The sequence below is a fragment of the Heterodontus francisci genome, chromosome 14 (assembly GCF_036365525.1).
Source record: "Heterodontus francisci isolate sHetFra1 chromosome 14, sHetFra1.hap1, whole genome shotgun sequence".
Lineage (NCBI taxonomy): Eukaryota > Metazoa > Chordata > Chondrichthyes > Heterodontiformes > Heterodontidae > Heterodontus > Heterodontus francisci.
The window spans coordinates 61,019,130-62,172,562 of NC_090384.1; the positions used below are offsets into that span (position 1 = coordinate 61,019,130).

The window sequence follows — 1,153,433 nt, forward strand, 5'->3', positions numbered from 1 at the left end:
ATTTAACCAGCAGCAGGGGGGGACCGCCATATGGGGAGGTCGTCGAGTAAAACAAGGTGACCTCTCTGTGGATGGGGGGGGGGGACCTTCCTCTCTGGGCAGTCTGTGGCCCATGGAGGGCCCCTGCCAGAAGAAAGACCACCTCCATGAATCATCATCCCCCTGCACTAAACGCCCACCCTCCCTCACCCCCTGGCCAGGGCCTGCTAGTCTGGCCCCAGTGACCCGCCTCACTCACCTTTGGTCCAAGGCCTCTTGCAGTACCAGCAGTGGCCACTGCTCCCGGTAACACTGCAAATACTACTGAGCTGCCAGCCCTCTGATTGGCTGTCAGCTCTTGGCGTGATCCCCGTCTTTAAAAGGATGGGGATCCAGGCACTGGGCACTTTACTGCCTGAGTGCCGGTAGATCACATCAGGGCATGGGTTTTGAAAGACTGAGGTGGGGTTCCCCTTGCCTTTTCAGCCTGGCACTGGGAGCCCCGCCAACATTTCAAAATCTTGCCTTTAGTGTGTAGAAGTATTTCTTGATTTCACTCGTGAAAGACTGACTCTAATTTATAGACTATGCTCCCTAGTTCCAGACTCTGCAACCAGCAGAAATAGTTTATCTCGATCTACCCCATCTGTTCCCCTTAATATTTAGCTATTAATATTGATGATTATACTAAGTAACCAAAGTGTTCACAAAACTCACAAAAACATGCAACAGCAAAACTTTGAAATTAGATTGAATTTTGAAGCAAATTTAGCAGCAAATTGACCAGTAACCTGTCAATTAAAATACCTGCTATGTTTGGGGGAATATCAAAATTATATCCAATGTAATTAACTCTAAAGTAAGTTATACCATTTGAAAGTGAAATTAAGGGCAGGATTAAGCCCAGGCCCCTTGCCATTTTGCCCAGGGCAGGGGGCTTCCACTCCAATTTTGTGGAGGGGCCTGCCATTGCAGACCAGGCGGCCTCCTAGTGGGGTCAGGGGGAGGGTCCCTCCTTAGGGGGCAATCCATGGCCCTTGGATTTCATGCCCCAGTGGCAATATCCACCCCCTCACCCCTGAAGATTCCTCCCACCCTCACTAATACCCCCCCACCCCACCACCCACACTGTCGCCAGGGCCTGCCTGACTCATCCCAGCCACCCTAACCCAACTTTGCTGTCCCAGGGTCTCCGATGTCCTCGGTACTGCAGGCCTGGCAGTAGCCGCCACTCCCGGTACTGCAGAGCTGCCAGCCTTCCGATTGGCCAGCGGCTCTGAGGCGGGAGCTCGTCCCTTAAAGGGACACTGACCTTAATGGTGGGCAATTAATTAGCAGCCTGCCATTTGACTGCAATGGGGTTCGATGAAAGTCCAAGTCGAGTTCTCGCACCCCCCGCCTCACCCCCGGTTGTGACCCCTGTCGTTGGAATAAAATTCAGTCCTAAATTTTTTTTAAGAACTTGATTCAAGGCGCATTTGTAAAGATTTCCACAAAATAATACAGTAATATTATTTTTAATTTCTTACAGCTGTCTGTATGCATTGCTAAAATTAAACTGAGTCACAAGTGAAAAGAGAAGAAAACGAAAATAAAAAAATGTAGTTTGGAAACTTGTTAAATAGTTCTGTAATATTTAATACAAGAAAGACCTAGAGGCTTTAGCAGTCGGGTGTCAAACTCTCCTTTACAGAGATTTATACCCTAGTGGTAAAGTATTGCATCCCTTTCACTGGGATTCATACCCCTACAGATATTGAACTACCATTTTAAGGAATCAGCAGCTCTTGTGGGAGATTATTCATTCCTGTTTAAAGCTATTGATAGCCATAATGTTCAACTCCCATTTAGATAGGTGATTTGTCCTACTGATTGAGTGTTGGACTTCTGTTCACAGCACAGGTACTTATAATAGGCAGTGTCAAATTCGCATTCAGATGGTCTAGGTTTGAATCCAAGGCTTTGAATGACATATAGACAATAGAGTGAATTTTTGACTGAGTCACTTGATCTGAGAGAAGTCATTACATACACTGCATGTGGCTTTCTACATTGTGCACAAAGTCTAATTGATCAACACTCAGTCTGTTTTAGCAGTTTTGGTGTTGTATTAACCAGCTACAGATTTTCCAGCTATTTGATTCGGAAGAGGATGGGCTTCAGCTGAATTAAAAAATAACTGCAATTTCTAAACAAGTAACTAATTCTAAATCTTCACTTGCCATTTACTACAGAGTTACTCATGTGTTGGTTTTTCTACATTTTCCTTCCCCTCACATTCTCCTGGTTATTTTTCCTCCCCAAGGCCGTTTGATTCTGTAAACCTCACTTAGAGATGAAGATGTTACAATCTAAGATGCTGACAATTCTACAACTGCTGCCTCATTATTAGTGGAGAGAAGACCAAACAGTGACCCAGTTCTAGTGCTCCTTTTCTGTTGATGCAGAAGACTGCAGTGTAGCTGGGGAGTGAAATCACTTATTGTTTGGTACGTCGTATTTTGGCAAGCAGCATGAGACCACCGCGAGTCAATCATCTCTTACAGTTCCATTATAATAACACTGGTGTAAAGCCCTCCAACTCAAAAGTGAAGGCCGAAACCTGGGCACGTGTTTTGGAAAAATCAGACTTTTTAAGAAGATGCTCAGGAGGCTGCAGAGGAGGATATTTAGGAAATGAAGGCTTCAATGGAACAAAAATGTGAATAAGTGGGTGGCTGCAGTATGGAATGATGGCAAGCAGTATTGCAAAGGTGAAAGCACACAGTCTTAGTGAGGGATAGGATTTGGGCTTTGACCTTCAGCTCCAGGTTGAACAGGGCACTAGGTTGTATATCATGTCACTCAAACTGAGTGATCAGCAGAGAAGAGGAATAGAGTTGGAAGGAGGTTATACAGAGCTTTTGGAAGAAAACAAATAAGATAACCTTGGTTTTCTTGGTATAATAAATTAAAAGCAAAATACTGCCGATGCTGGAAATCTGAAATAAAAACAAGAAATGCTGGAATCACTCAGCAGGTCTGGCAGCATCTGTGAAAAGAGAAGCAGAGTTAACGTTTCGGGTCAGTGACCCTTCATCGGAACTGACAAATATTAGAAAAGTCACAGGTTATAAGCAAGTGAGGTGGGGTGGGGCAAGAGATAAGAAAGGAGGTCTAGATTGGACCAGGCCACATAGCTGACCAAAAGGTCACGGAGCAAAGGCAAACAATATGTTAATGGTGTGTTGAAAGACAAAGCATTAGTACAGATTAGGTGTTAATACACTGAATATTGAACAGCAGCAAGTGCAAACCTGAAAAAAAACAGTGGGTAAGCAAACTGAACAAACTAAGATGAAATGAAATAAATGCAATAAAAAGATTGTAAAAAATGTAAAAAAGAATGTAAAAAAAAGGAAGAAAAAATAACTAAAAATGAAAGTAAAATGGGGGGCTGTCATGCTCTGAAATTATCGAACTCAATGTTCAGTCCGGCAGGCTGTAGTGTGCCTAATCGGTAGATGAGATGCTGTTCCTCGAGCTTGCGTTGATGTTCACTGGAACACTGCAGCAATCCCAGGACAGAGATGTGAGCATGAGAGCAGGGGGGAGTGTTGAAATGTCAAGCAACCGGAAGCTCAGGGTCCTGCTTGCGGACTGAGCGGAGATGTTCCGCAAAGTGGTCACCCAGTCTGCGCTTGTTCTCCCCAGTGCAGAGGAGACCACACTGTGAGCAGCGAATATAGTATACTACATTGAAAGAAGTACAAGTAAATCGCTGCTTCACCTGAAAGGAGTGTTTGGGGCCTGGGATAGTGAGGAGAGAGGAGGTAAATGGGCAGGTATTACACCTCCTGCGATTGCAGGGGAAGGTGCCATGGGACGGGGACGAGGTGGTGGGGGTAATGGAGGAGTGGACCAGGCTGTCGCGTAGGGAACGATCCCTTTGGAATACTGACAGGGGAAGATGCGACTGGTAGTGGCATCACGCTGGAGGTGGCGGAAATGGCGGAGGATGATTCTTTGGATATGGAGGCTGATGGGGTGAAAAGTGAGGACAAGGAGAACCCTGTCACAGTTCTGGGAGGGAGGGGAAGGGGTAAGGGTAGAGGTGCGGGGAATGGGCCGGACACGGTTGAGGGCCCTGTCAACCACAGTGGGGCATTCAACACACCATTAACGTATTGTTTGCCTTTGCTCCATGACCTTTTGGTCAGCTATGTGGCCTGGTCCAATCTAGACCTCCTTTCTTATCTCTTGCCCCACCCCCACCTCACTTGCTTAAAGCCTGTGACTTTTCTAATATTTGTCAGTTCCGATGAAGGGTCACTGACCCGAAACGTTAACTCTGCTTCTCTTTTCACAGATGCTGCCAGACCTGCTGAGTGGTTCCAGCATTTCTTGTTTTTATTTGGTTTTCTTGGTGTTCAGGGGTTTCCCATTTCCCAGGTACAAATATTGGAAGAAAGGGGGTTGAGATCGACCATATTGAATATCTGCCTCTATTACATTGCACCAGGATTTCCATAGATTCCGCAAGGCATGCAGATGGACCTGGGCCTGAACCTGCAGTGGGTAAAAGCTTGATAATGTACAAATGAGGGGCAGTCCTGTCCTACAGCCTCTTCTGAACGTGTGGCCTTGGGGCATGCAGACGAGGGGTGTTTCAAAACGCTGGAGATGGGTGTGCGTCAAAAATACCCCTCTGACCAGAGCCCTTGGATAGGAGGGTAGGAAGGGGCCCAACTGCAAGCCAAAGAGAGCTTTTAATTTTTTTCTCCACTAAATAGCAGATTTTTAAGCTTCGAAGCTTCTGGTTGCTGCTATCTAGCAGAGAGATGGTGAAGAGGATCAAGGTGCCAAGAAGATGTGAGTGGTACTGGTTCCTAGGCCATGAAATAGAGAATCCTTTAAAAATATCCTAGATAAAGCCACATTCCTATGACGTAATGAAATCTGAAACGAAGGTTTATAAGTATTGTAGTGGTGTCAGACTGCATAAGCATGATATCAAGAAATGACTGAAGGCACTGGATACTGCAAAGGCTATGGGCCCTGACTACATTCTGACAATAGTACTGAAGACCTGTGCTCCAGAACTTGCCACACCCCTAGCCAAGCTGCTCCAGTAAGCTACAACACTGGCATCTATCCGACAGTGTGAAAAATTGCACAGGTACGTCCTGTACACAAAAAGCAGGACAAGTCTAACCTGGCCAATTACCACCCCATCAGTTTACTCTCAATCATCAGTAAAGTGATGGAAGGTGTCATCAACAGTGCCATCAAGTGGCACTTGCTTCGCAATATCTTGCTCAGTGACACTCAGTTTGGGTTCCGCCAGGGCCACTCAGCTCCTGACCTCATTACATCCTTCGTTCAAACATGGACAAAAGAGCTGAACTCAAGAGGAGAGGTGAGAGTGACTGCCCTTGATATCAAGGGAGCATTTGACCGAGTATGGCATCAAGGAGCCCTGGCAAAACTGGAGACAATAGGAATCAGGGGGAAATCGCTTCCCTGGTTGGAGTTAGACCTAGCGCAAAGGAAGATGATTGTGGTTGTTGGAGGTCAATCATCCGAGCTCCAGGACATCACTGCAGGAGTTCCTTAGGGTAGTGTCCTAGGCCCAACCATCTTCACAGCTACTTCATCAATGACCTTCCTTCTAGGTCATTAGGTCAGAAGTGGGGATGTTTGCTGATGACTGTACAATGTTCAGCACCATTCGCGAGTCCTCAGGGACTGAAGCAGTCCATGTAGAAATACAGCAACAAAAACAAGAAATGCTGGAATCAGTCAGCAGGTCTGGCAGCATCTGTGGAAAGAGAAGCAGAGTTAACGTTTCGGGTCAGTGACCCGACACGTTAACTCTGCTTCTCTTTCCACAGATGCTGCCAGACCTGCTGAGTGATTCCAGCATTTCTTGTTTTTGTTTCAAATTTCCAGCATCCGCAGTATTTTGCTTTTAGAAATACAGCAAGACCTGGACAATATCCAGGCTTGGGCTGATAAGTGGCAAGTAACATTCGCACCACACAAGTGCCAGGCAATGACGATCTCCAACAAGAGAGAATCTAACCATCTCCCCTTGACATTCAATGGCATTACAATCGTTGAATCCCCCACTATCAAAATCCTGGGGGTTATCATTGACCAGAAGCTGAACCGGAGAAGACATATAAATACCGTGGCTACAAGAGCAGGTCAGAGGCTAGGAATCCTACGGTGAGTATCTCACTTCCTGACTCCCCGAAGCCTGTCCACCATCTACAAGATACAAGTCAGGAGTGTGGTGGAATACTCTCCACTTGCTTGGATGGGTGCAGCTCCAACAACATTCAAGAAGCTCGACACCATCCAGGACAAAGCAGCCCGCTTGATTGGCACCCAATCCACAAACATTCACTCCCTCCACCACCGATGCACAGTAGCAGCAGTGTGTACCATCTGCAAGATGCATTGCAGCAACGCACCAAGGCTCCTTAGACAGCATCTTCCAAACCCGCGACCTGCACCACCTAGAAGAACAAAGGCAGCAGATGCATGGGAACACCACCACCTGCAGGTTCTTCTCCAAGCCACACACCATCCTGACTTGGAAGTACATCACCGTTCCTTCACTGTCGCAGTGTCAAACTCCTGGAACTCCTAACAGCACTGTTGGTGTACCTATCCTACATGGACTGCAGCGGTTCAAGAAGACAGCTCACTACCACCTTCTCAAGGGCAATTAGGGATGGGCAATATATGTTGGCCTAGCCGGCGATGCCCACATCCCATGAATGAATAAAAAAAAATCCTTTCCTACAAATAACTACTGGTAGGAGAATATTCAAAATTTATGTTACCTCATTCACATTGTTTATTTTAATTGGTAGGGGGAAGCCAAGAGTTGAGGACTTGTCGTGAATATATGCCAGCTCCAAGTGTACTTTCATAACCAAACTCTTGCACTTTACCTTTAGTGCTTCGATGATTCATTGGGTGGAATTTTCAACTTTGGGGGTGCCCATTATAAATCCTGCCTGATCATCCTTTCTGTAGACTTCAATGGAAAGAAAATTTGGGTGGGGTTTGTAATGGGTGGCCAATCCGTTATTGTCCCCATTGACGTCAAAAGTTCAAATGTATGTTGTATTATTTCTCACCCAAATTCCTTATAGACATTCAATTCTTTGATTTTTTTGTGACACATACTTCACTGATGTCTGCCTGATTTTGTTTCCAGTGAAATGTACTGGTTTAATTGGTTTTAATGTCACCTGGAAGATCCACAATGAATGAGTTAAGTGATCCTCCCTCAACCCACTGTTACCTCTGCTTCATATTTAGTAGTCATGATATTTTCTGATAATAAATATGCAATAATCACACAACAATTAATCATATATCAGTGATGTGCAAGACATGGGTTAATCAATATTCAAGAGCCACTTTAAGTCCAAAATTGGACCCAAAACCAAAGAAAGACTGTCCATGGTTATGTAATATATCAAAAAAAAATCCTGGAGTATACTCAAGACTGTAATGTATTCTTGTGGTTGAGATGATGGTTAGAAACAGCTCAAGCTTGATTCATATTGTTTATTGAATGATGCAAACCTTTTTATTAGATTACTGCCTTGCAGTTACTTGCAGGGTATCCATTATTCTCCATATAATTTATGACCACATTCAGCTTATAATTTAGGGGACAATGACACCTTCTGAATTTTGCAGCTTAATATTTGCATCAATGCATACATAAGAGCTTGTCATGGAGCAGTCTGACCAGAACATACTGCAGCAGCAGTAATTGTATGACAAGGATGCATGCAAGATTTGGGATACACCCAAGAAAAAGATATAATTATTTGCACGAAGACTGTGCAGAAAAATGCTTGAAAGCAGCACTTTTTTTGCTTGAAGTTTTAGTTTTAGAGATACAGCACTGAAACAGGTCCTTCAGCCCACCAAGTCTGTGCCGACCATCAACCACCCATTTATACTAATCCTACTCTAATTCCATATTCCTACCACCTACCTATACTAGGGGCAATTTATAATGGTCAATTGACCTATCAACCTGCAAGTCTTTGGCATGTGGGAGGAAACCGGAGCACCCGGAGGAAACCCACACAGACACAGGGAGAACTTGCAAACTCCACACAGGCAGTACCCGGAATTGAACCCGGGTCGCTGGAGTTGTGAGGCTGTGGTGCTAACCACTGCGCCACTGTGCCGCCCAGAGAAAACTAAATCTGATTGTTTACAATTATCAATGCAGAACATTTAGAGGAATGTATTGAATATTCTTCAATTTCTAATTTATTTTAATTAATTGACCAGATGCTACAGCAGGTTTAAATCCACAGAAATGCTGGTCGTACAATTTATGGTAATCCAGCTTCAATTTACAATTCACTCTTTCTGACTCTCTTTATTGTGGGGATTAAGGGTAATATTGTATTGTCCCCCAGAATTAAGGTTGCTGAAATCACTGTTACCAAATGAAAAGAAGATAATACAAACCACACCTGCACACAGTTTGATATTTTTGTGAATTTTGACATTAGCTTCAGGTGCACAGTCCTACTTTGAGTTTTTAACCAATGTTTGAAGAGGCAATGTGTTACAAGGTTGGATTTTTGTGATAAGCGTTCTTCCATACACTGTGGATTTAATTAGTGCCTTTGAAAGGATAAGGTTTGAAAGAATTGCAGACTGTGTGATTGGACAGGAGGGGGAGTGATGTCAAAGGATAGTGTTGTATCTGTGGAAACAGGAATAAATAAGGAAGACAAGCACTATGTTGGCAGAAGGTGTTAGATCCAGTTTCATCTGTTTGATGGGCTGCTCAACAGGGCAGGCAATTTACAAAAGCTGCATTTGTAGTTTAATTGAACAGGGAATTTGTTTGTCGAGGAGGATTTAGTGTAAAATTATTCAATTTCTTCACAAAATAATTCTTATATGCCTCATGAACTCCCCCTCTTAAATACATGGCACAGTCCTTATTTTGTAAGCTCAAACTGAAACAGTTTGTGTGCATCTGATCTCTATTGCTCACTGCAGAGGTATAATCCTGACTGGACCAGTTTCACGTTCCTTCAGTCTCAGGACAGGTATTGCAGTAAAAGGAGCGAGCAGGTTTCGGCAATCGGCTGTGTTTCTCAAAGAATTTCTGGGCTCCATCCGACTTCTCCCCTCCTGCAAGATTTTATTGCATTGTAATTGAGGAGAATGGATGGAGTAAGCAGCAACAGGACCATGTCCTACAGCAGATGGAGTTATGACAGGTACTCTATTTTCTTACATCAAAGTGGTTTTAATATACAGCAGCCCAATCAATCTACCATACCCACGTGTTTAGAATAGCATTACTGGACATAGCAAGCTGGAGCTCTAATCCTTTAGAAGGAAGGCAGCATTTTGTGAATTCTAGTAGATGTAATTCAGAAGTGCAATATCTATCTGTTGGCTTGTGGTGTTCTTTCCTCAGATCTTCCAGAATTGCTAAGAGCTTTGTTTTGAATAGACTGTGTATAGACTTGAATTTCAATTGTAAAATCGTACATATCTTTTTTGATAACTGATATTTAATTAAAATAGTGATATAACTGCATATATGACTGATTAAAAAAATTGGCACTTTACCTTTTACTAATTTGAAGTGCCTTCAGTGCAACAAAAGCAGATGCAAAGTGTTACAGGTGAACGATGACATTGAATAAAAGCTGACCACTAAATGAGAAGTACTTTCACTGCAAAAAAAAAATGTATAAAAACTTCTGAGTTGGTTGATGTTCCTCTTTTTATCTTTTCTAACGGTGCAAGTTTTCCCCTCTTCATTTACAATTTTTTTTAAAGAAATGGCCTGCAGCTTTTCCGGAATATTACCACACCCATTCGAGCACTTGTCCATTTCAGTCAGCTGGCAGCAGTGGCGTCCGCTGGAGTCCCAGTACTGGCTCTCTTTCAGGAGTTTGCTTGTTAGATTCGCAACTCTTTCATTTATGATTACAGTAACACGTTTGTCTGTCGTACATTATCTTTTCCAAGCATGTGCTAAGAGTATTATTAATATGATTGATTATTGCATTATCTAAATAGAAATCATTGACATTTATGTCAACTTTCACCTTTGCTGTCTAGAAAACAGAACTTTAAGGACATAAAAATTGTCTATGTGTCATGATCCACCATGAGCAAATTGTAATCATCAAAACAGAGCCGCGAATGATAAGCTGTGGGGTTCCAATATGGTTCACACTCGACTGCTGTGGTAGTAATTGAAAATAATCATTAACGAACTCAAGACATTTGAGATCAGCTACAGTCACCACCCCCCCCCCCCCCCCCCCACCCGCCGTGAAGCAGGCAGTATATAACCTTGTATTTGTACAGATTATAAATCATTAAGGATTATCTTTTTTATTAAAATGTCCCTTTCTTGCGAGTGCTGTGATCTCTCTGGTAATTGTATTGCAACTACATGGTAACATTGACAATTTCTCTCATTGTTGGTTTTGCTAATTTGTTTATCGAAAGAAATGATGCGATCGTCTGTGCTCATACGGGTAGCTAAGCTTTCCACCTACACCTATTCTGTGATTGAGTGGCTGGCTAAAAGGTTCTTTAATTAAACAGCAATCATAGTGGGAGCAGAATTTGTAGCAAAATCGGTTGGCTTGAAATTGCATCCCAGGGATTGACTTGTGTTGAATTGGATTTAAGCAGCTCCCTGGGGAGTGAGAGGCTGACTTCGGACTGAAGTGTGAAATACCTGAAACAAATATATTCTAACACCAGTACCCCTGGCATTCTTGGGTAGTAGCATATCATGCCATTAACTCTCTGTCAATTGTATATTCTATAGACTTAAATTATGAGAGTTTTGCATTATATATTTAAAAAAATATATTATTTTATTGATTTATAAATAATTAACATTTTAAGAAGAAAATTATCCCATAACCTATTGTGTTAGTGTTGGGATCTGGAGGAGAATATCTGAGCATAAATTCTCATCAAGACCAGTGTTCATGTTTGGCTAAGGCTATTTTGGATGGCGTTTCTGGTCTGTAAACAGTCTGTAATTTAAAGAACAAGGACTTATTACATTCATTTGGAGCATAGTTCCTGGCAGTTTTATGAAGAATCTGAGAAGGGAGGAGAAAATGTAGAGAAAGGATATTACCATTGAATGGCTGACCATCCCTACATATACAGACAATGAAATCTGCACTCTGATATAATGACAAATGAGCAATGACAAAGCAAGAATCCCTCCATTTTATTTTAAATAAATCAGTAATTTGTCTTGAGGTGGTTGTATGCTTTGGGTGGTGTGACTTTAGCATTATGTATCAATAGTGTGAAAATGTTCCTTTTGTTATAATGATGCGATTTTCATCAGATATCAAATTTAATGTGAGCAGTCTTTCTCTTCTTTACACAGGAGGATTTGTAGGTTGGCCTCATTAAAATTGTACACTCTTTTCTGCCTCTTTCCAATGCCCTGTTCCTTTCTTTGACAGGCCCTGTATTTGAAGAAACATGCTTTAAAAGTGCTGAAAAAAAATCTTACATGAGCCATCTCCTACACATACCTGACAGACTGGCAAAATGCTCACTATGCATTTGCTGCTCCTCCCAATCTCCTGCTGAAAATGCCAGCCATTCCCGGCTCTTTAAGAACCTACATCTGCAATTTCCATTCCCTCTGGTGCCAAAGTCCAGTGTTGCACAGTTATTACGGTGGCCAACGTTACAGGATATGCAGAGGATTTTTCATCCTGTCCAGAACAAGGGGACATAACCTTAAAATTAGAGGTGCTCAGGGATGATGTCAGGAAGCACTTCTTCACACAAAGGTTATTGGAAATCAAGAATCCCCTTCCCCCAAAAAGCTGTTGAGGCTGGATCAGTTGAAATTTCAAAACTGAAATTTTACAGATTTTTGTCAAGCAAGGGTATTGAGGGATAGAAAACCGCTGTGGGTAGAAGGAGTTGAGATGCAGCTCATTCATCTAGTTCGGGCATGCCCAACCATTTCACCTGGGGTGGGGGAGGGGGGCGCACATTACAATTTTTGTCTTACAGAGGGAACTGGTGAGAAAATTTTGGAAAGATAAAGGCATTAAAAATTTCTCTTACCATTAATCAAAACAACAAATGTGCATTTTTGTGAAGAAGCTTTAAATGAGGAGACTAATTTATTAACTTAATTTCTCTTCACTATCTTGGCTATGATTTAGTGACATACCTGGCTTTATTCTTGCTTGCATAAGTCGTCAATCACTGCCCGCACACTTGATCCAGCGATGCGGAGGATTCTGGATAGATGTTCATCTGTCAGGAGTGATATTGAACTTTTTCTCTCCCCTCACTGCATCTATCTCTCTTCCCCCCCCCCCCCCCCCCAACCCCTCCGTGTCTCTCTCCCCTCCTGTGTGTGTGTGTGTCTGTGTATGTCTCTCCCTCCCCTTCTCTCCCCCCACCCCATCTCTCTCTTCTCTCCCCCCACCCCGTCTCTCTCTTCTCTCCCCCCACCCCGTCTCTCTCTTCTCTCCATCCCCCCAGTTTCTTTCCCCCCACCCCGTCTCTCTCTTTCCCCCCACCCCGTCTCTCTCATCTCTTCCGCCCCCACCCCGTCTCTCTCTTCTCTTCTGCCCCCACCCCGTCTCTCTCTTTCCCCCCATCCTGTCTCTCCCTTCTCTTCCGCCCCCACCCTGTCTCTCCCTTCTCTTCCGCCCCCACCCCGTCTCTCTCTTCTCTTCCGCCCCCACCCTGTCTCTCTCTTCTCTTTCCCCCCCCCCACCCCGTCTCTCTCTTCTCTTCCGCCCCCACCCTGTCTCTCTTCTCTTCCGCCCCCACCCTGTCTCTCTTCTCTTCCCCACCCCCACCCCGTCTCTCTTTTTCCTCCCACCCCGTCTCTCTCTTTCCCCCCCCACCCCGTCTCTCTCTTCTCTTCCCCCCTCACCCTGTCTCTCTCCTCTCTTTCCCCCCCCCCCACCCCGTCTCTCTCTTTCCCCCCCACCCTGTCTCTCTCTTCCTCCCCCCCCCCACCCCGTCTTTCTCATTTCCCCCCCCCATCTTCCATTTGCTGATGACATAAAATTAGGTGGGAATGTAAGTTTTGAGGAGGTTGCAAGGAGTCTTCAAGGGGACTTGGAGTAGATAAGTGAATGGGCAATATCATGGCAGTTGGAATATAGTGTGAATAAGTGTGAAGTTATCCACTTTGGTAGGGAAAAACCAGAAAGCGAGAGTATTTCTTAAATGGTGAGAGGTTGGCAACTGTTAATATCCAAAGGGACTTGGGTGTCCTTGTTCATGAGTCACTAAAAGCTGGTATGCAGGTGCAGCAAGCAATTAGGAAGTGTTATGACCAGGTGAGGAGGGGGTCTCAGGCACCCCTTCCGTCCCTTCTCTGGTTTGACTGCAACAGGGTTTATTCTTTTAACACAGTGATTTAGCTTCCCACCTCAGTGAGCATTTGCTCCTGTTCCTCAAATATAATTGCAAATGAACTAATCAGACAGGTTTTCTTGAGTTTAAACAAGAAATATGTAAGTTTATTAACCTTTTCACTCTAAACCAGTTAAAATTACTAAAATACACAATGCATCCACACACACACACACACACACACACACACACACACACACACACACACACACACACACACACACACACACACACACACACACACACACTACAGAGGGAAAAAACAGAGTTGGGAGGTTGGAATAGAGTCCCTAATAAAAATGGAATTTAAATACAGCAAAGAATGATTGATAAGGAAGGTAAAATTAGAGTACAAGAGAAAGCTAGCTAGGAATATAAAGACAGATAGCAAGAGTTTCTGTAGATATTTAAAAAAGAAAAGAGTTAACAAAGTGAGCATTGGTCCTCTAGAAAGTGAGTCTGCAGAATTAATAATGGATAATAAGGAGATGGCAGATGAATTGAACAGGTATTTTGCATCGCTCTTCACTACTGAGGATACAAGTAACATCCCAGAATTAGCTGTAAGTCAGGAAATGGAAGGGAGGGAGGAATTCAAGAAAATTACAATCACCAGGGAAGTGGTACTGAACAAATTGTTGGAGCTGGGGGCTGACATGTTCCCGGGTTCTGATGGACTTCATCCTAGGGTGTTAAAAGAAGTGGCTTGTGAGATATTTGATGTGTTAGTTTCAATTTTCCAAAATTCCCTAGATTCGGTGAAGGTTCCTTTAGATTGGAAAATAGCGAATGTAATTCCTTTATTCAAAAAGGGAGGGAGACAGAAAGCAGGAAACTACAGACCAGTTAGCAACATCTGTCTTAGGGAAAATGTTAGACGCTATTATTAAAGACATTATAGCAGGGCAGTTGAAAACTTCAGGCAGAGTCAACATGGTTTTGTGAAAGGGAAAACATGTTTAACAATTTATTTGAGTTCTTTGAGGGAGTTACATGTGCTGTTAATGAAGGGAAACCAGTGGATGTATTGTACTTAGATTTCCAGAAGGCATTTGATCAGGTGCTACATCAAAGGTTATTGCAGAAAATATAAATTCATGGTGTAGGGAGTAACTTTTGGCATGGATAGAAGATTGGCTAGCTAACAAGAAACAGAGTAGACATAAATGGGTAATTTTCTGGTTGGCAAGATGTAACGAGTGGTGTGCCATAGGGGTCTGTGCTGGGGCATCAACTTTTTTCAATTTATATAAATGACTTGGATGAAGGGACCAAAGGTATGGTTGCGAAATTTGCTGATGACACAAAGATAGGTAGGAAAGTAAGTTATGAAGAGGATGTAAGGAGGCTACCAAGGGATATAGATAGGTTAAGTGAGTGGTCAAATACCTGTAAAATGAAGTTTAATGTGGGAACATGTGAAATTGTCCATTTTGGCAGGAAGAATAAAAAAGAAGCATATTATCTAAATGGTGAGAGATTGCAGAGCTCTGAGATGCAGAGGGATCTAAGTGTCCTAGTGCATGAATCGCAAAAGGTTAGTGTGCAGGTACAGCACACAATTAGGAAAGCTAATAGAATGTTATCGTTTATCGTGAGGGGAATTGAATACAAAAGTAGGGAGGTTATGCTTCAACTATACAGGGAATTGGTGAGACCACATCTGGAGTACTGTGTACAGTCCTGGTCTCCTTACTTAAGGAAGGATGCAAATGGGTTGGAGGCAGTACAAAGAAGGTTTACTCGACTAATACCTGGAATGGGCAGGCTGTCTGACGAGGAAAGGCTAGGCTTGTATCCACTGGAATTTAGAAGATTAAGAGGTGACTTGATTGCAACATATAAGATCCTGAGGGTCTTGACAAGGTGGATGTGGAAAGGATGCTTCCCCTTCTGAGAGAGTCTAGAACCAGGGGTCACTGTTTAAAAATAAGGGGCCACCCATTTAAGACAGAGATAAGGAGAATTTTTTTCTCTGAGGGTCGTGAGGTCTTTGGAATTCTTTTCCTCAAAAGGCAGTGGAAGCAGAGTCTTTGAATATTTTTAAGGCAGAGGTAGATGATTCTTGGTAAGCAATGGGGTGATAGGTTATCAGGGGTAGGTGGAAATGTGGAGTAATCAGTTCAGTCATGAACTTATTGAATGGTGGAGTAGACTCAAGGGGCCGAGTGGCCTACTCCTGCTCCTAAATCGTATGCTTGTATACTGAGTCTCAGTGTCTTTAGTCGAGACGAGCACATCTAGCCAAGGGATCAACCCTGGTTCAATCAAGCGTGCAGGAGGGCATGTCTAAAAATGAGGTGTCAACCTGGTGAAGCTACAATACAGGACTACTTGCATGCTAAACAGTGGAAACAGCACGCAATAGACAGAGCTAAGCCATCCTATAACCAACAGATCAGATCAAAGTTCTACAGTCCTGCCAAATCCAGTCGTGAATGCTGGTGGACAATTAAACCACTAACAGGAGGTGGAGGCTTCACAAATATCCCCATCCTCAATGATGGAGGAGCCCAGCACATCAGTGCAAAAGAAAAGGCTGAAGCATTTGCATCCATCTTCAGCCAGAAGTGCCGAGTGAATGATTCACCTTGGCCTCCTCCTGAGGTCCCTAGGATCACAGATGCCAGTCTTCAGCTAATTCGATTCACTCCATGGGATATCAAGAAATGGCTGAAGGTGTTGGATACTGTAAAGGCCCTGGATCCTGACAACATTCCGGCAGTCGTACTGAAGACCTGTGCTCCAGAACTGGCTGTGTTCCCAAGTTGTTCCAGTACAGCTACAACACTGGCATTTACCTGACAATGTGGAAACTTGCCCAGGTATGACCCGTCCACAAAAGGCAAGACAAATCCAATCTGGCCAATTACCACCCCATTCGTCTACTCTCGATCATAAGCAAAGTGATGGTGCTATCGAGCGCTACTTCAGCAACAACCTGTCACTGATGCTCAGTTTTGGTTCTGCCATGGGGTTTAGTGTTGCACTCACCTTGCCAGAGCAAATTAGATCACTGAACCTCTTCCAGTGCTTTACGCAGTTTCTGAAAACCACACTCCATCTGCTCACTGCATTGGTAATCTCAATCCAGGCCTGCTTGGTCTGGAATGGGGCCTCCTCCTGCCACTCTCTGGGAAGAGTACCTCGCTCCTCTCCTTCACTGCCTCGAGGAGGACCTCCAGATCTGTCTTCGCAAAACAAGGGACAGCCCTGCCCCGGGTTCAAGGCCTCTGCCTCTCCTGCTCCATCTTTAATCCTGCAAAGAATGCACTGAAGCGGTTGCCACAGTAATGACTGCTGTGTTGGGTTTAAATCAGGCCTGCACTCTTTCAGTCCCACCTCTGTTCCTACTCCCACGGTTGCTAATTGGATGCCTAACCCTCCCTCTCACCAATTATCAGTCAGCCCACATTAAAAATGGGACCTGTGACTTCCCCCCACCCTTGGGGCAGGCATCGGGACCCAGAAATAGTCCCAACGTCCTTTTCCTCCCCCTGCCAACGTCTGTTTCCTACCCCGTATGTAAAATCAGGCCTATAGAGTAAGTTACTTGGAAAAGGATATTAAATGTATAGTACAAATGAGTTCAGGTAATGACTGGATGCATTTCAGGAGAAAGAAGGGTGAGAAGATAGGGAGGCGGGATGAATGTTAATATAAAAGGGACAGGTTTGTTGGGCCTAATGACTTTTCCTGTTTCTAAGATTTCTTACAATTGGAATTGAAATAAAAAGCACCTCAACATCATTAAAGCATTGACACCAACTGCAGAGACGGTATCTGTGTATGACTGTGTGAAGATGAGTGTGGTGGAGTTCTTCATTGGCATTCACAATGAACGAAGGGATTCCATTAGTGCCAAGTATGGATGTTGAAGGTCTATGATAGAAAACGTTATGCTGTCTGTATATTGGTTGTCTTGTACTTATTAAATTGTGTGATTTCTTTGAATATCAGGATGTGGTAGACAAACAATGTGAAGTGATTCAATAATTAACCACAGAATGTTATGCTGTACAGATACAATATATGTAAAAACAGAAAATGCTGCAAATACTCGTCTGGCAGCATCTGTGGAGGTAGAAACAGAGTTAATGGTTGGGATTTTTATTTAAGTGAGAGGGTAGGAATAAGGGCAGGTGGTTTCTTAAACCTGCCCCTCAGGTTGGTGTGCTGGCTTCCCAACGCGAAACTGACATGCTCAAAGTTTAAAAGGCTCCACCGAGAACGAGAGGAGGCAAACTGCCCGAGATCAATAAATGGCCAGTAAAGCCCCTTAACAAGATCCTCGGATTGTTAAGGGCCAGTTTTGAATTTTCTTTGTAAGGCACGGGATCCACACAGGGTCTCAACCATGACAAGGTGGAGGAGGCGCAAAAAGTGGGGAGGGAGTCAGAACGGCGGAACAGGAGCAAGAGGCACCATTAAAGAGGGAAGGCTCAGAAAAGCCCATCATCCACAGGCAACCAGTTACAACAGTCAGCAGATTTATCTGTAATATCTCTTCACTCTTGACAAGGGCATTTTGTGGGAATGGTTTTGGCGGTGGTGGACCTGTCCCTCTGCCTACTGACCTCATGGGTTCATGAGATAGGGGTTCAGGAAGACTGCACATTCCAGTTGAAAGGAAGGACATCATAGAAAAAGTGATCAAGCTACTCTGAAATAGGATCAACTAGTGATGAGCAGCAGCATCTGCAAAGGCAGAGGCAGACTCCTGGGCAACAGGGGCACAGGGGTAAGGAACAAGGGACAGGAAGGCAACTCAGCCGATACCCTCAGCAGAGGGTCTACCACCAAAGGAGAAGCTACCTGGACATGTCGAAGCGTCAGTGCTGCAGAAGGCTGTGCCTGTCCAGGCAGATGGTTACTGACTTGTGTGCCTTCCCATGGCTGTACAAGTCACAGTTGCCTTGCACTTTTTTGCAAGTGGGTCCTTCCAAGCAGCAGCAGCAGCCGACATTGGTGGCATCTCGCAGGCAGCAGCACATCATTACATCACAGAGGTAACGGATGCTCTGTTCGAGAGGGCTGGGGATTATATTGAATTCAAGGTGGATAGCGGCACTCAAGCTCAAAGGGCAGTGGCATTTATCTCCTTCGCTGGATTTCCTCAGGTGTAGGGGTTTATTGATTGCACCCAAGTGGCCATCAAGGCACTAATGAACCAGCCAGGGAAACTCCTCAACAGGAAGGGATCCCACTCCCTAAATGTTCAGCTGATCTGCAGCCACAGCAAGCACTTTATGCAGGTGTGTGCACACTATCCTGGAAGCAGCCATGACACTTTCATCCTCTGGCAATCACAGCGCCTTAGGTCTTCATAAGGCTTATCCTGTAAGGAGATGGCTGATGACTGCAGTGTGTAACCCTGTCATTGAGACTGAAAGACACAACAACTGATGCCACTCGAGACAACAGTCATCATTGAGCAGGCCATCAGCCTCATCAAGATGAGGTTCCGGTGCCTTGACCAGTTGGGTGGTGCCCTCTAGAACACTCCCTCATGGGTCTCGTGCATTGGGGTGGGAAGTATGGACCTTGAAGAGGGAAAAGTGCTGAAATGGCACAGCTCCTTGGAGGAAGAGGAGGAGGAAGACAAAGACATGGAGGAGGCTGAAGGATAACTGGAGAATGGTTCCCATGCTTTGCAGGGATATCACTGGTAGTCTCAGGAGGCAGAGTGCTTAATCAGATGGCAGGGACGCTAGTACCACTTTGATCCAGACACGTTTTACCTGAACGATGCAGTCTGCAGGACATTTGGAGAGGAGATTCTCCTTCATCTGACTGAGATCAAGGATCCATTACAAACAAAAGACAGCAACCTTTCAATGGCACAAGCACTGCAAGGCTCCAGAGTCTCCACCTGACTCACTCTTCCCCAATACACACCTTTGCACTGCTAACTCTATTTTCCATTCTCCTGCTTTTCGCCATGATGAAATGAAAACACGCAAGTCTGCCTTAGTGCAACATGCCCAGTGCTTTGTCGCATAACATTTTGTCATGTATAACAGAAATCCCCAAGTGACCCACAAAGTGAGATCACCGACGTGGTGGCCTCTGCTCATGGCCACTCCTATATGTTGCTTATCCTGTTGCTGAGAATGAGATGGAGGCAGACTGTTCACTATTGCCTGTCTGGGACTGAGTTGCCCGTGGCAGTCGGCCTTGTTGTGGAGGTGGCGGCGGGGGGGGGGGGGCAGCTCCAAATGCATCAGTGCAGGGGCAGTCTCTGTTGAAGGACGTAACACTACAGATGCTTTGTCTGCCAGAGGAGCCATGGAAACAGATGATGCCAGAGCTCCGTGAGACCCTCTCATCACCATTTGTCGCCATTTCAGCCCTTTTATGGCGCCCTTGATCACTTAAAGGAACCACCAACTAGACTGTAGCTGGCATCCACTCCATGCTCCTTTGTGCCATTTGTGTCACTGACTGTTCAATGCTACAGGCTGTTGCTGCATTCCATGCATGTCAGTGTGCTGTTCCTGCATCCACAATGAGTGATGCCACATATGGCTCTCCAGGAAGAGGCCACTTTGTCAAGGGAGGAGCTGGTGCGCTCAATCCATTGAAATATTGTGGAGCACATGAGATGACTGGACTCCTCCATCCTCATCCAATGATTCTGCAGTGCTTCAGGTAATGGATTGGGAAACGTTACTTAAAGGGATGATGGTGGAAAGACAATGGCAAACATTCACAGAGCACATGGATGAACTGTAGCCATTGTTTATTGCTATCTGGCGCAAAAGTAAAACGAGAAAAGTAGCCAAACCATGGCTTACAAGGGAAATTAGAGATAACATTAGATCCAAGGAAGAGGCATATAAATTTGCCAGAAAAAAAACAACAGCCCTGAGGATTGGGAGCAGTTTAGAATTCAGCAAAGGAGGGCCAAGGGATTGATTAAGAAGGGGAAAATAGAGTACGAGAGTAAGCTTGCGGGGAACATAAAAACTGACTGTAAAAGTTTCTATAGGTATGTGAAGAGAAAAAGATTGGTGAAGACAAATGTAGATCCCTTACAGTCAGAAACAGGGGAATTTATGATGGGGAACAAAGAAATGGCTGACCAACTAAATGCATACTTTGGTTCTGTCTTCACAAAGGAGGAGACAAGTATCGTACGAGAAATATTGGGGACACAGGGTTTAGTGAGAGGGAGGAACTGAAGGAAATCAGTATTAGTAAAGAAATGGTGTTGGGGAAATTGATGGGATTGAAAGCTGATAAATCCCCAGGGCCTGATAATCTACATCCCAGAGTACTTAAGGAATTGGCCCTAGAAGTAGGGGGTGCATTGGTGGTCATCTTCCAAGATTCTATCAACTCTGGAACAGTTCCTACAGATTGGAAGGTAGCTAATGTAACCCCACTATTTAAAAAGGGAGGCAGAGAGAAAACAGGGAATTGTGGACCAGTCAGCCTGACGTCGGTAGTGGGGAAAATTCTAGAGTCCATTATCAAAGATTTTATTGCAGAGCACTTAGGGAACAGTGGTAGAATCGGACAGAGTCAGCATGAATTTACAAAAGGGAAATCGTGCTTGACAAATCTACTAGAATTCTTTGAGAATGTAACTAGTAGAGTTGATGAGGGGGAGCCAGTGGATGTGGTTTATTTGGACTTTCAGAAGGCTTTCGACAAAGTCCCACATAAGAGATTAGCCTGTAAAATTAAAGCGCGTGGGATTGGGGGTAGTGTATTGTGATGGATAGAAAATTGGTTGGCGGACAGGAAACAGTAGGAATAAATGGGTCTTTTTCTGAATGACAGGCAGTGACTAGTGGGGAACCTCAGGGATCAGTGCTAGGACCCCAGCTTTTCACAATATATATTAATGATTTAGATGAGGGACCTAAATGTAATATCTCCAAATTTGCATATGTCACAAAACTGGGTGGGAGGGTGAGTTGTGAGGAGGATGCCGAGAGGCTTCAGGGTGATTTGGACAAGTTGAGTGAGTGGGCAAATGCATGGCAGATGCAGTATAATGTGGATAAATGTGAGGTTATCCACTTTGGTAGCAAAAACAGGAAGGTAGATTATTATCTGAACAGCTATAAACTGAGAGAGGGGAATATGCAACGAGACCTGGGTGTTCTCGTACACCAGTCGCTGAAGGTAAGCATGCAGGCAAAGGCAAATGGTATGTTAGCCTTCAAAGCGAGAGGATTCGAGTACAGAAGCAGGGATGTCTTGCTGTAATTATACAGGGCCTTGTTGAGGCCACACTTGGAATATTGTGTGCAGTTTTGGTCTCCTTATCTGAGGAAGGATGCTCTTGCTATGGAGGGAGTGCAGCGAAGGTTTACCAGACTGATTCCTGGGATGGCGGGACTGACGTATGAGGAGAGATTGAGTCGGTTCGGATTATATTCGCTGGAGTTCAGAAGAGTGAGGGGGGATCTCATAGAAACCTATAAAATTCTAATGGGACTTGACAGGATAGATGCAGGAAGGATGTTCCCGATGATGGGGGAGTCCAGAACCAGGGGTCATAGTCTAAGGATATGGGGTAAACCATTCAGGACTGAGGTGAGGAGAAATTTCTTCACCCAGAGAGTGGTGAGCCTGCTACCACAGAAAGCAGTTGAGGCCAAAACATTGTATGTTTTCAAGAAGGAGTTAGATATAGCTCTTGGGGTGAAAGGGATCAAAGGATATGGGGGGGGGGGGTGGTGGAAATCGGGAACAGGTTACTGAGTTGGATGATCAGCCATGATCATAATGAATGGCGGCGCAGGCTCGAAGGGCCGAATGGCCTACTCCTGCTCCTATTTCCTATGTTTCGATGTTTCACCCCAAAATGCAGGCACACATCTCACGCTGGTTCTCCAAATAGAGCCGCCTGTTTTGTGACTCCTGAGGCTCTGCATCTTTTCCCTGCTGAGCACGGCTCAGTCCCCCCTCCATCCTCCGAGGGGGACTGCCCACAGCCGACTCTGCCTCCCTCATCTTCTCCTGCTCTGAACTGATGTCCGCTTCACCCTGTGCCAATGTCTCTAAATAACGCACGAGGACCCGTTGAGCTGCTAGTATCTGCGCTGGTGGAGCGTGCACAAGAAAGATCTAACAGTGCAGGCTCTGAGGTGTCTTCCTCCTAAACAGGTTGGCAGTGTCTTAACTCCTCCCTCTCTGCAGCTGACCCTGTGGGAAACATAAGAGAAGGTGATCATGAGAAGTTGGAACAACAAATGCGTCTGCTGCCTGAAATAATGAGATGACAGTTTATGCATTGGTAGCTCGTTACATGGAGAGGATTGACATGCATCCCCAAACCTAGGGATGTTAAGATCTTTTCACCCTGTCTATGTTCGACTCCCGTTTCTCCATTTCCAATGTCCAGGTGGCTTACCGCTCTGGCCAGATCAAGGGCCAGCTCCTCAAAATGTGTTAGTGACGTGAGCTGGGGAACCTTATTGTCCAAACAGGCCCTCTTGCTCTCCTTGGTGTCATTCGTCCATTTGGCTTGTGAGGTGAGGAAAGATGCCGTTAGGAAAATGCCTCTCTCCTCACCGCTTTCAGCTATTCATTCGCATCGGATGTTGCAAACTTCACCGTAGCTCAGTGTACAATAGCACTCAGCTAATGAACAATGCTCCTGAACAAACATCTCTTATGGTCAGGAGAACGCCATGTGACCTCAGGATGCCCCTCTCTTTTGACTGTGATTGCACTGGAGAGGGTGCAGAGGAGATTCACCAGAATGTTGCCTGGGCTGGAGCATTTCAGCTATGAAGAGAGACTGTAAAGGCTAGGGTTGTTTTCCTTAGAGCAGAGAAGGCTGAGGGGGGACCTGATTGAGGTATACAAAATTATGAGGGGCATTGATAGGTTAGATAGGAAGAAACTTCTTCCCTTAGCGGAGGGGTCAATAACCAAGGGGTATAGATTTAATGAAAGGGGCAGGAGGTTTAGAGGGGATTTGAGGAAAAACTTTTTTACCCAGAGAGTGGTTGGAATCTGGAACACACTGCCTGAAGAGGTGGTAGAGGCAGGAACCCTCACAACATTTAAGTAGTATTTAGATGAGCACTTGAAATGCCATAGCATACAAGGCTACGGGCCAAGTGCTGGAAAATGGGATTAGAATAGTTATTTGCTTGATGGCTGGCACAAACATGATGGGCTGAAGGGCCTGTTTCTGTGCTGTATAACTTTATGACTCAATGACTCTTTTGCTTTCTGGTGACAGTTGGCCAGGAGATGTGCTATCTGGGTCTATCTTTGGACTCATCTTGCCACACCTAAGCAGGCCATTGAAATGTTTCCTGCACTGGACCCAGTTCATCCTCACCTCTCCTCTTCTGCTGACCTCATGAGCCACCTCCAGCCAGGCCTTCTTCGTCAGCTTTGCTGTCTTTCTCATGTCGCTGGCAGGGTACAGGGTGCTTCTTTGTGCTGTCACCGCCTCCAGCAGCACCTTAAGTCAGGTGGCAGATAAACGGGGATGTGAGGGGTGATGGGGCTGCCCTGGCACAAGGATCCTCCCTACCCAATGCCCTCTGCTCAGCTTCCTCTTCCATCATGGAGACAAACAGCAACCACAGAAATGGCAGCCACTCGCCCTTTAAGTTGGGCCCAATCCTTCCCACATCTGCTGCTGCTAATTGGGTGGTGAATGTGATTGAAAAACCAGTTAATTGGCTCAATTAAAATTGCAACACGTGTACGTTGCCAACATGGCGCGGGGTTGGGACTTGGAAACGAACGCGATGTCGGGGTCCCGACTCCAGAATTGAAATCCCGCTGTGTTTCATCAGAATATAGTGAAGCATTTAGTTTAGTTTGCACATGAAATCTGATCTGGATTCCTGAAGTACCTAATTTGTTGAATGGTGCTTTCAGACTTATTAGTGTTGTTAAATAATATCTTACAGAAAGTGCTCTCTGCAGTCATGAGCTAGGAAGACATTTCAGAATGGAATGGGAAGGGTTGAGATTTTGTTATAAACATAGAAAGTGCTGGAAATACTCAGCAGGTCTGGCAGCAGCTGTGGAGAGAGAAACAGAGCTAACATTTTCAGATCGATGACCTTTCATCAGAACAGATGCTGCCAGACCTGCTGAGTATTTCCAGCACTTTTTGTTTTGATTTCAGATTTCCAGCATCTGCCGCATTTGACTTTTATTTGAGATGTTGTTATATGTTTGATTTTTAATAGGCCTCCATTCTCTTCATCTACAGACACTAGTGGAGGCAAGTGTAGCTACAAACCTGGCTTGCACAACTGTTTAATTTATATTAAAGACACAAACATGATAGTTAAGGTTAATGAAAGGAAACAAGAGTTTGGTCCTTTGCACTTTTGCACTCTTCCCCAAGTTGAAGGTCCAGAATGAGTTTATGTTCTGAGTCCAGGTACAAAGTCCTTACCTAACTGTGTGAGAAAGGAATTTTCATTTATATATTAACCAAATGGTCACTCTTTTTTAAAATAAAAGGACAGTGTAGTGGTTGATTCAAATGAAGCAAATTAACTTACTGAGAAACTTGCACTATATTTTCAAAGTAAAAATAAAGGTTTCTTATGTTAAGAATTGAAAGCAAAGCACTTCAATGTTATATATTGAGGATAACTGCAGAGTTAAACCAAATTAATGGCCCCAGTGATGATTGTTTTATGGCATAATGTCCTCCAGTGGACTGAAAATTGGGAAGAAACTCTGATCTGAAAAAATTCTGTACTTTTTTGCCTCCATTGGAAATCCTGGTAGGTTTGGGGATGGGTCCATAATGAATCCTTCTGCTTGTGGATGTCATATGATGTATTTCCGTCAGTGTTGGAATTGCTGGACACCAGGGACACCTGTGCTGTTGCTCCTTTGATTGTGTTTGAGAGATGACTCTGTCTTCAAAGAAATTGGGAGTGTGATCTGAAAGTTTAAAATGCAAACAACAACACTGGCACAGAGGCCAACACATTTTCTTTGCACAGATCTCTTATGAACTTCTGAGACCACCTGCAGTATCCACCGAGAGTGCATTCTGTTTACCTGTATGTCTGACTTATAATATGGCCGGTCAAATCAGCAAAGGATTGTTCAGAGATCTCCCCCCCCCCCCCACCCCCCCTGACTTGCCCTTCCCCAAACACATAGGAACCTCATACACCATTGCAACCATCAAGGAGTCCACAATACAACGTGCATAGCCCAGCGATAATGCTAAGAAACTGTAAGAGAAGCTTGGGTGAAGTTTTGCTGGATTGTTTTTGTTTCTACCTGGAGAAAGTCTGAAGCTTGAAGAAGGTAATTCAACCCTTTGTGGACTGTTTCTGTGTTTGTATATAGTTATTGGATGGTAGACTATTTGCCTAACTTCATTCGTAGCAGGAATAGTTTTAATTATTTTTATTCATTCATGGAATGTGGCCGTCACTGTCAAGGCCAGCATTTATTGCCCATCCCTCAATACCCTTGAGAAAGTGGTGTCAGCTGCTTCCTTGAACCGCTACAATCTTTGTGGTGAATGTACTCCCACAGTGCTGTTAGGTAGGGAATTCCATGATTTGATTGAGCGACCATGAAGGAATGGTGATATAATTTCAAGTCAGGGTGGTGCGTGATTTGGAGAAGAACTTGGAGGTGGTGGTGTTCTCATGTGCCTGCTGCCCTTGTCCTTCTGGTGATAGAGGTCGAAGGTTTGGGAGGTGCTGTTGAAGAAACCTTGGCGAGTTGTTTATTGGATCTTGTAAATGGTACACACTGCAGCCACTTGAGCCTGTATTAATTTGATCTAGTGTTTGATAATACAGGCCTTTTCAGTTAAGAGATGTAGTGCAAATATTATACAAATTCCAGTGTTACTGCTAATAGAGTACTTGTTCGTTCTGGGCTGTGCAGCCTAAGACATACATTATCTCATCATGAGGGTCATGGCCTGCTCATGAGCATCTTCCTGCAGCTACTGAAAGAGAACGAGGGTGTGAAATTCCACTATGTTTGGCTGTGCAAAAGTGGTGTACCTCTGGTGTAGGTGGCTGGAATTTGGCGTGTAAATCAGACATATAAGGAGACACCATTTTTAAAAAGAAAAACATTCTGGATCCCTATAGAATTGTCAGTTGGCAGAAGATGGTACTGCCCCAAATAAGTGATGTACATGAGTAAGAGGATACTGAGGCCAAAGCTGCTGTCCCAGAAATTCTGCCATTTACATCAGAACTATACCTGACTTAACATAAGCCTGTAGAAGCAGAGATAAGTTACCTGCATGATTGTCAGACCAGGAAGTGCTTGATGTCTCAGGCTTTCATTGTCCCTGAATCCTATCTGAAATATCAGATTTCACAGGAGTGATTAGTTAACTCTTTCCTCAGCTGTGGTATAGAATCATTGAATGAATACAATACAGCAAGAGGCCATTTGGCCCATTGTGTCCATGCTGGCTCTCTGCAAGAATAACACAGCTAATCCCACTCCCCTGCCTTTTCCCTGTGAGCCATGCAATTTTTTTCTGTTCAGGTGCTTATCCAATTCCCTTTTGAAAGCTATGATTGAATCTGTTTCCACACACTCTCAGGCAGTGTATTCCAGATCCTAATCGCTCACTGCATAAAAAAAGTTTTTTCTCACATTATCATTGAATCTTTTGCGATTCACTTTAAATCGGTGTCCTCTGGCTCTCGACCCTTCTGCCAATGGGAATAGTTTCTCTTGATCTACTGTGTCTAGGCCCCTCATGATTTTGAACTTTGCTTTCAAATCTCCTCTCAACCTACCCCAGCTTCTCCAATCTATCCATGTAACTGAATTCCCTTACCTCTGGAGCCACTCTCATAAATCTTCTCTGCATCCTCTTTAAAGTCGTCACATCCTTCCTAAATTTCCATGCTCAGAATTGGACACGGTACTTCAGTTGAGGCCGAACCAGTGTTTAATAAAGCTTCATCATAACTTCCTTGCTTTTGTACTCTGTGCCTCTATTTATAAAGCCAAGGATCCCATATGCTTTTTTAACCACTTTCTTAACCTGCCCTGCCATCTTTAACGATTTGTGCACATATACCCCCAGGTGTCTTTGTTCCTGCACCCCCTTTAGAATTCTATCCTTTATTTTATAATGCCTCTTCTCATTCTTCCTACCAAAATGTATCACTTCACACTTCTCTGCATTAAATTTCATCTGACGTGCATTCGCCCATTCTGCCAGCCTGTCTGTCCTCTTGAAGTCTATCCCTATCCTCTTCACAGTTCACAATACTTAGAAGTTTTGTGTCATTTGCAAATTTTGAAATTGTGCCCTGCACACCGAACTGTAGGTCATTAATATGTATCTAGCAAAGCAAAGATCTGACCCCTGGGGAGCCCTACTGTATACCTTCCTCCAGTCTGAAAAACAACTGTTCACCACTACTCTCTGTTTCTTGTCACTCAGCCAACTTCATATTCATTCTAACACTCCTTTTTATTCCATGGGCTTCAACTTTGCTGGCAAGTCTATTATATGGCACTGTATCAAACACCTTTTGGAAATCCATATAGAGTTCATCAACCCTTTCTGTTACCTCATCAAAGAACTCAATCTAGTCAGTTAAACACAATGATACTATGAAAGGATTCTGCAAACTGGTTTTCAGCAGCTTCAGACAGGGAAATCTTTTTCTTTCCACCCTCTGTCATGGAGTCCTTACATGGGGTACATGTGTGGCTATTCCCATATGTGAAGGCAGCAGAAAAATGAGAGAGGTCGACAAGATAAGACTACACCAATGGAAAAGCCTATCAAGGTGCCCTTTCACCAAAGTGTACAGACCATACCACTGCATCAAGAATGTATCAGAAGGAATATGCTTAAGGAGGAAATGTTTTATTAAGGAGGCACTGATGGATCTCTGTCTCCAGTTGTAAACTGACGGCTAAACATCAGCATAACATAAAAGCAAAATACTGCGGATGCTGGAAATCTGAAACAAAAACAAGAAATGCTGGAATCACTCAGCAGGTCTGGCAGCATCTGTGGAAAGAGAAGCAGAGTTAACATTTCGGGTCAGTGACCCTTCTTCGGAACTGACAAATATTAGAAAAGTCACAGATTATAAGCAAGTGAGGTGGGGGTGGGGCAAGAGATAACAAAGGAGAAGGTGCAGATTGGACCAGGCCACATAGCTGACCAAAAGATCACGGAGCAAAGGTAAACAATATGTTAATGGTGTGTTGAAAGACAAAGCATTAGTACAGATTAGGTGTGAATACACTGAATATTGAACAGCAGCAAGTGCAAACCTGAAAAAAACAGTGGGTAAGCAAACTGAACAAACTAAGATGAAATGAAATAAATGCAAAAAAAGATTGTAAAAAATGTAAAAAAGAATGTAAAAAAAAGGAAGAAAAAATAACTAAAAATGAAAGTAAAATGGGGGGCTGTCATGCTGTGAAATTATTGAACTCAATGTTCAGTATAACATAGGTTGTTTAAAAATATACAAATCAGCAAAAACAAAATGCAGATAACAGTAGTTCTAATACCGGAAACCAATATATTGCAGGATAAGCAAAGATCCTTTGGATTAGATATTACAGCAAGAAATATCTCTTTTGGGAAGGGTAACCAGTATGGGTGAGGGCTTATGCACTATGCAATATTCAGCTCAGATAAATAAGAACATAGTTTTAGATTTAGAGCCGCATGGAAGATGGCAGGATCCCCAAAGACACATTGTACAGCGAGCTCGCCACTGGTATCAGACCCACCGGCCGTCCATGTCTCCGCTTTAAAGACGTCTGCAAACGTGACATGAAGTCCTGCGACATTGATCACAAGTCATGGGAGTCAGTTGCCAGAGTTGGCGGGCAGCCATAAAGGCGGGGCTAAAGTGTGGCGAGTCGAAGAGACTTAGCAGTTGGCAGGAAATAAGACAGAGGCGCAAGGGGAGAGCCAACTGTGTAACAGCCCCGACAAACAAATTTTTCTGCAGCACCTGTGGAAGAGCCTGTCACTCTAGAATTGGCCTTTATAGCCACTCCAGGCACTGCTCCACACACCACTGACCACCTCCAGGCGCTTACCCATTGTCTCTCGAGATAAGGAGGCCAAAGAAGAATTTTAGATTAAAATAATAGTCTCCGTACAGAAGAATTTTACAATTAATTTGGACATAATTGAAAAAGCCTTATGCCTACGTTCATCATTTTAATTGTCACTTTCTTATGAATGCAATTCACTCGAACCAAACGATAATCAGTATCAAGCGCTGTAGTGAGAAACTCTCCAGGGTATCTAATGTTACATAAGGCAATGGCACTCATCCAAAAAATGGAAGATCAGAGTTCTGAACCAATAAGGAGAGTAGATGGGCAAGGAAATGTGCATCACTTTAGCAGTATATGAATCAAAATATCAATATATCTCGAACTACCCGTTGGTGCTTTACTTATGGGTACTGTCATTTAAAATGTCCGCACTGAGATCAGTAATTACAAAAGTATTGAAGTGTGGATGTCAAGATCAATAATTTTAAAAAATTCTTGTGGATTTCGGTATTTTTGTTCCTGGATTGTGAAGAAGTAAGTGATGGCAGGCTGAAATTGTTTGGTTCCTGACACTGAAATTGTGCATTAAGCTACTACAACATCAAACAGATCTCATACCTTGCTCAACACAATAACAGAATATGCAGAAATATCTACATGTTTGACTGAAATTGGCTAGAATTGCAGCAAAGAATCAAGAAATATTTGGGTGGCTAGGCCCTTCTGCCCTGACCAGGATTTTCTTAGCTCTGCCATTGGCTGCTCCTTCCTTATCTACGGCAAATAAAAATGGCAGCGGAGGGTTAGGACAAGTCCCTGGAAGATTCCTCTCTCATCTGCACCACTTATTGATGCTTCCTGGGCTTCCATGAGTAAGATGGCAGTGGTGCCCGTAAAAGTGGTGGTAAGGGTCCTGGATTTCCCTCTGTGGAGGGAATGAACCTTGAGTGGGCTCCTCTTCCTCCTGTCTTGCCCATGATGACTATTTTTTATTCTTTCACGGGATGTGGGTATCAGTGGCAAAGCCAGTACTTGTTGCCCATCTCTAATTGCCCTTGACAACTAAATGGCTTGGTAGGCCATTTCAGAGGGCAGTTAAGAGTCAACCACATTGCTGTGAGTCTGGAGTCACATGTAAGCCAGACCATGTAAGGACAGCAGATTTTACAGAATCACCAAAAGAGGCCATTTGGCTCGTTGTGTCTGTGCTGGCTCTCCAAAAGAGCAACTATCTAGTGTCACTCCCCCACCTTCTCCCCATAGCCCTGAACATTTTTCCTTTTCAGATAACAATCCAATTCCCTCTTGAATGCCTTGATTGAACCTGCCTCCACCGCACTCTCAGGTAGTGCATTCCAGATCCTAACCACTCACTGCATGAAAAAGTTTTTCCTCATGTCACAATTGCTTCTTTTGCCAATTCCTTAAAGGACATTAGTGAACCAGATGGGTACTTGAGGCTGACAAGTCACACTCTGGCACCATTGACATTTCCCTTAGGGCCAATGTTAAACTCCCTCTTGGTGGCATGAGTCCCACATGGGAGCCCACGGTTCATATTTAATGAGCCTCAATTAAAGTAAATGAATCAGGCTGGGACAGAATCAGAGGGCCAGTTGCATCTCTGCTCTGAAGAGGGCCTTAACAATAGGATTAGCATCTTGTATCATGAATGCAGGACTGAAATAGGTTGAATAATGAGATGGTCTACTGCAACTTGTTTCGACTCCGACGACACTATTCAGTGACCTCCGAGAGCATGAAACTGCTATTGCACACATCATTGCCCACATGTTATTCAGCATCCATTTGACTGCTGGGACAAAATGAGACAAAGCGTTGTAGCGGCTGATGTATTTTGATATGAGAAAATATTATCAGTTTTAAATTGTTAGAAAATTTGAGTTAAGCAGTCCATTATAATGTAACGTCCTGCCGTGTTAATACACAGCAAAATAGGAACTTTAGCATAGGAGAATGCCATTCATTCTTCTTTCCAGTACTGAATTTTAACCACTGTTGGAGGCAGATTTTATACAGACCCATTTTCCTGATTTCTCCTGAAATGCTTGAGTGTGTGGGTAAATCTATTAAATTTTTTGATAGGGGCACATTTAGGCAATAAAGCAGGAAGGAAAAAGATATTTTATATTTAGCCAAGGTGGAATATACGAACATAGGAACATAGAAGCAGGAGTAGGTCATTCAGCCCATTGAGCCTGCCCTGCCATTCAATATGATCATGGCTGATCTTTCACTTCAATGCCTTTTTCCCATACTATCCTCGTATCCCCTTATGTCATTTGCATTTAGAAATCTGTCAATCTCAGCTTTAAACATACTCAATGACTGAGCTTCCACAGCCTTCTGGGGTAGAGAATTCCAAAGATTCACAACCCTCTGAGTAAAGAAATTTCTCCTCATCTCAGTCCTAAGTGGCTTCCCCCTTATTTTGAAATTGTGTCCCCTGGTTCTAGACTCCCCAACCAGGGGAAACCTCTTAGCTGCATCTAATCCTGGATCCAAATATGGCTCAGTGACAGGAAACAAAGGGTAGTAGTCGACGTGCGGCACGGTGGCGCAGTGGTTAGCACCGCAGCCTCACAGCTCCAGTGACCCGGGTTCAATTCTGGGTACTGCCTGTGTGGAGTTTGCAAGTTCTCCCTGTGTTTGCGTGGGTTTCCTCTGGGTGCTTTGGTTTCCTCCCACATGCCAAAGACTTGCAGGTTGATAGGTAAATTGGCCATTAGCAATTGCCCCTAGTGTAGGTAGGTGGTAGGGAAATATAGGGACAGGTGGGGATGTGGTAGGAATATGGAATTAGTGTAGGATTAGTATAAATGGGTGGTTGATGGTCGGCACAGACTCGGTGGGCCGAAGGGCCTGTTTCAGTGCTGTATATTTTAAAAAAAAATCTGTCTATCCTTTTAAGTATTTTGTAGGTTTCAATGAGATCACTTCTCATTCTTTGAAACTCTAGAGAATACAGGCCCAGTTTCCCCAGTATCTCTTCATAGGACAGTCCTGCCATCCCGGGAAAAAGTCTGGTGAACCTTTGTTGCACTCCCTCTGTAGCAATAATATCCTCCCTAAGGTAAGGGGACCAAAACTGCACACACTACTCCAGGTGCGGTCTAACCAAGGTTCTATACAATTGAAGCAAGACTTCACTACTCCTGTACTCAAATCCCCTTGCAATAAAGGCTAACATACCATTAGCCTTCTTAATTGCTTGCTGCACCTGCATGTTAGCTTTCAGTGACTTATTGACAAGGGCACCCAGGTCCCTTTGTACATTTACACTTTCTAATCTCTTAACCATTTAAGAAAGACTCTGCACATCTGTTCCGCCTACCAAAGTGGATAACCTCACATTTTTCCGCATTATATTCTATCGGCCACGTTCTTGCCCACTCAGTTTGTCCAAATCCCCTTAAAGCCGCTTTGCATCTTCCTCACAACACACATTCCTACCTAGTTTTGTGTCATCCGTGAACTTGGAAATATTATATTTGGTCCCCACATCCGAATCATTGATACATATTGTGAACAGCTGGGGCGAAAGCACTGATCCCTGCGGCACCCCAATAGTCACAGCCTGCCAATGTGAGCATGACCCATTTATTTCTACTCTCTGCTTTCTGCCTGTTAACCAATCCTTAATCCATGCCAGTATATTGCCTCGTATCCCATGTGCTTTAATTTTGCTAACCAACCTCCTGTGGGGGACATTATCAAAAGCCTTCTGAAAATCCAAGTATACCATGTCCACCAATTCCCCCTTATCAACTCTGTTAGTAACATCCACAAAAAACTCCAACAGGTTCATCAAACATGATTTCCCTTTCATAAATCCATGTTGACTATGCCCAATCAGATCATTATTATCCAAGTGTCCATTTATCACATCCTTTGGAATAGATTCTAGCATTTTCCTAATGACTGATGTAAAGCTCACAGGTCTGTAATTCCATGTTTTCTCTCTCTCTCTCCCTTCTTAAATAGTGGGGTGACATTTGCGACCTTCCAATCTGCAGGAACTGCTCCAAAATCTATAGAATTTTGGAAGATGATCACCAATGCATCCACTATCTCCATAGTTACCTCTTTCAACACTCTGGGATGTAGAATATCAGGTCCTGGGGACTTATTAACCTTCAGCCCTATTAATTTCTCCAGTACAACCTTCTTGCTAATACTAATTTCCTTCAATTTCTCATTCCACTAATCCCTGGGTGAAGACATTTCCAAATACATAATGTTCCTGACAAGGAATCTTTTATTATGCAGTATGATGGGCTTGTAGTTTTGGCTTGAAATCATAAGCTTCCTCAATGAGTGCATCCATGCATTCCAGGAGCATGTCTTGCCAAATTGGGTAAACTGATCAGAGTTCCGATCTTGTGAAGTGTCAAATTCAGCAAACTCAACACTCCACATTGTTTTTGGAGGTCTTCCAGTGCACGTGTGAAAACCTTACTCTAGCTCCTAATTTAAAGCAATTTTATGCAAACTGATCCCAAATTGAAGTCACTGATGTTTTTACCCTTAACGCTGCTCAGTCTTAGCAAACCCCAGCAGTCTGTTTTACTTTAAAGGTGTGTTTGGCTCTTCAGTAATGGTTCTTAAAGTTTTTTGGTTTGCTCTATTTTATGCATTGTTTTTGCTACATTACTTCCTGCTGTTGCATTTTTTTTATCTGTTGTATTGTAAAACAATTTTGCCCATTCCTTTTCCTGTAACAGTTTTCCTGGCAGTTGTTTAAACATTACTGAATTGGCACATGTATGTCATCCGTGATACAAGAACCAAATATGTATCTGGTTGCAGTAACTGCCAGGAATCTCATAAATGTAAAATAGGCCAACATATTGTGAATTAGCTTTCTTCTGAAAACAATTATTTTGCCTTTATGTGGCGAAGTGCAGTAATACAAAAATTTGTCTCGAAATAGTTTTTTTTGTTGCTTTAGGTAGCCAGATAGTTTCTCACCTTGCTGTTGTTTACCTTTATTTTTAGAGGTTCATTACATCACCAATTCTCTCCTATATTTGAAATTAATATGTAGCAGTTTGCAGTATCAGTGCTGAGGACCGCCAAACTATTTAATATGCAAGTTAAGTGTAGATTAAAATTAACCCACCTGAAGTCTAACAATCTACCTAACTGGTGAAACTGTATGTGATGGGCAGCCTGTGTGAAACCTTGTGAAATATTGTGATACAAGGGTAACTCTTGATCCTTGATATCCTATTCATGGTATACGTCAGGATGCTGTATTTGTACCATCAGAGACATTGGTGTGAACATTGAGAGACAGCCCAACTTGTAACAACTCCTTTACTTATATAAATGATTTCATAAGCATGCAAGCCTTGTATGAACTTTATTCTCCATTGCGTTTGCGTTACTGTATCCAGCTCTAACAATTAATCTTTAAATAGAAAATGGGAGGATATGCAAGATGCCCACTATATGCTCCTGTAACCACAGAAGTGGAAAAACCTCATACTGCTAGAGCACATCATACAGGTTAAAACACTGCTCCCTACTTATTTGAAAATAAATAATGCATAAAAACAAAAAAGTTAAAGGTAGAAATACAACACAGTATAATAGTCAAATTCAGCCAACACGAATCAAACTAAGCCAACTGACTTGTCTTTTAAAATGAGTCTTATGTTTGTACTGCTGTTTTTGCCATGCTCCTCAAAACAATATGTTCTTTAGGACTATGGGCAAAAGCTTCTTACTTGCAGAGTTACATCTTTCTCATTCCTGCGGTGGAGTCATGGTGAATAGAGGATATGTGAACACAAGAACATTTCTGGTACTGAGGATAATTTTCCTTTGAAGTTCAAACATGCTTTTTTAATACTGGGCAGGGGATTAAAATGTTGCACCATATTAGTCAACAATGAGAGAATGGCATGCGATAATTCTATTTTTTCACCATTGTTTCAACTGAATTGCATCCACCACAGAAATGACTGGCAGGATTTTCCCACAGGCTTTGGGACCCCGATGTGGGACCAAATGAGGATTCTGTACCTGCATTTTCTGGGAGCCAGACCATCAGAGCTATTTTCCCTGAGGCAGCCTCTGAGCTTGCCGTCCTATTAAGGACGGTGGATAGGCTCCCAGTGCAGGGCCGGCAGCTCTAGAGCCTTGGCAGCCCTACTGGGAGAGGTGGGCACTACTGAGGCAGTGCTGAGAACATAAGGTAACCTCAAAATGGAGGTACCCTCAGAGGCATAAAAATAATTAAATATTATAGAGGGAGAAAGGTGACAGGCCCCTTGGATTGGAGGAGAAACCCCTCTAGTTGGATCATTTCTCCCACGGCCCCCTCTTTGGGGGATGGAGCCTCCGGTTCTGAACGCCCTGGGTTGCTGCAGGGAGGCTGCCTTCTTGGAGCTGGTGGTCTCCCCACAAGTCATGGGAGCCACTCTGCACCGACAAAATGCTGGTGGTGCTGCAAAATCATCCCTACTTGGGCCTTAACGTTTTAAATTGCCTGTCCGCTTCCATTCAGCGGACAGGTGATCCGCTTCCCAGGCTGCCCCTGAGAAACCTCCCCAGTGTCGGGATTGCATTGGGAAGCCATCCCGAAAGGGAGGAGTGAAGACTAAACCAAATACCTGCATCTTAAGTAAATTAGCTGTGGGAGGTAGAGCAAAAATAAAAATTATGCAGAACTGAGTAGAAGATTTTGTGAACAGAAGAACTCATTTATCTCTATTTTGAGCAAGGTTTGTGACGTTTCAGTAAATATTATCATAAACATATGTGAGGCTTATATCTTTCAGTCTTTGTAAACTACATAGTAATATTATCAGTCAGTAATGTATTACCTCAGTAAATTTGCTGCAAACCATGACAAACATCAAAAGCTGCCGAAGGTCTTGACTATCTGTGAGCAATGCGACCAAAAATCTACCAGTTGAATCTAAAGGAGGCTTTGAAAACCGAAAGTTGAAAAGAAACCTGAAGAATGAACAGACTGTGTAACTAAAATTCAGACCAGCCAATGAAGGAGCGGGGTGTAGTTGCTGAGGTAGCCATATGGTTGGGGCATAACTGAAAATTAAATCCATTGAGGAATACTGAACTTGCAGATTTCAAAATAAAAAGCTCAGTGGTTTGGCTTTAATTCATTTCACAAGAAAAGTTGAGCAGAAGAGTTCTGTTCAAGACACGAGACAAATGCTTACAAAACACTATACACTGTACAAAACATACATTACAAATGTCTTTTGAATGTAGAAATGACTGTGGCATTTGCATTCATATGACATGCCTCTGTTTAAAATGGTAAACGGAGGAATTTGCTTTGTTAAAATAAATGGGTTAACAGCACCATTAAAATAAGTGTTTGCTAATGTTGCCATCTTTGGTTTCTTAAGCTTAGTACTGTTACTCATGCTGCTTCTCTACTGCACAGCAATTCTTCGCAGACTGAGCTGTGTGGGTGTGCATGTTTTCATATTTGTCTGGTTGTACATCTTTGCATCCCTAGCTTGGCAGTTGACATCTCATTATTGAACATGTTCATTTTTCTTCCTGTCTAAAATTCTTCTTTTTGTTGGGTTTTCTTTAATATTAATACTCATGACTCCACAGTCCTCCCACATTCATTTTATTTAATTTTGTAATGTTAAGTTTATCTGTTCTAACAGTTTTGCTCTGTGACTCTTTTGTTTATACAAAATATTCTTAGGAGTGGCCAGAAAAAAACTTGAATAGGACTTTCCCCCCCCCAGCACCGCCCCCACCCCAACCAATTGATTCTCTCTATATTTCAAAAAACCTTCATTGTGTAAAACACAGACATTTCACCGTGAAAGGTGCCATATAAATTTGCTAGATTTTTGTGGATTGATTTAAAAGCCAGTACTTATAACAGATTCCTTTAAAAAAGAATATAGTTCATTTGTTAAGTGTTTCTTCTAAGATTTATGGTCAACAAAACGGCGAATGCTTTTCAGAATGCATCCAGTACTGTTCCCTAGATCGGTATGCATCCAGTGCAACAAAAAAGAACCATTACTTGATTTAGTTCTGGGAAATTAACGAGGCAAATAATTTAGGTGTGATTAGGAGAACAATTGGGGAAATAGTGATCACAACATTATTTCGGTTCAATGTAAGTGTTAGTGTCATGGGACTGAAAAGTAACCAACTGCTTTTAAAATTCTGTAAGGTTGTGATTAAATAGGAAAATATTATTTCTTCTGGTTGGGGAGTTAGTGACAAGGTGTCATTAACTTAAAATTGTCATTAAGAGAGGAAGCAGTTAACAAATGTGCAAGTTCCAAAATACATTTAGCACTCAAAAAGGTTAATCTGCACTGTTTCATTTCAGTTATGTGCGCCAGTGGCAAAACACGTGCTTCGGTTGTTTCTTTTTATTGCAGTTTACTTTGAATATTCTCCCTTTTTGTGAATCTTGCAAGGTTAGGAGAAATTCCTTTTTGCAGTGGTTTGTTGGAACAGTGAATGCTTTTTGACAACGGTTCAGGCAGGGAATGCTACATCTTTGAAGAAAATTGCAGCCAATGAAGGTACATAGCCATAGGAAGGCAGCAGGGCATTGGGAATATGGGTAGCTCAAGCAAAGTGCTGGCACAGACACAATGGGTCAAGTGACCTCCTCCTGTGCTGCAAACCTTTATGGTTCTACCTGCGGATATCACAAAAACTGATGTGAAGATGCATGTAGCCAGTGTAGCAGCTGTTTGATGTCCATTCTGCAGCCCAGTGAGGGTCTTTCTAGTGTTCAGAATTCCTTTGCAATCAACAGCAGAAACTTGGAAGCAAACCTGCATCCTACCTCTGTGATATCCAATTTGTTGGAAAATGTTGGTTGTGTGAGAAAAAATAATTAGCCTGCACTTGAATTGAGCTGTGTCCCATCCACTTGATTATTCCTTTTGAAATATTCGTTTTAGTTGTTCATCTCTGAAACAAAATCTCACTTTTTTTCTGTTTTAAAGCCAAACTAAAACTCCAGTGAATTAAATGAATTGCTTTTCTGTTTGAGAAACAGCCTTTACCTAATGGGAACAAAGGGAACCCCTGGGCATTGGTGGTAAGTAGGAATTTATTCATTTTATATAACATTTTAATCTCTGTAATCACAGCTTCTATATGCAAACTCAGTTATTGACATACAGAATTAGCTTTTGACTCAGCAAGTTGTTCATGCTTTTGGGGTGAAATAAAATGTTTCTGAGGGGAGGCCTCTATAATCACAAAAAATCTCTATAATAATACATAGTTAGTTGGTGGTTCTTTTAAAGTGAAGACAACTTTTTAAATTATTACAGAATTTGACAAAATAGATGCATTAAACTGTTCTCTATGATGAACTGTTCAAATACATGAGATACAAATACCTGTGCCTAAACGGTCTGAAATTACATACAGGGAAGAATGTGGGCTTCACGTCAGACACACAAACTCTACTCGTGTGGATTTCTTAGCCGGGCTTGGAGCCTCTTCAACAAGGTGGGGTTAATGAGGTTCCACACAGATACCTGACTAATCAGCAAAAATTAGCATCAGTTATTTACTCATAATATACTATCTGCATTCTTCATGGAACAAAGAGAACCAAGCTGCTCCCCAGTTGAATCTGAAAGGGTCCACTTATCACAGCACCAACATCGGGGCCCAGTCTTGGCTATTTGGAGATACAGTGGCGTGACTGTTTTGAAGTGGAGGCTGAGGAAGGCTGCATAGCTATCTCATTAATGACCTTGAGTCAAAAACTGTTTTTCTTCAACATGTGACTGTTAACACACTATTGGAGGGTTAGGAATCCTCAGGGCAGTTCTGAACATAGATAAATAATCCTTCAGCATGCTCTATCCACAATCCAATAACTTTTACTCCACCATTTGACTAACATTAGCAAATTTGGGATTTCAACCCCTCTGTGTTTTTCTGAGACAGGATTGAGGGACATGGTGAAAAGGCAGGTGAATGAGATTGAGAGCTATCAAATAGGGATGCACTCTTTGGGTCTGATTGCCTTCTGTTGTGTCAAAGAATTCTCATTGCCTTATTGCATAAGATGTCTTGGCAAGTCTGGTGTTCTCATAGATTTTACAATTCAGCTGGAAGTAGAAGAGAAGGGTTCAGCAGAAACAATGGCAAGAATCCACAATCAATCATCTTTTCTAAAGCTGCAAATTTGAAGATAAGTGAGCTGGCACGTGGCTGATTGTGCTGAAAGTGCTGTGCACTCACACAGTGATCGGCCAGGGGTAGAATGGAGACAGTCCTGTATGTTCTGTATTCTGCATGTCATATCCTTGATTCTCAAATTTATTGAAATGTGTGATAAAGAGGAAAATTATTTTGTTTTCTACTTAGTGTCCCCAAGATATTGGCTGTTTGCATGGAACATACTTCATGTAGAATTGTTGACTTCAAACTTCATCAGTGAAATATTCTGAAACTGCCAAATAATACAATTTGTTTTCTTTGATCATAGTTACAGGACAACCTATTCAGCCATGTTAGGGGATCCTGAAACAAAAAATGTGTGTGTTTCACAATAATTGACCTTTTATAAGGTCATGTAAAATGTGGTCAATAAACTTCTTGTGCTGATAGTTTTTTATTTGTTCTTGGGAGGTGGGTGATGCTGGCAAGGCCTGTGTCCTGCATACTCATTTGTTTTCTTTTGTTACATGGAGTGAGCTGAATTGGCTGTGCACTGACATTTGTGATGGTCAGGACCTCATGACAAAGCTGAGTAGAATCGTTCACTCAACTATTTTGGCTGATGATGCTTGCAAACACTACAGCTTTGCCTTTTGCACGCAGATACTGGGCTTGGCCATAATTGAGGACCATTCAGGGACCATTCTCTTCCTATTAGTTGCCTGCTTATCCACTGCTATTCTTGACTGCATGCGATAAGGCTGCAGATTGATCATGGGACCATTTAGCTCGGTCTGTCGCATGCTGCTTTTGCTGTCTGGCATGCAGGTAGGTCTATATGTTAGCTTCATTTAGTATTTAACTCTAAGTTACACTTGGTGCAACTCCTGGAACATTCTTCTACACTTCCCAGATAACTAAGGTTAGTCTCCTAGCTTGATGGTGATGGCAGATTAAGGGATGTGTCAGGCATAAAGTTACAGATTGTGGTGGTCTGCCTTTTCTGTTGCTGGTAATGGCTCACAGTGCTTCATGTTTGCACATTTTTGGATCACTATATTTATTCGTAATCTTTTCCCATTAGCATAGTGAAGGTGCCAGACTGCACAATGGAGGAATTCTTCTCTGGGGAAATGGCACTTTGTCAGCAGAAAGACTTCAAATGGGGGCTAAGCTGAAACTCTGGTCCATGAAACAAAATTAAGTCTCTCCGTGCCCATCTTTCCCAGAACCTCATGTTTGAATCCCTCCAATTAGGTTTCCGTCCTTGCCATCGTACCAAAACAGCTCTTATCAAAGTCACAGATGACATCCTATGCAATTGTAACAAAGGTAAATTATTCCCTTCTCATCCTTCTCAACCTGTCTGCAGCTTTTGATATGGTTGACCACACCATCCTCCTGAAACGCTATTCCACTGTTGTCCACCTGGGTGGGACTATTCTTGCCTGATTCCATTCTTATCTATCTAGTTGTGGCCAGAGTATCACTTGCAATGGTTTCTCTTCCTGCTCCTGCACCACTACCTCTGGTTTCCCACCTCCCCCACCCATCCAAGGATCTATTCTTGTTCTCTTCCTATTTCTCATCTCATACTGCACCTCAGCGACTTCATCCAAAAGCACTAGTTTTCACATGTACATTGACAACACCCAGCTCTACCTCACCACCACCTCTCTCGACTCCTCCACAGTTGCTCAATTATCAGACTGTTTATCCGCCATCCAGTACTGGATGAGCAGAAATTTCCTCCAGTTAATTATTGTCAAGACTGGATCCATTGTTTTTGGTTCTTGCTCCAAACTCTGTTGCCTAGCTACTGACTCCATCCCTCTTCCTGGCAGCTGTCTTGAGAATAAACCAGACTGTTGGCAACCTTGGTGTCATATTTGTCCCTGAGGTGAGCTTCTGACCACATATTTGCGCCATCACTAAGATCGCCTATTTCCACCTCCGTAACGTCACCCTGTCTCAGCTCATCTGTTGCTGAAATCCTCATTCATGCCTCCGTTACCTCTAGATTTGACTATTCCAATGCACTCCTGGCTGTTCTCCCACATTGTACCCACTGTAAACTTGAGGTTATCCAAAACTTTACTGTCTATGTCCTAACTTGCACCAAATCCACTTTGCTCATCACACCTGTACTCACTGACCTACGTTGGCTCCTGGTCAAGCAACACCTTGATTTTAAAATTCTCATCCTTGTTTTCAAATCCCTGCATGGCCTCTCCCCTCCCTGTCTCTGTAATCTCCTCCAGCACCACAGCTTTCTGAGATATCTGTGCTCTTCTAATTCTGGCCTCTTGAGCATCACCGATTTTAATTGCTTCACCATTGGTGGCCGTGCCTTCAGATGCCTAGGCCCTATGCTCTGGAATTCCCTCTCTACCCTCTCTGCCCCTCTACCTTGCTTTCCTCCTTTTTAAGAAGCTTCTTAAAACCTACCTCTTTGACCAAGCTTTTAGTCATGTACCCAGATATCTCCTTACGTGGCTTGGTGTGAAATATTGTTTTATAACGCTCCTGTGAAATGCCTTGAGACATTTTATTATGTTAAATGTGCTATATAAATATAGGTTGTTGTAACAGTATGCTATAGCAGATGGAAGGCTGGAGTGCTGTTATCCTATGTGTGTGTGATGATATGGTGGTGCTGAGTTTCCCTCATGTCTTGGTGCCTATGAATTGTACAGATTGCGAATATTATTCAGTTCATCACAGTATCTGACAGATTGGCCTTCAAAGCAAGTTCTTACTCCACACAGGAAGTATGAGTACAAACAAACAGCATTTTTTTTGTGCGAGGAATTCAGTGAGTTTGTGCATGGGGGATGGGGTAAATTTGGCTCTGTAAAAGGTGATTATGTAATTTGTATAAGGACTGTATTCTTTTTTCAGTAATAATGCAATAATTTCTTTATGAAAAATACTTCTTTACAAGTATTGTTAAGAACTTACAGGGGTTTTCCTGACTGGATTGTTTGATTAACTCTTTATGAATAGTTTCCAGTCTTCTAATACTGTACTGGATTGTGAAATATTACACCAATACTGCTTTGTTTGGTATGTAATTCTATTTGAGTAAAACATTTTTAATATTTTGCCAGTTACAGAAGTGCATCCTGTGGCTAATATCCATCATCTTAAAATGAAATAAGATGTGCAATCCTAAGCACAATACCAATATTTATTTACAATATTTACAATAAAATGTATTAAAATTATTTACAATAAAAGGCAGGATAGTCTGCCCCACAGTTCTGATGAAAGGTCTGAACCTGCAACATTGGCTCCACCGTCCTCTCTTTGCAGATGCTGTTCAACCTGCAGAACGTTTTCAACATCTGCAGTATTTGCTTGCCCTGTGGTGCATCTTATCTCAAATACTATATACATATATACTATATATAATATATAAAGTTACATTTTAAATGTTTAGAGAGCAAGGCTTGCATATGAAGGTTGACTTTTAAGTGTGCTGGAGAATCAGTGTCCAGCATTTCCTCGGCTGAAGAATGGTGCAGAGCCCATCCCCATTCCCATCTGCAGACAATTAGAAAGCTCTCACCTGAATTGTTCTAATTACATTACAATCATTACTCCTTCAGTGTGGACATCATGGCACATCAGTTATGAGTGTCTAGGCTCTTCATGCCCATCACGATGCTTGTAGAAATAAAATAGGAGCTCTGTAAAACTGTGCTCATGACCTCCACCTAAAAATGTTTTAAAAATGCAACAATTGATATCTGACAGTGAACATAAAGTAATAATCTCATTTTGGGATTCAGCTATCATGAATTCCACAGTATATATTGTAGTGTTCAATGGTTTGATTGATCTGGGTTTGATTGTATTAGTCTGTCCATTGATCTGTGTTCACTGTGTTTGATTGTTTAAGCCTAGTTGAAATTGAAACTATAAGACAGGGCTAGAATTTTCTACTAAACAGTGACTGTTCTGAAAGGCATTGTACTGAGACCTTGTAAGTGCTGAGATATTTTAAAGTACTGCAAATAAACCAGTTGGTGATTTAATACAAGTGTGATATCTGCATTGCTCAGCGATAAATCAGAAATATAATATCCAGCAACCTGGCATAAGCATAATAAAAATACATTTATTTTATAAATAAATAGGAAAACACTGACACCCTGGAGTAATCATAAGGCTGCATTCACTGGCTAGCACTGTGGGCTTCTCTTGGTCGCTCATCTCTGGAATCTGGGTGCAAAATTGGCACAGACTGATGAGATGAAAGTTCTTTATCTGTTGGTTGTATGGATCTTTGCTTTTAACTATGGGATCACCTGATGCTAATGCTGGTGCCTGAATTTAGGAAGGTGTTCCATTTCTCATTACTAATGTTATTCTTCTTGGTCAGCACAAAGTTCACTAAATGAATTGTCAATTAGGATATAGATCACTGCTTGAGCTCTAGCCTTGCAATTTTTAATATACACACGCCCCTTGACGAAATTACTGCCTTTGTGATCACTCTTGTATATCTGTTCCTGTCTACATTAAGTCTGTTCCTATTTTATTAATGAGTGAAGAATTTCAAGTATATGTGGGAAAAGATATGGGTAAACATGCCATTTAATGCAGAGTACTTTTGTTCTTTACTAGGAAATGTGAGTATTAAATAGTAATCCTTGGTTGCTTAGCTGTGACAAACAAAAAATTTAAGTGACCTATAATTATCACATTGTTAGATTGTGGTACAGCAGCATTAAATAAAGATACACTACAGGGTGTGAAAATGGTATTAGGCTTGAAGTAGAGAATTAAGAGTTAAATGAAATTAGACAGCTTAATTGCTCCAGCCAAAATAAGACTTCTCATAGTGCAGGACTTGTAGAGTAGACAGTTAAACTACTAGAATAAGAAGGCAGTCAGTGGATGATTTTGCTTTTGCTTGGTAACTAGCTTCCAGGAAGCAGCCATGTCAAATGAGTGATTTCAAAGTTTATTAATGAGACCACATTCTTTGAACGGTGAGCTGAACCCAGGATTCTCCTCGTAAGGATGAGGTCATTGACCTGAAATGTTAACTCTGTTTCTCTCTCCAGCATTTTCTGTTTACTTCCAGTAAGTGTTGGATAGTGAGAATGTACTGTGTCAATTACTCACTGCTTGTTTTTAAAAGTTTATTTTCCAGATTTCTTCCTGAGTCTAGATCACATTTGTGCTGTGGTACTGGCACAGGCCACCCCTGATACCTCACAGTAATGGCCATCTTCATCTGTGAGTGACGGCAGCAAATTTTGCCAGGTTATTGACTGTAGAGAGCATCATAGCCAAGCCCAAAGCTGTCCACACCCAAAGCCCCATATGCTCACGTTAAAGAATAGAAATCCTGACTAATATCCATCCTTTCCCCAACCGAGACTGGCATTTTAAGTCTTTGCTTCCATTCTGAAAATTGTAACTCAAAATGCATTTTAATGTCGAAAATAGGTGTGGAGGAACTTGTATTACATTAAACTTGACTCTAGTGTGAAAGCAAAGCTCCAGTATTTATAACTGGAGACCAAAGATGAGACTGTAGCATAGCTTTACGTTCCCACCACATGATCTAGTTACCACTTCGGCAGCATGATTACATTCTAATTGCCAAGAAATATTTTCATAGGCCGTCCATGTCTCCGTTATAAAGACGTCTGCAAACGCGACATGAAATCGTGTGACATTGATCACAAGTGGTGGGAGTCAGTTGCCAGCATTCGCCAGAGCTGGCGGGCAGCCATAAAGACAGGGCTAAATTGTGGCGAGTCGAAGAGACTTAGTAGTTGGCAGGAAAAAAGACAGAGGCGCAAGGGGAGAGCCAACTGTGCAACAGCCCCAACAAACAAATTTCTCTGCAGCACCTGTGGAAGAGCCTGTCACTCCAGAATTGGCCTTTATAGCCACTCCAGGCGCTGCTTCACAAACCACTGACCACCTCCAGGCGCGTATCCATTGTCTCTCGAGATAAGGAGGCCCAAAAGAAAGAAAGAAAAGAAATTTTCATAATGATGATTGAAAGTTTTATATCTGGTTAGAGACTTTTATACTTAATTGCTGGGATGTTTTAATTTCCTATTTGTTTAACATTTTGGTGATTTTTTTTTATGCTTGTGGAATTGCATAATGTCTGTGCTGGAGAATGAAACATATCAGTATTAGAACTGGTAAGGTGCAGAGTAAAACTTCTGTCTATTGTGCTCCAACAATGCAACATTGCTGCAACCTCAGAGCAAAGTCCCTACATCACCAATGTGATGTTTCCCATTTCTACACCATATATCATTTGAGGTAAGTGAATGAGATTACTAATATATTACCAAATCAAAATTTAGGTCAGGGTCTATGTGAACTATGAACTGGCTTGAAATACATGACATTCGTTGCACTGGTCTGGGCTGGATTTTACCTCTGAGGTGAAAAGGCAGTGTACATGACCATTGCATTACCCAAGCTTTCACAGCTATTGTATCACTGGGGGTGATTCTTACCTTGCTTACTGCCATGGTTTTCAGGTCAGAACTGGGGTGAGCATTTGATACTCCTGCCCAAGAATCTGAAAACTTCACTAATATATACAGTTGAGGTTGGGGAAGGACTCTGCACCATTTCTGAGCCCAGAGGCATGCTGAATACTGATTCTGCAGCACACCAGTGAAGCATGACTGAGACAAGACCTGCAGGTAGGAGAGTATTTAAAACACTTGTATACTTTAAAGATAAGTACAATAGGTCTTTTAAAAGTCCTTTTTTTTGTTTCTAACTGGTACTTAGGCTTTCATAGACCTTTGTGCCAGGTGCAGTTTTTTTTTTAAGTATTCATTTGTGGGATGTGAGGGTCACTGGCAAGGCCAGCATTTATTACCCATCCCTTATTGCCCTTGAGAAACTAATGGTGAGCTGCCTTCTTAAACCGTTGTGATGTAGGTATGCCACAGTGCTGTTAAGGAAGGAGTTCCAGGATTTTGCTCCAGGGATGATGAAGGAATAGTGATATATTTCCAAGTTAGGATGCTGTTGACTTGGAGGGGAACTTGGATTGTTGGTGTTTCCACACACACTGCCCTGGTCCTTCTAGATGGTAGAGATTCCGGCTTTGGAAGGTGCTGTTGAAGAAGCCTTGGCAAGTTGCTGCATGCTGTAGATGGTACATACTGCAGCCACAATGCACTGATGGCAGAAGGAGTGAATGCTTAAGGTGATGGATGGGATGCCGATCAAGTGGGTTGCTTTGTCTTTGATGGTGTTGATCTTAAGTAGTGTTGGAACTGCACTCAGCCAGGCAAGTGGAGAGTATTCCATCACACTCCTTACTTGTGTCTTGTAGATACTGAAAAGGCTTTGGGGAATCAGGAGGTGAGCCATTTACTGCAGAATACCCAACTTCTGATCTTCCCTTGTAGCCATAGTATTTATGTGGCTTGTCCAGTCAAAGTGGTCCAGACAATGGTGACCCCTAGGGTGTTGATTCAGGGGTGGGGAGGAATTTGACTATGGGAATGCCATTGAATGTCAAGAGGAGGTACTTAGACTCTCTTGTTGAAGATGGTCATTGCCTGGCACTTGTGTGGTATAAATGTTACTTGCCACTTCTCAGCCCAATCCTGAATGTCGTCCAGGCCTTGCTGCATACGGGCACAGATTGCTTCATTATCTGAGGAGTTGCGAATGGTACTGAACACTGTGCCATCATCAATGAACATCCCTTCTAACCTTATTTAGTTTAGTTTAGAGTTTAGAGATACAGCACTGAAACAGGGTCTGTGCCGACCATCAACCACCCATTTATACTAATCCTACACTAATCCCATATCCCTACCACATCCCCACCTGTCCCTATATTTCCCAGCACCTACCTATACTAGGGGCAATTTATAATGGCCAATTTACCTATCAACCTGCAAGTCTTTGGCATGTGGGAGGAAACCGGAGCACCAGGAGGAAACCCACGCAGACACAGGGAGAACTTGCAAACTCCACACAGGCAGTACCCAGAATTGAACCCGGGTCGCTGGAGCTGTGAGGCTGCGGTGCTAACCACTGCGCCACTGTGCCGCAATATGATGGAGGGAAGGTTATTGATGAAGCAGCTGAAGATGGTTGGATCTGGGACACTGCCTTGAGGAACTCCTGCAACAATGTCCTAGGGCTGAAGTAATTGGATTCCAATAACCACAACCATTTTCCTTTGTGCTAGGTATGACTCCACTCAGTGGAGAGTTTTCTCCCGATTACCATTGACTTCAATGTTACTAGGGGCTGAATTTTACAGGCCCCTCGATGCTGCGGGTCGCGGCACAGGAGCTGGTAAAATGCTATGGGGAGAGGCCCTTCTCGACCCACGCGTCGAGAAGGGTCCGCCGCATATTACCGGCGGCGGTGGGACTTCGGTGCGGCCCCCACACTGCTAGGCAGTAGGGCCTTCACCTCCATATTAAAATGAGACCTAATGAAATTCAAATCAACCTACCTGCAGGCGGCGGCCATCCCACTCTGATATGGCCACCGTTGGTGCTCCGCCTGCCTGGTGGAGTGTGGGGAGCAATAACATTTTCAGGGTGGGAGGGGTGGAGGAACGGGGATAGCACTTTTAATTGGATGTGGGGATGGTGGGAAGGGGTTGGGGATCAAAGGGAACTAACTTCTGGGGGGGGGGGTAAAGTTCTGGATGCTAATAAAAGTTTATTATGGGGGGAAAGGGCAATTAATGTATAAATTACCCCTGGGGGGGTGGGTGGGAGATGGGATTTAGAGTTGAAATTTAAAATTATTTTAATTTCCCAGAGATCGGGACCTTTAAATTTTAAAATGTTACTGAAGGGCTTGAAGCTCTTTAAAAATGGCACCTGCGTGGTGGTGCCGGAAGCCGTTGCTGGGGACACGACGGCCGCCCCCTTACATCATCGGGCGCGGCCGCTCCGTCCCCTCTATTTAAATGAGCCTCCGTGCGAAATATCACTGGGGCTCCTCGGTGGCTGCTGAATGCGGGCACCACGGCGGACCGTGGCGCCCAAATAATATTCAGCCCAAGGACTCCATGATGCCACACTCAGTCAAATGCTGCCTTGATGTCAAGGGTAATCACTCTCACCTTATCTCTGGAATTCAGCGCTGTTTTGTCCATGTTTGAACCAAGGCTGTAATGAAGTTTGGAGCTGAGCAGTTGTGGCGGAACCCAAACTGTGCATCAGTGAGCATGTTATTAGTGAGCAAGTGCTGCTTAATAGCACTGTCACGACAACTTCCATCAGTTTGCTGATGATTGAGAGTAGACTGTTGGAGCAGTAATTGGCTGAATTGGATTTGTCCTGCTTTTTGTGGACAGGACATACATGGGCAATTTTTCATTTTGTCAGGTAGATTCCAGTGTGGTAGCCATACTAGAATAACTCGGCTAGAAGTCCAGCTAGTTCTGGAGCACAAGTCTTCAGTGCTTGTGGGGACAGATCAAAAGTAAGCTAATCAACTAACAAACTAACTGTGGAGCTGTGGAGCCAATTTATAAAAAATAACAAGCAGAAGCTAACAGGACAGCTGCAGATAACTAAATAGTAGCCTATTGTTTAATAATCAGCCTAACAGTTCAAGGGGAGGAGGGGGGGGGGATGTGAAACTACTGAAATAAAATGCAAAAATAAAATGCTGAGACGAATGAACCAATCATGCACTGCTAACAGAAGTCTGCAAACCACTGGAAACAAGGGGGGGTGGGGGGGTGGGGGGGGGGGGGGGGTGGCGTTACTAGTTTTGTTTGAGTAACTATAAGAAAGGCTTGCTGCAGTGAGCACATGCTCTTTTGTTCTTTGTTTTGCTTTTTGTTCTTTTTGTATCCTTGCAATGTAACAATCATGTACTGCAACAAAGTTTCTACAAGTTACGTTCGGACTTCGTCTCTCTTTGTAACTGATGGGATCCAACAATTTGGCATAGTCGGCAGGATCGCTGGAGGATTAAATACCGAAGCTCTGGACATCGGACCTACATCGGCCCCCGGAGGTAAGGACTCCTTTACTTTAAAATGTCCTCAGCCGTTGTCTAGTTTCGGTACTCCACCACGCGATGCCAAACTCTTCCGAGGCTCGAGACCCCCTTTATAGACGTCTAAATCAGTGGTGTTCGATGGTAATACACCAGCCTGGCTGAAAAGCTCCACGGCATCTGTATAAGAAACCCCATGGCTCGAGACCCCCTCCCCCACACAACATTGGTACAATGACTGACGAAGGAAACCGACAGTTGCCAACCACCGTAAAAGGCGGGCGGGCCCGGCCAGATATTTCCGAAGATGAAATTGTTTGGCAGTTAAAAGGATATATAGAGCAACAGTTTAATTTGGCTAAAACCTGTACTGATATTGAACAGAAATACAGTGCCTCCAAGGGACAGTGGTCCCTGGAAGATACAAAGAGAGTTTGGGGAAAAACGACCCGTTTAAAGGATAAAGAACGGACCCAATGGTCCTTAGCCGTAATGGGCCAGATCCGACAGCGTAATGAAATTGTCCAACGAGCTCAACGTGACCGCGACCGCGACCTGACTAATGCGAAGGACCAACTGAAGGTGGTCTGCGAACAATTGAGAAAGGAAAAGCTTAAATCAGAAAAATTAGAGACTGAAAAACAATCTGAAAAGGAAATGCTGGAGACTGAAATTAAAGAACTTAAAAAAACAATTGCGAGACGGACAGGCGACCCAACCAAAGGGACCGGGACCGCCCTGCGGACCCCGCCGACCACAACCGTCTCGCTTGTACCCGGATCTGGAGTCGTTACTAAAAGAACTACGAGAAATGCAAAGGCGTGAAGCCGGTATAGAGGAGGCTGAGTCCTCCAGCGAAGAAAGTGATACTGATGATGAGTTTCCTTTTGCGCGGCTCGCCCCCCCCTAAACAGAAATGCGTTAAGGTCAAGCAGGAAAAGAAGACGGTAACGAGGTGATCACGTCTGAACACAACACTTATTGGATGCATGTCCCAGCGGATCCTGAGAAAATTGATAAATGGTCCAAAGAATTGCCTGACCCGAAAAAGGGGGGTCAGACAACGTGGGAACAGTTGGAACGTCTGAAGGGAATTTACCACCTCCACCCATGGGACGGGGTACAGATTTTGACTGTGATGGTGCCTGGGCGAGCGGGGCGAAGATTGAATAGAGGTCCAAACTGCTTTGGGCGAGGACGAGCAACAACTAGATGCCGGATGAGCTGCGATTAGTCAGTGGCTGCGAGCGTTCTGTCCCGCAAAGACGGATTGGAATAAAATTACAACCTGTCAGCAAAAAGGTACCGAAGAGGTGCGGGAGTATGAAGAGAGGTTTAGATCTGTTTGGCTGGAACACTCTGGGATAATGGACATTGCTCCAGAGGATCTGGACGATACCCGTTTTGTGCCTTTGAATCTGCCTTTGTTGCGGGGCTAAAACCAGAATTATCCAAGATGCTGAAGGTAACCTTACCAGAGTGGGAGGGCACAGGAGTAACCTATGCACAGTTGATTGATCGATGCAGTCAGCTGGACAGGGACGTGGGAGTAAAGCTCTGAGCTCTGCAGGCGGGTTGGACGCCCAAAGGCCCTGATAGGGTGCAAGATAGGCGACCCGGGGCATGAAACTACTGCGGGAAAGAAGGCCATTGGGCTAAGATGTGCAGAGTGAAGGGACGGGGAAGAGGACGGCAAGGATACAATCCGGCACCAAGACCAGGTCCCTCCCCTGAGGACAATAACCTAGAAAAATTCAAACAGTTGTCACCCCAGCAACGGAAGGAGATACTGGCGTTACTTGGTGCAGCAAAAAACTAGCGGAGCCCTCCCTCGCCCTTTCGGTGCCCCTCCTGGCACTAATAGAACAATGAAGAGATGGATTGTATATAACTGCGAGGGTGGGCGATCAAGATATAGACTGCCTGCAGGATAGTGGGGCCGAATTAACGTGTCTACCTCAACGATACGGGAACTCTATACCGATGGACGGTAAAGTTAAGACCGCCCACGGGGCTGGTGGCCATGGGGTGTTGATCAGGAAAACTCAGCCCATACACATTGGTCTTGGTCCACACGAATTGATAACACCAGTCTGGATAGGTCCGATGGACCAGGCCCTTCTGGGTATGGACGTTTTTACCCAGCTGAGCTCCTCGTTGCATTTTGAAGGCGGCCAGGTAACATGGTCTATCAGAAGTCTGAAGAAGGAGGAGCTGAGGGAGCACCCAATATGGGCTCAGGATAAGAACGATTGTGGGCTACTTCAAATGGAACTGGCAACGTATACGGGATCCTCTCCGCCCTGTACTAAACAATACCCCATTAGTCCAACATCTATTGCAGGAATCTTACCCGTAATTAGACAGTTAGAGGAGCGAGGCATGCTGGTTAAAACACACAGTACCTCCAACAGCCCTGTGTGGCCAGACCGGAAACCAAACGGGACCTGGCGGCTTACTGTTGACTATAGAAATGATAACCAGTGTATTTATCAAACGGCTGCTCTGGTAGCTGCCCCCTCCACTATATTCAATGCCCTGAGGCCGGAACATGATGGTTCTCTGTTATAGACATGGCCAATGGATTTTGGTCGGTGCCACTGGCACCCGAGGTCCAACTGTGATTTTGCCTTTACCGTTCAACAACAACACTACACCTGGACCCGGCTACCACAGGGTTTCCACAACAACCCTATGGTATTTCATATGGTCCTACAAAACCATTTGAGGGAGTTACCTCCCATGCACTCCACGGTCATCCAGTACGTGGACGACATCCTGTTAGCCTCTGAAACGGAAGAACAACACGAACAAGATCTGCGTACCCTGCTGGACCACATCATTGGAGAGGACACAAGGCCAATATTGACAAAGCGCAAATAGCCCAAGAAGAGGTCGTGTACCTGGGACAAAAGATTTCGAAAGGAAAGAGGGAACCTACCCAGAACAGGACCACAGCCATCTGGGCTGCCAAACAGCCCACCACTATCCAGGAGATTAGGTCCTTTTTGGGTTTGTGTAACTTCAACAGAAATTGGATCGACTCCTACACACAACTGGCTCAACCATCTCTTGAAAGGGAAGTGGGCCTCGAAGGAAGCGGTCACCCTTACGAGAGACCAACAAGAGGCCTTCGAGAATTTAAAAAAAGGCCTTGTGTTCGGCACCGGCCCTGGGAATATCCGACAACGGGAAACCGTTTATCCTGTTTGTACATGAAAAAGAGGGATACATGACCACCATATTGACACAGGAGAATGGGGACGAACAGAGACCTATTGGATACTATTCGAGAAAACTGGACACCGTGGCCCTAGGATGGGGCAGTTACCTAAGGGCCATGGAAGCCACATGCCAAGCTCTGATGGCTACTGCAGGTCTGGTATTGGATCAAAAGCTAACAGTCAATTGTCCGCACACCGTCCACACATTGCTGTCCATGAATAGAGTATCCCAAGTGACAGCAGCCAGATGGACCCGATGGACAACGGTCGTCGAGGCCCCCAACCTCCATATAGTCCGAGCCAGCCTGGTAAACCCAGCAAATATGCTCCCGTTGCCTGGCGAGCAAGAGGGGGAAGAGCATAACCTCGTGGAGGCTATGAGAGAGACCGAGGAAGTAACCTTAGCGGCGGAGGAGGCATTGCACAATCCAGATTTAATCCTTTTTACAGACGGCTCCTCCTTTGTTGACAACGGTAACCGGAAAGCAGGATGGGCGGTGACAACCCTACACAAAATTAGGGCGACTCCGAACAGAACTACGGGCCTGAGTCCATTTGAAATAATAACAGGGAGACCCATGTCTCTGCCGGGAACAATTGATTTGCGAAAAGATGATTGTCACCTGATGAGTGACGCTCTACTAGAATATTGTCAGAACCTAACAAATGCTATCAGTTCTGCTTCCTCGCAGGTATCGGCAGCTTGGGGTGACCCACCAGAAGGAGGGCACATGTTCTTTTGGTTTGTTCTTTGTTTTGCTTTTTGTTCTTTTTGTATCCTTGCAATGTAACAATCACGTACTGCAATAAAGTTTCTAAAAGTTACGGTCGGACTTCGTCTCTCTTTGTAACTGATGGATCCAACAGTACTACAGCTGGGATGTTGTCAGGGCCCATAGCCTTTGTTGTATCTGGTGTGCTCACCTGTTTCTTAATTTCACATGGAGTGAATCAAATTTTCTGCTTCTGAAGACTGGTTTCTCTGATGGTGGGGACCTCAGGAGGAGGCCGAGATAGATCATTCAATTGGCACTTCTGGCTGAAGATGGTTGCAAATGCTTCAGCATTATCTTTTGCACTGATGTGCTGGGCTCTGCCATCATTTGGGCTGGGGATGTTTGTGAAGCCTCCTCCTCCCATTAGCTGTTTAATTGTCCACCACCATTCAAGACTGGATGGGATAAGACTGCAGAGCTTTGATCTGATCTGTTGGATGTGTGATCTGCATTTAGCTCAGTACTTTTAAAAATTCTTTCACGGGAGGTGAATGTCGCTAGCAAGGCCAGCATTTGTTGCCCTTCCCTAATTGTCCTTGAGAAGATGGTGGTGAGCTGCTTTCTTTAATGCTGTAGTCCATCTGGTGTCGGTACTCCCACAATGCTATTAGGAAGGGAGTTCCAAGTTTTTGATCCAGCTACAGTGAACGAACGGCGTTACAGATCTAAGTCAGGAGAACTAAGTCAGGGGAACTTGCTGGTGCTGGTGTTCCCATGCGTCTGCTGCCCTTGTCTTTCTAGGTGGAAGAGGTTACGGGTTTGGAAGGTGCTGTTGAAGGAGGCTTGGTGAGTTGCTGCAGAGCACCTTGTATATGGTACACACTGCTGCCACTATGTGCCGGTGTTGGAGGTAGTGAATGATTAAGGTGGTGGATGTGGTGCCAATCAAGCGGATTCCTTTGTCCTGGATGGTGTTGAGCTTCTTGAGTGTTGTCGGAGCTGCACTCATCTGGCATATTCCATCACATCCCTGATTTGCGCCTTGTAGATGGTGGACAGGCTTTGGGGAGTCAGGAGGTGAGTTAAATCGCTTCACAATTCCAAGCTTCTGACCTACTTGTAGCCGCAGTATTTATGTGGCTGGTTCAGTTAAGTTTCTGGTCAATGGTAACACCCAGGATATTGACGGTGGGGAACTCAGTGATGATAATGCCATTGAATGTCAAGAGGCGATGGTCAGATTTCCTTATGTTGGAGGTGGTCATTGCCTGGCACTTGTGTGGTGCGAATGCTACTTGCCAGTTATCAGCCCAAGCCTGAATATTGTCCAGATCTTGCTGCCGGTGAACACGGATTGCTTCAGTATCTGAGGATTCGTGAATGGTGCTGAACATTGGGCTATCATCCGTGAACATCCCCACTTCTGACCTTATGATGAGGGGAAGCTCATTAATGAAGCTACTGGAGATGGTTGGGCCTAGGACACTGCCCAGAGGAACTCCTTCAGTGATGTTCTGGGACTTAGATGTTTTGCCTCCAACAATCACAATCATCTTCCTTTGTGCTCGGTATGACTCCAGCCTGTGGAGGTTTTTAACCCCTGATTCCTATCGACTTCAATTTTGCTAGGGCTCCTTGATGCCACACTCAGTCAAATGCTGCCTTGTTGTCAAGGGCAGTCACTCTCACGTCACCTCACCTCTGGAGTTCAGCTCTTTTGACCATGTTTGGACCAAGGCTGTAATGAGGTCAGGGGTTGAGTGGCCCTGGCAGAACCCAAACTGAGCATCACTGAGCACGTTATTATTGAGTCAGTGCCGTCTGATAGCACTTCCATCACTTTGCTGATGATTTAGAGTAGACTGATGGGGTGGTAATTGCCGATTGGATTTGTCCTGCTTTTTGTGGACAGGACATACTTGGGAAACTTTCCACATTGTCAGGTAGATGCCAGTGTTGTAGCTGTACTGGAACAGTTCGGTTAGAGGTGCAGCTAGTTCTGGAGCATGTCTTCAGTCCTACAGCCAGGTTGTTGTTGGGGCCCATTGGCTTTGCTGTATTCAGTGTCTTCAGCCATTCCTTGATATCATGGGGAGTGAATTGAATTGGCTGAAGACTGGCACCTGTGATGCTGGGGACTTCAGGAGGAGGCCAAGATGGATCATTCACTTGGCACTTCTGGCTGAAGATGGTTGCAAATGCTTCAGCTTTGTCTTTTGCACTGATGTGCTGGGCTCGCCCATCATTGAGGAGGGGAACGTTTTATAGAGCCTTCTTGTCTGATTAGTTTTTTTATTGTCCACCACCATTTACGACTGGATGTGGCAGGACTGCAGAGATTTGATCTGATCTGTTGGTTGTGGAATTGATTAGCTCTGTCTATCAGATGCTGCTTTTGCTGTTTAGCATGCATGAAGTCCTGTGTTGTAGCTTCACCAGGTTGGCACCTCATTTTTAAGTATGCCTGCTGTTGCTTCTGCAATGGGGGAGATAGTGGCATAATGGTAATGTCGCTGAACAAGTAATCCAGAGGCCCTGGGGTCACAGGTTTAAATTCCACCATGGCATAACCTATCATCAATTGTTGTAAAAACACATCTGATTCACTTTAGAGAAGGAATTCTGCCATTCTTACCTGGTCTGGCCTCCATGTGACACCAGGACCACAGCAATGTGGGTGACTCTTAATTACCCTCTGAAATGGCGTCCAAAGCCACTCAATTGACATGGCAATTGGGGATGGGCAACAATTGCTGTGCTTGCCAGCGACGCCCACATCTCGTGAAAGAATGAAAAAAATGCTCTGCTACACACTGTTTATTGAACCAATGTTGGTCTTGCCTGTTATTGAGCATGCATGTGGTCCTGTTGTAGATTCACCAGGTTAGTGCCTCATTTTTAGGTATGCCTGGTGCTGCTTCTGCCATACTCTGCTACATTCCTAATTGAACTAGGGTTGGTCCCTTGGCTTGATGGTATTGGTAGAATGAGTGTTATGCCGGGCCATGATATTACAGATTGTGGTTGAATACAATTCTGCTGCTGCTGGTGGCCCACAGTGCCTCACGGATGCCCTATTTTGAGCTGCTCGATCTGCTCTGTTCTAAATCTATTCAATTTAGTTTCTTTGCTGTGTTTGAATATGATGCTGGGTGATAAAATAAAATAATAATAATAAAAAAGGCCAGTCATGCTCTGAAATTGTTGAACTCAATGTTGAGTCCGGAAGGCTGTAGGGTGCCTAATTGCAAGATAAGGTGCTGTTCCTTGAGCTTGCATTGATGTTATTTTGTTATTTTCTTAACCATGTGCCTGCTTTAAACTTGGTTTGTGCTTTTGGGAAGTGCTGTTCATTATTCTGCCATTAATATTCTGTCTGGACTAATGCTTTGTCTTTCACCACAGCCATTAGCACTCCCTTTGCCTTAGTCCCATGACATCTGTGTCATTTAATCTCTCCTGCCTTCTGCCCGATCACACACCTTCCCTTTTGTTCTCTTCTACCCTCCTCCATGTGCTTAAAACCTATTACATTTCTAACCTTTGCCAGTTCTGATGAAAGGTCACAGACCTGAAACGTTAAACACTGCTTCTCTCTCCACAGATAATGACAGACCTGTTGAGTATTTCCAGCACTTTTTGTTTTTATTTCAGATTTACAGCATCCACAGCATTTTGCTTTTATTTTAGTCTTTAAACTGATGTGTTTGGAGGAAAAAGAGAACCAGCAGTCAGATGACAGGTGTGACAGGATGTATGAGGGACACTCTGGGTTCACCTGCACCTGCGCCCCAACATCTACAGCAAAAAGTAGGAAATCTCACTTTGGCAGATGTTGTTGATCAAGGCACCACTTCCTGATGACGACTCTGCAACTTGACTTCCCAGTGGCGTCACAATGAGGTGTGAATGTGTGACTCACAATGTGATGTGAATGTCTGACTGAGAGCTGTATGCAACAATCTGACTCATAATGAGGTTAGAATGTCTGACTCACAATGAGGTGGGAAGTCTGATTAACTGTTATGCTGGATGTCTTTGGAAGCATCCCAATTACAACTGGTCATCATTTACATGGTATTGCTTGAATGAAATAATGCCAGTGTGATCAGGACCTAGTATTTTTTCTTTGACCACAGCAGTCAAGATGCCACCAAACTGTTTAGTGTGCCCTGGCAAATCCACCTGGGAAGACTGTGGTAACTTGCTTTCTTAGAATATGGATCAGAAAAGAAGATGCTGAGCTCTGCTATCAGTGGCTACCATGCAGCATAGAGCTTCCACATGTGCAGGGACAATAGTGCTCGCTGTGGCCTGTAACTTGTCTGCACCTTTTTTGCAGGCAGATTGCAGTGCTGACCTATAGGATGGTGCTATAGAATGGCAAAAACAATATCTTACTTTACAAGTATCTCCTGCAGCAGCACCTAAAATTCAGCAGTCATCAAGTTGTGGGCTACACCATCACTTGCATGCGGATTCATGCCTGATGTTTACAGGCCCTTTTCCCTCTATCATGATCATGTTGCTTCTTATTCCCATACTTTTCAGCCTTTGCAAAGGTTGCTAATAGTCGAGATGTCTTCTAATGATTTTTAGAAGCCTTCTAATTTTTTTTCTAAGTTTTCCCCTTCAATTGTACCCATCCCTTTTAAATTCGACTTACACATTTTTTCTCTCCGACCAGTGTCATCTCCAGATCCAGTGCACTTTGCACCCAGAGTTGTGAATTATTATGCAAATAAGATTAGACAATTTTTGATTGATATTAGCACTTGGGATTCTGGTGAATCTGATTATAATACAAACTAGAACAGAACTGTTGTACCTCTGAAGATGAGAATCACCCAATGTCTCAGTAAGTGGGTGATCTACCAAATGATCCTGACAACTGCTGAAAAGTGTGAAGATCAGTTGTAAACATTTTTGTGAAAACTTATTTCTGTTTGATTGAAGTAAAACAAATGGTGACTTTTAAAAATCTAGTTGGAATACAGTTTCTCTTTGGGGCAGAGGGTGATATGAAATATGCCATTGCTAGCAGGCTTAGAACCAACAGGAATTATACCTTCAATAATTTTTTGAAGAAACTGTTACAAGGCATTGTGATCAAGATATAATTGGGCCAGACATTCTGTTTGTTGCACTTGCTCATAGAGTTTCTCTGCACTTTGCACTGTATGTTCCTGTCAGTCAACTATCCAAAAAGTGCAGCATCCTCCACAGAGCCTCTGAGACCTGTGTGAACAGGGTAAGAAATTGTGTATATCCTTAAACATTCAGATTGAAGAATTGTTAATAAATCTGAACCAGGAAGTGACTCCAGGATGGTATGTGTGCTTCCCTAGTTAGGGTCAAGGATGTAACTGAATGGCTGCACAACAGTCAGGAGGAAGGCGAACCAGAGGTCATGGACCATATTGATACCAATGACACAAGTAAAAAGGGGGATGAGGTCCTGTAGGCAGATTTTGAGCAGCTTAGAAATAAATTAAAAAGTAGGACATCAAAGTAGTAATCCCTGGATTACTCTCGATTCCAAATGCTAGTGAATACAGGAATAGGAGGATAGTGCGGATGAATGTGTGGCATGAGGGAGGGCTTTAGATTCTTGGGGCATGGGCACCAGTTTTGGGGGAGTTGGGACTGGTAAAAGTCAGATGGGTTGCACCTCAACAGGACTAGGACCAATATCATGGCGGGGAGGTTTGCCAGTGCTTTTGGTGAGGATTTGAACTTGCTTGACAGGGGGATGGGGACCTGAGCCTAGATTCAGAAGGGAGAGAAATAAAACTGGAAATCAAAGGCAGAAAATTAGTAAGCGAACATGGAAGACAGAGAAAACGACGACTAGAAAATAGACAAAGCAGTTGTTCAGTGATTAGTGGTACATACGTCAATATGTGAATAAGGCAGATGGGCTGAGGGCACAGATAAACACTTGAAAGTAAGATATCACAGTTATTATTGAAACATGGGTTAAAGAAGAGCAGGAATGGTAGCTCAACATTCCTGGTTACAAGGTTCAACTGACAGGATAGAGGGGGGATAAAAAAGGGGGCAGAGGTCACAATATTAGTTCAAGAAGCAATCACAGTTGTGAGAAGGGATGATATGCTAGAAGGATCATCAAATGAGGCCATTATGGGGTGAACTGAGGAACAAAAAAGGGGGCAATCACATTGGAAGTATACGAAGAACGGACAGGAGGCATTCTGAAGGGGGAGGGTAAACAGCCAGAGGTTGTGGTACACATCGGTACCAACGACATAGGCAGGAAGAGTGATGAGGTCCTGCAGGGGGAGTTTAGGGAGTTAGGTAGAAAGTTAAAAGACAGGACCTCTAGGGTTGTATTCTCGGGATTACTCTCTGTGCCACGTGCCAGTGAGGCTAGAAATAGGAAGTTAGTGCGGCTAAACACATGGCTGAACAGCTGGAGTAGAAGGGAGGGTTTCAGATATCTGGACCATTGGGATCTCTTCAGGGACAGATGGGACCTGTACAAGAAGGACGGGTTGCATCTAAACTGGAGGGGCACAAATATCCTGGCTGCGAGGTTTGCTAGCATCACTCGGGAGGGTTTAAACTAGTGTGGCAGGGGGGTGGGAACCAGAGCAGTAGGACAGCAAGTGAAATAAATGAGGGGGAACTATTAAATAAGGCCAGTAACACTAAGAGGAAGAGCAGGCAGGGAGATGTTGCGGAGCACAGCAGGACTGGTGGTCTGAAGTGCATTTGTTTCAATGCAAGAAGTATAACAGGTAAGGCAGATGAATTTAGAGCTTGGATTAGTACTTGGAACTATGATGGTGTTGCTATTACAGAGACTTGGTTGAGGGAAGGACAGGATTGGCAGCTGAATGTTCCAGGATTTAGAAGCTTCAGGTGGGATAGAGGGGGATGTAAAAGGGGTGGGGGAGTTGCATTACTGGTTAAGGAGAATATCACAGCTGTACTGCGGGAGGACACCTCAGTGGAGCTCAGGAATAGGAACGGTGCAGTCACGGTGTTGGGGGTTTACTACAGGCCTCCCAACAGCCAGCGGGAGGTAGAGGAGCAGATATGTAGACAGATTTTGGAAAGATGTAAAGGTAACAGGGTTGTAGTGGTGGGTGATTTTAACTTCCCCTATATTGACTGGGACTCACTTAGTGCTCGGGGCTTGGATGGGGCAGAATTTGTAAGGAGCATCCAGGAGGGCTTCTTGAAACAATACGTAGATGGTGCAACTAGGGATGGGGCCGTACTGGACCTGGTATTGGTGAATGAGCCCGGCCAGGTGGTTGAAGTTTCAGTAGGGGAGCATTTCGGGAGCAGTGACCATAATTCTATAAGTTATAAGGTACTTGTGGATAAGGATAAGAGTAGTCCTCGGGTGAAGGTGCTAAATTGGGGGGAAGACTAATTATAACAATATTAGGCAGGAACTGAAGAATTTAGATTGGGGGCGGCTGTTTGAGGGTAAATCAACATCTGACATGTGGGAGTCTTTCAAACGTCAGTTGATTAGAATCCAGGACCAGCATGTTCCTGTGAGGAAGAAGGATAAGTTTGACAAGTTTCGGGAACCTTGGATAACGCGGGATATTGTGAGCCTCGTCAAAAAGAAAAAGGAAGCATTCGTAAGGGCTGGAAGGCTAGGAACAGACGAATCCCTTGAGGAATATAAAGACAGTAGGAAGGAACTTAAGCAAAGAGTCAGGAGGGCTAAAAGGGGTTATGAGAAGTCATTGGCAAACAAGATTAAGGAAAATCACAAGGCTTTTTATACGTATATAAAAAGCAAGAGGGTAACCAGAGAAAGGGTTGGCCCACTCAAGGACAGAGAAGGAAATCTATGTGTGGAGCCAGAGGAAATGGGCGAGGTACTAAATGAGTACTTTTCATCAGTATTCACCAAGGAGAAGGACTTGGTGGATGATGAGCCTAGGGAAGGGAGTGTAGATAGTCTCAGCCATCTCATTATCAAAAAGGAGGAGGTGTTGGGTGTCTTGCAAAGCATTAAGGTAGATAAGTCCCCAGGGCCTGATGGGATCTACCCCAGAATACTGAGGGAGGCAAGGGAAGAAATTGCTGGGGCCTTGACAGAAATCTTTGCATCCTCATTAGCTACAGGTGAGGTCCCAGAGGACTGGAGAATAGCCAATATTGTTCCTTTGTTTAAGAAGGGTAGCAAGGATAATCCAGGAAATTATAGGCCGGTGAGCCTTACGTCAGTGGTAGGGAAATTATTAGAGAGGATTCTTCGGGACAGGATTTACTCCCATTTGGAAACAAATGGACTTATTAGCGAGAGGCAGCATGGTTTTGTGAAGGGGAGGTCGTGTCTCACTAATTTGATTGAGTTTTTTGAGGAAGTGACGAAGATGATTGATGAAGGAAGGGCAGTGGATGTTATCTATATGGACCAGTAAAGCCTTTGACAAGGTCCCTCATGGCAGACGGATACAAAAGGTGAAGTCACATGGGATCAGAGGGGAGCTGGCAAGATGGATACAGAACTGGCTCTGTCATAGAAGACAGAGGGTAGCAGTGGAAGGGTGCTTTTCTGAATGGAGGGATGTGACTAGTGGTATTCCGCAGGGATCAGTGCTGGGACCTTTGCTGTTTGTAGTATATATAAATGATTTGGAGGAAAATGTAGCTGGTCTGATTAGAAAGTTTGCGGACGACACAAAGGTTGGTGGAGTTGCGGACAGTGATGAGGATTGTCAGAGGATACAGCAGGATATAGCTCGGTTGGAGACTTGGGCAGAGAAATGACAGATGGAGTTTAATCCGGACAAATGTGAGGTAATGCATTTTGGAAGGTCTGATGCAGGTGGGAAGTATACAGTAAATGGCAGAACCCTTGGGAGTATTGACAGGCAGAGAGATCTGGGCGTACAGGTCCACAGGTCACTGAAAGTGGCAACGCAGGTGGATAAGGTAGTCAAGAAGGCATACGGCATGCTTGCCTTCATTGGTCGGGGCATAGAGTATAAAAATAGGCAAGTCATGCTGCAGCTGTACAGAACTTTAGTTAGGCCACACTTAGAATATTGCGTGCAATTCTGATCGCCACACTACCAGAAGGACGTGGAGGCTTTGGAGAGGGTACAGAAGAGGTTTACCAGGATGTTGCCTAGTCTGGAGGGCATTAGCTATGAGGAGAGGTTGGATAAACTCTGATTGTTTTCACTGGAATGATGGAGGTGGAGGGGCGACATGATAGAGGTTTACAAAGTTATAAGCGGCATGGACAGAGTGGATAGTTAGAAGCTTTTTCCCAGGGTGGAAGAGTCAGTTACTAGGGGCCATAGGTTTAAGGTGCGAGGGGCAAAGTTTAGAGGGGATGTGCGAGGCAAGTTCTTTACACAGAGGGTGGTGAGTGCCTGGAACTTGTTGCCGGGGGAGGTGGTGGAAGCAGGTACCATAGAGACGCTTAAGAGGCATCTTGACATACATGAATAGGATGGAAATAGAGGGATACGGACCCCGGAAGTGCAGAAGGTTTTAGTTTAGGCAGGCATCAAGATCGGCGCAGGCTTGGAGGGCCGGATAGCCTGTTCCTGTGCTGTACTGTTCTTTGTTCTTTGATAGACCCTCCGCCCCCACCCCCCCCAAACAGACAGATGAAGATTTCTGAGCAAATTTATGAGAAGTACAGAAACAATGGGACAGGAATAGGGGATTTCAGCTGCCCTAATATTAACTGAGATAAAATAAGTGTAAAAGATAGAGGGCTGAAAATTCTTACAATGCATTCAGAAGAACTTTTTTAGTACATAGCAAGCCCAACAAGAGAAGAGGCAGTCCTGGATCTAGTTTTAGGAAATGAAGCTGAGTAGGTGGAAGGGAAATCAGTGTGAGAGCGTTTCGGTGGTAGTGATTCAGGTTAGTTGACAAAGATAGACCAGAAGTAAAATTTTTTAGTTGGGGAGAGGCCAATTTTACTAAGCTGAGATGTGATTTTGCAAAAGTAGGCTGGATGTAGCTATTTGAAGGTAAATCAATGCTTGGCATTCAAGGAGGAGATAGAGAGGGTACAGAATAAATATTTTCCCACAAAGAAAAAGGGTAGGACTCCAAAATCTCTAGCCCCCAGATGTCAAAGAGCATACAGAGTAGGAGAAGCCAAGGGCGGCACAGTGGCGCAGTGGTTAGCACCGCAGCCTCACAGCTCCAGGGACCTGGGTTCGATTCTGGGTACTGCCTGTGTGGAGTTTGCAAGTTCTCCCTGTGTCTGCGTGGGTTTTCTCCGGGTCCTCCGGTTTCCTCCCACAAGCCAAAAGACTTGCAGGTTGATAGGTAAATTGGCCATTATAAATTGTCACTAGTATAGGTAGGTGGTAGGGAAATATAGGGACAGGTGGGGATGTTTGGTAGGAATATGGGATTAGTGTAGGATTAGTATAAATGGGTGGTTGATGTTCGGCACAGACTCGGTGGGCCGAAGGGCCTGTTTCAGTGCTGTATCTCTAATCATAATCATCAAATCAGGTACTGAAAACAAAATGGGGGGGGGGAAGAAAGATTGGATTGAGAGAGAGAAATAAAACATACTGAAAGTAAAAGAATTTTGTTTTTAAAAAAATCTCCAGCAATAATTAAAATTTGAAAGAATGAGACTCCACACTTGTAAAAGTAAGTTTTCAGTGCCAGAAAAGTTGCTTGGCAGTAATTAAGACTTAACATGCCATTAAGAGGGTACTTACAGTGGAACGGACAGCTTTTTAATAGCAAGCTTACTTTGTATAACTCTGGTAATTACAGCAACTTCACTTAGTTATTGTGCAGCCTTTAGAGGAGCAGAACATCTCAGACAGCAAGTTCCTGATTTCTGCTTTTAACTGCATGTGCGGTTGCGAGAATTTGCTCTCCAATTTGCGCACAAATAATGGCGAGTGCTGTTAGCCTTACCATCTAGCAAAATCTAGCCCAATATTCTTTTTTTTTAATAGCTTTTAAATACTTTTGTTACAATAGCAAAGTAATGGAGGCATTCATTGGTTGAGTTACATAGACGAAATAGAACGACCTATATAAATACATGCAATTCAAACAGCAAAAACCCTGGAAAAAACATGATGTTATAATGTCCAGCACACTCTAAGGCTCAGCAATTATTCCCAGTCAGCAGTATTTAATATTTAAACAAAAATATTCAAGGTAATCTTAACAAATCAAAACCCACAATGGGACTTTGAAGTTTGTAATTTTTAATTTGAATAGTGATTCTGATAGCAAAATATTCTCTTTATGTTTACATAAGTAATTGTCACCTGAAGAAGCATGGATTAATAAAGGACAGCCAGCATATATTTGTTAAAGATAAATTGAGTCTCACGAACCTGATTGAAGGTATTTGAAGTACAGAGATAGAGATGAAGGTAGTGCAGTCAATGTATATATGGACTTTCAAAAGGCATTTGATAAAATACCTCATAATAGAACAAAGAACAAAGAAAATTACAGCACAGGAACAGGCCCTTCGGCCCTCCAAGCCTGCGCCGATCCAGATCCTCTATCTAAACATGTCGCCTATTTTCTAAGGGTCTGTATCTCTTTGCTTCCTGCCCATTCATGTATCTGTCGAGATACATCTTAAAAGACGCTATCGTGCCCGCGTCTACCACCTCCGCTGGCAATACGTTCCAGGCACCCACCACCCTCTGCGTATAGAACTTTCCACGCATATCCCCCCTAAACTTTTCCCCTCTCACTTTGAACTCGTGACCCCTAGTAATTGAATCCCCCACTCTGGGAAAAAGCTTCTTGCTATCCAACCTGTCTATACCTCTCATGATTTTGTACACCTCAATCAGGTCCCCCCTCAACCTCCGTCTTTCTAATGAAAATAATCCAAATCTACTCAACCTCTCTTCATAGCTAGCGCCCTCCATACCAGGCAACATCCTGGTGAACCTCCTCTGCACCCTCTCCAAAGCATCTACATCCTTTTGGCAATGTGGCGACCAGAACTGTACGCAGTATTCCAAATGTGGCTGAACCAAAGTCCTATACAATTGTAACATGACCTGCCAACTCTTGTACTCAATAACCTGTCCGATGAAGGAAAGCATGCCGTATGCCTTCTTGACCACTCTATTGACCTGCGTTGCCACCTTCAGGGAACAATGGACCTGAACACCCAAATCTCTCTGTGCATCAATTTCCCCCAGGACTTTTCCATTTACTGTATAGTTCACTCTTGAATTGGATCTTCCAAAATGCATCACCTCGCATTTGCCCTGATTGAACTCCATCTGCCATTTCTCTGCCCAACTCTCCAATCTATCTATATTCTGCTGTATTCTCTGACAGTCCCCTTCACTATCTGCTACTCCACCAATCTTAGTGTCGTCTGCAAACTTGCTAATCAGACCACCTATACTTTCCTCCAAATCATTTATGTATATCACAAACGGGTGGCGCAGTGGTTAGCACCACAGCCTCACAGCTCCAGCGACCCGGGTTCAATTCTGGGTACTGCCTGTGTGGAGTTTGCAAGTTCTCCCTGTGTCTGCGTGGGTTTCCTCCGGGTGCTCCGGTTTCCTCCCACATGCCAAAGACTTGCAGGTTGATAGGTAAATTGGCCATTAGCAATTGCCCCTAGTATAGGTAGGTGGTAGGGAAATATAGGGACGTGGGGATGTGGTAGGAATATCAAATTAGTGTAGGATTAGTATAAATGGGTGGTTGATGGTCGGCACAGACTCGGTGGGCCGAAGGGCCTGTTTCAGTGCTGTATCTCTAAACTAAACTAAACAAACAACAGTGGTCCCAGCACGGATCCCTGTGGAACACCACTGGTCACACGTCTCCATTTTGAGAAACTCCCTTCCACTGCTACTCTCTGTCTCCTGTTGCCCAGCCAGTTCTTTATCCACCTAGCTAGTACACCCTGAACCCCATGCGACTTCACTTTCTCCATCAGCCTACCATGGGGAACCTTATCAAACGCCTTACTGAAGTCCATGTATATGACATCTACAGCCCTTCCCTCATCAATCAACTTTGTCACTTCCTCAAAGAATTCTATTAAGTTGGTAAGACATGACCTTCCCTGCACAAAACCATATTGCCTATCACTGATAAGCCCATTTTCTTCCAAATGGGAATAGATCTTATCCCTCAGTATCTTCTCCAGCAGCTTCCCTACCACTGATGTCAGGCTCACCGGTCTATAATTAGCTGGATTATCCCTGCTACCCTTGTTAAACAAGGGGACAACATTAGCAATTCTCCAGTCCTCCGGGACCTCACCCGTGTTTAAGGATGCTGCAAAGATATCTGTTAAGGCCCCAGCTATTTCCTCTCTCGCTTCCCTCAGTAACCTGGGATAGATCCCATCCGGACCTGGGGACTTGTCCACCTTAATGCCTTTTAGAATACCCAACACTTCCTCCCTCCTTATGCCGACTTGACCTAGAATAATCAAACATCTATCCCTAACCTCAACATCCGTCATGTCCCTCTCCTCGGTGAATACCGATGCAAAGTACTCATTTAGAATCTCACCCATTTTCTCTGACTCCACGCATAATTTTCCTCCTTTGTCCTTGAGTGGGCCAATCCTTTCTCTAGTTAGCCTCTTGCTCCTTATATATGAATAAAAGGCTTTGGGATTTTCCTTAACCCTGTTTGTTGAAGATATTTCATGACCCCTTTTAGCCCTCTTAATTCCTCGTTTCAGATTGGTCCTACATTCCCGATATTCTTTCAAAGCTTCGGCTTTCTTCAGCCTCCTAGACCTTATGTATGCTTCCTTTTTCCTCTTAGCTAGTCTCACAATTTCACCTGTCATCCACGGTTCCCTAATCTTGCCATTTCTATCCCTCATTTTCACAGGAACATGTCTCTTCTGCACGCTAATCAACCTCTCTTTAAAAGCCTCCCACATATCAAATGTGGATTTACCTTCAAACAGCTGCTCCCAATCTACATTTCCCAGCTCCTGCCGAATTTTGGTATAGTTGGCCTTCCCCCAATTTAGCACTCTTCCTTTAGGACCACTCTCGTCTTTGTCCATGAGTATTCTAAAACTTACGGAATTGTGATCACTATTCCCAAAGTAGTCCCCTACTGAAACTTCAACCACCTGGCCGGGCTCATTCCCCAACACCAGGTCCAGTATGGCCCCTTCCCGAGTTGGACTATTTACATACTGCTCTAGAAAACCCTCCTGGATGCTCCTTACAAATTCTGCTCCATCTAGACCTCTAACACTAAGTGAATCCCAGTCAATGTTGGGAAAATTAAAATCTCCTATCACCACCACCCTGTTGCGCCTACATCTTTCCATAATCTGTTTACATATTTGTACCTCTATCTCACGCTCGCTGTTGGGAGGCCTGTAGTACAGCCCCACCATTGTTACCGCACCCTTCCTATTTCTGAGTTCTGCCCATATTGCCTCACTGCTCGAGTCCTCCATAGTGCCCTCCTTCAGCACAGCTGTGATATCCTCTTTGACCAGTAATGCAACTCCTCCACCCCTTTTACCTCCCTCTCTATCCCGCCTGAAGCATCGATATCCTGGGATATTTAGTTGCCAATCATGCCCTTCCCTCAACCAAGTCTCAGTAATAGCAATAACATCATACTCCCAGGTACTAATCCAAGCCCTAAGTTCATCTGCCTTACCTACTACACTTCTTGCATTAAAACAAATGCACCTCAGACTACCAGTCCCTTTGCGCTCATCATCTGCTCCCTGTCTACTCTTTCCCTTAGTCACGCTGACTTCATTATCTAGTTCCTTACAGACTTTAGTTACTACCTCCTTACTGTCCACTGACCTCCTCATTTGGTTCCCATCCCCCTGCCACATTAGTTTAAACCCTCCCCAACAGCGTTAGCAAAAGCACCCCCAAGGACATTGGTTCCAGTCCGGCCCAGGTGTAGACTGTCCAATTTGTAATAGTCCCAGCTCCCCCAGAACCGGTCCCAATGTCCCAAAAATCTGAACCCCTCCCTCCTGCACCATCTCTCAAGCCACGCCTTCATCCTGACTATTCTTTCATTTCTACTCTGACTATCACGTGGTACTGGTAGCAATCCTGAGATTACTACCTCTGAGGTCCTACTTTTTAACTTGGCTCCTAACTCCCTAAATTCTGCTTGTAGGACCTCATCCCGTTTTTTACCTATATCATTGGTGCCTATGTGCACAACGACAACTGGCTGTTCACCCTCCCCTTTCAGAATGTTCTGCAGCCGATCTGAGACATCCCTGACCCGTGCACCTGGGAGGCAACATACCATTCGGGAGTCTCGTTTTCGACCACAGAACCGCCTATCTACTCCCCTTACAATCGAATCCCCGATGACTATAGCCCTTCCACTCTTTTTCCCGCCCTTCCGAACAGCAGAGCCAGCCACGGTGCCATGAACCTGGCTATTGCTGCCTTCCCCTGGTGAGCCAACTCCCTCAACAGTATCCAAAACGGTGTACCTGTTTTGGAGGGAAATGACCGCAGGGGACACCTGCGCTGCCTTCCTGCTCTTTCTCTGCCTTTTGGTCATCCATTTCCTTTCTCCCTCAGCAATCCTAATCCGCGGTGTGACCAATTCGCTAAACGTGCTATCCACGACCTCCTCAGCATCGCGGATGCTCCAAAGTGAGTCCATCCGCAGCTCCAGAGCCGTCATGCAGTCTAACAAGAGCTGCAGCTGGACACACTTCCAGCACGTGAAGGAGTCAGGGACATCAGCCGTGTCCCTGAGCTCCCACATTGAGCAAGAGGAGCATAACATGGGTCTGAGATCTCCTGCCATTTTTAATCTTTATTCTGAAAACAGAAGCAAATGGTATTAAACGAACAGTGGTCAATTGGGCATGTAATTGGCTAAGGGATAGTGGTACATGGATGTCCCCCAGGCATGAGTATTAGAACCATTGTTTTTCTTGTTATAAATAACCTGATCTTCGGTATCGAAAGTACAATTTTGAAGTTTGGGGACAATACAAAATTTGGCAATCTAGTAAATAGTTAGCAGGATAGGAGCAGAATTCAGGAGGACATCGACAGATTGGTGAAATGGGTTGACAGATTGTGGATGCATTTGTAAAGTGATGTACTTTGGGAGTAGCAACATGGAGAGGCAGTATAATCTAAATGGCACTAATTTGAGGGGGATGCAGGAGTAGAGGAGCCTGAAGGTGCCAATTCACAAACCTTTGAAGATGGCAGGGCAAGTTGAGAAGGGGGCTAAGAAAGTATATGGTATTGTTACGGCCCGGTGGCAAGGGGTGTAGGTGTTCCCAACTGTTCACCTCCCAATTCACAGCAGCAAGTACTTTTGTTACTAGGGTTTTAACCCCATGTGTTTTATTTGTCAAATAAACAGTGACATGTTTTCTTGTAGGTTTATACAGAAGATTAACTATTTATTGAACAATATTCTGTCCCAAAATGGTGACAACCACACCCATGCATATATTCACTCACACCCACATGTAAATAGAGAGGAAAAGGGTAAGTGGTTTGAAGTGAGGTCGATGTTTGGGGTTCGCGGTAAACCTGTTGAATCTTCTTGGTGGACAGTTTTTTTTTTTACAGTTGCAGGCCTTGGTGTTTGCAGTTTTCTGGTGGTTAAGACTTCAGACTGGAGGCGGTGATCACTTTCAGTTCTCTGCTGGACCAAATTGAAGTGTAGAATTTGTAGCAGGGCTTCATCTTTTGTTTTTGCTGGGGCTTCTTTTCACAGCACTTGGCTCGACTGCTTTTTGGTGTAGTTATGATCTATCTCTCTGTCTCTGTGTGTGTGTGTGTGTCTCTCTCTCTCTCTCCAGAGAGCTACCTTTTAAGGTAAAAATCTCTCATATTAGCCTCTGCTAGATGCATGCCTCCTTCCCGGTTATGACCATACAGTGGCCCAGGATGTGGCTACTTCACACCTTCTTTGCTTCAGAAGAACCCATTCCATTCAGGAATGTCTCTTGATGGTTTCAGGATGGGTGTAATTGACACCTGTTAGCTTGGAATGTATCCTTTCCCCCTGAACAGACAGTGAGACAGTTTGGATACAGGTCAAGTCAGCCTGACCCTCAGCAGCCATTTTGCAGCACATTGTCCACCTTTTTAGAGGAAAAGTCATTTTTTTTACAACTCTTCAGTTTGATTCTGTATTTTCATCATTACAGTTCTTGTGAGTGCGACAATATTATTTAGCTTGTAAATAGGAGCATTGAATACAAAAACAAGGAAGTCATTTGACATATCTCTGGTTGGGCCTCAGCTGGTGTTTTGTGTACATTTTTGAGCACTGCACTTTAGGTAGGATGTCCAGGCCCTGGAGAGGGTACGAAGGAGGTATACAGGGTGATGTCAGGGATGAGGGACTTAAGTGATGTGGAGGGATTGGAGAAGCTGGAATTGTTACCTTGCAACAGAGAAGGGGATACCTGATAGTGGTAGTCAAAATTCTGAGGGAAAATATAGGAAGTATGGCAAAACCATTTCCTCTGGTGAGTGGGTCAGTAACTAGAGGTCATAAATTTAAAATAATTGGCAAATGAACTAAGAGGGAAAATGAGAAATTTCTTCACAGAAGGTGGTTAAGATCTGAAATGGACTATCTGAAAGGGTGGTGAAATCAGATTCCATGGAAACCTTTAAAAGACAATTGGCTATGTACTTGAAGAAGACTAATTTTGTAATGGTAAAAACTGGGGTGTGGGATTAAATTGGACAGCACTTTCAAAGAGCTGGTATACATATGACAGTCCAAATGACTGCCTCCTGTGCTGTAAGTTTTATGAATTATAACGCACTTTACTGGATCAGAGGGAATCAAAGTGGCACTTAAAAAGAAAGACATTCAGGAGTCTTTATCACAATGCAACAGCCTCCTACAAAAGCGTTATTAGTTAAACTTTGTATATCCTATAAAAATGATGACATTTCCAAGTAATTGCTTTCAATGTCCAGCATGGACATTTGGCTTACAGTAACTGTTGATTTAATCCTCATTTCTTGTGTTTTTCTGTGTTAATGCTGATTTTTTTTTAAATAATCAGTTTTGGTAAAATGTTGCAGTAAAAGGTGCAGTAAAGATCTTGACAATGATGTGATAGCTGACGGAGATTTAAGCTTGTCTTCCTGTTACTGTGCATTTTATAAGGTGTGAAGAATGAAGTATTTGTTAGGATTTTTCTGTTATAATGAATTGCTGTTAGAACAGAGTGATCAATTTGGGCTGTTGAGTGGGAATTACTACTGTATAACCAGTTGGAAGTTTCCTGCATATATAAAATGTGATTGATGAAAAGGTTATGTGAAAATTGGTGGGAAAGATGCACATTAATATTTCTGTGGTTTTTTTTGTCAATTTAAATATTGGAGTTTGTAGATGGATTACCTCTTATGGTCAAATACAGCATACTGCCTGCTCTCTGTGTAAAATTGGTAGCTCTTTTTTCCTGTGGTTTTCATTTTACACAAATTTTATGAAAATTATTGGGAATTCAAATAAATTAAACAGCTTGGTTTGTATGAATTAATCAAGTGTAGACTTTCTAATCACTTTCCATTTTAATAGAAACAATATTTAGGTGAGAGGTATCTCCATCATAGTTTTTTTTCAAATGGGAGGGCGTGTGCTGTTGTTTGTGGGATTGTTAACATTGATTTGTACAACAATCTGCCAAATTATGCAAATTTAAAACTATAATTAGATCATCAGTGTGTTTCTATCTACCAACCACTATCATCCATTTCCCAGCCAACTCATGGCAAGAACAATCTTAAAATATTATCAGGCTGTTCCCTTTGAGAAACATTATGGTAAAAGTATTGATGCTGCCTTTTCTATTCTCCATTTTTGTTTCTGATCCTAACGCAGATAGATATTCCAGCAGAGACCAGGTTAGGGGAGGATCCTGAATGGGGGAACCAGGGTAAATTGGAAGTGGGTTTTGTTATGACCGAGGCAGGAGTAATGCACTGTTAATTCAGTCCCACTACTCCACAGGTCACAGCATATTCGTAAAGTTTCCCACCTACCAGAAAAATAGACAAATTAATCACTTTATTTATCCCCAGAATAAAGCACACCAAACCAGGATTCTTTAAACAACAACAAAATTAGATGAATCTATATGTATGAAAAGATTTTATAACTCCTTAATCATCCTAACCGTCATGGCCACACATACATTCAATTACCACCGGTTTACCGGGGAAAATGGTTATATTGATTTTATAACAGTTTCTAAGGTATAATAAAATAACTGGGTTGTAACTCCTGATGGGTTGTTTCCGGATTGGTGAGGTGCCCCAGAGTTAAGTAGTCGTATGCTATTCGAAGTTTCCAGGTGAAATTAATGAACAGTCTGTGGTGGGTAGGCATTTAAGGTAGTTCACCTGCAGCAGGCATCACACAGATTTTTCAGCAAAAGGTTTTAGCAACAGGTCTACTTAAATTTTAAAGTAGCAGTCTAACAGTAGAAACTTTCTTGAGATTTCAGGCACTTCCAAAAATCTATAAGTCAACAGGATTTACTCTCAGCAAAGGAGCCTTTTCCACAGAGCACAGCAACTACAGGACTCGCTCTTCAGGCAGGGATTCTTGACTAGAGGCAACATCAACCTGCCACACTGGAAACACAGGCTCCCTTTCTCCAAAGCGGTGTTTCTCCACAGAGTGTAGCAATTCCTCTTTTCTCTGGGCCTCTTCCTCTCTCTGCAGGTAGGTCAAAACCTCACCTTAAATGTAGCACTTTTTCCCTTGAAATGCAGAGCTTAGTTTCAGAGAGAATAGGTCTTTTTCTCTAGTCTATAAGCAAAGCACAGCACCAGCCACTGCTAGCTGTTCTGATTCCCTCTGCAGAACTGAAACTGAAGTCTTTCCACAGAATTTGTAGGACTGTTGTCAAATCTTCCTGTTGCTTGGATACAATTTGCCCTGTAGCCTGCACTTCAAATACTAAGCCTCTGCAGTTATTCGCAAAAAGTCTTATTTATCAGTCTTAAAGGCACACAGACTTCTTAGTGTTTTAAAGAAAAAGAAAAATTTATGGCACCTCCACCCTTGGTGAAATGAAACACCATTCTTAAATGCGTTTCGTTACAATATAAAACATAAATTTAAAAAAAAAAATCAACATATTTTCGCAATCATGCCCTCATTCACTCTACTAATAGTTAACACATTTTTTCTTTGTACCATGGTTACTCATGTAACTCAACAAGGTTAAACTCGCGACAAGGCATCGGTGATAAAATTATTTTTTCCTGCGCTGTGTACAATTTTCAAGTGATAAGGCTGTAACAATAAACTCCATCTAAATATTCTGGCATTTTGGTTTTAAAATTTTTCCACGAATGTTAATGGATTACGGTCAGTATATGTTAGTGTTTCTTTGTAGTCTTGGCAGGCATATACTTCGAAATGTTTAAGTGCCAGCAAAAGTCCTAATGTTTCTTTTTCTAAGGTAGAATACTCCTTTTGGTGATGATTCAATTTTTTTGAGAAGTACCCTACTGTTTTTTGATGCCCGATTCGTCATCCTGCAATAAAACTGCACTAACTCCCAGGTCACCATCATCAATTGTTAGAGAACTTCCAAGCCTGTTGGTGAAGAAGGCACTGAGATCAGGAAGCCTAGGTAGAGACTGTTTATTGCTTGCTACAGAGCTTACTTATCCACTCCTAACAACCCACTACCAGTGCTGGCTAGCTCTTCTTGATAGATACACATTTGAATACAAATAACTAATTAACATCCAACACCTATTCACCCTATCACCTTGAAATACCAGGTATTTATTATCCATTAACAGAACTTCAGACCCTAACTTCAATCACCACTACCTTGAAGGGTTTAGAAAAATTTGGAGCCACCAGCATTGGTTCATTAGTCAAAATTGCTTTTAGCTTTTCAAAAGCTGCCTGCCATTCACCTGACCCTACTACATTGGGTTTCTTTTTCTGTAGCAAATTGGTTAGTGAAGCAGCTACAGCACTAAAATTTGGAACAACCTTTCTGTAGAAACCACACATCCCCAAAAACCTCATGATTTCACATTTAGTCTTACGGATGGGGATCTCCACTAAGGCTTGTACTTTTGCAGCTCTTGGCAATACTTGTCCTTGCCCTACTATATGTCCGAGGTAGTTTACTCTTGCTTTTCCGAATTCGCTTTTTGTCTGATTTACCACAAAATCAGCAGCTTTTAACTTTTGAAACAGAGTTTCTAACTGTTTTAAATATTCTTTTCAAGTGTTACTGTATATTAGTACATCATCAAGATACACGACACAGTTGGGAACACTAGCTACCACCTGGTTCATTAATCTCTGAAAAGTTGCTGGGTCATTTTTTAGCCCAAATGGCATCTCTCGGCACTGATAAAGACTGTCTGGTTTCTTTAGCTCGAGGTGTCAAAGGAACTTGCCAGTATCCCTTTAACAAATCTATCTTTGTAAGAAACATAGCACTGCCCCTCTGTCAATACAGTCTTCTAAATTAGGTATTGGGTAGGAGTCTGTCTTCATTACTGCATTGACTTTTCTGTAGTCTATGCAAAGTTGAGTTGACCCATCTGATTTCGGTATTAATACTATTGATAAACACCAGCTGCTTTGACTAGGTTCAATTAAGTTGTTTTCCAACATGTATTGAATTTCTGCTTTTACTTGGGCCTGTTTGTTTGGACTTGAGCAGTAAGTATGTTGTTTTAAAGAAACAACATGTGTTGGTCACATCATGTGTGGCTAAGGTTGTACATCTTGGCTTATCCCTACAGACTCTTCTAAATGTTGTGAGAAGCCTTCTTAGGTCTTCACGTTGTCTTGCATCTAAGTACAAAAGCATGTTGTGCAATTTTCCTAGCCATTCTATATTCGCTAACCGGATAGTAGGAAATTAAATCTGAGAATTGTCTAGGCCTCCTTCTGCCTCATCCTCACTGTTCCTTTCCTTCTCAACAGTCCCCATTAGCTGACATACCTGTACTGGCTTCTCCTCCTCCCTGCAAAAATATTGCATGAACATATTGATATGACGCAACCTTCTTCCGGCAATCAGGGGTGTCAATCAAGTAATTTAACTTACCTACTCTTTTTACCACTTTATATGGACGACTGAACCATGCTTTAAATGGTTCACCCTGTCATGGTAACAATTCTAATACTTCATCTGCTGGTTGAAAATTTCGGGTCTTTGCATTCTTGTCTGTTGATTTTTGAGGTGTTCCTGAGCCATTTGGCAAGCTTTTGTGAGTCTTTCCCAGAACACAGATATATAGTCTAGTATCAAAGATTCATTCCTTTGTTGCAAGAATCGCTCTTTAAGTTTTAGAGGACCTCTTACTTTATGTCCATAAACCAATTAGAAAGGACTAAAACCTGTAGACTCATATGGTGAATCTCTGGTGGCAAATAAAAGAAAGTCCAGCCCTTTATCACAATCATGTGGATACTCGTGACGTATGTTCTAATCATTATTTTGAGAGTTTGATGGTACCTCTCTAAAGCTCCCTGTGCCTGTGAGTGATATGTGGAAGATTTTAATTGTCTGATACCCAAATTGTCCATGACTTCTTGCAATATTTTTGACATGAAATTAGAACCTTGATCCGATTGAACTTCAAATGGTAATCCATGTCTTGTAAAGAACTGGGTTAACTTCTCTATTACTACTTTAGCAGTAGGAATGGCCTCTGGAAATCGAGTAGCCATATCCATGATAGTATGTATATTGATGTCCTGCTTTTGTTTTTGGCAAGGGTCCTACACTGTCTACCAATACCTTACTAAATGGTTCCTCAATAACTGGTATGGGAATCAGTGGTGCCGGTTTTATGGTAGGTTGTGGTTTTCCTACCATTTGGCGTGTATGGCATGTCCTACAAAATTGGTTCACATCCGTTGTAAGGCCTGGCCAGTAATAATGTTAACTTTTATATGTGATTTGGTCTTCTGAATCCCCCTATGTACTTACTGCTAGGGGAATGTCATGTGCGAACCTTAATTATTCCTGGCGATATTTTGATTGTACCACTATCTGTCAATCAACCGTCCAGTCTTTGTCTGCAGGTCTATGAGGTGGTCTCCATTTCCTCCTCAAAACCACTTCTTCAATATAATAGCCGTCTGGAACTCCTTTCGCCTCAGCTTCTGTCAGAGCCGACTGTGCTATTCTGTGTAGCTCTGGATCAGCTTGTTGTGCTGCAATAATAGAAGATGTGTTAAACATCTCATCTGGATTATCCAAATCCACAAATAAAGTTTTAGATACTTGGCTATCTGGCTGTGGTGCCAATTTTACCTCCGACAATGGAACCTGTTTAGCTATTGCTCGGGTTACTACACACATAGGAAATATTCCTGGAACTTGTTCCTGTAATTGTTCTGCTTCTTTAACTTCAGTTGGTTTCTCTGTGACTATGGGAAAAACTGATACTTTTGATCCAGCCAAATCATTCCCTAGGAGTAGGTCAATTCCCTTCACTGGCAAACTATTGACAACTCCTACAGTTACCATCCCAGATATTAGGCCACACTCCAGGTGCACTCTATATAAAGGTATGGAAATATACCAACTCCATTAACTAAAACTTAGGCTTTCAGTGCGCTCTCTGGTGGAAATGTTATACCTTTCCCCAGCAAAAGAGTTTGGGTTGCTCCTGCATCCCTAAGTATAACGATAGGTTTTCCTGCCTCACTTTAGGGATATGGAGTTACTTTTCCCTTTGACAAGAATTCATTATAACTTTCAGGTATCTTATTCTTAACCTCTAAACTCACTTTAGTTTTTGTGTCTGGTTTTACAGCTGCCATTAAAGCTATAGCCGAGTCTGCTGTACTTTCTGTACCACCCTGAAGGGGTGGTAGAAGCAGTAACCCTCAAAACATTTAAGAAGTATTTAGATGAGCACTTGAAATACCATAGCAGCAGACAAGGCTACAGGCTAAGTGCTGGAAAATGGGATTAGAATAGTTAGGTGCTTGATGGCCGGCACAGACACGATGTGCCGAAGGGCCTGTTTCTGTGCTGTATAACTCTGACTATGACTTTCAGTCAGAGTGAGAGACTCTTTCTCTGCATTAGCTTTGTGTACCCCAACAAGTCCCATGGGTTTACCTCATAACTTCCAGCATTCTGACCAAAGATGTCCCACCTTGTGGCAATGATAACACTTTAGCTTGCGGGTCTCACTTCTACCTTCAGAACCTTCCTTTCTGGCCTGAGGAAGTGATCCTGGGGCATTCTCGGCTGTTCCTTCTTGGCTACTTGCCTTTCTTTCACTCTCCCACTTTCTGTCCTTCTTGTGTTTGTGGTGGTGACGGACAAAAGGTTTTGGCTTATTCACAAGTTCAAAATCATTAGCAATTTTCCACTGCTTGCCTGGATTTTAAAACTTTCAGGTCATCTACATGAGTTCTCACTACTGGAGGGATTGAATTTTTAAACTCTTCCAAGACAATCAGTTCTCTAAGGTTCTCATATGTGGTTTCCATCTTTATTGCTCATATCCAACAATCAAAGTTACTTTGCTTCACCCTCTCAAATTCTACAAACGTCTGCCCAGCCAAACTCCGTAAGTTCTGGAACTTCTGATGGTAAGCTTCAGGGACTAGCTCATATGCAGTGAGAATAGCCTTTTTTGCCATCTCATAATCTGCAGAAGCCTCTTCAGGAAGCATGGCATAAACTTCATGAGCTCTGCTCATCAAACTGCTTTGCATAAGCAGTGTCCAGCTTTCCTTTGGCCATTTCATTTGTTTGGCTATTTTTTCCTCAAACTTAAGGAGATCTTGTATAAATTTAAACAGCTTTTCGCTGGGTTCTTGGCTGAATTCAGATTCTTCCTGACCAGAATTTTCACTAGAGTCAAGACTACCCCTTTGTTTTAGTTCCATATCTTTTAACATAAATTCCCTCTCTTCTCTGTCACTTTATCTCTGAAGTTCAAGTTTTCTTATTGCTATTTCTTTTTCCTGTTCAAGTTTTTTTCATTTCTAACTGAATTCTAGCCAATTCCACTGCCCCACTCTCTGACCTACTCTCTCCTTGTTCCTCCTCTTCTTCTTTCCATTTTAAATGTTAGACTATTACATCAAATATCTCTGCTTTTTTAGCACCTGATTTCAACTCTCGCCCCAATTTTGCTGCCAACTCTAACAATTTAACCTTGGTTAAACTTTTCAAGTCACTGAGGGACACATTCTCCTTTCCCAGAAAAACTGCTGCATCTGCTAATGCCATTCTGATAAAATAGCCTCTATCCGATTTGTACAAGATTTGTTATTTTGTTTTCAAATTATTACTCCCCTTATAATTCACGTAATTAACTTTGGATTTCAATCCCGCAAGAGTCCCCGATTAATATGTTACGACCGAGGCGGGAGTAATACTTACCTTCTGGGACAACAGCGGAGAGGAGTCCCGGCGCACTGGATTTTGAAAACAAAATGAACAGTGATGTCACAGGAAAGCTAAAAGGTGATTGGTTGGTGAGAAACTGCTGTTAGGGAATAACTCTAAATAGCTGGGTAAGTAACTAAAAGTAAAGGGCAAGGTCTACAGTTTTTTTAATATAGTAGGTAGTGTTTTTGTTTTTAGGGAATCAAGATCCTTGGTGTAAATAATCTAATTTTTGGGTAATTTAAGGGGATAAATTAAGGGTAAGTCATGGCAGGACAGCTCAGCAGCATGGAGTACTTCTCATGTGCAATGTGGGAAGTCAGGGACACTCCAGTGTCCAGGGCGAACACATGTGCAGGAAGTGTCTCCAGCTGCAGCTACTCTAAATCCACATTTCGGATCTGGAGCGGCGGCTGGAAACACTATGGAGCATCTGCAAGGCTGAGATCATCGTGGATAGTACGTACAGGGAGGTGGTCGCTCCGCAGGTAAAGACTGCTCAGGTAGAAAGGGAATGGGTGACCACCAGGCAGAGTAGAAGAACCAGGCAGGTAGTGCAGGAGTCCCCTGGGTCCATCTCCCTATCTAACATATTTTCCACTTTGGATACTGTTGGGGGAGCTGGCTTCTGAGGGGAATGCAGCAAGAGCCAAGTCTGTGGCACCACAACAACAAAGTTAACTATTTATTAATCAACCAAGTTTTAAATGATAATGAGATGAATCTATATGCATCAAAAGATTTTATAACTCCTTAACCTTCCGGACTCTCATGCACAAACATACATTCAATGACTAATGGTTAACTTGGAAAATGGTGAACTTGATTTTATAACATTTTCTTTGGGATAATGAAATAACTGGGTTGTAACTCCTAATAGGTTGTTCCAGATTGGTGAGGTGTCCCAGAGTCAAATAGTCAGATGCTATTCGAAGTCTCCAGGTGAAATTAATGAACAGTCTGTGGTGGGTAGGCATTTAAGGTAATTCACCTGCAGCAGGCATCACACAGATCTTTCAGCAACAGGTCTATTTGAATTTTAAAGTAGCAGTCTAACAGTAGAAACTTTCTTGAGATTTCAGGCACTTCCAAAAATACATAAGTCAACAGGACTTACTCTCAGCAAAGGAACCTTCTCCACAGAGCACAGCAACTACAGAACTCACTCTTCAGGTAGGATTCTTGACTGGAAGCAGCATCAACCTGCCACACCGGAAACATAGGCTTCCTTTCGCCAAAGCAGTGTTTCTCCACAGAGTGTAGCAATTCCTCTTTTCTCTGGATCTCTTCCTCTCTCTTCAGGCAGGTCAAAACCTCACGTTAAATGTAGCACTTTCTCCCTTTAAATGCACAGCTTATTTTCAGCGAGAATAGGTCTTTTTCTCTGGTCTATCAGCAAATCACAGCTCCAGCCACTGCTAGCTGTTCTGTTTCCCTCTGCAGAACTGAAGCTAAAGTCTTTCCACAGAAGTCATAAGACTGTTGTAAAATCTTCCTGTTGCTTGGATACAAATTGGCTTGTAGCCTGCACTTCAAATACTATTCCTCTGCAGTTATTGTTCACAAATAGTCTTATTTATCAGTCTTAAAGGCACACAAACCTCTTAGTTTTTTTTTAAAAGAAAAACAAAACTCTTATGTCAGTTTGAAGTTGATAACTGAGAGCAAGCTCATGTGATAAATGGATTTAGAGGGAGAGAGGACTCAAAGGAATGGATCTGTGCATCATGGAAATATTATCGATGCAGGCAAGTATATAAGGGATGTCCAAAACTGGAGAATTTCAGAGAAAGGGGACACATGGGAGGGTATGGCCTGTTTCAGCTAGTCCACATCATTTTTGAATTCATTAAAAAAAGCCTATAATACATGACAAAAAGCAAGATTGAAGAGAATAGGAACAAAGACAAGGTAAATTAATTTGTGATAGGCTGAAGAGAATCTTGCAGTTTGAAAGTCTGTGGATTGTCAATTGTTTTTGATCATATGCAGGTGGAAGGTATTAATTAGGGTCTTTTTAAAGTATAAATAAGGAGACACTTAATAAAACTGGGTGAAGATTTGAGTGCGGAGCTGTATGTTTGTAATCTTTTTACTTTGTAAAATAAATGCAAGAGTGAGTAAAGATTAGCTCCAGCATAATCATTCAACAACAAGCTTTCTGGCATATAGCATGAGCTACAGGAGGAACAAAAGAGTAAGGGACTACTTAAGTTCCACAATAGTTGGATCTTGAAAGATTAATTTGAATACATTGAGAAAGAACATATAAGATGGTCTATTTGAAACTTAGAATTACAAAAGGATAATTTAAAGGACTGATGACCATAGTAGTTTCAAGAATGTGGCAGAGACAAGTTGGAACCCAGAAATGAGAGTCAAGAAACATACCTATAAGACAGTAAACTACTTCTCATCTCCTGTTTTGGGACATAAATGATTTGCTGTTAAACGCCACTTCCATTTCTGGAGGGATGCTAAGTGTGGGGGAAGATTGTAGACTCTGGAGTGATTTTGTCCACCATTCTTTTCAAGCCTGCTGCATAAACCATCTGAACCCCCAGATTAAATGATTGCTGCATAACTATTCCCACACACTGGTTATTGTTTGTAGACAAAGCTCACATAAGAATGTACATTGAAATTTGCAACTGCTCGGTAGTGTCAGTTGTTCAGCATTAAGTGTTCTGCTGGAACTCCAAATGATGTCAAGTGCAGTTTTTGGAGGTGCATTTTGAGTGAGAAAGAAAAGGTTTATGTTAATTTATGTAGGCAATTTCCACTGGGGCCATTTTTTTGAAAAAAAGTGTGATTCCTCAGCTTTATCCGAAGAAAACATTTCTTGTGCCACATCCAAATGTGCAGAAATAACCAATTTGAGTGCATGCACTACGATAATTGGGAGAAAGTCATTGATAATTTCAGATCTTACCTGATTTTGGTTTGTTACAAATTTATTTACTAATGTTAGCATGTACTATCGGCTCCTTATCTTTCTTTTTTTGAAGTTCTGAATTACAAAAATAAATGTTTTCATGAATGTCCAGTAAATCTTGTCGTGAATGTGCTATGCTGAGTGATGATTTTTAATTCTTTGGTTGGAAACCTAAATTAAACTTTTCAAAAGAAAGCTGGAAACCTAAATTCAACTTCTAAAAAGAAAGCTGCTAAGATGGCCACTGCAATTTGCATCGAAATACCTCACATTCCAAGGTATCGAGGTGGAGACACATGTCTGAATAGCCCTCATCCAGAAAATTGGCTTGAGCAGTTTGAATGAGCTATCTGGTATTGCTTTCATTTGCAAGACATTCAAAGCCATCTTGGAACATTAATACTAGTGGAGACAAACCTCAAAGAGTAAACACTGAAACGATGAGACCTGAGAGAGATTGGAATTCTTCGACTTGGATCTCATTAAAGTGCAAAAGAGAATACACTGGGACAATCATGTGGCAGTCTCTCCATCTGTGTGACAACTTGGAGTTTCTTTTGGACACATTAGACAAGCTTCTGAGTTAACCAGTGCAGGACCCAAGTGGTCTGTCTGTCTTTCCCCAGCCAATGCTGTAAGTTTCAAACCCTGCCTGTTGGCTGCAAAATTTTCAAGTCTATCATTGCTGCAGACAGAGACTCGGGGGGAAAAAAACAATCTACATCACTGTCTCCAAGAAAACCCTGAACCAGGTGGCCACCTATACCAGCCAGAAACTGCAGGACCATGATTTCAGCTGGAAGAGCACTGACTGACCAGACTCCACAGACTCTATATTCTTTTATTTGTTCTGGACTCTAATCCAACCAATCTATCCTTCACTCTGTAACCTATTTGTGTGCGTGTGTGCTTGTGCATATGCGTGTGTGTGTGTGAGAGAGAGAGAAAGTTGGAGCATAGTTTATTAATTTTATTTAGATTGGGTTTTGATTTTAAGTGCAATAAACTAACCTCTTTCTTGTCTAAACTCAAAACCTGTCCAATTGGTTCTTTTAGGATCATAGCACATAAAAGGGTTAAACACTCCCTGAATTGGTAAGCACATCCACTGTTGAAAAGAAATAACCCCTGTTGTGGTCAAACAGGGAGAGGGACAAGAGGGGAGCCTTTCAACCCCTCCTCACCTGATTGTAACAATCTGCATCCAGCTCTTGCTGTCGTTTCTGTGAATTGTAATTTATATGAAGTAGAACTTTGCCATTATTTATTATGTTTCATGGCTATTAAATGGATTGTTTTATATATTTAAAAAATCTATAATGGTTGTAATCTACTGTTAGCGTCTGAATCTTCTTGTACTGTATTAGCTCTGACTGTCGTATTAATGAGCAGTATTTCTCTATAGAACAAATCTTGAATGCTGTAGGTCCAGTACATTTTGAATGAAAATTTTGAATGTGTTTAATTTAAATGCTCACCAAGCCCTAACTTTCCTCTTTCTCCCAAAACTTAATGCTTTTAGGGGCTTGAGTGTTGGGTAATATTTCTTTTAAACTATCTAACATGTGAATTCAATAATGAGTACAATGGGGAGGAACATATTTTTTCCTATTAATGTACCACAAATCAAAAGGATATAATGTATTTTAAACTAGATTAATATTTCAGTACAGCACTGAAAGGATGACTGTGACATTAAATTAAAGTTCCGTCTGCCAGCTCAGGTGGATGTAACTGATCCCATAGCACTATTCCATGAAGAGCAAGAAACTCTCCTGCAGCCCAGATCAATGTTCGTCGTTCAGCCAATCCACAAAAGATAGATTATCTGGTCATCTATTTTGCTGCTTGTGGGACCCTCTACACAAATTGAAAACTGGGTCTGTCTATAAAACAACAGTGACCTCACTTGAAGTAATTCATTGATTGTTAAGCACTTTGAGATCCCCTGAGGACTTGAAAGGCGCTGTATAAAAGCAACTTCTTGGATCTTGCTATAAAAATACAAACCTTAAACAAATGGGCAGTAAAATTAAAAATGTGGAGATTTATTTATTAAGTTATGTGACTGTAGTATGTGAGAGAACAACTTTACTTATTTGCCTCTAGCATGTACATTAAGTACCATGCGCCTGAAATTCTGACAGCGGAACAGGACTGCTGCCTGAAGGTGGTGGAATTGATTCCACCATAAGTTGTGGCATCATCTAATTTTAAACAGGTTGGATATAAACCCTGCTGCTGCTTAAAGGGGCAATGACGGTACTGGAAGAAAAAGCTCACCTGAACAACATGGTAGACATCCGGGTCAAAGGAACAAAATGGCAAGCTTCAGGAAGTGAAATCTGCATGTTCTTAAAATGCAAATACTGAGCAGGAGGGATGGTCTATCTGGGGTTGGAATGAAGACCTGTTAAGAAATTGGTGTGCACTTTGAGGAGGGAGGTAGCTGTGGGAGTGTGGCTGACTGCTTTGAACCACAGGACTTCTTTGATATATAAACAATGGTAGCATTCTTTCCTCTCAGTCAGAAGTTTGTGGATTCAAGCTCCATTCCAAAGACTTAAATCCATAATCTATGTGGTCTCTCCAATGCAATAATGAGGGAGTGCTGCACTGTTGGACGTGATATCTTCTGGATAGATGTTAAACCAAGTGGAGGTAAAATATACTGTGGCAGTACCATGCAGACCTAAGAGAGATGACAACCTGGTGAAGTTACACCACAGGACTACCTGTATGCGAAAGAATGGAAACCGGATTCTATAGTCAGAGCTAAGTGATCCAACAACCAATTTAATTCACTCTCTGTGATATCAAGAAATGGCTGAGTGCATTGAATACAGCAAAGGCTATGGGCCCTGACAATGACTGGCTGGCTGTCGTGCTGAAGTTTTGTGTTCTAGAACTAGTTGTACCTCTAGCCAAGCTGTTCCTTTACCATTACAACTCTGGCATCCACAACAAAGTGGAAAATTACCAGATATGTCCTGACCACAAAAGTAGGGCAAATCCAATCCGGCCAATAACTGCCCCATCAGTTTATTCACAATCATCAGCAAAGTGATGGAAGGTGTCATCATCAATGACAATGCTATCAGAGCACTTACTCACCAATATCCTGCTTTCCGATGTTCTATTTGCATTCAGTCAAGACCACTCGACTCCAGACCACATTGCAGCCATAGAACCATAGAAATATTTTGGCACAAAAGGCCATTCAGCTCATCGTGTCAGTGCCGGCTGAAAAAACTAGCCACCCAATCTAATCCCACCTTCCAGCACTTGGTCCTTAGCCTTGTAGATTACAGCATTTCAGGTGCATGTCCATGTTCCTTTTAAAAGAATTGAGGGTTTCTGCCTCCACCACCATTCCTGGCAGTGAATTCCAGATACTCACCACCCTCTGGGTGAAAAGGTTTTGCCTCATGTCCCCTCTAATCCTTCACCAATCACCTTAAATCTGTGCCCCCTGATAATTGACCTCTCCACTAGGGGAAACAGATCCTTCCTACCTACTCTATCTAGGCCATTCATAACTTTGTATACCTCAGCCTCCTTTTGTTCCAAGGAAAACAACCCTAGCCTGTCCAATCTTTCCTCATAGCTGCAACTTTCAAGCCCTGGCAACATTCTTGTAAATCTCCTCTATACTCTTCCCAGAGCAGTTATGTCCTTCCTGGTCTAACCAGCGTTTTATACAGTTCCAGCATCACATCCCTGCTTTAATATTCTATACCTTGGGCAATAAAGGAAAGCATTCCATATGCCTTCTTCACCACTCTATCTACCTATCCTGCCACCTTCAGGAACCCGTGGAATGCACTCCAAGGTGACTCACCTCTTCTACACTTCTCAGTATCCTCCCGTTTATTGTGTATTCCCTCGCTTTGTTTGCCCTCTCCAAGGGTCCCAACACTAAGCCTTGTGGAACACCAATGGAAACCGCTTTCCATTCACAAAAACATCTTTATTTATTTAGAGATACAGCACTGAAACAGGCCCTTCGGCCCACCGAGTCTGTGCCGACCATCAACCTCCCATTTATACCAATCCTACACTAATCCCATACTCCTACCACATCCCCACCTGTCCCTATATTCCCCTACCACCTACCTATACTAGGGGCAATTTATAATGGCCAATTTACCTATCAACCTGCAAGTCTTTTGCTGGTGGGAGGAAACCGGACCACCCGGAGGAAACCCACACAGACACAGGGAGAACTTGCAAACTCCACACAGGCAGTACCCAGAATTGAACCCGGGTCGCTGGAGCTGTGAGGCTGCGGTGCTAACCACTGCGCCACTGTGCTGCCCGTCGACTACTACCCTTTGTTTCCTGTCACTGAGCCATATTTGGATCCAACCTGCCACGTTCCTCTATATCTCATGGGCTTTCATTTTATTGACCAGTCAGCCATGTGGGACCTTGTCAAATGCCTTACTAAAATCCATGTAACAACATGCACTGCACTACCTTCATCAATCCTTCTTGTTACTTCTTCAAAAAACTCAATCAAGTTAGTAAGACATAACCTTCCCTTAACAAATCCATGCTGACTATCCCTGATTAATCCGTGCCTTTGCAAGTGGCAGTTTATCCTGTCCCTCAGCCTTGGTCCCAACATGCACAAAACAGCTGAATTACAGAGTTGAGATGAGAATGATTTCCCTTGACATCAAAGCAGCATTTGACCAAGTGTGGCATCAAGGAGCCCTAGCAAAATTCAAGTCAATAGGAATTGGGGGAAAACATTCTACTGGCTGGAGTCATACCGAGCACAAAGGAAGATGATAGTTTTTGGAGACCAATCAGCTCCGCCTCAGGACATCAATGTAGGAGTTCCTCAGGGCAGTGTACTAGGCCCAGCCATCTTCAACTGCTTCATCAATGACCTTCCTTCCATCATGAGGTCAGAAGTGGGGATGTTTGTTGATAATTGCACAGTGTTCAGTTCCATTAGCAACTCTTCAGATAATGATGCGGTCTGTGCCCGCATGCAGCAAGTCGGAGTCGGGGAGAGAGAGAGAGGAGCGCAGCCCAAGGAGCGGAGGTTCAAAAACGCATGCCAAACCAGAGTTGGAGAGAGAGGAGCGCAGCGGGAGCAGCAGGAACAGAGCCGGAAAAAAATCAAAAAGTGACATCAGAGTGACGTCGCTTTCGACAGTGAGAGCAGGGAAACAGAGTTCCGCTGGGGTCAGTGTTCGGGTAAGATTTTAATTTAATTTAACTTAAATCAGATATAGAGTAAGACTTGATCGATTTACTAGTATATAAACTAAAAACTAAAGCCGATTAAAACTAAAGAGCAGTCGGAAATTTAAGAAACCAGTTAAAATCTTTTAAAATAAAATAGAGATACAGGGCCACGTGATGTGTTGTACCTGCATGATGTGGGAGCTGGTGGACCCCATTGTGGTTCCTAGTGACCACATCTGTAGCAAGCATTGGTTGCTCGAGGAACTCTGGCTCAGAGATGATGAGCTGGAGTCTAAGCTTCGAACACTGCGACACATCAGTGAGGGGGAAAGTTACCTGGACGCTGTATTTCAGGAGACAGTCACACTGTCAGACAGATTAACTACCTTTAATTCGGCCAAGGACAGAAGGGTGTGACTATGAGTGAGGCAGGTAGAGGGATCCAGGAGGTAGTATTGCAGGAGCCTCAGCCCTTGTCCTCGTCCAACAGGTTTGAGATTCTTGCTCCCTGTGTGGACGAGAGCAGAGACAGTAGGGAGGATGAGCAAACTGACCACAGCACCTTGGTACAGGGAGCCATTCAAGTGGGGGGGGGGGGGAGAAAAGAGAAATGTAGTCGTAATCGGGGATAGTATAGTTAGGGGCATAGACACTGTTCTCTGTGGCCAGGATCGAAAGTCCCGAAGGCTGTGTTGCCTACCTGGTGCCAGGGTTCAGGATATCTCATCTGGGCTGCAGAGGAACTTGGAGTGGGAGGGGAAAGATCCAGTTGTCGTGGTCCACGTAGGTACCAATAATATAGTTAGAATGAGGTTAGAGGTTCTGCTGAGGGAATATGAACAGCTCGGGGCTAAATTAAAAAGCAGAACCAGAAAGGTAATAATCTCTGGATTATTACTTGAGTCACGAGCAAATTGGCACAGGGTCAATAAGATTAAAGAGGTAAATGCGTGGCTCAAAGATTGGTGTGGGAGAAATGGGTTCGAATTCGAGGGACATTGGCACCAGTACTGGGGAAGGAGGGCACTGTTCCGATGGGATAGGCTCCACCTGAATCATGCTGGGACCAGAGTCCTGGCAAATCGCATAACTAGGACTGTAGATAGGGCTTTAAACTAAATAATGGGGGAGGGGGCTGGGGGAGGGGGGAGAGAGTTCAGTTGCATGGAAAATTCGGAGGTCAAAGTTAAAGGAGAAGGTAGGAGTGCAGGTTAGTGATGAGGCTGATTGTTACCAGAAAATAAAAGGAAGGGACAGAACGTGTGAATGTCATATTGCACCAAGGAATCGTACAAGAGTAGGGAAATTTGATAATAGAACAAACTTAAAGGCTTTGTATCTGAATGCACGAAACATTCGGAATAAAATAAATGAGTTAACAGTGCAAAAAGAGACGAATGGGTATGATTTAGTGGCGATTACTGAGACGTGGTTGCAGGGAAACCACGTTTTGGAATTTAATATCCAATGGTACTCAGTATTTCGGAAGGATAGGCAGGAAGGAAAAGGAGGTGGTGTAGCTTTGTTAGTAAAGGAAAAGATCAATGCTGTAGTGAGAAACGATATAGGCACTAGAGATCAAGACGGAGAATCAATCTGGGTAGAAGTAAGAAATAGCAAGGGAAAGAAGTCCCTGGTGGGAGTAATCTATAGGTCCCCAAACAGTAGTTCTGCAGTGGGGCACAGTATAAACCAGGAAATACTAGGGGCTTGTAAGAAAGGTACGGCAATAATCATGGGTGATTTTAAGATGCATATAGACTGGATTAATCAAATTGGCAAGGGTAGCCTCGAGGGAGAGTTCATTGAATGTATTAGGGATTGTTTTTTGGAGCAATATGTTATGGAGCCACTAAGCGCACTGCACTGTTGAACTACAAGAAAGCCCCGAGCAAGTTAACACCCATAGCACTTAAAGTAGCCAGAAGCGCTGCACAAAGAACAGCCAGGCACTGTGCAAATGATTACTGGCAAAACCTATGCAGTCGTATTCAGCTGGCTTCCGACACCAGAAACATCAGAGGAATGTATGAAGGCATTAAGAGAGCTTTTGGGCCAACCATCAAGAAGATCGCCCCCCTCAAGTCTAAATCAGGGGACATGATCACTGACCAATGCAAGCAAATGGACCGCTGGGTGGAGCATTACCTCGAACTGCACTCCAGGGAAAATGTTGTCACTGAGACCGCCCTCAATGCAGCCCAGTCTCTGCCAGTCATGAATGAGCTGGACGAACAGCCAACAAAATTGGAACTCAGTGATGCCATTCATTCTCTAGCCAGTGGAAAAGCCCCTGGAAAGGGCGGCATTATCCTTGAAATAATCAAGAGTGCCAAGTTTGCTATACTCTCAGCACTCCATGAACTGCTTTGCCTGTGCTGGGATGATAGAGCAGTACCACAGGACATGCGCGATGCCAATATCATCACCCTCTATAAGAACAAGGGTGACCGCGGTGACTGCAACAACTACAGTGGAATCTCCCTGCTCAGCATAGTGGGGAAAGTCTTTGCTCGAGTCATTTTAAACAGACTCCAGAAGCTGGCTGAGCGTGTCTACCTTGAGGCACAGTGCCGCTTTCGAGCAGAGAGATCCACCATTGACATGCTGTTCTCCCTTCGCCAGCTACAAGAGATATGCCGCGAACAACATAGATCTCACCAAAGCCTTTGAGCTCGTCAGCAGACGTGGTCTCTTCAGACTACTAGCAAAGATCGGATGTCCTCCAAAGCTACTAAGTATCATCACCTCATTCCATGACAATATGCAAGGCACAATTCAGCATAGGTGTGCCTCATCAGACCCCTTTCCTATCCTGAGTGGCGTGAAACAGGGCTGTGTTCTCGCAGCTACACTGTTTGGGATCTTCTTCTCACTGCTGCTCTCACATGCGTTCAAGTCTTCAGAAGGAATTTTCCTCCACGCAAGATCAGATGGCAGGTTGTTCAACCTTGCCTTAGAGCGAAGACCAAAGTATGGAAGGTCCTCATCAGGGAACTCCTCTTTGCTGACGATGCTGCATTAACATCCCACACAGAAGAGTGTCTGCAGAGACTCATCGACAGGATTGCAGCTGCCTACAACGAAGTTGGCCTAACCATCAGCCTCAAGAAAATGATCACCATGGGACATGACGTCATAAATGATCCATCCATCGATATCGTCGACCACGCTCTGGAAGTGGTTAAAGAGTTCACCTACCTAGCCTCAACTATCACCAGTCACCTGTCTCTCGAATCAGAAATCAACAAGCGCATGGAAAAGACGTCCGCTGCAAAGTCCAGACTGGCCAAGAGGGTGTGGGAAAATGGCGCACTGACACAGAACACAAAAGTCTGAGTGTTTCAAGCCTGTGTCCTCAGTACCTTGCTCTAAGGCAGCGAGGCCTGGGCAATGTATGTCAGCCAAGAGCGACGTCTCAACTCATTCCATCTTCACTGCCTCCGGAGAATCCTTGGCATCAGGTGGCAGGACCGTATCTCCAACACAGAAGTCCTCGAGGTGGCCAACATCCCCAGCATATACACCCTACTGAGCCAGCGGTGCTTGAGATGGCTTGGCCATGTGAGCTGCCTGGAAGATGGCAGGATCCCCAAGGACGCATTGTACAGCGAGCTCATCACTGATATCAGACCCACTGGCCGTCCATGTCTCTGCTTTAAAGACGTCTGCAAACGCGACATGAAGTCCTGTGACATTGACCACAAGTCGTGGGAGTCAGTTGCCAGTGATCACCAGAACTGGCGGACAGCCATAAAGGCAGGGCTAAAGAGTGGCGAGTCGAAGAGACTTAACAGTTGGCAGGAAAAAAGACAGAAGCGCAAGGGGAGAGCCAACTGTGTAACAGCCCCAACAACCAATTTTATCTGCAGCGCCTGTGGAAGAGTCTGTCACTCTAGAATTGGCCTTTATAGCGCTCCAGGCACTGCTTCACAAACCACTGACCACCTCTAGGCGCTTACCCATTGTCTCTCGAGACAAGGAGGCCAAAGAGAGTAAGAGAAATGAGTATGTTGTGGAACCAACCAGGGAGCAGGCTATTCTAGATTTGGTATTGTGTAATGAGGTGGGATTAATTAATCTCATAGTTAAGGATCCTCGAGGGAAGAGTGAGCATATCATACTAGAATTTCAAATTCAGTTTGAGGGTGAGAAACTGGAGTCCCACACTAGCATTCTGGAGTTAAACAAAGGCAATTACAGAGGCATGAGGACAGATTTGGTCCGAGTGGACTGGACAGGAAAACTGAAAGGTAGAACAGTTGATGAGCAGTAGCAGATGTTTAAGGAGATATTCAATTCCTCCCAACTAAAATATATTCCAGAGAGGAAGAAAGATTCTGAGAGGGGGAAAAAAACATCCATGGCTAAGCAAGAAAGTTAAGGATAATGTAAAGACAAAAACTCAGGCATACCATATTGCAAAGGCCAGTGGCAAGCTGGAAGATCGTGAAACTTTTAAAAATCAACAAAGGGTTACTAAAAAGTAATAAAAAGAGCAAAGGCAAATTATAAAAGAAAACTAGCGCAAAATATAAAAACAGATAGCAAAAGCTTCTATAAGTATATAAAAGGGAAGAGAGTAGCTAAAGTGAATGTTGGTCCTTTGGAGGATGAGACTGGGGAGTTAATGGTGGGGAACATAGAAATGGCGGAGACACTAAATCAGTACTTTGCCTCAGTTTTCATGGTGGAGGATACGAGTACCATCCCAATGGTAACAAGTAATGCAGAGGTTATAGGAAGGGAGGAACTTAGAACAATCATCATCACGAGGGAAAAAGTACTGAGCATACTATTGGGATTGAAGGCAGCCAAGTCCCCAGGGGCTGATGGCCGACATCCAAGGGTCTAAAAGGAAGTGGCAGCGGAGATAGTGGATCCATTGGTTATAATATTCCAAAATTCTCTGGATGCGGGAAGGGTTCCAGTGGATTGGAAAAATGCGAACATAACCCCCTTATTCAAAAAAGGAGGGAAGCAGAAAGTAGGAAACTATAGACCAGTTAGTTTAACATCTGTCGTTGTGTAATTGTTAGAATCCATTATTAAGGAAGTAACAACAGAACATTTAGAAAGTCAAAATGCAATCCATCAGAGTCAGCATGGTTTTATGAAAGGTAGATCGTGTTTGACTAATTTGCTCGAGTTCTTCGAAGATGTAACAAGTAAAGTGGATAATGGGGATCCTGTAGATGTAGTATATCTCGGCTTCCAGAAGGGATTTGATAAAGTGCCACATGAAAGGTTAATACATAAGGTAAGATCACATGGGGTTAGGGGCAATTTATTAGCTTGGATAGAGGATTGGCTAACCAACAGAAGAGAGAGAGTCGGGATAAATGGGTCCTTTTCTGGTTGGCAAGATGTAACTAGTGGGGTGCCACAGGGTTTGGTCCTCAGGCCCCAATCTATATTAATGACTTGGATGCAGGGATAGAAGGTACTATCGCTAGATTTACAGATGACACTAAAATAGGTGGCATAGCAAGTTGCAATAAAGAAATAAGAAATTTACAAATGGATATGGATAGGCTAGGTGAATGGGCCAAATTTGACACATGGAGTTTAACGTGGATAAGTGTAAGGTTACCCATTTTGGTCGGAAGAATAGAAAGGCAAATTATTATCTAAATGGACAGAAACTTCAGAGTGCTTCGGTGCAGAGGGATCTGGGTGTCCTCGTGCATGAATTGCAGAAAACTAGTATGCAGGTGCAGCAGTTAATGAGGAAGACAAATGAAATTTTGGCATTTATTGCGAAAGGAATAGAGTATAAAAGTAGGGCAGTGTTGCTGCAACTGTATAAGGCATTAGTGAGACCGCACCTGGAGTATTGCAAACAGTTTTGGTCCCCTTACTTGAGGAGGGATGTAGTTGCATTGGAGGCAGTTCACAGGAGGGTCACTAGACTGATTCCAGAGATGAGGGGTTTGTCTTATGAAGAGAGATTGAGCAGTTTAGGCCTTTACTCTCGAGAGTTTAGAAGAATGAGAGGAGATCTAATTGAGATATATAAGATGATTAAGGGGATTGACAAAGAACAAAGACAGCACAGGAACAGGCCATTCGGCCCTCCCAGCCTGCGCCGATCTTGATGCCTGCCTAAACTAACACCTTCTGCACTTCCGGGGCCCATATCCCTCTGTTCCTTTCCTATTCATATATTTGTCAAGATGTCTCTTAAACGTCGCTATCGTATCTGCTTCCACCACCTCCCCTGGCAGCAAGTTCCAGGCACTCGCCACCCTCTGTGTAAAAAAAACTTGCCTCACACATCCCCTCTAAATTTTGCCCCTCGCACCTTAAACCTATGTCCCCTAGTAACTGACTCTTCCACCCTGGGAAAAAGCTTCTGACTATCCACTCTGTCCATGCCGCTCATAACTTTGTAAACCTCTATCATGTCGCCCCTCCACCTCCGTTGTTCCAGTGAAAACAATCCGAGTTTTTCCAACCTCTCCTCATATCTAATGCCCTCCAGACCAGGCAACATCCTGGTAAACCTCCTCTGTACCCTCTCCAAAGCCTCCACGTCCTTCTGGTCGTGTGGCGACCAGAATTGCACGCAATATTCTAAGTGTGGCCTAACTACAGCTGCAACATGACTTGCCAATTTTTATACTCTATGCCCCGACCGATGAAGGCAAGCATGCCGTATGCCTTCTTGACTACCTTATCCACCTGCGTTGCCACTTTCAGTGACCTGTGGACCTGTACGCCCAGATCTCTCTGCCTGTCAATACTGCTAAGGGTTCTACCATTTACTATATACCTCCCACCTGCATTAGACCTTTCAAAATGCATTACCTCACATTTGTCCGGATTAAACTCCATCTGCCATTTCTCCGCCCAAGTCTCCAACCGATCTATATCCTGCTGTATCCTCTGACAATCCTCATCATTATCCGCAACTCCATCAACCTTTGTGTCGTCTGCAAACTTACTAATCAGACCAGCTACATTTTCCTCCAAATCATTTATATACACTGCAAACAGCAAAGGTCCCAGCACTGATCCCTGCGGAACACCACTAGTTACATCCCTCCATTCAGAAAAACACACATCCACTGATACCCTCTGTATTCTCTGACTGAGCCAGTTCTGTATCCATCTTGCCAGCTCACCTCTGATCCCGTGTGACTTCACCTTTTGTACCAGTCTGCCATGCGGGACCTTGTCAAAGGCTTTACTGAAGTCCATATAGATAACATCCACTGCCCTTCCTTCATCAATCATCTTCGTCACTTCCTCAAAAAACTCAATCAAATTAGTAAGACACGACCTCCCCTTCACAAAACCATGCTGCCTCTCACTAATAAATCCGTTTGTTTCCAAATGGGAGTAAATCCTGTCCCGAATAATCCTCTCTAATAGTTTCCCTACCACTGATGTAAGGCTCACCGGCCTATAATTTCCTGGATTATCCTTGCCATCGTTCTTAAACAAAGGAACAACATTGGCTATTCTCCAGTCCTCTGGGACCTCACCTGTAGCCAATAAGGATGCAAAGATTTCTGTTAAGGCCTCAGCAATTTCTTCCCTTGCCTCCCTCAGTATTCTGGGGTAGATCCCATCAGGCCCTGGGGACTTATCTACCTTAATGCTTTGCAAGACACCCAACACCTCCTTTTTGATAATGAGATGACTGAGACTATCTGCACTCCCTTCCCGAGGGTCATCATCCACCAAGTCCTTCTCTTTGGTGAATACTGATGCAAAGTACTCATTTAGCACCTCGCCCATTTCCTCTGGCTCCACACATAGATTCCCATCTCTGTCCTTGAGTGGGCCAACCCTTTCCCTGGTTACCCTCTTGCTCTTTATATATGAATAAAAAGCCTTGGGATTTTCCTTAATCCTGTTTGCCAATTACTTTTCATGACCCCTTTTAGCCCTCCTAACTCCTTGCTTAAGTTCCTTCCTACTGTCTTTATATTCCTCAAGTGCTTCATCTGTTCCTAGCCTTCCAGCCCTTACAAATGCTTCCTTTTTCTCTTTGACTAGGCTCACAATATCCCGTGTTATCCAAGCTTCGTGAAACTTGCCAAACTTGTCTTTCTTCCTCACAGGAACATGCTGGTCCTGGATTCTAATCAGCTGACGTTTGAAAGACTCCTACATGTCAGATGTTGATTTACCTTCAAACAGCAGCCCCCAATCTAAATTCTTCAGTTCCTGCCTAATATTGTTATAATTAGCCTTCCCCCAAATCAGCACCTTCACCCGAGGACTACTCTTATCCTTATCCACAAGTACCTTAAAACTTATGGAATTATGGTTACTGCTCCTGAAATGCTCCCCCACTGAAACTTCGACCACCTGGCCAGGCTCATTCATCAATACCAGGTCCAGAATGGCCCCATCCCTAGTTGGACTATCTACATACTGTTTCAAGAAGCCCTCCTGGATGCTCCTCACAAATTCTGCCCCATCCAAGTCCCTAGCACTAAGTGAGTCCCAGTCAATATTGGGGAAGTTAAAATCACCCACCACCACAACCCTGTTACCTTTACATCTTTCCAAAATCTGTCTACATATCTGCTCCTCTACCTCCCGCTGGCTGTTGGGAGGCCTGTAGTAATCCCCCAACATCGTGACTGCACCCTTCCTATTCCTGAGCTCCACCCATATTGCCTCGCTGCATGACCCCTCTGAGGTGTCCTCCCGCAGTACAGCTGTGATATTCTCCTTAACCAGTAATGCAACTCCCCCACCCCTTTTACATCCCCCTCTATCCCGCCTGAAGCTTCTAAAGCCTGGAACATTTAGCTGCCAATCCTGCCCTTCCCTCAACCAAGTCTCTGTAATAGCAACAACATCATATTTCCAAGTACTAATCCAAGCTCTAAGTTCATCTGCCTTACCTGTTATACTTCTTGCATTGAAACAAATGCACTTCAGACCACCAGTCCCGCTGTGCTCAGCAACATCTCCCTGCCTGCTCTTCCTCTTAGTCCTACTGGTCTTATTTACTATGTCCTCCTCATTTATTTCACTTGCTGTCCTACTGCTCTGGTTCCCACCCCCCTGCCACACTAGTTTAAACCCTCCCGAGTAACGCTAGCAAACCTCGCAGCCAGGATATTTGTGCCCCTCCAGTTTAGATGCAACCCGTCCTTCTTGTACAGGTCCCATCTGTCCCTGAAGAGATCCCAATGATCCAGATATCTGAAACCCTCCCTCCTACACCAGCTGTTCAGCCACATGTTTAGCTGCACTATCTTCCTATTTCTAGCCTCACTGGCACGTGGCATAGGGAGTAATTACGAGATTACAACCCTAGTCTTTTAACTTTCTACCTAACTCCCTAAACGCCCCCTGCAGGACCTCGTCACTCTTTCTGCCTATGTCGTTGGTACCGATGTGTACCACAACCTCTGGCTGTTCACCATCCCCCTTCAGAATGCCCCCTGTCCGTTCAGAGACATCCTTGACCCTGACACCAGGGAGTCTCTTTGACGTCCACAGAAGCGCCTATCTGTGCCCCTGACTATAAAGTCCCCTATAACTATTGCTCTTCTGCGCTTTGTCCCTCCCTGCTGAACAACAGTGCCAGCCGTGGTGCCACTGCTCTGGATGCTGCTGTTTTCCCCTGATAGGCCATCCCCCCCAACAGTATCCAAAATGGTATACTTGTTAGAGAGGGGGATAGCCACAGGGGATTCCTGCACTGACTGCCTGCCCCTTCTAGCGGTCACCCATCTATCTGCCTGCACCTTGGGTGTAACCACTTCTCTAAAACTCCTGTCTATGACACCTTCTGCCACTTGCATGCTCCTAAGTGCATCCAGTTGCCGCTCCAACCGATCTATGCGGGCGGCACAGTGGCGCAGTGGTTAGCACCGCAGCCTCACAGCTCCAGCGACCCGGGTTCAATTCTGGGTACTGCCTGTGTGGAGTTTGCAAGTTCTCCCTGTGTCTGCGTGGGTTACCTCCGGGTGCTCCAGTTTCCTCCCACATGCCAAAGACTTGCAAGTTGATAGGTAAATTGGCAATTAGCAATTGCCCCTAGTATTGGTAGGGAAATATAGGGACAGGTGGGGATGTGGTAGGAATATGGAAATAGTGTAGGATTAGTATAAATGGGTGGTTGATGGTTGGCACAGACTCGGTGGGCCGAAGGGCCTGTTTCAGTGTTGTATCTCTAAACTAAACTAAAACTAAACATGCGGTCTGTGAGGAGCTGCAACTGGGTACACTTCCTGCAGATGTTGTCGCCCGGAACGCTGGAAGCGGCACTGACCTCCCACATCTCACAGGTGAAGCAGTTCACCCCTCTAACTGTCAATTCTAGCACTAATTAGTTAATTAATATAAAATAAATAAATACTTATTAAATCCTTACTAAATTATGATACACTTAACAATATGGTCTCTGGTGCTAGATTTCTACAATAAATACTAAATGCTAACTAAATACAGTAATCTCCTCCCTCTGGTTTAGTTACTCTACTTATTAATTAGTTAATTCGTGTTTTAATCAATTTTTATCAGTTTCATTTTCAAATTTGGTACAGATTCCCTACCAGCCAATCAGGTCACAGCTTTCCTGTGACGTCACTTTTTCAGTTTTATTTCCCCACCCGAGGTAACTTACCGCTCTGGAACTCTGCCCTCCCAGTCTGCTCTGAGAATCCCCGAGGTAAGTTTTTTTTATACTTACCGCTCTGGAACTCCGCCCTCCGAGTCTGAGTAGAAGTAGAGAGGGTGCTTCCTGTGGTGGGGAAATCTAGAACGAGAGGACATAGTTTTAGGATAAGGGATAGCAGGTTTAAAACCGAGATGAGGAGAAATTACTTCTCTCAAAGGGTCGTGAATCTGTGGAATTCACTACCCCAGAGTGCGGTGGATGCCGGGACATTGAGTAAATTTAAGGAGGAGATAGACAGATTTTTAATTAGTCATGGGTTGAAGGATTATGGAGAACAGGCAGGAACGTGGAGTTGAGGCCGAGATGAGATCAGCCGTGATTGTATTGAATGGCGGAGCAGGCTCAAGGGGTTGAATTGCCTACTGCTGCTCCTCGTTCTTATGTTTGTCCTAAGCAACATTCAGGCCTGGGATGATACGTGGGAAGTAATATTTGCACCACACAAGTGCCAGGCAATGACCATCTCCAACAAGAGAGTATCTAACCACCTCCTCTTGCCATTCAATGTTATTACCATCATTCCCACCATCAACATCCTGGGGTCACCATTTATCAGTAACGTAACTGGACCAGCCACATAAATACTGCAAGAACAGGTTAAAGCCTGGGTATTCTGCAGCAAGTAACTCATCTCCTTACTCCTGTAAAGCCTGTCCACCATCTACAAGGCACAAGTTTGGAGTGTGATGGAATACTGTCCACTTGCCTGGATGACTGCAGCTCCAACAACACCATCCAGGCGTTGATTGTCACCCCATCCATCACCTCAAACATTTATTCTCTCCTCCACCAGAGCACCATGGCTGCAGTATGTACCATTTACAGGATGCACTGTAGCAACTAATGAAGGCTTCATCAACAGCACCTCCCAAACTTGCAACCTAAACCACCAAGAAGGACAAGGGTAGCAAGCACATGGGAACACCACCATCTGCAAGTTCTCCAACAAGTCACACACCATCCTGACTTGGAAATATATTACTATTTCTTCATCACTGTGTCAAAATCTTAGAACTCCCTTCCTAACAGCACCATGGAAGTACCTTCATCACACGGACTGCAACAGTTCAAGAAGACAGCTCACCACCTCCACCACAAGGACAATGAGAGATGGGCAATAAATGCTGGTCTTGCCAGCAATGTCCACATTCCATGAATGAATTAAAAACAAAACTGCTCAAAGAAGAATGGGAGATTTTCCTGGTATCTGGGCCAATATATGTTCCTCAATAAATAATACTAAAACAGATTATCTCGCTATTGCTGTTTGTGGATCATTCCTCCATGCAAATTAACTAATGCATTTACCTGCACGACAACAGTGATGACACTTTTTAAAAAAAATGCTTCATTTGCTCTGAAGCACTTCTCACTTGCTAAGGTGATGAAAGGCATTACATAAGTGTAAGCTGTTTCTTTCTTTGCAATGCAGGAAAAGTTTAGTTACCTCACCAGACCAAACAAGGCAATCTGCATGCTCCCTGGCTCTTCTTTGTACTCTTTTTATATGTGTGATATTCCATCATTCAATACCATCATAGAGGTTGAGGTGAAAGTAAGGATTTCATAATGGGGAGTGAATGCTTTGCTGAAGTCAGCCTTTACCTGTGCCTTAGCTCTGTGAGGTTATGCTCCAAAAAGAATGCTGGAGGAGCATTGCACTAAATTAGGGCACTGAAGAGCATCTCTGAGGACCTGAGACAGATGATGGAGTCATAGCATAGTTGCATCCTGTCCTCAGAGCAATATCCAAGGATTTGATGCAATGAGGCATTATCTAGAGTGAGTGATGGTACCAGGAACATTTCCATCGGTTCCTGCTAAAAAAAAAAGAGACCACCAGACCAGTCAGTGTATCCAGCAAGGATGCTTTGACCACTTGCCTTCAGGCTTAGGGGATTGTCAGTAGAGGCGGTTTGTGACTTTGAGTAGGCTTCATAAGTCCTGTGAGAGGAGTGGAAACTTGATTGGAGAGATTCAAGTATGAAGTTGTGGGAGAAATAGGCACAGATCTGGGAGGTGATATCATGTTCAAAGACTTTGGAAAGAAAAGGAGGTTTTAGGTGAGGGTGGTAGTTAACAAGAGTGAAGGGGTTGATAGTGATTGTTTTGAAGTTGGAGTGATTTTGCGAGTTATGAAAGGAAAGAGGATAACATCTGAGGAGAGGGACCCACTTACCATATCAATGAGTGCATTAGCTAGTCTTTTTCAGTTCTCCTATTCCATTTTTAACTGATGAATGATTATAGTCAGATACTGTCCAAAGACACTTGTTGATCAAAAAGTTATCTATGCATCCCAACCATTGGATAAAAATGTTTGATTCTAAATCATTTGACAACAGGCTATGCTTGAACTGTTGATTTTGCATGATAAAACTAATATGATCTTGATAGAAAGATGATTGTAAAGTCATTTACAATACTGGTTCATTGAATGAGATAATTGTGAAATTTCTATAAAACACAGCCTGTGCATTAGTTGAAGTGTCTGTGAGTCCACTTTGGTACTCCAGTACTCTCATTCTCAGATGGAAAGCAAAGTAAATCTGTAAATGCAGATTTAGTACTAGCACTTTGCATATTTAACTGTGGATTTATATTCATTTTTAATGGTTCAGACTAAATTAAGGGCTGGCTTTGTGGTCATTATAATTCATTCAGTGGCAGTATACCTCAATTCAGTAATAATATGATAGGCAGAAACCAAGATCTGAATTTTATGCTCCTGTTGAAGGCGGGATTGTTGGCATAGGGCGGGGACGTGGGGGGGGGGTGCCAGAGAATCCTCTCGGAATCCGGCACGATCCAATGAAGTGTTCTCAATTTTGTGTGACATGCGGCATTCAGGTGCCTTCAGTTTCTCGACTTTCAAAAGCTGGGGCCACTGAGGCAAGAGTTCTCGGTGCCTCGAAAGGGAAAGTAACTTCACCGTCGTTTTTTAGGGGAAACGGGATTTGCAGCGGACATTGCGGTTATACTGAATCTGCAAGGGGATTCTGTATGAAGGGAGGGAGCTTTGAAATGTATAGGCTATGCTTGTTGGGGGGTAGGGAGGCACTACAGGATAGCTTAAATGATGTTGGTATGGTTGTGAAGGCTCACACTTTTGGAAAAATTGTCAGACCACAGTAATCCCAACCTTAAAGCCACCGCAGGCATCCTGCAGAGCAAAAATTGACAAACACCAGGGAGGCATCCCTGAACCATGGGGCACCCTTGTTCTGACATCTGACATGGATGCCTTGCTTGTTGATTGAGAGATTTAATTCAAAACACAGAGGTATTGCTTTAATACACTGCTCAATGTTCGGCGAGACTATATGCAGGGCTTATAAAGATGCCGTTCACCTGCTCCAACATCAGGTGACGAGGTGAATGGCATCTCCATTGCCGCCCCCACCATGTGATTGGGGGGGATCGGCCATCTCCATTATGCAAAATGGCCACCTGCCACGTAATCGCAGCGGCACAGCCACTGATGTCACATGCGGGACCTCCGCCCTTCTGCACACCCACCACCGCTCTTAGTGGTGGGATCATAAAGTCCAGCCCCAAGTGTGGGATGTTGCCACAATAATGCAATTCAGTCTGGTACTTGGAAATTTGGAAATTTTGTTATTTGTGATAGTCTGAACAAATGAAGGTGAATAAAATCCATCTAAGTCATCTAAATCATTGTCCTCAAGGTATCAGTGCTTTTTGAAATGTCGGGCAGGATTTTTATCCCTATATGGGGGCAAGTACGGAGGCAGGCGGCCAGTCCACAAATTTGTGCTGCTGGCTGATGTCTCAGTCTGCCATCAACATTCTGTTCCCAGGCCATTTACCTGGAGGCGGAATTGGCAGTGGAGGGGCTACCTACCCGCAAATGGAGGGTAGCCAATTAAGGGCAGTTAATGGCCTATTATCAGAGACCGACTGGAATTTCCAGTTGGCCTAAAGGCCCCCCAAGATATCAGGAACTAGGCCTTCCCAGAGGCAGACTGGGGGGGGGTGCCAACGCTCCAGGCAGGCTTTAAGGCCCTCCTTGTCTGTTCGTTTACAGATGCGGCAGCAGGCCACCCTGTGGAGAGGTTCCCCCTCCACAATGGTTCCCTGGCTGCTGACGCCATCTGTTAATTAAAATTTTTTTAAAGTTGTAGAGAGGGTGCTTCAAGGTGGAGGCGCTCCTTCTTTCACTTGCCTGAACTGGAGTCTGCTGCTGCTACTTCTGTGTTGGAGGGCTTCCTATTGGCCCTCCAGCTTTGAGAGCTTGCTCACCATCCTTAATTGGACAGAGAGTCTGCCCTCTGGCCAATAATTGGCCAATTCAGGGAAAATCACTGCCAGGTGATTGTTCCCCACACAATTGGGGTCATGACCCCCTTTTGACCCTGACTACTTGCATGACATAATGAAGCAATTTTTAAAAATTAAAAATGCATAGGAATGTTATGAATTTCAATTCTTTTAACAATGGTTTGATCAACTCCTGAGAAAGCTGGATGGATTCATTTATGCTGAAAAGGAACTTTAAAATACTACTGAAATATGAATATGCATAATTTATAGTAGAAATGAACCAAGCTTAAGCTTAAACCCATGTTGCAAACTTTGAAATGGTTGTGTGTGGAAATTATGTGGCCTTTTTCATGCAGTTACTTAACAGAATACTTCATTTAAGTGTAAGCTGTTCTCAGTTTAACTATATTGTTACGACCAGATGAGGCAGGGGTCTAGGGCACCCCTATCAGCCTTTTCTTGGTTTGGCCGTAACAGGGTTTAACTTCTAAAACACCGTGTTTTAGCTTCCATCTCAGTGCATCCTGGCTCACTGCTCTCTAATTGTAATGGCAAAGAAATCAACCAGACAGGTTTTCTCAGATTTAAACAAGAAAGATGTAAGTTTATTAACCCTTAAACTCTAACTCAGTTAAAACTACTAAGAATACGCAACACGACCATGCTAGCATGCATATGCGATAAACACACTTGCAAATAGAGACAGAGGAAGAGAAAGAAGGGGAAAGGTTTGAAGTAATACCTGGAGTTCAGTTACTGGTTTTGGCTTGGATGTAAAGTCTTTGGTTGAAGTTAAGTCTTGTAGTTCTCATTGGGGCCCAGTGCACACTTTCAAACTTGTTTCGCTGGTTTTCTGTCTTGAGGCTTGAGTTACTTCCGTGGGTCCCTGGAACTTTGCATGAGAACGAGAGAGACAGTCAGGGAGACACCTTACTTCTCTTTTGTCTTAAAATGCAGTCTGCCTTTCTGTGTGACACAATTCAAACAACCCCCAGGTTGGCCAACAGGTTAGTCATGTGACTAGCTTTTACTTGGAACAGTCTCTCCTGTGAAGTTTGTGGATTTCTTCAAGCCGATCAGCCACTTTCAGTGGCCGGGTTGGTGGGGGGTGGGGGGGGGGGGGGGCGGGGGTGGTGATGAGTTGCAGGTGGAATGCTGGCTCTTACACATTCAATGTCTCTTGATCAAAATCAATCTGGCTAATTCAATCAGGGAGGCACTCCCATGGTCTTCTTCATTTTAGAATGCAAATGTGTAGCCATGTTTTCAGGCACTGTTGTGGACTTTTTAAACAAGTTATTTCAAGTCCAGTAACAGTTCAAAAATAATGTTCTACATGACAAAATTGATATGTCTCATTTTGGCAGGTGTGGTTTTCTCACAATATATTTCTTTTAAGTGGATGACCAAATCATTTACCTGGTACAACTGCTTCTTAGCTCTCAAGGTCCAGGTTCCGATTTTGTGAAAATTAATGGGAAGAAATATAATTATCCTTTGACAATTTCAAAGACCTCTAAAGGGGCTTATGTACCAGCTCAGTTTGTTGCCATCCTGAGTCTCAGGCTTAGACTTGAGGTTCAAAATATTATGTGACAATACACAAAGAGCTGAGCATTAAGTGCTGAATGAAACTATCTATCTGATCGCTTAGTGCCACTGAACACAAATAGAAAAAGGTTGCATCCTCAGTAAAAGCATTTCACAGTAATGCTGGAGTTCCACTGCATGATAGCTTTTGTGGAGTGAAGTGAACATGTAGCTATGGCTAAGCTGCTCATTCACATTAACATTGAATAGGGAGATGCAGCAGGTTTCCTCACATGTATACTGAATTACATGAACAGTCCCCTGCTCACTTGACCTTTAACTGCTGGTGAGACATTTTTCCTGACTGGTATCTGTTGATACAGTAGAAAGGCTCTTTTAGTTCTTAAAAATAGCATGACATCATAGGAATTTTGTTTTCTTTATTGTCAGGATAGGCCCCCACCTGCCAAGAATGAGGCACATCAATTTTATCACGAACATTGATTTTTAACTGTTGTTGGAGCGTGGAAATGACTTGTTAAACAGATCCACCATGATCGGAAAAAAGCATTTACATACTAACAGACATCAAAGGTGAGGAAACGCATTCCAGGGCCTGCTAAGGAGGATTACAATCCACAAGGGCCAGGACTGGTTAGACAAGCTGGTCACATGACTGCCTGGCTGTTCCAGGATTTTCTTTTGAACTGGCCACAGAGAGTTTGAAGGCAGAGTGTCTGTTTGCGCCTGGACTAAGAAGATCTCTCCTGCCTGCTCCCATCTCTTTCTCGCAAGGCTCTGAATCCACTGAAGACACATGAACCCAAAGAGAGAAAGGTCTCCTACAGCGAACAAGGTTTAAGAAGAATACTGGGCCCCAACGAAAATCAAGATCTGCCTACAAAGATGAACTGTACAGTGAGCTTGAAGAACCATAACAACAGCTCTTCAGATATTGCCTCAAGCTTTTCCACTTTATTTATCATCTTTTTTCTGTCTCTATTTGCATGTGTGTATCGCATATGCATGCTAGCATGGGGCACGTCATGTATCCATAGGCGTTAACTGAGTTAAAGTTTAAGTTTAATAAATTTCAACTTTTCTTCTTTAAACTTAAGAAAGTCTGTTTATGCTGGTTTCTTTGCCTTATATTTGGAAAGCGGTGAACAAGGTTTCACCAAAGGGGAGCTAAAACACGTTGTGTTTAAAATTAAACCCTGTTACAGCAGGACTAGGTGAACGCTAAAAGGGAACTCTAGACCTCTTTCTCACCTGTTCATAATACATTCATGGGATGTGAATGTCACTGTGTGCCTATCCCTAATTGCCCTTAACTGTGTGGCTTGCTGGGCTATTTCAGAGGGTGGTTAAGAAGTCAATCCCATTGCTGTTGGTTTGGAATAATATATAGGCCAGACTGGGTCAGGACAGCAGATTTTCTTCCCTGAAGGACATCAGTGAAACAGATGGGTTTTCACGACAATCTGATAGTTACATAGTCACTGTTACTGATGCTTGATTTTTATTCCAGATTTATTTATTCACTGAATTTTAAATTCCCCAGCTGCTATGGGGGGGTGGGGGGGTGGGGATTTGAACGCTGGTCTCTAGATGATTAGTCTAGGTCTCTGGATTACTAGTCCAGTAATATACCCACTATGGTACCATTCCTTTCAAGTTTAAATTACTTTAATTTACATCAAAGAAGATATTTAAAAGCAATCTTTGCATTAATGTGAGGTAGACTAACATTGGCAGTGTCACACTGCACTTCTAGTCAACTGAAACACTCTGTTACACTCCTGCGAAGCATATTTTTTTTCTAATTCCTCAATAAAGTAGCCATTTTCAATTAGGACATCAGTTGCTTGCTTAAAATGAGAGTCTCAGAACATTTTTCATGACTGAACATTTTGTTAATTTTAGAAGTGATAGTTTTTCCCCTTCAAATAAGTCCTTGGTAAGACATTGTGTTGATTGTTTTTAAATTGTTTAAAATCAGCAACTTTACAATGGATCCATGAAGCTTCAGCCCTATGAAAATATGTTGTTAATTAGTTGAAATTCAGTTTGCCCAAGACGGGCCTTTTATAACTGGAACCTACTTATTTAAAAAAAAAACAGTTAAGGCCATGGTACATCGATGCAGAAAGTGGGCAGTGAAATGAATGAAATTATGTATAAATTTTGCAGAACGAAAATTTGATTTAAATTTTAAATCCAGGGTATCTTCAGAGCAGATGTAGTGTGTGGATGATGGCTAAGAATTCCGCAAGCATGTTTTTGAGTTTTCCAAACTTAAATTTCAAATAATTGGCAAATAAAATATTGTTTTCCCCTTTCACAACCCTTAAAAATCCAAAACTGTTGTTCTTGTTTGCAACCATATGTTAACAGCATAAGTAACTCCCAAAATACGAACATACGAATTAGGAGCAGGAGAAGGCCACTCGGCCCTTCGAACCTGCTCCGCCATTCAATAAGTTCATGGCTGAACTGATTACTCCACATTTCCACATACCCACGATAACCTTCCACCCACTTGCTTATCAAGAATCTATCTACCTCTGCCTTAAAAATATTCAAAGTCTTTGCTTCCACCGCCTTTTGAGGAAGAGAGTTCCAAAGACTCACGACCCTCAGAGAAAAAAATTCTCCTCATCTCTGTTATAATGGGCAATCCCTATTTTTAAACAGTGACCCCTAGTTCTAAATTCTCCCACAAGGGGAAACATCCTTTCCACATCCACCCTGTCAAGACACCTCAGGATCTTATATGTTTCAATCAAGTCGCTTCTTACTCTTCTAAACTCCAGCGGATACAAGCCTAGCCTGTCCAATTTTTCCTCATAAGACAGCCCACCCATTCCAGGTATCAGTCTGGTAGATCTTCTCTGTACTGCCTCCAACACATTTACATCCTTCCTTAAAGAAGGAGACCAGTACTGTACACAGTTACTGTCTGGAAAAGGTTTTGGGGGTGACTTTGTTGGTATTCCTTGATATGAGCACAGAGAAATCATTGGCCAGGGATTTCTGCTTCTGCCCTTGGAAAGCCATGACTTTCCTCCTATTCACTTCAATGAATGGAAGATCATAGGCTGATCACAGAAGTAGAAATGCCTGGCTGATGTTTGTTAGAATATCTGGTCAGCGAAGCATTGCGACTGCTATGTGGATTCAAATGACAGTGGAACTGTTTAATAGGAATGAGGATAGTGCTGGGATATGCAAAGAAGCCCTTAACTGCAGATGGCTAAATCAACCAGACTGAGGAGTTCTTGAGGAGTTTCATGATTGAAGGCATTTTCAGTGAAAGTGTGGAAACACTGGAAAATGCCTCAAATAATTGACCGAAGTTTTCACGTTGTTATTGAGTTTAAGGAGAGAATCCATGTCACGTATTTAGCATAATATTCGTGCTGTTTTGTAAATGTGGTGCTGACTTTTGAACATAGAACTGCCAATACATTGTTACTTTTCACTGAATTGGTAGAACTTGGATACCTTAATAAATTGGTGATTTCATATTATAACATTGTGCTGGATGTAGTAGTCATAATGCACAGGTGCAGAGAGAATAGGATGTAGAAATGGACAGTTTCAAAACCTGCCCAAAACTGCTTACAGTCTGCTCAGTTCAGCTGCTGCTTGGAGTTTTGTAGTTCAAGGAAATTCTGTTTAGTGTTGTTGCATTGGAGATGGCATACTTGGCTCAAGTTCTAGCTTTCCTAGCTAGGAAGATCTGCTTTTGAGCCTGTAAGCTAGGTTGTTACTCTGATGCAATTTCAGATGTGCTGTTCGTTAAATGAGATCTGAAACCGTAACACCATTTGTAGTGATTTAGGTAGATATTATAAATCCCTGGTCATCATTCAAAGGAGAACAGAGAGTTCTCCCAGTTTCCTGGCTAACATTCGTTCTCCATTCTCCAATTGGTAACAATCACAAAAACAAATATATTCTTTGAGAGATCTTGCTATGTACAAAATGGCTGCTGTGTTTGCCAGCCTAACAATAATCACTGCCCTTCAATGTAATTAATTATATGTGAAATTCTTTAAGATGTTTTTGAGAGCTAAGGCACTAAATAAATTTGAGTCTGTCTTTCTTTAATAGGCGCAGGGAGCTTTGAGAAGCATGTTGGTCCCCAAGCCAATAAAACTGCTTCTGATGACGTGACCACTGTCACCAGAACAGTACCTGCCCTTAAGTATAATAAAGCATCAAATTGGACCAGGTTGAAGTTTGAAAGGCTTGGCTGGAACTCGATCAGATGAATCCATGCTGAACAGAGCCAGTGTTCTTGAATTGCTAGTTAATCTCAAATACTTATGACTACTGCTGAATACAAAGTGAAAAATATTATACTCTTGAACACTGACATTTTACACTTTAATGAGTATGAAAAGGCTGTCATTAGACTATCTTCTCACTGCATGAGGGACATGTTGCCTTAGGAACAGAGCAGATAGCTCTGAGCATATGGGTTAGATTAGTCAGTCTTATTTGGAATGCAAAAGATGTTGGGACAGAAACTGCCTTGGAAATCTTCCTTTTGTTTTTGGAAACCTCCTGTTACAATGATCTAGGGACATTTCTAAGTGCTGTGTTAGGTTAATACAAAAAATATCTATTCTATTTCCTGGGGAGGAAGGGACTCTCCACTGATTATTGTATACAATTGTGCTCTGCACCTGAAAGCAGAATACAGTAGATTAATAAAATTGTCATATACCAGATCTAATTCAGTAGCAAACTGAGGTTTTAAATCAATGTCAAAAATTTAGTAAACGACTACTTGTACGTTAAGGTTTTTTGTTTTCAAACACAAAAATACTTTTGAGAAATATAGATGAAACCTTCTAGTTTCACCTTTGACTTATTTTTATAATATTTGCATAAGATTTGCATTAACCTATTGATTTTTGCTCATCAAATAATATTCAGCTGATTTTATTGGTGTCAAACTGTCAGACCGAGGTGCATTGTGCAGTATTGTTTTCTTTCCCAATTATAATTTTCCATATTTACAAATGGCCTTTTTAACATCTCATGCTGACAAATCCTACATTCTGCAGTATTTTGCCCTGTATCTGAAATGAGCATGTACACTTACAGATGAATGGTTTCTGTAATATTTGTTGGGATTCACAAAACTCATTTTGAAGTGGATAGTGGAATCCCTGGAGTGAGGAGACATGTATTTCCCGATTCTGCCTATGAATTGTGTTTGCATATTTTAAAGGCCTGCATAATTGGAAGGTACTTTGTGAACTTGGTTTCAGACACACTTCTGATTGACATATTGATAGCCATATCACACGTTAATGCACCTTTGGATGGAGGTTCCTTTACCTTTACTTTGCATATTTTGATATTTTCTTTTGTTGAACTGAGGGGGCAGGGGAGGTTGTCCCACCAGGCATACCTCCACCAATACTCACTGGGTTCTTCCTGAGGTCCTGGGATATGGGAACACCTAGTATTGAGAGTGCCTGATCTTGGCTGATCCCTCTCCTATAAGTTTGGTCTTGGAAAGAGCAGAAAGAGGCTCCGCCTTTACAAGGTCCTGTGGAATTTGCAACATTAGTTTGAGGCCTTGCATATCTAGGACCGACCTGAGGGGTGGAAGGTAACTCATGTGGAGCATGAACACATGGGATTGGACCAGTTGGGCTGAATGGCCTGTTTCTTTGCTATACATTCTATGTAATTCTATGTAAGTTCTGGTTCTTCCCACTCTTACTGCCAGAGTTACAACAGGAAGGTAGGATTTAATGGGGCCAGTGGGGCTCCAGGTGCTGGTCTGAAAAGGTGGTGGGAGCCCTGCCTTGACCATTTGGAGGCCCCACAGGCTCTATTTAATGATGCCAGGCCAATTAACAGCCTGGCATCAGGATCCCCGTCCCTTGAAAGGCTGGGATCCCACCTCCAAGAGCTGCCAGCCAATCATAGGGCTGGCAGCTCAATAGTATTAGCAGTGCCACTGGTGGTCACTGCCGGTACTACAAGAGCCCTTGGCACCAGGCCCAGCACTGGCACCCAGACCCAAGTCTGGCAGGCCTCACAATGGTGGAGGGGGTGGGGGGGCATTGAGTGCAGGGGGAAGGGGGTTCAGAGAGATGGGTGGTTTTCTGTCGGGGGCCCTCTGTGGGCCACAGATTGCCCATGGAGGAGGGTCCCACCCAATGTCTACAGGGAGGTTGCCTTGTTTTACTGGGTGACCTTCTCGCACGGTGGAGTACCCCTGCCCCCTCCCCCCCCCCCCCCCCCCCCCCCCCCCACTGCTGCTGGCTTAATTCCAGTGGTGACGGGAAGTGGCTCTAAAAGGCCTCAATTGGCCTCTGGGCAAGAAGGCTGTCATTCGCCTATCCTGCCCCCAACTAAATTGTGGTATGATGGACCCCCTGCCTCCCGTCGCAATCCTATGAGCCCCCATGCTTCCTAGCCCATCTCCGGGGAGCCCATTAAATTCAGCCTGGAGTGTGCAGTAAGGGCTAAAGATTTTTGGCTTCAAGATTATTAAAATGTAAAGAAGTATTTCATTTTCCAACATGGATGACATCCCCTGCTGCCCAATTCATAAATGGTCAGGTGCACATAAGCACAATGGAGTGTTCCAATGCATTGTTTTAAAGCAGGACAAGATAGGCCTCATTAGAGCCCAAGAGATCCATAGAAGCAGTGGCAGCACTCCTGAAAAATACTGTTACTTTGCAGGAGACTGCTGTAGAAGCCTCTTAAATTGTCACACTTTTTATAGTGGACTTCAGTTCTAATAAGGCATTGTGTACAACTGCACAGATGTAGCCAGTGGACATAGGTACCCCAAAACCTTCAAAGACTGCTTTAGACAGACCCAAATAACTGGAGCTAGCAATTGTGCCCATATATGCAGGTTATATGAGATTTGAATCCCAGAGTTCTGCAGTTGAGAAACGCGATGAATTGATTCTCCAGCTAGCAGATTTGTGTTTCACCACTGCCACTATCACATGCCCACGACACTTGGATTAACCTAGGGCTCCCTCCTTAAAGTGCCTGGAAAGGATGTGCATATGACTAATGCTAATGAATAATATTGGAAGTTGTGAAGTGCTTTCTTCTTCAAAGCTACTGGGGGTTTGATTACTTCTTGGAAGATTCATGTACAAACAGAAAAGGAACATCAGTTGGAATGTTGACTGAAAAAAACCCTTTAAATCATACTTCCATCATACTGCATTGTGCTTGAGTGTATGCATGTGTGAATGAGCGAGCGAGTAGGGCAAGAATGACAGGATAAAAAGAGTGTAAGCCATGAGCCTTGAGAATGCCTCTGTCCTCAACTTCACCCAACTCCATTAAGTTATCAAACTAAAGATTTTGACAGTGGCCTCTGCAAATTGGATTTAAGGACTGAACGTTTCTGGGCCCTCCTCCCATGCAGGTGTGCTCTGCTTGCCAGAGCTGATTATGTGAGTCTGGCAAAAGAAAATAGGCGCAGTCATTTGATGCTCAAGTTTCTAGCTTGAAGTAGTCCTCTGCTGTCAGAGGGTTCCTCAATGGGGCCAGCAGTCATAGGTACAGAACTATCATATCACCTCCATGTTTTGTCTACTTCCAAAAATGTAGGCATGGTTTACTGCCAGTTTTTGCCATGTGTGATGGTGTTCATATTTAAATGTCCACCAAGCTGACTTTAGTCTTGACAGTGATCGTTATTCTTGTATACTACTTGTATTGTGAAGAGGACAGAAATGCATCTGAGTGGTCAAGAAGGGGGGAGCTGATACTTAAGAATTATTCAAAGCTATATCATCATGTCTGCTTCCTGGTTATTGGCTAATGCCATGTATACCAATGTTTCTGTGGTCAGATACCACCTGATCATTAATTGAGTGTATTCCCTTGCTGCTTAAATAGACCATAGAGTTGATAGGGGAAGTCCTGTAATGATTTGTGCTTGAGCAAACTCTGCTACAGGTTAAGTCACTGCGTCCTTTTTGAGTTAATGCCTCCTTTGCACAATGTAAATGATTGAAGTGTTGCCCCATTACCCAGAGCCCTGAAAATTGAAAAAAAGTTTCTATTTCAATTTCTATATCCAAGTCCCTTTTGTTAGTTACTATTGACACTGCTTTAATCACCCTTTCAAGCTGTGCCTTTCAGAAGGTAACTCACTGTGTAAAGAAAATTCCATACATCTCCCCTCTCGTATAATTGTAGGCAGCAGAATTTCCTGTATCCTGTACAGGCTAATGTTTGCATGTGTATATATCGAATAATTTCTTATAGGCATAAGTATTTTTCAGTTGATTGGACTGTAACTGATATGTTTTTATTCAGATTGCTGTCTTTTTTACTTTGAGTGTTACATTGATAAGCATTATCTGTTTGCCTGGCAATCCCTCCATAAACATCTACAAGCATCTCCTTACTGTTGAGGTAGCATGTGTCATTGTTTGTTTGTCTTTGCACAACAAGGAACATTATTGAGTTTTCTCAGAAGAGATGCCTTGCTTGGGCACTGAACTGATTAAAAGCTGCAAAGTTTCTCAGTTCAGGATTCCATTCTGAATTCTGATATTCGGTCCAGAACAGTATGAACTGTGAAGCCGACATTACATGCAATTCAATTCCAACTGAACAATGAAAGCAGATGAACTGCTGACGGAAATTGCCACTGCAGAGACTTTAAGATCCAATGGCATTTTCCAAAAAAGGGTAAATAACCCTTTATGGATCTTGGTCATTATAATTATTCTTAATATTTGTCTGTGTAGTGCTGTGGCTTGTCCTGTGGACACAAATTTGAGTCATTCTTGTTTGCAATTATTTTATTAAAGGGGAAAAATAGTAGTTAAGAAGTAGAATGTATTGCTTGGTTCAATAGTTGAGATATGAATGCAGAGAATATTCTGGAATTTAGTTTAGTTTAGTTTAGAGATACAGCACTGAAACAGGCCCTTCGGCCCACTGAGTCTGTGCCGACCATCAACCACCCATTTATACTAATCCTACACTACTTCCATATTCTTACCACGTCCCCACATGTCCCTATATTTCCCTACCACCTACCTACACTAGTGGCAATTTATAATGGCCAATTAACCTATCAGCAGCAAGTCTTTGGGCATGTGGGAGGAAACCGGAGCACCCGGAGGAAACCCACGCAGACACAGGGAGAACTTGCAAACTCCACACAGGCAGTACCCAGAATTGAACCCGGGTCGCTGGAGCTGTGAGGCTGCTGTGCTAACCACTGCACCACTGTGCCACCCCTTTTGAGGATCCATGAGTGTTTATGCAGAACCCTTCTTCAGGAGAATAAATGGGTGGGGTGAGTCGATGATCAGGTAAACCTGTTGGGCTAAATGGTCATTTCTCTATTAACATTTGTTATTAGATGATAAACATGATGTAATTGGTTCATCGTGTCTATGTTGAATTGTTCATTCTCTTTGGTTGGGTCTCACAGGAAATGTATCTTCCTTGAAATTAGTTGCCAGATCTTCATAAAGGTGGCAGCTAATTATTAATCATATGAGAATATACCCATTAATTGGACAGTAACCGCTCTTTGTTGGAAGGTTTTAAAAAAAAATACATAAATAACCATCTGCTGCTTTACTCCATTCATTATATGAGTTGATTTTGGCTGCAGCTGTGGAATCATATTACTGAGCATAGGCACCATTTGCATATTTTAGTAGTGATTTTGAGCAGAACTGTTCATCTTTGAAACTATCAGTAATAGGAGTTTTACATCTGCAGTGAAAGGAGGGAAAGACCTACTGGGATCATGGAATCAAACTGAAAGAGAATTATTGCATTTCTAACTTACAGAGTACACAAACGGCAGAATTTGCTTTTCATTCAAAGATGGGGAAATGCTCAACTCTATCAGGTAAATTCCCATCTCCAATATAAACTTAATAAAAGATTCAACATTATTCTCCAAGGTCTCAGTATGCATTGTATTGAAATATCATAAGTTTATTAAAGGAGTTACCAAGTAAAGTTTGCGGACATGAAGAGTTTAGTTTCAAAACATCTACTGCTCCACCCCCATTTCTACTTTTGTTTTGCCAATTATAAATTTTGGAGGGAATTCTATGCAGTCTGCCACAGCAGATCTGGTGGCGTGTGAGGTGATATAATTAGGCAGGAGGTGTTTATTCAGTTATCTGACGGTGGGATATTTTAGAGGAATTAAGTCATTGGTGCGTTTGTGGAGTTATGAGGGTCCCCCAATGCAGTGGTGGATTGCAGCTTTGCATTCATTTAAGTAACATGAATACTCATTACCATATGCATCGTTACAATTTAGTCTTGCCTGCCAGATTAAGTGAACGGCGAGCGATATTCCCGTGCCACCCGGTTCACAAATGTTTCAAAGTGGCTTGCAGCAGTCAGATTTATGCAATTGAATCTCAGGTCTGTGCTGTTCTCTCTTTAACTCATCCGTTAAACTAACACCAGTGTTGGAATGGGTATTTGCCTCCTGGCTCGGCACCAACAAGGGTGAATCATTTCGGGAAGATGGCGAAGGCATGCATGGGGGCTACATGGAGGAGCAGAGGAGGGTAGTCAGGGAGGGAAGAGTGGGGTTGATAGTTGCATTGAGGAGCAAGGGAGGGTGGAGTACAGCGTCCAGGTTGCTGAATTTTTAAAAATTCTTTCATGGGATGTGGGCGTCACTGGCAGGCCAGCTTTTGTTGCCCATCCCTAGTTGCCTTTGAACTGAGTGGCTGACTAGGCCATTTCAGAGGGCAGTTTAGAGTCAACCACATTGCTGTGGCTCTGCAGTCAAATGTTGGCCACACCAGGTAATGATGGCAGGTTTCCTTCCCTAAAGGACATTAGTGAACCAGATGAGTTTTTACAACAATCGATGATACTTTCATGGCACCATTACTGAGATTAGTTTCAATTCCAGAGTTGTTTTTTGTTATGTAAATGTATTAATTGAATTTAAATTCCATCAGCTGCCATGTGGGATCTGAAACCAGGGCATTAGCCTGAGCCTCTGAATTACTATTTCAATGAAATTACCACTATGCCACTGTCTCCCCCAACTGAGAGAAATGGCAGAGAGGTAGAACTGGAAGTCATCAGGTAACATGTGGAAGCTGACCCCATGTCTTTGGAAGATGTTGCTAAGGGACAGCATGTAGATGAGGAAGAGCAGGGGACAAGGACAGATCCCTGGTGGACTACAAAGAGTTGGAACAGAAGCCATTGTTGGAGTTGTTCTGGCTACAACTGAATAGGTACAATTGAAACCAAGTGAGAGCAGTCCTGCAGTGCTGGACAACAGAGGTGAGTCGTTGGATGAGGATGATGTGGTCGATGGTATCAAAGATTGCAGCGAGGTTAAGGAAAAATAATGCACTATGGATGTAGGAACAGAGAACATGACTGGTTAAGGCTGTTTTGGTATGTGAGGGGCAGACTTTTGATGAGAGCGAATCAAACAGGGAGTTGCAAGAAACCTGTTGAAGTATTTTGGATGCAATAACATGTCCAGAACTTGAGAGAAATGGGAGGTTGGAGATGGAGGTTGAGGGTTGCATTTTTGAGGGTGGATGTATTCAAAATCATGAGGGGTCTGGACAGAGTAGATAGGGAGAAACTGTCCCCACTCATGAAAGGATCGAGAACGAGAGGGCACAAATTAAAAGTAATTGGTAAAATAAGCAAAAACGACTTGAGGAAAAACATTTTCATGCAGCAAGTGGTTAAGGTCTGGAATGCGCTGCCTGAGAGTGTGGTGGAGGCAGGTTCAATTGAAGCATTCAAAAGGGAATTAGACTGTTATATGAAAAGGAAGAATGTGCAGGGTTACGGGGAGAAAGCGAGGGAGTGGCACAAGGTAAAATGCTCATTAGGAGAGTTGGTGCAGACACAATGGGGAAAATGACCTCCTTCTGTATTGTAACAATTCTGTGATTGGTTGTAATCTTTCAAAATTCCTGAGATTCTGGAAAGGTCCCAGCAGATTGGAAAACTGCAAAGGTAACATCTCTATTCAAGAAAGGAGGGAGACAGAAAGCAGGAAACTATAGGCCAGTTAGCCTAACATCTGTCATAGTGAAAATGTTGCAATCCATTATTAAGGAAGTAGTAGCAGGATATTTAGAAAATCATAATACAATCAGGCAGAGTCAACATGATTTTATGGAAGGGAAACAGTCTTTGGCAAATTTCTTAGAGTTCTTTGAGGATGAAACAAACAGGGTAGATAAAGAGGAACCAGTAAATGTAGTGTATTTGGATTTCAAAAAGGCATTCTAAAAGGTGCCACATAAAAGATTACTAGACAAGATAAGAGCTTATGGTATTATGGGGAATATATTAGCATGGATGGAGGATTGGCTAACTAAGAAAACAGAGAGTTGGGATAAATGGGGAATTTTCAAGTTGGCAGATTGTAATTAGTGGAGTGCCACAGGGATCAGTGCTGGGGCATCATTATTTACAATCTATATCAATTACTTGGATGAAGGGACTGAGTATATTGTAGCCAAATTTGCTGACGATACAAAGATAGGTAGGAAAGCAAGTTGTGAGGAGGATGCAAAGAGTTTGCAAAGGCATATCGGTAGGTTAAGTGAGTGGGCAAAAATTTGACAGACAGAGGATAATGTAGGAAAATGTGGGTTGTCCACTATGGTGGGAAGAATAGAAAAGCAGATTATTTAAACAGAGACTGCAGAACTCTACGTTACAGAGGGATCTGGGCGTCCTCATACATGAAAAAAGTTAGCATGCAAGTATAGCAAGTAATTATGAAGGCAAATGGAATGTTGGGCTTAATTGCAAGCTGGGGCTGGGAATGAAGTGTAAATGTAGGAAATCTTGCTATAACTGTGCAGGGTGTTGATGAGACCACACCTAGAGCATTGCATACAGTTTTGGTCTCCTAATTTAAGGAGGGATATATTTGCATTGGAGGCAGTTCAGAGAAGGTTCACTGGGTTGATTCCTGGGATGAAGGGGGTTGCCTTATGAGGAAAGGTTGAGTCTATACTCATTGAAGTTTAGAAGAATTACAGGTGATCTAACTGAAACATACACAATCCTGAAAGGGCTTAATAGGGTAGATGCTGAGAGGATGTTTCTCCTCTGGGGGAATCTAGAAATAGGAGGCACAGTTTCAAAATAAGGGGCCTTCCATTTAAGACAGAGATGAGGAGGAATTTCTTCCCATGAGAGTATTCTTTAGAATTCTCTACCCTAGAGAGCAATGGAGGCTAGGTCCTTGAATATATTCAATGCTGAGCTAGACAAATTTTTGAATGTTGATGGTGAAGATGCATGTTGTCGGCTGTGGGGTGGTGGGTTGATTATTGTACAGTATGATGATATTTGGCAAAGGCCTAAAGGGAGGTATGAGTGCTGTCAATGTTGGGGAGCTGTAGGGCAAATTGAGGATACAAGCTGACATCTGACTCACTTCGGCTGCAGGTAAATTAAATGATGTGAAGTTGGTGGTGACTTTCACAAAATAAGGGAGCCAAAAACATTTTGATTTAAGTAAAAGCTTCAATTTAAGATAGTCTGAAGATATTTACATGAAAGGAAGACTGCTGATCCTTGAGGCTGCAAGCACAGAATGGTTTATATCTGTGGCATTCATGGTTCTTGGGGTAGTGAAGCAGGTTCCATCAATGAAAGGCTGCTCTCACCGCATGATCCCACATGTTCTCGTGCCCATCGCGTATGGCTGATTTAGATACAAAATCGCATGGGAAACAAGATTTGTGGCAGAAGCGGAAGTTAATGACAACTTCCGGTCCCGCCGTCGGGAACGCCATGGCACTCATAAGATTCCACCCCTTGTGTGACAAGGATTTGGTGAGTCTTGAATAAAACCAGATTGGACTGAGCCAGGCTTGCTTAAAAGATGACCAACAGATCTCTATAAGAAACAGACATCATTAATTAGTTCAGCCATCTTTTAGAAAATAAAGAGAAGAAAGACTTGTATTTGTCTTGGTGCAGGACTCGATTTCGTGGGCTTCTAACTGAAGATGAGTGTTGCCAGCTCACCAAGCTGAGGCCTAAATACTTATCCTTTTGAGGGACCTACATTGTGTTTTCTATGCTGTCAAAGTCTGTTTATTATTTCAGGATCGTAAATTTATATTCATCCATGCATGTAGTCATAAGGAGCCTATTAATAAAGTAACAGAGAAAATTAGCATATACTTCAAAATTCAATGTTTAAGGTACAGATGTAAACATATTACTAAGGTGTCAGCCTTGCTCAGTGTTTGCACTCTTGCCTCTGACTCAGAAGGTCCTGGGTTCTAGCTCCATCACAGTAACATAATCTAGGCTGATACTTCAGTGCAGTATTGAAGGAGTGCTGCAATGTTAGATATTAAACCATTTGCATTCCTCAACAAATGTAAAAGATCTGACAGCACTGATTAAAAAAAAGCAGGCAAGTTCTCCTGGTTGAAATTTATTCCTCAACCAGCACCTAAAATAAAGATGCTTTGGCCACTTGCTGTTGTGGGAACTTACTGTGCACAAATTGTCTATTGCATTTCCTACATTACAACAGTAATTACTCTTCAAATTTATTTAATTGGCTGCAAAGTGCTTTGGGAAGCCATGATGTCAAGAAGTTGTGAAATGTGCTATATAAATTAAGAGTCTATTCTATCTGCAGTTATTGGTTGACATTTTATAATCTGTACTGGGTAGCTGTTGAATCATTTGTTCTTGATTCTACAGTACTTGACGAGGTAACATGCAGCTTCAGGCAAAATATATTATCAGCTTTGTTATCCAATTATCTATTTTATACCATCTATACCATCCAATCATATCCAAAAAGTGTACAGCTAATAGTTTAAAAAATCAGTACAAATGATACATATACAATAGCAAATAGCCTGCAGCAAATATGAGGTTATAATTCAATCTCCAAGTCTGCTGATATTCATAATATGCTTAAAATTTGCTTTCATAGTCTATATTATCAGTAGCTCTTGACTGAATTGCAGCACTGTAAATTGCTGCAGGCTATCTATTATACATGAGTGTATTCATCTTTTTGATGTAGGAAGGGCTAACCTTTTCTTGAAAAATCTTTGTAGATTTGAAAGCCAATTTATTTTCATTGTAACTGAGCTTTACAGTTGAGCAGTGGCAAATATGAAACAGAGTTTTTTTTTTACCAAATGGGGTTTAACAATCAGAATATGTTATAAAAGCAAAATATTGCAGATGTTGGAAATCTAAAATAAAAACAGAAAATGCTGGAAATACTCAACAGGTCTGGCAGCATCTGTGGTGAGAAACCAAGTTTGCAGTTCAGGTCTATGATCTTTTGGCAGTTTTGACGAAAGATAGTCAACTGAAACGTTAACCCTATTTCTCTCTCCACAGATGTTGCCAGACCTGCTGAATATTTCCAGCATTTTCAGTAATGTGTTATTTATGTTGGTCAATGTTATGACCAGGTGACGAAGGGGTCTCAGGTTCCCCTCTTGCCTCTTTCCTGGTTTGGCCATAACAGGGTTTATCTTTTAAAACAGAGATTTTAGCTCACCACCTCAGTGAGCCCTTTGCCCACTGCACTCCAATTGTAATTGTAAATGAGCCAATCAGACAGATTTTCTTCGGTTTAAACAAGAAAGATGTAAGTTTATTAGCCTTATCTCTCTAACTCGGTTAAAATTACTGAAATACGTGACACAACCATGCTCGCATGCACACGAGAGAAGCACACACACAAATAGATACAGAGGGGGAGGAAGAATGGGGGTGGGGGGGGTTTGAAGTAGAGTTTGTAGTAAATAGAATTTAGTTACTAGATGGTAATGTCCTCTATTGAAGTTAAGGTCTTGGAGTTCCCGCTGGGGCCCAGTGCACAATTCCAGATTTGCTTCTCTGGTACCAGAAGACCGAAGAGAGGTTTCAGTTGTCTTCTTGGTGGTTGCCTGTAAAGTTCAGTAGTCTTGAGGCTTACGCTGCCACCGTGGTTTCCCTTGAGACTTTGCTGGAGAGAGAGACAGAGAGAGAAGTCTTCTCCTTGGTGTTTAAAAGTGCAGTCTGGCCTTTCTGAGTGGCACAATTCAAAAAGACCCCAGTCTGACCAGCATTTAGGTCATGTGACCCTCTCTTTGTGTGAAACAGCAGCTTCTGGGAGCGTTGTTAATTTCAAAGCTTTCCAGACTCACTCGGTGGGGGATGGAGTTCTGGCTCTTATACAGACAAAGGTTGTTGGTCATCACTATTGCCCAAACCAATCTTGTTTATTGAATCAGTGAGCACTCCCATTGTCTCTCTATTCAACTGTCTCTCAGAATGCAAATGTGCAACCATGTTTTCAGCTGTTCAGCTCTGTTGTTTTTTTAAACAAGTTATGCGCAATGTCCAGTAAAAAAGGTTCAAGTAATGTCCCATATGACAAAATTAATATGTTTCCATTTTGGCAGGTGTGATTTCCGTCAGTCAATAATTTCACATTATGTAATGTCGCTCAAAATAGGACCATCCAGTAAACAATTGAGAAGGAGCAACATGACTGATTTTTGTTGTTGTTTTATGCACTACTATTGTATTAAATGTATATACAGTAGTGCCTGTAAAAGAGAAGCAAAGTTGGATAATCTAGTTTAGGATTTTAAAATATTCACTTGTAAAGATCAGCTATGGTCAAAGAGAGATGTAAGACTTCAGACTGCAGCAATTACCTTGATATTCAGATGCGCTCATATCTAAACTTACTGGAAATTTTGCAATGAAGTTTAGGCATGAAATACTGAATTTGAGAACTCTACATAGGCCCCAGAAGAATACATTTAGGGACTTTGGGGCTGATTTGGAGTTTTTGTTAGCTTTTCAGAGTGCAGACCTCAGGCTCTATTTCATTATGGAACTGAGAGATTAGCTAAGCAGTTCCATATGATGGGAGCCGAGTGACTACAATATTAGAACTTCTGTTAATATAAGGCATTGCTACTTTGCCAGATTTTTAATGGCTTTTTTACAATTTAATTGCAGAAAAGAAATTAAAGCAGATTGGTCTTGGTACCTGGTTGCCTCATTACTTGATTGTAGCCAGCAGAGCTGGGTAGTTTTGCTTCAACTGGCAAGGAGGTTGCTGTCTTAATATAGTGTATAGTACACATAGTTAGAATGTATTTTATATTGTTTTCTTACATTAAATGCTGTCAGCAATTATTTAGCGATATGGTAACATTTGCTAAAGTACCACATTTTAGGATTGTTAGTAAAATTGAAACCCATGGGATAAAAGGGGCAGTCAAAGCATAGTTACAAAATTGGTTAATGGATAGAAAATAGAGAGTTGTGGTTAATGGCTGTTTTTTGAACTGGAGCCAGGTTATAGTGTGGTGTTCGCCAGAGTTGAGTACTAAGACCAGTGTTCCCTTTAGTTTCTCTTTGCTGTGTATGGCTGTTATTGTGCTGCACAGTTCCTTTAAGATTGCTGTGCTGCCACGCATGCGCGCATCTTAAAGGGAACGTTGGTTATGCACAGCCTCTTTGTTCCCAGTGTGATATGTTCTGAATTGCTGTGCAACTGTGTAGCTTAGCGGAAACGTTGGCTCGGACCATTTCTGTTTTTGATATATGTTAATGACTTGGATTTGAGGTTACAGGACACAATTTTGAAATTTGCAGATGATCCAAAATTTGGAAGTGGAGTAAATAGTGAGGAAGATAGAAATGGACTTCAAAAGGATATAGACAGGCTAGTGGAATCGGTGGACACATCGCACATGCAATTTAGCGCAGTAAAGTGTGAGGTGATATGTTTTGGTAGGAAGAATGAGGAGAGGCAATATATGCTAAATTGTACAATTTTAAAGGGATGCAAGAAGAAAGAGAGCTGGGGGTGTTTGTGCACAAATCTTTGACAGTGGCAGCACAGGTTAAGCGAGAGTTAAAGCATGTGGGATCCTTGTCTTAATAAATATTGGCAAAAAGTACAAAAGCCAGGAAGCTATGCTAAACCTTACTAATTCCACCCCAACTGGAACATTGTCTCCAATTCTGGGTACCACACTTTCGAAAAGATGTGTAGGCTTTAGTGAGGGTGAAGAAGAGATTGACTAGAATGGCTCAAGGTTGAGGGATTACAATTAGGTGGATAGACTGGAGAAGCTGAGATTGTTCTTGTTAGAGCTGAGAAAGCTAAGTGGAGATTCAATAGAGGTGTTTAAAAACATGAATGGTTTAGGTAGAGTAAATAAAGAGAAACTTTTCAATGGCTGGAGGTGCGATAACAAAAAAAACAGACGACATGAGGAAAAGATTTTTTACACAACAAATGGTTAAGATTTGGTATACACTGCCTGATAGGTTGGTGGATACAGGTTCAATAATATCTTTCAAAAGGGAATTGGATAAATACCTGAAGGAAAAATAGAGGGACATGGGGAAAGAGTGTGGAAATGGGACTAACTGGCCTGCTCTTCAAAAGAGTTGGCATAGTCTTGATGGGCCAAATGAACTCCTTCACTGTACTATTTTATAATTAAAGAATGGTTATTGCCTGGTGTAGCCTTAGGGTGTACACATCATAAGCGTCCAGGTTCTGTTCACAGTCTATGATGAGTTAGAAGATCTTAGCCAATGCAGCAGTTGTGGTGCTACAATTGTCCGAAGGAAGGAAAAAAAATCAACCACAGTTCCTATCCAGTGACCAATATTAGAAAGTGTACATATGTGGACTGGGATTAATTGTGATGCCCTCCAACATCAATGTACAGGCTCACATATGTTGAATTACCATTTGGACAAGGTATGGACGGTTGCTGGTAGCTGTAGAATCAGCCAAAACCTTCAGGAGAGGAGCAGAGAATATTGACAATTATACTGATGATGAACAATATTTGAAAGACTTTCATCTAAAGTTCTGGGAGAACCAAATAACAGAATTAATCACCAATAGTCACTAAGCTAGTTAAAAGTTGTTGACAATTCTCTGGATGATTGCAAATCTAAATCGTAAGTTCTATAACAAAGCTAAATCATCAACACATGAGCACCTCGTCATTGCTAGTTTGACAAGACTGCTAGGTACAGGTTTAAAAGTAATATTTTATTCCAAAGTTTCTTGACAGCTATTGGTTTGTTGGAATATAAATGTGAGAGTGTGTGTCAATCCCAAGCTCTGAAATGGAGAAGTAAGCAGCAGTTGGAAACCAACAGGAAGATTAAAGGTTTTTTTTTTGTTTGTGCCTGAGTGAAGGAATACTTTGGGCTGGATTTCCCTCTGGGGTGGTTTGCCGTTGGTGTTGGGTCAGTGCAGTGGGCAGAAATCGCCTTGACCCAGTTTCTTGAGATAGGGGTCATTAAAAATGTAGGTCAAACTCTGAGTGGTAATTTGACTACAGAGAAGGAGCCCAGGAGCAAAATATGGCACTAGGACTGGAGAAAGCAGCTTTAAAGAGAGCAGAAACATCTCCATTTAAAAAACAAACAAACAAGGAAAAGGCTTTGAATGAGCAATAGACTCTTCCAGACCAGGTGTGGAGCATAAGAAAGAGAAAGCTGGCCACAGATTGGTTCCCTCGCCTTCAACAGGGCCTGCAGCGAGCTTCCTGTTGATCTCCCATCAGGTGCTGCCCTCCCTTTTCTGCCTATAACTAGGGCTGGTGTATGTCGGCCAGAAAGCAGGGACATTGACCAGTTTCCCTGCCTCCATCTCCCCACTCCCACTGCAATTGGTCTGCAGCGGGGAGGTCAAGGGTTGGGTAGCCGGGTTCCCTGCTGAGGTAAAATTCCTGGGGGTGAGGCCAGGAGTGGGGATCCAATTATAGCCATTTTGTCCCCTTTTCCTGCTTTCTCAGCTATTAGACTACTCCCTTTTCAGGCAGTGTGGCAGTATAACCCTTATATTGTGGGTCCAGAGCCATCACAACACGGAAGGAAAGGGGAGAAAATTACATAGTGGGGGTGTCGGGGGGAGGAAATACAGTTAATGAGTTCAGTTACTGCCATCAACAAGTAAAAAAAAAATGGCATCTGATTGCTAACATGAGCCTTTGAAAAAAGTCTGTACAATTACACATTATTTCTTACAGTTCCCTTGTCACAGATACTTAATAAGGTGGTAGAACTTTCAGCTCAAAAACTAGTTGCATACAAAGCATGGATTTTGCTTTGGTTCAGGAAAGGCCCAAGAAATAAGTAAGCTGAAGTTGATTCCTGATTAATGGTAACCTCTTGGGTCACATAGCATAGCATCATAACAGATTACATTAATGATGACTGTTCAGGTTATTAAATGCTGGCTGGGACATCATGGATGAGAAAATCTCACTTTCGGAGTCCTTTCAAAAACCAGACCACTGTGTTTTCACATCCCTTTGTTTAACAGTTTAACTGTTGTTGCTTCTATCAAGGAAAATGGCTTGGAGAAATGTGAGCCCAGTGATGTGAAAGAACTGAATTAATATCCACATAGCAGAAGTAGAAGTACTTTTGGCTGATCATGGTTTCCAATGAAATGAATTCAGTTTCCTTGCACTGAATAAGTTAATAGATCTTGACTCCTTTTCCCAATCCAGGACTTGCTGATAATCAAGAAAGTGAACAGGCATTAAATTAAAGACAAATGAGTGAGTTTACTTGCATTCACAGTGAAAGGTTTGTTTCCAGAATAAAATTGGATCTTTTATGGTTCAAAACATATGTTCTTGAATGTGCCAGATAGCATGTTTAGGTTTAACAAGTAACTACTTATTGTCGTATTAGCACTTTGCAATCTATCTTGGAGTGTGTGACAATCTCTAGGATGCTCAGCCAGGCCCTCACACCACAACACTGGGTTGCCAGCCTTTGTAGCTTTAATGGAAGCTCAAATGGCTACCATCCAGACTCTGCACCAATGTGTTTGACCTGGAGAGATTGGAGACTGTGTGCATAGAGGCTTTTAAGGCCTCTCTCATCTGCTTTTTCTCAGAGAATTTGAAGTGATGTCTCCTCCACCCCACTGGAGCAGTACTGGTACAATAGGAGCAACATATGTTGCCCTCTCTCAGGATTTTAGAACACCTGCTCCTTTGCCACCCCTCAAGCAATAACGCATGACGGTGCCAGTAAGATAGCCTGCAGCTGGCCCTGCACTGACTTGCACTCCCAGAAGACTCCAGCCACAAACATCTCAATGGTTCCAACATGAGCAACAGCAGTCTTCCACCGGCTTGGCTGAAGCTATTGGTGGAATATCTCAGGAATGTTCGAGTTGGTGGACCTTCTTTTATGAAAGGTAGTATGGCTTGACACTTGGGAGAGAAATGAATTCAAGTCAATTATTGTGTTTGGTATTAAATTAATAACCTTTATCATCTTTGGGACTTTGATCTGCAAAATCTTTTCATAGCAGCTTCTTAATTTATTTAGAGATACAGCACTGAAACAGGCCCTTCGGCCCACTGAGTCTGTGCCGACCAACAGCCACCCATTTATACTAACCCTACAGTAATCCCATATTCCCTACCTACACTAGGGGCAATTTACAATGGCCAATTTACCTATCACCTGCAAGTCTTTGGCTGTGGGAGGAAACCAGAGCATCCAGCGAAAACCCACACGGTCACAGGGAGAACTTGCAAACTCCGCACAGGCAGCACCCAGAATTGAACCTGGGTCCCCGGAGCTGTGAGGCTGCGGTGCTAACCACTGCACCACTGTGCCGCTTCTGAGTCTATAACATCAGTATGTCATTCATATAAAAATTGGCTGAATGCTTTCATTGCTTTAGAATGTAGGATTAAGGGAGAGCTGAATGAGGTAACAGAGATGGTTAATGCAGATGGCCCTTTTGTAACTTTTAGGGTAGGGGAATGAGCAGGTCATCGGAAGTGCTGTGCTATCAACTGATCTCTGGCTGCAAAGCACTGTGCTCGGTCTTCTGTTTCTATCTCGCCTTCACCAGAGTTTTCCTCATTTGACAATGACAATTGCTCTGCCACCTCCAAATGCAGCCCTCTCTGAAACACACTACAAAGATGTGAGAGATTCTGTCTGGAGAATATTGTGTTCTGCCCCCCCATGCCCCCTGCCCACCCCCCCCAACCAGCCCATAACTTACCAGGTATTTGAATTTTGCTTCAAAAGTTCTGTGCTTTGCTCAATGATGTCCTTATGCTCTCATGGCTGTGGTTGTACCTGAGCTATTCAGGCATGGTGGGATTGCAGAGGAGGACACACTTAATTACAACCATCTGGTCTGCATAAGAGGCTTGTTCATAAAATTACTTAGATCTCAGCAGATAAACATCTGTTAAAACTAATTATTTACTTTTGTCTTTTAAGCAACCTCCTGTATTATGACCTTTAGAAATTTACCCAGTAGTGAATAACCTTGGTACTCAACTTGAAATATACGAACATACGAATTAGGAGCAGAAGTTGGCCATTCGGCCCTTTGAGCCTACCCCGCCATTCAATAAGATCATGGTTGATCTGTTAGTGTTTCAAATTCCACACTCCCGTCTACCCTGATAACCCTTAATTCCCTTGCCAAACAAGAATCTACCCCGCCTTAAAAATATTCAATGACCCCGCCTCCACCACCTTCTGAGGCAGAGAGTTCCAAAGTTGTACAACACTGAGAGAAAAAAAATTCTCCTCATCTCTGTTCCAAAAGGGCGACCCTTAATTTTAAAACAATGCTGCCTAGTTCTGGACTCACCCACAAGAAGAATCATCTTCTCCACATCCACCTTGTCAAGACCGTTCAGGATCTTATAAACTTCAATCAAGTCTCCCCTCACTCTTCTAAACTCCAGTGAAAACTAACCCAGTCTGTCCAACCTTTCCTCATTCCAGGTATCAATCTAGTAAACCTCCTCTGAACCGCCTCCAACGTATTTACATCCTTCCTTAAATAAGGAGACCAAAACTGCACACAGAAACACATGGATTTATTAAGAATAGCCAGGATGAATTTGTAAAAGGCAAATCATGCCTGACAAATTTAATAGGACTCTTTTGAGGAAATAACAATGCGGTGAAAAAGGAAATGCAGTGGATATGGTGGAAGTTGATTTTTAATAGGTGTTTGATAATGTGTTACTCATGTATCTTATTGATAAAATTATAGCATGTGATGTTAAACTGAGTGTGACATTGTGGATAGGAAGTTGATTAAAGAACAAAAAATAGAGGAGACTATTTACATTACTTCAGTCTTGTAATGTAGTCCTATATTTTCAGCATGCCCAATGTGTAATGATGTCATTAAACATGTGATCTGGCCTTGGTATCTGTCTTTCTTTTACAATTTTCTCCCAATATGTAACAGATTTTGGCAATGAAATGGAATTAAAGTGCAAAACCTTTTGCAACAAACAGCAGTAGAGACTGTGATGAGCAAAATAAGCTAACTACCTGTGACCTATCTGCTAGGATGGTGAAGATTTTCGACTAGATTGTGTTGCACCTCATTTTCCGGAAAACATAGAAACATAGAAAATAGGAGCAGGAGTAGGCCATTCGGCCCATTTGGGCCTGCTCCACCATTCAAAAAAGATCATGGCTGATCGTCCAATTCAGTATCCCGTTCCCACTTTCTCCCCATATCCCTTGATCCCTTTTGCATTAAGAAATATATCTATTTCCTTGAATATATTTAATGACTTGGCCTCGACTGCCTTCTGCGGTAGAGAATTCCATAGGTTCACCACCCTCTGAGTGAAGAAATTTCTCCTCATCTCGGTTCTAAATGGCAAACCATGTATCCTGAGACTGTGACATGTAACATGTGGCTGCACTCAGTTGAATGGATTCTGCAGGGTCCTAGTGTCCATCTGATTCAAATATTAACTACACTGGCTTTGTTAAATTTGTTCTGATTAGGCCGACTGAGCTTCTGTATTACTGACAGCCACGGTAAATTGTTTACTGGGTCACTGTTACATTTGAAAATGGGGAAAAAATGGCTGCACTCATGGGGTACATCAGAAGGCTAGAAATGTATGAAAGAGCTTGAGAACTATTCAGTTCATACATTGAAAGAATGGACATGCTCTTCAGAGCTCATGATATATTAGAACTCAAAGGTGAAAGTGAAGAAGCCCAGACTCAGAATAAGCCAATTCTTGAGCACAAGAAAGGAATTTTGCTAACAGAAATTGTCCCAGAAGCATATGGAATACTAATAAGCCTTCTTGATCCCAACAAGGCAAAACATAAGTAAAACATAAAATAATTATCAGCAAGCTGGAGGAACATTTTAATCCTAAGCCACCACAGCTATCAGAAAGCTACAAATCTGGAACCAGAGAAGTAGTGAAGCAGTTGGCAAGTATATTGTGGCACTGAAGAATTTATCATTACATTGCAACTTTGGTGCATTCTTAGACTGTGCATTACAAGACAGATTTGTGTGTAGATTGGTGGATGAAAGAATCCAGTCAAAGTTACTAAACACACAAAATCTGACGTTTGAGCTAGCGTGTAAGATTGTTTCTACCATTGAGGTGGCATCAAAGAATGCTGGAGAATTTCATGCTATACAAGTGACTAGCACAGCTTTTGTCAACTGTCAGAAGGCTCCTGTCAAATCTAAAGCAGGGAGACCTGATCGGCAGAGTGCTGTTGACAAATGTTTAGTCACTTGTTATCGCTGTAATGGCAACCACACTGCACAGGCATGTCGTACCAAAATGCCAAATGCTTTAAATGCCAAAAGATAGGCCACATTGTAACTACACTGACCAAAGGCTAATGTAGGAAAGATAAGTCTTTCTAGTAGCAATGGAAAGCAATGGTGTAAAAAAGTTGGTGTTCACGATATTGAAGTGAATCCAGAGTGCGTAAGCAAAGAGGAGTTAGGGTTGTATGGCATTTATTCCACTAGCAATCACACAAATGATGAGACTTTGTACAAAGGTGTTGACAAATCAATAGTACGTCAACATGCGCATCAATACAGCTGCAGATTGCACCATTATGAGTAGAGACATGTATGAGAGCAAATTCAGTGATATACCTCAAACTGAGAGCACAGTTCAATTGAAAACTTACTCTGGTGAGGTGTTAGAAAGGTGTGGACAGGTGGAGTGCAATGACTAATAAAAGGGCAAGTCCCTCAAGTTACCCATTGATGTAGCAAAATATGCTAACAAACCAATGTTACTGGGCAAAGACTGGCTTCGTAAACTGAATTCAGACTGGAAGCATGTTTTCCAAGTTGAGACGACTCAGAAATTTGATCAGCTATTGAATAGTTACAGGAACATATTCGAGGATAGTTATGAAGGTATAATCGGTGTGAAAGCGCACATCTGAATTAGGCCTGATGCAAAACCAGTATATTGCAAAGTTAGGCCAGTACCTTATGCTCTCGAAACCAAGGTTGAAGAGGAACTAAAGAAGCTAGAGAGGAATGGTGTGCTCGTGAAAACTGATCACAGTGATTGGGAAACCCCAATTGCAGTAGTGCCCAAGTTAGACAAAACTATAAGTCTATGCGCGGACTACAAAGTCGCAGTCAATCAAGCAGTGAACGATGAGCAGTATCCCCACTACTGACTTCTCAAGATTTTTATGCAGAGTTATGGGATCCAAGCTATTCACGGAGTTGGATTTAGCCCATGCTTATGCACAGCTGAACGTGGATCGAGAGAATCAGCAGTATCTCATGATAAACACACATATGGGGTTATGCTCCTTTTCGAAGCTGTCCTATGGTGCGACATCTTCTCCAAAAATCTTCCAAACTACAATGGATAAGATTTAAGAACAGAAGAACATAAGAAATAGAAGCAGGAGTAGACCATATGGTCCACTGAGTTTGCCCCCCCATTCAATATGACCGTGGCTGATCTTGGGCTTCAATTCCACTTTCCTGCCCACTCCCTATATCTTTGATTCCCTGAGAGACCAAAAATCTGTCTATCCCAGCCTGAAATATATTCAACAATGGAGCATCCATTACCCTCTGGGGTAGAGAATTCCAAAATTCACAACCCTTTGAGTGAAGAAATTTCTCCTCATCTCAGTCCTAAATGATTGTTCCCTTATCCCAAGACTGTGCCCCTGTGTTTTAGATTCCCCAGCCAGCAGAAACAACCTCTGTGTCCACCCTATCCAGCCCCTTCAGAATCTTGTAAATTTCAATGAGATCACCTCCCGTTCTTCTAAACTGCAGAGAATTTATGCCCAATTTACTCAGTCTCCAACTATAGAACAACCATCCAGCCCAGGGACCAATCTAGTGAACCTTCGCAGTACTGCCTCCAATGCAAGTATGTTCTTAAATATGGAGACCAAAGTTACACACAGTACTCCAGATGTGGTCTCCCCAAAACCCTGTACAATTGCAGCAAGACTTATTTATTCTTGTACTCCAATCCCCTTGCAATAAAGGCCAACATGCCATTTGCCTTCCTAATTGTTTGCTGTACCTGCATGCTAACTTTGCGTTCCTTGTACGAGTACGCCCCAGTCTCTCTCAACATCAACATTTACAAGTTTCACACCTTTTAAAAAAAATGTTCTGCTCTTCTATTCTTATGACCACACACTTCCCCGCATTTTACTCCATCTGCCATCTTGTAGCCCACTCACTTAACCTGTCTATATCTCTTTGCAGCCTCTCTATGTATTCCTCACAGCTTGCATTTCCATCTACCTTTGTATCATCAGCAAACTTAGATACATTATTCTCTGTCTCTTCATCTAAGTCATTAATATAGATAATAGCTGAGGCCCCAGCGCTGATTCATGTGGCACTCCACTAGTCACAGCCTGGCAGCTTTAAAATGCTCCATTTATGCCTACTCTTTGCGTTAATCAATTCTTTATCTGGGCTAATACATTATCCCCAATTCCATGAGCCCTTTTTTGCAAAGAATGCCGCATTACTTGTAGAATCAGGATGCTGTGTTGATTGCGACCACAACTGAGGAACAGAATCTTCAAGAGTTGAATGAAATGTTAAAAAGGCTCAATGATTGCAATGTGAAGTTGTAAAGGAGCAAGTGTGCTTTTGTGCAATTTGAGGTAGTGTACCTTGGCCTGAAAATCAGTGAAGAAGTACTACAGTCAGTGAAAGAAAAGAGAGGGGCATTAGTTAATGCCCCAAAGTCAGAAGCTGTGTTTGAGCTCAGATCTTTTCTAGACATGGTCCAATACTACACCACGATTTCTGTCTGAGTTTGCAACAGTGTTCGCTCCACTACATGAGTTGTTGAAGAAGGATGTAAGCGGGAATGGTCTAAAGCACAACAAAGTCCTTATTATGCATGTAAGAGAAGCTTGACCAGTGATGCATTACTCGTTTATTGCGATATAAATCATGACTTGAAGCTAGTACGTGATGCTTCAAACTATGGTGTTGGAGCAGTGATCAGTCATGTCTAGGAAACCCATAGCATTCGTGCCGCATACCCTGACCAAGAGTGAGCACAACTACCTGCAGAAAGAAAAGGAAGAACTTGGAATCATCTTTGGAATCAAAATGTTTCCACAGTTTTTGTTGGGTCAAAATTTTATGCGAGTTACAGATCATAAACCCCTCATAGCTATTCTAGGTCCAAAGTCTGCAATACCGAGAATGGCAGCATCAAGGATGCAGTGGTGGGCTGTACTTCTCTCTCAATATGACTAGAACATCGAATATCATAGTTCAAAAGAAAGTGCTATAGCTGGTGAATCAACTGTGGCTAACAAAAGAAGTTAAAAATTGCATTAGGTCAAAGGAAGTGGCTTATAAGGTCACCAGAAAAATGATAAGCCTGAGGATTGGGAGCAATTTAGAATTCAATAAAGGAGGAATAAGAAACAGATAAAGAAAGGGAAAAGAGATTATGAATGCAAGCTAGCTAGAAACATAAAGTCGGACAGTAAAAGCTTCTTTAGGTATATGGAAAGGAAAAGATTAGTTAGGACGAATGTGCGTCCATTGCAGGCAGAGACAGGAGAGTTTGAGGTGGAGAATGAGGAAATAGTGGAGAGACTGAAGAATTACTTTGTGTCTGTCTTCACAGAGGAAGACACAGAAAATCTCTCAGAAATACTAGGGAACCAAGGGACTTGTAAAAATGAGGAACTGAAAGAAATTAGTATCAATAAAGAGGTAATAATCAAAAAATTAATTGGATTGAAAGTTGATAGATCCCCTGAACCAGATGAGCTACATCCAAAGTATTGAAGGAAGTGGCTATAGAGGTAGTGGATGGATTGGTGGTTATCTTTCAAAATTCTATAGATTCTGGAAGGGTCCCTGAAGACTGGAAAGTAGCAAATGTAACCCCACTATTTAAGAAGGGGGTGAGAGAGAAAACTGAGAACTACAGACCTGTTAGTTTGACATCAGTAGTAGAGAAAATGTTCGAATCTATTATAAAGGATGAGATAACTGGACACTTGGAAAATTATGATATGATTGAGCAGAGTCAACATGGATTTGTGAAAGGGAAATCATGTTTGACAAACCTGTTGGCGTTTTTTGAAGATGTGACTTGTAGCATAGATAAAGGAAAACCAATTGATGTGGTGTATTTGGATGTTCAGAAGGTTTTTCAGAAGGTGCAGTTCCAACAACACTCAAGATGCTCGATACCATCTAGGACAAAGCAGCCCACTTGATTGGCGCCTCATTCACAACATTCACTCCCTCCACCAGCAACGCACAGTGGCAGCTGTGTGTACCATCTACAATATGCCTGCAGCAACGCACCAAGGCTTCTTAAATAGTACCTTCCAAACCCGTGACCTCTACCACCTAGAAGGATAAGGGCAGCAGATGCATAGGAGCACCACCACCTGCATGTTCCCCTCCAAGCCACACACCATCCTGACTTGGAACTGTATCGCTGTTCCTTCACTGTTGCTGGGTCAAAATCCTGGAACTCTCTTCTTAACAGAACTGTGGGTGTACTTGCCCCACATGGACTGCAGCAGTTCAAGAAGGTGGCTCGCCAACACCTTCTCAAGGGCAATTAGTGATGGGCAATAAATGTTGGCCTAACCAGTGGCATCTACATCCCATGAATGAATGAAAAAAACGAACTTCATGCTGAACACTTGGGTATAGTTAGCACGAAATCCATAGCCAGAAGTTTTGTTGATTGGCTTGGTTTAGATGCTGATTTAGAATCATTGGTTAGTAAATGTACCATTTGTCAAAACTGCAGGAATAAGGTGCCTAAAACTCCTTTACAACCATGGTCATGGGCAACTTGTCCATTTCAAAGAGTCCGTGTCGATCACATGATCCCAGCTAGGGGTGATCCAAAACTTGAGCGTGACCTACTTGACAGTGAGCTTTTGCCGGCGTATCTAAATTATGAAAGGTTTTAATAAAATAAATCAGGGGAAACTATTTCCACTGGCCAATGGATGTGTAACTAGAGGATGTAAAGTCAACAGTATCACCAAAAAAAGGGACAAGTTTGGAGAATTTTCTTGTTATGCAGTGTGTAATTGAGACGTGGAAGGTCTTACAAGAAGATATGGTGGAAACAGCATCCATAATGCCTTTTGAAAGGGAAGTGGATGAATATTTGAAAAGGAGAGCTTTAAAGTCCGATAGTGAGAGAGAAGGGTCAGGAGAACTGGACTGTGAATATCTGTCATGTTTTATGATTCTATGCTTTCAGTTGCTGAAAGGGGCTTTAAAAAGAGGATGAACTCATATAGATTCGTTATCTGTATTCTGACCAATTAATGAGTCATCTTGAGAGAAAGACAGTTAATGTCTCATGTTTAACACCCAGGAAAGGATTCTTTTCGTATAACGATATTGCATTACCTGTCATCCTCAGTTTCGTTTGATTCTAAAGAGATGACTGGACTCTGAGCATGAATATTATCTTACACATGTATAAATATCATCCCATGACACATAGATAAGTCTGGTACATCCATAGTCTGTGAGGAATACATTCTAAAGTTATTTTTTCAAGTCTTCTGAGATGATTTGAATCTTTGTTGATGTCTTAAGCTTTGTATGGCTCGTTTTTTGTTTTATTCCTTTGCTCTTGTGTAGTAATTGCTCTTACACATAAGTATGATTACCAGTTTTAACCTGCATGGCCCCATCTGCCAGGATCTTTTTTTTTTACAGGAAGACATACTGTAAGGGCAGTCTGTACAATTTCCAGTGCCAAGTATGGCGGTGACAGGTAATTGTTAATCCTGTCATATAAATCCCTTTCACAATGTACACAAATGCTGGTTTTGGACTTTAGAAGATGTGGAAATAATTCTGTTATGTTGAATTGGGAGAGGCACTAAACTGTGATAGTAGAGCTTATTTTGGAAAGATATACTGTTACGAAAGTGCCTCTGTGTTTTGTTAAATATATTTTTTGAGGATTCATTTTGGAAAGTTTGAAGAAATGTTTAACTTTGGGGTTTTAAAAGGGGGCCATGTAAAGGCCACTTGATTTTGAAAAACAGTACCTGGAAATGTTTTTTAAAAGAGGCACTGAGAGGTCTTGTGAAGAAAACAAGCCTTTCTTGGAAAGCACCTGACTTCCAGCAACAACAACAAGCCTTTCTGGGAAACCACCTGACTTCTAGCTCAATAAACAACAGAGAAATTTGGACACCTGGAGAAGTTGTTTACAAAAAAGTGACAGGTCAAGATTGATGGAGGTCAAAAAGTTGACCTCCTGTTGTCGGTTTTGCTTTTCAATTGTTTTGAGTTAGGGTTGAACTGTATAAAAAGGGAGAGAACTTCCAAGGAAATGACAGAACTTCCAAGGAGAGAAGAAAATTCCCAAAGGAGAGAAGACCACAACCCAGCTCAGCTTTCCAGCATCTCTCTAAAAGACCCTGAGAAGTCCACTGTCAACTCATCTTATCTCCTGTCTTTGAAGAAAACACCTGTTAAATTAATTCTCAATGCCGCCTGAAAAGAACTGTTCTAAAAGATCCCTGTGACCCGTCTATGTGTACTCAGAGGCCAGACTGTATGCCAGTTTTGGAACACAACATATCTCATCTGCTAAAATAAAAGCAAAATACTGCAGATGCTGGAAATCTGAAACAAAAACAAAAAGTGCTGGAAATACTCAGCAGGCGAGGCAGCATCTGTGGAGAGAGAAGCAGAGTTAACCTTTCAGGTCTGTGACCTTTCATCAGAACTGGCAAAGGTTAGAAAAGAATTAGGTTTTAAGCAAGTGAAGGGGGTGTTGGTGGGGAAGGGAACACAAGGGAAGGTGTGTGATAGGGCAGAGGGCAGGAGAGATTAAATAACAAAGCTGTCCTGGGACAAAGGCAAAGAGTGTGTTAATGCTTGGGTGAAAGACAAAGCAGTAGTCCAGAGGGAGTGTTAATAGCAGAATAATGAGCAGCTCTGTATACATGAAAAACAGGCACATGGCTAAAAAATAAAATAAAATAAGAAATATAAAAATATTTTAAAAATGCCAGTCATGCTTTGAAGTTGTTGAACTCGATGTTCAGTCCGCAAGGCTGAAGAGAGCCTAATCAAAAGATCGGGTGCTGCTCCTCGAGCTAGCGTTGATGTTCACTGGAGCACTGCAGCAGGCCCAGGACAGAAATCTTGGCGTGAGAGCAGAGGAGGGTGTTGAAATGGCAAGCGACTGGAAGCTTGGAGTCATGCTTTCGAACTGTGCGGAGGTGTTCTGCAAAGCGGTCACCCAATCTACGTTTGGTCTCCCCAGTATAGAGGCGACTGCATTGTGAGCAGGGAATACAGTATACTAAATTGAAGGAAGTACAAGTAAATCGCTGCTTCACCTGGGGCCTTGGATGGTGAGGAGAGAGGAGGTAAAAGGGCAGGTACTACAATCCTGTGATTGCATGGGAAGAGGACGAGGTGTCGGGGGTGATGGAAGAGTGGACCAGGTATCGCGGAGGGAACGATCCCTTTGGAATGCTGACATGAGAGGGAAAGGGAAGATGTGTTTGGAGGTGGCAGAAATGGTGGAGGATGATCCTTTGGACGTGGAGGCTGGTGGGGGGAAAGTGAGGACAAGGGGAACCCTGACGTGGTTCTGGGAGGGCAGAAGTGCAGGAAATGGATTCGACACAGTTAAGGACCCTGTCAACCACAGTGGGGGGGATTCCTTGGTTGAGGAAAAAGGAAGACATGTCAGAAGCGCTGTTGTGGAAGGTTGCATCATCAGAACAGTGCGCCAGAGACAGAGAAACTGGAAGATTGGTATGGAGTCCTGACAGGAAACAAGGTGTGAGGAAGTGTAATCAAGCTAGCCGTGGGAGTTGGTGGGCTTATAATGAATAATAGTGGACAGTCTATCCCCAGAGATGGAGACTGAGAAGTCAAGGAAGAGAAGGAAAGTATCCGAAATATATCATGTAAAAGTGAGAAAAGGGTGGAAATTGGAAACAAAATTGATGAAGTTCTCCAGTTTGGGGTGAGAGCAGGAAGCGGCACTGATACAATCATCAATGTACTGGAAAAAGAGGTGAGGGAGGGGGCCTGAGTAGGACTGGAACAAGGAACATTCGACATATCCCACAAAAAGACAGGCATAACTAGGGCCCATACGGGTACCCATAGCAACACCTTTTATTTGAAGGAAATGAGTGGAGTTGAAGGAGAAGTTGTTCAATATAAGAACAAGTTCAGCCAGGCGGAGGAGGGTGGTGGTGGATGGGGACCGGTTGGACCTCTGTTTAAGGAAGAAGCGGAGAGCCCTCAGACTGTCCTGGTGGGGGATGGAGGTGTAGAGAGATAGGACGTCCATAGTGAACTCCTACATGGGTCATATTCAAATAGTTGTTACTTTCTCTTAATAAAATGTGGCATGAATTTTTTTATGCTCTGATGTAAAGAAAATTCCTTTTATGTTTTCCAGCAAATACATCACTGTGAACTGTATATCAGCAAATCTAAACATTTCTCTGGGGTTTAGAAATTTTCATGCCTCCTGCCCATTGTCCTCCTTGTACCTGGCATGCCACATATCTATTGTTCTCCCCTCAGGTCAATATTCACCATCCATTCTCCATGGAAATCAAGCTAACAAGACGTTTCCTTGCACTTGGTTTCTCTTGTCTATTTTGCAATTGTATATGAATGTGCAAGCACATTTGTAAATTACTCAAATGCCTGTTATGTATACATTTATAACAGCGTTTATTTTTCTGAGTATACTGGCAATGTTTACATGAATGATTGCCGGCGCATTCAAAAAAATGGACATGGTTGTATGAGTACATAAAACCAAATCATTTACAGCAAGATAAAGGGGTAAAATTGATCCATAATTATGTTAATATCTTAAAAACATTACTGTGAAACCGCAGAAATTAGTTTCAAGATGCATCTGCTCTGTTAAGCCCAATGCCTTTATATTTTGCAGTCAAGATGAATGATTAATGGCTTTCTGACATATCTTGTTTCTTTGCTATTAATGTACCTATATTGAATTTTTTCTCTGTTTAATTTCTATAGCCTTTATTGATTATAGTTTCTTTCCATCCAGTGGTCTTGAGTCCTCCTTACTGGGAAATTAGCAACGTCCCTTTGACTATCTTGACTGGCTCAAGATTCATTTTGGCCTAATATCTCCAAAATAACTACACTCAAAAGATCTTGTAAATCATCTCTGACTATACTGTCTGGTTTCCACTTGCCACTACTCACTAACCAATCCATTTCACCTTACAAGGTATGGAATTACTAACAATGCCTTTATTGCAGACTGTCTCATCACAGTCATGGTCCAAACATGAACACAAGAGCTGAATTCCAAAGGTGATTTGAGTGTGACGGTCATTGAGATGAGAGTAACTACCCCTGACTCCAAGGCAGCATTTGACAGAGTGTGGCATCACGGACCAAGTACCACGCCATCTGTTTACTCTTAAACATTAGCAAAATGGAGGAAGGCGTTATTGACGGTGCTATCAAGCAACACTTACTCACCAATAACCTGCTCACTGATGCTCTGTTTGGGTTCTGCCAGGATGATTCAGCTCCAGACCTCAATACAACCTTGGTACAAAACTGTACAAAAGTGCTGAATTTCAGAGGTGAGGTGAGAGTGACTGCCCTTGACATCAAGGCAGCATTTGACTGAGTGTGACATCAAGGAGCCCTAGTAAAATTAAAGTCAATGGGAATCAGGGGGAAAACTCTCCACTGGCTGGAGTCATACCTAGCTCAGAGGAAGATGGTTGTGGTCGTTGGAGGCAAAACATCTAAGCCCAGGACAGCACTACAAGAGTTCCTCAGGGTAGTGTCCTAGGTCCAACCATCTTCAGCTGCTTCATTAATGACCTTCCCTCCATCATAAAGTCAGTCTGTGTTCACATGCAGCAAGACCTGGATGATATTCAGGCTTCAGTTTATAAGTGCTCTGCAAGTAACATTCGCACCACACCAATGCCAGGCAATGACCATCTCCAACAAAAGGGAAACCAACCATCTCCCCTTGACATTCAATGGCATTACCATCGCTGAATCCCCCACCGTCAACATCCTAGGGCTTACCATTGACCATAAACTTAACTGAACTAGCCATATAAATACTGTGGCTACAGGGGCAGGTCAGAGGCTGAGAATTCTGTGGTGAGCAACTCACCTCCAGACTCTCTGGGGTGGCACAGTGGTTAGCACCGCAGCCTTACAGCTCCAGCGACACAGGTTCGGTTCTGGGTACTGCCTGTGCGGAGTTTGCAAGTTCTCCCTGTGACCGTGTGGGTTTCCGCTGGGTGCTCTGGTTTCCTCCCACAGCCAAAGACTTGCAGGTTGATAGGTAAATTGGCCATTGTAAATTGCCCCTACTGTAGGTGGTGGTAGGTGAATTGAGGGAAGGTGGGAATGTGGTAGGGAATATGGGATTAATGTAGGATTAGTATAAATGGGTCGTTGATGGTCGGCACAGACTCAGTGGGCCGAAGGGCCTGTTTCAGTGCTGTATCACTCTATGACTCTCCATTAGCCTGTCCACCATCTACAAGACACAAGTCAGGAGTGTACTGGAATACTCTCCACTTGCCTGGATGGATGCAGTTCCATTACTCAAGAAGCTGGACAACATCCAGGACAAAGCAACCCACTTGATCAGCATCCCATCCACCACCTTAAATAGTCTCTCTCTTCACCATCGGCGCATAGTGGCAGCAGTGTGTACCATCTACAAGATGCACTGCAGCAACTCGCCAATCCTCCTTCAACAGCACCTTCCAAATCCGCAACGTCTGCCACCTAGAAGGAGAAGGGAAGCAGATGCATGAGAACACCAACACCTGCAGGTACCCCTCCAAGTCACACATTATCCTGACTTGGAACTATAGTGCTGTTCCTTTGCTGCCGCTGCGTTAAAGAGCAGGAACTCCCTTCCTAACAGCACTGTCGGTATACCTACACCAGATGCACTGCAGCGGTTCAAGAAGGCAGCTCGCCACCACCGTCTCAAGGGAAATTAGGGATGGTCAATAAATGCTGCCCTTGCCAGTGATGCTTACATCCCATGAAAGAATAAAAACAAGATTTAATTGATCTTCTGTGGAGCTTTGGCATATTGAGTAATTGTGCTTTTCCAAGAAAATATTCTATTTGGTCTCTGGTGGTCCTGAATTAAATCATGCAATAATAATTCTAATCTGCACCAATATTGCTTTTTGCATGGAATTTAAATGTGAAGATTCCAAATTATCACTCAGAGCAGAACTATAGTACACATTTTCCCAAACCCAAACCAAATAATTAAAATTTTAAGTAAACAAGTAATCTCCAACCCATGATAATCAAATTTTTCACCAAAAAATTAAAATGTTCTCATGCCTCTAATAATCATTGAAATAATTGTAAATGATTTCCTCAACCACCAGCATGACTACATATTTAGATTTCCCATATTTAATACTTTTTTTTATTCGTTCGTGGGATGTGGGCGTCACTGGCTAGGAGGGGAGAGAACGACGGACACAGAGAGGGAAGGAGAGAGAGACGGACACGGGGGTGGGGGGGAGAGAGAGAGACGGACACGGGGGGGGGAGAGAGAGAGACGGACACGGGGGGGATGGTGGGGGAGAAAGAGACGGACAGAGAGGGAGAGAGAGAGAGACGGTCACGGGGTGGGGGAGAGAGAGACGGACAGAGAGAGGGACACGGGAGAGAGAGAGAGAGAGACTGACACAGGGGGGGAAGAGAGAGACAGACAGAGAGGGAGAGAGAGAGACGGACACAGAGGGGGGAGAGAGAGAGAGACGGACACGGGGGGTGGTAGAGAGCGATGGACACAGAGAGTGGGGGAGAGAGAGACGGACAGAGAGAGTGGGGGAGAGAGAGAGACGGACACGGGGGTGGAGTGGAGAGAGAGACGGACAGAGAGGGAGAGAGAGAGATGGACACAGAGAGGGGGAAAGAGAGCGAGACGGACAGAGGGAGAGAGAGAGACGGACACAGAGAGGGCAAGAGAGAGCGATCATGATCACTCCTGATAGATGGACATCTATATAGAATACTCTGCATCGCTACATCAAGTGTGTGGGCAGACATTGTGTACTTCTACAAGCACAAACAAAGCCGGGTATCTCACCAAATCAGTGTTCAACATAGTAAATTAATAAATGAATTTTCTCATTTAAAGCTTGTTCACAAAAATGCACATTTTTTTGTTGTTTTGATTAATAGTAAAATAAATTTCTAATGCTTTTATCCTTACGAAATTTGCTCACCAGTCCCCTATGTAGGACAAAATTTGTAATGTGGCCCCTCACACGAAAAGGTTGGACACCCCTGTTCTAGACTAATACAAACAAAGTTGAAGGCCATGCATAAATGTTTAGAATGCAGAGCTTGAATGGAGACTTGCTGTTACTCAGCTTACAGGAGCTAACAGACTGTGCAAAAGAACTGAATCATGATATTGCATCACTTCCTGGGATGACATACATATTAGCATAAACATATATTTAAATGATTATATTTAACATACTAACAAATGCACCATCAGAACTGGCCCCACTTCTGGTCTCCTGTTCTTGCAGTCTGAAGCTGCCTGGCTAAGCTTAGAGGTAGGCAACTGCCACTGAAGCTGCGCATCTCTAATTGTTAGTATAACACTGTACCTGCTGCAGTCCAGAGAGTAGCAATAATGCACTCATAGGGCTGAACTTAGTTAACCCATCGCAGGTTCCGGCATTGGACCTGGAAATGGGTGCCATCACCGCTCCTCATTTGTGCGGCAGGCCCACTGCAATCACGCAGTGGGCGGCCAATTATAATGGAGGTGTGGGGCCTGTTCAATTACGCAGTGGGGGTCGGGGGGGGGGGGTGCTTTGAGGTGCTGATTACATGTCAGATGACTCCGGAGCAGATGCTGGCACCATATTAAAAGCCCTGCCAGCCATGCTTTCACTGCTGCCTTTGAGTCATTTGCTGTTTGCTGTTCACTGCTGAACGCAGTGTCGGACTGACTCCTGGACCACCCCACCCCGACCCGGCCCTGGCAAAGGATGCTGCACTATGGCAGAGGCAAGACGCCAGGTGGCCCCACAGTTTAGTGATGCCTCCCTGGAGATTCTCCTCCAGGCTGCCAGGGAAAGGTGGGAAGTCCTCTTCTCCAGGGATGGCAAGAAGAGGTCTTCCCACCTGATTAAGCAAGCCTGGATGGAGATCGCAGAGAAGGACAGCAGCCATTGGGTCAACCCTCGAACATGGGTGCAGTGCAGGAAGAGAGTCATCAATCTCCTTCGTTCTGCCAAGGTGACCTCTCTCCTCTTTGGGGCTTGCACGTGGCTACGCAGGAGGCACCACAAAGGCACTGGCTAAGGGAGTTAGGCATCATCACATCCTGCCAGACGCATGGCTGCATCTCCGCCACAGACCACCATCTTTCAAAGCTCACCCTCCTTACCACCCCTGAGTGCGGATGTGGGGATGCCATGTAGGAAATCCCAGCAGGTGATGAGGGGCTGCCACTAGCAGAACTGTTCTCTCACTCTTCCTGTGATGTCTTACAATTTCCCTCTTTCCACTTGCAGGACAAGCGGGCCCATAACAACAGGCAAACCAAAAGGTCTAGTGGCCTCTCTTGGCTGACGAGGAGGCACTAGAGTTAGCCGGGACCCAGGGCAGCTACTCAATAGCGGATGGTGAAACTGGAGTCACCACACGAGAGTGAGGATTGTCTTCAAACGACATCCGACACACTTCTGGAGATCCACATCATGCATGGTTGGCATGTCGAGATCTGCACAGCCTAACCCACACATGTTTGTGTGCTCTCATGAAGGTCGGTGTCTGCAGGAGACTCCAACAGAAAGGGGATAGCAATCAAACTCAGAGGAAGAACTGCAGTCAGAGTATGCACCATCCCAAGACTCTCCTGCACCTTCCACCAGCGTAGATACTTTCACCTCGGTGGGTTTATGCTTGGCTTTAGAATCAGGGTCACAAGCTGATGAGAGCACTTCACATGCACCCAAGCAGTTCGCTGAGGCTGAGACAGCCGAAACCTCTGACAGCCAGAGGACTGTGGATGTCCAGGCCCATGCTGAGCCCCAGACTGATGACGAGCCTGTGGTCTCAGTAGCACAGGGCATTCTGGAGTTGCAGAGACAGGTAAGGCAACATCTGGTGGAGATGCCAGAGGCCTTGCGCAGCCATGAGGGGACTATGGAGGAGTCCATTCAAGCCATGAATGCTGTCATGTCTCAGGCATCTGAGTGCATGGCTTCCTCCATTGACAGGTTGGCAACCCTCATGGAGAGCCAGATTCCACAGATGCGCACAGACCTGCACACCATCGCCTTGGCCATGAGCTCAACACAGTAGTGGCAAGGTGAGAGAAGGACGAGGCACCTGGAGTCTTTTCCTGGTCCCCGTCCTTCTTTGGTGAGTAGGGAGGTTCAAGTGAGCCTTGAAAGGGAGGAGGAGAGGCTGACTTCCACAGCTAGGGGCTCCCCTCAGCGCACTCTGAGTGTGGATAGCGGCTCCTCCCTCCCTCTGCCAGTGAGCCCAGCTCCAGTAGCCGCAACGCCTGAGGAGAGTCTTGCACTGGTGCAGGAAACCCTCAGGCAGCCGGGGCCCTCCAGGCCTCAGACAGCTAGAGGACGCCCACTGAAGTCATCCCAGGCCCAGGGGCAGCCAGATCAGCAGCCTGCCTCCAGCCTAGCTGCTAGTGCAGATGGTCACACCACCTAGAAGCACATGAAATTGTATAAAGAAAACCACTTAGACACACTTGGGGTTTCACGGGTGTTTGACATTTGACATACTTTTGTGTTATAAAGTTTTTTCATTATTGAAATTAACATTCATCGCGGAAAATGCTTATTCTTTCATGCATTACTTGTGATTTACTGACTTCACTCTTCTCCCTTAGTGGGCTGCCAGTGTAGGCACTGCCCTCCTATGGTAAGTGTCTCAGATGTGCTAGAGTGTGTGGTTAAGCCGGGCGCTAGGCATGGAATTCAAATAAAAAGGAGGCGACAGACTGAATGCATTGAGGTGAGTTTTTATTGATTTAACTTTGAGAGGCCATCATAGTGGTGGGAAGCAGGTAAGTATGAAATTGTCTCTTGCCTCCCTGGCCTGTCGCTTAATGTACCTCCAGCGCAAGGAGTTCTAGATCCAGTGCAGCCTGCTCATTCGCCTCCTCCATGTCCTCCATTGAGGACTGGTGATCGATCACGTCCTGTCATGCAAGGCCTCCTTCCTATACAGTGCTAGATTGTGCAGCGCTCAGCAAACCACCATGATGTATGATACCCTCGTCGTGGCATACTGCAGGGCTCCACTGGATCGATCTAGGCAATGGAATCTAACCTTCAGCAGCCCAATGTTGTCCCTTTCCTTTTCTGCATTGTGAGGGTTCCTCACAGTCGTGAAAAGCCATGTCTTTAACGGATAGCCCTTGTCCCTGAGAATCTATCCCTGAAGGTGATAGGGGGTGCTGAAATGCTGCACCAGGGATTGTCGAAATATGTAGGCGTCGCAGCTGCTTACCGGGAAGTGGGCACACACCAGCAGGAAAGGTGGTTGCAGACCAGTTGAATGTTGAAGGAATGAAAGCCCTTCCTGTTGATGAAGTTAGCTGGCTGATCCATTGGAGCCTTGATGGATCATGTGTACAGTCTATCACACCTTGCTCCTGGGGGAATCCAGCGATGGCCTGAATCAGATGGCCCTCTTGGCCTGACTGTCAGGGTTGGTCTGGTAGCGCACATAGTCGCCGGTCATCACCTCCTTGATGCAGTAGTGGGCCGCTGCCTGGGAGACCCCACACATCTCCAATGGATCCCTGGAATTATCCAGATGCTTAAAGGTTAAGTGCCACGGTGATTTTCAAGGCCACTGGCATAGGGTGACCACTGAATCCCACAGATCGCAACTCATCCTGCAGCATAGCGCACAAGTAGGTGACCACCTCCCTTGTGAGTCGCAGTCTTCGCTGACAATGCCGCTCTGACATTTGGAGGTAGCTGATTTGAGTCCGGCATGCTCTATGGCACAGGTGGGCCCTTCTTGCCATGGTCTGTTGCTTTCCTCCTGGAGCTACATGGGCAGGCACAGCTACCTCCTGGCTCTCTCTCTGGAGGCACTGCATCACCCCATGGGGGTCCACAAAGATAAGATGTATGAGACCCATGCCAGCTGATCAGTAGGCCTTCAGAGTGCTGTCCTTACAGAGACGACGTTGCCTTGGCACATTTGCCTTTGCTACTCCTCACGGCTTATGCACTAATAGCCCTCAGTGGCCACCCTTACTGAGAGTCAATCTTCTCACCGGATAGTATGGCCACCCATACAGATCACCCAGCAGTATGGCCGCCTGGTACTGTCACGCAAGACCATGCCCACTGGTACTGCCACCCAGCACCAAGCCCACCAGTGCTAACAATGACCTCTGCACCCCTTCTTCCCCTATGCAATACTCATCATGGCTGTCTTCCTGTTGCGGCACCAAAGCCTCGCCTCGGTGCTGCCAGCTTTCAATGGCCAGGAATCCGAAGGCACGTGAAGGTCGCCCGTTGTCCACTTAATTCCAAGCCCCCCATTGAATTGCTTTCAATTGCATGCAAACGTATTTAAACTATCTGTTCAGCAATTCAAATTGCAGCCCCATCACTTGGTGATGCCACCTTGGAGCTTTCCTGCCGCTGCCTAAATCTGGAACTGACATCTGGCCAGATGCGTCCGACGCTATTCTCTGTCCCCCCTCCCCCGCCATTCTCCGATTCCCTCTCCAAGCGCCCTCACTAAATTGAGCCCATACATTTGATGGTGTGCTGTGCTACTTATCAGGCCACTTGTAAGTAGTTCCTGGTTCCTGCTGTCTACCAAATGAGACCTCAGATTAAGATTTGCTCCAGGCCTGGCAACACAGTGAAACAGGCTCAAGAACCAAGCTGCTATGGTAGGGAAGCCCCATTTCCAGTTTCCTCTGCATTTGGCACCCCCGAGGCCAGGCGCATGCATGCGCGTGACCGATCATGTACGGTGCAGTCCCAAATGGGGTGTGCCATGCAGAAGGACCAATGCGCTTGGCAAGTAATGACTCTGAGAATTGCATTCCACCACAATCTGTGACTTCATGGCCCAGCATATCCCTCACTCAACCATTACCATCAAGCCAGGGGAACAATCCTGATTTAATGAGGAGTATAGGAAAGCATACCTAAAAATGGGGAACCAATCTGGCGAAGCTGTAACAGAGGACTACATGCATGCTAAACAGTGGAAGCACCATGCCATAGACAGAGCTAAGAAATCCCACAACCATTGAATCAGATCAAAGCTCTGCATTCCTGTCACATCAAGTCATGAGTTATGGTGGACAATTAAATAACTTAAGGGAGGAGGAGGCTCCATGAACAATCCATCCTCATTGATAATGGAGCCCAGCACGAGTGCAAAAGACAAGGCAGAAACATTTTAACCATCATCAGCCAGACGTGCCAAGTGGATGATCCATCTTGGCCTCTTCCTGAGGTCCCCTGCATCAGAGATGCCAGTCTTCAGCCAATTCGATTCATTCCATGTGATGTCAAGAAATGGCTGAGTGCATTGGATACAGCAAAGGTTATGCTATTGTGCTGAATACTTGTACTCCAGAACTAGCTGCACCTCTAGCCACGTTGTTTCAGTACAACTACAACAAGGGCATCTACCCGACAATGTGAAAAATTGCTGAGTTAATGTCCAGTCAACAAAAATGCAATCTGGCCAATTACTGGCCCATCAGTCTACTCTCAATTATCAGCAAAGTGATAGAAAGTGTCGTTGACAGTGCTAGCAAGTAGCACTTACTCACCAATAATCTGCTCACCAATACTCAGTTTGGGTTCTGCAAGGAACACATAGCTCCAGCCATAGGAACAGGAGTAGGCCATTTACCCTCTTGCGTCTGTTCCACCATTCATTGAGATCTTGGCTGATCTGTGACCAATGCACACCAATGCTCCATCTCTCTTTAGTTAACAAAAATCTATTAACCTCAGATTTAAGATTAACAATTGACCTCCGATCAATTGCCATTTCTGGAAGAGTGTTCCAAGCTTTTACCATACTTTGCATGTAGAAGTGTTTCTTAATTTCACGTCTGAAAGGTCTGGCTGTAAAATCTTGACTATGCTCCCTAGTCCTAGACTCCAAACCAGTGGAAATTACTTCCCTCTATCTACCCTATCTGTTTCTCTTAATATCTTGAAAACTTAGATCAAATCACCCCTTGACCTAAATTCCAAGGGATGCAAACCTAGCTTGTGCAATCTCTCTTTGCAATTTAACCCTTGGAGTTCAGGTATCATGCTAGTAAATCTATGTTGCACTCCCTCCAAGGCCAATATATCCTTCCTAAGTTGTGATGCCCTGAATTACTCATAAGACTCCAGATGTGGTCTATCCAGAGCTTTGGATAGCTGGGACTTTTTATAATTATTATGTAGTTGTAGTAGTCATCTGGATAAAATGGCTAGCATTCTATTAGCTTTTTTGATTATTTTTTGTACCTGTTGATAACATTTAATGATCTATGTACCTTGACCTCCTAGTATCTTTGGGCCGCCACTGTTTCTAGCTTTTCACCAGTTAGATGAAGTTCAATGCAGATAAATGTGAAGTGATTCATTTTGGTAGGAAGAACATGGGGATACAATAGAAAATAAAGTGTACAATTCTAAAGGGGATGCAGGAGCAGAGGAACCTGGGTGTATATGTGCATAAGTCATTGAAGAGTGCGGTTAATAAAGCATACAGCATCCTGGGCTTTGTTAATAGGGACATAGAATACAAGAGCAAGGAGTTATGTTGAACTTCTATAAGACACTTGTTCAGCTTCAGCTGGAGTATTGTACTCAGTTCTGGGTGCCACACTTTAGGAAAGATGTGAGGGCATTGGAAAGAGTACAGAAAAGATTCACGTGAATGGTTCCAGATATGAAGAACTTCAGATATGAAGATAGATTGGAGAAGTTAGGACTATTTTCCTTGGAGAAGAGAAGGCTGAGAGGTGATTTGATAGAGGTATTCAAAATCATGAGGCGTCTGGTCAGAGTAGATAGAGAGAAACTGTTCCTACTCGTGAAAGGGTTGAGAACAAGAGGGCACAGATTTAAAGTAATTGTTAAAAGAAGCAAAAGCGACATTAGGAAAAACTTTTTCACTTAGCGAGTGGTTAAGGTTGGAATGCGCTGCCTGAGAGTGTGGTGGAGGCAAGTTCAATTGAAGCATTCGAAAGGGAATTAGATTGTTATATGAAAAGGAAGAATGTGCAGAGTTATGGGAAGAAGGCGGGGAAATGGCACTAAGTGAATTGCTCTTTTGGAGAGCCGGTGCGGACATGATGGGCCGAATGGCCTCCTTCTGCACTGTAACAATTCTGTGATTCTGTGATAGAAAGTACCCTGTTCTAGCCTTTTTAGGTCCGAAGTGTACAACCTTATATTTGCTTACATTGAAATCCATTCACTTAATCAATCAATATCTCTGTAATTTTATGCTTCCAATTACACTGTTTACAAGGCTGCCTATCTTTGTGTCATTTGTAAATTTGGCTATGTGTCTTTCTATCCCATTATCTAAGTTATTAATAAATACAGTGAATAGCTGAAGGCCCAACACAGATCCTTGCAGTACACCACTATTCAAATCCTGCCAATTGAGTACCTGCCCATTATCTCTACTCTGTCTTCTGCCACTAAGTCAATTTCCTAACCAGGTCAACATTTGCCTTCAGCGTTAGCTCACTGTCTCTTATGAGGAACTTTATCAAATGCCTTTTGGAAGTCCATATAAATACCATCCAGAGATATTCCCTGATCCACTACTTTAGTCATCTCTTCAAAAAATTCAATCAGGTTCCTCAGGCATGACTTACTATTTACAAATCCATTCTAGCTCTCTGATCAGCTGAAAATTTTCAAGAGGTTCAGTCACCCTATGCTTAATTATAGACTCTTGCAATTTCGCTGACAACAGATGTTAGGCGAGCTGTCTGTAATTCCTTGGATACCCTCTCTCACCTTTCTTAAATAGGGGAGTGACATGTGACGTTTTCCAATCTAACGACCTCATTAAAACCTTGGTTCAAACCTGGACAAAAGAGCTGAATTCTACAGGTGGGGAGAGAATGACTGCCCTCGATGTCAAGGCAGCATTTATCTGAGTGTAGCTTCAAGGAGCCCCACTAAAATTGTATTCAATGGGAATTGGGAGGGAAATCTCTCCACTGGCTGGAGTCATGCCTAGCACAAAGAAAAATGGTTGTGGTCATTGCAGGTCCATCATCTCAACCCCAGGACATCACTGCAGAAGTTCCTCAGGGCAGTGACTTTGGTCCAACCATTTTCAGCTGCTTCATCAATGACCTTCCCTCTATCATAAAGTCAGAAGTGGGATGGTCACTGATGATTATACTGTGTTCAGTTCCATGCGCAACTCCCTGATAATGATGCAGTCCATGCCCACATGCAGCAAGACCTGGACAAAATTCAAACTTGGACTGATAAATGGCAAATGCCAGGCAATAACCATCTTCAACAAGAGGGAAGCTGTCCCCTTGATGGTATTACCATTGCTTAACCCATGCCATCGACATCCTGGGGGTCACCATTGACCAGAAACTTAACTGGACCAGCCATATAATATACAATAACAGATCAGAGGCTGGGAATTCTGTAGCGAGTGACTCACCTCCTGACTCCCCAAAGCCTTTCCACCACTGACAAGGCACAAGTCAGACTGTGATGGAATACTTTCCACTTTCTTGGATGAGTGCAACTCCCAAAAGCACAAGAAGCTTGCCACCATCCAGGAAAAAGATCTCCACTTGATTGGTATCCCTTCCACCACCTAAACATTCACTCCCTTTACCACCCGTGCACCATGGCTGCAGTTTGTACCATCAAGATGCACTGCAGCAACTCATCAAAGCTTCTTTGGAAGCACCTTTCAAACCCGCGACCTCTACCACCTAGAAGGACAAGGGCAGCAGATGCATGGGAACACCACCTGCAAGTTCCCTCCAAATCACCCAACATTCTGACTAGGAACTATATTGCTATTCCTTCACTGTCGCCAGGTCAAAATTCTGGAACTCCCTCCCCAACACCACTCTGAGTGTACCTATACCACACAGACTGCAGCGTTTCAAGAACGTGGCTCACTACAACTTGTCAAGGGCAATTCGGGATAGGCAATAAATGCTGAAACCTGTTTTAGATAAAGAAATACTTACATCAGGAATTTCCTCCAGGCTTCTCCTGTCCAGTCACTATCGTTACAGTGGAAATCCCATTATGGTGCACAAATGGGGTTCCATTCAACTCACAGCAATGGTGTGGAGGAAGTCCCAAGGAAATTTCAATGTCTGTAACATCACATTTTGTACGTTAAAAGCAAGGTCTACCATTTCTTTCAGGTAATTTATGAGGATATGAACCCCCAAAATGGCACTCACAGTCTAGTTGCTGCCATTATCAGAATTGCTGGGGTGCAAATTTAATTAGAAATTAAAGGAGGACAAAGTGAGTTATTGCCATTTCTTAAATCAGCTCTTTGCAAAACAGATTATTTCTCCAAGGATCTCTCCCTGTTTTTAATACATTTTACAATGAGATTGCGGCAACATTTGCATAACACCACAATTTAATACATTCATATCCATGCACATCAGTTCATAAATCAGCCTCGCTTAATCTTTGGTTTCCATGGCAGCTCTCCAGATATTTAGATGAAAAGATAATTTGTGTTTTATTTTGTAGATGGAGAGCCAAAGGGCTAAACATTCAGCAGAAGCTTCTAATGTAATACACTCAGAGTGTCTTCAGCTATCTAGGCCCTTAAGCTCAGTAATTCCCTCTCTAAACCCCTCCACTTCCCTACCTCTCTTCCTTTCAAATGCTCCTTAAAACCTACCTCTTTGATCAAGTTATTGTTCACTGGTCCGAATATCATCTTATGTGGCTCACTGTCAAATTTGGTTTGATAACCTTCCTATGAAGTGCCTTGGAATGTTTTGCTATGTTAAAGGTGCAATATAAATGCAAGTTGTTCCTGTAAGTAAGTTTTTTTTCTTTATCCAGTAACTTCTATTAAGCAACACACAAAGGTAGAAAAAAAGTGTTTGCGTCAGACTTCAAGCAGTTCTACATTGACTACGTCGATTCCTTGGGGGAAGACAGCAGGTTTCTTCAGTGGTATCAATGCGGAATGCCATGAAGGTTGTGCGTGCAGTGGCCTGCCTGACCCCAAGGAATTGATGTTCGTCTGTGTCGTGGCGTTACTATTCTTCCGCCATAGTAATCAACAAAATGAATTGGTGTCTGAATAAATGGTAGCCAAAAACAAATCATTGTTAAAAGCTCTTAACAAGTGTCAGCTTGGTTCAGTTTGTGGCCTCTGCGTCAGAAGGTTGTGACTCCATACTTCACTTCATGATATGTGAACATAACCTGCACTAACTAACTCTGTGGTGCAACGGTGAAGCTGAATCCTCACATCCAATCCATCAACATACTGCCTATTTCCACCTCCAAAACATTGTCTATCTCCGTCCTTACCTTACTGCTAGAATCATGGAAACTCTCTACAGCTAGACTTGACTTTTCCAATGCCTCCTTACTAGTCTCTTGAGCTATTCAAACGACAACTGTGCCACCTGCACAATATCCCGTGTTGACAAAATCCCACTCATCCGTCGCTCCAATCGGTTGTGACCTCTGTTAGCTCCCCATCCATCAGTTTCCAAATCCTCACCCTCGGCTTCAAATCCTTCCATTGCCTTGCTTTTCCTGACTTCATTAACATCCTCCAGCCTTACATCCCATATCTCATGCTCTGCTCTTCCAATTCCAGTCTATAGCATGTAATTGCAAACAGATACTTATAAATGTTATTGTTACATTTTATTAACTGTCCTGCATGGTAGGCTGGTCCAGAAGGTTCGAACACATGGGATCAAGGGTGAGCTAGCAAATTGGATACAAAATTGGCTTGGTGATAGGAGGCAGAGGGTGGTAGTGGAGGGTTGTTTTTCAGATTGGAGGCCAGTGACCAGTGTGTGCTGCAGGGATCAGTGCTGGGCCCTCTGTTGTTTGTCATATATATTAATGACTTGGATGTGAATGTAAGGGGCATGATTAGTAAGTTTGCAGATGACACCAAAATTGGTGGTATAGTGGGCAGTGAAGAAGGTTGTCTAAGGTTACAACAGGATATAGCTCAACTGGGAAAGTGAGCAAGGGAGTGGCAAATGGAATTTAATGCAGACAAGTGTGAAGTGATGCATTTTGGGAAGTTAAACCAGGGCAGGACATATACAGTGAATTGCAGGGCCCTGGGGAGTGTTCTTGAGCAGAGAGACCTTGGACTGCAAGTACATAGTTCCCTGAAAGTGGCAACACAGGTGGACAGGGTGGTAACGAAGGTGTATGGCATGCTTGCCTTCATCGGCCGAGGCATTGAATACAAGATTTGGCAAGTCATGTTACAGTTGTACATAACGTTGGTTAGGCCGCATGTGGAGTACTGTGTGCAGTTCTGGTCGCCGCACTACAGGAAAGATGTGATTAAGCTAGACAGGGTGCAGAAAAGATTCACAAGGATGTTGCCTGGTTTGGAGGGCTTGAGTTATAAAGAGAGATTGGATAGGCTGCGTCTGTTTTCCCTGGAGCGAAGGAGGCTGAGAGGGGACATGATAGAGGTATATAAAATTATGAGAGGCATAGCTAGGGTAGATAGCCAGAGTCTGTTTCCCATGGTCGGGGTGACTAAAACTAGAGGGCATAGATTTAAGGTGAGAGGGAGGAGGTTTAAAGGGGATCAAAGGGGTAAATTTTTCACAAAGAATAGTGGGTATCTGGAATGAGCTGCCTGAGGAGGTGGTGGAGGCAGGAACAGTAGCGACATTTAAGAGGCATCTGGACAGGTACTTGAATGAGCAAGGCATAGAGGGATATGGAATTAATGCAGGCAGGTGGGATTCGTATAGATAGGCATTATGGTCGGCATGGACACGGTGAGCCGAAGGGCCTGTTTCTATGCTGTACGACTCTATGACTCTATGATAGTAATATAGCATGGGAACTGATATAAATGATTAACTAACTACACATAGAAAACACGGAAGACCCAGCTTTAACTAGTCAGTTCAGATAAGTAGTGTCAGTTAAGCACTGAGTTTGGTGAAATGGCAACATATTTTTACTGAATCTGATTTTGAATGTGAACCAAGTTTAAGTTGATGTTGGCTAGACATATCCATGTATATGTGCCTTGTTTACTTGGGTTTGATTTTAACTGTTTTTTCTCACTAACATTTTCAACCCTTGCGTTGCAATGAGGCAGGCAAGAAATCCTTAAAATCTCTTGAATTACCCAGAAATGAGATGCAGAAAAATTCAACAGATGAGCATGTTGCCCATAGAATTACAAAAGCAAACAGGGAGACTGATAACTTGTGTTAAATTGCAGTTGTGCAGCATCGCTATAATAGGTCAGTTTGGATGAGTGTACAACACAATTGCACTTTCTTACCTCTTTCGTCACAGTACCTGGTAGGAAATTTTGAAAACAAGAAGGAAAGAATTGGGCTTATAATACTTATTGTTCAAGCACCACCATTGCTCAATTTTCCTGGTTAAGTAGATATGTAAGCAGTCAATCTCAATCTACCATCACCTACTTGTACTCGTGCCTTGGATTGACAACCAAATGGGTATACTGATTCACTGAAAGTCTTGGAGATGCTATGGGGTTAGATGACAGTTTAATAAGGCAGCTGCACATTGATCACTGTATACTACTAGAATTCTCCCACCTTAGCATGTGAAATGAGATAAAGTTATATAAGCTAAGATATGCAGGTTTACATATGGTTTACAACACATATAGCACAGCTTCACGGGGCTTAACAAGTGGATGGCAATGAACATCTAAAACAGAAATACCAGTGTTCTTGTCTGTAAGATCTTTTCTCATCCATGTTCATAGCACTATTAATTGTCTACACTGAGATACTAAATGAGAAAAATATCAATTCTTCCATTTTTCAACAGCAGCACTGAAATCATATATTAAAGATATATGCAATATATTAGAGTTCAGCAAATGTTAATATTTTCAATTTATTTTAATACATGCCCTAATAATTTTGGCCATTATATGTGCCTTTTGATTTTTGGATAACAATTATATCTTAAATTAACTTTGGTTCAGTGTTCAAATTCAAATTAGTTTCAAATTGAGCCAAACTGCAGAAAATCAACTTTAGTGCAACACACAGTTAGTTCTCATGTTCTTTCTCTCATTTTAACTCCATTCTGATGATTATTAAGTATTTAATATGTTTAAATTAGTCAACAAGATTTTAAATGAAATATTTACAACAAATCTATTATATTAAAAATGGTAGATGGGTCACAACATTCCATTTCAACTGGACTTGAAAACTCCCAAGTCAATTGATCCACTGGAAAATCCCATTCTGAATGTGTGCACATATATATATACCTGCGATACCTGATATGCTTGTAGAAGGTTCTGTGAAGAGGGTTTTCAAGGTACGTCATAATAGCTTAAACAGCTTGTCGGATGATGAATAAATATCTCTATATACTTTAATATTTTTGGAAAGGAAGCTGGCAATTACTTTAAATTATGTTTACTGCTGGAGTCAGTAGTCAACTCAAAATAATGTTATCCAAAAATCAAAAAGAAGGTGAGATACATGGTTTTCATATTCAATTGAATATCCACTACAACACTCTACTGGATGAAGTAGTTATGCAATCACATTGCATTGAGCCATCCTTCACTTTCCTAAGCTGCTTTTAATCCCCATGTTACAATTACAGTTTTATTTATTTGTCTAACTGGGATGTGAAAGGAAAATAAAACATCATTATCTACCCACAGTGCAAAAGGAAAACACTATTTTCCAGGAACCAATCATACACACTTCTTTAATTGTCTTTTGGAGCTCAGGGGTGCTTCCTTAAAACTGATGTAACTTCTGTTGGAAATATCAGGGGAAATTTGCTTGTGCGTGTTTTTTAAAAATAAAAATCCACTCTTCAATACTGGCCACAGCCCATTGCTCTCATATTAGAGTGCTAGCATCTCCGAAATGACGGGAGAGCCACAAAATATTTAGTACTTAATAATCTCTTTCCTCTATTTTGTGAAAATATATTTTGAGCTGTGATGGAATAACAAGTTATTGTTAATAGCCAGGTAAAGCTTGGAAATAGTATAAAGCAGTTCTGTGACAAGGCGAACAAGGTACTTAGTAACTGTCAAATATATAGTAGCATAAACAAATTGCCCTCTGGATAATGCACATGTTGCCTGAACATTTAATATTGCAAATAGCTTACATAGTGTGATCTTATAGAGGCTCCTTTTATGATGATTGATTTCGCAATTTAAACAGATCATTACTAGTAGGTTAACAGAGCATTTGCAATTCTATAGTCAGATTGGATACTGCTGTTGCTATGGGTGATCTTGTAGACCATGTTAATATAGTCCCACAATCACTGCCATTGTCGTTTGATGGCTGTACCTTCATAATAATAGAAGGTATAGAACCATAGAATAATAGAAAAATTACTGCATAGAAGGAGGCTATTCAGCCTGTTATGTCCGCACGACCGGGAAAACTAGCCGCCCAATCTCTAATCCCAACTTCTGGCACCTGTTCCAAAGACTTGTAGGTTGTAGCACTTCAGGTGCATACCTTTTAAAAGAAATGAGGGTCTCTACCTCCACCACCATTCCTGGCAGTGAATTCCAGACATCCACCACCCTCTGGGTGAAGATGTTTTTCCTCATGTCCCCTCTAATCCTTCTACCAATCACCTTAAATCTGTGCCCCCTGATAATTGACCTCTCCGTGAGGTGAAACAGGTCCTTCCTATCTACTCCATCCAGGCTCCTCATAATTTTGTACACCTCAATCAAGCCACCCCTCAGCCTCCTCTGTTCGAAGGAAAACAACTCTAGCCTATCCAATCTTTCCTCATTGTTGCAAATTTCAAGCCCTGGCAACATTCTTGTAAATCTCCTCTGTCCTCTCTCCAGAGCAATTATGTCCTTCCTGTAATGTGGTGACCAGAACTGTACGCAATACTCCAGCTGTGGCCTAATCAGCGTTTTATACAGTTCCAGCATTATATCTCTGCTTTTGTATTCTATGCCTCGGCCAATAAAAGAAAGCATTCCATATGCCTTCTTCACTCTATCTACCTGTCCTTTCACCTTCAGGGACCTGTGGACATGTACTCCAAGGTCTCTCACTTCTTCTACCCCTCTCAATATCCTCCTGTTTATTGTGTGTTCACTTTATTTGCCCTCCCCAAATGCATTACCTAACACTTCTCTGGATTGAATTCCATTTGCCACTTTTCCACCCACTCAACCAAACCATTGATATCATTCTGGAGTCTACGGCTCTCCGCTTCACTATCAACTACACGGCCAGTTTTTGTGTCATCAGCAAATTTCCCAATCATGCCTCCCACATTTAAGTCCAAATCATTAATATATACCACAAACAGCAAGGGACCCAACACTGAACCCTGTGGAACGCCACCGGAAACTAAAGGCCGTCTACCCGACCTGAACCCAATGGGACCCGACGATATGTGTCGGGTTCGGGTCAGGTTGCACTTCCGGGTCCAGCATTCTGACTCTACCACGCTCTACCACAGGTAAGTGGCTCCAATGTTAATTTAATTTTTGGACTAGAAAGGTTTTGTTACAGTTATCTTAAGCTTGTGCAGATCAGCAACAAAGTGAAAAATGGAAGGTAAGTTAACTGATGGTCGGGTCGGGCTGGACACGGGAAAAAATGAAAGGACTCGGGCCATGTCAGGCTCGAGTCGGAGATGGTTCTGCCGGGCTCGAGTCACGACAGTTTCATTCCCATATTGCTGTAGATCTGCTTGATAAAAGACTATAGGAGATCCATAACCTGATCAAAACCCTTATCCCTTTGATTTCCCACTCCCACTGCCTCCCACCCCCCACTCTCCCCAGTTTGTCCATGCTCAGCCTGGACAGCCTTTCTAGGCTGGAGAAGACATTGGAGGACAAAGCTGGTTTGGCAACAGTTTGACCTTTGGTAAAGCCTGCCATCGCTTATGACAAAGGCTCTCGCTTTGTTAACTGCACTCCATTTTCACAACACAGAAAGGAAGAGTTTGCATTTATATAGCAGTCATGCCTGAGCCAGAATGCCACATATGCCGAAGGAGGACTCCTCCATAATCTCATCTATTCCTTTCCCAATGCATCCACTGTTTAGTGCATTGCCAAGATCTTCCTCTTGAAGACCAGAGCCCTGAACCCTATGTCTCCACCTTTTTTAGCATAGACCTGGGCTCATCTTCTGGTCAGCCGTGTCCTCTTCTATCTTTTGCACCACTGCCAGCTGACAGGACCTACTTTAGAAGAGGAAAAATAATTAGCAAGTAACTGTTGTCCCTTTTTTTCAGACAGCAGGTGCTGGTGATGATTCTGCTGTTGTCATTTACAGCTCCTCTAGACATCTTTTGTTTTTTTTAGTTGTCATATTACCACCTCTTTTGCCTTGCACCATCATCCTTTTGTCATTTAATCACTCCTGCCTGGCACATTATCACAGACCTACTATTGTGTTCTTTTCTCCCAGCCACCCACATGCATACCCACCCGCCCCAACCCCTTGCAACCTATTCCCTGCCTCCGTATTGGCTGAAAACGGTTAAATCTCCAACATCTTCCAGTTCTGACCAAAGGTCATCAGAGCATTTGACAAAGTACTACATAAAAGGCTAAACTACCTAAATTGAAGCTCATGGAATAGGAGGGTCAGTGTCAGCTCAGATAAAAAATTGGCTTAAGGACGGAAAACAGCAAGTCATAGTAAATGGTTGTTTTTCAGACTGGAGGATGGTAGACAGTGGTGTTCCCCAAGGTCAGTGCTCAGACCACTGCTTTTTTGATTTTTATAAATTACTTGGATATTAGAATACAGAGAAAAATTTCAAAATTTACTGATAATACCAAACTTGGAAGGGTGGCAGGCAGTGAAGATGATACCAATCAACTGTAACAGGACAGGTTAGGCTAGCAGAATGGGCTGACAAGTGGCAGATGGAATTTAATACAGAGAGTCATCAGGTGATGCATTTTGGCAGAAGAGATAGGGAAAGGCAATGTAGACTTAATGGCACTGTCATGAACACATGCAATGCCGAATGATGATTTTTTAAATCCATTGGTTAACCTGAATTAAACTTTAAAAACAAGCAGAAGACAAAAAAAACTGATAAAAGGATCACTGCTAGCAGCTAAAAGGGCCACCGCAATTTGTATCTAAATACCTTACATTCCAAGGTATCGAGGTGGAGATGAATGTCTGGTTAATCTCCATTCAGAACAATGGTAAGAATTTTGAATAGATTACCTGGTCCTGTCTTCATTAACAAGACATCCAAAGCCATCTTTGAACATTAAAACTGGTGGAGACGAACCCCTCAAAGAGTAAACACTGAAACAATGGGACCCGAGAGAGATTGGAATTCTTAGACTTGATCTAATTAGTGTAAAAGAGAGAATACACTGGGACATCATGTGACAGACCCTCCATCTGGGTGAAACTTGCAGTTTCTTCTCTCTACAGCAGACAAGCACCTGAGTTTGACCAGTGCAGGACCCAAGTGGGGTCTGTCTGCCTGTCTCTCCAAACCACACACTAAGTTCAAACCCTGCCTGCTGGTTGCAAAACATCCAGCATTGCTGCAGACAGAGCCCCCAGGAAGCAAAACCATCTGCATCACTGTCTCCAAGAAAACCCTGACCTAGTTGGCACCTTTACCAGCCTGAAACTTTAGGACCGTGAGTTCAGCCGGAGGACATCTAAATTAACAGACTCCATAGACTGTATATTCTTTTTTATCGCTATGGTCTCTAATCCAACCAATATATTCTTCACTCTGCAACCTATTTATCTGTCTTTGATTCTTGTGTGTGTGTGTGAAAGTTGGAGCATAGTTTATTATTTAGTTAGACCGGGTTTTGATTTTATGTATAATAAACTAACCTCTTTCTTGTTTAAACTCAAGAAGACCTGTCCAATTGGTTCTTTTATTATCATAGCACATAAAAGGTTCAACACTCACTGAATTGGTAAGCACATCCACTGTTTAAAAGAAATAAACCCTGTTGTGGTCAAACAAGGAGAGGGACAAGAGGGGACCCTTTTGACCCCTCCTCAACTGATCATAATAGAACAGTTCTGAAGAGTGTGCAGGAACAGAAGAACCTGGGGGTTCATGTGCATAGATCTTTGAAGGTGGGAGGACATATTGAGAAAGTAGTTAGCAAAGTGTATGGGATCTTGGTCTTCATATATAGAGCATAGAGTACAAAAGCAGGGAAGTTATGCCGAACCTTTATAAAGTTCTAGTTAGGCCACAACTAGAGCATTGTATCCTCTTCTGGTCACCAGACTTTAGGAAGGATGTGAGGGTCTTTGAGAGGGTACAGAGGAGATTTACCAGAATGGTTCCAGGGATGAGGGATTTTAGCTACAATGTTAGGTTGGAGAAGCTGGAGTTTTTCTCCCTGGAGCAAAGGGATTGAAGGAAGATTTAATAAAGGTGTACATGTTAGGGTTAGGGTTTAGATAAGGTAGACAAAGAAAAGATATTCTCATTAGCTGCTGGTACAACGAATAGGGGACACAGATTTAAGGCTTTGGGTAAGAGATGCGGGGGGATCCGAGGAAGAACTTTTTTACGCAGTGAGTGGTAATGACCTGGAACTTGCTACGAGGGTGGTGGAAGCAGAGACGATGAATGATTTCAAAAGGAAATTGTATGGTCGTTTGAGAGAAATAAACTTGCAGGGCTATGGGGATAGAGGTGGGTAATGAGACTGATTGGATTTCTCTACAGAGAGCTGGGCCAAATGGACTCGATGGGCCAAATGACTTCCTCTGTGCTGTAATGATTCTATGACTCTCTGATTCCTGAATTGTTGGGCTGAATTTTACCTTGGGCCATTGGGCCAAAAAGTGGGTACAGAGCATTGGGACCGGCTCGGCAATTTTAGGCATGCAGTCTCCTTATTGGCTGCCTGTGGGCTCGTCATCCAATTGAGGACGGTGGGCAGGCTCTTGATGCTGCCTGCCCAATCAGTGGGCCAGCAGCTGTGGAGCCTTAGGAGCGTCATCTGGGGAGGTGGGCGCTGCTGAGGCAGGTCAAGGATTGAGAGGGCACCTCAACATAGAGATGCCCTCGGACAGGTATGTAAAAATTAAAATTTAGGGGGCTGAGGGTGGTAAGCTGCAGGGGAAAACCCTCCAGGGATCACTGGGACTGTGGGGGCTGCCTTTCATGCCTGTGACCACCTCTTTGGGCCATGGAACCTCCGGCTCAGATGGCCCTCTAATTCTGCTGTAGGAAAGTCCCCTCTATGATGCTGGCAGCCTCCTGACGCAGTGGGCAGCCGCTTTGCCGTTGGCAAAATGCCAGCAACCCCGCAAAATGCCCCGTAATTGGAGCTTTAATTACGCAAATCAGCTGCTTGCCTCCATGGACGCCGGTTCAATGACGGGGAGCTGTGTCATGGTGGCTCCCTGTTGTTTTATCTGCCCCCCACCTCCATTCCCACCAGCCGGGGGCCAGTAAAATTCAGGCCTTTAACTCTGGTTCTCTCTCCACAGATGCTGCCTGACCTTCTGAGTATTTCCAGAATTTTCTTTTTTGAACTTTTTATTTCAGATTTCCAACAGCCATTTTAGCAAGTAGTGGGCAGGTTAGACAGCCTCAGATGTGTGGAGGGTTGTGGCATCAACAGTTTGGCCAGCTGTCTGAAAGAGCTGCACACTGAGATCAGATTAAAAAAAAAGAGAAAAACACAGAGACCCTGCTGTTGCATTCCTCTCACTTCTCTAATGCTGTAAGGCAGACCAGTGCTCAGAATCTCCTGGGCTTCCTGCTCTTGGATGCAAGGACCTGAAGGGAAGCTGGTACTTCTCCTGTTCTCATCCTCTCACAGCCATTGTACCACATCTTGTCCTGCAAATAGAAGGGGAATATGTGGCTGCATCAAAGGCATGTGAATTAGTGTGAGCCATGCTGAAGTGTGCACGATGACGGTAACATGCAACAAGCAGTGCACTGGTTGGGGAATTGTCATAGAGCTGTAAATTGGCAGGAGTGTGACATTTACTGCTAAGTACAAAAAAAAACATAGGTTTCGCTGAGCAACCATGTGACAACAAAATGCCACATGTGCTTGGTGTGAGGGCAATAGCAGCTGCTGATAGAGCAGCTGGAGCAAGAAAGAGGACAGGCTTCGTTCTCATTGCAAATTAGAGTATAAGCAGGTGGAGAAGGGCATGGGAGTGTTTGGGGTGATGTGGGGAGGATGGGAAGTGCTATGGCAAGATGGCCTCTCCAAGCCACACACTATCATGACTTGGAACTATATCATCGTTCTTTCACTGTCGCTGGGTCAAAATCCTGGAACTCCCTTCCTAATAGCACTGTGGGTGTACCCACCCCACATGGACTGCAGCGGTTTAAGAAGGCAGCTCACCACCACCTTCTCAAGGGCAATTCAGGATGGGCAATAAGTGCTGGCCTGGCCAGCGATGCCCACATCCCATGAAATGAATGAAAAAGAAATATGATGCTGGCTACATGACATTGCAAGAAGTAAATCTTACCTTGACTGTGTGTTTCAGACCATGAAACTTTTTTCTACATTGTAGCCATATTCTGAGGATGAGGCTGGCTTTGCTAACATGTTCAGCTCCCACCCTCCTTCCAGACCTGCAACGTGTTTGCTTTGGTATGCTAGTCCCACTGGAAGGGTAGAGGATGTTTCTGCACATCCTCAATATTTTCATCAAAAATTCTCGTCACCCTTGTTTGCACAGTATCAATTCTTTAATATGTGCTCTGACTTTGTGTCAAGAAGGAAGTCCTTACTTCAAGAGGTTGCATCTCACTTTAAGAGATGCAACTCTCTTTGTACGCACTGGGCTCACTTGAAATCCTGCCCCCATCACATTTTTCAGTGGATAATGTTGCATGTACATCTTTAAGAGAAGTGGCTACATTATCATGCCAGCAGTGTAAGAGCTGTGATGTAACACACCAGGTGACTTCTTGTGGGGGCAGTCTTAAGTAGCTGTACAGTGAAGACCTGTGTGTGCATGCAGAACCATTCTTAAATAAAAAATCCACGTAACAGTGTTATTGATCCCATCTTGAGCGATCAGTGCTTGTGTATAGGATCAGCTAATGCAGAGGCTAAGAGAACACGCAACAAATAATGGCTCCATCACACCACCCATCGTGCGCCATTTGGGCTCCCCAAGTGCAAATCTATCCTAATAATTTTAATTCTTGTGTAGGAACTTCTTCATTCTGCTAATTCCTTTTGAAACAGACTCCCTTTTACCATAATGGAACTACAAAACCTACTGTCTAAGCTGAGTTGTGAGCAGATTTTGAAATGGGTGCGGGATCTTTACAGAGTTCAAAACATTTGTACTTTCTCAATCCACAAGTGTTACCATAGCGCCAAAGTTGTCTGACCACTCCATTTCCCCTTTTAACACTGCCGTGAGTGGCATCAGAACTATGCAAGATTAATGGGAGGAAAGCATAGGTTTCATGGGAAGCTATTCTGAGTTGCCAGCCTGAGTGAACTGAAAATGGAGAAAGATGAAGAATCCAACTGTGCTACAAGAAAATCAGGTGTTACTAGTTGCATTATAACAAAACTCATTACTTGGATTACCTTCAAATAAGATTAGTTAGGTTTGTATGTCTCCTGTGGGATTGCATTATCAAGGGTATTTGGTTGTGTAAGTTGAGCAAAATGACTTTGCAGGCTAGACAGTACATGTTAACTTGTTTAAACTATGTTGGGTAGCTGGCTTTTATTACTGATTTCTGAAGTCATTAATCAGGCTTTACTGCAAGCTGCTCCATGCAGATTTTCTCGCAGAGGAAGCCTATGCTTTATCTGCCAAAATGTAACAGAGCCTCAGGACTCCCGCTTGCAAAGAGAAAAGCTGGTTTTCTGGTTTGAAGAAGGAGCAGGCAAAATTCTATGAGTACTACACCATAGTGCAAGGAAGTTTAATGATTGATTCATGGAGAAAATGATTAATGATTTGTATTAATGATCTGTCTGGACTCTATACTGTAATCAACACCAGGGTTTATTTAATGTGATTCCTATATCGCTAATGTGATTCCTACATTTAAAAAGGGAGATAGAACAATAATAGATGAGTTAGCTTAATGTTGATAGTGGGGAAGATAATGGAATCCTTACAGAAAAACATCTAGAAACTGAAAATATAATAGAGTAGTCAGATTTCAAAAGTGAAGGTCATATTTCATCACCCTTATTGAATTCTTTGAAGAAATAACAGAAAGGGTAGACCTGGATAATGTAGTAAATGCAATATATTTGGATTTTTAAAAGGCCTTTCGATAAGATACCCCATGGTCGACTCACAATTAAGGACAGGACATGTGGAGTCAGGGGACGAGTAGCAGAATGGATAGCAAGCTGGCTACAAAACAGAAAACAGAGAGTGGAGATTAAATGTAGTTACTCAGACTGGCAATTGGTGGGAAGTAGTGTTCCAGAAGGATGGGTGCCGGGGCCATGTTTATCATTTACATAAACAATCTGAACTCTGGCAATTGGAAGAGCAGTTTCAAAATTTGCAGACAACACCAAATTGGAGGTTGTAGTTAATACAGAGGAAGACTGCAGTAAAATACAGGAAGGCTTTATAATAAGCTTACAGAATGGTTGTGTAATTGCCAAATAAACTTCAATATAGATAAGTGTGAGGTCGTATATTTCGATAGGGAGAATAAGGAGGCAAAATACACCTGGAAAATGTGTTCCAAGAGGGTAGAGGAGCAGAGGGATCTGGGAGTACAGATACACAAATCACTAAAAGTAGTGATACAGATTAATAAGGCCATTAGAAAAAATTGAGGTTCATTTCTAGAGGAATAGAATTGAAAAGCAGCGAAGTTATGTTAAACTAAATTGTCAGACTGCTTGTGTGGCAACCAGTACTGGATGAGCAGAAATTTCTTCCAACTAAATATTGAGAAAACCAAAGCCATTGTCTTCAGTCCCCACCACCAACCCAAAACCATCGACCCCAACTCGCTCCCTAGAAACAGTCTGAGGAACCAAACCTTTCACAACCTTTGCGTCATATTTGATCTTGGGATGAGCTTCTGGCCACATATCTGTGTCATCCCTAAGACTGCATATTTCCACCTCCATAGCATTGGTCAACTCCGCCCATCCCTCAACTTATCTGACACTGCAACTCTCATCCATGCCTTCGTTACCGCTAGACTTGACTATTCCAATGCAAGCCTGGCCTGCCTTCCATCTTCCACCCTCCATAAATTTAAACTCAGCCAAAACTCTGCTGCCTGTATCCTAACTTGAACCAAGTTCTGTTCACCCATCATCCCTGTGCTCACTGATCTGTGTTGGCTGCTGGTTAAACAATTCTTCAATTTTAAAATTCTCATCCTTCTTTTCAAATTCCCTATGGCCTCGCCCCTCCTTCTCCCTGCACCCAATGTTCCCTCTAAGCTATGCCGCAGCCAGCTAAAAGTTGCTGTGCATGCCACGCCCAAATTTTCCTCTTCACGTTACCATGCATGCACAGCCATGCAAAATTATGTAAAAGGGCCCGAGACCTTAAACAAATCTCCCACACACTGCAAAAGTAATGAGAGTACGTTGCCTACAACCCTCCAAGATCTCTGTGCTTCTCCAATTCTGGACTCTTGTGTATCCCTGATTTTAATTGCTCCATCATTGGCAACTGCTTGGGCCTAAGCTCCCTGAATCTCTCTGCTACTCTACCTCTCTTTCCTTCTTTATGACAGGCCTTAAAACCTGTAGTATAAGGATGTAAAGGATTAATCCTGAAGATAGCGAGAGGCCCCTCCCAGTGTATGAGCGATGATATAACAGGCACATGAGATAGGCTTGAAAGAGAAGAAGGTATAGCAGCACGAAGGATGTTAGCTTAGATGGCTTGCTGAGAATATACATAATAACTGTAAATAATAGAGTTGTTAGTTAACCTTTATGGGAAGCTAAGACTTTCTCTAGAACTTCCTACAACGCTACTAATATAAATCCTACAATGCAACAAAACCTACATCTTTGACCAAGCTTTTTATCACCTTATCTATTATCTCCTTATGTAGTTTGGTGTCAAATTTTGTTTGATACCACGCGTGAAGTGCCTTGGGACAATTTACTATGTTAAAGGTGCTACATAAATGTGAGTTGTTGTTGTTTATAGAACATTGGTAAGACCACACTTGGAGTGCCTTGAACAGTTCTGGCCTCCACATTATAAAAGAAATATAGAGGGACTGGGAAAGGTGCAAGAAAGAATTACTAGAATGATACCAGAACTGAGGTACCTATCAGGAAAGATTGAACAGGTTGGGTTCTTTTCTCTAGAAAAGAGTGACCTGATAGAGGTCTTTAAGATTATGAAAGGTTTTGTTAGGGTGGACATAGAGATGTTTCCATGTGTGGGGGAGACCAAAATTAGGGGTCATAAATAGACGATAGTCAGTGATAAATCCAATAGGGAATTCAGGAGAACTTTCTTTACCCTGCGAGTGGTTAGAATGTGGAACTTGCTAACACAAGGAGTAGTTGAGGTGAGTAGCATAAACGCATTTAAGGGGAAGCTAGATAATCACATAAAGGGAGAAAAGAATAGAAGGATACTTTCTTATAGTCAGTTGAAGAAGGGTAGAAGGAGGTTTATGTGGAGCATAACCACTGGCATAGGCCTGTTGGGGCATATTACCTGTTTGTGTGCTGTAAGTGCTTTGTAATACTATGTAGGATGTATTACAAAGACTTTGTTTCTTTTAAATCCCAATGATTCGAGTGCTTTCAATCTCTAAGTGACTAAAATTTGAAAATGTAACTATTTCTATTTGATCCATTGTATATGGACCAGTTAACTAAAGCACCCCAGTTGTAGTTTCCAAAAAAGTGCATATAAAGGGAGCTGATTGACTGTTGATTACCTTTTTGTATTTCTCTTTAATTGTACAGCTTTCATTGAATATAACGATTCCCTAAAAAAAGAATTGGTTTGGCAAAAATATTACATGGTTTCTCAGATATTTTGATAGTTTTATTGTAGCAAGAAATTTTATCTCAAATGTTAGCTTGCATCAGTTGGTTGATCTTTAATTCAGCAGATTACATGTACAAATCCTACTCCAAGATATCAAGACAGAATCTGAGCTGCTGTACTGGGGAAATGCTACATTGTTGGAGGTGCAATTCTTCAGATGTGATGTTAAAATGAGGCCTTAACTGCCTGTTGAGATGGATGTAAAATACCTCATGGCATTATTGAAAGAAGAGTGGGGAGCTGTCCTGGCCAATATTCCTCCCTCAACCAGTGTCAGTTCAAACAAAACAAATTTAAAATACCATTTCCATTTATGCAAATTGGCTGTTGTATGTACTCATATAACAAAGGCATTTTAAAAAGTAATTCATTGAATGTGAAACACTTTGTGATATCCTGAGGGATGTGTTAAGGTATTACATTTGTGCAAGTTTGTCTTTAAAATGTTTGAGCATATTCACAGTAGACAGGTGTCTATGGAACAAAGATTAAAACAGTAAAGGGTGATTGTCTAATGGTAAAGAATATTCCAGTAACTATTTTTGGACAGTGACCATATTATTCTAATCACAGGCTTGGAAAATAAATGGAAGTTGATTTTCTGCTATAATGTAATTTGAAGGAAAGATCTGTTTAAATGTAATTTCTAGAATGCAATTCTCTGCTGGTTAATAACGAAATCTGCTAAGTACCATTGAATGATCTTCATTGCCTGAAGGACCCAGTCAGTCGCTGCTCCTTCCTGGTTACATTCTGGGTGGGATAGGTAGCTCGTTCTGCATTAATTTACACAGAATTGAGCTTCATCATTTTTTTTATCAACTAATTTTCTATGGGAAAAATGCAGAACACAAAATTTGTTGTAAAATATTGAAGCTGTAATTTAAAAACAAGGACAGGATTGGTTAGTGAGCAGGTTAGGATATGAACAACCATTTTAGATGAGCTGGACTTTATGGAAAGTGAATGAGAAGTAGCAAGGAGAATATTGGAATAACAGAGTACATAGTGAATGTCTGCAAGGTATCTGCATGAGGGCTTTAATGAATGAACACTCCCTTTCACCTTCTACCTTTACAAAAGGAGTTGCTGGATAATGATCGTGTGAAATTTGGCTGATTTTTCCAGTTTAATAGGTAATAGCACACTCAAGGATTCAAATAGTTTGGAACAAAATTTAAACATGAGGCTAACAGTGCTCACTGTTAATTATGCATGAAATTGGACAGCAGCTTCAGGCAAGCACAGTTGAGCAGCTAAATGTGAAAAACTGGAAATTGCTGTCCGAGATGTGCCACTCCTCTGTAAGCTGCGTGAAAACATCATCTCACTGTCTGGCTTCCCATTCAAATATGAAGTTCCTGTACTTGCATCACAGATTTTTTTTTTATTCGTTTATGGGATGTGAGTGTCACTGGAAAGGCCAGCATTTATGCTCGCACTCAATCAAATCTTTCATTCCCTCTCTTTATTTTGCTTTCTGTACCTGGTTTGAGATTGCATTTACTCTTCTCAGTGACACTTCTTAGTTCAGACTCTGTGCTGTTCATTAATAATTATTTGTCCACAAAAAGCAGGACAAATCTATTCCGGCCAATTACTGCCCCATCAGTCCACTCTCAATCATCAGCAAAGTGATAGAAGGTCTCATTGACAATCCTGTCAAGTGTCACTTACTCAGCAACAACCTTGTCACCAATACTCAGTTTGTGTTCTGCCAGGGCCATTTAGTTCTAGAACTTATTACAGCCTTGGTCCAAACATGGGCAAAAGAACTGAATTCAAGAGGTGAGGTGAGAGTGACTGCCCTTGACATCAAGGCAGCAGTTGACGAAGTGTGGCATCAAGGAGCCCAAGCAAAATTGAAGTCAGTGGGAATCGGGGGAAAACACTCCACTAGTTGGAGTCATACCTAGCAAAAAGGAAAATAGTTGTGGTTATTGGAGACCAATCATTTCAGCCCCAGGACATCATTGCAGGAGCTGCTCAGGGTAGTGTCTTAGGCCCAATTATCTTCAGCTGCTTCATCAATGACCTTCCTACCAACATAAGTCAGAAATGGGGATGTTCGCTGATGATTGCACAATGTTCAGTACTATTTGCAACTCCTCAGATAATGAAGCAGTCCGTGCCCGCATACAGAAAGACTTGGACAGCATTCAGGTTTGAGCTGACAAGTGACAAGTAACATTCGTGCTACAAAACAGCTAGGCAATGACCATCTCCAATAAGTGAGAATCTAACCATCTCCCCTTGACAATCAATGGCACTACCATAGCTGAATTCCCCATCAACAACATCCTGGGGGTTACCGTTGATCAGAAACTTAACTGGACCAGCCATATAAATACTGTGACTACAAGAGCAGGTCAGAGGTTGGGATTTCTGCTGTGAGTAACTCACCTCCTGACTCCCTATAGCCTGTCCACCATCTACAAGGCCCAAGACAGAAGTATGATGGAATACCGTCCACTTATATGGATGATTGTAGCTCCAACAACACTCAAGAATCTCGACACCATCCAGGACAAAGCAGCCCAATTGATCGGCACATTATCCACCCCCTTAAATATTCACTCCCTTCACCACCGGTGCACTGTGGCAGCAGTGTGGACCATCTACAAGATGTACTGCAGCAATGCACCAAGGCTCCTTCAACAGCACCTTCCAAACCCGTGACCTATACCATCTAGAAGGATAGGGACAGCAGTCACAGGGGAATATCAGCACCTGCAAATTCCCCTCCAAGCCACTGACTTGGAAATATATCACCGTTCCTGCACTGTTGCTGGATCAAAATTTTGGAACTCCCTCCCTAATAGCACTGTGGGTGTACCTACACCACATGGACTGCAGCAGTTCAAGAAGGCAGCTCCACCACCAGCTTCTCAAGGGCTATTAGGGATGCGCAATAAATGCTGGATTTGCCAGCAACATTCACATCCCAAGAATGAATTTAAAAAATCTGATTTGTTAAGCAGACATACAGTGGGCTCAATTTTAATCCTGTCTAGGTGGATGGGTTTTGAGTGAGTTAAAATCTTGCTCATACTTGTCCTGTTTACACAGGTCTTAGATGTCCTGTAGAGAGCACTGCACCATTTAGATCTCTAACTTACAGCAATTTGCCATGCAAAAGGTTCCAAAAATTAAATGGGCAAGGACAAGTCTCGACTGTTCATTCACCAGCAATGCCAAACTCTGGCTCAATGGTTTGGGCCATAAACTGAAAATACTCTTTGATGCTCTGGTAGTCTTGGTGACAAAATAGCAATTGAAAACATTACAGGAAATAAAAACTGATTGGTCAAAGATCCCTGTCTTTAGGATCTTGCCTTATGTGTTTCTGTCAGGTATGGCGGTGCTAGTCACTGCCATAAGAAGCCTTAGCATCTTAACTTCAGACATTTAGAGATGTGTCCATACTGCCAAATCAAACAAATAGCATGGCCTAGGGTGTAACAATAGTATTACCTTTTAATCTAAGATAGATTGTTATGTTTTTTCCATGTGTCCCTCCAATCCTTTCAAAGTCAAACTGCAAGAAATATCTGGTGAGATGAGGCCAATTACAAATCATTATGCTGCTTTATTTCATAGCAAGTGAACATACACAACAACAGTTATGCTAATACTCACTTATTTCAATCATTACAACTTGACTTTGTGTAATAATAGAGGTAATGGGCACACTACACCTGCCACATCAGTGGGTCATCTTGCTTAACATGGAAAATAACTCCTCACTGTCCTTCCGCATTCTCCTCTGAGTCTTGCATTACCACTTTCTGTTATAAAAAACTGATAGCTCATGTTTTTGTATGTTTATCACTATGTGCTAACAGCCAGAAGGGAAGACCAGCCAGATTACCCTTGCTGAGCATTCACGATCACACACTTCCCAACATGGCATGAGGTATTTACTGAGACTTGCTAATGAATTACTTATCATTTACCGTCTTTGGGGGAAGCAATGTCAAAGCCTAGCTCATTAGTATTTAAAACCCAACATTTGAAAGTAATCCTTTTTCTGCAAAACCTTTCATTGAAAAGTGTTTTAAAAAATCCAAAGTGTTGAAGTTTCATTGGTAAATCATAAATGTCAGTTTAGTTTATGTGTTGTGTAACAATCAGGTGAGGAGGGGTCAAAGGGCTTCCCTGTTTTCCCTCTCCTTGTTTGACCGCTTCAGGGCTTTTTTCTTTTTTTAAAGTGAATGTGCTTGCCAATTCAGTGAGTGTTTTAACTATTTATGTGCTATGATCATAAAAGAACCAATCAGACAGATTTTCTTGAGTTTAACACAGAAAGAGGTTAGCTTTATTGTATTTAAACCAATCTAAGTAAAATAATAAACTAAGCTCCAACTTTCACAAATGCACACATGCGAGGTTCACACACACACACACACAAATAGGTTACAGAGTGGGGAAGGATAGATTGGTTGGGTTAGAGTCCAGAGCAATAAGAAGGGGTATACAGTCTGTGGAGTTTGGTGACTTGGTTGGCTTCTGGATGAACTCGATGGTCCTGAGGCTTCCAGCTTAAGGTTCAGTGGTCCTCCTGGAAAACAGTAATGTGGATGAGTTCCTTTACGGGGTCTCTGTCTGCCACAGTGATGGACTTAGATGTATGCAGCCAGCAGGCAGGGTTTGAAACTTGCCAGGTGGACTGGGGAGAGAGAAGGAAAGGGAGAGGGAGGGACCTCACTTGGGTCCCTTCAGATCAGTGTCTAGTTGCTTGTCTGCTGCAGGGAGAGAAAAACCCCAGCTTAAACACACACTGATGGTGGACCTGTCACATGATGGCTCAGTGTGTATTTCCTCTTGCAAATTAATTAGTTAATGTCTAGGAATTCCCTTCTCTCAATCAGAGTCCATTGTTTAAAACGATTACCTTTGAGTGGCTCGTCTTCATCAGTTTAATGTCCCAAGTGTTTTCCTTTAAATGTCTTGTTAATGGGGACTGGCCAGGTAATGCACTCCAACTTCTCAAGTCATTGTTCTGGAGGGGACTGGTCAGACAATTTGACTCCCTCTTGATGCATTGGAATGCAGGGGATTTTGATGCAAATTTTGGTGGCCATTTTTGCTGTTAGCAATCACCTTGTTTAAAATTTAATTCGGGTTTCCAGCTGATGGAATAAAAAATCATCATTCGGCATAGCACATGTACAGTGACATCTGGGGAGACCACCTAGACCAGTTAGAAGCATAGACCTCAAACTGCTTGAGAACCAGTAACAGTCCCAGAGCTTCCTTTTCGACAGTGGAGTATCTCTTTTGGTGTCAGCTTAACTTTTTTGAGAAATACCCAACTGATCTCTCAGTGCCTGGCTCATCATCTTGGAACAGGACGGCACCTATCCCAACTGCCACTTTAAATGTTTTATTAAAGTCTGAAGCTGCCAGAACTGGTTCGTTGGTTAAAATGGCTTTCATCCTCTCAAAAGCTGTTTAGCACCTCCCTGACCACACTACCTTTGATCTTTTCTGTAGTAAGTCTGTCAGTGGGGCAGCTATAGTGCTGAAATTTGGGACAACCTTGCAGTAAATCCCACATATCCCCAAAAATTGTAGTATTTCCCATTTGGTCGTGGGGATGGGAAAATCCATCAATGCCAGTGCCTGCGCTGCTCTGGGCAGTTCTTGCCCTTGACCCACAATATGCCCTAGGTAGGTTACCTGAGCTTTAGCAAACTCACTTTGCAAGATTTACCACTAGTTCAGCTGAGTGTAACCTTCGGAAGAGAGCTTTTAACTGGTCTAGGTGGTCCCCTCAGGTGTAACTGTACACTAACAGATCATCCAGATACACTACACAGTTGAGCAGTCCAGCCACTACCTAGTTCATCAGCCTTTGGAAGGTGGCTGGGGCATTTCTTAATCCAAAGGGCATCTCCCGGCACTGGAATAAGCCATCTGGGTGACAAAAGCTGAGATCTCTTTAGCTCGGGTGGTCAAGAGAACCTGCCAGTATCCTTTGGTTATGTAGCCTTCCAGGTGGGGAATAGGGTAGGAGTCAGCTCTGGTCACTGCATTAACCTTCCTGTAATCAATGCAGAGCCTTGTTGAGCCATTGGGCTTGGGCATGTGCACAACTGGGGAACTTCAGCTGGTCTGTCTGGGCTCAATCAGCTTGTGCTCCAGCATATACTGAATTTCCTCCTGAACCAGGGTCAGTTTCCTGGTACCTAGGTGATAGGGGTTTTGTTTTATGGGAGAGATCTCTCCTACATCCACATTGCGTAGCGTTAGGGTTGTGCATCCTAGTTTGTCCATGCAGATCTCTTTAAATGTTGTGAGCAGCCTTCTTAGGGCTCCTCTCTGTTCTGCATTTAAATAGGAGAGTACAGTGTCTAATTTCCCTAACATTTCAGTGTTAGCTAACCGCATAGTCGGGGGTTCGATTTGAGAATCCTCCAGACCTCCTTCTAACTCGTCCTCACTGTCCCTTTCGGCCTCCTCCCTCCTGACAGTCCTGTGCTTGTTTGTTCCCTTCCCAGCTGTGATACTGCTTTAACATATTGCTGTGACACAGTCTTTGCTTTTTCCCACGGTCTGGGGTGTCAATTAAATAATTCACCCTGCCAATCGTCTTTATTACTCTGTATGGGCCACTGAACCGGGCTTTCAATCATTCATCCTGTATTGGTGATAGTATTAACACATGGTCTCCAGGCTGAAAATTTCTGGCCTTGGCATGTTTATCTGCCTGCCTTTTCATAGCTGTCTGGGACGTTTTTAGGTGTTCCTGAGCCACTGCACAGGCTCTCGTGAGCTGCTCCCAGAGCATGGAGATGTAGTCCAACATGGAAGGCACATCCCTGTGTCCCAAAAACCTCTCCTTGATTAGTTTAAGAGGATCTCTCAACTCATGTCCATAAACTAGCTCAAAGGGCCTAAAGCCAGTGGACTCATTGGGTGAGTCCCTGGTGGTAAACAGGAGAAATCCCACCCCTTTGTCCCAGTCATGTGGGTACTCATAGCAGTATGCCCTGATCATTGTCTTTAAGGTCAGGTGGTAACGTTCTAAAGCCCCCTATGACTGTGGGTGGTAGGCTGAGGACTTTAGCTGGGTTATGCCCAGATTACTCATGACCTTTTGAAAGATACCAGACATGAATTTCGTGTCCTGATCCGCCTGGATCTCAGCAGGCAGCCCACATCGGGTGAAGAATTGGGTTAGCCCCTCCACCACTTTCTTGGCAGAGATAGTTCTTGGGGGATGGCCTTTGGGAATTAGGTAGCCACATCCATAATGGTGAGAAGATACTGGTGGCTCCCTTTTGTTTTCGGCAGGGGTCCCACACAATCCACCATATTGCCGGGATTGATGCCAGTATTGTACATGTACTGGAACAGCTTGGCTAGGGGCGCAGCAAGTTCTGGAGCGCAGGCCTTCAGTACTATTGCCGGAATGTTGCCAGGGCCTGTAGCCTTTGCAGTGTCCAGTGCCTTCAGTCATTTCTTGATATCATGTGGAGTGAATCTAATTGGCTGAAGACTGGCATCTGTTATGCTTGGGACTTCAGGAGGAGGTCAAGATGGATCATCAACTTGGCACTTCTGGGTGAAGATTGTTGCAAATGTTTCAGCCTTATCTTTTGCACTGATGTGCTGGGCTCCCCATCATTGAGGATGGGGATATTTGTGGAGCCACCTTCTCCAGTTAGTTGTTTAATTGTCTGGCACCATTCACAACTGATGTGGCAGGACTGCAGAGCTTAGATCTGATCCGTTGCTTATGGGATCGCTTAGCTCTGTCTATCGCATGCTGCTTACGCTGTTTGGCATGCAAGTAGCCCTGTGTTGTAGCTTCACCAGGTTGACACCTCATTTTGAGGTATGCCTGGTGCTGCTCCTGGCATGCCCTCCTACCCTTTCCATTGAACCAGGGTTGGACTCCTGGCTTGATGGTAATGGTAGAGTGAGGGATATGCCGGGCCATGAGGTTACAGATTGTGGTTGAGTACAATTCTGCTGCTGCTGATGGTCCATAGCGCCTCATGGATGCCCAGTTTTGCATTGCTAGATCTGTTTGAAATCTATCCCCTTTAGCACAGTGGTAGTGCCACACATCACAAAGGAAGGTATCCTCAATGTGAAGGCCGGACTTCGCCTCCACAAGGACTGTGCTGTGGTCACTCCTACCTACAGATGCATCTGCAGCAGGCAGATTGGTGAGGACGAGGTCAAGTATATTTTTCCCCCTATTGTTGATTCTCTCAACCCCTGCCGCAAGCCCAGTCTAGCAGCTATGTCCTTTTGGACTCGGCCAGCTCAGTTAGGTGATGGACATTGAAGTCCCCCACCCAGAGTACATTCTGCACTCTTGCTACCCTCAGTGCTTCCTCCAAGTGGTGTTCATACGTAGAACATAGGAGCAGGAATAGGCCATTCGGCCCTTTGAGTCTGCTCCGCCATTCATCCAACTCAGTAGGCTGTTCCCGCTTTTGCCCCATACCCTTTGATCCCTTTAGACCCAAGAGCTATATCTAACTCCTTCTTGAAAACATACAATGTTCTGGCCTCAACTGCTTTCTGTGGTAGCGAATTCCATAGGCTCACCACTCTCTGGGTGAAGAAATTTCTCCTCATCTCAGTCCTGAAAGGTTTACCCCGTATCCTTAGACTATGACCCCTGGTTCTGGACTCCCCCACCATCGGGAACATCCTTCCTGCATCTACCCTGTCAAGTCCTGTTAGAATTTTATAGGTTTCTATGAGATCACCCCTATTTCTGACTGTAAGGGACTTACATTTGTCTTCACCAATCTTTTTCTCTTCACATACCGATAGTAACTTTTACAGTCAGTTTTTATTTTCCCCGCAAGCTTGCTCTCGTACTCTATTTTCCCCTTCTTAATCAATTCCTTGGTCCTCCTTTGTTGAATTCTAAACTGCTCCCAATCATCAGGTCTGTTGTTTTTTCTGGCAAATTTATATGCCTCTTCCTTGGATCTAAGGCTATCTCTAATTTCCCTTGTAAGCCATGATTTGGCTACCTTTCCTGTTTTACTTTTGCGCCAGACAGGGATAAACAATTGTTGCAGTTCATCCATGCGCTCTTTAAATGTTTGCCATTGCCTATCCACCGTAATCCCTTTAAGTAACGTTTCCCAATCCGTCATGGCCAACTCGCACCTCATACCTTCGTAGTTTCCTTTACTAAGATTCAGGACCCTTGTCTCAGAATCAACTACATCACTCTCCATCTTGATGAAGAATTCTATCATATTATGGTCGCTCATCCCCAAGGGGTTTCGCACCACTAGATTGTCAATTATTCCTCTCTCATTACACAATGCCCAGTCTAGGATGGCCTGTTCTCTCGTTGGTTCCTCAACATATTGGTCCAGACAACCATCCCCTATACACTACAAGAATTCCTCCTCTATGGTATTGTGACTAATTTGATTTGCCCAATCTATATGTAGATTAAACTCACCCATAATTCCAGATGTTCCTTTATCGCATGCGTCTCTAATTTCCAGTTTAATGCCATTCCCAACATCACCACTACAGTTTGGGGGTATATATACGACCCCACTAATGTTTTTTTCCCCTTAGTGTTTCTCAGCACCACCCATATAGATTCCACATCGTCAGAGCTAATATCTTTCCTCACTATTGCATAATTTTCCTCTTTAACCAGCAATGCAACTCCATCGCCTTTTGCATTTTGTCTGTCCTTCCTAAATACTGAATATCCCTGGATGTTCATTTCCCTTCCCTGGTCACCTTGCAGCCATGTCTCTGTAATCCCGACTATATCATACCCGTTTACATCTATTTGCACAATTAATTCATCCACTTTATTGCTCATGCGCAGCACATTAAGGCACAAAGCCTTAAGGCTTGTCTTTTTAACATTGCTTGTCCCCTTCCCACTATTTTTCACTGTGGCCCTGTTTGATTCTGGCCCTTGATTTCTCTGCCCATCACTTTTCTTATTCCCCTTACTGTCTTTTGTTCTTGTCTTTGATCCCCCCCTCCTCTGACTCCTTGCAAAGGTTCCCATTCCCCTGCCATTTTAGTTTAAACCCTCCCCAATCACTCTAGCAAATACTCCCCCTAGGACATCAGTCCAGGTCTTGCCCAGGTGTAACCCATCTAGTTTATACTGGTCCCACCTCCCCCAGAACTGGTCCCAATGCCCCAGGAATCTAAAACCCTCCCGCTCACACCATCTCTTCAGCCACATATTCATCTGATAAATCCTGCTATTTCTACTCTGACTAGCACGTGGCACTGGTAGTAATTTACTTCCTAGCTCCCTATATTCTGCTTTTAGGACCTCATCCGTTTTTTTAACCTATGTTGTTTGTACCAATGTGTACCACGACCACTGGCTGTTCTCCCTCCCCCTTCAGAATGTCCTGTAACCACTCTGAGACATCCTTGACCCTAGCACCAGGGAGGCAACATACCATCCTGGAGTCTCTTTTGCAGCCACAGAAACGCCTATCTATTCCCCTTACAATTGAATCCCCTCTAACTATTGCATTCCCACACTTTTTAATCCTACCCTGTGCAGCAGAGCCAACATTGGTGCAACGAATTGGGCTGATGCTGCTTTCCCCTGAAAGGCCATTCCCCCCAACAGTATCCAAAGCAGTATCCTGTTTTGCAGGGGAATAGCCATAGGAGATTCCTGAACTGCCTACCTCATCCTCTTGCTCTGCCTGGTGGTCACCCATTCCCCTCCTACCTGTGGGGTCTGAGCCTGCGATGTGACCACTTCTCCAAACATGCTATCCACGATACTCTCCACCTCGTGGATGCTCCACAGTGTTCCCAGCTGCCGGTCCAGCTCCGAAACCCGGGCTTCCAGGAGCTGCAGCTGGATATATTTCCTGCATACATGCTGGCCCCGGGCACTGGAAATGTTCCCAGCTTCCGACACGGAGAACGAGGAGTACACCATGGCTTTGAGCTCTCCTGCCATGACTTAACCCTTTAAAATAAATTAAACCTTCTGGAAGATCTTAATGTCCAATAATATCAGTTACTCTAGGGCCCTTCTTCCCTGGTCCCCGTTACTACAGAACTCCCTTAAAAAAACACCACTTAATATATTTGAAATAAAGTTTAAACTTTTAAACTTTTCTTACCTAAGATACTTACCCAGCTATTTAGAGCTATTCCCTAACAGTAGTGACTCATCAACCAATCACCTTGCAGCTCTCCTGTGATGTCACTGTTGGCTTCTTTTTTTCAAAACTCAGGCACGCTGCCGCTGCACTTTTAAACTCTGCTGGTCTCACTCAGTCTCGCTCCTTCCCGCTGCACTTTTAAACTCTGCTGGTCTCACTCAGTCTCGCTCCTTTCTGCTGCACTTTTAAACTCTGCTGGTCTCACTCAGTCTCGCTCTTTCCCACTGCACTTTTAAACTCTGAAGGTCTCACTCAGTCTCGCTCCTTCCCGCTGCACTTTTAAACTCTGCTGGTCTCACTCAGTCTCGCTCTTTCCCACTGCACTTTTAAACTCTGAAGGTCTCATTCAGTCTCGCTCCTTCCCGCTGCACTTTTAAACTCTGCTGGTCTCACTCAGTCTCGCTCCTTCCTGCTGCACTTTTAAACTCTGCTGGTCTCACTCAGTCTCGCTCTTTCCCACTGCACTTTTAAACTCTGAAGGTCTCACTCAGTCTCGCTCCTTCCCGCTGCACTTTTAAACTCTGCCGGTCTCACTCAGTCTCCAGTTCAACATGGAGAAGCACTGATTCAACAGCTGAGTTTGGGGGGTGGCGGGGGGGGGGGGGGTGGCGGTGGGTGAGCGGTAGGTGGTAATCAGCAGAAGGTTTCCTTGCCCATGTTTGACGGGATGCCATGAAACTTCATGGGGTCTGGAGTCGATGTTGAGGACTCCCAGGGCAACTCCCTCCTGACTGTATACCACTGTGTTGCCACCTCTGGTGGGTCTGTCCTGCCGGCGGGACAGGACGTACCCAGGGATGGTGATGGCGGTGTAAGGGACTTCCTATGCTCCTTGTCCTACCGTCACTTACCTTTCAGATAGTGTTCTGGATTCACCTTGTCTAATCCTGTTTATAATCTTGTACAGCTGTTTGAGGTTGTTATGCAATCACTTCATTCAGCAGTAATTATTCCAGTTTTTTCTCATTGAATCCTCTGATACTAGGGATTGCTTGCAGTTATTAATTTTTATGATCAAACACCAGAAAATAACAATGAAAGGTTGGTTTCTCTGTTTTAAATATAATCATCAGCATTCATGTATGACAAATAGGGCAGGTTACACAACAAGGGAAATCAAAGGGGGAGGTAAGTCTATTTAATGGGTTGCCATGCGCAAACCACATTATATTCCCTCTGTATTCTGAGGGTTGGCAACTATTAAAATTAAAAGTTCTTTTAGCCAGAGGACATATTTAACCACAGGGATCAGCACAATAAATTTAATTTTCATTCCCTAAAGATATTGATATATTTATGTATATATAATGGAAATAAAAAACTTCAACTTTTCAATTTAGAGTAAATTCTGCAACTAGACCAGCTTAAAGTTAATCTCAGGAGAATTTGTGGGGAGTATATGTGTATGACTGCGATTGAAATTTATGTCCTTCAAATCACATTCTTGTTTCAATGTACGAGACAAATTACGGTATTATAGTAAATGCCCTTTAGAAGCCTTGAAATGTGGGTTCTGCCCAATTGTACCAATTTAGATTGCCATCTCAAATGATAAATCTAATGTCGGGTTACTCATTGTCTTTTACCAAGAGTCTCTATTACTGTCCTTTTGTCTTTTCCTCTCCTGTCTCTGTTTCTTTTTCTGTGCAGACAGACTGAAAGGTAGCTCTGAGATACGTAGAGAAGCTTCAATGTCTCGCAGATCAAAGAGTTATGGGTCAAAAGTGAATTCAGGGATGTACTATGAGTATCATTAATGCAATTTCTGTGGTAATAATCACCTCCCTCCCATCCCATTGATGTATTACTGATTAATTCATGGGGCAATACAATAAGATTTATGATGTGTGAAGATTGATTTCAATTACAGGTATTTGAAGACATACATACATTAAAGTAAACATGCCTTCCACTGCACACCAGAAAAGTTCCAGTATAGTACAAATATCTGAAGTAAATCATGCAGGGCACTAATTGAAAGTTTGTACCATTAAGAGGGGCATTTCTAGGAAACCTTCTTTGAAAATGGTGGTAAAATTGCACAAACTACCTTCAATACCAGGGAAGAATTAAACTGTAATGAAATATAATCCACATAAACAATGCCAACAGCAGGAGGAGGAGAACTGAAGGGATTCAGCAGGGAATAGCTCTTCTAATGCGATTAGGGGATGTCACGTAGTTCTTACCTGAAAAACCTTTTAAAGGCCAGCTGTCAATTATTTTTTTATAGCTGACTTTTCATTTGAGAGCTACTTTTAGAAAATGCACAGAATGCACTATAATTAAGATGTCAAACCTACTGGTGTAACAAAACATTACCCGCCCACAGGCTCTTTCTTTCAAATTTGCTGTTGGTTATTTCTAACATCCCCATCAGAGCCGCTTACTGGAAATACAAGCACTTCCAGTAAATCTGTACATTCACTTTATTCTGATAGACAACTGCATTGTCTTGGAGTTAATTAAAAATCTTGTTTGAGATTTATTTATTCATATAAATGTTTCACAGAATGGATTAACCAATTTCATTGAAAGTGACAGCTCCATTATATCCATAAAGTAAGATGTTAGCATTGACCAACAGGTATCAGCAACGGCTATACTGTACTGCACTGCTTTTTGCTGCTTAACCTAATTTGATGCCATCTGCCATTTTCAATGTCATCCACATTCAGTGTTTCACTAACACAGCATTACAACCATATTTTTGACTTTCTTTTTTGACCTTCCTGTAATGTGTGTGAATTATTTTCCTGAATCACATTCCATTTCCTGACCAAGCAGGTGTCCCAGTACTTCCATGACTCTGCTCGATGCTAGGCACAACGGCAGTCTGGTGACAATTGGATAACCTCTCTGCTCTGTGGGAAGCAAAACCACTTTGTCATGCACCTCCATACTTTTTTTTTATTTCCAAAATATACTTTATTCATAAAAATCTGTAAAAAAAAAATACATTACTAAACAGTTCCAAACAGCACCAAGTCAAACAATACAAAGAGTGCAAAGGTGATCAGTTTCCTTCAATACAGGAGTGAGTTGCCTCACAACCCTTCCATTTCATTTTTCATGCCATATACATTTTACAGCAAACAAAAATTTTCCATATACAGTTCGAGGGGTTTTCCATGGATCCAGCCCCTCAGTTCAGCTTGGTGGGGGGGACCTTACACAGTGGTCTTTCCCCATTGAGACTTTGCTGCGGCTGCCCCAAGCTTTAGTGTGTCACTTAGCACGTAGTCCTGGACCTTGGAATGTGCCTGTCTGCAACATTCGGTGGTGGACAACTCTTTGCGCTGGAAGACCAGCAGGTTTTGGGCAGACCAAAGGGCGTCTTTCACCGAATTGATAGTCCTCCAGCAGCAGTTGATGTTTATCTTGGTGTGCGTCCCTGGGAACAGCCCGTAGAGCACAGACTCCTGTGTTACAGAGCTGCTTGGGATGAACCTTGACAAAAACCACTGCATCTCTTTCCACACCTGCTTTGCAAAGACACGTTCCAGAAGGAGGTGGGCAACCATCTGTTCCACACCACAGCCACCTCGAGGGCATTGTGCGGAGGGGGTGAGACTTCGGCCTGCAGGAAGGATCTGACAGGGAGGGCTCTTCTCACCACCAGTCAAGCTACATCTTGGTGCTTGTTTGAACGTTCTGGGATGAGGCATTCCGCCAAATGACTTTGGCAGTCTTCTCGGGGAACCATCCGACAGGATCCACCATCTCCTTTTCCCGTAGGGCCTTGAGGACATTCCGTGCAGAGCACTGCCTGATGTATTGATGGTCAAAGGTGTTTTTCCGCAGAAACTTTTCCACGAGGGATAGGTGGTATGGCATGGTCCAACTGGATGGAGCGTTCCCCTGCAAAGTGACCAGGCCCATCCTTCTCAACACCGGGGACAGATAGAACCTCAGCACGTAGTGACACTTGGAATTTGCATACATACATCTCTACATTACCAGGCCAAGATGAGGAATTGGCTGCATGAAGAAATGTGGCTGCAAGCCCATTTCCTCTGTGGCACAGCTGAGTGGTGGTGTACAGTTGCTCGAAAAACATCACAAAGTGTATAATATTTGTGTCTAGAAAGGTTAAATTATTTTTTTAACTTAGTTTAAAGGTCAAACTGTGTTTTTGATCAAAATTGAAATTAGTTGTTTTTCTTGATATGTTTAGCAGCCTTGTTTTAATGTGAAAGAACAGGTTTGCTCCACTGTATAGATCTTTATGGTGTTCCAACCTAGGTGGGAGGAGTGCACTGTCTTTCTCTAGTTCCACTTCTGCACAGGTCAGAACATATATTTAAATATTTACCCGGTTACTGATATGGCCAATTATATACTCTATTTTTATTTCAGAATAAAATTCACCAACCAGGTTTCTTTAATAAACAACACATTATTAATTTATTATAAAACAATATTTATTCAGTAAAGATGCAAAGTATTAACACACAGATTGAAATATGTAAGTTCCCTTCTAAAATTAGCCCAACACACACAGAAAAAAATAAAGACATTTTCTCTGCAGAGATCTCTTTACAAAAAAAGACCAAAAAAAACCTTTGGCCAAATACTTGTTGATACTTGAAGGAAAAGGATAAGATTTGGAATGATATCAGTTGTCCCTTTTCTGGCATCCCAAATATGCGTTGATGGCTGTCACTGGGATATTTTTGGAGAAGTTCTCTTCAGGTGACAGGCTTTCCAGGAGAAATGTGGCATCAGGGGTTTTAGTTGTCACACTGGATTCTGGAGAATGGATGAGCTGGTGTCTTCTCTCTTCACAGGCTGACCTCCAATTGACTCAAAAAAATCCAAAACGAAACCAACTCTTGATCACCATAAATCTTGACATGTCACTTCTCTGTAAACACTCCCTAGTCACCAAGGTGCCTATTGTTTATTTAGCTTAAGACATGTGACATCCAGTAAGGGTTGTTTTTAAACAGAAAGCTCAAATCCTTCCAGTGGCCTTTTTTTAACAAGAAGTCCAGTATCTATGGAATCACTCAGTCATCCAAATGAATCCACCTCCACAATCTTCAAACATGAGTCCTCAAAAAATATTAAAAAATGGAAGCACTTTCATAACAATGGTTGACTCAGTCATGCAAGGTATTCCTATCCTTTGAGATGTTCAACATGGCATTTCACAAGATAATTATGGCCGAGGAAAGCCATTCAGCCCATCTTAGTTTAACCACCCAGAATGACCCTAAAGACAATTGCCTGTAATCCTGTGGTGGTTCTCCAGATCTTTGTCATAACTTTGACAGATACCTTGGAGAAATAGCTACTCACCCTATTTCTGAAGGTGTTCTGCTGGTCTTCTGCTGAAGTTACTGTGGGAGATTGGGAGACCTTGGTGAAAATTCTACCCCAATATGTTATGGATCTGGTGCATTCTTAAAGAAACATTATCAACATGCTAACAAAGAATAGGAAATTTGAAACATAAACAAGAGTTAAGTGGGCCCTTGGTTTAAATATATATTTAATGGAGTACAGTGGCAAGGGTTTGCTTTGAGCCCTGGGTGTCATAAAGGCAACCTTTGGTTTGTGATAGATATAAAGCCCATTTTTGGGAGTACTTGAAGACAATTATATCTTTTTGTTCCTCCCCAACCCTTTGTCCAATTCAAGGATGCCCATCCTTTTGGAGCTGTAGGCTAGATACATGTGTCAAAATCAATGAGTGCGTCACATGATCATGCAGTAATGCAAACCTCATATGCAAAAAAGGCAAGAACCCCAGAAAACCAAATGCAACAGCCTCCATTTTAGGAGGATTTTATTGTCTTCACGAATATTACAACTATTTTCCCTGCACCATCAAGTAGCAGCCCCGACTTTTTCAGTTTAGGAATTTGATCATTCTTGATTGAAACCAATTCTGTTTCTCCCACTTCTAACCAATTTTTCACCTGTTGGGTAGAGTTTCCTTGAAAAAGATTCTGCTTTTTTCTACTTATAGTAGAATCTTGAGCAACTGGGTGGGGTGGTGGTGGTGGGGACATAGATTGGTGGGCAAGGGTTTTCTCAATGCAAGATAAAAATGAGCACTGGGGTTGCATTTATCAGCACAGGGTATGACATGGCTGGTGCAGAGTCAGTCCAGACATATGTACTTCCAGAACTTTTAATTTTTATTTCAGATTTATAGCTTCTTTGTATTTGTACCATGCAATATTAAGCACTTCCTATACATTGCTGCATTACAGCCACAGGTAGTTGGCCTATAACAAACACATTCTAATTGACTAATTGTCTCTCTAATGATTTAAATTATGGTAATTGTCTTTTTCGCTACTTAATTGACAAAAAATTGTCTTTCTAATGACAGCTTGAGACAGATTCATTTATCCCAGTGGACAAACAAAATGCAGGCCTTCAGCTGTGACAATAACCCACAAATGAAACCCCAGCTGGAAAAACACCTATTTTCAATCTCAGGTTGCAAATCAATTTGGCAAAAAAAATTCATGAGGCAGCAAGCAATGGGTCTACACACCTATGGTGATATATGCATTAAAAAAGCTGCAAATAATGGAAATCTCAACCGAAAACAGAAAGTGGTGGAAAAACAAAGCAGGTCTTACAGCATCTGAAACAAGCACTCATTAGCTCCCTCTGTGACAGGAATCAGCATTCTTGACGTGACTCTACCTGACACTTTGTTTAGTCCTGATCGAGTAGTGTTCTCCAATGCATTAGTCACATGTGGCTAATTATGAATCCAGACGTGGTGAATTCAATTTTTGATAGGTAAGTTTAAAAAAATGAATAATGGATACCATTGGGCAGAGTGTGCAAGTGCTTTTTTGATATTTGACATTTGTGTTTCTTTGCGTCCTTTGATACTGAATGGTTGTAGATGTTTGCAAAATAAAAATACCTGTCAAGTAAATTTACTTAGATTGTTTGAGTATATGTAAGGTATTTCTATTAAAATTAGTGCATGTGGCGAAAACAACAGCGTTGCAGGCATGCCTGTGAATGGACAACAATTTCTATTGGGCAATGCTGCTATAGAGAAGCGTGCTTATTTTCCAATATTCAGTTTTGATGAAAGATCTATAGCCAGAATGTTAACTTGTCTCTTCTTTTTAGATGCTGTTGACAAAGTTTTAGTTTATAATAAACATAAAGAGAATAGAGGCAGCCAGACAGAGTTTTTAAAGAGAAAGCTGCAAAGGGCATGCTTGTACCAGACCAAGAGGGTGATTAGAAATTATTTTGTTTAGTTTAAGCAAGACAAGCTATTGATGCATGGAATATTATGTGTTGATCTTTTTTGTGTTATTAAACAAAGACAAGTTCTTTCTGATTAAATGAGGTGTGTCGCATCACACTCTAGCTAAGTTGCTGTGAAATAAAGCAGCTCAAAAATTCATATCTGGATTCCAAGTTCCGAAGAAGGGTCACTGACCCGAAACGTTAACTCTGCTTCTCTTTCCACAGATGCTGCCAGACCTGCTGAGTGATTCCAGCATTTCTTGTTTTTGTTTTAGATTTCCAGCATCCGCAGTATTTTGCTTTTATTCCAAGTTCTTTTCTTGGTCTCTTTGAAATTAGTGTAGCTCAGCCGTACCAGCAATGCCATCAATTGTTACAAGGTTAGGATTTTGCTTTAGATATACCATGGAGTACAACAGTGCTTATCACTCCTGTAAATGGTCTGAATGTCTTGTGTTTAGGGCTGTATCCATACTGCCCATTATTTAACTACACTGTAGTGAAAGCCAGATATGTAACAAGTACCTCTTTGTGATCAGAACTAGATATTCACATCTCTTGTTAGGATAAGTATCAAGTGATTAAGTGACTTACAGCATACGGGGCAGTCAGAAAATTAGGTGAGGTTGCAGAGATACTGTCCCTTGGTTGATGAAGCACTGGATTCCAATTTCATGGTCCATGTTGAAAAGGAGAATGTTAAAGAACATCACATCTATGCACAAATGCTAGGAATCTTTCTCCAGAAGTACAACAGATGACTTGCCTGTGGTGGGATCCATTGTTCCAGGGTGTGCCAGTGCTTCCTCTTCATTGGAAGCCATAATGCAGGACAAGAGAGCTGAACAATAAGTGCTTCAGAAAGCCCTTCATTTAAGCCTTTAGGCACTTTGGACAGGCTCGCAGGAGACAATCTCTTGCCGCTCTTACGATTGGGTGTTGATAGTGGCACCAGTGGCCATCGTTGGAATTAACTAACATGAGGCTGCTGGTTCAAAGGATACCAGCACATGCCAGGCCTTTGACCAAACTCTTCAGAAGCCCATTCAAGGGCAGACTAATTGTGCAGGTGTGCAAGGGTTGCAGCCTGCAGTGGGTCCTTCCCAGGACTCAGCTGTCATGAGACAAGGGCCACCTCAATTCTATGAATCTCTTGTACTATATCAACAGTGAACTAGCTCTCAAACACTGGCTCTTAGGTTGCACCTACATGGACCCCAGAGTAGGTAATAGAAAACCAGGTTTAGGGCCCAAGGGAAGCAACATGATAAGAATTAAGGATGAAAACCGTAATGCCCAATACATGTTGCACTTTGATTTGGCTGTGTTGTTTGGTGAGATCTGGTTTGATGACACAGGGTTTAAGTTTATGTTTATGGGGGCCTGAAAGATAGTAGTCCAGATATGGAATAATTAGGGATGGCAAGTCAGCAGCTAAGATGTAGATTTCAAAGGGGAAATTTAATTTGAGGGGAGCGCATAACTGTTGATCTTCCTAAGAATTCCCATGGTAGCTAATATGGAAAAGTTCTTTGAGTACTTATTCTGATGAGGCTGGACATCAGCGAGGAAGCCAGCCAATTTCCCGCCCTCCCAGAAAGCAAGTTGCAGTGGGTGTCTGCATGGTGTCCACAACTTGTCAAGGCTGCAAAATAGCCCTGGCTTCATGCTGGCACCAACAGATGATCTGGAGTCTATTTTGGATATGAATTGAAAATCAGTCCCCTGCAGATTTTTGAGTTCTCAGCTCCAACTATTGAACATTTACCAGTCTTCCTGCCCTGCCTATCTCAGCACTGACTTGCAACTTCAGCCCCAACTCTTTAAAAACTCGATCTATTCTCAAAAGTTTCCAAACCTGAGTCAGCCTGACTCTATCAAGACATTGCTGCACTAAGCTTACCATCTACAGCCTGAACATTTAATATTTTGAATTTAGCTCTCAACTCAAGGGCTTGATTTCTTTTAAATTTTATTTCCGCCCAGTCCTATCCCCTATCTTTGAAAACTTTTCTTTGGGCACCTATTTTCCCATTAGAGTAGATCATGATCATTTCTCCATCGAATGTTGGTTATTTATGTAAGATTTACATTTATTTACAACAACAACTTGCATTTATATAATGCCTTTAAAATAGTGAATGGTCCCAAGGCACTTCATAGGAGCATTATCAAACAAATTTGACACTGAGCCACATTGGAAATATTAGGACAGGAGAAAGAGGTCGGTTTTCCCTTTTCTCTTTACCCCCCTCCCTCTCCACCCCCCCCACCCCCCCCCACCCCCAGGCTATCATACCTCCTTTCTTTTCCCTGCCTCTTGTAATCTACCCTCACAAACCCCATTTCTTGTGTACTCGTCGTCTTTCCTATTCTCATGCTGCCATCCCAGGCTTGACTCCCTCTTAAATAATTTTACAGCTTCCCTCTGTGCCTCTCTTATCCTCAGAAAGGCCACTGAGGCACTCATCGCTACTTCCTAATGAGCAACAATTCCAATTGCCTCATCCTATTCTCTCCCTGCCCTTCCCAACCTGCGCACGTGCCAGGTGCAATTCTCGCCAACCTCCTTCCTATCCCTCTCATCACTCCCAGCTCTGACCCTGTGAGCTCTGTCATGAGATCGCTTTCATTGACCGCCTCCAGAATGTATGCACACTTGCGAATAAAGCCCTTGCCATCCATGAGCTTATTGCAAATGACCACATTGACATTATGGCCTTGATAGAGACATGGCTGAGGGGTGATGACACCTTTCCCCTTAATAAATCTTCCCCGCCTGGCTATACCTACCTCAGTTGCCCTGCTCAAATCATCACAATGGCGGTGTAGCACTTATCTCTAAACTATACTTAGTCTGTCTCCCTGCTGCTCTAGCAAGTTTTCCTCTTTTGAGTATCTCGCCTTGTTCCACCCTTCACTCCTTTGAGTTAAAATCCTTGTTCTGTACCGCCTATTCAAATATCACTCTAAGTTTTGCAGTGTTATCTTCTCTGCTTTCTTCCCTCAGCCTCTCTGCTGAGCAACTTCTCATTCTTAGTGATTTCAACCTCCATCTCAACTCTTCTTGTTCTCCTTGTCATGATTGTATGTGTGGGCTTGTGTATTAGAGACTGTATGGTACTTGGAAAATACCTGACCTGGGGGTTGTTGTAAGGTCAGATAGGCATAAGCTGCAGCAGTGAACAGAAGACTTTATTAAAGCTTTTTCATCTGTTAAAGTTTAATCTGTGACTTCAAGTGTAATTCTTTGAGCCTGAAGTGTGGCATTGACAATGAGGATATAAGGACAAACAATACAGAGGTAAATTTGGAGATATTTAGGATTGTATCATGGCATTTTCTGGAGCTGATGGGCTGAATGCAGCGCGCTTTGAAGTCACCATCGCTGAGCCCCCACGATGTTTTGTGCGGGAGCTTATTTAAATGGAGGAGCCAGAACAGCCACCCCCGATGAAGTAGAGGGTGCGGCTGCTCCACCCTGGCAGCGGTGTCTGCCATTTTTAAAGGGCTTTAAGCCCTTAGGAACAAATTGAATTTTTAAAGGTACATTTCTGTGCATCTTTAAAAAATTAATTACAAGATGGAGGCCCTTTCCCAACTGCACCCCCCCCACCCCCAATGGTTTTTTTATTGGCCTATAAAAATTGTTTTTCCCGCTCCCCCCGCCCCTCTCACCTGATAATTTCACTCCTCCCCCTTCCCCACCAGTGTCTTGCCTTGAATTCCCAAATGGGGTTTGGAAGGAGTGGGACTTCCGGCCACCGGCCGCAATATTGTGTGAGGTGGCCATCCGGTCCAGGTAAGTTAATTAACATTTATTTGCATAAGTTTGAGTAGGCAAATGCAGGCCCCACCGCTTGGCGGCGGGGGTTGGGGGGGGGTGGCTGCACTGTGGCCTCGCCGCCGGCGGTAAAACGAGATCGAGCCTACTTGGCGTCAGGGGTTGTGGCAGGCCTCTCCCGAAAGAATTTTCCAGACCCCGATGGGTGATGCCAGTACCGCCAGTGTGAAATGCCTGGAGGAGTTTGAAGTGTATGCTGACAGTCGGGGTTTTTCGACAGGGCAACGCAGGTGTAGAAAGCACAGCGACGGGCTTTATTAATGTTCAATGCAGTTGCTTCGGTGAGGGAAACTTTCAATATGTTGCCTGACATGGGAGAAAAGGCGGATTATGAACGTGCAGTGAAAGCTTTGAAGGACCATTATATGGTGACGCCAAATTGCACATTCCAAAGGCATGTTTTCTGTCAAATGAGACAGAAAGAGGGGGAAACAGTAGCCCAATTTGTGACTCGTTTGAGGCAGGCATCAGATTGATGCAATTATGTTGCGACAGATCTGAATAACCAGATAATGGATTAGGTGGTCCAACTTTGCAAGTCGGATAAGTTGAGGCATAGGCTGCTGGAAAGACGAGGTGATTTAACGTTGGATGACATTTTGAAAATAACGGCTGCATTAGAAGCAGTGGATGGACAAGTTCACAGCATGAAATTTAGATCAATTTCCGCCACCGGCACAAGAAAATCTGAGGTTAATCGAGTGACACAATGGAATCCAGGTACGCGTAAATGTAAACAGCGAAAGTCTGAGAGATTGTGTTTCAGATGTGGCAACTTGGGGCACAATGGAAGAGATGATTGCTGCCCTGCCAAGGGAAAGATAAAGGGCTGGATTTTACGTCAGGCAGACAGGAGCTGGCCACGGACGTAAAAGTTGGTGGCAAACCCGCTTCTGCCCAGCCCGGGGATCCGTCCCGCATTTTATGGGTCTCTGGGCTTTAATTGTTCTGAGGCGGTACTTCCACCCACTTGTGGGAGGAAGTCCTGCCTAATTGAGCTGCAGGCCGGCAGCTCTTAGTCCCAGCAGCGACCACCAGGAGTGGTGGCCACTGCTGGGATTGCAGCCCAGCCGAGGACATGAAGCCAGGACTACAGGTAGGTTAGGGTTGCCTCGGCGGGGTGTTTGGTCGTGCCCCAGGGAGGCAAGGGTGGTCATGTGGGGGGAGGGGGTGTCTTGGGTCCTGGGGGTGGTTGGGGAAGCGGTGGCTAAAGGCCGGCTTAGGTCTGCAAATGAAACCCTACCCAAGCCCAAGAGAACCACATCCGACCCGAGCCCAACCCGGCCCAAGTCCTTTCATTTTTTCCCACGCCCGTCCCGACCCGACCATCAGTTAACCTAGCTTCTGTTTTTCACTTTGTTGCTTATCTGCGTAAGCTTAAAAAAACTGTAACTAAACAACCTTTCAAGTCCAAAAAGTACATTAACATTGGAGCCACGTACCGTAGGTGGTGATAGAGTGTGTCCGACCTGGCCCTACCAGACCCAAGCCCAAATGCCGGCACCAGAAGGGCAGCCCAACCCGACCGAACCCGACACATGTCATCGGGTCCCGTCAGGTTCAGGTTGGGTAGCCATGCTCTAGTGGAGGCAGCCCTCAATCTGCACCCTGTTCCCATTTGTCAGGGCCCACCCCCGGAGCGCTGAGAGGCCGTCAGCTTTCACTGGCCGGTCTTTCACGTCTCCCAGACGCCAGTTTGCCAAAGCTAAAATCCCTGTGGAAGCGGGCAAAGACCCTGAAGTGGCCGTTAAGTGGCCATTTAAGGGCCTTGATTGGTCTGGGGTAGGTGGCCCGTTTCTTGCCCCCCACTGGCCCACGTAAAGTGGTGCGGAGGCAGTAGTGGGTCGGGAAGACCTCCCGGAGCCTCCTGCTCAATTTTACGCACCCCCCCTCACCACCATCTGGCTCGCTGGGGTGGCGTAAATTTCCGGCCAAACAGAAAATGTGGGGGCAGTGACCGTTTTGCCAAGAAGTGCAGAAGCAAAGCTGAACAGAGTGGGAAGCCTGGCAAACCATGTAAAGGAAAGAGAGATGGAAGTAGTACAACTGTGTGATGAGTTGGAGAAGATGCAGAGAGTGAGGACATGAATGGCAATCGTGGATACACATTTTCTGTCAATGGAAGCAACATTGAGAACGTTCCTGTGATTGTTGGGTGTGTTGAATTGAGCGTTATTGTAGATTCAGGCAGTGAATGGTTGTGAATGGATAGAAACAGTGGAAAGGGAACAGAGCTTGTGGCAGGGACCAAAGACAATGGCTTCAGTCTTCCCAATATTTATTTGGAGGAAATTTCTGCTCATCCAATAATGGATTTCAGACAAATAGTGTGGCAAATCAGAGACAGTTGAGGAGTCCAAGGACGTGGTGGTGAGATAGAGCTCAGTGATATTGGCATAGATGTGGAACCTGATGTGTTCTCAGATGATATCGCAGAGGGATAACAAGAGGATGAAAAATAGAAGGGGGGCCGAGAATAGATCCTTGGGGATTATGAAGTGACAATGGGAAAAGAAGCCACTGCAGATGATTCTCTATCTACAATTAGATAGACTAGAACGGAATCAAACTAAGGCAGTTCCAGTCACCTGGATGACCGAGGTGAGGAGTTGGAGGAGGATGGTGTGATCAACTGTATCAAAAGTTGCAGACTGATCCAAAAGGATGAAAAGGGTTAGTTTTTCTTGTTCACAGACACAAAGAATGTCATCTGCGGCTTTAACAAGGGCCGTTTCAGAATTGTGGCCGGGTGGGAAACCTGATTGGAGGGATTGAAACATGAAATTGTGGGAAAGGTGGGCGAGGATTTGTAAAGTGAAAACAAATGCAAGGACTTTGGAGAGGAAAGGGAGGTTAGAAGTGGGGTGGTGGTTTATAGGTACAGAGGCATCAAGAACGAGTAGATTTTTTTGCGGAGCAGATTTGAAATGAATAATATCAGCTTCTGTCCCTGGTAACTGTCATAAGCTAGACCATTCACAACCTGTCATCAGCAGAGCACTGTGGGAGGAACTGAAGACAAAGAGAATCAAACACATCTTGAAAATGTGTCAAAAGCTTTATCCTTACACATCTAAAATCCCACTTCAAACTGTTAGATGTTCACTTTGAGTGTGAAAGCTGGAGATCGGAGTGTAGAGGCAGAATTTGTAGTGATTGAGGAGGATGGTGAGCCTCTTCTGAGTAGAGAAACTGGCGAAGCCCTGGAGGTGCTACACGTTGGATTGAAAGTTAATTCTGTGAATTCCTATGCAGAGCCTCTAGAGGAGTTTGGGCCAGTGTTTCAAGGAATTGGGAAGTTGCACAACTGCCACGTGAGATTAACAATTGACGAGAATGTGAAGCCTGTAGCTCAGCCTTTACGCAGAACACCTTTTGGTCTGAGAGGAAAAGTTGAGGCAAAGATCAATGAACTGGTTGACCAAAACATCATAGAGCCAGTTGAAGGACCAACACCATGGGTGAGCCCTGTTCTGGTAGTCCCTAAACTAAATGGTGATAGGTAAATGAAATGGTAGTGAGAGAGAGAACCCAATTCCCACAGTGGATGAAATCTTTCAAGAGTTGTCAACAAGCAAGGTATTCTCCAAATTAGATTTAAAATGTGGATATCATCATTTAGAGCTTCATCCTGATTCAAAGAAGGTGGCAACTTTTGTCATTCATTGTGGGCTTTACCCGATACAAGAGATTGCTATTTGGCATCAATGTGGCACCAGAGATTGACCAACATGAAATCCATAAGGTGATACAAGGGATCTCGGGAACAGCCAATATCTCAGATGACATAATTATTCTTGGAGCCAATAGAGAGGAACATAATGAGAGGCTGAGTTTAGTATTGGCTAGATTGCAGTCAACAGGACTTACGGCAAATGCAGACAACTGCTTGCTGGGTGTGACAGAGCTAGAGTTCATGGGACATAAACTCATGAGCAGTGAAATTAATCTTGCCAAAGACAAGATAGAAGCAATATCAGAGGCACATGAACCAAAAAATGTCAGCGACTGTGCAGATTCCAGAAGAAGTACTGTATGACAGAAATTCTTCAAGCGTTAAAAAGTATCATCGTAACAAAGACACAACAGCAGATGAACCAGATGTCGGAGCTGAGGCGAAGCTGACATCTAGCAATTTAGAATTCCAAGCCAGTGATGCTGTTGGCAGGCAGACAGTTTTCTATCCAGAGGGAGAAACATCAGTTCCAGAAGGACCGGCGACATTTCCTAATCCTGATGTGGTGACCAGAATTCCTGAGACAACAGGAAGACCACAGCACGAGAGGAAACCACGAAAGTGATATGAAGATTTTGTGTTGTGATTACATTTAAAACAAAAAGGGTGTACACCAAATGCTGCCCTTGAAAGCAAATGTAATTGAAGAAATTCATTTACCTCAGTGAGTTAGGAAAATAATGATTTGTTAAGTTTGGTTACAAAATTTATTACAGTATGTTTGGTAAGAGATAGAATTTAAGCTTCATACGCCAAGCAGGAAAATCATGGACATCTTTTAGTCTGATAAGGGAGGAATGTCATGATTGTATGTGTGGGCTTGAGTATAAGAGACTATATGGTACTTGGAAGAGAAACTGAAAGTAGCTTTGTGTTTTGGGGAAAACACCTGACCTAGGGGTTGTTGTAAGGTCAGATAGGCATATGCTGCAGCATGAACAGAAGTCTTTATTGAAGCTTGTTAAATCTTTGTTAATGTTAAATCTGTGACTTCAAGTGTGATTCTTTGAGCCTGAGATGTGACACTCCCTTCTGTGACTTTATTGCCCTCCTTTCTTCTCTAAACTCTCCCTGCATATAAGCCTTCCTTCCTACCTGCATATATGGGTACCCCCTCAATCTTGTCTCATGCGGCCTTGCTACCCATATCACTACCATCGCTAATAAGAAAATCCCTGATTATTTCCTTGTATTGCTCTCTACCTACATTTTGCTTTCCCCTTCCCAAGCTCATTTCCTTTTCTGTCTGTCACTGGAAAAAAACCCTTCCTCAAGTCAATAGCCACTGCATTTTCAAATTCTAACTCACTACCCTTGGCCTTTAATTCATCATGATACCTTGACAGCTGCTGATTTGCTAAATTACATCCTCTCCACCACCTTTACTGCCCTCATCCCAATTGAACTATTACTCTTTCTCACCCAAATTGTTCCCCTGGTACCTCTCATCTCCTCTTACTTAAATCTGAGGGATGCAGACTTGAATGTCTTTGGCGAGCAACTAGCAATTGGTTTAACCATTCATCGCCACTTAAAGCATGATGGGGAAATTCTGTTCATCACTAAAACTATTTAATACTCAAAGATCATCCAGAAATGCAAAGATAATCCCTGACTTCTCTTCTGTACCACAAACTATCTTCTTAATCACCCTCCCCTTCCTCTTCTACCTTACCAGCAACAGTAAGTGCAAGGAGCTCATGGACTTCTTAGTTACAAAGATAAAGACCATCCGTTCAGCTGCCATTGCTGCTAATGACTCTTGCCCTAACCCTTTGGGACTAACTTCTTCAAAAATACCCTGCTTCCCTAGACCTGAACTCAAGTCTTTCTCTAGATTCCATCCCATCTCCTGCAATACTCTCTCCGACCTTATCCTGTCTATGAAATCTACTTCCTGTTCCCTCAATCCTATTCCAATCAAACTGTTGACCAATCAACCTCCCTTATTTGGCCCTTATTGTTAGCTGATATTATTCATTTCAAAACTGCTCCGCAAAAAAATCTACTCGTTCTTGATGCCTCTGTACCAATAAACCACCACCCCACTTCTAACCTCCCTTTCCTCTCCAAAGTCCTTGCACGTGTTTTCACTTTACAAATCCTTGCCCACCTTTCCCACAATTTCATGTTTCAATCCCTCCAATCAGGTTTCTCGCCCGGCCACAATTCTGAAACGGCCCTTGTTAAAGTCGCAGATGACATTCTTTGTGTCTGTGAACAAGAAAAACTAACCCTTTTCATCCTTTTGGATCAGTCTGCAACTTTTGATACAGTTGATCACACAATCCTCCTCCAACTCCTCACCTCTGTCATCCAGGTGGCTGGAACTGCCTTAGCTTGATTCCGTTCCAGTCTATCTAATTGTAGATAGAGAATCATCTGCAGTGGCTTCTTTTCCCATTGTCACTTCATAATCCCCAAGGATCTATTCTCGGCCCCCCTTCTATTTTTCATCCTCTTGTTATCCCTCTGCGATATCATCTGAGAACACATCAGGTTCCACATCTATGCCAATATCACTGAGTTCTATCTCACCACCACGTCCTTGGACTCCTCAACTGTCTCTTATTTGGCACACTATTTGTCTGAAATCCAATATTGAATGAGCAGAAATTTCCTCCAAATAAATATTGGGAAGACTGAAGCCATTGTCTTTGGTCCCTGCCACAAGCTCTGTTCCCTGTCCATTATTTCTATCCTGGTAGTTGTCATAAACTGAGCTAGACCATTCACAACCTTGGTGTTGTGTGTCCCCAGGTTGAGCTTCAGACCACAAATCCACACTATCATTAAGACTACCTATTTCCACCTCTGTTTCAAATCTGGGCTCCAACATACAGTCAGCTGATTTTCTTCTGAAACCCTCATCCATGCTGTTATTTCTAGCTTTGACTATTTCAATGCTCTCCTGTCTGGCCTCGCATCTTCTGCCCTACCTACATAAGCTTCTGCTCAACCAGAACTCTACTGCCTGTATCTTAACTCACTCCAATTATGATTCACCCATCACTCCTGTGCTTGTTGACCTTCCCTAGCTCCCCATCCAACAATGCCTCAACTTTAAAATCCTCATCCTTGTTTTTAAATCCCTCCATGGTCTTTCCCCTCCCAATTTGTGTAGCCTCCTCCAGCCCTACAAGCCTTTAAGATATCAGCACTCCTCCAATTCTGGCCTCCTACACATCCCTGATTTTAATCACTCCACCACCTGGCTCTGCTTTCAGTTGTATAGGCCCTAAGCTATGGAATTCCCTCCATAAACCCTTTTGCCTTTCTACCTCTCTCCTCTTAAAATGCTCCTAAAAATCTACCTCTGATCAAGTTTTTGTTCATCTTTCCTAATCTCTCCTTCTATGGCTTGGTGTCAATAAATACCAAAAATCTTTTTATTGCTATTGCTCTTGTTAAGTGTCTTGGGCCATTTAACTACATTAAATGTACAATAAAGTTGTTGTTTTAAGGTACATCTTAAAAGCGGAGAAGGAGGTAGGTAGAGAAGCAAAATGGTTTCAGAAGGGAATTCCAGAGCTTAGGAATAATTAGCTGAAGGCATGGTCACCAATGGTGGAGCGATGAGAATTGGAGGAGCACAGAGATCTTGGAGGGTTCTCGGGCTGGAGAAGTTACAACAAAATTTACATTTATATAGTGCCTTTAACCTATTATACTTGTCAAGGGAGCAAAATAATGTTCCCTGCATATGGCATTGCTCTGTTGGAAGGTCATTTTGCTTTTAGAACAAAGAACAGTACAGCACAGGAACAGGCCATTCGGCCCTCCAAGCCTGCGCCGATCTTGATGCCTGCCTAAACTAAAACCTTCCGCACTTCCGGGGACTGTATCCCTCTATTCCCATCCTATTCATGTATTTGTCAAGATGCCTCTTAAACGTCGCTATCGTACCTGCTTCCACCACCTTCCCCGGCAGCAAGTTCCAGGCACTCACCACCCTCTGTGTAAAGAACTTGCCTCGCACATCCCCTCTAAACTTTGCCCCTCTCACCTTAAACCTATGTCACCTAATAACTGACTCTTCCACCCTGGGAAAAAGCTTCTGACTATCCACTCTGTCCATGCCGCTCATAACTTTGTAAACCTCTATCATGTCGCCTCTCCACCTCCGTCATTCCAGTGAAAACAATCCGAGTTTATCCAACCTCTCCTCATAGCTAATGCCCTCCAGACCAGGCAACATCCTGGTAAACCTCTTCAAGGTAAACTTTGTCAAGGAAAAGAAAATTATGAAGATTATCTCACTATACTGCCACATAAAAACCTGCAAATCAATTCCCTTATTACCTCCTTCTGTTAATCATGTGGCATTTTTTTTGCCTGCAGTGTTGATATTTCCATTGCCTCTATCTGTAATCAGTGTAATTTCAATGGCACATTTAATTATCATCATAGCTTTCATTTTGCTCTTAGCATTTTTGTAGTTGGCACAGAGAAGAAGGTTATAATTTAATCGATCATTCATTTCAGATAATGTCTACTTGAGCTCCAAGTGCTTATCCCCTACAGTAAATTATAGCCTTATTGCTTGGATTCAATTTCAATTATAAATATATAACGTGAACAGTATTTTTAGTGTTTTTCATGTTTTTGAGGTTGCGTTACTTTTGTATTCAATTGTGGGTGCTGAGTTTCCATAACATCCTGTTGTCCTTTAGAGAGAAGCCTGCTGGAGACCCTTAGCCCAATCTCTGCTTGGTACATTCAAATATCTGTGTGGGGCTGAAAATGGGAACTCAACAGAATGGGGTCTTGCTCTTAATGTCCCAATACTCTGCTGCTTTGCCTGTTAGTGCTCCAATATGCTTTACTATTAATGTTACTAATATGTGTTCCCAGACAAATAGGAGCATCATGTTGAGGGTAGCACTGGCAAGGTTGCATTTATTGTCTATCCTTAGTTAGCCTGAGAAGATGATATTGTTCTTGTGTTGATTGTGGTTTTCATGATAGTATCAGGTAGGGAAGTCCAAATTTTGACCCAGAAATCATGTAGGAATGGCATTCAATGTCCAAACCAGAATGGTTTTTGATTTGAAGGTTAACTTAGAGGTGATTGTATTCCCATGAACATTATGGTTTTTGTCCTTTTAGGTGGTATTTATCAGAGGCTGGTTGGTGTATCTAGTAGTAACGTGCCGCTGAGTAATCAGCACTGACTTCAAACAATTTATTGTGTCAAGGGCTTGTTTTTTATTTCTGTTTTGGATGAGGGAGCTCCATTTGCCATTTTAGCCCTTGCATAATTGATGTCAATATATGTTGTGCTGGTCTTCACTGTATAATATTAGGACCCAGTATGCAGACTTACAAGTTTCTTCCATGTTTATTTTACTAGAACAGCCCACATTAACCCAGTGGCAGAACTGTAGATCTACAATGCTGGTAGTTCCTTGGAGTATAGCAGATGGATGAAGAAACCTGCATCTGTTGCCAAGCTGTACGTTGTTAATTAATACATTTTACTTCAGTTTGAAAATTGGAGGAGCAGACAGAGGTAGGGCAAATGAGAGGTCAGTAAGGAATTTAAAGATTAGAATTTTAAATTGGAAGTGTTGAGGGACCTTGAGCCAATGTAGGTAAGCGACTACAGGAGTGGTGGATAAGCAGGACTTGATATGAATAGAATGTAGGCACCAGACATTTGGATGAGTTAAAATTTACAGAGCATGGCAGATGGGAGGCCAGCCAGGAGAGCATTGGAATAGTCAAATCTAGAGGTGACAAAGGTATGGATGAGGGTTTCAGCAGCAGATGGCTTAAGAGTGGGGTGGAAGGAGGCAATGCTACAAAGGTGAAAGTAGACGATCTCTATAATGGAGAGATTATGGGAATGGAAGCTCAGTTCAGCTCAGGTCAAAAAGAATGTCAAGGTTGCCAACGATGTGGTTCAGTCTGAGACAGTGACCGGGGATGAAGATGGAATTGGTCGCAACTGTGTATGAAGTTATTGGCAGAGGCCAAAGATGATGGCTTCAGTCTTCTGAATTGTTAACTGTAAAGAATTGTGACTCATCCACAACCGGATGGTGGACAAGCAGCATGACAAATAAGAGGAAATGGAGGCATCAAAAGAGGTGATGGAGAGTGTTATGAGCCCCGTGGAGACCACCAACAAACCAAAAGAAATCAAATCCACCGACTGACCCGAATTTAGGAAACAAAACACAAATGGATAAGATTTCACTTTTATAAATTTTACTTTAACACTCAAACCAAAACCACATAAATTAAACATGAACTAACAGTTAACTCACAGTTGATTTATATTTCTTAAAGGGTGCACATTAATTAGCAGAAGCATCAAAGATAGTCCTTACAGATCTTCAGAATAGTCTTATCAGCAAGGTGGTGCTGAACAGTCCCACAGTACAACAAAATCAGGATCTTCCTCAGGTAGTTTTTCAAGTTCTATCCTCCAGGATGCAGATACGGAAGTAATGAGGTCCCTTCAATAGAGAGTGATGCAATCTTATCTTTAATGGTTTGGTTTTGTCACCTCTTGAGCAACCTTGGTATTGCCCACTACCGTCTTGATGCCATGGTTCCACTGATAACTTTTCAGTTGCCGAAAACAACTGCTGTAAGTCATTCACCAATGGTCAGTCCTCAGTCCAGGCTCCTTTGCCTGCAGTTAAACTGCTTCAATCAGCTGCTTTGTAGTCTGATTCTCTAGAAGCCCAGAACTTGCAGCTCTCAACCTGCCTCTTCACATCTCCCCAAAATTCTTCTTTTTACAAAACACACACAGCCTTTAGCTGGCTTAATACTCTGTAGAGCTTTCTTGGCAAACTGAAACTAAAACCTCCAGTGACATGTCCTTCATAAAAAAAAACTGCTTGTTTGTTCTCAATCACAGGACTGTTTGTTTGTTTATCCTGGGTTTGACTCCCAGCATCTGGAAACACACAGCCTCTAATCAGGGACCATCTCAAAAACACACTGTACAGAACACAGTTTACACACAAAGGGCTGAATTTTACAAACCCTCCGATGTCAGAGGTCGTGGCAGGGGTCCTGTAAAATTCTTCCGGGAGAGGCCCATCTCGACCCCCAATACTGGGAAGGCCTCGCCATATTTTATCAGCGGTGGCGGAGCCTTCATCTGCATATTAAAATTCATTCAAATTCATGTTAGTTAACTTATCTGGACTGGGCAGCCGTCCCACGTTGATATTCCAGCCGGTGGCCGGAAGTCCCGTGCCTTCGGATCCCTGTTTGGGGATCTGAGGCGAGACACTGATGGTGAGGGGGGAGCAAAGAGATTTTCTGGGCAGGACAAGGTGGGGGCAGCAGGAAAAATACTTTGTATTAGCTGAAGGGATAGTGGGAAGGGGTTTAAGGGCAAAGGTAACGAAGTTGGGGGGAAAATTCGGGTTGGGAATAAAGTTTATTTTGGTTCAGTGGCCCTCAAACAAACATTGGGCGGGTAGGGGGGGCGGGGGGGGGGGGTGGGGGGGTGGGGTGGCGGTGTTGTGGGAGGGCCTCCAGCTTTTATTTAATTTTTTAAAGACCATTTACAATAATGTACCTTTAAAAGTTTAAATTTGTTCTAAGGGCTTGAAGCCCTTTAAAATTGGCGCGGCGCCAGCGCAATGGCACCAGATGCCATTGCCTGGGATGGAGCGGCCGTCCCCTCTACGTCATCGGGGGTGGCCATTCCGCCAGGGCTCAGTGACGGCCACTCCGCGTGGGCAGACCGCCAACTTCAAAGTGCGCCGCCGCGATTTGCAGCGCTCTAGTAAAAGTCAGGCGAAGGACTCCATAACAGGTGTTAGAGCTGAGTTTCATCAGCGTACATATGGAAGTTGACCTGATATCTGTGATGTTGCCCATAGCAACATGTAGACATGGAAGAGGAGAGGCCAAGCACAGATCCTAGGAGGACTCCAGAAGTAGGTGTACGACTGGGAAGAGAAGCTATTATTGGATGCATTTCAATTGGATAGGTGAGAGTGGAACCTGACAATGGCAGTAACATGGAGTGGCGCAGTGAAGGAAAGGAATTAAAATATGCAGATTGGTTTTGGTGTAGTGTGCGGTTCTGTCAGAGCAGAGTGAGGCTCAATAGTGCTCAATGTGGTCCAGCCACATATACACAAGAGTGTAACCCTTACACCTCAGGAGTGAAGGTGGGACCAAAGCATGGGAACTACCAGGATGTGAGTGTGAGACAAGGCCATCAAAAGGCCACCGATGAGAGTGTGGTTGAGCAGATTGATAGCTACAGAAGTATTGTGGTAAATGAAGGACCAAAGGTTAGGCTGTTGGTAGCTTGAAAGTGCAATTGTAAATGACTTACTTGGAGCAGAGATTTTCCAGGGGTGTTGCAGAAGCAGGTGGGATTTGAAGGAACCACAGGGATGTGGGTGGTGAAGGATATAAGGAAGTGGTTGGAGATGGCCTTGTCTGTGATTGTAGCACAGGAGTCAAAACGTACATGAAATAGCAAGATCAAGGAGGTGGCTATGAATGAGTTGCAGAGTTTATAATAAGGGTGAGATTTAGGGAGCACAGGAGAACAGTGAGATCAGAGCAGGGCAGACAATGTGACTTGAGGTGGAGATTGAAATCACTAAGATCAGGAGTTGCACAGCTGAAGGAGTATATCTTGTGCAGATGGTAGAGAATGAGGAAAAGTGAGGTGGAGCAAGTTGAGGTGCTTGAAGGAAACAAAGAGACAAAAGAGGTAGAGGAAGAAATCAAGGTGTGATTTGGTGATAAGGGTCACACTGCAGTGTTTTGGGTAGAGTAGACGGTGCAAGACAGTTTGGTTTGAGTAAGGGTCCTCTCAGGTGGATATAAAAGTTTCCACAGTACTATTTGAAGCAGAGCAGGAAATTCTCTCAAGAGTGCAGACTAACATTTATCCCTCAACAATCACCACTAAAACAGTTAAATTAACTGTTTCTCATTGCTGTCTGAGGGACCTTGCTGTGCACAAATTGGCTGCCAGGTTTCTCTACAACTGTGTACAACAGTACAATAATGACTAGTCTTCAAAAGTACTTAATAGGCTGTAAAGTGCTTTGGGATGTCCTGAAAGGCACCAACCATATCAATGCAAGATCTTTCTTTTCTTCAGAAACCTAAAATTGTGTGCCTTTGTTGCCTCATTATCTTCATTACAAAAATAGCTGATTGTTGTCTCTGACTTGACAAGAGAGAATGGTTTTTATGGTTTCATAAGCCTACCACAGTTTCATTAACTTAGAAATTGGGAAAAGTTCATTATGAGCTTATTAGTATAGAAAGTGAAGAGTGTTCAGATCTTATTAGTTTGGAGACTGAGCAAGGCCCATTATTGTAAAATTCACTTGGCAACAACCTTTTATTAGGTTTCATATTACTCTTATTTTAACTCCCTAACTGTAGAGTAACAAAGTTGCCAACCTTAAAATTATTTCCTATACTTCAAATTTGACTTAATGGATGAACTAACTGATTTGGCACGACTAGAAATCAGAACATTTAGGTTGTAATTCAGTTGGCTTGGACAGCAACCAGGCTTATTAACTTTGTGAATAAAGGACTGCAGCACCCACCCACAAAACGCCTTCACTTTTTCCACTGATATTTTGCCATGGCAACTGTTTCCACGTTACCAACACAGAACATTATGTGACAAGAAAGAATAGATTATAATGTTTCATCTGAATACTAAGGAGAATTTTATATTTAGCTGAAAATCAGATTCCAGCATTAGCTCAAACAGTGAAATATTCTGATAGTGAATAAAGGTCAAATTTGTTCCTCAGTAGCTCATCTTTTGATCAGAATATTGACTCTTCTGATGAAGATTATTAAACTGTGCTCCTTTGTGGATCCTACTCTTTAAATAAGCTGAAGGATAAAGATTCAAGATCCATGAGAGACATTAAGCAAAAGTGACTTTGATTTTTCATGTAGTGATAATTATGGAGAAATTTCAAGTAAAATAGCAGAATACGGGAAAACTGAGGTTGCCACATAATGGCAAATAAAGAAAAAAAAATTCAAGCCCAAACTCCTAGCTCAATTTCTTTGTGTGGGACAAGAGGTGTTTCTGTCCAATAAACCTTATGATGATTAATCCTTATATTCTAAGTTTAGCTGTGCATGTGCTACTTTGAAAATAACCTAAAACTCAGAGTTACTGACTCCATCCCTCCTGCTAACAACCGTTTGAGGTTGAACCTGACTATTTGCAACCTTGGTGTCATATATAACCCTGAGATGAGCCTCCGACCACATATCTGCGCCATCACTAAGACTGCCTATTTCCACCTCTGTAACATCACTTGACTCCGTCTCTGCCTCATCTCATCTGCTGCTGAGATCCTCATCCATGCCTTTGTTACTTCTGGACTTGACTATTCCAATGCACTCCTGGCCGGCATTCATTCTACCCTTTGTAAACTTAAGGTCATACAAAACTCTGCCACCTGTGCCCTTACTCGCACTGAGTTCCGTTCACCCATCACTCTATGCTTGCTGATCTACACTGGTTCTCTGTCAAGCAACACCTCAATTTAAAATTGTCGTCCTTGTTTTCAAGCCCCTCCATGGTCTTGCCCCTCCCATTCTCTGTAATCTCCTCCAACCCCAAAACCTCTGAGATATCAGTGCTTATCTAATTCTGGCCTCTTGAGCATCCCTGATTTTAACTGCTCCACAATTGATGGCTGTGCCTTCAGCTGCCTAAGCCTTAAGCTTTGGAATTCCCTCCCTAAACTGCTCCGGCTCCCTACCTCTCTTTCCTCCTCTGAAATACTCCTTAAAACCTACCTCTTTGATCAAGCTTTCAGCCATCTGTCCTAATATCACCTTATGTGGCTTGGTGCCAAATTTTGCTCTGTAATGTTCCTGTGAAGTGCCTTGGGACATTTTATTACATTAGAGGTGCTATATAAATACAAGTTGTTGTTGCGCCTCCAATACAACTGGAATTAGACAATATCTTGGCAATGAATTCATCTTTGGCTGCCATTGAGACTGGGTACCAGTAATTGGCAACTATAAAAAAGTCAGAAAACTAACATGCAGGCACAGCAAGCAATTAGGAAGGCAAATTGTATGTTAGCCTTTATTGCAAGAGGCTTGGAGTATAAGAGTAAGGAAGATTTCTGCAATTATATAGGGCCTTGGTGAGATCACACCTGGAGTACTGTGCCCAGTTTTGGTCTCCTTACCTAAGGAAGGATATACTTGTCTTAGAGAGGGTGCAGTGAAGGTTCACTAGATCGATTCCTGTGATGAGGGGATTGTCCTATGAGATTGAATAGAATGAGCCTATATTCTCTGGAATTTAGAAGAATAATAGGTGATCTCATTGAAACTTATAAAATTCCGAGAGGGCTTAACAGGGTAGATGCTGGGAGGCTTTTTGCCCAGTTGGAGAGTCTAGAACTAGAGGTCATAGTCTCAGGATAAGGGATCAACCATTTTGGACTGAGATGAGGAGAAACTTCTTCACTCAGAGGGTTATGAGTATTTGGAATTCGCTAACCCAGAGGATTGTGAATGCTCAGTTGATGAGTGTATTCTAGACTGAGATCAATAGCTTTTAGGATACTAAGGGAATCAAGGGGTATGGGCTTAGGGTGGGACAATAAAGTTCATGTCGAAAGTTAGCCATGATCTTATCAAATCTTAGAGCAGGTTGAGGGGCAGGATGGCCTACTCCTGCTCCCATTTTTTTATGCACTAAGAACTTATGTTCTACAATTCAGATCATCTTCGTGGGGTGACTGAAACTGGACTAGTCATGGGGTAAGCTGATCAGAGTAGGATGCCTATGAATTTAGCCTGTAGTTCAGTGTACTTTACATTACATTCTTTACACATGAACCAAACTGATTTATATCTTCAACACATAGGCATTGATCATGTCCTGTACAGAACTTGCCTGATTTTCACCCATTAATTTCAATGTGATCTGTCCCACCAGGCCTCTGATGACAACAATATGCCCCACAGTGCCACACATATATAATTTCCTTGGACAATGCCATTGCCATTCATCCAGTAATTTAATTTGCTTTCAGTGGACATAAGACAAATTATACAACTTATTCGGGCCAATTTTATTCTGTTCTGCTGACAAATTGTGCCTCAAAAGATGGTGCAATGTGGAGGAAAAATCCTTTGGTCCAATTTTACTCCTGAACGGGACTAGCTCTGAACTCCCTCTATGCTTTTCCGGTGTCACCAGCAATGCAAATTTCTTGCAAATGAATAGCGAAGGGCTTTGCAACCATATTTATTGAAATGGCACGAGCAAACAGACTCCTGAACTGTTAGTTCAGCACTATTGGTTTTAAGGGACAGGCAGGTCTTGTTAAGGAGAATCTCTCTTTTGGTTTTTTGAATATGAAATAGTTTTGCTGCATCTGCACTTTTGTAGAATGCTGTTAGTCCTTTACATTTTGTGACATAGACCATATTCAATGCTGTGCTAACTTCTACTCTCTCACTGCACCAACCACCACCCACCCTCCCTCCCCATCACTGCAATACTCTAATTTGGGAATATGGCTGATTTAAATGCAGGTAAAGCTTCCTCATCAACTGCCCCATGTTACTCACCTGGGTCTCTCCTGAACCAGTAGCAATTTTTTCCCAACCATAGGCCAGACCCATCCTCCTTTCCATAACCACACACTTGATCTAGGCCCCGTGTCATAAAAAGAGAATCCTTGCAGTCAAGCCAGCGCCAACCTTCTCTTCCCCTGTCATTATTCTTCATACCCATACGCATTCTCCCCATGCTTTCACCTCCTGCTTGTCACCATGCTGCTGCCCTTTTATCAACTTCCTTCAAGGCACTCTGCAGGCATACCCAGATTTCTGCTTGTATTCTGCTGCCAAACAAGGCTGGTAGAACAGCACAAGCTTATTCACAGGGGAAAGCACAGTAAAATAAGCCAAGGGGCAGAGAAATGCAAATTTTGGCCTTTGGCTAATAAACAATGGAACTCAACACCTCTAACTGTGAAACTGATCAATGAATAGATTGTTGAGTTGCTTCACTTCTATTATTTCAAAAGACAGCATTGTATTTTTATTAACAAGTCAAAAAAAACTCACCACATGCAATCCTGCAGTCTTCAAACTTCCCAGGAATGCCCAGACGTCACTTCTGCCTGCAGCAAGTTGTACATCCCTCCCATGTGCACCTGGTACGGTCTCATATTATTTAAATTACATCTGACAGGAGCTACTGGTGCACTGTGCTCTTGTCCATGTCCGGAAAGGAAGACCAGCCTGTTGTCTAATTTTAGGAGAAGCCAGAGTGAAAATAGAAATTGCATGTCTTTGCAACTAGAGATGCTTTCCTGATCTGCATGATCACAGTCTGGAGCAGTGTCATAGCTGACCTGTGACTATCTAGTATTATCAAGTGTAAAAACCAAAATAATGGTCAATTTTCCCATCTTTATTATCCTCCCAACTGACACAAATTAAAAATGAAAAAAAAAATGAAGCGGGAATTGTTCCAGTTTGAGGTGAGCTTTAATGTGAGATCCAATGCAGTCTTTGGTATAAGTTCCAGAACAGAACTCTTTACTGAGTGGTGTTTTTAGGGGTGCTATCATATCTTTATCCTCCCCTCTTTACCACTACCTGATGATACTAACCAAATAGTAACTGTACATTTCAAACAAGTAATAATATAAAGATTGATGCATGTAGAAATAGTTTAAGAATTTGATTGTATCATGAAATTGAAATTGCACTGAACTCCTGTCGGTCTGTATTGGTGATATGATATAAATTAGAGCCCAGAAGACACCAAAATAATCTCTCAAAGTGGAGACATCTACTCCAGCTGATATTTGTGCAATATGAGAGTTGTGTAGAACAGAATCAGTCATGCTTTGAGATATCACTCACTTATTGAGCTGATTGTTGTACACAGTTAAGGATTATAAATGCAAGCAAATAAAGCATTCCTGCTCTGGCTAGTGTGGTCTCAATTACTCTTAGATCAGGTATTGAAATGGTTTGAGGCAGAATGAAATGTCCTCTGCCATCATCAATGAAGCATTATAACCTCAATCCCGGAACAGCAACCCTTACTACACCATCTAATATTCTATTTCACACACCAATTGTCATTGTGGCCATTTGTAAATAAGATTGCTGTTTATATGAAGGCATGGGCAGCTTTTTTTGCGTAGCTTCTGACTTGAGCTACACATTGTGGAGCAGGAGATGCACCACATTTGTAGAGTTCACCCAGAATGTGCTGATAACAGCCAGGTTATGGGGCTAGTAATTCTTATTCAATGTGAGCTTGTTGAACCTGGCTAAATTGTTTTACTAAACATGGTTATAATTTATAATGTGACTGCAAACCACATCATCACTTCTGCCTTGAGGTTCTGCTAAATTGTCAAAGGATTGTTCATAAAAAAGCTATCAATTATTTGCTTGTGTTGGGAGGAAATTCTTTTATAGTGTATAATGCGATCTCTCCCCTAATCGGCATGCCACTACCCACCAAGGAGTCCAAGAATTGATCGGTTCCATCATTATCCCTGAGCTGGACAGCTAGAAAGCTGAGTCACGTTCAATCCCAATTGATGAAACAATGTCAAACCATCCAATTCCTCAAAACCTTGTTTTTTTCTAAGCAGTTCTGCCTATTCACAGCTAGACGTCAGTACACCCACATGGATGGTTCACATTTAACAGTGCCAAATAACTAAATTTCAAACAGCTAAATTGTCTTGTAATTGAATTCAAGAAATTTATCTGGCATCAGATCATTCTTACCCTGACCCTATGTGACATGTTACATACTAACAGATTTTGGTCAGTAATTTGCACTTTCAATAGTCACAATGGGGGAGTAGTTGTGTTCTCTGCTCACCTTAACTTTGCACCTTTGGATCTCAGGCACTGCCAGCAATAAAGTTCCGAAATAAAGGAAGTTCATCCCATCAGATTGGATTGGGTTAAAATACAGGTCTGAGAGATGATCAGACAGCATACTGATCTAATCCTTCACTCTGCTCCTCCCCCCACCCCTTATATTATTGAAAGTTCTAGTTTCTAGCATCATAAACAAGAGGTATATATAAGGTTGCATTTTGTTACCACTATTCCTGTAAGTATGAGGGCAACTTTCACGCGAATGCTGGTGACACCTATCCCTAACTTTCCATAATTTCCTGTGACTTTCTGAGCATCCCTATTCCTTGAGTCAGACTGACTTAAATTACAGATGAGTTGAAATTTCCTCCAACTGAATATTTGGAAGCCTGACGTTCTTGTTTTTTGATTCAATCATAAACTCCACTTTTTTGCCACTTACTCCAGTTCCCTCCCTCGCTACTTGTTGAAGCTGAACCTGACTGTGGGAACACTTGGTGTCCTTTTCAGCCCAGAGCTGGCCTTCAACTTTCACATACTATCCATCACCAAGATTATTTACTTTCACAGTACTTCATCTTCACTGCTGCTGAAACCAATGTCTACACTTTTGCTATTACTGAACTCAGTTTCATTAATGACTTTCAAGCCAGCTTTCTATTCTCTAACCTCTATAAACTTATTTGTTCAAAGCTCAGCATACCATAACCTGCACTGTCTGCACTGTCCTGCTTGCTCTTCACTTCCATTTGCCCCGACCTATGTTGACTCGCTAACCCTAAATGCATTGGATTTAACATTTTCATCATTGTTATAAAACCCTTCTATACCGTTGTGCAACATATCTTTGCAATCTTCTTAAGTTAAAAGTCTCTTTTTCTGTGCTTTGGTGCTCTGACTCTGGCCTTATGTGCATCCCTCCTCCACCCGTCATCTCATCATAGGTGGCAGCCTTGGCCATACTATTTGGAATCACCTCCCCGGTGAAAGTGTTTGGTAGGGTAGGCATAGAGAAGATGTTTCTGCTCATGGAGGAGATCAAAAGTAGGGGCCATGATTACAAGATGGTTAATAATCAATCAACTTGTTTACTTAGAGTGGATAGAATGTGGACTTCATTACCACTTATTGAGGCAGATAGAATCGATACAATTAAGGGGTAACTAGATAGATTGTGAGGGAGAAAGGAGTGGAAGGATATGCTAATAGGCTTAGATGAAAAGGAGTGGAAGGATATGCTAGTAGGCTTAGATGAAGTAGGGCTAAATTGTGGCGAGTCGAAGAGACTTAGTAGTTGGCAGGAAAAAAGACAGAGGCGCAAGGGGAGAGCCAACTGTGCAACAGCCCCAACAAACAAATTTCTCTGCAGCACCTGTGGAAGAGCCTGTCACTCCAGAATTGGCCTTTATAGCCACTCCAGGCGCTGCTTCACAAACCACTGACCACCTCCAGGCGCGTATCCATTGTCTCTCGAGATAAGGAGGCCCAAAAGAGATAGATTGTGAGGGAGAAAGGAGTGGAAGGATATGCTAATAGGCTTAGATGAAAAGGAGTGGAAGGATATGCTAGTAGGCTTAGATGAAGTAGGGTGGGAGGAGACTTATCTGAAGTATAAACACTGACATGGCCCTGTTGGGCTGAATGCTTTGCTTTATATGTTATATGCTGCATATGTTAGGTAATTCTATGTTATGTAATGTAGTGTAAACCCCTCCAACTCATCACGTTGAAAAACCTTCTTCAAAACATTGAGGTCGATGGTAATATTGCCGCTGGGTGGAAAATGGGAAGCAGTGGGTTGGTTGGCCATTTTACACTCTGCCAATTTTCTAGTCCCTTGGCTTCAATATACTGTAACATGACTATTGTGTCGTTGAAACCAGTACTATTACACAAACTGCTACTGATGGTGCTGACTGAATACTATCTCTGCCCCTTCCTAAGATACTAAGATAGCATGTGAGAGCCAGCCCACACTCTGAAAAAAGAAAAATCAGAGGGCGATCATTCTCAAACCTCTTTCATGCATCATCTAGTGATTGGTGCAGGTCTGTAATTAGGACATGGAGAGAGCAAGGAAGTGTTTGACAAAAAATAAAAGAATTGAAAATCCTCAGGTTTTTGATCTGTTAAGTGCAGAGATTAGTCTGCAAGGAATCTCTACCACTTAAACTGCCAAACTATCTGGAGCTGGAGGGAATTTCCTAATTTGAATATTGCCAGTAGACACCTACACCACGCCAGTCACATCATGTGTGCCCACAGGAAGAGAGGGTCAGAAATGTAGTATTGGCTAGCTGCTTGATCAACTGCCAGCACCACCAGCATAACGCCTTTTAGGGAAGGGATTGGGGTGGTGGGAGGTGGGCGAGTTGTGGGTAGGCAATATTCTTTGAGTTCAGACCAGGTTCCAGGTCTGGATCCCCAAGTAGGTCCCATTATCTCATGCCAGAAGGCCAGTATGTCCATTCTCACTTTCAAATTGCCCTGCCTACAAATTCCCAAGTTGTACCAAGGAAATTCCTGACCTGGATGTCTTCCTTGGCCACGTCCCCACTGATTTAAAAAAAAAATCCTTTCATGGGATGTGGGTGTCGCTGGCAAGGCCAACATTTGTTGCCAATTCTTAATTGCTCTTGAGAAGGTCATGGTGAGCCGCCTTCTTGAACCACTGCAGACCTTGCGGCATAGGTATACCCACAGTGATGTTAGGAAATGAGTTCCAGGATGTTGACCCTACGACAGTGAAGGAATGGCAATAGAGTTCCAAGTCATGGTTGTGTGTGGCTTGGAGGAGAAGTTGCAGGTGGTGGTGTTCCCAGGCATCTGCTGCCCTTGTCCTTCTAGGTGGTAGAGGTCGCGGGACTGAAAGGTGCTGTCTAAGGAGCCTTGGTGCTTTGCTGCAGTGCATCTTGTAGATGGTACACACTGCTGTCACTGTGTGTTGGTGGTGGAGGGAGTGAATGTTGAAGGTTGTGACTGGGGTGCCAATGAAGCAGGCTGTTTTGTGCTGGATGGTGTCGAGTTTCTTGAGTCTTGTTGGAGCTGCACTCATTTAGGCAAATGGAAAGTATTCCATCACACTCCTGACTTGTACCTTATAGATGGTGGACAGACTTTGGGGATTCAGGAGGTGAGTTACTCGCCTCAGAATTCCTAGCCTCTGAGCTGCTTTTGTCGCCACGGTATTTATATAGTTTGTCCAGTTCAGTTTCTGGGCAATGGTAACCCCCAGGATGTTGATAGTGGGGGATTCAGCAATATGGTTCCTCCCCAGATTGATCTCACAGTGGAAGGACTGCAAATTTTCTTGGCCCATCTTTCTGAAACAGGGGCCAACAAAAATAACTAGTGCTGGGATGACAGTGGAAAATGATATTTGCACTGAGAATATGGATAATACAACCCAAATAGAAAGTCAATTTCTGGCATTTTCATACCTTTTATTGTTTTGGTAAAAGCTACTAAATGATGTCTGCAGCATTTGTTGTAGACTTTACTTAGCTCATAATGACATACAATTGGGAATATCTTCATTTTAATGAGTTTTCTTTATTAGAGAATAAAGGCCAAGTTATTATTCTGGGCCTTATTTAATTAGCATGTCTAATTTCTTCAAACGATTATGGATGCTAACTTTTCAGTAATTTATTTTTAGAGCCTCCAAACCCCATGCTTGTATATATGAAAGACTGTTGGTCTCAGAGTGATTAATTTTTCATTCTGCTTTTGATATGGTGATTATTAGCAGTGTGCACCCAAAATCATTTCCATTGTTCATAATGTTAAATAGTGTACAAAGATTAAAATGACTTATAGTGACAGATGTAGAACTTTCACTATTCATATTGATGACCAGTACTTGGGGGTATGCATCGAAGATGCTTGCTGCATCCTTGGCTCCGAGCAATATATTAGACTGGAGGATCTAGTGTCTCATTTAGTAATTGATCTAATTGGTATTGTTGATAATATAAGGGTGGTACTATAGGATAGAAATTCCAATGAAAAAATTAATGTATTTAATATGCTCATGCATCATTCCTCTGTAGCCTATTTGTGCTGGCATCCTTCCATCCACGAAAGAATGTGGACATGCAGCAAACAATCCATTTAGGTCGGGTGTCTTCTCTTGGTGCACCTTTGCTGATGGCTGTGAAGGCCAATCCTTGAGCGGCAGATTCTCCCACAAGTGCCACACGTGAAGCTGCCAAGTAATGCTGTGAGTTGTTGTTTTCTGTGTTGGTGCCTGTTGCCATGCTGCTGTAGCCACTGGTTGGTGTGGTAGTGCATGGCCGTCCACAGGATGTGTCGCCATTTCCCTCTTTTGCCAGCTAGTGACTCCCAAGTGCGATAGTCGGCCGTCAACTTTTAGGGCCTTCATGTCACATTTGCAAGCATCCATGAAGCGGAGTTTTGGGTGCCCCATTGGTCGTCTGGCCCCAGCTACCTCACCATACAGAAGGACCTTGGGTATGCAACCATCTTCCATCCTGTGGACGTGTCCGAACCACCGACGCCGCCTCTGTTTGATTAGTGCCAACACACTTGGGAGCACTGCCTTTGATAGGATTGCTGCATTTGTGATTTTGTCCTGCCAGGATATACCCATAATGCACTGCAGACAGCGAAGATGGAAATTATTGAGCTTCTTTTCCTAGTAGCTGTAACTTGCCCATGTTTCACAGCCATACAAAAACAACATTTAAGAAGTACTTAGATGAGCATTGAAATGCCATAGCATACAAGGCTACGGGCCAAGTGCTGGAAAATGGGATTAGAATAGTTAGGTGATTGATGGCCGGCACAGACACGATGGGCCTAAGGGCCTGTTTCTGTGCTGTATAACTCTATGACTCTATGACTTATACAGCAAGTGCTGGGAACACAGGCCTTATAAACTGTCAGCTTGGTCCTAAGGGTCATCTTGGTGTTATTCCATGTGCATTCCACGAGTCAGCCAAAGGTGGCAGCGGCTTTCCCTATGCATGTATCGAGCTCTGCATCAAGGGACAGATTGTCTGTCACCATGGACCCAAGGTAGCAGAATTTGCTAACCACTTCCAGTGGCGTGTTATTTAGTGTAATCAGGCATGGAGATGCAACACCTTGTCCCATGACCACGGCTTTCTTGAAGCTTATGGTCAAGGAGAACAAGTTACAGGCACAGGAGAGACATTCCATAAGTCTTTGTAGCTGAGTTCCCGTTTGAGTGACTAGAGCAGCATCATCATCAGTGTGGAGGAGTTCTCTGATCAGGACATGATGTGTTTTTGTCTTTGCTTTCAGGCTTGATAGATTGTAGAGCTTGTTGTCTGACCTGGTGTGCAAATAGACTCCTTCCATATCTGCAAGGAAGGCAAAAGTCAGGAGCATGGAGAAGAAGATGCCAAACAGAATGGGTGCTAGGACACAACCCTGCTTCACTCCATTCTTCATTCCGAAACTGTCGGAAGTGGAGCTATCAAATTGTACAGTGCAGTGCATGTTGTCATGGAAGGAGCAGATGAGACTGAGGAGCTTCGGTGGACAGCCAATTTTTCCCAAAATCTTGAAGAGCCCTGCTCTTCTGTCTGTGTCGAATGCCTTAGTGAGAATGTAAGGTAAAGGGATATGTTCTGTTCCCTACACTTCTTGTGTAGCTGGTGTATGGAGACGATCATGTCTACAGTAGATCTGCCGGTGTGGAAACTGCACTGTGCTTCCGGGTACACTTGATCTGCAGGTAAATAGAGTCTTTTTAGTATGACCCTAGCAAAGGCCTTCCTGTGATGCTAAGGAGTGAGATACCCATGTAGTTGTTGCCGTCTCCTCTGTCACCTTTCTTTTTGTATAATGTGATGATTTGGCATCACACATCTCCTGTGGAACAGAGGCTAATTTCCAGCAGAAAAGAAGGTCATAAAGATGCGGCAATGGATGGGACTTTCCGTGCTTGGGCAGTTCGACTGGGTCTCAGCTCCTGACCTCATTATAACCTTGGTCCAAACATGGATAAAAGAGCTGAACTCCAGAGGTGAGGTGAGAGTGACTGCCCTTGACATCACGGCAGCATTTGACGGAGTATGGCATCAAAGAGCCCTAGCAAAACTGGAGTCAATGGGAATCAGGGGGAAAACTCTCCACTGGTTGGAGTCATACCTAGCACAAAGGAAGATGGCTGTAGCTGTTGGAGGCCAATCATCTCAATTCCAAGACATCACTGCAGGAGTTCCTCAGGGTAATGTCCTAGGCCCAACCATCTTCAGCTGCTTCATCTCCATCATAAGGTCATAAGTGGGGATGTTTGCTGATGATTGCATAATGTTCAGCACCATTCACGATTCCTCAGATAATGAAGCAGCCCATGTCTATATGCAGCAAGACCTGGACAGCATTCAGGTTTGGGCTGATAAGTGGCAAGTAACATTCGCGCCACACAAGTGCCAGGCAATGACCATCTCCAACAAGAAAGAATCTAACCATCTCCCCTTGACATTCAATAGCATTACCATCGCTGAATACCCCACTATCAACATCCTGGAGGGGTCACCATTGACCAGAAACTGAACTAGACCAGCCACATAAATGCTGTGGCAACTGGAGCAGGTCAGAAGCTGGGAATTCTGCAGCGAGTAACTCACCTCCTGTCTCCCCACTGCCTGTCCACCATCTAGAAGGCACAAGTCAGGAGTGTTATGGAATACTCTCCTCTGGCCTGGATGAGTGCTGCTCTAACAACAGTCAAGAAGCTTGACACCATCCAGGACAAAGCAGCCTGCTTGATTGGCACCCCATCCACAATCTTAAGCATTCTCTCCCTCCACCACAGACACACAGAGGCAGCAGTTTGTACCATCTGCAAGATGTACTGCAGCAACTCACCAAGGCTCCTTCGACAGCACCTTCCAAACCTGCGACCTCTACCACCTAGAAGGAAAAGGGCAACAGATGCATGGTCAATAAATGCTGGCCTAGCCAATGAAGCCCACATCCCATGACTGAATAAAAAAAAAAATTCCGTCCTTGCCTGGTTCCCTTCTGTTTGCTAGGTGGTCTATGGCCTTCTTAAGCTCCAGTGATGAGGGTTCTTCATCTAACTCATCCATGACAGGAAGTTGCGGGTGTACGTCAAGTGCGGGTTGGGAGTGTCTGACTCACAGGAGTACAGCTCACAGTAAGGTTCAGCCCAGCGGGATATCTGTTTACTTCTGTCGGTGAGTACTTCACCACCTGCCGACTTCAGGGAAGCAACTTTGGTGATGGCACAGCCAAAGTGCCTTTTTGATCCGTTCATACATAGCTCGTAGATTTCCTTTGTCACATGCAGTTTGGATTTCTTGACATAAGTTGATCCAGTGTTTGTTTGCGCTGTATCTCCCTGTCTTTTGCATGGCTGTCTTGGCTACTTTCAGGTTGTGCAGTGTTTTAGCTGTTGGGTTTATGTTGTGCATCATGTAGGGTTTGTATTTTGCATCAATGACAGATATCATCACAGCTGTGTAGGTTTCATACCAGCCCTTGTTGCAGGTTCCACTTTTACCAAATGATGCTTCTACTGCTTCATTGATGATTGAACTTAGTGACTTCCAAGCTTCATTGATGCTAGCATCAGTGCTTCCCATTAAGGCTTTGGTGGGTAGTAAGCATTCTAGAAACAGTGCGAACTGTTGGTATTTGGTATCATTGCTTGTGCAAGGGATATTGATATGTGGCGAGCCATCGTGTTTGGAGCTGTGGAACATTCGGGAATGCACCTTCATTCTAATGCTGATAAGAGAGTGGTCAGTGTCACAATCTGCACTGTGGTAGGTGCCGGGTGTGAAGGACACTGGGCACCTTCCTGCTTCCTCCTGATGACTTGATCTAGTTGGTGTCAATGCCCAGAACTTGGGTGATGCCATGATACCTTGTGATGATATCTGCCTTGGAAGAGGGTGTTGGTGATGCAGAGTTCATTCAGGACACAAAGCTCAAGAAGATATCATCTGTTATCGTTGATCTTGATGATGACCGGGGCAGATCATGCTGAACTAATCTAACTGCATTTTTTGATGAAATAACAGAGAAAGTTGATGAAGGTAATGCAATGGATGTTGTCTATATGGATTTTAAGAGTGCATTTGACAAAATACCACGTAAAAGGCTAGTTAACAAAGTTGATGCTCAGCTTGGATAAAAAACTGGATTAAGGACAGAAACCAGTGAGTGAGTCACAGTAAATGGTTGTTTTTCAGACTGGAGGATGGAAGACAGTGGTATTCTGCAAGGTTCAGTGCGAGGACCACTGCTTTTTTGATATATATATATATATATATATATATATATATATATATATAAATGACTTGGATATTGAAATACAGAGTAAAATTTCAAAATTTGCCAATGATACAAACCATCAGGTATGGCAAACAGTAAGGATGACAGAAATCGACTGCAACAGAACGTAGATTGGCTAGCAGAATGGGCAGACAAGTGGCAGATAGAATTTAATACAGAGGAGTATGAGGTGATACATTTTGGTAGAAGGGATAGTGTGAGGCAATATTGACTAAATGGTACAGTGCTAAACAATGTACAGAGACAGAGGGACCTGAGGATTGATGTGCATAGATCTTTGAAGGTGGCAGGACATATTGAAAGACTATTAGAAAAGCATATGGGATCTTGGGATTCATAAACAAAGGAATTGAGTACAAAAGCAGGAAAGTTATGCTGAAATAAAAGCAAAATACTGCAGATGCTCGAAATCTAGAATAAAAAAAGTTATGCTGATTGTTTATAAAGCTCTGGTTAGGCCACATCCAATTCTGGTCACCACACTTTAGGAAGGATGTGAGGGTCCTTGAGAAGGTGCAGAGGAGATTTACCAGAATGGTTCCATGAATTTGGGATTTTAGCGACAAGGTGAGATTGAAGAAGCTGGAGTTGCTCTCCTTGGAGCAATGGAGATTGAAGGGAGATTTGATAGAGTTGTACAAGATTATGACAGGTTTAGGTAAGGTAGACAAAGAAAAGCTATTCCCATTATCTGACAGTTCAAGGACTAGGTGACAGATTTAAGAGTTTGGGCAAGAGATGCGGGGTGGGTGGGGGTGGGTCGTGAGGAAGAACGTTTTTATGTAGTGAGTGGTGTGACCTTGAACTCGCTGCCTATGAGGGTGGTGGAAGTGGAGAATATGAACAATTTCGAAAGGAAATTGGATGAACCGTTGAGGGAAATAAACTTGCAGGGCTATGGGAAGAGAAAGCAGAAATGGGACTACCTGAATTGTTCTATAGAGAGCCAGTATGGACTCAATGGGCCAAATGGCCCCCTTCTGCGTGGTAATGGCTCTATGACTCATGTTGTTTGGCAGTAAGGGCAGCTTTGAGTGTCTATTGAACTAAAGCAGAAAAGAAATCTGTGGACGGAGGTGATGGTGGGGCTAAATTGGGCTTAACTGATTCCCCTCCCCCACAGTGGCTAACCAGTTGACGCTTGAATAGCCAATCTGGTGAGGCACTGAAGTGTGACTGGTACCATGTAACTGTCATCCTGATCATTAGCGAGAAAGGAATGGGTTCAGGGTTTAGGAAGATAATAGTCCCAAACTACCTTAACTTTAATAAAAAACAGTTACATTGTAATATGATTTTGAATCAACATTCCAAGAATAAAGCCACTGTTTGGTCATGTTCTACTGTGTTCCTCTCCACAGATGCTGCCAGACCTGCTAAGTATTTCCAGCATTTCTTGTTTTTATTTCAGATTTCCAGCATCTGCGGTATTTTGCTTTTATCTACCGTGTTCCTTTCATTATACTCTGCAGAGTTTAAATGCCCAATATTCCCAGTCCAGAAAAATGGATTGAACTGTCCCTTGGTACAGGCTCACCTGCATTGGAAACTCAAGCAGCAGCTGTGGTGAGTTTTCCTTCATTCCCCTAAGTTGAATAGGCTACTGGCACAAGAAAAGCTTGCCCAGTGTATCAGACTTGGCTGAGAAGCAGAAAATCTAGTGAAGCACAGCATTTAAAGAGTTGGAGTTTGCCATTACACAGTAGATTGTAGTGGTGGCAAATAATAATTTGAAATTCTATAGCAGAAATACATGGGCAATGCTGGTACTATTGGTTCTAAGACATTATATGCCTTCCTGCAGGAGGCACACCAAAGGACATTGGCCCTATTTGGTGCAAGCGATATGGAGGGAGGCTCCTAACAAAAGCCAATGTGATCATCCAGGTCCCTCATACCTGGCGAAACATTGGGAAGAAAAACTCACTGGAACAGGAGAAAGGTGAAAATTACTGACTCTGCATTGTGACCACGATAGTTATATTTCAGGATTTTAGAATATGCTGTCATGATGTGACCTTTTAAAAATGATTAATTTTTGGGTTGTTGGCATTGCTGGCAAGGCCAATATTTATTGTCCATTTCTAGATATACTTGAAATGATGATGGTAGACCTTCTTCTTGAACCAATTCAGTCCACGTGATAAAGATGCTGTAATGTAGGAAGTTCCATGATTTTCACCCAATGAGGATGAAGGATTGGTGATTAAATGCCCAAGTTGCCACAAAGTGTAATTTGGAACTTGGAGGTGATTCTACCCTTGTCCTTCTGGATGATGGAGGTCTTGGTTTTGGGAGGTGCTACTGAAGAAGCCTTGGTAAATTGCTGTAGTGCAACCTGTGGATAGTACACACTGCAGCCACAGTGTGCCAATGGCGGAAGCAGTGGATGCTTCAGGTAATGGATGCAGTACCAATCAAGCAGACTGCTTTGTCCTGAACGGTGTCAAATTTCTTGAGAGTTGTTGTAGCTGGACCCATCCAGGCAAGTGGAGTGTATTCCATTATACTGCACTGTGTCTTGTAGGTGGTGGACTTTAGTGAGTCAACAAGTGAGTCACTTGTTGCAAAAAAGCTGCCTCTCATCTGCTCTAGCAGCCATGGAATATATGTGGCTGGTCCAGTTGAGTTTCTGGTTAATGGTCAACTCCCAGAATGTTGATGATGGTAATGCCATTTAATGTCAAGGAGAGGTGTTTAGACTCTCTCTTGTTGGAGGTGGTCATGCCTGACACTTGTGTGACATGAATGTTACTTGCCACTTATCATGCCAAACCTGAATGTTTTCCAGGTCTTGCTACACTCAAGCATGGACTGCTTTATTATCTGAGGAATTGCAAATGGAGCTATCATCAGCAAACATCCCCACTTCATGATGGAGTAAAGGTCATCAATGAAGTAGCTGAAGAAAGTTGAGCTGAGGATACTAGCCTAAGGAACTTCTGTAGTGATATGCTGGGTTAAAATAATCAGCCTCCAACAACCACAATGATCTTCCCTTGTGCCAGGTAGACTCTAGCCTCCACAGAATTTTTCCCCTGACCTCCACTGACTTCAGTTTTATTAGGATTCCTTGGTGCCATGCTTGGTCAAATGTTGCCTCTGAAATTCAGCTCTTGTGTCTAGGTTTGAACCAAGGCTGTAATGCGGTCTAGAGCTGAGTGGCCCTGGTGGACCCAACTGAGCGTTGGTGAGTAATTGCCACTTGATAGCACTGACCACTCCTTCCAGCATTTTGTCGATGATTCAGAGTAGGCTGATAGGGCAGTAATTAGCTGGGTTGGATTTACCCTGCTTTTTGTGGACAGGACATACCTGAGCAACTTTCCACATTGTTGCTTCCATGTCATTGTTCTAGCTTTACTGGAACAGCTACAACACCTTTGTGTAATATATACTATTGTGCTTAAATTCAATGACTATAAGTGCTGACTACTATATATCAGATTTCATATGGGACATTTGATCCAGCGTGATGGCATAATGCAAATTAATTTGATATTTAGGACCAGTGCAAACTCATTGCTGCTGTAACAATCCTACTCATGTGAACTCAGCAGGGGTCATTGTCACGTGCGGCTGTGGATTCTGCTCTTGTGGTAATGATTGTTGGTTTTGACTGAAAGTTGACACTGGAGTCAGAGCTTAAAAAAAATGGAGAAACCTGTAATAGTGGGAGACAGTCAGGCAGTGAATGAACTGCTATGAGAAGGCAAAACAAGAGACTGCAGGGAGAGGAGGTTTCTGCCTTGGGCAGTAGGACAAACTGCACAGGAGTTATATTCTATTTGAGTTAAGTAATATGGCCTCCTGAAGAAGGTAGCACAGCATAGTCATTATTTTTCTGTCGTTATGCAAAGACAAGTGTTACGACCAGGTGAGAAAGGTGCCCAGGGGTCCCTGTTAGCCTTCACCTGGTCTTACTGTAACAGGGTTTTGTTTTACACACACTGTGTTTTGAGCTCCCCCTTGGTGAATCCTTATTCACCACTTTCCAATTATAAGGCAAAGGAATGAGCACAAACAGGCATTCTTATGTTTAAAGAAGAAAAGTGAAATTTATTAAAACTTAAACTTAAATTCAAATTCGGTTAACTCCTACGGATACACGCTGCGCCCCACGCTAGCATGCATATGCGATATGCACATGCAAATAGAGACAGAAAAGAGCAGAAGAAAAATAAAGTAGAGAGGTTTGACGCAATCTCTGAAGGGGGGGTTTGTTACTGTGCTTCAAGCTCACTGTAGAGTCCTTGATTGTAAGTAGTCTTGCTTTCCGTTGGGGCCCAGAATTTTTCTTAAACCTTGTTCACTGTAGGAGACTTTTCTCTCTTGGGGTACATATGGCTTCAGTGGTTCTTCAGTTCCGTGAGAAAGAGATGGAAGCAGACAGGAGTGGCTGCGGCAAGCCAGCCACGAGAGGTCTTTTCAGTCCAGGAGCAAACAGCTTTCTGACTTGAAGCACTGTTTCTCCAATTTAAAACTCCCCTAGTTGGCCAGCAGGTGGTCACGTGACTGACGAGTTTGACCAGGTCTCCTCTGTGTATTGAGAGCATCTTAGCAGTCAACCTGGAATGCTAGCTTCTCCACCTTCAATAGTTGGTAATCAAAACTCCATTCTGGATTAAATTGGGGCAGGGAGTGGCCCCTTTGTCCTTTCCAAGTACTGTCTGTTACTATGCAAATGTCTTTCCAGTCAAGGGTCTGGTGTTTTTTAAAAAAAAGCTAGTTCTTTCTTTACTCCAGTAACAGTTTAAAAATCAATGTTCATGTGGCAAAATTAATGTGCCTCATTCTTGGCAGGTGGGGGCCTGCATGACACAAGCTTTCCTGAATCAATTGAGTGAATCTGGTCATAACTGTTGCTCTGTGCATTCTTCGTATTTGGAACTTAACAATTTGAATCAAGCCTTGCCTCACCTAATGCTAACTGGGTCTGCTTTTGGAGAGTTTGAAGAAATACATGGGTGAAAGACTAAAGGAATGTCTCATGGAATAGGACAGTCAGTGTCAGTTTGGATAAAATATTGGCTTAAGGACAGAAAACAGTGAGTCATGGTAAGTAAAAACAAGAAATGCTGGAACCACTCAGCAGGTCTGGCAGCATCTGTGGAAAGAGAAGCAGAGTTAACGTTTCGGGTCAGTGACCCTTCTTCGGAGCGTTAACTCTGCTTCTCTTTCCACAGATGCTGCTAGACCTCCTGAGTGGTTCCAGCATTTCTTGTTTTTATTTCAGATTTCCAGCATCCGCAGAATTTTGCTTTTATTTTACTGTATTTGCACATGTGCAAGTAGTGCACCATCTAGTGGTTGCATCATCAGGGCCACTCAGCTCTTGATCTCATTACAGCCTTGGTTCAAACATGGACAAAAGAGCTGAACTCAAGAGGTGAGGTGAGAGTGACTGCCTTTGACATCAAGGCAGAATTTGATCGAGTATGGCATCAAGGAGCCCTAGCAAAACGAGTCAATGGGAATCAGGGGGAAAACTCTTCGCAGGTTGGAGTCAGACCTAGCACAAAGGAAGATGGTTGTGGATGTTGGAGGTCAATCATCTGAGCTTCAGGACATCACTGCAGGAGTTTCTCAGGGTAGTGTCCGAGGCCCAACCAACTTCAACTGCTTCATCAATGATTTCCTTCAATCATAAGGTCAGAAGTGGGGATGTTCACTGATGATTGCACAATATTCAGTACCATTCGTGACTCCTCAGATACTGAAGCAGTCCATGTAGAAATGCAACAAGACCTGGACAATATCCAGGCTTGGGCTGATAAGTGGCAAGTAACATTTATGCCACACAAGTGCCAGGCAATGACCATCTCCAACAATAATCTAACCATCTCTCCTTGACATTCAATGGCATTACCATCGCTGAATTCCCCACTATCAACATCCTAGGGGCTACCATTGACCAGAAACTGAACTGGAATAACCATATAAATATCGTGGCTACAAGAGCAGGTCAGATGCTAAGAATCCTTTGGCGAGTAACTCACCTCCTGACTCCCCAAAGCCTGTCCACCATCTACAAGGCACAAGTCAGGAGTGTGATGGAATACTCTCCACTTGCCTGGATGGGTGCAGCTCCAACAACACTCAAGAAGCTCGACACCATCCAGGATAAAGCAGCCCAGTTTATTGGCATATCATCTACAAACATTCACTCCCTCCACCACCGACACACAGTGGCAGCAGTGTGTACCATCTACAAGATGCACTGCAGCAACGCACCAAGGCTCGTTAGACAGCACCTTCCAAATCTGCGACCTCTACGCACTAGAAGGACAAGGGCAACAGATGCCTGGGACCACCTGCAAGTTCCCTTCCAAGTCACAGACCATCCTGTTCCTTCACTGTCGCTGGGTCAAAATCCTGGAACTCCCATCCTAACAGCACTGTGGGTGTACCTATCCCATATGGACTGCAATGGTTCAAGAAGGCAGCTCACCACCACCTTCTCAAAGGCAATTAGGGATGGGCAGTAAATGCTGATCTAGCCAGCGACACCCACATCCCATGAATGAATAAAAAATGGTCTCCTTCTATGATATTATGACTCTATGGCCAGGATTTTATCCCGGCAGTGGGGGTCCCACTGGCAGGCCAATAGGCCTCAGCCCTCTGTCAGACCCCCAGTGGAATTTTGCGGTTAGCAGCCAATTAACTGCGCGTCGTTGGGGACACCGACCCTTTAAGGGTTGAGCTCCCGCCTCCAGAGACACTGGCCAATCGGATGTCCTGCAGCTCTGTAGTACCAGCAATGCCATTGGGAGCAGTGGCCACTGCTGGGATTGCAGAGACCTGCAATGGACAAGATTTTGGTGACCCCGGGACGCAGGTAAATGGGAGGAGGGATGGAATTGGTGAGGATAGGGGCGTGGTTCTTGCCACGGGGTGGCCTTCACTGCTGGGGGGTGGCCTTCTGAGGGCCATGGATCTCCCCCAGAGGAGGGACCACCCCCCAACTCCCCCTGAGCCCACTAGGAGGCTACCAGGTCTCACCTGGTGGTGTTTTCACATGGCAGCAGGCCCCACTGACTTCAGTAAAATGGGAGTGGAGGTGGGAAGCTGCCCTTAAGGGGCCACTTTAAGGGCCTCAATCGGCATGGGGCAGAAAGGCCGTTTTCGGCCTTCCCCGCCCCCGCACAAAATCGCATGGGTCAGGACAACATCGAGCACACCTTTCAACACCACACCTCGCCATTTTGTGTGGTTCCCCTGCCTCTCTTCCCATCTCCAACTTGACTCTATGACTCCAGGTCACAAGGGAATGCTATTGCTATATTCCTGGGTTTTGTCAACGTACAAGTAGATTATAGTTAATTTCTATAAAGGTAAGATGCTTAGACAACTTAAGGGCAGGGCTGACTCACTGAACATGAGAAAGTATCTATGGCAGACCTGAATCTATCAACCATGGTACAATTGGGAAGATATTTTTTAAAAGACCAAAACAAATCCCATTAACTAAAAAGTGTCACCAATCTTTCAGATGCCGAATTAAGCACCCATTCATGGAGTTTAACTGGATGAGCGACATACTACGTATGTGGTTTTCCCTATCATCATGAGATTTGGCTTGGTACTAATTTTGATATCAATGCTATATTACCGATACCTGTTTGTGTTTATAGTGTTACCTACTTTTTCCTGTAAAAATTGCACTCTGGAAAACACAGTGGAGTGAATCCTCTGTGAGCCTGATTGTCCATTGACTACCAGAGAGCCCCACTGCTCTGGTTTAGTCTCAGAAAATCTGAATGTATTCAGGTAGATGTAAAAGATTCTTTGACACTTTATGAAGAAGTGCCGGAAATTTTCCTGATGTTCTGAGCTACTTTCCTCTCTCAACAAACATCACAAAGAAACAGACATTTTTAAAAATTCATTCATGGGCTGTGGGCATCACTGGCTAGGCCAGCATTTATTGCCCATCCTAATTGCCCTTGAGAAAGTGGTGGTGGGCCTCCTTCTTGAACCGCTGCTCCCACAGTGTCATTTGGGAGGGAGTTCCAGGATTTTGAGCCAGTGACAGTGAAAGAACAGCATTATATTTCCAAGTCAGAATGGTGTGTAAATTGGAGGGGAACTTACATGTGATGCTGTTCCAGTGTTTGCTGCCCTTGTTCTTCTAGGCAGTGGAGGTCGTGGGCTTGGAAGGTGGAGTTACAAGTTGCTGCAGTGCATCTTGTAGATGGTACACACTGTAGTCATGGTGCGCTGGTGGTGCAGGGAGTGAATGTTTACGGTGGCAGATGGGGCGCCAATCAAGCGGGCTGCATTGTCCTGGATGGTGTCAAGCTTCTTGAGCGTTGTTGGAGCTGCACTCATCCAGGCAAATGGAGAGTGTTCCATCACACTCTTGGTTTGTGCATTGTAGATGGTGGACAGGCTCTGGGGAGTCAGGAGGTGAGTTAACTCGCCGCAGGATTCCTAGCCTCTGACCTGCTCTTATAGCCACAGTATGTATGTGGCAGGTCCATTAATGTTTCTGGTGAATACTGACCCCCAGGATATTGATGGTGGGGGATGCAACAATGGTAATGCAGTTGAATGTCAGGTAGAATCTCTTTTGTTCGCAATGATGATACATGGTACTTGTGTGTCATGAATACTACTTGTTAATTACCAGCCCTAGCTTGAATGTTGTTCAGGTATTACTATAGGCAAGCATGGACTGCTTCATTTATTTTCATTCATTTGTTGTTTGTCGGGCTTTGCTGTCCATAAATTGTTTGGTAAATTAACCAATATAAAAGCAGTGACAACTTCAAAAGCAATCTACTTGGTGATTTAGGACATCCACAGGATGTGGCAAGGTGCTATATAATTGTAAGTTCTCTATCCTTCCTTTACTTTAAACCGCCTTTCTTCCCTAACACGAGGCCAGGATCCTGACTCCAATAAGGCACGTGTCCAGCTATGTGTTCAGACATCTTTTGTCAGCACTACTAGAAATATTTTTTATTACATTGTGAACACTAATTTTGTCACATGGATTTCCTACTGTCTTTGTGCCACCAGTAGTGCATAATGGGCAGATTGACAGGTTTACTTCCGGCAGACATCTGTTTCTGCTTGTGAAGGGAAAAGTTCAAGATTACTTCATTGCATTTTAATTTCAAATTCAATACTTGTCTGAATCATTTTCATCTTCATCTGCATTGACAGCAAGCTTGTATCATTGTCTTGTTGAATCAGGGATCTTTCTCTTTTGAATGCTTCAACCACTAGCTGGCAGTCTACTCCAGTAACACTTGATGCGAAATACTTAACTCTTCAAATTACATTTAGTCTACTTTACATCCTTTAGTTTTGATCCGTTTTTCCACACAGAGCTTTTTTATACAAAAACAAGAAATGCTGGATTCACTCAGCAGGTCTGGCAGCATCTGTGGAAAGAGAAGCAGAGTTAACGTTTCGGGTCAGTGACCCTTCTTCAGAACTTTTTTATATCCACCTCATGTTTTCCTGCTGGAATCGTCCCTTTTCAATCAGGAACAGATTTGTTACACAGGTTTGTATTCCTATTTCATGGGCTTTAAAAGTGGTGCAATTTTTGTTGCTGTTCTTTGAACACCTTTTGGTGCTTTAACATCTGTTCATAATGACAACAAAGAGTAGTCTAAGTGTGGGGCTGAATTTTGTTCTGCCCTTGGAGGTGGGCACGGAGGCGGGAAGGCCAACAAAATGGCAGGGGACGCTGTTCCCAACGTTTCCTGGGTCCCTGCCATTTTGTCCGGGGCTGTGAAGGCTGAGGATGACCTTCACAGCCCAGGCCTAATGGAGGCCCCTAAGTGGCTTCTTCCTGCCTCCACCTCAATTTTGTGGAAGACGGAGGGGCCCGACACCCTGGGGAGACGCTGCTGGCGGAGTTGGGGGATTGGGGGTGCCTCCTTTGGAGGCAATCTAGGGTCCCTAAAGGCCCCCCCCCCTCCCCGGCGGTGATCACTGTACCCCCACCCGGGAAGATGGCCCCTCCCCACCCCGTTGCCGGAGCCTGCCGAATGGCCCCAGTGACCCTGACCCCACTCACCTTTCCCAGGGTATTCTCCATCTCCATTCTGCAGGGCCTTCTGCAGTACCGGCATTTGTCACTGCTCCTAGTGGACAGTGTCCCTGACAGCAGGCAGTTAATTGCCTGTCCACCATCAAATGGCTTCAGGAGGTCCCCACCTTCTGGCCTGCTGCTGGGACTCCCGTCGCAATAATAAAATGCAGCCCATGGTGTCAACATTGATTTATAGAGTACTGATATCCCTTCCTTATCCTCTATAAATTTATTCTGTTTGGATTTATTATGAACCCTAACATTCTTTTCATCTTGGCCGAATGTTACTGTATAAATCGATGACACTTTTCAGCAGCTAGTCAATAGCATCCAAATCCATCTCCTGATCTACTTTTTGTTTTTAATATACCTTCACTATAAAGTCATAATTGACATTTCTCACACCATCATACATTAACTTCCATTTCTCAATATTGAATTCCATCAACTGCTTTTTTAAAATGGCATTTCACATCTTGGACATGATGCTAGCTTAGACATTCTCATTACAATACTGCTGTTGCCTCTCATTGAATATAATACACAACAATCGTGGGGTGGAGGTTGTGGGGGTGGGTCGGGGTGCGGGGTGACAACAAATCATCATTGTACAATTAGCCATCCTTCCTTGATGACTATCAGTGGTTCCTGTCTTAGCCAATTGATAACTGGGCCCATCTCTGGGCCAACTAATATTATGTCAGCCTGTAGGCTGCAAGCTGCACCGAGACACTTGTTTTGGGTATGCAGCTTGCTGGCGGCTTGCTAGTGCACTCTGGCCCTTGAAAAGAACTCGGTCTCCCGCTTGAAGGAATGGACAACCAGCCAGCCTGAGGGGTGAGGTGGCCCATCTCCCTGTTCTTCCACCCAATAATTAAGATCCATCCTAAGTAATTAAAATCCACTTGAAAAAGGAATTATCAAGCCAGTGGCAATAAAATGTTGTGAGGGGGAAATGCCAGGTTCTTTTGGAAGTGAGCTAGATAGGCTGAATGGTCTCACCAGTACTTGCCTTTGTGAAATGATTCAAAACTGACAAAATATTACCACAGATTCTTAATTTTGTAATCGGTTTATTATAATAAACTTCATGTGTGATGTGAATGGTATGGGTTGCAAATAAGCACTTGAAAACAGATTCACACGGAATGCAAGAATGCCCTCATGTGGTCAATCTACTGCCATGCCTTTTTTGTGCAGAATGCAAATCGTTTAAGTCAAGAATGGATGCAACAACTAAGATAAAATATGAAGGGTTTTATTCTGACAGCCAATCTGATGAATTGAGAAAATTGAGCTTGCAATAGAAATGTACATACAAAAAAAGATTATCATGTCAGTGCCAGTTCTCTGCCTGAGCAAGCCCAAACTAATCTCGCTGCTCTTTCTCCATAGTCCTTTATCTTTCTTTGCTTCAAATATTTATTTTTTTTAACTGAAAAGATGCAATGGTCTCTGCATCAACTGCTCCCTGTGTCAAATCATTCTATGTTCTAACAAATCTCTGTAAGGAAATTTCTCTTGCCTTCCTTCCTTACTCTCTCAGTAACAGTTTTAAATTGCTGATCCCTCATCACTGACTCCCTTCCTAGAGGAACCAGTCTTCCACTAGTCACTCTGTGTCTTCTCTTAAACTTCTTACTTGAGTCGTTCTTCGTAACTTCAGTTTCTTATCTCTAGTATCACCTTGATACGCTCTCTAAGACTTCAAAGACTTGGAAACCACATTGGCATTTTTTTATTTCAAAGTTTCAGCCTTGGCACAGCTTTACTATGCTTACTACGAGGTGGGAAAGCTGTAGATTCAAGCCCCATTCCAGAGTTTTGTGAACAAAATCTAGGCTGATATTTCAGTGTAGTATTGAAGGAGTGCTACACTATCTGATCTCCTGTCTTTTGGATGAGGCATTAAACGGAGCCCGTGTCGGGCGGATGTGTGAAAAATCCCACAGAAGTATTTGAAGAAGAACTGGGGAGTCCTCCTAGTCAACATTTGTCCCTCAATCAACATTACAAATTATTTTTCTTATTACTGTTTGTAGGGTGTTACTGTGCACAATTTGACTGCTGCGTTTTACTACATTACAACATGACTGCACTTTGAATGTATTCCATTGGCTGTGAAGTGCTTTGGGACAGTGTGCTGAAGTTAAAGGTGCTTTATTAAAAGAAAAAAGAAAACTTGCATTTAGATAGCCACCTTTCACAACCACCGGACATCTCAAAGCACTTTACAGCCGATGAAGTACTGTCGCTGTTGTAATGAAGGAAACAGTATGCACACAGCAAACTCCCACAAACTGCAATGTGATAATAAAAAGATAATCTGTTTTTGTGCTGTTGATTGAGGAATAAATATTAGCCAGGATACCAGGGATAATTCCCCGCTCTTCTTTGAAATAGTGCCATGGGATCTTTTACATCCACCCAAACAAGCAGATGGGGCCTCAGTTTAAAGTCTCATCCGAAAGATGGCACCTCCAACAGTGCAGCATTTCCTCAGTGCTGCACTGGAGTGTCAACGTTGATTTTTGTGCTTAAGCCTTGGAGTGGGAGTTGAACTCAGAACCTGGTAACTCAGAGAAAAGAGTGCTACCAACTGAGCTGACACTTGAATAATAAAATTAATGAAAGTTTTCTTTCTACCTTAAACATGCTTTAGAAATGTAAGTTGTTGATTTTAGATCATTGTAATGGCCAGACCATTCGAGAATTATTTGAAATCAATTGAAAAACAATAAGCAGTGGGTGTGGCAGTCAGAGTCGGAAACTGAAAAAGAAAGTGAGGAGCGGAGTAGAAACATGCACCAGAAATTTCCCTGGGACTTCTCCAGTTCTGCTGCATTAACGTCAGTGGAAGCCCCCTTTACACATGTAAACAGATGTTCTGCCAAAATTAAAGCAGTGGAGCAGGAATAGTCACAAGGAAGTTCTGGTGGAGGTTAAAAATGTGGGAAGAAATGTGGCAATGGGGATAGATTTGTGAAAGTAAAACAGAGTTCAGTGACATGGTGAGTGAGGCTGTGCCAGCAATAGTGGAGGGTGGTAGGGGAACAAAAAATGTAGAGACGAGAAAAAGTATAATGGACCTAAAGATCAGGAGTTTCTGCGTGATTGTTCTGAGATTTTCAGTGCAATTCACCCAAATCAGCGCAAAAGATCAACGAATTTTGAATGCTAATTACATCCACCGCAAATCAATGTCTTACACTAGTTTAAAAAGCATTCAGCTAGAAGCCGGGTCCGTCCACAAAACTGGCGGCACCCCTGATCAATCATTGTGAGTTTCCACTAATTGTAGCTGTTCGCAGGCTTTGGAGGAGGCTCTTATAATTTAGTTGTTTTTTTATGCACAAGGACACTAATAGCACCTTTTATAAAAAATTACCAAGAAACTGATGACTACGTTAATGCAACTGGTAAATGGTTCTGAATAGTTTTTTAAAGTTATTTAAAAAAGGATTATACATAGGTGGTGGACCAGACACTGATTAAAATGCTTATTTCAGCTGTATTAATCAACCTGCACCAAGTTACCATTTGTAACTATTTTAATGCCACTTTAAAAAAAAAAATTTTCTGACGCTGCTCAATTGTGCCAGTTCATGACAGAATTTAAGTTTGGTGATATGCAAATGAGTTTGAACGGAAACTTGAGAAAAAAGAACACTTTTCAAAATGAACGCAATTTTCAATGCAATTTACGCTAATTGTACCCAAAGAGGAAACTCCATGCCACAACGTTAAGGACTGTGTTAACCAAAGACCCTAATAAATATTATCAGTGTAACCCCAGATGACAGATTTGCGACTATGGCTAATAAATTTCTAATGGCAGTTCATCAGGTGACTCTTTCTCCTCATATATGGCGATCTCCAAGCTGTTTATTAATCATTATTTGGCTATCATTTTGCACTGTAAATGTTTGTGGTTCTATATTTAATTCTGTTCAAGTATAGAATTAAAAGGTAACTCTTCCCATAGATTTAATTTTTCATTTAACTGAAATTCAACTCTAAAAAGAAAGATTTGCATTTATATAGCACTCTCTACTATCTCAGGACACCACAAAGTACTTCACAGCCAATTGTATACTTCCTTTGAAGTGTAGTCACTACTTTAATGAGTTTTTCTTCATCAGATGCAGTAATTTACATTGATGCAGTGGCTGATCTCTGTTGTAAATACTTCTCGGACTCAGTGGTGCCAATGGCTCCAACGGTCGTCTGAGCATTATACTTTATGACTGTAGATTCACCTTGCTCTACATCTACTTCTATGGTAGCATATCCTGAGAGGTTAACAGTAAGAACCACCCGAACAAGATAATTGTGCCTTTTGCTTATTTCTTCAATTTCTCTGAAGGCAGACCGCATTGGCACGAGATGAGTTTGGTTTGAATCATAACCTGCTTTACTCCTCAGGAAGATGAGGTGTAGAGTAATAGGAATGATTCAAGATACTTATTTCAATCGTACTACTTGGCTTTGCACTCCCCAAGATCCTGAGGCCCCATCTCCGTGCTCACAAATCCTTCAACCACAGTCCCAATATTTCCTGATTCTAGGATTGCCCCCAATGCTCCAAGATTCTGAGACTTCACTCCTTAATTGTCCTAGATCCCAAGACCTGAGATTTACCATAGTGTTCCTCAAATTCCACGCACCTCCCCCCCACTTCCCCACCATCTATGGTTCCACATCCTGAGACCTCGTTCTAGTACTTTCAGCCACTTCTCAGGATCCGCAAATCCATGGTGCACTCCAACGTTAATAAGTTGACATCCCTGATATTACTCCCACAGGCTGCGAGGGGCCTGTCCACCCGCAGCTCCCCGAGGCCGCGATGGGCCTGTCCGCCCCGCAGCTCCCCGAGGCCGCATTGGGCCTGTCCGCCCCGCAGCTCCCCGAGTCTGCGAGGGGCCTGTCTGCCCCGCAGCTCCCCGAGGCCGCGAGGGGCCTGTCCGCCCTGCAGCTCCCCGAGTCCGCGAGGGGCCTGTCTGCCCCGCAGCTCCCCGAGGCCGCGAGGGGCCTGTCCGCCCTGCAGCTCCCCGAGTCCGCGAGGGGCCTGTCCGCCCCGCAGCTCCCCAAGGCCGCGAGGGGCCTGTCCGCCCTGCAGCTCCCCGAGGCCGCATGTAATATCCCTGATATTACTACTTGGCATAACACCTCATTGGTACAAAACCTGAGGTATACTGTGAGCAATGCCAAGAGAGATCTGCTGGTGATACTGTAAGCAGATGGTGTCTGGTTAGACTAACTTATGAAAGTATAAAGTCCACAATTAACCCATGAATAGGGTCATTGGTGTATTTAGTCTGGAGAATATATTAAATTTGACTGTTAAATTTTATCATCTCAATCTCTGTAATCCTTTTCGTAACCTACGTACCTAATTTGTAGTGGATCACAGCTGTGTTTTATTTGTTCTAATTTGGATTTGCTTATAAAATTTAATTTAATTTGTCACACAAGCCCAGGCACACTCATACTCTGGTTAATACCATAAATAAATAGAGATGTGACCTGACGATTTAACACATGAATAATAAAATCACAAGTTTGACAGGTGTACCTGTGGTTTAAAAGTGATAGCATGCCTGGAAACCATGTTATGTTATACTGTATTTATAAACCTAATAAGTAATTTTAGTGTTTCTATAGTTATTAAACATTTATTTTAAATAATTAAGAGATGGAGGACCTAAAAATTATAGGATGGAGAATGTGCTTTTTATATGAATGGAGAGCTTGCAAACTACTTCATTTGAATTTGTTGGCTTTGGCTTTATTACAAGTATAGACTTGCAGGAGAGGGAGAAGGGAAGTAGAGGGTCTGGTACGAAAGGGACAACAGGGTATTGGTTTAATATCTTGGGTATTTACATCCTTATCAACTCATGCAATGTTCTTATTAAAGAACATTGGGCAACTAGAGAACTGGGCAGATGCATAGCCAAAGAAAAAATAGCAATAAAATAATGTTATTAAAACAAAAACATCTCAGTTGGGTTCAAAGGCACAAAAGCCTTTTATGAATAATAGATGCAGTGTATTGAAAAGATGCTTATTGCTATTCTGTCTTTCATTGTTTCTTTCAACAAGGTTGCTGTAGCAATTTTCTAATCAAAGTGCTACTGGTAGTCTGCTACTGGTCTACATGGAATAAGTGTATCTATTTTGCAATGGGAAGATTTTGTTCCTTTATGTAAAAATTTAACCAATAAAATCCAGATGGAATGAGTGAACACTGATTTGAAACTGGGGGCTGGATTTTACTGGCCCCCCAGCAGCGAGGGTCATGGTAGGGGGGCCCAGAAAGTGCCTCCTGGAGAGGCCCGCCACGGGCCTCGACGCTGGGAAGTTCCCGCCCCACATTACTGGCGGTGACGAGGCCTCGTGGCGCCCCCCTCCCCAACCGTCACTCGGCAATGGGAGCAGGATCTAAATATTTAAATGAATGTAAATTAATGAATTAATGACCTATTTGTTCCCGTCGGCTGTCCCACTGCTATATTCAGGTAGGGTACCGGAACTCCTGTGTCTGAGGCGGAACACTGTTTGGGAGGGGGGTGCAGGTAAGTTTTCAGGGTGGGAGGGGAGGAGCAGGATTAAATGTTTTTGATAAGTCTGGGGGTGGTGGGAAGGGGTAAAGTTCATAGTTTATAAACCTTTGGGGGGCAGGTCGGGATTGCAAGGTAAGTTTTTTGGCAGGGAGAGGGCTCGTAATAAATTGCTTAGTCTTGGGAAGGGGCGGTGGGAGAGGGGCATGAATCTTTTATTAAATGTTTTACATTAAATTTATACTGACTGTAACTTTAAAAATTCATATTCAATAGAAGGGCTTGAAGCCCTTTAAAAATGGCATCAGTGCCTGCGCAGTCACCCCAGACACCGTTGCTGGGGACGGAGCCCACCCCTCCACGTCATTTGGGGGGGGGGGGTGGCTAGTAAAATTCAGCCTTTGTTCTACAGAAATGCCATCCCCACCACCTCATAAATCAGGAGAAAAACTTAAAAATCAAGGGATTTGGTATAAAAGATATGAGTTGCACTTTTTCAAATATTAACCATTATCGATTGACAATTGGTTTATAAACCTCATTAGTGACTTAATAAATCTTTAACAGGTCATATGAAGCCACACTTGATCTTGCAGTTTACCTATGGTTATAAAAGCAGGCCCAGAGTGTTGTGTTCAAAGATTCTTGATCTCCACGCACCCCTCTTGCCACTTAATTTTCTTTCTGCTTCCATTAACATTCCTAAAAGGAAAGAAGTAGAGTTCCATGCTTTTACATTTGCTAGTTTTGCAGTTCTGGTCATTGGAGAATGAGCTTTCTGCATTGGCTCCCTAGGTTGACATTGCTAAAACTGTCTCCCATATCCGGTCAGCTGACTTATAAACTCAGATTTCCTTGGATGCACGATGCTGAGGTACAGTAGTAGATTTTGCAATGTAAACACAGGAAGCCAGAATATAGATATGACTGTACTATCACAAGAATTGCAAAAGTACCAAATATAAATGCATGTTTAGTTGTAAATGGAGACCTGTGATGACAGCATCAAGACTCAGGGAAAACTCTATCCCCAGTGCTATTTGGTCTCCAGACTATGGGTCATATATATGAAAATGCCATCAAACCTCCCCATCAATATAAGCCAGATAGAATTAGTTTTCTGTTAGAATGTGTGTATCAGGCTTTACTGGCTGTCTGATCCACTGTAAAATGAGATTATTCCAGCATTAAAATCCACAAACATTTCCACTTAGGTGGATATTCGAGCAGTTAGATCTATAATATTACCACTGTGTTGGGCTAAAACTGAGCATGACACTTATAAGGAACTCCACAAATTATTGTAACTTGTTGAGCACACACTTCATGACTTATTATTCTCCCAGCAAACACGCTTTATCCCTACTCTTTCACTTTCTGCTGCTAATACAGACTGCAACCACCCATTTGCCTGTGATCTCTACTTCCCAATAAGAGTGACCACTGTTGACTCCCTCAGAGCAGAGCATCTACCCCAGCAGCCAAATCTCTTACAATTGGTGGGATAGCTTTAACATGTTCCCTAAATGTTCAATTTAAATTGGTGCCTCCAGAAGTTAAGTAAATATTTTCTGAAAGCAATTATTCATACTTGTGCAAGTAGGAAACATGTTTCCGGAGGAAACCGTGAGACTTAAGAGCTCTCTCATGAAATTGCAAAAGAGGCTTAATTTTACTGACAAATCACATCTCTCGCATATAATCATGTCTCTTGTGATAAAATTGCAAGGTGTGGTGTGTCTCGTTCGACTTGGCGTCTGTTAAGATTAGCAGTCCTCAGCCACAGTGGGCCTGAAGTCTGCCTGTCAGAAAGTAAATCCACCTCAGAATTAGGTTTTGTGGTTGGGTCAGTTTACAGGTACCATGATGTAAATGCTCACCACATATTTGACTCCATCCTAGTCTATTTTTCCTGCCAGATGCAATAATCAGGAATGAAACTTTAAATCGGTACAATGGGCTAGCAAATTATTCTTTCAGTTCTTGGATCAATATTGGCATCTAGTCCAGATCAATGTCATGAAAGTTTTCCCTGTGTCAGTAGTAAGCATTTAATGTGAAATGAATTGAATCAGTCTCAGCCCCTTTATTCCTGGTAGGTGTAGGTTCATAGTACAAACCAGCCCATAAAGTGATACTAATTGGCAATCCCATTTAAAGAGTCCACAAGGATTCATGTCTGAGAATTAGGAAAATACACACTGCTGCAGGAGGAACTGTTCTACTGAGGTTGGGTCATGTTTGTGGCTCACTTAGATTGCATTTCTTCGAGCAGTTAAGGCTGTGGGTTAGTAGGAGCTGTGTTGAGACAACGTTCCACATGAAGCCTTACAATCAGCACAAAGAGTGGATGTTCATCCTGTCCAGCTGGAATCAAGGCCAGATGCCAAAGGTGTAAGACTCATGCTAACCTTCTGTACCTAGCCAATGCGTTTAACACCAACCACTAAGCTCCATCCGAAAAGAAAAGGCTTATTTTGCTGGATATTTATCATGTCTATTATACTGTAGCCCAATGGAAATCTTTATGTTGTCAAAAAAGGGTAAACAACTGGTCTTTTATTATTTGTAATTTAGTAGTCAAGTGTATTATGAAGTGGCTTTTGATTATTGGGTTGCTGTGAATTATGATTTAGCAATGGACAGTCTAAGTTTCTCTGCATGTTGTACTTTGAAATAGTACGGAGGCTGAGGAACACAAGCCTGATGAAATATCACCGACCTGAAACGTTAACTTTGTTTTTCGCTCCACAGATGCTGCCTGACCTGCTGAGTATTTCCAGCATTTTCTGTTTTCGTTTCATAATTAGATAGGATTTAGGCCTTGGATGTGAGTTATAAGTTCCTTGTAAAAACGTAGATTCATAAATGTCTTTTGTCAATTCAATTGATTTTCATTGATTGCAGTCTGGAGTGCCACAACAGCGCTGCCTCTGGAGAATTGTAGAATCACTGACAACAACTTCCGAATTTCCATATTATTCTGCGCATGTGTGGACTTCAAAAATTGCTGTCAGGTTCAGTGGAGTAATGACGGCAAACACTGACTGTTTTGCTATCATTAGAATCATAGAGTCATAGAGAGATACAGCACTGAAACAGGCCCTTTGGCCCCCCGAGTCTGTGCCGACCATCAACCACCCATTTATACTAATCCAACATTAATCCCCCTTTCCCTACCACATCCCCACCTTCCCTCAATTCTCCTACCAAATCTGAGCTAATGTATCTTTCAAGTCAGAAATTTCCTGATGATGTCTGTATTCCATATTCATGATACTCTCTACAAAAGTGCTTCTGTCTAGAATACAAACTTTAATTATTGAACATCTTTTACAAAGAATAGTCTGGAACAAAATCAGAAAATGCTGGTAAATGCAGTAGACCAATCAGCATCTGTTGCCATCTTTCATCAGATACCAAAAATATCCATGTAATTTTCTTGTAGAGGGAGTGTGACATAGGCACAAATGTTTATAAATGGAGATGGCTAATGAGAAATTCATATTCATTAGTTTTATCATTGCTTTTGATTTAGAAGTAACTAAATGCTTCACAAAGGGGATGAAGATGTTTGAGTAGTGTGATTTGATATTTGTGATGTAGTTTCTGCTGATGTGTGTTATCTTGGCAAATAAGCAATAACCCATGATGGCTCTGAAATTGAATGATGGACTAATGCATCATTATATATTGAAATATCAGTATTGTTTTGCATTGTGTGCAACATCTCATGTTCTAGTATTTCTTTGCTTTGGTTGAGAGAACACAGACAAATGTGACAATATGTAGGAAGAGGATTGCACAAAGTGTGGTGTTCTGTTGAAGGATGTGCAAGAGAGAAGGGGATAGAATCATACAGATACAGATTCAAGAAACAGAAGCCATTAAGCCCATCGTGCCTGAGTCGGCTGTTGGAAAGAGCTAACCACATAATCTCGCTCATCTACACTTTCCCTACAACTGTTTCCTTTTCAAGTTTATACTGTATTGCATCTGCTTCTACCACTTTTCAGACAGCGCATTCCAGATCATCATAACTTGCTGCGTAAAAATAATTCTCCTCATCTCCCCTTTGTTTATATTTCCATTGTCTTCCTTGGTGAATCCTTGTTCACCGCTTTCCAATTATAAGGCAAAGAAATGAGCACAACACGTTTTCTTTAGGTTTAAAGAAGAAAAGTGAAATTTATTAAACCTTAAACTTAAACTCTAATATGGTTAACGCCTACGGATATACAACATGCCACACGCGATAAACACATGCAAATAGGTAAAGAAAAGAGCAGAAGAAAAATAAAATGGCGAGGTTTAAGGCAGTCTCTAAAAGGGAGTTTCTTGTTACTGGTTCTATGTTTCCAGCTCGCCGTAGAGTCCTTGATTGTAGACTGCTCTTACTTTTCATTGGGGCCCAGTATTCTTCTTAAACCTTGTTCATTGTAAGAGACTTTTCTCTCTTGGGGTTCATATGTCTTCAATGGTTTCCGAAGCTGGTGAGAGCAAGATGAGAGCAGACAGGAGAGAGATGTTCTCAGTCCAGGAGCTAACGGCCTTCTGAGTTCAAATTGCCTGTTGGAAGTTCAAATTCAAAAAACAGTCAGTCATGTGACTAAACTGGCCCGACTACGTCTGTTTGTGTATTTGGCCATTTTAGTAGTTAACCTGGAATGCTTCAATGTCTGCTAATCAAAAGTCCATTGTGGATTAAATTGGAGCAGGGAATAGCTCCTTTGCCCTTTGAAGTACTTGTCTGTTCGTATGCTAATGTCTCTCCAGCCAAAGTCTCCAACTGTTTTTAAAGCAAGTTCTTTCTTCACCATCAGCAGTTTAAAAACAATGTTCATGTGGCAAAATTAATTTTCCTCATTCTTGGCAGGTGGGGGGGGGGGCTTGCCTGACACCATTCTGGAGAGTCTGTAGAAGATGGCCAGTTTTCCTTTGTCCTGGTCCCACATAATGGATGAAAAATGGATGCAATGCAAAGGAAAAATGAGTGCTAATCCCACTTTGCTCCTGAGTAGCATTGCACCCAAATTACTTCTATGGTTTTTCTGGTGTCTACATCTGAAGAGGGTGCAGCCATGTAAACTTCACGCAAGTGAATATCAGAGGGCTTTTCACCCAGATTTCTTCTGGATACATTTCAGGGCAGACTGCCCTATAAAAACTTGCCACTAATGACTTCTGAGCTGCTGTTTTCTTGGTAACAATCTTAGGGAACAGGCTGCTTTGGGTTTTTAATTTTGACTTTTTGGAAAAAAAACATTGTCAGGACTGGTCGCAGAATGTGTTTAGTATTTTAATTTGGGGGTTATTTTTAACCTAACTTGTCCAGCAGGAAACTGTTCATATCAGATCGGCTATCCATTTGACACTTCCTTGAAGTCAATGGAAACTTAAATTGGGCAGGTTGTATAACAGCCAGCTGATCTCGTCCGGTCAGTTTCCCACCGGTATCATGGCGTGTTGAAATTATTCAGTAAATGACGGAGGCTGTGTTCAGTACTGTGCCACACCCCCTCCTCTTTTTATAATATAGCTTAACTGAAGGTGAACTAGGGAAGACAAAGATAATCCTCCTCCCCATTCCTCACCACGCCCCCCCTCCCCCAGGCTTGAACTACTGCTGATGTTCCTATCTCTGTACCCAATGGAACACCTCCAGCACTGCCCAACATTCGCCCTCTCCATGTAGAAAGACTGGCAGGAAACCTTGTCCCTGCAATTCTTCCTGGGATCAGTGAACCTCTGGAAGTGTACCGGGCCCACAATAATCCTAGTCAGCACTGGGAGAGAAAAACTGGCCCGGTGATTTCTTGCTGGTGGTGAAGAACAGACTTGTAGCTATTTTAAGTGAAGAGAGTTTGGAGATTAAAAACTGTAAATTGCTCCTTCTGCTCCACAAGAGGGAGGCAGTCCTGTTTGCTTTATTCTTCAAGCAAAACATATGTGTTATTGATGGGTATAGTGGATGTGTTGGGTAGTTTTAAAACTTGCATTAAGATATATGGAGTATTTATGACTTCTTAGAAGTTAAACAATTTAGAAAGCTGTTACATTCTTCATAATGCACACATTGTTAACTTTGGCTCAGTGGTGGGAGTGGTAAAGGTTCCCATCATTAGAACTACATTTCCCTACATTTACTACACTTCAAAAGTACTCCATTTCTTTGGCACATCCTGATGCTGTGAAAGGAAAAATAATAATCCTTGTTCTTCTATATTTAGTATGTATGAAGAATGTGGAAATGATGGGCTGGTTTATTTTAATTGGGTTCACCTGTTAATTAATGGTTCCATGAGTATTTAGTCATGGGGTAACTTTCAATTTCAGTGGGAACAGATGTTGGTAGCTTTGCCTTCAGACATCTAGGCTCTAATCACTGGAATTCCCTCACTAAACATCTCTACCTCTCTCTCTTCCATTAGGAGTCTCCTTAAAACTTACTTCGTTGATCAATTTCTTATTTACATTTCTTAATATCTCCTCCTTCACTCCGTTGGCCTGGTGTCAATTTTTGTTTGATTGCACTCCTGTGAAATGCCTTGCGGCATTCTTCTACATTGAAGGCACTAGATAAATGCACCTTGTTGTTATGTCAGAGTAGTCGCCTGTTATAAACCCTGACTGGCTTTCCTTTCTGTGATACCATCAGTTTATTGCCCCCACCGAAGCTGAAAGTTACCCTCATTGTATCTAATCCATACACCAGAGCTGAAAATGCAGAATAGGATGAAATTAAACAAAGCATGATTACTACCAACAGAACCAAATCATTATGATGAGCAGTAAAATGGATGATAGCATTATCAAGCATAGTTATAAAATGCACCAACTTACCTTCAAACGTTTCCAATAAATTTGTTAGTAGTGACCTACCTACCTTCAACCCATGTCAACTTGAATTCATTGCTCTTGCTTTCACTAGATGCGACTGAATTGCTTCCCGTATACCATACTGCAGTACATTACCTCACTAAACATGTCACACTAACAGGCCTACAACTCATGCTATGAAAAGACTGTTGCTCATGGCTGCTCACTGAAGACAATTAAGCATTAAGAGCAGTGCAGAATGAACAAGGTATACATTGTTATAATTCCTGCACACTGCAGAGTGAATGCATTGGATAATATGAAAAATGTCAAGCGTAAAATAAAACGATATCAGCTTCATTTAAAATCACCCACAATGCTGCCCTGGAATTGCCAGCACTTCTCTCAATTATCAGAAACTGAGCCTTTGCTTGGGTAAAGATGGTGAGACAGGGTATTCCCAACTTCCTGTTTCATGTTCTTCTGTGTGTGTTCTTGGGGCAACCAAAGGGGGCGGTACCCCAAATAATTGATAGTAGATCTACTCCCAAGACCTTCTGCAGACTAAAGAGTAAAGCAGGCAGAAGATGAGTTTCTTTTGGAATTGCAGGATGATCTTGAAGGACACAATGCCAGCAGCAATGAGCATAGCTGTCGACCTCCTGGGTTCGCAACGACAATCCTGTTTCCACTCCTCCAGTTCTAGTGCATGGCCCTGCCAAACATATGCCTGTTCCTGGAAGGAACCTGGGTCATGCAAATGGACTGAGCCAGGAAAATGCAATGGACTCCTCTTCTCACAGGAGCAGTACAACTCTGAATACACTGCACCTATCAGGCATCTAGCTGTGCCCTGTTTAAGAAAATAAATCCGAATATCTTCATGAATATTTGTTTCTGAATAATTCTTTCTCAACTCCTGACTCTTTCTTGAGTGATTCATCCCGCCCTTCTGCTCGCATACACGCCAACCTAGAAGTTAGCAAAAGCTGACCAATTGCCCCAGAAATGCTGACTGAAATTACAGCTCTGCGTATATAAAGAAAGAAGAGAGAATACATGCCCTATAATACATGATGATGAGGGGCAGAATCTGAGTAGGTAATAACTGGAGCTGCAGCTGCAGCTGTACCCCAACAATTGATCGTGTTTATTGTCGTGAGGGAATCCGAAACGATGTAAAAGTACATCTAGTGGCAGAGTGAATTTATAAATTACTGGGGGAATGGGTGTCCTGGAGCCTTGTGATATATTTTCTATGAGGTTCTGGGGAAAATTTCCCATCCCCAAAGGTTTTGGTTTTTCACATTATTTTGCACATTTTCCAGCATTTTGGAACCTACTATAATTCTGCCATTGAAACCAAAAATAGTTTCTCCTGGAAGGGATCAGAGATATTTTAAATATAAATGTAGCTGTATGGATTTTAGTGCAACTTTACAGTGTAAGGTTAAAATAAATAGGTTAACACTATCCGACTGAAATAACAAAGAGGATCGTCAAATCAACCCATTGAGCATTTGTCTGCTTTGTCACCATCAATAACCTCTAGCTTATATTTGCCTGCTGAAGCTGTCAAAAAAGTTTATCTTCTTTTTCTTTGAGTTCGCATTCTTTTCTTTCCTCAATTCTCTATGAAATGCATTGGAACATTCTTCTACATTAAAGATGCTATATAAACAGAAGCAGCTATACCAGAAATAAAGATCATTACAAATAGCAATCAGTTAAAAAATATAAAATGCAATTTATATGAATGGGCATGGGGAGATGCACGTGACTAATTCTTCCTATTTCCCCCATGGATGTTGACTGCTCAAATGTAAGTGGTGTCGGCACTCTCCTCAGTTATTCCCCCAGAACATTTAGGCTATAATCCTTATCATTTACCTTAGCACTCTGTTTAAATGACCTCAGGTTCTACAGCATTATTATTTTTAAGCATATGAATCTGCATTTACATCTAATGAAGCAGTTTGAGTGACAGACGTTTCCTGTAATGCTGGATCAATGACATCATCTTCAAAAGTGAAAATAGATGAAAAGTATCCATTTTGTTCATCAGCCATATCTTTATCTTCATGCTTAATCTGTCATAATAAATCCTGCAAAGAGTCAATGTGGTCCTTGATTGTTCTCTTTTTTTACTCTGTGAAAATCTGTCACAATTATCTGCTATACTTTATCCTAATGCCATTTAACATTCTTAATACTGACTTTAGTTATCTCCAGATACTTTTTGAACTTCCCCGAAACATTTATACATAGACAAATATCTTTTAGGTGACAGTCTTTATAAACATCCCTATTTAGTCTTCATTTTATCATGAACCCTCCTTGTTACTTATTTTTATTGATTCTTCGGATGTGGGTGTTGCTGGCAGGCTCCCTCCCTAATTGCCCTTGAGAAGGGCTGCCTTCTTGAACCATTGGGTAGAGCTGAGACACAACTGAATGGCTTGCTCAGTCATTTAAGAAGGCAGTTAAGAGTCAGCCCATGTTGGTGTGGGACTGGTGTCACATATAGACCAGACTGGGTGGCAGCTGGGATCAAGTCACAATCCCACAGCTTCATTGTCACTTTTATTGATACCAACTCTTCATTTTTAAATTAAACCCAAATTCTCAAACTGCCATAGTTTATTAAACTGTCTGGATTATTAGTCCAGGCCTCTGAATTACTAGTCCAGTAACATAACCACTACATTACTGTACCCATGATCTTTAAAATACTGTACTTCATTTTCCTTTATTGCAATAATTTTTCCATTTATCCCTGTTGAAATCAGGTACTAGGATTAAATTATCTGCAACATTGTCACTCAGCAATTGAAATTTAATTCCTATCTATTTTTTTCTCTCAGATAATCATGGGCCTATGGTGCTATTTTAAGCATTTTCTGTTTTTTAATCTGATTTCCAGCATTTGTGGTTTTAATCTTTTTGACTGCCACTCAGTTTGTAATGTACCACATGACACCACTTATTTTTAATTATTAGCATGATGGCCTAGGGGAACTTAACCAAAATGAACTGCCTGGTTCGCCTGGTACTAAGAGTATTGGCCTTTTGTTCTATGAGAACAAGCTCCTGCCTATCCAAAACTAACCCCACATGAAGAGCTGTACAGAAAAATCAGCAACTGTTTATTAAAAGATATCTTTTGGGCCTCCTTATCTCGAGAGACAATGGATACGCGCCTGGAGGTGGTCAGTGGTTTGTGAAGCAGCGCCTGGAGTGGCTATAAAGGCCAATTCTGGAGTGACAGGCTCTTCCACAGGTGCTGCAGAGAAATTTGTTTGTTGGGGCTGTTGCACAGTTGGCTCTCCCCTTGCGCCTCTGTCTTTTTTCCTGCCAACTACTAAGTCTCTTCGACTCGCCACAATTTAGCCCTGTCTTTATGGCTGCCCGCCAGCTCTGGCGAATGCTGGCAACTGACTCCCACGACTTGTGATCAATGTCACACGATTTCATGTCGCGTTTGCAGACGTCTTTATAACGGAGACATGGACGGCCGGTGGGTCTGATACCAGTGGCGAGCTCGCTGTACAATGTGTCTTTGGGGATCCTGCCATCTTCCATGCGGCTCACATGGCCAAGCCATCTCAAGCGCCGCTGACTCAGTAGTGTGTATAAGCTGGGGATGTTGGCCGCTTCAAGGACTTCTGTGTTGGAGATATAGTCCTGCCACCTGATGCCAAGTATTCTCCGAAGGCAGCGAAGATGGAATGAATTGAGACGTCGCTCTTGGCTGGCATACGTTGTCCAGGCCTCGCTGCCGTAGAGCAAGGTACTGAGGACACAGGCCTGATACACTCGGACTTTTGTGTTCCGTGTCAGTGCGCCATTTTCCCACACTCTCTTGGCCAGTCTGAACATAGCAGTGGAAGCCTTACCCATGCGCTTGTTGATTTCTGCATCTAGAGACAGGTTACTGGTGATAGTTGAGCCTAGGTAGGTGAACTCTTGAACCACTTCCAGAGCGTGGTCGCCAATATTGATGGATGGAGCATTTCTGACATCCTGCCCCATGATGTTCGTTTTCTTGAGGCTGATGGTTAGGCCAAATTCATTGCAGGCAGACGCAAACCTGTCGATGAGACTCTGCAGGCATTCTTCAGTGTGAGATGTTAAAGCAGCATCGTCAGCAAAGAGGAGTTCTCTGATGAGGACTTTCCGTACTTTGGACTTCGCTCTTAGACGGGCAAGGTTGAACAACCTGCCCCCTGATCTTGTGTGGAGGAAAATTCCTTCTTCAGAGGATTTGAACGCATGTGAAAGCAGCAGGGAGAAGAAAATCCCAAAAAGTGTGGGTGCGAGAACACAGCCCTGTTTCACACCACTCAGGATAGGAAAAGATAAATTAATGCATAAAAAGCAAAGAAAAAAAACATTTTTTTAAAATTTTGAGGTCATTGGCTCCTCCAATTCAGTGTCACTTATTAACTGGAATGATTACTGCTTTTCCATACACTATAAGAATGACTGTGAATTTTACATTTTTGTGTAAACCACACACTGGGGGCTGAATTTTATTTGGACGCCAAGCTGCGCGGCGGCGCCCTTTCAACTCAGCGGGATGCCTGCATTTAGCAGCCACCGCAGAGCTCCCGCGATATTACGTGCGGGGTCTCATTAGAATCATGGCGCCGAGCCACCCTCCCGATATTACATGGGGAGAGGCGGGACATTCGGCGCAGTAAGACAGTTTTTGACAGTTGTGTAGCAGGTGCTGGGGCCCTATTTTAAGCGCCCCAGCACCTGCTTCCTGACAGCTGTCAAAGAATATTTACCTGACTGCTGAAGAGTGGGGCTGCTGTCAATCTGACAGCAAAGCAGAAAGTGCTGCAGAAATCCAGCAGGTCAGGCGGCATCTGTGGAGAGAGAAGCAGAGTTAACTTGTCCAGACCTGAAAGTTAACTCTGCTTCTCTCTTCACAGATGCTGCCTGACCTGCTGAGTGACCCCAGCACTTTCCGCTTTGCTGCCACATACTTACCCTGCTGTGTCCCAGAGTCCTGTGAAGTTGCGATCCTCTCCTCCCACTCAAGTGTAACATTCCTTCTTGTAGGCGTGCCGCACCTGGGTGAATAATCTTAAATTTGCACATTCCAGGATGTGAGACTTCAATAGACCATAAAACGTATGACAGAGGTTTACAGAGAACACACTGACACAAATGGGAATGCACGGGTGTCACAGCAATGTAAATACGTCTTTCACTAAATGTTCCTCACCAGCATGTGTGTCCTTTGCTCTGTGTGAATGATGTGTGCCAGCATGTAGCGCCAATGTCACATCCCTTTGCACCGTTGGCCCTTCAGGAGAGCCAACGTATGCAATAACATCATTGCCATGCCACCATGACACATGAGTGTCTCCACGGGTGCAGTGACATGGACATTAGCTCAGTCAGCTGCTACCTCTGATGGTTTACACAGGGATGCTGCAGATGTGGACTGGTGCACAGCAGGTGAGTCAGGGTGATGTGTGGCTTGCAGAACTCATGCAGACAACCTTTATCTGATAAGCCACTTCTGTACATCCCTAGCTCACTGCTAACCCTGCATGGAGAGCCTGGGTGCCATCTGCCCTCCCAAGCATCTTTCATGTTGTAGTTCCTCAGTGTCCTCATCATCCGAGGAGGAATCCTGTTGACGTCTCTCCTCATCATGCCAGGCCTATTGGGTGCATAGTTGTGCAGAGCAGCAAAGAAAGGAGCTGGCCTTTCCATACAGGCATTGGAGACGCTCTTTCAGCATGTCGATCTCCTGCTCAATGGTAGCTCAGTGGCTGGCATTGTATCTCTCCTCTGCAGCAGTGGTGGGGCCTCTCACTGTCGGGAGCCATGTCTGCAAAGGATAGCCCTTATCTCCAAGAAGCCACCCCTCCATCTGAGCCAGTTCAGTGAACAGTGGTGGCAGCAGGGACTGGCGCAAGACCCAGGTGTCATGCCTGAGAAGCGGTCACACATTTGCAGCAAGCATCTGCGGTGTTCACATACCAGCTTCACCTAGATTGAGAGGGCTCTTTTAATGGTGATGTCTGCAGGTGGTAGCCTGGTGGGAGGCCTGATGACCACATAAGTGCAGTCTATGAACATTACAACCTATGGTTCTCCGGCAATGGTGCCAGAAATAATGGCCATCTGGGCCTGTCTGTGAGAGTCCATCCTGAAGTGGACATACTCACTGGCCCTCCGGTGCACGGCATTGGTGGCCTCCCTGATGCAGGGGTGCACTGCTGACTGTGTGACCCCACAAAGGTGGGCCCCTAAAAAGCTGCAGGGGCGCAGGTTTGAGAACCGCTGCCACTATGAGGAACAAAGGCATGGGATGTCCACCGGAGCCCATGGGCTGCAGGTCATCTTTGAGCAGGGCACAGAGATGTATCACCACCCTGTCTACATGTGCAATCTCCTCTAACACTGGTGCTCTGACATCCTATGGCCTGTCATGTGGGGCCTGTAGATGCATGGCAGATATAATGGTGAGCTCCCCTTGGGGGCTGCTGCTCATGATCGGGGGCCTCGATGTGGATTGCAGCTGCCTGTTGATATTGCCTCTGGCGCATACAGATCCTCACGAGCAGAGGATAACACAATGTAGGATGAGCCATACCTATTTCCATGTGATAAATAAAGTTGAACCCTTCATGTATTCGAAGATTCCTAACAGGGTATGGATTGGTGTTGACAGGTACATCAGTTGCTTTCCTGGATCAACTATGTGGCGTGCCATGGCATTGCCCATCTTGGCCAACACTGAATGGCACAGCATGAGCACATCAAGTTCCTACCAGCTAAGTCGATTGTCCCCACCATCCATAAAACCTTAATGCTCCTGCCCTTTCTGGTACCCTCCCCACACGAACAAACACAGAGCATACACTGTTAACGGACGGATGGTACACGGTACCTCCCTTCATGCCAGCAGAGCTTTTCCTCCAGTAATCCCAAACCCCGTCCCTTTAAGAATGCAGAGTGAGACCCCTGTAATGCCCCCCTCCCTCCTCCCTTTAGGAATGCAGAGCGAGACCCCTGAAAAAAAACTCACCTTTTGCCATGAAATCTTCTGCCTTTGTGGACCTTCCGGCTTTTCCAATCGTGAGCGGCACGGCACGTGACGGCTGCCGTTCATTGAAAAATCAGGAAGTGTCAAAGGAGAGGTGGCAGGCTGCATAATCAGCAAAGGTAATACCGTTTACCATATGCTGATTGTGGTGCTGCCACCGTGTGGCGGGGAGGCCGCACCGAGGACCCCCGCTGCCGGTAATTTGCGGCAGGCCCTTCTCGATGTCGCGGGTCGAACTGGGCCTCTCTCCGCAGCAATTTACTGGCCCCCGCACCGCGATCTGTGGTGTTGAGGGGCCGGTAAAATTCAGCCCTGGATTTTACACTGTGGGTACATGGCACAAGAGATTTCCCAGTTAACTTTCCCTCCAGTATAATTGATGAGGTGGTACAAGATGCATTTACATGTCACTTATTAGAGACTAGTAATGCCCTGATGCAACCCATAAAATCGCATTTTTGCAGGAAGTTGCATCTTGGAATAAGGTCCCTTTTCATGACAGAATGACACCAAAGCTGTGATAAGTCCCTGCTGTAATAGAAAATAATGGCATAAAATCTGGATTGCTCAACCAGCTATCAGTTCTCCATAAAGTAAAAGCAAAATACTGCGGATGCTGGAAATCTGAAACAAAAACAAGAAATGCTGGAATCACTCAGCAGGTCTGGCAGCATCTGTGGAAAGAGAAGCAGAGTTAACGTTTCGGGTCAGTGACCCTTCTTCGGAACTGACAAATATTAGAAAAGTCACAGATTATAAACAAGTGAGGTGGGGGTTGGGCAAGAGATAACAAAGGAGAAGGTGCAGATTGGACCAGGCCACATAGCTGACCAAAAGGTTACGGAGCAAAGGCAAACAATATGTTAATGGTGTGTTGAAAGACAAAGCATTAGTACAGATTAGGTGTGAATATACTGAATATTGAACAGCAGCAAGTGCAAACCTGAAGAAAAACAACCGAAAAAAACAGTGGGTAAGCAAACTGAACAAATTAAGATGAAATGAAATAAATGCAAAAAAAGATTGTAAAAAATGTAAAAAGGAATGTAAAAAAAAGGAAGAAAAAATAACTAAAAATGACTAAAAATGAAAGTAAAGTGGGGGGCTGTCATGCTCTGAAATTATTGAACTCAATGTTCAGTCCGGCAGGCTGTAGTGTGCCTAATCGGTAGATGAGATGCTGTTCCTCGAGCTTGCGTTGATGTTCACTGGAACACTGCAGCAATCCCAGGACAGAGATGTGAGCATGAGAGCAGGGGGGAGTGTTGAAATGGCAAGCAACCGGAAGCTCAGGGTCCTGCTTGCGGACTGAGCGGAGATGTTCCGCAAAGCGGTCACCCAGTCTGCGCTTGGTCTCCCCAATGTAGAGGAGACCACACTGTGAGCAGCGAATACAGTATACTACATTGAAAGAAGTACAAGTAAATCGCTGCTTCACCTGAAAGGAGTGTTTGGGGCCTGGGATAGTGAGGAGAGAGAAGGTAAATGGGCAGGTATTACACCTCCTGCGATTGCAAGGGAAGGTGCCCTGGGACGGGGACGAAGTGGTGGGGGTAATGGAGGAGTGGACCAGGGTGTCGCGGAGGGAACGATCCCTTCGGAATGCTGACAGGGGAAGGGAGGGGAAGATGCGACTGGTAGTGGCATCACGCTGGAGGTGGCGAAAATGGCGGAGGATGATCCTTTGGATATGGAGGCTGGTGGGATGAAAAGTGAGGACAAGGGGAACCCTGTCACAGTTCTGGGAGGGAGGGGAAGGGGTGAGGGTAGAGGTGCGGGGAATGGGTCGGACACGATTGAGGGCCCTGTCAACCATAGTGGGGGGAAACCCTCGGTTGAGGAAAAAGGAGGTCATATCAGAAGCACCGTCATGGAAGGTAGCATCATCAGAGCAGATGCGTCGGAGACGGAGAAATTGGGAGAATGGAATGGAGTCCTTACAGGAGGTAGGGTGTGAAGAAGTGTAGTCGAGGTAGCTGTGGGAGTCAGTGGGCTTATAATGGATATTGGTAGACAACCTATCCCCAGAGATGGAGACAGAGAAGTCGAGGAAGGGAAGGGAAGTGTCAGAGATGGACCATGTAAAGGTGAGAGAAGGGTGGAAATTGGAAGCAAAGTTGATAAAGTTTTCTAGTTCGGGGCGGGAGCAGGAAACGGCACAGATACAGTCATCAATGTACTGGAAAAAGAGTTGGGGGAGGGGGCCTGAGTAGGACTGGAACAAAGAATGCTCGACATATCCCACAAAAAGACAGGCATAACTAGGACCCATGCGGGTACCCATAGCGACACCTTTTACTTGAAGGAAATGCATGGAGTTGAAGGAGAAGTTGCACTTGCTGCTGTTCAATATTCAGTATATTCACACCTAATCTGTACTAATGCTTTGTCTTTCAACACACCATTAACATATTGTTTGCCTTTGCTCCGTGACCTTTTGGTCAGCTATGTGGCCTGGTCCAATCTGCACCTTCTCCTTTGTTATCTCTTGCCCAACCCCCACCTCACTTGTTTATAATCTGTGACTTTTCTAATATTTGTCAGTTCCGAAGAAGGGTCACTGACCCGAAACGTTAACTCTGCTTCTCTTTCCACAGATGCTGCCAGACCTGCTGAGTGATTCCAGCATTTCTTGTTTTTGTATCAGTTCTCCATAAATAGATTGATAAGTTCAGATCAAATACAATGGAAATTTTCTCTCCCATATAGAAACCAAGGCTTCAAAATTCTGGGGTACCACCTCTCCCTCTGGAAGAACAGTGAAGTGGAATTACTAGACGCCTGTGGCCATCGACGTTGATTCTAACCTAAATCACAGTGATGGGCAACCCATATCTGTGTAGGGGCAACAGAGGCACCACGCTAACTGGAATGTTTGGACTCAAATTTTACCATGTATTAACACAGATATACCTGGACAAAGACAACTGGATATCTACATGCCCTGATCCAAAATCAGACCACAGAGAAAAGTTGTTCTGGCTTGCAATTACAGTTCTTTGTCAGAATGTTTGGGCTTTTCACAGGGTATACCAGTCCTAAGTAACCTGAGGTGCACATTTCTAGAGGCAGAGACATTTCAGAGAGGCAAGTGCCTGCTGCTGTAGCACCAGAACTCCAAGTGGTTAAACTGGATGTGGTGTTGGAATTTTCTGTGCCTCCAAGTGTCAGCAGAATGGTAGTAGCACACTCACAATTTGATTGCAAGTTGTGCAATACACCACTCTACTTGCTGTTTGCATAGTGAAAGCTGAAACCTGTTCTTCTTGTCTAAACACCAGCTAATGATTATCCTGTGTGAGATAAGTGATTTCTTATGAGGTCAAAGTGGCCCAAGATGACAGACTTGGCACTGAAAGTTTGGAATCAAGTTAATCGCTGTGACAGGCTCGGTAATCCAATACCTGAGTTCAGCGGTAAGTCCAGGGAACTGCTAATTATTGACCACCTGGCCTCACCCATTGCTGCGACGTGGAGGGATAGGTTCATCACTGTGGATTGTACTCTTTCCATCCTGCCCCAGATAACTCTGGAAATATGCTACCTGGCAGGACAGTCCTGGCCACACAGGGTTATAGAACATAGAACATAGAACAGTACAGCACAGTACAGGCCCTTCGGCCCACGATGTTGTGCCGAACATTTAACCTACTCTAAGATCAAACTAACTACCTACCCTATCTGGAAGCATTTTGTTGGTAAACTGCATCGTTTTGCCTAGTTAAACTGCAGCAGTATCTCTGTGCATACTTGGGAGTCGCTAAGCTTTGGGTAATGCTGATCTGTGTCTAAGCTGTCTGGATTTGGGTAAGTGTGGTCTGTCCCTACAGGGCAAGATTGTAGGCTTCCTGTCAGATAAGCTTCACCTGCATGGATTTTTCAGTACTTTGGTTTGGACACTCTTCAGCATGGTGATAGATTTTGCCTGAACCAAAATAAAGTACGGAATTGTGAACAGGATGATTCAGGATAAGAAATCAAAATAAAACAAAAACTGAAAATGCTAGAAATACGCTGCAGGTCAGGCAACATCTGTGGAGAGACAAACAGAGTTAACGTTTCAGGCCTGTGTGACCTTTCATCAGAACTGGCTAAAGTTAGAAATGTAATAGGTTTTGAGCAAGTGAAAGGGGGGAGGGGGGGGAAGAAGAGCAAAAGAAAAGGTTTATGATAGGGTGGAGGGCAGGAGAGATTAAATGACAAAAGGTTTCATGGGGCAAAGCCAATGTGGGTAGGCAGTGGCAGAGTGGTATTATCACCGGACTAGTAACCTAGAAACCCAAGGTATTTCTCTGGGGACATGGGTTCGAATCCCACCACAGCAGAAGGTGGAATTTGAATTTAATTAATAAATCTGGAATTAAAAGTTAGTCTAATGATGGCCATGAAACTATTGTCGATTGTTGTAAAAAAAACCATCTGATTCACTATTGTCCTTTAGGGAAGGAAATCTGCTGTCCTTACCTGGACTGGCCTTCATGTGACTCCAGACCCACAGCAATGTGGTTGACTCTCCCATGCCCTCTGAAATGGCCTAGCAAGCCATTCAGTTGTACCTAACCGCTACGAAGTCAATAAAAAGGAATGAAACCGGAAGGACCACCCGGCATCGATCTAGGCACCGGAAACGACAATGACAAACCCAGCCCAGTCGACCCTGCAAAGTCCTCCTTACTAAGATCTGGGGGCTTGTGCCAAAGTTGGGAGAGCTGTCCCACAGACTAGTCCAAGCAACAGCCTGACATAGTCATACTCACGGAATCATACCTGACAATGTCCCAGACACTGCCATCACCATCCCCGGGTATGTCCTGTGCCACCGGCAGGACAGACCTAGCAGAGGTAGTGGCACAGTGGTATACAGTAGGGAGGGAGTTGCCCTGGGAGTCCTCAACATCAACTCCGGATCCCATGATGTCTCATGGCATCAGGTCAAACATGGGCAAGGTAACCTCCTACTGATTACTACCTACCGCCCTCCCTCAGCTGATGACTCAGTACTCCTCCATGTTGATCACCACTTGGAGGAAGCACTGAGGGTGGCAAGGGCACAAAATGTACTCTAGGTCGGGGGACTTCAACGTCCGTCACCAAGAGTGGCTCGGTGGCACCACTACTGACCGAGCTGGCCGAGTCCTAAAGGACATAGCTGCTATACTGGGTCTGCGGCAGGTGGTGGGGGAACCAACACGAGGCAAAAACATACTTGACCATGGATGCTTCTGTCCATGACAGTATTGGTAGGAGTGACCACCGCACAGTCCTTGTGGAGACAAAGTCCCGCCTTCACATTGAGGATACCGGCCATAGTGTTATGTGGCACTATCACCGTGCTAAATGGGATAGATTTCGAACAGATCTAGCAATGCAAAACTGGGCATCCATGAGGCGCTGTGGGGCATCAGCAGCAGCAGAATTGTACTCAACCACAATCTGTAACCTCATGGCCTGGCATATCCCCCACTCTACCATTACCATCAAGCCAGGAGACCAACCCTGGTTCAATGACGAGTGCAGGAGGGCATGCCAGGAGCAGCACCAGGCATACCTCAAAATGAGGTGTCAACCTGGTGAAGTGACAACCCAGGACTACTTGTATGCCAAACTGCGTAAGCAGCATGCAATAGACAGAGCTAAGCGATCCCATAACCAATGGATCAGATATAAGCTCTGCAGTCCTGCCATATCCAGCCGTGAATGGTGGTGGATAATTAAGCAACTAACTGGAGGAGGTGGCTCCACAAATATCCCCATTCTCAATGATGGGGGAGCCCAGCACATCAGTGTGAAAGATAAGGCTGAAGCATTTGTAACAATCTTCAGCCAGAAGTGCTGAGTTGATGATCCATCTCGGCCTCCTCCTGAAGTCCCCAGCATCACAGATGCCAGACTTCAGCCAATTCAATTCACTCCGCGTGATATCAAGAAACGACTGAAGGCACTGGATACTGCAAAAGCTACGGGACCTGACAATATTCCGGCAATAGTACTGAAGACCTGTGCTCCAGAACTTGCCGCCCCCCCTAGCCAAGCTGTTCCAGTCCAGCTACAACACTGGCATCTACCCTGCAATTTGGAAAATAGCCCAGGTATGTCCTGTACACAAAAAGCAGGACAAGTCTAACCCGGCCAATTACTGCCCCATCAGTCTACTCTCAATCATCAGTTAAGTGATGGAAGGTGTCATCAACAGTGCCATCAAGCGGCACTTGCTTAGCAATAACCTTCTCAGTGACGCTCAGTTTGGGTTCCGCCAGGGCCACTCAGCTCCTGACCTCATTACAGCCTTGGTTCAAACATGGACAAAAGAGCTGAACTGAAGAGGTGAGGTGAGAGTGACTGCCCTTGACATCAAGGCAGCATTTGACCGAGTATGGCATCAATGAGCCCTAGCAAAACTGAGGTCAATGGGAATCAGGGGGAAAACCCTCCGCTGGCTGGAGTCATACCTAACACAAAGGAAGATGATTGTGGTTGTTGGGGGTCAATCATCTGAGCTCCAGGACATCACTGCGGGAGTTCCTCAGGGTAGTGTCCTCGGCCCAACCATCTTCGGCTGCTTCATCACTGACCTTCCTCCAATCATAAGGTCAGAAGTGGGGATGTTCGCTGATGATTGCACAATGTTCAGCACCATTCATGTCTCCTCAGATACTGAAACAGTCCATGTAGAAATGCAACAAGACCTGGATAATATCCAGGCTTGGGCTGATAAGTGGCAAGTAACATTCACGCCACACAAGTGCCAGGCAATGACCATCTCCAACAAGAGAGAATCTAACCATCTCCCCTTGACATTCAACGGCATTACCATAGCTGAATCCCCCACTATCAACATCCTAGGGGCTACCATTGACCAGAAACTGAACTGGAGTAGCCATATAAATACCGTGGCTACAAGAGCAGGTCAGAGGCTAGGAATCCTGAGGTGAGTAACTCACCTCCTGACTCTCCAAAGCCTGTCCACAATCTACAAGTCAGGAGTGTGATGGAATACTCTCCACTTGCCTGGATGGGTGCAGCTCCAACAACACTCAAGAAGCTCGACACCATCCAGGACGAAGCAGCCCGCTTGATTGGCACCTACAAACATTCACTCCCTCCACCACCGATGCACAGTGGCAGCAGTGTGTACCATCTACAAGATGCACTGCAGCGATGCACTGCTGCAATGCACCAAGGCTCCTTAGGCAGCACCTTCCAAACCCGCGACCTCTACCACCTAGAAGGCAGCAAATACATGGGAACACCACCACCTGCAATTTCCCCTCCAAGTCACACACCATCCTGACTTGGAACTATATCGCCGTTCCTTCACTGTCGCTGGGCCAACATCCTGGAATTCCCTTCCTAACAGCACTGTGGGTGTACCTACCCCACATGGACTGCAGCGGTTCAAGAAGGCCGCTCATTACCACCTTCTCAAGGGTAATTAAGGATGGGCAATAAATGCTGGCCTGGCCAGTGACGCCCACATCCCATGAATGAATAAAAAAAAATGGGACAAGTGCAGAAACAAAAGATGTGTGTGGATGCGGTATGAATGACAGGATAGCAGCTGTCTGAACACAGAGTAAAGAGATAAAGAAAGAAACAAGGTTGGGGTGGGGTGGTGGTGGAAATGAAGCAGCAAAAAAAAACACTAAAAAAGAAAAAAATGTGGTCTGAGGTTGTGATCTAAAATTATTGAACTCAATGTCGAGTCCAGAAGGTTGACAAGTGCCCTGTCAAAAGATGAGGTGCTGTTCCTCGAGTTTGTGTTGAGCTTCATTAGAACACTGCAGCAGGCCAAAATAAAACAATTATGCATATTCTGACAACAGGAATCGGAAGCAACAAGTTAAAACTAGAAGGGAGCAAATAAAAATCTGTCTAATGTCATTAAATAATCCATTTTTTCTTTACCTGTCTCTTTTTTCTCTAACGTGATCAGTGTTATATACAAAAAGGCCAAATAATTGTTCAACCCATGTAACAGTGCTGTTTTAGGAATTTATGGGGTAAATTCTACAAGTTAGTAGCCCTGTCATGGAGCCTCACTTAATGGGAGAACAGATCAAACAATTGGGCATGGAGATCAGAGCTCCTCATTTCCTAGTTGTTAACTTTAATGACCGGAAAATCAGGAGGGCCACAAATCAGGCCCCATGACCTTTGTAACCAATTGTCCAATCTGCCTCCCATTGACTGAGGTTCTTCAACATGCGTGCTAATTTATAAAATTCAGCCCCATCTTTAAGCTTCAGCAAAGAAATTCAACTCAAGATATATTTGGGTGCATTTCCTTTTCTAAAAATAAAGGTTAAAAATTCCAACTAAGAACATGTATTACATTTCTGTGGGTGCTCTTTTTACACAGGTGTAGAAATAACACACAGGAGTTTAGGATGAGCACATTAAGCTCTTAAAGTTAACATACAGCAATGCAACTACAGCCTTAAAAGAATTGATTGAGGGTGCAGCAAAAGTATTCTGGTTTCGATAAATATAAACTTGAAATATTAACTTATATGTTCTGTGTACAGATGCTGGCTGACCTGCTCTAAGTGTTTGGAGCATTTTCTGTTTTACTTCAGAATTGGCATTAGCAGTTTTTTTCCTTTTTTTCAGCACAAGGATTCCTTTGTTCTTTTCGGCTGCTATTTATGGGTCTCTGAGGTTGGTGATCAGGTAAATGAAAGAGCAGATTTAATTTGATGAATCCAGCAGTTTCTAGCTTGCTCCTGAGAACTGGGCTCTGGCCCGATCTAAATCAATCAGCTGCTTTTTGTGGTCAGCTTTGTAAGTACAAACCAGGATTCTTAAGTGGAAGCTTATTCTTTAAGAATCAATGTAAGGCACACATTTTGTAAAAATATAGCAACAGTGAGATAAGTAGGACACCCTAACTGATTACACCCCTCAATTCTTAGAATTCAACCTTACTTTTAGTATTTTCGTAGAATTATAGACCCGTTACAGACAGAAGGAGGTTATTTGGCCCATTGTGTCCGTGCCTGCTCTTTGCAAGAGCATTTGAGCTAGTCCCACTCCCCTGCCCTTTCTTTGTATCCTTGAAAATTTTTCTCTTCCAGTTCTTATGAAATTCCCTTTTGAAAGCTTGTGATTGAACCAGCCTCCACCATGCTCTCAGGCAGTTCATTCCAGATCTTAACCACTCGCTGTGTAAAAAAGTTTTTCCTCATGTTGGTTTTTTTGCCATTCACCTTGTCTATGCCCTCTGGACTCTCTCGTCCTGCACCGCCTTTATAATTGTGTTTTTTATATTGACTCTCCTCATTCTTCCTCCCAGATTGCTTCACTTTGCGCTTCTCTGCATTATATTTCATCTGCTACGTGTCCGTCCATTCCACCAGCCTGTCTATGTCCTGTTGAAGTCCATCACTATCCTTCTCAATGTTCATAATACTCTCAAGTTTTGTGTCATCTGCAAATTTTGAAATTGTACCCTGCACCCCAAGTCTAGGTCATTAATATAGATCAAGAATAGCAGTGGTATTAGTACTAACCTCAAGGGGATTCCCACTGTATACCTTACTCCAGTCCGAAAAACAACCATTCACAACTAATCTCTGTTTCCTGTCACTCAACCGACTTCGTATCCATGCTGCCACTGTCCTTTTCATTTGGTAATAAATATTGCATACATCCTCTGTAGTTTATATATTTTTGTTATTGTTAAATATTAAATGAGTTTCTATAATACTAAATGCTTTCAGTGAATTTCTGGCAAACTAGGTCCTTTGCCTCTTCCCTCCCGCACCCTCCCCCCGCCCTGACCTATTCTTGGCAGTGTCGACTGTCACAGTTTTGCACTCAGCCTTGAGCCTAATAGTAATGTTTAGAAACTGTTCAGCCTGAATATATCAGGATTAGCCTTCAGTTTACTACGCCTCAGCAAGCAGCAGGAAGCAGAAATCCAGCAGAGAGGGTCATTGTTCCTGCAGTGTCTGGGATTGTGTCCACCTTGTAAACATTTATTGAAATGAGGGAAAGTAAATATCGGTAAGAGTTAATTCAGCTGTCTTTTATACTCCACTTTTTTGTTCCAGTGACTAAGTGCTGTTTGCATTTGTTTATCGTACAGACAAGAAAATACATACTGAATGTGTTTTGTAACAGCTGGGTGCTGTTGACAAGATAGTTGCTTTGTTTCTACTACAGTAATTTTAGTTGTGGACTGTAACAACACTGCATGAGATCAATTTACAAAGAAAATTAGAAAGAGAAACCGTCAGGATAAATTGAAGCTTTAAATGGTTCCAAGTGAGCTTTTGGTGGATTGAATTAGAATATTTCTAGTGCACTGGATTGGAATGGTTCTGGCGGACTGGACTGGAATGCTTCTGGCGGACTGGATTGGAATGGTTCTGGTGGACTGGATTGGAATGGTTCTGGTGCACTGAATTGGAATGGTTCTGGCGGACTGGATTGGAATGGTTCTGGCGGACTGGATTGGAATGGTTCTGGTGGACTGGATTGGAATGGTTCTGGCGGACTGGATTGGAATGGTTCTGGTGCACTGGATTGGAACGTTCTGGTGCACTGAATTGGAATGGTTCTGGCGGACTGGATTGGAATGGTTCTGGTGGACTGGATTGGAATGGTTCTGGTGCACTGGATTGGAATGGTTCTGGCGGACTGGATTGGAATGGTTCTGGCGGACTGGATTGGAATGGTTCTGGTGGACTGGATTGGAATGGTTCTGGTGCACTGGATTGGAATGGTACTGGCGGAATGGATTGGAATGGTTCTGGTGGACTGGATTGGAATGGTTCTGGCGGACTGGATTGGAATGGTTCTGGTGCACTGGATTGGAATGGTTCTGGCGGACTGGATTGGAATGGTTCTGGTGGACTGGATTGGAATGGTTCTGGTGCACTGGATTGGGATGGTTCTGGCGGACTGGATTGGAATGGTTCTGGTGCACTGGATTGGAATGGTTCTGGCGGACTGGATTGGAATGGTTCTGGCGGACTGGATTGGAATGGTTCTGGTGGACTGGATTGGAATGGTTCTGGTGCACTGGATTGGAATGGTTCTGGCGGACTGGATTGGAATGGTTCTGGTGGACTGGATTGGAATGGTTCTGGTGGACTGGATTGGAATGGTTCTGGCGGACTGGATTGGAATGGTTCTGGCGGACTGGATTGGAATGGTTCTGGTGCACTGGATTGGAATGGTTCTGGCGGACTGGATTGGAATGGTTCTGGTGGACTGGATTGGAATGGTTCTGGTGCACTGGATTGGAATGGTTCTGGCGGACTGGATTGGAATGGTTCTGGTGGACTGGATTGGAATGGTTCTGGTGCACTGGATTGGAATGGTTCTGGCGGACTGGATTGGAATGGTTCTGGTGGACTGGATTGGAATGGTTCTGGTGGACTGGATTGGAATGGTTCTGGTGGACTGGATTGGAATGGTTCTGGTGCACTGGATTGGAATGGTTCTGGCGGACTGGATTGGAATGCTTCTGGCGGACTGGATTGGAATGGTTCTGGTGCACTGAATTGGAATGGTTCTGGTGGACTGGATTGGAATGGTTCTGGTGCACTGAATTGGAATGGTTCTGGTGGACTGGATTGGAATGGTTCTGGTGGACTGGATTGGAATGGTTCTGGTGGACTGGATTGGAATGGTTCTGGCGGACTGGATTGGAATGGTTCTGGTGCACTGGATTGGAACGTTCTGGTGCACTGAATTGGAATGGTTCTGGTGGACTGGATTGGAATGGTTCTGGTGGACTGGATTGGAATGGTTCTGGTGGACTGGATTGGAATGGTTCTGGCGGACTGGATTGGAATGGTTCTGGTGGACTGGATTGGAATGGTTCTGGTGCACTGAATTGGAATGGTTCTGGTGGATTGGATTGGAATGGTTCTGGTGGACTGGATTGGAATGGTTCTGGCGGACTGGATTGGAATGGTTCTGGTGCACTGAATTGGAATGGTTCTGGTGGATTGGATTGGAATGGTTCTGGTGGACTGGATTGGAATGGTTCTGGTGGACTGGATTGGAATGGTTCTGGTGGACTGGATTGGAATGGTTCTGGCGGACTGGATTGGAATGGTTCTGGTGGACTGGATTGGAATGGTTCTGGTGGACTGGATTGGAATGGTTCTGGCGGACTGGATTGGAATGGTTCTGATGCACTGGATTGGAATGGTTCTGGCGGACTGGATTGGAATGGTTCTGGTGGACTGGATTGGAATGGTTCTGGCGGACTGGATTGGAATGGTTCTGGCGGACTGGATTGGAATGGTTCTGGCGGACTGGATTGGAATGGTTCTGATGGATTGGATTGGAATGGTTCTGATGCACTGGATTGGAATGGTTCTGGCGGACTGGATTGGAATGGTTCTGGTGGATTGGATTGGAATGGTTCTGATGGATTGGATTGGAATGGTTCTGATGCACTGGATTGGAATGGTTCTGATGCACTGGATTGGAATGGTTCTGATGGATTGGATTGGAATGGTTCTGGTGCACTGGCTTGGACACGGTGGGATGTTTCACTATGTTAAAAGTGCTGTATAAACAGAAGTTGTTGTAGTCAGGGACTGAATTGGACTGGTTCTTGCCCTTGTGAGATGGAGCTGTACCTGTTTTCCATAAAACATATTTGTTTATTTGCTCATTGTGTTGGTGGAGAGGTGGAGTTGGAGGAATTTATAACTTTCGGTGATGGTAAAACTGGTCGGGGATCAGCTTGCTCATTCTTCATTTCTATTGAAATTGGGTAATTAATGGGCAGCTGATATCACCGGTTTTGCAGATCACAGAAAGTAAAATTATCTGCACTGAATCACAGAGACAAATTGGTTTGCCTTGGTTGCTGAATATTGCTCTAATTGTGCTATTAACATAAATCGAAGCTGTTTCCAATGTAATTGTTCTGTTCTGGTGGTCCTGCCAAGTTGTTGTAGTTGAATGGGAAAAATAATAAAAGTCGTGCAGTGCATGCTACAAAAGTAGGGCCAGCCATTCTGTAATTTTAATGCAGTAATGGACACTACCATGGTAACACCCATGTGCTACACACTCTTTTTATCACTAGTATTCACTTATTGTATAATTGGGATGAATGCACCATTATATCCCACAGAGAAGCATCATTGTACTGTAAAAAGAAACTTCAAAGTGGTTCATTTAAGTGGAAGAGCAGCTTCCATTTTCAGAACTTGTATAAAATTGCAGTGGAGTTGCTACTAGTTACTTATTGACTAGAGTCTTCATCAGCATCACATAACACATCCACTGTTAACACACAAGGGACAAAAAACCGTGTAACTCAAACCTATATATTCAGAGCAATTTTGAGTTCTATTCTCAATAAAAGCATATGGATGTAAAATAATTTAATCTCTAATGTTTATACCAAGGGTATTTTTAAAAATAGTTTTTCCTTGATTCCGATTGGAGATGCACTTTTATGTGAAAGGCACTATATAAATGAAAGTTTTTTTCTCCTGGCTACTCGACAGTCCTTTGATCTGAATAGTGACCTCAATAACTTCAGACTTTCACTCATTTATCTTTCAGTTTTTAATGCTGGAAGATTTGAACTGACTAAAGCACAGGAACTTTTGCAGAGTGCTTTCATCCATTTTCATCCCCAGTTTAGAACTTCCCTATTCATTTTATCTGCCTTGTGATTCAATCAGCTCTCAGCAGCTCACCCTCCCATTGAAGGGCTTTGTCCATTCCGCACTCTAGCCTCATATGTCATTTATGGCAGAAAGGCAGCCTGAGCTGAGTACTTTCAATTGTCCAGTCCTCATGTAATGCCCATGTCGGGAAGCTCCAAGCCTGCTCTCTCTTCCCCAACCAAGATCACCAAAATCAACACAGACAAATGATGGAACTGGGACCTTCCTGTTATAAATGCTTCAGTATCACTCCACACTGCACACCACACTAAACTAACAAGAAAATTCCACACATATTGTCTGCAGTGTTAGCCTTTGACAGCCAGTTTGCAACTGGGAGCAGACACAAAGATATCAGAAATAGCACTGAAGTGCCCTCCACCCAACCCAATACAGTAAAATACGCATTCACTATTTCAGATCACACATGAAGACTGGCCACTCAAATGAGTTACAAGTGGTGCACTGGCACCATTTCAGGAGTGGAAGGGGGAAACAAAATGAGGGTTGCGGGGAGTGTGACATTGCAAGTAGGGTAGTATTTTGTGTTAAAAGAGTTGAGTTTGATGTCCAGTATTTTTCTTCAACCATTTCCGATTACCTATTGTTTCAGTGGTAGCAAACTGTGCAAAACACTTTTGAATTTGGAGTATGTGAGCAGGAAACTGCTCGACCATATGTATTCATTGACTTCAAGAAATGAGGTTACGAGTTCTCTCCTCTGAGGTTTTTAGTACAACATTTATGCTGGCAGGATTACAATCCTACAAATGCCACAGTTGAGATCCTACCCTGCAGTTCTGTAATATTGATTAGGAAACTGATAATCACGGCACTGTGACCCAGGAATAGGGTTGCCAATTCTGGGTGGACGTATTCCCAAAGGTTTTTCATCACACGATTTCCTGACTCCAAACTCCTTGCTCTTGCCAGCGGTCATCCAACAAGTTCATCCTCATGGCCCGCCGCCTTCCCAGCCAATCGAAAAGGAAACAGTCTTTTCATTACCCATTTGGATGATTCTTGACAGTCGGTCAAACAGCCTTTTCTCCCTCTCTGATACTTTTTATAACTAATAAACAAAAATGTTCAGCGAGCATTAATATAAAAACACAATTTTTTATTCCTGTTTGATTTTTCTCCTGGATTGTTCACAGTAGCAATTGGGAGATAAGTCTTTAATTTCTAGATACTTCAGGGCAATTCTGGAGGGTTGACAACCCTACCCAAAGAATGCAATAAAATAGAGATGTTGGTTTAAAAACTTTCAATTTAAAGAGCCATTGCAGACCAATCTATTGTTTAAGGGGCAATCTCTACTATGGACTCTGGCTGGCTTCCAAAATCCAGTGATGCATGACATCCAAAAGATTTTACCTGTATGAGGAAGCATCAGAATTCCACTTTACTGGGAAAAAAAAGTGTTTAGTTGCCTCAGGCATGGAAAATGTTATAATTCATTCATGTATTTTTTTGAAAAGTGTCCCCAGGACGTCCTTAACCCAGGCGTGCATTGGAAGAATTTACTCTCATAAATGAGTTCTGAACCTACAAAAGTGTCAGTTCAGCTCATTGAACCTTCTAAGAGTCTAAGGCTTAATGCAGAACAAGATAAACTATCAATGCGAACAATTATATGGAGTCAGTGAGAACCTCAACTGAATGAAATGTTTCCTTTTTGTGCATATATCTGTCTTGAACATGAGATCAACTCTTACTGCAACGGGATTTACTTCATTTTCTTGACAAGTACGTTTCTGGCCCAACAATGAAGGAGACATTCCTGGAACTGGTTCTGGGGAATGAAGTGGGCAAGTGGATGAGTGTCAGGAGGAGAACATTTAGGGAACAATGATTATAGTATCATCAGGTTTAGAATAGCTGTGGAAAAAGACAAGAAGCAATCTAGAGTAAAAATACATCATTGGAAGAAGGCCAATTTCAGTGGGTTGAGAATGGACCTGTCCTGGGTAAATTAGAATAAAAGATTGGCAGATAAAACTGTAAAGGAACAAAGGGCTGTCTTTAAAGAGGAGATGGTTCAGGTGCAGTTGAGGTACATTTCTACGAGGGGGAAAGGTGGAGCAAACAAAGTCAGAAGTCCCTGGATGACAAAAGAGATCAAGAATAAGAAAAAGGGTATGTACGACAGATGTCAGGTTTATAAGACAAGTAAGAACCAAGCTGAGTATAGAAAATTCAGAAGGGAAATGAAAAAGGAAATAAGAGCAGCAAAGAGAGAGTGTGACAAGAGACTGGCAGCTAACGTAAGAGGGAATACGAAGGTCTTCTATAGGCATATAAATAGTAAAAGGGTGGTCAAAGGAGGAGTGGGGCCAATCAAGGCCCAGAAAGGAGATTTACACCTGGAGTCAGGGGACATGGCTGAGGTGCTAAATAAATACTTTGCATCTGTCTTTACCAAGGAAGATGATGCTACCGGAGTTATAGTGAATGAGGAGGTAATTGAGATACTGGATACAATAAATATTGATAATGAGGATGTATTAGGAAGGCTGGGTGTACTTAAAGCTGATAAGTCAGCAGGATCAGATGGGATGCATCCCAGGATGCTGAGGGAAGTTAGAGTGGAAATTGCGGAGATAGAGTCATAGAGTTATACAGCACAGAAACAGGCCCTTTGGCCTATCGTGTCCATGACGGCCATCAAGCACCTATCTATTCAAATCCCATTTTCCAGCACTTGGCCCGTAGCCTTGTATGCTATGGCGTTTCAAGTGCTCACCTAAATACTTCTTAAATGTTGTGAGGGTTCCTGCTTCTACTATCCCTTCAGGCAGGTGTTCCAGATTCTAACCACTCTCTGGGTGAAAAACTTTTCCTCAAATCCCCTCTAAACATCCTGCCCCTTACCTTAAATCTATGCCCCCTGGTTATTGACACTTCCGATAAGGGAAAAAGTATCTTCCTATCTACGCTATCTATGCCCCTCATAATTTTGTATACCTCAATCATGTCCCCCCCGAAGCCTTCTCTGCTCTAAGGAAAACAACCCTAGCCTATACAGTCTCCCTTCATAGCTGAAATGCTCCAGCCCAGGCAACATTCTGGTGAATCTCCTCTGCACCCTCTTCAGTGCAATCACATCCTTCCTATAGTGTGGCGACCAGAACTGTACACAGTATTCCAGCTGTGGCCTAACTAATGTTTGATACAGCTCCATCATAACTTCCCTGCTCTTATATTCTGTGCCTCGGCTAATAAAGGCGTATCCCATATGCCTTCCTAACCACCTTATCTACCTGTGCTGCTGCCTTCAGTGATCTATGGACAAGTACACCAAGGTCCCTCTGACCCTCTGTACTTCTTAGGGTCCTACCATCCCTTGCCTTGTTAGTCCTCCCAAAAAGCAACACCTCACACTTCTCAGGATTAAATTCTATTTGCCACTACTCTGCCCATCTTACCAGCCCATCTATATCATCCTGTAACCTAAGGCTTTCCTCCTTATTATTTACGACACCACCAACTTTCGTGTCATCTGCGAACTTACTGATCATACCTCCTATATTCTCGTCTAAATCATTAATGTATTCTACAAAAAGCAAGGGTCCCAGCACTGATCCCTACAGTATACCATTGGTCACAGGCTTGCAATCGCAAAAACAACCCTCGATCATCAGCCTCTGCCTCCTGCCACTAAGACAATTTGGGATCCAATTTGCCAAATTACCCTGGATCCCATGGGCTCTTATCTTCTTGACCGATCTCCCATGCGGGACCTTATCAAAAGCCTTACTGAAGTCCATGTAGACTACATCAACTGCTTTACCCTCATCTACACATCTAGTCAAAATTCAATCAAGTTTGTTAGACATGATCTCCCCCTGACAAAGCCATGCTGACTATCCTTGATTAATCCCTGCCTCTCCAAGTGGAGATTAATCCTCTCCAAGTGGAGATACTGGCCATAGATTGGTGCCAGAGGACAGCAGAATTGCAAATGTTACACCATTGTTCAAAATGGGTGCAATGATAAACCCAGTAACTATAGGCCAATCAGTTTAACATTGGTGGTGGGAAAGCTTTTACAAATGATAATCCAGAACAAAACTAATAGTCACTTGGACAAGTGCAGATTAATTAAGGAAAGTCAGCACAGAGTTGTTAAAGGCAAATAGTGTTTAACCAACTTGATTGAATTTTTTGATAAGGTATCAGAGAGGGTTGATGAAATTAATTCATTTATTGTGGTCTTTCTGGACTTCCAAAAGACATTTGATAAAGTGCCACATAACAGGCTTGTCAGTAAAGTTTAAGCCCATGAAATATAAGGGACAGTGACAGCATGGATACAAAGTTGGCTGTGTGACAGGAAACAGAGAGTAGTGGTGAACGGTTGTTTTTTCAGACTGGAGGTAGGTATTAAGGGGGGTTCCCCAGGGGTTGATATTAGGGCCACTGCTTTTCTTGACATATACTAATGACTTTGACTTGGGTATACATGGTACAATTTCAAAATTTGCAGATGGAAGTATTGTGAACTGTGAGGAGGATAGTGATAAACTTCAAGAGGGCATAGACAGGCTGGTGGAATGGTTGGACACATGACAGATGAAATGTAATGCAGAGAAGTGTAAAGTGATTCCGTTTAATAGGAAGAATGAGGAGAGGCAATATGAAGTACAGGTTACAATTCTAAAGCGGGTGTAGGAACAGAGAGACCTGGGAGTATATGTGCACAAATCATTGAAGGTGGCAGGGCAGTTTGAGGAAGTGGTTAGAAAATCATACTGGATCCTGGGCTTTATAAATAGAGGCATAAAGTATAAAAGCAAGGAATCTATGATGAACTTTTATAAAACACTGATTCAGCCTCAACTGGAGTATTGTGTCCAATTCTGGGCACCACACTTTCGGAAGAAAGTGAGGTTTTAGAGAGGGTGTAGAAAAGATTTATGAGAATGGTTCCAGGCATGAGGGACTTCAGTTATGTGGATACATTGGAGAAGCAGGGGTTGTTCTCCTTTGAGAAGTGAAGGTTGAGAGGACATTTGATAGAAGTGTTCAGAATCTAGAATAAGATAACAGAGAGAAATTGTTCCAATTGGAAGACACCAATTTAACGTAATTGGCAAGAGAACCAAAGGCGACATGAGGAAACTTTTTTATGCAGCTAGTGGTTGAGGATCTGGAATACACTACCTGAGAATGTGCTGTAGGCAGATTCAATCATGGGTTTCAAAAGAGTATTGGATAAGCACCTGAAGATAAAACAAAATGCAGGGCTATGAGGAAAGGATGAGTTTTTGACATTTGACATTTTTTTTGTGTTATAAAGTTTTTTTGCTATTGTAGTTAACTTTCATTGTGGAAAATACTTATTCTTTCATGCCTTAATTGTGAGATGCTGACTTCACCCTTCTCCCTCATTGGGCTGCCAGTGTAGGCACAGCCCTCATTGGTAAGTGTCTCAGATGTGCTAGGGCACGTGGTTAAGCTGGGCACTATGCATGGAACACAAATCGAAAAAAGGTGACAGAGTGAATGCGTTGAGGTGAGTCTTTATTGATTTTACTCTGCGGGGCCATCATGGTGGCTGGATGCGGGTAAGTATGAGACTGTCACCTTGGCCTGTTGCTCAATGTGCCTGGCCTCCGGTGCAAGGGGTTCAACATCCGGTGCTGTCTGCTCATCACCCTCCTCCACATCCTCCTCGTCTGTAAAGAGTGGCATTCACTCATATCCTCATCATGCAAGGCCTTCCCGCTCTGCAGTGCTAGACTGTGCAGTGCACAGCAGACCACCATGATATGTGAGACCCTCGCTGGGGCATACTGCAGGGCTCCACTGGATATATTCAAGCACCAGGATCTCATCTTCAGCAGCCCAATGGCCTGCTTGATGGGGGTTTGGGCGCAGCCGTGGCAAGAGTTTGTCTCTGCTGCAGTGCAAGAGTTCCTCACAGGTGTCAGTAGCCATGTCTTTAATGGGTGACCCTTGTCCCTGAAAATCCATCCCTGAGGGTGAAGGGGGGCCTGAGAAGCTGCACCTTGGACTGTCGAAGTATGTAGGCATCGTGGCTGCTTCCTGGGAAGCGGGCACACATCTGCAGGAAACGCTTTCGGTGGTCGTATCCCAACTGAACATTGATGGAATGCAAGCCCTTCCAGTTGATGAAGGTGGCTGGCTGGTCCGTTGGAGACTTGATGGCCACATGTGTATACTCTATCACACCTTGAACCTGGGGAAATCCAGTGATGGCCCGAATCCAAGAGCTCTCTCAGCCTGACTGTCAGGGTCGGTCCGGTAATGCACATAGTTGCTGGCCCTCTTGAACAGGGCATTGGTCACCTCTTTGATGCAGCAATGGGCTGCTGCCTGTGAGACATCACACATGTCCCTGGTGGATCCTTGGAATGATCCAGACGCATAAAATTTAAGTGATCTTCATGGCCATGGGCAAAGGGTGACCACCAAATACCATAGGTAGCAGCAACTCGTCCTGTAGCACGGCACATAAGTCGGTGATGGCCTCCCTGGGGAGCCGTAATCTTCACTAACAATGCCGCTTGGACATTTGGAGGTAGCTGACTTGAGTCCGGTACACTGTCTGGCACAGTTGGGCCCTTCTTGGCATGGCAGATTGCTGTTGCTCTTGTCGTAGAGCTTCAAGAGCAGGCACAGCTACCTCCTGCCCTCCCTCCATCACAGATGCTGCATCATAGCATAGCTGTTCAAAAATACAGGGTGTATGAGACCCATGCCAGCTGATCAGTAGGCCTCCAGAGCGCCCTCCTTGCAGAGATGAACCTGTCTTGGCAGCTTTTCCTTTGCTAATCCTCTTGTCTGTCTCGCTAAAGGCCTTCAGTGCCCACCCTTGCTGATAGCCAAGCCTCTCACCCAATAGTATGGCCACCCGACCCTCTCACCGGTGACCAAGCCCCACCCGTGCAGACCAGCTGAGAAGAAGCTGTCTCCTTACTGCCACCGGTGACCGAGCAGAGTTTACAGCACTGTGTAGGCTGACAATGGCCTCTGCTCCCCCTCTTCCCTTATGCAATGCTCGTCTTGGCTGCTTTCCTGTCATGGCACTGAGGCCTTGGTGCTGCCAGCTTTCAATGGCCAGGGATCTGAAGGCATGTCATCTACTTAATTCCAAGCCCCCCATTGAATCGCGATCAATTGCATGCTAATGTATTAAAAATAACTGGACTACAATTTAAATTGCAGTCCTGTTGTGTTGGGGCAGTAACACCACCTTGGTGCTTTCCCGCTGGTGACTAACTCCGGAACCGACATCATGACATCGGATTTCCAGGCGGTTGCATCCGATGCTCTTCTCTGGCTCCCCATTCCTCCATTCCCACTCCAGATTGCCTCACTAAATTCAGTCCAGTGCTTAATTGTAATTATGTCTAATTCAAAAAAACATTTAATCTTACACAACCCACAAATTAGTTGTGGCACATTGATCTCTGCCTCAGAGCGATAGATGCTCCTGGTCTATATGTATTTATATTTTAGACTGGCTATTAACACAAACTGAATGCTAAGGGAAGTAGGAATTGACTTGATATGCGATGATGTACAAGAAAGAAAGAATTTGCATTTACACGATGCCTTTGCACAACCTCCGCATGTCCCATAGTGCTTTGCCATCAATGACGTATTTTTGAAGTGTAGTCACTGCTATAGTGTAGGAAACGTAGCAGTCAATTTGTACATGACCAAGTCCCAGGAACAGCAATGAGATATATGACTACATTACCTGTTTTAGGTATTGATTGTGGGATGAATTTTGTTCATGACATCAGGAGAACTCCCCTGATTTTCTTGTGACAGTGCCATGGGATCTTTTACATCCACCTGAGATGTCAGCTGGGGGCCTTGGTTAATCGTCTCTTCTGAAAGAGGGCACCTCCAACAATATAACACTCCCTCAGTACTGCATTGATGAGCCTCCTTTATTATAAATATAATATCTGTACAGATAAATGGGGAGGGAATGTTGTCTTTGGAAGGGCACATGAGTATATGGAATATACATTTAGCAATCACATACTTCAGTTGAGTCCTGTGATTTCTGGGATTGTCAGCGTAGTTCCTGAATTGACTCATTTTGTCCCAAACTGAAATGGTCATTAAAATCACCGAAACTAAAAATAAAATTGAACAGATTAAGAGACAGACTACAATCCAGAATTATAAAGTCTGAATCATTTGCCAGAATTTTGCAGTGGTGGCAGGAGTCCTGCTGCCTGGGCCAAATGCAGGGCACGACCCCGCTTCGGCGGGCGGTGAGACCTGGGGCCACACTTTGCTGGTGGCAGCCAATTAAGGATGACGGCCGCACCCCCCCCCCCCCCCACCCCCACGCCCCCAAGAGCTGCCAGCCCAACCAAAAGGCCAGCAGCCTCAGCAGTGCCACCAGGAGAGGTGGTTGCTACTGAGGCAGGCAGAAGACCTGGGGTCTACAGCAGGTAGGTGAAGAAAAAAGTTTAACTAATAAAAGGGAAATTGATGGGACCGGGGGGTCTGCCTCCCTGCCCATGTCCGCCTCTTTGTTGCAAAAATCTTCCTCCCCCTCACTCTCAGGTTTCCGCAGGGACGCCACCTCCATTTAGCAGGAGGCCTCCTCATGCGGCAGGTGTCAATCCACCATTAGGAAGATGCCAACGGCACTGTACAATGACTCCTAATTGGGCCTTTAAGAATGGAAATTGGCTGCCCGCCTCCTTGGAGGAGGAAGCCTGTCTGCTTCCAGTCCTGGCGTCAGTAAAATGTCCTGACAGCAGGACCATGTCCGGCAGCCAATCCGACGGGGCTCCCTGCGAGTTTTCAATCTCCTCCCGCACCTCCCAACCTGCTTCCTGGGTCCGGAAAAAATCAGCCCATCATCTGCTGTGCCAATTCATCTTAAAAATCTTTCAAGTCGAAGCGTTTGATAAGGTGCCACATCAAAGATTATTGCAGAAAATAAAAGCTCGTGGTGTAGGGGGTAATATATCGGCATGGAAAGAAGATTGGTTAGCTAACAGGAAATAGAGAGTAGGCATAAATGGGTCATTTTCTGGTTGGCAAGATGTAATGAGTGGTGCCGCAGGGATCTGTGCTGGGGCCTCAACTTTTTACAATTTATATAAATGACTTGGATGAAGGGACTGAAGGTATGGTAGCTAAATTTGCTGATGACACAAAGACAGAGGAAGTTGTGAAGAAGACATAAGGAGGGATATAGATAGGTTAAGTGAGTGGGCAAAGACCTGGCAAATGGAGTATAATGTGGGAAAATGTGAAATTGTCCATTTTGGCAGGAAGAATAAAAAAGAAGCGTATTATCTAAATGGTGAGAGATTGCAGAGCTCTGAGATGCAGAGGTGTCCTAGTGCATGAATCGTAAAAGGTTAGTATGTAGGTACAGCAAGTAATTAGGAAAGCTAATAGAATGTTATCATTTATTGTGAGGGGAATTGAATAATCAGATCAGCCATGATCTTGTTGAATGGCAGAACAGGCTCGAGGGGGTCAAGTGGCCTACTCCTGCTCCCAATTCGTATGTTTGTCAAAATTAATTTTAAATCCTGATATACTTTGGCTGCCTTTGGTTCAGTGATAACATTCTAACCCATTCTAGACGCTTGAGTGCATACTCTAGGCTGATACTTTGATGAGGTACTGAAGGTGTGCTGCACTGTCTTTTAGTCAGATGTTAAACATGGCACTATACGAAGTACAGCAGGGTGTTCGCCCAGTGTATTGGCCAATAATTAACCCTCAAACAATATTATTAAACATAGATTATTTGGCCATTATCTCATTGCTTTTCGTTAACCTTGCTGTATGCAAATTGGCTGCTGTGTTCCTTACATTACAATAGTGACTACACTTTAAAAGTTGACTGTGAAGCATTTTTGGACATCCTGAGATCATGAAAGACACTATTCAAATGCAAGTTCTTTCTTACCTTAAAGAGTTAAATACTTTCCAACATGCACTCTTTAAGACATCCAAGAGAACGTCACAACAATAAGAAACCTGGCTAAAGGGTTCATGCTTTGCATTGATGAAATGTTGATGCAAACTAGGACACAGCCAAGAAGCAGAACATCTCTGCCACAACTCCCCTGACTAAACCCACAGGTGGTGACATCAACCCATTCCGGGGTGAGACATTTATCTGCATTTGTGAAAAACAAACATTATTTTAGGAAGTTGAAGCAATCAGAGAAAATAATTGGAAGCAAACAATGTGTTCTGACTAAGTCTCTGGTATGTGGTGTTGGGCCCTTGTGCAACTCTAGAAATATTCTACTGATTTATTTAACAGCACAGAAGTTCTTAAATATTTTTCTCTGATCAGCTCTTCCACTACTAAATGAGCAAATGTTCTTAGTTAAATCACACCAATAACTTCCTCTGCAGCTTTTCTTATTTAAAAACTGAGACTGTGATAGGTTTTTAACTTTTCTCCTGAGTATGTACATAGAGATTTCTCCCATTTGTATATTATGAAATGTAAAACATAGGTATTGTGTGGCATCAGTCGCACCATCATTTGCACAATTAATGTCAATGGTTCCATGATGCCAGTATTTTAGGAATGGATTTAAGATGAATTAAAAGAAAGACATCAGCAGAGAGTAAAAAAGGGGTGAGAATAAAATAAAATAGAGGCAGTCCATAATATTAGATGGAAGTCAGAAACATGATAAAACTGCTCAAAATGTACAGACAGGAGAGGGCATAAGAGCTACTATAACATTAAATAAAACTTTCTGGATTACTCTATCAGAATCATTTTTTTGATATCAACAATTATTGAAGGAGTCACTGGACTCTGGGGAAGAACCAATAGATTGAAAACGGGCCAACAGTGTGCACAGATACAAAATCAGAAACCAACAACCACAGAATCACCAGCCTTGATTCAATTCCATATAAAATAATGGAATTACCAGATGCATCTGTACAAGAATGACTTAGTAAACAGTAGTCAGCACAGATTCCAAAGGCGACTATCCTGTCTGACCAACCTCTTTGACTTCTTTGAATACGTGACTACCCAAATGCACTGTGCTAAGCCTTAGAACACATTTTGGTAGAAATGTTTGCATTTTAACAAAGCCTACTAATTTAGCACTGCCTCAGCATATGCCCAATTTTTGCAAGCTTTAGTCCCACTGCTAAATTATTGGTACCCATTTTCTAGGTGTCTCAAGCCAGTGACTGAGAATCTTGGAGTAAGTAGGATAGTGTTAGCTGTGGCTCAGGCGGTAGAACTCTTAACTCTGAGTTATAAGGTTTGTGGTTCAAGCCGCACTCCAGGGTTTAAGCACAAAAATCTATGCTGACATTCCAGTCGAGTACTGCATTGTTGGAGTTCCTGTCTTTTGGATGAGACGTTAAACCGAGGTTCTATCTGGCTGCTTAGCTGGATGTAAAAGATCCCATGGTACTATTTTGAAGAAGAGCAGGGGGGTTATCCCCGATTTATGCCTTAATCAGCATCACAAAATGAAAGGTCATCAACCTGAAACATTGGGCTGGTTTTAATGTTGGGCAGAAGGGAGCTGGCCACCGACGTAAAAGTCGGTGACGAACCCGCTTCTGTCCGGCCCAAGGATCCGTCCCACATTTTACGGGTCCCCGGGCTTTGATCGTTCCGAGGCAGGACTTCCACCTGCTTGAGGGAGGAAGTCCTGCCTCATTGAGCTGCCGGCCAAACATCGGGGCTGGGGCTGGTTGGGGAAGCGGGGGGGTGGCCCTCAATTGGGCACCCTGTGGCCATTTGTCTGGACCTCCCCTGGGTGCACTGTGAGGCTGCCAAGTTTTACTGGGCGGCCTTTCACGTCTCCTGAATGCCCGCTTGCCATGGGTAAAATCCCTGTGGAGGCGGGCGAAGGCTCTTAAGTGGCTGTTAAGAGGCCACTTAAGGGCCTTGATTGGCCTGGGCGGGTGGCCCGTTTCTCACCCTCCCCCACCACTCCCCCAGCTCACGTAAAGTGGGGCGGCGGTAGGAACAGGTCGGCAAGGCCTCTCGGAGCCTCTCGCTCAATTTTACGCCAACCCCACCCCACCGCTGCCGCCATCCGGCTCACTGGGGTGGGGTAAAATTCCGGCCGTCAACTCTGTTTCTCTCTTCACTGATGTTGCCAGACCTGCTGAACATTTCCAGCACTTTCTAATATTACTTCAGATTTCCAGCATCCACAGTATTTTGCTTTTAACACAAAAAAACAGATTATCTGATCATTTTCACATTGATGTTTGTGGGAGTTTGCTGTGCTCGAACTCGCTGCTGCATTTCCTACATTACAACAGTGACTACACTTCAAAAGAACTTAAATGGTTGTAAAGCACTTTGAGATGTAGAAAATGCTGCAAAATCAGCCCCACAGTGCAATCAACATATAGAATAAACTCCAGGATAGAGTAGTGGAGGCAAAAGCCTTGGAGTCATTTAAGAACCAATTAGATGCGGCAGTTGTGGGCTTCAGGACCTTCCTAAACAACTTGCATTGATATACCATCTTTCATTTAATACAATGTCCCAAGGCGCTTTACAAGAGCATTATAAAACAAAATTTGACACCGAACCATGTAAGGAGATATTAGGGCAGATGACCAAAAGCTTAATCAAAGTGGTAGGTTATAAGGAACGTCTTAAAGGAGGAAATAGAGTTAAAAAGTGGAGTGATTTAGGGAGGGAATTTCAGAGCTTCGGGCCTTGGCAACTGAAGGCGCATCCACCAATCGTAGGGCAATTAAAATCAGGGATACTCAAGAGGGCAGAACTGGAGGAACACAGAGATCTAGGAGGGTTGTAGGGCTGGAGGAAATTACAGAGATAGGGAGGGGCAAGGCCATGGACAGATCTGAAAACAAGGATAAGAATTTTAAGATTGGACTTGAAGCCAATGTAGGTCAACGAGCACAGGGATGATGGGTGAACTGAACTTGATGCAAGTTAGGATATGGACAGCAGAGGTTTGGATGAGTTCAGGTTTACAGAGTGTGTAAGGTGGGAGGCCTACCAGGAAAACATTGGAATTGCTAAGTCTAGAGGTATTAAAGACATGGATGAGGATTTCAGCAGCGGATGGGCTGTGGTGGAGATGAGCCCATAATTACCTTGTGACTCACAGAATTATGTGCAGCATAGCTTTGTGTCAGCATTGTCAGTTTGGTGCATGTGACAAAAAAAAAATGAAAAGTGACCCTTGCCTGGAATTTCCACGGGGTCTTTCAAAATCACTGCTGAAACTTTGGTGCAATGCCCCTCCCCCTGCAGTTAAAATGCCAGAAACTGCTAAAAAGATCCATTATTGCTGTTTCTTCAGGGTTTCCATGAAAGTTAGTGTTGGCGATCAGGAGAACCCTATGGAAATTCTCCCCCATAAGTGCAAATTTGATGATTAATCTGTGCATAGGGAATACAGGGTAAATTGAATGGCTTGGAAATGTTTCGTGGCAACTAGTATGAACTACAATGTTGAGGTTGCCACCCTTGTGGCAGGAATAGTGTTTTGCTTGTTTTATTGTGCATATTTAGTGTGTAAACAAAGTTTCTGTTGTACTTTTGGAAAAGTTGTAGCGGCAGAATGGGACCAGCTCAAGGGAAAGACGCAGCATTTGTATATGGAAAGTAGTGGAGTATAATGGAATTCATTTGCACTCGGGAGAAAGAAAAGGTTTGTTGCAACTACAGTTCCACTCAGTAAGAATCATTGGTAATTTCAGGAATGAGTTGGCTCTTGATGAGGAAGTTGGGAATTTTCCAGCTGCTAGTTTACATAAGATTTGCATATGAGTGGATTGGACTCAGTAGAGCTCTGTGTCTTCTATCAGGACTTTCTGGGCAGCTTTGCCACTTCCGCAGCCTCTGTAGTTTCACTGTTTTCTATCATTATGTTGTGAAAGCAGCTTAAAGGTTCATTGGAAGATTTCCAGCCCCATCTTGCATTAATGTAGACAAAGTTTTATAAAATAAGATGCATCTTAGTCAAATTGTAGAGAAAAGAAATCCTTGTGAGTTTTGTGACATCATTCAAAGTCATGAATTATTTGCTTCTCAGTCAGAATTGGATATTTGTTCAGCTCTAAATTCTTCAGTAGCGAACAGTTGGAATGAATTATTTATTTGGTTTGAAAATGCCTTTGAGTGTTTGAATGCAATGTTTTTTAAAACCCAATAGTGCAATCCAGAAATTGTGGATAACATGATGGTAATGGGTAGCCTAAACTCGATCCTGGTTATCTCTTAAATTCCAGGATTTCCCTTACTTTCTGTCACAGTTCAGTCCACTCTTGTCATGAATTGTAGCTGACAATAGAAGAAAGGACTTTGGGAGAGAATTCCTGTGCGGTTCTCTAAACATCCTGCTAAATTGTTGTTTTTGGCTATTTATGCTATTTCTCTGGGGTTTCCATTGATCTTCCACGGAATTTACTGCAGTAGTTCAGGAGAATCTTATCAAAATTCCAGGCATTTGTATTTGTAAGAAAAAGGTTTTCCAAATTCAACTTAAAATTCTCTGTGTACAAGCACTCCTTCACCGTGCATGGGAAGATCTGATGACTACGTGAAGTGGAAGCTTTACTAAATATCAGTAAGTAGTGAAATAAGAACATAAGAAATAGGAGCAGGAGTAGGCAATTCAGCCCCTCGAGACTGCCCCGCCATTCAATACGATCATGGCTGATCTCATCTCGGCCTCAACTCCACTTTCCTGCCTGTTTTCCATAACCCTTCAACCCATTACTAATTAAAAATCTGTCTATCTCCTCCTTAAATTTACTCAATGTCGCGGCATCCACCGCACTCTGGGGTAGTGAATTCCACGGACTCGCGATCCTTTGAGAGAAGTAATTTCTCCTCATCTCTGTCTTAAATCTGCTACCCCTTATCCTAAAGCTATGACCTCTCGTTCTAGAAATGTGGAATGGTTCCACACAGTAAGGTCAAACTGTATCATGGTGGCGTGGAGTGTAAGGAAAACCTTTACTTGTCTCCTATCTTTTGAAGGTGTAAACTTGTTCTTGGGTAAGGTTTCACCGGTATTACCAACCCCCAGAACCTAGCCCAAGTGGCCATTCTTCTTGTGTGATCTCAAACAATGAAAGTTACCAAATTATTCAACAGTGACACAAATCTTGCCCAATATCTTCATGGGAGGGGTCATAAAGTGTGGAAACTTTGGGTGCTTTTTCTCTTTCTTGGGTATGGGCAGTGTGGCCAATTGTAGTGGCCGTACTGCTAACCTCAGCTGAGATCAGCTCATTTAATACAAATTGAGAGCAAAGCTGCCTTTCTGATCTGCATATCTCAGTTCCACAGTGGGTGCTCCACTTATTAACTGAACCAGTTCAGTAACAGAAAACATGAGATCTTGAAAAGATGTTAATTAATAATCAAATCTCCATAAATATTAAATACTGTTTCTTCCATGGCAGCTTTTGTGGTATTGGCCATGGGTAGGAGTAGACCCAAAGTACTGGATGCAGACCTGTATGGTTAAGGAATAAGGGAAGTTGGGCCTTGGTGTTGCTTGTGGGCTGGCATATTATACGAAGCTGGTAAGCAATTTGGTTGGGCAGGCCAGGCTTGGAAATAACATGGGCTGATTGGGCCAAAACAGCAAGAATATCAGGCATAACTGCTTCAGGCCAGCCTTGGAAATAATTTGGTGGGTTGAGTAAGTAGCATAGTCCAGATCTATGGAGTACTTTTCTACAGGTACTTAGCTCGGGGAATTTGGTGATTGAGGGAATTTGGTGCAGTGAGGGAAGAGGTGCTGTTCTAGTATTTAAAAAAAAAGGAGCCGTCCGAGAGAGAGCACAGGAGACAGTGAGAATTGAGGTCTGGAGGCATTAATTAGGTGAGCAGGTAGGTGATTAGTTGGTGGGTATTAAGGTTTTGCTTTCTTTTTTCTCTAAACCAGGGCAGTGGTTTGAACTAGGACCATGAAAATATAAGTATTGTATTAAATTTAAAGTTTAGCTAGTTAAACTAAGTACTAAAACTACAAATAATCATTGATTAAAGACGTTAATTAAATAAATAAATTAAGGCTAGTCTAACATGTGGCAGAACAGGTTGTGCGTCTGGACTGCAGAATTTGGGGTTTTGTGGACGGCAAGACTGTCCCAAGTAAACATGTCAGCAAGCGATGTATCCATTTCGAATATCTCCATCTCAGAGTCACTGAGCTGGAGTGTGAGTTGGAGACACTCAGTGAGGAAGAAATATGCATCAAATTAAGCAATTGAGTAAAAAGCAGATGAATAATCATGGGAGAGTTCAACTATCCAGACATGAATTGGATAGAAAAGGTAGGTAAGGAGATAAGGAGTTCCTACAATGTGTATAGGACTCCTTTCTAACCCAATATGTAAAAAAGCCCAGCAAGGGAAGATTTGCTTTTGGATCTAGTAATGGGGAATGAACCAGAGCAGATAAGAGAAGTAAAACTAGGGGGACATCTAGGCAATAGTGACCATAATATAATATGCTTTAAGATGATAATGGAGAAGGACATAAGTATGATGAAAACCAGGTTAATAATTTGGAAGAAAGGCTAATTTTGAGGGGCTGAGAATAGAACTTGAGAAAATAAAATGGGCAAAAATATTGGCAAACAACAATGTAGAAAAACAATGGGAAACATTTAAAACAGTGTTCAACAGAGTGCAGGAAGAATATATTCCACTAAAAGGAAATAACAAGGTAAACACTAGTGAGACTTGATTAATGAATAAAGCCAGGAGGGAGGGAATACAAAGAGATTAGGAAAAAAGTGGAAAGGCAAAGAGGAACTATGTAATTCAATTATCAAGGAACATAAAACAAAATAGGAAAATATTTTACAAGCAAATCAATAAAAAAGGAAGGCTGGGATGGGCTTAGGCCCATTAAGGAATGGACAGGATAATGCCACAGGTAACGATAGAGAGATGGCAAAATTATTAAATAATTATTTTGCTTCAGTATTTACCAAGGAGATAGAGCAGGTGGACGTAACATTGGATTATGAGATGAGCAATGAGATAAGTGCATTTAAAATAAAAAAGGAGATGCATTGAATAAACTAATCAAACTCAGACAGGATAAAGCCCCTTGTCTGGATGGATTGCATCCGCACACGTTAAAAGAATCTAGGGAAGAGATAGCAGAGGCATTACGACAGATATTTAATAATTCATTAGAAAAAAGTGTAGTGCCAGAGAATTGGTGAATTGTTAATATAATAGCTATATTTAAGAAAGGGGATAGATCATGCCCAGGGAATTGCAGATCAGTCAGCTTAATATCAGTGGTAGGAAAATCCCTACTGATGGAGAGAATAGAAGAACATCTAGAAATGAAAAATATAACAAGGAATATTCAGCATGGATTTCAAAAGGGAAAATCTTGCTTGACCAAACTTATTGAATTTTTTGAGGAGGTAACAGAGAGAGGCGACAATGATAATGCAGTAACAAAAACAAGAAATGCTGGATTCACTCAGCAGGTCTGGCAGCATCTGTAGAAAGAGAAGCAGAGTTAACGTTTCGGGTCAGTGACCCTTCTTCGGAACCGACCCGGGTCACTGACCCGAAACGTTAACTCTGCTTCTCTTTCTACAGATGCTGCCAGACCTGCTGAGTGAATCCAGCATTTCTTGTTTTTGTTTCAGATTTCCAGCATCCGCAGTATTTTGCTTTTAATGATAATGCAGTAGATGTAATTTATCTGGATTTTCAAAAGGCATTTGATAAGATGCCCCATAATATATTAATGAATAATATCAGAGAACGTGGGGCTGAATTTTATGTGCCTGTCGCTGATTTTGGCGGCGGGCGAGAAACACGGCGGCCCGCACACGTCGCAGAATTGCCACAATCTTCCGTGCGGCGGTTCATTTAAATAGTTGGGGCAGACCGCAACCCCCCCACCCCCGATCATGTGGAAGGGGCGGGCTGACCATCCCCGGCAACGGCATCAGCTGCCTGTGCACAGGCTGTCAGCCCTACTGGGAAATTTAAATATTTAAAGGGAAATGGAATTGAAATAAATTAATACATATTTTTGCCCCTCTCCCACACACCATAACAATTAACTTAATTATTTTCCCTGCCCCCCCAAAACACTTACCTTTAACATCTGACCTTTTCCCCCAAACTGCACAAACTTTCAACTACAACCCTTCCCACCATCCCCTACACCCATGATGCTAATTTGACCACGTTCCCCTCCCCCGCACTGATAAATTTATTTCCTCCCCTCCCTCCCCACCAGTGTTGCACCTCGTTTCCCCAGATGGGGATCTGAAGGCACAGGAGTGCCAGCTGCCAGGCTGAAAATGGTGGCGCTGTGAGATTAATTAATTAATTAATTTTAATTTATTTAAATATTTAAATTGCGGCCCTGTTGCCGAGCGGCTAGGTGGGGGGGGGGGGGGGGGGTGGGGATGTGCCACGAGGCCTCACCGCTGCCAGTAATATCAGGCCTGGCCTTCCCAGCGTTGGGCTGCGTGGTGACCCTCTCCTGGAGGCATTCTCCAGCCCACTCCCCAGCCACAAAACCCGATGTCAGGGGGTTGGTAAAATCCAGCCGATGGAGTCAGGGAACAAGTGGTGAATGAATTTCTAGATTGCTTCAAGACAGAAAGCAGAGAGTGGGAGTAAAGGGTGGTTATTCAGAGTGGCCGAAGGTGGGAAGTGAAGTTCCACAAGGATCAGTGCTGGGACCACTGCTGTTCACAATTTACATTAACGATTTGGACTTTAGAATCAAAAACACAGTTTCTAAATTTGCGGATGACACCAAATTGGGATAGTCAATACTGAGGAGGACTGCAATAAATTACAGTTGGACATTAATAAACTTGCAAAATGGGCAAATAATTGGCAAATGAAGTTCAACGCAGATAAATATGAGGTAGAACATTTTGGTAGGAATAGGGAGGTCACTTATTACTTGGAAGGTACAAGTCCAGATGGGGTAAAGGAACAAAGGGATCTCAGAGTACAAATACACCAATCACTAAAAGTTGAGCCACAAGTAGCAAGGCCAGAAAAAAACAAACCAAACTAGGCTTTACCTCTGGTGGGATAGACTTGAAAAGTAGGGAAGTTATGCTAAACCTGTATCAAACTTTGGTGAGACTACAGTGCATGCCATTCTGGTTGCCATATTATAAAAGGATGTAGAGGCAGTGGAGAGTGTGCAGAGAAGATTCACAAGGATGATACCAGAAATCCGAGGATATTATCATCTTCTTCTTCGTCTTCTTCTTTGGCCTCCTTATCTCGAGAGACGATGGGTAAGCACCTGGAGGTGGTCAGTGGTTTGCGGAGCAGTGCCTGGAGTGGCTATAAAGGTCAATTCTAGAGTGACAGACTCTTCCACAGGTGCTGCTGATAAAATTGGTTGTCGGGGCTGTTACACAGTTGGCTCTCTCCTTGCACTTCTGTCTTTTTTCCTGCCAACTGCTAAGTCTCTTCGACTCGCCACTCTTTAGCCCTGCCTTTATGGCTGTCCGCCAGCTCTGGCGATCACTGGCAACTGACTCCCAAGACTTGTGGGCAATGTCACAGGACTTCATGTCGCATTTGCAGACGTCTTTAAAGCGGAGACATGGATGGCCAGTGGGTCTGATGCCAGTGATGAGCTCGCTGTACAATGTGTCCTTGGGGTCTTCCCATCTTCTATGCGGCTTACATTGCCAAGCCATCTCAAGCGTTGCTGGCTCAGTAGGGTGTATATGCTGGGGATGTTGGCCACCTCGAGGACTTCTGCATTGGAGATACGGTCCTGCCACCTGATGCCAAGGATTCTCCTGAGGCAGTGAAGATGGAATGAGTTGAGACGTCGCTCTTGGCTGACATACGTTGTCCAGGCCTATACAGATCAGGAAAGGATGAACAGGCTGGTTCTCTTTTCTCTTGGAAAAAGAAGGCTGAGGGGTGACCTAATAGAGGTCTTTAAAATTCTGAAAGGTTTTGACAGAGTGGATGCAGAATGTTTCCACTTGTGGGGAAGAGCACAACTGAAGGCCAACAATATAAGATAGTCACCAAAAAATGCAATGGGGAATTCAGAAAAAAAGCTTATTTACCCAGAGAGTGGTGAGAATGTGGAACTCGTTACCACAAGGAGTGATTGAGGTGAATAGTATAGATGCATTTAAGGAGAGGCTAGACAAGCATATGAGGGAGAAGGGGCACACTGATAGATTTAGACGAGGAACGACAGGAGGAGGCTTGCATGGAGCATAAACACTGGCATGGACTGCTTGGGCCGAATGGCCTGTTTCTGTGCTGTATATTCTATGTACGTAAAAGTTTGTTCAGAATGCGCATAGGCCAGGTTGAACATGATCAGCCTGAACAGGATTGAAAAATAGTGCATTTAGGAAAAAAAGCTGTGAAAGACATAGAAAAGCTAACTGGAAAACTAGCAATGATGGTGGTGGGCAGTGAGGTTGTGGCTATGGAGCCAACAGAAAATGGCATTTGGCAGCATGTAAAACTGGCTGCTGATGCCTGTTTTGTGCTATTCGCCCACCAAAGACTCTGGACAGCATTCTTGGATGCCACCAGGGTTGGGAATGGAGGTGAGTGGGCTTCAAAAATATCTATGCTGGCCAGCGTGCCGGTTTTTTGACACCGTTCCTGGTGCCTGACCAGTTTAGCGGAGGTGGAATCAGGACCAGCTGGGCTACTCGGCCCTACAAGGTGGGTAGCCAATTAAGTTTGTTAAAGGTCCTATTTAAGGCCAATTAAAGGAGGCTGAATGGAATTTTCCAGTCAGACTCCAGTTTCCCGCAACACTGGAAGCCATTTTAGGTGCCTGGAGACGGGTACTTGGCAGCAGGACGGGGTGAGGGGGGCGCGGAGCTGGTGGTGCCAGTGCTCCAGGCAGGCCTAGTGGTCCTCCCTGCCTGCCTGGGCACACATGCAGCCAGATGCCTCCCTGTAGAGGGGCTCATTAATATTAATTTAATGAGCCGCTGCTGCCAGTAACTTTCCCACTGGCAAATTGCACATTTGAAGAACTAAATATTCCAGAGATCAGAGGCAACATGGTGGGGGCAATAGAGGTACCACGGAGAAAGAGAAGCACCCGTGCTCCTCCTGGATCCTCAACAATGTTTTGAAATGACATTTTTTGTCAAAAAAGGGAGCCCTTGGGGCAATCTTCCAAAGACAGCTTTAGAATCCCAACTAAAGAATTTGGCCAAGAGGGCCTGAACCCAGCATTATGTATGGTGCCTAACACCTGTTTTAGCAAGTTGGATATTTTTAGGCTTTGTATGGGGCATGGAACATTGGTCCTCAGAACTGGCCTTCGCTGTGCCACTTTTACATCTCCAATACCAATGGAACAATGTCTAATTTCTATTCCTTGACCTCTTATATTTTAAAGTAACTTTTTTTAAAATTCATTTCATGACAAAGCCAGCATTTGCTGACCATCCCTAATTGCCCTTGAGGAGCTGGTGGTGAGCAGGCTTTTTGAACTCCTGCAGTCCATCTAGTGCTGGTACTCCAGCAGTGCTGGTTCAACTTTTGTACAACTGATGGCTTGCTAAGCCATTTCAGAGAACAGTTAAGAGTCAACCACACTGCAGTGGGTTTCGAGTCACATGTAGGTCAGACAAAGTAAGGACAGCCAATTTCCTTCCCTAAAGGACATTAGTGAACCAGATGGATTTTTAACAACAATCAATGGTAATTTCATGATCACCAGTATAGAGATTAAATTTAAATTCTAGGCTTCTTATGAATTGCATTTATTAATTAAAGCCCACAGCACAGAGACTGAGAACAAGTTATTCTTCCTTCACAGCTGTTGAAAGTATAGTGCACAAAGCTCAATAGATCTTGTGATGAATGGCTTGAAAAAACTGATGCCAGCAGCTGCTATTTTGAATATTACTTCTTTGTTGCAGATATTGATTGCCACCAAGAAAAACCATGAAGAAGGATGGTTGTTCACTGATTGATATTGGGTGAAGTTCCTTGGAGATTCTCTCCTCTTGTGCCATAACTTTAGCAGAAGTTCATCGGAAACCTTATTTATGTGTGTAAATTAGGTTTCTGCTAAAATTACAGCAGTGGAATGGGAGAAGCCCTGAGGGAATTCCCGGTGCATATGATAATAAGGAAGCACTTAATTTATCTCCAGTATTTCAGTTTACCTCTTGCACTACTGTGACTTCTTTCATCTTGATTTTAAGAGAAGAGTGCCTTCCACTGATGGTGGTTTAGAAGAAAGAGGAGGCTTGTATGGAGTATAAACACTGACATATACCAGTTGGGCCAAATGGCCTGTTGCTGTGCTGTAAGTTTTATATAATTCTATGTAATACCTTGTATACCAGCATGCTGCACTGTGAAATGTCCCTTCATGTCCACAAAATAAGGTCCTGATCTAGAAAAGCTTACATAAAGAGGGAGAACACTCTTTATTTTAGAGAGGAACTTTGGTGAAGGATCAAGGCCTGTGGTGCAGGACTTTATCATGGTTGAAAAATAGTAGATGAGAAGAAATGACATGACATATATGATAATGTGGGCCTTTAAAAACAGATGGTAATATTGCAAATGAAAATAATGAAATGGCAGACTTATTGAATAATTACTTTGTGTCAGTTTTCACAGTAAAGGAAGTGGATAATATCCCAGGGAAGTTAATGAATCAAGGACTGAACCTCACTAAAGTTAACTTAAGGAAGAAAAAAACAGTATTAGAAAAAATAATGGCACTGAAGACAGACAAATCCCCCGAACCCGATAGTTTCCACCGCAGGGTTTTAAAGGAAGTAGGTGAGGAAACTGTAGATGCTGTAGCCATAATCTTCTAAAGCTTTTTCAATTCAGCAATTGTACATCTGGACTGGAAAACTGCAAATGTAACTCCATTATTTCAGAAAGTTGAGAGAGAGAGAAACCAGGAAATTATGGACCTATGAGGAGAGAAAGAGAGTTAACATTTCGGGACTGTGACCTTTCTGCTGAAAGTGCACAGACCTGAACTGTTGGGTCGAATTTTCAAATGGCCACAGAGGCAGGACCAGATGCAAATGGGCCACAATTTCCCACCACTGGCCGGCATGTTGGTTTGCTGGCATGGTCCCGCCTTGGGGCCATTTCAAAGAGGCTGGTTGCGGGGGAGATGGGTACCCACCAGCAAGCCGTGGGTTGCAAATTATGCCCCTTAAAGAGCCTATTAAGGTTCATGTGCAGATGCCAATGGCAGTTGGGTGCCCCGCTGAGGCTGAATCTCGGCCGATGAATTGAGGCAGTCTCCTGGTGGCACACTGGGGAGCCATCGCTCCATCTGGCCATCTAGCCTTTTTAACCATCTCCCCCTCCCCAGCTGCGATTGTGAGATAGTTACAGCTATGTGCCCTGTGGCAGCATGTGCCCTGTGGATGGGGCTCTTTTTATTTTTAAGATTATAAAAGGTCTTCAGAGGGTGCCTCCACATTGAGGTGGCTTCTCTGTCCTATCTACCTCAGCAGTGCCCACCTCTGATGGTGGGGCTGCCAATCTTTCAGTGCTGTAAGGCCTCTTATTGGCCCTCCAACCTCAGGAGCCTGTCCACCATCCTTAATTGTAAGGCGAGCACACACACTGGCCCCTAATTGTCCTGCTCTTCAAAAATCGCGCCAGGTTCCAACGCAACCCAGAGTCAGGACCGGAAAATGCACCCAACATTGGGATCCTAATCCCAGAACAAAAATTCAGCCCATTAGCTCTGTTTCTCTCTCCACAGATGCTGCCAGACCTGCTGAGTATTTCCAGCTTTTTTAAATTATAGATCTATTAGTCTAACATCTGTTGTGGGGAAGTTATTGGAATCTACAATTAAGGAGAGAGTAACAGAGCACATGGAGAAATTTGAGCTGATTAGAAAGAGCTAACCTGGATTTATAAAGGGCAGGTCATGTCCAACAAACCTAATTGAATTTTGAGGAAGTAACTAAAAATGAATGTAATTTATATGGACTTCCAGAAGTAAGGTTTGGGAAGGTTCCATGTAAGAGACTGTTAGCTAAAATGAAAGCTGATGGAATTGAACGCAAATTATTGCCCTGGTTAGGTGGTAAAAAACGAAGAGTAGGTATAATGGGCTCAATCATGATTTCATTGAATGGCAAAACAGGCTTGAGGTTAAATGGTCTACTTCTCTTCCTATGTTCCTAATAATTGAGTTTTAAAGTCTGAAGATTGTTGGATAAAGGGAAGACCAAAGATAAGGAGTTCCAGTCGTGTAGTCCTGAATAAAATGACCAATCACCATAGTACTGCAAATAAAATAGAGAGATTAGAGGTTGGATATCACTTGGATCAGCTCGAGGAGTGAGAGAGGGATTGCAGCCTGCTCAGATATGTGAGAAGTAGGTGAGTCACTGCAGCTCACACTTGCAAACGTCCTATTCTCTCCTTGGAAAGATGGTATCGACAATTAATGGCAAAATGCCTTCTCAAGTAACTGGTGATTACCTCCTCTCTGCTCACTGTACAAGGCCCCAAACACTCCTTCCAGGTGAAAGAACAATTTATTTGTACTTCTTTCAATTTAATATTCTGTAACGCACCAAGGTGCCTTAGACAGCACCTTCCAAACCTGCGACCTCTACCACCTAGAAGGACCAGGGCAGCAGATGCATGGAAACACCACCACCTGCAAGTTCCCCTCCAAGCCTCACACCATCCTGACTTGGAACTATATCGCCATTCCTTCACTGTCGCTGGGTCAAAATCCTGGAACTCCCTTCCTAACAGCACTGTTGGTGTACCTGTCCCACACAGACTGCAACAGTTTAAGAAGGCGGCTCACCACACCTTCTCAAGGGCAATTAGGGATGGGCAATAAATGCTGGCCTAGCCAGTGACGCTCACATCCCGTGAATGAATAAAAACAAATTCACTGCTCACAATATGGTCTGCTCTACACTGAGGAGAGGAATGATGACAGCAGATTTAAAACAGAGGGGGACAACACCTGAAGAGAGAGAATTGTTTACAATATCAGCTAACATGGGGACCTGGAGGGTAAGTTGGGTGATCAGCAGTTTAGAGGGAATAGTATCGAAGGAGCAGGAGGGTGGGTCTCATGGACAGGATGAGCTCAGAGAGGGCATGAGGAGATAGGAGAGAAACTGGATACAGATACAAGTTTAGGGCTAGGGCAGCATGGCATATCATTGGAAGTTTGGCCAGGTGGGCTAGTGGAAGGGAAGGACACAGAAGTGGAAACTGATCGGATGGTCTCGGTCTTAGGGACATGAGCTCCTCGAACTTATTGTTGGAAGTGAGGATGGAGGAGACAGGGAAGAGGGGTTTAAGAAGATGGTTTGCAGTAGAGAAAAGAAGCCGGGCTTTACCTTTGCAATCCTGGAATAGTGAGCAGTTTTAGCAGACGAGAGCAGGACACTACAGTGTTTTATGTGGTCTAGCCAGATGTGGCGATGGATGGCTAAACCAGTTGTCTGCCATATTGCTTCAAGTCTGTTGTCCTTGGACTTAAGGGAGAGGAGATGAGGGCTGTGCTGGAGGAACGGCCATGGTGAAAGAAAGTAATGATTTTACTGGGAACTCGGGAACCAAAGGTGGAAGTGAGGGTACGGTTGAGCAAATCAGTAGCTGCAGAAATGTTGTGGCAAACATCCTTAATTGGATTGCGGGCATGGAAGTGGCCAAATAGGAGGCCGCCTCCGGGAAAATCGCCAGTCCCACTGTTGGTAAGTGCGGGCTTGGGACGCCCATTTGGTCCTGACGTCGGGGTCTGAAAGCCTGTGGTAAAGTGCAGCCCGTTAACTCTGTTTCTCTCATCACAGATGCTGTCTGACCTGCTGAGTATTTCCAGCATTTTCTGTTTTTATTGATGATGGTGGTTACTATTTGAATTGTAGGCACAGGCTTGTAGGCACATATGAGAGCTAGTTGGTTCACAGCAAGGTGCCATAAACAGCAAATGAGATAAGCGACCAGTTGTTGTTGAGAGGTAAATATTGGCCAGGAAACCAGGAGAATTCCAATGATCTTCAAATAGTGCCATGGGATCCTTTACTTGAAAGAGGCCTTAGTTTAACATCACAGTGTTCTCTGTCCCTTAGTACTGCACTGAGGTGTCAGCCTGGATTATGTGCTCAATTCTGTACTGATGTTTGAACCTATGACCTTTTCAACAATTGGAATGGTAGTTCAGTGGGGCAGTATGTTAGTGTCCTGGCATGTTGTACCACACAATGATGGGCATGATTACCCATAACTGTTTCTTGTGTGACATCTTTGGAAAAGAAAATCAGAGGTTAGATCTACAACTCCAATTACCACGGACTGGGTGCTTGGTTCATGAGACATAGGCATAGTCATAAGAGTAGGTTGCCTGTGTGCCATCCCAGTCAAAGAATGATGTGTGCACATGCGGGACACAAAAAATAGGAGGGACTGCCCTAAACAATTAAATCATGAGGAAAAGGCAACAAACCTTCCATATTTTTAACAGGACACCTTTGTCAGTAATCCCAGATTAAGATCAGGTTCCTTAAAGCTGATTCCCGTGAATTGCCAGCAGCAGCATGGGGTCCACAGAATCAGTTGGATAGGCCTTAGCATTCTCTGCACTGGACATCTGAATCTGTGGCTATGCTAATAGTGTACACTTGCTTCATTAGTACCTGCAGCAATATACATTTGTATTTTAATTGGCTTCACAGTGAACTCTAAATGCGGTTCTGCAGTGTGGCACCTGATTTGCTGAGATCCCATACAAAATAGGTTCTGGAAGGCCTATAAATTGTTCAAAAAATTAAATGCTTACAACTCAGTTGCCATATTTGTGAGAATTCTACTCAAGTATTTGTTTTTGTCTTGACAAGCTGGACTGCTGCTTGATTCCATGGTTTGCTTGCAGCTGCAAGCACAGTGTTCAGCATAGACATCCCATTGTAGTTAAAGTCAAATCATTGACTGTCTCTTTCTTGCTATGCCTTTGCTGCTGGCTTGCACTGTGGAGGACCAAGGATCTGGGTAGGGCAAGGAGTGTGAAAACTGCCATCAAAATGCTCCCTAGTTGATAGTCTAGCCTCTGCAAGCAAGTAACAGTGCCTTGCAGCAGGACATTTGGGCTGCCTGTCGGTGATTGGTTGAGTGATGGGCATTAATTAGATTGAAATTAGATGCCTTCTTGTCAGGCCATCCTCTTCCAATAAAACCTCTAGGCTTTCTTCTCCAAAAGAACTGTCCTTGTAGCTCCTCTATCCATGTCGAGTCACTTTGCAACTAAAAGCAGCTGCACCTCTTTAAGATATGTGGCAGCCAGTTAAGAGCTGTTGCACTCGTGAATCACCACGATCCCAATGTACCATAGAATTCTCCATGTACGGAGAAAATGTTCAAGCAGCCCATTTAAATTGTTTAAATGAGCCAACAGCACAGGAGTCACTTTACGGCTCATTGCACACTCAGGAGAGTGGGCTATATTTGACCTCAACTCGGAAATTTCCCCTTCAACATCAACTCAAAGAGACAATCAATCATTGGTCACCCTGTGACATAGGTTTTGTAGTTCTCAATCCAACCGCTAGCCTATAATGATTTGTAGCAACAAAACTGCCCTTAATTCAATACTAGTTATAAATCACATTGAGCTGTTGGTATGGGAGGTAAAGGGAGAGAATCATACACATAGAATAAAGTGTTTTGAATTTGGCTCTGTTTTTGATTCTTTATTTGTCGCAGACAAGTACAGAACTGGCAAAGAGTCTACAGTCCATCTGGCAGCTGGGCAATCTCTCTCTCTTACCTCATTTTTCTTCCCTCCCCAGTTCGAAGGCTAGATATCTGTTGCATTAGCCTTGCATTATCTCTGAGAAAATACAAACATACATACGAACATACGAATTAGGAGCAGAAGTAGGCCATTTGGCCCCTCAAGCCTGCTCCACCATTCAATAAGATCTGTTTGTGTTTTGAATTCCACACTCTCATCTACCCCCAATAACCTTTGATTCCCTTGCTTAACAAGAATCTATCTACCTCCGCCTTCAAAATATTCAATGACCCTGCCTCCTTCTGAGGCAGAGAGTTCCAAAGTCGCACAAACCTCTGAGAGAAAAAAATTCTCCTCATCGGGACAATCCCTAATTTTAACACAGTGCCCCCTCGTTCTCCACTCACCCACAAGAGGAATCTTCCTTTCCACATCCACCTTGTCAAGACCGTTCAGGATCTTATATACTTCAATCAAGTCTCCCTCACTCTTGTAAACTCCAGTGAAAACACGCCCAGTCTGTTCAACCTTTCTTCATATGACAACGCGTTCATTCCAGGTATCAATCTAGTAAACCTCCTCTGAACCGCCTCCAACGCATTCACATCCTTCCTTAAATAAGGAGACCAAAACTGCACACAATATTGGAGATGTGGTCTCACCAATGCCCAGTCTAACTGAAGCATCACATCCTTACTTTCATTTTCAGTTCCTCTCGTAATAAAGCATCTATTAGCCTTCTTTATGACCTGCTGTACCTGCATACTAACATTTTGTGATTCATGCACTAGAACAGCTAGATCCCTCTGCATCCTGGAATTCTGCAGTCGTTCTCTATTTAATACTCTGCTTTTTTATTCTTCCTGCCAAAATGAACAACTTCACATTTCCCACATTATACTCCATCTGCCAGATTTTTGCCCACTCACTCAACCCATTTATATCAGTCTGCAACCTCCTTATGTCCGCTTCACAACATACTTTCCTACCTATCGTTGTGTAATCTGTAAATTTAGCTACCATGCCATCGCTCCCTTCATCTAAGTCATTGATATAAATTGTAAAAAGTTGAGGCCCCAGCACAGACCCCTGCAGGGCTCCACTCATTACATCCTGCCAATCAGAAAAGGACCTATTTATGCATACTCTCTGTTTTCTGCCAGCCATCCAATCTTCTATCCATGTTAATATGTTACCCCCTACACCATGATCTCCTACTTGGCGCAATAACCTTTCATGTGGCACCTGGTCAAATGCTTCTGGGAATCCAAGTACAGTACGTCAACAGGCTCCCTTTGTCCACAGCATATGTTACTCCTTCAAAAAATGCATGTCATTCTGGTTATAAATTAACCGAATAAGCTGCAAGATTATATAAGACTCTCTCACTGATTTTTGGTAGCAATTTTATAAGTTTTTGGCCTGGCTGAATTTATTAATTTCTTGCTGCATTTTGAAAATTGGGTGGGGAGAAAGACAGTGAGAAACTTTAGAATAACAGAGTTTGCATGGGAGTTCATCATCTGGTTTGAAGCCCGAGTCCCTGTAGATAGAAGGAAGCAGGTAGAAAAGTTACTTTCTCCCTTATTACCTTGTTCTCCTTTGGCCACTTTTCACTTCAACATTCTTCATTTGTGACACTCATATTCAAGAAAGGGTGTAAGGACTGTCCTAGCAATTACAGGCCAGTTAGTTTAACATCAGTGGTGGGGAAGGTTTTAGAAACAATAATCAGGGAAAATATCAATGGACACTTGGAGAGGTTTGAATTAATTAAGGATAGCCAGCATGGATTTGTAAAAGGGAGATCATGCTTGAGTAATCTAATTGAATTTTTGGATGAAGTAACAGAGAAGGTTGATGAAGGGAGTGCAGTGGATATTGTTTATATGGATTTTAAGAAAGCATTTGATAAAGTACCACATAAAAGGCTGGTTACCAAAACTGAGGCGCATGGAATAGGAGGGTCAGTGTCCAATTGGATAAAAAAATTGGCTTAAGGACAGAAAACAGTGAGTCATAGTAAATGGTTATTTTTCAGACTGGAGGATGGTAGACAGCAGCATTCCCCAAGGGTCAGTGCTGGGACCACTGCTTTTTTTGCTATATATAAATGACCTGGATCATGGAATACAGAGTAGAATCTCAAAATTTGCTGACGACACCAAACCTGGAGGTGCGGCAAACAGTGAGGATGATATAAACCACCTGCAACAGGACATAGATAGGCTGGCAGAATGGGCAGAGAGGTGGCAGATGGAATTTAATACTGACAAGTGTGAGGTGTTGCATTTTGGCAGAAGGAATAGGGAGAGGCAATACATATTTAATGGCACAGTTCTAAAGAGTGTGCAGGAACAAAGGAACTGTGGATGCATTTGCATAGATCTTTGAAGGTGACGGGATATATTGAGAAAGTGGTTAGTAAAGCAAATGGGAATTTGGGCTTCATAAATAGAGGCATTGAGTACAAAAGCAGGGAAGTTATGCTGAGCCTTTATAAAGCTCTGGTTAGGCCCCAACTGGAGTACTGCATCCAGTTCTGGTCACCACACTTGAAGGATATGAGGGTCCTTGAGAGGGTGCAGAGGTGATTTATCAGAATGGTTCCAGGGATGGAGGATTTTAATTACATGGTTAGGTTGGAAAAGATGGGCCTGTTCTCCTTAGAACAAAGGGAATTGAGGGGAGAGTTAATAGAAGTGTACAAGATTATGACAGGCTTAGATAATTTAGACAAGGAAAAACTGTTCCCATTAAGAAATAGTACTAGGTCTAGGGGATACAGATTGGAGGTTTTGGGAAAACGATGCAGGGAGAATATGGGGAAGTGCCTTTTTACACAGAGTGGTAATGACTTGGAACTCGCAGTCCACAAGGGTGGTGGAAGCAGAGACGATCAATGACTTCAAGAGGAAGTTGGATGGCTACCTGAGAGGAATAGATTTACAGGGCTACGGGGATCAAAGCTGGGGAGTGAGACCGAAAGGATAGGTCCATGGAGTGCCGGCATGGACCCAATGGACAGAATGGCCTCCTTCTATGGCGTAAGTGACTCTATGACTCATTTTCTGCTGTCAACTGGCTGCTCAGACATGTATGAGGGGAACCTACCTACCATATGACTGGAATCAAGAGCTCAACGATAGGAAGAATTGGAAGTGCAAATTAACATCTAACTGTTTGATAATGCTAAACACCAGTGTTGCTGCAATTTTTTTCCCCCACTGTTGCATTATTCCCCATATAAATCAAATTCAACTGCTTTTCAAGATTCGTTCATGCTGTTACCTAATTAATGCATTGACTATTAACCAGATAATTTTCATTTCATTTTCATCTTTTAGTTGTCATGCCTGGCTGCAGAATATTTTGGTTTCACAGAATTCTAGTGACTTTACATGGGGTGATTTGTATGCCATGTAGTGGATTATAATCCTGGTCCCTTTCTGGGGCTGTCCCAGATCAGGCGCACTTCTCAGATGATCACTCTCAACTTAAGGTTGAGAAAGACAGATCCCAAAGAAACTTGAATGGTTATGAAGGACTGATCTAACTCTTCCTAAAGAAAAGGAACCGGATGAGAATATTACTGTCCTCCAGATAGCCTTTGTAACAGGTTTCAGCCAGATTATAAAAACCCTGATATTATGAGGGTCTGGGAATCGCTCCTCTGTAATGTACCTCTCCACCAAAGAGTGTAGGGAGACAGGTTCACGACTTCGTGATACAGAAGACTATGTGAGACAATACAAGTTTTAATTTGTATAAAAGTTTATTAAAGAACCAAACATGCAATTCACAGTTGGTGAGACAGTCAATTGCAAAATTAATAGTTCTAGGAAAAAATAGAAATTACAATCTTGTTTCTTGTAGAGAATCCAATTTTTAAATCTAAATATTATTACAGTAAAACATTTAAGTAGGATTTCCATCGATAATTAAGGTAACTTTTACCTTTAATCCCCGAGTAGAAGACTACTGAGTTAGTGGGGTACCTTTGTCCCAGTTTAGAGGAGATTTATCATCACCTCACTCCATTAGTTGTACCTTTACCATGAGAGACTTTGGCGTGAGTCCAACAAATCTAAAAATCCAATGTGTGCTTCCAATATTTATGCTGTTTTTCAAGTTACATAACTCATTTCTTACATATGGGGATGTTACCTCAACTGCAAGTAAGTTTGTCCCCCTGTATTTCCCAAATAAGGCTGTTAATTTTTAGGTAAGGTCTGTCCTCTTTGATTCCTAAGAAAGGTTGTATAACTATTGATTTCTAGGTAACATCCGAGCCTGTTTAATTTCTAAGAAAAGCCAAGTTGTGATGATCAATTATTCATTAGTCATTTAACTATGTTTCAAGATTATAATTCTGTTTTTGGGTTTGGTTAGCTTTGTCAAAAGTTCAGTTGACTGTGGTTTAGGGCTATCAGCAGAAAACCATCTTATCATCTATTACCTGTGGTAGCTTTTGTACCAGTTTGCAAAACTATGTTATCAATGTTTTACCGTGTGGTGAGGTTTGTGACATTAGGGAGCAGATCCCTCTTATCAGAAGCTGTCTTTATGGTTCTGAAATGAGGCCAGCTTTTTAACAAAGAGGCATATCCATTTTTTAATCCTTTATTCATAGGAAATTAACTCTTCTAACCTTATAAAACCTCATTATGGCCAGATTTCGTCACAGCCAAATATATACTAAATTAACTACGAGACTTGTGTAACAGTCACTTAAACTGCATGTTTCATCTGGAAGGTGTTATACACCCTTTTACACTTTTAACAATGCCTGTTCTCTGCAGCAGAATATTTCATTTTTTTATAATGTCTTTCAATAAATAAGTACAGAATACTAAACATTTTCAATAACTTTATGGGAATGGATTTTGGCTGATTCCTGTTCTGACCTTTGGAAGTATCATGATTGAAGTTAAATTAAACCCATATGCTTTCTTGTAGCATGTAGCTGCTTGCTATTGTATTGCTCAGCTGTAAATTTATATAGATATGAGGGATAGTGAAAGGCGACTGCAGTCTGCAGATGTGAAGCTGGAGTCTGTGAGAATAGTTCTGTAAATGAGATCGGTGCTAGCTTGTATCTCGAACCCTTCAGCACATTACATGTATGTTATGACCGACCACTCCAGTCAAATCCCCCAATCAAAATATACGATTCTGATTGTGGTGGGAGAAACGCACTGTTAATTCAATCCCGTCCCTCCACAGATCACCGAACATATCATTTTAAACTTTCCAAATTAAAGAAAGACCCAGTCAAATTGTACCATCTATTAACTCCCGAATGGAGCTAACCAAACCAGGTGTCTTTAAATCAACAAATTAACTGTTTAATTAGAAAAACTAAATTCTTAAACATTACGAAGATATAAACAACATTTAAAATAGAAAACAATTAGATTCCTTGCATATTATGCTCCTGCCGGATGTGGAACAGTCCAAGGTTGCTGGAAGTCCTCACAGCCGATGGGGAAAAAAGGTTCTTCAATAGTAGAACAGCCATAGTCTAATTCAGAAGTCGAATTTGTTGCTCCTTCTCCAGTGATAAATTTTAACAATTAACAACTTGCAAACACTTTTTTTAATGAATCAATTTGACTTTAGAATTTTTGAGGGATAAAAGATTGTCACAGTCTAACTTCCCTTCCTTCCGTTTAAATTATCAGAGATCTTTGTTTTGGCTTGACCTTTTAGAATTTTGAGAGAGAATAATAAATAAACAGACTAAATTCTCTTCCTTCAGTTTAAATGGTCTGTGAGCGCTCCTTTCAGGTGCTAACGCACAGCTGTCTGTTTGTGTCCTCTGTTAGAACAGGCTGTTTTTCCACTATAAGCCAGTTCAAATTTAAATTGTAACACATATATCTCTCGATGCTCAGTGGCTGTATCCAAGGCAACCAGGATGCATCCTTTGAAGCTGGTTGGTTCCCTGTCTGTAATCTTTTGAAGCTGGTTTGTTCCCTCTCTGTATGGTTGTATCCAACGGCAACCAAAATGCAGCTTCTTGGGGTAACTCCTGAGGCTTGCTTGTTCTTGAAGCATTACTGATCCTTTGCTGTCTTAAAGACACACCACATATTTCCTGGAAAGGAAAAAAAACAGGATCATGACAATCGGCACACTTTCCGAATAAACTGTGAAGAATTTCAAAGTAATCAGAGCAAATTGAATGGATGATTTTAGGCAATATTTTACAATTGTTTAAAGTATGTTCTTTATATTGAAGCAGCCTATCCTTAACAAAGTTATTAGATCTTCGAACTTATATATATTTTAAAATAAAATTTGAAAGATCTCAGTAATGTTGCCCCGGTGCATTATACATATCTTGGCAGTATTGGGTAGCAATAGTCTAGGCTGTGCAGCAACTGACAATCTGCACACAGAAAGGATAGTGTTACAACTGTTGGAATGGATAGCAGTCTGTTGTGAGTGGAATTATTAGTTATTTTCTGTTACAGTTATTTATTCTACCACCTGATCTCACCTGATTCTCTTTATCTGTAGAAGGTGGCATAATAATACTCAGCTAGAATAAAAACAAGAAATGCTGGAACCACTCAGCAGGTCTGGCAGCATCTGTGAAAAGAGAAGCAGAGTTAACGTTTCGGGTCAGTGACCCTTCTTCGGAACAGAGAATACTCAGCTAGACTTTGGCTCAGGCTTTAACAGCCAACCATGTTTATTAAACAATAAAAGAATAGGCAAATTGTAGCATTAACACATCAGACATTTTTATGGTAGTTATTAAATATAGTTAGTGCCATGAGTAGTGGAAAGGAATAAACAGATGGACTCTGTGCTCTACTATGATATAACTAATATTCTTACATAATGGTTCCCACCTATGGAGGCTATCTAGCTTTGCAATTTCTCTTCAATGACTTCAGACAGACACCTTGAGGACCCACCTTCTCTACTCCAGGAAGAATAATCTCAGTTTCTCTAGTCTCTCCACATAACTGAAATCCCTCATCCCTGGTACCATTCTTGTAATTCTCCTATGTTCCCTCTCAAAGGCCTGGACATCTTCCCTAAAGTATGGTGCTCCAAGGCGACTTGATTGAAACAGATAAGATCCTGAGAGGTCTTGACAGGATGGATTTGGAAAGGATGTTTCCCCTTGTGGGAGAATCTAGAACTAGGGGTCACTGTTTAAAAATAAGGGGCTGCCCATTTAAGACAGAGATGAGGAGAATTCTTTTCTCTCGGAGGGTCGTGAGTCTTTGGAACTCTCTTCCTCAAAAGGCAGTGGAAGCAGAGTCTTTGAATATTTTTAAGGCAGAGGTAGATAGATTCTTGATAAGCAAGGGGGTGGAAGGTTGTCAGGGGTGGGTGGAAATGTGGAGTAATCAGTTCAGCCATGAACTTATTGAATGGCGGAGCAGGCTTAAAGGGCCAAGTGGCCTACTCCTGCTCCTAATTCGTATGTTCGTATTTCTAAAGTTTGGTATAACTTCTTTGCATTTTTACTCTATGGTTGTGATTTTAATTGCTCCCAACTGGTGGAAACTGGGACGGAGGGGGTGGGGAGGGGGCAATGTGCGCGCACAGTTAAAATGAGAATCACTTACCCTCTCTGATCCTGATTCCTTCCCACTGTGTGCGTGCATTAACCTGCTCACTTGAGCAGGTGAGTAGGCTGCCAGAAGGAAGGAAGCAGGGTCCTAGATATGTAAATTGAGTCTGATGGTGTCATCAGGATCTGATCTGATATTTCAAGTTGAGGCCTGAACGGTGGGAGCGGAGGGAGCCAGAGGAAGCTCAGAAGGTACATTTTAAATTTAATTTTGCCTTTTGGGCCAGGAGGTGCAGGAATGCTCCTTTGGGTCTCACAAGGAAGTCTTGAGCCTCCCTTGATCTGGGCTACTTACCCCCAGATTATGGCTAGTGCTTCCCTTCTCACCCATTTGTGATCAGATCCCCATAAACTGCTAGGACCATTCTCTTGAGTATGTGGCTGTGGGCCCCTGCCTCAAATTTCTGCTCCCACCCACCAGCCAGGTTGTCAATCTGTCTGGTTTTGGTGCGAGATTCTACATTCTTTTAGTTAAATAAGGCCTTACTATTAAGTGCGGCAGGGCTTCCGCATCCCTGACCTTATTAGCTTGATTACCCGCTATCACCCTTTTTCACATCCTCCCCTCTTCCTGCCTGTTAATATTGGGGTCTATGCCGCTATTAATAAAGCCAAGGATCTCAAATACTTTTTTACCAGACTTATCAACTTGTCCTGTTACCTTCAAGGATTCGTATTTGTGAACCTCCAGGTCTCTCTGTTCCTGCACCCCCTTTAAAATTGTACCAATTATTTCATATTGTATCACCTCATAAGTTCACACTTCCCTTCATTCTCAGTCTATACAGAAGATCTTTAAAGAAAACCGAATCTCTAAAGTGTTTCCCACAATGTTAATGTTTTTCATCACAGTGCAATACTGGATCTAACGAAACTGCATTAAGTGCAATGTCCTTTGACAAGTCACTGTTACCACATTGGACACAGTGCAATCACAGTATTTTATGTTTTCCATGATACAAAATGAAAGAAGACATGACAAGAAGATGAGAGAACGCGAAAGATGATTAAGCATGTCAGAATTTTTAACTTTGTGCACTGCTCTCCGTGCAAGTGCACAACAAACTTTTGGGAAATTCTGTGAAGACTTTCCTACAACCTTTCTGTACAATTGCGTGGAGCTCTACAACTACATAAATCTCTGCAAATGTGCACAAAATGCTTTCAAGCATTCTAATTTAGGTGCCTAACATGGTCTTACACAAAGAGGAGACAGTGGCTTCATATCCACCGAATTTACAGGTGCATGGCCTGTCTCCTCCCACAATGCAATTGATTGGAAGATGACTACTTCTGAGCTTCAGGGGGAGGCGGTGGTGTAGCAGTATTATCACTGAACTAGTAACCCAGAGAACCAGGGTATTGATCTGGAGCCAGGGTTCGAATCCCACCACAGCAGAAGGTGGAATTTGAATTTAATTAATAAATCTGGAATAAAAAGCTAGTCTAATGATGGCCATGAAACCATTGACGATTGTTGTAAAAACCCATCTGGTTCACGAATGTCCTTTAGGGAAGGAACTCTGCTGTCCTTACCTGGTCTGGCCTACATGTGACTCCAGACCCACAGCAATGTGGTTAATGCTTACATGCCCTCTGAAATGGCCTAGAAAGCCACTCAGTTGTACCTAACCGCTACGAAGTCAATGAAAAGGAATGAAACCGGACGGACCACCTGACATCGACCTAGGCACCGGAAACGACAATGGCAAACCCAGCCCTGTCAACCCTGCAAAGTCCTCCTTACTAACATCTGGGGGCTTGTGCCAAAGTTGGGAGAGCTGTCCCACAGACTAGTCAAGCAACAGCCTGACATAGTCATACTCACAAAATCATACCTTACAGACAATGTCCCAGAAAATGCCATCACCATCCCTGGGTATGTCCTATCCCACTGGCAGGACAGACCCAGCTGAGGTGGTGGGACAGAGGTCTACAGTAGGGAGGGAGTTGCCCTGGGAGTCCTCAACATTGACTTCAGACCCCATGAATTCTCATGGCATCAGGTCAAACATAGGCAAGGTAACCTCCTACTGATTACCACCTACCTCCCTCCCTCAGCTGATGAGTCAGTACTCTTTCATGTTGAACACCATTTGGAGGAACCACTGAGGGTGGCAAGGGCACAAAATGTACTCTGGGTCAGGGGACTTCAATGTCCATCACCAAGAGTGGCTCGTTAGCACCACTACTGACCGAGCTGGCTGAGTCCTAAAGGACGTAGCTGCTAAACTGGGTCTGCGGCAGGTGGTGGGGGAACCAACACGAGGGAAAAACATACTTGACCTCGTCCTTACCAATCTGCCTGCCACAGATGCTTCTGTCCATGACTATATTGGTAGGAGTGACCATCGCACAATCCTTGTGGAGATGAAGTCCCGCCTTCACATTGAGGATACCGTCCATCGTGTTGTGTGGCACTATCATCGTGCTAAATGGGATAGATTTCGAACAGATCTAGCAATGCAAAACTGGGCATCCATGAAGCGCTGTGGGCCATCAGCAGCAGCAGAACTGTACTCAACCACAATCTGTAACCTCATGGCCCGGCATATCCCTCACTCTACCATTACCATCAAGCCAGGAAACCAACCCTGGTTCAATGAAAAGTGCAGGAGGGCATGCCAGGAGCAGCACCAGGCATACCTCAAAATGAGGTGTCAACCTGGTGAAGCTACAACAGAGGACTACTTGTGTGCCAAACTGCATAAGCATGCAACAGACAGAGCTAAGCGATCCCATAACCAACGGATCAGATCTAAGCTCTGCAGTCCTGCCACATCCAGTCGTGAACGGTGGTGGACAATTAAACAACTAACTGGAGGAGGTGGCTCCACAAATATCCCCAACCTCAATTATGGGGGAGCCCAGCAAATCAGTGCGAAAGATTAGGCAGAAGCATTTGCAACAATCTTCAGCCAGACGTGCCAAGTTGATGATCCATCTCGGCCCCCTCCTGAGGTTCCCAGCATTACAGATGCCAGACTTCAGCCAATTTGATTCACTCCGCGTGATATCAAGAAATGACTGAAGGCACTGGATACTGCAAAGGCTATGTGTCCTGACAATATTCCGGCAATAGTACAGAAGACCTATGCTCCAGAACTTGCCGCACCCCTAGCCAAGCTGTTTCAGTATAGCTACAACACTGGCATCTACCCTGCAATGTGGAAAATTGCCCAGGTATGTCCTGTACACAAAAAGCAGGACAAGTCTAACCCGGCCAATTACCACCCCTTCAGTCTACTCTCAATCATCAGTAAAGTGATGGAAGGTGTCATCAACAGTGCCATCAAGCAGTACTTGCTTAGCAATAACCTGCTCAGTGATGCTCATTTTGGGTTCCGCCAGGGCCACTCAGCTCCTGACCTCATTACAGCCTTGGTTCAAACATGGACAAAAGAGCTGAACTGAAGAGGTGAGGTGAGAGTGACTGCCCTTGACATCAAGGCAGCATTTGACCGAGTGTGGCATCAAGGAGCCCTAGCAAAACTGGAGTCAATGGGAATCAGGGGGAAAACTCTATGCTGGTTGGAGTCAGACCTAGCACAAAGGAAGGTGCTGTGGTTTTTTATTTATTTATTATCTACTTAGAAATACAGCACTGAAACAGGCCCTTTGGCCCACCGAGTCTGTGCCGACCAAGAACCACCCATTTGTACTAACCCTACAGTAATCTCATATTCCCTACCACCTATCTGCACTAGGGGCAATTTACAATGGCCAATTTACCTATCACCTGAAAGTCTTTGGTGGTGGGAGGAAACTGGAGCACCCAGCGAAAACCCGCGCGGTCACAGGGAGAACTTGCAAACTCCGCGCAGGCAGTACCCAGAATTGAACCTGGGTCCCTGGAGTTGTGAGACTGTGGTGCTAACCACATTCACCACTGTGTTGTTGGAGGTCAAGCATCTGAGCTCCAGGACATCACTGCAGGAGTTCCTCAGGGTAGCTTCCTAGGCCCAACCATCTTCAGCTGCTTCATCAATGACCTTCCTTCAATCATAAGGTCAGAAGTGGGGATGTTCGCTGATGATTGCACAATGTACCGCACCATTCGCAACTCCTCAGATACTGAAGCAGTCTGTGTAGAAATGCAGCAAGACCTGGACAATATCCAGGCTTGGGCTGATAAGTGGCAAGTAACATTTGTACCACACAAGTGCCAGGCAATGACCATCTCCAACAAGAGAGAATCTAACCATCTCCCCTTGACATTCAATGGCATTACCATCGCTGAATCCCCCACTATCAACACCCTAGGGGCTACCATTGACCATAAACTGAACTGGCCAAGTCATATAAATACCATGGCTACAAGAGCAGGTCAGAGGCTAGGAATCCTGAGGCGGGTAACTCACCTCCTGACTCCCCAAAGCCTGTCCACCATCTACAGGGCACAAGTCAGGAGTGTGATGGAATACTCTCCGCTTGCCTGGATGGGTACAGCTCCAACAACACTCAAGAAGCTCGACACCATCCAGAACAAAGCAGCCTGCTTGATTGGCACCCCATCCACAAACATTGCCTCCCTCCACCACCGACGCACAGTGGCAGCAGTGTGTACCATCTACAAGATGCACTGCAGCAACGCACCAAGGCTCCTTCGACAGCATCTTCCAAACCCGCGACCTCTACCACCTAGAAGGACAAGGGCAGCAGATGCATGGGAACACCACCAACTGCAAGTTCTCCTCCAAGTCACACACCATCCTGACTTGGAACTATATCGCCGTTCCTTCACTGTCGCTGGGTCAAAATCCTGGAACTCCCTTCCTAACAGCACTGTGGGTGTATCTACCTCACATGGACTGCAGCGGTTCAAGAAGGCAGCTCACCACCACCTTCTCAAGGGCAATTAGGGATGGGCAATAAATGCTGGCATAGCCAGTGATGCCCACATCCCACGAATGAATAAAAAAAATAGTTCTTCAGCTCCTCTTAGCTGTCCCTGCTGAACCTACGTCAGGTCAATCATGCTATGTCAGGATTACCTTTTCTACCTAGGGGCATAGAACAAACTGAGGTCTGGTAAGTTCACCTCAAAATAATGGGGTTGAATCTAGCTGGGCGACACAATTAGAAAAGAATCATCTCAATTCATTAATTAGAGCATTGAAGAACAGATTGAAAACTATTTCATTGTAAAAGATTATTTTATAAAGCTTTCTAAAAAGCAGGTTGGGCAAGCACATGCTGTGAGTTTGTATAACGGATATGCAATGGTGGTCCTGTTGCCCAGCATGTCCCATATAGCCAAAATGAGTCATTGTGGCAGCTGGGTCTGGTACTGCAAAGCTTTACAGGAACCTTGTGAGTGCTGAATGCTCATTCAGAATGTGAGCATTTGGCAACTATTTTAATGATCCAACACTTGGGCATCAGTGTATCCTAACAGAAGTATCCAGAAAATCATCTCTGCCAATCAGATTGTTCTAATTTTATATTTCACAGTGCAACCATATAAACTTTACTAAGGACAGTTCCAGAGTCTGTACAAAAGCAGTAAATGGGAAATTGGAAAGCAGTTTTTTGGAGCAGGCATACCTAAAAATAAAGGAGAGAACTGGAGTTCTTACAGCAGAGGGCAGTGTTGAAAAGTATGTTTTACTCCTCTAAAGCAAACAGTTTATTTTCACTAATTTGCTGTCAGAAGTTGAATGACTTCCTTCTGTGCTGCAAGTTTCTACGTTTTCTGACTGCATCAGCTTCAAGTTTGTCTCTCAGCCTTGAAATAAAAATTTTAATTGATGCTTGCTCTGCTTCTTCCTGACTGGTTCTTCTTCCTAACCACAGCCTAGTGTTCACATTAAAGTCCCAGACACACTCAGAGGGCAGAATATTCCCAGCCCATTGGAGACGGACTGGAAAGTGGGAGGGCTAGCAATATGGTAGGAGAAGGTGTCGGGAGGGGAGCCCGTGCCTTCCCTCTGCCATGGCATATTGCCAGCAGCAGGAACCTTAGCAGTGCAGCTGCCCACTGGGTGGACAATTGAGCCACCTAATAGTCCAATGAAGGACCATTTCCCACCATCGCCAGCATCTTGCCCACATCGGGAGGGCCCGCTGCCGCTTGGGGAGACCGTCAGGTAAACCTTGGTGGTCCCTCAGTGGGTTCCTAGGGGCGAGGGTGGGGCCCTCTTTAATGGGTGCTACATGGCCCACGGAGGGGTCTTCCAGCAGCAATGGCCACCCGTGTGACCAAGGTACCACCACGTAACAACCCCTCCCCCAACCCAATCACCGTGGCCTGCCTGCCTGGCCCCAGCTTCCCAAAAGAAACTGACATATCTTCAAGGGTGCCTTGCCACTGAGGCGCCATCATCCTGGAGCTGCGGTGGTGCTGCTGAGGCATTTTTTATTCTTTCATGGGATATGAGTGTCGCTGGCTAGGCCAGCATTTGTTCCCCACCCCTAATTGCTCTTGAGAAGGTGGTGGTGCTGAACCGGCTTCTTGAACCGCTGCAATCCATGTGGTGCAGGCGCACCCACAGTGCTGTTAGGAAGTGAGTTCCAGCAGCAGTGAAGGAATGGTGATATATTTCCAAGTCAGGCCGGTGTGTGACTTGGAGGAGAACTTGAAGGTGGTGATGTTCCCATGCATCTGCTGCCCTTCTAGGTGGTAGACGTTGCGGATTTGGAAGGTGCTGTTGAAGGAAGCTTGGCAAGTTGCTGCAGTGTATCTTGTAGATGGTACACATTGCTGTCACTGTGCGCTGGTGGTGGAGGGAATGAATGTTGAAGGTGGTGGATCGGGTGCTGATCAAGTGGACTGCTTTGTCCTGGATGGTGTCGTGCTTTTTGAGTGTTGTTGGAGCTGCACCCATCCAGGCAAGTGGAGAGTATTCCATCACACACTTGACTTGTAGATGGTGGACAGGCTTTGGGGGAGTCAGGAGATGATTGGACCGGCAGCTCTTGGGGATGAGTCACCGTCCTCAATTGGATGGTGGTCCAAGCGGCAACCTGTTAATTGGCCGTCACCAGCAAAATGCCGTCCCAGGGTCCTGCCGCCCGCCGGAGCAGGGTTGGCTCTTGCTTTTGCCCTGGCAGCAAGACATTCAGCTCCTCAGTAAAATTCAGCCCACACGTGCAGAAGTCATGCGCAATTCTCTCCCATAGTAATAGCCAAGCCTTTCTCCACCCTCAGCCCAGTTCAGTCCGTCCTGCTTCTGAATGAGTGCCCTCCCTTTAAAGGGATTTTGGTCTCTATCAACACAAATCATTAAAAGCTAGTGAACAAGTAAAAAAATTAATCAGAAAGGCTAGAAGCATGTTGGCCGCTATCTCAAGGGAGTTAGAATACAAAGGGAGGAAGTGATGCTTCAGTTGTAGAGATCCTTGGCCAGACCAATCTGGAATACTGCATTCAGTTTTGGACACTGAACTTTGGGATGGATATATTGGCTTTGCAAGGGGTTCAGCACTGATTCACTAGAATAATATTGAAAACTGTTTTTGTAAATTGCAAACAGTATTGTAAACGGTTCTCTCTCTTCAGGTGTTGTCCCTCTCTCCTTTAAATCTTCCGTCATCACTCCTCTCCTCAAAAAAACTCACCCTTGAGCCCACCGTCCCTGCAAACTACCATCCTGTCTCCAACCTCCCTTTCATCTCCAAAGTCCTTGAACATGTTGTCACTTCCCAAATCTATTTTTATGCGTCATATAGTGTAGTGGTGACTTCACCTTTACAAAACTGTACCTTAAAGAGATCAGGCCACTGATGCAACTGATGACATCATCAGGCACATATGAGGAGGTGACACCATTTTGAGACATTCACTGAGCGAGCACACATACACCAGCAAGGAAAAGACCGATACCTGGATCATGCAATGTAAATAATTAAGACAATAAATAGTGTTTCTGTTGAATTTCTGCCCCTGCCACAGTACCGAAACAACTCTTATCAGGCACAAATGACATCCTATGTGACTATAACAAAGATAAACTTTATCTCCTCGTCCTTCTCAAGCTGCCTGTACCTTTGACCACACCATTGCCCTCCAATGTCCCTCCCCTGTTGTCCATCTTGGTAGGACAGCTGTCACCTGAATCCATTCTTACCTATCTAACCAGAGCCAGAGAATCACTTGAAATGGCTTCTCTTCCTGCTCCCACACCATTACCTCTTGTATCCCCGAAGGTTCTAACCTTGGGCTGCCTCCTATTTTTCACCTACGTACTGCCCGTTGGCGACTTCATCCGAAAGTACAGCATTAGTTTGCACATGTACGCTGATGACACCCAGCTCGGCCTCACCACCACCTCTCTCGACTCCTCCATTGTTGCTAAATTATCAGACTGCTTATCTGACATCTGGTACTGGATGAGCAGAAATTTCCTTCAATTAAATATTGGGAAGATTGAAGCCATTGTTTTCGGTCCCCGCTCCAAACTCTGTTTCCTAGCTACTGACTCCATGGCCCGAATTTTACGCCGCCCCAGCGGGTTGGATGGTGGCGTGGGGGTGGCGTAAAATTGAGCGGCAGGCTCCGGGAGGCCTGCCTGCCCCGCTTCCGCCTGCGGCAGTCAGGCAGCGGGGAGGGTGAGGGGGCCTCGCCCGCCTCCACGGGTATTTTACCCATGGCAAGGGGTGTGCTGGGGACGTGAAAGGCCGCCCAGTGATAGCTGCTGGCCTTTCCACGTCCTGGGGGGTGGGGGGGGTGGGCATGGCAGTCGGGCACAAGGTGCCCAATTGAGGTCCACCCCCGCCTCCCAAACCACCCCCGGGACCCAGGACACCCGCCCTCTCCCCAAACGCCAACTCCAGCCTCACCAGGGAAGGACCAATCCCCCTGGTGAGGCATGCCCCTACTTACATTCCCTCCTTGATCCATGGCGTCAGCTGGGCTGCAGTTCCAGCAGTGGCCACCGCTCCTGGTGGCGCTGCTGGGACTAAGAGCTGCTGGCCTGCTGATTGGCCGGCAGCTCACTGAGGTGGGACCTCCTCCCTCAAGTGGGTGGAAGTCCCGCCTCGAGTCAATTGAAACCCGGGGACCCGTAAAATATGGGACGGATCCCTGGGTCATGCGGAAGCGGGTTCGTCACCGACTTACACGTCGAAGCCCGGCTCCCAGCCCATCCCTCGTCCTGGAAACAGTCTGGGATTAGGCCAGTCTGTTCACAACCTTGGTGTCACATTTGACCCCGAGATGAGCCTTGTGCCATCACTAAGGCCACCCATTTCCACCTCCATAACATCATCCAACTTGGCCCCTGTCTCTGCTGATCTGCTGCTGAAACCCTCATTCATGCCTTTGTTACCTGTAGACTTGACTATTCCAATGCACTCCTGGCTGGTCTCCTGTATTCTACCCTCCATAAAGCTGAGGCCATCCAAAGCCCTGTTGCCTGTGTCTTAACCCGCACCAAGTCCTGTTCCTCTATCACCCCTGTGTTCACTAACCTACATTGGCCCCCGGTCAAGCAACATCTTGATTTTAAAATTCTCATCCTTGTTTTCAAATCCCTCCATACCCTCGACCCTCCCTATCTCTGTAATCGTCTCCAGCCCCACAACCCTCCGAAATATCTGCACTCCTCTAATTCTAGCCTCTTGTGCATGCCCCAATTTTAATCACAGAGCTGAACTCTCGATGTGCGGGGGTGGGGTGGGGGGCAGGGGAGAGGGTACACAGAGCAGAACTCTTGATGTGGGGGAATCACAGGCTGAATTCTCGGTGTGGGGGGGATTCACAGGCTGAACTCTCGGTGTTGGGGGGGGGAATCACAGGCTGAACTCTCGGTGTGGGGGGGATTCACAGGCTGAACTCTCGGTGTGGGGGGGAATTACAGGCTGAACTCTAGGTGTGGGGGGGGGGAATCACAGGCTGAACTCTCGGTGTGGGGGGGAATCACAGGCTGAACTCTCAGTGTGGGGGGGCAGGGAAATCACAGGCTGAATTCTTGGTGTGGGGGGTATCACAGAGCTCAACTGTCGGTGTGGGGGGGAATCACAGAGCAGAACTCTTAGTGTGGGGGAAATCACAGAGATGAACTCTTGGTGTGGTGGTGGGGAAGAATAGCGCTGAACTCCTGGGGCTGGGAAATTACAGAGCTCATTTAACTCCATGGGAGAGTGGTGGGTGGGTGGGAAATCAGAGGTCATTCAATTCCTGAGGCCGGTCACTGAGCTCACTCAACACCTCAAGGTTGAGGACCGGGGTAGTCACAGAGCACATTCAACTCCTGAGGGGAGGTGGGTGCTGGAGAATGGGGGGGGAGGCTGATGATAGAGCTCAACTCTCAATTGTGTAACTGAGACAGAACCATCTCAAATGCTAGGGCTGTCTGGTAGAGTCTTGTAAGGTTTTGAATGAAGCACTTCGGTTCTGTATTCCATATATTGCTATCAGGTTTCTTTGGAAACTGAACAATGCTGAGACACCTTCATCATCTTTCACTATACAGGAGGAAGAGCAAGACTTTAATTGATGGTATTCAGCAAATATTCTTTCTCTGAACTATTGATGGCATTGGTTTTCCATAGTTAGTTTTCCTCCTCCTTTTCATCGTTTGTTTTTTTCTTTCATTGTCTTGTGAATAGTCAATCAGAGTGGATTGTGTAAGAGAGCTCATATCTTGGGGATGGTATGGAATCATCATTGGGACACGAGAAATTTCACAATATCCTGAAACCCAGTTCCTGCCAATGAATAAAAGCATTCTTACCGACTTATGGGGAGCTCAGGGCTGAATTTTACTAACACCTCGATGTCGGGGGTCACGGCGGGGGGTGGGGGGGGCCCATAAAATACTTGTGGGAGAGGCCCGCCATGACCTCCGACGTCAGGAAGGCCCCGCCACATTTTACTGGCGGTGGTGAGGCCTCAGTGCAGCTCCCCCCGCCGCCAAGCAGCACGGCCTTCATTTACCTACTCAAACTTATTCAAAATAATGTTAATTAGCTGACCTGGACTGGGCAGGCGCCTTCCCCGTTTTGGGATTCAAGACGAGACACTGGTGGGGAGGGGAGAGGAGTGAAATTATCAGGGCCAGAGTGGTGGGGTGGGGGTGCGGGAAAAACACTTTTTATTGGCTGTGGGAATGGTGGGAAGGGGTTGAAGGGCAAATGTGACGAGGTTGGGGGGAAAGTGCGGGTTGGGAATACAATAAATTATCGACATATAAAAACCATGGGGAGGGGTTGTTGGGAAAGGGCCTCCAGCTTTTAATTACTTCTTAAAAGATGATTCACAGAAATGTACCTTTAAAAATTCACTTTTTTCTAAGGGCTTGAAGCCCTTTAAAAATGGCACCGGTGCCTGCGCGGTGGCGCCTGAAACTGCTGCCGGGAACGGAGCGGCCGCCTCCCCTACGTCATCGGGGGTCGTTCCATCCCCTCCATTTAAATGAGCCCCCGTGCGAAATATTGTGCGGGCTCAGCGGTAGTGCATCCGCGCCTGAAGGCTGCCGACTTCAAAGCGCACCACCGCAATTTGCAGTGCACTAATAAAGTTCAGCCGTCAATGACAGGGAACCCAATCTTTTATAGATTAAGTGGAATAATATTCAAATTACATCCATGTGATCAAGCTTTATATAATCAAACCTCCAGCAATGCTTCAAGCAGAGTTGGCAACCTAAGTGGTACTGTGCTGATTTCTTGTCTGGAGGGAGGTTTTATTATTGTGTGTTAAAGGGAAGGTTAGAGGCTGCAATTTACAAATTGATCCTTGTAATGAGAATTCATTTTACAACAGATGATTGACATGCATGACCTAAACTGATAATAGTTTTTTTCTTCCTGTCGGTGATCTGCCCATTGCAGATTTACTTTAATGTCATGCTTCAGAAGCATGAGCAGACCAAGACAGCAAGATGCCAGACAAAATTGATTCTGAACCATGTCCAACATTTTCAGCTACTGTTTCGTGCTTTTATAATTTGAAAGAGAAGACCTCCTCTTGTGTCATCAAAGAGTTCTGTTGTGCTGTACCTGCAGAATACAGTGACGACCAATATATATGTTGTACTGAAGAAGGTCAGAGCAAACAAAAAATTTCAGTAAGTTTCAGAATTTTTAACTGTGTCTCATAGTTATTAGATAATTACTAATAACACATCTCTTGAGGCATTGCATATGTTAAACTGCATGATACACTGTTTTGAGGAAGGAACATTATGCCCTATATCAAGGTTCAGTTGTGTTTAATGTCATGTGTCCCTTTTAAGACCTCAGGGTCTAATTGCAGTTACTTCCTGAAGTCAGTTGGAGGTCAATTGCTCTTAGGCAGGTTATGAGGTAATTAGAAGTTGGAAGCAACCAGCAGGAAATTATAAAAGCAAAATACTGTGGATGCTGGAAATCTGAAATAAAAACAGAACCTGCTGGAAATGCCCAGCAGGTCTGGCAGCATCTGTGGAAAGAGAAACAGAGTTAATGTTTCAGGTCTGTGACCTTTCATCAGAACTGGCAAAGGTTTGAAAAATGATAGGCTTTGAGCAATGAAAGGGGGGAGGGGTGAAGAAGAACAAAGGGAAGGTCTATGATAGGATGGAGGGCAGGAGAAATTAAATGACAAAGATGTCATGGAACAAAAGGCAAAGGGAGTAGTAATAGCCATAGTAAAAGGCAAAGCATTTGTCCAGAGAGAGTGCTAATTGCAGAATAATGAACAGTTATGTCCAAAAGCAAAACATGAAAACAAGTTTAAGACTGGCACATGGTAAAAAAAAATCAAAATGGCAGTCATGGTCTGAAGTTGTTGAACTCAATGTTGAGTCAGAGGGCTGTAGAGTGTCTAATCAGATGATGAGGTGCTGTTCCTTGAACTTGCATTGAGCTTCACTGGAACATTGCAGCAGGCCGAGGGCAGATCTGTGGGCGTGAGAGCAGGATGGTGAATTAAAATAGCAAGCGACGAGAAACTCGGGTCATGCTTACGGACTGAGCGGAAGTGTTCCACAAAGCAGAAATTATCCCTTTTTAAAAACATGACACAACTTGCATGTGTAATGGAATGAAAAGTCGCCTGTGATTGATATCTCAAAATCTATTGTTACAATCAGATGAGAAAGGGGTCTAGGGTTTCCTTTCAGCCTTCACCTGGTCTTACTGTAACAGGGTTTAATTTTAAACACACTGTTTTTTTGGCTTCCCCTTGGTAAATCCTTGTTCACTAACTTCCAATTATAAGGCAAAGACACTAGCCAAACGGGCTTTCTTAGGTTTAAAGAAAAAAGGTTGAACTTTATTAAACTTAAACTTTAATCCAGTTAATGCCTATGGATATACGACGCCCCCACACTAGCATGCATACGTGATACACACATGCAGATAGAGACAGAAAAGAGCAGACAAAATAAAATGGAAATGTTTGAGTCAATATCTGAAGATGTTCTTAGAGCTTACTGTAGAGTCCTTGATGGTAGGTCTTGCTTTTCGTTGGGGCCCAGTATTCTTCTTAAACCTTGTTCGATGCAGGAGACTTTTCTCTCTTGAAGTTCATGTGTCCTCAGTGGGTCCAGAGGCTTGTGAGAAAGAGATGGGAGCAGACAGGAGAGGTCTTCTTACTCCAGGAGCAAACAGTCTTTTCAGTTCAAACTCTTTGTACAATTCAGAAAATCCCAGGTTGCCAAGCAGGTTAGTCATGTGACTAGCTGTTCTGACCACGTCTGTTTGTGGATTCTCATGTCTTAGCCGACCCTGGAATGTTCTTCTTGCACACAATAACTGGTGCTCAAAGTCAATTGTGGGTTAAATTGGAGCAGGGAATAGCCCCTTGGTCCCTTCAAGCACTGTCTGTTAGTATGCAAATGTGTTTTTTTCAGCCATGGCTGATCTGTTTAACAAGTCATTTCCTCACTCCAGCAACAGTTTAAAATGACAAAATTAATATGCCTCATTCTTGGCAGGTGGGGGGTCTGCATGACACTTTAGAAAAAAAATTCATATATTAAAAACCATTACATATTGTAGACAATTCTGGTGCTTGCAGAAAAGATTGTGCCATACAATTTCCATCACCCCTGAGTGTTATGCTTACATGCTATGTTCAAGCTGGATATATTTAAATTTCCATACACTTGAATTGTATTTACCTTTCAGTCTTCCCAACTCTGAGATTTATGTTCCCAATGTAGATGGTTCTCTGGTGTTTTGTTTCATAATACCATCTGCTTCGTTTCTTCCTCTGTCACAATTGCTTCCAGTCCCTGCTGCATTCCTTCCCCAAGTGGCACCCGACACCTGCCACCAGAAAATATAGCCTTCAGGCCCAATTCCTGTCAGCTTCCACCTGTAGCTCCAAAAGAATGTGCCATCTGCTAGCCTTCAGCCCTGGCTGCATGCCAAGCATTGTCTGTGTTTCTACTGACTAGTGCCCACGCCTCACACCAAAATAAGGTGGAGAAAGTAAAAGAAAAAAGATAAAGAGGACAGAAAAAGAATCAGAAATGAAGACAAAGTGACAACAGAGAGAGAAAGAGACAGATAGAGACACACAGCCAGAGAGGAAACCAATAACTCAAAGATGACTGAGATAGGGAGACAGAAAATGTATCCTGGAACTTACCATGGGCAATCCCATGAGATGTCCACAAATGATATATTACAGTTCCAATATCGCTTTTCATAATGCCATTTGCCAGACACATTAGAGAAGAAAAAGAAGCAGAAACCCTTTATGCAGGATCTCCACCCTTTGAAGTTACCCCAGGATTTCTGGGCTTCCTGAGAAGGGTAGAGAATTGGTTAAATTGGGAAACCAAGTAGGAGTCAAGGCTAGTTTTCCAGAATAGTTGGGTGGGTAGTGATTCTCCATAGGATTCTGTTCTGGGGCTACTTCTGTTCACTCTATGTATCAATGACTTTGATAGAGGCCTAAAGGGGGCGCAGTCAAAATTTGCACATGACACCAAAATAGGAGGTATTTTGTAGTATTCTTTCAAAATTCAAAAGGAGCTTCTGATGAAAGGTCATCGACCTGAAACATTAACTTTGTTCCTCTTTACCCAGATAATGCCAGACCTGCTGCGTATTTCCAGCAATTTCTGTTTTTATTTCAGATTTCCAGCATCCGCAGTATTTGGCTTTCGTAAATTGTAAAGGAATATTAGTAAGAGGATTAATGGAAGAGCAGAAAGGTTTGGGGGTATAGATTCACAGGAATTTTAAAGGCAGTACATCAGGTTTATAAGGCTATTAAAGGCTGGGTTGTGTTATGAGGTACAAAATATAAAAGGCAAGAGGTAATGATGAACATAGAGTCATAGAGTCGTACAGCATAGAAGAAGGCCCTTCGGCCCACCGCATCCATGCCGACCATAATGCCTATCTATTCTAATCCCACCTGCCTGCATTAATTCCATATCCCTCTATGCCTTTATCATTCAAGTACCTGTCCAGATGCCTCTTAAATGTTGCTACTGTTCCTGCCTCCACCTCCTCAGGCAGCTCATTCCAGATACCCACTATTCTTTGTGTGAAAAATTTACCCCTTTGATCCCCTTTAAACCTCCTCTCTCTCAGCTTAAATCTATGCCCTCTAGCTTTAGTCACCCCCACCATGGGAAACAGACTCTGGCTATCTACCCTATCTATGCCTCTCATAATTTTATATACCGCCATCATGTCCCCTCTCAGCCTCCTTCGCTCCAGGGAAAACAGACGCAGCCTATCCAATCTCTCTTTATAACTCAAGCCTTCCAAACCAGGCAACATCCTTGTGAATCTTTTCTGCACCCTCGCTAGCTGAATCACATCTTTCTTATAGTGCGGCGACCAGAACTGTACACAGTACTCCAAAGGCGGCCTAACCAACGTTATGTACAACTGTAACATGACGTCCCAACTCTTGTACTCAATGCCTCGGCCGATGAAGGCAAGTATGCCATATATATATAGAACTTAATGAGACTTCAGTTAAAGTATTGTGTACAGTATTGGGATAATTGAGGCATCAGAAGGTACAATGCTAGGATACTGACTGGTATGAGGAAATACAAATATGAAGAAAAGCTTGAAAAAAAATGGGGCTTTTTCTAGTCGAACAACCCAAATTACAGGGTGATGTGATAGAAGTGTATAAGATTATGATAGGATGGGAGAGGTTAGATAGAAGCAGATAGATTGTTTGATAATAGATATGGAATTGAGAAAAGAATTCTTTACACACAGATAGTTGTAAGGCTGTGGAATTCACTTCCAGGGCTGATGGTTGAGACAGAAACTATGTCAACATTCAAGATTAGATTGAATAGGTGGATGAAGAAAAGGGAGTTGCAGGATGTGGAAACAGAGTAGGTAAATGAAATTAAGACCATTTGCTCGTGAGGATAAATGTTGACACAGACTGGTTGGGCAAATGGCCCATTTCCATTTTGTGCTTCTTCTGTGTAACAGTTAGTATAATTTGCATTTTCTGTTCCCTGTATTCATCTCTCTTTCTTATCTCCGCAAAACAACCTACCTGTTTGACAATCTTTACAAATTCTTAATTGTCCTATTGATCAAACAATGCTAAGGCTCTCAACTGAAGCGTAAATTGTTAAGTGAACCCACCATTTATTTCAAGTCTTAAAGTGACATACATTTGCATTCTATTTTACATGCCATTTACTTTTCATGCCCTAGAACTAGTACACCTTGGGAATTGCTTTGGTGAAAGGATGAAAATAGGCACTAAATGGGTGCCTGCTTTAAAGTCTGGTTTTAGCATGCAATTTTGGTTCTAATTGCAAAATACCATAATTTGAATTTGCCTGGAGGTGCTAAAACAAAGACACCTGCAGATCTAATAGAACAGACACAATTTTTGTGGAGTAGTATATGTGGATTCCAGTGATTCACTTTCACTGAAGGTGTAGACTGGGCTGACTGACACAAAGTTTCAGGGTGGCTCAGGGACCAATGAGAGAGCACACAGGTTCTCTGACATGGCACTGGAGGCCCTGGTGGAAAACAAGGAGGGATGTCCTATACCTGCAGAGAGGGGAATAGTCCACCTTGCCTTCAGTTTCTCTCTCCTCCAGCAGGCAAATCCCCCTCTGGTGGCAGTGTTTGGGCCACGGATGCAGCCTTTGCTGCCGGCAGCCCCTCTTTGGCGGATGGAACCTCTGGCTCTGATGGATCCCTGGACTGCCGGAGGGAGGCTGCCTCCATGGAAGGTGAAGAAAATGCTCGCGAGCATGAATATATGTCCCTAATTGGGAAGCTTGCCCGGCAGAGGGACTGCATGGGGAGCCGTCATGACGTGGCTCCCCACTATTACCACCCATCCCGGCTCCTAACTTACTGCCTTGGGGCTAGGAAAATTCTGCTCTGTGAATCAGTCTTTGTCCCAGTTTTCTTGTTTCTTGTAGAGCATGAACTATTGCAAAGTTGTAGTAGATCACCTCTGCTCCAAACCTGATGCATACGTTTAATGTCAGAACAGATAATTGTAGCTATGTTTTACATTCAAAGCTACTCTCCAAGGAATTCAGAAAACTTTACCACATGTTACTCAGTCTGTGCGTAATTTAGAAATAGGTGCTGATGTTGATACTGGAGGAAAAAGTGGAAAGTATTCCATTCTGTAATGTTCACAATCCTTACTTTAATGATCCTTGCTTTCACATAACATTCATTTTCAGTATAATTGGTTTTTAGAGATTACAGGTGATAACTTGAACTGATTGATCTGGCATCAAACAGATACTACTTTAATATAAATACAAGGCATAGGTCAGGAGTGTAATGAAATATTCTCCACTTGCTTGGATGAGTGCAGCTCTAACAACACTCAAGAATCTCTGTACCATCCAGGACAAACCAGCCCTCTTGATTGGGACCCCTTACAGCACCTTAAACATTGACTCACTGCACCACCAGTGCACCGTGGCGGCAGTGTGAACCATCTACAAGATGCACTGCGACTTCCTCAGCAGCACCTTCCAAACCTGTGACCTCTACCTCCTAGCAGAACAATGGCAGGAGGCACATGGGAACACCACCACCTACAATTCATCTCCAAGTCTTGCACCATTCTCTTTGAGAAATATATCGCTGTTCCTTCATTGCCAAAATCCTAGAACTCCCTTCCTAACAAGACTACGAGTGTACATACACTACAAGGACTACAGTGTTTCACCATCACCTTCTCAAGGACAGTTATGGATTGGTGATAAATGGTAGCCTTGCCAGTGACGCACACTGTTAATTATATATTAATTGAGTATTTAATTGTATTCAGGTGGTGGGCATTAACTGAGGATTCATTTGTGCTCCATACATAGGAGCAAACTGAAACTGTGATGGTTGGGTTTTAGAGGTGCATGTGTATCTCTGTAAATGAAAGTTTATAAGTGTGTAAAGATTAGGGTCCAGTTCTATCCTTCACCGCAGAATAAAACACCCACATCCCATGAATGAATTAAAAAGAAATGACCATTGCAATCCAGAAGGGTATCTTTGTCCAATAGATTCCAGTGGTAGCTCTGATGTGCAGATGTTTTACAGTCTTGTGGCCATTTGACATCCATAATGTTCAGGTTTCACTTGCTTTTGCTTATTCAATCCTTTTCTTTCAACAAGAATTAGACAGAATCTGTGGATAACAGGGAGTTGGGGAGGACAGTTTTTTTTTGTCAGGCGAGAAGAAGCCATTAGTTATCTGAAACAAGTTGGGAATTTGAATGCTAAAGATTATTACTGAATAAATTAAACAGACCCAATGACCGGAATTTCATGTTAGGCAGGAGGCCCCGCCTACCAGCTCAAAAGTCAGGGGCGAGCCTGCCTCCGCCAGGCCTGGGGAGCCACGCCAGGATTTTACGCTCCCCAGGCCCTTAATTGGACTTGGGCAGGACTTCCACCTCCTTGAGGCAGGAAGTCCCACCTCCAAGAACTGCCGACCAATCAGCGGCCTGGAAGTGCCACTGGGAGTGTTGGCCACTGCTGGGATTGCACCTAGCCAATGGCAGGATCGTGGATGTCGGTCCCCGAAGACAGGTAAGTTGGGGACAATCGGCTGGGCCCCAATGAGGCAAGGAGGGTTCAGTTGGGGAGGGATCTTTATCTCAGTGGGGGCAGTTGGGCTTTGGGGGGCCCACCATGGGGCATAGGGTGCCCGAAGAGGAGGGGCCCCCCCACAGCCCGCAAGGAGGCCACCATTTAAGGGCCTTGATTGGCCTGGGGCAGGCGGGCCGTATCTCACCACCGCCGCCCCTGGTAAAATTGCAGCGAGGGCGGGAAGGCGTTGGGAGTGGCCCCCCTGCCTCCCACTCAATTTTACGCTTCCCCACCACCACCAGCCTGCTCCTGTGGGGTGAAATTCTGCTTCAATTGCAATGCCATTGTTAATATAGTTACATTGTTGAGATTTCAAGATATTGCCCAAATACTGCATGCTGTTCTGTCACCAGACATAGATATCCTGACATACCCCACTCCTCTTAGAGTGGCTAGTCCTCGAAACCACAGTCTATTATATGACCCCTGACTATGCCCTCTTCGTTTAACAGTGATAAGAAAGTGACAAGTTCAAGTAAGCTCCAAAGTGCCCAAATCAACCGCAGAGAAAATCTATCAGAAGATATTACAAACTGTAGTTCGTGGGATTGGCTGTTCTTTTTGTTTCCCTTGGGCCACAGTCGTGGATGAGCTGCTTGCATTTTTTCCATAGTAGCTGCTTCAGTGCTTTTACTGCTAACAAAGCATTGCCTATTGCTTCAGGTCAGGGGTTCAAATGATTTCAGAAGTGATAGGGTCTGACGTGCACAATCCAGCACAGACCTGCTTGAACGAACCATGATTCCCTAGTGAGTTGAAGCTCTAGCTGGTTGATAAACTCGAAACTGAGCACAATGAAGATGACCTAGTGCCCTATCCACATTTCAGATGAAAGCCTTCTGTTTCTGCCTGTCTGTTGCTCTTTTATGTCTCTTCCTATAGTAAGGAAATGAATGGAATAGATGACATACAGGATAATAGATCTCTGCTGAAGAAGAACCAAAATCCATTAATTGTAATAACTCTATCCTATAATATCTTAAAGTTGATGTGGAACATCTGGGCTCTGCTGGGTGGTTTAACATAACAGGACATAAATACAGCTATCATATGGAATGGACTGCTGAGTGGTATATTGAGTTTGCAAAGAGTAGTGGTTAATGGATGTTTTTCAGGCTGGAGGCAGGTTTGTAATGGAGTTCCCCAGGGGTCAGTGTTGGGACCCTTACTTTTCCTGATATATATATTAATGAACTAGACCTTGGTGTACAGGGAACAATTTCAAAGTTTGTGGATGATACGATACTTGGAAGATTTGTGAACTGTGAGGAGGATAGTGTAGAACTACAAAAGGACATAATCAAGTTGGTGGAATGGGCGGATAGGTGGCAGATGAAGTTCAATGCAGAGAAATGTGAAGTGATTCATTTTGGTAGGAAGAACATGGAGAGACAATATAAAATAAAGGGTACAATTCTAAAGGGGGTGCAGAAGCAGAGGAACTCTGGTGTATATGTGCATAAGTCATTGAAGGTGGCAGGACAAGTTGAGAGAGCGGTTAATAAAGTATACAATATCCTGGGCTTTATTAATAGGGGCATAGAGTACAAGAGCAAGGATGTTAGGCTGAACGTATATAAGACACTAGTTCAGCCTCAGCTGTAGTATTGCATCCTGTTCTGGGCGCTGCACTTTAGGAAAGATGTGAGGGCATTGGAGAGAGTGCAGAAAAGATTCATGAGAATGGTTCCAGGGATGAAGAACTTCAGTTATAGATAGATTGGAGAAGTTGGGACTGTTTTCCTTGGAGAAAAGAAGGCTGAGAGGTGATTTGTTAGAGGTATTCAAAATCATGAAGGGTCTGGACAGAGTAGATAGAGAGAAACTGTTCCCACTCGAGAAAGGATTGAGAATGAGAGGGCACAGAATTAAAGTGATGGGTAAGAGAAGCAAAAGCAACATGAGGAAAATCTTTTTCACGCAGAGAGTGGTTAAGGTCTGGAATGCACTGCCTGAGAGTGTGGTGGAGGCAGGTTCAATTGAAGCATTCAAAAGGGAATTAGACTGTTATATGAAAAGGAAGAATGCGCAGGGTTACGGGGAGAAGGCGAGAGAGTGGCACTAAGTGAATTGCTCTGTCGGACAGCCGATGCAGACATGATGGGCCGAATGGCCTTCTGCGCTCTAACAATTCTGTGATTCTGTGATTCTGCATTTGACTGGAGTGGATGTTAATATTGAATATCTCTTTAAAGGTAAGTGTTGGCATGTATCTGGTCAGAAATGGCATTGAGGATTGTAAAGTGAATATAGAACGAGATCATCACATATTCCACGGAACACATGCTTCATGTGACACTAAGGCCAAACAAATGTCAGCTACAGCAGGCTAGGGTTTGAATGCTGGAGATATAAGGATGGATAGATATTCTGGAATTTTGGTTCAAAACCTTTGGCAACCAGGAAGAGGTCATGCAGAACGTTCACTAATAAAAATGATACCAGGGCTTAAAGGGTTAAATTATGAAGACAGTTGACACATGAACTTGCTTTGTATTTCCTTGAGTTTAGAAAGTTAATCTGAATGAGGTATTTAAAGTGATAAAGGAATTCAATAGGGTAGATGCAGAAAAAACAATTTTCTGCGGTGGGGGAATCCAGAACAAGAGGGAATAATCTTCAAATTAGAATTGCATCAGGTGCATGGTTTCATGCAAAGGGTAGTGGAAACCTGAATCTTGCTGCCCAAAAGACCTCTGGACACTGGGCTAATTGATTAAGATCAATAGATTTTTATTGGGTCCAGGTATTAAGTGATTTAGAATAAAGGGGGGTAAATGGAGTTGAGGTAAAGATCAGCCATGATCAAATAGAATAGCAGAACAGGTTTGAGGGGCTGAATGTTCTACATCCTAAGTTCTCCATGAATAGGATAATGTTTCCAACAGTACTCTGAAGTATTGTGTATCAGAGAGAGGGCTACAATATTAGCACCAGTTAACTGACCTAGATTACCTTTGAGTGTTGCTGCCTGCTGAGAGTACATGATAGGATCGATACATGGCCAGTGGAGAGGAAGCTTGATAGGTTGGACATTGCCTCATTCCATGTCTTATCATTTTTTTTTAGAAAGAAACTGCTCCTACCTCTGATTTTAACCGGAAGTCAATGATATAGGCTTGTTGTGGGGGAGAAGCAGAGATGAAAATGGTCTGTGTAAGTCCTGTATGAGGACTTAAGTAACAAAGGGAGCTATGCCAATTGAAATATAATATCTTTTTTTTATTTTATCTGCTCATGGCTTGTGGCCAACACTAAACAGTCAGGGCTAGCATTTCTGCTCGGTTGGGTTGGCTTTTTCCATGCAATTCTCCAAAATAAGTGTAAGCCGTGCAGATTATGTTCAGTTACAGTGATCTTTTGTGCTGGTTTGAACAACACTGTGCCCAGAAGAGATCTTCTTAAACAGATGCAATTCTGGGGCCAGATTGCCAATTGTGCCTAAAGTGGAAACTTTTATTGTCCATCCCTACGTACCCTGATGGTGTTGAGTCAACCACATGCTGTAGTACTGGAATCACATGCCAGCCAGACTAGGTAGGGATAGAAGGTACTTTGCCTGAAGAACATTTCCTTATTGTTGCCTTCTTACATCCTTGTGTTCTAATTGGATATTTCACATCCACCCTGTTAGCTCAATACATGACAGGGTATAATTGGTAGAAAGACTGATGCCGTACTTTATCAAGTCTTTGCTATAAAAGGACAACAGCGCATAGTTTAAGGATTATACTATTTATAGCTGTGGATATAGATGAGACTGGAGCTGATTTTTGTCTTCAGGTCTACGTTACTACTAATTTTCTTAGCACTGCTTTAATACTTACCTGAATCTCAAGTATAAATAACACTAAATTCTCTTGTCTAAGCTTATTAGCATAATTATTCAGTTCTCCAGGTGCAAACTCTGATGTGCCTAGAGATGACACTCATGTTAGGAGTAGAATCACAGTATGTTATGCTTATAAGTGTTGATTTTATAAAATACCTTCTGTCATGTAGTGCCACTTAAATCGAAATACATTGCGATCAGGATGCTTCCAAAGAACCAACCAGCATTACAGTTAGTCAGGTCTTCACATATCATATCGTTATGACTGGGTGAGGAAGGGGTCTCAGGCTTCCCTCTTGCCCCTTCCCTGGTTTGACCATGATAGGGTTTATCTTTTAAAACACAGTGATTTTAGCTTACCCCCTCAGTGAGCCCTTTGCTCACTGAACTCTCATTGTAATTGCAAATAAACCAATCGGACAGGTTTTCTAAGGTTTAAACTAGAAAGATGTAAGTTTATTAGCCTTATCACTCTAACTCAGTTAAAATGACTAAAATATGCGACACAACCACGCTTCTCTGGTACCAGAAGGCTGAAGAATGCTCTGCTTTGAAGCTGAAGCTGCTACTGTGGGTCCCTGGGACTTTGCTGGAGAGAGAGACAGGGAGAGAGAGCTTCCTTCTCTTGGTCTTCAAATTGCAGTCTGAATCTTTTCTATGTGGCACAATTCAAACAGTCCCCAGTTTGGCCAGCAGTTAAGTCATGTGATCATCTCTTTGTCTGAAATAGAAACTTCTTAGAGGGTTGCTGGACTGCAGAGTCTCCCAGACACTCAGTGAGGGGGGTGAGGGGGGTGGGGGGGGGGTGGGGGTGGCGGGGGAGAGGTGGAGTGCTGGCTCTTACACAGACAAGATGTAGATCATCACTGTTACCCAGACCAATCTTGTTAATTGCATCAGTGAGCACTTCCATTGTCTGTCTATTCAACAGTCCCTCAGAATGCAAACGTGCAACCATCTTTACAGCCACTCAGTTCTGTTTTTTTTAAACAAGTTCTGTGCAATGTCCAGTTAAAAAAAAAGTTCAAGTAGTGTCCCATATGACAAAATTAATATGTTTCCATTTGTCAGGTGTGATTTCCATCACCATAGAACATAGAACATAGAACAGTACAGCACAGTACAGGCCCTTCGGCCCACGATGTTGTGCCGAACCTTTAACCTACTCTAAGATCAAACTAACTACCTAACCTTCATTCTACTATCATCCATGTACCTATCCAAGAGTCGCTTAAATGCCCCTAATGTATCTGCTTCTACTACCACCGCTGGCAGTGCATTCCACGCACCCACCACTCTCTGTGTGAAGAACCTACCTCTGACATCTCCCCGAAACCTTCCTCCAATCTCCTTAAAATTATGCCCCCTGGTGATAGCCCTTTCCACCCTGGGAAAAAGTCTCTGACTATCCACTCTATCTATGCCTCTCATCATCTTGTACCCCTCTATCAAGTCACCTCTCATCCTTCTTTGCTCCAATGAGAAAAGCCCTAGCTCCCTCAATCTTTCTTCGTAGGACATGCCCTCCAGTCCAGGCAGCATCCTGGTAAATCTCCTCTGCACCCTCTCTAAAGCTTCCACATCTTTCCTATAATGAGGCGACCAGAACTGAACACAATATTCCAAGTGTGGTCGAACCAGGGCCTTATAGAGCTGCAGCATAACCTCGCGGCTCTTAAACTCAATCCCCCTGTTAATGAAAGCCAACACACCATACGCCTTCTTAACAACCCTATCAACTTGGGTGGCAACTTTGAGCGATCTATGGACATGGACCCCAAGATCCCTCTGTTCCTCCACACTACCAAGAATCCTGTCTTTAAGCCTGTATTCCACATTCAAATTGGACCTTCCAAAATGAATCACTTCACACTTTTCCAGGTTGAACTCCATCTGCCACTTCTCAGCCCAGCTCTGCATCCTGTCAATGTCCCGTTGCAACCTACAACAACCTTCCACACTATCCACAACTCCAGCAACCTTCGTGTCATCGACAAACTTGCTAACCCAGCCTTCCACTTCCTCATCCAAGTCATTTATAAAAATCACAAAGAGCAGAGGTCAGAACAGATCCTTGTGGAACACCACTGGTCACCGAGCTCCATGCTTTCCATCTACTAACACCCTCTGACTTCTATGGGCTAGCCAATTTTGTATCCAGACAGCCAACTTTCCCTGAATCCCATGCCTCCTTACTTTCTGAATGAGCCTACCATGGGGAACCTTATCAAACGCCTTGCTAAAATCCATATACACCACATCCACTGCTCTTCCTTCATCAATGTGTTTTGTCACATCTTCGAAGAATTCAATAAGGCTTGTGAGGCATGACCTGCCCCACACAAAGCCATGCTGACTATCTCTAATCAAACCATGCTTTTCCAAATAATCATAAATCCTGTCTCTCAGAATCCTCTCCAATAATATGCCCACTACCGACGTAAGACTGACTGGTCCATAATTCCCAGGGTTATCCCTATTCCCTTTCTTGAACAAGGGAACAACATTTGCCACCCTCCAATCATCCAGTTTTACTCCAGTGGACAGTGAAGACGCAAAGATCATTGCCAAAGGCGCAGCAATCTCTTCCCTCGCTTCCCGTAATATCCTTGGGTATATCCCGTCTGGCCCCGGGGACTTATCTGTCCTCATATCATTCAAAATTTCCAGCACATCCTCCCTCTTAACCTCAACCTGTTCAAGCATATCAGCCTGTTCCACGCTGTCCTCACAAACGACCAGGTCCCTCTCACTAGTGAATACTGAAGCAAAGTATTCATTTAGGGCCTCCCCTACCTCCTCCGACTCCAGGCACAAGTTCCCTCCACTATCCCTGATCGGCCCTACCCTCACTCTGGTCATCCTCTTGTTCCTCACAATATGGATACCATCAAGTTTTCTATCTCAGCTTCCAACTGGAAAGGAAGTCTCCATTTGCACTAAGCTTCTGACAAATCGATACATATGTACACCTCTCTCTGTAGATGTGGGTGTGAGGATATTGGCAAATGGGCACAAAACATCTCTGGTGCTATCTGTCCTGCCTGGCATCTCTCCACTGGTCTTCTTCAGTTTCCTCCGAAAAAATGGGAGATGGGAACATCCCAGTGAGGAAACCGATTGGTGGGAGCAGGAGAGGTGCAGGAGAAACTGAACAATTGAAACTAAGGGCGGAATCTTGTCTACTTAGTCCCTGCTGGAACAGTGGGACCATTTTTGGGTTGGGATTTTGGATTGGCGGGCTTTACCGAGGCTGTTTCCCAGGGCAACGGCATTAGCATCCCAGTTCTGGGTGCCCCAAACAATTAGAGAGGGTGGCTGGGATGCCGTGTCCATTCTGTCAAAGGAAGGATTTCTAATTAAAGGGACCATGGCATGGGTTACAATGGCTCACCAGCACTTAGATTTTTGAGGCTGTAGCAACCACAAGAATGGAGAGGAGACCTGGGAAGGCTGCTCCACAGGTCTCTCTCACTTACTCAGAGGTCCTGCTGTGGGATCTGAGAGGCTGCAGTGAGGTGAGTTCTCTCAAGTATGGGAGGAAGAGTACAACCTCTCCACTTAATCAGGTGTGGCCCTCCAGTGACAGGCACATTACCGACTACTGACAATGCATGCCCACCTGCTCCACTGGGAAGGAGCTCTTGTGACCTGCCATGAGAGCTTGAGCCCCCTGAGGCACGAGTGCTCAGACATGCCGAGAGAGCTGATCATCTGCCTGTAGACTCTGTGTTGGGGGTCTCGCCTCCTTCCAGCTGGATCTCTGTGTCCATCCCCTCTTTCCTATGAAGGGGTATGTGGCTGAGGAGATGGCAGTGTTGCTGGTGTTGCTCTTGCTGCTGCTGTTTGGCCTTGGTGTTGCTTCTACTCTTGTGCCTCATCAGAGGTGCCAGGTAGATCTGCAAAAGCTGCTCCCATGCTATGGTGAAGGCTGGCAGTAGGGAACTGCAGCTGAAGGTGAATGGTGTGCTAGACAGGTGAAGCACCTTCCAAGAAGTTGACAATCACCTGTCAAGCAGTAATAGCACTCTGAGAGAAGAAGTGCTTTGAACAGCAGCCTCTCATCTGGCCATGGCTGGAGCTCCTCAGCTTCACTGATCAAAGCCTTCCCAGCTTGTCAGTTTCAATGAAGAACCTGTTCCCACTGTGCACTCACCTTGGTGAGGTGCAGACACAGCATGGAAGCCATTTGCTGTTGGGAAAGAAAGAATTCATGGTTAAAAAGGCTCTTAATTGCCTTTTCAATCATCTCAATTGCTTTCCTGTCAGACCAATGGGGGCTCCACACAGGACTTGGAACCTGTTCCAACCAGAGATCATTTTCCAGGACTTTCCCACCTCACATGCACCTGATCTCGCCTCCACCTGGCTGGGAAAATTCTGTCCAAAGTCTCATGAAAACATAAGTGGCAGCAGATAAAAAGCATATAAATGCACAAGTGGTCGTGTGCCTGATCCCTGGATGCTTCCTCTATAGCCTTTAAATAAATTTCTACATACAGCTCATAGCTATCCTTAGTGTCCATTATCTGTGTGGGTGTGAGGTGCATGCAAAATTTTGCATTCATGACTGTCGGGAACCAGCACAAAATGATGTCGCCCTACACCCACTTATTTTAGAATAAAGCTGCTGCCTGTTTCAGGGAGGAGCTACCTCTCCTGCTTACTGGCGAACAAAAATCCGCACACAATGTGCACATTGGGCAGAGATCCAGCTGTACAGATCTCAGGACTGTGACTTCAACATGTGACAGTTTACAGGGTATAATGAAGATGTTTGTATTTTCCTTAGCTGCTTGTTGTCTCTGTTCAATAGTGAGGAGTATAAAAATGATTTAGGCTTCAAATACAGAGTTCTCTTGCTGTCAAACTGCATGCAAATCCAATCCAGGCAGAGCAGAGTCAATTTGAAGCTGTCAAACAATGTGCAATGCACAAATATTTGTATCAGTGTTGCTTAGTTTCTGAAACTAACACAGAGTACTGAAAATCATAAGCCACCGGTTATTTGTAACAGTCAACATGGGGCTCAGATAGTAGGCAGTGTTAGAAGGTCAAACAGAAAGTATTGTTGACTGAGGGCGATCTTCATATATTTAGTGAGAGCCTGCTATGTTTTAGGATTGGCTCAAAAAAGAACAGGATTAAAGAATGGAATCCAGAAAGGGAGGCTGAAGAAACATTTGGAGAGGAGTTAAAGACAGAAAGAAAGAAAGGCCAGTATAATAAAAAAAAAAGAGATGGGCATGGGTGCGAAGGGAAAAAGGAGAGTTCAAGTGTAAGAAACAAAAAGTCCATGAGAGACAGATAGATGGGGAAATAGGGAAATATCACGAGGGAGATAGTGGAGGGAATAATATCCTTTGTACCACTTGCCACTGACCTGTTTGTCCATCTGCTGCCTCCTCCTCCATTGATTCTGTCTGTGGAGGAGGGGTTTCCGGGCACAGGGTAGGTGCTGGGTTGCTGGTTTCAGCTGCCTCCCCTTTCTTCTCCTTCTCAGGTAGAGTTTCCTCGCTGCGGAGAGGGTTGCTTGTCTCCTTTCCAGCACCCAACACATTTATCGTTCCTTCTCCCGGCCTTTTCTTGGATCTTGCTGCCTGAGCATAATGGAGGCAGCGTTTGGGGCAGGTTTTGTCGAGGTGGCCTGCCGCCCCGCACAAGTTGCAACACTTACTCTGCTTACAGTCCTTGGTCTGATCGCCTTCCTTCTTGCAGTTCTTGCAGACGACTGTGCTGCAGTTAGCTGCCACGTGACCAGATTTGCCACAGGTGCGACAAACTCTGGGCTATCCAGCGTAGACCAAGAAGCCTCGACTTCCCTCGATAGCAAAGCTGGAGGGAGGGTGGATGATGGCTCCATTGGCATCGACCTTCAAGGTCAGCTTGACCTGCCGCTTGCTGGTCCAAATCCCAAATGGATCCTTGACATCAGTGCTGCTGCCGGCCACCTCGACGTACCTGATGAGAAAGGTGAGTACATCCACCACCGGAACATGGGGGTTATAGAGGTGAATTGTCACCACCCGGTCACGTTGTGATGGTAGTGTGAAGAGTGGCTCTGCTTTGAGGATGGATAGTGGCGCCAGGTTCCCTTTCTCCTTGAACACCTTCAGGGACTTGATGCATCCCGCCACATTCTTAAACGTCACATCGAAATATCCACTGCTGGGGAAGTCCTGCAGGCAGAAGATGTCTGTTGCTTGGAATCCACAGCAATCGATGAGGATTTTCTTGATGAAGAAGGTACAATCAACCAGTGCATCTCCTTCCTTGTCCTTCACAACCACCCAAACGGTGTTACGCCCTCCTTGGCCTGAAGCTCGAAGATTGGTTATAGCCATTTTATTCAAAACATACCCAGGACAGGATCAAAGGCCACTGATCATAGTTTTTCCCCCCTGCCAAGTAGCTTGGACATTTTAACTATCATTGGGTAAGGGCACTTAACAGGAGCTGAATTGCTTCAGGATTGCCAGTGACTGCTGGCTTGGGGCATTACACATTTCGGTCAAGCTATCTAGCAGACATTTATGTCCCATTTTGTAAAACAGGCTTTACAAAAAAGTCAATGGGCCATTTTGAGTAAACTTAAGCACTTCATAGCTGAGTGAAGGAAATATGCACTGTGGACTGAGTTGAGTATCAATTTAGCTGTTCAAAGCATGTAAAGCAAGCATTATTATACATGTACATCATGATTTGGCTAGATTTTTGGTGATTGTGTTTTTTGAAACTGTGTTGGAAGAAACTACCCAAAGAAAACATGGGAGAACCCTTTGTTTTGATTGATGAGGGAACCTTCTCACTGCCTCCACTGGATGGGAATAGGGCAGTAGTGCGCTAATTATCCCAGCTTTGTTTCTCCTTCCAATTTGCCTATCACCATATCCACCTGATCCTGGAAATGGGCAGACAGAGTACCTGCCCGGAAACAGCAATATGTCTCATTAAGGAATACACAGATGTGCTATGATGTGCACAGGATCCCAATACAATTATCAGTAACCAGGAAGAGCAGACCCAAAGACTGTGGAAAATGAAAATTGGCCTCATGGTCTTTAAATAGACAGAAAAAATATAGAGTGATTTTAGCTCTTTGAAAATAAAAGAAGAAAATGCACCTGTTATCTGAAAGCAGAGTTATGGCATTGTTGCCGTATCCCTCTTGACAATAGTCCCTCATCTTGATTCTAAAAAGACAAGAGTACTGTTGGTAGCACTTACTGTGCCACATGAAAGGGAACTTACTTGTGCTAATACCCTTCATGAAAATATGGGGCTAGATTTTCACAGCGAGGTCAGGAACCTGCCGCTGGATAAATTCTGGTTCCCGAACCCGCACCTCCACTGCATTGCTCATGTGATGCTATATTTAAATGCTAATGCCCTAATTGGGCAGGAGGTGAGTGTGGTGCCCAACTTATGGTGCCGAGCGCCTACAGGAGGTAGGAGCTGCCTGCCTAGCGCCAGCAGCAAAGAGCAGGCAGTTCTTCAGAGGGCCAGCAGCATAAAGGAATAAGACAGAGTAGAAACGGCCAAAACAGAGGTACTGCGGCACTGCACACATTCCACCACAGAATACTGCAGGGCCTAATAATTTTAAACATTAAAAAACTTTTCCTTCACCGAAATCTCCATTAAAAATTGCAGTGCTGACCTGTCTGGTCTGTTAACAAGCTCCTAAAGAAGCTTAATGGGCCAGTAATTCGAGGCAAGCAGGTTCCCCATTCCCTCCAGCACTTTGAATATTGCACACTGTCCTGGAAGCATTGGGATCCTGAGACGACCGCCGGGATCATGAATTTTAAATTGCACCCGCACCAGTTCCTGACCCCACTGGGATTTGAAAATCCGGCAGATGGTGTCAATTTGGGGAATGAGGTGAGATATTGCTGAGGTGATACTCAGTTAAATGTAGTTGCTTCCACATAATAATATTGAGCAGCTATGCAATAACTTCTCACTCCACCATGTCTAGTCATTAAAACTGTCCTCATTCCCAGAAGCTTTCCACTATAACGACAACATATTGTACTTGTATAGTGCCTTTAACATACAAAAATATCCCAAGATGCTTCACTGCATTCTAATCAGAAAAATTGGACACTGCGAGAAAAACGGTAATATGTAGGAGGGGTGAACAAATACTTGGTTGAAGACATGGATTTTAAGGACCGTCTTAAAGGAGGAGAGGGTGATAGAGAAGAGGAGCGATTCAGGGAGGAGGGAGGGGATTCCAGAGAGTGGGGCCTAGATGGCATGGTCATCAGTGACGGGGAGAAGTGGGATACACAGGAGGACAGGGTTATGAGTATGGAGAATTCTGGAGGGGTTGGAGGGCTGGAGACAGTGAAAGAGACAGAGATGGTTGAAACCATAAAAGGATTTAAACATGAGGGAAATAAATCACAGTAGTGCCAGCTTTCTGTTTTCATTTCAGATTTCCAGCATCTACAATATTTTACTTTTATTACAGTAATTACCGTATTTACTCCCCCTGCTGCCCTACCCCCCTTCCCTCCACCAAAAAAATGTCGTAGGTCTTGTTCTTGAGATTGTAATTATATGTACAGACAAGGTTCCCCGCGGAGCTGGCTGTATTGAGACCACAAATAATAATGTCCAAAGCCGTGGCCCCCAGTAACTGAGATCAGAAGGAAAGAGCAAAAGTGACTAATTTCTACCGATGCACTGCATGAAGCCAGGATTTACTTGGAATAATTAAAATGTTATGTTGTTCTCCAGATATGGAATTGCACTATAATCTAATAAAACAGAAGTCCTTGAAGCTCATTCAACAAAATAATATAGAAAAGATTGTAATTGTCTTAGCTCATTTATCTCAGCAACAACACAGTAGAATTCCCTTGATATCAGTACATTTACATTATGAATGCAACTCAGGAGGAAATATAATGGCCACAAAATTTAGCTCTGGAAGGCCCATAGTTTTGGCACTATGGGTGTTGTTTTGGTATCAAAATGGTGCCCCCGCTATGCCATTTTGGCGAGGCTGTTTGTGCAGGCATTTGGAGTGTGTGCCAGAAGTATGCACATTAGGCAGATCGTGTAATGCTGATTTGTTGCCAGTAGTACCAGTACCATTCGCAACCTCGCTGCTCTAGCTAATGCCCTCTCTTAACTTCACACAACTGAATATGCATTCAGCAGCAGGAAGGACTCCCCATCAGTGTTATTTACCACTTTCATGTTAGTTGCTGATAGATTTCTACTGGCTTTTGCTGAGTTTGTAGAAATGCTGTGAGTTTTCTAGTGCTATTGTTGTTGAAGTCTACAGGGAGCGGTGTTGCACGTGATGAAAGTCTTGGTTCTGACTTTAAGGGGTTTGCTCAGACCACTTGCTCCCAGTCATGGGTGCTCTCGTTGCCATCCCCATTGGCCTGTGGCATGACAGGGAGATTGAGCAGAAGCAACATAGAGGAGGACAATCCATTCACAGAGAGAGGGGGAGGAGGGGGAGAAGCACCCTCAGCAGGAGGCCTTATCCATCTTGGATCTTTATGAAGCATTTCTCTTACTTCAACCCAAGCGAAGAAAGTGTGTGTGATGTGTGTGTTTTACAAAGAAGGTGCTTGGACTCGATGCTTCTGCACTACTGCCTGGCCAGGCACCAGTTCTTGGGTACCTAGAAGGAGGCAGGCACAAAGGTAGGGTTACATTGTGGGGGAACAAGACGTACATGCTTACACCAACTGCAGCTTCAAAATCAGACGAGATTGTGGGATGAGGGTCAAGTGAGATGTAAGAAGGTGGATAAGATATGAACAGACATTATCTTCTATGGTTTCAGCCCCACCGCTGACCACAGCCTCTGTTGTGGCCACTCTAATGATGGTGAGCACCATCTCCTCCATCAGGGTCAGGACATGCAGCCAGGCCTGTCACCCACTGGTTAGCTCCTGCTGACTGAGGTTTTGCACCATCATGTCCTGCAAGAGGGAAGGAAGTGTGTCAGTGAGTATGGTGCGATGTGTTTGGGTGATGTTCCTGTCCTAGTCAAAAAGCTGGCAGTGTGTGCAAGCTGTGATATGGCAGTATGAGGCTTGTAGCAGTGCTAAATTTGTGATGATCAGGTGAAGCTATGAATGTTAGGTATGAGCTGTGCTTGATAGGGAATATCGGTGGGTGAGTGAAGAGGGCTGATGAATTGAGCTGTCTGTAAGGCTAGTGGTTCGGTTACATGGATATGACATTTGAAGATGTATTCACTGACCTTGACCATTTGTGTGAAATTATTGAACTTTGTGCTGCATTGCATCCTGGTCCTTGGGGCTAGACTGCTGGTATTAACGGTGATGGCTATCTGCTCCCACTACCTTCTCAGTGGTTGCCTGTAGGGCCTCTTGGCCCCTTGTGGGAAGAGGACCTCGCTTCTCCAGTCCACCTTCTGCACCAAGACCTCCAGTGCTGCATCAGAGAACCTTGGGGTACGCTGTCTGCCCTGTTGCACCAATTTCACTTCGTCTTGTAGGTCAGCCACTCCAGTCGTGTTTGAAGACAACCTGTATCCCTGAGGATGGTTATCTCTTTGCCTGGTGCCTGTGATACAAAAGGAGTCATTTTTCCTTTATGATCCGGTGTCACATTAGCACACATGCTCACCACTTTCATCACTATGGACACTGGCTTGACTGCAGCGCCTCCTGTTGTTTTTTTTCGAGTGCCAGCAATCTGTCTTGATGTGCCCAGATTCCCACACTGAAAACACACCGGGTGTGCCCCTACCAGTTTACCATCTTGGTTCCTTAATTTAAAAGTTGGAGACTGATCTGTTTTCCTTTCCCAACTCTTCTTTTCTCTCGAGCCCATTTCTGCTTCATCGATATCCATCCCATCTCTCCCTAACTTCTAAGAGTTACGTTACCCAAGTTTATTTTGAGTTAGAGGTCTGTGTTTTAATTCATAGCAATGATGGTTGCTTCCTTGGCTTTTGAAACTCTTTGTTCCTTTGGATGAGTTTTAAGACTGAACTCCTCCAAAAGGATTACCTCTCAATCCCTCATAAGTAGGTCAATTTTGAGTGCTCTCACTCACCGCTCGAGGCAAGTTGCTTATTTCTCTAAAATTCGAGAAAGGTTTGAGTGGGCTTTTTGCTAGTGTTTCTAAACCTATGGCGATATGCTTTCAGTACTAACTCATAAGAACTCAGCGTAGCATTTTTTGTTTGCTTGTAGTTTGAGGAGCTCTTGGCCGACAGCAGGGAATAAACCTTTCGGGTTTTTCCTATTTACTGGCCTTTGCAGCAGTGGGTCCAAATTCCTTCAGGCCATTTTAACTGATCTGCAAGCTTCTCAAAAGATATGAAGAAGGCCTCCATATCATCGTCTTAAAATTTGGGTACTAATTGGGAATACTTTAAGAAATCAAAGCTTGTCTCTGGACATTTGAATTATCAGCAGCTTCTCCACTACATAAAGACAATTTTTCCCTAGCCAATTAAATCTGTCTCATTTCACTTTCTTTTTGTGCTTGTAATTCCTTCTCAAACTTTTCCCTCTGGAAGGCTTTCTCTTGAAATTCCAACTGCAACCTCCGTTCTTCTAGGTGAATTTTTGTGAAGGTAACCTGGTCTGTTTCAGGTTCTATATCATCTGCCTGTTCCAGTTCTGGAATGAGGGAAAAATGCTCAGCTAGCACTTTTAGCACCTCGGGCCTATTTGCCCTTTTCCTCACATTATGTTCCACCTGGTCAACTACTGCCATGAGCTGTTCAATGGTTAAGGCAGTTAACTTATGCCAAGTTAAATCCCCCGTTCTACAAATGATTTCATGTTAAAGTCAGCCATTCTATTTTCTACTGTTAATTTTTTTTATTCATTCATAGGATGTGAGCGTCACTGGCCAGGCCAGCATTTATTGCCCATCCCTAATTGCCCTTGAGAAGGTGGTGGTGAGCTGCCTTCTTGAACCGCTGCAGTCCATGTGAGGTAGATACACCCACAGTGCTGTTAGGAAGGGAGTTCCAGTATTTTGACCCAGCGACAGTGAAGGAGCGGCGATATAGTTCCAAGTCAGGATGGTGTGTGACTTGGAGGGGAAACTTGCAGGTGGTGGTGTTCCCATGCATCTGCTGTCCTTGTCTTTCTAGGTGGTAGAGGTCACAGGTTTGGAAGATGCTGTCTAAGGAGCCTTGGTGCGTTGCTGCAGTGCATCTTGTAGATGGTACACACTGCTGCCATTGTGTGTCGGTGGTGGAGGGAGTGAATGTTTGTGGATGGGGTGCCAATCAAGCAGGCTGCTTTGTCCTGGATGGTGTCGAGCTTCTTGTTGTTGGAGCTGCACCCAACCAGGCAAGTGGAGAATATTCCATCACACTCCTGACTTGCGCCTTGTAGATGGTGGACAGGCTTTGGGGAGTCAGGAGGTGAGTTACTCGCTGCAGGATTCGTAGCCTATGACCTGCTCTTGTAGCCACAGTATTTATATGGCTACTCCAGTTCAGTTTCTGGTTCGCTTTAACAAATTACAAGCAAAGGAACAGTTCATAATTCAAGTGATTTGGCTCATCTTGGGGAAAAGACATGTTTTGCAAGCCTGGTGAAGAAGGCGTTTTCACTCTCGAAGTGTAGTTAGGTGGATTTAATAGCCGGAGTTGTATATTGAAGTGGTTGCAGGGTTCTTTTGAAGTGTGGATTTCTCAGCAGGTCATGATGTTAGTTGCTTGCAACCTAGGAAGTTGCTTTTTTTGGACTGGTGGGCCAGAATATTACAACTCCCCAACAAGCGGGCTAGTGGTGGGGGCGGGGTGGGGGGGAGCCGTTCCCGACGCCTTCCCGCCCCCGATACAATTTTACGCGAGACGGTAATGGTGAGAAAACACCAACCAGCCCCAATTAACTGCCACTTAAGGGCCTTCTTCCGCCGCAGCGGGTATTTTACCTGTGGTGGGCGGACGGCAAAGGCCCCAAGAACACCGCCAGGTAAATCCTGGTGGCCATCTTGCAGTCTGAGGAGGGGGAGCCCACATGATCGAGCACACTGTGCCCCACGGGGGGCTTCACCCAAAGCCCCAACTGCCCCCAACGCACAACACTCCCTCACCCCACCCCCGGCAACCCCATAACCAACCCCTCTTGCCTCTCTGGGGCCCGGCCGATTGTCCCTGGCGAGGCCCCAAAAACTTACTGTTGTTCTGGGGTTGTCCTTCCTCTGTCTTCCGGTGGCTGGGTGTAGTCCCAGCAGCGGCCACTGCTCCCGGTGGCACTGCTGGGACTAAGAGCTGATTGGCTGGCAGCTCCATTCGGTGGGACTTCCCGCCTCAAGGAGGTGGAAGTCCCGCCCAAGACCAATTAAGGGCCTGGGGAGCGAAAAATCCCAGCATGCTCCCCAGGCCCAGCAGAGGTGGGCTCGTCCCCGACTTTTCAGCCAGTGGGCGGGGCCTCCCACCCAATGTAAAATTCCGGCCGTGGATTTGAAAAGGAACAGATTCGGAGGTTACAGCCTCCAGTTCTTTTAAGGTATGATGGTACTGCCTTGTCTGCTGCTGCTTTTTCTGTAGTCTATATTTTAAAGATTTTTAAGAAGAGACCAACATGGCTGCCCCACCATATGACTTCTCACAGTTCCTTTTCCAAATATGGTGGGGACCCAGGTTGATTAGCCCCATCCTGGTTTATTGTTCTAAGACATTCAGCCTGAGGAGGGTTAGGACAATCACCTTCGTTGTTTCAGGAGGAAATTATTCAATTCAGGAATGTCTCCTGATGGTTTCAGGCTGGGCATTGATGACACCTCTTAGTCTGCAAGGTATTCTTTTGTCCTTTCAGACAGTGAGCGAGTTCTTGACTACGCAAGCTGAAAGTCAGCTGTCCTTCTGGGGCCATCTTTTCAGCCCATATCTACTTTTAATGTTCATTGTAGTTCATTTAAAACAAAAGGAAAATTCGTTTCCAGAGATGCTATGCTAAATATAGTCCATGTTTAAAGTTATGAATAGGACATGCCTGTAATGGGCATGACAAAACCTTGTTCAAAGAAAAGAGTTCCATGGAGGGTGTTAACAACAGCTTGCATTTAATATAGTGCAATACAATGTAGCAAAAATCCCAAGGCACTTAAGAGCATTATCAATAAAAGATTTTGACACCAAGTCATAGAAGGAGATATCAAGACAGACGACTGAAAGTTGGGTCAAAGCGATAGTTTTTAAGGAGTATCTTAAAGGAGGACAGAGAGGTGGAGAGGTTTAGGGAGGGAATTTCAGAGCTTAGGGCCAAGGCATGGCCACCAGTGGTGGAGTGCTTAAAATCAGGGATGTGTAAGATGCCAGAATTAGAGGTGTACAGATATCTCAGGGGGTTGTGGGGCTGGAGGAGGTTACAGAGGTTGGGAGGGGCGAGCTCATGGAGGGATTTGAAAGCAAGGATGAGGATTTTAAAATTGAGTTGTTGGCAGACTGAAAGCCATTCTAGGTTAGCAAGCAATGGGGTGGTGCCTGATTGGTGATGATTTAGTGCTGTGGGAGTAATGGAAAACTGACTGGAGAGATTCCAGCAAGGAATTGCAGGAAAGGTGTGCAGGGATTTGGGAGGTGACAACATGTTCAAGGCTAGAAAGGCAAAGGGAGAGAGGAGTTTAAGGAGACAATTGGCAGTGAAGAAAGGAAGCCAGGGGTTATCCTTGTTCTCCAGGATGATCCTGGATTAGTGGCCGATTTTGGCAGAAGTCAGTGAGTTGATGTGGTTTAATCAGATGCTCAAGTCTACACATCTTGGAATTGAGGGAAGGAACATTGGGGCATAACAGGGGAGTGACTGGGGTTTTATTTTATTATTTAGAGATACAGCACTGAAACAGGCCTTCGGCCCACCGAGTCTGTGCCGACCAACAGCCACCCATTGATACTAACCCTACAGTAATCCCATATTCCCTACCACCTACCTACACTAGGGGCAATTTACAATGGCCAATTTACCTATCAACCTGCAAGTCTTTGGCTGTGGGAGGAAACCGGAGCACTCGGCGCAAACCCACGCGGTCACAGGGAGAACTTGCAAACTCCGCACAGGCAGTACCCAGAATCGAACCCGGGTCCTTGGAGCTGTGAGGCTGCGGTGCTAACCACTGCACCACTGTGCCGCCTGTATGGCAGAGAAAGTAAAGATTTAGCTGGGGACAAGGGAATAAAAGGTGGAGGTGAGAGTATGGTTGAGCAAATTGACCTTCAGAGTTACCATGGTGAATGGAGGGCCAAAAGTTTGGCAGTTGGGAGTTTGAAAGTGTAGTTGAAAGTGACTTGCGGAGAATTTGTTTGCAGGGCCGGGTGCAATCATAAGTAGGGCTAGAAGAGTTATGTTGGTTGTGAAGTCCAGGGGGTAAATGAGGAGAATTGTTTTTATGCAGTGAGTTGTTATGATCTACAATGAAACATTGGGGGGAGCAGATTCAATAGTAACGCCCAAAAGGGAATTGGATATATCCTTGAAAAGAAACATTTTTAGGACTATGGGAAAAGTGCAGGGGAGTGGAACTAATTGAATAGCTCTTTCAAAGAGATTGCTCTGACATGATGGGCCAAATAGCTTCAGTCTGTCTTGTATGATTCTTTGAGATAGGGCAAGGAGAGCCAAGATGCAGATCGAAATCAAGTCGCTCAGAGCTGAGGTGCAGGTATAAGGGTAACTTGGGAAGAAACTCTGGTTGGGGTTTGGCGGGACAATAAACAACTAGGAATTAAGGGAGAGGTGAGAGGGGTCTGGAACAAAATGTGGTCCTTGAAGGAGGCGAAGGTACAAATGGACTAGGGGAGAGACCAAGTTGTGAAATGGTGGTAATGGTGAAAACTATAGGTAAAATGAAAGTCTTCTATAAGGGGCAAAGTATTACTATCTGTGAGCCAAGTTTCAGTCAAATGCAGCACAGTTTTTTTATTTGTTCATGGGATGTGGGCGTCGCTGGCTAGGCCAGCATTTATTGCCCATCCCTAATTGCCCTTGAGAAGGTTGTGGTGAGCTGCCTTCTTGAACCGCTGCAGTCCTTGGTGTGTAGGAACACTCACAGTGCTGTTGGGAAGGGAGTTCCAGGGTTTTGACCCAACGACAATGAAGGAACAGTGAAATAGTTCCAAGTCAGGATGGTGTGCGGCTTGGAGAGGAACGTGCAGGTGGTGGTGTTCCCGTGCATCTGCTGCTCTTGTCCTTCTAGTTGGTAGAGGTAGCAGGTTTGGAATGTGCTGTCCAAGGGCCTTGGTGAGTTGCTGCAGTGCATCTTGTAGATGGTACTCACTGCTGACACTGCATCGGTGATGAAGGAAGTGAATTTTGAAGTTGGTGGAAGGGGTGCCAATCAAGCTTGCTGTAATTAGCAACCCCAGCAGAGCTGGTGTACCTGTACAAGGCTTTGCATGTTTTTTTGGTGCACTTATTAGAAAAATGCTTTAGAAGAACATACTAATTTCCTTCCTGCTGTGGAACCCTTCCTCCCTTTATTTTAGGAGTGTTGCCAGTCCGGTGCCTATCACAGTGAATCGTAGAGGCATAAAATCTGTGTAATTCTAATGGAATGGAATTAATTTCTCTTCTCTTGAAAGAGTAAATGCCCCCTGTAAGTAATAGTAACTGTATTTTTCTGTTTCGTTTCGTAAAAGCTTATAAAGTATTTTACTGTTCCACTGACAGGAGTGAATCGTTGATCAGTCAGTTCCATATTTTGTTACAATCAGGTGAGGAGGGGTCAAAAGGTTGCCCTCCTGTCCCTCTCCTTGTATGACTGCAACAGGGTTTGCTCCTTTTAAATAGTAGATGCGCTTACCAATTCAGTGAGTGTTTAATCCTTTATGTGCTATGATCATAAAATAACCAATCGGACATGTTTTCTTGAGTTTAAACAAGAAAGAGGTTAGTTTATTGTACTTAATATCCAAGTAAAATAATAAAACTACGCTCCAACTTTCACATATACACACACACAAGAATTACACACATACAAATAGGTTACCAAGTGATGAGGAATAGTTTGGGTTGGATTAGAGTCTAGAACAAATAAAAATAATATACAGAGTGTGGGGTCTGGTAATTCAGTTGTCTTCCGGCAGAATTCGTGGTTCCGAAGTCTGCAACTGGTAGAAGTGCACTTGTAGCTGGTCCACTTGGTTCAGGGTTTTCTTGGAGACAATGACGTAGGTGGTTTTTTCCCCCCGGAATCTCTGTCTGTAGCAATGGTAGACTTGGATGTTCCGCAGCCAGACAGATTTCGAACTTGCAATGTTATCTGGAGAAACAGAGAGACAGCCCCACCAGGGTCTTGCACAGGTTGGCTCCCAAAAGCTTGTCTGCTGTGTAACAAAACTCCAAGTTTTACACAGACTGGGGAGACTCACATGGTTCTCTCAATACCTTTTTTTAAATGAGGTCCAAAGTCTAAAACCCAAATCTCTCTCAGGTTGTATTGTCAGTGTTTACACCCTGGAGCAACGTATGCACTGGTAAATGCTCCAAGATAGCTTTGAATGTCTCATTAACAAGGCTGATACTGGATAATATATTCAGCTATCGAAGCCATTGTCCTGGATGGGAGCCTGGGTAGACATGCGTCTCCCAATTCGATGTCCTGGAATGTGAGGTTTTTCAATGCAAATTGTGCTGGCCATCTTGGCTGCCAGCTTTTTAAAAGTTAAATGCAGGACCCCAGCTTTCCTTTTTCAAAGTTTAATGTAGGTTTCCAACTAATGAATTAAAAAGTCCTCATTCAGCATAGCATGTTTTCTTGACAATTTTCAAAAGAGCACTGATATTGGGTGGCACAGTGGCGCAGTGGTTAGCACCGCAGCCTCACAGCTCCAGGGACCCGGGTTCGATTTCGGGTACTGCCTGTGTGGAGTTTGCAAGTTCTCCCTGTATCTGCGTGGGTTTTCTCTGGGTGCTCCGGTTTCCTCCCACAAGCCAAAAGACTTGCAGGTTGATAGGTAAATTGGCCATTATAAATTGTCACTAGTATAGGTAGGTGGTAGGGAAATATAGGGACAGGTGGGGATGTTTGGTAGGAATATGGGATTAGTGTAGGATTAGTATAAATGGGTGGTTGATGGTCGGCACAGACTCGGTGGGCCGAAGGGCCTGTTTCAGTGCTGTATCACTAAACTTATTGGTAGTGCTGTTTTACAGCTAACAACTATATATTGACTTGGATCAATGTGAGCAAAGTTTCAGGAAAGAAGTATATGCAACTGGGATTTGAAGCCACTGCAACACATAGATATTGTTCCACTGTCATGCATGGAAGCAGCTTGGGGCACGGTTCCAGACCCTGGCTCTGCTTAGGCTTTTTTTGCTGCGGCGCCTTCAATTGCTTTTATGGAATCTGGCTGTGAAAATGATGTTAAAAATTAAATTATTGAAAGGATTCCTAGTCTTGATGGAACAGAAGCCCTGTGTTCAGAAACATTATTGTTAATTTGTGAAAAATTATATAAACAAAGAGCATAAGCATTTACAAAATAAAAAGGGGTAATTTTGAAAAAGTCTGCACCAGCAATAGAGTCTTACAAAATGACCTCATAACAAAAATATTGTAAGCTGCATTGAAATACAATATTGTTTCAATTGATGTGTGTGCCATCTTTATGAAGAATATGATCTACAGTTCATATGTTGTTCACATGAAAGGAAAGGTTTCACAATTTTTATTGAAGTTAGAGCTCTTAAAAAGCAGTTAATAAAATAGCTTAATGGGGGAATGGTCCTGTAGCTAGCAGCATTTAAAATGCCTTTTAAAAAGTCAAATGACAGAGTAGGTTTAATAGACTGAATGACGTAGTCTTGTTTCTATGTTACTGCATATTGCAAAATTGTACCTTTAGTGTCTGTTAGCAGAAATAAAAACAAAATCAACCTGTTTGCAGGGTGGTGCAGTAGATTTTAAATACATATTTCAGATGAGCTTGGTTCTTGTTTAACTTTAGGTACAGATGACACTAATGTAGAAACAATATAAAAGAGCCTTCAGTTATATTTGTGGCTGGTTCATAATCAGTGGACAAAATCTATAGGTAACATGTCATCAGAAAGGTCCTCAAGGGTGAGGAGCTCTAATTAAAGCTACCATATCATTTCCTTTCCAATCTGGATGCCAATTTCAGGTCAATTTCATCCACTCATAATCAACCTGCCTAGAATTTAAATATGAGTTTGAGCTGATTTGAGAAAGCAATCAGCCAACTGACAGATACAATTGATATTGAAATACTTTTTCTGAGCGAGTTGATTGCATTCTATTTGATTGGCAACACTCCCAATCTTTTTCTCACTTTTTAAAGGGAGGCCCATGAAAGTTGGAAAATATAGATGCCTTAACATTCTTCCCTTGTCTTTAGGGATTTTTATGTTTCACAAAGAAAATGTTTGCATTTGGCACAGTAGGTCAGTTTAGCCAAAAACAGACAATCAATAGAGTTTGGGCTTCTGTTAAGCACTAATTTACCATGTCTGTATCATGTAATTAGAAACATGGCACATTTAGATTGCATGCAAGCTGACTCACTTACAGATTGTGCTTGTATATTGAAAAATGTCTTCTCAGTTATCGAGCTGTTCCTGTACATTTCCTTGTGCATTTTCATTAATTGATGCATTGGGAGGGATGTGTGGAAGCGAAGAAGAATCCTCAAAGTTGTACAGAAAACACAGCAAGAACTGAGCTGGATTTCCTCCCATTCTTAATGAACAGGAAATAGATTTAACTATCAGATAGAAATTGGAGGACTTGTACATGTAAAAGGGAAAGAAAATCTCAAAAACCTGCAGGAAAGATCTTTAATAGAGACTGGGCCAGAGTCTGCAAATATAAGCCTAAATATGATTCTGAAACAGTAGCTTCAAATTAAAAGTTACTGTCATGAACACGTGCTGTGCCGAATGATGACTTTTTAATCCATTGGTTGGAAACCTGAATTAAACTTTAAAAAACAGGAGAAAAAGAACTGATAGAAGATGACTGCTAGCAGCTAAAATGGCCACCGCAATTTGCATCAAAATACCCTATATTTCAACAAAGTGATTCCTGACAATGCAGCCGGCCACTGATGTCATCAGGCTGTGCCCCCGTGCGCACATGCGCAGACGGGTTTCTGCTCTCTGCGCATGCGCAGTGTTTCGACTTGCCAGGACCGGTTCGTGCATGCGTCGATGATGTCATCGCGTGACGTGTGCATCTTCGGGCAACGCGCCTGGTCGGTCTCTGCGCATGCGCTTTACGCGTACAGCTATGCAACGCCAACAGGTATTCACACATGCGTCAACCTTCGGATATTCACGCATGCATCAAGCTTCGGCGTGAGCTTCTGAAAGTGGAAGGAGGAGAGGTTTCGTCAGGCATTTTCTGGCATTTTATCATTTTTATTTAGTCGTTTTGGAGATCTCAGCCTGCTTAATTTTTATTAGAAAGAGGAGATTGCTCCAAGGTAAGTTGCTCTGCTGTTGTAATTTGCTCTGAAAACATTTCCATTGTCTGGGACACTGCATGTGCTCCAGTCCACTGCACTGCACTAAAATCCTTTCCATTGTCTGGGGCTGTGTGCAGGCAGTACATGTCCTCCAGTACAGCGAACAGCTTTCCATCTAAACGGTCACTTTCATTTCTGTAAAGTTTCTATGGAGTATGCCCCCCCCCCCCGCCCAAAGGGTCAGTTTAAGTGTCTACAGACTGCCTTCGTTGTGAGTTCCTGGATGGAGCAATGGCTGGTCGACCACCTCTGTGCAACCTCCTCTGCATTGCAAAACAGGTGCGCACCAACATTTGGGACCTTGTCATGGTGCACATGTAAACTGTTGCCAACAACACACCTGAAGATGGCTGACGTTTTGGTGAGGGCACGAGGAACTTGGGCATGCTCATTGAATGTTTGTGTAACTTTTCAGGTATCTCGCCCTGTGAAATTCAATACGAGCAAGAACAATCTGTGTGTCAGCGCCTACCATCTTGGACATACTGGTCATGTTTTAGATCCAGAATGTTTACGCTTCTATGCAAGGAGACAACAACTGAACCAGGGTGAAAGGCAGAAGGTAGAAGAGTTGGTCAAGCTGCAGGCTGGGAACAAACAGCTGAAGGATTATATCGAGTGTTCATTCAACAAGACCGTGACCCTTAGTGACATTAGAAATGTAAAGTCCCGGCTCAAAACAGGGGATGACAACATGGATGCACTGTGTGATACGCTGGAGAAGATTCAGCAAGATGGGGCCACGGTGCGGGTTGGCCTGCAGGGAAGCAACATCCTCTATATTGCCTTCATGACACCAGCTATGAAGGCCCACCTGCAGGCCTTTCCTGAACTGCTGTTCATGGACGGAATGTACAAAGTGAACAAATGCAGCTACCCTCTGCACCAGGTGATGGTGCAGAACAATGTTGATAGGGGCAGGGCTGTGTTCTATGCCATGGTGAGGAATGAGACGGCTCAGATGCTGGATGAGATTGTGGGTGTTTTTGTCGATTTCATGGGATCCAGCGCCTGCCATGTGAGATCAGCGATTGTGGATAAAGACATCAATGCGATCAGGAAGCATCTCCCAGCTGCCACGGTTCTCCTCTGTCAGTTCCATGTGATGCAGAGCATAAGGAGGAAGATCAGCAGCTACCCATTGAACGGTGAACTGAGGGATCAGTTGTTTATGATCTGCAAGGAAATGAAGTGGGAGCGCACATTGGGATGCGCTTGGGGAACATTCACCAAGAATAGACTGAGCTCAGACTCTTGTGACTTTGCCTTCTTCACGTGGACAATACAATAGTGGAATAGAGAGCCAAGCGTTCATTCACCACAAGGCTGTCCAGGAACAATCTCTTTAGTTCTGCGTAGCAGAGACTCGGCCTGTCTGTTTCATGGGAATGTTGGCGACACAACACTCATGTATCCATGCACAGCAGTGCCTTGAATGCTTCACGTGCTTAATAAAATTTCTCAATAATTAAACACGGAATTGTTGAGGTTTTTGATGATATTTTCCCGACTTTGCAACTGCACTTCAGATATTCAACTGTGGTGTGGTCCTTACGGGGTGGTGGGGGTAGAGGGGGGAGGGGTAGGTAGAGGGGTAGGTAGAGGGGGGAGGGGTAGGGAGAGGGGGAGGTAGGGGGAGAGGGGGACGTAGAGGGGTGAGGGGGATGGAGAGGAGGAGGTAGAGGGGAGGTAGAGGGGGGAGGGGGAGGGAGGGGGGAAGAGGGGGAGGCAGAGGGGAGAGGGAGAGAGGTAGGGGGGGTGAAGGGGTGGATGGGGGTGAGGGGGTGGTGGGAGAGAGGGGTGGTGAGGGGCAGAGGGATGGTGATGGGGGAGAGGGGGGGTGGGGGTGTAGTGGGAGGGAGTAAAATTCAGAACTGCCTGAAGAGGGGGATGCAAAAGGCAGGGACCAGACAGCTGCAATGCCTGCAGTACAGTTGAGAAGTAGGGGAGAGAGCGGCTGGAGGGAGTTGCCGGGTGCGAGGACTGGCCAGTCTTTTGCTGTTGCAAGTTTATGGCGCATGCGCAGAAAAACGCATTCCTCCTCCCTCCCCCCTCTCTCCAGGCGCTCCGCTCTTTCTGGCCGCTCCACTCCCCCCCCACTCACTGCTCTCTCTGGCTCCGCTCCCCCATTCCCACCCTGCCCCCCACCTCGTCCCGGGCCGCATGCTCGCTCTCTCCCTCCGGCCATCATTGTGTGCTGTCATGTGTTTAGGTTAGGTTGCCTCCGTGTGATTACTTGAGTAGTGCCATTTTTAGTCCTGGCAGCTGCCTGAAGTCGCAGACTGTGACATTTTAGTGGCACCTGCTGCATTTGCGCATGTGCCACTGCAGCGCCACCTAGCGGTAGCGTTGTCAGCAAATGCAGCCATATTTCAATGTATCGTAAGGTCTGGTCCGAACAATGACCTAAGAATTTTGAATGGGCTACCTCTCCTGCCTTCATTAACAAGACATAAAAGGCGATCTTGGAACATTAACACTGGTGGAGACGGACCACTCAAAGGGTAATCACTGGAATAATGGAATCCTGAGAGAAATTGGAATTCTTAGACATGCAAGAGAGAGAATACATTGGGCCATCACGTGACAGACCCACCTTCTGTGTGAAACTAGCCACTTTTTCTTGCTGTGGATAGACATGCAACTGAGACTGACCAGTAAAGGACCCAAGTGGGGTTCCCTCTCTCTATCTTTCTCTCTCGCTTTCTCTCCAGGCTACCTTGCAAGTGTGAACCCTGCCTGCTGGCTGTAACCATCCAAGTCTATCATTGCTGCACAGAGACCCCGTGAAGAAAAACATCTGCATCACTGTCTCCAAGAAAACCCTGAACCAGTTGGCCATATCTACAAGCCAGAACCCTTAGGATCACAGTTCATTCAGAAGACAACTGAGTTACCAAACTCCACAGACTGTATATTCTTTTTATTGCTCTGGACTCTAATCCAACCAATCTATTCTTCTCTACTCTGCAATCTATTTGTGTGTGTGATTCTTCTGTGTGTGTGTGTGAAAGTTGGAGGACAGTTCATTATTTTACTTAGATCGGTTTTGTTTTTAAGTACAATAAAACGAACCTCTTTCTTGTTTAAACTCAAGAAAACTTGTCTGATTGATTCTTTTATGAACATAGCATGTAATTGGTCACTGAAGCATATCCACTTTTGAAAAGAAATAAACCCTGTTGCGGTCAAACGATGAGAGGGACAAGAGGGGAGCCTTTCGACCCCTCCTCACCTCATTGTAACATTATATATTGTGCCACTAAGTAAGTGATTACATTTTTTTAATACTCCACTCACAGTGCTTTGAATTTCTACAATCCACAAAAGGTTTGGCAGAGCAAAACTGACAAAAGTTCCTGCTCTTGATTACTATAACTGTCACTGGTGGGAGTATGGCTGATTTCCTAGCTCCTCAACCCAGGAATACTCATCAGAAAACAGGGGTGGAGATCTGTGTTGCTAGTCTCCACCCCTTTTATATAACCTTAGGAGTTTCAGGGCATTCCTGGGAATGAGGAGGCAGAGCTAGTCCTGTGAGGGAGCAGAACGAGGCTTGTTCCTGCAGCAAGCGCAGGTCCCCTTTGGAGCAATGCAAATGTTCACATTTCCTGTCACATTTTCCATAACAAGCACTTTCTCGGCATCCAGGTGCAGGATGGAATTGTTTGACTGAGTAAGCTGCAACTCTTCCCAGTGATGTGAGGTGACACAGCAAGAGCTTCTAAATGCAGCCAAAGTGTTAATTGGCAAAGCTGCAGTAATACAGTACAGGAACACTGTGCAAAGGGCCAGATGTCCAAAATGATAACAAAACCTTAGAATCAATATACTCCCTGTGAATAAAAGCAAAATACTGCGGCTGCTGAAAATCTGAAATAAGAACAGAAAGTGCTGGAAATACTCAGCAGGCCTGGCAGCATCTGTGGAGAGAGAAACAGAATTAACAACTGAAATTTTAGCGCCCCCCCCCCCCCTCCCGCCCCACAGGAGCAGGCTGGTGGTGGCTGGGGGTGGGCCGTAAAACCAAGTGGGGGGTGGAGAGTGCCGTTCCCGATGCTTTCCTGCTCCCACTGCAATTTTACCAGAGGCAGTGGTGGCGAGAAACGACCCACCCACTGCAGGCCAATCAAGACCCTTAAGTAACCACTTAACTGCCACTTAAGGGCCTTCTCCCCCTACCGCTGTTATTTTACCAGTGGTCAGCAGTCACCTCAGGCCCCCAGAACTGCACCAGGTAAAACATGGCGGCACAGTGGCGCAGTGGTTAGCACTGCAGCCTCACAGCTGCAGGGACCCGGGTTCGATTCTGGGTACTGCCTGTGTGGAGTTTGCAAGTTCTCCCTGTGTCTGTGTGGGTTTTCTCCGGGTGCTCCGGTTTCCTCCCACAAGCCAAAAGACTTGCAGGTTGGTAGGTAAATTGGCCATTATAAATTGTCACTAGTATAGGTAGGTGGTAGGGAAATATAGGGACAGATGGGGATGTGGTAGGAATATGGGATTAGTGTAGGATTAGTATGAATGGGTGGTTGATGGTCGGCACAGACTCGGTGGGCTGAAGGGCCTGTTTCAGTGCTGTATCTCTAATCAAATCCTTGCAGGATGGGGGTATGCCCTTCTGATCGGGCACCCTGTGCCGCATGGAAGACCCACCCCAAAGCCCCAACCGCTCCCACTGTAATAAAATCCTTCCCCCCACCAACCCCCAACCCCCGCCGCTCCAACCGACTCCCTTGCCTCGCCGGGGCCCGGCCAATTGTCCCCGCCGAGGCCCCAAAAAGGTACCTTTCTTCTGGGGCGGATGTCACGATCCTGTTGTGGCTGGGTGCAGTCTCAGAAGTGGTCACCACTCCCAATGGCGCTGCTGGGACTGAGAGCTGCCAGCCTGTGTATCGGCCAGCAGCTCTTGAAGGCATGACTTCCTGCCTTAGAGAGGTGGAAGTGCAACCCAAGTCCAATTAAGGGCCTGGGCCACATAAAATCCTGGTGTGCCTCCCAGGCTTGATGGAGGTGGGCTCGCCCCGACTTTTTGGCCGGTGAGCAGGACCTCCTGCCCAATGTAAAATTCAGGCCAACGTTTCAGGTCTGTGAACTTGCATTCCTTGAAATCCTGTAAACTGTGATACTGGATGAGTATTTTAATAAGACGGTGCTAACAATATTACAACAGTTTGTAAGACAGAACAACTATAACAAGGATAGATGTTTCATAGGATTGATCCTGGATGTTGACTGCAGGGAGATTTGAAGATATTGTACTTGGGTAGGCAACAAGCTGACGCATGCTCCAATAGCCCTGGATTATTCTTTCTTCCAACCTTAATATTGTTAAGGAGCTATCCAACAGAGATGCCTTATCCTGTGCAATCAGTGCACAACAATAGGGGGCTGCAATATGGCTGTAGCAATGTGCAGTCAAGAAGTTCCTCACCATAACATTTCCCTAACAAAACAAAAAGTGCAGGAAATACTCAGCAGGTCTGGCAGCATCTGTGGAGAGAGAAGCAAAGTTAACGTTTCAGGTCCTGACCTTTCATCAGATGATGAAATTAAATTTGTTTTCCCCACTCCCCTACCCCTCCCACCTTGAAAATGTTATTCCTCCCCCCTCCCCACCAGGTTTTTGCCTCGGAACACTGTGTGGAGTTCCAAAGGTGGCGAAGGCCAAACGGCGGCCGTAAAATCGGCGTGGGACGGCTGCCGCCTGCAGGTAAGTACATTTGCATATAATTATTCTTTGTTTACATATTTACATATTTAGATAAAGGGCCCGCCGCAAAGCAGCGGTGGCGGGGGTGGGGTGAGGCGCACTGAGGTCCCTCACAGCCGGTAATATGCAGCAAGCCCTTCTTGACATCGTGGGTCGAGGCAGTTCTCTCCCCACAGAATTTTACCGGCCGCCATGTCGTGACCCACGGAGTCAAGGGGCTGGTAAAATGCAGCCCTTTGTGTGGCACCTTATTGAATGACTTTTGGAAATTCAAACGTACTAAATCTATTGGCTCCCCTGTACCTACCCTACTAGTTGCATCCTCAAAAAAATGATAATAAGGCAAACTGGCCTGTAGTTCCCTGTTTTCTCTGTCCTTCCTTCCTTTAATAGTGGTGTTACATTTGTTAACTTCCAATCCACTGGGACTATTCTAGAATCTAAGAAATTTTGGAAGATCACAACCAATGCATCCACTATCTCTGCAGCTACCTCTTTTAGAAACCTAGGATGTAGGCTATCATGTCCTGGGGATTTGTTGGCTTTTAGACCGTTGAGTTTCTCTAACACTTTTTCTCTGCAGATATGGCTGCCAATAGTGAAGCAATTAAAATAAGGGATGTGCAAGAGGCCAGAATTGGAGGTGCGCTGAAATCTCGGAGGGCTGTAGAACTGGAGCAGGTTAGAGAGATAGGGAGGGGTGAAGTCATGGAGCGATTTGAAGACAAAGATGAGAATTTTAAAATCTAAATATTTGTGCATGCTTTGAAAAATTCCATTAATATTACCTCTATATTTGGTTACTCAACATGCTTGGTTGACTCACAATTAGCAAATCTGTTTTAATAGGATCATGTGCATATTCACATCTAGCCTATCCAGTGTTGCTAATGAATATAGCACCAAAGGAATAACATGGCAGCATAGCTGTGTCATGAAAAGGTGATTCAACTTCTCCTCTCAGACACTATTCACAATGTAACAGCCGTTCTAATTTCTCAAAATGATCAATTTGAAAATCTAATGGAAGTAGTCATTTATGGGCTCCATCTTTTCAGGTTACACACAGTTCACTGATTATTGAGCACCTTTGCAGTAAACATAAGGAAATCATCAGAATAGGACTTCCCTCCGTCAGCATCATTCTCAGCCAAGGATGATGATTTAACCTGAGCATAACCTGTGCAATCAAGCAGTAAATGAGAATGGACTCTAACAACAACTGAGAATTTGTCACATAATTTTACTTATTTGATCATGATCCAATTAACCTTTTATTTAAACATTTATGTGTGGGGAGTTGTGAATATATGATTGTTTGTCATGGAAAGGGTGCTTGCAGGATTAATATATGGGGGGGGGGGCGGTGTGCATTTATTGTAAGTCATGCTCTATGCTTATCATGTGTCACGAGGGTGCATGTATGATTGTTGTGTGGGTTGGCGTTTTAAGTGGGAGTGAAGATTTTGTGTGACTGTGCAGGACTGGCTTAGATTTATGCTGTCTATGTACCGCATAGGGATTTCACTGCTTGAATCTTCCATTTTTTTTTCTTTCTCATTTCCACAGTGTGAGTTTTTTTGACTCTATTTTCAATGTCCTTGATGCTAGGCCATATGTGGCTGATGCATCTGTTATTTCCATGTCATTCCTCAGGGACTCTCAGTCACCTTGGTAGCAGGGTCTTGAGTTTATCCAGAGAAGAGACTGGTATGGTGTTCCTATTGGTTGGAGTCTGTGCCACTTGCTTTTTGTATATGGAATTAGCTTGTAATAACAACAGTTATTGCATATAAAATGACTATATTTGCATTTGGGACTTTTATATTTTCTGATGAAAGTTGAAGGGAATATATGAAGGTTGAAGGGAATGTTTACATCTGCTGCATGGGGCCTCAAAAAACTGTACAGCTGACCCTGATTGTATGTACTAAACTCTATCCATGAGTGTTTTTCCTCACAGATTGTAGGGGTCATTTTAACTTTCGACGATAGTATAAAATGGCCGATAGAGGATGGACTGCCTGTTACAGGATCATAGGAAATAGGAGCAGGAGTAGGCTATTTGGCTCATTGAGCCTGCTCCGCCATTCAAACAGATCATGGCTTATCATCTACCTCTATGCCATTTTCCCCCACTATCCCCATATCCCTGATGTCATTAGTATCCAGAAATCTATCAATTTCTGTCTTGAACATGCTCAATGATTGAGCTTCCACAGTCCTCTGGAGTAGAGAATTCCACAGATTCACCACTCTCTGAGTAAAGAAATTCCTCCTCATCTCAGTCTTAAATGGCCTTATTCTGAGACTGTGTCCCTGGTTCTAGACTCACCAACCAGAGTAAATTCCTATCTACATCTACCCTATAATGCCCTGTAAGAATTTTGCAAGTTTCATTGAGATCACCTCTAATTCTTTGAAACTCTAGAGAATACAGACCCAGTTTCTGCAGTCTTTCCTCATAAGACAATCCCGTCATCCCAAGGATTAGTTTGGTGTACCTCCATTGCACTCCCTCTCTGGCAAGTATATCCTTCCTTAGATAAGGAGACCAAAACTGTACACATACGAACATATGAATTAGGAGCAGAAGTAGACCATTCGGCCCCTCGAGCCTGCTCTGCCGTTCAATTAGATCATGGCTGATCTGTTTGTGTCTCGAATTCCACACTCCCATCTACCCCTGATAATCTTTGATTCCCTTGCCTAACAAGAATCTATCTACCCCCGCCTTAAAAATATTCAATGACCCCGCCTCCACCACTTTCTGAGGCAGAGAGTTCCAAAGTCGCACAACCCTCTGGACTCAGTCACAAGAGGAATCATCCTTTCTGCATCCACATTGTCAAGACTGTTCAGGATCTTTAATACTTCAATCAAGTCTCCCCTTACTCTTCTAAACTCCATTGAAAATAAGCCCAGTCTGTTCAACCTTTCCTCATAAGACAACCCGCTCATTCCAGGTATCAATCTATTAAACCTCCTCTGAACTGCCTCCAATGCATTTACATCCTTCCTTAAATAAGGAGACCAAAACTGCACACAGTATTCGAGATGTGGTCTCACCAATGCCCTGTATAACTGAAGCATCACATCCTTACTTTCATTTTCAATTCCTCTCGTAATAAAGGATAACATTCCATTAGCCTTCTTTATGATTTGCTATACCTGCATATTAACTTTTTGTGACTCATGCACTAGAACACCTAGATCCCTCTGCACCATGGAATTCTGCAGTCGTTTTCCATTTAGTAATATTCTGCTTTTTTATTCGTCCTGCCAAAGTGAACAACTTCACATTTTCCCACATTATACTCCACCTGCCAGATTTTTGCCCACTCACTCAACCTATTTATATCAGTCTGCAAGCTCCTTATGTCCTCTTCACAACATTCCTTCGTATCTTTGTGTCATCTGCAAATTTAGCTACCATGCCATCGCTCCCCTCATCTAAGTCATTGATATAAATCGTAAAATGTTGAGGACCCAGCACAGACCCCTGTGGGACACCACTCATCACATCCTGCCAATCAGAAAAGGACCCATTTATGCATACTCTCTGTTTCCTGCTAGCCATCCAATCTATCCATGCTAATATGTTACCCCCTACACCATGAGCTCCAACTTTGCGCAATAACCTTTATGTGGCACCTTGTCAAATGCTTTCTGGAAACCCAAGTACAGTACGTCAACGGGCTCCCCTTTAGCCACAGTGCATGTTACTCTTCAAAGAACTCCGATAAATTGGTTAAACATGATTTTCCTTTCACAAAACCATGCTGACTATTCCCGATTACCTTGAGTTTTTCTATGTGCCCAGCTATAGCCTCCTTAATGATCGATTCTAACACCTTCCCCATGACAGACGCCAAGCTAACTGGCCTATAGATACCTGTTTTCTGTCTCCCCCGCTTCTTGAACAGAGGGGTTATATTTGCTACTTTCCAGTCTAAAAGAACCTTTCCAGAATCCACCGAACTTTGAAAAATTAACACCAACACATCTACAACCTCATTAGCCTTTTAAGACCCTAGGATGAAGTCCATCAGGACCAGGGGACTTGTCAGTCTGCAGCTCCATCAGTTTGCTCTGTACCGTTTCCCAGGTGATTGCAATTTCAGCAAGTTCCTCTCTTCCTTCCACCTCCTGATTTACAGCTATTACTGGAAAGATTTTTGTACCCTCTATAGTGAAGTTATATAGAAAGGTCTAGAGGGGAAGTGAAAAAGCAAATAAGAGAAGCAAAGAGAAAGCATGAAAAGAGACTGTTGCTAGCATTAAAGGAAATCCCAAAGTTTTCTATAGGCATATAAATAGTAATATGGTGGTAAAAAGAGGAGTGGGTCCCATTAGGGACCAGAAAGGGGATTTACACATGGAGGCAGAGGGCATAGCTGAGGTATTAAATGAATACTTTGCATCTGTCTTTACCAAGGTAGAAGATGCAACCCAGGCAATGTTGAAAGAGGAAGTAAGTCAGACACTAGAGGGGTTTAAAATTGATAAAGATGATGTATTAGATAGGCTGTCTGTACTTAAAGTGGATAATACACCAGGACCAGATGAGATGCATCCAAGGATACTGAGGAAAGTGAAGGTGGAAATCGAAGAGGCATCGGCCATAATTTTTCAGTCTTCCTTAGACTCGAGGGTGGTGCCAGAGGACTGGATAATTGCAAATGTTACACCCTTGTTCAAAAAAGGATGTAAAGATAAGCCCAGCAACTACAGGCCAGTCAGTTCAACTTCGGTGGTGGGGAAACTGCTAGAAAAAATAATTCGAGACAAAATCAATTGTCACATAGACAAATGTGAGTTAATTAAGGAAAGCCAGCATGGATTTCTTAAGGGAAAATCATGTTTAACTAACTTGCTGGAGTTTTTTGAGGAGGTAACAGAGAGGCTTGATGAGGGCAATGCTATTGATGTGGTGTACATGGACTTTCAAAAGGCGTTTGATACATTGCCACACAACAGGCTTGTGAGCAAACTTGTAGTTCATGGAATAAAAGGGACGGTAGCAACATGGATTCAAAATTGGTTGAGTGACAGGAAGCAAAGAGTAGTGGTTAATGGATGTTTTTCGGGCTAGAGGAAAGTCTGTAGTGGAGTTCCCCAGGGATCAGTGTTGAGATCCTTGCTTTTCCAGATAATAATGACCTAGACCTTGGTGTACAGGGCACAATTTAAAAGTTTGCAGATGATATGAAACTTGGAAGTATTGTGAACTGTGAGGAGGATAGTGTAGAACTCCAAAAGGACATAGACAAGTTGGTGGAATGGGAAGACAGGTGGCAGCTGAAGTTCAATGCAGAGAAATGTGAAGTAATTCATTTTGGTAGGAAGAACATGGAGAGATTTAAAGTAATGGGTAAGAGAAGCAAAAGTGACATGAGGAAAAGCTTTTTCACTTAGCGAGTGGTTAAGGTCTGGAATGCGCTGCCCGAGAATGTGGTGGAGGCAGGTACAATTGAACCATTCAAAAGGGAATTAGACAATAAATATGAAAAGGAAGAATGTGCAGGGTAATGGGGAGAAGGCAGCTGAATGGAACTGAGGGAATTGCTCTTTTGGAGAGCCAGTGCAGACACAATGGGCCGAATGTCCTCCTCCTGTACTGTAGCGATTCTGTAATTCTATGAAGACAGAAGCAAAACATTTGTTCATTTCATCTGCCATTTCCTTATTATCTACCATTAACTCCCCATTCTCACTCTCTAGAGGACCAACACTCACTTTACTTACTCTTTTCCTTTTTAAATACTTTTAGAAACTCTTGCTGTCTGTTTTTACATTTCTAGCTAGCTTCCTCTCATACTCTAATTTCTTTCTCCTGATTAACCTTTTAGTCATTCTCTGCTGCTCTTTATATTCTGACCAATCATCTGACCTGCCCCTCATCTTTGCGTAATTATATGCCTTTTCCTTAAGTTTGATGCTTTCCTTAACTTCTTTAGTTAACCACGGATGGTGGGTCCTCCCCTTAGGATTTTTTGTTATGGTAGGAATATACTTATTCTGAGTATTTTGAAATATCCCCTTAAATGTCTGCCACTGCTTCTCTATTGATCTATCTCCTAGCCTAGTAACCCAGTTCACATCAGCTAGCTCAGCTTTCATGCCCACATAGTTGCCCTTATTTAAGTTTAGAATACTAATCTTAGACACACTCTTCTCTCTTTCAAATTAGATGTAACATTCAATCATATTGTTGTTGCTGCTACCCAGAAGTGCTTTAATCCTGTCACATTACACAAAACCAGGTCTAATATTACCTGCTCTCTGGTTGGTTCCAGAATGTGCTGCTCTAAGAAACTATCTCAAAAGCATTCTATGAACTCCTCATCCAGGTTACTATTGCCAATCTGATTTTTCCAGTTTAAAATCCCCTATGATTATTGCAGTCCCTTTTTCTCAAGCACACAATATTTCTTGGTGTATACTTCGTCCTACATTGTGATTATTGTTAGGGAGCCTGTAGACCATTCCCACTAGTGACTTCTTTTCCCTACTATTCCTCTTCTCCACCCAAACCAATTCCACATCCTGATCTCCTGAACCAAGGCCATCTCTAACTATTGCACCAATGCCATCCTTGATTAACAGTGCTACCCCTCCACCTTTACCTAGCTTCCTATTCTTCTTGAATGTCTTATACCCCTTAATATTCAGCACCCAATCCTTGTCATCCTGCAGCCATGTCTCCATAATGGCTATCAGATCATATTTATTTACTTCAATGTGCTTTATCAGTTCATCTACTTTGTTATGAATTCTACGTGCATTCAGATACTGAACTTTTAGTTTTGTCTTTTAGTTATCTTTGTAACATCTAGTCTTGACTGTTGGTGTAGTCTTAGGTTTGTTCTCTCTGTCCATTCCTGCCATTCTGTGACCTTCATTTCCCATATTACTATTCTGTTCTCCTACCTGGACTCTACCCCTTGATTTGCTACATCTACCCAAATTTGATTCCTCTCCCCCCTTATTTAGTTTAAAGTCCTCTCTACTTCCCAAGTTGTATGGTTTGCCAGAACACTGATCCCGGCATGGTTCAGGTGCAGACTGTCCCAACGGTACAGCCCTCACTTTCCCCTGTATTGGTGCTAGTGCCTGACAAACCAAAACCCACTTCTCCCACACCAGTCTTTGAGCCACGTATTCATTTCACTGATCTTCTGTGCCCTCTGCCAATTGGCATGTGGCTTAGGTAATCAGAGATTATTACCCTTGAGATTCTGCTCTTCAATTTGTTGCCTAGCTCCTCATTCTGACTAAGCGGAACCTCTTTCCTAGTCCTACCTATGTTGTTGGTACCTACATGGACCACGACAACTGGATCCTCCGCCTCCCACTTCAAATTCCTGTCCAGCCTTGAGCAGATGTCCCGAATCCTGGCACTGGGTAGGCAACACAACCTTCTGGACTCACGCTCTTGGCTGCACAGAAGTGTCAATCCTCTTCACTATACTATCCCCTACTCGTACTACATTCCTTTTTGCTCCCCCCACTTGAATGGCTTCCTGTACCACAGAGCCATGGCCAGTCTGCTCATCCACCTTGCAGACCTCGCTTTCGTCCACACAAGTTGAGAGCACCTCAAACCTGTTTGACAATTGCAAAGTCTGAGGCTCCTCCACTACTGTCTGCTCGGTCCCTTTACCTGCCTCACTCATGGTCTCATCCTCATGTCCCTCGCTGCTGTTCTAAGAGGTGTGACCATCTTTTGGAACAAAGTGGTGAGATATTTCTCCCCATCCCTTATGTTGTGCAGTGTTTGCAGTTTGGCTTCCAGATCATTAATCCTGATCTGGAATTCATCTGGCTGCTTGCACTTTCTGCCGACGTGTTTGTCATGGATCGCCTTGGCATCCAAAAGCTCCCACATACCACAGCTGCAACATAACACCTGTCCTGCCATTGTTACTTGTGCTATTAGTTAATTTACTTTAATTATTTTCTTAGTTAACTTAGAATAATTCCTATGTATAGTAGAATTTACTGTGTTTATTATGTGCTAATAACACCTACAACTACTAAAGTTATACTTTTAGATTAGATTAGAGATACAGCACTGAAACAGGCCCTTCGGCCCACCGAGTCTGTGCCGAACATCAACCACCCATTTATACTAATTCTACACTAATCCCATATTCCTACCAAACATCCCCACCTGTTCCTATATTTCCCTACCACCTACCTATACTAGTGACAATTTATAATGGCCAATTTACCTATCAACCTGCAAGTCTTTTGGCTTGTGGGAGGAAACCGGAGCACCCGGAGAAAACCCACGCAGACACAGGGAGAACTTGCAAACTCCACACAGGCAGTACCCGGAATCGAACCCGGGTCCCTGGAGCTGTGAGGCTGCGGTGCTAACCACTGCGCCACTGTGCCGCCCATACAGATATGTAAACCTTTCTACTGGTAATAAACCTTACCAATGCTGATAAAGCTTTGCCAATACTAATAAACCTTACTACTATTAGTAAACCTTACGAATACTGATAAACCCTAATAATATTTAATACAGCTGATGTATTAAATTGTCCTAATTTGAACTACACAATACTCCAGGTGCGATCTCACCAAGGCTTTGTACAATTTCAGCAATACATCTTTACTCCTGTACTCAAATCCCCTTGCAATGAAGGACAACTTGTCATTTGCCTTCTTAATTGCTTGCTGCACCTGAATACTAGCTTTTAGTGACTCATGAACAAGGACACCCAGGTCTCTTTGGACATCAACACTTCCCAACCTCCTACCATTTAAGAAATACTCTGCCATTCTGTTTTTTCTACCAAGGTGGATCACTTCACACTTATTCACATTATATATATTCCATCTGCCATGTTCTTGCCCATTCACTTAGCCTGCCCAAATCCCCTTGAAGCCTGGTATGGAGGGAAGGTCTTACGAGGAAAAGCTGAGGGACTTGAGGTTGTTTTCGTTGGAGAGAAGGAGGAGGAGAGGTGACTTAATAGAGACATATAAGATAATCAGAGGGTTAGATAGGGTGGATAGTGAGAGTCTTTTTCCTCGGATGGTGATGGCAAACACGAGGGGACATAGCTTTAAGTTGAGGGGTGATAGATATAGGACAGATGTCAGAGGTAGTTTCTTTACACAGAGAGTAGTAGGGCCGTGGAGCGCCCTGCCTGCAACAGTAGTAGACTCGCCAACTTTAAGGGCATTTAAGTGGTCATTGGATAGTCATATGGATGAAAATGGAATAGTGTAGGTCAGATGGTTTCACAGGTCGGCGCAACATCGAGGGCTGAAGGGCCTGTACTGCGCTGTAATGTTCTAATTCTAATTCTAAGCCTCATTGCATCCTCCTCAGAACTTACATTCCCACCTAGTTTTGTGTCATCAGCAAATGTGGAAATATTACAATTGGTCCCCATATCCAAATCATTTATATAGATTGTGAACAGCTGTGGCCCCAGCACTGATCCTTGCGGTATTCCACTAGTAGCAGCCTGCCATCCTGAGAACGACCCATTTATTCCTACTCTCTGCTTTCTGTCTGTTAACCAATTCTCCATCCATTGCAGTATATTATCCCCAATCCCATTTTGTATACTAACCTCCTGTGTGGGACCTTCTCAAAAGCCTTCTGAAAATCCAAATACACTACATCCATTGGTTCTCCTTTATCTATGCTGCAAGTAACATCCTCAAAAAACTGCAATAGGTTTGTCAAACACGATTTCCCTTTCACAAATCTACATTGACTCTGCCTAATTATATCATTATTTTCCAACTGTCCAGTTATGTCATCCTTTGTAATAGATTCTAACATTTTGCCTACTACTGATGTCAATCTAACAGGTCTGTAGTTCCCCATTTTCTCTCTCACTCCCTTCTTAAATAGTGGGGTTACATTTGCTACATTCCAATCTGCAGGAACCCATCCAGAATCTATATAATTTTGAAAGATAACCACCAATCCATCCACTATCTCTATAGCCTCCTTCAATACTCAGGATGTAGCTCATCTGGCCCAGGGGATTTATCAACTTTTAATCCAATTAATTTTTCGAGTTCTACCTCTTTATTGATACTAATTTCTTTCAGTTCCTCGCTTTTACAAGTGCCTTAGTTCCCTAGTATTTCTGTGAGATTTTCTGCGTCTTCTTCCGTGAAGACAGACACAAAGTAATTGTTTAGTCTCTCCGCCATTTCCTCATTCTCCACTACAAACTCTCCTGTCTCCGTCTGCACTGGACCCACATTCGTCCAAGCTAATTTTTTCCTTTTCACATACCTAAAGAAGCTTTTACAGTCCACCTTTATGTTTCTAGCTAGCTTGCGTTCATAGGGCTGAATTTTTCCAGCTCGCCGCCGATCTCTTCCAACAGTTGCAAGAGTTTTCCCCGCTCCCCCTCCACCCGCCCTGAAAACTTACCAGCTCCCCCCTCCCAACCAGTGTTCCGCCTTGGATCTCCAAAGGCGTGGGATTTTTGGCAGTGAGCTTCAAAAACAGAGCAGCGCATGCGCAAGAAGTGCGCCGCGGAGCAGCTGCGATAATTAGCGTGGCGGCTCATTTACATAGCCGGGGCAGTCGATCAACCCCCGATGACATGGAGGGGGCAGGCGCTCCGTCTCCGGCAATGGCATCCAGCGCCACTGCGCAGGTGATGGCGCCATTTTTAAAGGGCTTCCTGTCCTTCAGTGTAATTTAAATTTTTAAAGCTACAGCAGTTTAAAAATTAAAGTGAGAAATTTAATAAAAGTTTCAATCCCCTCTCCTACCCCTCCTCAGTTACTTGACAATTTATTAATTGCTCTCTCCCCCCAAAAAACTAACTTTGCAATCCTGACTTTCCCGCCCAAAGTTTATAACCTTTTACCTTCAACCCCTTCCCACCATCCCTTCCACGAATTGCAAGAGTTTTCCCCGCTCCCCCCCACCACCCTGAAAACTTACCTGCTCCCCCCTTCCAACCAGTGTTCCGCCTCGGATCTCAAACAGAGATCCAAAGGTGCGGGAGTTCTGGCAATCAGCTGGAATATCGCAGCAGGACGGCTGTTGCGACGAGTTAATTATTTATTCATTCATTTAAATATATTAACATATGTTAATTATATTCCTGATGCCAAATGGGGTGGGGGGGGGGGGGGTGGAGCTGCCACCAGTAATATGGGGCGGTGCCTTCCCGGCCTCGAGGCCTGAGGTGGGCCTCTCCTGGAGGTATTTTCTGGGCCTCCCCACCATGACCCCCGATGTCAGGGGGCTGGTAAATCCAGCCCATAATCTCTTTTTACTTTCTTTATCAGTTTCTTGGCCCTCCTTTGTTGGACTCTAAATTGCTTCCAATCCTCAGGCTTACCACTTTTTCTGGTCACCTTATAAGCCACTTCCTTTGTCCTAATACTTCCCACCTGATTTTTCTTTCTTTTGAAGTCAAGTCAATAATGGGTGGCCGATCCCATACTGCCCTCTTTAATCTTTGCTGAAATTGAAAATTACTCCATTGTGAACAGATAACAAGCATCTTTGTTTATACTCACTCAAGTTTTGATGTTATTCTAATGTGGAATAGATTGGAATCCAAAGTTCCCAAGGGATTTACAATTTATGAGTACTGCTGATCCTTACAGTAAATGTTTTGCATAATATGAAGTAGAAGTTACTCTGTTACATTGAAAACCAGTTTTATTTAGTGTTTGTTTGTATGCTGTATTTCATTGTCGTTAGGATGTGGGCAACCTGGGAAGATTGCATTTTTTGCCTATCTTTATTTGCCCTGAGAAGGTGATGTTGAAGCTTCTTTTTGTACTGTTGCAGATCTTTTTGTGTTGCTGCTTCCCACAATGATGTTTGATAGGCAATTCCAGGATCCTGACCCAGCAATGATTATGAAAGAATGGTGATATATGTCCAAGTCAGAACTTGGCAATGATAGTCTTCCTGTGACATTTCAGCTCTTGTTCTTCTCAGTGATAGAGGTCACGGTGGAGGGAGGTACGGTTGAGATTACTTCGTTAAAGAACTGCAGTATATCTAAGAGATTTGATCTACTGCAGCTACAGTTCAGTACATCCTCATTAAGGGTGAAAAAATGTTAATTAGGATGGAACTTTTTCTAACTTTTTTGCTCCGAAAAGGGATCATGTTTTAAATTCACTTCCTGATGTGACAGTGAGTTTGTTATAGCTCTGTTTAGCTAGATTGAGAGCAAATGTGAGCTAATATTACTCTTAGTTGTTTTAATTGCTTTTGTTGCTTTTAATTAGTTTGAGATTTTTGTCTGTTTTGTACTTAATTTTAAATTTTTGTAGTTTTCACTTTCTACATCCTATTATGGAAGAAAATTTGAAATTTAGGCACAGGGCCTGCTATTTCTCAACCTTTAAAACAAATGGTTGGAATATCATAGGCAAATACTTGCCTAAATTTCTGCTGTCACTGTGTGAGGCTCCTTGTCAACAGGACAAACCCGTAAAGTTACCCTTCAACTCTGACGCTGTAAGCCAATAGAATTAGTGTTGCCTTGCTCTTGCCCTCAAGGAGCTACACAACAATGTGCAGGTTTACATATTACTGCATATAAGGCACACTGCAGTAACCTTTCCAGAGTTATTTAAAGGCGATCCTTTCAATATTTGTGTGGAATTTATAAATACAATTGTTTCCATTTAACTATATGCGGGTTGCATATAGCCATCAGCATCATCTGATGCAGTTCCCAGGAAGCTAGCAAACTACAGAAAAACAGAGATTAGCGGTGAATAGTTGTTTTTCAGACTGCACAAAGGTATGTGGTGGGATTCCTCACGGGTCAGTGTTCGAACTCCTGCTTTTCTTGATATATATTAATGACATAGACTTGGGGTACAGGCCATAATTTCAGAATTTGTGGATGACACAAAACTTGGAAGTATTGTGAACTGTGAGGAGGATAGCGATAAACATCAAGAGGACATAGACAGGCTGGTGGAATAGGTGGATAAGTGGCAGATGAAATTTAATGCAGAGAAGTGTGAAGTGATTCATATAGCAAGGAAGAATGAGGAGAGGCAATATAAACTAAAGGATACAGTTCTAAAAGGGGTACAGGAGCAGAGGGACCTCGGGGTATATAGGTTGGATTTTACCAAGCCCATGATGTTGGGCTCCGTGGCAGGGTGGTGTGCAGAAGATGGCTCCAGCAGTGGTCTGCCAAGGAGGCCACCGCCGGGAGGGCGCTGTTTCTTTCTCCACAGATGCTGCCTGACCTGGTGAGTATTTCCAGCATTTTCTCTCTTTGTCTCCCCTAATGTTTGATCTGCTGCAATGACAGCTGCTTCCTTCCCACTTAAGGCACCTCTATGACACCTCTGCGCTTCAGCTGCTGGCCCCTCAGCACATGGTGAAGGTGGCTGTGTCCCTACCCATGGGCCGCGCTGAACGGACCTCCTGATGCCGGAACCCGGCCACGGGCCCTAATTGGACAGGGCTCCCGGAGGTGGCTCAAAATGTGGCAGCCCGCACGCACAGGCTGCATGCCAAAGAGCCACCGCAATCTCCCGCATGGCTACTCATTTAAATAGCCAGGGCGGCCTGCGCCCCCAATCATATGGAGGGGTGGGCTGTCCGTCACCTCAATGGCGTCAGCTGCCTGTGCGCAGGCACTCGTGCCATTTTTAAAGGGCAGCCAGCCCTGCTGGCATATTTACATTTTTAAAGATACACCCCCCAAAAAGTTATTAAATAAATTTCTAACACCCCTTTCCCACTCCCCCAATAACAATTACATTAACTATTTGCCCATTCTCACCCACAAAACACAACTTTTAAATCTGACCTTCCCCCCTCCCTCCCCACCAATACTGCATAAAGTTCATAGTTCACCCCTTCCCAACATCCCCTACACCCATTACATTAATTTGACCCCGTTTCCCCCCCTCGCACTGAAAATCGTAACTCCTCCCCACCAGTGCCACGACAGCTTTCCCCGGACAGGGAATTGAAGGCGCGGGAATGCCGGCTGCCATGCCAGAGATCGCGGTGGGCCTGGAAAATTTAAGGTAAATTGATTTAAATTTATGCATGTCAGTAATTTAAATAATTAAATACAGGTCCCATCGCCCAGCGGCGAAGGGGCCACATGTTGGGGAGCTGACCTGATGTGCATCTTTCCAAATTTCCTCATGGCCCCACCCAAAGCCGCCTCTGCACATTAAGTCTCCTGCTGCCGGGGAATCTTGCGGTTAATGAGTCAAGTCGGCTACCCGGCGCATTCAGGCAGGTAGCCCTGTCGCCGCCCCCTGGCCTCCGCAAAAATGGCCCAGAGGCGGGATGGAACTGGTGAACCGGCAAGATACCGGAGGGGCTATTTTTAGCTCCCGCCAGCCTCAGTTCGTGGCCCCGGCGGGGTCTCAAAATCCTGCCTCATAGCTGGTTAGATTGATAATTGTCCTTATCCTATTTAAGGAAACACACTCTTCTTTTGCAGTCCAATAGAGGATTATCAACTACAGTAAGGAGCAAAAAGCATTGTCCAATTATATAATCAGTATTCCCTGAGCCCTGGGGATCCTGGAGAAGGGATGAGTTTGGTCAGAAGAGCAGTGAAATGTCAACTCAATTAAGTAACATGAGGTTTTAAGAAATTATTTTCTTATATTGTCCTGTTTCTGCTCCAGTGACTTTTTATACCTCGTATGCCAAGTTGCCGCCCATGAACACTTTGTGAATTGGGCTTCTGAGCCAGTGGACAAATACAACCTTTGGGTCAACCATTGCTGCAATTTATCCTCAATTTAGCTCCCTCCCCCTTCCCTGTGACTGCACTCTCATCGTAATCAATTTCTGGAACGTTCTGCTGTGACTCAGCATAGGTCTTCCTTGACACAAAGTGACAGTCCATCTCTAGAAGGTAATTGACCTCAGGGATCAGCTGTCTGAATTTTAGTCCTTCGGAAGGCCTGTAACAGAACCTGAGTCTACTGTCGTGCAGGCCTCCACCTGCTAAGAATGAGGCATATTAATATTGCCACATGGACATTACATTTCAAATTGTTGCTGGGAAGAGAAGGCTTGTGACAAGGGCTTGTCAGGTCCCTGGCTGGAAAGACATTTTTGCATGTTAACAGACAGTGTTTGGAACAAAGGAGCTATCCCCTGCTCCAATACAATCCACAAACAGACGTGGTCAAACCAGTTAGTCACATGACTAACCTGCTTGGCAGTCTGGGTTTTTTTCTGAATTGTACAATTTTGAACTGAGTCTGCAGAAAGCAGAATGCTCCTGGACTGAAGAAGACCTCTTGTCTGTCTGTCTGCTACCATCTCTTTCTCACAACCCACTGAAGACACATGAACCCCAAGAGAGAAAAGTCTCCTACAGCGAGCAAGGTTTAAGAAGAATACTGGGCCCCAATGAAAAGCAAGATCTACCTACAATCAAGGACTCTACAGTGAGCTCGAAGAACCGTAACAACAACTCTTCAGATATTGCCTCAAACCTCTCCACTTTATTTTTCTTCTGTTCTTTACTGTCTCTATTTGCATGTGGGTATCGCGTATGCATGCTAGCTTGGGGTGTGGGGTGTATCCGTAGGCGTTAACTGAATTAGAGTTTAAGTTTAATACATTTCAACTTTTCTTCTTTAAACCTAAGAAAGCCTGTTTGTGCTGGTTTCTTTGCCTTATATTGGAAAGTGGTGAACAAGGATTCACCAAGGGGGAGCTGAAAACACGGGTGTTTAAAAATTAAACCCTGTTACAGTAAGACCAGGTGAAGGTTAAAAGGGAACCCTAGACCTCTTTCTCACCTGTTCGTAACACTACTCTCAGCAGTTGCACGTTTTGTTTGGCCTATCTGGTGAATGGATGGGGTGGAATTTCTGGAGGAAGCCCGGGAACACCCCTAACTGCAGCTCTTTGACATGGAGGAAGTGGGCTGAAGATCCACTTATAGCTCCCTCAACAGAATTTAAAGGGTCAATACAAACGGGGCAGAATCCCAGTGTATCTGCATTTTTCCCAAATTCCTGCCCTTGACTGCCACCCACCCCCAGGCATAAATCAGACCTTCTGCCCTCTCTAACCCCAGGATTTTGGAATCTCTGTCTTTAGACTCTCCAATATCTATTTTGCCTTAATACTTTGAGTAAAGCCAGTGCTTGTAGCAGTGTTGTGTGCTTGGTGAGCAATTCAACAACAACAACCTGCATTTAAATTGCACCTTTAATGTACTAAAAAATGTCCCAAGGTGCTTCATAGAACAAATTTTAGAAACTAAGCCACAACAGCAGATATTAGGACAGATGACTAAAACGTGTTCAAAGAGGTAGGTTTTATGGCAGTCTTAAAGGAGAAGAGAGAGAGGTGAAGCGGGTTAGGGAGGGAATTCCAGAGCTTAGGACCAAGGCAGCTGAAAGCACGGCCACCAGTGGTGAAGTGATTAAAACAGAGGATTTTAATCAATACTGAAAGTCCCTAATTATGTGTTGCCTCCCAGGTGCCAGGGTAAGGAGTAGAATGAAGTGGTTACACAATTTTTGAGAGTGAAGAGAAACAGCTAAAAGCCACAGATCATGATGTATTTTATATATATGCTACTGCACTTGCTTTGTTCAGTGACCTTGATCATATCAGACAAGAATTTTGACTGCTTTCCATTCCAAATTGCTGTACCGTTCTGTCATCTAGTCGTATATTTCCATACTATATCTACTATCTATAATTTAATATCATTCTGACTGTAAGTTATTACTTTTTGTCTGTAATTTTCTCTACTATAATCAGCAGCTTTGTTAGGTTGCCTTGTTGCAGCCAGCTTAATGGAAACAGAGAGCCTTGATTTTTGTCCAAATTGATAATGGGCATAGGCAACAAATCAGTTTGAAGTCCACACATCATCATCCTTAGACTTTGATTAGATTTATTTCTGGCCCCTTCATGTCTGTTGCAATTTTAATTTTTTTTTCTGTACCAGATGGCGTAACAACAGGGTGCAACCGGAGACAATTGGATCCAGACAGCTGTCTGATGAATTGATGCTCGTGGTTGGCTAGGGGTGAAATTCCTCTTTTAATGCAAAAAATTCAGAATTCCTGGTTGTCTCTGTGTTTTTTCACCCTATAATAAATCACACTTTCTTACATTACATAATTCCCGTAATTTCATTAACGTGTCATCATTCATAGAAAAAAATGGGAAATCTTTTGTTTTTCATTTAAAAAGGAAACTTGGGCCTTCATAATATCATATAGGCAATTTACTTGGGTAATGATAAGCAAGTCACAGATTCCAATAGCCAAGTGCAGGCTTCAGCAACAGTGAGGCTGATTTTAACTCCTGGCAGGAAACTAGTGTGATCGGGTGGGACTCCGACCCAGGAGTTTGAGTCAGAGCCCTGGCAGATTTTAACTGCTGGGGTTTATTTAGGATGGAGCATGGCAGCTGGTTGACGTCCAGGCAATAAAGATCAGGCAGCGCAGAAGCTGCCACCAGCAAGCTAAGTGGTGGGAGGGGAGATGTTCTGGTCAGCAATCCTCTTCCTGGTCCACTAATGGAAATTTTTCAATTTGCCTTAGGTGGCCTTCCTGGCTTCCCAACAGCTTTATCTGGTGGCTTAAAATGCCATCGGGGACCCAAATACATTATGGTCCGGGACCCAATTTTCATTTATTAATGAGGCTGCTGTCACAGTCCGGCAGGAGCCTCATCCATTGCCAAAATCAGTGATGTTTAAATAGTGAATTTGTGGAAAAGGAGTGGGAAATGAAGCTACTCCACTTGAATTGGTTCCCTGCTCCTTTCCTGCCAACTGGGGAGAGTTAAAATTCCCCTTACAATTCAGCAAGTAATGGTTAACTCCTCGTTTGAATTGCTGCATGCAAAGGAATGGAGGTAGAAGTCAATACATTGTCCAGGAGGAAGATTGTGTGAATTTCTGTCTCTGATATTCTGGTACAGACACCTGGGTTGGTCGGAACACAGAGTTGCATCAACAGCATTTATGCTTCTCACAATCTCACTGTCCTCCAAGCTGGCAGAATGGCCTGGTTCACATGTATCCAACTGGCTGCAGTAATGTTGCTCCTTGGTTATAACTAAAGTAGTACAAACCAGATGGTGTTTGTTTTTTTGTCCATCTAAAGATGAAATGCGTCAACATATTGTGGAACTTCTTGTAATGTCATGGATCACAACTACTAAGACTCATGGGCTTGAGTGTTATGACTTCAGCTTGTGATCTCTGGGTGTGAAATATTGAAAAGTCTAATTTACCAGGCAACAAATTCATTGTCAGTAAATACAACATGAACATTCAAACAAAATTTACCCTTTAATATAAAATTGCCATTTCAAGAATTCACTTGGGAACGATTACTAGTTAATCCAAAAAGTGGTACATTATTCAATTTACTGACAAACTGTTTACCAGTGAGTGGAATATATCTAATAAAGAGTAACAGTAGAGTGACATTTAAATACTCTGGGGGAAGATTTCCCCTGCTTAATACTTGTAACTAAATCATAAATGCATACTTTATGAATGGATTTATCACTTCGTTAAACATAGCACACAAAGGAGGCCTTCACCCTCCAAAGTGCCTTGTAGTTATTTCTCTTAATGGTTGTTTTGACCTGAAGGTTTATTTATAGTCTTTACTTCACCAGGTGTAAATATTCCATATCAATTTGAGTATGTAATTTAGAAATTCTCCTTTAATAATCCTAGTGAGACAAGAATGAATTAGCAACTGGTTTAGGTCAGAGTAGTCCAGCTAGAAGAAGATCCCAAACAGTGTAGGTGCGAGAACACAGCCCTGTTTCACGCCACTCAGGATAGGAAAGGGGTCTGATGAGGCACACCTATGCTGAATTGTGCCTTTCATATTGTCATGGAATGAGGTGATGATACTTAGTAGCTTTGGTGGACATCCAATCTTTTCTAGTAGTCTGAAGAGACCACGTCTGCTGACAAGGTCAAAGGCTTTGGTGAGATCTATGAAAGCAATGTAGAGGGGCATCTGTTGTTCGCAGCATTTCTCCTGTAGCTTGCGAAGGGAGAACAGCATGTCAATGGTGGATTTCTCTGCTCGAAGGCCACACTGTGCCTCAGGGTAGACACGCTCAGCCAGCTTCTGGAGTCTGTTTAAAACGACTCGAGCGAAGACTTTCCCCACTATACTGAGCAGGGAGATTCCACGGTAGTTGTTGCAGTCACCGCGGTCACCCTTGTTCTTGTAGAGGGTGATGATATTGGCATCGCGCATGTCCTGTGGTAGTGCTCCCTCACCCCAGTACAGGCAAAGCAGTTCATGGAGTGCTGAGTGTATAGCAGGCTTGGCACTCTTGATTATTTCAGGGGTAATGCTGTCCTTCCCAGGGGCTTTTCCACTAGCTAGAGAATCAATGGCATCACTGAGTTCCAATTTTGTTGGCTGTTCGTCCAGCTCATCCATGACTGGCAGAGACTGGGCTGCATTGAGGGCGGTCTCAGTGACAACATTTTCCCTGGAGTACAGTTCTAGGTAATGCTCCATCCAGCGGTCCATTTGCTTGTGTTGGTCAGTGATCGTGTCCCCTGATTTAGATTTGAGGGGGGTGGGGTGCGATCTTCTTGATAGTTGGCCCAAAAGCTCTCTTAATGCCATCATACATTCTTCTGATGTTTCCGGTGTCAGAGGCCAGCTGAATACGACTGCATAGGTGTTTCCATTAGTCATTATCACAGTGCCTGGCTGTTCTTTGTGCAGTGCCTCTGGCTACTTTAAGTGCTACGGATGTTAACTCATTGGGGGCTTTCTTGTCGTTCAACAGTGCAATGCGCGTAGCAGCTATGACAGGTTCCAGCTCTTAAAGTGAGATTGCATTCAAGTCTTCAGAAGAAAGAATTTTCCTACACACAAGATCAGATGGCAGGTTCTTCAACCTTGCCCATCTTAGAGCGAAGACCAAAGTACGGAAGGTCCTCATCAGGGAACTCCTCTTCGCTGACGATGCTGCATTAACATCCCACACAGAAGAGTGTCTGCAGAGACTCATCGACAGGATTGCGGCTGCCTGCAATGAATTTGGCCTAACCATCAGCCTCAAGAAAACGAACATCATGGGACAGGACATCAGAAATGCTCCATCCATCAATATTGGCGATCACGCTCTGGAAGTGGTTCAAGAGCTCACCAACCTGGGCTCAACTATCACCAGTAACCTGTCTCTCGATGCAGAAATCAACAAGCGCATGGGAAAGGTGTCTGCTGCTATGTCCAGACTGGCCAAGAGAGTGTGGGAAAATGGCGCACTGATACAGAACACGAAAGTCTGAGTGTATCAAGCCTGTGTCCTCAGTACCTTGCTCTACGGCAGCACGGCCTGGACAATGTATGTCAGCCAAGAGCGACGTCGCAATTCATTCCATCTTCGCTGCCTCCGGAGAATCCTTGGCATCAGGTGGCAGGACCGTATCTCCAATGCAGAAGTCCTCGAGGTGGCCAACATCCCCAGCATATACACCCTACTGAGCCAGTGGCGCTTGAGATGGCTTGGCCATGTGAGCCGCATGGAAGATGGCCGGATCTCCAAGGTCGCGTTGTACAGCGAGCTCGTCACTGGTATCAGACCCACCCATGTCTCCGCTTTAAAGACGTCTGCAAACGCGACATGAACTCCTGTGACATTGATCACAAGTCGTGGGAGTCAGTTGCCAGTGATTGCCAGAGCTGGCGGACAGCCATAAAGGCGGGGCTAAAGTGTGGCGAGTCGAAGAGACTTAGCAGTTGGCAGGAAAAAAGACAGAATTGCAAGGGGCGAGCCAACTGTGTAACAGCCCCGACAACCAACTTTATCTGCAGCACCTGTGGAAGAGCCTGTCACTCTAGACTTGGCCTTTATAGCCACTTCAGGCGCTGCTTCACAAACCACTGACCACCTCCAGGCGCTTATCCATTGTCTCTCGAGATAAGGAGGCCAAAGAAGAAAGAAGAGTCTAGCTAGAGCACTATAAATGAAGTTTGAAAGCAAAGGCTGAGCTGCTGAATACCCTTATATACAATATTGTTTTTAAACATAAAGGAAGATATTCCCTTCAGTTCAATCCTGGATTACAATGAACCACATAAGAAGTTTAAAATAAGAGTGTTATTATAATGAGTTAATTTTCCACCTTCACTAAGAGAACCTACATTGTTTTCTATATTTATTCTCTGGACGTGGATGTCACTGGCAAGGCTGGAGTTTATTGCCCATGCCTAGTTGCCTTTGAGAAGCTGGTAGTGCCTTCTTCTTGAGCCACTGCAGTTCAAGTGGTGAAGGTTCTCGCACAATACATTTGGGTTGGGTGTTCCAGGTTTTTGACCCAGCGACGATGAAGGAACAACAATTATATATCTATGTCAGGATGGTATGTGACTTGAGGTTGAAATTGGAGGTGATGATCCCATGTACCTGCTGCCCTCAGCCTTCTAGGTGGTGGAGGCCATGGGTTTGGGAGGCTGTGAAAAACCTTGGCCAGTTGCTGCAGTGCATGCTGTAGATAGTACACACTGCAGCCGCAGTATGCCAGTGGTGGAGGGAGTGGATGAAGTGCTGATCAAACAGATTGCTTTATTTTGGATGGTGCCAAGCTTCTGAGTGTTGTTGAAGCTGTGCCCATCCAGGCAAGTGGAGACTGTTCCATCTCATTCCTAACTTGTTCTTTGTAAGTAGTGGAGAGGCTTTGTGGAGTCAGGAAAAATTGCTGCAAAGCAGGAAATCGTTATGAACCCTCAAGTGCAGTGACACAAAAACAAGGACACAGAATTGTTCAAGCCTCAGAGAACAGTATTTGAACAATGGCCACCGGTTTGGAAAATTTCAAACCCTTGCTATTCTTTTGAAATAAGTAAACAATGTGTCACTTTTTTGTATTTGAATAAATGCACCAACTGCAGGGCAACAGAGTGAAAGGCTACCATTACTGGGGTGTACTATTTAAAATGTAGTAGAAATGAAATCACTTGAGGGTATTTAGTCCTTTGGGAGCCATTGAAAAGTATGTGAAATATGGGTGAAATATGTTCTTTTGGTGGAGTAGGTTGTCCCTGGAACTCATTACAGCATATCTTCTGATCCTGGATTGCAAGGTTTGTTTTTTAATCATTGACAATATTGTACAATGATAATAATGGTACTTTGCTGCTGCTTTTTACAAATAAAAGACCTAAGATGCAACTGCGGCCAATTAAATTTGTTAAGTGATATTGATTGGAATTTCCTCAGAGCTGTACCCAATCTACTGCCATAACTTTACCAGAAGGGCAGTGGAGCAATAGAACTCTGGGGAAATTTTAGACCATTATTTCTAAGCAATACAGTTTATTTACTTATTGTGTGCTTACTAGTTCTCAACCTCCCCCCCACCCCTCCTCACACCCCACCCGCCCAGTGCTACATGTGAGAAGAAAGTAATGTATTCCTGTTTGTTGCACATGCTGCTGTGAGTTTTGGCCAGGAAACTGATGAGAAAATCCTGGGTGAATCTTCTGATCTTCTCCTCATTATGGAGAATTATCCGCCCTGATGGCATCGCAGACATTCAGACCGCACTATACAGGTAACTGCATACCTGTGTCCCATCACTTCAGGGTCAATTTGGCAGCAACACTCTTTAGTCCCCAGTACAGGAGTGTGTGTATCATGGCAAATATAAGTGTAAGTGAGCAAGTATTTTTTTAAAAATCTGTGAATTTTGTGTTTGTTAAACTGACATGTTAGCACTTGGGAATGAACACTTTATATTTTGGATACTCAACACTTGTGTCAAGCACTCCTAGGTCAGGTATACCATAGATAAATGCAAGAAAATACTTTGTTCTTTAACAAGGGTACCCTTTGACAGCATAGAAATGGGGGAAGGCTTGGTCAGTCAGGTTCAAACAATAAATGATGATAAAGGAAGAAAAGAAAGATTTGCATTTCTGTAGGATGTTATCATAGGCCCCAAACTGGCCCCTCCCTCAGTGCTCTCAATAATATCCACAGCACTGTCCTCTTTGATGTGCCCAATCATGACACATTTTCTTGTACCCAGTGTTTATTTGCTATTTGTCACCCTACAAAGCACTCTAACGTGTCCCTTTGTACAGAATGGCACGAGAGAAATGACAATTGATGTTGTATTCTGTTTTTTGCTGGTGTTGATTGAGGGTGGAATTTTCACCAAAACACTGGGAAAAGTGCCTACACTTCTTGGAATTGTTGCTTGGGATCTTTAACTTACTGAGCAAACACATATAGGACCTCAGTTTTGCATCTCAACCAAAGAACAGCACCTTCAATAATGCAACACTCCCTCAGTACTAGACTGTCAGCCTAGTTTGCATACTAAAATGCTGGAGCAGAGTTGAACCCACATAAAAGAAAGAACTTGCATTTACGTAGGACATTCCATGGTCTCAGGACATCTCAAAATGCTTCATGCAGTCAATTCATTACAATTGAAGTGTAGTTACTTTTATTGTGTAGGCAGACTTATAAGTCAATATGCACTTTGCAAGGCCCCACCAGCAGCAATGAAATAGTTGATCAGTTAATGTATTTTGGTGGTGGTGGTTGAGGGATAATTATTACCCAGGACACTGGGTAGACTTCCCTGCTCTTGGAATAGTCTCATGAGCTCTTTTACATTTCTCTGGCAGGCAGAGGCTCAGTTTAACTTTCCTTCCGAAAAAAGACTCTTGCAGCAATGTTGCATTCCCTCATCACTGCACTGAAGTCTGTTGAAATCCTAGAGTTCAACTTGAACCCGAAATATGCTGACTCAAGGGTGCGTGTGCTACTGAGCCAAGCTGACACTTCAAAGAAAAGTCCAGATACAAAGTGCAGAGACAAACATGAGCAATTTATTCACATACTTCCACCAAGGCCCCCTCTTTAATACTTCAGCACTATCATTTAATACTGCACCAAAGTGCAATCCTAATCCTGTACTTCCTACCACAGCATATTCTCTCTCCACAGATGCTGCCAGACCTGCTGAGTATTTCCAGCATTTTTTGCTTTTATTTCAGATTTCCAGCATCTGCAGTATTCTGCTTTTATTTTAGTATGTCACATCAGCCTTTACCAAGAATAGGTGCAGTCTTCAAGAAAGGGTAACTAGACAGCAAGCAGTTATTTTGTTTTTCTGTTGGATGCTGCTTCCTTCATCCCTCTATCTAACACAGGACTGGTTTTGGTCTACTCAAAGAGATTCTCTCCAGAACCCTCAATGCTATTTCACAAGGGACACTAAACTCTGCCTGCAGCTCTTTTTATATTGTTCAAGTGACTTTAATCGGTTGAATCTTTTCTATGGTGACCACAGAAATACTTGTTAGGTTATTGCATGGAAGATCTCCCATTGTAATATTAATATCCATGCTTGCTTTTTCCAGAGTTCCACCTTGCAATATAGCCCCATCCTGCATCTTACAATTAGATATATTTTGTTTCTGTTTCATCCCATTTTTCTTCAACACTGTGCTATATTTCTACCTTCTCCAGCCAAGCACGCTGCTGAAATACTGTATCTTCCTTATCGATCATTTTGAGTCCCTCCAAGTGATATTGCCATTTAGTGTCAATAAAGGTGAATTATATAACTATGTTGCATGCTGCCTAAATTTAACATGCAAAGAAGCACTATTAGGAGACCTTGAAGGAGGAAGGTTCTCAGGTACAGCAAGGGGACCACCAAGAAGAGCAGGAAGACGCTGAAGTACCTGCAGTGCAGAGCCCTTTGCTGGTTGTGAGAAGTCATCAAATAGGAAACCTCTTAACTTTGCACTGTGGCCACAGCATGAACAGTCCTCTTTGCATTTTCACCCACTATGCTTTAATTTTTCTGCACAATTCACAAATCTTCCATTCCTTTTACCTAACGAAACATGTTCATGCATTTTAGTAGAACAATTTCTGTACACACACGCATAACTTTAGGGCAAAGGGGGGCTGCGGGGGGTGTGTACTGGGAGGTGGATTTTAACTGTGAGTGGGTTTTGAATGGGTGAGGGATGAACGTGGTGAGCATCTAACCTGTCCAACATCATCAATTTGAGGCCTGGAGTATTTTAACTAGCGGAGCTCACATATGTCTTGTTGGCTAGCTGCCCACCTGAAACAAGCAGAAAGATGAAGTTGGCCACCTGCCATTAATGGAAGATTGGGTGGTCTGGGGGCTGCCCGCTGACTCTCAGATAAGTCGTGGCCGGTTTCAGCACTGTCTCATAAAGGGAAGCTGAGGAGCTCGCAGCAGCAGAGACCCAGATATTTCTTGTGAGGCCTGGATAAGCAGTCCACAAAGAAATGTTTATGTTTACCTTATAGGTCCTCTTCTTCCTGTAGACTAGGTTTCACTGAGCATGGTGGGTTCAAATGTGATTCTTCTTCTTTGGCCTCCTTGTCTCGAGAGACAACAGTGCAATGCACATAGCGGCTATGACAGGTTCCAGCTCTTCAAAGTGAGATTGAAACCAGTCTGCATTCTGCTTCTTATGTTTGCCATAGGTGGTCACTGCTGAGTCATAGATGGCGTCTCTGATGTGGGCCCACTTGGTCTCTGCATCCCCTGCAGGTGTGATTTGAAGGGCTTTTTCAAGTGAATTTAGAAACTTGTGTAACAGCTGTGGATAAGAAATTCTGTTAGTGTTGATGCGCGGGCGGCCCTTCTGCTTGGAGTGATGCAGCTTCTTTGGTTTGAGTGTAACCTTATTGCACACCAGGGAGTGGTCGGTGTTGCAGTCCGCACTGTGGAAGCTGCGTGTGATTTTAACGCTGTTTAAAGAGGCTCGCCTTGTGACGATGAGGTCCAGCTGGTGCCAACGACGTGATCTTGGGTGCCTCCATGAAACCTAGTGACAAGGTTTAGTATGAAAGAATGAGTTGGTGATGCAGAGGTTGTGATGGGTACACAACTCAAGCAGTCTCTGTCCATTGTCATTCATCCTTCCAATGCCATAGCACCCAAGGCAGGAGGGCCATGAGTCATGGTTGGCCCCAACCTTGGCATTAAAGTCCCCCAGCAGGAACAAATGTTCGGTATTGGGGATGCTACTAATGATATTATGGAGTTCCTCACAGAACTGGTCTTTAACTTCAGGTGGGGAGCAGACTGTTGGAGCATAGATGCTGAGTAGGTGTACTGGACCAGAGGATGGACAGTATGCGTTCCGAGCCATTTGAAGGTGGCTCTATCATGCTGAGCAAAGAGTTTCTGATGGTGAAGCCCACTCCATGCTGTCTTGGTTCTTCAGGATCCCTACCCTGCCTGAAGAAGGTGTGGTCTTGCTCTCTTAGAGATCCGCTCCCAGGGAGGCGTGTCTCCTGAAGTGCTGCAATGTCCACATTGAGTCTACTGAGCTCGTTGTTAATTATGGCGGTCTTCCGAGAATCGTTGATTTGTGTAAGGTCTTCCGACAGGCCAGGACACATAGTTCTGACGTTCCAGCTTGCAAAACGAAGGGCTGGTACCTTCTTTCCTTTTTTTGTCATGCTGTTTGGTACAGTGTTACAGTCCACTTGTCAGGCAATGACCCTGAGCTCCAAGCACCCTTGAAGCAGATGGACTGTGGTGGGCCAGCACCTTACTGACCGAGGGCTGCCCGGTTTGAGCGGGCAGTAGCTGTCCAGTGAGATGCAATGACCTTTCCCACCGACAAAGGCAACCTGTGGCGCCCAATCTCTACGCCAGTTGAGCTGGACTTATAACCCATAACTGCTGCCTTCCGTGTTGTTTTGGTCGCTGTGAGGCGACTATGGAGTGACCACTCCATGGCGCATGCCTGGGCGGATGTATGGAGGTTGTGAGTTGCCCAAGCGTCAAAACCCCCCTCTCGGCCTTCCTGGTGGGGTCCAAAGGTGCGCAGAGCATGATGTTTGGCCCCGGTATGGCTGCAGGAACTGCCGGAAACATGCCAAAGGTGACACATGACCGCCTTCGGGATTCCGCTCCGGATTTTCTGTTAGGGTTTACTCCCTTAGCCTTGGCCTCTCCCGAGACGCCCACAAGGCAGTGGGGACAATGAGTAAGTGTGATTAGGATCCTAATAACATCATAAGACCCTGAGGAGTTTCCTGCTTGAGCCAGCCTGGTGTCCTGGCCACCTACAAAAGTTCAGATGGCGATGGGCAGAATTCAAGAAAGATGGGGGTAAGTTTTTAGAGATGATTTTTGTTGAGTGAGGTTGGTTAAAACGGCCTTTCAGATCTTTAATGTCAAACCATGTTATAATACAAGTGCCTAGTGTTTTCTCCTTGATGTGAGAGTGTAAAGTATGGACACGTAGCCCTAGCCTTGACTCAATCAGTAGCACTTTCACCTTTGAATCAGAATATTGTAGGTTCAAGCTCCAAACTCCACTCCAGAGATGAGCGCATAATCTAGATTGACATTTCAGCGCAGTTCTGAAGAATTGCTGCAATACTAGATATGCTATCTTTTAGGTGAGATATTAAACTGAGTCTCGGCTGTCCTCTGAAGTGGACGTAAAACTTGGGTGCTACCTGAGTGGCCGGAGAATTTGAGGTGTCTGGCTGCTGATTCTGCATAGAAGACTCTTGTAATTGAGGTGGTCTTTTTGTCCTGGTAGCTGACTCATGAGAGGGACTGGCTGCAGGTTCTGAAACTGCATAGGTAGTCAGGCCTTGCAGACCTTCCAGCACATGCCTTCATTACAGCGGAGTGGCTGGTTGTGTGGACATCCTGAATATATCAACATCTGTTCACTGACCATGCCTGTCTTGCTGAGCCCTGACTCATTACAGCTGGTGGTACCAATGAGATCCATGGAGCCCTGCTGCACGTTTCTCTCCAGCGGTTACCAAGCTATCAAAGTGGGAAGAAGTAGCTCATTTGTTCCTGGAATCTCAGGCTTTTGTGAAAGCAGTCTGTGCACTGAAAGGAGAATCTCTGACTGATGTCAGGGTTTCCCATATAGCAGGAAGGGCAGGGGCATTACTAGAGACTTTTTCTGGAATTGCCACGTACTCAATATGGAAATTCCCGATTGGAAAATCTAAGCTATTGATTTCTGTTGTACTTTAACTCTTTAGTGGCTCCACAAGTTTACTGCACTTATGAAGCCATTATGGACATATTTAAATGGATCAAGTTCTCCTACACTTTAATAAATCAACAAGTATTTTATTGGAATTGTTCCACTCTAATTTTGGGTTGAAAAGTGGATTGGCATGAATGCAATGGCTGATTATTTGGTATGTGCTTTTGGAGGAAATACTCACAATACTCCCTTTTTACATTCCTTCTGTGGAGTGGAATATTGAATCCTACAGAGACTGATCATAAATTAGTGTGTTAAATGTCATTCTAATTTGGCAGCAGTTAGTGCTTTGGTAATATCCATACAATCCACCTGGGCAATCACTTTTAATAAATACACAGACTGTGCTTGCAACTATTAGGAAATAAATTATGCACATTCATGTCACACAGATGTTTATGTGCATTTATCCTCAAAGAAACCTTACTTAGGTTTGTCACTAGCACTGAATAATGAGCAGAATAGAGGTGAGGCAGGGGCTGGTTTCCAAGGTTTGCCTTGCTATTGATGAAAATCTTACAACCCTGTAGAACCCAAATTTCTGCAGATCCAAAGCTGAAACCAAAGACAGCCAAACATCCACTCTTAAAATAAATTCTTAGTCATGTGTTCCCTATTTCCACACCTACTTATTTTCAGCAAAAAAAATGGCATATTTAGTTTAGTTTAGTTTAGAGATACAGCACTGAAACAGGCCCTTCGGCCCACCGAGTCTGTGTCGACCATCAACCACCCATTTATACTAATCCTACACGAATCCCATATTCCAATAACATCCCCACCGGTCCCTATATATTTCCCTACCACCTACCTGTACTAGGGGCAATTTATAATGGCCAATTAACCTACCAACCTGCAAGTCTTTGGCATGTGGGAGGAAACCGGAGCACCCGGAGGAAACCCACGCAGACACAGGGAGAACTTGCAAACTCCGCACAGGCAGTACCCAGAATCGAACCCGGGTCCCTGGAGCTGTGAGGCTGCAGTGCTAACCACTGCGCCACTGTGCATATGTTATGGTCATTTCCAATATTACTCTTCAATCATCAGGGGAGAGACATCTTTGAATTTGGAGAAATGAAATTTCCCTCTCCTATTTTATCCCCTTTCTTGTAAGGCAGAATTCATTGCAAATCTTTCTGATTAAGGAAGGGAGTGTGAGGTTCACTTTCAGGATGAATGCACTTTTTTGAGAAGCAAAAGGCTCACATATTGTGATCTAAAATTATGTAAAAACATTGTGGAGAATATTAAATATTACAGTCTGTATAAAGTATTGAACATTCGGTCTATATGTAAGGTTGTTAGCTCTCCAGTTTGGTACCAGATAGTTGAATGAGTTCCACAGAAATGTCTACAACATAATCTGAACATAAGGGAGGGAAGCATTTATATAGGAACTTATATATCTACAAGTTGTCCTTAAGTGCTTCACAACCAATGAATTTTATTTCACGTGTTGTTGCTGTTGCATTTTAGGCAAAAATGTTTCCCAATTTGTGCATAGGAAGGTCCCATAAACAGGAAATCAGACAGATTAATATGTTTCATGCTGTTTGTTGAGGGCTGACTGTTGGCCAGGACACCAGGAGAATCCCCTGCTCTTCTTGAATATGATATGACATGGGGCCTAGAAATTGGATCATACTGCATCCACTTACAGGCATAAAACAGGTGCCTAAGGGCCCAATATGTTAGGAGGCATGCTTGTACTTATTCTGTAATGGAAGTACATCTGTCACCATATTGGTAAATGCTGCTGCATAGGCATCCAGGGTGTGCGCCTGAAAACAGGCATATGACCCTTTGCAATTAGAGGGCCCAACACCTGTTTGAGATCCATTTCACAAAATTGAATCACTGGATTTTTTCTGGTCTATTTCACACGGACCATCCTAATGACCAGGGGGCACATTCACAGAATAAGGGGTAGGCCACTTAAGACTGAGATGAGGAGGAATTTCTTCACTCAGTTGGTGGTGAATCTTTGGAATCCACCACCCTAGAAGGCTGTGGAAGCTCAATCATTGAGCATGTTCAAGACAGAAATTGATAGGTGTCTGGTTAGCATGGGAAAGTGGCATTGAGGTAGATGATCAGCCATGATCTAGTGGAATGGCAGAGCAGGCTCCACAGGCTGAATGGCCTACTCTTGTTCCTCTATTCCTATGTTCCTATGATCTCAGCTGGCATCTTAGTATCTCCTAAGACTGGCGAGCTCCCGCTGCACTTGGGACTGACACCTGCAGCCTGCTGGTGATAAACAAATGAGGCCAGTGGACCAATTTGCTATGGTTCTGAAGTCACCCTAATTAGACATAGCACACACCAATTTGGGTGCCATGCAATATCTAGGCCAGGATCCTTTTTTTACTTCTATCTGAACAGGCAGACAGAGCCTTGGTTTAATTTCTCATCCAAAAGGTAGTACCAACCCTATTGCAGCATTTTCTCAGTACTACACTGAAGTGTCAGCCTAGATTATGAGCTGGAAGTTTGTAGAGGGGCTTTAACCCATGATTTTCTGACTCAGAGGTGAGAGTGCTACCCACTGAGTCAAATTGATGAATAAATGTTAAGTTTCTTTCCTCCATTTGTTTTCGTGCTTTATGATTCGGGGCCCTTATTTATTAATGCTGCTCAGGTTTTCAGTAAATTTCATCAACAGCAAAGCAAATATCAGGACTCAGTTCATGATCCCATTCTCTGCCCTGTCCTGCCCCTAAACTGCCCTGTGTCCAGTTTAGTTTTGGAGGGGTAAGGCAGATAATCTACATAACTTTGCATAAATATGTACCCGGAGGAAAAAGTAAACATTAGTGATACATAGAGAATTAAAAGTAGCTAACTTCATCACTTTACATCCTTTCCTGTAAGAAACCTTCCATCTGTTACTGTGACTGGGGGCTGTATTCAAAACTCCTGCGCCTACTTAGAACACATCGTCTTTGGCCTCCTTGTCTCGAGAGACAATGGGTAAGCGCCTAGAGTTGGTCAGTGGTTTGTGGAGCAGCACCTGGAATGGTTATAAAGGCCAATTGTAGAGTGACAGACTCTTCCACAGGCGCTGCAGATAAATTTGGTTGTTGGGGCTGTTACACAGTTGGCTCTCTCCTTGCACTTTTGCCTTTTTTCCTGCCAATTGCTAAGTCTCTTCGACTCGCCACTCTTTAACCTCACCTTTATGGCTGTCCGCCAGCTCTGGCGATCACTGGCAACTGACTCCCACGACTTGTGGTCAATGTCACATAACACTTCATTTAAATAGTAAGCCATTGTGACCCTTTTAGCAAAACCCCAGAGTAAAGGTAAAAGTGTATTTTTCCAGTGCCATACTTGGAATATGCAAGTGTTACACAAATTCCCATGACTGGAAATGAGAGTTCCAGGTCCATCGTTCTCCATTGACTACGAGAAAGCTCAAAAGGCCGTACATGAATGCTGGAATGATTTAATCAAGGTAGTTAAAATGATTAAAGAATTGGATAGGGTAGATATTTCCTCTGGTGGGCAAATCCAGACAGGAGGAATTGATCTTAAAACTGGAGGTAGGTCATAGAAGTGAAATCAGGAAATACTATTTCAAACAAAGGGCAGTGGAACTCTGGACTTAATCTCCCAACAGGCTGTGGATGTTGAGCCAATTGAAAATTTCAGAACTGAGGTAGACAGGTTTATGTTAGGTAAAGGTTTCAAGGGATATGGAACCAAGATGGGTAAATTTTTATTGAGGTACTCATCAGCCATGATGTAACTGAATGACTTAAGGGGTGAATTGCCTCCTCCTGCTCCTATGTTCTGCTTAGACATAGCTTAAAAAATTATCGCAGGGCCAGATTATATCCTTGGGGTAAGAAAGAATTGGATCTTTTGAGATGCACCCTTACCTAATGGCCAGATTGACTTCTGATATCTGAATTGTTCCCAGTGATGTAAAGTTGCAAAAAATATATCTTATGTTAAATATGCAAAAACTTTAAAGCACATCCCTGGTACTTTTTTTCAGTTGTTTCCCCAAGTAGTTAGCATTAATAGCAGTTGTGAAGTCTAGTGCACGTCGTTGCACTGTCTAGTCAATAGAGGAAAACTCATACATTTAATTTGTCTTTTACCAGTCTTTTATTTGAATCATAGAAGTTTACAGCACGGCCATTTGGCTCTTTGAGAGCACCGATATTTGTTTAATATCTTAGTTATACCTTCATTTTCCACGACAAGAACCCTCCCTGCACCCACTGCCTCCTTTATCCCTCAGTAGCCCTACCCTCTCTATAATTATTCTTTCATTTTTAATATAAAAGCTCTCACTATTACCTCATATTATTTGATAGCCTTTTATATATTCCCTTTGGGCTCTTCTACTCTTCCTATATTTTTTGTAATTTTGTATGTTATTGTTGGACTTTGTTTTATCATAGGCAATTTTTTTAAAGTTTTGCATCTACATATTTGTAAATCTGGAACTAATCAATAATCCATTGCTTTACAATAGTTTCATCAAATGGATTAGAATCAATACCACAAATGCAATGCAAGTGCTTGGATGATATATTAAGATCTTTAGAGAAAATTTGGTTTTATTTTATTTTCATTTTATTTGAAGTGATCATAACCCTTTTACAATGTGATTTCCCCATGTGTTCTAAACACTGTAAATAAGTAAAAATGAGGTTTTTAAAAAAATTATATCCGTTAGGGATTTTTCCTCAGTTTGTTTCAGTTGGTCTAAAAGCTGTAGTGTCTAATTATTTCAGTGTGGTGACAAGTTAAACAATAGCCATGAATGAGAAATAATTTGGGATGATACAGAGTCACTTTACCCCAGATTATTCCTACCGATAAATATAAACTATCCTTGGAGATCAAAGCTCGTTTATTAATACTATATGTAACTCTCCCAGCTTCCATGCTAATGAATGACACACTTGGAATTAATTAATAATTTGACAAAACAAAGGATTTTTAAAAATTTTCGTTCTGCTTGACAAGGCAGGATTTATCTTAAAAGGTTTTAAACATCAAAGCTAGCTGTGTTTGAATTGGTTACAAAGAAGCCCGTGGTTACCTGTTTGTCACTCAGTGTGTAGATGAGCAGTCGCTTGTGCTGATGGTTTGCTGAGAATAGAGAGGAGAGTGCGAGAGGGGAAGAGTGTGTGTGCTTGTACAGGAGTGTGGAATTGCTGCTGTAGGTGTGGTTTAATGAATCTTTCTCATTATTTGCCTGTGTCTCAGTACCTGGGGTGAGCTAGTAACTTGAAGATTTTGGGTACTGCTGGATAATGCTTAGATTGTGGCAGATGTCCTTCAGGAGTCTGATCTCGGGATCACTCTTTCATGCTGCAGGCCTTTGTGCTGAAAATCAGACAGTTGATGTAAAACATGAGTTCTAAGCATCTCTCTGACTGGATCCCTTACAGGTACTTCTTAGCCATCTTTGTGTTTTCATTCTCTGTGATAGAAAAGAACAGATGTCTGTTAAAATTGTACAATGATATTTGATAAACTGCCTTTGTATTTAAAAGTGTGTCTCGTGCCCTACATTTTAAGCAGTGCAAAAAACAGCTTGAACTTGGTGTTGCTTTGTACTCTGTTAAACAGTGATCTTTACCTGTTCTCTCTCAACCTGCACTGTGTCAACAAAATTAACTAAAAATGCCTTTTGCAGGTTTAACCTGGCTTCTCTTTATAGCAATGAAAGATTCGCCCCTTCAGGAGTGCTTCTGAATTATTATTAAATAAAACAAATTTTATTTTGTTTGGGGTGGGGGGGGTGGGGGGGGCACGAGAAAAACCTGAAGTGTCGTGTGTCATTGTCACATAGTGATGTCATGAATAAGCGACATTACAATGAATTTAGATGTGTCTTTTTGGTCAAGTGTTTTGCCAAATGTTTTGTGAGGTCTAGTTGGTTTATCCATTTGTCACAAATGTCAAGAGGCAGCTTTTTGCTTTACTTCCTGCTTGTACAGTTTAGTAAAAACTTCGTTTTATCTTGTTGGGTGTCTAAGTAAAACTATGGCCCATTAGGGACTATTCTTCAAAAAGGTTTTGTTCTTTTTAGTGCAGTATTCCTGTAATCCTTTATATCTGTGTTGCATAAATACTAAGATCTTTGTAAACTCTATGCTATCATTACTTTTTAAATATTTTTTGCACTTCTAAAAGTACTGATAGTTCCAATCTTTACATCTCTGGGGCAAGCAAAGGAATAGGTAATTTACATTGCTCTGCAATATTATCCTATAATTTTCTAAGAATAGAAAACAATTCCAGTTAATTGTATGCAGTGGGTACGGAATCCTTGCTGTACACTGTTATTGAGAAGGATCTATTTCTGTACTAAGCTTTATCAAACAAAGTCCAGGAGGAGGCATTTAATTTCTTCTCTTCCTTCCCCCCTCCCCCCCAACCCACCACGTCGTACAACGGATCATGATGTATGAGACTGTGTAAGTTAACATTGCAGCTGAACTGCTGCCATGGAGAAAAGCTAATTGCCATGGCAGCACTGCTGCTGCTGTCATTGGTGCTTGGTTGCCATAAGCTGCCTCATTTCTATGCTTATTCTCAATGTGCATGCATCATATGTACGGAGATCCTAACATTTAAATGCAGTTCCAGCCAGTGTGTGTGCACACGTGTGTGCATCTGTGTGTGTGCTGTAAATTCTATTTAATTCTATGTATGTGTATATAATTGTTGATGCCATTGATTTACATTGATTTAGGGAGTCAGAGTTTTGAATGTTACTGTTTTCTGTGCAAACATACTGCTCTCCAAAAGGCTTTGAAGTAAGTGAGCTATTAAAGTCTGCATATATTTAACCAATTATCTATCTTTTGGCATGTGGTATCTGAGGTGTTCGGTTGTTCATATTGAAGCATTAATGTTGTTTATCTCTCCCCCACACACCCCCACTTCACCGCCCCCCTCGCTCAACCTTCTACAACCAGCATCTCTGTAACTTGATTTAGTCTGTTTCCTTTTACAGTGAATGATTATTTTTGATGTGGAGGCTTCATTGCTACTAAAATAGACTTTGAAACAATATTATTTAGTAGCAGTACTCAGCAAAGATCATGTTGCTTAGTTGCATGTGCAGGATACTGAGTCTATGTACATCCAACATTCTATAAGATCGCCAATCAAATCCGCTTGGCCCTTTTGGAGTTTACAGAATATACGCCATCAAATAGCATTTCTCAAATTCCTTGCTGAATGGCATAATTTAAAGCAATGCAAAGAATTGCAGAATACTTTTCATTTGCATTATAAACTCATTTGGAATCTGTAGGCCTGCCTAATAATGTCATGGGAGGGAGATTCCCTTAGTGTGCAATAAGGTACATTTTTACAAATTATGGTTTCTGGCATAGAGCATCATGCAACGGGTGTTTACATCAGAAATTTGTGCACAGTGAATGGTGAGCTGCGCTTTTCCCTCTATTTCATCCATCAAAGTTCCCATTATACATTCCCATCATCAGAATCTTTGTGCCAGATCCTACTTTGTAGAATCTATCCCTGTGACATGGAGTTTTAACCCGGTTCTTTTCAAATGGATTTAGAAGCTTGCTATATTTGGCACACAGAGGAAATCTTTTCTCATTCTTGTTAGTTGAATAAACATTATGACATAAAGTTTCCACTTTGGGCGCAATCAGAGATCTGGGCACAAACTTATTTGCATATTGCCAAATAAAATCTACTGTGAGTTAGTGCAATCGGACAGTATTTTAGAGATTTATTTTGCATTGAAAAATACTCCTCGGTATATTTAAAAATGGTAGTCTGGTGCAGTTTTATCAATCAACTAAATATGGGTTTGTCAGAAAAAAATAAGCATTTTTAATCAGAGTAACTAGTCCACCACCTGTGAGTATCCCAATTTTTAATACCTGAAAAAGACTTAAAAAAATTATACAGAATCATTCATTGGTTTCAATAGTGTACAGTAGTCATTTTCTTCGTAAATTTAAAAAAAATTAAAAGCTTTTTAAAGGTACCTATTAGTGTCCTTGCACCTAAAAAGAAGCCTTTTAAGAACCTCCTTGAAGGTCTGCAAATGGGCATAGTTAGCTGAAACTTGACATAATGATTAATTTGAACTGAGGGCATGGCCAGTATTGTCGACGGGGCCACGATCTCTGGAAGAGATTGTTTCTGGCACCAAGTCACAAGGATCTCCAGGCATCCAACAGCAGTAATACCATCCTGTAAGCAGCCAATAACATTGAAGTATTCCCACAGACAGGAAAACAGGAAGTTAAAAACCACTGAATTTCTTCACTTTTAAATTACATTTTTTACAGGTAATGAAATAAATGCTCAAAACATACAAATGGGATTAAGGTAGAAGTTAAAAATCTAAATCTTCAAAATGTATGTTAAAAATATGTAGAATGTCTATCGTAACAGAGAAATTTAACATTCATATAAATGTAAAATTACTTTTTCAGGGCCACAGCAGTAATTATGAACTTAGTACATCATCCATTACACCTCATTCAACAAGGTGTAATGTTGTCAAGGATTTTTACATCAAGACTAAAGGTGTAAGAGTGGAAGATCTCGTCAGTTCAATGATCTCCAATTGATTGCAGTTTGGGGGTCCTTGGCAGCTTATCCTCTGAAGAAGCATAGAATCACTGACAGCAACTTCTGGATTTTCATGCTTAACTGAGCATCTGTGGACTCACGAAGTTGCTGTCAATTTCAGAGGAGTAATGATGGTGAATACTGACAGTTTTCTGTTATTACTACCACAAAATTCAGGCCAATGTTTTTTAAACTAATGCAAAAGATTAGGGAAACTCAATTTGTGCTGACGTAACTGGCACATGAAATTCCTTGATCTTTTGCACTAGTTTGGTCAATTTCAGGTGAATTGTGTTGAACCAACCAATGCAACTGAGCGGCAACTCCAGACCATATATCCTCAATCATGGGCTTGGGATAGTGATGTAATTTTACCTTGAACAGGTAACAAAAACAAGTTGTAATGGCAACATTCAAGATCTAAAGGAACACCAATTGCTTTGGGAATGGGAATTTAAAATAACAGCCAAAAACACATTACAAGTGAGTAATGTCACTCTCTCTCTCTCTTTCTTTTGACTGATATTGGTATAGAGCAGCTACTATAATTTTATATTCAGGTTCTCAAGCCAGATAATTGTGTCAAGAATAGGGGAGTGTGTTGCTTTGTATTTGTATTTGCATTGTAACCATGTTTCATGGTCCCTTCTAAGTGACCACAGAGTTTTTAATTTTCCATTTGCGTCACTAATTTCACTTAATGAACTGCTTGAGCCAGTGAGACTGTAATATTTTCTGTCTGTAAATCTAAACTTTATCACACCAAAAATAGTAACATTAATCTGATATGATTTAAAAATTGTGACTGCTCTCAGAAGCAAGGTACTTCTACAACAATGGGAATTTCATAACCTTGCTAACTACTTGGACGTAGTAGAAAATATCAATTAATAAATAAAAAGCACTGGAAATATGAAATAAAGCAGAAAATGCTGGAAATATACAGGATCTGTATAAGGAGAATAAATCTTTATTGATGTTTTAGATTATAGTTTCCATCAGAACTAATGAAGAGTGTGTAATATTCTGCATAAAAATCTAGCAGACATCTTCGGCTGAATTTTCACTTTAGGGGTGGGAAACAGGAGTTGGGACTGCTTCAGGGTCCCGAACTCACGCCCTGGGGCAAAATAGTCACTAACCTGGGATTTTAACTTTGGCATCCCCTTAATTGGCATGGAGACCGCTTCCCTGTCCACTTAAGTGTGACAGGCAGGCTCTCGAAGCTGGAGGGCCAATCAGAAGAGTATCCGGCTGCAGTAAATGGTAAAGTTGGTGAGAATGTGTTTCAACATGAAGGTGCCCTCTCACCAACTTCTCACCAATCCCTCTACAGGGTGGCCTTTGGCAGCATCCGCACCCAGACCAGCAGGGAGGGTCTTTATGCTTGTCTGGAACGTTGGTCCCCAGGATGCCTGCCTCCAGGGAGAAATACTGCTCCCATCGCATTGAGAAACTGGAGGCTGACTGGAAAATCCCAGTCGGCCTTCTTTAACTGCCCTTAACAAGGCTCTTAATGAGACTAATTGGTTGCCCACCTCGTGGGGGCTGACAGCCTTGTTGGCCCCGAGCCCACGTTGGCCAAAATAACCAGTGCCGAGAACAAGGTCGGGAAACCGGCACACCAGCCACTCCAGTATTTTCAGGTCCCCTCCACTTCCGTTCCCGACCTTGGCATGGCCCAAAAATTCTTCCCCTTGTCTTACTAACTAATAGGTTCAAGAGTCTAGTGTTAACAATGTCAATACTTTATTAGAAATGCAAAACTAATCTTATATTTATGCATCAAACATAGTAAGCACATACAAAGATGGCGGCAGAAAAAGGCTAGCAGGTCCATCAAGCCAGCCCCACACCGCATAATGGCTGGAGCATCATGATGAGACACCTCCAACCACCCTGTACTCGCCCGCCACTTTTGCAGTGATGTAATGCTTAAGATAGTAATCATTCTCATAGCTCTCATTTGAACCTTTTCAATGGCCATTATATCACCCACCATAAGAGGTGAGGTGAGAGTGGCTGTCCTTGACACCAAGGCAGTATTTGACCGAATATGGCATCAAGGAGCCCGAGCAAAAATGGAGTCAATGGGAATCGGGGGGGAAAATACTCTGCTGGTTGGAGTCATATCTAGCGCAATGAAAGATGGTTGTGGTTGTTAGAGGTCAATCATCTGAGCTCTAGGGTATCACTGCAGGAGTTCCTCAGGGTACTGTTCTCGGTTCAACCATCTTCAGCTGCTTCATCAATGATCTTCCTTCGCTGATAATGGCACAATATTCAACACCATTCGCAACTCCTCAGATACTGAAGCAGTCCATGTAGAAATGAAGCAAGACCTGGACAATATCTAGGCTTGGGCTGATAAGTGGCAAGTAACATTCGCGCCGCACATGCCAGGCAATGACTATCTCAAACAAGAGTATCTAGCCATCTCCCCATGACATTCAATGGCATAATCATCGCTGAATCCCCCACTATCAACATCATGGGAGTTACCATTGACCAGAAACTGAACTGGAGTAGCCATATAAATACCTTGGCTATAAGAGCAGGTCAGAGGCTAGGAATCCTGCGGCGAGTAATTCACCTCCTGACTCCCCAAAGCCTGTCCACCATCTACAAGGCACAAATCAGGAGTGTGTTGGAATACTCTCCACTTGCCTAGATGGGTGCAGCTCCAACAATACTCAAGAAGCTCGATCCCACTTGATTAGTACCCCACTCACAAACATTCACTCCCTCCACCACTGATGCAAAGTGGCAGCAGTGTGTACCATCTACAAGATGCACTGCAGCAACGCATCAAGGCTCCTTAGACAGTACCTTCCGAACCCACGACCTCTGCCACCTAGAAGGACCAGGGCAACAGTTGCATGAGAACACCACCACCTGTAAGTTCCCCTCCAAGTCACACACCATACTGACTTGGAACTATATTGTCGTTCCTTCACTGTCACTGGGTCAAAATCTTGGAACTCCCTTCCTAATAGCACTGTGGATGTACCTACCCCACATGGATTGCAGCAGTTCAAGAAGGCAGCTCACCACCACCTTCTCAAGGGCAATTAGGATGGGCAATAAATGCTGGCGTAGCCAGTGATGCCCACATCCCATGAATGAATTAAAAAATAATAAGAGGGGACCAAAACTGAGTGCAGTTCTCCAGATATGGTCTAACCTGCCATTGTAAAATGACAAAATGATGTATCTTGATTTGTACTGAATGATTCTATTGATACAATTCAATACCCTTTTAGCTTTGGTCAGAGCTTTTCTACATTGGTCACAAACCTTCAGTGACCTGTGTACAATAACTTCTGGATTCCCTTTTTCTCTTAACTTTTCAATATTGTTCCCTGCAAATGACAGGTGTATTTCGGGTTTGCTCTAACAAGCATGACACTCTATTTATCTAAGTTAAATATTTGCCTTTGTGTGGCCCACTCCCATAGAGCATCTAAATCTGGTTGCATTTCATTGCACTCTTCTTCTGTCTTTACAGGATGAAATGTCACTTGCCTGACTTCGATCTCAAGTGTCATAAATCCATGTATTTTTAATTTATTCTCAGGATGTGGACTTAGCTGACCAGGCTGGCATTTATTGCCCATCCCTAGTTTCTTTAAGAAATTGATGATACAATTGAGTGATTTTCTTGGCCACTTCAGTGGGTAGTTAAGAGTCAACCATGTTGGGGTAGACCTAGAGTCACCTATATGCCAGACTGAGTAAGGATGGCAGGTTTTGTTCCCTAAAGGATATTGGTGAACCAGTTGGGTTTTTACGACAATCTAAAAGCTTCATGGTAATTTGTACTGACTGATTTTGAAAAGGTGAACACAAACTGCCACAGTACACAAGAACACAAGAGGTAGGAGCAGGAGTAGGCCATTCAGCGCCTCGAGCCTGCCCCACCATTCAATAAAATCATGGCTGATCTGTCCCAGACCTCAACTCTCTTTCGGGCCTTCTCCGCATAACCCTCAACTCTCCAAGATTTCAAAAATCTATCTACCTCCTCCTTAAATACAGTTAGTGACCTAGCCTCCACAACTCTCTGAGATAGAGAATTCCAGACATTCATCACCCTCTGAGAGAAGAAATTCCTTCACATCTCAGTTTTAAATGTGTGACCCCTTATTCTGTAACTATGTCTCCTAGTTTGAGAATTCCCCACCAATTTAAACATATTCTCAACATCTACCCTGTCAAGCCCCCTTATAATCTTATATGTTTCAATAAGATCACCTCTCATCCTTCTAAACTCCAATGAATAAAGGCCTAACCTGTTTAGCCGTTCTTGATAAGACAACCCTTTCATCCCAGGAATCAGCCAAGTGAACCTTTTCTGAACTGCCTCCAATGCTAGTATATCCTTCCTTAAATACCGGGACCAAAACTGTACGCAGTACTCCAGGTGTGACCTCACCAACACGCTGTACAGTTGTAACAAGACTTCCCTATTTTTAAACTCGAACCCCCTAGCAATAAAGGCCAAAATTCCATTTGCCTTCCTAATTACCTGTTGCACCTGCATGCTGACTTTTTGTGTTTCCTGTACAAGAACACCCAGATCCCTCTGCACTGCAGTATTTTGTAGTCTTTCTCCATCTAAATAAACATCTGCCTTTTTATTCTTCCTACCAAAGTGGATTACCTCACACTTTCCCACATTGAACACCATCTGCCAAGTTTTTGCCCACTCACTTAACCTATCTATATCCTTTTGCAGATTCTTCATCACAACATGCCTTCCTGCCTATTTTTGTATCGTCAGCAAATTTGGATACTCTACACTCTGTCCCTTCCTCCAAGTCATTAATATAGATAGTCCCTAGGACTGATCCTTGTAGCACCCCACTAGTTATGGCTTTCCAACCTGAAAAATACCCATTGATCCTGACTCTCTGCCTTCTGTGTGTTAGCTAATCCTCAATTCATGCCAACACATTACCCCCAATACCCTGAGCTCCTATTTTGTGTAATAACCTTTTATGTGCCACCTCATCGAACACCTTCTGAAAATCCAAATACACTACATCTACCAGTTCCCCTTTATCCACTCTATTTGTTATATCCTCAAAGAACTCTAACAAATTTGTCAAACATGAGTTCCCTTTCATAAAACCATGTTGGCTCTGTTTGATTGCATTATGTTTTTCTAAATGTCCTGCTATTTTTTCCTTAATAATGGACTCTAGCATTATCCCAATGACAGATGTTAAGCTAACTGGTCTATAGTTTCCTGCTTTCTGTCTCCCTCCTTTCTTGAATAGGGGCGTCACGGTTTTCCAATCTGCTGGTACCCTACCGGAATCCAGTGAGTTTTGGTATATTATGACCAAAGCCTCTACTATCTCTGCAGCCACTTCTTTTAAAATCCTTGGGTGCAGGCCATCAGGTCCTAGTGACTTGTCTGCCTTTAGCCCCATCAGTTTGTCCAGCACCTTTTCCCTCGTGATAGAGATTGTTACAAGTTCCTCCTTCCCATTTGCACCTTGCTCATCTATTATTGTCGGGATGTTTATAGTGTCCTCCACTGTGAAGACCGATGCAAAATATTGGTTTAAATTATGTGTCATTTCCCTGTTCCCTGTTATTAATTCCCCAGTCTCATCTTCTAAGGGTCCCACACTTACTTTAGCTACTCTCTTTCTTTTTATATACCCATAGAAGCTCTTACTGTTTGTTTTTATATTTCTTGCCAATTTACTCTCATAATCAATTTTCTCTCTATTTGTTTTTAGTCATCCGCTGCTGGTTTCTAAAAAATTCCCAATCCTCTGGCCTACCACTAACTTTCGCCACTTCATACGCCTTTGTTTTTGATTTGATACTCTCCTTAACTTCCTTTGTTATCCACGGGTGGTTCATTGTTTTCTTCAAGTCCTTCCTTCTGACCTGAATAAATGGTTGCTGAGTGTTATGAAATATCTGCTTAAAAGTTTTCCACTGCTCAAATACTGATTTCCCCTGTAGTCTATTTTTCCAGCCCACTTTAGATAACTCTTTCTTCATACCTCTGTAATTGTCCTTGTTTAAGTTGAAGACACTGGTTTGAGACCCGAGTTGCTCACCCTCAAACTGAATCTGAAATTCTACCATGTTATGATCGCTTCCCCCTAGAGGATCCTTAACTACGAGATCTCTTATTAATCCTACCTCATTACACATTACCAAATCTAAAATAGCCTGTTCCCGGTAGGTTCTGCAACGTATTGTTCTAAGAAATAATCCCTGATGCACTCTACAAATTCGTCTTTCATGCTACCCTTGCCAATTTGATTTGTCCAGTCTATATGCCGATTAAAATCACCCGTGATAATTGCAGTGCCCTTCTTACATGGCTCCATTATTTCCTGATTAATATTTTGTCCTACAGAGAGGCAACTTTTCGGGGGCCGATAGACCACTCCCACCCATGATTTCTTCCCCTTGCTATTCCTTATTTCCACCCAAACTGATACTATATCACGATTTATTACACCTATATCATTACTCACAACTGCACTGATCCCTTCCTTTAATAACAAAGCTACCCCACCTCCTTTTCCTTTCTGCCTATTCTTCCGGAACGTCAAATATCCTTGAACATTGAGATTCCAGTCCTGGTCATCCTGCAACCACGTCTCTGTGCTAGCTATCAAATCATATTCATTTGTTTCTATCTGTGCCGTCAGCTCATCTATCTTGTTACAAATGCTACATGCATTCAGATAAAGAGCCTTAATATTTGACTTATTACCATTTTTACCTACTCTGGTTCTGATTTCTGGTGTACTCTTGTGTTTGTATTCTCTGTCCCTACCTGTCACACTTTGATTAATGTATGCCCCTTCACTACCCTGAACCTCTGCTCTCTCGTTACTTTTCGACTTTTTAAACTGACCTTCAATTGAACCCTCCCCCCCCACTATTTAGTTTAAAGCCTTATCTACAACCCTAATTATGTGATTTGCCAGGACACTAGTCCCAGCATGGTTCAAGTGCAGCCCATCCCAACAGAACAGCTCTCTCTTTCTCCAGTACTGGTGCCAGTGTCCCATGAATTGGAACCCATTTTTCCCACACCTATCTTTGAGCCATGCATTTACCTCTCTAATCTTATTTACCCTATGCCAATTTGCACGTGACTCAGGTAGTAATCCGGAGATTATTAACTTTGTGGTTCTGCTTTTTAATTTAGCCCCGAGCTGTTCATAGTCCCTCAGCAGAACCTCTTTCCTAGTCCTACCGATGTCATTGGTACCTATGTGGGCAACAACTGGATCCTGTCCCTCCCACTCCAAATTCCTCTCTAGATCAGAAAAGATGTCCTTAACCTTGGCACCAGGTAGGCAACACAGCCTTCGGGACTCTCTATCTTTGCTGCAGCCAACAGTATCTATTCCCCTAACTATGCTATCCCCTATTACAACTACATTTCTCTTTTCTCACCCCACTTGAATGGCACTCTGAACCACGGTGCTGTGGTCAGTTTGTTCATCCTCCCTGCAGTCTGTGCCCTCGTCTACATCGGGAGCAAGAACCTCGTACCTATTGGATAAAGGCACTGGCTGAGGCTCCTCCAAAGCTAAATTCTGGATCCCCATACCTGCCTCACTCGCAGTCACACCCTCCTGTCCCTGACGACGGTCCAAATTGGGTGCAATTAATCTAAGGGATGTGACTGTCTCCTAAAATACAGTGTCCAGGTAACTCTCCCCTTCCCTGATGTGTCGCAGTGTCCGCAGCTCGGACTCCAGCTCATCAACTCTGAGCCGAAGTTCCTCGAGCAGCCAACAGTTGCTGCAGATGTGGTCACCGTGGATCACACCGGCGTCCACCAGCTCCCACATACTACAGCTGCAACACATCACCTGCCCAGCCATCTCTATTCTATTTAATTAATTAATTTGGATCTCAGTATTAAAAAAATAATTAGGTGTACTCTTAACCTGTAATGACGTATGCTGATTTAAATCACTTGGCTAAAACAAAAACAAAACAGAGATACGGAAGAAATACCCGCCAATCACTCACCAGCTCTCCTGTAATGCCACACTTTGATTTTTGCTGGTCAGCAGGTCCACTGAACAGAACAGAACAGAGCACGCTCTCCGCAGCCGCTGCTGCTTTTGGTCTCGGGCCTCGGCTCTCTGCTCCTTTTATCGCCTGGCTCCACTCACAACCACCGCTGCCGCTTCTGGTCAACAGTAGGCTTGAAAGAAAAAGTGTACAATTCAGCGAAGAGTAGTGGCAGGTCAGAAGATTGGACAGAATATAAAAAAACATCAAAGAATGAGTAAAAGAATAATGAGAGAGAAATTAGAGTACGAGAGAAAGCTAGCGAGAAATATAAAAACGGTTAATAAGAGTTTCTACAGGTATTTAAAAAGGAAAAGAGTAAGTAAAGTGAGTGTTGGTCCTCTAGAGAGTGAATCTGAAGAGTTAATAATGGAAAATAAGGAAATGGCATAGGAATTGAACAGATTTTTGGCATCTGTCTTCACTGTAGAGGATACAAATAACATCCCAGAAATAATTTTGAATCAAGAGTTGAAAGAGACAGGGGAACTTGGTACAATTACCATCATCAGGGAAAGGGTACTGAGAAAATTATTAGAATTAAAAGCTGACAAGTCCCCAGGTCCTGATGGACTTCATCTTAGGGTCTTAAAAGAAGTGGCTGTTGAGATGGTGGATGCAGTGGTTTTAATTTTCCAAAATTCCCTAGATTCTGGAAAGGTTCCATCAGATTGGAAAATAGCGAACATAACTTTGCTATTCAAGAAAGGGGGAAGACAGAAAACACAGGCCGGTAGCTTAACATCTGTCATAGGGAAAATGCTGAAATCTATTATCAAGAAGGTTATAGCAGGTCATTTAGAAAATCTCAATGCAATCAGGCAGAGTCAACATAGTTTTGTGAAAGGTATATCTAGTTTGACTAATTTATTAGAGTTCTTTGAGGAAGTAACAAGTAACGTGGATAAAGGAGAACTTGTAGATCTGGTGTACTTGGATTTCCAGAAGGCATTTGACAAGGTGCCACGTCGAAGGTTACTAAACAAATTAAGAGCCCATGGTATAGGGGGTAACGTATTAGCATGGATAGAGGATTGGTTAACTAACAGGAAACAGAAAGTAGACATAAATGGGTAATTTTCAGGTTGGCAAGCTCTAACTAGTGGTGTGCCACGGGGATCATTGCTGGAGCCTCAACTATTTACAATCTATATCAATGACTTAGATGAAGGGATAAAATGTATGGTTGCTAAATTTTCTGATGACACAAAGATAAGTAGGAGAGTAAGTTGTTAAGAGGACATAAGGAGTTTGCAAAGAGATATAGATAGGTTAAGTGAGTGGGCAAAGATTTGGCAGATGGAGTATAATGTGGGAAAGTGTAAACTTGTCCACTTTGGTCAGAAAAATAGAAAAGCAACATATTATTTAAATGGAAGGAGATTGCAGAACTCAGATGCAGAGGGATCTGGATGCCCTAGTACATGAAACACAAAAAGTTAGTATGCAGGTACAGCAAGTGATTAAGAAGGCAAATGCAATGCTGTCGTTTATTGCAGAGGAATGGAATGTAAAAGTGGAGATGTTTTGCTACAGTTGTACAGGGCATTGCTGAGACCACATCTAGAGTATTGTAAAAGCAAAATACTGCGGATGCTGGAAATCTGAAATAAAAACAAGAAATGCTGGAATCACTCAGCAGGTCTGGCAGCATCTGTGGAAAGAGAAGCAGAGTTAACGTTTCGGGTCAGTGACCCTTCTTCGGAACTGACAAATATTAGAAAAGTCACAGATTATAAGCAAGTGAGGTGGGGGTGGGGCAAGAGATAACAAAGGAGAAGGTGTAGATTGGACCAGGCCACACAGCTGACCAAAAGGTCACGGAGCAAAGGCAAACAATATGTTAATGGTGTGTTGAAAGACAAAGCATTAGTACAGATTAGGTGTAAAGACACTGAATATTGAACAGCAGCAAGTGCAAACCTGAAAAAAAACAGTGGGTAAGCAAACTGAACAAACTAAGATGAAATGAAATAAATGTAAAAAAAAGATTGTAAAAAATGTAAATTTGTGTACAGTTTTGGTCTCCTTACTTAAAAAATGATATAACTGCATTGGAAACGGTTCAGAGAAGGTTGATTCCTGGGATGAGAGAGTTATCTTATGGGATAAGGATGGACAAGTTGGGTCTGTATTCATTGGAGTTTACAAGGATGAGAGGTGATTTTATTAAAACATATAAGTTCCTGAGTGGACTTGACAGGTAGATGTTGAAAGGATATTTCCCCTTGTGGGAGAGACTAAAACTAGGGGGCACAGTTTAAAAATAAGGGGTCTCCCATTTAAGAGAGAGATGAGGAGAATTTTTTTCTCTCAAAGGGTCATGAGTCTGTGGAACTCTCTTCCCCGGAGAGCGGTGGAGGCAGGTTCATTGATTGTTTTTAAGGCAGAAGTAGACAGATTCTTGATAAATAAGGGAGTCAAAGGGTATCGGGGGTAGGCAGAAAAGTGGAGTTGAGTCCACAAACAGATCAGCCATGATCTTATAGAATGGCGGAGCAGGCTCGAGGGGCCGAATACCCTACTCCTGCTCCTAGTTTGTATGTATATTTTTTTGATTCCTTCATAGGATGTGAGAGTCGCTGGCAAGGCCAGCATTTGTTGCCCATCCCTAATTGTCCTTGAGATGGATGGGAATTCATGTTCTCTTTTATTAATCCAGGCTTTTGAATTAGTAGTCCAGTAACATCAGGCAGAATTTTCACCCTGATATGGGGGTGAGATTGGAGGCAGATGGGTAACCAAATGAGGTGAGTAAAAGGCCAATTATCAGAGGCCAACTGGAATTTCCCAGTCAGCCTGTACGCCTGCTGCGGAGTTAGGAACAGGCCAACAGGCCAGTGGCAGACTGGGCGACCAGTGCTCCAGGCAGGCTTTGCGGCCTTTCCCACCTACCTGATCACAGATGTGGCCTAAGGCCACTCTGTGGAGTGGTTTCCACAAGTGTGTCCATGGCCTGGCAAGTGTGGCCATTTTTTAATTCAAAATATTTTAAAGCTCCTGAGAGGGTGCCTCAAGATGGAGGTGTCCTGTCTCTCTCCCTTACCTGCAATGGCAGGCTGCAGCTCCTTCCATGCTGAAGGGCCTCCGATTGTCTTCCAGCTTTGAGAGCCCACCCATTGCTCTTAATTGGGCAGAGAGCGTGCCTCCTGGCCAATAATTGGCCAATCAGGTAGAATCATTGCTGGGTGACTGCTCATAACACAGGGCAGAGTTGGAATCCCCTTTTGAACTGACATCAGGGTCCCGACCCAAAACACAAAATCCTGCCATAACCACTGGAATTCTCCCATTCGTGTACCTGGTAATGATCCATCTCTGTTAATTGATTTTAATTTGTATCCTAGCCTGCTTCTGGTGGCTAGCTGCAAAAACAGCTGTAATTTTTCTAATTACTGATTTATAAGGGCATGTTCCTTGGTGCCTGGCAATGTTCAGATGCTTTCCTTTAATAATTTTTTTTATTACCCTTAAACTAATTTGCCTACAGTTAATGATATTATGTCTGATAGTTTCACAATCATGGGTATAAACACCCCATTTATAATCTAATTACTCTTGCTGAATCTTATGTTAGAGTTACTGACAAATCAAGTCCTGTTCTTTGCTTATCTCATTCTGTTTTATCTAGCTAGGTCCAAGGAATGCCTTACCAATGTTACCTTGGCAACCTGTCTATGTTTTTAACTTACTAACTTCTCTTTCCCACATCTGATGTCTTATGTTAATTGTTTGTTAGTCAATTTATGTTAATACGTGCTTAAAACCTACTGGGTGCACACCTGAAAGTTTAACCAGTCTTTTCTCCGTACAGAAGCTGATTGGCCTGTTGTGCACTTCCAGCATTTTGAGCATTTCTGTTTTACTATCAGAGATTTCAATTATATTTAATGTCCCATACCGAAGATTTATTATTTAAAAATTATTTTTTTTTCTTATTGCTTATCAAGGTGAGGGATTTTGTTTTATTACTTTACAGACACTATATAAATGCAAGCTGTTGTTGTTCAATGCTGCAGAACGGAACACTCTTCCACTTTTGCCATCTGATGTCCATTTCAAACATGCCCAAGTCAGGTATAATTCAGCCCAATGGAGGAGTAAAGCTCTTTCCACTCTGCCTCATCAATGTAATTAACCCCAATTTCAGGAAAACATCCACAAATTCACTGGTGGTAAATTTTCCAATTGATACACCGGCAATTCTTACAGGGGCTGATAACATGATCTTCAACTATAGCGCTGCTGGCCTTGAGTGCTCAGCCCCCCGCATCAGGGACACTCAGATCTGTGCATGGCACACTAGGATATTTAAGACCCCTAAAAAGATGTTCAATGAAGTCTAGGCCCTATAATACATTCAGAAGGTTTGAACAGTGTGCCCAAACCCTCAGCATCAATGTAAGACATAGAAGACTTCTAACCTCCTTTAGGGTTTTCACTGTCAAGTTGTTCTTGCTAAAGTTGTGTTGTTGATATGGAATTTGCAGGGTTTTTGATGTGTTCTCCATCCACGGTGCACTGTGGAACCGCAGCCTCCCCCATCCTCCCACACAACCCCCTCCATCCCCAGAGCCAGCAATCAGTGAAGTCAATTGATCTGGTGAGAACCTGTCCTTTGCCACTCTCAAATCACTTTTCAAAACCCCATAAAAAGTTAAGCCTTGTTTGATGAGGTATAACTGGTCTTTAACAGTGACCTGACTAATAACTACTGCTGAACAACCAATCTGGCCCTGAAAATATAATTTTATATCTGTGGAATTTTGTTAAATGTCTCTTTTATGATTACTTACTAGATTTATTTAAAACTAGATTTTTTAAAAGTTTGTTCATAACATTTGAGCTTTTACCTTCACCCCATGTGTATGTCCCAATCTTTATTTCGCTTTCTGTAATTTTTTTACAAAGTGGTTTGATTATTAGTGCTTTTCACTTCCTGGTTGGCTATCTGTGAGAATTCTTTATTGTGATTGGCTGCTTGAACAGCTTGATGACATCACTGCAGCTCAATGCGGGGAATCCCCACTAAACTGTGCTTGCATATCAAGAGAGTTAAAGTTCTCGCCACTGAGATCACTATGTCTTTCAAAGCAGCTTTCTTCGAGGTCAATGACGAGTGCCCTTGTTTCACCGCTGACAACAAAATCCATGCAGTTATTTTCTGATTTCTATGTAGCTTTTCATTGTTTACTGTGCCTGTGCCATATTGCTGCTATGGGAGAAAAGAAGTTAGTGAAATTATTGGAACCTTACTCTGAGCTTCTTAAAGCAGCAGCATGTCTACTACCTGTGTCATTACCACAGGGAACAAAGATTTTATGTTGTTTTGAAAGTAGTAATATGTAGGCTCTTAACCATCCCTTTCTGATTGAAGGTTCTAGAAGAGAAGGCCAACAGGACACGTGTCAAACAGGTGCATTTACAGCTTAGGAGACCAACGAGGACTTGTCCTCCTTATACAGCCAGCCATGTTAACTGGTCCAGAATTGTACATGGCCAAGTCAAATTAAATCTGCATTGTGGAAATTAAAATTCCCCAAAGAAAGCATCATTGAATTTTGCACACTTTTGCATCTAGCCCCATATACCATTTCAGCATCCATGAAAGCTTTGTCAAGGCAGCCAATGCAACTGCAGCCTTGAATTGCTATGCCAATGGGTCATTACAGGCAATAGCCGAAATCCCAAACAGTAGTGCACAGTACCATAATCCAGGTGACAGCTGTCTTTTTTGCCCAGGCCTCTCAACTCATCAACTTCAACATTAAAAACCGGCAGCAACGCAAGAGACCATCTGCTTGGATTGCCCAAACTGCAGAGAATTATTGATGACACACATATGACCATATGGGCCTCTACTCAGTGCCAATCCTTTCATGAAATGAAAATGGTTCTCATCCATAAGGGTGCAATTGATCTATGGTAACATGCACATTTTTGCCTGCTAATCTGTCAGTTACCATAGTTCTTCTATTTTACAGCAACCCATGGCTCTACTTGAAGGCCACAAAGACTGGATGAATGGCTGCTGTGAGAACCAAGCCATGGCTGCTCACCACATTTAGGAACCCAAGGGAAAAATGGGAAGAGCAGTATAATGACATTCCTGCTGTTACCAGGGTCAGCCATTGGAATCCTTAAGCAAAAGTTCAGATACCTGGATGATTGGGAGATTGCTGCAATGCACCGTGGCAAAAGTACCCCAAATTTCTCTAGCCTGCTGAATTTTACACTGCTTTGCCCTAGCAGAAAGCAGGCTGCAGAATATCACAGCAACCAAAAAGCCAGAAGAGATGTCTACCAAAATAACTGGATCAATCGCAAGAATATTTAGGGGTTCTTAAATAAAGGATACTTTCAGTTAACTGCACAATAGAGCCAATGTATGACATTCATTTTCAATAATTTACCAAAACAAGTGCTCAATTACAATTACATTTTTCATTCTGTTCTGATGAAATGTCACAGACCTGAAACTTTAACTTTGCTTCTCTCTCCACAGATGCTGCCAGACCTGCTGTGCATTTCCAGTATTTTCTGTTTTTATTTCAGATTTCCAGCATCCGCAGTATTTTGCTTTTACAATTTTCATTAACTGCATTAATCTGCTTCATAGAAAAAGAACTGTCAGCACACATGATAGCATCAGAGAGCCGACATTCTCATGAACTCCTAATGGTGTGTGGTGTAGTTGTGTTTAGAGAGAATGACCCCAATGCTTCAGATTTCTTAATTTAACTTGGGGGAGATGTTGTTGCTGCCATTTCTTCCCCTCTTCATTTGCATGACCATATTAAGCGACCAGCGGCTCTTAAAGAACTACTGCTTCTGAAATCCTACTCCCTGACCCTCCTATGCTAATACCATATAATGCATTAATCTAAAATTATAGCAGAAGTTTAGTTCATTTCGCTGCCAGTGCACAGACTGCCTGAGGAACCACTGTGCTAGGAATGCATTATCAGACCTATAGGCCCTGTGAGTGAGATTTCCTAATTAATGTTGAATTGCGTGTGTCTTTCTGCTGTGGAGTTGCAACGAGTAAGACTTGGTTTGAGGCTGCCTGAAGTGATTTTACTTGATCTGATATAAAAAATGAAGCTGTGGCTGGGATTTTGCCGGTAGGCCTGAGGTTCCACCGCTAGGAACGGAAATAGGCAATGCTCCTGCTTCCATGGTCATCGACCAGGAGGAGGTGATATTGAGTCAGCGGCCATTTAACTGCTGGCAGGCGGGTATGGGGGGAGATGTGAGAGTGGGGGGTAACCAGTCAGGCAACAGAGGCAGGAGCTGAAGCAGCAGACGCGATGTCAAGTGACACCACTAGAGGTGCTGCAGGTATTTAAAGAGCTGCCAGTGCTCTCTCAATGTTGCTGCAGCCCTCCTACTCACTGGTGCCTTTGGAGACACTTTGAACTGCCTTTGAAGACTCCCTGCTCGCTGGTGTCTTTGAACACCCTATGAAGACCCCCTACTCACTGATACCTGAAGTAACCCTGCTGCCTTCAAAGTAGCCTGCTTCCTGGGAAGGCCCTGCTCCCATCTGTGGCAACCCCAGTGAAGGCCTGAAGAAGGAAACGCATCTGAAGGCATGGTGGAAGGAAAATCCCTGATGGCCCCACAGTTCTGTGATGCCTCCCTGCATACTCTCCTCCAGACTGCTGGGGAAAGGCAGAAGGTCCTCTTCCCCAGGGACGGGAGGAGGAGACCGGTCCACCTGACCAAGCAAGCCTGGACAGATGTCGCAGAGGAGGTCAGCAGCTGTGGGGTCATCTGTAGAATCTGGCTATAGTGCTGCAAGCAGGTTAATGACCTTGTTCGTTCAGCCAAGGTTAGTACTCCACACCTTGCTTCCCTTCAGGGCTTACAGGTGGCAATGTCTGAGGGCCAGCTTGGTGGAACAAGAATGCCCATCTATTCGATGGCAACCGTGTCACACAGCAATACATCCTGTCAGAGACATGGCTGCACCCCGGCAATGGGCAGTTTTCTGTCAGTGGTGACTGTGGCAAGGCCACTCCAGAGTGGTCGCATGCAGGAGGCATTGGTGTGCCCCCATCGTGGACAGCAAGGCTGCACCAGCTTAGGCATTGTTGGGTGGCTAACATTGTTCATCTAAATGTCTGCAGGATAAGAGAGCTCGGAGCATCAAGGAAAAGCCCTGATAGGCCGCAGCATTCTCTTTCTGGCCAGCTTAACACCTATGAAGGGGGAAGGGGGAAGCACTGGAATTGGCAGTCTGGCATGCCAGACACTCCATTGTGGATGGTGAGACTAGAGTGCATGCACAAGGGAGTGAGTAGCCTCATGGATGGGCACAAGATAGCCATTGGTTACCATGAGGCATGATGATCCAATGTCCTCGAGTGGACACATGGATCTTCACGGTAGTAGCAGTTGGAAGGACATGGTGGAAAGTACAGCACCCTTTAATCAATCTTCTTTCTTATGCAGGTCATTAACAAGAGCAGAGTGCTGCAGTGCCTGGAGGACAGCCACCCACCTCTGAGGAGGAGGAGGGAACCTTCGAGGTTGCACTGTCAGATCATTCCCCTGCACCGTCCACTAGCATAGATACTCTCACGTCAGTGGGCATCCATTTGCGTTTAGATTCGGGATCACAAGCTGGTGAGGGTACCACAGATGTGCCTGAGCAGCTGATGGAGGCTGTGACAGCCAAGGCCACTGACACTTGGAGGAGTGTGGGAGAGCAGGCCAATGCTGAGCCCCAGGCTGATGGCGAGCCTCTGAAGTCATCAGTAAGGTGGCAGATGCTGGGGGTGCAGCGTGAGATGTTTGAAGATCTGGAGGAGCTTCCAGAAGGAATGCGCATCCTGGCTTGGACAGTGGAGGAGTCCATCCAGGCCATGAGTGCTGCCATTTCCCTCTCATTTGCACGTGTGCCTTCCTGTATTGAGAGATTGATGACTCTGATGCGCAGCCGTATCCAGGAGACTGGTCAGTAGATGCCAGAGATGCGCGCAGACCTGCAAACTATTGCCGAGTCCATGAGCCTGGGCGAGAGGAAGACAAGGTGCCTGGCTTCACCATCAGGCCCTCAGACTACTCAGGTCAGCAGGGAGGTGCAAGTATGTCTTCTGAGGGAGGAGGAGCGGCTGCCTTCTGTACCTGGGGGAGCCTCTCAGGACGCTCCTCGTGTGGACAACGACTCCTCAGCCCCTCTGCCAATGACACACACCAGTGCCTCATGTAGCCGTGATGACAGAGGAGAATCTTGAGCTTGTGCAAGAGTTGCTTAGTATGTCTGGGCCCTCCAGGCCTCAGGCAGCCAAAGAACGGCCGCCAAGGTCATCTGAAGCCACCAGGCAGCAAGGTCAGCAGCCCGCCTTCACTTCAGCTGCAAGTGCAGGGGGCACACCTCGTGGAAGCACACGCAAAAGAATTAAGAGCAGCCACTAGCTGCACTTGGGGTTCACAGGTGAGAACATTGTTAAAACCTTGCTGTTTCAGTCTGTTTTTATGTGCAATAAAGGTCTACTGCGTTCTGCCAATATCTCCTTTCCAACACTGTCGGCCCTCTGGGACTTCAGGTGTACCCGGATTCACCCCAATGCCTAGTTGGGAGGGACCATACCCTGTGTGGTCTTCGATTTCCCTGTGCCGGAGATTGAGGTGACAAATGGCGCCGAGCAATGGGATGGCAAATGAAGGAGATGGTAACAGTGTTAATCTGTTGGTTGTGCATCAATTGTTCAATTAATCAGGTGAAGGGTGTTAATTGGGGTCTTACTTGAGCACTTATAAGCAGACATTTACTGAGACTGGTGAAGGTTTTGAGTGAGGAGCTACGTGTTTGTAATCCTTTTACTCTGTACAATAAATATGAAACTGAGTAAAGATAGGCTCCAGCATCATCCTTCCACAAGAAGCTTCCGAGGATAGTTGCCTAAAACTGAAGGTTAGAAACCTTCCGAAAGTTGAGAATGTTTTAAAGGAAAATAAAGCATTAAAAAAATTAAATCTGGAGAAATATGTACTGAAGTTCCCATCCTTAAGTGACCCAAAGAACATGAAGCTAGTTATTTTTAGTGATGCTTCACATGCTAATCTTCCTGATGGCTATTCGAGTGCAGCTGGTTTCGTAATATTTCTGAGGCATGAAAACAGAAAATGTCCTTTAGCTTGGGAGGCTAAGAAAATAAAATGGATCGTTAAAAGCACTTTAACTGTGGAAACACTCGGTCTTGTGGAAGCAGTGGATATGGGGTTCTATTTGTCAAATATTTTGGGTGAAATTCTGAACAAGGTACATACTGAAGATAGGATACCCATTGAATGCTAAGTAGATAATTGTTCTTTGTGGGACAATGTACACTCTACAAAAAGTGTGAGTCAGAAAAAAAGTATGGTCTAGATTTTGTTCTCAGCCTGACATCGGGTTTTGTGGCAGGGTGGGCCAGAGAATCGGAGCGGCAGTGGCCGCCACAGAACCCGATGCCACGATTTCCAGGCCCGATCTTCCCAGGAGCAGCAGCAGGTGAAAGAAATGCCGTGTGCGTTGCCATGCCACCGCAATCTAGCATGCAGTGGGTCAAGATAATACTCCGATCAGGCCCACCCCACAATCACGTGGTGGAGGCAGGCTCAGCTGCCGCTGCATAGCCGCTGGCACCATTTTTAATGGGCAGCCAGCCCTGTCTCTAAATTTAAATATTTAATGCTGTACCGCCTCCAATCCAGACCAAAAACAATCTCCCCTCCCCCCAATAACACTCAGATATAATAGTTACCCTCTACCTGCACCCACTCCCCGAAAAACACTTACCTGGAAGATTTGACATTCCCCTCCCACCAAACTGTTCAAAGTGCAGAGGTCACTACTTCCCCCCTCCCCTACATTATTAAAGCTGATTGCACCCCATCTCCCTCCCCACTACACTAAAAATTCTAAGTACCTCCCTCTTCCCCACCTCGGTGGCGCCAGCTTTCCCTGGACGGGAAAGTGAAGGTGCATGAGTACCAACCACCACTCACAAGATGCCAGGCAGCTGGTAAGATCGCTGACAATTTTATTTAAATGTATTCATTTTCTTAATTTACATATTCAAAGTCGGGTCCTGTTGCCCAGCGGCGGTGGGGGGTGGGGGGGGGGGGGCCGCCACGGAGCCTCACTGCCACCAGAAAGATTGGGCCCGGCACTCCCGGTGCAAGCTCCGTGGTGGGCTGCTGCCAGTACAATCTTCCGGCATCCCTCCCGCCACGGGACCTCAACAAATTCCAGCCCGCTGTGTGGCACCTTAGCCTTCACTCCTGGCAGTGATATCCAATCCCCGTGCTGCTCTACTGTCCCTTCCAAGGCAGACTAGCTTACCAGATGGCCACTGAGTGAAGTCAGCCCACAGCTCCCACTTGCTGCCATTATCTACCTGGCAGGTCCCTGATGGCCTATGGACTCTGTGCAATTTCGGCAAAATTAAAAAAAAACTGCTTTAAATTGGTGCCATTTGGAAAATTAATTGCTTCAGTTACCTGTTTGAAGTGTTGTGGTGTGCTGCCCTCACACCATGCTGTTCGCCTCTTGGAAAATATGGATCTGATGTCAAGATATCAGACTTCCGTTCCGGTGTCTTCTGTCGCATTATTCCAGCTCCTTCTGCATCCGACTTCGTCCTCAAAGTGCCTGGAAAATCCTGGCCTGTGTTTCTGATCACTCTAAGTAGGAGTAGTATTTCTGTCTGTCTGTAATGGTAAGACTGTAGCATAAACCAGTGGGGTAGTAATGCAGCACTGCTGATCAGTCTTTTCACAGTAATATGTCTCCACTACATGGACTACAGCAGTTCAAGAAGGCAGCTCACCACTACCTTCTCAAGGGCAATTATGGATGGGCAAAAAATGTTGGCCTTGCCAGCGGCACTCACATCCCACGAACAAATTTTTAAAAAGTCAAATTTAAATTTGGGGTGGCATAGTGGCACGGTGGTTAGCACCGCAGCCTCACAGCTCCAGCGACCTGGGTTCGGTTCTGGATACTGCCTGTGCGGAGTTTGCAAATTCTCCCTGTGACCACGTGGGTTTCCGCCGGGTGCTCCAGTTTCCTCCCACAGCCAAAGACTTGCAGGTTGGTAGGTAAATTGGCCATTGTAAATTGCACCTAGTATAGGTAGGTGGTAGGAGAATGGTGGGGACATGGTAGGGAATATGGGATAAATGTAGGATTAGTATAAATGGGTGGTTGTTGGTCGGCACAGACTCGGTGGGCCAAAGGGCCTGTTTCAGTGCTGTATCTCTATGTCTATGACTAATATCTGTGCACTATGGCAAAAATATTAGATATTGGAGCAAAATGAGTCAGAGGTGAAGCCTTTGAATAAAACTCATCAAATAATTAATCAACATTTCCCAATAGGAAAAAATGCATGTCATCATCACATAAATGTTTAGCCCTTTTAAGAATTTTCAATTTTTATATTGATAAATATCTTTTTCCATGAATTTTATTACATATCTAAATTATATTGAATTCTTCATATAGAAAAGAGAAGCTGCATTTATATTATGTCTTTTACATACTCAGGTGATTCCGAAGTGCTGCACAGTCAGTGAATATATATTTGATGTGCAGTCGTTGCTGTTTTGTAGACAAACACGACAGTCAACTTGCACACAGCAACATCTCAGAAACAACAAAAGAGATGGCCATCCCAGAATGGGTATTGTGTGATGGGAGAGGAATAATTGACAATCTAGTGGTGTGTGACCCCATGGGGACGAGCGACCATAATAAGATAGAATTCTTCATCAAGTTGGAGAGTGATGTAGTTGATTCTGAGACAAGCGTCCTGAATCTTAGTAAAGGAAACTACGAAGGTATGAGACACGAGTTGGCCACGACGGATTGAGAATCGTTACTTAAAGGGATGACGGTGGATAGGCAATGGCAAACATTTAAAGAGCGTATGGAAGAACTGCATCAATTGTTTATCCCTGTCTGGTGCAAAAGTAAAACGGGAAAGATAGCCAAACTATGGCTTACAAGGGAAATCAGAGATAGCTTTAGATCCAAGGAAGAGGCATATAAATTTGCCAGGAAAATCAACAGACCTGAGGATTGGGAGCAGTTTAGAATTCAGCAAAGGAGGACCAAGTGATTGATTAAGAAGGGGAAAATAGAGTACGAGAGCAAGCTTGCGGGGAACATAAAAACTGACTGTAAAAGTTTCTATAGGTATATCAAAAGAAAAAGATTGGTGAAGACAAATGTAGGTCCCTAACAGTCAGAAACAGGGAAATTTATTATGGGGAAGAAAGAAATGACTGACCAACTAAATGCATACTTTGGTTCTGTCTTCACGAAGGAGGACACAAATATCATACCAGAAATGTTGGGGAACACAGGGCTTAGTGAGAGAGGAACTGAAAGAAATCAGTATTAGTAGAGAAATGGTGTTGGGGAAATTGATGGGATTGAAGTCCGATAAATCCCTAGGGCCTGATGGTATGCATCCCAGAGTACTTAAGGAAGTGGCCCTGGAGATAGTGGATGCATTGGTGGTCATCTTCCAAGATTCTTTGGACTCTGGAACAGTTCCTACAGATTGGAGGGTAGCTAATGTAACACCACTATTTAAAAAGGGAGGTAGACAGAAAGCAGGGGATTATAGACCAGTCAGCCTGACATTGGTAGTGGGGAAAATTCTAGAGTCCATTATCAAATATTTTATAGCAGAGCACTTAGAGAACAGTGGTAGAATCGGGCAGAGTCAGCATGGATTTACGAAAGGGAAATCATGCTTGACAAATCTACTAGAATTCTTCGAGGATGTAACTAGCAGAATTGATGAGGGGGAGCCAGTGGATGTGGTTTATTTGGACTTTCAGAAGGCTTTCAACAAAGTCCCACGGAAGAGATTAACATGTAAAAATAAAGCACATTGGATTGGGGGTAGTGTATTACGATGGATAGAAAATTGGTTGGCAGACAGGAAACAAAGAGTAGGGATAAATGGGTCTTTTTCTGAATGGCAGGCAGTGACGAGTGGGGTACCGCAGGGATCGGTGCTATGACCCCAGCTATTCACAATATATATTAATGATTTGGATGATGAATTAAATGTAATATCTCCAAATTTGCAGATGACACAAAACTGGGTGGGAGGGTGAGTTGTGAGGAGGATGCAGAGAGGCTTCAGGGTGATTTGGACAAGTTGAGTGAGTGGGCAGATGCAGTAAAATGTGGATAAATGTGAGGTTATCCATTTTGGTAGCAAAAAACAGGAAGGCAAATTATTATCAGAACGGCTATAAACTGAGAGAGGGGACTATGCAGCGAGACCTGTGTGTTCTGTACCACCTGTACACCAGTTGCTGAAGGTAAGCCTGCAGGTGCAACAGGCAATAAAAAAGGCAACGGTATGTTGGCCTTCATAGCGGGAGGATTCAAGTACAAAAGTAGGGATGTCTTGCTGCAGGGCCTTGGTGAGGCCACATCTGGAATATTGTGTGCAGTTTTGGTCTCCATATCTGAGGAAGGATGTTCTTGCTGGAGAGGGAGTGCAGCGAAGGTTTACCAGACTGATTCCTGGGATGGTGGGACTGACGTTGAGGAGAGATTGAGTCGGTTAGGATTATATTCGCTGGAGTTCAGAAGAGTGAGGGGGGATCTCATAGAAACCTATAAAATTCTAACAGGACTTGACAGGGTAGATGCAGGAAGGATGTTCCCGATGGTGGGGGAGTCCAGAACCAGGGGTCATAGTCTAAGGATACGGGGTAAACCTTTCAGGACTGAGATGAGGAGAAATTTCTTCACCCAGAGAGTGGTGAACCTATGGAATTCGTTACCACAGAAATCAGTTGAGGCCAAAACATTGTATGTTTTCAAAAAGGAGTTAGATATTGCTCTTGGGTCTAAAGGGATCAAAGGGTATGGGGCGAAAGCAGGAACAGGCTACTGAGTTGGATGATCAGCCGTGATCATCATGAATGGTGGAGCAGGCTCGAAGGGCCGAATGGCCTACTCCTGCTACTATTTTCTATGTTTCTATGAGTAACTTGTCAATCGTTTTCTGGTTGTATTGGTTGTTTGCCAGGGTTCCAGGAGATAAAAGCCTGCTCCGGTAAGGGGAAAAAAACCTGACCTGAACCCAACAAAACCACATCAGACCCGAGCCCAACCTGACCCGAGCCCCTCCATTTATTCCCGCACCCAAGCCTGACCACGACGCGACCTGACGTGACCTGACCCGACCACCGGAATATTCCTTTTACCTACTTTGCGATTCCGAATCTGCAGGAAGCTGCAGCATGAGCGCATTGACGTCATAGAGACGCTCACTCACTCACTGCGCAGACTCAGAGTTTCCCTCCTTGACATCCCGGACTCCCAGTTCAGGTAGGTTTTTTTACTTTTAACGCTTACCTGCAATATTTACCTTGTGTGTCCGACCCGGACCCAGCCTGACCCGGGCCCGGCCTGACCCGAGCCCGAAGGCCGGACCTGGAAGAGCGACCCGGCCCGAACCCGACACATGTTGTCGGGTCCCGTCGGGTTTGGGTCTAGTAGCAGGCATTTACCGGGGACCTCCCTGTCCTGTAGGAACAATGCCATGGCATCTTTTAATTCCATCGAAACAGACAGAAGCCTAAATTTAACTTCTCATCCAAAAAATGGCACCTCTGACAATGTACCCTCAGAATTCCATTTAGATGTTAGCCTAGATTATGTTTATAAGTCCATCATATCCAATCTTATAAGTCGTGCTGAGAGTGCTACAAACTGAGCCACGCTGCCACTTGACAGAAATTCCAAAAGCTAAGTGATAAAGATTTTAGATTATTCTGAAGATTAGGAATGGTGAATAATGATGGCATAGAATCATAGAACATTGAAGGCACAGAAAGAGGCCAGTTGGCCCATCGTGTCTGTGCCAGCCAAAAAACAATCCACCTATTCTCATCGCACCTTCCAGCATTTGGTCTGTAGCCCTGCAGCTTATGGCACTTGAGGTGCATATTCAGACTCCTTTTGAATGAGTTGAGGGTCTCTGCCTCAACTACCCTTTCAGGCAGTGAGTTCCAGACCATCACCACCCTCTGGGTGAAAACGTTTTTCCTCATCTCCCCTCTAATTTTTCTACCAATCACTTTAAATCTATGCCCCCTCGTCACTGACCTCTCTATTAAGGTGAATAGACCCTTCACCTCCACTCTATCCAGGCCCTTCAAAATTTTGTACATTTCAATCAGATCTCCCCTCAGCCTTCTCAGTTCCAAACAGAACAACCCCAGCCTATCCAATCTTTCCTCATAACTGCATTTTTCCAGTTCTGATAACATCCTCGTAAATCTCCTCTGTACCCTCTCTAATGCAATTACATCCTTTCTGTAATGAGGCAACCAGAACTGCACACAGTACTCAAGTTGTGGCCTAACCAATGAGTTGTACAATTCCAGCCTAATCTCCCTGCTCTTGTATTCTATACCTCGGCTAATAAACGAAAGGATTCCATATGCCTTCTTAACCACCTTACCGATCTGTACTGCTACCTTCAGGGATCTGTGGACATTCACTCCAGGGTCCCTTACTTCCTCTACACTTCTCAGTATTTTTCCATTAATCATGTATTCCTTTGCCTTATTTGACTTCCCTAACTGCATCACCTCACACTTCTCCAAGTTGAATTCCATTTGCCATTTTTCTGCCCATCTGACCAGACCATGAATATCTTCCTACAGCCTACAGCTATCCTCCTTGCTATCTACCACACGGCCAATCTTTGTGCCGTCCGCAAACTTCTTGATCATGCCCCTACATTTACATCCAAATCGTTAATATACACCACAAAAAGCAGAGGACCCAGTACTAAGCCCTGTGGAACATCACTGGAAACAGCCTTCCAGTCGCTAAAACAGCTGTCAACAATTACCCTTTGTTTCCCGCCACTGAGCCAATTTTGTATCCACCTTGCTGCATTTCCCTGGATCCCATGGGCTTTTATTTTTTTCACCAGTCTGCCATATGGGACCTTGTCAAAAGCCTTACTAAAATCCATGTAGACCACATGAACTACACTACCCTCATCTATCTTCCTTGTTACTTCTTCAAAAAATTTGATCAAATTGGTCAAACAAGACCTTTCCTTAACAAATCCATGCTGACTATCCTTGATTAACCTATGCCTTTCTAAGTGACAGTTTATCCTGTCTCTCAGAATAGATTCCAATAATTTGCCCACTACTGAGGTTAGACTGACTGGCCTGTAATTATTCGGTCGATCCTTCGCTCCCTTTTTAAACGGAGGTACAATGTTAGCAATTCTCCAATCCTCCGGCACCACACCTGTATCCAATGAGGACTGGAAAATGATGGTCAGACGTTCTGCTATTTCCTCTCTTACTTCTTTTAACAGCCTTGGATACATTTCATCTGGCCCTGGTGATTTATCAACTTTTAAGGATGCTAATCCCATTAATTCTTCCTCTATCCCTATGTTTATCATATCCAATACTTCACACTGTTCCTCCTTAACTACAATATCTGCATCGTCCCCGTCTTTTGTGAAGACAGCTGCAAAGTATTCATTAAGAATCATACCAATATCTTCCGCTCCTACACATTGGTTACCTTTTGGGTCTTTTATGGGCCCTACTCTCTCCTTAGTTATCCTTTTACTCTTAATGTATTGATAAAACAGCTTTGGGTTCACCTTGATTTTGCTTGCCAATATTCTTTCATGCCGTCTCTTTGCATTCCTAGTTTCCTTTTTGATTTCCCCCCTTCACGTTCTATACTCCTCTCAGCTTTCTGTAGTATTGAGTTCTCGGTGTCGGACATAAGCTTTCCCTTTCTGCTTTGTCTTACCCTGTAGGCTCCTTGACATCCATGAGGCTCTAGATCTGGCTGCCTCACCCTTTTTCTTTGTGGGAACATGTTTACCCTGAGCCCCTTGAATCTCCCCTTTGAATACCTCCCACTGCTCTGACACTGATTTACCTTGAAGTAGCTGTTTCCAGTCCACTTACGCTAAATCACTCCTCAGTTTAGTAAAATTGGCCTTGCCCCAATTGAGAACTCTAACTCCTGTTCTATCTCTGTCCTTTTCCATGATTATGTTAAAACTGACTGAATTATGATCACTACCACCAAAATGCTCTCCCACTATCACACCTTCCACCTGCTCATCTTCATTTCCTAAAACTAAGTCTAAAACTGTGCCCTCTCTTGTTGGACTTGCTACATACTGGGCAAAAAAGTTCTCCTGATTGCACCTCAAGAATTCTGTTCCCTAATTCCTTTCACACACAAAATGAATCCAGTTAATATTGGGGTAATTAAAATCCACTACTATTACTGCCCTATTGTTCTTGCACTTCTCAGAGATTTGCCTACATATCTGCTCTCCTATCTCCCTCTGACTGTTTGGGGGTCTATAGTCTGCTCCCAGCAGTGTGATTGTCCCTTTTTTGTTCCTTAGCTCATTTGATGAACCTCCAACATATCATCCCTCCTCACAGCTGTAATAGTTTCCTTGACCAAAATTGCCACTCCCCCTCCTTTCTTATCCCACGCCCTATCGTGTCTGAAAACCCTGTAACCAGGAATGTTGAGCTGTCATTCCTGTCCCTCCTTAAGCCATGTTTCTGTAATAGCTATGGTATCATACTGCCACGTGTCTATCTGTGCCCTCAGCTCATCTGCTTTATTTGCTATACTCCTTGCATTGAAATAGATACTCTTGAACACTGCCAAGTTCTTTTTTTCATTTGCTAACTCCCGTTTCCTCTGTCTTCCAGACTGATCCATTAATTTTCCACCTTCCATTTTAATTTCTGATTTTGTCCCAGCTGAGTCTACCCTCAGGTCCCCATCCCCCTGCCAAACTAGTTTAAACTCTCCCCAACAGCACTAGCAAAATGTCCCGTAAGGAACTCAGCCCCAGCTCTGTTCAGGTGCAACCCGTCCAGCCTGTACAGGCCCCACTTCCCCCAGAGTTGGTCCCAATGTCAGAGGAATCTGTAGCCCTGCCTCCTGCACCATATTTCCAGCCACGCATTCATCTGTCTTATCCTTCTATTTCTATACGCACTTTCACATGGCACTGGGAGTATTCCAGAGATTACTACTTTTGAGGTCCTGCTTGCCAATTTCTTACCAGCTCCCTAAATTCTGATTGTAAGACCACATTCCTCTTTCTGCCTATGTTGTTGGTTCTGATGTGGACCATAACTGCTGGGTGTTCACCCTTCCCCTTTAGGATGCTCTGCAGCCGCTCAGTGACATCCTTGACCCTGGCACCAGGGAGGCAACATACCATCCTGGATTCACGTCTGTGGCCACAGAAATGCCTGTCTGTTCCCCTGACGATTGAATCACCTATCACTTTGGCTTTTCCTGTTTTCCCTGTACCCCATTGTGCAGCTGAGTCCCCGTGGAGCCATGGACTTGGCTCTGGCTGCACTCCCCAGGTGAAGCATTACTTTCCTCAGTATTCAGAACTGAATACCTGTTGCAGAGTGAGATGCACTCAGGGGTCTCCTAAACTAACTGCCTGATTCTTTTTGAATGCCTGGTGGTCACCCATTCCCTCTCTCCATGCATACTTTTAAGCAGTGCTGTGACCACATCTATAAATATGCTATCCATGTCGCTGTCATCTTCATGAATGCACTGCAGTGTCACCAGCTGCCACTCAAGTTCCAAAACCCGGAGCTCAAGCTACTTCAATTGACGACACTTCCTGCACAAATGGTTCTCCAGAATACGGGAAGCATCCTGGAGCTCCCACAAAGCACAGGAGGTGCACTCTTGAGGTTGAAGCAACCTTGTCATTCCTTTTTCCTAACCCTGCCATTCCTTTATTTATTGGAATGGTGGGGAGAGTTGGTGGATTTCTCTGTCTCTCAGCATTTCAACATTGTAATTTCATTCAAAGGAGCATGTTTACAGTGTCATTGCACACTTGGATCCGAGTAGTTCTTCTCTCAATATGCCTTCCCTTTGAAAAATATCATCATCATGGCAGTGTCCATCTTTGCGATTCACTATGTGGTAAGTTCCTGATCTCATTTAAGTACAGGTAGGTTATTTTCTCACTGAAGTGTTCTGACACACTGCTTAAACCTTCACTGGATGTCTCTCCTTCATGTTCAGGACTATACATTAAGCACCATTTATTGATATGTAGGCCATTTACACATTTATCAATTTGGCAAGTGATTTGGCACATGCAACGACCCTTGAAAATTCCTCTGAATTTCTACACTTTACCATGTGCAATGGGATTTTCTACCAAAGCATTGTAATATTACATGACCAGTCAATAAAAATGCCAATTTCTGTGTACAGCCAAGTGATAACAAATGAGTTATAACTATCAGTATGTTCCCACCTAAAGGCAATTGATTAAAGTCTCACTTTACAGGAACCTAATGATTCAGCATTGTCCAGGTGGCTAGCCATATCTCTGTAAGAAACCAAATCAACATTGTTCAGATTACTCGCACGTCACTGTGAAACATTTTGTTTGCGCACCCATCCATGTTGTTAATGGAAAGCACCAAGCAGAGGCTGGGAACTTGTTGCCCCTCTCTATCTTGGTAACCTCCTCGAGTCTGACAACCCTCCAAGCTATCTATGCTCCTCCAATTCTGGGCACTTGCACATCTTTGATTTTCTTCACTCCACCATTGGTGACCTTGCTTTCAGCTGCCTAGGCCCTAAGCTCTGGAATTCTTTTCCTAAACCTGTCTGCCTCTCTATCTCTTTCTCCTCCTTTAAGATGCTCCTTAAAACCTACTGTTTTGACCAAGCTTTTGGTCACCTGCCTTAACATCTCTTTGTGTAGCTGGGTGCCAAATTTTGTCTGATTACCGTACCTGTAACGTGCCTTGTGATATTTTACAATGTTAAAAACGTTATATAAATGCAAGTTATTGTTGATGAGAGAGGGAGATCATTGGAAGATAAACCTTTGACTGCCATTATCCAGCTTATTGTGACTGGCTGCAAAGTGACATTAGCTGTCACTAATTTTTCCCTTCCCCACTCTACCAGGGAATGGTAAGTCGAGTGAATACTGCAAAAAAGGAAAGGATAAAAATTAGAATTGGAGTTCATGTCAGCATTATTGATTGCTGACCTGAAATATTCCTCCAAAGCAGATGGTACAATAGTTTACAGCCGCGCTATTTTGAGCTGTCATATATCCTGCAATCTAATGCCTGACACTTCTAATCAGTGATGAGTTATGCTATGGATTATAAGAACATTCAAAGGATTCAGCTAGTACACTTTCACTGTGAACTATATCATTTTTTGGCACTCGTTCAATTGGATGAGATTAGTGTCTGGACATGTCTGTTAAAATCTCTGCCAACCTATAAAAATCATAGAATATCTCCAATATGCTCTGTATTTCAAACACTCTCAGTGGTGACTAGTGCATCTGGTTTATGCATCAGATCAATACCTAATTCCAGCTCGGGATTCTAATCTGTGTGTTGAATTCATTATTCAGATTTACAGTGATGATTGAAGAAATCCTAGAAAGATTACCAAAATAAAATTATGGAAGAAATGTCTCTTAAGTCCCAGGAAATTGTCTTTAGATTAAAAATACTTTATGGATAAACATTATTATTAATGTCAAGGGTTATGGTAGAGTTCAAAAATCCGGTTAGGCTCCAACATATATTTGAGAAATTAATTCATGCATAATCAACCTTATATTGTAATTCTAACCATTCTATGAAAATTTGGAGAGATTTTTAAAAAATAGTTAAAATAACATTGTCAGAAGAATTGTGTAACTAAATCAGTAACATTTCTCATTCATAGTTATTCTATTGTACATACTGTTTAACCCTGAAAAGTGCTTATAAGTTGTAGACTGGATGTATCAGTTGATTAGTATACAGTTAGGTCTTCTCTTGGAACTTGGATTTTAATCAGCCCAAATAAAAGTTGCATGTCTGTTTTCTGTATAGATCCTGGCCAGAATTTTACTGCCCCCCAATGAGGGGGCTGGAGCCGGGGGTGTGGTAGGGGGTGGAAAATTGAGTGAGAGGTGGGGGGTGGGGGGGGGGGGGCCCTTCCTGATACCCTCTCGCCTCTGCTGCAATTTTACGTGGGGCAGTAGCAACAAGAAATGACCCGCCCACCCTAGGCCAATCAAGGCCCTTCAGTGGCCAATTAACTGCCACTTAAGGGCCTCCTCCCACCGTCGAGGGTATTTTAATTGCGGTAGCCAGATGGCAAAGGCCCCAAGAACTCCAACTGGTAAAACCAGACGGCCTTCTTGCAGGCTGGGGGGGAGGGCCCTCTGATCGGGCACTCAGTACCCCATGAGGGCTGCCCCTGAAGCCTCAACTGCCCCCAATGCACAACATTCACCCCCGCAAACCGACCCACCTTGCCTCGCCGGGACCCAGCCGCTTGTTCTCAGCAAGATCCCAAAAACTTACCTGCGTTCCAGGGCTGACCTTCCACTTGCTTCTGATGGCTGGATGTAGTCCCAGCAATGGCCACCACTCCTGGTGGTGTTGCTGCGACTAAGAGCTGCCAGCCCACTGATTGGCCAGCAGCTCCATTAGGCAGAACTTCCTGTCTCAAGAAGATGAAAGTCCCGCCCAAAACCAACTAAGGGCCTGGAGAGCAAAAACTCCCAGCATGGCTCCCCAGACCCGGTGGAGGCTCGCCCCCGACGTTGCGGCCGGTGGGGCGGGGCCTCCCGCCCAACTTAAAATTCTGGCCTCTATGTGTAATGAGTTTGTGCAGTTGCCAGCCAGTTTCCAGCAGGCACAAGTGTAGACACAAAAACTAACTATAGATTATCAGTGTCAACATTCTAATTCTGTCGACATTCTAATTCATACTGTTAACAGTATTTGCGGGAAGTGACAGGGTGGTCTTCTGAGTTGATGTTAAAGGACATTGTTAAGGCAGAGTTGAGGGAATTTTACTTTAAACTTGATCCATGATAAACTTAATCTGAGAGTTGATTGGTGTGATTTGTACTACACATGTGATCAGTCTGGTCCATGCTTCACATGATGTGGGGGTGATCAGTCTGATCCGTGCTGCACTTGATCTGGGAGTGATTTGTCTGATTCATGCTGAATTTGATCTGGCAGTGTTAATTGCAGACAGTAGATGCAAAAATTGCTGAAATATCTGCAATCCCTTGCCTTGATCGATGCAAGTAGTATTGGTGAGTTAAATGCTGGAGAGTTATATACCTGGTCATTTATTGGGCAGATTTTTCTCTTCAGCACCTGGGCAGTAATCTGGTGGAGTGCATTTCCTGCTCCTTGTAGAAGCTGCTTGGTTTTGATTCCATTGATTTCTGAAGGCAAAATCTGCTGCTGTATAATTCTAAGACAGCTTTTGCTTTTGAGAGCTACAGTTTGGTCTTTTCGTATCAAACCCACAGTCCTGTACACGGAGAGTTACAGACCTCAGCCATCATGCCATGGACAGGCGCTCAGGAGAAAGGGAAAATCGAATGTAGAGTCATGCTTAACTGCTCTTGTTTACCTCCAGTTGCTAAATTCATTGTAGAATTGATAGAGGCCTTGGAGCAGACCTGAAACATGAATATTTATACCACAGGAGGTCCAAAAAGGAGGCAGCTTCATCCTTGAAAGACAAACAAGTTGTATTGGAACATTTTGTGCCTCATCTTCCTTTTGAAAGCCAACCATACTATAAAATTGTTAATTTCACCAGAGACACACTCAGTCAATTTTCTACCATCAGAAGCTAAGTTCAGACACAACCCACAAGCAGCAAAGACGTTGTCATTAAATCCATTTTAGTCATGCTGATCTCATTAGTCTTTAATATTAATCTCTAACATGCATCATTGAGAAGAAATAGTCAAATTTAATTTTACAGGTTTAACACTCCTGGTATCAACAAGCAGAGGACTGAGATTATGTTTTCTGGTAAATGTTTGAGGTTCCGAGATTTAAAAGATCCATATGTAATGCAGGAGCACTTAGAGTGTCATGAAATGAAAATGAACTGTTTTGCTTTAGCGTTCATGCCAACTGAACTAGAATAAAAGTAGTGCCTGGAGGACGCCTCCAAGGAGCTGCCGGGCTCAGCACTCTGATGTCAGGAAGGTCCCAGCGCCATCATCAACTTGCCCCAATGGGCCCTTAATGGATCTAGTTGGTTGTCTGCCACTGCTGAACGGGTAGCTGCTGCTGTGTTGACCCTGACTCCGCTCAAGATCGCTTGGACATGGGAGCATGTCGGGCAGCCCACCCAACGTGCTGTTTTCTGATTTTGTTTCCTGTCCCACCTCCAACTCTGCCTCCACGGGGCTGGGAAGATTCTGCCTGAAGTTTCAAGCCTAGTGATAGTGGTGGCTGTGCTGTACAGGTGGTGCAGAAATGCAGCTGCACTGGCATTTCTCCTTACAATCATCCTTAATTACAGGATCATAATATCAAGATTGCACAAGAGTCGGCAGTTGGCCAAGTGACTGTGCCACCTCATTTATTTACATTTACTACCCAGTACAAAAGGACAAATGAAGGAAAGGCTTCTTAAACTGGTGTTCATGTTTGTGTTTGTGGCCTTTCCTTCCTAAAGCTATTAGTAGATGAGAAATGTATTAAATCATCATTCGATGCCACATAATTTCATGTTGCTATTTTTTGCAGAGCCCAGAATTGAATAGTGGGCAGGATATTGTGGGGCAGAGAGTAGGATTTTGGCTTCAGTTCTGATGTTTGCTTTTCAGTTGATAGAAATTAATTGAGTACCTCAATAAACATAAAAATGAATATCCTGGTTTACAGAATACAGAAGTGGGAAAGTATAGATCCCTGCTCTCTAATGTTAGTGAGTATGATGTGGTGCTTCCTGCTTTATACTCATGTAAATTTCTGGTCAATCTACTTAAAAATTGGAAATGAAAGTACTGTTAATAAAAGTGAGAGCATGTGGAATTGGAGGCAACTTATTGGCATGGGTAGAGAATTGGTGAGGAGACCAAGAGTAGGGATAATGGGTATGTACCCAAATTGGTAGGATGTGACCAGTGATGTCCCCCGGATATTTTTTATTCTTTTATTTTGTTTAGAGATACAGCACTGAAACAGGCCCTTCGGCCCACCGAGTCTCTGCTGACCATCAACCACCCATTTATACTAATCCTACACTAATCCCATATTCTTACCACATCCCCACCTTCCCCTACCACCTACCTATACTAGGGGCAATTTATAATGGCCAATTTACCTATCAAACTGCAAGTCTTTGGCTGTGGGCGGAATCCAGAGCACCCAGCAAAAACCCACGCAGTCACAGGGAGAACTTGCAAACTCCGCACAGGCAGTACCCAGAATTGAACCCAGGTCGCTGGAGCTGTGAGGCTGCGGTGCTAACCACTGTGCCACAGTGCCGCCCTGTATCTGTGCTGGGGCTTCAGCTGTTCACTATATTTATAAATGACTTAGATGAAAGAATAGAGAGCCGTATACCCAAGTTTGCTGATAATAGATGTGAGCAGAACGTTGCAAAGGGACATTGGTCGATTAAGTGAGTGGGCAAAATTGTGACAGATGAAAGTCAATATGGGAAAGTGTGAAGCCATCCACTTTGGACCTAAGAAAGATAGATTGGTGCATTTTCTAATTGGTGAGAAGCTAGAAACTGGTGGCTCAGAGATTTAAGGGTTCAGGTACAGAAATCACAAAAAGCTAGTGGATGGGTACAAAAACTAATTAAAAAAGCTAATTGAATGTTGGCTTTTACTTCAGGGGGCTAAAATACAAAGAGATGGAAGTTATGTTACAGATATATAAATCTCTGATTAGATCCCATTTGGAGTCCTGCGTTCAATTCTGGACAATGCACCTTAGGAAGGGATATATGGCCCTGGAGGCAATGTAGCACATATTCACCAGAATAATACCTTGACTAAAATGGTTAAATTATTAGGGTAGCTTGCATAGACTAAGCTTGTGTTTCCTTGAGTATAGAAGATTAAGGGATGATTAAGATGATTAAAGGAGTTGATAAGGTAGATAGAGAAAAAAATCTATATCCTCTGATGGGGAAGTTCAGAACAAGCGGGCATAACCTAAAATTAGAGCTAGGCCATTCAGGAATAATGCCAGCAATCACTTCTTCACACAAAGGAGAATAGAAATCTGGAACTCTCTCCACCAAAATGCTGAGGAGATTAGATCAATTGAAAATTTCAAAATTGAGATTGATAATTGTTTTGTGAGACAAGAGTATTAAGGGTTACTGAACCAAGGCAAATAGATAGAGTTAAGATACACATCAGCCATTATCTCATTGAATGGTGGAACAGGCTTGAGAGATTGAATGGCCTACTCCTGTTCCCATTTTTCTAGAAAATGCTGGAATGACTCAGCAGGTTAGGCAACCTATGTGATGAGGGCTGTAGGGTTAACATTTCAGCTGTAATTAAAAATTGGATTCTGTGCTCCACACTGGATGGGTCTAACCATAATTCCATGTTGTGCAGAATAATTACTTTTATAGACATGTGGCCTTAAGTTTTCCATTAACATCAATGATGTCATATTTCCACTGTGTGTAAAATTGTCAACATATTTATAAACAACAATACCCAATAGAGAAATCTTATTCTATTTAGCAATGAGCATCATTACAACATACAAACCTCCTAATAATGTGATAACTCATTTCAAGTCATTTGCAGTGAATCCAAGAGAGTAAATAAAAATAATTGTGTAATTTATGAATACAATTTGAAAGTAATTAAACTGTGAATGGTAACCAGCATAATGAGGAGCTTGTTTCAAATAGCTTTGAGCAGTGTGCAAAAAGTAAAAGCTCAGAACAACTTACTACCTCACTGGAATATTTCGAAGAATGAGGAAAAGTCAATGAATTCAAAGCCATTGCGACAGAAAAATTGTAAATTAATTTGTTAACCCACACCTCAGTAATTCTGACAAGCCTGCAATGCACTGTATATAAAACTACCATAGTGTATGAATGTGAGGCATTAGATTTGCTTTCCGGTGGAGATAAGTGGCACATTTGTCTGTAATAAATTACATTCAAATCTCTTTAATAGATAGATATATATCTATCGCTAAATGCTATCATAAATAAAATGCCGTTCAACAGTTTTCCATTCGACGTGGAGATCTTTGACATGAGGCTCTATTAATTAATTAACATGTCTGTAGCATGGATTGAGTATGGTAATGATTGTTTTGACATAAAGCGAACTGAATCCTTGAACAGTTATTGATGAGGTTAATCCTCCTCCTTATGTCAGTGAAATAGGAGGCATAGCAAATAATTCTGAGCATCATAGGATGCCACAGGGCATATTGATAAAATAGGGAATGGGGTAAGCTGGTTGATGTGGAAGAGCAGAGACGTTTGTTTTTCAGCTTCACAAGACGTTGAAAGCAGCAGCTCAAGTGGTTAAGGCCAGTAGAAAAGCTAATGAGGAACAAAAGCAACAGTCTTCGGCACTGCTAAGTGAATAGGTGGGAGTGGGGAGAGAGAATCCTGGAGCAAGGCAGAGAGGGAGCCACAATTTCCTAGTGGGGCCCAGAACGCTCCTACTTCTCTTGGTCTGCAAGGAAACCTGAAAAAAGGAACTTACCTTGCTGGGCTAGTATAGTACCTGGCGAATTTAGCCTGGCAGAGAAGCCACTACTGCTCTCCCACTCAGGCCTTGAGTTAAAATAGCAGTTCAGGCTCTGGTTACACCATCAGAGCCCTCTGCAGATTTAAAGATTGCTTGGGGTAGGTGTCCATGCAATATTAAATTTTAGTCAATCAGAAAAAGGCAGGAAAGGAGTGGTTAGTCCCTGCTCCATGTTTTGCTACTACTAAGCCTGATGGAAACAGAATAAAAATTCACTAAAAGAAAGGTCAATGTTTCATGTTTATTTTGCCATATACAGAGATACATAAACATACAAGTTGGCATCACATAAAATAAAGATTGCTAGAGCTCTTTGTACAACATTAGCATCAATAAAATGAGTAGCTAAGGTATTGATGGAGCAGAATAATGAAAGCGCATTGAATTAGATTAATTTGATCTTCATCAGCATGACTAGTTTTCCTAAATGTATGTAGCTGCAAAAGAGTAGCTTCCCTGTCTATTACAAAGTGACAAACATTACAATAAAGTGCAGTTGATTGGGAGTGCAGTGGCTTTGATAATTGTTGTGTGCACGTTCAACTGAGGCAGCTCACTAAGAAACCAAGCAATGGAACAAAGACACAACTCCATAATACTCAGTCAGAAGCCCTATGCTCATGAAGAATGGCTTGATAAGGGAATTTTGTTTTTCATTTTGCTTAGTAGTAGCAAAACAAGACAATATAATTTTTTAAGCTTTCACCAAGAGAAGAAGCAAAAGAACAGAAGCAGCTGACTCTTTCCTGTATGATGCAATGATGTGTCTGTCACATGCCCATTGCTGATTGCTCATTTTTTTGACTGATTACAGTTTGGACTTCCATGCACGCCGTTGTCTGCAAACATTCCCTTGCATGTTTTAGAGACATGGGGCTGAATTTAGCGTGGCCATTATGGGTCCCAGAGGTGGACCTAGAAATGTGTGCTGTTCCCACTGGCCATGTACGCAGTCGGCCACTTAACATAATGGAGGTGCTGGGCCCAGCCAATCACGCGGCAGTAGCGGGATGCAAGATGCTGAAGACGGCATCGAATGACTCCAGAGCAGGTGCTGCCGCCATATTCAAACCCCTTCCAGCCCTGCTTGCATTGCTGACTTATACTCATTTGCTGCTTGCTTTTCACTGCTGCGACTGGTGTTGGAATGGCTCCTGGACACCCCCCCCCACCACCCCCACCGCCCCACCCGAACCCCAGAGAAGGGCATTGTAGTATGGCAGAGGCAGGACACAAGACGGCCCCATGGTTTTGGGATGCCTCGCTCGAGATTCTCCTCCAAGCTGCAAGGGAAAGGCAGGAGGTCCTCTTCCCCAGCAATGGCAGGAAGAAGTTTTCCCACCTGGTCAAGCAAGCCTGGATGGAGATTACTGAGGAGATCAGCAGCCATGGGCTCACCTCCCCAGACATGGGTACAGTGCCCCAAGAGTGTCAATGACCTCCTTCGTTCTACCAAGGTGACTGCTCCATACCTCTCCTTTTTAGGGATTGCATGTGGCTACGCAGGAGGAAGCGGGACATGGGGAGGGAGGCACTAAACCTGCGCTGGCAGAGAGCGTTAGGCATCACCTCATCCTGACAGATGCATGGCTGCATCTTGGCCACAGGCCACCTTCTTTCACAGCTCACTCCCCATTAACTCCCCTGAGAGCGAATGGGAGCATGAGCTATATGTGATACTCTAGCGGAGGACAAGGGGCTGGTTCTAGCAGAACTGTCATGTAGGTCACTTTGTTAGGTATGACATCTCCCTCTTTCCACATGCAGGACAAGTGGGCCCATAACAGTAGGGAGACATCATGGACTGGCGAAGACATCCTGGACATCAGGCCTCTCTCCACAGCTGAGAAAGAGGCACTAGAATTAACAAAAACCCAAAGCAACTGCTTCATGTCTAATGGGGAGACTGGAGTCTCTGTGCAAGAGAGTGAGGATTGTCTTCCATCGACATACAGTTCACTTCCAGAGACTCACTTCACACATGGTTGGCATGACGAGAGCTGCACAGCCTAACCCACGCATGTTTGTGATCTCTTATGTAGATCAGCGTGCGCAGGAGACTCCAGCAGAAGGGGGACAGCTGTCAACCTCTGAGGAGGAACCACAGTCAGAGGAAGCACCATCCCATGACTCTCCTGCACCTTCCACCAGTGCAGATACTTTCACCTCAGTGTTCAGTCGGCTGTGGAATCAGGGTCACAAGCTGGTGAGAGAACTGCACACAAGCCCTATCAGCTGGCTGAGGCTGAGACAGCTGAGGCCTCTGATAGTCAAAGGACTGTGGGTGTCCAGGCCCATGCTGCACCCCAGGCTGATGATGAGCTTCTGGTGTCAACAGCACAGGGAATGCTGGAGTTGCAGAGAGAGGTAAGGCAACATCTGGCAGAGATGCCAGAGGCCATGCACAGCCATGAGTGGACGATGGAGGAGTCCATCCATGCCATGAGTGCTACCATGTCTCCTGCATGTGAGCGCATGGCTTCCTTCATCAAGAGATTGTCGACCCTCATGGAGAGCCAGATCCCGCTGGTGCACGCAGACCTGCACACCATCACCTTGGCCATGAGCTCAATGCAGAAATGGCAAGATGAGAGAAGGGAAAGGCACCTGGAGTCTTCTCCAGCTCCTTGTCCTTCTGTCGTCATCAGGGAGGTTCAAGTGAGCCTTGAAAGGGAGGAGGAGAGGCTGACCTCCACAGCTGGGGGCTCCCCTCAGGGCTCTCTGAGTGGGGACAGATGCTCCTCAGCCCCTTCGCCAGTGAGCCCAGCTCCGGTAGTCACGACACTTGAGGAGAGTCCTGCACCTTTGTAGGAAACCCTCAGGCAGTCGGGGCCTTCCAGACCTCAGGCAGCCAGAGGACGGCTGCTGAGTTCATCATAGGTCAGGGGGCCACCTGATCAGCAGCCTGCCTCCAGCCCAGCTGCTAGTGCAGGAGTCGCACCTCGTAGAAGCACTTGTAAACATATAAAGAAAACTACCTAGAGACAATTGGGGTTTCACGGGTATTTGAAATTTGACATTTGCTTCATATAAAGTTCTTTTGTTCTTGAAATTAACCTTCATTGTGTAAAAATGATTATTCTATCATGCATTATTGTAAGCTGCTGACTTCACCCTTCCCCATTATTGGATGCCCATTATAAGCACAGCCCTCATTTGCAAAGGGTCTCCCATGGGCCACAGTGCATGAATCAGCTGGGCGTTAGGCATGGAAGACAAGTAGAAAGGAGGTGACAGACTGCATATATTGAGGTGAGTATTCATTGATTTCACTCTGAGAGGCCATCATGGTGGCTGGAATTGGGTAAGTATGAGACTGTCTCTTGCCATTTGGCCCATCACTCAATCTGCCTGGCCTCCGGTGCAAGGGGTTCAACATCCAGTGCTGCTTGCTCCTCTCCCTTCTACGTACCCTCCTGGTCGGTGGACGAGTGTCGCTCAGTCATGTCCTCCTCATTCAAGGCCTCCCCACTTTGTAGTGCTAGATTGTGCAGAGCACAGCAGACCATGATGCGCGAAACCCTCACCGGGGCATACTGCTGGGCTCTTCTGGATCAATCGAGGCAACAGAATCTCATCTTCAGCAGACCAATGGCTTGCTCGATGGTCGCTCGGGTAGAGCCATGGAAAGTGTTGTACCTCTCCTCTGCTGCAGTGTGAGGGTTCCTCACAAGCATCAGCAGCCATGTCTTCAAAGGGTAGCTCCTGTCCCCAAGAATCAATCCCTGAAGGTGAGCAGGGGGCCCGAAAAGCTGTGGCACCTGGGACTGTCAAAGTATGTAGGCATCATAGCTGTTTCTTGGGAAGCAGGCACATACCTGCAGGAAACGCTTTTGGTGGTCGCAGACCAGTTCAATGTTGATGGAATGGAAACCTGTCCTGCTGATGAAGATGGCTGACTGGTCCATTGGAGACTTGATGGGCGCATGTGCGCAATCTATCACATCTTGCACTCGTGGAAATCCAGTGATGACCCGAATCCAACAGCCCTCTTTGCCTGACTGTCAGTGTCCGTCCTGTAAAACACCAGCCCTCTTGAACAGGGCATTGATCACCTCCTTGATGCAGCAGTGGGCAGCTGCCTGTGAGACCCCACACAAGTCTGCGGTGGATCCTCGTAATGATCTAGAAACATAAAGGTTGAGTGCCACTGTGATCTTCAGGGCCAACTGGCACAGGATGACGACCAATTCCCATAGGTGGCAACTCGTCCTGCAGCATGGCACATAGGTCTGTGACAGTCTCCCTGGAGAGGCATAGTCTACACTAACAATGCTACTTGGACATTTGGAGGTAGCTGAGTTGAGTCCGGTACACTCTCTGTTGCTGGTGGGCCCTGCTTGGTATGGCTGGCTATTGCTGCTCTTGTTGTGGAGCTTCATAGGCAGCTGCCTCCTCGTCCTCCCTCCGTCGGAAGCACTGCATCACGACACGGGGGTCCAAAAAGACAGGGTGAATGAGACCCATGCCAGGTGATCAGTCGGCCTCCAGAGTGCTGTCAATGCAGAGACAACCTTGCCTTGGCAGCTGCGCCTTTGCTACTATTCTCCTGGGAGACTTCTTGATGGTCTTCAGTGCCCACTTTGCTGATAGCTGACTCTCTCATCCAGCAGTATGAACACCCGATACAGCCACCCAAACCCAAACCCCCCACTTGCAGACCAACCGAGACCCTGTTCAGCCAGTATTCCCACCCAAGACCCTGCTCAGCCGGTACTCCTGCCCGAGACCACGCTCCCCCCCCACTTGCAGACCACCCGAGACCAAGCCCCCCCTTGCAGACCACCTGACACCAAGACACCCCATGCAGAGTGCACAACACTGTAGGCTAACAATGGCCTCTGCTCCCCCTCTTCCCCTATGCAGTACTGTTCATGGCTACTCGTCACAGCACTGAGGCTTCGCTAGCTTTCAATTGCCAGGAATCCGAAAGCACGTGAGGGTTGCCTGTTGTCCAATCAATTCCAAGCCCCCCCCATTGAATCGCGATGAATTAGATGCTCGTGTATTATGTTATGACCAGGTGAGAAAGGGATCTAGGGATTTCTTCTTAGCCTTTGCCTGGTTTGGCTGTAACAGGGTCTAACTTTTAAAATATCATGTTTTAAGCTTCTCCTCAGTGATCCCTTGTTCACTGCTCTCTAATTGTAATGGCAAAGAAATCAACCAGACAGGTTTTCTTAGATTTAAACAAGAAAGGTGTAAGTTTATTAACCTTAAAACTCTAATTCGGTTAAAACTGCTAGAAATACGCGACGCGACCACACTAGCATGCATACGCTATGAACACATGCATATAGAGACAGAGGAGGAGAAAGAAGGAGAAGGATTTAAAGTAATAACCAAATTTCAGTTCCTAGCTTTTGGGTTTGATGTAAAGTTTTGGATTGCAGTTGTCTTGCAGTCCTTGTTGGGGCCCAGTGCACACTTACAAACTTGTTTAGCCACTGGAGTCTTCTCTCTTGAGGTTTGGGTGGCTTCAGTGGATCCCCCTGGAACTTTGTGAGAGAGAGAGAGGGAGAGACCTTCCTTCTCTGTTGTCTTCAAATTGAAGACTGTCTTCAAACTGTTCTGTAAGCATAATTCAAAAACTCCAAGTTGGCCAGCAGGTTAATCATGTGACCAACTTCCTATCTGGGACAACCTTTTCTGTGGAAAGTGGATTTCAAAGCTCTTTGTGTAGGGTGGTGGGGGTGGGGGGGGGGGGGGGGGGTGGTGGGGAGGTGTAGTGCTGTCTCCTACACAGACAAGATGTGGATCACTGCTGCCCAGACCAATCTCTGTTAATTGAATCAGTGAGCAGTTCCCATGGTCTCTTTTTTCTCAACAGTCTTTTAGAATGCAAAATGAGCAGTCATGTTTCCAGCCGCTGTGCTTTTAAACCAAGCTATTTTTTCAGTCCAGTAACAGTTTAAAAATTAATATTCCATGTGACAAAATAAATATGTCTCATTTTGGCAGGTGTGGTTTTCATGACAATTAAATTCAGTAATTCAGCAACTTAAATAGCATTCCCATCACATCAGGGTGGCAACATCGCCTTGGTGCTTTCCCACCGCTGACTAAATCTGAAACTGAAGTCATGATGTTGGATTTCCGGCCCCCGTGCCTCCATACCCACTCCAAACAGCCCTGCTAAATTCATCCCATGGGATGCATCCCCAGACAGGATTTGAATATACGATGCTGTTGCTCTCTTACTCTAACGTAACAGTAAATCATATAGGTGTGAGAAAATCAGAGGCTGAGCCAACCAGGATAAGTCTTGTACAACTCTTACTAGCCCATCAATGTGAGATTTAGGGAGGGGTTGATGCCTCTCTCTGAAGTTGGGGCATGGCGTATGCAAATGGAAGGGAATTGAGGGAAGTGAGGGTGGAAATTGCGGGGGCACTGGCCATAATTTTTTAGTCTACCTTAGACTCGTGGGTGGTGCAAGAGGACTGGAGATTTGCATTGTTACACCCTTGTTCAAAAAAGGGTGTAAGGATATAAGCCCAGCAACTACAGGCCAGTCAGTTTAACTTTGGTGGTGGGGAAACTTATGGAAAACATAATTCGGGACAAAATTAATAGTCACATGGACAAATGCAGGTTAATTAAGGAAAGTCAGCATGGATTTCTTAAGGGAAAATTATGTTTAACTAACTTGCTGGAGTTTTTTGAGGAGGTAACAGAGAGGGTTGATGAGGGCAATGCGGTTGATGTGGTGTACATGGACTTTCAGAAGGTGTTTGATACAGTGCCACACAACAGACTTGTGAGCAAACTTATAGCTCATGGAATAAAAGGGACAGTAGCAACATGGATATGGAATTGGCTGAGTGACAGGAAACAAAGTGTAGTGGTTAATGGATGTTTTTTGGGCTGGAGGAAAGTTAGTAGTGGTGTTCTCCAGGGGTCAGTGTTGGGACCCTTGCTCTTCCTGATATCTGGTAATGACCTAGACCTTTGTGGACAGGCACAATTTCAAAGCTTGCAGATGATACTGTCATGCTGGGCCCCCACCTGCCAAGAATGAGACATATTAATTTTGCCATATGGACATTAAATTTCAAATTGTTGCTGGGAAGAAAAGAAGGCCTGTTACAAGGGCTGCCAGACTTGGATGGAGGACATTTGCATACCAATAGGGACAAGAGAGATTACTGCCCTTATCCAGTTCAACTCACGATGGATGTTGATCACCGGACAGTGAGGGGGTGGGGTAGCGCATTCTAGAGCCTGCTGGAGTGATGCAATCCACAGGGACCAGGACTGGTTGGATCTGGTCACATGATTAACTGGCTGTTCCAGGGTTTTTTGAACTAGCCACAGAGAGTTTGAGCAGAGTGCCTGTTTTCTTCTGGATTGAGAAGACCTCTCCTGGCTGGCTCACCATAGCCTCTCCTGTCTCCTCTAATCTCTTTCTCACAAGCCTCTGAATCCACTGAAGACACATGAACCCCAAGAGAGGAAAGTCTCCGACAGCGAACAAAGTTTAAGAAGAATACTGGGCACCAACAAAAAGCAAGATCTACCTACAATCAAGGACTCTACAGTGAGCTTGAAGAACTGCAACAAAAACTCTTCAGATATTGCCTCAAACCTTTTCACTTTATTTCTGTTCATTTCTGTCTCTATTTGCACGTGTGTATCGCATATGCATGCTAGCGTGGGCATGTCATGTATCCGTGGGCGTTAACCGAATTAGAGATTAAGTTCAAGTTTAATACATTTCAACTTTTCTTCTTAAAACCTAAGAAAACCTGTTTGTGCTGGTTTCTTTGCCTTATAATTGGAAAGCGGTGAACATGGATTCACCAAGGGGGAGCTAAAAGCATGGTGTTTTTAAAATAAAACCCTGTTACGGTAAGACCAGGTGAAAGCTGAGAGGGAACCCTGGACACCTTTCTCACCTGGTCGTAACAGTACGAAACTTGGAAGCATTGTGAACTGTGAGGAAGATAGTGTAGAACTCCAAAAGGACATAGATAAGTTGGTAGAATGGGCAGACAGGTGACAGATGAAGTTCAATGCAGAGAAATGTGAAGTGATTCATTTTGGTAGGAAGAACACGGAGAGACAATATAAATTAAATGGTACAATTCTAAAGAGGGTGAAGGAGGAGAGGGACCTGGGTGTATATGTGCATAAGTCATTGAAGATGGCAGGACAGGTTGAGAGAGCGGTTAATATATCATACAATATCCTGGGCTTTATTAATAGGGGCATAGAGTACAAGAGCAAGGAAGTTATTTTTTTAAAAATTCGTTTATAGGATGTGGCTGTAGCTGTCTAGGCCAGAATTTATTGCCCATCCCTAGTTGCCCTTGAGAAGGTGGTGGTGAGCTGCCTTCTTGAACTGCTGCAGTCCATATGAGGTAGGTACTCTCACAGTTCTGTTAGAAAGGGAGTTCCAGGATTTTGGCCCAGTGACAGTGAAGGAATGGTGATATAGTTCCAAGTCAGGATTGTGTGTAGCTTCGAGGGAAACTTGCAGGTGGTGGTGTTCCCATGCATTTGCTGCCCTTGTCCTTCTAGGTGGTAGAAGTCATGGATTTGGAAGGTGCTGTCTAAGGAACCTTGGAGTGTAGCTGCAGTGCATCTTGTAGATGGTACACACTGCTGCCACTGTGTGTCGGTGATGGAGAGAGTGAATGTTAGTGGATGGGCTGCCAATCAAGTGGGCTGCTTTATCCTGGATGGTGTCAAGCTTCTTGAGTGTTGTTGGAGCTGCACCCATCCAGGCAAGTGGAGAGTATTCCATTACACTCCTGACTTGTGCCTTGTAGATGGTGGACAGGCTTTGGAGAGTCAGGAGGTGAGTTACTCGCCACAGGTTTCCTAGCCTCTGACCTGCTCTTGTAGCCACGGTATTTATATGGCTACTCCAGTTCAGTTTCTGGTCAATGGTAACCTCCAGGATGTTGATAGTGGGAGATTCAGCAATTGTAATACCATTGAATTCCAAGTGGAGATGGTCATCGTCTGGCACTTGTGTGGCGCGAATGTTACTTGCCACTTATCAACCCAAGCCTGGATATTGTCCAGGTCTTGCTGCATTTCTACATGGACTGCTTCAGTATCTGATGAACTTGTATAAGACACTAGTTTGGCCTCAGCTGGAGTATTGCGTCCAGTTCTGGGCGATGCACTTTACGAAAGATGTGAAGGCATTGGAGAGAGTACAGAAAAGATTCACAAGAATGGTTCCAGGGATGAGGGATTTCAGTTATGAAGATAGATCGGAGAAGTTAGGACTGTTTTCCTTGGAGAAGAGAAGGCTGAGAGGTGATTTGATAGAGGTATTCAAAATCATGAGGAGTCTGGACAGAGTAGATAGAGAGAAACTGTTCCCACTCATGAAAGGATGGAGAATGAGATGACAGATTTAAAGTATTTGTTAAGAGAAGCAAACGTGACATGAGGAAAAACATTTTCACGCAGAGAGTGGTTAAGGTCTGGAATGCACTCCCTGAGAGTGTAGTGGAGGCAAGTTCAATTGAAGCATTCTAAAGGGAATTAGACAGTTATATGAAAAGGAAGAATGTGCAGGGTTACAGGGAGAAGGTGTGGGAATGGAACTGTGAATTGTTCTTTTGGAGAGCTGGTGCGGATGCGATGGGCCAAATGGCCTCCTTCTGCACTGTAACAGTTCTGTGATTCTGTGAATATAGCTAAAAATGGGATGTCCCCAAATAAACATGCTTTTCTTGTGATATGTGCTTTGTGAACACCAGACTTTGTGTAACTGACTTACAGTACACTCGTCATTCTGTGTTGGTTGCTGTTTACGCATGGCTGAAATTTAGAAATGTAAACAAATTAAAGGTTTTGTAATTTGTAATGAAAGTAATTGCATATGAAAACAGACATACAGCAGAGCACACTCCTGGGCAGTCCCAAAGTTGTAAACTCTTGAGGGTGAGGTACATCATCATGGCAATATTGTTCACCCATACCAGATCTGAACTCAGAACTTGGTGCAACTATTGGGTACAAAATGGAAAATTCTTCAATTCTCCAGCACCAATAGCAAATTGTTCTACAAATGAAAAGGCACTAAGAACACCAACAACAACTTGCATTTATTCTTTTGGGCCTCCTTATCTCGAGAGACAATGGATACGCGCCTGGAGGTGGTCAGTGGTTTGTGAAGCAGCGCCTGGAGTGGCTATAAAGGCCAATTCTGGAGTGACAGGCTCTTCCACAGGTGCTGCAGAGAAATTTGTTTGTTGGGGCTGTTGCACAGTTGGCTCTCCCCTTGCGCCTCTGTCTTTTTTCCTGCCAACTACTAAGTCTCTTCGACTCGCCACAATTTAGCCCTGTCTTTATGGCTGCCCGCCAGCTCTGGCGAATGCTGGCAACTGACTCCCACGACTTGTGATCAATGTCACACGATTTCATGTCGCGTTTGCAGACGTCTTTATAACGGAGACATGGACGGCCGGTGGGTCTGATACCAGTGGCGAGCTCGCTGTACAATGTGTCTTTGGGGATCCTGCCATCTTCCATGCGGCTCACATGGCCAAGCCATCTCAAGCGCCGCTGACTCAGTAGTGTGTATAAGCTGGGGGTGTTGGCCGCTTCAAGGACTTCTGTGTTGGAGATATAGTCCTGCCACCTGATGCCAAGTATTCTCCGAAGGCAGCGAAGATGGAATGAATTGAGACGTCGCTCTTGGCTGGCATACGTTGTCCAGGCCTCGCTGCCGTAGAGCAAGGTACTGAGGACACAGGCCTGATACACTCGGACTTTTGTGTTCCGTGTCAGTGCGCCATTTTCCCACACTCTCTTGGCCAGTCTGGACATAGCAGTGGAAGCCTTACCCATGCGCTTGTTGATTTCTGCATCTAGAGACAGGTTACTGGTGATAGTTGAGCCTAGGTAGGTGAACTCTTGAACCACTTCCAGAGCGTGGTCGCCAATATTGATGGATGGAGCATTTCTGACATCCTGCCCCATGATGTTCGTTTTCTTGAGGCTGATGGTTAGGCCAAATTCATTGCAGGCAGACGCAAACCTGTCGATGAGACTCTGCAGGCATTCTTCAGTGTGAGATGTTAAAGCAGCATCGTCAGCAAAGAGGAGTTCTCTGATGAGGACTTTCCGTACTTTGGACTTCGCTCTTAGACGGGCAAGGTTGAACAACCTGCCCCCAGATCTTGTGTGGAGGAAAATTCCTTCTTCAGAGGATTTGAACGCATGTGAAAGCAGCAGGGAGAAGAAAATCCCAAAAAGTGTGGGTGCGAGAACACAGCCCTGTTTCACACCACTCAGGATAGGAAAGGGCTCTGATGAGGAGCCACCATGTTGAATTGTGCCTTTCATATTGTCATGGAATGAGGTGATGATACTTAGTAGCTTTGGTGGACATCCGATCTTTTCTAGTAGTCTGAAGAGACCACGTCTGCTGACGAGGTCAAAGGCTTTGGTGAGATCAATGAAAGCAATGTAGAGGGGCATCTGTTGTTCACGGCATTTCTCCTGTATCTGACGAAGGGAGAACAACATGTCAATAGTCGATCTCTCTGCACGAAAGCCACACTGTGCCTCAGGGTAGACGCGCTCGGCCAGCTTCTGGAGCCTGTTCAGAGCGACTCGAGCAAAGACAAATTGTTCTACAAATGAAAAGGCACTAAGAACACCAACAACAACTTGCATTTATATAACACCTTTAACTTAGTAAAATGCCCCAAGGTGCTTCACAGGAACATTATCAGACAAAATTTGACACTGAGCCACATAAGGAGATATTAGGGCAGGTGACCAAAAGTTTGGTCAAAGAGGTAGCTTTAAAAAGCATTTTAAAGGAGGAGAGTGAGGCAGAGGGGCAGAGAGATTTAGGGAAGAAATTCCAGAGCTTAGGACTTAGACAGCCAAAAGCATGACTGTCAATGGTGGAGCAAATATGACACCAAGATTGTGTACAGTTTAGTTCAGCCAGGGAGAAGGATAGAGTCAGTGGCTAAGAAACAGAGTTTGTGATGGGTACTGAAGGCAATAGCTTCAGTCTTCCCAATATTTAGTTGGAGGAAATTTCTGCCCATCCAATACTGGATGTTGGTCAAACAACATGACAAATTAGACACAGTGAAGGGGCTAGGAGAGATGGTTGTGAGGTATAGCTAGGTGTTGCAGCATATATGTGGAACCCAATGTGTTTTCAGATGATGTCGCCAAGGAGCAGCATATAGATGAAAAATAGGAAGGGGCCAAGGATAAATCCTTAGGGGACTGCAGAAGTAATGGTGCAGGAATGGGAAGAGAAGCCATTGCAAGTGATTCTCTGGCTATGATTAGATAGATAAGAATGGGACCAGGCGAGGACAGTTCCACCCAGTAGGACGACAGTGGAGAGGCTTTGGAGGAGGATCGTGTGGTCAACCGTGTCAAAGGCTGCAAATAGGTCAAGAAAGATGAGGAGGGATATTTTACAATGGTCACAGTCATATAAGATAAAATTTGTGATTTTTATAAAAAAACATTTCAGTATTATGTGACAGGCACAAACTTAATTGGACAGATTCAAAAGTGGAGTTGTGGGAAAGATGGGCACAGATTTGGGAGGTGACAACTCGTTCAAGGACTTCGGAGAGGAAAAGAAGGTTGGAGATGGGGTGGTAATTTGAAAGGACAGAGGGATCAAGGGTAGATTTTTGAGGAGTGGCAAGAACAGCAGATTTGAAGGGGAGGGGGATAATACCTAAGGAGAGGGAACCGTTAACATTCAGTTTAGATGGGGGCCAGGAAGGGAAGTCGGTAGTTAGCAGTTTGATGGGAACAGGGTCCAGGAACAGGATCTGCGACTCATGGGCAAGTTGAGCTCTGAGAGGGCGTGATGGGGGATAGGAGAGAAACTAGAGAAAGATGCAAGTTCAGGGCTAGAGCTGGAGATTGAACAAACTCCATCCAAATTATTTTAGAATAGACAAGAAAAGCTGATAATCACAGTTATAATTGTGGAATGTTCAATCAAATCAGTGGAACATGCCCAAACTTTAGGATCTTTTACCATCTCCCGCTCTCTCTCTCTCTCTCAAACACACTCTGTCTCTCTGTGCCATAACCTATTTTGAGTATTTTAGCACTCTACTGTATATCACCATAGGTCCACTCAACACGTTCATACCAAATTCTTCACACTTTTTATTCGAGGTACTAACTCATTTATTTTGAATTGGGTTAACATCTCTGTTAAAATATTACAAAAGGGAATTTGATAGGAATGTTTTATAATATTGTTGCACACGGTAAGTTTTTTTTATTTGATCGTGGGATGTTGCCGTCGCTGATTAAGCCAGCATTTACTGCCCATCCCTAATTGCCCTTGAACTGAGTGACTTGCTAGGCCATTTCAGAAGGCAGTTAAGAGTCAACAATATTGCTGTGGGTCTGAAGTCACATTAAGGCCAGACCAGGTAAGGACAGCAGATTACCTTCCCTAAAGGACATTAATGAACCAGATGGGTTTTTACAAAATTCTACAATGGTTACCATTAGACTAGCTTTCTAATTCCAGATTTATTAATTGAATTCAGATTACACCATCTGCCGTGGTGCAATTCGAACCCATGTCCCCAGAACATTAGCCTGGGCCTCTGGATTACTAGTCCCATGACATTACCACTTTGCTCCCACCTCCCCATAATTTCCAGGCACTTTATTTGCTACCATTTTTCCAGTGAGGACCATATATTTTCTATGCTAGGTTCGCTACATCAACAATAACAACAACTTATATTTATATAGTGCCTTTAACATAATAAAACGTCCCAACGAACTTTACAGGAGCTCATTATAAAACAAAGTATGACACTGAGCCACAAAAGGAGATAGTAGGTCAGATGACCAAAAGCTTGGTCAAAGAAGTAGATTTTAAGGAGTGTCTTAAAGGAAGAAAGTGAGGTGGAGCAGCGTAGAGGTGTAGGGAGGGAATTCCAGTGTTTAGGGCCTCGGCAACTGAAGGTGCAACCACCAATGGTGAAGCGATTAAAATCAGGGATGCACAAAAGACCGGAATTAGAGGAGCGCAGATATCTTGGAGAGTTATGGGGCTGGATGTCACGTCAGAAGAAGCTGTAAAATGCAGCTTTCACTATGAAAGACATACACAAATAAACACAGTACAAATTGCCACCTGAACTGCTCATGAAATCTATCTATGTGGTATTGAGTCTGCTTCAACCTACTATTTTATGTGTAATGGTGAATTTCACAGACCAGGGGTGGAATTTTCTGCTTTCCCCTGCAGCAGGTTTGAAGGCAGGGAGAGCATAAAATTGGGTGGGATGGTGATGTGGGTGGGTGGGGGAGGTGAGGGGGGCAGGGGGGTTGCTGCCACCATCCTGCTTCCACTGAAATTTATACACTTCTGACGCCCTACGTCATTTTGACAATTTCCAGTTTCCTGGCTCCAACCGCCTCCTCTTCACTATGGACGTCCAATCTCTCTACACCTCCATCCCCCACCAGGACAGTTTGAGGGCTCTTTGTTTCTTCTTTGAACAGAGGCCCAACCAGTCCCCATCCACCACCACCCTCCTCCACCTGGCTGAACTTGTTCTCACATTGAACAACTTCTCCTTCAACTCCATTCACTTCCTTCAAGTAAAAGGTGTATGGGTACCCGCATGGGTCCTAGTTATGCTTGTCTTTTTGTGGGATATGTCGAACATTCTTTGTTCCAGTCCTACTCAGGCCCCCTCCCCCAACTCTTTTTCCGGTACATTGATGACTGTATCGGTGCCGTTTCCTCCTCCCACCCGGAACCGGAAAACGTTATCAACTTTGCTTCTAATTTCTACCCTTCTCTCACCTTTACATGGTCCATCTCCAATACTTCCCTTCCCTTCCTCGACTTCTCTGTCTCCATCTCTGGGGATAGGCTGTCTACTAATATTCATTATAAGCCCACTGACTCCCACAGCTACCTCGACTACTTTTCTTCACACCTTGCCTCCTGTAAGAACTCCATTCCATTCTCCCAGTTTCTCCGTCTCTGATGCATCTGCTCTGATGATGCAACCTTCCACGACAACGGGTCTGATATGTCTTCCTTTTACCTCAACCAAGGATTCCCCCCACTGTAGTTGACAGGGCCCTCAACCGTGTCTGGTCCATTTCCCGCACCTCTACCCTTACCCCTTCCCCTCCCTCCCAGAACCGCGACAGAGTTCCCCTTGTCCTCACTTTCCACCTCACCAGCCTCCACATCCAAAGGATCATCCTCCGCCATTTCCGCCACCTCCAGCGTGATGCCACTACCAAACGCATCTACCCCTCCCCTCCCCTCTCAGCATTCTGAAGGGATCATTCCTGGTCCACTCCTCCATTACCCCCACCACCTCGTCCCCTTCCCACGGCACCTTCTCCTGCAATCGCAGGAGGTGTAATACCTGCCCATTTACCTCCTCTCTCCTCACTATCCAAGGCACCAGGCACTCCTTTCAGGTGAAGCAACGATTTACTTGTACTTCTTTCAATGTAGTATACTGTATTCGCTATTCACAATGTGGTCTCCTCTACACTGGGGAGACCAAACGCTGATTGGGTGACCGCTTTGCAGAACACCTCCGTTCAGTCCGAAAGCATGACCCCGAGCTTCCGGTTGCTGGCCATTTCAACACTCCCCCCTTGCTCTCAAGCTCACATCTCTGTCCTGGGATTGCTGAAATGTTCCAGTGAACATCAACACAAGCTCAAGGAACAACACCTCATTTACCGATTAGGCACGCTACAGCCTACTGAACTGAACATTGAGTTCAATAATTTCAGAGCATGACAGGCCCTCCTTTTTATTTTTATTTTTAGTTATTTTTTCTTTTTTCTTTTTTATTTGTTTATTTTATTTTAGTTTGTTTCATTTGCTTCTACTGTGCCTACCCACTGTTTTTTTTCATGTTTATTCTTGGGGCCAGGCTATTCATTTTTCAGTCAATTAACACCCCCTCTGCACTAACGCTTTATCTTTCAGCACAACATTAGCATACTGTTTGCTTTTGCTCCATGACCTTCTGGTCAGTAATTCTCTGTGACCTTGTCCTATCAACACCTTGCCTTTGGTTATCTCTTGCCACACCCCCGCTTTACTTGCTTAAAACGTATTACACTTCTAATATTTGCCAGTTCTGATGAAGGGTCACGGACCTGAAATGTTAACTCTGCTTCTCTCTCCACAGATGCTGCCAGACCTGCTGAGTATTTCCAGCATTTCTTGTTTTAATTCCACTGAAATTTAGTTTGGGGTGGGAAGGCCTGTGAATGCCTTTCCCGCCCCACCACAAATTGAGGCCCGTATCTGGGCAATTAACTCCCAATTAAGGGCCTCTTCCTGCCACAGCCGCAATGACCCATGCGGCAGATGGCCCTGTCGCGCAAAGGAAGCACAGTAGGAAAAACCATGCGGGCTGCTTCCTGGCTCTGGGGGCGGTGGACGTGGTGTCCCTCGTTCAAAGTCACTTAGTGCCTGAACGAAGGCCCTGGCATCGGGAAGAGGGGGAACCCGCTGATGCCCTTGCTGCTGACCCCCCTCCCCCGCATCCTCGCCCCATGAGACGCCTCATGCCCTGACCTACCTGAGGCCTGGCTCCAGCAATGCTACTCAGCCTCTAGGATGGTTACCTCCAGCAGCAGCCACGCCTTCTGCGGTGGCACTGTAGCTGCCGGCTAATCAGAGGCCGGCAGCTCTCCAAGGGCAGGACCTCTGGTGACGGAGTCCTAAATCCTATGCAAGGCCTGCCGCTGTCCACTTAACTGCCTGACTGGCACTAAATTTGGCGGGCCTTCCGGAAAAAAGGCAGCATGGGGATCTCGGCGTCGGTTTCTCCCGTGTCAACAGCCCCGCCGCCAGCATAAAATTCCCCCTATATCTCAGCAGAGCAACATGTTATGTTAAAGCTTTCTTCCTCTCATGAGGCAATCTTTTATCTAAAACATGGGGCTTTACTTCTTTGTGAGGATAAAGGTCTAATCGCCATAACTCAGACATTGCAGACAACAGAATTGTATTAAATATACTCTGAGGGGAAGGCATTTGCTCATTCTGAGCTTTCTAGTTGCAACACCATTTACTGGGATCAGAGCACTTCCACAGTCCATAGGTTTACTGTAAAGATGCTGAAGGCAGTGCTTTAATGTACAAGATGTCTCATTAGCCATAGGGGCGCACTGCAGAGCTTACAGAAATCAATAGAAGTTTCTATGCCACTCTTCAATTTACCATGGGCTAACATTCTGTCCACACATAGATAATTGTTTTAACTAGAAGCTGAAATATGTGCCTCCAGTCCTTTTTCTTAAGGTATTAAGAATGTGCTGGCCTTATTCAAAGGTAATAAGTATATAAACAAGATTTGGCAGGTCCAAATTTTTCTATATGAGTTGAGCCAAAATTGCCTGTCGTTGAAGATAATGTCAGTTCTTTGCAGTAAAATGACGAAGTCAAATATACTAGTATAAGGTTTTGATACTGATGTTTCGCTCAGAGACATTAGAGGGCTGTTTTTTGACATGATTTTCTTTACTCTGAAGCTTTCTAGCTCGAGTTTTCCCAGGTCTGGTTACTTTGCTTGCAGGTTTTTGTCCGTTGATGTTGACAGATGGAAAATTGCTGCAAATGTACCTGTGATTTTATGATTAGTCTCCCACTGCATGTGAGCTGCCACCATTGGTGTGGGGCTTTGGAACATTCTGCCCCTTGACTTAACTTTTTGCCTTCAAATGATTTGTGCAGTAGATTCTGCTACAGTCAGGGGTAACGCATACTTGAGTGACCAGATACCAGGAGCTGTCAAGAGTATTTTGCTCTGCTGGTGTGATAAAACACCTTGGCTCGTCACAATCAACCATCCTGCTTCCCTTTCAAGAATTAATCTGAGAGGCGAGTTGGGAGAAAATGCATGTTCCATTGCCATAGTCAAGCTAACATGAAGAAATCCAAAAGCTCAAGAAAATGCAGCACTCTATAATAACATTAAAAATAGGAAGAGATTACCTTATTATTTTGCTGAGGTGAAAATAATGCATGAAATTTGTAGAAAATCCCCCAATTGGATATATACTTAAAAAATTAGAAGTTGCAGGACTGTTGGGAAAGTGCAGGGGAGTGGATTTAATTCGATAGCTCTTTCAAAGAGCCCAGGGCAGTCATGATGAGCCTAAGAGCCTCCTCTGTGCTGTATGATTCTATGATTCTATCGAGATTTCAGGACTGGGACTGGGACTGGGACATATGATGTCAAATTTGAGAAGACACATATTGATTACTTGTACTTGTTTTCCCTCACAGTGTTCTGGATGATGAGGGCAGCAACCTGCGACAACAGAAGCTTGACAGACAGGTAAGGGATTTAAATGCCACACATACTGTAGCTAATAGCTTTTGTTTTCCTTGGGGAGAGATTCTTCTCACTCTATTCAGACTTTGCTGAAACACATTATTTGACTCAGTCAATAGCCAAAGTTGGCCAAACATTCGTTAACTGCCAGAGAATGTCAATTCTTTGAGTGATGTCATGCTTTTAAAAACTACTTGGGGAAACAAAATAGGGAGCAGTGCAAGTGCACAACGTAAGATACTGCAGATACTAGAAAACTGAAATATTAAACAGAAAATACTGGAAATAATCAGTCAATAACCGGGTTAGGCAGCATTTGTACAGAGAACAGCCAGGTTAACATTGCAGATGTGGACCCTACACAAAAACTTGACTGTTTTTTCCACATTTCCACAGATGCCGCCTAAACGACTGAGTGTTTCCAATGTTTTCTGTTTTAAAAGTGCTAATGGCTGTGAAATGCACCTGTGAGAAATTATTGTTTGCAATATTGACATACAAATGTTTACCATACTTAGGATATTCCATTGTCTGCTATTTTAGGCAACGTTTATTTGCAACAAAAGTGGATTAGACCAGATATCTGATTGATCCTCTTGGAGGACAAAACACACCCAACATTTTGTCGGCAATTTGTAATTTGATCCAGTCATTGTCAGACAGGCTCCAAAGCTCATAGAGCTAACACTACAGCTGTCAGAGAACAGACAGGGCTCATGCTCCAGGGTTAGGAGCACTTACAGCATCTGAAACCGCTGAGTTCAGAGAACGTGCAGCACTCACAGTCCCGAGTTCAGATTGGAAGGGATGAGGGATGGAGGGATTTCAACAAGAAAAGAAGCACTTGCATTTATATAGCACTTTCATAACCTTGGGATGTCCCAAGGGGTTTTTCAACCAACGAAGTACTTTTAAGGTGTATATACTGTTGTAATGTAGGAAATGCAACAGCTAATTTGCACACAGCAAGCTCCCACAAACAGCAATGTGATAATGATTGGAAAAACATGAGGAGGACAACTTGCTGGACGGGGAGACAATATAGGTCACAGGGGTGATGGGCGAACAGGACTTGCTGCGAGTTAGGGTACATGCCTCGGAGTTTTAGATGAGATGATGTTCATCAATAGGCCGAATGGCCTCCTTCTATGCTGTAAATGCCTCTGGGAGTCTGACCAGGAGAACATTGAGTCTGGCAAATTACGTATTAATCTAATGTAATGCATGTTGATAGGTCCACAGAATATAAACTAATTTTCTAAAGAGTACAATGCCAGTTTCTCCATTCTATCCATGTAACTGAAATCTTTCATCCTTGATACCATTCTAGTAAATTTCCTGTACACCCCCACTAAGACCTTGGCACCCTTCCTAAAGTGTAATGCCCAGTATTGGCCACTGTGCCCCAGCTAAAGCCTAACCAGTGTTTAGAAAGGTTTAGCATAACATCCTTACTTTTGTACCCTATGCTTCTATTAATAAAGCCAAGGAGCCTGTAAGCTTTTTAATAGCCTTCTCTACTTGCCCTGCCATCTTCAGAGACTTGTTTATGTACACCCACATGTCTCTCTGTTCCTGCACCCCTTTTAAAATTGTATATTGCCTCTCCTCATTCTTCCTACTTTTCCCCCATCGAAGCTTCAGGCCTTCTCTACCCACCACCCCCACTAAACTCTGAGTTCCAGGCCTTCTCTCCACCCCTGCCCCCCGGAGTTCCAAGCTTTCTTACCCAATGCCTGGATTCCAGACCCTCTTCCCCAGCCTTCCTCAGTCAGTTCCATCAGCTAGGCACATGCTTATCTGCGAATGAGGTGGGTATGTTAAAGTAACAAAAACAGAAAGTGCTGGAAATACTCAGCAGGTCAGGCAGCATCTGTGGAGAGAGAAACAGAGTTAACGTTTCAGGTTGTGACCTTACATCAGAACTGAAGACCCTTGAAGAAGTTCTGCTCATCTCTCCGACAGGATTTCTGTTTGTCTCTTCCATCTGCAGTATTTTGCATTAGTAACATGTTAAAGTAGTTCTGTGGATTTTGTTGATGGGATATTTATTAGTCCTCACAAAAGTAAACCTCTCTATTTAAAATTTGGTGTTAATTAATTCTTAAACTTTGTGTAGATCACAGAGGAGAAATTAGTTCATATAAGCGGTGCTGTGCAGACTCATGTTGATTCCCATGGGACAGAGAGGTCTATGGGCCACTACTTGTGAGCTGTTCACTGTTGATATCATTGAAGGATGTTGTGCTGGGGGCAGACAGTGCTGGGGGCAATCGATGCAATCCGCTAGTGGTGCTGCATGAATAAATTTCCCCCCAGCACACGCTGGAATTTACAGGGTCCCTCACGTTGTGCTCCAAGGTGGGGAGGATTGTTAGAAGATCGTTCTAGCAGCAGTCCGCCATGGAGCCCGACGCCAGAAGGGCTGGGCCCAATCCTCACGGCGGTGACGAGGCTCCGTGGCAGCTGGGCGATGGGACCTGCATTTAAATATGTTAATGGATCAAATAAATACAGAAAAATACACTTACCTGCCATCTTATGGTCCCACCACGATTTTCAGAGAGGTGGCTGGTACTCCTGCGCCTTCACTTCTCCATCTGGGGAAAGCAGGCACGACACTGGTGGAGAAGGGGGGAACATAGGATTTTTAGTGTGGGGTAGGGGGAATGGGGTCAAGTTATCGTCATCAGTGTAGGGGATGGTGGGAAGGGATGAATGGTGAACTTTGTAGTCTGTGAAGGGGGACAGTCATATTTCAAAGGTGTGTTTTTGGGGGAAGGAAGGGCAAATATTTAATGCTAATGTTATTGTGGGGTGGGAAAAGGGTGATAGAATTTTTATTGCAACAGTGTGGGGGGGTGGTGGTGGGTATGACTTTAAAAATTTTAATCAACTGGCAGGGCAGGCTGCCCTTTAAAAATGGCGCCAGCTGCCGGCGTCGGAGAGCTGCCCCCTCCACATGATGGGGGGCAGGCCAACCCGGGCATTTAAATGAGCCGCTGAGTGGTAGATCGCGGCAGCTCGGCTGCGCGCAGCCTGCACATGCAGGCTGCCATTTTTTTCGCCCGCCATCCCCAGCCTCACATGCTTCACCAAGGCATGGATTGCTCTGTCAAGACAAAACCTCTTTTATCCTTTACCACTTTTATATCTCATTTTGCTGCCAATTTTCACCTCTTTCCTCCTCTGCTGAAGACATTGGCTACTGTTGGGATATTGTCCAAAGTCACTGGGTACCCACTGATACCTTCATGGGGGAGCCTTGATAGTGAATACCAGCAGTGTGCTCATTGCCAACCCAAGCCTGCCCTCATCTGACATCCACACACACACTCAGTTCTAGCTGTCTCTGCTAGATAATGCTCAGGAGCAGGATCCCTAGCTGACGTTTCTTCACCTTAACCTGGGTTCTGAAGTTAATTATAGTTGACATCAGTTAAGTCAGCACATACTGAGATTGAACCTGGGATTTTCATGGACTGAATTGCTCAGGTACCTACTGCGTAGGTTCACTGACCCACTGGATGGGCAGCACCATGTCATAGAGTAATTTACCATGAAGAAGGAAGCAGTTTGACCTATCGCTATATTTAACAATCTGTAAGTAAAAAAAATTATGTTTTTAAAGTAAAATATTTAAAACTATCTAAATTTATAATTATTAAGCTAAATTGTTTATGGACAGTTTAAGTTGAGAACAGGCCAGTTGCACTAGCTACAAAGGAATATGCAGATTCTATCAATATTACAAACAAGATGTTTCAAGTTTGTGTACTGGGGATTTCCAATACTCAAAACTGGCATAGTTCCGGTTGTAATACAACAATGTGTTTCCGAACCTTTACAGCTTAGGATGTTTTTCTAGAGTAAAATTTAAGGAAAGTATTTGAACATTTCTTTCCTAAACTCTTCATTGTTTCTTTAAGTTCAATTACCAATTCCCCCTCACTTCCTGCAAACATTAATTTCTTGCAGGACTTGGGTTCATCAGGTGTTGTGTGTCATTGACTAACCCCCTACCCCCCACCCCCTCAGTCATTATTACGGTGTGAGTCTTCAGAATTGTGATCAGGTAGCAAAGAATCACTCTCCAGTCTGATCCTGTTTTAATAGAGTGCCTTCTTCTGTGACTAACTTTGAATGAATTTTGTCCCATCTTTGCGTCACATTTAGTTCTTTGATAAAAATGTTTTCTTATATGCTCACAGGCAAGTAAGGAAGCTGTTTTAGTGGTTTGTTTTCCTATGTGCAAACTGATTTTTCTACATTTTCTATGTAAACTTTTGAGATGGAGTCAACACTGCATTTTTAAAGCTTGCACCTTTTGGAGAAATAAAAGGCGAATTTGATGCTCTCCCCCGCGGTGAGTTTGGAGGCAGGGAGAGCATTTAATTTGGTGGGATGGTGGCAGGGTCCCCCCTGCCCTGTCATCAATTGAGGCCCTTAAGTGTGCAATTAATGCCCAATTAAGGGCCTCATCTCGCCTCTGCCGGTATTAGCCCAGTTGTGGGCAAGCCTGTCGCCACACAGGGAGCACACCAAGCAAACCCATGTGGGTTGCTTGCCGGTGACGTGGGCAGGGTCCCTCGTTAGAAGATGCAGTGCCTGATCAAGGGACCCGGCATCGGGAAGGGTAGGGGTGGGGGCTCACTGAGAGCCACACCCCTGCCTTGCTGACAACCCCACCTATAACCCCCCCACCCATCCTGACTCACCTGTGGCCTGGGTCCCTCACCTCTGCTGGGTCCATTACCAGCAGCCGCCACCAACTCTGTGGTGACGCTGCTCAGTAAAAGAGCTGCCGTCCTCTAATTGGTCGGCAGCTCTCTGCAGGTGGGACTTCCGGTGCTGGGGTCCTTAATCATGGGGAAGGCCTGCTGCTGTCCACTGCCTAATTGGCATGTCATGCGGTGGGCCTTCCCCAGAGGAGGCAATGCGGGGCTCTTGCAGGCACTTCAGCCAGTGGCCGAGACCCCCGTCGCCCGGTTAAAAACCCCCAATGAGTAAATCTTACATATCAAAACCTTTTACTTCCCTAACTAAACAATGAGAAGAGCCCATTATATACTTTGAATTTTTCCATATTAAATCCCCATATTCACATTTAGCCCATCTATTGTTAAAGCATCATTTGGGGATTGCTATGTATGTAACTCGAGGTGGTACAGCAACATAAACCAACTTTTGAATCCAGGATTTTAATTTCTCTGAAAGTAGACAATAGTATTAACTCCTTTTGTTTCCTTCTCTCAAACATTCCATGCTCCCAATCCTGTCTTTTCTGTCATTCTGCTTCTAATTCTATCCTTCCACTCAAACCATTTTTACTCCTTATTTGTGTTCCTCTTCTTCATCTGTTGCCTTCCTTCTTTTGCCTGTGCTGTTCTTTCATATATCCAAGTCCCCTTTCCCAGTGCTCTGGCTCCCCAAATTGTTTCTTGAGCTGACCTGAGACCCCTTCCTAATGAATGTACCTGCTACATCCTGGTCACTGTGGCTCCCAAGTACTTCTTCCTGGTAAATTAAGTTACCGGTAACGCAAATAGAGATTCAATATAGTCACAAAAAAAAATTGTACTGATCTTTTCAGAATTGCTCTCAATGTCCATTACTTCTGAGAATTATGATGTACTATCTGACACATGAAAATGATTCCAAGATAAGTGAAAATTGATTTGGCAACCTCAATCCAGTTCTTGTTTCCATACTTAGAACTTCCCTCACAATTCATAACCAGCACAAAAGTCAGTGTAAATGTGCACTCCTCTTATTGTACATGAGGTGTATGGTCTTCACATTCACTATTGTGGAGACTGACTAGTACATCAGTAATGAGAAGGATTGAGTATTTTCTACATAGGAACAGGAGTTGGCCATTCGGCCCCTCGGCCCCTCGAGCCTGCTCCGCCATTCAACAAGATTATGGCTGATCCTCTACCTCAACACCATTTTCCTGCTCTATCTCCATATCCCTTGATATCTTTAATATCTAGGGTAAATACTGGATTCAGCTTAGGAAGACTTCCAAATCTTCTGGCTATAAATGTGAAGGGCATATGTGAGTGAAATGGGAAATATCCATCTTCAGGAAAAGAATCAAGATAATAATGATGATAAGGCGAAAGTCCGAAGCTACTGAGAATAAATAATGACCACCTGCTCTTTGCACTTCTGGTGCTCTTGCCTTCTCTCTCTCTCTCTCTCTCTTGCCCTCCCACCACAGACTTTTCCCCAGAGGCATTTGTGTATCTACTTTCACAATATTAGAAGTGCTTTACAGAGATATAGGGATGAATTTTAACCCCCAAAATGGGAAGGTTGGGATCAGATGAGATGTAAAAATTTTAAAAACCCAAACCCGACTCTAACCTGTCTCCAAGCTACCCTGTTCCGGTTTTAATGGAGGAGGAACAAGGAGTGGGAAACCAATCTGCTCCCACGAGATGGGTTGGCCATTTTAAATATTACAATGAGGCTGGGAGACTTACAATTAACTCCCCTTATAGGTTTAACCCTGGCCAGCTGAGTTTCCCGGGCCTCAGGATACTCAAGCTCAAGGGAGTTGAGAATAGCTTTGGGGGAAAGGTAAGTGCCCTTATATCACTGCCTGTGGGCCAGGAGGAGCAGGAGTGCTAATGGCCCCACAAGGTTACCTGCTTCTCACAGCATTTTCCCATCTGAAACTCTGTGCCCCAGCTTGGGAAAGCAGTCTCTGTTAATATCGGGGCATAGTTTTTGAAGTGCACTCACTGTTGTAGCTTAGGGAAACACAGGAGCCAATTTGCTCATAGCAAGGACCCACAAGCAGCAACGTTTTTGTGATGTCGGTTGAGGGATAAATATTGGCCGGGATACCAGGAGATCTTCTTTGCTGTACTTTGAATAGTGACATGGGTTTTTTTACAGTTTCCCGACAGGTATATGGGACCACGGTTTAATATCTCTCCAAAAAGGTGGCACCTGGGAAAGTGCAGTACTTACTCAGTAATACACTAAAGTATCAGCCTAGATTATGCACTCAAATATCTAGAATGAGGCTTGGATCCACAACCATCTGACTCAGAGACAAGGGTGCAACCCCCTAACATCAATGAAGCATGTGACAGCTTTATTCCAGTCTACAACTCTTCCATCCTCCCCCTCCTCCACCCACTCCCAGGAAACTCTTGCATTTTCCAGCAGCAATCACATCTCACACACTGACCCTTAGTTAGCACATTGATGCAGCAGCAGTATAAGTTTCAGTAAATCAGATCTAGCTAGCCTGGGGAGACAATTCATACCCATATTGTAGATTAAAATGATGCTGTAGTTTGATTTAGATTTGGAACTCTGTGAAATTATGAGTTTTGGGGTGACCTGTTCTTAGAAATATAGAAAATTTATGGCACAGAAGCAGGCCAATTCATCGGGCTGTGCCAGCTGGGAAAGAGCTATCCAATTTAATCTTACCTTCTAGTGCTTGCTCCATAGCCTGTTGGTTATAGCACCTTATGTACATATCCAACTGTTTTTTAAATGCAATGAGAGCTTCTGCTTTTACAACCCTGAGTGAGTTCCAGAACCCCATCACCCTCTGGGTGAACAAAGTACTCATCAATTCTCCTCTACTCCTTCCACCAATTACTTTAAATCTAGGCCCCATGGTTATTGACATCTCTGCTAACGTTAATACGTTCATCCTGTCCACTCTCACTCGGCCCATCATAATATTAGAGTCATAGAGAGATACAGCACCGAAACAGGCCCTTCGGCCCAACGAGTCTGCCCCGACCATCAACCACCCATTTATACTAATCCTACATTAATCCCATTTTTTCCCTCTCACATCCCCACCTTCCCTCAATTCTCCTACCGCCTACCTACACTAGGGGCAATTTTTACAATGGCCAATTTACCTATCAACCCACAAGCCTTTGGCATGTGGGAGGAAACCGGAGCACCCGGAGGAAACCCACACGGTCACAGGGAGAACTTGCAAATTCCGCACAGGCAGCACCCAAAACCGGACCCGGGTCGTTGGAGCTGTGAGGCTGCGGTGCTAGCCACTGTGCCATACAACTCAAGTTTATACAACTCAATTAAATCTCCCCTCAGCCTCCTCTGTTCCAAAGAAAACAACCCTAGCCTATCCTCATAGCTAAAATTCTCCATTCCTGCAACAGCCTCATAAATCTTCTCTATATCCTCTCCAGTGTGTGCAGTACTCTATCTGCAGTTTACAGCTTTCTTCCTATCAACCATATGACCAATTTTTGTATCATTTGCAAACTTCTTAATCATGCCCCCTACATTTAAGTCTAAATCATTTATATATACCACAAGAAGAAAGGGATCTACTACTGAGCCCTGCAGAAACCCACTGGAAACAGTCTTCCAGTCACAAAAACACCCATTGACCATTATACTTTGCTTCCAAATTTGGATCCAACTTTCCACATGACCTTGGATCCCATGGGCATTTGCTTTTCTGACCAGTCTGCTATGTAGACTACATCAAACAAGCTACCCTCATTGACCCCCCTTGTCACCTCCCCTTGTTAATGGGGCCAGTAAAACAAATGTTTACATATGGAATGACTGCAACTGGCAGGAAAGCACAGGAGATGTTGACCTTGAATTTCTATAGATTTTATCTCCATTTCTTGCCATAACTTTGGCAGGAGATTGACTGATCCTTCAGAGAAGTGGTATGAGCAGCCAGCAATGGCTGTTTATGTCATTTCTTTGAGAATTGAACTGAGTTCCCATTCGAAGTTACAACCAGAAATCAGGACAGCATCACTGAAATGCTGCACAAAGTGTAGTGTTTCAATCTTGAGACGAAAGTATTACAAATGATTGCAAATGTCTCAAGCAAATAAGGAAGAGTCCTCTGATTACTGACAACAAATTCTACCAGGCCTCCACGTCCTCTGTCAGAACCACCCATTGTTCCGGAATCATCCTGAATATTGTCCTGGCTTCTTTTCTCCACTACCAAGCATTACCTTAAACCCCTCTCTCCTGCCCCCTTCAGATTCCCTATAATTAGAACCACATTATAAAAGTAATTTCACAGCTCCCACACTTGCAAGAAGGAGTTGTGTTGTAACAGAGCACAGGTTGGAGATTCGGGATTACAGTATAGTAGCACTATTTCCGGCCTGCATTTTTTTTTATGTAGAGTCGCTAATTTATTGTATATATTTAAGACATATTCAGTTATTTTCTAAAATTTTCTCACTAATCTAAAAAAACCTTTTGATTTTAAATATCCTGACAGATTTATGCTAATCAAAGCCTAAATGTGGAGAAACCATTAAGAAGTAGTTACTTTGTAAATTGAGCATGGTCTAAAGTTCACTTAAACCTACGACAAATTGAAAGTATTTTATGTGAGCATGCTCAATGATTAACAGACATTTGTTTCCCGCAGCGTGCTTTACTGGAGCAAAAGCAAAAGAAAAAGCGACAGGAGCCCCTGATGGTCCAGTCAAATGTCGACAGCCGATCACGGACTCGACGAATGAAGCAATCAGAGGAGCAGGCCCCTCTGGTTGAATCCTATCTTAACAGTAACAGCAGTACCATTTATCATGGTAAGTCAGTGCAATCTATGCTGTTTATGTGTATTGTTACGACCAGGTGAGAAAGGGGTCTAGGGGTTCCCTCTCAGCCTTTGCCTGGTTTAACCAAAAGCGGGTTTAATTTTAAAAACACTGTATTTTAGCTCCCCCTCAGTGAATCCTTGTTCACTGTTTTCCAATTGTAAGGCAGAGAAATCAATCAGACAGGTTTTCTTAGATTTAAACAAGAAAGGTGGAAGTTTATTAATCTTAAACTCTAATCCGGTTAACAACTACGAATACGTGTCACGACCATGTTAGCATGCATACGCAATAAACACACACGCAGATAGTGACAGAAAAAGTAGAAAGAATAAAGGGGAAAAGTTTGAGGCAACAGCTGGGTTGTAATTACATTCCTTTGAGTTCAATCTGGAGTCTTTAGTAGCCGGTAAGTCTTGCTGTTTGTTGGGGCCCAGAGCACGCTTGAACTTGTTTCGCTGTAGGAGTCTTTTCTCTCTTGAGATTTAAGCGACTTCAGTGGATCTGGAGGTTTGTGAGAAAGCGAGAGAGAGCCAGCCAGGAAAGAGGCTGTCTTGTTCCAGGTTCAGTTACAATCGGCAGTCTGTCTTCAAACTGTCCTGTGTGTATTTCAAAAATAAAACCTGGGCCAGCAGGTTAGTCATGTGACCAGCTGGTTTAACCACTCCTGCATTAGCAGACACTGGAATGCGGGTTTTCTTACACCTCCAATATCTGGTGATCAAAATCCATTTGGGTTAATTGGACCAGGGAGTAGTTGCTTTGTCTCCCCAGTACTCGCTCTTAGTATCCAAATGTCCTTCAGCCAAATGTCTGGTGATCTCTTTAAACAAGTCATTTCTTCACTCCAGCAACAGTTTAAAATTAATGTTCATATGACGAATTTAATATGCCTCATTCTTGGCAAGTGGGGGTCTTCACGACAGTACTGTATTTCAAAGAATCTGATAATTTAAATTTTTAGCACTAAATTCCACTCTGTTGTGTTATTTACATTGCCTAATTCAAGCTATTGGATAATTAATTCTTTGAGCTTAAAAAATGGACTTTGAACAATCAGAAGTAAACTGTAAAGTTCATCGCATGGCAGCACTCAATCAATGATTCATCTGCTGAGTGGGGAAGAGAAAATTGTATCGCATTTCAGTGTTCTTGTGCAGAAATTACACAATGTATTCTCATATTAAGAATATTCACGTCAAAGGAATTGATCCTGGCAATAGTATGTACAGTCCAACCCAATTATAACAAGCTGAATTGTAAATTTTCCATTGGGTCTTGTAAGAAAGCTCAAATGTCACTGACACGAACTCTTTCAGAAACAGAATCTGTGGAGTCCACTTGAGTTTAAGTCCCACTGTGCAGAAGCATTTCTGAGGTATTAAATATTAGACATTATATTCTAACCTAAACAAACAGAACTGGAAATTCGATCACACTGTATTTGTTTTACAGGCATAATACAGGCAGCTAAGGGTCCAAAATGGTGGTTGGCAAAGTGAAGGTCCATATTTCTTGTGCTATTTTATTTTTATTGTGAGAAAATGTACTTTTTTTTGAGTAAGAATATTCACAATGTGACATTGTTCATTTTTCCTTCTAATATCATCATCAATTGAGCAGCAACATGAAACCATTTTATATGTAAACAGGAGGAAATATTTTCTATTGGTAGTGAAATCCCAGGAACAAATTTATGGTTTTGATACCTCCCCTCCCAAATGTGTCAGGTATGTTTCAATTGCATCCAATTCCTCCCTTACAGTTAACCAACATTCACTGGCTATAGAGTTTGCTGGTGATTAGCTGCAGTTTATTGTGCAGTAAACTTACAATTTTGACATCACAGTCATTAATCCTTCAGTTTCAAGGCCAATACACATCAATGACAAGGAGGAATCTGACGCATCCAGTCAGCAAAAGAAAACTGACCCAAAGTCCAATAATCCTTTCCTCCTATTGTAAAATGAATGTAGTTATAATAATGAAAATAACAACCTGGGATAATTTCACAGCAAGGTTTTGGAGACTGTCATGAACTGTTTTTTGCCATAGGAGAGGATGTCATTCAAACCCATTGATTAAATTACTGTCTCGTAATCAGACTTCCTTATCCATTATTTTCAATTTACATTGACTGTGACAGCCTTTCACTGACCTTTCATAGAGTATTACTTAAACGGAGAATGACTGCAGAATTCCAAAGTGCAGAGGGATCTAGGTGTTCTAGTGCAGGAGTCACAAGAAGTTAGTATGCAGGTACAGCAGGTAATAAAGAAGGCTATCCTTTATTATGAGAGGAATTGAAAATAAAAGTAAGGATGTTATGCTTCACTTATACAGGGCATTGGTGGGACCACATCTCGAATACTGTGTGCAGTTTTGGTCTCCTTGTATAAGTAAGGATGTAACTGCGTTGGAGGTGGTTCAGAGGAGGTTTAATAGATTGATACCTGCAAGGAGCGTGTTGTCTTATGAGGAAAAGTTGGACAGACTGAGCTTGTTTTCACTGGAGTTGAGAATAGTGAAGGGAGTCTTGATTGAAGTTTATAAGATCCTGAACAGTCTAAACAAGATGGATGTGGAAAGGATGATTCCTCTTGTGGGTGAGTCCAGAACTAGGGGGCACTGTTTTAAAATTAGGGGATGCCCTTTTAGGACAGAGATGAGGAGAAATGTTTTCTCTGAGGGTTGTGTGACTTTGGAACTCTCTGCCTCAGAAGGTGGTAAAGGTGGGGTCATTGAATATTTTTAAGGCAGAGATAGATATATTCTTGTTAGGCAAGGGAATCAAGGGTTATTGGGATAGATGGGGGTGTTGAATTCAAGACACAAACAGATCAGCCATATCTTATTGAATGGCGGAGCAGGCTTGAGGGGCCAAATGGCCTACTTCTGCTCCTAATTCGTATGTTCGTATGACCTGTTGTGCCATTCCTTTTTATTCAACAAAAAGCTCAAATTCGGCAATCACAATACTGCAATCCAAACAATATTTGATGACTTCCTCATAAAACTACTGTTTAAAACAGATGTAATCTCATTTATCAAATATATTTTTCCATGTCTTTTCCTAGCTATGTCATCAACAGCTAAATTAAAGTACATTTTGCAATTTCAACTCCACACCTATTCAGCAACTACACCTACCTTTCCTTTTTAAAAGTTATTTAATTCAAGTCTCAATGCTCTGTTCACTCAGATTAGCTTTTCAGCTGAATAGCACTGCTGGTTGAAGCTGAATATTTGACCCCTAACATCAAGTTGACAAGTTGATCACTGAAGAATGAATTTTGCAGCTTTAATAGGTTTCCTAGCTTTAAATGGTAATGCTGATATGCTTTGTGCAGTAGTTCAGGCATTGTCTTTTCATCTCCGAGAATTTGCTTTAAATTCAGCTTGAACTGATGAGATGAGAGCTTTTTGCTTTACTGTCGTAAATAGTGAGGAGGAAAGCCTTAGATTACAGGACGATATAGATGGGCTGGTAAGCTGGGCAGAGCAGTGGCAAATGGAATTCAATCCTGAGAAGTGTGAGGTGATGCATTTTGGGAGGACTAATAAGGCAAGGGAATATACAATGCATGATAGGACCCTAGGAAGCACAGAGGGTCAGAGGGACCTTGGTGTACTTGTCCATAGATCACTGAAGACAGCAGCACAGGTAGATAAGGTGGTTAGGAAGGCATATGGGATACTGGTCTTTATTAGCTGAAGCGTAGAATATAAGAGCAGGGAGCTTATGATGGAGCTGTATAAAACGCTAGTTAGGCCACAGCTGGAGTACTGTGTACAGTTCTGGTCGCCACACTATAGGAAGGATGTGATTGCACTGAAGAGGGTGCAGAGGAGATTCACCAGGATGTTGCCTGGGCTGGAGCATTTCAGCTATGACTGGATAGGCTAGGGTTGTTTTCCTTAGAGCAGAGAAGACTGACGGGGGACCTGATTGAGGTATACAAAATTATGAGGGGCATAGATAGGGGTAAATAGGAAAAGTCTTTCCCTTATCGGAGGTGTCAATAACCAGGGGGCATAGATTTAAGGTAAGGGGCAGGAGGTTTAGAGGGGATTTGAGGAAAACCTTTTCATCCAGAGGGTGGTTGGAATCTGGAACACACTGCCTGAAGGAGTGGTAGAGGCAGGAACCCTCACAACATTTAAGAAGTATTTAGATGAGCACTTGAAACACCATAGCATACAAGGCTACGGGCCAAGTGCTGGAAATTGGGATTAGAATAGATAGGTGCTTGATGGCCTGCACGGACACGATGAGCCAAAGGGCCTGTTTCTGTGCTGTATAACTCAATGACTCTATCTGTAAGGCTCCTATGTGAAATGATTTCATAGAATCATATCATGTAATCATAGAATCGGAGAATACTTGGCATCAGGTGGCAGGACTATATCTCCAACACAGAAGTCCTTGAAGCGGCCAACACCCCCAGCTTATACACACTACTGAGTCAGCGGCGCTTGAGATGGCTTGGCCATGTGAGCCGCATGGAAGATGGCAGGATCCCCAAAGACACATTGTACAGCGAGCTCGCCACTGGTATCAGACCCACCGGCCGTCCATGTCTCCGCTATAAAGACGTCTGCAAACGCGACATGAAATCGTGTGACATTGATCACAAGTCGTGGGAGTCAGTTGCCAGCATTCGCCAGAGCTGGCGGGCAGCCATAAAGACAGGGCTAAATTGTGGCGAGTCGAAGAGACTTAGTAGTTGGCAGGAAATAAGACAGAGGCGCAAGGGGAGAGCCAACTGTGCAACAGCCCCAACAAACAAATTTCTCTGCAGCACCTGTGGAAGAGCCTGTCACTCCAGAATTGGCCTTTATAGCCACTCCAGGCGCTGCTTCACAAACCACTGACCACCTCCAGGCGCGTATCCATTGTCTCTCGAGATAAGGAGGCCCAAAAGAAATCATAGACCACAAAAGGAGGCTATTCGATCCATCATCCCCGCACTGGTTCTTTGTAAGAGCTAGCTAATTAGTCCCATTCCCTCATTCTTTCCTCACAGCCCTCCAAATGTTTCCTTTGCGAGTATACATCTTAATTCCATTTTAAGAGTTACTATTGAATCTGCTCCCACCATCCTTTCATGTAGTGCATTGCAGATCATAGCAATTTATTGGGTTAAAAAAAATTATTCTCCCCTCTGGTTCTTTTACCAATTATCGCAGATCAATGTTCTGTAGTTGCTGACTCACCTGCTAGTGGGATTGGCTTTATCATACTTAACTCTATCAAAACCCCTTATAATTGTGAATACCTCTTTTAAATCGCCACTTAACCTTCTGTGCTATAAGAAGAACAATCCCAAATTCTCTCGTCTCTCCAAATAACTGAAGCCCCACATTCCAGGTACCATTCTAGCAAATTTCCTCTGAACCCTCTCCAAGGCCATGACATTGTTCCTGAAGTGGTACCCAGAATTGGGCACAATCCTCTAGCTGATTTATGAGTATTTACCATAACTTCCTTGCTTTTATACTCTATGCCTCAATTTACAAAGCTAAGGTCCCCTATGCTATTTTAGTAGCTTAATCAATTTGTCCTGCCACCTTCAAAGATTTCTGTTTGTGAACTCCAGGGGCCAGATATTCAATCCCTGCTGAGAGTGGGAACAGCAGCGAGTGTGATTTGTAGATTGCGCTCCCAGAGGCCGGCACTGGTTCCCGCCACCTCTGGAACGTGATCCTATTTTGAAACTTCAGCTGGCCTAATGAGCTCATTGAAGAATTATTTAACAGGCTTGTCAGGATCAGGGAACAATTTTTAAATGCTGGGAATGTGGAAATCACCATGGGGGGAACACACCAGGGTAGTGAGGACCTGAGGATTGTGGAGGGAGATGAGGGCAATGGAATTGCCTGTTTACTTTAAAGCAGAGGCAGCAAATGAAGCTTAGCTGCCTCAGATGTCTCTCACTGAGGATATTGTTGCATATGCAGGAGTTCAATGTTACTTTGGAGATTGATATGAGACCGGATAGGGAAGTGAGTCCGCTGGCATCACTGTGGTAGCTAAGCTTGGCACAGGAATGTTTGGTGAGCATTAAAGGCCCAGCTGATGGAGGTCAGATGGGAACAGGTGACTCTGACATTGGACAGAACAGCTAGGATGATCTGCATCAGATACAACCTCCTGGTGAGCAAAAGGCCACAGGAGCACAGTGGGGGGGCTGCAAGGGGATGAAGGTGCTACCAAGACATTGGGTGCACAGCCCAAGAGTCAGTTACCTGCAAATGACGGTGCGCCAGTGTCATAGGAGGCATGCGCCTATCCAAGCAGGTCTTGGTCCTGTGCTCTGATCCACAATGATCTGAGGCCTCACGGCCCCCATGGCCGTATCCTGCCTGCAGCTGTCAAGGTCTAGGGTGCTCTGAACTTCCAGGCAACAGGGTCGTTCCAGGGATCAACTGTGAATTTAGGTGGCATCTCATTAGGCCATCAGGCAGCTCACAGATGTTCTTCACAGGAGGGCAGGGAATACACCCACTTTGACATAGATGGGCCTATGCTGACGCAGAGGGCATTGGGTTTTGACACCATCGCTGGATTCCTTCAGGTGCAGGGCATCGTCGATTGTACCCATATGGCCATCAAGGCATCCAGCAACCAGCTAATGAACCCATCAACAGGAAGGGCCTCCACTCCCTCAAAAGCCAAATGGTCCGCTACCACAACAAGAGCTTCCTCCATGTTCGCGCTCACTTTCCTGACAGCTGCCATGACCCTTTCATCCTTCGCCAGCCTATGCTGCCTTGGTCCTTCAGTCCATCCCCCAAAGTGTGTGGATGGATCCGAGGTGACAAGGGGAATCTTTTGAAGAGATGGCTACTGACTCCTCTACGGAAGCCCCAGACAGAGGCACAGAGGTGATACAAACAATGCTACCTGCTCAGCAGCATAACTATTGAGCAGGCCATTGGGTTTGTGAAGATGCAATTCTGGTGCCTGGATCAGTTGGGTGGCCCCCTCCAGTACCCTCCTGCAAGTGTCTCTGTCTTCGTGGTGCTCTACTGCACTCTCCATGACATGGCCCTCCAGAGAGATGTGGACCTTGAGGACATTGAAGCCCCGGAAGGAGACAACTCATCGGGGGAGGAGAAGGAGGTAAGAGATGAGGAGGAAGAGGGGCTGGAGGGGGATAACACTGAACAGAGAGGTGCCCATGCTGCATGATGAGGTGGTCTCCTCCTGCCACCCTCTGGGAAGAGTACCTTTCTCCTCTCCCTTCTGGCCCAGGTAGGAATCGATGAAGTGAGTGTTTGCCCTGCCCCTCGTTCCAGGCCTCCAGCTCCCCTGGAACATCTCTTCTCCCTCTGGTGCTGTGGAAGGCAGATCTCTCCCTCAGGACACCCAGCAGCCTCAGTGATGGCTGCTATGGAAGTCTACATGAGCCCCAGACTTGATTTGACCCATTGCCATTTTCAATCCCACTGACTCTAAGAGGACAAGAAACCTTTTAATTGGTCGATGCCAATTAAGGCTTTCCCACTTGAAAATTGCAATCTGAATCAGCTTCCCAGAGGTGGCAGGTTTCAGGCCAAAAACCACACCCAGTACCTGTTTCCCGACACCACTTTGAAAATCCGGCCCCAGGTCTCTCTGATCCTGCTCCCACTTTAAATTGTACCATTTATTTTATATCGTCTCTCCTCACTCTTCCTCCCAAGATTCACCACTTCACACTTCTTACCATTAAATGTCATCTGTCTGCCCATTTCACCAGTTTGCCCATGTCCTCCTGGAGCCTGGTGATATCTTCCTCACCATTTATGTTATTTCCAACTTTTGTATCATCTGCCTACTTTGAAATTGTGCCTTGTTTACCCAAGAACAGGTCATTAATATATATCAATAAGAGCTGTAGTCCTAATAGCGACCCCTGAGTGCACCATTATTTACTTCCCTCCGTATATTCCCTTATATACTAGCTATTTATTAAAAGTCACCAATTTAAATCAAATGAACATCACGTCTCCTCAGTTACGCCTTTTTAAATTCCAGCTGTTGGATAGTTTAGTGTTTTACAAACACACCTTAGTCCAGCTTCTACAGGGCACGGGCTACAGCACAAAACTTTTGGCATTAAATTGGCAAACTAACTCAGAGAGACCACAGGATGGCTAATATAAGAAAAGGTAACATTGCTATTTGGGTGCTTTTCTGATGTTGAGGCTGAGGCACGTTGTTGGGACTAAGCAGAGGAACATGAATTCTGCGTTCATCTATGCTATTCTACCTCTAGGAGAGCTTAATGCTTACTCTCAGGGGTAGAAATTGGATAGGCACAGTGAGGCCCAATTTTCACAACCGATGCCTTCTAACCATATGACACCTGAAGAGCATCCAACTTGAAATTAGGCTGGGCTATTGTGAGGCTTCATAGGACACCACCTAAAACAGGCATTAGGCTCCCTGCACATGTAAATGAGGGGCCTAATGCCTGAATTAGATTCCCTTACAGAAACCAGGCAGCGATGAGTGATGCAGGTATCAAGCCTGTCCTGCTCGGTGTTCTGCTGTGGCCTTAACAGTACCTGCCAACAAAAGTCAAGAATTTTTTAAAACAATTTTTTTTAAAAACCTTCCCTTTAGAATTAAGAGGCTCTCCCCCGACTCCACAGTAAGTTACAGTTGCCCCTCCTTACCATTCTTGTTGCCTTTTGGGTCACTGCCACAATTGAAGTTCTCAGCTACAGTCTCATCAGTGATTTATGGGCATCATTACCAGCTTCTGTAACGATGAAAGAATGATGATCTATGTTCAAATCAAGAGGTTGGGCGACTTGGAGGTGAATTTGGAGGTAAGGGTGTTCCCATCACATTGCTGCTCTTGTTCTTGTCAGTGGTAGAGGCCACAAAGGAGAGAAGTGCTATCAAAGTAACCTTATTGAGTTGCTTCTGTGTATCCTGTAGATTGTACATATTGCAGCCACAGTAGACTAGTGATGAACAGGGTTGATATTAAGTTCAGTGGCAGGGCGCTAATCAAATGAATTGCCATTGAGCTTCTTGAGTGTTGTTGTGGCTGCACTCATCAAGGCGAATGGTGAGTATCCCATCACACACCTAGGGCTGAAATTTATATTCCCGCTGCTGAATTCGGCGGCGGGTGAAAACATCGTGGAGCTGCCACAATCCTAAGCACCTGTTGGGGGCGGGCTGTCCGTCCCCAGTAATGGCGCAGCTGCCTGTGCGCAGATGTTGACGCCATTTTTAAAGGGCTTTGAGCCCTACCATTCAATTTAAATATTTAAAGAAACAGTTAATGAAAAAAATTAAATACATTTATTTTGCTCCTCTCTCAGCCCCCCAATAACCATAAAATTAATTACTTGCCCTCTCCCCCCAAAACACTTACCTTGACCACTTGACCTATCCCCCCCCAAAATGCATAAATCTTAACCTAAAACCCTTCCCACCATCCCCTACACCAATGATGTTTCTTTGACCCCGTTCCACCCCGCCCTCCCACACTGAGAAACTTACCTCCTCCCCACTCCCAACCAGTGTTCCGCCTCGTTTCCCCGGATAGGGATCTGAAGGCGTGGGAGTGCTTGCCAGCGGCATGAAGATTGCACCAGGACAGACAGCGGGATCCAAAGTATAATTAATTCATTGATTTTAATTTATTTAAATATTTAAATGGCAGTCCTGTTGCCGAGCGGCAGGGAGGCTGCCACGAGGCCTTGCCGCCGCCGGCAATATCAGGCCGGGCGCTCCCGGCATCGGGGTGCATGGCGGCCCTCTCCAAGAGGCATTTTCCAGCCACCCCGCCCCACCACAACCCCTGACATCAGGGGGTCTGTAAAATTCAGTCCCTAATTTGCAGTTTTTAGTTGGTGGAGAGACTTTGAGGGATCAGAAAGTCAGCCACGAATTACAGAATACCCAGCCTCTACCCTGCTCTTATAGCCAGCAACTGCCCTACTTCTGGCCTTTTGATGGAGGGATCATTGATGTATCAGCTGAAGATGTTTGCCAAGGATGATTCTCTAAAGAACTCCTGCAGTGATGCCCTGGGATTGTGATAACTGGCCTCAGACAACCACAACCCTAAGGAAAACCATAGCTTCAGATATGACTTCAGCCACTGGACAGTTTTCCTTATAGAATCATGGAATGGTTACGGAGGCCATCTCCATTCACCCGAACAGTACCTAGCTCCCTCCCACCATCCCAGCTTCAATTGCTGCTTCACCCCGCTCAATCCCTGCCACACCCTCAGCCACTCGCTTCCCCCATCTGCTTTCCCCTCCCCCCCCAGCTACTCGTTCCTGCCCCACTGGCCACTCTCCCCCTTTGTGCACTCACTCTAGGCCTCCCTGCTTCCCCCCTCAGCCATTCACTCCCTCCCTCAATGCTTTCTTCCCTCTCTCCCCACCAGCCGCTTCCCACCCTCAACCGCTCGCTTGCCACTGCTTCCCGCCCCTCCCTAGCCAATTGTTCCCCGGTCCTTGCTTCCACCCCTCCCCCACCCCACTCTCCAGCCGCTCACTCATCGCTTACCACCCCACCCCCCACCCCCTCCAGCCACTAGGTCCAGGCCACACCACTTCCCTCCTCTCGGCCATTGGCTCCCAAATTGCCCCTTCACCCATCGCGGCCCACCTTGCTTCTTCAGGTGGTGCAGCGGGGAACGATCGAACCTTGTGTCTGTGCTGGCGGTCTGAAGGAGCAATTCACCTAGTGCCACTCCCCGCCTTCTCCCCGTAGTCCTGTACATTCTTCCTTTTCAGATAATGATCCAATTCCCTCTTGAATGCCTCAACTGAACCTGCCTCCACCATACTGTCAGGCAGTGCATTCCAGATTCTAACCACTCGCTGCGTGAAGAGGTTTTTCCTCATGTCGCCATTGCTTTTTTTGCCAATTACCTTAAATCTGTGCCCTCTGCTTCTTGATCCTTCCACCAATGGGAACAGTTTCTCCCTATCTACTCTGTCCAGAGCCCTCATGATTTTGACATTGACCTCTTTTGCGCATGGACTTTTGATGCAATACTCAGTTGAATGCTCCCTTGATGACGTTAACAGAGACTCTGCTCTGGCATAAGTGCCTGTATCTGTGTTTGGATTAAGGCTGTGAGGAGGTCTGGAGCTGTGTATTTCTGGCAGAACCTGAACTTAACATCATTGAGAACATTATTGATGATTAGGTGTGCTTGCTGGAATTATGGATTATGGATTATTCCTTCTGTCAATTTACTGATGATTGGTAGGAGGCTGATAGGGCAGTAATCGACCTTGTTACGGCCAGGTGCAGCCTTTAATTTATCTTAAGTTTTGTGGATAGGACATACTTGGGCAATCTTTCACATTGTCGAATAGTTGTCAATGTGAGAGCTGTACTAGTACAGCCTGGCTTGGGGAGCAGCTAGATCTGTTGCACGGGTCTTCAGCAATACAGTCAGGATATTGTCAAATAACAGTTCAAACATCAGCTTATCATGCTGAAACTTGCCATTCATATCCCAGGTTGCTGACTGTCTCTAGATATCTTTCAATAACATTCCTATCCTCAGATCTTCCTGCTAACTTGTATAACTTCATATCACCCACTAGCATAGAAGTTCCTCTTATAAAACATTTGTTAAGATCAGAAATAAATATTAGAAACTGAAGGGGACCTGGGACTGGTCTTGGGGGATACCATTGATCATAGATATTCAATTGTACTATCACTATTGATTACCACCTTCTGTTTCCTTCTTTAAAGTCTATTGACATTCCAATTGGTAACTTCATCATGAATCCCATGAGATTTGATTTAAATCATAAATCTTTAATTTAGCTCCTTTTCTGCTCAATTATACAAGATTCAATGTTCTTCTCATTATAAATGTGACATGAGCAGCCTGTAATTTCAAGGATTTCTCATCAAACTTTTAGTAAGATTTGGCATCACATTAGGTTTCTGGCAGGCCTTTAATGCTACACCAATGTTCAGTGAGCTTTACAAAGTTCCTACCATGGAGAAATTGGTGCCCATCAGGCCCATTTTCTAGGCAAGCAACAGGAGTCGCGTGACAAATTTCTGGATCCAATCTCCTGTCCCTGATCCCACTTGGAGTGCCAATTTGATGGCTTCTGTGTGTCTGGGGCATCAAATTTGGCACATGCTCTGTTCCCTTTTTCTGGGTATACACCAGTCTAACCAACAGTCCTTAAAGTGACTGCTGGAGGCTGACAAAGAATGGGTATGTTTTCATTTTTTTTGCCTTAAAGTGGGGCCAAGAAGAGCAGGAGTGCTCCTTCAGGCTTCACAGCAATATTGTGGGTCACTGCTGGCCCATGGTGGCCCCATCCTCATTCGCTTTTGCTTCACCCACTCAGGAATTACTTGCAACCCGGCATGGCTTGGCATTGGAGTTGAATCAATTTTTCAGGGCCCCAACTGGTGAGCTGCATTGGATGCCTAGTTAGCAACTAGTATTATGTAGAAGAGCATCCCTGAAAATTGGGCCTCGGGCCTTCACCTTCGTCTGCATGTTGCAGGTGTGCCACAGACTTCAGGATGGCTTTAGGAGCAAGACAATTGCTTGTCCCATATTATTTACTTTCACACTCAGTTCTTGTATTAGATTTAGTCACAGTCCTTCATAGTCATGTGCCCAGTTTTTTAATGGCTAATTCATTGCCCAGCACTCTTTTCTAAACATTTGCATGTCCTTGCAATTTGGATTGCAGCTTTATTAGTTTCTTCATGAACCATTGTTGACTTTATACATTGGCATGATATCATGGGAAAGGATACATGTGTGAATGTCAGGAGCAACATTATTGACTCATGGGTGTCCAGATTCCAGATTTAACTAAAAATACTTTCAGTGTAGAGGAAAGCAAATTAGTTTGTGCCAAAAATGAGCTGAATACTTAGTCTGGGATTATCCTGTTTGGGATGGAGTCCCAGTGAAGTGGGATTTTTGCCTGCCCCTCTGAACCCGTCCCAACCTGCATCTATTTCCCTGGGTTGGGGATTATTACTGATTGATGCATGACAGGCTCCCAGAGGGATCTTAGCCACCTAGAGGGACCCCACAGGAGGGAAATGCCAATGGCACTGTCTAGGGAGGACAGAGGAGCTGGTGAAGGACCTTAAAGAGGGAGAAGTGTCCAAAGCTCAAACCAGCTGCCTCACTTAAGGCCTCCAGTGGTATAGTGAGAGCCAAAATAAAAACAGAAAATGCTGGAAATGCTCATCAGGTCAGGAAGCATCGATGGAGAGAGAAAAACAGAGTCAATGGGTTGAATTTTGCTATTAATGGAAAAGTCCTGCTGCCGGTGCTGAAATTGGGAGGCGACCCTGCTTCGGCTGGCAGCGGGACCCAGGGTGGCATATTGCCAATTAAGAGGCTGCTGCTGGAGCTGCCATATAATTAAGGATGTGTCCTGCCCCCAAGAGCTGCCGACCCAATCAGAGGACTGGCAGCTCAGCAGCCTCAGCAGCGCCACCTCTAGCAGTGGCCATTGATGAGGCTGCAGCTCCAGGGAGAGGGCACCTCAATGGCCGGGCGCCCTTGAAGACTGGTAAGTTGGTTTGGGGGTTGGGGGTAGGGGGTTGCTGAGTGCCACCGGGGAGCACTCAGTGCCACACAATGGGTGATGGAGTGACCATAAAGGAGGGCATCCCCCCACCCCCCCCCCCCCCCCACTCCGGAACCTTGGCGGTCTCCCCATGCAGCGACGGGCCTCGTAACGCAGGTAAAATGCCCGCAGAGGCGGGAAGTGGCCCATAATTGGCCACTTAAGTGGCTCAATTGGCCTCCCGGCAGGCACCCATGCCACTAACTTTCCTGCCGCTGGCAACATGGCATGACAGTGGGAAGACATCGGGCTCCCTCCCAACTCCTTCCCTTGCCATTTTGCCAGCCCTTCCCCCTTCCAGCCCACCCCAAAAGGCCTGGAAAATTCAGCCCAATATTTCAGGTCAATAACCTTTTGTCAGAAAAGGAGGGGGACTGCTGTAATACTGTCTTATTCCACAGGGATGACCTCAGGTTCATTATTAAAATGAAGGTTGGAGATCAGGAGAACTTATATGCGAATTTTAGGCCTTATAAGAAATGTGTCATGATGACTAGATAACCAGTGCAGTAAACTGTACTTTACACCTTTAACACACACCACACTCATTCTAATGTATGACTTCCACTATAAAGTTAGTGCACCTGGGATCCCAACATTCTGTGTTGTCATGCAACTTCAACAGTGGGCAGGCAATTAATTGCCCACTGTTGGGGATACCATCCTCTTTAAGGACAAGATCTCGCCCCAAGAGCTGCCGGCCAATCAGAGGGCTGACAGCTCAGCAGTCCCAGCAGCGCCATTGGGAGTGGTGGGCACTTCTGGGACTACAAGAGACCCAGAGCAGTGAAGATGGAGGAGGCCCTGGGACCAGGGTAAGTGGGGTCAGGGTCGCCAGTCAGGCAGGCCCCAGCCCCAGGGTGGGAGGCTGGTTGGTGAGGGCAGGGAGGTGTCTTGCTGCAGAGGTGCAACAGCCCTTAATAGGCCATGTAAGTGGCTTAATTGGCCTCCCAGGGGGCTTTCTGATCGCCACAGTGCCTGCCGTGGACAATATAGCATGGGGGCAGCACAATAGTGGGCATGCCACCTGACTTCACCCCACGCCATTTTGTCTGCACCAACCACACCCCCCCCCCCCCCCCCACCCTCCCTCCCCCTTCACCCACCTCCAGCTCATCTCCAAGAGCTGGATAAAATCTGACTCAAAGATTCTAGGATTTAAGTTCATACTCAGTAACATTTAGCTCTGCCTACACCTTATCGATCTTTTGTCACTAGCTCCAAATTAGATGTCTACTTCTATGGTTTCAGCTGTTAATCCACATTATTATGTTTTTCTTATCTGACCACTCTTGTTAGGAAAATAGTCTTTATATTATTTTTGAGGTTACACGCACATTTGACCAAATGATAGAGTTATATAATCAGAATACCTTTTGGTTAAGTTGTTCCAGAGACATGGTTTGCTCAGAGAATCTTTATATTACAGATCCGTAGAGCTAATAGACACACAGACTGAAATTCTTGGGGCGGAAAGCCTGATTCATGCCCGGAGGGGTCAGGAATTTGCAGCGAAACCCTGTTCCACTGGGACTCTCCCTTGTTTCCTATGGCCCTTTGTTTCCAGTGGGGGTGAGGTTACGGGGGCGGGGGAGGGGGGGGGGTGCAGGGTGAGGTGGGGGGAGGTGTGGGGTACATGACCATGGCCATATCAGGTGGATGTGTCTACGGCAAGTTTCCAAGCTTCCCCAGAAAATTTCACCCAATTGGCTTCCTGATAGGCCCAATGGAACCCATACCCACTGATGGCAGCTGTGGATTCCATTACGGAACTGGTGAAGGTTCCAATCTTTTCTAAGTTAAGTCCATCGATCTCTTTCTCAATCATTAACATTTTTCTTCCTTTTTTTCCAGCATCTGGTGTAGCAATTGTGAGCTATCAGTGCTTTCTGCATGGTTTATAGGGGTAGGCCCCACTGATATGCCATTGCACTTGCACTGACAGAGCAGACCCCACAATTTCAGGATCACTTTTTTTTTATTAGGTACAGCATATTCATGAGTAAAGAAACCAAAAAATAAGTTCTTCAGCTTGATTGGGCACTGAGTTGTTCAGCCACGGTCCCTTGATGAACAGGCTGTACAGGAACTGATTTATCATTGGCATAGCTGGGCAGATACTTTCTGTGATAAGGTCATTATCCTGCCTATGAGAATCTCTACATAACCTATATTCAAAATTACCTGAAAGAGAGCAATTTATTTTGCTTTATATCCCATCTCAACTGTTGGTGTGATTGGAAATACAAGCCCACTAAATGACTGGATTACTGTTTATTTTCACTCATTCTACCTCTCTTCTCTGGAATTCTCTTCCAAACCACTTTGCCTTGCTATCTCCCTTGCTTCCTTCCTTCAAAAGCCTCCTAAAAGTCCTTTTTATTCTATCTTCACTCTGCACCCTTTAAATTTCTGCATTTTCACATTTCTACCAAACTCTGTTCCTCTATGAATAAAACCAAGGATCCCATATGCTTTTTTTTAAAACAGCCTTCTCAACTTGGCCTGACATCTTCAAAGATTTGTGTACGTACACCTCAGGTCTCTGTCCCTGTACTTCCTTTAAAATTGTATCCTTTAATTTATATTGCCTTTCCTCTATCACTTCACACTTCTCTATGTTAAATTTCATCTGTCATGTGTCTGTCCATTACATCAGTCTATGTCTTTTTGAAGTCTGTTGTGTGCTAACTTTGAAATTATGCCCTGTATACCCAAGTCCAGGCCACTAATATATATCAAAAAGAGCAGTGGTCTTAATACCTACCCCCCAGGGAACACCTCTGTTTTCAACCCTCCTGTCTGAAAAACAACTATTTTTTTCATCCCTACTCTCTGCTTTCTGTCCCTTAGGTAATTTTGTATCAATGCTGCCACTGTTCTTTTTAATTCTAAGGGCTTTAACTTTGCTAATGAATCTATTATGTGGTACTTTACCTTCTGCAAGTCCATATTCATGTCAGCTGCATTACCTTCATCATCCCTCTCCATTATTTCATAAAAGAACTCAATCAAGTTAGTCAAACACAATTTGCCTTTAACAAATCCATGCTACCTTCCATTTAATGGTCTGCACTTTTCCAAATTCCAATTAAATTTGAACTGATCATTGTCTCTACAAGTTTCCCCACCACTGCCATTAAGCTGACTGGCCAATAGTTGCCAGGTTTATCCTTTTCCTCTTTTTTAAACAGGGCTGTAATATAGGGGTGGCACAATGGTGCAGTGGTTAGCACTGCAGCCTCACAGCTCCAGGGACCTGGGTCCAATTCTGGGTACTGCCTGTGTGGAGTTTGCAAGTTCTCCCTGTGACCGTGTTGAGTTTTCACTGGGTGCTCCGGTTTCCTCCTGCTGCCAAAGACTTGCAGGTGATAGGTAAATTGGTCATTGTAAATTGCCCCTCGTGGTAGGGAATATGGGATTACTGTAGGGTTAGTATAAATGGTTGGTTCTTGGTTGGCACAGACTCGAAGGGCCTGTTTCAGTGCTGTATCTCTAAATAAATAAATTAGCAATCTTCCAGTCCTCTGGCACCTCCCCCATATCCAAGCAAGTTTGTGACCAGAGACTCTACAGTTTGCACCTTTACTTCCCTCAGCAACTGAGGTTCATCCCATCCTGACCTGGTGACTTTTCTGCTTTGAGTACTGCCAGCATTTTAAGTACCTCCTTTTTAAAAAATCTATTTTTATCCTATCCAATATTACTATTGTATCCTCCTTTACCGCTACATTAGCAGCGTCCTCTTCTCTACAGATGCAAAGTATTCATTTCATACCTCAGCCATGCCTTCTACCTTCACAAGCAGATCTCCTTTTGGTCCCTAATTGGCCCCATGCTTCCTTTGATTACTCTTTTTACTATTTATATGTTTGTAAAAGACTTTTGAGTTCCTTTTTATGTTATTTGCTAAACTATTCTCAGACTCTCCCTTTGCCTCGCTTACTTCATTTTTTAGATCTCTTCTGTACTTTCTATATTCAGGTTGGTTGTCTACTGTATTGTGAACTTACATATGTCATCGCCTCTTTTTTTCTGTCTCATTTTAAGCTCTATATTTTTAGTCACCAAGGGAGGTCTAGCTTTGGTTGCCCTTCCCTACCCCTCATGGGAGTGTGTCCACTCTGTAGCCGAACTATCTCCTCTTTGAAGGTCTCCCGTTATTCAATTACTATTTTGCCGACCAGCTTTTGACTCCAACACACCTGGGCCAGATTCCTTTTCAATTCACTGAAGTTAATCTTTAATTAGGTATTTTTACCCTTGATTGTCTCTTTTCCTTTTCCATAACTATTCTAAACCTGATGATTATGATCACTATTTCCCAAATACTCTCTCTTTGAAACATGCTCAATTCGTCCCACTTCATTCCTCAGAACTAGGTCCAGCACAGGTTCGTTGCTCATTGGGCCAGAAATACACTGATCAAGAAAGTTCTCTTGTACATATTTCAGGAATTTCTCTCCATCTTTGCTCTTTACACTTACTATCCCAGTGCACATTAGGATAATTGAAATCCCCCGCATTTTCACTACTCTGTAGTTCTTGCATCTTTCTGTAACTTGTCTGCCAACTTGCTCCTCGATCTTCTTCCTATTATTTGGTGGCCTACAGTTTACACCCAGTAGCGTGATAGCTCCCCTATTGTTCCTTAATTCTAACCAAATAGATTCTGTCTTGATCCCTCACTTACATCATCGCCCTCCAGTGCATAAGTAGGTTATTTGATCAATACGGCCACCCTCCCTCCTTTTTTTTCCTTCCATATCTTTCCTGAATACCCTGTAGCCAGGAATATTAAGTTCCCAAGCCTCATTGTTGAGCCAGGTCTGGTTATAGTCATGATATCACAGTCCCATGTGTCTGCAGCTTGCCAACTTAATTATCATGCTACATGTATCTACATACATGCACTCCAAATTGATCTAAAACTGCTTTGCATTTGTCCCCTGTCTGATCTGTCCTATTTCTGAACTATCCTTTCCCAGTCCTCTATGGGGTGGCACAGTGGCGCAGTGGTTAGCACCGCAGCCTCGCAGCTCCAGCGACCTGGGTTCGGTTCTGGGCACTGCCTGTGCGGAGTTTGCAAGTTCTCTCTGTGACTGTGTGGGTTTCCACTGGGTTCTCTGGTTTCTTCCCACAGCCAAAGACTTGCAGGGTTCATAGGTAAATTGGCCATTGTAAATTGCCCCTAGTGTAGTTAGGTGGTAGGAGAATTGAGAGAAGGTGGGGATGTGATAGGGAATATGGGATTAATGTAAAATTAATATAAATGGGTGGTTGTGGGTTGGCACAGACTTGGTGGGCCGAAGGGCCTGTTTCAGTGCTGTATGACTCTATGCACCTTGTTTCTCTTCTTTAATGCTTTATCCTGGTGCAATCCATTGCCAAATTAGTTTAAACCTGTTCCCTATAGCACTAGTTAACCTCCTTTTGAGGACATTGGTCTCAGTTCTTTGGAATTGCAATCTGTTCACCTTGAACCGGTCCCTCCTACCGCTGAACTGCTCCCGATGCCCCAGGAATCTTAAGTCCTATTTATCTTAAGACTGGCACCATTTCTCCAGCCATGTGATAACCTGTCTTATCCTGCTGTTGCTACACTCACTAACACATGGCACTGGGAACAATTCAGAGATTACTAGCTTCAGGGTCCTAATCTTTAATTTCCTCCCGAGCTCCTGAAATTCTGACTACAGGACCTCAACCCTTTTCCTTCCTACATTAGTTCTCACATGGACCACGACTTCTGCTGTTCCCCTTTGCTCCTCAAAATGTTCTGGACCTGTTCAATGATGCCCTTTACCTTGGCACCAAGGAGACACCACACAGTGTGGTTACAGAGATGCCTGTCTATTCCCTTGACTATTGAAGCCCCTTGACTATTGAATCCCCTATGGCCAGAAGCCACCTTAGGGACTTAAATGAGGCCCCAGAGCTGAGGCCTCATTTCTTGAGCAGTGGATGAGTTTCCAACTCACCTTTCTCCCCAGCCACCCAAAATGTGCTGTGAGTTAAAATTGGGGCCAAGGGGCTCACATTTGTTATATACTGGCAGCTGGTCAGTCATGTGATTGAGTTATGAACAACATTATAATATCATTTTAATTTTCACATTGCATATCTACATTATAGTGGATGGGGAAGGAGTATCAGGTTTTTCAGGATAAATTTGAAACATATTTACACAAATGTTTAAGAATGAAAACGTGTGTTTCGGTTGAAATTTGCTTTTTAGAAATTAATGAATGCGTCCAGCCAGTGAAAACAATAGTCCAGATTTTCTGCTGCATTCTGAGGTCAAACAGTGAGTTGACATAAATGCAGCCGAAACCCAATCACTCAAAGCTATTAAAAATTAATGTAACATATTTCAAACTATAAGTAACACCACTTTTCACCAATATACAAAATAATGCTAAGGATATCTTTGAAATTATCAGAGTTAGTTTAAGTCATGCCCTCATGTAATTCGAACGCTTCTAAACTCAAACCAAGTAGAGCCAGGTTGAAACTTCTTACATGACTATTCTGTAGCCAAACTACAGAACCCCTGCAACATACTGACATGCACGTTGATAAAATAATTTGAAAACAAAAATTAGAAATCACTTACTTCATAAATCTGAACAATTACTCTGTCAACACTTAATGATAATATGTATAATTACGGTAATCTGTAGTCTGTGTTTTCCAAAGTGCAGTCACATAACACAATTGCACTATATCACTCACTCACTCTGAAGTGGCCCCTCGTAAATTGTAGTAAATAACCTGTCTGTGTTAGTGCAGTACAGTAACTTTTCAGTATACAAATATTTGTTGAAATGCTGCAATGAATCACCAAACATTTCTCCATTAGTTTGTGAATTTTAAATGTTCTGTTTGAACAATAGATTTTCCTCTTGTACAGCTAAGGAGAGGGTAAAATGTAGCTGGAATGAGCAGGAAACTCTAATTGGTTGTTCTGAATTCTATTGAGTGTTTTAATTTATTCTCCTTTTATATTCTGTAAACCACTGGTGGATAGAACATAACATAAGAAATAGGAGCAGGAGTAGGCTATTCGGCCCCTGGAGCCTACTCCGCCATTCAATAAGATCATGGCTGATCTTGATTGTGACCTTAACTCCACTTTCCTGCATGCCCCCATAACCCTTGACTCCCTTCTAGATCAAAACTCTGTGAAGCTCAGCCTTGAATATATTCAATGGCCCAGTCTACACTGCTCTCTAGGGTAGAGAATTCCAAAGAATAACAACCCGATATAAAGAAGGAATTCCTTCTCATCTTTGTCATAAATGGAAGACTCCTTATTTTGAAACTGTGCCCCCTAGTTCTTGATTCCCCACGAGGGGAAACATCCTCTCAGCATCTACCCTGTCTAAACCTCTCAGAATCCTGAATGTTTCAGTAAGATCACCTCTCACTCTTCTAAACTCCAATGAGTATAGACCCAACCTGCTCAACCTTTCCTCATAAAGCAATTCCCTCATCCCAGGAATCAACCTAGTGAACCTTCTCTGAACTGTCCCCAATGCAAGTACATCCCTCCTTAAATAAGGAGACCAAAACTGTACGTAGTATTCTAGGTGTGGTCTCACCAATGTCCTGCACAGACGTTCCTACTTTTATACTCCACCAACCTCCCCCCCTTGTAATAAAGGCCAATATTCCATTTGCCGTCCTAATTACTTGCAGTACCTGCAATGCTAACTTTTTGTGATTCATATAAGAGGACACCCAGATCCCTCTGTACCACAGCATTCTGTCATCTCTTCCATTTAAATAATATTCTGCTTTTCTATTTTTCCCACCAAAGTGGACAACCTCACATTTGCCCACATGATAATCCATCTGCAAAATTTTTGCCCACTCACGTAATCAATCTATATCCCTTTGCAGACTCATTGGCCGGAATTTTACCTACCTGAATTGGGTCCGTTCGGAGGAGTCCAGGTGCTAAAATGGCATCTAATGTCGGGTCGGGTCCCCAGCGTCGTCGCGCACTGACGCCATTTTACGATACAGGAAGTTGGGCTTGATTGAGTCGACACTCGCACGCCCAACCGCAAGTTATCTAAAGTCACTTAAATCAATTGAGAAACAAATTGTCTGGAAATTTACATGGCTATTTGATTTTACAGCTGGCAGCTTTAAAAGGGCGGAAGGCAGACAATCAGTGTGGGTGTTGCAAGTAAAGCTTTTGGTGTTGCTTAGCTGTGAGAGTTTCTGTGTTTTATATAACTTGCACACATTTTTAACTTGTGTACAGGCCTCCAAGTGAGTCTGACTCACTGCAGCTCGGGACCTATCTGTTCTCAGTCAGAAGTGAGTGGAAGGAAGGGCGTTGTGTGTGCCTGTCCTGACAGCTGGAACTTAAGAGATTCTGTCATTGAATCTGGTAACCAGTCCAATAATGGGAATTGTGCATTCTGGAGGCAGCTCTTCAGAGGAGGAGGACCATGCCCCAAACAGGGACAGAAGGACAGCTGGGCATGGGCATGCACAATTGGCTGGTCAAGTGCCACCTCGTTATGTGGGAGGGAGAGCAGGTGGCAGAGTCAGGCGAGAGCGACCACATGTCAGGAGACACGCCTACCCAAAAGGCAGGGTATACCGACCACGTCTGAGCTACCTGCACCTGTCAGAACATCAGTGCAGAAGAAGGCTGCGTCTGTCACTTGAGACTGTGACATTTCTATGTGAGATGGTCACAGTAGATGTAGCCTCAAACTGCCCCGGTGGCCAACCAATGCTCGTCGCTCTAAAGGTGACCATCGCCCTTAACTTTCATGCATTAACAATTTAACAATTTCATTAGTTTTAGAACGGACAACACCAGTCAGGCTGAAAGAACAAGAGGATTCAGCGCAATAGCTGGGTTCCCAATGGTTCTGGATATGATAGACTGTATGCATGTGGCAATTAGATCACCAGCAGGTCATTCAGGGGCATTCATTAATTGAAAAGGCTTCCATTCATTGAACATTCAGCTTGCATGCGATCATCAGAAGAGAATCATGCAGGTCTGTGCATGGTACCCAGGGAGTTGCCACGATGTATACATTCTCAGAAACTCTCAGGTGCCTGCTCTTTTCAGTCCCCCGGACAGACTGGAAGGTTGGATACTTGGCGACAGGGGTTATCCTTTGAAGACATGGTTGATGACACCCGTGAGAATCCCAAGGGGTCATGTTGAGGAATGCTTCAGTGAGAGCCATGCGGCCACAAGAGTCACAATCGAACAAACGATTGGCCTGCTCAAAATGAGATTCAGGTGGAGCGCTGCAGTACGTGCCAGCACGGGTATCCAGGATTATTGTCGTTTGCTGTGCCTTGCATAACCTGGCAATGGAAAGGGAAGATGCCATTGAGGAGGTTCAAGGTAACCGTGTGGCGTCATCAGATGGAGTTTCTGACGAGGACGATGAGCAACACTCACATGATGGCAGGGGAGAGGAAGCAGAATGTCCTCTGGAATCAAGTGCACGAGACCCAGGATGCCCTAATAGGCAGGCGTTTCTCTTGAGAGGATCGCTCCATGCAAAATTTCACATTATGGCATGCGATGAGCCATTGTGGGATTGTGAGAGGGGAAAGAGACGCACATCCAAGGGAAGAGATGATCAGATTAAAAACAACATCATGTCATGATGAACCCAACCCGAGTGTGTGACATCTCATATATAACCGCTTCAGCAGTGCAACGATGTCTGATGCTACCTCATGGATGACATTTGCAAAGTTAAATGTTCAAACCACAAATTTATTTAGTGATCTAATGTCCAATTCAAATAAATAATCGGAAAGTAACCCAGTGAACCAGGAGTGATGTTACTGTGATTTCTTAAAACATTTGTGGGTGCTCTTACATGTGGACGATCCCTCACCACCAGACTCACCAGAGGCAGGTGGCTGATCGGGCTGCCGCCCTGCTCTTGATGACTTTGGCGGACATCCTCTGCCTGCTCGCGCTGTGCAGGCCACGGCATATCAGTGTGCTCATAAGAAACATCAGGAGCACCCTCTTACACCCTGGGAGTTTGCGGTTGACATGTCACTAGCAGAGGGAGCAAGGGTCTGCATGGTGCACCAGGAGCGCCCTGAGAGGAGCTCCCATGTGCTATCGGCTGCTGCCCCTGTGTCCTCCTGAGGCTCGACTGACCTCAGAGGGATGAGCAGCCTCGACCTGCCGCATGCGCATTTGAGTTTGTGCTCTGATGGCCTGTTCCAGGGAGGCTACACTCCCCCTGAGATCACGGATGGCTTCCCGTACTGGCCCCTCCAATGCAGCCGCCAATCTGTCAATGGGGGATGCCAGATGGACAAATGCCTGAGAGTTTGCAGATGACATGCCCTGGATGGAAGTTTCCAGAGTATGTGCTATGTCTCGCAGCGTCCCTGACAACTCCGCCAGATGTTTGTACACCGCATGTTGAACCTGCACCATCACCTGCCAAATGAATGTTCTCAGAAGCGCATCATCAGCTTGTGGCTCTGCACTGGCCTAGCCTCCCATACTCCTCCGAGTAGGAGGAGGCATCGGCCAGTTCTGCCTCTGGTGGATAGTCAGGTGACTGTGCTGTGCTAACACCCATAAGTGACATGGTTTCCGCGGAGACAGTAATCCCAACCGTGGTGGAGGTCTCTGCGTTGGTGCTTGGTGAGGTGCGATGATGTGACGGTGCACCCTCTGAGGCGATCTCCTCATCCTCAGAGGTGGACTGTTGAGCCCTCGAGACCCCTCCTGGCCGCTGATGTGTTTCACCTGCAGGGAAAATCAGTTTGATCAGCACCACAGATTGAAGCACATGTCCCTTACTGCAGTTTGCGCACATTTGTGTGCATCACCTTTTATTAGCACACTTCAACTGCACCCCCCCAAACCGCCCCCCCCCCACCTCCTTACACCCTCCCACTGCATTCTGGGTCACTCACTCTGGTGACCAGGGCCACCAACCTCGCCATCTGCCATGGCACATCCTCCGTCCTCCCCTGCCAGCATCAAGGCATCCTCCTCTATACTGGTCAGGTATGCCTGATTGCTATGGCCACCACCGGTCCGGGACCTCTCCCGGGCATTGGGAGCCCTCTTCTCCTATTTAAAGAAGCAAGCCTAGTTGAGACATATGATTTGGTATCTCACACCCTAACCCATTGGGTTTGGTGTTCCATTTCAGCGCTATTGCAATGCAGTGCCCAATTTGAACACTATTGGATCATCATGCATCCCAGACCTGCCCATCCTGCATCCCAATACTGTGCAGCAGGCAAGAACTGCTCATTGCTGGTTTCCACCTTGTATCGTTAGGACAGACTGACCCTTCCCTGACGCCTTCACAATGAGATTAATGAGGAGTACCCCTTACCTGGGCAGAGCAAAGCAGGTCAGTGAGCCGCTTGCGGCACTGGAGCCATGTCCTCCATACCACACAGCGGCTGCTGACCCCCTCGGCGACCTCCAGCCAGGCCCTCTTGGTCACATCTGAAGGCCTTCTTCGACCTTCGGCGTTGAATAATATGTCCCATCTCGCCTCAACCCACCTAGGGGCTCTGGTGAACCTTCTCCCCTCCATCGCTCTGGATTTTGTCTGTAAACGTTGGTCCCTTTCCTGTCCCTGGGCACTGTCGCTGTTGCTTGACTTCTTCATTTTCCAGTCAGCTGGTCACCTCGGCAGGTACACTGACAACTCCTCCTCTGCTCTATTTCCCCGAGCGTCTGCTCCATTGTACTGCTGTCTGACTTTTTAAAGTGCTGTCATTGGCTCTGCCCCCAACTCCACTGAATCAGCCGGCTGCACACGCCCTGTCGAGTGCCGAATACGCCAAGGGGGCCGCTATTTGACAGCCCTGCGTGTGATGCTGGCGGGCGGGTGACACGGAGCGGATTGGAGTTCTCGGCCTCTTCCGACCCAGCCGCCCCAGTTCAGCAGGAGCCGAAAAATTCCGGCCATTGTGTCCTTTTCACAACTTGCTTTTCGATCTATCTTTGTATCGTCAGCAAATTTGGCTACAATACACTCAATCCCTTCATCCAAGTCATTAATATAGATTGTAAATAGTTGAGGCCCCAGCACTAAACCCTGTGGCACCCCACTAGTTACAGTTTGCCAACCTGAAATTGACCCATTTATCCCAAATCTCTATTTCCTGTTAGTTAGCCAATCCTCCATCCATGCTAATATATTAACCCGAATACCATGAGCTCTAATCTTGTGCAGTAACCTTTTATGTGGCACCTTATCGAATGCCTTTTCAAAATCCAAATACACTATTGGTTCCCCTTTATCAACCCTGTTTGTTACATCCTCAAAGAATTCTAACAAATATGTCAAACATGATTTTCCTTTCACAAAACCATGTTGACTCTGCTTGATTGTATTCTGATTTTCTTTATGTCCTGCTACTACTTCGTTAATAATGGATTCCAGCATTTTCCCAATGACAGGTGTTCGGCTAACTGGTCCATAGTTCCCTGCTTTCTGTCTCCCTCCTTTCTTGAATATGGGTGTCACATTTGTGCTTTTACAATCTGATGGGACCTTTCCAGAATCAAGGGAATTTTGGAAGATTACAACCAATACATCTGCTATCCCTGCAGCCACTTCTTTTAAGACCCTAGGATGCAGGCCATCAGGTCCAGGGGACTTGTCAGTCTTTAGCCCCATTAGGTTTCCTAGTACTTTCTCTCATGATAATGATTGTTTTAAGTTCCTCCCTCCCTTTTGCCCCTTGATTTTCGTCAATTCTTGGGATTTTTTTGCGCCTTCTTCCGTGAAGACAGATACAAAATACTTGTTCAAAGTCTTTGCCGTTTCCTTATTTCTCATTATTAATTTTCCAGTCTCACCCTCTAAGGGACTAATGTTTAATTTAGCTACTCTCTTCCTTTTTATATACTTGTAGAAGCTCTTACTGTCTGTTTTTATATTTCTTGCTATTGCACCAGATTTCTTTTCAAATATCTGTTTTATTAATGTTTTAATAATTTAGTTACATTTATTTACATTTTTTAAAATTACATTACTGAAATTTATGCTTAATTTGTGAAAATACGAGAAGAAACCAGCAGTTCTGTCAGGAATCACTAATCTATTATCAAATTATACTTTGAATATTGCTGAAGTATATAACCTATATTCTCCTCTTCAGTGGCATTCTCACTGGAATTATATGTGCCAGAAATTAATACCTCCCTGAGTTACCAGGCACTAACCTCAGCTTCACTCAAATTCAAAGGTAGGCTCCTTTGTGATATTCCCATCTGTGTTAGCAGCTCGCTGCTGGCAAGGGGAGTAGTGGTGGGGTTGGGCGGGGACATGGGGTGGTGGTGGGAATGGGGGCAGTAGTGGGTGAAATGGTAATATTGAAAGCAATTTGGAAGGTCCAGGCATCAGCAGAAATTGTTCTTTTTCACTGAAGGGTAGGAGACCCTCTCTACACTGCTGAGACTCATGGGCTCCACTTTTTAAAGAAGGTTGCATGCATCACTCATACATATACAAACAACAGTCAATGAACCAGGATGTACAGCAGATGGCATGGAAGATGGAAGTTCCAGTTCTCTTATCTGTTGCACCATGATCATTGGCTTCACAGCATTGCAAGCCACCTTGAAGTATGTGATGGCTCCAAACTGATTTGCAGTGGACGTCCCCACCACAGAAGCCCTGAGGATTGTCTTACCTGCTGGCATGGTTGCTCAGAATGCCATAGAGAGCTGCAGTGCCAAATTGGGGAGGGTTCCCTCTATCACTGGCCTTGCAAGGGGCGAAGCTTCCAAATCCCCAAAAAAGGAGGACTGAAATATCTTTTAAATAGTAAAATGTAGCCCCTCACAAATGGATCATGAGGGCAACTTCTACCAGCTTCTGGAGGGGAGGGAGGTGGGGGGCCAGCACTCTCCATCCATGTCATTTTATAGAGGTATGGTGATAGTATTTGCATTCAAAATAATGGATAAGATAAAGCTATGGATTCCATCTAGTCCAAGATCTAGATTCACAAGTCATCGCAGTCTAACAATTGCTGGTAGTGGTAAATATGTACTACCACCCAGTGATGCTAAGAGCACATTATTACACTTCTCATTGGCCTTAAATGTTGTTGTGAGAAGAATTTTTTCGTATGAGTACTAATGGGCATACTGCTTGCAAAGGCCAATTAAACAAATTACATTTAAGTGCCAAGTGTTTTGTATGGCAGCACTAATGCATCATTCATTCAATATGTTCATTTCACTTAAATGAAACAGGAGTTGCTGGAAAGGCTACTGTGAAGTTAAAGTTTCATTTAAAGGTGATGTACTGCAAAATGTTTCCCGTATTTTAATTTTGTACACACTATGAGAATTGCATTCAATGCTCTAATAGCGCTGAACCTGGCAGCAGAAAGCCAGGAAGAGCAGGAACTGGAGGTCCATTTTGTCAAATAGCATGGCAGAAATTCAAGTTTGAACACTCTGTTACATAGCAATCTCCTGTACCAATTGCCTCTTAGTGGCATCAGGGATGTGCTCTAGCAGGCTGAGCTTTAGCATGGAGGCAGTGAGAGCTTAGTCATTATTCAGGAAAGCTGCAGTCAATATATGACATCCATATGGTGCTCCAGGGGCTGTCAAAGTCAACATGGCTCTCAGTTTTCATGATTCAGGCTCTTTCCAGGCTTGCACTGGGAACATTTACATTGTTGTCTGTTGTCCATCCCCAAATATATCAAGGAAGTCATAAATGTATTGTTCAATAGAATCAATGACTTAATCACTTTTACCTGAGAATAACAGCAGCAACAAAATAAGCAATCCTACTGAATGTTTGGTTTTCCCAGAACTCAGAGGGTCAATTGACTGTACCCATGTTCCCATTTAGGCCCCTGTGCAGTGTCCTATATGACCCAAAGGAATTTTGCTTACTTGACATGGTATATGACTACTGGCACAGTATCATGCTGGTTAAAGATAACTTTCACAGAAGCTCTCACTGTGCATTCATGTCACGTTGTCATCTGTTTTATTCTTACTTTTAAGGTGAATGAAGAAATGGTTCCCTCCACAGCAGCCATGGCCATGACACCCATGTGCCAACCACAGGCAGATACAACAGAATTCATGCTCCAGGCAGAATTATTACTGAATTTACCATTTGGATTTCAAAATTTCTGCGCCAATTTCTCTCCCTGCCATCCCCTGCTGATTTTTAAGGGTAATTCTCATCTGCTGCATGTGCCACATCTTTACACTGATGCGAGGCTTCCGCATGCAAGTTGATGATTAAGCTGGCAAAGCCATACCAAGTAAGAGAGTGAATGGGCCAGTAAGCAATTAGCAACAGGACCAACAATGTTGCAAGGGAAACTGCTGCGCAAGGCACTCATTCCATGTACTGTGCAAGAAGCGTCACAGCTTCATCATTTTCATTTTTTGAAAGGACAGGGGACAAACCAAATCTGTAAATTAACATGCTCAAACCACTTTCATGCTGTTTCTTCCAATAACATCCATTGCCATCTTATATTGTGCTACTGCTATACTGTACCCAATGACAAATACATACACAGTACAATGTTCGAATCTCATATTGTGCCATGACTTCCCGCACTGTGTAATGCATTGATGTTTGTATTTTCAACTGGCACAATGCTGCCCCTTGGTGGTTGCGCTTCATTTCAAATACAAACCTATCGTTCTTTCTAAGTGATTGTTTTGTGGGAGGATTAAGTATGCTGGCTGGCAGCAGAGATTCTTCTGGGATTCTGATGCTCCTGGACATGCTAGAGCAGTATTTTGTGAGAACCCTGCATCAAAGTCAGTCATGGGGCTGTGGTGTTGCTTGGTGCACAAAGTGTTTTGCGGGAATGGGATGTGAGTAATGAGTGAACATCCGTGCTTACAACTGATTCGGCTCCTTAAATGTCTGCTAATTAATTTATTAAGTTCTTTTTCCTTTTGATTATCAAGCCTGATGTGCATGAAGTATCACTTGCATTTAAACTTTGAGTGAAAACAGAAAATATTATACAAATGGCCCTGAATAGTGCATGGATAGCTTTTACTAAGCTTAGTATTTCAAAATGACAGTATTTTTAATATGCTGTATCTCACATTGAAATCTATTTGTATGCAATTTGGTCTTGTGATTTCCCGAAATAAGTCATTTTGGCATGTTCATTTGATCTTAATTATAGTTGACATTATTGTGTTCAATTTATCACTTTTGAAGTTCCTAACTATGCCATAATTGGGGGCATGGGGGTGGGGGGGGGAGGGGTTTAGGTGGTGGTGTGTGGGGGTTGATCCATGGTATAATATGTTATAAATGCTACTTTTGAACTAAACTTAATTTTAAAAAGGTTAAATTCACAGCACCGTAGGGCTAAGAGATGCAAATTAATATTTGGACAGAGAGCAGGTGTTTCCGTTAGGTTGTGCTCTTTTTTTCAGTGCAATTTTCCAGAAATTGGCCAAGCCAATGCAAAAAAAATCACAGAATTTTAAGTGCAAATTACATTCAGTACAAATTGAGTTTCCGCGATCTTTTGCTCTTATTTAAAAGACATTGCGCTTGAAGCCTACCCCATTCACAAAACTGACCGAGCCCCCAGATCAAATTAACGACCATTGCAAGTTTACACTATTCGCAAGCTGTTAAAAAGGCTTCAAAATTAAGCTGTTCTTTATTTCCGCAAGGATACTAATAGGCATGTTTGAAAAGCTTTTAAATATGATTTTTTAATTTATGAAGAAATTGAATACTATGCACCAACGTAACTAATAAATGGTCCTGTATAATTTTTTTGAGTCATTTTCAGTTGTTTAAAATTGGGTTACTCAGGTGGTGGACTAGACACCCTAATTAAAAATGCTTTCTTTTGTGATAAACCTCTTTTCATCTGTACTAATAAAATTGCTCCAACTTACACTTCTTAACTACATCAAGGATATTTTTAATCTAATTTTTAAAAAATTATGTTCTAAAACAATGCTTGATTGTGCTAATTCAAGCAGATTTTATTTTCGGTGATATGCAAATGAGTTTGAGTGGAAACTCGAGAAGAAAAACCCTTCTGAAAATTAGCATAATTTTGGTGCAGTTTGTGTCTGGATCACCGATTGCACCCAAAGAGGAAACTCTTAGCAAACCAGAGTGCTTTAGCAATTAGATAGTTTAGCATTATATTGCTGAAACATTATGTTGCTGTTTCCCTCTCTTCCACTTGGCCACCTAGCTAAACCTTCTCCCAGGTTCCCGGCAGCACTAGCTCTGAACCTACATCTTTCTCTAATTTATTCCCTATCTCTCCTTGTGCTCTTTCTGAGCTTGTCTTATCCATAAACCTCACCTCCTGGTCCTTTGACCCAATGCCACTAAACTGCTGACCACCCAAATTTCCTTTCTAGCCTACATGCTAGATGATGTTGTAAATGATTTCCTCTCCTCAAGAACTGTCACCTCAAAAAACCATCCTGAACCCCTCTGTTCTGGTAAACTACTGCCCTATTTCCAAGCTCTCCAAAGTCTTTGAATGTGTTTTTTCTCAAATCTGGCCCCATCTCTCCCACAGTTTCATGTCTGAATCTTTTAGTCCCTGCCATTGCCCTGAAACTGCCCTAGCCAAAGTCACAAATTATGTCCTTTGTGACTGTACCATAGTGTATTATCCCTCCTTATCTTTTCTGTAGCCACGTTTAGCCATACTATTTCCTCCAACAAATTCCTTCCATTTCCCAGCTCAATGTGACTGCCTTGCTTTGTTCCATCTTACTTATCCAATTGTGACTCAGTATTTTGCACAATGGCACCTCATGCCACCCCCACACAGTTACCTCCAGAGTCCTCCAATGATCTATCCTTGGCCCTTCCTCTTAACTACATGCTATCCCCTAGTGGCACCATCAGTCGATATGGAGTCAGCTTCCAAATGTATACGAGTGACATCAAGCTCCACCTGTATGCCACTTTTCCCAACACCTCCACTCCCTCTGTGTTGTCTGACAACATCCAGTCTTGGATGAGCTGCAATTTCCTCCGAGTAACTACTGGGAAGCCTGAATTCATTGTTTTTGGCTGCTTTCACGAAGTCTATACACTTACCACCAATTCCAGCCTCCCTCCTCAGCCATAATCTCAGGCTGGACCAGAATGTTTGCAACCTCGGTGTCCTATTGAACCCAGAGCTGAGCTATTGACCACATAACCTCTCCATCAGAACAACTGCCTACTTCCACCTCCCTAACATCACCTGCCTCTGCCCCTATCTCAGCCTATCTCTTGTTGAAACCCTCATTCATGCCTTTGTCACCTTCAGACTTTACTATTTTAATGTTTTCCTGGCCCGCCTCCCATCCTCTACCCTCTGTAAACGTTATTTCATCCAAAACTCTGCTGCCCCTCACTTATCCTGCCCTGCATCAAGACCACTCATCTATTGCCACTGTCCTTGCTGACCTACATTGGCTTTCAATCCCCTAAAGTTTCCAATCTAAAATTCTCATCCTCACCTTTGTCTATCTTTGTAACCTCACTTAGCCCTACAAACCCCTCCAAGCTCTCTACTCCTCTGTTTCTAACCTCTTCTGCATCCCCCAACCTTTACTCAGCTGTTAGATACCGGGCCTGCCACCTATCCTTCTCACCCTTCAGACCCACCTTAAAGCATTACTCTTTGGCATAGCTTTTGCTCACTCCTGATATCTCCTTCTTTGGTTTGGTATCCATTTTTGTCTGATGAAACCCTTTTGAAGTACCTTGGGAAATTTAACTACATTTTTAAAATGCAAGTTGTTGACTGCTTTCTGACCTATAACATCTGATAAAAATGTTTTAGTATATCTCATCTTGTAGGCAAGGAAGTCATAACAGATTTTATATGGCAGCAAAATTACTCAGTTAGGTGGTTGGAATAAAGGCCAAGTATTGTCCTTAATATTACATCTGGGATAATAAATGCTTTTTGATTAAACTTGTAATTAATCTATAGTTAACAGAATAAATGTACTGCATGACTGGTTTGTGCCTTTTTCAAGATGTTCTTTTACACCCTCCAATTATAAAGGAGGAATATTGTCTGAAAATAGTCACTTGCTTTTTACCTAAAACTTTTTAAAACTGTTCCTCTGTTTTGCTTTTTCTCTGAATGACTTCCCTCTGCTTTATTCTTATCTCTGCTCTTTCTCTCTCTCCTTATCTTTCTCCCTGTTTTGTCCAAATATTTCATGCAGCAGTGCAAGAGGCCGAACATGAGGATGTAAAGGTTGTAACAGATGTGCAAGTTCCAAAGCCTTCTAAAAAATCAAAGTCCTCAGCTTCAGGCTCACAAGCTGCCAGCCTCAAGAAGGAGAAAAGGGGTAAACAGAAAGGTCAGCTTGCTATACTGGCATTAAAATAGAACTGCATGCAGACCACCTGTTTCTACATTAAAAAGCATGCCTGCCTGTGATATGGAAAGATACTACGATGGATTTCCTTTAATTTGATCTTAAATTTGTGATTGAAGGAGTAGGTAATGACTAATAAGTGCCATTAAAGCACTTTAGACTTCCTACAGAATCATCAAAGTCTCAGAGTAGGATCTGTGGAAGAAAATATAAAAGTATGAAACAGAGGGAGGAGTGTAGTTGCATGATGGAATTCATTTGGAGTATGCAAATACATTGTGATTTGTGAAATATGATATATTGTTACAAAATTAACAAGGGAAATGATGCTACAGTGACAAAAAGTTGGGACTCGTCCATACTGTGAGAAAGTTGTTACCTGATTTTGCAATGGTTTTATTTGCGGTCCATTTGGTAAAACCATTTTGCAGATGGGATTCATACTGGAAATGATGGCTTACTGTGTGCAAAATAGGCAGATAGGAGCAAATAAATGTCCCTCTTATTAATACTATTTTATTCAGTATAATAAACATTTGGAATAATTTGCCTGGCAAGGTTATGGAGGCAAAATCATTAACTGCATTCAATATGAAGGCTAGATTTTGTAATGGGACAGTTAGAGTTCTAGAAAAATGAATTTTGATGGACAGAAATGATGTTTTTGCCTTTGACATTTCTCATATTCTTAATAAAATCACTGTGTTAATTATTACCTGGAGTCATGTCCTCTGTGGGACAGGACTTCAGCTATATTTGAACTATGCCAGCTGGGGTCAGGGTGATTGTTACAATTTTTTTATAACTTGGTCCCTAGCTGTGTTATGCTTCACTTCTGCATCAGATGTTTCTCTCTTCAATCAAGGGTATTGTCATCTTTTAGCAAAGAAAATTTGAGATAGCCTCACCAATGGAAAACAACAATAGAAAATAGCTCCTGTGTATTGGTTTACAGTCCTCAGGCACCCTCATCAAAGTCCAACCATGAACATAGTTGCTAATGCCCATCAGTTTCCAGAGCTCATAGGTTTTATAGATGGTTAAATATGAAACTTGAATATTTAAACTAAATGTGTGAATTGACTGCTTATAAAATACAGTCAGATGCAATGAAGTTGATTATACTGCCTTTGCCTGGTGTTAACCAAAATGGGATCCATAAACCATCAACACCTGCAATGCAGCCTTGAGGCCTCAATCCAATGAGCTGTCTTGGGACACACGTTTGGCGCCCTGCAGCTTGCCTGCATATTTTAAATGAGGCCGGAACCTCAAAATCGCTGGCTGCGTGTTCCACTGGTCGCTCACCCAGAAGTCAAAATTTGCCCCATGGTTCTGCAGACATTTTACTTGTTTGTAGAGAGGACTGATGTAGCTTGAGCAGTGCCTTTTATTTTACTTTCACTTCATTCAAAGAACAGTTTATTCATAGAGCTAGGTTTTTCTTCCTTGTTGTTTAGAACTAATGTATTTACCTTCAAACGACAATGCTACTTCTGAATGGTGGATGATTCAATGCTGGCCTTCTGCTCACAGGCTGCCTGAAAGCATGGCATTAGCCCCAATTTTAACCTAACCCAAGATTTGGGTTGGATATGTGTTTTACACTCAACTCAATTTTATTCTCCATTGAAAATAAGGTAGAGTAAAATCGTGGGGGTGGTGTTATAATACAGACAGCCGACCTGAACCCAACCCATTCCCACCAATCGAATTAGGTTAAAATTGGGGCTATTGTTTTAGTGCGTTTTTTTCAATTTTCCACATGGGCCTTTTTGACAGCTCTCGTATTTAAAGAAATGTGGCATAGCAAAGAGTCATAGAACATAGAACATAGAACATACAGCACAGAACAGGCCCTTCGGCCCACAATGTTGTGCCGATCCTTTGTCCTCTGTCAAGGACAATTTAATCTATACCCCATCATTCTCCTTTATCCATATACCTATCCAAAAGCCTTTTGAAAGTCCCTAAAGTTTCTGACTCAACAACTTCCCCGGGCAAGGCATTCCATGCCTCGACCACTCTCTGGGTAAAGAACCTTCCCCTGACATCCCCCTTATATCTCCCACCCTTCACCTTAAATTTATGACCCCTTGTAACGCTTTGCTCCACCCGGGGAAAAAGTTTCTGACTGTCTACCCTATCTATTCCCCTGATCATCTTATAAACCTCTATCATGTCACCCCTCATCCTTCTCCGTTCTAATGAGAAGAGGCCTAGAATGTTCAGCCTTTCCTCGTAAGACTTATTCTCCATTCCAGGCAACATCCTGGTAAATCTCCTCTGCACCCTCTCCAAGGCTTCCACATCCTTCCTAAAATGAGGCGACCAGAACTGCACACAGTACTCCAGATGAGGCCTTACCAAGGTCCTGTACAGCTGCATCATCACCTCACGGCTCTTAAATTCAATCCCTCTGCTAATGAACGCTAACACCCCATATGCCTTCTTCACAGCCCTATCCACTTGAGTTGCAACTTTCAATGATCTATGCACATAGACCCCAAGGTCTCTCTGCTCCTCCACATGCCCAAGAACCCTACCGTTAACCCAGTATTTTGCATTCATGTTTGTCCTTCCAAAATGGACGACCTCACACTTTTCAGGGTTAAACTCCATCTGCCACTTTTCAGCCCAGCACTGCAACCTATCCAAGTCCCTTTGCAGACGACAATAGCCCTCCTCGGTATCCACAACTCCACCAACCTTTGTATCATCTGCAAATTTACTGACCCACCCTTCGACTTCCTCATCCAAGTCGTTAATAAAAATCACAAACAGGAGAGGACCCAGAACTGATCCCTGCGGCACGCCACTGGTAACTGGGCTCCAGGCTGAGTATTTACCATCTAAGACCACTCTCTGCCTTCTATCAGTTAGCCAATTCTTAATCCAACTGGCCACATTCCCCACTATCCCATGCCTCCTGACTTTCTCCATAAGTCTACCATGGGGGACCTTATCAAATGCCTTACTAAAATCCATGTACACCACATCCACTGGTTTACCCTCATCCACTTGCTTGGTCACCTGCTCAAAGAATTCAATCAGGCTTGTGAGGCAAGACCTACCCCTCACAAAACCGTGCTGACTGTCCCGAATCAAGCAGTGTCTTTCCAGATGCTCAGAAATCCTATCCCTCAGCACCTTTTCCATCAACTTGCCTACCACCGAAGTAAGACTAACTGGCCTGTAATTCCCAGGGTTGTTCCTATTCCCTTTCTTGAACAGGGGCACAACATTTGCCACCCTCCAATCACCTGGTACCACCCCCGTCAGCAGAGAAGATGAAAAGATCATTGCCAGCGGCTCTGCAATTTCATCCCTTGCTTCCCATAACATCCTTGGATATACCCCGTCAGGCCCGGGAGACTTGTCTATCTTCAAGTTATTCAAAAACCCCAACACATCTTCCCTCCTAACGAGCACTTCCTCGAGCTTACCAGTCTGCTTCCCACCGTCCTCTTCAGTAATACACCCCTTCTCATTCGTAAATACCGAAGAGAAGTACTCATTCAAAACCTCACTTATCTCTTCCGGCTCAACACACAGTCTCCCGCTATTGTCCTTGACTGGACCTACGGTCCCCCTAGTCATCCTCATATTTCTGACATACGCGTAAAAGGCCTTGGGGTTTTCTTTTATCCTACCCGCCAAGCATTTTTCATGCCCTCTCTTAGCTCTCCTAATCCCTTTCTTCAGATCCTTCCTGGCCATCTTGTATCCCTCCAGAGCTATGCCTGTGCCCTTTTTCCTCAACTTTATATACGCATCCTTCTTCTTCCTAACAAGACTCTCAACCTCTCTTGTCAACCACGGTTCCCTCACATGACCATCCCTTCCCTGTCTGACAGGGACATGCTTATCAATGGCCCCTACTATCTGCTCCTTGAAAAAGTTCCACATTTCGACCGTGCCCTTCCCTGCCAGCATATGCTCCCAACTTATGCTCCTCAGTTCCTGCCTGACAGCATCATATCTACCCTTCCCCCAATTGTAAACCTTGCCCTGTTGCACATACCTATCCCTCTCCATTACCACAGTGAATGCTACAGAATTGTGATCACTATCTCCAAAGTGCTTTGATATCCGTCACTTCCACTAGGTGGGTGTCCATGTGGTATACACCAACATTTTTATCCCTCTCCAAAACTGAATAGGATCAAGACTTCTATATATATATTCTTGTCAATATAATTTTTTTACGAAATGTAAAGGATCAAAGAACTGGGGAGCTTATCAGTAAACATTTGAGTGGTTAGTTGTTAGCAAATAGAAGAAACTGTGTTTAATGTCACCTAAGTAAAGAACATGTTTTTGCCATGGTTTTGGAAAGTAACATCTGACTGATGGTTGTAACCCAATTTTTATTTGGTTGTTAACTATTTTGTCCAATAAAGTTAAAAGTATACAGTGCTACTGCATTTGCCTAATGTAAGGGATGCACAATATTGCTGCATGTCTGTACTGTAAGGAAATAAATAAACAGAAAAAGTAACCAACCCGTATGGCCAGCAGCCAGGGCTGGCTTCCCTTTAATGGTTTTGCGCTGAGCCACATAGAGCAGGCAAGGCCCAGTTTCCACTCAGTATCACCCTGGTTTGTGCTGCATTAGCTGACGTGACTCATGGTGGTGGCTGGGGTTGCTCTGGGGGCCCTTGCAACAGGAGTGACTAGGTTTTGGGCACCAGAGGTATTGTAAACCACCACTGCGAGGAATATGCACAGTATAATTGTATTTCTCTGCTGTACGATCTGTAAGTTCTACTAGCTGGTCTTCCGGCAGTGGAAAACATTAGTTTAGTCATCTGGTGAGGAAGATCCTTCTGACAATTCTGTAGTTGTTTCTTTATTAACAGTTTTAAGAACAATAAAACAAGTGAATTATAATTCGACGTTGGAAACTGATTTCAAAGATAACAACTTACTGGAACGTAAGATCATTTTAAAAATCTGTTATAATGTTACTGATAATAAGTTGTATGCCGCTCTTCAATTAGTTGGTTACCTGCCTTAAAGTGAGCAGAAGCAGATATTTGCAGATATGAGCAAGTCAAGGCTTCAAAACTATGTAGTGATGTCTACTGAAGTCCAGCAGCTCTGTTAGTAAGTTGATTAAAATAGTTTCATGGGACCATACAAAATAAGTCAACATGGCACCGAGCAAATAGGTGAAGCTGTGAATTTTGTCTCATGGTAGGAAGTGCATGGCTCCAATTTCTGTCTAACAGTGGAGAAAAAAACCCTTAAAAATTTTGATAGCCCTGTCCCTAACCCTAATGTGGAAAAGGGAATCTGCATTTAAAACCTGGCAGTCTAAAATTGTATGTGTATTTGTTTTCCACAGCACTATAAGAAGATAAAGGAATATGTTTGTATTCTCCGACAGTTATTTGGATTGGTATTGCTTCTTTGGCTTCATTCCTGAAGTTTTGAAACTCTGAACTGAAATTCTATCTCATGGCTGTACCTGTGAAAGAAAGACTTTCATTTATATGAACACATTAATGCTTGGATTAGGTATAACAAAAATCAAAGGGGATCTAAGGGAAACATCCAAGAAAAAGCAAGCATGACTGTGACCCTTCAGTTATTTTTATTGATCCTTTTTTGCTCTGATCTCAAAAAAAATTAAAGTTACCCTGGTGAAAATCTTAGGTTATTCAGAGAGTTTAGCAAATATACTCACAAATGGCAGGGCAGAGGCATGTTAACATGTCAAATAAGGTTAAAAATAAGTAAAAGTTAACTTTGAGTTTTTTAAAGTATAGAAATTAACAGTAAGGAGAGGGTCTATAAACGAAAAGATAATAATACTTATAAAGCCCCCAACTTGCATATTATTTTTCAAGTGTTAGAAACCGAATGATTTGTGCAAGCAGGTAATGGTAAAATAACGAATAAAAACAGAAAGCGCTGGAAATACTCATCAGGTCTGACAGCATCTGTGGAGAGAGAAGCAGTGTTAACATTTCAGGTGAATGACCTTTCATCAGAACAGACGTGAAACATTAACTCTGCTTCTCTCTCCACAGATGCTGCCAGACCTTCTGAGTATTTCCAGCACATTCTGTTTTTATTTCAGATTTCCAGCATCTGTAGTATTTTGCTTTTATTATGGTAAGATAACATTCTGATCTTGCTTGTGTTGAAAATGGGTGGGGGGAGGATGTAATAGACTGAATTGACTCTAGTCAGTTCATTATCCTCTCCATAACGGCCTTTTCCCTTCCATAATGGACACAGGTGGACAAAACCATTGAAGAGAACTTTAGCACTAATTGACAATGTCACCCTGAGAAGCCCCATGTTGACTGGTATGGGAAGTGGGAATAATGTCACACTGATGCAGTAGACAGTGCTTTTCTGAGGTTGCAGTTGAATCACATTGTTAGGGCAGAGAAGAGCAAACTTATGCCCAATTGAATTGAGTATCATGCCAGTTTTGCTCATATACAGTGGAATTTTCATACAATCCTGATGCAAGCAAATTGCTATCATTGTCCTGTCAAAAATCGCTAATAGTATGTCAATTGACAACAGTGTTGAATAGAAACCAGGCATGAAATTGGAAGTTATAGGGATAAGCATGAACATGAGTGATTAAATACTCTGTAAAACACTTTAGGGAAGAATTGCTGTAGTTGCTTTGTGCAGAAAAAAAATCATAAAAGCATTCGCAAACAACACGCTTACAATTTTGCTACACATGGAATTTAGAACATGCCTTCCTCCCATGGGCCTAGCCTTATTGGAACCATAATTCCTGGAGCATTCCCTTTTAAATTTCCCTGATTTATTTTTGTGGGGTGGGGGGAAAATAACAATTAGACACTGTTTTCTCTTCTTGGATGTTTTTCCTGTGGTCACTGCCTCCCTCAAGAGATTAGTTAGAGGGAAGAATTTATAATGGTGGATGTGGGCATAATACGTTGGAAAGTGTTAATCAGTTGAGTAGTCTCTTCTTGCTGCATCACATCCTTAACTTAATATCATTTACACAGTAAGTTTTGGCATAGCAGTCCTATTATGCGTGGCCTAGTTATATGCAACGTTTTATCCATCTCTGCCTATTGTAAATTAATATATTTACAGTATAGCTACTCCAAACAGCTGTCATTAGTTCAACGCAGTGATAGAAAAAGAAAAATGTGTCCAATCCTCTGTCCCACTAAAGAAAGAAATTACTGCCCAATTTTCACTTTAAATTACTTGCTTTCAAGAAGCTGATTAAGTTTAGAGTGATGTAATTTTCTTGCTTATTGTCCCAACCAAGAGAATTAATTTCATTTTTACCTCACAGGGTTAATCTGCCAAAAGGAAAATGACAGTATTTTAATTAACTTTACACTCTTGCTTGTTTTGACTAGTCCTGGTTTGCAGCTGTTCTCATAAACATTATATAAATCAGAATGGTCACTGTGAGTGAAGTAAAAGAAGCAGATAGAAGCTGTCAGTTAAAGATGTTGATAATATATTGGGAACATTTTTATTTTTGTGTTACAGAATCTGCCAGTCTAGAAAATTTACAAAAGCTGATGAACAGCTCAAAAAAAGTTGGCATAACCCCCAAGAAGCTAGCAACTCAAATGACAGCCAACAACACAGTAAAGGCCTGAAAGTAAACAAGGTCACAGCTTTATAGTAAGAGAATAAGTTAACTGCTGAGCTGTTATGTAGCCTTCATTATTTTCACCAGTGTTTCAGGATCACATTGCACAATTTGAACTCTATTCCCATTTAAAAAAAACTGAATTCTATGCTTAGGATAATAAAATACGTGTTATGCTGAGAATGCAGTTTGGTGTATTTTAGCTGCAGGTATAATCGAAATATGCAACACTTCTACTGCAAGAAAAATTGAAGTACACAAAAATGCATTCTCAGCATAACAACTTATTTTATTATCCTAAGCATAGAATTCAGTAGAATTCAGACTCTCAATGAAATAAATCCTCAATATTTTTCCTTTCATAAATATTTAAATCCCCCAATGCGGAGAATGCCCTTTGGTATATTTAAGCTGCAGGCATAATCGAAATATGCAACACTTCTACTGCAAGAAAAACTGAAGTACACAAAAATGCATTCTCCGCATTGGGGGATTTAAATATTTATGAAAGGAAAAGTATTGAGGGTTTATTTCATTGAGAGTCTGGAACATGCTTCTCCCACAAAAATTTTGATTCTTGGGGGGAGAAATTGGATTAGGCTGGAATATGGGTGTGGGGATTGCGATGTTTGATTATCCTGCACCCTCTCGTAGCGATGCAGGAAGCATGCAAACTTCATGCTGTCTGCTCAATATAATGATAGTGCTGTGCAGTCCATCACTAAGTGCACTGCTGAGTGGTTGCCTGCTCAGCAGGGATCCCAAATTGGTGCACGGCTAGCACCACTTAAAGCCAACCTGCTTAAAGGCAAGGTGCGTTTGGGCTGCAGCATGTGCTGGAACCAGTCGCAGAAGAGTTTCTGATCAGAAAGAAGAGTGGAAATGATACAACAGGCCAGAGAGCATGCTCCAAGGTTCTCTGATGCAGCACTGGAGGCCATGGTGCAGTAGTTAGACAGGAGGAGAGAGGTCCTATTGCCTCAGGAGGCCCTCCAGACAGACACTGAGAAGGCAGCAGGAGCTGATAGCTGTCACTGTCAATGCCAGCAATCTAGCCCCGAAGACCTGGATGCAGTGCAGGAGGAAGTTTAATGACCTCACATGAGGGAGGGCAATCTTCAAATGAACCACTAGCCTCACATATGCTCTCTTCACCACATCCTCTTCGCTCACCTACCAAAAGTCTCTATCAAGCATGATTCAGAGCTCACATTCATAGCCTCACCTCACCCTCACACAGATAGCACTGCTATCAAGACTGACGCCCACATCACACAGCTTGCACACACAGGCAGCTATTGAACTAAGACAGGTGCATCACACAAACACATTGCACCACACTCATAGAATCATAGAATGGTTACAGCATGGAAGGAGACCATTCGGCCTGTCATGTCCATGCCAGCTCTCAGCAAAAGCAACTCAGTTAGTCCCACTCCCCTGCCTTTTCCCAGTAGCTCTGAAAGTTTTTTCTCTTCAGGTGCTTATCCAATTCCTTTTTGAAAGCCACAATTGAATCTGCCTCCACCACACTGTCAGGCAGTGCATTCCAGATCCTAACACACGATGCATAAAAAAAAAGTTTTTCCTCATGTTCCCTTTGATTCTTTTGCCATTCACCCTAAATAGGTGTCCTCTGGTTCTCGATCCTTCCACTATGGGATGATTTCTCTCTATCTACTTTGTCCAGTCCCCTCATGATTTTGAACACCACTATCAAATCTCTTCTCAGCCTTGGAAGCACTATGAACTGTGAGGAAGATAGTGTAGAACTTCAAAAGGACATTGCTAATTGGTGGAATTGGCAGATAGGTGGCAGATGAAGTTCAATGCAGAGAAAGGTGAAGTAATTCATTTTGGTAGGAAGAACATGGAAAGCCAATATTAAATAAAGGGTAAAGGCTACAATTCTAAAGGGGGTGCAGGAGCAGAGGGACCTAGGTGTATATGTGCATAAGTCATTGAAGGTGGCAGGACAGGTTGAGAGAGCAGTTAATAAAGCATACAGTATCCTGGGCTTTATTAATAGGGGCATAGAGTACAAGAGCAAGGAATTTATGTTGAAATTGTATAAGACACTAGTCCGGCCTCAGCTGGATTACTGCGTCCAGTTCTGAGTGCTGCACTTTAGGAAAGATGTGAGGGCATTGTAGAGAGTACAGAAAAGATTCATGAGAATGAGGAATTTCAGTTGTGAAGGTAGATTGGAGAAGTTAAGGCTGTTTTCCTTGGAGAAGAGAAGGCTGAGAGGTGATTTAATAGAGGTATTCAAAATCATGAGGGGTCTGGACAGAGTAGATAGAGAGAAACTGTTCCCACTCGTGAAAGGATTGAGAACGAGAGGGCACAGATTTGAAGTATTTGGTAAGAGAAGCAAAAGTGACATGAGGAAAAACTTTTTCATGCAGCGAGTGGTTAAGGTCTGGAATGCGTTGCCTGAGAACGTGGTGGAGGCAGGTTCAATTGAAACATTCAAAAGGGAATTAGCCAATTTTATGAAAAGGATGAATGTGCAGGATTACGGGGAGAAGGTGGGGGAATGGAACTGAGGGAATTGCTCTTTCAGAGAGCTGGTGTGGACATGATGGGCCGAATGGCTCTTTCTGCACTGTAATGATTCTGTAATTCTTTTCTTCCCTAAAAAGAACAACCACAGCTTCTCCAATCTATCCACGTAATTGCAGTCTCTCATCTCTGGAACCATTCTCATAAATCTTTTCTGCACTCTCTCAAATGCTGTCACATCCTTCCTAAAGTGTGATGGTCAGAATTGGACAAAACTCCAGTTGAGACTGAAGTAGTGCCAAGGCCATGGCACCATGTGTGGCTCAGCAGCACAGGGGGGCACAAAGAAGACTGGAAGAGAAATAGTGATAGGGGATTCAATACTCGGGAACAGATAGGTGTTTCTATGGCCGCAGATGTGAATCCAGGATGGTGTGTTGCCTCCCTGATGCCAGGGTCAAGGGTGTCACTGAGCAGCTGCAGAGCATCCTGAGAGGGGAGGCTGAACAGCCAGCAGTTGTGGTCTACATTGGTACCAATGACATCAGTAGAAAGAGGGATGTGGTCCGACAGAAAGGGTTTACTGAGCTAGGTAAGAAATTAGCAAGCAAGACCTCAAAAATAGTAATCTCCGGATGACTCCCAGTGCCACGCACAGTGAATACAGGAATAGAAGGATAAGACAGATGAATACTTGGTTGGAAAGTTGGTGCAGGAGGGAGGGCTTTAGATTCCTGGGACATTGGGACCGGCTCTGGGGGAGATGGGGCCTGTACAGGCCGGCCGGGTTGCATCTGAACAGAGCCGGGACTGAGTTCCTTGTGGGATGTTTTGCTAGTGCTGTTGGGGACGGTTTAAACTGGTTTGACAGGGGGATGGGGACCTGAGATTAATCTCAGTTCAGACAAAATCAGAAATGGAAGGCAGAAAGTTAGTGGATAAGTCTGCAAGGCAGAGGAAACAATGGTTAGAAAATAAAATGAATTTGTCAGTGCTCAAGGGTATCTCCTTCAATGCAAGCAGTATAGCAAATGAAGCAGATGAGCTGAGGGCACAGATTGACACATGGCAGTATGATATCATAACTGTTACAGAAATATAGCTTAAGGAGGGACAGGAATGGCAACTTAATGTTCTTGGTTACAGGGTTTACAGATGCAATAGGGAGGGGGATAAGAAAGGAGGGGAGTAGCAATTTTGGTCAAAGAAACAATTAAAGTTGTGAAGAGGGCTGGTATGTTGGAAGGTTCATCAAATGAGGCCATATGGATCAAGCTAAGGAACAAAAAAAGAGCAATCACACTGCTGGGAGTGTACTATAGACCCCCAGTCAGAGGGAGATAGAAAAGCAGATATGCAGGCAAATCTCTGAGAAGAGCAAAAATAATAGGGCAGTAATAGTAGGAGGTTTTAACTACCCCAATATTAACTGGGATAATTTCAGTGTGAAAGAAATTGAGGGAGCAGAATTCTTGAGGTGCGTTCAGGAGAACTTTTTGGCCAGTATGTAGCAAGTCCAACAAGAAAGGGCACAGTTTTAGACTTAGTTTTAAGAAATGAAGATGGGCAGGTGGAAGGAGTGGCAGTGGGAGAGCATGTTGGTGACAGTGATCATAATTCAGTCAGTTTTAACATAATTATGGAAAAGGACAAGGATAGAAGAGGAGTTAGAGTTCTCAATTGGGGCAAGGCCAATTTTACTAAGCTGAGGAGTGATTTAGTGAAAGTGGACTGGAAACAGCTACTTAAAGGTAAATCAGTGTCAGAGCAGTGGGAGGCATTCAAAGGGGAGATTCAAGGGGTTCACAATAAACATGTTCCCACAAAGAAAAAGGATGGGATGGCCAAGTTGAGAGCCACATGGATGGCAAGGAGCTTAAAGTTAAGATAAGGCAGAAAGGGAAAGCTCATGTCCGACACCAAGAACTCAATACTACAGAAAGCCGAGAGGAGTATAGGAAGTGGAGGGGTGAAATCAAACAGGAAATTAGGAAAGCTAAGAGAGGGCATGAAAGAATATTGGCAAGCAACATCAAGGTGAACCCAAAGCTGTTTTATCAATACATTAAGAGTAAGAGGATAACGAAGGAGAGAGTAGGGCCCAAAAAGGTAACCTACATGTAGGGGCGGAAGATGTTGGTATTGTTCTCAATGAATACTTTGCGTCTGTCTTCACAAAAGAGGGGGATGATGCAGATATTGTAGTTAAAGAAGAGGGGAGTGAAGTATTGGATGTGATAAACATAGGGAGAGAGGAAGTATTAATGGGATTAGCATCCTTGAAAGTTGTTACATCACCAGGGCCAGGTGAAATGTACCCCAGGCTGTTGAAAGAAGCAAGAGAGGAAATAGTGGAAGGTCTGACCATCATTTTCCAGTCCTCACTGGATACAGGTGTGGTGCTGGAGGATTGGAAAACTGCTAACGTTGTACCTCTGTTTAAAAAGGGACCGAAGGATAGACTGAATAATTACAGGCCAGTCAGTAGTGGGCAAATTATTGGAATCAATTCTGAGAGACAAAATAAACTGTCACTTAGAAGGGCACACATTAATCAAGGATAGTCAGCATGGATTTGTTAAGGGAAGATCTTGTCTGACCAACTTGATCACATTTTTTGAAGAAGTAACAAGGAAGATAGATGAGGGCAGTGCAGTTGATGTGGTCTACATGGATTTTAGCAAGGCTTTTGACAAGGTCCCATATGGCAGACTGGTTAAAAAAAAGCCCATGGGATCCAAAGAAATGCAGCAAGGTGGATATAAAATTGGCTCAGTGGCAGGAAACAAAGGGTAATTGTTGGTGGGTGTTTTTGCAACTGGAGGGTTGTTTCCAGTGGTGTTCCACAGGGCTCAGTACTGGGTCCCCTGCTTTTTGTAGTTTGTATTAACGATTTGGACATAAATGTAGGGGGCATGATCAAGAAGTTTGCAGATGACACAAAGATTGGCTGTGAGGTTGATAGTGAGGAGGATAGCTGTAGGCTGCAGGAAGATATTGATGGACTGGTCAGGTGGGCAGAAAAGTGACAAATGGAATTCAACCTGGAGAAGTGTGAGGTGATGCATTTGGAGAGGGCAAACAAGGCAAAGGAATACATGATTAATGGGAGAATACTGAGAGGTGTAGAGGAAATGAGGGACCTTGGAGTGAATGTCCACATATCCCTGAAGGTAGCAGGATGGGTCAATAAGGTGGTTAAGAAGGCATATGGAATCCTTTCCTTTATTATCTGAGGTATAGAATATAAGAGCAGGGAGGTTATGCTGCAACTGTATAAATCGTTGGTTGGGCCTCAACTTGAGTACTGTGCACAGTTCTGGTCACCTGATTACAGAAAGGATGTAATTGCACTAGAGAGGGTACAGAGGAGATTTACGAGGATGTTGCCGGGACTGGAAAAGTGCAGCTATGAGGAAAGATTGGATAGGCAGGAGTTGTTCTCCTTGGAACAGAGAAGGCTGAGGGGCAATCTGATTGAAATGTACAAAATTGTGAGGGGCCTGGATAGAGTGGATGTGAAGGGTCTATTTACCTTAGCAGAGAGGTCAGTGACTAGGGGGCATAGATTTAAAGTTATTGGTAGACAGATTAGAGGGGAGATGAGGAAAAGATTTTTCACCCAGAGCATGGTGGGGGTCTGGAACTCACTGCCTGAAAGGATAATAGTGGCAGAAACCCTCAACTCATTTAAAAGGAGTCTGGATATGCACCTCAAGTGTCATAACCTGCAGGGCTATGGACCAAATGCTGGAAGGTGGGATTAGCCTGGGCGGCTCATTTTTTTGGCTGGCGCAGACGTGATGGGCCAAGTGGTCTCTTTTTATGCTGTAAACTTTCTATGATTCTATGATATAAAGGTTCACCATGACTTCATTGCTTTTGTACTCCATACCTCTACTGAGAAAGCCCAAGATCCCATATGCTTTATTTACTGCTTTTTTAATCTGTCCTGCCACCTTCAACAATCTGTGAACATATGCTCCCAGGTCCCTCTGCTTCTGCACCCCCTTTAGAATTGTATCCTTTATTTTATATTGCCTCTCCTACCAAAATGTTTCACTTCCCACTTCTCTGCATTAAATTTCATCTGCCACATTTCTGCCCATTCCACCAGCCTCTATATGTCCTCTTGAAGTCTATCACTACCCGCTTCACAGTTCATAACACTTCCAAATTTTGTGTCACCTGCAATTTTGAAATTGTTGCCTGTACACCCAAGTCTAGGTCATTAATATAGATCAAGAAAAGCTGTGGTTCTCATACCAATGCCTGGGGAACTCCACTATATACATTCCTCAAGGCCAATAAAACAATTGTTCACCACTATTTACTGTTTCCTGTCACTCAGCCACTGTCCTTTTTATTCCATGGGCTTTGCTTTGCTGACAACCCTGTTATATCGCACTTTATATTGACAGGCTAGATGCAGGGAGGATGCTCCTGATGGCTGGGGAGTCCAGAACCAGGGGTTACAGGGCTGGATTTTACCTGAAGTGAATGGGAATTTGCCACCGACTTAAAAGTCGGTGGTGAACCCGCTTCCACCTAGCCTGGGGATTCGTCCTGCATTTTACGGGTCCCCGGGCATTAATTGTTCCGAGGCAGGACTTCCACCCACTTGAGAGACGAAGTCCTGCCTCATTGAGCTGCCGGACAATCAGCGGGCCAGCAGCTCTTAGTCCCAGCTGCGCCACTGGGAACGGTGGCCACTGCTGGGACTGCAGCCCAGCTGACGCCATGGATCCAGGAGGGAAGGTAAGTTGGGCTTGCCTCACCAGGCAGATAGGTCCTTCCCTGGTGAGGCTGGAGTGATTGTTTGGGGGGAGGGTGGCGTCTTGGGTCCTGGGGTTGGGTTGGGTTGGGAGGTGGGGCGGCCCTCAATCGGGCACCCTGTGCCCGACTGCCATGGCCCACCCCACCAGTGCGCGGAAAGGCCGGCAGCTATCACTGGGCGGCCTTTCATGTCCCCAGCATGCCTGCTTACCACGGGTAAAATACCCATGGAGGCAGGCGAGGGCCCTTAAGTGGCCACTTAAGGGCCTTGATTGGCCTCGGGCGGGCGGGCTGTTTTCTCCCCTTGCCCGACCGCTGTAAAGTTGACCAGATGCAGGAGCGGGTCGGGTAGACCTCTCAGAGCCTCCCGCTCAATTTTACACTGCCCCCACTCCACCATCCGACCGAGATGAGGAGAAATTTCTTCACTTAGACGGTGGTGAACCTATGGAATTCTCTACCGCAGAAGGCAGTGGAGGCCAAGTCATTAAATATATTCATGAAGGAGATAGATATATTTCTTAATGCCAAAGGGATCGAGGGATATGGGGAGAAAGCGGGAACAGGGTACTGAATTAGACGATCAGCCATGATCTTTTTTGAATGGTGGAATAGGCTCAAAGGGCCGAATGGCCTACTCCTTCTCCTATTTTCTATGTTTCTATATGTTTATCAAATGTCTTTTGGAAGTTCATGTACACCACATTAACGCATTGCCCTCATTAACCTGTTAGCTCAGCAAATAATTCAATCAAGTTAGTTAAACACAATTTGCCTTTAACAAATCCATGCTGACTTTCCTTAATTAATCCACATTTGTCCAAGTGCCTGTTAATTTTGTCCCATGTTATCGCTTCTAAAAACTTTCCACCACTGAGGTTAAAGTAATTGGCCTGTAGTTGCTTTTTTGAACATTTGCAATTCTACAGTTCTCTGGCATCACTCCTGTATCTAAGGAGGATTGGAAGATAATGGCCAGTGCCTATGCAATTTCCACCCTGAATTACTTCCCTCAGTATCCTTGGATGCATCTGATCTGCTGCTGGTGACCTTTCGACTTTCAGTACAACCAGCCTTTCTAATACCTCCTTTTGATCAATTTTAGCCCATCCAGTGTCTCAACTACTTCATCTTTCACTATGACTTTGGCAGCATCTTCTTCCTTGGCAAACACAGATGCAAAGTACTTATTTAGTACCTCAGCCATGCGCTCTGCCTCTATGTGTAAATCCTCTTTTCGGTCACTAATAGTCCCCACTCCTCCTTTTATGACACTTTTACTGTTTATACACCTGTAGAAGACCTTTAGATTCCCTTTTATTTTAGCTGCCAGTCAAATCTCATACTGTTTGCTTCTCTTATTTCTTTTTTCATTTTCCCTCTAAACATTCTATATTCAGTCTGCTTCTCATTTGTATTATCAATCTGACATCTGTTATACACACCCTTTTTCTGCTTCATCTTACTCTCTCTTTTGTCATCCAGGGAATTCTGGCTTTGTTTGTCCTACGCTTCCCCCTCGTGGGAATGTACCTCGACTGTACCTGAAAAATCTCTTTAAAGGCAGCCCATTGTTCCATTGCAATTTTGCCTGCCAATCTTTGATTCCAATTTACCTGGGCCAGATTTGTTCTCACACCACAAAAATTGGCTCTCCCGCAATTAATTATTTTTACTCTGGATTGCTCCTTGTCCTTTTCAGTGGCTAATTTAAACCTTAAAATACCATGATCACTGTCTCCTAAATGTTCCGCCACTGACACTTAATCCACCTCATTCCCCAAAACCATATCAGGCAATGTCTCCTTCCTCATTTACCCTTTGAAGTGAATGTGAAAGTTCCCAGGGTAATATTCGCAGAAGAGAAGTTCTCCCCAGTCTTGGCTAATAGCTATCCCTCAACCAACAACACTGAAACACTATCTGATTAATATCTCATTGTTGATTGCGGGACTTTGCTGTGTGTAAGTTGGCTGCTTCATTTCCTATAGTACAACAGTGACTACACTTCATTGGCTATGAAGTGCTTTGGAATGTCCTGAGATTATGAAAGGCACCACATAAATGCAAGTCCTTTTTTAAATTTTGGATCTGCTGCTTCCTATCCAAGCACCATTTCAAACAATGTACACAACCCATTGGCCTTTTGCACACATACTTTCATTGTACTAAATCTGCATGGCACCCATCTAGAAGGTGGAGTAGACAGCTGAGGAACAGCAAATAGATGTTGAGGTATCCAGGCTGAGTTTCTACAGGGAATCAGCAGCCAGGGATGCAGATAATAGATCTATGAAAGCATTATGGATGCTTCATGGATAGGAACTGGTAGCATTCATAATAATGTTTCTGTGGTCAGTTACCAAAAGGATAATAATTGAACATACACCTTTTCTATTCATGAAGACCATTAGCTTGATGTGAAGACTACAATATCTACACAGGAACCGCTTGAGAGAAAATGGCTACTGGTGAAAGCTGCCTGCTCTGTCCTGCTGAAGGCTTCTTTCCACAAGCAAAGTGATGAAGGTGTTTACCTCTTGCAAACATAGCATTTATCAACTGCTAAGATGCATGTGTGCGCTCCAGGTTACCTGATGTGGCAGATGCCAACTGCAGTGGCTTAGAAGAATCCAATGAAATGAAAGTTTCATGTTGTGGTAACCGTCACTGGGTACCATACCTGATTCAGATGATCTCACAAGAACACAAGAATTAGGAGCGGGAGTAGGCCGTTTGGCCCCTTGCGCCTGCTCTGCCATTCGATAAGATCATGGCTGATCTGATTGTGGCCTCAACTCCATTTTCCTGTCTGCCAACCACCCCCCACCCCCCCATAACCCTTGACTACCTTGTCAATCAAAAATCTATCTAACTCAGCCTTGAATATATTCAATGACCCAGCCTCTACTGCTCTCTAGGGAAGAGAATTCCACAGACTAATGACCCTCTGAGAGAAAGCATTTCTCCTCATCTCTGTCTTAAGTGAGAGACCCTAATTTTTAAACTGTGTCCCTAGTTCTAGGCTCCCGCACAAGGGGAAACATCCTCTCAGCATCCACCCTCAGGATCTTATATGTTTCAATAAGATCACCTGTCATTCTTCTAAACTCAAATCCTTTCTTCCATTTTCATCAGCTTCTCCACCATGAAGCTCTCAAAGTCCTGCAGCGGAGGTTATGCTAAATCTTTATATAATACTGGTTAGTGAAAATGAGAATATGGGAGTGGAAAAAGCAACAGTACCATGGAGAAGTCAGGGAAATCAGTTCTCAGGACCCCTGTCTTCCAAAGCATATTCATCAGGAAGCACAGATCTTATATCTGTAGGTCATTGTGCAGCAGATGGCATGTCTCTACCATCTTATCCTGGGAAACAGAGGCAGTGAAGACAGGTCTCTTCTGACATGTCTAAGTACATGTGGAAGAGTTTCTGGATGTAAGTCCTGGGCTTAGTGATAGGCATGGACCGAATGCCTCAGTGGTCATCGTAACTGCATTTGTTTGTTCGAGGTCCTCCATTTTTTAAAAAAAAGATAATTCTCATGAAGTGCCAAACTAAGATATTTTTGCTGCTCTACTTATGTACATGTTTAAATCTATTTTTGGTGGTGGTTGAGGGAGAATTTGGGCAGTATTCTGGCAGAGTGCCCTGTTCTTACAGAATCATAGAATCATACAGTGCCATAGGAGGCCATTCGGCCCGCCATTTCTGTGAAGGTTAAGGGAAAATTTGGTAGAGGTGTTCAAAATTATGAAGGGTTTTGGTAGGTTATATAAAGAGAAACTCTTTCCAGTGGCAGAAGGGTCAGTAATCAAAGCACAGATATTTAGTTTACTTGACAAGAGAACCAGAGGTGAGATAAGGAAAAAAAAATTCAGTGAGTTGTTATAATCTGGAAGGCACTGCCTGATTTGGTGGTAGAAACAGATTTAATACTAACTTTCAAAAGGGAATAGGTTAGATACTTGAAAGGCTAACATTTTCATAGCTTTGGTGTAAAAGCAGGATAGTGAAACTAATTGTATAGCTCTTTCAAAGAGCCAGGACAGACATGATGGGCCAAATGGCCTCATTCTGTGCTGTATCATTCTATGATTCTATGATAATTGCAGAACACCTTCGAAATTTCTGCAGTCCATCAAAATGTCAGCATCCTTTGCCACTGCAAGACCAAAGCTGTCATAAATAGACAGCTGTTATTTTGAGATGAGCCACATCATTTCTAAAACCTCAAGCTAATCTTACTTGAGAATCTCATGGGTGTTATATATTAGGACTAGCTGGCAGAAAAAGCAGTCTTTGTGTTAAGAAGTAGTCGTAGATAGGAATAATGTATTTTTATTGGTTAAAACAAACATTGCTTGATCACATACAGTTGTGAGTTCATTCCTCGGTATGATTTCAACATTTGGGAGTTAGTCGATGGGAGGGTAAATAGAGACTCATGGCTTATAAAGAACCTTTACAGAAGATTTGGAGAGTGAGGGCTGTTGTGAAGATGTAGAGTGTCATTAACCAGAGGACACAATTTTAAGGTTACTTCAAAAGAACCAGGGGGGAGATCAGGAGAGCTTTTTTTATGCCGCACGTTTTTATGAACTGGAATGCACAACCTGAAAAGGTGGTGGAAGCAAATTTAATAATTTTCAAAAGGGAATTGGATAAATACTTGAAACTGCCTTGATGAAATTTGATCTCACTTTCTCTGGATGTCTACATTTATAAGGGAAACTGCCGATGTAAATTTGTTAATGTAATTGTAATTACATCTTCTTGTGAGTAGTGACTCAGGTTTTGCATATCAAAACTCCTCAACCTCGACTGCAGAGAAACAGCTTATGTTCCAATCAACTGTACTCCTCTATTTCCCAATTGCTGTAAGTTTTCTATTAGACTATAATATAAAATCAAATTATTTTATAAACATAAAAGCAAAATGTATTCCTTTAAAAGTGGGACTGAATATATCCATCTATAGATACATCTTATTAAAAAAATTAAACATCTCTGTGTCCTACTCTAATTATCCTCCGGCGTCTAACTCTGTTTTACCTAAAGATTACATTTATCTTGATTCTCCGGGGGGCGGGGGGGCGTAATTTTAAATTTGCCGATACTGTAAAAAGGGCAATTTTGGATTGGCTGCCTTTTAAACATCTCTTCTAATTGCTTTTCTGTTACCTAATATTCTCGCAGAAATATACTTAAAGATCTTAAAAAGTGCTATCATTGCACCTTTTATCACTGAATGTTAGAGAAAGGTAATTGTTAGATACAGAAAGCATTTAATAATTCAGATTCATGGAAAGCTATATGCAAAGATGATTTATGGTGCTGCGTTGAAAATGAACTTCTGTCAAACTGAGATCGAGGCCTCCTCGCAAAAGTTGACTCGATCGTAAATTTATCCTCAACATCAAAAATAGTGTAGAAAAAATTGAGTTTTTAATTAAAATAAACATTTCTTCCATTTTCATCAAAAAGATATACAAGATCGTTTCCTGGCAGTAGCAGTGAATTTACAAGCATTATCAGACATCAGTAATGGAATCTGGCTAGTCTTAAGAATGAAAAAGTAAGTTACAAACACTACTTAAGTTATGTGTGGAAAGAAATGATTAGGAGTAATTATAAGGCTTTATAAGAAAGCAACGACCATAAGCAAGCAAGCCAACATGAAGTGGCTATTTCCATAAATATAATTAGAACTGCTTTTGACTTTATAATGAGTGAATATTAGGGAAGCTGGATAAAAAAAGCTGGTAAGTTGCAATGGGAGCTGTGTAGAATATTAATAATGCATGGCTAAGTGGAAGCATTTGATTATAATCCTGTTATTATGTTATTATTTTATTGAGAAATATTACTAGAATTTTTTTCTGGAATGAAACCAGATGGAATTCATGTACTTCGTCTGCTCTGGCTCATCAGTATTTTGCCTAAAATACCCTGCTGTGTTGATTGACAGCGGACTGATTAAATTTCTTATTATGTAGCTAATTTCATATTTGATTTACACAGAATTGATCAGATGTATTAAAGAATAATCAAATAACCGAGCAAGGTTCATTTGTATTATTTGTGAAATCCACAATATAGGCCACGACAGCTCAGGCTGTTTTGATGCCACTTCTGTTAATAATACAATGAAAAAGACACAATTGCATAGTATAGTGCATTATCATGTATTTGACAAATGTCTCAAAGTGCTTCACATGCAGTGAACTACTGGACTGCAGTGACTGTAATGAAGGCAAGAGTGGCAGTCATCTGTAATGAACAACTAAAGTGTACTTTGGCTTTTGAAATTTCATAGTTAATGGGCCATAATTTGATGTAGGTGTGGATCTAATGGTGTTCGACTTGCCCTTGCATGTTTACGTTTTAACATTTTTTGCATGGCTAATTGCTAAAAGTGCGAGCTGATAACGATGAAGCATGGAAAACAGCATTTGGTATATGAGTGAACAAGGCAAGCAGCTGTGCAATCACATTGAAGGATTGTGAAACTAACAGTGCAAGGATTGAGAAGGAAGCATAAATTAAATGGTGTGAATTAAATGCTAAATCAGGTATAGAAAGAGAAATAAAGCAAAGAATGATTGGATTAACAGAGAGAAAAGATAGAACAAGTAAACAAAAATTTTTTTACATTATTAATATTTCTAACAAGCATTAAAATCTGAAGAAATGTAACTCTGCACTTGTAATAATTAATTTTCAGTGACAGAGAGGTTGGCTGACAGTAATTAACACTTAGCATATCATTAAAAGGGTAGTGGGACTGAAATGGACAGGATTTAGCTTTCTGTGGTGAGCTTAGTTCATATCTACCATGCAAATGCAACAACTTCACGCCTTAAAGAGTAGCTACAAGCTCTTCTCAAAGTCTTGTGCCAAGTTGGTGCCAGACTCCTCCATGCTCCTTGAAATTGAACAAAGGCTTTCTGGCAGGCTTTCCAGTGCACTAAACATTTGGGTGTGTACAACATTCATCTGTAGCCTGGAACATCTGAGTCATCAACTGAGTCCTCTGCAGCAGTGCGACCTCAGCCTCCCAGGAGCTGGCACCTGTGTTATCTTTTCCTCCTGTCCTGGTTCCTGTGCATGTGTGTCTGGTTTGTCACCAAGTGCAGATCCTTCCTCCATGCTATCCTCTAAATTACATGCACTATCAGTATCAGACCTGGTGGCTGCAACTGTAAAATCAAATGATGATGTGTCTTCATTATCACTGTCTTCCTACTCTTCCTCCACTTCCTGGGTAGGTTACAGTTCTTGGGTAACTGAAAGGAAAAAGGGACAAGGGCAGAGTTGTGGTGAGGGGAGAGGAGAAAGTAAGAAATGCATGCTTACACCTTCAGCAGCTTCTCAGTCAGAAAAGAGTGTGGGATGAAGAAAAAGTGAGATGTGAGAAGGAGGATTAGGTATAAGGATTCCATCATCTTCAATGGCTTCAACCCCACTGCTGGCAACAGCCTCAGCAATGGCCCTTCCAATATTGGCCAGCACTATCTCCTCCATGGGGGTGAGAATATTCATGTGCAGCTCTCCCCGTCCAGTTTGTTCTTGCTACCTCTGGATATATGCCAGTTTGACCTGCAAGAGAGAGGGAAGTGAGCCCATGAGTGTTGTGCATGATGTCCAGGTAATGTGACTGTCATGATTGAATAATTGCCTTTGTGTGAAAGCTGTGAGATGTTAATCTAAGGTGCTAACATTGCTAAGCGTGTGAGGGTGAGGTGAACCATATGAATGTTAGGTATGAGTCCTGATTGCTAGACATTGTTGGTAGCGGAGTGATAGGGATGTGATGAATTGAGCAGTTACTGATGCTAGTGATGTAGTTGGTAGGGTATGGCATTTGAAGATATATGCACTGACCTTGACCTCATGTATGAGATCATTAAACTACTTGTGACACTGCATTCAGGTCCTCAGGTCTAAACACCTGAAATTTACCTCTGCGGTTATCTGTTCTTACTACCTTCTCATTGTGTGCCTGGAAGGCCTCCTGGCCCCATGAGGATACAGGACATCTGTCCTCCTTTTCACCTTCTCCCCCAAGACTTCCAGTGCAGCTTCCAAAAACCTGGTTGCACAGTTTCTCCCATCGTCAGCCTTTTTTCGCTCTTTCCTAGGTTAGATTCAATTGCAGAGCAACTCCCAGCACCTGCTCCAGCCACAATGTACCTCCTCTTTAAGAGGTGCAGGCTAGCTTTAAGTAGTGTAAGTTAGTAACAATATTGGGCCCCTGCTGATGCATACAGCCAATGAACAGTACAGGTGGTGCTGGCTGCGCGCAGAAGTCATTATAATTAGCAGCCAGCACAAAGTTGACATACTGTCTGCATTACACTGAACGGGCGTGGGTTAATGGTGCATCGTGATCCCCGCGCCTGATTCAGGAGTTAACTGAGTTAACCCCCCCCCCCCCCCCCCACCCCGCGGTGTTTATTTATCACCTCTTCTGGGCAAACATGAACCTGGATCTAAATCTGTGCTATTAGCTTTTCCTTTCAGTTCTCTTTGTTGAAGTACTTGGATACATAGCTTTGATCAGCTGAAAGTCACATTCTGCACTTTTCTAGGCTGTTCTATTTGCTTTACAAAATTTTGAGTGCTGAAATGCCTTGAATTGTTCTTAAAGTAGGATGCTAGTGTCAATGCTGTAAACAAAACCCTCTAACTGCATATTACATTGATGGACAACCAGCAATAGCAATTTCAATACATGTGGTAAAAAGTCATTCCAAGCAAGGCAGTCCAGGTCCTATTGGATGCAATACACACTGACAGAAGAAATGGTTTTTGTCCGGGCTTTCAACAATAGCAGCGGCTCAACTGATTACACAAACTAGCTGTTGGAAGTCGAGGTGGCCATGTTTCTTTGCCACCCAAGGGCTGAGCAGCTCAAGTGTTCAAGCTGTCCCTAGATAGGCTAGAAAATAAATGTTGCTGTTAGTTTGGTGTCCACCTCCCACTGCAGCTCCCTGTGAAATAGTTACTGCTTGTGACTTCAAAACAATTGTGCAGTAATAATTTTGGTGCAGATCTGCCGCAATAGGATCTGCTCCACAAAATAAATGGAATTAACATACTTGGCTGTTGTCTCATTTGAAAGTTTATTTTATGAAGATTGATTACAAATCCTTTTCTGTGATGAGGATGTTCCCTGATGTGACTGTACTAACTGGCTTACTTTTGTATTTCTGTCACTGCACCTGGAGAATTACCAGAGTTTGGTAATTCAAAGGATTTATGAAAGAGTTTGCAAAAGTTTACTTAATTACTGTTAACAATTATATACGATTCCCACATTCTGATTGTGCACTACTGTGAGGGATAGTGCAGACTGCTGGCCTGTTTGTTAGTTCTCAGCCCATTTATGCTCTGCAACTTAGAAAGCTGGTTGACTCGTTTTGTGTTAGAGGTAGTTTGTGACTGTATGGTAATCAGGCAGAGAGCTGGCACTATCCACAATACAGCAGATGTGATAAGTGATCATATCCCTTAGCATAGAATAGATTGCAAAGTCCAGACTGAATACAGTCTGATCCACTTATGAGCATAAAATTCAGCTCCTCTATGCCAGTTCCTGTCAACTGTGTTTTGATGCACTTTCATTGTTTTTCTAAATGATTGTAGTGTGTAATTATTGCCGTGTGTAATAATTTTTATTTCCAGCACAAGAAAATAAACCTTTTTGACAGGGTCAAAAGAACAAATGAGCAGCTAGTTTATTTTGAATCGGTCAATGTGATTCAGTCAATTAGTCAAGGAATGTTGTATGAATACAACGGGCATTCAGCCTTACAATCACTAACAATAATTTCAATCTCCATATACTTTAAGGTTTTAAAATCAGAAAATCTTCCAAATACACAGCAGTTTGATTAACATCTAAAAGGTTACTGTTTTGGGATGACGCTTTATCAAAATTCTTTCTTATTTCTCCAGAAGCTACATCTAAGAATAGAAATAGTTAAATCAGCATAATCCAATCAGCAGTTGGATTATTGTAGATGCAAATTATAAAAGATTTCAGTTTGCAAATTGCTATGATATATCTAGGCTTAGGTTCCCAATGAAAGAATCTAGGTTTTAAAAGTTGAATTGAAGAACCTACAACTAATTTTATTTTCATATATAAAGTATCTGTAACCCTTCCAGGATAAATAACTTTACACCCAAAATCAAAATTACAGCAGCTACAAAATGCCAGAAAGTGGCAAATAAAGAGCCAATTGTTTTATTTAAATGGTTGGTGAGAAAGGGAGGGTGGTGGTTGGAGGGAGAAGGCTGAAAGACAGCTCTGGATCTTACTAGAAACGAAATCTGGCACCATCAACACTCACACCCTTATCAATAATTTCTAAATCCACCCCTACTGCAAACTGTGCTTTGTCTACTTTAGAGGGATCTGGGTGTCCTGGAGCATGATTCGCAAAAGGTTAGTATGCAGGTACAGCATGTAATTAGGGAAGATAATAGAATGTTATCATTTGGCACGAAGGGAATTGAATGCAAAAGTAGGGAGGTTATGTTTCAGCTATACAGGGCATTGGTGAGACCACATCTGGAGTACTGTGTACAGTACTAGGCTCCTTATTTAAGGAAGGATGTAAATGTGTTCGAGGCAGTACAGAGAAGGTTTACTAGACTAATACCTGGAATGGGTGGGCTGTCTTACGAGGAAAGATTGGACAGGCTAGGCTTGTATCCGTTGGAATTTAGAAGAGTAGGAGGTGGCTTGATTGAAACATATAAGACCCTGAGGGATCTTGACAGGGTGGATTTGGAAAGGATGTTTCCCTTGTGGCAGAATATAGAACTAAGGGTCACTGTTTAAAAATAAGGGTTCGCCCATTTAAGACAGAGATGAGGAGAAATGTTTTCTCTCAGAGGGTCGTGAGTCTTTGGAATTCTCTTCCTCAAAAGGTGGTGGAAGCAGAGTCTTTGAATATTTTTAAGACAGAGGTAGTACAAGGCAGAGGCTGCACAAAGAACAGCCAGGCGCTGCGCAAATGACTACTGGCAACACCTATGCAGTCATATTCAGCTGGCCTCTGACACCGGAAACATCAGAGGAATGTATGATGGCATTAAGAGAGCTTTTGGGCCAACCATCAGGAAGATCGCCCCCCCCCCCCTCAAGTCCAAACCAGGGGACACAATCACTGACCAACACAAGCAAATGGAGCTGGGTGGAGCACTACCTAGAACTGTACTCCAAGGAAAATGTTGACGCTGAGACCGCCCTCAGTGCAGCCCAGTCTCTGCCAGTCATGGATGAGCCGGACGAACAGCCAACAAAATCAGAACTCAGTGATGCCATTGATTCTCTAACCGGTGGAAAAGCCCCTGGGAAGGACGGCATTACCCCTGAAATAATCAAGAGTGCCAAGCCTGCTATATTTTCAGCGTTCTACGAACTGCTTTGCCTGTGCTGGAAAGAGTGAGCAGTACCACAGGACATGCGCGATGCCAATATCATCACTTTCTATAAGAATTAGGTTGACCACGGTGACTGCAACAACTACTGTGGAATCTCCCTGCTCAGCATAGTGGGGAAAGTATTTGCTCGAGTCATTTTAAACGGGTTCCAGAAGCTGGCTGAGCATGTCTACCTTGAGGCACAGTGTGGCTTTCGAGCAGAGAGATCCACCATTGACATGCTGTTCTCCCTTCGCCAGCTACAGGAGAAATGCCGCGAACAACAGATGCCCCTCTACATTGCTTTCATTCATCTCACCAAAGCCTTTGACCTAGTCAGCAGACATGGTCTCTTTAGACTACTAGCAAAGATCGGATGTTCACCAAAGCTACCAAGTATCATCACCTCATTCCATGACAATATGAAAGGCACAGTTCAGCATAGCGGTGCCTCATCAAAACCCTTTCCTATCCTGAGTGGCGTGAAACAGGGCTGTGTTCTCGCACAGTTTGGGATCTTCTTCTCCCTGCTGCTCTCACATGCGTTCAAGTCTTCAGAAGAAGGGATTTTCCTCCACACAAGATCAGGTGGCAGGTTGTTCAACCTTGCCCGTCTAAGAGCGAAGACCAAAGTACGAAAGTCCTTATCAGGGAACTCCTCTTCGCTGATGATGCTGCTTTAACATCCCACACAGAAGAGTGTCTGCAGAGTCTCATCGACAGGATTGTGGCTGCCTGTGATGAATTTGGCCTAACCATCAGCCTCAAGAAAACGAACATCATGGGACAGGATATCAGAAATGCTCCATCCATCAATATTGGCGACCACGCTATGGAAGTGGTTCAAGAGTTCACCTACCTAGCCTCAACTATCACCAGTAACCTGTCTCTAGATACAGAAATCAACAAGCGCATGGCAAAGGCTTCCACTGCTATGTCCAGTCTGGCCAAGAGAGTGTGGGAAAATGGCGCACTGACACAGAACACAAAAGTCCGAGTGTATCAAGCCTGTGTCCTCAGTACCTTGCTCTACGGCAGCGAGGCCTGGACAACATATGTCCGTCAAGAGCGACGTCTCAACTCATTTCATCTTCGCTGCCTCCGGAGAATCCTTGGCATCAGGTGGCAGGACCGTATCTCCAACACAGAAGTCCTCGAGGTGGCCAACATCCCCAGCATATACACCCTACTGAGCCAGCGGCGCTTGAGATGGCTTGGCCATGTGAGCCGCATGGAAGATGGCAGGATCCCCAAGGACACATTGTACAGCGAGCTCGTCACTGGTATCAGACCCACCGGCCGTCCATGTCTCCGCCTTAATGACGTCTGCAAACGCGACATGAAGTCCTGTGACATTGATCACAAGTCGTGAGAGTCAGTTGCCAGTGATTGCCAGAGCTGGCGGGCAGCCATAAAGACAGGGCTAAAGCACGGCGAGTCGAAGAGACTTAGCAGTTGGCAGGAGAAAGGACAGAAGCGCAAGGGGAGAGCCAACTGTGCAACAGCCCCGACAACCAATTTTATCTGCAGCGCCTGTGGAAGAGTCTGTCACTCTAGAATTGGCCTTTCTAGCAACTCGAGGTGCTGCTTCACAAGCCACTGACCACCTCTAGGTGCTTATCCATTGTCTCTCAAGAGAAGGAGACCAAAGAAGAAGGTAGATAGATTCTTGATAAGCAAGTGGGTGGAAGGTTATCGAGGGTCGGTGGAAATGTGGAGTAATCAGTTCAGCCATGAACTTACTGATTGGCGGAGTAGGCTCGAAGGGCTGAGTGGCCTACTCCTGCTCCTAATTCGTATGTTCGTTTGTATGTTCGTATGTACTTTAGCTCTTTCACCCTTCAGTAAGAATAATGGAATGGTTTGGTGTACCTGCAGCTATGTAAATGAAAGTTCCTTTATTTTTCTTGAAGTATTGCCGATGCCCCATTGCACTTTTAGCCTAAGTTTTTGTTTCCACATGTGCCAGAAGGCTCATATTTAGGGCTATTTTTGATCAGCTTTTTTGGGGGAATGTGTGCATCTTGAACTACTTTCTGGAGTACAGTGATCAATTGGCTGTTATGTCATTAGTAATGTAATTCATGGTGTAAGCTACTTCCTTTATGATTTAACCCAAAACCATGAAAGCTAAGGATGTTCTGATATTAGCACATGGTTGAACTTACAGTTGATATCTTTTGATCCACCAGGGATCGATGGTCCAGCTGCCTTTCAGGATGATGTCCAGGATGTGGGAAGTCAAATTCAGATTCTCACTGTTGGACAGTCCAGCAATGATGATAATATTGATGCAGACACTGCGGCCAGTGCACAGCAAGCAACAAAGCAGGACCTTCGAGTAACGATGCAGAAAAAAGGTGAGATAATTTGTAACTTGTCGAAAGGTATGTATTGAAACCTACAGTATCCTGCAAATAAATAGCCCAATTGAATGATTGTGAGGAAAAAAATTAGGTGGAGTGTAAAAACGGCTAGTGCCTGCTTTGGGCGACTCCAAAGACAAATTATTACCCCCCCCCACCCCCCCCTCCCAGTGTCAGCATTAAATACTCCAAAGTTAGAGATAACATGGCTAGATGCAGAATAAAGTTCCCTCTACTCTACCCCACCAAACCTCCATTGGCCCAACCTACCTAATTAATTCGTACGTTTTTATCATTTCTCACATCACAAGTTCTGCGGCTGCTCTGAGTGAAGGATTGCGGATGAATATTTAATTAATGATTGAATTATGCTAAAGCCCTAAGCCACTAGGAAGTAGGTCAATATTGCTCAAACTCAAAGCATGAAGGATCTTTTCATATAAGAGAAAGACCAGATTTCATCCCATCAGTTGGGTCTGGGTTTAATCCCAGTCCACAGATTTAAAAGTATAGCATTCTAACCCACTAAACCATTCACATTCCCAGCTTTGCTCTTCCATGACAGTTTAAAGTGATCTCTCTAATCATATTTAATCATAGCTACAAACAATATCAAAAGTAAGTACTGAGTAGTCTTGTGTTGTCAGGAACTTGCCTTCCAAGACAGATCCTATTGTCTTCAACATGTCAATTGCTACTGAGTCATGGCAATGTTGTTGACATTTATCTTGATTTCCCTGTTATTTTGGAGTTTTGAAAGTGGAGCCTCAGTCTACATCTGTTCTCTGTTAAACTCTTTTCTTCATACCTTATTAAGAGTAAGTCTCTGCAGGCACATATTGTAAGCTACTACAGCCCACATTTTATGCAGCATTTCAAATTTCTTTAGCTATTGAAGAGTCAATTGAAGCAGACAGGGCAAATACCCGATTGCACAGGAGAAAGAAGCTTTTAAAGATTCTTGAGGCAACACCTTGTGCTTAAACTCATCTCAATACATGTTACAAATTTATGCAAATTAACTTAAATTGATCCCACAACAAATTCTCCATTTTGATTTGCAGCCCAGTTCTTCATTCACTGTATGTTTTTTTTAAATGGTGCTGACAGGTCTGCTAGGTCTTCATTGATGAACTCCATCATTTAAAACTAGATTTACGTATTGGTAAGACTTGCATTTTAATTTAGCTAACTAGGCATTACGATTGCTGAATCCCTCACCATCAACATCCTTGGGGATCACCATTGACCAGAAGCCACATAAATATGGTGGTGACAAGAGCAGGTCAGAGACTGGGAATTCTGCAGCGAGTAACTCACCTCCTTACTCCCCAAAGCCTATCCACCATCTACAAGGCACAAGTCAGGAGTGTGATGGAATACTCTCCACTTACCAGGATGAGTGCAGCTCCAACAACACTCAAGAAGCTAACACCATTCAGGTGTTATGATCCCCATGGAGATCACAAACCAAAAGAATCCAATCTACCGACTGACCCCAATTTAGAAAAAACAGACAAGATTTCACTATTATAAATTTTACTTTTAACACTCAAACAAAAACCAACATAAATTAAATATGAATTGACAGTTAAATCATGGTCAACTTGTGTACACAGCTTAAAGAATATGCGTTAATTATCAGATAAAACAAAGATAGATTTCATAATTTTTCTGAGCTGTCCCCTCAGCAAAGATAGCACCAAGCAGTCACATAGTTCCGCAAAACCATGAACTTCTTCAGGTAGATGTCCAACTCCTGTCCTCCAAGATGCTGAAATGGAAGTAAAAGCTTGTTGTCGATAGTGAGCATTGCAGTCCGCCTTTAAACGTTTTGTTCTTGTCGCCTTTCGAACAACCCCGGTCCTACTCACAACAGTCTTGATGGAGTGGTTTCACTGTAGCTCTTTAGGCCACTGAAAACAGCTGTGACAAATCATATTTGCCAATGGCCAGCTCTCAGAATCAAGTCTTTGTTTTTAAAACAAACAGCTCCCAGCTTGTTTCAATTCAGCAGTCTTGAAAACCTTTTTTTAAACCATACCCTGCTGCTTGCTTCAACAGGCTGCAGAATGATCTTGTAAACTGAAAAACCTGAGCCCCAGTCTCATGTCTCTGGTCACACCTCTGATCAAAGGACTGTTTGTTTTAACTGGTTTCATTCAGTTCTGATTTCCCCAGAACTCTGAAGCTTTCAGCTTCATTTTTCAGTAAATGATCGTCTCAGAAAAAACACAAGCTTTGAACCTCAAAGCCAGTGCCTAGCAGTACATTCAACAGCTCAACTGTTCAGATAGCAATCTGCATACTTGGACACACAGGACAAAGCACCTTGCTTGATTGACACCCCATCTACCACCTTAAACATTCACTCCCTCCACTACTGGTGCACAGTGGCAGCAGCATGTATAATAGCTACAAGGTGCACTGCAGCAGCTCGCCAATGCTTCTTCATTAGCACCTTTCAAACCCACTACCTCTACCACCTAGAAAAACAAGTGCATCAGGCAAATGGGAACACCACCACCTACAAGTTCCCCTCCACACACTATCCTGACTTGGAACTATATCGCTGTTCCTTCACTGTTGCTGGGTCAAAATCCTGGAATTCCCTCCCTAACAGCACTGTGCGTACACCAACATCACATGGCCTGCAGGGGTTCAAGATGGTGGATGAAGGCTGCAGCAGAATGAAACCCCCAATCATCTTGGTTTCCCTGCTATTGGATCAAGATGTCATTCTTCCACGATACGTGTGGAAGCTGGTGTGCAACTGTTTCTCCATGTTAAAAGATGTCATGTACAGGCGTCTTCCACTCCGAGCACATATTCTGTTGAATGGATGTCCTCCAAAATTTGTTACAATCCTTCGCCATCTTCATGATGATATTCTAGCAGTGATCCTCAGCAATGGATCCATTACAGATGCCTTTGAAGTTAAAACAGGAGCCAAAAAAGGTTGTGTGATTGCCCCAACTCTTCTTTCGATCTTGCTAGCTGCCATGCTCCGTCAGATTAGAGACAAGTTCCCTGCTGGAGTGCAACTTATTTATTGAATGGACGATAAACTATTTAATCTCAGACGACTCCAATCAAAAACTAAAACCACCCCGACTTCAGTCATTGAGCTCCAATACACTGATGATGCTGCAGTAAGTGCTGTGGCGGAAACAGGTATTCAGAGAATCATCAATGTGTTTACTGAGGCATATGAGAAGATTGGACTTACACGGAACATTCAGAAGACCAAAGTCCTACATCAGCAAGCTCCAAATGCACACGCCCCAGCACCATTGATTAGGATTCATGATGAGTGCCTGGAAAATGTGAAACACTTACAGTATCTTGGAAGTTATCTTTCATAGAAGGCTGACATTAGCAAAGAAATCCAGCATTGCCTGAAATCTGCTGGTGCAGCCTTTGGCCACCTGAGGAAGCGAGTGTTTGAAGATCACAACATCAAAACTGAAACCAAACTCATGGTCTACCATGTGGTCGTGATCCCTATCTTACAGTACGGGGCTGAAACATGGACAACCTACAGGAGGCACCTCAAAGCACTGGAGTAATTTCATCAATGCTGCCTGTGGAAGATCCTGCATATCAAGTGGGAGGACAGGCGCACCAACATCAGTGTAGCTAACTATTTACAAGTCTTGCCTCTTGGTGCTACAGTTACAGAGTGACCCTGGCATGTAGTCACATGACTGCATCCTGGTACTCAGCTCCTGAGCATACAAAGATCTTAAAGGGACATCACTCTTAAAGGCAATCACACAACAGGCATTTTTTTGACATTCCTACCAGGAGTTCAGGGCAAGCACTGCTGAAGAGCCCTTGCAGGCATGATATGCCCACTCCAAGCAATGCAAATGAACTGGTCCTGCAGTTTGATGTGGCATTTCTTTCTTTGACTATGGTCAGATAGTGGGTCTGCTCTGCTGCACCAGTGGAGCAGGCTCCCAGGAATTTCAGTTGCTACAGCTAATTTTCCTCTCATAGTGCCTAGTCTACTGTCTTGTTTATCCGCTCTCATTGCTGTCTTAGTTTAAACATTCGCCCACTGCTCTAGTTAACTTCGCTATGAAGATACTGCTCCCAGCTTTATTCCAGTGTAGGCCAACCTATTGGTACAGCCAAATTCTGTACCAGAACTGGTCTTAATACCCTGGTACTCGATAACATCTCTCCTATGCTACACCTCTAACCACACAATTTTCTCCCTAATCCAATACTCCTGTACTAGCCAGTGCTGATACTGATAGTAATCCTGGAATTGCAATCTTGAGATCGTACTTTTTACTTTACTCGGATAACTGCTGGACCTAACTTTGCAGGATCGTAATCATATTCTTCCCAATGCTATTGGTTTTGACAAGAACCACAACTTCAAGCTGATCTTCCTCCTGCTGCAAGAGCCTCCAAATTTGCTCTTGTTACTTTGCTTACCCTGACACTTGGGACACATCACACCATTTAAGACTTATGGTTACTAATGTGACTGCCTGCTGCTCTCACTATCAACCCTCTTGCTACCATTGCATTCTCACCTTTCACTCTACCCTCTTGGACAAACCATTTCTGCACTTTTAAAAATAAATAACAGTTCCATAGATTTGATATAATGAATTTGTGCTCCGGGTGTAGAGCTTTAAGCTCCAGACATCCTTGGAGGTAACTGAGCCCCTCAGGATTTTCCAGCTAATAAATTCCATTCCCAAATTCCCATGAAGGATTCTTGATGTATCTGGAGCACAAATTCATAAAACCTACCTGCAGTTGTTTGGGTGGGTGTGTGATCCATTTCACTCATTATGATCTCCCTCCCAACAGTTGATTGGTCTTGTGCAATCTAGGCCAGTTCAACTTTTATAAATATAGATACCAATCCTTAAGCATAGGTCTACTGCACTAATAAGAATATAACCCAGAAAGTTGACTTTAACCGATTATTTTTGCCTCAATAGGTATTTCTAGCAGCATGAACTTTGATGAGGAAGAAGATGAAGATAGCTCCAGCTCTTCCCAATTGAACAGTAACACCAGGCCTGGCTCTGCTTGCAGTAAAAAATCCAATAAGGTGAGCATGGGAAAGAATGTCTTCACATTTGTTCAAAAGAATAGACCAGGGTCCAAATAGCAGTGTTAGAAATCTCTCCTTCTTCAACCTTTATAGTTCCTTTCCATGAATCACTTTTCAGGTTTCTTTTCCCTACCATATTTACTACATCGTGATTTACAAAAACAGCCTTTTCTTAAATCCTTCATTCCAGTTAAAGGTTGGCACAACTATTTTTGGTGAGTGACTATGTCATTTAGTGTTCCTCTATTTTTTGATGGGATGATGTTTCCATCTGTCCATTGAACGTTAGGATCCTGTTTGAAATTAATTTGAATAGCAAAGGCCAACAGCGTGAAACTGCCCATGATTCAGCACAAATAGTGGGCCTCACTCAGAGTGAGATTGCTGCTGTTGAGGATGGAAATGGTACAGTAGTGCAGTAAAGGATGGCATAATTACTTCTGCCACATTTTGTAGCTCTGGACTGGGCATTATATCCATGTGTGTGTCTGCTCTCGTACTGTAGCCTCAGATAACATTGAGTTTTTTCAATGCAAGATTTCTGATTCTGAATTGTATCAACTTTAGAGTGATCACAAATCCAGCTTTTATTAATGTTATGACCGAGGCAGGAGGACTGCACTGTTAATTCAATCCCACTTCTCCACAGGTCACAACATATATTTAAATTTTCCACCTACCGAAATCGTCAATCAGATACTCTATTTTCCCCCCAGAATAAAGCACACCAACCAGGTTTCTTTAATGAACAACAAAACTATCCATTTATTATTAACAACGTTTTAACCAATAATAAAGCAAACATAGGTGCAAATTGAAATATTAAAGCTTTGTATTTATCCTAGCCCTCACGCACATACTCACCTATACAATTGGTAAACCAGGGGAAAAAAGGGATTTTTCTTTGCAGCTGCTACAAAGAAATAGAAGGAATAAAAAAAACACTTACGATTAAAAGAAGGTATGGAAGGAAGTCCTTTGGTGAAGTGTCCCAAACGCGAATAGGTGCCTGTCAATGGAATCTTCCTAGAACAGTTCTTTTCAGGCGATGTTGATGATCAGTCTGGGTAGGCTTCCAAAAAGATGCAGTACAGAAATCTCCAGTCAGGCTTTAGGGCAGGAAGTAGCAACAAGGATCTTCTTAGGTCTTATAGCAGCAACATAGCAGTAAAGTCTTCTTCAAATACAGGAGGAAATAGTAAAACTTGATGCAGGAATTCTTTAAAGATGCATGGATTCTTCAAAGAGAGAAAGATATCAGCTGTCTTCTCCTGGCAGGCACACAGCAACTCCTTCTTTCTGTTTCTCAGGCCAAACACCAACTGGCTTTCTTAAGAGTTCAAATTGAAACTAACTTTTTCTGGAAACAAGTCCTGTGACTACCATAAATCTTGGCTTGTCATTCCTTTGCAAACATCCTTTCAGAGTCACAAGCACAACCTCTGCTGGGTTATTTGCAAACAGATGCTTTTCAGTAAGACTTGCTTACTAGCCAACCTTCTGTTGACCTTCCCGTTTCTTTTTTAAAACACAATGTTCAGCAATCTCCAGATGACTCAATGTCCAGAATTCAACTATAGCTTCTTTAAAACATATTTTACAAAAGAAACGGAAGCAATCTCGTAACATCAAGAATTTGTCCATCAAGGTTAAAGCTAACTATTCCATTTTCTGTGAGTTATCTGACTTTTAAGTTGATGCTTGTTCTGTTACAAGTGTCGGTAGCAGTGAAGATCAAGGTGTGAGATAACAGTTTACAATCAATGTCCTTGGATAATAAACATCTATAGTGTCCATTGGGCAGATTCAAAATGGCTAAAGAGAACTGAAAGTCTGCTTAACGGCTAGGTACAGGTAACGAACTGCAATTGGGCTCCACTGGCACTTACAGAAGAATCTTACTAATAATAAGCAGCCCTTGGCACAGTTGACCACACAATCCTCTTCCAATGCCTTTCTTCCGTTGTCCAGTTGGGTGGGAATGCACTCACATAGTTCCATTCCTATTCACTCATTTGTAGCCAGAGAATCATCTGCAATGACTTCTCTTCCTGTTCTTGGATTGTTTCCTCTGGAGTCTTCCAAGGATCTGTCCTTGACCTCCTATTTCTCATCTATATGCTGTTTCTTGGCAACATCATCTGAAAGCACAATGCTAGGTTCCACATGAACACTGATGACACCCAACTTTACCTCACCCCCACTTCTCTTGACCCCTCCACTGTTGCTAATTTGTTACACTGCTTATCAGACATCCAGTAATGGATGAGCAGAAACTTCCTCCACCTAACCATTGGGAAGTTGGAAGTCATTGCCTTTGTTCTCTGCCACACGCTCTGTTCATTCAACACCGACTCCATCCCTCTTCATGGCAACTGTTTGAGGCTGAACTATAACGAAAGTTCAGACTAAACAAACATGACTCTAAATTGAGTAACAAACAAATTCAAGTGAAATGAAGAGGAAAATTGAGAGAAAGCAAAGGAGGCTCACAGAGATGAATACAAGAAAATGCTGATACATTTTAAAAGGATGGTCAGAGGTGCAGAGACCTAGAAAAAGCCTAGCAGATAAAGCTAAACACAACAGTGAAACATTTTTTTAGTACTGAAAGAGTTAGATATAGTTCTTAGGGCTAAAGGGATCAAGGGATACGGGGAGAAAGCGGGAACAGGGTACTGAGTTTGGATGATCAGCCATGATCATATTGAATGGTGGTGCAGGCTCGAAGGGCCGTATGGCCTACTCCTGCTCCTATTTTACTATGTTTCTATGTACATAACCATAGTGCCATATTTGGCAGTGGGCTTAGCTTCTGATCACATATCCGCTCCATCACCAAGACCTCCATTTCTACCTCCATAACGTCACCCAACTCCACCCCACTTCAGCTCATCTTCTGCTGAAACCCTAATCTATGCCTTTATTACCTCTAGACTTGACTATTCCTATGTTCTCTTGGCTGGCCTCCCATCTTTCACCCTAAGTAAATGAACTCATCCAAAACTTTGCTAACTATGTCCTAAGTGGTACCATAACCCGTTCATCCAGCACCCCTGTGCTCGCTGACCTAAATTCTGGCAACACCTCAAATTCTAAATTGTCATTCTTGTTTTCAAATCCCTACATTGTCTTGGCCCTCTCTACCTCTATAACCTCCACCAGCCCTATAACCCTCCAACATCTTGGCACTGTTCCAAATCTGGCCTCTTGCACATCCCCATTTTAATTGCTCCATCATTGGCAGCTGCACCTTCAGTTTCTTAGGGCCCAAGTTCTGGAATTCCTCCCCTAACCCCTTAAAAAAAATACTCCTTAAAACCTGCCTCTTTGACCAAGCTTTTGGTCATCTGTCCAAATATCTCCTTTTGTGACTCGATGTCAAACATTGTTTGATAACACTCCTGTGAAGATCCTTGGGGCATTTTACTGTGTTTAAATGTGCTATATAAATGCAAGTTGCTGTTGTTCAGTGCAGTACGGAGGGTGTCAGGATTCAAATGGGATGTTTAACTGAGGCCTCGTCTACCCCTCAGGTCATTGTAAAAGATCCCATGACACTATGCAAAGAAGAATAGTTGAGTTCTTCTCAAGTCCCAGTCAACATTTACCCTTCAACAACATCACTAAACAGATTATCTGACCACTTATCCCATTGCTGTTTGTGGGACCTTGCTGTGCATAAACTAATTGCCACATGTCCCTGCATTACAACAGTGACTACACTTCATTGGCACACATTGGATATGAAGTGCTTTGGGATTCCCTGAGAATGTGAAAAGTGCTATATAAATGCAAGTTCTTTCTTATGTTTTTAATATATTGTAGATATATATCTCAAGAACTAAAATGGATCCAGCACTGAGCCCTGGGTTACTGCCAGCCCTTCTCAAATCTGAGCTACAGCTATTAATTGCTTCCCGTCCATCGACTAACTTTCTATCCAACTTTCCTTATCTTATCCAGATCAGCTGGGACCTGGAATTAGCATTTACTCTTGCAGCAATCTACATCCAAGTTTGTTGGACAAGTCACTTTTTGGGGTCGTGCCCTTCTGTATCTCAAATGACAATTTACCTTTACCTCACTTCTCAAAAAAGCACTTATGTTGCTTGGTCATCAAATTTGCCCATTTTCACTCTTTGTCTCAGAATCTTACACAGAAAAAGTTAAGCAAAGCCCCGGCTTGCTCTCAGTATGCAAATACAAGAATTTAAATACCCGCTTCAGTCATTTAGTAATTAAGTAATTAAAGCTGTTCTCCCTTGTTATCAGTATTGACATCAGTTGATCAACACAGTGCACAGGCAGTAGATTGGTTGATTTATACTTGCAGAAAAAAGCAGAATATCTGGGATTAATGAGTGGGTAAAAGCTCTCAGTAGCTCAATTACTATATCAACAATTTACTGGCTATAATTTTCTTTGGGTTAGCTCAATTTCTGACACCTGCAGAAACCCATCACCATGTTTAAGAGTCTCCAAACCAAGCGACTGAGAAAGCCACTTAGGTAGAATTTCTGTTGACCCAACATGGAGGTCCACATCACAGGGATATGTCTCACTTGCCTACGTCCAGAAAACTAAAGTGCAAGTTGGAAAGATGCATTGTAGATAGAAAATCCAGTTATTTTTCAAAGGTATATGAATTCATTATTTTTTTCTGTGGTAGTCTGTTCCATTAATCCATGGTTGTGTGGAAAGGAAAGACGTCTTCATCGCCAGTATGCCTTGATCCTGCTAAATACAAACGTTTGCAAAAAAAACTGTGACAAAGCTAATGTCTGCCTTTTCCTGGTAAATGCAGCCCATGGAGATATTGTCACATTTCCCTATTACAGACCACAATGTATTCCTGTTTTCCAGGAAGCTGCCTCTGTCCCAACCCCTCCAGGAACTGATGCTCTAATAGATGTGGATGACCTTGAAGAGTTTGCTATAAGACCATCTTCACAAGGAATCACTATTAAATGCCGCATCACAAGGGATAAGAAGGGGATGGACCGTGGAATGTATCCAACTTACTACCTCCACCTCGAAAGAGATGATGGGAAGAAGGTTGGTAAAGTACATGCATTTTAGCACATGTTCCAAATAGTATATTCTGAATTCAAGTTATGGAAAGGTAACATAGATTGTTTCATACAGAGTACACTCCTTATTTTTAAAAATTTTTATATATGCATTCTGGCTCACTCTTTCGGTAAATTCAAGAAGGGCCAGAACATGGGTTGAAACCCACATATGTCAGGTCTTTCTGAGGAAATTCCTGTTTAAACTGTTGTCCTTGAAAGGGGATTCCCATTCAACCTAGTAAGAGGTGGAACCTTCACTCAGCCCTTGCTAGACCAGTGTGTAAGCTGGAGCTGGAGCCAAGGACAGGTAATCCCAACTGTTATGACCGACCGCTCCTGTCAAAGCCCCCAATCAAAATATGCGATTCTGATTGTGGTGGGATCAACGCACTGTTAATTCAATCCTGTCGCTCCACAGATTGGTGAACATATCATTTAAAACTTTCCAAATTAAAGAAAGGCCTAGCCAATTGTACCATCTATTAACCCCCGAATGAGGCTAACCAAACCAGGTGTCTTTAAATCAATAAATTAACTCTTTAATTAGAAGAACTAAATTCTTAAACACTATGAAGATATAAACAACATTTCAAACAGAAAAAATTAGAGTCCTTGCAAATTTACAGTCCAATATTGCTTGAAGTCCTCACAGGATGTTGCTCGAAGTTCTCACAGGATGTTGCTTGAAGTCTTCACAAAATGTTGCTTTCTTTCTCCAGCGAAATTCAACAATTAATGACTTGCAAACACTTTCAACAGAATCAATCTGACTTTAGAGTTTTTGAGGGATAAAAGATTGTCACAGTCTAACTTCCCTTTCTTCAATTTAAATCACCAGAGATCTCTGTTTTGACTTGACTTTTTAGAATTTTGAGAGATAATAATTAAACAGACTAAGAATCCTCTTCCTTCAGTTTAAATGATTGAGAGCTTTTTTCAGGTGTCTGAACACCACAGCTGTCTGTGTCTGTCTGTTAGAACAAACTGTCTTCAACTCATAAGCCAGTTCAGAACTGAATTGTAACAAATGTATCGCATCAGACTCACTCCCAGTGGCTATATCTATGGTAACGCAAATGCACCCTGTGAATCGCAGTCTCCAAATGGCTGTTTCTAAGGCAACAAAAATGCACCTTCTTATAACTCCTAAGGCTTGCTGGATCTTAAAGCAATACTGATCCCTTGCAAACCTTAAAGGCTTACCGAATATTCCGAAAAAAAACGACAGGACCATGACACAACTGAGAGAGTTGCTGTGTCGCTGACCCTCGGAGGAATCTGGATCAGCAGCAACACAGTTCGTAAGACCAGACAGACTAGGCGGAATTGGGCTCCACCTATGGGTTCAGGTCAGGATATGGGTCTGGATGGAACCCCCCAAAAAATAGGGTAAATTTAAAAAGCAACTAATTGTGATGTCCTTATAAAAGGGGCTGTTGGAGTCACTTGAAACCAATCTCTGAGGGAACCCTGCAATTGCCCCGCCTTTCAGAAATGGCAAGTAGCACCAGGATTCCTGGCCTCTCCATCTGGCAGGCATCTGAGGTGTGCCACTAATGCTGGGGGCACTCACCAGTGCTATGCTAAATGGAGAATCTCCCTTTGACTCCTTAGCTTTGACAGGGCCATCAGTGGGGAGAGCACATTTCCGTGATTATGCTAAGATGCACATCCATGTGCCCCACTGGTCCCATCCACTGCAGGTTTTCAGTGCCACTGTCTGGTACCAGCTGCTAGATTTTGGCTTCTGCTTTTCTCCATAGTGAAAGTTATGCAGCATTACTACAACTTGCAGGATCCTTGAGCCCTTCTAAGGGAAGAATGAATTTCAATTGTTGTCTCATTTTGACATGAAAGCTCGACCGTAATTTTACTATTTATTAATTTCTTTACTTCGTTTTTTTTATTCTTACCACTTTTCTTTCCTCCTCTCCTGAAAGCATTGATTCTTGCTGGGGTAGTTTGAAGAATACTTATGTCCCACAATTTTTCATCTAAGTGGCCATTATTCATGGGTAGCCCTTGATTGCCAGGCAGGGTGGGATTATGCCTGGAGGGTGGATTTTAGGTGGGCAGGAAGACAAGGCCTAATGTCATCAGTTTGAGGCCCGAGCTATTTTAACTCTCGGACCTCATTTGCCTCCTGCCAGCCAGCTGCGTGCCCAAATAGGTGGAAAGAGACATCTGGCTGGCTTCCTTGCAAGGAACAGACAACACTGGCCCAGAGGCCATCTGATGGCACTGAGGCAAGTCACGGGAAGAGGGAATTCAGGTTGTTTTGCAAGTGGTAAGTGGGAAAATGGAGGTGTAAAGGTCTCGGCTTTGTTGCGAGTCCCAGAGGAGCACTCCTGCTCTTATTAGCCACACTAAGGAAAGTTCCTGATTTAGCTTAGAGGGCATCCTCCTCTTCCCTGCCATGTGTTACTGCTGTTGGGGTGTTAAATGACATCATAGGACCACAATTAACATATATTTATGTGGCTCCCTCCTGAGTCAGGCAGTCACCTCAGCCACTTGAAAAAAGGGCCCAGTAAATATGGCAGCGTGAATTGAGGGAAAATGGGGCCTTAAGTCTTTGCACAGACTATTCCGATCAGACAGGGTATTTAAAATTCCTTCCAGGTACTACGTGGGTGCATCACAGCCAAACTCAATTCTGATGTCCACACGGGAGCACTAACAGGAGGGCTTTCTGGTTAATGATTTGGGTTGGAAACTTTGGCTGATTTTTTTTACCTCAAGGAACAGATAGAACAATTGTAACATTCTTGCTGCTGTCTTGACTGAGATCAGCTAACTCAGCAGGGATCATACGTAAACCTGTCATGATCTTATATGAGTCAGTTACTCGTTGGATAATATTACAAGGGATGGTAATTCTAGGTGGAAGTAGAAAAATTAGCCTGAATCATTTTTTTAAGCAGACATTGAGAGCTTATCTTTAACAAAAATCACAGATGCAAAATTGGGCTCTGTCGCGTCGGTAGTTTCAGTGCCACTGGGGCTTTTTAGTACCAATATGGTGTGCGCGTCATTTCTGTTCACTTTCAGCGTGACTCACGATGAATGCCATCTTGGTGAGGGCATTAGCATGGGCATTAGGAATGTGTACTAGAAGTATGGATAGTAGGCAGAGCGTGGTATCAGTCAGTGCCAAACACTGTTTTGGCATCCATCTGCTGTTTTGGACCTCGCCCCTCTTGTTTACACCCGTTCATAAACGCATACAGCTGAACATGCAATCTGCAGCATGTGGACCACCCACCAATGCTATTTAAAGAGATCATCAACAACCTGCAGGTTAGTTGCTGATTACTTTCTAATGGCTCTGTTTGAGTTTGTGGAAGTGCTGGGTATTTGAAGGAGTTATTAACAGTTGGTAAAGTCTTCAGGGAGTGGTGTTGCATGTGGGGAAGGCATTGCTTCTGACTGCACACCATTTGCAGCCAGTCATGAGACCTATAGTTGCAGTCCCCCTTAGGCTACAACATGAGTGGGAGATGGTATAGTGGCAGCAAAGAAGACAAGCTTCTCTCGAAGATGCTGTGTGGGGAGGAGGGCTCTCAGAAGGAGGCCTTACCCATCTATGGCGGTGAATTTTATCTGGCAACTAACATCGGGGGTAGTGACGGGGGTGGGGGGGGGTGCCCAGAAAATACCTCCAGGAGAGATCTGCCATGGGCCTCGACACTGGGAAGGCACTGCCACATATTAACAGCGGCGACGAGGCCTCGTGGCGGCCCCCCCCCCACCGCTCAGCGATGGAAATATAATTTGTCATGGTCCTGTAGTTTCTTTTTCCGAGAATATGCGGTTTGCCTTTAAGGCTTGCAAAGGATCAGTATTGCTTTAAGAACCAGCAAGGCTCAAGAGTTATAGGAAGTTGCATTTTCGTTGCCTTAGAAACAGCTATTTAGAGACTGCGATTCAAAGTTTGCATTCTCGTTACCATAGATACAGCCACTGGGAGTGAGTAGCAAGTGATACATTTGTTACAATTCAATTTTAAAATGGCTTTTTAGTTGAAGAACGTTTGTTCTAGAAGAACATTTGTTCTAAAAGAACACAGACACAGAGGACACAGACAGCTGTGGTGATTAGCACACCTGAAAAAGAACTCTCAACCATTTAAACTGAAGGAATAGGATTTTAGTCTGTTTAATTATTATCTCTCAAAATTCTAAAAAAGTCAAGCCAAAACAAAGATCTTTGGTAATTTAAATTGAAGAAAGGGAAGTTAGACTGTGACAATCTTTTATCCCTCTAAAACTCTAAAGTCAGCTTGATTCCATTGAAAGAGTTTGCAAGTCATTAATTGTTGAAATTTGCTGGAGAAGGAAAGCATCACCTACTGCTGAAGTTAAACTACGGACTGTTCTACTGTGGAAGAACCTTTTTTCCCCGCATCAGATGACTGTGAGGACTTCAAGCAACATTCTGTGAGGACTTCAAGCAACATTGGACTGTAAATTTGCAAGGACTCTAATGTTTTCTATTTTAAATGTTTATATCTTCATACTGTTTAAGAATTTAGTTCTTTCAATTAAACAGTTAATTTGTTGATTTAAAGACACCTGGTTTGGTTAGCCTCATTCAGGGGTTCATAGATGGTGCAATTTGGCTGGGTCTTTCTTAATTTGGAAAGTTTTAAATGATGTTAGCCGATCTGTGGAGCAACGGGATTGAATTATCAGTGCGTTTCTCCCACCACAATCAGAATCGTATATTTTGATTGGGGGCTTTGACAAGGAGCAGTCGGTCGTAACAAATTAAAATATGTTAATGCATGTAAAATTAGGAATTAATACTTAACTCATCACACCGGCCGTCCCGCTGCCATATTCTGGCTGGTTGCCGGGACTCGGAGATCTGATGCGGCACACTGATTGGGAGGGGGGGTGAGCAGGTAAGTTTTCAGGGCGGTTGCGGGGGGAGTGGGGAAAACTATTGTGATTGGTGGAGGGGATGGTGGGAAGGGGTTGAAGATGGAAGTTAATAAACTACGGGGTGTGGAAAGGTCGGGATCGCAAGGTAAGTTTTTTTGCAGGTGGTGCCAGACGCCATTGCCAGGGATGGAGCGCCCGTCTCCTCCACCTCATCGAGGGGCAGTCCATCCCTTCCATTTAAATGAACCGCCCTGATATTTAGTGCGGCGACTTTGCGGGTTAAACCTCACGCATGCACCCCGCAGTTTTTGAAACTCGCCGCCGATCTCGCCAGTGAGCTGGAAAAACTCAGCCCATGGTCTTCTGGGAGCACTTCTCTTACCTATTGCATGTGGTTCACTAATGTCCTTTAACGAAGGAGGTCTGCCATTTTTGCCCAGTAGGGAACAAATAGGAGCAGGAGTAGGCCATTCGGCCCCTCGAGCCTGCTCCACCATTCAACTCGATCATGGCTGATCTTCTACCTCAACGCCATTTTCCCGCACTATCCCCATATCCCTTTATATCTTTAATATCTAGAAATTTGTCGATCTCTGTCTTGAACATATTTAATGACTGAGCTTCCACAGCCCTCTGGGGTAGATAATTCCAAAGATTCACCACCCTCTGAGTGAAGAAATTCCACCTCATCTCAGTCCTAAATGGCCTACCTCTTATTCTGAGACTGTGTTCTAGACCCCCAGCCAAGGGAAACATCCTTCCTGCATCAACCCTGTCGAGCCCTGTAAGAAGTTTTACACCTCTCATTCTTCTAAACTCTAGAGAACATTGGCCCAGTCTCCTCAATCTCTCCTCATAGGATAATCCCACCATCCCAGGGATCAGTTTGGTGAACCTTCATGGCATTCCCTCTATGGCAAGTATATCCTTCCTCAGGTAGGAGACCAAAACTGTACACTGTACTCCAGGTGCAGCCTCACCAAGGCTCTATACAATCGCAACAAGACTTCTTTACTCCTGTACTCAAATCCTGTTGCAATAAAGACCAACATACCACTTACCTTCCTAATTGCTTGCTGCACCCGCATGTTAGCTTTCTCTGGCTTATGAACAAAGACACCCAGGTCCCTTTGGACATCAATACTTCCCAATGTCTCACCATTTAAGAAATACTCTGCATTTCTGTTTTTCTTACCGAAGTGAATAACTTCACATTTTTCCACATTATATTCCATCTGCCATGTTCTTGCCCATTCACTTAGCCTGTCTAAATGCCCTTGAAGCCTCTTTGCATCTTCCACACAACTCACATTCCCACCTAGTTTTGTGTCATCAGCAAACTTGGAAATATTACATTTGGTCCCCACATCCAAATCATTGATATTAGTTGTGAACAGCTGGGGCCCAAGCACTGATCCTTGTAGTACCCCACTAGTCACAGCCTGCTAACCTGAGAGTGACACGTTTATTCCTACTCTCTGTTTTCTGTCCGTTAACCAATTCTCAGTCCATGCCAGTATATTATCCCCAATCCCATGTGCTCTAATTTTGCTTACTAACCTCTTGTGTGGGACCTTATTGAAAGCCTTCTGAAAATCCAAATACACCATATCCATAGGTTCCCCTTTATTTATTCTGCTAGTTACATCAGAAAACTCCAACAGGTTTGGACTATATGTATCTCCAGACTCACATATGATTGACTCTGAACTGCCCTTTGAAATGGCCTAGCAAACCACTCAGTTGTATTCAAGAAGGCAGCTTACCACCACCTTCTCAAGGGCAATTAGGGATGGGTAATAAATGTTGAACTTACCAGGGATACCCACAGCCTGTGAATAAATAATTTTTAAGAATGCCAAAGACTTGCAGGTTGATAGGTAAATTGACCATTAGCAATTGCCCCTAGTATAGGTAGGTGGTAGGGAAATATAGGGACAGGTGGGGATGTGGTAGGAATATGGAATTAGTGTAGGATTAGTATAAATGGGTGGTTGATGGTCGGCACAGACTCGGTGGGCCGAAGGGCCTATTTCAGTGCTGTATCTCTAAACTAAACTAAACTAAACTAAACTAAAGGGTTCAGCCCTGCGCTGCCAGCCGCAATCATTATAACTAGCAGGAAGCACTAATTTTGCATGCTACCTACATTACTTTGAACTGGAGCGGGGTGATCACGCATCGCGATCTCTGCCCCAGGGGGCGTGTGCGATCTAATTTTGTCCCCTAATATCTATCGTTGCTTTTAATGAAACATTTTGTAAATTAACTACAAATATTGATTTTAGAATAACAAGTATTCAATCTGAGAAGTTTTTTGTAAAATGCGTTATCTCACAATTTCATATCGTCAGAAAGAACCTGTATTTGACCTTTAATGAGTAGCAATTATATATACTTTTAATTGTGTTGTTGAGTTGATGGTTCAACTGAATTTGTGTTTTTCTGCTGGGCAAGGTTTTATAGAAATCTTTTCCTTATCTATATTTTCCTTTGTTCCTTCAACTCTCCAGGTGTTCTTATTGGCAGGAAGAAAACGGAAGAAGAGCAAGACATCAAATTACCTCATCTCTATAGACCCCACTGACCTATCACGTGGTGGAGAGAGTTTTATTGGCAAGCTCAGGTAACCCGTTATTGGGATTAACTGCTTGCTGATTAATTCTGCAGTGATGTTTTAAACAAACTGAAAGAAAGCACTTTATTTAAAAACATAAAATAATGTTGCCTGAAATGTGCAACAATGTCATAACATCTAGGGATTTATTGAATGGTGCATGCAGTGAGATATTGTAATGCAAGTATTAAGAACCAATTGACTTATTTCTATTATTGTTCCACAACAAGGAACCTTTTCAATAAAAGAGCAAAGGAAGGAGCTGGGTAAGTGGTGCTGACACAAACAGGAAGAAACCTGGCTGTGCAGTACATGACAGTGGAGATGCTATCACTGATACCCAGGGTATTATCGACCTCCAGTACCTGGCTTCTGTGCCGCATATAACTCTCCTGGAGTGACTGTCAATATGATTGTACTCCTCTCCAGGGTCAAAAATAGATCAAAGCACTTTTCACACTGCAGGCAGTAAACATAGAAGTGCACGAACACTGGGCATGTAAACAATTTCTGCCACCGAGTCATTAAAGTTGAACTGACTTATCCTTGAATCCACTGGACATCCAGGAGAGGATGTACACAAGTTTGGACAATGACTGGGCAATGTGGCATTTAGTCAAACAGAAAACTTGGGGCTTTATCAATTCAACTCAGTATTGGTATCCAATGCAGGCACAGGAGAATGAAGCCCAAGGCAGGTGGAATAGTGTTTAAGAACCTTGAAATTATATTGCATTGTTTTTACAAGCACAGTTATCCATTGTTCAGAGTCTGAATTTCTTTGATGTGGATTCAAGTTGAATTAAAGTACTGTTACAACAAGTGATTGAACTGAAGTATGAGCAATGATAGGGAATTAAACTCTTTGAAATGTGTCTCGGACTTGTTCTTCTCCTGCTCCATTTTGCCTGTTAAGTTTGCTATTTGTTTCTTTTCTCTCTTCGCTTGTTGCTGTCTTTGGCTGGAATCTTCCAGGCCCCTTGGAGGTGACTTTGGAGGTGGTGGGGGCTGGGAAAGTATTTGAAAGCTGCATCGGAATGGCTCCCTAATGTTGTCCCGCCTCCAGGGTGAATTTCCCAGGGGCGAGCTGCCATGGGAATTGGCAGCCCACTCCATGGAGGCGGACAGCCAATCGATCCAATTAAGGCTCCAATCAAGAACCATTATTCCAGGCCGACTGAGCTTTCCCAGGATTGGAAAGGCCCTCTGCTTAGTCCTGAACTGAATAACTAATTGGAGGCAGCCTCCTGGCAGCAGGTCAGAGGCCGATTGGAGCTTGCTCCCAAACCTCTGATGACCGAGTCGCAAGATTGAAATGGCCACAGCTGCGGCCACAATCATTCCTGTGGAGGGGTTCCCTCTCCACACTGATGGCCCTAATACCTCTAGGCCTTTTTAAAAAAAATGTTTCACAGCCTTCCAAGAGCGCCTCCATTTTGAGGCTCCCACACGCACTCACCTACCTGCCTCACAGCACCCACCTCTCCCGGTGGGGCTGCTGGCCATCCAGTGCTGTGGGCCCTCCCATTGGGCCTCCTGCATCTGTATCCTGCCCGCTATCTTTAATTGGACGGTGAATGCAGACGCAGCCTGTCAATTGGCTGCCTCCACAAGATCGCGGCACTGTGCGAACGTCAGACACCAGCGGGGTTGGGACCCGGAAATGTTCCTAACCCTCAATTATTTTCTATGTCCAGAAGATTCCAACCTTCATTTCCTATTTAGTTCTGTCTATCTGTATTCACTCTGTGTTCATCCTCACAGACTCATTGATCCACAACCTCACAATTGCAATTCTGTACATTGATGGCAGCCCTCACAAAATGTATGTTTAAGAACATTCCTGAAGGGAATTAAACAAAAGCTGTTTCCCTTGTAGTAAAACCTATGTTTGTTGCTCAACAAACTGTTTCAACACAGCAGCCTCCACTACATCATCCACTGCAGCATGCAACAAAAGAATATCCTATTTACCATATCTTGACTGAAAGTGACATACTCAAAGCTTAAATTTTGGCACCTAAAACAAGTTAAGAATAAGCAACGTATTAATCCACTTTTAGTATTGATTAAAATATTTAATGAATTCATACAATGAACTAGCCCAATGCATGAGAGATACTGGGCTAGGAATTTAATGGCACCTTGCCTGCACCATATTGTTGAAGGCAGTTGAAGAGGCCTCCAGGGCCCATGCCTGAACCAGGTGTTAGGCCCTTATGCCTATCTGAGACCTCCTATGCAAAATTTGGCTGCACTCAGTGCAGCCAGTGCGGGGATGGATATGTTGAGGAAAATATGGTCTATATTTAGCCTAACCAGTGGACTTTAAAGGGACCACTGGAGGTTGCTGCCAAAAACCTAAGTTTTGAAAAATTTATTAACCTGAATGGGAAGCCGAGAGGTACAGGGGGACTCCTCCTGGCTGTACTGCAGTGCTGAAAACTATTGCTGACCCCCTGCTCAGCCCACTCCTTTCCTCACAATCGGCTTCCTTCCTCCGTACGTATCATAGTTCCAAACCCCCGCACCCCTGTCCTGGTCACCCCTCCCTTCCCAGTACTTACCCAAGGGCTGGTAACAGTCTGAAATTGAAATCCTTTTTGCTGGCAAGCTTCCTGATGAAGCCCAGCAAGTGTCTGCAGCTCACTAGCCTCATGTAGATGAGCCCAAATATTGGGTGTATCTCAGGCTCTGGTGCAGGGATCGGCCTGCAAGCATGAACCAATTTTTAAGCTTTATGTCTGTGGGTTCAAGCCTCATTATAGACATTAGCTAGGCTGACACTTCAATGCAGTACGGAAGGAGTGCTGCATTATCAAAGGTGTTGTCTTTCAGATCAAACTTCTGTTAAGACCGAGATGGGAGGAGTGCACTGTTTATTCTCGTCCCACTTCTCCACAGGTAACAACATATATTTAAATTTTACCACTTACCGATACAGTCAAACATATACTCTATTTTTCCCCAGAAGAAAACACACCAACCAGGTTTCTTTCATAAACAACAAAATTATCAGTTTATTAAAATTAAGTCTTAACCAATAATGAAGTAAAAGATACACACACAAATTGAAATATTAATTTTATTTATCCTAGCACCTCACACACACACACACACACATACATGCACACTGGTTAACCGGAAAAAGTAAAAGGGATTTTTGTTTATTGCTGTTACAAAAAAAGAGAAGGGAAAAAAATACATTTAGGCTGAAAAGAAAGTATGGAAAGATGTCCTTTGTTTTGGTTTGGCATCCCAAATGTGTCTAGGTGGCCAGATTAGGAACTTCCTAGAACAATTCTTTCCAGGCACTATTGAAGATCAGTTTGGGTAGATTTTCCAAGAGATGCAGCTACAGAGGCTCCAAATAGGTCTTATAGAAGGAATGCAGCAACAAGGTTTCAGTTCCCACACTGTCAATATGCAAAGGTTTCTTCAAATATGCAGGGTTTCTTCAAATACAGGAGGAAATAGGAATCTGACACATTGGATGCAGCATTTGTTTTTGAGAGAGAGAGCTGGACTGATCTTCTTTTGCAGGCAAGACACAACTGTCTGTTGTAACAGTTCAAAATGAAACTAAAAACAGTTCAGAAGTCAAGTTTCTTGACCTCTATAAATCTTGACCTGTGACTTCTTTGTAAACATCTCCCCAAGTCAAAAGCAACCCAGCTGGGTGATTATCCACAGACAGGTGCCTTCCAGTAAGACTTGTTTACAAGCTCAGTCTAGGAACCTTCTGGTAACACCTTTTTTAAAAAAAAAAACAAGTCCAGCCTCTTCAAGATTTCAGATGAATCAGCACCCATAATTCAAATATAAGTCCTTAACATATTTTACAAAAGAAATAGAAGCAATCTCACAACACTTCAAACTGAAATCCTGTCTGCCTAACCAGGCAGATGTTCAGAGGTCCCTCAGACAAGAGCAGGAAGTTATCCTTCAACCAACATCACCAAGATTATCTGGCCATTCATTCATTGGCTGTTAGTGAGTCATTGCTGTGCAGCACCTACCTAAATACCAACAAGGATAGAAATTTATAAGTAATATTTTGGTTGTAAAGTGTTTTGGAACATTCTGAGGATGTGATACATTGTATAAATGTAATTTCTTGTTTTAATTTAGTGTGGCAGTGAATTATTTACATAGACAGATACATAGGAGGGGTCAAATGGCCTACTCCTGCTCCTAATTTGTTTGTTCATATGTTTATATACATATTTGGTAATTCTGTTTGGGTGCTGGGCTATCTCATGCAAAAAACAAACCAATATTCTAGTCAAAAAAATGCAGTGATACCAAAATCCCAGAACAGGTCTACTGATTTCCCGCTGTAAATTTGAGGGTCAGGAGAGAGAGCCTGGGCAAACTTCCGCCTCCATTAAGGGCAGGCAACTGCCCTAGTTTCCTGGCCCATAAGGCAGCTGGACACCTAAGAAACATCCAAGTGATATTCTGCCTGCAAGCCCCATGCAAATCCAATGCCATCCAAATGATCATGCAACCTCCAGCAGACTCGGAGTTGGAGGGCATCAGCGAGCATGATTCTGGTGCAATTGCTAGAATCATTGCCCATGAAATTTTGGAGCCATCATTTTTGCTGTGCAAATGCATGCACGCAGGCAGACACTTCTAATTGAGAAGTTTGTTACTTGTCTGGTTTTGGAACAGACACACTAGCTTTTGAGTGAGTTGTCCAGAAGCTTTTCATTGCAAATTGGACATCTAAGAATTGCTTTTCTAATCAACTATTAATGGAATTTGAGTGCATAGGGATCAGGAAATTGGGTGGCTCATGCTTCCCCCAACCCTGTGCCCCTCAAAGCTTCTGCCCAATCTGTGTCTCTCTGTTCTTCACTCCTGTTCATTTTGAACAGGACCTAATCAAGCATTCATTCAACATACTCACATATGTCCTTGTTTCTCTGATACTGGGAAAAGCAGGCGGCTTCCAATTGTCTTGGGGGTGGGCCCTGCTCATCGGGCACAGGGTTGCCAATGGAGGGCCACCCCTGCTACCCCAACCACCCCCAAGACCCAACACGCTCTCCCTTCCTCCCAAACAACCACCCTTGCCTCGCCGGGGCCTGGCCGATTACCACCGGCGAGGTAACCAAAACTTACCTGCCTTCCTGGCTCCCAGGCATCTTCTATGCACACTGGCACTGCTGGGACTAAGAGCTGCAGGCCCACTGATTGGCCGGCAGCTCAATGAGGCGGGACTTCGTCCCTCAAGCGAGTGCAAGTCCTGCCTCGGAACAATTAAAACCTGGGGAGCCGTAAAATATGGAATGGATTTCCAGGCGAGGCGGAAGCGGGTTCCCCACCGACTTTTACATCAGCGGCCGGCTCCCGTTCGCCCACCGTAAAATTCCAGCATGGTATCATTTTTAAAAAACAGATAGGAATCAGTTTTCCTGTATTTGTTCCAACCGTAACTTCCAGATAATTTTTAGTGTTTTGAAGTATTTTTTCCATCACATGATATTTTGAACTTGGCAGAAAATTGAACCCATTGGTAGGGGGAGGTGGGGGCAGGGGAGGGTGGTGGTGGTCCTGCTGCCTTCTCCAAGAACTCCCAATTGTATAACTAGATGATAAACTATGAATAATTTCCACACCACCATTGCACCAATCCACATTATACTGGGTGGAGAATCCCCTATTTAATGTGAATGAGTTCTATTGAGCACTCAGCCACTGGAAAACACACAATGAGAATGATGCTACTGGCTATAAAATTTACATTGTGTGGAAAAGTACTGAACTTGGATGAGACTAATATGCATGGGACTGAGATAACATATTAAGCAGCGTGTTATTCATTTGCATTGCAGATCAAATCTAATGGGCACCAAGTTTACAGTGTACGATAATGGAGTGAATCCAGAAAAAGGAGGTTCAAGCTTAGATGCATGTAACTTACGTCAAGAGCTAGCAGCCATATGCTACGTGAGTATTTCATTGGAATTGTAATTACTCCGTATGTGACCAGTAACACCCTTTAGTATAAAGAGATCTGCCTGGAAACAGTACATCTCTAGCTGAACCCTGGCCATACCCAAGCAAGAGCAAAACAATACATCATAGACAAAAAAAACACTTTGTTCTTGTCACAGTGGCATTTTTTGATTTATCCACCTCCTTCATCATTTCCAGCATTTAAGCCTGGGTGACTTTAAAGCTGAAGGAGTGGTCATTGTACGAAAGCTTTCCTTCTCTCCAACAGAAAATTGTTTCAGCTTTGTGGACCTGTGTCATGTGACTTTGACAACAATTTCCATATTGAGTAGAGTTAAATTTAATATTTCTTTGACTTTGCCTCATGTCAGTTTGAAGCACAAGGAGTTGGTATAAGTGGGTGCTGCTCAGATTTAAGAATGTGGGAAATGATGTACCCCTGTAGTCAGTACAGGGCCCTCTTTATTATATATATATATATTGATATATTGATATATGTATATAGATAGATATAAATGATTTGGACTTGGTTATAGGGAACATGATGTACAAATGTGCTATTGACACAAAGGTAGGGGATTTGGAAAGCAGCGTGAAAGATTGAAAAGACTTCAGGAGGTGTAGATGGGTTAGTGGAATGGGTAGACAAATGGAATTTAATGTGGATAGGTCTGCGGAAAACCCAGGAGTAGGAGTAACACTTAATGGAAAGACACTGAAGTATGTGAAATAACAGACCTAGTGGTTAAAATATATTATCCCCTAAAATATGAATACAGCCACATAAAGCCATGAACAAGGCTAACTGCATTTTAGGTATTGTAAATAGAGTAAGGTAATAATGATCAATTTACACAAAACATTGGTAAGAGTACAGTGCAGTTTTGGACTTGCCATTCTAAAGGGGACATTAAAGCCACAGACGGGACATGGAATAAATTCATTAGGATGATGCCAGGGATGGGAAACTATAGTTACAAGAAGAGACTTGAGATAGTGGACTCTTTCCATTGGATCATGTTAGCTAAGACAATCAAGGTTCTTAAAATTATTAAAGGTTTTGAGACTGAGTATGGAAAGATGATTTTTAATTCAGATGATGGAGGATCATCAATTTAAAATAGTTACTGAGAAAGTGAGGGGAGAGGTTAGCAGAAATTTCTTTAAGCAGAAAATACTTGGACCATTGCAACTTTTAATGGAAAATTGGTTAATTATTCGAACCGAGAAAGTTAGAGCAATATCAAAACATAGCAGGGCAATTGGGACTAATTTTGGATTGTTCCAGCAAAGGACTGGCACTAACACCATGAGCAGATTGGCTTCTGTCTGTGCGTAGCAGTCTGTAGTTCTTTAAGAACAGACAAGACAACTGAAGTAAGGACAGATTTCTGACAAACTTGAACCTGATAATAAAAGGGCTAGGACAGATTGTACAGAGGCACCAACAGGCAAGTCAAAGATTGCCTCAGCTTTCTTTTTAAATATTTACACCAGGAAGTGAATCATTACACATAATTAGAAATTGAAACGGGGAAAACTGGCAAGCAGTTAACAGTTATGGTGGAGCACAATTTTACATTTTTTTTTTACAAAAAGGAACAATTGTACGTCGTCTTTCACGTTGATTTGGAGGTGATGTATATTCTCAATACAGCATCAACAGGAGAGTATATGGATTGCCTAGTTGTGTGTATATTTATAGTGATCTAGCATCTCAGTGACTCCCCCTGCAGGTTGACCAAGCGCCTCATGACCCTCTGCCTCTCCCTAATGAGGGACCAGTATGTCACTGTCATCAGCGCTTATGCCCCCACCCTAGATGCAACAGTCAAAGACAAAGAAGGATTCTGCTCCGATCTCGAGCAATCCCAAGTCCGAGTCCCATCAGCGGACAAGCTGATTCTCCTTGGTGACTTTAGTGCCAGATTTGGGAAGGACTCGAAACTTTGGAAGGGTCTGATTGCAAGGAAGGAGTAGGGAAAGCAAACTCCGATGGAATCCTTCGCTTGACGAAATGCTTAGAACATGGCCTTGTCATAGCCAACACCCTGTTTTGTCAGAGAGACGAGTTCAAGATCTCGTGGCAACACCCACAATCCAAGCACTGGCACCTATTGACTACATCATTGTCCGAGCAAGTGATCACAGAGATGTCTGTATCACTCATGCATGGCAGGTGCTGACAACTGTTGGACCAATCATCGTCTTCTCCGGTCTATTATCTCCATTTACCTGGCCCCTAAACAGCGGCAGCAACAGAAATGCTGCCGAAATGAAAATTAACAATGAAGATCTCAAGAATCCTGCAAAGACATCCTTCCTCAGCCAGTATATCATTAGCAACCTTGTGAGTTCCAGCCAACATGAGCCGCAATGTGTGCACAATGGCGGGTCCACTCTAAAGTCCACCAATGTCAGCACCTGTGAAGAGGTTCTTGGCTTCTCCACCAGAAAACATAGGGACTGGTTCAATGAGAATGACCAAGAAATTCCAGAGCTAATCAAACAAAGCGTTTGTAGACTGGAAGCACAACCATGTTTCCAGAGAAAAGCAGCTGGCCTATAAATATCTGAAAGCAGCAGGTCAACAAAAAACCTGTGATATAAAGAACAAATGGTGAGTAGAAAGAACGCAGGAGATTCAATAGCTTATGGACAGCCTCAACATGCGTGGATTCTTTAGCGTTGTCAAGTCCTTTGATGGCCCAAACACTCAAACACTCCACTGAGAGCCAAGAACGGAGGAGAGCTCATCAAGGACAGGGAGACAGTCAGTGTCCGCTAGAGGGAACATTTTGAAGAGCTTCTCAACCGAAACTCTGTCTTTGACCCAAGCGTCTTGATTCCATCCCTCAGTACACGACTCGGTTCAGCCTTGGTGCTATCCAGCCCCGAATGAAGTTGGAAAAGCCGTCCATCAGCTGAAAAACAACAAGACCTCTGGAGTAGATGGAATTCCTGCTGGAAGAAGATGGAATTCCTGCCGCAATCCTGAAACATGGCTGTGATATACTCCTAGCGCAATTGCACCACCGCATATACCTTACCTGGGAAGAGGAGGATATGCCAGGGGTTCTCAGGGATGCCATGATTGTGACTATTTTCAATAAAGGAGACAAATCCGATTGTGGTAAATGCAGGGGAGTCGCCCTGCTGTCTGCCAGAGGTAAGATCATCACAAGCATTCTCCTCAACCGCCTCCTTCCAGTGGCTGAAGAACTTCTCCCAATAATGTAGATTTAGTCCACAGATATGATCTTCACTGCATGGCAAATCCAAGAAAAATTTAGGCAGCATCATCAACTGCTGTACATGGCCTTTCTGACCTCACAAAAGCCTTTGACTCTGTCAATCGTGCAGGTTTATGGTGAGTCCTCCTCAAGTTTGTCTGCCTCACGAAATTTGTCACCATCCTTCTCCTACTATATGATGACATGCAAGCTGTAATCCTTACCAATGGGACCACCACAGACCCTGGGCTGCATTTTAAAAGACTGCCGCTGAATTAGTGGGCGGGCGAAAAACATGACGCCCACACACATTGGGCCCACGTCGTGGAGCCACCGCAATTTCAAACGCAACAGCTCATTAGTATGGCCGGGCGGCTGCCTCCAATATTGTGGAGGGGGCAGGCGAGCCATCCCTGGTAACAGTGTCCGATGCCAATGCACAGGCGCTGGTGACATTTTTAAAGGGCTTAGAGCACAAAATGACAAGTGTAATTTTTAAAGGGCCAGTTATTGTACAGTTAATAAAAATGAATAGAAAAGTCTTTCCATGCCCTCTCCCACCCACTCCCCCCAATGACATTAAGCTTCATTCCTGCCCTTTCCCTCCCCACCAACCCCCAGAATACCTACTGTGAATATATGACCTTCTCCACCCCCCAAAGTTCAGAGCCTTTGTCCTTTATCCCTTCTGCTATGACTGCTGCAGGAGCAATGCACTGTCAATTCAGTCCCATCACTTTCCAGGTCACAGCATATTGTTGAGCTTTCACACCCAATCAGAAAACAGCCAAATTAAACACTCTAGTAACCCCAAAATGAAACAGACCAAACTAGGTATCTTTAGACAATAATAAATTAACTATTTTTAAAAAAATAAATCCTAAACACTATTAAGATAAATCTATGTCTAAAGACCTTATAACTTCTTATTTTAACCTAACTCCCACATTCATCCAAATACACTCAAAAACTGTTAACTGGTTTTAAAAGTGGAGTTTTTAAAAATTAGCTGTCTCTTAAGAATAAATAAAACAAGTAAGTTTTTGTAGGTTATGTTTCTGATGGATGAGGTCTTCTAATGTGAAAAATTAATCAAAGGTCACTTGAAGCCTTCACATGGATTTGATGAAAATAGTCCTTCAGTGGATAGGCATTCAACTCTTCGGCTGCAGCAAGCATTAAACAGTTCTTTGAATGATGAGCACAGCAATACAAGCGGTTTCTTGAAAAAGAAGGCCTTTCTTCTTTACTTAGGGAATTAACTCGGCCCTGTAGCTCCCTGTAGAATTTTTGCTGAGTGGAAATAGACAACTTCTTTTTCTTCAGTACGCTTCGCTGGAAAGTCTCTCAGAACTAACTGGTTTTAGCCGGTTTCTGCCAGTTCCACACGCAGCCACGTGGAAACATTACCATGTGACCTCTCTCTCTCTCCTGCTGTTGCCCAGGGTAACAAAAATGCAGCTGTGGCACTCTGTCTCCAGAACCTTCTCTCCCTTAAAGGTGCACTGTTTTTAACAGAGTCTTAGAGGCACATACACTGTTTTTAATCCGAGGAGAAAAATAATTAGCGGTCCATGACATCTCCGCCCTTGGCGAAATGAGACGCCATTCCTGAAATGTGTTTCATTACAATGCGGAAAAAAAATTGAAACTGGGAGATACGCTTACATCTTTTCACATTCATGCACCATTCACTCGACGAATAATTTACAGCATTTTCTTTGTAACGTCACCATCCATATAAGTTAGCATGGTTACATTTGTGACAAAGCTTCGGCAATAACATTATTTTTCCTTAAAATATGTACAATTTTTAGATAAGGCTGTAACAACAAACTCCGTTTAAATATTCTAGCATTTTGGTTTTTAAACCTTTCCATAAACATTAATGGGTTATGGTCTGTGTATATTAGTATTTCTTTATAAGCCCTGGAAGATATGTACTTCAAAATGTTTGAGAGTCAGCAAAAGTCCTAATGTTTCTTATTCCACAGTGGAATACTTTTTTTGATGACAATTTAGTTTTCTTGAGGAGTACCCTATTGACTTCTCTATGCCCAATTCGTCATCCTGCAATAGGACTGCACCAACCCGCAGGTCGCTAGCATTGATTGCTATTTTAAAGGGTTTAGTAAAATTTGGAGCAGCCAACACTGGTTCATTTGTTAAGATTGCTTTTAGCTTTTCAAAAGCTGTCTGGCATTCATCTAACCATACTACTTTGTTTTTCTTTTTTTTGTAGCAAATCGGTTAATGGAGCAGCCACAGTACTAAAATTCCATACAAATGTCCTATAAAAACTGCACATACCTAAAAAATGCATTATTTCCCATTTAGATTTTGGGATAGGGAACTCTACTCAGGCTTGTACCTTTACCATTTTTGGCAATACCCGTCCTGCCCCACTATGTGTCCGAGGTAAGTTACTCTTGCTTTTCCGAATTCGCTTTTTTCCAGATTTATCACTAAGTCCACGACTTTTAAACAGAATTTTTAGCTGGTTTAAGTGTTCTTGCCAAAATGTTACTGTATATTAGTACATCATTGAGATACACTACACAATGGGAACACTGGCTACCACCTGATTCATTAACCTTTGAAAAGTGGCTAGGGCATTTTTTAGCCCGAATGGCATTACCTGGCACAGATATAGACTGTCAGGTGTTACAAAGCTGATATCTCTTTGGCTGAAGGAGTCAAAGGAACTTGTCAATATCCCTTTAACAAGTTGATCTTGGTAAGAAATTTAGCACTGCCCACTCTGTCGATACAGTCTTCTAAATGCAGGATTGGGTAGGAGTCTGCCTTCGTTACCACATTGACTTTTCTGTAGTCTATACAAAACCAGGTGACCCGTCAGGATTAGGTACTAGAACTATCGATGAACTCCAGCTACTTTGACTAGGTTCAACTAAGCTGCCCTCCAATATCCTTTGGATCTCTGCTTTCACTTGGGCCTGTCTGTCTGGACTTAAGCGGCAAGGATGTTGTTTTAAAGGAATGGTTCTCCCTATACCCACATCATGTGTGGCTAAGATTGTACATCTCAGCTTATCCCTACAACTCTTTTAAACGTTGTGAAAAGCCTGGTTAGGTCTTCAAGTTGTTTCACCTCTAAGTGCAAAAGCATGTTGTCCAGTTTTCCTAGCCATTCTGGATTTGCTAATCTGGTAGTTGGAGATTCAATCTGAGAATTTTCTAGGCCTCATCCTCACGATCCTTTTCCTTCTCAACAGTCCCGATTACCTAACATACCAGTACTGGCTTATCCTCTTCCCTGCGATAATATTGCTTTAACGTATTAATGTGACACAACCGGTTCTTCTTCTGGCAATCAGGGGTGTCAATCAAGTAATCTACCTTATCCACTCTTTTGATCACTCTATATGGGCCACTGAATCATGCTTTTAATGGTTCTCCCTGTAACAGTAACAACACCAATACTTCATCCCCTGGTTGAAAATCGCATGCTTTTGCATTCTTGTCTGTCTATTTTCTCACATTGGCTTGGGATACTTTAAGGTGTTCCTGAGCCACACCACAAGCTTTCATGAGCCTTTCCTGTAACACAGATACATAGTCCAGTATCAAAGATTCATTCTTTTGTTCCAAGAATCTGTCTTTTATGTGTTTTAGAGGACCTCTTATTTCATGTCTGTAGACCAATTCGTAAGGGCTGAATCCTATAGACTCATTCGGTGAGTCTCTGATGGCAAATAAAAGAAAGTCTAGTCCTTTATCACAGTCATGCGGATATTCGTGACAGTATGTTCTAATCATTGCTTTGAGAGTTTGGTAGTATCTCCCTAAAGCTCCCTGTGACTGTGGGTGATATGCGGAAGATTTCAAATGTCTAATCCCCAAATTGCCCATGACTTCTTGTAATATCTTAGATATGAAATTAGAACCTTGATCCGATTGAACTTCAAGTGGTAATCCATATCTCGTAAAAAATTGGGTTAACTTTTCTACTACTATTCTAGCAGTAATTGTCCTCAAAGTAATGGCCTCTGGAAATCGAGTAGCTATGTCCATGATAGTAAGTATGTAGTGATCTCCCACTTTTATTTTGGCAAGGGTCCTACACAGTCTGCCAGTACCCTGCTAAATGGTTCCTCAATCATTGGTATGGGAACCAGTGGTGCCGGTTTCATGGTCGGTTGCAGTTTTCCCACCATTTGACACGTATGGCATGTCCTACAAAACTGTCTCACATCCTTTGTAAGACCTGGCCAGTAATAATGTTGGCTTATGTGTGATTTGATCGCCCGAATTCCCCTATGTCCTGCAAAAGGAATGTCATGTGCTAACCTTAATCCCTAGCGATATTTAGGTGGTACCACTATCTGTTCAACAACTGTCCAGTCTTCGTCCGCAGGTCTATGAGACGGTCTCCATTTCCTCCTCAGAACCCCGTTTGCCATTTAATAGCCTTCTGGAACCCCTTTTACCTCAGCTTCTGTCAGAGCCATCTGTGCTATTTGGTCTATCTCTGGATCAGCTTGTTGTGCTGCAATGATAGAAGATCTGTTAAATATCACATTTGGATTATCTAAATCCCCAAATAAGATTTCAGATACTTGGCTAAATGTTTGTGGGCCACATTTACCTCTGACAATGGATCCTGTTTAGCCATTGCTCGGGTGACTACACACGCAGGAAATATTCCTGGAACTTGTTCCTGTAATTGTTCCGTTTCTTTAACTTCACCTGGTTCCTCTGTAATTATAGGAGAAACTGATACTTTTGATCCAGCCAAATAATTTCCTAAATGTAGGTCAATTCCCCCTACTGGCAAACTGTGGACATCTCCTACAGTTACTATCCCAGATATTAAGTAACTCTCTAGGCATACTTCATATAAAGGTACGGCTGTATACTCCCTGCCAATTCCATTAACTAAAACATTAACCTTCAGGGTGCTCTCTGGTGGAAACATTATATATTTCCCCAGCAAGAATGTTTGGGTTGCTCCTGTATCCCTGAGTATAATGATCGATTTTCCTGCCTCACTTACAGGATATGGAGTTACTTTCCCCTTTGACAAAAATTCATAATAACTTTCGCTTATTTTATCCTTAACCTCCACTCATTTTATTTTTTGCATCTGGTTTTACAGCTGCCATTAAAACTATAGCCTGGCCTGCTATACTCTCAGTCAGAGTCTTTTCCTCTGCATTAGCTTTGTGTACTCCAATAAGTCCTATGGCTTTACCTCGCAATTTCCAGCATTCTGAACGAAGATGACCTGTTTTGAGGCAATGATAACACGTGGGCTTGCAAACCTCACTTCTACCCTCAGCACCTTCCTTTCTTGCCTGAGGAGGTGATCCTGGAGCATTCCCATTTGTTCCTTCTTGTCCCCGGCCACTTGCCTTCCTTTCACTCTCCCACTTTCTATCCTTCTCGGGTTTATTGGGGTGATGGACAAAAGGCTTTGGCTTATTCACAAGCTTGAAATTATCAGCAATTTCTGCTGCTTGCCTATCTTTCAAAACTTTCAAGTTATCTACATGAGTTCTTACGACTGAAGGAATGGATTTTTAAAATTCCTCCAAGGCAATCGATTCTCATAGGTTCTCATATGTGGTTTCCATCTTTAATGCCCGTATCCAACAGTCAAAAGTAATTAGCTTCACCCTCTCAAATTGTACATACGTCTGCCCAGCCAATCTCCATAAGTTCCGAAACTTCTGAGGGTAAGCTTCAGGGACTAACTCATACACAGCGAGAATAGCCTTTTTTGCCATCTCGTAATCTGCAGAAGCCTCTTCAGGAAGCATGGCATAAACTTCATGAGCTGTGCCTGCCAATCTGCTTTCCATAAGCAGTGTCTAGCTTTCCTTTGGCCATTTCATCTGCTTGGCTATTTTGTCAAATGATATGAAAAATGCCTCTACGTCCCTTTCCTCAAACTTAGGAAGAGCTTGTATAAATTTAAACAGCTTTTCACTGGGTCCTGGGCTGAATTCAGATTCTTCCTGACCCAAATTTTCCCTGGAGTCAAGACCAGCCCTTTGTCTTAGTTTCATCTCTTTTAAACTAAATTCCCTTTCTTCCCTTTCTTTCTGGAATTCCAGCTTAAGCCTTTCCAATGCTATTGCTGTTTCTTTTTCTTGTTCAAGTTTTCTTCTTGCTATTTCTTTTTCCCTGCTCAAGTTTTTTCATTTCTAACTAAATTCTAGCCAATTCCATTGCATCACTCTTTGACTTATTAGCTACTTCTTCCTCTTCCATTTTGAAATGTTGGACTATTACATCAAATATCTCTGCTTTTTTAGCACCTGATTTCAACTCTAGCCCCAATTTTACCACCAATTCTTTTAGTTTATTCTTCGTTAAAGTTATCAAGACACTGAGGGAAACATACTCCTTTCCCAAAAACTCTTCTGCAACTACTAATGCCATTACAGTGGTATAGATTGTGCCTTATTATACAAGAAACCTGGTTCCTTTTTTTTGTAATTGGCATTAGATTTGGATCCCAATAATCGAGTTTCCAATTAATCCCAGATGTGAGATCAATTAATATGATTCCAGACGCAAGACCCCAGTTTATGTGTTATCCCAGAGATACGTAATTAATATGATTCCAAACACACGCCCCCAATTAATCTGATTCTAATATCGGAACGAGTCGCCCAATTAAATCTGTTACAACCGCGGCAGGAGCAACGCACTGTCAATTCAGTCCCGTCAGTCCACAGGTCGCAGTATATTATTAAGCTTTCATACCCAATCGGAAAACAGGCAAATTAAACACTCTAGTAACTCCAGAATGAAACAGACCAAACCAGGTATCTTTAGACAATAATAAATTAACTATTAAAAAAAACTAAATCTTAAACACTATTAAGATAAACCTATGTCTAAAGACCTTATAACTTCTTATTTTAATGTAACTCCCGCATTCACCCACATATACTCAAAAACAAACAGTTAACCAGTTTTAAAAGTGGAGTTTTAAAAAATTAGCTGTCTCTTAAGAATATATAAAATAAGTAAGTTTTTGTAGGTTATGTTCCTGATGGATGAGGTCTTCTAATGTGAAAAAATAATCAAAGGTCACTTGAAGTCTTCACGTGGCTTTGATGAAAATAGTCCTTCAGTAGATAGGCATTCAGCTCTTCAGCTGCAGCAAGCATTAAACAGTTCTTTGAATGATGAGCACAGCAATACAAACCGTTTCTTGAAAAAGAAAGCCTTTCTTCTTTACTTAGGGAATTAACTCGGCCCTGTAGCTCCCTGTAGAATTTTGACTGAGTGGAAATAGACAACTTCTTTCTCTTCAGTATGCTTCATTGGGAAGTCTCTTAGAACTACCTGGTTTCAGCCAATTTCTGCCAGTTCCACACGCAGCCAAGTGGAAACATTACCATGTGACCTCTCTCTCTCCTGCTGTTTCCCAGTGTAATAAAATGCAGCCGTGGCACTCTGTCTCCAGAATCTTCTCTCCCTTAAAGGTGCACTGTTTTTAACAGAGTCTTAAATGCACACACGCTGTTTTTAATCCCAGGAGAAAAATAATTACAAGTCCATGACACTTCCCATCGCCCTCCACAACCAATCTGAATCATTTGACACCGCGCCCCCCTACCGCACTGAGAAAATCATCTCCTCCCCCAGCCACACAGGGTTTTCACCTCGTTTTTCCGAACAGGATTCAAAGGAGCTGCATTGTCGGCCGCCCGAATGAAGATCGGTGCGGCAAATAAGGACCTTCATTAATTCAGGGAGGTTAATTTATTTAAAGATGGAAATTATGGTCCCATCACCGAGCAGCCGGGGGGGGGGGGGCGGGGGTGCCGCCACAAGGCCTCTCCGCCTCCATTGAGATCGGGACGGGGGCTGCCGGCGTTGGGGTCGGTGGCGGGCCTCATCCGTTGTGGTCTTCATGCCCCACCCCCCGCCCCGCCACTGTTCCCGGCTTCGGAGACCTTTTAAAATCCAGCCCCCTATCTCAGTGAGACTGCCATCAAACAATGCTGTATCATCACACCAACCCTCTTCTCCACCTTCCTCACTGCAATTTTGCACCTCACCCCCAGGAAGCACCCCACAGGATTGGAGATAACCTATAAGGCGGACGGGGAATTATTCGACCTCCGTCGCCTCCACTCCAAAACAAAGGTCATTCCAACTTCAGTCATTGAGATTCAGTATGTGGACAATGCTAGTGTATGTGCTCACTTGAAGGCTGAGCTCCAAGTCATTGTTGACTCCTTCATTGAAGCATACGCGATGGTGGGTCTTACTTTAAACATCCGGAAAACTAAGGTCCTCTTCCAACCCACTCCCACAGCACAACACAACATCATCCTCCGTCGATCAGGATCCACAGCAAGACCCTGGAAAAAGTGGATCATTTCACATATCTCGGGAATCTGCTCTCAATGAAGGCAGATATAAATGACGAAATCCAGCACCAGCTTCGAGGTGCCAGCTCTGCCTTTGGCTGACTGAGCATTTGAGGACCTGGGCCTTAAACTGGGGACTAAGCTCACAGTGCCCTATGCAGCAGTGTTCCCTGTGCTCCTATATGCCTCAGAGACCTAGACAATCTACAGCAGGCCCCTCAAGGCACTGGAGAAATACCATCAACGCTGTCTCCGCCATATCCTTCACATTCGTTGACAGGATAGGCAGTCTAATGTCAGCATCCTCTCCCAAGCCAACAGTCCCAGCATCGAGGTGCTAATCACCCAAAACCAGCATCGCTGTGCGGGTCACATCACTTGCATACCTGTTCCCAAAGCAACTGCTCTACTCTGAGCTTCGTCACGGCAAACGACTCCCAGGGGGACAGAGGAAATGCTTTCAAGGCCTCCATGAAGAAATCCAACATATCCACTGACTCAAGGGATTCACTGTCCCTTGACCGCTCAAAGTGGAGAAGGTGCATTTGGGAAGGTACCGAGCACCTCGTGAGTTTTTGATAGGAGCACACGGAAGCCAAGTTCAGGCAGCGGAAGGAGCACACAGCCCCCCAAGTAACTCGCCTATCCAATGCTTAAAACATCACCTGCCCCACATGTGGTAGAGTCTTAATAGGTGTTCCAGCAACTGCCTGCTCTTGGTTTTAGACCCCTGTTTCTCATACTGATACTATGGTTGAAATCACAAATTTTCTATATGGCACCTCATGGATCCAAACTTGGTTCCACAAATCGGTGGCAAAGACTATAGTGCATGTTCACAAGTTCAAAATAAAGGATTTGAAATGATACTGCCAATAACCTTGCTCTCATCGCCACTGCCTCCATGACCTGCTCTCATGAAGAAAATAGTGGGCTCACTGATTGAAAAGAAATGCCTAAATTTAGGGATTTTCAAGGAGAGCATCAGTTGAATAGGACATTTAATTTGATCACCTTAAATATGCAGTCACAGGAGAGGCTGGCACACACATCCCTTAATAATATTCAATGGTGTGGTACTGTTTACATGGACACAATTCCCATGGCTTGTGCAGGAGACACCTTGGGTGTGGACATGTCATGTTGCGATCAGGTTAAATTCAGCTTCTATTGCCATTTTTTCTGTCACCAAAACTGGATGGTGGGATGGTATAACTCTCTATCAGGTATTGTCATTGACTTGCCATCAATATTGATTGCCTTGACCCATCATTTCCTTGTGTCTTAGCAACAGCTGCCTACCAACATCACTTCCAATTACTACCAGGGTGAATATCACAGCCATCGTCTGCAGTGTTTGCTTGTTCAATGACTGGCTTTAGAAAGTAATTAACCTAATAAAGCATCGTGACCATGGCTTTGTGAAGACCTGGCTTTTTCTGTGTATTAAAATCCAATTGCTGTAACTTGCTAAAATATAAATGGCTCTTTGTTTTCTTCTGCTTAGGAAACAAATGTTCTGGGTTTCAAGGGACCTCGGAAGATGAGTGTAATCATTCCTGGCATGAACATGGATCATGAAAGAGTGTCCATCAGGCCTCGTAATGTAAGTTGCAAGATCTCCACAGTCTCCGTTTGAAAGCCACTATCCTGTGAGACCCTATTTCACAAAAGGAGGGTGGTTCAATAAAAATCTGTTGAATGCATAAGATGCAACTTCATGCAGAGCTTTCATCACTTGCAAAATTAGAAGTGTGACTTACAAGTCCGTATGAATAATGATTTTTCACGCAGTGTTGTTATGTTTTGCCAACTCCAAAACTAGGCCGAAGACACGGCAAGGGTGAAGCAGGGGGTTCGATCATGGTTTGATGGTCTGACAATCATAAGCTTTCACTGCCTCAATCATGAATATAAATACAGAGTGACAGAATGAGACAAAGAAGTAAGTGGAAAAATAGATTTTTATTTTAGGAACAGCAGAAGTTTTGGGTTCGGTTTACATCATAGAAAGTTGCAGACAACTGACGCAAACTCTGTTTGGTTCGTTGGTCTGTGCAGGTTGGTTTTGATGTGTAAAATCCAAGTACAGATCAGCTTTGACTGAGACCCCCAGTTCAGAGTTGCCACCTTCACATGGAACCTGAGTCCAAGGAGATTGGGAGAGAATCGGGCCTGTTAAAGTGCATCAGTTGCGGACCCTGACCGTGCTTAGTGCAAGGAATTGGTCACATAGTTAGATATCACATGATCAAAACTCCAGGAGTACCTTCCACCAGAGTTGACATCCCTACCATGCAGTGTGTGCACTATTTTGTTGTGGTAGTTATTTCTGTAATTATTGTTTTAGCAACTTGGATACAGTGATTTTGTGAAACATTTTAATAAAGGTGTGGATGATAGCATTGAATATCAGCTGGGAGATGTAATTATCTCTGTAACAAGGCCTAGACAAAACTAACACATGGAGCCAAACTGCTTTGTTCACCTGACAGACATTGAGCTGGTGCCCATTACAAGCACTTTTTATCAGCAAACTGTTACTATTAGTACTCGAGAGAAGAAATAAAATGCTTCTGATATGGGAAATTCTAGGCTAATTGTGATAATTAATTTCTTAGCCTGAGGGAAACATTTTTAATTAGTCCGTCAGATCCGTTGGCTATTGAGTCAAGTGGAGATTGTGCTGATCCTGCTGACTAAGTACATGTTACCTCATGGAATTGTTAACCATATTAAGGTCATCAGAAGCGAATTTGTTGTTGTTTACTTTATCTGCTAAGTTGCTTTCTTTAAATAAATTCTTTGAATTATATGGTGTGATTTGATGGAGAAGGTGTCTTCTTTACTATTAAGTCAGCAGGATCAGGCAATGTCTTGATGCTTATCAACACATTTTTAAAAGGGCTCTTGAAAGTTAGTGACATTAAAGGCTGCTGCTAATTTGCTAACCTTGACCAATCATGCAAACTAACCTGTAAGATAACTTGTCAAATTCTATCTGTAATCGACTTTAGCTGTTAGGCTTTCTAATCTTGTGTAAACAGTAAAAGATTGTTTAATTCCAGAACTAGTCAATATTCCAAGATCTATTGGATGAAAATCAGTTTAAGAAAGAAACTGACATCATAGATTTCCTGTAAATAAGACATTACCTATGTTCCAGTCTATTCATAGCAACTACCCTTTCAAATTGTTTATTGCTGTGTTATTTTCTCTTTTATCCTCCTTTTACATCTGGTGCTGGCTACAGGGCGAATGAGCAGGCATTCAGAGTTTTACACGATCTCTATCTTCCCAGTTGAGATAAAGGCCAGGATTTTATGCCTCTCCCAAGGCAGGATTGGAGGCTGGGGGGCACGGAGAATCATGACAGGTGGTGGGGGGGTTGCGGGTGTGGGGGGTGGGGGGGGGGTGGTGGCAGGGTGGAGGGCCTGTCACCCAACGATCTTCCGAGGGTGGGATAGGTCAATGAAAGCCTTCTTGCCCAGAAGCCTATTAATGGCCAGTTAAGGGCCTCTTCCTGCTGCCACTGGGAACGTATCAGTGGCAGGAGGCGCCCTCCCTGCGGGCTTGTTTGGGGGGGTCCATCCTCTGTGGCAATTTGTGGCTCACGGAGGACCCCTACCAGGAACAACTTTAACCTCCACCAGGACCCCCCTCTCCCTGGACTGGACGACCACACCACCCCCCCCCCCCACCCCCACCCCCTACCTCTGTTCCGGGGTTCCCGCTGGGCCTGGGTCTGAGGCTCCTGCAGTACTCAGTACTGGCAGTGGCCACCGCTCCTGGTGGCGTAGCCGATACTGCTGATCTGCTGGCCCTCTCATTGGCCTTTAAAGGGACTGGGATCCCACCTCCTGAAACTTTGAATCAAAAAGACCAAAGGATCACTCTGGGTGGGGGACATGAAAAGGCAGAGGCGGGGGCTCCCCCTGCCTTTTCAGCCCAGTGCAGAGGGTGGAATTTTACTGGCCCTGTGACAATGGGCTCAGAGACGTGGGTGAAGAGGACAATAAAATGGTAAGAGAATGCGTTGGAGAGAATCCCCAATGTCTTCCCGCTACCAGCCAAATTTCCCAGGGTGGGTGGGCAGCAGGATCGGGACCCCGCTGGCCAGTGGTGGGCATTTAATTGAGCATGTTAAGCAGCCAATTGACACAATTTTACACAGGTTTTATCACTTTCCATGGGAAACTCAGGTTCCACAGAGTGTCAGCAGCTCGCCTGTTCAAAGGAGGCGAGAGGTCAGTGGCAGGTGAGTGTTGACTGACAGTAGCAGCTATTTAATTCTGCTGCATTTACAAGCAGGCAGGCTCAGGTCAGAGAAGTGAAGGCTGGGACCTTTAGAGGGATTTCAGAATGCAAGGCCATAGCGGAGGGCTGTTAGCGGAAGGATGTTTTCCAGGTCCTCTAAAGCGAGTGCAGGCAACGCAAGGGGATGTTGGGGCAGTGGTTAGAGCCATTGCGCTGTGAAGGCTTCAAAGCTAAATGGGTTCTCTGCTGTCAGAGTTTGACTCCTCCAGTGAGGAGGAGAGAGGGAGAGAGACACTGCATCAACCACATGGAGTGGGGCAAGAGCAGGCAGAAGAGCACCAGCAGCCTGACGCTGCATTGGAACATGGATGAGCAGGGCACATGGGGCAATAAGGCAGGCTAATGTACGAAGAAGGTGTTTACCCAAATCAAAGAGTCTACAGACAAAGGCTTCATGGAGATGTCAGAGCACCAGTGTCTCCAAAGACTGTGTCTGACAAGACAGGTGGTTGCTGACCTGTGCAGAATGCTGGAGGAGTTGAGGCCACTGAGATGTAGTGGCCACTCATTGCCTCTGGCAGTGAACGTGACTGTGGCGCAACATTTTCACATTTGTGGGATCTCCCAGTCAGCAGCCCATTCCTGCATCAGGCAGGTGACGGATGCTTTGTTCCAGAGGGCAGGGGAATATGTCATCAGGTTTCGCACCGATCAGGCTGAAAGGGCGATTGGATTCGAGGCCATGGCAGGATTCCCTCAGGTCCAGGGGGTTATAGACTGCATGCATGTGACCATCGAGGCTCTCTCAGAGCAGCCAGGCATGTTCATTAATAGGAAGGGTTTCTACTCATTCAATGTTCAAATTATCTGTGACCAGTGCAAAAGGATCCTCCCGGTGTATGCAAGGTTCCCGGGATGCTGCCAGGACTCGTACATCCTGAGACAGTCCCAGGTGCCTCAACTCTTCACTCCACACAAACACCTTCGTGGATAGATCCTGGGTGACAATGGCAGCTTAACCCTGTGCGGAACCCCAACACGGAGGCAGAGGAAAGATACAGCTACAGCCATGTGACTACAAGGGCGACCATCGAACAGGCAATTGGGTTTCTCAAAATGCAGTTCTGATGCTTAGACAGGTCTGAGGGAACCCTGCAATACGCCCCCATCAAGGTTCCCCGAATCATGGTGGTCTGCTGTGCACTGCACAACGTGCTGCTCCAGAAAGGAGTTGCATTGGAGACAGACAATCACATTGAGTGTGCTGCTCCCTCCTCCTCCGAGGAGGATGAGGGGGATGCGCATCGAGACCTGGTGACCAATGGATGTGCAGCTGCAGGGCTGATGGCCATGGCCATTGACATGCATGCAAGAGAGACACGAAACTCCATCTGCACATGATTCTCCTGAGATTCCCTGTGTCTCCCTGTGGTAGCCATGGTGGCCTGTCATGAAGCACCTTAACCATGTCACTTGCCCCATTATGAGACCATTCAAAGTCCTACACTCATCTTCGGCCTACACTCAGCGCCCACTATTTCATGCCCTCCATCTCAATGCCTCAACATCTGGTCATGGTCCACTGGGGTAGAAATAAACTGATTGTTACGACCAAGGTGTGAGTAATGCACTGTTAATTCAATCCCACTACTCCACAGGTCACAGCATATTAGTGAAGTTTCCCACCTACTAGACATTAGCCAAATTAAACACTTTATTTATCCCCCAGAATAAAGCACACCAACCAGATTTCTTTAAACAACAACAAAATTAACTATTTACTAATAAACTAAAATCTTAAACAATAATGGGATAAATTTATATGTATGAAAAGATTTTATAACTTCTTATTCTTCCTAACCCTCATGCACACACATACATTTAAAAATCAACAGTTAACCGATTTTAAAACAAATGTTTTAAATTACAACTGTTTCTTGTGAATAATAAAATAATTAGTTACCACAGTCTGGTAGGATATTTCCAGATCGGTGAGGTGTCCCAGAGTTGAATAGTCAGATACCACTCGAAGTCTCTCCAGGTAAGATTAATGAACAATCTGTGATGGGTTAGCATTCAAGGCAAGTTGACTGCAGCAGGCGTCACACAGATCTTTCAGCAAAAGGTTGCAGCAATAAAGGTTGTAGGGTGGCACAGTGGCGCAGTGGTTAGCACTGCAGCCTCACAGCTCCAGGGACCCGGGTTCAATTCTGGATACTGCCTGTGCGGAGTTTGCAAGTTCTCCCTGTGACGGTATGGGTTTTCGTCGGGTGCTCCAGTTTCCTCCCACAGCCAAAGACTTGTGGGTTGATAGGTAAATTGGCCATTATAAATTGCCCCTAGTGTAGGTAGGTGGTACGGAATATGGGATTACTACAGGGTTAGTATAAATGGGTGGTTGTTGGTCGGCACAGACTTGGTGGGCCGAAGGGCCTGTTTCAGTGCTGTATCTCTAAGTAAGTAAATAAACAGGTCTACTTAAAGTAGCAGTCTAGCAGTAGAAACTTACTTGAGATTTCAGGTTCCTCCAAAAATACAAAAGGCAACAGGACTCACTCTTGAGGCAGGGAATCTTGACTGGAGGCAACAGCAACCTGCCACACCTGAAACACAAGGCTTCCTTTCTCCAAAGTAGTGTTCCTCCACAGTGTGTAGTAACTCCTCTTTTCCTGGGTCTTTTCTCTCTCTACAGAAAGGTCAAAACCACACCTTAAATGTAGTATTTCTTTCTGAGAGATGCAAATCTTATTTTTCAGAGAGAATAGGTCTTTTTTCTGGTCTATCAGCAAATCACAACTCCCAGCCAGCTCACTGGTCTCTGATTTCTTTCACACTGCCAAGACTGAAATTAAAAGCTTTCTACAACAACCAAGTCACAAGACAATCGTAAATCTTTCTGGTTGCTTGGATGCAAGTTTTGCAGCCTGCACTTCAAACATCAAGTGTCAACATTCAGTGCTCACAGAAAATCCCCTTCTACCAGCTTTTAAAGGCACACAGATCTCTTAGTTTTTTTAAACATTCGTGACATGATGAGACGTCTAAGTACACATTTCACCAAATTTTAAGGTACACAAACAATAGCTCAGTGGCAACAAAAACAAGAAATGCTGGATTCACTCAGCAGGTCTGGCAGCATCTGTGGAAAGAGAAGCAGAGTTAACGTTTCGGGTCAGTGACCCTTCTTCGGAACTACATATCACCCAACAACACCCCAAGTGCAACTTGGTGCCTTTTTTGAAAGCTTCTGGGTGTTCCTTGGTTCTGCTCTCCCAGCAGCAGTAGCTGATGTGGAGACAGGCTGCTGGCCTTGCTGCTCCAGCGCAATAGATGCCCACGGCGAATGGCCTCTGGGTGAGGGGCTTGGCACAAGCTGCGCCACCTGCATCTGTGCAGGGCAGCCTCTGTCCTCGGGACTTCATGTCGCATTCGTGTCACCAGTAAAGAGCTAAGGCTCAACTGTCAACGCAAGGAGCATGTTGAGAAGAGCCTTCATTGCCTTCAGGCATCTGCTCCTCAAAGCCCACCTGTACTCCCCTGCTCACCTGGAGTGGTTGAACACCTGACAACAGGTCCATGCCTCCTTTGATGTCTCATGTGGTTCAGATGCTGTCAGCGCACCTCACCCACTACTGGCCCTCAGGGAGAGACAAGAGTGCTGTTAACAATGTCTGCATCCACCCACATCCTCCTGCCGGTCCTTTATCTGGAGCTTCCTGTGGTCAGCAAGGGTCACAGAGGTGCCAATGGTAACACTCGTCAGAAGGTTTGGTGCCTGCGACCATCGCTTTTCTCACTTTCTTTAAGCTCCACACCCATCTCACCCTCTGAGACACGCTGGCCTGCCGCAAACCATCTAATCTCTATCGTTTCCTCCTCCATCTGCATTACTAGAGCAATGAAGGGCACAACACCTCTAGTGCGTCTCTGCTTCCCAGCATTATGAGCCCGTTTCACCTGTAACAGCAGGAATACACAATGTCACACTCGTCTCATGGCCTAGCTGTGCTCGTCAGTCTGTGCCACTTTATATGTCCATTATTGCGTTACTTGGAGGACAGCTGCAGCGAGCACCTCTGACTGAGAGTGGTCCTCCGGTGTGAAACAACTATGCGGCTCACTGCATGATGGTCATTGGTCATTCTCTATCCCTGACTCAGCCATCTCGCCTCACATCTCATGAGCGCCATATAAAAAAGATATGCCACCTTGCCATCATGCATGCCACCCACCTTGCCAGACCTTACAAGGCCATTAAATTGCTTCCGGCACAGCACCTATGTTCCCTTGATCACCGCACGGTTGTTGACTTCCTCCGTCGCCTCCAGCTATGCCTTCTCCTTCCCTTCCCACTGGGAACAGAACCTCTCTCTGTTCCCTTGCCACCTTCAGGAGCACCTCCAGAGAGGCGTCACTGAAATGTAGTGCCACACTTCCTCTCACTGCACCCTTTCCTCTGCCCTCTATGGGCTAGATTTTATGATCCCGCCGCTGGTAGCGGCGATAGGTGTGCAAAATAGTGGAGGTCCCACATGTGACAACAGTGGCTGCGCCGCCACGATTACATGGCGGGCGACCATTTTGCATAATGGAGACAGCCGTTTCACCCACCCCCCCCCCCCCCAATCATGTGACCGGGGTGGTAATGGAGATGCCATTCACGGTGTCACCTGATGTTGGAGCAGGTGCTGGCGCTGTCTTTAAAAGACAGCCCTGCATATAGCCTGTCCGAGCATTGAGCAGCAGTTTATTAAAACAATACATACGTGTTTTGAATTAATTCAACAAGCAAGCCACTGAGCATCATGGTTCAGTGATGCTTGTCAATTTTTACTGTGCAGGATGCCTGCGGTGGCTCTATAGATGGGATTAATGTTGGTCTGACAACTTTTCCAAAAGTGTGAATCTTCACAACCATACCAACATCATTTAAACTACCCTTTAGTGGTCCCGTTATAAAGACGTCTGCAAACGCGACATGAAATCGTGTGACATTGATCACAAGTCGTGGGAGTCAGTTGCCAGCATTCGCCAGAGCTGGCGGGCAGCCATAAAGACAGGGCTAAATTGTGGCGAGTCGAAGAGACTTAGTAGTTGGCAGGAAAAAAGACAGAGGCGCAAGGGGAGAGCCAACTGTGCAACAGCCCCAACAAACAAATTTCTCTGCAGCACCTGTGGAAGAGCCTGTCACTCCAGAATTGGCCTTTATAGCCACTCCAGGCGCTGCTTCACAAACCACTGACCACCTCCAGGCGCGTATCCATTGTCTCTCGAGATAAGGAGGCCCAAAAGAAAAGAAGAATAGTGGTCCCTCTAACAAACACAGTCTATATATTTTCAGAGTTCCCCACTTCACACATCAATGCAGATTCTGCATAGCGGCAATGTCCGCTACAAACTCCATTTCCCCTAAAAAAAACTAAAGTGACGTCTTTAAATGCGCCAAGGACTCTCGCCTCGTGGCAATAGCTTTTGGAAGTCGAGAAACTGAAGGCACGTGAATGCCACACGTCAAACACGAAATTAAGAAACCTTCATTGGATCGCAGTGAATGACATTCAAATACATTTAAATCAGTATGTAAAACATTTAAATGACGATGTTGTCTTGTCGGGGCGTCAGTGCCATCATGGTACTTCCCTGCCTCTGACAAAATCGGAAAAGAGCGTTACGGCGCCGGGATCTGTGGCGGAGGTCTCCGCGGGGATTCTCCAGCCCCCAACACCAATGATCCCGCCTAAAACAGGGGCATAAAATCCAGCCTTCAAACTACCTGCTGGCACTAGCTCTCACCCGCCACCTGTTATTGCCAGGATCCTCCACTGGCCGGACACTAATTGGAAGATCGCTGAGAAAGTCCCACCAGCCGTGCGATCTGCAAATAACATCCAGCCCAAAGAGTTATGAGAAAGTGCTAACTTCAAACTCTCCTGAGAGGACTATTTTGGAAAGCAGGGGTGGGATCTGTGGCAAAAAGTTGCTGTCTTCCCCATACCATAGTTTGGATATCCAAGGTTAATGTTAAATTTGTTCCCATTCAGTCAAGGATCTACATGCACTTGGAAAACTATTTTAATAAATGATATTTTCTCTTTTTGATTAAGGAGCATGAAACTTTGCTGGCAGGATGGCAGAACAAAAATACAGAGAGTGTAATTGAGCTACACAACAAAACTCCAGTATGGAACGACGATACACAATCCTATGTCCTTAATTTCCATGGCCGAGTTACACAGGCGTCTGTGAAGAATTTCCAGATTATTCATGACAACGACCGTAAGTAGTAAGCTCACCACTGCCTGGCAAGTTCTAAAGGTAATTGTAATGAATGACCACTTGAACACGGTACCAGGTAGCACCTGTGGAACTTATACTCCATCATGAAGGATTAAATCTTGCGTTTTCAATCTCAGTCTCAAAGAACAATTTCATTACTACTTTGACCATTTCAATTCTTCAAAGAATATTATTCCCATTCTTTTGGGCAATTGTACAATTTCCTTAACTTCAGAGCTCCTTCATGCTGAGAGCTGAATTTATGGCATAATGGAATCAGACACACATTAAATCCAAGGATGGCAGAACTGTACAAAATTGCACAGCTATTAAAATATTGGAGAAAAAGGTACCATACATCAAATTGGTTTTAACATAAATGTTAAATTTGAGAAAGAACAGAGATGAAAAATTCTTGTCATCACTAATATGGAAAAAGTAATTGGTGGCCCTTTCAGCACACATTTGTCATAAGTTCGGCGGGAGTCCGCCAAAATAGCTATGAAATAGGCCAGAGGCCGGGGTAGGATTGTGAATTTTTATGAGGACCTGGTGAGACCAAGCATACATTGCACTTAGGGGTTCCTGGGCAATCCTCCCAGCCTGGCACTCTTTGACCCTAATTTGCACCTTTTTTGGGGGCAAGCGCGTGAGATGTGTCCTTATTGTGGACACCTGCCACGGAAATGAAGGGACTTTCTCTGACCCCATGAATTTTTCCAGATTTAGGAGCAGAGGTTCCAGAATGTGCATCCACACCACTTCACCCACTCCCACCTAGAGTCTAGATTTGAGTAAATGTGACATGTTTCCAGCATTTTGTTTTATAATCCTTGTTTTTTGCCCCACCATAATAAAGTATATTATCAATCAGAAAGAAATAACTTACATTTATATAGCACCTTTTACATCCTCAGGACACCCCACAGTGTTTCATGGCTAATGATTAGCTTTAGAAGGGTAGTTGCTATTGTAATGTAGGAAAATACATTAATCAATTTGCACACAGCAAAATCCCACAAACAACATTGCAAAATACAATCAGTTAAGCTGTTTTGTTGATGTTGTTTGAGGACTAAGGATTGGCCAGGACAACTCCCCTACTATTTTTATATAGTTCTGTGGTATGTTTTACATCTACCTGAGAGAGCAGGAAGAATTTTTTTTTTTAATGTCTCACATGAAGGTCAGCACCTCTGACAAAGCAATACTCCCTCATTACTGCACTGAAGCAACAGTATATAGTCAGGTCCTGAAGTGGGACTTGAACCCATCGTTTTCTGGTGCAGAGGCAAGGGTGCTACCCACTGGGGCAAGACTCTCACATTGGCAAACATTTAGAATAAGTTAATATTATTGGTAAATAGTTCAATAGAATATATTTTAAAAGATTGATCAGCTCCTCCAGAACCTTTTGCAGATCAATTTTTAAATACTGTGAGCAATTTTGGGTGAATGGGCCAATGTCATCCACCATTTTTCCACAGCACCCAATCACCGTGGTTAACACTTGTAGTTTGGCATTCATTCAACAGGACGAGCCTTTAGTTAATCATAGCTATCAGTACTATTACCAGCTCTAAAGGTCAGCTCCCAGAAACATCTGCCTACACACTGTGCCACAGATTTGATAAAATTAAATTATTTACTCTAATCAGAAAGAAAGTAGTGGATATATTTTCCTCAGGTTCCTCTCTGAGCCAAAAAAAAGTCAGTGCAAGTGGAAAATTTGTTCACTTGTTTATAACATCACCAACAGTTTTTCTAATATTAGCTACCGGAGGAAAATATATCTGTAGGAATATAAATGCCTGTTAATGGGCATCCGATGTCACAGATGAGAGGCCTGAACTATTTTCACACTTCATTGCAGTAATATTGGTGAGTTGCCAGCTCTCTGACTGAGCAGCAAGTCAGCTCGTTAACATGTGGGGATGGCAGGGCAGGTATTTGGTGGCTCCATGGTGGGCATTAATCACGAGGGGGGTGGATGGCAATCCTGGGGGGGGGTTTGGGGGGGTGGTGTACACTCATAAAAGGACTATGACCAGCTGGCATGAAGATTTATGTGGGCTGGGTAGCAAAGCTGGTTCCTTTGACCTTTTTAGAGCAGCCTGCAATAGTCCCTTTATGAACGACTGGTATGGCCACTCAGTACTCAGCCTCACTGAACAGGGCATGTTTGCTCCCTACTGGATGTTTTACATTTTCAGTTGCCTGCCACCCCATTCATGTCAAAGTGGAGCAGTTGATGAAAGTCACCCCCAGTGTGCTTATAATTTTCATAGAAGTACCAATCAGAGGAACTCTTCACAAACACATTTACAACATCATAATAAAAGCAAAATACTGCGGATGCTGGAAATCTGAAATAAAAACAAGAAATGCTGGAGCCACTCAGCAGGTCTGGCAGCATCTGTGGAAAGAGAAGCAGAGTTAACGTTTCGGGTCAGTGACCCTTCTTCGGTTTTTATTACATTTACAACATTGCTGCACGACACAATTAGAACAATTCTTTCACCCAAGTCGCTATAGTATTGGTTCGAATACATGTTGTGATTGTTTTGTTGTTCTAACCTCATGTTGCCTGTGAAATAGAAAAAACTGAAGGAAGCAACATTCTGCTAATCAGTGGTGGAGAGGATTTAAGAGCCTTCAACTGTTCTACAGTCATTGCTGGATAAAGATGTTATTGATCCGCAGATAGAATTCTTATTTAGCAAATCCATTCCCATTCTATTTTGTTATATGGAACTCATGGTTCAGATGTTGCATTTTACACATAATCCTGACGGGAAAAGATTATTTCCAACTGTTCTTATGGTGTACTGCTTCCTACACTCTGGAAAGCAGTGTTACATTCATTAATTCATTATTGTGCTTGTCAGAAGGTATTCTACATCCTTTTGTGATCATCAAAATGCATCAAGGTTTGCACTGTCCATCATCAGCTGAAACAGAATTCAAAACTAAATTAAAACTCGTCAAATAAAGGAAACAGTATAGATTTTGACAGCTAACATGCAGTGAATTCAGGATTGTAAGCTATTGAAGGTTTCATATAACTTTTATAAACTGTTATAGCTTTGCTTTCATGGTTTACAATGCCATCTGAGCTCCGTGATTAGATTATAGTCTTGTAACTCTGCCAGGTATCCATCATTCTCTGCAAGCTTGCTGTCAGCTGATTTGTACAATGACTGGTAGAGGGCCGCAGGACATATGTGAGGTAATGGTGGAGCTTCATGCTGCAAATTGAAAGAAATTTGGTGCTAAAAGAATCAACTATTTGATGTGTTTGTATTTTTTTTTAGCGGATTATATAGTGATGCAGTTTGGCCGGGTGGCTGAAGATGTCTTTACCATGGACTACAACTACCCAATGTGTGCATTGCAAGCATTTGCGATTGCACTCTCAAGCTTCGATAGTAAACTAGCTTGTGAATAAACAGAACAATGGAAGTGTCATGCCGAAGGAGCAACATATGTTTCAAGGACAAATTTGCTTTCTTTGCTTTTACATATTGGTTGCAGATCATAAGGCATAATTCATCCTCGGTATCGTACATTTGTAACTCTACAGGATGACTAAAATTGCATTGGGCTCCTAAATCCAGTGTAGGACCCTCTTTTAAATATTTTAATGAGGCTTGCATCTGTTTTACTTTCTTTTAAAAGCAGGCACAGTTCTTTGCATGGCCCATAAAGGGTCATTTTAAATACTGATGCAGTGATTTTGCGTGGACCTTTGAAACAAAACGTTGTCTTAAAAAGAAAAAGGAAAAAAAAGCTTCTGATCTGAAAATGGCAGCTATAGAATCCCAAAGGTGTTGAGTCAGAACATGAGAGACATTTCTGCACGATAAGCTTTCAAGTACTAACCTTTGTGTTATCTTTTATATATAATCAAGTGGTTCTTTTCAGTTTGGTCAGAAAGTACTTTCCCACAAACGTGCATTGTGTTTGTTCTGCCAATACCTTAGCATATGCAGCATGATAATAATTAAATTGGTGCTGCTGTTGTTTGGTGATATAATCCAGCTTGTAAAGTGTCAGGGAAATTCATTATTCCAAGTGATGCGAAGTGGAATTCGGCATTAGGACCCATTTTAAGAGGCAAACAGTTAAAATTAATTCCAATTAACATTAATTCACTTCTTATTTTATGGATGTTTTATTTTTTTATTTTATGTGGGATGATGTTGTCTAAATGATGACATCATTGGGAATGAGGATATACACTCCTTATATCGAGATTGAGTCATGTTGTTGGGGCAGTGTAGAGAGAGTTTGCATCTAACTTTGCTATTCTTTATGTGTGAATGAATGCTGGTACTGACACTCTAGCCAGGAATTTTATTCCTAGATCCCGATTGCACCATCGGGATGAAATGAGGGTCAGGAACCCACAAATACTGGCACTGGGATCCAGAGGGAGATATTAGAGGAGGTGGCCAAGTGGCCACCCTGAGAGCCCCATCTAATTAAGGTCAGTAGGCATGCTGTCGAGTCTGGAGGGCCAATAGGAGACTGTCTAGCACTGGAAGATTGGCAGTTGCACCATCAGGGGCAGACACTGCTGATGTAGGCTGGAGAATGAGAGGGCTCCTCAAGATGGAGGAGCCCTCCAAATAATTATAACGTTTAAAAATAAAAAGTGGCCTTCTGACAATCACGACTGCAGGGAGGGAGGAGTGAAATTAAATGAGGCATTGATGGCATCAACCGCCCCCCTCCCCAGTCCGCACCGGGAGGCCGCCTCCGTACATCAGCCAGGCTTCTGATTAGTGCCCTTAGTGGGCAATTTAATTTGTTTAATTGTCTACCCGCCGCTGGCTGGCAGGTGGCCAGCATCTGCCCGTCCCCCTTCCCCCCGCACCCCCCTGCCACCCCTCCCCCCATCCCATGCAGCCACCCTCAAAATAATCCGGAGGCGGGTCCATGTTGGCAGACCGACACGCTGGCCTGTAGCGGGAAATTGCCGGCATGCCCGCTTCCGGTCTTGACTCCGCATCTCCACGAAAATTCAGGAAGTGTCCTGTTCCTTGCCATGGACTGCATTTGAATAATCAACACTACAAAAGTAATCATCAATAAAGTAGAAATTTACAAAAGAAAACAATATTAAAGATAACTGCAATTCTACATGAAAAGGAATTACAAATAAGGTTCTGATGACAAGGCACACTTTATAAAGGACCAGTGTTTCAATCAAATAAATTTAAACTTAGGTGCATGAAGATTAATGACAGTTTCCACAAGTTCCTATTTGTGTGCAGGTAAATATAGAGCCAATGTACTGAGCTCCAATGCTGTAAAGAAATGGATATTAATGCACATTATTGGTTAGTGGTTTAAACATGGAACTCACAACCACAAGGATTAGTTGAGGCGACTAGCATAGATACGTTTAAGAAGAACTAGATAACCATATCAGGAGGAAAGGAATAGAAGGTTATGCTGATAGGGTTAGATGAAGAGGGTGGGAGGAGGCTCATGTGGAGCATAAACACCGAAGAAGACCTGTTGGGTCAAATGGCCTGTTTCTTTGTTGTAAATTCTATGTAATTATTACCTCTGGCTCCATGAATAGCAGGACCTTTCACCGTAGGCATGAAATAGTTTCTTTTTTCATGCAGTACTCAAAACTATTAAGGATTCTGAAAATGTCTGAGAAACATCTGATCTCCACATTTCTCCTGGTTCGGCATTAGCAATAAAAATGTTTTGGTTGGAAATAACCAAACATTATTGTGCTGAAGTCAAAGATTGGACTTTTCTGAAGGGTGTGTGTGTGCATGTGCATGCATGTAGATACCATGACTACTCACTGGCATGATTCTCTCTGAAGGAGATACTGGATATTGCTAACGTTAAAATTTGGGACTTCTGCCATTAGTCCATTGAGTTTTGAATTGAGGATTGCTGAGGAAAATTTGGTGTCTTGGGGAGAGGTGGGGTAATGTCTTCATGTGTATACTGGCATCTGTGGGTGGGCAGATATGCATTGTTATATTAATTGATGATCCTTTCAAAGTATCAAGTTATTTGATTAGATTGAACTTGCAAACTGTGTGAGACCACTTTCATAAAAGAAAGTCTTACATTTATATAGCCCCTTATATGGCCACAGGACATCCCAAAGTATTTTGCAGCCAATGAAGTACTTTTTTTGAAGCGTAGTCGCTGGTGCAATGTAAGAAACACAGCAGCTAATTTGCACACAGCAAACTCCCACAAACAGCAATGTGATATTGACCAGATCTGTGTTTTTGTCATGTTGATTGAGGGATAAATATTGTCCAGGACACCAGGGATAACTCCCCTTCTCTTCTTCGAAATAGTACCATGGGATCTTTTATGTCCACCTGAAAAGGCAGATGGGGCCTTCAGTTTAATGTCTCATCCAAAAGACAGCACCTCCAACAGTTTAGTACTTCTTCAGTACTACACTGGAGTGTCAGCCTTGATTTTTTGGCTCAAGTACTGGATTAGAACTCGAACCCACAAACTTCTGACTGAGAGTGCTACCAACTGAGCCACAGCTGACATATCACAAAGCAGTAACTATGATAATGAACCAACTTTGTTTTCTAGCTCAGGGTCACAAGTTAAAAAGACTTTTTAAAGTTAGGGTATTAAAGCTGGACATTGTGCTGTGTGATATTATCACACAATGCTTAATGCGTTCATATTGAATTCCTTGATCTGAAGCATTAAACAATGAATTTTAAAGCTAACACTGCATCTGTTATGATAATGGATAAAACCATTTGATGCAAACATGTTGAGTGCAATAATAATACACTGCATATTTTCCAGGCTGAAATCTTTTGACTGGTGGTGCAGCATTCCAGCTGTTACTGAATACATGTGTCACCACTTATGACTGGGGTGAAATAAAGCAGACCCAATTTTAAACAGCCTGTGTGAAAATCAACATCACTACAAGACAAAGGGTATTACTGGATTATATCAGGTGGCGTTAACTCAGTTATAGTACTAGCCTCCAACCAGCAGGAGTAGGACATAAGGCCCCTGGGGCCTTCTCCACCTTTTAGTAAGTTCATGGCTGATCTTCAACCTCAATTCCACTTTCCTGCCCAATTTCCAATTCCCTTAGAATCTTTTGGACAGCCAGTGCAGACACATCGGGCCGAATGGCCTCCTTCTGCACTATAACAATTCTTTGATTCTGTGATTCAAAAATCTACTGATCTTGAATATACTCAACAACTGATCATCCACAGCTCTCTGGGGTAGAGAATTCTAAAGATTCACAACCCTCTGAATGAAAATATTTCTTGTCATCTCAGTCCTAAATAGCCAACCCCTTATCCTGAAACTGTGCCTCCCAATTCTAGACTCCCCAGGCAGGGGAAAAGCCTGGCAGCATTTACCCTGTCAAGCCCTCTCAGAATTGTATATGTTTCAATGAGATCATCTCTATACTTCTAAACTCCAGGCTCATTTTACTCAATCTCTCCACATAGGACCACCCTCACATTCCAGGAATAAACCTGGTGAACCTTCATTGTACCCTCTCGAAGGCAAGTGTATCCTTCTTTAGGAACGGAAACCAAAACTGCACACAGTACTCCATTGTTGCCTCACCAAAGCCCTGTACAGTGCAAGACTTCTTTACTCTTGTACTCCAACCCCCTTGCAATAAAAGCCAACATTTGACTTTCTAGTTGTTTACTGTACCTGCATGTTAACTTCTCTGTTTCATGTACAAGGATACCAAAATCCCTCTGATCACCAACATTTAATAGTGTCTCATCATTTTAAAATGTTCTGTTTTTCTATTCCTACTAAAGTGAATAACCTCACATTTCCTCACATTATACTCTATCTGCCACCTTCTCACGTAACCTGTCAAGAGCCCTTTGCAGACTATTTGTGTCATCCTCACAGCGTACTTTCCCACCTAGCTTTGTATTATCAGCAAACATGGTTACATTACACTCAGTCCCTTCATGTAAGTTATTAATGTAGATTGTAAATAGCTGAGGCCCCAGCACTGATCCTGGCAGCACCCCACTAGTAACTGCCTGCCAACCTGAAAATGACCCTTTATTCTTACTTTCTGTTTTCTGTCCTTTAACTAGTCCTCTGTCTATGCTAATATATTAATTATTCCAACCCCATAAGCCCTTATCGTGTGGAACAACCTTTTGTGTGGCACCTTAAAGAATGCCTTTTGAAAATCCAAATATACTACATCCACTGGTTCTCCTTTATCTACCCTACTAGTTATATCGAAAAATTCTAATAGATTTGTTAAATGCGATTTCCCTTTCATAAAGCACAGTGCACAGGGCGGCACAGTGGTGCAGTGGTTAGCACCGCAGCCTCACAGCTCCAGGGACCCGGTTCAATTCTGGGTACTGCCTGTGCGGAGTTTGCAAGTTCTCCCTGTGACCGCGTGGGTTTTCGTCAGGAGCTCCGGTTTCCTCCCACAGCCAAAGACTTGCAAGATGATAGGTAAATTGGCCATTGTAAAATTGCCCCGAGTGTAGGTAGGTGGTAGGGAATATGGGATTACTGTAGGGTTAATATAAATGGGTGGTTGTTGGTCGGCACAGACTCGGTGGGCCGAAGGGCCTGTTTCAGTGGTGTATCGCTAAATAAATAAATAAAACTATGCTGGCTGTGTCTATTCTTATTGTGAATTTCTAAGAACCCTGCTACCACTTAAAAATTTTAACACTTACCAAAATGTTCCCAGCATTTTCCTGACGACTGATGTAAGGCTAACTGGCTTGTTTCCTCTCTCCCTCCTTTCTTGAATAGCATTGTTACATTTGCTACCTTCCAATCCACTATCTATGTTCCAGTATCTATGGAATTTTGGAAGACCACAACCAATGCATCCACCATCTCTGCTGCCACCTCTTTTAGAACCCTAGGATGTAGAATGTCAGGTCCAGGGGATTTGTTGGCTTTTAGTCCCATTAATTTCTCCAGTATTTTTCTTTGCTAATATCAATTACTTTAACTTCTTCACTCTCGTTGGACCCTTGGTACCCCATTACTTCTGATGTTTTTGTGTCTTCTACTGTGAGGTCAGATACAAAATATATGTTTTACATCCCTGCCGTTTCTTTATTCCCCATTATAATTTTCCCTGTCTCAGCCTTTAAGGATCCCACATTTACTTAAGCTACTCTCTTCGTTTTTACCTCTTACAGTCTGTTTCTGGCTAGTTTGCTGTTATTCTATTTTCTCCCTCTTTGTCAATTTTTAGACATCTTTTGCTTGTTTCTAAAATTCTCTCAATCCTCAGGTTCTTGGCAACATTCTAAGCCTCTCCTTTTAATCTAATTTGATCCTTAACCTCTTTAGTTAGCCACAGGTGGATCATTTTCCTGTGGAATTTTTATTTTCAATGGAATGTATATTCAATTAAATATGTCCTTAAATGTTTGCCATTGCTCATCTACCATCATACCTTTTCATCTAATTTTCCAATCTATTTTAGCTAGCTTGCCCCTCATACCTATGTATTTGGCTTTATTTAAGTTTAAGACTCTAGTTTCAAACTTAAATACATCATTCTCGAATATAATGTGAAATTCTATCATATGATCACTCTTCCCCAAAGAATTCCTTACTATGAGATTACTAATTAATTTGGTCTCGTTACATGAGGCAAGATATAAAATAGTGCCCTGGTTGGTTTCACAATATATTGTTCTAGGAAACTGTCTCAAATGTATTCCATGAACCTGTCCTCCAAACAATTTTTTTCAATTTGATTTGACCAGTCTATGTGAAGATTAATATCGCCCATGATTATTGCATTACCTTTGATACAAGCTCCTCATATTTCTTAATTAATGCTCTGTCTAATAAGCCAGCTCCTATTAGGGGGCCTATAAACAATTCCCACCAGTGTTTTCTGCCCCTTGTTATTTCTTATCTCTACCCATACTAATTCTACTTATTGATCTTCCAAGCATTGATATTTCCTCACTAGTGTTGTTGTGTTATCCTTTATTATCAGGGTTACCCCCACCCCCTTTTTCCATTTTGTCTGTCTTTTTGAAACGTCATGTACCCAGGCATATTTACTTCCCAACCTTGGTCACCATGCAACCACATCTCTATAATGGCAATTAGATCAATGCCACTTGCACTGATGCCAGGGCTCAATTGTCTGAATTTGTTTATTGGAAACAAATACAAGATTAAAATGTTCTTTTAAGACTTTTTTTATTTCTGCTTATATTTATCCTAAATGTTAAGCATATTTTCCCTCCCCTCCAATTAGATCGTCTTAATGCACAAACTATTCTCCAACAAAGAGGCAGATGATCAGAACTGTGATGGAAATTTTACCCCCCTTCCACTTCTCTAATGTAGTTATGCACATTCATTCTGTGCATTCTATATTAGATGAAGATCAACACTCAAAATTGTTTAAAGAAAATGTGAACTCAAAGCTGAGAAAATTGGTGTAACAAACAGATACTAGGTTATAGTGGAATTGGGGCACATCTCCAGCATGGCGTGACAGGACCTTCACCTGAAATGTAAACACAATGCGCCTCTGAGGCTGACCAATCTTCCACCTTCAGCGTCACTTACAAACTTAGATTAAAATTACCCTCTATTTATGGCTGAAATGGCCGCCAGCCCTAGAAGTATCTGGAACCGCAGACATGGGAAGTTTTAGCAGAATGGGTCAATGCTGCCAGCTGAACTCAGTGAACTATAAAGGATATTCGATAAAAGATGTCAGAATCTGAAGAAATCTGCTAAGGTAAACCAAGAATACTGTTGGGCAAAACAAGCATTTGCCACACATAGCCTTGTAAGTAAATATTCCCTCAAAATTTTAAATGACTCTCAACTGAACCATGCAACCTGTAAGAGGTTAACCAGTGCAGTATAGCATGACAGAACCAAGGAAATAAATTCTTAGCATGAATGGGGATATAGCTATATAAGAAAAATACAAAGAACAAGTGCATATGCTAACTTGTATGGACTGCAACAATTCTGAAGTGGATTCACACAAGGAGTGCTTGTAAATCAGGCTGCTGCTTGTTTAATTTGTATCTAACTGCAAAATGTTTTCAGTACTTCACATAATTACAATGTTTTAATACTCGGTTTATTCTTGATATTTAATCAGAGGTGTCCATGGGTATAGGCGGGACACTAAACAATTCAACAAACATTTGAGGTGGCCACTGCTGACATATTTGGACAGGAAAACATTGAGGCAGTTAGCAATGGTGAAATTGGAGGCTACCCTGACCTCCTAGTGAGTACCATAATGTTCATATTGTCATACTGAGTGACAGTTACTCAGCCACATACTGAACTTCAGTCACATCATATAAAATATCACACAATTAAAGTAATGTTTGAGAGTGGTTAATTACGACATCATTTTGATGTCTTGTTCTTTTTTCTTTTCTCAGAAATAGAGTGAAGGCAAAGCCAATGAAAGAACCTCACAGCTCACAGCAACCTGCATCACAATCACCGCCTCTTCCAAGCACCAGCATAGACACACACACACACACAAATCGGAGTATAGTCAGTGCATAGGTAAGGAGGAGTAAATGGTGTCAAAGCCAGGAAGCTACTGGCTAGAGGCCTAAAATGATTTCTGTTTCTGCTGTACCACATACAGCTGCAGACATCACAGGACCTGCTTTGATACAGAGATTTCTTTCTTGGCAGGATTGTCCATTTGAATAACTTGTCTCCTTGGAACATGCACTGTAAACTCTGTGAGGTATAGTGGAATCTCTTACCTAGATCTACACCAATCTTGAATGAAAATTTATCTGCACTGCAGTTGCAATTGAGTCTTAGCACTACAGGTCGTAGGCACAGTGAAAATATCTCTCATGAATGCTTAGTTATAGAGATCTTGCATTGAAGTTTTAAAAATGCATTCTTGGCAGAATGTGTAATGTCAGGAGATCAGCTACAGAGATTGAGATAGAGATTCATAAATCTCATAGTTGCTCAAGGTTCATTTTTTAGTCATCAGTGCACATAAAGGAGTGATCAACAGGATGTTTGATTTTTGCAATAGCCGCAGGTCAGTGGCTGCCTCCAAGACCCACGGCACATCTAGTCTGTCAAACATTCTTGAACAAATGACAGTAGAATTTTAAAAAAGGAAGCTGAGCAAGCAGCCAGATGTGTTTGGCTTGTGTGTAGGATCAATGCAATGCACACCACAAAGAGGTCTAGAGCTAACAGAATCCAGCAGGCTAGCAGAGAAACCTTGCAGCCAATACATCTACTTTTTCCATAAGGAAATGACTTAGAAACATAGAAAAATAAGAGCAGGAGTTGGCCATTTGGCCATTCGAGCCTGCACCGCCATTCAATACGATCATGGCTAATCATCCAAACTCAGTAACCTGTTCCTGCTTTCTCCCCATCCCTTTAGCCTTAAGAACTATATCTAACTCTTTCTTGAATATATTTAATGATTTGGCCTCAACTGCTTTCTGTGGTAGAGAATTCCACAGGTTCACCACTCTCTGGGTGAAGAAATCTCTCCTCATCTCAGTCCTAAATGGTTTATCCCTTATCCTAAGACTGTGACCCCTGGTCCTGGACTGCCCCACCATCGGGAACATCCTTCTTGCACCTAGTCTGTCCAGTCCTGTCAGAATTTTGTAGGTTACTATGAGATCCTCTCTCATTCTTCTAAACTCTAGTGAATACAAGCCTAATCAACCTAATCTCTCTTCATACGTCAGTCCTGCCATCCCAGGAATCAGTCTGGTGAACCTTCGCTGCACTCCCTCCATAGCAAGAACATCCTTCCTCAGATAAGGAAACCAAAACTGCACACAATACTCCAGATGTGGTCTCACCAAGGCCTTGTATAATTGCAGCAAGATATCCTTGCCCCTGTACTCAAATCCTCTCGCTATAAAGGCCAACATACCATTTGCCTTCTTAACTGCCTGCTGCACCTGCATGCTTACTTTCAGTGACTGGTGCACAGGAAGTATTTGCTTAGCTGCTAAACATCACATACAATCCATCAGCACAAAGCATTATTACAAAAACATGCTATCAACTATCACAAACCACACCATGAATTCAATAAATGCATTACGCCTGCTTTGGATATAGTACTGAGTATCAGCATGCTATTAGCTAGAATAAAGAAACAACACAGCAAAAGAGGGGAATAGTTGGTATTTAAAGAATTGTACATTAACGTGCATGTGAAGGTGGTTTTTGGAAGGGAGAGTTTGTAGATGTAGACTGCAGGTTTAATAATTGGGCAACACTTGCATTCATTAAAAGGCATCTTGAACTAGTGCCTGGTACACCAGTCTTCCTCAGCGCACTAGTGGCTGAACAGCTAATTCCTCATTGCCATTTCATCCTTCTCTTCTACCATAATTTTGTTGTCTTTCCTTCAACTCTCATGGTGAGACATCTTTTCAAGGAGAAGTTATAGAACATGCAGCAGATGTCAGTTGTTTGTGAGCCGTGGAATGAGGGATGAGTTGCCTGAAAGGCGCCCTCTGATCAATCAAGGTATCTGAAGCAATGTTTATTGGCCTGGTTGTAGTATGATCCCCTAAGTACCTGCCCTCTCCTATCTGTGATTGGTACAACAATGTCATGAAAATGGCTGTAGATGTAACTTCACTCTTCCAGAATCATCCTTTCACTCATCCTTCCCCATCAAATAAAACTAGAACAGATGGTTTACTTCACTGAAGGCATAGTGAAAGCTCCTGTAGAAGTATTATTCCATGCTAATGGTTTAGTACCAGCTGGAGATTGAAAGAATAAAGTTCCTCATGGTTCACATATGACACAACTCTGTGTACAGAGATTGAATGACAATGTGGGTGAGATTGAGGAGGGTGGATGGGGTGCATAGTGGGAGGTAGGGAGCATCCTCTGGTTCTGGTTATAACCTGTTGTACACCACTTTGTCCTTTAAACAGACCGGTCATGCTGAGATGTTGCATGTTTGATGAGCACATTGATGAAAACAGCCAATGGCCACCTTGCATCCCAACTAATGTGTGAGTACATGAACAGGGTTAGTCATGTGCCCAGCAACAATGCAGTATCCCTTGAAAACAGCAACTGTAGTCTTTAAAAACTGCAATTGTGTCCTATTTCCCACTCCCCTGCAGACAGTGAGCTCCCATAAACAAGGCCCATTCAGGCCAGGAGCTTGCTATGAAAAGTTAATGAGACTGACCATGGAAGATCCCATTGGTTCAGCAAAGTTTTATATTGCCAAGCACTAAGCTCACTGCGCTGTGGTCTCACCACCTTAATACCCAAATTGGGGGAAAAAACTCACCGAGTGGTGCATGATGTGCTCAAACTGATACCACTTTGCACCATAACAACAAGGAGGGGAATCTTTAATTGCCTCATTTGGAATGAGGTTCAGACCCAGGTCTCAGCTGTTCTAACACAGCACCGACTGAAAACCCTACAGCTTATTATGTTACATAATTTGCAATTATTTAATCTTTCCAATGGATTGTTTCCCCAATTAATGTATCTATGTTGTTACTAACCATGTAACATGGTAATTATGTTTAGCTCACCAGATCTATGCTCCACACAAGCCTCTTTCCACCTTGCTGTTTTTTTAATATTCATTCATATGATGTGATTGTTGCTGGCAAGGCCAACATGTATTTCCCATCCCTAATTGCCTTTGAGAAGGTGGTGGTGGACTGTCTTTTTGAATGCAACTGAGTGGGTGGCTAGGACATTTCAGAAAGTGGTTTAGAATCAACACATTGTGGTGGATCTGGACTCAAATGTATGCCAGAATGGCTAAGGACGACAGATTTCCTTCCCAAAAGGGGATCAGTGAACCAGATGGGTTTTTATGACAATCTGATAGTTTCATAGTCATTATTAGTCTCGATTTATTTATTTAATTGAATTTAAATTCCCCCACTACTGTGGTTGGATTTGAACTCATATTTCCAGATCATTATTCCAATCCTCTACCCCATTAACATAACCACTATGCTACCATATCCCATACTTACCCTATTGACATATCTGAAGATGGGATCTCTGACAGTGCAGCACTTCTGGAGTGTCAGTTTAGATCTTCATACTCAAGTCTCTGGAGTGGAAATTGAACTCAGAACCTTCTGACTTAGAGGCAAGTAATACCCCGAGTCACAGTTGATACCAACATGTTATTTTAGACTCTTGTCATTTCTAGCTGTTTGCACATTATCACATTGTTCATTGCATAGCAATAGTTCAGAGAAGAGCAAAGATCCAGAATGCTATAGACAAGCTTCTGAACCATACTTGTTATACCTTTTCATTTGCTTGTAATCAGCCTATCAGTGCAGTCTTCACAGAAACAAAACCAAGAAAAAATACTGGTTTTGATTGTGGCTTAAGCTTTGTGGAGCTAGATAGCTCATTTGCACAGTGAAAATATATATATGGGAGGGGGGGTTCATAAATAATTAATGGCCTTTTTAAAGTGCAAGGGTATGAAAATAGGATATTGAATATTTTAGTATAAAATGTTGTGATTTTGGTAAATCTGTTTTAATCCACTGGATTGGTTAACACCTCCATGGTTGTGCTACATATCTTACAAATTGTCCACATCAGTCAGCTGACTTTGTTTTGGAAGTTATTCATGTTCAATAATTATAAAACCAAACATGAATGTCTGTTTTGCATGTGCAGCTTCTGCACGGTGAGACATGCGCTGCTACCTGCTAACGTGCATGGAATGTTTACTGCTGTATGCACTGTTTTTTCATATATGGAGCCCATGTATTCAGATGTTTTATTTCCAGTTATAAATATTAAGTAAAATAAATGATTGTACCCCAATAAATTTAATGATATTCTTATGCATCATAACTGTGTACAGTGTGATAAAGCTCTAATGTGAAACAATGCATATAGACAAATGTTCCACTTGAGTGAAGGGCCCCCTGCTTTAGCTTGGTGTGTGTGGCTCATGATTAATTTGTGTGATGGCCTACAAGACATGGCCTGGTTTTTACATCATATTATGTAAAATCCATTGAAAAAAATGCCACGTGTTCCAAATGTGTGATGTATGTTTAAACTTGGCTTCATATTTTATCAGGTCATTTGTAATTTCTCTCATGCTGCTTCTGCTCGCAGTCTGTCTGCAATATCAGAATGGACAGCTGAAGTGTTCTATTTTATTTGCCTAAATAACATGTTGAAAGAATTTAATGACCATTTATTGCAACCATTTTTGTTATTTAATTAAAGACAAGTGACAGTGTTCTATGTCATGTAAAGATCCTACTTGTTGAATGGAATTTTTAAATAAATAACTTTAAAAAATCTTGCTGTTTTAATGTATTGTGTTAAAGTTTATATATAATATACACTAGTCAATTTCCCGTAGCTTTCTCGTGGACCAAAGTAAAGGTAAGAATTTTTTGTAGCGTTATAAAAGACTAAGATTAAACATTGCCAGCCACTATCACATTATAGTCTCATAATGTGCAATGAACTCCTATATTTTTCTAGTTAACTAAAATGTTTTGTTGCCTATTCTTATGCTCAATTTTCTTTCATTCTCTTTAGCATGAAAATAAAACCTTAAGTTGTAGAGGAAAATAAATAGAGTGACCATGTCCAGGTGGGAAGCAGCATTCAATCAAGATGATTTTATACCATCTCATCCATGGATATAATCTGCTCTTATAGTGCTTTCTTTAGTTACAAGTGGGCCTGAGCTTAGGGAGGGAACTACAGATGCTGACTTGGGGGACTGGTAGTGCTTGGAGCAGGTAAGAAGGACAATTAGGAAGTAGGAAGTAGAAAGAGATGGAGGAGAGTGAGGCCTGCAGCCTAGAAGGTGGGATGCTGGTTACAGAGTGCTAGAATCAGAGCCTGGGGGCAGACACAAACATAGCTATTTCTTTTTTTGTAATTCTCATAGATGATCAGCTGATAATAACAATGTGATCGATAAAAACAATGTAATTTCCATTGGCCAATTGCCTTGCTGAAAACTGACAGGTATCGAGGCACATTAGACATTTGTAACACACAATAAAGGAATTATAAAAACTGGCCTTCTACATACAGTGTTTTTATAGCCTTTAAATTTTAAAAAATAATTTATTCAGAAATGTCTTCTAACTTCGTTCAGCTTAAACCAGGTTTGACAACTTTGTTGGAGTCCCCTGAACTTGTCAAGATGTGCTGTGTCCTACCTCAAGAAATGATGAGGAAACAGCATGCCAATGAGCCAGTAAACCATTTATTTAACTTTTGTCTTAATTATTTGACTGCAGTTTCTGAAGAAAACCCAAGGAATTTTAGATATATCTAAATCTTAATCCTAAAATAATGATTGGATTGGCACCCAGGTTATTTAATTTCATTGTACTGATGTGTCTGGTCCCTTTAAGTGGCTATGATTCCTTTGATGTACAGAAGGATCACTGTGTCCAAGATTCAACTAGATTTGAAGGGTGGCACCAGTAAGATCAAATGGGAAATTATGGCCCACTGGTATATGGAAATAACACATCAATTCGTGAGTTATAGCAGAATTGGAAGTTACAAGAAATGCATTGACTAGCATTTTAGGAGTTATAAAAACAGAAAATGCTAGAAATACTCAGCAGGTCTGGCAGCATCTGTGGAAAGAGGAACAGAGTTAATGTTTCAAGTTGATGCCTTTCATCGGGACTTCTGAGTATTGTGAGCATTTTCTGATTTCCAGCATCTGCAGTATTTTGCTTTTGTATTTTAAGAGTTATTTCAGGTTTGTACAAAACATGTTTCATCTGCATTTGATTTCTTCAGCATAATGAGTATAAAATTTGTCTTCTGGCAGCACTATAGCTGATTGATAGCATTTTAAGGGGTAATTTTAACCTAACCTCCTGTTGGAAAACTTGACAGGATTGGGTGCAATGCTGGTTTTTCACCCTGCCTGATTTTACTCCCCTGTGGAGAGGAATATTGGGCAATGTGTAAAACTGGCATTCCACCTGATCCCATGGGATTCCCAGCCAGCCAGTTAGATTAATATTATCCTATTATTATCACTCAGGAGACAGAATGGTGAGTGACAGTAATGCTCTTTGCAATAGAAGATAAGTATAATAAATATTTTAAACCCTTTGACTACATTTTGAAACAATATGAATAATCAAGAATAATCTCTGGTTCATTGCCAAACATAAGCAATTACTGGTAGCAGGTTAATCAAGTAAGAATCCATACAAAAGGAAGATCAACCATGTCACTTTGAAAAGGGTGTTGATGGCCCTCTTTCCACACACAAACAAATGTTACCCAAAAGAAAATCAAACTTGGTGATACTAATGTACTATTTCAATATTGACATTCCGGTTCAGCAATAAAATTATCTATTCCTTTGATGGATTTCCTAATGACAATAACTGGTTTACAGTTGATGTGGCAGCTCCATTTAGATGGCTTAGACGAGGATCAGATGCCCCTTTCTACTTCTAATTAATCCTTCAACTAAAAAGCATTCTTCATGAAATTGTATGCTGACACTGGGAGGTCAAGAGTAATGTAGAGTTAATTTGCTACCCTGCGATAACTACCCTAATTATTACACAATCCCACGCAGATTTAGACATTTCAGCAAAATAAAATTACAGTAAAAAATTACAGTAAATTGTTTTTCTTTACACAATGTAGTGGCTGCAGATTTTTTGCTATGAAGTGTTACAAGTAAGCGAGTAATAATTAATAGTAATTGCAGAAGGACAGATGAGCAGTGAGCTTCTACTGATATACATATCAGTCTGCAGTCTCCACCATGTGGCTGAACCCAGCAATAAAATGTATCGAGGAGCATTTATTCTCTTGTTGGCTAATAACGGTTATGTGAAAACTCTCAGGCACTGCAAAAGGGATAACTTTCAAAAGTTCCAATTAAAGAGCACATCTTTTACTTTTAACACATCTATATTGCTATTTTGAAGGTACATTTCAAATCTATTGCAAAATCTCCATAGACAATATTACTGATAATCTGGATTGTGATTCTTAGCTCTACTGCTATCCATGATCGGTAGAAGGTGAAGCATATTTGTCTTATCATTTTAGTAGCTTCCTTCTTTCTGTCATGATATATATGGGGTTAAAAACAGGTTCACTCAAAGAAAATGGTCCAGCTTGTTTTGACGTGCCAGCTGCAAAATATATTTTCTGACGGAGAAGCCAAGCCCTTCAATTCAGTTCGCGCAGATTTTATTTATATATGTGTTTAGTTGGCAGCTCTTTCTGAATTTGAGACACTGTATTTAACTTTAGTTTGTTTCAGTCATCTCTTGCAAAGTATTCCACAACCTGCCTTGTTAAAAATTCAGCAGTCCATCTGAAGCTATCAGAGAGAGATGGACAGTCCAGAGAGCTTATGTGGCTGATCAACAACAACCCCTTGTATAAAACTTAACATTGAAAAATCGAGGGTCTATTCCAGGTTATATGCAATTTAGCACAGCAGATATGATTATTACATTCCTATCTTCTGCAGAAGGATAATGAAGCCGCTAACTACTGAAAATCTACAGAGACATCATTTGCTTCTGTTAACCTATTAATTTACTGGTTAGTAAATCTGGTAGCTTAGAACCTAAACCATAACAAAAATAATACAAATAAAGTGTTTATTCTGCCACCTTTCGAAGTCTAGGGTGATCACATGATAGCATGCGATATAACTAGCAGCTGAAGATAAAGAAGGTTTTCTGTTTGATCCCTAGGCTTCCTGCGGATCTCACCTACGGGAGTGGTCTGAGACACAACTATTCAGAGTAAATCCAAAAAAGTGCGACGGTCTCAGCTTCTATGAGTTCACAGCATGCTACGTGATTTAATCCTTAAGAAATCGGCTTTAACTGCATTCTATTCTATGCTTATATTTTTTTAAAATACCATCATATATATCATCTGTACACTATCAATGAGAGAAATAACGGCAATGCCTGTTGGTTTTCTGAAATGGGTGGAGCAGGGGTGTTTTGTATTCTAGTCCACCGCCGAGAGTGTCACCTCTTAGTATATGACTGAAGTACTGCCAATTCTTAAGTTGCAGAACCTGCTACTTGTATGGGTTGTTTAGGTTTTAATGTAACTGGGGAACAGAGGGAATTAGAGACAGTAAATTTCCATTTCTTATTTCAGTTATTCGCCTCTTTATTTATACTTACAACCAATCAATATTTCTTATCTAGGTTCTCTCTTACATCACAGAGTGTAGGCGACCTGTTATTTCAAGCTCCCATAGCTGGGTCTGCTCCCCAACACTCAATCAAATCCTGCCATTCGTGCTCAGGATTAACCCTGTTGCCTGTAAACTGTATTTTCTCCCTGGTTTCCTCCTGTTCTTTTCAAGTTTGTTTACGATCAGTTTATCCCCTTATCTGACTTTTAACCATTCTCAAGGTCCTTTTTTGCTTATTAATTTTCAGCAGTTATTTTTTTTATCTTATTGGCGCTGCTATAACCGCCACCCACGCACTTCCTTTGCAAGTTGAAAAATATAGCACGTTATTAGAATTGTTCATTTAACCGATTCTCAATTTTATAATATGGTTTATTATCCTACTTACATAGTAACATTTTGGGATATCCGTTTCACATTACTAGTATGATTTGCGTGTTAGTAGTACACAGAGGTGGTGTTTGTGGATTGGGAATAACCAAATCATTAAAAACATGTCGGACTTTAGCAATTTTCTAATTATCTCTCTCCACAGATGCTGCCAGACCTGCTGAGTATTTCCAGCATTTCTTGTTTTTAAATTTTCTAATTTTTCTGCACGACAATCCCTTCAAGTCTTGACATTCTCCTAAGGATCCGCTGCACATCTTTGCACACTTCATCGGATCCTGCAGTCATAACGTCTGAAAGATTGTCAATATTGTTTCCATTGCGGCGATAGTTTTTAGTGGACTGTGATGGAAATAACATGATGGTAAGTCAACAAATTCAGAAATCTGAACTCCTGATATGTCCTTTCAGCCCTATAAAGTTCAGTGATTCCGGTTTTGTAATCCCTTGTTTTACATCTAATGCACTGAGGAAATCTCCCCGCGATGTTTAAATTCCCCACTAAATAGCCCTTTAATTTTGAAACTATCCAAAACTTGATTATTTCCCTTAAATACAAAAGAACTACCCTTCCTGAAGTCTGTAATTATTTTAAGGACGTATTATGAACAAAACTAAAAGCCTGCCCATAGTTTGAAGGACATTGGAGACACGTGCTTTAAACGAAGATTGAGTTTTATATTTTAACATCTAGAAAACTAATTTGCACGCTTTGAATTGACAAAATTAATAAACCTGTTCGGGCTGAATGATTTAAAAAATAATTGGATGGTTAATTGTCCTCTGAAGACTCTAACTCTGAAACGGTTTGGAAATAGGCTGTCATATGTTCAATGTTAAGATCATATGGACTTATTTTAAATGGAGTATTTTATAGGCAGATGAATGGGGTTGTGTTTATTACAGGATTAGAATTGGAAACTCGGTGGATTTTATGAATCTTTATCTTATCCATCCCCTTCTACTGCTGCTAATGACAGAATGTGCAACAAATCAGAAACGGCTGAAATGTGCAAACACTGTCACAGAAACTAAGAGAATGTAACTGCAGTGTCTGTGCTTGGGCAGATTACATCCTCCCTATCAACAAAGGATCGTAGGGAGGCTAGGTATATCATAAATTAGCATCAGATTTATTTAAAAATAAATGTTGAAATTAGATTTCTAAGAGATAGTAGCAATGGTGTTCAAATAATAAAGGAACACACTCGAAGGGGGAATTTAAACTCCCTATGAGTCACTGAGGGGAGGGGAGAGTTAAATCTTCGAATTCAGGAAACTCACCCCAAACTGGCTGCAAACGCACCTGTTTACATTATAATTGCATCAGTTTCCGGGCGGTCAGAGTAACGCACTCTGGAGACGCGGCTCATCACCATAGTATTTAAATGAGGCAGCTGTGATGAGATTTTGGCAGTAATTTGAAATTAATAGCTCCTGTATGGGTTTCATAGAATCACACAATGATACAGCACAGAAAGAGGTAATTCAGCCTATCATATCTGTGTCGGCTCTTTGGAAAAGCCACTCCCCTGCTCTTCCTTATAACGCTGAAAAATATAATCCTTCGAGTGTTTATCAAATTCCTTTTTAAAAAGTTGCTATTGAATCTGCTTCCACCATCCTTTCAGGCAGTGCATTCCCGATCACAGCAACTTACTGTATAAGAAGTATTTGCCTTATATCACCTCTGGTTATTTTGCCAATCACCTTAAATCTATGTTCTCTGTTTATTGATCCCTTTGCCACTGGAAACAGTTTATCCATATTTACTCTCTGAAAATCATTCATGATTTTGAACTCCTCAATCAAATCTTCCCCAACCTTCTCTGCTGTAAGGAGAACAATCCTAGCTTCTCCAGGCTTTCCATATAACTAAAGTACCTGATCCTTGGTGCCATTCTAATAGATCTCTAAATCCTTGGCATCCTTCTAAAAGTGTAGTGCCCTGAATTTGACACAATACTCCAGCTGAAACCTAATTAGTGTTTAATAAAGGTTTAGAATAACTTATTTACTTTTGTACTCTGTGCCTCAAGGATTCTGTATGCTTTTAACAGCCAGCACATTCAAACACCCCAGGCCTTTCTGTTCCTGCACCCCCTTTAAATTGTACCATTAGCTTACATTTTCTCTACCAAAATGTATCACTTCACACTCCGCATTAAATTTCATCTGCTGTATGTCTGCACAATATGAATAAAGGTTCAATGCTCACATCTGCTTTCTCAGTTGCCTCTGGGAAACAATATAGTGAGATACTTGTATGAAACTTGCTTGTACAGTTTGGAGGTGTTCACACATAGAACGACAGGATGGGTGACATCATAGCTGCTTTTGATTGGACTTCAGATGAGGAAGACAATCAACATTCACAGCAGCAAAGGCATGCTATGAGGGAGCTGCAAATGGACAACAAAGTGGGGAGGAACAGAGGGGCTGAGTTTGAGGAAACATTACCCAAAGAACAGGGTCTACAAAGGCTCAGCTTCCTTGACATCTTGGAAAAGCAGTGCTCCTGAAGGCTGATTGTCGCATCAGGTAGTCTCAGACGTCTGCAAACTTCCACAGGAAGTTGGGCCTGGTGGTCCCCCCATTTCTAGTGGCTGTTGTTACGACTGACCGCTCCAGTCAAAGCCCCCAATCAAAATATACGATTCTGATTGTAGTGGGAGAAACACACTGTTAATTCAATTCCGTCCCTCCACAGATCACCTAACATATCATTTTAAACTTTCCAAATTAAAGAAAGACCCAGCCAAATTGTACCATCTATTAACCCCCGAATGAGGCTAACCAAACCAGGTGCCTTTAAATCAACAACTTAACTGTTTAATTAAAAAAAAATTCTTAAGCACTATGAAAATATAAACAACATTTAAAATAGAAAAAATTAGAGTCGTTGCAAATTTACAGTCCAATGTTGCTTGAAGTCCTCACAGCTGTCCAATGGGGAAAAAAGGTTCTTCCACAGTAGAACGGTCCATAGTCTAATTCCAGCAGTAAGTGATGCTTTCCTTCTCCAGTGAATTTCAACAAGGCTGTGTTTGCTGACAATGCTACTACTAGGTGGCGCTGCAGTGGCACATGAACAAATGCAGCATGTGCCACTAAAACATCACCATCTGCGACTTCAGGCAGCTGCCAGGACTAAAGATGGCGATGGCGCTGCTCAAATAATCACACGAAGGCAACCTAACCTAAACACATGGCAACACACAATGGCCAGAGGGAGAGAGCGAGCGAGCCAGCGGGCCGTAGATTGGGGGGGGGGGGGGGAGCTGGCCGGGGACAGGGGCGAGCGAGTGAGTGGGCCGGGGACGGTGAGGGGGGGGGGGGGGTGAGTGGAGCGGCCAGAGAGAGCAGGGAGGGGGAAGCGGAGCAGGCGAAAGAGCGAGGCGGCCGGAGAGAGCAGCGAGGGGGGAGCGGAGTGGCTGGAGACAGCAGCGAGGGTGGGAGGGGGGAGCAGAGCGGCCAGAAAGAGTGGGGCGGCTGGAGAGAGCAGCGAGGGGGGGAGCGGAGTGGATGGAAAGACCGGAGAGAGCAGCGGAGCTTGACGTATGGGTTAGCATTGCATTGCTGTACGCGTAAAATGCATGCGCAGAGGCCGGCCAGGCACGTTGCCCGAAGATACACACATCATGCGATGATGTCATTGGCGCATGCGCTAATCAGTCCTGGCAAGTTGGAACGCAGCGCACGCGCAGACAGCAGGAGACCATCTGCGCATATGCGCACCTTTGCGCAGCCTGATGTCAGTGGCCAACTGCGTTGTCAGGAATCACTTTGTTTCAACAATTAACAACTTGCAAACACTTTCAATAGAATCAATCTGACTTTAGAGTTTTTGAGGGATAAAAGATTGTCGCAGTCTTACTTCCCATCCTTCAGTTTAAATTACCTGAGATCTCTGTTTTGGCTTGACTTTTTTTTAGAATTTTGAGAGATAATAACTAAACAGACAAAATTCTCTTCCTTCAGTTTAAATGGTAGAGAGCTCTTCTTTCAGGTGCTAACACCAGCTGTCTGTCCGTGTTCTGTTAGAACAGACTGTCCTCAACTAAAAAGCCAGTTCAAAATTGAATTGTACCAAATGTATCGTGTGATGCTCAGTCCAAGTGGCTGTATCCAAGGTAACAAGAATGGACCCTTTGAATCGCAGTCTCCGAATGGTTGTATCCAACGGCAGCCAAAAATGCATTTTCTCTAATTCCTGAGGCTTACTGGTTCTTAAAGCAGTACCGATCCTTTGCAAGCCTTAAAGACACACCACATATTCCTGGGAAAAAAAACTACAGGACCATGACACTGTGAAAGTCATCACAACATGCTTCAGCTAATGAGGATTCCAATGGAGAGAAGGAGGAGGAAGATGAAGATGCAACCCCAATGTCAAACTAACTGATTATATTGCTATGTGGAATGTCAGTGATGCCCTAATAATTTGAAGGTTCAGTTTAGAAACTCACACTGGATCAAAGTAGCTATCACATCCCCTTCCCCCTATCCCTGTTTTTGAATGTCTCCCTTGTGTCTTGAAGACGAGAACTGGACACAGTTTGTTCATGACTTCCTCTGACTTATTCCTACTGTTTTGACTCATAGCTCAATTAGCTTTATTGATTGCTGCTCTGCATTTGTTGGACATTTTGAGTGTCAAGTCGTGTAAGCCATCTATGTATTTTCCGACTTCCTTTTTAGCTATTTCAATGTAGTATATGTTGCTCTTTTATTTCTTTATATTGTGTCATACTTTGTACTTGTCTGTATTACATTTCATCTGCCATTCTACCTACTTACATGTTTTGCCCAATTCACTCTGTAATTTCTGAACCTCCAATTTCACTACTACTCTTATTTTGGTGTCATCAGCAAATATGACCAATCTGTGTTGGTTTCAGTCCAAATTACTGATCTTTATTAGACACAGTAATAGCCTCAGCACTGAACAGCCCAAATTAGTACTCGTGCTAATGCAACAACACTATGGGACGGTCTCAACAGATCAGTTGTTTTTTTCCTCCTGCCCATGATTTTTACATAACATAAAAAATAGGAGCAGGAGTAGGCCATTTGGCCCCTCAAGCCTGCCCCGCCATTCAACAAGATCATGGCTGATCTGCCCCAGACCCCAACTCCTCTTTCGTGCCAGCTCCTCATAGCCCTCAACTCTCCGATATTTCAAAAATCTACCTACCAGCTCTTTAAATACTTTCAGTGATCTAGCCCCCACAACTCTCTGGGGGAGAGAATTCCAGACATTCAGTACCCTCTGAGAGAAGAAATTCCTTTGCATTTCAGTTTTAAATGTGTGTCCCCTTATTCTGTAACTGTGTCCCCTAGTTCGAGATTCCCCCCCCCCCAAGTGGGAACATCTTCTCAACATCAACCCTGTCAAGCCCCCTCAGAATCTTGTACATTTCAATAAGATCACCCCACATTCTTCTAAACTCTAATGAATAAAGGCCTAACCTGTTTAACAGTTCTTGATAAGTCAACCCCTTCATCCCAGGAATCAGCCTAGTGAATCTCTTTTGAACTGCCTCCAAGCCAGTATATCCTTTCTTAAATATAGGGACCAAAACTGGACACAGTATTTCAGGTGCTGCCTCACCAACACCCTATGCAGTTGTAACATGACATCCCTATTTTTAAACGCCAATCCCCTAGCAATAAAGGCCAAAATTCCATTTGCCTTATTAATTACTTGCTGCACCTGCATGCTAACCTTTTGTGTTTCATGCACAAAAACACCCAGATCCCTCCAACTTTTGCACTTTTTTGAAGTCTCTCTCAATTTAAATAATAGTCCACCTATTGATTCTTCCTACCAAAATGCATGACCTCACACTTTCCTACATTAAACTCCATCTGCCAAGTTTTTGCCCACTCACTCAACCCATCTATATACCCTTGCAGATTCCTTATGTCCTCATCACAACATGCCCTCCCACCTATTCAGCAAATTTGGATGTATTATACTCTGCCCCTTCCTCCAAGTCATTAATATAGATAGTAAATAATTGAGGCCTTAGGACTGATCCTTGTGGCACTCCACTAGTTACATCTTTCCAACCTGAAAAAAAGACCCATTTATCCTGGCTCTGTCTTCTATGAGTTAACCAATCCTCAATCCATGCTAATATATTACCCCCAATACTGTGAGCTCCTATCTTGTGCAATAATCTTTTATGTAGCACCTTATTGAATGCTTTCTGGAAATCCAAATACACTACATCTACCAGTTCCCCTTTATCAACTCTGCTTGTTATATCCTCAAAGAACTCTAGCAAATTTGTCAAACATGATTTCCCTTTCACAAAACCATGTTGACTCTGATTGCGTTAAGCTTTTCTAAATGTCCTGCTATTTCTTCCTTAATAATGGACTCTAGCATTTTCCCAACGACCGATGTTAGGCTGACTGGCCTATAGTTTACTGCTTTTTGTCTCTCTCCCTTCTTGAACGGGGGTGTCACATTAACAGTTTTCCAGTCTGTTGGGACCCTTCCGGAATCCAATGAGTTCTGAAATATTTCGACGAATGCCTCCACTACATCTTTTGTATGTTCATATCACTGAAGTGTCTGTAGTTGCCTATCATCATATTTGACTATAGGCACACATTAGCCTGTTTTCAATCTACTGGTACTTTCCCGGTTCCCACTGGCTCCTTCATTCTGATTGTCATAACCTCAGAGATCTCCTGTCTAGTCTCCTTGGGCACTCTGGGAAATGTGTCATCTATCTCTGGGGATGGATTGATTTTTTACCATTATAGTGTGTCTTGGACTTGTACCTCATTTATATCAAAGTCATTAATTTTGCCTGGGTTAACTTTTTCGGGGTGGGGGTGGTGTGTTGAGCGGGGTGCAGGTGCATGTTGCTTATGTCTTCCCTAGTGAATACTTTGTGATGGAAATCACACCTGCCAAATGGAACATATTAATTTTGTCATATGGGACACTATTTGAACCTTTTTTAATGGACATTGCACATAACTTGTTTAAAAAAACAACAAGTGAACAGCTGAAAACATGGTTGCACATTTCCTTTCTGAGAGACAGTTGAATAGAGAGACAATGGGAGTGCTCACTGGTTCAATTAACAAGATTGGTCTAGGCAATAGTGATGACCAACAACCTTTGGCTGTGTAAGAGCCAGAATTGCACCCCCACCGAGTGTATCTGGAAAGCTTTGAAATCAACAACACTCCAGAAGCTGCTATTTCACACAAAGAGAGGGTCACATGACCTACCTGCTGGCCAGACTGGGTCTTTTTGAATTGTGCCACAAGAAAGGAAATAGACTGCCAATTTGAAGACAAAAAGACCTCTCTCTCTGTCTCTCTCTCTCTCCTGCAAAGTCCCAGGAAAACCACGGTGGCAGTTTCTATGCTTCAAGAATACAAACATAGCATATCTTTGGCCTTCTGGTACCAGAGAAGTAAGTCTGAAATTGTGCACTGGGCCCCAGTGAGAACTCCAAGACCTCAACTTCAATCAAGGACATTACATCAAAGACAAAAGGCATTCCATTACTTGCTGACTCTACTTCAACCGCCCTAATTCTTTCTCCCCCTCTGTATCTATTTTGTGTGTGTGTTTCTCTCATATGCATGCGAGCGTGGTTGCGTTGCGTACTTTAGTAGTTTTAACTGGGTTAAATTAATAGGGCTAATAAACTTACATCTTTCTTGTTTAAACCTAGGAAAACCTGTCTGATTGGTTCATTTGCAATTACAATTCGAGAGCAGTGAGCAAAGACTCACTGAGGTGGTAAGCTAAAATCATTGTGTTATTTATTTTATTTAGAGATACAGCACTGAAACAGGCCCTTCGGCCCACCGAGTGTGTGCCGACCATCAATCACCCATTTATACTAATCCTACACTAATCCCATATTCCTACAAAGTCCCCACCTGTCCCTATAATCCTCCACCACCTATCTCTACTAGGGGCAATTTATATTGGCCAATTTACCTATCAGCTGCAAGTCTTTTGGTGGTGGGAGGAAACCGGAGCACCCGGCAAAAACCCACGCAGACACAGGGAGAACTTGCAAACTCAACACAGGCAGTACCCAGAATTGAACCCGGGTCGCTGGAGCTGTGAGGCTGCGGTGTTAACCACTGCGTCACTGTGCCACCCAGAAGATAAACCCTGTTACTACCAAACCAAGATAGGGGCAAGAAACCTTTCTCACCTGGTCGTAACAACTTGGAAAGAATAGTAATTCAGAACACATACTAGCTTACGATGGTTCTCTGTTTTGGGTTATATGTTTTATATATCTTTTATATACCTATACCCTGAGGCACAGTGTGGCTTTCGAGCAGAGAGATCCACCATTGATATGCTGTTCTCCCTTCGCCAGCTACAGGAGAAATGCCATGAACAACAGATGCCCCTCTACATTGCTTTCATTGATCTCACCAAAGGTTTTGACCTCGTCAGCAGACATGGTCTCTTCAGACTACTAGCATAGATCAGATGTCCACCAAAGCTACTAAGTATCGTCACTTCATTCCATGACAATATGAAAGGCACAATTCAGCATAGTGACGCCTCATCAGACCCCTTTCCTATCCTGAGTGGCGTGAAACAGGGCTATGTTCTCGCACCTACACTGTTTGGGATCTTCTTTTCCCTGTTGCTCTCACATGCGTTCAAGTCTTCAGAAGAAGGAATTTTCCTCCACACAAGATCAGGTGGCAGGTTGTTCAATCTTGCCCATCTAAGAGCGAAGACCAAAGTACGGAAAGTCGTTATCAGGGAACTCCTCTTTGTTGACGATGCTGCATTAACATCCCACACAGAACAGTGTCTGCAGAGACTCATCGACAGGATTGCGGCTGCCTGCAACAAACTTGGCCTAACCATCAGCCTCAAGAAAACGAACATCATGGGACAGGACATCAGAAATGCTCCAGCCATCAATATTGGCGACCATGCTCTGGAAGTGGTTCAAGAGTTCACTAGGCTCAACTATCACCAGTAACCTGTCTCTCGATGCAGAAATCATTGAGCATGGGAAAGGCTTCCACTGCTATGTCCAGACTGGCCAAGAGAATGTGGGAAAATGGCGCACTGACAGGGAGCACAAACGTCCGAGTGTATCAAGCCTGTGTCCTCAGTACCTTGCTCTATGGCAGTGAGGCCTGGACAACGTATGTCAGCCAAAGTGATGTCTCAATTCATTCCATATTCGCTGCCTCTGGAGAATCCTTGGCATCAGGTGGCAGGATCGTATCTCCAACGCAGAAGTCCTCGAGACGGCCAACATCCCCAGCATATGTACCCTACTGAGCCAGCAGCGCTTGAGCTGGCTTGGCAATATGAGCCTCATGGAAGATGGCAGGATCCCCAAAGACACATTGTACAGCGAGCTCGTCACTGGTATCAGACTCACCGGCCGTCCACGTCTGCAAACGCGACATGAAGTCCTGTGACATTGATCACAAGTCGTGGGAGTCAGTTGCCAGTGATCGCCAGAGCTGCGGGCAGCCATAAAGGTGGGGCTAAAGCGTGGCGAGTCGAAGAGACTTAGCAGTTGGCAGGAAAAAAGACAGAAGCGCAAGGGGAGAGCCAACTGTGTAACAGCCCCGACAACCAATTTTATCTGCAGCACCTGTGGAAGAATCTGTCACTCTAGAATTGGCCTTTATAGCCACTCCAGGCGCTGCCTCACAAACCACTGATCACCTTCAGGCGCTTAGCCATTGTCTCTCGAGACAAGGAGACCAAAGAAGAATAAGAAGATATATCTTTTATACTGAGGAAAGATATTAGTTCTGACGATGTGGAATCTGTATGGGGAGAGCTGAGAAACTCTAAGGGGCAAAAAACATTAGTGGGGGTTGTAAATAGACCCCCAAACTGTAGTGGTGATGTTGGGAATGACATTAAACAGGAAATTGGAGATGCATGCGATAAAGGAACATCTGCCATTATGGGTGAATTTAATCTGCATATAGATTGGGCAAATCAAATTAGTTACGATACCGTAGAAGAGGAATTCTTGGAGTGTATACGGGATGGTTTTCTGGACCAATACGTTGAGGAACCAACTAGAGAACATGCCATCCTAGACTGGGTGTTGTGTAATGAGAGAGGAATAATTGACAATCTAGTGGTGCGAGACCCCTTGGGGATGAGCGACCATAATATGATAGAATTCTTCATCAAGATGGAGAGTGACGTAGTTGATTCTGAGACAAGGATCCTGGATCTTAGTAAACGATGAAGGTATGAGGCACAAGTTGGCCATGACGGATTGGGAAATGTTACTTAAAGGGATGATGGTGGATAGGCAGTGGCAAACATTTAAAGAGCGCATGGATGAACTGCAGCAATTGTTCATCCCTGTCTGGCGCAGAAGTAAAACAGGAAAGGTAGCCAAACCATGGCTTACAAGGGAAATTAGACATAGCATTAGATCCAAGGAAGAGGCATATAAATTTGCCAGGAAAAACAACAAACCTGAGGGTTGGGAGCAGTTTAGAATTCAGCAAAGGAGGACCAAGGGATTGATTAAGAAGGGGAAAATAGAGTACGAAAGCAAGCTTGCGGGGAACATAAAAACTGACTGTAAAAGTTTCTATAGGTATGTGAAGAGAAAAAGTTTGATAAAGACAAATGTAGGTCCCTTACAGTCCGAAACAGGGGATTTTATTATGGGGAACAACGAAATGACTGACCAACTAAATGCATACTTTGGTTCTGTTTTCACAAAGGAGGACACCATTTTTATTATTCATTCATGGGATGTGGGCGTCGCTGGCTATGCCAGCATTTATTGCCCATCCCTAATTGTCCTTGAGAAGGTGGTGGTGAGCTGCCTTCTTGAACCGCTGCAGTCCATGTGCGGTAGGTACACCCACAGTGATGTTAGGAAGGGAGTTCCAAGATTTTGACCCAGCGACAGTGAAGGAACGGCGATATAGTTCCAAGTCAGGATGGTGTGTGACTTGGATGGGAACTTGCAGATGGTGATATTCCTGTGCATCTGCTACACTTGTCCTTCGAGGTGGTAGAGATCGCGGGTTTGGAAGATACTGTCTACGGAGCCTTGGTGCGCTGCTACAGTGCATCTTGTAGATGGTACACACTGCTGCCACTGTGCGTCGGTGGTGGAGGGAGTGAATGTTTGTGGATGGTGTGCCAATCAAGCGGGCTACTTTGGCTTGGATGTTGTCGAGCTTCTTGAGTGTTGTTGGAGCTGCACCCATCTAGGCAAGTGGAGAGTATTCCATCAAACTCCTGACTTGTGCCTTGTAGATGGTGGACAGGCTTTGGGGAGTCCAGAGGTGAGTTACCCGCTGCAGGATTCCTAGCCTCTGACCTGCTCTTGTAGCCACGGTATTTATATGGTTGCTTCAGTTCAGTTTCTGGTCAATGGTAGCCCCTAGGATATTGATAGTGGGGGATTCAGCGATGGTAATGCCATTGAATGTCAAGGGGAGATGGTTAGAGTCTCTCTTGTTGAATATGGTCATTGCCTGGCACTTGTGTGGCGCAAATGTTACTTGCCACTTATCAGCCCAAGCCTGGATATTGTCCAGGTCTTGCTGCATTTCTACATGGACTGCTTCAGTATTTGAGGAGGCGCGAATGATGCCAAACATTGTGCAATCATCAACGAACATCCCCACTTCTACCTTATGATTGAAGAAAGGTCATTGATGAAACAGCTGAAGATGGTTGGGCCAAGGACACTACCCTGAGGAATTCCTGCAGTGATGTCCTGGAGCTCAGATGATTGACCTCCAACAACCACATATCATACCAGAAATGTTGGGGAACACAGGGCTTAGTGAGAGAGAGGATCTGAAGGAAATCAGTATTAGTAGAGAAATGGTGTTGGGGAAATTGATGGGATTGAAGGCCGATAAATCTCCAGGGCCTGATGGTATGCATCTCAGTGTACTTAAGGAAGTGGCCCAAGAAATAGGGGATGCATTGGTGGTCATTTTCCAAGATTCTATAGACTCTGGAACAGTTCCTACAGGTTGGAGGGTAGCTAATGTAACACCACTATTTAAAAAGAGAGGTAGAGAGAGAGCAGGGAATTATAGACCAGTCAGCCTGATGTCGGTTTGGGGAAAATTCTCGAGTCCATTATCAAAGATTTTATAGCAGAGCACTTAGAGAACAGTGGTCGAATCGGGCAGAGTCATCATGGAATTATGAAAGGGAAATCATACTTGACAAATCTACTAGAATTCTTCAAGGATGTAACTGGTAGAGTTGATGAGGGGGAGCCAATGGATGTGGTTTATTTGGACTTTCAGAAGGCTTTCGACAAAGTCCCACATCAGAGATTAGCATGTAAAATTAAAGTGCATGGGATTGGGGCTAGTGTATTGTGATGGATAGAAAATTGGTTGCCAGACAGGAAACAAAGAGTAGGGATAAATGGGTCTTTTTCCGAATGGCAGGCAGTGACTAGTGGGGTACCGCAGGGATCTGTGCTAGGACCCCAGCTATTCACAATATATATTAATGATTTAGATGAGGGAACTAAATGTAATATCTCCAAATTTGTAGATGACACAAAACTGGGCGGGAGGGTGAGTTGTGAGGAGGATGCAGAGAGGCTTCAGGGTGATTTGGACAAGTTGAGTGAGTGGGCTAATGCATGGCAGTTGAAGTATAATGTGAATAAATGTGAGGCTATCCACTTTGGTAGCAACAACAGGAAGGCAGATTATTATCTGAATGGCTATAACCTGAGAGAGGGGAATATGCAGCGAGACCTGGGTGTTCTCGTACACCAGTCGCTGAAGGTAAGCATGCAGGTGCAACAGGCGGTAAAAAAGGCAAATGGTATGTTGGCCTTCATAGCGAGAGTATTCGAGTACAGGAGCATGGATGTCTTGCTGCAATTATACAGGGCCTTGGTGAGGCCACACCTGGAATATTGTGTGTAGTTTTGGTCTCCTTATCTGAGGAAGGATGTTCTTACTGTAGAGGGAGTGCAGCAAAGGTTTATCTTATTTTATTTAGAGATACAGCACTGAAACAGGCCCTTCGGCCCACCGAGTCTGTGCTGACCATCAACCACCCATTTATACTAATCCTACACTAATCCCATATTCCGACCACATCCCCACCTGTCCTTGTGTTCCCCTACCACCTACCTATACTAGGGGCAATTTATAATGTCCAATTTACCTATCAACCTGCAAGCCTTTGGCTGTGGGAGGAAACCGGAGCACCCGGCGAAAACCCACAGGGAGAACTTGCAAACTCCACACAGGCAGCACCCAGAATTGAACCCAGGTCACTGGAGCTGTGAGGCTGTGGTGCTAACCACTGCGCCACTGTGCCGCGCTGATTCCTGGGATGGCGGGACAGACATATGAGGAGAGGTTGTGTCGGTAGGATTATTTTTGCTGGAGTTCAGAAGAGTGAGGGGGGATCTCATAGAATCCTATAAAATTCTAATAGGACTTGACAGGGTAGATGCAGGAAGGATGTTCCCGATGGTGGGAGAGTCCAGAACCAGGGGTCATAGTCTAAGGAAACGGGGTAAACCTTTCAGGACTGAGATGAGGAGAAATTTCTTCACCCAGAGAGTGGTGAGCCTGTGGAATTGTTGGGACCCATAGCCTTCACTGTATCTAGTGATCTTAGCTGTTTCTTCACATCACATGGAGTGAATCAAATTGGCTGAAGACTGGCTTCTGTGATGCTAGATCGTCCACTCGGCACTTCTGGCTGAAGATGGTTCCAAAATGCTTCAGCCTTGTCTTTTATACTCACATGCTGGGCTCTGCTATCATTGAGGATGGAATATTCGGAGAGCCTCCTCCTCCCATTAGTTGTCCACCACCATTCATGACTGGATGTGGCAGGACTGCAGAGCTTTGATCTGATTCATTGGTTGTGGGATTGCTTAGCTCTGTCTATCACATGGCTTCTGCTGTTTACCAGGTTTGGTCCCCGGGCTTGATGGCAATGAAGGATGAGGGATATGCCGGGCTATGAAGTCACAGATTGTGGTGGAATACAACTCTGCTGCTGCTGATGGCCCACAGCGCCTCATAGATGCCCAGTTTTGTGCTCCTAAATGTTCTGAATCTATCCCATTTAGCACACAAATAGTACTAACATGATGGTGGGTGCCCTTAGTGTCAAGACGGGACTGTGCAGTGGTCACTCCTACCAATACTGTCATGGACAGATGCAACTGTGGCATTTAGATTGGTGAGGACAAGGTGAAGTCGGCTTTTCCCTTATGTTTGTTCTCTCAACCCTGCCGCAAGTCCAGTCTAGCAGATATGTCCTTCAGGACTTGGCCAGCTTGATCAGTGGTGTTTCTGCCAAGTCACTCTTGGTACTAAACATTGTAGTTCCCCACCCAGAGTATACTCTGTGCTCTTGCTACCCTCAGTGCTTCTTCCAAGTGATATTCAATATGGCAAGGTTCTGATTCATCATTTGAGGAAAAGCAGTAGGTGGTAATCAGCAAGCGGTTCCCTTGCCCATGTTTGACCTGCTATAAGGCATCTTAATGTCCAGAATCAATGATGAGAACTTGCAGGGCCACGTCCTCCCAACTGTGTAACACCGTGATGCCACCTCTGGTGGGTCTGTCTTGCCAGTGGGAAAGGATGTACCCAGGGATGATCACAGAATCACAGAATAATACAGTGCAGAAGAGGTCCTTCGGCCCATCGAGTCTGCACCGATGCATTAAAGACACCTGACCTGTCTACCTAATCCCATTTGCCAGCACTTGGCCCATGGCCTTGAATGTTATGACGTGCCAAGTGCTCATCCAGGTACTTTTTAAAGGATGTGAGGCAACCCGCCTCTACCACCCTCCCAGGCAGGGCATTCCAGACTGTCACCACCTCTGGGTAAAAAAGTTCTTCCTCAAATCCCCCTTCAACCTCCCGCCCCTCAACTTAAACTTGTGACCCCTTGTAACTGACCCTTCAACTAAGGGGAACAGCTGCTCCCTATCCACCCTGTCCATGCCTCTCATAATCTTGTACACCTCGATCAGGTCACCCCTCAGTCTTCTCTGCTCCAGCGAAAACAACCCAAGCCTATCCAACCTCTCTTCATAGCTTAAATGTTCCATCCCAGGCAACATCCTGGTGAATCACCTCTGCACCCCCTCCAATGCAATCACATCCTTCCTATAATGTGGTGACCAGAATTGCACACAGTACTCCAGCTGTGGCCTTACCAAAGTTCAAAGTGATGATGGAGGACTCCAGGACATTAACTGAAAGGTATGATGCTGCGAGTATGTCTATATCAGGCTGTTACTTGACTAATCTGTGGGACAGCTATCCCAATTTTGGCATAAGTCCCCAGACATTAGTGAGAAGGAACTTGCAGGGTTGATTGGGTTTGGTGTGCCTTTGTTGTGTCTGAATTCGGTGCCTATGTTGATGACAGGTGGTCCATCCGATTTTATTTTCATTATAGCTTTTTGTAGCAGTTTGGTACAATTGAATGGCTTGCTAGGCCATTTCAGAGGGCAGTTAAGAGTCAACAGGCATAAGATTTGACTTTGTAGTGTTGTTGGTGCCGATGCTACAGAAATGTCAGCCAGACCACTTAGTTTAGTTTAGAGATACAGCACTGAAACAGGCCCTTCGGCCCACCGAGTCTGTGCCGACCATCAACCACCCATTTATACTAATCCTACACTAATCCCATATTCCTACCACATCCCCACCTGTCCCTATATTTCCCTACCACCTACCTATACTAGGGACAATTTATAATGGCCAATTTACCGACCAACCTGCAAGTCTTTTGGCTGTGGGAGGAAACCGGAGCACCCGGAGAAAACCCACGCAGACACAGGGGGAACTTGCAAACTCCACACAGGCAGTACCCAGAACTGAACCCGGGTCGCTGGAGCTGTGAGGCTGCGGTGCTAACCACTGCGCCACTGTGCCGCCCAAGTGGCCCTTCTGTCCACTTGCTGCGCAGCTTGCAGATTGTGACATTAAACAGCATCTAATGGTGATTTGGCGCACGAGCTGCCATTTTGGGCTGCACAGATCCTGTTAACACACTTTCTTAAACACACCCAACTGAACATGTGTTCAGCTGCGTGAGAGTTCTCCCCTCCTATTGGATTCACAAGGGAATGGTACTGGACTTTGAAAGGGAAGTCAGAGGAGTTGGAAGGCCTGTCAGGAGAAAGCCTGTTATCACTAATGGGGGCTATATTTACAGGCCCTCTTGGTCTGCAACATGACAGGGACATTGACCACAGGCAGTAGAGAGAGGAAGTTGTGTGCAGAGGGAGGAGGAGGAGGGCTCTCATTAGAAGGCCATACCCATCAAGGCTTTTCAAGGAGCACTTCACCTACCTCCACCTCAGCCAGCAGCAATGTCTGAAGCGCCTTTGTTTCACCAAGAAGGTGGTCACTGAATTGTGTCACTTCCTACAAATGAACCTACAGCTGCTCAGCAGGGTGCAGTCAGCACTGCCAGTGGCTGTGACCATCATTGTGGCCGTCAATTTCTACACCACCGGATCCTTCCAGGAGGACGGAGGTGACATTGTCAACATTTCACAGTGCAACATGTATTGCTGCATCAGGCAGCTGGCAGTGTCCCTGTACGCCAGGAGAGGGGACGTTATTGTCTTCTCTCTTAACAGAGAGAAGCAGGAGGAATGAGCATGTGGCTTTGCCAGGCTAGTGGGATTCCAAATGGTGCAGCTTGCCATCATAGAGTCATAGAGTTATACAGCACAGAAACAGCCCATTGTGTCTGTGCTGGCCATCAAGCACCTATCTATTCTAATCCCATTTTCCAGCACTTGGCCCATAGCCTTGTATGCTATGGCATTTCAAATGTTCATCTAAATACTTCTTAAATGTTGTGAGGGTTCCTGCCTCTACCATCCCTTCAGGCAGTGTGTTCCAGATTCCAACCACCCTCTGGGTGAAATAGTTTTTCCTCAAATCCCCTTTACACCCATACCTTAAATCTATGCCCCCTGGTTACTGACACCTCTGCTGAGGGAAAAAGTTTCTCCCTATCTATGCCCCTCATAATTTTGTATACCTCAATCAGCGACTGCACATATGTGGCTTTGCAGACTCCACATAATAACGGGGAGATGTACCGCAACTGCAAGGGCTACCACTCCATGAATGTGCTGTTGTTGTGCAACCATGCACAGAGCATTCCGTTGGTGAATGCCTGCTATCCTAGTAGCAGCTTTCATCCCACACCAGTCAGCTGTATCCGCCATCTTTGAATCACCACAATGAACCAGATACTGGCTGCTTGGTGTCAAGGGTGACCTGCTCTATACCTGGCTTATGATTCCCCTCCACCACCTAACCATGTGTGGACAGTGTGCTTACTGCGAGGACCATGCTGTCAGCAGGAACATAGCGGGGTAAACCATCAATGTTCTGAAACACCAGTCCAGCTGCCTGAACCACTCAGGGCAGAGCCCTCCAGTATTCGCCAGAGCATGTCTTCCAATTCATGGTGGTCCTGTGCATCCTCCACAATGTCACCCTCATGAGGGTGTAGCCCTTACCATCAAGTCTATGGAAAAGGAGGAGGAAGAGGAAGGGAGGAGGCATCCAAGACTCCTGTACTCTGGATGGGCTGTCTGTTAGCAGCTACTCAGACTCCAGTTCCCCTGAAATCTCATCCCCACATCACTGCTGCAGCACAATTCCCCACCTTTCCATCACTCTGCTATGGACCATCACAGTGTCCTCTTGGTCAAAATCCTGAAATAAAAGACACCACAAAAAAAAAACATTCCCTAACAGCTTTATCCAACAACATTTCCAATAATACATACCAAACTGAACTCTTCATCTCCGTGCATTCCCTTAGGATCTGTCTTGCAGGTTCCTTGACCTGGCCTATTGCCCCTATGCAGTACCACCTCAGTGGCTGCAGCAGGGCTGGTGGATGGCTGCTGACTTTCAGTAAGGAGGACTGCAGATGGCCTTTCAGGATGCCCTCAGGAGCCTTGAGGGCCCAGCCTAGGCCTGCACCACCTTGACAGTCTGGGCTGGCTGAAAGGCAACGGCAATGGCACTGGCAGAATGGCATTCGTGGGAGCAGAAATACTGGCATCCTGAGAGAGGGGAGCAGGTTCATGCACCACAAGCCACTTCCACTCCCTTGGGCCGGCACCTCAGTAATCTTAGTAATCAGCTGGTGCACAAATTGCCGGTCTGCTGTGAGACCATGTCAGCCCCTTTGAACACCAGAATCCACAGCCATGATGGCAGCAGTCTGAACCTGCATGGCAGCAAGCAGAGTTTGAATGGCAACCATGGAATGGAACCCATGACTCAGTCTGAGCTTTCACTGCAGAGCTGAGTCATTGGGTGGCTTCTGCCTGTACTGCAGGGGAAGATGAGAGATTGGCCATCAGCCGCTGCACCACAACTGTGTCCACACGTTTTGTCATGGAGTTGGCCACCACTTCCACGCTGGAAAGGATGGGCTTCAAATTCCACAATATGCCTTGTGACAAGTTGGAGATGGACTCCTCCATGCTCCTTGACAGTGGCACCAAGCCTCCCTATGTGCATGCCCATCAGTGATCTCCTGTACCCTACCCCATCAAAGTCCTCATCTGAATTCTCTGCAGCAGAACTCATGTGCAATCTCGCCCTGGGTTGAGTTGGCATGTACGTTATCCTTTCCCACTGGCTTTGCTACAACCCACTTGTGCCCGGTGACTCACCATGTGCTGATCCTGACTCAATACTATGCTTTAATATATGCGCAGTGCTAGTATTTGAGCTGGCGGTTGTGAGTGTCAGATCAAGATGTTGCTTCTTCATCAGATATCTGCTGCTGCTCATGCCCTTCCTGGGAAGGTTGCACTGGCTGGTCAGGCAGCAAATTTGGGTATCTGAAAGTGAAAATGCAGAAGGGGAGGGTTGGGGTAAGGGAAGGGGTGTGAGTGGAAAGCAAGAGGTCCATGATAACACCATCTGCAGTTTACATTTCATGCCGGATAGCAGGATGAGGGTGAAGTGGGATTGGAGAGGGTGTTTAAGTCAGGAACATTCCGTTATCCTGAATATTCTCAGCAATGTTGAGTGCAATAACCTCAGTCACTGTCAGCCCTATAGTCCATTGCACCATTTCCTCCAAAGGTCCCAGGAGATGCAGGTATGCCTGTTCCCCGCTGGTTCTCTATTGCTCCCTGCAACCTTGTCCTGCAAGAGAGAGGGAAGAATATCAGTGAGTGTTCTACAATGTGCCTGCCATAGCTCAATAGCTGGAAGTATGTCAAAGCTGCAAGAGATGGGTGTGAGGTTGGTAGTGTTTGAGGGTGAGGTGAAACATTGGAATGTTAGGCATAAGTCCTGATTGTTGCTGGGTGAATGATGGAGCTGTGGTGCATTGAGCAGTGTAAGAAGTTGGTGGAGTGGTGGGTAGAAGATGCCATTTGAAGAAACATTCATTGACCTTGATCACTCATGTGAGGTCATTCAACTTTTTTCCAACACTGCAGCCAGGTCCTTGGGGCCAGACTGCAGGAATTTACCTCTGTGTTGACCTGCTTCCATTCCCTTTGGAGTGAATTCCTTGAGGGTCTCCTGGCCCCCAATGGAAACATCATCTCTCTCCTCTTCTTGACCTCCTGTACTAAGATCTCCAGCACCACATCAGATAACCTGGGAGCCGTTTCTCTGAATTTTTACGCTATTTGCAGACTCCTTCCTTCCCTCAAAGACTTTCTGAGACTGTTCCACTAGCTGCTGTAGTCTGAGTGCACCTCCCCTTGAAGGGATTTGAATTCATTCCTCCAGATTATTAGTCCAGGCCTCTGGATTGCTAGTCCATTAACATAGCCATTCTACTACCTTACCCTGTATTTGACTGAACATATCCCAATCGATGGAAAATGCAGTACATATTCTGTATTTTTAATGACCAGATTTTCCCCCTCAAACTTACTAATACAGGCTGTTAAGAAATCACAAAGGGATACTTAGAATGGCCTGTGGCCTATAAATTGACTTATCTCCATCTACAGTTTAAACCTGGCACCTGATTAATGACTTGAGAATGTCCCATCTTTAACCTTATCAGCCCTCCTTGGGAGGCAAAGGTCTCCTTTAATACGTTTTCAATTAAATTATGGAGTATTGCTAAGTGAACTCGTTAATCCACTTTGAGTTTTAATTAAACCCTAATTTTGAAGAGCTCCCTGTTAATGAAAGCAGAATAATTATGATTTGCAAAGGATAAAGTGACAATAGAACAGCATTTTTCATCTAAGATACAGTTTCAAGATAAACCTGATTGAGTCAGAGTCACCCATTTGATATGGGACTGGAGTCACATATAGGCCACACCAGGTAAGGATGGCAGGTTTTCTTGCCTAAAAGACATTAGTGCATAAATTGGCTCTTAACAATAATCCAACAGCTTCATGGCCACTTTCACTGATGCCAGCTTTTTATTTCCAGATTTTATAAAAACTGAATTTAAATTCTCAAACTGCCATAATGGAATTAAAACTAGGATAGGATTATTAGTTTCCTAGATTATCAGTCCAGACCTAAAGTCATAGACTCATTTACAGCCAGTACTACACTACCAAGCCAAGAAAATATGGCAAATCACAGTGAGGATTATGTGGACAACCATTTTTTGATGACATTTTGAAGTGCTATGCATTCTGGGATTTTTACTGGTGCTTTGGGGGTTGAATTCCATGACATTCTTATTTTGTGAAAACCATAAATGAGTGTTCTTTATTTTCCCACATCAAGTAAAGCTACAACTCATGTGTAATCAACAACAAATTGCATTTATATAGTGACATTAATGGAGTAAGCTGTTCCAATGGACTTCACAGGAGCACTATCAAACAAAACCTGATAATGAGCCACATAAGAAGATATTAGGACAGGTGACCAAAAACTTGGCCTAAAAGGTAGGTTTTAAGGAGCGTCTGAAATGAGGGAAGAGAGGTAGCTAAGCTGGAGGTTAAGAGCTTAGAGCCTCGGCACTGAAGGCATGGCCACCAATGGTGAAGTGAGTAGAATTGGGGATGCACAAGAGGCCAGAATTCGAGAAGAACAGAGATCTCAAGAGGGTTGTAGGACTGTAAAAGCTTACAGAGACAGGAAGGGGCAAGGCCATGCAGGGATTTGAAACAAGAATGAGAGCCAATGTACGTCTGCAAGCACAGTGGGTGATAGGTAAGCAAGTCTTGGTGCCAGTTAGGATACGGGCAGCTGAGTTTTGGATGAGCTTAAGTTTATGTAAATGGAAAATGGAAGGCTGGCCTGGAGGGCATTGGAATAGTCAAGTCTAGTGGTAACAAAGACATGGACAGGGGTTTCAGCAGAAGATGAACTGAGGCTGGGTTGGAGAAGGACAGTGTTATGGAAGTGGAAGTAAGTGGTTTTAGTGTTGGAGCAGATTTGTGGTTGGAAGCTCATCTCAGGTTTAAATAGAATACTAAGATTGCAAATGGTCTGTTTCAGCCTCAGAGGAGCAGCATGCAGATGTGAAATAGGAGGGGGCCCAGGCCAGTACAGCCTTTCATATTTCTCTCTCATTCGCATACACAGCCTCTTTTTTTCCAAAAAAGCAATTTAAACAGAGTCACAGCCAAATGCAAAAATATCAAAACCAAGTTCAGGTTTTTGGGTAAAAATATTAACAAAGGTATGAAAAAATGCAAAAAAATTACAACAGATAAATGCAATAATGTTATTGTGACCTATTTTTAAATTTTATTTACAAATCTTATTTTGGATAATCAAAAATTACAGTTATGGAGAGGGTAGAAAAATTCAGATAATTTTTTTCAAAAGGTCTTTTATAGGAACAGGAGTAGCCCATTCAGCTGCTCGAGCCTTTTGTGTGCAATCACGGCTGATCTGTATCCCAACTCCATCCACCCACATTGGCGCCATATCCCATAATATCCTTGGTTAGCAAAAACCTATCAATCTCAGATTTACCATTATTAATTGAACTAGCACCTACTGCTTTTTGTGGGAGAGTTCCACACTTCTGCTACCCTTTGTGTGAAGGAGTTGCCTAACTTCTCTATTTTTCCATCCCCTCCCTTCCCCTTTCAGTATTCCTAAGGTACTGTTCCCTCCACAACACCCTCGTTCTCTTTTCCATCACTCCCAACACCTGCTCCCCTTCCAACGGCACCTTCCCATGCAAGCACAGGAGATACAACACCTGCCCTTTCACCGTGCCCTTTCCCACCGTCCAGGGCCCCGTGAAAGAACAATTTACTTGTATTTCTTTCAATTTAGTATACTGTATTCATTGCTCATGATGCAGTTTCCTCTGTAATGCGGAGACCAAACTCAGATTGGGTGATTGCTTTGTTGAACACCTCCATTCAGTCCGCAAGTTTGACCCTGAGCTTGCCATTTTAATTCTCCATCTCTCTACCACCTCGGCCTCCTACACTGTTTCCAATCAAGGTCAATGGAAGCTCGAGGAACAGCACTTCATTTTTTGATTTGGCACTTTACAACCTTCTGGACTCAACACTGAGAACAGCAATTTCAAATCATAACCATTGATCCCATTTTTTCAGACAGCCAGTGCTGGTAATGGTTTTGCTGTGCCATTTATAGCTCCTCTAGGTCCAACTTTTCTTTCTTTACCACCCCCTTTTCTCTTGCATCATCATCCCTTTTATCATTTAATCACTCCTGCCTTCCACCCTTTCACAGATCATCCTTGTTGTTCTCACTTCCCCTCCTCTGCCCTGCCTTCTTTCCTTGACTCTATTGTTATGACCTGGTGAGAAAAGGGTCTAGGGTTCCCTCTCAGCCTTCACCTGGTCTTACCGTAACAGGGTTTCATTTTAAACACATCGTGTTTGTAGCTCCCCATTGGTGAATCCTTGTTCACTGTTTTCCAATTATAAGACCAAGAAACCAGCCAAACAGGTTATCTTAGGTTTAAAGAAGAAAGGTTGAACTTTATTAAACTTAAACTCTAATTTGGTTAATTTAGATTTTGATTTAGAGATACAGCACTGAAACAGGCCCTTCGGCCCACCGAGTCTGTGCCGACCATTAAGCACCCATTTATACTAATCCTACACTAATCCCATATTCTTACCACATCCTCACCTGTCCCCTGTCCCTATATTCCCCTACCACCTACCTATACTAGGGGCAATTTATAATGGCCAATTTACCTATCAACCTGCAAGTCTTTTGGCTGTGGGAGGAAACCAGAGCACCCGGAGGAAACCCATCAGACACAGGGAGAACTTGCAAACTCCACACAAGCAGTACCCAGAATTGAACCCAGGTCGCTGGAGCTGTGAGGCTGCGGTGCTAACCACTGCGCCACTGTGCCGCCCATAATGCCTATAGATACGCGATGCACCCACGCTAGCATGCATACATGATACACACATGCAGATAGAGACAAAAAAGAGCAGAGGAAATAGAGTGGAAAAGTTTGAGGCAATATCTGAAGAGGTTTTGGTTACTGTTCTTAGAGCTCACTGTAGAGTCCTTGATTGTAGGTAGGTCTTGCTTTTTGTTGGGGCCCAGTATTCTTCTTAAACCTTGTTTGATGTAGGAGACCTTTCTCTCTTGAGGTTCACGTGTCTTCAATGGGTTTGGAGTTCTGTTAGAAAGAGATGGGAGCAGACAGGAGAGGTCTTCTCAGTCCACGAGCAAAAAATCTCTGAGTTCAAACTTTCTGTGGCTAGTTCAAAAAATCCTGGACCAGCCAGTTAGTCATGTGACCAGCTGGTTTAACCAGTCCTGGCTTTTGTGGATTGTATCACCTTAGCAGTCTCTGGAATGCTCTTTCTTACACCTTCAGTGTCTGGTGATCAAAATCCATTATGGGTTAAGTGCACCAGGGAATAGCCCTTTGTCTCCACAATCACTGTCTGTTAGTATGCAAATGTCCTTCCAGCCAAGTGTCTGGTGATTTTTTAACAAGTCCTTTCTTCACTCCAGCAACAGTTTAAAATCAATGTTCCGATGACAAAATTAATATTTCTCATTCTTGGCAGGTAGGGGCCTGCATGACACTATATTTGCTTAAAAATGGTTTCATTTCTTCTGTAACATCTTCCTGTTCTAAGGAAAGGTCATCAACCTGAAATGTTTCTCTCGCTACAAATGCTGCTGAGTATTTCCAGCATTTTCTGTTTTTGTTTCAGAATTCCAGCATCCGCAGCATTTTGCTTTTGTTCTCTCCTGATCGGCTTGATCTGATATTTTGTTTCTATGCCCTTGTCCTAGACTCTATCAATTGCTTTCAAATCTTAAAAGCCTCAATCAAATTATTCCTTAACCTTCAAGGGTATATAAGACAAGTTAATGTAATCGGTCCTCATAACATAACCCTTGGAGCCCTGTTAACATTCTGGCAAACCTGCGCTGCACTCCTTCCAAGGTATTTCCTTTATCTGGTGAGGTGTGCAAAGCTCCACACTGTGCTCAAGATGTGGTTTAACCAGAGCTTTGTACAACTGTAGCAAAACGTCTTCCCCTTTATCTTCTAGCCTTCTAATTATAAAAGCTACTATTCCATTAGCCTTTTTGATTATTTTTGTGTCTGACTCCAACATTTTACCGAACTTTGTGCATGGACCCCTAAATCTCATTGGACCGCCACTGTTTCTCACTTTTCACCATTTAAAAAATACTTAGGTATATTCTTTTTTAGTCCAAAATTGATGGCTTCACATTTGCCTGTATTGAAATTCATCTGCCACAGTTTTGCCCATTCACTTAATCTATCAATTGATCATTGTAATTTTATGCTCCTGTCTACACTACTTACTATGCCACCAATCATTGTTTCATCAGCAAACTTGGATATATGGCTCTCCATTATGTTATATAAGTCATTAATTAAATATAATGAATAGTTGAGACCCCAGCACAGATCCTGCAGGACACCACTAGTCACTTCCTTCCAATTCGAGTACATACCCAATATCCCTGCACAGTCTCCTATCACCTAACCAATCTCCTAGGTCAATAATTTGCCTTCAATTCCATGACCCTTAATTTTAGCTAACTGCCTCTTGCGTGGAACCTTATCGGATGCCTTCTGGAAGTCCTGAGGAATGAACCAGCGAATGGCTGTCACTTATTTCGTTTAGCTGAAACAGGTGCAATGTGTGTACATGTTCCTTCTGTCTGCAATGCCTTGACCAATCAGAATCAAGCTGCCTGGTTTAAATTTCAAACAAAGCTTGGTAGTTAATGGTCAGTCACCATAAACCAGTGCATTCTCCATGGCAATGCCTCTACCAATCAGAGTCACACTTGCCAACCAATCAGCATTCTCTTCTCATACAGTATAAATTTGTTGTTTCCCTTACATTGGTATTCTTGCGGGTCATCCTGATGAGTGCAAGATGAAAAGCTTTGACAAAATATCTCTATTTTCAGCAATACTAAATTAGGTTTGTTAAACATGACCTTCCCTTTACAAAGCCATGTTGGCTCTCTCTGTGTTTCAATATTTAATCTTAACATGAAAATATTGCCAACAGTTGTGACATAAGAACTATACCACTCCATGTAAAATTCTATATATTTCACAGCTGGAAACTCTGTTGACATAGAATCATAGACTCACGGAATTGTTACAGCGCAGAAGGAGGCCATTTGGCCCATTGTGTCTGCACCGGCTCTCTCCTAATGACCATTTCACCTAGTGCCACTCCCCCGCCTTCTCCCCGTAACCCTGCATATTCTTCCTTTTCATATAACAGTCTAATTCCCTTTTGAATGCTTCATTTGAACCTGCCTCCACCACACTCTTAGGCAGCGCATTCCAGACCTTAACCACTTGCTGCATGAAAAAGAAATTCTCATGTCACTTTTGCTTATTTTACCAATTACTTTAAATCTGTGCCCTCTCATTCTCCATCCTTTCATGATGGAACAGTTTCTCTATATCTACTCTGTCCAGACCCCTTTTGATTTTTAATACCACTATCAAATCTCCTCTCAGCCTTCTTTTCTCCGAAGAAAACAGTCCCAACTTCTCCAATCTATCTTCATAACTGAAGTTCCTCATCCCTGGAACCATTCTCATGAATCTTTTCTGCATCCTTCCTAAAGCGTAGCACCAGAACTGGACGCAATACTCCAACTGAGGCCTTATACAACTTCAATGTAACCTCCTTGCTCTTGTACTCTCTGCCCCTATTAATAAAGCCCAGGATACTGTATGCTTTATTAACCACTCTCTCAACCTGTCCTGCCACCTTCAATGACTTATTCACATATATATCCAGGTCCCTCTGCTCCTGCACCCACTTTAGAATTGTACCCTTTATTTTATATTGTCTCTCCATATTCTTCCTACCAAAATGAATCACTTCACATTTCTCTGCATTGAACTTCATCTGCCACCTATCCGCCCATTCCATCAACTTGTCTATGACCTTTTGAAGTTCTATACTATCCTCCTCACAGTTCACAATGCTTCCAACTTTTGTATCATCCACAAACTTTGAAATTGTGCCCTGTACACCAAGGACTAGGTCATTAATATATATCGGGAAAAGTAAGTGTCCCAACACTGACCTCTGGGGAATTCCTCTACAAACCTTCCTCCAGCCTGAAATACATCCATTAGCCACTACTCTTTGTTTCCTGTCACTCAGACAATTCCGTATCCATGTTGCTCCTGTCCCATTTATTCCATGAGCTATAACTTTGCTCACAAGCCTGTTGTGTGGAACTGTATCAAACGCCTTTTGGATGTCCATGTACACAACATCAACTGTATTGCCCTCATCAACTCTCTCTGTTAGCTCTTCAAAAAACTCCAGCAAGTTAGTTCAACCTGATTTTCCCTTAAAAGTTCCATGATGGCTTTCTTTAATTAGCCCACATTTATCCATGTAACTATTAATTTTGTCCTGAATTATTCTTTCTAGAATTTTCCCCACCACCGAAGTTAAACTGACTGACCTGTAGTTGCTGGGCTTATCTTTACACCCTTTTTGAACAAGGGTATAATGTTTGCCATTCTCCAGTCCTCTGGCACCACCCACCGAGTATAAGAAGACTGAAAATTTGTGGCCAGTGCCTCCACAATTTCCACTCTCGCTTCCCTCTCTCACTTCCCTCAGCATCCTTGGATGCATCTCATCTGGTCCTGGTGCTTTATCCACTTTAGGTACAGACAGCCTATCCAATACCTCCTCCTTATCGATTTTAATCTGTTCTAGTGTCTGAATTACCTCCTCTTTCACCATTGCCTGAGTTGCATCTTATTCCTTAGTAAAGACAGATGCAAAATATTCATATAATACGTCAGCTATGCCCTCTGCCTCCATGCGCAAACCCCCTTTTTGGTCCCGAATTGGCCCCAGTCCTCATTTTACAACTCTTTTACTATTCATATGTCTATGGAAAACATTGGGATTCCCTTTTATGTTAACTGTCAGTCTCTTTTCATACTCTCTCTTTGCTTTTCTTATTTGCTTTTTCACTTCACCTATGAACCTTCTATAGTCAGCCTGGTTCTCAATAGTATTTTCTACCTGGCATCTGTCATAAGCACACTTTTCCTTCTTTATCTTAATCTCTATCTCTTTTGTTATCCAGGAAGCTCTGGCTTTGTTTTCCTACCTTTCCCCTACGAGGGAACATACCTTGGCTGTGCCTAAACTATCTTTTCTTTGAAGGTAGCCCATTGTTCAGCTAGCGTTTTTCCTGCCAATTTATTCATCCCAGATCCGTTCTTACCTCATTGAAGTTGGCTTTCCCCCAGTTAATTATTCTTACTCTGGATCATTCTTTGTTCTTTTCCATAGTCAGCCTAAACCTTATTATACAATGATCACTGTCCCCTAAATGTTCTCCTACTGACACTTGATCCACTTGGCCCATTTCATTCCCAAGAACCAGGTCTAGCAGTGCCTCCTTTCTCGTTGGACTAGCAACATACTGCTGTCGAAAATTTTCCTGAATGCATTCTAGTAACCTTGCCCCTCACTGCCCTTTACACTACTACTATTCCAGTCTATGGTTGGATAATTAAATTAAAGTGTGCAAGCTCAGCGGAAAATCTACCCATGGAGATTCGAGAGTAATGTGCTGTTTGTGTTATTCCTGGTGTGGCCTCATGTGTCAGAGCACAAAGCTCACCACAACTGAAGAAAATATACATGGTTCCATATGATGTTGCATATTTCATACCTTTCCAAACAATAAATGCACGAAGGTTCATCTAAATGTGGCGTTTCACAGAACCAATGGGGATAATTTTAATGTAACTTGCTGGATGGGAAATCCACAGGATTGGCTGGAAAATCAGATTTACACCCAGCCTAATATTACTCTACTAACTTCAATAGTAAGATCAGGCAGAGTGAAAAACCAGCACTGCACCCCGTGGCGCTGTCAATTTTGCATGGGTTAGATTAACATTGGCCCTTTTATTTACAGAATTCAATTGAAGGTGTAGCATTCTTATCATTTGTCTTCATGAGCTGGACTTGCATAGCATCTTCAATTCAAGTTTCTTTTTCAAGAAAATATTTTAGGTATTTAAAATCAATCTGATTGCTTAGAGGAGCGACTATTGTGCATGAATGAAGAATTCAGATGTCTTTCTATAGGTTCACAATCATTGTTTGGAAGCAGCTGAACAGAATTTGAGCCTCTTCCTGGATTACTGGGCAGAAGCCAACAATCCAGCTTTGCAAATTTTTGGTGAGTTTGTTTGAAATTGTTACCTAATTTTCTCTACAGCTTTTCAATTGTCTCATAAACAACTTATCTACAGAATGATAAATAAATTGAAATTTAATGGCAAGAATATGGCTTATGTGATGGAGTCCGCGTGTGTAGAGTTTTATTTGAACAGTTAACTTGTTGAATGTTTGGTGCACTGACTCTGGTTTCAAAGCTTTTTTTTTTAAGATAATCCTTCACTGGAAAATGAAACTAGAAGCTTCAGATTTCTGTGAAAACAGAACTTGCTAGGACCAGCTAAAAATATAGGACACATATGACCAAAGGTGTGACCGGAGCTATTCAAGCTCAGTGCATCTGTCTTCTCGGAGGAAGATACAAAAAATCTCCCAGAAACACTAGAGAACCAAGAGACTAGTGAAAATGGGGAACTGAAAGAAATTAGTATTAGTAAAAAAGTAGTACTGGAGAAATTAACGGGACTGAAAGTTGGTAAATCCCCTGGACCTGATGATCTACATCCGAGAGTGGTAAAAGAGGTGGCTGTAGAGATAATGGATGCATTGGTGGTCATCTTCCAAAATTCTATAGACTCTGGAACAGTTCCTGCAGATTGGAAGGTAGCAAATGTAACCCCATTATTTAAGAAAGGAGGAAGAGAGAAAACGGGGAACTACAGACATTACATCAGTAATAGGGAAAATGCTAGAATCTGATATAAAGGATGTGATAACTGGACACTTAGAAAATAATGGTGGGATTGGGCAGAGTCAACATGGATTTATGAAAGGGAAATCATGTTTGACAAACCTGTTGGAGTTTTTTTCAAGATGTAACTAGCAGAATAGATAAGGGGGAACCAGTAGATGCAGTGTATTTGGATTTTCAAAAGGCTTTTGATACCGTCTCACACAAGAGGTTAGTAAATAAAATTAGAGCACATGGGATTGGGGGTAACATACTGGCATGGATTGAGAATTGGTTAATGGACAGAGAACAGAGAATAGGAATAAACGGGTCATACGAACATACATATGTACATACAAATTAGGAGCAGGAGTAGGCCACTCGGCCCCTCGAACCTGCTCAGGTTGGCAGGCCGTGACTAGCGAGGTACCGCAAGGATCAGTTCTTGGGCCCCAACTATTTATAATCGATATCAATGATTTGGATGTGGGGACCAAATGTAATATTTCCAAGGTTGCTGATGACACAAAACTAGGTGGGAATATGAGTTGTGAGGAGGATGCAAAGAGGCTTTGAGGGGATTTAGACAGGCTAAGTGAGTGGGCAAGAACATGGCAGATGCAATATAATGTGGGAAAATGTAAAGTTATTCACTTTGGCAGGAAAAACAGAAATGCAGAGTATTTCTTAAGTGAGAGATTGTGAAGTGCTGATGTCCAAAGGAACCTGGTGTCCTTGTTCATGAGTCATTGAAAGCTAACATGCAGGTGCAGCAAGCAATTGGGAAAGCAAATAGTATGTTGGCCTTTTTTGCAAGAGGATTTGAATACAGGAGTACAGAAGTCTTGCTCCAATTGTATAGCGCCTTGGTGAGGTTACACCTGATAACTGTGTACAGTTTTGGTCTCCTTATCTAAGGAAGGATATACTTGTCATAGAGGGGGTGCAACGAAGGTTCACCAGACTGATTCCTGGGATGGCGAGATTATGTCTGAGGAGAGATTGAGGAGGCTGGGCCTGTATTCTCTAGAGTTTCGAAGAATGAGAAGTGATCTCATTGAAACATACAAAATTCTTACAGGGCTCAACACAAGGGTAGATACAAGAAGGATGTTTCCCCTGGCCGGGGGCTCTAGAACCAGGGGACACAGTCTCAGAATAAGGGGGAGACCATTTAGAACTGAGATGAGGAGGAATTTCTTCACTCAGAGGGTGGTGAATCTTTGGAATTCTCTACCACAGAGAGCGATGGAGGTTCATTCATTGATTATGTTCAAGACAAAGATCAAAAGATTTCTAGATGTTAAAGCTAACAAGGGATATGGGAATATTGTGGGAAAGTGGCGTGAGGTAGAAGATCAGCCATGATCCAATTAAATGGCAGAGCAGGCTTGAGGGGCCAAATGGCTTACTCCTGCTCCTGTTTCCTATGTTCCTATGTTTACAAGACTGCAGAATTGAAACAAGCAAGCCGTTGGTTTAAAAAACAAAGACAGGGTGTAAAGAGAAAAAACTTAGGGCTAGATTTTGTTTTGGAGGTGGAGCTCCTGCATTGGGCTGAAAAGGTGGGGGGATTCCCCCCTCTGCCTTTTCATGTCCCCTTGGAGCAATCCTCAGGTCTTTTCGATTCAAAGGTGGCCCCTGCCAGTACTGCAGAGGGCTTGGACCCAGGCCCAGCAGTGGAACCCCAGAACAGAGGTAGGTGAGGCGGGGTCGCTGGGACCAGTCTGGAAAGCCTAGGTGAGGGAGTTGGAGGGGGGGGGGTCATTCCATCCAGGGGAGGGAGGGCTCCCAGAGGGTGAAAATGTTCCCAGAAGAGGTCCTCTGTGGGCCACAAACCAACCCAAGTCCACAGGGATGGCGTCTCATTTTACAAGGCATCCTCCCCATGCAGTGGAGGCCCCCCCACTGCTGGTAAGATCCCAGCATTGGTGGGAAGAGGCTCGTGATTGGCCATTAATAGGCCACTTAACGGACTCTGAGTGGGGAGGCCATTGCCGGCCTATCCCACCCTGGGAAAATTGCTGGACGAGGAGGAGGAGATGGGCCATATGCCCCGCTGTTCCTCCCGCCACCCGTCGCAATACTCGGTGCCCTCCTGCCTCCAACCCCACCTCGGGGGAGCCCATAAAATCCTGGCTTTGATTCTGGGAGCTGGCCATTGGCAAATACAATTTGGTGCAGCTGTTTTCGGAGATCTAAAAAGCTATGGGTGGAACCATTCCAACAAGACTGTCATGAGCAGGAGTGGAGTTGTTCATTGCTATAGAAACAGGATTTTGTTTTATTCATTCATTGGAAGTGGGCGTCGCTGGTTAAGCCAGCATTTATTGCCCATCCCTAATTGCCCTTGAGAAGGTGGTGGTGAGCTGCCTTCTTGAACCGCTGCAGTCCATGTGAGGTAGGGACACCCACAGTGCTGTTAGGGAGTTCCAGGATTTTGACCCAGCGACAGGCGATATAGTTCCAAGTCAGGATGGTGTGTGACTTGGAGGGGGACTTGCAGGTGGTGGTGTTCCCATGCATCTGCTGTCCTTGTCTTTCTAGGTGGTAGAGGTCGTGGGTTTGGAAGGCACTGCCTAAGGAGCCTTGGTGCGTTGCTGCAGTACATCTTGTAGATGGTACACACTGCTGCCACTGTGTGTCGGTGGTGGAGGGAGTGAATGTTTGTGGATTTGGTGCCAATCAAGCAGGCTGCTTTGTCCTGGATGGTGTCGAGTTCTTGAATGTTGTTGGACCTCCACCCATCCAGGCAAGTGGAGAGTATTCCATCACACTCCTGACTTGTGCCTTGTAGATGATGGACATACTTTGGGGAGTCAGGAGGTGTGTTACTCGCCGCAGGATTCCTAGCCTCTGACCTGCTCTTGTAGCCACGGTATTTATATGGCTACTCCAGTTCAGTTTATGGTCAATGGTGGCCCCTAGGATGTTGATAGTGGGGGATTCAGCAATGGTAATGCCATTGAATGTCAAGGGGAGATGGATAGATTCTCTCTTGTTGGAGATGGTCATTGCCTGGCACTCGTGTGGCGTGAATGTTACTTGCCACTTATCAGCCCAAGCCTGGATATTGTCCAGGTCTTGCTGCATTTCTACTCGGACTGCTACAGTATCTGAGGAGTCGTGAATGGTGCTGAACATTGTGCAATCATCAGCGAACATCCCCACTTCTGACCTTATGATTGAAGGAAGGTCATTGATGAAGCAGCTGAAGATGGTTGGGCCTAGGACACTACCCTGAAGAACTCCTGCAGTGATGTCCTGGAGCTGAGATGATTGACCTCCAACAACCACAACCATCTTCCTTTGTGCTAGGTATGACTCCAACCAGCAGAGAGTTTTCCCCCGATTCCCAGTCATTCCCATTCAGCTTTGCTAGGGCTCCATGATGCCATACTCGATGAACTGCTGCCTTGATGTCAAGGGCAGTCACTCTCACCTCAACTCTTGAGTTCAGCTCTTTTGACCATATTTGAACCAAAGCTGTAATGAGGTCAGGAGCTGAGTGGCCCTGGCGGAACCCAAACTGAGCATCACTGAGCAGGTTATTGATAAGCAAGTGCCACTTGATGGTACTGTTGATGACACCTTCCATCACTTTACTGATGATTAAAAGTAAACTGATGGGGCGGTAATTGGCCGGGTTGGACCTGTCCTGCTTTTTGTGGACAGGACATACCTGGACAAATTTCCACATTGCTGGGTAGATGCCAGTGTTGAAGTTGTACTGGAACAACTTAGCTAGGGGTGTGGCAAGTTCTGGAGAACAGGTTTTCAGTACTATTGCCAGAATATTGTCAGGGCCCAAAGCCTTTGCAGTATCCAGTGCCATCAGTCATTTCTTGATATCACGTGGAGTGAATCGAATTGACTGAAGTCTGGCATCTGTGATGCTGGGGACTTCAGGAGGAGGCCGAGATGGATCATCAACTCGACACGTCTGGCTGAAGATTGTTGCAAATGCTTCAGCTTTATCTTTCGCACTGATGTGCTGGGCTGCCCCATCATTGAGGATGGGGATATTTGTGGAGCCACCTCCTCCAGTTAGTTGTTTACTTGTCCACCACCATTCACTGCTGGATGTGGCAGGACTGCTGAGCTTAGATCTGATCTGTTGGTTATGGGATTGCTTAGCTCTGTCTATCGCATGTTGCTTATGCAGTTTGGCACGCAAGTCGTCCTGTGTTGTCTGCTCCTGGCATGCCCTCCTGCACTCTTCATTTAACCAAGGTTTGGTCTCCTGACTTGATGGTAATGGTAGAGTGGGGGCTATGCCGGGCCATGAGGTTACAGATTGTGGTTGAGTACAATTCTGCTGCTGCTGATGCCCACAGTGCCTCATGGATGCCCAGTTTTGCATTGCTAGATCTGTTCGAAATCAATCCCATTTAGCACGGAGGTAGCGCCACACAACACGATGGAGGGTATCCTCAATGTGAAAGTGAGACTTCGTCTCCACAAGAACTGTGCGGTGGTCACTCCTACCAATACTGTCATGGACAGATGCATCTGCGGCAGGCAGATTGGTGAGGACGAGGTCAAGTATGTTTTTCCCTCTTGTTGGTTCCCTCACCACCTGCAGCATACCTAGTCTAACAGCTATGTCCTTTAGGACTCGGCCAGCTCGGTCAGTAGTGGTGCCACCAAGCCAATCTTGGTGATGGACATTGAAGTCCCCCACCCAGAGTACATTCTGCACTCTTGCCACCCTCAGTGCTTCCTCCAAGTGGTGTTCAACATGGAAGAGTACTGACTCATCAGCTGAGGGAAGGCAGTAGGTGGTAATCAGAAGGAGGTTTCCTTGCACATGTTTGACCTAATGCCATGAGACTTCATGGGGTCCGGAGTCAATGTTGAGGATTCCCAGGGCAACTCCCTCCTGACTGTATACCACTGTGCCGCCACCTCTGCTGGGTGTGTCCTGCCCGTGGGACAGGACATACCCGGGGATGGTGATGGCAGTGTCTGGGACATTGTCTGTAAGGTATGATTCCATGACTATGACTATATCAGGCTGTTGCTTGACTAGTTTGTGGGACAGTTCTCCCAACTTTGGCACAAGTGCCCATATGTTAGTAAGGAGGACTTTGCAGAGTTGACAGGGCTGGGTTTGCCGTTGCCGTTTCCGGTGCCTAGGCTGATGCTGGGTGGTCCGTCCGGTTTCATTCTTTTTTATTGACTGTGTAGCGGTTAGATACAACTGAGTGGCTTGCTAGGCCATTTCAGAGGGCATGAAAGAATCAACCACATTGTTGTGGGTCTGGAGTCACATGTAGGCCAGAGCTGGTAAGGACAGCAGATTTCCTTCCCTAAAGGACATTAGTGAACCAGATGGGTTTTTACAACAATTGACAATGGTTTCATGGCCATCATTAGACTAACTTTAAATTTGTCTTGGAATTAGATTACTCTTGGAAAACAGATGGGAAACAGGTTGGACACCAATGTTGAAAGTTTGGAACTAGACTAGGCTGTGCTGATTGGGATGCAAACTGCTGGCCTGGTGCACTGCTGAAATATGACTGACAGAACGACTATGATGGATCTATGCTAGTAAAATGCTGAAGAAACCTCATAAGATATTTGCAGAGTATGAGCTAGTTTACTCTGGGACATTGGTATTGATGGTCTGATTAAAAAAGAACACCCCAAACAATAAGGAGTTCTCTTTGGAAAAGAGTCCCTAAAGCAGGAACTCCATAAATGTTCTAAATGTCAAATTTGTTCATTTATTTCTATTAAGCCTAGATGTGAATACATAGAACCAGGGAATCTGGAATTTACTTGGAGTAAATGTCATGCTCAAACATTTTAAGCAATACTGAAGGGCTTTAAACAGTTAGAGTTCTGAAGTTGACAGGGGCATGTGCTGCGTCCTCTAAGGCTGTCCACCATCCAGAAGGCTGAAGTCAGGATCGTGATGGAGCAGTGAGTTTGATGACCTGCAAACCTGATGGAACAATATTCAGCCTTTGTCCCTTAGCTGCTGAAGGTGCTGGGATCAGAGTACAGTAATGTTATTCTCTGTTTTGTAGCATAGGTGAAAACACACTACACCCTCTCATTAAGCAGCCTTACTAAGAACTACAGTTGTGAAGGAAAGAAACAATGTTGATAGAGCAAGATAGGAGGGTTTAAAGACAGAAGGAAGAGTGCCTAGGCAAAGGGGTTATGTCTAGACAAGTAACTATAGGGTAAAATAGATTTTCCTAACAATAATGGAAAATGAAACACTGAAGAAGAGTAGAGTGTATATTAGCAAGTACCTGTCTACTATATATTTAACTCTCTCTGGAAGACCTGATATAGCTTGGATAATATATACCAAAGGGATAGCATCTTTATGATGATGCTTCTAACGAGTTACTCTATCACCATCTTGTTGCGTTTTCGCAGTACACCTTTATCTTCGTATGTGATTATTTGCTGCCGCTCACTGACACAAACGTCCTCGTTACATTCACCTCTGACTTGGTCATCAATATTGCTGAGTTCCTCAAAGCTGATGTCAAAATGCTCTGCTATAACAGCTGGGTCATCGCTTTCATGGTCAAAATACTTGCAGTCTTCACATTGGAGTTCTTCCACTTCAATACTGTCGTTGCGGCTACTCACACCAATCTGTGTGCTTTGCTGATGGTCTGGTGTGTGACATTTTTTGCTTTGCCTTATTTTATCTTCCATTGTTTCACTTGAGGAACTGTCATTTTCTATTGTGTCCATTCTTTCTGCCAACTCCTCTGCAGAAAGCTCATTGGACTCAGAATAGTTGGGGTTGGTGTCATGCTGGCAGCTGCACTCGGATTCACTGTAATACGGGTATGTTTCCTCAGGATAACCTTAGGAAAAGAAATCCAAAATAGTTCACATTAAAACTGTATCAAACTTAAATTACTATTTTATATCGGACAACAAAAGAACACGTTTAAAGCCCAATCTGTTTTCTCTAACATCTTGCCTGAAACAGAAGCGAGTCTGTTAATAAATTTATAAACTGAAGTGATCTACCAAAATAAGTTCTGACTCTACGGAGGCTAAATTAGACGATGAGGTGTCTTCTTTTTTGACGCTATGTTGCCTCCTAAGGCCCTAAAATGGTGCTCAGGAAACATGTGCACACTGGATCATATTGGGTAAAGACAAACAAGAAGTGCCCTTTACTCCTACTTGAAGCAAGCAGGAGGCAATTTGGATATGAAAATAATGGGCCTACCACCTGCTCCTGGTCGCTGCTTCAACTTTGGTTTGCCAACCCTAAGCATCGGCTAAACATAAAAAGTAAGTACTCACCACAATTGCTGGTGCTCCCGGTCTCGGGATCCCCCATGTCCGAGCACAATCTCCTTCCCCTCACCAAACCTAACAATCAGCCCCCCCCCACCCATCTCCCTTCCTCACCCCTCCTGACAACAATCTCTAGCCTCCCTTCCTCCTACCACAAGGGCAAACCCAGGGCTCTCCCAATCTCCTTCCTTGACCCCACCCCCCATATCAACCCAAAGTCCCCTAGCTCCCTCCCTGACAGCAAACCGAAAGTCCCCTATCTCCCTTCCTGAGAGCAAACCCGAGGCACCCAATCTCCCTCCTCGACAACAAACCCAAGGTCCCGATCTCCCTCTGGATAGCAAACCTGAGGCTTCTGATCTCCCTCCAGATAGTAAACCCAAGGCCCCCAAACTCCCTCTGGACAGCAAACCCGAGGCCCCCGATCTCCTTCCCCAACACCAAACCCAAGGCCCCCAAGCTCCTTCTGGACAGCAAACCTGAGGCCCCTGATTTCCCTCCCCAATAACAAACCCATGGCCCCCAATCTCCCTCCGGACAGCAAACTCGAGGCCCCCAATCGCCTTCTGGACAGCAAACATGAGGCCCCTGATTTCCCTCTGGATAGTAAACCCGAGGCCCCCAATCTCCCTCCAGCCAGCAAACCCGAGGCCCCTGATTTCACTCCCCAACAACAAACCCGAGGCCCCCAATCTCCCTCTGGACAGTAAATCTGAGGCCCCTGATCTCACTCCCCAACAACAAACCCGAGGCCCCTGATTTCCCTCTGGATAGTAAACCCGAGGTCCCCAATCTCCCTCCAGCCAGCAAACCCGAGGCCCCTGATTTCACTCCCCAACAACAAACCCGAGGCCCCTGATTTCCCTCTGGATAGTAAACCCGAGGCCCCCAATCTCCCTCCAGCCAGCAAACCAGAGGCCCCTGATTTCACTCCCCAACAACAAACCCGAGGCCCCTGATCTCCCTCTGGATAGTAAACCCGAGGCCCCCAATCTCCCTCCAGCCAGCAAACCCGAGGCCCCTGATTTCACTCCCCAACAACAAACCCGAGGCCCCTGATCTCCCTCTGGGTAGTAAACCCGAGGCCCCCAATCTCCCTCCGGACAACAAACCCGAGGCCCCTGATCTCCCTCCGGACAGCAAACCTGAGGCCCCCGATCTCCCTCCCCAACACCCCCAATAGTAAAGTCATGGCTCTCGATCCACTTTCCCATGGGTTGCTGCTTCAACATGTCCCCACATATGGACACCTACTGTATTAAGTGTTTAGATCACTTTTTAATTCTGGTAGGCAGCTCTTAATGGGCTATCAAGGTGCACGTACCCCTCACCTATAGTAATGTGGCCAAACCAGACAGGCAACTCACATTCCATACCAACTGAAGACCAGTGGGTTTAACCTGATTTGGGCAAACAAAAAACTCGCTGTGCTGCAGTCCTATTGCTGATGCTGTGGGATCAGCATCCTTATATTCCCTGGTAGTGCAAACCTCCCACAAGATGGTTTCAGTGCACATACTCAGAATTAGTTTATTGAACATTTATTCTTTGCTGTACATGTTGTAAATATTTAAAGATTTTGCTCTACCTTCCCAGTCCTCCATGTATGGGGATTCCTCTGCCTCTTTCTCAGGGCTAATGCCTTCAATGAGTTTCCCCTTCTTCATGACCCTGGTGATTTCCTTCAGATGTCTCAGTAACTTTTCTTCCTGTTCAGTAGTAACATTGGTGATCCTTCAACAGATAAAATAAAAATTTAGCATCCTGTCAAATACTGACTCAAGATGTGATCTGGTAACTTATTGTTGGAACATTTCCCCCACCCTCCCCAAATATTCTTTTATTCATTCACACAGGAACGGAATTAAAAGGAAAACTTATTCATTAAACTACTTTGATTTTTGGAGAGGGAATGGGGTTGGAGATGTTGCAAAGTGATGGTGGCTCACAGTTAGGGTGAGAGTGAGCTGAGAGATGTGCAGAATGGAGTGGGAGGTGACAGCTGCATGGATAGTCTCAATCATTGAAATGAAGAAATCCATGAGTTCCTTGCATTTGGTGATTGAAGTAAGGGCTGAGCGGCAAAGGGAAGAGTCTGTGAGGTTTTGTTAATCACAAAGAAAAGGACTTGTGGATTATTGTTGCCTTCTAGGATGATCATGGATCTCTGGAGGATTTGGCTGTGAAGAACAAAACATGATAGCCCCTTGACATAATCCAGCCACATTGAATCTTAGAATTGTAGAACCTTATAAAACAAAAGAAGCTCATTCAGCCCAGCACGCCTGTGCTAGATTTCTGATTGGGCTTACAATTAGACCCATTCCTCTAAACTTCCCTAATATTTTAAAATCATCCTTTTTCCAAACGTGTGTCCACTTCCTTTTTAAAAGTTATGGATTCTGCTTGTCTCTGGTACGGAATTTGAAGTCCTAACAAGAAAGAAAGGCTTGCATTTATAGAGTGCCTTTCATGACCATAGGACATGCCAAAGTCCTTTACAGCCAACAAAGTGCTTTTGAAGTATTGTCCCTGTTGTAATGTAGGAAACATGGCAACCAATTTGTGCACAGAAAGCTCCCACAAATAGCCATGTGATAATGACCAGATAATCTGTGTCTGTGATGTTGATTGAGGGATAAATATTGGCCAGGACACCAGGGATAACTCCCCTGCTTATCTTTGAAATACTGCCATGGGATCTTTTATACCCACCTGAGAGGGCAGATGGAGCCTTGGGTTAACATCTCATCCAAAAGAGTGTACCTCTGGCAATGCAGCACTCCCTCAATACTGCATTGAAGTACCAGCCTTGATTTTTATGCTCAAGTCCAGGAGTGGGACTTAAAACCACAACTTTCTAACTCAGAGGCAAGACTGCAAACAACTTTTTTTTATTCTTTCATGGGATGTGGGCATCGTTGGCAAGGCCAGCATTTGTTTCCCATCCCTAATTGCTCTAGAAAAGGTGGTGGTGAGCTGCCTTCTTGAACCACTGCAGTCCATCTGGTGCGGGTACACCTGCAGTGCTGTTAAGGAGGGAGCTCCAGGATTTTGACCAAGTGACAGTGAAGAAACGGCGATATATTTCCAAGTCAGGATGGTGTGTGATTTCGAGGGGAACTGAGCCACAGCTGCCACTTTCTGTGACTTAAAAAAATCTCTTAGCATCTCACTTTTGGGAATCATTTTAAATGTATGTCTTCTAATTACCAACTCATTGACCAGTGGTAATAGCCTCCCCTTATTGACTTTATTTTATTTTATTTTTATTTTTTTTATTTTTTACTTTTTATTTTAATTTTATTTAGAGATACAGCACTGAAACAGGCCTTTCGGCCCACCGAGTCTGTGCCAACCATCAACCACCCATTTTTACTAATGCTACACTAATCCCATATTCCTACCACATCCCCACCTGTCCCTATATTCCCCTACCACCTACCTATACTAGAGGCAATTTATAATGGCCAATTTACCTATCAACCCGCAAATCTTTGGCTGTGGGAGGAAACCGGAGCACCTGGAGAAAACCCATGCAGTCACAGGGAGAACTTGCAAACTCCGCATCAGAACCCTATATAATTTTGAACTCCTCCGTGAAATTACCTCTTAACCTTCTCCGGCGTAATAAAAAGTCAATAGGGTAGATTTTCATTTTTATTGCCTAGCCATCCAACATCACCTCGGTCAGGCACAGAAAAGAAAATCTGGTGAGGAGCGTTGCATACCGATTATGATTTTCCTTCCACTCATTTCAATGGAATGAACAACAAGTGGATGCTTAATATCCAAGGCATGTGGCCCTCCTCACCAGACATTCCTTTCTGAAGTCCACCCAGGCGATGCTTAATACCAAAAAGTAATCCAGTATTTCTCTAGTCTTTCATCATAATTGAAGCCTTTCAATAACTCTTAATGTTTCTTAAAAGGAAAGTACTTCTCCAAGAGAAGTTTATTTTATATTCATAAAACTTACCTCTCATTTTTAAAGAAAAAAACCCCACCAAAATCTTCCCCTCACTACCTGTGAACTTCAATGTCTTGGGCTGTTTGTGGGATCAGCATATGATCAGTTAAAACAGCTTTCAGCTTTGCTGAACAGTGATGCTTTGTGAAGCTGGCCTATGGCAAGAATAAGGAGCTGAAGGAATGTATGAAGGTCATTCATCCATGTCTTGAAGGTCTGGGGATGCTGTTCTGATCACTGTGTTTATAGTAATAAAATGATTGAAGAGCTTAAGTGGACCATGTATGATTGACATGGGCTAAGTGTATATTTCTGGTTCCGTGTTGATATATCTGATTTCGCATTGAATGTCTTTTGATGTATTGTGATTTAGTGGTAGCATGCATGGAATGTAGTGGTCAAAGGTAGAATTGGTTTATGAGTTTTGAATAAACCACTGTATGCTGTAGTCATACTGGTTTGTGGGATGTGATGTTCCTGAGTTCTTATACTGAATCATGAACTCAATAATAAAGAATCGTGTAATCATACAGGAATCGTGTGGTATGATTTGACTGAGTATTCATGTTGGATTGTGTAACACAATTTCATTAAAGACGTGATTCTATGGTTGTTACAACTGACATCTGAGTACTCTGGAGTTTGAAGTGACAAAACAAAATAGAACAGAAAAGCACTCCCAAATTTGGACAGCTCTGATTGCTTGCATGTTGGTTTGTAGTCATGACAGTCCTTAGTAATGCATTCCGTGGAGTTGTTCTGTGATATGTTTGAGACCATTCTACTAGCCAACAGAATGGAGAACTCATTCTATTTAAAGCCATGAACTGATTAGCCAAAAGAATGGTCTTGTATGTTTTATGCCAACTTTTTGAATGTTTGGTCATCCAGCCTCCAATCTGTGCTTTTCAAAAGCATGGTGGCCATATTAAAATCTAGAACAGGGGCAGGCAGTATCAACAGCCACTAGAGAATTAAGATCAGGAGCAGCATCAGACCAACAGGTACAGAGGCACTGAGTGAGGTGGCAGCAGAACTACTCAGAGATCAGGAGGAGCAGCATCTAGAACAGGAGCAGGAGTAGAGCAGGACTGGGAGCAGCAGAAAATTCCTATGCTAGACAATCTTTCCACTTTAATTAAAATTATCTGCAAGTAATACTTGTTCATACAATAGCACACCACTAGAGGACATTATATACAACACTGAAGGCACTTGATAATGCAAATATTCTGCAAGCTGTATGAATAGATCAGTAGAGGGCACTCCAAATAGAATAGAAATTTCTCGGTTTCATTTTATGGATCTTCCAGTCTTTTTTCATAAAATAAATTGGTCTGTCAAATTTTGTTTGATGATGCTCCTGTGAAGGGACTTTTACTATGTTAAAGGTGCTATATAAATGCAAGTTGTTGTTTTGAACTTTTTAGCGTTACTTGCTTGCTTTTATTTTCAAATATTCTAATGAATGAGTTTTATTTCCTGCTGCTGTCTTTAGTAGTGGGTTTGATAGAGGTGGACCCTTTCATATTTAAAGAATTTTTTGAGGTGAGTAGGGAATTTAAGGGAGTTAAAAAATATTATTTAAAAATAAAGCTTTTGATTCTCGAAAACACATTGGTGAGATGTATATCTTAGCTCTTGCCTTTCCTCTCTCGATGGAGCTGGCTCATGGTAGGACACATGCCTTCTCTGTCCGCGTTCATTTTCCATGTATGAACCTGGACACATTGCTGGACTATCCAACTGTAAGAATCATTGTTCAGTCCTGTTCTCTGCACACCCCAACCCCAAGATGTTGAAGCCAATTGTAGCATCCATGCTGGCTGTGATGATCTAACTCAGCTCAGAAAAATTACATAGAATTTACAACACAAAATAGCCATTTGGCCCAGCTTGTCTATGCTGATGTTTCACTCCACACGAGCCTCCTCCCACTCTACTTCATCTAACCTGTCAATATATCCTTCTACTCCTTTCTCCCTCATCTGATCCCAGAGGATCAGACTTAGGACCTTCCTTGCTCTACATAGCTCAGTGCTGCATCACACAGTATTAGAACTCACTGAACCATCATGGAAGCAAATCTATAACTTCATACATATACTTCTGCAGAAATAACAACACAGGTAACTCTGTTGATAGTTCACTAAGCTTATTCGGTAATCAGGAAGGTTCCAAGTTTGAAACATAGGGCAGGATTTTCGCCCTAATATGGGGGCGGAAACGGAGGTGGGCAGGTGTATAATTTCATGCCACTGGCCATCGTGCCAGTTTCCTGACGCCATTCTGATGGTCAGTGATTTTGCTCAAGACGGGGAAGGCAGGACTTGGCAACCCACCCAATTCGGATCAATGTCCAATTAACCAAGCTTGTTGTCAGTGCGTTAAGGATCTGTTTGCAGTTTTTGTGGGAAGGCACATGATATATGATGAATCTGGAACAGTCCAAGTAGAGGGAGGCGGCAACACAGCAGGGAACCAGTCATGACCGTGCCATTCAATTAGGTGGGTTCATAAAAGGGTGCACAGCTGACAGGGGCACTCAGTCTTTGGCACATAGTTGCCATCAGGTGAGCAGAGTTAGCGGAGCAAGTGGCCTGTGTGTGCTCAGTCAGTTGAGGGTGGTCGTGACTCTTCAGGGATTGTGGGGTCATAAGGGCGGGGGGGGGGGGGGGGGGGAGTGGGAGGTCCAGCATTGTGAGTGAAGGTGACTGCAAGCAAGGCACCAGTTAGACATAGGATTAAGGTACTTTGAGATAGGAACGAGTAGCAAAGAAAATCAGCATCCTCAGCAGCAGATGCAAAGCCCTGGGCATGAGGAGGAGGGAAAAGGAGAGGAACAAGGGGCAGGAAGGCAATGAAGGACATACTCTCAGCACAGAGTATACCACAGAAGAAGGAGCTACCTGGACATGTCAGAGAATCAGCACTGCAGGAGATTGCACCTATCCAGGCAGATGGTAACTGAGATATGTGGCCTAGTTGAGGAAGATCTCAGATCTCGCAGCACTGCTCACCATGATACAGCAAGTAGCCATGAAAGTTACTGTGGCCTTGAACTTCTTCACCTCTGGCTTAATCCAAGGAACAGCAGTGGACCTTAGTGGCATTTCTCAAGTGGCAGCACACCATTGCATCTCACAGGTCCCTGATGCTCTATTTGCGGGAGCTGGGCAGTACATACAATTTCAAACAGATGGGGCCTCACAGGCACAAAGGGCAGTAGGATTTGCCTCCATCACCGGAATGTTGCAGGTGCAAGGTATCATCGATTATAACCCATGTGGCCATCGAGGTGCTGAGTGAGTGGCCAGTGAGATTCATCAACAGGAAGGGATTCCACTCCCTAAGCGTTCAGCTAGTATGCGACCATAACAAGATGTATACATGCATACACTCGCTCGCCTGGCAGCTGCCATGACGCTTTTGTCCTCCTGCAGTCCAGGGTGCCACGGCTCTTCATGTCACCACCGAAACTCCGTGGGTGGCTTCTAGGGGATAAGGGATATCCCTTGAACAGATGGTTACTCACGCTTTTATGTGACCCTGAGACAGAGCACAGAGGCTCTCCAACCAAAGTCATCTGCTCATAAGGACCACCATCGAGCAGGCCATCGGGCTTCTGAAGATGTGGTTCTGGTACCTCGATGCGTCGGGTGGTGCCCTGCAGTACACTCCTGCAAGTGTCTTGTGCATTGTGGTGGTCTGCTGTGCTTTGCATAACATGATCCTCCAGAGAGGTGTGGATCTTGAAGAGTCTGAAGCGCTAGATTGACACTGATCATCATCATCTGCGGAGGAGGAAGATGCAGAGCAGAATGGTGCCCATGCTGTGCAGGGAAGTGCCTGGGGCCATCTCAGGAGTCAAAGCTCTCATAAGGATTATGTGAACTGCAGGACATATCTGATCTATGCACATTTCACCTGAGAGCTACTTCTCCAGCAGGACAGCATGCTCTGACACTCACTTCGATCTGCCTGTGAAAACACATCCATGAAACACACAACCTTGAATAGATCCATTCTTATCGACGATGCATTGTACACATCTCTCCAGCAGTTTCAGTGTCCCCATACAAAGACCATTGCTTCCTTTCACCACTTCATCCCTCTTTTCCAGTCTTGCCATTAAAGAATGGAAGCTAACACGTCTGGGATCATGGCTCAACATCTCCAATGTTATTAATAAATGACAATGTACACACTCAAAAGAGAAGGTACTAGATAGGCTGACTGTACTTAAAGTTGATAAGTCTCCAGGACCAGGTGAGATGCATCCAAGGATACTTAGGAAAGTAAGGGTGGAAATTGCAGAGGCACTGACCATAACCTTCCAATCCTCCTTAGATACAGGTGTGGTGCCAGAGGACTGAAGAATTGCAAATGTTACACCCTTGTTCAAAAAAGGTTACAAGGACAAGCCCAGCAACTACAGGCCAGTCAGTTTCACCTTGGTGGCGGGGAAGCTTTAAAAACGATAATTCAGGACAAAATTAACAGTCACTTAGACAAATGTAGATTAGTTAATGAAAGCCAGCAGGGCTTTTTGAGTTTTGCTTGAGTTTTTTGATGAGGTAACAGAGAGGGTTGGTGAGGGTAATGTGGTTGATGTGGTATAAATGGACTTCCAAAGGCATTTAATAAAGTGCCACATAACAGACTTGTCAGCAAAGATATAGCCCATGGAGTAAAAGGGACAATGGCAACAGGGATACAAAATTGGCTGAGTGACAGGAAACAGAGAGTAGGTGTGAACGGTTGTTTTTTGGACCAGAGGAAGGTATATAGTGGGGTTCCCCAGGGGTCGGTGTTGGGACCCCTGCTTTTCTTGATATATATTAATGACCTAGGCTTGGGTGTACAGGGTACAATTTCAAAATTTGCGGATGACACAAAACTTGGAAGTATTGTGAATTGTGAGGAGGATAGTGACAAACCTCAAGAGAACAAGACAGGTTGGTGGAATGGGCGGACTAGTGGCAGATAAAATTTAATGCAGAAAATGTGAAGTGATTTATTCTGATAGGAAGAACGGGGAGAAGCAGTATAAATTAAAGGATACAATTCTAAATGGGGTGCAGGAACAGAGAGACCTAGGGGTATATGTGCACAAATCATTAGAGGTTGCAGGGCAGGTCGAGAAAGCAGTTAATAAAGCATATGAGATCCTGGGATTTATAAATAGGGGCATAGAGCACAAAAACAAGGAAGTTATGATAAACCAGTAGAAAACACTGGTTTGGCCTCAACTGGAGTATTGTGTCCACTTCTGGGCACCACACTTTAGGAAGGATGTTAAGGCATTCGAGAGGGTGCAGAAAAGATTCATGAGAATAGTTCCAGGGATGAGAAACTTCAGTTGCGTGGATAGAGTCGAGAAGCTTGCGCTGTTCTCCTTGGAGAAGAGATAATTAAGAGGAGATTTGATAGTTTAAAATCCTGAGGGGTTTAGATAGGGTGGATAGGAAGAAACTGTTCCAACTGGCATGAGGAAAAGCTTTTTTACACAGCAAGTGGTTAGGATCAGGAATGTACTGCCTGAGAGTGTGGTGCAGACTGATGCAATCAAGGCCTTCAAAAGAGAACTGGATAATTATCTGAAGACAAAATAATTGCACGGCTACGGGGAAAAGGCATGGGAGTGGTACTAGGTGAGTTGCTCTTGCAGGGAACTGGCACAGACACAACAGACCGATTGGCCTCTTTCTATGCTGTAACCATTCTATGATTCTAAGTGAACCAATCAGTGCAATTACTGACATGGCAGCCTGAGCATGTGTGTCTGCTTGCAGCTGAGACGCCCATGGTGGCCGTTCTCATCATGGAGGTGCCAGTGGTGGCACCTCCAGAGGCTGCTGCACTGGCATCGATGCAGGGGCAGCCTCTGTCACAGATTGCTCCTGCATAGATGGTCAGTCAGAGGGGCTGAGAAGGCTGATGATGATGATGGCAATCCTTGAGGGGTTGCATGCTCATCCTCATTGGTGACTGTCTTAGCCCTTGAATAGCGCTCTGGATTTCTGGAGGGAGCCACCAGCTGGGATGCAACTAGCAAACCCAGCATGAATCTTTGCGCCATCAGCACCACTGACCTGTCAATGCTACAGAGCGTTGCATACATTGTGTGCACGTCAGTGTGCTTTTCCAGCATCCAGAGTGCTACAGCATATGGATCTCTGTGAGGTTGGCCACACTCTCAATAGAGGAGCTCATGTGTTCAAAACCTGAGCCTTGGTGGTGCACATGAGCTGAATGGACCCCTCCATTCTCTGGCCATGGTCCCGCACTGCCTCAGGGAACTCCAACACATCTCTCACTGCTGGTCAAAGTACAGTCACATTTCTTGTAACTCCCAAGGCCTTGCATCTGTACCCAGCTGAGCAGAGCTGTGTCTGTGCTCTATTCCTCCCAGGGGGAATGCGTACAGTTGCCTCTGCCTCTCTTACCTCCTCCTGCTAACTCGTGATGTGCTCCTTACCCAGTGCCATCCTCTCTAATAGCACGCAAGGACCCAACAATGTGAGTGCATCTGCATTGGTGGAGATGCGCATGAAGGAAGTGACAGTGCTGGGTGTGTTGGCTCTGTTTTGTCCGTGGGTTCTGGTGATGCTGCAATGGGACTGGCATGCTCCACAACCACAATTGGCCCTGTGGGAGACCTAAGAAGGAGATCATGAGAAGTCACCTGTGACAGCAGATGCCTCTGAAGAACTGAGGCTTCCCAATGCAACTGATGTTTTGGCATGTGGCCGGGCAGAGAGGAATGGACTCGATCCCCTTCATCTACAGAATTCAATACCTTTTCACCCTCACCTCCAGGTATTCCCATTTTTCCATTGCTCACTTCTTTATGTGGCACCATCCTCGCAATGTCCAATGCTGCCTCCTGCATAGCAGTCAGTATGGCGAGCTGGAGCACTCCTCCCCCTGTGCGCGCCCTCTCCCTGGCATTATGTGTCCTTTTCTGCTTTTAGGACAAAATAGGGAAAGATAAGGCAATGCTGGTCTCTTCGACCAATGCCAGCGGCTTATTTAAATAAGAAGCTGCATGTATCAGTGCTGTCAGCCCCTCAACAGTACTAGGTGCTTTGGGCTTTGCTGACGGGTCAGTGGTCATCCTGGGTACACATTTCTCCCATGTTCAGGAGCACCATGCACCCTCAGAAAAAAAAAGAGAATTCTCCGTAACCATAGGAATATAGATACAAGAGTAGGCCATTCAGCCTCTCAAGCTCTTTCTGCCATTCAGTTAGATCATGGATGATCTGTATCTTAACTCCATCTATTGTATTTAGTTCTGTAACCCTTGTGTCTGCTGGTGGCTGCAGAGCTGGAGGCCTGTCATTTGGGTGTTGCGCTGTACTCATCCTGCCTGAACGAAGAAAGTCATTAAACATCTTGCAGCACTGCACCCAGGTCCTCCTGATGAACTGCAGCTGCTAACATGTTCTGCCACCTCCAGCCAGGCCTGCTTAGTTTGGCTGGGTAGCCTTCTCCTGCCACCCTCCGGGAACAAGACCCCTCGCCTTTCATGTACAGCCAACAACATCACCTCTAGGGCGGCACTGCTAAACCGTGGGGCAGTCCTACCACAGTTGCCTGGCCTCTGCCTCTCCTCCTGCTCACTTCTGCCTTCCATTGATTTGCAAGACGGCTGCCACAATAATGGCTGCTGTCATGCCTTTACATCAGGCTTGCACTTTCAGAGTCCTGCCTCCAGTCTGTCACCACCACCGTTAATTGGCCACCAAACCCGCTCTCCAGCCAATTCGGGATGACCTCAGGGAAAATGGCAGACTGTAACTACTTCCCTTTCGAAGTGGGGTCGGGATCTGGAAATGGTTCTAATGTTGGGGTCCTGGCCCCAAACAGAATATCCTTCCCATAGTCTTTACTGAGCTAGATGATTGTAGCCAGGCAATAGTAGCTAAAATTGACCTCAGCATTCTGTGGTGGGTGAACAATCAGCCAGGGTTCCTGCTACCAATCACTATCCAGCTAAAAGTGCCTGATGTCAGTGTTGGACGAGGACAGGATAAGACTCAGGTGCAAAAGTAAATACAGGTAGAGTTTCTGCTTTGGGTGCTATTGGCAATCTGGGCACTAATTGCGCTCAAAATTGCACCAGTTTTCCAAATTGATTTTATGATACAAGTTTCCACTCAGACATATTTGCATAATCACAAACATAATACCTTTCATAAATCTAACAGCACTGTGGGTGTACCTACCCCACATGGGCTGCAGTGGTTCAAGATGGCAGCTCACCACCAGCTTCTCAAAGGCAATAAGGGATGGGCAATGAATGCTGGCTTACCCAGCGACGCCCGCATCCCATGATGAATAAAAAAAAGTGCAATCAGGCAGCATTTTAGAACATTAATTGTTACTTTTTTTAAGAATTAAAACATATTTCTTGATAAATTTAAGAATGGTAACTTGGTGCAGGTTTATTTATACAGCTGAAAATTGGCATATCACAAAAAACATTTTTAATAAGAATGTCTAGTCCACCACCTGTGAACAACCTGATTATAAATAACTGAAAATAACTTTAAAAACTATACAGAACCATTTACTACTTTCATGTCTGTACAGTAGTCAGTTTCTTAGTAAATTGAATAATTTAAAAGCTTTTAAAAGGTGCCTAATAGTGCCCTTGCAACTAAAAAAGGCTTAATTTTAAGAGCCTCCTCAAAGGCCTGCAAATGGGCACAATTAAGGGACACTCGCATGGTGATTAATTCAATCTGGGGGTGTGGCCAGTTTTATGGGCGAAGCCGTCTTGCAGTACAACCTTTTTTCAACTAATGCAAAAGATCGCGGACACTCGATTTGCGCTGAACTTACCGCACTTGAAATTCCTCGATCTGTTGTGGTGTCTTGGCCAAGTTTGGGTGAATTCTGCTGGAGCCTAGTAGAAATTCTACCCCATTATCTATAGTATCCTCTGATTTACAAAATGAATTACTATAGCTTATACTTTACCAGAGGAGAACTATTGTAGACTTTCATTTTTACAGATTATTTGGGTACATGCCATGGAACCTCATGTGCTACATAGAGGGGTAGAGTTCCTGATTTTGGGCGCAATCCACAAAATGAGTTTGTTACAAAAATGAGCTTTTTAATTAGAGCGTCTAGTCCTTCACCTGTGAGCATCCTGATCTTAAATCACTGAAAACAGCTTAAAAAACTATACAAAACCATTTACTAGTTTCATTCGTGTACATTAGTCAGTTTCTTAGTAAATTAAATATTTTTTTGATATGTAAAATCTTTTAAAACGTGCCTGTGTGCCTAAACAAACCAAGTTCAATTTGAAGAGACTGCTCAAACAGGTGAAATCAGTGAAAACTCACCATGCTCACTATTTCAATCTGGGGCATGAGCAGGGCCAGCTTCCAGTACGATGTTTTTTTAATCCAGCGTTTAAGATCACAGAAACTCAATTTATCCTTGACTTGACATGCAATTAAAACTCTGCAGTCTTTTGCGCCAGTTTGCCTGATTACAGCCAGATTTGCGCTAATAACCGGCCAATTACCACCCCATCAGTTTACTCTCGATCATCAGTAAAGTGAAGGAGGTGTAATTGACAGTGCTAACAAGTCTTCTTCTCTTTGGCCTCCTTGTCTCGAGAGACAAGGGTAAGCGCCTGGAGGTGGTCAGTGGTTAGTGAAGCAGCGCCTGGAGTGGCTGTGAAGGCCAATTCTAGAGTGACAGACTCTTCCACAGGTGCTGCAGATAAAATTGGTTGTTGGGTCTGTTACACAGTTGGCTCTCCCCTTGCGCTTCTGTCTTTTTTCCTGCCAACTGCTAAGTCTCTTCGACTCGCCACACTTTAGCCCCGCCTTTAAGGCTGCCCGCCAGCTCTGAAAAAGGTGGTGTCATTGACAGTGCTATCAAGTGGTATTTGCTTAACAATAACCTGCTCAGTGACGCTCAATTTGGGTTCCGCCAAAGCCACTCAGTTCCTGACCTCATTACAGCCTTGGTTCAAACATGGACAAAAGAGCTGAACTCAAGAGGTGAGGTGAGAGTGAGTGCCCTTGACGCCAAGGCAGCATTTGACTGAGTGTGGCATCAAGGAGCTTTAGCAAAACTGGAATCAATGGGAATCAGGGGGAAAATTTTCTGCTAGTTGGAGTCATACATAGCGCAAAGGAAGATGGTTGTGGTTGTTGGACGTCAATCATCTCAGCTCCAGGACATCACTGCAGGAGTTCCTCCGGGTAGTGTCCTAGGCCCAACCATCTTCATCAATGCTTCATCAATGACCTTCCTTCAATCATAAGCTCAGAAGTGGGGATGTTCGCTGATGATTGCACAATGTTCAGCACCATTTGCGACTCCTCAGATACTGAAGCAGCATGTGTCAGATGCAGCAAGACCTGGACAATATCCAGGTTTGGGCTGATAAGTGGCAAGTAACATTTGCGCCACACAAGTGCCAGGCAATGACCATCTCCAACAAGAGAGAATCTAACCATCTCCCCATGACATTCAATGGCATTATGATCGCTGAATCCCCCACTATCAACATCCTGGGGGTTACCATTGACCAGAAACTGAACTGGAGTAGTCATATAAATACCATGGCTACAAGAGCAGGTCAGAAGCTAGGAATCCTGCGGCGAGTAACTCACCTCCTGACTCTCCAAAACCTGTCCACCATCTACCAAGGCACAAGTCAGGAATGTGATGGAATACTCTCCACTTGCCTGGATGGGTGCAGCTCCAACAACACTCAAGAAGCTCAGCACTATCCAGGACAAAGCAGCCCGCTTGATTGGCACCAAATCCACAAACATTCACTCCATCCACCACCAACACACAGTGGTAGCAGTGTGTATTATCTACAAGATACACTACAGCAACACACCAAGGCTCCTTAGACAGCACCTTCCAAACCCGCGACCTCTACCACCTAGAAGGACAAGGGCAGCAGATGCATGGGAATACCACCACCTGCAAGTTCCCCTCCAAGCCACACATCATCCTGACTTGGAACTATATCGCAGTTCCTTCCCTGCCGCTGGGTCAAAATCCTGGAACTCCCTTCCTAACAGCACTGTGGGTGTACCTACCTCACATGGACTGCAGCAGTTCAAGAAGGCAGCTCATCACCACCTTCTCAAGGGCAATTAGGGATGTGCAATAAGTACTGGCCTAGCCAGCAATGCCTGCATTCCATGAATGAATAGAAAAAATAAAGCCAGCGCAATCTAGCAGAAATTCTAGCCCAGAAAATTAAAATCACTGTTTCCACTAATTTCCTTATATTAAAAGACCCTAACAAATTCAGCTGTTCTAATTTAGGATTTATCTGCCAATGAGACAACAGTGCTAAGGATGGCTCTTTCTAAACCTATAAATCCACAACATTAAATATGAGCAAAACAGCTGCCACATATTTAGACTTGCCCCAAGTATTCCTTTCATGCTCAATGACATGCTCATGCTCTGTGCACTGGGTGGCACAGTGGTTAGCACCGCAGCCTTACAGCTCCAGCGACCCGGTTCGATTCTGGGTACTGCCTGTGCGGAGTTTGCAAGTTCTCCCTGTGACCATGTGGGTTTCCGCCGGGTGCTCTGGTTTCCTCCCACAGCCAAAGACTTGCAGGTTGATAGGTAAATTGGCCATTGTAAATTGCCCCTCGTGTAGGTAGGTGGTAGGAGAATGGTGGGGATGTGGTAGGGAATATGGGATTAATGTAGGATTAGTATAAATGGGTGGTTGTTGGTTGGCACAGACTTGGTGGGCCAAAGGGCCTGTTTCAGTGCTGTATGACTATAACAAAGACTTCATTCCCTACAAACTGGAATGTGACTTTATCTGTACATCTGGTAACGTAATGTTACCCAGTGGTTAAATGGACTTTTTATTACTGTAATTAGCTTACTGAATTCCAAAGTGTGCAAACCTGAGCATACCTGGTGCACAACTGGTTTAGCCATCCATCATCTCTAGTTTGACCCTATGAAGGTCGAGAGGGCCTCAATGTCCTCTGCTAAAACTGCCCAAACATTAGGATCATCCTGGATGGCAAAGATAACCCCAACATCCTATATTCTGCCAACTATTTCTCTCCTCTGCCTCCTTCACACTCACTTCAATAGGTGTGAAGATCTCATTAAATTCTTTAACCGTAAGAGACCGTCTGTTCAAGTGTTTCTGCTGCTTCCTGACTTCCATTTTCCTCTAAATAGAAATGTTTCCAGCCCCCTTCTATGCTAACCTGTTTCTCTACTTTCTCCCCAACTCCCCTCCTTTCCTCTCCACGTTAGTCACTGGAGACATGCCTCCTACTTTCTCAACCCCTATTTTGACTAAACCCCTGATCACTCAACATCCTGTCCTGGCTGACATTGAAAATGGTTTCCTATGCTGCTCTCTGCTTCCCTTTCAAAATCAGCTTCATCAACCTGTCATTTAAAAAAATTCTTTCACTCCTCTGTCCTCACTGAAAACCTCCCATTCCTTCCTAATGTCCTTGAACATGTTTTCATCTCTCAGTTCCATGGCCTTATCTCCCACAACTCCATATTTTAATAGCTTCATACCAGCTTCTAACCCTCCCACAACACCAAAACATCCCAACAATAGTCACATTAACCGTAACTGTGACCAAGATGCATCATCTCTCATCATCCTCCTTGACTTATTTGTAGCCTTCAACATGGTTGACTGCACCAACATCTTCCACTGTCCTGCTTCATAGGACAGTCATCGTTCGGTTCCACATAACCAGAGTTTCTCTAGTGATAGCTTCTATTCATATCTTGAGTCAGCCATAGATCCATTCTTGGCTCCTCCTCTTCTTCACCTACATGCTGCCTCTTGGCAACATTATCTGCAGACATGAGATTAGTTTCTTCATCTAAGCTGATGACATCCAGTTTCAGTGTGTCACCACCTCTCACAATCCCTCAACTGCCACTGTAATATTTGGTTAGTTTTAACAGCTAAACGTTGGAAAGACAAAAACCATTGTCATTAGCCTACATCACATATATGACTCCCTCGCCACTGACATTGTCTCCCCACCCAGACATTGGGCCTTATTTTAAGACAGAAATAACTGTGAGGCTATCAGCGCTCTCAGTTATCAATGTGTAAATTTGAAAGCAACTTTCAAGGACCACACATGAGCAGTTAAATGTGTGAATCATGAAATTGCTGTCTGAGATGCCCTGCTCCTTCAAAAGCTGAGTGATAATTGTAACTCACTGAGACCCGACATTGAGATACATGGAAGGCGTGAGTTGCTGTACTACATGATGTATACCCACTAAACTCACCATAAAAAGTTAGGACTTGTCCATTCCAGTGTAATTAAATTTTTAATGGTGTGATAAGTTGCTTTTGCAGAGAGCCAGCAATGACACAATAGGCTGAATGGCCTCCTTCTGTGCTGTAACTATTCTATGATTCGATAACTCACTCCATCTGCCTTGAAACCCTGAACCACAATCAAATACTCCAATTCTCTCCTTGCCAGCCTTCGCATACTCCCACCTACTGTAAACTCCATCATGTCCAAAGCTCCACTGCTCATTCCCTATTCTACACCAAGTCCTGCTTACCCATCACCCCATGTCCTTACTGATCTATATTAGGACTCAAATGCTTGAGATTTAAAGTTGTTCCTTCCTCTAAATCCCTCCCCATCTCTATATTCTCCTCAGGCCCTACAAGGACCCCTAATTTCTTAGCTCCTCTGACTTTGGAATATTATGCATCCACCCTCTTTTCATTCCACCAATGTCAGCTATTCCTTCAGCCACTTAGGTCCCACTCTCTAAAATGTCCTCCATAAACTCTTCTCTCTCTAATCATCCTTTTCCCCCTTTACTCTCCCTCCTTGCAACCCATTTCTTAGACCAAAATTTCTTTTTTGGCTCAGTGTCCAATTTTGTAATACCTCTGTGCAGCACTTTGGGATGTTACCTATGTTAAAAAAAGCTATTGTTACGATCAGGTGAGGAAGGGTCACAAGGTTCCCCTCTCATCCTTCCTTTTATTTGACCGCAACAGGGTTTATTCCTTTCTAAACAGAGGATGTGCCTACCACTTCAATGAGTTTTTTACCTTTTACCTTTGTTGTGATCATAAGAGAACCAATCAGACAGGTTTTCTTGAGTTTAAACAAGAAAAAGGTGAGTTTATTATACTTAAAAATCTAAATGCGATCTAAAAAAGTAAACACACACACACACCCTCACACGTAGATTACAGAGTGGTGAGGAATAGATTTGTGTTGGATTAGAGTCCAGACAAATAAAAATAATACACAGTTTGTGTTGTCTGGTGACTTTAGTGGTCTTCCGGTTGAATTTGTGGTCCTGAATGTCTTGCTAATGAAAGCAATCTCAGTTGTTCAATCAATAGGGCAAGCCATTTTGTTGGCTAAAAGATAATCAGACAAGCATCTCTCTTTGTGGCCTTGGAATGTGAAATGTGTTTCAAATGAAAATTGAGGTGGCCATCTTGGCTGCCAGTTTTTTAAAGGTTAATTGTAGGATTCCAGCTCATTTTTTTTCATTAAAAGTTTAATGTAGGTTTCCAACAAATGAATTAAAATTCCTCATTTGTTTTCTTGACACCTGCGATGGAATAAAATGTGATGATAGGAACAGGGTTGTAAAAAAAAAATACACATTCATTCTCAAACACTCACTTCTCAAGTTCACACATTAATCTTAGAATTGCTGCAGCTGGCATTGTCTGCAACAGCTATTCTGGTTTAATTTTTCGAAGTTTTGTCTGGGACGGTTCTGCATTGGGTTAAACCCTGGACAATGCATCAGCTATTACATTGTTTTTTCCTGCGGTGTGGGTAATTTTTAAATGGTAGGGTTGTAAGAGCAGGCTCCATTGAAATAGCCTTGCATTTTGATTTTTGAATTTCTCCACAAAAGTTAAAGGATTGTGGGCTGGATAAACCACCACCTGCCTATATCCATTTTGAACACAGATTTCAAAGTGCTGGAGAGATAGCAACATTCCCAGCGTCTCCTTTTCCACAGTGGAATATCTCTTATGGTGTTGGTTTAACCTTTTAGAGAAGTACTCTATTGGTTTCTCAATGCCTGCCTCATCGTCTTGAAGTAGGACAGCACCGACTCCTAGGTCACTAGCATCAACTGCCACTTTAAAGGGTTTATTAAAGTTGGGAGCTGCCAGAATCGATTTGTTTGTTAATATGGCTTTTAACCTCTGAAAGCTGTTTGGCACCTCGCTGACCACATCACCTTTGCTCTTTTCTGCAGTAAGTTTGTCAATGGAGCGGCTATGGTGCTTTCTTGACACTTTTTCTGCTCTTTCTCTCTCTGGAATTCTAATTCCAGTCTCCTCTGTTCTAGTTGTTTTCTTGACACTATATAAATGCAAATTGTTGAATTGACACACACCCTCTCATATTCTTGTCTTCAGATAGTGAAGAATAAGTACTCTATCAACATATGAACTAAAATTCAGGTTTATCAAAAATGAAAAGGAGACATTAGTAGGAAATCGGTACAGTACAGATTTCACTTGATTGCAGAACTTTTAACTATATTGCCTTAGGTACAAAAGATAATTAAAGACACAACATGTCACTAACTGTTAGTAATGCTAAACATGGCTGAGCACTGTAACAAGAAAATACGTGATTTTTCATATAACTCTTAGAAATGTTTTCGCCTCTATCATAACACGTACTGAGGAACTGGAAACAATTCTTTTGAAGTTCAAAACTAACATACAGGACAGGTCTATAGTTGAACAAAGTTTATCTGAACTCTGCTTTGATGTAATATCCATGCTCAATACCTTCAACTGGTTATTTCCAGGACAAAGTAATAGTAAATATTTTCTACTTGCTTTACAATCAAAATGTATTTACAAAGGATTAATGCCGTTGTAGTGATACTTTGAATAACAGACAATGATGATATCTTTTCCAACCTGGAGGGAACCAGTTAGCAAGGAGACACAAGCAACTGGGAGATTTTCTCCCAACATGCAGTAACCATATCACATAAATAGATATTAAGAAAATGTAGGGTGGAATTCTTTCAGCCTATTGGAGGCGAGTTTGGAAATGTGCGGAGCAGCAAAATTATAGATGATGATGTCAGGTCGGGATCCCACACTTTTCCAGCTTTCCAAGGGATGGGTTGGATTTGCAGTGGGGAACCCCCATGGCTGAGGCGGGAAGCCAATTGAAGCATTTAAAAAGGCAATTAGGAGCAATTTTACACCTGGATTCCTCTTTCCCAACAGTGCAGGAGTTCCCCGCTGTGTCTGCAGCCTGGCAGGTTGGAGAAGGTGAGTGCACAGCAGGAAGAAATTCCTCAATGAAACTGACAAGCTGTGAAGGTTTGGATCAGTCACAATGAAGATTCCAGCCATGGCCAGGTGTGAGGCTGCTGCTCAAAGCACTCCTTCGATCAGAGAGTGCTATCACTGCTTGACAGTGATTGCCGACTTCTTGGAAGGCACTTTACCTGTCCAACACTTCGCCCACCTTCAGCTGCACTTCCAGCCATCAGAGCAGCACAGGAACAGCTTATGCAGCTCTGCCTTCCACCTCTGCTGAGGGTCAAGGGCAAGGAGCTCACCACTGCCAACTGCTTCCGCAGCAGCGGACGCAACATCAGCAGCAACACCAGCTGTCTCCTCAGCTGGAAAGAGGCGAGACCACTCAACACAGGGTCTACAAGCAGAGAATCAGCTCTCTCATCTGAGCACAAGTGCCTCAGGCTCTCATGGCAAGTCGCTGCTGACATCTGCAGCTTCATGGAACAAGACCTCCCTCCCAGTGGATGCACGTTGTCAGTGGCTGTCAAGGTACCTGTTACTAGAGGCCCACACCCCCACCTCCCCCCATCTCTGCCTCTCGCCAAGTGTGTGCTCTCATCTCCTGCAAGGAGAGAATGCAGGAAGTTGTGAGTGCTGGTAATGGCTTGTATGTAGAGGAGGGAAGTACACCATTTGTAGTGGGTCACCGTGTGGCATGGGTGCAAAAGGGCAATAGGTGGAGGGTAAGTATGAGTGTTGGCTGCTCAAATGTGGATGTGAGGTGCCTGCAGGGAGAGGAATGAGTGAAGCTGTAAAATGTGTTGACCTGAGGCCTGCTGTGCAGGAGAATGCTGGGAAAATCAAAGTGTGGGGCTTGGCACCTGAAACTGTTACATCACTCACTTGTCATGTCCTTCTGAGGTCCTGAATCCTCAATGCACAGTCTACAGGTTGGAGGGAACCCATTCCAACTGCTGACTTCCTCAGCCACTTTCATCCATGCCTGCTTGGTTACAGAGGCTGTCCTTTTCCGTCCTTCCTTAGGAGAGCTCACCTCACTGCAGCCTCTCAGAGATCCCTTAGCTGGACTCCCAGGTAAGAGTGAGAGACCTGGAGGACATCTATCCTAATTCTCATCTCCATTTCTGTTGGTGCTGCAGCCTCAAAATTCCAAGTGCTGTTGAGCCTTTCTTAAACATGCCATGGTCCCTTTAAGCAAAAAATTCTTCCTCTGACAGAATGGCCGCATCACCCGCCCATCCTTCTTACTTGGTCGGGGAGCTCGGAGGCGGGCTCTTAATTGTTTTGCTCAGTAAAAGAACAAGCAGAAGGCCAGCTAATCAGGAGGTCGGTTCTCGACCCAAAAGTGGTCCCGCCTTTACTCCAGAGACTAGTAAGATTTTGCCCATAGACATTTGAACTATGACAAATCAATCACACTAACAATCCTGCAGATTGGAAGGTAGCAAATGTCACCCCACCATTTAAGAAGGCAGGGAGAGAGAAAAAAGGGAACAACAGACCTGTTAGCCTTACATCAGTAGTAGGGAAAATGTTAGAATCTATTCTAAAGGATGTGATAAATGGATATTTGGATAATAATTATCTGATTGGGCATAGTCAACATGGATTTATGAATGGGAAATCATGTTTGATGAACCTGTTGGAGATTTTTGCGGATGTTACTAATAAAATTGATAAAGGGGATATAGTATACTTGGATTTTCAGAAGGCTTTTGATAAAGTCCCCCACAGGAGGTTGGTTAGCAAAATTAAAACATGGGATAGGAGGTAATATACTGGCATGGATTAAGGTTTGGTTAACAGGCAGAAAACAGAGAGTAGGAATAAACGGGTCATTCTCAGGCTGTGACTAGTGAGATATCGCAGGGATCAGTACTTGGGCCCCAGCTGTTCACAATATGTATCAATGATTTGGATGTGGGGACCAAATGTAATATTCCAAGTTCACAGATGATACAAAACTAGGTGGGAATGTGTGTTGTGAGAAAGATACAAAGCGGCTTCAAGGGGATTTGGACAGACTTACTGAATTGGCAGGAACGTGGCAGATGGAATATAATGTGGAAAAATGTGAGGTTATCCACTTTGGTAGGAGGGAGCAGATGTGCAGAGTGTTACGACCAGGTGAGAAAGAAGTCTAGGGTTCCCTTTCAGCCTTCACCTGGTCTTACTGTAACAGGGTTTAATTTTAAACACAGTTTTTAGCTCTCCCTTGGCGAATCCTTGTTCGCTGCTTTCCAATTATAAGGCAAAAAACCCAGCACAAACAAGCTTTCTTAGGTTTAAAGAAGAAAAGTTGAAATTTATTAAACTTGAACTCGAATTCGATTAACACCTACGGATACAGGACGTGCCCATGCTAGCATGCATACGCAATACAGATAGAGACAGAAAAGAGCAGGAGAAAAATAAAGTGGAGAAGTTTGAGGCAACATTTGAAGAACTTTTGTTACAGTTCTTCGAGCTCACTGTCGAGTCCTTGATTATTTGTAGATCTTGCTTTTCATTGGGGCCCAGTATTCTTCGTAAACCTTGTTCACTGTAGGAGACTTTTCTCTCTTGGAGTTGATGTGTCTTCAGTGGGTTTTGGAGTTCTGTGAGAAAGAGATGGGAGCAGACAGGAGAGGCTGTGGCGCGCAACCCAGGAGAGGTCTTTTGAATCCAAGAGCAAAGCACTTTCTGCAGGCTCTCAGTTCAAACCGTACAATTCAGAAACCCCCAGGTTTCCAAGCAGGTTAGTCATGTGACTGACTCTGTGTATTGTATCATCTTAGCAGGGAATGGAATGCGCTTCCCTGTCTTCAATGTCTGTTAGTATGAAAATGTGTTTTTTCCAGCTAAGGTCTGGCAGTCCTTGTAACAGGCCTTCTCTTCTTCAATACAAATTGAAATTTAATGTCCATGTAGTGAAATTAATATGCCTCATTCTTGGCAGGTGGGAGCCTGCACGACAAGAGTATGTCTTAAAAGATAAGAGATTAGAAAGTGTAGCTGTACAAAGGGACCTGGGTGTTCTTATCAATAAGTCGCTGAAAGCTAACATGCAGGTGCAGCAAGCAATTAAGAAGGCTAATGGTATATTAGCCTTTATCACAAGAGGATTTGAGTACAGGGGTCGTGAAGTCTTGCTTCAAATGTATAGAACCTTGGTTAGACTGCACCTGGAGTACTGTGTGCAATTTTGGTCCCCTTACCTTAGGAAGGATTTTATTGTCAGAGAGGGAGTGCAACAAAGGTTCACCAGACTTGTTCCCAGGATGGCTGGACTGTCCTATGAAGAGAGATTGGGGAAACTGGGCCTGTATTCTCTAGAGTTTCAAAGAATGAGAGGTGATCTCATTGAAACCTACAAAATACTTAAAGGGATAGACAGGGTAGATGCAGGTAAGATGTTTCCCCTGATTGGGGAGTCTAGAACCAGGGGACACAATTTCAAAATAAGTGGGAAGCCACTTAGGACAGAGATGAGGAGAAATTTCTTTACTCAGAGGGTTGTGAATCTCTGGAATTCTCTACCACAGATGGCTGTGGAAGCTCAGTCATTGAGTATGTTTAAAGTAGAGATTGACAGATTTCTGAATACCAAGGACATAAAGGGATATGAGGATAGTGTGGGAAAAAGGCATTGAAGTGGATGATCAGCCATGATCATATTGAATAGCAGAGCAGGCTTGATGGGCTGAATGAACTCCTCCTGCTCCTAGGTTCCTATGAATATAAGCATAAAAGAATTGTATTGCATGGGCTTTATTGACCAGATTTTCAAGGCATGTAGGCTGTATTTCTGATGCCCTTGATCAAGGTCTAGAAGCCCTAGTACATACTTCCAGATGTATTTGCATCTCATTAGTAATGACTGTATTTGAGCAAATACACCTTCATTATTTTAAAGTTACAATAAATAATTCAGTTTTTGAAATGTTACTAAAAGACCACTTTAAGCATATTAAGTAATTATTTCTTACTTGTCTGATTCAGTTCCCATTTTCGATACTAATTTCTCCATGGCCACTTCAGTCTCTTTCAATTTTTCTTGAAGCTGAGCCAGCTCATAATCAGCTGAAAAACATATTATGTGAGAATGTCATTCCTAGCAGATGTGACTAAACTTTATATTTGCAGTTTTGTTACTGGCTGCCATAGTACAAAGCGGACCAGTTCCTTAAAAGACCTAGCCCCTAAATAAATCCTGAACGCACTGTTATTGGCTGTAGCCTATAGCAGATTACATTTGGTATCCTTACTTTTGCTTCTTTAACGAATCCAGGTCTAAAGTTAGAATTAAATGAATACTATATGATCGTTTAGAGCATCTCTGCTATTGGCAATCCAATGATGCTGTTTACACTGAATTTATAGATGTACTATAAACAAAGATGTATCTTAATGTACATAACAAATCAAACAGGAAATGTGATCAGTAATTGTTTTTGTCCGGTTCATGGTAGAAAACTGTGCCTCAATTGGACTGATGCTGAGAATGTTAGCCAATATGTACATACTAATTTTCCGCTTCATGTTCCCAGGTCTGGTGCCCGTACATCTCTTCCTTACTTTAGGACTAGAGGTGCTACCTTTGATTGCGATCTGAAAGATACAAAATTGGAAATAATGCAATATCAAGTGATTCCATTCTCTTGCACAGTTAAAAGCCTCACAATGACCAAAACAACACGAAAGGCAGCAGTTACAGGTTTTAAGTCCAGCTCAATTGGCGTAGAGATTGGGCACCACGGGTTATCTTTGTCAGTGGGAGAGGTCGTCGCATCTCATTGGACAGCTACTGCCCGCCTCAAACCGGGCAGCCCCCGGTCAGAAAGGTTCTGCCCTGCCACAGTCCACCTGCTTCAATGGGTGCTTGGAGCTCAGGGTCATTGCCTGACAAGTGGACTGTAATACCACACCAAACAACACGACAAAAAAAGGAAAGAGGGTACCATCCCTTTGTTTTGCAAGCTGAAACATCAGAACTATGTGTCCTGGCCTGTCGGAAGATCTTACACAAATCAACGGTTCTCGGAAGACCGCCATCATTAACAACGAGTTCAGTTGACTCAATGCGGACATTGCAGCACTTCAGGAGACACACCTTCCTGCGAGCAGATCACTAAGGGAGCAAGACTACACCTTCTACTGGCAGGGTAGGGATCCAGAAGAACCAAGGCAGCATGGAGTGGGCTTTGCCATCAGAAACTCTTTGCGCAGCGTGATAGAGTCACCTACAAATGGCTCAGAACACATACAGTCCATCCGATTGCTCGCCGCCTTGGCTCCAGTATACCTACTCAGCATCTATGCTCCAACACTCTGCTCCCTACCTGAAGTTAAAGACCAGTTCTACGAGGAACTCCATAATATCATTAGTAGCATTCCTAATACTGAACATTTGTTCCTGCTGGGGAACTTTAACGCCAGGGTTGGGACCGACCATGACTCATGGCCCTCCTGCCTCGGGCGCTATGGCACTGGAAGGATGAATGAGAATGGACTGAGACTGCTGGAGTTGTGTACCTACCACAACCTCTGCATCACCAACTCATTCTTTCAAACTAAACCCTGTCACCAGGTTTCATGGAGACACCCAAGATCACGTCGTTGGCACGAGCTGGACCTCATTGTCACAAGGCGAGCCTCCATAAACAGTGTCCAAATCACACGCGCTTCCACAGTGCGGACTGCGACACCGACTACTCCCTGGTGTGAAGCAAAGTTAGACTCAAACCAAAGAAGTTACATCACTCCAAGCAGAATGGCTGCCCGCGCATCAACACTATCAGAATTTCTTACCCAAAGCTGTCACAAATGTTTCTCAATTCGCTTGAAAAAGCCCTTCAAAACACTCCTGCAGGGGATGCAGAGACCAAGTGGGCCCACATCAGAGATGCCATCTATGCCTCAGCAATGACCACCTTTGGCAAACATGAGAAGCAGAATGCAGACTGGTTTCAATCTCACTTTGAAGAGCTGGAACCAGTCATAGCTGCCAAGCGCACTGCACTGTTGAACTACAAGAAAGCCCCCAGTGAGTTAACATCCTTAGCATTAAAGCCACCAAAAGCACCGCACAAAGAACAGCCATGCGCTGTGCAAACGACTACTGGCAACATCTATGCAGTCGTATTCAGCCGGCCTCTGACACCGGAAACATCAGACGAGTGTATGACGGCATTAAGAGAGCTTTTGGGCCAACCATCAAGAAGATCACCTCCCCACCCCTCCTCAAGTCTAAATCAGGGGAAACAATCACTGACCAACGCAAGCAAATGGACCACTGGGTGCAGCACTACCTAGAACTGTACTCCAGGGAAAATGATGTCACTGATACCGCCCTCAATGCAGCCCAGTCTCTGCCAGTCATGGACGAGCTGGACGAACAGCCAACAAAATCGGAGCTCAGTAATGCCATCGATTCTCTAGCCAGTGGAAAAACCCCTGGGAAGGATGGCATTACCCCTGAAATAATCAAGAATGCCAAGCCTGTTATACTCTCAGCAAAACATGAACTGCTTTGCCTGTGCTGGGATGAGGGAGCAGTACCACAGGACATGCGCGATGCCAATATCATCACCCTGTATAAGAACAAGGGTGACCGTGGTGACTGCAACAACTACTGTGGAATCTCCCTGCTCAGCACAGTGGGGAAAGCCTTCGCTCAAGTCGTACTCCAGAAGCTGGCGGAACATGTCTACCCTGAGGCAGAGTGCGGCTATCAAGCAGAGAGATCCACCATTGACATGCTGTTCTCCCTTTGCCAGCTACAGGAGCAATGCCGCGAACAACAGATGCCCCTCTACGTTGCTTTCATAGATCTCACCAAAGCCTTTGACCTCGTCAGCATAACGGTGCATCATCAGACTCCTTTCCCGTCCTGAGTGGTGTGAAACAGGGCTGTGTTCTCACACCCACACTGTTTGGGATCTTCTTCTCACTGCTGCTCTCTCATGTGTTTAAGTCTTCAGAAGAAGGAATTTTCCTCCACACAAGATCAGATGGCAGGTTGGTCAAACTTGCTCGTCTTGGAGCGAGGTCCAAAGTACGGAAAGTCGTCATCAGGGAATTCCTGTTTGCTGACGATACTGCATTAACATCCCACATGGAAGAGTGTCTGCTGAGACACATCGACAGGATTGCGGCTGCCTGCAACGAATTTGGCCGAACCATCAGTTTCAAGAAAATGAACATCATGGGGCAGGACATCAGAAATGCTCCATCCATCAGTATCGGCAACCACACTCTGGAAGTGGTTCAAGAGTTCACCTACCTGGGTTCAACCATTACCAGCAACCTGTCTCTTGATGTAGAAATCAACAAGTGCATGGGTAAGGCGTCCACTGCTATATCCAGACTGGCCAAGAGGGTGTGGGAAAATGGCGCACTGACACGGAACACAAAAGTCTGAGTGTTTCAAGCCTGTGTCCTCAGTACCTTGCTCTAAGGCAGCGAGGCCTGGACAACGTATGTCAGCCAAGAGCAACATCTCAACGCATTCCATCTTCGCTGTCTCCGGAGAATCCTTGGTATCAGGTGGCAGGACCGTATCTCCAACACAGAAGTCCTCGAGGCAGCCAACATCCCCAGCATGTATGCCCCACTGAGACAGCGACGCTTGAGATGACTTGGCCATGTGAGCCACATGGAAGATGGCAGGATCCCCAAGGACGTATTGGACAGCAAGCTCGTCACTGGTATCAGACTCACTGGCCGTCCATGTCCGCGCTTTAAAGACATTTGCAAGAGCGACATGAAGTCTTGTGACATTGATCACAAGTCGTGGGAGCCAGTTGCCAGCGATCGCCAGAGCTGGCAGACAGCTATAAAGGTGGGGCTGAAGAGAGGCGAGTCAAAAAGACTCAGCAGTTGGCAGGAAAGAGACAGCAGTAAGGAGAGAGCCAACTGTGTAACAGCCCCGATAACCAACTTTACCTGCAGCGCCTGTGGAAGAGTCTGTCACTCTAGAACTGGCCTTTATAGCCACTCCAGGCGCTGCTTCACAAACCACTGACAACCATTGTCTCTCGAGACAAGGATGCCAAAAGGAGGGAATATGTCATCATAGGAAATAATGCAATATCACATCAATCCATTCTCTTGCACAGTTAGTATGTGTAAGCTGAAGCAACAAGTCTCCATTAAAGCTCTGCATTCAACCTCTACGCCTGCCCGTCAGCTTTGGCTGTATTAATCTAGAGAGAGATAATACAACAGTGTTCTTATGGGTCTGCTTAAAATCTGATGTTTGATCATTCCATGTGCAACTTTGGTCATCTGTTCAGATAATTAGATTTCCTCTAAATTATTGAAACCAAACATCCAATCTTGATCAGATCTCAGGCTATTCCGTCCATTCATAATCAATGGGCATAAAATGGAGTCTATGAGTTTGGGTGTAGTAGAGAGTAGCTGTCAGGGTTTAGGGAGACAGTGGTGTAGTGATAATGTCACTAAACTAGTATTTCAAAAGCCCAGGTTAATGCTCTGGGGCCATGGGCTCAAATCCCACCACAGCAGCGAGTGAAATTTAAAGTCAATTAATTAATAAATTCAAGTAATTAATAAAAAATCTGGAATTAAAAGCCAGTCTCAGTAATGGTGCCATGAAACTATCAATTGTTGTAAAAACCCATCTGGTTCACTAATGTCCTTTAGGGAAGGAAATCTGCCATCCTTACCTGGTCTGGCCTACATGTGACTCCAGACCCTCAGCAATGTTTTTAACTTTTAACTGCCCTCTGAAATGGTCTAGGAAGCCACTCAGTTGTCAAGTGCAAATAGGGATGGGCAACAAATGCTGGCCTTCCCAGTGATGCCCACATCCCATGAAAGAATTTTTTAAAATGAGCACATGAGAGGTGGATCAGGGATCTGGCAATGGTGGGAAGATGGGGTGGGGATTGGAAATGGTGGGAGGTGACTGCACATGAACGTTGATGAAAATGGAGTCTAGTAGAGAAGCAATAGTGGAAGCTTGAAAAACCGAATGAAACAGCTCATTCACAGTCAAAATACATGCAAAAATTCTGACAGACAGACCTTATGGAGCCAAAATAAAAAGACTACAGGATGCAAGAGAGGGTGCCATAGGGCTGATTACAGTTAGTGGCCAGAAAGTCATGGGTGAAGCAAGCCCCCAGTATCCTGATACACATGGCTGGCATGTGTAGTAGTTTCCCTTCTCTTATTGTGAAATGTAACATTTTGTGTTTTTATATTGATTAAAAGCTTTTTTCAAACATTTAGAAATGTTAAATTAGTGACAAAAATTATGGCAGATAAAAGTACTCGGAAAAGATTTTTTTAAAGTGATTTGATTGACTCGCTCGGCTAGCCACCAACTTTATCAACAAATTAATGAATGATTGCCAGTTAATTAATTTGCATATCAGCTGACCACAAGATGAATATAAATGAAAAAGGATATTGAGTTCATTTTATTTTGTCCACCCAAAAAGACACTACAGTCCCCCACATTGAAGCATCTAATTGTTTTGTAAAGGATTCCAAGGTTTTTGCATTCCAAATGTTAATCACTGATTATGTGAATAAGAATTTCTTGATAAGAGTTCTAAATTTTGCATTTTGCCTGGTTAAACCTGTGTTTGCTTATCCTACTTTCACAATATAAGTTGATGTAATTTTTTGGTTCTACTTTTTCCATAATTTTAATACATTACATACTTTTGCAGTATCACATGAGGATGTTAAAAAAAGTATTCCAATATTTTGATGAAGAGCAGGGGCGTTCTTCCCATTCCCTTGGCCAATATGTCTCCCTCAAACATCATCACTAAAACAGATTATCTGGTTACTATCACATTGCTATTTTTGGGACCTTTCTGTATGCAAATTGGCTGCTTACATTACAACAGTGAATAAATATCAAAACTATTATCAAAAACTATTATCAATAAATATCAAAAATATCAAATTGGTTGCAAACTGCCTTAGATGCCCTGTGATTGTGTAAGGCATTATGTAAATGCAAGATATATTTTCTTTCTTTCTAGACTCACTTTTTAGTCACCTTTTAAAGCTGAAAAGCCCAAAATTGCCCAGTCTTTCTTCATATCTGAGACACTGAGGATCAACCTTGTGGCTTTTCTCCAAAAAGTCTCCAGTGCTTATTTTAATGTCTTCCTTGTCAGTGATCAGAAATGGACATAATACTCAAGGTGTGGCCTGAGCAGAGTACTATACAGTTTACCATAACTTCCTCTGACTAGATGGTTCAGACTTCAATTTGCTTTACTGATTGCTTCTCTGCAGTAGTTGGGCACATTGACAGTTGAGTCTGCAGAACTCCTACGTCTGATTCAAATTCATCTTCAGCTATTTCAACACCATTCGTGAAGAGTGTGTGTTGCTCATTTTGCTTCCTATGTGTAATCGTTGACATTTGTCTGTATTAAATTTCATCTGTCACTGTTCTGTCCACTTGCATGTTGGCTATGGTCATCTGCTCTTTGCACTCACCAGTCTGTTATTTGATGTGAATTCTTTGTAATGAGCACAACAATGTAAGCTGGTGAATGCAGAAGTGAAAACCTCCATCTATTTTGTCCAATTAATTTTGTGTTTCCTGAGCCAATACCTCAGAATCAACTACTTCTCCTATAATAAAAACAAGAAATGCTGGAAATACTCAGCAGGTCTGGCAGCATCTGTGGAGAGAGAAGCAGAGTTAACGTTTCAGGTCAGTGACCCTTTTTCAGAACTGGCAAATATTAGAAATGTAAAAGGTTATAAGCAAGGAGTTCCGAAGAAGGGTGACTGACCCGAAACGTTAACTCTGCTTCTCTTTCCACAGATGCTGCCAGACCTGCTGAGTGATTCCAGCATTTCTTGTTTTTGTTTCAGATTTCCAGCATCCGCAGTATTTTGCTTTTATATAAGCAAGTAAATTTGGGGGTGGGGCAAGAGATAACAAAGGAGAAGGTGTAGATAGAACAAGGTCACAGAATAGCTGACCAGAAGGTCATGGAGCAAAGATATGTTAATGGTGTGTTGAAAGACAAAGCATTAGTACAGAAAGGGTGTTAATGGACTGAAAATTGAACAGCTGCAAGTACAAACATGAAAAAAACAGTGGGTAAGCAAACTGAACAAACTAAGATGAAATAAAATAAAATAAACACAAAAGAATATATAGAAAAAAAGGAAAAAGAAAAAAATAACTAAAAATAAAAGTAAAATGGGGGGCCCGTCATGCTCTGAAATTATTGAACTCAATGTTCAGTCCGGCAGGCTGCAGAGTGCCTAATCGGTAAATGAGATGCTGTTCCTCGAGCTTGCGTTGATGTTCACCGGAACACTGCAGCAAGCCCAGGACAGAGATGTGAGCATGAGAGCAGGGGGGAGTGTTGAAATGGCAGGCAACCGGAAGCTCGGGGTCATGCTTTCGGACTGAGCGGAGGTGTTCCGCAAAACGGTCACCCAGTCTGCGTTTGGTCTCCCCAATGTAGAGGAGACCACATTGTGAGCAGCGAATACAGTATACTACATTGAAAGAAGTACAAGTTATTTGCTGCTTCACCTGAAAGGAATGTTTAGGGCCTGGGATAGTGAGGAGAGAGAAGGTAAATGGGCAGGTATTATACCTCCTGCGATTGCAGGGGAAGGTGCCGTGGGAAGGGGTGGCGGTAATCGAGGAGTGGACCAGGGTGTCATGGAGGGAACGTTCCCTTCAGAATGCTGACAGGGGAAGGGTGGGGAAGATGCATTTGGTAGTGGCATCACGCTGGAGGTGGTGGAAATGGCGGAGGATGATCCTTTGGATATGGAGGCTAATGGGGTGGAAAGTGAGGACAAGGGGAACCCTGTCACGGTTCTGGGAGGGAGGGGAAGGGGTGAAGGTAGAGGTGCGGGAAATGGGCCAGACATGGTTCAGGGCCCTGTCAACCACAGTGGGAGGGATTCCTCAGTTGAGGAAAAAGGAAGACATATAGGAAGCACTGTCATGGAAGGTAGCATCATCAGAGCAGATGCATCGGAGACGGAGCAAATGGGAGAATGGAATGGAGTCCTTACAGGAGGCAGGGTCTGAAGAAGCCTGGCTGAACTTGTTCTCACATTGAACAATTTCTCCTTCAACTCCACTCATTTCCTTCAAGTAAACGGTGTTGCTATAGGTACCCGCATGGGTCCTAGTTATGCCTGTCTTTTTGTGCGATATGTTGAACATTCCTTGTTCCTGTCCTACTCAGGCCCCCTCCCCCAACTCTTTTTCCGGTACATTGATGACTGTATCGATGCCGTTTCCTGCTCCCGCCCCGAACTGGAAAACTTTATCAACTTTGCTTCTAATTTCCACCCTTCTCTGACCTTTACATGGTCCATCTCCGACACTTCCCTTTACTTCCTCGACTTCTCTGTCTCCATCTCTGGGGATAGGCGGTCTACTAATATCCATTATGAACCCACTGACTCCCACAGCTACCTCGACTACACTTCTTCAGACCCTGCCTCCTGTAAGGACTCCATTCCATTCTCCCAGTTTCTCCGTCTCCGACGCATCTGCTCTGATGATGCTACCTTCCATGACGGTGCTTCTGATGTGTCTTCCTTTTTCCTCAGCCAAGGATTTCCTCCCACAGTGGTTGACAGGGCCCTCAACCGTGTCCGGCCCATTTCCCGCACCTCTACCCTCACCCCTTCCCCTCCCTCCCAGAACCGTGACAGGGTTCCCCTTGTCCTCACTTTCCACCCCTTCAGCCTCCATATCCAAAGGATCATCCTCCGCCATTTCCGCCACCTCCAGCGTGATGCCACTACCAAACGCATCTTCCCTTTCCTTCCCCTGTCAGCATTCCGAAGGGAACGTTCCCTCTGTGACACCCTGGTCCAGTCCTCCATCACCGCCACCACCTCATCCCCTTCCCACGGCACCTTCCCCTGCAATCGCAGGAGGTGTAATACCTGCCCATTTACCTCCTCTCTCCTCACTATCCCAGGCCCTAAACACTCCTTTCAGGTGAAGCAGCGATTTACTTGTACTTCTTTCAATGTAATATACTGTATTCGCTGCTCACAACGTGGTCTCCTCTACATTGGGGAGACCAAACGCAGACTGGGTGACCGTTTTGCGGAACACCTCCGCTCAAACCGCAAGCAGGACCCCGAGCTTCCGGTTGCTTGCCATTTCAACACTCCCCCCCTGCTCTCATGCTCACATGCTCACATCTCTGTCCTGGGATTGCTGCAGTGTTCCAGTGAACATCAACGCAAGCTCGAGGAACAGCATCTCATTTACCAATTAGGCACACTACAGCCTGCCGGACTGAACATTGAGTTCAATAACTTCAGAGCATGACGGGCCCCCCATTTTACTTTTATTTTTAGTTATTTTTTTTCTTTTTCCTTTTTTTCTATATATTCTTTTGTGTTTATTTTATTTTATTTCATCTTAGTTTGTTCAGTTTGCTTACCCACTGTTTTTTTTCATGTTTGTACTTGCAGCTGTTCAATTTTCAGTCCATTAACACCCTTTCTGTACTAATGCTTTGTCTTTCAACACACCATTAACATATCTTTGCTCCATGTCGTTCTGGTCAGCTATTCTGTGACCTTGTCCTATCTACACCTTCTCTTTTGTTATCTCTTGCCCCACCCCCACTTTACTTGCTTATAACCTTTTACATTTCTTATATTTGCCAGTTCTGAAGAAGGGTCAGAAACAGAACAAAGAACAAGAACAGTACAGCACAGGAACAGGCCATTCGGCCCTCCAAGTCTGCGCCGATCTTGATGCCTGTTTAAACTAAAACCTTCTGCACTTCCGGAGACCATATCCCATTATTCCCATCCTATTCACATATTTGTCAAGATGCCTCTTAAACGTCGCTATCGGACCTGCTTCCACCACCTCCCCGGCAGCAAGTTCCAGGCACTCACCACCCTCTGTGTAAAAAACTTGCCTCGCACATCCCCTCTAAACTTTGCCCCTTGCACCTTAAACCTATGTCCCCTCATAACTGACTCTTCCACCCTGGGAAAAAGCTTCTGACTATCCATTCTGTCCATGCCACTCATAACTTTGTAAACCTCTATCATGTCGCCCCTCCACCTCCGTCGTTCCTGTGAAAACAATCTGAGTTTAAGCAACCTTTCCTCATAGCTAATGCCCTCCAGACCAGGCAACATCCTGGTAAACCTCTTCTGTACCCTCTCCAAAGCCTCCATGTCCTTCTGGTAGTGTGGCGACCAGAATTGCACGCAATATTCTAAGTGTGGCCTAACTAAAGTTCTGTACAGCTGCAGCATGACTTGACAATTTTTATACTCCATGCCCCGACCGATGAAGGCTAGCATGCCATATGCCTTCTTGACTACCTTATCCACCTGCATTGCCACTTTCAGTGACCTGTGGACCTGTACGCCCAGATCTCTCTGCCTGTCAATACTCCTAAGGGTTCTGCCATTTACTGTATACTTCCCACCTGTATTAGATCTTCCAAAATAAATTACCTCACATTTGTCCGGATTAAACTCCATCTGCCATTTCTCCGCCCAAGTCTCTGCTGTATCCTCTGACAATCCTCATCACTATCCACAACTCTACCAACCTTTGTGTTGTACGCAAACTTACTAATCAGACCAGCTACATTTTCCTGCAAATCATTTATATATACTACAAACAGCAAAGGTCCCAGCACTGATCCCTGCGGAACACCACTATTCACAGCCCTCCATTCAGAAAAGCACCCTTCCACTGCTACCCTCTGTCTTCTATGACCGAGCCAGTTGTGTATCCATCTTGCCAGCTCACCTCTGATACCGTGTGACTTCACCTTTTGTACCAATCTGCCATGAGGGACCTTGTCAAAGGCTTTACTGAAGTCCATATAGACAACATCCACTGCCCTTCCTTCATCAATCATCTTCGTCACTTCCTCAAAAACTCAATCAAGTTAGTGAGACACGACCTCCCCTTCACAAAACCATGCTGCCGCTCACTAATAAGTTCATTTGTTTCCAAATGGGAGTAAATCCTGTCCCGAAGAATCCTCTCTAATAATTTCCCTACCACTGACGTAAGGCTCACCGACCTATAATTTCCTGGATTATCTTTGCTCCCCTTCTTAAACAAAGGAATAACATTGGCTATTCTCCAGTCCTCTGGGATCTCACCTGTAGCCAATGAAGATGCAAAGATTTCTGTCAAGGCCCCAGCAATTTCTTCCCTTGCCTCCCTCAGTATTCTGGGGTAGATCCCATCAGGCCCTGGGGACTTATCTACCTTAATGCTTTGCAAGACGCCCAACACCTCCTCCTTTTTAATAACGACATGACCCAGACTATCTACACTCCCTTCCCTAGACTCATCATCCGCCAAGTACTTCTCTTTGGTGAATACTGATGCAAAGTACTCATTTAGTACCTCACCCATTTCCTCTGGCTCCACACATAGATTCCCTCCTCTGTCCTTGAGTGGGCCAACCCTTTCCCTGGTTACCCTCTTGCTCTTTATATACGTATAAAAAGCTTGGGATTCTCCTTAATCCTGTTTGCCAATGACTTTTCATGACCCCTTTTAGCCCTCCTGACTCCTTGCTTAAGTTCTTTCTGACTGTCTTTATATTCCTCAAGGGCTTCATCTGTTCCCAGCCTTCCAGCCCTTACGAATGCTTCCTTTTTCTTTTTGACTAGGCTCAACAATATCCCTCGTTATCCAAGGTTCCCGAAACTTGCCAAACGTATCCTTCTTTCGCACAGAAACATGCTGGTCCTGGATTCTAATCAACTGACGTTTGAAAGATTCCCACATGTCAGATATTGATTTACCCTCAAACAGCCACCCCCAATCTAAATTCTTCAGTTCCTGCCTAATATTGTTATAATTAGCCTTCCCCCAATTTAGCACCTTCACCCGAGGACTACTCTTATCCTTATCCACAAGTACCTTAAAACTTACGGAATTATGGTCACTGTTCCCGAAATGCTCCCCTACTGAAACTTCGACCACCTGGCCGGGCTCATTCCCCAAAACCAGGTCCAGTACGGCCCCATCCCTAGTTGGACTATCTACATATTGTTTCAAGAAGCCCTCCTGGATGCTCCTTACAAATTCTGCCCCATCCAAGCCCCTAGCACTAAGTGAGTCCCAGTCAATATAGGGGAAGTTAAAATCACCCACCACTACAACCCTGTTACCTTTACATCTTTCCAAAATCTGTCTACATATCTGCTCCTCTACCTCCCGCTGGCTGTTGGGAGGCCTGTAGTAAACCCCCAACATCGTGACTGCACCCTTCCTATTCCTGAGATCCACCCATATTGCCTCACTGCATGACCCCTCCGAGGTGTCCTCCCGCAGTACAGCTGTGATATTTTCCTTAACCAGTAATGCAACTCCCCCACCCCTTTTACATCCCCCTCTATCCCGCCTGAAGCTTCTAAAGCCTGGAACATTAAGCTGCCAATCCTGCCCTTCCCTCAACCAAGTCTCTGTAATAGCAACAACATCATAGTTCCAAGTACTAATCCAAGCTCTAAGTTCATCTGCCTTAACTGTTATACTTCTCGCATTGAAACAAATACACTTCAGACCACCAGTCCCGCTGTGCTCAGCAACATCTCCCTGCCTGCTCTTCCTCTTAGTCTTACTGGCCTTATTTACTTGTTCCCCCTCATTTATTTCACCTGCTGTCCTACTCCTCTGGTTCCCACCCCTCTGCCACACTAGTTTAAACTCTCCCGAGTGACGCTAACAAACCTCGCAGCCAGGATATTTGTGCCCCTCCAGTTTAGATGCAACCCGTCCTTCTTGTACAGGTGCCACCTGTCCCTGAAGAGATCCCAATGATCCAGATATCTGAAACCCTCCCTCCTACACCAGCTGTTCAGCCACGTGTTTAGCTGCACTATCTTCCTATTTCTAGCCTCACTGGCACGTGGCATAGGGAGTAATCACGAGATTACAACCCTCGAGGTCCTGTCTTTTAACTTTCTACCTAACTCCCTAAACTCCCCCTGCAGGACCTCATCACTCTTCCTGCCTATGTCGTCCACAACCTCTGGCTGTTCACCCTCCCCCTTCAGAATGCCCCCTGTCCGTTCAGAGACATCCTTGACCCTGACACCAGGGAGGCAACATACCATCCTGGAGTCTCTTTCACGTCCACAGAAGCGCTTATCTCTGCTTCTCTCTCCACAGATACTGCCAGACCTGCTGCGTATTTCCAGCATTTCTTGTTTTTATTTCAGATTTCCAAAATCCGCAGTATTTTGCTTTTAACTACTTCTCCTAGTTTGGTACCAAATGTAAATTTGCTAATTTGCAAGTCATTTGGTATAAATTAGCAACAGTATTGGTCCCAGAGGATCCACTTTGCACCCCTCCACAACTCTTCCCCCGCATCCTAACACATCTCCACTCACTAATATCTGATGTTTTCTACCCTTCAACTGATTTCTTATCCATTCCTAAGCACTACCCTGAATTTCCACTACAATGAGGTTAGCTAGTGACCTTCCTTTGGAACTTTGTAATGTGCCTTTTCGAGCCATGTTGCATGGTTTTCCACAGCCCCAATGGTGATGTTACTTCCTCAAAAGTCAAGGAGGCAAATCAGGCAGGATCTTTTTTTCTGAATTCATGTTGACTTGTGCATATCAGATGGTTATTCTATAGAGTATAGTCAAATTTACTTCTAATTATCAATTCCATTATTTTACATGGTTCCACGGTATGACTAATGGTTCTGCAGTTGCCTAACTTACACTACCACCCTTTATGCAATTGGACACTAAGTTAGCTGGTTTCCAATGTACTGGTATTTCCTCAGAGTTCAATGCATCTCAAATCTTGCTTCACAACACTCTGGTAAAAATTATTTTCTATCCCCGGGATGTATTTGTTTTGAGTTCTTTAAGCTAATTTAGGACTTGCAACTCATTCATATTGAAGTCATCAGTTTTATTTAGAATTATCACTACTTAGGGAGTGTATAATACTTATTTTTCCGCTTTTGCATTCTTAGATAAAATAATCATTCAGAATATTAGCTATCTCATGAATGTCCGGTAGTTCAGCTATGCTTGCAACATTTTTGCTTTTCACCTTTTCCCCATCTGTCATCTAATCTTTCAAATACTGAAAACAATTCTTCCCATAACAGTTTGCCTCTACAACTACATTTTTTTCAAGTCTTCCTTTTCCTCTTTGACCACTCTTATACACATTCTGCATACTTCACCTTTCCAGGATTCAGAGGTTATCTCTCCTTGTCATTTAAAATCCATTTAGGATCACACCTTTTTAGGCAACCGTTTATTCATCCTGTGTGCTCAGCAATGTGCCTTTAAAAGTATTTTATTTATCTTCTGCTGAAGTGTTGTTGAACACCCCTCCCCAATTAATTTGCTTAAGCTGATATCTCATTTTATTGATGTTAGTTCTTTCAAAATTATGGATCTGACTCCCAGTCCTCAGAAAATTGCAATCCTGGATCTTATTGAACTGAAGCATTCTACAGTTGTTACTGCCCAAAGATGCAATGGCTTCCATTTACTGCATGTTTCACTGATCATTACCAGATCAAGATATGCACTACCTCCTGTGGCTATGAAGCAGTAAAAGGAACATAAGAACATAAGAAATAGGAGCTGGAGTAGACCATATGGCCCCTCGAGCCTGCTCCACCATTCAATATGATCATGACTGATCCTCGGCCTCAACTCCACCTTGTTGTCCACTCTCCATATCCCTTGATTCTCTGACAGACCAAATATCTGTCTAGCTCAGCCTTAAATATACAACCACAACCCTCTGGAGTACAGAATTCCGAAGATTCATAACTATTTGAGTGAGGAGATTTCTCCTCATCTCAGTCCTAAATGATCAGCCCATTATCCTGAGAAGGTGCTGCCATGTTCTAGATTCCCCAGCCAGGGGAAACAAACTCTCAGTGTCAGCCCCTTCAGAATCCTGTATGTTTCAATGAGATCACCTCTCATCCTTCAAACTCTGGAGAGCATGGACCCAATTTACTCAGCATCTTATCGCAGGCCAACCCTCTCATTCCAAAGAACTTTTGCTGTGCTGCCTCCAATGTAAGTATATCCTTCCTTAAATATGGAGACTAAAACTGTGCACAGTACTCCAGGTGTGGTCTCAGCAAAGTCCTATACAACTGTAGCAAGACTTCCTTATTCTTGTACTTCTATTCCCCTTGCAATATAGGCCAACATGCCATTTGCTTTCCTAATTGCTTGCTGTACCTGCATTCTAACTTTCTGTGTTCCTTATATGAGTACACTCATGTTCCTCTGAACATCAACATTTACAAGTTTTATGTGCCCTGCTTTCATTTTGTCTTTTTCATACTAAAGATGTCTAACTGGGATCATTCATTATGTAATAAAACAAGAAATGTTGGAAATACTCAGCAGGTCTGGCAGCATCTGTGGAGAGAGAAGCAGAGTTAACGTTTCAGGTCAGTGACCCTTCTTCAGAACTGGCAAATATTAGAAATGTGAAAGGTTTTAAGCAAGTAAAGTGGGGGTGGGGCAAGAGATAATAAAGGAGAAGGTGTAGATAGGACAAGGTTACAAAGGATAATCAACCAGAAGGTCATGGAGCAAAGGCAAACAATATGTTAATAGTGTGTTGAAAGACAAAGCATTCGTACAGATAGGGTGTTAACGGACTAAAAACTGAACAGCCGCAAGTAGAAATCCCTGGACACAGATGTGCACATGAGAGTGGGGGGAGTGTTGAAATGGCAAGCAACCGGAAGCTTGGGGTCATGCTTTCGGACTGAACGGAGGTGTTCTGCAAAGCGGTCACCCAGTCTGCGTTTGGTCTTCCCAATGTAGAGGAGACCACATTGTGAGTGGCAAATACAGTATACTACATTGCGACGGTGTTCCAGTGAACATCAACGCAAGCTCGAGGAACAGCATCTCATTTACCGATTAGGCACACTACAGCCTGCTGAACTGAACATTGAGTTCAATAATTTCAGAGCAAGATGGGCCTCCCATTTTACTTTTATTTTTAGTTATTTTTTCTTTTTTATATATTTTTTGTGTTTATTTTATTTTATCTTAGTTTGTTCAGTTTGCTTACCCACTGTTTTTTTTCACATTTGTACTTGCGGCTGTTCAATATACAGTCCGTTAACACCCTATCTGTACTAATGCTTTGTCTTTCAACACACCATTAACATACTGTTTGCCTTTGCTCCATGACCTTCTGGTCAGTTATTCTCTGTAACCTTGTCCTATCTACACCTTCTCCTTTGTTATCTCTCGCCCCACCCCCGCTTTACTTGCTTAAAACCTTTCACATTTCTAATATTTGTCAGTTCTGAAGGGTCACTGACCTGAAACGTTAACTCTGCTTCTCTCTCCACAGATGCTGCTAGACCTGCTGAGTATTTCGAGCATTTCTTGTTTTTATTTGATTTGCAGCATCCGCAGTATTTTGCTTTAACTTATTCATTATGTAACTTTCCACTTCCCACAGGATCAACTTTTTTAACCAGCTGGACGAAATCTGGTTTAGGTAGAATATATTTTTCTTTACTCACCTTATAAAGTGCTAGAAGTTTACATGTTTATCATTTGATTATAATTTAAAAATGTGCTGCTAGCAGTACTGAGGAAAACTGGCCTTTATAAGTAATCCCTTTAATATGTTCTCCATTGGTATATAAAACTGACTTTTCTTTATGGAATAAATTGAGTAAGGCTGCAACCTCTTTTTTTAGATTTTGGAAGTAGAAGGGATTGGTCACAGTACTGGGGATATATTATAGCCTGTCAGAGGAAATGAAGGGTGAAAATTGTCGACAAATTAGAGGGGTGTATTAACCAAATTGAGATATAATTATTCACAAATAAACTGGGATAAGAAAAAATGTTTTGTGTTGAGAAAGAAGAGGGTGTTTTTATTGCATGTGATCAGGCCTCTTTTCTCAGTCAATATGTTGCTATTACAGCAAGACAGGAAGCACTATTTGACCTGGTTCTAGGTGAAGAAGTGAAGGAAGTGGGTGACCTAACAGGGAACCTTTGGCGAGCAATACCCACAATATGATTAGGTAGTTAGATTGAGTTTAAGGGACAGTGAGAGATGGTTGCAGGGGAGGAAGGCAAATAAAATCTTTAACAAAACTAAAAGGAATACTCTTGGCCTGGAAAGATGAAGTGAGTGTTGTCTCACAGAGATCCGTGTTGAAGCTACTCTCATTTATCTTCTACATAAATAATCTTCTTCTTTGGCCTCCTTATCTCGAGAGACAATGGGTAAGCACCTGGAGGTGGTCAGTGGTGTGTGGAGCAGCACCTGGAGTGGCTATAAAGGCCAATTCTAGAGTGACAGGCTCTTCCACAGGTGCTGCAGAAAAATTTGATTGTCGGGGCTGTTACACAGTTGGCTCTCCCCTTGCGCCTCTGTCTTTTTTCCTGCCAACTGCTAAGTCTCTTCGACTCGCCACACTTTAGCCCGTATATAAAAATTCAGGGAACATTATCAAAATTTGCTGAGAACACCAAATCGAGGGATATGGCCAATTGTGGCAAGGATTGTGAAAGACGGAGGAAATAGTTAGTCCGACATGACAGGAAGATAAGTGGCAGATGCAGAAAAATGTGAAGTAAGTCATTTTTGAAGCAAGAATAGGGAAAGGAAACATACATAAATTGTAAAATTTCAGTTGGAGTAGAAAATCAGAGGGATGCAGGTGAGCAGATACTGATACCATTGGAGGTGGTAGTGTAAACAACGAGAGCTGTAAAAAAGGAAACTAAATCCTTGGTTTTGTATCTAAAAGGTACAAAAACAATTTGTTAGAACTTGTCAGGCCACAGGTGGAATACTGGGTAGAGTTTTTGGGAACCTATTTATAGAAAGGATATAAAAGCAATAGAAAAGCTGGAGTGTATATTCACTAGGATGTTACCTGGGATGAACAGTTACAGTTAATAAAAAGAGGCTTGAGAATTTAGAACTATTTTCACGAAAGCTGAGAAGATTAAGAGGTAGAGGTTTTCAAGATTACGATGTATGATAAGGTAACTAGTGATCAATTGCTTCCACTTGTCTGTGAGACAGTAACAAGAGGGTACAAATTTAAAATAATCACCGAGAGAATTAAAAGGCATCTTAGAAAAAATATTGTTACATAGAGGATAGAATTTTAAATTAACTACCATAAACCATTACTGAACCATTATCGAAGTAAATAGATTCTTAACTGCCCTCTGAAAAGGCCGAGCAAGCCACTCAGTTGTCCAAGCCGCCACAGAAAAGTTGAAATAGAATAAAAGTGAAAGGAATACCTAGAATTGACCTAGGCACCGGAAATGACATCGGCACACCCTGCCCAGTCAACCCTGCATGTCCTCCTTACTAACATCTGGGGGATTGTGCCAAAATTGGGAGAGCTGTCCCACAGACTAGTCAAGCAACAGCCTGACATAGTCATAATCACAGAATCATACCTTACAGCCAATGTCCCAGACTCCTACATAACCATACCCTGGGTACGTCCTGTCCACCAGCAGGACACACCCACCAGAGGTGGTGGTACAGTGGTATACAGTCGGGAGGGTGTTGCCCTGGGAGTCCTCAACATTGAAGTCTCATGGCATCAGGTCAAACAGGGGCAAGGAAGCCTCCTGCTGATAACCACCTATCACCCTCCCTCAGATGATGAATCATTACTCCTCCATGTTGAGTACCACTTGGAAGAAGCACTGAGGGTAGCAAGGGCACAGAATGTACTCTGGGTGGGAGACTTCAATGCCCATCATCAAAAGTGGTTCGGTAGCACCACTTCAGACCAAATTCTGAAGGATATATCTGACAGAATAGGCCAGCGGCAGTTGGTGAAGTCACCAACACAAGAGAAGAACCTGTTTGACCTCACGCTCACCCATCTACCTCGCAGATGCATCTGTCCATGACAATATTGGTAGCAGTGACCACCGCACAGTCCTTGTGGAGACGAAGTCCCATCTGCACATTGAGGATACCATCCATCATATTGTATGGCACTATCACCGTGCTAAATGGTATAGATTCAGACCAGATTTAGCAGCTGAAAACTGGGCATCCATGAGGCACTGTGGGCCATCAGCAGCAGCAAAACTGTATTCAAGCCCAATCTGTAACCTCATGGCCGGCATATCCCTCACTCTACCATTACCATCAAGCCGGGGGACCCACCTGGGTTCAATGAAGAATGCAGGAGGGCATGCCAGAAGCAGCACCAGGCATACCTAAAAATGAGGTGCCAACCTGGTGAAGTTACAACACAGGACTACATGCATGTTAAACAGTGGAAACAACATGCGATAGATAGAACTAAGCAATCCCACAACCAATGGACAAGATGAAAGCTCTGCAGTCCTGCACATCCAATCATAAATGGTGGTGAACAATTAAACAATTAACTGGAGAAGGAGGCTCCACAAACATCCCCATCCTTAATGATGGGGGCACCCACCACGTCACTGCAAAAGACAAGACTGAAGCATTTGCAACCATCTTCGGCCACAAGTGCCGAGTGGCAGATCCATCTCAGCCTCCTCCTGAGGTCTCCAGCATCACAGATGCCAGTCTTCAGCCAATTCGATTCACATCATGTTCTATCAAGAAACGGCTGAAGGCACTGAATACAGCAAAGGCTTTGGGTCCTGACAACATCCCAGCAGGTGTACTGAAGACATACTCCAGAACTAGCCACGCCCCTAGCCAAGCTGTTCCAGTATAGCTGCAACACTGGCATCTACCCGACAATGTGAAAAATTTCCCAGGTATGTCCTGTCCACAAAAACCAGGTCAAATCCAATCCTGCCAATTACTGCCCCATTGGCCTACTCTCAATCATCAGCAAAGTGATGGAAGGCGTCGTCGACAGTGCTATCAAGCAGCACATATATAGCAATAACCTGCTCACTGATGCTCAATTTGGGTTCCACCAGGGCCACTCAGCTCCTGACCTCATTGTAGCCTTGGTCCAAAGGATAAAAGAGCTAAATTCAAGAGGTGAGGTGAGAGTGACTGCCGTTGACATCAAGGCAGCATTTGACTGAGTGCGACATCAAGGAGCCCTAGCAAAATTGAAGTCAATGGGAATCAGGGGGAAAACTTTCCACTGGCTGAAGTCATACCTAGCACAAAGGAAGATGCTTGTGGTAGTTGGAGGCCAAACATCCAAGCCCCAGGACATCACTACAGAAGTTCCTCTGGGTAGTGTCCAAGGTCCAACCATCTTCAGCTGCTTCATCAATGACCTTTCAGAGGTGGGGATGTTCACTGATGATTGCAATGCTCAGTACCATTCACGATTCCTCAGATACTGAAGCAATCCATGTCCACACGCAGCAAGACCTGGACAACATTCAGGCTTGGGCTGATAAGGCAGCAGCACAGGTAGATAAGGTGGTTAGGAAGGCATATGGGATACATGCCTTTATTAGCCGAGGCAATAGAATATAAGAGCAGGGAGGTTATGATGGAGCTGTATAAAACTCTAGTTAGGCCACAGCTGGAGTACTGTGTACAGTTCTGGGCACCACACTATAGGAAGGATGTGATTGCACTGGAGAGGGTGCAGAGGAGATTCACCACAAGGGTTGTTTTCCTTACAGCAGAGAAGGCTGAAAATTATGAGGGGCATAGATAGGAAGAAATTTTTTTCCCTTAGCAGAGGGGTTAGTAACCAGGAGACATAGATTTAAGGTAAGGGGCAGGAGGTTTAGAGGGGATTTGAGGAAAAACATTTTTTACCCAGAGGGTAGTTGGAAGCTGCAATGTACTGCCTGAAGAGGTGGTAGAGGCAGGAACACTCACAACATTTAAGAAATATTTAGAAGAGCACTTGAAACGCCATAACATACAAGGCTACGGGCCAAGTGCTGGAAAATGGGATTAGAATAGTTAGGTGCTTGATGTCTAGCACAGACACGATGGGCCAAAGGGCCTGTTTCTGTGCTGTAAAGCTCTATGACTCTATGATAAGTGGAAAGTGCCAGTCAACAACCATCTCCAACAAGAGAGAATCTCACCATCTCCATTTGAATTCAACAACATTACCATCGCTGAATCCCCCACCATCAGCAACCTGAGGGTTGTCATTGACCAGAAACTTAACTGGGCCAGCCATATAAATACTATGGCTACAAGTGCAGGTCAGAGGCTGGGAATTCTGTGGCGAGTAACTTGCCTCCTGACTCCCCGAAGCCTTTCCGCCATCAATAAAGCACATGTCAAGAGTGTTATGGAATAGTCATCACTAGCCTGGATGAGTGCAGCTCCATCAACACTCAAGAAGCTTCCAGGACAATGCTGGCCATTTGATTGGCACTCCATCCACAAGCTTAAACATTCACTCCTTCCACCACTGATGCACAGATGCATTGCAGCAATTTGCCAAGCGTCCTTCAACAGCACCTTCCAAACCCACAACCTCTACCGCTTAGAAGAACAAGGACAGCAGATGCATGGAAACACCAAACCTGCAAGTTCCCCTCCAAGTCACACATCCTCCTGACATGGAAACATATCGCCATTCCTTCACTGTTGCTGGGTCAAAAACCTGGAACTCCCTCTCTAACAGCACTGTGGATGTACCTACACCAGATGGACTGCAACGGTTCAAGAAGGCAGCTCACCACCACCTTCTCAAGGGCAATTAGGGATGGGCAACAAATGCTGACCTTGCCAACGATGCTCACATCCCATGAACGAATTTTTAAAACTTTCAAAGGGATTAAAAAGTTATTTGAAAAAGAGTATGGAGGCACATATGGAAGAAAAACACTGGTGTAGACTTGATGGGCAGAAGGCCTATTTCTCTGCTGTAATGTTCTCCAATTCAATGAACAGGCATTCCTTACTGCTATTATAAAAACTAAAATCTGATTGACAGCCAAACATTATTTCAAGTAAGCAGAAATATCCAGACTCAACAGCAATAAACTGTGTCCTCATAGTGTATTATTTCGCCAGTGTTGTATAATTTCCTTAGACTGCAGTAAATAACGGGCACAAAACAATACTGAAATATATCTGAGTGTTGTCCTGTTCACTTCTCAAAGTATTAAATCAAAGGATCACCAAATACATAGGATGTGTTATTACATTTAACATACTTCATTTGCACCAATCATATTTGCTTGTCTCAGCTCTATCTGTTTCTACTATCATGCAAAGGTGAGCATCTCTGAAGTATTAAATACAATCAGTGACATTCCTTCTTCCAGACACAATGCATATTGTTGAAAAGATAGCTTCAATCTGCCTGATTTCTATTTTGGAGAACAATAAATGAGCTATATCAGGCTGTGGCAATTGCACTATTGTACTTAATACAGTTAATCTTCTCCGTTCTTTTATATTTCAGTTCTTTCTCCACACAATTTACACACTTAGGTTTAATTAATATATAATAGGGCCAATTTTTAACTTAAGGTTGGAATCAGGGGTGTGAGGGCTGCAGTGGATAGTGAAAAGTCTGATCTCAACCGTGCATGAGGGATGGCAGCTATTAGCTGCCGGATCTCATTTGTGAGCTCCAATTCTGAGTCTGGCTCAAAATCAGTGGGATTAAAATCGCTGCTGAAGGGTAAGAGCCATATTTGTAAAGGGTTAGACTCCCACCAGGACCCGTGGAAACAGTCCCAGGAAGTTAAGTATTGATTGGAGGGTGGTCAGCAAGGCCACAATTGGTGGGGGGGAGGGGGGAAGCTTGGGGTGGGGGGGGGGGGTGGGGTGGCCAAGGTATTCTTGTCAGGCCAGAATGCACACTTCCCTTCCTCCTAGCCCACAAGGAATCTTTAAAAAGTGTATTTAAGATCACTAACCTGGGCCTGGATGCTTGTTATCACCAGCTTTTTGGCATTTGTATCCCAGTTATATCACTGCCCTTTAAATTAGGCCTCTGCTCATCTGGGGCAGATAGACTTCTTGTGCCTGAATTCAGGCAAGTAAAGACTAATGAAGGACGGGAAATTGTTGGGAATGTCAGCGTACCACTCCCACTAGTGCAGTTTCCCCTGAGCAGGGGAAAATAGGGCGGGGAGGTTAAAATTAGCCCTTATGTTTATGTTCTTGTGTTCCAGTATTCATCTTTCTCTCGTGTGACTGAAGTAATATGTCTGCACCAAGATGCTATTTAGTACTATTACTAAAAAGATATAATGGTCTTTGTGTACGGATGTGGTAGTGTGAGAATATCAAACCTTTTGCAGCTGGAAGCCAATTAAATGTGCTAAAAACAATGAGTACAATTATGTAATAATGCAAGTCCCATACACCTCAAAAATGAGACTATAATATGCTGCCCCACTTTCCTTCCCCCCATTTTCCCTTAATTATTTTGCACCTCCTGGGCTGAATTTTATCGGCCCCTCGACGCTGCGGATCGTGGCGCGGGGGCCAGTAAAATGCTGTGGAGAGAGGCCCACCTCGACCTGCGACATCGGCGTGCCGGATATTTCGTTGAACGGGCAGCCGTCATGTGCCGTCCCGTTCACGATCTGAAAAGCCGGCAGGTCCTCACTCTGCATTACTGAAGGGAGGAGGAAGCGGGTGATACACATTCTTAAAGGGAGAAGGGAGGGTGCATTATGCAGTGGTCTAACTCTGCATTCTGGAAGGAAAGGGGGGAATATGCAGGGGTTTAACTCTGCATTCCTAAAGGGAGGAGGGAGGGGGGGATACACAGGGGTCGCACTCTGCATTCTGAAAGGGAGGAGGGGTTTGGGATTACTGGAGGGAAAGCTGTGCTGGCATGAAGGGAGGTACCGTGTACCATCTCTCCGTTAACAGTGTACGCTCTGTGTTTGTGAGGGGGCAATGGCACACTAGGCACTCTGTGTTTGGGTAGCATGCCAGAAAGGGCAGGAGCACTAAGGTTTTATGGATGATGGGGGCAATCGATTCAGCTGGTAGGATCTTGATGTGGTCATGTTGTGCCACTCTGAGTGTTGGCCAAGATGGGCAATGCCCTGGCACGCCACATAGCTGATCCAGGAAAGCAGCTGATGTACCCGTCAACACCAATCTCTGCTTTAGTAGGAACCTTCGAATATATGTAGGGTTCAACTTTATTTATCGCGTGGAAATAGGTATGGCTCACCCAAATTGTGTGATCCTCTGCACGTGAGGATCCATATGCGCCAGAGGCGATATCAACAGGCAGGTGTGATCCACGTAGAGGCCCCCAATCATGAGCAGCAGCCCCCAAGGGGAGCTCGCCATTACGGGTGCCGTGCATCTACAGGCCCCACATGACGGTGCCATTGGATGTCAAGAGCACCAGTGTCAGAGGAGATTGCACATATAGAGAGGGTGGTGGCAGGTCTCTGTGCCCTGCTCAAGGAGGACCTGCAGCCCATGGGCTTCAGTGGACATCCCATGCCTTTGTTCCTCATAGTGACAGTGGTTCTCAAGCCTGATGCCTCTGCAGCCTTTTAGGGGCCACCAGAGACCTTTGTGGGGTCACACAGTCAGCAGTGCACTGCTGTATCAATGAGGTCACCAATGCCCTGCACCAGAGGGCCAGTGAGGATGCCCACTTCAGGATGGACTCTCACAGCCAGGCCCAGTGGGCCATTGGTTCTGGCACCATGCTAGAGAACCATAGGTTGTAATGTTCTTTGCTGCTCTACACAACTACACACTCAATAGGGGCCAGACCTGGCATGATGAGGAGAGATGTCAACAGGATTCTTCCTTGAACTATGAAGACGCTGAGGACCTACAATATGAAAGATGCATGAGAGGGCAGATGGCACCCAGGCTCTCCACACGGGGCTAGCAGTGAGGTAGGGATGTACAGAAGTGGCTTATCAGACAGAGGCTGTCTGCTCCGTAGGAACCGGCCTGAGCTCTGCAAGCCACACATCACCCTCGCTCACCTACTGTGCATCAGTCCAGCAGCTGACTGAGCCAATGTCCATGTCACTGTATCCGTGGAGATGCTCATGTGTCATGGTGGCATGGCAATGATGTTATTGCACACGTTGTCTCTTCTGAAGGGTCAATGGTGCAAAGGGATGTGACATTGGCGCTACAGGCTGGCACACATCATTTGCACAGAGAAAAGGACACACATGTTGGTGAGAAACATTTAGTGAAAGACGTATTTACATTGCTATGACACCCGTGCATTCCAATTTGTGTCAGTGTGTTCTCTATAAACCTCTGTAATACCTTTTATGGTGTATTTAAGTCTCACTTCCTGGAATGTGCAAATTTAAGATTATTCACCCAGGTGCAGCATGCCTACAAGAAGGAATGTTACACTTGAGTGGGAGAAGAGGATCGCAACTTCACAGGACACTGGGACACAGCAGGGTAAGTATGTGGCAGCAAAGTGGAAAGTGCTGGGGTAACTCAGCAGGTCAGGCAGCATCTGTGGAGGGAGAAGCAGAGGTAACTTTCAGGTCTGTGAACTTGGACAAGTTAACTCTGCTTCTCTCTCCACAGATGCTGCCTGACCTGCTGGATTTCTGCAGCACTTTCTGCTTTGCTACCAGATTTTCAGCAGCTACATTCTTCAGCAGTCAGATAGGTAATCTTTGACAGCTGTCAGGAAGCAGGTGCTGGGGTGCTTAAAATAGGGCCCCAGCAGCTGCTGCACAGCTGTCAAAGGGTTCCTCACTGCGCTGAATGTCCCACATAATATCGGGCGGGAGGTTCAGCGCAGTGATGCTAACGAGCCCCGGCGGGTAATATCGCGGGGGATCTGCGGCGGCCGCTAAATGCGGCTGCCGCGCTGAGTTCAAAAGGCACCGAATTCCCAAACAAATTCAGCCCCCCCTGTGTTTGAACTTTTGTGCCATTTTTTCCTATTTTAAACTCCTGTATGTGTTAATTAATTTTACGAGGGAATAGCTTAATATAATAAGAAAAATGGAAGCCTGATAACACTTGTTTGCTTTGAGCTTGCACCATAAGGCCATCTAGTAAATAATTTTCACAGTACCTTGAAGAGGATGTACAGAACATACATAAATAATCCAAATCCATACACAGGTATGATCTGGGCCATGAAGCTTCTGTTGCCACCTCCACCCTTTGCCTTGGCAATTGATTCTGCCTGGTGAGACCCAGGGAAATTGGGATGAGCTGACCATTGCTGCTTGGGATGTGAGAGCATTGGGCGCTGTGTCATGGGAGAAAGTCGATTGAGGTTGGCTGCAAAATAAAGTAAAAAAAAAGTGAACAGTTTCTATTATTGATTTGCAGTGGTGGATTTCAATTTGTGTAAAGTATTAACTCTGATGTTCTTGAGCCTATTCTAAGAGCAACCAATATCCAGACCTGTCTTTAACAGTTGAATCACTGGTTGCAATGTTATTAGTAACATTTGAGATTCAGTTACATAATTTAAAACTTTGTCATGTTGGAGACCTGAAATCTAGGTTGCTGTGGGTAGAGGTAGTGTTACAACCGAAGCGGGAGGAGTACACTGTTAATTCTAGCTCCACTTCTCCATAGGTCACGACAAATATTTACATTTTTTCTCACTTAACGATACTGTCAATCATTGACTCTATTTTTATCCCAGAATCAAATAACCATGTTTCTTTAATAAACAACAAAATTATCCATTTATTATAAAACAAATCTTAGCCAGTAATGAAGCAAAGCATAAAGACACAGATTGAAATATAAATGTTCCCTTTTTACCTTAGTCCTCACACACACATATACACACACACACACCAGTTAACTGAAAAAATAAAGAGATTTACTGTTTAGAGCTCTAGTACAAAAAAATATTGGCCAAAATACTTGCTAACTCTTGAAGAAAAAAGAGAATATATGAAAAGATGTCAGAAGTTCTTTTTGGTTTGGCGTACCAAGTACATATATATGGTTGTTACTGGGATCTTCCTAGAACAGTTCTTGACAGGTGACGTTGAAGATCAGTTTGGGCGAGTTTTCCAGGAAAAATGCAGTATCAGGGGTTTCAGGCAGTTTCTTCTCAGCTTCTTAAGAGATGGAAAACCGGCAGACTTTTTCAAAGAGCTAGAACAGACTGAGCTGGATGTTGCTCTCTTGGCAAGTTTTCTCCAACCGTCTTTTCAAACCATTGTCCATATCCCAACTCACTGTCCAAAGCGAAACCATAAACAATGTCAGCAGTCAAGCCTCCTGACCCCGATAAATCTTTACCTGTCACTTCTCTACAAACATCTTTCCCCAAATTCAAAACAACCCCTGCTGGGTAATTATTTGAAGACAGGTGACTTCCAGTAACTGTTTACAGTCCAGATGTCTCAGTGGCATTTAAAAAAACATCCATGGACTCCTTTTCAGTTTTAAACCATAAATCTTCAAACTTTAACAAAAAAAGGAAGCACTCGTAACAGTAGAAATTGATTGCAAGAATAAATGGTTCATTGGTAAAGTACAGCAATATCAGTGAGGTGGGAGGAAATTGTTTTTGCGGAATGCAAGCCCTGTTTTTGTTGGGATGCAATAGGTGAAAATCAAGATATGCAGCAAAGATGTGAGAATTGAGAATTTCTTTTGGTAGTTGATAGTGATGATTAAAGCTCTGTGATTAATATGGGTGTTTACAATCAGATAACATAAGTGATGTTACATATGAACATACAAACATATGAATTAGGAGCAGGAGCAGGCCACTCGGCCCCTCGAGCCTGCTCCGCCATTCAATAAGATCATGGCTAATCTGATTGTAACCTCGACTCCACATTCCTACCTTCCCCCGATAACCTTTCAACCACTTGCCTATCAAGAATCTATCTACCCCTGCCTTAAAAATATGTAAAGACTCAGCTTTCACTGCCTTTTGAGGAAAAGAGCTCCAAAGACTTATAACCCTCTGAGAGAAAAAAGTCTCCTCATCTCTGTCTTAAATGGGCGACCCCTTATTTTTAAATAGTGAACACTAGTTCTAGATTCTCCCACAAGGGGAAACATCCTTTCCACATTCACCCTGTCAACACCCCTCAGGATCTTATATGTTTCAACCAAGTCGCCTCTTACTCTTCTAAACTCCAGAGGATACAAGCCTAGCCTGTCCTACCTTTCCTCATAAGACAACCCACTCATTCCAGGTATTAGTCTAGTAAACCTTCTCTGAACTGCTTCCAATGCATTTACATCCTATGTTGCTATAAAAAGCCATAGTTAAACGAAACCTGGAGTACTAGAGCTGTTCTGGGCACCACAACTTGGGAAGGATGTATTGTCCTTGGAAGGAGTGCAACATAGATTTACCAGAATGATATTGGACTCCCAAGGGTTACGTTACGAGGAGAAGTTACACAAACTAGGATTGTATGCCTTGGTATTTAGAAGTTTAAGGGGTAAATTGATATTTTCAAGATATTAAGGGGAACAGATAGGGTAGATAGAGAGAAATTATTTCCACTGTTTGGGGAGTCTAGGACTAAGGGGCCTTGTCTAAAGATTAGAGCCATCAGAACCTTTCAGGAGTGAAATTAGGAAACAGTGGTGGCACAGTGGTTAGCACTGCAGCCTCACAGCTCCAGCGACCCGGGTTCAATTCTGGGTACTGCCCACGTGGAGTTTGCAAGTTCTCCCTGTGTCTGCGTGGGTTTTCACCGGGTGCTCCGGTTTCCTCCCACAAGCCAAAAGACTTGCAGGTTGGTAGGTAAATTGCCCCTAGTATAGGTAGGTGGTAGGGAAATATATAGGGACAGGTGGGGATGTGGTAGGAATATAGGATTAGTATAAATGGGTGGTTGATGGTCAGCACAGACTCGGGGGGCCGAAGGGCCTGTTTCAGTGCTGTATCTCTAAACTGAACTAAAAAGTTCTACAAACAAAAGGTGGCAGAAGTTTGGAACTTGCTTCCGGAAACAGCACTTGATGTTCAATTGCTAATTTTAAATCTGAGATTGATAGACTTTTATTACCCAAAGGTATTAAGGAATATATAGTAAAGGCAGTGTTTTGGCCAAGTGAGGAGGGGATCACAGTCACCCTTCTTGCCCTTCCTCTTAATTGACCACAACAGGGTTTATTCCTTTTAAACAATGGTTGTCCTTACCACCTCTAAGAGCGTTTTACCTTTTGCCTTTACTGTGATCTTGAAAGAACCATTCGGACAGGTTTTCTTGAGTTTAAACAAGAAAGAGGTACGTTTATTATACTTAACACTCTAACCTCTATTTAAAAATAATAAATAAAAACTACACATTCACACACACACAAATAGATTACAAAGTGGAATAGTTTTTTGATTGGATTAAAGTCCAGAATAAATAAAAGTTAAATACACAGTTTGAGGTTGGATGATTTGGTGATTGTCCAGCTAGAGTTGTACTCTTGAAGTCCTTGGTTGGTCAAAGTGCCCTTTCTGGTTGGCCTGCTTTGCTCAGGGCTTTCTTGAAGGCAGAATTGTAATTGGCTCTCCTCCCCTGGTCTCTGACTGTCGCAATCTGTAGGCTTGGAGTGTTCACAGTCCTAGACGGTTTTCAAACTTGATGTTTTCAAGCTTATTAGAATTAGAATTAGAATATTACAGCGCAGTACAGGCCCTTCGGCCCTCGATGTTGCGCCGATCATCTGACCTACACTATTCCATTTACATCCATATGTCTATCCAATGACCACTTAAATGCCCTTAAAGTTGGCGAGTCTACTACTGTTGCAGGCAGGGCGTTCCACGCCCCTACTACTCTCTGCGTAAAGAAACTACCTCTGACATCTGTCCTATATCTTTCACCCCTCAACTTAAAGCTATGTCCCCTCGTGTTTGCCATCCTCATCCGAGGAAAAAGACTCTCACTATCCACCCTATCTAACCCTCTGATTATCTTGTATGTCTCTATTAAGTCACCTCTCCTCCTCCTTCTCTCTAACGAAAACAACCCCAAGTCCCTCAGCCTTTCCTCGTAAGACCTTCCTTCCATACCAGGCAACATCCTAGTAAATCTCCTCTGCACCCTTTCCAAAGCTTCGACATCCTTCCTATAATGCGGTGACCAGAACTGCACGCAATACTCCAGGTGCGGCCTCACCAGAGTTTTGTACAGCTGCATCATGACCCCGTGGCTCTGAAACTCGATCCCCCTACTAATAAAGGCTAACACACCATATGCCTTCTTAACAGCCCTATTAACCTGGGTAGCAACTTTCAGGGATTTATGTACCTGGATACCAAGATCTCTCTGCTCATCTACACTACCAAGAATCTTCCCATTAGCCCAGTACTCTGCATTGCTGTTACTCCTTCCAAAGTGAATCACCTCACACTTCTCCGCATTAAACTCCATTTGCCATCTCTCAGCCCAGCTCTGCAGCCTATCTATGTCCCTCTGTACCCTACAACACCCTTCGACACTATCCACAACTCCACCGACCTTCGTGTCATCCGCAAATTTACTAACCCACCCTTCTACACCCTCATCCAGGTCGTTTATAAAAATGACAAACAGCAGTGGCCCCAAAACAGAACCTTGCGGTACACCACTAGTAACTAAACTCCAGGATGAACATTTGCCATCAACCACCACCCTCTGTCTTCTTTCAGCTAGCCAATTTCTGATCCAAAGCTCTAAATCACCTTCAACCCCATACTTGCGTATTTTCTGCAATAGCCTACCGTGGGGAACCTTATCAAACGCCTTACTGAAATCCATATACACCACATCCACGGCTTTACCCTCATCCACCTGTTTGGTCACCTTCTCGAAAAACTCAATAAGGTTTGTGAGGCACGACCTACCTTTCACAAAACCGTGCTGACTATCGCAAATGAACTTATTCTTTTCAAGATGATTATAAATCCTGTCTCTTATAACCTTTTCCAACATTTTACCCACAACCGAAGTAAGGCTCACAGGTCTATAATTACCAGGGCTGTCTCTACTCCCCTTCTTGAACAAGGGGACAACATTTGCTATCCTCCAGTCCTCCGGCACTACTCCTGTCGACAATGACGACTTAAAGATCAACAACAACGGCTCTGCAATCTCCTCCCTGGCTTCCCAGAGAATCCTAGGATAAATCCCATCTGGCCCAGGGGACTTATCTATTTTCACTCTTTCCAAAATTGCTAACACCTCCTCCTTGTGAATCTCAATCCCATCTAGCCTAGTAGGCTGTATCTCAGTAATCTCCTCGGCAACATTTTCTTTCTCTACTGTAAATACTGACGAAAAATATTCATTTAACGCTTCCCCTATCTCCTCTGATTCCGCACACAACTTCCCACTACTATCCTTGATGTTTTCTGGAGAGAGAGGGAGGCATGCAGCCTCCTCTGCTGCTGCACACTCCGTTAAAGCTTGACTTCTGTGAGTGTAACAAACTCACAGTTTTTCAGAGATGAACAGATGGTGACATGGTTCTCTCAATCCCCTTTGTTTTTAATGAGGTCCAAAGTCTAAAACTCAAAACGTCTCTTAGGTGGGGTTGTCAGTGTTCACCTCCTGGAGGGACATCGCCACTTATGAATGCCTCAGAATGACTTTGAATGTCCCACTAACGAGGCTGATCTGACTAATCTACTCAGTTAGCCAAAATATTGTCCTGGATGGGCTTCTTGTTAGACTTTTGTCTCCAGTTCAATCTCCTGGTATTTCAGATGCAAATTGCAGTGGCCATCTTGGCTGCTAGATTTTTTAGTAGTTAACTGGAGGATTTTTTCCATTTAAAGCATAATGTAAGTTTCCAACCGAAGAAATTAATATTTCTCATTTGCAGTTTTCTTGACAGCTTGTATGTGGAGTTAGACTGCAGACCAGCCATGTTCTCATTGAATGGCAGAACAGGCTCGAGGGGCTAACTATGTGATGTATTCAGCTTCTCAAAGATAAAACTAAATATAAACAAACGCAATGATGTAATTAGCTTCCTCTAATTAACTGAAAATGTTTCAAAATTCAATTTTGTCTTTTAAGAAAAATTCCCATAAATAAGGTTTCTACAATAGTGAACAAAAAAGGGTATTTCAGTATTTAAAGCATGGACTCGATGGGCCGAATGATCTCCTTCTGTGCCGTAAATGACACTATAAGAGGAGATGGTTCGGGTACTGTTGAGGTATGTTCCCATGAGAGGGAAAGGCAAGGTAACCAAAGCCAGAACTCTCTCGATGGTGAAAGTGATAGAAAGTGATATGAAGCAGAAAAAAGGTGCACATGACAGATGTCAGGTTTCTAATATAAATGAGAACCAGGCTGAATATAGGAAGTACAGGGAGGAAGTGAAAAAGAGGTGGCTGGCAGCTAACATAAATGGGAATTCAAAAGTCTTTTATAGGTATATAAAAAGTAAAAAAGTAGTAAGGAGGGGTGGGCCCGATTAGGGGCCAGAAAGGGGATCTAAGAATGGAGGCAGAGGGCATGGCTGAAGTATTACACAAGTCTTTCGCATCTGTCTTTTCCAAGCAGTCAGTGAAAGAAGTAGATGAGATACTGGACGGGTTAAAAATTGATAAAGAGAAGGTATTAGATAGGCTGGCTGTACTTAAAGTTGACAAGTCACCAGGACTGAAATAAAAACAAGAAATGCTGGAACCACTCAACAGGTCTGGCAGCATCTGTGAAAAGAGAAGCAGAGTTAACGTTTCGGGTCAGTGACCCTTCTTCGGAACTCCAGACCCGAAATATTAACTCTGCTTCTCTTTTCACAGATGCTGCCAGACCTGCTGAGTGATTCCAGCATTTCTTGTTTTTATTTCAGATTTCCAGCATCCGCAGTATTTTGCTTTTATTTTAGTCACCAGGACTGAATGGGATGCATTCCAAGCTGCTGAGGGAAACAAGAGTGGAAATTGTGGAGGCACTAGCCACAATCTTCCAATCCTCCTTAGATACAGGGGTGGTGCCAGAGGACTGGAAAATTACAAATGTTATAACCTTATCCAAAGAGGTGTAAGGATAAACCCAGCAACTGCAGGTTAGTCAGTTTAACCTCAGTGATGGAAAAGCTTTTGGAAACAATAACCCAGACAAAATTAACAGTCACTTGGACAAGTGTAAATTAATTAAGGAAAGCCAGCATGAATTTGCCAAATCCAAATCACATTTAACCAGCTTGATTGAGTTCTTAGATGAGGCAACAGAGAGGGTTGATGAGGATAATACGGTTGATGTGGCCTATATAGATTTCTAAAAGGCATTTACTAAAGTGCCACATATCAGGCTTTTCAGCAAATTTAGAGCCTATGGAATAAAAGGGACGATGATAGCATGGATATGAAGCTGGCTGAGTGACGGGGAACAGAGAGTAGTGGTGAACAGTTGCTTCTCAGACTGGAGGAAGGTATACAGTAGGGTTACCCTGGGGTCGGTACTAGGACCACTGCTTTTCTTGACATAAATTAATGACCTAAACTTGGGGGTACAGGGCACAATTTCAAAATTTGCAGATGACACAAAACTTGGAAGTGTTGTGAACTGTGAAGAGGATAATGATAGACTTCAAGAGGGCATAGACAGGCTGATGGAATGGGCAGAGATGTGGCAGATGAAATTGAATGCAGAGAAGTGTGAAGTGATACATTTGATAGGAAGAACAAGGAGAGGCAATATAAATTAAAGGATACAATTCTAAATGGGGTGCAGGAACAGAGGGACCTAGGGATATATGTGCACAAATCACTGAAGGTGTCAGGTCAGGTAGAGAAAGTGATTAGAAAGGCATATGAGATCCTGGGCTTAGTAAATAGAGGCAGTGTACAAAAGCAAGGAAGTTATGATGAACCTTTATAAAACACTAATTTAGCCTTAACTGGAGTATTGTGTCCATTTCTGGGCATCATTCTTTAGGAAGGATGTGAAGGCTTTAGAAGGGTGCAGAAAAGATTTATGAGAATGGTTCCAGGGATGAGGAACTTCTGTTACGTGGATAGATTGGAGAGTTGGGGTTGTACTCCTTAGAAAAGAGAAGGTTGAGAGGAGATTTGCTGGAGGTGTTCAAAATCATGAGGGGTCTAGACTGAGTAGGTAGAGAGCAATTGTTCCCATTGGTGGAATGGTTGAGAACCAGAAGACACTGATTTAAGGTGAATGGCAAAAGAACCAATGGCGATATGAGGAAACCTTTTTTACACAGCGAGTGGTTAGGACCTGCATTGCACTGCCTGAGAGTGTGGTGGAGGCAGATTCCATTGAGGCTTTCAAAAGAGAATTACATAAGAACCTGAAGAGAAAGAACTTGCAGGATTATGGAGAAAGGGTGGGGGAATGGGACTAGATGACTTCCTCTTGCAGAGAGCCGACATAGACACAATGGGCCGAATGGCTTCCTTCTGTGCTGTAACCATTCTAATGATTCTATTACATCAAACACACACGTGTGTGCTTGTGTGTACACATACACACAGAGATACTTTCTACTTAAAGAAACATTCAGTATCAACTTTACATGATTAAAACTATTGCACTATCTATTCTTAAAATAATTTTGGAAAGAAAAGATATTAGAGGGAGGCTGGAATTATTTTCCACTTTGTCTGGCAAAATGATACTAATGTATCTTGGGAAAATGTGTGCATGGCACATGTTGACACTGCAGGATCTGTTTACAATGAATAGTCAAAATTCTAGGCAAAAATATCAGGGGATATTTTAACACCCAAAAACGGGTGGGTTTGGATTGGGTGGGATGTTAAATTGTTCAAAACCTGAATCCCGATTCCAATCCGCCCATTTTTGGTTGTAATGGAGGTGAGACAGAACAGACAACTGACCGGCTGTATTTAAATATTATAATGAGGCTGCATGCCACCATTTTATATTTAACCCTGCAGGCCGAGTTTTCTGGACCTCAGGAAACCCAGCGGCTAAAGGGAGCTGAGTACTGCTGGATCCAGGAGATAAGTGCCTTTCCACTTACCTGCTGGATCCAGTATTTCTGCTTCATCGACTCCCCACGATTGGACACCACCCCAGCCCTTCCAGTCATCTCGATGGGGCCTCTGATCTCCCCTCAATCCTTCCAAGCACCCTCTAGCCCCCAATTGCCCCGACACTGGCCTCTGATGTTGTCTGACTCCATGTCTTAATCTCTCCCTGCTTCAGCCTCCCAATCTTCCTCCTCCCACCAGCCTCCTGATCACCCTATGCTCCAGCCTTCCTCCCCTCTCCCCACAACCCACTCAGCACCCCAGCCTCCTCGATCGTCTCCACTCCCCGGCTGCAGTTTGATGCCAGAGGCCTCCCCACCCGACAGCCAGTCAGCCTTTCAATCTGGGGCAGGACTTTCTAAGGGGAGCCCCCCTTCTCCTCCCTCATCGTAAGGGACCCCTCTCTTCCTCATGCTGCAGAGAAAGTGGCACTGCAATTGCTGCCCCCATATTTATCAAAGCCTATGTAATTCTCTCCGCCTTTCTGTGGTCAGCAGAAACTTTCTCGCCCTTTAGCAACTCACTTGAACAGGGCTCATCTTGCTTGCTAATGCATTTTGTTTCAGGAATGAACAGAAGGGTGTTCCCTGTATGTTCGTGGGCCAATTTTAGTATTTGTGCATTGCATCAACCCATTGACACAATCTTGCCCTTTCAAGCTCTTCGATCCCGTGCGCACCACTCCAGTCACCTGCCACTGTCTGACTCACATGGGAAGTGGCCAGCAGTGACTCCCACCTCATTAACATGGAAGTACGTTTGCGCAGTGCCGCTAGCTGCTTTTGATTCATCTTCCACTTTCTTTTATTGTTAGGTTACTCGATTAGTCGGTCAGTATTGTTTGTGTTGATAAATTCCGACTAATTTTTCATTGATACCTTTCTAGTCATTTTCCTCGCTGCTGGTTCATTTGTCATTAAGTTTTCAGTTCTGATTTGCAGCTGTTTTACTTTCAGCCAATCAACAAAGTGTGCTGGAGAAGATGTGATGCTACAGGAAGTAAGTGCTACACACAGGTTGAGTGCATTGGCACAAGGTTTATATAAAATATATTTAGCAGCAGTTTTGAATTGAGTATTGATTCCCCTGAGAAGAATTACAGAGTAATGTATTATTGGCAGTGACACTGTTTATACAGCTGAGTTGAAAGAAACATTGCAAATTCTAAGTCTTTTGATTTCTTGATTCTATCTTTCCTGGGCCTGATTATTTTAAGACTGCCAATACTGAAAAGGTTTTTTGTGTCAGTCTTTAATTAAAGGCCAAATTCCCTTCTGTTTAGAAAAAGTCAGCAGAGGCTGCTTATTATTGCACACCATTTGTTGGACAGGTTTATGATGTCAAGCAGGATTATAAAAGTCATTTGAAACAAATTTAGAAAGATAATTTGAAAAAGATATCAAATGAGAAAATGAAAAGGGGTGAAATAAAGTGGAAACAAAAGGTCACAGAAATCTTTCAGAGTAGGTTTGATGGAATAAAGTATTAATCCAACAATCTAAACTATTCAAATGCCCATCTATTAATGAAATAATGGAAAATTTACATGGGCTAGGTATGACAACATTTAGCTATGCCAAACTCGTTGATGACATGGATTTTATTATGATACACAACATCATAAATGAAATGGAATGAATAGAACATAGTGGGTGTTTTAAAATTTGGTTATTGGTTATGATATGGGATAGGATAATAAGCAGGTTTTTTTATTTGTTCATGGGATGTGGGCATCACTGGCAAAACCAGTATTTATTGCCCATGCCTAATTGCCCTTGAGAGTCTCACTATGCCTGCTTGATTAGGGTAGTGTTAAATACTGTAGTTTGCAAATATAAAACAGAATGGGTTAATTATTGTTAATCATAGTAATAAAGATTGCAATTTCAGCAATTCTTCAGTGTCGCATTCAAGATTTTTTGATTGTCTTTTTGAATCCTTTGTGATTGATTTGGTAAAGTACCTGTTTTGTCACAATGCCACCTTTGAGCTTTTTTTTTAAAGAGAGGTCTAGTTGAAGAACTGAACTCGTTTTTTTTTAAAAAGCTTCAATCAATTTTATTTTAACATCTTCCATTACTGCAATAAACTGTTTTGTCAATGATGCACAAGAGAATAAATGACTTGTGCTTTAAGTAAATGTCGAGATCTGTGATCTGGACATCTCATCAATACCAGAGTCATTTAATTATCTCTTATTTAAGTTTGAATGTTCTCTTAGCTGTTAACTGAGAACAGTGAAGTGGGATTGAGAATACTTTGATGATATTACAATGCTGGCTTTGAAAAAATGACACTTTGGGATAACCCAATTAAAGTTTGCAAAATTATCAAGGTGATTGACAAAATAGTTCCAGGAAAACTAATAATTCACCCTTGGCATTGCTCACAATAAGTCAAGAGCTGCAATGCTGCATAAGGACAGGAGTGATTTATTGTGTAATGCACAATTAATTATTCAGCTGCTACGTAGGATCGTTGTTAACCTACCCTGAAGCTTTAAGACCCACACTTTTTGGGATTTTCTTCTCCCTGCTGCTTTCACATGCGTTCAAGTCCTCTGAAGAAGGAATTTTCCTCCACACAAGATCAGGGGGCAGGTTGTTCAACCTTGCCCGTCTAAGAGCGGTCCAAAGTACGGAAAGTCCTCATCAGGGAACTCCTCTTTGCTGACGATGCTGCTTTAACATCTCACACTGAAGAGTGCCTGCAGAGTCTCATCGACAGGTTTGCGGCTGCCTGCAATGAATTTGGCCTAACCATCAGCCTCAAGAAAACGAACATCATGGGGCAGGACGTCAGAAATGCTCCATCCATCAATATTGGCGACCACGCTCTGGAAGTGGTTCAAGAGTTCACCTACCTAGGCTCAACTATCACCAGTAACCTGTCTCTAGATGTAGAAATCAACAAGCGCGTGGGAAAGGCTTCCACTGCTATGTCCAGACTGGCCAAGAGACTGTGGGAAAATGGCGCACTGACACGGAACACAAAAGTCCGAGTGTATCAGGCCTGTGTCCTCAGTACCTTGCTCTATGGCAGCGAGGCCTGGACAACGTATGTCAGCCAAGAGCGACGTCTCAATTTATTCCATCTTCGCTGCCTCCGGAGAATACTTGGCCTCAGGTGGCAGGACCGTATCTCCAACACAGAAGTCCTCGAGGCAGCCAACATCCCCAGCTTATACACACTACTGAGTCAGCGGCGCTTGAGATGGCTTGGCCATGTGAGCTGCATGGAAGATGGCAGGATCCCCAAAGACACATTGTACAGCGAGATCGTCACTGGTATCAGACACACCGGCTGTCCATGTCTCCGCTTTAAAGACGTCTGCAAACGCGACATGAAATCCTGTGACATTGATCACAAGTCGTGGGAGTCACTTGCCAGCGTTCGCCAGAGCTGGCGGGCAGCCATAAAGACGGGGCTAAAGTGTGGCGAGTCGAAGAGACTTAGCAGTTGGCAGGAAAAAAGACAGAGGCGCAAGGGGAGAGCCAACTGTGTAACAGCCCCGACAAACAAATTTCTCTGCAGCACCTGTGGAAGAGCCTGTCACTCTAGAATTGGCCTTTATAGCCACTCCAGGCGCTGCTTCACAAACCACTGACCACCTCCAGGCGCTTATCCATTGTCTCTCGAGATAAGGAGGCCAAAGAAGTCTAATTGCTGTAATAGGCACACTGTGAGGTCTGGCTAATAGTTTACTTTCTTGTTCAATCTATCTCTTTTGAGATGGTATTTGCTTATAACTGTTTTATCAGGTGCAAATGTAACAAAGGCTTCATCTGTGATGCTCTGAAGTGTGATGATCCATCATTAAGGCCGCCTATTTCCACCTCCATAACGTCACCCGATTCCATCCCTGCCTCAGCTCATCTGCTGAAACCTTCTTCCATGCCTATGTGACCGTGACAAAGGTAAACAATCCCTCTTCATCCTTTTCGACCTTTCTGTAGCCTTTGACATATTTGACCATACCATCCTCCATTGTCGTTCAGCTGGATGGGACTGCTCTCACCTTATTCCATTCTTATTTATCTAAACATAGCCAGAGAATCTCTTGCAATAGCTTCTCTTCCTGCTCCTGCACTGTTGCTTCTGGTGTCCCCCTATCCTTAGCCTTCCCCTTGGCGACATCATCCAAAAGCACAGCATTAGTTTCCAATGTACGCTGATGATACCCAACTCTACCTCACCACCACCTCTCTCGACTCCTCTCCACTGTTGCTAAACTATCAGACTGCTTATCCGACATCCAGTACTGGATGAGCAGAAATTTTTCCAATTAAACAGTGGGAAGATTGAAGCCATTGTTTTCGGTCCCCGCTCCAAACTCCATTCCTGAGCTACTGAGTCCATCTTTCTCCCTGGCAACAGTCTGAGAATAAACCAGTCTGTTCACAACCTTGGAGTCATATTTGACCCTGAGATGAGCTTCCAACCATACATTCGTACCATCACTAAGTCTGCCTAGTTCCAGCACCGTAACATTGCCCGACTTCGCCCCGTCTCTGCTCATCTGCTGCTGAAACCCTCATTCATGCCTTCGTTACCTCTAGGCTTGACTATTCCAATGCACTCCTGGCTGGTTTCCCACATTCTACTCTCCATAAACAAGAGGTCATTCAAACCTCTGCTGCCCGTGTTTTAGCTCGCACCGTCTCGCTCACCTATTACCCCTGTGCTCGCTGACCTACATTGGCTCCCGGTCAAGCATTGTCTTGATATAAAAATTCTGATCCTAGTTTTCAAATCCCTGCATCACCTCACCCCTCTCAATCTCTGTAATCTCCTCCAGTCCCACAACCCTCCAAGATATTTGCATTCATCGTCTAATTCTGGCCTTTTCAGCATTCCTGCTTTTAATTGCTCCACCATTGGTGGCCATGCCTTCAGTTGCATAGAACCTAAGCTCTGGAATGCCTTCCTTATACCTCTCTGCCGCTCCACCTCGCTTTCCTCCTTTAAGACATTCCTTAAAACCTACCTCTCTGACCAAGCTTTTGGTGATCTGACCTAATATCTCCTTATGTGGCTTGATGTCATATTTGTTTTCAATGCTCCTTTGGATGTTTTATTATGTTAAAGGCTCTATATAAATACAAGCTGTTGTTGATGGACATCCTAGGTGCAAGACTGACTAATATCTATCTATATAATATGAATATCTATGTACAACATATGATTTCATAATTCTTCCGGTGTAGCATTTCATTTTTATGCAACATTTAATCAGGCAAAGATCTAAATTTATCCAATGTATTTTCCATTTGACTGAGATATAAAATGTAATCTACTTCAAGCAAAGTTCTTCCTGTTTATTGGTTGATATAAAATTAATTTGGATCTACCCACATATTAATTTGTTATAAAGGATTGTTAGTAAGGAAAAACCTAGTCAGTACAAATAATCAAACTGCACAAAAAATAATTCCAAAACCTTATTAACACTACAGCTAGAGTATTGAGTGCATTTTTGGGCTCCATGCTTTAGGAAGGATGTTGAGGTAATAAACAGGCAATGGCACAGATTCACTAGGATGCTACCTGGCATGAGGAAATATAAATATATAGAAAAAGTTAAGAGTGAGGCGGTTTTCACTAGAACAGAGAAGATTATAAGGTGATTTGATAAGAGATATTTAAGATTATGCAGGGATGAGACAGAGTAAATAGAAACAAACTGGCCGAGAAATTCTGCGCCTGTTTTTTTGGGCATTACGAGTGCCCTTAGAACTCCCAAATGGCATCCATGGTGTGCGTGCACACGTGTGTGGGAAACTGCGCATTCTGCCATATTGGTGAGGAGTGCAAGCGCAGTAAATGTCTGCTGGAAGTATGCAGACCAAGGAGATCATAATGTCAATCAGCATGCAATGCTGATTTGATGCCAGTGGTGCCATTTTGGAGCTCAACGCTCCAACTAATGCCCTCTCCTAACCTCATACAGCAGAACATGCATTCAGCAGCAGGAAAGACTCCTCACCAGCTATTTAAAGGGATCATCAACTATTTACACATTAGTTGCTGGTTGGTTCCTTCCGGCTGGTGCCATGATTCTACAAGTGTTTGGTGCTTTCTATAGTTGTTTCAATTTGCAAAAGTTTTCAGGGAGGGGTGTGGCGATATTGACGGACTTTTTGCTGATTTCAAGTCTTTTGCACAAATCAGCTGCTCCCAGAAATGGATGCACTAGCTGGCTTTTCCCCTTGGAATACAGTATGAATTGGAGAATGAATAGAGGTCATGCAGAGCAGGACAAGCTGCTGGAAGAGGGACAAGGAGGGGGAGAAGGGCTCTCAGCAGGTGGCCATATCCTAACAAGACCAATTCTCCTCCCTGAATCTCAGCAGCAACAGTGGATGAGACGTCTGCACTTCAGTGAGGACATTCTCACTGACATCTGCCACAACTGCAACCTCAGTGCAGGGCAAATAGCACATTGTCAGTGGCTATGAAAGTTACCTGGTGATAAACCTTTATGCACCTGGCTCTTTCAAGCTGGATGGAGCTGGAGATAATTGCAACATCTCGTAGTTTGCCATCCACTGTTGCATAAGGGAGGTCACTGAGACTCTCTATTAAATAAGAGCTAACTACATTTCATTCTCTCTTGCCAGACACAAGCAGGTGCAGCGACTACGCAGCTTTGCTAGGAGTGCAGGGTTCTCCATGGTGCAGGGTGCCATTGACTGTATGCGCATTGCTTTGTGGACATCGCATGCCAACTCTGCCCTATACTGGAAACAAAAGGGATTCCACTCTGTCGAACTCCAGCTGGTGTGTGACCATACGCAGTGAATCATGCAGGTCAATGCCTGGTATTTTGGCAGCAGTCATGATGCCTTCATTCTGTGGCAGTATGCTGTGCCAACTGTATTTGAGCCACCATGGAAAACCAAAGGGAGTTACTGGGCGCCAAGGGGTATCCATCAATGACATGGCTAATAAGCGATAAGCACAACCCATGCACGGGTACGCACCACGCCTACAATGAAAGCCATGCTGTCACATGAAATGTGATAGAGCAGACCATTGGCGTGCTGAAACAATGCTTCTGCTGCCTGGACTGCTCTGGAGGAGCCTTACAGTACTCAGCAAAGTATGTATCAAGATTTGTGGTGGTCTGCTGCATGCTGCACAACCTCACCTAGACAGCCCCTTTCTGCCCAGGCTCTCTGTGATAGTGCGATACTAGTAACCATAATCCCAATTCCCCATTCGCCAACAGTCCCACACCTTTCCTGCCTTCTGTCACTGACCATCACAGTGTCTGCTTGGCCACAATGCAGAAATAAAAGCCACTGTAAAATAAATATTCCAAACTAAACTTATAAATGAAATCATGCCATATTGCACACAAATGTCAATTAATCACACTGGTATATTCCCTTAATACCTGTCTTCCATGTGCCTTTGCTTGTCCTAGTATTCCTACACAGTGCTGCCGTAGTGGCTGGTAGAAGGCTGCTGATTTCAGTGGAGAAGAGTGCAGATGGCCTTGGAGGATGATCTCGAGCAGCTCTGGGTCTAGAAGGCCTGTCTGTGGACTGCACCATCTCGACATGGGTGGCAGCAGTCTGGGCTAGCTGGCTGACAGACAATGGCAAGGGCACAGGCAAAATGCCAAGGGTGAGAGGAGGATTGCTGTCTTCCTGAGAGAGAACAGCAGGTTTGTGCTCTAGGGAGTCACTGCCACTCCTCTAGGGCAGCACCTCAGCAATCCTAGTAATCTGCTGGAGGGCAGATAGCTCAACTGTTGTGACAACCTGCAAGCCCCTTTCCAGACCATAATCTACAGCTATGATGGCAGTAATCTGAGCTTGCATGACAGCAGTCTGAGTTTCTACTGCAACACTCAGGCATTGGGTGGCTGCTGCTTGTGCTGCAATGGAAACAGTGATATCGACCATCAGATGCTGCATCATGGTTTGGGTCCAAAGTTTGTGAATGGAGTTGGCCATCACTTCCATGGTGGAAAAGATAGGCTTCGAGCTGTGAAAAGTCCAGTTCCCAGTTGGTGCCAGATTCCTCCATGCTCCTTGACATTGACCACAGTCTTTCTGGCAGGTTTTCCAATGCGCCAAGCATTTCATTGTTCATACACATTAGTGTTCTTCTGTAAGCTGACCGATTGAAGTCCTCATCTGAGTTCTCTGCTGTAGAATACATGTGTGACCTCACCATCCTGCGAGCTAGCATCTATGCTATCCTTGCCCAATGCCTTGGCTGCAGTCCACTCATGCCCAGTGTCTCATCATGTGCAGATCCCACCTCTAATCTATCCTCTAAGATATGTGCAGTGTCAGTATCTGAGCTGGTGGCTGACAGCGTGAAATCAAATGAGAGTCCTATGTCTTCATGATCACTCTCTTCTTGGTGTTCCCTGGGTTTTGGTGAGGGACGAAAAGTACATGTTTATACCATTTGCATCTTGTAAATCAAAAGAGAGGGTGGGATGAGGGTGAAGTGGAATGTGAGATGGAGGGTTAGGTACGAAGATACCTTCATCCTCAATAGTTTCAACTCTGCCACTGGCCACCGCCTCAGCAATGGGTGTCCCAATAATGGCCAGCATTGTCTCTCCTACATGTGGGGTTAGAACATGTAGCCGCACTTGGCCTCCTCTTGTTAGCTCCTGCTGTCTCCAGTTGTGCGCCACCTTGTCCTGTAACAAAGAGGGAAGTGAGTCAGTGAGGATCCTGCAATCTGCTTGGATGATATGGCTATCATGGTGGAATAGCTGATAGTTTGTGCAATCTGTGTGATGTGGGTGTGAGGTTTGCAGAACTGATTGATAGAGATTGATGGTAGGTGAGTGATGGGAGTGTGGTCAATTGAACAGTGTCTGAGGCTGGTGGTGCAGTTGGTAAGCTATGATGCGTTTACTGAACTTGACTACTCATGAGGTCATTGAGCTTCTTGCGACACTGCATCACTGCATCCAGAGTCTCGAGGTTTGACTCCTGGTGCTGACTTCCATGGATATCTGCTCCCACTGCCTTTTCAGCCTGCGTCTGTAGGGCCTCTTGGCCTCCTGTGGATATAGGACATCTCTTCTATTTTCCACCTCCTCCACCAAGGCCTCCAGTGCAGCATGTGAAAACCTTAGAGCCCACTCTCCCCCATATTGTGCCATATTTCACTATTTCCCAGGTCAGATTCATTTCCTGCACGACTGCTGATAGCTGCTTCCGCCACAATGCAGCTCCCTTTTAAGAGGCGTAGTCCAGCTTTAAGTGGTGCTAGGAAGTTATGACTTTGGGCCCCTTGCTGAAGCTTGCAGCCAATTAACAGCAAAGTTAGCACTGTCTCAATGCAGCAATCATTCAAATGAGCAGGCAGCACAAGATTGGCATGCTGCCTGGATTACATTGAATAATGTAGGCAAATGTGAGGTCATCCACTTTGGACATAAAAAGGATAGAACACAGTACTTCCTAAATACTGAAAAGCTAGAAATGGTGAAGGTCCAAGAGATTTGGGAGTTCATGTCACTAGCATAGGGTAAATAAGGTTAAAGAGTTAAATGTGTGGCTCAAAGATTGGTGTGGGAGAAGTGGGTTTTGCTATATGGGGCACAGTCCTGGGGAAAGAGGGAGTTGTACCGTTGGGACGTTCTTTACCAGAATTGCGCGGGGACCAGTGTCTTGGTGAGTCGTATAATTCGGGCTGTAGAGAAGGCTTTAAACTATATAGGGGGATGGGGCTTCATGTGAGGAGAGATTTGGAAAGTTAAAGAGAAAGGACAAGGCAATAGTGTAGGGTAGCAATAAGGGTCATGGTAACCAGAGTGTGATAAGAAGGGATGGAGCGTACAAACATAAGAGTGCACCAGCAAATATGGACGGAGTAGGGAATAATGGCTTTAAACTAACAGAGAGGAAGGAGCGTTCAGGTGAAGGGAGATTTAGAAATACAAAGATAAAATTTCAGGCCATCATTTTCCAGTCCTCACTGGATACAGGTGTGGCGCCGGAGGATTGGAAAACTGCTAAAGTTGTACCTCTGTTTAAAAGGGGAACGAAGGATAGACCGAATAATTACAGGCCAGTCAGTCTACCCTCAGTAGTGGGCAAATTATTGGAATCTATTCTGTCATTTAGAAAGGCACAGGTTAATCAAGGATAGTCAGCATGGATTTGTTAAGGGAAGATCTTGTGTGACCAACTTGATCGAATTTTTTGAAGAAGTAACAAGGAAGATAAATGAGGGTAGTGCAGTTGATGTGATCTACATGGATTTTAGCAAGGCTTTTGACAAGGTCCCCCATGGCAGACTGGTTAAAAAAATAAACTCCCATGGGATCCAGGGAAATGCAGCAAGGTGGATACAAAATTGCCTCAGTGGCAGGAAACAAATTGTTGATGGGTGTTTTAGCGACTGGAGGGCTGTTTCTGTCGCATTCTGCAGGGCTCAGTACTGGATCCTCTGCTTTTTGTGGTATATATTAATAATTTGGATGTAAATGTAGGGGGCATGATTAAGAAGTTTGCAGACGGCACAAAGATTGACTGTGTGGTAGATAGCGAGGAGGGTAGCTGTCGGCTGCAGGAAGATATTGATGGTCTGGTCAGACGGGTAGAGAAGTGGCAAATGGAATTCAACCTGGAGAAGTGTGAGGTGATGCATTTGGGGAGGTCAAACAAGACAAAGGAATACACAATAAATGGGAAAATACTGAGAAATGTAGAGGAAGTGAGGAACCTTGGAGTAAATGTCCACAGATCCCTGAAGTTAACTGGACAGGTCAATAAGGTGGTTAAGAAGTCATATGGAATCCTTTCCTTTATTAGCTGAGGTATAGAATATAAAAGCAGGGAGGTCATGCTGGAACTGTATAACTCATTGGTTAGGCCACAACTTGAGTACTGTGTGCAGTTCTGCTCACCTCATTACAGAAAGGATGCCATTGCACTAGAGAAGGTACAGAGGAGATTTACGAGGATGTTGCCAGGACTGGAAAAATGCAGCTATGAGGAAAGACTGGGTAGGCTGGGGTTGTTCTCCTTGGAACAGGGAAGGCTGAGGGGAGATTTGATTGAGATGTACAAAATTTTGAGGGGCCTGGAAAGAGTGGAGGTGAAGGGTCTATTCATCTTAGCAGAGAGGTCAGTGACGGGGGAGCATAGATTTAAAGTAATTGGTAGAAAAATTAGAGGGGAAATGAGGAAAAACCTTTTCACCCAGAGGGTGGTGGGGGTCTGGAACTCACTGCCTGAAAGAGTAGTTGAGACAGAGACCCTCAACTCATTCAAAAGGAGTCTGGTTATGCACCTCAAGTGCCATAATCTGCAGGGCTACAGAACAAATGCTGGAAGATAGGATTAGAATAGGTGGATTGTTTTCGGCCGGCATAGACACGTTGGGCCAAATGGCCTCTTTCTGTGCCTTAAATTTTCTATGATATCAATGTGGGTAAAGACAAGCTGAGTGGGACAGAAAGAGACAGAGAGTTTAACAGTAATAGTGTATCAGAGAGTAAGGTCCATGCAAGGAATAGCTGTGAAAAAATAAATTTGAAATCACTTTATCTGAATGCGTGGAGCATCCGAAATAAGATAGATGAACCAGTGGCACAGATAGAAATAAATGGTTTAGATCTAATCGCCATTACAGAGACATGGTTACAACGTGACCAAGGTTGGGAAATAAATATTTCAGGTTTCACAATATTTCAAATACATAGGCAGAATGGAAAAGGAGGAGGCTTAGCACTGATAATAAAGGATGACATAAGGACTTTAGTGAGAAAGAATCTTGGCTTCGAAAATCAGGAAGTAGAATCCTGGGTGGTGATTAGGAATAGCAAATTGGTGGGAGTAGTTTATAGGCCCCATAACAGTAGTTATACCATTGGACAGAGCATTAAACAAAAAATATCGGCACTTGTAACAAAGGCAATGTAATAGTTGTGGGGTCTTTAATCTTCATATAAACCGGACCAATCAAATTGGCAAAGGTGATCTGGAAGATGAGTCTGTAAAATGCTTTCATGACCATTTCCTGGAACAATATGTTGTGGAACCAACTAGGGATAAAGTTGTTTTAGATCTAGTTGATCATTAGATCAATGAGGCAGGATTAATTAGTAATGTCATAGTAAAAGATCCACTGGCAAACCGTGATCATAATACAATTGAATTCCACATTAAGTGTGAAAACAACATACTCCAATCACAATCAAGAATTTTAAACTTAAACAAAACCAATTACATAAGTATGAGGGAAGAGCTGGCTAAGGTTAATTGGATAAATAGACTAAAAGGTATGGCGGTAAATAAACAGTGGGAAACATTTAAAGAAACCATTCAAAATGTTGAACAAAAATACATTCCAATGAAAAACAAAAACTCAGCACGAAAGATCTATCCATGCTAATTAAGGATTGGTTAAGGATAGTATTAGATTAAAAGACGAGGCTCACAATGTTGCAAAGAATAGCAGTAAGTCTGAGGATTGGCAGTGTTTTAGAAACCAGCAAAGGGCCACCAAAAAGTTGACAAAAAGGGAAAAAATAGAATGAGAGTAAACTAGCCAGGAATATCAAAACAGATTTTAAGAGCTTTTACAAACATAAAAAGGAAGACAGTAGCTAAAGTAAACATTGGTCTCTTCGAAGCAGAAATTATCATGGGGAATGAGGAAATGGCAGAGACATTGAACAGATATTTTGTGTCAGTCTTCACAGTAGATGATACAAGTTACATACCAGAAATACAGGGTAACCTAGGGGCTAATAAGAGTGAGGAAATAACGGTAATTAATATCAGCAGAGAAAAAGTACTGGAGAAAATCAAGGGACTAAAATCTGACAAATCCAGGACCTGATGGCCTACACCTTAGGCTTCTAAAAGAGATAGCTGCAGAGATAGTGGTTACACTGGCTATGATTTTCCAAAATTCCCTAGATTCTGGAACAGTCAAGAAAGTAGGGAGAGAGAAAACAGAGAACTACCGGCCAGTTAGTCTGACATCAGCCATCAGGAAAATGCTGGAATCTATTATTAAGGATGTCCTAACAATGCACTTAGAAAAGCACAGTATGATTAGAACAAGTCAACAGGGTTTTACTAAAGGGAAATTATGTTTGACAAATTTATTAGAGTTTTTTGAGGATGTAACTAGTAGCGTTAAAAAAGGGAAACCAGGAGATGTAGAATACTTGGATTTCCAAAAGGCATTCGAGAAGGTGCCACACAAAAGGCTGATACAAAACATAAGTTGAGGTGATATATTAGCATGGATAGAGGATTGGTTAACGGGCAGGAAGCAGAGAGTAGGGATAATTGGGGCATTTTCAAGTTGGCAGGCTGTGACTAGCGGAATGCTGCAAGGATCAGTGCTGGGGCCTCTGGTATTTACAATCTATATTATTGACTTAGACAAAAAGACAGAGAGTAATGTATCTACGTTTACTGGTGATACAAAGCGAGGTGGGAATGCAAGCTGTGAGGAGGACACAAAGAGGCGGAAAAGAGATATAAACAGGTTAAGTGAGTGGTCAACAAGGTGGCAGATGGAGTATAATGTGGGGAAGTGTGAGGTTATTCACTTTGGTTGTAAGAATAGAAATGAAGAATATTTTTTAAAAGCATGAAACTTGTAAATGTTGATGTTCAGAGAGACTCGGGTGTACTCATACGAGAAACACAAAACGTCAGCATGCAGGTACAGCAAGCAATTAGGAAAGCAAATAGCATGTTGGCCTTTATTGCAAAGGGATTGAAATAGAAGAATAAAGAAGTCTTGCCACAATTGTACAGGGCTTTGGTGAGACCACACCTGGAATACTGTATGCAATTTTGGTCTCCATATTTAAAGACGGATATACTTGCATTGGAGGCAGTACAGCAAAGGTTCACTAGATTGGTCCTTGGGATGAGAGGCTGAGTAAATTGGGTTTATATCTCTGGAGTTTAGAAGAATGAGAGGTGATCTCATTGAAACATTCAAGATTATGAAGGAGCTTGACACAGTTGTGATGGAAATCACATCTGTCAAATGGAAACATATTAATTTCATCATATGGAACACTACTTGAACCTTCTTTACTGGACATTGCACATAACTTGTTTAAAAAAACCACAGACCTGAACAGCTGAAACCATGGTTGCACATTTGCATTCTGAGAGACAGTTGAATAGAGAGACAATGGGAATGCTCCCTGATTCAATTAGTGAGAAGGATTTTGCCAATTGTGATGATCAAAAGACATTGAGAGCCACTGACTTTGTAAGAGACAAACCTCCCCCCCTCACACACACACACTATGTGTCTGGAAGACTCTGAAGTCCAGCAACCCTCTGGGAAGTTGCTATTTCAAACAGAGATGGTCACATGACTTACCTGCTGGCCAGACTGGGGACTGTTTGAATTGTGCCTCACAGAAAGGTAACAGACTGCAAGTTGAGAACCAAGGAGGAAGGTCTTCGCTGTCTCCCTCTCTCCCTCAAGCAAAGTCTTAGGGACCCACGGTAGCAGCTTAAGCCTCAAGACAGAGCACCTCTTGAGTCTTCTGGTACTGGAGAAGCAAGTCAGAAATTGTGCAGCAGGGCCCAGCAGGAACTCCGAGACTGTAACTTCAATTGAGAACACTGTATCAAGGACATGACCATCCAGTAACCGAATTCTATTTATTGCCAACCCTACTTCAACCCCCTAATTCTTTCTTCCTCTCTGTATCTATTTGTGTGTATGTTTCTCTAGTGTGCATGCTAGCATGGTTGTGTTGCATATTTTAATAATTTTTAACTGAGTTAGAGTGATAAGGCTAATAAACTTGCATCTTTCCTGTTTAAACCTGAGAAAACCTGACTGGTTCATTTGCAGTTAAAACTAGAATGCAGTGAGCAAAGAACACACTGGTCGGGGGTGGGGGGAGGTGGGTGGTAAGCTTAAATCACTGTGTTTTAAAAGATAAACCCTGTTACGGCCAAACCAGGAAAGGGGCAAGAGGGGAGCCTGAAACCCCTTCCTCACCTGGTCGTAACAGGGTAGATACTGAGATGTCGTTACCCCTTGCTGGGGAATCTAGAACAAGGAGGCACAGTTTCTGGATAAGGGGCTGATCATTTAGGACTGAGATAAGGAAAAATGTCTTCACTCAAAGGGCTGTGAATCTTTGGAATTGTCTGCCCCATAGGGTTGTGGATGCTCCATCATTGAATATATTTAAGGCTGAGATAGCTAGATCTTTGGTCTCTTGGGGAATAAAGGAATATGGGGAGCAGGTGGGAAAGTGGAGCTAAAATCATAGAAAGTTTATGGCACAGAAAGAGGCCACTTGGCCGATCGTGTCTATGCCAGCCGAAAAATAATTCACCCAGTCTAATCCCATCTTCCAGCATTTGGTCCGAAGTCCTGCAGATTACGGCAGTTGAGGTGCATATCCAGACTCCTTTTGAAAGGATTGAGGGTCTCTGCCTCAATTAGCCTTTCAGGCAGTGAGTTCCAGACCCCCACCACCTCTGGGTGAAAAGGTTTTTACTCATCTCCCCTCTAATCTTTCTACCAATTACTTTAAATCTATGCACCCTAGTCACTGACCTCTGTGCTAAGGTAAATAGGCCCTTCACCTCCACTCTATCCAGGCCCCTCAAAATTTTGTATATTTCAATCAGATGTCCCCTCAGCCTTCTCTGTTCAAAGGAGGACAACCCCAGCCTATCCAATCTTTCCTCAAAGCTGCATTTTTCCAGTCCCGGCAACATCCTCGTAAATTCTCTCTGTCCCCTCTCTAGTGCAATTATATCCTTTCTGTAATAAGGCGAACAGAACTGCACACAATACTCAAGCTGTGGCCTGACCAATGAGTTATACAGTTCCAGCATGACCCGACCCAACCACCGGAATATAATCAACTTTATTGAAGAGGTTGTGCTCTACCTTGGATGGAATCGCTCACTGCAGACTAGTGCAGAGCGTTTCCCGCCTTGACGTCCTGGCTGTCACTGTGTTCGACCCGGCCCGCCCCGAGCCCAAATGCTCGACCCAGCAGAGCGACCCTACCCAAACCCGACACGTCGTCGGGTTCGGGTAGGGTAGCCACGCTCGACCACACTTCCTCTACACTTCTCAGTATTTTGCCATTAATCGTGTATTCCTTTGCCTTGTTTGACCTCCCCAATGCATCACCTCACACTTTTCGGGTTGAATTCCATTTGCCACATGTTTGCCCATCTGACTAGACTATCGATATCGTCCTGCAGCCTACAGCTATCCTCCTCGCTATCTACCACATGGCCAATCTTTGTGTCATCTGCAAACTTCTTGATCATGCCCCCTACATTTATGTCCAAATCGTTAATGTAAACCACAAAAAGCAGAGGACCCAGTACTAAGCCCTGTGGAAGGCCACCGGAAACAGCCCTCCAGTCGCAAAAACATCAGTCAACAATTACCCTTTGTTTTCTGCCACTGAGCCAACTTTGTATCCACCTTGCTGCATTTCCCTGGATCCCATGGGAGTTTATTTTTATGACCAGTCTGCCATGTGGGACCCTGTCAAAAGCCCAAAATCAGCCATGATCATATTGAATGGCAGAGCAGGTTCGACAGGCCATATGGTCTACTCCTGCTCTTATTTCTTATGTTCTTATGTAGCAGAAACAGAAGATTATCAAAAAGGCTGATAGAATGCTGGCCTATATGTGGAGGACTAGAATTCAAGAGGATAGAACTTATGCTACCGCTAAACAAACCCTGGTTAGACCATACCTGGAGTACTGTGAGCAGTTCTGGGCACCATACCCTAGGAAGGATATATTGGCCTTGGACGGAGTACAGCATAGATTAACCAGAATGACACCTAGACTCTAAAGATTAAATTACAAGGAAAGATTACACAAACTAGGGTTGTATTCCCTGGTATTTAGAAGGTTAAGGTGATTTGATAGAAGTGTTCAATACAATATGGGGAGCAGAGAAGGTAGATAGATAGAAACTATTTCCACTGGTAGGGGAATCTAGGAATTGAGGCCATAGTCTAAAACCTAAAGCCAGACATTTCAAGAGTGAAATTAGGAAACATTTTGACATGCAAAGGCTGGTAGAAGTTTGGAAATCTCTTCTGTAAACAGCAATTGATGCTAGGTCAGTTGTTACCTTTAGATCTGAGACTGATAGATTTTTGTTATCCAAAGTATTAAGAGATATGAGGCAAAGGCTGGTACATGGAGTTAGATTGCAGATCAGCCATGATCCCATTGAACAGTAGAACAGCCTCGAGGGCCTAAATGGCCTACTCCTGTTCCTATGTTCTTCTGAACAGGCGTAGGTTAATCGCACATGCGATCCTCAGACTTGTTTGCAGGGGCTATCCAATTTAGCCCCCAGTATTTCCAGTGCTTGAGGAGTCTAGAACAAGGCAATATAGGCATAATTTTAAATGTGAGAGATTTAGGACAGAGAACAGGGGTACATCTTTTACACTTGTGAGACACTAGAATGAACTACTTCATACTTGAATCTCTCCAATCAAGTTTCTATCCCTGCCAAAACACTGAAACAGTCCAAAACAAAGTCACAAATTACACCTCCCATGACTGGGGTGCATTATCCCTCTTTATCCTCCTAGACCTTTTTTTAATCATTCATGGGATGTGGGCATCACTGGCTAGGTCAGTATTTATTGCCCATCCCTAATTGCCTTTGAGAAGGTAGTGGTGAGCTGCCTTCTTGAACCGCTGCAGTCCTTGGGGTGTAAATACTCCCAAAGTGCAGTTAGGAAGGGAGTTGTAGGATTTTGACCCAATGACAGTGAAGGAACAGCAACATAGTTCCAAGTCAGGATGGTGTGTGGCTTGGACGGGAACTTGGTGGTGTACCCATGCACCTGCTGCCCTTGTCCTTCTATGTTGTAAATGTCGCGGGTTCGGAAGGTGCTGTCGAAGGAGCCTTGGTGAGTTGCTGCAGTGCATCTTGTAGATGGTTCACACTGCTGCCACTGTACATCGGTGGTGAAGGGACTGAATGTTGAACGTGGTGGATGAGGTACCCATCAAGCGGTCTGCTTTGTCCTGGACAGTGTTGAGCTTCTTGAGTATTGTTGGAGCTGCACCCATCCAAGCAAGTGGTGAATATTCCATCACATTCCTGACTTGTGCCTTGTAGATGGTGGACAGACAGTGGGAAGTCAGGAGGATTTACTCGCCACAGAATTCCCAGCCTCTGACCTGCTCTTATAGCCACAGTATTTTTGTGACTGGTCCAGTTCAGTTTCTGCACAATGATAACCTCCAGGATGTTGATAGTGGGGGATTCAGCGATTGTAATGCCATTGAACATCAAGGGGAGATGGTTAGATTCTCTCTTGTTTGAGATAGTCATTGCCTGGCACTTGTGTGGCGCGAATATTACTTGCCAGTTATCATCCCAAGCCTGGATGTTGTCCAGATTTTGCTGCATCTGGACACAGACTGCTTCAGTATCTGAGGAGTCATGAATGGTGCTGAACATTGCATAATCATCAGCGAGCATCCCCATTTCTGCCGTTATGATGGTGGGTAGGCCATTGATGAAGCAGCTGAAGATGGTTGGGCCTAGGATACTACCCTGAGGAACTCCTGCAGTGATGCCCTGGGACTGAGATGATTGACCTCCAACAACCACAACCATCTTCCTTTGTGCTAGGTATGACTCCAACCAGTGGAGTGTTTTCCCCGATTCCCATTGACTCCACTTTTGGTAGGGCTCCTTGATGCCATGCTTGGTAAAATGCTGCCTTGATGTCAAGGGCAGTCACTGTCACTTCACCTCTGGAGTTCAGTTCTTTTGTGCATGTTTGAACCAAGGCTATAATGAGGTCAGGAGCTGAGTGGATCTGGTGGAACCCAAACTCAGCATCAGTGAGCAGGTTATTGCTGAGTAAGTGCCACTTGATAGCACTGTTGACAACCCCTTCCATCACTTTGCTAATGATCAAGAGTAGACTGATAGGGCGGTAATTGGCCAGGTTGGATTTGTTCTGCTTTTTGTGTACAGGACATACTTGGGCAATTTTCCACATTACTGGGTAGATGCCAATGTTGTAGCTGTACTGGAACAGCTTGGCTAGGGGCACGGCTAGTTCTGGAGCACAAGTCTTCAGTACTATTGCTGAAATGTTGTCAGGGCCCATAGCCTTTGCAGTATCCAGTGTCTTCAGCCATTTCGTGATATCACGTGGAGTGAATCAGATTAGCTGAAGACTGGCATGTGTGATGCTGGGGACCTCAGGAGGAGGCCGAGATGGATCATTCACTCGGCACTTCTGGCTGAAGATGGATGCAAATGCTTCAGCCTTGTCTTGTGCACTGATGTGCTCAGCTCCCCCATCATTGAGGATGGGAAGGATTTGAGGAGCCTGCTCCTCCTGTTGGTTGTTTAACTTTCCACCACCATTCATGACTGGCTGTGGCAGGACTGCAGAGCTTAGATCTGATTCGTTGGTTGTGGGATCGCTTAACCCTGTCTATCGCATGCTGCTTCCACTGGTTGGCACGCAAGTAGTCCTGTGTTGCAGCTTCACCAGGCTGACACCTCATTTTGAGGTATGCCTGGTGCTGCTCCTGGCATGCCCTCCTGCACTCTTGAGCCAGGGTTGGTCCCCCAGCTTGATGGTAATGATAGATTGGGGATGTGCTGAGCATGAGGTTACAGATTGTGATTGAATACAATTCTGCTGCTGCTGATGGCCCACAGCGCCTCATGGATGCCCAGTTTTGAGTTGCTAAATCTGTTCGAAATCTATGCGATTCAGCACGGTGGTATTGCCACACAATACAATGGTGGGTATCCTCAATCCTCTCTGTGCCTTTTGACATAGTCGACCACACCATCCTCCTCTAACACCTTTCCACCTTTGTGCAGCTCAGTAAGATTGTCATCACTTGGTTCCACTCTTTCATCTCTGATCGGAGCCAGACCTTCTCCAAGAATGGCTTCTCTTCCCATCCCCTCACCATTATTTCTGGAGTCTCCCAAGCATCCATCTTTGGCCCACTCCTTTTCTTCATCAAAATGCCATCCGGTGGCAACAGTAGCCATGCACATGTGGTCAGCTTCCACATGTATACTGATGATGCCCAGCTTTACCTCTCTCACCCCTGCTACTGCCTCAGTGTTGCCAAACTGAATGTCTAACATCCACTTAAGCATTTGGAAGAACAAAGCCATCCTCTTTGACCCCATTAGAAGCTTCAGACCTTTGCAACTGATTCTACCCCTCCTTGCAACAGCATAACCTCTGACTCAACATGACCAATGTCGCAGTGAATCTGCTAATAATAATAAAAATAGAACGATAACCTGCACTTCCTGTCTGCCATAGTATGCTTCCCATATCATGTTTTGGTTATCACAGTTTGGTGTTACATTGTGGCGCCAGACTTTGACTTGCTTGCACTTTGGTTTCACTTTTGAATGCCTCAGGTTTCATACTCTCTGGGCTAGAAATTTGATTATACCATGCCCTAAAAATGCAAGTGCTGGCTGCCCACTTCCTTCTGCTGACTTTCCCAATTTACAACATGAATGGGGCAGTAGGCAGGCGAAAATTACACCAAATGTACCGTATACTTGATGAAAATCATCCAGAGTGTAATTTGTGTTCTTTCAATACCCAATGTTTGAACTCTTTATTCAGGGTCACATGTCTTGTGGATGTTTCTCACTCGGCCTAACATCTAGTGACTGTCCATACTGTATGTATGATGAAAATCATCATTTCTGAACCCTCTGCCCATTTGGCATTTCAAGCAACCCTCAAGTAATCTCAAATGCAACTTTTCATGTGAATTCAGCAAAGAGCTTTTCACGCCAGTTTTTCCTCTCTGCTCCTGAAGACATTGGCTCTATGCTGAGATAATTTCACAGACATTCGTTTCCTTCATCCAAATAACTATTTTCATGCCCAAGTCTTGACGGTCGGTAGGCTATTTGGCCATGCAGGACAACACAGCTGATCTTTCCCATCCTTAGTATGTGAGTAGTGGAAATCCAATCATCCCACGTAACTCAGCACAGAGAGGGAAATTGAACCTGGACTTCCCGCACTCAGCAATTCACTGGTTAAACCAGTCAGCCATGAAGGGATTTAATAAACAATTCCAAACAGCAGTAAGACTAACTACTAAAAGTTACGCAATTTCATGGAAGATTAAAAGTTCCTTGGGTATTGCAGACTGACATATGCTCTCACATCCATGGAGAGTGGCAATATTCAAAAATTTGAACAAAAGAAAAACATTGAAGGGGTGTAGGAGAAGGTAAGGTTTTAGGATGAATGTAAAGTGCTCTTCAACTGAGAAATAGTGAAAATGAAATCCCAAGTGGGGTACCCTAGCTTTGGTTTACTATCCAGGGTGTAAAGGTAAGAAATAATGAAAATAAACAGAAGTTCACTTACACACCTGTTGACTAATCTCAGCATGGTGCTGATGGTGACAGTACAGGGATCTGTGACACAGACTGTCATTGTTTCCTTACACTACAATGATAACTGGTACTTAGCAACAAATTATCAATAAGATCTCTTAAACGTGCAGCCTCAAATTACATTTTGATAGACAACTTTGAAAGAGAACCCTTTTCTCTTCTTTGATCCTCATCCATCTTATGGTTCGTTTTTTTAAAGTGCTAAATATAAATGTTTAACCAAACTCTAAAGAGAAATTGTGTCTCTCTCATGTAGGAAATTAAAACTTTCTGACTTGCATCTTATTTCCCAATTTGTGGTCCTCATGGGGATCTGAGAACTACTTATCTCAACCCCTGCTATTCTGTCTTCGGTTGCTGGGTTACCATTTGTATAAATAACTATTGCAAATGTTAATCTACTATGTCTACTCTTTCATTACCAGATGTGAAGGTATTATAAAATGTCACTCAGTATTCATGGCATTAATCTGCATAAGCACCCAAGAGAGCAGCATTTTAAATAACATAAATTGCATCTGATAAGTTTTCTGCCTTTTTGCTCATCAGCTCTGAATAGGTTAATCATTCTGTACAATTGGCTACATTGCTGCCAACTCTTCCCATCACTGGGGTATTACCCCTCTTGTGGCTGTTAAAATAGGCAATAATTCCACAGTGAAATTTATTCCATTATGTGCAAACAGGTAATTGGAAGTTATTGGTTAGCTGTAAGCTGAATGAGGACTTGACAGTGTTTTTAAAATTGAAAGTCAACAAAAAAAATTCAATGCATTTCAAAGGGCAATATAGCTGTTTGAATGGTTCCATTTACAATTTCCAGTCAATTTCATAAATTTAAACTGAACCAGAAACCTCTATGCACTTGGGTTAATTGTTTCAACAGATTTATCTCTAAACAAATTACCTAGATTTGAAACTTGCTTAACCCTTTGAGGCTTATAGTAATAGCATTTCTGCACAATCTTAAAAAAATAATGCATTATAGATATCAGACTTCTATTTTTTCCTCAGGCCTCTACACCAGTTCATTCTCTTCTTAACTTTGCTCTCATGGTGCTCTATAATATTGTAGATTTTGACATTTTGTCAAACAACAGCTATGAGTGAATGCATTGTGCAAACTGACGTTAAGGTTTTTTTTAAAAACTCTCTAAAACTGAAAGATTCAGCATGCTTGTCCTCTTTTTCCATTCCTCTATCAGTGTATCTTGGCTATAATAATGTCAATCATGGCTCAATTTGTCTTTTAAAAAGACCTTTTGATGAATATGAAACCCAGCTCCCAAATAACAATTAAAAGCCTCATTGCAGGTTGTTTGGGTCAGTGGCTCATATGAATAATTTTCACAACAATTATTCTTTGCTTCCTCTGCAATGCTTGTTTGTTTAAGAGCAGAAGAACGTAACAAGCATGAATTACAGCTCCTCGAGCCTGCTCCACCATTTAATAACAGGGCTCTTATACTCCAACCGTCTTGCAATAAAGTTTAACATATCATTTGCCTTCCTAATTGCTTGCTATTGTTAACCTTCCATGATTTGGGTACTCGGACTCTGTTTCAGACAGGTGGTAAGAGGTGTGGGTGGTTCCCACTGAACACCTCCCAACTGACCACAATCGTGTTGTGTTTAAAATGATGAGCTAGCCCAAGTGTTTATAGGGTCAAATAAACAGACAAATTACAGGTTTTCTCGCAGATTTAAAACAGAAGATGAATTATTTATTGAACAATATTAATTCCCCAAAATGTTTGCAACACCACTCATGCGCACATTTATTCTCATATGCACTCTCAAGAGAAGATAGATAGAAGGTAAAAGGTAAGAGTTTAGGGTGTGGTTAGTGTTCGTGGTTTACAGTAAACCTGTTAAATCTTCTTAGTAGGACAGTCTCTTTTAAAGGTGCAGGCCTGGGGTTGTAGTCTTGAATTTGAGGTGTTGTAGATTTCAGACTGGAGGTGGTGGTCACTTTCAGTTCTCTGCTGAAAGTTGATGTGTAGAATTAGCAACAGGGCTTTTTCTTCTTTAGGCTGGATCTTTCCACAGCCCCTGGCTGGACTGCCTTCTCCGTGATGTTGCTGTAATCTCCCTATTCTCTCCAGAGGATTCCCTTTTAAGGTCAAAATTCCATCAGAGTCTCTGTTAGTTGACACATGGTGTGACAACACAATGGATCAGTGAATTCAAAGACATTTTAATCTTGCCCTGTTCAATGGGTTTCACTTTTCATTACTTCTACATTAATTAATGATTGGATTTTGTGGCCTTAAAGGGATACAACTCCATCTTAGCAGAATAATACGTTGTGCCATACATGGCACTCCCGTCCTTGACAACAGTGGGGTAGAAATTGGACCATGCTGCATTCATTTTCTGGGTGGAAAATGGGGTCAAAATGGATCAATTTTGTGGGGCTATGTCCTGCATCTTAAACATGCCTGAAATACATTTGACCCCATATTGGGTCAGACAATTTTTCAGGTGTCCCTGACAGTCATCTAAAACAGGCAATAAGCTTGTGTTAAACAGGGGTGTAATGCCTGTTTTGGCACTATTCCTGAAGTTGTGCTGTTCTGAGTGCAAAAGGCTCTGCGCCCACTGTGCTTAGGTTTTTCTACCATGGACGCAGCCTCACTTTCATGTGGAATCAAGAGGAGCAGGAGTGCTCCTCCTGGCTCCACTGCACTACTGAGGGCCCTCAACTAGCTGGGATTGCCTGTCCCCATTCCCGCCCCCGCCCCCGCCCCACGCACTCTCCTTCCTCCTTTACCGCCACCCATCCCCACCCTGGGACTTAGCAAGGGCTGCTGCTGGCAAGGCAAATGGTCCAAACATTAACATGCCAACTCTTGCAAATTTATTATGAGAGACATGATTTCTCAGCAAAGTTTAGTCTCTCCTGGTCTGTGAGGAAAAAAACAGCAAGCAGAAAAATCGGGACTCAACATGGGGAAGTTATTCATCGATTCTCTGAAGCATCCCTGAAAGTCATTCCGTGGGCTGTAAGGGCCCATGGAAAAACCCCATTCCCAGCGGATGGGAGGAAGAGGCCAGCCTCTGAAATGAAGCATGCGTGACTGGAAGTGAATCAGGAAGTCAGCAGCAGGAGTGTGGTACCTCACATATGAATACAGTGCCAAATTATGTTCAATGATCTCATCAGGGCAGGAAAGGTGAGTGGCATCCTACATTCAGGTGCCAACCCCCACACTCTGACGTCCCCAGCATTCTCCTGCACAACACTCCTCAGACAAACTTGCAGCTCCACCTTTCCCTCTCTCGCCTCTCGAGGCACCTCCTCACATCCTCATTTGAACAGCCAACATTGACATTCACCTTCATCTTATTGCCATCTCATCCATCCCTCACAGTCACCATTCACAAATGTTGTCATTCCATCCTCTCTAAAATTCAATTTCTCTCATTCACAACTCTCTGCTTTCTCCTTGCAGAAAAGAGTGCAGAACATCAAGGAGAGGCAGAGAACTGAGGGTGGTCCTCCAGTCATAGCCACCTTAACCACTGCAGAGGAAGAGGATATGGAGATCAGCAGAGTTGTGAAGTGCACGGCCTTTGGAGATGGGAGAGTCCCAGATCCCTGGTGACAGAACTAGGTATCATACAGACATAGGGCACACAACACTTACTCATCAGGGCAGGAGTTCCTCAGGGTAGTGTCCTGGGCCCAATCATCTTCAGCTGCTTCATGAATGACCTTCCCTCCAACATAAGGTCGGAAGTGGGGACATTCGCTGATGATTGCACAATGTTCAGCACCATTTGTGACTCCGATATTGAAGCAGCCCATGTCTCGCAGCATGACCTGGACAACAACAAGGCTAGGGCTGATAAGTGGCAAGTAACATTTGCGCCTCACGAGTGCCAGGCAATGAACATCTCAAACAAGACAGAATCTAACCATCTCCCCTTGATGTTCAATGGCATTGTCATCACTGAAACCCCCATTATCAACATCCTGGGGGTTACCATTGAGCAGAAACAGAACTGGACCGGCCACATAAATACTGTGGCTGCAAGAGCAAGTCAGAGGCTGGGAATTCTGCAGCGAGTAACTCACCTCCTGTCTCCCAATGCCTGTCCACCATCTACAAGTCAGGAGTGTGATGGAATACTCTCCACTTGCCTGGATGGGTGCAGCTCCAACAACACACAAGAAGCTCAACACCATCCAGGACAAAGCAGCCTGCTTGATTGGCACCCAATTCACCACCTTCAGCATTCACCACCTTCACCACAGTGGCAGCAGTGTGTACCATCTACAAGATGCACTGCAGCAACTCACCAAGGCTCCTTCCAAACCCACAACCTCTAACACCTAGAAGGACAAGGGCAGCAGACGTATGGGAACACCACCACCTGCAAGTTCCCCTCCAAGCCACACACCATCCTGATTCGAACTATATTGATGTTCCTTCACTGTCGCTGTGTCAAAATCCTGGAACTCCCTAACAGCACTGTAGGTGTACCTGCACCACAAGGACTGCAGCGGTTCAAGAAGGCAGCTCACCACCACCTTCTCAAATGCAATTAGGAATGGATAATAATGCTGGCCTAGCCAGCATGCCCACATCCCATGAATGAATAAAAAAAGTCACCAGTAACTGAAATATGATCAGCTGGACATTGATGTCTTTGACTCCTTTCCCTATGTCATGCCTAATTCATGCCTTTCATTTCCCACTAGTCCGTCGAGCATCCCACTGGAGCTGGTCCGGGAGGAGGCCAAGGAGTTCTCCGAAGAGCGTGCGCACTTGAAGAAGCACCATCACACCACTCATGCACAATTCTGTGCAACAGTTTTTGAAATCCTGCCGATGTCAGTAACAGATCCCTGGAAGGAGCCAGAAACAAAGAAATTCAAGGCTGCCGTGACCTTGACAGCAATGCAAGCCCACTGATACACTTGGAAGGAGGTTGTGGATGTCAGCAATGACTTGCTGAGATAAGTCTGAGTCTCCTGAGACACCGTTGCTCAGGTATGTTAAGGCAGCTTATCCTCTTTCTGTATAGCCTGTGCTGGGGGTATTGCCTCCTTTGGGCTGGCACTCTGTATCCATCCCCTCTATTCTGTGGAGCAGCAGGTTGCTGAAGAGAAAACAGCTGCTGCTACTGGTGATGCTCCTGTTGCTGTTGGTGTTGCTGGTACTGCTCCTCTTGTTCTTTGTCAGAGGTCCAAAGTAGAGCTGCATAAACTGTTGCATGCTGCTATGAAGGCTGACCGTAGGGAAGTTCAATTAAAAGTCAAAAAGTATAAGACAGCAGAATTTACCTCCACAATGTTGGAAATCACCTCCAAAGCACTGAAAGCACACACTCAAAACAATTTCTGTTTGGAAAAGTCTTTTACCTAGGCAAGGAAGCAATTGTCTTGTTTCAGGTTTTAAAGGCTTTCCAGCCTCTCAATTTCACAACCATGTCAATCCCCAAATGGCTCCTGTCTTGTTGACCCAGGTGAGTTTCAGACAGCTGAGGAAACCCTTGTGCTGGCAGTTAAAGCCAGAATGCAGGGTGTTATGACTGAGGTGGGAGGAATGCACTGTCTTTTCTAGTTCCACATTTCCACACGTCACAACATATATTGAAATCTTTACCCAGTTACCGATACAGTAAATCATATACTCCACTCTTTATCCCCAAATAAAATACACCAATCAGGTTTCTTGAATTAACAACAAAACTATTAGTTTATTATAAAACAAGACTTATCCAGTAATCAAGCAAAGCATCAACACACAGATTGAAATCTGAAAATTCCCTTTTTAAATACCGTTCCCCTCCCCCCCACACACACACACATACACACCTGCTAACTGAAAAACTAAAGAGATTTTCTCTGCAGAGCTCTTTAACAAAATAAAAATGAATACTTTAGCCAAATACCTTTGAAGAAAAAAGGATGTGGAAGGATGTCAGTTGTCCCTTTTGGTCTGGTGTCTGGGTATACAGAGACAGATGACTGAGATCTTTTCTGCAGCAGTTCATTTTGGAGATGTTGAGAAGTAGTCTGGTAGGCTTTCCAGGAGAAATGTGGCATCAGGGGTTTTAGCTATCCTACTCTGGATTTGCAGGTTTTTCAAAGAGGTAGAGAAAGAGGAGCTGACACACTGGATTTTTCCAGGTCTCTTAGAGAGGTGCAGGAAAGATGAGCTGGATGTTTCTCCTTTGGTAGGTTGGTCACCAACTGCTTTTCAATACAGTCCATATCCCAACTGAAGCAACACAGTATCTCAAAAGTGAAACACCAAACACCAAGTCAGAACCTCCTGACCATCATAAATCTTGACATGTTGCTTCTCTTGTAAACATCTTCCCCAAGTCAACAAGTTTCTGTTGTTGAGCTTAAAGCATGTGATTTTCAGTAAAGGTTGTTTTCAAACAAGACCTCTCAGTGACCCTTGTAAAAAAACATCCTTGGAGTCTTTTCAGTTTTCTCAAATAAACCAACATCCACAATTCTAACACAGGAATCCTCAAAAAAAATGGAAGCACTTTCATAAGAAGGATTACATTTGCTTTCAATTTCCCAGTTACATATTTAATTCTCTGACACACCATCCCCACAGGGGTTTCATATGTGCTTACAAACGTGCACCAGTTAAATGTGGAAGTTTTTATTATTCTCTCGTGGGATGTGGGCGTTGCTGGCTAAGCCAGCATTTATTGCCCATCCCTAATTGCCCTTGAGAAGGTGGTGTTGAGCTGCTTTCTTGAACTGCTGCAGTCATTGGGATGTAGGTACACCAGCATTGGTGTTAGGGAGTTCCAGGATTTTGACCCAGTGACAGTGAAGGAACAGCAATATAGTTCCAAGTCAGAATGCTGTGTGGCTTGGAGGGGAACTTGCAGGTGGTGGTGTTCCCATGCATCTGCTGCCCTTGTCCTTCTAGGTGTTAGAGGTCGCAGGTTCGGAAGGTGCTGTCGAAGGAGCGTTGGTGAGTAGCTACAGTGTATCTTATAGATGGTACACACTGCTGCCACTGTGTGTCAGTGGTGAAGGTGGTGAATGCTGAAGGTGGTGAATGGGGTGCCAATCAAGTGGGCTGGGCTGCTTTGGCCTGGATGGTGTCGAGCTTCTTGTGTGCTGTTGGAGCTGCACTCATCCAGGCAAGTGGAGAATATTGCATCACACTCCTGACTTTTGCCTTGCTGATGGTGGACAGGCACTGGGGAGAGGTGAGTCACACGCCACAGAATTCCCAGCCTCTGACCTGTTCTTGTAGCCACAGATTTATTTGGCTGGTTCAATCCAATTTCTGGTCAATGGTAAGCCCTAGAATTGTGATAGTGAAGGATTCAAGGGGAGATGGTTAGATTGTCTCATTTGAGATGGTCATTGCCTGGCACTTGTGTGGCATGAATGTTACTTGCCACTTATCAGCCCAAGTGTGGATGTTGTCCAGGTCTTGCTGCATCTGGAAACAGACTGCTTCAGTATCTGAGAAGTCACGAATGGTGCTGAACATTGTGCAATCATCAGTGAACAGCCCCACTTCTGACCTTATGATGGAGGAAGGTCATTGATGAAGCAGGGGAAGATGGTTGGGCCTAGGACACTACCCTGAGGAACTCCCGCAGTGATGTCCTGGGACTGAGATGAGTGACCTCCAACAACCACCTTCCTTTGCGCTAGGTATGACTCCAACCAGCGGAGAGTTTTCCCCCCCGATTCCCATTGACTCCAGTTTTGCTAGTGCTCCTTGATGCCACACTCAGTCAAATGCTGCCTTGATGTCAAGGACAGTCACTCTCACCTCACCTCTGGCATTCAGCTCTTTTGTCCAAGATCATCCCACTGGAGCTGGTCCAGGAGGAGGCCAAGGAGTTCTCCTTGGGTTCCTGACGTGCCAGCATTTTTTGATGTTTTAACCCCCCACATGAACCCACACCCCCCTTGCAAGTTATGATTCTGCCCATTGAGTCTGGAGTGTTCCACTTTTCCTATTTTAGATGTAATTTTGGGGACATAAATCTGCTCAGACACAGAGTTTTTGAAGTGCAAAAAGTGGAGAGCTGGTTTGTGCAATGGGTTAGGCTTTGGTCATTTATCTTTAGAACCTGATCTTTAATCCAGCCTTGATACAATGGCCTTGATGCTGCATAGAAATAGGCATTTTGGCCCAACTGGTTCAATGCAGTGTTTATGCTCCACAAAAACCTCCTCCCACCTTATTTCATCTAGCCCCATCAGCATATCCTTCTATTCATTTTTCTGTCATGAATTACGATCATTATCTGGAATACACTTCTTGAAAGAGTGGTGGAAGCAGATGCAATAGTAACCTTCAAAAGAGAAATGGCTAAATACTTGAAGGGGAAAAATTTTACAAAGCTAGGGGAAAGAGCAGGGAAGTGCAACTAATTGGATATCTCTACCAAAGAGCTGGCACTGGCACAATGGGCCAAATGGCCTCCTTCTGTGCTATATAGCATTCTACTGTGGTGGGAGGGCAGATCCTTCTTTAACATATACAGGTTTAACATATACAAGTAGGAGTTTTCAAAAAGCTTTTGTAAAACATTTTCAGATGCAGTAATATGGTTTTTATAAAGATCTCTGACCAGCTAGAGATTAAATAAGCCACAAATGAGGTTTATAAACCTATCAATCTATATTGGTTTGTTTGAAAATAATGGCAACTCAAGATTTTTATACCAAATCTCTTGATTTTTTAAGAGTTTGGCTCTTGACATTTGAGGTGATGGGTTTGACATGTCTACAATGGAATAGCGGGGAAAAGGCGAGCTGCCTCTGAAGGTGAGGGAGACAGCAGCAGCTTTCACAATTGTCACAATGAGGCCCAAGACCCAGTTTCCAGTGAGCCTCAGGCTTCCCAGTTCTGATCTGTGCTGTGTGTGCACTATTACTTACCCCTGAAAACAGGCCACAACTATCTTTTCCCTCAGTGAATTATCTGATTACTGTATCACCACAGGCGATCTGCTTGTTGTGTCTGAAGTGTTTTATCTTTTCTATGTTTCTGCTAGAGATTGGACTAGCTACCTACCATTACTTGTCCAGTAATTACGTTATAAAATATATTTCCATTTGGTAAAATGCACTGTCACAGTACCACTGCTCTACTTAATGAATTGAGTTATGAACTTCAAATATTAATTTATTTTCTGACTTGAGTAATTTTATAGCTTGTAATGAAATAACAGCTGTATCCCCTTCTATAAATTCTGTTTTATAATCTGAACTGGAAAATCATTTGCACATGTTAGTTGATAGAATATATGTTTTTTTTAAACTTTGACCCTCAGTATGTAAAAATGTTTAGTCACATAATTGTAACAATTCACAATTGAGATAATGCATTTCAAATTTTCCAGCTTTCAATACAAGTCTATATAAAAGGCCCACAAAAGTGGCACTGAATAATTTTACTACTCTTTATAGCTGAATGGTTTGCAACTCCCTAAGGAATACACTTTGCAATTTAATGAGTACAGTATGCTGTGCATTTTCACTCTAGCTATTCGCACAGTATTGTGTCCAATAGGAATCATGTTGAAATAGGGTCAGAGAGATGAGACAGTAGAGGCAGTTACACAAGGTGTGCTGCCCCTCAATACTTGCATATCTTGGGAAACTCCAGACACAAACCTGTCCACTTAAAGATGCTGGAAGAAATGTGGCCTGCAGCTATACTCCGTACCACCAAGATCAGTGCTTTCAGAGCCAGAAGGTCTGGAATGCTTCCAAATATTCGAGGGGCAGGGAGTTTTTAAAAAATCCACTCATCTGCAAAATTTTCATGTGTGATTTTGGGAACCTGACAGGCCCTCCAGTGGAGACCTGTGGCAGCCTTTGTGCCAGCTTTTGGTAGACACCTCTCTGTCAAGATGTACTGGAATAATGAGACAGGAGGCCAGGAACACCTGTTCTCACTGCATTTAAAAACTCAAATTTTCTGCTCTGTGCTTGGGATACACTGGGTTGGTGTGCACCACTTTCCATCATCTCTAACTGTGCAATGCTCTCAGTGGTTGGAGCTTTTGCCATGTTTCATTAATTTATGTCTCTATGACTGGTTTTCATGCCATGATGCTCAATAAGAAACATGGCAACAAATCAGAACTCCTCAGATGAGGCCAGGAAGGGGATATAATTTTCTGGGTTTGAATTCCTTCAAACCTTCAAGCACAAAGCATGAGTTTACTGTTTGTGTGCCATCTAGCTGCAGAGACCACTGCTATGCTCTTTTAACAAGTAAAAACATATTGAAGGATCTACGATGTGAATGCATTAGTCTTTTGATCCTGAGCTTTAGACGGTCTAAGTGCTAGCCATTTTTAAAAAAATGGTCTTTAGCCAATTAAAAATACTTCCTTTAAAAAATCTGCTGCTGGGGTCTGAATGGTGACCCCATTCAACCTGGGTTCTTGGTTGAAATCAAACTGATGAAAAGATAATTTCCTTTGTTTTCATATCCTATCCTGAGAGGTCAATTACCAGGGGGCACAGATTTAAGGTGGTAGAAGGATGAGAGCGGACATGAGAAAAAACTTTTTCACCTAGTGGCGGGTGTCTGGAATTCACTGCCAGGATCGGTGGTGGAGGCAGAAACCCTCAATTCTTTTAAAAGGTACCTGGGCATGCACCTGAAGTGCTGTAATATGCAAGGCTATGGACCAGGTGCTGGAAGGTGGGATTAGATAGTGGCTAGTTTGTTTGGCTGGCACAGACACGACAGGCTGAATGGCCTCCTTCTGTGCTGTAATTTTTCTTTGGTTCTATGATTCTTTTTTTTAAAAATGTGTTCATGGGATGTGGGACTCACTGACAAAGCCAGCATTTATTGCCCATTTTGAACTGCTGCAGTCCATGTGATGTAGATAAACCTACAGTGTTGTTAGGAAGGGAGTTCCAGAATTTTGATCCAGCAACAGTGCTGGAATGGCGATATACTTCCAAGTCAGAATGGTGGGTGATTTGGAGGGGAACTAGCAGGTGGTGATGTAGCTTTATTACTGTAATTGATATTATTTATAGATGATGAGTATAAACACAACTTTTAAAAGTCTAAGGGTTAAGGCGTGAGTTTTACTGTAGCGTTAATTGTTCTTATCTAATATTAATGCTTTTGTATTCACAGGATTCTAATTGGTGTTAATGCCTCTGTAAAAGTAGTGCTCACAGGAATTATATTATGAGCACATTACATGTCAGTACTCAAACTTCACTGATTGGATGTTCTACATTTACTGCTTGACTATCAGCAGATTCCAATATACAATAAATAAAGCTGGTTGATGCAAACATCTGTGAGTGCACATGTATTTTCCTGCTTCTAGCCTGTTTGTTTCCAGATTATTTAAAGCTCGAATCTGACCGAGCCCTTCATTATGATGTTTTACTTCCAGTAGGAGCCTAAATTGTTTCTATACTTACAGTACAGCAATTATTTTTGTATTTTTTTTAAATCTGGCCAGCGAGCAGATATTTTGTGCTGTGAAAGTCCCATGCTTTTACCTGGTATTCTATTTCTTTTGAAAAATGGCTCCAAATTGTCTTATCTAGCAAATACTATAAGGACTAATCATTTCTTTTCACGCTAGCATGTGGGAGGGAAGGACTTTGAGGTAATTAAATGCTCTGCTTTCATTCTGTGCTTCAAGTAACTCTGCTCCTTAGTCCAGCAAGCATCTCATATCAATCAGTGTTGTCATAAGAAATGTGTGGAATCACTACAAAGCCATTTCTCTGGTTCCACTAGGCTTTGAATAAACTGAGAAATTGTAATTGTGTTGCATTTTTTGTTTTTGCTGCAGAACTACTACACCAGACCTCAAAGGTTAAAGGAAGAGTAAGCTGCAGTCAGAGGACATCTGACATTTTTGATGGTTTTTAAATTACTTTATTCAGGCTAACAAATGAAATACTCCACTGGAGATATTACCCATTTATCAAAATCAGACTACAAGCAGATCATCCCTATATGATTTAATTTAGATACACGGTATATTTAACCAGAGTAAGACTACACCATACAATGTTTTGATAAATCAAATTTGTAACTGATTGTTTAAGAGACAGTATTTTTAAAATTGATACTAGATGTTTTTCCACTTGCAGTTCTTAATCCCTCACAATGCTTTATCAGTATTTTAAATTGGATAGTCCTTGATTGATTTACAGGACCCAATTTTTCCCCAATAAATTTGGACCCTTTCATGGACAAATACTGCTCTTTAGGGCTGTTTTTTCTCCATTGGCACTAATTTTGCTGAATCATGGTTTTTTAATAATCTAAAATTAACCAGATTCAGTTGTTTCTCACCTATGAGAAATTTTTAAAAATCTGTGATATGCTGATGGTATTAATTTTGAATAACTGCTACTTTATAGTTACAGTGCATTACCCTGAGATTATACAAACTAGCTACTGGGTTCCTATAAATTGCTCGTAATACTTTCTCAAAATGCTATTGCCCGCCATTTTTTCCTCTAATAACTATAATTTCCAATACCCAAAATAAGGTTGAACAAAATATAAATTCAAAAAAATACATATTTTACAATATCATAATTAAATGTATCCATGGAATTGTTTTTTGAGTATCTTAATGCCACCATTAAAGTTTTTATTTGAAGGTCTGACGATCCCAAAAGCGTGGGTTAGGAGTTGATATTTTCGCCCAGAGCTGTAACTATGTTGAATTTAGATTGCACAATCTGAGCATGAGAGTGCACTCGATTTCCCAGGGTGCATCACTGCTGTTCAGTCCACTGTACGAATAAAATGTGGAATAGTCTCCTTAACTGTCTTGTGCCTTCTGCCCAGCAGTTATTTGATAAATAATTTTTGAAAAATGGGAGGACAATTTTAGAAAGCTTTAGTGAGGTAAAAATTTATATTATGCTTTTTTTTTTAAAACAAAGAATAAGTTAGTATGTAAGAAATGTTCTGATTACACCTCTGCTGTAGTTTTGTTTTGTGTTCTGTAATCATTAAAAAGAATTAAACAAAGGGAAGAACTTGCATTTATATTGTGCCTTTCACAACCTCAGGACATCCCAAAGTGCTTCAAATCCAATTATATATTTTGGAAGTTAATCATAATTGTAGACATGCTCCAAAAGATCCTATGATATTATTGGAAGAGCAGCGGAACTCTCCTGGTGTCCTGATCAACACAGGTCTCTCAATCAGCAACTCCCTATCTCCCTCCATCACCTCTCCCCTCTGCTCCCGATCCCTCTTCCCCTTGTCTCCCTCCTCCTTTTACCTTCTGTCCTTCTACTTCTTTCCCCTCCTCTTCTCGTTTTCCTTCTTTCCCTCCTTCTGCTCATCAATTCTGTCTCTTTTTGTATCACCTCCTCTTTTCGCATCTCCCTTCCTCCTCTCTTATACCCTTTCCCCATCTTTTCTCATTCTTTCTTCCTCCTCTTCTTTGTCCTCCTGCCATCATCACTTCTGTTCTTCAGCCCCCCCCCCCCCCCCCCCTCCCCGGGCCGCCCCAAGATCCAATTATTTCCCTGCCCTCTAAACCTGAAAAACTTGGTCTGGACTCCCTGGGTTACATTTTGACAGTGCAATACTGTGAAACAGGGGATAGCAAATCAGCAACCCATCTTACAACCCTCCCAATTTTTATTTCCACTGAACGTAAAAATTGGGAGAGATGTAAAATGGGCCGTCAATTCGCTATCACCCTTTTTACACTATCGCACTAAGTCAAAATTTACCCCATGTTTGCAGAAAACTGACAATATATTAAACAGCATATATCTGTGCATACTTCCTACAGAGGTTTATTTACTTGTTATGTTTTTATCATACTTTTCTATAACTATTTTCATTATAAATTCTTATGTCCATATCTATAGTTGAAACTGCATATATGAACTTATACACTTGCTTTTGCCTTCATGACTGCCACTGAATAACAAGTATAATTATTTGAGAGAGATGAGAAATAATTTTGAGGAACTCCCTATTCCATTTACTGGCTTGCAGACACCGATTCCTTCCCCCTCATTGAAGCCTCTATAGCTGGCTACAGTCCATCATTTGCCTCATCCAAACCACTGCTGGGGTGGTGTAGCTCTTATTGTCAAATCCCATCTTGGCCACTCCCCTTCTTCTGCCTTCAACTACCACATCCTCTTCCATCCCTCTCACTTCAAATCATTATCACCTGCTGCCCTCCCAAGTTGTACCTTGACTTCATTATTGAGATCTCCTCCTTTAGCCTCTACACTGGACAACTTCATATCCTGGGCAATTTCAACTCACACCTAAACTCCATTTAGCCACCTCTCTTCCAATTTTACTGACCTTCTGTCCTCATTCAGTCTGGTTAGATTCACTTCTTGACCGCCATTTTACGCAGCCACTCTACCTATGAGATTTGAATTGTTGACAAGGCTAACTCTGATACCTTCCAAATCTTCCTTTTCACTCATGTTTTCCCTACCTTCCTATCTCCTAAACCATTACTCTAACCCTCTACCTCTGGAAAAAATCTTTTCCACCATCCTCCAACTCCCTTTCCTCTAGTCCTCCATCAGTCACAACACCTGTGCTGCTGTTGACCTGTTCAACATTTCCCACATCTCTGCTGTCAATGCCTGTGTGTGCTCCAAATTGCTCATCACCTCCCACTGGCACAGTTCCATTCTTTGTCCATTACGTCTCAGGGTCACAAACTCAAACATACCTGGTATGACTGGCCTAGTCATTCATCACCAGATCTTGATCAACCATCTTCACCTCTACCACGTCATACTTTCATCAGCCAAATCTTATTATTCTGGAATTATCTTGGAAGACAAGGATAATCCCTGGCTCCTTTTCTCCTCAATGAATAGCCTCCACAAACTCATTTTTATCCCCCTTCAACACTCACTGCTAACAGCAAATACAAAGAGCACATGGATTTCTTCATTTCTAAGATGCAAAGTTTCTGCTACCACCTCCCCTTCCTAATCCAAGCTCCTGGACATCTCTAGTTCCCACTTACTCTACCCATGATGCCATCATTGTCATTTTTCTATAATCTCCTCTCGTGCCCTCTGGGATTTACATCCTTCTCTCTCAATTCCCTGCCATCCTATCATGATCACTCACTTTTCCTGGCCCTTACATAGCGAACATCACCAATAACACCTCTCCTTGGCACTGCTGTAGTCAACCTCATCATCCTCCTCCATTGCCTTGTCTTTGTTGTCTACCTCTGTGGGACTGCCCTTCCATGATTCCAAATTACCTGTCCCAGCACAACCAATACATCTCCAGCAACAGCTTCTCTTCCCATTGATCACAGAAGTTCCCCAAGGATCTCTTTGGCATCTCCACTTCTCCATGTACATGCTGCACCTCAATGACACAGTGGCGCAGTGGTTAGCGCCGCAGCCTCACAGATCCAGCGACCCGGGTTCAGTTCCGGGTACTGCCTGTGTGGAGTTTGCAAGTTCTCCCTGTGACCGCGTGGGTTTCCGCCAGGTGCTCCGGTTTCCTCCCACAGCCAAAGACTTGCAGGGTTGATAGGTAGATTGGCCATTGTAAATTTCCCCTAGTGTAGGTAGGTGGTAGGAGAATTGTGGGGATGTGGGAGGGAATATGGGATTAATGTAGGATTAGTATAAATGGGTGGTTGTTGGTCAGCACAGACTCGGTGGGCCGAAGGGCCTGTTTCACTATGACACAGGAACAAGAGTAGGCTATTTTGCCACTTGAGTCTGTTCCACTATTCAGAGATCATCGCTGATATGTGACCTAACTCCATATACTAGCCTTTGCCCCTTATCTTTAGATAACAAAACCCTTTAGATAACAAAAATCTATCAATCTATTTAAAATTTAAAATTGATCTAGCATCAATTGCCATTTATGAAAGAGAGTTCCAAATTCTAACACCCTTTGTGTGTAGAAGGGTTTCCTAATTTCACTCTTGAAAGGTCTGGGCTCTAATTTTAAGGCTTTGCCCCCAGTCCTAGACTCTCCAAGCAGTGGAAATAGTTTCTCTCTACCCAATCTGTTCCCCTTAAAACTTCAATCAAATCACCCCTTTAGCCTTCTGAATTCCTAGTTCATGTAATCTCTCCTCATAATTAAACCCTTGGAATCCAGGAATCATTCTAGAAAATCTACATCGCACTCCCTCCAAGGCCAATCTATCCTTCCTAAGGTGTGGTCCCTAGAACTGAATACAGTATTCCAGGTGTGGTCTAACCAGGGCTTGTATTGCTGAAGTATGGCTTCTATCCACTTGTAATCTGGTCCTCTAGATGTAAAGGCCAGTATTCCTTTAGTCTTTTTGATTACTTTCTGTGCCTTTTTGTGATATTTTAATGATCCATGTATCTGGACCCTCAAGTCTCTTTGGACCTCCAATGTTTCTAGCTTTTCACCATTTAGAAAGTACCCTGTTCTGTCCTTTTTAGATCCAATGCGGATGACCTCACATTGGCCTACACTGAAATCCATTTGCCACAGTTTTGCCCAATCTACCAATATCTCTTTCTAATTTTATGTTTTCATGTGCGGTTATAATACCATGTATCTTTGTGTTCTTGGCAAATTTGCATATGCGACTTCCTATCCCTTTGTCCAAGTCATTAATAAACATGGTTAATAGTTGAGGTCCCAACACAGATCCCGGCAGAGCACCATGAGTCAAATCCTGCTTATTATCACTACTTACTATCTCTTGGCGCTCAGCCAATTTCCTAACCAGGTCAACAATTTGCTTTCAATTCCATGGGTTCAACTTTAGATCAAAGTCTCTTATGAAGGACTTTATCAAATGTCTTCTGTAAGTTCATACAAATAACATCCATAGACATATTCCTGTCCCCGTTACCTTAGTCACCTCTTCAAAAAATTCCATCAGGTTCGTCATGCATGACTTACCCTTTACAAATCCATGCTGGTTCTCCATGATCGGCTAAAAATTTAAGGTGTTCAGTCACCCCTAACCTTCATTATACACTGTAGTCATTTCGGCTAACTGGTCTATAATTCTTTGTTTATTCTCTCTCATCTTTCTGAAATAGCAGCATGACATGCACAATTTTCCAATCTAAAGCTTCATGATTTAGGTAAAGGTAAACTTCAATGGGATGAAAGATTGACCACAGCAAACTGGGAAAGTCTGATAATGGGTAAAATGACAGATCATTAGTGGGAGGTGTTCAAAAAAAGAATTTGTGATACAGAACCAGTTTATAACCCCTAACGGGCAAGAGCTCTACTTTCCAAAAAAACAGGCTGAAACAAGAGAAATTTGCAAGATTATAGTTAGGGCATCTGCAATGTTCTCACCTACTTCCTTTAAAAACTGGAATGAAAACCATCTAGTTCCGGGGATTTGTCACTCTTCAGAGCATTATTTTCTTTATTACTTGTTATTTTGCATTTGTTAATTTTGGTGAGTCTCTGCCCTGATTATTAGTTTGTATGGGATTTCCAGCATGCTGACCTCCTACGCTACTGTAAATACTGACACAAAGTTATTCAACAGGTCTACCATTTCCTTATTTTCATTGACAATATCACTATCAGTTTTCAAGGGGTCCTCATTACTCCTGACCCTTTATCCTAATATAATTATAAAATATTTTTGTGTTAATTTTGATATCTATTAAAAGTTTCTTTTCATACTCCTTTTGTGGCTCTTAATCTCAGTTTTGCCACCCTTTGCTGTTCTTTTTTTCCCATTTGCCAGGATCTGTGTTTTTTGCATTTTTGTATACTATTTTTTAGTTTTATGTTGTCTCTTACCTCTTTAGTTGTTCATGGCTGTTTTCTGGTAAGTAGAGCTCTTGCCCCTTCGGGGTTATAAACTGGTTCTGTATCACCTAAGATTCTTTTTTGAACACCTTCCACTGATCATCTGTCGTTTTAACCATTAACAGACTTTCCCAGTTTACTGTGATCAGTTTCTGGTCCATCCCATTGAAATCAGCCTTTCCTAATCTAGAATCTCAGTAGCTGTTTCACTTTTCTTCTTTTCAAACATTACATGGAACTCCATCATATTATGATCACTGTTAGATAAATGTTCAAGCAACTAAATCTGGCTCGTTGCTCATTACTAAATCCAATATGGCATGGATCTTGTTGGTTCTAGGACATATTGTTGCAGCAAATTATCCCTTTCACATTTAAGAAATTCACTACCTTTCTCGCATGTGCTAGTCTGCTTGCCTCTTTTATAACCACTGTGCGATCTACAACCTCACAGCTGCTGCCACGGGGCCTATACACACCTTCCATTAGTCTTAAATCCTTTCCCATTTCTTAATTCTATGCATAAGGTCACCACTGCATGCTTATCAACATTATATCCTCTCTAATCATTGAAATAATTTCATCCCGACATCACCTACAGGCATGAGGTCAGTTTCCATATATCTGTTCTAACAGTCAAATCGACTTCTCTCATTTCCCTCGATCACTGCTCTACTGCCAGGCTGCCTGACTGGCATTAAGTTGTGAATAAGTTAAAATTTGTTGCAATTAAAAATCAGGAATACTAAAGTCATCTTTTCTCAGCCTCTGCCACAGACTCTGGTTCCACTCCACTGAGTCCAGTCCCATGACTGGCCATTCACTCAGACTGTGCAAAACTGTGGAATCCTATTTGACCGAGAATTGAGCTGTAAACTCCACAAACTGTCCATCACCAAAACTACTTACTTCCACATCCGTATGACAACCCATCCCTGCTTGTACCCCACTCCCATTGCCGCCAAAGCCATTATCTCTGCTTTTGTCAACCCTAGGCTAGATTTCTCCAACATCCTTGTGCTGGGCTTCCAGTATTGTCCTTCCACGAACTCTAACTCACTCAAAACACAGCTGGCTATATCCTGTTCTGCACCATCCCACTCTATCATCCTTCATTCTGCACCATATTCCTATGTCTAATGCACTGCATTTAAACTCATCATCCTCAAAGTTTTCTCTGGCTTCACCCTATTTTAATTCTGCAACCTCCTCCAGCATTATGTCTCCCTTCACCTTCAGTTGCTTGGCAATACAATCTGGAAAACTCACCCTAAACCTCTCCCTTCTTTCTACTTTACTCACCCTCCCTAACTTATATTAATTTTCAATTCTTCCCTCAAGTACTTTAGGATGTATTTCCACATTAAAGCTGCGATTTAGGTGCAAGTTATGGTTCTCGTCACCACCTACAGCTATTACCAGTGAATGGCAATTGACAATCACCCTGAAATTACTGCCATGAATCAGCTTTGCAGCCGACTGGCATAATACACCAGGCTCTCAATATTCTCATATAGAGGTGACATTCATCCTGCGTCTGAGCTGCTGCCTGTCAAAATACAGAAAAATTGTCAACATTTTAGGATGCACTATGTTTTGTTTCCCTTTTTCTTGACTTACCCAGTTCAATAAGAGCTGCCCATGTGAACAGTACGCAATAGCTCAAAACCTAATATTATCTGCTGGATTACCTAAACAACCATAGAAGCCCAATTACAAAATTGATTCCTGGTTTACTGGAAATACTTTTCAGAATTGAGCAAGTTATTTTCTAACCCAGCAGTGCTAATTGCAACTGCCGAGGTGGGGGAAAGAGAGACAATATCGTTGAAACACAGATTGCAGACCACAAGGAGGGGGGAACAAGAGGACAAGAAACTACTATGAAAATGCAAACAAAACATGAAGGAGGCATAAATAAACTTTATTGGAGAAGCACAACTCTGGAGGTGATCATGACAGTAAATGAATGGTGTTTGTGAGCAGTGGGCTGGAATCAACAGAAGGAGATAACCCAAGGGAAGAAGAGAGGAAGGGGTGAGGTGAGGCGGGGAGGTAACTGCAGTCTAACTGGGTTGGGCAAGCAGAAGCCAGACTCCTGTTTGTCGCTTCGGTCGCCCCCCAGCCCTATCCTTACCCTCCGGCGGCTGAGGCTTGTCCTTCGTCGCTCGGAAAACGAAAACTTTGGGGAAGAGGACGGAGCAGCAAAGCACGATGCAGGAGATCAAGGCCACCTTCTGAGAGCTGGAGGCCATAGCAGCAGGCTGACAAATCGGGCTCGATAAACAGACAGACCTCCAACCCCGAACTCCAGCCCATGAACAACAGGAAGGGGCAGTGCGTCGCGTTGCGTCACGTGATGTGTTTCCGGTCACCCCGGAAATAAATAGTGCCCCGGAAGTTAAGACCGGCCTCAGACGCTCCCCTCGCGGATGGTGTGGGAAGGAGTGCTTTTCGCTCCAATAGCTACGGTAACTCCGGTTCTCATAAACTTGAGTGCTTTCCAGCGGCTGCATTGACTCTTGCCCGCCACGTACTTTTCCTTCTGGTTTACTTACATTTAATCCCGCCTGACGATGTAAATCGACCTTCGAGTAAAAGGCCTTCCCCAGGACCCGCCCGGTGCTCTCACTCTCTCCCCGGGCCCGCATGGGGCTCCCGCCCGGCCACCCTCTTCCCCCTTCCCTGTTATCAATTAGCGAATACAGTATCCTGGTCTGACTGTTTAAACTTCTCTTTGCTTTTAGATATTTTTCAGATCCCTGGTGGAGATGTGGAAGTTTTTTAAGAGATGGCGCTGCTGGAATGGGGGGGACCAGAGTGAGTTCACCACGTGGCTGAGCGAGTGACTTGACGGCATGAAAGTAAGACTTTTGTAGTGGTCATTCATTTGGGTTTCCTGATTTGGTTTATTCTCCATCTTTTAGCGGGTTTCCAAATCGTTGCTCTTAATTTTTTCTATAACTGGCCCTCTGCAAGTATTCGCAATGTGGCCAATTTCTGAGTGGCCTCTATTATTGTGCGATGGTCTGCAACTGCAGATCTTCAATTTTCAGAAGGGTAATTAGAAATCGTGCAAATTCATATGTCGATCTAAACAGTATGTAAATTGTAATCCCTCTTAAAACTTTATAGTGGTGTACTTTAAAAGCGAAAAGTACCAACAATCTCTAGTGATACTACACCAAAAGTAGCAAAGGAACTGGTAGAATTAACGAACACTGAGCAGAAAATGATGTTCTATATCACGATGGTCTTCATAACCTTTTATGATGAGACTGCCTTAAGGCATTGCTGATTGTTGCTCAGGAGTTCATCAAACTAGCTACTAATGTGTTTTGTATAATTGATTAGCTGGAAAGTTTTTGGATTTTTATGAAGTGCAAATTTAGCTCAACCATCTGAGGCTTTCTGTTACCACCATTTATTTAAAATACAAATGGTTGTTGTACTAATAACCTGTCCCAGTTGAGACTGACCAATTTTGAAAGCTATGATGTTGATCCAAAAATAATTTGGCATATGGCTTAAATCTGAACACTTCTATTCACTTTCACCAGATTGCAACTTCAAGAATGTTTTCAATTTTCATCTGATCATCAATGCTGGGAAAATCATGGAAATGAGGAATCCAGGTGTGTCTTGCAAACGGTGTGAAGTAAACTACGCTTGTGTGGACAGTTCTGATCTCTCTATTACAAAAAATTATAGACAGTGAGTGCAAAAAATTTACTGGAATGATACCAGAACTGAAGCAGGTATCAGACTGAAATGTTAAGTTTCTCTCCACAGTTGCCAGACCTACTGAATATTTCCAGCATTTTTTGTTTTGATTTCCAGCATCTGCCGTATTTTGCTTTTGACAAAAGTAAGATAGTCGCTAATAAATCCAGTAGGGAATTCAGAAAAAAACTTTATTCAGAGTGGGTCGAACTTGAACAAAAGCAATCTCCTCTGAGAAACAATTAACATTTCAGATTGATGGCCTTTCATCTGAAATGGAAAAAGTTAGAGATGCAGTGGCAAGTACAGAGGCAGGGAAGGCAAGAAAGATTAAATGACAAGGGGATGATGGTACAAGACCTTGTTCCATTACCATTTCAAGTAATGCCAAAGATTCACTCCGAAGAAATTCTTTCATCTCTATCTTAAATGGGAGGCCCCTTATTTTGAAATTGCCCTCTAGTTTAGATTCCTCTACAAGTGGAAACCTTTCAGCATCTAACCCCTTGAATCTTGCATCTTTCAAGAAGATCACCTCTTCTAAACTCCAGTGAGTAAGCCCAACCTGCTTAGTCTTTCCTGAAGGCAACCCTTCATCCCAGGAATCAGCCTAGTGAACCTTCTCTGAACTGCTTCCAATACAAGTATACCCCTCCTGTAAGAGACAAAAAACTGTACATCGTACTCTAGGTGCAGTCTCACCTATGACGTTGCAGCAAAACTTCCCTACTTTTATACTCTATCCCTTTGCAATTAATGCCAACATTCCATTTTCCTTCCTAATTACTTGCTGTACCTATATGGTAACCTTTTGTGATTCATGTACAAAGACACCCAGATTCCTCTGCACTGAAGCATTCTGCAGTATCATTCTATTTAAATATTCTGCGCTTCTATTCCTGCCAAAGTGGGCAACCTCACATTTTTCCACATTATAACTCTCCATCTACCAAGTTTTTGCCCACTTGCGTAACCTATCTATATCTCTTTGGAGACTGTCCTTTCAGCTTTTTTATTCCAGATTACTAGTTTTTGAATGAGCTGTGCCAGGTTTGTCTATCCAAAGCAATGCATTCAATGAGGTGTGGAGTTGGATGTTGCAATTTAAGAATTTGCTTGAGTCAATTCTCATGTTAATTGGTATATTGGTTACCTATAGGTTACTGGCAATTGACTTAGTGGTTTTGGTTTATGTAGTCCCAGCCAACTGGCACAAAACCTGACACTTCATCTGTCCAGTCATAACCAGAGAATCTCCTGTTCAGGTACCATTTATTCTGGACTCTCCCAGAGATATATCCTCGGCCCCTTCCTATTTCTCATTCAAAGTGATTCTTGACAACGCAGCTGTGGAGACAGTGGTTGACCTTGGCGGTGGGTGCGCTCTCCTCCTTCTCTTTTTCCCCCATTGCTCTCTCCCCACCATTGTGTGCTGTCATGTGCTTACTTTGTCTGTGATTATTTGAGCAGCGCCATCTTTATTCCTGGCAGCTGCCTGAATGTTGCAGACTGCTGTTTTAGAGGCACAGGCTGTATTTGTGCATGTGCTAGTGCAGTGCCACCTAGTGGTTGTGTTGTCAGCAAATGCAGCCTTTCTCATTTACATGCTGCTGCTCAGTGACATCAAAAACATGAAGTCTGGTTCCACATGTATACTGGTTACACCTGGCTCTATCTTGCCACCTGATTTGCCAAATGTCCAGTACTGAGTGAGCAGAAATTGTCCCCACCTAAAATATTGGGCAAACTGAATTCATTATCCCTGGTCTGTGCCACTCAGTGTTCCCCTCTGGCACCTACCTGCAGCTGAACTAGACTGTTTGCGACCTTACTGTTGTATTTGACTGAAGCGAGCGTCCAACCACACATCTGCTCAATCACCAAGATTTCCTACTTCCACCTCTAACATCACTTGACTGCTGTTTCAGTTGATCTGCTGAAACCCTTGTCCATGCCTTACCTCTAGACTTACTTCCAATGCACTCCTGGCTGGCCGCATCTTGCAGCCTACATTAACTGGATTCATGCAGATCTGCCTGTATTCTAATGTACCAAATCCCATTCACCATCACTTTTGTTCGCTGGTATGTATTGGTTGCTGGTCTAGCAACATCTGTTTTATAACTCATCCTTGTTTTCAAAGCCCTCCTTGGCTCCTTCCCTCACTATTTCTGTCACTCTCTCCAGCCCACTCCGATCTCTCTCACCCAATTTTAATTGTTCTCCCATTGGAGGCTGTGCCAGTTGTCTCGGCCCCTAAGCTCTAGAATTTTCTTCCTGAAATCCTGATTGCTTTTGCCTTTTTAAAAAAAAAAACTTTAAAGCTTTTGTTCATCTCCCTTTGTGGCTGTTATATTTTGTTAATGCTTCTATAAAGCACGTTGGGACATTACATTAGAGATGTTATATAAGTGCAAGATATTGACAGCTGTACATTTGGAGGAATTCTGAGCATAAGTTGTAAATCCAAGAATGTGGATTTATGGCTTTTTAGAATTGTCCAGATTGGTTGGTGTAGTGATTGGTAAACTGCAAAGGAACTTATAAATCTGGAAAACTTGAATTGACTGACCAATGGTGATGTGCTACTCATTAAAGTAAATATAGTCTGACATTGATCACAATTCGTGGGAGTCAGTTGCCAGTGATCACCAGCGCTGGCGGGCAACCATCAAGGCGGGGCTAAAGCGTGGCGAGTCGAAGAGACTTAGCAGTTGGCAGGAAAAAAGACAGAAGTGCAAGGGGAGAGCCAACTGTGTAACAGCCCCGACAACCAATTTTATCTGCAGCACCTGTGGAAGAGTCTGTCACTCTAGAATTGGCCTTTATAGCCACTCCAGGTGCTGCTTCACAAACCACTGACCACCTCTAGGCGCTTACCCATTGTCTCGCAAGACAAGGAGGCTAAAGAAGAAGAAGTCTGACATTGAAAATCATAGTGCTGTTTACATTTCAACGGCTCTTTAGAGTGGCAGATTGAGTCATTGTGTATTTTATGCCTGAGGAATGCTAGCCAGAGTAGCAATTAAGAGCTACAATAGAGAAGTAACTTTCATGTGACATTTCATGAATCCCTGCTCTGCTTTCAGTATCATGTTGGTCTTCTAGTCTTCAATGGTTGTTACACACCCCCATATGATTTAAAGTGCCTCTGAAGTAACTGGAACCTGTATAAATTTAAGTCCTGAAATTTAAGTTGAGATGAACAATAACCTTAAACTGGAATCAAATTTACAATCCAAAATGTTTGGTTTTTTTGCACTTATATAAGGCTGATGCTTGATAGCTGAAATTACTTGTCATAGACTCCAGTTGGCAAGCATGTGGGTGCTTGCCAGTATTCAATTTGTAGTGATAGATGCTATTACATTAAATTAACTATGATAGTGTGGGTTGCTTTTGTAGAATTAAATTATATTCAGTGGTGCTTGTAACCGTTAATGGAAGCTGCTGCATTGTAATTGGTTTATTTGTATATATGGAAAGGAGGTTTTTTTTTTTAAAGAACTTGAATTGAAATTAACATTTAAAATGTGACAAGTGATCAAGTTGTGAATATGCTCCCAGGTGGGTGCTCACAGCTCAACTGCGATCATGCTTGGATGCTATGATTGGAGTGCGGAAAGTTGGTGAGCCTTTTTGGAAGAATGGGTTTATATAGCCTCGTGTATTTATTGTATGAAACTGCCTGACTGAAAATATTTTTCTGAAAATTGATTTTTGTCCTCATTTCAGTTAGACATCTTCAGTGGTCTACAAATGCTTGCTTTTCCATCCATGGATCAAGACTGCAATGTCTGTTCACCAGGTAGGCATGAGTGCAGATGTCCATATTCTATAGTTGCACTATTAAGGTAAGGGTACAGTATGACTTAAGACATTGGTAGCAAGTTGTTCATTGTCTGGGATCTACTGGTGCCAGTAAGTGTAGATTTGGCTTGTCAGCAGTCTTCTAAGCTCATTGATTTGTCAGATTTCAGGTCTGCAGTGCCCTGGTGTGGGGAAAGCAAAAATTGGAACTAAACAGTGAAACAAAGGCTCCAATTCTGTTCTTAGTAATTTTATCAAAGGCTGTGGCATCTGCTTCCGAGGTAGGTGTAGAGAGAGCTATTTGTTCTGTACTATTGCAGTTTTCTGGTTGTGCATATTGAACATATACTCAATGACATTCTCCATACTGAGCTCATCTGGTCCAGAGTTAAAATGATGTTTATACTCACGATGGTCTTCATAATGACTATGATGAAATTGCTTTTTAGCAATGTCTGATTACTCTGGGATGCAGATGAAGCAAATGACTAATTACAGTACATTTAATGTGTTGTGTAAGGTAATGTGCCTGTATTCTTCCCTTGTTAAACCACTTTGAACCCTTGTATTTAGTCACTGGTCATCTTGGCAGTTGTGATACAAGACTTCAATAGCTCAGATTCAAATTGCTGAAGTAGTCGTGTCAGATGTTAGAATAAGTAGATGACTTAAACTTGTATGTGTCTGAGCTGTCATATGCAAGATTTCTTTTGTGGAAACATTGTGTCCAAAGTTCTTGCTTATCTGTGGATAGTCATGCTGTAAGATCAGCTTGTATCAATAGCCCTGTTTGGCTTCACTGTGATTGTGAATGGTGATCTGTCAAAGGCAAAATGGTAGAAGCTATTCTTAAAGATGTTGTAGCAGAACACTTTTTAAAAAAAAAAAAGTCAGGGTAGTCAGACAGTCAGCATGGTTTTATGAAAGGGAAATCATGTTTAACCAATTTATTGGAATTCTTTGAGAGAGTTAAATGTGCTGTGGATAAAGGGGAACTGCTGGATGTACTGTACTTAGATTTCCAGAAGGCAGCTGATAAGGTGCCATATCAAAAGTTATTGTGGAAAATAAAAGCTCATGGTGTAGGAGGTAACATATTGGTGTGGAAAGAAGATTGGCTAACTAATTGGAAACTGTAGCCATAAATGGGTCATTTTCTGGTGGCAAGATGTAACGAGTGGTGTGCAGCAGGGATCAGTGTTGGGGCCTCAACATGTTGCAATTTATATAAATGACTTGAAGGAACCGAAGGTATGTTTGCTAAATTTGCTGATGACTGGTAGGAAAGTAAGTTGTGAAGAGGACATAGATGGGTTGAGTGGGCAAAGATTTGGCACATGGGGTATAATGTGGAAAATATGAAATTGTCCATTTTTGGTAGGAATAAAGAAGCACTCCTAAATGGCGAGATTGCAGAGGGATCAGTGTCCTAGTGCATGAATTGCAAACGGTTAGTATGCAGGTACAGTAAGTAATTAGGAAAGCTAATAGAATGTTTATTGTGAGGGGAATTGAATACAAAAGTAGAAAGGTTATGCTTCAGTTATACAGGGCATTGGTGAGACCACATCTGGAGTACTGTGTACAGTATTGGTCTCTATTTAAGGAAGGATGTAAATGTGTTGGAAGCAGTTCAGAGGTTTACTAGACTAATACCTTGAATGGAGGGTGGTCTTGAGGAAAGGTTAGACAGGCTAGGCTTGTATCGGCTCAAGTGTAAGTGGTGACTTGATTTGAAACATGCAAGGTCCTGAGGGGTCTTGACAGGGTGGATGTTTCCTCTTGTGGGAGAATCTAGATCTAGGGGTCACTGTTTAAAAATAAGGGGTTGCCCATTTAAGATAATTTTTTTTGAGGGTTGAGAGTCTTTTGAACTCTTGCTCAAAAGGTGGTTGGAAAAAAGTCAATATTTTTAAGACAGAAGTAGTTACTTAAGCATGTTAGAGGCCTGCTACCCAACCCCGACGACATTTGTCGGGTTTGGGCCCTTCTTCGGGGTACAGCTTTCTTTCAGGCTGGTCGAGCCAGGCTGGACACACAGTAAGTACTCTAAGTATTGAAATTAAAAAAAATAAAAAAAAAATTCCTGAGCTGGGAGCCCAGGATGAAAGTCTGCGCAGTGAGCGAGTGACCTCAGTATGATGTCATTGAGCATGCGCTGCAGCTTCGTGGCGCTTCCCAATTGGAAGGTAAGTAAAGGATGCTCAGGGCAAAATCTGAAGGACTCTGGTCTGCTGTGGTCCGGTTGGGTTCTCTTTTTCCCGACCTGAGCAGGCCTCTAGTAAGTGGGTGAAACAGTATTGGGGGTAGGTGGGAATGTGGAGTCAAGTTTACAAACCTTGATTTTGTTGAATAGCAGAGCAGGCTCGAGGGGCCTACTCCTGCTCCTAATTTGTATGTTTGTGTGAAAGTGCTGTTTCCTGAAGTTTGGCTCCTTGGGCTAATTACAATAGATTGCTCCTTACAAGAGTCTGTACTGCTTATTAATGCGGCAAACATAAACACTTATGTAATTTTTTTTTTGTGGGCCCTAAAAGATTGAGTGGTTGGCCCAAATTAAGTATTTTGACTCCTGTCTGAAATTAATTTAATCTAGTTTAATTTAACCCACCCATTCAACACTTTTCTGTTCCAGGGATGAATATATTGGTCACGAATGAATTGCGCTTTGAAGAGATATTTTGTTGACTAAGAAGCCCTCAATGAAAGGGCCAGAATGAATTTCCAACACACTTCAAATTTGATCACATTCCCAGCAGAGTATTCCAAAGGCTGGGGAGTCATTTTTGGCTTGTGCATGTCCTCCAAGCACTTCATTTGTGTGCCTTTGTTAAATTCTTATTTAAAGTAATGTAGAATGTATTCAAATAAAGTTTGTAAGAAGTTGCCAGTGTTTCCTTTTTATACAGTTATTCATTGTGTATATTTATTTCTGACTTGCTTTAATGAACACTGACTACTAGTTGCATGTTAACAGGTTTCCTCAATAGATCAGTGAGGAATTCTGAGACCGGAGTAGGCCCTTAGCACCTTGAGCCTGATCTGCCATGCAGTAAAATTGAGGCTGATTTAGGATCTCAATCCTTACACCTGTCTTTGCCTTGCATTCCTTAGTACCTTTTTGCTTTCCTAGGCCCAACCATCTTCTGTTTCATCAGAAGGTTTGAAGTGGGAATGTTCACTGACCTGAGTTGCAAATGCAACAAACTGCAATGGAGCAATCTGACCACAGGCAGTAAGACCTGGACAATATTTAGGCTTGGGCTGATAACTGGTATGCAACATTTGTGCCACACATGTCATGTAATAACCATTGCCAACAAGTCTAACCACCTCCCCTTAGCATTCAATGGCATTGAAATCACTCCCATCAACTTCCTGGGTGTCAACATTGACCAGAAATCTAACTACCAGCCACATAGATACTTTGGTTATAAGAGCAGGTCAGAGGCTGGATATTCTGCGGTGAGTAACTTGCCTCCTGACTCCCCAAGTCTTTCCACTCCTTGTCTGGATGACTGCCTCTCCAACAAACTTTTTTTCACGCCATCCAAGGCACCACATCCACCACTTGCGCACTGTAGCTGCTGTATGTACATTCTGCAGGATGCACTGCAGCAACTTGCCAACAGCATCTAGACTGGAGCTGTTGGCCTTGGAAGAGCCCAGACTTTGCAGCGGTGGGCAGGTTATTGGTAAGTGCAACTTGATAACACTGACCACTGCTCATGATTTGAGTAGACTGATGTGGTGATTGGATTTACCCTTTCTGTTGCCAGGACATACCTGACCACTTCATCTGGTAGATGCTAATATGGCTAGGGGTGCAGCTAGTTCTGAAGTGCAAACCTTCAGCAGTGTTGGGGCTCATAGCCTTGGCTGTATCCAGTGCGCGAAGTGGTTTCTTGATAGCATGTGGAGTGATTTGAGTTGGCTGAAGACTGGCATCTATGGTGCTGGGGCCTTCTGGGGGACGCTGAGATCATTGAAAATGCTTCAGCCTTGTCTTTTGCACTCGTGCTTGTTTCCCCATCATTGAGGTTGGGGATGTTTGGGGAGATTCCTGTTAATTGTTTAGTTGTCCAGCACCACTCACAACTGTAATAAAAGCAAAATACAGCAGATGCTGGAATCTGAAATAAGAAATGCTGGAAATACTCCACAGGTCTGGCAGTATCGAGAGAGAGAGAGAGAAGCAGAGTTAACGTTTCAGGTCAGTGACCATCTGATCTGAAATGTTAACTCTGCTTCTCACTCCTCAGTAGCTGCCAAACCTGAGTGTTTCCAGAATTTCTTTTTATAACACGCACAACTGGCTGATAGGACTGCAGAGCTTTGATTCTAATTTGTTAGTTGTGGGTTTGCTTTGTCTAGCATGTTGCGGTTAAGTATGCATGTAGTCCTGTGTTGTAGCTTCACCAGGTTTAAAACAATTTTTAGATATGCTTGGAGCTACTTCTCATGTGCCCCTCATTGAAGCAGGATTGATTTCCTGGCTTGATTGTAATGAGGGATATGCTGGGCCATATATTTACCAATTTGTGGTGGAGTACCATTTTACTGACATTATGTCATGGGTGCCTAGTTTTGAGCTGCCAGATCTGTTGTGAATCTATCCCATTTAGCACTGTGGCATTGCCACAGATGGATGGTATCCTCAATGGTGTGAAGATGGGATTTTGTCTCCCAGGACTATGTGATGGTCACTCCTACCAATATTGTGGATTGATGCATCTGTAATGGGTAGATTTAAAGATGTGGCCAAGTAAGTTTTTTTTTTTTTTTTTTTTTTTTTTTTTTTTTTTTTTTTTTCCCTCACCACCTGCAGGCCCAGCCTGGCAAATATATCTCGAGTCTGTCAGCATTGGGCCACTGAGCCACTCTTGGTGATGGACATTGAAGTTCCCCACATGGAGTATATTCTGTGCCCCTCCTACCTTCTTCTTCAAAGTGGTTGATAGAAGAGCACTGATCCATCAACTGAGGGAGTGTTTTAGGTGGTAATCAGGTTTCCTTGCCCACGTTTCATCTGATGCAATGAGACGTCATTGGTTCTGGAGTCAATGTTGAGGAATGTTTGCTAATTTCACTCCTGAAGGGTGTAATTCTAAAAGGCTATGCCTCTGTCTCTCCCCTCACCCCGCCTTGCAAGTTCTAGTCTCTCTAGTGGAAATAGTTAATCTCTCAACCCTATCTGTTCCGCTTACTATCTTTAAACATTGATCAAATCACCTGACTTGAGTTCCAGGGAATACAACCATAGTTTAATTTCCTCTTGTAATTTAACCATTGGAGTCCAATTGCTCAAGACCAATATTTCCTTCCTAATGTGTGGTGTCCAGAGCTGCTCACAGTACTCCAGGTGTGGTCTAACAGGGCTTTGTATAGCTGTAGCAAAACTTCTATCCGCTTGTATTCTAGTCCTCCTAAATATGGAATACTTGCCTTTATTAGTCATTTTGATTAAACTGCTGCAAATAGCTGCAGAAAATATTGATCTGCATACCTGGATCTCCATTGTTTCTCACTTTTCACCATTTAAAAGTGATTGTACATTTGCCTACATTGAAATCCACTTACCACAACTTTGCTCATTCACTTAATCTATTAATATCTTTGCCATCAGCAAACTTGGATTTGTGGCATTTTATCCCATGCTAAAGTGAAGAATATAGTGAATAGTTGAGGCCGCACTCCAGATCCTTGTGGGACACCCCTAGTCTAATCCTGCCAGTTAGTACTGGCTCATAATTCCTACTCTGCCTCCTGCCATTCAACCAATTTCCTGCCAACTCAATTTTGCTTTCAATTCCATGAGTTTCCAATGAGCACCCCTGCCCCACTCCACCTGCCCAACCTCCCTGCTGTCACTTCTGAAATTCATGTCCCATGCATGTATTTTTTTGTTGGTGTTCTATAAAGATGCCTATTGCTATGGCGTTATCTTGTGCAAAATGGAATATTACTGTGTACAGTGGCAGGATGATCAGTTAATCCTTAACTACTATTTCACAAATGAACAAATTGCCCAGTTTAATGGGGCCTGGGCAAGTCATGTGCTCTGCACACACTGACCTATTACAGATGAACAGTGCTTCAATTAATCCACTAGTAAGTGATGACTTTGGCTCCTTATGGTTGGCTGACCCTCAAATGTTTAATACAAAGATTCCGTTCTCCAAAACTGGACACGAGGGACTAAGATGCAAGTTGGAATTTTGCTCTATAGGCTGTTTGGTAGCTGTCTGTATTTGTATAGTATACCCTTCACCAATGGGACTTGTTTGCCTGCATCGAATGCTTTATCCATGGTAGTGTCATCAAACTGACCCGATCAAAGGCTTTAAATGAAAAGTAGGTCATGTGCAATATTCTGAATACTAGTACTATAGTCAAATTGAATAAAAGTGGTTTGCCTTAGTTATATTACTGTATGTGACTACTGTGTTTCCCATCTTGTGTGGAAGACAAGCCAGTTTAGTAAGCTGAAGAACTCTAGCAATGGCCAGTTTGGCCGAGCTGAAAATACATTGGTACTGAGGACTCTTGATTTCAGTCGACAGCGTTTTGCCCATGTTAGGGAATTGACAGGTTCTTTTGTCCTGGATTTAAATAGGGCACTTCAGCTCAGGTCTGGGTGATTTTGCCCATTCCAAACCAAGAACAATGCTAGGCTGCAGGAGCCTGCTGGCTAGAAGTATTGCAGGGACCAATTCTCAAGTGGGAGTGGGGAGCTTAAAGCTTTCCTTGTTGGGTCTGGAGGGTCCTGCTCCTGACCATATAAGTAAAAGAAAAACATAGCTTCAGGCCTTGTGTCCCCTTCCTGTTATCTTCGCCTGGCTCCCAAATCTGTGTCTGGTGCTGTTCAGCCAATGACTGAAATGCATAAGAGTCGCCATGAGTTATTTATCCTCCAGTTTGGATTAGATTAGAGATACAGCACTGAAACAGGCCCACCGAGTCTGTGCCGAACATCAACCACCCATTTATACTAATCCTACACTAATCCCATATTCCTACCAAACATCCCCACCTGTCCCTATATTTCCCTACCACCTACCTACACTAGTGACAATTTATAATGGCCAATTTACCTATCAACCTGCAAATCTTTTGGCTTGTGGGAGGAAACCGGAGCACCCGGAGAAAACCCACGCAGACACAGGGAGAACTTGCAAACTCCACACAGGCAGTACCTGGAATCGAACCCAGGTCCCTGGAGCTGTGAGGCTGCGGTGCTAACCACTGTGCCACCCTTGTTTTCCCTTATTTCTGTGGAGGAAACACCTGACCTTTGCTTGTTATCTTCTCTTAATGACAACTGAGATTGATTTCCATGGTAATATCCAATAGTAATGCAATGAGTCAACCTGTCTGAAATAATACTAGTGACCAAATTACTCATATGTTGAAAACACATATTGAAAATGCCAGAAAGACTTCTTGATCAGCGAGTCTTGTTGAGTGCTTAGCCTTTGAAATCCTATCATAAGAGCATTCTAACTTGCGAGCTGCATTTGTGCAGTGTGTAGGATAGTCTCTAGTGGGGCAAGTAATAATCAGTCCAGCAGTTTCTTTGAATTCTTATTTATTATCTCAATTGCCAGTATCATGAAACAAATATCAAAATGGAATTTGCTGCAGGTAATATGGATGTGTTGCCTTACGCTTGCAGACCTCCTTTGTCCATCAATACTTTCAGCGTGGTTTTTGACCCAATTCAATAAGCCGATGTAAGAAAGGAAAGAGGTACAATACTGACAAATTATAAACAGATTTCAATAGCAAGTCCATTTTAATGAGCATTTCCCCATGAAGAGGATATATATGTGTGTGTGTATGTATATGTAATTTTGTGCTACACTATCCTGAATAGTTAAATTAAAAATGACATTCTCCTTAGGGTAGGACAGAGCTGCTTTCTGGGTTATTTCCCTATATAATAATGGCAACTTGCTCCTGACATTTCAAAAATTACCCCTTTGGTTTAAGATGTGTACGTCCCAATGGATAAACCCTGTGATGTTTCTTTTTTTCTGACACATTGTCTGAAATGAAGTGAAGGCATCTCTAAATCCCATGCACAGTTTCCAGTTCTCCAGCCTTTTCGTTTTGTTATGCATCGCCAGAATTTAACGAGTAGACTAAAGAATCCGATCCCTGCATGTTTGTGATAAGCTCTAAATACAGCACTTTCATTGATTGCTGGAATGAAGCATTTTGTATGCAAATGAAGTATGGATTGGCAGAGCAAATGCTGCCAGAATGGAAGAAAGTAAACATTTACTCCCTTGAATACATTGTTTGCATAAACTTCAAGTAACTTTGAACAGGAAAGTGTTTTGCCTAATTATCATGCACAATACAAGTTACAGCCTTATTTTATTTCATAATTATAAATGTTGGGAGAAAGATAAAATATAATGCACTGTTAACGTACCAGTTTTTTCCCCAAATAAAATATAGATCTGACCATTGCTGTGTACAAGCACAGTAAGGTGACATGCACTGCATTGTGATGTGATCATTCCTTAACCCTAGTGTTGGATATTTTTAATGTGTTTCATTAGTTATTCTTCATCCTCCATTTTTTTTTTTTCCCTCTCTCCTAAAGACTCACTCTGGGCTTCAGTTCCACGCTGCTTGTGGGTCCTTATCTTTAAATGGCCATTTTTTGTCTTGTCAGTAGTGTCAGGCCTCTGAGTTAGAAGGTTGTAGGCTCAAGTCTCACTCCAGGCATTTGAACCCATAGTTTAGGTTAACACTTCAGTGTAGTATAAGTAAGTGAGGCAAGTGAATTCAGAGGTACTATCTTATTGAGATGTTAAACCAAAGCTCTGGCTACATGTTCAGGTGATACTATTCAGATTAGATCAATGAAATTCTCTGTGTTGACCAATATCTATCAAGAGGAACCACAGACATGATCTTCACTGTGTGCCAAATGCAAGGAACACCACCAACTGCTGTGCATAGCCTTCTTTGACCTCACAAAAGCCTTTGACTCGGTCGACCATGAAGGTTTAAGGAATATCCTGCTGAAATTTGCTGCCCTCAGAAGTTTCTCACCATCCTCCATGATGACATGCAAGCCAAGATCCTCACCAATGGAACCACCACAGATCCTATCTCCGTCAAGACCAGGGTCAGGCAAGGCTGTGTTATCACACCATCCCTCTTCTCCATTTGCCTTGCTGCAATGCTACACCTCACCTCTGGCAAACTACCCACAGGCATGGAGAAAATCTACAGAACAGACAGGAAACTGTTCAACCTACGCCGCCTTCAATCTAAAACCAAAATCACTATAACCTCAGTCATTGAGCTTCAATATGCAGATGGTGCTTGCATGTGTGCTCAACCTGAAACTGAGCTCCTTTGTCGACTCCTCCTTTGAAGCATATGAGGAAAATGTGTCTTTCTTTAAACACTTGGAAAACTAAGGTCCTATTTCAACCAGCTCCCACAGCAGACCTCCCTCCATCAATGGTGAGATCCTGGAAAATGTGCTCGACTTTTTTTCCATATCTTGGGAGCCTGCTATCAGCAAAGGCAGGCATCGACAGCAAGGTTCATCATCGCCGCCAATGTTCCAGCTCAGCCTTCAGCCAACTGAGGAAGAGAGGATCAGGATCTCAAACCCGAGACTAAGATCGTGGTTTACTGGGCAGCAGTGATCCCTACACTCCTATATCCTTCGAAGACTTGGACAGCTTACAGCAGGCACCTCAAAACACTGGAGAAGTACCACCAGAGGTGACTGCGCAAGGTCCTTGAAATCTGGCTACAAGAAAGGAGGTCAACAGCAGCAACTTTCCCAAGCCAACCTGCCCAGTATCAGGGCACTAATGACCCAAAACCAGCTCCACTGGGCAGGACATGTCGTTCGCATGCCTGACACCAGAACTTGGTCACAGCAGGAAACTCCCAGGAGGACAGTAGAAATGCTTTGGAGATGTCCTCAAAGCATCCCTGAAGTGATCAAACATTCCCGTCGACTTGTGGGAGTTCCTGACTCGTGATGGTCCTAGATGGAAAAATCTCATTAGAGAAGGCATCGTACACCTCGAGGGACTTTGTCAGGAACATGTGGAGGCAAAGTTGAAGCGCTGGAGGGAAGGCCACAAACCTCCAAAGTACTCATTTACCTGACCCTTCAACTGCCACTCGTGGCAGAGTCTGCAGATCATGCATTGGACTTATCAGCCATCTCAAAACCCATTCAACTGGAGTGGAAGCAAGTCCTCCTCGATCCTAAGGGACTGCCTAGAAGATCCCTCTTACAACGCCACAAAAAAGATTGCCTGATCATTCACTCCATTTTCACTTGTGGAACCTCATGCAAAAAAACTGCCATTTTCCTGCATAATAGTGACTATTCTTCGCAATAATACATTAGCTGTGAAGTCCTTTGGAACATAACCAAGCTGCGAAAGGCACTATATAAGTGCAAATTCTGACTACATGTATGTCGACAGTGAATGAATGCTATCAGACTATTGGACAGTAGGATGTATCATATCTGAGTCCACTCTTATCCTTATCTGAGGCCAATATGCATATACTTTCTGCCAGGGTTCACATGATGGTGATCCGGACTGGTTCCCTCTTTTCCGCCCTGGATGCTCGTCCCCCTACCATTGCCCATCTTCAGATCAACAACACTTACTGGTGATTATTTTATACTTGCATTGTAGTCTTTCAGCAATAATGTGTATATATTTTGTTAATCCTATTGTCAAACTCATACTATAATGACAAATTTTGGAAATGTCTTCTGTTGCTCCAACTAATTTAGGTTCTTTTTTTTGTCGACTTTAAGGTGTGGGGTCACTATTGATTCTTATGACTGATTTTTGGTGCATGAACAAATACAATATAATTTATATTTGTCTGGGTGCTTGGTATTCAGTGATGCACTGACTGGTTAAATGAAACATTCGCTTGTGTATGTTATCTTAACCACTGTTAATGAGATACACCTGTCATCTCATTTTGAAATTATAGCAGTGAACAGGTTCAGCACTTCAAACATCTGATTGGCTGCCCACAAGGTAATGCCAAATGCTTTCCCTATTTCTCCTAAAGGCTCATTCTTGGGTTCAGCTTCAAGGACACAGGGTACCATCTGGGCCATTTTCTAATAAGTATTTAGTTTTGCTTCAAATGAAGATGATGATTTGATCGCTTTTGTTATCAGTGTGTTTTTTCACATGGTCCTTCAATGCCTCGTTTTGAAATTCCTTCAAGCAATCTGAGTTCTGATGCGGCTCCGCCCATTTGGTCATGTTGGATGCAGTTATTACAATGCCAAAGTTCATATGTGATTGGTTCATAGTCTCCTCAATCACAGATAAGCTTATAGCGGTGGAGGTTTGTGTTTAAATAGATTACCTCCTGATTTGTATGTTAACTCTCGGGTCAAATTGGTATTCGGCCTCAGAACTTTAAAAATGCAAAAACCTGGAAAGAATAGCATGTAGACCGAACACACCAACAGCCATTAAATAATAGCACTGATGCCGGATGGTAGAACTTACAGGCTAACTGGGGTAAGGAGTTGGAGCTCAGGTTAAATTACAAGATAATGCCCCCTTCACTTTAATCATTTCACGTGCATGTATTAGCTAAGTAGTTGAAGAAAAGCCTGACAGTGGTAGGTGAGTGGCAAAGCAACACTTGTTGAATAATACTGACTACAGATGCAATCTTGAAATGTCTGGCTACCCTGGACTGTGCTGTCTTATTATTGGAACTTGAAGCAGTGATATTCCAGGAAACACTGTATTCCTATTTTGGATCAAACTGCTCACCCTGAATTGAGAGGGGGCCAGAAAAATGCCCTCTTCTATTTCTGGTAGGCTAAACACAACTGACTGTTCCTCTGTGAATATACAGTATGTAAAGTAGAAGGATGTCTGGATCAAACATGACTGCTTGTGCAATGTGAGAACACTAATGGGCAGGACCATGGGCCACAGGTCCAGTGTGAAGATTAGCAACCATTACGTGCAAACTCCTGTGCAGGAGTGGGGATTTTAATAGTATGTTGCTGATTGGCTTGTGAATATTTTTTGTGCTAGATACATTCAGTCAGTGAGGAATGCTTTCTATACCTTGCATACTGTAATTCATTCTATTTGTAGATTTGGGCCAGGTTCAACTGCAAATCCTAAGTTTAAATGGAGAGCCCCTACCCAGCTTGGCTTCGTGACCAGTGCAGACCTAGTATTTAGGCCTACCTCTAACTGTAATCTCTAGGTTTCAACCTCCACCTCCAATCCTGGGGTCCGTTGGACAATTGCAGCCATCTCTTCGCAGCCATGTTCAGTTCAGTATTAGCCCCCAATACTGACATCCTAAACAGAGCAAGAACAACCAGGATTAAGAGCATGCTGCTGAAGATGCAAGCAAGATGTGAGAATATTAAATGAACCATTCTCCAGGAGAATAGTGTACATAAAGCTGAAGGAGCAAAATGCTTCCACTGAGCCCAGAGAAAACAACCAAAAAAAAAAAATCCTGAATCTCCATAGAACACGACTTGAGTTCAAAGTGGCATAGCAATTTGAGGAAACCACACTTTATCAGCATTAGGATGAGGTAAAAACGCCAGAAAAACAATCTTAAAGAGAACTTGGATTCAAGTCTATGTCTGAGAGAACCAACTGATCTCAATGAGGCTTGATGAGTCACTGGTGGCATCATAGACTCGAGACGAACAACCAAGTATCATTATTGACACTGAAACTATCACTATTATGATGTATCTACAAAACTAAAAAGAAAATACAGATGCAACAAAAATTGGGCAATTGCATCATATGACTCCCATCACCTGGTTAGTAGTTGATCAAGTTTATTCAACAGATTTTATTTCAATGCACTTCTAATCAACTAAGAACCGATGCTTATATGTCTAATAAACAGCAACCAGACAAATAGACACTCTGTCAGTAGGCCTAACATTGGTGTCACATTCTGAAAATTTGGCACATTTTGCCAGTCTTCCTTATACTTTAGCTCACTCCAAACATTTAGCAAAGGAACTCTACAGAATTGTCTAAATTGGTGCCTTTTTGTTTTGGTGGCTGATTTAATGCCTCCTTCAGTAACAACATGCCAGATTTGGTTGGCAGGACACTCCCCCTTGAGCTCTATGCCAGGTAGCACGATTACAGAGTCCTACATGAAAGAGTGGAAGAGTTGATGGGTATAAAGAAAAGCAGGACAGAAGAGTGAAGCTAAAATATAAAACGAGGGAAATGTTAAAACAAAAACAGGAGGAGAAAGGATATGTGAAAATAGGCGAGAGTGATAGAGAAAAATAAATAGCGGGAACATTCATCCATAATACTGATTATGAACAAGGTTTCAGATAGCAAATCTAGGGTGACAAAATGATCTATTTTTGACTTGTACAGCAGACTGATAGAGGCACGCTGTAAATATGCTGATTTCACAACATACACACCTAATATTGGGAATCAAAGCAGGTTACAACATCCAGTTTTGGTTGTGAGTGCAGAATTAAGTGTTCTGAACAACAATGAAGAGAAACACCCAGCCCTCAACTTGATATTTGAGACAGCATTGCACTGAAAAGTGATGAGTGAACTATGGAAAAAAGACCATTGACAAAATCAATCACTATCTCATTCTAAATACCATCACTGCAAGAAGAGGAAGAAAAAAAAAATAGTCTTAAAAATCGAACATGAACCACATATCAGTGGCACTAAATGTTCTGGTATCTACTCTGCGCACTCACAGAAAATCACAGCTTGGAGATGCAGACTGTGTGAGGATGATAATCGGGGAACATTGTTCTCAGACATCTGGCCAGTAGATAAGGTACGCCTGTTTACAGATGATAATGAAAGTAGGCATCTGCAGTACTGTGTCTTCGAAAATTTCCCTGAGTTTCTGAAAAGGTTTTATTTAGCCCAATGACCTTAATTGAATATTAATTAACTAATTACAGAAATATTGTTCTTCACAAATCCTGAATAGGTGACTTTTTTTTTTAAATGCCATTTTTTTTATTAATGTTTGCACAGCGTATAATTGAATCTTTGTGGCTGCCAGCAACTGTCAGATACACCTCTCAGCTTCTGCAATAAACCAAATTTAAAAATTTTGCTGGGAGTATGATTCATATCACTGCAGCAGGCTTTTGGTAGTTTTTGTATTTTACATTTTTTGTAAATAAAAAATGTAGTTTTTTTTTCGCTGGTTCACAAATATTAACAAAATGGTATTTAGCTTTCTTCTTAGGCATGTCAAGTGCAGTATAACTTGAGTTGAAGGTGGTCAGAGCACGTCAGCTCCACACAGACTGACTATGTTGTCTGGGCTGTGGTTGGTGTCGCAGCAAATAGTGTTGTGATCACTTGCATAGTGAAAATAGAGTATAAAATGAGAAGGCCTACTAACTTTTCTGTATTCAGCAGGAGACTCCTGGTGAGATAATGATCTCCCATTTGCTTGTCCGAGGATCTCACACTTGCATGTACTGTGCCATTATTTCCAGCATTTTTCTGACTCCCTACAACGGAAAGCACATAAATCCAACAGCCATATGGGCTATAAAGAAAGAAAACAAAATGCAAAAGAAAATACGAGGGTAAGATGATAAAGAGAAGAAATGCCTCTTATCTGCCTTCTGGAACCAATAGGAGATACAGCATGCCTTTTTAGCCATGTTTATGTTTTTATGGTGTGAGTGGACAACTCGGGTATACACCCTTAGAATTTGTCAATGTTGAAAGCTCTGGATAATGGTTGGTTAAACCTGTGACTCTGAGAATGTGATGAATAACATTCACTGAATTGCTAGACAGAGATCCAGTGGCAAAAGGGTTTCCAATGACAATTGCCTGTAAGGGGGAAGGTTAAGCAGTTGAGATCTATAATCCCTTGATTAAATTATTGCCATTATTTCATTAAAGGTAGACATTATTGTTTCTAAAATTCACAATATGGGGAAAATTGTAATCATTTTATTTTTAAAAAATTACAATTTCATTGCACATAACTACTGTATAGGTGCTGCATTTCTGTTGCTGTTGCCATTACATGTTGCTACTTTGTTCCAAAGCAAGGCTGAAGGAATAGCTTAATCATAGTGTAGGGCCTGAAGGAAAAGCTCTGTTATTGTATAAGTCTGAAGTGCTAGCCTAGTTCAATTGGTAGCACTGTCACCTCTGTGTCACAAAATTGTGGATCAAGCCCCACTGTGGGCTTTGGGTGCTCTTTTTATTCATTCATGGGATGAGGGTGTCACTGACCAGGCCAGCATTTGTTGCCCATCCCTAATTGCCCTTGAGAAGGTGGTGGTGACCCGCCTTCTTCAACTGCTGCAGTCCATGTAGTATAGGTACACTCACAGTGCTGTTAGAGAGGGAGTTATCTAGGAGCAGGTCAACCCCATCCACAGGCAAACTAGGGACAATCCCTATGGTCACCGGTCCCAAAAATAGGTCACCCTCCAAGTGCACCCGGTGTAAAGGTACAGGCATACGCTATCCTCCAATACCATTCACCACCATTCTGGTGTTTACTGCACTCTCTGGGGGGAAAGGTCAGGCCTTTTCCCAGTAAAAGGGATCTAGTGGCCCCTGATTGCCTGAGGATTACTATGGGCTTGCTTACCCCACTCGAGGGGTATGGGGTTAGTCTCCCTTCAGACACAAAACCCTGATAATCTTCAGGAATCCTATTAAATTTTCCTGCACCTGCAGCGGTAGACTGCCAGGGTCTCACTCTTACTGTATTTAAAGCTTAGCTTCTTCAGCTCTGCTTTCCGTCAGGGTCCCTTCTTCACTGAGCGGGTGTGCCCTGAGTAACCCTACTGGTTTTCCCTTTAGTTTCCAGCAGTCAGCTATTAAATACCCTGCTTTATTACAATGGAAGCACACGGGTCTCCGGGTCTCACTCCTACCTACAGCACCTTCCTTTTTGGCTGGAGCAGGGCCCCCTGTTTCTCCTGCTTTTCTTCCCCTCCCAGGACTGTTTGGGCTTCTATCACCTTTCTGTCCTTTTCGGATTTGTGCGGGTGATTAGGAAAGGTTTTCTCCTGGGAAACTGACTTCTAAATAAGAGCAAACTCATCGGCCAGGACTACTACCTGCTGGGCTTTATGAGCCTTTTGTTCCTCCACATGTGTCTTTACGGAGAGCGGGAGAGAGTCTTCAAATTCCTCTAACAAAATTACTTCTTTGAGATTCATAGCTGTGCTGCACTTTAAAAGAGCCCTCAGCCGCTGGTCAAAAGCCAGCTGCTTATTTTTCTCAAACTCCAGGTAAGTTTGATCAGCTTGCTTCTTGAGGGTTCTAAACTTTTGGCGATGGGCTTCCAGTACTAACTCATATGCCCCCAGGATAGCATTTTCTGCCAGTTCATAATTTGATGAACTCTCACTTGGCAACATGGAATAAACCTCATGGGCTTTTCCTAATAATTTGCTCTGTAACAACAGAGTCCAAGCCTCAGCTGGCCACTTTAACTGCCTTGCCAGTTTTTCAAAAGACACAAGTAATGCTTCCATGTCTCCCTCATTGAATTTTGGGATCAGTTGGGAAAGTTTTAACAATTCTGTACCCAGCCCTGAATTACGCTCCACCATATTGGCCATGCTTTCATTGGGGTTACTCTGTCGCCCCCTAGTTAACTCAAGCCGCCTTAGCTCTCTCTCTTCGCATTCTTTCTGGAAGGTTCTTTCTCTTTTTCTCTCTCTCTCTCTCTCTTTCACTTTCTCTGTCTTCTAATTCAAGTTTCCTCCGTTCCAATTGTATCTTTGCTGGCAATACCCTGTCAGAGTCCACTTCTAACCCTGTTTCTGCTTCAGATTCAAGGGAAAAATGGTTGGCCACTAGTCTTAGGAGTTCAGACCACCTAGCCTTGCCACGTACAGTGATCCCACACTGCTCAGCCATTTTCCTCAACTCCTCCATTGACAGTGCTTTTAACTTATCCCAAGTTACTTCACCCTGGCTTGGGGAGCTACTAGTTTCAGTCGCAGACATGTTCGTATTCTAGCACACACAACCACAAGAAAACCTGTATTGAAATCTTTTCTCTTTTTTGATTGGGAACAATTTGGCTCCCCACTTCCAATTTCCCATTTGTCTATGGGTAAAATCTCGGATGCTAGCCCCCAAATTTCTGATGCAACCAGGTGAGAGGGGTCTCAAGGGTTCCCTCTCAGCCTTTGCCTGGTTTAACCGTAACAGGGTTTAATTTTAAAACACCGTGTTTTTAGCTCCCCCTTAATCAATCCTTGTTCACTGCTCCAATTGTAAGGCAAAGAAATCAAACAGGTTTCCTTAGATTTAAACAAGAAAGGTAGAAGTTTATTAATCTTAAACTCTAATCTGGTTAACAATTACGAATATGCAACGTGACCATGTTAGCATGCATATACGATAAACACACATGCAGATAGAGCCGGAAAAAGTGGAAGGAATAAAAGGGAAAGGTTTGAGGCAATATCTGGTAGTTACAGTCCTTTAAGTTCAATGTGGAGTCTTCGGTTGCTGGTAAGTCTTGCAACTCGTTGGGGCCCAGTTCACGCTTCAACTTGTTCCGATGTAGGAGTCTTTTCTCTCTTGAGGTTTACGTGTCTTCTGTGGGTCCGGTGGCTTGGGGAGAAATCGAGAGAGAGACCAGCCAGGCGAGAGACTTGCTTGTTTCAGCTTCAGTTGCACACAGCCTTCTGAATTCAAACTGTCCTGTGGCTAGTTCAAAAAATCTGGACTGGCCAGTTAGTCATGTGACCAGCTGGTCTAACCAGCCGTGGCTCTGGATTGTATCATCTTAGCAGAGCCTGGAATGTGCTTCCTTACACCTTCAATGTCAGGTGATCAAAATCCATTTTGGGTTAATTGGAGCAGGGAATAGTCCTTTGTCTCCACAAGCAGCGTCTCTTAGTATGCAAATGTCCTTCCAGCCCAGTGTCTGGTGATCTTCAGACAAGTAATTTCTTCACTCCAGCAATAGTTTAAAATCAATGTTCATATGACAAATTTAATATGCCTCATTCTTAAACTTCTTAAACATTATTGGAGCTGCACTCATCCAGGCAACTGAAGAGTATTCCATCACACTCCTGACTTTGACTTGTCGATGGTGGAAACGCTTTGGGGACTCAGGAGGTGAGCCACCTACCGAACCTCTGACCTCTTATGGCCACCATACTTATGTGGCTGGTCCAGTGAAGTTTTGGTCAATGCTGGCCCTCAGGTGGGAGATTCGGTGATGGTAATGTCATTGACTGTCCAGGGGAGACAGTTAGATTCTCCCTTGTTGGAGTTGGTTATCAATTGCAGTTAACTTAATGTAAGCTGCCACTAGCCTGCAGCAGTGAGGGAGTGTTGCATTGTTGGAGGTTTCAGCATTTGAATGAGCCATTAAACGGAGCCTCTGTCTGCTGTTTCAGGTACGTGGTAAAGATCCGATAACATTATTTGATGAAGAGTCGTGAGTTTTCCCGTTGTCCCAGTTGACGATGGCCAGGATTTTGCAGTCAGCGGCGAAGCTGACTTCGCCATACTTAGCTGATTCATAGGCTGCAGCGAGAACTGCCTCTTCTCACTGGAACATTGCCTAGTGTCAGGAGAAACAGCGAGGTCTTCTTCCAGCCTGGTGCATTGCCCACAAAGCCACACTGCCTAGTGGCATCACAAACTGAAAGACATGCCCAAGAGGACAGTCTTCAGCTCCAGGGCAGGTGAGATATTTTATTCTGATTTTAAATATTTTAAAACTGTTATGACATTTTAAAAAAGACTGTTATAAACTTTTAAATACTCTTGACACTTTTATAACAGTTATTAAAAGTTTATAAACTTGCAAATGCCGAGACAGAGGGCGAAGGGGAGAGAGACTGAAAGGGAGGAGACGGACATGAGAAAGATCTCTGACAATTCTCTCTAGCCCCCATCTGCTGCAATCTGTCCTTTGGATATGAATGCCACCTGGCTCCAATCTTATCCCCAACCCCCAGCTCCTCCTCCTCTGCCTTAGGCTTCGCCGTGATTTTCCCCTCCCATCGAGTGCTGTTGCCGACATGACGGGACTGAGGAGCCTGGGGAGGCGAGTTGCAGGTGGGGGTTAAGAGGAACTGAGGGAGCTGGGTTGAGGGGGGGGTGGGTGAAGTGGGGCTGAGGGAGCCGGGTTGAGGGGGGGGTGAGTGAAGAGGGGATGAGGGAGCCTCGTTTCGGTGGGGAGGGGGGGTGGTGAAGAGGAGCTGAGGGAGCTGGGTTGGGTGGGCGAGGTGTAAGAGGAGGAGCCTGGAGAGCCAGGCTGGGGAAAGAGGAGTGGCAGTAGGGGAGAAGGATCTGCTGGTGGGGCTACGGGAGCCAGACTTTATTTATGACCCTCTTTTCTTCATGGCAGCGAATCGTGAAGAACCGTGCTTTGAATATTGCCAATATTTTCATCTGTACTACCATGCCTGACAGATTATCACCCCTCAAATAAACAAGGCCATTCAAATATTTAAATTTACTTTTCACTAATTTAGTACTCCTTTGCGGATTTAGCCTGTGTTTATCAGCCCTACCGCTTTGCACGTAAAATCCGTGTAGGTAGTGGGCGAATAGGCAAAATTCTCCCACAACAGATCCCTGCTGCTTTAAGCATCGGATTGACTGGACAATCAGTGTGGGCTCCTCTGGAGTCCATTGAGGTGCGGCACAACTTCTGGGTTTCGGCAAAAGTGAGATTGCTAGAGGTTGAAGTGCCAGTGCAGCCCTCAATAGCAGTAAAAGTTTCAGCGTTCGCTGCTATTGGGAAAGGAAAATCCAGGCTGTTGCTCTTTCAAGCAACGCCATCATAAATAGATTAACTGAGAGGTTGTCTGTCAGAATTGCTTTTGTAATATTTCTGAGAGATGTGAAAGTTGCTATATAAATGCAAGTTCTTTCTTGAAGATGGAAATAATTCCATTACAATATGAAAGACCAGTGAAATTGCCAATCTGTGATAACAGTTCTGCTTTTTACGATCCTTTTTTCCTGGTCCATGCTTTTTTTACAGCCTGGGCAGGTGATCTGGCTGTCAGGTGTCAGTCACTGTTGTTCTATGGCATGTCATTAGGATGCCTGTGCGATTGATCTGGGCCTCATACTCACTTTTTCATTCTGATTTCCACCCACACTGCACAGGAAAATACCATGCTTCCATTCATCATCTTACTCATTAGTTTACTACTTTTGTAAGATATCCCAGTGCACTTCGTGACAATTGGCCAGATTGCCCCGGGGTAGAAAGGGGGAAATCATCCAGAGCTGCTGCTCCTGATGGTTTAAATGTGGGTTGTTCTGTAAAGTGTGCATGGGGCCTCATACAGGGAGTCAGTATGGATTGGACTCAGTTGTGATGCCCTGACAATTGAGTAGTCTGTCATTACTCATTAGTTAAGGTTCACGCATGAAAATGGCCACATGGATAAGATAGCTTGAGGTGTCTGATGTACATGGAACCATATCTCAGAAAGAGTGAATTGCTTTCAGAAGAGGAGAGAAAATTAACAAAAAAATAAACATTCTAGCAAATGTTTGAGTCATTTAGTCAGGTTCGGACAATCAGACATCAGGCAAGAGAGTGACTTCTATGCATTAAGAGATGCAGATTTGAAACGTACTTTGGTGATGGAACAAAATTATCATATGACATCTGTTCATGAGTAACCCATAGGAATTGAGGATTATAGAGCTATTTGATGCCAATTTATTTGTCTGAAAGGATTCTGCTCTTGGGAATGGTTATTCATTATTTGGGACGGGAGAATTCATAGGCATGGCTGTGTTGAAAAGGCAAGCAGGACATGGGGAATGGACTGGATTTAAGGGATATCATGGACAGATTAGATAAGCTCACTTTTTGTTTTTACTTTGTTGCAAGAGTGTGAATGGTAATTTCACTGCCCAGTGATGTGATCATATATGGCAGTAAATTATAACTTAATAGTCAAATTCCAGAATGTATTAGAATGAAACCATGAATCACCTTGAGAACAGAGACACAGTAATGTTAATGGTGCATTACTGACATTCTCTGTCATGCCAGAGAGCATCAGAATTCATTTGCACCTGTGACTGATGAATTATGGGCTGCTCTCATTTCTGAGAGCTTCACCCTTCGTTGTGAATTTTCTGTTGGGCTCCATTAAAAGTATCACTGTTGTCTAATACTAATTTACAATTTATTTGTATTTCCCCCCCCTTCCTTCCCGTGTGCCAAACAAAATTTACAATCCAAAACAGCAGAAATGGGATCTGCTTCTAATCGTCTGCGAATGCGGCTCTTGATCCAGAAGGGAGGAGCCACTCAAGTAACCCAGAATAAGCAGTCCAAGGAGCATCTGATTGCTGCCGTTTTCTCCTTTGTTTCCATCTTCCTGCCCTCTGACCGGCACAGTAACTCACTATTTGAGGAATCATTACTGCTCCATGACACAATTCATTGGAGTTAGACCACATTGCCCAGCTCATCCATATGATATGGCTCTCTATTATAATAATGTATCCTTCCTGTTAAGTGAATGAAAGTAGCTGAAATTTGTCTGAAGTGAATATGAATGTTAATTGACAATTAAATGGCTTCAGGATGACCAAAAGAGTTTCTCTATTTTCCTGCCACTTATGTGGTCATTCATATGGTTATTCATATGGGTGCATCACTTGCACTGATAAAATTGATCATCCTATCCTATGCCCCTGACTTTGGAAAGTGGAACAAGAATCTCCCAAGTTAGAAATCTGTTTATCTGATTAAACAAACAGTCACAAAGAGAAACATACAAATTTTGCATCACATGTAAGGTTGTAAAATAAGGATCTAGAGATATGGAGCAAAGGCAATTAAATGGAGTTAAGGTACAGATCAGCCATGATCTAATACAGGGGTTGCTAACACATTGATTGTAGCTACTGGTAGCTCGCTGGCAGTCTTTGAGTAGCTCGCATAAAGCTTTGAGAAAACCGTTGGTCCATTGGGGGTCAAGTGTGTGTCCAGCGGGGCTGTAACTTGCACATACGCAGTATGGGTGTTGGAGCTGGATGGAGACAGTCATGACGGATGCGCAACAGGTGAGAAACCACCGAGTGCAGGAGAGGAATTGAGCTGGCAGGTGGGCGTGAAGGCTTCATAACCACCTGGTGTAGGCCTTAAACACCCCCAATAAGAAGCTACTGGTCCTGCGTTTGCACCGAGCTGGGCGGCAGATGCGGGGCTTCTCCCGTTGACAGGCCCAGGTTAATGGCTGCCAGCTTCCTGGCTCTTTTGGAGGAGCTAAGGATTAATAAACTGTAACATCAAACCCTAAAACTTTAAAGAAAATTTAGCTCTGTTATAAAGGGGATTGGGGGAGAGGAGGGAGGAACCTTTTTGGGACACAATACAGGGCAGGAGTTAGGCACAGCTACTGCTCCCCCTTTTCCTTTTGGGATGTTTTACTGAAGTGGTGTTGGTGAATCTTTCCAAATTCTGTCTTCCTATCCTGGTAATGTAGGTGGATTGTAGGTTGCTGAGAGTGTTGGACTATATTACCTCTCCTCATTCTTCCTCCTTCTCCCACTCTGAGTTCCAGGCTGCAGCCTCCAGCAGCTCGATGTGCCTGAAACATTAACTCTGTTTCTCTCTTCACAGATGCTGCCTGAATTGCTGAATATGTCCCACATTTTCTGCTTTTTATTTCAGATTTCCAGCATCTGCAGTACTTTGCTTTTGTTTTATTGCAGGCAATGCTCACAGAACTGAGTCGAGAAACACAGCCAATTTGTATTGGCCTCCTGTGTAGGTCTTTTTTGTTGCATTAGTTTGAGCTGGAATGCAGATGGAGGAAAAGCTGCTGGGTTTAATCCCGAGTACTTTTGAGTCCAGTTGGGCCCAACAATTTCCAATGTTAGGCTGTCAAGGGAGGTAAATTCCAGGGGAGATGACATTGCTAAACGGACACCAACCACTCAATGAAGCCCTTCTGGACACCGGCAAGTACAGTGATCTCTTGACCAGGCTTGCATGTAGCGCCAAGTATCTCATTGAAATAAAGTTTAGATCAATTTTCCTTCATATTAAATATATTATAATGTAATTATAATAGCTACTGTTCTTGCCACGTGGTGAGGGGTTTGGGTGGTCCTACTGTTCAACTCCCAACTGTGTTTTGTTATTGGGGTTTAACCCCTTTGTGTTTTATTTTTCAAATAAACAGACAGTGACAAGTTTTCTCGTAGGTTTGAAACAGAAATTCAATTATTTATTGATCAATACACCTTATCCCGAAATTATCGCAATCCGCACCCACTCACTCACTCATTCATTCGCGCGCGCACACGCACAAGAATAGACAGATAGAGAGGAAAAGCAGTGAGGTTAGGTTTTGGAAGGGTTACGGTAAACCTGTTGAATTCCCTTGGAAGTCAGGTTCTCATTGGTTACAGGCCTGAGGTGTTTGTAGATTTCTCTTAGTTGAAAGTTCAGTTGAGGACAGTGGATCACTTCTAATTCGCTGCTGTATAAAGTGTAGATGTAGAATTCTACAGCAGGGCTTCTACAAGCTTCTTGGAAGCTGCTTTCTGGGTGTCTATCACTCTCTCTCTCTCTCTAGAGTGCCTTTTATGGTAAAGATGAGTTACATCTCACATCTGCTGGAAGACTGGTATTTTCTTTCCTGGTGGTGATCAACAATGGCCTAGAATATGGCTACTTCACACCACCTTTGGTTCAGAAGAACCCATTCAATTCAAAAGGGTCTCTTGATGGGTTCATATAAGAATAATAGTTATGATGTCTCCACTTCACACCTTCTTTGTTTCAGAAGAAACCATTCAATTCGGGAATATTTCAGGATGGGTGTGGGATGGCTGTATTTGACATCTCTTAGTTTTGAAGAGTATCCCTTTGTCCCTGTCAGACAATTTGAATATACAAAGGCCAAGTCTTTTAACCTTGGGCATTTCGGAGCACATTGTTCACTTTTTAAAAGAAAGGTCAATTTTTTAAAAGAAAAAGTCAATTTTTATAGCTCTTCAGTTTTTGTCCATAATTTTTCATCTTCACACTTTTATGTGTGACACGACATATTTAGTTCACATTTATCTATCCATATTTTTTCAATATATGTTTAAGTGGCTTATGATATATTTTGTTTATCAAAAGTAGCTCTCACTGAAAAGGTTGGTGACCGCTGGTCTAATAGAATGGTGGAACAACTTTGAGGAGCTCCGTGTTCACATAAACTGAATTTAGCATGGGTTGTGCTATATTTTCTGAGCAAAAGGTGCATTAATTAAATATCTTTTCCAATAGCCATTTTGTTTTCAGCAATGAAAAAATGGAATGTTGACCAGCAAGTAACACACTGCACTTTAATGAGAGTAAATGGGAGACATAAGTAATTATAAAAGCAAAATACTGCGGATGCTGGAAATCTGAAACAAAAACAAGAAATGCTGGATTCACTCAGCAGGTCTGGCAGCATCTGTGGAAAGAGAAGCAGAGTTAACGTTTCGGGTCAGTGACCCTTCTTCGGAACTGACAAATATTAGAAAAGTTACAGATTATAAACAAGTGAGGTGGGGGTTGGGCAAGTGATAACAAAGGAGAAGGTGCAGATTGGACCAGGCCACATAGCTGACCAAAAGGAACCTGAAGAAAAACAACCTGAAAAAAACAGTGGGTAAGCAAACTGAACAAACTAAGATGAAATGAAATAAATGCAAAAAATGTAAAAAGGAATGCAAAAAAAAGGAAGAAAAAATAACTAAAAATGAAAGTAAAGTGGGGGGCTGTCATGCTCTGAAATTATTGAACTCAATGTTCAGTCCGGCAGGCTGTAGTGTGCCTAATCAGTAGATGAGATGCTGTTCCTCGAGCTTGCGTTGATGTTCACTGGAACACTGCAGCAATCCCAGGACAGAGATGTGAGCATGAGAGCAGGGGGGAGTGTTGAAATGGCAAGCAACCGGAAGCTCAGGGTCCTGCTTGCGGACTGAGCGGAGATGTTCCGCAAAGCGGTCACCCAGTCTGCGCTTGGTCTCCCCAATGTAGAGGAGACCACACTGTGAGCAGCGAATACAGTATACTACATTGAAATAAGTACAAGTAAATCGCTGCTTCACCTGAAAGGAGTGTTTGGGGCCTGGGATAGTGAGGAGAGAGGAGGTAAATGGGCAGGTATTACACCTCCTGCGATTCCAAGGGAAGGTGCCCTGGGACGGGGACGAGGTGGTGGGGGTAATGGAGGAGTGGACCAGGGTGTCGCGGAGGGAACGATCCCTTCGGAATGCTGACAGGGGAAGGGAGGGGAAGATGCGACTGGTAGTGGCATCACGCTGGAGGTGGCGAAAATGGCGGAGGATGATCCTTTGGATATGGAGGCTGGTGGGATGAAAAGTGAGGACAAGGGGAACCCTGTCACGGTTCTGGGAGGGAGGGGAAGGGGTGAGGGTAGAGGTGCGGGGAATGGGTCGGACACGGTTGAGGGCCCTGTCAACCACAGTGGGGGGAAATCCTCGGTTGAGGAAAAAGGAGGTCATATCAGAAGCACCGTCATGGAAGGTAGCATCATCAGAGCAGATGCGTCGGAGACGGAGAAACTGGGAGAATGGAATGGAGTCCTTATTGGAGGTAGGGTGTGAAGAAGTGTAGTCGAGGTAGCTGTGGGAGTCAGTGGGCTTATAATGGATATTGGTAGACAACCTATCCCCAGAGATGGAGACAGAGAAGTCGAGGAAGGGAAGGGAAGTGTCAGAGATGGACCATGTAAAGGTGAGAGAAGGGTGGAAATTGGAAGCAAAGTTGATAAAGTTTTCGAGTTCGGGGCGGGAGCAGGAAACGGCACCGATACAGTCATCAATGTACCGGAAAAAGAGTTGGGGGAGGGGGCCTGAGTAGGACTGGAACAAAGAATGCTCGACATATCCCACAAAAAGACAGGCATAACTAGGACCCATGCGGGTACCCATAGCGACACCTTTTACTTGAAGGAAGTGCGTGGAGTTGAAGGAGAAGTTGTTCAATGTGAGAACAAGTTCAGCCAGGCGGAGGAGGGTGGTGGTGGATGGGGACTGGTTGGGCCTCTGTTCCAGGAAGAAGCGGAGAGCCCTCAAACCATCCTGGTGGGGGATGGAGGTGTAGAGCGATTGGACGTCCATAGTGAAGAGGAGGCGGTTGGGACCAGGAAACTGGAAATTGTCAAAATGACGTAGGGCGTCAGAAGAGTCACGGATGTAGGTGGGAAGAGACTGGACCAGCGGAGAAAAGATAGAGTCTAGATAGGAAGAAATAAGTTCAGTTGGGCAGGAGCAGGCTGACACAATGGGTCTGCCGGGACAGTCCCGTTTGTGGATTTTGGGAAGGAGATAGAAGCGGGCTGTCCGGGGTTGCGGGACTATGAGGTTGGAAGCTGTAGAGGGAAGATCTCCAGAGGAGATGAGGTCAGTGACAGTCCTTTGGACGGTGGCTTGATGTTCGGTGGTGGGGTCATAAGTAATTATGTTGACTTATGTGGGATATGCTGTGAATTTGCCACTTTGTTCAGTACAGACACCATGTAATACATTGAATGTACAGCACACAAACAGGCCATTCAGCCCAACTATGCCAGTGTTTATGTGGCTCACAAGCCTCCTCCTACTCAGTTTAATTTAACTTTATCAGTATAACCCCCTATTTCTTTCTCCTTCATGTGCTTATCTAGCTTTCCCTTAAATGCATCTATCTATGCCATTTGCCTCAACTACCCCATGTGATTGCGAATTTCACATTCACATTCTAACCACTCTCTGGATAAAGAAGCTTTTGAATTCCCTATTGAATTTATTAGTGACTATTTATATTTATGACCCCTAGTTTGGTCTCACCCACAAGTGGAAACATCTTCTCTACGCCTACCCTATCAAACTCTTTCATAATCTTGAAGACCTTTATCAGATCATCCCTCAGTCTTCTCTTTTTTCAGAGAAAAGAGCCCCAGCCTGTTGAATCTTTCCTGATGGGTATAAACTCTCAGTTCTGGCATTATCCGTGTGAATAAAATACACCCAGCTCCACATATGTATTTGCCAAGCAGAAGTGCCAGTATTCTCCTTTCCCTCCATCACCACTTATTTGTGCAGAACTTGGTTCTGTGTACAAATTAACAGTTTAAGTTGCTGGAGTGATGTTTGTTAAGTGACATTCTTGAAGCAGATATTATGAATATATGGATTCTGCGAAATACAAGTATATGATAGGTGTAAACTACCTCTGCTATTTCTCGGTCCCTGAAATCAACATTCCTGTAAACTGAAATGACAGTGATTGCAACACAATCATTGATGCTTCGGTCACAACATCATTATCATCATCATCATTAACTGCACTAAATGTCACTCACCGCTAAGACAACTAAAATAAGTGCAATGTAACAGTCTGCCTAATTCAAAAATTATATATAAGAAAATAATAGTAGAGTCATCTTTTTACTCAGACAATTGTTACTATGTAAATTGCCTAAGCTTTTGATACCATCTGACATTTGGAGAAAACTATTCCTGGTTTCCCCAGATACTCGCTTGTGTTCTGCTGTGTGCTACATAAAGTTTACAAATTGAAACATTTTCAAACAGAGTTAAACTCCAGTAAAGTAACAGTTCCATTATTCCAAAACCTGCTGGGGCTGAACAGACTATAGAGAAGATTGTCACCTACCTAATTGTAGTCTAACCTTGTTTCTTATTCACCATGACGAATAAGCTGTAGATTGTATGATCAGGGGAAAGCCAGGAGCAGGGGGCTTAAGGGTGAATTAGAGTAACTACCAAAATAAATAAATCCTTTAACTTTAAAACCCTGACTTGGGGCTCCAGCAGCACTACATTTTCATGAGAAGACTGATGCATTTCACTCTGATTTACATTGGCTTTTTTATGTCTCTTAAAGATAACATGGAAATTATAACATGTAACTAGGCCATTCAGCCCAAACAATTTATGCCGGTGTTTATCCACCACAGGAGTACTAGTCCTAATCCTGTGTGTTCCTCTATCTCTTTCTTCCCTTATCCTTCAAACATCTTATCTAACCCATTCATAAATGTTGACATGATCTACACTTCAGTCACCATCTCTGGTAGTACAATCTGCTTCTATCTACTCTTCATAATTTTAAATACTTGTATCAAGTTACCATGTAATCACGTCCATGGTAATGAAAGCAGCCTCAATCTTACAAGTCTTCCTTTGTATTCATATTTCCTCATTGCAGGCAGCATCCTAGTGAATCTATGTTGTTCACTGTCTACTGCTTCAGCATCCTTTCGTAGAACCCAGAACTGCACAGAGTATGCCAACTGAGGACATACTCAGGATTATCTCAATTGACCATTACATCTAGGCTTTTATATTCTATATTTCCAAGTTCCAAAATCCGTTTTCCAGCGCCCAGAGCGTTTAGGCGGCTCCTCAACTTCACACATAACCTCATACATAAAAGCACTCTAATACAACCTAGCTGGTTTAACTTGTCAAAACGACTTTGCTTGGACACTAAAAGAGACTAACAGAAGAGAACAAACCCAAATAATCGGAGGCCTCAGAAATTACAAGCCGTTCAAGAGGAGGCCATCCTGGAACATCTTGTTTTATTACCTGCACCCCCTTCCCGCACCCCCTCCCAGCTCGCCCCCCCCTCTCACCCCCTTCCCAGCTTCCCCCCTCAAACTATCTTCCCCTCGCACCCCCTTCCCTCCACCCTTTCCCACCACACCACCTCCCACTTCCCCTCACCTCCTCCCACCAGCATCCACCTACCCCTGAGCAGGGGCCCTAACAACCCCACTGCCTTGTGGGCATCTCGGGAGAGACCAAGGCTAAGGGAATAAACCCTAACAGAAAATCGGGAGCGGAACCCCGAAGGCGGTCATGTGTCACCTTTGGCATGTTTCCGGCAGTTCCTGCAGCCATACCAGTGCCAAATGTCGTGCTCTGCACTCCTTTGAACCCCACCAGGAAGGCCGAAAGGGGGGTTTTGACACTTGGGCAACTCACAACCTCCATACGTCTGCCCAGGCATGCGCCATGGAGAGGTCACTCCATAGTTGCCTCACAGCGACCAAAACAACACGGAAGGCAGCAGTTACAGGTTATAAGTCAAGCTCAATTGCCGTAGAGATTGGGTTGCCTTTGTCGGTGGGAGAGGTCATTGCATCTCACTGGACAGCTACCGCCCGCCTCAAACCGGGCAGCCCTCGGTCAGTAAGGTTCTGTCCCGCCACAGTCCACCTGCTTCAATGGGTGCTTGGAGCTCAGGGTTATCGCCTGACAAGTGGACTGTAACATCGCACCAACAGCATGACAAAAAAAGGAAAAGGTACCAGCCCTTCGTTTTGAAAGCTGGAACATCAGAACTATGTGTCCTGGCCTGTCGGAAGACCTTACACAAATCAACGATTCTCGGAAGACCGCCATCATTAACAACGAGCTCAGTAGACTCAATGTGGACATTGCAGCACTTCAGGAGACACGCCTCCCTGCGAGCGGATCTCTAAGAGAGCAAGACTACACCTTCTTCTGACAGGGTAGGGATCCTGAAGAACCAAGACAGCATGGAGTGGGCTTCGCCATCAGAAACTCTGCTCAGCATGATAGAGCCTCCCTCAAATGGCTCTGAACGCATACTGTCCATCCGACTGTTCACCGCCTCTGGTCCAGTACACCGACTCAGCATCTATTTTCCAACATTCTGCTCCCCACCTGAAGTTAAAGACCAGTTCTACGAGGAACTCCATAATATCATTAGTAGCATCCCCAATACCGAACACCTGATCTTGCTGGGGGACTTTAATGCCAGGGTTGGGGCCGACCATGACTCATGGCCCTCCTGCCTTGGGCGCTATGGTATTGGAAGGATGAATGAGAATGGACAGAGACTGCTTGAGTTGTGTGCCTATCATAACCTCTGCATCACTAACTCGTTCTTTCACACTAAACCTTGTCACCAGGTTTCATGGAGACACCCAAGATCACGTCGTTGGCACCAGTTGGACCTCATCGTCACAAGGTGAGCCTCTTTAAACAGCGTTCAAATCACACGCAGCTTCCAAAGTGCGGACTGCAACACCAACCAGTCCCTGGTGTGCAGCAAGGTTAGACTCAGACCAAAGAAGCTGCATCACTCCAAGCAGAAGGGCCTCCCGCGCATCAACACTAGCAGAATTTCTCATCCACAGCTGTAACATAAGTTTCAAAATTCACTTGAAAAAGCCCTACAGGGGATGCAGAGACCAAGTGGGCCCACATCAGAGATGCCATCTATGACTCACCAATGACCACCTATGGCAAACATGTGAAGCAGAATGCAGACTGGTTTCAATCTCACTTTGAAGAGCTGGAACCTGTCATAGCCGCTAAGTGCATTGCACTGCTGAACTACAAGAAAGCTCCCAGCGAGTTAACATCCGTCGCACTTAAAGCAGCCAGAAGCGCTGCACAAAGAACAGCCAGGCGCTGCGCAAATGACTACTGGCAACACCTATGCAGTCATATTCAGCTGGCCTCTGACACCGGAAACATCAGAGGAATGTATGATGGCATTAAGAGAGCTTTTGGGCCAACCATCAAGAAGATCGCCCCCCTCAAATCTAAATTAGGGGACACAATCACTGACCAACGCAAGCAAATGGACCTCTGGGTGGAGCACTACCTAGAACTGTACTCCAGGGAAAATGTTGTCACTGAGACTGCCCTCAATGCAGCCCAGTCTCTGCCAGTCATGGATGAGCTGGACGTACAGCCAGCAAAATCGAAACTCAGTGACGCCATTGATTCTCTAGCCAGTGGAAAAGCCCCTGGGAAGGACGGCATTACCCCTGAAATTTCTTATTATAAAATCCAGTATTCCATTAGCTTTTCTAATGGCATTATACACTTAAGTTGCTGCTTTTAATGTCTTGCGAACCTTAACCCACCCCCCAATCCCTTTACTCCCTCACATCATTTGGTTTTCCCCCATTCACAATATAGTGCTTCAAGTCGTTCATTTGCAACTAAATGGCCACCTCCAGTGTTGTTCACATCTATGGTGGCAGCAACTGAGCTTACAGGCATAATATAAAAACAAAATACGGCAGATGTTGGAAATCTGAAATAAAAACAGGAAGTGCTGGAAATACTCAGCAGGTCTGGCAGCATCTGTGGAAAGAGAAGCAGAGTTAATGTTTCAGGTCTGTGACCTTTCATCAGAACTGGCAAAGATTAGAAATGTAATAGGTTTTAAGCAAATGAAGCGGTGGGGGGGAGGGGCGGGGAAGAGAGAGCTGAAGGGAAGGTGTGTGATAGGCAGAGGGCAGGAGAGGCTAAATGACAAGGAGGTCATGGGGCCAAGACAAAGGGTGTGCTAATGGTTCAGTGAAAGACAAAGCATTAGTGCAGAGAGAGTGTTATTGATAGAATAATGAGCAGCTCTGTCCAAAAGCACAATCGTGAAAAACCAAGTTTAAGGCAGGCGCATGGTAAAGAATGATAACATAAAACAAAATAATAAAAAGGGCCAGTCATGCTCTGAAATTATTGAATCAATGTTCAGTCTGGAAGGCTGTAGAGTGCCTAATTGGAAAATGAGGTGCTGTTCCTCAAGCTTGCATAGATGTTCACTGGAACACTGCAGCAGGCCAAGGACAGAAATGTGGGCATGAGAGCAAGGTAGTGAATTGAAATAGCAAGCAACTGGAAGCTCGTGGTCATGCTTGGAGATTGAGCGGAGGTGTTCCGCAAAGTGGTCACCCAATCTGCATTTGGTCATCTCAATGTAGAGGTGACTGTATTGTGAGCAGCGAATACAGTATATTAAATTAAAAGAAGTACAAGTTAATCACTGCTTCACCTGAAAGGAGTGTTTGTGGCCTTGGATGGTAAGGAGAGAGGAGGTAAAAGGGCAGGTATTACACCTCCTGCGATTGCATGGGAAGGTGCTGTGGGAAGAGGATGAGGTGCCAGAGGTAATGGAGGAGTGGACCAGGTTATTGCGGAGGGAATGATCCCTTTGGAATGCTGGGAGGGGAGGGGAAGATGTGTTTGGTGGGGGTTGGGGGGGGGGGCGCACGGAATCTTCAGTTGAGGAAAAAGGAAGACATATCAGAAGCACTGTTCTGGAAGGCTGCATCATCAGAACAGATACGTCGGTTACAGTCACCTGTCTTGACAATCTGGCTGTGTGTAAAGTGGGTAATGGCATTTCATGTAAAGGTGGCAATTGATGGTATGTTATGTGTGTATTGGTTTCCTGGTTTTGTTTTATTCGTTTTGTGGGATGTGGGCATCGCTGGTTCAGCCAGCATTTATTACCTTGAACTGAGTTGCTTGCTCGGCCATTTCAGAGGGCATTTTTAAGAGCAGAATTCCTTAGTGAACCAGATGGGTTTTTACAACAATTGGCAATGGTTTTGTGGTGGACTGGCTTTTTTTTTTTAAATTCCAGACTTATTAATTGAATTCAAATTTCACTATTTGCTGTGGCGGGATTTGAACCCATATCCCCAGAGCATTAGCCTGGGCTCTGGATTACAAGTCCAGTGACATTACCACTACCCACTGCCTCCTGTTGTAAAATGGACTATACTCAGCTTGCAGTAAAAGAGGTCGTGGGAGACCCACTAGTGTATCCTCAGAGGGTGTTTTTGGCTTTTCATTTTTCTGGCCTCCTCGTGAAGGCACTGGATCAGATTGCCATAGTCACCAGCCTCCCTCCAGTATCCCAGCCAAATCTCCATTCTTGTTGTAGCAGCTTAGGCAGGATCTCTGGGATGTGACAGCTGTGTTCAATCCTATCATTAGCCAGAACCCATTGTGACTGCTGATTGGAACAGGAATCCTGGCTTGCCTAGAGGTGCTGAGGGCAAATGTAGCATCCATACTGTCACTCATACTCCCACCTTAACTGCCACCACTCAATTCAGCTCTAATTGGTGCAGTTTCATATTTGGGGAAATTGTCCTGAGAGCTGTATCTGCTTTATAGTATTACAATTATCCTTTAATGCCATTTATTAAAATAATTAATTCACTATGTTTCTCTACAAAATTAGTCAGCCATTTTTCCCATAAAAATAGCAATGTTTCACAGCCCATAATGAGTGAATGTGTTTACCACAGAAGCTGATATGAAAACTCTTTGCATGAATAATTAAAGTTCTGAACAGTAACATCTAAACATTTTAATTACCCTTTGTAAATAATTAAAACATTGCACAGTTACATTCAACATTCAAACACTTTAATTTATGCGCCCTGCTTTTCTGGGAGTGATGCAAAGTGCACAAATAGAGGAACAGTGCTGATCAATTGTGGTATATGGTTTATATCCCGAGTGGCTGATGTGATGACTCACAGGACAGTGTGATTTTATTAATGTGCTTTTCAGTCAGACTCAGGACCTGGAGCAGTCAACAATGGGTTACTCTAAAATTCAAAGACAAGGCTTCCATATAGTTGCTGAGAACAACTTGTGCTACAAGAAGACTCAGCAATTCTCTTTGTTGAGCAATCTAGGCCAGGACCTGTTGTACAGGGCACCATCAATGTTTGGATACACATGGCAAAATTAATGAATGGCCTGCATATGATTATACGAAAATGTGAGCCCCCATACACAAAGGAACAAAGCCTCCCAGCCACACAAAAAGTGAGAGCCAGTCCCCCCATACAGAAAAATTCAAAGCCCCTGTACATTAAAATTCAAATCCACCCTCCTCCTTCACCATGCTCTCCCTTCACCTTTTCCCATCTTTTCTGTACATCTTTCCTCCATCACCCTCCACTCCTTTCCCTGTCTTTCCCCATCCTCCCTTTTTCCCTTGTCATGCCCTCATTCTCTTTTGTTCTTTTCCCTGTCATCCTCTCCCTTTTTTACCCAAACTTTTTCCACCTTTCTTCTCTATGCTCCACTCCCCCTTTTCCCATTCTTCTTTCTGCCAAAGTTTGAAAACTGGGTGGGTTCAGCTGTTTAAAGTTCTCAGATCTGGGGGCCTGAAAAGATTGATTCCTTATTGTTACAGAAAACATACTCCATGATTGATCGAAGTCTATTAGGAAACACCCTTTTCCAGTTCTGTAAGGCCAGAACATTTAAAGATCCATGTCAAGAACATCTAAAAATGAAAAGGGAACCGACAGAGGTTCCATTGATTGAATCAAAGGAGCTCATGAACTGCATTTGGCCTGTGGGCTGTGTTATATATTGTTATATTCCTAAAGGGCTATGAACTAATTGTTATGTGTGAGTGTGTTCCAGGGTGCCACATTCGCTGCACTAAAGTCATGTGACGCATAACACTACGTCAGTCTCAAGCAGTTTTTACCAAGCAGCATGGACAGCTGTATGAAATATACAAAGAGCTCCAGCATTTCTAAGTCTAAAGTGTGATTATTTCTAATTTGTGGGAACCGGAAGATGTAATATGGTGGCAGCAGGTGTCTGTGAGTTAGCCGAAAACATTTTAAATGAATTTAATGCTGAATTAGAGTGAAATATCAACACAAATTAGTGCCAGAGAGGGAAAAAAACGTAGTGAATCTTGTGAAAATGAAATGGCCGCCGCCACAGCAATGAATGCACAGCTATAGCCCATAATGAATTGGGAAGCTGATGATGTCGCAGAAGTTTAAACAAAACTGCAGCTTGACATTCAGTAGTTTTCTAAAAGGCACTGGTGAAGAAGATAGGGACAGCTATATCCTCCTGTGGGCAGGACATAAAGGATTAAATTTGTTTAATAGCTGGGTGCTGATTGAAGAGGACAGCAGAAACCTAGACAAAATTTTTGAACTGTTCAGCATACATCTCCAGCCAAAATGAAATCTGCTGATCTACTGATATGAATTTCAAGGCCTCAGACAGGAATTAGGTGTGCCCATTGACAATTTCATAACAAAATTGAAAAACGCAGCCAGAAAATGTAAATTTAAGGACACAGATGAAAGGCTGATATATCAGCTAATTTGGGGTTCTGCACACCCTGAAGTACTAGAAGATCTAATTGGAAAGGACAAGCTTACAACATTGCAGGTTGTAGACACTGCCAGAGCACATGAAGTTACGAGCAGACAGATGAAGATGCTGACTACCCAAACGGCTAGCCTTCAGTTAAGCTGAGAGAAAGGCAGCAGGGTTGATACAGTGAAACAGCAACAAAAGAATGCATACCAGACAGAGAGAAAGACGTGCAGGAGCTGTGAATGGCCACATGAATTCACAGACAGAAGGAAATCTCCCGCATATGGATCAATCTGCAGAGCTTGTGGAAAGTCCAATCAGTGGGAAAAGATGTGCAGAACAAAGGAAGAAGGTGGTAAACAAGTCACCAGAAACAGAGCAACAGGGTGAATGACTAGGAAAAGAAACCAAAACTCCATACCCAAGTAGACGACGATGAGTTTGAGAACACAATAAACATAGGAACTAATACAACTGCATGAAATGTCTGGATGCAACAGTTTCCAGAGAAAAGAAATTCATACAACCATTCAGATGAAGAGGAGGGTGAGAAATAAGCCCACAACAATAAATTTGAAGGTAAAGCTTGATATCAATATCATTCCACTCAGACTGTACCAGAAGATCTTTCCTGAGAATTTGGAAGAAAATGGTTATCCAAGGAAAGGTACTCTGAAAGCAAATGTCATGCTAATGGCATACGGGGGAACTGAGATTTGACAGCTAGGAACAACCCAAATCAGAGGGACACACAAAGGAAAAAATGTTAACTCTATGTTCTATGTCACTGAAATAGGTGGCCTGCTATCCTGGGGTTGAGCAGTTGCAAAGAGCTGCAGATTATCTCAGTAAACAGAAGTAAAGGAGGTGACACTGAGGGTTGAAGATAGTACACCCATTGAAAAACGCTGTCCGATGAGAAGCAAAGATCTGGTACAAATGTACCGAGAGTGTTTTGATGAGATGGTTGGATGCTTTGAAGATTTTGTGTATCACGTCATTATTGACCTAGTGATGAAACCTGTGATTCATCCCCCATGTAAAATACCAATAGAACTAAAAGGAAAATTTGAAAGAAAGCTCCAAAAGATGGATGAAAAGAAGGCGATCGCCAGAGTCACAGAGCCTACAGATTGGATAAATTCCATTGTGGTGAGAGAGAAGCCAAATGGATGGCTAAGAATTTTCCTGGATCCCAAAGATCTTAATCAAGCAATAAAGAGGAATCACTACCCTATTCTAACACTGGAAGATATCACACCAGCACTGGCAGGGGCAAAAGCTTTCAACAAGCTTGATGCTAGAAATAGCTACTGGAACGTGAAGCTTGACGACGAATCTTCACTGTTGACAACATTCAACACACCCTTAGGATGGTACAAATTCCTGCATCTACCTTTTGGCCTTCAAGTGAGTCAGGATGTGTTCCAGCAGAAAGTAGACGTGACATACAGGGGATGCAAAGGAACAGTTGGCATCGCTGATGATCTTTTTCATCTATACCATAAATCTGGATATCATGAGTACCATCTACATGAAGCCATGGAGAGAACCAGGAAATCTGGGATCAAGCTAAACACAGCCAAATGCATTATGAAGGTGGCAGAATGCCAGTTCTTTGGAATGGTGTACACACCTGATGGAGTCAAGCCTAGTCCTGAAAGAATCTCAGCCAACTCTGGGATGGAAGCCCCAAGAGATAAGAGAGAGTTGAGGTTTCCTTGGCTTGTTCCAATACATGAACTTCTTCATATCGCACATGTCGGAATACACATCAAACCTGCGGGAGCTGATGAAAGAAGATGTAGAGTACCAGTGGTTAGAGTTACACAACAAGAGTTTCAACAAACTCAAAAAGGTAGTATGCAAGGAGACAAGTCTGTCATACTATGACAGAAAGAAACCTGTCACTCTGCAAGTAGATGCTTCCACAAAAGGACTGGGAGCAGCCCTGGTACAAGAGGGGAAGACAATAGCATTTGTGTCCAAAGCTTTACCATCACCTGAGACTAGATAAGCCAACATAGAAAGAGAGCTTTCGGCAGTCATGTATGGATGAGAGAAGTTCCACGCATATCTCTATGGGAGGAAGTTCACAGTGGAGAGTCATCATCGTCCACTGGAGCAGATCTACAAGAAAAATCTATGTAAAGCACCAGCATAACTGCAGAGGTTACTCTTGAGGTTTCAGAGTTACGATTTCGCTCTGAAATACAAGCCAGGAAGAGAAATGGTGCTGGCAGACACCCTATCTCGGTTGTTGCCACAGGAGAAACATAGGTAAAAAATCTAGAAATAAAGATTTATCACCTAGTGAATGTAACACCACCAAAACTGAGTCAAATAAGAGATGAGACCAGCAAAGACGAGGAGTTACAGATGCTATCTCAGCGAGTGATCCAGGCATGGCCTGATGATACAGCAAACACAGCCGGCAATACAGCAGTACTGGTCTATCAGAGATGGCATCTCACTGGAAGATGGTGTTCTACTGGCCGGATCCAGAATAATCGTACCCAAAACAATGCAGGAAGAACTTCTCCAGAAGATATATGAAGGCCACATGGGGATGGAGAAGTGTAAACTCAGAGCCAGATCAGCTGTGTACTGGATAGGCATATACAAAGATATCGGAAATATGGTGTCTACATGCAATGTATGCCAGAAGTACAGAAACACACAGAGAAAAGAGGAGATGATTGCTAATGAAGTACCACCCAGACCATGGCATACTATAGGAGACGATTTATTCACACAGAATCAAGAATGGTACCTTATAGTCGCAGACTACTACTCAAAATTCCCTTTTATCTGGAAGATGGAAGACTTGAGAGCCACAACAATCATCTCAGCAGTATGACTTCTGTTCACTGAGCAGTGGATTCTGAAAGATTAATATGTGACAACGGCACCCAATTTACATTCAGAGAATTTAAGAAATTCACTGAACAGTACGGGTTCAACATCACCTCATCACCACACTACCCACAGGAACATGGTTTTATAGAAAGACACGTCCAAACGGTCAAAAAAATCCCTTACAAAATGCTGAGAGATGAAGGAAGACCCAAACTTGGCCTTATTGTCACTCCAATCTACATCTCTCAAGACTGACATGAAATCACCTGCAGAGCTGTTGAATGGAAGAAAATATAAGACAACTCTGCCAAGCAAAATGCATCCTTCAAGTGACCAGGAGGAAGTGAGACAACAACTCATTCAAGCACAGGTAGAAGGAGGTCAATATTTCAACAAGTGTGCTAAATCCTTACTGACTTGTTGAGAGGATAAACTGAACATGCACAGGATCCAATCATGAAAACTTGGAGCCCAGCAAAAGTTGTTGGTGAAGCTGAGTCTCTGAGGTCATACATCATTGCTACTGAAACCAGTACCCAAATGAGAAGGAACACAGTCGGTAATCGACTTACACCTGAGCTGGAAAAACAGAAAAGACCATCAACATAGAAACATAGAAAATAGGAGCAGGAGTAGGCCATTTGGCCCTTTGAGCCTGCTCCGCCATTCATTATGATCATGGCTGATCATCCAACTCAGGAACCTGTTCCTGCTTTCGCCCCATACCCTTTAATCCCTTAAGACCCAAGAGCTATATTTAACTCCTTCTTGAAAACATACAATGTTTTGGCCTCAACTGCTTTCTGTGGAAGTGAATTCCACAGGCTCACCACTCTCTGGGTGAAGAAATTTCTCCTCATCCCAGTCCTGGAAGGTTTACCCTGTGTCCTGAGACTATGACCCCTGGTTCTGGACTCCCCCACCATCGGGAACATCTTTCCTGCATCTACCCTGTCAAGTCCTGTTAGAATTTTATAGGTTTCTATGAGATTCCCCCTCACTCTTCTGAACTCCAGCAAATATAATCTGAACCGACTCAATCTCTCCTCATAAGTAAGTCCCACCATCCCAGGAATCAGTCTGGTAAACCTTCGCTGCGCTCCCTCTTACAGCAAGAACATCCTTCCTCAGATAAGGAGACCAAAACTGCACACAATATTCCAGGAGTGGCCTCACCAAGGCCCTGTATAATTTCAGCAAGACATCCCTGCTCCTGTACTCGAATACTCTCGCTATGAAGGCCAACATACCATTTGCCTTTTTTACTGCCTGTTGCACCTGCATGGTTACCTTCAGTGACTGGTGTACGAGATCACCCAGGTCTCACTGCATATTCCCCTCTCTCAGTTTATAGCCATTCAGATAATCTGCCTTCATGTTTTTGCTACCAAAGTAGATAACCTCACATTTATCCACATTATACTCCATCTGCCATGCATTTGCCCACTCACTCAACTTGTCCAAATCACCCTGAAGCCTCTCTGCATCCTCCTCACAACTCACCCTCCCACCCAGTTTTGTGTCATCTGCAAATTTGGAGATATTACATTTAGTTCCCTCATCTAAATCATTAATATATATTGTGAATAGCTGAGGTCCTAGCACCGCTCCCTGCGGTACCCCACTAATCACTGCCTGCCATTCAGAAAAAGACCCATTTATCCCTATTCTTTGTTTCCTGTCTGCCAACCAATTTTCTATCCATTGCAATACACTATCCCCAATCCCATGCACTTTAATTTTACACGCTAATCTCATATGTGGGACTTTGTCGAAAGCCTTCTGAAAGTCCAAATAATCCACATCCGCTGGCTCCCCCTCATCAACTCTACTAGTTACATCCTCGAAGAATTCTAGTAGATTTGTCAAGCATGATTTCTCTTTCATAAATCCATGCTGACTCTGTCCGATTCTCTCACTGTTCTCCAAGTGCTCTGCCATAAAATCTTTGAGAATGAACTCGAGAATTTTCCCCACTACCGACGTCAGGCTGACTTGTCTATAATTCCCTGCTTTCTCACTACCTCCCTTTTTAAATAGTGGGGTGACATTAGCTACCCTCCAAGCTGTAGGAACTGTTCCAGAGTCTGTAGAATCTTGGAAGATGACCACCAATGCATCCACTATTTCTAGGGCCACTTCCTTAAGTACTCTGGGTTGCAGACCATCAGGCCCTGGGGTTTTATTGGCCTTCAATTCCATCAATTTCCCCAATACCATATCTCTACTAATACTGATTTCCTTCAGTTCCTCCCTCTCACTAAACCCTATGTCCCAACGTTTCTGGTATAATATTTGTGTCCTCCTTTGTGAAGACAGAACCAAAGTATGCATTTAGTTGGTCAGCCATTCCTTTGTTCCCCATAATAAATTCCCCTGTTTCTGACTGTAAGGGACCTACATTTGTCTTCAATAATCTTTTTCTCTTCACATACCTGTAGAAACTTTTAGTTCGTTTTTATGTTCCCTGAAAGCTTGCTCTCGTACTCTATTTTCCCCATCTTAATCAATCCCTTGGTCCTCATTTGCTGAATTCTAAACTGCTCCCAATCCTCAGGTCTGTTGTTTTTTCTGGCAAATTTATATGCCTCTTCCTTGGATCTAATGCTATCTCTAATTTCCCTTGTAAGCCATCGTTTGGCTACCTTTCCCGTTTTACTTTTGCGCCAGACAGGGATAAACAATTGTTGCAGTTCATCCATGCGCTCTTTAAATGTTTGCCATTGCCGATCCACCATCATTCCTTTAAGTAACGTTTCCCAATCCATCATGGCCAACCTGCGCCTCATACCTTCGTAGTTTCCTTTACTAAGATTCAGGACCCTAGTCTCAGAATCAACTACGTCACTCTCCATCTTGATGAAGAATTCTATCATATTATGGTCACTCATCCCCAAGGGGTCTCGCACCACTAGATTGTCAATTATTCCTCTCTCATTCCACAATACCCAGTCTGGGATGTGCTGTTCTCTAGTTGGTTCCTCAACGTATTGGTCCAGAAAACTATCCTGTATACATTACAAGTATTCCTCCTCTAAGGTATTGTGACGAATTTGATTTGCCCAATCTATATGCAGATTAATGTCACCCATAATTACAGATGTTCCTTTAACGCATGCGTCTCTCATTTCCTGTTTAATGCCATTCCCAACATCACCACTACAGTTTGGGGGTCTATATACAACTCCCACTAACGTTTTTTGCCCCTTAGTGTTTCTCAGCTCTATCCATACAGATTCCACATCGTCAGAGCTAATATCTTTCCTCACTATTGCGTAATTTCCTCTTTAACCAGCAATGCAACTCCACCGCCTTTTGCTTTTTATCTGTCCTTCCTAAATACTGAATAGCCCTGGATGTTCATTTCCCATCCCTGGTCACCTTGCAGCCATGTCTCTGTAATCCCGACTATATCATACCCGTTTACATCTATTTGCGCGATTAATTCATCCACTTTATTGTGAATGCTCCACGCGTTAAAGCACAGAGCCTTAAGGCTTGTCTTTTTAACATTACTTGGCCCCTTCCCACTATTTTTCACTGTGGCCCTGTTTGATTCTGGCCCTTGACGTCTCTGCCTATCATTTTTCTTATTCCCCTTACTGTCTTTTGTTCTTGTCTTTGATTCCCCCCACCCCCCCCCTCCTCTGACTCCTTGCAAAGGTTCCCATCCCCCTGCCATTTTAGTTGAAACCCTCCCCAACCACTCCAGCAAATACTCCCCCGAAGACATCAGTCCCGGTCCTGCCCAGATGTAACCCATGCAGTTTGTACTGGTCCCATCTCGCCCAGAACCGGTCCCAATGTCCCAGGAATCTAAAACCCACCCCTCGCACCATCTCTTCAGCCACGTATTCATCCGCTATCTCCTGCTATTTCTACTCTGACTAGCACGTGGCACTGGGAGTAATCCTGAGATCACTACCTTTGAGGTCCTACTTTTCAACTTTTTTTTAAATTCATTCATGGGATACAGGCATCACTGGCCAGACCAGCATTTATTGCCCATCCCTAATTGCCCTTGAGAAGGTGGTGGTGAGCTGCCTTCTTGAACCGCTGCAGTCCATGTGGGGTAAGTACACCCACAGTGCAGTTAGGAAGGGAGTTCCAGGATTTTGACCCAGCGACAGTGAAGGAACGGCAATATAGTTCCAAGTCAGGATGGCACGTGACTTGGAGGGGAACTTGCAGGTGGTGGTGTTCCCATGCATTTGCTGCCCTTGCCCTTCTAGTTGGTAGAGGTCGTGGGTTTTGGAAGGTGCTGTCTGAGGAGCCTTGGTGCATTGCTGCAGTGCATCTTGTAGATGGTACACACTGCTGCCACTGTGTGTCGGTGGTGGAGGGAGGGAACATTTGTAGATGGGGTGCCAATCAAGCGGGCTGCTTTGTCCTGGATGGTGTAGAGCTTCTTGAGTGTTGTGGAGCTGCACCCATCCAGGCAAGTGGAGAGTATTCCATCACACTCCTGACTTGTGCCTTTTAGATGGTGGACAGGCTTTGGGGAGTCAGGAGGTGAGTTACTCACCTCTGACCTGCTCTTGTAGCCACGGTATTTATATGGCTACTCCAGTTCAGTTTCTGGTCAATGGTAGCCCCTAGGATGTTGATAGTGGGGGATTCAGCGATGGTAATGCCATTGAATGTCAGGGGGAGATGGTTAGATTCTCTCTTGTTGGAGATGGTCATTGCCTGGCACTTGTGTGGCACGAATGTTACTTGCCACTTAACAGCCCAAGCCTGGATATTGTCCAGGTCTTGCTGCATTTCTACATGGACTGCTTCAGTATCTGAGGAGTCACGAATGGTGCTGAACATTGTGCAATCATCAGCGAACATCCCCACTTCTGAGCTTATGATTGAAGGAAGGTCATTGATGAAGCAGCTGAAGATGGTTGGGCCTACCCTGAGGAACTCCTGCATCGATGTCCTGAAGCTCAGATTATTGACCTCCAACAACCACAACCATCTTCCTTTGCGCTAGGTATGACTCCAGCCAGTGGAGGTTTTTCCCCCTGATTCCCATTGACCTCAGTTTTGCTAGGGCTCCTTGATGCCATACTCGGTCAAATGCTGCCTTGATGTCAAGGGCAGTCACTCTCACCGCAGCTCTTGAGTTCAGCTCTTTTGTCCATGTTTGAACCAAGGCTGTAATGAAGTCAGGAGCTGAGTGGCCCTGGCGGAACCCAAACTGAGCATCACTGAGCAGGTTATTGCTAAGCAAGTGCCGCTTGATAGCACTGTTGATGACACCTTCCATCACTTTACTGATGATTGAAAGTAGGCTGATGGGGCGGTAATTGGCCGGGTTGGACTTGTCCTGCTTTTTGTGTACAGTAGATACCTGGGCAATTTTCCACATTGCAGGGTAGATGCCAGTGTTGTAGCTGTACTGGAACAGCTTGGCTAGGGGTGCGGCAAGATCTGGAGCACAGGTCTTCAGTACTATTGCCGGAATATTGTCAGGGCCCATAGCTTTTGCAATATCCAGTGCCTTCAGTCGTTTCTTGATATCATGCGGAGTGAATCGAATTGGCTGAAGTCTGGCATCTGTGATGCTGGGGACTTCAGGAGGAGGCCGAGATGGATCATCAACTCGGCACTTCTGACTGAAGATTGTTGCAAATATTTCAGCCTTATCTTTCGCACTGATGTGCTGGGCTCCCCCATTATTGAGGATGGGGATATTTGTGGAGCCACCTCCTCCAGTTAGTTGTTTAATTGGCCACCACCATTCACTGCTGGATGTGGCGGGACTGCTGAGCTTAGATCTGATCCGTTGGTTATGGGATCGCTTAGCTCTATCTATCACATGCTGCTTACGCAGTTTGGCATGCAAGTAGTCCTCTGTTGTAGCTTCACCAGGTTGACACTTCATTTTGAGGTATGCCTGGTGCTGCTCCTGGCATGCCCTCCTGCACTCTTCATTGAACCAGGGTTGGTCTCCTGCCTTGATGGTAATAGTAGAGTGGGGGATATGCCGGGCCATGAGGTTGCAGATTGTGGTTGAGTACAATTTTGCTGCTGCTGATGGCTCACAGCGCCTCATGGATGCCCAGTTTTGCATTGCTAGATCTGTTCGAAATCTATCCCATTTAGCATGGTGATAGTGCCACACAATACGATGGACGGTATACTCAATGTGAAGGCGGGACTTCGTCTCCACAAGAACTGTGCGGTGGTCACTCCTACCAAAACTGTCATGGACAGAAGCATCTGCGGCAGGCAGATTGGTGAGGACGAGGTCAAGTATGTTTCTCCCTCGTGTTGGTTCCCCCACCACCTGCCGCAGACCCAGTCTAGTAGCTATGTCCTTTAGGACTTGGCCGGCTCGATCAGTAGTGGTGCTACCGAGCCACTCTGAATTCCCCCACCCAGAGTACATTTTGTACCCTTGCCACCCTCAGTGCTTCCTCCAAGTGGTGTTCAACATGGAGGAGTACTGAGTCATCAGCTGAGGGAGGGCGGTAGGTGGTAATCAGTAGGAGGTTACCTTGCCCATGTTTGACCTGATGCCATGAGACTTCATGGGGTCCGGAGTTGATGTTGAGGACTCCCAGGGCAACTCCCTCCCTACTGTATACCACTGTGCCACCACCTCGGATGGGTCGGTCCTGCCAGTGGGACAGGACATACCCGGGGATGGTGATGGCAGTGTCTGGGACATTGTCTGTAAGGTATGATTCCGTGAGTATGACTATGTCAGGCTGTTGCTTGACTAGTCTGTGGGACAACTTTGGCACAAGCCCCCAGATGTTAGTAAGGAGGACTTTGCAGGATCAACAGGGCTGGGTTAGCCGTTGTCATTTCCGGTGCCTAGGTCGATGCCGGGTGGTCCGGTTTCATTCCTTTTTATTGACTTCGTAGCGGTTAGGTCCAACTGAGTGGCTTGCAGGACCATTTCAGAGGACATCTAAGAGATAACCACATTGCTGTGGGTCTGGAGTCACATGTAGACCAGACCAGGTAAAGACAGCATATTTCCTTCCCTAAAGGACATTAGTGAACCAGATGGGTTTTTACAACAATTGACAATAGTTTCATGGCCATAATTAGACTAGCTTTTTAATTCCAGATTTATTAATTAAATTTAAATTCCACCTTCTGCTGTGGTGGGATTCGAACCCTTGTCCCCAGAGAAATACCCTGGGTCTCTGGGTTACTAGTCCAGTGATAATACCATTATGCCACTGCCTACCCTAGCTCCCTAGCTTACTTCCCAGCTCCCTATATTCTGCTTTTAGGACCTCATCCTTTTTTTTTTACCTATGTCGTTTGTACCAATGTGTACCACAACCACTGGCTGTTCACCCTCCCCCTTCAGAAAGTCCTGTAACCGCTCTGAGACATCCTTGACCCTAGCACCAGGGAGGCAACATACCATCCTGGAGTCTCTTTTGCGGCCACAGAAACTCCTATCTATTCCCCTTACAATTGAATCCCCTATAACTATTGCATTCCCACACTTTTTACTCCTCCCCTGTGCAGTAGAGCCAACCGTGATGCAATGAATTGGGCTGTTGCTACTTTCCCCTGAGAGGCCATTCCCCCCAACAGTATCCAAAGCAGTATATTTGTTTTGCAGGGGAATAGCCACAGGAGATTCCTGAACTGCCTGCCTAGTCCTCTTGCTCTGCCTGGTGGTCACCTATTCCCTTCCTGCCTGTAGAGTCTGAGCTTGCGGTTTGATCACCTCTCTATACGTGCTATCCACCATACTCTCCGCCTTGTGGATGCTCCACAGTGTCCCCAGCTGCCGCTCCAGCTCCGAAACCCGGGCTTCCAGGAGCTGCATCTGGAGAGACTGCCTGCACACATGCCGGTCTCGGACACTGGAAATGTTCCCGGCTTTCGACATGGAGCACGAGGAGCACACCACGGCTTTGAGCTCTCCTGCCATGACTTAACCCTTTAAATTAACCTTTTGGAAGATCTGAATGTCCAATACGATCAGTTACTCTAGGGCCCTTCTTCCTGGTCCTCGTTACTGCAGAACTCTCTAAAAAAAACTTACTATATATGAAAATAAACTGTAAACGTTTCTTACCTTAGATACTTACCCAGCTATTTAGAGCTATTCCCTAACAGCAGTGACTCACCAACCAATCACCTTCCAACTTTCCTATGACGTCACTGTTGGCTACTTCACATTACTCCGGCGCGCTGTAAGAGGTCTGACTGTTCTCACACAGGTCCGACTGCTCTCCGCTCCTAAAGGTAAGTGAAGGCCCCGAGCTCCGCGCTGGATTTATCCGCTGCCGGTTCTGGTTGTTTCCACACAGGTCCGACTGCTCTCTGCTCCTGAACACCGGAAACATCACTATCCAGCGAGACATCAACAACGTCACCAGCAAGTGACAACATTAGCAACAGCAAGCATGACTCCTACAACACCAGGAACAACAAACACAACATCGCCTCTGCAGCGTGCCAACTCACTACTGAGAGCAATGAATGCCAAATCTACATGATGAAGGCACGACATCTTTCCACCTAAATGATACTGTGAATAATATTGTTAGAAAAAAAACAAGCTATGAACATTCTAAAAGGGGTTCAGTTTATTTCTAAAAGTCGATTGTTAATCTTCTTTCCTTTAGAAAAAAAGTTAATGATTCGAACAGTTATATTGATATAGAGGCATTAAGTTTTTAAAGAAAGAAGAATGTTATATATTATATTAGTCATAAAGAGCTAGGAACTAGTTGTTATATGTAAGTGTGTTCCAGGGTTCCACATTCACTCTTGCACTAGAGTCATGTGACGCATAACACTACACCTGTCTCGAGCAGTTTTTTACCAAGCAGCAGGGACAGTTATATGAAGTACACATGCTCCAGTATTTCTAAGTCTAAAGTGTGATTATTTCTAACTTATGGGAACCAGAAGGCATAACTGGCTGTGTCTTGGGAACCCTCAAAATAGAACTCATCACGTCACTGCTTGTGGTATTGTACAGCCTTCTATATAAGATACAGTATAGTAAACAATCTCATCCACACATTGTTAGGTGACTAGCTCCTGGTTATTGCACAGCCAGTGAAATCCGTGCATTGTAGTTGTGTTCAGCATTAGATGAACTTTCTAACTTTCCTTCTGATTCTTGTACTTCTCTCCCAAAGGCAATGACAATACCGAGGCTGAGTTTAGGGTTGCTGATTCTGGTTGGACGTTTTCCTGGAGGTTTCATCACATAATCTCATGTCTCCAACCACCCCGTCCCACCATTGTTCACCCAACATGTTCATTCTCATGGAACACTCCTTCCACACCAATTAGAAAGCAGACAGACTCTTCATTACCTGATTCTTGACTCTTTGTCAAATGGCCATTTTCCCCATTTCCAATATTTTTATAACCAATAAGCGAAGGTGTTTTTAAAAAATGAAAAAGAGCAATTGTCTTTAATGCCCTGATGATTTTCTTTCTGGGTTGCTCACAGCAGTGTCCTGGAGATTAATTTCTGGAGACTCCAGCTCAATCCTGAATGCTTGGCAATGCTAGTTGAGCTCAATGGGCAGGATTTGGTGGAGCTGGCAGGGCTCCTAGTGCTGGGCTGAAAGACAGTGGGAAGCCCACCTTGGCCATTCAGAGCCCCCCAGCTCTATTTAATGGTGCCAGCCTAATTAACAGCCTGGAGCCAGGATCCCCGTCCCTTAAAGGACAGGGATCCCGCCTCCAAGTGCTACCGGCCAATAAGAGGGCTAGCAGCTCCGTAATATCAACAGTGCCACTGGGAGCGGTGGCCACTGACGGTACTAAAACAGGCCTTGGAACCTGGCCCAGCGCTGCAGATCCGGACACAAGGTAAGTGAGGTGGAGTCAGTCCAGAAGACACTGGCAATGGGAAAAGGGAGGGTGTGTGTTGAGTGCAGGGGGACGGGATTCAGGTAGAGGGTTGGCTTTCCACCGGGGGCCCTCCATACACTACAGATTGCCCACAGAGGAGGGCCTCACCTCAAGCCCACAGGGAGGTCACCTCATTTTACTGGGTGACCTCCCCATGTGGCGGAAGCCCCCCCCCCACCGCTTGCGTAATTCCAGTAGCAGCAGGATGAGGTCCTTAAGTGACAGATAATAGGCCTTCTAAGGGACTCAATTGGTCTCTGGGCAGGAAGGCCATCTTTGGCCTATCCTACCCCGATTAAATTCCGATGCGACGGGAAGGCAATGGGCCCTCCGTCCCCCACCTCCAGTCACAATTCTATGAGCCCCCCACCGCCTCGTAGCCTGTCTCTATGGGACCCATTAAATTCAGCCCCACGTGTGCAAGCAGCCTTTCACTAACTTGCTCCAGTGATCTTGCATTTATTTTTACTTGCGTGAACCTATACAGTGAGATTCTGTGTGCCATTTAATCATGAGGGCATCACAGCTGTGTCTGATCTATTGTCATTTGACAGCCACATACGTGCACCTGGCAGCAGGAGTTACTGAGCCAAGAAATGAAAAATCCTTTCTGATTTCTTCCTTCCCTATTCCAGGAATGTTAAGGTCAATTCCAGCTCCCTTATGACTATCTTTGCGAAAGGTTAGCTAATTTAGCACAGACCAGAGACTGTACTTGGAAAGTTCCTGCTCTGCATTGCTCATTGTCTCATCACGTAGTGCATTTATCCATCAAGAAACTTTTCTTTTAAAGCTGCTGGGCAAGTAAACAGCTGATTCCACTTTGTAGAAAAGAGTTATAGATTTAATATACATGTTCTTTAAGAACTCCTGACCCCTATGGACCCATGCAGACCTTCAGTCCATTGATCCCCCTTTCAGCTGCAACCCCTTACTTCCTGTATCCCATGTACTTATTCCTGTGACAGTGCCTTGCTTGTTTTTGTAGATATGTTAAAAATGTTTCGGAAGACAACCTTCATTTATCCTACTTATTCAGAACTCTATGTTCATGCTTTGAGAGTTTGCCAAGGTCAGCACCTTGTGTTGCAGGCTCACAGAGGGGTGAAAGGCTGAACTGGTGCCTCTAATGTTTACATTTTATAGCTAAGTGCACTTACTGGCCTTATCTCGATTAACACTAAATCTCCTCCTCTCCTTCCACTTTCCATTTGATTGTTGTGCCACAGTTTTAGATGATTGACAGGAATTTATAACCTAACCCTTGTTGCATTCCCAGAAAAGATTTTCCAAAAATAATAATGTGTTTGATTTGCAAAGGGCATTGTAAATTTCACGCTAAATTGCTCAGTTGGGATGCGTGTTGTTTGACTGAATGAGAATTGGATATGGCAGGTGTGCTCTGCTGTACCTGTTGTTACCATGTTAGACAAAACAGGGTGGCGTTTGCAGGCATTAGGATGTTGGATTCAGAAATAAGTAGAATCAAATCCTGTGTCCTTGTCAAAATGGATTACACTTTTTCTCCATTACATTTGTGAGTTTGTGAAAGGTACTATATAAATGCAAGTCTTTCTTTTCTTTTCTAAAGCTGAGACACAGTTGCTGGTTGTCCTCTGATACCTCTGCAAAGTAGCCATTCTTTATGTGTGAATCTAGACACTGAGAATCAGCAAACTTTTCAACTGTTGTGGGGTATCATAGCTGAGCCTGATCTTCCCTTCACCTAATATTCACCTGCATGTACTTGTAATTTCACTCACTGTGTAGCAATTAAGAGTGGAAACTGTTACGGTGGTGTGAAGTGGGTGGTTGCTGCTGTTCAACTCCCCACCTGACCGCAGCAAGTGTATTTTTATTAGAGTTTTGCCCCTTGGTGTTTTATTTTTCAAATAAACAGACAGCGACAGGTTTTTTTGTAGGTTTTAAAAACAGAAAGTCAATTGTTTATTGATCAATACGCCTTATCCCAAAATTGTCACATCCGCATCTGCTCATGCATTCGCTCACACACACGCGCATGTATACACACACACACACACACACACACAGACAAGAAGAAACAGATAGAGAATGGAAAGAGGCAGGTGTTTTTTTAGTGGGGGGTGGGGGGGAATGTTTACGATAAACCTGTTGAATTCTCTTAAGAATCAAGTCCTGGATGGAGACAGGCCTGAGATGAATGTAGATTTCTCTCCTGATTGAAGGTTCTGTTGAAGATGGTGGGTTACTTCTAGCTTTCTCTGCTGTATACTGTAGATGTCAGATTTGTTTCAGCAGGACATTGTGCTTCCTGGCCTGGCTGGAACTCAAGCTCTTAAAAGTAGCTTCACCTTCTGGGTCTGTCTCTCTCTCTGGCTGCCTTTTTTTTTAAAAGGTAAAGCTATGTCACCCCTCAGCTTCCAGTAGGAGACATTCTCCTCTCTTTCCCATGGTGTTTCAAAATAGCCCAGGATGTGGCTGCTTTACACCTGTGTTTCAGAAGAAGACATTCAATTCTGGAATGTTTTTTAGCTTAGATGGGTTTCATTAACACCTTTTGGCTTTGAAGATTTGTCCTTTGTCTTTGTTAGACTGTTTGATTACATAAAAGGCCAATCCCCTTTTTCTTCGGTGGCCATTTGGAACCATTGTTCACTTTTTAAAATAAAGGTTCATTTTTTTTAATGACAAAGTCTGTTTTTCATAACTCTTCAGAGTTAGTCCATGATTGTTGTATGATTGCACTTCTGGTATGCATGTCAAAGCACTCACCAATTTAACCCTCTCTAACCCAGGAATGCTGAGGCTGAGAGACCCACACCCTCAATCAGATCAGCTAATCTAGTACAGACTGAACATGTGTAACTTCACTCACTGAATTGCAGAGAAAAGTCATAGCATAAGCAAGGAAGCTGGAGCGAGAAGCTTCTTTAATTAAGTAAAAGCAGTCTCACCATAAGTACTTGTCAAACGCTTGTCAAAAGAAGAAACTCAGGAAAAAAATAACTAAAGAGCCATTACCCATTACTTAACCTTTCAGACTGCCTCAGCATTCCTCCAGTGAAAGCTATACGCATCCTAGTATTAAAATCCCCTTTTAAAGGCCATGCTTTGTGCAAAATTTTGCAGCTTGTTGTTACTTGTTTTTTATGATTCATGACGACACAAATCATAATGAATCACACTCCATCACTTGCATATGATGTTATCATGATTCATTCTTCATCTCCCTCCTCAAACATGTAAAAGGTTTGCCACAAATCTTATGCAGACATGACCTGTTTTAAATGCCTTCCTTCAAATTCTAATGAGTTTTTACAACAATCAAGTGGTTCCATGGTCACCATGACTGATTCCAGATTTAATTCCAGCTAAAAAAGCAACAGTGACATGAGGAATAACAGCGAGTGGTTAAGATCTAGAATGCAATACCTGAGAGTGTGGTGGAGATAGATTCAATTGAAGCCTTCAAAAGAGAACTGAATAATTATCTGAAGAGAAAAAATTTGCAGGGCTGGGGGGGAAAGGTAGGGGAGTGGGACTAGATGAGTTGCTAGAGAGCTGGCATGAAAACGATGGGTCAAATGGCCTCCTTCTGTGCTGTAACCATTCTATGATTCTATAATGTATTTGTCCAAAATTCTTGGCATTGTAGTTCATTCAAAATGTTTTTGTAGAATAGAAGCAAAATTTTTTTTTGTGTATTAGAAACATAAACTCAACAGCCTAGATACTGTGCAAAATTTTCATTAGTGTGACAGATATTTAACATATTTGTATGAAACTATTTTGTTTGTTATTTTAAATGAATTAATACCTCTTTAAAATAATCACTTCATTTCATTTGGCTGCCTTAAGCATTTGCAAATATTGCACAGCATCACTTCTAGGTTGGAAGTCTTCAAAAAGGTCTACTTGTTTTAAACTTTTTATTTTTCACTTCCCGGTTCTTCCAAGTATTGGTCTGGCAGTCGAACCTGGACTAAAGAGCTCCATATTGAAATAAGAGTTACAGAGACCTCCTGTCAGCCTTGTGTTCCCAATGTTTGTCAGCAGGAGTGTGTGCAAGGGTGTTTTAAAATAATCTTTACTCACTTAGAAACTTCTTTTGTTGAAGTTTTTCCAAAAACTAGAGCACCTACAATAGAACTAGTATAATGTTTAAATGTTGAATATTCTAGATTTATACCTTACATTTTACTGTTTTCCCTGCCACCCCCTTTCTAAAATGAACTTTTTGCTCCACTTGGCTGCTGACCTATGGCATCATCAATTGAACTGTGTGTTGGCAGGGGCACGGTTGAGATTGATAGTGATCGATGGAATGGGGGAGGGGCAGTTCAACACTAATGCCCTCCACAGGCAATTACAATGGGAATGTTCTGCAGGATTTTAGCCTGACCTATTTTGTTAAAGTTAAAATATTGGCTTTTGGTGAACTTTGTCTATTATGGTGCTCTGATGTGAGGCATGAATCAGCAGCAATCACTGAGTGTGCTCCTTTCAGTTATCCATTAGCTTCTCATACTGCAGCTCAGGAGGGGAGCCACATCAATTTGAAGATTGACTTTTATAGTTTTAATGTTGCCATGTAGAATTTGTAGGCTCTGACTTCAGATTAGTGAATGTGAAAACATTTTGGCTGGTAAGTGAGCAGTACCTTCACTTAGTTATGACATAGTGAATTAAGATGTTATTTTCTGATTCAGTATATGTTAACTTACTGCCAGAGATATATTAAGATATTGAATGGCAGCTTGAGTATTTCCATATTTACCATTTTATCAATTAGATTAGTATAAATCAGCATTGCTTATCATGCTTCAATGACTGAATTGATGTATTTTAATTAAAGCACATTCAAAATGACGGCATTCATCTTTTGAATCCATAGGAAGAAGAATTACAAAACAGGATTGCCCAGCCATGCTTGCAACTAACAACATTTTCAAAATAGTTCCAGGTGCATCTTGAGCTGATGGCCATAACTCACCAGTGACTACACCATGGGTGTTGGACAAACAATCTGACAGCGTGGATCAAGTTGTGGAATTGAGAAAGATGGTGGAGAGGGAGAGCTAGGTGTCTTTGGCATTTCTGTGGACGTTCACCCCATATGTATGGATGATGCCACCGAGGGAAGAATGTACACAAAGCAGAGAAGGGGTCAAAGGACAGTTTCTTGGGGACTCTGGAGGTTGGTGTGGTGAATGAGAAGAGAAACAATTATTGAAGATGCTCTGGCTTTGTTCAAGTAAGTAGGAGTTGAAGCATTCAACAGCGGTCCCAATGATGTGGACAACAGAGGAGAGGTGTTGGAGAGCATCTAGAAAGAGCACATCATGTCAGTATTTCAGGTTCAAAGAATATGTCTTGGAATGTGTTTAATATACTTTTCTGTCAGATGCACAGCTACATGAAGCACTTTAGGCACATGAAATTGGTGGTTAATTTTATTATCATGATGCTTTGAAAGCAAGAAGCCTCTGCATCACAAAACAACAGCTGTTAACAGCAGTGAGTTTATCCAGCTGCTGCTGGGTTTTCCACTGATTTGCATTGATTTAGGTGTGGCAGCTGGAAGTATAATGATTGGCTTTTACACCTATGAGTTAGGGAGGAGATACTTGGTCAGAGGTTCTGTTCTTGGTTGCTATTCAGCACCCCTTACTACATGCTTATGTTTATGGACCTTAACCGAGGACAGGGCAGGCTATGATGCCCCTGTAGTCAAATAACCCACTGATTTTCAGGTGATAATTTTAGTGCAACCTTTAGTGGTTAGCTGATGGGATGGGCTGACTGTTTTACGCCCATACTGACTTTACTTTCCATTGGTTTTGCTGCTACCATCTCACCCCATGTATTTAATGAGACCTTTCTTAGTTATCAGCTGAGGCATCTGAGTGGGCAGAAGTACCAAATTGCCATGAACCCACCAAATGGAGGAGAATCCAGTCTAAGTACTTAATTTGCATTTGCTAGTTTTTTCAGTCTGGGGCCCTTTTGCTGAACATTGTCAGGGGCCATTGATAAATGCTATGAGTTACAGGAGGAATGGTCAGGGAGTCTCTGCTGACCTTTGTGTAGGTTTCAATTTTCTGTTGTGTTGTTTGACCATGTAATTTAGCAGTTGTTGGATGGCAAGAGTTGTGGGTTTGGCTGGAAATGTGCTAAGTTCTTTGTGAGGTATTTAATGAAAATAAAGATATCAGAGGAAGCTGGTGACTGGCATCTTCTTCATGTCATTCTGAAAAAAACTTAAGTAGTTTTATTCAGAAAGATTTGTGATTTATTAAGGCTGAAACTCTCATTGGTTTTGCACAGCTGGAGCTTAATGTAGGTGCTCCTTAATTTTGAGAGTTGGATTTGAGGACAGGACCCGCTTCATTCCAATAAAATTTCCAATCCAGGTGGGAGGAACTGGATCCTCTGACTGTCCCTTCACGAGCATGTATGTTGTGATGAAAACGCCACATGCCAAATGGAAAATATTAATTTCATTGTGTGCGACTTTGCCTGAGAATTTTAATGGAAATTGTTTCAAATAACTTTTAAAACAGAACAGCGAGCAGCTAAGATGGCCACGAACATTTGCATGTGAAAAACACCAAAGGATTAGACTGGAGACAGACATGATTGACTCAGCCTAGCCAGAACAATGGGGTGCTCTCTGATTCAGACATCTGAGATAGCCTTGTCAATGAGGTCGTCAAAAGCCATCGACACCCATTGACTTTGAAAGAGCCAACCCCCACCAAGTATGAATGGGCAGCCTGAGGGGAGAGCCTTGATTTTCAGAGAAAATTCCAGAAGATTCCCATTAAGACACAAAGAGGTGGTCATATCATATGACTGCTTGTGCAACTCTGGGAGTTTGTGAATTGTGACTGAGAAGGCAGATTGTAACTGTAAGTCATCAAGGGAGCTGTAATCTCTCTCCTCTCTCCAGAAAAGACCCGGAGAAGCCTCGGCTGCAACTACTAAGCCTCAAACCTACAGCCCAGCACAGCTAGCAACTAGAGGACAAGGATAAAGCCCCTCTTCTGCCTTCTGGAACCTGAGAAGCAAGCCCGAACTGTGCACATCGCCAAGTGAGGACTTCAGGACTACAATTTCAACTAAGAACTCTGGGACTGAGATTCAGTATTTGAATTCCATTTATTACAGACTCTACTCCAACCTCCCAACTCTGTTTTTCCCTCTGTAAGCTATGTGTGTGTGTGTGTGTGTGTGGCTCTTGTGTGAATGTAGGGTGAGGATGCGTAGCATATTTTAGTAATTTTAATCGGTTTAGAGTGATAAGGTTAATAAACTTACATCTTCCTTGTTTAAACTTAAGAAAACCTGTTTGATTGGTTCATTTGCAATTATATCAGAGAAACAGGAGCAAATGCTCACTGAGGTGGTAAGTTAAGTCACTGTGTTAAAAAAGATAATCCCTGTTGCAGTCAAACCAGAGAAGGGGCGAAAAGGGAGCCTGAGACCCCTTCCTCACCTGGTCGTAACAATGTGCAAATGAAATAGTTGGCATCAGACAGTGGAATTCCCATCATTACTGTCCCCATTAGACATCATTACCGACTGTGTACCTTATCAGCAGTTAATAGAACAGATCTGCCTGGTGAATGTAATCCATTTAAAGTCACTTACTCTCTGGATGTTTCCGAGAATTATTTAAAACATTACTTTGAGGAGCTATAGAGCTGCACTTCAAACTTCCAGAGTGAAGGACTTGCTGATCATCAGCATATCTTCAATCTTCATAGGGCAACATGGGTTTCCCTATGGCTATTCCAGTCTTTGTGAAGGAGGAGGAGAACACGATGATCAGAACCTAGATCAAGAAACCAAACAGCTCTGGTAGTGTCTGTGAAAGCTGGTACTGCTCTGAATTTTTTAATCACACAGTTTTCTTCCAAGCTGCAGTTGGGGACTTCTACCACATCACCCAGGATGCTGTCTGATCCCTGTATATGGCAGATCCTGACAACATCTTCAGAAAAGTTAGATAATTTATTCATTTTTGGATGACTCTTCAGCAGCAGTATAATATGATTATTTGTGTTACTGCTTTCCGCATGCAGCTCCTAATGTAGACGTGTTGAATTTTTGAATAGGAAAGGATTTCCTCAATGTTCAAATTCTTGTGATCAGCTGCAGCAAATCCTACAAGTCAATGTCAAATTTGCATTCACCATGAAGAACTCTCAGCACTATCCATGGAATACAACGAACTGTTGAGATGGCTTCTGGAAGTCATGGCATACCTCTTCCTTCCGTGTCTGGTCACCCTATTTCGACTACCAAATTTACAAGCATAATTACAATAAGGCTCAATCATCATCTAGAATGAGCAATGAGAAGACTTTAGAGGCTCTAAAGGCAAGGTTTAATTGCCTTGATAGATCTGGAGGGGCTCTGCAGTATGCTTCCAGTAAATTTCTCACATTGTAGTTATTGCTCTCCCCTTCAAAACTTTGCTATTCAGAAAAGACTGGAAAGGCAATCTCAGAGGGAGTTGGGTGCAGATGAGGTAACTGAGGAATCTGGAAGTCAGTGCCATGAAAATCAATACTCAGAGGACTCTTCCATGTGAGCTAACATGAAAATTCATAGGAAGATTATTAATAATGCATTCCCTTTGGATTAAAGTTGTGCCCTTAGAAAACGTCTATCACTCCATCTCCCTAGCCTTCCTGCTATTTCCAATCATTCCGTACCTAAATCTCTGCTTTTCTGGCCTTCATAAACATTCATGCCATGTCACCCAACCAGAACTTGCAATACATCATCTGGTAACAAAGGCAATACAAAATGCAATATCAGGTTTATTTTAGAATTGCAGTTATCAAACCTACTTCTTATCACGATGTTTTCCCTGATTACCTAGATGTGCTTTTCTATTACCTATTATGGTGCTCTGTCTAGTGCTGCTTGAGTTCCAGTGTCACACAAGGCTGATGGTTTTGTAAAAGAGATTGGGATTGAGGTGGTTATCATCTCATGACAGAAAACAATATTACCCAAATGGCACAGTAGCCTAGTGCTTATGATACTAGACATGTGAATCAGTGGTCATGAGTTCAAATCTTACCATGTTAAGTTGCGAAATTGGATTCACCTGAAATCATAAAAACTAGCTACCTAATGCCCTTCCTAACTAGTCAAGCTTACAGGTGGTTCTAGTCACACACTCAGGGCAACTAGGGATGGCAATAAAGGAAAAGATACCCAGAGGAAAATAAACTGGGTCATTTAGAGAAATAACTGTCCAATCCTCTCATCTCAACTTTAGATTTAAAGTTTCAGAAGTGATCTGACACTTCTGTGAAGTAAAACTAACACTATTTATACAAACCTGCTGGGAGTAATGACATAAGTTGCCTGACTGAAGCAAAGTCTACATCAACAGTGTGTCTGTGAAACTGCATCAAAAATGGTCAAACACACCCGAGAGAAAATATGTACATGTAAATCACAAACAAAACACAATGTGACTCCATCAAGAGCACAAAGGACTGCTGCAGCCAACCAGAGATAATTCATTACAAAAACAGGTTGCACAATGGAAAATCACTAAATATTGAATTCTCACCAAAATCTACTTAGTTCCCATTAATAATCATCAATTTAATGCACATATTAAAGTAACCTGTTCTTAGACTATAAAGCGTACATATACTTTATTCTTAGTGTCACGCCTACATAATCCGAATTTATGAACTATAAAATGAACTTTTGAAGTAGACCCGAAATGGACGCTTTTCTTGTAAACAAAATGGAGCAAGAGGTCAGGTGACCCTTTCTTTCCTGCCAATACACATAGAACTACAAGAGTTCTGAGCTAATTTTCATGTCCGGATAAGTCTTGGAGAAGTCATTAAAATGCAAATGAACTTTTCTGTGGTGATGGCTGCTTCTCTCCAACTGATTGGGTTAATAATACTGTTGCAGACTTTTTAAATCCAAACTCAAATTCCAAAGAATGGATGTAAAAAGCCCTACTTTATCAACATGAGATAAGGATGAATGACACCCGGACTCCATTGTCTAACAATGGCCTCACCATCAAAAACCATTTATGAGGACAGTGGAAAAAGAAACTATGGTCACATGACAGAAACTAGGGGCTGAATTTTGTTCTCCTCCTGATGTAGGGCTGTGTATTGGGGACACCAGAAGGTCGTCATGGCAATGGCCCGCCATGGAACCTGATGCCGGGATTGCCGGGCCTGATCTTCCCGGTGGCAGGGAAGCTCTGTGGTGGGCCCTCCGCCGCTCTGCGATGGACTTGACTTTACATATTTAAATTACCTGTTTGCCAGAATTAAAATGAAAACCAGAGCAATCTTACCTGCCGTTCCGGATCTACAGTGCGATGGGCAGTACTCACCCCATTCTCTTTCCTGTCCAGGGAAAGCTGGTGCCACCAAGGTGGGGAAGGAGGGATCTCTGCCTTTGTAATGTAGTCGGAGGGGTGGAACGGGGTGAACTCTGCACTTGGTGCAGTTGTGGGGGGGGAGAAGGGGTTAACTCTGCATTGGTAGTGTAGTTGGAGGGGTGACGGGGCAAATATGCATTTTTGGTGCAGTTGGGGGGGACGGGGGCAACTCTGCAGTTTCTTCATAGGGCTGGCAGCCCTTTAAAAATGGCGCCAGTGATTCTGCGGAAACAGTTGACGCGTTTGCAGCGTTGCCGAGACTGAAAAAGGACCTGGGAACCCATTATAACAGGCCTCTGCCTCCTTTAAGTTGTCCCAGGATCCACACTTTGGGGTGGAGGAGGGTCTATGCTGACCTAGAAATGAGTTGGGAATTGGCATTCCTAGCCTTCGATTCTAAATTTCTAATGCTGAGGTTCAGGAGTGCCCAGTTCCAACAGTGTCTCAAAGAACTGAAGATGGGATTGGCATCTGCAGCCCACCCCTTTCAAACTGGATGGTCTGAGGGGGCCAGGCACATATCAAAAATTGTTTTATGTGGATAAATGCAGAGTGATAAAATTGGGGAATGGAAGTAAATGGTGGGAATATATGCCAAATGGTAATAACCTGTCGAACACAAAATGGGAGGAGGATGTGCGGATACTGATGGATCATTGAAACAGCAGAAACAAAGAAAGAAACCTAGGCCCGAATTTTACAACCCCCAAATGAGCGGACTGGTGGTGGGGGGACATGAAATTGAGTAGGAGATAGGTTGGGGGGGGGGGGGGGAGGGGGCTTCCGTTTCCGACCCCCGCTGCAATTTTACGCAGGGTGGAGATGAGAAACAACACGCCCACCCCAGGCCAATCAAGGCCCTAAAGTGGCTAATTAACTGGCACTTAAGGGCCTCCTCCCGCCACCGCGGGTATTTTACCTTCGGTGGCTGTATGGCAAAAACCTCAAGAACCCCACCTGGTAAAACCAGGAGGCCACCTTTCAGGCTAGGGGGGTGGAGGTTACTGATCGGACACCCTGTGCCCCATGGAGGGCTGCCCCCAAAGCTCCAACTGCCCGCAAAGCACAACACTCCCCGTGCCCCCCTAACCGATCCCCCTTACCTCATCGGGGCCAGGCTGATAGTCCCTAAGGCCCTAAAAACTGACCTGTCTACCGGGCCATCCTTCATCTTGTTTGCAATGGCTGTGTGTAATCCCGGTCCCAGTGGCGCTGCTGGGACTAAGAGCTGCCAGCCTGCTGATTGGCCAGCAGCTCCATTAAGCGGGACTTCCTGCCTCAAGGCGGTGGAAGTCCCGCCCAAGGCCAATTAAGGGCCTATAGATCTCAAAATCCCAGCCTGGCTCCCCAGGCCCAGTGGAGGCAGACTTTCCCCTGACTGTTTGGTTGGTGGGTAGGCCCTCCCGCCCAACGAAAAATTACGGCCCTAGATCTTGGCAGTATATTCAGAGACATTGAGTAAAGGCCTTAGGAAATGATACTGAGTTTCTACAGAACAATGGTGCAGGATCACCTACAGTACTGTATAAACGTTTGGTTAGCATACATCTTGGCTTTGGTAAGGATACCCTGGATTAGGCACCTGAAGAGGCTGTATAAATTAGGAATGTTTACCTTTCAGAAGAGAAGGCGCATAGGGAATTTTATCGATTATTCAAGTGATATACACAAACAATCCTAATACTGTGTATTTGTTATACAGCCACAAACTCAGTAAGGAGGAACCCATTCAGGCTGAGAAAAGACATAAATAAAAGTAAAAAGTGCTACAAATACTCAGCAGGTCAGGCAGCATCTGTGGAGAGAGAGATAGAGTTAATGTTTCAGGTCTGTGACCTTTCATCAGAACTGGTGAAAGGTCACAGGCCTGAAACATTGGGCTGAATTTTCCCAATGCCATGGAGGCGGGGAACAGGAAAATAGTGAGAAAATGCATCGGGACGGCTGCCTGGTGTCTTCCCACGATCGGGCAAATTTCCCTGGGATGGCCAGGAAATGGGAACGGGAGCCTGCTCACTGCCCCAGGCACCCAACTGAGGCTATAAAGGGGGTCATTAATGGTGATTTTGCACAGCGAGTTCAATTTTATAGAAGGCGCATGGGTCCCACAGAGCTTTAGCAGCTCACCAGCCCAAATGAAGCGAGAGCACAGTGGGAGATATGGTTACCCATCACTGACAGGCATTCAGTTGTGCAGAGTTTCCAAGCAGGTAGGCTCAGGGCTACCATTGGAAGGGAGCGCTCTTGAAAGGGATTTCTGAATGGAGGGACTGCGCGAAGACCAGTAACTGAAAGGTTTTCTCCCAGGACCTCTGCAGAAAGCTCAGGCAAGGCAAGGGGGTTGACACCCATTGAGGATTGAAGGCTGCAAAGGGAGATGGATCTGTCGGTTCGCCTTCTGCAACCAGTGGGCTCCGCAGGGACAGGAGTGCATCATCGATGTGGAAAAATGGCATTTTAATTTGAGTTTTTGTTTATTTATTCGATTTTAATAAAGTTATTTAAATAAAAATGTATATAAAGGGGGCCTGAGGAATAAAGTCTTCCTCGACAAAAATAAATTTAAAAGGGGCCTGGGGTATAACGGCCACCTTCAAAAAAAAGGGAGATGGGTGCCCTGCACTCAGAGATTGCCTCCTCCAGTCAGGAGGAGAGTGAGAGAGAGGAACTTCAGCAGCCACATGGGGAAGGGCTGCAACGGGCAGAGGAGCACCGTAGCATGCACTTGCACATGGAGGTTGCATAGGGGCAGTAAGGCAGTCAGAAGCTCAAAGAAGGTGCTACCCAGCACACAGGATCTGCAGACAATGGCTCAGCATCATGGACCTTTCGGAGCACTAGTGCCTGAAGACTGCATTTATGAAGGTCAGTGGTCACTGACCGATGCAGCATGCTGGAGGAGGAGTTGAGGTCACTGGGATATGGTGGGCACCCATTGCCTGTGGCAGTGAAGGTGACCACGGTGCTGAACATTTTCCTGACAGGATTGTTCCAGGGCTCAGCTGGGGACATTTGTGGGATCTTGCAATCTGTGGCCCATCATTGCATCAAGCAGGTGCCGGATGCCTTCTTTGCGAGGGCAGAGAAGTACATAAGGTTCCCGACCGATAATGCAAGTCAGACTGAGAGGGCCATGGTTGGATTCCCTCAGGTCCTGGGGAGTAATAGACTGCACGCATGTGGCTATAAAGGCTCCCTCAGAGCAGCTAGGTGCTTTCATCAACAGGAAGGGGTTCTACTCCCTCAATGTGGAAATGGTATGTGTCCACTGCCCAAGGACCCTGGAAGTGTGTGGTAGCTTCCTGGGAAACTGCTATAACTCTTTCATTCTGAGACAGACCCAGGTGCCTCAATTGTTCATTCCATCGGAGAGCCTTAATGGATGGATCCTGAGTGACGAGGGTTATCTGCTGAAGAAATGGCTGCTCACGCCAGCGCGGAACCCCACCACCGAGGCAGGAGAAACATACAACCGCAGCCATCAAAATACAAGGGCAACCATTGAGCAGGATATTGGCCTTCTGAAAATGAGCTTCAGATGTTTAGACCATTCGGGGGTGGGGGGGGGATCCCTCCAATATGGCCCCTCAAGGATCTCCCATATTGTGGTGGAGTGCTGCGCTTTGCACAGCCTGGCACAGCAGAGAGGAGTTGAACTGGCACTGAATGATTCTCTTGAGTGTGCCACCTCCTCTGATGATGAGGATGAGGGGGAAGTGGAGCAAGACCTGGTGGCCAATCGCCATGCATGGGAGGCGCCAATGGCCGGGCCATTGACATGCGTGCAAGGGAAACCCGCAACTCCCTCATCCACACTGTATTCAGCTGAGACACCCAATGCCACCACTGAACCACAGCCAGATTCCTCCCTGTGGATGCCTGCGATGCCATGCCATGATAATGTCACTGACCCTGTGAGAACTCCATCCTAAATCCATCCTAGCCCTGCAGTCACTGCACCCCTTTCATGGGCTCCAGCTCCATGCCACAACATCTGACCACAGCCTCCTGGGGGAGTAAGGATCACATCAGATGTTAAGGTAAGGCATTAAACATATGCTCAGGTGAACAAATCAAAGTTATAGTGCCATACATGAAATAAAGGCAACTCCGTGAGACCCTTTGTGCAGATAAGTGCGTTTTGCGCTCGATTCTGTGTGCTTCTACACTTTGCTCCCCCCTGTGGCTGGAGCTAATGCGGGGTCAGGCTGCTGGCCTTGCTGCTCCAGTGCATTAGATGCCCATGGTGGTCAACCTCTGGGACCAGCACAGGCTGAGCCACCTGCATCTGTGCAAGGGCAGCCACTGTCAATGGGACTGGAAGCAGCATTCATGTCACCTTCAGAGGGGCTAAGGGGCTGCCATCAAAGCTGGAGGTGCCTTCAGCCATCTGTTCTCGACCCTTTCATGGCTCACCTGCACTCCCCTGCTTTCTAGGTACGGACCGCCACCTGGCAATGGGTCCATGCATCTCTGAGACATCACACCAACCCAGTGCTCAACACCGCTCAAGGATGAGGCCACACTGTGGAGGCTGGCGTGTGCCTCCTGCATCCACTCGGTGGCCTCCCACATGCAGCTCTCCATTAAGGTTAACCACTCTCTCAGTGGAGGAGGCCATTCACTCATAAGCCAGAGACGTGGCATCACTCATGACATGGATGGACTCCTCCATCATGCACGCATGGGTGCGAACAGCCTCTGGGAAATATGTCAGATGACCACAAATTTCCCTCTGCTGCTCAATAAGCACCCACATCACTGATGGCCTCCGAGGCTCAGCATCTGGATGGAGTTGAGCATTGCTGGGCCTGTCCTCACTCCTCCGATAGGACTGGCCACAGTTTTAACTGCCTCTGTGACCTGCTGCTGGGTATATGTGCCATGCTCACCATCTCATGCCACCCGTTCTAACTGCACATCATACTCCACCAAAGTGAAAATATCTATGTTGGTGGAGATTGCACTGGACTGATGTGATGGTGTATCCTCAGATGCTGCCTCCTCCTCTGAGGTCTCTGCTGGCTTCGATGCCCTCTGCTGCATGGCCTCCAGCACTGGCTCTGTGGGAAAGACAAGAGTGCAGTTAATGATGTTCCCTATGCTTCTGCCTTCCTCCTGCCTGTACATGCTCCAGAGCTTCATATGATCATCATGGACCACAGAGGCACTACTGAAAAGACAACTGAGAAGGATTCAGGTCTGCAGCCATCACATCTCTCAATCTATCTGGGTTCCACCGCTGTCTCACCCTCTGCGGCAGTCTGGCCTGCTGCCACCCTGCCAATCTCCATCACCTCCTCCATCAGTGTTATCATTGCAAGGAAGAGCACTCCACTGCCCATCCCTCTTCACTCTCTTGCATTATGAGCTCTCTTCAACAATTCAAAGATTGTTCCATAACTCTCCTGCCCCTGCAATGCTCATAAGGCTGCGCTACTTTGAGTGGCGCAGTCCATCAATACTTGGCACTGCAGCCCGTTAACTCTCCACAGATGCCGACAGACCTGTTGAGTATTCCCAGCGTTTTCTGTTTTTTTCAGATTTCCAGCATCCACAGTATTTTCCTAAATTGTTACTGAGAAAAGACAGGTTAGATTCAATTTCTTGACACATTGGATGGTGACGAAACTGCCTGGGAAGGCAGTGGAGAAGGATTATGTTGGTAAATTCAAAAGATAACTGGATGAATCTTTGGTGATGGATGTAATAGAGAGCTATGAAACAGTGTGTGATATTTTACAGACTTCAATGAAAAGGAAAAGACAGACACATTTTGCAACCACTGATGACACATTTACAGTAGAAATTCTCCATTAATAGTTGCTGGTCCTCTTTTCCTCATGTCCGTTTTTCCATTCCTACTCTTATTTTTATTGCTTTCATTTTTTCCCAGCTATCTTTTTGAGAATAGCTTAAATTATTTTTTCGCCTGTTTGTTTCTTCCTCCTGACCCCCATTTTCTATTTTAGAATTGGGAGTGACTACTTTTTCAGCTCAGGTTCTGAATATTGGCATGATTGTATTATAGATGTCACCAGGTTTAATCTCTGGCATATAAAACAGTCAAAGTAGGATAGGTTATTGTCAGTGACAGACCAGAATTGCAACCAAATAGTGTAAGCTCATTGTGGTACGCGAAGGGTTAAAATGATAAATTGTAACAATTTCAATCGACTTTTGATTGGACAGCTTGACTTTTGATACACTATCAGAAAAAGGAACTTTGTGGTAACTGAAGCAAATGCCTCGTTATCAATAAAGTTGTCTTTAATTCGAAAAGTCCAAGAATCAGACCTATGACCATTAACGCAAGGCATTTCAACAATCACACACAAATAATTTCAATTGTGAATATTCAGCACTTTCACACTGATGGACTTTATATAGAAAAAGAACACTAATTATAGAAAAACCGTTATAATTATTTATGCTTGCTTTTTAGAAGGGGGAACAATAATGTGAATATCACTTTAAGGATTCACTGTGTGAAATTCAGACATTTACCTGCACCTTATACACAAGAACACAAGAAATAGGAGCAGGAGTAGGCCCATCGAGGCTGCTCCGCCATTCAATATGATCATGGCTGATCTTAGGCTTCAACTCCACTTTCCCACCGCTCACCATATCCTTTGATTTCCTGAGACCAAAATCTGTCTATCCCAGCCTTAAATGTATTCAACAATAGAGCATTCACAACCCGCTGGGGTAGAGAATTCCAAAGATTCACAACCCTTTGAATTAAGTAATTTCTCCTCGTCTCAATTCTAAATGAGCAGCCCTTTATCCTGAGACTGTGCCCCCGTGTTTTAGAATCCTCAACCAGCAGAAACAATCTCTCAGTGTCGTACGTGTCTACTCTATCCAGCCCCTTCAGAATCTTGTATGTTTTAATGAGATCGCCTCTCATGCTCTAAACTCCAGAGGATATAGGCCCAATTTACTCAGCCTCTCATCATAGGACAACCCCCTCATCCTAGGGACCAATTTAATGAACCTTTGCTGTACAGCCTCCAAGGCAAGTATATTGTTATTGAAGTACTTCCATTTTTTTTATATTTTGTGAGGACTCGTGTTTTAAAATTGTGGAAATGGATTCCTTTGAAGGACTGAAGAGATTACATAGATTCCAGACTTTGTTTTGTTTTTAAAGGTCACTGGAAGGGATTTGGGACTTGAGTTTTCTGTTTAACGATAATCCTTACTGGATGTCACATGTCTTAAGCTAAATAAACAACAGGAACCTTGGTGACTAGGGGGAGTTGCTTACAGAGAAGTGACATGTCAAGATTTATGGTAGTCAAGAGTAGGTTTCATTTTGGATTGTTTTGAGTCAGTTGGGGTCAGCCTGCTAAGAAAGAAGACTAGCTCATACTTTCTCCAACTCTCTGAGAAACCCTGAGAATCCAGTGTAATAGCTGAAAACCCTAATGCCGCATTTCTCCTGGAAAGCCTGCCAGACTAATCCCTGAAGTCGCCTGAAGAGAACTGCTCCAAAAGAAAATCCCAGTGACAGCCATCTATGTGTATTTGGGATGCCAGAATAAAGGGACTACTGATATCATTCCATATCTTCTCCTTTTCCTTCAAGAATTAGCAAGTATTTGGCCAAAGTCTTTTTTGTCTTTTTTGTAAAGTAATCTCTGCAGAGAAAACCTCTATTTTTTTCTTTAACCTGTGTATATGTGTGCATGTGTTTGTGTGTGTTGGGCTAATCTAGAAGGGAACTTTCATATTTCAATCTGTGTGCGAGTGCTTTACATCTTTACCGAATAAGTCTTGTTTTATAATAACTTTGTTGTTTATTAAAGAAACCTGATTGGTGAATTTTATTCTGAAATAAAAATAGGGTATATAATTGGCTGTATCAATAACTGAGTAAACATTTAAATATATTTTGTGACCCATGGAGAGGTGGAACTAGAGAAAGTCAGTGCACTCCTTCCACCTCAGTCGTAACAATACCCTTTCTTAAATGTGGAGACCAAAACTGCACATAGTACTTCAGATGTGGTCTCACCAAAACCCTGTACTCCAATCCCCATGCAATAAAGGCCAACATGCCATTTGCCTTCCTAATTGTTTGCTGTACCTGCATGCTAACTTTCTGTGTTCCTTGTACAAGCACACCCAAGTGTCTTTGAACAGCAACACTTACAAGTGTCACACCTTTTTAAAAAATTCTGCTTTTCTATTCTTATGACTAAAGTGAATAACTTCACACTTCCCTACATTACTTCACTAATGTCCTTTAGGGAAGGAAATCTGCTGTCCTACCTGGTCTGGCCTACATGTGACTCCAGACCCACAGCAATGTGGTTGACTCTTACATGCCCGCTGAAATGGCCTAGCAAGCCACTCAGTTGTATCTAATCGCTACAAAGTCAATAAAAAGGCATGAAACCAGATGGATCACCCGGCATCAACCGAGGCACCGGAAACGACAACGGCAAACCCAGTCCTGTCGACCCTCCAAAGTCCTCCTTACGAACATCTGGGGGCTTGTGCCAAATTTGGGAGAGATCTCCCACAGACTAATAACACAACAGCCTGACGTAGTCATACTCACGGAATCATACCTTACAGACAATGTCCCAGAAATCACCATCCCCGGGTATGGCCTGTCCCACCGGCAGGACAGACCCAGCAGAGGTGGTGGGACAGTGGTATACAGTAGGGAGGGAGTTGCCCTTGGAGTCCTCAACATCGACTCCGGACCCCATGATGTCTCATGGCATCAGGTCAAACATGGGCAAGGAAACCTCCTGCTGATTACCACCTACTGCCTTCCCTCAGCTGGTGAGTCAGTACTCCTCCATGTTGAACATCACTGAGGGTGGCAAGGGGGCAGAATGTACTCTGGGTGGGGGACTTAAATGCCCATCACCAAGAGTGGCTCGGTAGCACCATTGCTGACTGAGCTGGCCGAGTCCTAAAGGACATAGCTGCTAGACTGTGTCTGCGGCAGGTTCTGAGGGAACCAACAAGAGGGGAAAACATACTTGACCTCATCCTCACCAATCTGCCTGCCGCAAATGCAGCTGTCCATGACAGTATTGGTAGGAATGACCAACGCACAGTCCTTGTGGAGACGAAGTCCCGCCTTCACATGGAGGATATCCTCCATCATGTTGTGTGGCACTACCACCGTGCTAAATGGGATAGATTTCGAACAGATCTAGCAATGCAAAACTGGGCATCCATGAGGCGCTGTGGTCCATCAGCAGCAGCAGAACTGTACTCAACCACAATCTGGAACCGTTTTTTTTTTCAGGTTTGCACTTGCTGCTGTTCAATATTCAGTGTATTAACAGCTAATCTGTACTAATGCTTTGTCTTTCAACACACCATTAACATATTGTTTGCCTTTGCTCCGTGACCTTTTGGTCAGCTATGTGGCCTGGTCCAATCTAGACCTCCTTTGTTATCTCTTGCCCCACCCCCACCTCACTTGCTTATAACCTGTGACTTTTCTAATATTTGTCAGTTCCGATGAAGGGTCACTGACCCGAAACGTTAACTCTGCTTCTCTTTCCACAGATGCTGCCAGACCTGCTGAGTGGTTCCAGCATTTCTTGTTTTTATTTCACAGTCTGTAACCGCATGGGCCGGCATATCCCCCGCTCTACCATTACCATCAAGACAGGAGACCAAACCTGGTTCAATGAAGAGTGCAGGAGGGCATGCCAGGAGCAGCACCAGGCATACCTCAAAATGAGGTGTCAACCTGGTGAAGCTACAACAGAGGACTACTTGCGTGCCAAACTGTGTAAGCAGCATGCAATAGACAGAGCTAAGCGATCCCATAACCAACGGATCGGATCTAAGCTCTGCAGTCCTGTCACATCCAGCCGTGAATGGTGGTGGACAATTAAACAACTAACTGGAGGAGGTGGCTCCACAAATATCCCCATCCTCAATGATGGGGGAGCCCAGCACATCAGTGCGAAAGATAAGGCTGAAACATTTGCAACAATCTTCAGTCAGAAGTGCTGTGTTGATGATCCATCTCGGCCTCCTCCTGAAGTCCCCAGCACCACAGATGCCAGATTTCAGCCAATTCGATTCACTCCGCATGATATCAAGAAACAGCTGCAGGCACTGGATACTGCAAAGGCAATGGGTCCTGACAACATTTCGGCAATAGTACTGAAGACCTGTGCTCCAGATCTTGCCGCACCCCTAGCCAAGCTGTTCCAGTACAGCTACAACACTGGCATCTACCCGTCAATGTGGAAAATTGCCCAGGTATCTCCTGTACACTAAAAGCAGGACAAGTCCAACCCAGCCAATTACCGCCCATCAGTCTACTCTCACTCATCAGTAAAGTGATGGAAGGTGTCATCAACAGTGCCATCAAGCAGCACTTGCTTAGCAATAACCTTCTCAGTGATGCTCAGTTTGGGTTCCGCCAGGGCCACTCAGTTCCTGACCTCATCACAGCCTTGGTTCAAACATGCACAAAAGAGCTGAACTCAAGAGCTGCGGTGAGAGTTACTGCCCTTGACATCAAGGCAGCATTTGACCGAGTATGGCATCAAGGAGCCCTAGCAAAACTGAGGTCAATGGGAATCAGGGGGAAAAGCCTCCGCTGGCTGGAGTCATACCTAGCGCAAAGGAAGATGGTTGAGGTTGTTGGAGGTCAATCATCTGAGCTCCAGGACATCACTGCAGGAGTTCCTCAGGGGAGTGTCCTAGGCCCAGCCATCTTCAGCTGCTTCATCAATGACCTTCCTTCAATCATAAGCTCAGAAGTGGGGATGTTCGCTGATGATTGCACAATGTTCAGCACCATTTGCGACCCCTCCGATACTGAAGCAGTCTGTGTAGAAATGCAGCAAGACCTGGACAATATCCAGGCTTGGGCTGATAAGTGGCAAGTAACATTCGTGCCACACAAGTGCCAGGCAATGTCCATCTCCAACAAGAGAGAATCTAACCATCTCCCCTTGACATTCAATTACATTACCATTGCTGAATCCCCCACTATCAACATCTTAGGGGCTACCATTGACCAGAAACTGAATTGGAGTAGCCATATAAATACTGTGGCTATAAGAGCAGGTCAGAGGCTAGGAATCCTAAGGCGAGTAACTCACCTCCTGACTCCCCAAAGTCTGTCCACCATCTACAAGGCACAAGTCAGGAGTGTGATGGAATACTCTCCACTTGCCTGGATCGATGCAGCTCCAACAACACTCAAGAAGCTCAACACCATCCAGGACAAAGCAGCCCGCTTGATTGGCACCCCATCCTCAAACATATCGGGAATGTAGGACCAATCTGAAACGAGGAATTAAGAGGGCTAAAAGGGGTCATGAAATATCTTTAGCAAACAGGGTTAAGGAAAATCCCAAAGCCTTTTATTCATATATAAGGAGAAAGAGGGTAACTAGAGAAAGGATTGGCCCACTAAAGGACAAAGGAGGAATGTTATGCTTGGACTCAGAGAAAATGGGTGAGATTCTAAACGAGTACTTTGCATCGGTATTCACCGAGGAGAGGGACATGACGGATGTTGAGGTTAGGAACAGATGTTTGATTACTCTAGGTCAAGTCGGCATAAGGAGGGAGGAAGTGTTGGGTATTCTAAAGGGCATTAAGGTGGACAAGTCCCCAGGTCCGGATGGGATCTATCCCAGGTTACTGAGGGAAGCGAGAGAGGAAATAGCTGGGGCCTTAACAGATATCTTTGCAGCATCCTTAAACACGGGTGAGGTCCCGGAGGACTGGAAAATTGCTAATGTTGTCCCCTTGTTTAAGAAGGGTAGCAGGGATAATCCAGGTAATTATAGACCGGTGAGCCTGACGTCAGTGGTAGGGAAGCTGCTGGAGAAGATACTGAGGGATAGGATCTATTCCCATTTGGAAGAAAATGGGCTCATCAGTGATAGGCAACATGGTTTTGTGCAGGGAAGGTCATGTCTTACCAACTTAATAGAATTCTTTGAGGAAGTGACAAAGTTGATTGATGAGGGAAGGGCTGTCGATGTCATATACATGGACTTCAGTAAGGCGTTTGATAAGGTTCCCCATGGCAGGCTGATGGAGAAAGTGAAGGCGCTTGGGGTCCAAGGTGTACTAGCTAGATGGATAAAGAACTGGCTGGGCAACAGGAGACAGAGAGTAGCAGTAGAAGGGAGTTTCTCAAAATGGAGACGTGTGACCAGTGGTGTTCCACAGGGATCCGTGCTGGGACCACTGTTGTTTGTGATATACATTAATGATTTGGAGGAAAGTATAGGTGGACTGATTAGCAAATTTGCAGACGACACTAAGATTGGTGGAGTAGCAGATAGTGAAGGGGACTGTCAGAGAATACAGCAGAATATAGATAGATTGGAGAGTTGGGCAGAGAAATGGCAGATGGAGTTCAATCAGGGCAAATGCGAGGTGATGCATTTTGGAAGATCCAATTCAAGAGTGAACTATACAGTAAATGGAAAAGTCCTGGGGAAAATTGATGTCCAGAGAGATTTGGGTGTTCAGGTCCACTGTTCCCTGAAGGTGGCAACGCAGGTAAATAGAGTGGTCAAGAAGGCATACGGCATGCTTTCCTTCATCGGACGGGGCATTGAGTACAAGAGTTGGCAGGTCATGTTACAGTTGTATAGGACTTTGGTTCGGCCACATTTGGAATACTGCGTACAGTTCTGGTCGCCACATTATCAAAAGGATGTGGATGCTTTGGAGAGGGTGCAGAGGAGGTTCACCAGGATGTTGCCTGGTATGGAGGGCGCTAGCTATGAAGAGAGGTTGAGCAGATTAGGATTATTTTCATTAGAAAGACGGAGGTTGAGGGGGGACCTGATTGAGGTGTACAAAATCATGAGAGGTATAGACAGGGTGGATAGCAAGAGGCTTTTTCCCAGAGTGGGGGTTTCAATTACTAGAGGACACGAGTTCAAAGTGAAAGGGGAAAAGTTTAGGGGGGATATGCGTGGAAAGTTCTTTACGCAGAGGGTGGTGGGCACCTGGAACGCATTGCCAGCGGAGGTGGTAGATGCGGGCACGATGGAGTCTTTTAAGATGTGTCTAGACAGATACATGAATGGGCAGGAAGAAAAGAGATACAGAACCTTAGAAAATAGGCGACATGTTTAGAGAGAGGATCTGGATCGGCGCAGGCTTGGAGGGCCGAAGGGCCTGTTCCTGTGCTGTAATTATCTTTGTTCTTTGTTCTTTGTATTCACTCCCTCTACCACTGACGCACAGTGACAGCAATGTGTACCCTCTACAAGATGCACTGCAGCAATGCACCAAGGTTCCTTAGACAGCACCTTCCAAACCCGCGACCTCTACCAACTAGAAGGACAAGGGCTGCAAATGCATGGGAACACCACCACCTGCAAGTTCCCCTGCAAGTCATACACTATCCTGACTTGGAACTATATTGCCGTTCCTTCACTGTCGCTGGGTCAAAATCTTGGAACCCCCCAGTACTGTAGGTGTACCTACCCCACATGGACTGCAGCAGTTCAAGAAGGCAGCTCACCACCACCTTCTCAAGGGCAATTAGGGATGGGCAATAAATGCTGGCCTTGCCAGCGATGCCCACATCCCATGAATGAATTAAAAAAAAATTATACTCCATCTGACATCTTGCTGCCCACTCCCTTAACCTGTCTATATCTCTTTACAGCCTGTCTGTGTCTTCCCCACAGCTTAGCTTTCCACCTACCTTTGTATCATCAGCAAACTTAGATACATTACTCTCTGTCTCTTCATCTAAGTCATTAATATAGATTATAAATAACTGAGGCCCCAGCACTGGAAAATTTTAGCTAACGCATCCACTATCTCTGCAGCTATCTCTTTTAGAACCCTAGGGTGTAGGCCATCAGGTCCTGGGGATTTGTTAGATTTGAGTCCATAAAGTTTCTCCAATACTTTTTCCTCTGCTGATATTAATTTCCTTAATTTCCTCTCTTTTTAGCCCCTAGTTTCTGATTTGAAACTTATGTCTTCTACTGTGAAGATGAACACAAAATATTTGTTCAACGCCTCTGCCATTTCCTCATTCCCCATGATAATTTTTCCTGTCTCTGCTTCTATGGCACCAACATTTACTTTAGCTACTCTCTTCCTTTTTATATACATATAGAAGCTCTTACAATCTGTTTTTGTATTACTGGCTAGTTCACTCTCATTCTATTTTTTCTTTATCAACTTTTTGGTGGCCCTTTGCTGGTTTCTAAAATACTTCCAATCCTCAGACTTGTTACTCTTTTTTGAAACATTGTAAGCCTCTTCTTTTAATCTAATAGTATCATTAACTTCCTGAGTGAGCCACGGATGAATCTTTCTTGCTGAGTTTTTTTTTCAATGGAATGTATTTTTGTTGAATATTCTGAATTGCTTCTTTAAAGGTTTCCCACTGTTCATTTACCGCCATACCTTTTAGTCTATTTACCCAATGAGCCAGTTCTCCCCCCATACCTATATAATTGAGTTTGTTTACATTTAAGATTCTTGTTTGTGATTGGAATACGTCACTTTCAAACTTAACATGGAATTCAGTAGAATTATGATCATTGTTTCCCAGTGGATCTTTTATTATGACATTGATAAGTAGCCCTGCTTCATTACACAATACTAGATCTAAGATAGCTTTATCCCTACTTGGTCCCACAATGTATTATTCGAAGAAACTTTCCTGAAAGCATTCTACAAACTCATCTTCTAGACCACTGTTGCCAATTTCAATTTCCCAGTCTATATGAAGTTTAAAGTCCCCCACAATTATTACATTACCTTTGTTACAAGCTCCAATAATTTCCTGTTTAATACTCTGTCCAATGGTATAACTACTGTTAGGGGGCCCATAAACTACTCCCACCAGTGTTGGTTCCCACGTGGACCACGACAGCTGGATCCACCCCACCCACTGCAAGTTCCTCTCCTGCCCTGAGTATATGTCCCAAACCCTGGTACCAGACAGAAAACGCAGCCTTCTAGACTCTTGCTCTTGGCCACAGAGAACTGTGCTTAACCCCCTGACTATACTGTCCCCTACTACGAATACGTTCTTATTTACTCCCTCCGCTTGAATGGCTTCCTATACCATGGTACCATGGTCAGTTTGCTTATCCATCCTGCAGACCTCGCTCTCATCCATACAAGCCGAAAGAACCTCAGTTATACATAATAGCAATGGCAATAAGAGGGGTTGGCTTTGATTATGAATCTAATCCTTGTATTGCTGATGGCACATTAATCTGTTTGTATCCTGAGGGGGTTGCTGTTAATGTAATCTGAGCAATACATACAGAGCAGTGTTATTACCATAAATTGAGTTTTTATCATAATCTCAATATTATGGGGTTATTATATTAAGATACAATATTGAAGCAATAATGCACAAAAAGTTTCAGACTTATTGCCTCTTTTAGCAAGGCAGGAAATCTGGCAGATTTCATCTCCACAATTTCAATAAACTGAATTCTTTTCATAGCTTCCAGCATGTGAGCATGTATCATCACCTAATATTTTTAATAATACTTTATAAAACCTTAACGCTGACTGTAATATAGAAGAATAGGATTAAAGGGGAAAAACAAATAAAACATTTCTTAGTTTGTGTGTATGTAACTTTTTTGGAAGAAAATTCTAAAACAAAATTCCAAACTTTTTGATGTCTGCTTTCAGGAGCTTTGATTCCATTTTCTTTGTGCTTTGAACTCTTAGTGAAAAGACAGATCAAGTAGTGAGATATGGTGTTTGTGCACACCATTCCCCAGCTGCTGAGTTTTCACCATACAAGACACATCCTCAGGCACATGTGGAGAAGAAAATTGGAGGGAATATCACTTCAGACACTTTTGCTCATTCCAAGTGGGCTCATCTATGGAGATGGTGCTGTGGAGTGGCATAGCAGTAGCCCTTCTTGCAAGCACCTCATGCAGCATCACTTCCACTTCAGCCATCAAACAAGGTACTGCTGCCCCACTTCCCATGGACCTAGAACTTCCAATCACTTCATATTTGACTATCAGTTCTTAGTGCTTTCACTCTTCAGCTTTGGCACAGCTGCTAATGGGCTGGGATACCTGCTGAACCTTTATAAAGTATTTCAGAAGTGTGTCTCCCTGATTGGGCACTCCCCTTTAATTGTTCCCCTCCCTTTAAATTTCATGCCCACGCAATTTTGTAGTCGCACCCAAGTGCTCCCTGCACTCATATAAAAGTTGTATCTGGAGCTATGCAAATAAGCTATCCATTGGGAATTGGGTACAAAAGCACACCTCTACTTGAGTCTATCTTAAACCTACAGATCTAGCCATTTGTGTCATTGTAAAAAAATCTCTGAAAGCTTTTTATAATAGGAGGGTATCACAGGTGAACCCAAACAATGTCCTTGCAAATCATACATACAATTTTCAGCACGGGTAACAATGAAAAGCTAGAACCTGGACCAATTCTCCACTCTGCAGTCTGGGGATATGAAGAGCAACTGTAATACCTTCACACTACTTTGGTTGACATCAATTAACTCAACACAGACAGGGAGAGAATTTGAAGATGTACATGGCTCAGAACTACTCTACATAGGTGCTGTTAGCCACTCAACCTCTGGGAGAGCACAAGCCATACATATTAATAGTTTAATTTGTATTCCTGTTAACTACTTATTCTTGAAACACAGATCTTGGCGGCGAGCTTAAAAAATCCGCACGCCAAAGAGCTGCCACGATCTCCCGCATGGCAGCTCATTTCAATAGCCGGGGCGGCCCGCGCCCCCAATCACGTGGAGGGGGCGGGCTGTCCATCCCCGGCAATGACATCACCATTTTTAAAGGGCAGCCAGCCCTGCCAGTCAGTTTGAATTTTTAAAGCAGTATCCCGCCCCAAAATTTATACAATAAATTTCTAATGCTCCTTTCCCATTCCCCAATAACAATTACATTAACTATTGGCCCTTCCCGCCCAAAACATTTACTTTTTAAATCTGACCAGGCACTCTCCCTGCCCCTCCCCCCACACAAGTCTGAACAAAGTTTAAAGTTTACCCCTTCCCACCATCCCCTACACCTATTATGTTTATTTGACCCCGTCCACCGCCACCGCACCCCCCTCCACCGCCGCACTGAAAATCTTAACTCCTCACCCTCCCCACCAGTGTCACGCCAGCTTTCCCTGGACGGGCAATTGAAAGCGCGTGAGTGCTGGCCACCGTGCTGAAGATCATAGCGGGCCTGGAAGATTTAAGGTAAGTTGATTTAAATGTATCCATGTCAGTAATTTAACTATTTAAATCCAGGTCCTGTCACCCAACAGTGGTGGCGGGGGTATGCTGCTATGGAGCCTTGCCGCCCCTGGGAGGATTAGGCCGTGTCCTCCTGGCGCCGGATTGGGCCTCTGCCAGAACAATCTTCCCCCACCCCACAATGGAAGTGGGCTTGGTAAAATCCAGCGCAGAATTCTGACATTTTACTGCAACCATACAATTCTGTACTAGCTCCACTCATTGCAGAGTTGCTACCGCACACAAACACACACTAGGAGATTAGATGCAGCTCCTGTAAATAAATTTCAACTGTGTGTGAGCCATATTACTAGATTGTCTGATTGATGAGGTGGCATAGTTACCATTCAACATGTTCCGTCAAACCTGTATTTCTCCCACGACCACTGCTACACGTATGTTTGGGTGAGTGGATATAATAATTACTTCAGGAATTGGTCAGGCTTTGCTTTTTATTTTACCTTTGTTAAGTTTGTACATTTATGAATCTCTCTGTCTCATGATCACAATCCAGCTCTTCACTAGATAAGTAATTACCATTGAAACATTTGATTTGTGAAATATTAGCAATTCCTTCCACTGGTAGTATACCTGCTAGTACGAGATACCAGTTCAAAAACAGTATTATGATATTTCCACTAAAAACCTCACCAAAATGCTGATCATCTTCACATTGTAATTTTTTTCAGTTTGCTTGAAGACAGATTAGTATCCATTTGAAAATAGAGAAAAAAAAAATTCTTGCTATGTGCCATGACTTAATCCTGGCAGGATTGCAGTGGCAGGTCTGCACCATAATGAAGAGACTTTGTTGGCTCACGGGGAGGCTTGTCCCATTTAATTTCATGGGCAGTTAGGGATGGGCAATAAATGCTGGCTTTGCCAGCGATGCCCACATCCTGTGAATGAATAAAAATAGGTTTCCCGCCTGCCTGTTGTTGAACCATACAATTTTTGAGGGAGCTATATGGAAAATGTGAAAAATCTAAACACTAGAGGGGCCAATTTTCTAAGTTTGTGCGACAAGTGACTGCCTCATCTACCAGCCATGCACATAGTATGTATTATTTTCCGCAGGTGAGACTCCCTATGGTAGGGCAAAGTCAGAAAATCAGCTCATAAAACACTACTTCTTTCTAACAACTATATATAAAGGAACATAATTCTCTTCTTAATTATAATGCTAGCTCATTTCATGGATTGCTATTCTGTAAAGTGAATTGAGAGCTTAACGGAGTAGAGTGACATTTTTTTTCATGTTACAGAGATTGCTATAACACAGATTGAATTTCTCTGAAAACGGTATTCTGTTCTGTGTTGTATTTTGTGCAAAATAAACCAGTTTCTGTGGTTACAATCAGCCTTGTCCCAGAAATGCATATAGGGGTCCATGCAAGATGTTGTCCAGTATACAAAAGAGGTGTTTTTGTTATGGTCCTCAGGTCATACTACTTTACTGCTTAATACTAGCCTGTAAAAGTAAACTACTGATTGTAGAAGATGTCGGGTCTGTTTAGGTAAGTGTTTTGGGCGGCACAGTGGCGCACTGGTTAGCACTGCAGCCTCACAGCTCCAGCGACCCGGGTTCGATTCTGAGTACTGCCTGTGCAGAGTTTGCAAGTTCTCCCTGTGACTGCGTGGGTTTTCGCCGGGTGCTCCGGTTTCCTCCCACAGCCAAAGACTTGCAGGTGATAGGTAAATTGGCCATTGTAAATTGCCCCTAGTGTAGGTAGGTGGTAGGGAATATGGGATTACTGCAGGGTTAGTATAAATGGGTGGTTGTTAGTTGGCACAGACTCGGTGGGCCGAAGGGCCTGTTTCGGTGCTGTATCTCTAAATAAAATTTAAAACAAAATGCTGAACTCATTAGAGTATCTGCTGCTGAACTAAAATTTGTAACAATTCTGGACTCTGTTTGGGACAAGCGAAGTACTGGAATGTCATCGGTGAGGACATAACTACTTGTGATATCTTAAAATCCATTTAGAAAAATGATCCCTGAAGAAATAGGCCTGAAAATGAGTAATGTTGAAAAGAAGCCCAGCATTGTTGGATCTGAGAGGCTGCCAGTGAAATTCTGTTATTTCATGTTTTAAAGTGCTTTTCTTCTGTGTAAGTTAAGTCTATTTTTGTTATCACAGCTATGTTTGGCACACAATCTGAACTTGCTACTGAAAGAGAATGGTAAGGTTAAGGTAACTGAAACCTGCTTTAGGCAGTAAAAAGTCCTATCTCCTTCCAATTCGAGGTAAGATAAAGGTTCTGCCGTTTTGGGTATAGGTATTAGTAATAAATACCTTTAACTCTCCAACAGGTTAATGAGGCATTAAATTTTCCTTGTTTTCTTTACTGCAGATTTTGCACCCCCCCCCACCCCCCCGCATTCCGCCCCACCACCCTCTGAGCAGATTGACGGGACATTATTAAAGGATATATACAAGTCTATTTTAGCTACAATCAGATTTACTGCTAGCTTGATTTGTAATAGGGTATAATTTTTTTTAATCACTTAAATTGGCTAAGCCACTATGACGTTATGATCCTTTAAAGAAGAATATTTGTGACAAATCCAAAGAAGCAATCTGTAACACTGTCATTAGGCCAGGAGTTGCTTCACTGGCAATATAATTGATGTCTCTTGAAGAGTTATGTGCAATATATTAAATGATAATTCCAGGCTCGCTTTATTACAAAGACTATAACTAATCAAGAAACCAGATTTGCAACATTTCTTCAGGTGTCATTTTTCCCAGTCTGAACTGTGTTCAATGTGTTTTGTACTGTTCCAGTAACTAAGTACCTCTATGATTGCTCTTTCATGTAGGCATCATATACTGGAATCCATTGTTATGTAAGACTAAAAATATCACACCTGGATGAACTCCAGTTGGGAATATCAAGGATTTTAATTTCAAACCCACAGCTGTCTTGTCAAGTGAGATGTACTTAATCAATCATTATTGCTTTCAATTTACATTATTTTTCAATAACTCAAGATAGATTGACCAAGTACCACAGAAGTTCTATGATTTTTGCCTCCAGAGATGTCAAAAGTAACTCACAAGTGGCTTGTTTTATTTTTATTCAGTCAGGGCTTGTGAGAGTTGCTGGCAAGGTTGCCATTTATTACTCATCCCTAGTTTCCCTTCAGAAAGTGGTGGTGAGCTTTCTTCTTGGACCAGTCCATGTGGTGAAGGTACTCTCATAGTCCTGTTATGGAGGGAGTTCCAAGTAGGGATGGCATGTAACTTGGAGGGGAACTTGAAGTTGAGGGTGTCTCCATGCACCTGATGTCTTTGTCAGGCTTGGGAGGTGCCATCAAAGCCTTGGCGAGTTGCTGCAGTGCATACTGTAGCTATGGTGGAGGGAGTGAATATTTAAGGTGTTGGATAAACTGCTGATCAAGTTTTGTCCTAGACATTTATGACATTCAGGTCCATTTGTGAATAGTAAAAATACCAGCTTCCTGTAGTAGACCTCACTCAGTTCACACAATACAGTACTATAATATGCATACTACAGAAATTGGTTTCCTTTTCACATATTCCACCAGAAGGGAAGCAAACATTTTTTCCAAATACCTGTGGATTATGTCATTGTAATATGGGAGATTTGCGACTGTGAGTTACCTGCGTTTGAATCTAGCCCAGGTTGATGGAATTAAAGTTTTCTATCCCTCCTGCCTATATGGGACCTAAGTGAAATGTGTCAGTGTAGCTTCATCCTTATTGCTAGAAAATGCAAATCAACAGCACAAAACTCACAATAATTCAGATTGAATTCATTGGAAATGTTATATTGGTGCAGCAGGTGGTGCTGTTCTGAAGTTGAGGTTAAGTTGCATTGTTGGAGCAGAATAGAGGGAATTTTACTCTGTACCACATTTGTCCTGTACTACACCCAGATGTGCATGATGGTCACAGGTGGAAAAGAATGTATTCCATTTCTTAAGTGGCTAAACACAGAATTTTCAAAACAGTAATAATCCAGCAGCAGGGACAGGAGGGAGCAAAGCAAGAGAAGGAGGTAAATACCACCACATTACTTCACATTTTATAATGTAACATGTTGCAATAAGTCGGATCTCATTAAATTTAAAAATTGCACATAATGGTTTTATTATATGAAAGCAAAAAATAAACTCTACCTCCCTTCTGGACTCAATAAGGACATTAATGCATCCACTCACTGAAATTATTTGCAATTGAGGCATTTACCATTACTTATAAAGACTAAAGTATTGCCACTCATTTGGTAGCAAGTGGTTCATGTCTCTTTTGCTTTCAAACTGTAAGGACAGTATTATGTGGATGTGTAACAAGGTCTGGTAGTTTCTTTTTCAGAGTTTTCAGGAATATAGTGTAGCGAGTCCTGCTGCCTTAACAACTGAGCCAATTAAGATACAATGTACAGAGTTTTAGAGATTAAGGGAATTAAATGTGGTTTTCTTTTGACTAGCAAAACAGTGTCGGGGTGGGTGAAATTGGTCCTTATTCCATCTGCTTTCCAGGTGTAAAACAGGGTAAATGAGAAAGAATTTATTGGAACATCTTCCTTCTCAATCTGAGACTGGGATAAGGGCACTGCCTTATTGGTAAAGGCAGCTTCTCAGGCATTCAGGATGCCTACCTAAAAAAGGCAAATAGGGCCTTTCCATGTGCAAATAAGGGGCCCAACACCTATTTCAAGAGCTTTCCAGTAAAACCTGGCTGTGCAGTGGCCCTTAAAGAGACTGCTGGAGCCTTCACTAAAAACATGTTTTTTGTTTTATACTTGCATGGCTCGTTCAGTTCCACAGCACTACTGAGAGCCTCTGCTGGCCTGTAGATAGTTCCCCTCCCCTCCCGTCTCAGGGTTTGCTTGAGGGATGCTGCTGGCGAGGCGCCTAGCCCAATTTGGATCGTGACAAATGGGTGAATTGCTCACATGAAGTACAACAGGTACCAGAAGCCTGCCACTACAATTGCAATGCTGACCAACGCCCAATTTCTGTCGAGCCCCAGGCCTCCTGGTTTGAGATTGCATTGGAAGTGCATGGTCAGTTATGCATCTGAAAATGGGCCATAATTAATTTTAAGCCATCTGTGCCTTTGCAGCTCGGACACAAGGCATTATTATAGCACTTTATTAGAATTGAGATGATTGAGAAAGGAAACACAGGGACCTAATAGCATCTCTCTTTTCTCTAATTGATTGTAAGTGACCCACAATCTTAAATAAAACTTTGAACATTGATGCATGAATTATGCAGTTTTTTTCATTCATAACACTTTCCAAAGGAGAGACATATGCAGGTCAAACAGTTAACGTTTCAGGCCTGTGACCATTCATCAGTTCTGAAAGGTGATGAAAGTGTCACAGACTTGAAACGTTAACTCTGCTTCTCTCTCCACAGATGCTGCCAGACCAGCTGAGTATTTCCAGCATCCGCAATATTTTGCTTGTACTATTATGCAAGTCAAAGAGGTTGGTCAGACAATTAATACGCAAGGGTTCCAGCTAATACTAGCAGATTGTGGAGAGGCTCCTATTTATCTCCCTGGCCACACAGCTGAAATGCAGGTTTCATGGTCCAGGTGATGATGGAGGAGAGATGTAAAAACAAGATGTAATTCTCTATTTTAAATCAGAGATGCATTTGATGTAGCATTTCAGGCTTGCTGTTGGATTATATGTTGCTGTCATGATACCATAAATTCTTATTTCTTTAAAAAAAAAACCCAGAGCTTCAATTCCAGAAAACTAGCAGGGCAGTCCCTGCAGTGTTTCCTTCTGTTTCCCGCATCCTCAGAATCACTAGTAGGCTGCTGTTTGCTTAGCTCCATTTTCTATTTAATTTACATAGGAAATTCATTTTTGTTCCATGCATGCTCTGGAATCTTTCCAAGGAGAAGAAAACAACATTATAAAAAAAAATGTATTTTTCATGATGTGCATGCATTTTGGAATGCAAGGCCAATATCCCAGAGCATGGGAAAGCAGGGAGCTTGACATGTAACAGTTGTAGAAGGAAGGCATTGCCATTTCTTCGTCCCAGGACTCGATGGACCTTTTAGCAACCCTGGGTTATTATTCCCTGTTGCAATCAATGGAATGTGCAGGCCTTTTGCATATGCAGCAAATTCATACATTCGTATTTCAGCCAATTGAAATTGCTGTTTGAGGACAACTTTTTATAAGAGGCCTGATAAGCACCAGGAAAAAATAAGGAACTGTGAGAGCAATGAAGCAAGGCTCTAGCACTAACTGTTAATACTGGAAAGATGGCCCTGGCTTGTAGTCAAATAGCAATTAAGAAACATGTTCATTGAGTAGTTGAAAACTGCACCCTAACTCTAGCCATAAACCTAACTCTAACTCTAATGTCACAGCAATGAAATGGAAGTAAACAATCTTAATTTCTTGCCTTGTCAATACTGCAGTCATTAAAGCACACAGAAGGCCAGTCCTGTCAATAATCATTGGGGTTTAGTTTGACCTGAAAGAACTTCCTCTCAAAACCACTGTCCATTTGTCTAAAATAAAAACTGAAAGTGCTGAAAATACTCAGCAGGTCTGGCAGCATCTGTGGAGAGAGAAGCAGAGCTAACGTTTCAGGTCAGTGACCTTTCATCAGAGCTGGCAAAGGTTAGAAAAGAATTAGGTTTCAGCAAATTAATTTCATTAGGTATAAGAATTAGATCCACTTGTCTATGTATATATGTGTAATTGAGACTGATAACTGCCAAAATGAAGCTAACCTAAATAGATGACATTTTGTGAAGCCCCAGATCATTAGAAACAGACTCAATTTTAAATTTCAGCAATTTCTACCTATGCAACAGTGAGAAAAAAGTGTCAATAATGTGATATTGTTGATTTGCACTATTTCCCATTATTACAGGTATAACAAGCAAGAAAATATAACACCCGGGTATTGTAACATCACTAGTTTTGTATGAAGGATTGCTTGCTTTTAGGTGCAACAGAAATCAGTCTTCAAATAAAGATTAGTCTCCACTTGTCAAGAGAAAGGTAAGATATGTAGATAGGAAAAATCAGAGGGACTCTTTTCCCTTTAAAAGCTTTCAGAACAGAGATAAAGCTCTTTTCAGCCAAAGAAAACATCTTACGGTTCTGCAAAGTGTTTTATACATGCTCAAATTACCTTTAAAAGGGAAGAAACCTCTCCTGTGTTATAATACGAAGACAACTGTTCAGTATAGCGGTATAATTAATTATTACATTACTTATTAACAGCTGAGTTTATATTAGACAGTAAAAATAAAGAAACTTTTAAAGATTTCTAAGTATTAAAGACTTGAATATACATGTCAGTTCTGTCTCACACTTAACATCCTGCAACATTTTCCTGCCACCCTATTTCCATTGTGCCTTTCCTGTCACAATTAAAATGACCTGTTAAGTTTTGCTTACCTCTGATTGAGTTCTCTGCCACTCATTCTTTGAAGTTGTTGTTCCTTCCCCAGTTGGCTGCAGCGTTTTGAACTTCCCTGACCTGGCAGATTGATTAACCACTGCTCGCTATTAAAAAAAAGCAAAATACTGCAGATGCTGGAAATCTGAAATAAAAACAAGAAATGCTGGAAATACTCAGCAGGTCAGGCAGCATCTGTGGAGAGAGAAGCAGAGTTCACGTTTCAGGTCAGTGACCCTTCATTAGAACCACTGCTCACTGATTGGTAGAAAAAGTTTCAAACTGCCAATAAGGCAGCAGTGTGTTTTTCACTTCCACGTCCACATGAAAAATGCCGCAAACATCAAGGGAAAAATCCGATGAGCACAGTGCACAAACAGAAAATTATTGGCCGAGGTTTAGAGGGCTGGTTAATGGAAGTTCAAGGGTTGGATCTGGCCCATGTTCTGTGTGTTGGACATCCCGTGGCTTAGAGCACGAACATTAAAGCCTGGCTTGAGTATAAAATTAAAACCCGACCCGACCACAGACGACCCGACCCGAGCCCGAGCCCGAGCCCTTTAAATTTTTTTCGCGCCTGACCCAACCTGACATGAATCTCCTTCATCTGTTCTGGCAGCAGGCTATTCCTGCAGCTGGAGTTGTGGGGGATCATGGGTAAGCCTGATCCCTTGACTTCCCGGAAGCAGTGTCCAGCCCTACCTGACCCAAGCCCGAATGCTGGACTCGGAATTTCAACCTGACCCGACCCGAACCCAACACATATAATCGGGTCTAGTTGGGTTCGGGTTAGGGTAGCCAGGCTTTAACAAACATGCCCTTAATTTGGTATTAGTTGGAATTCTCACTTAAGAGAGGCCACTGAATGGATGGAATGTAACATCACTACAACAGGAGTACTCTTCTAAGTTTGGGATTTAAGGCACATTGTTGGAAAGGTGTAGAAAGATCTTACTCTGCAGATAATCATGTTTGCATACCTAAAATCGAAAAGTGCTTCATTTTTCAGCTCTCTAGAATCCCTTGCCTTGATAAGCACACACAGTGTCTGCACAAAGTCTCACCCCTCTGCACCCTAGTTTTTACTGGTATATCCTGAGTATAAGCCAGTAAGGGGAGTAGCCTTGGTATAAATGCACTAACCTACACTGGCATAATGACACCTGATGCAATGTACATCAACACGTCAGGCATTGCCTACACTATTCTCTATGGCTGTTTTAAGATCAGAACTATTTAAAGCTATATATGACTTTCGAGAATCATGGGGTTGTTTTGTCCTTATTTTCATATAATGAACAAACACAAACCCTGATTTTAGACAGGCATTTAAACAAGTTTCTTCTGACAGGCTTTGCAATACACACAACAATGCAGATTACTTTAAAATCTATTTTTTTGCATGCAACCGTTTTAGCTGTTGGGGCTTAGCTTGCTAACCCCCCTGCTGTGTGCTATGGTGTGCATAAGGGCATTTAATGTTATTCCAGTTTGACCCAGAGCAAATGATATTAAAGCAAGCTCCGTGAAAGATACTGTTTTAAGTATGGTACTAATAGTGCAAAGGTAATTGAATCCTATTCTTCCGGCAATCACCTTGCTGTATGTGATTATACTCTTCAGGTAAAACCCTTTTTGTCAGTGAGTTCAAGGTCTGTTGGTGTGGTTACACAATCCAACTCCCTTCATTTTTCACAGCCATAGTTATTGTAGTCTCTCTCCATGTACTGAGACATGTTTTATTTATTTATTTAGAGATACAGCACTGAAGCAGGCCCTTCGGCCCACCGAGTCTGTGCCGACCATCAACCACCCATTTATACTAATCCTACACTAATTCCATATTCCTACCATATCCCCACCTGTCCCTATATTTCCCTACCACCTACCTATACTAGAGGCAATTTATAATGGCCAATTTACCTATCAACTTGCAAGTCTTTGGCTGTGGGAGGAAACCGGAGCACCCGGAGGAAACCCACGCAGACACAGGGAGAACTTGCAAACTCCACACAGGGTCACTGGAGCTGTGAGGCTGCGGTGCTAACCACTGCGCTACTGTGCCGCCCAAACATGTTGAGCATGTTGCATGTTACTCGTCCTTGAGCATTAGACTGCAAATCTCGGTCCTCAATAACCCTAACTCATATTGCACTAGTTCAGAAACTGACTAGCTAGCAAAGTCTTTGCTTCAGCTGAAAGAAAATTAGAACTTTCAGGAAATAGATTGTTGCAATGAAATCGTTATAAACAACTGGAGTGGAGTAGGATCAGAAATTCAAACAAATTCGGGATAATGGGCTCTTATTTGTAATTTTGGATGATAAAGCTTATGAAAGGGGATATCACAAGTTTAATTGAATTCAGTTCAGTTGTAAATAAGTAGCAGGTGCTAGTTCTCTGGAACCCCCTATGGAGTTTTCTGTGGTTCAGCCATTCAGATCAGTTGAGTTAACCCATTCTTTACATTTTTGATATAATTTTGGAATTTAAAAATTGACGTACTTATTCTAAATGATTTGATATGAGAATTCTAGAGATTGCTGAACATTATCTCTCCTGAGGCCAATACCTTTTGTCCTAACTAGTTGCTTGTTGAAAGTGTGTGTGCTAATGAAAAGTAGGATGACACATCAGTGTATTCTCATCTTTTATGAATAGGCTATTTTAGCAAATTCTGAGGCTTTTGTTAAGTGACTACGAGTAATTAATGACTGATTAATAGGGTAGACGACAGGACAAAAGAAACCAAGGTCACCTTAGATCACTGGGAGTGTATTGAATGCTTCCTCTTACAGCAAAAATGTAGTAGCACACAAATGAATGGTAGAAAATCCATACAAGAATTAAAAAAATGCTCTTAACATGACTGATGTCTGTATAGAGACATAATGTGGAGTGAAGGTGAAAGTATGCAGACAAAGACGCAACTATCTTTCTCTAAGTCTAGCAAAATAAGAACAGAAAATGTTGGAAATACACAGCAAGTCCAATAGGATCTTTAAAAGTGAAAGTATAGCTTAACGTTTTTGAGTGAAAAACCCAACATCAGAGCTGAAGGATCCATACACGAAATGTAAATCTGCCCTTTTGCTTCCGATGGTGATGGATCTGTTTGTCATTTCCAGCAATTTCTGTTATATCCATTCCCACCTCCACCACCCCCCCCCCTCCCCCTTGACATCTCCCATGCTTCTCCATCCAAATTGCAACTGAAAATGCTAGAAATACTCAGATCAGGTAGCTTCTGTGGACAGAGAAACAAAACTAATGTTTCAGGTCGATGACCTTTCATCAGGACTGAAAGATGTAACAGGTTTTAAGCAAGTACAGAGGCAGAGGAGGGGGAAAGATGGAAAGAGTAAAAGGGAAGGTCTGTGATGTCTTGGAAGGTAGGAGTGATTAGATGACAAAAGAGATGATGATGCAAGGCTAAAGGGGGTGGTAATGGGATAAATAAAGAAACAAGAATGGGTCTACAGGAGGTGTAATGGGAATAGCAGAATCATTAGCAACAGCTACTGTGAGAAAAAAAATGGGAGCAGTGGTTGTGATCTTAAATTCATACAGTCATAGAATGGTTACAGCACAGGAGGCTATTCAGCCCATCTTGTCTGTGCTGGCTCGCTGTAACAGCAATTCAGCTGGTCCCACTCCCCCACCTTTCCCCATTGCCTTGCAAGTTGTTTTCTCTACAGATGATTATCCAATTCCCTTTTGAAAGCCACAATTGATATTGCCTTCATTGCACTCTCAGCCAGTGCATTCCAGATCCTAATCGTTCGCTGCAAAAAACAACTTCAACTCTGGTTCTTTTCCCAATCACCTTACATCGATGTCCTCTAGTTCTTGCCCCCTCCGCCAATGGGAACAGTTTCTCTCTATCTACTCTCCCAGATCCCTTATGATTTTGTACACCTCTGTCAAATCTCCCCTCAACCTTCTCTTCGCTAAGGAGAACTGTAAGAGATTCCGTTCCTGTTCCCCCTTGAAATAGTTCTTGAACTCCAGGAATTACGTGAACAAAATGCACGCGACACAGGATTTGGCTCAAGCTCAGATTGGTTTGCTTATTGAACTCACAAAATTCCCCCCCAGGATAATCCCCTCTGAGATTTGACTGGAATTCACAACAATACTTCACAGTACAAACCCCTATACAAGTAAGCAAAGAAATTCCTATTGGAGCAGACACATTCACTAACAATATAAATTTACAAAATACCTCAACACAAACCCCTGTATGATTTTGCTGAAACTTACCATCGCCCACACAGCTGGTCATTACTGGTGTTGATTGTAGGCCTGGGTCTGGAGATGACCGATCTCTGTCCTTCTCCTGACTGCAGTGCCCGCACTCTGATGTCGTCCTCTTTTTATGATGATTCATATCACAGACACAGATCCTGTTACCATTCCGCTGAGTCATCCAGTGCTTAGCACCTCTTTACCTTGGTTAACTCCATGCCCTGTCCAGACAGGACTGTACGGACATAGTCAAGTCTTCTGCTGTTTACACAACAGAAAACAATGTGATCCCCTCCCCATAGTGAGGGATAATCTGGCTCCAAGTTTGACTGGGATGTGAATACTCCTTTCATTCCTGGCAGGAACTAATTGTGCTAATGGCAGTTGCCCTGTGCCATTGTCCATGATAATGGCTGTCTCAGTCTCTGGATGAGCCAGAGTTTCAGTTAGCTCACCCCTCTGTTGTGGATTTGCGCTATTTTATATTCTTACAGCTTGGGGTCATGTCCTTCAATTCTCCCCCCTTTAATATCTCTTTTACACTTGAGATATTACCTCCATCAATTCTTCTGCTGCGGTGAGTGCATTGCCAGTTTCAGCCAAATCTTACATTTCAGTTTATACATTTGATTCCATCACCCAAAATCCTCCTTTAAATAATCTTTACAGTTTTTCTCTTTTTGCTTTTCGTTTTAGCTTACATGATAATATAAACAGATACAATACTTCTCCTCAATTGTATTTTTGTTAATACATGCGATGCGATTTGAATCCAAGGAGGAACCTCAATATTGAGCCCGATATCCCACCAAGGTGGGGTAATTATTTCCTTGATCTCATCTCTCATTTCCCAGTTGTAGGGTATAATAATGTTTTTGGGAAAGCTCTACATCCTTCACCAGTTCCATCAAATACTCGGATAGTGGTGGAATATCAGATCCAAAATGGGATATGTATTCCTGAAGGTTCGGTAAAGTATCACTCACTGTGAGACTTATTGGGGTGTGATCTGAGATAGGGATTACCCTTTCCTGTACTACTTGAACATCTATCTGGTGTCTAAAGCAAAAGGTCGAGTCATGAACTGGGCACCTGGTATCATTGTGTACCCTATGTTGGCTCACTTTAGTGGTGACACAGTAGGTTCTGTTACCCTCATATGCAACCTGGGGTGGGACATGGCCCTGAGCCATCACCTTCATAGTACAGTTGATAGGTTGTGCGCTTTCAGATTCAAACCCACATACTGGTCAGTCGAACACGTTCAGGTGATATGGACACAACACTGCATTGTGCATCCCTTCCCTGACACCCCTTCAGATCAGTGCCGGTCATAGAGTTCCCCACTTAACCACATATGGAGGGGCCCCACGATGCTGTACATTTACACCATTTTGAATGACACCAATATTTCCCACCTGATATACTGGAACTGGCCGTTATGACTGACTCATCACTGACATCCTGAGAACTATCCCTATCATAGTTTGTTTATACTGACCACAGTCGATTGGGACTGGGTATGCCAACCGTAGCTGGCACTGGTTCATGAGATTGGCATAAGTACTCATAGCCTTTAGGTGTCTGTTGTCAATCCATGATGGCATGCGATCTTGTTCCAAATCCTTGAGATTACTACACCCCTCATTTAACAACCAGGCACCGTACATAACACACGCATTTTTTTGGGCTGCCCGGACCGATGTGTTCCAGTCGTCCTTTATTAAATTATTTATTGGTCTGGGTGTGATTTTCCAGCTCAGCTATTATTTCTTTTAGGTGAATGGTCATTACCTGGTCTTTCTGTAATTCTTGTCCCTCAATCTCATTACCCTTCCCCAGTATTCTCTTTAACTGATCCCATTTGCAACTGGGCATCATCAATACTATTGACCAGAGACGTCCCTGTATTAAACACCGTGACCACGTCATTGATCAATCCCCTCTTCTGTCTCCTCAAACCGGTGTGACTGTTGTCGACTTGTTTATATAAATCCTCCCGACTTTCGTCCCCATAATTCAGCTCATAGAATTGTCAGAACAATTCCCTGTTTCTCATACAATTTTCCTGTTTCTGCTGGACACACCTGGGCAGCCGTACCTCTGTTAAGTTAAGGACAACAGATGCTACCTCATAATGCACGTCATGGTACAACGCCTCCCCCCCCTCTGTTGGAATCAGACCAACCCATTCTCAGATCCAGGTGTCGTTATGGGGCACTTAACCTCTTTATCCTGGGTCTTTGGGGCTGTTGGTAGGGGCTTCTTTCCGTGTGCTACCAGTGCGGTAGCATTGACTGTAATTGGAGGATCTGGGACCATACTAGGGTCTAAACTCTGAGTCCAGTCCATACCGGATCCAAAGTCTTGCCATTGTCATTTAAAAGCGATAGACACCCACTTCTGGCATTTACGCTCCGACCCACCTACACACACACACACACAAACTCCTCGCTCCTCTTTCCACCACTTGTCTCAACACAATTTCACTCCCTCCTTAGTTCCCATAATCCGCCTGTGTGAGTCATTCCCCAATCTTTCCCAATCTGTGGATTCATTGGCTATAGTCTCGCCCGTCTTCCATAACCACCACCACCAGTCTATGGAGAGACTCCATCGACATTCTATGCAAACTTGTCTTCCTTCTTTTACCCGCACCTTGCTGGCTGTGATATTTAATTTTGGGCAGGGCACCGATGCTTCTCCAAATTTGTAACCAGTGTGATTGGAATACTTAGTGGAATTTGACCCCAACCAACCCAGCACTTTCCCTTATGGAAGTATGTAGCTATCCTGTCAGTGACCCATGTTCTACCCCCTGTGTTTGGTGTGCCTGGCTCCTCCCATACACCCACAAGTAAAAGACATCTCAATGTCACCTTGATCCCTCTGTCCTGCTCCATTCAGGATTATCAGGATTATCACCGTGCTCAGCCACAGAACGCATTTTATCTTGCGTCCTTGCCTCTACTTGCTTCTGCAAAAAAAAAGAAAATAGCGCTGCTCTGTGAGAGGTCTTCCCTCCACAGGTCAAACTTAGGTTATGTACAAATTTACACTGTATGTTACAATTACCGCGCCCCTTTTTCCTTTCCTCCAGGTTGGGATTTCTTGCGGCTCGGGGTTGGTGTGCAAGGAGGCGCCCAGGGCATCCTGGGTCGGGGTGTCCAACTACTCCTTCTTACCGCCCCGCTCTCTGTGTCTTCATCAACATGGGAGGATGACTTACGCTGATTAAACTCATGATGGTTCCCTGGTTCCTGGCCTGTTTTGTCCTCCTCTCCTCGGGGTCATAGATTTTACACTGGTTAATATGGAACCATTTTATCCGTTCTTGCAACGGCACTGCGTATACCATAGGGCTTGCCTTTTCCACTATACTGTACGGCCCCATATACAGTGGTTCAAATGCCCCTACCCTGGCATAATTTCTGACCATGACCTGGTCCCCTACCTTCCATTCCTGCTCTTTCTGTGGTTCTGACAGTATTTTATTCTTCTGGTGCTGGCTTCCCATGTTACTTGCTGCTTCCTAATGCACGTTCCTTAGAGTCTCATATAGATCTCTTACAACCTGAACCCAGTTGATCTCCCTAGTTTGAGCTTCGGCCAGGATCAGTACCAACAAATAGGTTGGGGTCGGGTCCTCATCGCCCTTCCGATCATCAGCTCATGCGGGGAGTATCCTGTGCTTTTGGAGAGGCTGGCCCTAATGTTCATAAGAACTTGTCCTATTTCTTTGGATCCTCCCCTATCTCCTTCCTAAGCCTCTCTTTTATGGTCTGGTTCATTCTTTCCACAATACCCGATGATTGGGGATTGTGGGCCACATGCCATTTTCCCTGTATCAGAAGTATCCCTAGAAGTTTCAGGATGGCCTGCATAACTTGTCCCGTGAAATGGCTCCCCGGATCCGATTCCACTATCTGGGGCAGTCCCCATCGGGAGAACACGTCCTTCATCAGGATCCTAGCGATGGTTAATGCTGTGGCTGTTCTACAAGGGAAGGCCTCCACCCACTTGGAGAAAACATTCACCAACGCCAGACAATATTTGTTGCCTGTTTGTGGTGGGCAGCAGCCCAATCAAGTCTATTTGTATAGATTGCCATGGTCCCTCTACTCTCCGAGTGTGTCCCAATGGAGCCTTTCTGCGTTGGGCGTCTAGATTATTCACACACACATTAGGCAGTTATCACAATACTACTTTACGAGGCTACCAACCCACCTTCTCCACTTTCTTCCAGGTCGTTTCCGGCCCTGGATGTCCGGCTCCCGGAATCCTGTGAGCTAGCTGCATGAATTCTTCTCGGTATTGTATGGGCACCTTTCCCCTTTAAACAGCGTCCCCTCCTTAATCATGACATCTGCTGCTCCAAAAGGACCCTCAATTGGCTCTCCTTCTCCCTTTTTCTTAATCACTGCTTTCAGAGCTACATCTTACGCTTGGATCTGGGTCAGGTCTGGGGGCAAATTTACCTTCTGTGGGCCCTCCTTACCCGTTATGGTTGTGATCTGTCTAGATTGGTAAATGTCCCAAAGTTCTCCCTCCCTGGCCTCCATTTTCACCATCTCATCAGCCTTCTGGTTACCTTCCCATTTAGGTTCTGTTTTTCAATGCGCTTTTAATTTCTGGATATAATAATTCCCTTGGTTGTTACTCATAATGTCCAGGATTGTTTCCAGCAGCAGGGCCGTCACCAATGGTTTCCTGTCTGCGGACTTGAATCCTCACCTAGCCCATATTGCCAGATATTTGGTGCAGGAATTGCAAGTGAATATAGAGTCTGAGCATATGGTGTAGGGCGTTGGGAACTCCTCGGGGTGCGTAACCACATCGGCTACAGCCGCCTGTTCAGCCCTCTCAGTGTGCTGGGGAGTTTTATAGCTTTCTCTATTGTAAGGGGAATAGATAGGTGTTTCTGTGGCTGCAAAAGAGACTCCAGGATGGTATGTTGCCTCCTTGGTGCTAGGATCAAGGATGTCTCAGAGCGGTTACAGGACATTCTGAAGGGGGAGGGTGAACAGCCAGTGGTCGTGGTACACGTTGGTACAAACGACATAGGTAAAAAAAAGGATGAGGTCCTAAAAGCAGAATATAGGGAGCTAGGAAGTAAGTTGAAAAGTAGGACCTCAAAGGTAGTGATCTCAGGATTACTGCCAGTGCCACGTGCTAGTCAGAGTAGAAATAACAGGATATATCGGATGAATACATGGCTGAGGAGATGGTGTGAAGGGGGGGTTTTAGATTTCTGGGGCATTGGGACCGGTTCTGGGGGAGGTGGGACCAGTACAAACTGGACAGGTTACACCTGGGCAGTACCGGGACTCATGTCCTAGGGGGAGTATTTGCTAGAGTGTTTAGCGAGGGTTTAAACTAAAATGGCAAGGGGATAGGAACCTTTGCACGGAGTCAGAGGAGGGGGGATCAAAGACAAGAACAAAAGACAGTAGGAGAATAAGAAAAGTGATAGGCAGAAAAATCAAGGGCCAGAATCAAACAGGGCCACAGTCAAAAATAGTGGGAAGAGGACAAGTAATGTTAAAAAGACAAGCCTTAAGGCTTTGTGCTTTAACGCGCAGAGCATTCACAATAAAGTGGATGAATTAATCGCGCAAATAGATGTAAACGGATATGATATAGCCGGGATTACGGAGACATGGCTGTAAGGTGACCAGGGACGGGAAATGAACATCCAGGGATATTCAATATTTAGGAAGGACAGACAAAAAGCAAAAGGCAGTGGAGTTGCCTTGCTGGTTAAAGAGGAAATTAACACAATAGTGAGGAAAGATATTCGCTCTGACAATGTGGAACCCGTATGGGTAGAGCTGAGAAACGCTAAGGGGCAAAAAACGTTAGTGGGGGTTGTATATAGACCCCCAAACTGTAGTGGTGATGCTGAGAATGGCATTAAACAGGAAATTAGAGATGCATGTGATAAAGGAACATCTGTAATTATGGGTGAATTTAATCTGCATATAGATTGGGCAAATCAAATTAGTCACAATACTGTGGAGGAGGAATTCTTGTAGTGTATATGGGATGGTTTGCTGTACCAGTATGTTGAGGAACCAACTAGAGAACAGGCCATCCTAGACTTGGTATTGTGTAATGAGAGAGGAATAATTGACAATCTAGTGGTGCAAGACCCCTTGGGGACGAGCGACCTTAATATGATAGAATTCTTCATCAAGATGGAGAGTGATGTAGTTGATTCTGAGACAAGGGTCCTGAATCTTAGTAAAGGAAACTACGAAGGTATGAGGTGCAGGTTGGCCATGACAGATTGGGAAACATTACTTAAAGGGATGACGGTGGATAGGCAATGGCAAACATTTAAAGAGCGCAACAATTGTTTATCCCTGTCTGGCGCAAAAGTAAAATGGGAAAGGTAGCCAAACCATGGTTTACAAGGGAAATTAGAGAAAGCATTAGATCCAAGGAAGAGGCATATAAATTTGCCGGGGAAAACAACAGACCTGAGGATTGGGAGCAGTTTAGAATTCAGCAAAGGAGGACCAAGGGATTGATTAAGAAGGGGAAAATAGAGTACGAGAGCAAGCTTGCGGGGAACATAAAAACTGACTGTAAAAGTTTCTATAGGTATATGAAGAGAAAAAGATTGGTGAAGACAAATGTATGTCCCTTACAGTGAGAAACGGGAATTTATTATGGGGAATAAAGAAATGGCTGTCCAACTAAATGTATACTTTGGTTCTGTCTTCACAAAGGAGGACACAAATATCATACCAGAAATGTTGGGGAATACAGGGCTTAGTGAGAGAGAGGAACTGAAAGAAATCAGTATTAGTAGAGAAATGGTGTTGGGCAAATTGATGGGTTTGAAGGCCAATAAATCCCCTGGCCCTGATGGTATGCATCCCAGAGTACTTAAGGAAGTGGCCCTAGAAATAGTGGATGCATTGCTGGTCATCTTCCAAGATTCTATAGACTCTGGAACAGTTCCTGCAGATTGGAGGGTAGCTAATGTCACCCCACTATTTAAAAAGGGAGGTAGAGAGAAAGCAGGGAATTATAGACAAGTCAGCCTGACGTCGGTAGTGGGGAAAATTCTAGAGTCCATTATCAAAGATTTTATAGCAGAGCGCTTAGAGAACAGTGGTAGAATCGGGCAGAGTCAGCATGGATTTATGAAAGGGAAATCACGCCTGACAAATCTACTCGAATTCTTCAAGGATGTAACTAGTAGAGTTGATGAGGGGGAGCCAGTGGATGTGGTTTATTTGGACTTTCAGAAGGCTTTTGACAAAGTCCCACATAAGAGATTAGCATGTAATATTAAAGTGCATGGGATTGGGGGTAGTGCATTGCGATGGATAGAAAATTGGTTGACGGAGAGGAGACAAAGAGTAGGGATAAATGGGTCTTTTTCCGAATAGCAGGCAGTGCTCGGACCCCAGCTATTCACAATATACATTAATGATTTAGATGAGGGAACTAAATGTAATATCTCCAAATTTGCAGATGACACAAAACTGGGTGGGAGGGTGAGTTGTGAGGAGGGTGCAGAGAGGCTTCAAAGTGATTTGGACAAGTTAAGTGAGTGGGCTAACGCATGGCAGATGGAGTATAATGTGGATAAATGTGAGGTTATCCACTTTGGTTGCAAAAACAGGAAGGCAGATTATCTGAACGGCTATAAACAGAGAGGGGAATATGCAGTGAGACCTGGGTGTTCTCGTACACCTCTCGCTGAAGGTAAGCATGCAGGTGCAACAGGCGGTAAAAAAGACAAATGGTATGTTGGCCTTCATAGCGAGAGTATTCGAGTACAGGAGCAGGGATGTCTTGCTGCAATTATACAGGGCCTTGGTGAGGCAACACCTGGAATATTGTGTGCAGTTTTGGTCTCCTTATCTGAGGAAGGATGTTCTTGCTATCGAGGGAGTGCAGCGAAGGTATACCAGACTGATTCCTGGGATGGCGGGACTGAAGCATGAGGAGAGATTGAGTCAGTTAGGATTATATTCACTGGAGTTCAGAAGAGTGAGGAGGGGGGGAGGGGGGGGAATCTCATAGAAACCTATAAAATTCTAATAGGACTTGACAGGGTAGATGCAGGAAGGATGTTCCTGATGGTGAGGGAGTCCAGAAACAGGGGTCATAGTCTAAGAATACGGGGTAAACCATTCAGGACTGAGATGAGGAGAAATTTCTTCACCCAGAGAGTGGTGAGCCTGTGGAATTCACTACCACAGAAAGCAGTTGAGGCCAAAACATTGTGTGTTTTCAAAAAGGAGTTAGATATAGCTCTTGGGTCTAAAGGGATTAAAGGGTATGGGTGAAAGCCAGAACAGGCTACTGAGTTTGATGATCAGCCATGATCATAATGAATGGCGTAGCAATCTCGAAGGCCTACTCCTACTCCTATTTTCTATGTTTCTATGTTATCTCGGTCCCTGGGTTATAAATTCCATACCCTGTTTTACATTCTCTGTTTGCTACTGAGCTGGACCCACCCACATAGATATCTCTCCCTGTCACATGTTCCCTGGCCCAGAACCCCACATCGACATCCTATACCCCTTCTACCGAGGATACCCGGTCTATCCCCGGGTAGATCATAATCAGGGCCAGTTTAGGTTCCGCCAGTCTCTCCACTCTCAGGTTCATCTGGGAGAGCAGCAATGTTCAGCGAGCAATACGATTGCTACTAACTGTCCTCTTACTATCCTACCATCCACTAACATCTGTATCGGGGTGTGGCAGGTTAGTATGGTCACTAAGGATTACCCCGTAAATAATTGGAAGCGTTGGCAGCCCAAGAGGTCGCCAAGAGATGTTCACAATTTGCGTAGTCCTTTTCTACATCCGTCAGAACCCGGGAGGCATAGGCCACTGGCCTCAGCTTGCCATGTCGCTCCTGGAGCAACACTGCACTCAAACTATCCCCAGTAGCTGCTACCTCCAGATATAAATCCTCATTCCCATTTATCGCTCCTAGTGCAGATGCAGTTTGTGGGTTTCCCTTTTGGGGGGTAAACGCCTCCTCGCAACTCTCATCCCATTCCCAGCCTGCTCCTTTCCTGAGGAGTCTGAGCAAAGGGGCTGATGTGGCTGCAATGCCTTCACTGAACTCCCTGTAATACCCGGTTATTTCCAGAAAGGACCTTACCACAGATACATCCTTTTCGGCAGGTAGTTCCTGAACTGCCCTAATCATCAGCCCTAGGAATTGCACCTCCTTCTGCCCAATTTGGGCTTTCTTGGGGCTCACCTTCAAACCTGTCTCCTTCAACAGCTCGTCGAGTAGTGACCAGTGATCTTCTGCACGCCCCAAAAATAACAAGTCTTCTACATATTTATTAACTAGTTGAGCTGACTAAAACTCTTTAAAGCATCGGCCATGCATTGGTGGAAAATTGAGGGACTGTTGTGAAACCCTTGTGGGAGATACGCCCAAGTATACTGTTGCCCCTGCAATGCGAAGGCAAATTTATACTGATCCTCCCGTCTTACCAGGATAGACCAGAACCTGTTGGCTATATCCAGCAGAGTGAACGTCGTTGCCTACCTATTAAATCTGCTACCGCTGCTACAGTGGGCGCACAGGCTGGAATATTTCTATTGAGAACCCGGTAGTTCACCTTGGCTCTCCATGACTGATCGGGCTTCTTAACCTATACTCCCCGTTACCTTACCACAGTCATACCAGTGAATAGCACACACGGCAAGATTATTTTGCACGTACACTCGATACTTTGCCGGGGTGCTGCAGACCAATTGTTCCAAGCCATCGCTTTCGTGTGGTTTCATTGTGCAGGCGCTGGCTATCACCTTTTCATCCTTGGGGACGACTAAGATCTTCTCTGACTTATCCAAATCAACTGTCCCCCATAGACAGTGGTTTTTCATACCCACAATCACATAGTGGGCCAGCATGAAATCGGTCCCGAGGACTCCCGCACTGGGCTGTTCCCACCTCATAAGGACACCTTCCTACTTAGAGGCAAGGGATCCTAACTCTATAGACAAGGGTATAGATACCACCCCAGCCTGCTGGTTACCTGTAAAGCCCACCAACTTAAACAGGACTCTGCTCAACCAGGGAGAAATGGTGGATTTGGTGAGTGGACCACTGTACTGGAGGCCCCGATGTCCACTAGATACTGCCCATCCCCCCCAAAACGGTCTCTACTTTAATCTTTATGCAGGGTCTACCCTATTCATCAAGTGAGCAGGCATAAGTACTCAGGCTGGGTGCAGCCTAGTCACTAGGTCCTTTGCTGCACATAGCAGCATCCATTTTTCCCAGATCCTTGCCCATTACCTGCTGTAACGTGGCCACCAGAAGTTTCACTGGGTCTTCTATCCTCTCTTTTTCCACCTCTACTACCTGCTGCTACAACCAGGTGAGAAAGGTGTCCAGGGGTTTGTTAATGTCTTCACTTGGACTTATTATAACAGGGTTTTATCTTAAAGGGAGAGCTCAAAACAGTGTTTATGAATCCTTGTTCACAGCTTTCCAATTATAAGGCAAAGAAATGAGCATAAACAGTCTTTCTTTGGTTTAAAAAAAGTGAAATTTATTAAACTTACTGAAACTCTAATTCAGTTCACGCCTACAGATATACAATGTGCCCACGCTAACATGCACACGTGCTACACACATGCAAATAGGGACAGAAAAAAGGAAGAAAATATAGTAGAGAGGGGTTTGAGGCAATATCAGAAGAGTTTCTTGTTTACTGTGCTTCAAGTTCACTTGATTGTAGGTAGTCTTGCTGTTCGTCGGGACCCAGTGTTGTTCTTAAACCTTGTTCAAGTAGGAGACTTTTCTCTCTTTGGAGGTTCCCGTGTTTTCACAAGATTTAGTTCCGTGGGAAACACAATAAAAGCAGACAGGAGAGAGGTCTTCTCAAACCAAGAGCTTTGAGTTCAAATCATTTGTTGGAAGTTCAAATCTCAACAGCGAGCTAGTCATGTGACTAAAACTGGTCTGACCACTTCTTCTGTTTGTGGAGTCTGCTATCTTAGCAGTCAACCTGGAATGCAGGCTCCCCCCCACCACCTTCAATGTCTGGTAATCAAAAGGGCATTGTTGGTTGAATGAGTCAGAGCATGGCCCTTTGTCCCTTATTCCAACACTGACCATGCAAATGTCTTTCCAGGCAGGGGCTTGCAATTTTCAGGTTTAATGATCATGTGGCGAAATAATGCATGCCTCAGTCTTGGTAGGTTGGGTGGGGGTGAGAAAAGAGAGCTTGCCTGACACCATGGTTTTGGCACGAGGGACCCCTGTATCCTAGTTTCCCCCTTTCAGGAACCTGCGTTCTCTGCTCAGGTGTCCCATTTTCCCACAATTAAAACATGCCTGGGACCTGGCTGCATTACCCCCCCTCTTGCTTCCAATCCTTTCTACCACCCACATTTCCCTTCTTCTCATGCAGCTTCCCCTTTTGTTTCTTCCCTTTTGCCCCCACCAGTCAGATTTAAAAGCCAGAGTCAGTTTCCTCAACATGCCTGCCTATGTATTTGTCTCATCCTCAGGGTCAAACAGGCCCTTGCCCTGACCCGTGGCAAGCTGTTAGCCACTATGGTCATCAATCAATAATTCCTGGGAGCTTCTATCAAGTTTGCTCAGGCTAGATTTCCCCAGTCACTTTCACATATATGGGCCAAAGTCGATCAGAAAATGTATCTGGCGCCTTGACTGCTAGCTGTCTGGTCTGCTTAACTTACAAAAATGGGCTGCCTTGGTTATGTCCCAGCACCAGTAAAATTTCATCTTTCAAACTGTCCATGGTGTCCCCTCCCTAACTTAGTTACTGCTGACAAACTCAAGTACAGCCTGCTGTCTAGGGAGAACAGCATTAGATTCATTTTGTCCTCGTCAATTATTAATTCCTGCTCTACGTTGGCAAAATGAACAGAGGTGTTCCCTCCAAGCTTCAACGCCAGCACACTGGCCAGCATTACCGGTAATTGGAGGGACGTATAGGGGAGCACGTAATCACTCTGCAATGGTGATGGACCACCTCCTGCCGGGGGTGGACTGAACTTTTGGTGTCGCAGGGGGCACATGGTAGTCTTGGGAGCTGACCGACACTCACTATGCTGGGTCCCATCCTTGGGCTCTTTTCTCTTCTCATCCAGTCTGCCCAGACTTCCCTCAGTACCATAAGACAAGCCAAATAATGCTAGGGTCAGCTAATGGATTTTCTCATTACAGGGCCCGAGATCGGCCTCTTCGTGGACCCTGTATATCACCTTGATATCTTTTAACTGTCCCTCGGTCCTGTCGGCTCATTTCCCAGCACTGCCACCTTTCTGATTGGGAGAACATACTAATCAAGTAAGTGCTCCTAAACATATTTCAGAAATCGCTCCCTCTCCTTACCCTTCATTCTAACTATAATTACCACAATAATCGATTGGGATAAAGTTCTCCAATACCACCACTTGATAGTTCTTGCACGTCTGATTTCCCTGCAGATTTGCTCCTCTCTATTATGAGGCTGATAGAATAGCCCTAGCAGCGTGATCATACCCTTTTTGCTTCTCAATTCTAACCAAATGGATTCTGACCTTGCCCACTCTAGGGCATCCTCTTTCCAACACTACACTGTTTTTCCTAATCAGTACTGCCACCCCACTGCCATTTTTTCTTTTGAAAGGTGAAAAATCATTGACCTGAAATGTTAACTGTTTCGCTCTTCCCAGATACTACTTGTACTACATATTTCCAGCATCTGCAGTATTTTGCTTTCACAACAGTTTGATCTGTGGTAACCAAATTGCAGCTGAATTCAACTATTCAACTAAAAATACCACACAAAATTTGGTCAATACTTAGAGGCCTAGAAATTTGATGCTGCTGCCCCTATTTTGCAGGTGTAAAACTGGTGCCCAAGCACCCAATATGGCAGACAGTATGAGCACGCACATTCTCTGCCAACCATATTGGTATAAACATAAGAAGCATCCAGTGCCCATGCCTGGAACAGACATTAGGCCCTTTTCATATGTAAATATGGTTCCAAATGATTGGAAAAGCTGGCAACAAATTGCTTTGCCCTGAACACAGCCATCAAGCTAGCTGTGTTTAGGAAAACCAAGGCCATACCAGTCCTGAAAGGGACAGCTGCAAGCTACCAACAAAAAGTTAAGTTTAAAAAAAAAAATTACCTGATGTGGAACCAGGAATTACAGGAGTTCTCCATCTAGCAGCACATGAGAACTATAGGCTGCTGCTCACACACCCTTCCCCTCTTGCCTGATTGCAGTCTCCATATCCCCTCTTTTCCCAGTTGCCTCTTTTTCCAGTCACCCACATTTGTTCCAATCCCCACTAATGACACCAACTTCAAATGTGCTTCAGTTTGCCAGTCTGATGTAAATGTGGGCCTGAGGCTCGTTTTAAAAAATACTTAATAAAGCAGCCTAGCTGTATTATTTTCAACAGGTGCCCAGTCTACCCTAGTGTAGCATTGTTATTGTACTACACTATTGTAGCCAATTCCATGCCAAGCATTTCGTCGCTGGTGCCAGCTTGATCTTTTCTGCCTCTGACAGATCAGCTTTACTTAGCGGAAGACTGCCTTAAATTTAGTTTAAAAAAAAGTTGGCTGCTATTCTATTTTCAAACTGATTGAAAAGAGCTGCATGCCCCATCAGCTCTTTTCAATAAGTACAGGAGTCCAGTAAATCACATTTCATATGTGCATACAGCTCTCCCATAGCAACATCTTGCATTTATATAGCACCGTTAGTGTAGTAAAATGTCCCAATGTGCTTCATGGGAGTGTAATCGAAAAGTATAAGCATGCAGCCTGGACACCCAACCCCCACAGCCTCGTCACATAACTATAGTAAGCATTGTGGCATTGTCAGTATAACAGCAGCATTGCGGGAAACAAATTTCATTTCAGTGAGCTTGTATTACACTTTTTTGTTTAAAATGAACTTCCAACTTCTTAAACAAAATGTGTGGGTATTTTCTATTAAAATGCAAATCAAATATCAAAATATCTTTTTCAGCCTCCAAGACAAATGAAGCAGCTAATTTGTTTCATACTTATATAAATGTATTTAGCTTGGCTCTTTTGAGATGATAATGTGTTAAGCATTGCACTCAAGGCTGCAGATAAACAAAAACACACACACAGTTCATGTCCAGTGATCCTTGCTAACTCAAGTGTTTGCAGTATTTTTGATCATAGCAGCCAACACTCACTAACCAGATTAACACATTGAGACTAACAATTTTCCCCCCAACAAATTGCAATGATATATTGCCTTTAAATGTAGAAAAATGTCCAAAGGCACTTCCCACAGGCAAAAATCAGACAAAAATTGATGCCAACTCATTGGGAGGGGTAACCAAAAGCTTGGTGATAAAAGGTGAGTTTTTAATAGCAACTTAAAGAGGGAGGGGGTGAGGGAGATGGAGAGGCAGAAGTATTTAGGCAGGGAGTTCCAGAGCATGGGGCTTAGACATTGCTGCCAATGGTGGAGTAATTGGATGCATGAAAAGGTCATAATTGGGGGGGGGGGTGGGGGGAACAAAATATTTTAGACAGGTGTAGGCTGGGAGAAGGTTCTGGAGATGGAGAGGAATTTAAAAATGATGGGATTTAAAACAAGAGGATAATTTTGAATTTGAGGCATAAAAGGATTGGGATTTAATATAGATTAGTAAGGACAGGATTGATGGGTAAGCAATATTTGATGCACAGTGGTTTTGGATGAGCTGGAGCTTGCAGAGCATGAAGGATGAGGTACCCATCAGGCACACATTTGAATAGTTGAGTCTAGAGGTAACAAAGGCATGGATGAGGATTTCAGCGAGAGATGGGCTGAGGCAAGAGCAATGTTAGAGGTGGAACTTGGCACTCTGATGGAGAATATGGAGTTGGAAGCTCAACCCAGTGTCAAATAGGCAATTAAAGTTATACAGTCTGGTTCAACCGGAGAGATACTGTCTGGGAGGAAGATGGGATCACGAGCAACGGCAGTAAGTGATGATTACTAAACAACCTGTCTAGCCCAGAAAAGATAATTTTACAAGTATGGAATCTCATTCTCTAAATTAATGTAGTAGACGTTTAAAATAAAATTTTTCCCCATTAGTTTTCCCTTTATCTCAGCTGTAGATCCCAAACAATTTCACTTCCTGTGAAATGACAAATGTAATTTACACTGTTATAAAAGCAAAATACTGCAGATGCTAGAAATACTCAGCAGGTCTGGCAGTATCTGGAGAGCAGAGTTAACATTTCAGGTACTTTTTTTTTAAACTTCCTGGTCTGCAGTCTGAGTTGTCAGTGAGAATTTTTCAATCTGATTAGTTGAAGAGCCTCCCTATTGCTTTTCCTGTTCAGATGCCACAGATCTCCTAAAGGGAGCCGCACTGTATTAGATGCAGGATCAGTAGAAATCCCTGCTGACGAACCAGTGAGATGTCTCTGGGCAACTGCACGTGAGGTAAACAGCAAGCACCATTCTTTGGCACTATGAGCAAAAAACTGATTATTAGCTTGAGCCTTTCCAAAATTTAACTGGAGGAAATTGTGGCTCATACAGGATTGATTGCCAGATAAGCAGTCTGGCAACATAGCAGTGGCAGAGTGGGAAGAGTTGAAGTAGAGATGGTTTTGTCACTGTACATATTTAGAGATACAGCACTAAAACAGGCCCTTCGGCCCACCGAGTCTGTGACCAACCATCCATTTATACTAACCCTACAGTAATCCCATATTCCCTATCACTTCCCTATACTAGGGGCAATTTACAAGGGCCAATTTACCTATCACCTGCAAGTCTTTTGGATGTGGGAGGAAACCGGAGCACCCGGCGAAAACCCACACAGACACAGGGAGAACTTGCAAACTCCGCACAGGCAGTACCCAGAATCGAACCCGGGTCCCTGGAGCTGTGAGGCTGCAGTGCTAACCACTGCGCCACCCTAACACTAACTTCATGTTCATTGCAAAGGGACATGCAGATGAGGAAGAGGAGGGACCTGAGCTAATGGCACAGGATGGAAAGTGAAGCCAGTGATGGAGATGCCATCGCTATGATGTGGAACCATTGAACTGAGAAACAGACATTGGAGGAAAAATGGAGCAAAGGCAACGTCAAAGGCCAAGGCCATCTATAAAACCATATTCCAGGATGTCACCTACAGGAGGAAAGGGGTGAGGCAAACAATCTAGAAAGTAAATGAGGAAGGAAACTTGAAAAATGAGTAAATGGATAGTTTGTTCAAATTTAGTGTTACTTTATATTGGTTAATCCACTTAGCATTTCAATTGAGTAACAAGTACAGATTTAGCCTAATACATTGTTAACAGGGATGTTTTGGTTGAGAACATTTATTTGTTCTTAAAAGGAATAGCCTGCAATTTGTATAGGATACAAGGTAATTTTTATAACCTTTTGGGTTAGCAAAAAAAAAAAAATCAAAAGCTCTGCTCTGACCAGATGATTCAGTATCTTGGGATGCGTGAGAGGAAGGGTGGAAATTGAAGAGGCGCTGACCATAATCTTCCAACCCTCCTTGGATACAGGTGTGGTCCAGTTCTCTTGCACAATTGCAAATGTTACACCCTTGTTCAAAAGAAAAGGATGCAAAGGACAAGCCCAGCAACTACAGGCCAGTCAGTTAAACCTCAGCAGTGGGAAAGCTTTTAGAAACATTAATCCAGGACAAAATTACAAGGCGCATGGACAAATGTGGATAAAATTAAGGAAGCTAGCATAGATTTAAGAGCAAATTGATTCCTGTAACTCGTTTGTGTTTTTTGATGAGGTAACAGAGGGTTAAAGGTGATGCATTTGGTGTGGTGTACATGAAATTCCAAAAAACATTTGATCAAATATCATGTAATAGAATTGTCAGCAAAGTTAGAGCCCAAGGGACAGTAGAAAAATAGACACGAAATTGGCTGAGTACAGGAAACTGTGTGAAGTTTTTTTTAATGAAAAGACTGAAGGGCAGGTGTATAGTGGGGTGCCCCAGAGGTCGATATTAGGACGCCTGCTTTTCTTGCTATATATTAATGACTTAGAGTTGGATGTACAGGGCACAATTTCAAAATTTGCAGATGACAAAACTTGGAAGTATTGTGAACGGAGGAGGATAGTGATAAAATTCAAGAGGACAGACAGGCTGGTGGAATGGGTGAACAGGTGGCAAATGAAAGGATTGATTTTGATAGATGAGGAAAGGCAATATAAATTAAAGGGCACAATTCTAAAGGGGGTGCAGGAGCAGAAGGACCTAGGGGTATATGCACACAATGTAAAGGTAGCAGGGGAGATTAAGAAAGTGTTTAATAAAGCATATGGAATCCTGGACTTTATAAATAGGGGCAGAGTACAAAAGCAAGGAAGTTATAATAAACCTGTATACAACACTGGTTCGGCCTCAATTGGGGTATTGTGTCCAGTTCTGATCACATTTTAGGAAGAATACAAAGGCATTAGAGGATGCAGGAAAGATTCACGAGAAATTAGGAACTTCAGTTGCATGGTTAGATTGGAGAAGCTGCAGCAGTTCTCCTTAGAAAATGTTGGAGATTTGACAGGTGTTCAAAATGACAGCGGAGTCTGGACAGTAGAAAGGGAGAAACTGTACCCATTGGCTGAAGGATTGAGAACCAGAGGACATTGATTTAAGGTGATTGGAAAAACCAATGGTAATGAGGGAATTTTTGTTGTTAAATGCAGCGAGTGATTAGCATCTGGAATGCGCTGCGAAAGTGTGATTGAGGCAGATTCAATTGTTGCTTTTAAAAGGGAATTGGATAATTATCTGAAGAGAAAAAAATTTACAGGGCTATGGAGAAATGAGATGAGTTGTTCTTGGAGAGCTGGCACTGACACGATGGGCCGAATGGTTGTGCTTTATGATTCCAAGTACAGTCTTAAAGAAAACTACATCTGAATATGCTGTCATACACAGCCAGTATTACAGTTGACTAATGCAGTGTTTGAGTTTAAATGTAAACAGCTTTGTACTATAGCAGTGCCTTTTTAAAATTCAACTAAATTTGGCATGTATTTCTTCAGCAGGTACAGTGCATTGGGAACTTACAATTTGAAACAACTACACTATTGGAGAGGCACAAGCAAAAAGTAATATGAACCTTAAGAGTCTTCTAAAAGGAATCAGTTCAACTTGTACTTTAAGGGTTTTTGGCTGCTTGCATAATCCCATTGACACCACCTTGGGGAACAAAGTTTGAGACTTTCTAAAAAGAAACGAAAAAGTCATCGTATACAGAAAAAAGGATACAGAATACTAACCAAGAGGTACTTTTGAATATAAATTCAGTGTGTTTATAGTACATTATGGGAAAGGCAGGCTGCTGGGATTTCAATTCTAGTGGGTAGTTTATCAAATTTAGTTCCTTTTTATATTTCCAAAATATACTTTATTCATAAAAATCTAAAAATTACATTCCCAAATTTAGTTCCATCGTAAACTGACTACAATAGCCTTTGTTTTGTCCATATTCCATATAAAACCAATACCTTTTGGTCATTTACAAAGACCCACAAGGTTAATGTGGTTTGTTTATAGATAACTTAGGGTAAATATGCCAATAATGGGTACTTTACTAAAGTATTCTGAAAGATTTAGAGTTTTCTTTTAACCAGTTCTAACAATAAGTTCTATCCAAACACTCCCTTCAGGTGAAGCAGCGATTTACTTGTACTTTCAATTCAGTATGCTTATTCGCTGCTCACAATGTGGTCTCCTCTACAATGGGGAGGCCAAATGCAGACTGGGTGACTGATTTGCAAAACACCTCCGCTCAGCCCGAAAGCATGACCCCGAGCTTCTGGTTGCTGGTCATTTCAACTCTGCAGCATGGAATGTCAGGTTACCATTACACAAGTGTAAATGAATATTTCCACTCCTGGTAGCACCAATGTAAAAGTTGGAGAAGTCGGAATTCTGACAACTATTCCTCAATGCTGCCTATGGGCCTTGCATCTCCATTAATATTTTAATGATTCAAAAGAGCAGGCATCAAGATGTAAATAGTTCAGCAGGCAGCCTTTAAAAAAAATACTTACCATTTTAGGTGAGATTTTGCATCAGTTGCTTTTATACAGCACATACTTACCAATGTAAAACTTTCAGCTGGTCTCAATGCACACACTGTGGAACAAGACTCAATAGTGCAATATAAAAATTCTTTAGTGGGTCTTTTCCTGTTACAAGAGGCAATTTTAAAAAGCAGCGAGCCAGAGAAGGAAGTGAATTACTGGAGATTTTAAATTTTCATGTTGGCCTATTGTCTAGTTAACTGATCATTTTTTTGTCCTGCCCCTTCCAAGCCCATAAGTTGCTGGAGTCACTACCTTTGGAGATTCAGTAGTGCATTAATGTGAAAATGGAGTAGAAAGTGGTATAAATTCAGTTTTCTTGGTTGCCAGATAGATTACTTCGTTCAAAGCCAATTCCAGTATAAAAAGGATTCCAGTTAATACAGTAAACATTTACATAATGGCATCTATGTGGCTGATTTGCAGTAGCATCACAGGCCTCCATGTAACAGAATAGGCAGTAAAACTGCATGCGAGGTTTCGGCAGCTGAAATGTAGCAGTAGCAGTTATTACAAAGATCATGGTGCCATTTAAATCAGTCACTTTAGGTACAGGATTAATTCCTCTGTATATATGCAGGTCGTCTTCCTGCAAAGAGGAATCAGTCCTACATAATTTCAGGTAATGGAAAAGTGCAAGGGAAAAGCAGTTGATTTCTGAAGTGTGGGGGAAAAGCATTAACAATTGAGTACTGAATGTCATTTTTTAAAAAAAGGAGCTAGTATCCTGTATGCCCTATCTACAATGTCTGGGCAAACAATGGCCTTTTGGGCAAAGTCAGGTGATAAATCAGTTTCACGAGATTGCTGCCTAATTTTGATCCACAATTGCAAGATGGGCTTGAGCACCTGCTGTCTGAAGCAAGAGCTTTATGAGAATATGGTGGGCAGGGTAGTACTTCATTTTGTAACCAGTAGTGCTGCATACCAAATACCCATAAAACCTAGTCAGAAGGGTTCCTTGGATGGACTATTTAGGTAGCAGGGCTTTAAGACCCAATACATGAACTATGGAAGGTTTTTAAAAAAAATATTCATTTATGGATGATCCCCAATTGTCCTTAAGGTGGTAGTGAGCTACCTTTTTGAATCACTGCAGTCCATGTGGTGTAAGTGTACCCATAGTGCCATTGGGCAGGGAAGTTCCAGGATTTTGATCCAACAGTGAAGGAGAGAGATATGGTTTGAGGTCAGGATTGTGTGCGATTTGAAGGGGAGGTTTCTCCTGGTCCCCATCCTTCACATCCTAGTGACAGAGACTCTACCTTGCTGTCCAAAACAGTTTTAAAGCCAAAGTACTTTTGGACTGCGGTCACTGCTATAATATAGCAAATGCCAATTTGCATATAGCATGGTTCCACAATGAAAATGCCTAGAATATTGTGGTTTTTAAAGTAATGTTGGTTGAGGGATAAATTTTCCAGGCCACCCTACTCTTGAAGTATCATGGGATCTTCACCCAAGAACAGAAAGAGCCTCAAGAAATCAAGCATTAAGAGCAGGATTACAACATTCAGTTCCTCTAGTCTGCTCTGCCATTTGACAAAGTCATGGCTGATGAGATTGCGGCTTCATCTCCACTTTCTTTCCCTCTCTCTCCTTCCCACCACCCCCCCAAAAAAATAACTCTCAACTCGATCAAAAATAAAATCTAACAGCCTTGAATTATATTCAATGACCCAGCCTCCACTGCTCTGGGGAAGAGAATTCCACAACTAACAACCCTCATTTTTACATCAGTCTTAAATGGGAGGTGCCTAATTTTTTTTTTTTTTTTTAATATAAACTGTCCTAATTCCAGAATCCCCCACAAAGAGAAGCAACCTCAGCATCCACCCTGTCGTCAAGTCCTCAGGATCTTGTTTCAATAAGATCCTCATTCTCCTAAACGCCATTGATTCAATTTTTCCTAAAGAAATCTTCATCCTAGGAATCAGTCGAGTGAAGCTTCTTTGCTTCTAATGCAATTAGATCTTTTGAGACCAAAACTGTACACAGTACTCTAGATGCAATTTAACTAAAGACCCTGTACAGCCAAAGCAACATTACCAAAGGATGGCACCTCCAACAATGCAGTGCTTTCTCAGTATTGCACTGTAGCATCAGCCTGGATTTCATGCTCAAATATCTGGGGATGGAGTCTTGAACTTTCAGACACAGATGAGCATGCTACCACTAAGCCATGGCTGACACTAAGAACCACTGTCTGATTTGCTGCAGCCAACAAGATGTCAGTGATCATTTCTGCAGCCCTCAATGCACTGACCTGCCAAGACTGATTTATCTATTCCATGTCTGGGTACAAGTAAAGCAGAGGGCTGGGATAATGTTGAAGCAGTAGGTTAACTGGCTCCACCTCCTGGAACACATGCTGATCCACTACTGTGAAATGGCACAGGGCCTTCCTCCCCTTGTAAGCATCTTGTGCAGAGAAACAGGCTCTGGTGTGGGCTACTCTTAGCACTTATCTACACAAGCCTGCACTCAGGATTGTCTTTCCTTTGTTTGCCACAGTTTACTCACTTTTGCTGGATTTTGTGTCCCTTGTGACATGCCTTTAACCCCATTCTTTAAATTTTACTTAATTTCCCTTTCCCACAACTTTCAACCCACCTGAGCTGCATCTGGTGTTACAATTATACAAATGAACACAAGACTGGAGAATTGAATGCTCCTTTCACCACTTCTAAACCACTTAAATAGTTAAACTTGAAGACAAAAGTGACCATAAAAGGCAAACTAAAAATCAGTCACCATCTGCAAGTGAACAATTAAATACAGACCATCAGCAGGTCTTGTTTGATATCCTTAACACTTGAGGTCATTATATTAGCTAGTTTTTGAACAGATTTAGTTACAGAAACCCACTTCATCTGTATTTGAAAAAAGATAATTAAAAATGACCAAGAATGAGAAAGGTCATGAGGAACCAATTTGGCAAGTGGTAAAGCCTAGATGCAATGTACATTGGTCATCTAGACTTTCCAAATATTGTAGCTGGGGAATTAGTGAAGTCAAGTTGCTACACTCAACCAAAACTAGACAAGTGGGTGGAGGCAATGAATTATTGCTATTTTATATTTCCACATCACATACAAAAATCAAACTGTAAAAGGTCTACTGAAGTTTACAAGGGCATCATATTAAATGCATAGCTCCTCTCATTTTAACAGCAAGTCTTGAATGGGACAGTAGCTTAATAGTTTTACCAGAAATGGGTTACAAGTAAGATCAGAAAGACTAAAATTGCCAGTTGCTGCATTTGTGCCAAGTTCATTTTTTTTTAATGGAGTACCTGGTTGGTTAAATTTTATTTTGGAAAGGAGAAATGGAAAGATCAAGGTTCGAAAGGATTCAAGATGCATGTTTTTGGGAACAGAAAAAGTCCATTAGCTCACAAATCTTAACCCAAACTGCCATTCTTTACCCCATTCCCCCTCTAATCTGAAGCTGCAGATTAGACTCAATACTCCTTCACTTGTATTGAAGTGTTTGGGGGGTGGGGGTTGGGGGGGGGGGGGGGGGGTGTTGCAGGAAAGGAAGTGCATGAAAGTCAATTGGTTCACAATTATTTTCTTCGGTCCTTCTAGCTTCCCCTCACCACCCCACCTCCTGTAAAAATGGACATTGTAATCTCATTTAGAAACTATTTCAATTTTATTCTCAATTGTTCAGTTTGATAAATCTCCACCTACTCAGTTTCACCATTCCCCTAAAATGCAACGATTTAAAACCCATTTGCACTGTCCATTTCAGTGGCCTTTCCTCAAAGAGGAAATCACAGCGCTCAGTGCTGGATTTAGAAAACAATCACCACAGAAGCACCCCCCAAAAAAATCACTTTACGCCAAGGTGATTTATAACCTAGTGTCCATCATGTGGTATTGACTATTCTATAATAGATGTTAAATCAGATTGCAGAGTTCTCCACTTTATCGCTTCTTAGATTTTCCCCTTCCCTTGATAGTTCAGCTTTTACTTTAAAGATACTGATTTCTGTAATGCTATTGTTTAATTCACACTAAAAACTAATACACACTCAATGTACTTAAGGACCAAGTGTTTAGCTGAAAACTTCCTCCAGCAGCAGGCATGTTATTGGTAATTGTAAAATTACCAAATAGTAAATCCAAATATGGAGGATCTTAAATGTAGCCTCCCTTTGAGAAATCAGATTCAATGGGGAGGTGTGGTTCCACAGGTTGTGAACAGTGCTGCACTGGACAGCACAAGTGTATATTTAACTACAGAAGGTATAAAGCCAGATGAGATCCTTACCCAATTGACTTGCTTGCAAACCTGTCACCAGGGTTCACTAGTGAAACCAAACTTATCACCTAAAATACACCATCTGTTACAGCACCCCTACCACCAGAATGGTGGAAATCCACTCAGCTAAAACAAGCCAGTGATGTTTGTGCTGTATTACTCCATTATAGTGTATTACCATCATGTTGCGAGATGGTCACCATTTTTCTGCATAAAGGATTGCATTTAAGAAGCATATTCTATTCTGACAAGTGGTGGGGGGGGGGGGAGGGGGGGGGTGGTGGTGGCAGCAAGAGGCTCAACCAAGGTAATGAGCTAGCATTCTCGATTCCTCACCCATTGTATTGGAAAGTTTGATTTCATTCTAGAGAAACAGGTATACAGGATGGCAGAAAAGCTTTTTGAATTGGAAGGGTAGTTAGGTTCAGTGGAAAGCTGCAACATTTGCTGAGGCAAGAAGGTTGGAAGATAGTTAGAAGCCATCTTGTGGTGAACAGCATGCTCTTTTGCAGCATGCAACAGTTACACAGATTGAAAGTGAGTGACCATAATGGTAGTTTTGCATGTGGACTAAAGTAGCTCAGGGTACATCTACCCTCTCACTTGAGGTTGTTCATTATGCCTCGAGTTTGAAGTAATACATGCATGGAAAACAGTAATGTCTAGTTCAGGCCACAAGTATTGTGCCACCCTCAAGTTCTATCAACATGTAAATAAGGTAGCAATGTCAACTCCCATAAGACACTACTTACATGAGCAAGTATTCAACAGAACAAGGTACTTACAACAGACCTGAATTTGTAACAACTGAAGGGGAAGTATAAAATGTGATTTGACAAAATATTTGCACACGTAGTGAGGCTCCAGCATTATTTCACAAACTTGACACTTTCTATAGTAGGACTATAACTTGGTTTAATTATGCATCAAACCAAGATCTGTAATGAAACAAAACCAGTTTCAATGAGAAATTCTATAACTGCACATAAGCTACTAGTTTTCAGGACTGGTCAATTTTATATCTTCTGAAGTAGCTGTTCATTCCAATATGCTCAAGCTGAAGTTAAAGAATGTCATGTTCACAAGCAGGAACATTTAATTTTCTTTAATGCACACCAGTAATAAAATTGCATTACATTTATGTAAAATAAATGTTCCAGTTTATATATACAGAAACAGACTGTACATACCCTCCCAAACCCAACATCACAAAACGTACAGGCAAAGCACTGCCCAGCTAAACAGGCACAGCTGTGCATCTAAAATCTTAACTGCTCAGTGTTGGAGAAAGTTACTTTAATCCATCCTGGACTAACAAGCAAGCAAGCTGACAGAAGCTCTCCATTTTCATTTAAGTGTTGAACATCCCACAATGCTTTAGGTGGTTGTGGGCAAGTCACTGAACTTGTGATGAGAAACTTCCATTCATTGCCCCTTCCTCATAGTCCATTTGGCAGAGGATCATGTTATTCTTCAGAAAAAATTTGTCTCCCACACAAAACCTAGAAAGAAGAAATGAGCAAGTTACAAATATACTGGAGAGTTTGCTACCTTCCATTGATGGGCATCTCTAATGACAATGTCATAGGAGTCTGATTCCAAACTAACAGTGGAATTGGTTACTACTTAGCCTCCATAAACATGAAATTTTCAGAATTTATGGTGAATGGCCTCATGCTATTTTTACAAATCCTGCTGACCCAACCAGGGAGATTCTCTTCCAATAGTGCCATGGGTCTTGCTCCCACACAAAGCCAACTGAGGAGCAGGCTGTTCTGTCCAACATTCTTTCCTCTACCAAAAAACTAAAACAGGATTATCCATTCATTTATGGATGGAGATTTTGCCATGTGTAAATTTGCCACCACATTTGTCTATGTGAGGTGACTACAGCTCATAAGTAATCAATTCATTGTGAACAGCTTTAAATACATTTGATGGAGTGTTAACCACTATGCTAGTGTACCCTTTACAGTGCTATCAAAAAGGTTTGGGACCAGAGAAGAGCTCAAATTCATTTTGGCAGCTGAATGTGAAATCAGTTAAACAAAAATTCTAGAGTGAAAAGCTGGTATTGGTAATAGTAATAGCTGATTGTTGAAAAAATCCAAATGGTTCACTGATTTAAGAAAAATCTACCATCTTTACCTGGTCTGGAGAGAGATTCCAGTCCAATACTAAAAACACTGTTGGCTTAGCTGCCCTCCGAAAGGAGGAGAGCGCCCCGCTCAGGTGCATCAAGCCATTCCAAAAAAGTTCCTACATGGACTAGTGATTTAAGACAGCAACTCACCACCTCAAGGGCAGTAGGGACAGATAAATGCTGGCCTTACCAGCAACACCCATATCCAGTGAAAATCGATTTAAAAAAAAAAGTATAGTTTGATTTTTCACCCACTGCATATTTCATTGTGGTAAAGCCTCAAATAAATTATGCATTTCAGCAGTAAGCACTATATGGCAATCAGCAATGAAAACACATTGACTATTTTGTCCAAAAGTGATTTTGAATCAATTCATATTAGGATGAAGTTAAAACAGTTGCCAGGAATACAGATTTGATTCAGGAAAGCCTGTGGTAAGCACCATTCTAGACATCAGCTGAAGACAAGAGGTTCCTTCCAGTAACAGTAAATGTTCACAAGAATTGCTTCACTCATGTAATTTTAGTTACCTGCCAGAAATCCACATTAACTGGCAACCTAACTAGCCAATCCCCAGACAGCTGGGGAAGATCAGAGGTCAAGCCTGGTTTTCGTGTCCAAACAAGGACAGTCTATAAAAAGGTAGAGGGCGAGAACTTCCTTCCCAGATTTACTGCCAACTTTTGGAGAATGGTTAGAAAGAGGATTGAGCCTGCTAGCAGGGATTAATTACTTTTCTATGCCTGATAATTCTGTAAATATTTCTCCTGCAAAATATAATTCTCTTCCCACCCTGAAAAGCAATCTCAAACTCCAATGCACCTTCACCCTATATGAAGGGGCTATAATGCAATGTAGAGTTTGGTACTCACCTGTTTCAGAACTGAAGCAAAAGAAAGTGAGCTCTAATTAGCATATGAATGGTATCCACATTTACCCAAGTAAAGCTTTAAAAGCATTTTCCTGGCATGCTAAATTAGAACCGTATATGAAAGGTCATGCCAGGTGGGTGTATTTAATAGATAAAATTCAGGAAAGTTATACATCTCGGTCGACCAACCAGTGCCTCAAGACTAGAGTTATGCTGGCTTTAAAACAAGCTCAGGAAATTTCATTTGTATAATACTTAAAAGCTTAATAACCTTTGCTATAGGCAATGTATTTCTCCCCTTCAGGCTTACCTCTGATTGCAGAGCTGACAGGCAAAGCAGTCCAAATGGTAGACATTATCACGGGCTCTCATCACCATCTCAAAGGCAGGAATCAGTTTACTGCATGCTGCACAATTCCCTGTGGTACCGAAGAGCCTAGCCAATAAAAACCATAATGATTTTTGATAAGTTCAATACAGGCCATTTGAGCAAAGCAGCACCTTTGAGGCAAATGGATCTGGTAAAATCTTAAAGATGGTACTCCATTTGCAATGCTGTTCAAACTCAAGTCTGTTTGAAAGCCTACAAGAAACAAGACAGAGATAATCCTCATTTTTGAATCACTAGCTTTTGTATTCTAAATAAATTAAATATTCTTGGTGGCCACCGTCAGTAACATTTTCCCTGTGAAATCAGAAGGTTACAGGTTCAAGCCCAGTCAGGGCTTGCACATAATCTAAGTCAATTCAATGCAATAGACAGACCTATAAGTGATACAATCTTTTGAAGTTAAACTGGAGCACCCACATCTGTGTTCAGGTGGACAAAGATCCCATAGCATTTGAACAAATGCAGAAGGTGTCCTAGCTTCTAACAAATCACCCATCCCTCAAAAGATTAAGTGGCTATTCATCTCATTGTAGAACCTCAAAACAAAAAATTGTCCGCCATATTTGCCTACAAGATGGAAAGCAGCTACACTTTAAAAGTAATTCATTAGTTGTGAAGCACTGGGGAAGATACTATTTAAATTCACGTTCTTTTCTTTCAAATGATCTAGTCTACTTGCACTTCCACATGTAATTACATTTCTGCACAATGTCCTTCTGTGCTATTACATTAAAAAGGGGGTGCAGGTTTGTGGTGGTGGTGACTGGTAATGTCACTAGACTAGTAACCCAGAGACCCAGGTTAATGCTCATCGGACATGGGTTGTAATTTGACCATGGCAGATGGTGAATTGGAATTCAATTAATAAATCTGGAATTAAAAGCTAATCTAGTGATGACTATGAAACCATTGTCAATTGCAGTTTAAAAACCCACCTGGTTTTGTCCTTTAGGGAAGGAAATTTGCCTTCTGACTGGACCTGGCCTACATGTAACTGCAGACCCACAGCAATGTGGTTGACTCAACTTCCCTCTGAAAGACTAACTGGCTTACTAGGCCCTAAGGAATAAAATCAGATGGAACACCCAGTATCGACCGAGGCACCAGAAACAAACTTAGCCCCGTTGACCCTGCAAAGTCCTCCTTACTAACATCTGGGGGCATGTGCCAAAATTGGGAGAGCTGTTCCACAGACAAGTCAAAAAACAGCCTGAGTCATACTCACACCCAGACACCATCACCAGCAGGACAGACCCACCAGAGGTGACAGCACAGTATAGTCAGGAGGGAGTTACCCTGGGAGTCCTCAGCATTGACTCTGGACCCCATGAAGTCTCATGGCATCAGGTCAAACATGGGCAAGGAAACCACCTGATTACCACCTGCTATCACCTGCCCCCCACAGCTGATGAATCAGTGTTTTCCCACATTGACCAATTAGAAGCAGCACTGGGGGTAGCAAGGGCACAAAGTGTACTCTGGGTGTGGGACTTCAAAGTCCATCACCAAGAGTGACTCAATAGCACCACTATTGACCAGGCCCTAAAGGACAGACTGGGTCTGCAGCAGGGTGGTGAGGGAGCCAAGGGGGGGAAAAAAAACCTACTTAACTTCATTCTCAGCAATCTACCGGTCACAGATGCATCTGTCCACATCAGTATTGGTAGAGTGACCACTGCACAGTCCTTTGGAAATGAAGTCCTGTCTTCACAGAGTATACCCATTGTGTTGTGCAGCACTACCACCATGCTAAATGGGATAGATTTTGAACAGATCCAGCAACTCAAAAATTGGCATCTATGAGGCACTGTGGGTCATCAGCAGAATTGTATTCAACCACAATCTGTAAACTCATGGCCCAGTCTACCATTACCATCAAGCCAGGGGACCACCCCTGGTTCAAAGAAGAGCACAGGACAGCATGCTAGGAGCAGCACCAGGCATACCTAAAAAATGAGTCAGCCTGGTGAAGCCACAACACAGGACTACTTGCACGTCAAACACCATAAGCAGCATGTGATGGTGCTAAGTAATCCCAGAACCAACCGATCAGATCTAAGCTCTACAGTCCTGCCACATTTAGTTGTGAATGGTGGACAATTAAACTAACAGGAGGAGGCTGCATAAATATCCCCATCCTCAATGATGGGGGAGCCCAGCACATCAGTACAAAAGATAAGGCTGAAACATTTGCAACCATCTTCAGCCAGAAGTGCCGAGTGAATGATCCATCTCAGCCTCCTCCTGATGTCCCCAGCATCAGATGCCAGTCTTCAGCCAACCTGATTCACTCCACATATCAAGAAATGGCTGAAGGCACTGGATACTGCAAAGGCTATGGGCCCTAACATTCTAGAAATTGTATTGAAGACTTGCGCTCCAGAACTAGCCACACCCCCTAGCCAAGCTGTTCCTACAGCTACACAACTGGCATCTACCCAGCAATGTGGAAAATTGTTATGTCCTGTGCACAAAAAGACAAGTCCAACTGCCCCATCAGTCTACTCTATCAAAGTGATGGGAAGTGTCACTGACTGTGCCAACAGCACTTGCTTAGCAATAACCTGCTCACTGATGCTCAGTTCGGGTTCTGCCAGGGCCACCGAGCTCCTGACCTCATTACAGCCTTAGTCCAAACATGGACAAAAATAGCTGAACTTGGGAGGGGAGGAGTGTGACTGCCCTGGACATCAAGGCAGCATTTGACCGAGTGTGCCATCAAGGAGGCCAGCAAAACTGAAGTCAATGGGGATCAGGGAAACTCTCTACTGGTTGGGGTCATACCTAGCGCAAAAGGAAGATGGCAGTGGTTGTTGGAAGTCACCAAAGCTCCTTCGACAGCACCTTCCAAACCCACAAACTGGACCACAAATGCAACAAATGCATGGGACCACCTGCAAGTTCCCCTCCAAGCCACACACCATAACAGGAAGCTGATGTTTGCCAGATTACCATTTTACTGGTACATTAACTTGTTCCATTCCCTTAACTTTTTTTTCAAAAAAACTAAGGCATCAGCCTGAAATGTTAACTTTCTTGAGATGCTGCTGGCCCAGCTATTTCCAGCATTTTGTTTATTTCTTCAGCTTCCCCAAATGTTTTAACATCGGCCTTTAACTATTTATGGTAGAGCATTCCATTCTGTGAAAGATTCAGCTTCCTTTATTCTGATCAATTTATGCCAGTTACCAATTCTGCAAATAGTGGAAACAATTGCTCTTTTCACAACCCTCAACTTTTACATTAGAAAAAAAAAGATTAGATTCTCTTAATGAACAGCTGCCAAAAAAACTCTTTAGTGAACTTTAGCTACATCTTTTCCAACGTCAATGGCTTTCTTTAATGGAGTGTTCACAAGTGCACATAATATTCCAACTTTAACAAACTGTACAATCTCTTCCTTTTATAAGAGTCTTGTTCATTATTCCCTTTGTCAGTCCTCAAAATGTTTATGCATTTGCAGCTGAAGTCAAAACTTCAAGATAACAGGTCATAATTTTACTGCTTCACAATCCATTTAACTGCTTGTGTCACTAACAGCTCACTCTAGCCAGTTATCCTATCTCTTGCGTTCTTTAGTTTGCTAAGCCAAATTTAATGTCAGCAAAATTCAATGCATCATTTTGTGCAATGCATATCAATTTGAAAATGAAGCTAGTCTCAGTACAGATTTCTGGGGCACACCATCCATGTTCCATCAATCCAAAACATCTATTGACTGCTTCGCTTCCCTGGATATCTCAAAGTAATGAGAATTTTAAGGCTCACATGGCACTTCTAAATAGATTTTGGAAATCCACATACACAAACATGAATGCTTTTATCTACATATTTTTTTTTTAAATTTAGTCATGCATGATCTAACCTTTCAATTCACAGACTACCCTGGGGTTGACTACCCCAAGATAGACCATCTCATTGGGGACTAGCTGGCTGAGAATCCTGGCTTATTTTTGAAAAAAGGTGCAACATCTGACAGCACCGGTCCTTTGGCCAAATCCCCAGTTTTAAAATTATCTTTCTTGGTTAAAAACTGATGCTAGTTACTTTAGTATTACAAACATTCCCTCAATTAAATGATCTTTCATCTCCCACTCAGCCATATGCCAACATAAGCCCCGTGTCCGTTGCCTTTGTAGTTTTCACTTTTCATTCAAGTTCTTCCCACTTTGGATGCCTTGTGTGCTGGTTTGTGGCACTTCCATTTTTAAGAGTAATGCAAGTAGTTAATCATATTTGCTATCAGTAACCTCCTCCAGCACTACTAGACAACTTTGCATCCCTCCAATTCTTGTAATCCCAATTTATCTGAATGCTCCAGTGAAGCACTTTAGGATATTTTAATGTGTTAAAGCAAATTGTTGCAGTACTTACTGTGTCTTGATTTGAAGTGGTTAGGTTTAGGAAGCATGCTCAACACTAAAGCAATTCCAGAAAGCAAAATTGGAAGTTGTATTTAGTGCACAGGATGATTTCATGTCCTTTACACAATACTCTTGTTCTACCTAGTGTATGCACTGTTTATAAAGCCCATTTTTCTGATTTTCTCAATACTAATCACAAAAATTGCAAACACTTACAAGTACCGATTTGACTACAAACCTTTATAGCCAAATGGTTATTTTGGTTCAGAAATGTTAACTTACTGAAAGTTAACTTTATGAAAGCAAATTGGATATGTAAAATCAGGCCTGTTAAAGAACAGCCATACAACCAAATTCTATTGCTGTATATATTTTAAAGAAATTAGAAACCAGTGAGTAAAACAAGCAAAAGGCATTGTTTATTTACAGACATACCAACTAAACTGGAACATTAGAAAGGAATGTAAAACTATACAACAGTAAGAGTTTAGTTGAGATACAGCACTGAAACAGACCCTTCGGCCCACCGAGTCTGTGCCGACCATCAACCACCCATTTATACTAATCCTACACTAATCCCATATCCCTACCACATCCCCACCTGTCCCTATATTTCCCTACCACCTACCTATACTAGGGGCAATTTATAATAGCCAATTAACCCATCAACCTGCAAGTCTTTGGCATGTGGGAGGAAACCGGAGCACCCGGAGGAAACCCACGCAGACACAGGGAGAACTTGCAAACTCCACACAGGCAGTACCCAGAATTGAACCCGGGTCGCTGGAGCTGTGAGGCTGCGGTGCTAACCACTGCGCTGCCCAATGTACATTAAGTCATTTCTATTTCCTACAGTCTGATTTCCCGTAGGAATGAACATACATGTGAAAGATACAAGTGTTAAGTTGCTGATGTAGGACAGTATCAGTTCCTGTAATGTAGATCAAGACAATTTCTTCCCTTCCCCTCTGGCACCGACTACACCCACTTTTCCCTCCTCCCATCAGGAAAGAAAAATCAGTCTGCAGGCAGCTTGAAGGATCATTAGTCCTTAAACAACTCTTGAATGAGCCCAAAGTCTCTATCTTTAAACACCCCACTTCAATATTTTTTTTGGGGGGGGGGGGGGGGGGGGGGGTGGCGGAAATGTGAAAAAGGGTGGAAAAGAAAGCCATATACAGTTAATCCTGAAAAACTGGTTCATGTACAAAGCCTACAAGAAAATCTAGTGTTTCTTTGAGGAATTCCCTTCAAAACTTGCCTGACAGATTTAGAATTTTAAAAAGAAACACATTAACCCAGAAAACAAGCAAAACCTGAGCCCCAGGAAAACATTGTGGGCATAAGGGTCTGATAAAAGGTCAAGGGGCAGTATTGAAAGTGTAATGGCAGCATAAGCATGTCATAGCTTTCAAACTATGAAATTACATTAAGGGTTAGATATTTTATGATACCGTTGCACAGATTTTAGCTAGCTTATGGGAACACATTAAATGTGTTTAATAGTCAACTTTAGCTTATTTTGTTCTGTCAATAGTTTTTCAGCAAGAAAACTTATTGCAATTTGAAATCTAAAGTTTTTAATGCAAAGTGCATGGGGAATTGATTTGTGTTCAGTTGCAGCCAGACTTCCTTCAGCCTAAGGTTTGCAATTATACTGAATCTATTGTTGCTCCATATTTCCACAAATCTGTTGACCACTAGTAAATGGCTTGTGCTCTCTGCCCCGTTACTCTATTGTAAAGAAAAAAAGGATTCCAACCATGTCGAAGCAAATTGTAAACAGCTGAATTAAAGAACATAACTACATAAACCAATAGTCCACATTAAAGCAGTATGCTGTAGAACCCCACCATTTCCCAAATCTTGGCAATCCCAATGTAGTGGCAGGAATACAAAGTCATTTTAGTGTATTCAAAATGAAGGAATATCTTCTTTATCCCCAAAGTGCCTGCAACTAACTTGAAGTATTAGGCAAAACAAGGTATACTCCAAAAGGTCATGAAGTAAATAAAGTTAAAAGCCACAATTTAACAGTTTAATTCTGGTGTTTAACTATTCACTAGTTTACCATAGTAACTTTCTGCCTCAGGTTTATGCACAACCAGAAGAGGGGGGAAAAAATGGTTGCAACAGTCTCCTGATCTGGCTGGTTTTGATAATCTCCAATTGTATCTACCAGATGCCTTCCAAAATGGAGGTGATTAGAAGTTACCAATTTAAACAAATAAAGATTGAGCTGACAACTAGCATTTACAAAAGGGTAAAGCACTTCAGTGAATTAAAATTAGTCCTATACAATAAGTGCCGAAAGATTTCTATGGTTGTAGCTAAATAAAAAGCCAGTTAGATCATGCAGAAAACCTTAAAATGTATAGTTAAACTTCAGTGGAAATTATGCTAGCATGACTCAATGGACATTACACAACACTTGGTCTTGTCCAATAAACAGATCAAGGGTACAAAAAAATTGGATTAAAGGAATTGCACAGCTATGGAGAGGTGGTGTCAGTTGGATAGCTGTTGCAAAGTCAGTGTAGATTATAGGCTGAATGATCTATGCTCTAACCTTGGATACCAAATGCATTTTTATAAAATGGGTTAAGCCTAAAGTTCGATGCTTCAAACATAGCATTTTCTAACCAAATAAGCACATCCAGAACAGTTATGGAAAAAGGCTACAACTCAAGGAAACTGTTGGCTCAAACAAATTTGTGGGATTACATTTAGGTTTGAGACCTCTTGCAGGACTTGTACTCAGCATCCCTTTGCACTGACTGGAAAAGTTTCCAACTCAAACAGCTGCTTCATTTGTTGCAGAGGAGCTAAACAATTTAAAGAAAGACAAAGTAATGCTCAACTATTCTAATTGCACTTTGAAAACTAGTCAGCACAAGACTAGAGTTATAAACAGTGCATATGCAGCTAATCCCAGCTGCACACAAGCTTGTGTCATGTAAAGAGTGACTTTAATGCCATTTCCAATGAAGAATATTGCATTTGGTTCAGTTGGTAGCACTCATCTCCCCACTGCAGGATTTGAGCACGCAATATAGGTCAGCAATTCAGTGCAACATTGCCAAATCAAACCCCAGCTGCTTTCTGATCTAAAAACTTATTGAATAGTAAGGAATTCTTAAGCATGTATTCTTACATTCAACCAAAAAATTGCCATTTGAAGGGAACCTGGAGTACAAATGTACAAAGTTTTACATTTAACAAGTGGTTAACCAAAGCATATTGGTAATCTGGAGATGTTGAATGCATACACTTTCAAGCTATGGATCCCAGACTAGGACTGGAAGGGCAGATGAGAATTATATTTGTTGGCTTTTGAATGGGTTACAGCAAGTATGACTTGCTTTGAGTGCATCTCAGCAGAGTGGCACGGTACAAGTAATGGCATCAGTAACTTAAACCATCATTGATACTTCAGCATTATAAGACAGGCCCCCACACTGCCATAAAAAGTTTGCATTTATATAGCACTTTGCAGAATCTCAGGACATCAAAGTGCTTTACAGCCTTTAAAGTGTAGTCAGTCATAACGTAGGAAACATGGCAGCCAATTTGTACAAAGCAAGCTCCACAAACAAATGCGATGAACAGATGTTTGCAATGTTGATTGAGGGGATGAATATTGGCCAGAACACCCATAACTCCCCAGTTCAATATAGGGCCATTGGATCTTTTACATTCACCTGAAGGGGCAGACGGGGCCTCTAATCACATCTGAAAAATGGCACCTCCAATAGTATGGCACTCCCTAGTACTGCACTGGAGTGCAGCTTTGATTCAAGCCCTGGGCTGGACTTTAAGGTTGAGAGAGTGGCTCCGCCCATCAGTTGGAAAACCAGGACAAGCCCACCTCTGCCAGGCCTGGAAGTCACATTGTGTTGCTCAGGCACTTAAGTGCTTGCAGTCATGATTTCTGCCCCAGGCTGGATGTCCCACATCCCAAGAGCTGGCAACTTGTCAGTCCCAGCAGCACCATCAGCAGGAACAGTTGTCACTGCTGTGACTGCAGCCAGTGACAGGAGCCATGATGGATGCCAGCCTCAGAAAAGGTAAATGGAGTTGGGGCTCACTGGGGACAAAAATTGGCCAGGCCCTGGTAAGGGGTGGTTAAATAGGGCATGGGTATAAGGGGCAGGAACCCACACCCCTCATCTGAAAGGAGGCTGCTGGGTATTACTGGCACCCTCACGTGCCAAGTGCCCATCCACTGCTGGTAATATACACCAGTAGCAGCAGAAAGAGGTCCTCAAGTGGTCTAAGGGTGGGTGGGCTGCTGGTTAAATAGCAGGGGCAGGTAGGCAATAGGCATGGCGTCCCTGCCATCTGCACCATTTTCACCCTCCCCCACCACCCTGCTCCCAGGGGTACAAATTCCAACCCTGGAGTGGAACTTGAACCCAATCTTGTAGCCGAGGCGAGTGCTAACTGAGCTCTGGCTGACAACAGCCCAAGTCCACAGCAATTTCTAGGCCTTAAATGTTTTGTTACGAAAACATTCAGGGGCAATATCAAACACACTTTGGGTAGCTGCTACACTTGAAATCTGGAGTTTCAGGAACGTTTGCCAGGAGATCGCCCATACAAGTTGGAAAATGCAATGAAGGCAAACCAGATGTTAATGGGCCACAGTATAAAAAAAAATTACTTCTACTCCAGCTTTTATTTAACAGTTGTGACAAATATGGATTGCATTTTGGCATTCATTAAGGATTTGCCCACACCATTCCAAGTTGTACACAGTATAATCAGGAGCTCTACCCAAGATATGCCAATGACGACACGTAAGCCACTTCTGTAAATGACTAAATATTTTGAAGCAAAAGGTCCCTAGGATATACATCTGAATGCTTCAGGTTGAGTTTAAAGACCAAGTGGAATTGTTGATCCTTGCATTTTACAGTCAAACTACATTAATTGCCTACAAAGGGCAAAAGACAGCAAGAACCAAAGACCAAAAGCTGATTTGTAACTACAAGCCAGTCAAGGAATTTAACACTATTGCAGGAGTGAATTAAAGTACTTCATTTTCCTTAAACCAGATGTATGCACCAATGCATTCATAATGGAGTGTGCTTCAGTACACATGCCTCCACTTTCCAAACTGCACAGCAAACCGAGCTACAATTGTAGCTTGGAGTGTTCCAATACTCAATGGGAATAGAAATCAATGCATAAAGACATCTGCTAGCTATAAGCAGGTCTAAAATCAAAAGGAATAGCATACAACTCATTCCCATTCTCCTCTTCAAGGTAGTTATATAATTCCCATGCCCTAATCAAAGCAATGATCCTAGATCTCACCACTATAATGGAACATGCAGAGATATCTTATGACAAACTGATTGCTTGATGCAAATTTGACTTTACAGCAGCAAAATTGCTGTCAACTACATGGCCAGAAACTCTAGGACAGCAATAGTTAATCCTGCATTTAAGCTTATGTACAGGAAAGGTTTAGGAGCATGGTACGTAGTGCTTTTTTTAAAAAAAAAAACACCTTCCATGCTGTCTTTGGGAATGGAGTTCTGGATTTTTCAAATAGCTCTATCAAATCCTTATTTTAAAACTCAAATCAGAGCATCCTCAACCTTCTAAACTCAAGGGAAGATGATCCAAGTTTGTGCAACCTGCCCTCAATTTAACCCTTCAAGCCCTGGTATTACTAAATCTGCACTGGCCCTTCCAAGGCGAATACATGCTTCTTGGAGGTGCTGTATCCAGAACTAAAGTGCAATTCTCTAGATGTGGTCTGACCAAAGCTTTATACAACAGAAGCATAACTTGGTATTCCAACATTCCATTAATTTTAATCAATTTTGTCTGTTTTTTTTTTATTAAAGTGCCTGGACACTCAAATACCTGAGCTCCAAGTTTAGTTGCTCACCATTTAGAAATATTCTGTCTCATCCTTCTTGGATCCACAGTAGATTACCAACCTCACTTCAGAGGCTGCTAGATAGCTAGTTATGCTGGAGTCTACTTCTGCATGTGGTATAAAGTACTAGTTTCTGTATAATATGAAGCAGCTGTGTAAAGGTAGGCTTTGCTCAATTTGCATTGCAAAAAAGACTAAGTTTATAAATTTGTGAATGGGATTGATAAAATTGATTTTTCTAGATAAAGATGGCAAAATGGCCTGCAAAGATCAGGATATCAATTAAATTTTACATGAGCATCACCTCCCCCTCCAACTCAAAAAAAGCCTTTTTACAAGTGTTGTGGAAAGACCAGTAGCAGACCAGGGATAAAGTGCAGTTGTTTCTTCAACACCCAAGAAACAACCAATAATTTGTAGTACTGAAATCTTGCACCAAGAGGTCTTTACAAATCTGCACCAGCATGCTCAACGTCAAGGCATAGTTCCATTTACAAATGTTAACCAACTTCAAAATGTTTAGTGATTTACTTTCCCTAATTATATTTACCTTAAATAGTCTCTACGACAGAGAATTAAGTTTGCTTTTGTATAGAGTGTTGATCCAACTTCTCCAAGGCGGCAGTCACAACAGGCACATTTTAGACAGTCTTCATGCCAGTATTTGTCCAATGCCTTTAGCAGGTATCGGTCCTTGATCTTGCGGTTGCAGCCAGCACACCCTTTCTGCTTTCCTTTTGGCTGTACAGAAAGCATTGGTACACCTACAATTCAAGAGGAATCTTTAGTTAGAAACATTTGAGTTCTAAAAGCTTCCCCCTCTCCAAGCTTTATCAGACAAGATAATGAAGTTTACTTTAGATACAACTGTAGCAATCAATTCTAGACTAGAATTACCTAGGGATGGCCCTAATTCACTGAACATTTAAATCTACTTAGAGCTACCAAAACAGACAGACAGTCTTAGACTTCCATTTATATAGTGGCTTTCATGACCTTCGGATTTATGATAAAAGTGTGCTTTAATGCCCTGTAAACTTATAAGTTACCATATACCCATATTAAAATACTCCATTCTCACATGGCACATAGAAAGGAAGACTTACATTTATATAGCACTTTAATGACCAGATATCACAAAACCACCACTTATTGGCTGTAATCACCAAAGCAGAAAATGCAACTGTCAATTTGTACACAGCAAGGTCCCACACAAGAACGTGACGATATCCAGATAATCTGCTGGTGTTGATAGAGGGATAAATATTGGCCAAGATCCCAGTGAGGACTCCCTGTTCAGAATAGTGGGATTTTATGTCCACCCGATGGGACACAGGGCCTCATTTTAACGTCTCACCCAAAATATGGAATCTGAGTGCAATGCTACACTGAGGCATCAGTCTAAATTTTATGCTGAAGTCTCAAGTGAGACTTGAGCCCACAACCTTCTGACTCAGGAGAAAACTACTGCTGAGTCACAGCTGACAATACAGTGAGAAGGCGGAGAAGTCCTCAAGTGTAGTAATGCAAGAGTTAGAGCTATGTACCTGACTTTTTGGGATGGGGGTTAGATGAGAAATACTACTTTTGACCTCTGCCAACACTACCAACAAAATCAACATTCAGAAAATGCAAGAGGCAATTGCTCCTCAGTCCAATTTCAGGCACAATTATAGGGATTGTCATGTGCAATCCAAGCACACAAAATTTAAATGTTCATACAATTCTGATGAATTGAAGAATATGCAGTTATAAGTTGATCTTTTGTACAGTAATGTGCAACTTCCAAGGGTCAAAATTAACAGTTAGATTTAGGGAAGTTTCCTGTTGACAATTAATGGGAGTTTTCCAATTGAATATTTTTGGAAGTTAAAATCTGAAGATTTTCTGAAAGTTATTTCCTTCTCTGTAGGCAGAGACAAAGCTCTCCAACTGCTCGTTAGTTTCAGGTTCAGCTGTCCCAGGAGCATAGTACAGCCATTTAGCAGTCAGCTTTGTTGCTGACAGTAAAAATAGAAAAGTTTGAAATTGGATTCTAACTATAAAATGAAGTTGCACACCATACCCATACTGAAAATAGATTGTTTTTTGTAGGGTTTTAAATGATTAATTTGGAAAGGAACTATATAACAGGACTACTTCCACTACATTTAACAGCGGCATGCTTCCACAAGATCAATATTCTTCTGGTTTTCAATGGTATGAACGGGATGGATTTCCATGAACATGAAATTAGTCAGAGTGCCTCACATATAGAGAGAGTTGTTACACTTGTGATATGGTTATGCCCGGTAAAGACATCATATTCCTTACTTTTAAGATACAAAAAGTTCAATGTGGACTCTAAAGGAAAAGTCAATTTCAATGTGCTGAAAGGATGGCCACTGAAGGTCAGATGACATGGCCCGTGTATTCAAAAACTGCCTCAGTCTCAAAGCACAAAAGGTTACATTCCAGACTAAGAGGTGTCAACTACACCCATCCTGGAACCAGCAAGAGACATTCTTGAATTGAACAAGTTTCTTCTGAGACAAAAGGTGATAGTCTTACCACCCTCACCTCCCCCAGGATCAATGTCTTAATAAACCAAGATGCATGGGTAGCAACACAACAGAATAGTACCCAAACATCAATAGATAGCCATAAATTCCACATCCTGGTCCATTGCATGATAACAGGGGAGAAGGTGGTCATGCGTCTAACAAACTGATGGATTTTCACCTAAAAAAGGTAGCCTTCTAGAGTAGATAGATCCAGCCAACATCTTCAGAAAGCAGCCCAGTCAGGGACTGGGAAAGAAATCCAACCAAGGAGGAAGCCCTGCTGCTACTTCTATACTACCTTGCTGTACAGAACTTAGTGACCACCTCTAGTCTGAGGTTTTAACTAGAAAATATACAACAGCTCAACAAGTTCAAGACTACAAACACCCAGGTCTGCACCTTTAAGACAGTCAAGAAAATGCAACAGGTTTACCAGAAACCATAAATACCTACTTCACTTTACATAGAAAATAGAAACCGAAAATAGGAGTAGGCCATTCGGCCCTTCGAGCCTGCTCTGCCATTCATGATCATGGCTGATCATCCAACTCAGTAGCCTGTTCCTGCTTTCATAACCACTTATCCTTTTCTTATTCTTGCACAAGCAAAAGTGAACATGTGATGGGGGAGTGGGGGTCAGGGACAAGGTTGTGACCATTTCAGGAATTGTGTAGCAAGTTTTTTAAAAAACCAGTCATTTGTCAGTTTGACCCTAAACACTCAGACCAACTCCAACAAAAACTAGTGTCACTGGGCATCACCATAACTGTTACGGACAGGTGGTAAAAGGTATGAAAGTACTTTCATTTAATATTGAGTACTGATGTTTGAAGATTACAGAGATAGATTCATTAAGACTGAAGGAATTCTATAGATACTGGATTTTAAAAAGTCACTGGAAGGACTCAAGCTTTATTAAAAGCAACCGTTACTGGATGTCATGTCTTAAGCTAAAGAAACAGGAGCCTTGGTGATTAGGGGGAAGTCATTTACAGAGAAGTGACATGGAGATTTATGGTGGTCAGTTAGTACAGTTTGATATTGTTCAATTCAGTTAAGGGTAAACCTGCTAAGCGAAGCCATCAGCTCATCCTTTTTCCACCTGAGAAACCTAGAATCCAGTCCAATAGCTGAAACCCTTGATGCTGCATTTCTCCTGGATTCGTCTGGCAGGCTTTCCTCCAAATTGCCTGAAAAGAACTGCTCCAAAAAGATCCCAATGACAGCTGTCGGTGTATTTGGGATGCCAGAAAGGGGCAACTGATTGTTCCATGCATTATGTTTCCTTCAAAAATTAGTAAGTATTTGGCCAAAGCTTTTTTCTTTATAAAGAGATCTCTGCAGAGAAAATGTGCATGTGTATTGGGCTAATTTACAAGGGAATTTTCAACTTGTGTTAATGCTTTGCATCTTTACTGATTAAGAAAATTATTTAATTATAAAAAGACTTAAATAAATCTGGTAGGTGGATTTCATCCTGAAATATAATTGGCTGCATCAGTAACTGGGTAAAACATTTAAAATATATGTTGTGACCCATGGAGAAGTGGAACTAGAGTAAGACGGCACTCCTGCCTCAGTTGTAGCAATAGATAAAAGTCCAGGGATGCAACCATAACACCCATGTGTGATCTGAACTGGATATTAGTTTACCTTAAGTGAAGAAAGGTAGATGAAACAAGAAAAACCAGGCAAAGACTTATACAAATTGTTAAGCTGCATGAACTCACAAGCAAGTGAATGGAGCAAGCTCTCAGATTCACTTAGTTCAATTGATGCAATTTATCTTCATATCAAAGATACAAAATAAACATATCATGCTTCCCCACAATGTGTTGTCTTGCTGGATAAAGGCTTCTTGCTATTCTCTAGCAAAAGTATTCCCCAGCCATTCCCTGAAGCCCTCTGCCTCAGCAGCTTCTTCACATTTCATCTCAAGATCAAAAGGGTTTTCCCAACACAGCAAAAAAGTATTCCCCCACCCAATTAATTAGACAAATTGATGAATTGCTCGTCTTCTTTGGGGGTGGGGGGGGAAAAAAAAAAAGAAAAAGGAGGGAGAAAAAGAGAAACTATTTCCATTTATGTAGTGTCTAATTTCTCCTTCCCTTTTATTTGCAAAAATTTATAGCCAAAGTAATACCTTAATCCTATTTTGGATTTCCACAGTACAACCAACTTTATTTTTGTTTCAAGAGACAGGTGCTTTAAATCCATTTCAGGGAGTGGTGGGGGTGAAGGGAATATTAGTGGCAAGTTTTTTGGCACTCATTTTAAAACAAGTTTCTTGAAATTTCAAGGGAATGATATAGTGTACATATTAATAGAGGACATAATGGCCACTTTTTCAAACACGTGCATTTACACTTCCATACATACACACTTTACTCAACCTTTGTTTCATCTTGAAAGATTTTGCAAATTTCCACATTAGCTGTGAAGTTGCTCTTATTATAGAAAAGATTACTAGATGGTTGATTTCCAAGACAAAGGGATACTGTAGATTAATTTTCTTGATCCTTGCACATTCTCTTCTTTTGGGCCTCCTGATCTCGAGAGACAATGGATACGCGCCTGGAGGTGATCAGTGGTTTGTGGAGCAGCGCCTGGAGTGGCTATAAAGGCCAATTCTAGATTTACAGGCTCTTCCACAGGTGCTGCAGAGAAATTTGTTTGTCGGGGCTGTTGCACAGTTGGCTCTCCCCTTGCGCCTCTGTCTTTTTTCCTGCCAACTATTAAGTCTCTTCGACTCGCCACATTTTAGCCCCGTCTTTATGGCTGCCCGCCAGCTCTGACATAACCTCCCCACATTAAGACACAAATCTTCAATAAATCCTGTTCAGCATCTTATAGGAGTACCTTTCAGAAGGCTACACTTCATAAGCAGATGTGAAAACTTAAGAACTTTTTTGCCCTTGTAGAATAGACAGTGATCAGTCCAGCTTACCATAATTTTAGTTTAGCACAGCAAATCCCTTCCTGGTACTGAGCAATTCTACAAAAAAATCTAGAGTCTTAACCTCCTGCTTCATCTCTGCTCCCTGGGAGAAGTGTATTGTTTATTTCCCCATGGAAAAGGAGGCAACAGCACAGAAAGTGCAGTATTTTTTTTTTTTTTTATAAAAAAGGTGGCCTGAAGAGCAGGGCCTCACAGTGTCTGTCTTCAAGGCTCTTAAAAGCCTTGTGACATATATGAATAGGAATAGCTTTCATTGCAGGTGGTGCCAGACCAAAACAAAAATGCAGGTACAACACCCACAATGCCTTCAATTTGCACCAGTTCACAGTACTCATGCTATTTCAAGCAACAGACAGACTGGTTGGATGGTTTAGGGAAGTTAAAGGAAGATAATTAAATAGGAATAAAGCAAATGGATTAAGGCAGATGCCAAGTACTTCCCAAGGCGGCCAGAAGAATGCAGCTTCCTGGAAGTGGTCAAGTTATGCTAGTAAAACAAACAAGTTCAAGCTCTGAATTTTGCATTCTGGTCCAGACAGGTATAGCAGTCCATTTCCATAGGAGTTTAAGGGTGAGTTTCTTTGGAATGAAATGAAAATTGCTTTATAGTACTCAAGCTGTGGAAGCGTACATTTGATTACTGGTTATGTAAAATCATGTACAGCATACAAGATTCAAAACTGACCAGCCTAGAAATTAAATGCAGAGTAATTAATGTAGACTGCAGCTGACAAAGTGCTTCAAGTTAGCGTTCTGGCATTTCTTAAGCCATTGGCACAACTGCAGAATTCCTGACCATTTGTGCAGATATTAGAAGTTCTCCCTTATCAAGGAATCTTCAATAAAATAAGCATTTGCATTATTCTACAGCAACGTGCCTGCATTTCATTCATTAGGCACGGCTTCCTTTACTAGGAAAGCAATGAGTAACAAGTAGAGTGAAGAACTGGCCTAATGAGAAGCTAGATATATTTAAAAACCTATTCATTTCCAAGTGATTACCCAACATCTCCACTTTGCCACGGAAGAATGTGGATCAGTAATTCTGAGAGTTGGCTTCAAGCAAGTAAGCTACACAAGTCAATTGTGTGTCCATTTATGGCAGCATACTTATTTAACTTGCTCCTTTCCCATCCTTAAATACATTATGCTGATCTGCTGACACTTTCCTACTTCAGGAGTGCACCAACTTTAAAAATGCATTGGCACAATTTGAAATTGTTATTGTTAGAATACTACGCTGTATTCAAGTATAGTTTTACTGTAGTTAAGTAGTGACAACTAAGGTTGCAGTCAAGCTGTTAAAACTACACTATTCTGTTCATTTCTACAATCTAAAGTGGAATGATACTTTAAGACAATAGTGTCATGAAGTAGGGGTGATGCATAGTTATGTACAGATGAACTGAGTTACCTGCATCATTGTAAGAGGATTTGTGGAGTAGATAATCTTAACTATCTCTCAGTTACCAACTGATTTGAACAGATTGCCCATCCTTTGTTGGCAAAGTAGAAAGAGGGAGAAAATAACTTGAGGTAGCTGCCTTCAAAATGCCTGCAATTCGGTATTAGAGTTCAAGCTAAAAATCACTCCAACATAACCAGATGCCCAGCAAATTGCATTAAGCTGAATTGTAGGTTGCGCTCCATCAGTAAGGACATATACTGTAACTCATTTCCACCCATCTTGGATATTACAAACTAGTCAAACCATTTAGTCAGTAAGTGGGGACATGACTCAAACCTCCAGTTTTCTTTCCCTGAAATTAAGTCACTGTGGCAGGTGAAATAGCTTATGCCTTGTTCCAAGCTCTGATACCAGATTCATAAATAGGAAATAGAACATTTGGCTCTTTGATCCACCTCAACTCCACCCTTCCCATACTATTGCCATTTCCTTTAGTACCCCAAAATCATTGACCTATCTTGAATATATTCAATGAGCATCCACACCTCTGGGTAGAGAATGCCAAATATTCACAACCCTTTGAGTGAAGAAATTCCTCAATCCTAAAATGGCTGATCCCTTATTCGGTGACCCCATGTTCTCGATTGTCCAGTCAGGGGAACATTTTCTCAGCATCTACCCAGTCACATCCTTAAATCTTGTACATTTCAATTAGATCACCTCATTCTTCTGAACTCCAGGAATGTAGGCTTACTCTACTCCTTGTAGGACAATCTGATCCTAGGAACCAGTCTAGTGATCCTTACCCTGCAGAATGCAATGTCCTTCCTTATGCAAAAGCAAGCCCAAAACTACACAGTACACCAGGTGTGACCTCACCAATGTCCTATATAATAGTAAAACTTCTTAGTCATACTCCAATCTCTTTGCAACAAAAGCAAACATACCATTTACCTTCCTACTTGCTTGTTGACCTTGTACATGAATCGCAAGTTACCAGGTCCCTCAATGCAAACATTTCCCAGTCTCACCATTCCACTATTCTACTTTATTTTTCCTATCCAAAGTGGGTAACTTCACAATTCACCACATTGTATTCAATTTGTCACATCCTTGCCCATGCAACCTGTCCATATCCTTCTGTAACCCCTTTGCATCCTTCTTACCACTTACTTTCCCACCATAAGTTTGCTGACCAAAGTTGATGTTATACAGTCCCCTCATCCAAGTCATATGGATTGTAAATAACTGAGGCCCAAGTATGGATCCTTGCACTATTTGCTAATTACTGCCTACCTATCCTAAAATGTCCCAATAAAATGTTTTCTGTAATAATCCAAAAAACAATCTTCAATCCATGCTATTACATAATTAGGACTCATGGGATTTGGGGTAATAACCTCATGTCACACCTGATCAAAGGCTCTCTGAAAAATCCAAATACACGTTTACACTTTATCTTACTGGCTACGGCCTCAAACCAAATAGAGCAATTTTCCTTGCATAAATCCTGACTGCTTAATCATGCGATTTGTGTGCACCATTACTACATCCCTATTAGATCCTAGTATTTTGCCTACTATTGGTTAGGTTAACTGGCCTATAGTTTCCTCCCATTCTTTTCTTAAAACAGTAGGATTGTATTTGCTACTTTCCAATCCTTGGAAACAGTTCTAGAATTTAAATGAAGTCAGTAAGATCAAAACCAATGCACCCATCATCTCTCCGGCTACCTCTTAAAGCCCAAAGACAGGGGTCTGCAACATGCAGCTCAATAAAGGACTCAAGTGTGACTCTTGACTTTTATCAAACCCATTTTGATGGTAATTAAATGGCTTATTTCTTGAAACTTGACAACAACTTGTTTTCGTAAAAATCTAATGTTGAAATGTGTCCTGTTTTTCATTATTGGCTTTGGAGTAACAGCATTGCAGCTGTGAAGGTATGGAATTTTTGACCAAATTAAAAGCAGCTCTAGGATGCAAGTCATCAGGTCCAGGGGATTTGTTGCCACTTAGACCAATTTCTCCAGTACTATTTTACTAATGTCTTTTCATTCCTCATTCTTGGTCCTGTTAATTTGGGATTTTAAAAATCTACTTTTCCTATTTTACTCATCAGTCTTTAATGGGCTCACAGTTCACTAATCTCTTCCTAACAGTCATACCAATTGTAAGTTTGTCTCTTGCTAGCCAGCTCATTCTCAATTTCTTGGCCCTCCTCTGCTGAATTTTAAAATCCTACCAATCCTCAGACTTACTACTCTTTGGCAACATAATATTTAAGGAGCCTTACAATCTTTAATTCCTCATTAGTGACAGTTGGACCACTTTTTCTGTGGTGATTTTGTGGCTAATATTTATTGGAAGTTACATATTAATTCTTTACATGCTAGCCAGTGCTCGTCTATCATCCTCTTTGTATAGTTTCCTAAATCAACCTCATCACCCCTCACACCTATATAGTTTAAAGATTAAAGACCCTAGTTTTGGACTTAACTAAAATCACTTTCAAAGTCATATTTTACCCTTGTGCAAGGATATTGCACAATACCAGATAGAGCAGGGAATGGGACTGACTGGATTACTTCAGAGCTGGAATGAACTAGATAGGCCAAATAGCCTCCTGTACTGTAATGATGAGTACAAAAAAGTTGGTTGTAACAAGCCAAAACATGACATCCTGTTACTGTTCAAGCCAGATATGCTGGCCTATCACAGGCAGTTATAACCAAATCTACTTAAAATTTTACACTTGATTCCTAGAAACTGTTGCTTGGGTTCGAGAAATCCATTTCCAGAAAGTAAAAAGGGCACTTTACTTTCAAGTGCAAGCCAGAGAAAGATAGTGAATGAACTGATTTAATATTCAAAGATGCTTTTACAAATATTTTCTCTACTACAGCACTTTAGATCAAGATGCTGCATCAACTTTTGAACAAAACTCAAATTACTGCTCACCTAAATATTCAACCAAACTATTCAAACAGAAAAGTGAGGATAGTGAAAGAGGTAACAAGAGGAATTGCATATTTTGTGGATTTTATTTCTGCTTTTAGCTATAAACTTAAGAGCTATTTGATTATATTTAAAACTTAGAGATAAAACTTAAAGACTGCAGATCAGGAGAAGCTTCTCACCTCACCCAATTTTTGATGTGGTTGATGACCTTGATATCAGGGACCATGCACTTTTGTCAGTTTGAATGATTCACAAGAAAGTTGCTGTATTGAGAAAGGTTGCTGTACTTGAACACAAGCTTTTACCTTGTCAAATGCATGTTGATTGGGACATGCTGTTCCCTGCTCGACATCTAAACACTTTTTAAATCAAGCATCATTTTAAAATTTATTCTTGCTCAAATAACTAGCTTAACTATTAGCTCAGGTAGTTTCCATAATGCTCTTACTGCATGTTTGTTACCTACTGCCATAAAAGTTAGATTAAAATAAGGCTTGGTCTGTCTTACTACTTTTAAATATTGCACCCCAGTCCTCAAAGTTCATTTCACTTAATTTTATATTATGCTCAACCCTAAAGTTCCTAATAGAAAATTGGTCACAACTGTACAACAGATTTTGCTAAAACAAAAATCACTATTAACTGATGTAATAGCACATGGGAATGCGGTGTTAAATACCAGAGGATCAAACAGCTTTCAGGGGTTACCATTGACCAGCCATTTAAATACTGCGGCTACAAGAGCAGGTCAGAGGCTGGGAATTCTGTGGCGAGCAACATCTCCCAGCTCTCCAAAGCCTGTCCACCATCTACAAGGCACAAGTCAGGAATGTGATGGAATACTCTCCACTTGCCTGGATGAGTGCAACTTCAACACTCAAGAAGCTCTACACCATCCAGGACAAAGCAGTCTGATTGATCAGCATCCCATCCACCACCGGCACAGTGGCAGCAGTGTGTAACATTTAAGATGCAGCAACTTGCCAAGGCTCCTTCAACAGCACCTTCTAAACCTACAACTGCTACCACCTGGAAGGACAATGGCAGTAGATGCATGGAACACCACCTACAATTTTCCCTCCAAGCCACACACCATCTGGACTTCTGGAAATATAAATTGCCATTCCTACATGGTCACTGGGTCAAAATCCTGAAACTCCCTCCCAACAGCACTGTGGGTACACCTACACTAGATGGACTGCAATGGTTCAAGGTACCACCTTTGAGGGCAATTGGGGATGGGTTAATTGCTTGCATTGCCAGCAACATCCCTTGCATCCCAAGAATAAAAGCTTCCAAGATCACATTCTTTATTGCAGGCAGATTGTGAAGTCATTTAAAAGGTTAGTGACCATTGTCACCAAAAGATGCACCAGTTAGAAGTGTAGTGAACCAACTGAACTTTAAAGTAGCAAGCTACTTTATGGTCCTTCACTAGTTGATAATGCAGTGAAGCCTGAAATAAAAACAAGAAATGTTGGAACCACTCAGCAGGTATGGCAGCATCTGTGGAAAGAGAAGCAGAGTTAACATTTCGGGTCAGTGACCCTTCTTCGGAAGGTTCCTCCAGAAATGCACAAGCTTCCAGTTTGATTTGGCTCCCTACACAACATCTCTGCTCAAACAGTAACAAGCTGAAGGAATACAAGGCAATTGACAAGTTTAACCTGTAGCACAACTGAGGCCAGCTAGTGATAACCATGCAACAAGGTTGGGTTACAATGGTTGCGCATGAGAAGTTCTGAATAGGTCAAGGTTTTAATGCCATTGAAGGCTGTAAGAGCTCATCTCAAACTATAAGTATGCAGTCAGCTGGGATGCAATGGGCAAGATAACTTGTGAATGGTGCTACTGGGTAGTATTACATGGACAGCTTCAAGGTGTGCCATGTTGATTTGTTCATAGCACCACTGGTTGTGCACTTTAGCTGGCCACCTGCTTGAAGACATTCAGCAGTCTTCAAGGCGGCATTGAATGGCAAACATTCTTGTAATCACCTGCAGTAGAATTTCCACTTACCAACCAACAGCAGTCAGGTGCAGCACTGCTCCATAATTTGCCCAAATATTTGATTTGCGTCACTTCTCTACCCTCAATTAAAGTAAACATTCAGACGTTAGAATACAGTTTTTACCCTAATTACATTTATGGAAAAACAGCTTTTTAATGTTGCAGTCAAAAGTACATTCTGAATCAGAAGGAAAATTAAGTAGACAAACAGAAATTTCAAGTAAACACATGGCAGATGAGTCTGCCATATAAACATCAAGGCAAGTTTAAATCTTTGAGAGTGTCCAGCCAGCTACTTCCTTCATCCCCATCAGAAACACAGAATTTTGTATGACATGGTAAAGAGTCTTAAAACCCCTGAAGGGGTGGTAGAGGCAGGAACCCTCACATTTAAGTATTTAGATGAGCCCTTGAAACACCATAGCATACAAGGCTATGGGCCAAGTGCTGGAAAACGGGATTAGAATAGTTAGGTGCTTGATAGCCAGCACAGACACGATGGGCCGAAGAGCCTGTTTATGTGCTGTATAACTATCACCATGACTCCTTTGGAGCAGTTACTAATTTAGTCCCACAATTATAAGGGTTGAAGACTCAAATGCAAATAGGGTGAATGCAGGAAACTGAAATGATGCAGCAGTTAGCAATCACTTTCACCTTGAGTTCCAAACCATCCCAATCTGAAGTGTGCACAGCCACAGTACAGAGTAAATCAGAATATCAATTTAGTGTCATGACAGAGCAAAGTTGCTCTGTATCCATTACTTCCAATACCATTAAACATCATTCAAATGAATTTTAAAAATTACTGGTGTTATATTTTCTCAGCTGAGGGGGACAACTTAGAGCAAAATATAATCCCATTTCTTTCCCTCATGAAAAATTTGTACAAATTGAATCCAAGCCAGCCATGTACAATATTTAAGCACAGGGGTCATATTTACATTTAAAACTGAATACGGTTACTTAAGAGGATAAGTAATTGGAACTGGTTACTGGGATAGGTAGTGAATAAGACACTAAAATGTTTCAAAGAACTATAGATTCATGAACAGATGGGATTCAGTCATTGCAAATGCATGGAATAGATGAACCAAAAGGTCTTGGACATTTTATTACATTAAAGGCATTATATAAATGCAAATTGTTGATGCATATTTCCAAAAATCTAAATGAAAGGATACTGTGTAATCCACTTTCAATAAAGTGATGAAAGCTGACATTTGCAATGATTCAAATGCTCCATCCTGAGGGGGATGGAAAACTAATAAGTGCAGCATCTCAATTTTTTTTCCTAAACAATCCATCTATTGTTCCTCCCTACACAAAGCATTTGTAGAGCGGATGATATAGGGTACCAGCTTCTCCAGGTAAGTTACAAATTAGGAAAGCGTTTTCTTTCTTGAAAATAGCACGTTTAAAGTCTACACAAGATACTTTAATTGGTGCTACTACAGAATGCTGGTTCATTCCAATAAGAATCTTGGAGGGGGCCAGTTAAACAGCCGTCAATACACAAGGCATCTATGCTCACTCATTCTTTACATTATAATGTAGAAAATTGACATCACTATTATGAATTGAGCAAAGTTGAGTCAAACAATTAATCCCATAAACTATTTAATACACTGGCTATGACCTCCACCCACCCCACCAAAAACTAAATAGATATTAGTCAAATGAACTTAAATGGAACTGAAAGGGGAGACAGACACATGATTAATTCACAATGGAATGGCAGCTTCTTCAAGGCATTTAAAATTTCCATATGAGATCTGCACTAGAAAAACAAAATTTACAGCACAGGAGGCCAGTTCATTGTATGCAAGCTGAAATAGGTATATAACCTAATCCCACTTTCCAGCTGTTGGTCCATAACCTTGTTGACAGCACTGAAAGTGCCTATCCAAGAACTTTTAAAAAAACATGCATCAAGGGTTTCTGCTTCTACCACCCTTTGAGAGTTCCAGACCCCCACCACTCAATATATTCCAGTGGGATCACAAAAACAAAGTGCTAGAAAAACTCAGCAGGTCTGGCAGCATCTGTGGAGGGAAGCAGAGTTAACATTTCAGGTCAGTAACCCTTCTTCAGAACTTGCGAGATCACATCCTTTCTGGAATATTGACCAGAACAGTATACTCTAACTGCAGTCTATACAGTTTGAGCATAGTGTCCCCGCTTTTATATTCCATACTTTGGCTAAGTATTGCATATGCCTTCTATACCACTTTATCTACATGTCCTGCTATCTGTAGGGATCTGTGCACATGCACGCCAAAACCTATCTTCCCTCTACACTAAGAATCCTACCATTTATTGTGTACTCCCTTGCCAGGTTTGCCTTCTCCAAGTGCATTACTTCACTTCTGAATTGAATTCCATTTGATACTTTGTCCACCTGACCAGTTCAATGGTATCTTCTTGCAGTCTACAGCTTTCTCCCTCACCTTCAACCATACAACCAATTTTTGGTATCTGCAAATTTCTCAATCATATAGACATTCAAGTCTAAATCATTGACAAAGACAGACCTAGTACAGAGTTCTACAGACCACCACTGGAAAGTCTTCCAGTCACAACACCCAAACATTATCCTTTACTTCCTACTAGAGCCAATTTTGGACCCAGTGCACTACTTTGCTGAGTTTGCCATGTGGGACCTTGTCAAAATCCATGTAGACTACATTAAATGTGCTTTCCCTCAAGCAATTCAACCAAGTTAGTCAGACAAACTTGTTACAAGGTTTTTGTATAAACTTAGAATGCTGGGTTTTAAAAACTGAAAAAGGATTTTTTCAGTTGACATTGACACCTGCAAATAGCTGAAATTTTTGTATGTTTTGAAAGGAAGCCAACTGTGTACAAGGACAGGAAAGCAGGCAATTTCATGGAAAACAGCAAGAGGTTTGACCTCCTCAGAGCAACTCTTTGAATGACAAGGGAGACTACATCTGGATACATGACCTATTCAGGAAGGTTTTTTGCTTTGACTTTGGACCTTTTAAAAAGCCAGCGAGTTGGACAAAGAGCAGGCATTTGAAGTTTGGTTTTTGACCTGCCCAGAGATCAGAAGACCCAGAAAATATTACCCCTTTCTGTAAAGGAATCCTGCATCTGAGAAAAAATAAAACTTTCAAAAAGGTGACAGATTCCTATTGCCTCCTGTCTGAAGAATCCCTACATCAAATGTAGTTCTAGTGGCCTTCTGTTAAGAAATCCTGAAATCTGAAGAAATATTCTGCTATACTGCTGCTGTAAAACCAAAGACTTGTGAAACCTGCTGCTGTTGAATTGCATTGAACACTTACCCATCAGACTGTTCAACCTCATCTGGAGAGGCTCTGTGGCATCTGACTATTCGACTCAGACACTTCACCAAACTGAAGAACTTCCTACCAGGATGTGACAACCCAAGTTATGTTCATTTCATTCTTATGAAACAGCTGTAAATCAAAATATCCTTCCCCCCCCCCCCATTAACCTGCTATTTGAATGCACGCGCATAAGGGCTAGGGAAACAAGGAGCTTTTCATAGAGTTTATCATTGGTTAAGACTGATCATAGTTAATGTTGTTGTGCTTTATTTTGAGGTACAAAGTGTGTAATTGGTTGTTTTTCAGTAGATGGGAAAATTTGATATGCTGTGACCAGTGGAGAAATGGGACTGAACAGTGCACTCCTGCCTCAGTTGTAACACTTACTTTAACAAATCTATGCTGACTGCCCATCCATGCCTTCCTAAAGGACAGTTTATACTGTCCCTCAGCTTTTTCCAAAAATTTGCCCATTATTGAAGTTAGGCTGACTGGGCTGTAATTACTACTCAAATGACCCCTTTAAAAAAAAAAATGAGAATGTGAGCAGTCCTCCAGCACCACACCTGTAGTCAAAGACTGAACATTGGGCAGAGTCTCTATTTCCTCCCTTGCTTAGCAGCCTAGGATGCATTTCATTTGGGCCGGGCAATTTATCCATTTAAGACATTACACCCCTTAATATTTCTTCAATGTTTAAAACATTGAATATCTCACTCCTCTTCCCTAACCACAATGTCTGCATTATTCCTGTGTTTTGTGACCAAGTATTCATTAATAACCATGTCCAAGTTAGCTTTTTTGATCCTTAAGCTTTTAGTTATTCCTTTGCTTTTATGCATTTTTAAAATATCAGGTTTTCCTTGATTTTATTTGCCAATATTTTTCCATGTCCTCGGCTTTCCAATTTCCCCACTTTCTATATTTCTCTAGGCTTTCTGCAGTAGAGATAGATATCTGAATTTAAAAAAGCTATCCTTCTCCATGCTCTGGCATTTGCCGTTCTAGATTTGGTAGCCCCATCCTGTCATTCTGGGACTATTTGTTTGAACTATCTCTACTGCTCAGAGTGTATCTACTGGAGTTTGAGAAACTTGGAATGGAATTTTACGTTGGGCTGGAGGCCCTGCCTACTGGCCAAAAAGTCAGCGCGAGCCCACCTCCACCAAGCCTGGAAGTCACGCTTTGATTGTGTGGTTCAGGCCCTTAATTGGTCTTGGTGAGTCTTCCACTTGAGGCAGGAAATCTCCCCTCAAAGAGCTGCCAACCAATCAGCAGGCTGGTAGCTCAGTCCCAGCAGCATCAGGAGTATTGGCCACTGCTGGGACTGCACCCAGCCATGAGAGCAAGAGGGACGCTGGCCCTGAAATGAAGGCAAGTGTGCAGAGCCTTGCTAGGGACAATTGGCCAGGTTCCGGAAAGGTTGGGGGAGGTGGAGTGGAGGGGGGGGAAATGTAGTGCAGTGGGTGGCCCCTCCATGGGGCACAGGGTGTCCTATCAGGAGGGCCCCCAGGTTTTACTGGGCTGCCTCCTGGGGGTCCTGAACTGCCTGCTGCTAGTAATATACAAGCAGTGAGAGGAGGCCCTCAAGCCCCCAATTAATTGGCCACTCAAGGGCCTTAATTGGCCTGGGGCAGGCAGATCATTTCTCGCCACCACTGCTCATACAATTGCAGTGGGGTCGGAAGGTGATGGAAAAGGTTGGCGAGCAATTTAAAAATGGAACAATGGACTGATTGTTTGGGTACAGTTGAGGCACATTCCCACGAGCAAAATGCCAGAGCTTCCTGGATGATGAGTATGAAGCAAAAACTGTGCATGATAGATGTCAGGTTGATAATACAGGCTGAAAAAAGTTGGGAAGTGGGAAAAAAAGCAAGCAGGCTGGCATCTAACAAGGGAATTCAAATGTTGTCAATGGTAAAAAAGGGTGGTAAAAGGCAAAGTAGGCTGACTAGATACCAGAAAGGAGATTTATGGATGAAGGGGGCATGTCTGGAGGCACTAAATGAGTAATTTGCATCTCAAAAAAAAAATGCTGCCAGATACTGGATGGACTAAAAATTGATAGAGATATTGGAAAGACTGGTTGTACTTAAATTTGATTAAGTCACCAGGACTGGATGACATGCATCCAAGGATACTTGGGGAAGGGTAGAAATTGCAGTAGTACTGTCCATACTGTTCCAATCTTTAGATTGAGGGGTGGTGCCAGAGAACTGGAAAAAAAAACACAAAATGCTACCCTTTTTCTGAAAAAGGGGTATAAAAATAAGTCCAGTAACTACAGGCCAGTTTACTTCAGTGGTCGGAAAGCTTTTAAACATGATAATTTGGGACAAAAAACTGTCACGTGGCCAAATTTGCATTAATTCAGGAAAGCCAATTAGTTATTTTTTAATGTACATGGACTTCCAAAAGGCATTTGATAAAGTGCCACATAACAGGCTTGTCAAAGTTAGAGCCCATGGAATTAAGAGGCAGTGGCAGCATGGATACAAAGTTGGCAGAGTGATGGGAAACTGTAGTGATGACTAGTTGTTTTTCATACTGGAGAAAGGTGTATAGTGGAGAGAGATCAATATTAGGATGACTGCTTTTCTTGATCTATTTAGTGACCTAGAATTGGGTATGCAAGATAGAATTTCAAAACTTAGTAAGTATTGTGAACTGTTGAGAAAATTCAAGAGGACACAAGACAGGATGGTGGAATGTGTAGACACATGGCTGATTAAATTTAATGTAGAGCAGAGAAATGCAAAGTGATATTCTTACCAAAATGTAAGAGGCAATGGAAAATAAAGGATACAATTCTAAAGGGGGTGCAGGAGCAGAGTGGCCTGGGGGTGTATGTGCACAAATTAAAAAGAATACAGGATCCTGGAATTAAGAACAAAGAACAGTACAGGAACAGACCATTCGGCCCTCCAAGCCTGCGCCGATCTTGATGCCTGTCTCAACGAAAACCTTCTGCATTTCTGGGGTCCGTATCCCTCTATTCCCATACTATCCAAGGCCTTGACATCCTTCCTACAGAGAGGCTACTCAATCACATAGGCCATCATTGTCAAGAGGTCTAGAGTACAAGAGAAAGGAAGTTATGGTGAACTTTTATAACACTAGTTTGCCCTCAACTGAGTAATTTGCCCAGTTCTGGGCATCACACCTTAGAAAGAATGTGAAGGCATGAAGGGGTGCAAATAAGACTAGATTGGTCCAAGAGATTGGACACCAGCTACAAGGATGGATTAGAGAAGCTGGGATGAGAGCGTTGCTGGTAAGGCTAGCATTTATTGCCCATCCCCAATTACCCTTGACAAAGTGGTAAGCTGCCTTCTTGAACTGTTGCAGTCCATGTGGTGTAGGTATATCCACAGTGCCATTAGGGAGGGAATTCCAGGATTTTGACCCAGTGAGTGTAGGAACAACATTTCCAAGTCAGGATGGAGAGAAACTTGGAGGGGAACTTGCAGGTGGTGTTTACATGCATCTGCTGCTCTTGTCCTTCTAGATAGGAAAGATTGTAGGTTTGGAGGGTGCTGTTAAGTATCTTGTAAATGGTACACACTGCTGCCACTGCACCAGCAGTGGAGGGAGTGAACATTCAAGGTATTGGAAGGGCTGCTTTATGCTGGATACTGTCAAGCTTCTGGTGTTGTTGGAGCTGCACTTATCCAAGCAAGGAAAGAGTATTCCCCAACACTACTTCTGCCTTGTAGATAGAGGACAGGCTTTGGGGAGTCAGGAGGAGAGTTACTTACCACAGAATTCCCAGCCTCTGATCTGCTCTTGTAGCCATAGTATTTAGGACTTAAGTTTCTCAATGGCAACCCTCCCAGAATATTGATGGTTGGGTGGGGTAGAAGAAACTAAGCAATGATAATGTTGTTTATCAAAGGGAGATGGACAATTCTCTTGGAGATGGTCTGCCTGGCACTAGTACCAAGTTGCCACATATCAGCCCAAGCCTGAATATTATCCAAGTCTTGCTGCATGCAGGCACGGACTGCTTCAGTAAGAGTTGTGGTGAATGGTATGAACACTGCAATAATCAATGTATTCTTATAATCATTATGTAGTCCAATAATTGTGGTCTAATAATCACATACTATTACACTTTTCCTTGCCTACTCAAGCTGCATTCAGAAGTTAGTGGCATGGTTTGAAAGCAACCCCAAATCAAAAGTACTAGTTTGTAAGTAAACCTTGCATAGCTTTTTCTTGCTGCCAACTTGTTGGTTTAAGTAACAAGTATCGATATAGTCCCAAAGTACTTTACAGGGCTGTTAAATAAAAATTTGACACCAAGCCACAGGCTTGGACAAAGGGAGGAAGTTGTCGAGCGAGGGAGCCGTGGTTTACTAAAGAAGTTGAAGCGCTTGTCAAGAGGAAGGCGGCGGCTTATGTTAGGATGAGACGTGAAGGCTCAGTTAGGGCACTTGAGAGTTACAAGCTAGCCAGGAAGGATCTAAAGGGAGAGCTTAGAAGAGCAAGGAGAGAACACGAGAAGTCATTGGCGGATAGGATCAAGGAAAACCCTAAGGCTTTCTATAGGTATATCAGGAATAAAAGAATGACTAGAGTTAGATTAGGGCCAATCAAGGATAGTAGTGGGAAGTTGTGTGTGGAATCAGAGGAGATAGGGGAAGCGTTAAATGAATATTTTTCATCAGTATTTACAGTAGAGAAAGAAAATGTTGTCGAGGAGAATACTGAGATTCAGACTACTAGGCTGGATGGGATTGAGGTTCACAAGGAGGTGTTAGCAATTTTGGAAAGTGTGAAAATAGACAAGTCCCTTGGGCCAGATGGGATTTATCCTAGGATTTTCTGGGAAGCCAGGGAGGAGATTGCAGAGCCTTTGTCCTTGATCTTTATGTCGTCATTGTCGACAGGAATAGTGCCGGAAGACTGGAGGATAGCAAATGTTGTCCCCTTGTTCAAGAAGGGGAGTAGAGACAGCCCTGGTAATTATAGACCTGTGAGCCTTACTTCGGTTGTGGGTAAAATGTTGGAAAAGGTTATAAGAGACAGGATTTATAATCATCTTGAAAAGAATAAGTTCATTAGCGATAGTCAGCACGGTTTTGTGAAGGGTAGGTCGTGCCTCACAAACCTTATTGAGTTTTTCGAGAAGGTGACCAAACAGGTGGATGAGGGTAAAGCAGTGGATGTGGTGTATATGGATTTCAGTAAGGCGTTTGATAAGGTCCCCCACGGTAGGCTATTGCAGAAAATACGGAAGTATGGGGTTGAAGGTGATTTAGAGCTTTGGATCAGAAATTGGCTAGCTGAAAGACAGAGGGTGGTGGTTGATGGCAAATGTTCATCCTGGAGTTTAGTTACTAGTGGTGTACCGCAAGGATCTGTTTTGGGGCCACTGCTGTTTGTCATTTGTATAAATGACCTGGAAGAGGGTGTAGAAGGGTGGGTTAGTAAATTTGCAGATGACACGAAGGTCGGTGGAGGAGTTGTGGATAGTGCCGAAGGATGTTGTAGGGTACAGAGGGACATAGATAGGCTGCAGAGCTGGGCTGAGAGATGGCAAATGGAGTTTAATGTGGAAAAGTGTGAGGTGATTCACTTTGGAAGGAGTAACAGGAATGCAGAGTACTGGGCTAATGGGAAGAATCTTGGTAGTGTAGATGAACAGAGAGATCTTGGTGTCCAGGTACATAAATCCCTGAAAGTTGCTACCCAGGTTAATAGGGCTGTTAAGAAGGCATATGGTGTGTTAGCTTTTATTAGTAGGGGGATTGAGTTTCAGAGCCACGAGGTCATGCTGCAGCTGTACAAAACTCTGGTGAGGCTGCACCTGGAGTATTGCGTGCAGTTCTGGTCACTGCATTATAGGAAAGATGTGGAAGCTTTGGAAAGGGTGCAGAGGAGATTTACTAGGATGTTGCCTGGTATGGAGGGAAGGTCTTACGAGGAAAGGCTGAGGGACTTGAGGTTGTTTTCGTTGGAGAGGAGGAGGAGGAGAGGTGACTTAATAGAGACATAAGATAATCAGAGGGTTAGATAGGGTGGATAGTGAGAGTCTTTTTCCTCGGATGGTGATGGCAAACACGAGGGGACATAGCTTTAAGTTGAGGGGTGATAGATATAGGACAGATGTTAGAGGTAGTTTCTTTACTCAGAGTAGTAGGGGCGTGGAACGCCCTGCCTGCAACAGTAGTAGACTCGCCAACCTTAAGGGCATTTAAGTGGTCATTGGATAGACATATGGATGAAAATGGAATAGTGTAGGTCAGATGGTTTCACAGGTCGGCGCAACATCGAGGGCCGAAGGGCCTGTATTGCGCTGTAATGTTCTACTAAAGATAGGTTTTAAAGGAACACACAAAATTGGGTTGAAGGGTTTAGGGAGTGCATTCAAGCTAAGGGCCTTGTGAGCTGAAGGCATGGCCACTATTCAGAACAATTAAAGTCAGGGATGCTCAGGATAAACAGATATTAGAGGGTTGTAGGGTTGAAAGATAAAATAGGGGAGAGAATTTTAAGAAAAATTCAAGGCACAAGGATTGTAGGTGAACAGGACTTAGAGTGTTGGGACATGGGCAGAGTTTTGGGTGCCCAGATTTATGGAGGGTAGAACATGAGGGGCTGGCCAGGAGAACATTAGAATAAGTCTAAAAGGTAGCAAAAGGAATGGATGAAAGGTTCAACAGACATGAAGAGGCAGGGCTGAAGATAGAGGTGGAATTAGGCAGGAAGATGTGGTTGAAACGCATCTGTCAAAAGCACCAAGGTTGCAAACAGTCCTGTTCAGCCTCTGGCAGTTGCCAGGGAGAGATGGAGTCAATAGCTAGGCTAGTTTTGTGGCAGGGACAAACTTCAATTCTGAAGAAAAAGGGAACAGCATTAGTGCAGTGTAAAGTTCAGAGAAAAAACCACCTCTACGAGTCTACTCAAGGCTGTCAGAATATTTAGTTTCATCTATCCTTTGAACATTAAGTAAACATCCTTTGACATTATATAAAGCAGCAACAGCACAAAACCTACTCCAGCAGATTCTATCATGTTCAAGCTAAACATCATTCTCCCTGTGAAATCTTTCATTGCTATTGCAACAGTGTCACTGATTTGTTACTATTAACAGGTGGTGTTTGCTTAGAGGCCTCACCTGGTCACCACATGCCAGTTTCCAAGAATTTAAGGCACAAGTCTCTGAAGTTGCATTTAAGACCGTGAAGACATCACCTCAGTATGAAGTATTAAAATGTTGATCAAGCAAACCTGGTCTCTTCGCAGATATTTGATTTGGATTTCAACAAGCTAACCCCCTTAAGTTAGCACAAAATTATTCTGCTTATTTGACAAAATCAATTTAGCAACAAAGAAAATGCTGCAGTATTTTGCTTTTGTACTTGTGACCTTGTCTTGCTTCACACAACTCGTTAGATCTAATTCAAGAAAGGCTTGTACATTTGACAAATTTTGAAAAATACTATTAAACTGGTGTTGAATTGGAACTTCACACAATAATCCTTTAATTCTCTTCATGGCAATCTTGATTTTAGAGAACAAGTACTGACAAGCAAATTGGATATTTGCACTAGATTATTTTACATAGTCAACCCAGAAAGAAAACTTGAATTACACAAAATGGAACAATGTCTTTAAAAAAGGTGGTATTCTAGCACTCAAGCCATGGGCTACAGAAGCTGATACACAACAGAAGAGAATTGAGACTTTACTTTTGAAGTCCGGTAGAAAAGGCAGATAACTAGCTGAACCAGTATAAATGGAGATTGGTGTTTATTGGCAGAGTCTAAACTTGCTTCTATAAAGAGAAATTCTAATCAAGAGGGAGGACAATACAAACTATGGGGGTGCAGGGTGAGAATTTGAAAAGCAAATAGTAGCAAAGGAGGGAAAAATGGATATTTAACTTCGAGAAACTCAAGCTAATAAAAAGGTATGCATCCAATTACTAGAGATTAATTTTAAGTCAAGCTGTAGAACTCAATATACATGACAGGATATTAAAAGGACAGTAATGAGAGAGATTGCCATGGAAACTCAAAACAAAAAGCAATTCTTAAATTTCTAAATACAGAAAGCACCCTGAAGCCTAGATTTTATTGCAATGACTGTCAATCTCAAAGTATATTAGCATTTGCAAAGGTTTCAACCATGCACTTTATGAACACTGTGTTGATCAAAGCTAGCTCAAAGAGCAAGATGGGCTCAATTTGTTTTGGACTTTCCTGAAAGGGCTTTTTTTTTGGTGCATTGCACAGATCTCAAACTGTAAGTTTTATGACTAAGGGTAGTACCATTTTGAGATAACATTAACCCTTCGGGACTGAACTGAAATTAAGGGATACCCTACAGTCAATTGAACTGCTCTGATAAATCAGGGTACCAAATGAAGTTCCTGGTCTTTCAGTGACATACAATTCCTACATGCCATTTGCCTTTTGGAAGCCATTACCAGCTGAAGCAGCAAGTTTTACACTAATCAAAATACCCAACTTTAAAAGCAAAATGGAAAGTCCTTTTGCAGATCTCAAAATACTTTTGCCAACATAGAAAAGATTTACAACAATTTAAATTCTAAATGTGAAGAATGCAAGCCTACACAAAGCTTAGTTAACTGCTTTTGGAATCAAATCTCTACTTCAGGGTGCAAAAGATCAATGTAGTCCTCAACAGGGTTACTGAACGGATCAATAAAACATTTTGGTATCGCCCAGGGACCAAGTTTACTTGCAGCCTTTTCAATTAACAGGGATCTGCATTTGCTGCAGATTATGAATTTGGATAACAGTGACACATGCTGTGCTGATTAGGTGCATGTGCTGTATAGTAAAAGGTTGCCATCAATTTCAGAACCAGTTCAGATCACCATCTTGCATATCAAGTGCTCTCAATTTCAGAAGAGTCCACAATTACTTCTCCACTATCAGCTTTTTAAAAAGGTATGTGACAGGTCTTAAAAAAAAACTTTCAAAACAAATAGCAGTTACACTTTAAAGCTAATGCATACTGTATATAACTATCAAGTATTATTCAATCACAATGCAAGCATTCTTTACAGCAGGATTTAAAACAGGACTCATGACTAGTTGCATATACCGTGGGCACGGCTTGCTAAAATGAATTAATGGATGAATGTTGTATAAATTAAAATTTTATACACAACTATGCAATGGCAACTTAAAAGCCCAAAATTGTTCCTCCCAAATATTGCCATATTCAGACTTGAGAAATGCAAACAATTTCAATAACACTGTCCAGGAGTTCTTAAAGCAACTCCAGCAGTTTACTACAACCTTAATCAACAGCGATTTAAGTTTAATAGTTAACAATTTGAAATTTGGATTGACTACTTTTAAACATTCATCTGCAAGCCAGGCAGCCAAAATAATCCAGTTTTTTTTTTTAAACTGGCAAAGTGCTACATTACATTCTTATACTGGTTATCATTGAGTCACCAAAATGACCTCTCAGCATATTTTGGCAAATTAGTCAGGAGGTAATGACTAAGAGGGGAATCAAATGTTTAAAAGTTACTTTTTTTATGGCCGTAATTCACACAGCTTGTTCCACTTTTACGGCAGCCTCAGCATATCCCTAGTTGGTTAGTTCAGACTTTCAAGTGAACGAATGTACATGCCTATTACAGGTCACAAAAGCAGCTTTAAACTATCTATAAATTGAGGAAGGACAGGAATAGTGTCTCCCCCCCTCACCAAAACTTGCAGCTACAAAAAGTGTAAAATCGCAACACATTTTTTAAAGATAAAGTGTAACATCTAGCCTTTACTATCACAACTAAGTTCAACAAGCAGAGAACAGGCTGAAAGAAATTTTCAGCTATTACTCACAATGACTGGTTGAACCCAGCAAGCAAAGGGTGAAGCTTTTAGGCAATAAACAGCAGGTGATCTTGCTCTTGTGGAAGTCCTAATGCTACTAAAAGCCACTCTCAGTGTTCTGTAATTGGGCTTCAGTAGTTAATGTAGTATTGACTGCATTATATGGCCCTGTGTATCCTCTTTTACTAATGCCATTTGTATCGCCTTTGTACATTTACCATATTGCTTAGCCAATATCTGTTAAAAGCAATCCAAATCATGAATCATACACAAAAAACTTTTAGCAAGACAGACTTCCAAAGCAGGAAATTTACAGTTGACTTGGTACAGAGTCCACTTGAGAAACAGAATTTAATCGGACTGACTAAACTGTCATTTTTTGTGCTATGGTTTTCATCAAGAACTACAACTTATCAAAACACAACTGTTCATCCTCCTCATTTTCACCGATTTAACCCTACCAACACCATAGTTGGTGGTGACTTTTCCACAAGGCTTCCAGCGGAATTAGCCTTCGTATGTCATGGAGACAACATGCTCAATGTGGACTATATGTCCTCCGTTATCCTTGTCGGAAACATTTTTTCCTGGGCGGGGCGGCAAGACATTTTTTCATATATTAAGTTCAGTCTTCAAAGAGTTAAAGAGTCGGTCCAGTTCGCTCGTACCGACGCGAGTATAGCAGGAAATCAGACACCAAGTCTCACATTAAACCCAATCATTTCAGCATAGAAGCTTATAATTATGTTTTTGAAGAGAGAGTTTTTTTTTAAATGTACGCGTCAATCAGCATGTAGTCTAAATGTAAAAGGAGCAAAGTATGAAGTTTTTTAAAAAAAAAGGATTGGAAAGTAATGGTGTTAATTGTGTCAATTTCATCTCCGTAGCAACGGGGCAAGCGCCAGCAACTGATCTGGGAAAAAAACACAAGGACAGAGACTGGCTTCAGTCGTTCTTTATGAAGCACGATAGGAAATTAAAAAGCTCGGAAGCATCTCGATATTTAGTAATCCGATTGGTAATATCGGAGCGGCGGCAGCAGCCCGTGAATTCGCAGCTGGAACTTTCATTGAGAGCTAGCGGAACAAAAACAATTACATTTTAAACCCACAACACATACTTTTTTTTTAAAGAAAATACAGGGTTTGCAGCACCGTGGTCGGGGGAAACTGCATAGGACAAGGGACACAGTGTATCAAACCACCATCACAAAGTGAAATAAGAGTGAAGAACGGAGGGGATAGGGAAAACATACAAAGAAATGGAGTTATTTATTTTGTACAAGGACCGGGAAAATAAAAAGCTCCAGAAGCGATTAGAGTTTGAGTCCGATAAGGGAGACACACAATTCAGAACCGAAAAGACGCAATGCTTATACACGGCCGACATAAATACGACAAGGAGCATGTGAAAAGCATGTAGAATACGAGAAAGAATGGCATAAACAAACCCTGAAAGTGATCGCATAAACAGCTTCTACCTTTACTCAACCGCAATTTTTTTTTTTGGCTATTCTTCTATCACGACCCCATAAACAGAGGAAAAAATATTTTCAAAAAAGAAATTCGCGTCTCGCCTTCTTCCTTGTCAAGCACCATCGTCTTCTGGATGCAGCGGAGTCCGGGGACACGGCGCTCCCTCCTCGGCTTCTCCAGCCAACCAGACTCGGTAGCTGAACTGCTTAATTGACTCGCTCGCCTTTGAAAATAGAGAGAAACCACGACCACCGGCCTTTCTCGGTTAATGAAAACTGCAACGATCACCCACCCTCAACGATCGTTACCTAGAAATTACACTAAACCGATCACAAAAGCCAACAAACAGCAACTAGCAGCCTTTTCCTCCAATTTATGTGGTTCTGTACCCTTTAGGGTCCCTGGCTGGCGAATAAATGCACACATTTCCCAGTATTCCTCAGGTTCCCTGGTTAATTAAATCAATTCATTATGCTCATATCTGATTAGCAGCCCCCGAATCAATTATTCAATACACAAACATAATTGCCTGTGCCAGAGGTGTCTAAGTTTTAGCTTATTTAACTCCAAGGACACTAATTACCCCTAGGGCAAGGGAACTTTTCTCATTAATTCTGACAAATACAAAAGCCCATTTAAGGAGTGTGCGTGGTTGGCTCACAAAGGGAACATTCTGTAACACACGTGCATTTAGCAATGGAGATCGCGAGAGAGAGAAGGGTTTTTCTATTAATTAATAAATGGGTAACCTTATTTCTTCCAAAGGTACAATGGCGAACCACCCTCGAATCTTTTATTAAACCTTATTAAACGTGGGATTGGGGGAAGGGGGGCGGGCGAGACATCATTAAACTGTGGATTCATACCGATCTTTTAATAAAATGACAGAACAGCGGTCAGATCCAAGATCGACCACCACCCCCCTCCCTCCTCCCCCCCTTTTAACATTCAATCCAACTTTAATCCCAACTATTAGGAATTAGGCATGCAGAGCTGTCCAGCTACAGTTCTAAATTACAATCAAACGGTTACCAATTACACAAATTATTGACGGCAGATTCTCTTTTCAACTGCAAATTAAGGCTATTAAGAAAGCCTTTTTAATGCAAAAGTGACTAATTAACCAACGGATGGGAAATCTGCAGCCCAGATATCAAAAAAGTGCTCTGTGCACATTGCGGAAACACAAGGGAACCAATTAGTTTAATTATCAAAACAGCTAATTAAAATTGCACAGTTCCTAATTAGTTCTTTGCTTTTTCCTCTAATTGACAGGATGGAGATAAATGGGCAGCCGACGAAAAAAAAGAAGGAAAACAGAGAAAACTCTGGTTGAATATTTATGCTGACTTTATCTCGGTCTGTGTGGCAGCCTTGAAACTAGGAAATTAATGACCTTAATTCCCAAACTCTTTTACTCTAACTGCGCTCCCCTCTGCGTTCCCTAAGCATTCTGATTTTTATGGGTCCAGCCACCCCGCCAACAATTTACACGGGAAATAAAAGCTCTGGGAGGTGGGGAGGATCCAACAATTCAATGACTAATGTGACAGTTCCCAGTTAAAGACACAGGGCCCTCTTTGTACGTTACATTTAATAGCTGCCACAAATCCGATCGTCATTATATTCTCTTTCAATCCCTTTTCTCGTTACGATGTTCGTTGTGACTTTTAATTACGTTAATTAACAGGCGCTTGTCCTCATACCTGGGGAAGGAGAATCGCCACAAGTGATGCGAGAATTTCTTTTGCTAAAAATTCCACTGTTGGATTGCAGAGCTAAATAAACCAAAAATAGTACTAGGTTCTTCTGAATGTAGATTGTCCACCAATGGAGGCTAGTACTGCTATAGGAATCGCTTAAATGGATTGCAACGTTATTTATTATGGCATCAATCTAAATTGTTAACAATATTGAAGTCATGGACACCGTGTTTTTTTCAAGTAATACATTCCCCGTCTTTTAAGAGGTATGTATGAAGTGTACTTTCTGCTTTTACTTTCCTATCCTTTTTGCTTGTTCCCCATCCCATATTAACCCCCATTCCCCCAAAGGAACGACTATGCAAATTGAACTCGTTCTATGGGAATTACAGATGGGGTCTCACGCTACCAATTCCCAAAAGCGTTTTGGAGAAACCAATGGTTTACAGTGATTGAATTAGTAAAATTTCATTTTTATTATGTGGGATTCTAAGGATCTAATTAGTCTTCTGAGATTCACATTTTGTAGTACCATCCATTTTCCGTGAGCACCATAAGTTCCATGCACTGCCCATTGAAGAAATACCCATTGACGGTAATTATGAGTTTTCACATGGAAAATATTTGGCCAACAAATCAGATATTCCTCATGACAAAGCCACTTTCTGTAGTTCACTTCCTAGTAAAATATCTAACTAGTTTGTCAAGGTAATTAGAAATTTGGTGGAGTCAACATTCTAAATTGCTAATAATTAACTGGCATTGACTGACATTTTGGGAGTAGTAGTTTTTCTTTATACAACTGGTATTTTGTTGGAATCTTACAGCATTAGAATATGTTATCACATTATTAGCTAGTATAAGAAATGATCACATCAGCACAACTGCTATTACTTCTCTCTCCACTTGGTAATATAAGTCTCTCATTTCAGGTACTCTCTGGTAATACCACTCAATGGCTACATGGAATTGCAGCAGTAAAACTCTTTGTTTTTCCATGCTGCAGGTTATGGAGATTTTGCAATGTATTCACAATTTTACTTTGTGTTTCATCATGGAGCTAAATATGTTTAAACAACTCACTCATGAAATTAGTAATAGTGGGGTTTGAAATAATCCTGTAAATTCCAACTCCATTCCTTGAACACAATTTTCAGGAGGTGGTTATCACATCTAGAGAAAACAAGGCAGCTAACTGATGGTGACTGAGTATCAAAGTATCTTATATGTTGAAAAATATGCATTAAAAGTAAGGCGATATAAATAAAAATTACTGTAAGGAAAATTATCTCCATCTATGATAAACAAAATGGAGGGGAGATAGGGAACCAGTTCATCATTTTTCAGAAATCACATGAAAACTATTATACATTTTTTTGCTCATTGGTTCTCATTGTTTATCCCTAATTTATGAAAATATTAGTTAAAGCATTGCCACATTTTAGTACACCAGGAAACTCACTGCACCATCTCAATCAAAATGGGGAAAGGCCTTTTGGGCCAAATTGCATATTTATGTTTCTAAAACTTTGTAAGCTTTATGTAGCAACATGACAACTAGGTGTACTCTCTCTGACTGGCCAAAGCATGAATTATACACAAGGTTATTATTACCAGCTTAGTTTAATTGGTAATAGCCTCACCTCTGAGTCAGCAGGTTGTGGGTTTCCATTTTACCCAATCCACGATTTCAGCCATTGTAGTACTGACTGACTGCTGCACTGGTGGAGCTACTGTCCTTAGGACAAGATGCTAAACTAACCATTTCTGCCTGTTCTAGTGGTTAGGCTGGTTTAGATTCATAGCACTATTAGAAGATATCTCTGGAATACTCTAGTTGTCCTGGTCAACATTCCTCCCTCAATCAACACTACCAATTGCAGATTAACTGGTCATCCCATCTAATTTGTTTGAGATTTTGTTATGTGCTGTTTGGCTGCCATTTTTGCCAACATCAGAATGTGCAGGACTGCAAAAGACAATTTTGGGTTCATCTGGCTGTTCTGAATGACATGAACTTAGTACTTCCAAGTAATTCATTATGTGTGAAGTATTGAGAAATGTGATCAGATGCTGTATAAATTCCAGGCTGTACTTTTTTTTTAAAATTGTCTCTGACTGAAATATGCATGACTTGTATACTGGTTGGTTACATATTCAATAGTTTTCAACAGCAAATTTCTAAATGTTTTAGTCTTTGTATGAAGTCACAGTTAAATATTTGCACCAGCTTCATGGTTCATTTCTGACAAAAGTAAAGGTAATGCCTGATCCCAACTAGGTAATTTTTCAATAAGGTGGCCAATCATATCCAAAAAAAATTGTAAGAGTTAATGCAGATGAAATAATCAGGCTGCGATTCTAAATTTATAATCAAATTAAATTGCTAAAATTTATTTCAATTATATCTGACTAAGTAGTTAATCCTTGGTTCTTCCCTATGTGACAAAGGTGTTCATAACACACATTCACCAATTAATTATTCCTACTTTTGCGCGCATGGAATAAACTGCATATTTGACATTGGGTATCCTTTGGTTTATTACTGTCCACTTGCTAAGTGGAATGCAGGCTATGATTATTGCAAAAAAATGGCATTTACAGTTTTAACTGCAGTGAAGCTGCTATGTATCTTTCCACTACCATCAAGACTTGCAGGATTTCCTCAATTTAACAGTTGGGAGACTGGTGAAATGGGGAGATGGTGGCATAGTGGTAATGTCACTGAGCTAGTAATCCAGTGACCCAGGCTAATGCACTGCGGCATGGGTTCAAATCCCACCACAGCAGCTGGTGGATTTTAAATTTAATACATTCAATAAATAAAAATCTGGAATTAAAAGCTTGTCTTAGTAATGGTACCATGGAACTATCATCGATTGTCATTAGAACCCATCTGTTTCACTGATGTCCTTTCAGGATGGAAATCTGCCATCCTTACCTGGGCTGGCCTACATGTAACTTGAGACGCACAGCAATGTGATTGACTCTTAACTGCCCCTCTGAAATAGTCTAGCAAGCCGCTCAGTTGTCAAGGGCAATTAGAGATGGACAACAAATGCTGCAGTGCCACCCACATCCCATGAAAGAATAAAGAAAAACAAAAACACCAGTCACACTGGGATCTTATGAGACTTGAAGATATATGGGAGAGACAAAAGGCATTGTCCTAGAGTCACACAAAGACAGTGTTGTAACATCATATTAACTGAGATAAATCCTATGACCAGTGGAATGTCATTTGCTATTGATACATTACCTGCGTGAGGCTATTTCCCTAGAAATATGGATTACTACTGGATTCATTATGAAACATATCTTGTAATTAACTTTGAACTCCTAGCACTCGAATATGTGATTATCAGAAAAATTGCATTAGAACACAATAACTATATGTGGGTCAGGGATTTTACATAAAGGGAATGAATAGAAAATGATTTGGTGAAATTAAATTCTACAGTTGAATCAGAACCATGTTAGGATCAGGCAAGTGCTTATCTGGAATTGACTGGAGCAAAGTGACTATACAGTAATCAGGCAAATGTTTCGATGACACTCTTTTTAAAATTTATTTTTCAGGATGCCAAAGTATGTTAGGATTCTGCCTCTAACAGTTAGTTGTGCATGTTTCAACTCTGCAGCTAATTGAATTCCCTGGGAACTTAGGGAAATAAAAACTTCATGTCTAGTATCAACTGCAGATAAATATCATATGGTTAAGTGTGTGGTATCCTTTCCACACACAGACTTATTAATTCTAATTCAACTAAATTGGATTCTCTCGACAGTAGAATATAGGAATATTTACAGTTTGGCCAGAAAAAGACGTTTTCTTTAAGGAACATGTAAAATATAGGAAAAATAAAATAGGGATTAAACAGTACAATTAGTACTATTTTATTTTCCTCAAAGGATAGAATGAAGATTGTTGATATGTAGTATTTTCAGCGATAAAGTAGTCATTAGAGGAAGCAAACGGTAGATGTGGTTGACTATTTTTATACTACCCTAACAATTGGCTAAAATCTGGTCTCAGAGCAGCAGCTAACCCTTCCACTTACATCAATGTACCAGTTCTTGCTTTACGTTATAGAATTAATGACTGTTGGGCCAATGTTTGGGTAGCTCTGTGTTACAGGCTCATGTCTGTGGGCAGCTGGATTGAAACTGGCCCAAATCATTTCATTCAGGACACTTAGCTAGTAAAGATAGAAATTTTCTATTGCATCCATCTGGGCTAGATTTGAACCCAGGTCAGAGGAGAGAGAAATGGCCAAGTTCTGACCAGCTGTGATAACCAGCTCCCCTGGAGACAATGTACTACTAGGTTTTAATCGTTGGCGGGGTAAATTTTGGCCCAGACTTGACGATGCTCTTCTGACTCCACAAAAAAGTTTCTTCAGAAAAAAACATTCACTGTCTATCTTTGGTTGGCAATAGATGGTGCTACTGAAGATTTCCTGTCCTGCTCATTGCCAACCAATTTCTGGTTGGGGTCTTTCTACAGGCATTGGGCACCCTTTATACATATATAAGGGGCCTAATGCCTGTTTTAGGTGTCTTCCCGACACGTCTAACAAAAATAAGTCTCATAAGTTTAGCAATGGGATAAACACCTGCACAGATTGATGTAGGCTCTGTCACTGCTAAATTGGTATGCTTTGCGCCAATTTTCTGTTCAAAAATGGGTGTAATACATATCAATTTCTACTCCTATATGTCTTATAGGATCAAGAAAAATATATTATGTCTCTGAATTTGAATTGTTAGGTGAGGAACACATTTAGAGAAAATTACATTTCAAACTGTTTGTTGCTTTAGTAACTACAAAAAATGGTATTTCAGCTGGTCTATTGCATCAGCAACTTATGGCCATTAGTTTATAGAACTGCAATAAAACCATTCTTTCTGTCAGCACAAAAACCACTTTGTTGCACTTCCTTTCTAAAATGTTTTCTTATTTTATCTTATGTTAGTTTAAGCCTTCTTAAGGAATCAGATCAGAATGGGTTTTGACTTGACATTGTGCATGGCAAAATGGTTTATCCGTGGCGAGTTCTATATCTCAGCTTCCAATTGAAAGACACATTACGTTATATGCAACATTCTTCTTTGGAAAGTTTATAGTTTTGATAATCCTTTCCCCTTTTGTGTTGTATTTTGGCCCCTCATTATGGAGGATTGGATGGTCCAGGTCACAAATGCAATTTGGCCTATCCATCATGTGATGTGCTTGAGTGCAGAAATTCATCCTCATCATTTTTCCTCTCTCTGGCTCAGATACTTAGAATTTACAGCACAGAGCCAGGCCATTCAACACACTAATTTGTGCCAGTGTTTATTATGCTCCACATGAGCCTCCTCCCACAATATTTCATCTGCATATGCTTCTATTCCTTTCTCCCTCATGTACTTAGCTTAGCCTCCCCTTAAAGGCATCTATGCAATTTGAGTCAACTACTCCATGTGTAGTTCGACATTTTAACCACTCTGTCTGGGTAAAGAAGATAATCCAACTGAGATTGAAAATCCTAACCCCTGGGGAAGCCCAAATGCAATTTTAGTTCAAATTGGGTTTCAAATTTGGGTCACTTCATTGCGAATCCAATGTTCTGGTCACCTGAGTTAACACTTTGTGTCCTTTACTGAATCAAGAGCACTTAAAATCTTTGACAACTTTTATTAAACTAAAATTTTAATGTAGTTTTGTGCCACAAAATTTGAATCCCTTTCCTCAATTTTATCTGCACATTGTTTCTCAAGTTATTTGTCCACATAGTAGCTCTTTCAACCAGATAGGCAGGGCAGCTAAGAATACTGTCATGCAAGGCCCTGCTCCTCTCTTTCTCACAAGCCTCTGAATCCAATGAAGACACATGAACCCCAAAAGAGAAAAGTCTCCTACAGCGAACAAGGTTTAAGAACAATACTGGGTCCCAACGAAAAGCCCATAGCAATTCTCAGGGACATGGGGGCCACGAGATCCCTTTTACTGGGAATAGGCCTGACCTTTCCCCCAGAGAGTGCAGCGATCACCAGAATGGTGGTGAATGGTATTGGAGGGCAGCGTATGCCTGTACCTTTACCTTTGGGGAAACCCCAACCTGCAGTGAAACCTGCACCCCTAAGTACTGTACTGGTGTTAGGAGGACCCTTCAGCAGAGGGCTGGTGAACTGTGAGGGAGCCCTGCCGAGAACAAAAAAGGACAGGCAGGCACAAGGCTGGCAAAAGGTTAGATAGAGAAAGGGAAAAAGTGAGCAAGAGGGCAGGTTAAAGGAAGTCTGGAGGAATCCCGGATGAAATCCCCTACTGTCCGGCCAGCCAACCCCGAAAAATGTGAAAAGTTAGACCCCACGTCCTCCTACATAAATGCAGACACTGATGGTGTGGGGGGGATTCTTTTCTAACTTCCGCTTTGTCCCAGCGGACACTGCTGCCTGCAGGTATTTGTGCAGACTCTACTGCACTCCCTTGTGGCACTTCGACTAGGTGAGGCATCACCCCACCAGAGTTGCTAACAGCATTTACAGGAACCTGCAGAGACAAAGAAAGACTTCTGGGGCAGAGAAACGTAGGGTAATGCCTCACCTAGTCGAAGTGCCATAGGGGAGTGCAGTAGATTCTGCACAAATACCTTCAGGCAGCAGTGTCCTCTGGGACAAAGGGGAGATTAGCAAAGAATCCTCTCCCACTGTCAGAAAAAAAGCAAACCACCCATCCCCTGAAGTCAAAAGCCTTTGCATTTCCATGAATCAGCAAAGCACTGAAAAAGAGTTCAGGATAGACCCGCCCGTTATTAATTCTTTAAAAAAAAAATTACTTCAACAGGAACAAAGACCCTAGGCAGCCATGGAAATGGGCACATGGAAGAGAAACTTCCCCCCCAAAAAAGAACCACATGTTTACTGGGATGGCAAAAGGGGATCAATTAAAACAGCACTGGCACCAAGAGAAGAGTGTTGCGCCATGGAGAGGTCACTCCAAAATCACTGACCACCTCCAGGCGCGTATCCATTGTCTCTCGAGATAAGGAGGCCCAAAAGAAAGAAGAAGAAGAAGAAGAGAAATGCATGTTTTTTTTCTGTATCATATTTTTCTCTCAGCCCTTTTAATGAAATGCGCTTTTCTCAAATTGCAATTCATTCCGATGGGTGCGGAGTTGTCATGCTAGGCCCCCACCTGCCAAGAATGAGGCACATTAATTTTGTCATGAACATTGATTTTAAACTGTTACTGGAGTGAGGAAGACTTGTTGAACAGATCATCTATGGCTGGAAAATACATTTGCATTATAACAGACGGTGTTTGGAAGGACAAAGCAGCCATTCCCTGACATTCAAACCCACAATGGACTTTTGATCACCAGAAGTTGAAGGTGGGGGAGCTCGCATTCCAGGTTGACTGTTGAGATAGCTGAATACACAAATGGACATGCTCAAACCAGCTAGTCACATGACTAACCTGCTGGGCAACTTCAGTTTTTTGAATTTGTACAAACAGTTTGGGCAGAAAGCAGAATGCTCGTGGACTGAGGAGATCTCTCCTGGCTGGCTCGCCACAGCCTCTCCTGTCTGCCTGCTCCCATCTCTTTCTCACAAGCCTCTGAATCCACTGAAGACACATGAACCCCAAGAGAGAAAAATTGCCTATAGCGAACAAGGTTTAAGAAGAATACTGGGCCCCAATGAAAAGCAAGATCTACCTACAATCAAGGACTCGAAGACCCATAACGGCACAGTGGCGCAGTGGTTAGCACCGCAGCCTCACAGCTCCAGCGACCCAGGTTCAATTCTGGGTACTGCCTGTGTGGAGCTTGCACGTTCTCCCTGTGTCTGCGTGGGTTTTCTCCGGGTGCTCCGGTTTCCTCCCACAAGCCAAAAGACTTGCAGGTTGGTAGGTAAATTGGCCATTATAAATTGCCCCTAGTATAGGTAGGTGGTAGGAAATATAGGGACAGGTGGGGATGTGGTAGGAATGTGGGATTGGTGTAGGATTAGTATATATGGGTGGTTGATGGTCGGCACAGCCTCGGTGGGCCGAAGGGCCTGTTTCAGTGCTGTATCTCTAAAAACTAAAACTAAACAACTCTTCAGATATTACCTCAAATGTTTTCACTTTATTTCTTCTCTTTTCTGTCTCTATCTGCGTGTGTGTATCGCATATACATGCTAGCGTGGGCACGTCGTGTATCCATAGGCATCAACCGAAATTAGAGTTTATGTTTAATAAATTTCAACTTTTCTTCTTTAAACCTAAGCTTGTTTGCGTTGGTTTCTTTGCCTTATAATTGGAAAGCGGTGAACGAGGATTCACCAAGGGGGAGCTAAAAACATGGTGTGTTTAAAATCAAACCCTGTTACAGTAAGACCAGGTGAAGGTGGAAAGGGAACCCTAGTCCTCTTTCTCACCTGGTCGTAACAATACCTAATAGCATTCTGGATTCCATCAATAAAAAGACCACTTGTGAGAGGAAATGTGAAATCAATTTTTTTGTTGCCAAGGTAGAATGCTACAGTTTTGTAAAATGAAACCCATCGACATTTGATTTAAATTTCCATAAGTTTGCCTGGAAGATTCAATTAGGAACATAGGAACAGGAGTAGGCCATTTGGTTGTGGGATTGCTTAGCTCTGTCTTTAGCATGTGGCTTCCACTGTTTAGGATGCATGTAGTCCTGTGTTGTAGTTTCACCAGGTTGGCACTTCATTTTTAAATATGTCTGGTGCTGCTCCTGGCATGTCCTCCTGCACTCTTCATTAAACCGAGGTTGATCACCAGGCTTGATGGTAATGGTAGACTGAGGGATAGACTGGGCCATGAGATTTCACATCACATTGGAATTCAATTCTGCTGGCCCATAGTGTCTCATGGATATCCATTTTTGCATTGCCAGATCTGTTCTGAGTCTATCCCATTTAGAACTGTGGTAGTGCCACACAACATGATAGAGGATATCCTCAGTGTGAAGATGGGACTTTGTTTTCTCAAGGACTATGAGGTGATGTACAGGTAGTTTTGTGAGGATGAGGTCAAGTAGGTTTTTCCCTCTTGTTCATTCCCTCACCACCTGGCACAGGCCCAGTCTGGCAGATATGTCCTTCAGGTCTCAGTCGGGTCGGTCAGTCGTGATGCTACCAAGCCAATCGGTGATGGGCATTGTAATCCCCCACCCAGAGTACATTCTGTGCCCTTGCTACCCCCAGTGCTTCTTCCAAGTAGTGTTCAACATGGAGGAGTACTGATTCATCAGCTGAGGGAGGTGGTAATCAGCAGGAGGTTTTCTTGCCCGTTTGACTTGATACCATGAGACTTCATGGGGTCCGGTGTCAATGTTGAGGACTCCCAAGTCCCCTCCCTCTTGACTGTATACTACTGTACTGTCACCTCTGTTGGGTCTGTCCTGCCACTGGGACAGGACATATGCAGGAATGATGATGGAGGAGTCTGTGACATTGACTAAGATAAGGATGGGCAATAAATGCTGGCCTTGCCAATGATACCCACAACCCAAGAACGAATAAAAAAAAATTAGCCCCTTGAGCCTTTCCGCCATTCAATGAGATGATGGTTTATCAATGCCTAACTCCATATGCCAGCTTTTGCCCCATTTCCCTTAATAAGTTTGGTTCACAAAAATCTGTCACTCAGTTTTAAAATTAACAATCGATCTAGCATCAGTTGTTTGTGGAAGAGTTCCAAACTTCTACCACCCTTTTGTGCGAAGAAGTGTCTCCTAATTTCACTCCTGAAAGGCCTGGCTCTAACTTCTAGACTGTCTCCAGTCCTAGACTCCCCAACTAGTGAAATTGGCATGTGGTCTTGGTATTTGAACCTGTGATGATAGGTTTTAAAGCTGGCAATATTACTGCTCTGCTGGTGGAATAACTAGTACTTTTCGCAGTTAGAAACATTTTAGGAAGGATGCTTTCCTCCCCTACCCCACCACCATTACATTGCCTGAGGGTGCCAACTCTTGCTGGGGATAAGTTCCACAGCTGACAGCAACACTTCACTATCTCAACCAAGAGGTTACTCTACAGGTATTAACCTGGATAGTGTGTGCCAATAAAAACAAAAAGTGCTGGAAATACTCAGGTCAGGCAGCATCTTTTCATCAGAACTGACCTGAAACGTTAACTCTGCTTCTCTGTCTATAGATGCTGCCAGACCCGCTGAGTATTTCTAGCACTTTTTGTTTTTATTTCAGATTTCCAGCATCTGCAATATTTTGCTTTTATTTTAGTGTGTGCCAATTGGCTGTTAACCATGGGGAGCATCACTGGTGCCTCAGTTTGATTCTAGTCTCAACCTATGAGCATTTTCCAGCAAGGAGATCTCATTTATCAGGAGTGGGAGACTTCCTGGGACCATTTGTAATACTCCTACTGGCACTCTGGCCCAGATCTGATAATTCAATGTAGAGTGGGAATTTAAACCTAGCACCTTTTGATCTGAATGTCTCAGTACTCTTGCATTTACCCACTAAGCAAGCCTCAGAAGATTGGTTTTATCTGAAGAAAATAAGAACTCTTTCTTTAAAGGTCCTTCTGAAACACTCAGTAACTTAGGCCAAAGTGCTAATTGGATGATTTTGTCTCCAACTACTTGGTTAATTTAATCAAACTTTTAATTAACCTTTAGAATTGTTCGGACAAAATGTGAAATTTTGAGGATACATTGAAAAAAATAAATCAATACTAAAAAAACTTAGAAATTACTAGAAATTTATCATTTTAATGCAATTCTATGAAGTTGAGAATTTAAAAGTAGATATTTTCATTTAGTAGATGCCTGCATCAGATTATTCCACACATAAAAACCAACCGACATAGAAAGAGATGGTTGTTCAAAAGCTATAATAAACTCTATGCAATCAGTGAGGTCCACCCCATCATCAGATATTTATAAAGATGGAACCTATGAGTTTTAAGTAACTTGAGACCACAAGTTTTCATATTAAATGTCTTGAAAACTCAGTTCTGTAAGGGTCATGCAATTACTGAACCTCGTCAACCAAGGCTGAATTTGTATTGTATGACACTACAGCTGAAGTGTGGAAATTAATTTGAGATGGACAGAGTTCAATAAGTAGCCCACCCATGTAATGGGGAACTTCCAGAGTTCAAGAAATAGCCAGGGATGATTACCAGATTATATTCATTTGTTGTAATACACAGACCTTGCTGTCAATCACCATACAACTTTAATTGAGGGGGAAGAAGCAGGGTTGTTTAGACAGTTGCTTTTTCAGTCTGCCCTCGTAACTACCACAACCAGTGAGTGCATACTAAGCAGCAGGAGCGTATGCAAGCTTTCTGCTGCTGGTTGCCAATTCAATGAATTTCAGCCATTCAAGAATTATTTGATTACTATCCCATACATGAATATTGTGTATTGAATAGATTACAAAAAGTATTTACAATTTATTTAATTTCTGCCGCTTAATTTTTTTGAACCAGCTTCACATTTTTCTGTTTAGGGCTAATATATATGATGTAACATGAGCTAGGGCTACTGTATCATTCAAAAACTTCTACTTCTAATATACTGATTGTATTCTGAAGTCACAAAAATTACACTATAATTTCTGAACAGTACGAGTGCCTGCATGGTATCTAGCTATTGCTTTGTGGCTCAGTGGGTAGTACTCTCACTTCCGAGTCACAAAGCTCTGGGTTCAAGTCCCACTCCAATGCAGTACTGAGGGAGTGTTGCAATATCGGAGATACCGTCTTTCAGGTGGATGCTAAAGATCCCATGGTACTATTTCAAAGAAGCGCAGGGGAGTTATCCCCAGTGTCCTGGCCAATAGTTATCCCTCAATCAGCATCACAAAAACAGATTATCTGGTCATTATCACATTGATGTTTGTGGGAGCTTGCTGTGTGCAAATTGGCTGTCATGTTTCCTACATTACAACAGTGACTACACTTAAAGTACTTCATTGGCAAGTCTTTATTTTATTAGCGTATACCCGTATCACTGTGCATATTAAATCACTTGTTATTCATGGAACTAATTATTGCCTCTGGCCAGAGCAAGTAGCATCTTGACACTGCTCTTAAGAAATGTTTAGACAGTGAGTGTTGTAGCACATTGGAATAATCAGATGCTGCACCATGGCATGCCAGAACTTGGTGAAAGCACTTCCCCAGCAGGCAGGAGGAACACTAAGCAGCCAAGTCACGCCAGGATATCCTCAGACACATCTTATTGAGTGGCTGAAAGAGTAGCTTATGAAAAGGCATGGGGTGATGCTACTTACTCGCCTGCTTGGTTGAAGAATGGCACATAATGGATGCGAAAGGAGATGTAAAGAATGAGTAAAATAAAGAAGTTGACGATGAACAAATCATATTCAGTCAGGGTAAATTGATAAGAGATGAGCAGCCTTTTGGTAATGAAGGATAATAGATGGGATGGCATTGTAAGTACAAAAAAGTAAATCATTTTGCTTTGCTTTATTTTCCAGAATATATTAACCAGTATACATATTGTAAATATGTTATTGTTTACATGAGAGCACAGCATTGCTTAATTATTTAAAACAATCTTGTCAAACTCTTTCACAAGTTCTTCATACACATTAAAAGCAGATTCTGAATAAGCACAAAAATAACTTGCTGCTAACATTAGAATGTCAATCAAAACAACACAGTTAGATGTGTTCAAACGGTGTTCTGTAGATGCAAACATGAGGCATCAGCATAAGAATGGGTCATCTGGAGAAATTGTATTGAAATTTTGACTGCTAATTTCAATATTTGATTGTATAGTCTTTCCTTTAAATGTGAAGCCAAACCTTCCTGGAATAAAAGGACAATACGAATTACATAAAATCATCCACTTTAACTTTTAATGATTAAAAAATAATGCATCTGAGCCTAAGGTGAGCTTGGTTAGTAGAAAGTGGGCTTTATATAATTTATACAGCAGCTGTTGCAACAGTTATCTCTATATGCTTTTCCAGGCCATTTCCTTACTGACTGCGTCTGATGAAATTCTGCTGAGAGAATACTGACTGAGGGAAGGTGCGGGGGGTGGATGCAGAGGTGGTGTGGTGGTGAATTGAAGGTTTTAATCCCACTGACGTTTCTGAATGGAAAGGCATACTGGTGGGAACTTTTAATGGAAGGTCTGTAATCAGAATACACTTGTATTCAGCCCTACAATAATGAATCTCATCAAATGTTAAAGCACAGGCATGTGTGGAAGGATAGAATTTCAAGGTTTTAGACTGTCCCCATTTTAGACACTCCTCCGGGAGTGTGTGATTACTCAGGTTTAGCAGTTTATTGCCTCATCTTTCAATATCCAGTGAAGCACAAAATTCTAATCTAAGTTGTTCTTTCTACTTAAAGAAAAGGCCTCGATATGCTCACAGACTTTTGTTAACATTTTCTTGCAAGCCATTTCTTGCTCTGATTCAAAATGATGTGGGTAAAATGATTTTCTGATGTGAACAGGCAGTCCATTATTGGTGCAGTTAACATTATTTAAAAAGATCAGAGGAACAGGCTGCGCAATCCAAGAATAATTCAGGTCTTTTACTGTTTAAAAAGAACTGTGCAACTGATCAAAAGCTTAGTATCATTATACGGTTTTCATTACAGGATAGACTTGTTAATCTGATTTTACGTTAAAAAGGTCAAAGCACTTTTTTTGTTTGGCAAGTGGATGGCTTTAAAATTGAATGAACGTGACACTCCCTTGTACTCGGGTTTATAAAGCAAAGCATTTCAAATACACTGGGACATAATCAAAAGATGATGGTAAATATTATGAATCCAACATAGGCTGAATGGCCTCATTCTGTGCTGTGATTTCTATGATTCTAGAAGAATGAACCTGCTACCATCATGTTTCTTTAAACTCATGGATACACATACTCAAACACTAGAACTGGTTTAACAGTAAGTGTCAGTATCCATGTCCCAGTGCTCCCCTCTACTTTTCAGTCTGTTTTGTTTATCATATTAAAAAAAAAATCAATCTGTTCCTTACTTAGATGTACGTCTGGCTTTAATAGATTATTGCAATCAAGTTTAAATAGGTTACCAAATTAAAGACATCAGTTCAAGTAATGGCCATTTACTTGTAAATTTCCAGAGCTTTCAATACACAGCCTAGAAAAAATAAAAGCAAACACAGAACCCAAAGAGAGAAATGTTCGACCTTAAGTTATTTTAACTAGATAACCAAGTGTACCAGAATGGAGCACGTCTTTTACGTATAACAGTCTTCCACTTTTTTTTATCCAATTGTGCAATTTTGTGAAAATTAAATTTAATTATCCAATTACTGTGATTATCCTGCAGAAGCTGCCCACAACTGTGCCTTTATTATCCAGTCACAGCTGTTATATAACACAGCAAAGGACTCAGTAATTAGACATTGGCCACTTAAAGAGGATTGTAACAATAGAAGAGCGTTGGAAACATTAGAAAATTCAAAAAGACAATCTCTGAAGTAGAGCGAATGTCACCATCAGAACACCTTTTTAAAAAATAAACAAAACAATTAAAAACTTTAAATTCCTTTTTGGCTTTTTATGCATAATGAATACAGTTGCTGATGTCATCATCAAAACAAGTGGCTGGGGGAGAGGTTACTGAAACTGATAAAAAGACAATGAATCAATGGAGATTCAGTCATTAACCCAGTATTTGAATGACTGCATAATTTTAGCTGTTGATTTAGCTCCGAGTGTCTTCAAGTCATTTCCCTTAAAGATGCCAAAGATGCTACATAAATTCAAGACAAATAAAAAAGGATGTTGATCGCAATTTTTATTTTCAAAAAATCATATTATAGGTTATATAAAATCTTTGAGCAATCATTTTATCTGTATTTCATCTGTTTATAAAAAAAACTAATTTAGCAATCATTATAAAAAGTATTTATTTGCAAGATAAGAAAGCTTTGAATGAAAAAATGCTTTTTGGCCCATCAAGCACAAACCTTCCACAGACTGTACAATCCTACCCATTTAATCTCCCAAGGAAAATGCAGAAATACTCCCTGAACCCCAAAATTTAACATGCAGACTTCAAATATTCAAATCCTAAACCTTCACTGACTTGTTGCCTTTCACATGCAATGAATTTCCTCCCCACCCTTACCCAGATGCACAGGAGCTATTGTCTCCTATGCATTACTTTAGCATCTCAGCCTTTACTGATCTCTCCAACCTCCCAGTCCATTCCCAATCAGATACTTACCCACCTCCTTTTTAAAGAAGGTGATTGATTTAACCTTGACTACTTTTACTGGTAGTCTGTGTCATATATCCACAACTCTGGATAGAACAAAGAAAATTACAGCACAGGAACAGGCCCTTCGGCCCTCCAAGCCTGGGCCGATCCAGATCCTCTATCTAAACATGTCGCCTATTTTCTAAGGGTCTGTATCTCTTTGCTTCCTGCCCATTCATGTATCTGTCTAGATACATCTTAAAAGACGCTATCGTGCCCACATCTACCACCTCCGCTGGCAACGCGTTCCAGGCACCCACCACACTCTGCGTAAAGAACTTTCCACGCATATCCCCCCTAAACAAATCTTAATTTCTAGATTCTCATTTGATACTTGTTAATTTCACACCTGTGCACTCTGCTTCTGAAGTCACAAACTAAGTTAAATAGCCTGCTTACATCTATACCAATTATACCTCTCAGTGCTTTAAAGACCTAGGTCATATCCTCCTTTATCCAGTAAAAATAGTTATACAAGATTCTCTTCACATCTTAGGACGTTAAGATGTAGATTTTAGTTTATTCTCTGAATACTCTGCAATTCATCAATATAATCAATTGCTATGTAGTAATGGGGTAGTGAGAGCTGTGCCTAAGAATGAGGCCTAAAAAGGAAAATAATCTGCTCAAAGTTGCTCCTACAAACTGGCAAATATTTCATTGCAATGCAGAATACATTCTAATGTAACTACCAGGAATTGAGCAAATGTTCCCTTTAACTCAAAATTCACTAACTGGCATATATTGTTTATCCATTTCTTAGAAATAAGTCTGTATTCCATCATATATTGTTTCTAATATAATGCTCTGAACAAAAGAAAAAATACTGAATATTATAGACAATAACAAGAGTAGGCATATGGATCATATCTCAGGTTATATTGAAGTCTAAAAAAATGGACAGTTCTAATCTGTTATTATTGGGAATCTCAGCAGCAATGCGTCCACAGTCCTCAGAGTTGAATGAAGCAATAACAAATGCCTGCATGAGGTCTACCAGGGAATTGATGGTAGGCAAAGCTGATTAAAGGATAGCCTGATGGTCTTCATCCTTTAGTTGATCTGATGTCCTCAGATACCTTATACATTGTTCATTCATTTCCCTACCTTGCCTATCTGCTATATTCTTCATTGAATCAGCCCATCCTCAATTACCAACTGCAATCAGCTATATTCTGTAGTCAATCAGCCAATCTCTAATTACCTATTACATTGACTCATGAATCAGCCAATTATTGGCTGCATTCTCTGATCAGTCCATCAGCAATTAAATTTACCTATTCAAGATGATTGACCAATCTTGATTATTTGTGCCGTTCTCCAGGGCTCAGATTCTGGATATATTCTTCAATCAGCTCATCCTCAATTAAATACATTCTCCTAGATGATCAACTAATTTGGTTATCTGCGATAGAAACATAGAAAATAGGAGCAGGAGTAGGCCCTTTAAGCCTGCTCCACCATTCATTATGATCATTGATGATCATCCAACTCAGTAACCTGTTCTTGCTTTCTCCCCATACCCTTTGATCCCTTTAGACCCAAGAGCTATATCTAACTTCTTCTTGAAAACATACAATGTTTTGGCCTCAACCGCTTTCTGTGGTAATGAATTCCACAGGCTCACCACTTTCTGGGTGAAGAAATTTCTCCTCATCTCAGTCTTGAAAAGTTTACCCCACATCCTTAGACTATGATCCCTGGTTCTGGACTCCCCCACCATCGGGAACATCCTTTCTACATCTACCCTGTCAAGTCCGGTTTACAATTTTATAGGTTTCTATGAGATCCCCTCTCAACCTCACACCAAGTTGCCCCTCTGCTTGCTAAGCTATATTGGCTCCCAGTTAATCAATGCCTCGATATTTAAATCCTCATTCTTGTTTTAAAATCCCTCCACACCTCACCCTTCCCCATCTCTGTAATCTCAAGGCTAGAAATCTCATTGAGGATACCTGGCTTTAATTTCTTCACCATTGGCAGCCATACCTTCAGCTGCCTGGGCCCTAAGTTCTGAAATTCCTTCCATAAACCTCTCCACCTTTCTACTTCTCTTTCCTCCTTTAATATGCTTCTTAAACCTACCTCTTTGGCCATCTGCCCTCATATCTCCTTATGTGGCTCAGTCTCCAATTGTATTTGATGTGCTCTGTGAAGCACCTTGGGATGTTTTGCTACATGAAAGGTGCTATATAAATGCAAGTTGTTGATGTTGTTGTCGTCAATCAGCTTATCCTGATGACTGGGTACATAACTTAGTCAGTCAATCAGCCCATCTTCAATTACTGCATACATGCAGCAATCTACCTATCCTTAATTAATGGATACATTCTCCAATCAGTTCATCGTCAATTACCGAATACATTCTTCAGTCAATCTATCCTCAATTACTGGATACATTCTTTTGTCAATCAGCCTGTCCTCAATTATTAGCTACATTGCCCAATCAATTTACTTGTCTCAATTACCTGCTATATTCTCAAATCAGCCAGTTCTCGATTACTGGCTACATTCTCCATTCAGTCCAGCCTCAGTAGATATACTCTCCAGGAGTAGCCAAATCTCAATGACTGGAGACTTCAGCCAGCCAGTCAATCAACCTATATGTCACTTACCAAGCATTTTCTTCAGTCAGTGATCTTATCCTCACTTTCTGGCTACATTCTCCAATTAGGCTATCCTCAATTATTGGCTAATCACTACTAGGTATATTCTCCAATCAGCCAATCTACAATTACTGTCTACTTTCTGCAATTAGCCTATCTTCAACTACCACTACAGAAGGTACAGTAATATAACATGAAGGCATAGACTTATATCCCAGAGAATGTAAGTTCAAATCTTACTATGGCAGTTTGATATTTGAATTCTGTATTTTTTTAAATCTGGAAATAGAAAAAGCTGATATTAATAAAAGTGACCATGATACATTGTTGTTAAGACCCAACTGGCTCACTAATGTCTTTTTGGGAAGGAAACCTGCTTTAGATGTGACTTCAGTCCCACACCACTGATGTTGAATCCCAACATTCTCTGGAGTAGCCTAACAGGCCACTCAAGGCCAACTATGCCCATATCCCAAGAATGACTAAAAATAAATTTTCCAACTAGCATCTCTTCAATTATCAAAGCATTCTCCAATTAGCTTATCCTCAATTATCACTATATTCTCCAATTAGCCTATCCTCAATTACTGGCTACATTCTCTAATTAGCCTATCCTCAAGTACCAGATGCATTCTCCAGTCAATCCATCCATCCTGAATTGCTGGCCATATTCTCCAATTAGTGTGCCTTCAATTATCAAATACATTTTTAAATTCATCAGTCTAGTCTCAATATCAGCTCCATTCTGCAGTTAATTATTACTAGGTATAGTCTCCAATCAGCCAATCTACAGTTACTGGCTATATTTTCCAATCAACTCACCCTCAATTATCCATACATTCTTCAATGCATCTGCCTGTGCTCAATCACTCCCTACATTCTTCAGTTCATCTGCCTAGTCTTAGTTTCTTAGTACTCCAAGTTATTGCTACTGGCTCACTGACAGAAATCTTTATTTTTGTTCTGCAGAAATCCTGCCAACTTGGTTTTGTTCATGTGCAACATTGATGTCATAGCTACTTAGTGTGTAACACAATTACCATATGAACGTCTTTGTATGAAGGTAACTTCAGTTATTTGTGAAAGTAAATGCTTTATCCACTCAATACTACATTTCACTATGGAACGATCAAATATACAAATGCATAGAGATAATTTTGCAGTGCAAGTGATTGGGCACTTCTTTCAAATGAAACCGCATGTGCACTGCACCTTCGAAGGGATGTATTGGCTTTGGAAGGAGTGCAGATTCACTGGAATGTTATCAGGGCTTAAGGGTTAAACTATAAGGAGAGATTACAAACTGAGCTTGTATTGCCTAGAATATAAAAGGCTAAGGGGTGATTTGATTGAGGTTTTAGAATTTTGAAAGGAATTAATCAAGTAAATAGAAAGAAACATTTGTGTTAGCGGGGAAATCTATGACAAGGGGACGTAAGCTTAAAATCGGAGCCAGGCCTTTCAGGAGAAAAGTTAGAAAAAACTTTTTCAGGCAAAGGATGGTAGAAGTGTGGAACTTTCTCCCACAAAACACAGTAGCTGCTGGCTTGCTTAATAATTTTAACCTTGAGCTTGATAGATTTTTGTTAGCCAAGGGTATGAAAGGAAATGGCGACAAGGCACGTAAATGGAGTTAGGATACAAGATTAGCCATGATCTAATTGAATGGAGGAGCAGGGTTTGTATAGCCTGCACCTGAGTTGGATTGCCAAGATTTATCTTCACTTACACTTAGCTGCAGTGATCAAATGAATAAGGTTGTTTTCAAACTGTACTTTTAGTAATGCTCACTATTACTAGTTATCTGCATGTCTTGGGTGCCCAGATAGTGTTTGCGACCAAATGGAGTACTTGAACCATTTCTTCCCGTTTACACATCCTCCTTGTTTCGCCAGGATGGTGCCTGAGGCACATTCATTAAAAAAAAAACTCAATCCTGTTTTCATTCTCTCATCAAAAGAGACCTTCAGGGAATGCCACTGGGATGTGAAGTTGCCCCAACCTCCTTCATGGATCTTGCATCACAGGAGTGGGTTAGCACAGATTTAGCTTTCGACTGTAAGATTCAGAGCAACAGAATTTCAAAATATTTCACAGAGGCAAAGGGAATGGAGGGGATAGTCTCTATACATGTCAAACCACGTAGTGGTATAACCCAAAGCCTCATCGCACTGCACAACCATCAGGAGCTCACAGTGAAACTGCTATAGATTTCCATAGCACTGTGCAGCCTAGCAACTTCCAAGATGTAGAAAGGAGTAATTTAAATCTCAGACTGCAAGTAATCTCTATGAATAGCTTTAACGGAATGCTTGAACATCTCGATTAAATTACTGTTACGCACTTGCATTCTTATATTATTCAATCAAGCAGGTAGATTGCATGTTCACGTGAAGAGAAACATTGACATTAAGTGTTAGACAAAACTTCATTTTTCATTATCAACAGAATAAAAACAAGAAAAAATGACCAACTGTGGAAAATCTCAATTCTTAACCTTCAAGGTGGGTAGAGTTGATTGTTCAACAGCGTATCATGTTGGATACAAATAGATGATGTCATACAGACACTGAGACATACGCACACACAACAGATGTGCTTATTTTTCATTCCAGTAATCTTAGTTCCAGTGCTAATGTTCTTATTAAACTAATGAGCAATCAGTCAAATTAATCTGAGGGTCACAAAGCTTTCAAGCATAAAGAGAGCACATTGAAAATTAAGTTAAAAGAAAACTTGGACTTGAAAGCAACATAAAAATAAAACTGTTGAGCCAAGTTATGGGACTCTCTGGGGACAGAAATTCAACATACCTTTGTCTGTTTTTTGGACATAAGTATCTTGTGATCTTCCATGGCCAATCTACCCTAGAAGTTCCATGGTTGCCATATTGGATCAAGTGACTTTTAGCTGCTCAGGGCAGCTCCTTGAAAGCAATGGGGACTTCTTGAAAATATTAAAATTAGGGTTATGAGCAGAATATAATTCAATGGGGGTCAGATACTGTCCAATATCGCACCTTAGTGGCCATTATTCATGTGTATTCCTTGACAATGTGTGTCAGTAGGTCATTCCATCCCAGGTTGCATTACAGCTGAACCCACTTTTATTCTCACCACATGTGCATTTCCAGCAGAGGTTAGCTTTGAACTGATTGAATAATTTAAGTCTTTTTTCCCCCTCTCCTCTCCTGAAGGTACTGACTCGAGCTGGGATGTGGTCCAATTCCAAGCAGCTCTTCACCCATAAGCTTGGACAGCAAAGGGGGGGACTTGGGTCGGGTTAGATGTTAAAATGTAAAAAATCTAAAACCTAAAGGAAATCCACCACTCTTGGTTTTAATGGAGATGGGATTGAGGGCGGCTGACCAACCCGCTCCCAGGAGACTGGTTGCACATTTAAATATTTTAATGAAGCTGCATGCCTCAGATTTTGTCTCTCTTCCAGTTTTAATGCTGACTGGCTGAATTTCCCAGACCTCAGGATGCCCAATATGTAAAGGAATGTGGGAACTAGTGCATGGATGAGGTAAGTGCTTTTCCAGCTCAACATGTTGGTCAGGACGTGCAGGAGTACTGCCTCACAGATCTTGAGCTACATTGTTCACCTCCCCAATGATCAGACCTGCCCTGCAAATGAACCCCCACACCATGATCACTGATCCCAGCAAATCAATGAGCAACCTCAAACACCCAGATCTGCCCCAATCTCTCTCCAAACCCACCCCAAACACCAAGGTAAGCCCTGAACATGTAGACATGCTCTACCCAACACCCTCACCTTACGATATCTACCTGGAGCAGCAGGAAACCTACCTGCTGCTGGGCTGCAACCTCTTCTGGACCATTCCCTGCCTGACAGGGAGCCAAGCTTGTCAAACAGGCTTACTTCTGGGCAGAGAACCTAACTCTACAGCAATCTGGGAAACCTGGACTTCTGGGATGACCTAGCCTCCGCTTCCCGCTCCCCCCACCCCAGCAACACCACCGGTTTGGAAGTCCTGCCACAGTAAATATCAGGGCCCTAATGTCTTCTGATCTCAGTCGATCCTAATCCAGTCTTCATCCAACATCCACACATGCACTTTAAGTGGGGCTACTGATTAGCACTTAGGGGTGGGAAACTCAGCTGAAGTTTTTTCTTCCCTTAGCGTAGGGATACTGTGATCAATTGTCATGCCCCTACGCCTGTCCTGGCTGAGATGAGCTAACTAATCACAGGTTCAGGATCTAACCTGGTACTTTCCTGATCCAAATGGATATTATTCTCAGAGTCATCAGGAGTTAATATTTTAATTTAAAAGGAAGTTAGCATTTCCCCTATTCCTACATTGGATCACCCTGCAATCGCTTCTCAATAGTGGAAAGGTCTTTGGAAACAAAGAGCTGTAAAGCAGTAGGATTATACAGTGCTTACCTCATCCTGACAGTTATATCTTTCAACATTAAATTTATAATTTTTTTATAGTACTCCATCCTATCAGCTAAAGAAATCCTTCTTTGTTCCCTTGTTCAATTTAATGGCCTCCCTCCAGTGGTCCGGTCTTCATTTCAGGACCTTTCATTTGTGTTATAAAATTAATCAAACATTTTTTTAAATTACATGTTATTAAACTCTACGGGCACCTTGTGTAAAAGGACACCTAAGGAAGAGACTTGTATGGCACTATGGCTTTAGAATTATGCATATATTGCTGTGGAAATTAAAATTGTTTCAGGAGTAATATAAATGAAACATTATAAAATATATTTTTCACGAATATATTTTCCTTAGATCTGTTACTTACATTTTAGTATTACTTTTCTCATCCTACTTTGGAGTTGGCTCTGCTACGCATCAAACTTTGGCCAAGATGGTAGCGTAGTTCCAAGCCTCTGCCAATGCCATTCTAGGCATTCACCAAAATGAGGGCCACGTAGGTTGACTCTTTGTAGGATCTACCCTCCCTCCCTCCCATGGAGGAGCCTCTGAGTGATGACGTGTTCTGATGAATGATCCAAGGTTGGAAGTAGCTGTGTGGGGGAATATGTGAACAAAGTTTTGTTATCTTTCAACCTGTGTCTCTTTTTTCAACATTTTTAGTTGTGCTATGAACAAATGTTTGAAATAAATTATGAAATGCTTATGTTTGAAACACAATTTCCCTTCCATTCGATATTCTAACCCTAACATATTCATAGAAATAAAGGCTGTATTCCACAGGGAGCTAGTCACCATTCTCTACAAAAGGCAACCCCAACTTTTGTGGAACATACATGTAGATGATAGACCAGCCGATAAAGTAGGTGCCCTAAAGGTAAGTGTCACACATTTTCCCAATTAGAATAAAACTATGGCCAAGCAAAAAAATGTACATGTCCAGTTACATGCAAGTGGGACTGAATAATGAGGCTATACTTTAGAGTAATTGGGCTGGATTTTGTGTAGGAGGTGGGGCTCCTGGTAATGAGCCAAAAAGGCGGGGGAAACCCCGCCTCTGCATTTTCGTGGATCCCCGGCGTGATCCTCCGGTGTTTTCAGTTAAAGGTTCAGGAGCTGGGACCTTCGTCCCTTTAAAGACAGGGATCCTGCCTCCATGAGCTGCCAGCTGATTAGAGAGCCGGCAGCTCAGCAGTATTGGCAGTGCCACTGGCAGCGGTGGCTATGCTGGTACTGCAGAAGCCTCAGTCCCAGGTCTAGCGCTGGAACCCCGGTAAAGAGGTAGACGAGGCGGGGCAGCCGGGGCCAGTCCAGAAGGCCCTGGCGAGGAGGGATGGTTATGAAGTCCAGGGGGAGGGGGATCCCAGGAGGTAATGTTCCTGGTAGGGGTCCTCTGTGGGCCACAAATTGCCCATGGAGGAGGGTCCCTCCCCCCAAACCCGCAGGGACAGCGCCTCATTGTACAAGACGTCCTGGCCACATAGTGGAGGCCCCTCCCTGCTGCTAGTAAGATCCCAGTGGCGGTGAACCAGGCCCTTAATTGGCTATTAATAGGCCACTTAAGGGCCTCAATTGGCCTCTGGATGGGAAGGCCATCATCGGCCTATCCCACCCCCTGAGAAGATTGATTGGCGACGGGCCCTCCGTCCCGTCGCCACCCATAGCGATATTCCTTGCTCCCCTGCACCTCGAGGGCCCATAAAACTCCAGCCATAGTGTCGTTTATGGCACAGAAGAAGGTCATTTGGCCCATTGAGTCCATGCCGACTGTCCACGGAGTTATGTTGTCAGTCCCACTCCTCGGCTTGATCCATAGCCCTGCATTTCTCTCAAGTTGCCATCCAACTTCCTCTTGAAGTCATTGATCGTCTCCAATTCCACCACCCTTGTGGGCGGTGAGTTCCAAGTCATTATCACGGGCTGTATAAAAAAAAGTGCTTCCTCATATTCTCCCTGCATCTTTTGCCCAAAACTTTCAATATGTGTCCCCTAGTCCTTGTAACATTTGTTAATGGGAACAGATTTTCCTTGTCTAACTTATCTAAGCCTTTCAAAATGTTGTACAGTTCTATTAAATCTCCCCTCAATCTCCTTTGTCCTAAGGAGAACAAACACAGCTTTTCCAATCTAACCTTGCAACTAAAATCCTCCATCTCAGGAACCATACTTGTAAATCGCCTCTGTACCTTCTCAAAGGCCCTCACATCCTTCCTAAAGTGCAGTGACCAGAACTAGACGTAATACTCCGGTTGGTGCCTAGCCAGAGCTTTATAAAGGTTCGTCATAACTTCCCTGCTTTTGTACTCAATGATTCCATTTATGAAGCCCAAGATCCCATATTCTTTACTAACCCCTCTCTCAATATGTCCTGCCACCTTCAAAGATCGATGCACATGCACCCCCAGCTCTCTTTCATCCTATACAGCTTTTAGAACTGTGCCATTAAGTATCTAATATAAAAGCAAAATACTGCAGATGCTGGAAATCTGAAATAAAACCAAAAATTGTTGGAAATGCTCAACAGGTCTGGCAGCATCTGTGGCCAGAGAAGCAAAGTTAATGTTTCAGATCAGTGACTTTTCATCGGAACTGGCAAAAAAAGAGTTAACTTTGTTTCTCTCTCCACAGATGCTGACAGACCCATTAAGTATCTATTACCTCTCCCTATTTGTTATGCCAAAATGCATCACATCACATTTATCAGGATTAAATTCCATCTGCCACCTGTCTGCCCATTTTGCTAGCCTATCTATGTCCTGTTGCAGACGGTTCATATCATCCTCGCTGTTTGCCTCACCTCCAGGTTTGGTGTTGTCAGCAAATTTTGAGATTCTGCTCTGTATTCCAAGATCCAAGTCATCTATATATAGCAAAAAAAGCAGTGGTCCCAGCACTGACCCTTGGGGAGCACCACTGTCTACCATCCTCCAGTCTGAAAAACAACCATTTAATATGACTCAAAAACAAGAAATGCTGGAATCACTCAGCAGGTCTGGCAGCATCTGTAAAAGCAAAATACTGCGGATGCTGGAAATCTGAAACAAAAACAAGAAATGCTGGACTCACTGTTTTCTGTCCTTAAGGCATTTTTTTTTGTCCAATTGGACACTGACCCTCCTATAAGCCTCAGTTTTGTTAACCAGCCTTTTATGTGGTACCTTATCAAATGATTTCTTAAAATCCACATAAACAACGTCCACTGCATTTTCTTCATCAACCTTCTCTGTTACTTCAAAGAATTCAATTTGTCAAGCATGATTTACCTTTTACAATCCATGCTGGCTAACGCTAATGAACTCAGACCTTTCCAAGTGTCCATTGATAGTTTCCCTGATTATTGTTTCCAAAACCTTACCCACCACTGATGTTAAACTAACTGGCCTGTAGTTGCTAGGACTGTCCTTACACCCTTTCTTGAATAGGGTGTCACATTTGCCACTCTCCAATCTTCTGGCACCTGCCCCATATCGAGGGAAGTTTGGAAGATAATGGAACGCTCTTTCATTATCTCTATCCCCACTTCATTTAGCAACCTGGAATACAAGCCATCAGGACCAGGTGACTTCAACCCTAAGCATAGCCAGCCTTTTTGGTACCTTCCCTCTCAATTTTTATCCTATCAATTGCCTCTACTCTCTCTGCTTGTCAGTCAGTCTGTTGTCAGACTCCATTTCCTTAGTGAACACTGACACAAAGTACTCATTAAGTATACTAGCCTTGCCCTGTGCCTCAAAGCATATATTACCTTCTCTGTCCTTTATAGGCCCCACTCCTCTTATTACTCACTTACTATTTATATGCCAGTAGAAGATCTTTGGGTTCCCTATTATGTTGACTGCCATTCTATTTTCATATTCTCTCTTTGCCAGTCTTATTTTCCTCTTCACCTCCCCTCTCAACCTATTGTATAAGGCCTGGTTCTCACTTGATGAGTTCACCTGACATGCATCATATACCCTCTTTTTTTGTTTCATCATTTTTATCACCCTGACAACCAAGGAGCCCTGTTCTTGCTTCCCCTACCTTTCAGCCTTGTTGGAATGTTTCTAGCTTGTACCTGAATCATCTCTTCCTTAAAGATAACCCATTGTTCTGACACAACTGTTCCTGACAGTCTTTGGTTCCATTCTACCCTGGCTAGATCCCTTCTCATCGTGTTGAAATTAGCCGCCTTCCAATCTAGACATTCTACCTTATTTTGTTCCTTGTTTTTCTGCATTACCAGTCTAAATCTTATGATACGATGATCACTCTTATCCAAGTGCTCCCCCAAAGACACTTGGTCAACTTGGTCTACCTCATTTCTCAGCACCAGATCCAGAAATGCCTCTTTTCTAGTTGGGCTGAGAACATACTGATCAAGGAAGTTCTCCTGAACACATTTTAGAAATTCCTCTTCCTTTATTCTAAAATTATCCCAATTGATATTTGGGTATTAAAGTCCCCTAATATCACTCCACTATAGTTCTTGCAGATCTATGATTTCCTTGCAGATTTATTGAGGGTGTTTAGGTGACCACACAAACCACAAGAGAAAAGCTTGAGTAGTTTATGGATCTCATTTGAACCCATGGCATTAAATAACTCCCTTACAATTTCTACAATAAATATTAAAGACTTAATAAAATGAAAATAATGCCAGTGACAATTAGAAGCATCCCTGAAATTACATTGATTGAAGACTGTGAGGTTAATGTGATGTCATCATTGCAGAATACTGTCATAGAATATAGTCACATGACTCAAGCCGGAGTAACCAGGAAATGATTTAACAGCTCTGAAGCAAAACTCTACTGCGGCAGGTGATGTTGGCCACCACATAGTCTATCCAGTATACTTGTAATAAGTTTTAACTTGAAGGATGGTTTGATATTAAGTGTTGTAATGTTTGTACCATGTAGGTCTGCTATTACTTTAAATAGCTAACAGCAAAAATCTTCCACTATAATTAGGTGCACTGAAAGTGCTGTTTTATAACACTTGTATGGGGAACAAAAACCCTGTGTTTGATATTCCTATAGCTTTGCTTTCTGATTCTGAAACAACTTTTGTTTGTCCCCTCTTGTGAATGGGTTCAAAATCCACCACGACAGCTGGTGGAATTTAAATTCAATTAATTAACTTAAAAAAAAATCTGGAATTGAAAGCTAGTCTCAGTAATGATGCCATGAAACTATCGGTTGTTGTAAAAACCCATCTGGTTCACTAATGTCTTTTTAGGGAAGGAAATCTGCCTTCCTTACCTGGTCTGGCCTACATGTAACTCCAGACCCACAGCAATGTGTTTGACTCTTAACTGCCCTTTGAAAGAGACTAGCAAGCCACTCAGTACAAGGGCAATTAGGGATGGGCAACAAATGCTGGCCTTGCCAGTGATGTCCACGTCCCATGAAAGAATAAAAAAAATGAGAATGATTCAGTGAAGCAGTAAAGCCGTAATAATCTCTGTGTTCAGTTAGTAGAATTTTCAATTAATAGCATATGTTATTAGTGAAATTTTAATTGTTACTGAAACACATATACACAATGACCAAGAATAACATAATTTTAGAGTTAAGGTTCGGGTAACACCCACAACCCAGTTCATTTTCAAGGCTTATGGTTCCAATGGAAACTCTTCATTAAATTGCAGCCTTATTGCCTGCGCTTAATATTTGTGTTTGTCCTTACAGCTTTATTATTAGGTGTAGATGCATCAGTTACAAATTTGAAGGGTATGTAAACATCCAGGTTCATTTGGGTTTTTATTAAATTCATAAAACAAAATATTTTTCCTATTTGCCACTCATGGTTCGATTCGATTAGTTGTCAAAAATCTTAATTTTCACAAGACTAAAAATTATCAGCCAGCACTAGTGGTCAAAGGCCATAATAATTTGTGCTGTTATTTAAAAAACTCATTTATGCAGACTGACATCCTGACATAACAAAGAATAATAAATCAGAAATACTCCCCTCAAGATTACATTGTAAATGTCAAACTAGACAGTAAATTGCAATTAAAGAAAGGAAATTGCTTCAAAGAAGCACTTGATTTCTAAATGAACAGCGAAGGATTTCTTAAGCATTTAATGATGGTTGAATTTACTCAGCTATTTTTAGGCAGAAGGATGATGATATAATTTTAATGTGCTTTGTAACTATGTTTTATTCCAAAAGAATCATTTCAGAAACTCACCAGCAACTACCTGGGAAAACATCACAACACATCAACAGCTGTTAGAGCTGACTTGAAGGTTAAATATTAGGAATGAATCCAATTTCTCTTGTCTGTTCAGCCCAGCAGTGTGTTATATTACAGTTGGATTGTGCTTATGGAGTGTGGGATATGAAGTAGGCTAATCAATCCCCTCTGCTCCTGTTCTCAAATTCCTCTCATATCAGGTCTGTGCCCTCGGGCATGCTTGTGGTTTCCAAAAGCTAATTCCATAAAAATCAAAATTGCGACCTGCGGCCAAAAAGGGAAGTTACGTTTTCCCCTCATGATTAATCTCCTCTTGGGTGGCTTTCAAAATAAAAATACGCAAGCTGCTGCCTCATGGATGAGAGCTTTCCTCTTCCAATAAACCTTGATCTCTGGAGCCAGATCACCAGAAAGGGTGTATTTCTGATGGTACCTCTTCTTGACATTGGGAACATTAACTAGAGAACGCTGTTAACCAACTTCTGTTGTGCTTAACTTCACATGAAGTTAGTATGTTTTGCAGCTACAACTTAGGACTGTTTAGGGAAGCATCACTATCGTTTATACCAGTAATTGGGAAATGTTTAATGGGAGCATTTTGTTTAATAAGGAGATTTTCTGTGTATTTAAATCAGTTTTAATGTATAAATGGTTTGATTGATGGGATAATCTGATACACAGAGGGTATCCATAAGGGTTTATTCCCTGACAGATTTCAAATGCCTGATGTTAAACGCAATTGAATTGTTTGTGTTAATTTGTAATCTGGTTTATATTTTTATTGTAATGTTTTAATGTTAAATTTAAATATTTTACCGATCAACATACTTGTAACAGAGCATGTCAAATGTCCTACTATTAGAGTTTTATTACAATGAGTGATTGGTGGATCTTTTTGGATTTTAATTTCTGCCTCATAAGAACATAAGAAATAGGAGCAGGAGTAGGCCATTCAGCCCCTCAAGCCTGTCCCGCCATTCAATAAGATCCTGGCTGATCTGCCCCAGACCTCAACTCCCCTCAGAGGCCAATATACACATTCCCAGATCAGGTGGAGCTGGCATGCAAATTGTTCCCTACTAAGCCTTCGAGAATTAGATACATGCCTTTTCTGAACTGTGAATCCCACCCCAACTGTTGCAGAGCAGACACATACCCACCATGAGAGTGTCAGTGATATAAAAGATGGACACTTATTCTCCCCTTCCCTAAATTGTCAACCAGAAAAACTAAATGTGCTATTCATAGTTCCTAATGGATATCAAATGATCACCAGCCAAGCAGGAGATTTGCCTCACAAACTGGCATTGAAGAGGACAAAATTAATCAAAAGTATAAATTTATAAAAACACAAGTGTAAAAGTGGGCAAGGAACATCTTGCTCTTTTGTGTATTTGCCCTGACACAGCAAGACCGAAAATTATTGCATATTGAACTTCGGGCCATTTGGTTCTATTTATGCACAGCATTACTTCATTCAGTTAAAGGCATAGATTCCTCTAAATTTAATGCTCTGACTTTGAGATAAACTTAACTCTCTGTAAAGTCTACAAAATGGGCAATTTTGGATCATCCTAGGTTCTTTACTTAGCTCAGTACTCATCCCTAGTTTATTTGTCTAAAGTATAAGGCTTTTTCCCACATAATTCACTTGGGCATGTGTAATGTAATGTTTTGACCTGCAATCATCCTTAGTATGGGTAATGTGAATTGTCTTTCTCCATATAACCCACCTAGTTTTGCATAATTGTCCAGCGTTTGTCTCCACATATCTCAGTTGGGGATACACAATGGATGGACCTTTCATCTAGTTCATGTGGGTATAGTATAATGGATGAAGTCTTTCAACAGTGTGAACCAGCTTCAGCCAACAGCTAATTAGAATCCCACCCACACACAAGGAGCCTGTTGGTTAGATATGTGCTGAATGTAAATGGACACTCAATACTGTCTAACAACTAACACAAATTAAAATTACTAGCGCCGTGCAGTCACAATCTATGAGACCTCAATAAAAAAAATCACAACAAACTCTCACAATGAACAAAAGGTCAGTTTTATGATGCACTTCACACTCAACACTCTACAGAATTTCCAATGGATAATGACTGCAGGTTTGCACAGGAATACTTAGTGCATCTTCAGATAGAAACATGGACTAGAAGGACAACAGATCAAACCTCTCATACAGCAGCACAGGACCAACAAACACAATGGGCTGGATTTTAAGAGCCTGCCATCAATCGTGGCAGCGAGCTCAGAAAATGGCGGGCTGCATGCTAGAGCCACCGCGTTTCACTTAAATAGACGGGGAGGCCCACCAAACCCCCAAATCTCGTAGAGGGGGCAGGCTGTCCGTCCCTGTCGATGGCGTCTGCTGCCTGTGCAATTTTTAAAGAGCAGCCAGCCCTGCCGCCCAATTTAAATTTTTAAAGTCCTACCCCCAAAATTAAATAAATAAAATTCTAACACCCCTTTCCCACCCCCTCATAACAATTTCAATAACTATTTGCTCTTCCCTCCCACCCCCCCCCCTCCCCCCAAAACACTTATCTTTTACATGTGACCTTCCTCACGACCCGAAACTGCACAAAGGTTCCCACCAACCCCTACACCCATTATGTGTATTTGACCCCATTTTCCCCACCCCACCGCACTGATAAACTTACCTCCTCCCCCACCCCCCCTTTCCCACCAATGTGGTGCCTCGTTTCCCTGGACTGCGTTCTGAAGGCACGAGAGTGCCAGCTGCCATGCCGAAGATTACGGAAGGCCCTCAAGATTGCAGCTAACTCTATTTAAATTTATTCATTTGAATATTTAAATTGTGGTCCCATTGCCGCAGTGGGGGAGGGGGGTGTGGGTGCACTTCCACAGAGCCTCGCCGCCGGAGGGAGGATCGGACCGGGCCCTCACGGCATCGAGGTCTGTGGCAGGCCTCATCTAGAGCCATCTTCAGGCCCCTTCCACCATGGAACCCGATGCCTGGGGGGAGCAAAATCCAGCCCAACATTGCAGGAACAGCAGAAATATACAAGAGGAAAATAGACCAGGAAATTCAATTGAAACAGCTCAGGATGTAGAAGAGGTATTACCACACAAAGTTCAAAGGATCAATGAAGAGAGGTAACTGGGCTCACCAAGAAGTACAGCCGAAAACAAGACCAAGGATGGAAGCCATTCTATTACTAACTCAAAACCTGGAAGCACACAAAAAAGTGACAGGCGAACACAGCAATTTTCTCACAGGAAAACAAAGGTCAATAGTATTAATACCACCTGACCAACTGGACAAAACATTACAAAAATTCATCTTCCCAGTAAAACAGAAAGATGACACAGATTGTGAACCTTGCCTCACCAGGAGCAATACTATGAAGCACAGATATTTGAAAGAGAATCACTAACCATTTGTCATAGTGCCAGACAGAAAATTCACAAAAGTCTAGCAGCAAAGAAAAAATGAAGAGAAGAAACAAAATGAAGCTCAGAGGAAATCACAAGTGACGTAAGTGAACAATTATTTCAGAAAGAATAACTAAGCAACTACACACTAAGACTGCCAATAAATCTCTGAGGATTCATTGCTATGCTCTATTTTGTCACAAGGAGCAATAATACATCGGATGAAGAACATTGAATTAAAAATAGAAAATAGATATTGAACCAAATGAGAGAAAAAGAACAAACCACCAATGCCAGAAATCTAAAATAAAACCCCAAAATGCTGGAAATTCATCGCAGGTCAATCAGCATCTAAGAGAGAAAGATATGTTAATGTTTCGGTAGGTATCTCATCAGAATTGAGATCTGAGTAAGTGCAGAAACAGCAGCAACAGTCATCAACATGACAGAGAAAGAGATCAGGTGAGAAGCCAGGGTAGGAGTGGAGCAAATACCCTATGAAATGGTGTGAGCATCATTGAGTTGCTATAGCAACAACTTTAATCTGGAGAAAATGTGTGCTGTTGTCTGGGGCTGAGTCCCACCCAAATAATTAAATTATCTTCCCTTTAAGTTGCTGAGTGACCTTCTGTGCATTTGCAGCATTTCCTGCATTTATTTCAGTGAAGGAAATGAACATCTTTAACAAAGCAAAAACAAGTGAAAACTCCACAAGAAAATATATAATATAAAAAACATAAGATATACATCCATCCAGAGGAAAAACCATTACAGCATACAAAATTTAGAGACAAATGACTAGCACTGAAGCAACACAAGGACACACTATTTAATCCATCAATCAAATCACAAAACATCCACACCGGATGGGTCTAGTACAAAAAACCCACAGGAGTCATGGGTAGCAAAATGGAGAAGGACAAACCAGCATAAGCACACAAATCACTCAGTATGGAAATGCCTTTTGAAAAAGTCAAAATATAAAGGCAGGCAAAAATAATGCCAGAGATATTTAAAGAATCTGAACCATTAACATTTAGCATCTAAACCAAATCTAATGCAGACACTTAAACATGCTCAGTCACACAAATGTCTTAAGTATGACTTTTTGTATATTTTAAGCACTTGCTGGCATAACAGGGTGCTGCAGAAGGTAACTGTCTAAATAATTTGAACATAGCAGTCGGAAATTGTACCAAAATCCCAATAAAGCCAGCTATAAATTTCCCATAGCTCAATCATGGCCCAACATTAGTTCAGCATACAATAACTGCTGCTACATTTTTACTTTTGCGTTCCAGTTTCACATGTAAAGATATTGTGCGAAGCTGTATTATGAATTAACTTTTGAATTGGTACAGTGTTAAGTACAACTTGGGCAGCTGTTATTCCTGGTGTAAACACAAGCAGCTGTTGTGGCCCTTCTTTGCACTGCAGAGTTCATGAGCAAGAAACGTTTTTTCTGCAGCCTGTCAACCAAAGCTGCAACGATTCATTACTGGGTGTATATAGGTCTTGTAGAACACTGAATTTGCAACAGTGACTAATAGGCCTGAGTTTTCTTGAGGATTTACACTCTTCTATCTGCTTTTTAAAGTATCTTTGCTCCTGGTTTGTCCCATATCATTAGCATCAAATTAACGGATCAAGAAACTGATTACTTTTAATTGTACAAAACATTGTACCTTTATAGAATGTTTGATGGAAGGAGTAGTTGGAAACAATAGAAGAGGTGTGTGTATATGTATTTATAAGAAAAACACAAAATGGATATTTTTTTCTGAAAATGTCCTCGATGTAGGTTATTGAGAATATATCATGTGAGAATGTAGTGCAAAGGAAAAGGGGTCAGGTATGCGATGAGAGGAGGGACCTGGTAGCAAGGGTAGGGAAAGCAGTATGTGAGCCAATGGGAGCGAACAAGTGAGGAGATGCTGAAGTGATTTATGACTTTAATCTCTTATAGAGACTAGACCAAATCAGGAGTACATCCCTATGAATCTCCTTTAATTAAGTTCAAACCAGACAAACTCTTATAGACACTTATTTGGGTCCCAAGAACTAGCTTTCCCTCAAAGAAAGAAAATCAACAGAGAATATTACCATCTTTCAGATTGCCCATTTTTAATAATTATGGCTAAGTCATTATAAGGGTCTGGGAAACTCTCTTCAATACATATCTCTCCACTTAAAGAGACACAGAGGGGGTTCTTGTAGGTGTATATAGAATACTACATGAGATGATTTATTAACTTTTATATATTTAAAGAATTTAACATGCAGTACACTTCTTAAGTGGATAAGTATATCACAATATCAAATATTATTGAGAGATGTAACACATAATCTAATTTGTAACATAGAATCCAAAAGTTTAACCTTGCTAATGTTACAGCAAAATATCTTAGAATATCCATCAAAATTTAGAGCAAACTTTTACCTTAAATCCCCCGAGTAAGGCATGGGGTGAGAAGTATTGTTTGAGGAATTCAGCACTTCTAATTTTCACTTCAGAATCTCTCATGTTTATACTGTTTCTAAGGTGTCATATGACCTCTTAGCATATAGGTGCTACCTTTCTGTGTGTGTTTTTCTTGCTTTCAAAATTAACTAACTCTCCACTTAACGTTTTACTGGAAACCCCCTGGTCTTGAAATTGTGAGCATTTTTCTGGTCAAAATGGTTATAATTGTGTTTACTTGACCTCTTGTTCCTGTAAGTCCATTATAATTGCCTTTTTATGGTACCTTAAAGCAACCTTTTGAGCCGATGTGTCTGCATCAACAAGTCCATAAACTAATTAAATTTATTGCTACCTCTTACTGATGTCACACAGGATATTTCAATATGTGTGTTTATCTTCCATTTCCCTGGCAACAGAAATTCTGTTCTAACAGGGACCTTGAAATATTTAACTCTACCTTCTTAAAGTGGAATTTCAGTGAGTCCTGAAAACTGACCATTTATCTTTAATTCTAAAAGCTATAATATATTAATTATATCTAAACACTACCTAATTAAACCTATTATACCCATATTCCATCACACCTCCCTCTTGACCTGTATAAAGACGAACAACAAAAATAGATTGTTTAAACTAAGTAATGCCTAAAATTTAAAGATTATATAAAATGTCATAACCCATTATGTGAAACAGTGCAATAATACAAAAGACTACATCGACGACAATCATAGTCTATATTTTTACACTGATCATCTAAATTCCCCAAAAATTAATCTTTTAATCCTAGCACAAAGTTCAGAATAAAACTATGCGAAGCGTCCGCGATCTGAGGTCGCAAAATGTTCAATAAGCCGACTGTAGCTTGACATGTCAAACATCAATGATCAATTGATGAAATCATGTGATGAGGTACAGAAGAAAGGATCCATAGCTGCTGCTTGATCTTGAATCGATAAAGTCCTGTTGAGATAAACTAAAATGTGCTTTAGTCCATTTTCAGTAACATTCCAGCCAATGTCCTCATACCAGGAAAGAAATGAAAAGAGCTCAACATCAGGGAATTCTGAGGTCACCTGGATAGAAGTGTGATTCAGAACCTAAGTATCTTTATCACAGGTGTGCTTTCCATCAGAAGCTAACTTGGCGATACAAAGAAAAGCCATTCCACCATGTTCTACTTAGTACCATGGTATTTTTCCAATGGTATGATGAACAAGAACATCACTTGCATTATCTCCTCTCCAAATGTCATGCAGGGCTAATGGAATAAAATGTTTTTTTTCTGCTTCTCTGCAAGAAATTGCATGGCGTGAGGTGTTCAAGCAGTAAGACATCCCTGGCATGTCACAAGCATTGTCTGCAGCCTGAAGACCTGTAACAAAGAATCCTCCAGTCTCTTAATCCTTGCTTTACGTGAGAGCAAGTCTTATCACCGAGAGTCTGCAGTGCTTCATTCCTGTCCCTCAGCGTTTTCTTCCTCTGTCGTTGTTACTTGACTATCGCTCGTTGCACTGAGTGTGGTTCCCTATGAAACCAACCTTTGAAGCACTGCGAGGTCCTACGTGGGGGAGGAACAGTTATTGACGCAGTTGGTTGCAATTTGACTAGTGTTGTTCCCGATGCCATCCTCCAGGCTGGGTCCTGAAAGAAAGTGTATGACTGCACCTTGTACAGTTCCTCCATTCCTGTACCCTTCTGAACACCTCTTCAGGTTGTCTACAGAGACAGTTTTAAACGATTGCTTGCCATTCGGCTGGTTAGCAAATATTTTGACAGTTCTTTCATTAATAACAGAATGTATTTGAACAGATTTCTTCCAATTGGGTCTCAAACCAGGTTTCTGTTCAAACTTTCTCTCCTGAGCCCACTCCCTGGTTACAGGTTGCCAAGCTTTGTTAGTTACCTGTTTTTGTCTTTCTTCTCTCTGATCCTTTGATCAATATCATGAATTTGATCTGTTATTTCTCGTTTCAAATCTAATTGTTGCTGTCGAGTCAAGGAATCAGAAAGCGTAGAGGCAATAAAAAGAACCGCAAGTAAGTGGTGTATGCATTTCAACACCATACATTAAATAATATGGTGTTCTAGGGAATACTGTCCCTGATGTACAGATGGACACATTATTTAGTGATAACTGTACCTCTGGAATGATGGCAGCCCACTTATTTCCTCTGATTCTCAACAGTTTGATCAATAGCTTTGTTACTTCCTGGTTTTTACATTCCACCGGCCCCGTTGACTGCGGATGATGTGGCCTTCTGTGCTCTAACCCAATCCCCCTTTTCACACAATAGTCTTTTAAAACCTTGGAAACAAAGCCTCTGCCTTGATCAGAGTGTAGGATTATGGGTGCACCAGCTATAGTAATAATGTCAGTAATAGCATTGACAAGTGTGTTTTCCGAAATAGTTTTTGTCAGGACCAGCCAGCAGAAAGAAGTGCAACAACACAAATGAGAACATGTTTATACCCCATTGATGGGGGTAGTAGTCCAATGAAATCAACAAAAGATGTCTCCATTGATTTATTAGGCTTCACAGGAGCCAATGGTGGCAGTTTAATAAGTGATGATTTGTTATCAAATTACATGGTTCACAATTTGCCACTTATGTTTAACAGGCTTTAAGTATGCCTAGCTACCAATGTAAAGGAGTCAATTTGCAAAATATTGTTCGGGCATCACTATGTGCCTGACCTATACCCTCGTGAGCTGGGGGTACCTTCTGGTCACCCTTGGGCAACTTAACCAGTACAATACCAGTCGGTGTCTGATGGATATTCTTTTGGATTCTCTTTCGTTGGGTCTAATAGCTGAATCAGTTCCTCATCCTGATTAGTTACCTGTTCTGCCCTAGTGATTACATTAACTATGGCAGGCCCCTCTCGAGGGGATGTCATGCAGACAGAATGTTTTGCTTGTCCATTTGCAAGACAGTTGTCCGATGAATGTACTGAACCAGTGGTAAGCCTGGGTACATGAATTAGCTGACAATTACGTTTCTCCTTTCGCAAATGGAGAATATCTTAGAGTCATAGAGTTATACAGCACAGAAACAGGCCCTTCGGCCCATCATGTCTATGCCAACCATCAAGCACCTAACTATTCTAATCCCATTTTCCAGCACTTGGCCCATAGCCATGTATGCTATGGCGTTTCAAGTGTTCATATAAATACTTCTTAAATGTTGCGAGGGTTCCTGCCTCTACCACCTCTTCAGGCAGTGTGTTCCAGATTCCAACCACCCTCTGGGTGAAAAAAGTTTTCGTCAAATCCCCTCTAAACCTCCTGCCCCTTACCTTAAATCTATGCCCCCTGGTTATTGACCTTTCCGCTAAGGGAAAAAGTTCCTTCCTATCTAACCTATCAATGCCCCTCATAATTTTGTATACCTCAATCAGGTCCCCCCTCAGCCTTCTCTGCTCTAAGGAAAACAACCCTAGCCATTTCAGTCTCTCTTCATAGCTGAAATACTGCAGTCCAGGCAATATCCTGGTGAATCTCCTCTGCACCCTCTCCAGTGCAATCACATCCTTCCTATAGTGTGGTGCCCAGAACTGTACACAGTACTCCAGCTGTGGCCTAACTAGCGTTTTATACAGCTCCATCATAATCCCCTTGCTCTTACATTCTATGCCTTGGCTAATAAAGACAAGTATCCTATATGCCTTCCTAACCACCTTATCTACCTATGCTGCTGCCTTCAGTGATCTATGGACAAGTACACCAAGGTCCCTCTGACCCTCTGTACTTCCTAGGGTCCTACCATCCATTGTATATTCCCTTGCCTTGTTAGTTCTCCCAAAATGCATCACCTCACACTTCTCAGAATTAAATTCCATTTGCCATTGCTCCGCCCATCTTACCAGCCCATCCTGTAATCGAAGGCTTTCCTCCTCACTTTATACAACTCCACCAATTTTCATGTCATCTGCGAACTTACTGATCATACCTCCTATATTCACGTCTAAATCATTAATGTACACTACAAACAGCAAGGGTCGCAGCACCAATCCCTGTGGTACATCACTGGTCACAGGCTTCCACTCGTAAAAACAGCCCTCGACCATCACCCTCTGCCTCCTGCCACTATGCCAATTTTGGATCCAATTTGCCAAATTGGATCCCATGGGCTCTTACTTTCTTAACCAATCTCCCATGCAGGACCTTATCAAAAGCCTTAATGAAGTCCATGTAGACTACATCAACTGCTCTACCCCTATCTACACATCTAGTCACCACCTCGAAAAATTCAATCAAGTTAGTTAGACATGATCTTCCCCTGACAAAGACATTCTGACTATCCCTGATTAATCCCTGCCTCTCCAAGTGTAGATTAATCCTATCCCTCAGAATCTTTTCCAATAGTTTCCCTACCACTGATGTGAGACTCACCGGCCTGTAATTACCTAGTTTATCCCTTGTGTGAGAGCCCCTGCTAGCTCCTCCCTTGCCTCACATAACAGCCTGGGATACATCTCATCTGGGCCTAGGGATTTATCCACTTTTAAGACTGCTAAAAGAGTTAATACTTCCTCCCTTTCAATGCTAATATGTTCAAGTATATCACAATCCCCCTCCCTGATCTCTACACCTACATCGTCCTTCTCCATAGTGAACACAGATGAAAAGTAATCATTAAAAACCTCACCTATGTCCTCTGGCTCCGCACACAGATTGCCACTTTGGTCCCTAATGGGCCCTACTCTTTCCCTAGTTATCCTCTTGCCCTTAATATACTTATAAAATGCCTTATGATTTTCCTTTATCTCTCCTGCCAGTGTTTTTCTTATGTCCCCTCTTTGCTCTCCTAATTACTTTTTTAAGTACCCCCCTACACTTTCTATACTCCTCGAGTGCCTCTGCTATTTTCAGCCTCTGAATCTGCCATTAGTCTCCTTTATTTCCTTATCCAATCCTCTATATCCCTTGACATCCAGGGTTCCCTGGACTTGTTGGTCCTACCCTTCACCCTAACGGGTAGATGTTGGCCCAGAACTCTCACTATTGCCTCTTTGAATGACTCCCACTGCTCTGATGTAGACTTTTCTACAAGTTGCTGCTCCCAGTCCACTTTGGCCAGATCCTGTTTTATCATATTGAAATTGACCTTCCCCCAATTCAGTACCTTTATTTCTGATCCATCTTTGTTCTTTTCCATAACTACCTTAAATCTTACAGAGTTATGGTCACTATCCCCGAAATGCTCCCCCACTGACACTTTTGCCATTTGTCTGGCTTCATTCCCTAGGATTAGGTCCAGTACTGCCCCTTCTCTTGTAGGACTTTCTACATACTAGCTCTCCTGTAAGCATTTTAAGAATTCCGCCCCCTTTAAACCTTTTCCACTAAGACTATCCCAGTTGATATTGGGGAAGTTGAAATCCCCTATTATTACCCTATTATTTTTACACCTCTCTGAGATTTGCCTACATATCTGCTCCTCTATCTCTTCCTGACTGTCTGGAGGCTTGTATCACACTCCCAGCCAAGTGATTGCCCCCCTTTTTTTAAGTTCGACCCATATGGTCTCATTTGAGGAACCTTCTAAGATATCATCCCTCCTTACTGCAGTAATTAACTCCTTGATCAACAGTCTTCCCACAACGACTTGTGTTTTATGAGTTTACCTTTATGATTGGTAAAGCCTGTTTGCTTCCAGAACACAAGGTCTTGGTTGTAAGCCCGTTTACAACAGTCACTATCTGTACAAATTCTTTGGCCTCCTTATCTCAAGAGACAATGGGTAAGCGCCTGGAGGTGGTCAGTGGTGTGTGGAGTAGCGCCTGGAGTGGCTATAAAGGCCAATTCTAGAGTGACAGGCTCTTCCACAGGTGCTGCAGAAAAATTTGATTGTCGGAGCTGTACAAATTAATGCAGGCTTAATAGAGTCTGCCTTTTCTAAAGCATACCATAATGCTGCAGCTTCAGCATACTGTACTGTCCAATGGCCAAGGGGTGTGGACAGCAATTCTTCTAGATAGAAAGAATAAGAATCCCGAAAGGTACCGATTACTATCCCCATCCCAGCTGAGGATTGTTGGGATATCACTTTTTTAATCATCATTGATGACCCATCACAGTAAATAACCTAATGATAATCTGCAAGTGGTTTCAGAGGTGCTTGTTTAATTCCCTCCTCGGTATCATCATCTTCCATAACAGGGAGATGTTCTAAGTCCATGTCTGAGGATAGAAATTTAAAAATGAGTGGAGGATCATTCAAAAAGGAGGCTCATTTGTTGTATCGGATTTGAGTGGCTCTTCTCTCATCAGAGGCCATTCGCAAAACTGATCTCAAATCTGGTATTTCATTAAAAATTGTCATAACCCTTTCCTTTTTATTGTACAGTCTTTCAACACTGGAAAAATTATAAGAATGAAACTGAACCCGCACAATTCTATTTTCATTGTAAAAAATGCAATTGCTACTTAGGAGATGTTTTAACATGAAGATTAAGTGGAACCTGCGAGTCCCTTTACTCCAAATCTATAGCCTTCTGTACATCAGGGCACAGTTGTTGCAATTTCAAGTAATCATCCGAGGAAAAATGAATGGGCCTTTTACTGTCTCGTCTACTCTAGCATACAGAGGTGCTGAGAGCTCAACAAAGGTCGATGTAAATGATGTAGCAAAGTTCAGGAGTCCTAAACTTGTCTGCAGATTTTTCAAAGTTCGGGGATATTGAATTGTATCCAATTTCTCTTTATGATCCTGAATAGACCACTGTTTCCTGGGCTTGTGCCAGTCTGCAGCAAGAGAATGAGGTTCTATATCTACTTTGCCACGCTGATTTGGATGACGCTGTAGATAAGGGTAGTATTTGTTTAGGAGCTGTTCTAAAAGACCCTTATCACCCCCCTCTAGGCAGGTGCGGTCTAGCTGTGCCTGAATATATTTGTCAGTCATCCTGGTCTGGGGATGCCTCCACAGGCCTGGTCGTGATCTTAAGGAAGTATTTAATATTAGGCTGTCCTATAATAAGAGTGCAAATCTCATCGGGTACTAAACCCACCTCCAGGGTGGCTGTAATACCATAAACAGTAACAGGAATTGTATAAAAAGCAATCCATTGTGCCTTACACTGTGTAAATCCCCCTAATGATAACGGATAAAGCGGGCTTCCCAAAGCTGACCACTGATGCTTCATAATTACAGGATCCATGACTGAGTAATCAGCTCCTGTATTAAAGAATGCTTGTACCTGTTCAGCAGTGGGCAGTGTTGCCAGGGCATAGGGGAATTCGAGAGCCTGGCTGGGTGCCAGCCCTTCACTGTGGAGAGTCAGATGCTTCTGAGTCCTGACTATCAGTCCTGCCTTGATTTCTGATGACTTTAACTGAAGTCTGCCCCTCCCTCTTAGGAGTCTCATGCTTTCCCGATCCCCAAGGTGGTCTATCAGAAGGCTTATAGTCACTACTATCGCCCCCTTAGACTCCTTATGGGAGTCTTTCTGATCTCTGCCTCTGTCAGCCCTGGAATCTCCCATTACTCTATGATAGGAACGGCCAGTGTAAAATTCATCCCCATAGGGATCCCAGCTGACCCTGCTATCTCTGCGAGGTGTGATACTAGACCGTTCCCACCATTCTGGCGAAATATGCAACTTGGGCTCCTGGCAAGATGCCGGTGTAGACTGACCAGAGCGCCCGTCCGGGGGCCCAAGGAACGAGTCTGCGGGCGACTGGAACGAGAAGGAGTCCATGTTCTAGTCTGTCCCTGTCTGTGTGAAACAGAGACATTGTCCTATTATTTTTAACCTTCGGATCCGGTTGGACCACAGGCTTAGTTCGAGGCATGGTTCGAGTGGATAATGCATTCAACATTATCCCACCTCTGCTGGTCATCAGGATAAGCAGACAAAGCCCTTTCACAGGCTAGTCTAAGCGCAGAATTCTGATACTGGTTAGCCAGACAATTTCCCAGTTGCCATGTGTAAGGTCCTTACCTAATCGATAGGCGGCTACCAAACATTCAAATTAACAGTATTTTGAAGGATTTCTTTGATTGAGCCCATTAAATGCCCTCCCTGAGTTGGTCAGGAGGTGGGAATATATTTGTATCCAGCTGTTGCACTTATTAATTGGGGGGACAAGATCAGAGTTTATCATCATAGAGAGGAGCTGCTGTAAATGTGCAGCATTCCAGCCTTGACAACAAGTGTCAAGTCTATCAAGATTATTTAAAATCCACCTTGTTTTATCTTGGTTGCATAGACCAGGCTTGCCACACATGACATATATAGAGTTAAGGTTCACATTGTCTAGGGGTGTAATTTGAGACTGCACTAGCTGTCCCACAGACAGAGGAAAGCTTTCAGCACCATCATTAGCAAAAGCCTGGAGAAGTGCCTGTTTCATTTGAAGGTAATGTACCGGTAGCTGTCTATAATCCTCCTGCAAATTCTGATCATGAACCTCGTTGTGAGGAAGCCATCTAATCCGAAACCCATGGCCACCACACATGTAGGGAGACCCAGGACCTACAATTCTACCATGGCTACCCCCACCCTGTCGTGCACCAGTCATTAGGTCACCCAATTGTGCAGACGTGCACAATATCATTGTGGGTCTGGGATATCAGTCTGATTATCCCACTGGATATGTTCTATCCCTTCCTCCTGAGGGTCAGCCACAATAGTACCATGAGCTCCAACTGAACCATTGGCATCAAAATTATCAATCTCAAAGACTACCACCTGATCTGCCTGAGGCAGTGGAATAGAATTCTGTAATCTACTAAATCAAGTTGATGGATTACTCGACGGAAAAAATTAAGCCAATCCCTTCTTCATTAGCCATTATATCGGAACAGAAACTGAACTAGGAATTAAAATACGTCAGGAGCTAATCTCAACTAGGAGTTAAAGTGAAATTTAAAGAACATTTCCAAACCTCAATAGTAGAATGAGGGAGTTCTGATTTAAGATCCACAAACCGTGATCAAGGGTTTGCCATCTCTAGATTCTTAAATTGGGGTCTTAATACCATTGACAGTAAACATTCCTTCCATACTTACAAATCTAAAATAAACACTAGAGACTAACATACAAGTACAGGATTCCGTTACCAAGACCATGCTTTTGGGCACCAACTGAAATGATTTATGACTTTAACTCCTTATCGGGACTAAACAAAATCAGGAGTACATCCATATGAATCTCCTTTAATTCAGTTCAACCCAGACAAACTCTTATAGACACTTATTTGGGTCCAAAGAATTGAACCTGCTTTCCTTCAAAGAAAGGAAACTAACAGAGAATATTACCATCTTTCGGATAGCTTATTTTAATAATTATGGCTAAGTCATAAATATTCCAGATATTATAAGGGTTTGGGAAACTCTCATCAATACGTATCTCTCCACCTAAAGAGAGACAGAGGGGGTTCTTGTAGTTGTATACAGAATACTACATGAGACGATTTATTAACTTTTATATATTTATTAAAGAATTTAACATGCAATACACTTGAGTGGATAAGTATATCACAATATCAAATATTACTGAGAGATGTAACACATAATCTCATTTCTAACATAGAATCCAAAAGTTTAACCTTGCTAATGTTACAGCAAAATATCTTAGAATATCCATCAAAATTTTTAAAGTAAACTTTTACCTTAAATCCCCCGAGTAAGGCATGAGGTGAGAAGTATTGTTTGAGGAATTCAACACTTCTAATTTTCACTTCAGAACCTCTCATGTTTATACTGTTTCTAAGGTGTCATATGACTTCTTAGCATACAAGTGTTACCTTTCCGTGTGTGTTTTTCTTGCTTTCAAAACTAACTAACTCTCCACTTAATGTTTTACTGGAAATCCCCTGTTTCTGTAGTTGTGAGCATTTATCTGGGTCAAAATGTTTATAATTGTGTTTACTTGACCTCTTGTTCCTGTAAGTCTATTCCATTTATTGTTTTATTATCTATAATTGTCTTTTTTATGGTACCTTAAAGCAACCTTTTGAGCCGATTTGTCTGCATCAACAACCCCATAAACTAATTAAGTTTATTGCTACCTCTTACCGATGCCACACAGGATATTTCAATGTGTGTGTTTATCTTCCAGTTCCCTGGCAACAGAAATTCTATTCTAACGTGGACCTTGAAATATTTAACTCTACCTTCTTAAAGTGGAATTTCAGTGAGTCCTGAAAACTGACTATTTAATCTTTAATTCTAAAAGCTATAATATATAAACTATATCTAAATGCTACCTAGTTAAGCATACCCATATTCCATCACAAAGCAACAGGGATGAGGTGAAGCAGTAAAGCTTGTGTAAGAAGTCACTGAGGCCAATGGGAAAATGAGACCGTCGGATCTCATCAGTTCACTTCCCCATCACTTCCAACCTGAATGAAAAGAAGAAATAAAAGTTTCATGTGGATCAGTACAGAGAGAGAAGCAAGAAAAGAAGTGATGAGTAGAGAAGAAAAAGGGAAACAAAAATAGAAGAGAAAACAGTAACACAAACATAACAGACACTGATGAGAGATTGCATCCTCTGAAAACGTATTCAATTTTTTTCCTGAAGATATTCCAGATATAAATGTGGAAAATGTTGATTTCACTTGAGTAAAATATTAAATTCTAGTTAAAAAGCTTAAATGCAAAACCATGCTCTTGTTGAACACAGTTTAAAAAGTTCAGAACTTTACTTTAAAAGAAACACTCTCAGAGAATGCACGAAAAACATACAGCCTCATACCCAGTGGCAATGGACATTGCCAATTACCAGTACATAACAACGTGCACACCTCAATAAAAAGATAAGTGACACAGCTCTTAGGCTCTCACAATAGGGCACCATATCGACAGAATCTTGAAATGGTGTGCTTTACTGAATCTCAGGATAGAACCTTACCAGCTATGTGGAGATGGCATTGGTGACAAAAAGGATGGGAAACTCTGAAAATGGCATGTTGGGACAGTCGCCTGACACATTCAGCCTTTGGCTGATCTTGCCGGAGGTGGACAAAGCAATAGAAGTGGCTATCCGCCCGGCAGCAGAAGTTAGTGCCATTTAACTGGACACTTGGGGACACTGCCAGAATCTTACCTGTGGTGGATGGGCCTTGTGCTGTGGGCGAAACCTAGCAAGTCCCTGCCCTGGAGCCAATTCTGCCAGGGCCACAGCTGTGGCCACAGGCCATCCTGTGGAGGGGGTCACATGAACACATGAAATGGGAGGAGTAGACCATATGGCCCGTTGAACCTGCTCCACCATGCAATATGATCATGGCTGATCTTAGGCTTCAACTTCACTTTTCCACCTGCTCTCCATATTCCTTGATTCTCTGAGACACCAAAAAGTTGTCTAGCCCAGCCTTAAATGTATTCAATGATGGAGCATCTACAACCCTCTGGGGTAGAGAATTTGAAAAATTCCCAAACATTTGAGTGAAATCATTTCTCCCCATCGCAGTGCTAAATGATTGGCCCCTTATCCTGAGACTGTGCCCCCCCGTATTTTAAATTTCCCGACCAGCGGTAACAATCTCAGCATATACCCTCTCCAGCCCCTTATGGGCTTATGGCCGGAATTTTATGCCACCCCAGCGAGCCAGATGGTGGCTGGGGGGCGGTGCGGGGAGTGGAGTAAAATGGAGCGGGAGGCTTCCAGAAGGCCTTCCCGGCATGCTCCTGCCTCTGCCCCACTTTACGTGGGCTGCGGGGGAGAAAAGGGACGCCCGCCCCAGGCCAATTGAGGCCTTTAAGTGGCCACCTAGTGGCCTTTGCCCGCCTCCATGGGTATTTTACCCGTGGCAAGCAGGCGTCCGGTAGACGTGAAACGCCTCTCAGCGATACCTGGCAGTCTTCCAGCGCACTGGCGGAGGACCTGACAGGGTGCCCGATTGAGGGCTGCCCCCCACTTCCCCAACCATCCTCCAGGATCAGAGATGGCCCGCTTCTCCCCAAATGACCACCCAAATGACCAAACCAAACTTACCTCAGTCCCAGCTCCATGTCCTTGACTGGGCTGCAGTCCCAGCAGTGGCCACTGCTCCTCTGCACCTCTGAACAATTATAGCCCGGGGACCCATAAAATGCAGGTTGCTACCCTGGGCTGGGTTGATGTGGGTTTGCCAGCGACTTTTAAGTCGATGGCCAGCTCTCCTCCACCCATCGTAAAATCCAGCCCTATATCTTTCATTGAGATCACCTCTCATTCTTCTAAACTCAATTTACTCAGCTTTCCATCATAGGACAACCCCCTCATCCCAGGATCCAATTTAGTGAACCTTCGCTGTAACGCCTCCAATGCAAGCATATCCTTTCTTAAATGTGGAGACCAAAAACTACACACAGTATTCCAGAATAAAAACAAGAAATTCTGGAAATACCCAGCAGGTCTGGCAGCATCTGTGGACAGAGAAGCAGAGTTAACGTTTCAGGTCAGTGACCCTTCTTCAGAACTGGCAAATATTAGAAATGTCAAAGGTTGTAAGCAAGTAAAGTGGGGGAGGGGCAAGAGATAACAAAGGAGAAGGTGTAGATAAGACAAGGTCACAGAATAGCTGACCAGAAGGTCATAAAGCAAAGGCAAACAATATGTTAATGGTGTGTTGAAAGACAAAGCATTAGTACAGATAGGGTGTTAATGGACTGAAAATTGAACAGCAGCAAGTACAAATATGAAAATAAAACAGTGGGTAAGCAAACTGAACAAACTAAGATGAAATAAAATAAACACACAAAAAAATATAAAAAAGAGAAAATGAAAAATTATTAAAAATAAAAGTAAAATGGGGAGCCCGTTTCAGAGCATGACGGGCCCCCCATTTTACTTTTATTTTTAGAAATTTTTCATTTTTTCTTTTTTATATTTTTTTGTGTGTTTATTTCATCTCGATTTATTCAGTTTGCTTACCCAGTGTTTTTTTTCATGTTTGTACTTGCTGCTGTTCAATTTCAGTCCGTTAACACCCTATCTGTACTAATGCTTTGTCTTTCAACACACCATTAACATATTGTTTGCCTTTGCTCCATAACCTTCTGGTCAGCTATTCTGTGACCTTGTCTTATCTACACCTTCTCCTTTGTTATCTCTTGCCCCACCCCTGCTTTACTTGCTTATAACCTTTGACATTTCTAATATTTGGCAGTTCTGAAGAAGGGTCACTGACCTGAAATGTTAACTCTGCTTCTCTCTCCACAGATGCTGCCAGACCAGCTGGGTATTTACAGCATTTCTTGTTTTTATTTCAGATTTCCAGCATCCACAGTATTTTGCTTTTATCACAGTATTCCAGACATGGTCTCACCGAAACACACCAATTGTAGCAAGACCTCTTTATTCCTGTACTCCAATCCCCTTGCAAAAGACCAACATGCCATTTGCCTTTCTAATTGCTTGCTATACCTCCGTGCTAACATTTTGCGTTCCTTGTACGAGTGCACCCAATTCTCTTTGAACATTAACACTTATAAGTTTCACACCTTTTAAAAAATATTCTGCTTTTCTATTCTTATGACCAAAGTGAATAACTTGACACTTCCCTACATTATACTCCATCTGCCAACTTGTTGCCCACTCACTCACTGTCCCCCTCCACAATGATGGCCTGGCAACTATGGCTACAAATTATAAAATTTTCCTACATCTTCAGAGGGTGCCTCCATCTTGAAGCGCCCTTGTGTTCTCCTGCCTGCCATCCTTAATTGGACGGCGCTCCAAGAGGCGGCCTCTTAATTGGCCGCTTCTGGTAAGAATGAACAGGTGGGCAGCAAGGCATCATGGGTGGCGGGGGGGGGGGGGAAGAGGAGTCGTGACCCGCTTCTGGTTACGACCTCTGAAAATCTTTAAAGGCATTATGATTCTGCCCTCAGATTCCATGATGGTAAGTCACATCACAACTTTAAAAAGTGTTTTATCTCCTGAGAAACCTTTTATAGATTTATTTAAAAGAACAGTGAAAAGCACCACTAGTAAAGGAACATGACTGTACTGCAAGGATAAAAGAAACTATACAATACCAGCTTATGTAACCCACTCTTTCTTCAGAATTATGGCTCAGTATAGCGTAATGGTTTAAGACTTTAGTAAACTCTGCCACTTCCATCGTCTGCTCTTAATGCCACTTCTGTCAATTCTATTATTGTTTCTGTGAGTTACAGGAAAGCAAGACGGTTTTAGGCCAACCATCAGTGCTTTAAGCCAACACTCAGTGTTTCAACCCCTATGTCAATGTCTTAATATTTCACAAGGAAAATCAGCTTTTTCCCATCAGTGCCAAAAGCTGTCAGTATCAACCAATCAGATCGGTTGGAGGGCAAGACTGGAGCCTCTTTTTTGAGATAAGCAGGATGTTCCTGAATGTGAATGTATTAGCTGGTTTTATTTGAGAATTTATGCCTTTGCACTTTCAGAATTATTGGGTTTGGATATTCAATAATGAGTGAGATTGCGGTCATGAAATTGGTCTATGCTAGAAGCATGAATCTGGAGCCTGATATAGTTTTCCGTTAAAGTAAATAGATATGAGCTGCATTTCCATTACAGGTGTCGACCAATTTCATCCCCAATGTTTTACTTTAATATTAAAAAAAATTACACTGCAATTCCTGCATTGATAATTTAACACAGAATACTACTGTGATGTTTGATGTAGGCTGTGTTTGGCTATGGTCTGTAACTTTGAAAACTGTTTCCAGTTGGTTCAAGTACTCGTGGTGGCAGACCCTCTGTTACCATGCACAATCTGGGGGGGAGAGATTGTGTTACCCAACCTCACATATGGTGACCAGTTAAAGATGATGGTTGAAACTAGAGCGTGCTGCAACTTATTTGTTCTCCTTCTCTAGTTGTCTTACCTTGGGGGTATTGCACAAAATTTTATATGTAAATGAACGGTGCGGCGATGGGCACAGGAGACACGTGTGATCATGTGGCAGGGCAGACTATCATTGGTGGAACCTGCCTTCACTCTGTCAAGCACTATGGTCAAACACAAATCATTGTGTTTCAAGCCTCAAGGAGCAGCAGCCTTCATGGTATGCAAGTGCCTTCAGAGTTTCCGCAATTAAACCTTCTATTTCAGAGACCCTCTGTGGCATGTTCTGAAGAGCCCCTCCTGACCGGTCAAGACAACGGAAGCACATTTTCAGCATGCCAAAGGTGTTTGATGATGGCTTTGTTGGATGCGTGAGCAGTATTGTATCTCTCTTCAGTTGTGCTTTGGGGATGCCGCACTGGTGTCAACCATCATGTACAAAGGGGGTAACCCTTGTCACCCAGGATCCAGCCGTTTCCTTCGGCTGGTTCCTCAAAAATTCCTGGCAGCTGTGAGTTTCTCAAAATGTATGAGTTGTGACAGCTCCCTGGGAAACGTGCACAAGCCTGCAGGATTCTTCTCCTGTGGTCACAAACCAGTTGTATGTTCAAAGAGTGGAAGCCTTTGTGACTCAGAAATGCAGCAGACTGGTCCTAGGGAGCTCTAATAGCAACATGAGTGCAGTCAATCACATCGTGCACTCTAGGGAAGCCAGCGATGATGCTGAAGGCCGCAGACCTTGCTGCCTGGTTGTCCTTGTCTACGGGTAAATAGGTGAAATCATTGGCATGACGAAATAGGGCATTGGTCACCTCTTTGATGCACCTATGAGTCGCATACTGTGAGATGCCACATATGTCGCCCATCGATCGCTGGAAGGCACTGCTAGCAAAGAAAATTAAGTGCAGCAGTTACCTTGAGGGCAACTGGCATGGGATTCCCACCAAACCCAAGCAATTGCAGGTTATGCTGCAGGATCCTACAAATTTCTGTGACCATTTCATGTGACATTCTTAGGCATCGCTGCTATTGTCTCACTGACATTTGTAGGTAATTTGTCCTTGTGCTGTGGATGCGATGACATGCCAGCACCTGTCTTCGATCATGCCAATCCTGGATTTTATCATTTTGAGCATCTTCACCTTCCTGTTCTGCCTGTTGCTGGCATTCAGGCATCATGCGTTGAGAGAAAAGAGCCACCCTTAGTCGCTCCCTCTGCTCTCCTTCCCGTGGTAGTAGACAGATTGGGTGCAACAGATACATGTTGCTGTAGCTTTATAAATAATGAAATGAGCAGAACGTTCTAATTCAGCCATCTGTTGCCAGTCAGTTGAACCATCGAGGCAATGAGCTGTTCACTTTTATGTGCCTTAAAATCCCACCCACCATCATCGGTCTCCTTCCACTCGATTTGCAATCCTTGAGTGGCCATGTGGTTTGCATTATCGTTCAAGAAAATGGTGTGTGTACCATTTAGAGTACGTTTCCCCACCTTCCAACCTCTTCCTGACACCTTCCAGCCTGCACCCACCACCCTTGACCCATTCAATGTAACCTTAACCCTTCCCTGTTACCATTGAACCTCCCCCATTACCTTGCAAAGTGTCACAATCAATTTATTCATGCCATCCCTCCCCCCGCCCCCGTTCCTACTCCCGTTACCATCCAAATGCTGACTCTGACCCTTGATCCTCCTCAAATCCACCTTTAATCCACCTCGGGGCGGCACAGTGGCGCCGCGATTAGCACCGCAACCTCAAGTTCCAGTGACCCGGGTTCAATTCTGGGTACTGCCTGTGCGGAGTTTGCAAGTTCTCCCTGTGACCACGTGGGTTTTCGCCGGGTGCTCCGGTTTCCTCCCACAGCCAAAGACTTGCAGGTTGATAGGCAAAATTGGCCATTATAAATTGCCCTTAGTATCGGTAGGTGGTAGGGGAATTGAGGGAAGGTGGGGATGTGGTAGGAATATGGAATTAATGTAGGATTAGTATAAATGGGTGGTTGATGGTCAGCACAGACTCGGTGGGCCGAAGGGCCTGTTTCAGTGCTGTATCTCTAAATAAAATAAAAATTAATGTTAATGCCGAGTCCCGTTCCCCTCCCTATGTTGCCGTAGAATACCCAATCCTAAATCTTGACCTTCGACCCCCCCGCCCTACAGAATCCATTTGCTCCCATTGACTGATCGTTCCCTCTGCCAGCCAGAACCCTGAATTTGCCCCACAGGTCCCCGACGTTGACAGCACCTATCCCTCCCTTTAGGCCACTCATGACCATCTGTTGACTGTAAAGCTCAGATCAATCCACCACCCCCGCAGTCACCCACATCCAGCTTAGCAACAATAACAACCACTACACACCCTGGGCACTCTACTCCTCCCTCCCCTGTTCCTCCATGCACCCAATAGCCCACCCTGTCCTTCCTGAGCACCCTCCCCTGATCCTCCATGTACACGCCTCCATGCCTACACCGCCATCCCGTGAAGAACTGCCCTTGCTGGTGCTGAGCCTGGAGCCAAACATCCATTCCAATGTTGGCCTTTCTTGTGCCGATGAGTTCAGGAAATTAAACCACTGACCTCAGACACAACTGCACAAAAAGCTGACTGGTGTACACCGCGTTTAAATGAACGCGAACTGGGTGGCACGGGAATACCGCTCACTGCTAACTTAATCTGGCAGGTAGGATTTAATTTGAACTACGTGCAGGGTAATGCATATTCATGGTACAGTAATGAATGCAAAGTTGCAATCCGCCACCGTGCCGCTGACTTAATTGTGATAAAAAAACCCCACCGTTGGAAATTCAAAAAAACAACTCGCCGAATTAAATCAAGTCACACACCACAAAGCCTTGCAGGGCCCATAAAATTCCCACTATCCCTATTAGCACAATCAACATTGTTAGCAAAATACGAGGAGTGACATTAATAATCAATATGAGTATAATAGATTGTAAACTCCAGACTGAGAGCAGTCAGTCAGGATCACCTGATGTCACAGCATTCAACTCTTTGTGCCCGTCATATTTTTGCACAGTTTTGTTTTTTTGATGATGAGTGCTTGGTTTTTCCAATACAAGGAAATAAAGCTTTTGGGCAGCAACATTAGAGAGATACAGCACTGCAACAGGTCCTTCAGCCCACCAAGTCTGTGCCGAGAAACAACCACCCATTTATACTATTCCTACATATATTAATCCCATATTCCCTACCACATCCCCACCACCTACCTACACTAGGGGAAATTTACAATGGCCAATTTACCTATCAACCTGCAAGTCTTTGGCTGTGGGAGGAAACCGGAGCACCCGACGGAAACCCACGCGGTCACAGGGAGAACTTGCAAACTCCGCACAGGCAGTACCCAGAACTGAGCCCGGGTTGCTGGAGCTGTGAGGTTGTGGTGCTAACCACTGCGCCACTCATTTCGCAATATAGCAATTAGAATGGAAATATGTGTAATTCCTACACAACATTCATCCATCTGATACATTAATGGGGCGTTAATCCAGCTATTTTAAATGAAAAGTTAATGTTAGGTCTGACCCATTGTCAGAACTCAGTTCTAAAGAAATATATTTGAATTGTGCCTTATTTTGTGCATGTCAAGATCTCAAACAGTAATGAGATGAAATGCCAGTAAATCTGTTTTCGACAGTGTTTTGAAGGAGGAATGTTGGCCGAGACACTGGGAGAACTCTTATTCTTTTAAAATAGTGTTGGGGATTTTGCCCTGGTCACACACTGCTTCAGCACCATGAATGGGGGTGTGGTGGAGGGGGGGCCGGGGAAGGGGAAGATGAGTTAAAGCAGGTTGTGGCTCATTTCCACCAGAGGTGAAGGTGGCTGTTTGAATTGCTTACTGAACTTTGAATGGATGTATTGTAAGGAAGTGGTGATGACATTGTGACATCATTCACCGCATTGTTCATCATTTACCTTTTCTACAATTAATGGCTGTTTAAAAATTTAATCCACCAAGTGCAACAGTAAAGGCAGAAGTGATTTTTTTTTAAAGGGACACAGCGACAAATATTGAAGTCCCTGGCAAACAATTCACTTCATTTTTAATAAACGTTTGGCTACTGACGACTGCTTTAAAATGTACCTTGGGATCTTCTACTGTATTGCTTCTAATTTTTAGCCCTTTACCCATTATACAAGATAAGGTGGCATTTTCTGTGGGAATACCCTGTCTTTGTGTTTCTAGAAGCAAAAGCTGAGAAGGTATAGAAAGGAAACAGGCTGGTCCGGCTGCACAGAAGGCATGTGACAATCACTTACAACTCCAGCCAACAAATTTTAAAGATGCTGGAGCAATGCCTGAAAAGGCTGTGCTTCGCAAGGGAAGCCATTAATGAACGATGCTGCATGCTGCAAACCAGCTCCACCATTGGCACAATAGGCCAGTGGACATTGAGGCCATCACTGCCCTCAATGTTTCTACCACAGGTTAATTTGGGGGATATCAGTAACATCAGCTAGTCAGCCATGCACAAATGCATCAAGCAGGTGCATGGTTTGCTCAAGCAAGCCAATTCATCTGCTTCCTCATAGATAACTGGCTGCAGCATGAGGTGGTTCTATAATTTTACTGAGTGGCAGGATTCCCTAAAATGTCAAATATAATGGATTACAGCTACATGACCCTTCATCAATCTGATCACTTACATCAACAGAATAGGATTCAATCCCTCCATGCCCAGCAATTCCATGTCATGCAAATCGATGCTCACTTTCCTGGCAGTTACAATGATGCTGTTACGTTAAGGCAATCCAGTCTTCCATTACTCTCTCAAAAAGGAAGTTTGAATCCTGGGAGCACAAACTTACTTTCTATAGCTGCTGCTGACAATACATGTACTTTCCCAGGAGACCAACTTAATGCTGGTATGGAAGTCATATTCTTCCACTAGAGTCATCATTTGACATCCAATTGGAAATTTAAGGCTAGGTTCCTTGGTCTGGGCAGAGCGGCTCTGAAATATTACCTGGTTCAAATCGCCAGAATACTGGTGTGTTGCATGTTGCCCATTTTGGTTTGAAATGAGGCCTCATCATGATGGCTTAAGCAGCCAGTAGCATCAGGAACAAATCAATGAGCATCACTAAAGGATTCTGAGGACAACCTGTTGGCAGCTAGTAGAGACATTCAGAACCACATATTCAGCCACTGTCACTTGACTGCCACATCAGCTCACTAAATTAACAGCCCTGTCAACACTTTCCACTTCCAACCCAAAAGATTCCACCATGCGCAGAATATTTTGTGCATGCGACAAAACACACAACACCCATTCATGTCAATGCTCAATATTACCAAAAACATTTCTTTCAACCACATGAACCAAATCCAACATTAATGTTTAACCCTAACCATCATTTAATGCTTTTCTGCACCATGTTTCCCCTTTGTGCCAGTGGATGATATTGTATATCTTGACCATAATCTTTTCATTTTTCTATATGTTGTGTGAGGGACTGGATCACATAAAGCGACTGCTTGATAAAATTCTAAATAAGCCTCTTAGGACTGAGGTGTTCATTGTCTCATAGCAGCAATGTCCTGCGACCAACTGCAAACTGCATCTCTAGTAATAAAGGCTTGGCAACTTGGAATTGCTTTCTTTCTGTCATGTGTGCTGGCATCTGAAGGCACTGGCCAGTGGACTGCATGAATTGCTATCATGAGAAGCAAGGAAAGGGTGAATGCAGGCATGTGTGATACTGATTAACAGGGCCACATGCAAAGGGTCCTTCAACATCTACATCCTTCTCTGCATCTTCTTAATCATGTTTAGAGGATGGGTGAACAAGAGATCAGAATGGGACCCAGAGGAGTTGTGGTCTCTTGAGAACTGCAATAAAAAATAAATAACTGGAGTTTAGCTATGATTGTAAAACTTAAGTGACATACTGTCCTGTAGCGTGAATTGGAAAAGGTCCTTAAGAAAGGCAAAATAAACCTGCAGCTGCTTTCCTGTACATATTCTTGGGCATTTATTCCTGTCTTTGAAGAATTCTGCTAAGATGTCTGGCAGGGCAGCTGCATACTATTTTGTACTTCATCTCCCCCACAATGGCCTGAACCAAACTGGAACATTCAATGGAACAGCTGCAGCATCATTGGGTAGACTCCACCGCAGTGGTTACAACAGAAACTTTTTACTTCAATGTCCACTTGAACAAGAAGATGTGGCCCCAGTTAATTTGTCGTCTGAAGCATAGCAATGCAGAACTCCCTCAGTACTGCACTAGATTGTCACACTAGATTATGTGCTCAAGTTCTGGAGTGGAATTTGAACTTTCAACCTTCTGAGCAGAGGTGAGAATGTCATCATTTGAACTAAGCTGGCCTAGACAAGCTAAGATTTTATTTTGAAGATATTGACTGACTCTTATCCCCACTGAAGCTACTTAAAAATATAAAAAAAGTTAAAACATCTTCAACACAGGTAATTCCCCACCTGCCTTTGAAAGGGGCATGTAGGTGATAGTGAGCCAATTGCTCTTGTAAATGTAGAATATACTGCTGGTTTGGATCACTGTAGGTGCAACTTGTAAAGGTTTCAGGTCACAAATTAACAACAGCAACAGCTTATATTTATATAGCGCCTAGAATGTAGTAAAACATCCCAAGATGCTTCACAGGAGCAATAGCAAGCAGAATTTGACACCAAGCCACATGAGGAGATAGGAGACATGACTGAAAGCTAGGTCAGAGTGGTAGGCTTTAAGGAGTGTCTTAAAGGAACAGAGAGCCAGAGGGGTTTAGGGAGAAAATTCCAGAGCTTAGGGTCTAGGCAGCAGAAGGCACATTGCCAATGGTAGAGCAATTAAATTCAGGGAAGTGAAGAGGCCAGAATTAGAGGAGCGCAGATATCCCCAAAGGTTGTAGGGCTGGAGGAGGTTACAGAGATTGAGAGGGATGAGGCCACGGAGGGATATGCAAACAAGGACGTGAATTTTAAAATTAAGATATTGCTTAACCAGGAGTCAATACAGGTCAGCGAGCACAGGGGTGATGGGTGAATGGAACTGTGAATGAAATTTGGTGCGAGTAAGGAAAAAGGCAGCACGATGTATCTAGAGTTGGATTCCTAATGAAAAGGACTGGACTCAAGTTATGCTGAAGTCCCTACAACTACTTTTATTTTCACATTTCAAATATCTAGAAGCCTTTCAGGAATAAGTTATTTTTAGGTCGAAAGATAGAATTGCAGTAACCTTCAAAATGCTGAATGACACACCAAATAAATGTTACAAAAATTATTGAAGAGAAGGAACACCAGAAAATAAATCTCATCCCTTTTACCCTACTCTCGTACTGTTGAAAACAGAGTCTCTGTGTACTTTAATTTTTTTTTAACCCTTCAGAAAAAGTGATTGAATGTTAAAGTATATTTTCTGGTTGCTATGGCCAATGGTGCAGGAGTGGAACAGGTGTTAGGTGCTGAAAAGTTTAGCTCAGCTCCATACAGCCATATCTGACGCTGAGCATAATCTTCCAGTGGGCTTTTTAGACCAATCTAAAATGATGTCACCAAAATGAGCTGTAACTTCATTTAAATATCAAAATACAAATAAAATGAAAATACGTCACAATGTTTCATCTATTTAGAATGGTTTACACATCTGGAGTGGGCCTAAAGGAAGCTGTGTGTGAGATGGAGCTCTTAAAGGGTATAAGGTTTTTAGGCATTTTGAAAGTTCCAGTTTTATTTATTATACATTATGAAAATTATTATTTTTATTGAAGTTCTTTTTTTAACCTCATAGTACATGCTATTTATGTGGAAGCTAAAATGGTTGAATAGTCGCTTTCAATTCTAACTATAATTGCAGCCTTTACAAACAGAATAGAAAGAACTGAAAAATAAGGGATTTGAAAAGAAGCTCTTATAATGCAAATTTCCAGGGTTCAGGAGCCACTGTTGCAAATATATGAAGAAATCCATTGCAGTTGACAAGCCAAATCAAAATTAATGATAGAGGTTGGTGTTCATGGTTGAAAGGATACAAAATGAAAAAATGCATTCTCAGAAAGATAGCAGTAGGCACCAGAGCATGCCCCCAACCCCCTCACATGGTGGTACCAACCATATCTGTAGAACCCAACACACCTGCCTTGCAATAACCATAGGGGCCTGGTTCTGTAGCTTTTAGGTTAGCACTGAGCCAGCTGTAGAATTGTGCCATCAGTTGCAAGGGTACCTGCAGCCAATCTGATATATGGATGGCCACATCCTCCCTCAAATTCATTGCCTCCATCTTCTCCCAGGTTAGCATAGTGATCAATGCAGTATTAGCCAATGTGCTACCCACATGTATATCAAAAGGTACAGCTTGCACTTTCAACTCCCTTTTCACTTAATAGCAACAGCAGCCCAACCTGGCTGTCTAGTGTTGCTGCATTTTCAATGTTTCAGCTCAGGACCTAATCTTGGCCAACTCAGAGGATCTGAACACATGGCTGAAAAATCACACCTGGGGTCTTGAGCTGAAACGCCAGTTTAACCTACACTTAGTGCAAGGCGCCATTCTTGGTAAAGGAAGTCCACACTAGGAACAACCACCCAGCTTCTCATTAAACAGCTGATGGCCATTTAAAATGTCTGCTAGTGCTCATTAAAGAGGCTGCATATACTTTTAGTGGCGAGTGCTTCAAATAACGTCCTCTCACAGCGACCATCTGTTTTGGAGTAAGCACCACATTGATGTTGATTTCAAGCACCACTTAAAGGGATACTCACCATTTCATTTTTATTGCTGCTGGAGCTGTGAAGAAGACATCTGAAACATATTGGGAAACGTTCTCAGACACCTTTTGTCAAGACTTCATTAACATTCAAGCAACATTTATTCTGAAATTCTCTGAGGACTTCACTGAAAGAGAGTAAATGCTGTGTTACTTCACCTTGTTAAACACTTTATAGGAGTTACCAGCAGAGAGTGCTTTTTCATAGATGTCTTGCTAGGGAACACCCTCGGGCTGGATGAGGAATGGAAGAATGATGTGAAGGCAGGCAGAGCAGCAATAGCTGCCACAGGAGAGAGGGAACAGGAGGGTGAAGTGGGCAAGGTGATATCCTTCCCCCTACAGGTACAGGATAGCCCTTCTCCTGTGGGCATCCTATACCATGTCCAAAAACCTATGCACCCTCTTCCTGAGCCATTCTACAATGGATCACTACATACTAACCAACAAACTCCACATCTTCAGTAGAATGTGGGTGCAAGGAGCCCATATATACTGCTCCACAAAAATTGCATCTAATCAGTACTTAAATGCTAAACCTGTAGGTTTCTGTTTTAGCACCTCCAGGCAAGTTCAAATTATGGTAATTAGCAATTAGGATCAAAATAGTGTGCTAAATCCAAACTTTCAAACAGGTGTATCTTATTAGTATGATACCCATCTAGTTCCTGTTTTCACCCTTAGACCAAAATAACCCCCAACCTGACAGATAATATTGTTTATAAAGTCTAAAATATTTTGAAACCTGTCCATTTTAATTAAAAGTTTTAACTATGTATGGCTAGGACTGATTTACCCTACACAGTAAAGAACTGTGGGAAGTTGGACTCAAGCCAGTTTTTAAAGCATTTTGGGACATTTTGCTACATGACATATACAATACATGTGTAGTCTTAGAACTGTGTCCCCTCTCCAACAAAAGATCGAATCATTGGGCTTTTAATTGAATTTCAAAATTATTTCACTTCATTCTGTGATATGAGATTGTCAATGTCATAATAATATTAAAGGAATCATATTGCATATAATTGGGCTGATAAGCACTAAGAGGGATCCAATGTAGATGACCACAATGGGAGGACACAAGCCTAGACTGTGTGCTTAAAACTAACTGGAACAGTTGGATACTTCCAATTTGGCCTTCCAGCATGGACTTGATGGGCCAAATGGCCTCCTTCTATGCCATAAATGACTCTGACTCTAAGTCTTACCTTCCAGCAGTTATCATCCCAAGATTCAGAGTCGCATCATCAGCTATGTGATGGACATCTGCCTTCAGCATAGGGAAGGACATTCACAGGGCAGCTTGTGATGTGCCAGCTACCTTAATGTTCTAGACATTAAGGCCAGTGTTGTCTACCAGGCTTACTTATCACCAACTATTTTATGCTGGTTTTCACAGAGCAACTTTGTCAAAGAGGTGCATCTCCTGTGAGACCAACCTCTAATCTGGGGTGTTCAGTGACTGATTTCTGCAGGACAGCACCCTCTATCTCCTAAGTCATTTCCTTATTTAGTCACAAATTCACCTTGCCACATGGTCCTGACTGAATATTTGCTTTGTATTCCCACATTTTTCTTCATCTTTGTGAGGGCCAAATAGGTTGAAAGTCTTACAAAAATGGGTGTTTGCCATTCTAAATAACTGCTTGAGTCAAACGCAGGCATAATATCTCACCCACATGAATGAGTCTCGATATGGTTTGGGATCAATATAAATAAAAGTTCAATTGTGATTTTGCTGGAGTTAATTAGAGTGATATTACAGAAATGGTAATGCCAATTATATACATGATCAACAGATAGAATACTGTTAACAGCCATAGCTTCTGACCAAAGGAGCATAGGTGAGTCCTGTGTGTTATGCTTCAGAGTTCAGCTTGGAGTTATCTAACTATATGAAAGTTCACCGAATTAGAAAACAATACGCATGTGTATTATAAATAGTTACTAAACCCTATAGCAAAATAAAATACAGTGTTTATTTGATTTAACTCTCCAATCTTGTTTTGAAAGTTTATAAAATGCCATTGTAGTAATCTATTTCCTGTCGCCATTACTCCTGAATGAGCTGTGAGCACAGAAATAATGATCTGGTTACAGGCAAACCAAGAAAACTGAAAAAGATTGGTTGAAAAACCATAGTGTTGCATTAATAACAAGCAAGGCAAGAATGACTGGATCCAAATACTGCATTGGATACCTCCAGTATTAGGAGGGTTGCAATTCCACGTATCTTTCAGTGAACCTTCCACTACCCACCTCAATCTTGAAAAATTGCATTCAGTTATTGGTGGGTATCAAAAAGCAGCCTCCCTTTTTAAGATTATCTGGCATGTTGAATTCAAATGGAATTGTTTCAGGAAGATCTTAAGTTCAATCGGGGACAGATGACACTTGCAATACAGAGAGCAAATATGTTCATGCCTGATACAGGTTAAGTTCTGATTCAGACATACATAACTGTGTCCCTTTAAATTAAGTGTGTACATATCAGGATTAATCTGTAACAACAAACATTGAGTGGAGCAATGCCTTAGCTCCATGGCCAGTGAGTACTGACAATGTTAAATGTTTATTCCCAGTGACCATAATCCACGCACACTTGCCTGGTTCATTCTACTTGATACGACCAGGTGAGAAAGAGGTCTAGGCTTCCCTTTCAGCCTTCACCTGACCTTACTCTAACAGGGTTTAATTTTAAACACACTGTATTTTGAGCTCCCCCTTGGTGAATCCTTGTTCACTGCTTTCCAATTATAAGGCAAATAAACCAGCACAAACAGGCTTTCTCAGGTTTAAAGAAGAAAAGTCAAAATTTATTAAACTTAACTAATTCGGTTAACGCCTATGGATACAAGATGTGCCCATGCTAGCATGCATACACAATACACGCATGCAAATAGAGACAGAAAAGAGCAGAAGAAAAATAAAGTGGAAAAGTTTGAGGCAATATCTGAAGAGTTGTTGTTACGGTTCTTTGAGCTCACTGTAGAGTCCTTGATTGTAGGTAGATCTTGCTTTTTGTTGGGGCCCAGTGTTCTTCTTAAACCTTGTTCGCTGTAGGAGACTTTTCTCTCTTGGGGTTCATGTGTCTTCAGTGGATTCAGAGGCTTGTGAGAAAGAGAAGGTAGCAGACAGGAGAGGTATCTTCTCAGTCCAGGAGCAAACAGACACTCTGAGTTCAAACTCTCTGTGGCCAGTGCACAAGAAAACCCTGGAACAGCCAGGTAGTCATGTGACCAGCTGGTCTAACCAGTCCTGGCTCTTGTGGATTGAATCCTCCTTTGCAGGTCCTGGAATGAAACTCCTTACCTTCGATGTCTGTTAGTATGTAAATGTTTTTTTCTAGCCACGGCTGATCTGTTTAACAAGTCATTTCCTCGCTCCAACTACAGTTAAAAATCAATGTTCATGACAAAATTGATGTGCCTCATTCTTGGCTTGTGGGGGTCTAGCATAACACACTGAACACAAACCTTCTCACAAGTCTGCTTCATTAATTAATAATTTGATGCCATACTGCCAAAGATACTTGGAATATCTAATTTAAATTATGGGACTTTCAGTGGTTTTAGGCTGCTATTAAATTTCTGCAGTACAATAATGTTGTGAAGTATGTATTTCTGCCCTTCTGTTGGTGTAGGTGTCAGTAATTGTGTAATATAATTGCAGTAATAAACTCACAATAAGTGTTCTCTTGAGATTTAGTGTATAATGTCCACTGGAATGAATTAATTTGTTTTTGCTTCATTAATAGAATCTTTATTAGGGAGAAAGCTATCAAATTCTATTGACATATTGTGGGCGTAGAAACATATTGTTATAAGCATGATTGCTTGAAGACTGTTCTAATTAAATGATACTGAATTAATTTTTTATACACTAAATATAGAAACCACAAAGATGGAAGCTCTGATGTATCTCAATGAGAGCCTCATCAGTGTGGTGAAATGCTAATTAAAATGATAAAGTTTAATCCTACAAAGTTTAACACCATGTTAGGTAATTGCAATTGTGTGAAAATCGTGATCAAACAACACAAATTTTAAATTAAGGTATGACATCCAAATAATTATTTTGAATAGACAATATTTCAGAATGCTGAATTACAAACATAAGTCTCCTATTTTGCAACATTACAGTGTGCACTGATGAGTGTTTTATATTGCAGTCTATCTCAATCATACAATTTAGAAGGAGAGTATCTCAACTTAAAGCTTGAAAAAATGTTATTTGAAAGATCTGTAAAATAATATTGAATAGAGAATTGAATTATGGCATTATCCTTAACGATGAGCACTACAGTCCTTTTGAAACATGGCTGTGAGAAGTTTCAACCATTTGAGTAAAATGAACTAAATCCAGCTTTTGCTAACCCAGTTTGGATTTTGTAAAATGGTGTCCCTTTTCCCTCTTCAATTTTCAACGGGGAATATCTTTTAGTTTCCATCAAATTAACGGGTAAAATCACTGGATAGCAATCATCTGGGTCTTGTTCTTGAATGCCTTGGGGGTCTGTGTTTGTGTAATCAGTGGCTAAATTAGTAGCACTCTTGCCTCTAAGTCACAAGACTCTGAGTTCTAGTCCCACTCCAGGGCTTAAGCACAAAAATCAAGGCTGACACTCCAGTGCAGTACTGAGGAAGTGCTGTACTGTCAAAGATGCCATCTTTTGGATGAGACGTTAAACTGAGGCGCCAGCTGCCTGCTTGGGTGGATGTTAAAGATCACATGGCACTATTTCGAAGAAGAACATGGGAGTTTCCCCCAGTGTTCTGGTGAATATTTATCCCTCAATCAGCATCTGGTCATTATCACATTGCTGTTTGTGGGAGCTTGCTATGTTCAAATTGGCTGCCGTGTTTTCTACATTATAACAGTGACTGCACTTTAAAAAGTACATAATTGGCTGTAAAGGGCTTTGAGATATCCAGTGTTCATGAAAAGTGCTATATAAATGCAAGTCTTTCTTTTTAATAAAGAGGCAGTTTTGTGACTTGTGTCCAGAAGAAAACTCAAACTGGGAGACTAGGGCTGGTGGAGGAAATAACTTCTAGTGAGACTCTGGAAAATGTTAACATCAAATTCAAAACTGATGAAGACACTTTAATGAGCAATAAATACTTTGTTTTAGCGCAACTGCTTGCTGCTTGTTACATATTTGTCAGTTGCGATTGTCCTTTTTTTATTGCGTAGTGTGGAAAAGTGAGGAAAGAAAAGATAATTTATCTGCTTAAATTAGGGTCGTTGAGGTAAAAGAGTCTGGTGCTGTGTAGGGACAGGCGTCAGCCTTGTTTCAATTGAACTTGATTGATTGAGGTGAAGTGAGTGTGAATGTATTAGTCTCATCAACACCAAATATTAGTATTAGTAAAGTTAGTGATTTTTAATCTTTTAATGAAACAATCTAACAGTAAGTTCTAGCTATAAGCCCTGCCAACAGAAAATGAGCACTCATTTTAATTTCAAGAAAGTAGAAGCTGATAGCAATATAGTGGAATATCACCTAAAGAATGGCATTTTATTGGGTACAACAATCACACTGTCTTATAGGTACAGTACCCTTGCTTGTTCCATTCACATATAGCAATTTGGCCAGTAATATTGGCTATATAAATGATAGGATCCTGGAACTTCCTACATAACAGCACTGTGGGTGTACCTACACCATATAGACTGCAGTGTTCAAGAAGACGGCTCACCACTGCTTTATCAAGGGCAATTACAGAGGGGCAATAAATGCTGGCCATGCCAGCGATGCCCACATCCCGAGTGAATAAAAAAAATGCTTGGACACCTCACTAGCAAGCTGTGGAATGCTCTCACCTCTGTGTACTGTTCATTGTTAGATAACTCTACAGGGTGCCTGTATGCGCACTGTGATTAATCTACATTTGGATGCTGATACTCATTAACTAGGTCAGTAACAAGCTCTACTATTATTTTGTTTGAGCAGTGTTCAAATGAATAAAAATTCAGCCAGACGTTTATGTCCTGCTGATGAACAGCTGAAACCTCCATCAATGACTCTATGTAAGGACATCAATACATGGAATGACCCACCTTGTAATGATACCTATCCAGATGCACAGAAACATTGATTCACCTCATACAACCTTGCATTGTTTCTGTTGGATGCAATTGTTGGATTTATATGGGAAGATTTTCTGTGTCCTTGACATGGTGAACAGCTAAACTGTGAGCAGGGATTATGGGCAGTGTGCCCATGATTTTCGGTTTCATGCTAGCAATAGACCAGGTGTCTTGGCCCAGTTGAGAAATCTGAAAATCTTTCCTTTAGAGAACATAACCTTTACCGATTGCTTTGATGTGCACAGAGCCAAACATCCTCACCAGCATAATTAAAAGAAATCAGGATTTTTCCCCTACCAAACAAAAAAAGGCTGTGTCTTGCTTTTGCTTTCACCTTTGGGGCCTACACTTGGATTCATTAGACTCATAAGATGAAAGACTTTCTGCTCTGATGCCTGGAAGCATCCACTTCAACTCCTAGCGGGCAGTGGGCCCACAAAACAGAAACGGACCGTACTATGCCCCTAATTAGCATTAAATTGACAATGTTGTTCAGAGAAACCACAAGGATAGATGATTTGGACAAGTGGATGTCTCCTATGAGGACAGAATGAAGTATGAGATAGTGTAGGGAGAGCTCTTTATTACATTTGACCAATGCAATATCTGACCTAGGAGTTACTATCCTCAGTTCTTTCATCCCTTTTCTTGCTGAATACACATACACAAAATGAACGCACCTAGGTTTGACACATCTGGCAATTTCTGATATACAGCAGGACCCACAATACTAATATATCCCTGCAGACTTCAAAATGGCTGTTTTTGATCTGCTTGAACAATATGATTTATATGCCATTTCCACTTCACTGTGGGATAAAAATCTCTAGCTGTTACCATCAAACATATGAAAATATTCACTTATCATATCAATCCTAAAAAAACTGTTGCTGGTCACATTCAAGGTCACTTTCAAACTCCATATCAGACATTTTAAGCATATTTAAGCATATTTTCCTATCTTACTTGCTGTGAGAACAGGGATATTTTGGAAGTAAAAATGCCCCACAAATGGTTGTAAAATATGGGGAGATTGTCCAAATTGGCATTTTCTCCACTTGTTCAGACTATAAACAAGGATATTTGTAATGACTCATTCTGCAGGTTGCTCTGTGTGCAATCTTCACTAAATCCCCAATTTCCCAAGGCTCAAATGGCAGTGTAGGACCTTGCCAATGTCGGGCATGGGCTTGAAAGTCTAACCCTAACCTTTCCCAATTTACATCAGGTCAAATTTCCAAAGATTGTGTCTTATCAAAAAAATATGATGCCGTGCCAATGACACAAGCAGGCCACATTTAAATATTTTAACTACAACAGCTTTTATTTATATATTTTTTTTATTCATTCATGGGATTTGGGCGTTGCTGGCCAGGCCAGCATTTATTGCCCATCACTAATTGCCCTTGAGAAGGTGGTAGTGAGCTGCCTTCTTGAACCGCTGCAGTCCATTTGGGCGAGAATTAGAGGAGCACAGCTATCTCGGAGGGTTGTAGGGCTGGAGGAGATTACAGAGATAGGGAAGGGCAAGACCCTGGAGGGATTTGAAAACAAGGATAAAGTTGTTAAAATCAAGGCAATGCTTAACTGGGAACAAGGGTGATGGGTGGATGGGATCTGATGTGAGTTAGGTCATGGGCAGTTTTGAATGAGCTTAAGTTTATAGAGGGTGGAGGTTGGGATGGCGGCTAGTTGTGTGCTGGAATAATCAAATCTATCCAATGAATACAGTCACCTTCCACTAGACAGTCTGGACAGTGGCGATAACAAGGACAGACGAGCAAAAAAATGGGCCAGGATGGTAGGCCCGATCACCACACTAGCAAACACATGGAGCAGGTGCAGCCCACAGTGGGGGCAGGGGAAGGAAAATCCAAGTCAGTGTGAGGAAGCTGTGATAGGCCTTCCCACCCAATTTTCCTATCATTTCTAACACTACCCATATAATTTGGGGCAGTTTATCAGAGGGCAACCCAACTCTAAATGTCCCATGATCTGCCTCTGGATGTGTGCTGGGTTGGGGTGTGATCTAAGTACACCCATTGCCAAGGAAGCTGACCTTGTTGAAAATTCCTCAGTCAGCTCATTTATTAATGCTGGGAAGATCTTGGGTGAGAGTCCTAACACCAGTACAGCAAAAGTGACCAATGGAGGTCTGAAAATTCTAGGGGAGGGTTGGTGACAATGTTCAGTTTGGTACTGCCAGGACCTCATCACAGTCATGGTCCAAACATGAACACAAGAGCTGAATTCCAAAGGTGATTTGAGTGTGACTGCCCCTGACTTCAAGGCAGCATTTGACAGAGTGTGGCATCAAGGAGTCCTAGAATTAGGCCAAGCACCACTCCATCTGTTTACTCTTAAACATTAGTAAAATGGTGAAAGGTGTTGTTGACGGTGCTATCAAGCAACACTTACTCACCAATAACCTGCTCACTGACATAAAAGCAAAATACTGCAGAAGGTGCAAATCTGAAACAAAAACAAAAAGTGCTGGAAATACTCAGCAGGTCTGGCAGCATCTGTGGAGAGAGAAGCAAAGTTAAAATTTCAGGTCTGTGACCTTTCATCAGAACTTTCATCAGACCTCCCAACCTAATAGCGCTGTGTGAGCATCTACAGCACACAGATCTTCTCAAGGGGCAACCAGGGGTGAGCAATAAATGCTGGCCTTGCCAGTGATTCCCACATCTTACACTTAAAGGTGTCCTCATACCTCAAATAGACAAGGGGGAAATAAATGGGAGGAAGAGAACAGCAGATGGTTAAAAGACAATAGAGCATCTTTTAAGTGAGATAAGGCTGAGGTTGGATTCACAAGTAGCAGGAGGGAGACTCCAAACTGTACAAATAAGTCTCTCATAACAAGTACTCTTCCCAAGCATCAAAAACAACAATTTGCATTTATATAGTGCCTTTAAAGGCACTTAAAAGGAGTGTTATAAAACAAAATTTGACACTGAGCCAGATATGGTGATATTAGAGCAGATGGCTGAAAGCTTGGTTAAAGAGATAGATTTAAGGACAGTTTTAAAGGAAAAAAGAGAGGTATAGAGTCAGAGGAGGGGAGAGAATTTGAGAGCTTAGGGCCTAGGAGGCTGAAGGCACAGCCACCAATTAAAATCGGGGATGCTCAAAAGGCCAGAATTAGAGGAGCGCAGAGATCTTGGAGGGTTATGGGGCTGGAGGAGATTACAGAGATAGGGAGGGGGCAAGGTCTTGATGGGGTTTGCAAACAAGGATGAGAATTTTAAATTCATTGTGTTGCTTGATCATCCAAAACGACAGCGTCAGTTTCCATATCGCACCCAATTCTGCCTCACCACCACCCCTCTTAACTCCTCCACTTTCTCAGAATTGTCAGACTGTTTGTCCAGCATTGAGTACTGGATGAGCAGAAATTTCCTCTAATTAAATATTGGGAAGACCAAAGCCATTGTCTTAGGTCGCCGCTACAAACTCCATTCCCTTGCCACCAACTCCATCCCTCTCCCTGGCAACTGTCAGAGGCTGAACCAGACTGTTGCAACCTTGGTGACATATTTGATCCCGAGATGAGTTTCCAATCACATATCCATTTCCGCACTAAGACTGCCTATTCCACCTCTGTAACATTGCCCAACTCTGCCCCTTCTCAGCTCATCTGCTGCTGAAACCCTCATCCATACTTTTGTTACCTCTAAGTTTGACTATTCCCACGCAATGCTGGCTGGCTTCCCACATTCTATGCTCCGTAAACTTGAGGTCATTCAAAACGCTGCTGCCTGTGTCCTAACTCGCACCAAGTCCCATTCACCTGTCCAAACTGTGTTCGCTGCCCCCCATTGATGACTGGTTAAGCAACACCATGATTTTAAAATTCTAATGTTTATTTTCAAATCCCTCCATAGCCTTACTCCTCCCAGCCTCTGCAATCTCTTCTGCAGTCCTCTTGAGCGGCCTTGATTTTAATCACTCCACCATTGCCTGCAGCTGCCTGGGTCCTAAACTCTGGAATTCCTTCCTTAAACCTTTCTGTCTCTCTACCTCTTTTTCCTCATTTAAGACGCTCCTTAAAATCTACCTCTTTGACCTAAGATTTCGGTCACCTGCTCTAATATTTCCTTATGTGGATGGGTGTCAAATTTTGCTTTATAACATTCCTGTGAAACACCTTGAGACATTTTGTTACATTCAAGGTGCTATATAAATACACACTGTTGTTGTTGTTGTACTCTTACCAAACCTTTTCCCAGAGGGACCTGAGAAAGCAGCTATGTGCACTGAGCATTTATTAATCTCGGGATTCCTGACCTTTAACTAACCCCATGAAGTGCCACTCAATCTCGCTTCCATTTTAACCTTGAGTTTCTGAAGCCCGAGAAACCTGCGCAGGAGGCATTAAGTTCAAATTGTGGTGAAAATCTCATTAAATCAGCCTAATTTAAATATTAAAATGACTAACCCACCTCTCCATAGAGGGTTACTGACACACTCCCAAACCCAACATGGATAAACAGGAAGTAAGCGTCGTGATGGGTTGGGTTTGAGTTTTACATTTTTGCCAATTTAATACCTACCTCTGACCCTATGCCACTGGTCATGGGGAGGGGGGGGGGGGCTAAAATTCCCCCCCAGTAAGTTCTTTCAGTTCACTGAAAGCTAGTTCATTACTGCTCAGTAAAAAGTAACCAATATTCCCAAATATTAGTTTATATTGTTAATAATACTCTGTTTCATCATTAAAATAACAGGCAAAATTTTTCAGAACAAAATATAGAAAAATGCAATTGTAATAGTAGTGATGTTCTCTGATTTATCATTCATTGCAATCACCATGCAGCTATATGCCACACAATGCAAGCACAGCTGGTCCCCACATTTCCCAAATGCTCATTTTGGTAGCTTGCCTTATCAATCGAAAATCAAGCCTGTCAGTATTTAGTTGAGGTCTCGTTGAGTCGGTAGGCTGAAAATATAATTTATTTGAGTAATAATCGACGGGAATCTTTGTTTGTCTGAAGGGAGTCTCTTGGCATGAGCTGCTCCTTGCTGTGTGGAAACATATACAAGTGCACGTCTTTCAGTTCACTGAATGTTTAGGTACATATGTATTTTTAAAACGCATTTTCTGAATTTGTTTTCCGCTTTGGACTCCAGAGTTACAGTAACTTAGATGCAGAGAAATGAAATGTTCAACACCAAATTGGAACTATGCAACTACTCTTGAGTTTTACAATGATCCAGAAACATTCTTCTTCATTTTTTATTGCAAAAAGATTAACCAGGGGGGAGATTTAACCTAATAAAACTGGCAGATTTGGGTCACATGTGGGGGTTAATGTCTGAGAAATCTGTTTCCCGACCCAAACCCACCTCCAATCCAGCTTTGACCAAGGCTGGAAGGTGACTGTGCAACCAACCTGATCCAGGGAGGCAGGTTAGAACATTAAATATGATAATGAGGCTGCGGGACTCAGTGCCTTTCTGGTTTTCAATGTTAACTGTTGTTGGCCAGGTTTCCCGAGCATTGTGAAATTGTGAAATTCCGAGTATTAATTGAGGCAAGGACTTTGTTGAGTCAGGAGGGTAAGTGTCTTTACACCTACCTCCTGGCTTCAGGTGCCTGTCTGAGGAGCCTCTGTGAACAGAAAACCACAATGACTTTCTCTCCAAGGCCTCCCATCCCACCAGAAGGCCACTGTCCTCCCATCAAGTGACCTCAGATCCTCTCCACAAGCCTCCAGATTCCGATCCCCCTGAAGAGGTTCCGACACCCCACCACTAGGCCTCTGACCTCCCCCCAGGATTGGCAGCCTCCACCGATTGACTACCCTCCTCCACCACCATTCCGGTTGACTCCCCCTTTCTTCCTGATTGACCCTCCTCCGCTTGACACCATCATGAAACCGCCCCCCTTCACAAGGGCTATCCATCTCGACCACCCTCACTTATCACCAGAAAGACACTGAGTCTCGCAGCCTCATTATCATATTTAAAGTTCCTGCACACACGTGGACAGCATGCAGGTAATAAGAGCCATACTGCCACACGACATGTCATTGAGCTGACCATTGAGGTGCTTAAGCTGCTTGGATCGCTGTGGAGGAGACCTGCAGTACTGTCCAGAGGGCGAGTCATGAATAATTGCGGTTTGCCGTATCCTGTAAAACCTTGCTATCATGAGGGCACAGCCCTTTCCATCAGGCATGCAGCAAGCAACATAAGAGGAGGAGGAGGTGTTGTGTTTGATTGCTCTGTGATTGATTGCTCTGTGCTGTGTTTGTAAGACTGCTCACTCTGCTGTCAGTCAACCCTGAGGGCACTGCACTATACTGGTCAGTGTGCTGTTAATATTAAATGAGGATAGTAGAGTTTGGGTCAAAGTAACAAGAGTTATTTACAACGGTCTTATCTCTGAGGCATCTACATTAACTCTGAGCAACACAAGGTTCAGACTCATGACATCACATCCTGTGATGATGCTTAAGGCCTATTTACGTAATCTACCCAGCAACAGCTTATGCACAGTATATTACTTCTACCCACCCCCCCAAGTCTCTGACTTCATTTATCAGGTCTGTAATGCTGTGGGAGTCTCCCAGCTCTGCCATAACGTGTCCTTCTTTCACTTGATTGTAGTATTGAGTCTTTCAGTTCTTCTTCCTCACTTTCTTGCGGGTGAGTGAAATTACTGATTGACTCAGGTTCTCTGCTTTCACTGTCATCTGGGTGATGGTTGTATCACCAGTTCATCAGTGTTCTCTGGCAGCTGATTCTCATGATTTTCCCTGTATATGTTTTTCCTGTGATGTCAATAGCAATGATCTTCTATTTCTCCTTATCCATCCCTGGTCTGTCTGGACCATGTAGGATTGAGGATATGGAGATTTCTCCATCACTTCCCCATATCAACCCTCATCTCTAGTCCAAACCAAATCTCCAGGTTGTATGTCTGTTTGATTTTTGCTGTGTTGCATCTATCATGATTCTTGGTTTGGATTGACCTCTCTTTCTCTTCTCTCACCCTCACCCTTTCCTTGTCTTCTGCACCAATTCATGGATGAAGGGTTCTTGGGAGTGTGGGTAGTTGTGTCCTCAATCTCCTACCCATCAGCAACTCACATGGGACCGACCCGTTCTGGAGTGGTGTTGATTGATAGTTTAACAGTGCCATCTGAAAATCCTCATTCTTTTTCAGTAGCATTTTCATGTTTCGAATGCCTCTCTCCACTTCTCCATTGCCCTGGGGGTACCTCGGTGAACTTGTAACATGGGCAAACCCATATATTTCTGCGAAATCTTTGAAGACTTCATTCACGAACTGTGGACCATTATCGGAGATCACTAGGTCCGGGATGTCATGTGTGGCAAAAATTTCTTTTCGTGATTTGATTACGGCTTCAGAACTCAGGCCATGTATTGGTTTGACTTCAACACATCTGGAGGAATAGTCAATGACAATAAGGAAAATCTTCCATTTATGTTCAAACAGGTCCATTCCCAGTCGCTCCCATGACCTGGACGGAAACGAAGACGACATCAGTGGCTCTCGAGAGTCTTGTCTGTAGTAGTGCATGTGATACACCTGGAAATCATGTCTTCAATCTCCTTGAAAGCACCCAGCCACCATACCGGGTTTCTCACTCTTGCTCTACACTTAGTGATTCCTAAGTGCCTTTGGTGTAGTTTCTCTAGGATGTTTCATTGTAGACTAGTAAGTCTTCTACAATAGTAAGATGGTTTCATTGCTCATGATACTTTTTAAAAAATGGATTATTAGGCATATATTCTGGTCAACCTTCTTGGCAAAACTATTTTACGTTTTTGCAGAATTCGTCCGCTTTCTGTAGGTTTCTAATTTGGCGTAACCTTTGAGCAGTTGCTGGTATATCTTCGGTTATAGCTAAAGCAAAGACTTCCACTTCCTCAGGAATGAGGCATCTCCCACTTCAGATATAACAATTGATGCTGTTGATAATGCGTCAGCTGTTACCTGATGCTTTCCTGGGACATTTTCAGTTGTTGTGTCATATTTCATTAGACATAATTACCCTACCTGGTTAACCATACCAATGAATCGCTGTAAATCTGTTATGTTCTTTGGCTCTGGGAAAGCTTTTATTGCCTTTGTCTACTGTAGATCTATCTTGATGCTAGATCCATCAATTATGTGGCTAAGGAATCTCATTGTCGACTGTGAGAATACACACTTCTCATTTAACATTAGACCGGCCTCCTGTAATCTGTGCCATACAGCTCTTACCTTTGCATTGTATTCTTCTTGGCTTGCTCCATAAATCAGAACATCATCTATATGGCAGATAATACCCTCTAAGCCTTCTAGGATTGTTGACATATTTCGATGGTGCCGCGCAATACCGAATGGCAATCTGTTGAAACAGAATCTACTGAAGGGTGTGATAAAGATAGTCAACAATTTAGACTCCTTGTTCAAAGGCAACTGCCAGAATCTGCTATTTGTGTGTAATTTGGTGAATATGGAGCGTTTTCCCAATTTGGCAAGGTTGTTATTGACTGGTGCCATAGGGTGAGTCTTTCTCTCTATAACTTTATTGAGTTGGGTAAGTTCTACACAAATCCTAAACGACCTGTTTGATTTCCTTACTGAAATCATCCCAGAGCACCACCTTATAGGTTTAGTTACTGCGGAACTATCTCCTTGGTTTAGCATGGCATCGATTTCCTTCTTTACCTTTTCCAGGAGTGGGTGTGGGACCTTTCTCAGTGTGAACAAACCTACCAGTTCTGCCTCTTTGTTGAGAGTAATGTGATATTATGTTTTTAATTTTCCTAAACCTTCAAATAATTTGGGGAATTCAGCTCCAAAATCACTGAGCTTTTTCTTTAGCCCCTTGATCTCTTCCATCTTGCATAACAGCTGTAAGGCTAAACAAGCAACTTTCTTACTGAGTAGTGAACAGGCTTGGTTCTTTATAACATATAGGGTTTCCGGAATGGCGTTATTTCTGTGTGTTAAGGTTATTTGTATTTCTCCTACAACCTTGAATTGAATCCCTCCCAGCCCATATAATTTCTTGTTGCTTTTCCTAAGCCTTTCCTTCCTCAGCATGGTGTTTTGTCAGATCGGACAGAACCTGTTGCTTCTGTATCTAACTTGAAGTTAGATTTAACTTGATCTAACTTGAAGTCCCCACTAAGATTTCTGCTTCCCAGCAATCATCGTTTTTCCCTTGCACTTCCCCAGGGAAAGGGGTATTGATCATTTGTTTCTCTTCTATTTCATCTTTTTTTGCTAATCTGCAGCATTTATTTTCTGCTGCAAAAGACCTGCTGAAAGTGCCCTCTTTTCATGCACCAAAAACATTCAGCTTCCCGTGCTGGGCAAATTTCCTGCCGGTGACTCTCCCTGCCACTCCTACTGCAATTCAGTGCTGCTGCCTGTAGGTGTCTTTCCCGGCTCTTGGGCTTTTTGGCACCATTATTCTTTGCCTTCTCCACAGACGCAAGTGATTTTAGGATTTCTGAAGTTGGACTCACCCAATACCCCCAAACTAGTAGTCAATTAAATTTTCAGGCATCTGCCTGCCTGCTCAAGAGAATTACTTTTTGCAAAGCCAAATCCTCTTTTGACTGAAACTGGTCTGACAATGCTTCGTTTATGACCTGGACTATTAATCTGTCCTGCATCAGTTCCTCTCACAAGCTCCTGCAGTCGCAATCCTCAGCTATTTTATATAGATCAATAATGAATGAATCGATACTTTCACCATCTTTTTGGGTGTGTTTGTTGAATTTTGCACTTTCCACAATAACATTCTTTCTGATCGTAATGTATCCCTCCAAGGCTTTTATTATTTCACCATATGGGGTGTCCACACTGTCTCCCACAGTGTAAAGTAAATCACTGACCTGTTTCCTGCCTGGTCATGCCACTGCACCTGACGCAGAACAGTACTTGTCGAATCTTCGAATCCATCTCGGCCACACCTCGGCCTCGCTGGGCCCAACAGTCTATCGAAGCTCTCCGGTAAGGGTAATGACTTCTCCATGCATTTCTCCGATGTTTTCGATATCTTCTGTCTTTACCCTACAAAAGTTGTTTTTACCACTGCCATCATGTACTATACTGGTCAGTGTGCTGTTAATATTAAATATGGATAGTAGACTTTGGGTCAAAGTAACAAGAGTTTATTTACAGTGTTACGACCGAGGCAGGAGTAATGCACTGTCAATTCAGTCCCATTACTTCACAGATCGCAGCATATTATTAAAGTTTCCCACCTACCGGAAATTAGTCAAATTAAACACTTTATTAATCCCCAGAATAAAACGCATCAAGCCAGATATCTTTAAAAATAACAAATTAGCTATTTATTAACAAACTAAATCTTAAACAATACCGAATAAATCTATGCCAGAAAGGACTATATAACTTCTTATTCCTCCTAACCCTCATACTCATACACACACACACATTCAAAAACCTACAGTTATCTGGTTCTAAAACGATGTTTTAAATTAGAGCTGTTTCTTAGGAATAATAAAATAACTGGGTTGTAAGTGCTGGTTGGTTACTTTCCTGGATTAGTGAGGTGTCCCAGAATTGAATAGTTGGATGCCACTTGAAGTCTCTAGGCGAGTTGATGCCAGATCAAACCGTTTCTAGCCAACCTGTAATGGATAGGCATTCAAGGTACTTCGGCTGCAGCAGGTATCACACAGATCTTTCAACAAGGAATACAGCAACAGGTCTATTTGGATTTTGAATTAGCAGTTTAACAGTAGAAACTTTACTGAGTGTCCGGAACTCCCAGAAACATAAATGTCAATAGAAGGTTACTGCTGAGGCAGAGACTTCTTAGAGATGGGAGTAAAAAGGAATTTGCTATCTTCAATATTGCAAAGATTCTTTTCCAGGGGTCTTTTCCTCTTTAGGCGAAACACAGCCTGTAGATTTTCTGCTGAGAGAAACAAATTCTTCCTGCAGTGGGAGCACGCTTCACTGCTCTGCCAGATCAAACCTTTTCTAGCCAGTCTTTACACACAGCCAAACTGGCACAATACAGCATCTGACCTCTCTCTCTTGCTGTTGCTTAGGAAACAGGCTTGCAGCTCGCACACTGTTCCTAGAAAATATAAAGTCTTCTCTCAGTCACACAGACACCCTTAGTTTTTAACAAAAGGAAAAAAAAATGCTTCCATGATAACAGGGGCCTTATCTCTAAGGCATCTGCATTAACTTTGAGCAACACGGAGTTCATCATCCTGTGACGGTTTATATACATAATCTACCCAGCAACAGCTTATCCACATTATACTACAGGGACGTGGTTCCAAAAGTAAAACTAAGACAGATCCAGGCAGCCATCCAAACAAAGCCTACACACACACAGAAATCCTGAATCTAGTTTTTTCATACTGGGGTACGAAACATATATGGTGACAAAGATGGCGGGTGATTAAAATTTGCCCGCTCCAGCACCTTTCCTGTCATCGCGGGGAGATGGGACAGATGGATTTCTGGATTTGAAACCTATTTACTCGCTACGGGTATAGACAGTATGGATGTAGCAGCAAACCGCAAGAAGGCAAAACCTGTGCATTGCCTTGGAGCAGAGGGCCAGCATATATTCAAGCAGCTAATGAATGACACATCAGTATACAAATATAGTTAATAAATATATGGATGACATGCTCTCGAGAAATACTTTGCTCGAAGAAAAGTGTGATGATTGACCAACACACATTCTGCCAGAGGTGCCAGGGAAATGCTGAGCCCATAAAACAATATGTGGCAACGTTGTGTCTGTTGGCTTTTACATGCAAATTTGGCACAATAATTAATGAACTAATTCGTGACAAACTAATTGAGAAAACTTCAATCCCACAAATTAATGAATGCCTACTCATGGAGGATGATGCTTTGACTTTGGAATAGGCCACGACCTTGGCCGTCCAAACCGAATCTGCCATATTAGATTTGAAAATGCTAGCCAAAAATACAGCCTTAGGCTCAGGGTCGCAGTCACAGCTTGCCCAATCAGCTCATGTGCAAGATCTACAGACAAAGAAAGCTCATCAGCCTCATTAACACTTGCCCTATTACTGTCAGGCACCCTCAAAAATTGCCCAAATTGTGGGGGTACCTATGGATTCAAAACACCATGTCCAACACGAGGGAAAAAGTGAAACTCATGCTCAAAGATGAATCACTTTGCAAAGGTCTGCTGCTCATCCAAGAAGAAGACTTCATCAGTTCGACACATGGAGGAACCTATTCCTGAGAGTGAAAAACAATCCGTGTATACTATCATGAGCAGTAAAGTGCCTGGTCGCATGTACAGGGGTCACTTCAAGGATTGCACAGTCACGGTCGTGGGCATTTCAGTGTCACTCCTCATTGATGTGGTGTGAAGGTATCCATATTGAGCGAAGACCTCGACCGTCCATATTTTTTGCAACTTTCTCTCGCTCCTGTGACAGAAACTCTTCAAGCCTACGATGAGTTAATTATCCTGGTCTTCTGAACGATCACAATTTCAGTGCACTTCAAAAATGTCAACCTAGACAAGTTCACCTGTTCAATAAGCTTGGCTTCAACCTTGCAGACCCCACCAGAGCACACATAATGTGATTGATGATACAGACTATGTACAATGATATCCTTCCTTATTCACCAGATTTGGGGAGATTAAGATCGTGCTACTCGTGCGATAAGTTAATTCTGCCTGTTCGCAAATTTTGAGACAGTTGCTGTTCGTAATCCATGCCGAAGTGTCACAGGAGCTGAAAAGACCGGAAGCAGACAGTATCATTGAGCGAATCAACTCATCCACATGGAGATTAAACCTTGTCATTGCGCGACGCAAAAATGGAGAACTTAAACAATGCGTTGGACATTAGGTCGGTCAACAAAGCACTTATTCCAGACAAGTACCCATTTCCTACTATCCAAGAATTATCGGCATCATTTCATGACTCCACAGTCTTCACATGTGACATGCGACAGAGCTATCTTCAGATACCACTAGCGGAGTGAAGCCGACATCTTACAGCCTTTGTTACACACCGACAGCATGTTTCAGTGCCGTAGAATTCCCTATGGACTAAGTTCAGCACCTAGTGCATTCCAGAAGATTGTCTCTTCAGTCTTGTCAGCCATCAAGTGGACGCTCAATCTTCCCAACCACGTCCTAAGTGATTATCCGCGGTGCTCACTTGACTTGCACAACACAATTTGATATTCAACAAGGACAAATGCACATTTGCGGCATCTGAGATTGACTTTCTTGGGTACAAAGTGACAGCGGCTGGAGTAAAGCCTACGTATGACAATTTCAAAGCCATTCATGCGCTTCTTACTCTGTCTAGCGCAAAAGAGTTGGCATAGTTCCTCAGCAATACCAATTTTTATCACAAATTTGTGCCGCACTATGCAGAGATCATGGATCCTCTTCAAAAGCTACTGCACGGAATGGGCAATCGTACAGCAAACAGCATTTGACACGTTAAAGGCGAAGATAGCATCTTCACCACTCCTTATGCTTGTAACCCACATACGGAAACGTACGTCATAACATATGCGTCAGGAAATGCGATAGGAGCTGTACTCTCACAGTACGTTCCAGGTAGTGAACGACTGATGGCGTATGAGTAACGCTCTTTGTCAGAAACTGAACACAAATACTCCACTGGAGAGTGGGAAGCACTAGCCTGCATCTACGCTTGTGAACATCAGCATATGCATCTCTATGGTAGGAAGTTCACCCTCTGTACTGATCACCAAGTGCTGACTACATTGTTAGCCACATCAGGATCTGGTCACTGGCCTCTACGCATCTACCGATAGTCTGATCATCTTTATCAGTACAACTTGGAGGTCCAGTATCTCGCAGGTTCACGCAACTGAGTAGTTGACATGCTTAGCTGCACTACTATCGCAGACAGCATTAGCAATAGCCAAGCGGCTTGTGGCATTGAAGACTATGTTGTCATGGTTATTTTGCATATGGTGATGCGAGAGGAGTTGAAGGCAGAATCGGCAGCAGACATCATACTTTTTTTTATTCTTTCATGGGATGTGGGCGTTGCTGGCAAGGCCAGCATTTGTTGCCAATCCCTAATTGCCATTGAGAAGGTGGTGGTGAGCTGCTTCTTGAACCGCTGCAGTCCATCTGGTGTAGGTACACCCACAGTGCTGTTAGGGAGGGAATTCCAGGATTTTGATCTGGTGAAGAATCCATACTGCAGAAGGTAATCCAGTCCCTAAAAACCTCATGAAATAGAGGAAGAACTGGTCCCATACTACAGGGTATGTAATAAGCTTGCATTGTTTGATGACACCTGTATCGCACACAGAACTTGAGCGGTTATCCTGAAAGTGCTACAGCAGCAGGTGTTGCATCTTGCCCATGAAGGACATCTGGATGTTATTAAGATGAAATAACGATCCCGTGAAGCAGTCTGGTGGCCAGCAACAGATCGCCACATAGAAGAGCTCATCAAAAACTTGTACACTCAGTGAAAAATCTCTTAAACCATGTCCTGCACCTCTACAACTGACCCCAAGGCCAACAAAACCATGGCAACAACTCCAAATAGATATTTTTGGAGAAGTGCATTCAGCCCCTAACAATGAACATTTTTTGCTTGTTGTTCACGATCTACATAGCAAGTAGCCGGAAATTGCTACAACAAATTCCATTACCATTCTAGACAAGTTGTTTACAAAGTGTGGTTTGCTGGAGACTATCTCTATTTTTTTTTTTATTTCCAAAATATACTTTATTCATAAAAATCTGTAAAAATTACATTGCCAAACAGTTTCCAAACAGCACCAAAAAATACAAACATTGCAAGGGAGATCAGTTTCCTTCAATACTCTCATGAGTTTCTTCCCAACCCTTCCGTTTCACAATTGTCATGTCAATTACAGTTTTACATTTACAGCAATTCAGAATATTAATGATACAGTTCGAGGGGTTTCCCATGGATCCAGCCCCTCAGTCTAGCTTGGTGGGGGAACCTTACACTGTGGTCTTTCCCCATTGAGCCTTTGCTGCGGCTGCCCCAAGCTTTAGTGCGTCCCTCAGCACGTAGTCCTGGGCCTTGGAATGTGCCAGTCTGCAACATTCGTTGGTGGACAACTCTTTGCGCTGGAAGACCAGCAAGTTTCGGGCAGACCAAAGGGCGTCTTTCACCGAATTGATAGTCCTCCAGCAGCAGTTGATGTTTGTCTCGGTGTGCGTCCCTGGGAACAGCCCGTAGAGCACAGACTCCTGTGTTACAGAGCTGCTTGGGATGAACCTTGACAAAAACCACTGCATCTCTTTCCACACCCGCTTTGCAAAGGCACATTCCAGGAGGAGGTGTGCGACCGTCTCTTCCCCACCACAGCCAACGCGGGGGCACTGTGCGGAGGGGGCGAGACTTCGGGTGTGCATGAAGGATCTGACGGGGAGGGCCCTTCTCACCACCAGCCAAGCTACGTCTTGGTGCTTGTTTGAAAGTTCTGGTGATGAGGCATTCCGCCAAATGACTTTGACGGTCTGCTCGGGGAACCATCCGACAGGATCCACCGTTTCCTTTACCCGTAGGGCCTTGAGGACATTCCGTGCAGACCACTGCCTGATGGACCGGTGGTCGAAGGTGTTTTCCCGCAGAAACTGCTCCACGAAGGATAGGTGGTACGGCACGGCCCAACTGCATGGAGCGTTCCGCGGCAATGTGACCAGGCCCATCCTTCGCAACACCGGGGACAGATAGAACCTCAGCACGTAGTGACACTTGGAGTTTGCGTACTGGGGATCTACACACAGCTTGATGCAGCCGCACACGAAGGTGGTCATCAGGATGAGGGCCACGTTGGGTACATTTTTCCCGCCCTTGTCCAGAGATTTGAACATCGTGTCCCTCCGGACCCGGTCCATTTTAGATCCCCAGACGAAGCGGAAAATGGCTCGGGTGACTGCCACAGCGCAGGAGTGGGGTATGGGCCAGACCTGCGCCACATAGAGCAACAACGTGAGCGCCTCGCCCCTGATGACCAGGTTCTTACCCACAATGGAGAGAGATCGCTGCCCCCACATGCCCAACTTTTGTCGTACCTTGGCTACTCGCTCCTCCCATGTTTTGGTGCACGCCCCGGCACTTCCGAACCATATCCCCAGCACCTTCAGGTAATCTGACCTGACGGTGAAGGGGACAAAGGATCGGTCAGCCCAGTTCCCAAAGAACATGGCCTCGCTCTTGCCGTGGTTAACTTTGGCTCCCGAGGCCAGTTCGAACTGGTCGCAGATGCTCATCAGTCTGCGCACGGACAGCGGATCCGAGCAGAAGACGGCGACGTCATCCATGTACAGGGAGGTTGGAGACTATCTCTATGGACAACAGATGGCAATTTGTTTCCAGTCAGTCAGCAAGCTACAGAATTCACCACCATCTGACATCGAGACACAACCCACAATTGAATGGTGGCGTCAAATGTTTCAACAGGGTGAACAAGATCAGTTTGAGAGCTAGCATGTCTGAGGGGAAAATTTTGAACAATCCATTCATACTTTATTTTGCACATATCGATCCACCCCACACTCTCTGACTGGAAAGACAAGGCTGAACTTATGATTAGTTGTAACATTTGCATGCGCTGACCATTCTTCAGCTGTCACTACCATACAAGGCAAAGTAAAATGGTTTTCTGATAAGCAAACACGTGCAAGGAAACCATGATTCGCAGTTGGAGATTGGGTTCTGTTACGATCAGGTGAGAAGGGGTTCCCTTTCAGCCTTTACCTGCTTTAACCGTAACAGGGTTTAATTTTAAAAACACCGTATTTTTAGCTCCCCCTTCAGTGCTCCAATTGTAAGGCAAAGAAATCAATTCAGACAGATTTTCTTAGATTTTAAACAAGAAAGGTCGAAGTTTATTAATCTTAAACTCTAATCCGGTTACCGACTACGAATATGTGACGTGACCACGCAAGCATGCATACACATGCATAAACACACACTCAGATACAGACAGAAAAGCAGAAAAGAATAAAGGGGAAAAGTTTGAGGCAATAGATGGGTTTCTATTTTACTATCCTTTGAGTTTGCTGTGAAATCTTTGGCTGCTGGTCAGACTTGCAATTTGTTGGGGCCCAGTGCACGCTTCAACTTGTTTCGAAGTCGGAGTCTTTTCTCTCTTGAGGTTTATATGTCTTTTGTGGGTCCGGTGTCATGGGAGAAAGCGAGAGAGAGAGAGAGAGAGAGAGAGGCTTCCTTGCTCCAGGTTCCAGTTCAAACAGCCTTCTGCCTTTCTCTCTGTGGCACAATTCAAAAAACCCCAGTTTGTCCAGCAGGTTAGTCATGTGTTTAGCTGGTTTGACCACTTCTGTTTGTGGATTCTGCCATCTTAGCAGTCATCCTGGAATGTGAACTTCCTCACCTTCAATGTCTGGTGATCATAGTCCATTTTGGTTTAAGTGGACCAGGGAATAGTCCTTTGTCTCTCCAAGCACTGTCTGTTAGTCTGGAAATGTTTTTCCTGCCAAGTGTCTGGTGATTTTTTTTAACAAGTCCTTTCCTCACTCCAGCAACACTTTAAAATCAGTGTTCATATGACAAAATTAATATGCCTCATTTTTGGCAGGTGGGGGGTCTGCATGACACTGCCACACCCAGCGGAATGAAATGTGATTTTTTTTTTAAAAAAAGAGCATTTCATTAAAAGGAACTAGAGAGAAGATAAGGACAGGAACACACACACACGCATCTCTCTCATTCATTCAGAACCCGAACAATTGTTACTGTCTGTCTTTTTTTGGTAGCAGTGTTGCTTTAAACTGCTCTTTTTGGCATCCCAATAAACGTGTGGTTTTTGGGGAAGCTTTTTCAATTTGCACATTTCCATGCTAAATGGGTCTTTGTTCTTTGAGGTCTGCAGGGGGCAGGGTTAGGTTTAATTAGCCCTAGGTTGGAGTTCTGTTCAGGGGCAGTGGGCGGTTCTATTCTGAACTCTCAGTACCTTGATGACTCATGCAAGGGCTTTTCACCTCAGGGGATGGCTGGTTCCCTTTTTCTCTGACTGTGGGGGGAGAATTTTTTGCTAATCTTCTCTTTGTCCTCTGGGACTCTCCTGCTTGCAAGTATTTGTCCAGATTCTACTGCACTCCTCTGCGGCACTTCGACTAGGTGAGGCATCACCCCCATGGTTTCTGTATCCTCTTGAGGACTTTCTTTGCCTCTGCAGGTGCCTGTAAATGCTGTTAGCAACTCTGGTGGAGTGCTTCTAGCATTTACATAGGAGGATGTGGGGTCTAATTTTTCAAATATTTCAGGGTTGGCTGACTGGACAGTAGGGGTTTTCATCTGGAATTCTTCCCAGACTTCCTTTAACCTGCCCTCTTGGTCCCTTTTCCCCCATTCCTTTCTAACCTGTTGTCAGCTTTGTGCCTGCCTGTCCCCTTTTGTTCTTGGCAGGGGGTCCCTTACAGTTCACCAGCCCTCTGCTGGAGGGTCCTCCAAACACTGATAGAGGACTTAGGGGTGCATATTTCATTGAAGGTTGGGGTTTCCCCTCAACCTGGCACTTGTGGCAACTCCTACAGTACTCCACCACATCTTTGTGGAGTTTTGGCCAGTCAAATTGCTGTCTTATGCGGGCTTTGGATTTTCGTATACCGGCATGCGTAGCCACTGTAGTCTCATGGACCATTCTTACTATTTCTCTCTGGTACCTCTGCTGCACCACTAACTGGTGAACCATTGTCCACTCCTTGCCCTCAGGTCTGTGAGGAGAACTCCTTTTCCTTATCAGTACCTCATTCTTTAAGTAGGAGCAATCAGGGACTTCCTCTGCTTCACTTTCAGACTGGGCAGCCTGTGCTAACTCTCTCAATACTGGGTCAGCTCGCTGAGCCTCAGCTAGGGAAAATCCATTTAACTCATTCCCTGGGTCTCCTAACTTTTCAAAGAAAGTGTTGGACAGACGGACCTCATGGTCATCTGCCTGCAGTGCCAATTCAGTCTCCTCTGGGGGAGCTGGTTTGATCATGGCTACATTCACTACACATTCAGGGACACTGCAGGGGACCATCTCCTGCCACTGCACTGTCTCTCTGACCTCCTGCAGTCCCTCTGTCACTACTTGGGAAGTTAAACCAGGGCAGGACATATACAGTGAATGGCAGGGCCCTGGGGAGTGTCCTTGAGCAGAGAGACCTTGGGGTGCAAGTACATAGTTCCCTGAAAGTGGCAACACAGGTAGACAGGGTGGTGAAGAAGGCGTATGGCATACTTGCCTTCATCGGCCGAGGCATTGAGTACAAGAGTTGGGACGTCATGTTGCAGTTGTACATAACGTTGGTTAGGCCGCATTTGGAGTACTGTGTGCAGTTCTGGTCGTCGCACTACAGGAAAGATGTGATTAAGCTAGAGAGGGTGCAGAAAAGATTCACAAGGATGTCGCCTGGTGTGGAGGGCTTGAGTTATAAAGAGAGATTGGATAGGATGGGTCTGTTTTCCTTGGAGCGAAGGAGGCTGAGAGGGGACATGATAGAGGTATATAAAATTATGAGAGGCATAGACAGGGTAGATAGCCAGAGTCTGTTTCCCATGGTAGGGGTGACTAAAACTAGAGGGCATAGCTTAAAGGTGAGAGGGAAGAGGTTTAAAGGGGATCAAAGGGGTAAATTTTTCACACAAAGAATAGTGGGTATCTGGAATGAGCTGCCTGAGGAGATGGTGGAGGCAGGAACAGTAGTGACATTTAAGAGGCATCTAGACAGGTACTTGAATGAGCAAGGCATAGAGTGATATGGAATTAATGCAGGCAGGTGGGATTAGTATAGATAGGCATTATGGTCGGCATGGACGCGGTGGGCCGAAGGGTCTGTTTCTATGCTGTATGACTCTATGACTACTACCTTCATCCCCACCAGATCATTACCTCGGAGCAGTTTAACCCCGTCCACAGGCAAAATAGAGACAATGCCAAAGTCACTGCTCCCGAAACTAGGTCGCACTCCAAGTGCACCCGGTGTAAAGGTACAGACATACACTGCCCTCCAATACCATCCACCAGCATTCTGGTGTTCACTGCATTCTTTGGAGGAAAGGGCAGGCCTCTACCCAAAGTCTGAGTGTTGCAGTGGAAGCTCTGACTGCTGTCACGCAATCACAGCTTGCTACCATGGAAGTTCAGACTGCTGCCATCATGGATCTGGATATCAGTGTGTAAAGGGGCTTCTAGGGCATCACACTAGTCCATCAATATTTTCTCCAACAGATCTGTTTCCTAAAGATCCTCTGCCGATATGGCATCCTGTTGAGAGCCCTTCTCCACCTCCTCCTCCTCCCTCTTCTAGCAGCGTGTCCTGCTCTGTGTAACCTCTGCTCATTTTCCCAGTCATGCTTAATGCCAAGAGGAAGCCCTACTTGGCCACCCAAGTCTTGAAGCAACTGTTTTGTGCACAAGCTTTTAAGTAACCAAAAACATACTCAAGCGCCAGCCCAACCACTCGCTGTATATTATCAAAAGTATGAACAAATCACAGCAAACAGCCAGTAGAAATAATCTGGCAACTAACTTGTACGTAGTTGATGCTCTCATTAAATAGCACCAGAGAGGGGAGGTTCTTCAGGCCGTTGAAAGTGTGTTCAACTGTTGGAGATTAAGAGAGGGCACAGGCTGGAGCATGGAGCTCTAAAATGGCAACAACTGGTGTCAAATCATAGTTGCATGTTGATTGACGTCATGATCTGCCTGTTCTGCACAGTTCCAGCCGACGTTAGATTCATGCACAGTAAGCCTTTTACCAATAAGGTGCCTGCTGCATGTCGTGTATTGGAACCTTAAGGGACCACAAAGCACCCAAAAAATGGATGCTACTGAGCCCAATTCCACTGCCTAATAGTTTGGGGTATTTTTCTTCTACTGTTCTTTTTCACAAAAGGGGCGATTTCATACTTCTTTGTTTCGAACCACAGTATACCTTTCCTATCTGCCTATCCTGTAATGTTTTACTTTCTTTTCTCAGTTTGCCAGACCCCTAATTTGGTAGCATCATTCTTTTTGTACCTATATCCAAATTATTTATATAAACATGAAACAAACAAGTCACAGCACAGGTTTCTAGGTACACGAGTATCCTGCCAATCTAAAAAGATCCAACTATGCCTCCTTTTAGCTTTCTGTCCCGTAGCCATTCCTCAATTCATATAGTTCCATTCCCTTAATATCATGGGTCTCCATTTTTGTACTAAGTTCTATGTGGCACCTTTTCAAATGCTTTCTGGAAATCAATATAAACAAAATGCCCGGTCTTCCCTTTATCCGTACATTCTGTGGCTTTCTTTAAAGAAGTCAATTAACTTAGTCAACATAACCTAGCCTTTATAAATCTAAACTGATGATCATGATCAGCACATGTTTCAGTACAATAACACCAACTTGAACTTATATAGCACCTTCAATGGACTGAAACATCCCAAAGTATTTCACAGGAGCATTAGCAAACAAAATTTGACATGGAGCCACATAATGAGGTATTAGGACAGGTGACCAAAAGCTTGGTCAAAGAGATAGGTTTGAAGGAATGGCTTAAAGGAGGGGAGAGAGATAGAGATGAGGAAAGGTTTAGGGTGGGAATTCCAGAACTTAGGGTCTCGGCAGCTGAAGGCACGGCTGCCAATGGTGGTGCGATGGAATTCAGGGAAGTGCAAGAGGCTAATATTGGAGGAGTGCTGAAATCATGGAGAGTTGTCAGGCTGGAAGAGGTTACAGAGATAGGGAGAGACAAGGCCATGGAGTGATCTGAACACAAAGATGTGAATTTTAAATTCAAGGCATTGCCAGATCAGGTGCCAATGTAAGTTAATGAGCATAGGGTTAATGGGTGAACAGGACTTGGTGTGAGTTACGATAAGGGGAGCGGAATTTTGCACGAGCTGGAGTGTACAGAGGGTGGAAGGTGGGAGGCTGGCCAAGAGAGCATTGGAATAATTGAGTCTGGAGGTAACAAAGGCATGGATAATGGTTTTAGCAACTTATGGGCTAAGGGGGGGGGGGGCAGAAATAGCATCATTTTCAATAATTAAGTGTAATATAAAGTAACCAGTTAAAACCTCAGCCATATTTTGGGATTCATCTAAATCTGTATTGCTGAATTCCCCAATAGTCGACAGCCCTTAACAGCTCTCTTCTAACAAAAAAGACATAAGCAATTACACATCCATTAGTAGAAGAAGGAATTTTCCTCCACACAAGATCAGATGGCAGGTTGTTCAACCTTGCCCATCTAAGAGCGAAGACCAAAGTATGGAAGGTCCTCATCAGGGAACTCCTCTTTGCTGACGATACTGCATTAACATCTCACACTGAAGAGTGTCTGCAGAGACTCATTGACAGGATTGTGACTGCCTGCAACGAATTTGGTCTAACCATCAGCCTCAAGAAAACGAACATCATGGGACAGGACGACAGAAATGCTCCATCCATCAATATCGGCAACCAGCCTCTGGAAGTAGTTCAAGAATTCACCTACCTAGGCTCAACTATCACCAGTAACCTATCTCTCGATGCAGAAATCAACAAGCGCATGGGACAGGCATCTGCTGCTATGTCCAAACTGGCCAAGAGAGTGTGGGAAAATGGTGCACTGACACGGAACACAAAAGTCCGAGTGTTTCAAGCCTGTGTCCTCAGTACCTTGCTCTACAGCAGCGAGGCGTGGACAACGTATGTCAGCCAAGAGCGATGTCTCAATCCATTCCATCTTCGCTGCCTCCAGAGAATCCTTGGCATCAGGTGGCAGGACCGTATCTCCAACGCAGAAGTCCTCGATGGGGCCAACATCCCCAGCATAGACACCCTACTGAGCCAGCTCCGCTCGAGATGGCTTGGCCATGTGAGCCGCATGGAAGATGGCAGGATCCCCAAGGACACATTGTACAGCAAGCTCGTCACTGGTATCAGACCCACCGGCCGTCCATGTCTCCGCTTTAAAGACATCTGCAAATGCGACATGAAGTCCTGTGACATTGATCACAAGTCATGGGAGTCAGTTGCCAGTGATCGCCAGAGCTGGCGGACAGCTATAAAGGCAGGGCTAAAGAGTGGCGAGTCGAAGAGACTTAGCTGTTGGCAGGATAAAAGACAGAAGCGCAAGGAGAGAGCCAACTGTGTAACAGCCCCGACAACCAATTATATCTGCAGCACCTGTGGAAGAGTCTGTCACTCTAGAATTGGCCTTTATAGCCACTCCAGGTGCTGCTTCACAAACCACTGACCACCTCCAGGTGCTTACCCATTGTCTTTCGAGACAAGGAGGCCAAAGAAGGAAGGAGTCTTACTTCAATTCGATGCAAAATAATTCTTATCAAGAAAAATTTGACAATTATCTTGACAAAATGAATCTAGTAAACAGTAGTTGAAATGAGTTCAGAAGGGTACGATCCTATCAATTCATCCTCCTTGAAAAAGTGGACCATGGAAAGTCTTATGACACGGTAAGGTAGAAATATTACAGAGATGGAAGTAGGCGACCTTGGTAATGCAGCTGTAAGAGCCTTAATTCCTGTGAGGACTATTTCTGCAAACAACTCAATTCAATTTTCTAAAAGCAAAATACTGTGGATGCTGGAAATCTGAAATAGGACCAGGAAGTGCTAGAAATACATAGCAGGTCTAGCAGCATCTGTGGAGAGAAAAACAGTTAACATTTCAGGTCAGTGACCTTTCATCAGAACTGTCGGATAAGACAAAGGATGAAATGAAACTGTGGGGCAGGGCTGCTTTGAGATAGGGTGAGTTGTGCTGCTGGAGAGATAGGTCGAGTGTGTACATGTGGCAGTGCATGGCACTGAGTGTTGATCTCAGGATGCGGGGCGAGAACAGCAGTCCGAGGAATGTTGTATGTCTTGGAGATATGTGTAATCCAGGGTGGATTTGAAGCATGAAGACTTAAACCTTTGTTGGAATCTGTGTGGAATGATTCAGAGCCAGAGATAGTTGCTGAGGAAGGAGATGTGGCTGTGAAAACAAGTTTTGGTAGACACCTTATCGAACACCAGGAGGGAAATGGAAAACAATGAAGGTGAACGAGGTAAAAGAGACAAATGGAAATCCATTGGAGAGAAGAGCAGAACTTCTTCAAGGTAGGCATGGCCTGGAAGAGAAGTAACAGTGAATTAAAGACTAAAATAAAAGCAAAATACTGCAAATGCTGGAAATCTGAAACAAAAACAGCAAGTGCTGGAAATGCACAGCAGGTCTGGCAGCATCTGTGGAGAGAGAAACAGAGTTAACGTTTCACTCTGTTTCTCTCACCACAGATACTGCCAGACCTGCTGTGCATTTCCAGCACTTTCTGTTTTTACATTCAATTTTATCATCAGCTCTACATGACAACACAGGTAACTCAGCATCATTTTCAATAGTGAAGATTAATATAAAGTAACCAGTTAAAACCTCAGCCATAATTTGGGATTCCATCCAAATTTGTATTGCTGAATCCCCCAATGGTCAACAGCCCTTAACAGCTCTCTTCTAACAAAAAAGACATAAGCAATTACATATCCATTAGTCTTACTTCAATTCAGTGCAAAATAATGGTTATCAAGAAAAACTTGACAATTATCTTGACAAAATTAATCTAGTAAACAGTAGTTGAAATAAGTTCAGAAGGGTGCGATCCTATCAAATCAGCCTCCTTGAAAAAGTGCACCATGGTAGGGTAGAAATTGTGCCTTATTTTCGGACATAATTTAGCAACGTAGGTTTTGTTCCCATTGTCAAATTTGTGTTGCCAATTGTTTAGGTGTTAGGCCCCTTGAGTATGCAAATTAAAGGTATAATGCCTGCAAATAGGTCACTTCGTGGCTGGGATTTAGCGGGACCCGGTGGGAAAGGGAAGGCAGAAGTTAAAGTGGGTGGTGAAGGGCCTCCTGCTCCTACTCCTGTTCCCATAGTAATTTTGCGCTGGCTAGCCAATTAACAGCCGGCAGGCGGGGTGACAGGCCACTCAGTGCCCGAAGGTGGGCTTTCATTCGAGGCCACATTGTCACCTGACACAGAAGGAATTGATGGTGCCATGTTTAAAAGGCCGCTAGCACTTGAGCCTTGATGCAGACAACCGTTCTTGCTGCTGTCATCCCAGCAAACGGTCTCAAAGGAATGCTGCTGGTATCCAGCTGCCAGAGACCCTCCAACATCCAGCATCCAGCTGCCAGAGACCCTCCAGCATCCAGCTGCCAGAGACCCTCCAGCATCCAACACCCAGCTGCCAGAGACCCTCCAGCATCCAACACCCAGCTACCAGAGGGCCCTCTAGCATCCAGCACCCAGCTGCCAGAGACCCTGCAGCATCCAGCATCCAGCTGCCAGAGACCCTCCAGCATCCAGCTGCCAGAGACCCTCCAGCATCCAACACCCAGCTGCCAGAGACCCTCCAGCATCCAGCATCCAGCTGCCAGAGACCCTCCAGCATCCAACACCCAGCTGCCAGAGACCCTCCAGCATCCAACACCCAGCTGCCAGAGACCCTCCAGCATCCAACACCCAGCTACCAGAGGGCCCTCTAGCATCCAGCACCCAGCTGCCAGAGACCCTCCAGCATCCAACACTCAGCTACCAGAGATCCTCCAGCACAGTCCCGATGGACTAAATGGCCTCCTTCTGTGCTGTACTATTCCTTGATTCTATGATTCTGATCCATATTGTAGATGGAGAAAGTTTAATCTTTAGTTGCACTTCTGGTTTGCCAGTTTTGTATTTATGTTCACTAGTCCTCTAATCACAGTTTAATTCAAATAACCAGCCTTTTTCTGCTTAATCTACCACCATTATTTTAAATACCTTTCCTCCAACAAAAAACAAATTATTTTTTTGTTAACCTATCCTCAACACTAATCTCAGGGATTAATTGACGTTATAGACCACTCAAGCTTTGTCCTCATGTTTATGATGTAATTTGAAGTGCTGAAACCTATTCCATTTTTATAATGCATTCTCACCAGAATATTCTGGCATTTTTAGACCAATGAAATAAAGAAGTTAAACTTTATTTCGTGACTTACATTTTACACACTGGAGTTCACTGTTTTTGGTAAGTGTGTGGCAGTGAAGATAGTCATAAACTTATGCAATATTACTATAAACTCAACTGTGTAAATGTCATTCATGAAAGGGAAATTTTCCCAGTGTAGGGATGGAACCACTAGCGCAGATTGTAAATATATTAGATGCTAGCAATTTTCTGATATGCACTGGCTTCCTGCTGCCAGTGGGGCCGCAGTACATGATCCCTATAGTGCACAGAAAGTCAATGGGTGCAGATGCAGAAGGCATTAGTAAACCAACTATCAGTCTGACTTCAAAACCTCCACTATCTTACAGCTAACACAAAACAACAGTGACCAAGACTTCGGGATATAGATAGCAAGTCCCCAGGAAATTAATAATCACACTGACCTTTTTTGTATTTCATAAGGTAACCCAAACCCCCTTAATTCTGTTCTCGTCCTTCCATACTCCTAGCTGGCTGCTCTTTTACGTCCTTACCCACTTTGGTATTGTATGCAATTGTTGGCATCTCAGAAGCTTACAACACAGCTAGGAGCTTGAAAGTTTTGTTTTACAACTTCACTGAGGTTCATGCCTTTTAGTAACACACAGGGGAGAAACAAGGTACACAGCTTTTCAATAACCTGAACAGCAGTCTTCAGTATCCAAAGGGAATTTACAAATGCTGTTTCTTTTTGTCTACTGTGGCATGCCCTAAAGATTTATGCCTGTAGGATAAAGCTTTAAATGCACCTAACAAGTCTGAAATGGAACAGTGAAGTCTATTTGCCCATTGTTTTGTGCCTTCCTTTGGGGAGCTGGTTAGAGACAATAAGTTAAAATTCCCTTAGCAATTGAAGCACGCTTATGCACGAGGACACAGGGTAGCAGGAGAACACTTCAACATCACTTCAAGGGCACTGAAATCAAACTTTCTTTTATTTTCCTTTCACTTATGCAAAAGCATCTATTAAACCTCAAGAAGATCTTATCCATGTAATTGATTGTATGGTAATAACATTGCACAATAATTGGATGGATGATATTGGTGATGGAGTACGTTAAAGGGAGCGACATCAGTTTGGATTGTATCACACGATAGGGGCTAAGGAGAGTTTTCAACACTTTCAGTTAAACAATAACAACCATTTAATAGCAGTGTGCAAGATAATAAACAGCTCTTGTGCTGATTAAGAATTGTGGTCACAGGGAATATGCTTAATCACAGCAAAGAGGCCATCTATTACTTAGAACTTTACTGACAAATGGGGATTATTACTGTAATACCATATTTGACTTAGCACCTGTCAGATACACACTTTTAAAAGGTTAGCTCCATTGCCATTTCATTGGATAGTTAAGTGGCTGCAATCAAAAATAGCAACTGAAGCATTGTTTTTCTTAAATTGATATAATTTGGTGCAGTGTTAGTAATAGGAAGAAAAGAATAAGATTTGATCTTAAAAAAGAAAGTAACTTTGTAAATGCTTATGGGGCCTTGATGAGACACTGAGTTCAACAGTGACTTTTCACCTCTAGGACCAGGATACAAATCCAATCCAGGCTGATGTGTTAAATCTAGTTCTACTTGTCATACCCCAGAACTGGCAGTCCCACTCAGAGGGTTCACAGGTGGACAGTGTTGGAAATGGAAATGACACTTACAGAATAGAGCAATCTTTACCCATTACCAAAGTATACTACATCTGACCTGGGAATGCAGAGATATGCTGGGAACATGGCACAAATTGACATTTATAGTACTTTATCTTCTAACCACTACACTACGGTATGCTCTAACCACTACACGACAGTACGCTCTAACCACTATATTACAGTATGCTCTTACCACTACAGCACTGTGTCCTCTAATCACTAGACTATGATAGAGGGTCTGACATCCTTGAAAGTGTATAAATCGCCAGGGCCGGATGGATTGCATCCCAGGTTGTTAAAGGAAGCCAGGGAGGAAATAGTGGATGTGCTGAGGTTCACCTTCAAATCTTCACTAGATACAGGAGAGGTACCAGATGATTAGAGGTCTGCGAATGTTGCACCATTGTTTAAAAAGGGTGTGAGGGATAGGCCAAATAATTATAGGCCGGTCAGTTTGACCTTGGTGGTCGGTAAATTGTTAGAATCTATTCTGAGGGACAGGATAAACAACCACTTAGAAAGGCACGGCTGTAACCAGCAAGGCTATGGACCAGGTGCTGGAAGGTGGGATTAGATTGGGCGGCTAGTTTTTTTCCAGCCGGCATGGACATGAAGGGCTGAGTGGCCTCCTTCTGTGCCCTAATGTTTCGATGGTTCTATGGTTCTACTGTACAGTCTAACCACTATACTACAGTACCCTCTAACCACGACACTACTGTATCCTCTAACCACTAGACTATGATATGCTCTAACCACGACACTACTGTATCCTCTAACCACTAGACTATGATATGCTCTAACCACTACACTACTGTATCCTCTAACCACTACACTACTGCATCTGCTAACCATTTCACTACTGTAACCTTTAACCACTACACTACTGCATCTGCTAACCATTTCACTACTGTAACCTTTAACCACTACACTACTGCATCTGCTAACCATTTCACTACTGTACCCTCGAACCACTACACTACTGCATTCTTTAACCACAACATTATTGCATCCTCTAACCTATACGCTACTGGATCCTCTAACTGCTACATTATCAGATCCTCCAATCACTACACTACCAAATCTTCTAACCACTACACTATTGTATCCTCTAACCATTACACTACTGGATCCTCTAACCACTACGCTACTGTATCATCTAACCATTAAGGTATTGTACTCTCTAACCACTACACTGCCGTACCTTCTAACCACTACACTACTGGATCCTCTAACCACTACATTACTGTACACTCTAATCACTACTGCCTCCTGTAACCATTACACCATTGCATCCTTTAACCACGACATTACTGTATCCTTTAACCACTACACTACTGGATCCGTAACCACTACACTATTGGATCCTCAAACCACTACATTATCAGATCCTCTAATCACAACACTACTGGATCCTCTAACCACTATACTACCACACCTCTAACCATTACACTACTGGATTCTCTAACCACTATACTACCACACCTCTAACCACTGCACTACTGTATCAACTAACCATTATAGTACTGTACTCTGTAACCACTACAGGACTGTACCTTCTAACCACTACACTACTGGATCCTCTAACTACTTCACTACTGGATCACCTAACCACTATGTTACTGTATCCTCTAACTACTACATCACTGTCTCCTTTAGCCATTACATTACTCAATCCTCTAACCACTACACGACTGTATCCTCTGACCAGTACATTACCAGGAGTGGTCCATTAAAGGAATGAAACCAGATGGACCACTCGGCATCAACCTAGGCGCCGGAAATGACGACAAACCCAGCCCTGTCGATCCTGCAAAGTTCTCCTTACTAACATCTGGGGGCTTGTGTCAAAATTGGGAGAGCTGTCCCACAGACTAGTCAAGCAACAGCCTGATATATTCATATTCACTGAATAATACCTTACAGACAATGTCCCAGACACCACCTTTACCATCCCTGGGTATGTCCTGTCCCACCAGTAGGACAGACACACCAGAGGTGGCGACACAGTAGTATACAGTCAGTAGGGAGCTGTCCTGGGAGTCCTCAACATTGACTCTGGACCCCATGAAGTCTCATGGCATCAGATCAAACATGGACAAGAAAACCTCCTGCTGATTATCACCTACTGCACCCCACCCCCACCATTGGCTGATGAATCAGTGTTTCTCCAAGTTGAACCCTACCATGAGATGGCACAAAATGTGTTCAAATGACTTCAATGTCCATCACCAAGAGTGGCTCAGTAGCACCACTACTGACTGAACTGGCCGAGTCCTAAAGGACATAACTGCTAGACTGGGGCTGTGGCAGGTGGTGAGGGAACCAACAAGAGGGAAAAAAATCTACTTGACCTCATCCTCACCAATCTGCCTGCTGCAGATGCATCTGCCCATGACAGTATTGGTAGGAGTGACCACTGCACAATTGTGTGGATACAAAGTCCCGTCTTTACATTGAGGGTATCCATCATCGTGTTGTGGCACTATCACCATGCTAAATGGGATAGATTTTGAACAGATCTAGCAACTCAAAACTGGACATCATGAGGCGCTGTGTGCTATCAGCAGCAGCAGAATTGTATTCAGCCGCAACCTGTAATCTCATGGACTGGCATATCCCCCACTCTACCATTACCATCAAGCTGGGGGACCAACACTGGTTGAATGAAGAGTGCAGGAGGTCATGCCAGGAGCAGCATCAGGCATACCTACAAATGAGGTGTCAGCCTGGTGAAGCTACAACACAGAGCTACTTGCATGTCAAACAGCGGAAGCAGCATGCAATAAACAGAGCTAAGCGATCCCACAACCAACGGATCAAATCTAAGCTCTGCAGTCCTGTCACATCTGGTCGTGAATGGTGGTGGACAATTAAACAACTGATAGGAGAAAGAGGCTCCACAAACATCCCCATCCTCAACAATGGGGAGCTGAGCACATCAGTGCAAAAGACAAGGCTGAAGCATTTGCATCCATCTTCAGCCAGAAGTGCCGAGTGAATGATCCATCTCGGCCTTCTCCTGAGGTCCCTAGCATCACCGCTGCCAGTCTTCAGCCAATCCGATTCACTCCACGTGATATCAGGAAACGGCTGAAGGCACTGGATACTGCAGAGTCTATGGGCCCTGACAGCATTCCGGCAATAGTAGGAACATAGGAGCAGGAGTAGGCCATTCAGCCCATTGAGCCTGCTCCGCCATTCAATACGATCATGGCTGATCATCCACTTCAATGCCTTTTCCCCGCACTATCCCCATATCCATTTATGTCATTGGTATTTAGAAATCTGTCAATCTCTACTTTAAACATACTCAATGACTAAGTTTCCACAGCCCTCTGGGGTAGAGATTCCAAAGATTCACAACCCTCTGAATAAAGAAATTTCTCCTCATCTCTGTCCTAAGTGGCTTCTCCCTTATTTTGAAATTGTGTCCCCTGGTTCTAGACTCCCCAACCAGGAGAAACATCTTACCTGCATCGACCCTGTCTATCCCTTTAAGTATTTTATAGGTTTCAATGAGATCACCTCTCATTCTTCGAAACTCTAGAGAATACAGACCCAGTTTTCCCAATCTCTCTTCATAGGACAGTCCTGCCATCCCAGGAATAAGTCTGGTGAATTTTTGTTGCACTCCCTCTATGGCAATAATATCCTTCTTAAGGTAAGGTGACCAAAACTGCACACAGGACTCCAGGTGCGGTCTAACCAAGGTTCCATACAATTGAAGCAAGACTCACTACTCCTGTACTCAAATCCTCTTGCGATAAAGGCTAACATACCATTAGCCTTCTTAATTGCTGGCTGCACCTGCATGTTAGCTTTCAGTGACTTATTGACAAGGATGCCCAGGTCCCTTTGTACATCTTTCTAATCTCTTACCATTTAAGAAATACTTTGCACATATGGTTCCCCTACCAAAATGGATACCCTCACATTTTTCCACATTATATTCCATCTGCCATGTTCTTGCCCACTCACTAAGTCTGTCCAAATCCCCTTGAAGCTACTTTGCATCTTCCTCACAACACACATTCCCACCTAGTTTTGTGTCATCTGCGAACTTGGAAATATTACATTTGGTCCCCACATCCAAATCATTGATATATATTGTGAACAGTACTGAAGACTTGTGCACCAGAACTAGCCGTGCCCCAAGCCAAGCTGTTCCAGTACAACTACAACACTGGCATCTACCCGGCAATATGGAAATTTGCCCAGGTATATCCTATGCACAAAAAGCAGGACAAATCCAACCCGGCCAATTGCCGCCCTATCAGTCTACTCCTGATCATCAGCAAAATGATGGAAGGGGCCATCGACAGTGCTATCAAGTGGCATTTGCTTAGCAATAACCTGCTCAGTGACGCTCAGTTTGGGTTCAGCTCCTAACTTCATTACAGCCTTGGTTCAAATATGAACAAAAGAGCTGAACTCCAGAGGTGAGGTGAGAGTGACTGCCCTTGACATCAAGGCAGCATTTACCGATTATGGCATCAAGGAACCCTAGCAAAACTGGAGTCAGGGGGAAAACACTCTGCTGGTTGGAGCTGTACCTAGCCCAAAGAAAGATGGCAGTGGTTGTTGAAGATCAATCAACTCAGTCTCAGGACATCATTGCAGGAGTTACTTAGAGCAATGACCTAGGCCCAACTATCTTCAGTTACTTCATCAATGACCTTCCCTCCATCATAAGGCCAGAAGTGGGGATGTTTGCTGATGATTGCACAATGTTCGGTGCCATTCGCAATTCCTCAGATACTGAAGCAGCCCATGTCCATAAGCAGCAAGACCTGGGCAACATTCAGGCTTGGGCTGATAAGTGGCAAGTAACATGTGTGCCACACAAGTGCCAGGCAATGACCATCTCAAACAAGAGAGAATTCTTCCCTTGATATTCAATGGCATTACCATCACTGAATCCCCCACTATCAACATCCTGGCGGTCACCATTGACCAGAGACTGAACTGGACCAGCCACATAAATGCTATGGCTACAAAATTAGGTCAGAGGCTGGGAATTCTGTGGCGAGTAACTCACCTCCTGACTCCCCAAAGCCTGTCCACCATCGACAAGGCACAAGTCAGGAGTGTGATGGAATACTTTCCACTTGCATGGATGGGTGCAGCTCCAACAACACTCAAGAAGCACAATACCATCCAGGGCAAAGCAGCCCACTTGATTGGCACCCTATCCACCACCTTCAACATTCACTCCCTCCACCACCAACGCACAGTGGCAGCAGTGTGTACCATCTACAAGATGCACTGCAGCAACTCACAAAGGCTCATTCGACAGCACCTTCCCATGACCTCTACCACCTAGAAGGACAAGGGCAGCAGATGCATGGGAACACCACCACCTACAAGTTCCTCTCCAAGCCACACAGCACACACAGCATCCTGACTTGGAACCATATCGCCATTCCTTTATTCGCTGTATCAAAATCCTGGAACTCCCTTCCCAGCAGCACTGTTGGTGCACCTACACCCCAAGGACTGCAGCGGTTCAAGAACAACTCACCACCACCTTCTCAAGGGAAATTAGGGATGAGCAATAAGTGCTGGCCTAGCCAGTGATGCCCACATCCCAGAAATGAATTTAAAAAATATCCTCTAATCACTACACTACTGGATCCTCTAACCACTATATTACCACATCTTCTGAATAGCTGTATGTGAAAAAAGCAGTCATTCAGCAACTTCCTCCTGAAGTTCCATTTTTTTTATTCGTTCATGGGATGTGGGCGTCGCTGGCTAAGCCAGCATTTATTGCCCAAACCTAATTGCTCTTGAGACAATGGTGGTAAACAGCTGCAATCTTTGGGTTGTAGGTACACCCACAGTGCTTTTAGGAGGGGAGAAATTGCGTTTGGACATTTCAGGAATCTGGACTATGAGGGTACTAGGGAGCTGACAATGAGCTGAAAGTGATGTGTACCCTTAAAGTTAGTTTTGCAGTAATTTTTTCTGTCAGCACCCCCTAATAAATGTTCATGTCTTGGTATTCTGGTGGGGCAGGGGGCAATATGTTAGCAAGCAATTACCAATCCCTCTCTCAGCTCTTCTCATTAAAGATAATCCTATACAGGGGAAAGTGAAGGGATAGAAAAGTGAGGTAAGGCTATGAATTAATATATGGTAAATTACCATTAAGTATGGTGCCCATGTGAGTAAAGAAAAAACAACTTTTAAACAAATTGCTAGAGTGCTGCATTGTATAATTGCCTTTCTGTTTCATTTGGTAGAATGTGTTTTATTGTTATTATTGAACAGAGTTTTAAAGTAAATGAAACCATCTAAAATTGCCTGTAATTGTGAGCAATTGGGGAATAGATTATTGTGCTTTTCAAAAGCAAAAAGAAATCATGTTAGACAGAGGAGTGTTATGCATGTCATGGAACCTCTATCTTTCCATTCATATCTTGTTGATGATTTAAGTAGCACTTCAGGGTTAATAATCCATCAAGAATGAAATAATATCTGATCATTAGACTGCTGCATTAACACAGGAGAGAGTTTTACACTTTTAGTTTAATAAAAGTGCCCTTGGCATCTGTATTAGAACAGCTTCTTGGATATTTAACTGGGAGAATTTCATTATTGTTACAGTATGTACGGCTCCTGCTAGGAGAATAACCCTTACTAACAAACCATTATTCACTTATCAAGAGTATTACTTTCACAAAAATTCTTATAGATATAATTGGTGTACAGCAGCAATCCTTGTGCAAATTCTGCTTAATTTAAGCATATACCACTTAAGTGCAGAACATGTTTCTGGATAAAGAGTCTGTTTTTGTAACAACTTACATCCTTTGTCAAAAACACTGTTCAAATAATCTGCACTTCATTCTCTGTCAAAATTATTGCTGTAGTGTTTGCTGCTCCATTTTTGGGTTTCATAGAGTTATCACATCAAAAAATTGCTCATGAAGATGAAAGTAGCCATAGCCAATGATGCCACAATTCCCAGAATGTATTGCACAAAAGATAACTAATGCTGAACTTTTTGGCCATGGAAAAAAAAAGTTATGTTCTAATCTTGATTCCTCCATAATATATTAGCACAGAGCTTAAACAATTGCCAAAGGACTTTACTTCCAAGTGAGACACTGATTTTTATAAAAAATTAAAACTTAGGGCACACCTCTCTGTTAAGAAGTGAAAGCTTGCTGTTTCCAACCCAACATTCTCCATAATTTTATCTCCACCCTGCTCTATGTTCCTGAAGACAATGGCTCCATACTGCACTGCCATTCCACAGCTGCCATCTAGTATCATGCCCAATGTGAAAGCCTTGACAGTGAGCATCATTGAGCTCAGTAACAGCTAGAGGTAAAATAACCTAGCCTGATCCTTTCGTGACCTGATAACCATATAAAGCAGAGGTTGCTGGACATGCAATCAGAAATAGGAACTCTGGTTGATTTTCCCTTCCCTTATCAGTTGAAGCCAATTGTAGAATCTATCTTGTTGCCTAAGCTGAAATCAACTAACTCAACATAGATCACAGGTAGAACCTACTTGGTTTCTTTGACTTAGCTACTCACTACATAATGCAAATGAACTTTACCTAAGTACCTTGCACTGATCTGCCCAGTAGAGCAGACAAAATAAAAGGTACCAGAAGACTGGAGGATAGCTAATGTTGTGCCTTTATTTAAGAAGGGCAGCAGGGATAAGCCAGGGAACTACAGGCCGGTGAGCCTTACATCAGTGGTGGGAAAGTTATTGGAAGGGATTCTGAGAGACAGGATTTATATGCATTTGGAAAGGCATGGTCTGATTAGGGATAGTCAACATGACTTTGTGCATGGGAAATCTTGTCTTACGAATTTGATTGAGTTTTTCGAGGAGGTGACCAAGAGGATTGATGAGGGCAGGGCAATGGACGTTGTCTACATGGGCTTTAGCAAGGAGTTTGACAAGGTCCTGCATGGTAGGCTGGTCCAGAAGGTTCGAACACATGGGATCCAGGGTGAGCTAGCAAATTGGATACAAGATTGGCTTGGTGATAGGAGGCGGAGGGTGGTAGTAGAGGGTTGTTTTTCAGATCGGAGGCCGGTGACCAGTGGTGTGCCGCAGGGATTGGTGCTGGGCTTTCTGTTGTTTGTCATATATAATAACTTGGATGTGAATGTAGGGGGCATGATTAGTAAGTTTGCAGATGACACCAAAATTGGTGGTTTAGTGGACAGTGAAGAAGGTCGTCTAAGGTTACAACAGGATATAGATCAACTGGGGAAGTGGGCAAGGGATTGGCAAATGGAATTTAATGCAGACAAGTGTGAAGTGATGCATTTTGGGAAGTTAAACCAGGGCAGGACATATACAGTGAATGGCAGGGCCCTGGGGAGTGTTCTTGAGCAGAGAGACCTTGGGGTGCAAGTATATAGTTCCCTGAAAGTGGCAACACAGGTAGACAGGGTGGTGAAGAAGGCATATGGCATGCTTGCCTTCATCGGCCAAGGCATTGAGTACAAGAGTTGGGACGTCATGTTGCAGTTGTACATAACGTTGGTTAGGCCGCATTTGGAGTACTGTGTGCAGTTCTGGTCGCCGCACTACAGGAAAGATGTGATTAAGCTAGAGAGGGTGCAGAAAAGATTCACAAGGATGTCGACTTGTTCGGAGGGCTTGAGTTATAAAGAGAGATTGGATAGGATGGGTCTGTTTTCCCTGGAGCGAAGGAGGCTGAGAGGGGACATGATAGAGGTATATAAAATTACGAGAGGCATAGATAGTGTAGATAGCCAGAGTCTGCTTCCCATGGTAGGGGTGACTAAAACTAGAGGGCATAGATTTAAGGTGAGAGGGAGGAGGTTTAAAGGGGATCAAAGGGGTAAATCTTTCACACAAAGAATAGTGGGTATCTGGAATGAGCTGCCTGAGGAGGTGGTGGAGGCAGGAACAGTAGCAACATTTAAGAGGCATCTGGACAGGTACTTGAATGAGCAAGGCATAGAGGGATATGGAATTAATGCAGGCAGGTGGGATTAGTATAGATAGGCATTATGGTCGGCATGGACGCGGTGGGCCAGAGGGACTGTTTCTATGCTGTACGACTCTATGACTCTAACATTTCAAATGCATTTCCTAAGTCTTGCTTGTGTTAATTGTGAAGTATATTTAAAATGGCAGAGCTATTGTTTGGAGACAGGGGGAAAAAATGACTGTGCAAAGAATTAAAACCTGCCACAGATTGGTGCTGTGAGGGCTTCCTCACATTTGCTTGGATGAGGCTCTGATTTCCCAGGAGTGTAGAGACACAACAAAAGTTAAACCTTCTAATTTTTACCAATTGGTGAAAGCACAAATGCTGGTTTACATATCTTTCTGCTGAAATCCAGCTGAGGTAATCAAACGAATGCTTTTCTTTTAATTTTAAAGAGATATATAAGAAATCCAAAACAAAATGGTAAAAGAACTTGAACTAGACCTAAATGTAGGGTTTTCCTGCCTAAACTTAACTCAGGAGTTGATAAGAGTGATCCTCTTGACATTTAGTCCTCTTTTTCTTCAAAATAATGACTCCTTTATTTAGTGCCTTTAATGTTGAATGTCATCCTACAGTTCTTCACAAAAGTGCAATCAGACAAAACTGAACATCAAAGAAGGAGATATTAGGAAGAGCAACTAAAAATTTGGTCAGAGATGGTTTTGAAGAAGAATTTTAAAAAGGAGAAAGGAGATGGAGAGGTAGAGAGTTGTAGGGAGGGAATTCCAGAGATTAGGGCCTTGATTGCTGAAGTCAGAACTGTCCATGGTGGGGCAAAGGGATTTTGGGAGGCCAGAGTTGGAGAAGTGCAGAGTTTCCAGACGTTTGTAGGGCTGAAGAAGATTACAGAGATGGGGAGGGTCAAGGCAGTGAAGGGATTTGAAGACAGGGATGAGAATCTTTCAAACTGAGAACCTAGAGTTAATACAGGTTAGAGGTGATGGGTGAGCTGAGACTTAATGCAGGATAGGATGCGTACAGCAGAATGTTGGATGAGCTCAAGCTTCTCGACGCTGGAGGATGGGACACCAGCAGGAGAGCATTGAAATAGTTGGATATGAAGGTGACAAGGGCTTCTTGCTAGTGTGCTCTATTTCCTGCAACACTTTTATATCCTGTTTTTTTCTATCATGCCTTTCTGGCAGGCTAAATTTACTAGCACACAGCTCTATGTTTTATTCTACAGTTCTATTTGCTACACTTACCTCTGATTGCCACATTCTTGCCATGTGACTGTCTCCCAGGTTGGACCTTTGCTACCCTTGTTCATTTCTCTACTTCAACACAACATCCAGTCCTGCTGACCTACTCAACATTGAGAAGTGTTTTGATAATTTTACAAAAAAATCACTTTCGCATTTTCCTTCATAAAATTCAACAGGGAAAAATATACTCCCATTCTCCATGGCTATACTGCTCCCTCTGATGTTTTGGTGGCCCAGGTTGCATCTGTCCAACTCCCTACTTCAGTAACTTGCTTCAAGCAATCATCATACTCACCTAAACAGGAAACACTGACAAAGAGAGAAAGCAAACAGGGCAGGGGGTATTGTGGAGGAAGAGATAAGCAAGCAACAGTGAGAAGCAGAAAATAAAAATAGAAGAGGTGGAAGAGACAAAAGACAAAGGAGCAGAGAGAAAGAAAAAGAAGGAAGGTTAGGAAGAGAAAGAAGGAGATGAGAGAGAAAGAGGGGAGGAGATGAGAGCAACAGATGGACATAGAGGCACAGAAATGGAGAGGCAGGAAAAGAACATCAAAGAGAGCAGAAACAAGAGTGAATGAAGGAGAGAGAGAAAGAGACAGAGTATTGTTGCTAACTCCTTGGCCCTCTCCCTCCTTCCCCCAGAGCATTCCCAGCTTATTATTACTTTGCTGTCATGTCATCTGGCCCACTCCTGGCTGTAAGCACTTTCTCTCCAACCCACCTCCGACTGTTATCCACTCGCCCAATTCTTCATTTTCCTGTTTCCAATCATCAGGTCCCACCCTCGCATCTATAAAAATCCGGGACTACCAGCACAGATCACAGCCTGAAAGCAAGTCTGATTTTGAAAAGCACTTTAAATATTTTGATTGGCAATGTGTGCCTATAGGAAAATATGGTAAGAGCAGATTTTGCACAAAAACATGTTTGAGGTCAGGGCTCTAGCTGATGACTGGAGTCAGATGAGGGAAAATTGGACCATATTCTCCTGGGACTGTTTTCCCTTATTGCTGTTGTACTCCTGCACACAACTCATATTCCCAGACCCTGGGATTCCTTTTGCAGTACCGATAACTCTGTCCACCCCTTCCCAGTGCAATCAGCATGTCATCCTCATCCCCTGTGAATACAGACCCTAGAGCCCAGTGTCTGCAATACTCCCAGTCACTGGTGCATTCCTCAATGATTGCAGTTTGCCTGTGTTTCCAGACCACAGGACCCCTTGTACCTGGGTCCCTAGTGCTTCCAGAATCAGAGGCCTCCCTCTGTGCGGCTAGCCTCCTGCTCCTTTACCAGTATAGAGCCCAGATCATTCTTCCTTCCCGTGCTTCCATAGTCTGGTCTCCTTCATATCAACATACAAATTAGAAGCAGGAGTAGGCCACTCCACCCCTCGAGCATGCTCCACTATTCAATAAGATCATGGCTGATCTGATTATAATCTTGACTCCACATTCCTGCCTACCCCTGATAACCTTTCATCCCCTTGCTTATCAAGAATCTATCTATCTCTGCCTTAAAAATATTTAAAGACTCTACTTCTACTGCCTTTTGAGGAAGAGAGTTCCAAAGACACACGACCCTCTGAGAGAAAAATTTCTCTTCATCTCTGTCTTAAATGGGCGGCCCCTTATTTTTAAATAGTGATCCCTAGTTCTAAATGCTCCCACAACAGGAAACATCCTTTCCACATCCACCTTGCCAAGACCCCTCAGGATCTTATATGCTTCAATCAAGTCATCTCTTACTCTTCTAAACTCCAGCAGATACAAGCCTAGCCTATCCAACCTTTCCTCATAAGACAACCCGCTCATTCCAGGTATTAGTCTAGTAAACCTTCTCTGAACTGCTTGCAACGCATTTACATCCTTCCTTAAATAAGGAGATCAATACTGTACACAGTACTCCAGATGTGGTCTCACCAATGCCCTGTATAACTGAAGCATAACCTCCCTACTTTTGTATTCAATTCCCCTCGCGATAAATGATAACATTCTTTTAGCTTTCCTAATTACTTGCACCTGCATACTAGCCTTTTCCGATTCATGCACTAGGACACCCAGATCCCTCTGCATCTCAGAGCTTTGCGATCTCTCACCATTTAGATAATATGCTTTTTAAAAATTCTTCCTGCCAAAATGGACAATTTCACATTTTCCCACATTATACTCCATTTGCCAGATATTTGCCCACTCACTTAACCTACCTATTGTATCCCTTTGTAGCTTCCTTATGTCCTCCTCACAACTTACTTTCCTACCTATCTTTGTATCATCAGCAAATTTAGCAACCATACCTTCGGTCCTTTCATCAAAGTCATTTATATAAATTGTAAAAAGTTGAGGCCCCAGAATTGATCCATGTGGCATACCACTCGTTACATCTTGCCAACTAAAAAATTACCCATTTATGCCTACCCTCTGTTTCCTGATAGCTAGCCAATCTTCTATCCATGCCAATGTCTTACCCCGTATACCATGAGCTTTTATTTTCTGCAATAACCTTTGATGTGGCACCTTATCAAATGCCTTCTGGAAATCTAAGTACAGTACATCCATTGGTTCCCCATTATCCACAGCTCATGTAACTCCCTCAAAGAACTCAAATAAATTGATTAAACATGATTTCCCTTTCACAAAACCATGTTGACTCTGCCTGATTACCTTGAATTTTTCTAAGTGCCCTTCTATAATGTCTTTAATAATAGCTTCTAATGTTTTCCCTAAGACAGATGTTAAGTTAACTGGCCTGTGATTTCCTACTTTCTGTCTCCCTCCCTTTTTGAATAAAGGAGTTACATTTGCTATTTTCTAATCTGATGGAACTTTACCCGAATCTAGGGAATTTTGTAAAATTAAAACAAATGCATCAACTATCTTACTAGCCACTTCTTTTAAGACCCTAGGATGAAGTCCATCAGGACCCGGAAACTTATCAGCCACTGCTCCAACAATTTGCTCAGTACCACTTTCCTGGTGATTGTAATTTTCTTGAGGTCCTCCCTCCCTTCTATTTCCTGATTTATGGCTATTTCCGTGATGTTACTTGTATCCTCCATAGTGAAGACTAATAAAAAATACCTGTTCAATTCATCTTCCATCTCCTTATTTTCCCTTATTGATTTCCCAGATTCATTTTCTATAGACCAATGCTCACTTTGTTAACTCTTTCTTTTTTAAGTAGCTATAGAAACTCTCAATATCTGTTTTTATATTTCTAGCTAGCTTTCTCTCATGCTCTAATTTTTCCCTCTTTATCAATCCTTTAGTCATTCTTTGCTTTTTCTTTATATTCTGTCCAATCTTCTGACCTGCCGCCCATTTTTGTGCTGTTATCTGCGTTTTCTTTAAGTTTGATACTATTTTTAATTTTTTTAGTTAACCATGGATAGTAGGTCCTCCCTTTGGAATTTTTCTTTCTCATTGGAATGTATCTATTCTATGTATTCTGAAATAACCCTTTAAATGTCTGCCACTGCATCTCTATTGACCTATCCTTTAACCTAATTTGCCAGTTACACTTTAGCTAGCTCTGCTTTCATGCCCTAATTTAAGTTTAAAATACTAGTCTTGGACCCATTCTTCTCTCTCTCAAACTGAATGTAAAATTCAATCATATTATGATCGCTGCTACCTAGGGGCACCTTCACTTTGAGGTCATCAATTAATCCTGTCTCGTTGCACAATACCATGTCTAGTACAGGCTGCTCTCTGGCTGGCTCCAGAGCGTGCTGTTCTAAGAAACATCCCAAAAACATTCTAGGAACTCTTCATTTAGGCTACCTTTGCCCATCTGATTTTTCCATTCTCTATGTAGATTAAAATCTGCCATGATTATCGGTGTACCTTTCTGACAAGCTCCCATTATTTCTTCCTTTATACTCTGTCCTATCGTGTAGTTACTGTTAGGGGGCCTGTACACCACTCCCACAAATGACTTCTTGACTTTATCATTTCTCATCTCAACCCAAACCACTTCTACATCCTGGTTTCCTGAACTTATGTCATCCCTCTCTATTGTGCTAATAGCATCATTAATTAACAGAGCCACCCCTTCACCTTTTCCTAGCTTCCTGTCCTTCCTCTATGTCATGTACCCTTCAATATTCAGGTCCCAATCTATGTCATCCTGCAGCCATGTCTCTGTAATGGATATCAGATCCTACTTATTTATTTCTATTTGTGCACTCAGTTCACCTGTTTTGTTTTTGATTTACCCCATCTTCCCAAATTTGATCCCTTGCCCCCACTATTTAGTTATGTGGCTTGCTAGAACATCAGCCCCAGCACAGTTCAGGAGTAAACCGTCCCAATGGTACACTCCCCACTTTCCCCAGTACTGGTACCAGTGCCCCACGAACTGGAATCCACTTCTACCACATCAATCTTTGAGCCACGCATTCATTTCTCAAATCTTATTTGTCCTATGCCAATTTGCACGTGACTCAGGTAATAATCCAGAAATTATGACCTTTGAGGTTCTGCTTCTTAATTTGGTGCTTCATACTGACTATGCAGAAACTCCTTCCTTGTTCTGCCTATGTCGTTGGTACCGACATGGACCACGATGATTGGATCCTCCCCCTTCCACTGTAAGTTCCTCTCCAGCCCTGAGCAGATGTCCTGAACCATGGCACTGAACAGGCAACACAGCCTTCCGGACTCTCGCTCTTTGCTGCAGAGAATGGTGTCTATCCCCCTAACTATACTGTCCCCTACTACCACCACATTCCTATTTACTCCCCCTGCTTGAATGGCTTCCTGTATCATGGTGCAATGATCAGTTAGCTCATCCACTCTGCAGTCCCCACTCCCATCCAAACAAGTTGGAAGAACCTCAAACCTGTTGGATAATCACAAAGGCTGAGGCTCCTGCACTCCTGCCCTCTGGTCCCTTACCTGCCTCAGCTGCAGCCGCACTCTCCTGTCCCTGACCACTGACCAAATCAGAATACCCTATCCTAAGGGGTGTGACTGCCTCCTGGTACAAAGTGTCCAGGTAACTTTCCTCCTCCTTGATACATCGCAGTGTCTTTGCTTGGCCTCCAGCTCATTAACTTTGAGTGGAAGCTCCTCGAGTCGCAGATACTTACTGCAGACATGGTTGCCGTGGATCACAATGATGTCCAGGAGCTCCCACATACTGCAGTTGCAATACATCACCTGCCCTGCCATCTTTATTGTGTTTTAAATATTTCTAGCTGACCATAAGAATAAGACATTATCCACCCCTTACCACCACCTCACCAAATGTTAACAAATTTCAGACTTTCCCTCCATGCTACTGGGCATATCTCAGAACTAATCCTCAGTTCTACCAAAGCGCACTAACCTCCCATGTCTGCTGTTAAGCCTCACCCTGTTCCACCCCCACTACTGCTAAAGCCCACATACATACCTCCAATCTTATACATGTTGCCTGCTATTGTCCTCCAATTCTTAGCTTTAAAGCCAAAGATCCTTGGAATTCAATTGCTGAAACACCGATTAAAAATTCTGGCATCCCATATAATTAAGACAACATGTGACTGTAGATGAGTGACCCTGACAATATTATATTGTCTGCTAGTTTTCATAATACTTCTATTGTTATAGTTCAGCATCTTCTGTCACTCACCTTAAGCAACATCTGCTATTATAAAAATAAATGCTAAAAGACATTTTTATTAAAAAGAAATCCTTTCTTCTGCCCTCTCTCTCAATAATCTTTTATTATTTTAAATTTACTTTTATATAATAATTTTGCTAAAGCTACAAGTTATTCCTAAAATCCATTCTAGCTTAGGAAACATAATGCTTAATGACTGAAAAACTCGCTGTCCCTTGCTAATTCAATTTGGCGTTTACAACTGTCCAATTTTTATTTATTATATTCCCTAGCAATATTGCCTGACTTCCAAGGAAGTCAGAATCTCTAGTTTCTGCCAGTACAGAACTGTACTCCAGCTTGTGTGTTCCATTTATTTACTTGTATACGGCAATCAAAATCTGTCACTATTTACATGAACATAAGAACATAAAAACTAGGAGCAGGAGTAGGCAATTCAGCCCCTTGAACCTGCTCTGCCATTCAATGCGATCATGGCTGATCTCATCTCGGCCTCAACTCCACTTTCCTGCCTGTTCTCCATCTCCCTTCAACCCATTACTAATTAAAAGTCTGTCTATCTCCTCCTTAAATTTACTCAATGTCCCGGCATCCACCGCACTCTGGGGTAGTGAATTCCACAGACTCACGATCCTTTGAGAGAAGTAATTTCTCCTCATCTCTGTTTTAAATCTGCTACCCCTTATCCTAAAACTATGACCTCTCGTTCTAGATTGCCTCACCAGTGGAAACATCCTCTCTATGTCTACTTTGTCAATCCTCTTAATCATCCTATAAACCTAAATTTGAGACTCTTCTTTCCACATGTTGAAGCATTTGATGCCAAATACTTAAATGCATGAACAGTCATTCAATGACTAGGATTGCTCACTGTATTCTAAGTCATGTTGTCAAAGAAGTTCAATGAAACAGATTTTCAAGTAATCAGATAGCCCGAAAATTGAAGAGTCAGATTTCGCTATTTTTCACCAATAAACTTATATTCGAAACAGTAACAATGCATAAGTAGAAATCTGTGATCTCTAGAAATTTACTGCTAAACTAGTTTCACTTTATGCAATTGTTCTGAAACATATAATGTAAAGCACACAGGGACTGAAAGTTGCAATGATTCTAATCCATCAGTGCATTCTATTCACTGTTGTGGTGCACAGATGGATTAGAATCCATCCCAAGCCAATGGGTGAACATCTCCTCTCTCAGTTGGCTGCAAGAGCCCTGTGTGAAATGAATTTGGATAGTCTGAATCAAGTTCCAAATGAGCATGGCCTCATACAAAACATTGCCCATAATTTGGCACATTGGCAGTCTTATTCAGAAAGGCTACAGGATAGTTGGAATGGGGAATGGAAAATTTCTCCTCTGTGCCTTTAAGGATAGGTATAAAGCATATTGTTGGGGGAACAAAGAGGAAACTTTAATCTGCATTGCTCTGTGCTGTAACCCAAGTGATTGGCTGGAGAGTCATATTGGTAAAGCTCTTAGGAGGTCTACCTGTCCTCTCAGCCACAGGAAATTTAAGGCCCAGGAATACCCATTCATGGGGAATCATAGAAATAATATAAGTTTTATTTCAGCCAAAAAAACCCAAATATGATCAATATGGTTCTTATTTACAGTCAAAAATGCAATAGAAAGACAAAGCACCAAACTCGATGAGTGACCCAAATGTTAGGCTAATTCGTTAATAATGAAATTTGGCCAGGTTTGGATCACTGTCAGGTGATCTACCTTTTTGTGGTGTCCACTTGGAGTAAGGTAAAATATTTGTATGCATGTACTACCATTTCAGCCATTGTTTTGAGTGGGTGACACATTTCAGTACAGGTCTGGTTAGACGCAATGTAAATCTCCTTGTGCACATTTACAACTGTGTGCCATATTTGTTCACAATTTCCATTTTCCACCCCGTCAGTTTAAAACTAATTAGCATAAACTATAGGCAGTTTGTTCCATGAAGTCCTGTTCATTGGGATCTGTGTCAAGACTGGTGAAACTCATTTTAATAGGGTCCTTCGATCCCGGATAGCCAAAGAAACAAGACTTTTATTCCATTGGTTTGGCTGTGAAAGTTGCTACTATATGATGTCAAGCTTGCTTGTCACAAAATAAAACCGTGAACTTGGACAGACTGCAGGGTCACTGTTAGATAACCCTTATCTGCCCATGCGGAATAATATGTTCACATTTAACTGAAACATATTGGCCGCATATATGGAATAATATATTTTTTAATAAACTGATACCAACATCTACAGGCTGCAATTATTGCACTGCAAAAATCCATTACTATGTAGTTACCACGACAATCCTGAATGTATAATCGAATTGCTCGGCCTTAACAGGAAATGATCAATAATCATACCAATGAGTGTGTTATTATACGCTGTGACGATGGTGGCTAAGCCTTTTTGCCATTAATTTTATCGTAACTCATTTCTTCTGCTTGAACATATCAGAATTTAATGTTCCCATTCCGGCTCCTGTTCTGCATGACAAATTGTTTTAATAAACATATACCAGGTAATAATAAAGTAATAATAATCCATGCAGTCACCTTATATCAATGCTGTTTAATCTCCCACGAGCCAACTGTTTACAGTGACAATTACAATACAGCAAAATTTTAACACACTAAACACAACAGACAGATTTAATATTGTTTTTGCAAATGTGATTAGTGTCCTGTCATGTTATTGTACTCTGGTGTTTACATTTCTCTCAAGGGTCGTAACTGGGTGTGCAGAATGTTTCCATCAGCCTTCTCTACCTATCTTCAATACATAAAGCTACTTAATAAAATAAAACAGCACCAATTGTTAATATTCTATGTATCAATCAACAATTTTAATTTTGAAAACAAATGTTCCATTCGTACAATCCCCCAAACCCCTCCCTTCGATAGAACTCACATAAAAATGTTGAAAGTAATGAATGCCTGTTGTTTACGGCAGTAATTTCATGCTGCATTTCAATTATTGCTTATATTTATTTAAGCTGCTCCAGCTCCCAAGCCTATCCCAGTTGACTTAAAAGAATAGGATCAATTTCCACACCAGTCTTTGATGGGAAACACTGCTCATTCTGATAAACTGCAGAGCTCCCTGATGTTCTATGGCTCAAGTTTATGAAACTTTCATCTTTGCATACATGCAATAAAATTGTTATTAAAAAATATGTCTTTGTTTACAAAATAATTTGAATTACTGAATTAGCCATAAGTAAAATCCAGAGCGTAAAGATTTTTATGGACTGTTAAACTATAACACTCAGAAGATAATGAACTCAAAAGATGCGTATTTTATGTGGATTCAGATTATCACTTGATATAGCTCACAGCATAGTCATTGGAGAAATAGACAGTATTAGAATGAATTTGATGATAGGTGTATACCTCTGAGTTTAATATTGTCATGACCCAACCTAAATTCAGTGATCAGTTAAGAACGGGGCTAAAACTTGAGAGCGCTGGACTTTATTTTTTTCTCCTCTAATTCTCTCCCATTGGGAGTGAAACTGGTTTTGGGCTGCAGTGCAAAGCAGGAGATCGGGAAATGGCAGCCTGCTTTACAACTGGTCTCAGTTTCTTTTCCACTAAAGTCAAATAGGTTGCAGATTTGTTATCACCCATTTGAACTGCTGTCCAAAACCAGTTTCATTCCCCGTTGTCTCCCCTCTTGTAAGTACAGCATCATGCAGGGGGTCCTTTTTGCACGCATACCTGAACATTGAAATTCAGTGGGTTAGCTTCCATGGGTTCATCACAGCCAAGTCGGATACACTTCTTACTCAACTTGGGGAGGGGAAGGGTAAATTTCCTCTGTGTATCATTTGTAGTGAAATTGTAAACACATTTAATAAAGAACGCATTTATAATTTAGCTACAGTCTGAAAACAGAGGAAATCTCATTGTTCCACATCAGCTGGAATGTTAGACAAGATTAAAAGCCTACTCCATCTCTCACTGGCCCATGGGCAAGCTGTGATACAGAGTCAGATGGTAGAGGTACAGGAACAGCGAACAGCACTCCGCTCAGCCCACCCAGATTTAACCTGACACTCCGGCAATGCAGCAAGAGTGTGCCCTCCTTCAAATTATTTTAAGCATTATGGCCCTGAAATTCCACAGGACAACCACCGAAGAAATGGTGTAAACAGTGTTTTCAGTTGTTTATGCTTTTGCTCTCATTTCTGCCAGTTTCCTTTCAGAGTTCCAATGGAAACTCAGTGGTACCCCTGGGGAATTTCAGGACTTACATATTTTTTCTTGCCAATTGGTTGTAGTACAGTCACAATTTAGCAATTTATTTCTTTCTTTTGGGCCTCCTTATCTCTAGAGACAATGGATACGCACCTGGAGGTGGTCAGTGGTTTGTGAAGCAGCGCCTGGAGTGGCTATAAAGGCCAATTCTGGAGTGACAGGCTCTTCCACAGGTGCTGCAGAGAAATTTGTTTGTTGGGGCTGTTGCACAGTTGGCTCTCCCCTTGCGCCTCTGTCTTTTTTCCTGCCAACTACTAAGTCTCTTCGACTCGCCACAATTTAGCCCTGTCTTTATGGCTGCCCGCCAGCTCTGGCGAATGCTGGCAACTGACTCCCACGACTTGTGATCAATGTCACACGATTTCATGTCGCGTTTGCAGACGTCTTTATAACGGAGACATGGACGGCCGGTGGGTCTGATACCAGTGGCGAGCTCGCTGTACAATGTGTCTTTGGGGATCCTGCCATCTTCCATGCGGCTCACATGGCCAAGCCATCTCAAGCGCCGCTGACTCAGTAGTGTGTATAAGCTGGGGGTGTTGGCCGCTTCAAGGACTTCTGTGTTGGAGATATAGTCCTGCCACCTGATGCCAAGTATTCTCCGAAGGCAGCAAAGATGGAATGAATTGAGACGTCGCTCTTGGCTGGCATACGTTGTCCAGGCCTCGCTGCCGTAGAGCAAGGTACTGAGGACACAGGCCTGATACACTCGGACTTTTGTGTTCCGTGTCAGTGCGCCATTTTCCCACACTCTCTTGGCCAGTCTGGACATAGCAGTGGAAGCCTTACCCATGCGCTTGTTGATTTCTGCATCTAGAGACAGGTTACTGGTGATAGTTGAGCCTAGGTAGGTGAACTCTTGAACCACTTCCAGAGCGTGGTCGCCAATATTGATGGATGGAGCATTTCTGACATCCTGCCCCATGATGTTCGTTTTCTTGAGGCTGATGGTTAGGCCAAATTCATTGCAGGCAGACGCAAACCTGTCGATGAGACTCTGCAGGCATTCTTCAGTGTGAGATGTTAAAGCAGCATCGTCAGCAAAGAGGAGTTCTCTGATGAGGACTTTCCGTACTTTGGACTTCGCTCTTAGACGGGCAAGGTTGAACAACCTGCCCCCTGATCTTGTGTGGAGGAAAATTCCTTCTTCAGAGGATTTGAACGCATGTGAAAGCAGCAGGGAGAAGAAAATCCCAAAAAGTGTGGGTGCGAGAACACAGCCCTGTTTCACACCACTCAGGATAGGAAAGGGCTCTGATGAGGAGCCACCATGTTGAATTGTGCCTTTCATATTGTCATGGAATGAGGTGATGATACTTAGTAGCTTTGGTGGACATCCGATCTTTTCTAGTAGTCTGAAGAGACCACGTCTGCTGACGAGGTCAAAGGCTTTGGTGAGATCAATGAAAGCAATGTAGAGGGGCATCTGTTGTTCACGGCATTTCTCCTGTATCTGACGAAGGGAGAACAGCATGTCAATAGTCGATCTCTCTGCACGAAAGCCACACTGTGCCTCAGGGTAGACGCGCTCGGCCAGCTTCTGGAGCCTGTTCAGAGCGACTCGAGCAAAGACTTTCCCCACTATGCTGAGCAGGGAGATTCCACGGTAGTTGTTGCAGTCACCGCGGTCACCTTTGTTTTTATAGAGGGTGATGATGTTGGCATCGCGCATGTCCTGGGGTACTGCTCCCTCGTCCCAGCACAGGCATAGCAGTTCATGTAGTGCTGAGAGTATAGCAGGCTTGGCACTCTTGATTATTTCAGGGGTAATGCTGTCCTTCCCAGGGGCTTTTCCGCTGGCTCGGGAATCAATGGCATCACTGAGTTCCGATTTGGTTGGCTGTATGTCCAGCTCATCCATGACTGGTAGAGGCTGGGCTGCATTGAGGGCAGTCTCAGTGACAGCATTCTCCCTAGAGTACAGTTCTAGGTAGTGCTCAACCCAGCGGTCCATCTGTTTGCGTTGGTCAGTGATTATGTCCCCCGATTTAGATTTGAGGGGGGGGGTGATCTTCTTGATGGTTGGCCCAAGAGCTCTCTTCATGCCATCATACATTCCTCTGATGTTTCCGGTGTCTGAGGCCAGCTGAATATGGCTGCATAGGTGTTGCCAGTAGTCGTTTGCGCAACGCCTAGCTGTTCTTTGTGCAGTACTTCTGGCTGCTTTAAGTGCTGCGGATGTTAAATCGCTGGGGGCTTTCTTGTAGTTCAAAAGTGCAATGCGCTTAGCGGCTATGACAGGTTCCAGCTCTTCATTATGAGATTGAAACCAGTCTGCATTTCTCTTCGCACTTTTGCCGTAGGTGGTCAAAGCTGACTCATAGATGGCGTCTCTGATGTGGGCCCACTTGGTCTCAGCATCCCCTGTGGGAGTGTTTTGAAGGGCTGTTACAAGTGAATTTAGAAATTTTTGTAACAGCTGTGGGTGAGAAATTCTGCTCGTGTTGATGCGCGGGTGGCCCTTCTGCTTGGAATGATGCAACTTCTTTGGTCTGAGTCTAACCTTGCTGCACACCAGGGAGTGGTCGGTGTCGCAGTCCGCACTGTGGAAGCTGCGTGTGATTTGAACACTGTTTAAGGCGGCTCGCCTTGTGACAATGAGGTCTAGCTGGTGCCAACGACGTGATCTTGGGTGCCTCCATGAAACCTGGTGACAGGGTTTAGTGTGAAAGAACGAGTTGGTGATGCAGAGGTTATGATAGGTACACAACTCAAGCAGTCTCTGCCCGTTCTCATTCATCCTTCCAACGCCATAGCGCCCAAGGCAGGAGGGCCATGAGTCATGGTCGGCCCCAACCCTGGCATTAAAGTCCCCCAGCAGGAATAGGTGTTCGGTGTTGGGGATGCTGCTAATGATGTTATGGAGTTGTTCATAGAACTGGTCTTTAGCTTCAGGTGCGGAGCAGAGTGTTGGAGCATAGATGCTGAGTAGGTGTACTGGACCAGAGGTGGTGAGCAGTCGGATGGACAGTATGCGTTCCGAGCCATTTGAGGGAGGCTCTATCATGCTGAGCAAGGAGTTTCTGATGGCGAAGCCCACTCCATGCTGTCTTGGTTCTTCAGGATCCCTGCCCTGCCAGAAGAAGGTGTAGTCTTGCTCTGCTAGAGAGCCACTCGCGGGGAGGCGAGTCTCCTGAAGTGCTGCAATGTCCACATTGAATCTACTGAGCTCGTTGTTAATGATGGCGGTCTTCCGAGAATCGTTGATTTGTGTAAGGTCTTCCGACAGGCCAGGACACATAGTTCTGACGTTCCAGCTTGCAAAGCGAAGGGCTGGTACCTTCTTTCCTTTTTTCATGTTGTTTGGTGCGGTGTATCAGTCCACCTTTCGGGCAATGACCCTGAGCTCCAAGCACCCATTGAAGCAGGCAGACTGTGGCGGGACAGAACCTTATTGACCGGGGGCTGCCCGGTTTGAGGCGGGCGGTAGCTGTCCAGTGAGGTGCAATGACCTCTCCCACCGACAAAGGCAACCCGTGGCGCCCAGTTTCTACGCCAATTTATCTGGACTTATAACCCGTAACTGCTGCCTTCCGTGTTGTTTTAGTCGCTGTGAGGCAACTATGGAGTGACCTCTCCATGGCGCATGCCTGGGCAAATTTATGGAGGTTGAGAGTTGCCCAGTCGTCAAAACCCCCCTCTCGGCCTTTCTGGTGGGGTCCAAAGGAGTGCAGGACACGACGTTTGGCACCAGTATGGCTGCAGGAACTGCCGGAAACATGCCAAAGGTGACACATGACCGCCTACGGGGTTCCGCTCCGGATTTTCTGTTAGGGTTTACTCCCTTAGCCTTGGTCTCTCCCGAGACGCCCACAAGGCAGTGGGGTTGTTGGGGCCCCTACACAGGTGTAGGATGGTGCCGGTGGGAGGAGGGGATGCAAGGGGGAGGGGTAGAGGGAGGGGGTGGGGGGGGGTGCAGGGGAAGGGGGTGCGGGGTGAAGATGGTGCGAGGGGGGGGGGGCGGGCTGGGACGGGGTTGTGAGGGGGTGAGCTGAGAGGGTGGAGCAGGGAAGGGGACGGGGGTGGGGGGGGGGGGGGGTGGAAGGGGTGGAATCTGGTGCAGGTAATAAGCCATTTCCTCAGTGCCCACCATCGACGTCCGGAAAGCTCATCCACGTCCTTCGGGAGGTGAAGCATCATTTGGCAGACTTAGAGGTGATTACATTTGCTAAGGGTTTTTTTTTTGCAGTGGTTTAAATAAAGGCATGCAGCATTGCCGACAGTGCGCTGCAGATGCTCTCCGAGCCATCTCCCGCGGGAGCTTTGAAGTTGCGGCCGGGGGGGCCGTTCGTGGATGTTTTGGGTGTTCGGGGCACCTTTTCACAGGACTTCTCTCGGGTCCCGCAGCTCCTTCTTCACCTCAATGGACTTACCGCATGCCGTGGCTGCAGACACTCTGGACTGTGAAGACAGCAGGATCGGAGATTGAAGTATCGGCAGCTGTGCTCGTCAGTTTCATCCGGATCAATTTCATTGAGAAAACAAAGAGCAGGTGTGGCTGGGGGAGGGCAGTGGGCCCAGGTAACATACACTAAACTAGCTGTTAACTTTTAGATAGGGCTAAAATGAACTGATTTAAAGAGCCAGGGGAATTTAAACAGTTTAAGAGGGCAGATTGGGGGAGAAAACGTTAGGGATGGGAGCAGATGGCCATGGATAGAGTTGAACAGCAAGGGAGCTTCCTAGGGAGCTTCCAGCCCAGGAGCCATCTTGAACATACATTAATACATTATATTAATATTAATACTGATTAAAAACTACAGCTTTCTTATGCAATATAAATTCATTCGGATTTATTCTATCAGGGATGGTTCGACATCTCTCAGTTTAATTGCAATTATATTCAAATATTGATAGCACTCTATCAGGGGGACAGAATGGAATTATTTGATATTTATTTGACTTGGTCAGTTTTGCACCACCCCTCTTGCCCGTCAGTGACCAGATTGGAAATACAAGGTAGGTTTGAGGAAAACAATATGGTTTTCATTATCTTTACCCCAATTTACCCTTTTTGTTTTAGCTCCAAATTGCCTCACAGCATTTGATTTCTGAAAGGATGGGAAGCCAGATGCTGGCAGTCGCCAACAGTATCACACTAACTCCACAGTGCACAGTGCAAGACAGGCTTGTGTAACTTGAATTGCGATTCCCTTTTCCATTGGCAGGCACAAGATCAGGAGCCTATACTGGGAGTGTGCCAGCCTATTTTCATTTTATTGCATCTGAAAAAAATAATGAAAAGGTTGTAAAATGCATGACTTGTGAATCAATGGTGATTGGTTTAAACATAATATATTTATTAGCTTGGCATACACCAGTCCTGATTTTGATCTCTCTTTGATTCCGTTGTAAATTCTGGGCCAAACCCAGCCATATCCACCAGAGCCCAGCACACATTTCTCCATGGCTTCAGCCAAAAATGCCACTGTAATTGTGTATATTTTCCTCCGTGTGTAAAATTAAAGGTGATATTTTTACAAATTGCAGCACACCTGAAAGTCTATCATTGGTTTATAATGATAGTTTAATAAAGATATATTCTTCCACTTTACAAATTAAAGAAATTATATATCACTATTTAATATAATTGGCAAAAAAGTCCCAGGAAAGATGAGGAGAAATATTTTTAAGCAGTGAGTTGTTATCACCTGGAATGCATTGCTTGAAAGGCTAGTGGAAGCAGATTCAATAATAACTTTCAAAAGGGAAGTGGATATATATTTAAAAAGAAAAAAATTGCAGGGCTACAGGGAAAGAGCAGGGGAGTGGGACACATTGAATAGCTCTTTAAAAGAACTGGCATGGATATGATGGGCCAAATGGCCTCCTTCTGTGCTGTATGGTTCTCTATTCCAATGTTTCAAAAAGGTTGGTGAGCGTTGGTGTGTAGGTATATGGAAAGACAGCTAGATGGTTAAACCTACCTCTCAATACAAGAGAGAAATGCTTCACTTGCTAAAAAGATTTGAGTGTCGTACATTGGAGAGAGGGGCAGTGGGACCCTGGGGTGGCATTTTGCTGATGGTGGCCAGGGGCCACTGTCCAATTGAGGATGGCAGTCTGCCCCCAAGAGCTGCTGGCCCAATCAGAGGGCCAGCAGCTTGGCAGCCTCAGCAGCGCCACCACTACCGATGGCCATTGCTGAGGCTGCCTCACCAGGGAGAGGGTGCCTGAAAGGGGGGGGTACCCTCGAAGAGAGTTGAGTCTGATTGGGGGAAGGGACGCCAGGGAAGCAGGACGCGACGATTGGGGGAGGGCGGGGGAGGTGGGTGTCATGGTACACAGACAATGCCATTGTAATGAGGCAGCTATTGCCACTGTAGGGCCCCTTTTTAGGTCATGGAGTGCCCATCAAGGAGGACTGTCTCCCCACCCCCACAGAAACTGCAAAAAGGTCACCAGGGTTTATCTGGTGGTCTCCCTACACAGTGGCGCGCCTTCCTAATGTAGGCAAAATGCCAGTGGGGGCATGAAGTGGTCCTTAATTGGCCACTTATGGGGTTCAATTGGCCGCCTGGTGGACAGCCATGCCCCAAGCTTCCCGCCGCCATGCCATATTTCTAGCGAAGGGAAGACATCGGGCTCCCCTCCCGATGCAGGTGAAAATCCTTTGTTCTCAAACTCATTATTATCTGTTTTACTTATCCCGACTGAAATTTTTAATTTCCTTGCTCTTAGTTTAAACCAATGCCCTAGTTTAGAGAGGAAAAAAAAGAAGAAAAGAAATACTCACTAAACAGTGATTTACCTGCTTTCCTGTAATGCCACACTTGGATTTTTCTTATCCCTGTTTTTCGAACTCTTGATTCGAAAGCTGCCACTGGTTCTCGCACTATTTTTGAATGCTCCGCTCTCCTGCTGTCCTTCGTTGCTCTGTCTGACGCAGTTCATGTTAAACATAAATACTACTGGATACACTGGGGCCTAAATTTGACAATGGGTGCATAATGGTTGGCATACTGAACTTGAGCACCAAAATAAAGACATTAGGACAATCCTCATTGGAATAAACCCGTGCCAACTGGGCACCCCGGCACAGCTTTACTGATAAATGAATTAGTCATTTACAGCATTCTGATGCAAATCTCCTTCTTTGTAGTTCAGATCAAATAAAGGTCAGGCTAAATAACTCTCCATCACATATCTGAGACATCTGTAGAAAAACTATATAAATTCACAATAAACAGAGTCAAACGTTATTGTAGAAAAACCTTTCGCTAGTCTGAGCATGAATAGATATTCATGATATGTGTATGCCTTTAAAATTTTTTTTGCTGAAATGAACCTTAACAGAGGAAAGTATCGATGATTCTCATAAGTTTATGTAATGAGGCATGCAACCCTTTTAACAAGTTGTAGCATGTTTAAAATTCTATCCACTACAGGTCAAAGCAAAAGGACATCTTTCTGGAGCAAAGTCTTCACTTTATTAATATATTTATGATGCAATTACATTAGCTTTTTACTGTCAAACTCTCTGATCCACATAACCTGTAGCATAATACACATTGTTTATGTCTCTTTTCCTAGCAGAGAACAAATGCTCAACACCGTTCCTTGAAATGGCATGCAAAGTAAGTTTTAACAGGCAACATCTGAATTGGCTGAGCTCAACCAGAGTAGCAATTGGAAGACTACTACTGGATTCAGTACCCGTGGGCTAAAGAAGGGGATTTAGTGAGGGTTCCTTCTCCTGATCACTATCCAGTCTTTCCTACTAGAACATATATTTGCTTGTGGACATATGTGATGCAAGAACAGAATCAGCCTTGGTTCCTGTGCCTTCTGTAGTCAAAAAGGTTGTTGACATTCATTGTCCAGACTGACACTTGAAGAATGGGTACTGGTGTGTTACTGGTATCTACGGATCCACAGCCAGCAAGAGTCAAGGAGGAGAGAAGTCTGGAGGCAGTAAAACCTTCCCACCAAAAAATATATGACCCTTGAAAAACCACATTATGCTATTACTTTGCTATGCAAGATATAAATCATGTAAAATACACACTTTGTGACTAATCTTTTATAGCATGATTCCCAAATGAAGCTGCAGGAAGGGTTCTAAATGTTATTCTCCCATCAGTGTACGTAGGTTTGTGGAGCAATATCCAATAGTTGAGTAAGGGGAAATATTGTGATGGAATATATGTATAAGAGCTTAATTAGGTAGACTTTAGATATAGTTAATATATTATACCTTTTAGAATTAAAGATTTAATAAATGGTCAGTTTTCAAGACTCACTGACGTTCCCCTTTAAGAACATAGAGTTAAAAAAATTCAAGGTCCCTGTTATGAACCAGAAACAAATTGGGAAATCCATTTTAGTGTCTCTGTTGCCAGGGGCGTGAAAGATAAACACACACATTGAAATATCCTGTGTGACATCAGTAAGAGGTAGCAATAAACTTAATTAGTTTATTGGGTTTTTGATACAGATAGATCGGCTCAAAAGGTTGCTTTAAGGTACCATAAAAAGGCAATTATAGATAATAAAACAATAAATGGAATGGACTTACTGGAACAAGAGGTCAAATAAACACAATTATAAACATTTTGACCAGAAAAATGCTCACAATTTCAAGAGCAGGGGAATTCCAGTAAAACATTAAGTAGAGAGTTAGTTAATGATACTACCAAATATGGAACTTGAAAGCAAGAAAAACACACACAGAAAGGTAACATCTATATGCTAAAAAGTCAGATAATACCTTAGCAACAGTATAAACATGAGAGGCTCTGAAGCAAAAAATTAGAAGTGCTGAATTCCTCAAACAATACTTCTCACCCCATGCCTTACTTGGGGGATTGAAGGTAAAAGTTTACTTTAAATTTTGATGGATACTCTAAGATATTTTGCTGTAACATTAGCAAGGTTAAACTTTTGGATTCTCTGTTAGAAATAAGATTATGTGTTACAACTCTCAATACTATTTGATATTATGATATATTTATACACTGAGAAATGTATTGCATGTTAAATTCTTTAATAAATATATAAAATTAATAAATCATCTCATGTAGCATTCTGTATACAACTACAAAAAACCCTTCTCTGTGTCTCTTTAGGTGGAAAGATATCTATTGAAGAGAGATTCCCAGACCCTTATAATATCTAGGATATTTATGACAGCCATAATTATTAAAAATAGGCTATCTGAAAGATGGTAATATTCTTTGTTAGTTTTCTTTCCTTGGGTGAATGCCAGTTCAATTCTTTGGACCCAAATAAGTGTCTATAGGAATTTGTCTGATTTGAACTTAATTAAAGGAGATTCATAGGGATATATTCCTGATTTGGTTTAGTCCCCATATGGGGTTAAAGTCATAAATCACTTCAATATCTTAGCACCCATTGAATATAGTATAATTACTCCACATCTGCATTCTTAAAGTTTCATTTTAGTTGCTAATTATAGGTGTTAATAATAATGGTTTTGGCTGTGACCTTGTTCTAAGTCTAACTTTTTTCTCCTCTTATAATTAGATAATGGAGACAATTTGTTGCTCATTACCACCAGCCCTTCTTTCTCAGCACAATCTCACTATGTGAAGCTATCTCACACATCAGCACAACTCTTTTACAGAAGCACATACCAACTCACTCACACTCTTCTTGCAGGAAATGTTGGTGGGCAACAACAGGGAGAGGACCAGAACTAAGGGAGGGCCGGTCAGCATAAAATACCTGTGTCAGACGGAGGTAGCAGCCTTAGTGATCATTGGTGCAGGGAGGTTGCACAGCATCAGAGATAGCAAGAATGAAAATCAAGTGCAGAAGTTGTTTGGCTATTTTAATACTTTTTCTCTTTCCTCAAATAATCACACATAGATGTAACGTTGGCACCTGGTGCTACATTGCACTGTCACCTTTCCTCTACTGTTTACCCTGCCCATTACATGCTGATCTGCGTCCCTCTACCTCTTTTCCAGGCCCAACTGATGACTTAGGATCTGCAACTGTGGAGAAAGAGGAAAACCACTCTCATGAAGATGAAATGTCATTTGCCCCATCTTTCCAATCACCAGCATAGAAAGTGGAGTCCTGGGTGCTATAGATAGTGAGATAGAGGTATCTGTACAGGTAAGCAGTAGCTTGTAATATTGGAAAGGAGAGGTCAGACAATGGCTTCTCCCCTTCCAACTGTTTTCTTCTTTCTCTCCTTCTGTCCTCCTCTACCATCTATCCTTACCTCTATACCTCTTCTCCTCTCCTGTTCCACTCCCTATTCCTCCTATTGCTTCTATCCTCCCTTACTCCCACTTTCCTCTCCTCCTTTGCCTCCCCTTCTCTTGCCAGTTCTCTCCCTCACTAAAGGAAAGGAATTTCCATGGCTCTGGCTTCCATGTCACCCACCGATCAGGAGGAATCTGGTCTACAGGTCACTGAACCAGTAGAAATTCGGCCTTCTAATGTTTCCAGGCTGGAGTCATGGTCTGCCAGAGCATAAACATTCTTTACTCTACTACTTGGATCAGCCAGCCCTGATATAATGGGGGCTGATCTACTTGTCTTTCCACATTTCTGGGGGAAGGCTTCCAGTGGCTCCCCAAGATAGCCAACTGGTGGCAGATATCCTGTAGTGTACACCTATGGCTAGTCCACTTTAATTTCTGAGCAATGTTGACCCCCCAAGATGTTAATGATCGGGGACTTGGCAAAGATAATGGTCACCAGAAATGGCTAGGTGTTTGCTTGCTCTAACTGTTCATTACCTGGCACTTATATGGCTCAATATTATGTGCACAAGTCTGGATATTATCCTGATCCAGCTGTGTGATGGCAAAGGCTTCATTAATGGAGAACTTGTGAATGGACTTGACTATTCTGGGTTCATTAGTGAACATCCCCACACTAGACCTTATGTTGGAGGGAAGGTCATTGGTGAAGCATCTGAAGATGGTTGAACCCAAGATGCTTCCCTGAGGAACTCCTACAGTGAAGTCCTGGGGCTGCTATGACTGGCTTCCATCAACCACGACCATCTTCCTTTGTGTCATGGAATGACACCAGCCACTGGGAGGTCTTTCTTCGTTGACTGACATTGACTTCAAATTTTCTACTCAGTTAAATGCTGTTTAGATGTCGGGGGTAGCTGCTCTCACATCCCCTTTGACATTAATATCTGTATCCATCTCTGGATCAAAACTGTGTGGCGTTCTGGAGCAGAGTGGCTCTGGCAGAACCTAAACTCAGCATCTCTGAGCAAGTTGTTGGTAGTAGATTTCACTTGATGGCATATTGATAACTTTTTCTATCATTTTCTTGATGATTGGAAGAAGGCTGACAGAGTGTTAATGGGCTGTGTGAGATTTATCCTGCTTTTTGTCGATATGACATACTTAAGCAACATTGCTGGGTAGATGTCAGTTCCATAGCTGTACTGAAAAAGTATGGCTAGTGTAGCAGCTAGCTCTGGTGCTCAGGTCTTCAGCACCATAATCAGGATCCTGTCAGGGCCCATAACCTTTGCCGTGCCTTGTGTTTTATGATCTTAATTTAATAAAATATACAGAGGTGTTTACAAATTACTTACCGTTACTACTAAGTATTATCTATTGAATTTTGAAAGTATAGCTTGGATTTTTCTTTAAATCACAGAAACATAGATTTCTATAACCATAGCGGTAATGTATGGCATGCGCTGAACCTGCAGTAGTATTTTAATTCAGAAGCTGGTATATATTAATTTTCATCCATGTTACAGCTTTACTGAAGTTTACCTCTCACATAAGAACTTGCATAACAAATGAAATTAATTTACAAGGGTAAACTATAACTTGGCCAAAGTCCAAAGTAATAAAAAAGAGATAATAATTGACTTTGCTATGCCAAGCAAACAGCCCACAAAAAACATGACATTTGACTTGTCAGAGGGTTATATGCTGACCCATGGAGTTTAGGAATCTGTGATTCAGTGCTACACCAAGGAAAGAATAAACTTACAGCATTCAAGGTGCTGATAATTTCAGAAACGGCACAGTACTTAAAACTACAAAACAGCTAAAAACAGTCACAAATAATGTCATTACAGCACTGAAAACTTCAAATTGATAATAACAGTCAGACAATTCTTTTATTTAGGTTTTATAACTATCATCGGCCCTGAGGGCCTCATTAGGCTTACTCTGGTAATATGCACCTTAGGGTTGATAATGACCATAATGCCCTCCAACATTTTGTTATTGCAACATGAACATTGTCTTTTGTGAACTTTGAGCTCTTCTGAAAAATAGGATAAGCAATAAACCTATTGTAGATAACCATCTTATAAAGGCATTGTTTTTTTAACTACTATCCACTCAATTCTCTTCTTCATTTCCTTTTCTAGGTGGGGGAGGATAGAACTGTTAGGAGCCCTGATTGCTTTTTACTAATTTGAAGTTGTGGCCCCTTGCCCTGAATTTACAGATATAAATATATTATAGATTTACCTTCTGCATGACATTTACTATCTTATATATCTATATAACATCACCTCTCAGTCTCTTCCTTTCAAGAATGAAAAAGTCTAAAGCCTAGATTTTAATGCCCAGCATGTGGATGGAGGTTAAGGCAAGTGGAAAACTATCTGGCCCCCCAATAAGCGAGGCCTGGGAAATTTGAACTCTCACAGGAATCCCACAGGATTAGAGGAGTAAGTCACTGCCCCACTCAGGCAGAGTTAACATCAGGCTTCAGGTTCCCCCAGTATTTCTTCATACGTCATAGAGGATCTGTTTGGGATAGAAATGCAATACTGTACCAATGTGCCTCCTGTAGTCATGTGACCTCTACCATAAGGCACTCTGACTGGGGGCAGCCATTACAAGCAGTTTCAATAAAGACTCAGTTGGTGTCCTGTGAGCTCGTAACATGGTGTTAGAGTGGAGCTGAGACTGTGTGGTGAAAAGCTGTAGAGAAGCACAGCTACAGAACAAAGACCACAGGAATGGTCACAGCTGCTAAGAGCCACAGGAAGTCACAGAAAAGGAACAAGGAAACAGCTGAAAGCACAGGGTAAGACAATGGCTGCAAATTTTCCTCTGTCTGTGCCGGTCAAAATGAAAGGTAATATGAAACAGAACTGGCAGTTTTTCCACATGCAATGGCAAAATTGCGACAGATTTAATTAACAAACCAGAGCAGCTGCAAGCAGCTACACTTTTATCACTGTTGGGGAGAGACTGTTACAAAGTGTATTCCACCCTAAATCTCTCTGAAGAACAAAAGAAAAATGAACAGCAGAAATTTTGAAAGCCTTGAAGGCACACTTTGAACCCTAAATGAACGTAACCTATGAACGGTATGTGTTCAATATTAGGGTCCAAGGTGAAAAAGAGTCCATTGATCAATATGTGACTGCATTAACACAGCTCACAAAATCCTGTGAATTTGCACAACTAAAAGATGATTTGATTAAAGACAGGATTGGATTAGGCATAAGCGATCCTGCAGTGAGCACATGTCTACTGAAAGGGGAGAAACTGACTCTCAGGAAAGTGATCAATGTGTGCAGAAGCGCTGAGGTTGGAAATGGCAGAACAGACCAGGCCTCGCATTATGCTGATTGACATTCCAGGTCGAAAGGGGAGAAAGATCACGGACAAAGGTCAGGACGCAAATACTGCGGAGGACATCATGCACAGGAAAAGAAGGCATGTCCAGCGTGGGGAGAGCAGTGTTCTCACTGCAAGAAGCTGAATCATTTTGCACGCAAGTGCTTGGCCAGAAGGAAGCACAACAAGCAGGTACAGATGGGCATTGGAGAGACATCAGCCGAAGATTCTGACGAATCACTATACAACATACAACGGGTTGCTTCAGACAGGTCGATCGGTGATAAATTGTTTGTGACCATTGGAATGATGACTGCAGAAGGGGAATATCAAGTCAACATAAAGTGCCAGATAGACACCGGTACGTCATGCAGCATTATGACCTTCAAGACCTGTGCGAAGTAGCTCAACATGGCGATCCAAAAATGAAGCCCTCAACAGTCAGGTTGAAGCTATATGATGGACTATACGAGTGCCAAGAGGACAAGTTACTCCGAGAGCCCATTGCAATGACCTGAACAAAGCTCTGGAGTTCCAAATCATAGATGGCAAGCAAAAGCCACTCATCTCAGCAGAAGCATCTCTAAAGCTTGGACTGGTAACATTCAACGTGCAAAAAGAGAAAACACAGGAGATGGCCTACAGGAGCAAGCACTGACACTGGAACGAGAATGCCTTTGCCAGTCGTAAGGTGATGTGAGTCATACAGGAGGCGAGCAAGAGGAAGATCTGGCAGTTGGCTGCTCAGGCGCCCGAGGTGGAGGCCATGGGGAAGGAGTGCTCGGATTCTGCAGAGTGGGCAGACAAAATCAAGGTGAAATGGCAGAAAGCCAAATTTCATTTTGACAAAACTGCTGAACTATTGCTAGAATTGAGCATTGGAGAGCCAGTCAGGGTACAAACCTTCAACGTGTTCAACAAGAGTCAGCCCAAGTGGCAACTTGGGACCTGCATAGAACTGTTGACACCTCGATTGTATGTGGTGGCAGTGAAAGACCAGAGATACTGTCACAACCACAGGCGCACACACACAACTGGAGAAGCTGTTCTGTCACAGCAGGCAGCCGATCAGCAAGATGGGAACTCACCAACTGCACAGACCACAGAACAACCATCAACCCCAGAGGTCCACAGCACCCCAACAACAGAAATGGAACAACAACAGTTACTGTGGCAATAAGTGACAAGCAAACGACACTCGCTGGAGAAGGAAAATCAACCAGATGAGCAACCAATGACAACACACATGCTCACCATGAAGAGACCGGCACGATTTAATAACTGTGTGCAGTGCATGTGCGGAGACTGACAAGAATGACGAACTACTAATACATGAGAACAGTTGTGTGCATAGTGAGTACCTTGAGCAACTCACATGCAATTTTATTTTTGTTTTTTCGTATGAAAAGGGGGATGTTTGGGATAGAAATGCAATCCTGTACCAATGCGCCTCCTGGCTTGCTGTAGTCATGTGACCTCTACCATGAGGCACTCTGACTGGCGGCAGCCATTACAAACAGTTTCAATAAAGACTCAGTATACATCAGACTGGTGACCTGGGAGCTCGTAACAGGATCAACCTGGGGCTCTTCTCTAAACTGCCTGCAGAGCTTCAGTGCCTCATTTTGTGCCTAGCACTGGAATAGGATGCAATACTCAAATGTGGTCTGATTAGTACAGAATATAATTTGAGTTTGGCTTCTTTTAACCTGAACTCTACTTTTAACTGTATAGTTTAACATTATATTTGCTTAGTTGATTGCTGTTCTGAATCACCTGCAAATGAGACCAATTTCTACTGAATTTATGTTGATGTAAAGTAGAAATGGACAATGGTCCCACTATTAATACTTGAGGCACCCCATTAAGTACATCCTTCCCCTCAACTCTGGCATAACTTCTCCAGCAAGTACCTGCAGTTTCCTACCCTACAGACAATATATTATCCATTCCCAAAATTTATCCTGAATTCCCACAGTTTTGAGCTAAAATAATAGTCTTACATGCAGAATTTTGATCACATATGTTTTGGAAGACCAGATATAACGCATCATAGGACTTTCAACAATTCATTTGAGATGTCTTTTGCCCCAAATTCAGGGAGACCTGTCAACCAGGATTTCCCTTTCAGGCCCCCCCATTGACAGCTTTTTACTTTTGCTCCTGAAAATCAATTCCATTATTTTACATGATATTTAAGTAAAGGCATTTTCTACATTTTTCACAATACTTTCAGTCCCACTAGGATACAAGAAATAGGAGCAAGAGCAGACCATTTGACCCATCAAGCTTGCTCCACCAAGCAATACGATCATGGCTGATCTTAGGATTCAACTCCACTTTCCTGCCCGCTTGCCAGATCCCTTGATTTCCTGAGAGACTAAAAATCTGTCTATCCGAGCCTTAAATGTATTCAACGATGGACCATCTCCAATTCTCTGGGGTAGAGAATTCCAAAGATTCACAACCCTTTGAGTGAAGTAATTTCCCCTCCTCGCAATCCTAAATGATCGTCCCCTTATCCTGAGACTATGCCCCCATGTTTTAGATCCCTGACTAGCAGAAACAATTTCTCAGTGCCTACCCTATCCAGCCCCTTCAGAATCCTGCATGTTTCAATGAGATCACCTCTTAATCTTCTAAACTCCAGAGAATATAGGTCCAATTTACTCAGCCTCCTTATTACCTCCTTATTTCAAGGACCAATTTAGTGAATCTTCGCTGTACCGCTTCCAATGCAAGCATATCCTTTCTTAAATGTGGAGACCAAAATTGCATACAGTACTCCAGCTGTGATCTCACCAAAACCCTGCACAATTGCAGCAAGACTTCTTTATTCTTGTACTCCAGTCCCCTTGCAATAAAGGCCAACATGTCATGTGCCTTCCTAATTGCTTGCTGTACTTGCATGCTAACTTTCTCTGTTCCTTGTATGTGCACACCCAAGTCTCTTTGAACATCAACACTTACAAGTTTTACATCTTTGAAAAAATATTCTGCTTGTCTATTCTTACAACCAGAGTGAATAATTTCACACTTTCCTACATTATACTCCATCTGCCATCTTGTTGCCCTCTCCCTTAACTTGTCTATATCTCTTTGCAGCCTCCCTCAATTATTGCATTGCTGTCAGACTACTTATTCAACATCAAGTTTTATTTCAGTCAGAAATTCCTCCAGCTCAACATTGGGAAGGCCAAAGCCATTTTGTTTGGCCTATGCCACTAACTCAGGCACTGATTCTATCTCCCCCACCCAGCCAAACTGTTAAGTTGAACCAGACCATTTACAATCTTGGCATTCTGTCCAATCCTGATCTGATCTTTAAACCCACTCCTATCCATTAGTAAACTGCTCACTTCCATCTCCACAATATTGCTCACCTCCGTCCCTACCTCAACACACCTATCACTGAAACCCTTCATGCATACATTTGACATTTCAAGACTCAACTACTCTAATGCTGTCCTTGGTGGCTTTCCATTACCCATCCTCCAAAAGGTCCAAGTTGTTCTAACTCTGCCACATGTAACAGGTCCTGCACTAAGTACCACTTGTCCATCACCTCCTTCCTAGCTGACCTAAACCAGCTTCCAGTCTTCCAAAGTATTTATTTCAATATCTTTGTTCTTGTCTTTGAACACCTGCATGGCCAATCCAGCTCTTGCAATCTCCTTCTCATATCCCCTCCCAAATATTTAATTCCACTGACTCTAGTCTTCTTTGAAAACCCTTCATCTAAGTCATTTATATAAATTGTCATTATCGGCACTGACATCCTCGGTGGTGGGGGGAGTCCACAGAACGTGCATCATCACATCATACCTCGGCACATTCCACCAGCACAGAGATACTCAACTCGGTTGGGCCACAGATTAGCGGAGAAAGGGGATCACTGGGTGAATCTCACTGCACGTGTGAGCAGGAGGAGGAGGGTGAGGTTGAGTCACCTGTGAGCAGTCCCCCTTGGAGGACAGAGGACAGACACAGAGAAGCTTCACTGGGCCATGATGCTGGACCTCGGGTGTCAAGACAAGGAGGGCATTCCTGGAGAACCAAAGGCAGGTACGTTCCTGTTTGTTGGAATTCCCTGTTGGGCCACCCCTTAGGGTGCACTGGCGCCACCCTTTGGTTCCTCATCCCCTCGACTCAGGAGCCATCTGTGTGCCAGGGCCCTGTGACAAAGGCATCACCTGCCATGATGCAGGCACAGCAGCCTGTCAGAGGGTGCACATGGGCATCTCCAAGATGAGGATGGAAGCTGAAGGCATCTCAGGCAGGGGCAGAGAGTAGGGAGCAGCCTGCCTCCACTCATCCTCTGCCCCAGGGGGAGAACCCTGTAGAGGTGTTTAGGGAGGTGTTTAGGGAGGGGACAGCACTACAGCGCTAATTTCGCTTATTGGGTCAACTGGGTGCTATTGTCTGTCTTTTCATATGCCTCACAAACTAATTTTTTTTTCAACAGTCTTGACAGGTGCATTGTTGATGTCTTCTCTCCAAAAGGGGGTGCGTGGCATTGTGTGGTCGGTGGCAGGGACATGGGGATCTGAGAATGTTATGTGCCCATGCTTTTTGATGTTGGACAATGGTGGATGGAGGAACCCTCCATCTGCATGTTCATGGTTGCCAGTGGGACCTCGTAGTTAAGGGTCATAGCAGAAAAATAGTTCTGTAACAGGAGGAGGTGGCTCCACAAATATCTCCATCCTCAATGATGGGGGAGCCCAGTACATCAGTGCAAAAGATAAGGCTGAAGCATTTGCAACAATCGTTAGCCAGAAGTGCTGAGTGAATAGTCCTTTGTCTTTCCAATCACTATCTGTTAATTATGCAAATGTCTTTTCCAGCCACGGCTGACCTGTTTAACAGGCCCTTTCTTCACTTCAGTAACAGTTTAAAATCAATGTTCATGACAAAATTAATGTCCCTCATTCTTGGCAGGTGAGGGCCGAGCTTGACAACAGTCTTCCGCCAATTCGATTCACTCCATGTGATATCAAGAAATGACTGAAGACACTGGATACTGCAAAGGCTAAGGGCACTGACAACATTCCGGCAATAGTACTGAAGACCTGTGCTCCAGAACTTGCCGTGCCCCTCGCCAAGCTGTTCCAGTACAGCTATAACACTGGCATCGACCCGGCAATGTGTGAAATTGCCCAGGTATGTCCTGTGCACAAAAAGCAGGACAAATCCAACCTGGCCAATTGCTGCCCCATCAATCTACTCCTGATCATCAGTAAAGTGATGGAAGGTGTCATCTACAGTGCTATCAAGTGGCATTTGCTTCCAATAACCTGCTCACTGATGTTCAGTTTGGGTTCCGCCAGGGCCACTCAGTTCCTGACCTCATTACAGCCTTGGTTCAAACATGGACAAAAGAGCTGAAATCAAGAGGTGAGATGAGAGTGACTGCCCTTGACATCAAGGCAGCATTTGACCGAGTCTGGCATCAAGGAGCCTTAGCAAAACTGAAGTCAATGGGAATCAGAGGGAAAACTCTCCACTGGTTGGAGTCATACCTAGCGCAAAGGAAGATCGTTGTGGTTGTCGGAGATCAATCATCTGACCTCCAGGACATCACTGCAGGAGTTCCTCAGGGTAGTGTCCTAGGCCCAACCATCTTCAGCTGCTTCATCAATGACCTTCACTCGATCATAAGGTCAGAAGTGGGGATGTTCGCTGATGATTGCACAATGTTCAGCACCATTCACGACTCCTGAGATACTGAAGGAGTCCGTGTAGAAATGCAGCAAGACCTGGACAATATCCAAGCTTGGGCTGATATGCAGCAAGTAACATTCGCGCCACACAAGTGTCAGGCAATGACTATCTCAACCAAGAGTATCTAACCGTCTCCCCTTGACATTCAATGGTAATGGCACTGAATCCCCCACTATCAACATCCTGGGGGTTACCATTGACCAGAAACTGAACTGGAGTAGCCATATAAATACCTTGGCTACAAGAACAGGTCAGAGGCTAAGAATCCTGCAGCAAGTAACTCACCTCCTGACTCCCCAAGCTTATCTACTATCTACAAGGCACAAGTCAGGAGTGTGATGGAATACTCTCCACTTGCCTGGATGGGTGCAGCTCCAACAACACTCAAGAAGCTCGACACCATCCAGGACAAAGCAGCCCACTTAATCATCACCCCTTCCATGAACATTCACTCCCTCCACCACCAACGCACAGTGGCAGCAGTGTGTACTATCAACAAGATGCACTGCAGCAACTCACCAAGGCTCCTTCGACAGCACCTTCCAAACCCATGACCTCTATCATCTAGAAGGACAAGGGCAGCAGATGCATGGGAACACCACCACCTGCAAGTCACACACCATCCTAACCTGGAACTATATCACTGTTCCTTCACTATCGCTGGCTAAGAATCCTGGAACTCCCTTCTAACAGCACTGTGGGTGTGTCTACCCCACATGGACTCCAGTGGTTCAAGAAGGTGGCTCACCACCACCTTCTCAAGGGCAATTAGGAATGGGCAATAAATGCTGTCCTAGTCAGTGATGCCCACATCCCATGAATGAATAAAAAAGTGAGTTGTGGGTTTATCAGCTGCAAGGGCTTGGGGGAGATCAGGTAAAGCGCTGCTGAATCAGCGTGACCCTTGCTGCCATGCCAGTCTGCAGTTCATTCTGACGCCTGGGACAACGTCACCCGGCGTCCTCCGCTTCATGATTGGCTGCCATCTCAAGTGCGAGCTGCTCCCCCTCCTGTTCCTCCCCTTCTTGCTGTCCCTAGTGCTCCTCTGAGATGCAGCGGGGTTCCAGTTCCTCCTCCTCATCTATCTCCAGATTTCTTTTCAGTGTCATGTTGTGCAGGACGCCGCAGATGACCACAATATGCAAAACTCTGGCAGGCTCATACTGGAGTGCACTACCCAACTGGTCAAGTCAATGGAAGCATGTCTTCAGGAGGCCAATGGTCTCTTCATTGCAGGTCCGTGTTAGGAGATGGCTCAGGTTATAGCATCTCTCTCCTTCCCTGTCGAGATTTCGGATGGGGGTCAGGAGCCCTCATTAGCGAATAACCTTTATCCCCAGAAGCCATCTACAGAGACTGGACGTGGCCCTGAAAAGCTGTGGCACTTGGCACTCTGGCAGGATGAAGCAGTCATGACAGTTGTGTGGGAACTGGGCACAGACCTGCAAGATTTATTTCCTGTGGTCACAGACCAGCTGGACATTCAATAAGTGGTAACCTTCTCTGTTGAGGAATCTGACTGGCTGCTCTGTCAGTGCCTTGGTGGCTACATGGGTGCAAGCGATAACGCCCAGGACCTGTGGGAATCCATCGATGGTGGTAAAGCCCACATTCCTCTGTGCCTCTGCAGGCCCATCTGTGTCAAAGTAGATGTATTTATTTATTTAGAGATACAGCACTGAAACAGGCCCTTCGGCCCACCGAGTCTGTGCCGACCAACAACCACCTATTTATATTAACCCTGCAGTAATCCCATATTCCCTACCACCTACCTACACTAGGGGCAATTTACAATGGCCAATTTACCTATCAACCTGCAAGTCTTTGGCATGTGGGAGGAAACCGGAGCACCCGGCGAAAACCCACGCGGTCACAGGGAGAACTTGCAAACTCCGCACAGGCAGTACCCAGAATTGAACCCGGGTCCCTGGAGCTGTGAGGTTGCGGTGCTAACCACTGCGCCACTGTGCCGCCCTTGCCCCTCTGGTCCCCTGTCCTCTGGAATATGGCATCTGTGACCTGCCTGATGTCATAATGATTTGCCGACTGTGAGATGCAACAGCTGATGTCCACAGCTGATCATTGGAATGACCCAGTTGCAAAGAAATTCAGGGCAACGGTGACCTTAACGGTTGCAGGTAAGGGACTGTCCTGGGGGCCATGAGTCCTTAGGTCACTGAGAATCAAAGCACAAAGATCCATGACCACCTGCCTGGATATGCGCAGCCTCCTATGGCACTGGTGCTCTATCATTTGTACATAACTGACTCTTGGCCAATGTCTTGGATAGTACCTTCTTCCCCTTGCAGTCCCTGCTGATGCTCATCCTGGCTGGTCTGTCCAATGTCAGAGTAGCCTGTTCCCATCTGAACTCCCTTAGCTGGGCTTTTTACGTACACCAGGCCTTCCCCTGCCAATCCCAGCTGCCTCTGTGATGCCAGAGGCCTTATGTCCCTCTCCAGATTCCTGCCACTCACTACTGAGAAAAGCAAGTTTTACAGCCCCTGCAATGGCTATCCTGAGGCACGTCTGAAGCAGCTGAGCTTTATTTTGTGCCTCTGCATTCTGTTCATCAGTCCTTCCCATCGCCTTCATGGCCTTCCACATTGTTCATGTGGTCAGAACCCTGTCTTGTTCCACACATGGTGTCTTCCCCATTCCCAGCTTTTAAAATTGTGCACTGCTGCTGACAAGCCTGTTAATGAGTTCTTCAATGAGCTCAACAGGCACTTAAATGGAGGCATGCGGGGTTGCTGTTCCCTCCCTCCCTGGGGCCCTTTGAAAATACCTTCACATTCCGGAGGCGGGGGACCCAGTGCTGACCTCCAAGAATGCGATCTTCAAATCACACTCACACCCATTCCCAATCCCAACAGGCTTTAAAAATCTGGCCCCTTGTACTTGATCAAATGAAAGCCTTATTGAATTCTTTGAAGATGTGACAAAACACATTGATGAAGGAAGAGCAGTGGATGTGGTGTATATGGATTTTAGCAAGGCGTTTGATAAGGTTCCCCATGGTAGGCTCATTCAGAAAGTAAGGAGGCATGGGATTCAGGGAAAGTTGGCTGTCTGGATACAAAATTGGCTGGCCCATAGAAGACAGAGGGTGGTAGTAGATGGAAAGTATTCAGCATGGAGCTCGGTGACCAGTGGTGTTCCACAAGGATCTGTTCTGGGACCTCTGCTCTTTGTGATTTTTATAGATGACTTGGATGAGGAAGTGGAAGGCTGGGTTAGCAAGTTTGCCAATGACACGAAGGTTGCTGGAGTTGTGGATAGTGTGGAAGGCTGTTGTAGGTTGCAACGGGACATTGACAGGATGCAGAGCTGGGCTGAGAAGTGGCAGATGGAGTTCAACCTGGAAAAGTGTGAAGTGATTCATTTTGGAAGGTCGCATTTGAATGTGGAATACAGGCTTAAAGACAGGATTCTTGGTAGTGTGGTGGAACAGAGGGATCTTGGGGTCCATGTCCATAGATCGCTCAAAGTTGCCACCCAAGTTGATAGGGTTGTTAAGAAGGCGTATGGTGTGTTGGCTTTCATTAACAGGGGGATTGAGTTTAAGAGCCGCGAGGTTATGCTGCAGCTCTATAAGGCCCTGGTTCGACCACACTTGGAATATTGTGTTCAGTTCTGGTCACCTCATTATAGGAAGGATGTGGAAGCTTTAGAGAGGGTGCAGAGGAGATTTACCAGGATGCTGCCTGGACTGGAGGGCATGTCCTATGAAGAAAGATTGAGGGAGCTAGGGCTTTTCTCATTGGAGCGAAGAAGGATGAGAGGTGACTTGATAGAGGGGTACAAGATGATGAGAGGCATAGATAGAGTGGATAGCCAGAGACCTTTTCCCAGGGTGGAAAGGGTTATCACCAGAGGGCATAATTTTAAAGTGATTGGAGGAAGGTTTCGGGGAGATGTCAGAGGTAGGTTCTTTACAGAGAGTGGTGGGTGCATGGAATGCGTTGCCAGCGGTGGCAGTAGAAGCAGATACATTAGGGGCATTTAAGTGACTCTTGGATAGGTACATGGATGATAGTAGAATGAAGGGTAGGTAGTTAGTTTGATCTTAGAGTTGGTTAAAGGTTCGGCACAACATCGTGGGCCGAAGGGCCTGTACTGTGCTGTACTGTTCTATGTTCTATGTTCTATGAAACGTTCCATCTATCTCCCTGCTCAAGGAAGGCATTATGTTGTGATTTGATACAGTGCACTTCGATAGAAAATGTTACAAGAAGATAAATCCGACCAACATTGCCATGCCAGAATATAGCATTGAGTTTGCTGTTTGATCAAGTACTAGAATTCAGAACCTGTTCCAAACTCTAGTATTTAACCACTTAGGTCAAACCCAATACATGCATTGTCATCTTTTGAAAGTGGAACTTTCCAGTCATACACCATTATATTTCAAGTGCACATGCAATTGATAACAGAGAAACCAGTGCCACAAATGCATCCTGACATAAGTTCCGTATGTGTATGTCAAACATGCAAATTCTTACAATGGAAAAAAATATTATTATTCATATCAAAGGAACCAAACTGCTAATTAAATCAAGGAAACTATCCCATTTGATCTTCTGATCAAAGGACATATTCTGATCTTTAAGTGAATGAAACAATCAATTAAAACTTAATTATACATCTCTACAGGGTGATTGTTTGGCCACCAGAATTATTCAGTGCTTGATAACAGCAGGCTATGGACAGGGATTTCACAAACTAATTTCTATTAACCTACAACAGACAAGTGCACTCACACAAGCACATTACCACTCACATACTTGGATGTCCCAAGTAGTTTGAGAGACAAAGGATGTGAAATTGGTCTTTGCTAATAGAACTAGTGATAACAATTGGAAACCAGTTCGAGAACACGCTCCATTTTCCTTTCCTCTGGAGTTAATGATAAAGAAATTCAGACGCATCGTAAAATGGCTGAAGATTTGCTATCGCCCATTTCCCATCACTAGAGAAGCTCAATGACACCTCCGCAGGATTGGCAGTGTACCGATTAGTGGAAGTGTACCGATTAGTACTTATGAAATGGTAATGGCAATATAAAACTGAACTCAGATAACTACCAATTCAAACAGGTATAGATATAGATATAGGATGATCAATAGGTGCTTTCAGCTCAGTGTTTACTTCTCTGCCTCATGATTGTCATAGTTTCTTTCTTGCCTCCTACTTATTCCAATGGAAGCCTGTCCCATCAGATTTGGGGTTAATGTTTACGCTTATGAAAATAAGCAATGTTAGTGCCGGTGACTTTACTGCTTCAAACATCAAGGACTAAATTTTCATATGGGTGCTACTAGTGCAGAGCTATGCATGCTGGGAGTACATAAGAGTGAAACTTACTCCCGAGTCTCAATATCACTCATTCCTGGGACAGGTACTGATTATAACCAGCTACCAAAGAAAGCCCCTTACGCTTGGCCTCAACAACATCAGTTAGCCTCTACCTCAGAAGAGTATCCCTACAGTACCAGTGTGGTACTTCTAGTTCCACATCATCTAACTTTGTGACCTCCATTATTGTGTGATTTCAAATTAGAATTAGAAGCATTGCTAAGGGCCACTATGGGTCTGAATGAACCCTCCCAAGAGCAATTTCATATATTTCAGGCTTCTGCGTGTTGCATACCTCGTTGTCTGGTTACTAAAGTCAGAATTGGTATGGGTTAAAGTTGGAAGGCACATGTTACAGCTTCCTGACCTCTCCTGACAACAAACTTCCTGCCAAAAATATCCATATGAATCTTGCTCTTAGGAATTTTAAGATTTACCTCCAATGGAGATGTTGCTAGCTCTTCTGGACTGCATTGGCACTAGGATACGTGGTAATGTTGCAGAAACAGGGACTCAGTCCCTAGAGAGTCTTGTGGATCACAATCAATGCAAAACAGCATCAAGGAAAAGATAGCTTCCATTGCATAAATGTGCAAATGAAAATGTATTGAAAATTTAATGAAGAAATATTAAACTAGCTGTAAATTCCAATATTGTCACCAAACCAATTGGATAGGATGCTAGCTGGCCACAAATCATCATGGGTGCAAGCTACGTCTGTTGATAAACTTATATAACTGCATCATATGTTTAGGATGAGATGGGATAGACTGGTGTTGGAAAGCAGAATAAGGTAATATTTTGATGATTTTATATCAAGAGGTTTACAATGATACTCGATTATTGTAAATGTTGACTATCTTCAATTTCATCTATCTTTTTTCAAGTTTTATGCTGAATAATTTATACCATTGCTGAATGCCCCATTACTAAATTAGCATCTAGGTAGAAATATTTTTATTAATCAAATCATGATTTGTAAAGTAGCTGGAAAATATGGAAGGCAAGTGTTGTGGTGATTCCTCCTGTTAAAATGATTTTTGTCTGCATTTACAGCTCAAAGCTCCTTTAGAAGGATGCTTTCACTATCTCATAGTATTTCTTTCCATATTTCTGGATTTTATGTTTTATTCATGAGCTACTTCCATTTCATTAAAATTCTAAATATTTATCTTACTTATTCCTTTAATTTTCATTTTTCTGCCGCAATTTTTCTTCCTGTGTTTTATTATATGACCTTTCATCTATCTTCCTTTGCGATTTTTGCTTTCAATTTTTATCCCACTTCATTTGTATATTTTGATTTTGTTTTTTAATATATTTTCTGTCCATAGCAATTCAGCGTTTAAAGCACCACAGCATTTATGGTACTAATCACATTGGATCCAGATCAATCAGCAGATTATGGTATTGTTTCCTCACATGTTATTTCCATTATTTTTTTGATCTGTAACTTTTCCACTTATGCTTGTTTCCATTTAATATTCCTTTCTTCTTGTTTGTGAAATTACCAACTCTACTTTAACAGTACTTTTTTGTGTTGCTATTTTCTGGATATTTTAATGGGCCTATTATAGCGCAGAATTTGTGTGAATGTGACACAGATCTGCAGTGTGACTGTAGCAATTTAGAATCATAGAAAGTTTAAGGCACAGATGCCTGTGGGATTCAGCTCAACAGGAGTGGTGCGAGACCACTTTGAGGACGTAGTATCATACCCATCCAGTTCACACCGGCTGCAGTCATGCTACAACTGCTGCGAAGCAAATACTCAAAAAAATTCTCGTGGTCCAATTTTATTTACCTGTATTTACTTTGCAACGTTTTAATGTTAGCAGATATTCATCTGTCCTACCTGTTTTTCACTGACATGAAAAATATGTTTGCTGCTGAGTGGCGCTGTGTGCTGCATTAAAGTATGAATGTACTGAGCTCTGCTTTTCCTAAATAAGAAGCAGTATTTATGGCACAAAGTCAGCAGTATAGCTCTGATAGTGCTGCTGATTTGCACAGCTTAAACTGAGGTGTTTGTCTCAAATCATTGCCTGCAGCAAAACTGGGCCATTATTGCTTCTTGGCTCCCTAATGTCTTCCTTGTATTTTCTGTTTCTAACTTTGTTAAACAGGTCATTGTTTTACTTGTTCCATTGGATATTTACACTAATAGTTTTGGCTCATTCACACTGTTGCACATCTCCATTATCTATTTATGATTATTGAGGTTGAAAATGGATTGAATTAGGTGGGGACTAGCTAGATGATGGCATCTTCTACATTAGAGCTTCTGAGATGTCGCTTTCCTTAGCTGAAGATTTCTCTCTGCTACAGTAGACTCAACTGAGTCTGTCCAATTTCACGTGCTTCTGCTCTCAACACTTCCCCCTTCACAACTGTGATAGGAGCTCTTTTCCCTCTCCTTCTGGCTTTGCCTTTGCATTTGTCAGATCATCTTCTGCAATTTGTACAACCTCCAGCATAAACCCACCACCAAATGCATCTTCTTTCATTCCTCTCTTATCTCTACTTTCTGATGGAGCCTTTCCCATCACTCCAACTGTTCTTCTTCACCTGGCACTTTTCATGCAAGTGCAGGATAGACAACACCTGTTCATTCATCTCCTCCCACACCATTATCTAGGGTTTTTTTTTATTCATTCATATGATGGGGCTAATCCATTTCAGAGGGTAAAGAATGAACCACGTTGCTGTGGATCTGGAATCACATACAGGCCAGGTGAGGATGTCAGATTTCCTTTGCTAAAGGACATGAGTGAGCCAGATGGATATTTATACTAATCCAATAGTTACATGAGCACCATTACTGAGACTAGCTTTTTATTTCCGATATAGTTACTTACTGAATTAAATTCCCCAGCTGCCATTTTGTTGCATATTCCAGTTGAGGGTCCTGCCAATTTTAGCAGAGAGAAATCTTCAGCTAAGGAATGGGACATCGGAAGGCTCGGGATGTATGAAAGAGCTCGAGAACCATTCAGTTCATACATTGAAAGAACGTACAGGTTCTTCAGAGCTAATAATATGTTAGAACTCAAAGGTGAAAGTGAAGAGGCTGAGACTCAGAATAAGGTAATGCTTGAACACAAGAAAGCAATTTTGCTATCAGAGATTGGCCTGGAAGCATATGGCTTGCTAACAAACCTTCTTGCTCCCAACAAGACAAAAGGTGTGTTATTCAAATTAATTATCACCAGGTTGGAGGAACGTTTCAATCCTAAGCCACTAGAGTTAGCGGAAAGCTACAAATTTGGAACCAGAGACAAAAGAAGTAGCGAAGCAGTTGGTGAGAACATTGTGGCACTGAAGATATTATCATTACATTGCAACTTTGGTACATTATTGGGATGTGCATTACGAGACCGATTCGTGTGTGGATTGGTGGATGGAAGAATCCAGTTGAAGTTACTAAACAGGCAAAATCTTACATTTGAGCAAGTGTGTAAGATTGTTTCTACCATGGAGGTGGCATCAAAGATTAGTCGGGAATTTCATCCTAGTACAGCTTCTGTCTACTGTCAGAAAGCTTCTGCCAAATCTGAAGTGGGGAGATTTGATCAGAAGAGTGCTGTTGATAAATGTTTAGTGACTTGTTATCACTGTAATGGCAACTACTGTGCACAGGCATGTCAGTACAGAAATGCTGACTGCTTTAATTGCCAAAAGATAGGCCACATTGCAATTGCTTGCCAAGCGAAGGCCAGAGTAGGAAAGAGAAGGCTTTCTAGTAGTAATGGAAAGCAATGACATAGCAAGGGTGGAGTTCACAATCTTGAAGTGAATCCAAAGTGCTTAAGCAAAGAGGAGCAAGGGCTGTATGGCATTTCTGCCACTAGCAATCACTCAAATGACAGAGATTTTTATACAAAGGTGTTGATAAATCAATAATACATCAACATGCGCATCGATATGGTTCCATTATGACTAGAGACACGTATGAAAACAAATTCAACAATGTACCTCAAATACACATAAAGGGTGTAGGGGATGATGGGAAGGGTTGAATCTTAAACTTTGTGCAGTTTGGGGGGGGCGGGGGTGAAGTTTAGATGTAAAAGGTAAGTGGTTTTTTGGGGGGAAAGGACAAATAGTTACTGTCATTGTTTTTGGGGGGGTGGGAAAGGGGCATATTTATTTAATTTTGGGGGATCTTTCTTTAAAAATTTAAATTGGGCGGCAGGGCCTGGCTGTCCTTTAAAAATGGCAGCAGCGCCTGTGCACAGGCAACTGACTCCATTGCCGGGGATGGACAACCTGCCCCTCGATGTGCTCGGGGGGAGGGGGCTGGCCACCCCGGCTATTTAAGTGAGACCACTTAAGATTGAGGCGTCTCTTTTGGAGTGCAGCCTGCGTGAGCGGGCGGCAAATATTTGAAGTCGCAGTCGAGATCAGCAGCCCTATGTGTCTGAGCTTGGATCTTTTCTAGATATGGTTCAATACTGCTTGCAATTTCTGCCTGAGTTTGCAACGGTGTTAGCTGCACTACACGAGCTGTTGAAGAAAGATATGAAATGGGAATGGTCTAAAGCATCACAAGATGTTGATGATGCATGTAAGAGAAGCCCGACCATTGATGTATTACTCATTCATTACGACACAAATCACAAACTGAAGCTAGCATGTGATGCTTCAGATTATGGAGTTGGAGCAGTGATCAGTCATGTCATGGATGATGGTCAAGAGAAGCCTAGAGCATTCGTGTGATGTACCCTGACCAAGAGTGAGCGCAACTACCTGCAGTTGGGAAAGGAAGCACTTGGAATCATCTTTGGAATCATAAAGTTTCCACCAGTTTCTGTTGGGTAGAAACTTTACGCTAGTTACAGATCACAAACCCCTAGTAGCTATTCTGGGTCCAAAGTCTGCAATACTTTTTGCAGCGTCTAGGATGCAGTGGTGGACTGCACTTCTCTCACAGTATGACTAGAACATTAAATATCATAGTTCAAAGGAAAATGCTATAGCTGATGCACTGTCGTGCTTTCCCCATGAAGACTCAAAAGTAGGCTGTGAAGGTACAATCTCCACAATAGGTGTTGTGGATGTGAACTTTCCAATCACTGCAACTGAAATTGCAGCTGAAACTCTGAAAGACCGAGTTTTAAAAAGTGTCTCTGATTGGACTTGGACTGGTTGGACAGAGTTTGATTGGTGTACAGACGAGGAACTGAAACTGTTCCACAATCGACGTAATGAGTTGTCACATGAACAGGGATACATTAAGTGGGGTCACAGAGTGGTAGTACCTTGTTCTTTAAGAGACAAGTTTCTGGCAGAACTTCAGACTGAACACACAGGTATAGTTAGTTGAAATCCATAGCCAGAAGTTACTTTTATTGGCCTGGTCTACATGCTGATCTAGAATCATTGATTAGCACATGGATATTCTAAGATAATTTTGCTGTAACATTAGCAAGGTTAAACTTTGGATTCTATGTTAGAAATAAGAATATGTGTTACATCTTTCAGTACTATTTAATATTGTGATATACTTAACCACTTAAGTTTATTGCATGTTAAATTCTTTAATAAATATATAAAGTTAATAAATCGTCTCATGCAGTATTCTGTATACAACTACAAGAACCCCCTCTCTGTGTCTCTTTAAGTGGAGAGATATGTATTGAAGAGAGTTTCCCAGACCCTTATAATATCTGGGATATTTATGACTTAGCCATAAAATATCAGAAATAGGCTATCCGAAAGATGATAAAATTCTCTGTTGGTTTTCTTTCTTTGAGGGAAAGCTACTGCAATTCTTTGGACCCAAATAAGTGTCTGAGAATTTGTCTGGTTTGAACTTTATTAAAGGAGATTCGTGGAGATGTGCTCCTAATTTGGTTTAGTCCCGACAAGGGGTTAAAGTCATAAATCACTTCACTTTATCCATAAAAGTATTTAAATTATGAAAGGATGGAACAAGGTAGATAGAGGTGATTGAGTGGTACAGTAACAAGGCCATAAAAACAAGATTATATGAGTTGTTGATCGACCTTCGAGGTGAAGATGACCATGTCCATCATCTGGGGTGTATGGTAGGGTTTTGGTGGGTTCATAGGTGACTGCTAAGGCTGCTCTGCATCTGGAATTGCTGCTGCAAATAGGGCAGGATACTGCAGACGATTGAGTTTTGGGTGAGCTGCTGGTTCGGGATTTCCTCTCATAGTGTTTTGTCTTTGCCTGTGATATGTGCTTGCTTTCGAAGGAGGCCGCACCCTTTTTTTATTTGGTTGTGCCAAGTGAGCTACTCCTAGGTCTTGGGGTTGATATCAAGATTATGTGTAAAAGATTTCGACCAGAGGGTAGGAGCAACATCTTCACACAGAGAATTGTGAGGCTGTGGAATTCACTTCCATGGTTTGTTGTTGATGCAGAAACTAAGTCAACATTCAAAATTAGATTGAATATTTAAACAGCCTAATGCATGATTCAGGTTGGTGGGCTACTTGGTCATTTACAGGCCTGCCTGAATATTGCATCAGGTGAGCCTTGGGCACCAAAGGGGGCAATAAGGTAGCCCCCTCCCTCCCCCACCCCTACACTCTGATTTACAACCGCTGGCCATCCATTTTCAAGAAATGGAATGTCGAGCTTAAGAAAAGCTGATTGTACATGGTCTGTGAACGGAATAGCTTAATGGTCTGAATGTTTTTTTCCTCGTTCCATGGTTTTCCTTGTTCATAGTTTGAAAGCACTAAAGACTTTTCAGTATTTTAACGAGAAGTCATCCTGGGACCAGGAAGTTGGTTCTATGTTTTCCCAGCTGAGCAGTCACTTTAGGTCCAATTTCTTGTAATGTGGTTTGGTAATTTTGGAACAGTTGATCATGGGGGAAGGTTTCCTCTATGTGCAAAGCAGAAGAAAATGGTGAACACATTTATAAAAAAGTAGTTTACAAATTCACTGCACCAAATACATTTTCCATGTGTGGCAGAGCAAGTCTTTATTTGTGTGTTGCCATCAATTATGCCCTTTGAACAAGCATTGATATTGTGGAACAGAGAAGCAGCACATTCCAAATAGCAAACTATATACATTGCTGTACATGTTGGAACTTTATTACCCCAGGCAGAAGGACACTCTTTAAGGCAGGTCTGGAAAATAGAGTTGGTTAAGTTCTAGGAAGAGTGACAGTAATACCCAATGATGACAAGGACCTGAATGACAGTCCAATCAGTTAAAGAGTTAACACCTAGTTCACAAGATCAGCAGCAAAATCTGCTAAGAACTGATGCTAAAATACAGCAGTTTGCTGGTACTAAGCAGCTTTAGTGTCTCCTACAACAACCGTGCTTTAAAATTCATAAATGCTAATCCGCTCATAATTTACAGTTTAAGCAGCAGTACCACTCACACACCCTGTGGCTAGAGCTCTGTCAGAGTAATTATACAGTGAAGCTGAAGACTGTGACTGCTAACTGCGACTTTAAAGGTGACAGGAAATCCTCCACACCGGCGAACTGCCAAATATGTCCCTCCTAACAAAGATACAGATTATCAAGTACTTTTACAGTTTGATTTAGTTAGAAAGTTACAATTTTGAGTTTTAAACATTCTCGATTGTAGGAAGAGATGACCGAGCAGTTCAGTTGTTTTTCTGTCCCATTATTGTTGATTATATTACTTCCCACACTAAAATTCTCCATTCTACTGCACTTTGCACAGATGGCTCTTCCTTGTTTAATTTGTTGACTTCATTTCAAAAGCACGGATTCATGGCAGGGTGCAGGTGATGTCTATAATGATAAATTAGCTTGAATATAAGCATTTGTAGTTATACCCATAATATCAGTAGGTGTTTATGTTTCACTTTGGGGATGAGAATTTGTAGATGTTCCTTTAATTGTTTGTATTAAGCACACTGGGGAAGAAGTAAACTGAAAGCAAAAAACAAGATGCTGGAAATCTGAAACAAAAACAGAAAATACTGAAAACATTCAGCAGATCAGGCAACATCTGTGGAGAAAACGGGTGAGTTAATATGTTAATATATCAGGCCTAGGCCCTCTACAGATGTTGCCTGACCTGCAGTGTGTTTCCAACATTTTCTTTTTTTGTCTTGGAGAAGTAAGTTATGGTTTCTAAGCACAAACTGAGCTGCTAAGTATAAAGTTAACTATAATCAACTGAATTTTTATTCCTTCAGTATCTCATGCTGCATTATTAAAACACAAAATTTAAAATGTAAGAACAACAAAATAACACAACAGGAGGGGACTCGAGCATTTTGCACAAGTCTTCATTTGTAATGTATGACCCCACAGCACACCACCCCCCCTACATTTTTGTAACCTCTCCCTTCATTTTTTTGGTTTGTTGTTAAATTTATACTTTCTGGTTATAGAGTCACTGACCAGTGAAGATAGATTTCTGTATTTACCTGAGAAAAATCCTTTATACCTTTGAACACCTCAATCAGATCTCATCTTAACCTACTCTGTTCTAATGAAAGCAGCCCAGTTTCTCCACTCTTAACTGTACTATTCTGGTTACTATTCTACTAGTGCAGAATATGTCTAGAGTCTGACAGTTAAAAGTAATGGGAGTTTATTGAACATGACTTATTTCTAAGGTTTCATCTTCAGCTCGACATGAGGATCTGTATACATATTATTATATCACTTCCTGTGATGAGGTACACAGTCTTATTTACATATCTGCCAAGTAACAATCCAAAGTCCACTATATTACATTATACTACAACCCCCCACCCACCTTCTCCCCCCAAGTCTCTGACTCCTCTTTTCACATAGACAATCGCTGTGGCATTTTCACAAGTCTGCCTTAACGAATTCTTCTTTCTTTTGAGGGGGTTGGAAGTTTTGAGTCTTCTAGTTGATCTTTCTGACTCTGATGTACTAGAGTAGAACTAGCAGATGACTCAAGTTCTTCATTCAGGTTGTCCTCTGGATTGGTGGATGAACACGGCATCACTGGTTCATCAGATTTTGGAGATAATTGGTTCCTCTGGATTTGCTGCTTCTTCAGCATAACCACCAATGACCATCTGTTTCTCCATCCCTTGCTCAGTTTGGACAAGGTAGGAGTGTGGATGTGATGTCTGTTTGACCACTTCTCTGTAAAAATTTTGGTCTCAAATCCAAACTGGTTGTCCTGGTTGGGATGTTTGATAAATCTCTTACTCTATGACATGTGTTGTAATTGTCTGATTGACTGAATGATCTCTATCCTCTCTCTCCCTCACTTTTTCCAAGTCTGCTCATACTTGTGGCATGAGCGTATTTATGGGAGTAGGAAGTTGAGTCTTCAGTCTTCTTCCCATTAATAGTTTGCATAGGGTTAGACCATTCTGAAGTGGGGTTGAATGGTAAGTCAGAAGTGCAAGTTGAATATCTTCATTCTTTTCCTATAATGCTTTTACTGTATGCACTCCTTATTCTTCTACACCATTAGCTTGAGGGTATCTTGGTGAACTAGTTATATGAACAAATCCATATTCTTCTGTGAAGTCTTTGGAGTATTCATTTGCAAATTGCGGCCCATTGTCCGATATAGCGATGTCTGGAATCCCATATGTTGCGAAGATCTCCTTCAAGGATGTAATGACTGCTTTAGAACTTTGGCCCTGTAGTTGCTTAATTTCAATCCACCTCGAATAGTAGTCTATCATTATTAGGAATATTTTACATCTCTGTTCAAATAAATCCATTCCAAGACATTCCTATGGTCGTGATGGAAAAGAAGATGACATCAATGGCTCCTTTGTCTCTTGACAATGAATAGCACAAGTAATACATCCCAATATCATCTCTTCTATTGCTTTTGAGATACCTGGCCACCAAAAATATCTATCTCTGGCTCGACATTTTGTAATATCCAAATGCCCTTGGTGCAATCTTTCTAATATGTCTAAACTCAGAAAGTTGAGGTGGACTGCAAGAATGTGAGGCATGAGTCCTGATTGTTAGAGACTGCTGATGGGTGACAGGGGTGTGGAGACTTGAGTAGTGTCTGAGGCTAGTGTACATTTAGAGATGTATTCACTGACCTTGACCACTTGTGAGGTCATTGAACTTCTTGTGGTACCGTACCCAGGTTCTTGCGGCCAGACTCCTGTGATTGACCTCTGTGGCTATCTGCTCCTTCTGCTTTCTGTCTATCAGGAGGGTCTGAGGCCCCCTGTGGTAAGATGACCTCTCTTCATTTCAACCTCCAGCACGAAGGCCTTCAGCGATGCATTTGATCACCTAGGAGCCCTCTCCCTGGCCTGGTTCTCCATTACTCAAGTTTACTCCTGCTCAGAATGCCTTTCCTAGCCATTTCCAGCACCTGCTCCAGCCAGAGTGCACCTCCCCTTTAAAAGGTGCAGGCTGGCTTTAAGAAATGAAGGCCAGTTTTAATTGTTGCTAGCCTTGCAGGAACTTGGCCCCCGTGCTGAACTTGCAGTCACTCAGCCAAGTGTTTAGCACTGGGCTGCATGGCACGATCATGGAGGTAAGTCGGCAACATGAATTCTACATGCTGCCTGCATCACTTCGACCCGGTATGGGGTAATCATGCCTCACAATCCCCGCACCCACTAACGGAATTTTTCCCCCACAGATTCCATCCTTATTTATATATAATATTTTGACAAAGCTTGCAGCTATTTGGCCAAGAGGTAAAATTGGTAACAGCATAGGGGTTCCCTTCCAGTGCATACTGAGGAACTGGGAGATGCACCACTGGTGGGAAGCTATAATTACAGTTTGATTTCATAACGGCAAAAGCAACGAAGGAAGTGTATACAGACAAATACTTTTAATAAATTAGATTTTATATATCCAACCCCAAAGCCCCTATTATCTTGGACTCTTTTTAAAGCTTGGCCATTTAATGTTTATTTCATCTGACACCTACCAGCCTGATCTGCTAACTTATCTACACCCTCCTAGAATCATAGAATGATGCAGCACAGGAGGCCATTTGGCCAATTATGCACATGCTGGCTCTTTGTAAAACCTATACAATTAGTCCCACTCCCCTGCTCTTTCCTCATGGGCATGAGCATTTTTCCACTTTGTGTTTATCCAATTCCCTTTTGAAAGTTATTATTGAATCTGCTTCCACTACCCTTTCAGGCAGTGCATTCCAAATCATAGTTACTCGTTGCATAAATATTTTGTCTTTATGTTGCCTCTGGTTCTTTTGCCAATTACCTTAAATCTATGTCCTCTGGTTACTGACCCTTCTGCCACTGGAAACAGTTTCTCCTTATTTACTCAATCACAACTATCCATAATTTTGAACACCTCTATTATATCTTCCCTTCACCTTCTCTGCTGTAAGGAGAGCAATCCCAATTTCTCTTGTTTCTCCACTTAATTTAATTCTTCCATCCCTGATACCATTCTAGTTAGTCTCCTCTTTACCCTTCTCTAAGGCCTTGACATCCCTCCTAAATTGTGCTGCCCGGAATTGGCCACAGAATCCTGAAGCAGTTCCTTTCGCAATTAACCATGCTCCCTGTTTTTGCATCATCTGCCTCATGTGGTGCCTTAATGAGCAATATAGTCCAAATTTGATCCTTGCTCTGTGCTAAGTTTGCCTCAGCCCTTTCTTTTAAGGATAGGATAATTAGCCGAGCTCACTACTTTAAATGCTGGAAGTGTGTATAATACAGCCTGTAATTAAAGGCAGTTTAGGCTCCACTGTATTGCCTTGCATGGGCTAAATGCTTTGCTGTCTACACTTTAAGAAAAATAGTGCCCAGTTTGTAAAAGGGCTGTTGGTACTTGCACAGTACCCCAGCTTGAATCATTCGGGTATATTTTCCAAATCATGCAGATAATTAATCAGAAAAATGGATAGAGATCTGTTACACCAGTTTCCCACGCCCCATTTCATTTTCCAGTCGTGTTTTCTCTGCTGCCAAAGTTGCTTGCTGGCTTGCAGTTAACTATATTGTAATTACTTTCCTATACCACGTTTGTATAATTTTCCAGTTTTTATAGCTCTTGGTTATCCACCCATCCATATAAATCTGGGCTTTCTAGATTGTGCTGCCGCTGTACATGTGTTTAAGAGCCCTATGATAATACTTGTAGCAGTTTTTGAGGCTGTTTGAGAGCTTTACTTATTGCTTTTTCCCCAGTCTCCACTTAGTTGGTCAAAAGGCTCTGTGCAAAATGTTCAAGCAATGCCATCTATTTGATATGTCCTTGATACAGTATTAGGATATTGGGTTTCAAAATGGACATCCCTTTTTGTTTATGTTGCTTGGAAGCAGAAGAGGAGGAGTAGTGGAGAGATGCCAGGCACATAGGCTGCACTATACACGGCTTGTGTCCACCTGCTAGTACCTTCCCACTCAGATTTTAAAAAGAAACTGGATGTCCCAAAGCACTTTACAGTCTAAGAAGTACTTTTGAAGTGTCATCACTGTTGTAATGTAGGAAACACGGCAGCTAAATTGTGCACAGCAAGCTCCCACAAACTGCAATGTGATAAAAACAAGATAATCTGTTTTAGTGATGTTGATTGATGGATAAATATTGGCCAGGACATCAGGAATAACTTCCCTGCTCTTCTTTGAAATAGTGCCATAAGTTATTTTACAACCACCTGAGAGAGCCTTGGTGCCTTGGTTTCATGGTCCATTTGAAAGATGGGCTGGAATTTTATGCCACCCTGATAAGCGGGATGGTAGTGGTGGTGGCGGGGGGTGGGGGGAGGGGGGATGGTGGTGGCTTAAAATGGAGCGGGAGGCACCGGGAGGCCTTCCCGAACTGCTCCTGCCTCCGCCGCCACTTTATGCAGAGCGGCGGTGGCGGAAAAGGGCCCACCCACCCCAAGCCAATCAAAGACCTTAAGTAGTCACTTAACGGCATTTTACGTGTGGCAAGCATGTGTCCTGGAGCCAGGAGAAGCCACCTAATGAAACCAGGGAGCTTCCGAGCATCCCTGGGTGGCCCTCATGGACAGGCACCCTGTGCTACCCCAACCACTCCCAAGACCCAACACACCCCCCCCCTTCCCTCAAATCGAGAACCCTTGCCTCGTCCGGGCCCGACCGATTACCCGCAGCGAGGCAACCAAAACTTACTTTCCTTCCCGGCTCCCAGGCATCTTCTATTCATGCTGGTTTGCAGGTCCAGCAGTGTCCACCGCTTATGGTGGCGCTACTGGGACTAAGAGCTGCCGACCTGCTGATTGGCCGGCAGCTCTGTTAGGGGGACTTCCTACCTCAAGCGGGTAGAAGTCCCGCCTCACACCAGTTGAAGCTGGGGATCCGCAAAATACGGGTCATATCCGAAGGCAAGGCGGATGCGGGTTCGCCGCCAACTTTTCAGTTGGTGGCCAGTTCCCGTCCGCCTAAGGTAAGATTCCAGCCATGGCATCTTTGACAGTGCAGCACTCCCTCAGTACTGCACTGGAGTGTTAGCCTTGATTTTTGCGCTTAAATCCTGGAGTGGGACTTGAACCCACAAACTTCTGGGTCAATGTGCTACCAACTGAGCCACAGTTGACACAACATTTATAGATAGAGGTGGACCTACCTGATAAAGACAATGATCATATGGTTTCAGGCAAGCCAACTACTAGATGCAGAGCTGTGCAGCCTACTGCAGGGACACTGAGCTAACATATATCATGGGGCTTCCTTACCAGTGATTATAATTGTCAGCCATATCCTCGCGTCCTAATCCTCTGCCACCTTCCATCATAATGCAATGCTATCCTATGGGAAGAATGCCTTAGCATATCATCCTCCTTGCCACAACCTCAGTATGGATGATCTCTACCCCGCCAATCAACAAGTGGCATTGGAGTGTTGCACTGCTCTATCACTTGGCCACTATCATAGGGGGTAATTTTCTCCAGATACTTTAGGCACTAAAGAGCCTCCAAGGTGGCCAAAATGGTATCTTGAGCTGCAATGCTGGCTTAGCTCACGTTTAGTGCAAGATGCCATCTTGGTAAAGGGATTGAAACACGATTGGGAATGTCTTCCCTGAGGATTATTAAGGCTCTTGTTGACAATTAAAATACCTGCTAGGCTCATTAAAGAGGCTGCACAGCATGTTGGTGGCTAGTATTTCAATTAATGATCTCTCCTAACAGTGACCAGCTCTATAGGAATGAATATGTTGTTGCTAAGGATGTCGAGTGCTACTTAAAGCTATGCTCAGCTTTCACTCTTCAATTGCTGCTGAAGATTTGAAGAGCTCTTTTGGCACACATCAGGAGACTTCCTGAGACATTTTGTCAAGATTTCACCAATGCTTTACTAGTATTTATTCAGGAAATTCTATGAGAACTTCACCTAAAGAGAGTGAGTGTTGTGCTACTCTACCTTATTGGACACCTTATAGGAATCACCAGGGGACAGGACTGCCTGGTGATGGAGAACTTGCTAGGGAACCCGCTTTGTCTGAAGGAGGAATGGGAGGAGGCTATGAAGCCAGGCAGAGCATCACCAGCTGCTGCACCATACATGGCTGATTTCCTCCCCTACAGTGGGCACAGGGCATCTCTCCTCCTCTTCCAGACCTCCTGTACTAGGATCTCCAGTGCCACATCTGAGAACCTGTGCATCCATTCCCTTGGTCCTTGAGCGATCCTGTTCCTTTGTGTGTCACCTTGAGGGGAAGTGGGTGCTTGGAGACTACATATGCCACTCCACGAAAATTGTTTCTAAGTAGTGCTTGAGCGCTAAACCTGGTGCTAAATCAGGTGTCTGTTTTAGTGTCTCCAGGCACGTTTAAGTCATGGTAATCATAAATTAGACACAAAATTGCAGGCTAAAACCATACTTTCAAATAGGTGTGTCTTATTAGCATAGCACCCATTTAGTGAATGTTTCTACCCTTTCACCAGAACTTCAAAACAAGTTGAAACAAGTTGGAAATGTTAATTGTCTTAACTGGTCTTTACTGGTCTTAACTGCAGGTAAATGTTGTCTGTTGTCTGGATATTTAACTGGTAACCATTTGGTATTCCCAGTTGCCCAGTGGACTTTAACTGGCACCATTTGGGCTCATCTGGTATGAGATGGCTTGCCGACTGGTTCATCTAGAACCAGTTGGCAGGCAAAGTGGGACCATTTGGAATTAAGTGGAGCCAGTTAACATTTAGTTGCTTCAACTGTAACCAGTTGGCAGGCAGAATCTTTGAACTGGAAAATATTAATGATAATCAATCCAGTTAAATACAAATGATTAACTTAATCAAACCAGTAAGACTGCCTGCAGCTTAAAAAAAAATGCCCTTGTGTCTCTGGACTGAATTTGGAAAGCACGAGCATCAAAAAAGGTGCCGCTCATGCACAACTTGTGTGCTGCTGAGCCTCCATGATATTTTGCGTGGCGGCTCATTTACATTGAGGTGGTAGAATGCCCACCCCCAATGACGTAGAGGGGGCAGCTGCTTTGTTTCACGGCAACGGTGTCCAGACCCACTGCACAGGCACTGGCGCCATTTTTAAAAGGCTTCAAGCCCTTCTGTTGCATTTTAAAGTTTAAAGGTACAGGTTTTCCAACAAATATCATTAAAACTTTATTTACACTTCCAATCCCCTCTTCCAACCCTTACACCCTGCCAATGGATAATAAGTTTATTATTTATCCTTTCCCCTCAGAAAAAGTAAATTTCCGATCATGACCTATCCCCACAAAACTTTCTTAACTTTAACCTTCAACCCCTTGCCACCATCCCCTCAGCCAATCACGTTCATTTTTGCTGCTCCCCCCGCCCTGAAAACTTCACTCCTCTCCCCTCCCAACAGTCTTCTGCCTTAGATTTCCGAAAGTGCGGGACTTCCGGCAACCGGCCAGGATATCAGCATACTCGGCTGTCGCTACAAGGTAAGTCATTATTCATTCATTTAAATTTCATTAACATATTTAAATAAAGTCTCCGTCACCGTGTGGCAGGGAGGCCACCACGAGGCCTCACCGCCACCGGTAAAATAGGGCGGGTCTTCCCACGTCGAGGCCCATTGCGGGCCTCTCACGGAAGGATTTTCCGGGCCCCTCCGCCACAACCCCTGACATCGGGGGCTTATAAAATTCATCCCTCTGTCTCTGTCTGTGTGTTCTTTTGTTCTTTATAGTACCCTGCTTTTTATCCTTTTTTTTCCAGGACTGCCTGCATGATTTCCATTGAATTGGACTGCATTCTGCAATGCTGCATCTCTTTTTCCAAAACAGCTCTGTGAGAAGGTGTTTAAATTTATGTTCTGATTAAAAAGGTGTAATTATATCTAAATTCATGTTTTGATTGGAAAGACTGTAAAATATGTTTAAAGTCATTTAGGAAAATTGAAAGGATTGTTGTATTAATATTTATGCAAGCTCTGCTGCAAGACAGTGCAATTAAGTCTGGGGTGAGACAGGAGAAGTCAATCAGGTTAGGGAAAAAAGTATCAATTGTTATAAGGTCAGGAATGGCAAGTTGCACAGAATTTGTCTTTGGCACATATAGACAGCTCTGAAAAAAAGGTACAAAAATGCAGGGTCCAACCACAGAACAGGCAGAGACACAGCAAGAACCACAGAAGAAGACTCATACAGAGGAGCAGCCAGAGTAGAAGAAGGACTGAATACAACATCACCTGTGTCCAGGTAATTTTGAGGAGTTACTATCTTGTCTTCTATCACCTGCTGTTAAGTATTTTGTTTAAGCATTTATTCTATTAACTTGTTTCACCAAAACTGTTGGCTGTTGCCCTTTTTGTCTTGTCCAAGAACACGGCTAAGGTCAGGGATCTTACAGCTTTGTCTGATATGAAAAGATGATGGAGTAAATTGGAGTTGCGCAAATGGCCTCCCAACTCTGATATATGAAAGATGCCAATTATTTTTCCTCATGTTGCAGCAAGAGAATTGGATATGCCTAGGTGTGACAGTGCACCCCCAGCACAACGCAAGCAAACAGTGTCGGCCATACCTGCACCCCCAGCATCAACCAAGCAAAGTCAGCAAGCCCCAATTCTGATGGAGCATTAAGAGGCCATGCAGTGATCAGTTGTATACTGCAATTGATGGCAAGGTAATTATTCTTATAATTAACTTTCAAAACATTAGATAATCATTGTTGGTTTCAACAGAAGGTGATGGATCATTATGACATTTGGTGCAGTGCTAAACATGCCTCCATAATGACTCAAGTCATTCAGTGAGACTGAACCATTGTAATGTAGAGTCTGTAATTAATTAATTGGTTAATTAAAGTTCAGAATATCACAAATCTCTCTCAACAGGAGCTTGGCAGGGAGGCCTCTTGTTTTGGAAGTCTGTGACTTTATCTTTTTCTCTTATTTACACCATGCTTCACACATCACCTCCAAACCCAGAGGCTGAGTGAGGAATCTGTCAATCACTGAGAAAATACAAGACCTCAATAGAAGATCAAAATCTGGCAAACCACCGAACATTCAAATGTAATTAAGGTTTAAGTTTTGTATTTTGATTACAGCTGTAATTTAATGTTTTTGCACTTTAACTGCTGTGTTCACTTATTTCTTAATTTCTGCACTGTGTTTAATTTGTTTTTGCTATTTAATTTAGTTTTGTGCTTTTCTGCATCACAATGAAATTTGAAACAAACAGCGCCGTCAAGAGTGTTTTTAGCTTCACTGCATGACCACAACACACACCACCTGGGTAATTTTTACTTGTTAGTGGTACTTAACACTTTTTGCAAGTTTATGCTCTGGTCTCAAATGGAACGAGTTGAGCCAGAAACCAGCCTAACTGGTCACAACTGTAAGCAATATAATTTTTACCTTGAACCTGATTCACTGGTTTCATCTGGAGCCAATATAATTAGCAACTGGAACCAGTACAACTGGTCAACTGGAAACAGTACAACTGGCCCGGTTGTTGAAATTTCCATGGTCAACAGGTTCAGATGGACCAGTTACAACTGGATTGGATTTATGGGCACCAGAATAACTCAATTGTTTCCTGCCTCTCTATTTATTGTCAGCCATTTAGTTTTGTTAGATGTTACCCAAACAACTTCTGTCGAGTCTGAAATATACATTTAAAATAATCCCTTAACTTTAATTGCCCACATTTATTTGAATGCACACATCACTCATTGTAAGCAGCCCTTTAAGATTTCCACATTTCTCTGCTCAGCTCCCAACATTGGGCCCACGCAGGCCAGGAGCTTGCCCACACTATGTAAATCAAGCTGAATTTGTAAAATTAGGCATGATCAGCAGGGGAATGGTCAGTCAGATACTAATTACATACAATGCCAGTAATGCCTGATGGAAAATCTGCTGTATTGACTTTAGCAGATAAAGAGGGAAAAATGGGAGAGAAAGGAAAATTAATATTATACAAAGTACAGATTTTTTTTTCTGATTGAGAATCTAAAAATCCCCAAGCACACATAGTCCATGGTACTTCAAGGTTGATAAAATAGTGCAGAAGGCAAGTCAAATCAGGAAGTAGATTATATTTCTTCAAGCTTGGGTTTTAAAAGCCTGAGGAGTGTAGCAGGCGGAAAAGATTGAGGGGAGGTACGTTATTTGGCAATTTTGAAGTCTTGAGAAAGAATGACTTTGGGGAGGGTACAGTGATATGTCTTGATTAGAACTCAGTGGCAATGTAGGAAGGAAGGCTGTGTAGGACAACATAGTTGGAGTTTAGAGGATGTTGCAGTTTGGGGTCTTTTATTACCTTCTTTTGCCTGGATTTTTCATCTCCAATACCTTCAATCACCTCTTGGTGAATTCCAACTCCCTAGGTTTTGAGAGATTTTTTTCCATGACCCTTACTATCTAGTTAAACGTTTGATAATGCGCCTGGGAAGATTAACAGAAAACTCTAGACTGTTAATTATTTTAAACTACTGGAATTATTGCTATCTTCACTGCAATCATCTACAGATGGTAATAAGTAATAAGACATATAGTTCGAGGCAGCTTAAGCAATAAAGAAGAAGTGAAAATTTCACATGATATTAGAGAAAATAGTGAGTTTGTCAGGTCAATAGATGAAGAAGGACTCAGGATGGAGCAATCAAACATAAGAGCTGATAGTTATTGGTTACAATTATGAAAGACATGAAGAAACTGTTTAGGGAATTGAAATAAGCAAGATTTACACTGCCTCATTTAACAATGCAGAGGAAATTGAAATATAATGACTCAGCCTTGCCCTGCAAGAGTACAGGAAGTTGTGAGCACCAAGAAATAAAAATACTCAATACTTTAAAGAGTTTAAAAATAAATACCCTTGCAGCTACCCGAAGCAATGTTCACTAATAAAATAAGGGCTTCATTCTGTAATTTAAAAAAAACATGAATTAACCTGTAATTAGTTCAGTTTATGCAAAGAAATTTATTACTTTACTTCAGAAGGAGCTGTACTGGTAATGCGCAACTCTTTGAGGTCGGAAAAAATCTATACTTCTGATACAGCAGTGAAGTTTATATTGAAGGAAATATTCCAGATGAGTTGACAGGACTGAATTGCAGTGAGCGTTGAACTCATGGTTTTCACCAAGGGCAGCCTTTGAAGTGATTTATGACTTTAATCCCTTATAGGGACTAAACCAAATCAGGAGTACATCCCTATGAATCTCCTTTAATTAAGTTCAAACCAGACAAACTCCTATAGACACTTATTTGGGTCCAAAGAATTGAACTAGTTTTCCCTCAAACAAAGAAAACTAACAGAGAATATTACCATCTTTCAGATAGCCTATTTTTAAAATAATTATGGCTATGTCATAATTATCCCAGATATTATAAGGGTTTGGGAAACTCTCTTCAATATCTATCTCTCCATTTAAAGAGACACAGAGAAGGGGTTGGTTCTTGTAGTTGTATACAGAATACTACATGATTTATTTATTTACATGACGATTTATTAACTTTTATATATTTATTAAAGAATTTAACATGCAATACACTTCTTAAGTGGATAAGTATATCACAATATCAAATATTACTGAGAGATGTAACACATAATCTCATTTCTAACGTAGAATCCAAAAGTTCAACCTTGCTAATGTTACAGCAAAATATCTTAGAATATCCATCAACATTTAAAGTAGTCTTTTACTTTAAATTCCCCGTATTTGAGAAGCATTGTTGAGGATTCAACACTAATAATTTTCACTTCAGAACCTCTCATGTTTATACTGTTTCTAAGGTGTCACATGACCTCTTAGCATATAGGTGCTACCTTTCTGTGTGTGTTTTTCTTGCTTTCAAAATCCATATTTGGTAGTATCAGTAACTAACTACTTACTGTTTTACTGGAAATCCCCCGTTTTTGAAGTTGTGAGCACTTATCTGGTCAAAATGTTTATAATTGTGTTTACTTGACCTCTTGTTCCTGTAAGTCCATTCCATTTATTGTTTTATTATCTATAATTGCCTTTTTATGGTACCTTAAAGCAACCTTTTGAGCCGATCTGTCTGCATCAACAACCCTATAAACTAATTAAGTTTATTGCTACCTCTTACTCATGTCACACAGGATATTTCAATGTGTATGTTTATCTTCCAAGTCCCTGACAATAGAAATTCTATTCTAACAGGGACCTTAAAATGTTTTTAACTCTATGTTCTTAAAGGGTGTTTTGAAAACTGACCATTTATTAAATCTTTTATTCAAAAGGGTATAATATATTAAATATATCTAAATGCTACCTAATTAAGCCTGTAATAACAATATTCCATCACACCTATGTGACCTTCAAATGTTCTCCTAATTAAATATTCAGAGTGAGCTCCTGGTCTGGATTGGGCTTGGTGCTGGGTGCTTGCTTAATGCAGAGGTGGGATTTCCTGTGCATTTTTTAATGTGCTGCTGCTAATATGAAGGCAATTTATTGCTGGGCAGCAACTGGATCTGGTATTTCAATCAATGACTTGTAGAAAAGACTAACAGAAACTGTCCAATTTCCAGCTGTTAACACTCTTGGTGCTGCAGCATTTGCAGGAAAGGAGGGTTGCCCTGTTTGGTGCATAAGGGCACCCCTCCACATAGTAACGCCATCTGTCTACGGGTGCAGAATTGGGTTCAATAGCACAGTTGTTTGAGTGCTATGGGTAGTGTTTGAGGATCAAAATGGTGTCCGATGCACACACGCACACTACTGCCATGAAGTGCACCAGATGTCATTTGGTGAGGGCATTAGCACGGATGCACAGCTAATATCCACCAAAATTATGCAGAGCAGGCAAATCACACCGTCAGTTAGCAGGCAATGCTGATTTGATACCAACAGTGCAATTTTGAAGCTCAGCATTCCAATCAAAGCCCTCTCTTAACCTCACAAAGCTGAACATGCGTTAAGCAGCAGGAAGGACCCCACCCGCGATATTTATAGATTTAATCAACCACTTACTGGTTAGTTGCTGGTTGAGTTCTGCTGGCTGTTGCTACGATTCAACAACTAGTTGGTGCTTTCCATAGTTGCTTCAAGTTGCAAAAGTCTGCAGCGAGTGGTGTGGAACTTTTTGCTGACTTCAGACATTTGCTTAAAACAGTTGATCCCAGGCATTCGCCTTGGAATAAAGCATGACTCGAAGAATAAGTGGAGGGCATGCAGAGCAGGACAATCTGCTAGAAGTGTGAAGAGGAGGAGGGGGAGAAGGGCTCTCACCAGGGTGCAATATCTGCTTGGTTGTTCAGGGAGTAATTTTCCTACCTGAATCTCAGTGAGGAACAATTTGTGATGTCTGTGCTTCAATAACAATGTCTTTACTGAAATCTGCTACCTGTTGCAGCCACAACTGCAACTTCAGAAGATGGCAAGGACGGCATTGCCAGTGGCTATGAAATGATCGTGGTCATGAACTTTTATGATTCTTGCTCCTTCCAGGCTGAAGCTGGAGATATTTGTTGCATTTCCCAGTTTGTCATCCATTGCTATGCAAGGGAAATCACTGAGGCTCTCTTTTCAATGACTGCTAACTACATTTCATTTTCTCTTGCTAGAGACCAGCAGGTAGAGTGGGCAAGCAGCTTTGTTAGGACTGCAGGCTTCCCCATGGAGCAGGGTGCCATTGACTGTATACATATCACTTTGTGGTCGCTGCATGTCAACTCTGCTACTAACCGGAACTGAAAAAGATTCCACTCCCTCAATGTCCACCTGGTGTATGAATCATGTAGACCAATGTCTGGTGTCCTGACAGCACTCATGATGCAGTTCACAGTGCCAGCTGCATTTGAGCCACCATAGCAAACCAAAAGGTGGATATTGGGTGGCAAGACCTATCCACTGATGACATAGCTCATGACTCCAGTGCACAATCCATGTATATGTGTGCAGCATACATACAATGAAAGCCATGCTGCCACTGGAAATGTGTTAGAGCAGACCATTAGCATGCTGAAACAACACTTCTGCTGCCCGGACTGCTCTGAAGGAGTCCTGCAGTACTTGGCTGAGCACATGTCAAGATTTGTAGTGGTCTGTTGCATGCTGCACAACCTCACCATCATGTGGGGTTAGCCCATGCCACCAGTTATACAGCAGGCAGCTAAGGAGCAAGAGCATGAGGAGGAGGAGGAGGATGAGGAGAGGGAAGAAGAGGAAGGAAGGAGGCAACCTTTTCTGAACGAACTGTCCTTGACGAATTCCTCGGAGTGTGATACTAGTAACTGTAACCCCAATTCCCCGTTCACCAACAGTCCCAAACCTTTCATTCCCTCTTGCATTGACTATCACAGTTTTGCTTGGCCACAATGCAAAAATAAAAGGCATCACAAAATCTAGTTTCCAAACACAAATTTATAAATGAAATCATGCCATATTGCATACAAATGTTAGCTAATCACCATTGTGCATTCCCTTAGTGCCTGTCTTCCATGTGCCTTTACCTGTCCTAGTGCCCCTATGCAGTGCTACCTTAGTGGCTGCAGCATGGCTGGTGAAAGGCTGCTGACTATCAGTGGGGGAGTCTGCAAATGGCTTTGCAGGACAACCTTGAACTACTCTGGGCTTTGAGGCCCTGGCTTCGGACTGCACCACCTCGGCACACACAGCAGCAGTCTGGGCTGACTGGCTGGCAGGCAACAGCAAGGACACTGGCTGAGTGGCAGGAGTGGGAGGAAGAATGCTGACGTAGTGTCGTAGTGTTTTGAAATTGCAATTGCATTGCCCATTGTGTACTCTAGAGGCTCCTGTAGGACACAAATGCCAGCAAAGTTAAACAAAACAGACAGAATAAAAGGAGAAACCTTTATGTTCAGCTGCTGTAGTCTTTGTCTCTCAATCTCTGCCTCATACCTTATACTAAACTCAGCTAAACCTTACTCCAGTCCTGAGGACATCACAATGGAGACGTAGTAAACAGCAAAGGATGGAAAAAAAACAGAAACAATGCTTTCAGGTATGAAAATTTTGGAAGGGTTTTGCCTACTTTCACAGACAGCATTTTAACTTGGAGACTGTGTTAATGACACACAGGAAGTTTGTACAGTGTATACAATGATCTCTCCAAAATAACCATCCAATCAAAAAATATAAAATCTCTGATCACTGCAGAGAAGTTTCCTCTGAAAGGAACACGATCCCAGATCCTTTATCACTGCATTGCTGATCAGTATGGTATTGTCTTTGCCCAATCTGCCACCTTTTGATGTGCATTCAGAGCCATCATGTATATCTCCGCGTTGGCAAATGTGGCTGCGACGTTTCAAAGGTACAATGGCAGGTTTTGCAATCACAGATTACACAAGGAAAAAGGACTTACTTCTACAGTATGGAGGTGAAGAACTAGAAGATATCTTTGAGACACTTACGCTTGAGCAAAATGACTACGACTCAGCAAAACATACGCTGACGACCTACTTTGCGCCCATGAGAAACACCATATACAAAACTATTGTCTTCCGACGCACTAAGCAAGAAGCAAATGAGAAAATTGACCAATATTGCTAGTAAACAAATATGACTGCAGCGATGCTTACCATGTTGAACGGGATATCAAAACACAAATAATCGAAAGCTGTCTCTCCAGTCAATTACATCAAAAAGTACTTGAGAAAGACAGAATGCTGCTGGAGTTAGCAAGAGCACTATAGCTCTCAGAGTCCAGAGCTACTGAACTTGAGGCTCAAAGTAACTATCACACTCCAAGTTCAACAGTGTTCACACTGTTCATCGCTCAAGTGCTAGGAAGCCACCAGCAAAGCAACAACAGCCATCTCACAAACAAAGTTGTGACTTATCCAAAGAATGCTTCCATTGTGGCAGTGCTTACCCACGCCAGACAGAGGGTCCTGCTACTGGTAAACAGTATAAAGCCTGTGGAAAACCCAAAAACTTTGCTCATGTTTGTCGCTCATCTGCAAAATCATCTACTAAGGCCAATGCCAGCCCAAGAGTATGCAAACCACAGCAATAAGGTGAGAGGATGTAGCCAAAGTAGAGGCAGATGACCCTGAACATACTTTTGTCATGGAAGACAAAATTTTCAACCAACTTCAGGATTGCCCCGTTCTCTGCAAACCAGGGAATATGAAAATTTTCCCTGACAACACTGACAAACCGCTTAAAATCCTCGGGACCTCTGAAACACCAGTCTCATTCAAAGACACTGGAATGAATGGTCTATTCAATGTCATATCGGGAGAATGTCACAGGCTTATCAGTTTCCACACAGCAACAGGTCTGCACATGATTGCAGTCACATAGGTGATTCCTTAGCATAACACGAACATTTTTGAACTGTATGCTGATCACCTCACCGGTGTCAGAAAACTGAAAGGTGTTACATGCAAACTGCATGTAGGCCCTAATGTGCCCCCAGTTGCGCATCAATGGCGATGAATAACATTTCATGTCAGGAAACAGACAGAGAAGGAACTTCAATGCCTACTTGACTTTGGCATTATTGAGAAAGTTGGAGATGAGCCTACCTCTTGGGTGTCGTCCATACAAGTCATCAAGAAACCCAAGAGTAAGAACCTGATTAGAATCTGCGTTGATATGCGATCACCAAACCAAGCCATACAATGAGAAAGACACTTGACACCGTCAATCGGTGATATCATAGAGAAACTGAATGGTACTAAACACTTTGCTAAACTGCTAGCTTAATGCAAGCTACCGTGAAATCGAACTTTCAGGAGAATCGAGATATCTTACTGTATTCTCTACTCACATTGGTCGTTTCCGATGTAAGAGGCTCAACTTTGGAGTCAGCTCAGCAGCTGAGGTATTTCAGAACATGATTCAGTCTGCACTTCAAGGACTTAAAGGCACACTGAACATCAGTGATGAGATTTTCATCTATGGCTGCACTGAAAAGGAACTCGAGACATGCCTAAGTGCATGCCTACAACATCTCAGAGAATGCAACCTCACCTTGAACAAAGACGTACTTGTTCAATGAACGCAGAATTGAGTTCTTTGGACATGGGTTCAGTGGTGAAGGACTATCACCAGATCCATGGAAAATTGAAACCATTGCAAATGCTGCAGATCCTACAAATGTGCAAGAAATCTGGAGTCTGCTAGGACACATCACGTACTGCAGTCATTTCATTTCTGACCTTGCTACGCTATCTGCCCCCTTACACAATCTGACAAAAGAGATCACCAAGTGTGAATAGACCAAATCGTGCAAGCAGGTGGTACACAAGATCAAATGATGTTTGTCAGCAAGTTGCACAAATGTCTATTTTGTCTGAGAAAACCACCCAGCTAGTTGTGGATGCAAGCCTGGTTGGCTTAGGTATGGTTCTTGTACAGAAAGTCAAGGCAGGGCACCAATCAATCATTGCGATGGTAAGCAGATTATTAATGCCTGCAGAGCAACGCTATTCACAAACAGAGAGAGAAGCATTCTCAATCACATGGAGTATCTTACACTTTCATCTCTACCTATATAGAAGCAAGTTTAAAGTAATGACTGATCATAGACCACGAGTGAGCTTGTTCAACAATCCACATAGCAAACCATCCACTCAAATAGAACGTTGGATACTCAAACTGCAAGAGGATGAGTTCAAAGTTGAGTATCAGCCAGGCAAGCTCAATCTTGCAGACTATCCTTCGTGACATCAGCTGCCAACAGTCGGTCCTACTAGGTGTGGAAAAGGTTGCTGAATAACATCTTAACTATGTAAGGATAAATGCGGTGCCAAAGGCATTTAAACTAGCCAACATCAAAGATGCAAAATAACAAGATGAGGCTTTGCAACAATGTATGAAGGCTATGGAATCACAAAACTGGAAAGATGTGATTGAGAAAGCATCTATAAACGAAATTGCTCAAACACTTCAAGTTCTTCACAATGTGCGAAATGAGCTAATCGTTACAACCACATCTGATCTTGTATTACGCAACAACTGTCATTCAAACACTCATTGAGGGAACATGTCATTGACATAGCACATGAAAGACACCAGGCAATAGTCCAGACTAAACAACTCCTTCGGGAAAAGGTATGGCTCCCAGGAATCGACCGCATGGTAGAGCACAATATCAGTCAATGCTTGCCATGCCAAGCAACCACAATGTTAAATTTCCATGATCTTCTCAAGATGTCTGAATACCTCCAGGACCATGGATTGAAGTTAGCACTGATTTCACAGATATGCCCACAAACAGTTGTCACTCACAACTGCAGCAGATTCCCAATCGTGGAATTAATTATATCAACATTAACAAAAGCATTCATCCCAAAGCTTGGCTAGATCCTCGCTTTGTTTGGAATCCCTCAAATAGTAAGAACTGACAATGGACCCCTGTTCAACAGCGATGGGTTCAGTAAATTCGCAAACTAGGGTTCACTCATAGGAAAATCATACCCTGTTGACCAAGGGCTAATGGTGAAGACGAAAGATTTATGCGTCTGGATATCCAATGCCAATGTACATAATCTGATTGCCCTGCTATCTCTTCCACTTGCCATGATCTATCCCACTCTCCTCTCCAGTCCATGGCTGTGGCCTTCTACTGTAGGTCTTGTAATATTACTTGCCCTTTGGTGTGCGATCTGTTGCTAAGAGTCACAGGACTACAAGTAATATCCAAAATAAATATTATAATTGAAAAGAAACATATATACATAAGTAGTAACTGCACGAGCACTTCTAAATAGGTCTTACTTTCTTGGACTCCACCCGCAACTAACTGGTCATGTGTGACTCGACATCACTTCCTCTGTTGATCTGCACTTGCAGTCCTTAAGGTGGTTTGATCCGAAGGTCATCCCACAATATTCCCTTTATTTCCAAAGATATAAACATATGTATAAGAAACAACTATTCTGTGGTTCAGACTAACTTTACATGATTGAAAACATTATTTACAAATAAACAAATTTAACAGTCTCTAAAGGAGAGGAGTGGAGGTTTGCTTATTCGCCTGGATCTAGTTGTTGTGAATGTCTTCCTGTGTTTGGAAAACTTGGAAAAACGATGACTGGCAATTTGGCAATCACTGGCAATCCACTCCGGGTACTCTCTGCAATGAACTGAAGTCTGAGGAGAGACTCCCAGTCGTACCACCTCTTCATGCCAAGACTGCCAGCCTTTGTATCATCCTGTATGTGGACCGACCCGATACACTTGACCTAGATAGTTTCTGCCTTTTTCAGTGCGTTACTGATGTATTGTGATAATTCATAGACCTCGGCATAGTGGAAGTCCTGCAACAGCTGGTCCAGTTGTGTCTACAATGTGGAATTTTGTGGTAGCCATTCAGAGTTCCCATAGCTGCAGTGTAAGGTTATCATTCCAATGCACTTGACTGGAGAACGATTGTAGGCTGTCAGCCTAGCCATGGTGGGTTGCACCATAGATACCCATTTCCTGGAGTATATGTCCTTCAGTATATACAGATTGGCAGAATATTTGCACTTGCTTCAGTGTCAATTTTAACTTTGAGCTTGTGCCTGCCACTCTTCTGTGAACATATAATCCCGATCATGGTGAATGACTCAGATTACATTAAAGCATTGACATGCTGATCTAAATTGACTATATAGAATGCTTTCTCGCTGTTCATATGAGTGTAACCTTTATCAGTGTCCTCCTGACAATCTGTCTCTCTGCTGACCTGATGTACCTGCTTGAGCTTTTGTTGTGTGTTAGCATACCTCTTGTTGTGTTTGCTATTCTTTCTTGCAGATGTTTTCTCTGTCTGTGATCTGCCACCATTCTTGTCTGCAGTATTTGGGCTCAGCCTTTTGCACAGTCTTGCCCAATGTTCTCACATGCCACAAGTTCTGCACTGGTTCTGGTATGCCGGACAACTACGAATTGAGTGAGTCAGGCCAAATTTTCCACAAGGATCAGCAGACTTCTGAGCCTTGGTTACTATACCAATTGTTGTAGCTGCCCCCAATGCTTGTAACTGTTGGCACTCAGCCATGATGGCTTCAAAGTTCCTTCCATTATTGAGCAGTGCATCTATGGTGGGCCCTTTCTACTTGTCTAGCAGGTCTTTGTGAAAGGCCTCTGGTGGGGTAGATGTGATTACCAGCTCTATAACTCTTTCTGACAATTCGGTGTCAGCGAAGTCACACTATTGAGCTTTGTCTCAGCACCTTGCAACACATTAGTCAATGGACTCATCTTGCCTTTGCCGATTGGTCATAAGCTCAAGCCTACATATGTGAAAATCTAGCTGCTCCAGGAATGTCCAGATCTTACTAGGGTCCTTCAGATCCTCAACTGACAATTCTGAAGTATTGAGCTGTTTCAAACCTTCGTTGCCCAGTGCAATATTAATTTTGGTGGCTTGTTTCACTGGTTCAGTGACTTCCAGGCCTAGGAAACATAGCTCCCTTTGAGGTCAGAATAGTTTAAATGCAGATGCTATGTCCGACACCTTCCAGTTCATAACTGGATATCTGAAAGCCATTGTCATAATGATCTTGTGTTTTTTTATATAAATACAGAACTTTTACACGGCTTTCATTTTCACACGAGCAGTTCTTTTGTTTTCCCTTTTAAGACAGATTCGCTACTTGCCCCTTTTAAGAGTAAAGACTATAGCTTTCAGTATTTGCACCGACAGGCTATTTGTTGACACAGCTGTGTGATTTTTTATTTGCTCAGTGAGTAACTTTTTTCTCAACAGAGCTTTTTTTTAAGAGGGCTGGTAGCTTGCATACTTGCAGCTGCCACAACCAGTTTTTTAACTTCATGCTGGACTTCCCGCACTGCTGTTGAGTCCTTCGTGCTCTTTTGGGCTGAGGCCCCGCTCATGAAGCAGAAAAAAACGGGAAATCTAAAACATTAATGGCTTCAGCTACTGCTTTTAAAGTTTTTGAGCCACTGCCAGATAGGTGAAAGCTCTGAGCTCCTAGAAAATTGCCTGCTGTACTCAGAAAGTTCCAACCTCCTGGGGTCCTAAATGTGCTCTTGGGCTCGCTGCAGTGTTGTGGGGTCTTTTGCTAGCTGCTGTCCTGCTGGATCTTCGGCCACTCAGATGGGCAGCTTTCTGTTCCTTGTTCCCTCTTTTGATGTATTCTTCAGGAAACATCAAAAGTTGCCTGGATGTGATGTGTGGTGGTCTTCAGAAAAAATAAAGCGATCCCACTGCTACCACCATATAATATTACTGGTCCCTTGGTGTGTGATCTGTTTTTAAGAGTCACAGGACCAGAAGTAATATCCAAAATAAATGTAGGGTTTTATTATAACTGAACTGGAACAGATATACATAAATAGTAACTGCACGAGCACATCTAAACAAGTCTTACTATCGCAGGCTCCACCCACAAGTAACTGGTCATGTGTGACTTGCCACCACTTCCTCTGATGATCTTCACTTCAGGGTCCTTAAGGTGGTCCGGTCTTAAGGTCATCCCACAACAGGTCTTTCCACCCAACAGCCAGCCAGCCTGCCTCTCAATCTGGCCAGCTGCCGGGCAGGAAAGATTTTTTTAAAGTAATGTCCTGCTGTTAAATTTGGCAGAAGTTCTGCATTTCCTGTATTTCTGGGTTTCCCAGTCACTAAACGTTGCCTCCACTCCTTCCCTGCCTCTTTGTAATTATCGAGGCCAATATCTCTCGTCTTTCAACTTCCAAAATCTCAAACAGTATTTATCTTTTTGCAAGACAAGATAACACAGAACAGGAAAGAGCAAAAGCCTATGGAAGTAGGGCCTGCAGCTTAAAGCTCTTGAGCAGATCTGCAACAGGAGGCCAAAGAGAGAGTGGAGAATGGAAAATCTAGAGGCCGTCCTCAAGCTTAAAACTAGTACCATTCTTTTTCTATTATTCTTTCTTACTTTACTCACTTGTTGGCACACGTACTCTCACACAAACGTACTGCAGCACACCAGCAAAATATACAGTGTATTGCTATGCAATTTCTGTTTGGATGGATGGCATGCAATCATCAAAATAATGTATGTTCTTCTTCTGTTCCTACAAACATCCCACAAATACCAGCTGCAGTGCCCAGTGCCACAGATTAAGCATTCATAGTACCTTACATCATTCAGTTGCAACTATCAGGAGTTACATCCTTTTTGAGGAATTTAAATAGACCATTTGATAAGGGAGTGCAGGGAGCAACACCAAGCATGTACGAGTAAGAAGGAACAAGTTGAGAACACGTGGAGGAGCAGGGTTTAGCTTGCTGCAAGGCCAGCTCACATCATCCCTACTGAGGACGGGTGAGCACCGCATGGGGCCGGCATGTTGTCACAAACACGTACTATGCCGAATGATGATATTTTTATTCCACCGGCTGGAAATCTGAATTAAATTTAAAAAAAAGAAAAAAAAACAGATAAAAGGTGACTGCTAGCAGCTTAAATGGCCACTGCAATTTGCTTCAAAATACCTTACATTCCAATGCATCGAGGTGGAGATGTAGTGTCTGCTCGTTCTCCAGCCAGAACAATGCCTGCAACAGTAGTAGACTCGCCACCTTTAAGGGCATTTAAGTGGTCATTGGATAGACATATGGATGAAAATGGAATAGTTTAGGTCAGATGGTTTCACAGGTCGGCGCAACATCGAGGGCCGAAGGGCCTGTACTGCGCTGTAATGTTCTATGTTCTATGTTCTAATGACCTGGGAAATTTGAGTGAACTACCTGTCCCATCCCCATTAACAAGACATTAAAGGCAATCATTTGGGACATTAAACTGGTGGAGATGAACCACTCAAAGGCAATCACGTGAACAATGGGACCTTGGTTGAGAGAAGGGAATTCCTATACATGAACTGATTAGGTTGTTAGAGGAAATACACATAGGGTGACGGTCATGTGGCAGTCCCCACCATCTGTGTGTTTCAGCTGGATTGTCTTTCTCTGCAGACCAGACAAGCAACTAGACACTAACCAAAGAAGACCCAAGTGGGGTTTCTCTCTCTCTCCAGTCCACCTTGCAAGTTTCAAAACCTGCCTGCTGGTCCATATAGGCCTATCGCTGCTGCAGGCAGAGATCCCATGAAGGAAACCAACTGCACCAAATCTACTGTCCACGCCTGCAAGCCTGAAGCCTCAGGATCACTGAGTTCAGCCGGAAGACAGCAGAGTCACCAAACTCCATAGACTGTATACACCTTTTTATTGCTCCAGACTCTAATCCGACCGAGCTATCCTTCCCCTCTCTGTAACCTATTTGTGTGCACATGTGTGTGTACCTCGAGTGTGGGCATGTGAAAATTGGAGCATAGTTTATTATTTTACTTAGATCGGTTTAAGAACAATAAAGCTAATCTCTTTCTTTGTTAAATTCAAGAAAACCTGTCTGATTAGTTCTTTTTTTGGTCATAGCATGTAAGTAGTTAAACATTCACTGAATTGTTAAGCATATCCACTTAAAAAAAAAACCCCATTGTGGTCAAACAAGGAGAGGGACAAGAGGGTAGTTCTTTGACCCCTCCTCACCTGCTCGTGACAATGTAAAAGAAAGCTGCTATTGAAGCATTAATGCTTTATGCAGCGATTTGAGGGTATGCAAAGCACCCTGCAATGACTGGTAGAGATCATGGAGGATCTATTTCTCCCATGTATGAAGTGGTACATGCTTATCTGAACAATGGTCCATTGTGGGGTGCATGGCAATTCCAGGATCAACTTCAAAAGAAACATTAGTGATAGATTCAAAGCCATGTTAGAGTATCTCTCATGAATGCTCAGACTACCTTTAGGCCCTGATCTACAAAGGGTTCCCTTGTGCAGTTTTGGCATTCTTGGGACTGACTGGAAAGAATCTTTAAGCAAGGCTTTACTAACATCATTTCTGTCCTCTGGTCTACTTCCTTGCAGATCACTGGGCCTACTAAGGGTACTCTCCACATCAGGGGCACAGTTAGGGTTGGCGTGAATGACACAGCTGTCTGTCAAGGCAATGCCACATTCATTCCACCCAATCACTGGATGTGCAAAAAAGTGGTGAGGGCCAGGCAGCCACCACAGGATTGGAAACCATCATGTGGCACAACACAAAGAATTTATTGGGTCACCTCCATCCCAATTCAGTCAAACAGAACCAAAAACAGTTTAACCTGTCATTATCGTTTTGGAATATTTCCGTGTACCAACTAGACACTGCATTTGCATTTCAAAAGAGACTTGTGTGAAGCACTTTGAGACATTTCTGAGTGATGATAGCTGCAAGTCTATCTGTCTTCTTATGAAGGTGATGCTGGTATATGGCATCACACAGATGTCAGCAGCCCTCAGTCACTTGCCACATATGAACACGGATAGTGAAGCTTAGATTGTCTGAGCAGCACAAATCAGGTGAACCTAATCGGAAAATTTAGTGGTGATCCATAATGGTGCACGTCTACTCAGCTTTCACACTTCATTTCCAAGGCCTGGGAAAATGGGAGCAAACATTGGCTACCCGAAGTGTTGTTAAAATATTTAAAGGAGGCACTGGACATCCAGAATGCTATTTCTCAACATCTGTGCATGCATATTGCTCAATGATGTATACATGCATGAATAATAGGCAACCAGGGTTACTAGAGAATCAACTGTGAGCATCAGTTCACTTCAAGAGTGTAGTACGTAAATTGATTCAGCAGTTTTAAACCATTTCTTGACCATTTTTCCTCTTTTGTTTTTGCTGGCACTTAACTTCTTATGGGCCTTTGTGCCAATTGTCCGAAATGTATTTATTTATTTATTACCATTACTTGAAGAAGAAAAAGGAGAATTTATATTTGTATTGATGTCTTTCATGACCTCAGGACATCCCAACTTCTGTCTGCCATATACGAGCATTATCTTCATAAGAAGACAGACACATCTTTTGAAATGTAGTCACTGTTGGATATCCCAGAGGGAATCTCCCTATCGGAGATATTTGGAAGTAGAGGACAGCTAACAGAGGGATACTAGGCAAGTCTGTGCCCTTCCACAACTGCCCACACACCTGCGTCTGCAGATAAAGGTGAACATACTTTGCAACAGAACTCTCTGGATAGCAGTCAGGAGCAGGAACTCTGCTGATCTTGCTCTTTTCCATCTCCATTATAGCACCCAACTGCTGCCCTGATAGCAATCAACTAACTGAGATTGAATTTAAAATCTTTTACTCTGTATGGCTTAATGCTGCACTGGGATGTACATCTATACCTTTAGAATTCAAAATTCATATTTTTATCTCACTTTAACTTACAACCCTTGAGTTAAATGGCTTATATGTGATGCACAGGAACTATGCTATAACTACAGTACTGAATCTAGGATTAAATGAAATAGCTAAAGTGCATGGGGAATATTCATATCTCACTTGTGTGTTTCTGTTAGATAATTCAATTAAACTATCATTGTACAACTCTTGGTGGTTCTCATATAGCAAAATAGACTTACGAAACTTGCTGCAAAAAGTGGTATATAATGAATAGCATGGGGTGGTGGACAAAAGATGGAACATATATAATGAATAACATGGGGTGGTGGAATAGATACAATATTTTCTGTCTTGGATAGAAATGACAGCTGATGATCCATTCCAGACCTTAATCTTTCCTCATCACCCTGGTCAACTCTACCCAAACATATCCCTGTGCCCTTCTTCAGGCTGCACCCTGGAGGTACAAAACAGCCAAGCATTTGACTTGTCTCTAATTTACATCTATTTTATCTACCTCCTTTTTCCCAATTTCAAGGTTGTGTTAATTCCTTTTCCTTTTCGGTGAGTGAACATGTCTCAAAAACTTGAGTATTTTCTCTCTCCCTCTTTATCCTGTTCTTTCAGTGTTCTGTCCATGTTCCATCTCTGTATGAGAGGGCAATATGTCCTCATGCCTCTGCCAATCCACTCTGAATCAGCCACTGAAATGGAGAAACGTTCACACTTTGATTTTTTTCTGTTTCGGAGGAGCAACTGATATCCACTTAATATGTTGTGATTAAGAACTCAGGATGTAGATGATTGTAGTCATGAGCCTGCATCTTAGCACGACATAGCATAATTTGATGGACTGCAGTATACCCTGCAACCTTTATCAGGTAGGGAGACAAAATGTATGAGTTGACTACTTGAAATGAAGACTACATGGATGATTCTGTACATAAGTTTGACTTTCATTTTTGAGACAATTGTAAGCTGTGATTGTTGGTCAACATCATTGTGGAAATAAAAATCATAAGGAAAGACAAAGGGGAGTACTTCCTAGTCGAAGTACCCTCCCATCTTTGTCTGAAAATATAGGGATAATTATACATGTCGCATATTACAAAATGGCATTGAATTTGTTACCTCCTACAAACCTACCATGTCAGATCTCCTCCCCTTCTTAACTACCCAAGTGACATTAGCTACCAGGAGGAGCTATTTTCATAACAGAAAGAGTCCATTTGCTGCAATAGGAACTAGCATTCTGGTTTTCCCTAAAGGAAAACATGCCACCCGCCTTGGTACTTCAGGCATTCTGGATTCAGTACTGGATATGCTAGAGTTTTCATCCAGTTACCTTCGGGAAATAGTATTAGTATTGCAATTATAAACTTTTTGGCTAGAAATGTTTTCTGTGCTTACTCACTTTTCTTAAGAGATTAAATTAATTGAAAAGAAAACATATGGTACAAATTGTATATGGTCCATTGGAAACCCAATGGTCTGAATGGCCTTCTCATGCATAATACATTCTTCTGAACATTATTTAATTTCTTTCGTGTGAAATCTTCCTTCAGTAGCTGAAGATTGAGTATCATTTCTATCTTGCAGAGGTAAGAATATTATAATAACCTTATTCCATTGAAATTAAGTGCAGCCTGACCTGCCTGATAACTTACACATGCTTGCCTTATAATCATTCATATCATTCATTTATTTTCCATATTTTGTTATTTTTCCTCCTCCAAGTTTCTTTCTCATTTTAAAGCTTATACTCAATAGAAAGAGGTAACAGCCATCCCCCAGGCTTCTTACAATGCTGCATATAACAGTTTGCTCCTAGATGCATAACAACAGGACAGGAAGAGTTTTTGAGAAAGAATATACTACCTGCTTAATCAAAATTAGGGCTTTGCCAGCCAAGAGGCTGCAGATGTAAGCACATTGATTTGGGCATTGATAGGTTAGATAGGAAGAAACTTTTTCCCTTAGCGGAGGGGTCAAGAACCAGGGGGCATAGATTTAGGGTAAAGGGCAGGAGGTTTAGGGGGGATTTGAGGAAAAAACTTTTCACCCAGAGGGTGGTTGGAATCTGGAACGCACTGCCTGAAGAGATGGTGGAGGCAGGGACCCTCACAACATTTAAAAAGTATTTAGATGAGCACTTGAAATGCCATAGCAGACAAGGCTACGGGCCAAGTGCAGGAATATGGGATTAGAATAGTTGGGTGCTGGATAGCCGGCACAAACACAATGGGTCGAAGGTCCTGTTTCTGTGCCGTATGACTCTATGACTCTCTATGATATTTTCCACCATTCTGTGATGGGCATAGAAACCTGTGACACCAACGAGTAGTCCAACAAGCATTTATTTACAACCTTAACTCACACAACTTAATGTGATGCGATTTTGAAAAGTACTATAAAGTCCATGGATTCACTTCGACCTAGATGATTTACCACAGTGGGGTTTCACTCGTATGTAATGGACATTTTCTCAGGTAAACCTTCAAGATGAATCACTACAGACTAACATAGTCACTGCTATTTTTATGTTGTGGAGGCTGATTCTAATGTCCATTTTATTGTGAGCTGTGATCTCTTCCATCTGACTGCTATGACAGCAAAATGTAACAGAGTTTATGTGTTATTTGTAGAGAAAATTGGCAGGAGATGAGAATAAAAAAATAAAGTATTTTTTATTCATTCATGGAATGTGGACATCACCGCCAAGGCCAGCATTTATTGCCAATCCTTAATTGCACTTGACAAGGTGGTGCTGAGCTCCCTTCATGAATCCCTGCAGTCCATGTGGTGAAAGTACACCCCCAGTGCTGTTCGGGAGGGAATTCCAGGATTGTGACCCAGCGACAATGAAGGAATAACAATATATTTTCAGGTCAGGGTGGTGTGTGACTTGGAGCGAAACTTGAAAGTGTTGGTGTTCCAATGCGCCTGCTGCCCAGGTCCTACTAGGTGGTAGAAGTCGCGGGTTTGGGAGGTGCTTTTGAAGGAGCCTTGATGAGTAGCTGCAGTGCATCTTGTAGATGGTACACAACCGCAGCCACGGTACACCAGTGATATTATTATAGGAAATCAAGTGGGTAGCTGTGGTACTACACAAGCAGACATAAACTAGCTCTGACCCCAATCATAAGTGTTCTTTTTCTCTGGTTAGTAGATAAATTAAAAACATGATGCCTCTGAATAATCACTTGGTTACAAACTGTGATTACAATTTCCACGAGATTATTAATGGGGTCATCAGAAGGTCATATAAGCAATGAAGCTTTAAATTGATTGGCCTATTTGCCTACTATGAATTGGCAGTGAAAGAGGTAAATCATTAAGATTGGGTAGTGGAAATGGTGTTTTAAACTCCTTTTAAAGGGACACATATTTCTAGGAAGTCCATGTTTCTCATTAGTTTTGTGAATGAAACCATTATCAATATTATGCTACAATAATAGTAGATTTAATTAACTTAAAGGAAACTTGTGATTACAGATTGCTTCAGCCCAGCCCTGCATGTTCACAAGTGGTGCAGCACATAATTAACCCAAATCAATCACATATCTGTAATGCATTCTCCAAAAATTTGTACTAAAGTTGTCTCTATTAAAGGTGTCAGCCATAGCTTACTGGTAGCACTTTTGCCTCTGCATCAGACACTAGAGTGCATAATCTAGACTGAAAGTCCAGTGATGTACTGAGTGAACGCTATACTGTCAGATGAGATCTTAAACGGAGGCCCTGTCTGCCCTTTCAGGTGAATGTAAAAGATCCATGGCACTCATTGAAGAAGAGCAAGGAGTTCTCCTGGTGTCCTGGCTAACATTTAACCCTGAACTTTGATCCCTAAAACAAATGATTGTATCGGGATTTGTGGGATCATGCTGTGTGCGAATTGGCTACCATTAAAATATTATTAGAAAAATTTTAAGGAAGTGAGAAGGGATCATGTAGAACAATGAGTGTATGACATCCAACTGCAGAGTGATTATCAAGGGCTGTATAAAATGTTAACAGCGAATACATTGTTCTCAAAGATAAAAGTACTGAGTGTGGGCTGTAGAATCACTCAGCTGATAGTCCAAAATGTGAATTCTTAACCTTTGCGTTCCTGAATGGATGTTAAGCTCTTCACAAGTGGGGAGAGGTGAGAGAGAAAAGCTAGAGGATCAGTTTTTTGATGGAAGCTAACCTCTTTTCTCATGCAATCTAAAAATTGTTGTATTATATGTTTTTATATATCTTTATGCTGAACAGAGATGAGGAGAAATTTCTTCACCCAGAGAATGGTGAGCCTGTGGATTTCGCTACCACAGAAAGCAGTTGAGGCCAAAACATTGTATGTTTTCAAGAAGGAGTTAGATATAGCCCTCAGGGCGAAAGGGATCAAAGGGTATGGGGCGAAATCGGAAACAGGTTACTGAGTTGGATGATCAGCCAGGATCATAATGAATGGCGGAGCAGGCCTGAAGGGCCGAATGGCCTACTCCTGCTCCTATTTCGATGCTTTTGAACTAACGGGTTAAAATGGACTCTGCTTTTCTTCACAGGACCAGCATCTGAGAGCAGGGTCCTTAAGAAAACAAAATGGATTATTTGATATAATTACTTAGGTAAGGGGAAAACCATGGTGTATGAAGGGTCAGCAGATGCATTATCTACAGCTGGGTGTCCAACATTTTGGAGCAAGGGGCTAGGTACATTTCACAACCAGTGACAGAACTGCTATACAGAAAATAAATTTAAACCTACTATGCATAAAATATCCAAGCCCATCTACACAAAACATGTTCAGCTCCTGTACTCAAGAAATCCAAGAATCCTGTACACAAATTATCAAACCACTCTTACAGAAGTTGGCTGTCTATATTTCATTAGTCATTTTACTCTTCGTTTTCCTGCTTGGTGTGGTCTGCTCCACTCCAGTACACTGTTCTCCTTCTGCCTGACGTCGTCTGCTTCACTGCCATTCGCGTCTTCCTCAGTTTCTTGATCCCTACTGTAATCTTCTCCACTGCTGTTTCTGTGTCTGCTGCCACCCAAGATTGGAAAATTTGGAAGCTTCAAACTCATCTTTTTGGACTTCCATTTGGGATGGAGAACTGGTAATGGTTGATCCCTGAAAAGGCTTCTTATTTATTGGTCCAAATCCTACAATCAGGGACCAACCTAATCCTAAAGGCCCAAAAATTTTGAAGCACTGAGGCTGAACATTAGTGTTGAATAGAAGCCTAAAAAGGAAGGAAAAATCTGCTTACCTGGATAAAAGGGGCTTGTGGTCTGTCATGTCTTGGACATTTCTGGTCTATAGCATTTAGAAGATCAAGAGTATCGTCTGTGCACAGTCCCCATTGAGCCAAAGTTGATTTGAATATTATCGCAGACAATGTATGTATGAATGCCACTGCAAGGAGACAACCATTATCGAAATCCTGCTGGAAACTAGTTATCTCAAAATCAATACTGTGACATGAAATGTTCTTTTTGTATAAAAGCCTTGAGGCAGCTATTCATCCTCAAATTATATCCTTCAACCAATAAGCAGTGAGATGGAAATCTGACAAAACTACAATTAAAGAACTCTGCAAAAAAAATGACTCAAAAGTTTTGAAACATTTTGTTATGTCAGTCTTTAAAGAATCAAATTTAATTAAGTATAATATCTTAGCTTCGTATTTCTCAGTATTGCTATATAGTTTTAAATTCTACAAAAAATTTTTTTGTAATTTTAACCAATCATATAGAACTGGATAAGTAATCCAAAGGCCTAGACCAATAATTTAGAGAATACAACTTTAAATGCCACTATGGTAGTCCTTTTTAATTCTTTCATGGGATGTGGGCATCGCTGGCAAGGCCAGCTTTTGTTGCCCATCCCTAATTGTCCTTGAGAAGGTAGTGGTGAGCTGCCTTCTTGAATTGCTGCAGTCCATCTGGTGTGCTGTTCAGAAGGGAGTTGCAGCTTTTTGACCAGCAACATTGGTGGATCTGTGGTGGCTGAACACTGACATCTGCAATGCTGGAGACCTCAAGAGGAGGCCGAGATGGATCATCCACTTGGCACTTCTGGCTGAAGATGGTTGCAAATGCTTCAGCTTTGTCTTTTGCACTGATGTGCATCATTGGGGATGGGGATATTTGTGGAGCCTCCTCCTCTGGTTAGTTGTTTAATTATCCACAACCATTCACAACTGGATATGGCAGGACAGCACAGCTTAGATCTGATCAATTGGTTGTGGGATTACTTAGTTCTGTCTATCGCATGCTACTTTCAGTTTTTAACATGCATGCAGTCCTGTGTTGTAGCTTCATCAAGTTTGCACCTCATTTTTGGTGCCGCTCCTGACATGCTCTCCTGCAGTCTTCATTGAACCAGGGTTTATCCCCTGGCTTGATGGTAATGGTAGAGTGAGGGATATGTTGGGCCATGAGGTTACAGACTGTGGTTGAATACAATTCTGCTGCTGCTGGTGGCCCACAGCATCTCATGGGTGCCCAGTTTTGAGCTGCAAATCTGTTCTGAATGTATCCCATTTAGCATGGTGGTAATGCCACACAACATGATGGATGAAATCCTCAATGTGAGGACGGGATTTCGTCTCCACAAGGACTGTGCACTCGAAGCAATACTGTCATGGACAGATGCATCGGCGACAGGTAGATTAGTGAGGATGATGTCAAGTATGTTTTTCCCTCTTGTTGGTTCCCTCACCACCTGCCTCAGTGCTTCTTCCAAGTGGTGTTCAACATAGAGGAGTACTGATTAATCAGCTGAGGGAGGGTGGTAGGTGGTAATCATCAGGAGGTTTCCTTGTCCTGTGTTTGACCTGATGCCATAAGACTTCACTGGGTCCGAAATCAATGTTGAGGACTCCCAGTGCCAATCCCTCCCAACTGTATACCACTGTGCTGCCACCTCTGGTGGGTCTGCCCTGCCAGTGGGACAGGACGTACCCAGGGATGGTGAAAGAGGAGACTGAGACATTGGCTTTAAGGTATGATTCGGTGAGTATGATTATGTCAGGATGTTGCTTGACTAGTCTGTGGGACAGCTCTCCCAATTTTGGCACATATCCCCAGATGTTAGTAAGGAGGATTTTGCAGGGTTGACTGGGCTGGGTGTGCCATTGAAATTTCCAGTGTCTAGGTTGATGCCTGGTGCTCCATCTGGTTTTAATCTTTTTCAACTTTTCTGCAATGGTTTGGCACAACTGAGTGGCTTGCTGGGCCATCTCAGAGGGCAGTTAAGAGTAAAGCACATTGCTGTGGATCTGGAGTCACATGTAGGCCAGACCAGGTAAGGATGGCAGATTTCTGTCCTGAGAATTTGAATTCAAAAGAGCCAGCACAGACATGGCGGGTAGTCGTATACACAGCATAGGAATGGCATTTATCTGATTTCCCTGCCTTTGACCCTGATGAATTATTGGGGGAAGCCTAATTTAAATATTTTTGGTAGTCGCCCAGTCACATTCCCACCCGTGGTGGGAAGTCCAGCAATTGGGGAAGTGGGGTCGGTGGCCAGGGGGGTGGTGGGGGTTGCTGGTTACAGAAAAAGCCAGCTGTTGTAGGGCTCAGATGCTGAAAGAAACTTAAAGGGCTTACCTGTCTCCCTTGAGAAAGAAATCTGGCCACCTTTAAAATGCTCTCAAATTCTACAAGTGTGCTAGAGAACATTGATTGCTGCATGAGTGATTGTGTTTTCCATGGAAGACCATTTAAACTCCAAATACCTCCTGCTGGCCCTAGCATCACTGCACACAAGTATCATGCTGCCATTACTAGCATCCAGTGCTGCTATGGTGGGACAAGTGAACACACTATTTATGATGTCACTCCATCATTACCATTTCATTTCAGCAACCAATAGAAGAATAGCCAGGATTTGCTAACAGCTGTAAAGAGAAACAGGAACCCAAGACAGTGAGTCCCCATCACTTTTTGTGCCTCCATCCACCGCAGGTCAAAATCCATTGCTGGGTCAAAACCCTGGAACTCCCTTCCTAACAGCACTGTGGGTGTACCTACACCACATGGACTGCAACGATTCAAGAAGGCAGCTCACCACCAACTTCTCAAGGGCAATTAGGGATGGACAACAAATGCTGCCCTAGCCAGCAACGCTCACATCCCATGACAGAATTTTTAAAAATCCAACATTAAATCACGGGATATACAATAGAAAATCCTCCCACAGGAAAGGGAAACACAGAGACAGACTGTAAAATTCTGGCTCCTATCAACATTCCATCTCCACATGGGAGATTTTCCAATTAAAATTGTCAAATAGCAAGTGCACAGGAACATAGCAAATAAGAGCAGGAGCAGGCCCGATTAGATCATGACTAATCCTCTACCTCAATGCCATTTTCTCGCACTATCCCCATGTCCTTTGATACCTTTAATATCTAGAAATCTACCGGTGTTTGTTTTGAATATACTCAATGACTGAGCCTCCACAGCCCTCTGGGGTAGAGATTTCCAAAGATTCACCACCCTCTGAGTGAATTCTTCCTCATCTCAGTCGTAAATGGTCTACCTCTTATCCTGAGACTGTGTCCCTGGTTTTAGACCCCCCAACCAGGGTAAACATCCTTCCTGCATCTACCCTGTTGAGTCCTGTAAGAATTTTGTATGCTTCATTGAGATTATTTCTTATTCTTCTAAACTCTAGAGAATATAGGTCCAGTCTCCTCAAACTCTCCTCATCAGACAATCCCACCATCCCAGGAATTAGTCTAGTGAACCTCCATTGCACTCCCTCTATGGCAAGTATATCCTTCCTTCAGTAAGGAGACTAAAACTGTATACAATATTTCAGGTGCAGACTCACCAAGGCTCTATACAATTGCAGCAAGACTTCTTTACTGCTGTACACAAATCCTCTTGCAATAAAGACCAACATACCATTTCCCTTCCTAATTGCTTGCTGGACCTGCATGTTAGCTTTCACTGACTTATGAATAAGGACACCCAGGTCCCTTTGGACATCAACACTTCCCAATCTCTCACCATTTAAGAAATACTCTGCATTTCTGTTTTCCTGCCAAAGTTGTTAATTTCACATTTTTCTACATTATATTCTATCTGCCATGTTCTTGCCCATTCACTTAGCCTATTTAAATCCCTTTGAAGCCTCTTTGCATCCTCTTCACAACTTACATTCCCACCTAGTTTTGTGTCATCAGCAAACTTGGAAATATTACATTTGGTTCACACATCCAAATCATTGATATAGATTATGAACAGCTGGGGCCCAAGCACTAATCCTTACGGTACCCCACTAGTCACAGCCTGCCAACGTGAGAATGACCCGTTTATTCCTACTCTCTTGTTTTCTGTCCGTTAACCAATTCTCAATCCATGCCGCTATATTACCCCAATTCCATGAGCTCTAATTTTGCTCACTAACCTCCTGCGTGGGACCTTATCGAAAGCCTTCTGAAAATCTAAATACACCACATCCACTGGTTCCCCCCTTATCTATTCTGCTACCTACATCCTCAAGAAACTCTAACAGGTTTGTCAAACATGATTTCCCCTTCATAAATCCATGTTGCCTCTGCCCAATCCCACCATTATTTTCTAAGTTTCCAGTTATCACATCCTTTATAATAGATTCTAGCATGTTCCCTACTATTGATGTCTGTAGTTCCCCGTTTTCTTTCTCCTTCCTTTTTTAAATAGTGAAATTACATTTGCTACTTTCCAATCTGCAGCAACCATTCCAGAATCTATAGAATTTTGGAAGGTAACCACTATCTCTACAGCCACCACTTCCAACACTCCGGGATGTAGATCATCAGATCCAGGGGATTTGTTAACTTTCAGTCCCATTATTTTCTCCAGTACTACTTTTTTACTAATACTAATTTATTTCAGTTTCTCACTCTTGCTAGTCCCTTGGTTCTCTAGTATTCCTGGGAGGTTTTTTGTATCATCCTCCGTGAAGACAGACACAAAGTATTTATTTAGTTTCTCTGCCATTTCCTTATTCCCCATTATAAATTCTCCTGTCTCTGCCTGTAATGGGCCCACATTTGTCTTTTCTAATCTTTTCCTTTTTAAAGAATCTTTTACAGTCTATTTTTAGGTTTCTCGCTAGTTTACTTTCAAATTCTATTTATTCTTTCTTTATCAGTTTCTTGATCCTCCTTGGTTCAAGTAGATGATTCTTATTGGAAAAATGAATGGAGCTCCATTATGCCAGATCACTGCCCATTTTCTGAAATGCACAATTTCCAATGAGGAACATTGACATAAGACAGTCACCTAAAACAGTGGGAGCTTCAATTACTTATTAATTTGAAGTATGGACATTTCCCAATGTTTAGATGTGCAGGACATCCATCTAAAATCAGCTTCCAGAGTTGCACAGCAATAGTAAGTCTACAGAAGATGTTGGAAAAGAAACAGTAATATTGAGGTAAGAATATTTTCATCATTTCTTAACTGTTTCTTTGTTTTAGTCTTTTTCTGGTCTGGATGCCAACTGTTCCATTTTTTTTTGTCCCCAGCCATTACTGGTGCCCAGTGGGAATCTCCGTATCTCAGGTGTTTGGAAGAAGAGGAAGGAGAATGGAGGAATGGCAGCCAAGTCAGGCTGCACTAAAAGTATTCTCAGCTGGCCCATTTGCACTGTCATGGACTTGTATTATTTTTCTCCTTGGAAGTGTGCTTTTAAGACTGTTAAAAACAGTGCACCTTTAAGACGGGAGAGAAGTTTTGGATTTCTGTGGGTACAGTGTGCCACAGCTGCACTTGTTACCCTAGGCAACCGCAGGAGAGAGGTGTCACATGGTATAATGTTTTGATTTGACTGTGTGTAAAACTGGCAAAAACCGGTCTGAACGAGACTCACCAGCGAAGCGTACTGAAGAGAAAAGAGCTGTCCATTCACTCTCAGCAGAAATTCTACAAGGAGCTACAGGCTGAATTAATTACCTAAAGAGGAAATACCTCTTTTAAGAGACCATTTTGTATTGCTGAAGGAACTGTTGATGCCTACTGTAGCTGAAGAGTTTGAATGCCTATCAAAAAACAGGCTGCTTCATCAAATGCACATGCAGACATCGAGTAGCCTTTGATTATTTTCACATTAGAATACCTCATCCATCAGGAAAGTAATCCACAAAGACTTAGTTGTTTATTTATTCTTAAGAAACAGTTAATGATTAAAAACACCACTTTTAAAACTTGTTAACTACTGTTAGTTTTGAATGTATGTGTGTGAATGGGGACGTTAGGCTAAAACAAGAAGTTATAAGGTCTTTAGACATAGATTTATCTTAATAGTGTTTAAGATTTAGTTTTAATAAATAGTTAATTTGTTGCTGTCTAAAGATGGTTTGGTCTGTTTTATTCTGGGGGTTATGTGAGTGTTTAATTTGTCTGTTTTCCAATTGGGTGCGAAAACTTGAATAATATGTTGCGACCTGTGGAGTGACGGGACTAAATTGACAGTGTGTTGCTCCCGCCTTGGTGGTAACAGTACCTACAATTTCCACATCGGAACATAACCCACCAAAGTACCATCATACTTATCTGCGGGGCCTGGTGTAATTCTCTGGCAATGACCATCGAAAAATGTTTTCACAGTGTTTGAGCCATCAGAGCACCAAAGGCAGATCAGTTCTAAAGGAAACCATGTAGCATAGGCCTAACATATCCTGTGGCAGTAAAAGGTCAACTAACCCTCTGCTTTGCATAATGCTATGGAATAAGTCCAGTCCACATGAACAGGTACTTAGTTTCTGAACTTCTCATCTCAAAATACAGCACCACTGGCAATCCAGCTGTCCTTAATGCTGCACTGAAATGTCAACCGAGATTGTGAGCTCAATTACTGGATGAGGGCTTGAATCCAATAACCTTCCTCTTCAAAGCAGGAGTGTTCCCAACTGATTAAAGCTGGCACTACAGCTTCTTTAACTTAGATACAGCCCTAATTGCAATTAAACCAAACACATTGGGCTGAATTTTACCAGCCCTCCAATGTCGGGGGTTGTGGTAGGGGGATTGGAATGTTCTTTTGGGAGAGGCCTACCATGACCTTTGACGCTGGATATGTCCTGCCCCATTTTACCGGCGGTGGCAGGACCTTGGTGTGGCCCTTCCGCCACTCGGCGGCAGCACCCCAATTACCATATGTAAAGCGCTACTTACCTTGCCTGATTATGCATCCTGCTGCCTCTCGCTCTACAGTTTGGGCAGCTGTCACATGCCGACCGATTCACGAATGAGAAAAGCCGATGGGGCATCAGAAGTGGGAGCACTCGCTCACAGTGCAGGCAAGTCTGGATATACTGGGGTCTCAATTCTGCATATTGGAAGGGAGGTGGGAGGGGGGATGGAATTATCAGGGTCAGGTCTGCATACTGGAAGGGAAGTGGGAGGGGGGATGGGGTTATCGGGGTCTCAACTCTGCATACTGGAAGAGAGGTTATGGGGGATGGTATTTTGGGGGAACAAGTGCATACTTGAAGGGAGGTGGGGGTGATGGTATTACAGGGGGCAAAAGTCTGCATACTTGAAGGGAGCTACTGCATTTCCACCCTCTGTAAAGGCTGTCCGCTCTGTGCCATTGATTGCCTCTGACAGTGAAGGAGCAATGGCACTTGAGTCACCCTGTATGTGAGGAGAGTGCCAAAAACTGTAGGCATATAAAGGTTATATGGCTGGTGGGCCAATCAACACAGCTTTTACAATCTTTATGTGGTCTTGTGGGTAATGCCATGCCACATAGTTGATGCATGAAAGCACCTGATGTACCAGTCAACATCAATCTCTGCCCTGTTAGGTACCTTCGAAGAATTGAAGGAACTGAGTTTAATGCAACTGTGTGATGGAGATTTTTCACCCTATATTCATTGATGCGCTTCTCGTAAGGATCCATATGCACCACAGGCAAATCCAACAGGCAGTTGCAGCCCACGTAGAGGCCCCCGGTCATGAGCAGCAGCACCCAAGGAGAGCTTGCCACTACAGATCGCCGTGCATCAACAGGTCCCGCATGACGTACCTGCAGATGTCAGAGTGCCAGTGTCAGAGGCAACTGCAGATGTTGAGAGAGGCGGTGATACATCTCTCAACGATGACCTGCAGTCCATGGGCTTCGGGGGACACCCTATGCCTGTGGCCCTCAAAGTGACAGCGGCTCTTAATTTCTATGCCTCTGCATCATTTCATGGGCCCACTGGAGGCCTTTGTGGGGTCACACAGTCAGCGGTGCACCATTGCATCAGGGAGGTCACCCTTGCCCTGTACTGGAGGGCCGGTGACTATATCCACTTCACGACGGACCCTGAAAGCCAGGCCCAGAGGGAGCCAATGCTTTTGGCTCCATCACTGGATTCCCAAGTGGTCATAAATTGCACCCATGTGGCCATCAAGGCTCCCACCTGGCGACCAGCTGAATACATAAACCGTAAGGGCTTCCACTCAATCAATGCGCAGCTCGTATGTGATTACCAGAAATGCTTCATGCAAATCTGTGCCCGCTTTCCAGGCAGCTGCCATGATGTCTTCATCCTGTGCCAGCTCCAGCTGCCATTGTTGTTCACTGAACTGGTTCAGATGGAGGGGTGGCTTCTTGGAGCCAAGGGCTACCCTTTGCAGACATGGCTCCTGACACCTGTGAGACACCCCACCACTGCTGCAGAGGAGAGATACAACGCCAGCATGGAGCTACAAGAGCTACCACTGAGCAGGCGATCGGCATGCTGAAGATGCACTTCCGTTGCTTGGATAGATCGGGTGGTGCCCTGCAGTATGAGCTAGAAAGGGTAGCTCGTATCGTTGCTGTTTGCTGTGCTCTGCACAACTACACACTCAATAGGTGGAAGGCCTTGCAGATGAGGACAGTCATGAGCAGGACTCATCCTCGGACGATGAGGACTTACAGCAGGAAATGCGCATGGGAGGACCACATGCAGGGTGAGCAGTGAGCTAGGGATGCACGGCAGTGCCATAGGAAACACTGTGGGCTCTGCAAGCCACACGGCGCTCTCGTTCACCTGTGGTACAGCAGTCCGCATTTGCAACATCTTTGCGTCCACCATTACTGGCAGCAGAATACTGAGCCATTGTCCATGTTACTGCATCCGTGGAGATGCACATGAGTGATATTGACATGCCAATCATGTTATTCCATACATTGGCAGTTCTGAAAGGCCAATGATGTAATGGGAGGAGACATGATCGGTACATGCTGGAACACTTCATTCACACAGTAAAAGCAACGCACATGTTAGTGAAGAAGATTTTGATTTCGACCTTTCTACATTGTTGTGTTAGCCGTGCAGACCCATTTGTGTCACAGTGTTTGTGGAAACGCTTGCGGATGCTCCTTCGCGGTGCCACCTCTGCGCTAGCAGGCTGACTGGAGGAAGGCTGCTGATCACATTGCCCTTTGGCTGTGGAAGACTTTGGTGGTCGTTCTTTGTGTGCACGAGACCTGGAGAGCCCGGTTGGCTGGAGGAGTCCTGCGTCAGTGCACAACTCTCCTCAGATGTCGTGGCTGCTGGCGCTTGACTCACGGCAGAGTAGCGGAGGGGTTGTTGGCCACATTGGATGCACCTTGAGGGGGGCCCCAGATATGGCACAGGCTCGCCTCGCCAGTTCAAGGCTTGTTTAAATGTCTCTGCCCTCCCGGGAAGGACCAGGGGCAGGGACAGTCTCCTTGCCCTGGTCCCTCTTGCACCTTGCCTCTAATTTGTGGATCTGATGGCCTCAGTGAGGGATTGCAGGTCAGCACGTATTAATGGAATGTGGCTCACCAGGAGGGCCACCGCCGTCTCCATGTATGATGCCATATGTTCAAATGCCTGGAAAACAGCAGCTGTCATAGCCTGGATGGACTCCCCCATCGTCTGCTCAAGGCTGCGCATGGCCTGTGGAATCTCCATCAAATGTTGCTGCGACTGCTGCTGCAGCTCCAGCATGCCCTGTGCTATCGACGACAGAGGGTCATCAGCAGCCTTGGGCTCAGCAAGGGCCTGGCCACTCACAGCCCTCAGACTGTCAGGGGCCTTGGCTGTCTCAGCCTCGGTCAGCTGCTCGGGTACGTATGCAGTGCTCTCACCAGCTTGAGAACACGACTGTAAGTCCGACTGGATTCCCACAGAGGTGACTGTATCTGCGCTGGTGCAAAGTGCGGAAGTGTCATGGAACTCTGCATCCTCTGAGGATATCTCTTCCTCTGAGGTGTAGGAGGTGTCTTGGGCTGCCATTGCCGACTCAGAGCATTGACCTGCAAAATACAATGAAAAGAGTACACTGTTAGTCTTTATGGTGAGGTTGTAACAATTGTGACAGCATTGTGTCAAACATCATTGATCATTGTGTATATCATATGGATGCATGTTTGCCCAGAAGCTCAAGCTTAACGGCATCAAATGCACAGTCCACATGTGTCACAGCCAGTTCTAGGGCCTCCTCCTCAGGTTGTCTCATCGTCTGCATATCTGGCACTCCACCAACAGTCTGACTCGCTTCACAAGCATTGTGGGCTCTCTTTGCCGGGAGAAGCAAGGAGGCAGAGATTAAGCATGGCAAGGCAACAAGACGACACATGTCACAAGAGGGGTGCTGGGATCAAAGGTGGGGAAGGCTCGGTCTGCAGTACTGAGTGAGCCACTCATGTAGGTGCCATGTTGTGAGCTGCAGACAAGAGTGAGTTCTGTCATACTTCCATCCATTCATGTCACATCATTCATCCCTGCCCAACCTCCCTGTCTTTGACATGGCAGTGGCACACATGTGCCACTCTGTGGGGACACCCAGGTTCAGTGGGGCCAAGATACAGAGTGCCACTTACTTTTGCGGTGCGAAGCAGATTGTTCATTCTCTTCCGGTATTGGACCCTTTCACGTTGGATGACCACATGGCTACTTACCTCCTCTGTCACCTCCAGCCAGGCTGCCTTGGTCAGGCGGGAGGGCCTGTTCTTACCATTGCTGGGGAAAAGGATCTCCTGCCTTGCCTGCACAGCCTGGAAGAGAGTGAGCAGGGAGGCTTTGCTGAACTGTGGGGCCACCGTAGAGAGCCCCTCAGCCATCTTTGGCTTTTGCTCTGGTCCTTTAAATACAAAGGTGATTCCACAGTGGAACTGCTCTAACTTCTGGCTGCAAGGTTTATTTTGGTACATGCTTGAAAACTAATGCAGGACTAGTGAGAAAATCTGTGCTGTTGTCTTGATTTTTTATCTATCATAGATCGACACATGATCACGTACACTTTGCTTCTGCAGCAGCTGATCTTAATGATTAATGTGACATTTCTGGTTTGCAATGCAGCTAGAGTATAAACATATTTTCCTGGTTCTTTAAGAAATACTTTTCATTCCAGTTATATGTCTTTTCACATAACAGTTAGCAGAGAAATGAATACAGATTCCAAATGCATATTAGTCTGCAGCTTTTCATGTTCAGGTAATTAAAAGCCAATTGTTACGACCAGGTGAGAAAGGTGTCTAGGAGTCGCTCTCAGCCATCACCTGGTCTTTCTGTAACAGGATTTAATTTTTAAAATACTGTGTTTTTAGCTCCCCCTTGGTGAATCCTTGTTTACCGCTTTCCAATTATAAGGCAAAGAAACCAGCACTAGCAGGCTTTCTTAAGTTTAAAGAAGAAAAGTTGAAATTTATTAAACTTAAACTTATACTCTAATTCGCTTAATGCCTACGGATGCATGACGTGCCCATGCTAGCATACATACATGATACACACAGGCAGATAGAGACAGAAAAGAGCAGAAGAAAAATAAAGTGGAATAGTTTGAGGCAATCTCAAGAGGGTTTAAATTATGGTTCTTCGAGCTCACTATCGAGTCCTTGATTGTAGGTAGATCTTGCTTTTCATTGGGGCCCAGTATTCTTCTTAAACTGTGTTCAATGTAGGAGACTTTTCTCTCTTGGGATTCATGTGTCTTCTGTGGATTTGGAGCTCCATGAGAAAGAGATGGAAGCAGACAGGAGAGGCTGTGGTGAGCCAGCCAGAAGAGGCCTTTTCAGTCCAGGAGCAAACAGACACTCTGAGTTCAAACCGTTTGTACAATTCAGAAAAACCCAGGTTGCCAAGCAGGTTAGTCATATGACTAGCTGGTCTGACCACGTCTGTTTGTGGATTCTCTGGTCTTAGCCGACCCTGGAATGTCTCTTCTTATACATATACCTGTTGCTCAAAGTCCATTGTGGGTTAAATTGGAGCAGGGAATAGCCCCTTTGTCCTTCCAAGCACTGGCTGTTAGTATGCAAAAATGTTTTCCAGCCAAGGGCCTAGTGATTTTTTAAACAAGTCCTTTCTTCACTTCAGCAACAGTTTGAAATTTAATGTCCGTATGGCGAAATTAATATGCCTCATTCTTGGCAGGTGGGGGTCTAGCATGACACCATTGTATGTAAGTACACTGAAATGATACTTTTATTTCTGATAGTGTATTTGCCTTTTATGACACAATTCAGTCTCACGTTCTGGTATGTGAATAATTAAGATTATTCACCCAGGTGCAGCATGCCTATAAGAAGGAGTGCTACACTTGAGTGGAAGAGGATCTCAACTGAACAGGACACTGGGACAAAGCAGAGTAAGTCTTTGGCAGCAAAGCAGAAAGTGCTGGAGAAACAGCAGGTCTGGCAGCATCTGTGGAGAAAGAAGCAGAGTTAACTTGAAAGTTAATTTTCTCTCTCCACAGATGCTGCCGGACCTGCTGAGTTTCTCCAGCACTATCTGCTTTGCTGCCAGACTGCCAGCATCCCCACTCTTCAATAGTGAGGTAAGTATTTATTTGGCAGCTGTCAGGAAGCAGGTTCTGGGGCCCTTTAAATAGAGCCCAAGCACCTGCTACACAGCTGAGCCACGTCCATCATGGCGCTGGATGTCCCGCCTCCCCCCCATGTAATATGGGGGAGGGAGGGTGGGGGCGGCACGTTGCTGTCATGTTAATGAGCCCCCGTACCAAATATTGTGGGGGTTCTGTGACGGTGGCTCCGCGCAAGCGGGCCACTGAGATCGGAGCAGGCCGCCGTGATTTGCAGCACGCTAAGAAAAGTATATTTTAACTGTTTTCTTATTTAAAAGTTCATAAAATTGATGTACAGAGAGATTTGGGTGTTCAGGTCCATTGTTCCCTGAAGGTGGCAACGCAGGTCAATAGAGTGGTCAAGAAGGCATACGGCATGCTTTCCTTCATCGGACGGGGTATTGAGTACAAGGGTTGGCAGGTCATGTTACAGTTGTATAAGACTTTGGTTCGGCCACATTTGGAATACTGTGTGCAGTTCTGGTCGCCACATTACCAAAAGGATGTAGATGCTTTGGAGAGGGTGCAGAGGAGGTTCACCAGGATGTTGCCTGGTATGGAGGGCGCTAGCTATGAAGAGAGGTTGAGTAGATTAGGATTATTTTCATTAGAAAGACGAAGGTTGAGGGGGGACCTGATTGAGGTGTACAAAATCATGAGAGGTATAGACAGGGTGGCTAGCAAGAAGCTTTTTCCCAGAGTGGGGAATTCAATTACTAGGGGTCACGAGTTCAAAGTGAGAGGGGAAAAGTTTAGGGGGACTATGCGTGGAAAGTTCTTTACGCAGAGGGTGGTGGGTGCCTGGAACGCGTTGCCAGCGGAGGTGGTAGACGCGGGCACGATAGCGTCTTTTAAGATGTATCTAGACAGATACATGAATGGGCAGGAGGGCAAAGGGATACAGACCCTTAGAAAATAGGCGACATGTTTAGATAGAGGATCTGGATCGGCGCAGGCTTGGAGGGCCGAAGGGCCTGTTCCTGTGCTGTTATTTTCTTTGTTCTTTGTTCTTTGTATGGGCTTCAGTAAAGTTTTAAGCTTTCCCTGATTGCACCACAGTCTTGAATTTTAACTTTAAAAGCAATAAGACTAAAAGGGAAACCCTTTTATATTGTTTCAATTATTTCAATAAGGGTTTAAATTCTGTAGCTATTTCAAAGAAGACTATAAACAATCCATCCATTATATTGTATCCTTTATTCCCATAGATGCTCAGAAAACTGCAAAGGAAATGAATGCAGAAGCAGTACATAAAGAGATAATGCATTACTTAGAACTATCTAGCGACCCAGACATTAACATTGAAATAAATGTCTCTGTCTACATCACAAAAAACGTGAATTTTTAAATTTACCCATGGATACAACAGGCAATAATCAGTACACATTTTCTGTCTTTTGTTCTGTGTTTTTGCCCACATAAGCTAGACAAACTTGTAAAATGATCAAAGTGAACATTTTTGAATTCTGGTATGTTTCCCAGTTTTTAAATTTTTTTAAAGTTTAACTATCAAGCTATTGCCTCCAGCCATGGCATTTTGCTTCAATTTGCCTCGCCTTCATTTAACATTGTGCTGCAGTTCCTCTGCTTTTATGTTTAGATTGCTGTTCACTATCAAATAATTAGTATAGGCTGAATTCTTGCTTTCAACAATTATAACAGACAATTTCTCTACAAAAAATTTAACGTAATATTTCACCTTAACTTAGTACTTTTGGAAAAAAAATTATTGCGATATGTTTATACAGGTATGATACAGTAGGGATTACGGAGACATGGCTGCAAGGTGACCAGGGATCAGAAATGAACATCCAGGGGTATTCAGTATTTAGGAAGGACAGACCAAAAGTAAAATGTGATGGAGTTGCATTGCTGGTTAAAGGGGAAATTAACGCAATAGTGAGGAAGGATATTACCTTTGACGATATGGAATCTGTATGGGTAGAGCTGAGAAACACGAAGGGGCAAAAAACATTAGTGGGGGTTGTATATAGACCCCCAAACTGTATTAGTGATATTGGGAATGGCATTAAACAGGAAATTAGAGACGCATATGATAACGGAACATCTGTAATTATGGGTGACTTTAATATGCATAGAGATTGGGCAAATCAAATTAGTCACAATACCATAGAGGAGGAGTTCATGGAGTGTATACGGGATGGTTTTCTGGACCAATACATTGAGGAACCAACTAGAGAACAGGCCATCCTGTTGTGTAATGATAGAGGAATAATTGACGATCTAGTTGTGCGAGACCCGTTGGGGATGAGCGACCATAATATGATAGAATTCTTCATCAAGATGGAGAGTGACATAGTTGATTCTGAGACTAGGGTCCTGAATCTTAATAAAGGAAACTATGAAGGTATGAGGCGCAAGTTGGCTATGATAGATTGGGAAACGTTACTTAAAGGGATGATGGTGGATAGGCAATGGCAAACATTCAAAGAGCGCATGGATGAACTGCAACAATTGCTTATTCCTGTCTGGCACAAAATTAAAATGGGAAAGGTAGCCAAACCATGGCTTACAACGGAAATTAGAGATATCATTAGATCCAAGGAAGAGGCATACAAATTTTCCAGAAAAATCAACAGACCTGAGGATTGGCAGCAGTTTAGGATGCAGCAAAGGAGGACCAAGGGATTAATTAAGGAGGGGAAAAGAGAGTACAATAGTAAGCTTGCGGGGAACATGAAAACTGACTGTAAAAGTTTTTATAGGTATGTGAAAAGAAAAAGATTGAAAACAAATGTAGGTCCCTTACAGTCAGAAACAGGAGAATTTATCATGGGGAACAAAGAAATGGCTGACCAACTAAATGCATACTTTGGTTATGTCTTCACAAAGGAGGACACAAATATCATACCAGAAATGTTGGGGAACACAGGGTTTAGTGAGAGGGAGGAACTGAAGGAAATCAGTATTCGTAGAGAAATGGTGTTGGGGAAATTGATGGGATTGAAGGCCAACAAATCCCCAGGGCATGATAATCTACATCCCAGAGTACTTAAGGAAGTGGCCCTAGAAATAGTGGATACATTGGTGGTCATCTTCCAAGATTCTATAGACCCTGGAACAGTTCCTACAGATTGGAGGGTGGCTAATGTAACCCCACTATTTAAAAAGGGAGGTAGAGAGAAAACAAGGAATTGTAGACCAGTCAGCCTGATGTCGGTAGTGGGGAAAATTCTAGAGTCCATTATCAAAGATTTTATGGCAGAGCACTTGGAGAACAGTGGTAGAATCAGACAGAGTCAGCATGGATTTACAAAAGGGAAATCATGCTTGACAAATCTACTAAAATTCTTCGAGGATGTAACTAGTAGAGTTGATGAGGGGGAGCCAGTGGATGTGGTTTATTTGGACTTTCAGAAGGCTTTCGACAAAGTCCCACATAAGAGATTAGCGTGTAAAATTAAAGTGCATGGGATTGGGGGTAGTGCATTTCGATGGATAGAAAATTGGTTGGCAGACAGGAAACAAAGAGTAGGAATAAAAGGGTCTTTTTCCGAATGGTAGGCAGTGACTAGTGGGGTACTGCAGGGATTGGTGCTAGGACCCCAGCTATTCACAATATACATTAATGATTTAGATGAGAGAACTAAATGTAATATCTCCAAATTTGGGTGGGTGGGTGAGTTGTGAGGAGGATACAGAGAGGCTTCAGGGTGATTTGGACAAGTTGAGTGAGTGGTCAAATGCATGACAGATGCAGTATAATGTGGATAAATGTGAGCTTATCCACTTTGGTAGCAACAACAGGAAGTCAGATTATTATCTGAATGGCTATAACCTGAGAGAGGGGAATATGCAACGTGACCTGGGTATTCTCGTACACAAGTCGCTGAAGGTGCAACAGGTGGTAAAAAAGGCAAATGGTATGTTGACCTTCATAGCAAGAGGATTCGAGTACAGAGCAGGGATGTCTTGCTGCATTTATACAGGGCCTTGGTGAGACCACACCTGGAATATTGTGTGCAGTTTTGGGCTCCTTATCTGAGGAAGAATGTTCTTGCTATAGAGGGAGTGCAGCGAAGGTTTACCAGACTGATTCCTGGGATAGCGGGACTGAAGTATGAGGGGAGATTGAGTCGGTTAGGATTATATTCGCTGGAGTTCAGAAGAGTGAGGGGGGATCTCATAGAAACCTATAAAATTCTAACAGGACTTGACAAGGTAGATGCAGGAAGGATGTTGCCGATGGTGGGGGAGTCCAGAACCAGGGGTCATAGTATAAGGATATGGGGTAAACCTTTCAGGACTGAGATGAGGAAAAATTTCTTCACGCAGAGAGTGGTAAGCCTGTGGAATTCACTACCACAGAAAGCAGTTGAGGCCAAAACATTGTATGTTTTCAAGAAGGAGTTAGATATAGCTCTTGGGGCAAAAGGGATCAAAGGATATGGGGGGAAAGCGGGAATAGGTTACTGAGTTGGATGATCAGCCATGATCATAATGAATGGCAGGGAAGACTCAAAGGGCCGAATGGCCTACTCCTGCTCCTATTTTCTATGTTTCTATGTTTTGTGCTGTTTAAAAAAATAACAATGTGATATCAAGGTATTTGCTCTCTAGGAAGGTATGTAATACCTAATGACAAACAAGTACAAAGTAGGGAGGACTAAAATACAGCTAGGTCCTTCTAACAATGACTGCTGAGATGATATTTAAATTTATTTTAAAATAAAACTGCAAGGTTATTTAACATTATTTCAAAGTGCTTCAGGAATGACACAAAAAACAATAGACATCAGGCATTACAATTCCAATAATTGAGGAATGCAGATAGCTACATAGAGATAATGAATACCTGAGCTGACCATGATGCAGTAAATTTATTGGGGCAGCGGGTGGTGGTGGTGTCAGATAGCTTACATTGACTGCATTATAGTAATTCTGTTGACAGCTTTAGATATACACAGAATAATATGGGCCTGGGAGTGAATGTGTTATGTATGGCAGGAATAATGTCACTCTTGCTTCTTTTATTAATGCGTACTTAGTTTATCTCCCAATGTTTAGAATATTTGCAGTTTAGTTGTAAGTGAAATATTAAGGCTGGAAGAGACTATTCCCTCCTGTACTTCGAACCAATGTTCCACAGCAAAACAACTACTCTTCGCTCCCTCAGGAAGGGAGAAGCCATCAGTAAAAAGCTTCGAGGGATGTTCAGCTCCAGGGTTCAGACAGTGGAAATGTTCCATTGACTCAAACTGGTAGTGGTAAGAATCATTTACAATTGGAAGACTCTTTGCAGGGGCAGTGCAGATGGACATTAAAAAAACACCTACATATTTGCAGGCAGTAATATCTGTTGGTTTTACATGCAAAAGCAAATTTGTGTTACATTTATTAACTGGATCTACTGAAAGAAGCTTTTCTCTTTGCTCTTGAGCTTGCATTTCTATCCTGTAGCAAGGCTGAACTGTGTTAGGAAAGGGAATATCAATGTGGTTGTGGGAAATAAAGCACATTCCATTGGTTTTCTAAAACCCACAACTGACTGGTGTTATTTGCTTTGTATCATCTGAAATCAGCACCTTGGGTGAAGTCAGTCCAAACTTTGGCTGGGAAATTCAGCTCCTTAACACCTGGTTTATTGGCGGTATGAGTGCGGATCCGCCTCTAAAATAGTGTCGGTCACACGTGTGCACACTTCGTGCAGGATTTAGTGGAGTCAGCAGGGCTCCCAGCACTGGGCTGTAAAGGCAGTGGGAAACCCACTTCGGCCATTTGGAGCCACCCACCCCCCCCCCCCACTATATTTAGTGGTGTCCAGGCAATTAACGGCCCAGCGTCAGCATCCCTGTCCCTTTAAAGCTGGGGCTCCTGCCTTCAAGAGCTGACGGCCAATCAGAGGGCCGGCAACTCAGCAGTATTGGCAGTGCTACCAGGAGTGGTGGTCACTGTCGGAATTGCAGGAGGTCTTGAGACCAAACCCAGCGCTGGAGACCTGGACCCAAGGTGGTGAGGCGGGGTCACCGGGGCGAATCTGGCAATTGGGGGGAGGGGGGATAGGTGTTGTGTGTAATGGGGGGGAGGTGTTCAGAGAGGTGGGTGGTTTTCCACGGGGACCCTCTGTGGGCCACAGATTGCCCATGGAGGAGGGCCACCCACACCCCCTCCCCCCCACAAGCCTGCAGGGAGGTTGCCTTGTTTTACTGGGCGACCTCCCCGCATGGTGGAGGGCTCCCGCTACTGGCTTAATGCATGGCGGGGGAAGAGGTCATTAAGCGACTAATAATAAGCCTCTTAAGGGCCTCAATTGTCCTCTGAACAGGAACGCCATCGTCGGCCTAACCAGCCCCTGACTAAATTGTGGTGGGATGGGAAGGCGATGGGCCCTCAGCCCCTGCCTCCATCGCAATTCTATGGCTCCCCCCTGCCTCCTAGCCCATCTCCGGGGAACCCATTAAATCCAGCCGTTCTGGTGTGATTACCGTCAGACATCATTTTGATGAAGGCATTAACTCACATGCAGGAAGTGTCTGCCAGAAGTATGCAGAGCAGGTAGATTGCAACGCCAATCAGAATGCAACAATGATTTGACGTCAGTGCTGCCATTTTAAAGCTCAGCACTCCCGCTAGCGCCCTCTCTTAACCTTGCACAGTTGAACTAGCATTCAGCAGCGGGAAGGACCACCAACCAGCACTAATTAAAGGGATCATTGACTATTTTCAGGATAGTTGCTGATTGATTCTTCCTGACTGTTGCTGCGATTGTAGAAGTGTTTAATAGTTTCTAAAATTCTTTAAAGTTGCTAAGGTCTACAGGGAATGGAGTGGCACATGCTGAAAGACCTTATTCTGACTTCAGGATTTCTGCACAAACCACTTACTCCCAGACATGGGTGCAATAGTTTACAGCTCCCTTGGACTACAGCAGGACAGGGCGAATGAGCAGAAGTGACACAGAACAGACAAGCTGCTGGATGAGGGAGGAGGAGGAGGCAGAAGGGGGAAAGAAGGGCTTTTAGCAGGAGGCCATATCCACCCAGGGTGTTCAGAGAGCAATTCTGCTCTCTGAATCTCAGCATGGAACAATGTGTCAGATATCCTCATTGAAATCTGCCACCCGCTGCAGCCATAACTGCAACCACACAGCAGGGCAAGGATGGCATTGCCAGTGGCTGTGAAGGTGACCATGGCAATGAAATTTTATGCGGCAGACTCTTTCCAGGTCAAAACAAATGATATTTCCAACATATCCCACTTTGCTGTCTGCTGTTACATAAGAGAGGTTCCTGAGATTCTACATTCCAGAAAGCTGAATACATTTCATTCTCACTTGCCAGAGAGAGGCAGGCAGAGTGAGAACACAAATTTATGAGGATTGCAAGCTTCCCCCTAGTGCAGGGTGCCATTGATCACAAGCATACTGCTTTGTGGGCACTGCATGTCAACTCTGAGATGCACCTCAACCGAAAGGGATTCCTTTCCCTCAACATCCAGTTGCTGTGACACCATGCACTGTGTATTCTGCAGGTCAATGCCCAATATCTGGCAGCAGTCACATCTTCTTTCTGGCAGTCCTCAGTAGCATCTGAATTTGAACCACTGCGACAAACCAGAGGATGATCCTTTGCCAACACGTCTCAAGACTCTGTGTGCAATCCACACAAATGTGGGCAGCAGGCATACAATGAAAGCCATCTGCTACATGGAGTATGGTAGAGCAGACGTTTGAATTGGATGGCTCTAGAAGAGTTCTGCAGTACTCAGCAGAACATGTGTCAAGATTCTTGATTGTCTGCTGCATGCTGCACAACCTCGCCATCATGAGGGCACAGACCTTGCCATCAACTATAAGGCAACCAGCTATGGGGAAGGAGGAAGAGGAGGAGGAGGAGAAAGAGGAGGGAAAAAGAGAAGGAAGAAGGCAACTAACACGTCCTTTCTGGCTAGGCTGTCCATGATTAACTCATTAGCACCTTACCTCTGTTACTGGCCATTGCAGCATCTACTCAACCACAATGCAAAAATGAAAGCCAACACAAAATAGACACTCTAAACAAAATTTAGAAATCAAAGCATGCCATATTGCATAGAAATGTCAACTAAGCACCCTTGGGCATTTTCTTGGTGCCTGTCTTCCATGTGTCTTTGCCTGCCCCAGTGCTGTTATGCAGCACTACCATAGTGAGCTACCACATAGCTGGTGGAAGGCTGCTGACTTTCACTGGGGGGTACTGCAGATGGATTTGTAGGATGATCTCGAGCAGCCCTGGCCTGAGAAGGCTGGCTTCAGACTGCACAATCCCAGCAGCAATCTGGGCTGGCTGGTTGGCAAGCAGCAGCAAGGGCACTGGCGGAATAGCAGTGGTGGGAGCCACTGCCACTCCACCAGGGCGGTACCTCAGCAATCCTAGTAAACTGCTGGAGGACAGCTTGCTGGACTGCTGCAACACCCTGCAAGTCCCTTTGAACACTAATAACTCCAGCCATGATGGCAGCAGTCTGAGTGCGCATGGCAATAAGATCAGCTTGAATGGCTTCAGTCTGAGCTTCCACTGCAGCACCCATACATTGGGTGGCTTCTGCTTGTGCTGCAGTGGAAGCTGAGACATTGGTCATCAGATACTGTATCATGGTTGGGTCAGCAAGTGTTCTCATGGAATCGGAAACCACTTCCACATTGGAAAGGATGGGCCCCAAGCTCTGTGTAAAGCCAGGTGCCAAGTTGGTGCTGGACCCCTCCATATTCTATGACATTGATCGCAGGCTTTTTGGCATTCCCAATGCACAGGCATTTCATTATACATACCCATCAATCTTCTTCTGTAGAGCGCCCAATTAAAGATTGTCTGAGTACTCTGCAGAAGGACACATGCGCAACCCTGACTTCCAATGAGCTGGCAGCTGCGCTACCCTTGTCCCCTTCTCTGGTTGCAGGCCACTCGTGCCTGGTGTCTCACCACGTGCAGATTACCTTCTAAAGTTATTAGTTATCTTCTAAAGGTTGTGAGGTGCCTGTATCTGAGCTGGTGGCTGCAAGTGATTTTGTTCTTTTCCACATCACTGTCTTCCTGCTCTTCCACCTCTTTCTCTTCCACCACTGCCTGCCCAGGTTGCAGTGCTAGGGGTACTTGAAAGGAGAAAGGCACAAGGGCAGAGTTTAGGTGAGGGGAGGAGGTAAATTGCAAGAGGTGCATGCTTACACCACCTGCAGCTTGTAAATCCGAAGAGATTGTGGGATCAGGGGAAGTGGGATGTGAGAAGAAGAATTAGGTATGAGGATACCATCATCTTCAATCCTTTAGTCCTGCCACTGCCCACGGCCTCAGCGATGGCTACTCCAATGATGGGGTGACCGCCATTTCTCCATAGGGGTAAGGATATGCTGCCATGCCGTTCCTGCACTAGTTAGCTGTTGCTGCCTCCTATTATATACCACCTTGTCCTGCAAGAGAGAGGGAAATGTGTCAGTGAGTGGTGCAATTAGTATGGAGTGAGATGACTGTCATGGTTGGATAGCTGGCAGTTGTACGATGTGAGATGTGGTGTGAGGCTTGCAGCAGTGCTAAGTGTGTGAGGGTGAGGTGAAGCTATGAATGTTAGATATGAGTCATAATTGATAGATTGTTGGTAGGTGAGTGATGGGGTGTGGTGAATTGAGTAACGTGTAAGGCTAGGGGAGGAGTTGGTGGGATAAGGTATTTGAGTGATTTCCATGTCAAAATCTCTTTTGAAATGACTTCCAGCACCTGCTTCAGCTGTAATGCACCTTCCCTTTGAGAGCTGCAGACTGGCTTTAAGTAGTGTAGTCTAGCTTTAACTACTACTGGTTTCTCATGGTTTTTCACCCCTGCTCGGGCATGCAGAAAATCAACAGCACTTTTAGTGCTGGGTGCATGCTGCAATCATTTAAACTAGCAGTATCTTACTAACTGCCTGCATTGCTTTGAATTAATGTTCATTTTCTGAACCAGTGTTGTTGATAAATGTTAAAGAGATGATCTAGAATCATGAGATGTTGGATAAATAATTCATCTAAGTGAGATTTCATAATATATGCTCTTGCTTATATAAACTCCTCAATCCTTTGAATCTTGGTACAGTAGGACATTATCTCCATCATCATCTTCCTATGCTGATGAGGTCCATAAGGCCCTAACCAATCAACACAATCAAATTCCGTCTTGGGTTCTTGACTCCCAGCTCACATTGTTGCAAGTGCACTTCAACCGCACCTGTAATTATTGCATTGTGTAGAGTTCCTATTGATTCATCTCTGGCTCATTTCCTTCACAGCTTTCATCTCCATGTTTGCTTCGAGATCCTTGGACTGAAATTTCATGACATTGGGACCATTTCCAAGTCCTGAGCCTGCATGGGTCAGAGGTGTGCCAACATTTGCAATCTTCTGGGAGGCGGCCAATTCAGAGGCTGCCTCTGCATTCACCGTCCAATTCCCAAGGTGGTAGGCCCAATAGGAGGGCCCGCAGTAATGGATTGACAGCAGCTCAACTGACAGAGGTGGACACTGCTGAAGCAGGTAGGGGAACGCGAGGGCACCTCAAAATGGAGGCGCCCTCAGAAGCCTTCACAATATATTAAAGTGTGGTGTGCCCACAGCTCACAAGGCCATCAGTGTAGATAGGAAACCTCTCCACAGGTAGGGTTATAGCCAAGGATGTGGCCTTTGCACTTTTGTGAACTTTTGTTTTGCGGCACAGTGGCGCAGTGGTTAGCACCGCAGCCTCACAGCTCCAGCGACACGGGTTTAATTCTGGGTACTTCCTGTGCGGAGTTTGCAAGTTCTCCCTGTGACTGTGTGAGTTTCTGCCGGGTGCTCCGGTTTCCTCCCACAGCCAAAGACTTGCAGGTTGATAGGTAAATTGGCCATTATAAATTGCCCCTAGTATAGGTAGGTGGTGTGGGGATGTGGTAGGGAATATGGGATTAATGTAGGATTAGTATAAATGGGTGGTTGATGGTCGGCACAGACTCGGTGGGCCGAAGGGCCTGTTTCAGTGCTGTATCTCTAAATAAATATATCTTCCAATGTATCAAACCTGACTGATAGCTGCAATTTAAATTCTGCATTGAAAACCCAGTCTTTCAGGTGAGCAATCTTGATTTCCTGTGCTCCTTGCTCCTTTTTGTTAGCTTCTTCAATTGGATTTCCATAGTCGCAATGCACAGTTGGAGATGACTGACAGCAACGGTGCCACGAAAAGCTCAAACATTGTGTAAAGATTTGAATTTTTTACAGAGGCAGGAATGATCAATTTGTTTGTTGCTATCTGGTGATGTCCATATTGCCTTACAGGTGCCTTTATGGGTAGAAATCGTGTTCTCCTATAACCAAACAGTTGAGTTGATATAATTCTATGAGTCTTCTTCTAGTTTGATCCACATACCAGTTTCATTTTGCATGAAAAGTGCCCCATGAAAATTCAATGATTCATGCCTCAAAGGCCTCCCAAGATACTTATTAACTGTTGGAAATAATTGACAGGAAAAGGATGTACCATCTGGTACACACATCACTGAGGTTGGCCACATGAATGTGCAAAGGTTAGCCTTTAAAATTATGGTAAATAAAAAAAGCTTTGTTCCTCTCCAGTCAGTTTCTCTTTATCTTTTGTAGAAGTAGTAACAGAAGCAAAGTCTCTCTCCTCATCTTCCTTAGAATCTCAAGTTTCCCATTACAGTCAGGATGTCATGCTGTGGAACACAGCCAATTATGCCCTACAGTACATTGTGAAAGTTGTCTTTATTTTCATCACTGTGTTTGTTTGTAAGTGCCTAGCACAGAACAATAGTAATTTTAAAGTAATGTATCTGGAACTTTGCACGTAGTATTATGCTGTCGAGGGCATTTGACCTGCTTCAACAAAGATGAGTGCAACACATTCCTTGGTATCTTCTTGAGTACAATGGTTTTCTTTAATAATAAAAACAGAAAATGCTGGAAATACTCAGCAGGTCAGGCAGCATCTGTGCAGAGAGAAACAGAGTTAATGATTCAGGTCAATAACTTATCATCAGAACTTTTGCAATCGTCATGGACTCAGCTTCTAGCCCAACATGTTGATTGGGTAGTTATCCATCTCATTGATAAGTTTTGTTAGTTTGCCAGATTGAAGTATAGTTTGCACATTCCAATAATCAATTTGATGCTTTAAGCAAACCTTGAACAGAAGGTTCTTCAGGCACCAGGTTCCTACTGTTGTACACTACAGCCTGCCAGACTGAACAATGAATTCAATAATTTCAGAGCATGATGGGCCCCCCTTTTTAGTTTTAGTTATTTTTTTTCTTTCTTATTAATTATTATTTTTTATTTGTTTATTTTATTTTAGTTTGTTTCATCATTCATTTCTTATCATGTGCCTACCCATTGTTTTTTTTCATGTTGGTGCTTTGGGCCAGGGTTGTTCATTTTTCTGTCAATTAACACCCTCTCTGCACTAACGCTTTGTCTTCCAGCACACCATTAACACATCGTTTGCCTTTGCTCCATGACTGTCTGGTCATTTATTCCCTATGACCCTCTGTCCTATCAACACCTTGCCTTTTGTTATCTCTTGCCCCAGCACCGCTTTATTTGCTTAAAGCCTATTACATTTCTAACATTTGCCAGTTCTGATGAAAGGTCACTGACCTGAAACATTAACTCTGCTTCTCTCTCCACAGATGCTGCCAGACCTGCTCAGTATTTCCAGCATTTCTTGTTTTTACTCCTGCTGTAGCAGGGTTTGATTGTTATTCTTCATACAATCCTCTAGGGAACTCCCAACAATTCTAGGGCTCTGGTTATAAGATTGACTCCTTCCCATTTCTGTTTCAATAACAAGCAGAGCTTTATATGGCCGGGTTACTAGCCTTACACTCAACTGTCCTCTTTAACTAGGTTTGGGATCAGCATTGGAGGTTGTAGTTGATATCACATAGGCAAAGTAAGGTAGCTTAAGTGTTACGAACAGGTACTTACTTTTGAAAACAAATTTCTCCATATTTTCAATAACAAGTCTGTAAGCAGATTGTGATTTACATTTTTTCCTTTTTTCTAGCAAAAAAGGAAAATCCTGATGGTGTATTTCTCCACTCCCTCAGTTTGTGAACCCTGACTTTTAAAGGACCACAACAACACTGTTGTTAAAGTTAAAACAAAGAAGTAGAGTTTATTAACACATACTCTTAAACTCGGGAGGGGGTTAACTTCGCAATGTATGCTCACAAACATACAGGAAAGTTAAAGGCATCAAAAGGGCAAGGACATTTAACAAGTAGAAAATAGCTTAATTACAAACGGACTGGGGTTCCAGTTGAAGCTAGAGTCCATTTTTTAACTAACATAATGTCCAAAGCTGGAATTAACCGACTCGAAATGCTGAGTGGTGTAGGATTTGTAGGGAATCTCTTTTCTTAAATTTTCTTTTCATGCACTTTCGGAGATAAGCTGAGGCAGTTTAGTTTCTGATTTCACCCTTTTCAATGAGAGAGAAACTGGCAGAGAGCAGGGAGATTTTCTTGCTGCTTTGCAGACTGTGGCTTCTTTCCTTCTTCTTGCAGGCAGGCACTGGAGATAGTGAGATGCAGCTTCAAGGCAGCTGTTTTTTCATACGAGCTGTTCTATAATTGAAAGTGTTTCAAAACCAGACAGGCTAAAAAGGGTGGCTTCTAGGTCATGTGACCAGACTCCTTCAAGTAGCTGTCCCACCTCCTGTTGGTGAAGTGATCTGCCTCCTCCATTTTAAACATGTTGAACACAGAAGTAAATCAACTTAAACATGGTGGCACAGTGGCTAGCACTGCAGCCTCACAACTCCAGCGACCCAGGTTCGGTTCTGGGTACTGCCTGTACGGAGTTTGCAAGTTCACCCTTTGACTGTGTGGGTTTCCTCTGGGTGCTCCGGTTTCCTCCCACATGCCAAAGACTTGCGGGTTGATAGGTAAATTGGCCATTGTAAAAAATTGACCCTAGTGTAGATAGGTGGCAGGAGAATTGTGGGAATGTGAGAGGGAAAAATAGGATTAATGTAGGATTAGTATAAATTGATGGTTGGTGCGGACTTGGTGGGCTGAAGGGCCTGTTTCGGTGCTGATTCTCTCTATGAATCTATGATGTGTATAACGACAGCTGATGACAACAACACCCAAGTGCACAAAAATACTATAATTAACAGTTGGCTTCCATTCATTCATGGTATAAGACAATTTCCAAATATTTAAATGAGCAGGCATTGTGACTGAACTTTTTTTTATTCATTCATGGGATTTGGGTGTTGATGGCTAGGCCACCATTTATTGCCCATCCCTACTATCACTCCATGCAGTAGTTATAGGGGATTCAATAGTCAGGAGGATAAACAGGCATTTTTACAACTTCCAACGTGAGTCCCACATGGTGCTCAGGAGGAAACGAAAGAGCAACACCTCAAATATCTGGATTACTCCCAATGCCATGCTCTAGCATGTATAGGCATGGTAGGATAAGACAGGTTAATGTCTGGCAGGAGAAATGGTGCAGGAAGGAGGACTTCAGATTCCTGGGGCATTGGAACTAATTCTGGGGCAGGAAGGACCTGTTCAAGCTGCATGGGTTGCACCTCAACAGAGCTGGAACCAATGTCCTCATGGTAAGGTTAACTAGGAGGGTTTAAATTTATTTGGTGGTGGGGGGAGAGGGGGTAGGCACCAGCACGAAACATTAGAGAGGAGAAACAAGGTGTACAGAGGACTAGGAGAGACAAATAGCACTACAGTAAAGAATAGATCAGAAATAGAAAATAGACATGGGGAAAATGCGGGACAGTCTAAGATGGGTTTTGTGTGCACATGCAGAAATGTACAATGTGGCAGACATCAGTTGCCACGTGGAACTAGGAGGCAGTGGCGATAACAGAAATCTGGCTCAAGGAAGAGGAGGATTAGGAACTTAGTATTCAGGAAAAATGGGTAAGGAAACAATGTGGAAGTGGGGGGTTGGTGGCAGTGTTGATTAAATAACCTATTATAACACTGGAGAGGGACGATGTAGTTGAGGGGTCAAATACAAAATCTATTTGGTTAGAGTTAAGGAACAATAGAGGAGTTATTATTCTGGGTGCATACTATAGGCCACCAGATAGTGGAAAGGAGATAGAGGAGCAAATTTGCAGGTAAGTTACACAAATATATAAGAATTACTGAGTAGTGATAATGGTGTCTTCAATTATCCTAATATAGACTGGGATAGTAACAATGTAAAAGACAAAGAGAGGGGGGACTTCTTGAAATGTGTAGAAGAGAACTTTCTTGATCAGTGTGATTCTAGCCCTATAAGGAAGGCAGCAATGCTGGGTCTAGTTCTGGGAAAGAAGTAGGGAAATTGGAGGATGTTTCAGTGGGAGTGTATTTGGGGAACAGTAATCATAATTGATCAGGTTTAGAATAGTTACGGAACGGGACAAGGAACAATCAAGGGTAAAAACAAACTTTTTAACTAACTAGCTAACTTTAGTGACTTGAAGAGGGACCTGGCCTAGGTGATTGGAATCAAAAAGGAGACCTTCAAAGAAGAGATGGTTTGGGTACAGAGTAGACACATTCCCATGAGGGGGAAAAGAAGGGCATCAAAAGCTTCATTCAGCTCCCTGGATAACAAAGATTACTATGAAACAGAAACAGGAAGCTTATGACAAATCTAAGATTTATATTACAGTAGAGAACCAAGCTAAACATAGAAAGTACAAAGGAGATCTAAAAAAGGAAATAAGGGGGCAAAGAGACAGTATAAGAATAGATTAGCAGCTAACATAAAAGGGAACCCAGAAATCTTTATAAACACGTATTAGAGACCAAAAAGGAGACCTTCTTGAGGAGACAGAGGGCATGGCTAAGGTACTAAAATGAGTATTTGCACCTGTCTTTATGAGAGAAGAGGATGCTGCCATGTAGCAGTAAAGGAGGAGGTAGTAGTGATGTTGGATAGATGAAGGGTCATTCACCTGAAATGTTAACTCTGTTTCTCGCTCCACAGATGCAGCCAGACCTGCTGAATATTTCCAGCATTTTCTGTTTTTATTTCAGATTTCCAGCATCTGCAGTATTTTGCTTTTTGTATTATGTTATCCAAGTATGTTTTTTTCCTGCAAGCCCCAAACTACCTTATGGAAATGGAGGCCGGTTTGGGAGAAACATCAGGAATTGTACACTGGCTGTGCATATTTACAGCAATCCTTATGCAACTTTCCAAAGTTTCAGAGATAAAACATAATTCATATCATTATGAGAATGACAGCAGAATTACAAGTTTTCCTGGATTTTGAGGTCATCAGCAAAATGACAGCACTCACCACTGACCTTGAAGGTAGAAGCCCCCAAAGATCTAATGGTCTCTGTGGCATAGATTTCAACTGTCCTGATCTTAATTTGAATCTGGTGCCAAGTCAAGGGGCTCTCCAGCAACGGGGATGTCATCAAGCAGATTAAACAGCCAATCATATTGAAGACAGACAGCAAACCAGGCAATAAAATGTGCTGATTGTCCTTCAATTTTTATTAATTTTACAGCAAGCGAAATAAAGATTAGGACATTGACATTTTAGAAGCTAAAATATCATGAACTTAAAATTATATGAAGAACCTATGGAATATTTCTCATCATGGAAAAATCTGACATTACACTAATATAAAATTGATTTTCCTGGGCCAAAGAGGTTCTTCAGCAGTAGTTATGACTTAGAAAGTTGTTAAAAAAACTAATTAAAACTCATTAACAAGGTTTAACTTTTTTTTTGATAGCAATAGCATAAAAAGGGAAATTCTCATCAGTTCAGTGATTTCTAATTGATTGCCATCTGTGGGGAATTCAACAGCGCACCTTGTGGAGAAACATGGAATCACTGACGGCAACTTCTGGATTTTCCCATTTAACTGTGCATGTGCAGACTCCAGAAGTTGCTGCCAGTTTCAGAGGAGTAGTGATGGTGACAGTTTCACCATCATTACTACCACAAAATCTGGATCATTGTGTCACATCAATCTTTTTTGCCATCAATAACTGGGAGTTGGAGGAGTTTTACAGTAGGAAACCAATTCTCCAAAATGGCAAACCAGTTTTAAAATAAGTTTGCACATCGAATAATCAGATTTTGTTAACAATTCACTTTTTGATCTCATTTGTGTCGTGGAATCCTCCCTTAAACAGATTCTGAAATACTATCTGGAGACAGGCTCCAAAATTACCTTTGCATTGTTCATTTCGGACCTTTTCAATAAACCAAATTTGCACTTGTTTTACTGTGATCATTAGGGGATTCTGAGACTTTCTATTTAATTCGTTGTGGAGCAGAGACAGTCTTATCAGTGATCAAATTATCTCAGAAAGCAGTTAGCAGAACAGTGAAATGCAAAATAGTTGGCACTAGGTAAGAGCAGAATACAGTTTGTGCAAGTTCTGAGAGCAGCAGCAGTTGATGAGTGTGTGATTATAATCTGAAGGAGGGTTGGTTCAGTCTCCCATTGTGAATGGAAGAGCAGTAGGCAAGGAAGAATTGGGAATGTGCTGGGAGGTGGTGGTGTAGTGGTTGGGGGTGTTGGTGGGAGAGGTGGGGAGTGATTTTATTGTGACATGGCATCATCCTGAGAAAAAAGATAAAGATATCATTCTCACTCTTGCTGTCCAGCTAATGTCAAGGAACATTTTCTTGGAACTGCCCCCGGGTCCATGGAATAATACTACAGACATTCACATTCTCTGCAATTTCCTCTCATAGCTGCAGAAGCGCATGCCCGGGCACCCATCTACCAGATGGATAGAGGACTTTCTTTACCATTACAGCATCAGTACAAAAGGGTGCCCTGGCAGCAGAGATTCTTCTAAGCAGTCTGCAGATTTCACAGCTGAAAAACACCACCAATGAAAGATCACCTCGTTTTAAGAGGTGCAAGCTAGCTTTAAATAGGCCTCAGGTGTTCTGTCTTTTCAGTCAGCCAGCAATAAACTCTGGAAATGCGTGGGCTGCTTTTCTATCTTTCAAGAGCTTCACTCCTCTTGTTGGTGCCATCAGCTGGGTATTCTGATTGCTCTGCCTGATGCCCACCACAAAGTTGCATGTGTCCAAAGTTGTAGTCACAATAGGAGGTAAAGTAAGTTAATCTGAGGATCAAAGAAAGCTGTAAAGGGTTATTGATAAGATCATGGAATAGACAAAAAAGTGGCAGATGAAGTTCAATGGCGTTATGTGAGGTGATGCATTTTGGTATCAAAATAATAATTGTACTTCTAATGGGGATGGTTGGGTAATGTGGGAGAGCAAAGAGATTTGGACATTTAGAGTCACATGACATAAAAGCAGGACTTCAAAAAGGTAAGGCCATAAAAAGCAGCCAATGGAATATTGAGTTTTGTTTCATGAAGTACAGAATATAAAAGTCAAGGCGTAATGGTGAATTGACATAAAACATTAACAAAAGCACAGGAAAGGTACTGTATGCAATTTTGGACTCCTCACTAGAGGAAGGATTTTGAGGCACTAAAAGGGTACTGTCCAGATTCACTAGGGTAAGGAAATATAATGATGAAGAAAGACTTGAAAAGTTGAGTTAGAGTGATTTTAGAGTGAGTTAGAGTAAAGATGTTTAAAATTATGAAGGGATAGGACAGAGTAGATAGAAACAAATGGTTACTAGTGGTTGAGGGGTCGTGAACAAGGGGACATAGATAAAGATTCAATGTAAGAGATTAGGACAGAGAGCAGGAAAAGCTTGTGAGGTTGTAGAATGCAATATCAGAGATAAGAATAAAAGACAATATCAACTTTGAATGGATTAGAAAGATGGTTGAAGGAAAGAGAGAGAAAGGAAAAGGCTTGGAACATGGGATTAAAACTATTGCTTGCGTGGAGGATCAACCCAACATGGACTAGTTGGGTTAAACAATCTGTTTCTGTGTAAATCTATACAAAATACATCATTGTCTAGGACTATGCAATACAAAATAGTACAAGTATCACAAATACATTCATCATGCATAAATATTGAAATATTTGCTAGTAGGAAATTATTGTTTAGTTTATTCCTTGACATTATTTATTTAGCAGCATTAAGAAAAAGGGTATGGTGGGCCCAATTCTTCCCTCTCCTTGAAAACCCCTCAAAATTATTTCAGATAATACAGTGATCAGGGTCATTGGCTTATGGTAACTGAATATTTTTTTATATGGGATTCCATTATTTTTACTGATAGTTTGGGAATAACATGCCAGAATTCTATCCATGTTTCCATGAAAGCAGAAAACCAATGGCTAAAGATATCATATGCAAAGGAGTTGCTATTCCTAAAATTGGGGCTACCATTTTAAATCAAATTCTATTTTTATTTCATGGAATCTGGGATTTTTTTTACTTGCATTCTTGGATCACATTTCATCCATTTTTCTTTGTAAGGTGAAAACCTGTAGCCTTGCAAATGAATGTTGATGCCTACAGTATGGAGATCTGCTCCTGTGACCTGTATCAGAAGTGTAAACTCTATCTTGCCCCACAGTGACACAGACATTTGCTATACTCAATGAAAGAAAGCTGTAACTTTTCAAATATGCCTCAGTTGTCAAAGGAAAACGTGTGAAATCCTCTCTGACCTCTTTGCATCCACTGCTATCTGAAATAGTATTACTTTGGTCAACAAAGTGTTTGCCTTCAGGAAAGTGTCATTTATTCCCTTGCCACAAAGGGAAGGAAATCAGTAAGTCTGGATATGTTCCAATTTAGCAGATTATTCAGAGGTAATGCAATCAAGCATCATTAGGGTTGGCTCTAACCTCCAACCTTGTTATGTGTTTACATCTGCCAAAACACTAACCACAAAAACAAAGAGTGAAGTCCCAAGACAGTACAGGAACACATAGATCAGGGAGCCAATCTATCCAGAGCTCCTTGAACAGATTCCTGTGATTTATATGTCATATTGGCCTGCATTGTATTCTGTATTAAATTTAAAAGTGAAATTCCTTTATTCCATAGCATAGAAGTTTAGACTGACTGCAGTAAAAACAGAAAGTGCTGGAAATACTCAGCAGGTCAGGCAGCATCTGTGGAGAGAGAAGCAGAGTTAACATTTCAGGTCTGTGACCTTTCATCAGAACATGACTCGACAATTCCAATGCTCACCTGGCCAGCCTCCTGCCCTTCACAGGGCACTTCAACTCATCCTAAACTCTGCTGCCTGTATCCTATCCTGCCTATCACTCCTGGTCTTGCTGACCTACAGTGGCTTCCAGTGCACAACAGCCTCCAAGTTAAAATGATCACCCTTTTGTTTAAATCCTTTCAGCACCTTGCTCCTCCTTTTCTCTGTAACCTCCTCCAGTCTGACAACATCCGCCTTTCCCAGAACTCTCCATTCCTCTTGTGCATCCCTACTTCTTTCCCTTCTTCGTTGGTGGCTGTGCTTTCAGCAGTTTAGGTCCAGGAATTTCGTCCCTAATTCTTTTCCTTAAAGACCATCTTATTCTCCTCAAAAACACTTTTTAAAACCCACCCTTATGACCAAGGCTTTTTATCACCCATCCTAATAACTCCTTTTTTTCCTTGGTGTCCATTTTCTTTTTGTTATTCCTCTATGAAGAACCTTTGGATATTTTTCTATGTTAAAGGCACTATATGGGTAGTATTTAATGCAGCAGCTTAAGGTGAGTATGGTGGCGTGGGGGGATGGAGAATTGCACTGGAACCGTCTGCCTGTAAATCCAGCGTGGTGACACTGGTTCCGGATTTTGTCAGTGGCGGGAAAGCACCATGGCAGCATTGATGGCCCAGTGCGATGGGAAGCTATTTTAAATTGCTGAACTGCTTTTTTAAATGCATTTAAATATAATTATTCATGATTTAATGCTTGGCCCTCGATTTTGTGAATGACGGGCAGCACTCACGTGTTTTCAGGTACATAACTATTAAAAGCCGGTGGCACAGAGGCAAGAGGCCACATTGGTGTGATGGGGAGGCAGCCTTGAGCATTGCTGTGTAGGGGAAGAGGGGGGGTTCAAAGGCCATTGTTGGACTGTGTTGTGTGCTCTGCAAGAGGGTTTGGGGTCTCGGGGGTTCAGAGTCTTGGGGGCTCTGCAAGGGGGTTTCAAGGTTACGGGGGCTTTGCTAAGGGTTTCAGGGTCTCAGGGGCACTGTAAAGGGGTCAGGGATCTCGGGGACTTTGCAAGAGTTCAGTGTGGGTTTGGGGGTGGGGTGGGGGGGTGTCTGTATTGGGTTACCAAACTGCTGTGTGATGTGTTTGGTCGCTCACACTACTGGAATAGAGGGTGGGCCATCAGCAAGTTTGTGCTCTGATGTTCATCAGGGACTCTGCCGAGAGAATTGTTAAAAGCTCAGTTGCCAAGGCAGGATTGTCTCTGCATCGACAGTGATCTGCAGGCCCAAAGGTCACCTGGCATGGGTCTCATGCACCCTGTATTTTTGGATCCCTGTGGCATGATGCGGTGCCTTCTATGGAGGCAGCTGTGCCTGTCAGTGAAGCTCCATGACGAGAGCACCAGCAGCTAGCCATGCCAAGAAGGACCCATATGCGCCAGACAGTGTACCGGACTCAGATCAGCTACCTCCAAATGTTCGAGCACCATCGTCAGCAAAGACTATGGCTCTCCTGGGAGGCCGTCACCGACTTATGCGTCCTGCTGCAGGACGAGTTGCGACCTCGGGGATTTGGTGGTCACTCCATGCCAGTGGCCCTGAAGATCACCGTTGCACTAAACCTCTATATATCTGGATCTTTCCAGGGATCTACCAGGGACTTGTATGGGGTCTCCCAGGCAGCAGCCCTCTGCTGCATCAAGGAGGTGACCAATGCCCTATTCAAGCGGGCGGGCAACTATGTGCACTACCGAACCAACCCTGACAGTCTGGCTGAGAGGGCCATCAGCTTTGGGGCCATCGCTTAATTCCCCCAGGTGCAAGGTGTGATAAATTGCACACATGTGGCCATCAAGGCTCCTATGGACTAGCCAGTCGCCTTCATCAACAGGAAGGTTTTCCATTCCATCAACATTCAACTGGTCTGCGGACAATGAAAGCATTGTAAGTAAATAATTCGCGGCATGGCAGGGCTGCTCACACCCAACGAGTGCACTTCCTGTGCCATGTGGGATGCTTCCCGTATCCTGGAGGATCATTTGTGCAGAAAGTGTCGTCAATTGCGTCAGCTTGAGCTCCGGGTTTTGGAACTTGAGAGGCAGCTGGCAACACTGTGTGCATTCATGAGGATGAGAGCTACATGGATAGCACGTTTATAGATGTGGTCACCCCACAGCTTAAGATTATGCAGGAAGAGAGGGAATGGGTGACTGCCAGAAACAGGCAGGTAGTGAAGGAGACCCCTGAGTGCATCTCACTCTCCAACAGGTATTCAGTTCTGAATACTGATGAGAGTGATGGTTCACCTGGGGAGTGCAGCCAGAGCCAAGTCCAGGGCACCACGGGTGGCTCAGCTGCACAGTGGGGTATAGGGAAGACAGGAAGAGGCCTAGTGATAGGTGATTCAATAGTCAGGGGAACAGAAAGGCATTTCTGTGGCCGCAGACGTGAATCCAGGATGGTGTGTTGCCTGCCTGGTGCCAGGATCAAGGACGTCCCTGAGCGGCTGCAGAGAATCCTGAACGGGAGAGTGAACAGCCAGCAGTCATGGTCCACATCGGAACGAAAGACATATGTAGAAAAAGGGATGTGGTCTTACAGTCAGAATTTAGGGAGCTAGGTAGAAATTAACAAGCAGGACCTCAAGTAATCTCCAGATTACTCCCAGTGCCACGTGCAAGTGAGTATAGAAATAGAAGGATAAGACAGATGACTGCATGGTTGGAAAGATGGTGCAGGAGGGAGGGCTTTAGATTCCTGGAACATTGGGACTGGCTCTGGGGGAGATGGGATCTGTACAGGCCGGACGGGTTTAACCTGAACAGAGCCGGGACTGAGTTCCTTGCGGGACGTTTTGCTAGTGCTGTTGGGGAGGGTTTAAACTAGTTTGGCAGGGGGATGGGGACCTGAAGGTAGACTCAGTTGGGACAAAATTAGAAATGAAAATGGAAGGCAGAAAATTAGTCTGAGGATGAGTCTTGAAAATGGAGGAAGCAAAGGTTAGAAAATTAAAAAAAAGTTTGGCAGTGCTCAAGGGTATCTATTCCAATGCAAGGAATTTAGCAAATAAAACAGATGAGCTGAGGGCACAGACAGACACATAGCAGTCTGATATCATACCTATTACAGAAACATGGCTTAAGGAGGGACAGAAATGGCAGCTCAACGTTCCTGGTTACAAGGTTTTCAGACGTGATAGGGAGGAAGATAAGAAAGGAGGGGGAGTGGCAATTTTGGTCAAAGAAACTATTATTGCTGTGAGGAGGGATGATATGTTGGAAAATTCATCAAATGAGACCACATGGATTGAGCTAAGGAACAAAAAAGGGGCAATCACACTGCTGAGAGTGTACTATAGACCCCCAAACAGTCAGAGGGAGATAGAAGAGCAGATACGTAGGCAAATCTCTGAGAAGTGCAAGTTCAATAGGGCAGTAATAGTCGGAGATTTTAACTACCCCAATATTAACTGGGATAGTTTTAGTGTGAAAGGAATTGAGGGTGCAGAATTCTTGAGGTGCATTCAAGAGAACTTTTTGGCCAGTATGTAGCAAGTCCGACAAGAGAGGGCAAAGTTTAGACTTAGTTTTAGGAAATGAAGATGGACAGGTGGTTGAAGTGGCAGTGGGAGAGCTTTTTGGTTGTAGTGATCGTAGTTCAGTCAGTTTTAACATAATTATGGAAAAGGACAGAGATAGAACAGGAGTTCAAGAGTTAGAGTTCCCAATTGGGGCAAAAGTGGACTGGAAACAGCTACTCGAAGGTAAATCGGTGTCAGAGCAGTGTGAGACATTCAAAGGGAGATTCAAAGGGTTCAGAGTAAACATGTTCCCACAAATAAAAAGAATGAGATGGCCAAATCTAGAGCTCAATGGATGTCAAGGAGCTTACGGGGTAGGATAAGGAAGAAAAGGAAAGCTTATGTCCGACACCGAGAACTCAACTACAGAAAGCCAAGAGCAGTATAGAAAGTGGAGGGGTGAAATCAAAAAGGAAATTAGGAAAGCAAAGAGAAGGCATGAAAGAATCTTGGCACGCAAATCAACGTTAACCCAAAGATGTTTGATCAATACATTAAGAGTAAGAGGATAACTAAGGAGAGAGTAGGGCCCATAAAAGACTAAAAAGGTAACCTATGTGTAGGGGCGGAAGATGTTGGTCTTGTTCTTAATGAATACTTTGCGTCTGTCTTCAAAAAAGAGGGGGATGATGCAGATATTGTAGTTAAGGAAGAGAGGTGTGAAGTATTGGATGTGATAAATATGGGGAGAGAGGAAGTATTAATCGGATTAGCATTCTTGAAAGTTGATAAGTCACCAGGGCTGGATGAAATGCACCCCAGGCTATTAAAAGAAGGAAGAGAGGAAGTAGCAGAAGGTCTAACCATCATCTTCCAGTCCTCACTGGATACAGGTGTGGTGCCGGAGGATTAGAGAACTGCTAACATTGTCCCTCTGTGTAAAAAGGGAGCAAGGGATAGACCGAATAATTACAGGCCAGTCAGTCTAATCTCGGTAGTGGGCTAATTATTGGAAACTATTCTGAGAGACAGGATAAACTGTCACTTAGAAAGGTACAGGTTAATGAAGGATAGTCAGCATGAATTTGTGAAGGGAAGATCTTGTTTGACCAACTTGATCGAATAGATAAGGGTACCATGTGGTCTACATGGATTATAGCAAGGCTTTTGACAAAGTCCCACATGGCAGACTGGTTAAAAAATAAAATCGCATGAGATCCAGGAAAATGCAGCAAGGTGGATTCAAAGGGTAATTGTTGACAGGTGTTTTAATGACTGGAGGGCTGTTTCCAGTGGCATTTCGCAGGGCTCAGTACTGGGTCCCCTGCTTTTTGTGGTATAAATTAAAAACTGGCAGGTACCAGCCAGTTCCAAGGCCTCTTACTCGGTGTTGCGAGAGGACGCAGATCAGGGATTTCTCTGCCAGTCCAGGCCATCTCGCCCTGTTGTGAGCCTTGCAAGATGAAGAATGGAGGTAGTAGAGATTGGCAGTGAGATCAGCATGACAGTTCTGCTAGTGTCAGTCCCTCGTCCCCTCCTGGCCGATCTGAATCTCTCATGCTGACACACACTGTCAGGGGAGATAATGGGGGTGAGCTATGAAGGAAGGTGGCCTGTGACCGAGATGCAGTCATGCATATGTCAGGATGAGGTGATAACCTTGCTCCTTTGCCATCGTTGTGGGAGTTCCACGCTCACAATGTCTTGCACCCTCCCATGTAGTCCCTCAGCGCCCACCCTTGCAGAAAGCCACCAGCTGAGACAAAGCCACCCATTTATACTAATCCTACATTCCTACCACATCCCCACCTCCAGCCATAAGGGCTGCAACTCCTCTGCACCCACTCTTACCATGAGGGCAGCATCCCCTCTGTGCCCACCCTTGCTACAAGGGCTGTACCACTGTTGGGCAATGGCAGCCACTCCTCCCAATCCCTTTCTTGCATTCATCCAACACTTCCCATGGCTGCCTTCTCTGGGCAGCACTGAGGCCTCGCCTTGGTATCGCCACCTTTAACCGGGTGGGGATCAGAAGGCACATGAACCCATTTGAGTTGATTAGATTCTAAACCCTTCATAAAATCAGACTGAGGACCCTGCAAATGCAAATACATAGAAAGTACCTGCTCGTCAATTCAAATTGCAGTCCTGCTGCATTGTAGCGGCAATCGCACCATCCCACCATTGACAAAATCCAGAATAAACATTATGACGTAGGGTTTCTGGGCGAGCGCACCCCCTCACAATTTTTCAGCCCCCCAACACCTCCAATACTGTTCCCACTGGCCAGCTGAAATTCAGCCCCTGATGGCTGTAGACCCAAAACCACTGGTGACCAAATCTGTACATTTTTCTTTTTGCCTATATTTTAGTTTAGTTTAGTTTAGTTTAGTTTAGAGATACAGCACTGAAACAGGCCCTTCGGCCCACCGAGTCTGTGCTGACCATCAGCCACCCATTTATACTAATCCTACATTCCTACCACATCCCCACCTGTCCCTATATTTCCCTACCATCTACCTATACTAGGGGCAATTTATAATGGCCAATTTACCTACCTACCTGCAAGTCTTTTGGCTTGTGGGAGGAAACCGGAGCACCCGGAGAAAACCCACGCAGACACAGGGAGAACTTGCAAACTCCACACAGGCAGTACCCAGAATTGAACCCGGGTCGCTGGAGCTGTGAGGCTGCAGTGCTAACCACTGCGCCACTGTGCCGCCCACATTAATTCTCACGTTAATTCTACCAGTTCGCCTTCATCATGAAACATTTGTGGTTAAGGAGCCAAATGGCACTGGCCAACATGCCCATGAGTGCAATGCATTGCTCAAGCAGACTCTGTATTACTTAATCCCAAGGCAAATCTACCATATGATTAGATAAAATCAATATGCCACATTATTGGTATCACATCAGCAATGCTTCTCAACTCTAACTTCTTTTCTTACAAGCAGTAAAACCAATAATGTTGTGTGATTGCCTTTAAGAGTAATGTACCTTTAAGATCTTAGTATGCTGATGAGCCAAGTACCAGAACATAGTCATGTTCTTGCCAGCCTCACACTGTAACTGTAAAATCAAGAGACAAGACCTGTAAATAATTAGCTCTGTACTGTATATAGTTGTGAGCAGTTTAATAAACCTGTTGAGATCTTCAACAACCTGAACTCCATGCAATTCATTTATGTTGCATCAGACAACATAAAGAAGCTTCTCATTTCATGGTGGCAGCTATGGTGAGAAGAAAAAAAATCCAAGTTTGAAGATCACAGGAAAACAGCTTTAAAAGCTACCTACAGCTGGAAGAGGGAAAGTTAAGGAAACATATTGACTCAAACAGGGAAAGAAGAAAACACTCACCTCCAGCTGCAGTGACAGCTCTGACTGACAGGCTGATCACTGTGATCAGGTGAGTCAGTCTGCTGTCTGTAGAGGAACCCCAGTTTTGCAAAAAAAAAGAAAAGCCTTGTAGTCCTTAATAATTGATTTTTCTGTCAGAGCTGCCTGGGTGAGTAAAAAACACAGGGAGACCCAATCCCTTTCTTAAGCTGATCATGGTAGACACCATTACAGGAGGCGCCTGGCATGAAAAGCACAGGAAACTTCCATTCATGTAGCTTGCAGTTACAGCTATAAATAGAAACCCGAACACTGAAGAGTTTTATTTCACTCAACCTGAGTTAAAAAAACCTCATAAAACCACTCATCTGTGAAGAATGGCCTCTTGAATGGCTATATAAATAGACCAGCAGAAAAAAGCACTTGAAATACCTGTTACACAGCTGTGTAAACAAACAGGCTTAATGCTGGAAGCTAGACAAACAGTCAGGCTGCTGCTGTCAATCAAATCATCCAAAAGAGTTTCTTAAAGGCAATACAGTAGTCACAGAAGCAAGTTCTTAAAGCAAAGGATCAGCAGATAAATGGATACAAATTTTCCCAGCATGAACTGGAAAGCCTTGGATATCCTATCTGAGCTCAAATTGTTCCAACAGAAAATCCAATTATGCTTCACAGACCAAGTAATTACAGAACCAGAAAAGCAAGCTGTAAAGATAATGATAGCGATTGGAAATGAGGGATTGTACAGAATCAATACCTCTGGATTATCTGAACAGGACCAAAAAGATCCCGCTAAGATATGGAAAGTGCTAGAAGATCAGCTCAGACTAAGAGTGAATTTTTGAATTCACGGCCTGGAGTTGATGTCCTACAGGCAACAGCCACAGGAATCAATAGACCAGTTTGTCAGCAGATGCCGAAGTAAGGGCAACAAATGCGACTTCTCAGAAGCTGAGTTGTCAGACCAAATAATGGAGCTAGTAATCATTCAACTGTGGAACACACCCTAGGTTTTTCTGTATCCCAATTTGAATTTCAAGGCTCACAAGAAGTATATTTTGGAAGACTCATTGCAACTGTACAGTTCTTTCTGTTACCCTGTACTACAGTTAATGAGGTGGTGGACGCACGAGGATTCCCAGAGGATAGATTTAAATCTCCTATACAAGTTTAGTATCATTCTTCTTCTTCTTCTTTGGCCTCCTTGTCTCGAGAGACAATGGGTAAGCGCCTGGAGGTGGTCAGTGGTTTGTGGAGCAGCGCCTGGAGTGGCTATAAAGGCCAATACTAGAGTGACAGACTCTTTCACAGGTGCTGCAGAGAAAATTGGTTGTCGGGGCTGTTACACAGTTGGCTCTTCCCTTGCGCTTCTGTCTTTTTTCCTGCCAACTGCTAAGTCTCTTCGACTCGCCACACTTTAGCCCCGCCTTTATGGCTGCCCGCCAGCTCTGGCGATCGCTGGCAACTGACTCCCACGACTTGTGATCAATGTTACAGGAATTCATGTCGCGTTTGCAGACGTCTTTAAAGCGGAGACATGGACGGCCGGTAGGTCTGATACCAGTGGCGAGTTCGCTGTACAATATGTCCTTGGGGATCCTGCCATCTTCCATGCGGCTCACATGGCCAAGCCATCTCAAGCGCCGCTGACTCAGTAGGGTGTATAAGCTGGGGACATTGGCCGCCTCGAGGACTTCTGTGTTGGAGATGCGGTCCTGCCACCTGATGCCAAGGATTCTCCGGAGGCAGCGAAGATGGAATGAATTGAGATGTCACTCTTGGCTGACATACGTTGTCCAGGCCTCGCTGCCGTAGAGCAAGTTACTGAGGACACAGGCTTGATACACTCGAACTTTTGTGTTCCGTGTCAGTGCGCCATTTTCCCACACTCTCTTGGCCAGTCTGGACATAGCAGTGGAAGCCTTTCCCATAGTATCATTAGAAGACTTAAAAGTTGTGTCTTTTATATTTTGCATACCTGGGGAGGTGCAAGTTAAAAGTTTTGCAATCAAATGAATCCTGCTGTATGCACTTTCTTCTACTGTTTCATTTTCACATTTAAAAACCTGATTTGTATTTTTAACCAAGTTAGACAACCTGATAGTATATTTATTCTGCAATCCAAAGGCTGGGAGAATGGTTGTGTCAATTCTGGTGAGAAACACACCTGTTCTCAGTTCAACCCCTGATCAATGCTACATTAGCAAACATTGTGTGAATAAGATCACACATGTGTTCATAGGGAGCAATGTCTTGTTTACAAGAATGGTATGTGATGCAATGACAAATGTCAGAGTAGTTATGAGCAATAAACAGTTATATTGATAGATAAGACCTTTCCTCTGACTTTTTTTTGTTGAGTATGATTTGGGATCACCAAAAGATATATGGCACACGATGAGCTAAGCAAGGTTTAAACACCTTAAATGTCCACTTCCAAAGTATAATGACTTCCTCATACTTGTTGAAGAAGTTGAAGGAGAAGAATTTCCCCCAAAAATCGATTAACTTTTTTGATAAATCTTTTGTGCTTGAACAACAATGCATGCCTGCTCTCAAGTCTTCCCCACCATTGGGTTTAAATGGACACAATTTATTGACTTTCTTTCAATCTGTATCAGCTGGGATTTCTGCAGATATAACAAAAAAAACAAGGTACTTATTCCACAGGGAGCAAGTTGGGAGGCAGTGAAGGGACTAAGAAAATCTCTTGAGAGTTACTATGTAATTCCATGTCTTATTGCTTACTAACTTTCCACAGACTGAACATGACCTCCTCCTTAGTTTGCCTCATGTATGAAGGGAAAGTTCTTAATTATTTAAAAGTTACATTTGTGGGTTTGAACAAAATCACTAAATGCAACTGATTGTTTCTTGAAACATTACAGATATACCAGTAAATTAAATATTAACATTGATTCTCTAGCACTGTTTTGGCCATTGATTTTAGTTTATTACTAATGTTGTTAATTAATCGCAGGTAACCTCTGCGATTAATGCCCTACTGTTTTGGGGCGATTGATGCTTTAAACGTATTTATCACAGGAGTTAAAGAAATAATACTGGGTTTCAAAAAAGGGGCTCTGATGTTCAATACTTTGTTTTTAAACACCATCTAATCTTCATCCCATATTTTCAAATTAAAAATATAAATTGATTTCAGTTTAAATGACAATGAATCCTTTAATATCTCCCTTGTCGCTACTGTTAACCAGTCAATGGACCACCTGTGGGGAGAAGTATAGGACCAGTTGATAAGACAGAAAATAGAGGAGGTTGCCGGTCAGGGAGAAAAAGTACTTTCCACATAATGTTGGAGGAAGGGGAGATTATTCCAGGTTGGGTGGTCAGACAAAAAGCAACGCAGAGAACTGTCCTTAAAGAAAAGAGATCTAAAAATAAAAGTAGAGAATAGAGCTGTTAAGCAAATGAAAAAAATAATGACTAATGTGGACAAATATTCAACAAAAAGCAATCGAAAGAATAAAGGTAAACCAAAGCTTTATGGAAAGAAGAACTGAAAGTGAATAACTTTTAAATGGGATTTACTTTTTAAAAACTTTCTGATGGTTCACTAGATAGAAAGACAGTTACTTGTATCTACTGTGAATCTGAGTGCTAGAATTACAGAAGTAAGTCTAAGTCTGCTGTATCACTTGCGTGCTAAACATCTCAAAATACACTTCCTAGCAGTTCTTCTGCTGCAGGCAACAGCAATGCAACAACAAATGAAACCCGTCAATCTTAACAGAGCACTCTTTTAGAAATTTAGAATCGCTGGAAGCACAATCAAGCTAAATACACTGATATAACCTATGCTGCTGCAAAGTGGATAGTGACTAACTGCAGAGCCATTAACATTGTAAGCAATACAGGGCAAAGAGATGTTATTCAAATAACATTTTCCAAGCAGTCGTACACTTTTCCTACCAGACGAACCATTGTATGGACAATTTATATGACAATGAAAAGATTACAATGTCAGCACTACTGAAGAACTGGGGATTACTGGACATCCATAATCAATGGCAGCCATCTTGGAATTACTGCACACCTGATTGAAACTATTTGGATATTAGGGTTTGTCATGCTAATGGTAAAGCAAACTGAAGAAAAATTGAAACATATACAAAGCATTTCTTTGTTGTTGCAAAAGATGGGATATACAAGGCAAAGTAACAATTGGTACTGATCATGCATGCAATATGATAGAAACAGCCAATCTTTTGGTATTTGAATACATACTGTGCATTGCTCACAGTCCTACAGTGATCAATCACAGTAATGCTTAATGCTGCCTGGTTTGAAAACGTACGAGCAAAATTAGAAAAATTGTCCAGCAAATAGTGCAGAGCTATAAACACTTCTGACAACAAATGGTCAGAAACAAGAATTTCTCATATAAGATGTTTCAACTGTTGGAACTCCACATCAGAGATAGTTCAGTGACTGTTTAGAAATAGATTCACTATCCCAGTCACATTGGATCTTCAGAAGCACCATCTAGCAGCGGCCACTTTGTTACGGCTAGGTGAGAGATGATAGAGATGGTTCCCCCTTTTCACCACTTGACTGACCAAAGACAGCACTTTTTAAAGGTTTTTTTTTACGCCTGAGTGCTTTAATTATCAAGTGACAGGTTTTCTCGTAAGTTTAAAAGACAAATGTTTCTTACACAACACCTGAAATATACACAATAACACCCACTCTCACACTCATACAGATACACACACACTCAAGAAAAGAAAGAGATTATAAAGATAACATACATTAGGTCTGACAATTTTTAAAGAGCCCTCTGTTAAACTTGCTTTTTCCCAGGGTGAAGACTTGAAACGGTGCAGGCTTGTAATCTTTTCCCTTGTTCACTGAAGAAAGACTTGGGAGGAGTGCATCCTTACATTACCTTGATAAAGTAGGGCTTTTCACACCCATTCTTTGATGTTGCAGACATTTTGACTCCAAACTCAAAATCAATTGTTAACGTAATCAGTTGGAGAGAAGCAGCCATTTCCACAGAAAATGTTGTTTGCATTTTATTGATTTCTCAAGGATGTGTCCAGAAAGGTCATGGGTATTTTAATGACTTCTCCAAGTCTTGCACAGACATGAAAATTAGCTCAGGATCCTTGTATTTTTGCTGTGAATCGTGTTTACAAGAAAAGCATCCATTTTGGGTCTACTTCATAAGTTCATTTTATAGTTCATAAATTTGGATTGCGGGGACGTGACAACTTCTACTGAATTTGACAAATTCTGAAAGTTGGAAACTCTAACAGAGCCCTGCAGTGTTGTGACCAAGCTCCTTAGTGGAGACATATATGTTTCCTCCACCTTGTCTTTGCCCACATTATGCCATTTATTTCCTGGTATTTCGTGGCTCAGATGATGACCCAGATTATATTGTTTGGATTAAGAACTCTTTCACTGCAGATTTAAAGAAATGCAAAGAAACCACATGGGCTGAATTTTACCAGCCCTCTGAAGATGGGCTGGGAGGCGAGAGGGATGTAAAATGGCAGCGGAAGGTGCCAGAAGAGGAGCCCAATATCTTCCTGCCGCCACGGGATATTGTCAACAGTGGGAATGCCTGCCAGGCTGCCTGCTGACTGGATGTGGACAGCTAATTAAACCAATTAATTGGCTAATTAATGCCCACCTCCCATCCCTTCTGGCATTTTACTGATGTCAGGAGGGGCTGCCGCCATGCGGGGAGACTGCCAGGTAAACCATGATGACCTCCCAACAGCTTCCCGATGGGATGGCCTTCCTTTATGGCTGCTACATGGCCCACAGAGAGCCCCTTGGCGGCTGGCCCCAATACCGCCACTAAAGGGTGCACCTCTCCAATTGTCAGGGCCTGCCTGCCTGGCCCTGGCACAGGAAAAAATTCTCAACATGGAGGTGCCCTCTTCTTCCTGCAGCCCCAGGAGCAGCCATCTCCATTGGTGGCGCTGCCGAGCTGCCAGCCCTCTGATTGGGTCAGCAGCGCTGAGAGTCAGGCCACCTTCTTCAATTGGATGACTGTCCTGGTGGCAACTTCTTAATTGGCTGCCGCCGGTAAACTGCCATCTGGGGTCCCACCATCCGTCTGTGGGAGCTTGGGACCTACTTTCAGTCCCTGTGGTAGGACAATCTGATAAAATTCAGCCCTATACCTCACATGGCTAAACAAAAGACTTGCTTTTATATGGGGCCTTTCTCAACCTCAGGATATCCCAAAGCTTTACTGCTAATGAAGCATTTTTTGAAGTGTAGTCACTGTTTGTAATGCAGGAATCATGGTAGACAATGTGCACAGCAAGCTTCCACAAAGAGCAATCTAATAATGGCCAGATACTCTGTTTTTGTGATATTGATTGAGGGATAAACATTGGCCAGGACACTGGGGCTAATGCACCTGCTCTTCTTCAAAATAGCCATGGGATCTTTGATGTCCACCTGAGTGGGCAGTTTAGCATCTCATCCAAAAGATGGCACCTTCAACAGTGCAGCACTCCTTCAGTACTGCACTGGAGTGACAGCCTAAATTTTGTGCTCAAGTCTCTGGAGTGGGACTTTAATCCACAACCTTCTGACTCAGTGAGAGCAACAGACCTGGACCCAAGGTTTAAGAATCAGAAATGCCTTTCAAACTCAGAGAGGGATGAGATGTGGAAGTTAATTTTTACATTAATATCATCAGAAGTATCACAGGACGAGTAGTGCACAAACTACAGAAGCCAAGCCATCAAAAAGGAGAAGAGCCTCCTCTTAGTTATATCTGATTCAGAGGACAAATACGCAGGAAAAAAGCAAACCAACTGTTATAAAGCAGAATCAGTTATCAAGATTGAAGATAGAGCTCTGAAATGGTGGTTAAAGCATGTTTGTGCCGATGAAAATTTAGCAAAGCTGAATGTAATTATTTAGCAACACTGGCGACAATAGTGCCATGTGAATGACTTTTTGTAAATAAGCAGTGAGCAGCATTATATCCTGAATATGCAAACACTCTTGTCTGTCTAAGCAACTGGTTAAATGACAACAAGAAATAAAACTGAAGTTCTTTTTAGATTCATAGGCTGTGATGCATTTTTCTTTTGCCTGTAGCTATGTAAAGTCCACCAATTTTCCTATTTAATTTACACTTTTGGATATGAAAGTTTATGATCTCTTCACAATAAACAGTCCAGTTGACGAGATTTTCTATATAATTCTGTGTAATTGAATTACTTAATTGTATTACTTAAATATGTGATTAAAACCAAGATAAACTGACATTAAAATGTTTAATTCAGAGATTAATTGAAATTATGTTTTTAATTGTTTGACAGCTCTAATTATTTTAATTTCAAATAAACTGGATGAGTAGTTTTTAGGCTGTATGCAGTGTGGTTCATGTGGATCACCTGGTTCATGGTTTGTACTAATTTTCTAGAGGTAACTTTTAATTTGGGAATTTAATTTTTTTAATGCAAGGCATGTGAAAACACCTGGTTTGGGAAGCTCCAAATAAACCTAGGGTGGTTACAAATCAAAGGGTGGCCCAAGTTTATTTAGTAAGGTCATAATAAAAAGCGTGAAGGCCCTACACTATGGGAACCTCTCTGAACTGCTTGATGAAGACAGTGGCTGGATTTTAAGCACCCGCCGCCAGGTGAAAAATGGCAGCCCGCACGCATGGGCCGTGTGCTGCCATACCGCTGCGATCTCCCCCTTGGTGGCTCATTTAAATACCCCAGTCGCCCCCCCACCCCCCCAATCACGTGGAGGAGTCGGGCTCTCCAATGCTGGCAACGGCATCAGCTGCCAGTGCGCTGGCGCCATTTTTAAAGTGCAGCCAACCCTGCCGGTTAATTTAAATTATGAAAGGGAAACACCACCCCCCACCACTGTTCAAATCAAAATTCTGTTGCCCCTTTCCCACCCCCAATATCAATAAAATTAAGTATTTGCCCTTTCCATCCTCCAAACACTTACCTTACAAATATGACCTTCCCCTCTCAAACTGTACAAAGTTCACAGTTCACACCTTCCCATCATCCCCAACACTTACGACAAGAGTTTGACTCTGTTCCCCACCCTCACCCCGCACTAAAAATCTCACGGCCCTCCCTTCCCCATCACTGCGGCGCCTGCTTTTCCGAGATGGGAAACTGAGGACGTGGGAGGGCCAGTCGCCACTCTGAAGATCGTGGCCTGACCGTAGGATCGCTGCTAAGTTTATTTAAATGTATGCATTGTGCTCATTTCAATGTGGTAAGCCGGATTCCTTCGCCCAGTGGCGGGGGTCCGCCACGAAGCCTCGCTGTCACCCTGAGGTCACCCATCGCTAAATCCCCTTGAGAAACCCCTTGGTGGTGAGCTGCCTTCTTGAACTGCTGCAGTCCATGTGGTGTAGGTACACCCACAGTTCTGTTACAAAGGGAATTACAGGATTTTGACCAAGCAACAGTGAAGGAATGGCGATATAGTTCCAAGTCAGGATGGTGAGTGGCTTGGAGGTGAACTTGCAGGTAGTGGTGAACCCATGCATCTGCTGCACTTGTCCTTCTAGGTGGTAGGGTGGTAGAGGTCGTGGGTTTGGATGGTGCTGTCTAAGTAGCCTTGGTGTGTTGCTGCAGTGCATCTTGTAGATGGTACACACTGCTGCCACTGTGCCTCGATGGTGGAGGGAGTGAATGTTTGTGGATGGGGTGCCAATCAAGTGGGCTGCTTTGTCCTAGATGGTGTAGAGCTTCTTGAGTGTTGTTGGAGCTGCACCCATCCAGGCAAGTAGAGAGTATTTCACTCCTGACTTGTGCTTTGTAGATGGTGGACAGGCTTTGGGGAATTAAGAGGTGAGTTACTCACTGCAGGATTCCTAGCCTCTTGTAGCCATGGTATTTATATGGCTACTCCAGTTCAGTTTCCGGGAGAAGAACAAGTAAATTGCTGCTTCAACTGGAAGGGGAAGGATGAGGAAGATGGTGATGACATCATGATGGAGGTGGTGGAAATGGTGGAGGATGATCCTTTGGATGTGGAGGCTTGTGGGGTGGAAAGGGAGGACAAGGGGAACCCTGTGGTGGTTCTGGGAGGGAGGGGAAGGGGTGAGGGCAGAAGTGCAGGAAATGGATTGGTCACAGTCAAGAGCCATGTCAGCCATAATAGGGGGGGAAATCCTTGGTCGAGGAAAAAGGAAGATATATCAGAAGAGCTGTTGTGGAAGGTTGCATCATCAGAACAGATATGGAGAAACTAGAAAAATGTAATGGACTCCTTACAGGAGGTAGGGTGTGAGGAGGTGTAGTCGAGGTAGCTATGGGAGTTGGTGGGCTTATCATGAATATTAGTGGACAGTGTATCCCATAGATGAACATTGGGAGGTGGAGGAAGGGAAGGGAAGTGTCATAGATGGACCCTGTGAAGTTAAGAGAAGGGTGGAAATCGGAAGCAAAGTTGATGATGTTTTCCAGTTTGGGGCGAGAACAAGATTTCCAACATCTGCAGTTTTTTGCTCTTATTTATTGACCAAGCTGGGGCTCTTTTTCCTAGAAAAGAGAAGACTGAGGGGTAACCTGATTGAGGGATTTAAGATTATGGAAGTGTTTGAACAGGAAGATGTAGAGAAGGTGTTTCCACCTGCAGGGGAGACTAGAACCAGGGGCCATAAATATAAGATAGTCATCAATAAATCTAATAGTGAATTCAAGAGGAACTTCTTCGTGGTTGGAATGTGGAACTCTCTGCATAGGGAGTAGTTGAGAAGACTAGCATTGATGCATCTATCAGGAAGCTAGATAAAAACATAAGGGAGAAAGGAATAGAAGGCTATGTTATTGGGATTAAATGAAGAAGGTTGGGAGGAGGCTTCTGTGGAACATAAACATCAGCATGAAGCTGTTGGGCCAAATGGCCTGTTTCTGTGCTGTAAATACTATGTAATACTATGCAATACTATAATATCTTTAAGGCCACAAAGTGCCAACCAAACAGTGATCATCCTGGCACCAGTTACACTCTGATTGATCAGAGGCTGTGATTACTTCCAGTAATTGTGGTCTTAATAAGATAGGCCCTTTAACAAAAGGTTGCGCTAAAGCAGCAGAATAATACACATGGTATAATGCTCCATTAAAAAAAAAAGCATATGATTGAAATTACAGTGGGTGACACCACAGCAGATTTTGTTGGTTCATTTCTAATTTGTAAGTAGCTTTTATTATTTTGGTCATATTTGTGAAAATTCTGCCAGTCAGATCAAAGATTTTACTTTTCCAATGACATTCCCCCGTGAGCTCCAGATCAGAAAAAAAGACAAAATATTGAGGCTTTATAAAGTGTACAGAGGAGGTCCATTAGACTAAGTTCCAGTTTAAAGCATCTTAATTATCAAGATAATTAAGGCTCTGAGACTTTAGAGAAGTATAAATTTAGTGATGATTTGATAATCTTTATAAGATGATTAAAGTTATAGGTTATGTTTGTGTAGATAGTTTGTTTCAACCAAGTGGGTAAGAGAGGACCAGGAGTTATACAAGACCAGAACCAGATTGGACGTCAGAAGGTTGTTCATTTCCTGGAAAATGGTTGACTCATGTGGTGAATACTGATTTGCTAAATTCCTTCAGATGAGAGCTGGATCTGTTCTTGGCTGGGGCAGAGATCACTTCATACAAAAGGTCTCCTGGGCTTGCCTAAAGGGGTCAGAGAGGAATTTCCCAGAATTCCACACCTCCCCATCACCACCACCAAATTAGCCTGGGTTTTTATCAGGCTTTTGTTTCTCCCGGGAGATCAGATGACTTTCAGGTGGGGTGGGGAGTATATATAACGTGACACACTAGGCATCGCAGTTGTGTCAGACAGGCTTGATAAACCAGAAGATCTTTTCTTGTTCATCATTGTCTGTATAGTCTATTTATGAGACTGCGTTACCTGCTCCAACAGTGATCATCACAGGATTAAAACTGCTAGCTAAGAAAAATACCAGTCAATTCCACCGTCAACATATTTATGTCAAAAACACTTCTTTCAAAATTTGTGGTACTGAAGAAATGCAATATAAGACAAAAAACAAGGGAAAATATCAGAGAACAGTATTACTACAGATTTGATAGCTAGATTGTTTTTGAAAGAGTCTGGCACAATCAAAAGAAAAATATGGAAAAGAAAATACTTTAATTAAAAGCAGTAATGCAGGACCAGTAGGCTGGAATGGATGATAAGCTATTTGATTGAAAGATGAGACCAATAGGTCAAGGTCTTCAATCAAGCAGCCTATACCATTCCAGCCTCATGTATGACCGCAAGTTTATTATTGCTATTCAATCATATTATCTTTAAAAACCTTTGAAAATTGAATGTTCTCTGCAGTTATAGAAGGGGGGTTTCTTTTATTGAAATCTGTTTCTTCTGCTTTCCCATATAGTTAAAGCATTATTCAGTACTCTGCACAATCCTATTGTGTTGTAGTTCAGGAATGTGTGGAATTTCATTTAAAAAAGGATTAGGAGTTTTTTGTGTATTTACTTAACAATTATTACATTCAGATAACTGATTCATTTGAGAGATTAATCAATAAACAGATTTTAATTGTACTGCAGGGGCATTTTACAACTGTCTTCTGTTCTGCATATATGGCAAGAACAGACCCACTTGGAACTTATCCAAGAAGCAATTATTTGTTACTGGGGATGGTATTTTACCCTATGTGGCATTTAATGTTTGTACCACATTTTCTCAATGAGCTCCTTTTTAAAGATCTCCATGCTTTACTCCTGCCTAGACTAAGACAATGACAGCTCAAGTCAATGAAGGCCCAGAAACAATAACAACTTATATTTATATAGCACCTTTAACTTAGTAAAACTGCACAAGGTGCTTCACAGGAGTGTGAGCAAACAACATTTAACACCAAGCCACATAAGGAGATATTGGGCTGAATTTTCTCACCGATGGTCAAGTCTCACTGCCAGAGCCAAAAGAAGGAGCTGAACCCGCTCCAGTTGTGGAAAATTACGAGGCCGCCACAGGAGCTGCCATCATATTGAGGATGGCGGCCCGCCCCCAAGAGATGGCATAGCAACAGAAAGATGCGATCTCTCCTCCCGATGCCTCCCCTGCCACATTGCCAGCCCTCCTGCCTCCCAGCCTCTCCTCAATGAGCCAGGAAAATTCAACTCATTAGAACAGATGGCCAAAAGCTTGGACAAAGAGGTAGGTTTTAAGAAACATTTTAAATGAGGCGAGAGAAGTAGGGGGGTGGAAAGGATTCTGGAGGGAATTCCAGAGCTTCATGCCTAGGCAGCTGAAGCATCCAATGATAGAGCAATTAAAATCTTAGATGCACAAGAGGCCAGAATTGGTGGAGCGCAGAGTTTGCAAAGGCTTATAGAGCTGAATGGGGTTAGAGTTAGAGAGGGGTGAGGCCATGAAGGGCTTTGAAAACAAGGATGAGAATTTTAAAATTGAGTTGTGTTACATTTATGCTGGGTTGCTGGATATATTATGTATATCTGATTTATCTCAGAACAGTGCAGATATCACACTTGTATTAAATCATTTACAGTTTATATACAGAAGTTAAACTATCTCAGCTCTTACTAAATCTCAGAACAATGTCTTCTTACGAACAGTCTGTGTTTAGTAGAACATTAAAACTCTGTCTCTTTTAGTTTCAGTTTCAACCTCTTGAGCTCCACCCATAAGCTTAAACAATCAAACACAGTGAACACAGATAAGTGGACAGGCTAATACAATCAAACCCAGATCTATCAAACACTGCACGTTTTCCCCTGTTGACTAAACACATTGGGCTGAATTTTATGTTTCCGCCACCGATTACCTTAAAAAATGGCGGGACACATGCGTGGGCTTTACACCACGGAGCTGCCGCCATATTAAACGCGAAGACTCATTTACATGGCCGGAGCAGACCACCCCCCCCCACCCCGCCGATGATGTGGAGGGGGAGGGCGGTCCATCCCCGGCAACAGCATCTGGCACCATTGTGCAGGAGCTGACACCATTTTTAAAGGGCTTCAACTGCTCCAGTAGAATTTAAATTTTAAAGGGACATTTTTTGAAAAAAATAAAATTTACTGATCTAGACCCTCTCCCACCCCCATCCCAACAAAAGTACATTTAATTCCTTGTCCTTTCCCCGTGAAAAATACTTACCTTGTGTACCTGACTTCACCCCCACCCCCCCAAAAGTTTATAAACTTTTACCTTCAACCCCTTCCCACTATCCCCTAGCCCAATCAGGTTAGTTTGACCCCGCTCCCCCTACTCCCGCACTGAAATATTTACCTGCTCCCCCCTCCCTACCAGTGCCTTGCATCGGATCTTCAAACGGAGATCCAAAGGTGTGGCAGTGCTTGCCACTGCCACCAATATGGCACCAGAATGGACGGCAGGAGTGGGTAACTGTTTAATTCATTAATTTACCTACATTAGCGTATTTAAATGTTGGTTCCATCGCTGAGGGGCGGGGTCTGCCACGATGCCTCACTGCCACTGCCAATATCGGGCTGGGCCTTCCCAGGAGGCATTTTCCAGCCCCTCCCCCGCCCCTGTTATGACCCCCGACATCGGGGGTGCCTGTAAAATCCAGTCCATTATTTTGAATTGAAGTATTCTAAAGAACGAAGATATATACATCAAGTTATTTCTTAGTGTTCAACTTGTCTGTTTTCTCTAAGTACAGAAATAGTTTTTGAGATAGGAAGGTCTCTTAGGTCTGCGATTAAACTTATGAATTTGAGATTGTGGATCTATTTGATCAGCTTGATGAGGCGGATTATTAACATCACTCAGAGGAAAAGGAAGTTTGTCTTCATAACCACTATCCTCAAAATATCCTGATCTGCTCCCTGTCAAACATCTTGCATTCCACTTGCTGTTGTCATCCAACAGGTAAACATTGATACCGAGCAAACATTTAATCTGCTTTGGACCTGATACTGATGAAGCAAGTTTGTGGTTGCGATTTGGCCATTTGATTTGAACTCAATCTCCAACGTTAAATTGTGATTCCCTTGTGCCTGTACATTTGTCAAAGTATACTTTTGCTTTACCTTGTTGCTTTGCAATTTCATCTGCTTTCGCTCTGACATTCTCGTTAACTGGTAGTGATGGCTTAAGAATGGTCAGTGGCATGTGACATTTACGACCTATCATAAGTTCAGCTGGTGTCTTTCTGGTCAGACAGTCGGTAGGCTTTACTCCAGCTGCTGTCATTCTGTAACCTAGAAAATCAGTCTCCGGTGCCGCAAGTGTGCATTTGTATTTATTTAGCATCAAATTGTATTTTGTGAGTCGAGTGAGCACTGCTGATAATCGTTGATCATATTCAGCTTTGTCCCTTCTGCGGACAACAAAATCATTAAGTAGATTGAGCGTCCCCTCAACATCCGACAAGACTGAAGAATCGATCTTCTGGAATGCACTAGCTGCTGAACTTAGTCCATAGGGCAGTCGACGGTACTGAAACACACCTTCATGAGTAACAAAAGCTGTAAGATATCAACTTTGTTCATCTAGAGGTATCTGAAGCTAACTCTGTCACATATCAAGCTTTGTGAAGACTGTGGAGTCATGAAATGATGCTGACAGTTCTTGAATTGTAGGAAGTGGATACTTGTCTGGTATGATAGCTTTGTTAACTGCCTTTAGATCAATGCATAGTCTAAGTTAGCTATTTTTTCAACATGCAATGACTAGATTTGATATCCACAGCGATGACTCAATTCGCTCAATGAATTGCAAAAAATATCGATGGTAGAGTGTCACTCAAAATAGATACTTTCGCGCCAACATCAGTAAGAAGTGACACTGAGATGCCTGCGATCTCGACTGAGCACTCCTTAAAGTGATCTGGCCCTTTACTTTTTGTGATGGTAAATACATGTTGTACCACACTCTCAGGAAGAGACTCCCCCACGTGTTGAACTGATGGAGTCTTTTCCTTCGACGACCTGCACATCTTTGCAAAATGGTTCCACTTTAAACACTTTTTCCCTCGAGCCGGACATGGCATTGTGACACGATGAGCATTTCCACAATTTGGCCACAGTTTTGAAGGTATCAGGACTTGCTGAGGCACATTTTGATGAGGTTTCTGAGGTCTTCTTGTCCTTAACCCTTGCACTGAAACTGGTTGGGAAAGCTGTATCTGAAACCCTGAGTCTAAGGGTGCATGTGTGTGTAACCTCTTTGATTCTAACATGACAGATTCGATTGGACTGCCAAGGTTATGGCTTTTTCCAAGATTAAATCATCATCCTCCATGAAGAGACGTTCCCTAATTTGTGGAATTGAAGTCTTTTCAATTAATTGGTCAAGAATTAGTTCGTTGGTTAGTGTTCCAAATTTACATGTAGCTGCCAATTGTTGCATTCCTGTCACATATTGTTTAATAACCTCCCATGTCCCTGGGATCTATGGCAGAATGTGCATCACTCTATCATCACCCTTTTCTTTGGTCTGAAGTATTTTTCGACAGCACGTACCGCCGTATCAAACATAGACGTATCTTCTGTGAGCTGTTTGAATATACGCTGGCCTCTGCTCCGAAGCAATATACAAGTATTGCTTTCTTATGGTTTGCTGCTATATCTGAGCTGTTGATCCCCATAGCGAGAAAGTATTTCTTGAACCCTGAATTCCATCGCTCCCAGCACAAGGGAGGATTTCCTGGCAATGAAAGAAATAGTTCTGGAGTGGATAACGTCAAATTTCGTTGGATCATCCTCATCGCCATGTTTTTGTTATGTTTACTCCGGGTTGTTTGGATATATTATGTATATCAGTTTTATCTCAGAGCAATGCAGATATCACACTTAGATTAAATCATCAACTAGTTTATTTACAGCATTTTAAACTATCTCAGCTCTTACAAGATCTCAGCACAATGTCTTCTTCAGAACAGTCTGTGTTTAGTAGAACATTACAGCTCTGTCTCTTTTAGTTTTGGTTTCAACTTCTTGTGCTCCACACATAGGCTTAAGTAATCAAACACAGTGAACACAGATAAGCAGACAGACTAATATAATCAAACCCAGATCAATCAAACACTACAAGTCATTGCTGAACTGGGAGCTAGTGTATGTCAGTAAGCACAGTGGGTGATAAGTGAACAGGATTTGTGTGTTAGGATATAGATAGCAGAGTTTTGGATGAGCTCAAGTATATGTAGGATAGAAGATGGGTGGCAGGCCGGGAGAGCATTGAAAAAATAAAGTCTAGAGGTAACAAAGGCATGGATGAGGATTTCTGCAGCAGATGAACTGAGGCAGGGGCAGAGTTGGGTGATGTTGTGGAGGTGAAAGTACGTGGTTTTAGTGATGAAGGTGGCTATGTGGTTGGAAGCTCATCTCATTGTCAAATACGACACCAAGGTTGGAACAGTCTGGTTTCACCCTACACCACACTTATACGTTACACAGTGTCCTCACAGCTCCAGCGACCTGGGTTCAGTTCTGGGTACTGTCTGTGCGGAGTTTGCAAGTTCTCCCTGTGACCGCGTGGGTTTCCTCTGGGTGCTCCGGTTTCCTCCCACATGTCAAAGGCTTGTGGGTTGATAGGTAAATTGGCCATTGTAAAAATTTCCCCTAGTGTAGGTAGGTGGTAGGAGAATTGAGGGAAGGTGGGTATGTGAGAGGGAAAATGGGATTAATGTAGGATTAGTATAAATGGGTGATTGATGGTCGGTGCAGACTCGGTGGGTCGAAGGGCCTGTTACGGTGCTGTATCCCTCTATGACACTATGAAGCAATATCTTTGCAGTTAAATGTCCCAAACTTCTCCCAGTTGTAATGGGTTGGACCTCCCAGTCCTTCTCAAAGTCAATGTCCTCGTCGCTCACTTCTTCCGAGAACTTTTGACCAGGTCTTCTGTGAATAATTGAGGTTTTTAGGATTTTGAAAGGAATTGATAGGGTAGGTATAGAGAAGCTTTCTCCACCAGAAACTTAAAATTAGAACTTGGCCATTTGGGAGTGAAATCTGGAAGCACGTTTTCGCACAAAGGATAGTGGAACTTACTCCCTCATAAAGGCTGTGGATGTTAGTTAATATATGCTTATAATCAATGCTGTTCTTGAAATGTCAATATTTCTTTTTTTGAAACAAGTTTTGTTATTTTTTTAGATTGGACTGTCTACCACAAACAGATGTTTTGTCCTGTAAGATAATGGAATTCCTATTGATAAGGAAATACATTAACAGTTCATGTGGAAGCATCAATGGCTCAGTTCAATGAAGTCCAAAACAAAAACCACCATGTGGGATATGAACCGGATACTATCAACAAGCAATACACCTCTGTGTATAGGACAGTGGAGTCAATAAACCTCCATTCCAGAGGGGTCCGATGATAATTTTTTTAGTCGATGGTAACCTGTGTTAATTTAGAACATGTTTAAGTTGAATGGAGAAATTCCCCCAACTGCTCAGTAAGAAGCTATGGAGTGAGTAACTGAGTAATACAGATTATAAAGGTCCCAGGTTTGACCCTGGAACTGAGCTTGGCTGAGTTAGCAGATCTCAGCAGGGGTAGTGATAGAAGTGCTACAATTGCCTCATCAGCTAGGTAAGAGAGGGGAACATCTGGACTAGACCTGATTGCCATCTGAAAATCTCAGCTGGAAATGTGTACCTGTATGGACATTGGGTGAAAGTGTGCTTAAGCTTGCCTGTGTTGTTCCTGCAGCTGAATAAAGACTACCAAGGCTCCCCATATGAATCATGGCTACTTGACTGAAGTAATGGAGAAGGTACTAGTGCTATTACTTAGCCCAGCAGCAGTCACCAACTTCAGGACAGGAAGCAAGAAAATTAGTGAGGCAGAGGAAGGAAATCAAATAACAAATTAATTTCATTCACAAATACATCTCAAGCTTTATATTTGTGCTATCTTGTGTCTGTCAGTTTGCCTCCCTGTTGCCCTACAATTACCCAGGTAGGCTGAAATGCAATCTCAAGTGCATCTGCACAGCTTAGAGGGAACATTGATCACAACAAAAAAAAATTGCCATTTAGATTTTTGGTCTTATTGGAGTCTGCATCCATACTTATATACATGTGGTTGAAAAATACTCAATATCTATCTAAGGTCCTTTAGCATTGACTAACTCTCTGAAAAGTGGGCAATTATTACTTATGTACAGCATTGGAAAGTTATATATCAGGTGGTATATATTTGTGGGCATTGATACCAGTAAGTGATGAAAAAACTGTAGAGCTGTCAACATAAAAGAAATTTAGGAGCAAAACTGATAATCACAACTAGTGACAGGTTGAAAACTCATTTAATCAAATGGAGCTGTGCTTATTCTTAAGAGTGACAAACATCAAAATCGGATACATTTTAAGTTAAAGTGAGTGACACTTGATAGATCTACACATAATGTACACCAGCACCAAACAATTTTAAATTAGGCTCCTCGTATTGACAAAGCAATACACTTTGGGGCAACTACAAATCAGGATGTCTTATGAAAAGATCATTGATTTATATGTTAGAGTATTAGAGTAACTTAAGCATGGTAAAGGTGGATTGAATGGAAAGCTGCCAAACCCTACGCATCTAAAAATGCTGCTCTGGCCAATAATCCTAACATAACAATGCTAGTCATCGCTATTAAATGAATAAGCTGTTTGCTGCCACATTTTATGGAGTTATCATTTCACTGTAAAATTTCTGTGACTAAAAGGATTTATATAAAGAGTAATGGAAACCTGGGACTGATTACAAGGCAGTAATCTAATTGAAGGGTTCAGATGACATCATAAACCGCAAGAATGAAGCTTGAGCAGTTTATAACAGTCATCTGAACCTGAAGATTAAATTACTGACTTAAATCACTCCATTTGTATACACAATATGCACAGTGACACGATTCAATAGTTTTATTTGGGTCTGACTTTCATGAGACCAGTGGCTGACATGGATAGCCAGTGATTATCAATTCACTGATGTACAATCATCATAATAGGATTCACATTGAAAAAGAACAACTCTCAATTACTTTCTGAGAAATTCAATGGGTAATATAAATAATTTAAAAAAAACTCTTGACTATCCTATCTTAACTAACTTAACTAATACAGCAGAAGTAAGTTTCAAGGGAGTAAGACCAGGATGGAAGGCCTCTACTTTAATGCCAGGAGTTTTGCAGGTAAAACGGATGAATTAAGGACAATGATTGACAGGTGGAATTGTGATATAGTAGCCATCACGGAGACATGGTTGAGGGAGGGGCAGGATTAGCAGCTCAATATCCCAGGATGTCAAATCTTCATGTGAGACAGAGGAGGGGGTAAAAGAGGAGGGGGCAATATTAGTTAAGGAGTCAGTTACTGCAGTAAGGAGAGATGATATCTTGGAGGGGGCATCAAATGAAGCATCGGCAGTATTTTGCTTTTATTTTAGTGTTTAATTCACTGCCACTTCTCTTCCAGGAATGCCTATCTTGAAGAAGTTCTGCTCTTCCCTCCGACGGGATTATCGTTTGTCTCTTTTACCTTGTTCATCTTCATTGCTTTCTATTTCCCTCCTGGTGTTTGATAAAGTGTCTACCAAAACTCGTTTTCACAGCCACATCTCGTTCCTCAGTGACTGCCTCCGGCTCCGACTTATTCCACGTGGATTCCAACTACAGTTTCCCCCATCATGTTTTGAATCCACCCAGGATTACAGGTATCTGCGAGAAATACAACGTTCCTCGGACTGCTACTCTCGCCGCATCCTGAGATCCACACTCAGTGCTATGAGCCGCCACATGCACACACTGAGCCTCTCTCCAGCAGCACCGTCTCACCTTATCTCAAATCTGTTCTATTCCGCAGTTTCATTTCATCTTTTGTCTCATCTGTCGCATTAACAAAAAACTTTTTTTCTTCCTTTCAGATGTCAAGGAACACAAGCTCCAGCAGCTGATGGGGACAAATGCTCCTCCAGATCCTCCTTCCGCTTCACTTCCCTCTGACCCCACCCCTTCTAATCTGACCCCTTGCCGTGTATTCACTATACCCTCTGACCTTCCCCCTCTCTGATGCTGAACGTTCTGTACTCAGCAAAGGTCTCAGTTTTATTCCCTTATGTCCCCACCTCAATGAATTTCATGCTCGGCATGACGTTGAGCTCTTCTTCCGTCGCCTCCGCCTCCGGGCTCACTTCTTTGACCAGGAGTCCTCCCCCCGACCAGCAGACCCGTTCACCCGTCTCCAGCATTCTCCCTCTACCTGGACCCCTCCCCCTGGCCTCTTACCCACTCTTGATCTCTTCATTGAAAACTGTGGTGAGATATTGGTCATCTCAATTTCTCTGCCCCCCTCACTCACTGTAACCTGTCCCCCTCTGAACTTGAGGCACTCCGTTCTCTCAGGCCTAACCCCGACATGGTCATCAAACCTGCAGACAAGGGTGGTGCTGTTGTTGTATGGCGTACCGACCTCTACCTTGCAGAAGCTCAACGCCAACTCACGGACACTTCTTCCTACCTCCCTCTGGACCATGACCCCACCACCAAACATCAAGCCACTGTCCAAAGGACTGTCACTGACCTCATCTCCTCTGGAGATCTTCCGTCTACAGCTTCCAACCTCATAGTCCCGCAACCCCGGACAGCCCGCTTCTACCTCCTTCCCAAAATCCACAAACGGGACTGTCCCGGCAGACCCATTGTGTGAGCCTGCTCCTGCCCCACTGAACTTATTTCTTCCGATCTTGACTCTATCTTTTCTCCGCTGGTCCAGTCTCTTCCCACCTACATCCGTGACTCTTCTGACGCCCTACCTCATTTGAACAATTTCCAGTTTCCTAGTCCCAACCGTCTCCTCTTCACTATGGACGTCCAATCGCTCTACACCTCCATCCCCCACCAGGATGGTTTAAGGGCTCTCCGCTTCTTCCTTGAACAGAGGCCCAACCAGTCCCCATCCACCACCACCCTCCTCCGCCTGGCTGAACTTGTTCTCACATTGAACAACTTCTCCTTCAACTCCGCTCAAGTCCTTCAAGTAAAAGGTGTTGCTATGGGTACCCGCATGGGTCCTAGTTATGCCTATCTTTTTGTGGGATATGTCGAGCATTCTTTGTTCCAGTCATACTCAGGCCACCTCCCCCAACTCTTTTTCCAGTACATTGAAGACTGTATTGGTGCCGTTTCCTGCTCCCGCCCTGAACTGGAAAACTTTATCAACTTTGCTTCCAATTTCCACCCTTCTCTCAGCTTTACATGGTCCATCTCTGACACTTCCCTTCCCTTCCTCGACTTCTCTGTCTCCAACTCTGGGGATAGGTTGTCTACTACTATCCATTATAAGCCCACCGACTCCCACAGCTACCTGGACGACACTTCTTCACACCCTACCTCCTGTAAGGACTCCATTCCATTCTCCCAGTTTCTCCGTCTCTGACGCATCTGCTCTGATGATATCACCTTCCATGACGGTGCTTCTGATATGACCTCCTTTTTCCTCAACCGAGGATTCCCCCCCCATTGTTGTTGACAGGGCCCTCAACCATGTCCGGCCCATTTCCCGCACCTCTACCCGCACCCTTTCCCCTCCCTCCCAGAACCGTGACAGAGTTTCCCCTGTCCTCACTTTCCACCCCATCAGCCTCCATATCCAAAGGATCATCCTCCGCCATTTCCGCCACCTCCAGTGTGATGCCAATACCAAACGCATCTTCCCCTCCCTTCCCCTGTCAGCATTCCGAAGGGATCATTCCCTCCGCGACACCCTGGTCCACTCCTCCATTACACCCACAACCTCGTCCCCATCCGATGGCACTTTCCCCTGCAATCGCAGGAGGTGTAATACCTGCCCATTTACCTCCTCTCTCCTCACTATCCCAGGCCCCAAACACTCCTTTCAGGTGAAGCAGTGATTTACTTGTACTTCTTTCAATGTCGTATACTGTATTCGCAGCTCACAATGTGGTCTCCTCTACATTGGGGACTGGCAGCATCTGTGAAAAGAGAAGCAGAGTTAACGTTTCGGGTCAGTGACCCTTCTTCAGAGCTAGCAAATGTTAGAAATGTCAAAGGTTATAAGCAAGTGAGCCGGGGGTGGGGCAAGAGATAACAAAGAAGAAGGTGTAGATTGGACAAGGCCACATAGCTGACCAAGAGGTCATGGAGCAAAGGCAAACAATATGTTAATGGTGTGTTGAAAGACAAAGCATTAGTACAGATAGGGTGTTAACGAACTGAGGGGTAATGGAAGAGTGGACCAGGGTGTCGCGGAGGGAATGATCCCTTCGGAATGCTGACAGGGGAAGGGAGGGGAAGATGCGTTTGGTATTGGCATCACACTGGAGGTGGCGGAAATGGCGGAGGATGATCCTTTGGATATGGAGGCAGACTGGGTGACCGCTTTGTGGAACACCTTCGCTCAGTCCTCAAGCAGGACCCTGAGCTTCCGGTTGCTTGCCATTTCAACACTCCCCCCTGCTCTCATGCTCACATCTCTATCTTCGGCTTGCTGCAGTGTTCCACTGAACATCAACGCAAGCTCGAGGAACAGCATTTCATTTTCCGATTAGGCACACTACAGCCTGCCCGACTGTACATTGAGTGCAATAATTTCAGAGCATGACGGGCCCCCCATTTGACTTTTATTTTTAGTTATTTTTTCTTTTTTCTTTTTTACATTTTTTACAATTTTTTTTCTTGTTTATTTCATTTCATTGTAGTTAGTTCAGTTTACTTACCCACTGTTTTTTTTCATGTTTGTACATGCTGCTGTTCAATCTTCAGTTCGTTAACACCCTATCTGTACTAATGCTTTGTCTTTCAACACACAATTAACATATTGTTTGCCTTTGATCCATGACCTCTTGGTCAGCTATGTGGCCTTGTCCAATCTATACCTTCTTCTTTGTTATCTCTTGCCCCACCCCCGGCTCACTTGCTTATAACCTTTGACATTTCTAACATTTGCTAGTTCCGAAGAAGGGTCACTGACCCGAAACGTTAACTCTGCTTCTCTTTTCACAGATGCTGCCAGACTTGCTGAGTGGTTCCAGCGTTTCTTGTTTTTAAATCAAATGAAGCTTTATGGGTCGAGTTTAGTAATAAAAAAGGGACAGCTACATTGCTAGGTGTTTATTATAGACCCCCAGATAGTCAGCGGGAAATTGAGGAGCAAATATGTGCGCAATTTGCAGAGGTGTGTAAAAATAATAGGGTGATTTCAACTTTCCCAACATTAATTGGGATAGTCATTGTGTTAAGGGCTTAGATGGAGTGGAGTTCTTAAAATGTATACAGGAGAACTTTTTATCCCAATATGTAGAGGATCCAACATGGGAGGGTGCAATGCTGGACCTAATTCTGGGGAATGAATCCAGACAGGTGGTTGATGTGTTGGTGGGGGTGCATTTTGGTGATAGTGACCATAACATGGTACAATTTAAGCTAGTTATGGAGAAAGAAATAGACAAGTTGCAAAAAAAGGTTTTGGATTGGGGGAGAGCGAATTTTAGTAAAATAAGGCAGGATCTGGCCAAGGTAGACTGGAAAGAGTTACTTGTCGGGAAATCTACAGAAGAGCAGTGGGGGGCATTCAAAAAGGAAATGGGGAGGGTACAGGCCCAACATGTTCCCTTTAGGGTAATAGGTAGGAGCAACAAGCCTGGAGAACCATGGATGACCAGAAACATTCAGGGTATGATGAGAAGGAAAAGAGAGGCTTTTAGCAAATACAAGGAGACCAAATCAACGGAAGCATTAATGGAATACAGAAAGTGTAGGATGGAGCTTAAGAAAGCAATTAGGAGAGCAAAGAGGGGATATGAGAAAGCTCTGGCTGGTAAAAGTAGGAAAAATCCCAAGATATTCTATAAGTATATCAATGGGAAGAGGATAACCAGGGACCTATTAGGGACCAAGGGGGAAATTTATGGGGAGAGCCAGAGGACATTGGTAGGGTGTTGAATGAATATTTCACATCTGTCTTCACCCAAGAGAATGAGGATGTAGATATGGAATTTAGAGAGAGAGACTGTGAGGTTCTTGAGCAAATTGTCATAGGGAGTGACAAGGTATTGGAGCTTTTGGAAGGCTTAAAAGTGGACAAATCTCCAGGCCCGGACGATTTGTGTCCCAGGATGTTGTGGGAGGCGAGGGTTTAGATTGCAGGGGCTCTGACCCGAATTTTTAATTCCTCTCTGGCCACAGGGGAGGTGCCAGAGGACTGGAGAACAGCTAATGGGGTCCCACTATTTAAGAAAGGTTGTAGAGATAAGCGAGGGAACTACAGACCAGTGAGTCTCACGTCAGTGGTAGGGAAACTATTGGAGAAAATTCTGAAGGAGAGAATCTATCTCCACTTGGAGAGGCAAAATTTGATTAGGAATAGTCAGCATGGCTTTGTCAGAGGGAGGTCATGCCTAACAAATTTGATTGAATTTTTTGAGCATGTGACCAGGTGTGTAGATGAGGGTAGTGCAGTTGATGTAGTTTACATGGATTTCAGCAAAGCCTTTGACAAGGTCCCACATGGGAGATGTATCAAGAAAGCAAATGCACATGGGATACAAGGTAACTTGATAAGGTGGATTCAAAATTGGCTTAGCTGTAGGAGACAGAGAGTGACGACAGATGGCTGTTTTAGTGACTGTAAGCCAGTGTCCAGTGGCGTACCACAGGGATCTGTGCTGGGTCTCCTATTGTTTGTCATTTATATAAACGACATAGATAACTATGTGGGGGGTAGGATCAGTAAGTTTGCGGATGACACAAAGATTGGCCGAGTGGTTAACGGTGAGGTGGAGTGTCTTAGATTACAGGAAGATATAGACGGGATGGTCAAATGGGCAGAAAAGCGGCAGATGGAATTTAACATTGAAAAGTGTGAGATGATACACTTTGGAAGGAGTAATGTGACATGGAAGTATTCAATGAATAGCCTGACACTGGGAAGTTACGAGGAACAAAGGGACCTTGGCGTGTTTGTCCATGGATCTCTGAAGGCAGAAGGGCAGGTTAATAGGGTGGTGAAAAAGGCATATGGGACACTTGCCTTCATCAATCGAGGCATAGATTACAAAAGCAGGGAGGTCATGTTGGAGTTGTACAGAACTTTGGTAAGGCCACAGCTGGAGTACTGTGTGCAATTCTGGTTGCCACATTATAGGAAGGATGTGATTGCATTGGAGGGGGTGCAGAGGCGATTCACCAGGATGTTGCCTGGGATGGAACATTTAAGCTATGAACAGAGGTTGGATAGGCTTGGGTTGTTTTCGCTCGAACAGAGAAGACTGAGGGGTGACCTGATTGAGGTGTGCAAGATTATGAGGGGCATGGACAGGGTGGATAGGGAGCAACTGTTCCCCTTAGTTGAAGGGTCAGTTACGAGGGGTCACAAGTTTAAGGTGAGGGGCGGGAGGTTTAAGGGGGACTTGAGGAAGAACTTTTTTACCCAGAGGGTGGTGACGGTGTGGAATGCCCTGCCTGGGAGGGTGGTAGAGGCAGGTTGCCTCACATCCTTTAAAAAGTACCTGGATGAGCACTTGGCATGTCATAACATTCAAGGCCATGGGCCAAGTGCTGGCAAATGGGATTAGGTAGACAGGTCAGGTGTCTTTAATGCATCGGTGCAGACTCGATGGGCCGAAGGGCCTCTCCTGCAAAGTATTATTCTGTGATATCCACTTAGTGAATTTGCAGCATCAGCGAATGTCATTCTGGAAGTGCCAAATAAAAGATAGGTGTTGCGGAGGCAGAAACCCTCAGTTCTTTTAAAAGGTACCTGGAGATGTATCCATTACATCTTGTGTACAAGATTATGAGGGGCATGGACAGGGTGGATAGGGAGCAGCTGTTCCCCTTAGTTGAAGGGTCGGTTACGAGGGGTCACAAGTTTAAGGTGAGGGGCGGGAGGTTTAAGGGGGATTTAAGGAAGAACTTTTATACCCAGAGGGTGGTGACAGTCTGGAATGCCCTGCCTGGGAGGGTGGTAGAGGCAGGTTGCCTCACATCCTTTAAAAAGTACCTGGATGAGCACTTGGCACGTCATAACATTCAAGGCTATGGGCCAAGTGCTGGCAAATGGGATTAGGTAGACAGGTCAGGTGTCTTTAATGCATCGGTGCAGACTCGATGGGCCGAAGGGCCTCTTCTGCACTGTATTATTCTGTGATTCTGTGATTCTGTGAGATGCACTTGAAGTGCTGTAACCTGAAAGGCTGTGGACCAAGTGCTGGAAGGTCGGATTTGAATGGGCGGCTAGTTTTTTCGGCCGGAACGGACACAATGGGTTGAATGACCTCCTTCTGTGCTGTACTTTTTCTATGGTTCCATGGTTCTATGGTCTGAGGGAATGAATGAAGAACTGCACAGCCTAAGTCAATATTACCTACGGACGTTTTGCCATCATTCCAGTCTTTGGCTTAAGGACCATTTCCAAGAATGTTGTACACATTGCATCAAAATGTAATGGATACAGATATGTGTCTGCAATTCTTTTTGCACAGTAAACTCTTCATTTCATTCATATAGCTATGGGTAATGTGGAAATTATAGAACCAATAGTTCTACTTTTGTTTGGACCTACACACTTACCGTATGGATCTTGGGATAGGCTTGCCTATTGATGTTCCCTTGCCTATGGTGCTGAACAGCAAGAGAAAGTGCAAAGCAATATTAAATCAAAGTTTGATTAACAGCCCACGACAAAACAAGTTATGGATGAAAATTAATCCAGAGAGACATGGAGAAGCAGATTTGCTGAGGGTCACTAATGGAAAAACAAATAGTCTTTTGGCTGTATTATCAAAAGACTTCTGTAGTATACGAGTCTGAAAGGGTTAATCTTGACAGAGTGTAAAGAATACCTCCTACCATGAGATGTAAGAGATCACATAGAAGAGAGCCTCAAAAATAGATGCAGTGTGGCTTTTGGAGAAGTCACACAGGCTATTGTGGAGTGTAAATAGTGATATTGTTATGTGTGCTTCTATTTTTCTTACTAAAATATGTTTTAAGAAATTATGGTTGGATGGTGGACATTGATTCATCTGGAATCTTGAAGAAGCTGATTTGCGGTTGTTTTTAAAATAAGTTACCGGAACGTTTGGACAGAATGTAAACAAGTTTTACTGGAAGGCACCTGTTTGCAAAGAACCCAGCAGGGGGTTGTGTTCTGACCTGAAGGGACAGATATTTACGAGGAAGTGACAAGCCAGGATTTATGGATGTCCCAGGACTTGTTTATGGAAAAATTTAGTTTCATTTTGAACTGTTAAAAAGACAGTTGGTGTTTGGCCTGAAAAACAGAAGAAGTTTGCTTCCTGACCTGCCAGAAGAAAAACAGCTCATTTCTCTCTTGAAAGACGTCAAGTGTGTTTCCTGTTGCCTCCTGTATTTGGAGAAATCCTGCATGTTTGCTGAAACTTTGCATCTTTGAAGGAACTTTGCATCGAATGTGTGAGAATCGAAACCTTTGTTGCTGCACACCTGATGGAAGACCTGTGTGAAGCCTTCTGTAGCTGCATCTCTTGAAAGCCTACCTAGACAGCGCCCGGAAAGAACTGTACTAGGAAGATTCTATTGGCAGCCACCTACTCGCCTTTGGGACACCTCACCAAAACAAAGGACATCTTCCGTACCTAATTTTCAGTCTAAGTGTTCTTTTTAATTACTTCTATTTCTTTATAACAGCTATAAACAAAAATCCCTTTTATTTTTCCTGGTTAACCGGTTGTGTATATGTGTGTGTGAAGGCTGGGACAAATAATGGATGTTATTATTTCAATTTGCGTGCTTGTTTGCTTTATTATTGGTTAAGACTTGGTTTATAATAAACGGATAGTTTTGTTGTTTGTTAAAGAAACCTGGTTGGTATGCTTTATTCTGGGGAAAAATAGAATATGATTGATTGTTTCGGTAAGTGGTAACATTTAAATATATGTTGTGACCAGTGGAGAAGTGGGACTGAATTAACAGTGCACTCCTCCCACCTTGGTCGTAACAATAGTGTAATAAAGATTAATGTTTAACTACTACAAACTAAGAATCTCTAGCTAGACTAATTAAGGTGGCAGCGTAGCGAACAAACAGATAACATGTGATCAGCGGTGAGATTGAGAACAACAGAAGTTCTTAGCTTCCTACACCCAGAAGATGAATTTGAAGCAACTAGCTGAAAAAGCCTGACTTGGAAAAAAGTGACAAAAAGCTGCAGATCTTGAGAAGAGGCTAAGAGACGCTCCACAGCTGTGGTGAAAGACAGAAAAGACACAGAGCAGAAGTCTGGTTGCCTGCAAATAAATTCCAGTAATTGGGTGTGTTACAGTCCCGGCGGTCGAGGAATTGCATTAAAACCCTTTGAAGGGCTGAAAGTTATTTTCTGTTGTGCTAGAGAAAAAAAATGGGGAAAAACTCAATCCTTCACTCGGGGAGTGCAAGTGCGAGTGCGGGAAAACCCCAAAAAGCATGTGAACTGCCGAAAAGCACAGGAAACCCCCGAATAAACTGAAGCTCTCAAAGAAAAAAAAACACTAGAACAGCCTTTTGATAACAGCAGGGAACTCTCAAATAGCTGTGTCAACTTCATTAAGGCAAGCTAGCCTGAAAAAACAAAGTGAAGTTTTCAAGCATACGAACATGCGAATTAGGAGCAGGAATAGGCCACTCAGCCCCTCGAGCCTGTTCTGCTATTCAATAATATCATGGCTGATCTGATTGTAACTTCGACTCCACATTCCTGCCTACCCTTGATAACCTTTCACACCCTTGCTTATCAAGAATCTATTTACTCTGCCTTAAAAATATTTAAATACTCTGCTTCCACTGCCTTTTGACAAAGAGAGTTCCAAAGACTCATGACCCACTGAGAGAAAAAATTTCTCCTCATCTCTGTCTTAAATGGTCGACCCCTTATTTTTAAATAGTGACCCCTGGTTCTAGATTCTCCCACAAGAGGAAACAACCTTTCCACATCCACCCTGCCAAGACCCCTCTAATATGTTATAATGGATCTTATATGTTTCAATCAAGATGCCTCTTACTCTCCTAAACCTCAGTGGATACAAGCCTAATCTATCCAAACTTTCCTCATAAAACAATCTGCCCATTCCAGGTAAACCTTCTCTGAACTGCTTCCAATGTATTTACATCCTTCCTTAGATTCAATTCTCCTCGCAATAAACAATAACATTCTATTAGCTTTTCTAATTACGTGCTGTACCTGCATACTAACCTTTTGCGATTTATGCACCAGGTCACTCAGATCTCTCTGTATCTCACCATTTAGATAACATGCTTCTTTTTTATTCTTCCTGCCAAAATGGACAATTTCACATTTTCCAACAATAACCTCCATTTGCCAGATCTTTGCCCACTCACTTAACCTATCTATATCCCTTTGTAGCCTCCTTATGTCCTTTTCACAACTTACTTTCCTACCTATCTTTGTGTCATCAGCTAATTTTACAACCATCCTTTCATCGAAGTCATTTATATAAATTGTAAAAAGTTGAGGCCCCAGCACTGATCCCTGCGGCACACCACTCATTACATCTTGCCAACCAATTTCCTGTTAGCTAGCCAATCCTCTATCCATGCCAAAATGTTGCCCCCTGCACCGTGAGGTTTTATTTTCCACAATAACTTGTGATGTGGTACCTTATCAACTGTCTTCTGGAAATCTAAGTACAGCACATCCACTGCTTCCCCTTTATCCACAGCACATGTTACTTCTTCAAAGAACTCCAATATTCTGGGAAATTAAAACCAACGCATCAACTATCTCACTAGCCACTTCTTTTAGGACCCCAGGATGAAGTCTATCAGGATCCGGGGACTTGTCAGCCCACAGCTCCAACAATTTGCTCAGTACCACTTCCCTGGTGATTTTAATTTTCTTGAGTTCCTCCCTCCCTTCCATTTCCTGATTTACAGCTATTTCTGGGATGTTACTTGTATCCTCTATAGTGAAGACTGATACAAAATACCTTTTTAAATATTTTGTACCTGTTTAATTCATTTGCCAAATCCTTATTGTCTCTTATTAATTCCCCAGACTCAGTTTCTATAGAACCAACGCTCACTTTGTTAACTTATCTTTTTAAAATATCTCTAGAAGCTCTTACCATCTGTTTCTAACTAGCTTTCTCTTGTATTCTAATTTTTTCCCTCCTTATCAATCTTTTAGTCATTCATTGCTGTTCTTCATATTCTGTCCAATCTTCTGACTTGCTACCCACCTTTGTGCAATTATATGCTTTTTCTTTAAGTTTGATACTATCTTTAATGGTTTTAATTAACCATGGATAGTGGGTCCTCCCCTTGGAATTTTTCTTTCTCATTGGAATCTATCTATTCTGTGTATTCTGAAATATCCTCTTAAATGTCTTCCATTGTATCTCCATTGACCTATCCCTTAACCTAATTTGCCAGTTCACTTTAGCTCTGCTTTCATGCCCTCATAATTGCCCTTATTTAAGTTTAAAATACTATTCTTGGACCCATTCTTCTCTCCCTCAAACTGAATGTAAAATTCAATTATATTATGATCGCTGCTACCTAGGGGCGCCTTCACTGTGAGGTCATCAATTAAACCTATCTCGTTGCACAATACCAGGTCTCATATAGCCTGCTCTCTGATTGGCTCCAGAACATGCTGTTCTAAGAAACTATACCAAAGGGGAATATTCAAAGGGGAAAGCCCTAAAACAGTCTACTAAAAACTGCAGGGTACACTCGAGAGTAACTGTGACAGTCTATTAAAGCAAGCTAGCCTGAAAAAAACTACGTTTCTTGTAAGGGAACACTCTAAAGAAGAGTATAAAATAAAGCAACATGGATCAAAAATTGGGAATTCCAGACAGTTTCCAAAATCAAGAGGGACCCAATCAGATTCAAAACTGGGTATTATGGAGAAAAATGTTTCTCAGATACAGAATCGCATCTAAGTTAGACAGCCAGTCTGAAGCAGAGCAAGTGAATACACTGTTGTATTCTACTGGGGCTATAGCAGATGAAGTTATTGCCAGACAAGGTCTTAATGATGCATCTGCCAAATTCGAAGAAGTTTTAAAAGCTTTAGATTTTTATTTCAGCTTGTGGAGTAATAAGATTTTAGAAAGAGCATGATTCAACAAAGGGTCCAGAAAACGGATGAAACTGTCAATGCTTTTATGACCATTACAGACTAGCTGAAGGATGTGAGTATGGAGACCGTAAAGCAGAATTGATAAGAGATCATATTGTTGTGGATGTTGCTGATGAATCCCTTTCAGATTTAGTGCAGTCTAAAGAAGACCTCACCCTGGATAAAGCTGTTCAGCTGGTGAGGCAAGCAGAGGTGGCAAGGATAATCCAGGAAATTATAGGCCGGTGAGCCTTACGTCAGTGGTAGGGAAACTGTTAGAGAGGATTCTTCGGGACAGGATTTACTCCCATTTGGAAACAAACAAACTTATTAGCGAGAGACAGCATGGTTTTGTGAAGGGGAGGTCGTGTCTCACTAATTTGATTGAGTTTTTTGAGGAAGTGACGAAGATGATTGATGAGGGAAGGGCGGTGGATGTTGTCTATATGGACTTTAGTAAAGCCTTTGACAAGGTCCCGCATGGCAGACTGGTGCAAAAGGTGAAGTCACACGGGCTCAGAGGTGAGCTGGCAAGATGGATACAGAACTGGCTCGGTCACAGAAGACAGAGGGTAACAGTGGATGGGTGTTTTTCTGAATGGAGGGATGTGACTAGTGGTGTTCCGCAGGGATCAGTGCTGGGACCTTTGCTGTTTGTAGTATATATAAATGATTTGGAGGAAAATGTAGCTGGTCTGATTAGTAAGTTTGCGGATGACACAAAGGTTGGTGGAGTTGCGGATAATGATGAGGATTGTCAAAGGATACAGCAGGATATAGATTGGTTGGAGAATTGGGCGGAGAAATGGCAGATGGAGTTTAATCCAGACAAATGTGAGGTAATGCATTTTGGAAGGTCTAATGCAGGTGGGAGGTATACAGTAAATGGCAGAACCCTTAGGAGTATTGACAGGCAGAGAGATCTGGGCGTACAGGTCCACAGGTCACTGAAAGTGGCAACGCAGATGGATAAGGTAGTCAAGAAGGCATTCGGCATGCTTGCCTTCATAGGTCGGGGCATAGAGTATAAAAATTAGCAAGTCATGTTGCAGCTGTACAGAGCCTTAGTTAGGCCACACTTAGAATATTGCGTGCTATTCTGGTCGCCACACTACCAGAAGGACGTGAACGCTTTGGAGAGGGTACAGTGAAGGTTTACCAGGATGTTGCCTGGTCTGGAGGGCATTAGCTATGAGGAGAGGTTGGAAAAACTCGGATTGTTATCACTGGAACGACGGAGGTGGAGGTGCGACATGATAGAGGTTTACAAAGTTATCAGCGGCATGGACAGAGTGGATAGTCAGAAGCTTTTTCCCAGGGTGGAAGAGTCAGTTACTAGGGGACATAGGTTTAAGGTGCGAGGGGCAAAGTTTAGAGGGGATGTGCGAGGCAAGTTTTTTACACAGAGGGTGGTGAGTGCCTGGAACTTGCTGCCAGGGGAGGTGGTGGAAGCAGATACGATAGCGACGTTTAAGAGACATCTTGACAAATATATGAATAGGAAGGGAATAGAGGGATATGGGCCCCGGAAGTGCAGAAGCTGTTAGTTTTGGCTGGCATCAAGATCGGCGCAGGCTTGGAGGGCCGAATGGCCTGTTCCTGTGCTGTACTGTTCTTTGTTCTTTGTTCTTTGTTCTTTGAGGTGTGAAAGAACAACAGAGCAATCCTGTGAGGTGAAAAGACCTTGGCTCAGGAAACCACCTGCAACTGTTCAGTTCCTTCACCAGAGGACTGAAAATGAGGCATCAAGAAAAAAGGTACACTGGTGGGGGGGTGCTTGGAAGCGAAAGATGCCATTAAACCCTGCCAGCGCTGTGGCGCCAAAAGTAGCCACAGGCACGAACAGTGTCCTGCAAATAGAGCAGAATGCTTTTATTGTAGAAAAATAGGCCATTTCAGTAAAATGTGCCAAAATATAATCCTGAGTACCTCAAGTTTGAAAGGAAAAGCATTTAAGAATAGAATGGTTAACAAAGTTAAACAACCTCTGCAGCAGAGCAATTGAAACATTTTCTTGGCGTGATCAATGATCCAAATCAGGCATTTTGTTCTGCAGACATATACGTCAATGGACAGATCACTAATTTCAAACTCGACACTGGAGCAAGTGTAACAGTCTTGTCAAACCAAGAGCTGTGGCTATCGACACACTTTCTGCAACCAATGGAAACACAGTTACATGGCCCAGGTGGGGTTGAACTTGAAGTAAAGGGGAAGTTACAGACAACACTTCAGTACAAGGCAAAGCAGATATTAGAAACACTATATGTTCTAAGAAATCAGGAGTTCTTACTCTTAAGTAGAAGAGCTTGTATTTACTTTCATCTTACCATGAGTCACTTTCAAGAGGAATTCCTGAAATTGCTCACTGGTCTAGGGAGGCTGAAGACTGAATATAGTATTACTTTGTGGAAAGATGCTAAACCTTTTCTTTTCACACCTAGGAAGATTCCACACCCACTTATGAGGCAAGTCCAACATCAACCAGAAGACATGACCAAGATAAGAGTCATTTCTTCTGTTACTGAGCCTACAGAGTGGTATTTAGGAATGGTTCCAATTCTTAAACCAAATGGTATTTGTATAGACTTAACTTAATAAGGCTGTGGCACAAGAAGTCCATCTGATGTCCTCAGTGGACAAAAACTTGTCAAAGTTATCCAAAAGTACTGTCTTCGCAAAGCTTGACATCAATACTGGCTTTTGGCAAGTTCCATTGGATAAGAGGTCAAGGTTATTGACAACCTTCATTACTCCATTTGGAAGATTTTTTTTTAACTGTCTTCCATTTGGTATCACATCAACACTGGAAATATTCCAGAGAACTATGTTGAGTATTCTACAGGGCCTTGAAGGTGTAATATGCCTTATGGATAACATCCTAATCCACAGCGAGTCCATTGAAGAACATAACCTAAGGGTTAGAGTGGTTTAGAATCGTCTGCAGGATGAAGGCTAACACTTATGAGAACTGCAAGTTCTCAAAGACGTTCATTCATCTTTCAGGATACATTGTCAGTAGTAGCAGAATAATGGCAGACCCGCAAAAGACAAGAGTCATTTGCAAATTTCCACTTCCCACTTCTGTCCACAATCTCCAACGGTTTCTTGGCATGGTCAATCAATTGGCAAAATTCCAACCTAATTTAGCCCAAGTTACTGAACCTTTGTGACAACTACTGAGGAAATCTTAAGCATGGTGCTGGGATGCACATCAGAAAAAAGCATTTGAAAGGATCAAGGAGATGCTGATTTCGCCAGATGTTTTAGCTCATTGTAACTCTTCACTTCCAACCACAATCGTAGCTGATGCCTCGTCCACAGGGGTAGGGACAGTCCTTTTCCAAGAACAGCCCACTGGAAGTCGAAGACCTGTTTATTATGCACCACAAGCACTATCTGACACTGAGATGAGATACGCCATGGTAGAGAAGGAAGCTCTCGCAGTCACTTGAGCTTGTGAGAAGTTTTAAAACTACATTATTTGCTTAAAGGTTATAATTGAGACAGACCACAAACCCCTGGTTTCCTTACTCGATGAAAAGGAACTTGCTAGGATATGATGGTCAACCATCCTACTCAGCAGGATGTTAACTTTATTAATGAAATTGAATCATATTTGCAGGTCACTGCATCACAATAGCCAGCAAGTTCAAATAGACTCCAACAAATTCATCAGGCACAGATGCAAGATGAAGAATGCATCTATGTCCGCCAATATTGCGAGCAAGGTTGGCCACAACAGAGTCCCAAGGGTAAGAGGATGAAAATCTTATTCGAACACAGAAGACACTTTACTATTGTGGATGATTTGCTGGTATATGAGAGACTGGTGATTCCAGAGTCACTCCGGGAAGATATCTTGGAGAAAATACACCAGGGTCATATCTTCTTCTTTGGCTTCCTTGTCTCGGGAGACAATGGGTAAGCGCCTGAAGGTGGTCAGTGGTTTGTGGAGCAGCACCTGGAGTGGCTATAAAGGCCAATACTAGTACTAGACTCCAGTATTCCGGGAAGATATCTTGGAGAAAATACACCAGGGTCATATGGACATAACTAAATGTAGAGCACGGGCTCAGGCATCTGCGTGGCAGCTGAGAATCTGAAGGGATATCGATGAATTGATTTCGAATGGCAAGGTTATGTGCAGTTCACATACAGGATCATAGAGAACCTTTAACTTCGACTCAATTCCCAATTAGACCATGGGAATGTTTGATAATTGATCGATTCTTCTTTGATGGAAGATCCTATCTAATTAAAGTCGATTTCTTCTCAAGATGGATCGAGGTTAAACAGATGTACACAACAACAACTGAAACAGTCATCAAAGTTTTATAAGAAATTTTTGCAACACATGGTATACCTGATCAGATAGTATCTGATAATGGACCACAAATTACAAACAATTACTTGATGCATTTTGCGGGAAAATGTGGATTTGCTCATCTAACAAGCTCTAGGTATCCACAATCTAATGGAGAAGCTGAGTGAGCAGTCAGAACTATTAAAGCAACGTCGAAAAAAAATCAAGATTTCCAATTAGCTCTTTTGACCTACAGAACTACTCCATTGTTATGCGTATTCGCACCATCTGAACTCTTAATGGGAAGAAAACTCCAAACACAATTTCCAATTCTACCAAGAAATTACTTCCAGCGTTACAAAGCAAGGAATATCAGAGTGTACAAGATAAAGAAAAGTCTTACTGAAAGAAACAAGCCCATAATTATAACAGGAAATCTTTTGGGCCTCCTTATCTCGAGAGACAATGGATACGCGCCTGGAGGTGGTCAGTGGTTTGTGAAGCAGCGCCTGGAGTGGCTATAAAGGCCAATTCTGGAGTGACAGGCTCTTCCACAGGTGCTGCAGAGAAATTTGTTTGTTGGGGCTGTTGCACAGTTGGCTCTCCCCTTGCGCCTCTGTCTTTTTTCCTGCCAACTACTAAGTCTCTTCGACTCGCCACAATTTAGCCCTGTCTTTATGGCTGCCCGCCAGCTCTGGCGAATGCTGGCAACTGACTCCCACGACTTGTGATCAATGTCACACGATTTCATGTCGCGTTTGCAGACGTCTTTATAACGGAGACATGGACGGCCGGTGGGTCTGATACCAGTGGCGAGCTCGCTGTACAATGTGTCTTTGGGGATCCTGCCATCTTCCATGCGGCTCACATGGCCAAGCCATCTCAAGCGCCGCTGACTCAGTAGTGTGTATAAGCTGGGGATGTTGGCCGCTTCAAGGACTTCTGTGTTGGAAATATAGTCCTGCCACCTGATGCCAAGTATTCTCCGAAGGCAGCGAAGATGGAATGAATTGAGACGTCGCTCTTGGCTGGCATACGTTGTCCAGGCCTCGCTGCCGTAGAGCAAGGTACTGAGGACACAGGCCTGATACACTCGGACTTTTGTGTTCCGTGTCAGTGCGCCATTTTCCCACACTCTCTTGGCCAGTCTGAACATAGCAGTGGAAGCCTTACCCATGCGCTTGTTGATTTCTGCATCTAGAGACAGGTTACTGGTGATAGTTGAGCCTAGGTAGGTGAACTCTTGAACCACTTCCAGAGCGTGGTCGCCAATATTGATGGATGGAGCATTTCTGACATCCTGCCCCATGATGTTCGTTTTCTTGAGGCTGATGGTTAGGCCAAATTCATTGCAGGCAGACGCAAACCTGTCGATGAGACTCTGCAGGCATTCTTCAGTGTGAGATGTTAAAGCAGCATCGTCAGCAAAGAGGAGTTCTCTGATGAGGACTTTCCGTACTTTGGACTTCGCTCTTAGACGGGCAAGGTTGAACAACCTGCCCCCTGATCTTGTGTGGAGGAAAATTCCTTCTTCAGAGGATTTGAACGCATGTGAAAGCAGCAGTGAGAAGAAAATTCCAAAAAGTGTGGGTGCGAGAACACAGCCCTGTTTCACACCACTCAGGATAGGAAAGGGCTCTGATGAGGAGCCACCATGTTGAATTGTGCCTTTCATATTGTCATGGAATGAGGTGATGATACTTAGTAGCTTTGGTGGACATCCGATCTTTTCTAGTAGTCTGAAGAGACCACGTCTGCTGACGAGGTCAAAGGCTTTGGTGAGATCAATGAAAGCAATGTAGAGGGGCATCTGTTGTTCACGGCATTTCTCCTGTATCTGACGAAGGGAGAACAGCATGTCAATAGTCGATCTCTCTGCACGAAAGCCACACTGTGCCTCAGGGTAGACGCGCTCGGCCAGCTTCTGGAGCCTGTTCAGAGCGACTCGAGCAAAGACTTTCCCCACTATGCTGAGCAGGGAGATTCCACGGTAGTTGTTGCAGTCACCGCGGTCACCTTTGTTTTTATAGAGGGTGATGATGTTGGCATCGCGCATGTCCTGGGGTACTGCTCCCTCGTCCCAGCACAGGCATAGCAGTTCATGTAGTGCTGAGAGTATAGCAGGCTTGGCACTCTTGATTATTTCAGGGGTAATGCTGTCCTTCCCAGGGGCTTTTCCGCTGGCTAGGGAATCAATGGCATCACTGAGTTCCGATTTGGTTGGCTGTATGTCCAGCTCATCCATGACTGGTAGAGGCTGGGCTGCATTGAGGGCAGTCTCAGTGACAGCATTCTCCCTGGAGTACAGTTCTAGGTAGTGCTCAACCCAGCGGTCCATCTGTTTGCGTTGGTCAGTGATTATGTCCCCCGATTTAGATTTGAGGGGGGTGATCTTCTTGATGGTTGGCCCAAGAGCTCTCTTCATGCCATCATACATTCCTCTGATGTTTCCGGTGTCTGAGGCCAGCTGAATATGACTGCATAGGTGTTGCCAGTAGTCGTTTGCGCAACGCCTAGCTGTTCTTTGTGCAGTACTTCTGGCTGCTTTAAGTGCTGCGGATGTTAAATCGCTGGGGGCTTTCTTGTAGTTCAAAAGTGCAATGCGCTTAGCGGCTATGACAGGTTCCAGCTCTTCATTATGAGATTGAAACCAGTCTGCATTTCTCTTCGCACTTTTGCCGTAGGTGGTCAAAGCTGACTCATAGATGGCGTCTCTGATGTGGGCCCACTTGGTCTCAGCATCCCCTGTGGGAGTGTTTTGAAGGGCTGTTGAAATACCGTACCAGAAACCTACCAAAGTTGCCAGAAGGGCCAAAGGTACAAGACCAAAACAGAGGAGTAATTCTCCAGAAAGAGGAGAATCAACAGCGATCTTATTTACTAAGAGCTCCAGAAGGTACTATCAGAATAAATAGAAGGAATCTTATTCCTTTACATCAGAGATGTCAATCAGTCATACATTTAGATTAAACAGATGTTGAACCCAAAATCCAGAAAGCACCAAATACTACAAACCTCAATGAAGGCCATCCAAGTCAAGACACAAAAGATCAGAGAAAGACCACCAAACTTCCACATCTGATGACAACAAGATCAGGAAGAGTTCTGAAGCCTCTTGACAGATTGAATGGGCTGAATTTTATCAGCGCGATGCCCTCCATGGCAGTGCACTATGAAAGTGGCAGCCTTCCAGCACGGAAGTGCCGCCACTGAGCCCCCGCGATATTATGCACAGGGGCTCATTTAAATAGAGAGGGCAGAGCGGCCGCCCCCAATGATGTCGAGGAGTATGCTTCGATGCCCTTAGATGAAATTTTAGTATTTAAAGGGGAAATTGGTTCAAACCTCATTTTAAGATTTTATTGGAACCTGGAGGCCCTTTCAACCCACCCCCCAATGTTTATTTTAGGGCCAGTGACCTGGAATTAACTGACATCATGACTTTCCCCTCCCCAACCTCGTCACTTTTGCCCTTCAACCTCTTCCCACCATCCCATACCCAATAAAAAATGTGTTCCCCACTCCCGCCCCCACCTCCACTCCCACTCTGATAATTTTAGTCCTCCCCCTTGCGCACCAGTTTCTCGGAACTCCGAAGGCGTGTGAGTTGTGATCGGCGGCTGTAAAATTGGCTGGGACGGCTGCCACCAGCAGGTAAGGTAATTTTCATCTTATTAATATTCATTTCAATGTTTAGATGAAGGCCCCGCCATTTGGCGGTGGTGGTGGGGGTGGGGTGGGGGGGGCATACCGCCACCGCCGGTAATAGGTGGCGAGCCCTTCTCGATGTCGGGGGTCGAGGCGGGCCTGGTAAAATTCAGCCCAATCTATGAGGTGTTACGACCGAGGCGGGAGCAGTGCACTGTCTTTTCTAGTTCCATTTCTCCACAGGTCACAACATATATTTTTTTAAATGTTTACCCAGTTACCAATGCAGTCAATCATATACTCTTTATCCCAGAATAAAATACACTAACCAGGTTTCTTTAATAAACAACAAAATTATTGGTTTATTATCAAACAAGACTTAACCAGTAATGAAACAAAGCATTAATACACAGATTGAAATATGAACGTTTCCCTTTTTAAATTCCCCACACACAAACTCACACACACTGGAAAAAATACAGAAATTCTTTCTGCAGAGGACTATTACAAAAAAAAGACAAATAAAATACTTCAGCTAAATACTTACTAAATCGGGAAGAAAAAAGAGAAGATATGGAAAGATGTCAGTTGTCCCTTTTTTGGTCTGGTGTCCCAAATATACATAGATGGCTGTCACTGGGATATTTCTAGACTAGTTCTTTTCAGGCAGCATTGAGGATCAGTTTGGCAGGCTTTCTAGGAGAACTGTGGCATCAGTTTCTCTGTTTCTTACACTTGATTCTAGGAAGTTCTCAAAGAGATAGAAGAGGATGTGCTTTTGGTGGCTGCTCTGTTGGCTAGTTTTCTCCAACTGTCTTCAAAACAGTTCACACCCCAACATATTGTCCAAAGCAAAACCAAAAACAATATCTCAAGAGTCAAGCCTCCTGACCCCTATAAATCTTGACCTGTCACTTTTCTGTAAACATCTTCCTCAGGTCACCAAGATTTCTGTTGTTTATTGCTTAAAGCACATGACTTCCAGCAAAGCTGTTTTTAAACAACATCTCAGTATCCTTTCAAGGATCTGTCAACAACAAAGCAAAGTCCAGCTTCTTTGAAATCTTCAGCCTTCCAATGAATCCATCTTCACAATTTAAGTATAAGTCCTCAAAAAAACATATACTTAACAAAAAATACAGAAGTACTTTCATAACAGATGTCAGAGACTTGGGGGGAGATGGGGTAGTATGTAAATAAGAAAGTGAATGTATGTAAATATATATTTAGATAAAGACTTGGGGCGAGATGTAGGATAAGGGTTTGACATGGTTAATCTGAGAGATTGTAAAGAATACCTCCTACCATGGTGATGTAAGAGATCACATGGGAGAGAGACTTGAAGCTAGATGCAGCATGGCTTTTGGAGGAGTCACACAGGCTAGTGTGGAGTCTAAATAGTTATAATGTAATAAAGATTAATGCTTAACTACTACAGACTAAGAATCTCTCTAGCTAGACTAACTAAGGTGGCAGTGTACCAAACAATAATATAACAACTTCAACTCACTTGACACTCAGTCACTCTAACAAGTTGCAGAAGACCAGTAATGGAGCCAGAGACAAATGGCATGGCACAGAGAAGATGTGTAATGGACACAATTTAAAAATAATTGTTAGAAGCCCTCTCATGAAACACTTGCAGTATTATCAGTATTTTACTGGGATAGGATGGTTCATAAAATCTATGTAGGTCTAGATGGAGATCACAGCTGTTTATCTTAAACAAAGTGCATTCCTGGCAAAAAAAAATCCCTGTACAAATCTGTAGAACCAAAAGCATTCAACAAATAGGCACAAATATAATGGATATTGATTAGAATTGTTCAGCTTTACTGTTTACTAATCACCCACAGTAAAAAAAAAAGTAAATCTAACAAAAAATTATGGTAGGAATTTATTTAAAAATATTCTTGTTTAAACAGAATGCAGATAATTCGTTTTTTTAATAATTGGAAAATACAAATATACAGATATATATGTTACTTAACCTGCTGAGCCAAAATTTCCTTCAGCTAAAAGGGGCAGCACAGTGGCGCAGTGGTTAGCAGTGCAGCCTCACAGCTCCAGTGACCCGGGTTCAATTCTGGGTACTGCCTGTGTGGAGTTTGCAAGTTCTCCCTGTGTCTGCGTGGGTTTCCTCCGGGTGCTCCGGTTTCCTCCCACAGCCAAAAGACTTGCGGGTTGATAGGTAAATTGGCCATTATAAATTGCCCCTAGTATAGGTAGGTGGTAGGGTAATATAGGGACAGGTGGGGATGTGGTAGGAATATGGGATTAGTGTAGGATTAGTATAAATGGGTGGTTAATGGTCGGCACAGACTCGGTGGGCCGAAGGGCCTGTTTCAGTGCTGTATCTCTAAATCTAAAATCATATCAGTAGAGAAAGGTCATCTAGCTCTGATCTTTGATTAGCTTCCTTTTATATTTCCAGGACAGTCATTAGATCATCACTTATTGTAGTTGTGCTTTATTAATTTTGATTACTTTTCTTCCTGTATAACCTCCCTTGTTTTGCTTGTTCTGCTGCTGCTGTTGTGCTTGAAAGTCCTTCCACCTCTGCCATCCTAACACTACTGTTTTAATCACTTTTACCCATTACTGAGCCTCCATTCTTCATCGTATCCCAACATTTATGCTGCTGACCTGAGGGCTTTTGATACCACAGTCAAGGTACCAGTCCAAAAATCTGAGGTGCCATAAACCTTAGCTTTTTGAAATGGAGTAAAGCACCAGTGTGGTGACCAATTCGCTCTGGAATAGAATCCATTTTGGACTCAGTAATGGAAAAATTGATCAATCAAATAGGAGAAAAGGTTCTTCACCGAAAAAGTGCTTTGTCCTCAATTGTGGATTCCATGACAGAACACTGCTATAAGTTCTCCAATAAGTTTTTTAATTGCCTGTCCTCATTCTAACCCAAGAGTATCCTCCTGTGCCCAAGCCCTACCACATTTATCCAAAGGTTGAAGTCTGCTGCTGCACCATTTCCTTGTTACACCACAACCAATATTGTAGATATTGATAAGGATGATGGATATTGAGATTAATTTCAGCTTTAAATTTCATATCGAGACAATTAAATTCATGCTTTTCCTCGGTATGCAATTTTACTGTTGGGATAAGAAAGCTGTACATAATAGCATAAATAGCAGCAGCCACCTCATAGATGTTAACTCATGGATATTAGTTACCCCAGAATCAAATTTACACAAGCGGTATAAGAGCTGCGTAAAGCAGACACCTTTGATGCAGATTCCTACTTCCATGACACACTTGGACTGCCTGCATTACCATTCCAATGATCACATACCAGATAAAGAGGCCATATTAAATTTAAATTAGGATACAGATCTGCTTTGAATGGTCGACTAGCTCGAGGGGGCTGAATGGCATACTCTTGTTTCTATGTTCCTAAATAAAGTTTTTTTTTTATAATACTTAACATACAGTTGTCTGAGTCACTTTGAAAGGCCAGAATTGATTTCACCTGTGAATGTTAACACCTATTTAGAATTGAGGAAAGGTTAATTCTGATTGGGTGAAATTTACATAATTTTTAAAATATACAAGTTTTATGAAATTTGTACTGATTGTGTTTTAAAATTAAGCTTTTCTGCATAAGTTAAGCACATCACCTGGGGATGCAGCACAGATTCACCAGAATGATACCAGGGCTAAAAGGGTTTACTTATGAGGACAGAGTTACACAGACTAGGCTTGTATTCTCTTGAGTACAGAAGATTATGTGGTGATCTAATTGAGGTGGTGAAGATCATTAAAAGTTTTGATAGGGTAGAGCTTCCCTCTGGTGGTGGGGGAGTCCAGAACAAGGCAAAATAACCTTAAAATTAGCATTAGGCCATTCAGGGGTGATATCAGGAAGCACTTCTTCACAGAAAGAGTAGTGGAAATCTGGAACTTTGTGAATTGAAAATTTCAAAACTGGGATTGATAGATTTTTGTTAGACAAGTGTATTAAGGATTATGGAAGCAAGGCGGGTAGATGGAGTTAAGGTACAGATCAGCCAGATCTAATTGAATGGCAGAACAGGCTTGAGGGGCTGGATGGCCTACTTCTGTTCCTATATTCATAAATACATACCAGGGACTCTTCTGGACAGAACAATTCTAATAGTTTTGCATATAGAAGGAAATAGCATTTTAAAACCATATTTTGTTTCACTTTAGCAACCAACATGTTCTGTCCTGTACTGACATATATCATAAGTTTACAAGAAAGACTTGCATTTATATAGCACCTTTCACAATCACAGGATGTCTCAAAGTGATTTACAGTCAATGAATTATTTTTGACATGTAGTCACTGTTGTAATGTAGGAAACATGGCATCCAAGCTGCACACAGTAAGCTCCCACAAACAACAATGTGATAATGACCAGATAATCTGTTTTTTTGATATGATGTTGATTGAGGGATAAATATTGGCCAGGCCACCAGGGATAACTCCGCTGCTCTTCTTCAAAATAGTGCCATGGAATCTTTCTTGTCCACCTGAGAGAGCAGATGGGGCCTCCGTTTAACATCTCATCCGAAAGACGACGCCTCAAACAGTGCAACACTCCCTCAGTACTGTACTGGAGTGTCAACTTAGATTGTTGTCCTCAAGTCCTGGAGTGAGACTTGAACCCACAACCTTCTGACTCAGAGTTGAGTGTGCTACAAATTGACACGTAAGCAAGATATTTACAGCTATTGTTCTCTTAATTCCCAAGTCCATTTCAATTGTGCTTAAAATAAATAATAATGCCTCCAACACAGATCCCTATGAAACAAGACTCATCACACCGTTCCTGTCAGAGAAATATTATTTTACCCCTACCGTTTGCTTTTTAAACTCCAACTATTTTTCTCTCCTTGTGCCACATTGCCTATAATTTTATATGCCATTACCTTTGCCACAAGTCTGTTATGTGGTGCCTTATCAAATGCTTTTCGAAAATCCATATGAACTACATCTACTACATTTTCATTATCTATTCTTTATTTCTTTAAAAAATGATATAAAGTTGGTCAAACTATTTAAGGTTCATCTCTCCTGGTTGTACATTCTCAATTTGCAACTCCTGCGTGAAAACTGAGACTAAGTATTTATTTACTACCTCTGTCGTTCCCTTACTTTTCAGTATAAGTTTGTCTCCTTCATTTCTTTGCAAACCTGCACCTACGATAACTTCCTTCTTGCTGCCCATCATAAATTTTAGTCGACTTTTTTGCTAGGTTCCTTTCCAAACCTTCTTAGCCTTTCTAATCTATGTATTTTGTAGCTTTCTTATATTTGTCTTGGCATTCTTTTCTTCAGTGAGATTACTTCTGCAGGATCAGCCATGCTCTTAGGAAACCTGCTCACAATTTCACTTCCATTGGAAGTATGGCTCTGCAGAGACAATCCTATGTGCAGGCAAGAGGTGCTAAAATGTTCACAAACTTATATAATTGGGTGAAAATGTGCAACATAAATAAAGGAAATGTTCAGCAACAAGTGAGTTACATGTGCTGTGGTAGCACGTTTTAGTTTATTCAGACTTCAGTCATGCTGGGACAAAGGAAAGAAAGTTATGTTTGTGTGCACACTTGTGTGCAAAAAGAAACAGACATGCAGTGATATACTAACTTTCACGATCTCAGGACATCTCAAAGCACTTTACAGCCAATTAAATACTTTTGAAGTGTAGTTACTGTTGTAATGTAGGAAACACTGCAGTCAATTTGCCCACTACAATGTCCCACAAAATGCAATGTGATAATGACCAGACAATTTGTTTTAGTGATGTTAGTTGAGGGGTAAATATTGGCCAGGACACTGGGGATATCTCCCCTACTCTTCATTAAAATAGTGCCATGGGATCTTTTACATCCACCAGAGCGGGCAGATGGAGCCTCAGCTTAACCTCATCTGAAAGACAAAGGTAAAAGTATATATATATATATATATATATATATATATATATATATCTACATATACATTCTATAGTAGTCAGAACCGAATCAAATTCAAGCAGTTGGAGAATATATCTGAAATGACGTGTTGGACCACATGTGACAACCAATTTATTTACTATCAATGGAAATGTTCACAGTGTATGTCCTCTTCAGTGGATATGACAGTACACCTTCCAGGCTTTTCAAGGGTTAAGCTCTGTTTTGTCCACAAACAACTGACAGCTTCCTAATGCAGTTACATTAAAGTGCTTTTCTGAATGTGATGCAGCTTTAACTAGGTCCTGAGGGCATTGTTAGTTATCATTGCTGACTGCTGTTGAGAGTAAGAGTCTGGTAAAAGCAATTTTAGCTTTGGTCCCAATCATCCACAATAGACACAGAGAGTGGGATTTAACGAAAGAGTACTTCCGCTGCTACAACCCCTCTGATGATTTTATCTTGTTCTTTACTTAGTTTAGGACAATCTAAAAGATTTGCTGATGCCCAAAAAAGAGACAAAATTTTACAAGGTCACATCTGTCATATATCAACACCAGAAAGCAAGGTAGAGTGCATTAGCTTTTAAGTGCTTTAAGTTGTGCTGAGCGTGTGAGCATGGAACAATAGCTCAGAAAAAAATCAACAATGATTTTCAGTATTCTATAGCAGTGACTCATTTAAATGGCCACATTTGTTGCAAACAAATCCTACTGGATTAGCAATCAACTGAACAGAACACACAAGGTGAGTTTATTTACAGTACCAGAAACATTGAGCTAGATTAATGTATTTGTACAAAACATAAAAACAAACCAAAGCAAATAAATTGTATATTTTTTTAACGCTTCTGATTCTGACTAAAGTGAAATCATATGAATTCATGGAAGCAATATCTAGATCCATTGCTAGATCCCTACAAAATCAATAATATTTTTTAAAGCTAAGGCAATACTTTAACTTGATTGCACATTTTATCAGTTCACCAATGGAAATTACAGAACCAAATTCTGTGTACTTCCCTGTATGATGTGTGCATTTTGCTTTAAAGTTTCTAGAACAAGGAGTCCAGTAAGTTATTGAATTCCTCCCTCCAACCTCTGTAGCCATAAAGCTTTAACCTGCCACAACAGGCTCGTTCATAAAGCTTTAGAGTAGGAAGAGATTTGAAAAAAAAACAGGAAACATTACATGGCAGATGCGTAATGGGATATTTATTTTCTGAAACAAGAGCCTATATTCATTAAATTTTACCACTGATTAACCATCAACATTTTGAAAGATGAGATGGATAAATTCAACTCCTCAAGTATCTTTTATGCACATTGTAGGTCAGCATGGAATGTCACTCTTTTATTGCCTGTCAATTTTTGACAACCATGTACAAATAGATGTATTGACTCATTCAGCTTGACAGCAAAGTAAATGATAATAAGCATTTAGCTGACATAATAGGTGTGTTTTAATCTAATACTATGCCACATTCCTATGTGAATCATTTCTCTGTAAGCCAGTCACATTCTGGAGGTAGATTTAGTGTCGTTTTTGCAGAAACTCTACTTACATTGCACATTTACACAGTTCTGTGAATAAATGTACCTGAGACAATCAGCCATAAATAATAAAATACATTTTATACAAAATCATGACAAGAAGCTTGCATTAACAAAAAATATGACATTTTCCAATAAATAATAAACTGGAATATATGAAAAATATTTGTCTTCCAATAAGATCCAAGGGACAGGAGGTGGCAATGAATGAAAACACAAGGGGGGGGGGGGGTTTGGCAGGGGGAGGCCAGAAAATTGGTGCAGAGTCATCTGCCATGGAACCTAACGCCATAATGCTGGTTTCCAATTTTCTCAGAGTTCCGTGGTGCCGCCTCTGCCATGACATGATGGGATCATAATTTAAATTTGATATATGATGGTTTGCATGAATTTGTAACTAATTCGCCACGATCCTACCAGGCGTTCGCAATCTTATGCATAACATGCAGCACTCACGTGCCTTCACTTTCCCATCATTAAAAAGCTGACATCACTGAGGCAAGAGTCATCAGTGCCTGCAAAGGTTAGGTAAGTTATCCGTTGTTATCTTGTGGAAATTTTTTCACATTGGACATTGTCACTGAGCTCAATCTGCAGATGTGAGGGCAGGAGGGACTTCTGCAAGTGGATACTGTTGGGGAGGAAGTAGGGAACTCTGCAAATGGATACTGTAGTGGGGGGGGAAGTAGGGAGCTCTGCAAGTGGATACTATTGGGGGTGAAGGAGGGAGCTCTGCAAGTGCATACTATTGGGGGGGTGAAGGAGGGAGCTCTGCAAGTGCATACTATTGGGGGTGAAGGAGGGAGCTCTGCAAGTGCATACTATTGGGGGGTGAAGGAGGGAGCTCTGCAATCCAACATCAGGAGACACTGTTAATGGCGTTGCCAATGCCACCTGCACCATGTGATTGGGGGGACAGCCGCCGTTATTAGGCTAAATGACTGCCTGCTGCGCAATCGCGGCAGTGCAGCCACTAACCTCACAGGCAGGACTGAGAGCGGCGGCGGGATAATAAAATCCGGCCCTAGGGGTTAGAAACTCATCTCGGGCAGTGGTGCAAAATGAGTGGCATCGGATCATCCACTGGTTAGACACAGTGCATGATATTCAGTTCCATTGCAGTCAATGGAATTAAATATGAGGCGCTGCCAAAAATGGGCAGCCAACCCAACATAGCCTGCTTTGCGCCACTGCCCAAAACAAATATCTACCCCTAGATTTTAAATTTAACATTTTCTTTACCACAAGACCAACTTCAAAAAGAACTGGAAGAATTCTCCAGGTGCTTATCTGTAAAACTTAACGAAGATCCACAAAATAATTAAAGTTATTTAATGAAATCACCTTTGGCGATATGCAAAAGTTATATTTTGCGTCAGTCTTACCTTAATGTCTGTCATTTCCTTAGATAAAGGAAATCAATGTTAAACTCACCGATGTATTACTTTAGTTTTAAATCCACAAAAGTCAATCTTGTGTTTCGGGGTCATTGTGGTGATGAGATTATTTCCATGCTCCCTCTAGGACTGGAATTTGTGAGGCAGGGCACGAAGTATCACAATGGGTGGCGGGGAGCGGGGGGCCCTTTGCCTCCCCGTCACCAAGCGATCTTCCCGGGGGTGGGGGGTAAAGGCCAACAATGACCTTCCCATCCAGATGCCAATTGAGGCCCTGGGTGGCCTATTAACGGCAAATTAAGGGCCTCTTCCCGCCGCCACTAGGATCTTACCTGCTGCGGGAGAGGCCTCCACCGTGCGGGGAGGTCGTCTTGTATCACGAGGCGCCCTCCCTGCGGACATAGGGAGGGTCCCTCCTTTGTGGCCCCTGGAAGACCCCCCACCAGGAACCAATTCGCCCCCGGGATCCCCCTCTCCCTGGACTGCAAGACCACACCCAGCCCCCACTTGCCGGGGCCTTCTGATTAAAGGCATGATATAAATGCAAATTCGATTCAATTCAAAGAAAGAAAACCAAACATTGTCTTAAAGTAGCAACATCATGAAGAAACAAATTTACCATTGAAACCAACTTCAATGCCAGAGGCTGAAGCAACAAGAGTGAGAATTTTCTAGTTCCAACGTTAATTCGTTATGCATGGTGAACCTCTGACCCATATTGGGCCGATTGTTGCTAACTCACCACACCAGGGCACTCTGTCAAGATGACAGCAATGCTGCATGCCTGGCAGTACATGGTGGCAATGCTTAATGCTGTCTACAATGCTCAGAAAATTTGGGATCAGGAAGATGACCATACACCTATGGAAGCTACCAAGATAATAGCACCTAATTTAATCATTTTACAAGACAGATGCTACAGTCAGCCCAGAACAACAGCAGCATTACACAGCACATAACATCGCTTTTATCAGCATTTGCATGTATCAGCACAGTTACATGCATCATGAAGGAAGCAGTCAGTGAGCAAAAACTGCTGCTTGAAGAACATGTGGTTATTATCAATCATATCACTAATTTGGGAGTGGGGCCATTGGGCAAGCATGGCACATTACTGTTGCTAGCCAGTGTGAATGAACAGGAATGTGTTAGCCATATTGACTGATGCATAAGTCACCTATTTGATATACTTGGATAGCACATTGGCTGATATTGCAGCTGATCTCCATGCTAGCCTTGAAGGAGGTGATCGCAGGAAGTGATCTTGATTGCTACTGGCAATGCGGTTCTGAAGGTGCTGCTCCATGAAGCTATAGTTCTAATTCTCTTCAGTCATTTCCAGGTGGATGTCCGAAAGTCTCCAGATATGGGCATAACAGCAGGTGCCTGCCAATCTCCCTCGCAAGTTTACATTTTAAAACCAATTGCCACCGTTAATTTGCACTTCACTCATCAACCACTATGGGCTGCTAGTGCAAACATTTCGATGCTTTCTCCCTCTTTGGCTGGAATTTTACATTAGGCGGAAGGCCTTGCTCACCAGCCGAAAGGTCGGGGGCAAGCCTGCCTCCACGAGGCCTGGGGCCAGGATTTTTCACTCCCCAGGCCCTTAATTGGCCTTGGACGAGACTTCCACCTCCTTGAGGTGCCAATGGGAGTGGTGGCCACTGCGGGAACTACACCCAGCCATTGGAGGTAAGAGGAAGGATGGCCCCAGAACTCAGGTAAACCTTTAGGGCCTCGCCGAGGACAATCAGCTGGACCCTGGCGAGGCAAGGGGGGGTCGATTGGTTGGGGGAGGGAAGTGTTTTGCATTGGGGGCGATTGGGGCTCCGCGGGTGGCCCTCCGTGGGGCACATGGTGCCTGATCAGGAGGACCTCTCCCACCCCCAGCCCGCAAGAAGGCCGCCTGGTTTTACAGGCGGGGTTCTTGGGGCCTTTGCCGTCTAACTGCTGAGGGTAAAATATTCGCCAAGGCGGGAGGAGAGTCTTAAGTGGCAGTGAATTGGCCACTTAATGGCTTTGATTGGCCTGAGTCGGCGGGCCGTTTCTCATCGCCACTGCCCCGTGTAAAATTGCAGCAGAGGCAGGAGGGGGTCAGGAGTTATCCCCCAGCCTCCCACTTAATTTTACAATCCCCACCACCCCAACACCACCCCCCCAACTGCCACCAGCCCGTTCATTGGGTGGGGGGCGGGGTATAATTCTGGCGTTTGTGTTCATGGAAGTTTATATATGTCTCCTTTTTAATGGGCATTTCCTGTTCTGCTTTAGTTCAGCAAAGACTTCCGTATAGTCTGATTTCTGGTGATTTAACACACAATATTAAAATATTTTAGGTTCTACATAAACATCACATACTATTGAGAAAAAAACCTCCAAGAAAATAAATTATGAAAATCTTTTTAATAAAAATGCCCAAAGAATGAAAACTTATACTGAACAAAAACTGTAAATGATAAATAATAAATGATTAAAAATCTGTTATCTATTTAATAGCTCCATTGTACTTAGAGTTTTCCTTAGGTCCACTCCAATGGGCAAGCAGAGCAAATAGCACAATCACATCATAAGCAGATTGAAATCCTGTTAGGGTTAATTCAGGAGTATTATAACATTTAAATTAAGCTGTCACTCATTGTAGGCAACAGTACTAGAGGTCTGCCCAAAAGATCCGTTGTAGAACGGTACTCAGTGCAAAAGTGGCAATGTAGAACTGCGGCTGATTTTCCAGTTGCCATTCTCCCTATTGCTCCTACCCCATTTACCATGCAACTTAAAAACATGCCTCAAAACGTTTATCCTAGAATTGGTCTGCAATTAAAATGTTGATTTTGTTACTAAACAGCCAAAAAAGCTTTCAGTTCTACATGGGTTTAAGTATGGCTGCAATGGCTGTGCTTCCACTAAAAGAAAATTTGCTCTTAACAGAAATCTGATCTTACTGGGGATTATCTGACAGGGAAAATAAATTTAACTTGTACTCAAAAGAATAGAGAGGCAGTGGAAAAGGTTTCAGAAAAGGGCAAAAAGTTGATTGCAGGTTTTAGATGACTGAACCATGGAGAGAGGTTCAGGAAGCTAAACATGTTTTCACTGGTGTAGGATATTTGGTAAAGATATGATCCAAGTCTTTGAAATAATGAAGTGAATTGATATGGCGAATGCAGACAAGTTTATTTGTAGAAAGCCTGTGACGGAAAAACACCAGAGGACATGATTATAGCCTAAACGTGTATTGAACTAATCTTAGATTAAGAAATAACTTCTTTGGACTCAGATTTCTCAACTTGTACTACAGATTGCCATCCAGTGTGGCAAATACTGATTCCAGTGAAACGTTCCAAATGGAATTGAATTATCTCTCGATTCAGCAGGGAGTGGAGAAATATGGGATTAGGAGAGGGAAAGATAATAAATGGTTAGACTGAATCCCGAAAGAGGAACTTGATTACTGAGTGAATTGGGTGGCCAATTCTCAATCCAATATTTGGCATGCTTCTAAAACCTTGCTAAATAAATCGACACACCGGTCTCTCCAATCACTTCCCTCACCTTCCATCTCACTGTTCCCTCTTCCAACCACATTTATTTGTGTCAGTCCCTGGAAAAAACAATGCCCCCAATTCACTGACAACCATACTTTCTGAATCCAAATTACATAGTCACAATACTTCTGCAGCTATTTATCTGTTCAACCATTCCCCCACCTACACCTTTGATGTTCTTTTACGCAGCAAAACCTTTACTCCCTTCTCAGTCAATATCCCTGGTATGGCCTTCACTTTCACTTGCTCAAGTCCATCGACGACAAAATTGAGCATATTTAGTGCATTGCTGGTTTAACCATCCATCATTGGATCTGATTCAATTGCATCAGGCACTATCAGGCCTCACTCTCCTTTGCCAAAATCGCCTACAGAACAACAACAACTTATATTCATATAGAATCGTTAATGTAGTAAAATGTCCCAAGGCACTTCACAGGAGCATTATCAAACAAAATTTGACACCAAGACACATAAGGAGATATTAGGGCAGATGAACAAACGCTTGGTCAAAGAGGCAGGTTTTAAGGAGTGTCTTAAATGAGGAAAGGGAGGTGGAGAGGCTGGGAGGTTTAGGGAGAGAATTCCAGAGCTTAGGGCCTTGACACCTGAAGGTATGTCCACCAAGGTGGAGCAATTAAAATCAGAGATGTCCAAGAAGCCAGAATTATTTTGGAGAGTTGTAGGACTGGAGGAGGCTACAGATATAGGGAGGACCGAGGCCATGGAGGGATTTGAAAACTAGGATGAGAATTTTAAAATTGAGGCGTTGCTTAACTGGGAACCAATGTAGGTCAGCGAGTACAGGAGTGATGTGGAAATGGAACTTTGTGCCATTTAGCACATATCCACATAAGCCCCTTCTGCTGTGCCCTCCAATCCCACCTCCAAAACAATCAACACCAAATGTTGAAGAAATGTGGGCGTAGCCTAAAAACAGGTGCAAGTCACTTAGGATGAAATTTCCTCAATCTTTTGCACCAAAAATTGGCACTACGCCATACTTACGCCATTGTGTCAGCTCAAGTTTTCAGGAAATGACAGGCCATTATCATGTATTCTACAGCAGGATCCAAGCTGGCATATAATTTCCCCAAATAGCCCATCCGGCACTGAAATGTACGTCAATTCTGCCATTGACAGCGTATGATAAAATTTTCTGACAGTCTCATTAACATACGGTGGAACATAAAGCCAGCGTAAAATAGAGAATTATGCATAGACAACCAGAGCCTGACAGAAGCACAGAACCTACACCACATTCTTTTATATATCAAAATTTAAAGCATGAAGCGAGCAAACCATCCTTTATGAACTTAGTACCACATGTTTAAGAAAGTGCAAGCATGACAGTGTTTCAATTTTTAAAGTAACTCATTCTAATGCCATAAAAATACATTCTGCCAAAACCCTCAGCTGCTCATTAACATAGCTTACCCCTCAATCTTAGGTGCGATAGGATCCAAATCTTATTTCTGGTGTTTTATGGTGCTTTTTAAAGCAATATTTTTATATTTGTCCTCACATTTTATACATGACCCATCTCAGTCAAGAGTAATACCATTATCATACTTTTCTGGAGCTCATAGTGGGGTGCCGGTGTTGCTAGGCCTCCATTGTTACTCAGATGATTGAAACTGGCACTGTTTTCCTTCAAGAGGTTATCCTGTGTGCACTCAGAAACACCTCTTTTTCCAAATTCCAATTCTTGGAAGTTTGACTAGAGGTAATACTGCCCGTATCATCAGTGGTTTATTATTGTAGATTATTAATAAATATGCAGCCCAAAGCCACTAACAAAGGATCCTTTCGTCAATATTTACTTCTCATATTCGATTGTTTGCATTGCTTCCATCCTGAATGAGCTGGGATCTTTCAGTTCCAAGCAGATGGATTATGAGACCAGTGATTGAATGACACTTGCAGGATTTAGCATCCGGTCTGAGTCCCATCTTTGCAATTTGACGATTGTAAGAAACCATTTACAGAGTCCTGTATATGTACTGCCAGATTGAAATCTTCTTTCTGGGTCAGTACTGTGCCCTCCTTTAGAGAGCCCAATCCAACAGTTCACCATAAGGTAATATTTGTAGTCTAATTATATAGAGAAAGAAAGACAGCCGGGAATATGTTCTGGGACGTGATACAATTAAGGGAATTCGGCTGAGGTTACAAAGTGCAAGAATGGTTCTACAGTCATAGACAGCTTGAGACTGTGATACAATCTAGAACGCACAGGCCCATTTTTTTACAATCTGCACAATCTTTACAAGCTCAATTTTCCAGGTAAAGGGATTTATTTTCAGTACAAAGTACTGGAAATGGCTGGAGAAAAAAAGTTAGTGCATAACATCAAAGAGAGAAAGATACAATACTTTGGTCACATCATTAGAGCAGAAGACAGAGACAATTATGGAAAGGAAAGATTGACAAAAAACATAGGAGAGGGAAGCAGAGAATAAAATGGATGACAGATATAATGGACTGGATGCAGTTGACCTATGCGGTATGACCTATGACCTATGTGTAAGGGCAGCACAGGACAAACAGAGCTGGAGATTCATGAAGTCAAACTTCTGGGAACAAGATGACACCAACGAATGAATTAACTTAACCATATGCATTTTTAAAAAAAATTAAAGGAAGTACTTTCTCCTTGCTAGCAAGGCTCTTCATTGTACTTTGTTTTAATCATTCTCCAGTTTGGGGCTGTCGCTGGCAAGGCTTACTGTCCATCTCTACTTGTCCTTAGGAAGCTAATAGTGGGCCAAGCCAGGATGGTGTGTGACTTGGAGCAGAACTTTGAAGGTGATGATTTTCCCACACATCTAATGCCCTTGCCCTTCTAGGCCACAGTTTTGGAAAGTGCCACCAAAGAAGCCTTGGCAACTTGCTGCAGTGTATCCTAGACTGCAGCTATAGTACGCCAGTCATGTAGGGACTGGATACTTAAGCAGGTGAATGGTGTCCCAATCAAGCAGATGGCTTTGTCCTTGATGTCAAGCTTCTAGAGTGTTGTTGTAGCTGCACCCATCCAGCAAGTGGAGGGTATTCCATCACACTCCTCACCTGTACCTGGTGGGAGATGGAAGTAAGCCACTCACTGCAGAATATCCAGTGCCAGAACTGCTCTGGTAGCTAATGCATTTATGTGGCTATATCAGTTAAATTTTGAGTCAATGGTGACCCCAGGATGTTGATGGTATGGAATTTGGTGATGGTAATGCCATTGAATGCCAAGAGGAGGTGGTTAGATTCTCTGTTACTGGAAATGCTAATTGTCTGGCACTTCATTGGTACGAATATTACTTGTCATTTATCAGCCCAAGCCTAAGTGTTGTCCAGGACTGGCAGCATTAAGGGCATCATCTTACCAATAGAGCTAAAAACTGTGCAATCATTATTTCTGACCTTATGATGGAGGGAAGGTCATGAATGAAGCAGCTGGAGACAGTTGGATCTCTGAGGGACTCATGCAAATTGTTCTGGGGCTGAGATAGTTGGTCTCCAACAATGACAACCATCTTCCTTTGTGCAAGCCACTGGACAATTCTCCCCCTCATTCCCACTGCCCAATTTTAATGGGACTACTTGGTGTATTTCCCTTACCATTGGGACCTGTCACTTTGGGTTTCTACTTACATCCTGAAGCCAGAAGGATGAAAAGTGTTTTGGAGCAATGTGCATTTCTCCAGGAAATGCTCCATTCATTTATATAGCAACTACCCCAAACCAAAAACATTTAGATCCTTGTTACAGGGGCTATAATTTTAAAACTTATTAACTTGCTCCTCTATTGAATATTATTGAATATTTTCTGTAAGCAACTTTTTGACCAACAGAATAATACTAACATTTGCTTGTTTTTTGCTGAAAGGAGAATTGTACCGTCCCTTCAATGAGTTGAGTTTACAGAGTTGCTCTAGGGGTTAACCTCTCAGTTACACGTCCTCTCTTTATACTAATTGGTACTCCTATCATGTTTTATAAATACCAACAGAAAATAGAGTCTGGAGCACAAGTCTTCAGTACTATTGCCAGAATGTTGTCAGGGCCCATAGCCTTTGCAGTATCCAGTGCCTTCAGCCATTTCTTGATATCACATGGAGTGAATCGAATTGGCTGAAGTCTGGCATCTGTGATGCTGGGGACTTCAGGAGGAGGCCGAGATGGATCATCAACTCGGCACTTCTGGCTGAAGATTGTTGCAAATGCTTCAGCCCTATCTTTCACACTGATGTGCTGGGCTCCCCCATCATTGAGGATGGGGATATTTGTGGAGCCACTTCCTCCAGTTAGTTGTTTAATTGTCCATCACCATTCACGGCTGGATGTGACAGGACTGCAGAGCTTAGATCTGATCTGTTGGTTATGGGATCACTTAGCTCTGTCTATCGCATGCTGTTTATGCAGTTTGGCATGCAAATAGTCCTGTGTTGTAGCTTCACCAGGTTGACACCTCATTTTGAGCTATGCCTGGTGCTGCTCCTGGCATGCCCTCCTCAACTCTTCATTGAACCAGGGTTGATCCCCCAGCTTGATGGTGATTGTAGAGTGGGGGATATGCCGGGCCATGAGGTTCCAGATTGTGGTTGAGTACAATTCTGCTGTTGCTGATGTCCCACAGCACCTCATAGATGCCCAATTTTGCATTGCTAGATCTGTCCGAAATCTATCCCATTTAGCACGGTGATAGTGTCACACAACACAATGGAGGGTATCCTCAATGTGAGGACGGGTCGTCGTCTCCACCACGACTGTGCGGTTGTCAATTCTACCAATATTGTCACGGACAGATGCATCTGCGGCAGGCAGATTGGCGAGGATGAGGTCAAATATATGTTTTCCTCTTGTTGGTTCCCTCACCACCTGCAGCAGACCCAGTCCAGTAGCCATGGCCTTTAGGACTCGGCCAGCTCAGTCAGTAGTGGTGCTACAGAGCCACTCTTGGTAATGGACATTGAAGTCCCCCACCCAGAGTACATTCTGCATCCTTGCCACACTCAGTGCTTCTTCCAAGTGGTGTTCAATACGGAGGAGTACTGACTCATTAGCTGAAAGGAGGGCGGTAGGTGGTAATCAGCAGTAGGTTTCCTTGCGCATGTTTGACCTGATGCCATGAGACTTCATGGGGTCTGCAGTCGATGTTGAGGACTCCCAGGGCAACTCCCTCCTGCCTATACCACTGTGCCACCACCTCTGCTGGATCTGTCCTGCCGGTGGAACAGGACATATCCAGGATGTTGATGGCCGTGTCTGAGACATTGTAATGTATGATTCCGTGAGTATGACTACGTCAGGCTGTTGCTTGTCTAGTCTGTGGGACAGCTCTCCCAACTTTGGCACAAGCTTCCAGATGTTCCTAAGGATGACTTTGCAGGGTCGACAGGTCTGGGTTTGCCATTGTCATTTCCGGTGCCGAGATCAATTCTAGGTGATCCATCCGGTTTCATTCCTGATTGACTTCATAGTGGTTTTATACACCTGAGTGGCTTGCTAGGCCATTTCAGAGGGCAGTTAAGAGTCAACCACATTGCTATGGGTCTGGAGTCACATGTAGGCCAGACCAGGTAAGGACAGCAGATTTCTTTCCCTCAAGGACATTAGTGAACCAAGTGGGTTTTTACAACTATCGACAATGATTTCATGGCCATCATTAGACTAGCTTTTTAATTCCAGATTTTTATTAATTGAGTTCAAATTCCACCTTCAGTTGTGGTGGATTCTAACCCATGTCCCCAGAGCAGTAACGTGGGTCGTTAGGTTACTAGTTCAGTGACAATACCACTACGCCACTGCCTCCCCTTGTCCTAGGGGACGAGGGAAATCGCTTGAAGAGATGGCTACTCACACCTCTGTGGAGCCCCAGACAGAGGTACAGAAGGTGATATACCCACCTGCTCAGCAGGACAACCATTGAGCAGACCATCGCACTTCTGAAGATGCGATTCTAGTGCCTGGACTAGTCGGGTGGTGTCCTCCAATACCCTCTGCAAAGATCTCTATAATTGTAGTGGTCTGCTGCTCTCTCCATAACATGGCAATCCAGAGAGGTGTGGACCTTGAGGACAGTGAAGACCCAGAAGGAGAGGGGAGTAGCAGGTGAGAGAGGAGCAGGAAGAGGAGAGAGATGTCACTGAGCAGAGAGGTGCCCCTGCTGCACAACAAGGTGGCCTCCTCCTGCCACCCTCTAAGAAGAGGACCTCTCTCCTCTCCCTCATGGCCTCCAGCATTAGATCCAGGCCAGCATCGACGAAGTGAGGGGCTTTCCTGTGACATCTCGTTTCCCACTGGTGCAGTGGAAGGTTTCAGCAAAAACTACAGATCTCTCCCTCAGGACAACCAACAGCCTCAGTGCTGGCCAAAAGATGTTTCTTTGTTGACCTAAATGGCAAGTGTGGCAGATGGTGCAGACAGAAAAATTGGCTTAACTCAAAGTAGTCTTCTCGCACCCTTGATGTTCAATATTTATGCCAATGACCAGTCCATTCTTCCACATACCAGAAGTTTCCTCTATGTTGATGACCTGTGCACAGTATCTTAGGACCAATCCTATCATATAGTAGAGAAGTCCCTTGGTGATGCAGTAGCTGAGCTAACTAACTACTATGCAATTAATCATCTATAGGCCAACCCTGGAAAGACACAGATCAGTTCTTTTCATCTTAGGAATAGAGGTACAAAGTGAGAATCTAACATACACTGATATGGGAAAACATTGCCACACAACTTTAAGCAGTATACCTTGGAGTAATGTTAGATGCACCCTAAGCTTCAAAGATCATGTCATCAAACTAAAAGTGAAGGTGGCAGCCAGAAACAATGGCCGTGATTTTCTGCTGGTGATGGGAGTCTCGGCATGCGGAAAAGCATGCCAAGAATCCCGCTTCTCCTCTTTTGTCTAAGGTTCACCAAATCTAGCTTCATTCAGGCACTTAACTGGACAGCGATGGGTCTTCCATAGGATCAAGGACCTGGTGACGGTTGTGTCTCAATCATCTCAGGACTGGTGTCAGCTGCTGCAAACCTCTTATGCAGAAGTGAGGATACAGCCAAACAAATTCTGTCGACTGTGACTGCAGAAAAGTATCCCAAATGATGAAACATCTCCTAGAATGCCCTCCACTACCAGAGCCATGTAACCTTGAAGATCTGATCTGATTCTCTTGAGCTAGAATCTGTTTGGCACAGTGGCGAGGGAAGGTGTAACAACACAAGAAGAAGAAGTGATGGCTGCTGTGGGGCGTCTAAATGAGTCCCACACTTCACCTAATCTGCCTCCATTCCCGCCCCTACTGGCGCCAAGTGGACAGAAAATCTGTCTCCATACCAATTAAGGGCCTCCCCACACGAAACTCAACTTAATCAGTTTCCCACCGGAGGCGGAATTCTGACCCAAAGACAAGTGGAGCTCCTGTTTCCCAACTCCATAGCAAAAATTCAGCTCTTTCTTTTCGTTAATGAAGACAGTGTTGCTTAGCTGTGAAGAGATTTACCACATCACAGTGCAAGCCATGATGAAGCTTTGGATTAACAGTAAGCCTTAAGAGCAGTTCTGTGTACTTTTATGGCCAGCCTTTGTGAGCAACACCAGCCTGTTTGCTACAGAACCTTCGGTCCTCTCATCTCATGAGAACTCCTGTCAAGTTTGGATACAATTTTGCAGCAACCTGGTTACTCAATTCAAGGAAATCAACTGCATTTAAAAAGAGCAAGAAACATAATGGACTTTAAATGTCATTGACAAATGTCTATTCCCAGGATGTGCATTAGCAAAACATTTGAGAACCCGCAGCGTACAACCTGACGTTGAATGTGAGATTTCAGATCATGCATACTGAGTGCTCTATAAAGTATGTATTGTGCAGTCTGAAACTAGCTCAGGTTATGAAAATGTACTGCCTCCAGTAAATTAAAATAATAGTGGCAATGAACACATTGGCTTAGAAATTGCTTGATGGTCCTCCTGCTTTTCAGATGTAAAATGGGTCCCAAAGCATCCGATGTAGCGTGCGGCAGAGTGCACATTCCCCAACACCCGCGATATTGGTAAAGTGAGAAGAAGAGGCATTCACAGGCCAAACCTGAAGCAGGTGTTATACCCTTTGGATTTGTAAATATGGGGCCTCGTTTGAGGCAACCTCGACAAAGTTGTTCTACCCTGAACACAGCTGGTATCAGGCCAGCTGCGTTCAGGAAAATGTGGTCTGCATGTGACCTACCCAGCAGTCCTTAAAGGGACCACTGTCAGCTTCCATCAAAAAGACTGTTAAAATGTATGCACCTGAATGAGGCATTGGAATGATCAGAAGTGATCTTCCCAGCTAGACTGCTGTGCCAAAGACGCGTTGCCAGCTCCTGCTCGTGATTGTTTCCCCCTGACGTCTAAAATTCAATGTCGAATCACAGGTGAGCTACTTGGGGCTGCCTGAGGGCCGATGCCCAATATCAGGAGTTCTTCCGGCTTACCTATTTGAGCTCAGGGATTGTTATCTTACACTAGATATGCAACCTACACTCAGATATAACTTGTGATAAATCTGATAACGAAATATGACAGAAGCCAATTCATTATTAATGTAATGCGTACCGGTGAAACAAAGCTAAAACTGAAGAGGTTACAACACTGTCATGATACAGCCAACTATGCTACAGTATTGCAACCTACATATTGGTCCAGTTTCCACACATCAGGAACGATTTTAACTTGTAGTGAGAATTGAGATTGCAGGAGCTGAAGCGGATAGAGAATTTAACTCCAGGCCTCATTTCCATTGTCCTACTTTGACTCCCAGCTAAAGCTGCTGGAATTGCTGTCACAGGTGGAAGGCAGGAGTCCAAATTTGAGTATTTGGAAGTGGGTGGGAGTGGGGTGGTGATTCCGGGGACCCATAAAAATGGGAAAAAAGGTAAGAACCAGCTATGGAGGGTCCAAGTCCACAATTGGGAAGTATGGTAGCTTGGGGTGGAGGGGCAGTTGCAGGGTGGGGTGGGGAGGGGGGGGGGGTGGTGATTGCCTAGGGCAGAGAAAGTCCAAAGCATCCTAATGGGGTCAAAGGAGCAACTTTATTTTTAAAACTCATTTCCCAGGGCCTGGATCCTTTTGCTGATGGCCGTAGTCAGAACTGTAGTTTAAATCGCATCGATGCTCCAAAATGCAACAAAACGAATTTGGTTCCCACTCCTCTGGGAGGGGCAACTTTTCCATGCCTGAAATCAGGTAAGCAAAATGGGTGGATGGTAGGAATGCTTCAGGAACTCAACACAAACCTCACCTCCCATCCGACCATTTCCATCTTCATCCACACTATTGCCACTGGACAGGGAGTTTAAAGTCAGCCTTGTGGTATCTCCCTGTGGTATGGACTCTCAGAATCATTAGCCCCTGTACACTGGAATGAAGAGTTCTACTTTATGTCCTGTTACAGTAAGCAAATCCTGCAATGAAGGTAAGGTATAGTAGAAACAAGTACAGAATAAATCTCCCTCTACACTCAAGCTGTGACACTTTTTATCTCCCGGACTAGCCATCTTGTGGTTTTGCTGAGTGAGGTCGTGAAATTAATGGCAGTCAGGGATAGTTGGGTGTCATGGGATTATGGGTACTAGAATTGAATTTGGACTGGCCAAACCATTTGGCAATGGACTGGACAGAATTTTGTTTCATCAGTCGTGGCTAGATTAGAACCTTGGTCCTCTAGCTGCAAATTCAGATTATTAACAGGTGATAAAACATTTCAATCTCCAAACTCTGTGTCTAAATGTGGTAAAGGAACAGAGGGATCTGGGGATGAAGATACACAGATCACTAAATGTAGCAACACAGGTTAATAATGGCATTACAAAAAAGCAAATCGAGCGCTGGAGTTCATTTCTAAAAGGATAGAGTTGAAAAGCAGAGAAATTATGTTAAACTTATATACAAATTTGGTTGGACCACATTTGGAGTAGTGTGAACAGTTCTGATCTCCATATTATTAAAAGAATGTAGAGGTTCTGGAGAAGATGCAAAAATGATTTAGTACAACGATACCAGAACTGAGAGGATAAAGCTATCAGGAAAGATTGAGCTGACTGGAACTCTTTTCCATAGAAAAGAGAAGATTAAGGGGTGACCTGATTAAGATAATGCAAGGGTTTTATAGGGTGGAAGATGTTTCCACTTGCAGGTGAGACCAGAACTAGGGGACATAATTATAGGATGGCCACTAATAAATCTAATAGGGAATTCAAGAGAAGCTTTACCCAGAGAGCAGTTAGAAATTGGAACTGGCTACCACAAGGAGTAGTTGAGGTGTATAGCATAGGTGCATTCAAGGGAAAGCTAGATTAGCACAGGAGGGAAAAAGGAATACCAGACTATGTTTATGGGCTTAAAGAAGGAGGATGGCAGGAAGCTTATGTGGTACTTAAGCAGCACCATGGACCTGTTGGGCTGAACGACCTGTTTTTTGTGCTATTAATACTTTGTCATTTTGCAAATGTACTGGTGCCACTGAACTGGTACAAACACAATTTGGGGCAATGCAAAACATATGAAAATAAAGCTTTAGATTGGATATATTTTAGAACTAAATCCCTTTACTGGCTGGTTTTAAAGAGTCCAAATTGTCCATCACATTAATGTGCTGGTAGTCAGCTCATTCTCCTTGAATGCTGCTTCTGTGAGTTTCTTTTCACAAAAAGAATTATTTAATGCTTTTTTTTTCATTTTATTTTCTTTTTGGATTGCATGGACCCATGTATACTTTGTTCACAGAGTCCCACATAGGTGTGAAATGCTATTAACTGCACAGAGTGACGCTCAAACATAAATCCAGGTTAATGGCATCTTGAAGGGATTTTGTTCAGACCTACAGAGATGATTGTGCTGCTGAAGAGCTCAAAGCTCCCCATGCAGATCAGAGGCGATTCAGATTAAATCTAAATTAAAAATTCCCAGGACCATCTTGCAACTTGAAAGCACATTTGCTAACACTGAACCCGTACAAAGGGAATAAGCTGCCTTGTTTATCCCACAATATCAGGTCTCCCAAGTCTCTTTTTGGTGAGTTTGATGTCGAGTTTTGCAAAGAGACATATGACTTGCATGCTAATTTGCTGAACAAATTCGGAGCCACGAGGTCATGCTGCAGCTGTACAAAACTCTGGTGAGACCGCACCTGGAGTATTGCGTGCAGTTCTGGTCACCGCATTAGAGGAAGGATGTGGAAGCTTTGGAAAGGGTGCAGAGGAGATTTACTAGGATGTTGCCTGGTATGGAGGGAAGGTCTTTCGAGGAAAGGCTGAGGGACTTGAGGTTGTTTTCGTTGGAGAGAAGGAGGAGGAGAGGTGACTTAATAGAGACATATAAGATAATCAGAGGGTTAGATAGGGTGGATAGTGAGAGTCTTTTTCCTCGGATGGTGATGGCAAACCTGAGGGGACATAGCTTTAAGTTGAGGGGTGATAGATATAGGACAGATGTTAGAGGTAGTTTCTTTACTCAGAGAGTAGTAGGGGCGTGGAACGCCCTGCCTGCAACAGTAGTTAGACTCGCCAACTTTAAGGGCATTTAAGTGGTCATTGGATAGACATATGGATGAAAATGGAATAGTGTAGGTCAGATGGTTTCACAGGTCGGTGCAACATCGAGGGCCGAAGGGCCTGTACTGCGCTGTAATGTTCTAATTCTAATTCAAAATGTTGAACCAATTTTAACTCGGGTCATGATTGTATGGGGTGGAGGAATAAGCTTGCACAGATGTTCCTGCATCACTCCAAGGCCATTTTTACCCTTCAGTCCTCATTACAATTGCCCATGCAGAGAACAACTTAAGAGGGTGCAGCGCTTCTATCAGCTGGCTGAATTTCCAAAAGGTTTCATTGATGGCATCATGTAGCCAGCAGAGCAGCAAAGAACCACCCCCATGAGTGCCCGCCCCCCACCTCACGACCCCAACACCCCCCCCCCACTCCCGTATGGCATGTATGAATCACAAAGGATTCCATCAATGGTGAGATGGTCTCACACCACCACATTAGAACAATGCGTGTGACTGCCATCTTCTTTGAGTGAACAGCGAGTCATTCCCCACCTTGGGAAAAACTTGCACGGAGCAAAAACAATTTACTTCAATCAGCTGACCCTTCGAAATGTGGTGGGATCGACCCAGCATGCATCCCATTTTCTGGGCTAACCATGGTATTGGCCCCCACATTTCTTTAAGGAGTTCCTGTACAACAGCAAAAATACTTTGGGGAAATAAGCATACGGATGGTAACCAGTGGCAAAGAGAAATAAGACCTGAGGTTTGTTTTTTGCTCTTCTTGAGACCACTGCCACCCTCAGCAGTACATGCCCTGCCCTTCCTGAGTCTGATTCCCATTCACAGGTGAGAAGGTGCCCTTGCCTTTTGGTAATGTTTTTTGCTCTTGCTCTCTAAAAGCAATGAGCAGCACAAGACATGGAAAGGTCAATTACTCACCTTTGAAGAGTTGAGAGGAGGAAAGAAACAATGGGCCTATCTGTTTGGGAGTGGGAGCAGGGAGGTTTGGTCTATTTTAATGGCCTGGCCTCATTAACATGCCATGTGCCAACTTCCCTGCCAAAATGGTGGGAAAGTCAGCGAGAGGAAGTTATCTGGCCATTAAAATAGTGGAGCAGGAAGCAGTCAACGGGGGCCCAAGGATGGTACCTGGTACAAGGTAGGTGTTCTAAGAGGGAAATCTCAGTTGGTGAGGAGAGGTGTGAAGTCCAGGGCAGGAATAGCCCAAGATTTTCTTGTGGGGCCCGGAGGAGCACTCCTGGTCCATAAGGAAACAAAAAAAAATTAAAACTTAACTTGTTGGGCCTCTTCTGGCCCTGGCTGCTGTTCTCGGCAGGTTTTGACTCAGACCTCAGGTTTAAAAAGCTGCTTTGATCCAATGATCATTGGAACTGAATTTGCATATTTAAAGAGCACTTAAGAAAATATAAAAAAGAAAAAATATAAGAATAAAGTACGAGTAGGAGGAGGAGTGGGAGTAGGAATAGGCCATTTGGTTCTTTGAGTCTGTTCTACCAATCAATAAAATTATGGCTGAACTTGTACCTCAACTTCACCTTCCTGCGCTATATTCATATCCCTTGATTTCCTTAGTGTCCAAAAATCTATCGATTTGGGCTGTGAATGTACTCAATCACTGAGCATCCACAGATCTATGGGATAGAGAATTCCAAAAATTCAGAACCCTCTGAGTGAAGAAACCTCGCATCTCAGACATAAATGATCAACCCCTTACTCTGAGACCATACCCTCTTGTTCTCGATTTCCCAACCAGGGAAACAGCCTCTCAGCATCTTCCTTGTTAAGCCCTCAAAGAATTTCATACAGCTTGCAGCGTGTGTCCTTGTTGCCTGCAATTTTAAATTGCAATCAGTCAGATATGGGTGGGAAAAGAACAGGTAAGACCCCAACCAATTTTAGTTGCCCATCCAACCCCAGCATAGTTTCCTCCAAGCGGGGCAGCATTGAAATTGACCCCCCTCACTCCATCTTCACTCACTGCCATTGCCTGATGGGCATGTGTGACTGGGAGCTTATTTATTGAGACAAGTTCATAATCTGCCACTTCTCAGCTTGGCATAACACATTGGACCTTCTTTTATTTCATTACAACAGACCAGGCTTTTTCCAGTTTGGAAGGGGTGAAGAAGGGAAGGGTAGCTGGGGCAGACAGTGTTGGACAGTAGGAGTCAGATGCTGCGTAAAATGAACACATTCATTTGTTTACACCACAACAGTGAACTGAGAGCAGACTTCAAGACCAGACCCCTAATGCCCACAGGCACAGTGGCAGACAGATTGCAGCATGCCTACCCAGCGGTGGCAATTGAGCTCTATCTAGGAATGCAGGCTCTTAGTTAACATGAAAATCGTCTTTTTTCAGTGAACAGGACCATCCAGAATTTTATAATCTATCTGCAAATGGGTCATCAACCAGAACTGTTTAATGGCCAATTTGTGGGTTTTCACACCTCTCCACTTACAGGATTTCAAAGGGCTGTCCCATGATCATTTTTACCCCGCAGGAGGCAACAGCATCTGTCAAAGGCCAGGGAAACATTTTTTCGAAAGCTGCATGAATCTAAATTGCCCATGTTTCTGTTCATAACCTAGGAAACGGGATCCAATCTACTCCAAAGAATTCACTTTGCAGCATGAATAAAATCTGTCCTTGACTTAAAGATCGGCCCCTGTCAAAACTTAAAAAAAGGACACTATGCCTCCGGTGATATACAAAGTGTGGGTGAAAGCCCTAATAGCCTTACTCCAGGAGCCATTTCATATTATTTATCATTTTTTTTGCAAAAGGAAATAGATGAGGGATTAGGTTTTCAACAACTAAAGGTATTATCATTGTTGATGAGAAATCCTGATACTGTGGCTTAGTTTAAATTGTTTGCCCCAGGATACATCCCTCCTTAGTAAGTTAAAACCTGATCCACCACATGTTTTCTGGTTCAGTGTTAATGTGGCTCTAACTCTTTCCCTACCCCATTATTCCCTGCAAGAAACACCACGAACGAGTACTATTGAATATTTATAAACCACAGAACTGTTTTCCCTGCAGTATTGTTTTATCTTAATTTTCTTACTTACAGATGAACTTCATTAGTAAGAACTCCACTGGGACCAGCTAAAATGGTTCTCATTATCGAGGTTGTACAATAATCCGTTAAAACATTCTGGGACTGATGGATTTGAGCTCACATTAACACTGTGTGATCTGAGGGATATTTGTGGGTTTTTCTTATTTATTTTCTGCCTTTTTTTATTAAAAAAAGGAAGGCTCATAGTTACCATACATAGTAAAAACATTTTATTCTGCCAGATTCTGGCATCGACATGATAATAGCTGAGGAAATGGGTTTTAAAAAAACTACAAAATCTCAAGGGACTTATCTATTCAAAGGTCTACAATCCAAACTCTAAAAGGAAAAGCTTACTTCTTTCCAATACTGAACTGACTGAATTTGGATTTTTTCAGTGGTTTGTCCCTCCTTGCCCTCGTTCCTAGTGACCATTATCTGGGGAGAGGGATAGGCCCTGATTAGTAATTAATTTCCTTGGAGGTGTTAGTTCATGGGCTGAAGTGTCACATATCCTTGAGACTCAGATTCCTGCCTGTAACTGTGGTGATGAAATGCCCAAACCATAAGGTCGCAAGCCCTCTACCTGATTTCTGAAGCAAGCTTCTGAGACTTGTTGAAGGCACTGACCTCTATAGTGAAGATATATTACTAGGCTTCCTCCCAGACTGAAGTATTACAAAACATTTTCCAAGTATTGTGCCCATATGTAAGAGGGATGAGTGAGCAGCCAATTCTCAAAATACCAGATCAATTTACCTGAACCATCATATAAAATTTTTCTTGGTATCTTTATTGAAAATTACATTGTGCATTTTGTCCACTTAAGGCTACTGTACACATATATACAAGCAGAGGGAATTTGGAAGAGAATAAATGAATCCATGTTTTAACAGCAGTGCAGCAGTTCTGTTTCTTCCGGACTTTGGCTGAATCTTACTGTTTATTCCTAAGAACACGCAATATATTTAGACAGGGGTGAAAAAGCACCCAAAAGTAACTGTAAGCATTAATTCTGGTTTGATTTAAAAATCAAGATTGTAGCAACAGATTTACTGAGCTGTATGTTTCGTCAAGGATGCATCATAGGCATGATGCCAAATTGGCAAGGTTTTTAGGCCCAATTTTAACCCTGCCTACCAGCCTGGAACGGGGCAGGAGGGTAGTTAAAATGGTGGGCAGGCATATCCCACTCGTGTTTATGCCCGCCATGATTTTAACTGCCAGGTTTTGAGTAACAACACTTGCCACAGACAGGCAGGGACCTCATGAATATTTAAACATGAGTGTATGATGACATCATTTGGACTCTGATGCAAGTGATATTCAGCATGGAACCCACCTATGAAATATGGCAGCAGGCAGTATCATGGTCAGAAAAGGCCCAGCTAAGTTTAAGTTGTTAATTTTTTAGTTGCTTTCCTTGTGGACCATGAGAAGCAGGAGTGCTCCTCTTGACTCCGCAAGGAAACCTTGCATTTTACCTGTGACCAGACTTCCCTTTCTGTCCTCTAATTGTCTCCGGGACCCGCCGCCCCCTCCCCCCCCCAGACCTCACCTTGATGCCGCAGACCACCTTCTTGGATCCTTAGGAGTACCAGTCACTGTATTAAATCCCGCTCCTACCCGCCAACCTCCCCATCCCACTGGGTTCAGATGAAGGTTAATTCTGCATTATGGTAATGAAGCCCGGGAGATAAAATGGCCCTGGACTCACACCGGTGCGATCATGGACCCTGCCTACCTGCCCACCTCAAGTTAAAATCGGGCCTTTTGTGTGAACTATTCAAAGTCTAAAGGCAAGGTCACCTTGCTATAATGTGATGGATTTGTTCTGGTTTTTGGAATGTCTTATTGGTTCATGAAGCAGTGACATACTCATGGCCCCTTGAAGAAATGAGAACCCAAGTGAATGCCTTCTGGAGAAAATGCAATTTTCTGCTCTTCCCCTACTTCCATTGTTAAAGGAAGCCTTCAAACTCAGTAAAGGATGTTTAAAGCACAAAAAAACTGTAGCTTTGGGGAATATGAAACAAAAAGAGAAAATGGTGGAAACACAAGTCAGAATCCGTGGAGAAAGACAACAATCTAATGTTCCAAATATGGAATCATCTTCAAAGCACTTTTGCAGAATGGTCCGCACTTGAAATGTGAAAGGATGTTTTATGAAGGAAAAGTCCCCCTTTTCCCACGACAGATATCTGTTTCAGCAGGTATGTACTCTTGCCATTATCAAGAGGCTGGGGTGTTCACAAGTATGGATTCAATGCATTGGCATATTGCATTCTTCCACTGGCAATAGTTGTTCCTGACTGGTCACTTTGTAACTGTAACACCTAGAGGATTTTTGCACACCAAAGAAAATCAGATCGAGGTCTTCATGCAATAGCATGAAGAAGTGACACACTTCAAAATGTTTTAACTATGGAAATCAGGTGTGCATATGTGCCAGTGCCAATCAAAATCCTAACTGAAGATGTAAAATGATATCAATTAGACTTTTCTTAAATTATTTAAGAATTCCTATATTTGTTACTCAGATGGTTTGTCCCTTCAGGAAGAATACTTTATACATGGTCATTCAGGCTGTTTTATCCATTTGTGCCTGTACAGCAGTATAGACCTTGCTCAACTTCCAAGTATCAGAAAAATGAAAGGAAAAACAATGATTTTAGACTTTAATTTTTGTTTTTTAGCTTCAAAACAAAACTTTGACAGGATTGTTCCTCTGCATTTCCAATTTGAGTACAGTGATGGATATGAGAAGAAATGTAAAATGTGTGTCTCTGCAACATCGAAAGAATAACAATAGCACCTTTAGTGTAATAAAACTTCTTATGGTACATCACTGGAGCATTATAAAGCAAATTTTGATATATGAACATATGTATATACGAATTAGGAGCAGGAGTAGGCCATTCAGCCCTTTGAGCCTGCTCTGCCATTTGATAAGATCATGCCTGATCTGAATGTGGCCTCAACTCCACTTTCCTGTCTACCCCACATAAAGCTTGACTTTGTTGTCTATCAAGAATCTGTCTAACTCATCCTTGAATATATTCAATGACCCAGCTCTCTGGGGAAGAGAATTCCACAGACTAACGACCCTCTGGGGAAAAACAAATCTCCTCATCTCTGTCTTAAATGGGAAACACTTTGTTTTTAAACTGTGTCCCCTAGTTCTAGTCTCGCCCATCCTTCCAGCATCCACCCTGTCAAGTCCCCTCAGGATCTTATATATTTCAATAAGATCACCTCTCATTCTTCTAAACTCCAGTGGGTTTAGGCCTAACCTGTTCAACCTTTGCTCATAAGATAACCCCTTCATCCCAGGAATCAGTCAAATGAAGCTTGTCTGAACTGCTTCTAATGCAATTTTATCCTTTCTTAAGTAAGGAGACTAAAACTGTACACAGCACTCCAGGTATGGGCCGGAATTTAATGCCACCCCAGCGAGCCGGATGGTGGCGGGGTGGTAGGGTAAAATTGAGCGGGAGGCTCCAGGAGGCCTTCCCGAACTGCTCCCTCCTCCATCCCACTTTATTTGGGCTGGGGAGGGGGGGGCGAGAAATGGGCCGCCCACCCCAGACCAATCAAGGCCCTTAAGTGGCCACTTAACAGCCACTTAAGGGCCTTCGCCCACCTTCACGGGTATTTTACCCATGGCAAGCGGGCATCTGGGAGACGTGAAAGGCCGCCCAGTGATACTGGGCGGCCTCTCAGCACACCAGGGAGGGGGTTCTGACAATCGGGCACAGGGTGCCCGATTGAGGGCCACCCCTGCTTCCCCAACCACCCCCAGGACCCAAGACGCCCCCATTCCCCCCAAACAATCACCCTTGCCTCGGCAGGGCGTGACTGATCTCCCCGGCGAGGCAGCCCTTACATACCTTCAGTCCTGGCTCCATGTCCTCGGCTAGGCTGCAGTCCCTGCAGTGGCCACTGCTCCCGATGGTGCAGCTAAGACTAAGAGCTGCCAGCCCGATGATTGGCTGGCAGCTCAATGAGGCGGAACATCCTCCCTCAAGCGGGTGAAAGCCCCGTCTCGGAACGATTAAAGCCCGGGGACCGGCAAAATGCGGGTCGGATCCCCGGGCTGGGTGGAAGCAGGTTCACCACCAACATTTACGTCGGTGGCCAGCTCCCCTCCGCCCGTCGTAAAATCCAGCCCATGGTGTTACTAAGGCCCTGTACAGCTGTACAGTAAGCAAGACTTCCTTACTTTTATATTCTAATCCCCTTACAATAAATTACAACATTCCATTTGCCTTCCTAATCACTTGTTGCATCTGCATACTAACTTTTTGTGATTAATGTACCAGGAGACCCAGAACCCTCTGTAAAGCAGAGTTCTACCTTGTCTCTCCCTTTAAATAATTTTCTGCTTTTCTATTCTTCCTACCAAAGTGCACAAGTTCACATTTTCCCATATTATATGTCATCTGCCAAATTTTTGCCCACTTATTTAACCTATCTATATCTCATTGGAGACTGTTTGGGGTGCAATTTATATTGCCACCGTTGAAATCGGTGGCGGACGTAAACAATGGGGCAGACCGCATTCATCACGACGGCTCATTTAAATAGCCAGGGTGAACTGCCCACCCTGATGACGTGGAGGTGGTGGCCTGTCTGTCCCCGGCAATGGCGTCAGAAACCTTTGCGCAGGTGTTGATGCCATTTTTAAAGGGCTTTGAGCTTTTCTATGCCATTTAAATTTTTAAACGTAAGTGCAATAACATTTTTTAGATCCTTTTAAATTGCCCCTTTCCCAGCCCCCCATAACCATAAAATTAATTACTTGACCTCTCCCCCCACAAAGCACGTCCCCTACCCACCTGACCTTCCCCCCCACCACCCTGGCAAAGTTCATAAGCTTTAATCTTTACCCTTCCCACCATCCCCTACATCAATTAAATCACTCTGATGCCGCTACCCGCTCCCCCCATCCCCCCGCATTGAAAAGCTGACCTGCTCCCCCCTCCCCACCAGTGTGCCGTTCAATAAGATCATGGCTGATCTGTCCCAGGCCTCAACTCCTATTATGTTCTTATGTTCAGATCCCTGTCTGGGGAACCGAGGTGGAACACTGGTGGCGAGGAGGGAGCAGGAAAGAAGGCACGGGGGGTGCCAGCCACCAGCACCAATATCGCTCCGGGACGGACAGCGGAAGTGCAATGGTCATTAATTCAGGTATGTAAATTATTTTACATATGTAAATTGGGCTCCCATCACCGAGAGGCAAGGGGACCTCCACGAGGCCTCGCCACCACAGACTATATGGGGCTGGGGCCTTCCTGGTGTCGAGGTCTGTGGTGGGCCTCTCCCAGAGGCATTTTCGGGCCACCCCCGCCACCTCCCCTGCATTGGTGGGTCTGTAAAATTCAGCCCTTTATGTCCTCTTGACAACTTACCTTCCTACTTATCTTTGTGTCATCTGCAAATCTAGCTACCGTACATTTGGTCCCTTCATCCAAGTCATTGATATAAATTGTAAATAGTTGAGGCTGCAGCACTGATCCTTCTGGCATTCCACTAGTCACATCCTGTCAACCCCATTTATCCCTAATCTCTGTTTCCTGTTAGCTAACTCTCCGACACGTCCTCCTACCTCCCCCTGGACCACACCCCATCACTGAACATCAAGCCATTGCTTCAGGACTGTCACTGACCTCATCTCCTCTGGTGACCTATCCTTCATGGCCTCCAACCTCATAGTCCTCTAACACTGAACAGCCCGCTTCTACCTCCTTCCTAAAATCCACAACCAGGACTGCCCTGGCAGACCTATTGTTTCAGCCTGCTCCTGCCTCACTGAACTGATTTATTTCTATCTCAACTCTATTTTTTCTTCCTTGTCCAATCTCTCTCCATCTACATCTGTGACTCTTCTGATGCCCTTCATCACTTTAACTGTTTCTAATTTCCTGGCCCTAATTGTCTCCTCTTCACATTGGACGTCCAATCTCTCTACAACTCCATCCCCCACCAGGACAGTCTGAGGGCTCTCTGCTTCTTCCTTGAACCAGTCTCCATCCACCACCACCCTCCTCCACCTGGCTGAACTTGTTCTCACATTGAACAACTTCTCCTTTAACTCAGCTTCACCAAAGGTTCTTCTGGACTTAATATTGAGTTCAACAGTCTGTAATCTCTGCTCCCATTTTGTTTCCTTTTCTCTACATATTTTGTTCATACTTTTGTTTTTCTCTTGTTTTTGCTTTGGAAGGCAGCTATTCTTTATTCTGCCATTCACACCTACTCTAGATAGATCTTTTGTTTCTATACTTGTCCTATTACCACTCCCTTTGGCTCTGCCTCACCACTCTTTTGTCATTTAATGTTTCCTGTCTTCCGCCCTATCACAGACCTTCCCTTATTTTCTTTTTCCACACTTCCCCAATTCACCTGCTTAAAATGTATTACATTTCTAATTTTTCCCAGTTCTGATGAAAGGTTATTGACCTGAAACATTAACTCTGTCCAGCGACCCGGGTTCAATTCTGGGTACTGCCTGTGTGGAGTTTGCATGTTCTCCCTGTGTCTGCGTGGGTTTCCTCCGGGTGCTCCGGTTTCCTCCCACAAGCCAAAAGACTTGCAGGTTGGTAGGTAAATTGGCCGTTAAAAATTGCCCCTAGTATAGGTAGGTGGTAAGGAAATTTAGGGACAGGTGGGGATGTGGTAGGAATATGGGATTAGTGTAGGATTAGTATAAGTGGGTGGTTGATGGTCGGCACAGACTCGGTGGGCCGAAGGGCCTGTTTCAGTGCTGTATCTCTAAACTAAACTAAACTAAACTAAAGATGCTGCCTGACCTGAATATTTCCAGCATTTTCTGTTTTTATTTCAGATTTCCAGCATCCGCAGTATTTTGCTTTTGTCCAAACTACAGCTAGTTGGTTTCTCTCTCTCTCTCTCTCACACACACATTCACACACACACACCCCTCAACATTACGGCCAGAAATACAATTACAAGTGCTCCTACAGGAACATCTGATTGAATATATATGAAAGTAGAGCTTGACTAGATACTCATGATCCAATCAGCA

The 1,153,433-nt window shown here is 43.2% G+C and overlaps 3 protein-coding genes, 1 long non-coding RNA gene and 2 other non-coding genes across 13 annotated transcripts; 4 read left to right on the plus strand and 2 right to left on the minus strand.

The window, feature by feature from the left end:
* Positions 1–8,998: 8,998 nt before the first annotated feature.
* On the plus strand, positions 8,999–566,740 carry tub (TUB bipartite transcription factor). Of its 2 annotated transcripts, none has more exons than XM_068046318.1 (11): positions 8,999–9,242; positions 433,360–433,411; positions 442,830–442,992; positions 504,510–504,677; positions 509,651–509,763; positions 514,633–514,824; positions 522,241–522,353; positions 528,188–528,302; positions 541,409–541,507; positions 550,263–550,434; positions 553,749–566,740. In XM_068046318.1, exons 1-11 carry the CDS (start codon positions 9,187–9,189, stop codon positions 553,880–553,882), a joined length of 1,377 nt encoding a protein of 458 aa, XP_067902419.1. In that variant the 5' UTR covers positions 8,999–9,186; the 3' UTR covers positions 553,883–566,740. The 2 variants fall into 2 exon arrangements, with proteins under 2 accessions (XP_067902419.1, XP_067902420.1); XM_068046319.1 differs by lacking the exon at positions 8,999–9,242 and adding an exon at positions 254,657–254,768.
* A 38,417-nt stretch (positions 566,741–605,157) lies between these two features.
* LOC137377073 (protein RIC-3-like) lies at positions 605,158–708,285 on the minus strand. 3 transcript variants are annotated; one of them, XM_068046322.1, is made up of 6 exons: positions 681,132–681,188; positions 657,909–658,120; positions 632,472–632,556; positions 631,935–632,028; positions 609,270–609,415; positions 605,158–607,236 (listed from the first exon to the last, which is right to left on the minus strand). In XM_068046322.1, the coding sequence occupies exons 2-6, from the start codon at positions 658,095–658,097 to the stop codon at positions 606,761–606,763; spliced, it is 990 nt and encodes a 329-aa protein (XP_067902423.1). In that variant the 5' UTR covers positions 658,098–658,120; positions 681,132–681,188; the 3' UTR covers positions 605,158–606,760. The 3 variants fall into 3 exon arrangements, with proteins under 3 accessions (XP_067902423.1, XP_067902422.1, XP_067902421.1); XM_068046321.1 differs by lacking the exon at positions 681,132–681,188 and adding an exon at positions 667,307–667,468 and having other exon boundaries at positions 605,159–607,236; XM_068046320.1 differs by lacking the exon at positions 681,132–681,188 and adding an exon at positions 708,102–708,285 and having other exon boundaries at positions 605,160–607,236.
* A 906-nt stretch (positions 708,286–709,191) lies between these two features.
* LOC137377373 (small nucleolar RNA SNORD35) lies at positions 709,192–709,271 on the plus strand. Its single transcript, XR_010976407.1, has one exon. It is a non-coding gene; the product is annotated as a small nucleolar RNA SNORD35 (small nucleolar RNA).
* A 4,614-nt stretch (positions 709,272–713,885) lies between these two features.
* On the plus strand, positions 713,886–713,965 carry LOC137377374 (small nucleolar RNA SNORD35). The gene has a single exon (XR_010976408.1). It is a non-coding gene; the product is annotated as a small nucleolar RNA SNORD35 (small nucleolar RNA).
* A 13,927-nt stretch (positions 713,966–727,892) lies between these two features.
* LOC137377312 (uncharacterized) lies at positions 727,893–735,567 on the plus strand. The gene is made up of 3 exons (XR_010976386.1): positions 727,893–728,123; positions 731,937–732,227; positions 734,767–735,567. It is a non-coding gene; the product is annotated as an uncharacterized lncRNA (long non-coding RNA).
* An 89,421-nt stretch (positions 735,568–824,988) lies between these two features.
* lmo1 (LIM domain only 1) lies at positions 824,989–864,956 on the minus strand. 5 transcript variants are annotated; one of them, XM_068046879.1, is made up of 4 exons: positions 864,784–864,956; positions 838,086–838,299; positions 827,198–827,323; positions 824,989–825,374 (listed from the first exon to the last, which is right to left on the minus strand). In XM_068046879.1, the coding sequence occupies exons 2-4, from the start codon at positions 838,289–838,291 to the stop codon at positions 825,269–825,271; spliced, it is 438 nt and encodes a 145-aa protein (XP_067902980.1). In that variant the 5' UTR covers positions 838,292–838,299; positions 864,784–864,956; the 3' UTR covers positions 824,989–825,268. The 5 variants fall into 5 exon arrangements, with proteins under 5 accessions (XP_067902980.1, XP_067902977.1, XP_067902979.1 ...); XM_068046876.1 differs by lacking the exon at positions 864,784–864,956 and adding an exon at positions 864,136–864,721; XM_068046878.1 differs by lacking the exon at positions 864,784–864,956 and adding an exon at positions 864,040–864,129.
* Between the last annotated feature and the right edge of the window lie 288,477 nt (positions 864,957–1,153,433).

Excerpts from the sequence above, each read along its gene's own strand:
- tub (XM_068046318.1), top strand. The coding sequence starts at position 9,187 with ATGGATGGAGTAAGCAGCAACAGGACCATGTCCTACAGCAGATGGAGT. Across the intron at positions 442,993-504,509 it reads CAGCAGTACCATTTATCATG|GGATCGATGGTCCAGCTGCC; the intron begins GTAAGTCAGTGC and ends TTGATCCACCAG. Across the intron at positions 509,764-514,632 it reads GCAGTAAAAAATCCAATAAG|GAAGCTGCCTCTGTCCCAAC; the intron begins GTGAGCATGGGA and ends CCTGTTTTCCAG.
- LOC137377073 (XM_068046320.1), bottom strand. The coding sequence starts at position 708,219 with ATGGCCTCCAGCTCTCAGAAGGTGGCCTTGATCTCCTGCATCGTGCTT. Across the intron at positions 632,557-657,908 it reads TTCTGTACATCCTCTTCAAG|ATCGCAATCAAAGGTAGCAC; the intron begins GTACTGTGAAAA and ends TGTATCTTTCAG. Across the intron at positions 607,237-609,269 it reads ATACATGGAGGACTGGGAAG|GTTATCCTGAGGAAACATAC; the intron begins GTAGAGCAAAAT and ends TCTTTTCCTAAG.
- lmo1 (XM_068046876.1), bottom strand. The coding sequence starts at position 864,157 with ATGGTGCTTGACAAGGAAGAAG. Across the intron at positions 838,300-864,135 it reads GGTGCTTGACAAGGAAGAAG|GTGTACCAATGCTTTCTGTA; the intron begins GCGAGACGCGAA and ends CTTGAATTGTAG. Across the intron at positions 827,324-838,085 it reads TGTCGTAGAGACTATTTAAG|GCTCTTCGGTACCACAGGGA; the intron begins GTAAATATAATT and ends TTTATTGGCTAG.